Source organism: Lissotriton helveticus, chromosome 10 (assembly GCF_964261635.1).
Source record: "Lissotriton helveticus chromosome 10, aLisHel1.1, whole genome shotgun sequence".
In the NCBI taxonomy this organism is placed as follows: domain Eukaryota; kingdom Metazoa; phylum Chordata; class Amphibia; order Caudata; family Salamandridae; genus Lissotriton; species Lissotriton helveticus.
In genome coordinates, this window is record NC_136071.1 from 1014051709 (window position 1) to 1015205141 (window position 1153433).

The 1153433-nt window shown below is 44.8% G+C and overlaps 2 protein-coding genes across 6 annotated transcripts; both read left to right on the top strand.

Annotated features, from left to right (window-relative positions):
• The first annotated feature begins 241 nt into the window (after positions 1-241).
• On the top strand, positions 242-552458 carry ASNS (asparagine synthetase (glutamine-hydrolyzing)). 2 transcript variants are annotated; one of them, XM_078663713.1, is made up of 12 exons: positions 242-293; positions 241663-241921; positions 265466-265703; positions 280369-280554; positions 310183-310284; positions 332190-332317; positions 395248-395374; positions 395851-395957; positions 435006-435106; positions 465596-465677; positions 488464-488619; positions 552117-552458. In XM_078663713.1, exons 2-12 carry the CDS (start codon positions 241673-241675, stop codon positions 552324-552326), a joined length of 1686 nt encoding a protein of 561 aa, XP_078519839.1. In that variant the 5' UTR covers positions 242-293; positions 241663-241672; the 3' UTR covers positions 552327-552458. The 2 variants fall into 2 exon arrangements, with proteins under 2 accessions (XP_078519839.1, XP_078519840.1); XM_078663714.1 differs by lacking the exon at positions 242-293 and adding an exon at positions 211401-211531.
• Positions 552459-893893: 341435 nt separating this feature from the next.
• TAC1 (tachykinin precursor 1) lies at positions 893894-1121455 on the top strand. 4 transcript variants are annotated; one of them, XM_078663716.1, is made up of 7 exons: positions 893894-894081; positions 894785-895040; positions 985600-985699; positions 1043102-1043125; positions 1061381-1061434; positions 1072947-1073000; positions 1119936-1121455. In XM_078663716.1, the coding sequence occupies exons 2-7, from the start codon at positions 894930-894932 to the stop codon at positions 1119983-1119985; spliced, it is 393 nt and encodes a 130-aa protein (XP_078519842.1). In that variant the 5' UTR covers positions 893894-894081; positions 894785-894929; the 3' UTR covers positions 1119986-1121455. The 4 variants fall into 4 exon arrangements, with proteins under 4 accessions (XP_078519842.1, XP_078519841.1, XP_078519843.1 ...); XM_078663715.1 differs by lacking the exon at positions 893894-894081 and adding an exon at positions 894467-894528; XM_078663717.1 differs by lacking the exons at positions 893894-894081; positions 1072947-1073000 and adding an exon at positions 894473-894528.
• Positions 1121456-1153433: the final 31978 nt, after the last annotated feature.

Genomic DNA, 1153433 nt, shown 5'->3' on the forward strand with positions numbered 1-1153433 from the left:
AGTTGTTCTTCCTAATGGATTTTGGACAAAGAAAGAGGAAGTGGTTACCTCTAAGACTGTTTATATACTGTTGGTGTACTCTATGGTTACCCTGGGTTATGGGTAATGTAGTTTTTTGTTTCTTTACTGTTCTGTGATTGGCTGCTGTATTTCAGTAAAGAAATTGAGTATAAGCATAATCCTCGCCTCCTAGTCCTTAATAGAATTGAAAATTCTTGTCACGAATGTTTGCAAATTTTTAATTATTTTCGACGAGGACTTCGGATCGATTCATTTGATCCTCCTATTTTACTGCAAGTACTTTACTTCTTTTACAGGGGTTCTACATTAAGGTCTCTGAGTTGCTGTGCCCCTACGCAGTTCTCTACACTTAGACTGCCTTTTCTTCCTGTTGTTGGGAGCTGACCCTTCAATTATTTTTCCCGCCACCACCTTGAGGAACTTTGGGATGTGGTTGTTAGGATTCAGTTTCTTGCCTTGTTTTCGGGTGAAGAGTCACTCACCGGGGTGAACTACCAGCTCTTTCTATTCGTCACAGTATACGTTTCTTCTTTTCTTTTCTCCTTTATTTTAACATGCTGTTTCACTGTTGAGATATGCTTAGTGATAGCATTTTGCCATGTGACCTTCCACTGTTGCACAAAGTTTTGTTCTTGGATTTATCACCTACTTGACGATAATTTACTTTACAGTACTATGTTTATAAGTTCCTTATGGGAATTTTTCCTGTTTGAGGTATGCATTATGTTAGCCCTTGGCCACCTGTTGTGGTATCCTGCTGCTCAGCCAGAATGCCTGATGGAATGTTATCGTTTGGAATGTGTGCGTGTGTGTATCAGTTGGATGAAGGGCTGAGCAGCAGTGAGCGTCATTTCATCAATAGTACACCTGTGTGCAAATTCTGGTGGACTCGTCACCGTTATTTTTGTGTACAAAATTTTGTATGGGAATTTTCTCTGTTTGATTTATTGCATTATGATAGCCTTTTAACTATGTTACTTGCCACTTTTGCATATTACTTTGCGTACATTTGTCACCTACTTGCTTTGTGTTTTTATATATTCCATTACTGTACTTTGCTTGCAAGCTTAAAATAAGGGGATCTTTTTCTCTGTTTGAGGTTTGTGTTTAGATAGCCTTTGGCAATGTGACTTTGCATCTGTACAATGTATTGGGTGTATATTTAGTCACCTATACATTCCCTGCATAATTAGTATCTTTACAGTTAGTTTCTTACAAGTTTCCATTTTAGGAATTTCCTCTAGTTGAGGTATGCGATGCTATAGCCTTGTAGCTATGTGACTTTGATGCATATATTTGGCGTTGATCTGTCACCTATACGTTTTGTGCATTTTCAGTATTTTGGTTTGCTTAGTCTCAGTATGTGGGACTCTTTGCATTGATTTTACCATTAATTTGTCACGGTCTATTCTACCTTTGTGCAAAGGTTTTGTGCTTGACTAGTCTGGCATGTGAGGTTTATTCACCTATTTCATTCTTTTATGTACTCCTAGCGGATGTATTTTTACCCTTCTTTCTGAGTACGTGTGTGAGAGAATCCTTTCTGGTTTCTCTTGTTGGGAGTACCTTTTGTATTTTGTGGTTGTTGCGTTTTTACTTTTCATTGATTTGCGTTCGTTGTTTATATATGTTATGTTATGTTATGTTATTATCATTTATATATTGCGCACAGATGCTCCAGCTAAGGAGCGTCCTGGCGCAAGGAAAAGGCAAACACAACACAACGCAAAAGAAGTACAACTCCGGGTGAAGAAATTAAAACAGGTAAGTTTTCACGGCCCTACGAAATGCCAATAGATCCTCTAGCAAGCAAATTTCCAAAGGGAGGGAGTTCCAGAGAGCCGCAGCTCTCACACGAAAAGAACGGCCGCCCATCCGGCTAAGCCTGAAACGCGGGATAACCGTAAGAGATTGCCCAAGAGATCTAAGAGAGCGAGTCGGGACATAGGCGGATAAAAGATTATTGAGGATCTCAGGTGCCGATCCTTTTAAGATTTTAAAGGCAAGGCTAAGGGCCTTAAAGTGGATTCGACTTTTAATCGGTAACCAGTGTAGGGACCGCAGGGTATTGGAAGTGGGGCAGGACTTCGGCAAACCCACCACTGCTCTCACAGCAGCATTCTGTACTCGCTGCAGGCGGACGATCTCAGATTGGTTAACTCCCAGCAGGAGCGAGCTGGCATAGTCCAGCCGGGAGATAATCGTCGCTTGAATAATCAGCTGTCTCGTCGGGGCATCAAAAAATTTGAGCACCGGCCTTAGCCCACGCAAGACACCAAAACAGCATGCCGCCACTCTCTTGGTATGGGTAGTGAAGCAAAGGGTGTGATCTAGCCACACTCCCAGGTTCCTAAGTTCCATCACTGGAGTAGGAGCCGGCCCTAACTCCGGAGGCCACCAGACGCCTCCCCAGCGGTCCGCTCCCTTCCCAATGATCATCACCTCAGTTTTTTTCGCGTTCAGCTGGAGACAGTTGTTATTCATCCAGCTGGCCACCTCTCTCAGCCCATCTCGAAACCTGGGGGCATCCTGTTCGGCATCCCCGCTGATCGTGACCGCTAGCTGCGTGTCGTCGGCATACGAGACCATGGTTAGGCCCCATTGCCTGGCGACATCAGCCAGCGGCCGCACGTACAAGTTGAAAAGCGTGGGACTCAGCGAGGAGCCCTGAGGGACCCCCAGGTCCAGCTGATGGAATTTGGACTGAAAAGGAGGGGTGGCAACGCAGAAGGAGCGATCGCTAAGGAAGGAACGGAACCACTGCAGAGCAGAGCCACAGATGCCAATGTCCTCCAGGCGGTGCAACCGTGTCAAAGGCAGCGCTAAGGTCTAATAAAATAAGCGCTGCCGTTTGACCTGCATCCAACACACTCCGCAGATGTTCTACCATTGCCAGAAGGACCGTCTCCGTGCTGTGACCAGCACGGAACCCATTCTGCGTAGGATCGAGGACATTGGCCTGGGCCATATGTTCAGTCAGAGCCAGGTTGACGTGGGCCTCCATGACTTTGGCCGGCCAGGGGAGCAATGAAATCGGGCGGTAGTTTTCCGGTTTTAAAGGATCCAATGATGGTTTTTTCAGGATCGGGGAGACCACCGCCTGCTTCCACTTGACAGGAACCGTACCTGAAGTCAAGGAAAGGTTAATCAGCGAGCACACCGCCATGCGCCCCTGAAAAGAGGAATCTCTAAAGAGGGCAGGTCTGAGCGGGTCCGCAGGAGAGCCGGACTTGACTCGTTGTGCCAACTTGACAAACCCATCCCAGGACAAAATAGGGAGAGAGTGAAATGCCGGGCAGCTGCAAGGGCCATTCAGAGGGATGAGTGGCAGCGTCGTGCTGGGAAACGACTGGTAAATGGTCTTAACTTTCTCCAAGAAGAAAGCGGCCAGAGTCTCGCAATGGGAGGTAGAACCATCCACTTGCGGAGCCGCTCTCTTAGCCATCAGATTTTTGAGAGCTTTGAAGATGGTCTTCGATGGGTTGTGGCTGTTACGGAATTCCGTCGCATAGAACGCCGCACGGGCTCTACAGATAGCTCGATGGTAGAGCTTGACTGAAGCCAACTACATGGCTTTTTTGCACACATCATACGTCTTCCGCCACTCCCTTTCTGCCCTTCTACATGTACTCTTCAGGGCACGGAGGGCACTGTCGTACCAAGGACTCGACTGCCTGGAGCTAGCTCAGTGATGATAAACAGATCTGGCTCCTCGTCGGTGATAAGGTCCATGATAGACAGATGATGTTTGACCAGAGATCTGGTATTAAGATTTAAGATACGCAGACCATGAACACGACACTTGCTCAGCTGAGGCACACTTCTGCCTTCCAATAGAGCTGCTGTGTTGTCATAGTCCCGAATACCCGTTGGCTGGTCGAGAGACCATCCCTTGCAGGCACATTGATAGGGGCCACACAGGGGATGGGTCGGTGCAAAAACGCATCGTGGAATGGACTGCCCAATCGCCCGAAGCAATGCACTGGTGTAGACAATCATCCTACCTCCCAGAAGGTGCTAAATGGGAGGGGCCCGCAGCGCCCAACGCGCGTACTTAGCGCGGACGGGCGCAGACGGGCAGGACTCTGGCAAGACTCTGGCAAGACTCTGGCAAGACTCTGGCAAGACTCTGGCAAGACTCTGGCAAGACTCTGGCAAGACTCTGGCAAGACTCTGGCAGGACTCTACTCTGGCAAGACTCTGGCAAGACTCTGGCAGGACTCTGGCAGGACTCTGGCAGGACTCTGGCAAGACTCTGGCAAGACTCTGGCAAGACTCTGGCAAGACTCTGGCAAGACTCTGGCAGGACTCTGGCAGGACTCTGGCAGGACTCTGGCAGGACTCTGGCAAGACTCTGGCAAGACTCTGGCAAGACTCTGGCAGGACTCTGGCAGGACTCTGGCAAGACTCTGGCAAGACTCTGGCAAGACTCTGGCAAGACTCTGGCAGGACTCTGGCAGGACTCTGGCAAGACTCTGGCAAGACTCTGGCAATACTCTGGCAATACTCTGGCAAGACTCTGGCAGGACTCTGGCAAGACTCTGGCAAGACTCTGGCAAGACTCTGGCAAGACTCTGGCAAGACTCTGGCAGGACTCTGGCAGGACTCTGGCAAGACTCTGGCAAGACTCTGGCAAGACTCTGGCAGGACTCTGGCAGGACTCTGGCAAGACTCTGGCAGAGACTCTGGCAAGACTCTGGCAGAGACTCTGGCAGAGACTCTGGCAGAGACTCTGGCAGAGACTCTGGCAGAGACTCTGGCAGAGACTCTGGCAGAGACTCTGGCAAGACTCCGGCAAGCGACGGCGTCCGACTGCGCGTTCCCGCTGCGCGGGAGAGAGCGACTTTAAATAGGCAGAGAAATGGAGGGAGGAGCACAGGGACGCTCCAAGATGGCGCCCGCCAAAAGACCAGCGTCCCAAGCCAAAATGGCGCCGATCGTCTATCCCCAGATCACCCACAGAACCCGGGTCCACCAAAGCGGTGGTGCAGTTACAACATTTATATGCAGGTATGAGGGGGGGGGAGAGCCCAACCAGTTGCCAATTAAAACAGAGCAAAACGAAATAAAACGACCAGTAATTCAAAAGCAAAGTAAAATTAAAACTGAGCGCGTACAAACCGCGGCGCGGTAATGCGGCACCTTTCCAGGCTGCCCACTGCCTAAAATCGCCTTAAATATAAATATTAATAAATATAAAATATTCCATGCTAGTCTGGCCAACTGGTGTGTTCTGGTGTGACTCTGAACGTCTTGTCCTGAGTTCTTTATATACTTGCATTGTTATTGCTGCGCGTTGGTGAGAAACTTGTTTTATTCTCACATTTTCTTCCTCATTTATGTGTTTTCTGAACACTATTTTGTTCACTACAGCCCTTTTAGCGTGCAAAATGTTATCTTTTATTAAAATCGTTGTTGGTATCTGGCATCCTCTATTTATTATTACTAATTTCCAGTTTGCTCCTAAAAGGGGAAGTTGTGTGTGTTATTATTTCTTTGTAATGTCTTCTCCTTCCATATTGTGATGTTTCATTTAATTTCATTTTAGGGATTTATTGCATGTCTTTCCATGAAATGCTCTATGTTCTTGCTTTGCAAGTTTCCATTACGTTGTTTGCAGCATGTGCACATTCATGTCACTTATGCTATTGACATGCTTACTTCTTGTATTCATTGTGTTGCTGTTATATAAGGGGAAGATGTGTGGCACTTGGTTTTCAGTGCTATGCATCTTTTCTGCTTCTCTGCCTTGCTGCTCAGCCAGAGTGGATGTGCTGTGGAATGCTGGTGTGAATGGTGAGGTAATGGAATGTTGGGGATGCCTGGTTGTGGAGTGTCAGTTGGGAGTATGGGCAGAGCATCAAGGGAGCTGCTCCTGGTGGGGCTCATTCTATCTACCTATCTAAATCTGGAACTTCATCAATACACCTTCATCATCTATATACATCTCGGCTACTGGACTTATTTATCCTTATTATAATAATTTAATCAGTGACAATTCTTAAATAGTTTGCATGGTTCCAGTCACACTTGTCTGAATCCTGCATTTTATTGCCTTCCTGCCACAGTTCCTATGTTTAAAATTGAATAACTAGTAACGATAAACAGTAAAGATTCCAGAAAGTTCCTATGCTTGCTACCTGATGGGTTGGAGGTCTACTGAAACAGATAACACATGATTTTAAATACTTAAAACCGATAGGCAATAGGGCTGAACAAAACAAACATACAAAATGCATAATTATTTGAATTATCATAGATTCCATTAAAGCAGCTAGAAAACAATATAGTATTTACATATGTCTAAAAGAGAGGCTGCCAACAGCCATGGGGGATACAGGGAAAAAAAATTGAAAGGCCACTCCACCCTGAGCACTTTGTTTGACTGCCCTTCGATCGGTCCATTTATCTATGCTACCCCCGCTGGTCGACCCAGATCTGCTCGGGATAAGGTTTTAAAAGTTTTTAGGTTCAGCGCCTTAGTTCAGGGGAAATATTCTCTGATAGAACCGCTTTTGTTGAAATGCAGCTCATGTGAGCATTTTTTCGTGAAAAGGCAAAGTTGCAATGGCCTGCTGTTCAATGTAGTCTCGTGTTTTTGAGTTACTGTAGCCTCAGATGGATATGTAAATGTCAAGAACAGAAATCTGCTAAAGTTTACAATGCTGCATGTGGTGGGGTTTAGGGTGGGCAAATGAGGCAAAGGAAGTGAACAGTTTTCATTTGTTCCCCAGGCTTTGAAAATGATTTCTACGTGATATTATATTCCTTTATAAAGGTCTATAAATCTTTCCCGAGTGGTCATCACCCAGAAAGTTCCCCTTAACGTCCTAGCAGCCCCTGATTTCTGGAGGCTGTCGGAGGCAGGGAGCTTGCCACTCCAGTTCCTTGCATGCAGGCTCCATTTCAGTGTGAACTTTGGCTGAGCTCTATCCCAACAGTGAGAGGCGGCCTTTCCCAAGCGGACATCATGAAGAAAGTTCCCACCTCAACTTCCCGGCAGCCCCTGCTCTCTGGAGGCTGTTGCAGGCGGGGAGCATGCCACTCCCAGTTCCTTGTGCAGACAGGCACCGTCTCGGCGGAAGCTCTGGCTGAGCTCTATCCCAACAGTGAGAGGCGGTCATGGGCTGGCAAATGAGCGAGAACGCACAGAAGCTGCGAGGTAAGCCATTAACCCCTTTGTCGTGTCTTGGCCTAGGCCTGGAGGCAATCACAATTAAGACCCAGGAGGCACAGGTACAGTGGTGCCAGCTCCAAACTGAGCCACGCCCAGAACCCATGGCTATTTATTATATACAAGACGTTGTGCTCGGCGTATCCCAAACCGACTCATTCAAGCACGCTTACAGGGGGGTGGTCTATCGGGGCCACACCCCAACACAGGGAGAGACATGGACTGTTCTACTGCCCCCACAACATTACATTCCTCCTTTACCAGGAGGGACATGTTAAGGAAATGCAAACGCCACTAAACATAAAGAATAAAGCAGTACACAAACTAACAGTCCAATAAACACAACTTCTAGGGCGAAGTATGAATGGAACAGTCATACTTGGTTATCTTCCTCAGCCAGTCACCCAAGCTGCGGCCCGTCCAGCGGTCGCTGTCTAGCCACTGGATACATACAGGCACATGCATCAATGTTGGCTTTTGCAATTCCTTAATTGCAATTTTTAAGGAATCGCAATTAAGGAATTGCAAAAGCCTATGCATGTAGAAATCGCTTAAAAAATAGCGATATCTAAACATTCCTTAATTGCGATTCGCAAATTGCGAGTCGTAAGTAAGGAATACCTCCCCATTCATTCCTATGGGCCTAAAGGCCCATAGGAATGATTGGGAAGACATTCTCAATTTGCGATTCTCAGTTAGAGAATCGCAAATTGAGAATGCAATTTCAAGGGTGCCAGGGTGTCAAAAGGACACCCTATTGCACCCCCCTGAAATTGATCTGTGCGCAACATGAAACTTTGAAAAATGCGCAAAAGTGCTTTTTTTTTTTTTTTATTAAAACATTTTATTTTCAATAAGGCATATAAAAACATGTACATTCACATCATTGATTTATAGTTCTTCATTATTCCTTAAAGCAATTCAGGAGCCGGCGAAGTCTCATCATTTGCAAACGTTTGCGCTAACCATACAAGTACAGACGAAAACGAAATAAACAGTATAGCTCAACAGTCATGCGTATCCGACAAAACTTTTCGTGCCGGTCCAGTGCGCAATTCGGCCATTTAGCCTACAACCCTGAATGCTTGGCAAAGTCGGCAAATAGAACTAAAATCTCAACTGTGAAAACCTAACAAGTGTCATCATCTCACGAGAACGTTGTAGCCATGCACAGACAAGTCCCCACCCATTGCACATAGTCCGTATATGTGTTCATTGGTGTCTTCCAGGTCCCGCCCCATCCCACCACAACTCACAGTAGCACATATCAGTCCCTCCCACCTATTCATCTTCATCATCCGACTCCATATCTTCGTCCTCTGGCAAGGGTGCATATGGCTCCCCCCTGTATTTGTTCCAAGGCAACCACACTTTATTCCATTTACGGGGACAAGCCCGCAACACATACACCGCCCTCTCCTTCACCAGCAGTATGTCCATATTTCGAATCCAGCCATGTACCGTTGGCACGTCTGGGGCTCCCCACTTCTGTGCAATGTCTCTTTTCGCTACTGTCACAGCTAACGTGACCCACAACTTTCCATACCTGCTCAGGTCTGTAGGGTCCCAAACGTTCAATAGGCACTTACGGGGTTCAGGGAGAAGTGACACCCCAAGGACTTGGGATATCGTGCGCATGATTTGTCTCCAGACTTCCCGGATCAATGGGCAGTCCCAGAGTGTATGGAGTAATGTACCCTCCTCCCCACAGCCTCTTAGACAGAAGGGGTGTGGCGCCCTCTGTATCCTGTGTAGAAGTGTTCTGGTGTAATAGGTGCGGTGTAAGATCTTGAGTTGGACTAATCTGAACCTAGCCGATATGCCCACTTCCCTTGGTGACGCCAGCGCCTCATTCCACTCAGTGTCATCCATGTCTCCTACATCCTCAACCCACCTCTCTCTAAGTTTCTGCGTGGGGATTGCCAGATTGTTAACCAGTTTCTTGTACGTAAGAGAGGTCGCCCTCTGTTCCATAAATTCCGTCAATAACCTGTCTTCCAAAGGTGATGATTCTGGAAGTGTGGTGTCAGGCGGAATGGCTTGAAGGAGGGCGTGACGAATCTGCACATACCTGAACGTTTCAGTGGGGCCCATATCATACTGTTGCTGCAGCTGTGAGAAAGCAACTACCGAGTCCCGCTCCCAGAGGTCCCCCACCACCGAGATCCCTATTTGATCCCAGCGTGCAAAACCTTTGCTGGATCTCAAGTTTCCCAGAGACTTCGCGTCCCACAGCGGTGTCATTTTAGTGATCCTCCCCTTCCATCCCATACGAGATTGTGCCGCATGCCACAGGGTAGCCGTATGCAACGTTGGGCCAAGCAACGCACGAACCTGTGAGTGGTTGTATAATACTGACAGCATGCTATCCGTTCCTAACTGCGACCAGTCCGCTCTATAAGCGGGGTCATCCCGCGGGACATGGATCCAGCAATTAATCACCTTAAGTTGGGATGCCCAATAATACAATTGAAGGTTGGGAAGGGCGATCCCTCCATCGTACCAGCCCTGAACCAATTTTGCATGCGCTATACGGGCTGGGCCGTTGTTCCACAGCAGGGCAGATACCTGCGCGGCCACCTGGCGGAAGTAGCGCGGAGCCACCACGTGGGGGGCGTTTTCCAACACGTAGAGAAACCTAGGAAGTGCCATCATTTTAAATAACGCTGCCCGCCCTAGGAGGGTCAGCGGAAGGGTAGCCCAATATTTAACGTCCGCACGTAAACGTGTCAGAGGCGGCACCAGGTTCGCCGTGTAGAAGTCCGCCGCATTTGCGGTGATGACAATACCAAGGTATTTAAAGGAGCCGTCCGCTAATTGCAGGGGGCAGTCAGGCCTCAATAAGGGTGGCTGGCCCCGAATGACGAATATTACGGATTTGGACCAATTCAGGGTGTAGCCGGACGCCTTCCCGTGCTCATCGCACAGAGCCAGTAGGGCAGGAATACCTTCATTGGGATCAGTCATGTAGATCAGCATGTCATCTGCATACAAGGATACTCTATCCTCCCAGCCGTCCTCCCAGGCGATGCCCCGGAACAGTGGCGTTGCCCTGAGCAGAATAGCCAAAGGCTCCAGTACCAGCGCAAAGAGCAAGGGTGACAGCGGGCACCCCTGCCGGGTCCCACGCCCCAGGGGGAAGGTTTGCGAAATGTGGCCGTTCGCCACCACTTGTGCCATGGGTGACCTATAGAGTAGCCGTATCCATGCTACAAATTTTGGGCCGAAGCCCATACGAGCAAGGACTGCAAAGAGATACTCCCACTCCACCAGATCAAACGCCATCTTGGCATCCAGGGACAATATGACTGCCTGGTCCGAGAGGAGATGCGCTCGCGCCAGGACTCCATGGACTCTCCGCAAATTCAATGCCGTACTTCTGTGCGGCATGAAACCCGATTGATCGGGGTGTATCAGGGTCTGTAGATGCTTAATCAGGCGACAGGCCAAGAGTTTCGCAAGGATCTTTGCTTCCACGTTGAGCAGGGAGATAGGTCGGTACGAGGAGCACGCCGTCAGCGGCTTGTCAGGCTTAGGAATGGCTACTATCGTGGCTATGCGTTGGTCCAGAGGGAGTTCCGCCTTGGCCAAACTGTCCACATACATATCGAGCAGGGGTTTGCTCAACAGGGGAGCCGACGCTTTGTACCATTCCACGGGTATTCCGTTGGGACCCAGCGCCTTCCCCGATCGTAACGACAGTATTGCCAGTTGGATTTCATCTGCGGTCAGGTCAGTGTCCAGTTCCCGTTGCGCTTCCTGTGAAAGCTCGGGGACTGCTATGTTACTAAGTGATGCTAACGCCTCCCCTTCCGTGACCTCCCGTGTCGGTGTGTATATGTTGTGATAATGTCTTTCCAGAGTGCGAACTATCTGCTCAGGGTGTGTCTGCAGCCGGCCGTCCTGTGCGTGCAGCCTCTGAATGCCTTTATTACATCCACTCTTTTTATCCAGCCACGCCAGCATCTTCCCGGCTTTATCGCCCAGGTCATATATCCTGTGCGCTGTGGTTGCCAAGTGTCCCTTGGTCACTGTTGTAAGATGAGATAGGTACTTTTGTTGACTGAGGTGCAACGCATGAGCATTGGCAGGGGTGGGATCGGCCATGTGTGTTGCAGTCGCGGCCTGTAGCGCCAATTCCAACTGCGTGAGTTTGTGTCGGGAGTCTCGTTTATGCCCTGAAACGGCCGCTATCGCTGCGCCGCGTAAAACAGTTTTGTACGCCTCCCAAAGCACCGAGGGTGAAGCGACTGTGCCTGTATTCTCTGTAAAGTAGTGTGAGGAGGCCAACTTAAGCTGTTTCCGAACACCCGGGATCTGCAAATAATTGGGGTAGATTGGATAGATCCTGGCGCGTTTCCTCTCTCTAGTCGTGATGTGTAGGGACAAGGGGGAGTGATCAGATACACCTCTAGGCAGTATCTCTAATTTGTCCACCGTGCCCAGCCCCAACCCTAAAAAGAAAAGGTAATCAATGCGTGAAAGGCTGTTGTGTGCAGCTGAGTAGTGCGTGTACTGAGTTGCTGTGGGATTTAATTGACGCCAAACATCAGCGAGGCCCAGTGCCGTCAGAAAGCTAGGGAGCGTGGCCGTCCCTCTCAAGCGTTCCCGTACTGGAAAGGTATCCAACAGCGGGTCAGATATGGCGTTAAAGTCCCCCCCAATGATCATGTCACCTTCTGGGAGGTCGAGTAGGAATTGACCCAGCGCCGGCAGGGCCGTAGAGTGTAGCGCTGGTGGGATGTACACCGACACTATGTTAAGGGGCCTCCCTTCCCACTGGCCAAAGATCGCCGCAAAACGACCCTGATCATCCCTCATGCGGCTTTCCACCATAAAGGGGGAGTTCTTCTTAAGGAGTATCCCGGTGCCCCTGGATCCCGTGGTGAACTCTGCATGTACCTCCATGGCATATCCCCGCCTATTGAGTGCTTTGCATGTAGACCCAGCAAGGTGCGTTTCCTGCAACATCACCAAGTCAGGTCCGTGGCGTTTGATGGTCTGGAGAACCAATCCTCGCTTAATCTTGTCCCCTAGACCCCTTACATTCCATGAGAGCAGTTTTAAGGGAGACACCACAGTCAGTGGCAGGCCAGAGTCTGCGGGCGTTTCGCTAGCTTGTTGGGCCATAGGAGGCTATGGTCAGTGTAATGGACATGTGGAGTCGAAGCGGGACATCTACATATGGACGCGCGTTAGGGAGTCTCGAGTGCACAGCTTGTGTTCGGACCATGTGCCACAGTGAATAGACGATGACTAACAATAAGAACCAGAACAGAACAATCCAACCCCCCCACCCCCTCCCTGCTACCCTGCACCACGGACTCGAACCCGCCCGCATCCCCAACTCGGCAGAGTGCATAGTCCCATCCCCGTTCACCTTACTTGCTCGTGGGGTAGGTGAGCCCCCTACAGGCACCAGCCGATGCCCGCCCTACTCAGCTCCATCAGCATCAAGTTCCCAAGGCTCAGAATGCATTGTCCAGCTGGCTGCCGAGACAAATCAGTCCTTTACAGGTTGTCCAGAGTCAAAGGGGTCCCTTTCGAGATCCGAGTCCAGTGCTGTCGCGCCCTCTTCGTTCGCGGGGCTCCTCGACGGTCGATCTGCCGGTTCTCCGCTGCGTCGGCGCCTCTGGTCCCCCTGCGGGCGGTGTGGCCGGCCCACCTGCCTCCATCCATCAAGCCAGTCTCTAGCTACCTCCGGTATGTCGAAAAACCATGTCTTCCCTTCGGCCACGACGCGCAGTTTGGCAGGGAAAAGCATGGAATATTGCAGGCCTTTGTCTCGTAGTGCTTTCTTCACATCCGTGAATGACTTCCTGCGCCTAGCCACCTCCGCTGTGTAATCCGGAAAGAAAGCCAAAGTGGAGTTCTGAATTTTGATAGGCGGGGAGACCCTCGCCGCCTGGAGGATGGCGTCCCGGTCCCTATAATTGAATAATCTGGCCAGCACAGGTCGCGGAGTGGCCCCCGGTTTCGGAGTTCCACCAGGAACTCGGTGCGCTCTTTCAACAGAAAAGAAGTGGGACAGACCTTTAGGTTTTAGCTGGGATTTGATCAGGTCCTCAACATACAGGTCCATAGCAGCTTTGCCTTCCGATTCCGGCAGGCCCAGGATGCGAACGTTGTTCCTCCGGGAACGCCCTTCCTGATCATCGAGCTTTTCTTGCAACTGTTTCGTGACTCTCTCCATGCGTTCCATGGCCACCTGCAGGTCCGAGGTGTCCTCGACGAGCGATTTCGTAGTTACCTCCACCTGCGTCACTCTCTCCGCCATTTTTTTGAAGTCCGCCCGGAGCAGAGTGACCTCTGATGAAATGGAACCCACCGTCGTTTTGACCTCGGTGAGGGTCCTCATAACGTCGTCCAGGGTTACCTTGGGAGGGGCCCCCGCGTCCGGGGTTGCTCCAGTCGAGTGGCGGCCACCAGTCTGTGCCTGTCCATGCTGGCCGTAAGCGAATTTGTCCAGCTTCGCTTGTGTGGACGTACTTCTTGTGCCCTTACCGGCCATGCTGGCTGGGCAAGGATGTGAGCGGTCGAAGTGTGCCGGCAGGGCAGTTTGCAGCCCACGCGTTGTTCCCTGGCCTCGGGCGGCCGGCAAGTCACTGTGGGTGCCTTCAGGTCTAAGATGGCGCTTTGCACGCCTCACAGGGCCTAGACGCTGCGCAGTCGGCCGCCGCGAAGAGCAGCACACCGGCCTACTGTAGGTCCAATGCGGCCTTTTGCTTGGTTGAATCAGCCCCCTACAGTCCCTTCATTGTTGGCAATTTGTGGTGGTATGTAGCGTTGTTGGTTGGTTCGCGCAGGGGGGGGGCCCTCAGCAGAGTGTGCCGGACTCACTGTGTCAGCGCCACTGCAGGACCTCCCGTAGGGTCTGGGTGTCCCACGACGGTTCCTCTCCTGTAGGGGACGGGGGTCAGACGCGCCCCCCCTTGAAAGCGGGGCGAGGCTCCAAGTAAGGGTCGCGCAAGATGAGGGTAGCGCCCTCAAAGCAGCCCGCCTCACCTCGCCGCAGTATCAGTTCCTCCGGCCCCCGGGCCGTCTCACTCTCCGCCGGCAGGATGATTTCCAGTCTTGCCGGCTGCCCCCGCTCCTCCAGATGGCGTCCCAGTCCAGAGAATCTCCTCGGCTTCACAGGGTACACGCTCGCTGAGAGCGGTGCAGGCGGACACCCCACAGGACAGAACGCAGTCTCGGCCGGCCGACTCCTCCGCGCCCGGCCGGGGTGTGCACACTTCCGGCCGGGTCCACCAGGCACTGTGGGTCGGTGTTTCAAGGCTGGTACAGGCCTCAGATCGCCGCCTCCAACGGCAGCTGAACCCGGTGTCCAGTCTCCACCAGGGTCGGAACGGAGCTTGCCGCTTGGGTTCCTGAGCCGATGTCGCTCCTTCGAGCGGGCTGAAAAAACGGATCAATGACGGATAGTCGCTGCGGGCTGGATTGCCTGGAGGAGCTCCCGCTTCAAGCTGCCTCCATGTTCGGCAGTTGGCCACGCCCCTCCGCAAAAGTGCATTTTTCAAAGTTTTTGCAAATTACCATGAAGTTCAACTTCATGGTAATTTGCTCCCCCTATTAGCGAAATCGCTAATTGTTTTACTTTGATGCATTGCATTTAAGGAATCTCAATTTGGGATTCCTTAAATGCAATCGCAATTTAAGGAATCTCAATTTAGAGATTCCTTAAATTGAGATTTTTGCATTTGGGATGATGCATCCCAAATGCAAAAATACCGGTCACAAAGGGGCAGATTCTGAGAATCTGCCCATTTGCGACCGGTGTTTAGCTTGATGCATGTGGCTGTAAGTCCTTGTACTTCTGGGAGGGCTTCTGACAGGGTCGTAGGTTGTATCAGTTCTGGCTGTTCCGGGGCTGAGGCGCTGCTGACTGTTCAAGTGGGTTGCCGCAAGGGGATGGATTTCGGTCACTTGCAGGATCTCGGTCTTGGGTCGATGCGGCTCCAGGACTGGGGGTCGGGTCCACTGTGGCTGGTTGATCAGGTCCGGGTACTTTGCTGTCGGGACTTGGGAACCCCTCAGAGTAGGTTTCTTGGTGTCCGCCAGCTGCTGGGAAGTTGCTCTCGTCATCAGATGGGACTTTTTTTAAGAATGACACATTGCAGGTTACTTTCTCGTGTCATCTTTGGGCAGTCACCATAGTGCCCTTTTACCACCGTGACAGTCCAGAGGTGGAGCTCGAAGGGCAGACGGAACTTTCCTCTGAAGTGGTGATCTTTCACCAGCACTCGGGCACCCACAGCAATAGGGCTATCTCTGGCGTGTCTTTTCAGGAAGGCTGGTTTGTTGCTTTTATCTCGCCGGTAGTCTGATTGGTTTGGGGGGTTTGGCGTCTCAGCCCATGACAGATGATGTGGGATGCCATCTATTACAGTCCGGCCAAAACACAATCAACTTGGGGCTATGCCCGTAGTGCAATGAAGGGTGAGCCGGTATTCTCTGAGGAACTGGTACACTGCCTGTTCGATATTGAGCCCATCTGCTAGGGCAATTTGAATCGTTTTGTTCAATGCCCTCATCAGACTTTCTACTTCCCCATTGGCTTGGGGCCATCTCGGTGTGATTTTGCGGTGCTTTATCTTGTGGGTGGTGAGGTATTCGGCTATTTCCGCGCTGGTGAACGGTGGGCCATTGTCTGTGCGGAGTTCACCGAAGAGCTCGTGGGTCGCTATCAGCGTCTCCAGTTTAGGGATCACTTTGGCCACGGATGTAGATGTGACAAACTCGACTTCTGGATACCTTAAGTAGTCGTCTACCACTACCAGCATATACTTCCCTCCTGGCAGACTGCCAAAGTCAGCACTCACTCTCTCCCAGGGGGCACTCGCAGCTGCTTCAGTGATAACTGGTGCCGGTTTGCTTGGTAGGCTCGTTACCAGGTGTTAGACCTGGCATCATTGACGTGAGTCTCCCTTCCATTTATACTGATTGCCTCCTCTGTATTGATTTGTTTTTGCTGGTTTTATGTTTTGGGCACTGTGCCACTGCTATTCAGTGCCACAGTGCAAGTGCTCCCTATGTTAAATTGATGTATTAATTAGTGATTCCATGATTGGGTTATTTGATTTACTTGTCAGACCCTAGTACAGTGCACCATGTGTGCCCAGGGCTCGTAAATAAATGCTGCTGGTGGGCTTCGAGCACTGGTTTTGCCACCCACAGAAGCAGCTTGTAAAGTGTGTCTCAGGCCTGCTATTGCAAGGCCTGTGTGCAGTCTGTGACCCCCATGTCGTCTTGGCAAGTGCACCCACTTGCCAGTCCCTAAACCTTCACTTTGCTTCATATCAGACACCCCTTTGGTAGGCCCAATGGCTGGGTGTATTGTAAGTATAAGGTAGGACATGCCCTGGTGTGTGTAGCATGTCCTAATAGTAAATTATAGCCATTTTCGTTTTACGCTATTGCAAGGCTACCTGTTCTCCATTGGCCAGAATGGGCAGTTAATTATTACATTGTATAATCCTAACTGACTCAGGGAACATAGTAGAAATTCGAATTTGGTATGCCTGAACTCAGAATGATAAAATACATCTTTTAGTAAAGTTGGTTTTAACATTCTGTGTTTGAAAATACCACTTTTAGAAAGTAGGTATTTTCTGGTCTAAACTATTCAAAGCCTGCCTCTTCTAGGTTGTGAATTCCTTGTCTGGAGTTTGAGTTACAGGGCTGGGGGATTCCAAGAGACAGAATCAGTCAGCCCAGTAGTGAATGGGGAGATCTGTATCTAGATGGGAGGGAGGAGTTGCACCTGGGACCTAAATAGGGCTAGGCCTTCCCTCCACAATGCTGGCTCCACCTCCTGGGGTGCGGCTGATGTCTCTGCCCTGCACTGGGAAAGAAGAGAAGGAATCATGCCAACAAAGTGCTCCAGGGCTGTGCTTTCCCTCCGCAATGCTGGCTCCACCTCCTGTGGGGTGTCTGATGTTTCTGCCCTGCACTGTGAAAGGAAAGAAGGAGTCCTGTAAACAGAGTGCTCAGGAACTGGTTTGGACTAGGCAGAGGCCTCTCCGCAGTGCTTAATTTGTAAAATATTAAGTGCCGGGACTCTCCTCGGGTGGCCACTGCAGCTTGCACCACACATTGCCCCTGCCAGCTGCCAATGACAGAAACACCACAACTACTAACCATCACGCTCTTACAAGGGCAACAGTTCATACTATTCCGGACCCCTGAAGCTATAAGAATGACGTGAGAGGCAGGTATTAGTAATTGTAAATGTAAACTGAACAAATAAACAGCTGTGGTTGTGCTCATGCCTAAATAAGCCAGGCAGCGCCACCAATCGGCAGACTGTCATGAGGCCCGGTGCAAGCAATTAGGTGCTGGTGCCCAGGACCGGAAACCACCGACCAATTAAGCACTGAACAGCTGACATCCTGAAGGCAGCGCATCATTACCTCTGAAGCCTTTGCTGAGGATGTCAGACATACATGAGTTTTCCAGCAAACCTCCACCCTCACCTTTTGGAGATAACATGATTGACTTGATTACTAATAGGCCGATAATTAGTGCATCCAGTAAAAATCCTACTTTGGAGTGTTTGAAATCCATCTAATACAATAATTATCACTTCTGGGTAATGCAGCCTGATTTTAATGTTAATTGCCCCAAAACCTGCATGCCCTGGTAAATACCAGCCTTTTCCCCTTGTTAAATTCTAGCAGGGCTGATTTGCAGAATTTTATTGATGGGTTCAATTTTTGCACTGGTAATTACCAGGTGCGACAATTTCAGTATCACAATTTAATGGGTCACTTATAACTAGGCTGTAATAGTCTTGTCCTTCAAAACCCTCAGGAATGCAAAGGTTTGTGTGTGCACATATGGTATACTTCTGTGCACTCTCTTATCGTTAAATATAAGGTAGGGCGGGGAAGGACCTCCAATGTGCTCTGTTACAACCTAAGACTACTCAGCTTATTTCCTCTGTTTGAAACATAAATGTTTCATTTTTTAAATGTAGTGCTTTCATTACTTTGTTTTTGAAGCGTCGTTTGGTTCATACGTGTTAGCGCGCAGCCATCTTGAAGAGAGAGCAAAGATGGCAGGCTACTATTATATTTGATTGTTTTCCTAAGGTTGGTTGGTCTGTATAAGTGTTCAAGTCTGCCATCTTGCATGGCTGTACAAAGATGGCAGCCTATACCTTCCAATAACATTCCTGTGACAGAAATGTCTCTCCATTCCTCTGGAGTGCCCCGCAAACTTCCATCCACAACACCAGCCTGTTCCTCCCAATTCAAGAGGAATCATTTATTTCATTAAATATGCCTTTTCAAGCACAGTTCTCTCCTCTCCCTATTTTGAAAATAAATTACATTCCAAGCAGCCTCTCACATAAAAGTGACAGTGACAATGCTAACTACCACACAGCTGACTCACAGTAAAAAAAATTACAACAGTAAAATGCTGCTAGCAGAAATAATTGAGAGACTCGCACTTCTACACTGCCTTAAATTTCAAGCTAGAACACCCGTAATATAGATTAGCGGGTTAGTGCCTAGTAGCAAAGATTTGAATACATGAGATTATTTCGTTCTACGTCTTAATTTTCAAGTCAATTAAATGAGCACCACCTAGTTTGCTTTTAAAGTACTATTAAGTCCCACAACAAAGTCACTAAGTACCATACTAAAAAAATTGTTTCTTCCTGACATGTTGCAGAAAGAGTTACCGTCCCTGACACGCATTTTACCAGCATGGCTTCTGCCTGACTGCAGCAGGGACCGGGCTGCCCCATATTATTATTAAACTGAATGGAGACACCAGAATCGCAGATTACACACTACTGAGACTGCCTTTTAGATTGAATTTACCTGAGGCCTGCTGCAATTTACCTGAGGCCTGCTGCGCAACACGCTGCTTCCGTCTTCTGTCTTTGGCGGCCGATTAGTGCTGAGGCTGCGCAGAATGCTGGGGCGGGCCACAGGCAAAAGCATTGATTATTGGTCCGTCTCGGGACCCACACTTGATGATTTGCCAAGGAGGGACGAGCCAGATTCATAACATACTTTCCAGGCGTCATTGGTAGCACTACTGTGATTGATTGTAGTGACCGGTAAGCTGAGGCAGGGACTCAGGCGCTGCTTTCTGGAAGTGTGTGTGTCTGATAATAGGTTGGGCGTCCAATTTGAAATATTTTAAGCACAGTCACGTGCACTATCAGCTCTTCGCCGCCACCGGGGAGACCCACGTGAATTCAGTGAGCACTGAGCAGGCAGCAACTAATATCATTCATAGACCCGGCCCTGACTAATAAGTGCCGGTGCTGAGCACCGGAAAGCACCGGCATAAATTAAGCCCTGTCTCTCTGCCTTCAGAGAACAAAGAGAAAAGCAGTATAAATATTGGGACTAGGACCCAAGATTTTTAGATCACTTCAAGTAACAAGAAACCTTTTGCCAAGGAGAAGAACCAAGGAAGCTGCAGGAGTTTGGACCGCCCCTCTGCCAGTTTGCTATTTGCTGGGTTGGCCTGCAGTAGTTTCTTTAATGCCAAGAGGAAGGAGAAGGAACTTTTTAAGGACTTTCATCATCTACAGAATATTCTCCAAGAGCTTGAATTTGTGCTTGCCTCCTGCTGAAGTCTCAGGGACAAAAGACTTCACCTCCAGCTCCCCCCTGAATTTCCATGCTGGGAATTCTAACTGCAGAAGCCTGCGTGTCGCTGGGAGCTGGAAGCGCGACGCAATGGGAAGAAGCGTGTTGCCGCCGCAGCTGAAATCGTCGCACCACCGGAGAAGCGTGCCGCCGCCGCATCTCCCAGAAGGCGTGTCTTCGTCAAAAGCTGCCTGCTGTCGCATCACCGGAGAAGCGTGACGCCATCCAGAAAGTTGCAATTGCATCACCGGAGAAGCGTGTCGCAGGGCCTGTTGCGGCTCCAAAGTACAAAGGTGTCGCAAGGTGCCTACACATCATCATCATCGCAGCGTCATTGCATCGTCGCATTAAAGGCACCATCTTCTCACATTGCACCAGGATCATCGCCTCAAGGCACCATCTTGCCCATCGCAACCGGACCGCAAGCAGAGAACCTACGCATCAACCCTGCACCTGTAAGGATCACAATGCATCACCTACTCTGTGCAAACATTGAGGCCCGACGCATCATTACCCCCGGATCACGGAACCGACGCATCTCCCCTTTTGCAAGCCTTTTGTTCACTTAGCATTACGCATCCAGGTACTTTGTTGAGAACTTTGTCGCATTTATCATCAACTTGAACTAAGTAACTTTTACCATCTTTAAGTGAACTTTAAGTACAGTATTGTGGATTTATGTCGTTTGTGGTCTTGTGTTAAGTCTATATAAAGAATACTTATTTTTATGAAACCTGTGTGGTGTCCATCTGTAGTGTTTTCACTGTATTACTGTGTATATTCACAAATGCTTAACACACTGCCTCTGAGATAAGCCTGTCTGCTTGTACCAAGCTACCAAGGGGGTAAGCAAGGGTTATTTAGGAGTGTAATCCCCTTATCCTGACTTAGAAGCAAGGGTCCCTATTTGGACAAAGGTGAATACCATTGCCAACTAGAGACCCCCAGATCTAACACCAGTGCTCCACCACGGACTCAATTTGTTGGTCCAGGCCCGGAAACCAGACTTTACTGCGGAATCTGTTCTTCGATTTGACAATTTCCTGGTGAGGGCCATGTGCAAGAAAAGCTGCTTGTCTTGATAGGCTCTCCGGCAGGACAAGGCGTGGGCCTCTCAGTAGGCAGCCATCGGCTGACACAGACAATTTGTGATGGACTTGGTGCAGGGACTTCAAAGTTGCTTGGGATGATGCGGTCCGTAGTGATGAAGGACTCTGTAGGAGTCTCCAGTCGCTTGAAGATACAGCCTGGATAGCGATTTGGAGGCAGTCATTGTCCTGTGTGGCAGTTATGACCTCTTGCAGGGATTTTTGGAGAGGCCGGGACCTTTCGACCACTAGCCGCACGTAATCTTCCGTGGCTGCTGCTTTGGCGGCTTCTGGAGGGGTGACTGTCCGAGCGTGCCGCGACAAGAAGTCAGCTGGGTTCCAGGTCTGTATTCCACGGTGAGCTGGAATTCTTGCAGCTGCAGGATCCATTTCTCGATTTGCGGGGAGGGCGAGATGAGGAGCCCTGGAACAGAGGTACCAACGGTTTGTGATACTTGATGACTATGAACGGGTGACCATACAAATATATGTGAAAGTGGCGGCACCCCCATAGGATTGCGATGGCTTCTTTCTCGATTTGAGAATACCGCTGTTCGGTAGGTGTGAGGATCCGGCTTGCATAGGCGACAGTCGCCACAGTCTTGTTGTTGCTCTCGGACAGCACCTAGGCCTGTAGGGTCGGCGTCGACCACAAGCTGGGAGTCGTGCCGCGGATCAAAGTAGACTGGCGTGGTATCAGCAGATAGGGCAGCTTTCGTCTGCTGAAATGCTTTTTCTTGCTCCGGACCCCATATCCAGAGGGTGGTGGTCTTGATGAGATCTCGCAGCGGGCCAGTCAGATCCGAGAGGTTTCTGATGAAGCGTCCGCAGTATGTGACCATACCCAAAAAGTGCCTCCTGGATGTCTTTCACTTTGTCTGGGTCTGGTCCATTGCCTTTGGCCGAGAATCGATACCCGAAAAAACTGATGTCTTGCCTCAGGAATTTGCACTTCTCTCTGTGCAGGGTCAATCCGCAGTCTCGAAGGCGAGTGAACACAGCACTGAGGCATAGGAGATGTTCTTCCAGGGAGGGAGCGTGCACTAAGATATCATTGCTCACGTTGAGCACTCCCTCCAGCCCTTGCAGGATGGTCTTGATGGTGTTCTGGAAAACTTCGGCTGTGCTTGAGGTTACGAAGTTGAGGCGCGTGTAGCGCCAGAGACTGACGTGGGTGGAGAAAGTGGTGATCGGGCGAGAGTCCGGGTGCAGAGGGATCTGATGGTACCCGGAGCGGAGGTCCATCTCTGAGAACTAATTACGTCATCGAGTGTAGGTGTCAGGTGGCGCTCCCGTTTGATGGCGAGGTTCGGGATCCACATGTCCACACAGATGCGGACTGCGTCAGGCTGCTTCGGCTTTTTTGCGACCACAATGGCGGACACCCACGGAGTGGGGCCGTGCACTTGTTCAATGGTTCCAGCCGCTTCCAAGAGACGGAGTTCAGCCTCGACTTTCGGTCGGAGGTGGAAGGCAATCCTGTGTCTGAGGGCTGTGGGCGCTACGGATTTGTCTATTTGCAGCTGGACTGCCGGGCCTTTGAGGCATCCAATCCTTTCGAAGAGAGGTGTGAAATCGGTCTGCAGGCGTTCCAGATCGTGGCCAGCACGATGAAGGCGAAGTGGATGAGGCAAAGATCTTGCACGGTACGGCAGCTGAGTAAGAATCTAGACCCTTCTTGTGAGACGTAGACTTTGGATCGTTGGTCAATCTGGTCTTGAGAGAGATTGGCCTGGAAGACGCCGCATATCCTGTGTGGGGTGCAGGTGCCGAAAGCGTACACTTGGACGTTGGTGTTGCAAAGGGCTGGTAGGCCGGGCAGGAGCCGGTAGACGCTGGCAGCCTTGAGGTTAATGGTTTCACTTGTGTCGATGAGCGCTGCTACAGGGCGGTCCTGTACATTGATGGTGCACATGGGAGCCGCCTGCGGGGAGTCTGAGAGGGAGTGTAACATTTGTACCACATGTACGGTTGCAACTTCGTCTTCGTCCATGTCGCCGCTTGAGGAGTTGTCCAGAAGAGGTTCAAGTGCTCGCACGTGGCGAGGTGGGCCTTGCGACTGTCATTGTGGCTTTGAACGGCAGACCTTAGAAAAATGGTTGAGCTTCCCACACGCACTGCAGGATCTTCCTTGGGCCGGGCAGGCGCCATCGTGGGGGAGCGGGCCGGCACACCATCCACAGAGGCGGGTCATTGGGTTCTGTCTGGAGCTTTGTGCCGAGGATTTTCTAAGGCTCTGTCAGGGATCGCGGGCTTCGGAGTGGACGGCGCAGACTGGTTCCTCTTTAATGGCAGCTGTAGCTTTGAGTTCTATGAGGGCTGCCCTGGCTTTGGATAGTTCCTTGGAGCATCCTAGGGTCAGGATGTCCTTTATGGGCATCTTGTGTTCTTGTAGAACGCGCTCCCGCAGCTTTGAGGAGGTGCAGCCTTGAATGAATTGCGCCCGGATTTCGTCGTCCACGTCGGGGAGGGTGCATGTTCTGGCTAGCTCCTTGAGGCGGGCATAGAACACATCGACAGACTCATCTGGCAGTTGTTGCCTGACAGGAGGAAGCGCTCGTAGTCTGGATTAGCGTAGGGCTCAAAATGAGCAGTGATGGTGTCACGCATCGTGGCATAGTTCCTCGGGGGCCCAGCCTCACAGACAGATTTGGCTATTTTTGAATTTCCGCACCTCCCAGGTGGAGGAGCATGGGCCTCTGCCGTGGAGCGAGAAAGTCAGCAGCGTCCAAGAACGTCTCTAGGCTCTCTACTCACGCCTTCCATCATACAGCTTGAGAGGGTGGTGGCCCTGTGATGGCGAAGGGCTCCAGCAGCGGGATCGACGTCATGCTGCCTTGCGGGAGGGCAGCGGCGAGAGGAGCGGCGTGTGCCTGGACAGCAGGGGTAGGAGGGCGTAGGCACCCTGGAGGCAGGGTACAGTGGCGAGTCTGTCGTGATGCAGGCAAACTTTGACCTGCGTCAGCAAGGGTAGCGGAGGACAGGCGGCTGGGGCCTGAACAGTGTAGAGGGGAGGCAGAGCGAGCCCAGCAGGCGGTCAAGCTTGTGGCCCTGAGATCAGAGCATGGGTGGCTTCCACTGGCAGCTACGGGTGCAAGAGCATGTGGCTAGAGGCCTCTAGGAACGGAAGACCGCGTGAGCAGAGGTGATTTGCAGCAGACAGGCACCTGTAGGAGCGCGAATGCTTAGCACCCAGCGTGTGACGTTGGGGCTGGTTGCGGACAGCACGATGGCCGACGAACTGCAGGGCCAAACGCGAGTGCCGCAGCTTACCGGGAGCCTGTGGTGAGATCCTTGGTCACCCTCGGGTGCTGCTGGGTGCCGCAAGCACTCACAGGCCGAATCCGGGGACTCCACATGTGCGGGCGCACACCCGCGCCTATGTGGAACTTGCAGGCTGAATCCGGGGACTTCGCGTGTGTGTGTGCACTCACCCGCGTCTCTGCGGGGGTCCGGGCCGGTAATATGGCAGGGCTTCAGGGCTGTTAGGACGTCGTCGACGCACAGAGTACCAGGCCGGACAGGTTCTGCAGCCGGGGGGAGCCAGGCTGCAGGCTCGAGAGGCATGACAGGAGCGCTCTCGCAGAGATGACGGTGGCAGGCACTGTGGGTGAGAGGCAGGACAGCAGAGAGCTGCACCACCTCGTTGCCAGTGTCGTGTCTTGGCCAATGACTGGAGGCATTCAGAATTAAGACCCAGGAGGCACAGTTACAGTGGTGGCCAGCTCCATACGGAGCCACACCCAGAGCCCTGGGCTATTTATTGTACATAAGACATCGTGCTCGGCCTATGCCGAGCCGATTTATTCAAGCAGGGGGCGGTGGTCTATCGGGACCACCCCCAACACAGGGGGAGACGTGGACTGTTCCACTGCCTCCACAACATTACACCCTTCTGCTTCCTGAATGCGTCTGATGGGCTAGTTTCGAGCTTTGTGCTGCATGTTGTGTTTCTTTTGCTGCATTGCTCCACTGTAAACGCGCCGCTATTTTTGTGTCTATGCCATATTCTGCCGGCCCTACATGTCCCTATTGCAAGCTTGGCCAACAAGGAGTAAGCAAGTTCTCTTCCCTTGTAGTACTTCTCTTATCTGCGTACCCGCAATGAGCACGCCCCCTGCTCCCCTTTTGCGATGTGACTTCTCACTGTTTAACCCTCTGCTATGTGCCACCACTATTAGCGACCCGCTAGCTTGCCACTTGCCTCCCTCCATTTTCTTACTGTTATATTCACTCTGTGCATTGTGTTGCTGTCCAGGTCGCGCGCTGAGCTCGCGCTGCCTGACTCGGTGACATCCCCAGTGTTCGGTCCAACGGCTGTTAGTTGCCCGTTTGGTCCCGATTGTGCTGGTTGGGTTTTTCCTACGTCTTTACTTAAAATAAAGACCATAATTAACTCGACGTTGCTGTACCGTGTGTCATCATTTCCACAACACTTACACTCCAGTTGATTTATTTCCAAATGGTTGCCGGCACAACTGCAGACATGTCTCTCAATCTGTGCACGCAATAATTTATCTGAACCAAAGATGCAATGTAACCTCTGTGCGAGCAACATCCACGCATTTGGAATAAAGTTGCTGCATTCGTTTACTGTGTCCCTGGCCTTAATCCGCAGCCAGTAGCGACGGGCCCTTTGCAGCGCATGTCTCTGCTGCCTTTTTAAGATTACCCAGGCATTAACTGGGGAGTTGAAACTATAGGCCATATGTACGAGCCTTTTTTCTGGCCACAAACGGGAGAACCTCCTGATGGCCGCCGCAAAAAAGGGTAATAGCATGTACAAATGCTATTTTGCAAGTCACTGACTCACAAAATAGCATTTGCGACTCTGGCTAATCGGAAGGGGCGTCCCTTCCTAATAGCAAGTCAACACGCTATGTACTAGTGTTTAGCAACCGCATTTGCGGCTGCAAAACACTTGCAGTTTAATACTTACTTCAAGTAGGAGGTAAGCAACTCGCAGAGGGAAAGGGGTAGTACATTGGAAATATTTGTTAAGTAAGAGTAGGCAGTGGTCCCAGAGGCCACTGCCTGCCCTTAAAAAATGAAACAGAAAAGTTTGATTTTTCTTTTTTAAGTGCATCCCGTTTTCCTTTAAGGAAAACGGACTGCATTCAAAAAAACTGCTTTATTAAAAAAGCAGTCTCAGACATGGTAGTCTGCTGAGCCCAGCATGCCACCATCCCTTGGATCGCCTGTCATTCCCAATGGGCTCGCAAATTGCGAGAGGTTCATTAATATTCATGGGCCTCGCAAACAGTGTTAAAAACACACTGTTGTACATGCAGAATAGCACCTCACAAATTGTGAGTCGCAAATAGCTCGGAATTTGCGATGCACTATTCAGCAGGTCGTACATCTGGCCCTAAGACCTTTCTCATTTAAAAGAGCAATTGTTTTTCGAACACCCCCCCATCCGATTCTCACCGACCTGAACATAGTTTCACCTGTGCAGGAGGTATTAATCTCCTATATAGCCTTGGATAAGCCGAATTGATTATGTTGCGTCAGATTTTGTGCAGCTGCAATAGGGTCTTTTACCACAACGTACAAGATATTGTAGAGGGAAGGAATAGATCCTATGGTCATAATTATTATTCCTTCCTACAGACTCCTACATTCTTCGTCCCCGTGCTCTAGACTAAATTAAATTCTGTATGAAGCAGAAATCAATCAAGGGTATATGCTACCCCCACCCTCTACCCCTTAGATGACTGGAGCCTGCTAGATGCCAGTCCGTGCTTACCTCAGAAAAACAAGGTGCGACTGTCGGAGGCATCTGGTAAGTGCTGACTTAAATGGCTTCGGGGGCACTGCTACCCCCACTGACCTCCCCTGCGCTGCGAGACCTGCCAAGCTGCCCATCCTGCCAAGTTTACGCCTCACCAAGTCACATGTACCCCTGCCCTAGTTGGGCTGCTTTCCTATGTGCTGCTGGCTCCTTTGTTCTTGTGCCCCCTGATGGCGCTTGCGGGCACCGCCATCCTGGATGCATGCGCCTATATGTTGGGATCAGTGTCATCCACCAGATCTTCTTTGTGGGGCACCCTGGCTGCTCTTTATAAGCAAAGCCATATTGGCTCCCGGTGCTTCTGGAAAGCCTGCACTGCAGACCCTGCTGTTCCTGTTCCCTGATGATTGCCCATGCACTTCCCGTCTTCTTCGAGTATATGTGTGCTCCTCCGCTTCTTCTTTGTTATTCGCCCGCTAATGTCGATGCTTCTGCGGCCAAATGTGGAGCTGACCTTGACGCCAGTACCTCTGCTCATTGGGAATCATCTCTGGGGTGATCTTTGTTCAGCTTTTTCCTCTAGCATCTCAGGCAGTGCCAACATCAATTTCTTCTGGTGACAACCCTGTGAACTGCTTGTCCCGGTCGCCTTTATGGCCATGCTCGTTGCCACGCCTCTCCTCCTTGATTGGGTCTTTTGAATAGCAACTTCCCTGGCCATTCACTGACCCTTTTCCTTTTTTGCGTGTTCTCGTGCACTTCTGCTGCCGCCCATGGGTGGGGTTAGCAGCCTTCCCTCTAGGGTCGGCTGTACCTCCCAGTCGACGGTACAAGTATGGAGAGCCCAAGAACCGACCCATGCTCCAACCATCTTCCAATCACGTTCCACGCTCCACACTCTCTCAACGCTCTGAACTTACAAATGCCATTGACCGCTTCGTACACAATCCACACACCTTCCCCTTAACAAATAAATGACAAGGGAGAGATACATAATAAATTAAATCAACAAACATAAACCCCCTCATGGTACGCCCACAACAAAAAACACACACAACACCAAAAACACAGGGATTAGACACAAAATCTTCTGTGTATTTCTTTAACATGAGAACTCCTTCTGGGTGACACAACCGAATCCTCACTAGACTTGGCCACACTTTTGCTACCCATAAACTCTTGACCAACTGATTTCTCACGCCTACCTCCACACGAGACAAGTTCCACCATTGTCTATTCGCTATCTGTACAGAATTTCCACAAATCCTTTTTACCTGGATGGGTTCTCTTAACTTGGACAGAGCTTTCTTCAGAACAAGAAGGTCTTTAACCCGAACCCAATTACTGAACTGTACCTCCACAACCTTTTTGCATTTAGTCTTACTTACCATTTCACTCACCCTGAACCTGCTAGCCTCATCACTAGTAGCTTTGGCTTTCCCAGCCAATACTTTCCCATCCACCTACTTGTTGATAATGCCCGAGGTCCAATCCGTGCAAAGACATGAGCTGACACACCTTCATCTGATCAGCTCAAAAGGTACCTGACCTATGACTGAAGGCAAAGTTAATTTAGTAATAGAAGTAACAAAACATTACCAGGAACCAAGCTTCTTAGGATTAGCGCTGTATCCCACGAAAAATGGCAATTAGTCTCTCAGGCTCTCAAGTGGTAACAGCGTCACCTTCTTTCACCAGTCTACATGCCAGGAACTGCTACCAGGTTATCCTCGTCGCCAATGTGAGATTGCCGAATAATACATCACACTGTTCTTCGTTGTATGAATATCTTTATTGGTAGTATCCAAATAGTCACAAGTAACAAGTACGGAGAGTCCAAGAACTGACCAGTGCTCCAACCGTCTTCTAATCGCATTCCATCCTCCCCACTGTCTCAACACTTTAGAACTTACAAAGTCATTCCTAGCACCCTACACACACCTCAGAGGTGTACTGATAAGGAGCAAAAATACTAGTTTTAGGTGATTCTAATTTTTGTACTGGTGGGACATTAAAATAACCTTCATTTCGGTATCAAACCAACCCGGTGGCAACACTATTCTTGGGGCAGTGGTGTAACTATACTCAAACTTGGGGGGGGGATGATGGGCCAAGGTGTGAACAATGAGGGGCGGGCCATCTTCTGAGCTTAATTTAACAAACATTTGAAATGCAGAAGGTGGTGTGTACTGATAAGGAGCAAAAATATCAGTTTTAGGTGATTCTAATTTTTGTACTGGTGGGACATTAAAATAACTATAATTTCTGTATCAACTGACCAGGTGGCAACACTATTCTTGGGGCAGTGGTGAAACTATACTCGAACGTGGAGGAGGATGGGCTAAGACGTGAACAGTGATGGGCGGGGCCATCTTCTGAGCTTAATTTAACAAATATTTGCAACGCAGTAGATCTCACATTTTTTAGAGTTAGAGCTATTGGTATTGTAAATGACAGTGGGCCAGATGTACGGCCAAGAAAATTGTGCATCACAAATTGCAACTCTTTTGTGAGTCGCAATTTGCGATGCGCAATTTCCGATGTACAACAGTGTATTTCACACTGTTTGGGATTCCTAATGGGGTCGCAAATTGCGAGGCTCATTATTATTAATGAGCCTCTCACAAATTGGGAGCCTATTACAAATAACAGCCCTCCCAGGGATGGGGGCCTGCTGGGCTCAGAAGACCACCATGTCTGGGACTGCTTTTTAATAAAGCAGCTTTTTTATTTTAATGCAGCCAGTTTTCCTTAAAGGAAAATGGGCTGCATTTAAAAAAAAAAAAGACTTTTCAGTTTCATTTTTTTAAGCGCAGGCAGTGGTCTCTGGGACCACTGCCTGCTCTTAAAGAATATTTTCCAACATACTCACAAAGGGTAAGGGGTCCCCCTTTGCGAGTGGTTTACCACCTACTTGGAGTAGGTGGTAAACTGCGAATGTTTTGTGGCCGTAAATACGGTTGCAAAACACTAGTACATAGCATGTTGACTTGCTATTAGGAAGGAACGCCCCTTCCTAATAGCGAGAGTCGCAAATGCTATTTTGCGAGTCAGGGAATCGCAAAATAGCATTTGTACATGCTATTACCCTTTTTTGCGGCCGCAAACTGGGGGTCGCACATCTGACCCAGTGTCTTTTACCTATGTGTTTTGGTTTGGAGTGTAGTGAATGTATGAACAGAGACACAGCTGCAGCACTGTCTAGAGGACTTAGAATGAGGAATTACTGACAGGACCAAGGATGCAGCTGCAGCACTGCCTAGAGGACTTAGACTGAGGAGTTACATTTGAGCCCACACACCCTTGAGGGTGTCATGCTTCATCATCGGGCTTCCTCTTTGTCGGGCCGGTGCTGCAATGCCTGACGGGCATTCTCAAGGGGGCTCTTTTTCCAAAGCTGTGATGTGAAGTGTAAGTTAAGGGCCCTTTGTGGAGATTGAGGAAACATAGGTGTTGATGTAGTGATTAATGACTTAAAAAAAGACTTGGAAAGTCTCAAATCAAATTTTAATCAATGAGTATGACTAACTTATTAGGTGGAGACAATGAACCCTGGTGACTTATAAGGTTAACATGTTTCATACTGTCAATTAGTCAAGATGCAGGACCATAAATATATTACTAATGTACACAGTGTCTGGGTCCAAGGATGCAACAAGTAGTGTCCAAACAATAAGTTCCCTATAAGTGTACCTGCAGAATGTAAAATCATTGACCTGGGGAGGAAGATATGAAAAGAAATCATAAAATAGCGCCACACAGAGCTGTCTTGTATAGTACTTGTAGAGGCATGCAATATTAGCATGGGTGAATGCGTGATTTGTAAAGTCAAGAATCCAGTTTTCACGTCAGCCATTGGAGAACTTCACCAATGACCTACCCCTACTTGTGCCTCAGGAGTTTGGACTTGGAGGTGGTTGTTCGATTTATAAACCCTCCATCCGGCCCTAACTGGTGAAAGGTGGTCTGTATGAAGTGTTTGATTGCTGATTAATGGTCAGCAGTGATGGGCTGGGGATCGTGGACGCCATCTTGTAGTGGTTTAGGAACCCATGTATCACATGAATTGTTGCTAGCAATTAATGTGGCAGGTTTGAAAATATTGGGGCTCTCCCATTGAATGTGGTTGTGTATGCGCCTATGTGGGTCTTGTTTCCTTACCATGAAGTGTCGAGTAGAGGCAATGTAAAAACCACAATTTTCCAGGAGAACAGTCACCCACTAACAATCCTGGGAGAGTGCCTAAGATATCATAGGAAATGAGGCCATGAAGGAGGCTAGTGAAACCTAAGAAATCATTTTTCGCAAATTAAGGGCAAAGGATTTTAAGGTGGTCATACGAGCTTGTGTGAATTATGTTAAGAGCCAATCAAATGCAGTACAGAATTGACAGGGACAGGGACAAACAGAGCTAACTCTCACGGAAGTAGTGTAGTCAAGTATTAATCATGCAGTGTCTTTACAGAGTGCGATAACCCACTAGGTTCTGGCCAATAGACAGAGGTAGAACACGTGCGTCATGGTTAGTCCCATGGCAGAGGTGGAACGTGTTGCCAGCAAGGCGAACACACATAATGTGTGAAATAGCATATTGCCAGATAGAGATTATTGAATGATTAGTGAAGGCTACCAGTTGATCTCTCCCCATGGTATATCTTCAATCAATCCCTGAATATGTGTGGACAGACGGAAAATCCAGTGCTGTTCCCTTTTAAAGAGTGCACCTTTTCTCAAAATGGAAGAGGCTTCATGCACAGTCCACTGTAAATCATCGGCTGTGTGGCCAAGGTCAATAAAGTGTGTGCACATTTTAGTGCTAGTTCTTTTCCACTTGATATTGCTGCGGTGCTCAGTAATGTGGGTCTTGACTGGTCTGGTTGTCATCCCTATGCATCTTTTATCACAGGGGCATGTGATTGTGCAAATCCAGTTTTTTGTATTGCAGTTGGTGTGTGCATTTTGTGTCCAGGTAAACGTGTTTGTCAGTTTTATTTCTTTGGTCACTGTAGTCAGGCTACAGACAGCGCAGGAACCACAGAAGGAATGGCCCTAGACAGGGGGCAGGGCGGCAGGGTCCCTTGCTCTGAACTGTCTGATACCCTTGGTCTCGTGTGCACCAGCATGTCTTTTATGTTAGAAGTGCATTTGAAAGCGAACCTAGGTTGTGACATGGGTAAACTCCCAGACTGGAGGATGTTCCAATGCTTCTTTATAATATTGCGTATTCTGCTGTGTATGTGGTAACACAAGTGAGCAGTCTTCTGAAGGTTGTGCGTGTTCTTCCAATAGTGCATCTCTATTGTTATTTCTAGCCCATTTTTTGGCCATTCTCACATAGTGTTGTAGGAGTCTCAATTGATGAGATTTTCCGAGAGTGTGAGGGCTTGTTTCTTATAGTCAGAAACAGAGCTACAATTAAGGCGCACCTGTAGAAATTGTCAGTTCGGGTGGTTGTCTCATAGTGCCATGGGTGGTAGCTACTGTATAATAGGCTGTTGCTATCTGTGTTTTTTTTTAATGTAGTTGTGGTCAAGTTGTCATCTTCCCCCAGGTGAATTAGTAGATCTAGGAAGGGAATTCTTTCATCAGACATGTTACTGATGAACCAGAGAAAAGTGTTGAGGAAGTTCATCTAATCGCAATCCAATCTCTAAAAACGATGCATGTCTCCAAAAAATGAGGATGTCGTCAATGCATCTTCGCCACAAAGTAATATTTGTGCTGTAGCGGTTAGTGGTGTGTTAGATGTTTTCCTCCTCAAAAGCTGCCATATACAGCCGGGCCACACTAAGGGCAAAGGTGCTTCCTGTTGAGAGATATTATATACATATGTCTGCACTTATGCTTTGAATGTCGAGGTGAACCACATTATGTGATTTGAGCATTGTGCCCAGCATACACAGTTAGATGTTGTCTTACCTGCCATATTAGCCGCGAAACCAGCACACTGTGTACATTTGCATACATTCATGTATTTAAATTTGAAAGTATTTTTTCAGTATTTACTATGGTCCTTAGAGGGAAACACACTATATATACACTTACTGCTAGAGGGCGCTAATCAGATTGAAACGCGTCTCTCGTGTCTCCGGGTTGAGGGTGACCTGATCCATTAAAGAAGCCATATTCTTACAGCCTAGTGTCCGTGCCTACTTCGTTGGTTGGTTCTGAGGAAGCAGGATTGGTTGTTCATATATATATATATATATATATATTACCTACTGGCGGTCGCCAGTAGGTATATATAGTTAGGATTTTTTCTCTATGGGATTTTTGAAAATTCTATGTCTAATAACTTTGGCGTTTGTGGACGGAATTGGCTGAAATTTTCAGGAAAATGGAACCTTTTGTTTCTGAGCAGCCCCTGAAAATTTGGGAGGGGTTCGTCAAGGGGGGGCCGAGAAAAAAGGGGGGTCCCAAAACGTGTTTTTAACATTGAGTTTTCCATAGGGCGGTTGGCCTCACTTTTAGCCCGAACGGCTGAATGGATTTGCACGAAACTTGGCAAAATTGTAGGGACTGTTAGCCCGATGTGCCTTTGCTAGGTCTCAATATATGTGCTCCAGTGGATTTTGAGAAATTAACGTTCAAAAAAAGATATATATCTGTAACAGCGGACCAGGCAGCGCTCCGGTTCGCGGACTTTACGCGTTACGGAGCTTTGTGAAGCGAAGCTGATTGGTTCTCCGGCGTCTGTAAACATTCCAAACAGTCCGTAGCGGCCGCCATCTTGTCTCTCGGTAGGATCGAGAGACAAGAGGAGGCCAAAGCGAAGGGGCAAATGACCATAAGGGGGCATAGTAGATCCTCCCTGACCCTCTAGGTTTGATGTGGAGGTTTTAAAAGGGCCCCGCGGGGCAAAAAAAAAAATAATAATAATAATCGAACGGCTGAATGGATTTGCACGAAACTTGGCAAAATTGTAGGGACTGGTAGCCCGATGTGCCTTTGCTAGGTCTCAATATATGTGCTCCAGTGGATTTTGAGAAATTAACGTTCAAAAAAAGATATATATCTGTAACAGCGCTCCGCTTCGCGTACTTTTCGCGTTATGGAGCTTTGCGAAGCGTCTGTAAACATTCCAAACAGTCCGTAGCGGCCGCCATCTTGTCTCTCGGTAGGATCGAGAGACAAGAGGAGGCCAAAGCGAAGGGGCAAATGACCATAAGGGGGCATAGTAGATCCTCCCTGACCTCTTAGGTTTGATGTACCATTTTGCCAAGTTTGGTGTAATTCCGTTCAGCCATTCAGGCTGTAGACGTATCTAAATGTCCTATGGAAAATTGCATGGGGAAAACACATTTGAAAGTGTTGAAATTTAGAACCAATTAAAATGTTACTTTGGTTTTGTATTTGTGTGTGATGAAAGTTAATTGGTTATGTATATATCTAAAATGAGAGGAAACCACAGCCATTTTGTGATACTACTGTCTGAGGTACATTTGTGAGGAATTTTTGGTGGTCAATTGCTGGTGTTTGATTTACACAGTACTAACACTTCTCCTACTTTTAAAAAGGTGAGTTGTTAATTTGTAAGGGGAACTATGTTGTACACTTGAAGATAATTTGAAAAATGTTTTCTGTTATTTATTTACAGTCCTTCTGTTATACTAAATACTTGATAAAGTTAGTTTTATATTATGTATTACTAAAAACGATAAATGAAAGTGATTATTTTTTTCTGCAATTTACAGCAAGCAATTTCAAAATAAAATGGCTCACAATGAAGAGACCGTGGCAATTTCTTTTGAATTATCCACTACATGTATTGAAATTGAGAGCACCAATAATGAAATATTGTCACAAGGAGGAGATGACTTGAATGATTTTTTTGATCAATCTGTTGATGGCGAATTTATCGAATGTTTGGAGACCATAGAGTTAGAAGAATCATCATTGCAGACTTTTCATGAGGAGATTCCAGATGAGATGATTGAAGAGGAAATTCCTGATGAGGACATGTTACTAGTTCTTTCAAATTTTGAAAATTCAGAAGAATAAATTTATATTTAGAAATCAAAAATTGTTTGAGACATTATTCATTTTTATTTTTAATTTATGAGGTTGTAGCGAAGTGATTGTAGTATAAAATGAGACTTATAGTATAGAGTGCAACATTTTTATGTTACATGGTAAGTTTACTCATATTTACTTCCCTTCTCCCACTATATTATCTCCAATGTGTATTTGACATCTCTTCTTCATCTCCGGCCTCCTTTCTCTCACTGTCTGTCTCTGATGCATCTTATCGCTGCCATTTTGTGTAATTACAGAAGAGAGTAAAAAAAAATAGTTCGGAACGTGAAAAGGGGGCAAAGTAGAGTACCCCTCACCTCCTAGGCCTTCTCAGGCGGTCCCAAAAGGATCAGTTTCTGCTTTCCTGAGAGATTATGGTATGAGTTCCATATACCACAATAACTTGCATTACAACATGCAAGATATCTATCTCCTATTACCAACTTTTGGAGATATTCGCGCTAAGCGCGAATATCTCCAAAAACTAACACCTGCCCTGAGCAGTTCTTAGCCATGTTATCCAATGGGAGGTGGATAACATGGCTAAGAGCATTAGCTCGGTAATGCATGAATATCGCTGACTTTTTAGCGATATTCATGCATTGCGGCCGTTTTTTATCGCATTTGCGATAAACCTTGATAATAGCAAGGTTTATCTTCGATAATTTCTGACGATGCTTAGCGGTAAAAAATTCGTTGCTAAGCATCGTTAGCGATAAATATCGCTTAACTTTGGTAATATGCACCAACGTCTGTTAACGTTCGATTCGAAGGAAATGAGGAAGTGTTGAAAAACATTGTCTGCGCCATCTTGCCTTTTTTGAAATGCCACACTTTTGTCGTGCACGGCAGCCATTTTAGATGCCTTGACCAGACCCACTCTCTGCATGCTGTCGATCCTTAGCATGGCTCCCCACCTTCGCAAGCATCTTCCCCAGGCACTGGTCACCCCCGCTCTCTGTGTTATGCATGGGCAATAAACCTCCCCCCATCTGCGCTGCTCTTCCTTGAGAATCACACTCTGTGCCCGCCCGACACCTCCCTTTCGCCCTATTCACTACCGCACCCTCTGACACTCCTCTTCCTCTGTGTCCGATTGTCCAGGCTATCAGCTAGCCCTGGAGATGTAGTTTATGGCCCCAGCTGTAAAGAATCACCCCTCTTCAAAGGAGTTATAGTAGATCAAGGCCCACACCCGATGAGATCCGTCACACCACACGTGTTCCTACTATCTGAAAACCATCCTGTATTGTGATTGGGGAGGGGACCGAGCCTGAAGCGGAAGATTCCAGGGATGACTCTTTGTACATCAAAGTTTTTACAATTATGTGTCATATTAAAAATATATAGCACTCCAACAAAGTAGTAGGATTATAAAACTTTAATAACTTATAAATATATACAACAAAACAAAAACAGTAAAAACATTTAAACAACGAAGAGACCGTGGCAATTTCTTTTGAATTATCCAATACATTTATTGAAATTGACAGCACCAATAATGAAATATTCTCACAAGGAGGAGATGACTTGAATGATTTTTTTGATCAATCTCTTGATGGCGAATTTATCGAATGTTTGGAGACCATAGAGTTACAAGAATCATCATTGCAGACCTTTCATGAGGAAATTCCTGATGAGGACATGTTACTAGTTCTTTCAAATTATGAAAATTCAGAAGATGTTGCCTGGGTGCCGCACTGATTTGGGTATCCGGCGTGGGGCGTCCCGGGGGGTGGATTGTCAGTAGCGGTCTGTTGTGCGAATAGTTCCAAGGCAGCAGAAAGCGCTGAAATCTGGATGTCACGAAGGTGATGTCTAGTAAGTTGCCGCCCAGCAAATAACGGCGTGGGGCGCCGCGGGGGTGAGTGAGTCCAGTAGGCACCACAGCTATACTTATCGGCATTGCAGAATTACTGCTGGGGACAATGCCTGTGCTGTAGCAGGGTCACAGCAGAAACAAAAAGGATTCTGTTGAAGATGTTGTTGGTTTTCAATTTGAAAACAGTTCTGGTGTCAACTGCTATGCTAATGTAGTGGTTAATGTTTTGTTTTCTCTAGAAAATGTAAAAGAGGGGGAGGCAGTCCATAGTTCCGGTAAAAGGGCAAAGGAAAGGATCGGTGGTTTGAACTATCAGTCAAAAAGGGGAGGGGGTGCAACAATTTTTCCTACCGGGTCACACTGTGCTTTCACCGGAACTGAGGTCTGCAGGATTCTAGTCATTCAAACTGAGGCTGGTGGCAGCATGGGAGCGCCGACGTCCCGCGGATACAGTTTCGTCACTCCACGGGCGATCATGGCAGTCATTCCCCATCGGGGGTGTCTGCGGGGGTCGGAGACTCCCGCGGCTCCTCTAGAATCTTCAAGGTCGTGGAGGACTACGGTGGTGGAGTCAACCAGTGACCGGGCCATTTCTTTATGCTGGGCCCGCTCTTGCCAGGTCGACCGCCATTTTGAGAGTTCGGTAGCTACTGGCGATCGCGGGGTCAAATGAGCGGACGGGCTCCACCCTGCCGGGCGAGACGTTGCAGCATCGCCACAGTGGAAGAACCCTTTTCCGGGCGCCTGGAGCGCTGAGGGTGCAGCTGGGAAGCCTCCACCTGGGGAGGCGGGAGAGGCCTGTTCGCATCGTCTCTCCCTCCCAGTGCACCCCACGGCGTCTCGCTTGACATTTGTTATGGCCGGACCAGGCGATGAGGATGAGGGGGGGGGTCGGAGGCATGTGCAAGACATCCCCCCCCAGTGTTGTCGCAGCCATTATAAAAGAAAGAAGAAATGTCCCGTCCGTCTTTGGGCCGCACCTCCGGTGGATGGCGGCCGGACGCCCTTTGCTCTGGCCCCATGAATGGGTTCCTTGGCTCATCGGCTGCAGCCGGATCCCGTCGGCCCCAGCCCCCGGCCGTTGGTGGCCGGACCGGGAGAGAGTGTGGAGGGACAACCTGCAACTCTCAAGGGCCACCGCGGCCGGACTGGGAGAGAGAGGGGAGGGTCGAGGACAGGGACATTCCCCCCCCTGAAACTCTCCAGTGTTGTCAATCCCCCTGGCCGGGTCCCGCTGGCCTCGGCCTCTCCTCCGGCTACACCCTACGTTATGATCTCCTGGCCGAGGCGTGGCAGCAGGACCCGCCTTATATGTGTTGCTTCCGGCTGGGCGTAGCCGAAAACCTGTTGCCCTTTGGAAGTTTCTAGAATGGGGCGGATGTCTGCTGACTTCTATCTTTCCCAGTTTGCCGTTATTTGGCCGTGGCAGGCGGTGGGACAGACACGTTTTGGGGCAGTGAGGGGCGATGTTTTCAGGTTTCTTATTACGGGCTTACTTCTAACGTTTCTTGTTTCTAGGACAATAAAAGGTTTTATCATTACGTATTGTTATCGTTTCTTTGTTTGTTATTTAATAAAAAGTTCATCAGTGGCCTACTGATTTTCGTTTTCCTATTCTTTTCTTTCCAGGTTGTTTCATGCTAAAGTTTCTGTTAACAGGATACAGTGATCACTTCGTTATTATTGCATATGTCCTTTTCACTAGGGGTGCTCTCTGGTCGGGCCAGATGACCTATCTCTAGTAAATGGTCCGGGTGAAACAGGTGCATCAATCAGTGGGGAGTAGATAGGCATGACAGATTACAACGGGGGAGAAAGGTCCGCATTACGTACCCTTTCACTACTTGCAAAGATTTTCCTACGTTTATTTGCAAACAGGGAATACCTCCAAAAAGAACTAATTCCCAAACAGTCAATGTTCGGACAATCAATCAATCAATGAGGAATGAAATAGGTACGACGTGTTAAAGGCTTGCGTTACCTACCCTTCACTATCTGCAAAGGGAGAGAGAATATTCCTATTCTTCCTCGTTTGCAGGCAGAGAAGATCCTTAAGAGAACCAACTTCGAACAATTCAATGCTCGATTCAAACAATCAACAAGGGGTACTGTGAACACAAATGAACGCCGCTTATGTACATACACATTGCTATTTTCAACAGGTTGTTCCTAATGTTTCTATTTTAGCGAGGTCAAAAAGAGATCCCATTAGTGGCCTACTGATTTTGCTCGATTCCTTTTGTTTTTTTACACGATTTTTCGCTATCTGCAAAGACTAAACAGAGTATTGCGACTCTGTGCTTGTTTGTAAATAGAGAATGAACCAAAGAGAACAATCAATCAAATGGAGAGAGAAGCAGGCACGACGGATTACAACGGGGGCAAAGGCCTGCGTTAACTACCCTTCACTATCTGCAAAGAGAGAGTACTAATAGAAATGAGGGGTGGGGGGCAGCATTCAAAGCAGATCAGTGTGCATAAACACGAAAATGTTTTTACTTACCACGTACTTGACATTCGACAGTGTATGATATTTGCTATTAAAAAACCATTGAAATTCACTGAAAAAACCATAGGTTATAGACCATATATAGTTAGGAATTAGCATTTACAAAACCTTGAAAATTCACTGAAAAAACCATAGGTTATAGACCATATATAGTTAGGAATTAGCATTTACAAAACCTTGAAAATTCACTGAAAAAACCATAGGTTATAGACCATATATAGTTAGGAATTAGCATTTACAAAACCTTGAAAATTCACTGAAAAAACCATAGGTTATAGACCATATATAGTTAGGAATTAGCATTTAAAAAACCTTATTTTACTCACACAAAACCATTGAAATTCCATATATAGTTAGTTGCACTAACTATATATCGCGCACCCGCAATCCACTGCTGATCATGTCACATATTACATCATTCATGACATGGTCAGTGACATCACTGATGACATCACTGATGACATCTCAAATGACATCACTGATGACATCAATGATGACATCTCATTTGACATCATTCTTGTGCTAATACGATAAACCTCTTCAGACTCTAATATAACCTTAGATACACTCAGTGTATACAGACACTCACACACTGTCACTCATCCATGGAGTTACTCACACACCTAGTCAGTCATGCAAATAAACAATCTCACCTCCATTTCTTCAACTATACAGTTATACACACCTTACTTATTCAAACATATACTAACACATATTTACTCTCTTATACAATCCCTGATACAAGTTCACAATGATCCATACAACCACTCACACATTCAGTGGCTCTCATGCACAGTTATTTATATATGCCAACTCTCACATGTACTGTGTTTTACATATGTACTTACTATGACATGTAGCATTGAGATATCCATTCACTCATCAATACACTCATGCACACAGTCAACTGCCCATGTAGCTGTTTCCACATGCACTCTTGAACTCATACACCTAGTGAATCAACTGCTCACACATCTATGCACAGAGTCACACACCTCCCCGCCACCCCTACACAAACTCAATCTCCCATACAAATATTTGGGCAACCAATCAATAACACATATAGCCTCTCGTATAGCTAATGATCAACACATGCAGCAGTTTACATCACAACAGACATTATGATGCACAAATTAAGACCGTTTAGTCACTAACCCATGCATTCAGTGAGACACATTTAATCACTCACTCATACAGTCAGTCACGCACCTACTAAATCCTTCATCCAGACACTTATACATCCACTCATTCTTCAATATGTAAGACATATTTTAACTTTACAGAAACATACAGTCACTGGATGTGGTCATCAGTGATGTCATCAGTGATGTCATTTGAGATGTCATCAGTGATGTCATCAGTGATGTCACTGACCATGTCATGAATGATGTAATATGTGACATGATCAGCAGTGGATTGCGGGTGCGCGATATATAGTTAGTGCAACTAACTATATATGGAATTTCAATGGTTTTGTGTGAGTAAAATAAGGCTTTTTAAATGCTAATTCCTAACTATATATGGTCTATAACCTATGGTTTTTTCAGTGAATATATATATATATATATATATATATATATATATATATATATATATATATATATATATATATATATATATATATATATATCTATCTTCAGCAACCTCTCTCCAGGATGGTCCCCTACCTGGTGACCCAACGAGATGGGCCCTCCTCCACAACCCGTCACCAAGGTCAGAAATCTTGGGGTCCTGTTCGACGATAAACTCCTCTTCAATCACCACGCAAATGCGGTTGTCTCCACCTCTTTCTTTACCCTAAGGAAAATTAGGAAGCTACATCCATACCTCCCAGCGTCTGCCGGCAAAACTCTGATCACCACCCTAATCTTCTCCAGAACTGACTATTGCACCGCCCTTCTCCTCAAAGCCCAAGAAAAGGTCCTAAACAAACTCCAGTTGGTGCAGAACGCCGCGGCAAGAATCCTACTCGGTATCCCCAAGTTCAAATCCATCACTCCATTCATTCGCCTCTAGGCCCATAGGAATGAATGGGGAGGTATTCCTTAATTGCGATTCGCAATTTGCGAGTCGCAATTAAGGAATGTTTAGAAATCTCTATTTTTTAAGCGATTTCTAAATGCACAGGCTTTTGTGATTCCTTAATTGCGATTCCTTAAAAATCGCAATTAAGCAATCGCAAAAGCCAACATTGATGCATGTGCCTGTTAGTTTCCCTATTAAATTAATTTTGTTTGTAAAACACAGTGCCCCTCTCTGGGTCACCCCTCTTGCTTTTGGACCTTTTAGGCCACATTGAACCATTGTTCTTTAAATATACCTCCAGGTGTGGGCCCTATTCCTCAAGGATGAGCCAGGCAGGAATGGGGCTTACGCTGTAGTAGGCCTGATGTTTGATGTTTGAGCGGGGTGCCTGGGGTGGTCATCACCACTGTCAAGTCTGCTGCAGTCGTTCCTACTGTGTTTCTGCTGTCTCCACTATTCACGCTGACTCCGCAAAGGCTGTTGTGTGGAGGGGCTGCTGAGATCCTTGGTCCCTTTTTTGCTCCCTCCTCTACTTTCCCTCCTTCTCCCTACCATTTTCCCAACCTCATTGACTGCGCCCCTCCTTTTCTCTTGTCTCTCTCTTTCTGTCACCCCTTGTGTTGATCCGTTGGACTGGGAGTGCTGGGACTGGAGATGGGATGTGTGTCCTCTCGATAATTCTCTTTCTAATGTGATCTCTTCTCCAGGTCGCTTTTCTGTTTTATGTAGCCAGAGGGAGCACCTGTTGTAGAAAGTTCTTTGTTGCAAATCTAAAATAAAGTGTACCCAAAAAGACTTGCCTATCTATTCTACTAGAACAGTGGTCACTGTTGCCATCATGAAAAGCACAGCTTCTACAAATAGTGGGATCTCTACTCTATTTTGCCATCACGACCACTTGAGCTATTAACTGGTCTACGGAAGCAAGCCACTTATATTGTGCCCCCTAGTTGTTAATAGGGACCGGCCATCTGACCACCTTAACACAGCAAATAAGTTCTGAGCATTCCTGAGTGTGGTAATCCTGATGTTTGGGTGGTTTGCTTTGGGGATAGCCTTTTAAAGGTTATAGGTTAGACTATTTTTTTTGTGGGCCGACGTTTATTCAAGCGATTTCTTTGGTACCACAGGTAGATTGATCATAGTAGAGCCTGATTACCAGTAACCCTGCCTTTATCGTATCGCTCAAGTCTTAATTTTTACTGAAAAGGCCAGAGTGCCTCTAAAATGTATTGATCCGAGTTGAATCATCCATCACAGTGTTGAACTGTTTTGTATTTATACAATGTTTGAGGTAGGTTATGTGGGCCAGAAAGTGCTTGGATCATCAGGGCTTCTGCCCAGACCATCATTTTAAGTGCACTCTTTCAATTATCTGTTAACAAAGTCCTTTTCTTTTCAGAAAGTAAAATTCTGACTGAACATTCCGGTTATTATGTGTTGTCTGTTGTTTTGCATTCATTTTGAGGAAGCCTTAAATGCTAATCCTCTCTTTCCTGAGAGAGAAAAATGTGACCCTTCTGATTTGAGTGTATACTATTGCCAATCCGGTACACAAGTAGGGGAGTAGATGGTGAGCAGATGTTTGCGTCCGAACCAGAGCTGCTGACTTTGAAACTGGGGAACCAGGTTCGAGTTTGACGTTGGCTCAACTTCAAGTGATTCTGGGAAATCATTAATCTCCCCATGCCTACCAAAAATGAATGTGTCCTTGTGTAATGTAAGTTGTGCTCATGTACAGAGCGTCAGTACTTTCGGGTTGAGTTTGAGCTATATAAAGACTGCAAAAAAACAACAAAAAAGTAGTAAGCATCCTTAGCCCACAGTTTAAGGCCCTCTAACCTCTGATTCTCACAGGACCCCAAGAAAAGGCCATACAGATTAGTTGTCAAAGTAAATGATGCAGGGATCATTTACGGGAACTGCTCCTATGGGTTCATTTAAGGGGGATCTGAGGTGTGTGTGTGTGTGTGTGTTCTGACAAAGAAAACTGGTCTTTGTGTAGGTAAAAGCATTTATCCCTTGTGGGGTTGACCTAGGCTGGCACAGTACCTTCACCTGAGAGAAAAGACTAGAATAGCAGGGGCTCCAGTGCTGGCAGGTCAAACACTTGGCCTTGTGTAGACTCCAGCAGATTATTTCTACAGGCTTTCCAAGTCAGCAAATCATCCTCATGAGAGCCACCAACTCACAGAGCATGGAAAAGAGTTTTCATTCCTGAACCACGTTGATTCCTTGAGTAGGGAGTAAGTAGGTGGTGTGCATCAAGTTTCTACAAAAATCTAACAAACCCTTAGGTGATAAAAGAGCACAAAGTAGCATCTTATTTCTCTACAGATGAAGAGGAACTAAAAGCGTTCTTGAACTTTGACTCATAGCTATTGCCAAAAGCCTTGCATTTTCCATTCAGGTATTTCAGACAAATCCTGATTACTAGGTGCAGACGAGAGTGAGCTTTCACCTCAGAGTAGCCGAAAAATCTTGTTAGGCATATACAGGGAGGGAGGATGTGCCCCTTTTTTGTTGTGGAGGAGAGTAGAAATATAATTTAATTGCCTGTTGGCAATGTTTGAGTGCCTGTGTCTTCATGAGAAGGAAGTCATGATGACAAGAGGTTTCTGGATTTCTTGACCAGGATCAGGACATTATTCATGTTTCATTGTTCTAGTAGTCATGTCCCCATAATCTATTGTACACATTCATACCAGGATGTGTGGCATTTCATGTGCATATTTGGACTAACCAACACATGTAGAAAGGCATTATGAGCCAGGGCCATCCACCCCAACGCTTTACGGCTGTTTTTCTTCCACTTCTGCTAAACTTCCACTGTCAATTTGTATATTAGCCCCCCCAACCTTCCCCCTGTATGGTACTACAACAACAGTCACATTCTTCAATGGGCCATGGTGCCTGCTCTACTGCAGACTAATTATCCAGGCAGACTTATTATTGCTAGAATGTATTCTATTTTTTAAAGCATTTACTATATACGTTGTTGATTTCCTAAATCCATTGATCAACCAATTGGAGTCGTATTTTTAGGATACAAATGAATTTTAATGTCAACAACAATATTTGGAGATATGAAATGAGAATGTAATACCCTTCACATTGGAGCCTATGGCTCTGTTCCTCACTAGGAAGCACTGAAGCTATAGTGTTGATTTTGATAGAACAGAAGGAATTAGGTGCAGCAAATTCTTTCTCCTACAACTCTTGCACGTGATACTACTCTACAACTACCTTTGATAGGATATAAATCTTATCTGTTTGTAGCAGGGAAATATAAGGGTTGCATGTAGACATTTATACATAACTACTAAGAGAGGCAGATAATTCTATGGCAGTACCCGGAGGAGAGGATTATGCTTCTATTTCCCCCCCAAGTTTTATATAGCGCAAACTTGACCCAAAGGTATCAGGTATCAGAGTGCTTTACATGAGCACCAGTTGCCTTACATAAGGACACACATTCATTTTTGTTAGGCAAGGGGAGATTAATTCATTGCCCAGAATCACAGAATGTTGAGCGTTGTTGCCGAGACTCGAACACGGTACCCCAGATTTGAGGTCACCGCTCTTGCCGTTAGGCTACATCCTCTCTCCTTCTTCTTTCTTCCCTTAATATACCAGCAGCCTTTCCGGAGAAACGATTACATAAACATAAACTAAATTTCCCATGAGACATTGGGAAAAGAAATAGAAAACAGTCCATCCAATCGGAGTGCTGCTGCCTGTATAAAGGTCCCCGCAAACTCTGTATCTTCGCTGCTCCAGCAGCATTCAGATAAGTGCATTGTCTTAAGCTTATATTGCTTAACAGTTGTCTAATTGTGGTCGGCGGAATATCTTTCCGACCGCTTTGCTTGAATTGTGTACATTGCTTCATATTTGTTTTTTTTCTGTGTTTATAATGACTGCTGGAACGTTCTTGTTCCTATGCAGTTGCAAGTCATCTGCTGGCTTGCAGGCGCGGTGCGGTCTTCCAACTGCCAGGGGGCCCACCCACTCATTGTCTTGTGCGCAGCACAGCTTGACCCCCTGGCAGCCAGAGCGTGTCAGTTTCACTATTGGATTGTATTAAAGCGAATCTGGCTGCAGAGATCAACACGGGGGGAAGGTTTTTTCCATTACTAATGTAAGAGTTGGCTTTTTCTGGCAGTTTTTTCCCTGATACTATTTGGGTATATATTTTAGCGAGCCACCGCCTGGAGAATGAACATCCATGAGGGTAAGGCTAGCCTCCTATGAGGCATTTATTTGGACAGTCCCAGGTGCTGATTCCCCCATTAAAGGAAGGAGTGCACGTCTCAGTGGGTTATTACCCCGATAACTCCAGAATTTGGGTCTTTACTCAGGGTACTAGACCCACCATATTACTCTAATACTCCGTGTACCCATTATGGACTCCCACTTGACAACCATTTCTGAGAAGTGATGGATGCTCCCATCTTTAAAGCTGTATCGCAGGTGGTAACGCCCCTAGAGAAGAACAACATGGCTCTTCAGGTGCAATGCCAAAAAACCCTCTATCAGAAGGAAGACACTACTGGGTCTTCGCCCCCTTACCTCCCGAGCAGCCAGCTGCCCCAACTCCTATCCCTGACAAGCACAAGTGTGTGGATAACCCAGGGGTCGATTTGGAAGCTTTCGCTGGCCTCAGAAAGGTGTTTGAAATCTCAGCCCTTACAGGACTCAGACTCCTGCTACTTCAGGCAATACCTCTGCTAACCCCCTCTAACCAATTCTGGGGACGGCGATGACTCCTCTGATGGGGCTGGGGACAATTCTAGGCCTTGGCACCCAAACACTATTCCCCATGGTTGGTGCTGTTTCCCCCGGGCATGATGCATCCCTGGAAGCAGACTTACTGGATCCCAACGACCTGCTACATCCGCTTTCGACGGAGTGATGCCCTGCACCCAAGGTAGCCGCCTACATGGCGGGCAAGTTGCGGAAACCCCTTGATAAGGAAGTGAGAAGTTGTCTCAAGGCAGAGTGCACTAGGCCATCTTTAGAGGGAAAAGTGGCCCTCACGCCAGAAATTGACACTAAGATGGCCACTTTTCTCACTAAATTTGTCCGAGACCCCAAGAAGGACATTGACAGATCATGGTGCTCATACCAGAATAAACTCCTGGATGTGGCAGGGCCACTGACAAACATTATGGACATGACGAAGGATGCAGAGGCCTCTGGATCCTTCATATCCCCGGATGCTTTGTCTGACTGGGCTCAGCAAGCCATTATTTTTCTTGGAAATGCGAACTGCACACTTTGTAAGGAACGGTGCAGGTCGCTGTTGATTAAGATCGATCCCAAGTTGGTGGAGCTCTCCATGTCAGAGGTGGGTACCGTAGCCCATGGCAACCTTTTTGGGATCCCTTAATTTGAGAGTTGGGCACATTTGTTAACACCTATAATTCATTAGATAAAACCCAGATCTCTATTAAGAAGATATTCACCCCCATGTTTTTGCTGCAGCCGGTCGAGGTAGGGGGCGTTAGACAGGCCGCACCTTCCATCAAGCCTCCAGAGGTGGTGACTCTCATTGAGGCCAATGGCAGGACTCCAGCAAATTCGGGAACCTCTACCCAATCAGACCCTATTCTCTCTGAGACAGAGGCGGTCCAGAGGCAATGACGTCTTGTGGTGCTCTGAATTGGGGGTCGTCTGGAATCTTTTACAGCCAACTTGCAAAATCTCTCCTCCGAGACGTGGGTCCTTGGGACGGTAGAAGGCTTCAACATGGAGTTTTACGGGGTTCCAACTCAGTTGTACCACCCCAGATCTCTGGTCTTCTCACAGGAGCAAGAGGCCCTGGTGGATCAGGAGATAACCAACCTTTTGGAGAAAAGATAGATAGTCCAGATGACTGTTCATTCCAACTCATTTCTCAGCAATCGTTTCCTTGTGGAAAAATGCGACGGCAGTCAATGTCCGGTTATCAATCTGAAGGAGTTCAATGGTTGGCTCCTATACATTCACTTTAAGATGAAGGGTATCCATCTTCTGAGGGATCTCCTCCAAGCATCGGATTGGATGGTCCTCCTTGACCTGAAGGATGCCTACTGGCGGTCCCTAACTTCCCACCTCACAGGCACTTCTGACAGTTCTGGTGAGGCTCTAGAGTGTTTGAATTTGCATTGCTTCCTTTCGGTCTATCATCGGCTCCTTGGTGCTTCACCAAGCTGATGAGGCCAGTTGTCAAACACTTGCAGGTGCGTGAAGTGAGTCTGATGGTCTAACTCAACGATATTTTGATCATGAATCAATACCCTTGGCACCTCTCCTTACATTTACAGACGGCCGTCGGCCTCCTGGAGTCTTTGGGCTTCATGATCAACACAGAGAAGTCCGCTCTTGTCCCAGCAAAATCCCTGCAATTTCCAGGATTCCTGATAGACTCGGTCAAGTGACCCTCAGACTCCCGGCTCGGAAGCTGACCAAGATCACACACAAACTCAGGAGGACAATATCCAAATCACAGATTTCCCTTCTGCCGTTAGCACGGGTTGTGGTTCTCTTCTTGTCCTCCTTATAGACTATCTTTCTGGGTCGCCTCCACTACCGGACGCTGCAACTCCTGAAAATCTTGCACTTTCAGAAGGGTCTTTCATACTCTCAGTAAGTCCCGCTCTCAGAGGAGGCGAATGAGGAGATTTGATGGTGAGGCTCCCATATGGAACTGTGGAATGGTCGAGCGATCTTTGGCTTTGAATCGGATGCCAGCGGTTCCGTGTGGGGCGTGCATTGTGGGGAATTCTCGATCGGAGGAAAATGGTCCCCTGTAAAAAAATCTCAGCGCATCCACTGTCTAGAGTTGATGGCGGACTCATTGGCCCGTTAGATGTTGGAGGAAGAAGAAAGTACAGTGTTCAGTCCTTTTGAAAATGGACAATGGGTTGGCTGTCCTCTATGCCAGTCATCAGGAGGGACACGGTCAAGGACCTTGTCGGACCACGCACGAAAGCTATGGGAATACCGCTTGGTCAATCAGATCTCTCTGTCAGTGAAGCATCTTCTGGGCCACTCCAATGAGGTGGTGGATCAACACTCTCGCCATTGGAGATATGTCAACCTTTGGAAGTTGTATCCACACCTCTTCCAGCAACTCCAGGACCGATGAGGTCTGACTTCCATGGATCTCTTTGCGTCCTCTCTGGACTTCCAGCTTGACAGGTACTGCAGTTGGAGGACAGACCCCCATTCAGTGGCCACAGAGGCCTTCCTTCAAGACTGGAGCAACGAGTTGACTTATGCCTTACCACCATTTGCAATGATAATGCGACTGGCTCCTTAGGTGCGCAGGCAGCAAACGGACCAAGTAGTGATTACCCCAATCTGGAGGTTGCAAGTCTGGTTCCCAGTTTTGATGGAACTTTCTTGGGATTTACCAAGCTCCCTACCTCTATTTCCAGATCTTCTTTGGGATCCCTAGAACAATCCTCACCCTCTGTTGCTAGCGGATCCCTTCATCTCATGGCCTGGAGGGTTAACGGGAATGATGGAAAGTCCTGGGGATTTCACGAGAGGGTGCCTCTTTGTGTGCCAAGGCCTGGGCGGCAGTACAAACAAAGTGGATCCCATGGGGCAGAAGTTGTCCAGATTTTAAACTTCCTGGCGAGCTTAGCTTCTCAAGGGTTTGCTTACAGATCGATTAATACCTTCAGATCGGCAATATCTGCGGGCCATTTATCCGTGGGCGGCCACCCAGTTGGGAAACACCCTCTGGTTTGGAAATTGCTGAGGGCATCAGGTTGTCATTAACCTCTGACCCCAAATAACTTAAGGTCCTTTCTTTGTTTCAATCTTGGCCTTCTAACAAATACCGGTCTAGGAAACAGCTGTCGGTGAAACTGGTGATGTTGTTATGTTTAATTTCTTGTCGCCGAGTCTCAGATGTTCAGGCCTTGGACATTGCAGGTAGGGCTTTCCCCCAGAAGGGGTGACTTTTTATATTGCTTGTTGAAACAATGTTTTATTCTAAATTGGTAACTTACCCAGCTTTTTCGCTGGCACAAAAACTGTGTGGTTCGCACCATAAAAAGGTATGAACTTATCACGGAAGAGATACAGCCCCATGGAGAATGGCAATTACTGATTGACCTCACAAAACCTCATGAAGTGTTTTCTTCCCCTACAATTGCCAGATGAGTCATGCAAGAGGCAGGCATTGATATGTCCAGTTTTAGGGACCATTCAGTGAGAGGTGTTATGGCCTCCAAAGCTTTCTCCCTAGGAGCAAGACTGGAAGATATCCTCAGTGCTGCTGACCACTCTAACTCTCCTTTGAAAACTTTTTATATTAAACCAGTGTGCTCTCTGGCAAACATAGTGGTAGATCAGCTTTAAACTAGGCTAATCCTCGCCTTTGGTTCCTGCCACAGAATAAAAAATGTCCTAGCTATCATAAAGTAAGGTTTCTATTCTATTAGGGACACGAAGATGAGGATTAGCCCACCCTGGACTTCCTATATCCAGAAGTCCCACCCTAACAGAGGTTCAAAACACCGGGTTCAGAAGCATACCGTGGATGGTTGTTATATCTTATGGCTTATTGAATTATCGTGACTGGTTTATTTAAAAGGATACATTATGTTTCTCTGCTGTACCGTGTAGATTGATTATGCATCATTTGTTTCTGACATGCCAGACCATTCGCAAATTTCTGTGTTACTCCATAGGAATAGAATACAATAAACAAGAATAGAGCCAATGGATAAAAGCTGTGTCGCAGGAAGAAAGAGGAAGATAGAGAGTCTGTGGGGACCATTATACAGGCAGCAGCACTCTGATTGGATGAACTGTTTTCTATTTCGTTTCCCAATTTCTCAAAGGAAATGTAGTTTATGTTTATGAAATAGTTTCTCTGGAAAGTCTGCTGATAAATAAAGTGAAGAAAAAAAGAAGCCTGGTCTTTACCTCTGTATCCTTAATAGAATTGAAACTTTCCTTTACGAAAGCTAGGACATTTTTCATTATCTGCTTAGAAACATATGTGGCCAGAGAGACAAATACACGCAAACACCCTCACACACGTTCAATATGTGACATCAAAAACATTAGCCCCTTCGATGCTGATGACGGAACGGTTCCGTCATCAGCATCGGTTGGGCTGTGCTGATGACGGAACCGTTCCGTCATCAGTACAGCCCTGGGGGGGAGCGCTGGCGCGCTCCCCCTGGGGCATCGATCCTGGTCGTTTTAGGAGGGGTGGCAGCAGAAGACTTTCCGCTGCCACCCCCTGGCCCCCCCACGCTTCCTGGTGACGTCAGCGCGCACAGCGCGCGCCGACGTCATCAGGAAGCGCTGGACGCGCTCGAAGCCATTTGTTTCCAGCGCGTCTAGCAGCTAGATGAGTGTTTGGTGGGGCGTTTTTCGGTGCCTTGAGGCATCGGGGGGGAGGAAACTGTGTTTCCTCTCCCCTGATGTCCCAATGCAGGGCATTCCTGGTGCACGATCGCGCACAGCGGCGCGATCGTGCACCAGGAATGCCCCACTAGACACCAGGGATTGCGTGTGTGTGTTTGTGTATGTGCTGGAAGCGACCCCTTGGGCAAGGGTCGCTTTCATTTTGGGGCCAAATTATTTTTCAGACTTTTCTGCCCCCCCCCTGGGGCAGATCGGCCGTTTTTTTGGCCGATCTGCACCCAGGGGGGGCAGAAAAGCCCGCTAGACACCAGGGACTTGTTTATAATTGTAAAGGAAGCGACCCGTTGGGGAAGGGTCGCTTCCTAGTGGCCCTTATTTTTTTTTAGACTTTTCTGCCCCCCCTGGGTCCAGATGCGGCCCAAAAACGGCCGATCCGCCCCCAGGGGGGGCAGAAAAGCCCACTAGACACCAGGGATTGAATTATATTTATAAAGGAAGCGACCCCTTGGGCAAGGGTCGCTTCCTTAGGGGAATACATTATTTTTCAGACTTTTCTGCCCCCCCCCTGGGGCAGATCGGCCGTTTTTTTGGCCGATCTGCACCCAGGGTGGGCAGAAAAGCCAACTAGACACCAGGGATTTGTTTATAATTATAAAGGAAGCGACCCCTTGGGGAAGGGTCGCTTCCTAGTGGCCCATAATTTTTTTTAGACTTGTCGATCAGCCGTTTTTTGGGCCACATCTGGACCCAGGGGGGGCAGAAAAGCCCACTAGACACCAGGGATTTTATTATATTTATAAAGGAAGCGACCCCTTGGGCAAGGGTCGCTTCCAGGGGGCATTATAAATATTTAAGACTGTTCTGCCCCCCCTGGGGGCAGATCGGCTGTTTTTTTTACCGTTTCTGGACCCAGGGGCGATAGAAATGCCCACTAGACTCCAGGTTTTTTTATTTTTTTTTATAGGGAGCGACCCCTTGGCCAAGGGTTGCTTCCTTGGGCCCATTTGTTTTCAAAAGTATGTTCTGCCGTCTCTTTATTTGGCCTCTCTGCCCTCCTTAGGGTTGCTTCCAGGGGGCCCACGTTTATAATGATTTATAATCTTCCCCCCTTGGGGACAGACACCCCATTTGTGACATACCCTGTGACATAGCCTGTTGTAATGTGTGTTGTTTTTGTTTCTTCTAATGTGTATTGTTTTTTTTCCTCTGCTGTTTCTGTAGTTGAATGTGTTTGGTAAGAGACCTCTTTTTTGTTCAATTGTAATGTAATTGCTTATTTTGCAAAGTGTGTAGTAATACGAGTATGTTTGGTTTCTGTTTTTTGTGATTGTAAAACATGTTTTGCATTTGTTTTTGATGTGTCCTTCTGTAGATGTAAGTTTTTTTTTCTTCTTTCTAGTGTGATATCGTTGCCTATTTGCTGTGTCTTTGCAGAGTAGGTGCTGGTGAGTGTAGTTGTGTCTTGTAAGTGAATTGTATATTTTTTCTAAATATAGATTTTTGTGAAAAAGGCTTACATTTTTTATCTTACTTTTCACAGTGTTGGGGTTGTTGAGTTGTTTGTGCAGACTCCTTTATTTGTAAGGATAATGGCTAGCTGCCGGATTACTGCTCAGCAAGTTGTTGAAATGCTTTTTGATTCTTCCTCTGACCATGGTCCAGAGACTGACTCTGATTCTGAGCCAGAGGTGGGAGGTGAAGATTCAGGTAGTGAGTTTTCTCTACACATGGCTTCATCTGATGATGAAGACACTCTGAGTGCTGATGAAGCTACCTTTGGTGTGGATGACGTGCCTGTGGTTGCGGAGGACATTGCTGTGCCTGGGGTTGCGGAGGACATTGCTGTGCCAATAGTGCGGCAAGAGACATCTGGGCTGCAGCCTGGGGCTGCTAGACTTCCAGTTGGTGTAGTGAGACAAGAGGCAGCTGGGCGGCAGCCTGCGGCTGCAAGACTTGACGTTGAAAGTTCTGACCTCTGGGTTGCACCAGGCATGGTGCAGCCGCCATTGCCTGAATTTACTGGTGTTCCAGGGTGTAGGGTGAACACTGAAAACTTTTTGCCTATTGATTTTTCAAGTTGTTTATGGATGATGTGTTTTTGGCAGAGATTGTAGAGCAGGCTAATTTGTATGCTGAAATTTTTTTGAGGGTGAACAGTGCCAGCCTTAAGCCCCACGCTAGAGCTACCCGGTGGACTCCCACAAATTTGGAGGAGATGAAAAAGTTTTTGGGTTTAACTTTTTTGATGGGCTTGCTTAGGAAACCATCAATGGCTTTATATTGGTCTACTAGTCCCTTGATGGCAACAGCTATACTTCCGGCAGTCATGAGTCGTGATAGGTATTTGCTTCTGCTTCGGATGATGCATTTTGTTGACAATAGTCTTGCTTTGCCACAAGATCACCCTGATTGTGACCGTCTTTTCAAGATTCGGCCTGTCATTGATCATTTTGTTGATCGATTTCCTGAGATCTTTTATCCTGGGAAAGAAATTGCAGTGGATGAGTCTTTGCTGTTGTTCAAGGGCCGCTTGGTATTTCGGCAATACATTCCTAGTAAGAGGGCACGCTATGGAATCAAACTGCATATGCTGTGTGACAGTGAGACTGGATATGGCTCTAATTTCAGGGTGTACACTGGTAAGGAATCCAGGATTAACCCCCCTGGTTGTCCGTCGACTTTTGGAGTGACTGAGAAAATTGTGTGGGAACTTGGTCGTGGATTTTTTAACAAAGGCCATCATTTGTATGTCGATAACTTCTACACTGGTGTGCGGTTGTTCAGGGAATTGGCCAAAGTGGACACTGTTGCTTGTGGCACAATCCGCTCAAACCGTAAAAGTTTCCCAAAAGAACTTGTTTGTCGAAAGCTTGCTCGGGGACAGTGCAGTGCATTGCGTTGTGAGGAGCTTCTAGCTGTGAAGTTTTCAGACAGGAGAGATGTCTACATGTTGACTACAATACATGATGAAAGCACTGAACCGGTGACTGGGTACAAGAAGTTGGCTATCCATCTTTTCCACTTGGCAACCTTTAATGCTTTTGTTGTGTTCCAGAAATCTTGTCCCCAGTCAAAGATGACTTTTGTAAAGTTTCAGGAGTCTGTAATAAGCAGCCTTGTTTTAGTGGAACAGGCAAGTGTTCCTAGAGTTGGAGTGGTGGAGGATGTTGCCAGATTGAAAGATCGCCACTTTCCTGATCAAATTCCTCCTACAACCTCAAAAGACTTTCCCAGTCGGAGATGTAGAGTCTGTTGGCGAAGAGGTTTGCGGAAGGAGGTTCGTATGTACTGCCCCGACTGCCCTTCAAACCCCGGGCTGTGTGTACATGCTTGTTTTAGATTGTACCACACGCAAAATAATTTTTGGGAGCATCCATGAGTGGTAAAGTAAACTGGTTGGTCTTTATTCTTGAAAACTTATTGTTCAGTTTCAAAGTTGGCATTTGTGTAGTCTTTTTAGATTTAGTTGTTGAGTTAGAAGATTTGTATCAATTTGCAATTTGTTTTTGTTTCTCTTTTATTTAAAAAAAAATCTAAAGTATGATGTTGGTTTGCGTGTAGTGTCCATTGTCTGACGGTGTGCATGGTTTGGCGCTTGGCTGCTGGTGTCTGTGGACTGGTGCTTGTCTGGCGGTGTCTGTGGACTGGTGCTTGGCTGGCAGTGTGCGTGGTCTGGTCTTTGGTTGGCGGTGTGTGTGCTCTTGAGCTTGCCTGGTGTTGTGTTTGGATTTGTCCTTGGCTGGTGGTGTGCGTGGAGTGGCGCTTGGCTGGTGGTGTGTGTGGAGTGGCGCTTGGCTGGTGGTGTGCGTGGAGTGATACTTGGCTGTCTGTGCACGGAGTGGTGCTTGGCTGGCGGTGTGTGTGGAGTGGTGCTTGGCTGGATGGTGTGCGTGGAGTGGTACTTGGCTGTCTGCACGGAGTGGTGCTTGGCTGGCGGTGTGTGTGGAGTGGCGCTTGGCTGGATGGTGTGCGTGGAGTGGTACTTGGCTGTCTGTGCACGGAGTGGTGCTTGGCTGGTGTTGTGTTTGTGGAGTGGCGCTTGGCTGGTGGTGTGTGTGGAGTGGCGCTTGGCTAGGGATTGGTGTCAGTACAACGCGGATTTTTACATCGCATTCCGTTACAACGGAGCTATTACAACGCAGGATCCATTACATCGGATGCCATTACAACGCATGGCATTACATAGCAGATGGTATTACAACGCATGGCATTACATCGTAAGTATAGGTAAGTATACCTTTTTTTAAAATGTTATTAAGTTAATTTAATTAATTTAATTTAATTTAATTAATTTAAATAAAATACATTTTAAAAAAGCCATTAATTTAATGTAATAAAATAATATCTATTTAATAAATGTAATTTTAATAAAAAATGGGAATAATTTAATTTAATTAAAATAATAAAATTAACTTAATGTACATATTTTTATAATTGATATTAAATTAAATTAATTGAAATGATGTATTTAATTTAATTAATTTAATTTAAAAATGTAATTAATGAAATAAAATTAATTTAATTTATTAAATATATTTTAATTAATTTAAAAATGGTAAATATAATTTAATTAACCCAAAACACAAACCCCTGTACCCCAAAACCCAAACCCTGCCCTAAAACCTAAAAACACCCCTGTACCCCAAAACCCAAACCCTGCCCTAAAACCTAAAAACACCCCTGTACCCCAAAACCCAAACCCCCAAACCCTGCCCTAAAACCTAAAAACACCCCTGTACCCCAAAACCCAAACCCTGTCCTAAAACCTAAAAACACCCCTGTACCCCAAAACCCAAACCTTGCCCTAAAACCTAAAAACACCCCTGTACCCCAAAACCCAAACCTTGCCCTAAAACCTAAAAACACCCCTGTACCCCAAAACCCAAACCCTGCCCTAAAACCTAAAAACACCCCTGTACCCCAAAACCCAAACCCTGCCCTAAAACCTAAAAACACCCCTGTACCCCAAAACCCAAACCCTGCCCTAAAACCTAAAAACACCCCTGTACCCCAAAACCCAAACCCTGCCCTAAAACCTAAAAACACCCCTGTACCCCAAAACCCAAACCCTGTCCTAAAACCTAAAAACACCCCTGTACCCCAAACCCAAACCCTGCCCTAAAACCTAAAAACACCCCTGTACCCAAACACCCCAAAACATATACCTCAGTACCCCAAAACATATACTCCTATACTCATACTTATTTAAAAAATTACTTACATTAATAAATTTAATTTATAATATTTAAAAACATAAATAAATATTTGTATTTATTTTCATTTATAATTAATAATAATTAAATCAATTATATAATATTAAATAAAATAAAAAAAATTATATACTTACCAATACTTACGATGTAATGGTATGCGTTGTAATACCATCTGCTATGTAATGCCATGCGTTGTAATGGCATCCGATGTAATGGATGCTGCGTTGTAATAGCTGCGTTGTAACAGCATTACGACGTAAAAGTTGCGTTGTAAGTGATACACACCCTTGGCTAGTGGTGTGCGTGGAGTGGTACTTGGCTGTCTGTGCACGGAGTGGTGTTTGGCTTGCAGTGTGCGTGGAGTGATGCTTGGCTTGCAGTGTGCGTGGAGTGATGCTTGGCTGGTGGTGTGTGTGGAGTGGTACTTTGCTGTCGGTGTGCGCTGAGTGGTGTTTGGCTGGCGGTGAGCATGGTCTGGTGCTTGGATGGTGGTGTGCGTGGAGTGGTGCTTGGCTTGCGGTGTGTGTGGAGTGGCGCTTGGCTGGATGGTGTGCGTGGAGTAGAACCTGGCTGGTGGTGTGTGTGTGTGGAGTGGTGCTTGGCTGGCGGTGTGTGTGGAGTGGCGCTTGGCTTGCGGTGTGCGTGGAGTGGTGCTTGGCTGGTGGTGTGTGTGGAGTGGTACTTGGCTGTCGGTGCGTGCTGAGTGGTGTTTGGCTGGCGGTGTGCATGGTGTGGTGCTTGGATGGTGGTGTGGGTGGACTGGCGCTCGGCTGGCGGTGTGTGAGTAGTTACTTTCTGTTGGTCACTACATACACTGCTAGTTGAGTGACACTCCACGCAGTCCATCATTTTGTGTAGTTGCAGTGTCAGAAATGTGGGCGTGTGAAAGTGATGGGCCCTTGAATTGCGCTGTCTGCTAGTGTGAGTGTTGAAAAGTGATGGGTCCGCGGCTGGCAATGTGAATGTTTTGAATGTGTCAACTACGAAAGGTGTATGAATGGCCTGTAAAGAGGTTGGTGCCTTGACGTGGCTTTACAGCTCACGAGCTGTGAGTCAGTGGTTCAGTTTATCATACTTTCAATTATACGCAGTGTATTTCATTTTTGTGAAATTACTTGCGAATACAATTGTATGTACTGAATCATCACTCACCCTCGTGCCAAATCCAACCAGTATGTGTGTGTGCTTGCGGATTAGATGGCTGTGCAGTAATATTTGTCTTTTTTCTCTTTCTGAAGTAGGGTGTACCTTGTCCCTTATTGTGTTTGTTGTAATGTGTTGCTTTTCCTTCCGGATGGTGTCAATGGTCTGGTTTGTATCAGGTATGTAAGGTGCGTGAATGGCCTGTAAAACGGTTGGTGCCTTGTCGTGGCTTTACAGCTCACGAGTTGCGAGTCACTGGTTCGCTTTTTATGCATATATTTATTGACAGAGCATTTCATTTTTTTTAAATATCTTGTTAATAAAATTTTATGTACTGAACCATCACTCGCCCTCGTGCCAAATCCAACCTGTATGTGTGTGTCTTTGAGGAATAGATCGCCGTGCTTGAATGTTTGACCTTTGAGTAACTCTGTTAAGGTGTACATTATAGCTATAAATAACTTACTAAATTTAGATAGTATTGTTTAACCATGGGAGTATATGGTCATGTCTTTCTTGTGAATTCTATTGTTGTTTTTTATCCACAATCTACTGCAAACTTGAAATTGTCTGTCACAATTTCCATGCAATATTGTCCCAAGAATCGCACACTCTCAAATTGAAAACTTAATTCATTCAAAACAATTTGGTTTTGCAAGGGGGTTCCCATGAGTTTTTGGCCCGGGGCATGGTGGGCATCTTTGGAAACTACCAAACCCAAACAGTTATGAAAACTAGACACCCGGGGGAGTCCAGGGAGGTATAGCATGCGTGGGTCCCCCAATGTTTTCCTACTCAGAAATCCCTGCAAACCTTAAATTTAGGTTAAAAAAACCACTTTTCCATACATTTTTGGGTGGGATCTCCCTGACGGCACAAATGTCCTACCACCCAGCGTTCCCCTTGATCTCCTGAGTAAAATGATACCTCACTTGTGTGGGTGGGCCAAAGGCCTGTGACTAAGGTGGGGTGCTTAATTTGTCAAACCTAAATACCATATGTTTTAAAAATTCATTTTTAGCCTGTTCTGCTTTGGGGCACCCACACAAGTGAGGTATCATTTTACTCGGGAGAACAAGGGGAACGCTGGGTGGTAGGACTTTTTTGTCGGCACAGAGATCCCACGCAAAAAAGTTTGGAAAAGTGATTTTTTTAACCTAATTTTAAGGTTTGCAAGGAATTCTGGGTAAGAAAACATTGGGGGACCCACGCATGCCATACCTCCCTGGACTCCCCCGGGTGTCTAGTTTTCAGAACTGCTTGGGTTTGGTAGTTTCCAAAGATGGCCGCCGAGCCCCGGGCCAAAAACTCAGGTGCCCCCCCCCAAAAAAATCAAGGTAGTTTTGCTATAGGGTATTTAAAATGTTCCTCCGTACGATTTGGACCTTTTCCTGTTGCAGCCACTATGCCTACCCACGCAAGTGAGGTTCAATTTTTATCGGGAGACCTTGGGGAACGCTGGGTGGGAGGAAATTTGTGTGAGCCCAGTGATGCCACGCTTTCCCACACAAAAATGTGTGAAAAATCTGATGCTTTTGAGCTATAATCGAGATTTGCAAGGGATTCTGGGTAAAGGAACGTTGGAGGATCCACGCAAGCCATACCTCCTTGGAAGCCCCCGGGTGTCTACTTTTCAGAAATGTGTGGGTTTGGTAGGTTTCCCTAGATGGCCGTCTAGCACGGGGCCAAAAACCCAGGTAAACCCTCTTGCAAAAGCTGGTGGTTTTGACATTGTCACCATTGTCAAAACCACCAGCTTTTGCAAGAGGGGTTACCTGGGTTTTTGGCCCCGTGCTAGACGGCCATGTAGGGAAACCTACCAAACCCACACATTTCTGAAAAGTAGACACCCGGGGGCTTCCAAGGAGGTATGGCTTGCGTGGATCCTCCAACGTTCCTTTACCCAGAATCCCTTGCAAACCTCACTTTTAGCTAAAAAAATCAGTTTTTTCACACTTTTTTGTGTGGAAAAGCATGGCATCACTGGGCTCACACAAATTACCTCCTACCCAGCGTTCTCCCAGGTCTCTCGATAAAAATGGTACCTCACTTGCGTGGGTAGGCATAGTGGCTGCAACAGGAAAAAGCCCAATTCGTACGGTGGAGTCTTAAAAATTACCTATAGCAAATCTATCTTATTTTTTGAGGGGGTCATCTGAGCTTTTGGCCCGGGGCTTGGTGGGCATCTTTGGAAACTACCAAACCCAAACAGTTCTGAAAACTAGACACCCGGGGGAGTCCAGGGAGGTATGGCATGGGTGGGTCCCCCAAAGTTTTCATACCCAGAAATCCCTGCAAACCTTAAATTTAGGTTAAAAAAAAAACTTTTCCATACATCTTTGGGTGGGATCTCCCTGCCGGCACAAATGTCCTACCACCCAGCGTTCCCCTTGATCTCCCAAGTGAAATGATACCTCACTTGTGTGGGTGGGCCAAAGGCCTGTGACTAAGGTGGGGTGCTTAATTTGTCAAACCTAAATACTACATTTATTAAAAGTTCATTTTTAGCCTGTTCTGCTTTGGGGCACCCAGACAAGTGAGGTATCATTTTACTCGGGAGAACAAGGGGAACGCTGGGTGGTAAGACATTTTTGCCGGCACAGAGATCCCACGCAAAAAAAGTTTGGAAAAGGGATTTTTTTACCTAATTTTAAGGTTTGCAAGGAATTCTGGGTAGGAAAACATTGGGGGACCCATGCATGCCATACCTCCCTGGACTCCCCCGGGTGTCTAGTTTTCAGAACTGTTTGGGTTTGGTAGTTTCCAAAGATGGCCGCCGAGCCCCGGGCAAAAAACTCAGGTGCCCCCCCCCCCAAAAATCAAGGTAGTTTTGCTATAGGGTATTTTAAATTCTCCTCCGTACGATTTGGACCTTTTCCTGTTGCAGCCACTATGCCTACCCACGCAAGTGAGGTACCATTTTTTCCGGGAGACCTGGGGAAACGCTAGGTGGGTGGAAATTTGTTGATCCACGCAGATTCCAGAACTTTCCACCTCAGAAATGTGAGGAAAATGCGTTTTTTTTGTCAATTTCTTAGCTTTGCAAGGGATTCTGGGTAACAGAACCTGGTGGTAGGCAGTCAAGTCACCCCATCCTGAATTCCCCTGGGTGTCTACTTTTCAAAAATGTATAGGTTTGCTAGGTTTCCCTAGGTGCCGGCAGAGCTAGGGTTCAAAAACAAAAGGTAGTCTCTTTGCCCAAAAACGGCACGATTTCACTGGGAAATTGAGGTGCGACCACGTTGCGTTTTGCGCTGTTTCCTGTAGCAGACACTAGGCAGACCCAGGCAAGTGAGGTACCATTTTTTTGGGAGACCCGGGGGAACGCTGGGTGGGTGGAAATTTGTTGATCCACGCAGATTCCAGAACTTTCCACCACAGAAATGTGAGGAAAATGCATTTTTTTTGTCAATTTATTAGCTTTGCAAGGGATTCTGGGTAACAGAACCTGGTGGTAGGCAGTCGTGTCACCCCATCCTGAATTCCCCTGGGTGTCTAGTTTTCAAAGATGTATAGGTTTGCTAGGTTTCCCTAGGTGCCGGCAGAGCTAGGGTTAAAATACAAAAGGTAGTCTCTTTGCCCAAAAAGGGCACGATTTCACTGGGAAATTGAGGTGCGACCACGTTGCGTTTTGCGCTGTTCCCTGTCGCAGGCACTAAGCAGACCCAGGCAAGTGAGGTACTATTTTTTTTGGGAGACCCAGGGGAACGCTGGGTGGGTGGAAATTTGTTGATCCACGCAGATTCCAGAACTTTCCACCACAGAAATGTGAGAAAAATGCGTTTTTGTTTGTCAATTTCTTAGCTTTGCAAGGGATTCTGGGTAACAGAACCTGGTGGAAGGCAGTCGAGTCACCCCATCCTGAATTCCCCTGGGTGTCTACTTTTCAAAAATGTATAGGTTTGCTAGGTTTCCCTAGGTGCCCGCAGAGCTAGGGTTAAAAAACAAAAGGTAGTCTCTTTGCCCAAAAAGGGCACGATTTCGCTGCGAAATTGAGGTGCGACCACGTTGCGTTTTGCGTTGTTTCCTGTCGCAGGCACTAGGCAGACCGAGGCAAGTGAGGTACCATTTTTTTCGGGAGACCCGGGGGAATGCTGGGTGGGTGGAAATTTGTTGATACTGTTTCTAAACTCTATAATTTGTACCCAATTCAGAAATACATAGGTGTCTTTCATACAGATTTTTCCATGTATACATTTTCCAAGAAAAAGTGCTCTATACCCAGTAAATAAAAAAATACCATTGCAAGTTGCTGCTCAGTTTTTGGATCTGGGTTCGTCGGGTTCTTGGTCGGGTTCTTGGTGAAACTACAAGTCCTATATATCCCCACAACCAGGAAGGTCTAACGGATGTAACGGTATATTGCTTTCCAAGAGCTGTCAAAATTACAAAAAGTTATAGGTGAAAACGTTGAGACAAAAGGTTGTTTTTTTCAACAAATTTTCAATTATTCCAAAATGTAACTGTTAGTTTCTATAAAGAAACCTTCATGGATTTAGACAAATGACCCTTTCTGAATTCAGAATTTTGTTTACTTATCGAAAATGTATAGCTTTCCAGGATCCATTATTGCTTTCAAACTCATTTCTACCATTAACTGGAAGGAGGTGGAAAGCTCTAAAAATAGCAAAAATAGGCTATGTCCCAGAAAAATGCCAAAACTGTGTGAAGAATGTTGGTTCTCTGACAAAAGACTGTCATTCCCTAAAAGCTGAGAAAATGGAGATTTCAGCCCCACAAACCCTTTTTTGATAACATTTTCAGGGAAAACCCCAGAGGCTTTCATTTGCAGCCCGTTTTTCCCATTTTTCTGAAAAAAACAAATATTTCACTATATTTTGGTTAATTTCTGGGACCCCTCCAAGGGAATCCACAAACCCTGGGCACCTTTAGAATCCACATGATGTTGGAAGAAAAGGATGCAAATTTGGCGTGGATACCTTATGTGGTCAAAAAGTTACAGGGGCCTAAGCGCGCACTACCCCAAATCGCCAAAAAAAGGCTTAGCACAGGAGGGGAAAAGGCCTAGCAGCGAAGGGGTTAAACTTGTAAAATCACTCTTTAGGCCTGTAGCCCACAATGCACTCGACTGTACGCAAGAAGCCTAAAGAAAGGTTTCACAAGAGTGATCTTTGGAAAAGCTGACATTACTGTTATGTGTCCTATTGCTGAGTTTAGATAGGTGATTGCCAGAGAATGGTTTCACTACAGCAGCTTTTACTTGCTCCTTCGTTTGAGGATGTTGCTATGAATACCATTGATTTATTTCTTTGTGGCATTTAAATAATGTAATGTTTGCTGTTGGTTTTGTTAGTATGTAGATTACTGGCAATGAAGGAAAATATTGGATGCCTGCGTGACGATAATGCCCTTTCATTACTGTGCTTAGCAAAGTGTTTTAAAGTAATCAAGCCCGGACAAAGCTTGCAAGACAATGCTGCTTTAATCGTTGAAGAGGAGCATACATAAGCACTAGACTTTAAGGTAAATAAAGAAGGAATTTCAACATGTTTCTTGTTGTATTGAGGCAAAGATTAGTTACAGATGAACTACATGCAATACCCTGTTAATGTTGGCATCTGAAAGTAAGCAACCGGTCTCTGCAATGAACCTTTTGAAAAGTTGTTCATAGAACTAAATGAAAAAGTGTCACTTTAAGGTCGCTTATTGAGGTCAATGGCAAGTTTAGTCATTTTGGAAATATCTAACTTTATCGTCCTTAATACCAATCTTCTGCCAACGGAAAAGAGTACTGCATTTAATCCACTTAGGTTCTGATTATGAGTAGGGAGGGAGCAGTTGTGTATTTACTAGTTTCTGTAAATGTCTCCTGTTTTGAGATTTTCTCTTGGAAATGAGGCGTGTTGTATATGTGTACATAGTTATTCATGGTTTATGCATCTTTACATTAGTGGGATGGAATGATACTGCGCTGGGGTTCCAGCATGACTCGGGAATGTTCCAGGAGTGGCACTTCTATGCTGACTGGAGAGGGAGAACCAACTGCAGTCTTTCATGTTCCAATAAAGTTCCTGTTGTTAAACCATTATTGGTTTTCAAGATTGGATCTTAACCCCTTCTCCCCCCCTGATTTTCTCCTTAATTATGGAACCACTGGCACACTGGGTAAGCGGTGACATCTTGCTTAGAGTGCAGAAATGGACGGAGAGCCATGAAGACAGGATATCATTATATGCTGACGATATCCTGTTATATCGAGCATCCCTTAATAAATCAGTGCATAGAATCTTAAATATTTTTACGAATTATGACAAATACTCCTGCTATTCCATCAACTGGGCCAAGTCGGTACTTTTTGTCCTTCGGGGTCCAATTCCTCAACTTCCCCCGGGTTGCGAGGTGGAGAGAGCCTGTGACGAATTCTGCTACCTTGGGGTTTTAATAACCCCAAACCCCCAGTTCTTCCATGACAAAAACCTACCTGTTTCCTTGGACAGGCTACGCATTGATGTAAAACATTGGAGATCCCTGTCCCTTTCTTCGTTGGGTCTGGCTGCCCTACTTAAGATGTTGGCACACCCACGTTTCTTATACATCCTTCAAAACTGCCCCTGCAGGGTTCCCGATTCTTACTTCAGGAGTGTGGAGAGTGAAATCAGGTTGTCACTGTGGAATGATGGAGCGCCTCGTATAGCGCTAAATAAACTAACCAAGGGGTGGTACGATGGAGGGATTTCAACAAGAAGGGGAACCGTGAGCGGACAGGGTACAGGTTCAGGAGACTAGTAGCACAAGAGGGGTACAAAGTTCCCCGATGAGAATGTGAAAAGACAAGTGTGTGTGCAGCGTAGAGGAAGGAGAAAAGGGAAAGAGCATTTCCCTTTTTGGAACTAAAACCCTCACACACCTAGCAAGCTAGATGTCATGCTTCATCATATGGGTTCTGCTCCTCGTCAGACTGGCGCTGCAATGTCTGACGGGCACCGGTAGAGGGGCTCTTTATCGGAGATCTTTTGTTCCAGCCATATGGTGCATGCGGGTGAGAGGGCGAGTGAAAGTGTAGTCGTGAAGTGGTGGTGAATAAAAAAGGTGGGTCAGTCCACAGGGAACTTTATTAGCGTGGCTGACTCCCTTGGTTAAAATAGGTGGGAGGGGAGATATGTGCTGGGAAAGTTCACAGCAGAACATCTACAACCCTCTGGTCAGGTCAACATGTTTCTTGCCGACATGGCAATTCTTCAGGACCTAAGTGCTCAGTACTACACAGTGAAAATAAATGTGAATTACAACCTTATTCCTGGAGGTCAATAAGTAGACAGGCCAGCAGGTCCTGTTATTGTAATGCGACCTAAGGAAAATATATACAATATGGAAAAATAAATCAATACTGTGTTTCATTGCTTCCTCGGTCATATGTATTCTACGTTAAAGAGACACACTGGTGGAATTAAAACCAATAACTCTAAACAAAGTATGTTAAAGGTGACGCGGGGCCCACAGACGTGGGTATCGCTATGTTAAAAAAGGGGCGAAAACGCCAGAATAAATGAAGACAGGGAGTGGGAGACAGACGGGCGCTTACCCTAAGTAAATCCCTAAGGTGCCTCGCAGTCAGCTCCTGTGGGAACTGCACCATGTGTCAGATACCTAAAGGGAAGAAAATACAAGCAGCAGATGCGCTGCCTTAGAGCAGACTCACAAGTAGACATTGAGGTGAGTAGATCGCTATAAGCATGTAGATAATTATTCTGGGAGATGACCATCTCAAGATTAGCCCCTCAACAAACCTGTCTGGTGAGCGTCATTGCCTGGTAATCAAACACGAGCCCATGAGGCAGTACACCACCCGTGGCAGCAGCGGGGACACTGAGTTTGCCCGACTAGTGGCAACACCTCTACCCGTAAATAACAGTAGAGGGATGCGGTAAGTCATGGCCGAGCCCATGTACAGACAGGAACCCTGCGGGCTTGATGACTACGCCCACCGAGAGACCGGGCTTTGAACTCAGGACATGCGTCCTCAGCAGCACTGGAAAGTCGGGGCTATCTCAAAAGTAAGGGCACTCCCAGTCCGGTTCGTCACCTGCAAGGTACCGGGCTCAAACATCTCTGAGCCTCGCAAGGCACTTACCTGATACATGCGCGGTCTTTGCCGTCACAACCTACCCCCACAAGTCTGGTCAGGACGATGGAGCGACTGGTAGCGACCACGGGGGCTGCCGTGGTATTAGTAGCAACCGCAGTTCCGCCGGGACGTGTTCGTGGTGGGCGGGGCTGCGGCAGGTCGGGACCGCGCATGCGCCAGGCATCTGCTGTGGGGAGAAACTCAACCAAGTTCAGCCCCAGCATTCCTGCTGCAAGCAGCGGCGGCCATATTGGGTGTATTCAAAGTCAAGGGAGATGTGAATAACCAAGTGAGTGTATCTGGAAAGAGTACACAAATGTGTAAGTGCACAAGAAAACAACCCGGGTATTCAATCATGGCCAACCGGATCCAAATAACAAAGAGCTATGGTAACAGCAACCCGATCTTGTGTCTGGGTCATGAGTGAGAGGGTCGTAAATCAAGACCCCTTGCATTAAAAAACAGGGAAGGAAAAGAAAAGAAAAGAAACTGCATCTATACTGGTACAGCCGTCTCAAGTGAGGTAGCCTAAAGATGACATCTCACTGCGGAGTGACGCCCCCACACACTAACCCCCCTGTGTCAAGTCATGTGCTCAAAGGTGAGGGTGGTTAAAGGGGCAGGTCAGGGGCAGAGAGTATTGCGGTAAGATCATGTTAAATTGACACGGTCTGTCAATGAGCATATGGACAGAGGCCAATTCTGTGTATGCGCTGAGATGATGTCAGTACGTATGGGATGAGGAGTTGATGCAAGCGCTGAGTCTAGCATAGGTTCATAGATCGCTGTGAGCCCAAATTAATCCTAATGATAAAAACCTGGGTACCAGGTTTAGGGGATTTGTTGTCTGAAGAAACCCCCCACAACCAGGGATGAAGTGCCTATAGTCAATGGTCATAGAGGGCGCATTGATTGTCAGGCAACCTCCGGGTCATAGCTAGCGTACCAGTGACACCCAGAGCACGGAATCATTAAGACCCATTGTGTCAAGTTTTAACCGGTGGACCCATCTTTGTTCAATCCGAAAAAGGGCTTGCTGTGTAATGGTAGGATGTGACTCTAGAACCAACCAGCGCACACTGTCTGCATGATGGCCCTGTCGTGTATAGTGTTCGTACAATCTGGTATGTGTCTTTAAGCATCTGATATTGCTTTTATGCTCCATAATTCTTAGTTTTACTTGTCTCATAGTCATCCTGATATAATGCTTATTGCAGGGACAGGTCAACAAATAAATGCATCTTGTGCCTTTGCAATTTGTATGCCTCTGGAGACGCCAAGTGAACGTGTCTGTGAGACTTATCTCTTTGCACTGATGAGTTTGTGGGCATACAGCGCAACCGCCACATGGGAAGTGACCCATCACAGGGGGGAGGCCCCATAGAATGCTCTGGCTGCTGATGTTTTGTTTCTTGGGCCGTGTATGAATCAGAGCATCTTTCAAATTGGATGTCCGTTTGAATGCAAAACGGGGGCGGGGAATATCCAAACCACCTGCGTTAATGATGTTCCAATGTTTGTTAATAGTGCTTTTAATGTAAGCCGAGTTTTTGGTAAAGCTGGTGACACAAGTTATTAGTTCTTCTTGCTCTTTGGAGCGAGTTTCCAGTAATGCTTCTCTGGGGGTTATTTAAAGCTCGTTTGCAGGAGTTGTGGATGAGCCTGGTTGGGTACCCTCTGTCCTGTAACTTGTGTTGTAGAAGACTTGCTTCTTGCTTAAAATTAGCTTTGTTGGTGCAGTTTCTACGAACCCTGAGGAACTGTCCGAATGGGAGATTATCCCTCAGGGCTCTCGGGTGATAGCTCTCGTATAGCAGAAGGCTATTCCTGTCAGTGTCTTTGCGATAGAGTGTCGTGCTTAGCCCAGTCGGGATCAGACTTATGCTCAAGTCCAGGAAGGGGATAGCCGTCTCTGAGATCGTGCCAGAGAATTTAAGGAATGGATTCTGCAGATTAATCCAAGCGCAAAAGGCTTCACAGGTAACGCGGTCTCCTTTCCATAGTACGAGGATATCGTCTATGTATCTGCGCCAGAGTGTTATATTGTCACTGAAGGGGTTGTGTGCGGCCCTGATGACACTTTCTTCAAAAGTGGCCATGTAAATGCAGGCCAAGCTGGGGGCAAAGGTAGAACCCATTGAAGTCCCCCGGATCTGATGGTATAATTGTGTCCCATACTGGAAGAAATTCTCAGTCAAGACTAAGTTTGCACAGGCTATTATAAAGGAGATTGGCGTGGGTGAAGTCCACTCGTCCTGTCGGAGAGTCGATTCAACGGCTTCTAGGGTGGCCTGTTGTGGGATGTTCGTATACAGTGCTTGAACGTCTAATGTAAGAAGGAGGTCGACACCCTCCCTCCCCTCGATGTTATCCAAAAGGCGGAGCACATCCCTGGTATCTTGTAGAAAAGAGGATATTTTCCTAACCACTGGTTGAAGGAAAGAATCGCAGAATTTTGAGAGTGGCTCAAATAGTGAGCCAATCCCTGAGACAATTGGCCTCCCGGGACCGGTGTCTGTCCCTTGTGAATCTTGGGGAGGGTGTAAAAATATGGTATCACCGGGTTAGTAGTCAGCAAGAATGCCGCTTCATTCTTGGTGATCCATTCGTTGGTCTCACCCTCCATAATCAGGCTGGTGATGGCAGTGGTTAGCCTTTTAGTGGGGTCTGCAGCCAAAGGTCTGTAATGGGTGGTGTTTGCTAGCTGGCGTTTGCACTCCGTGTCGTAGTCACAGCTACTCTGAAGCACTGTGGCTCCCCCTTTGTCCGTCTGCTTGATAACAATGGTTGTGTCGTTGGACAGGTATTGTACCGCCTGTCTCTCAGCTTTACTCATGTTGTTAAAACTACTGGTGTTTGGTCTAGTATCCAAACTTCTGAGGACTGCCCTCTCAAAAGCCAATACCTCAGGTGGGACCATATTATCGGTTGGTGTAAAGGCCGATGGTTTATGTAAGCCGGTATCAGTTCTCTCATTTTCAGGTTTATCATGAAAGAATGACCGCAACCGAACCTTCCTAAACAATTGTTTGATTACACATATCTCAGTGAAGCTGTCAGGTTTCGGTGTAGGGACAAAGCCCAAACCCTTTTCCAGAATCTTGGTTTCCATAGGGGTTAATGTCCTCTCAGAGAGATTGACAATCAAACTCTCCATCCTCTGGTCGTGCTCCTGGTCTCCACCGAGGATGGTGTTGTTGGCTGGTCTTGTCATTGTACTACCTTTTGGGTACCTTGCTTGCGCCCTCTTCCTCTGCCCCAGCCTCTGTCGTGAAAAGGGGGGTTCATTGGGTAGAACTGTGGCGGACCCTGAGGGTAAAAAGGGTATTGTAAGAGGGGTGAAGAATAAGTGGAGGAATGAACAGGCCAGGAAGAGAGTATGTCAACCAGTTAAGACATCAGCCGCCTCAGTTCAGGAGGAGAAACTTGGTTGCCAAGACCCATCATTCACAAGTTGTGAGGTGTCATCATCTGGGTCTGGCCTCCTCTCGCTAGGGCACTCAGTCTTGGAAAATGACTAAGTTACCCTCAGCTGTTTTCAAGGCTAGAGGATGGCTGATGACTCCACAGAGTACAACACAGAACCCATACAAATCTATTCTTACTAAGTTAAGAGGGTTTCTAAAGGAAAAGTGCAGCGCTAAATAAAATAAAAAGGGTGTGTTTAAAAATGACTAAAGGAGCTCCATTCCAATTTTATTACTAGAGTGCCATTGTCATAATTAAAAAGCAGAGTGTTAACAATTGAAGAAGTCAAGTGTTAAGCGATGAATTGGGTCGACATGTTTCTGCCCTCACGAGGATCTAACTGTATCGGGCATTCCTCAGGACCTAATAAGCTAGTAATATATAAAGCTGCTGCTAAACGTGAAAGTGAAAAACAAAACAGTGATGAATGTCAAAATGAACAGTTCATATACTCCACCGATAAAGTCCAACTCGGCAGCAGTGGAACAGATAATCGGTTACCCACAACAGTTGGGTATCGACCTCGCCTCTACCTGGTGACTACTCAGGGAAGGGGGCCCTGCTCTCTCCATCGGTACCCCGAGGCGGTCTTTGAGTAATGACTGGAAAGTCGGGGCTATCTCAAAAGTAAAGGCACTCCCAGTCCGGTTCGTCACCTGCAAGGTACTGGGCTCAAACATCTCTGAGCCTCGCAAGGCACTTACCCGATACGTGCGCGGTCTTTGCCATCACAACCTACCCCCACAAGTCTGGTCAGGACGATAGAGCGACTGGTAGCGACCACGGGGGCTGCCCGTGGTATTAGTAGCAACCGCAGTTCCGCCGGGACGTGTTCGTGGTGGGCGGGGCTGCGGCAGGTCGGGACCGCGCTTGCGTCAGGCATCTGCTGCGGGGAGAAACCCAACCAAGTTCAGCCCCAGCATCCTGCGGCAAGTAGCGGCGGCCATATTGGGTGTATTCAAAGTCAAGGGAGATATCAATAACCAAGTGAGTGTATCTGGAAAGAGTACACAAATGTGTAAGTGCACAAGAAAACAACCCCGGGTATTCAATCATGGCCAACCAGATCCAAATAACAAAGAGCTATGGTAACAGCAACCCGATCTTGTGTCTGGGTCATGAGTGAGAGGATCGTAAATCAAGACCCCTTGCATTAAAAAACAGGGAAAGAAAAGAAAAGAAAAGAAACCGCATGCATACTGGTACAGCCTATACAAAAGGACACCAAGGGTTGAGGTAAAACAAATTGCCTGTGAAATGTGTCAAAAAAGCAGAGTAAAGTGTGTCTCTCAAACTACCACAAATGAGTTTAAAGGAAAAAGGGAAGGGCAAGGCATCCCTTAAGGATAAGATCCCTCACTCACCTGAAGGTGACATGCTTCATCATTGGGGTCCTCCTTACCAATGTTGAAAACCTAGTCAACATTGGGAGCTGCTACTTCTGAAGAATTTAAGGCAGGAGCTCAGAGATGTTTTCAACAATGGAGGCTAGGATGGTAATCCCAATTGTGAGCTGTGGGGTGTAGTGAGGTGTGCAGCGCTGTGAGAAAAAAGGTAAGTGATGGTTATTAAAAACTGCCTAGGTCCAATCACAGATCAATGCTTTATTAGTGTGTTGTGCCTGACAGGATTAAAAAAAAGAAAACAGCACAGTGGTATGGATTTAAAACTACTGTCACTTAGTGGTCAACATGTTTCAGCCTCCAGATCACTATCCGTGTATCAATGGCTTTCTTCAGGACCAGATTATATACGTGATAATGCTGCTGCAATGTTCAATGTGAAGAAAATTTCATATAAAAAAGGAAATTTATACAGAACCGGTATTCCTGCTTGTCTTTTCAGTCAGGTCATACCCAGGTATCTGCAAACAAAAAACCACATGATAGAGAGACGAAGAGACACACTAGAGAAATGCTGTGCTTCATGATCACTTAGACAACACTTGTCAATAAATCACAAGTGTCATACTGTTTACCAACTATTTTCAGTATCAAGGACTTACCCTCATCAGTAGGATATTCCTGCCTCACCTCTACCTGGCGGACTGCTCTGGAGGGAGGCCCCGCTCTGCGGGGAAAATGGTGTATGTAAGTGTCTAGAAACAGTACACTTATCTGTATTAATACATTAATACACTTAGTATAATACATTAATACACTAAAATACAAATGAGTGCTTAATATAAAGCACCCATGATACAGCACACCCATTTAATAGGAGCCTGAGACACCCACCCAAACTGGTGACAGGGGCACCGCCTCACTGGTTCCAAATGTTATGAAAATAAATTAAAAATATCTCTTAAGCAGTTAAAAAGTATTTTCAAAAGTATTTTCAGCAAAGGTCTTGAAGGAGAACTTTTTTAAGTTCGAGGATCAATTGTACCTCCAAATCTCTGGAACATGTATGGGCAGTGTTTGTGCCCCGAGCCTGGCCAATCTGTATGTCCATAAAGTTGAACAGGAGACCATACTCGCCCAGAGTAATCCATTCGTTGGCAATCTATGTATCTGGAAAAGATACATAGATGATATCTTTGCAATTTGGAGAGGTGATGAAGATTCACTAAAATCATTCCACATTTGGCTCAACCAGCAGGACGACTTTCTTCGGTTTACCATGGAATGGTCAAGAGAGAACCTATCTTTCTTGGATGTACTAATCTCACCTACAAACGGAGGACTTACTACAGAACTATATAAAAAACCGACTTCATGTAACTCTCTGTTACCTTTTTACAGTTACCATCCACGAGCTCTTCGGGAAAACCTGCCCTTTGGCCAGTTTTTACGTATTAGGAGGAACTGTATGGAACTGGAGAAATATGAACAACACGCCAAAAATCTGACTCGAGATCTCAAAGAGAAGAACTATCCCACACAGTTAATCCGCATGTCCAAAAAAAGAGCGGCTAATAATAACAGAGAAGCTCTATTAGAAAAAAGACCCACTAAGATCATCAATCAGAGAATCACGTTTGTCAATACCTTCTCTGGCTTTTCCAACTCAGTTAAAAAGAGTATTAACAAACACTGGGGAGTCTTGAATTTAGCAAACAACATCTTAGAGAGACCTCTATTTGCCTACAAACGGAGTGCTAACTTAAGGGATAAGTTAGTCCACACACGACCACATGGCCAACAAAACTCTGGGCTCCAGACAACACTGTGGAATATGCCGCAAGTGATAGGCCATTTCCCGTGCGGCACATGCACGGTGTGTCCACAAACCGAAAAAACTGTGGAGATTGATATAGGTACACCTCGGCCTTGGAAAATCAACAAACACACTAACTGTAATAGCGAACGGCTCATATACTTGATATGGTGTCCATGTCCACTTCGTTATGTGGGCATGACCACCAGAAAAATAAAGACACGCATTCAAGAACATAAAAGCACTATCAGATGTGGCAAACGCTCTACTAAACTCACTAATCATTTTTTAGACAAAGGACACTCTGATACAGATTTGCGTTGGGTGGTATTAGATAAACCATGGATCCCACCTCAACTGAGTGACCCCACTAAATTTCTGTTCAGAAAGGAACAACAATGGGTATATAAACTCGGGACAGACACCCAGGGCCTCAATGACGACATTCCTTGGTTGTCTATTTAATATGATACCCACGGGGATGCCCTGGTCCTGGTCTCCAATTATGTGATACAATCACACCCCCGGGTGACCTATGTAATAAGATACTTATGGTTTATCCCAATGATGCCCTTTGTCTCAATTTACAGACCTTTCGGGCTAATGAGGAGAATAGGATGATCAAGAAGTTGCCCCATATTGATATCACAAGACGTTCTGTTGATTAAGCTATTCATGAATTGTGATCACATGACCATGCTTTGTAGTGACTCATAAATACCCCCCCTTTTTATCACTGATTAGGTTACTCCCCCAAAAAATTTTGGTGACCAAACAAACATGCCCTGAGTGACTAATAGGCTATTCACTCTTGTTGAGGGAATGTATATAGATGGAATTATTGATCGTAATTTTGATTGAAATCATCTTACTATATGATAGCGCACACCTCACTCCTAGATTTTGATTAGATGGCGTTGAGAGGTTTGTACCACATCACGATGCATTATGATCATATACATCGAATTATTATGAAGAAGACACGGCGCTCCATGACGCATGCGCGGTGTCTTGCGAAAAAACGGCACTGAATTGACGGCGCATGCGCATTGAATCAGAAAGCTACCTTCCTGATCCGCGCATGCGCGAGTAAATAGCGGACGACTCCGCGCGTGCTCTAAACTATGCTGACCAATACAGGCAAACCATGGCCGGCTAAGACGTGTGAGGACCTCGCTCCTCCGGCTGCAAACAATTTAGAATTACAATATTTAAGAGAGCGCTTTAGCCTACCAGTCGGTACCTCCCGGGGCTTGCTCTCGAAGGTGACGAGGTACCGACGGATAGGTAAGGCTACTACAAGACTGGGTCGTTATTTATACTCTGTGTGTAAGCAGAAGCACTATTATTAGTGCCTAGATATTATTGGATTAAATTATAGGTCTAGCCTAGTGAATAACCTTTGCTGAAAATACTTTTGAAAATACTTTTTAACTGCTTAAGAGATATTTTTAATTTATTTTCATAACATTTGGAACCAGTGAGGCGGTGCCCCTGTCACCAGTTTGGGTGGGTGTCTCAGGCTCCTATTAAATGGGTGTGCTGTATCATGGGTGCTTTATATTAAGCACTCATTTGTATTTTAGTGTATTAATGTATTATACTAAGTGTATTAATGTATTAATACAGATAAGTGTACTGTTTCTAGACACTTACATACACCATTTTCCCCGCAGAGCGGGGCCTCCCTCCAGAGCAGTCCGCCAGGTAGAGGTGAGGCAGGAATATCCTACTGATGAGGGTAAGTCCTTGATACTGAAAATAGTTGGTAAACAGTATGACACTTGTGATTTATTGACAAGTGTTGTCTAAGTGATCATGAAGCACAGTATTTCTCTAGTGTGTCTCTTCGTCTCTCTATCATGTGGTTTTTTGTTTGCAGATACCTGGGTATGACCTGACTGAAAAGACAAGCAGGAATACCGGTTCTGTATAAATTTCCTTTTTTATATGAAATTTTCTTCACATTGAACATTGCAGCAGCATTATCACGTATATAATCTGGTCCTGAAGAAAGCCATTGATACACGGATAGTGATCTGGAGGCTGAAACATGTTGACCACTAAGTGACAGTAGTTTTAAATCCATACCACTGTGCTGTTTTCTTTTTTTTAATCCTGTCAGGCACAACACACTAATAAAGCATTGATCTGTGATTGGACCTAGGCAGTTTTAATAACCATCACTTACCTTTTTTCTCACAGCGCTGCACACCTCACTACACCCCACAGCTCACAATTGGGATTACCATCCTAGCCTCCATTGTTGAAAACATCTCTGAGCTCCTTCCTTAAATTCTTCAGAAGTAGCAGCTCCCAATGTTGACTAGGTTTTCAACATTGGTAAGGAGGACCCCAATGATGAAGCATGTCACCTTCGGGTGAGTGAGGGATCTTATCCTTAAGGGATGCCTTGCCCTTCCCTTTTTCCTTTAAACTCATTTGTGGTAGTTTGAGAGACACACTTTACTCTGCTTTTTTGACACATTTCACAGACTATAGGTACACACTGTGTTGATGTATTCGTATTAGGGATAATACCTATGGTCTATAAACGTCCCTTCTCGACCCCCAATCTACGGTAGTGTAACAGTAAAACAAATTGCACCTGCTTTCACCTGTGGCTTGTAATTCAAATTGATGGTGCTTGTGATTCCAAGGAACACAACCCCGTTTGTTCCGTCAAGGGCAAAGCCCAAAATTATAGTGTATAATAAGAAATCAGCACCCATCCAAAAAGTATTGTCTTTTAAGTCTCAAATGTCCACAGTACATATAAAATTGAACAATCTTGTAAGAAAAAGGGATCCAAATTCTTGCAGAGTTTCTTGTTCAAGTTCTTTATTATAGTATTTCAGCACAAGAAAAATCCAAGAACACAAATGGATTTACTTCTTAGCCAGCCAACGCGTTTCGTCTCTTACAAGGAGACTTCTTCAGGGCTTCAATGAAAAGTAGTAATCATATATCAATACATCATGGTAAGTTTCTGCAAAAACAGCATATTAAGGTAATTTTCTCTTTGTTTTGGCGAGAAGTGTTCAAGATGACAGAACCCATACAAAATCAGGATTCCCTGCCTGTTAAATAGCTGTATTGTTCACACTGTTTTTGCTGTGCTTACTCTTAGTGGACTTAGAAAGGTATGGTAACCAGCAGTATATCCATATCAGCGGTGATTTTGTATGGGTTCTGTCATCTTGAACACTTCTTGCCAAAACAAAGAGAAAATTACCTTAATATGCTGTTTTTGCAGAAACTTACCATGATGTATTGATGTATGATTACTACTTTTCATTGAAGCCCTGAAGAAGTCTCCTTGTAAGAGACGAAACGCGTTGGCTGGCTGGCTGGCTAAGAAGTAAATCCATTTGTGTTCTCGGATTTTTCTTGTGCTGAAATACTATAATAAAGAACTTGAACAAGAAACTCTGCAAGAATTTGGATCCCTTTTTCTTACAAGATTGTGCAATTTTATATGTACTGTGGACATTTGAGACTTAAAAGACAATACTTTTTGGATGGGTGCTGATTTCTTATTATACAATACTGGTACAGCCGTCTCAAGGTAGATTGGTGCCAAGTCTCGTGGAAATGCACAAAAGACCTGCTTTTCCTTATCGTAAAAACGGCCAAGAGACTGGCAGATGCTTTACTAGTAAAAATCCCAGCCATGGAGACGGCTATCAGAGGGACGCTAACTAAAACTCCCTTTACAACGAAATTGGCTGAGATCAACCAAGAGATCGCAGATAACCAAGAGTTCCTCCTGAAACAGAAAATGACCAAACTACAGAAAGATGTAGCCAGATTCGACAAAGAGAAGGTGTATCCCTATCTCAAAGATGGGTACACAAACAACAGGAATGGCGCCTCTTCTGATGAGAGCTAGGACACCGGGAGCCGGAGGGGATCCTCTGGCAGTGATTCGAGTGGGAATAACCCTCCCAAGAATAATCGCAATCAGCGACGCGGCAACTGGAACCAAGGGTTCAATAATGGATCTATGTTCCATGGGCCACCGCAAATGATGCCACCCTGGCAATACCCTTTTTACCCGCAGGGTCCGCCACAGTTCTACCCAATGAACCCCCCTTTTCACGACAGAGGCTGGGGCAGAGGAAGAGGGTGCAAGCGAGGAACCCAAAAGGTAGTACAATGGCAAGACCAGCCAACAACACCATCCTCGGTGGAGACCAGGAGCACGACCAGAGGAAGGAGAGTTTGATTGTCAATCTCTCTGAGAGGACATTAACCCCTATGGAAACCAAGATTCTGGAAAAGGGTTTGGGCTTTTTTCCCTACACCGAAACCTGACAGCTTCACTGAGATGTGTGAAATCAAACAATTGTTTAGGAAGGTTCGGTTGCGGTCATTCTTGCATGATGAACCTGAAAATGAGAGAACTGATACCGGCTTACGTAAACCATCGACCTTTACACCAACCGATAATATGGTCCCACCTGAGGTATTGGCTTTTGAGAGGGCAGTCCTCAGAAGTTTGGATACTAGACCAAACACCAGTAGTTTCAACAACATGAGTGAAGCTGAGAGACAGGCGGTACAATCCCTGTCCAACGACACAACCATTGTTATCAAGCAGGCGGACAAAGGGGGAGCCACAGTGCTTCAGAGTAGCTGTGACTACGACACGGAGTGCAAACGCCAGCTAGCAAACACCACCCATTACAGACCTTTGGCTGCAGACCCCACTAAAAGGCTAACCACTGCCATCACCAGCCTGATTATGGAGGGTGAGACCAACGAATGGATCACCAAGAATGAAGCGGCATTCTTGCTGACTACTGACCCGGTGATACCATATTTTTACACCCTCCCCAAGATTCACAAGGGACAGACACCGGTCCCGGGGAGGCCAATTGTCTCAGTGATTGGCTCACTACTTGAGCCACTCTCAAAATTCTGCGATTCTTTCCTTCAACCGGTGGTTAGGAAAATACCCTCTTTTCTACAAGATACCAGGGATGTGCTCCGCCTTTTGGATAACATCGAGGGGAGGGAGGGTGTCGACCTCCTTCTTACATTAGACGTTGAAGCACTGTATACGAACATCCCACAACAGGCCACCCTAGAAGCCGTTGAATCTACTCTCCGACAGGAAGAGTGGACTTCACCCACGCCAATCTCCTTTATAATAGCCTGTGCAAACTTAGCCTTGACTGAGAATTTCTTCCAGTATGGGACACAATTATACCATCAGATCCGGGGGACTTCGATGGGTTCTACCTTTGCCCCCAGCTTGGCCTGCATTTTACATGGCCACTTTTGAAGAAAGTGTCCTCAGGGCCGCACACAACCCCTTCAGTGACAATATAACACTCTGGCGCAGATACATAGACGATATCCTCGTACTATGGAAAGGAGACCGCGTTACCTGTGAGGCCTTTTGCGCTGAGATTAATCTGCAGAATCCATCCTTAAATTCTCTGGCACAATCTCAGAGACGGCTATCCCCTTCCTGGACTTGATCCCGACTGGGCTAAGCACGACACTCTACCGCAAGGACACTGACAGGAATAGCCTTCTGCTATACGAGAGCTATCACCCGAGAGCCCTGAGGGATAATCTCCCATTTGGACAGTTCTTCAGGGTTCGTAGAAACTGAACCAACAAAGCTGATTTTAAGCAAGAAGCAAGTCTTCTACAACACAAGTTACAGGACAGAGGGTACCCAACCAGGCTCATCCACAACTCCTGCAAACGAGCTTTAAATAACCCCAGAGAAGCATTACTGGAAACTCGCTCCAAAGAGCAAGAAGAATTAATAACTTGTGTCACCAGCTTTACCAAAAACTCGGCTTACATTAAAAGCACTATTAACAAACATTGGAACATCATTAACGCAGGTGGTTTGGATATTCCCCGCCCCCGTTTTGCATTCAAACGGACATCCAATTTGAAAGATGCTCTGATTCATACACGGCCCAAGAAACAAAACATCAGCAGCCAGAGCATTCTATGGGGCCTCCCCCCTGTGATGGGTCACTTCCCATCTGGCGGTTGCGCTGTATGCCCACAAACTCATCAGTGCAAAGAGATAAGTCTCACAGACACGTTCACCTGGCGTCTCCAGAGGCATACAAATTGCAACAGCACAAGATGCATTTATTTGTTGACCTGTCCCTGCAATAAGCATTATATTGGGATGACTATGAGACAAGTAAAACTAAGAATTATGGAGCATAAAAGCAATATCAGATGCTTAAAGACACATAACAGATTGTACGAACACTATACACGACAGGGCCATCATGCAGACAGTGTGCCCTGGTTGGTTCTAGAGTCACATCCTACCATTTCACAGCAAGCCCGTTTTCGGATTGAACAAAAATGAGTCCACCGGTTAAAACTTGACACGATGGGTCTTAATGATTCCGTGCTATGGGTGTCACTGGTACGCTAGCTCTGACCCGGAGGTTGCCTGACAATCAACTCGCCCTCTATGACCATTGACTATAGGCACTTCATCCCTGGTTGTGGGGGGTTTCTTCAGACAACAAATCCTCTAAACCTGGTACCCAGGTTTTTATCATTAGGATTAATTTGGGCTCACAGGGATATATGAACCTATGCTAGACTCAGCGCTTGCATCAACTCCTCATTCCATACGTACTGACATCATCTCAGCGCATACACAGAATTGGCCTCTGTCCATATGCTCATTGACAGACCGTGTCAATTTAACATGATCTTACTACAATACTCTCTGCCCCTGCCCTGCCCCTTTAACCACCCTCACCTTTGAGCACATGACTTGACACAGGGAGGTTAGTGTGTGGGGGCGTCACTCCGCAGTGAGACGTCATCTTTAGGCTACCTCACTTGAGACGGCTGTACCAGTATGCATGCGGTTTCTTTTCTTTTCTTTTCCTTCCCTGTTTTTTAATGCAAGGGGTCTTGGTTTATGACCCTCTCACTCATGACCCAGACACAAGATCGGGTTGCTGTTACCATAGCTCTTTGTTGTTTGGATCCGGTTGGCCATGATTGAATACCCGGGGTTGTTTTCTTGTGCACTTACACATTTGTGTACTCTTTCCAGATACACTCACTTGGTTATTCATATCTCCCTTGACTTTGAATACACCCAATATGGCCGCCACTACTTGTCGCAGGATGCTGGGGCTGAACTTGGTTGGGTTTCTCCCCTCAGCAGATGCCTGACGCATGCGCGGTCCCGACCTGCCGCAGCCCCGCCCACCACGAACATGTCCCGGCGGAACTGCGGTTGCTACTAATACCACGGGCAGTCCCCGTGGTCGCTACCAGTCGCTCCATCGTCCTGACCAGATTTGTGGGGGTAGGTTGTGACGGCAAAGACCGCGCACATATCGGGTAAGTGCCTTGCGAGGCTCAGAGATGTTTGAGCCTGGTACCTTGCAGGTGACGAACCGGACTGGGAGTGCCTTTACTTTTGAGATAGCCCCGACTTTCCAGTGCTGCTGAGGACGCATGTCCTGAGTTCAAAGCCCGGTCTCTCGGTGGGCGTAGTCACCAAGCCCGCAGGGTTCCTGTCTGTACATGAGCTCGGCCATGACTTACCGCTTCCCTCTACTGTTATTTACGGGTAGAGGTGTTGGCACTGGTCGGGCTAACTCAGTGTCCCCGCTGCTGCCACGGGTGGTGTACTGCCTCATGGGCTCATGTTTGATTACCAGGCAATGCCGCTCACCAGACAGGTTTGTTGAGGGGCTAATCTTGAGATGGTCATCTCCCAGAATAATTATCTACATGCTTATAGCGATCTACTCACCTCAATGTCTACTTGTGAGTCAGTTCTAAGGCAGCGCATCTGCTGTTTGTATTTTCTTCCCTTTAGGTATCTGACACATGGTGCAGGTCCCACAGGAGCTGACTGCGAGGCACCTTAGGGATTTACTTAGGGTAACCGCCCGTCTGTCTCCCACTCCCTGTCTTCATTTCTTCTGGCGTTTTCGCCCCTTTTTTAACACAGCGATACCCACGTCTGTGGGCCCCGCGTCACCTTTAACATACTTTGTTTAGAGTTATTAGTTTTAATTCCACCAGTGTCTCTCTTTAACGTAGAATACATATGACCGAGGAAGCAATGAAACACAGTATTGATTTATTTTTCCATATTGTATATATTTTCCTTAGGTCGCATTACAATAGCAGGACCTGCTGGCCTGCCTACTTATTGACCTCCAGGAATAAGGTTGTAATTCACATTTATTTTCACTGTGTAGTACTGAGCACTTAGGTCCTGAAGAATTGCCATGTCGGCAAGAAACATGTTGACCTGACCAGAGGGTTGTAGATGTTCTGCTGTGAACTTTCCCAGCACATATCTCCCCTCCCACCTATTTTAACCAAGGGAGTCAGCCACGCTAATAAAGTTTCCTGTGGACTGACCCACCTTTTTTATTCACCACCACTTCACGACTACACTTTCACTCGCCCTCTCACCCACATGAACCATATGGCTGGAACAAAAGATCTCCGATAAAGAGCCCCTCTACGGGTGCCCGTCAGACATTGCAGCGCCAGTCTGACGAGGAGCAGAACCCATATGATGAAGCATGACATCTAGCTTGCTAGGTGTGTGAGGGTTTTAGTTCCAAAAAGGGAAATGCCCTTTCCCTTTTCTCCTTCCTCTATGCTGCACACACACTTGTCTTTTCCCATTCTCATAGGGGAACTTTGTACCCCTCTTGTGCTACGATGGAGGGATTGCCCTCCCCGATATAAAACTTGCAGCTGGTGGTTGACAATCACTGGATATATTGCTCTCCGATAGACCCTACATACATGCTAGATAGATATCAGATGGGTAGGAAGGGTTGCCTGGGATTTTTACATACGAAAGCCAAGCAAGGGCGAAACCTGAGCCCGACGGCTCACACGGTGCAGATTTGGCGATTGGCGACTAGACGTCTTGGCTGGACAGACATGCTGACCCAAACCACACCATCGTGGTCTAATCAAAGGCTAGGACTCTTGTGTCATCAACCAGGATTTGATAAATGGGACACAATTGGAATATCCACTATAGGCCATCTAGTAAAAAAGGGCAAAATCCTCACGTTTGAGGAGCTACAGGAGAAGTATGAACTAGTCCAAGGGGAGGTTTTTCGCTATCTGCAGGTCTGTCATGCACTTACAACAGCACTCCCGGACTTAAGAAACATCCCAGAATCATCGCCTTTAGAAGACAGATTGCTTTAAACAAATCTATATCTTTAACGTACCGCAAACTATGTAATAACCTGCCGGCCCTGTTCCATACTCTCCAAAACAGGTGGCAGGAGGACATAGGGTACATCGAAGATGATGATTGGCAAACAGCGCTTATGTCTCCAATAGACGTGGCTATCACTTTGCGCCTCTGTCTGATCCAGTTGAAAATCCTACACAGGCCATAACTTACTGGGGTGACTCTAGCGAAGATGGGTGCCAGCCAGGATACACTATGTCTACGCGGCTGTCACCAAGAGGCACCTTTTTACCATACCATATAGGATTGTCCACTAGTAAGACCCATGTGGGAACAAGCGACCAAACATATGCAGGATGCACTAGGGAAAAGGATAACCCTTACACAGACGCTGGGGCTCCTTAACATCTGGGAGGCCACTGACCTAATGGAAGGGAAACAGCAACTGGCCACGCTGGGGTATACCTTGGTGAAGTGGGCAATAGCAATGAAGTGGGGAGTCGCAGAGGAGCCATTGATGGGAACCTGGGCACCCGACTTAGATAAGTGTATGATTGCAGAAAAAGAGGTGTTCAAATCTAGAGGGTGTCCCAAGAAGTGGGATAAAAAATGGAGCAGATGGAATGCATACCGTGGAGAATTGTGTGTCTTCCATTTCCTTAGTCGGGGAATGTCCAGACACAAGGCGTATTCTCTTGAAACGAATGACTGAGTACCTATATCATGTCCTGTATTTGTGTACCTGATGTAACAAGGCTGCGATATATCACTACCAATGTATGTGATTTGCTGTTTAAAACCAGTAAAAATATAAAATAAAAGATTCGATCTTAACATTGGGGACAATTTCCAGCCAAGGGACTTTACAAGAAGACTGTATGAGGAGAAGGTGGTGTAAGGACCCACGTAAGGACATAAAGAAAATGGTGGAACAGCTGGTCTATGTGATTTATTAAGGAAGGTGTCTGTCCTTGCGCATCAGGTATTTTGGATAACAAAGAGTACAGGCATGTGTGACATATGTTTGTGGCTATACTATTTCGTGAACCGTTGCCTGCTTGAGCCTAGTGCAACGGCCTACGCAGCGAGCAAGCTATCTGGTAAACTGGAGTCTGGAATGAAGCTGGGGAGGTTTGCGTGACCACTGATGTAGTGTGCAGCACTGTGCCCAATTTTCTTTAAAAGTTGCTGTACAGCAATGTACAACACATACATGTTGCAAGCTCAATTTCCTGCCGAAGATCATGCGACGTAACAACGACTATTTTGATTCCTTTAGAAGAGTGGTGAGCCTAACAAAGTTAAGTGAAATGTGGGACCTCAGCTTCCGGTTACTACAGGAGAATATCGTAACAAAGGAGGAAGGAGTAAACATATTTGGAACGGATTTAACAGTGACTTTTGACTTGGTGCCTGCTGAAATTTAGTGAGTAAAAGATTTTTTGTAAGAAATGGAGCGCAGTGATGGGCACACCTAGTGACTGTATGCCTGCTTTTCATTAAAGTACAATTAGAAAGTGGAAGGCCTGTCATAATACCATAGATTGAAGTCGTGAACATGGTGACAGGCACACCTAAAGAGTATCTGTCTAACTCCCTGAACATCTGCATAACTGTTTAGAGGTTAATCCATTTTGTGGTGCACTTATCTATTCCACAGTTTGTTGTATTGGACCACTATGGAGGTGCCAATAATTCAGCCCCCTTTGTTTCTTTCTCAACCTGGTGCTCTGCTGATAGTGAGTGGATATTTTTGAAAATTACAAGAAGCATTAAATGGGAGAGAGTATCGGGCATTGAGGAATAAAGCATTGTTACTGAACGCTTTGGGCAAAGAGGGTCAACATGTTTTCAAAATTGTACTTGTAGGTGTGGGGAGTGATGGTCACCCAATAGCTAACTCATATTTAGAAGCCAAGGCTAGGTTGGGAAAATGGCTTGTCAAGGAAACAAGTATAGTCATGTCTAGAATCAATTTATCAATCAAATGTCAATTTGAGGTGATGAGTTGATTTGTGATCAGTTGATAGTCCAATTTATGAGTAAACAGATGCAGAAGAGGATATTGGTAGCTAAAAAGCTATCATTAAAGGATGCCATAAAGAGTGGTGGAACAATCAGACCTAAGTATCAAGGAAATAGAGAACAAAGATGGGGGTACCAGTGTGTACTACATTGAGCAGGAAGAGTCTGTGGTTCTCAGCACTGCCGGTAAAGGGTACACTAAGAACAACACGAAAGGGGTGACTAATAAAAAATATACTGGCAATGACGCGAATACACGTAATGTCTCAAATGCTTCAAATAACTGGAAAGAGTGTGTACAGGTGTGGGAGCAGTTTTCATAATGCTGAATTCAAAAATTGTTATGCCATAGGTAAAAAGTGCAATGTGGTCGGAAGGGACATTTTGCGCATATGTGTAAAGCAAATAACAAATTCAAAGTTGCAGCTATACAAGAGTGTAGGAGGGATGATGAATAAGTAGATAGAATACTATGCTTATCTGATGGTCAGAATGGTCTGGGGAGGCGTTGTAGACCAAAGACTACGTTTAAGATCAATAGAGAAACGGCGCATCTTATGGTAGATTCTGGATCCCTATATACCATCATTCCAAAGGAGATGTTTATGAAACATTGATCAAAGGTTTGTTTACTCACAAAGGATATCCATCCTGGTGGTTATTTGGGTAATAAGATGAATATAGGAAGTTATATGCCAACCAATATCCCTTTTGAAGGGCGATGTTCGAGAGGGAAAGTAGATGTTTGGGGTAGTTGACCCCCAATATTGAGGGGCAACCACAGTTTGACCTTCACATTATTACCAATCCGAGGGCAGTTAATCAGGTCATGATGGTGGATGAGGTCACAGAGTAAGGAGCCTATTAAGATGTTGGTCGGACTAGTGTCTGACGGACACCATAGCAGGATGAAATCCAACCGACTATTAGTCGACGGTTCGACCCGCCAAATTAGGATGCGACCACCATGAAACGGCAGGCAGAGAGGGACATTGTAATCCTGCCTGCAACGCCGCTGCTGGCTCCGCTGCCATTTGGGGATTACTTTTCCAACAGCCGCCCGATAGGCTCAGTGAGCCCGTCGGAAGCTGAGCAGAATTCCCATGCGGATTACCCTCCGACCACCTGTATCATAATACAGCGGTTGGATAGAAACCTCTGATGTTATGCCGGAAGCCTCTGACGAGCTGTCTGATGGCTTTCCACATGACATCATAATGAGGCCACAAATTGTTAGTGGAGCGAATAAGGTGTTTTCGGATGATATTGGGCTACTTAAGAAATATGTACACAAAATAATGCTTAAACCAGGTGTGCAGAAGTATTTGGCTGTAAATTCAGTGTGCGATTAGTCCATGCCACCCCCATTCTCAGCCTGCTTCCGCTCCAAAAACCCCTTTCTGTGTCTGTCCCCCTATTTTCACTGTGCTTCATAGAGGGCCCTGTGCAAAGGTTACATTGTAATCTTTCAGTGGCGTATTGTTGTATTTTGGGATTTAAATGGTGCTAAACAATTGAACGCTTTGCCAAAACAGTGCTAACACATAAAAATTACACAATAATTTATAATACAATCACAAAACCTGCTTTATTATACTACATAATTTTCCCATTCTTGCTCCATAATTTAGCCAACCCTTATGCATGATTCCATTGCCCTGCTATGCCGGTACACCTCATTTCATGTGTATTCTTATTTCGGGAGTTGTTTACTTCATTCACTGCCCAAGGCTTATAAAATTAAAACTTGCAACACTATGTTCCTGTCACGTGAGTTCTTGTTACGAAATTACACTAGAACCTGCTGCATTGCTGTAGGTTTCACAGAGAGGGCTAAAAATGTGTTGCTCTGGAACCTGCAGTGCTGCCATGTGTGTGCTTGAGAGCACTCTATCACAAGCATCCTAAAACCTGCATTATTGCTGCATGTTTCAGAAAGAGCGTGTGATAATGAGCGCTCTAGAACCTACAGTAATGCTACCTATATGCTTTAGAGAGCTGGTGTTCATTCCACATTCGCTCCTCTCCTGCCTGTGCTTCATCACCAGAGATCCGGTTTAGCTGTATGCCAAATGCTTCTGTTTGTTTTCTATCGTCGGTACATTTTCTTCTTGTGTTGTGTAGAGGAATGTTGGTGTAGTCGACCGCCTTCTGTCCTTGGAGTTCTCACCACGCCCCCAGTTGTAACAAGGAACAGCTTCTACGGGTTATCTTCATAGGAGAGAAACCTGGCTGCAACTTTTGTAATCCTTTACATATATGGCAGCAATAAAGTGTGGCTCATATTATTCATTTGCAGCTAGTAAACACAAATATCACATGTTTTTGTGCAATATCAGGTCTGATGTCCTGTGTCTTTCTTCATTTAACCCATACAACTCCCCTCCTCCAGCGCCCCACCCCCGCCGTCTAGATTTACATATCCATGACAAGCAGCAATGTTTCTGTCCTCACCCGCCTTGTGTGTTCACTGTGTTGTTACTGAAACGTCTATATTTGTCTGCCATTTAAATGGCCCACCTAAGGGAAAGTATCAATTAGCTCAGATCCCTTACATAAAATCCCTGTATTTGTATTCTGGTAATAGCTGCCACATTGACTTTGAGAGTGTGAATTCCATGTCCAGAGGTCTAAATTGCTTTCTTGAAGGGCAACCAATACCAGGCAAGGCTGTCTGTTCCCTATGAAATTTTACCCTAATTGACATTCACTGTTATAAGCAGGGCATGAAGTAGCATTGCAATGCATGCTGACTGTGTGCTTGTACATTTCACTGCTATTCTAAACCACATAATTTCACTCAAGGCCACACACTTCAACGCCACACAAGTCAACTCTACACATTTCAATTCCACACCACATAATTCAACAACATACCATTTCAACTCAACAACACAATTACACAACACACCGCGTACATCCAAAGTACACACAGAATTCCACATCATGCCACAAAATTCACAGCACACCACATAATTAAACTTCACTACATACCACTTCACAACACAAAATAGCAATTCACATAATTACACTATCACACTCCACATAATTTCAGTACACTCAATACCACATAATTACTGTCCGCATATTTCCACTGCACACCATGCCACATAATGCCACTACACAAATCCACTCCACACCACACAATTCCAAAACTAACTATTCCAACACAACAGACATAATTCCGCTCCACACACATCTACTCCACTCCAAACCAAAACACATGGGTAAAATACCTTGTCATTTACAACGCCAATAGCTTTGACTCTCACAAAAGCTAGACCTATTGCATTGCAAATGCTTGTCTTTGTTTAGCTTCCACCACAATTTTAGATGTCATCATCAGCTAGTCATTGCTGGTTTATTTAAGGTATGTGGTGCGGGCACATTCTTTCTTTCTTTGTATCCAGAGGATTAGCCTGTGTGAGCAGTTTGATTTCACAATACATTTGTGTGAGAACTTGGCCTGGTATATTGAGCAGTTTGATTTCACAATACATTTGTGTGAGAACTTGGCCTGGTATATGCTGTCCACTAATTAATATGGGCACCTTGCACCAGTCCAAACGACCCTTATTGATGATGAAGTCAAAGAAAGCTATCCTAGTGGTAGCTGTGGAGAGCAGCCTTCAGGCTAAGTCTCGAAGGAATGTAAAGCAGCTTGTTTTACCAGATTAGAACCTCCTGAATAAACAAATGAAAGGAAAACCACACAAGAGAGATATAAAATATATTTATTTATTACTACACACTCTCTACTAACCTCTATACAGGATTAGAGCACAAGCCACACAAGTATTAATCAATAGAATAACAGTAAATAGCACAATACACAGCGGGCTCCAGGGGGAGACCGAACCGTATACTAAGAAAGTGGTATAACAACCACGACTTGACTAGACAAAGTCCCTAGGGCACGTAGAATCGCTGGGACCCCAAGGAACCACCCAAAGTAGTGAGACAGGGGACCCACGGAGGACGGGTGCAGTGTAAGTACACAGACACGAGCTCCGTGCAACTCTACGGGAAAGTTGTGGTTGGAAAACTACAGTTTAAGGACACTTCGGAGAGGACTTGAAGCAAGCCCTTTGGAACATAGAAGGTTCTAAGGCCAGCACCCTTGTGAGTACTGAAGTACCAGTGTTACCTATCCCAGGGGAGCCGGGTGCATAGGTGTCAAGTGGTGTCGGAAACCTTCGCCGTTTTCAATGGTATGACTCAAGGAAGTGCTGCTGCCGGGGAGATAAAAAGTGTCCGGTGGAATCCAAGCCTGGATCTGAGGTGAGAAGAACCTGAAAGCATAGGGGACAGAGTCTGGGTCATTTCAGAGTGACCAGGGGCTCAGTAGACAAATGCCCATCGATGTCCGATGCTTCAGGTGAGATGACGGGATGCTTGACTCTGCAGCCACGGGGACCAGGAGGCGTCGACAATGACCAAAGTCCAAAGATGAGCTGTCCCACGAAGGATGTCGAGTGCTGAGGGGTCAGTGTCCGGATTGAATACCAACAAGCCTTGGCAGATGCATCCCACACGGGCAGAGGAAATCAGTCACGGGGAGAACCACCAAGGTCCTGGAGACTCTCCAAGCTATGGAGAGTCAGAGCACGTCTGGAGCAATCAGGGAAGCCCAAGAAAAATCAAAGTTACCTTCACAGGGGCCCAGAGGCCAACGAACCAGGGATCGCAATGGGACCTCGAGTTGAATCTCGAAATACCAGCCCACCGAACACTTGTGGAGTGTAGGCTGTAAATCTTCTGTACAATTACTGCTCGGGGTTGGTACTACACGTAGGCCAAAGCACAGCCTCCGGGATCGCCAAAAAGCATATGCTGCTGCAAAAGTACATGGTGCACAGGGGTTCGGGTTGCACGGTCCCTCGAGGTAAACTGATTTCAGAATTGCTGAGAGGGCAGATCAACCTCAGTGACGCTCAGGAACCCACCTCCTGTGTTGCAGAAATCTTTGGAGTCCTCAGGAGCTTGGGAGATGCAAACTGGTCAGATGCGTTAAAGGTGCCTGCCTTGCAGGGGAGTAACTCCTTTACTCCATGGGAGATTCTTCAGTCTTCTAGCGTAGTGTAGATTGTCGAAGTACTTGGTTTCTGCTTGCAGAGTTTAGTCCAGGTAAAATCTACAGTCCTGTAGTCAGTGTTCCTACTTTATACCCAAGGAAGGGGGTGGACAAACTTGGGGACCCTCCTAGGGGAGGGACAGCACAGAGGGGTGGTTACACCCATGTCATTTGTCCGGTTTCATGCCAGAGCAGGAGCAAATTGCTCCTGCAACCAGTTTGAGCTGGACTATGCACAGGGACACCGAACGTACCCCCAGTACAGACTTTCAGGCACTCTCAGAGTGCACCCACCCAGCCCCAATACACTAAAGCCTGTCCGGGAGGTGGTCACACCTCCCTGTGATAGGAAACCTATTGTCCAACCTTCCCCTGCTCGAGTGCAGCTCAGCAGCAGGAGGGCAGACTTGTGTCTGTGGCTGGCAGCATCCATTTTGTGCCGCCCAGGTCGAGAAAGCTGGTGCCGGGTAGACCGATGCAACATGCTAGTGGTTCTACAAGGGAGGAATCATACCTCCCACACCAGTTAGTGGTGTGGAGGTATGATTTCAAGGTGTTTGACACGACATGTTTCTAAGCAGCAGTTTTAAAGTAAGCATTTACCGCGAGGTTATAATGCACTTAAGTATATATAGTTTGGCTGCATCACGGACAACCCCGGTCGCTACATGGCCTTTGTCTTGTTGACTGGGGGGCACTGTCACCTTCATTACGGGGGGTTTGGACCCTAATAGGGGGTTGGTGCTGGGGACTTTGACTTGCTGTTGTTGTATTGCTAGGTTCTATCCCACGCCCACCGGATGGTTCCCTGTTAGTACGCCTTTGATATCTTTTGAATGCGTTTGTTGGGGTCAGTTTGGATGGGATTCACTATGTTAGTGCCTGTTCTGGGGAGGGAGGGTAGTGATAAGGGTGGGTTTGGAATTGTTGGGGTTGTGGGGAGATTTTATTGGGGAATGGTACTCACTGGCGTGTCTTGGAGGGAGCGGCGATTTCCTGTGCTTTTACAATCCGATTATGTGTCCATTACCTGATGTAAATTGTATGACTTTGAATTTGCGGGGTTTACACTCTATGCAACGGCGATACAAGGTCCACTCCTATCTAGTACGCAGGGGTGCGCAGATTGTATTCCTACAGGAGACACATCTGGCTAAGGCTGAAGGGTTAGCATTGCAGCGCAGGTGGCGAGGGCAGCTTCATTATACTACCTATTCGGCTTTTGCGAGAGGGGTCTTGATTTGGGTCAGAGCGGGGGTTCCTTTTCAGATGACTGACCAGTTAGTAGACCCTGAGGGCCGCTATGTGGTGATTGTGGGACGCCTGTATGGACGAGAGGTGACCCTTTGCTGTATGTACGCCCCTAATGTGGAACAGGCGACTATCTTTGCTCAAATGTCTGAAACACTGTCTGTCTATTTCACGAACCCGGTACAGCTGGGGGAGATTTTAACTCCATAGCGGACGTGACCATGGATAGATCCCATCCCCCGTTGCCTGATGCCTCAATTCATAAACTATCAAAGGTCAGATCTCAGTGACAGGATAGCTGGGGACTTATAGATGTATGGCGGGCACAACACCCTGGAGAACACGATTACTCATACTTTTCGGCCTTACATGATCTGCATGTGAGACTTGATGCGGTCTTATGTAGCGCAGGCCTGGCTACTATGGTAGCTCGTAGTGAATATCTATCGCGTACCATCTCAGACCATAACCCGCTGTTGGTGAGTTTCTGCTGGGCCCTGGAGCGCCCGGCCGTACTGTCCTGGCGATTGCGTCCGGAGATGTTAGACGACCCGGTCTTCCGCGCTGAGCTGGAGACGGGAATGGAGAGATACTTTAGCGATAATGAGGGTACAGCTACGACGACTGCACTAGAGTGGGATGCCTTTAAAGTGGTGATCCGGGGCTTGTGTATTACTAAATGGGTGGGAGTGCGGAAGATGTTATTGCAAGAAATCGTCTCCGCAGAGAAAACACTTAGGGAAGCCGAGCGTACCCATGTGAAAAATTAGCACGGTTTGGTGAACATTATCTGCGCCATCTTGCCTCTTCCCCCGATGCCACACTTTTCGTGCGCACCCGCCATTTTTAATGCCCTGATCAGAACAAGCCCTTTTTCATGCCACTGGCCCCCGACATGGCCCTTCGCCACCACCAAGCCTGCACGCTGACCAACCCCCTGCTTGCACCTGCCTTGAATCATAAACCCCTCTTCAGCGCTGCTCTGCCTCAGACCCCCATCCTGTTCCCAGCGCAACACCTCCCTTCTTCCCTTTCCTGGTCCCCGGCCCTTTGATGCAAACCCTTTTTCCCCGTGTGCCCGTTTGTCTTCTTTGTTCCCAGGCCGACACCCAGCTCTGCCGATACTATCCCTTGCCCCTCCCCGTGCAATAGAAAGCTTCCCTCATCAAAGGACCCCCGAGTTGATCAAAGCCCCCACCCCATGAGATCCGATCGAACCCCGCATTCCATGAATTGGCGGAATATCCAGCTGCGCGATAGTCATCACCTGCTGTGACCAGGGGGGGGGGACTTCTACTGTAAAAATGTGTGGGAACGGGCCCAAAGGGGGATTCCGGGAATGTCTTTTCCGTACATCAAAGCATTGTCATGAGTATGTAAACTGTAATAAAACCGCTAAAGACTGAATATAAGGGCCAGGCCCCAGAAATAAGTTAGAGCACCTCAGAACGATACCTGCTGTCTGTTTTGCTGTGTTCTCCTCCGGAGAGAATAAAACCTTGTTTCCTGCTTTCCAGTCTCCAGCGCCTGCCTCTTCATTGATTAATAATTCGTGGGTCACAGAGGCAATACCGCCGGGCAAATCTCGATTGTCCCCGACCAAATACAGGTTTTTACAATTGGCGTCCCAAGCGTGGGGCCCATCAGCGACTCGTGGATCCAGTGGGAGAGGTCCCGACGACAGAGTGAACGACTGCAACGATCGGGAGAGCTCTTGCCCAATAGACCCTCGTCTGGCAGCCGATCATCCGAACTTCACTAGTTCCGAACAGACCTCTCTCGAGCGATCTACGGTCCTGACTGGGGACCATTAGGAGTGCCGTGAGAAATACGAGAAAAAGAGGACGAACAGGCGCTGGATTCGGAAGACAAGAAACTGTCCATACGGTCCGGGTAAGGTCGTGTAAACACGACGGATTGCGAAATAATTGCTTGATTGTTTAAAGAAAAAAAAAAATACTAGTATTACTCTTTGTTAACTTATTTTGGAGATTCACTGTCTGCACGCGGAGAAACAGTAGGCTCTTTCCCTCTTGCAAACAGTGAAGGATAGGTAACGCAGCCGTCGTGCCTATTTTTCTCCCCCACTGACTCTATTATTTCTTAAACGGTTTTTGGGAGATTCCCTCTCCCTCACTGATTAACTGGGTTCTTTGACCCCGAACTACTGGTCGCAGATTGTCTTCTGGAGATTCTCTGTCTGCAAACCGGAAATAACAGATTCCTCTTTGTGGATAGTGAAAGGGTAGAGGACGCAGACTTTTGCGCCCTACTTACTCTCCCCATTGATTCTACTCTATCTTATTTATTATCGATTGTTCCTCGTTACTGGTTACTCTTTTTTATTTTTTGTTCATGAGGTATTCACTGCCCGCAAACAACGTAGAATAGAAATATTCTGTCTAGTCTTTGCGCACAGTGATAAGATAGGCAGTGCTGACTTTTTGTCCCTCGCTACGAGCCGTCATGTCTGTCTTCTCCCCACTGATTGATAATTGGTTCAGCCCGGACCGTGTATTAGAGGTGGACCATACAGCTCCACTGGAAGGCACCCCTAATAAGGACATGTTCATAAACTATGGATTAGTCACCATAGCCTATAATAAATTGTGGCACAGGTATACCAAAGAATGTCAAGACAAACAGTGGCCACTGGTAGGGTCCTTTGACCTTGGTAAAATAGAAACGTTGGAAATCGCCCTTCGCAATAATAAGACAACGCCTATTATGCTCGACAGTCTCGGTATGTGGCGCAGAGAGGCTATGCAACGACAGAGAAAAGACGAGGACAGATCAGGTAGAGAAACATACCGACAGGACAACCCCGAGGCACCACGACCCAAAAGTTATCCCCCGACACTACGCAAAAGACGGCCAGACTTAGGGCAAGACCAATGCGCTTTTTGTAGATACGTCGGACACTGGAAAGCCCAATGCCCGACTCTACTGAGCGTGAGTAGGGGCAGAGGGCCGACAGGAACGACAGGCCGGCAGAATGAGAAAAAGCGCGAGGCAAAGAAGAATCAGACTCGCATGGACAGACCAGATAGAACCACCACGTTTGATTATGCCCGATGGCACAGATTTCGCCAGAACGATTTCAGCGACATGTTCGAATTTTCCTAGGACCGGACAATGTAAAGACGGGAACCCAGCCTAGTTCTAAATTAACAGACAGAAAGAGAAAAATTATGGCCAATCACTGTTTTATGTATGTCTTTGAATCTTGTGTATCATGCTTTTTACTGTCCCCGCACCCCCCGTTTGAGTTTGTGTGTACGTAATATATGAATCTGCGTCATCCCCCTGCACGTGCTTCCATGTTACATAAACTATGTTAATAGAAATTTTAGCATGAAACAACCTGGAAAGAAAAAAAAAAAAAAAAAAAATGGGAAACGACATCAGTAAGCCGCTGATAAACATGAACTTTTATTTTAACATAACAAGCAAAAGAAAAACACAAAAACGCTAGAAAAACAAGAACGGTAAACTGTAGAACATGAAAGCCAACTGAACACCACCCCCCCACATTCTGGAACCTTCCAAAGCAGGGCAGGGTTACGGCTACGCCCAACCGGCGGCAACCCATATAAGACGGGCCCTGCTGCCAGCACTTGGTCAGGAAATCTCAACGTATGGGGGAGCCGGAGGAGAGGCAGGGGCCAGCGGAGTCCAGCCGCAGCGGCCCTAGGTAGTTGCCGGTAGTCCCGCCACATGTCCACCCGGTCCGGCCACCAATGGCCAGGGACCGGGGCCAACTGAGTCTGGCTGCAGCCGATGACCTAAGGAATCCCGGTCCAGAGAAGAACGAGGCACCTCTTTCTTTTCCCCTCCGTAACAGCCGCAGCAGCTCTGGGCGGCGGGATGTCCTGCACGTACCTCCACAACAATTTGTCCAAGTTGGGCTGGGAGGGAGAGGCGACGCGGACGAGCCTCTCCCACCTCCACGGATAGGAGGTCTCCTAGCCCCCGGCCCAACACCGAGCACCCCCAGCCAGGTGATGGTGCGCCAATACTTGCGCAGCACCGAACGTGCAATGGTACCCATATTTTCGGAGCACCGAATATGCAATGACTGCACCGATACTTGCGCAGCACCGAATGTGCGCCACAGGTGGCCATACTTCCACTCTTACAGACTCGATGAGAGGGGACTGCTGCAGGGCCTCAAAATGGCGTCTGGGTCCGCTGGAAGGCGGGCCTCGGCCACTAGAGTAACTTTGAACGGCAACGTAACTCGGTCGCTCGCCCACCGGAGCACGAGCCCCCACCTCCGACAACATCTCCACAGCCTTGAAGATTCTGCAAAGGTCCCCGGAGGAACCCTCGGCCACTGCAGGCCTCCGGTAAGGGACAACTGCCTTGATCGCCAACGGAACAAACATGACATTGCCACTCCTTCTGTTAGCATGAATTCTAGAACTGCCGAAAAGGACTCTGGTCCAACTGCCGATTGTAGGAAACATTTTCCTTGATGCTACTTCCGGACTAACCCGGCCCCGCCCAAAATGGCGCCGGTATCGATAGGAACTTACGAACACCTCGTGGTGTCCCTTTGTACTATACAAACTTAATGTTCTGAGACGTATATGACCCTTTTTGTACACTTGACAAGAAGAAAGGAGAGCTCACTCGGGGAACATGTAAACGGATCCCGTTAAAATGAGGATTATAAATGTACGATGTATTATGTTTTTATATAAATATAGCCGATGTATAACCTCGCTTATGATGCACGCACACGGTATGCATATAGGAAAATCTGATTGCAACTAGTCTGAACTATGCTTCTAAATTATGAAATAAACGCCCCCGAGCCCCCGGCCAACTGATAGACGTTCTAAGCTTGCTACAAATGAATTGCTAAAACTTTCTAACGTTCTTATTGCTGCAAAACGACACCCCACTGTACGCACTTTAGCCATTACCGTGTCCGGCCAAATACGACTGCACCCTCATAAGTCCACGTGCTATGATTTTGCAAAAATAAAGGTCTTTGAAATGATGAACGGGTATTGCATGCTTTATTTGAAAATATGGGATGGGCGGGAGAGTTCTTTTCTGTGCACCCTACTATGCTCCCTCTTTAAGGTTATTAAGAAGATGGCTGCCCAGCCCTGGAGGACGGATCGGGTCTACGACATGACACTCTGCCTTCAAGGTACGCGACTGACTCATGAACTCTCGCATGGAGGAAGACCTCGACTTCCAAGGATGGGTAAAAAGAACGGTATAAATGAGGGAATGTAAAAGAAAGGGTAAAATAAAACGATGTAAATGTTATAAAGTACAACGACTCAAAGGTATTAGGGAACAGAGCTGACCCTAGAACTGAAGAACCCTAGAACGTCACAGCGTTGAAGGAGATTTTTAAGGACCCCGATAGTGAGATACATCTGCTAACTAGACACCTCGCACTAGGCACCTCTGGTTCCCTTTTTACGTTTCCCCGCACACGACCTATAAGGACACACTGCCCCCCCCGACTCCAGAAACCATATCCCCGGGGACTCTACCCCGATGAGGAAAGACGAGTATGAGGTCAGTAAAGGACTCTCGAATCCATGTATTTTATATGCGCGAATGTTGTCCCCCTCCCTTCCCCTCTTTTTCCTCCCTCTACAGGTTACATCAGGGGCCGCAACCGAGGTATGACGAGGATCTGAAGCCTTGCCCCGTCTAATACGCGAAGCGGACCAACGCTGCAAGATGGCACATAAGCACGCCTGCAAACTACTCATTGTAGCACCCCCCCGTAAAACTAGTATGATCTGATGAAAAATGATCACCCTTAAACCAGGCTGCACGAATGAACCCATGTCACGTATGATCCGAAACTATGAGAGAATGTGTGTGTGTGACTGAAGCGTTGACTCAACTGGTCGAAGGACCAAGAGTGCAAGAAAGTGCGACACAACGGTACCTCCCCTTTTTTCTCTTTTCCTCAAAGCATGCCCCCTCTACCCTGTCTAATGCTCGTCCGCCTCAAACTGCATGCTTTCAAGATTCTAACGCAGACCCATAACTGTCCTTTGCTGTGTAATGCACTAAATAGCCTTTCTTGAATACACTGCCACCCTCCTGTCGCACGTGTACTATTTAGCCTGCCGTTGCACGCACTCTCTCTCTCTCTCTCTCTCTCTCTCTCTCTCTCTCTCTCTCTCTCTCTCTCCTTCACACTCCCACTCTTCCAAGCGATTAGCTCCGAAATTGGCAGACTACCACCCCTAGCACACCACCCAATTGGCTTCAAATACCGCCAGTATTTGCTCAAAACGTGTCTTTAATACAATCGCCCTAACGCTGTGCCACTACCTCTCCTTTCCGAAAACTATTTTGAATTGGCCATAAGGGAAAGGACGGGTAAGACGACTGAGGTTCCCTAATCTGACCCGTAATAAGGGAACTACGTCAGCGGCTCCCCTGATGGAATAGGGTGCCCCAGATAGCGCGACCTTCCCCGTTCCGAATTGTCACGATACCCAAACCATAAAAGTAACCGAAACCCCCCATCTTCCCAGGACGCGCCCAGTATTGCGTTCAGTTGCCCCCCGATAAGAGTTTTTGACTATCCCCCACCACCGTTTTCTATGTCCCTAGTTGTTTTCCCATAAGATCCCTGTCTTTTCAAATTTTGTAATTAGGCCGTGAGAGGCCGCATAGGAACCAGAATGATGTTTTACAAAGTCAAAGATTAGACCGAAGCAAAGATAACCATTACAATGAACATTGTCGAAAAGCGAAAATGTTTAGGTAAAAGGCAGGAGGCAGTGATAATAGGAAAAATGTTTTGCCTATGTTCGTCCCACGTCGAGATGCCTGTTAGTACTGTGCTGATAGCTCACGACACCCTTTTTAAATATAGACCCCTAGAGAACGGTATAGCATTGTCAGGCCTGTATTCAGATGAACTGTCGTGATTATATTAAACAATCGTGAAGAAAAGTCATAGTAAAACCGGCAGGCTCACCATCGATCATTTATATGTCAGTTGTGAACACTAACATAACGGACGTCTCTATTCTCATTTACTTGGGGCTGGGAGAGAAATAGACTTATGTGGTTACTTTCCTCTACCAATTCTCTAAAAGACTGTCTTTTTCGAACTCCTGCAAGGGTACGGCTGCCGGAGGAAAGAAGGACCGGATGTGGGAGCACGTGGCCTGACTACGGACTATGGAACGTCTGCGACATGGGCCAAGGCGAGACCGCGACAGAACAGAGCTACAGGACGAGGCACTATCTACAACAAAAGGAGAGGAAAGGGCTAACTTGATGCCCCCGCTCCATGTTCGAATGTGTGCCGAAAGGTCCCCGCTCTCTAGACGCGGTCATGAGCCCGCTCACCTGAATATCTCGTTTCCCTAGTTTGTTCCCGATCTGGCCTTGCTCCATCCCCCCCCCTTTTTTTTCTCCGACCTACCCTATGGACTATTTGAGCACTCTTCTTCCTCCTGAACTTATTGACTATTGATCCCAAAGGACGCAGGGCGAAAAAGACCTTTCTGATCAGAAACGCGAGGAAAAGGTCGTGCTCTGCAACACGGAACTTAGAATAGAGCTGGACTCGTAGCTCCACCGCCGGTACTCCACAGTGCCAACAGAAGACGAAAAAAAATTGCCGACAACTTACTAAACTTCGAACATTCCTTCACTATCATTTCTGCTACGTCTCGTTTCTCTCCCAGCCCGCATTGTATTAATTATGTAACAATCCATCAGTTCACCTTATGAAATGTACGCACTTCGAATTATTTTTGTATTGCATTACTATGACTTTCCTGCTACACCGGTTTATCAAAGTTTATCAATAGGTCCGCCTCCTAAAACTAGAGATCTTAAATGTAATGTTTACTACTCCTTCACCTAGGGTTCCTACTGCTTTTTCTTATGCCCAGCAGAGTAGAACTGAGTAGAAAATGAATCAGCAAGATGTCTTGAATATGTTAAAGGGAGGACTGTGGAAAATTAGCACGGTTTGGTGAACATTATCTGCGCCATCTTGCCTCTTCCCCTGATGCCACACTTTTCGTGCGCACCCGCCATTTTTAATGCCCTGATCAGAACAAGCCCTTTTTCATGCCACTGGCCCCCGACATGGCCCTTCGCCCTCACCAAGCCTGCACGCTGACCAACCCCCTGCTTGCACCTGCCTTGAATCATAAACCCCTCTTCAGCGCTGCTCTGCCTCAGACCCCCATCCTGTTCCCAGCGCAACACCTCCCTTCTTCCCTTTCCTGGTCCCCGGCCCTTTGATGCAAACCCTTTTTCCCCGTGTGCCCGTTTGTCTTCTTCGTTCCCAGGCCGACACCCAGCTCTGCCGATACTATCCCTTGCCCCTCCCCGTGCAATAGAAAGCTTCCCTCATCAAAGGACCCCCGAGTTGATCAAAGCCCCCACCCCATGAGATCCGATCGAACCCCGCATTCCATGAATTGGCGGAATATCCAGCTGCGCGATAGTCATCACCTGCTGTGACCAGGGGGGGGGACTTCTACTGTAAAAATGTGTGGGAACGGGCCCAAAGGGGGATTCCGGGAATGTCTTTTCCGTACATCAAAGCATTGTCATGAGTATGTAAACTGTAATAAAACCGCTAAAGACTGAATATAAGGGCCAGGCCCCAGAAATAAGTTAGAGCACCTCAGAACGATACCTGCTGTCTGTTTTGCTGTGTTCTCCTCCGGAGAGAATAAAACCTTGTTTCCTGCTTTCCAGTCTCCAGCGCCTGCCTCTTCATTGATTAATAATTCGTGGGTCACAGAGGCAATACCGCCGGGCAAATCTCGATTGTCCCCGACCAAATACAGGTTTTTACACCCACTCAACTAACTCAATGGCGCGGGACCTGGTTTTGAGGTCCATAGGGGCCGTAGCAGTAGTCGTAGAGCGCTTGAGGTGCTTTGACCGTGGAGCTTACTTGGCATGTGCGCATGCCGAAGGGGATAAGGTGGGTACTTTACTGGCGTGGTTGGCCGACCCCCTCCCTATAAGCACAAATGGAATACACTCAGCATCAGATCAATACCCGATTTTGTAACTATAATGCAGATTTGTATGCTAGCCAGCTGCAAGCCGGTGAAGCTGACATGCATGCTTTTTTGGAAGATCTTGAACTACCCATCGTAGATGCGGAGCAGGCTGACTCCCTTGGCTAAGACATTACGTTGTCTGAAATTAGATGCGCTATCAAACACATGGCGCAAAACAAAACTCCGGGAATCGATGGCCTGCCCATCGAGTTTTACTCGACCTATATAGATATCCTTTCCCCTAGGTTATTATTGTTTTTTAAAGAGGCCAGGGAGTTGGGGGTTCTGCCGACCTCGGCTAGGGAAGCTGTCATCATCCCTCTCCTTAAGCCAGGGAAAGCCCCTACTGACCCCTCTGCGTATCGCCCCCTGCCCATGCTCACCACCGATTATAAGATTTTGAGTTGTGTTCTGGCAGCTCGGCTCCTCCCTCACATGATACGTTTGGTTCATCCTGATCAGGCTGGCTTCATTCCTACTCGCAATACCGCGGGCAGCGTGCGCCGATTGCTACGTATTTTGGGTGGGGACTACGATGGAGATAAACTGGCGGCAATCCTCTCCGTGGATATTGCGAAAGCGTTTGATAGTCTAAAATGGCCCTACTTGTTTTTTGTTATGAGAGCCTTTGGACTTGGGGAGGGCTATGTCCGCTGGACCAAAATATTGTACTCGTCAGCGAGCGCCAGAATGAAGGTTGGATCGGTCATGTCCTCCTCATATCCAGTGGGGCGTGGCACGCAACAAGGATGCCCGCTATCCCCGTTATTGTTTGCCCTCACCATAGAGCCATTGGCTATCAATGCTAGGCTGGGGAGGGCGTTCCAGGGCCTGCGACTCCGTAGACATCCACACTTTATCTTGTTATACACGGATGATCTCTTGCTGTTTTTAAAGGACACGGGAAATGATTTAGAGGGGGCACGGACATTGCTTCATAGATTCGGGGAAATTTCCGGACTCAAGGTCAACTGGGCGAAGACTTGTGTTTTCCTGGTTGACACGGCATGCAACCCGCCTGCACCCGTGCATGACATTAAGTGGGAACCCCACTGCCTTCCTTATTTAGGGACGCATATTTATCATACTCAGGAAGACTTGCTGGATGGAAACATTGGCAGGGCGATGCAAGGTCTGAAGAATAGCATGCAGTTTTGTGGAACCTTGCCATTGTCTGTGGCAGTTCGTGTGCCCTTACTGAAAATGGTTGCACTTCCCCGGCTACTTTATTATTTCCGAACATTATCGGTGTGGATACCTGCTGCTTATTTTAGGCAGCTCCGAACTATGGTGGGTGGCTTCATCTGGGGGAACGGGAGACGGAGAGTGGCGCTGGATACATTGAAACGCCCGAGAGCGGAGGGGGTGCTTGCAGTCCCTGACTTCGAGTTGTATTATCTGGCTGCACAATTCCAAGGGCTTACCCAAGCAGTGGCACTGGAATTCAGAGGACCCGAGCGAGAATTTGAACTGGATGTACATCGGCATGTGCTGTCATTTGTTATACTCCAGCAAATGTTACATATGGACTCACTGTCCACTGAGGAACGTACTCTAAGGCTTTGCTGGAGACGTTACCACAATAGAGTCAAGATGCAGCGCCCTTATGCCCCGGAGATACACTTGGGTATGTGTACCGCCCTTCCGCACAGCGGAGATTGGTCGGCCCTCGCGGAGTGGGAGGCTCATGGACTGCAAGTAGTAGGGGACCTGTACGAAGATGGCGCTTTACTGCCCTATAGAGGACTACAGGAGAGATTCGGGCTCCCGTGGGGACACTACTTAAGCCATAAGAAAGGAGGAGTAGAGGGCATCTTACTCAATGCCCGCTCTCTTGTTAAGAATAAATTAATGTTTAAAGAGCTGGTGCTGGAGAAATCACCTACCATAGTATTTATCACGGAAACATGGGCTAAAGATTCTTCTGACCCCGACCTAATTGAAGCGGTCCCAGAAGGATATTGTTTGGTCAGACTCGATAGACAGGGTCGAGTGGGAGGGGGGTTAGCAATCCTCTATAAGGACTATTTGCAATGTCATCTTGCACCTATATCCGATTTTTCGGACAGCTTTCAAGCACTCCACTTTACATTAAAGGAAGTGCAATGCCCCTTTTTTAATGGGATCTTAGTATATCGACCACCCGGCTCGAGAACCCATTTCACCCACAATCTTCTCCAAGCTTTGGAACCGTATTTCGGCCAACAAAATCTGTCTATTCTGGGTGATTTTAACTACCACCTAGAACGACATGATTTATCCGATACATCACACCTTATTGAGGCTTTGGAGGCATGTGGACTCACGCAACGAGTTAGCGGAGCCACTCATCGGGCAGGCCATACTTTGGATGGCATCTTCGCGAATGATTCTCGGTTAACCATCAAGGATCCGATACATCTATCTTGGTCTGATCATCTAGCGGTTCCTTTTACTCTGGAACATCATAGGTCGGATTCCTGCAAAAGAGGGAATCATGCCATGGAAACCGCTAGAAACTTCAGGAATCTTAGCTGTGACTCTTTTGCGCCCTGGGCTACAAGTCTCGCTGTTACTGGCTTGGACAGCGTACAGAATGCAGTTGGCCACTTCGAACTGGTCACTACTGAGGCTTTGAATGAATTGGCCCCAGTACAGTCTCGCCGCCGAGCCAGAAAGAGACCATCCGCCCCCTGGTTCTCCGATTCCCTCAGACTTCTGAGGCAAGAAGTGAGGCGAAAGGAAAGACTTTGGCATGCCAGCTGGGATTTTAAGAATAAGGAGGATCACAAAATCCTTGTTAGGAAATATAAAGCCGAGATCACACAGGCCAAACAAGATTACTTTGTTACCCTGACCACCTCGCTTTCCTCGCCAAAGGAGCTTTTTAAAACGGTTGACTCCTTAGTCAACCTACAAGCCCCTGACCCAGTCATCCCCTCGCAGGACTTATGTGACAGGATCGCCTCCTTCTTCCACACCAAGATACAGGATATCCATCTGGCTCTCGAGGAACAAAGACTCTCTGTTAGTGCACCTATCACCCGGGTTGAGATGAACATGAATACTACTGGCATCTCCCCACTGTGCACCCTGGATTCCTTTCCTCCTTTGACCTTACAAGATCTGGAGATCCTGCTTAACAAGATCAAGTCGGGATCTCCTCTGGATTCCTGTCCATTGAAAATTATTAAGCTATGTAGGGAGACCCTCCTACCGCCATTGCTAGACATAATGAATCTAGCTATTACAGATGGTATCTTCCCTACAGAGTGGAAGAAGGCAGTAGTCAAACCCCTGTTAAAAAAGGCATCCCTGGATCCGGAGACCCTAAAAAACTTTCGTCCCATCTCGTTGCTTCCTGCCCCTGCGAAGATGCTTGAGGCACATCTTAACAAGCATCTCGCTACTTTCGTGGAAAGCTCGGGATGTCTGGATTCCTCCCAGCATGGATTCAGGAGGGAACATAGCACCGAATCAGCCCTCACCATCGTGCTTGATAAGATCCGCACGACAGTAGATGAGGGCCAGACCACCCTCCTGATCCTGTTAGATCTAACAGCAGCCTTCGATACCCTCTCCCCCTCAGTGCTTACATCACGCCTGAGGGAGGTGGGGGTGAGAAGTGCAGCCCTGGATCTGTTGACCTCCTTCCTTATTGGGAGAGAACAAAGAGTCAAGCTGGGAGAGTTCCTATCTCCATCCCGACCAGTGCTATGTGGGGTCCCTCAAGGGTCGGCGCTTAGTCCGACCCTTTTCAACATCTATGTGACCCCACTGGCCAGGCTAATAAGATCTTTCGGGATGGAGGTAGTTTCTTATGCAGACGACACTCAAATACTCGTCTCTCTTCCCCATTCTGATGTGCCCACCGCCTCCAAGTTTAGATCTTGTATGGAGGCGGTTGGTCACTGGATGATTCAGAACTCTCTTAAATTGAATGGGGAGAAGACTGAGGTATTGGTGTTTGGGGGGAAAGAAAACATCTGGTCAGCCAATTGGTGGCCTGACTCATTAGGAATATGTCCCTCCCCCACAGCATCTGCTAAGAATCTTGGGGTGATGCTAGATCCAGCCCTTGATTTGGGCGGTCAGGTGAACAGAACTGTCTCGACCTGCTGGGGTTTGATCCATACCCTGCGAAGGATCAGGAAATATCTTTCCTTGCAGGCAAGAAAACAAATAGCTGTTGCATTAATTGGCTCTCGTTTGGACTACTGTAATGCGCTGTATGCTGGGCTAAACCGGAGCCACCTACAGCGCTTACAGGTGGTCCAAAACGCCATAGCCAGATTTGTTCTGGATATCCCCAAACGCTCCTCAGCCACTGCAGCCAGGAAATCACTGCACTGGCTACCGGTCGAACTCCGAATCCGGTTTAAAGTCCTCTGCATGACCTACAGAGCCATCACTAAAAATAGCGACACTGGTATTGGATCTATCATCTCCCATTATATCCCTGGCAGGAGCTTGCGTTCCTCTGGGAAATTGCTTCTTAAAACCCCCCGTGTACGAAGAGCTAAATGGGGTGGCAGGGCTTTCTCCACGCTAGCCCCCAAATGGTGGAACGATCTCCCCCTTGACCTGCGATCTCTTCCATCCTTACAGAAATTCCGCATGGCCCTAAAAACTCGCCTTTTTCAACAAGCCTATATGTAAGGACGTCTGTTTTAAATTCTGATTGTATTATTAGGCGCCTTGATACCTGCGGGTTATTGTTTTTTGCGCATTATAAATTCTTTTCATTTCATTTCATTTCATACAGCCCTGATAGCTGCCATCCAAAAGTACTGGGGTAGGGGCCTCTCGGAGCCACCGGTGAGCTCAGCGTGTCAATATGTAGTAATGGCAGCGGGCACCTATAAGGCCGTCACCTGCCTATATAGACGTATGCTCGAGGAGGGGTTGCCGCCTCTACAGAAGCTACGTGACCAATGGACGACAGATATTGATAAAGACATACCGGACCTGGCCTGGTCGCAGATAGTTTAGAGGGCATGGAAGAGCACTAGAAATGCCAGATTCCAATTGGTTCATTTCTTCATATTGCACAGGGCCTACCTCACCCCGGCGAAGATCAACCAATATTTTCATGTAGACACAGCACAATGCCCCCGCTGTCTGCTAGTGGACGCGGGCCTTTTGCATATGCTATGGGATTGTCCACAATTAGATACATACTGGGAGGATGTAGTGGTATTACTATGTAATATTACGGAGAGGCAGATTACTCCGGACAAGGGTACCTGCCTACTGCATTGGTTCCCCCACACTAGCAAGACCAAAATAACAAGTAAATTCCTGGACTTGGGATTGGTGCTTGCCAAAAGGGAAATCACAACTCACTGGAAGGCTGTGGGAGGGCCCAGTTTTGCCAGATGGAAGGCTGCGTTGATTACATGGGCAGGGAGTGAGAGTATAATTCGCCTGCAGCAGGCCCAGAGGTCTCACAATAATAAGGCACTAGAAACAGCCCGGGCGTGGGAAGCCCTGGTCACAGAATTGAAGGCTATAGATGTGGACTCTGGTTCAGAACTGAGCGAACATACAGGAGATGGAATCTCGTAGGTGATTGTACCAATACAAGGATATTGGAACGTGTGAGTGTGCTCCTCCCCCTGCTATAGTCATGTACTTCTACACTGTTGTTTGTATGGTACCTTGTATACTTTTGTTTCGCTCCCATTTATTACTGAACTAAATTACGCTGTTGTAAATGACACGCCGGTGAGGGTGGGTGGGTTGAGGGAGGGATGTGGGAGGGTGGAGTAGTTTGATTTATTACTATATGACTCTGCAACACATGCATACCTCTATTGCAGTTGGATATTCTGGCGCTAATATGAGAATTTTGGGATTACTTGGCAGTTACTTGAAGATTGTACATTACTTATCCTGGTCTATTGCCCTAATTGTATTATCGCATGTCGTATGCTTTTACCACTGCCTAGGCGAGATCGAAGAGCCTGTATTGATATACTTGACCATTATGTAAGATGTTTGTGGTGGAAAAACAATAAACAGATTTTAAAAAGTAGCAGACCTGTGGTGTCAGTTTGAATGGTCTCTCAGGGGTGGCATAATACATGCTGCAGCCCCTGGGAGGCCTCTGGGGTACCTATTCCCTGGGTGCATGGTGTATCATTTACAAGGGACTGATAAGGGTACCCCAGTATCCAATATGGAGTGTACCTAAAGTACATGCAATCAATTTAGAGGAGAAAGCAGCTAGGCTGGGGTCCTGGATAGTAGGATCCTAGCCAGTCTAAGTCGAAAACAGTGAAACATCAGCAAAACCTGGGTGGGGGTAACTATAAGAAGCAGATCCTACTCTCCTACAATTTGTTTTTGGTTTGTTTGGGAAATTACCTACCATTTTATGACCCAGACAATTCTTTGTCCTAGAGCTGCACATCTGTGGAAACTAAAGTAAAGAAATAAATTAATTTAATTCAAAGATATAAGGCGATGAAGCTGCGTTTGTTTGTTTAACTTGACTGAAGATGTTCAGTGGGTTTCTGTAATGCTTTTTGAGTCTTGAAAGCCAATTAGAAATTGTTATGGAACCTTTTGATTTATTTGTTCAATTACATTGAGAGGCATTGTGACTGTAAAAACAAAGAAAAGCACTTATGACTGAATTGCTGAAGAAAACGAGCATTGCAATGCAATAGGTCTCGCATTTACGAGAGTTTGATCTATTGGCATTGTAAATGACAATGCCTTTTATGTATGTGTTATTTTTTAAGACAGATAAATAAAAGGCATTGTTCATTTACAAAGCCCATATCTTAAACTCTCGCAAATGCCAGACCTATTGCATTGCAAATGCGTTTGTGCTATAAAAAAACGTTAGGAGAGAGCATGTCCTGCCTGCAACGGCAGGCAGAATAAAGCTATTTGAGAAAATAGTGCTGGGAGGCTGTAATTAAAGCCTACAGAGTAACAACACACGTAACCGGGGGTGTCGCCATGGGAGGTTACAAAATGAGACAAGACAGTACTAAAGAGGGACTACTAAGCGTATTGACCAATGAACAGCCACAGTTTACAGTGGACAATGACACAAGCCAATGAACAATATGAGCTGTGAGTGGGCGGAGCTACAAGTCCCTACCTGAATACAGCATTCCTCACAGAGCAGCGCGTGCGCTGCCCAGGCTCGACCTAAAAAAAAGATTACAGATGAATACTTCTAACCGGAGATTCCTCACCTTTAGAATATCCCCATGTGCCAGACTGAGTGTAGAGGATTCAAACAGCATTGCGTCCTCGAGCTGGTAGGTTGCATTATGCAGTTTCATGCCAACTTTGTATCACCCCAGAAGTACAAACGTTGTAGCATATAATCACCATGCTGCACCCTGACGTCATGTCCTTCATATATGGATCGGGAGCACTCTCCAAACTTTTTGCTCTGCAGTTCGCAAGTTTTTCGTAAAGTGATTTTTTCTGGTGTGCAAAGGAACTATGTCCCCGTGTGAGAAATTGGGTTACTGCTTGACTGGGGTGTCAGCCCTGGCCAAGAAGCAACCACAATCCTTGGCAGGGTAAGGCTCAAGCAAACCCAAAATGAACCTGTACACCACCCCTTGGTAGCTTGGCACAGAGAAGTCAGGTTTAACATAGAGGTAATGTGTAAAGTATTTGTGCAACACTTCAAACAGTAATAATGTAAAAACACCACACAAAAAGTATCCCTCACAATGTTTGAAAAATCTAGCAAGATGTACTAAATAAAACAAGACCAAAACAACACAAATCCTTTATCAGTAGAACAGGAGTAATGAATTTTTAAAGAATAATGTGAAAAATCGCGCCTAAAATCATAAAGGGGCAACCTTGTTTATCAGGTTGCACTGTACTGGGTCAAATTCAAACGTACAGGCTGAGCACATGTTGAATACAGTCTCAGGTTAGTCCAGCTGAAGGTTTACCCTCTCAAGTTCATGCCAAGAGTCCTGTTTGCATGCAGAGAGCAGGGAGAGCGTTGCAAAATGCTGCCGGTAAAGCGTTAAGAGCCGGCTGGTGTTGCGGGCCTTGCTGGAGTTTTATCCTCTCGACAGTTTGAAAAATAGGGCTGACGGAGCTTCGTGCTGATTTGCGATGCGAGCAGCAAGGTCTTGGTGTGAACGAGTCCATTCACGGTTGCATAGACCACAAAGGCTTGATTTCAGCACCTGTAAGCCACACCAAGGATCCGGGACCTGAGAGGCACCACTAGGGGGCCAAGAACTCACTTCAGCTGGGTCAAGGGACTAGTTCAGGATGTTGATGAGCCTTTTATGTCCCTGCGGCTCCTGTCCCAGACCAGAGGGTAGCAGGCAGCAGGTCAGCACAGCAGGGCAGCAGTTCCTTTAGAGCAGCAGTCCAGTAGAGTGGCGGTCCTTGTAGCAGGTCAGAAGTCCTTCTTTCTGGCAGAGCATCCACAGGTCCAGAAGTGTACTGAAGAGTTGGTGTCTGAAGTCCAGTATTTATACACATTTGTGACTCTGAAGTAAGGAGAAGCTTCTAGAGGCATGGCCTTAAAGTGTACAGATGCCCTGTCTTCCTGGCCCTGGCTCCAGACTAACTACAAGGGTTATGCAGCCTTTTGTTTGGAGACAGTACACAGCCTATTCAAGTGTAAGTGAGATGGGCCCAGCTCCTTCGACCCATATTGCCAGTGTTGGCCCATCCAATCACAACTAAGCTCCCCATTGCATGCGGCTGTCTAGGAGGACAACTGTCAGCTACACCCAGACATGGTACCGGAGACAGGCTACAGGCACCAAAAGGCAAGAAAATGCCAACTTTCGAAAAGTGGCATTTTCAGAATTGCAAATTAAAATCCGACTGCACCATAAGTTAAGATTTTAAATTGTGATTCCAGGACATTGGTATTGTGGATTATCATTTGACTCCTTGTCCAAAGGCGTAATCAAGAAAGAAACTGACTTCAGTGCACAGACATGACACTTATATGCGGCTCCATTCATCATTCCCAGACTAGAACAAGGATGTTGCAGAAGGCCACCTACCAGCATAAAGGAACAAATCTCCTTAAGTCTTCTTGATCTAGTCTTGCACCTGAGGATATTCTAAAGGTGAGGAATCTGTGGTTGGATCGAATATCCTCCAGAAAAAGCGTTACTGTGTTTGTTTTACTGGTTGAACTCGATTACAAAATATTAAGAAAAGTAAACATTTGAAAGATGTATAGGAGCAATATTATTTGAAAAAATATAACTGCAAATTTGCAAGAGAACATTTATTTACAGACATAGTTTTATTGAACTAACGAGACAAAGGCTATTTTGTATGTACCTAAATGTAGAGTTTTCTGTTCAGGAGGATTTCTGGCAAAAACAAAGACCTTGAACATTTTTTTTATTGTATCTATTCTTCCTGCTGAGAAAACGTATGTTGCCAAGTTGATTTGGTTATCACGTTGTCTACAGGAGAGAAAAGCAGAGTTTTTAAGCTTTATGTAAGTACTCTAAGGTTAACAATTTTCTCTGTAATGAGTGTAAAGATTTCTTTTGGCAAATTAACTGAGCATTCATTCAGGCCCTTATTGAGGTGGGAACAAATGTATACTGAAAAGTATACTAAGTAAGAGACTGAAAAGAATAAATAATTACCTATAACATTTACATCTATTACCTTCTCAGTTTCAATGAGAGTTGCATTAAAAGCATAGATAACGATGAGAGTCTAACATATTAAAGTCCAGGGGAGAAAGGAACACGACTTTCAACATTATGAACATAACCTTTTAATGTCTTCTTGGTAAATGGTTTAATTGTATTTGATGCTGTAAATTGCGCGTGTATTCCTTTTAATCCAGAGCATAACATATAAAATACCCAGTCATGCAGGAGAAGGTCAAGAATGGTTTATCTATTAAATTGTGTGTATGTTCTTTTCCTTAACAATAACAAGAATTGACAAAGTAAATACGTCTGGCTTTAAAGTACCAACATCTTTAAACAAGGGCATTCACAAATTCTGTTTGCATACATTGCGTGCACAAATACTGTTTATCACATTAAAACCTGCCCTATTAGATTTGACAATGCTGGGGCAAATGTAATAAAAAATGCATTGCTTTCTTTATGAAATGCAAAAAGGAGAGAGAATAAAGAATTGCATGTGGTTGAGTGTACTTTTCAGATAGAAGCACTTCCATTTTGTAAATGGAAGCACTTACTGGAAGGCGGAATGATGTAGTAAATGGTCGATAGCATGACGTGAGAGACTCGTACTGTTCCCGGTAAAGCCAATGCCCGTTAAACATATACTTTAGGGATTCATAACAATACAGCTTGCAGACATCTGTACTATCAGCTCTGGTCTAAAAACAGGACCTTTGCTTAATAGACTGCATTAGCAGAGTAAAGCTGTACCCTCAAATATGAGCGTTAGTAGTTGTTTCTGTAGTAACTTGCAAAACATTTAGTAGACAAGCACCAGTACTTTTTTTGTGTGCATCTATAAGAAAGTCTCTGTGTATGCACATCTTGACTTTGTGAACAAAAGAAAGATGTAAAATATAACAAATTAACACACAATGGTAATTAGTGTGCATTTATGACTGTCCATGGCAACACGACATTATTTCTTTCACAAGGAAAAAAAGACTCAAATTAGCATTTACAATGTTGTTGAGTCAGCAAAGAAAATGTATCAAAGAATATACATTGGCTTTCAATTACTAGCTACACAGGACAAAGTTACCACCCACTAAATGTCATTACGTTAATATACAGCTTATTCAAACAATTCAATGCTATGGAAAACACATCAAAGCGTATGTCTAAAACTGGGTGGCCCATAGTTCACTTTGTCTTCACTGTACTTATTCTTATCCGACATTTATTTGTAGAACGGATGACATGAGTCTTTTTAGACCATTAAGGCTACTTGTAGCTAGATCTAAAAATCATAGATGTTATAGTGGTGCTGCTACCTAGTGGACTTTGGCCCAAGACACTGCGAAAACGACAAAAGTTCCTTGAAGAGTTGAACACTTAAGTTAACAGTTAACTTTTAACTTTAACATGGATCTTAGGAAATCTAGGTGTTAATTATCTTTGTGTTTAATCAGAAATGTGTCTGCCCCTCCACTGGCAATAAGTAAAACACTCTGCCTGCCACACTCCCTGGGTCCCACAGTCTACTGGCTATGTGCAAGGCACTTGTGTGTCAGCAAAGTTAGGGGCAAGTCCACAGAAGTGCCAGGGAAACACTCCAAGGTTGTCTTGCAGTTCCATTGCACCTACTGTTCCTCAGGGGGCATAAGAGGCCAGTTCAACTGCCCCTGGAGAGACCCATCCTTCTTCTGGGTGCCAGCTGAAGTTTCAGAGTCTTAAAACCCATCCCTGCAGAGGTTAAGGAATCTTACTCCTTCCAGCTAGCCATTATTCAGCGTCGCAGCCCATATCTAGTGTTTTCTCTAGTACTTCTCTCTTGTGAAGGGGTTTTTAAGTCGGGGTGAAATGTTCTGGAATGTTCTAGGATTAGGTAGAGGTGCCACATCATTGCTGCACACCCAACTCCAACCCTCTTGCGCAGCATTCTGGGATATATTATCATGGTGGCCTTAAGTGGTCAATTAAAAGATCTTCTCTTAGTGTTTCACCCCCATCCTGAGTGTCACAGCTGCCTGATCCACCAAATAGTTAAAAGGGAGCCACTCGTGTGTTTGACTCCAGAGTTCTGGCCTCCCCCTGTTTCCGTGGGCTGGGGCTTGTCCTGGCAAGTTACAGTTTAAAAAGTTAAAAACACATAACCATTTCTTACCCACCTCATCCTTTTTTAGGAACTAGCTCTGTTGTGCGAGGAGACCTTTGACCCTCTGCTGGCCAGCAAAGGATTAACTTGCCGACTAGGGGGGGTGAAGGCTTGGAATCTGATTGTGGCTGAGCCAGTGAAATTTGATAATTCTCAAAGTTTATAAGGAGTACAGTTAGGACAAAAGTGACAGTGAACCTGCACTCAATTAACCTGCTTACCACAGAATTGATACCTGACCAGTATCTCTAGGTTTGAACATGGCAAACTGTGTGGTGGCACAGATTTCGCCCATAAGGTATAATGCAGTGAGTAAATGTAAATGTACAGGAATTTATATAGCGCAAATCACCGAGCAGTTTCTAAGCGCTTGCTTAGGGAACCCATCCTGGTATTCCCCTGTGAGATAACCCCGGCAGGGTATCCGCAAGGTGAAAGCCAGGCATCCCGCCGTGAGGGGCCGTTGTGGAGATTAAGCAAGCTATTGCCCAGAGTCGCAGAGCGTGAATCGAGTAGGCACCGGAGCGAGAATTGTCGAGTCCATGGACATTTTAGGACTCAAGACCCCGCCGAGCCGGGAATTGAACCCTGGTCCCGGGCTGACCTCTGCTTCCAGGTCTGCCTCCTCTAACCAGTGAGCCACACGTCTCCACATACCCTTTCAGTAAGTACCCTTTCAGTAAGCACTGCAGACCTACACTACGAATGCCCACTCACACTATAAGGTCAACACCAAATGTGCACCAATCCCTGAAGGGTCCTCTCTGCAACAGGCTACCTGTGGGCATATTCTGGGCTTAGCTAGACAGTAGTCTCACACACTCAGCCTGAACGTGTGCACATGCACATGTTCACATTTTTGCTTGTAAACAACCCAGAGCTACTTACACATCTGCGCAACACTACCCTTATCTTAAATTGAGAACCTTGACTGTTAACACTCTGACCATTTCCATAGGGTTTATTGTGAGTGGGACTCAGGAAGTGAGACTCGTTCACAGTAAAAGTCTGAAACCGGGTAGTCAAACAAGTGAAAAGTCTGGGGATATAATGCACAGAACCCATTTCTTACAGTGTCTATTAGAAACAATAAGAGTTAATGTAAAAAAAAAATATGAAGGCTACAAGAATGGACCAAATATTACAGGAAGCAAGTGTCAGGAGAAGAAAGACTCAAAAGAATTTGAAATGAATGACTGAAACACCCCAGGGTTAGTAACTGAACCAGAGAGAAATATAAAAAGAGGACCCACATGCAAAGTAATGGATAACAAAACAGAAACAATATTTTTGTGCTTTGGTACAGTAATAGATTCCAGAACATTTTCAGTAGTGGTAGCTTTTAAAGAATCTTTAGCAGCACTGTTTAGGAATTGTAGGCCCTGTTGAAAATTATGGGCCCAATTTCGATGTCAGGCAGAAAGTCATCCGACAGGTAGACGGGGGCTTTCCGCCCATCATCAATGGTTTCCCTCCGACAGCGTATCACAATACTGGCAGTCAGAGGGAAACACGCGAGGGTTTTTTCGCTCCGCTTCCGACAGGCTCACAGATGCCGTCTGGGCGCAGGCAGAATGGTAATCCCATAATGACGGCAGAGCCAGACTCTGTTTCACCGTGGAGATTACGATGTTGCTTTCCACCTGCCCTTTTATGGCGGTCTGCTCGTCATGATAAGGCAGGCGGAAAATGACTTTGGGGGCCCAAAGCAGGGTCCCCTTCCCCCTGGCCCTCTGCTATGGGATCTGGGGGCACCTCTTGTGCCCCCCTAAACATCTCTGCACCACGTGTCAGGCACCATATGGTACCTGCCACACAGTGCAGGGATGTTTGCAAACATCCATTTTTCAATTGCAGCTTGTGCTGCAGCCCTTTTCCGCCCACCGCACAAGCTGCAATTTAAAAATGGATGAACCTATGGTCGAGTGGTTCCATTATGCAACGGTTTTGGTCGGATGCTCATCTGACCGACATCGTAATTAGGCCCGAAGTGACTTATTTTTGTACAAAATGAATGGTGTATGATGGCATCCGTACTTATCAGTGAAAGATCATGTATTCTTATCAGGGAGCAGTGGTGTAGCAAGGGGCAGGGGGGCGGTCCGCAACGGGTGGCAAACATTTTGGGGGCGGCGGCCTGCCCCCGCTCTAACCTGTGGCCGTGCGGTCACCAGGCGGCAAATGCAGTGATCTCCACAGGCGGCACAACAGCTAGCTACACCACTGTCAGAGACAAATGTAAATATATTGGTTGTCTATTCACTCTATATACCAGGTGTGACCTCTACTCTTCTTCTGGCAAAATCTAAGAGGGCTCAACAGGGTCCATTAAGATCTCGCCTATGGGACGAGGTAAGGATTTCGAACCAGTTAAAAAAATCTGTATACGAGGCTCTGATAAAACAACCACAAGGAAGCGTGGGATTCAGTTCAAATTGCCAGTAAAAAACAACAGCATTTCTGTTCATTTGCCAGTGACAACTCATCCTGTGGCACTTTAAATATCATGTCAAAATTTTACTAAACCCTTATGTCCCAAATTAATCGCAACCCAACTTGGCAGAGGCAACACAATTTCAATTGAAATTGCAAGAGAAATATTTGGGGAGAACGACAGCACAAATGGAAATATACACGCTCCTCCATTAACTGCTCTTTTTGTCCTAATTTAAAAGAATCCCTGGCCTCCCTAATCTGCTGCAACAGAAATGTAACTAAGGAACACTGGGGATTCTTAATCCCATCATTTAGACACTTAAATATCATATGTATCTGGCCAATGGTTTCCTCACATTTTTAAAAGTGATTCTTTCTAAATTTCCATCGGTTTGACGCAAAATGCCTGAATGAACTGCCAGTTCCTCAGTGATAGACTAGTCACCCTAGTCCTTATCATTTTCGGTTTTATTATCCAACTGTTTTTACTCTTTTGTAACTAATTTCATGTGCCATATTTTGTGATGGTTTTATTACATATACAATAAAGTATTTTTCTTTTCTCCAGTTTTTTCTATATGTTCTTGATTCTATAAATTGATTTCAAGTCTACAAGCAACTGAATACAAGACCGAGACTCTGATGACAGTTTATCTGCAATGCATATGTACTTTTTTTGAAAAGGCACACCCCTCTTGTAAAGTAGCATTAATTACTGAAATCACTACCTTGAAGAATGCAGAAATACTTTTTTTATTTTTGATGATCAAAGACTTCTAAAAATACAAGATGAAATAAATAAAACTATGGATACTCATTAAAGAATTTTTGAGGTGTGTGTTTGCACCTAAAGGACCCAGATATTGAAGTGTGGTGAGGGGCCGGGGTTGGAAGTTTCTTTTCATTAACTTAACATCAGCGACCGCCTGCACAGATCAGAGGTAGAGGGGTGGGAGGCAGGAGGGGAGAGGACACAGGGGAAGTGGGTTAAAGAAAAAGAAAAAACGTACCTTCTCGCCGCTTCCTCGCCGCGTCCCTCCTCCGTAGTTCCTCACTCGGCCTGACCAGAAAACACACCCAGGCCCCCGGTCAGCCAATTACAACGCTGCCTTAGCAGCATTGTGTTTGGTCTGAGCGATGTGGTTCGGGGCTCAGATGCTGCATGTTCTCCATGCAGCACTGGCGTAAGGAAAAGTGAGGGGGCCTCCCTGCACGGTACTTCGGGTGTCCCCTCTGGGCTCAATCAGCAGCTCTCCCGGCCAGAGTTTAGTGCCGAGGGGGCCCCTTGGAGCTAGGGCCCCCCCGCACCGCGTGGGCTGCGGGGGCCTGTGTTACGCCCCTGCCATGCAGGCTGCAACGCATAACTGTTTAGCCGGTCCAAGAGGGCCAGCCAAACAGTCATTGCGTACTTAGTAGGGTGCTACCGCTCCTCCCTTACCCTGCTCTGTGGGCAGAGCAACCCCACAAAACTGGTGGAAGTAGGACAAAAAGCAGTGATGTAATGCTCCCCTGCATTATCAGAGGAGCCTCCACTGCATAACATTAGCCTTGATTACCGACTGTCAATGACGTGGCTGAAACAGACCCATCACTTTTCTTTGTATTTTCGTGATCATTATTCCCCTTATATAGCTTAAAGAGTCTCTGCAGTATGTAGAAAGTTTGAGTTCCGATGGGTCCACATTTCTTGTGTGAGTACATGTATGAGTTTGTTAACTCATTGAAGGACACAAAATTGCTTCCATATTTTAAGCTAATGTGTAACTTATGGGAATGGTACGACAGATGACTGGTATATCATGGACTGACTTTTACCATGAGAAATTCCTACACAGTTCGGTTAATGCAATAAGCAAAACAGAAATCCACCACCTACCATGACATAGACAGAGTTACTGCAGTTTTAAAGGGTTATAAATCTGAACATGATACCGGAGGTTAAAACCTTTCTAAAACGTTCGCTGTTCATTTTTTGGTCCAGTCTAGAGTAAGCGCACATGCGCTGCTCTGAGTGACCGGATGTATCTACAATATGGGCTTCAACCAAGCTCATTGCTTGCTATTGGTTCTTTATTGTGCCATTCTGAAATGCTTGCTTTGTATTGGGCCATTGTTTTCCATTGTCCTGCCTATGGGTGCATGGTTGACGTCCAGGCGATATCACTCATTTCTTATTTTGTTTGGACATCCATCGTTCACGGATTACTACTAGCCCAGCACCAGAGTGTCCCTTCTCGTGTCTTGGAATTTTCGTCAGCCAAAACCCTGCCTCCTCCGGCTGGCGGCTTCGCGTTCCCAGGAGTTTGGCTCACACTTGGGCCAGCCTGCGCCTGCCAGCACAACAGCTGCCTTGTTTTCTCTGTGCATTCTAGGATTTGGAGTCCTGTTCATCCTGGTGGAAAATCGGGACTACAAGTTCCAGAATGCTAAGAAAAGTAGCCACAGAGGTGCCAAACTATAGTACTGTAGGCGGGTGACCGACTGCTGCATGCCAATGAAGGAGAGACTCAGTGGTGCCTCTCCTCATACAGCCTCAGCCTCTATCAGAGGTGTCACTCCATCTATGATGTAATAAGTCAGCGCACCAGTGCTGCCGCCGGCGGAGCCCGTAGGTATAATAAAGATAGACGGGACAGCGCTAGGCAGTCCGTGCTGAACGATAATACGGAGTGTGGTGTGTAATTACTAACATGCAGCGCAACCACTACAGCTTGGTCCCACGCCTTTGGGACATCACAATGGCGATGAGGAGCTCCATGCTGCACACGTCATCAAGGAGCAGCAGCCCTCCCTGCAGGGCACAGACCCCACAGACGGCCCACCAGGGCTCAGGGCCCACACCAACCTCACACAGCGAGGAGGCCCTGATGCAGGAACAGCACCAGGTCACGGTGCAGAGAGGTAGGACACGCACAATGCGCGCACAGAATAGCCACGCATGGTCTGGGACTACCGACCACCCCCTCCCCATCATGCAAACAACACTTACAATCCCCGTAGTAATTTAGCCAGGCGAGAGAATTCTTTGGAAGGCAGGGGGTCTCACGACCCCCCGGCCGTATTTATTAAAATATGAAAACAAATATATATTGAGTAAAATAAACATTATTTACATAATTATTAAATGCAAAATTCTGACATTAGATTTACAGCAAGGTAGACTGGTATGAAGGGCTAACCTTAACAAATGTCTAATACAGCGTGTTCCTAACCGAATCTAACATGCTATGTATCAATTTTTGCATTCTAATAATTTCTGGGCCTACGGCAAGGTCATTAACCGGTGTCAGGTCCTTTTCCCAGCTACGCCCTCACGTCTGAGTGCGCATGCGCAACAAGGGCCCGGTTACCGGGAGAGTTCATCCCCCTCCTGGTTACCCTCGTATGCTCCGTGAACTCCATTTAACCAAAAAGGAGGGCCCTTTCACTCGCGCCATTTGCAGACGTCATAGTGTATGTGCGGGGTGGCTACCAGCCAGAGGAAAGCGTGACTCTCTCCCCCGCACCCTTCTAAGCAAGCGGATATCCTGCCCCTGAAGTTCTAGGAGAGACCAGTGTCCCCTCCCCCTGGGCAACCCCATTCGATAATGGTGCTGCCCCCTAAGGACCTTAAATTGCTGCTCACCGATTATGACCTTACCGCCACAGGCCCGCATAGTTGACCGACTATCTGGCCCCCCCCAAAATGCCTACACTGAAAGGTCATACCTACCTCGCAAAACCTTCTAACCATGCCAGTATGTTCCTTACTAATAGGTCATTACCTGCCTCAGTCAAGCGGAACCCATCCCGTAAGTAGAACTGATCTCCCCAGATGCACCCATGTGGGATACTCTGCAGTTGAGGTGTTCGAAACAGCTTCTCGATCTCGTTGTTGACCCTCTTTACCGAGTGATTCAACGCCCTAACTGATTCCCCTCCCCTCCACTGAAGTCTAGGTGTCAAATGTGACCACACTATGGTGCAACCCGGTAGCATCTTCGCCAGCCAACCCGCTGCTGAGATAATCTCTTCCAACAAGACCCTTCTGCCCAGCGTCACCAAATCGTTCCCCCTCAGGTGCAGGATAACCACTGAGGGCGGTGGAGTGTGTCTTTCAAGTAAGTCGGAAATGAAGCCCCTAAGCTGGCTAAGGCAGAGCCTCCCTCTGCCATGAAAGGAAACATTGAAACCCCCGCTCTCCGCCCTCCGTCTACACCCTCCTGAAAGGAGAAATGGTTTAGCACGCTTCACATAAGAATGACCAACAACCCATACTACATGTGTCCTCTTGTCTTCCTGCCGTTGCCGAGTTGTTGGTGGTTGCATTTGATGACCCTGTAGTAGTTTCCACCCTGCGTCACAGGCCCGAGAAACTTAAAGATAAACATACAACAAGGCAGGTGTCAGGGGGGTGCAGTTGACCCTCACAACATGTGCAGCCGCACATAACGCTTATAGGCATTGGAAAACCATCTCCCAATCCTCTTCACACTGTTAGCATGCAACCCTCTCGCAGTGGCCTCGGTGGCCGCCCCTATCCGGAAAGAATGTGTCCCAAATTCCTTGGGGTTCAAACCCGCTTTGGCGATTGCCATTGCCAACACTCTTTGGAACTGAAACCTGGTCAAAGGGGTACCATCCGCATGTATTAACAATGCTCCCATTGCCACTCCCGCCCGTTGTCTGATGAACGCCTCCACATGCGACACTGGGCAGCACGGGTTGTTCGGCGCCCGGTGTAGCACCAAACTATCCCCCCGGGCCTCCTGATCAGTTTTGGATTTCCGAATGGTAACCCACATTGAGTCACCCCGTATCGTAGTGTCTACCAACTGAAGGCCACCTAACCTGTCGAGTTTGTTGTTAGCCACTAGTTCACTTACCCGCAATGCCCCGTAAAATGCCAGGGAAAAGGCAGCTTTAAATAGGAGTACCTCCCCCGAAGAGCTGCACGTGTCAGGCAGGGCAACAAATACCACTGCCAACCGTTCTAAACCTATTGGCCTTCTGCCATCCGCGGTGTTTGCCACCCCTTCAACGCCTTTCGTACCAAGAAGCTATTCGTAGGATCCCTGGCCCCCTTTGCCTGTGCAAAGAAAGAAACAGCTGCCTTGTTTCTGCTAGCTGTCGCAGCTGAGCGCCCCTCCTTGTGCAATGTGTCCATGTACCCAGTAAAGTTTGCCTCCTGATCCCATTTGGCCTCCCAATCCTGTCCCAGAAAATTACAGTAAGACCTGAACGCCCCTTCGTAAGCTGTCCTGGTCCTGGGAGCTAGGCTGGCTGCCACGAGGTTCTGTAGTTGGGGGCACCAATCTGCCAAAGTGTTGTTGGGAAGTGTGCTGGTGAAGCCTCTGCAGCTGGTAGGTGTTCCCTGAATACCTGCATCTTAAAGCGAGAAAGGGCGTCAGCTGCATTATTCAAGACCCCCGGAACATGTTTGGCCCTGAATTGCACGTTCAACTTCATGCATCCTAGCACAATCTCCTTCATAAGGCGGAGTATCAACTTACACCGTGCTGCCTGTTGATTGATGCATTCCACTACAGTCATGTTATCCTACCAGAAAATCACGGATCGATTAGACAATTGATCAGGCCAAACCTTTAAAGCAACCCATATTGGGAAGAGTTCCAGAAACCCAATGTTTGCTGTCAAACCGCTTTCTTCCCACCATTCGGGCCACTTTTGTGCCACCCACTTGTTGCCAAGTATGGCACCAAACCCTACACTGTCAGCAGCGTCGGTCCAAAGTCCTAAGTCCGCAGAGGTCGTGGGGGGGGGGGGCACCCCACACTACTCTGCCATTCTCCAGGAATGCAATCCATATCCGCATGTCCTGGCGAACCTCGACTGACAGTCTCGTGCGATGATGTTTGTCTCGCAGGCCCTTCATGGCCTGCGCAATTGAGCGGGAAAGTGGGCGCACCATAGGTATGACCCTTAATGCAAAATTCAGCTGGCCCACAGTCTGCTGCAACTGCAACTGCTGTAATGTGACTTTCTCCTTAACTAAACATTGTTGTAGGACTGCCCTGAACTTCCCAATTTTTTCCTTGGGTAACCTGAAACAACCCTCAACGGAGTCCAATTCGATGCCTAAGAACTCCAGGCATGTAGATGGCCCCACAGTTTTTCCTGGTGCCAACGGGACCCCAAAAGCACGCATGAGCACGCAAAACTCACGCAATGCCCACGCACACTCCTGTGAGCCCGCCACCCCCAGCAAAAGGAAATCGTCAAGGTAATGCATCACATGCTGGTGCCCTGTAGATTGTCTCAAAACCCATTCCAGGAAAGAACTGAATGTCTCAAAGTAAGCACATGATACGGAGCAACCCATGGGCATACACATGTCCATATAATATTTGCCTTCAAAGGAAAAACCCAGCAGGTGTTGGTCAGACTGATGTACTGGCAGTAGTCTAAACGCGGACTCAATGTCTGATTTTGCCATCAATGCCCCGGGGCCCAAAACTCTCAACATCTCTACTGCCTGATCAAAAGACGCATATTTTACGCTGCGAATGCCCTCGTCAATCGCATGATTCAATGAAAAGCCCCTAGGTGCAGAGAGTTTGTGAATGAGTCTGAATTCGCCCTTTTCTTTCTTCTGGACCACCCCCAGGGGTGAGCAGACGAAATCCGGTACTGGGATGTCAATGAAAGGACCCGCTACCCTACCTAGGCGTAGTTCTTTCTCAATTTTTGCCGCTACCACCCCAGGATTGTGTTTCACTGACAGCTGGTTCCCACACTGCGGTGTCCCGGTATATCCCCCAGCTGGAATCCGAAAACCATGTGTGCAACCTTCTTGCAGCATCCTTGCGGAGGTATGGTCTGGGTATCTGTTCAGCCAAGGAATCATAGCCAACACGTCAATGGGGAAGTGAGCGACCTGGGGGTGTCTCCCACTATTCTGGTTTCTTTCTCCCCCTGTTACCTGAGTACTACCCTTTGAACGGCATGCCATTTCTGGGTGGGAAGGGTGGCCGCATATGTAACACGCGTGTCTGAATTTGCACGTTCCCGCTGCCCTGGTGCATGTTCGCCTGTTGAAATACCAGCACACGCCCTTCCCGCCTGCATTGCCTCTGGCCTTATTGGCCGCATCCCCCCCTTGTGCTGACCGAAAGGGCTGCTGTGGCTTGGGCGAATATCCTTTGTTCCAGCTAGTGCCAGCGCCTGCCGACTAACCCCCTGAAAACTGAGAATGCCAGGAAATTGAATCAACTTTGTCCCAGGCGAAAGATTTGTCAAATTCCCTAGCTTTCCTGAAAGCTATGTCATATTCTTTCCATGCAACCCCCCATGTTTGTCACTGAACATCGTAATCCTACTCTGATAACAAGTCATCTCCACCTGCAAGGAAGGTGAACGTTCAGCGGTAACCGCCACAAATACAGACAAGGCCCTGGTTCAGTTGATGAGCGTCTCCTCCACCCTGAATTTATACAACTGAGACCGCCATTCGCTAGGCAACATCATATCTTTCTGTGACTTGGCATACTCCCACTCCCTGTTGTCAATCAGCAATGAAAATATATTTACATATTTGTCTGCCCAAATCAATTCTTTACACTCTGCGAGACATGTTGCGCCAGGTTCTCCCCCCTGGAGGGTATTGAGCCTTCGCCTAATACCGGCAAGGCAACCTCCTTACCACTTTCAGTGATGCGTTGGTTCTACGGTCTTGACTTTCCACGCATCGCTCGCTGCACCTGTTTGGGAGGAAATTGGTGTGCTTGGCATGCTACCCTCACCCCTAGCCACCATGATTTGTGTGACCATTCTCTGTGCCTCGGCCGTGGGATCAGCCGCGGAGGGTAACAGTCCCCCAATCCCCAACCATGGGAGCACTGCTGCTTTCTGTGCTGCCAATTCTGGGGGTACCCGGCCCACCCCAGGGGATGGACTGGCCGGAATTACTGGTGGGATCACTGTCGGCACAAGATTTATTGGTGGCGTGGCTGGAGCCGGTGCCACCGGTACACTTATCAGGATTGCCGGGGCTGGCGTGGGCGTCGCAGGTGATGCAGGTGCTCCGCCAGGGACTGGCCCCGGGGACCCCCCTCCCAACCGTGACTTGGGGGGGTGACTAGCACCCTTCTTGGCTCTTCCACGCTTAGGTGGAGCCTCCCATTCCCTCCTGGGTCTAGGTGGCACTATTACCCGCTTGGGCCTCCCTGCTAGCCCTGCGTGTGCCTCAATCCTCTCACCCTATTTTGCCACGGTCTTTCCCAATTTATCCACTTTCCCTAATCTCTTGTCCATCGCTGACATCCTGCGCATCATGGTCTGAAACATTAGCTCCATGCGTGAACTTCTTGCACCCCGCTTACCAGACATTTCCTACTATTCCGCAGCACCTACACTACACAACACGTTAATTACGGGCACGATGTGCCTTGTACCTGTCACAAGGTCGAAGGCTCACAGGCTGGCCGTATGCACCACGCAACTGTGACCGCAACACACCAGCTAGCCTGGGTGCTTGGGCGAGCGCACTCTAGCCCTGCAGCCCTCCAGAAGCAGTGAAATGCAGGCCTGCCCGTGACCTCGGTTCTCAACGTCCACCGTGTGTTGCCCCGGCAGTCCGTTACGCTGTGTCCTTGAATGCACACCTACGATGAGAGGAAAGTTGCAACGAAATCCTGGCTGAAAAGACCGTGACCCCTAACATGTAATTTGCAATGTATAAACACCTGTGGCCGCCTTAACTACTCAGCATGAAGCACAACAAAATCAGCGTTGAAATGCTTTAAATTTAAAACAGACCCCTTGACCCTGGTGAAATAAAGGCTCTAAATTCACACCCAAAATATACCAATTATGTCAACACCTTGTTGCTATTGGAATGTTCCTTTTTGGTTTGTCACTATTCCGGGTCTCCCATCCAGTTACTAACCAGGGCCGACCCTGCTTTGCCCGTGTCCGTCTCCCAAATGCAGCCCAGCTACCACGATGAGCGTGCATGTTTTTTAATGCCGGGCTGCTGCCTGCGCTGGCTTCGCCTGCCCACGAAAGAGGTTGCAAAAGGAACTGTGTGCCTTGTGTTCCTGCCCCCCTTCGGTCACACCGCTTTCACCGCTGCTGCCCCCAAGCCTCAGCCCACACAGCAATTATATCCTGCACGAAAGGAGAGACCGGGTCCCGAACCTCGCTACGCGGGTAAATGACCACACAGCAGCTGACTAATATGAGGAGTGTAGCTGCCTTGCCCGACCCCAGTACGCCACCTTACTTCGTATTAAAATTTAACATGGGCGCCGTATCCAGGCTCCGATCACGGGACAATGCTCCCAGCTCCCCGATCCGCGCTCCAGCGATGCTTCTCCCCCAGGTGCTACGGCCGAATCACGCAGCTCGCCACCTCGCGCACCTTTGATCACGGGGCCGATGCTCGAAAAAAGCTCCCCGCTCGGCGCTCCAAAGGTGATTCCGGAACAAGCAGGACCTGTAAAACAAATTAAAGAAAAATTATCGGCCCCACAGCGGGGCGAGGAGCGAGCCTGGAGAGCGTGGGTACAAGAGGGCGCTTCCTACGCCCCCAAGGCCTCTTAAACCCCCCTGGTCCCGCCCCAGCGTCAACGGTGGGACCCACCAATCAGGAGGGGTGGGGGGGCCGGGCCCAGCCATGCGTGCGTGGGGGCCGAGCGGCCCCCCCTTTCCTCTTGCTTGGCAGAGCCGGACCGGCCACGTGCCAGAACCCGCACTTGGGGGCTCCGAGACCACTACACCTCACAAGCTCCAGTTTGACGGCCTGAGGCATCGGCGCTGTTCCTTGAGGCACTTCACCCCAGCCGAGGCGCAGCCCAGTCGCTTGCCTGAAGTATGGGGGACAAAGATGGAGGCGCCCAGCCCCCGGCAAGAGCCTCGATCCAGCACCCACCTATAGGTTTCCTGCCACCATTCAGTGAGTTGGCAGACCCCGCCATACCCTCGCCGAGGTGGCAAACATGACTTGGCTGCCTAGAAGACTACTTCATTGCCACCAGAGAGACGGATGGGGCCATCAAGCGTACTCCCTGCTTCTCCATTATGCAGGGGAGGAAATATACCTGCTTTTCAAACTTCTCCCTAACACGGCCCCCCTGATGATTATGCCGCAGGCCACAGATCCAGTGTGACTGAAATGTCTTCAAACACAGGTGCTGGAATTTCCCAGTGGGATAATGCAGCGCCTCCACTGCCGCATGTAGATCGTGGATCCCATTAAATGAAAGGACAGTGGCCTCCTCTTTATAATGGCAGTGGCCCAATCACCATCACTTCCGGGTTCTGCTGATCGAGTCTGCTCGCTACCCCATAGCCGTTCAGCCTCTACTTAAAGTAATTATTATAGTATATACAAGCGCATACACTATCTACTCACCACTAAACAGAGGAGGCTTGTAATACAATCACAGTCATGTACAATATTGGTTGCAAATTGTAGTAGTGTGGTTATGGAAATAGAGTTGGCTGACAGAGGAACTCCACTTACACAACTGAACAATGAGAGCCTATTATTTCTACTCAGTTCAGTTAAAAAAACTTTATATCGGTCATTACGACCTTAAAAAGTACAGCAGTAAAAATAACTTATACAGCAATAAAATTATTTCTCAGTATCAAAATGGGGAAACACCAGTAGTCTTAATTTCCCTATAGAATACCAAAACTGTATTAGGGCAGGTAAATTATGCTATACAAATCTGGAGATGCATAATAGTGAATAAATAATTAAAACAACCATCATAAAAGGTAAAGTAAAAGCACAATATAGCAAATTGATCAAGGTTAAAAAGGTAAACAATTATAAAAAAAAAATCAGTAAATCATTGCCACATGCCCTAAAGCTCATTTAGTAATTTTTAGTAGGGCCCTTCGAGTACACCACATAGAGAACAGAAATTTAGAAACTGAAAACACAATCGGGGTACTGAGATCTGAATTTAAGATCCGAAATGCTTCCAGATGGTTCCTGGATCCATTGTTTCTACAGATCTGTGTTAGCCATCGCTTTCGCGCCTTACGATAACCGGGGCAAGCAAAAAAAACATGTAGGACTGTTTCAGCAGGGAAACCACAAGCAGGGCACCGTGCCTCGCTGTCCTTGCTCCATTTCACTGTATAGGAGCGGAGTGGTAGGACTCCAAACCTAAATTGTAAAAATATCTTCCTTGCCTCCACCGGTGAGATCATGTCCAGTATTGGCTCAAAGCGGGCCACGTCCTTGACTTCCAAGAAGGCCATGGAAAGTTTGCCTGTCCTGGGACACGAATGAAGTTGTGCGCTTCTATATTCTAAATACCGGGATTTAATACGTTTTCTTGTGATTTGGGGGCAAGCGTCTGGGTCCGTCCAACAATTGGCCAAGCCCAGATTAGTTAGTACGGACTTTATGTGGGCAAACCAAGTTAGTTTAGCTGTGCCCCTAGATGACATAACCTCCGCTAGCTCCTCCCTATATGGCTCTAGTTCTGGAGTGGACCACAAGCGCCGCCAATATAGAATTGGTCTGAGGCTCGATGTATCAGTTATCGCCATTAGTCCTGAGTCCAATCGTATTGGGATCAGCGGAGTACTCATTGGGAGTCTATACAGCTGCCTCCGAAATTGATTTTTTACTTTAAGAAGGGCATCTAGTTTAGAATGACCCCATAATTCAGCAATTTCTACTGTATGGTGGATATAAATCATGTTTTATATCTAACAAAAAATCTCGCTTCCAAGAAAAACAAATGGAAACGTCTGCTGAGCTCCAATATTTCTCTTTATAATTGCATTAAGGGGCATGCAGTACCTTAGGTGGGTAACGAGTGCCCTTTACAGCTTCACAGGAACACCTATTAACAGCCTGTGGTAATGCACCTTTTCCTTGTTTTGACAATAAAATCTAACAGACATTATTATTTGCAACGCCAATTGCTCAAACTTTCACTAATGCAGACTAATTGCATTGCAAATGCTTGTTTTAGGATGTTAGTAGGTGTGGACATTTTTTCCCCGGAGAATAGTGCAACAGCATGCTGATGAAATGTTTACAGTTAAATATAATGGATGTTTATGTGTTGCCATTTCTGTAAATTGAATGCAGGTGGTGGTATCCATCTTTTCAAGCCCCCTCAAAGTGACCCGCTGTGCCGCGAAGGAAATATATATATATGATTTAATCGCTACTCCATTTCTTTTATGAGATGTTATCAAATGGTGTGCATGCTGCTCTCCTCTAGTGCTTAAACAAAACATTTTAACATTTCACCATGCAGCCTTGACACAGAGGACAGTGGAGAAATAAGTTGAGCTCCGTACCTTCATTTTGGACAAGTCATCACCCCATATTGCAGGTAACCCTTTTCCTTTCAACAAAGAAAATGGGCAGGTTGATGACAAGTGTGAACATTTTTGCCAGCATCCCAGTCTAAGATTTTGGTTGAACTGTGCTTCTTGGCTGAAGAAGGTGTGATAGCATTTTTTAGAGTGCAACTACAATTGATTTACAGTGCCTAGGGATAAAGATGCAAGATTCGTGTGCCAGTTATGGGTTGCTGAAGTTGCATACTGGCTAGCAAACTAGAGCTTAGTGGCATCTGTATGTGGACATGGTCACCATCTTAGTCATCATCTCTGTTTTGGACAATTTAGATTCTGAATCAACAGTTTCCTTTTTTAGGTGCATTTCCCATCCGGGAGCAGGGCTTGAAAGATGGTCTCCTGGCTTCCTACCAACCACATAAGTCTTTCACACTGCAATCTGTTGATGGGTTTTGTGAATGTAGTGTGGGTATGTATTTGAGGGTAAAAGAAATGAAAAGCTGAGCATGTGTTCTTTCTTACCATGCCAACCCAGTACCTGTGGTGCCAGTCAATGTGGACTGGGATAGGCATGGGACTGCAGTTGTGGTTGTTATAAATATTCCTAAAGATTTAATGTTCTTCTAGATTTTTATAGCAAGAACATGGAGGCAATAGGGTTGGCAGCTAGGAATGCAACTCAAAAAAAGGTGACATGCACTTCCACAGTGCCACTTTCAACATAAAGAATCATGAGTTCCTATTTATCACCACCATCATTAATAGTAACACGCCTCGTCAGGGGTAGTAAGCGCTATATAAATGCAATTACAATACAATACAATACCAGTCTTTCGGGAGAGATATTTTAATATGTTGATGGTGAATTGCGCAGTGCTTGGCATAGCAGAAAATTGCATCCTATGTGAAATGATTCTTTGTAAAAACGTATTGAGATATTTAGCATTCATGGACCAATGTGGACATCAGCAAAGGAATAATGGCTACACACTATACACAGAATATACTCAGTAATATTTCCCAAATCCCCCAGAGGGCACAATGCATTCCACTCAGATTAAAGCAATAGACATTAGTTATAGAATTTCATCTTAGTTATATGTATCCAACTGCATCTGTTTACGTGGTATATTTAGTTTTTTTGGGGAACTGATGCATGTTTAGGTAAAAAATGTAATCCCCAGACCCTATTGTGGTTGGAGCAGAACACAAAGACCAACTGCCACCTACACCTAGTCATGTGACCCAGGAAACAGGCTGCAGGCACCAAATGGTTAGGATAAAAAGAATTGCAAACGTTCTAAAAGTGGCAATTTCAACATTGTAAATTAAAATCCAACTTTACCATTAAGGAGAGTTTTAAATTACAATCCTTTAGACACCAAACTCAACTTTGCTACTTGCTCCCAATTAAAAGTAAGCACTCATTAAATATAATAAGATAACCTAATCTTATCCTATAGGAGAGGTAGGCCTTGCAGTGGTGAAAAACAAATGTAAGAGTTTTTAAGTTTTACAGGACATGTAAAACTTAACAATACTTGCCCAACTTTTTAAATACACTGCAACCTGACCTCTGGGCTGCTTAGGGCCTTGTCAGGGGGTGACTTACATGTATTAAATTCAAAGGTTCAGGCCTGGTAAAAGGTTTTTTTGGCCAGTTCGAGACATGTTGAAAAGGCTACTTAGATGGGTGGCACAATTAGTGCTGCAGGACCACTAGTATTGTTTAATCTACAGGCCCCTAGTACATGCAGTACCTCTGTACTCGAGACTTACATGTAAATTTAAGGTGCCAATTCGATGTAAGCCAATGTTACCATGTTTAAAAGAGAGAGCGCAATCTTTTTAGCAGTGGTTAGCGGTGGTAAAGTGCAAAGAGTTCTAAAGCCAGCAAAAACTGGAGGATAAAATGCAAAAAGTTGGGGGAAAACCATGTCATGAATGTCAGGCCAAAGAGTACTAATACAAACAACATTACACACCATTTATAATGCCACAAATAGTGCCTCCATCACTACCAAAAGAACCAACAATAACACCAATATTACCCTCACAAATTCCACCAACACCAGTTTGTCCACTAGTGCCACTACTGATACTACTAAACCACCAGTACTAACACCAGAACTACCAGCACAATGCCAATACTACAAAACCACCACCAGTGCCACTAATACTACCACCAATACTACTAAGACACTATTACTACCACCACCACTACCCTCACCAATATGACCAACGCAATACTAATACCATTGTCACTAATACTATCACAGAGACCATAACCAAGACAACACCAATAATTATGAACACCATCAAAATAAGAAACCAATTACACCACCACCAACCACCACAACCAATACATATATATATATATATGCTTATGTCATATATATATATATATATATATATATATATATATATATATATATATATATATTGCAGCTGATCACCCATGACCCACCAGTCCCAATGCCACTACAAATACCACCATAAATATCCCCAACACTACTACCACCAATACCAACCATCCACTACCAGTACCACCAATCCTATATCAGTACATGTACTACCAATGTGACACCACTACCAGCACCATCAATGCCACCACCACAATACCAGCACCATCAACCTAATCCCACAACTCAACCATCCATACAACCACCAGTATCACTGCCACAGTGAATACTACACACCACCAGTACCCCTATGGCAGTACTACTGCAAACATACACCACCTCCGATACAACCTAGAATACCAATGTCATCAACAATACCACACTACCAATACCACAATACAAAATCAATACTACACTTTGCCCACCACCACTACCAAGGTTTGGCAGAGATTATAGGTCTCACTTTAATGTGCTATTTTGTGTAAACATCATGTATGCATGCCTGTATTCGCATGATTGTCACATTAAATCTAGACCAGTTGGGTTTCTCAATGTTCGTTTGTTTTATGTAGTGCTTCAAACTTCACATCTTCTTTTTCTACGGGCGGTAAGTAACACAGGGTTGTGGCATTCAGTTTAATGCTACCCAATTTACAGACCTCAGAAGTATGCAATGTTGGGTGGGGTGGTCTGTGCAAAAATTAAAACTCTTTACCTGCAGTCAAAACCTGATGTCAAGAGTGAGCGTTTAGCTTCAAAAAGGGCTACTCCCAGACAAAAGGAAAACTAAACATAAATATAAAAAGGTTCATTAGGCATCAACAATGAAACTTTAAAGTTTACGACACTATAGGAGAATGACCTCTGAAATGCAGACGTTGAATGTGATAATGTGCACAGTATGAATACACAGTACAGCAAAGTCCAATTTGGGAAACCTAAGCCTCAGGGAGATGACAGAGGATCCCTAGTGTGAAATTCTGAATGAGTAGGCAAATATCAGAAAAATCCAACAGTTTAACAGATTCATGTTACTGTGAAAAGTCCAAATCTACCTTAAAAATATATGCAGTTAATGTTAAGAAGGCATTCGACAAAAAATGGTTGTGCTCCATGATGCAAATAGTAATATAGCAAATGGCGCTAACACAGTAAAACAAGAGAATTGTAACATTTTACTAAAATGGAAAAGAAACTGAAACAATGAGGATTGCAAGAAATAAAAAGACACAAAAGAGGCAAATGTATACAATCTATTCCTTGGTTCATTAGAAAATATAGTATTTATAATGGAGAAGGTTCAATCTAGGACAATAGCACCACCATGTGTTACAAATAATTAAATACAGCCAGCTATTCCTATTCAAATAATGTTTTAGTTCTTCGTTTTTAGTTGGTGAAATAGTTCTAGAAAGTATTTGAACTTTTCGCTTATCATGAATTTAGGCATTTATTATTGTATGATAAAGAACATATAGTAAGATTCAAAACAAAAGAAACGTGGGAAAGAAAATTAAAAACGTCAAGTTGTGTTTCCTAGTTTCTTGTTCATTGACAATGTATTGTGTGATTTGTCCTTGATTAACTATGAATGGCCAAGATTTGATTGAGTTTTTGACCCTTTTACTAAGGGATATAAGTTACAGATGGGTGTGTTATTCAGTTTAATGGTACCCAATTTACAACCCCCTGACGAACGCAAAGCAAGTTGTGCTGAGCCAGAATTTGAATGCATGACTTGCAGACAAGTGCTCACGTCAACAGTAAGGGCCTGATTACGAGTCTGGTCGTCAACGGACTGCTAGAACCTTGGAGGCATGGCTTTGGCAGTCTGCCGACCGGCCAATTACAATTAGGGCGGTCGAACCATCATTGCGCCGCAGCCCTTGGCGGGAACGCCGTGCTCTCCACCAAGCATATTACGAGTTTCCTCTGTGCCACTTTTTCATGGCTGTTCCTCCTCCGTGAATACCATGGCGGAGAGGAAATAAAGTGTGCCCTACAGGCAGGGCCGGTCCTAGGATTCGTGGGGCCCCGGGCAGGATAGGAACATGCGAGGCCCCTCTAATTTCCATAAAATGTAGTATCACAGCAAGTGACATCATAAGAAGTGTCCACTGACTAATCATTTTCTGGCACTGTTGAAGTAGCTTTGCAAGAAGTTACCTCTCTAATGTGTACATCACTGAGATGGTTACAAATAAAAATATTAGCCCTAATGAAATAAGTGCAAATATTTTTTAAGCTCTATTATGTGGAAATGCAACACGTCAAACGGGGTTTAAAAGCTAGGCCTCTATTTCTTCAAAACCGATGTTTCCAGATTAATGAATGAATAAAATTTTAAGACAGACTGTCCCATAGCTATACAAAGGATCTTCGGGTGACTCCCTGATACTCCAGTCGCACCAATGAAGGTCAAGGTTAAGGCATTTGGTTTTAGCAGGCATGGACATCAAACTAAATGGATCTCTGCTGGTTCGGGTGAGCGACCTGAAAATGCTCCAGTAAACAGAAAGCACAAATAAGAGGATGAAATGGCACAGATGACATACACAGGTTGGGTGGCAGGAGCACCAGAAGCTAGACCTTTCCCACACACTGAATGCCTAATCCCGGCAACTACTGTCAAACTTCATTTTTAAGAGATGAAAAGAAAGAACTAACTTAAAGATATAAAGATGAGATGGCTAAATAGGGACAAGAATGTGTATCCAGGTAAAAAAAAAATGCCAAAAGCTACAATGGGAGCCAGTCACTCAACAGACAAGTAGTAAATAAAGCAACAAAAAAGAGGGATTTATTTTAGCAGACTCAATGCAGGTTTCCCTTACAAGGAAATTAAATCTAGCAATGTGGAATAGGTTGGGGAAGCGGTGTTTGATTTTCAAAATAAATCTCCCAGAATCCCTCAGAATCCCTGAGCTTTGCATTTTTAAAGATTTGAAGTCACATTTTAAGTCACATATCCTTAATAAATGAGAAGACACCTGCCAAATTGCGATGGGTCCAGACACATGTCGCTTGACTCAAATTTAGCCTAAGAAGTAACAACCAAATTGCACTTAGCCGCAGGTAAATGCACTGGATCTTGGTTAAAGAGACAATTGAAAGCAAGACCCTTAAAAGACCATGTCCATTATCCATAAATTACTCCAATCATGCCCCAGGCTACCTAATCAAAAACTTTTGGTCCTTCCAATCGCCAATACTATATTTGCCTTCCTACAACTACTGGCCACCCACTCACCTAGGCTCAGTGACTGGCTAATGGCTCCATGTGTGATGATGTACTCTATGGAAATGAGCCACTCGCTCCTCACTCAGCTCCCCTCTGCAGCCCCCTTTTACTGTAAACTGCCACTTATTCTCACCTCCAAAGCAAGGCTCATTTAAAGTGTACTGCTGAAAAGCAGAAATTTCCCCAGGCCTCACATCGCTACATCTTGTGTTGCCCAGTCCTTCCCATTGTCATTCCGCACTTGACAGTGATCAGGCTATCTTTGGGAGCATGACCAGACTGACCCTGTGCAGCAGCCTGGTAAATATATTTTAATACTCTTTGGGACAGGATACCTAGTGTTCTAGTGGCTCTAGTTTCTTGGACAGTTATTGACAAATGCTAAACTTTAAAACCTGTTGGAGCAGATACCTAATAGGCCTGCAAACTATCTTTACAAGATATTTGGGTTTCTTCTCCTGCCCCTTTCCTCAGGTTTGTTTTGTTAAATTACACCAAATTGTGCAGATAAAGCAAATTTCTTTAGTTATTGTTTTATGGAAAGAGATGAATGACAATACCACACCAAGAGGGTAACCTGGTGCTAAGGAATTTCGAAGGAAAAGGTACATGCTATACTAATGTATTGAAAGGCCAGTTTTACATTTTTTTCCCAGAATATTTAAGATGACCGTAGCTCAGGACTGAGACATTTCGAGTCCTGTGCAGATAGAAAGGAGAAGGATCTACCTCCACTATGTTTCCTCCTAATTTTAGGATGGCACAGGTGCATGGCTGTTACAGAGCGTAGGATTCTGGAAAATACAGAAGGACTAATATAGTACTGAAGAATGAGCAGGCCCTTTTATGCAGTGCACAATGCCAAATTGATAGATCATTTGATTTCGGTAATCAGCAGAAAGAGTATCTAGAGCAGCCTCAGATTAGAATCCTATCAGTGTTCTTAATGATCTGAAGGGTACCAAATGCATAAGGTGGGAAGTTCAAGACAGGGAACACTTGCATAATCTGGTTGTGAGAAGATAATTGACTGTACAACAGTCTTGCCTAATGACAGGTGAAAATGCAGATATTGGTATTGCATATGGATATAGTAGAAGTAGATAACACACCATTTGTCCAGACACAGAGAGAAGACATTGGAAAATAAATCCAAGATGTTATTGTAGACACAATCTTGGTGGTTGATTGACCCAGCTCCAGAAGCCACTAAAGAGCAGTGTGTATGGTACCAGGCCCCTTAAAGATGGGGATGTCTGATGTTTTGCTGTTTAGTTTTAATGAATTTGTCTTTATCCAAAAAGCAACTGATTGCATGCAAGTCCAAAACATTTTTTTGGTTAGAGACCAGGCCTCTCAGAAAGGATAGAGCTGAAGCCACGTCAGGGGAATACCTTGAATTCCAGGTTGTTTCAGTTGATTCAAAAGCACCAGATGGGAAACTGATAAATTCAACAATATAATTTAGTAATATCAAGGCTGCTTTGCCTTCCTGATCAAGAATCAGGCACAAACTGTTCGACACAGCAAGAAAAGCTTAAAACTTATGGAGAGGTCAGAATCCAACTAGCAAGCGATTAAGAAGTAATTTAGTTTATATGAAACAGATTTGTCAATTGACTTATTTTTCAAGGATTTTTCAGAAAAAGGCAGCAAAGAGATGTTAGAAGATGCTGAGAAGCTTTGAGCCTGCTGAAGGATTTTTGAGCAGAGGAACAAACGCTGCTTTTTAGTTTTTTGTTTTTTTCTACATTGGTTGAGACAGATGATAACGTAAGGGTGATATTGCAAATGGAGGTCAGGGCAGGGTCTATGATGTTTAGATATCCATTCATTAAATGGGCAGGAAAGGGTCCCAAATGGGAGCTACATTTAATAGAAAGATCAAGGGTAGTAAGAGTACGCAGAGAGCAGGCTGTAATTCGGCAGACATGTCGAGGATGGTTCGAGATCACAAACTTTTGTGAAGGATGACACACATCACAAATCTAAGCCACACTTTCTACTTGGAAAATAAAGAGACAGGTAATTGAAAACTTTGGCAGAAGGCTAAATGTACTTAGCAGCACATGCTAGTTCAAAGACACTTTTACCTCTCCTCCAGCCTCCTACTTTTTTTGCTGATTCTGCCCACTTACATTCACCTCTCTTCTCTGTGCTTTACTTTTTATCTCACCTCTTGTTCAGCCCCTCTTACATCCACCTCGTTCTGCATGCTCTCCTTTTAAAGTATTATCTTTCCCCAATGCCCAATCCTTTTACCTGTACTCTCTTGTTCTGCCACTCTTACATCCATCTTGACCCTCACACCTCCATGCTCGACTCTTTATCTCTCATCTTTCCACATTGCCTCTCATATTCACTTGCAGATTCCTCCCCTCTTAAATCCACATCTCTCGTCCATGCCCTACTCTTCACATCTCAACTCTCCACCCAGTCTTTATCTTCTTTGCTGGTTATGCCATCCTAAATCCAGCCATGCCTTTAACTTCTTCCCTTTCTTTTTATCTTTTCTTTCTGCTCCTGCTTCATTACATGCACCTCTCCCCTTCCTTCTTCCCTCTCTCCTTGCTGATTCTGCCCTTCTTACATCGAACTCTACCTCCCTGATCTACACTTCATCTCTAATCTCTCACCAAGCCTTTAACTTTCTCTGTCTGGTTCTGCACATCGAACATCTACCTTCCCCTCCTCTCTGACTCTTCATCTCACCTCTGTCTTTTGTTGGTTTTTCTCTCTTCCATCCACTTCTCTCTCTTGCCACTCTGCCTATGTACTCTTGCTGGTTATGTCTCTCTTACAGCTATGACTTTTATCAATACACTACCTTCACTGCTCATCTCTCCCCCAGCCTTATAACTTTTGTCACTGGTTCTGCCCCATTTACATCTTCTCACGATTTTCATCCTCTTGAACACTAATCTTTTCTCACAGATTTTGCCCCTTACACCACCTATTTCCATTCATGCTCCACTCTTATTCTCATCTCTTCCTCAAACCTTATTTTGTGGATTCTGCACCTTTTACATCAATCTCTCTGCTATCCCCAGCTTTGTTGCTTCTCTTTCTCGTTATGTCCTTCTTATATCCACCTTTCTCCTCCATGCTGTATGCCTCATCTCCCCCCCTGCCTCTTACCTTTTTCACTGATTCTGGCCTTCTACACCCACCTCTCATCATTCCCTCTCTCTTCTCTGTATAAGGTTTCTTGATTGTGGTGCCTCTTTTACATCTACATACCCCATCCATGTACTGCCATTCTCCTCTCATTTCTTCCTTCAGCCTCCTAAGATTTATTTGCTGGTCTGTCCCCTTTACAGCCACCTCTCCTCTTTGATCCCCTTACCGCTTACCTTGTCTCACTGTTTGTCTCATAAATCCATGTCTCCCTTCCATGCTCTACACTTCACTTTATCTTACCTACTGTCCCTTACCTTTCTCCCAAATTCTGCCTATATTTCACCCACCTCCTACCTACCTGCTGAGCCCTTCACCTCTCATCTCTCTGGAGTCTCTAGCCTTATCTCACTGGTTCTACCTTTCTGAAATTTACCTCTCCCCTGCCTCTCTACCCCAGCCTCTTACCGGCTCTTGGTTGTCTTGCTCTCTTACATCCAACACTTACCATTCCCTCTCTATGACACTTAAGTTTTCCTGATGGTTCTGCTTCTCTTATATCTAACTCTCCTATCCAAGCACTGCCTTTCATCTTTCTCTTCGGCCTCAACTTTGTTCACAGGTTCTGCCTCCCTCATGTCCACCTCTCCCCTCCATGCTCAACTCTTTAGGGGAGATTTAAAAAAATGTCATGTGATGCAGCGCAGCCCCCTCCCCCCCACTCCCCGGTGAGGCTGTGCTGCAGTGCGCGACAGTGAGGGAGCAGGAGAGCACCATATCTTCAGACACATGGCTCTCTCCTCCCCTTTCCCTTGCACCGTTACTCGTTTCAGCTCTGTGCGCCATGCACACACCTTAGCGCTGAAGCGCTATGGTGCTTTGCGCTGCTTTGCACTGCTTTGCACTACTTAGATGGTGCTTTCCAGTGCAAAACAAGTTTTCGCTGGAAAAAAAATAGCAGCAAAAAAAATTGCGCCGGTTAGCGTCACTTTTGTGACACAAAACCAGGGCAAAAGGTTTGAAAATCTCCCCCTTCATGTTTTATCTCTCTCTCACCTCTACCCTCCATTCGCTGTTTCTGACTCTCAAGGTCCATCTCTCCCCTATATGCCCTGCAATTCACCACTCTTCTCTCCGGCCTGTTACCTTGCTTCACGTCTTGTGCCTGGGCACAATACAGGCCCCTGCAGCACAGATGGGCCCACAACACTTCTGAGGGTCCCATCCCACCTGGGGGCTCCCATGAAGCCTAGGGCAAATGAATATCTGTGAGATGTGGGAGACTCTGGGGCCCACTATTACATTCTGCAGAGAGGGACCCCATAATTTTGTTGTTACACAACTGCTCTCGTGTTACTTTTCAGGCATACAGCAATGAATGGTGAGTGGCTTGAGGGGTTATATTACTTGGATGTATCTTGGAGGGTTCATTGCACTCCCCTTGGGTGATAAGGATGGATGTGGGATCACCCCCCCATTCCTCCCCCTCACTGAATGTTAGCATCTCCACTAAACTTTTAAAGACCCAATTGCTCATTCTTTCTTCGGTTCATGTAAATTACATGAAAATAAAAAACACCAAGCGCTTATAACTGGAGTTATTATTTATGTTTTACTCCTTTAATGTTTGTTTTGGATGAACGTGCTTGTTTGCGAAAAAAAACAGAATTGCAAAAAAAGAAAAGAATAATAAGCCCTTTATTCATTTTCTGTCTTCTCCCTTCCATGGAAGGAGCAGCGCCTTTTGTGATGTGAGCCCTGCAGGATGCTCTGCGTTTCATTCATGCAGGGGCAGGGCTCACTTCACACCTCTTGCCAGTTCAAGTAGCTGCCTAACTGATGTTATGCAGATGCATCGATTAGGCTAATCACGGCCACAAACCCGCCTTCCTACTCTGCAGCACCTGAAAGCGATGGGGTGTCATATTGCCTTTTTCAGTCAATGGCAGCCGGGCGAGGTGAGGAGGTGAGGGGGGCCCCCTCCGTGGGCCTCGCACTTTACACCACGGCCGCAAACCCCAAGGGAGGGGGCTCCCCACCTGTCACTTTTACAATGGCACCATTTCAAAAGGTTGATGGGCTTGTGGGGGGGCCCCATCGCAGTTAGACAGCCGCGAGGCCCTGGGCGGCTGCCCACACTGCCCATGCCTAGCGCCGGCCCTGCCTACAGGGCCCGTTATGCCTCAGGGCCATGGGATGCAGACAGGGGGCACAACATGTGCCTCCCAGTGTATATGCACCCCAGATACTGCACGGCATGGACTTTAGAGTCTATGCCCTGCAGGAACTGTTTTTAGCATTCCCATTGCAGTGCCCATTTTCAGAGGCACTGCTGTGGGAACGTCCAAAAAAAGCTTGCCAGACACGAGTAACACTCGAATATGGCAGGCGGTGCGGCGGCGGGGCCGACCCGGTGCCGCACCACCAGATTCCTAATCAGGCCCTAAGTGCTTCGCTTAAAAAGCCTTACTCCCAGACAAACAGGAGAATAAACATATAAAGGTTCACTAGATACCAAAAATTAAATTTAGGATTTTAATAACACAATAGGTGATAGACATCTGAAATGCGGAACTTGTGTGTGATAATGGGCTTAGTATGAATACGCAGTACAGCATAATCCAGGTTGGGAAACCTGAAAGGGGGTAGTGCAAGGAGATAACAGAGGATCTCTAGTGTGAAATTCTGAATGAGTAGACTAAGTTCAGAATAACCAAACCAACTGAACAAATTTCTGTTAATATGCAAAAGTCGAAATCAACCTTACAAAAAATATGCTGTTAATGTTAAATCATTCAACAAAACAAATTGTGCTCCATGATGCTAACAATAATAGAGCAAATAGTGGTAAAATAGTAAAACAAGAAAATTGTAACCTTTACTAAAATGGTATTGACATTGAAACAATGATTATTGCAAGTTATAAAAGGACACAGAAAATACATATTTTATGAGATCCAGGACGTCACCAAGTGTTGCAAAGAAGTGAATACGACCAGCTAATACCTTTTCTATTTAAATATTGTTTAGTTCTTCATTTTTATTCGGTTAAGTAGTCCTAGAAAGTGTTTAAACTTTTTGTGAATCATGAATTTAGGCATTTTTTAAAGTATCATGAATTGCAGTAAAAGTACGATTCAAAAGAAAGGAAACAAATAAAAAAGCAAAGTCGCCTTCTCTGTTTTCATGTTTGTTGAAAATGCATTGTGTGATGTGTCCTTGTTTAACTACGAATGTCCAGGATTTGATTAGGTTTTCGACCATGAATCTGAACTGGGCAGACAAGAAAACAGTCTTAGGATTTTTGCACTCTGCAGATCACTTGATGAAGTAGAAGGGGAGCAACACATTAATACATGGTGTCGCTTATGGATATGGGGGCCGATAAGCACCCACTTGAGGTACACGTCTATCAAGTAAAAAATATAGTAGTACTTGCTACAACTAAAATGACAAAACCCAGATCAGATGAAAAGTGCGAGAAACATCTGACTTGAAACAGGACTGAACGGGGACCCAAAAGCTGCCCTGGCAATTTTTAGCATACCAGCTCCTAGGCTGCATGAGAGACTGCTTGGTACACCAGCCTACATGTTGTTGGTAGTTTTAGGGATTTCTAACCCGAAGAAGGTTTTAATGGAGAAACTTTTTTACTATATACTACAATGCCATACATTTTCAAGCCGTTGTTAATTGTAACATTGTACACGCTCATTACAGGCTCAACAGATAATGACAATTGTCCAGAACAGAAGAAGCACCAATGGTGCTAGGGTCAATTTCAGGTATGCAAATAGAAATGGATAGGTCCCCTCACCCACTAGTACTCATGGCATGCTTCAAAATCGGTGCCCATACCACCTAGTCGGTTCGAGCACTAAACGGGGGTTCAGTTAAGTATAAGCTAGATATACTAGGGATCCAGATGATATTGTTAAAAATATGCCAGATTATACACGTAAATTTTCCTTTTATTGGGCGAGTACCTTGTATATGATTAAAAACGTATAAATGCAGATGTAGGGTGAATTATAATGGATCACCTATCTGCCTTTTTCTTGCTTATTATGCCAACATGTTCGGCCTTATGCTGTGCACTACTGGTCCGTGGCCTTCTTCAGGGCTATGCTGGTTCGTATCCCATTTAATACACGTTCCTCCCATGCATCATGCTAAGGAATGCAAAAAATAGAACCTACTTGGTCCTACATTCTACCTGTAACAAATACTTCATAAAAAAAGAAAATTACAATCGTAAATCACCATTCAACCTTTAGTGGACACAGCAAAAACACACATCTAGATAAGTGTGCCATGTGTATAGTAGTAGGTATGATAATCTCACACAGAACAACAATGTTCATGCAGGTGGATTCATGACCTCTCATTGGTCACACTTACCCAAATTTCAGGATAGCAGGATGTCCTGGGCATGATGAGGGGGTTCCTCCCTGGAATCCCACGCTTGTGGTCATAGAATACCAAGGACAAAATATCTGGATTTCAGAGTGAAAATACATATGACTTACACAGTAGAGCTGTTATCTAGTAGTAGTAGCCACCGTAGTCAAGTATCAGGCTGCTGTGTGTGTTTCTCAACAATGAGACTAGTGGGTAGCGCTATTCATGTGGTTCATAATTGCCCCACAGAAATAAAAACATACCTGATTCAATGGTACCCCGATCGCCTTCATGCCATGGCAGGCATTTTCCTGCACCTGACTCCCATATTCATTGGTGTTCATTAAGTAGTGTATACTCTAGCATTTTAAGGCTGTAACATTCCTCTATACCCTTTCTTTTATGTAGCAAGTACCAGATATTCCCATTTCGTTTGTTCTAAAGAAAACCCTTCCATAGCTGTCGAAATGAGAGAGTAACCGTGTTATAATAAAAAAGTGAGAGGCATATTACGAAGGAAGTGGTGGATAGAGGCGTTAGTCGTCTTGGCTTAACTCCTCTCCCCCTGCGATGGCGCTACGTTACACAACTTATCGCCAGCACAGTCACCCTTGCGCCAGAGTGCAAGGGTGTCTGCAAGCAGGGAGGTTTGTTCATGTGTAGGAAGGAGTTCCTTCCTGCACATAAACAAACCTAAAATGCCATTTTGTAACTTTCATGTGTGCTGCTTCATGCTGCACACATGGAACAAGCAAAAACAAGGAGAAATAAAGCATTTCTCCTCATTTCACCACCTTAAGACCTGATCTTAAGTTTGGCACTGCCACATATTATCGCCAAACTTAATAACAGGTGGCAGCATCAACTTAAATGGGTGTTGCTGTGGAACGCCCACCGCAACACCCACTGCATGTCCCCTTTCATGCTAAGTTTAGCGTGAAAGTGGCCCTACTATCAAGGCAGCGGTAAGCCACTTAACACTAGCTTGACAATAGGGCGATGACCCTATTGCCACCACAGCATCACAAAATGAGAAGTTGTGGTGGCGATAGGGGCTTGACAATATGCCCCTGAGTGTACTATGTTAAGATCAAACTTTATGTAGTATTCTTGGCAAAGCTCACTATCTGACACATTCCCCTAGGTTTTTTGATCAGATTTTGGTGCATTCAATGCAGGGCATCACAGTACAGGCAGATGGTGTGACCGATAGGTGCATGGTGGTTTCTTCCTCTTGACGAGGTCACTACCACTTGATTTTTCAAACTCACACCAATGCTTGATCAAAAATTTAGGGAATGAGTCAGATAGTGTGCTTATCATGCAATGTGTAAAGTGTTTCTGCAGTATTAACCTCTTCCATGCTCATGACGAGCTGAGCTCGTCATGAGCCATGGCGCTCCGGTGCTCATGACGAGCTCAGCTCGCCATGAGCCGTGGAACGCTCACACGCGGGGATAATTCCCCTGCTGTGCTGAGCGTTCCACGGCAGGTAATGCACCTGTGACGAGCTGAGCTCGTCATGAGCATGCGGGCGCTGTGCCTCATGACGAGCTGAGCTCGTCATGAGCATGCGGGTGCCTTGTGCGCCCCCTCCCCCCCAGCACAGCGGGAAATTAACCCCCGCAGCGAAGGGGTTAGAACAATAACACATTCAAAATGCAACACAATAGAAATCAAATTATAAAAATAAGAGTCAATATTTATGACAAAAATGACACAAAAATAATAAAAATCCAATAAGAAGAACCAGCGATATACATTTTAAAACATTTCCGGTGGAGATAGCACCAAGAAGTACAAAGTGCAATATTAGTCAATGGTTGCAGTAGAACAGGATCTAGGCGTAATTTGACACTGCCCGCGATGGTGCATTGGTCAGGTACAACAACCTGGTTCATTCTGGACAAAAGATTTTAACTTCTGACTTTAGTCCTTAAAGTCTCAATCCACTACAGAAGAACAATTCTAAAGCACCCCAGGACCTCAGTGGAAACACTCAGAGCTTCACTGGTTATCAGACAGGGGCCAAACAGCAGGGTTCCGGTCCAGATGCCACTGTTCAGTTGAGCAGTTGCAGTTAAGGCCTCTTCTAGCTTGTTTTATCCCTGTAGTTTTATACAGGAGGTCAGCCATATGACCCTTGAAGTCCACATATTTGTCCCAGGTGCAAGAGGGACAGCAGGTCCAGTCTTCTAGGCTTTTCTCAGGTCTCAGAAAGCAGGTCCAATCCTCTCCTGATCTTTCACATGTCCAGGAGTGTACTAAAGTGGGTGTCTGGAGATGCCTCATTGCCTCATGTGTACCTGGTATGAGCTAGTGGGTGGTTATGACCACTGAGGATGCTCTAACCAATGGAGTAGAGATTCCTGAGGCTAACTATGCCCACTGTGGGTAATTTCAAGATGGCCTAATGCTTCAGTCACAGTCAACTTGGGCTCTGAGGATTGGGTGTGTGACTGTGTTTGTCTGGGGAGTGTACTATGGTAATCCAGGTGTCAACCCACATCTAACTCTTAACTCTAGTTTAAGGCAGGTCCTGTACCCACATCAACCTCAGAATCAGAGGTCTGGTAGAACAAAAGCTGAGTGTTAAGGAGCCAGACCATGGATACACACAAATAGTTTTGCATCCTGGTTCTCTTCTTCGAATATGCACCACATGTTATATTTAAACCCAGCAGACCTATAAAACAGACTTTGACACTATGATGTAAAAAAAAGGACCACTGTGATTGGGGCCTGTCAGACTTGGGTGACAAAAAACAGAAGGGCCCTGTCCAAGTGTCAGCGATATTTGCCTGGGGTAGAGAAGGCCTCTTTGCAGTAAATGTCACATGAAAACCCCCTGCAGACCTTTGATAGAGCACGCAGGTCACCCGACTTACACTTTTACCATATACGCATTGGGCCCATAAAATCAATTTATCATATTTATTAATCAGGTAACCTACACACTACTAACAGTAACCCTGTTCCTTCCTATTTATTTCTGATGTACCCGACTTACCAATCCACTGCTACGGGTACCTATGATCACTTATGGATCAGGGAGCTAGCTGTAAAAGAAAGGCAGTCACAAAATCTATAATACCAATTTTATTCTTGCACTCATATAATAACCACAGGCTCAGGAAGTTTTAAAACCTTTATCTAGAATTCGTCAGTTTCAGAAAGCATAAGGTTCACAGCAAGTAAACTATCAATGACTAAAATTATAAAGAGCACGTATCCAAATAGAAAGTATATAAGACCAACCATTTATAAGTCTAAAGGAAGGTAAGAACAGGGAACATGCTAGTAAGCAGTTTCAGAATTTAGACTTGATATGGAGTAACTAAAGGACGGGGAAAATAAGGAACATACTAGAATGTCACAGTTGAATTACCCCTAGAAAATGGGTACGGAAAAGAACTTTAGTTTGTACTACGGAATTCTGAGATACCATATAACTATGGGGAAGCTAAAAATAGACCATACTAATAAGATGGTGTAGTCACTTTGAATTGACTAAAGGATGGGTGAAGAAAAAGGAACATCTATATGTTATGAACAGAATGTAGAACAGTACTTATAGGAGGGGAAAGAAATGGAACATACTAGTACGACAACTACAATGTAGGACTTTATCATTTGTCAGCAAAGGGAGATAAGAAAAAAAAGAATAAAAGGCAAGTACGATTTTATTCAAAGCAAAATAGAGAATGCAAAAAAATGAATGGGTTCCCTCAGATTTATATTTACCTAGAACGGTGTGGAGACCAACCCTGGCCACGGGTCAGTTAAGGACAGGAGAAACCCAAGGAAAGACAGTCGCCAGTAGGCCACCAGGTGCAGAATGGACACCCCAGGACAGGACAGGAAGACCAGATTAGGATCAAGACAGGACCACCAAGGTAAGACCAGCACCCGCAGTTTGGAAGCAACCCCTGCGCTCCACCCTCACTGCAGCTATCGGTCAGAAACCCGATTGGGTTATCGAATTTCCCAATAAAAGTGCTCCGCCAGCACTTAAGGTTTCCCAAAACCCCCCTGGGTCTCTGGAAATTTAGGACAGAGTGCTCCGCAGCACCTCTGTTTCAGGATCAGCTATTGAGTGCGTTGGGTCAGTGACAGGTCAGCTATTCGGACAAGTCGGACAATTTCTCTAGCTAAACCTAGGCTAGTTATACTGTTTTCGGGTCAGTGTACCACCCCCCAAATGTTGCAAGTGTAAGAATCCCCAATTTCAATTGGTCCACAAGTAGGACAGGTCAACACACCAACCAGGATTTGACTTTCACAAGCCCCAATTTACATCTTTTGGGACCGCCTATTGAATTTGGGGTTCCCATGATATGTGCTCTTTTCCTAACAAAGGATTATACAAATTTATATACAATTGTTTCAAATGTAGTACAGTTCAGCTTCGTCCTGCTGGGTCACAGGTCGGTTCTCATGAGCATCTTGACTGTGGCTGCCAGCTGGCTGAGTTCCACTGGTACAAGGTTTTCTTCCCTCTGCTAGGATGACATGCGCAGTAGGGACTTCAAAGATGGAGTTTTCAAATCCCTCCCAGGCCCAAAAGATTCGCCACATGAAAAGTAAAGGAAAACAATTTAGAACACAGAAATAAATGATTACACTGTATACCAGGAATCCCTATATGAGTCACTTTACTTTATACTAACTATAGCATTAAGATTAGTGCAAAACGAACAGCAGTGCAAAAAGCTGCAGAGCAAGCTTCGACATGTGAGAACACAAAGCAGCCATCTTAAGTCGAGTGCGCAAGTGCGAAAAGTTCCCACCAGAACTGCGAGTACGTCACGTCACGTGAGTGTGACCTACGCATGCGCAGAAGAAATTCCCGCAAAGCAGCGGCCATTTTAGGTTGCAAGCGTATTAGGATTATTAAACACATATGCAAGCGTCACTAGGACACTCCGAATGTCAGAATAAATGGGATATTAGTGAGACAAACAGATTGATTTAGTTCATTAAGGTTATTTGAGGTTCTTGAATACAAGCAAGTCGCTTTACGTGCGAATCCTTGCTCCATCACCTTCCAAGCAAGATGTAACATCCAAGCAGGATTTGACACTATCATGTCAAAAAGGATTCTCATAACCCCAACCTGCACATTCTGTCAAGTTCAGATGGCTCATCTCTACCCGTTGACGTCTGCCTATTGCTTGCTCCTGGGAGCAAATTCGCACTCCATTCACACCCATTGAAATGCTAATTAGTGGCTGCAGAAGTGGTTGGAGAGCAAAATACAGATTAAGGAACTTCAGGAAGTCTTTTTAAAAGTTCCCTTTCCAAAATGCTGATTACAAATCTGACTTCACCAGTGAATTGGGCTTGTAATACCTATTTCAAAAAGTCCAAAAATGAAATTTGTAGCTCTTTACTAGCTGGAGATAACATTTATTAAAGGTAATATTGTATCCCAGTGCTTTCCTATGGAATAGCCAACTCAAATACAGTGAAAATAACTTTTAGGGCCTTTTCACTGTAAGGACATGTTTAACATTAAACTTTTACATGTCCTACTTTTAAATATCTTGTACCCTGCATTATGGGTAATAAGGTGTTCTTAGGGGTGACAATATTTAAAAGGATGAGTTTGACTTGTCGAACAGGGGTTAATTTGACTGGTCAAATTTGCAGTTTTGAAACTGCACAGCCAGGCCTCAAAGCTACTGGATAAATAATTTACAGTGCCTCTGCCGTGGATGGCACAATGGGTGCTGCAGTCAATCCGGTAGCATTTAATTTACAGGCCCTGTGTATACTAGGGACTTCTGGAAGGGCAAATTTCCAACAAATACTAATGTTCAAGACATGTTGTAATCGACCATTGAAGTTAATAGGATAGTACTTGCATTAAATAGCATTAATTGCAGTACAAAAGTTTGCTTTGTCCACCATCAATATAGTCAATAAAGCACTGAATTGAATGACGTGTCCCAGAGTTTCTTTTCTACTTTTACTATGCTGCTACTACAGTTTCAGGACCAACAAATAGATGTACACACACTCCCAAGCCCATGCCCTATAATTCAGACAGGAAGATCTTAATGTAATGAAAGTCTTCTCCAGGTAGGAACCATATATCCCCCTGGAACCCTTAGGGCACTTTTGGTGGGGCATCATCTGAAGGGCTGCTGCACTTCCTGCAGCCCCCAACAACACTTTATAATAAAATTAAAAAACTCAATTTTGACAGGTTGTTGGAGGTACCACTGCCATTCCTAGGGTAACACAAAGGACAATTTGAAAATATTTTAGCCCTCTCTGGAGCTATGGAACACTCCTTTGCCATCCGACATGAATGTTAAACAAGAAGCTCTCCCACCTTTAGGAATGCTGTTTTCTTTTGTGTTTACCAAAAGAACTTCTACTAGCGTATTTATTTTAACACACAGCCTCATGCAACTCCTTGATCTCGGGTACCCCAGTGCTCTATGCAGACACTTCAAGTTCGCTCACTTGGGCACTGCAGAGGGAGCCTCTCTATCCCCATGGGTGAAGCCTAAGTACTCCTTGGCTACTTGGCTCCCTCATGCCCAGCCTCCTTCCTTAGCCAAGATGGGAGCAAGCAGTTTTTTTTCTCCTGTCTCTATCTGGTGAGTGGGCTGCTACTGGGCTCCACCTTTCCCACTTGCCTCAGTCATAGGCACCTGGGAAACGGAGGTGGTGCAAAGAAAATGCTGTAGCATGGTAGCGCTCAGCTTTGACACCTCCTTGTCCACTCCATTCGGGGTAGATGAAGCCCCCTGGGACACCTCAACTTGCTTCGGGCTCCAGGGGATGGGATTCCTAGGGCAATGCTAGCAGTCGCGATCGGCCCCACACATGCCCCCTCCATAGAGAGATGAAATCATGGTGATTGAACCAGCTCCTGGCAGTTAACCTCTTTTCACTGGAATTGGGTACCCCAAGAAGACTGAACTTTAAATGGTGATATCTTCAGCGACATTGGACCAATCTGAATATCCTTGCACTTGATAAGATTCTGGTGGCTATCCGAGAGCCTCCTGGAGCATTTTCTTTAAATTTCCAGGGGGTGCTTAATTGTACTGCTTCCTGCACCAGACTGCTCCCTTTTCTGAGGTCTTGGTTCTCTCTCCCGCGTGAGGGGCATCTTCCACAACCATAAGCTGAAGGCTACTTGAAGGGCACCTGTGGGCCAGCGGAGTCAAGGGCCAGTCCGCAGATGTCTCAGGGGAACCATACAGTGTCTCCTAGCAGGTCATATCCCCTAACTGTTCCTCAGGGGTCATAAGGGGCCCAGCACCATGGCCCTGGAGAGACCAATAGAAGTCATAGGAGCCAGCTACAGCTAAGGTCCTTCAGTCCATTCTTGCAGTGGCATCAGGTGGCTTCTCCTTCCATCTCAGAATTCTGTTGCCACTGTTGCTCCCAAGCCAAGTGTCTTTTCAGGAGCCTCTCCCTTGTGCAGGGGTTTTTAAATGGGGTGGAAGGTTTAGAAGCCAGGCACCCCTGGCCAATTCTAGGGTGCCACATCATCACTTCTTCACTGTCTAAACCTTCCTGCACTGCATTCTGGGACATTTTAAGATATCAACTTCAAGTGATCTATGAAAAGACCTTCTCTGGAATCCTCAGCTCTGTCCACAATAGATACAGCTGTCTCACCCCTTCCTTCCAAATCTTCAGAGGGGAGCCATTCCTGTGTTTGGCTCCAGAGGTCTGTCCTTCCTCTTTTGTTTCTGTGAAATTGGGCTGTCCCAGCCTAGGTGCAGGGTGAAGAGTTATTTAGCAGATGCAGATTTCCTCCCTACCTCTTCCTTTTCCAGTAACTGGCTCAAGAACTGTTAATGGCTCTGTTGTTTGGAGAGGCCTTTGATCCTCCTGCTGGCCAGGAGAGTAATTAACTTGACCCCGTAGGAGGGACAAAGGTCTGGAACCTGATTATCAGCTGAGCCAGAGAAATATGAAAATTATCGAATTGCTATAAGCAGAAAAGGTATGGTATAGATATGACTAAATAAACTGTGGATCTACACTCAGGATGCATGTTTACTCTACGATTGATACCTCACTAGACCCTATAGGCCCAAGTAGGATGAAACTGTACTTTGGTGCAGAATTCACCTATAGTGTGTAATTCATTTAAGCACTACTGACCTATACTACTCACATGATAAGGCCTACCCCAGGTCAGCACCAATCCTTGAAGGGTCCACTGCGCAACAGGCTATCTATGTGCAGATACCGGGCTGGGCAAGACAGTAGTCTCACAAGCTCAGCCCACACATGTGCCCACATATGTTTTCTCATGTGTTCATGTGTAACGCACTGCAGCCTTATCTGAAAAGTAGGCCCCTGGCGGCTAGCACTCTCAGTCCATTTACCATGGAACTGAACATGAATTTACTGTAAGTGAGACTCAGTTGGTGAGACTCACTCACAGTAACTTCCAAAAACGGGGTAGTCAACAGAGAAAAATCCACAGGGATCTAAATGGGCGGAACCTATTTGCTACACTCAGGGACTACTGAAACTGAAAATAATGTGGTTGGTAACTCAATGATTCTGTGCATAAAGTTTCTCCATCAAGGGTTTGAAAGTTTTTGTTTCACCTACATCAAATTATTACATTCAATCAGCATCTGGATTAACTTCTATTCTAGAACAGTTTCATGGTCAGAGTATTACTTCCAGTAGTATCAGGATTAATCTACAATCCACAACAGTTTCCTGATAGAACAAACTCAAGTGATGTGCTAGGAGGCAGTGCATTTTTGGATGTATTCTCACACACATTTGTGCAGGTGGCCGGACAGTGCACAGGACCACCCAATAGCAGCAGCTGAAATTTGTAAGACCACTGACTTCCACACCCTCTGCTTGTCCGTGATGGCAGGTGACCAGTGTGTGCCAGACTGATAGCATCTCTCATGATTATTGCAACAACCCCTAGGCCTAAAGAAGTTAGGGCTAGATGTTCTAACATTGGGAATAGAGATTTCCAAATTGCAATTTTGTCCGGTTCGCAATTAGGAAATCACTATTACTAATGTATGATACTTTTATTTTTAAATGTGTGATTCTTAGTAGGTCGCAAAACAGCCTAGCTCATGAATACTAATACAATTTGTGACCTACTAGGAATCGACGTTATCACAGGGATGTTGGCCTGCTTGGGCCAGCAGATCACCATGTCTGCTATTGCTTTTAAAATAAAGCAATTTTTTTAATGCAGGCTATTTCCCTTAAAGGAAACTGGATTGAGTTTGAAAAGAAAGCTTTTTTTTTTTTGTTCGTTTAAGAAAACACAGTGATCCCATGGACCAGGGGGGCGTGGCCGGTAACTGAACATGGCGAACGCGTGTTGAGGGAGCTCCGGACCGAGTCTGCATAATCCTGTAATTACCTGCACTTCTGCACTGAGTGAAGCCTGCGGCTGTAGTCCCCCGTGGCTGGGGGGACCGTGGTCACTTGTCACTGCCCGGAGAGACATTGGCTCCCGGATTATGTGGGCACCACCGTGTAGGCTGATTACCGTCCGGCAGAGAGGAGAACCCGCATGGGCCTGTATCCTGTGGGAAGCTGTCCCCGAATGTGGAGCGCCCCACTGGAGGACACCCGATTGCGCGGCGGAGCGCTGTGCTCTTGTAGTGGAGCCTGGTGAGGGCGGCGGACGCCGCGGTGCAAGACGCGCTGCCTGGCGGGGAGTTCTGTGGACTCTGTGGCCGGGGAGCACTCCTACGTGAGCCCGGGGCTGAGAGGCCTGCTGCGGTGGGGGCGGGGCGACGCGGCCGAAACCGGAGACGGTCTGCTGTGGCCTCAGCACTCCCCAGACATCGGTGGGCATGGGCGGGTAACATTGCCGATTGCTGCACGGATGCTTCTGGGGTCCGGATCTGCCTTGAAGTGGGGCTTACCCGGGGTGCCCGCAGCTACATCATCACTGCTCAGGAGACTGCGGAGGCACGCCCGAGGGTCGAACAGGGGACCCCCCGCCCTCGTGTGGACTCTTGCCACGCATTATCCACCCGGGACACTCCCCCCTCATACAAACAACGGAAGAGACGGAAAAACACTGCAAACACCGAAAAACAAAGGGGAAACCACTACGACCTACAGTTCCCCCCCTTCCGCCCTGAGTGGCGTAGTCAATGACTGGACCCTGCCGAGCCCTCCATGATGTTGACAACGGCGCTGCTCTTAAAACTGCAGTTGGGGCCCCACTGGCGGATTTGCAGAGCCCGAGAGAGTGACACCCATTTGCTTGCCCTGTAGGACTGACCTGGTGCGACCGAGTACCGCACTGTTCGGGTGCTATGAGGCGCAACAAGCCAAAATAGCAGGGACAGGCTGGAGCTGGTTCCACGCAGGATACGCAGGACAGTGTGGATGGTACACCGGAGTCCAGCTGTGTCCCCCCCACGATGATACCTGCGCAGGAGGATAAGCTGGACCTTATCCTGAAAGAAGTGCGCGACTCCAGGAAGGCTATCGAATCACAGATAGGGTCCCTGACCATGGTCCTGAACCTGCTGAGGGCGGATCACGGGAAGGTAGCGGATACGTTGAAGGAACACACAGCGACACTAGCGGAGGTGCTCCCACAACAAAAGCAGACTGCAGCTGATGTGAAGCTCCTACAAACGCAGGTGGCCACCTTAATGGATCGAGTAGAGGACGCGGAAGGGAGGGCAAGACGGAATAACATGCGGGTGATCGGCCTGCCGGAGAAAAGTGAAGGGACCGATGCAACTGGCTACATGGAGCAGTGGTTTAGGGATCACGTCATGATGGAGGGTCTCTCCTCGCAATACTGCATCCAACGGGCACACCGAATACCTACTGGGAGACCGAAACCGGGTGCCCCACCACAACCTCTTATCGTGAAATTACTGAATTTCAGAGATAGGGATGCATTATTGCAAAAAGCTCGGGAGATGACGCCGATTACCTTTGAGAACACGAGGGTATCCCTGTATCCGAACTACACGATGATGGTGCAACGCCAACGATCCTCCTTTGTGGCAGTGAAGCATCGGTTACGGGACCTGAATGTCCAGTACGCCCTGCTATTCCCGGCGCGCCTCAAAATATTGCATGAGCAGAAAACCTACTTCTTCGAGAGCCCCGGGGATGTGGAGGACTGGCTTGAGGTGATGGAGCTGAGCAACGCTGCGGACACCGCCACACGCATGGAACTCAAGCAGGGATCCCAATTGAATGCATCGACGAGTCGTAGAGGTGGTCGATCCCGGCAAACCATCACGAGCAGACGAGTCACTTCACAACAACTACAACAAACTAAACAACAGGCGATCATAGCTACAGCAACCTTCACGAACGCCCCGCGTACTGAAGCTAGGTCCTCTACAGAGGGCGAGACGTCACATGGATCGGACTCTGAGGACAGTGTGGCCCTGTTCCCCTCAGCCACACCGCAACTGATCATGGACTTATTTGGTTGACGTGCCCACGCAAGTATACAATGTGTTTTTGCTCCTAAGCTGTAACTAGATTACACTGCTATTAATTTACATTTGCTCTTTTGCTGCAGAAAAGTAATGAATGGGCTCGGGTACCGTTGTAGCTCTAGAGTACTAGATCAAAGTGCTACACAAATGCATGCGAAGTGCAGCGCCGCCCCCCGTATGGCGAAGGCCCTTGGTTTGCTATTTTTGTTCTGTTCACTTCAATGTTATGTTGTGGTCTGGTGTGGTACCGGAACCAGACCGTGTATTGGAAATGTTGGGGGGTGGGTTGGTCACTTTCGTAATGTAACTGCAGGTTTATTCGATCTATCGCGAATCATGTTAGCACCCTTGTGGATTTACAGATTGCAACAATGCATGTGTTGGATAACTATACAGTAATTACTTGGAATGTGAGAGGCATGGGTACCACCCACAAAAGACATAGGATACACGCACATCTACTACGCTGCAAAGCGCAGATAGCTTATTTACAGGAATCGCATATGGTGGACAGTGAAGTGGTAAAACTTAGAAAGAAATGGAGAGGACAAGTTTTCTCCACCTCTTACTCAGGATACGCTAGGGGTTCCACGATCTGGGTGAGACATGGGGTACCATTTGTAGCGCATGACCAGAAAATCGACTAATGGGGCAGATATGTATTTGTGAGGGGGATACTGGACGGACAATTGGTGGTGTTGGGATCCATTTATGCCCCTAATTTCGATCATGACAAATACTGGGACATGATTAGTGGAGCGCTAGCAGGGTGGGATACATGCCCCTGGATAATTGGGGGGGATTGTAATACGGTGATGGATGTGGCCTTAGATAGATCACATCCACCATTACGTGGTGCGGAGGTGTTCAAACAAACTGAGGCGCTGGTACGATGGGTGACGGGGTGGAGACTGTGTGATGTCTGGAGGATGCGACACCCCGAACACCGGAAATACTCATTCTATTCGGCAGTACGTGCCTTGCATACTAGAATAGATAGGATTCTCTGCTCTGAGGGTATAGCAATGCAGGTACTCCACTCTACATACTTACCCAAGACCTTCTCCGTTCACAACCCACAGGAGATCAGTATCACATTGGGCAGGGTACCCTCCCCGGTCCCCACATGGCGCTTATGGCCACAGTTATTGGAAGAATAAGTGTTTCGTACAGATCTGTTGCACACACTAGACTGCTACTTTACAGAGAATGGAAAACCGGTGACCAATAGATTGATTGAGTGGGACGCGTTCAAGGCGGTAATACGAGGCAAGGCGATTAGCGCGACGGTCGGTGCACGACAAGAACTCCATAGGTCCCTGGTGGACACTGAAACGAAAATGGGCAGATTAGAGCACATGGCGGCGACTGACGACACTCACACAGGTGCATTCCAGGAAGTGAGGATTAAACATGCTGAGCTGTTGGAATCCCTTAGAGTCATAGATTACCAGAAATATACCCGAAGAACACATGTAGAAGTGGATAAAGCAGGCACTTTACTAGCTAGATTGCCCTGGGATACCCCTCCCACACTAGTGATTAATGAAATCAGGAAGGAAGATGACACGAGAGCCTGCACACAGGGAGAAATTAATGAGGCATTTAAGACATACTATGCTTCCTTATATAGCGCACCCGACGGAGTACCCAACGAGCAGGCGGATGCTTTCCTGTCCACCCTGACATTTCCAACGTTGATGCCTTCGGCCCAAAAAGACCTAGCAGGGCCCATAACCTCACAAGAAATCAGAACTGCTATGAAGGAACTCCCTCGTAATAAGACTCCTGGTATGGATGGCCTCCCCATCGAATTTTACGCTACATATGCGGAATCGCTAGTGCCCAAATTAACGGACTTGTATAAGGCGATCTGGTAGGAGGGTTCCCTAGCTCTCAATACCGCACAGGCACTGGTTATATTATTGCCTAAGCCCGGCAGAGACCATACGGAAATGGCCAATTACCGCTCGCTGTCGCTGCTACCTACTGAGTACAAAATACTAAGCAAAGTGCTGGCCAATAGATTACAGCCATTCCTGACGCACTTGGTCCACGTGGATCAGACAGGGTTCCTGCCGGCACGTAGCACTTATCTAAGCATTAGGAAACTGCACCATCTGATGTCGGTAGCGCCGAAGGAGTTCCCCCACGCGGGCTGTCTCTCTTTAGACCGTAGGCAGGCGTGCGACTCGATCCACTGGGAATATATGTTTTGAGCGCTACCTCGCTTCGGGATACCAGAGGGGTTCATGACCTGGCTGCGACTGCTATACAAAGCTCCGACAGCGCGAACAAGGACGGGTAGGCACATTTCGGGCGAATACATGATACACAGAGGGACACGTCAGGGCTGTCCGTTATCGCCCCTGATTTTTATTCTGGCACTTGAACCCCTGGCTATAGCAATGAGACAGCCCTTCCCAGAAATACCGATAGGACGCACCACCCACCTCTTTTCGGCATATGCAGATGATATTATTATCTATCTGCGCGATCTCCGCCAGCCCTTAACCCCAATTTGTGATTTGTATAGGCGATTCGAGACCCTATCCGGCCTCGCCTTAAACATTACAAAATCGCCCGCCTTTTTCTTTACGGATCGTGCTGAGATCACGGAAGTGGAGTTCGGGGATACCTCACTACAGGTAACACCCACTACGTTTAAATATTTGGGTATTCAAGTTTATAGAACACATGCTGATATGTTGGAAGGTAACCTTGATAGAACAGTACGGTCTCTACGTTCCAGCGTTGTCTTCTGGACCTCACTGCCCTTATCCATCATGGGGAGAGTTGCAATAGCGAAAATGGTAGTCTTACTGCGTCTGCTCTATTATTTCTCAAATTTGCCCCTAATGGTGCCGCTATCCACTTTTAAAACACTGAACACGCTGCTTGTAGATCCTATTTGGGGTATGGGACATAGACGCATTAGTCTGAAAAGGTTTCAAGTGGGCACTAGACTAGGAGGGCTGGGAGTCCCAGACTTCCGGCCGTATTACTACGCCTGCCAGTTGCAGTGGTTATCATACTGGACGGCGGGACGGAACCTCCATGAAATAGGGTACACTGCTACGGACATTGACAATGGTGCCCTACATACTCTATTACTGCCGGGTCATAGAACACCGAGAGACCTGCCTCCGCTGTTAGACGCTGCAGTTGCATGTTAGAAAGCAGCGTTAAGGTATGCCAATGCAACCTCCACGTATGCGGGCAATATACCATTGCTGGGCATCCCACTCACCGCTGGTACCCTCACTAAATGCAGGATAACACCCTGGGCGGAGGCCAGCACAACCACTGTGGTGGACCTTTTTAGCCACGAGCTCCTACTGGATCATGACACCTTTGTAAACGAGACGGTGCTCCACAACACTTATTTTTAACACACGCTGCACTGATACAATACATTAAAAAACACTGGGCACCACTGAGTTGGTAAAGATGGTACACTATATGGGGGGAGGGAGACATTTGGTACGCTGGATATATCATGGGATCAGCACGCACACTAGGATGCCCCTAGATACCCTGAGAGCAATCTGGGTGGGGGAGATAGGAAGGGAATTGACGGACAAGGAATGGGCAGTGATACTGGAACACCCCAGGAAGGTATCCCGGAACTCGAGATTTAAGTTCATTCAAACTATGGTACTACACCAAGCCTATCTGACTCCAGGAAGACTGGACAAAATGTTCCCCCAGACGCAGCACTCCTGCCCTAGATGCAACGCAGAAGGGGTGGGCCTACTACACATGTTATGGGCATGCCCCAAACTGCTAGGTTGTTGGGGTATGATTAGGGAGGTTACAGGAGTGGCAGCTCACCACGTGATACAGGCTACAGTGGAGGAATGCTTGCTAGGGCTACACAAACACAGGTCCAAACACAAGGTGCAATATCGATTCATAGACCTGGCAATGCTACTAGCTCTCAGGAATATCACTATGCGATGGAAGTCTGGTAAACCTCCGGGGGTGCATAGCTGGCAATCAGAAATATTAAAGTGGGGTAGTGCAGAGGGCGCAGCGCTGCGCAGGGAGGAGGCACGAGGACTACGTAAGACGCCAATAGCAATGGAGTGGGAGGCTATGTTGGAGGAGTTAAAATCTGCGGAGGTTGACATGTCAGTTTAAAGGATGCAATGTATGCGTAGCCAGTACTTCTGATTGCCTAGGCCTTGTTATCTACTGGACTGTAAAGATGCGTTATGCCTTAACAAAATGACCGGGACATTGATAGGGTGCACATGTTTTGGTACTGTTGCTGCATCAGAAATGTGACCAAAAGTTCCTAGGGAAGGGGGGGGGTGTTGTGAGGGGTGTTTTAAGATTATATGTTCTGAGCAAAGGATATGTATTCTGATTTTTTTTCACTATACAAATGGAAAATGTAAATGATGATTGTAAATGTAACACACCATAAAACATAAGCAAACACTTTGCATGACTGTATATGGAAGATGAAAATTAATAAAAATATGTTTCAAAAACACAATCCCGTGGACCACTGCCTCCTCTTAAACAAACTTTTTTACATTCACATTGTACCAAGGGATCCTTTCCAATTTGCAAATGAGTTGCCCCTTCATGTTTGTAGTCGATAAATTATTGATATTTTGAGACAAATTCAGTTGCAAAACCTTAATACATACCATTCCGATTCGGGATTTGGAAGGGATGCAACTTTCAAATACCTGTTAAATGTCCTGTCTGCAATAGCCAAGAAGAGACTCCCATTCACATTTTCTTCTTTTGTCCAGGATATGATGTACCCTGGAGGTACTGGCTTTTACCAATGTGCAGGAACCTGGGGTACAGACAGTCACAGGAGGCCTTTAGAGTCTTGAGAACCGACACTCACCCCAATTGTTTTTGCTGTGTCCTGTTTACTTAACTCCATGTGGCACAGGCGCCGCAAGTTTAACCCCCCCCTGCACATGATAATTATTCCTTTTACCATTTCCTACTGCCTTGATCTTACCAACAAATGAAATCAATGTTTAATTCGCTTTTGAAAAATGTAATATTTTTTTAACTGTTACGAAATGTGTCCAACTCACTGTAAATGGCTATATCCAGTAATGTCCATTGATGTTTTTATTGCCTAAATCTAGTGATGTATGTATTTTATGTTTTTGCTTTTATGATCTATAAGACCGAAATAAAGCTTAGAAATGGTAATGGAAATACCTAATCAGTATTTGGTTGCTAACCAAAATTGTAGTTTGGTAACATGTTACTGAATTGCAGTTGGGGTTTCATAAATGCCAAAATGCCTTTTTGCAGTTGCAATGGGCTGATTCTGTAAATTGGTCCATATGCACATGTAAAATGCTTAATTTATCTGGTCCTTGGAGGTATATAAAACGCATCAACACAAGTAAACAGGGTAACCATGTTTTAGGTTTCCCCATTTTCTGCCATACATAATAATTAGAAGTTGTTTTTTTATAGAAGGCCACAGTCAAATGTAAATTAATTATACTTTATATTTTACACTGAAGCATTATTAATTGATGTGATATATGTGATTTTATAATCTGTCCGACGAATCAATTCAAAGAGCACAACATTGTTGTCTTCGAAACATAGAAATTTTCCTTTTTCTTCTTCCTTGTCACCAGTCAACAAATATCATAAATGTAAAGAGGTATTCATTTGCATACATTGCTTCAAACAGCTTACCTCTGCGCCTGAATTAAATTAAAAAAGTTTGCAACTTAAGAATTGACAGAGTCGCGGTAATTCCTCGTATCAACACGTGTCCTTAAGAACAAACTCCTTGGCCCAAAGAAGCCTCTGCACCTGGTGTTTCTTTAGTGCTTAGGTATGCTCGTCAAAATTTAAATACATAATTACTAGCTGTGACTTTGTGTTTGTACGTGTATGTGGGGGAATTTATAGAGTGTAAACCTAGCTATAAAGCAACAGAGTGCTGTGCAGAGTAGGAGTTGGAAAAACTCTTCTGGCTAGCCCACACTTTCTTGAACACAAGCTGTATCATCAACAGAGCTAGCACAGCCTCAACCCCATACACTGGCTTTCTCGTGATATGTCTCAACTAACCCAGATCAGGCAAGCTCCATCATTCAAGCACATAAGCAAAGAATTGAAGACCCATTTATTTATGGAACACATCATCGCTGTGTATCTCTCCAGATGATTGGCTCCCCAACTCTGCCTCCCTTCATCCCTGGGATGAAGGGAGGCAGAGTTGGGGAGCCAATCATCTGGAGCACGCGAGGTTTAATTGAGTTAAGCCAATTGGTTGAGGTGCTGCACAATCGTTGCACTTAGTCACGGTGCGTGGACAATAACTTGGAAAGATTCGGCCAGGGGAATCCTTGTACCGAAGAATGTACGCACTATTTAATTGGAACTGGTCTCGTTCCTTCATAAGTTTATACCAATTTCTTCATCCAAATAAATCCAAATTCAAAATTATATGATTTCAAGGTTTTATTCCATTGACATATATTCTTCTCAATATTGCATTATTAGCATTGATTCAAATACCTTTAAAGTAACCGATAATCATTTCATCTGTGACAAAACCCAATGCATTTTGAGTACTATCTAATGGACTCTTCTTCAGGGGTCTAGAAAAGTAAAACAGAAATCAATGCTAATAATGCAATATTGAGAAGAATATATATCAAAGGGGCAATGCCTTGGTGCTTCTATGGACACACCACACCGAAAAACAAAGTTGTCCCTGTCAGTAAAACGGAGCAGAATATGTGAAGAATAACCAGCAAATAATGTTACCCCAGGCTATGGAAGAGATAAACATCTGCCCGTGCTGTAGGAACAGCGAGTAAACCACAAGCTGCTCAACTTGGTGTAGAAAAATAGATTGCTTAAGCCACAGGCTATTCCTGTTCACTCATCATAGTAGGGACTAAGAAGCCGTTTTTACACCCGTCTGTTGGGAGGAAAGGAACAACAGAGCCTGGACTTGCTTGACAGATGTACATGTAAAAGTGACGGCTTAACATGTCGCAGACCCCCAAACACATATCAAATAAAGGAGCATTCTGAACGGCGTGCTGTTGATTGTTGTGGGTGCACCTTAAGGTTTCTTTGTTCTTTAAAACTTCATTAAAGTCATTGGGCAGTTGAGACTGTCCACGAGTGAGACTGTGAAACCAAGAGTACACCCATCACTGTTAGGTGTTCTGAAGAAACTGTAGGAAACAGAAGGCCTTATGCTTGCCCTAAACAGTCTACAGGTGAGAGGAAGAAGTGGGGTATCAGGGTTGGTTACTAAACAAAAACGGCGAGCCTTTGTCGCAGTGCATGAGATTGCAATCAATGCTGATGTGTTTTCAAGAACATGCACACCAGCCCAAAAATGTCTCCAAATCTATTGAATTTTGACATGTCCGAAAAATACAAATCTGACTTTCAGTGATAAAGTTGGCTCCATCCACAGGCGGATCTTCTTTGAATCAACACCAGCTCCTGTACCAACCCCCAGCCTCCAGCATGTCCATCCTTGGACGCAAAAGCGACTTGAGGTCTAACACCATTAGTACTGAGGGTGGCCCTTCTAAACTCCTCTTAGCACCCGCTATTAAACAACAATGAAGATTGCACAAAGTGTCATCAATGAGACACCAAGCGTTCACGCAAAATGGGCTTCAAAGAAGCCACTCTGCACAGTGTGATCAATGGAGTACCTAGTGTGCAACAATATAATCATCAGGTGAATCATTGATTGACAAGGTGTCTAGCATGCAAACATAGTGCTTCCATGCTATCTAGTGTGCACACAGTATGAATGAGTAGGGAACTAGTGTGTATACAGTATTATGATTGAGATACGCAACATGCACACCATATGAAAAGTTGTGCGTCCCCTGTATATACGGTATGAACAATTAGGTATCCAACATGCACCTAACATTGCTGAAGAGATGTGTTGTATAGATACAGCACAATTTATAAAAGGTGAACACACAATAAATCAGTCAGGTATTTAGTATGCACACAACATAATTGAAGAATTGTCAAGTATGTACTCAGTGTGATTGGTGCACTCATCTCACACACACACATACATGCACGGTCAGGTGACTGGCACCCTCTTCCTTACTGGACGTTCAGAGGCCCCAGCATGGCAGGAAAGGACTAAATATTGTTGAAGTAGTTTTGCATGGTCCTGTTGCCTGCTGTGAGTAAAATAATTGAATCTTCAATGTGGGGCCAACGGAGGCTATCTGCCCACCAGGCCGCCACCCCTTCTACCACGGTGATCTGGTGACCGTCGGTCGGGCCGTCACGGCCGTCACACCACCCCCACCACCACCACACTCCAAATTGAAAACAGTCAGCGTTGGTTTTTATGGCAAGGCAATGATCATGGCATATTGGCATCGCTAGTAGCAGCTACTTACTAGTACAGTACAGAGTACTATTAAGTAAGTTTAGTGCTTAACTTACCGTTACCTGTGGTGAGCCGCGGCCGGCAGGGACTGACTCGGGACACACTCACACTGGTTTCACGGCGCACGCACGTCGCACGGCCCTTCTTTAATAACTGATTAGGCCTGCCTGGTGCTGCATAATACTAGCAAAAAACACAGTTGATGGACAGAATATAGAACAATGTCATACATTCACCCCAGTACAAGGATCTGGGCCTAAATCCATCGTTTTTTTGCACTCCACACCACCCTGGGTTAGACACTGGCTATATGCAAATCAGCTCTGACCCTGTGCCTCATGGGTACAGTCCAGTCCGAACTACCAAGCCATGTCTTTCCCAGACCGGAATCAAGCATCCAAGGACCGGTTTCTGGCTATCAGCCTTCATCAGCCTGGATAGCTTGACTCCAGTGGTGTGGAGAGCCTGAGACTCACGTCTGAGCATCCCCAGCACACTCGGGGTGAAAATTGCAAAAAACACAGTTGATGGACAGAATGTAGAACAATGTCATACATGCACCCCAGTACAAGGATCTGGGCCTAAATCCATCGTTTTTTTGCACTCAACACCACCCTGGGTTAGACACTGGCTATATGCAAATCAGCTCTGACCCTGTGCCTCATGGGTACAGTCCAGTCCGAACTACCAAGCCATGTCTTTCCCAGACCGGAATCAAGCATTCAAGGACTGGTTTCTGGCTATCAGCCTTCATCAGCCTGGATAGCTTGACTCCAGTGGTGTGGAGAGCCTGGGACTCACGCCTGAGCATCCCCAGCACACTCGGGGTGAAAATTGCAAAAAACACAGTTGATGGACAGAACGTAGACCAATGTCATACATTCACCCCAGTACAAGGATCTGGGCCTAAATCCCGGTGTGGATGTCAGCGTGAAGCGTCATCGTCAGGGATACCAAGGCAATGATGTGAAGTGAGGCGGTGCGGAGTGTAGTGCCCACAGGTCGCGTGCAAGCAGCGGCTCGGTGGCGGCATCAGGAGGCATCATCGGTGAGACCAGGGTTTTGGTGCGGCGGTGCCCTCTGTGGTGCCTTCAGAACACGGAGTCGGCAGTGGCGTTGTAGATGGCGTTGGGTTGCTTTTTCCCTCTGTTGCAGCACAAAACACACAGTCCCCAGTGCTGAGGGCAGAAGAACTTGAAGTCTTTGCTGTTCCTGAGACTTCTTGAACAGGTGGCAAGCCCTACCTCAAGCCCTTGGAGAAACTCACAAAAAGGAAATTGCAGAAAGTTCAAGTCCAATTATTTCACTGACCGAGACAGAAGCAACCACTGTAGGCCAACACAGCAAAGCACTCATGTAAATTAAAACATATTTATATGCACACACAAGCATAAATAAAGGACACCGAGCTCCATATCTTCTAGATGTCTGGGCTCATTTTTAGGTCTCGCTGTCAAGCGAAAGACCTATTGCTCCCAGCTTGCCGGGAATGTGAGACGGGGGATGTGCACGCGCAAGCCCTCGGTGATTTCACCTCGTGGGCGCGCACGCCCAGCCCGGCGCCGTGCACATCCCCTGTCCCACATTCAGGGCAAGTCAGCCTTTTGCAATTGCACGCACACAGAGAGAGACACACACACTCACACACACACACACACACACACTCACGCATGCGCACACACACATACACACAGGCACACACACGCAGCCAGCCTCCCCTTGAACACTCACACAGACACGCACACATACACACACACGCACGCACACACACACACGCACACCCCTCCCTCTACAACTAAGCCCCACTCACCTCATCGGCGGCCTCAATCGCCACTCCTGACTTCTGCAGCCACAGTGCGACAGCCGTGACGCTCCCGAACTTCCAGTTTCGGGATGTGCACGCTCGCAGCTTGTCTCTTTTGCTGCCATGCTTCGCCTCTCTGAAACGAGGAAGTGATGTCAGGTCTTGTATTCAACAGCAGCAGCCCCAACTTTCTATCCGCCCAAGGCGCTATCCGGCTCTGTTCAAGGCTTGTCTCGCCCAGAAAATGTCTTGGCTGGTGTAGCTGTACTTATTAACTTGTCCTGTACGTGCCGATGAAACCTCTCTAGGGGAGCTCAGAAGCGAGTAGAAGTTGTTCGCAAGTTCTTGTCTGTTGCTGGTTGCCTAACCTGTTTTCCCCCTCAGGCTTGCTGGCTGGTTAAGCTGTCTATGCCGTAACACCGACTGGCTTAATATCTCCCCACTATGATGTGGAGTGGGTTTCTATGTGACTTTTCTGACAATTGAACGATTGTGGTTGTTTTGCTTTCGTCAGGTACAGCTCCTTCCTTTCACCTGTCCTGCCAAGCCACGACGTCAGAGCTGTGCTTTGACCTTTCGGTATTGAGCGTTTGGATTGGTTGCGGAAGGCTGGTCCAAGTGTGGAAGCCAATGGCTTGTTTTTTAAGGCATGGAAGATATTTGACTTTTTTGCCCAGGATCACAGGATGTTGAGTCGCCCTGGTTCCCCAGTTCCACACTCTGGCAGTTAGGACACATCTTCACGTGCAATCCAGCATTGCATGACAATAAGTGAGTAGAGCTAGTATTAATTTAACCCCCTTATTTTAGGATCAGCTGATCTTATAGCAGCGAGCAGTGGCGGCATGACATAAACCTGATTTGATCCTAGAGATTGCTAGCGTGTTGTATTCTGAAATAGCTTGTTTTAAATAGCATAGTGTGACTACCCGCGCAATTACAAATTTGCTGTAAATATGACACTGTTATGAAATACTGCCGATCAACAACAGTTAGATGCAGGAACGAGATTCGTGCTGGCAGGTCCGGTTATCGAGGTTTGCGCCCATTGTATGCCTTTGTCTGTATGCAGGGCCCTGAAAACGGCAGTAGAGGCTTAGATGTTGCATATATTGTGAGTACAAGAGTGCATGTATGGTGCACATGGTTCGAGAACAGAGTGGCTGATTATTATCGTACTGCAGCAGAATTGACATAACCTTAATTGCCCTTCAAGCCTTTAATAGAATTAATTGGAAAAAGCTTGTGAGGTCGCGAACACAAACAGCAAGCGACTCTTGGCTTGTTACAGACTCCCTACTACGGGCAGTGCTGGCAATGGCCCAGAACAATAAGTGTTCAATTTGCACCCAAAAAGATGAGCTGCTAACATGACTAGAGGGAGATAAAGTATTGATTACTTCCTGGTATCCAAACACTTCTCTTCTCCGTTAAACTCTTTATTCTCCACCAGATACTATAAATCTGTAGACCTGACTTTATACAACTCATCTGACAGCAGAGGGGTTAATGCTGAATAAAGTTTATCTGCTGGGTTGACATGTTCACATTTAGGAGAAAATGTCCAGATGGTCCCAACTGATATAACTTTGTTCCTCCTGCTTGCAAAGTGCCATTAATTCTAAAATATGTTACCAACTGTCAACATTAGGCCTTCAGTTTAGCTCTGCAAACCTGTTTTTTGTGAAGTAGGAAGAAAACTTTGTTTGAAATTGTTTGTGGTTTTTATATTCGTATGGGGAGAAGGTGGCAATGAGAAAGATCGTTACCAGCTTACAGTAAGTTAAGTTACTTGAGGGCAACGTTTTCAAAACAATAAACAAATGACTGTACTGCACTGTGCTTTTCTGTTCTGTGAAGGTCATAGAATCATAAGAGGATTAAGAGGACATTATAGGAAGTGCAATACTTGTATACCTAGTCTCACTAATGCATGGTTGGGAGCTACAAGATCCCCCGAGGAAGTCTGTGAATACTTTCACAACCCATCGTCACGAAGCTCTATGCAGGTACATTACCTCTACAGAGCATTTTCTGTCAGTGTCTCTGAAGGGTCCCACAGGAAAGGCTGTTACTGAACTTACATATAGTTATCCTGCTTAAGGCTGTGGCGAATAACTTATTGTTGCCTGTAACAATTGACCCACACCTTGTGGTTTGGTCAAATGAGCCCTGTATATTCTTGCTTTTCAGAGCCATTTTCAGTTGTCTTTCTTATCCTACAATGTGTTATTCTAACTCCAGGAGAGCTATATGACAAGTTGGAAGCAGTTCCAGTGACGCTTACGTTTTAAATGGAATGAATGAAGTGGGGCTGGATAGGGATTGTGCTTCTGATGTTTTATAAATCTGGCTAGTCTGAATTTTAGTCACTTAACTTATACTGGGGACCCCCTTTAAAAAACGGCAAAGGAGAGTAGTAGATTAAAATACCTGTAGACATTGGAAGTCCAAGTTATAGAGGAGTAATGCCTTCCTTTGCTGAGGAATGAACAGAGCTTAAACCGTAGTATTGTGATGTTACTTCCTCTAAAGAGCACTGTTCATGATAGATACAGTGTCTGCTGCTTATGTTGTCTATAAAGTACGCCACTTTTGCTGCTAACTTCATGTCCTGATTTTTAAGTAGAAAAAGTTGGCTAAAGTAGGTAAGAACAAAGTGGGCTGATTAGTTACTGCAAAGTTTTTACCCTCAAGCACCGGCAATGTGCACTGGCATGCACCACACACACAACCACACCCACAGACACACACAATCAATCAATCAATCAAACCATTTGTATAGCGCGCTACTCACCCGGGAGGGTCTCAAGGCGCTTGGGGGAGGGGCTATGCTACTGCTCGAACAGCCAGGTCTTGAGTTGTTTTCTGAAGGTGAGATGGTCCTTGGTCAGCCGAAGGTGGATGGGGAGGGAGTTCCACGTCTTGGCAGCCATGTAAGAGAAGGATCTTCCTCCGGCGGTTGCTCTTCGGATGTGTGGTACGGCTGCGAGGGCGAGGCTGGTGGACCGTAGCTGGCGGGTGGGCGTGAGAAGGCCAGGCGGTCGTTGAGGTACTTGGGGCCCAGGTCGTGGAGAGATTTGTGTGCGTGGGTGAGGAGCCGGAACATGATCCTCTTGTCGACGGGGAGCCAGTGCAGGTTCCTCAGGTGGCTGGAGATGTGGCTGTGTCGGGGGACATCCAGGATGAGTTGGGCGGAGGCGTTCTGGATGCGCTGGAGTCTTTTCTGTAGCTTGGCTGTGGTTCCGGCGTAGAGGGCGTTTCCGTAGTCCAGCCGGCTGGTGAAGAGTGCCTGGGTGACAGTCTTCCTGGTCTCGGTCGGGATCCAGCGGAAGATCTTGCGAAGCATACGCAGGGTGTTGAAGCACGATGAGGAGATGGCGTTGACGTGTCTGGTCATCGAGAGGGAGGAGTCCAGGATGAAGCCCAGGTTGCGTGCGTGGTCGGTTGGCTTGGGTGCGGTGCCCAGGGCTGGGGGCCACCAGGAGTCATCCCAGGCGGAGGGCGAGGATCCCAGGATGAGGACTTCCGTCTTGTCCGTGTTCAGTTTCAGGCGGCTGTTCTTCATCCACTCGGCGACGTCTTGCATCCCTTCGTGTAGGCAGGTTCTGGCGGTGTCGGGGTCTCTAGTGAGGGAGAGGATCAGCTGGGTGTCATCGGCGTAAGAGATGATGTTGAGGTTGTGCTGGCGTGCGATGGCTGCAAGAGGTCTCATGTAGACGTTGAAGAGGGTGGGGCTGAGTGAAGATCCTTGCGGGACGCCGCAGATGACTTCGGTGGCATCGGAGCGAAACGGGGGGAGGCGGACTCTTTGTGTTCTTCCAGCGAGGAACGAGATGGTCCACTCCAGTGCCTTCTCTTGGATACCGATGTTGTTGAGGCACTGGACTAGGGTGCGGTGGCAGACAGTGTCGAACGCAGCGTAGAGGTCCAGGAGGATGAGGGCCACTGTTTCTCCTTTGTCGAGCAGGGTCCGGATGTCGTCGGTGGCTGCGATGAGGGCGGTCTCGGTGCTGTGGTTGGCTCTGAATCCGGACTGCGAGGGATCGAGGGATCCGTTCGTCTCGAGGAAGGTGGTCAGCTGTCTGTTGACGATCTTCTCGATGACTTTAGCAGGAAAAGGGAGGAGCGAGATGGGGCGGAAGTTCTTGAGGTCGGTGGGGTCCGCTGTAGGTTTCTTCAGGAGGGCGCTGAGCTCGGCGTGCCTTCAGCTCTACGGGAAGGTGGCGGTGTTGAATGAGGTGTTGATGATGTTCCGGAGTTGGGGTGCGATGGTGGAGTCGGCCTTGTTGAAGACGTGGTGTGGCAGGGGTCGGTCGGTGATCCGGAGTGGATGGTGTTCATCGTGCGGGCTGTGTCTTCGGTGATCACCGTGGTCCAGGGGCAGAGGGTGGCGGTGGGGGGCGTTGGTTCGACGGTTGGGTGCGTGGGTGGTGCGCCGAAGCTGTTGTGGATGTCGGCGATCTTGCGGTGGAAGAAGGAGGCGAGGGAGTCGCAGTGGTCTTGTGAAGGAGTGATGTCGTTGCTGCCGGTGCTGGGGTTGGAGAACTCCTTGACGATGGTGAAGAGCTCTTTGCCGTCGTGGGCGTTGTTGTCCAGTCGTTCCTTCAGGGATTTCTTCTTGGTGGTGCGGATGAGTTGGTGGTGCTTGCAGGTCGCGTGTTTGAAGGCGGTCATGTTGTCGGTGGTCCGGTCGAGGCGCCAGACTTTCTCGAGGGTGCGGCAGGCCTTCTTGGAGTCCTTGAGTTCGTCGGTGAACCAGGATGCCTTCTTGCTTCTGGGTCTGCTGGGCGGGTTCTTTAGTGGCGCGAGGTCGTCGGCGCAGGCGGTCAGCCACTGTGTGAAGTTGCGGGCTGCTTCGTTGGGGTCCGTTGTGTAGGCGGGTGGGCTCTGGTTGAGGGAGGTGGTGAGCTGGTCCGCGGTGATCTTGCTCCAGTTCCTGTGAGGTACCTGTTGCGGGTGGTGGTGGGTCGTGGATCTTTTGAAGCTGAAGTGGACGCAGCTGTGGTCGGTCCAGTGGAGTCCGGTGGTGTGGCTGAAGGTGATGTCCTTGCTGGAAGAGAAGACGGGATCAAGCGTGTGGCCGGCGTAGTGGGTTGGGGTGTTGACCAGTTGCTTGAGTCCGAGGTTGGCGAGGTTTTCCAGCAGGGCCGTGGTGTTGCACGCACACACACACATACACACACACAACAACCACACACACACAACCACACACAACCACCCACACACGCAATCACTACACAACCACAAACACAACCATTCACACAACCACACACCCACAAACAACCACCCACACACAACTACCCACACACACCCACCCACACACAACCACCCACACACAACCACCCACACATAACCACACACACACAACCACACACACAACCACACAGTCAGTGCACACTTTCACCAGGCACCGACACCATTCGTCGTCAGTGCACGCTTTCACAGGGCACAAACACCACCAGCGGTCAGTTCAAGCTTTCACCGGGCACAAACACCACCAGCCATCAGTGCGCGCTTTCACCGGGCACAAACACCACCAGCCATCAGTGCACACTTCCACCAGGCACAAACCACTAGACATCACTGCACGCTTTCACCAGGCGCACACACACCACCAGCCGTCAGTGCATGCTTTCTCCAGACACTCACACACACCAGCAGCCATCAGTGCATGCTTTCACCAGGCACACACACCACCAGCCATCAGTGCACGCTTCCACCAGGCACACACACCACCAGCCGGTAGTACACACTTCCACCAGGCACACATGCCATGAGTGCATAATTTCTACAGGCACACACACCACAAGCCATCAGTGCACACATCAATTGTTAACGCATCCACAATTAACTATTGTAGCAATCGCAGTATGGCGCACTTTACTTTTAAACATATTCATCTAAGGCGCAGCATGCCACCATTGCTACAAAAATAAATTCACATGTTTTTGGCCTACAATTTATAGACTTTTGTTGCAATTGGTGTTGAAATATTTAGCAATGCCAATAGCTCAAACTTAATTAATGCGAGACCTATTGCATTGCAAATGCTTGTTTATGAAGCAATCACAAAGGAATTGGGCATCCATTCTCATCCCCATCCATAATGATAGTGACCCTGTCTCTGCTCAGTGCGGTACTATAGATTCTTCACCAGCCTCCGATCTTAAACGCATGGCATCTAGAACAGAATTCCTGCTGAAAGCCCCAAAAGAAGAGCTACTTATTTTGCATATATTTTACCTTCTTTTATTAAACAATATCAGTCACATAGACCCCCAGCTTAAAGGTCAACCTCATTGACATTGTACTTTTCAAATAAATGTTTGTGCTATTGAATAAACAGGGGGATGGATGTGGCATATCGGCTAGGGCGGTCGACCTCGAAGCTGGGGAACCGGGTGCGAGTACCGGCAACCACGCTCAGCATCCTGTGATTCTGGGCAAATCACTTACAGCCTGATTCATCAAGCCGAATTGCGCTCGCAAAGGGCCAGATACTGAGAATCTGGCCCTTTGCGAGCGCAATTTTTGCATTTGGGATTCATCATCTCAAATGCAAAAATCGGTAATTGCTAATTCGCTAAATTGCGAGGAATTACATTTAAGGAATCTCTATTTGAGATTCCTTAAATGCAATTCAGCAACCATTTTTAAATTGCTAATTCGCAATTTCGGGCCGCTATTTACCGCGAGGTCAAACCTCGTGGTAAATAGCGAAAACTTAGAAAAATGCTTTTAAAAGCATTTTTCTAAGTTGCATGTTGCACACACACATGTCCTTTGGACATGTGTGTGCGCAACACCACTGTAAATTACATTTCAGGGGTGCTACAGGGTGTCCTTTGGACACCCCTAGCACCCTTGAAATCGCATCCTTATTTGCGAATAGCAAATTGCTCATCGCAAATAAGGAATACTCCCCATTCATTCCTATGGGCCTTTAGGCCCATAGGAATGAATGGGGAGTATTCCTTATTTGCGATGAGCAATTTGCTAATCGCAAATAAGGAATGTGTAGGAATCGCAATTTATTTAGCGATTCCTACATGAATACCGTTTTGCGAGTCTGTAATAGCGATTCCTTATGAATCGCTATTCAAGACTCGCAAAACACGCCGATGATGAATCAGGCTGTTTATCTCCCCGTGCCTAAGAAAATGAGTGTGTCCGTCTGTAACACAAATGGTGCTCATGTAAAGCCCTCTGATACCTGCGGGTCGAGTTTGCTATATAAAAACTCAACAACAACAAAAAATATATATGTTTTAAATATAAAGCCTTGGTTTGACTTTTAAGCTATTTACCTGTACTGTTAATAGGATTGTTGTTGCCTGTACACTAACATCTCATAGATTATTTAGCTAGGCTAAACTGCTGACCTTCAGTCGACCTTTGGTTTGCCTCTGCGCGGTTCTCGGATTAGATTGTTTGTGGAGGGATCTGCGGAGCACGCGGGTGGAGGGTACGGTATTGGTTTTGGAGGGGGGGGGGCACTGACATGTAAAGTCTTTTTTGGAGGATGGGGGGATTCCATTGAGATCTGCGCATTTTGCTTGTTTGAAGGATGGCGATGTGTCCGAGGCGACAACCTTCAAATGAGGGTGATTTACACCATTCGAATAGTTAAATCCGACTGCGAGGCTGCAAAGCGTCTCTATTACTGAACCAGTTCACTCGCGGGAAGAACAGAATGTACCGTACTCCGCCTACCTATTGGTCAATTTTATCGGTCACGAATTATTTACAGAGGGTTGACTTTGGACTGCACATTTTGTTTAGTTAAAGATGCAGTGTTTGCAAGGTGCACTCCAATGAGATCGGAAAGAGAGCGTGCTATGCGCTTAGCACGAAAACTTGATTCAGTAGTGCGTAAATTACTTGTGCTGGGGTGGGGCCAATGTACACATCACCTACCTAAGCTTCTGGTTATCCCAAAATCTTCACCTACAAGTTCTCCAACGGCATTGGAAGAGATAGTTGCCTCTACAATATCACCCTATTTGGTTTCCCAGACCTATTGAGAGGCGTATAACAATTTTGCAAATTAGATGCTGAAAGGGAACAGCAGGACAGTAAGATCACAATGTGAGGAATGTGTGAGTCTCTCGCCTGGGCAGAAACACAGACCCTCGATGTGTAAGGAGGGTCTCAGAGTCCCTCATAAGGTACAAGCTAACGGGCTAGACTGATTAAAGCTATTCTGAAAGTGAGTCTAGCATCCTGATTTACTCATGCAAGCTAACTGAACTAGAAATGTGTTCTGTTAGTCATGGAATGCTGGAGGGTAACCTGGTGTAATGCTTGATCTCTATGGTACAGAACGCACATTGACATGTGGATCACACAGGAGTTCAGTGCTGACCTATGACATGTTCTCGAAGGTACCAGAAGATATTAGAATGCTGGAATCTATGCGTGTGGATGTGAACCATTGTTTGATGGATGGTGAATGTTGATTTGGATGAAACCCCTCAGGTAACTTTTGTATTGATTGGTTTATATGCATAAAGTAATCGCTGCTGCTGATCAGGGCCGGACTGAGAAACCAAACCGGCCCTGGCAAAGTGCTCAGCGGCCTCCCCCTCGCCCCCACGGGGGGTTGGGGGTACTGCCGAGCTCTTTGCCAGGGCCGGGTTTCGGCCGATTTTGTTACAGAGCCGATTTTGCAGCCCAAAACCGGCCCTAACCCATGCGGCGCACTGGGGGATTGCCCGCCGCCCGATACGACCAGTCCGGGCCTGCTGCTGATAAACTCATTTAAACTATGGGACTCATTACGATGTTGGTGGACCCATCACTAATGAGCCGTCGGTGTCGGACCCACCGACATCTGCCCCTGCGGTCTACCGGCCTCATTACGATGTGGCAGGCGGAGGCATCGGGCGAAGGGACCTTCCACAGCACTTCCGACTGGCTCATGGAGCCCGCCAGCGCATCAGAGGGACAGTAATCCCTACAATAAGGGAGGTACCTGCTCAGGCACTGCTGTAGGGGTTACCATGTCCCTTTCTGCCTGCCCTTTCATGGCTGTTCACCCGCCATGAAAAGATAAGTGGAAAGTGACTTTGGGGGCTCCTAGCAGGGCCCCATTCTCACCTGGCCTTCTGCTATGAGGCTTGGGGGGCACAAACCATCCCTACACCGTGTTTCAGGCACCGCATGGTATGAAGGTGGTCGCATTGTAATCAGGGCAGCAGGACTGCTGACTTCTAGTCGGGCGGTCCTGCTTCCGCTATGGTGCCGGTCGGACGATAGTTGACTGGCATCGCAATCAAGCCCTATATTATTACTAACACTTGTGACTAAATCTAAGAATCTTGCTATCTAATTGTTTAGTGTTCCCTGATTTACCAACTACAGTAGAGGTTAAATGTTTGCCTTTAAAGGGCTTGTTAGTCTGTTACTGTTGACTGTTGAACTATGTTTCTTTAAAAACCTTAACCTACACTTATTTACAAGCAGCGTGCACCAACTCAGAGGCTGCAGTGATACGGTGAAGGCAGCCGTGGGACAGAATGAAATAATATTACCTACTGAATGTGTCTCTTTATTGCCTGCAAAAGCGTCAAATAAATTATGAAAGAAATCCATGGACTTTTGTCAAAAATAATTTGTAAATCATGCCTTCCGTAGAATAATGTTGTCCCAGTATGATCAAGGGTCTATCAGTGTCTTTAGAGAATAAGATAGTTCTACTCCAAAACGAATGTTGTGTCAGTGTGAGTTCCATACTGTGGCGTCTTCCTAATTATGTGAGTGGTGAGTTCCAAACTTTAAGGTGTAAAAACCCGTACCCATAGGTGTGCCACTGGGGGCCAGGACTTGAGACAACCTGAAACAGCTGCTAAGAACCTACACTAGTGAGATTGTTCTTAATGCCCAATAAAGTAAACTGTGATTTTATTTGCCTGTGGTGTGTGGCTGCTGGTAGGTAAAACTACTGGAGCCTCAGGTTCATGGCATGAAGGGTGCATGTTATCATGCCCCTACTAACTGTTGATTCCTCCTAGCAGCCATTGCGACCCTCGTTGGAGCCTTCAGAACCGCATCATAATGTGCCGGTTGGATTTCTTTCCGACCGCCTAATTTTGATGGAGGCTGTGGGAAAGGAATCCGACCGGTCATTCTGGCTTGGTTCCAACAGGCTCAGAGAGCCCATCCGCCAGTCGCCATGCGTCAAGTAATCCCAAGGGCGGGCCTTTCCGCCCTTGAGATACCGAAGACGGTTTCCAACATGGTTTCCATGCCAGACTGTCCAACATGGAAACCAGGCCGGAAAGCTTCTTTGGGGCCCCCAAGCAGGGCTCCCTGGGGTGCATGGCCTCTGGTTTGTGTTGATATCACCAAATGGGTGTCGGTACTATTACCTAAGCTCTGTCGGGTGGAAGTGACTCCGCCTAAAGTGCATAGCCCGAGTGTCCAGTTCTGAGGTGAAAAGACAGGGACCTGATAGCCAAGTTTCTATAAGCCTACATCACCTTAAATGGCACGCCAAAACACTGGATTTGTGCTGGCTCCCGTGTACCTGCAGCTGTTTTTCTGTGCAGCAGCCTTGACACTATCTTCTGGCCTGAGTACATTTTGATGGAGGGGCCTCGGCTAATGCACCTTAAGGAGACCACATTGCTGTGATCTGGTGCTCCAGCCAATGCAAACGTATGAATCCACTTACCATAATTGGAACATCTATTGAGGGTTCAAGTATAGTGTCTGAAGCCTTGAAAAGTCCTCCTGGTCATAAGGCCATCCAACATCACCACTGAAAAGAATAGATTATTATTATTATTATTAAAGCAGCTTATAGAGCACACGGCTTCCTCCGACGGAGGTGTCCCGGCGCAGCAGAGGGAACAGCTTGATCATGTATATAGATGGATATTAAGGCAGGTCAAATAACCATGTTTTCACTGCATTCCTGAACAGACGTTTAGACTTGGCCTTCCGAAGATGTTCTGGCATAGAGTTCCAGAGCAAGGCTGTTCTGACCGTAAAAGCCCGACCACTAATCCTAGCCTTCCGGAAGCGCGGAGTCACCAGAAGCTCCTGATGGTTAGATCGCAAGAGCCTCGTTTGATGGTATTTCCGAAGTTTTTGCTTGAGGTATTGTGGAGCAAATCCTTTGATTGTTCTGTATGCCACAGTCAGCGCCTTAAACTCTATTCGCCTTTACAACCGGTAGCCAGTGTAGGCTCCTGAGATGTGGTGATATATGGTGATGTAGTGGCACATTACTAAGTAATCTTGCAGTCGCATTTTGTATGGTCTGCAGTTTCCTAATTAAGTAGTCTGACAAACGCAAGTACAAGCTATTTGCATAGTCTAGCTGTGAGATGACTAATGCGTGGACCACTGATTTCCTGCGTTCCATCGGCAGAAAATGTAAGAATTTTCTCAAAGCCTTTAACTTCCAGAAACATGTGGAGGAAACCTGGCTTATTTGAGATTTGCTAGCTAGGTCGGAGTCAAACCTAAATCCCAGATTCCTAGCCGATGCGACAGGAGAAGGTGGAGGATTTAGCTCTGAGGGCCACCAAAGATCAGGCTTGGGAGGAGAAGATTGATTTTAAAAAAAGGACCTCAGTTTTATCTGCATTCAGCTTCATGCAGCTATCTGTCATCCAAGTCGCCACCGCCAGCAAACATCTCTTAAAATTTGTGGAGGCCACCTCTGAGTATTCCCTAAAAGAGAACACCAGCTGGGTGTCATCAGCATATGAGATGACCTTCACCCCTAGTTGTTCAATGATTGGGGCTAGCGGAGCTAAATAGACATAAAAAAAGAGTCGGGCTCAACGCTGAGCCCTGTGGGACTCCACAAACCAAGGGGTTGGGTGAGGAGACGTGTGGTCGTAAGAATACTTTTTGGGATCGTCCCTCCAAAAAGGATCCAAACCAGCTCAGGACTGTCCCCCCCATTCCCAGGTGAGCCAGTCTTTCTAAGAGGATCTGGTGTGCCACTGTGTCGAATGCTGCGGACAAGTCCAGCAACACCAACATTGCACAGCTACCCTGATCCACCGTTTCTCTTATGGACTCTGCCACTTCCAGCAAGACCGTCTCAGTGCTGTATCCTGCCCTCAAACCCGACTGAGAGTCATGCAGAAGATTGTGAGACTCCAAGAATTCGGCCAATTGTTTTTGAACTTCGTTCTTGAGTATCTTGGCCGGTGCCGAGAAGAGTGAGATGGGTCTAAAGTTCTTTAGAACAGCCGGGTCTGCATCTTCTTTCTTCAGGATTGGTTGTACAAAAGCTGTTTTCCACCTTATAGGATACATTCCTTTTTCCAAAGAGGAGTTCCAGATACAATTAAGGGAGGGGGTTGGGGGGGGATTCAACCAAGTAGCAAGAAGTTTATAAAAGCTAGGTGGACAGGGATCAGCCGGTGAGCCAGACTTAAGTTTATGAAGTTCCAACATTGAAGCTTCAAGGCTAAAAGGTCGAAATTCCGACCATCTCTCCTCTTCCTGACTTATAGAGAGTGGTTTGACTGGGAACTTTGCAAGGCCTGTCTGAGGAAAAGATGAATAAATCTCGTGAATTTTATCCTGAAAAAAATAGCAAGATCTTCACATAGGCTAGCTGAAGACGCAAATGTGCTCTTTAACACTGTGGCTTCAGAAATCCCTGCACAATCTTAAAAACTTCTCTTGCAGAGTTGTCTGAAGTTTTTATTTGATCTGCAAAAAAGGCCTTCAAAGTGTTACGTTTTAGAGAGTGGTATCTTTTTAATGCCTTACTATATCTGTCCTTGGCCTCTAGTAATATTATTTCTGCCATAAACGCTCAAGTTGCTTACATAAGCTTTTTTCCTGGCGTAGTTCTGACGAAAACCATGGAGCTGATGGTTTCTTTCTAGTCAATTTCAAAGTATTGATGGGGGCTACTTTATCGAGGGCTGAAATAATCCAGTCATCAAAGACATATACGTCTTGATTGGGATCTCCTGACAGAACCTGTAGTGTAGTTCCTATTTTCCCAATAGGCTCTGCGCATTGGAATAATATCTTCAATAGTATAGACGTAGGACTGTGGTTAACTAGGTCTTCTACTGACGATATTAGACTTAAAGTTATGTGTGCCAGCTAGCTCAGAGTTCACTAGAAACTTTCTCGAATAGGCAAGGACGAGTTTAACCTCCCTGGATAGACAAGAAGGGATTTAGTTTCTGACAACCATAGAACATGACAACTTTGCTCCCCCTAATCAAGATTATATCTCTAGAGTCGTGTGAAAACAAAAGACAACTTATTTTACTCAGTCAGTACGTGCATTCCTAGTTTCACCAGATATGTAGAGAAAAGGAAGAGACGGGCGTGTTCAATAAAAAGGTGTTATTTATTGATCAGTCTCTTTTCTCGTACAAGAGAAATGAATCGCTATTATTGCAATACTTATAGTTAAGTACAGTGCATACAGTAAAAGCAGAATTATAAAATAACACTGTAAAAGCATTGATATGGTTGCTTAGCCATATGATACTTTAAAATGGATAAAATAGATACATACATATATACATTGACTAATCGTACTCAACTGGTGCTTCTAACTACGCCTACCCCAGTGTACCTAACCTAAGCCTAATACGTGGGCGGGAGTAGATAAGTAGCAGTTTAAGTTAAGTTTGCTTTGCCAAGGGTCTGACTCAAGAATTCTCTGTAAGGGGTTATTCAGTTCAGTACCTGGGATTTAGAAGGCTGGAGGGCTGGTATCTCTATCTCAGGACTTGATATCCCAGCTGCCTGCGAGGGCGGCTGGAAACGCCGGAGCTGGATTTCTCGGCAAGAGAAAAGGCAGCGTCTCTCTCAGCGCATCAAAAGGGAGGGGCAGCGTCCGTGGGCTTTCTGCATCAGCTGGGCTCCTCGGCAAGTCGCGCTGCTCCAATCTCGTCACCACCGTGTGTTTGCTTAGGGCAATGTCGGTATTATTTATACCTGAAAGGTGCCGAGATTGACGTAAGGATGGACATAAATACGTCAATAAGGATGTCATAAGAACTGGTCGTTCTTACATTCTTTACTGGAGTTCTTGGCTAAATCAAAACAATAGCTGCGGGGGATTTCCCAGGTTGCTGGAGGTTTGATTTGTTTTGAGAACTCGGTATGCTTTCTAGGGGGGCTGGAGGGATAGTGCTTGCCTAATGTGATAGCATGCGCTATGACCTAATCAGAAAACGGGTTTCTGTGCCGTTGTGTGGCCACTAGTGATTTATTAACCGGACAAGGGTCAGAAACAGGAATATCGATACAGTTCCCATAGTAAATACATTACACCCACTCCACAGAATCTATGTCCATATTTACTAACCTAAGCATAGTAAACATAACTTAATAGTGTAAGTGTACACGAAACCACCCCAAAATACATTAATTTGTACCTAAAAAATGGTTTTGCGCAATACATGAAAATGAGTATAGCTACTGTATGCATTTAAGCAGTGTAATCATTCAAAGAGGATGCACATTATTATATCAGCATGAATGATTTGCGAAAATAACACATGAAATGGCTCTTAATACAGAAGAAAAATTGCGAGACCACATCATCACATATAATTCTACTTGTAAACAACCTAGAGGTCGAGGTAACGTTTTCTAGAGTCACCTAAAAATAGAAGTTTTCTGTTCTCTAAGAATAGTTTTACTTTAAGCAGAAGATAAGTGCCCAAAAAAATGTAAATATTTTGGTTTTGGAAAAAAAAGTTCTACTTTTCTTGCAAAAAACTGGAAAAAATTCTTAGTGGCTTTGTTATTAAAGTTTGAAGGCCAAATTCAGAGTTCAGGGAACGCTGTGTGCACGTTGCTTAAAGTCATTCCTTTTGTTCTGGTGAAAACATCATATCATTAAGATGTTAAAAAAAACAGTCAACAGCTTCTGGTGAGAGTTCGACTAGGTTGGAAAATGACGCTACCATGCAGTCATGAGCATGATTGCTTTCAGTGATGGTTTAATCAGCATAGCTGACAGAAGGTCGTACCTGATCGATGCTGTTTTCATCTTGTACTTCACTACCCTTCAATCGTAGTGGTGAAGTCTCCACGAATGCCGTCATCAGGATAGGTAGCCGCTGGGGACAGCACAATGCATGAGCCTTAACTGGACTCAACAAAGTCTCTGCATCCAATGGCACTTCTGATTGTAGTGTGAGACAGGTGTCCAACACGCATTCTTCGCCGCACAGCATGCACCTTAATACAGGCATAACACAATTCTGCCACAAGGGTCTGAATGAAAGAAACCAGGTCATATTTAAATCTCGTAGCCGTGCTAATCCAAGGACTTTAGTTATGCGGTCCCGGTAGCGGATAGCTAGGATCGTTTCTTCCATTGTTGCTGGAGTCATGTCTGTGACACGGTTTGCCATAGCGAAGCAAAAGTAGCAAAAATAGGACGCCTGCTACTAGTCCCAACAGGAGAGGAAGTCCGCCAAAGATGGAATGGACGAAGTTAGGAAAAATACCCAGGATGGCTTTGAATGGGGTCAAAGCTCCTGAAAAAACTGTCTTAAATACACTTGTGATACCACTTGTATCAGAAATATTTAAGATTTCGTTTAGCATTTCTGCGAAGTGTAGGGGGCTATTTGTTGATAACAGTGAATGAATCTCTGCCGTTGTCCTTGCAACTTGGAGATCATACGTTTCTTTTGATGACGTCAACTTGGTTGGCGTCTGTAGGAGCACAGTCTTCATTCTGCTTAAAGTATCAATTCGAATAGAAGAGATTTTCAAACTGGGCCATAACCTTGCCTCCCTGTCTGGAGCATCATTCGGGAACAATACTCTTCCACAGCACATGACCCTGGTAGTCACGCTTACGAGATAAGGTTTTCCTGGCAGCAGGCTGCAACATCTGTGATCTACAATTAGAATGTAACTCCCGTTCGAAAGTCTTCTAAAGAATGGTTCTATTTGTGTTGCAGGTGTGCCTAACTGGTGACATGAAAGGTTATTTGAAGTCCCTTCACAGGCCCCATGCAAACCTATACCCTGACACAGAAGTATACCACTTAGTGATTTTGCACAATTATTGCCACTAAGAAATACATTCTGTCCTTTATTACTGACACATGTGTGTGTATAGGGTAAGTCCCAAGTTGACTTAATGTATCCTTTACCCAACCTTTCATACTGGCCTGCCTGTATATATTTTTGGCAGTATTGAAACTGGAAAGTCGTTATCGGAATATTTAGTATCCCATGTATTATCCATTCAATGACAGGTCGTTCTGACATTGTCAATGGTAATCTCTCAAGTTTTTCAATGCTCAGAATTGCATAGTCAGCACCCTTCTGTGCCAAACTGATTTGTTTATCAGTAAGGTTAAAGATATTAAATAGTGACGTTGTGTTGATTAAACGCCAAGGCACATAGCCTGAACGCAGATTTTGTAACGTCCAGCCAAGCTGTACAATAGAACGTAATTGAGACTGACCGTGTTGTAACATCAGTAAGTCTTGCTCTATTATATCGATTGCTGAAGACACAATACTGTCCAGTGAATATATTCTGGAAGACAGAGTCATTAACCCATTGTCCACAACAGAAAGTGATTTTTCCAAATTAACACGGTCAATTTCCCGTATTTTTTCTGCTGTCTCAATTTGAGTTTTTTCCAAAATTCGTTATAAGCTGCATATATAGAGGCCGCTATGAAACATTTTTGACGCTGTTTGCGTGGTCCCATAATGAAATCACGCAAGTCAGCAACTTCTTTAAGTAAAGTTAGGTGTTGCTTAATTTCTGCCAGTGTGGATTTATGTAGCCATTGAAGGCAGAGTTTTCCCACACTGTAAGTAGTTACAATCCCTGGATGTTGTCTCTGGGAGTATCTAGGGTCTGGCCTGGTCAATGTGAACCCCTGTATTTTGTTCAGGAATCTGTCTTGACAGTTATTTGTGTCTGTGGGCCAGATCAACCATTGTTTCCAATCAGGATGTGTTCTGTTTTGGTTTAAAATATGGGTTACGTCTATCTCAACATCCGTAGTGCTATTACTGTTAGGTGTTGGTTTTGGAATAGACGGTTTATTTAAGTCTTTGATTTTGGCTAGGCCAAGACAGGTAGTCTGTTGAAGCGTGTCATTCAAAAATATAATTTGTTCTGGGATCATGCAGGCTCTAAATAATGATTCTACACCTTGCACTTGCCAATCTTTTGTCCCCCAGATCGTTTCCGTATCAATGTTATTGTTCCAGAACTCAAAACCAAATGTATTCATTTTTTCAAAAAATGAGTCCGAATATATCAATTTTGTGTTTGTAAGCATGGTTTTCACTCCTGTCTTATTTAACAATTTGAAATAGAATGTTTCTGCATTACTTGTGTTAAACCCTGAAAAGTATGAATATTTATCATAAAATGTTTTTGAACTGCCTTTTGGTGGAGTTGCACAATGTTCCCATTGGTTATAATTTAAAACATTTCTAGGTTGAGAAGATTTATGCAGATAATGGTTACCATAGTGGTTGTAGCAAAACATCTCATCATAATTAGATGAACCTTGCAAATAATCATGTTCTGTAAATTTAGCTGACATCACTAGATCAGACATCATATCATTAATACTTTCAAAGTCCCAATCATCAGCAAATGTGCTTGGTTTTACAAAGTCACTCAATGAAATCTTAAATTGGTGTGGATACTTCAGGATCTCAACCGGGACATATATTTCGTATTCAGTATTGTCCCATGCTACCCCGCCGGGTATAGGATTGGCTGTGAAGTTTACTGAAGAAAGTTCTCTTTTCTCGATGTGTGAAGACGTGTGTGGTTTAAGGACTAAGTTGATATTCTGGCTTGCTGTGTCCATTTTAGCATATTTTCCCTCAATGAAATGTCCCAAGCATAGTACCATGATGAGCCAAAGTATGAGGACAAATGCACCTAGTGCCACCCAAATTTCAATCCATGGAGAAATCAGATAGGTTTCTTTGAGTTGATGAAAAAGTTCCTTTGCTTTGTCTTTAAAAGTTTTTGTTGTTGGCTGTACTTCTGGTTCACTTGGATCCTCAGAAAAATCATCGAAGTTGATGAAGTAGCCGGATGCTGTTCTGTCAATTGTTCCAATTGCTTCTGTGTTTTCGTGTTTGCTTTAGGAATTTGTTTTGTTTCAACTGAATAGTCTGTGGTTACATCACTGTAGAATGGAATTTCTTAATGTAAAGCTTGGATTTGGGTTTTAAGAGGTTCAAGTTCCATTGCTTTGTTGCATAGTCCTTGTTGATTCACTGTAGATTTTTCAAATGTGATTAGTCTTTCAGTTTTAACCTCTGTGGATGTAGCAAACTTTGGTGTTCTGCTACTTCTTGGGAGTCCACTTGGCCTACTACTTGTTATCGGCCACATGATTGTGGTTTAACCAGGTCGATGGATACAACTCGGTTCTCCTTTTTACCAGCAAGGGGCGGTAGTATTACTGATCTTGTCCCGTTGACAGACAAGACAGGAACTGCTTTTCTGTAAGAAGGCCCAAATTCCTTCTTTACCGCGATCTTCTCTCTGACTAGATCCCCGATCTTTGGAATCCAGACAGGCCTTGCTGGGACAGGTGGTTTCTCTTCAGTGGTTGTTGGCTGTTGTTTCAATTTTATGTTGCTCAGGTCTTTTCTTGTTTCATTTAAGTCCTGCCAAATAGCCAAACGATCTTTGATATCAAAGCATTTTTCTTTAACCACTGAAGTCTGACTATCAAGGTCCTGGACCTTGATAGTCCTGGACTTGCTTCAGAACGGTCGCTCCCTCACGCTCCTCCTCATCTGCAGCTGAAACGCTCCGTGATAACGCATCCCTGGTATCGTTTCTTGTGATTAGTACAGCACTGTTTGTTTACCGAGCTCCATAGCATTATAGCGCTTTTTCACGCATAGCGCCGCTGTTAGTATTTGGCTGAAACGCTCCGAGATAACGCATCCCTGGTATCGTTTCTTGTGATTACTACAGCACTGTTTGTTTACCGAGCTCCATAGCATTATAGCGCTTCTTCACGCATAGCGCCGCTGTTAGTCTTTGGCATAATTAGCGCGACCTCGCTCAGGCTGTTGTGCTAATTTTTCTTGTGTCTGTGCATTTGTTTTGATTGTACTGCTCACTCAACGCATTTGTAATTGCTGCCCCTGTCTGCCTTTCCCTTTGACCCTCCATTTTGTTGTTGGTATCCCCTGGCCCGCCCCTCATCCACACTACCGCCTCCCTGCTGCCCCTCCCACCCACGTTTACCGGGCCTCCACTCCCCCGGCCAAACTGTGACCACCTGGACTTGCTTCAGAACGGTCGCTCCCTCACGCTCCTCCTCATCTGCAGCTGAAACGCTCCGTGATAACGCATCCCTGGTATCGTTTCTTGTGATTAGTACAGCACTGTTTGTTTACCGAGCTCCATAGCATTATAGCGCTTTTTCACGCATAGCGCCGCTGTTAGTATTTGGCTGAAACGCTCCGTGATAACGCATCCCTGGTATCGTTTCTTGTGATTACTACAGCACTGTTTGTTTACCGAGCTCCATAGCATTATAGCGCTTCTTCACGCATAGCACCGCTGTTAGTCTTTGGCATAATTAGCGCGACCTCGCTCAGGCTGTTGTGCTAATTTTTCTTGTGTCTGTGCATTTGTTTTGATTGTACTGCTCACTCGACGCATTTGTAATTGCTGCCCCTGTCTGCCTTTCCCTTTGACCCTCCATTTTGTTGTTGGTATCCCCTGGCCCGCCCCTCATCCACACTACCGCCTCCCTGCTGCCCCTCCCACGCTCCGCCCCCTCCACTCTTCATTTATGGCAGATGGTCCCACGCGCAGCGTCCACGCACTACGGCCACGCCGAAGGTGCGCCAAAGGTAAGCCCGTCTACGCCTGTCCGCGCCGAGACCGCGCCTTGCGCCAGACCCCCTGGTTCCCGCAATGCCCAGCACACTCGCATCACTTACGATGCCACCACCCTCCTAGCTCTTAACCCCGGCCGCTCTCCCAACTGCGCCCAAGCCGCTCCTGGACACACCCATGGACCCTTCTCTTGCAACTCCTGCAAGTTCGACGGCACCAAAACCAACTCCTCATCCAACAACACCAAACAGAGACCTGACACCATCCACCTAAAATGCATCCTGCTCAACACCCGCTCGGTCCACAGACACGCCATCGACCTCTGGAATCTACTAGACACCATCTCTCCGGACGTCGCCTTCCTAACAGAAACATGGATGAATGCCTCATCAGCTCCAGACATCACCATTGCCATCCCGGAAGGATACAAGATCATCCGTAAGGACCGCATCAAGCAAACAGGAGGAGGCATCGCTATCGTCCATAAGAACTCCATCCGCATCTCAACCAGCTCAGACGTCAACCTTGCCAGCGCCGAACACCTCCACTTCCAGATCCACACCGACCCCAAGACCACACTCAGAGGCACCCTCCTCTACCGGCCCCCAGGACCTCGTACACAATTCAGTGACGACATCATTGACTTTATCACCCCACACGCCCTCCCCTCCGAGGACTACATTCTATTGGGAGACCTCAATTTTCACCTGGAAAAGAGCAATGACAGCAGCGCCACCACCCTTTTGGACAATCTCGCCGACCTCGGACTCAAACAACTTGTCACTACCCCCACCCACATTGCAGGTCACACACTCGACCCTATCTTCACCTCCAGCAAACATGTCTCATTCAGTCACACCACAGCTCTTCATTGGACGGACCACAGCTGCGTTCACTTTATCTACAATAAGACCACAATCCACAACCATCCTCAACCCACCCTGCGAAGAAATTGGAACAAAATCACCATCGACCAGATCTCCTCATCGCTTCTTCTAAACCCCCCCGCCCACTCCTCTAACCCCGACCAAGCAGCCATTAACCTCACCCAATGGCTATCCAACAGCGCCGACACCCTAGCACCGTTGAAAAAACGTCAAATCAAACTAGGCAGCAAAAACGCCTCCTGGTTCAACGATGATCTTAAGAAATCGAAGAAACTCTGTCGCTCCCTCGAGAAGACCTGGAAAAAAGACCCAAACACCAGCACCAGGGACGCCTTCAAAAACGCCACCCGCATACACCACCAACTAATCCGGTCTGCCAAGAAAGCCGCTTTCAAAGACCGACTAGACAACAACGCCCACAACAGCAAGGAATTATTCAACATCGTCAAAGAATTTACCAACCCATCAGCCAACTCCAACGACATCACCCCCTCCCAAGCCCTCTGCGACTCCCTAGCTTCCTTCTTCCACAACAAAATCGCAGACATCCACAACAGCTTCGACAACCGACCCGGAGACCAACCCACCCAACCTTCTGCAGGACCTTCACCCCCCTTGAACACCCTTAACGACTGGAACCCAATCTCCACTGAGGACACCATCCGCCTGATGAACTCCATCCACTCAGGATCCCCAACTGACCCATGCCCTCACCACATCTTCAACAAAGCCGACTCCATCATAGCACCACACCTCCGAGATGTCATCAACTGCTCCCTCAACTCCGCCACCTTCCCGGAAAGCTGGAAACATGCAGAACTCAGCGCCCTTCTGAAAAAACCCACAGCTGACCCCACCGAACTCAAAAACTACCGCCCCATCTCGCTTCTTCCATTCCCGGCCAAAGTCATCGAGAAAGCTGTCAACAACCAGCTCGCCGCCTTCCTCGAAACCAACAAATCCCTCGACTCCTCACAGTCCGGATTCCGAGCCAAACACAGCACTGAGACCGCACTCATCGCTGCAACTGACGACATTCGAACTCTACTCGACAACGGAGACACAGCCGCCCTCATCCTCCTCGACCTCTCCGCTGCCTTCGACACAGTCTGTCATAGCACCCTTCTACAACGCCTCAGAAACGTCGGAATCCAACGAAAAGCACTGGAATGGATCACCTCGTTCCTCACCGGAAGAACCCAGAGAGTCCGCCTCCCACCATTCAAGTCAGAGGCCACTGGAGTCATCTGTGGCGTGCCACAAGGATCTTCTCTCAGCCCCACTCTCTTCAACGTATACATAAGCCCCCTTGCGTCCATCGCTCGCCAACACAACCTCAACATCATCTCCTACGCTGACGACACTCAACTGATCCTCTCACTCACCAAAGACCCTAACACCGCCAAAACCAACTTACATGAAGGAATGAAAGAAGTAGCCGAGTGGATGAAGCACAGCCGTCTGAAACTGAACTCAGACAAAACAGAAGTCCTCATCTTAGGCACCTCCCCCTCCGCCTGGGATGACTCTTGGTGGCCAGAGGCCCTTGGAAAAGCACCCACCCCGACAGACCACGCACGGAACCTGGGCGTCATCCTGGACTCCTCACTCTCGATGAACAGACAAGTCAACGCCGTTTCATCATCTTGCTTCAACATTCTTCGCATGCTCAAAAAAACATTTCGCTGGATCCCCACCGAAACTCGTAAAACGGTCACCCACGCACTGGTCACGAGCCGCCTGGACTACGGAAACACCCTATACGCCGGTACCACCGCAAAACTCCAGAAAAAACTCCAACGCATCCAGAACGCTTCAGCCAGACTCATACTAGACATCCCGCGTAAAGAACACATCTCTGGTCACCTGAAAAACCTCCACTGGCTCCCCGTAAATAAGAGGATTACTTTCCGCCTCCTAACCCACGCACACAAAGCACTTTACGAACTCAGACCCGAATGCCTCAACACACGACTGTCCTTCTACACCCCCTCCCGTCAGCTACGATCCTCCAACCAAGCCCTTGCCACTGTACCTCGCATCAACAAAACCACCATGGGTGGTAGATCCTTCTCCTACCTGGCAGCTAAAACTTGGAACTCTCTTCCCACTCACCTTCGCCTTACTCAGAACCACCTAGCATTCAGAAAGCAACTTAAAACTTGGATATTCGACAAGTAATTCTCCACCCTTCCTCAAGCGCCTTGAGACCCTATGGGTATGTAGCGCGCTATATAAATCACTTGACTTGACTTGACTTGGACTAACATTCTAGTCCCAAACAATAGTTCGTACGGACTGAGACCTCTCAGAGAATTTCTTGGCAGATTATTAAGACTACGTTGGACACTTATTAAATGTTTGACCCACCCAGCTCCCGAACCTAATACCTTTGCTGTTACAGATTGCTCTATGCCTTGGTTTTTTCTTTACACCATCCCGTTTCCCTCAGGAAGGAAGTGAGAAGAGTCCCGCAATGCAATGCTCATTTTGGCCAGGCACCCCCCATAAGCTCGAGAGCTAAAGGAAAGATATTGGTCAGAACGTAGCATGCTTCTAGCGTATATGCCATTATAGACTCGCAAATCTTTTATAACAGTTCAGATGTCAGCCGAGAGTTGGGGTCTACATTGTAAGTGAAAATAGTCTTTACATGTTAATGTGACGCATTATTCATATTGGGTTTTATTTTTTATTGTTTTGATCCAATCTGGAGCGAAACGCCATGGTAATATACCGTCTCGGTCGCCACTGCGATCTCTGTTACAGTCTGGGCAGTTTTTTACAAAAATGTGATGATGCAGGCTCATGCCTGGCCACCAGTACATTGATTGTAATTCTTCCAGAGAATCTTTAAGCTTAAGGTGTATAAGACCCTCACCCATATGTGCGTCTGCTATTAACAAGCTTCTCCTGTCCAAGTTTGGAATTACTCTATCCCCCACTCCAGGGATTCGAGCAAAAGGAACGGAGTTTGCATCGATTATGTATGTATAATTGAGTGGATAGTTGATCGGTAGCGCTGAGCAGTCACCTTTTGATGACGTTTTTACCACCGGCACTGTTTCACCGTCAATGTATTTTACTGAACGCTTTTTCCTAGCTACGGAAGCCGATTTAGTTGCTACCGCTGTGGCTGTCTCAGCCAATGAATTCCCTGCAACGTGAACGCCATCACGCTGATGACTCAGTGAGTGTATCACGTGAGTTTTTGGTAGTTCTTTCTGTAAAAGAACTACTTGTTCCCAAAGCGCTTTCTGCTTTATTGTGGCATCTGTGTCATCTTTGTAACCCTTTTGAATCCATTTCTGTAAATCGCTATTGTATGATTTGACGCAGTAATACGAATCGCACACTATAAGTGTCGGGAATTCGCGATCGGCATTATCTAGCGCCATTTTTAACGCTTTTATTTCAGTTTGTTGTTTTGAATTATTTTCCACTGAGTGTGTTTTCGTAAGTAGAGGTCTCATTTTACCTCTGCGCCACACGTCTTTTACAATCTCGCATTTGGCGTTGTATGCTTGCTCTCCCCAAACTGAGGGTTGAGCATGTCCGTCTGTATAGATTACACAGGCGTATTGTCGTAAGGGCAGAATGTCGATTGGCAGAGGGTATTTTCTCTCATATTCTAGATGTTTTAATTTTTTCATTTCTGGATCAAAATAGTATTTCACTTTGTCTGTAGCAATAGAATTTACCCATTGTATCCATTCTGGATTTAATGCCATAGTAGGTAAATTACATGGGCTTGTTAATGCCTCAAAAGCTGATTCTGCTGTTCTGACTGTAATACGTTTACCGTCAGCTTGGTATTTTTCTCTTGCTATAGCCGTTTGAACCGCATGAACAATGTTTTCCTTAATGCTGAACGTTTTTTCAGCTTCTGTGTACAAGTGTGATTTGTATGCAATTGGTACTGTTTCTCCCTCATTAGAGGTCAGGTATGTGAATCCGCATCTTCCTGGGATGACTCGAATCACAAGGTTGCTTGTGTTGTCGTGTGTTTGTAGTTTTGTTTTAACTAACATGTCTGTTTGTAAAGATCTCAAAATTTCTGTGTGTTTTTGAGTCCAGTTGATTCTTTTAAAATCTGGTTTTATTAGATCATAGAGGGGTTTGACCCTCTCTGCATAATTTATAATGTATGTTCTTCCGAAATTTAGAAAACCTAGAATTGATTGTAAGTTTTTTAGTGTTCTGGGTGCTTGGATTACAGCACATTTCTCTAGGAAATTGTCAGCCAGGCTTTTGCCTTCACTTGATAGTTCATATCCTAAAAACAGGACAGTTAGATGGGCAATTCTTGACTTTTTAAAGTTGAATTTGTAACCCTCTGCTGCTGAGGAAAATGATATTTTGCCTGACCAAAAATGTCCACTACATACACCCTATGTTACATTCATGTGCATGTCACCCATGCATATTTCTCGTAGTGGCCTGAATCACTAGGCCTCTGCAAACATGTCCTGCAAGTCAAGTCATCAAAGTCTCCCAAACTTTAAGCTAAAATGAAGGCCCATGTATTTTGCATTTTGCATTGTGCACTTTTAAATAAATATCGTACTGAGCCCTTTTTTTGTGGTTGGAGCCTGAAACCACTTTCTGAAATATTGTTTGCATGACTCCTGGCACATTGAAAACTGCAGTCACGTCAGCAAGAAGCCTGCCAAGACAGTGTTATGAATAACAGTTATCTGTTTTCAGTACAGAGTGGCATCCCTGCCCGGTGAGGAAAAGCAAACAGAACCCGTCCGCGACAGATAAGGCCTAACTCTCTGTCTCAGCCCCCATGCAATGAACGGAGGAATATATGCTTTTTCTTTATTTCTAGTGATGAACAACCTTTTGCTTCAGACAATACATCCCCTATCATATCAGATTGTACAAGATGTGCTTTTCGCCCTGACACAAGAGATGTCTCTGCTAGGCCGAAAGTCAGCTCTCCTCCCAGTTACACGTCAATTGCACGCCATGCTCAAGTTGCACAATTAGGGCAGAGTTCCAGCTGGTCATGCAAACTCCTCCCCTAAGGACCCACCCACCTATGACACCTACCTATCATCTACATATGACTCATCAAGTGTACACCCTCATGCACCCTCATTCACGCCCACATGCTCTTATCTCTTTCTTTCTTGCTCTGCCTGGAGCGCTCCTCCCTATGTACAAGGAGTAAAATGTATATATTCTGTTCATTGTTATTAAATGTTAGATTACTCTTCCTGAACCTCAGTGGTGATGGAACATATTCTCCCTTTGACTCGAGTTATTGGAATAAAGCCCATTTTAACTTGGACACCACGGATCCTGTCTCTCATTTGATGCATGATACTTTGTTAATGCCTAGAAATTCTGCCAGGGTAATATTTTATTTACCACACTGCGAACCCAAGTATTATGGTGTTCACTCTTTTCAAGTGAGTATCCAAGTCATCATCTGTTAGATAGATGTCATCGACATAAGATAATGCCTCATCATCATATATTTGTAGTAACTCTGTTACTCTCGCTGAGAATAATCCTGGGCTGTTCTTGAACCCCTGTGGTAAACGACAGAAATTTTTTGCGAGCCGTTTATTGAGAACGCGGTCAAACATCTGCTTTCTGGTGCTATATTTTGACAAAAGAATCCATTAGAGATGTCTAATGTTGTTTTGTATTTTTTGAGCACTATGTTATTCATTAGTGCTGCACTGTGTGAGTTTTGCACTGCAAACGTTTTGCAACATGAGTTCAAGTGTCTGTAGTCCAAAACAAGACGATATGAATCATCTGGTTTCGAGACAGGAAATAAAGGATTGTCCATTTGTGAGGTGCAAGTTTCAATCACCCCCTGGTATTCAAGTTGATCTAGGATCTCTTTTACCTGTTTTTTAGCTTCTTGCTTAATTGGGTACTGCCTTTGTGCAGTAGGTTGTGATTTTAACTGGATTTTGTGAGGAGGAGAGTCCTCATCCCATCCCACATGGTTTTTATATAATGCAGGAGCTTGGGCTACTGCCCACTTTCTTGCAAGTGTATATTTTTTATGTATTGGAATATGATTTGAGAAGGCTGTTGTGCTAATTTTTCTTGTGTCTGTGCATTTGTTTTGATTGTACTGCTCACTCAACGCATTTGTAATTGCTGCCCCTGTCTGCCTTTCCCTTTGACCCTCCATTTTGTTGTTGGTATCCCCTGGCCCGCCCCTCATCCACACTACCGCCTCCCTGCTGCCCCTCCCACCCACGTTTACCGGGCCTCCACTCCCCCGGCCAAACTGTGACCACCTGGACTTGCTTCAGAACGGTCGCTCCCTCACGCTCCTCCTCATCTGCAGCTGAAACGCTCCGTGATAACGCATCCCTGGTATCGTTTCTTGTGATTAGTACAGCACTGTTTGTTTACCGAGCTCCATAGCATTATAGCGCTTTTTCACGCATAGCGCCGCTGTTAGTATTTGGCTGAAACGCTCCGTGATAACGCATCCCTGGTATCGTTTCTTGTGATTACTACAGCACTGTTTGTTTACCGAGCTCCATAGCATTATAGCGCTTCTTCACGCATAGCACCGCTGTTAGTCTTTGGCATAATTAGCGCGACCTCGCTCAGGCTGTTGTGCTAATTTTTCTTGTGTCTGTGCATTTGTTTTGATTGTACTGCTCACTCGACGCATTTGTAATTGCTGCCCCGGTCTGCCTTTCCCTTTGACCCTCCATTTTGTTGTTGGTATCCCCTGGCCCGCCCCTCATCCACACTACCGCCTCCCTGCTGCCCCTCCCACGCTCCGCCCCCTCCACTCTTCATTTATGGCAGATGGTCCCACGCGCAGCGTCCACGCACTACGGCCACGCCGAAGGTGCGCCAAAGGTAAGCCCGTCTACGCCTGTCCGCGCCGAGACCGCGCCTTGCGCCAGACCCCCTGGTTCCCGCAATGCCCAGCACACTCGCATCACTTACGATGCCACCACCCTCCTAGCTCTTAACCCCGGCCGCTCTCCCAACTGCGCCCAAGCCGCTCCTGGACACACCCATGGACCCTTCTCTTGCAACTCCTGCAAGTTCGACGGCACCAAAACCAACTCCTCATCCAACAACACCAAACAGAGACCTGACACCATCCACCTAAAATGCATCCTGCTCAACACCCGCTCGGTCCACAGACACGCCATCGACCTCTGGAATCTACTAGACACCATCTCTCCGGACGTCGCCTTCCTAACAGAAACATGGATGAATGCCTCATCAGCTCCAGACATCACCATTGCCATCCCGGAAGGATACAAGATCATCCGTAAGGACCGCATCAAGCAAACAGGAGGAGGCATCGCTATCGTCCATAAGAACTCCATCCGCATCTCAACCAGCTCAGACGTCAACCTTGCCAGCGCCGAACACCTCCACTTCCAGATCCACACCGACCCCAAGACCACACTCAGAGGCACCCTCCTCTACCGGCCCCCAGGACCTCGTACACAATTCAGTGACGACATCATTGACTTTATCACCCCACACGCCCTCCCCTCCGAGGACTACATTCTATTGGGAGACCTCAATTTTCACCTGGAAAAGAGCAATGACAGCAGCGCCACCACCCTTTTGGACAATCTCGCCGACCTCGGACTCAAACAACTTGTCACTACCCCCACCCACATTGCAGGTCACACACTCGACCCTATCTTCACCTCCAGCAAACATGTCTCATTCAGTCACACCACAGCTCTTCATTGGACGGACCACAGCTGCGTTCACTTTATCTACAATAAGACCACAATCCACAACCATCCTCAACCCACCCTGCGAAGAAATTGGAACAAAATCACCATCGACCAGATCTCCTCATCGCTTCTTCTAAACCCCCCCCGCCCACTCCTCTAACCCCGACCAAGCAGCCATTAACCTCACCCAATGGCTATCCAACAGCGCCGACACCCTAGCACCGTTGAAAAAACGTCAAATCAAACTAGGCAGCAAAAACGCCTCCTGGTTCAACGATGATCTTAAGAAATCGAAGAAACTCTGTCGCTCCCTCGAGAAGACCTGGAAAAAAGACCCAAACACCAGCACCAGGGACGCCTTCAAAAACGCCACCCGCATACACCACCAACTAATCCGGTCTGCCAAGAAAGCCGCTTTCAAAGACCGACTAGACAACAACGCCCACAACAGCAAGGAATTATTCAACATCGTCAAAGAATTTACCAACCCATCAGCCAACTCCAACGACATCACCCCCTCCCAAGCCCTCTGCGACTCCCTAGCTTCCTTCTTCCACAACAAAATCGCAGACATCCACAACAGCTTCGACAACCGACCCGGAGACCAACCCACCCAACCTTCTGCAGGACCTTCACCCCCCTTGAACACCCTTAACGACTGGAACCCAATCTCCACTGAGGACACCATCCGCCTGATGAACTCCATCCACTCAGGATCCCCAACTGACCCATGCCCTCACCACATCTTCAACAAAGCCGACTCCATCATAGCACCACACCTCCGAGATGTCATCAACTGCTCCCTCAACTCCGCCACCTTCCCGGAAAGCTGGAAACATGCAGAACTCAGCGCCCTTCTGAAAAAACCCACAGCTGACCCCACCGAACTCAAAAACTACCGCCCCATCTTGCTTCTTCCATTCCCGGCCAAAGTCATCGAGAAAGCTGTCAACAACCAGCTCGCCGCCTTCCTCGAAACCAACAAATCCCTCGACTCCTCACAGTCCGGATTCCGAGCCAAACACAGCACTGAGACCGCACTCATCGCTGCAACTGACGACATTCGAACTCTACTCGACAACGGAGACACAGCCGCCCTCATCCTCCTCGACCTCTCCGCTGCCTTCGACACAGTCTGTCATAGCACCCTTCTACAACGCCTCAGAAACGTCGGAATCCAACGAAAAGCACTGGAATGGATCACCTCGTTCCTCACCGGAAGAACCCAGAGAGTCCGCCTCCCACCATTCAAGTCAGAGGCCACTGGAGTCATCTGTGGCGTGCCACAAGGATCTTCTCTCAGCCCCACTCTCTTCAACGTATACATAAGCCCCCTTGCGTCCATCGCTCGCCAACACAACCTCAACATCATCTCCTACGCTGACGACACTCAACTGATCCTCTCACTCACCAAAGACCCTAACACCGCCAAAACCAACTTACATGAAGGAATGAAAGAAGTAGCCGAGTGGATGAAGCACAGCCGTCTGAAACTGAACTCAGACAAAACAGAAGTCCTCATCTTAGGCACCTCCCCCTCCGCCTGGGATGACTCTTGGTGGCCAGAGGCCCTTGGAAAAGCACCCACCCCGACAGACCACGCACGGAACCTGGGCGTCATCCTGGACTCCTCACTCTCGATGAACAGACAAGTCAACGCCGTTTCATCATCTTGCTTCAACATTCTTCGCATGCTCAAAAAAACATTTCGCTGGATCCCCACCGAAACTCGTAAAACGGTCACCCACGCACTGGTCACGAGCCGCCTGGACTACGGAAACACCCTATACGCCGGTACCACCGCAAAACTCCAGAAAAAACTCCAACGCATCCAGAACGCTTCAGCCAGACTCATACTAGACATCCCGCGTAAAGAACACATCTCTGGTCACCTGAAAAACCTCCACTGGCTCCCCGTAAATAAGAGGATTACTTTCCGCCTCCTAACCCACGCACACAAAGCACTTTACGAACTCAGACCCGAATGCCTCAACACACGACTGTCCTTCTACACCCCCTCCCGTCAGCTACGATCCTCCAACCAAGCCCTTGCCACTGTACCTCGCATCAACAAAACCACCATGGGTGGTAGATCCTTCTCCTACCTGGCAGCTAAAACTTGGAACTCTCTTCCCACTCACCTTCGCCTTACTCAGAACCACCTAGCATTCAGAAAGCAACTTAAAACTTGGATATTCGACAAGTAATTCTCCACCCTTCCTCAAGCGCCTTGAGACCCTATGGGTATGTAGCGCGCTATATAAATCACTTGACTTGACTTGACTTGGACTAACATTCTAGTCCCAAACAATAGTTCGTACGGACTGAGACCTCTCAGAGAATTTCTTGGCAGATTATTAAGACTACGTTGGACACTTATTAAATGTTTGACCCACCCAGCTCCCGAACCTAATACCTTTGCTGTTACAGATTGCTCTATGCCTTGGTTTTTTCTTTACACCATCCCGTTTCCCTCAGGAAGGAAGTGAGAAGAGTCCCGCAATGCAATGCTCATTTTGGCCAGGCACCCCCCATAAGCTCGAGAGCTAAAGGAAAGATATTGGTCAGAACGTAGCATGCTTCTAGCGTATATGCCATTATAGACTCGCAAATCTTTTATAACAGTTCAGATGTCAGCCGAGAGTTGGGGTCTACATTGTAAGTGAAAATAGTCTTTACATGTTAATGTGACGCATTATTCATATTGGGTTTTATTTTTTATTGTTTTGATCCAATCTGGAGCGAAACGCCATGGTAATATACCGTCTCGGTCGCCACTGCGATCTCTGTTGCAGTCTGGGCAGTTTTTTACAAAAATGTGATGATGCAGGCTCATGCCTGGCCACCAGTACATTGATTGTAATTCTTCCAGAGAATCTTTAAGCTTAAGGTGTATAAGACCCTCACCCATATGTGCGTCTGCTATTAACAAGCTTCTCCTGTCCAAGTTTGGAATTACTCTATCCCCCACTCCAGGGATTCGAGCAAAAGGAACGGAGTTTGCATCGATTATGTATGTATAATTGAGTGGATAGTTGATCGGTAGCGCTGAGCAGTCGCCTTTTGATGACGTTTTTACCACCGGCACTGTTTCACCGTCAATGTATTTTACTGAACGCTTTTTCCTAGCTACGGAAGCCGATTTAGTTGCTACCGCTGTGGCTGTCTCAGCCAATGAATTCCCTGCAACGTGAACGCCATCACGCTGATGACTCAGTGAGTGTATCACGTGAGTTTTTGGTAGTTCTTTCTGTAAAAGAACTACTTGTTCCCAAAGCGCTTTCTGCTTTATTGTGGCATCTGTGTCATCTTTGTAACCCTTTTGAATCCATTTCTGTAAATCGCTATTGTATGATTTGACGCAGTAATACGAATCGCACACTATAAGTGTCGGGAATTCGCGATCGGCATTATCTAGCGCCATTTTTAACGCTTTTATTTCAGTTTGTTGTTTTGAATTATTTTCCACTGAGTGTGTTTTCGTAAGTAGAGGTCTCATTTTACCTCTGCGCCACACGTCTTTTACAATCTCGCATTTGGCGTTGTATGCTTGCTCTCCCCAAACTGAGGGTTGAGCATGTCCGTCTGTATAGATTACACAGGCGTATTGTCGTAAGGGCAGAATGTCGATTGGCAGAGGGTATTTTCTCTCATATTCTAGATGTTTTAATTTTTTCATTTCTGGATCAAAATAGTATTTCACTTTGTCTGTAGCAATAGAATTTACCCATTGTATCCATTCTGGATTTAATGCCATAGTAGGTAAATTACATGGGCTTGTTAATGCCTCAAAAGCTGATTCTGCTGTTCTGACTGTAATACGTTTACCGTCAGCTTGGTATTTTTCTCTTGCTATAGCCGTTTGAACCGCATGAACAATGTTTTCCTTAATGCTGAACGTTTTTTCAGCTTCTGTGTACAAGTGTGATTTGTATGCAATTGGTACTGTTTCTCCCTCATTAGAGGTCAGGTATGTGAATCCGCATCTTCCTGGGATGACTCGAATCACAAGGTTGCTTGTGTTGTCGTGTGTTTGTAGTTTTGTTTTAACTAACATGTCTGTTTGTAAAGATCTCAAAATTTCTGTGTGTTTTTGAGTCCAGTTGATTCTTTTAAAATCTGGTTTTATTAGATCATAGAGGGGTTTGACCCTCTCTGCATAATTTATAATGTATGTTCTTCCGAAATTTAGAAAACCTAGAATTGATTGTAAGTTTTTTAGTGTTCTGGGTGCTTGGATTACAGCACATTTCTCTAGGAAATTGTCAGCCAGGCTTTTGCCTTCACTTGATAGTTCATATCCTAAAAACAGGACAGTTAGATGGGCAATTCTTGACTTTTTAAAGTTGAATTTGTAACCCTCTGCTGCTGAGGAAAATGATATTTTGCCTGACCAAAAATGTCCACTACATACACCCTATGTTACATTCATGTGCATGTCACCCATGCATATTTCTCGTAGTGGCCTGAATCACTAGGCCTCTGCAAACATGTCCTGCAAGTCAAGTCATCAAAGTCTCCCAAACTTTAAGCTAAAATGAAGGCCCATGTATTTTGCATTTTGCATTGTGCACTTTTAAATAAATATCGTACTGAGCCCTTTTTTTGTGGTTGGAGCCTGAAACCACTTTCTGAAATATTGTTTGCATGACTCCTGGCACATTGAAAACTGCAGTCACGTCAGCAAGAAGCCTGCCAAGACAGTGTTATGAATAACAGTTATCTGTTTTCAGTACAGAGTGGCATCCCTGCCCGGTGAGGAAAAGCAAACAGAACCCGTCCGCGACAGATAAGGCCTAACTCTCTGTCTCAGCCCCCATGCAATGAACGGAGGAATATATGCTTTTTCTTTATTTCTAGTGATGAACAACCTTTTGCTTCAGACAATACATCCCCTATCATATCAGATTGTACAAGATGTGCTTTTCGCCCTGACACAAGAGATGTCTCTGCTAGGCCGAAAGTCAGCTCTCCTCCCAGTTACACGTCAATTGCACGCCATGCTCAAGTTGCACAATTAGGGCAGAGTTCCAGCTGGTCATGCAAACTCCTCCCCTAAGGACCCACCCACCTATGACACCTACCTATCATCTACATATGACTCATCAAGTGTACACCCTCATGCACCCTCATTCACGCCCACATGCTCTTATCTCTTTCTTTCTTGCTCTGCCTGGAGCGCTCCTCCCTATGTACAAGGAGTAAAATGTATATATTCTGTTCATTGTTATTAAATGTTAGATTACTCTTCCTGAACCTCAGTGGTGATGGAACATATTCTCCCTTTGACTCGAGTTATTGGAATAAAGCCCATTTTAACTTGGACACCACGGATCCTGTCTCTCATTTGATGCATGATACTTTGTTAATGCCTAGAAATTCTGCCAGGGTAATATTTTATTTACCACACTGCGAACCCAAGTATTATGGTGTTCACTCTTTTCAAGTGAGTATCCAAGTCATCATCTGTTAGATAGATGTCATCGACATAAGATAATGCCTCATCATCATATATTTGTAGTAACTCTGTTACTCTCGCTGAGAATAATCCTGGGCTGTTCTTGAACCCCTGTGGTAAACGACAGAAATTTTTTGCGAGCCGTTTATTGAGAACGCGGTCAAACATCTGCTTTCTGGTGCTATATTTTGACAAAAGAATCCATTAGAGATGTCTAATGTTGTTTTGTATTTTTTGAGCACTATGTTATTCATTAGTGCTGCACTGTGTGAGTTTTGCACTGCAAACGTTTTGCAACATGAGTTCAAGTGTCTGTAGTCCAAAACAAGACGATATGAATCATCTGGTTTCGAGACAGGAAATAAAGGATTGTTCATTTGTGAGGTGCAAGTTTCAATCACCCCCTGGTATTCAAGTTGATCTAGGATCTCTTTTACCTGTTTTTTAGCTTCTTGCTTAATTGGGTACTGCCTTTGTGCAGTAGGTTGTGATTTTAACTGGATTTTGTGAGGAGGAGAGTCCTCATCCCATCCCACATGGTTTTTATATAATGCAGGAGCTTGGGCTACTGCCCACTTTCTTGCAAGTGTATATTTTTTATGTATTGGAATATGATTTGAGAAGGCAGGCATAATTATTTCTTCGCGCCATGAGGGCACTCCCTGACAAACTCTGGTGGCCAGTCTTTTTCAGCTAGAAGGATGTCATAGCCCTTGGAGAGATTATCCCAAAATAGACCCCTTATTTTCCTAGTCTTATCCCCCTCTATACGCAATGTTATTTCATATATTTTATGAGGTTTGCTAACTCTGGTATCTGCAGTTTCCACCTGAATGTATTCATTCGTGTCCACTGTCTCCAGATGATTCATCAGGATCTTGCGAGCTATGCTCACTTCTGCTGCGCTGTCTAGCATTGTCTGAGCCCATTCTCCGTTTTTCAGCTGTGTCCTCAGTATTCTTGGCATGGTTGATTACTTTAATACTGGCTACCTTCTTCTTTGGAAATGGATTTTTTTTTTTGATGAGCAGGTTCCTTGTCTTTGGACTTGACGTGCTCTTCCCTGTGTTCTGATCGTCCTCTTCTTTCCGATTTCTGCGATTAAGTCTGAAAAGATCGAGAGGGATGTGTATCAATATCTTGATATCTATCAGGTTTCTTTATATTATCCCTATTTCTAAGGTTGTATTTTTTCCCAGAGGGCTCCCTTTGGGGAGACTTGTGTCCTTGGTCCGGAGATCTTTCTCTCCGCCGAGGAGACCTTCCTCTGGTTTGGAATCTTTTTTCCTTTGGAGTGGATTGTTTATTTCCATCCCAGCTCTTTTTTTGAGTGTTAGATTATTTTTAATAAATACCTTTTCAGGATTTTCTATTAGTTGGGGTTTCACCGGTATTCCACCCAAACTATCTCTTCCTAGTTCTTCATAGGATTTTTCTATGATTCTGGCAATTTCAAATGGTTGGTCTGCTATATCTGTCTCTTTCAACCTCTGGCAGATCGCCACATTTGCTGCTTCTCCCTTTATATTGGCTAGTAATATTGCCGAGACCTGCTTGAAGGGATATATGATGTTAGCACGCATACTTTTAGCACGCAGACCATTACCACGCAATTTTTACAACGCAGGACTCTTTACCACGAATACCTTTACAACGCAATACACTACAACGCATGTACTATTACAACGCATACCATTACAACGTAAGTATAGGTAAGTATATAATATGTTAAAATAATGTAATTATTAGTAAAATATAAATACCCCTGTACCCCAAAACCCAAACCCAACCCTGAAACCTAAAAATACCCCTGTACCCCAAAACCCAAACCCAGCCCTGAAACCTAAAAATACCCCTGTATCCCAAAACCCAAACCCAGCCCTGAAACCTAAAAATACCCCTGTACCCCAAAACCCAAACCCAACCCTGAAACCTAAAAATACCCCTGTACCCCAAAACCCAAACCCAACCCTGAAACCTAAAAATACCCCTGTACCCCAAAACCCAAACCCAGCCCTGAAACCTAAAAATACCCCTGTACCCCAAAACCTAAACCCAGCCCTGAAACCTAAAAATACCCTTGTACCCCAAAACCCAAACCCAACCCTGAAACCTAAAAATACCCCTGTACCCCAAAACCCAAACCCAACCCTGAAACCTAAAAATACCCCTGTACCCCAAGACCCAAACCCAGCCCTGAAACCTAAAAATACCCCTGTACCCCAAAACCCAAACCCAACCCTGAAACCTAAAAATACCCCTGTACCCCAAAACCCAAACCCAGCCCTGAAACCTAAAAATATCCCTGTACCCCAAAACCCAAACCCAACCCTGAAACCTAAAAATAACCCTGTACCCCAAAACCCAAACCCAGCCCTGAAACCTAAAAATACCCCTGTACCCCAAAACCCAAACCCAACCCTGAAACCTAAAAATACCCCTGTACCCCAAAACCCAAACCCAACCCTGAAACCTAAAAATACCCCTGTACCCCAAAACCCAAACCCAACCCTGAAACCTAAAAATACCCCTGTACCCCAAAACCCAAACCCAATACCCCTAATAAATGTTTAAAAAAAAAGATAAACTTACCTATACTTACGTTGTAATGGTATGCGTTGTAATAGTAGCTGCGTTGTAGTGTAATGCGTTGTAAATACATGCGTTGTAAATACCCTTGCGTTGTAATGGTTTCGTTGTAACAGTACTTCGTGGTAAAAGATGCGTGGTAACGGTTGTATACCGCTTGAAGTCTTTCAGTAATTTCATACCCAGAGTTAGCGCCGGTTCTGGACCGTATTCATCTTGAATTTGTTTTAGCACATCTGGTATTACTGACATGGATGGAACACCATGTGTTTTTGTGTAAACGGAAGCAAAGACTGTACCCCAAGTGTCACAGTCCTCCACATGTGGTGTGATTCCCATTGGGAGACAGATAGTCAGAATTCTGTGTTTCTCAACAGGGGTGGTATCTGGAAATACCGCCTCTATTTGAGTGATTTTTTGTGCTAACCAGAATGGAATTTGTTCCCGTTTTGCGGGTACTTTACCTAGACAGGACTGTATGTTCTGTGGTGTAATTTTATTTGTGTTTCCCTGATGAGAGGTCAGCTGTGGAATTTTAATAGCTGGTTGGACTGTTGAAGTCCGCATTACATATTGGACTAATTGTCTATGTATTTTAATTAGTTGTTTTAGCTGTGCTAAAAGGTCTGGTGCAGACATTTCTTCAATGTCTGGATGTGGTGTGTATCCGGCTAGGACCGGCTACGTTGCTCCTGGTCTACCTAGTGGACCGAGCCTGGTGATGTGATTATTATGTTTTAGGGCGCCATTAAACCAGAGCAGGTGCTCTTGGTATTTGAGTGATATCTCCACTTCCTCGAAAGGAGTGTACTCATTCGGAGGTTCCTCTATTTTGTAGTAGTGGAACTCCTTTGTTACAGCGTTTGCTGCTGGAAAGTTTATCCATGAGTAGAATACCTCTGTCTGCCGATATTCGTGTGCCTCAATTACGAATATTACTGTACCACCTCTCGGTGTCAGTCCATTTTCTATAAGTTTTAAAGTTATAGTTTTTCTTATGTCGACCGGGATTAGTATTGCCTCCGGGTCTTGCTGTAGGAGACTATTGTCATCCGCTAGGAGTTGAGCTGCTACTCTAGCTGTCTCCCTTCCTTCTTCACTGTCTGACATTTTACTGACAGGAAGGTTATTTTGTTTATTTGCAGATCAGGTTTCTACGGAAACAAAGATTAGATGCACAATATTTTGGAACAGTGTATCCTTCAACATTGAATAAACCAAGAACCATACATAGGAGTCTCCTCCTACGAAGTTTGGCGGATTTAACCTTTCACCCACTCCAGACGTCTTTGGAGTATTATGGGAAAAAAGGGTCTGTGTGAAAAAGCACGACTGAGTTACTTTAATGTCTTACGTTAGATTTATCGCCTATCCAAACAGTTGGGCGCCATGTAGTGTAGTTCCTATTTTCCCAATAGGCTCTGCGCATTGGAATAATATCTTCAATAGTATAGACGTAGGACTGTGGTTAACTAGGTCTTCTACTGACGATATTAGACTTAAAGTTATGTGTGCCAGCTAGCTCAGAGTTCACTAGAAACTTTCTCGAATAGGCAAGGAGGAGTTTAACCTCCCTGGATAGACAAGAAGGGATTTAGTTTCTGACAACCATAGAACATGACAACTTTGCTCCCCCTAATCAAGAGTATATCTCTAGAGTCGTGTGAAAACAAAAGACAACTTATTTTACTCAGTCAGTACGTGCATTCTTAGTTTCACCAGATTTGTAGAGAAAAGGAAGAGACGGGCGTGTTCAATAAAAAGGTGTTATTTATTGATCAGTTTCTTTTCTCGTACAAGAGAAATGAATCGCTATTATTGCAATACTTATAGTTAAGTACAGTGCATACAGTAAAAGCAGAATTATAAAATAATACTGTAAAAGCATTGATATGGTTTCTTAGCCATATGATACTTTAAAATGGATAAAATAGATACATACATATATACATTGACTAATCGTACTCAACTGGTGCTTCTAACTATGCCTACCCCAGTGTACCTGACCTAAGCCTAATACGTGGGCGGGAGTAGATAAGTAGCAGTTTAAGTTAAGTTTGCTTTGCCAAGGGTCTGACTCAAGAATTCTCTGTAAGGGGTTATTCAGTTCAGTACCTGGGATTTAGAAGGCTGGAGGGCTGGTATCTCTATCTCAGGACTTGATATCCCAGCTGCCTGCGAGGGCGGCTGGAAACGCCGGAGCTGGATTTCTCGGCAAGAGAAAAGGCAGCGTCTCTCTCAGCGCGTCAAAAGGGAGGGGCAGCGTCCGTGGGCTTTCTGCATCAGCTGGGCTCCTCGGCAAGTCGCGCTGCTCCAATCTCGTCACCACCGTGTGTTTGCTTAGGGCAATGTCGGTATTATTTATACCTGAAAGGTGCCGAGATTGACGTAAGGATGGACATAAATACGTCAATAAGGATGTCATAAGAACTGGTCGTTCTTACATTCTTTACTGGAGTTCTTGGCTAAATCAAAACAATAGCTGCGGGGGATTTCCCAGGTTGCTGGAGGTTTGATTTGTTTTGAGAACTCGGTATGCTTTCTAGGGGGGCTGGAGGGATAGTGCTTGCCTAATGTGATAGCATGCGCTATGACCTAATCAGAAAACGGGTTTCTGTGCCGTTGTATGGCCACTAGTGATTTATTAAACGGACAAGGGTCAGAAACAGGAATATCGATACAGTTCCCATAGTAAATACATTACAAACCGGGGTCATTTCCTATAATACTGGGCCCATGCGCTCGGATGTAACCTTTCTCCAGTTTCTTCTCTTTTCCGACTCACGCCTAGACTGATTGGAGCTAACCAGGTTCGTAAGAGTAAAGGGAACTAAATAATGATCCGTCCAGGTCATTGATAACGGATCCAGCACATTTATGGTCTGATCATTGGAAAAAATGAGATCCAACGTATGGCCTGCTGCATGAGTAGGGGTGGTCACCCTTTGAATAAGGTTAAATCCTTTGAGAGTCTCAGCCAGTTGAAGGGCCAGGGGGCAATTATCCTTATCCATATGGACGTTAAAATCCCCAAGAACTAAAATGTTAGAGTAGTTTTGGGACAGGTCTGCAATTTTATCAAACAGCTCTGGCCAGTGTGAGGGTAGAGAATCAGGAGGTCTATAGACCAGCAGGCACACATAAGAGGAAGTGGAAGAGAATCTAATGCAGAGGGACATTGCCTCTATGGACCCTGTCAGCTCAATTTGATGTTGATTAGATGTCGGAACAGGATAAAGTTACAAAGTACATTTATTGCTTCTGATCGGGAGAGAGACCACCAGTATATGAACATTCTGCAAACCCTTTTTCAGATCAGAAAACAACATGCCTCTAGGTCTTCTGTTTGGTACAGGTAGCACATACCTTTCCTGATTACAGTCAATACTGAAGTTTGAACACACCTTCAAAACTCCACATGATGCAACAATATCTTCAGATAAGGAGCCTATTTGGCTAGCCCTGGATAGAGCATTTATCATTGTAGGCTAAGAAGTGTAAAAAAGAAAAACCGGAATACATCAGGCCTAGGCCGTTTTAATCTATCTACCCACGATTTGTAACATCGTCCCTGTATCCATCAGGATCACCCCAAAGCTGCACCAGTTTAGGAAAAAGTTGAAGATTGACCTCTATAAAAGTGCACTATATCACAATGCAGCAACAGTCCACAAACCACCTATCTCTTCTATCATCCAGTGTTATGCATGGCTTTGGCCTCATAGAGAACTCCATTGCATTTTGGATATGGAGTGTTCTACTGGGCCAGACATTTGGCTAGCTCTATGCTACAGAAATGCCTCATAGACACATACATTCTCTTTTACTGAGCAGTGCAAAATATAAAAAAAATCCATTTAGGCTCTCTTCAGTTCACAAGCTCTGCTTCCTTCAGTACTTTTCCTGAAAAATTGTGTACTCACTGAACGCCTCTGATACGCAAGTCCAGCCACATTTCCACCATCCATTGTGACCTCATCTCCAAGTTGTCATATCTAGGTTTGGTTGACCACACTTCCACACCGCCCACCACTGCCCGACAGAGAAAACTGACGATATTCTCTAGGAAAGGGATCAGGTGACACAATGATTGGCCACAATCACTGGTAAAATTCTCCATGACCCCTGTGGTGGTATAGATATTTTGGGAGCAGACTAGACTTATTCTTCTTCAGCAAGGCTGATAATATTTTTGACATTGTTTAAAGCAATTTATTTTCTGTCTGTGGGAACTCATGCATGAGAACATTCCACTTTCTTTGAAAGTAAATAGTTATGTCACATGTAATGTATACGTGGTTACAGGACGATGCAATGTTGCAATGGCAAAAAGAAACCAGATTATGCAGTAGAGCTCTACATAATTACATAGTCACTCGGGTCGCCATGGCAACATATACCTGGAATACCCAGGACTGCAATTCATGTATTTCATGGTCATTTTGAGTGGCAGGGTACTTACTACTGAACCACTCACGTCAATATAGCTTATCGATTCAGCAACGGCCACAACTTACATAAAGCGACTAGGTACGCCATCTGAAGGCCCAGTAGATGTGACCAAATTAGCAAAAGCAGTTGCAATTATTGCAAAGCTCCCTCGGCAAAAAGTCTGCAGGAAACCGGAAGCATCTTTTGTGCATTGTTATCCACGGCTCTACCTCGCTAGATTGATGGCGTGCTCAACCCATGCGCCATTTAAAGGCAGTAGTCCCAGCAGGGCCGGCTCTAGGCTCTTGGGGGCCCTGGGCAAGGAGCGTAGGTAGGGGGCCCGGAAGAGGGGGTCCAGACGGGGCGGAGCGCGCAGGCCAGTAAAGAGGGGAGGGGGTCAGGGTGTTTAGAAGTGGAACAGAGCCGGAGGTCACCAAATCCCTGCCAGGGGCCACCACGCAAATATCAATCAATCAATCAATCAATCACGGCATTTGTAGAGCGCGCTACTCACCCGAGAGGGTCTCAAGGCGCTGGGGGAGAGGGGTAAGTTACTGCTCGAACAGCCAGGTCTTGAGCTGCTTCCTGAAGGAGAGATGGTCTTGGGTTTGCCGTAGGTGGGTGGGGAGGGAGTTCCAGGTCTTGGCCGCCAGGTAGGAGAAGGATCTTCCTCCGGCGGTGGCTCTGCGGATGCGTGGTACGGTGGCGAGGGCGTGGCTGGTCGATCGCAGCTGGCGGTTGGGCGTGTAGAAGGTCAGACGGTCGTTGAGGTACTTGGGCCCCAGGTCGTGGAGAGCCTTGTGTGCGTGGGTGAGGAGTCTGAACTTGGTTCTCTTGCTGACGCGGAGCCAGTGCAGGTCTCTCAGGTGTCCGGTGATGTGGCTGTGTCGAGGGATGTCCAGGATGAGTTGTGCGGAGGCGTTCTGGATGCGCTGGAGTCTTTTTTGAAGTTTGGCTGTGGTTCCGGCGTAGAGGGTGTTCCCGTAGTCCAATCGGCTGGTGATGAGTGCCTGGGTGACGGTCTTCCTGGTTTCGGTGGGGATCCATCCTCAGAGGATTAATATATTAAGGATATATATTGGCGTGGTGGCCCCTGGGGTTTGGTGGCCCTGTGCAGGTGCACAGCTTGCACATGCCTAGAGCCGGCCCTGGTCCCAGCTCAGAAGTACTGCTGCACTAATCGCCCCCTTACATCTATTTGAGCATTAAAGAGCCCTCTCACTCTTCATGTGACAGTAGTTAGATATCAGATATATTGTACCTCTGGGGATTGGTCCATTGATTACTTATTTAGGCACCTTTACAAAAAAAAAGACCCCTCTGTATTATCATCACCTATCAATGGGTTAGAGTTCTTTCGCCCTAAATCCCTTCTCAGGATCAGTGAATAGGACCAAACTGGGCATTCTGGTATTGTACCAGCGCCCTGCAGGCTGTGCAGAGCTGCGTTCAGAGTAAGATGGGCTGCCAAGACCCAGGTCAGACCCCCTCCATCCCTCCCCTTACCCCCCCCCCCCCCCCACCCCATTCTAGCCATGGCGCCCTGCAGTGTGAGGCGGGTTTGAAAAAAAAGCCAGGACTGATTCTGGTTTCCAGACCAACTCGGTCAATGAACCTGCAAGTATTGCTTGTTGTGGGCAATAGTGACTCATATCCGTTTTTGTGCAAGCAAGCATGCGGATTTTTTGTGTGCCAAATTTACAGCTTTTTAACTTTTTGTTTTTTAGTATTAGGTAATCGACCAGCAAAACAGTGTTCTAATTCATTGTGGCAGTAATAACTCTCGAAATAAGTTAAAGTATCTATAATTTGCATAATGTATCTGTAATTTGTATTTACCCATTTCATAAATTCGTGAAAATGAATAATGAATCACCCCAAACTTCATTCCACATGCCTGTTATCAATCACCATGCTCAGACATCCGGCTTGGCCACCGCACTGAAGCAATATGTATATCTAGCCTTGTGCTATTATTACACCAGGCTGGGCCAATATCACACGGGGGTCAAGGGCCACACATATATGCAACCTACACAATCTGCACTGAGGATTTTGCGACATGGAAAGGATGGTCCCAGTTGCTGTTTCTTTTAAAATAACTGGACCATGTGAATATTTGTGAGGGTCGCACAACAATCCCGTAATTGAATGACTAGGAATTAGGGTGACAACCCTCAAATGGGAGTCACTTGAAAGCAAGTGAGTAAGATCGCGAGGGTGGCCTGGACTCCAGGAACATTGATGGTGGTAACCTGGGAAAACAACAGAGACACATGGAAAGCCAATGGCAATTAAGTATGCGTTTTAAAACCGCAATTTGAGCCTCTCTCTTAAGTCTTACTGTGATCCTTTCAGAATATAGGTCTTTGATGAGAAACAGAAATATTGTGGAAACCTCCTTTCACCTACAAATCATTGATTTAATGTGTGTGAGGCTCATGAGTTCAATGGAAGAAAGCAGGAGTACAACGCCCAGAATGCATTGCGCTATCACACAAATGTTCCGGACAGGAAACAGTATCTGTAATACGCTAGAGAAGGGCGTTCAGTCACGCTGAACACAGTGTTTGCACAATATCACATGGTACTGGGGAGCATACATAGCTCTCATTCTATCAAATTTCACTGAAGAGTCCCTGACCTGTAACTTTTGGCTCAGAACTTGTTTGTCCATAGGGCTTGGCATCACCGTTTTGCTGTTTTGTAGTTCTGTAAATGACTTTTCATTTCACTGGCAGTCCTGGCCTTTGGTCACACAGACATGTCGTCAACAGCTGTTTAATTCACTGTGCCGTTTGACCAACCTCCTTACCGTGTCCATTTAAATGCCATGCACTGCATGAATATTTTGGGGGCTCGCGGCAGCAAACTTGCCATTCAGTGCCAAATATATAGCAGAGTCCCAGCAAACAAGGACCACTTGAAAACTGAATAAACACTAAGAAGGTCCAAGGGGAAATGTTTTAACGACCCTAACTGCTAAACCCCCAAACTATTCATAGCACCAACAAAAATTAGCAGTGAGTCAAAATGAACTATGTATCCAACAAAATGAAAAAATGGGACAGGCTAACAGTGTAAACAAGTTCCCATCAGTCCTCTATCGAGACCGCCCTTCATCATCTGGGATCTCTCATTCCTTTCAAAGTAGAAAACCACATAAAACTGGCAGATTTAATAACCAGGTCATGGGTGTCTCAAGGAAGGGTACCACAGGTGTGAGCTAGGTGTGCCTAGTGAGGAACTGAATAGCAGTGCTAGAAAGTGAAAGGTGATTAAGTGAATGTAGAGAAAAGGCTCTAAAATTAGGTAGTGATAGGGGGAAACAAATTTTAATATACACCCACACACTCCCAAATATTTGCCAGTTTCATGTGGTTTTCTACTTTGAAAGGAATGAGAGATCCCAGATGATGAAGGGCGGTCTCGATAGAGGACTGATGGGAACTCGTTTACACTGTTAGCCTGTCCCATTTTTTCATTTTGTTGGATACATAGTTCATTTTGACTCACTGCTAATTTTTGTTGCCACTTGAAAACTGTTCTTCTGAAGGGGTGTTGGGATGCACCAAGTGTTGCACTGGTATTTCTTGTTGAGACTTGACTGGTTGTGAGCTGTCAGAGTTCATGTTGATGCTGCACGCAGACACTCCTAGTCTCACCCATAGTGTTTAGTGCAAATTCTTATAGCTCCTTGCATACTAGCCTTCTATGGTGGTCTGGGAACGCTGGACCAATATTATGAAACAAACACCCTGTTCTGGGCCAAGACTGACTTGTGATAATGTTCAATGTGCTTGATTAATACTCCTAGGATGCGGTAAAAGGGTTCAGATCCCTAATATGCCTGGCACTGTAGTGGCTTCCCGACTGTCTTATGCAGCGCCCTCCGGAGCATTATTGTTCCTATGATGTGGTACAAGATGGTGTGTTGGCATACATAGGGCTGTGTTTGGTTCTGAGTCCTTATGGTGCTGTGCAGTCTGGTGATTTGTGTCTCTGTTGTACTGCGGTGGTCTGGGTGATATCCAAAGTAGGAAGTGTTTGTGGCTCAGCATCTCTAGCATGCAGTGCTAGGTGTACATCAGGTTGAAGGGCATCGGGGTTGTATTCTGAAGAGGCAGTAATAATGATTTGTGTCTAAGTGTCACCTCAGCACAGTTCAGTGTGATCGGTTACTGTCGAGGATGCAGTGCTTTATTTTGAGTTTATACCGCGCTAGAATCAAACTCCCGAAGGAGTATCTCCACGCCATATGCCTTGTGGAGTGGTCTACAGACAAGAGGACAGTTTATTTAGGGACTGCTAACACTGGAATAAAAAGGTTTTCAGCTTTTTTCTAAATGCTAAGTGATCACTGCACTGCCTGAGCACCAAGGGAAGTTTGTTCCAGAGTGCTGGACCAACAGAGGACAAGGCTTTTCCGCCTTGTCTGGACTTCATTACAATGGGTGCCTGAAGTAAGAGTTGGTTGGAGGATCTAAGATTACGGGAGGGGTTATAGGAAATGAATTTTTCGGCCAAGTAGGAAGGTCCTAAATCGTGCAGTCCTTTATGGACAATACAACAGATCTTAAACTTAACCCTTTGGCGGTTGGAAAGCCAGTGTAATTTTGCCAATAAGGGTTTTGAAGGAGATCTCGGGGGGCATTTAGAACCAATTTTGCAGCAGTATTCTTCACCACTTGAAGCCTGCCAAGTATCCCCTCACTGGCTGATGCAAGCAACCCGTTGCAATAATCCAACCGGCTTAGCACCAGGGCCTGCACCAGTGTTTTCCTAGTAGAGTCAGGAAGAAGAGGGAATACTTTGCGAAGAAGCCCTATAACATGAAAACAGGTTCCCACTATGCTGTTCACATGCTCCTTAAAAGACAGATTCTGGTCCAGTCGAACCCCAAGATTCTTTACCACCTGCTTCAGCGGGGGAACCAGGCCTAGATCGTAAGGCCACCAGTCTGGGGTCCATAGTATTTTGGCGTCACCAAACAGCATGACCTCTGTCTTCCCCACATTGCACTGTAGGAAGTTCGAGGTCATCCACAGTGTGACCGCCTTCATACCTTCGGAGAATGATCTTATTGTCTCAGAGGTCAGAGATTTGAAAGGAAAGAGAAGCTGAGTGTCATCAGCGTATGACACCGGGATGAAATTAAAAGCTCTCATAATCCTGGCCAGGGGCGCCACATATATGTTAAAAAAAGTGGGGCTCAAACATGAGCCCTGTGGCACCCCCTTGGTAATCTCTACCTCAGCTGAACGGAACGAGCCCATGTTGACATTTTGGGTTTGATCGGACAAAAAACTCCGGATCCAGGCCAAGGCCATACTCGTAAGCCCAATATCGGCAAGACGTTCGAGCAAGATATTGTGGGATATGGTATCAAACGCTGCCGATAAGTCCAATAGTACCAGGATTACCGAGTGTCCTTTATCCTGGTACAGACGGAGATCGTCTGTTACGGATAGCAGAGCCGATTCAGTACTGTAATGTGGCCTGAAACCGAACTGAGAATAGTCTAAACTACCCGTACATTCGATGAAGCTCGATAGATGTTTATTAACGTGCTTCTCCGTAAGCTTACTTAAGTACGGGAGTAGAGAAATGGGCCTGAGGTTGGACAGATCTGACCATGGGATGGATGAGTTCTTCCGAATGGGCCTCACTAGTGCCTTCTCCCACTCCAATGGCACTTGGCCCTCGGTGAGCGAGAGGTTGACAAGGCACTGGATCGTAGGATCGAGCACCTTGCCGACCACCGGCATGACTGGCAGGAATAGTATCTGATGGACAGCCACTCTTAATCTGACCCACAAGGTCCTCCACCTCAGGTCATGAGATAGCAGGGAACCCAGTGAGCGTTACAGAATTGTCAGAGTTTATATACTGAGGTAACGTCCTGGGAGTACTGACGGGAGAAAAATTAGAGACAGCAATTTTCTCATAAATTCTGTCTATTTTATTGGAAAAATAATGAGAGATATCATCACATAATTTTTGTGATGAAAGATCGGGACTTTCACAAGCCACTGGTTTTGTGAAAGTTTGCAGAATCTGATACAACACCTTGGGGGCATTGCCTGCTGCCTCCAATTATAGGGAAATATGCTTTTTGCAAGCAACTCTGATAGACTTATGATAGGAAGTAAGGGCCGTCCAGTAACTAATTCTGTCGGCCTCCAAGTGAGATGATCTCCATACTTTTTCCAGCTTCCTACATGCCCGTTTCAGGGACCTCAAGTGCTCTGAAAACCAAATTTCCTGCCTTTGTGCTGAGTGTGGTTTATAGAGTTTCAAGGGGGCAATTGAATTCTCCGCCTTCTGGATGGCATCATTATATTGGGAAAGGGCAAAATCAATATTCTCAGTAGATGTAATGTTTGGCTCTACAAACGCCTCCTTGAAGGTCTCCTGGGACATTTTGTGCCATTGTCTCCGCCTCAGAGGGAGGGTCACTGGTAAATTAGAGGGTTTGTCCGAATAGGACATTACAAATTCTAAAACAGAATGATCTGTCCAATGAACCTGCCTAGGGGGGTAGCATACGACCTTTGATGAATTTGTAAGGATAAGGTCTAGAGTATGTCCTGCCCGATGGGTGGGACCTACATTTTGTTGTGTAAGACCTAAGATACTAGATCTGCCAATAATGTCTGGGCTTCCACACTATCCTGTCTTTCGCTATGAATATTAAAATCACCCAGAAGTAGAAAATTCCTTCCTGGGAGTACATGAGGGGCCAGTATTTCCATTAATGACACAGGGAAGTTAGCACACGGGCTGGGGGGCGGTATACCAATGCTCCTTTCCAAATGGTCCTGGAGGAGACGGTAATTATAAAAACCATCAGTTCCATTTCCGAGGTGCAGCATTGTTCCAGAATAGAGACATTAATGCCACTTTTATAGACTATGCCTATGCCACCACCTGTCTTAATCGGGCAATCCAATCTAACCATTTTGTACCCCTCCGGGATCCCCATTGTAATAGCGGGGACCGCGTGGGGTTTGAGCCAGGTCTCAGTTAAAAACACATAGATCAGGTAGTTGCGTGGAAATAAGGTCCCATACCTCCACAGAGTGCTTGGGTAAAGATCTCACATTGCAGAGCAAATTACTCCATCCCAGTTGGACAATGGAGCCCGCCCCAGAGATCTTTCTATCTGAATAATGATCGTCATCATAATTATATCGCGCCTGAAATCGGCAGTTCCGGCATGAAAATGGGCCTTCCGGGGGGGACCCCACCTCTCCAGCACAGCCCAACTGCGGAGCACAATGTAGGTCGAATAATCTTTGGGCTGAGTAACTGACTCGATTGGACGTACAGCCGCCTCTGTCAATCGATATAGGGGTCATGGCTCCTGGCCCCGTCCAGTCGCGGACGGGCGCAGACGGGCTTCTCTCTGGCTTGTCTCAGGCGCGTCCTCAGGCGCAACCCTGCGCGCGACTGCTGCGCGCTCCTGACGACGAGGGGGCTAAATAGCCCTTCCGTTTAGCAGCTGGAACGCTAACCGCTCCAGTGGCCGGAAGCACCTGGCTCTCCCTGTCCCGCCCTCCGCTCAATGGTACTAACTACCGAGTCGGCTTCCTATGTAAGTATCAGCGCCCCTTACGTTTCCCACAAGCACATAAATTGTGGTCAGTTAATTATGAAGGATGCCGAACTTTGTGTTGGGTTAGTTCTCAAGGATGCAGTGCTTTTTGGTCCGATAGTTATCAATAATGCATTGCTTAGTGATTGGTTAGCTATGAAGGATGCAATGCTTTGTGGTCGGATAATTATCAAGGATGCAGTGCTTTGTGGTGCACTAGTTATCAATGATGCAGTGCTTTGTGGTCGGTTAGTTATGAATGATGCAGTGCTTTGTGGTCGGATAATTATGAAGGATGCAGTGCTTGTGGTCCGCTCGTAATCAAAGGATTCTGTACTTTGTGGTCGGATAGTTATCAATGATGCAGTGCTTTGTGCTCGGTAGTTACCAAAGGATGCAGTGCTTTGTGGTCGGATAGTTACAAAAGGATGCAGTACTTTGTGGTGCACTAGTTATCAATGATGCAGTGCTTTGTGGTGCACTAGTTATCAATGATGCAGTGCTTTGTGGTCGGTTAGTTATCAATGATGCAGTCCTTTGTGGTCGGATAGTTACCAAAGGATGCAGTGCTTTGTGGTCTGCAAGTTATCAACGGATGCAGTGCTTTGTGGTCGGATAGTTCTGAAGGATGCAGTGCTTTGTGGTCGATTAGTTATGAAGGATGTGGTGCTTTGTGGTCGGATAATTATCAAGGATGCAGTGCTTTGTGGTGCACTAGTTATCAATGATGCAGTGCTTTGTGGTCGGTTAGTTATGAATGATGCAGTGCTTTGTGGTCGGATAATTATGAAGGATGCAGTGCTTGTGGTCCGCTCGTAATCACAGGATCTGTACTTTGTGGTCGGATAGTTACCAAAGGATGCAGTGCTTTTTGTCGGATAGTTACCAAAGGATGCAGTACTTTGTGGTGCACTAGTTTTCAATGATGCAGTGCTTTGTGGTCGGTGAGTTATCAATGATGCAGTCCTTTGTGGTTGGATAGTTACCAAAGGATGCAGTGCTTTGTGGTCGGCAAGTTATCAACGGATGCAGTGCTTTGTGGTCGGTTAATTATCAATGATGCAGTGCTTTGTGGTCGGATAGTTACCAAAGGATGCAGTGCTTTGTGATTGGCAAGTTATCAACAGATGCAGTGCTTTGTGGTCGGATAGTTACCAAAGGATGCAGTGCTTTGAGGTGCACTAGTTATCAACGATGCAGTGCTTTGTGGTCGGTTAGTTATCAATGATGCAGTGCTTTGTGCCCGGTAGTTACCAAAGGATGCAGTGCTTTGTGGTCGGATATTTACCAAAGGATGCAGTGCTTTGTGGTGCACTAGTTATCAATGATGGAGTGCTTTGTGGTCGGTTAGTTATCAATGATGCTGCACTTTGTGTTCAGTTAGTTCTCAAGGATGCAGTGCTTTGTGGTCGGTTAGTTCTCAAGGATGCAGTGCTTTGTGGTCGGTTAGTTCTCAAGGATGCAGTGCTCTGTGGTCGGTTAGTTCTCAAAGATGCAGTGCTTTGTGGTTGGATAGTTATCAAGGATGCAGTGCTTTTTGCTCAGCTAATTATCAAGGATGCAGTGCTTTGTGGTTAGCTAGTTATCAAAGGATGCAGTGCTTTGTGGTTGGCTAGTTAATCAAAACATCAATCAATCAATCAATCAGGGTTTGTAAAGTGCAGCTAGAGTCTCAAGGCGCTGGGGGGTGGGGGACGGGGGGGTTTGGCTGCTGCCTGCTGGATTGTCCGAGCGCTAGGGTTTAGTCGAAGAGCCAGGTCTTGAGATCCTTCCTGAATTGGATTATCAATGGGGATTCTCTAAGGTGGCGAGGCAGGGTGTTCCAGGTCTTGGGGTGAGGTAGGAGAGGAATCTTCCTCCGGTTCTAGTCTTGTGGATCCGAGGGACGGTGGCCAGGGCTGGCTGGGCGGAGCGGAGTTGTCTGGTGGGTATGTGGAGTGGATTGAGAGGCAATGGTTCAGGTATGCTGGTCCTGCATCATGGAGAGCTTTTAGGCATGTGTGAGGAGCTTGAAAGGGATTCTTTTGTTGACTGGAAGACAGAGGAGTGGTGGGCAGAGGGCTGCCTTTGCACTTGTTCAAAGTGTGCATGACTTTTTGGCCGGTCTTCTTGCTACGGCCAGCCAGACGTGCACACTTTAAACATCTCAACCCAGCTGTCTTAAGTCAGCTAGGTTGAGAGCAAGTGCAGTCGTTCAGGGCCCTCGGGAGCACCGAGAGAGGACGCTCCTACAAATCAGCCAAAGACACACAATTGATGGATGGAATGCAGAACAAATTAAAACATTCACCCCCTGTCAAGAGATCAGGGCACTGCTCACATGCTGGTTAACAGCACGCAAGCAGGCCATGATTGGTTGGGGGAGTTTTCTGGGCCTGCACTGCAATCCCAGTAGAAGAGGTCGGCGTGAGGAGGACGTTGTCCGTCAGGATCAGGCACTTGTTTTTTCTTATTTCTTCTTTTATTTTCTTTGCCCGCATTGTGTAGGCTGGCTTCTGAAATGGGACAAAATCGTATTGCGTGTTGGTTTACATTTCTTTTATATTATCTTCACTTATTGGAAATGAAGGGACGCCTATTGCGCGTACTTAATTGTAGAGACCCACGTTTAGTAAGTAAACTCAAAGTTTTTAACCCCTTATTCTTTTCCAGTTTGTGCTGTTATGAAGCAAACATTTCCAAGTGGGCTCGGCCTTCTAGAGTTGAAGAAAAGATGCCTTCTCAGACCCTTGTGTTTAATGGCCTACCTTACCTGCCAGATTGCTAAAGTGCAATATTGCTTGACAGCTGCAGCACTCTAGGTTCACTTCCCAATTACATGAAATAACCGAGCACTGTTCCTCAAGGGCAAGATTATTTGCCTTTTGTGAGAATATTACAAAAGCTATTTACTGAGAGAGTGGGGTCGGCCAGCTTTTCTTGTGTGAATACTATCAAATCCAGTCAAATGTGCTCTGCTCTTTAGGATCAATCTTTCCTTGCTCAACACAACTCCCAATGCTCCTGTGATTGAGACACGGCTGGCATTCGCCATGCCCGTCCCGATTGAAAGCACCAGGATCAGAAATATGTGCTAACCAATATCTTCTTTTATTTTCTTTGCCCTCCCTGTGTACAACGCGCTTTATGTTGGAGATGCATTATATTGGCAATCTATCGTGACCTGAGCTCTGATTAGAAGATCTTTTAAAAATTAACGTTTTATTTATGCATACACTAATGCTGGATTTATTATATACCAGATGATCAATTTTCTTTGACTACTATTCGCATTTTGTGTTTGGCGTGACTTGCTGTTACTTTTCTAAAAATTCAAGCCGCCATAAAATTGTAGTAAATGCCAGCTCGCTTTACTTCCACCTCAGTGGCGAGTGAGTGTTTCAAAAAGCGCACTGGGGAAACGTGGACAATTTATTTAACTTTCTGTTTGAGAAAGGTAAACATATTTAGCGTGAAACACTAGTGCAAAACAGAACTTCCGCGTTTTGGCTAGCATGCTTGGTATTTCTTCACGTGAACATGTGACAATATCAAATAAAATATTCCATGTGAAAATGTGCAGCTAAGCCTTGCAGCCAATCACAAAACTGCTTACATTTCCACACCATGAACTTGTAGTAGCTGTAAAAGCAGTCGCTGGTTGCATCATGCTCTTTCGCCGGTGTTCTCCGGAGCGAGTCAGCCTTCTGAACATTTCTTTCTCAGACGCAGCAGAACTGGAGCCGTTCGCCCAGGTAAATGTATTTTTATTATCGTAACATTTAACTGGTAATATTATGACACGGTTATTTCAAGGATGTATGAGGCTTCTTCCCCATTCATAAAAGACTTCTCCACTTCCTTGTGTTTTTGCTAAATCTGTATTAGCCCAAATGTTTCCTAATATTATTGTTTTACGAACAATTTATTCTAAAACCAATATGGCAACAGCTGTTCGTTTTTCAGTAGTACAGACTGTGTTGCATTTGTAAAAGCAGTTTTCAGTGAGTAGTATTTTAAAGCATGTCATTTAATTATCACGACATAACATAAAAAATAACTGAATTGTAAAGCACACGTACATCCCTTGGAGCATCATGGGGCTGAATAATAGATATCTGGAAGGGGTGTAGTCATATTTGCTCATGAAGGATATTGGGGGAGATAGGGCAGCACAGACAACTGACACCTGGGTTGTGTGAAAAAGACTGCTTTATTGAAACAGGTGCATATTACAACATAACCTGGGCGTTTGCATTACAAAACTGTATCCTCACTATACATCTTTACTCACCTATGATAAACTACCCCCACCCCTAAATTAACCCTCCCATCAAGTGTGGCTCAATGGTTAGCATAGCTGCCAAGGTTTCAGATTGCCATGTGTGACATTTTCAAAATTTGAGTGAAATTATGAGTGACATTTATTTTATTTTATTTTGTTCATTTGTATAGCGCAACAGCTACCCAGCAAAGGGTTTCCCGGCGCTAAAGATCCAGTGGTTTGATTAAATCAGGTCTTTTAGATGTTGAACAGCCAGGTTTTTAAGGCTTTCCTGAATTTCATGTAACTTGTTTCATTCCGTAGTGTCTGTGGTAGAGTGTTCCAGAGTGAGGGTCCAAGAAACGAAAAGGATTTGCCGCCCATGCGTGACAACCTAATTTTAGGAATCACAAAATGGTTAGCCGTGGCTGATCGAAGGGTTCGAGATGGACGATAGGGACGTACAAGATTTTGTAGATACTTTGGGGCATGCTTAGTGGAGATCTTATGCATAGATCATAGGGATTTAAACTTTATCCGATTCTCAATTTTCAGCCAGTGCAGCTCCCGGATGTACTTGGAGGTTGATGTGGAGATGGGAATTTTCCACAGTAATCTCGCTGCTGCATATTGCACTGTCTGCAATCTGCGGACTGTAGCCTTATTGGCCCCTAAATATAACACGTTACCATAATCAAGCCTAGAGGTTATTAAGGCATTGATAACTGTTTTCTGAGTATGTTTGGGCAGCATCCAGCAGATTTTTTTTAACCACTTTAATATTGCAAAGCATGTGGCTGAAGTCTTCACAGCTTGCTGGTTAAGATTGAGCGACTCATCAATGATGACACCTAGATTACGAGCAAATTTGACTGGAACCGGGGGAGTACCCATTTCAGCTGGCCAATGTTGGGGTCCCCAATGCTCTTTGTTCTTACCCAAAACAAGTAACTCGGTCTTCTCACCGTTAAGTTTAAGACATTTTTTTCTCATCCACTCTACAATCTTAATTAGTCCAAGTTTTAATGACGAGGGATTGTCGGGCTCCGAGGATGACAAAGAGAAGAGAAGCTGACATTTCAACGACTATGAGTGACACTTTCTCGCGAGCAAAAATCATGCAATTAAGACAATGGAAACTTCTGAATATCAGAAATTACAGCCAATTGAGCAACAAGAAACTCCAAGAACTTCTTGAAACTGTTGCAGAGCACCAGAAATGTTAGGAGACCCTATTGCTTCTGCCTGTAACCGGACTGTACTGTAAACGAATGCATAACCATGAAATGACACAAGTTAAGTTTTTCAGCAGCAGTACTTTATTAAAGTTCTGTGTACATATGCTGACATGCACAGTTAAATACAAAAATACTTAACGGATGCAACAGATTGCATTTGCATAAAATAAATAATATTCTTTTAAAGTCCATATGTAGTAGGCCCCAACAGGATGTGTGAGCAGAGGAGCCACTGTGAAGTCAACATTTTCGGGCAGGCTGGGCACAATCAGAAAAAAAGACACTAATCATGGGAAGAACGCTGCAGAGTGTAAATGTCCACGCTGAGTATCCAACTTGATGATGATAATAATACCCACTATTCAGTGGACAGCCCTAGATGAGAATCAGAGCAGTTGTAATGTGATAACACGTGCTGCAGAGGTAAACAAACTAAACCAGGACTCAGGCAGCAGGCTCTCAGTGGACTCCTGAAGGATGATCAGACAGAGCAGCCCTGCTGATCGATGCTTTTTATTATGTTAATTTTTTTTTGTTTCACATCATGCTTCAGGTTAGTAGGTCACGGTGCTACGGCCGGGCAAGTAGATGTGAATATGGTGACGCAGTGCTTTGTAGAAGGACTAAGGGGAATGGGCTGTAATAATGCATTAGGTTACTGAGAGTTCTTACCTCTCTGCGCAGGTGCTGTGTGACAGTGTCTCACCTTCTGGCTGGCCTACAGGTACCCAATTTCTTTGAGAACTACTCACTGTTCCCACATTCACAACAGACTAGGCTTTCTGCCTTTTTTTATCAAAGAATGTCAAGGGAGGCAAGCGCCAACAAAGAAGTAACAGCTCTCTGAGCTCTTGCGGAGTGTAATGACTGCTGACAACTGGCCAATGTGATGTCAGCACAGTGACAGACATCCTTTATAGCCAGTCCGAGTTTCAGGCAACGTCAACTGCAATGTTTTTTTATGGCAGTTTACTCACGAGCGATGGAAATAAAATTATACAAGAACTAAGGCTGAGAAGGAACATGTTTACTTTTTGTACCAAATGATCTGTGACTGACAGCCAGCCTTGCGGCGAATTGCTACATTATGGATTCCAGAATCCTACCTAACAACCACTGATATAAACACATGGGGTTTCCTTTACCTGTTGTACAATTATAAGTTGCAAGCACCAAAGCAGTAGCACGACGTGCTGACATTTACATAATTAAAAATAAGTGCCACCGGTGTCGCGTGCGTAGCGCTGCAGCGTGGTGGGGCTCAGCTGTCCACTTACTGTTATCATATGATATCTGTTGACCTGCTGCTGCCCAGCCACGATGTGCAGCACAGACTGCCTGCTGCCACTCTACTGCCATATCGCCATTATGTAAGAAATGCTCCCATCACCCGAAGATGCCCTAACGCCCCCACCCAAAGACGATGCCTCAATGAACTCACAGAGACTGCCTCAAAGAACCCCCAAGAGTGCGTCAATGAACCCCCAAGAGAGTGCCTCAATGAACCAGAGACTCACCAGTATGTCTGTGTGCTGTCTTCATCCTGGCAGAGCAGCTGTGCTCCTGCTGTCCACTCGAGTGTCGGACACTGTCACTCACTCCTCGTCGCCGCAGCTGCCTCGCCCTGCCTGAGTGTCGGTCAACCCCCCCCCCCCCCCCGCAGCCGGCCGCCGCAGCCGCGCCGCTCATCCTCCTGGTGGGGCTCTGCTCAGCTGGCCAGGCGCAGGCAGCCGCAATCGATCATGCGGCCGGACCCCCATGAGGCTGTGAGTGAGCAAGGCAGCCTGCACTTGATTCCCCCACCCGTGCCACTTACTTCTTCCTGTTCCTGGCCCGGCCGGAAGTGCCCCCTGGTGACACGGTGATGATTCATTGGCTCTGGAGCTGCAGTTATCGGGACTGACAGGCAGACAGCCCGGCCCCCTGCTGTGTCATGAGCCTTGCTGGCGCCGCGCTGCCCGCAGCCGCACCAATTGCCGCATTCTGTTTCCAGGGCAACAGGCCCCTGGCAGACAGAGTCAGTGCTGCTGCAGTCAATACATTTGTAGCGCCGGCTCTCTCAGAGAGCTGCAGCAGTCTGGTTAACTGTTATGGGACACAGAAGCAGGCGCACCTCGCAGCAGAGAGAGCCACGGGCACAGTGACAGGCGCCGTTGGTGGCTCGCCTGGCAGCAGGTGCAAAATGCGTGACATTTTATTTCAGTGCGGTGATGCGGATCACCGCACTGAAATGCGTGAGCATCACAAGTGTTGCGTGACACTTGACAGGACTGGGTTAGAGCAGTACAAAAGGGGGTGGTGATGGACAGAGCATCCGAACCAATCAAACACTCACACCCAGTCAAAAGATCTGGGTTGAATCCATCACCGTTCTTTAGCCCACTCTGCCACCCCAGTTCAGACATGGCTATATGCAAATCAGTCTGGCCCTGTGCCTCATGGGAACAGTCCAGCCCGAACTGCCAAGCCATGCCTTCCCTGGACCGGAAACAGGCTTCCGAGGACCGGTTTCTGGCATTCCAGCCGTCTTCAGTCCGGCTTGCTTGAATCCAGTGGCAAAGTGAGCAAGGGACTCACGTCTGAGCATACCCTGCCACACTTATGGCGGCCAAAAGCGGTACAAAAGGGGGTGGTGATGGATGGAGCATCCGAACGAATCAAAAACTCACACCCAGTCAAAAGATCTGGGTTGAATCCATCACCGTTCTTTAGCCCACTCTGCCACTCCAGTTCAGACATGGCTATATGCAAATCAGTCTGGCCCTGTGCCTCATGGGAACAGTCCAGCCCAAACTGCCAAGCCATGCCTTCCCTGGACCGGAAACAAGCTTCCGAGGACCGGTTTCTGGCATTACAGCCGTCTTCAGCTCGGCTTGCTTGAATCCAGAGGCAAAGTGAGCAAGGGACTCACGTCTGAGCATACCCTGCCACACTTATGGCGGCCAAAAGCGGTACAAAAGGGGGTGGTGATGGACGGAGGATCCGAACCAATCAAACACTAAACCCAGTCAAAAGATCTGGGTTGAATCCATCACCGTTCTTTAGCCCACTCTGCCACCCCAGTTCAGACATGGCTATATGCAAATCAGTCTGGCCCTGTGCCTCATGGGAACAGTCCAGCCCGAACTGCCAAGCCATGCCTTCCCTGGACCGGAAACAAGCTTCCGGCAGAACTCCAAAAAGGCAATACTACATCTAGCCTCCCTCCAGGCTGGACGCTATTCCCCGGCACAACAATGGCCTTGCTAATACAGGCTGAAACCAGAAGCTCCTGCTGCGGCAGAGAAAATGAGTTCATCCCAGTACATATCCACCAAAGGTGTCTACCGTTAGACGATTGTAAGAAAGCCCCCCCACATTCACAGGTCCTCCCTGACTCCCACAGACAACCTCACATGGTGGTGAGTAAGGGTAACCCTGACACAGACAAATCTAACCGCCTACAAAATGGCCGCTCTCCCCACTCTGCAGGCGAAGTTCATGTGTCCCAACAGCGTCTATAGGGCCAGCATATTGTTCTTCTTACCTCCTCTGCCACCGATTAAATCTCGAAACCCAGAAAGGCCAACACTGTCGTGGGTCCCACTGTCTTCTCTGGGGCTAGTGGAACCCCCAAGTCCGACAACAAAATCCGAACATTTTCCAGCGATCTATGGCACTCTCCCGATCTTGCTCACTCCACAAAGAGGTAATCTTCCAGGTAATGTGTTATGCGGTCTACCTCTGCGTGTTAGGTGAATAGCCACTGCTGAAATGTGCTCAAACACTCAAACAGAGCACACAAAATGGAACTACCCTACGTCCACAAACCATTGGCCCTTGAACTGAATACCCAACAATTGAAAATCAGCAGGGTGTATCAGCAACAAAGGGAAGGCTCACTTGTCTTGCTCTTCGCCTTTAGGGCCCCCTGTCTGACCTCTCCCACTAATGCTAAGACCACGTGCAACGACCAGTATGTCACTGTTACCTGCTCAGTTGGAATAAGGTCATTCACTAACGACCTTCCGGCCAGGACAAGTGGTGAATCAACCGATACTACCTGGTTCTTTCTTAGGCACCACCCCAATGGAGGACACAATCAACTGGTCCATGGGCCATGCATCAAACTGACCAGCCATCCTCCCTTCATATTTCTTTGAGTAATTTCTCCCTGACCACCTATGAATGTTCCAATGCCGATTTTAGTTTGGGAGCCCAACGGCGTACTCCCGGGCCGTCATACCCAAACCTGACACCCTCCTTGAACCCTTGATGAAATACTCTAGCATCGTCAGTCCTGTCATAAAGCGAAAGCCAAAAGGTACGTTTGTCCAGATGTACTGGTTCTCCTGAGCTGTGCCTGTCTGGTTACCAGTGTTACCTTGTTGTTGTCCATAACCCCCAGTGGGATTGGTGTTGCCCGCACTAAAGCAGTCGACCAGAGGGTGTCTGCCCGAACACTTTGAGCATTCGTGCCGGAATTTGCCGAGGCCTTTTGTACACATGCCTTTGTTATAATCCCAGCATGGCCCAATCTGTTTCCCTTGGTTCATGCTTTAACTCCCACCCCAGAAGCCGATGACCTTGAAAAATTAACTCAGGCAATAAAAGATAATCACTCTGTTTCAGAAGCCAAAAGCCTATTGGACAAAATTGAGAAAGAAATACTTACCTTTAAAGATAATACGATAAGCTTCAAGACAGCGAAGTTTGAGAGAGACTCAAAGTCCTTTAATATAGCTCAAGTATACCCTTTCCTATAAGACAAATTTTACACAACATTGAATCTCGTAGAGCCCTGTTGAACTTCCAAGGACGTTCCAGGAATCACTTCCTCACATTTTTGGAAACGTCATATTCAGATACTTCTGGGGATTCGGACCCAAGAGAGGGGACCTCAAGAAAGCAGGTTGCTTTTTTAAACAAAGGCGAACCGAAGGAAAGAGGCAGGTTCAAACCCCAGCCCTGGGAGATGAGGACGAGACAGCAGTTTTACAAGTCGGGAAGCCAACTACTATCATTAATCTATCCCAACAAAAGAGGAAGCCTAAGTGTTGGAATTGGGCCTCAAATTCGTCCCAACAGATCTACTGACTTTACAAAACTCAAACTGGAAGCGTTAGAGTTTTGCTGCAAAATTTGTCTAAAGGCATTTTTTTCTGGGAAGGAATATACTAACACCAAAGAGGTATCTGGTCTTTCGAATACAGCAACATTTTCTCCGCCAATACAGACTGTACCAAAGAAATTATGGCTTATGAACAGGTGGTTCTGTCTGGAATCAGTCAGTTGGAGACGAAGAAAGCCTTTATGAAGTATAACATCACTAGAAAACAAAAGATGGCCATCAATAACCTGAAACAAGATACAACAGTAGTGATAAAACAAGCTGACAAGGGCGGGGCCGTAGTCATTTGGCCCAGGTAAATGTATATATCTGAAGGAAGGAACCAGGTATACAATCAGGAATAGTACTAGAAGGTTAAAGAAGATCCAACCAGGTCCACACAAAAATTAATTTCAGGATTACTGAAGGCGGGACTGGACAGTGGGTTTTTGGGACCCAAAGAATTTGAATATCTATCTAAAAATGTTCCCAGGATCCCGGTAATTAGCTTTTTGCCCAAAATACGTAAGTGACTAGGTGACCCCCCAGGAAGACAATAGTTTTGGGAAGTGATACCCTTTTGGAGCCAATTTCGAAATATGTGGATTTATTTTCATAAGCCTTTTCTACTTGCGAGATACCACCAATTTTATCAACAGGGTTGAAGGCCATGAGTTTGACGAACTTTCACAATAGATGGTCTCTTTGGATGTAACCTTGTTGTATACACAGATATCCCAGGACAAAGCGCATTAAGTGATTGAGGCGTACTGAGATGAAAGACCACGTCCCCATCCGGTACCAACAACATTCATTCTACAACCTGCGAAGGTGACTTTAAAGAAGAACTACTTTAAGTTTGAAGATTCATTCTTCATCCAGGTGAAGGATACCGCCATGGGTTTTCTCTTCACTCCAGAGATGGCGGTCCTCTTTATGGCCAAATATGAAGAGAGATTTATCTTCAACCATAACCCATTCACAGAACAAATAGCGCAATGGCTGCGCTACATAGATGATATTTGGTGTCTATGGAGTGGGTCAAAGGAAGAGTTAGAAAGCTTTTATGGTTGGCTTAACACGCGCCATGAGGATATAAAATTCAGCTTGAATACCAGCAAGACTAGCCTGATGTTCCTTGATGTGGAGGAGTTCCCCAATGAGAAAAGATTGACAACCACACTACATAGGAAGTCTACTGATAAAAATGGATCACTGACTAAATATCGACGGACACAATATAGACTACCCAAAAGATCGACGCCAAAATATCGACGGACAAAATATCGAATTCCTATCTACAAACAGGTAAGTACCAAAATATCGAGTCCAAAATATCGTTTATATATATATATATATACACATTGTAAAAATATCGAATTTGTTAAAAATAATGTAAAATATAATTATTATTAAAAATAAATAGCTAAAATATACTTAAAAATACTTAAATTACCTTAAAATTATTAAATAATTAATTTAACTTATAAAAAAGAAAAAATACAATCATATCTGTTAAAACATATATATATATAAACATACTATTAATAAAAAATACACAATATTATTACCGTAGGATAGCGCAGGGGTAAAAATTACTATTCCCACTCCTGGAAGTGCAACAGTAGGGAAAGCGTTGGATAGCGTAGGGGCAAAACTTACTATTCCAACTCCAGAGAGTGCAACAGTAGGAAAAACGTTGGATAGCGTTGGGGTAAAAATTACTATTCCCACTCCAGAGAGTGCAACAGTTGGGAAAGCGTTGGATAGCGTAGGGGTAAAAATTACTATTCCCACTCCAGAGAGTGCAACAGTAGGGAAAGCGTTGGATAGCGTAGGGGTCAAAATTACTATTCCCACTCCTGGAAGTGCAACAGTAGGGAAAGCGTTGGATAGCGTAGGGGCAAAACTTACTATTCCAACTCCAGAGAGTGCAACAGTAGGGAAAGCGTTGGATTGTGTAGGGGAAAAATGACTATTCCAACTCCAGAGAGTGCAACAGTAGGGAAGGCGTTGGATAGCGTAGGGGTAAAAATTACTATTCCCACTCCAGTGAGTGCAACAGTAGGGAAAGCGTTGGATAGCGTAGGGGTAAAAATTACTATTCCCACTCCAGTGAGTGCAACAGTAGGGAAAGCGTTGGATAGCGTATAGGTAAAAATTACTATTCTCACTCCGGAGAGTGCAACAGTAGGGAAAGCGTTGGATAGCATAGGGGTAAATTTTAATATCCCCACTCTAGTGAAAATAAATAAATATAAATCACATAATTATAAATTAATCAATTAATAAATTTTAATTACCAATTAAGAATTAATTAATTACCAATTAAAAATTATTTAACAATTTATTTTAAATAAATACCAATGAATTACTTAACATGTTTAATTAATTATATTAAATTACTTCCCACCCTATTCCCCTATAAACCCACAACCCGCTACTAAAAATAAAACAATATTATTCACATAATTATCAATTAATCAATTAATAAAAATTAATTATCAATTAACAATTAATTACCAATTAAAAATTAATTGACAATTTATTCAAAATAAATACCAATTAGTTATTTAACATGCTTAATTAATTATAATTAAATTACTTCCCACCCTATTCCCCTATAAACCCACAACCCGCTACAGAAAATAAAATAATATTATTCACATAATTGTCAATTAAACAATTAATACACATTAATGATCAATTAACAATTAATTAATTATCAATAAAAAATTAATTAACAATTAATTCAAAATAAATACCAATTAATTAATTAACTAATTTAAATAATTATAATTAAATTACTTCCCACCCTATTCCCCTATAAACCCACAACCAGCTACAGAATTAAATTACGCTAAAATTAAATAACATAAAATTAATTACTTACAATAAATTACAAATAAATATACACTTTTCACAAATAAACTAACACATAAAACACTTAAAAAATTCGATATTATTAAAAAGTCGATATTTTTAATCACCTATATTATGTACTTCGATATTTTGACTGTCTATATTTTTAAATTCGATATTACAGTACTTACCTTGAAAACGATATTTTGGATGTCTATATTCTGTCCAGTCGATATTTTGTCCATTCTATATTTTGGACTCGATATTTAGGTTACTCGATATTTTGGAATCGATATTTAGACCATTTACCGATAAAAATACCATTCTACATGTTATGTTATGTTATGTTATTTTTGTGCTTCTATAGCGCACGGCCACTCCAGTTGGAGCATCCCGGCGCTTTTTCGAAGGTACCCTCACCCCAGGAGCTTGAATGAAAATGTACTGTATGATCAACTGTTGCAGATAAAGCACAACTGTTCAAGAAAATCTGACTATGAACGGAATGCAGAAATTTTTAAAGAACAGATGATCCTTCGAGGATATCCCAGAAACGACTCAAGCATGCAATAAAGAGAGCGTGGTATACACCCCGGGAACAACTTCTGCAAAAGAAAGTTAAACCACCATTGTAACGATTGGTTTGTGTCACAACGTTTAGTCAAAATACTAATAAATTCAGAAAAATTGTGTTAAAAAATTGGCACCTATTGGAACATCTGGATTGTCCATTTCCGAAACCACTTTTTGCCATGAAGAAAAACAATAGTATTGACCAGCAGATCGTAAGAACCAATATCTTTCCATCTCAAACTAAACACAATTTGAGGACACAATGGCAATTAAAACCAGTTGAGAGCCATCATAAATGCGGCACTTGTGCTGCATGTGATTCTACAATAGAGGGGATTGAGTTCTCACATAAGGACATCAAATGGGGTCATTCAGAATTCACTAATTGTAAATCCCAAAATGTTGTTTATGCGGTACTTTGCCCCTGTGTAAAATTATACATTGGCAAGACAAACCAAAAGATCAACCAATGCATTACGCAACATCGTTCCAGGATCACGAAGAAGGTTGTCACTGCGCCAATGGTGCAACACTTCATGGATAACTCACATAGTGAAAGAGACTTCAAGTAGACTGTTTTGTCAGGTCTAGATACAACCAAATGCCTGACAGACATCGATACTGCTTTGCTACAAAAAGAAGCTTACCTCATTTTAAAGTTCAATAGCGCAGTGACTGGATTGAATGGGATGACAGAACTTTCAAGAGCATAGCCCTGAACCACATGTCCCACAATGCACCGTTTCAGTCCTGACAACAATGGGGCCTGAGTGACAAGGTGATTGGTTAAAATAAATTTCCCATGATCACTAAGGTAAAAATACAGGAGGTGTTCTCACTGGGAATGCCCTCCATGACAGTGAAGTTGCGGTCCACATCGGTTACAGATTACAGATGTGTTGAGATTCAAAGAAAGTAAGTGCGCCTAGTGTTTCTTTCCAGCATGCTTATAATAATGCTGGCAAGTTTGCGGCTCATGTAATGTGTCCCCCATTCGTTTGTTAGGAGACAGTACTGCGGCGATAGACGCCCTTATCTGAGTGATTCGAGACGGCTTGGAAGGTACACTTTTGACCTTTCCCATTTATTTGCACACATTTTTATGTATTTAAACAAACTGAAATAGACACGACCATGAATTGGTTGTTCCGATTAAATGTTTTGTAGAAACCATCACCAGCAATAAACACAAGGCTCCCTGCAGCAATTATCTTTGATGGCCATTTTTTTGTTACTCCGAAAATACGTGTTTGGCCCAAAAAGCAAGATAGTGATAAGATTGCTCTAGTTGTTTCTACGTTTTGATGCAAACGTTAAATGTTTTTTGTATATAAATGTTTTTCTATATAATTGTCATAAGTATTTTTCATGTTTTGTATGTTAATTTAAAAAATGCGTGTCTCTATAGAAGAAAATTGAAAAAAAAGGAATGGCCTAAAAAAAATTCAATTCAAACAGATAAGGCAGCGGTCTGTTTGTTGCTCTAAAGTAATAGGAGCTTAAGGCATAAAGGAGCCAGGTGCTCCCCATTTTTGTGTCATCAATTTGTTATAATCCCGGCATGGCCCAATCTGTGTCCCTTGGCTCATGCTGTTACCTCCCACCACAGGTGGGGCGCCCCTGAAAGGGCTTATACACTATCGGCAAACCACTAGCTGTGACTATGGTTCTGCTTAATTTTGCCGGGCCCATGGTATGCTGCCATAAGTCTGTGTCCAGCTCCCCCCACTGGGCCTCTGGGTCAACTGCTAACCGAGCCCGGAATTCTTCATCGTACTGGGCCCAAGCATATCCCCTGAAGTTAAGGTGCGCCTTCCTAATAACATCTATGTATTTGAATATTGCTACTGACCTCTCTGGAAACTTTTCACAGTAAACACTAGCGTATATGAGAAAAGCCTCAATCCAGTTTTCAATCATCACTGGAACCTTCAAGCGCTTAGATAGTTCTAACTCCCTTCCTTGGAGCCCTCTTTGGACCTCAGCTCCCCATGCAGTAGTTTCAAAATCTCAACATATTCCCCTTTCCCGATCCTCTCTTTTGTCGACTGCATGAGGTGTGCCCCCAATGGCTTTGATGTCCCCATGTATGGTAGCTTTTTGAATTTCATTTCTGTACTGTCTTCTTTGTCTCCTGTGTCCTGCTGGTCACCCGGTTGCCCTACCCCTGCCTTCCCACTTTGTTACTCTGTATTCTTTTGTATTGGCTCTTCTTTGTCCATGCGCATCGGGTGTTCCTCTGTCCCAACAACAGTGTCCGGCACGTAGTGTCCTTTTCTTAAATGGGCCTCCCCGCTAGAGTGGGGCTCAACGTCCCCCCCCCCCCACTGACACCATTTTTAAGTGAGCCTTCTCATTTGTCAAAGGCTCCCTGGTCTCAACCCTCACTGAGACCGTCCAAATGCGGGCCTCCTCGCTGAACTGGTGCTCTCCCTTCTTGGACCCTTTGCGACCATCTGTAACTGCATGCACCTCCTGCTTTTTCTTCTTACCTGGCTCCAAATTTGGTGCCCGCTCAGGGGCCCGTAATATTGCCGCCATCTGTTGACCATGTCTGTATTGACCAGTCCCCTGCTGTTGGCTGGGGCCTTGTATTCTAAAAACACACTAGGTGCACAAACAGACGCCCCCCCATTGCGCCCTCCTCCCATCATTGAGATTCAGTTTCCTCCCACAGCTCCCCGTCATCTAGACTGTCCTCATCATAATCCAGCACTACCTGTGTGAAATCTACCCCGGGCTGTCCCATCGACTCCTCGAGGGGGTGTGAGGTAAGGTGACAATGTCTTTTGTTACACTGATCTGGGGGGGGGCGTACCTTGCCCCCCCACCTTCTTACCACTGCAGGACGCATAGTCCAGTGATCTGAGTTGGTGGAGTATGCCTTGAATCTTTCCATCTGTCGCACCGCTGGGCCCGCGCCATACCCACGTGTGGCAGTAATCTGCATGCCAGGTAGCTGCACAGGGCTTCGCTGACTCTTCTCCTTGAGGCCGCTGAGTGGCACGTGGCTCACCCGAGTCCGGCCTCCCGTTTTGCGGTTCGCCCAGCAAAAAAGAAACATGGTCCGGTGTGTTGGAAACCCCCTTACTAAGGGATCGCCCAATCTCTCACTCGTTCAGCCGCCCCGGCGGGTGGGGGGGAGGCAGCACCCGGTGAACCAGTCCGACCGGTGTTCTTGCTAGGCCCCCCTTCCAGGGCATCATCCAGTGGACCCTTCCGGCACTCCCTTGTGCCTGAAATTGCCATAGAGCCAGCCCGAAGGCTTTACCGCTCACAGACTGACCGAGGTCTCTGATCAGTGCCTGCCCTCCAAGGTCCTCCCTGCTCCTCCCCTTCGCTCCACTCCAGGCTGTCCAGGCCCCCGCTGGCTTATTTAAGACCCCCATGAAGGCCCCCTTGCCCTTTGATCCACCAAGCACTCCCCAGGTTTCCCCTGTAAATACCTTGCACAGCGTATCCCTGGCTCTCAACGGAGCTCTGTCTAACCAAGAGTCACTGCTCCATTCAATTTCCTGCCCCTCCCCAGAACCTGCTGAACCCCCCTAACTCTCCATTAACAGCAGCCATTTACGGGCCCTACTCTTCCCTAAAGTCTACTTCAGTCCAAGGTGACTCTTGTTGCCTCATGGCCCTCAGTTGACCTCTCCTTCCCCCCTCCTTGCTGCCTACCCTGTTAAACTCCTTGCATTCTCCACCCTCCCTCTACCTCTGCGACGAACCCACCCCGTTTTACAAACCACGCGGCCTCTCTATCTTCCTGTGAGGCATTGCACTGTTCTACCTGCTCAGCCAGCCCCCTGCAGCATCCTGCGAGGTCTCACTCACGTTTGGCAGGGCCTCATGCTGCCTTGCAGATTCTGCGTCCTGCGAGACCTCCCCTGCCTGTAGGATGCCTCGCCCACATCTAGTTTCCCCCTGCTGTGGCCCAACGCCCGGCCTAGATCAGCCTTCGGCTTGCCGTCTGAGCCGGCCGCCTTAACTCTCCTGCTGAGGGCCGCTTTCCGCGTGTGTGAGCGGCCCCTCCCACGCACCTGGGTCTCTGCATTGGCCGGCAGCCTGCTGCCTAACGCCAGCGGCCTTTCTTGGTGGCTGCCCGGTCGCAGCCTGCGACACGTCCTTTAGGAGGTCCAGTTGCCCGGCCTCAGCCAGGAGGTACACTGTCTGGGCCACCTTCTCGTCACCTGACGATGACATAAGGTAGGTGTCTATGAGAAACTACCTGCCTTCTACTCTTACAACCCCCTTGAAGGACAGAAACTGGTTGCCAGCCACCGTGCTAGCATGCTAAAATGTTGGCTGGAAACCAAAATGGAGCCCCTAAATATGTTGGGCTATATCATAGCCCAAGGGTAGCCCAAACCCACTGTGCATTCCCCTGGACTGCACCACTTCCCCAAAGATCACTGGGGGCAGACCTCCCTCCGGTCGTCTGCCCCCCAAAACCCCATTGATATCATCACGGTACATAGATGTGGAGTTAAGAATAGTCAATCTATACTTACATTCATGACTCAATATTTAGGCTGCAAAGTTTTGGTAACACAGTATTTTATGCTGTATATTCTAACATACAGTTTTCTGGTAATCAAATCTTTCCCCTAATCCATGCCTTAGTTTTGACAATAGCTTAATGTTCTGCAGTCGCCAACTGGGACCTATGTGCATTTTTAGTAGTACTATTCACTTTTCTATCAGGGGGATCTTCTCTCAGGTTACTGAGATTTCATGTATCAGTATTGTTTGTGCTTTGCGATGTTTGAGTAGAGGGAGATCCAGATTGTTATACTTGAGATCTGTATATGAAAGACAACAACCTAGGCAATTACAAATGGCTTGTCATATAAATGAAAAAGAGAAGAAAAGACCAAATTATATTTCACATTCTATTATTTATTAATATATTCATTTAAAACATACATTTTAGATGTATGAAGGTATGTTTCTTAGCAACAACATATCATTACAATTTAACAATAGATTAATCTCACAGAATTAGACACAAAAATAATTAAAAATAAAAATTAAAAGTGGCACAATTCACGACGCGCTTTTCGGCGACTAGCGCCTTCTTCAGGAGTAGCCACGTATTTCCTACAAAGAAAAATAATAATATAATAGATTCTATATAACCATTCAAAAACAATCAGTTAAAAATCAGACAGATTTATCTTCTAATATCAGTTTAACAATTTATCAGCATTTAAAATAATACATTTTAACCTCTCATTATATGACAAGCCTATACAAGTTTGGTGGTAACCACTCATGGTAATCATAATTTTATTTCATTGCTCATTTTCATTAAAACCACTATTAAGGAAGAAGGGAGTGGTAAATAGATTATTATAGTATGGACGATAGCCATTCAATCAGAAAAATCCTAGCTGGTTATACATTTATCTCAAACAATGTGACTTTTTAAATTGACCCTAGTAGAAAGAGTCCATACTTACAAAACCTTTAAATGTTATCAGCTCAACGGGATACGGAGCCAGTTATCTTTAATTCACCAGCAATTGACTAGAGGGGATAGAATGAATACGCTAAGAAAAACCGTTTTCGGAGTGTCCGTACTCAGCCTAAACCAGTTCTTTCCTCTCTGGTCTAACTTCCAGGCAGGAAGTGGAGACAGCATTGTCCAAGGCAGACAGGGCCTATTCAGGTGCAAGGTAAATCTCCTCCTACCACTCTAAATGTAGACCAGGCCTATTCAGGTGCTAATGACAACTTCTCTTCTCTTCTCCCTGACTCATTACAGAAAAGCCAGGACACACATCAACCCCCCCCAGTGGCTGTCTGAGAGAATGCACAGCCCTAGCCCCTGTCACTTCAAAGTCAGCCAATCCACAACTCAGCAGAGGCACACAGATGGCTAAGCAAGAAAAGACCCACTTTCTGAAAGTGGTATTTTCAAACACACAATATAAAAATCAGCTTTACTAAAAGGTCCATTTGTATATTCTGAGTTCAGGCATACTAAACTCCATCCTTCTATCTTCTCCCACTGGGAAGTTATATTTATAAGATGTTATAAGTAAACTCCCATTCTATCCTATGGGACAGATAGCCTTTCTGTAGTGAAAAACGAAATACACAGTAATTCACTACCAGGACATGTCACACGCACTAGTACATGTCCTACCTTTCAAATACACTGCACCTTACTCACAGGGGTACCTTGGGCCTACCTTAGGGGTGTTTTACATGTAAGAAAAGGGAAGGTTAGGACCTGGCAAGTTGGTGCACTTGCCTAGTGGACATGGCAGTCACATTTCGCACAGACACTACAGTGGCAGGTCCGAGAACCCTTTGAAGGGGTGCTTGTGTGGGTGGCACAACCAATTCTGCAGGCCGACTAGCAGCATTTAATTTACAGACCCTGGGCACACACAGTGCACTGTACTGTGGACTTAAAGGTAAATTAGATATGCCAATCATGGAAATACCAATCCATAAACACAATTTACATGGAGAGCATATGCACTCTAGCACTGAATAGCAGTGGTAACGTGCCCAGAGTCCTAAAACCAACAAAACAGGGTTAAAAACAGGAGGCCAAAAAGCAAAAAGTCTGGGGGCAAACAAGATGAAAAAGCCAATTATAACACAACCTCCTCTCAACCTAAAGCCAGGGTAGACTAATCTATCCCTTTATGGACTTCCCTGCTTGAGGCGATAGTACATAGACCTGGCCCACAACAGCGAGGGCATGTTCTAGTTCTACGCCTTGCTGAACCCAGTTGGATCCCTCTGTCCATACCCTCAGGGCCCACTAAGCTATCCCATGGGTAACCCTTCCCCTCACCTGTGGGCGTCATCTGTGCCGCACGTAACCTTAGCTTGCTCACAGGTGTGTCCCAGCAGGCAGACAGTACCACTGCAGCCAACACAGTCGTGTGGCCCAGTCCACCCGGGGTGTTACTCGGGTCCCCTCCCCAGGTGCACCTTTGTCGACCAGGACAGCAAGCCACAGTGGCTGCTGACAGCTGTCAGTGATGAGAGCCAGGCCTCATGACTCTCATGGTTCTCTAACCACTGTGGCGTCAGAGAGTGGGGGGTGATAGCCCCAGGTGCCTGCCACCGTTTGTTCACCCTCCCCTTTGCCATGTCAGGTATGGCCTCCTGACACTGGCCCATCCGCTCAGGGTCTGAACCCTGTATCTGAACAAGGGACAAGTTGGCTCTCCCACAACCTGTCCTCTCTCCTGGAGCTCTGCACCCTCCCACCTGAAATGGTACCCCCAGAATCCAGAATTGCCAGGGTACCTGTGACAGGTATCCTGTTCAATTTGCCCACCAGTTCAGGGGTGCTATCCTGTAACTGGTGCATCATTCTAGGGTCTGTACCCTGAGGCTGAACAATGCACTGGGATGGGCTCTCCCACACCCTGACCTCCTCCATGGGGCTCCGCACCTTCCCACCGGGAGTGGTACCCCACATTCCCGAATTTTCAGCCACCTGTGGCAGATGTCCTGCACAATTCACCCACCAGTTCATGGGTGCTATCCTGCAACTGGTATACCAGCCCAGAGTCTGTACTCTTAGCCTGGGCAGGGGTCAGGGGAAGGGCTGCCTTCTCCCTGTCCCCCCTTCTAGGGCTCTGCACCCTCCCACCTGAAGCGGTGCCCCCAGAAGGCAAACCAGTAGGGGTACTGTTAGCAGGTCAGGGGGGACACCTTGAATCTGGCCTTCCAACCCAGGGTCTGTACCCTCAGGCTGGACCTGTGTGTGGCAACCCAGGAATTCGGGGGAGTACACCAACACCCCCCACCCCCCAAGGGAAAGACACTCCCCAGGAGTTGTGCAAGAGTCAGACTGGTGCAGGTCTCACCTATTCAATGAATTCTTTCCTATCATCAAACAAGAAGAAATTTAAAATTAGAAAGCCCCCTTTTCAGACCACCCCAGATCTTCTCTCTGCCAGCCCCAGGTTTTATCCGCCCACAGCCCTGCCACCACAGACAACCCTCTCCACCACGTCCCACCACACCTGTCAGACCACACTATACCACCGTAGCCACTCTGCCAGACAATGTAAGGACAACCCCCCCTTCTACCCACTCCAGACCATGAGTTCTCAACAATTCCAGTACGGCATTAGAGCGATACAATGACAAAAGTATATCCACTACCTCCTCACCACACACAAGGTAAGAGTATAAACCCAAATCCCCCTCCATGTATCCCTCTCCACCTCCTATTCTACACATCAATGAGATTCAGGAAAAACACACTCCTCAGTACACCATGCCCCAAACCCCATCCTCCTGTTACCATGTCGAGATTGAGTCTAGACTGGGGGAAATTACGCAGGTACTACAACAACTAAAATCCGACCTACAAAAGCTAACAAGCATCACTACTGAGCTAACCTACAATAGGGGGCCCCAGAAATATCTGGGAGTAATAGGTTGATCCTCCCTGATAAATGTATACACCATTCTGACAGGCCATTAAACTCTTACAACTGCAGACACCCCAGCGCAGTAGATGGCGATCCACTCCCTTATGTACAAGGTGGGTATGGAGTTCCTCTGTGATAGTATGTTAGGATGGTTGGAGCATGAAAAGGTAGTAGGGTCACTGGAGGACCACTATTGTTTGAGGGAAGGAGAGGGAATTCTCCTTGTTGGAACTAGTGCTCTCACACATCCAGCAAGCTAGTGTCATGCTTCATCATTTGAGCCTGCCCCTCGTTAGGTCGGAGCTGCAATACCTGACGGGCACCCGGAACAGGGGCTCCTTATCGGCGATGTTTTGTTCCTGCTGGTGGATGCAGTGGGGGTGAGGGGCCTAGTGTGTGTACATGTAAGGAAAATGTGAGTTAAAATAGGTCAGTTAGTCCTAACCAATCTTTATTCTGAAGGTAAACTGCCTAATTAAAAGGTGGATAGGGGCCAAAAACTAGTCGTAATGTGTCTAGTGGGATATGCCCAGCTCTCAAATGATCGACATGTTTTGTGTTTCAAATGTCAAACTGATCGGGACACTTCCTCAGGATCAAAGTTACACTATCTACCCTACAATGTAAGTGGAATCTACATACCCTGTACTGTCATGGTAGACCTGGAAGTGGGACAAAAAAATAGGTAAGGGGAACATGTTAAAATCACACATTAATAAGCATATTGTCTCTAAGTCAACCCTTACTAACCAACGATGTTTGTGCTCGTGAAAGGACCTTAACTTAAATGCTGTGTCACACATTGAATCATAGTGAGAAACAAGTGTAAATCAAGGTGGAGTATGCTCAATATTCAAAACATACTCTGTTCGTGTCACCCATTCGAAATAACAAAATAGTAATAATTGTAATCAGGACATAGTAGGACTCACCTTTACTGCCCGCTAAAATTGTTTGCTACAGTAGCCGGCGGTTAGAGGACACCATTTGGGTCCTAATGGGGAGAAACGGAAGTATCGGTCGAGCTCTGTTAACAAGCCACCATAATGAGCCAGGTAGAGTATATGGTGGTAGCCGAAGTGTAATCACTATGGCGGTAAATGCACAAAGGTAAGTGTTGGAACTGGCCCTTCTTGCAGGGTCAGCCCCAAACTTTTTGCTTCTTCCTCTCTTATTTTTGCCTGACCCATGGCTGTTGGCAATAGGACTCTGAGCACTTTACCACTGCTGATAAGTGCTAAAGTGCATATGCTCTCTGTGTAAATTGTTATTATGATTGGATATACATGATTGGCATATTTGTATCACCAAGAAGTCCCTAGTAAAGTGCACTGGGTATGCCAGGGTTGGTGATGACAAATGCTACTAGTGGGCCTGCAGCACTGATTGTGCCACCCACATGAGTAGCCCTAAAATGGTGTCTCAGGCCTGCCACCGCAGTGCCTGTGTGCAGTCTGTGAACTGCCATGTCTAACCCTTCCGTTTCTGTGCACATTGGTCCCCCCTATGGAAGGCCCAAGGTACCCCCTTGGGCAGGGTGCAGTGTATGTGAAGGTAGAGCATGCACTTGTGCAGGTGACATGCTCTGGTAGTGAATTACAGCCATTTTCGTTTTTCACTGCTGCAAGGCTATCTTGCTCCATAGGCTATCGTGGGGTATGCTGGCTACAGTGGCTACCAGCATATCTTCCAATAAGAGCAAGATAGGACATAAAAGTCTGGTATGCCTGAACTCAGAATTTAATAACACATCTTTTAGGAAAGGTGGTTTTTAACTCCTGTGTTTGAGAAAAGCACTTTTAGAAAGTTGCTTTTCTCTTGCCTGACCTTTCTGTGTGCCTTGGCCTGTTTGTGAATTGACTGTCTGGTTTGAGAGTGACAGGGGATGGGGATTCCCCAGGAGGCTGGCTGAGTCAGCCCTAGGCTGAATGACCGTATCTTCATCTTGAGTGGTGGGAGGAGTTAGCACCTGGGCCTGAATAGGACTGTGCCCACCCCCCACAGTGTTGGCTCCACCCCCTGTGGTGCGTCTGATGTCTCTGCCCTGCACTGTGAAAGGAGAGAAGGAATCATGTCAACAAAGTTCTCCAGGGCTGTGCTTTCCCTCCACAATACTGGCTCCACCTCCTGCTGGGTGGCTGACGACCCTGCCCCTCTCTCTGAAAGGAAAGGAGAGGCCATGTAAACAAAGCGCTCAAGGAACACCCAGAACTGGTTCAGACTGGGCTCAGAGCCCTCCTGCACAAAGGCTTTCAGGGGTATAAGTACAGGACCCCTGACTACAGAAAATTAGATCATCCTGGAATCAAGCAGGAACCTCTGCCAAGGCGAAAGCTGAAACTGAAGAAGGAAGACTGTCCTGCTGTTGCTCTGCCGGACTGACCTGCTGTTGCTTTGCTGCCAAGGAGAGGGGAAGAACTTTGCTTTGTGCTGTGTCCTCTTGCTTGAAGGATTCTCCAAGGGCCTAAGAAGAGCTGGCTCCCTGTTATGAAGTCCCAGGAACAAAACGACTTCACCCCCAGCTTCCTGGAACTCTATTGAGAGAGTTCTGTCCTTCCTGGAGTGCGTGGCCCAGTTGTGGTGCCTCTGGAAGTTGTACCTGTGTTGGGAAAATACTTTACAAATTGCTTTTGGATAAGCCTGACTGCTTGAGCCAAGCTACCAGGGGAGTGAGCAGAGGTTATCTAAAGAGTGGTTCCTCCTTACCCTGACTAGAAGCAAGGCTCCCTATTTGGACAGTTGTACCTACCTCTGCCAACTAGAGACCCCCAGTTCTAACAGTAAAGCCGCCAATAAGTGGCCTCACCCCACCGAGGATCCAACCTAGGGTTCTGGGCCAAGGGCGGTGCCAACCACCCGCTCCGAGTGCACTGCCGTGGCGCCTCCAGTGAAGCCAGAGCACGCCCTGTCAGTACACCAGAGCAGAGTGTATGGCAGCGCTCCCCAACCCAGTACACCATGAGCGGTATCCCCCGTAGGTAAACCCAACACACAGAAAGAGTCCAGAGCTTCAGTCTCTCACCTCTAGAGAATGTAGAATCGAGGACACTCACCAGCATGTGTAACGCTGTAGGGCGTTTGACCTACCCTGCCGCCGACACCGGGATGGTGAAGGTAGGTCGGCGGCGGGTCTTGATGTAGTGCTGTGAACCATTCTAATTTGACCTCTGAGCACACATATATCAAAAATCTGTACGTCACTAATAGCAGTATTCTGGCAAGAGTCAAACAAATTCAAAGTTCTGTAATTCGCTCTTACCATCTCCCCATAGGGGATCGATTTAACCTGGAATCTTGGGTGGCAGCTGGTAGCATACAAAATCGAATTACAGCTGGTTTCTTTCCTATACATTCTTGAACAAAGTCTATCATCTTTGATGTACAATTCCACATCAAGAAAAGTAATTTTCTTAGTGTCATACTGTGTTGTAAACCGTAGGTTAACCTCATTATCGTTAAGATATACAAAAAAGCTTGTTAGGTCATCTAGGGAACCAGTCCAGATCATGAGGCAATCATCTATAAAGCTGTATAGCTAAAATACTGTATATATTCAATCCATCTTTGACCGCGACGGCCCCAGATCCACTCCGCCTCAAACCACCCCATAAAGTGGTTGGCAAAAGACGGAGCAAATCTGAAGCCCATCGCGGTCCCAAGGCACTGTCTGTACCATTATCCATTAAAAACAAAAACATTATTTTTCAATACAATTTGCGTCATATCTAGTATCATCCTCGTATGTTCTAGTAATTCAGCAGGTCTCTTATTGAGGAAGGTTTCAACTGCATTTGTCCCCATAGTGTGATCAATATTGGAATATAATGAAACCACATCCAATGTGACCAAGTACATTCCTTCCTGCCATACAACATCCGACATTAAATTCAATTCATGTTTTGTATCCTGATTGTGAGAGGGCAAACTTTCCACAAAAGGTCTCATAAAAATATCAATGTACTCCGAGATTTTCTCCGTTGGTCCACCGATACCTGAAATTATAGGTCTTCCTGGCGGGTGTTCTCGATCTTTATGTACCTTAGGTAAGGTGTACAAACAGGGTGCTCTAGGGTTTGATATAGTCATGTAGTTGTATTCATCATGATCCAGTAACATCATATCATACCACAACTTAAGTTTCTCGTTAACAGCTTCTTTCAATGCTTGTAATGGATTATGTATCAGGGATTCATAATATCTCGAATCGTTTAGCTGAGACATTATTTCCGCATTGTAATCTATAGTATCCATTACAACAACATTACCACCCTTGTCTGCCACCCGGATGGTAATGTCGTCATTGGTCTTTAGAATTCTAAGTGCTGTTCTCTCCCCTGGTGTCAAATTATCCAGTTTACCATAATAGCCACACCCAGACCTCTTATCTATAAGTCTGTCAATATCCAGTTCTACCGATTTATAAAAAGCATCGATGGTGTTACCTGTACCAAACTGCGGTGTCCATTTGGATTTTAGTTTAAGACCACTACTAACACTTAAGTACCTATTAATCTCTAGGTCTTCCAGTAATTTCGCTAGTGTAATAGGGTCATCTTCGCTCTCAGTAAGTGATAGAAGTAGTTTAGTCGCGTGAGCCCCCTCAATAGTCAAGTCACTCATTTGTTTAGATGTTTCAAGGTTTTTATCTTTCGCAGGTACATGAACAAAATATTTCTTAATCTTGAGAATTCTTACGAATTTATATAAATCAATTTTAGTCATGTACCAATCTGGTACAGTAGTGGGACAAAAGCCTAATCCCTTCTTCAACAAAGTGACCATATCATTTGTAAGTACAACTTTGGACAAGTTAATAATCTCAATTTCATTCTCAGGATAAGTCTGTATCCCCATCATTCTTTCCACAACCTTGTTCTCATCCCTCTTCTGGTTCCCTGCTGACCCCTTGCCCCTAGATCCTCTCCTAGTCTTGTAGTTCCGCCACCTCTGCCTCTGGCTGTCAAGTCTCGATTTCCCATCCTGAGACGTTTCACTTCCTCTAAAAAAGCATTTCCTTGTATCCCAACTCCGACTACTGGTGTCCTATTAGTCTCCTCATTCTCACTGCTAACCAAAGATGAAGCTTCAGTATCAATAGAGCTTACACTTGGTGTGGTCACCGTTCTATGTTTAGAACCTTGAGGTTGTTTTACCAAATAATCAAAGCGTTTAGCAAACGTGAAAATGCGACCCGCTTTATAATCATACTCATCTCTTTGGAGTAAAGACCTCTAGACGCACCTTCCATACTAGAGTTAAGTACATTTGCCTAGATATTATTGGGGAGAGCGCCCACAGTCTGCAGGTATCCACAACAAGTTTATAGTGCTGTGAACCAATGTTGTGACAAGGTCACGTGTGTGGCGAAATGGAAATAGAAAAGGGGGGTATCACTAGGCATATTGGAAGTGACAGCGCGGTGGCGGCCATCTTGTAGAGGAGTGTGTTACTAAGGATCGTAGATAGTTATTAAGAACCGTAAGTGTCTAGTGTCTCCACAGGAACTAATCTGTAGTGGCGATTATGTGGCTGGTAAATAATAACCAGCACTGTTTCCTAGGTCGTAGGCAGTAAGTCTGTAACGTTGCTAACCCGGTTAACGTGGTGAGAATCAAAGCGCTTTATCAGCCCCCACGGCGGGTAGTGGTGCGGTGGATGGAGGATGAAATACAATGGGGTTGTGTATTCCAATGTGGGGTGTGTATGTATAAGCAATCCCTAACTGTGACAACCACTGCAAACATCTCGTGTCGAGGCAGCCCCGCTAGTCAGTGGTGGCGTAGGGGACGAGGGAGAGTATTGAGACGATCTAAGAAAGCCCTCAATAATTGTGGTAGCTATTGTGTCAAATCAGGCTATGAGTCATATTGCACGAAGGGTCACTCATTGTGTAAATTCATTCGCAGAGCAGGTATATGTAACTCAGTTTAACGAGCCCCAAAGAATGTCATCGTTGAGGCCGGTGATGTGTATTCACAAAGCAGGTATATGCAACTCAGTTTAACGAGCCCCAAGGAATGCCATCGGTGAGGCCGGTGATGTGTGTGGACAGTCTGTGGACCCATCTCTGTTCAGCTCTGAACAGTGCAGCTTTAGTGATGGCTGGGAAGGCTTCTAGTATCGTCCAACATAGATTGTCAGGAGAGTGTGGTGTTTCTTTGTAGTGAGTTTACAGTTTTGTTGTGACTCTCTGACAACGGATGTTACTTCTGTGCTCGGTGATCCTAGTCTTAATGGGTCGCAAAGTCATACCTATATACTTCATGCCACAAGGGCACGTCATCATGTAAATGCACTGCTTGGTATTACAATTAGTGTGCCTCTTTTGGGTCCATTTGAAGTTAGGTTGCAGGGATAGTTCTTTGGATGTGGTGGTTAGCGGGCATACGACGCATGAACCACAAGGATAGTGTCCAGTCACTGTCGGTGTTGTGCTTCTTTGGTCTGGTGTGTACCAATGCGTCCTTTAGGTTGCGTGTTCTTTTATACGCGAACCTGGGTTTGGGAAGTTGTAAATCCCCTGTGTTTAAAATCTGCCAGTGTTTTAGGATTATCTTTTTAATTCCTGCAGAATCTGGGGTGAAAGACGTAACACACGTAAGGTTATCAGTGGATGGTTTAGGATGTGCCTCAAGTAACTTCTCCTTTGGGTTGTTCCTAGCTCTTTTCCATGAGTCTCAGACTTGTTTCTCAGGGTAGCCTCTAGCCTTAAGGTTATACGCCAAGGTGTTGGCCTCTGTTCTGTAGTCAGCAATTGATGTACAATGGCGCCTAATTCGTAAAAACTGGTCGACTGGTAGGTTATCCCTCAGTGCTTTAGGATGATCCACTCCCTTACACAGAACCTAGATCTATCAATCTGACAATTACATCAAAGGTATTCTCCGCACGTACAAGAATGCACACCATGACCTGCCACTTAGCGTCAATTCCATCTCAACAATTGTCTCAAACTCACACAGAGAAACACCAAACTCCACCTGAAATGCATACTCCTAAATTGCAGATCGGCCTGGAAACATGCAGCTGTCATAGAAGGCCTTATCATTACCCATGACCTTGACCTACTCCTTCTAACTGAAACATGGCTAAAGAATGACTCTGCACCAATCCTTGACATTCTAATCCCTCCAAGCTATGACATTATAAGAGCAGATAGACTAAAAAGGTCTGGGGGTGGAAATCTGGGCATTCTATCTAGCGCAAAAGACCTGCTTGCCTTGTTTCTTTCCAGCAGAACACAAGCTGTAACGCTGGGACCATTTAAATCGCCGGAACTTGCTCTACCCTGTGGAGTTCCCCAAGGCTCATCTCTAAGTCCGACACTTTTTAATATCTATGTGTCGGACTTAGCAAGAGTTATTAAAACCTACCAGATGAGCGTTACCTCCTATGCTGATGATACCCAGCTGGTGCTTGCTATTAACAACGATGGAGAACAGGTAGCGGCACGCTTCCAAGAAGGTATGTCAGCAATCAAAGACTGGATGAATGCCAATTGCCTTAGGCTGAACTCCGAGAAGACGGAGGTAGTCATTTTTGGGAAGATCTCCCCACTATGGTCATCAGTGTGGTGGCCTCCATCCTTAGGAGCCTTACCAACGCCATCCGCAAGGGTCAGAAACCTGGGAATTGTCTTTGATGAGAAGCTTAATTTTGCGGCACAAGCTAATCAAACAGTGGCAAATGGTCATCATAAACTTAGACTTATAAGAAAGATGATCCCGTTTCTCTCAGAAAGCGCCGAAAAAACTGTGGTGAGCACACTTGTGCTTTCCTCTTTAGATTATTGTAATGGCCTATTCGCCAATGCGCAAGCCCGGGTAATCTCCAAACTACAAATGAGTCAGAACGCGGCAGCAAGATTACTCTCCAGGACCCCTAAATTTAAACCGATCAGTCAAACAATCAGAAGTTACCATTGGCTAACAATTAAAAAACGGATTAAATTTAAATCACTCTGCCTGACTTTCAAAGCCTCCACAACCAAGGGCCGAAGTTTCTCCAAGAGCAGCTCTCGACCTACCGTCCATCCAGACAACTTAGATTGACGACGCTGCATCAATTAGCGGTACCTCGCACTAGGACGGTCACCTGGGGAGATAGGCGCTTTACGGTGACAGCAGCCAGACTCTGGAACTCTCTTCCATTAACAATCAGATCGAGTCAATCCCTTCTCCAGTTCAGGAAATTGTTGAAGACGTGGTTGTTAAACCAGTAATGAGTCTGCTTCCTCCTCTAGTGATATGCTGCCACCTCTCAGAGACCCTAAGTGAAATCTTAGCGCCAAGACGCCCACGTGCAAACGTATGCGCTTTACAAATTGTAATAATAAATAAATAAATAAATAAATGCCTGCATGCACCATATCAACCTTACAGTGATTCAGTCACAAACTATCGACCTTACCATGTGCGAATACCTAGGCATAAGCATTGCGAGCAACAACTGTCCCCTATGTAAATTACATTGATCTACCACCCTCCAGGTAACAATCCCGCATTCACCAAATAAATCAAGGAAATCATCTCTTCCAACGAAGGGCAACACTGCCCCCAAATCTTCCTCTGTGACTTCAACCTTCATTGGAACAACCATAACGATCCCACAGTCAATAGCCTAAAAACCTTCCTAACTGACCTCAAACATGTCTAATTCTGCGATAGCGCAACGCACATTCTGGACTCAACACTGGATCTTGTCATTGCTAGATCAAATTCCATCATACTTAAATCGATCATCCCTTGTGACTGGATGGACCACCACAGCATCTCCTTCCTTATCATTGATCCAACGAAGACACATAAACTCCAACTTAAGGAATCCAAACAGTGGAAAAGAAACACGTGTGACAATAACCTCAGCGGCCTGATATCCGTCAGCAACAATTTACTACTGCCACCAGCGGACATGACAGATGTCCACAGCCTCAAAACTCACTATAACTCAATGACATGACAGATGCCCACAGCCTCAAAACTCACTATAACTCAATGGCTAGCATTCGTGACACAGTAGCGCCCTTTCAACTAAAAAGGCCGTCCTCTAAAGACTCCAAATCTTGGTACAATGGGAGCCTAAATGATCAACAACACAACCTAAGACTAGCGGAACGGGCCTGGAGATCCTCACTGTCCCTAGAGCACCTTAAGCAACTAACATCAAGGGGGAGCAACTACAACAAATACATCAGAATCTCAAAAGCAAATTTCTTCAAAGATAAACTAAACAATGCTAGAAATCGGCCAAGAAAACTGTTCGTAATTATCAAACATCAATCCTCTCAACAACCCAACGACTCATCAATAGGCCCCAACCCGCAACCTAATTGCAACATATTTGCCTCCCACTTCTTGGACAAATCTAAAATGATAGAAAACGAGCTCCATATAGCAAATGAACAACCCATATTGTCACCCCCAACACCCTCGTGCCGCAGATTGTAAAAACCCCTATCCAACATGGACTTACCCTAAAGAATTAAGCATCTTGGAACACTTTCAAAAGCTTTGATGAAAATGACATCCTCAAGTTAGTAACAACACTTAAACCATCAAATCACTTCTGCGATCCTCTTCCAGCCAACATCTTCAGCATGATAAAAACTGCTCTTATACCCATCTGGACAAAGTAATTGCATCTCTATTACAAGGAACCCTTCCAAACTGCCTAAAAGCAGGCCAGGTAACCCCATTCTAAAAAAATCTACAGATGACCACACAATCCCAGATAACTACCGTCCAATATCCACTATTCTTTCCCTAGCAAAACTACTGGAGAAATGCGTCCATTCCCAACTATTCAACCATATAGCTCTATTCCACCTCATCGATGGAATGGTGGCATGAGTTTAAGGTGTTTTCTGAAACCTGTTTGATCTGCTGAACTCAGCTATCCTTCATCAGCAGTAGGCTTCATGTGTGTCTCTTTTATATAATTGCTCAATTCTGCCTCATGGAAATATTGATGCAAATAGCATCCAGCTGTTTTCAGTTTCGGGTGACCGCAATGGGTGAATGCCTTGGCATAGGTAATTTAGTATAATCTATGTGATGGATGAAAGGCTATCATTTTGACTTTCAAGCAGCCAATACCTATAAATATAATTTCATACTGACTAAACAATTAATCAAATTTGCATCTTTGAATACTCATTGGTAAATGAATAAGCTTCAAGTGCGCAACTGTCGTGATGTGTGAGAGTGGCAGAGAATGGGCAGTTAGGATTATATCAATGACAGATTTGTCATTTTCATGATAAATTGATGCATGGCATGCCCCTTTGAGGTTCTATGGGGGAGGTCTTCCCAAATGCAGGAATCCCCACTTTTTTGTGGTGCATTTTTGTTTTTGTTTAGGCTTGCTGAACTGAATGTTTGGCATTAGTTTGAAGGTTGCTGTCCTGTCAACAAGAATAGTGATGATTTCGCCCTATGTTGTGATTTGGTTGGAGTTTCCGATATGTAGTCTTGTTTATCAAGCCAAAGTTATAACTGTATCAGTTACGTGCTGTTATAGTTGACCGGATTTGGTGTTGCTTGAAGGAAGTAGCATTAGGTTGAACTGTAAATTGATTAACATTTCCACACTTTGAGCATCTCTTCCCATTTGTTGGACATGAGTATTTCTGCCTTTTTATAGGACATTTGGAAGTGCAGCGATATGAATTGTCTGTTTGAGACTTTATACTCTGCTGCCCTTTTCGTTGTTTGATAAAAGTGGCATTGGGTTTAATTGACTTACATATTCTTGCAAAACGATTAATCTTTCTGCATATTGAACATTTCCTCTATTTTGCTGCGCATTTGATGGTGGGCGATGAGCATTTCCGTGGTATCCACAGATTAAGTGGCTGTTTAAAGGCTTATTGATGTTAGTTGACTGTGGGTTCTTTACGTTTAAGCTTATGAGTCACTTTGGCCACGGTTGTATCCAAGTTGCTTGAACTTAACCCATTTCGCATTATATTATGGGTGGAAAGTACTTCCAAAAGGCACTAAAAAAATAAAAAATACATTGCTATTCAGAACGGATGAGATGCATAATAAGGAACAAACTTTTACAGTTATAAACAGAATACCGTATGGGAGGTATTAGTGCAATTTCAGTGTCTTTAGGGGCTTGCTCTACAGACATTTAGAGGGTAGTGCTTGGACAAGCAATGTTAGTGCTGGATGACACAGTATGGCAAGATTGGCTAATGAGAAGTCAATTACATTTGCTTCTCTAATCATGAGGCTAGGGAAATCAGATTGCTCACCATTACGCAGTTACATAAGAAATAATTTGCTGGCAACCCATAATGAATGTGATCTTTTGCATCTTGTTGATAATTCATCCAATTGCTTTATTCCTATCCAAAAAAGAAATTGTTTATTGAATTGATTACTATAAGCATATTGGAAATGTAATGTTTATTTCAGTTCACTGAGTTTGTTCCTTTATCCACTAGATATTTCAAGATGTGTGGAATTTGGGCTCTCTTTGGCAGTGATGAATGCCTATCTGTCCAGTGCCTTAGTGCTATGAAGATTTCACACAGAGGTCCTGATGCTTTTCGGTTTGAAAATGTCAATGGATACACCAACTGCTGCTTTGGATTTCACCGTCTGGCTATTGTTGATCAGTTGTATGGCATGCAGCCAATCCGAGTGAAGAAATTTCCTTACTTGTGGCTCGTGTACAATGGGGAAATCTACAACTTTAAACAGGTGAAACATTTTAACACAATATGTTTTTTTTTCAATATTATTTTTTTTGAGCGTGTTATTTCATGTAGACCTTATGTCTAATGGGAAATCAAGCAAAGATGGTGGTGGCAGCATGAGGATGGAGGTCAGATGATCCCTAACTACTCTACCCTTCTCGCATGTACATGTCTGAATACATTTGTAAATGGTCCTCTGATTACCGGCTAATTCTACTACTATTGAAATAGTGAAACCTGAGTTTCTGCAAGTGGTAAAAACCTCTAAGGACAGAAGGATCCAAAGTCAAATAAGCATTAATGGTGCAAGAGGTACAAAATGGATGCCACAGCATTTTCTTAACATGTCAACGGGAGCTCAGACATGGGCTGTAGCACACACAGTTTGCAAATGTAAACCTCAGTCTTGGATCTGTTAGACTGCTTGCAGAAATTGAATTTTCAATAAGAAATTCAAAGGACACATCAAGCTTTCCTTAGAGTGACTGCTAAAGAAAACCCAAAATCCTATTTAAAAAAAAAATGTATTTCAGTAATTTTCTGCTTAGGGAAAACATAACCTACAATACGCCTGCTAGTAAAGACCAGTATTTGCTGGACCTGATAGTATTTAGGTTATCGTAAAATAATACCCTTTTCCACAAAGCCATTTTTCTGAAAGATCTGGTGTCCGGACAGTTCTTCAGGGCCTTCCAAATTAAGGGCAGAAAAACAAACTTTCTGACAATGATTTATTTTAATGCTGGAACCACAGAATCGAGAAACTAGTGCAAGCTCACTGATTTGCTAAATAACTCCTATTTGGCAAGGAGCCAGTTTTGGGATGGAAAAGTACCTCGCCTTGTGACCGACGTGCGCCGCTCCCATAAGTCCCCAAGCTGCAACGATATTTGGATCCCTGGAGCTGGTTTTGTTTAATGATGGGTGAACACAGATCATGCGTATGAGCCACAAAATAGACCTGTCTCAGGGATTGCAGGCTTGTTGGACCGGATGGGGTGGCGAAAGCGCTCACCTTGTGGCTGTGAAATGGCACTGCCTTTACCAGAAGCTAAGTGGCACGAGTACAGTGGTGGCAGCATACCATGTCATGGTCAGTAGGAGTGATCAGGCCATTTTACGTGTCATTGGAGTGATGCCTACAGGTTAGTATGTAGGGCTTTGCAGCGTGCATGTGGTTGCATGTATGTGCTGGGTGTGTGTGTGCCTGAGAGTGGATCAATCCATTTTGGGAGACCCTGAGATGACTGCAGGAGCTTGGGCAGGTAGAGGTTCCCCCTAGGAATATGGATTGCTATATTTTTGAGACCTCGGTGAGACACACAATGGAGAAATGAAGAGCCAGGCCCCTCAGTACACTCAAAACGGCACTCATGATTCTGAGAGTGGTCACTGAAAAGGGTCCTGGGCAAATCTTAGGAAGGTGATGGGGCTGATCAGAGAATCATAAGAGTAGAGCTGGGGGCTTTTGAAAAACCTTTGTTGCACATATCACTGTGGTTGACATCCAGGTATAAAACATGTAGTTACTCCCTGGCCACAGATATAGAGTTGCTTCTGTTATGACAAACTACTTTCTGGAGGAAGGGAAGGACTTGGGAGTGGGCATTTCAAACGGAAGCATAAAAACACAGATAAATACATGATAGAATTCATAGTCAATAAGAACAGTAAATAATTCATATTTTATCTAAGGATAAAATGAAAAAACCGTACTACATCAAGATCTTTTCACATTATAAAAACTCTAGTTTCCTAAACAACCCCATATGATGTGCAAAGAGTTGGCGAGTAGCAGGCCCAAGGGTTATGACAGCCCCCCTTTTCCTTTTTCTCATGCAGACCCATAAGAACGTAACTACCGGGAAGCATACCAGGCAGTCAGGTAACAATTAAAAAAAATATAGTGCAACCAGGCATTGGTTAAAATTCCCTTGCTTTAAAATTGGCTTAAGATAGTTGTTCCTTTCTTTCTCAATGAGCCTGCAGAATAAAACTAGATGCAGTTCAGTTTGTTTTGAGAGATTATCACATGGGCACAAACTTAAATCTGCATGATTATAGGTTTTATACGGTTAGCCTAACATCAGTGGGATCTTATTCATATGAAACCTCATTAGTATGAATCTGTGTTGTGGGCTATTAACATTTGCTGGATAGAAATAACCTCTCTCAATTAATGGTGGATTCAGACGATAGGTAACAACTGTGTGTTTCTCTTTATGGTATTCGTTTCACTTATAATCCGCCATCAACAAAAACATATTAGGGACCTTTTGCTTTGAGACCTTTCTACAAGCCGGTGGGTCCTTAAATAATTCAGAGAGGCCAATTTCCTTCAGGTCTGTTTCTACATAGCCAAGCCACCTAGACATTCTGCTATTATCCATGCTTAAGCAGTTCCTTATTATTGTTTGTGTCAATGACACTGTGTTCCCCCACCAGATTGAGTGCCACAGAAGAATTGGAAATAATTGTGTTGCGTCTGCAATATAAGGCAGGCCCAGTTCCAAATGTAAAATGTAATTTGAGGAAGAGAGAGGGAGACTTACAAAAAATATTTTCAGTAGTTTGAAGTGCATGAGTTGCTACCAAACCTCAGACTCCAGCCCCATACGTTACTGCCGCCTTGACTTTAGCCTGATAGATGTTTTTTTATCAGTTTTAGTGTTCTTGCGCCCAATTTTTGGGCGAAGGATCTTACGGCCGAGAGACTTTTCTCCATTACCGACTTTCTTCCTTACGCCAACTTTGACCACGATAAATCTTTATCAAAGCGAACCCCCAAATAGGGAAAAGTGCCAGCCACCTCTATTCTCTCAGTATCCATGTGTAAGTAGGGGGTTTTATCTCTTTTTCTTGCCCCAGCTATAATTGCAAAGGACTTAGTGTGATTTACCTTCAGGTCTATTGAGTCCATGAAGGATACATATGCGGTTATCAGGCGTTGGAGACCAAGCCCTGTCCTAGTGATCAGCACCGCATTGTCCGCATAAGCCAAAATGGGTAGCAGTTGAGAGTCAAATACGGGGACATCTCGTGTGGCCATAGTGAGTGCATTTTCGACTCCGTTTGTGTAAACGGAGAAGAGAAAAGTACGCAACCCTGCTTTACTCCTCTGGCGATTTCGAATGGGCGTGCACACTCTATGTTTTTGGTGTAGCGGACCAATGGCGTGGCGTTTGAATACAACTCTCTTATGAATTCAATTCAATTCAATTCAATAATCTTTATTTCGTTGCAATTGCATCATAAAAGATATACAATTAAAATTCATTAAAATACAATTTCATAATATTCAAAAACACAGGTGGGATATGGGGTGTCTACTCAGAGTTACATTACATTGTCAGTTCAGTTCATCCCGGTATACATCATCATATTTGGGTCATGGTATTATGGCCAATAAAATCATCACACGTTTTAAATAAATATAGAATTAAAAGTAATCAACATATTTACAAGCTAAAAAGACAATTACATTTGTAACCACCATGGCATAAAAATTAAAAATTACAATAAAATGGTAAAAAAATATTACATGGCTGGTATACCCAACCATGAAGTTGGGTACTCGGTCATCCTTTGATTATGACATATATAACATTCATGATAGTATTAATTTTAAGGGGGCTTCATAAAGTTGTATGGTTAAAAATGAAGACCCATTTTTAATCTAATGAAATTAGCAGCAAGAAAAAATCTGCTGATGCCAAACACAACTACTTGACTGGTATCTGTTTTTAAAATTCTACCAGCCTCCTTATAGGAATTCAACCCAATTATGCGACATAGCGGCACTATCCACTTTTTCCTTGACTTCGCATAACTGGGGCAGAAAAATAATATGTGTAGGACATCTTCCCTTGCATTGTTAGAGCATAGAGTGCAGAGATCACTGTTTGTTTTCACCCAACTTTTCTCAAGAACTTTAGTTCTCAATGTTCCATACCTGTATTTAATGTACAAGGTTTTGGCTAGTGACGGCTGTACCTCATCCAAAAAAGTCTCAAAGTGTGCCACATCTTTAACCACTAAAACATTTTCAGTTAAGGGGCCATGGATTTTTATGTATACAGACTCATAGCTTGTATAGGACCAGAAAGACATTTTAACAATTTTTCTTGAACCCACATTCATCAATTCTGGCTCGCTCCAAAAATGGGCTAGTCCTAATTTAACTAGCCAAGATCTTACATGCTTCAACCAGTAGATTTTGCTGCCACTATCTAGATCCATCACTTCTTTCAACCCGTTTTTATATTCGTTCAGTTCAGGGGTTGTCCATAATCTGACCCACAGCAATAATGGTCTCAACATTGCATGTTGGTCAGTACGTTTAATATTCAGATCCAAAAATAGTGGTATCAGCGGGGTGTTAATGGGCACTTTAAATAATCCCCTAAAAAACTTGTTCTCGAGGGTTTTAAAGTTTTTCTTACATACTGGTCCCCATAATTCTGCTCCGTACAGTACAGCTGATTGAACCTTATACCTAAAGATCTCTAAAGCTGGGGTAACTGCCTTATTCAGACATTTATTATGTCTTTTTAAAATTGGGAGGCAGTTTTGTTTAAACACTATTTTCGCTTTTTCTAACTGCGGTCTCCATGCTAGTAGAGAATCAATTAATACACCTAAATATGTAAAATTCTGCTCATGATCTAATTTGTGACCATTTAGCATTAGTTTTTTTAAAAACTTTTGTGCGGGCTCCGTGCCATATATTTTGTTTTTTTTATATTTATTTCTAACCCTTTAAGATTACAATATGACTGGAACCTTTCTAATAAATTCTGGAGACCCCGCGGTGTTTGTGAGATAAGGATGGTATCGTCCGCAAAAAGGAGGGACGGAACCCGTTCACCGCCCAATATAGGTGAATCATTGTCACACTTCTCCATATGGGACGGGATGTCATTAACAAAAAGGGAGAAGAGTGTAGGGGCCAGCACGCATCCCTGGCGTACTCCCCTTTTTATAGGGATGGATTGTGAAATTTCCCCGTTTGGGCCCCACCTAACCTTAGCGTAATTCTCCTTGTGCAGACCCTTCACTAAATTTAACAAATCGCCTGGGAGTCCCTGGCATTTCAAGGATTCCCATAGTAGATCTCGAGGGATAAGGTCAAATGCTGCTCGTAAATCAACAAATGCCACATACAAGTGGCCTGTGCGAATGATGACATATTTCCAGTACAAGCAGCATAGCCTTAGTACCTGATCTATGGTTCCTGTTTTTTCTCTGAAGCCCGCTTGATATTTTGTTAAAACTAATTCTTCTTCCAACCATGTATTAATACGATTTAATATGTGCCTGGCATATATTTTTTGGGTTATATCTAAAAGACTTATGGGCCGATAGTTAGCTGGATCGCTTCTATCCCCCTTTTTAAAAATTTTGATAATTTCTGCGCCATTCCATGTCTCCGGGATGGGTTCGCCAGCCGCAACTATGTTACACAGATGATTTAAATAAGGTGCCATACAGCCAGGTCGTGCTTAAAGAGGTCACCTGGGATTTTGTCGAGTCCAGGGGCTTTCCCCTGTTTGACCGAATTAATAGCTACCTCTGTCTCCTGTAGGTTAAAAACTACCTGTGGGTGTACATCATCTACAACTGGTAGAGCTCCTTCTTCCTGCACTGCACCCCAGACCCTTGTGCTGGGTAACGGTTCGTAAAGTGGTTTATCCATGTAGCCTCATCTAGGAAGACCTCTCTCGAGCCTTTCTCCCTTTTATTTGCCTTAGCTACTATTTCCCAGAATAACTTCTGGTCCTTTGTCTTAGCCGCTGACAACATACTGGACCAGAGTTCTTCGTCCCAGGAAGATTATGCTTTTGCCAGTACTTTGTTATATTCTTTCCTTTTTTCTTTTACTTCTAGTGCACCTTTTGTTTTAAGTGCATCAATTAGTATAGATTTTGCAACACGGCACTCTTTACTAAACCAAGGTTCCCCAGAAGGCACTACATTCACTACACCAGTCCCTTTTTTAGGTTTTTTTGTCATGAGTTCTAATAGTTTGTTAAAAAAGGCTTTGTGCAGTCTAGTAAATTCACCCGATTCGCATTCAACAGGGTTATATGAGTCAAATGTATTCGCAAGTGAACAATAAATTTTGGCCAACAACTCTTCTTTTCCCAGGATGAATGCCCATTTCACAGACCGTCTATTATTACTAAGAATAATGTTGTCTATCGTGGGTGGTTGTATTTGGTTTTGACCTCCCTCGCTTACTTCCGACCCCTTTAATAAAGTCTGTAAGAAGCTAGTTTCAAGGGGACAGTGATCGCTATCAAATCTTTCCTTAACATTCAAGTCTTTTGTATATGGCCATAGATCAAATGAAACAATAACATAATCTATTTTACTTTCACATATACCCCTCGTAAAGGTGGGAGCTTTCGGGGTATCCGATGGCAGGCGCCCATTACATGCGCTCAGGCCTTGACTTGAGAGTAATCTTGTGATCTGAAGAGCTAGGGTGGTCCCAGCAGCCGCCCCATTACTAACTAAGGAGGGTATTCCATTAGCAGCATCTTCATCTTCATACAATTTATACATGCCTATAATAGGTTCATAATTACAGTTCATGTCCCCACATAAAATTACACTTGCTTCTGGGCCCAAAGTGTCCATAAGGATTTCTAATTTGTCAATGCATGGTGACTCCTTATAGGATGGACATGGTCTATTGTAGGCATTAATAAGATATATCACCCTTTTGTCATCGGTGGTAATTTCCAGGCCAAGTAGATCCAAAGACTCAATATTTAGATTTTTTATGCTGATTTTAATAGATACACTGACCCATATTAATAAACCACCTGAGGCCCGTCCTCTGGTTGATGGAACCGCATTTATCTGATATGTTTTATATCCAACTCTGTGTATTTGGTTTGTAGCCCAAGTTTCCTGCAAAACGCAGATATCAAAGGTATTCATGTAATTATTACATTCAGGGTCACTTCTTTTAGTACTCACTCCTGCTACATTCCATGAGACCAATCTAACTATACTCAACCCTTCATTTGTGCCTCTACTACTCAAAAGTGGAGTTTCTATCTTTAAAGCCGTGACCTCTTCTACTATACCTCCACTTGGGGACTGGTCTGTAGTAACAGTTATCCCCTTTAGGTCAGGTGCCCGATTTGTACTAGGACATACTGCTCCATTAGTGTCCCCAATTCCTACCTCTTTTAGATCGGGCACTCTAAAATATTCGGGTACCTGTACTACAGTCCCCTGACATGGTAGCAGTAGAACAGGAGGGGCAGGGGTATCTTGCAGTCAATCAACTGCATCTAAGCAATTGAAGCGATTGTTGGTGGAAATATAATCTAGATGTAGAGGCGGCTTTAGCCAGCCATCGCCACGTAGCCCCCTACCATTTCGCTGCACCATTGTCCAACCATCTGCCCTGGATGAAAAGTGGCCTGGTGGGTAGAAATAGGTCAGCTGAAAAGGACGAATAGTGGTGCCCAAATTGGGGTACCTCCAGTTGCAAATGTGTTTCACTACTCTAGGATTGTCAAAGTTTATTACTATGCAATCCCCATTTATATTTTTTGCCAACTGCCCCACCCAGGGTACTCGCCTGATATTAAGAATTCTACCCATCATATACTAGGGTAGTGGTCTATTAACATCCAGCCATTGGACCACCCTGTTCCATAGGGATCCAGCAGATTCTACCTCATGTTTGTCCAATTCCGGCACTCCAGCCAGAATAACCACAAATGGGCAAACCTCTGGGGGGAGATTAATGGTCTTTGTAATGCTTTCTGGACTATAATTTTTACCATTGCTATCCTGTGGTACACTATTTTTGTTTGGCTTACTTGTTTTGGGATCCAATACATCCTTCTCTTTTGCTGCCTTATGAATCCTCTCAGTAGTTTTTAGTACTGGTGGGTTCTTCGGTACCACTGATGCCTCTGCAGTTTTAACGACATTGGCCTTCGGTAGCGTATGGGATACACTAGGTTTGACATTCTTTAGGGAGGATTCTACAATTCCCTTAATATCCCTCTCAATCCGTTTTTAGATAGGTCTCTACCTTACTCAACCTCTCCTCGAGTGGACGTAATAAGAGTTTCAATGTGCCAAAAATAATGTTTGTCTCAGTGTTCACAATTCCTTCCGTAACCCCTGTAGTTAAGTGGCCCCCTGTCGGTTGTATCGGGACCCCATTGTCTAATGTGTCATGCTCCACATTTATACTATCACTGACAGCAGGTATTTCCATGATACCAGGGCTTATCGCTGTATTTTTAGAACCCTTTTTTTTTCCCTTCCTTCCACCATGTGTAATTGATGGGCCCGATTTCACCTTGGGAATAGTCCCTGTATTAGCTCCTTTCTGTTGTCTTGTGTTATGCACCTTGACAACGTTGGGTGAAAATAAGAGTGATTCTGAAACAGTAGAGGAGCTCCCATCTGTAACATTTGGTGTATCACTATTAGTTTCCTGCAATGAGATAATTTCTAAGATTGGTGAAACATTAACTCCCCCATTAGATACAACTCTACCCGAGGAAACAGGAGTTTGTGCGTTGGTTATTTGGCCTAGTGAAGATCGTCTTGCAAAGGCCAGTTCCTGGGAAACCCGTCTCTCCATAATGACAATACTTTCGTCAACAACAGAGTTCATCTTTTTAATAAATTGGTCCATTGCTCCTGTGAATGCGGCAGTGTCAGTTTTCCCTTTAACCTCCTTGGTGGCATTGTTCATGGGACAGTCTGTAAGTGAGTTTTTTTTTTTTTTAAATATAACAAGTAATTAAATCCACAGTACTCACGAAACGAAGATTTTTGAGATGTTAGTGGGGTGGCCCGTCCGGGCCTCTGCCGGTCTTGAACGGGCTTAAACGGGCCCGCCCTTGGCCCTTGGCCCGGGCTTCGCGAAGCGGGTGCGGCAAGATGTGGCGAAGGGGCTCCCGTCCAGGAGGCAGGGGGCAGCAGCGTCCCAGGTGCAGTTCCCCACCGGTAAATTCAGGCGTCCAGGTGTCCAGGATTCAAAGTTCTTATGAAGTTTATTATAGCTGGGTCGAACCCCATCTCCTCTATTATTTTCCATAACTTTACATGGACCACACAGTCGAATGCTGCCGACAGGTGCATGAAAGGCATTTAGATCTTTCCTTTCTTCATTCTGGTATATTTTTCTGTAATCAGTGCTAAATTCAAGCACTGGTCCACAGTTCCGCTTCCCTGCTGGAACCCATACTGGGCATGGATTAAGATGTTGTTTTCCTTGGCCCACCCCTCTAACTTGGAGAGGAGGAGCCGGCCCATGAGCTTCGCTGTAGTGTCCAGCAGGGAAATTGGTCTATAATTTTTGGGATTAGCCCTGTCCCCTTTTTTGTAGATTGGAACAAATGACACCCGCAGACAATGAAGGGGGGGGACCTGCCAGGGCTATACTGTTCAGGACATTCTCTAATATGGGTGCCCATAGGTCCGGTGTTTCTTGGAAAAAATCAATTGGTACACCAACCGGTCCTGGGGCTTTACCTGAACTACATGAAATCAGACTTTTCTTCACTTCACCAACTGAGAAGGAGAGTGGCGCATGAGGGTTTGATTCCATGTTCAAAAGTGGTGTTCGGGGGTGAGTACTTTCGGCAAAGATGTTTTCAAAATGGGCGACCCACGCTTCTTCGTTTACATTTTTGTGTAATGTGGGATCTCTGAGATTTCTAAAGTGTGGTGCATTCACTATCTTCCAAAAATCACGGCTATTACCAGTTCTGTCTGCCTGAGCAAGGTCCGCCCAAATCTACTCAATAGCCTTTTTCTCTATTTCTTCGAGCTAGCTTATATACAGCCCGTAATGCCTTTATTTGTTCTGGGATTCTGGGTCTAATTTTCAGGGTGTGCATCAAAGCCTTCCTTGCCTTAGTGCACGCAGAGTCAAACCAGCCACAGCCAGTCACTGTATTTAACGCTTTTGTGAGTGTGAGGGCCAGTTTTACCTTCTCTAAAACGCCACAGAAGGCGGTCACCATTTCCCGTGCTTCTGGCATCTGGTTCTAAACATATTGAAATATTACTCTGTGTACTCAATATGATTTCTGAAGTCATCTTAGGTTTATCAATATGGGCACAATTTAATTGTATTCCATTTCTCCTTGCCACAATTGGAGTACCGATATTCTCGATGCAGGGGGAGTCCCCTGTAGATACCTTTATCTGGAGGGATAGAAAGGCATGGTCACAAAAAATTGTGAATTGATTTCCCAGCCTAGTGGCCCTTATACTGATAGGGGTGGTACATAATATATAGTCAATAGTTGACTCTAGCCCATTTCTCTGGAAGTTTCCCTCCGAGTTACCTGTTGGAGGTTCTAGATCACAGGTCATTACCATGTTTTGGGAGTTTAATATCCTGTTTAAGAAGTTGCCGTATTCATTGTGGGTGAAATGATATATGAGATTTCCCCCCAAATCCTCTAATCCACATACAGGGGCTACATTATGTTTGCAGGGATGTATGTTAAAATCTCCCAGCCAAATGATGTTGGGTGCCTCATTCTTAGTATTGCCTATGGAGTTTTCCAAAATCTTATCAACCTCACCAAAAATAGAGTACATATTTAAGCCAAACTCATTATTACAGGTATTAATTAAAAGCCACATGCCTTCCTGTTGTACCTCAAGTGTGAGGATATGGAAATTTGAATTTGGGGATTCAAACTTTATTACCTTTCCTGGAAAGTTATTTGGAATCAGAGTCAAAATACCCCCCTTGGCCCCCCCTGAAGCAGAGGGTTTAGCTAGGGTTTGAAATGAACGGTAGCCATTTGTGAATATTGGATCCATAGACCATGTCTCCTGGAAACATGCAATGTTGTGTTCCTGCTAAACTTTCAGCCAATTATTGTCACTGAATTTTGGGGCGATACCGGCCACGTTCGACAAGGCTATCTTGAGCACCATTTTAATTCCCCCCCTCCTCCTTGTGGTTTAGTTGACTGTAGGGCTCTCTGTAGTAGCAGGGGCCAAAATAACATGATTCTCGCAGTTAGCTAGAGAATTTAAGGCTGGTGGATGTAGTCAGTCGCATGCTTCTAGGTCAGACAGAGGGGCAAATCTATTCTCCAGGCTTATGCCTGGTGTCCCAAAAAAACCCCCTGAGTTCTTCCACCCCTGACCCTCTTTCTGGTATAGATTACTTCCTAGGACTAGCGGGAGAAAGGGTCTGTAAAAGTAACCCAGCGGTAACACAATAATCTGGGAACTCTTGGGGGAAACTTTACCTAAATAATCTAGGAGGTGTCCAGCGACAAATACATTTTTTAAATTTAGAACTACTCAATCTCCCAACATTTCTTTCCTTGCTGGGCCTACCCAAGCTACCCTTCCAGCCATAATCAAATGACTTGGGAGGCTCCTGCCGCTGCCCCCTATCTTGTTCAGTTTTGCGTCATCCAATGTAGGGCTTTAGACATCAGTTGGACTGTGGATTCTGGTTGGCCCTCCCTCAGTGGTGGTACGTTCCCTTGCACCAGTACCAAAGGTGCGGCTGCCGGGGGTAGGTGTAGAATCTGTGTTCCAGTCACCATTGGACCAATATTCAGCCTTTCGAACCATTTGATGCTCTGATTGTCCACCCGGCCCAAGCTTGATTCCACCCTGACAAGTGGAAGCTATGTTGGGGTGGTGAGTTTGGTGGTTTGTTGTATCCTCCACTTCATTGGAGTGTTGCATGTATTCCTGTCTACGAGCAGTTATGCCAGGGGTTATACTCATATGGGTATCAGAGTTAGGGTTTAGAGGATTGGCCAAGTCAGTAGATGCGGGCCCATTGTTTGGACAGTTCGTGGTCAAATCTATTCTGTGTGACTGTATTTGAATTAGAGTTTCAATCTCTTGGCCAGTTGGCCAGTTCTTGATCCATTCCTAGCGGACAATGTATCTAATACATGGGCTTTTTGTGTGGCTTGGGCTTCTAAGCCTCTTAACGTCTCTTAATTCGGTTTAATTTTAATGAAATTCGATGCAACATAGTGGCAACCAAAGTTTCTAGTCTCTGCCACTTGTCCTCGTTTATCAAGGGGCTCACGGTTGGTGTGGGATTTTCCGAGGTGCTTTCTCCACCTTGCACGACTGCCGCTTCAACACCGCTCCCCCTTGCTTTGGGTGGTCTAGGGGCTTTTGCTGGTTTCTGACTCTGTGGGCCACCTCCACTTTTTCTCTTGCCTGGGTGTTCGGTGTTAGCTCCCATAGACTTTTTCGTGCCCTCAACCCTAGTGGATATTCCTTTCGTCTGGCTTGTCAGTGCTGGCTGGCCAGGTAGCGTTCCCGTAAATGTTTCCGTTACTACTTCCTGAACTAGTAAGGGAGGTTACTTAGGGGCGGTAAGAGACGTCTCACCCCCCCCAAGGAAAATCTTAGGCGGCGTTCCGTCAGTTCAATTTTGTGTGCTAAGACTGACGTCGCCCTAGTTAAAAAGCAATCAAGAGTTTCTGCAATTCCATCTCCCAAACGGTCATTCAGACCCTTACGCTTGCTCATCCTGAGGTGGGGCTATGAGATTGAACACAGTAACAGGATAAAATAATAATTGTGCACAGTACCTTGATTAAGGACACCGATTTCAGAGGGGGGACCCTGCCCAACCTCCTCTGGGCTCTGACGGGCCTGCCCTTGGCCCGTCTCCGCGCGAATCCCCGTGCGCATCTCGCACCGCGGGTCTGCAAAGGCACTTTATGAGCGACCTGGACGCAAGGTGAGCTGGGAGCTGTAGTCTCCTCCTGCCTGTTTCCTCCTGTCCTCTCCTTCACAAATTCCATCTGCTTCGCGGGTACATGCGCCACGGGTCTACGAATGCGCTTTTTGCGTGACCTGGATGCAAGGGGAGCTGGGAGCTGTAGTCCCCTTCTGCCCCATTCCTCCTCTCCTTCACGAATTCCAGCTGCTTTGCGGCTACACGCGCCGCGGGTCTGCGAAGGCGCTTTATGCGCGACCTGGACACAAGGGGAGCTGAGAGCTGTAGTCTCCTCCTGTTCGTTTCCTCCTCTCCTCTCCTTCACAAATTCCAGCTGGTTTGCTCTAGTGCCTGTCTGCTTGCCAAGACTACTATGCCTTGTGATGAAGAAGAGAGCGCTTGAAGGGAGTACTGACAAGTGGAAGAACCTTACAGAGCGAATCCGCATTGCAAGATGTGAGGAAGCAGCTTCTGCACTGATCTGGTTGTTGCCCGCATACAGACTTAAGTTGGCAACCTCAGATGCCAGAGGCGGGCTGTTGTTAAGTTAACTGGTGTTGCACCGATGTGCGACCTTACATGTCAAAGGGAGCCACTGTGAAGGGTGCATTCCTACCAGGCCAATCAGGCAGTAGCCCATGTACGGAGTAAAGTTGGCATTCCTGTTTGCCAGAGGAGGCTGCCATTAAGAGTACATTACTGCCATGCCAATCAGGTTTTTAGCGAGTATAGTCAGTACCCTGTATGCCAGAAAGGAGCACCATGAAGAGTGCATTACTGCCATGCCTGTCGGGGCATAGCCCGTCTACGGGGTAAAGTCGGCAAACCGTATGCCAGAGGCGACTTTTGTGAAGAGTGCATTACTGTTCTGTCTATCGTGCCATAGCCTGTGTGAGGAGTAAGCTGGTGACCCTCGATGCTGGAAGAGCAGCTGTTGTGAAGAGCAAGGGTCGTCACCTTGTTTTGCTGATGCTAAGAGGGAAGGCCACTGTGGTGACCTGCAAGTGCCCAATGCCCCGACTGAAGCATCGGAACCTGAGCAAGCGTCCCCCAACATGTGAGAGAGATTGAAGGAACTTACTGTGTCATCAGAGGGAATGCAGCGGATGACCAGCTGCTGCCACTGCAAAGCCCAGAGCGCTACTCACCGTTGGCAGCTTCTGCAGACCTCAGTGATGTCCAAGTGTGGAACGCTGCCAGAGACTTCGGTAGAGCAACCCAAGTGGGAGCAGATCATAGGGCAAAAGGGCCCAGAGGAACTAGTTCTGCCTTGCAACGCCATTGATGCTGAAACTCTTTTGAAGACTCTGAGTGGGACGCCTATGTCTCAGACTTCTAGTGGGACCTAACTTGAATGCCGCCTATCGTGAATGGAGATTAACCACCACAGAAACAGAGATGAAATTGGGATTCTGTGGCCTGCCTATCTAATACTAGAGTATTGACTTTAGGACTTTAGGAGAACTGGGTGTATTATTTGTGTATGCTGTATTTTACTTTGTGTTTGTTTATTAATACTCTTTTTCTCATAAGAGCAAGTGTTTGACTGGACAATCATTTATTGCTGCTATTGAACATATTTTAAGTTGGACCCTGTGTTCATCCCCTTCATCTACCTCTATTCTGAGAAGCCTTGGACTGCTTGAGTCACACTACTACTGAAAGTCATGTGCTCAAGGGGTACTTTGCACAGATGCTCAGGACCCCTAGTAGATCGGGCTCTGGGACAGCAAGAGTAAAAGGCCTCAAACCCCATGGTTGGACATAGTAGCTCCTGTTGTCCAAAGGCCCTCTGAAAGGGGTTCTAAAAGCTAGCAAGCTTGAATAGTCAAGGCACGAGCCGAGCAGGCACTCCTCCTTATTATTACAGGGTGATGTAATATAGTACACAGATACTGTTTAGCCAACAATGTTAAAATTCACAAGACGAAACACGTGCTGGCTAGAATGCATTGGTAAAGTGTGACCATAGAGACAAATTACGCACAGAGCACTGTGGAAATACAATTGTATGTATATTTGGTCACACAAGTGTATATAGAACTTTAATGGCATACTCCACCTTAGAAACAGGACTGTTAACTGTATTATTATTTGATTTTTAAATGATTCTCTGTACAGCTTACAATAGATATAATCATTTATCAAAAGAAAAATAGGTTTGGAAGTCAATGGCATCTCTGATTCTGCTCAAAAACTTGGAGTTGCAAATAAGATTAGCTGATATTATCTTAATTTATGAGAAGATAGTGGGCAGTAGCATTGCATGTCTTGCAGTTTTAAAAGTTGAATTGATATTGGTTATCTTTTTTGAATGAATATTTATTACGGTGATAGATTTTCATATCCAACCATTATATTGAATGAGCCTTATTTTTCGGCAGATAACTGGCAATGTGATTACATCATTGCTTGAGTGTCTGAAATATTGTATTCATTCTCTAACAATGTTACTGTTGATTCCCATTTTTTGTGAATGTGTGGTAAAGATGATGATTGTAATAATTTATTTGATGCAAGTATTTAAGATTACAGGCTTATGGAGTTAAAAATGGGGGTCCCTAGCTGGCAGTGGTGTACACCCTGTCCAAGTAGGGACCTTTACTTCTAGTCAAGATGAGCAAAGTACACACCTACGTTTGCTTGTGCTCACCCTCCGGTAGCTTGACGCAGAGCAGTCAGGTTAAACTACAGACACAATGTGTAAAGCATTTGTATGTAACCCACAGGAACTCAGTGAACACACCACAAATGGACACCACACCAGCTTAGAAAAAAGAAAGTATTTTTATCTAAACCAAACAAGACCAGAATGACATAAATCCAACATACCAATATCAAAATAGCACTTGTAAAAGGTTCCTTGCAAAAATATAGCTCTCAGAAGACAATAGCTCCAACTGGGGCATCCTGACAGGTACAAATTCCAAAGTACGGCGCCGACCGCAAGGTGCATGGTCCGACCATGGAATCGCATGGACTCCGAGAGGAACAGTACCTTTTGTAATAATCCAAACAACTGCGGCAGGGAGGTGATGCGGTGGTGCCTGTGCTAGGCAGTGTGGGCTCCTTACTGCCACAGGGGAGGTGAGGCGTTGGGTGAGGAGTCAGTATCCTTACTGCTACGCCGGGGAGGTGAGGCGTTGATTCCTTACTGTTGCAAGGGAGGTGAGGCTTCGGTTCCTTACTGTGCAGGGTGGGTGACGCAGCATAGGCACATTGGTTCCTTACGTCCATTATCGACTCCGCGATGGTGTGCTTTAGGCGCTGGCGTCGGGCGGTGTTTCATGCACTCCATGATGGTGCCCTTGGCTCAGGTGCAGGCAGTGGCCTCAATGACGGTGTCAATGCAGGGAAAGAGTCAGCAGGCATCAGGGCTGCAGTGTTGTTGTGGTCAGTGCTGTGCTCACCCACCTCCAGTTGTCAAGAACTAGGCTGACACTACAAGCAGGTCAGAACTCCCAGAAGTGGATTTCAGGGATGCTGCAAGTGAAGTCTTTGTGTCCCTGAGATTTCAGAACAGGTCACAAGCTCTACTTGAAACTCATGGAGATTTTCTCAAGCAGGATTCACAGCAAAGTTCAGTCTTTGTCGTCTTTCGGGTTGAAACAACAAGCCCACCCAGCTAAGCAACACACAGCAAAGGGGCATTACTCCTCCTCACAGCTCTTTAGCACTTCTCCTTGGCAGAGGGTCCTCTTTATTCAGAAGTAATCAAAAGATCTGGGGTTATTGGTCTTATAGTTATACCCCATTTTCTCTTTTTAGTGTTTGTTTCAAGAGTCTCTGAGCTCAGTAAAAACCAGTTCTCTCCTCCCTGGTCCAATTTCACTATGGGAGGTGGTGACAGCATTGTGAAGATAAGCCACAGCCTATTCAGGTGCTGGTGAAAACTCCTCCCACCACTCTAAATGCAGAAAGGTCTATTCAGCTGGACTATGAGTCACCCAGGAAAAGCAGGACACACTGCAACCCCCCTTGTGACTGTCTAGAGTAAATGCATATCCCCAGCCTCTATCACTCCAAACTCAGACAGTAAATTCACAAACGGGCAGAGGCACACAGAATGGCAAAGCAAGAAAATGCCCACTTTCTACAACTGGTGTTTTCAAACACACAATTAAAAAACACCTTCACTAAAAGGTATGTTATTAAATTCTGAGTTCAGTGAGCCTAAACTCAATTTTTCTATCTTGTCCGGATGGAAATTCACACTTGTAAGATATTAGAAGGCAGCTACAATGTTAACCTATGGGACAGAGAGCCTTTCAATAGTGAAAAACGAAATGCTCAGTACTTCACTAGCAGGACATGTATCACCCAGCAGTACATGACCTACCTTTCACATACGGTGCACCCTGCCCACTGAGCTACCTTGGGCCTACCTTAGGGGTGACTTACATGTAATAAAAGGGAAGGCTAGGACCTGGCAAGTGGGGGCACTGGCAAGGATGGCAGGTCAGTTAAAAACTGCACACGTAGACACTGCAGTGGCAGGTCTGAGACACCTTTGAACGGTTACTTCTGTGGGTGGCACAATCAGTGCTGCAGGCCCACTAGTAGCATTTGATTTGCAGGACCTGGGCGCAGACAGTGCACTGTACCAGAGACTTACCAGTAAATCAAATATGCCAATCATGGAGAACCAATCAGAATGACAGTGTACACAGGGAGAACTTGCACTTTGGCTCTGTATAGCAGTGGCAAAGTGCCCAGAGCACCCAAACTAGTAAAAACAAAGTCCAGCACACGGGCGGCAAGGACAAAAAGTCTGGGGAAATCACACCAAGGATGCCAGGCCTTACACATATCCCTTCCAGCTGAAAAGTGGGGAAAACTACCCACCTTCCTGGGAAATCTCATCACTAAGGCGGAAGGATCTGGACAGACCATCAGCATTGGCATGTCCTGTACCAGGGCGGTTTCCACCGTTAAGTCCTTCCTTTATAGGGAAATGGACCACCAACTCAACAGCTTTGGGTTCTCTCCCTCCATCTGCATTAACCATCTGAGGGGACTGTGGTCTGTTTGAACCCGGAAGCGAGTCTCAGACAAGTAGGGTCTTAGCTTCTTCAGTGCACAGGCCACAGAAAAAGCTTCTCGCTCAGTTGCACTCCTTCTCTGTTTCCTGGGAAGTAACCTCCTACAAATAAAGGCTACAGGTAGGTCCAGCCCCTCATTGTTCAGCCGTGAGAGTACTGTTCCCACACCATGCTCTGTAGCTATAGTCTGTACCATAAATTTGTGGGAGATGTTGGGTGCGTTAAGCATGGGCACCGTGCACATTTTAGCTTTCAAAGTATCAAAAGCAGTCAGGCAGGCATCAGTCCAGATCAATTTTCTTGGCTGCTTCCTGGAAGTCAGCTCAGTCAAGGTAGCAACAATGGTGCCATCGCCCTTGATAAACCTTGATAGACCTAAAAAGGCTCTCAACTCTGTCTGGGATTTAGGGGGCTCCTAAGCCATAATGGTGCCAATCGTAGGTTGTAGGGGTGCCTCCTGGCCTGTTCCTACCTGGTGCACTAAGTACAACACAGACCCCAGCCCAATCTAGCACTTATTGGCCTTGATCGTGAGGCCTGTCTTCTGCAGAGCCTTTAGCACTTTCCAAAGCTATTGCAAGTGATCTTACCAGCTGGAGCTGAACACTTCAATATCATCCAGGTAGGAGGCACCTGGCTGACAAACCTCTGAAAGGTGGCAGGGGCGCACTTCAACCGCAAGGGCATTATCCAGAACTGGTAGTGCCCCTCTGGTGTTGAGAACGTACACCCATTAGTCAAGGCAATCTGCCAGTACCCAGATGTTAGATCAAAAGTGCTGAGGAACTTGGCAGCTCCTAACCGATCGATGTGCTCATCAGTTCTGAGGATGGGGTGCACGATAGTCCTGGTGATGGCATTGAGTCCACATTAATACACACAAAACCAAAGTTCAGATGTGGCACCGGGATCAGCAGCCTTTGCTATCAAGACCACTAGGCTGGCCCAAGGACTGCTGGTGGGCTTGATCACCCAAAGTGCCATCTTGGAAACCTCTTCCTTGATACTGGCTTTGATCTTGTCACTCAACCCGTAAATCTTATGCTTTACAGGTGGACTATCTCCATTATCCACATTGCGGGAATGCCAATGGGTGATTCCTGGGGGTCAAGAAGAACAGTGAGGCAAACTGTCCCAACAACTGGTGACAGTTAATGTGCTGCTCTGGGGTCAGTGTTGGGAAGAAGGCCACACCTTTTACAGGCCCATCGTACTCCTAGACAAACAGGAGGTCAGAAGGAGGCTCACTTTCCTCTTCTACTCCCTCATCTGTCGCCAATAGCATCTTCACTTCAGACCTCTAAAAGTGAAGTTTGAGGCAGTTCACCTGCTGGACCCTCAAAGGGTTCCTGGAAGTCTGCAAGTTCACCAGATTGGTGACGTCGCTCTTGCACTCCTCCATCTCAATAGGCCCTATCCATTTGTCCTAAAGAGTGCAAGGCTCTACTGGGGCCATGACACACTTTCTGGCTAGGCTGAAACTCTTATCAGAGTGGCTGTCTGGTCTGACCAATGTTTCATGTCCTCCTGGTGTGCTTCCAGGTTCTCCTGAGCGAGTTTCCTGAAGCGCACAGTCTGGTTTCGGAAGACCAGCATGTAGATAAATACATCCTGGGGAGATTTATGAGAGCGTTCTCATAGCCCTCTTTCTCCAGACTACGAGGTCCACTTACATGTTGCCCATATGGCAGTTCAACGAAGCTCGCCATAGTGACTTCTGCTGTAGCTTCCTGTAAGCAAAGAGTAGGTAAGGTTACACTTCATGGAGTCTGACGGACTCCCAATAATGCCTTTCAAGGTTTGGTTGAATCTCTCAACCAAACAGTTACTTTGGGGGTGGTAGGGAGGAATGAACTTATAGGTTTCACCACACTCCTTCCACAGAGATTTCATATACGGGGATATGAAGTTAGTTCCTCAGTTGGACACCACTTCTTTGGGGAAACCCACATGGGAAAAGATCCTCCTCAACGCTCTGCTCACCACGTGAGCTGTCGTCCGCAGAGGGATGGCCTCCGGGTACCTGGTGGCATGGTCCACCAAGACCAGGATATACCTGCTGCCCATGGCTTTCTTGGGATCCAGGGACCCAAAAGTATAAATTCTCACCTGCTCAAAAGGGGTGTTGACAATAGAGAAAGGTTGGAGAGGGGCCTAGCATCTCCTCCCACTCTTACCACTTGCCTGCCAAGTTTGGCAAGACCTACAATGCGCATCAGAGTGCCTACGCATTTAGGACCAGAATAAGTGGGTCACAATCCTTTCAAAGGTTTTTTACTGCCCCAAATGTCCTGCCAGAGGCAGGCCAGCCAGCTCCAATAGGAAGGTTCTGAAGTATTGGGGTACCACCAGCACACGGGATGACCCAGGCTCAGCAACCTTAGGCTCGCTATTCAGGAGATCATTCTCCCAGTAAATCCAATGTGATCCAGACTGATCACCAGCCACCTGGTTTGCAGCTGCTGCCAATGGGTCAGTTCAGGCAAGTCACCCAGTTCAGCCACTTGTTCCCCTGTAGGTTCCAGGGCATCCCCTCAAGATCTGCCCCCTCCCAGACTGTGGAAACCTCTGGGCGGGTTTCCCACACCTCCTGCCCCTTCTCTTTCTGGCAGGCACTTGAGCCACTCTTTCAGGCTCCAGGTCCCCTTGATCACCCAATATTGGTTGCCATTGACCTTGTGGCCACACACGCCCACTCAGGCAGACCCACCATCCTTAAGTGTGTCCGTCGTTCCACCTCCTTCCAAGGGGAATTCTCCAGGTTGTTCTCTTACAGGCCGTCAACAGGCATGGTTGGACTCACAGCTATCTTCATGGGAACTGAGACCCTCCCTCATTCAAATGGAACCTGCTCCACCTTAAACAGGCGCTCTCAGTTGTCTACAGCAACTACTTGGTGAAATACATTGGGGATCACCTACTCTTCAGACACCAGTTGTCATCTGACATATGTCACCCTGGCTCCAGTGTCTCGCGGAACCTCTACCCTCTGCCCATTGATGGTCACCCACTGCCTGCATTTCTTAATGTTTTCAGGCAGAGAGGTTCCCTGGACCATCTCACTGTTCCCTAGTGAGACAAGAGTAATCTCAGCTGGATCCCACCCTGCACTTGGAACCAACTCCTCCCCTAGCTCTACACTGGCCAACCCACGTGACAGCACACCAGTGGGTGTCGGTGCCCCCTTGGGACACTTGGAGCCCCGCTCATGTTATCCTCCTGACCACATGCATAACACTTACGGGAACCCCCCTCTGCGGGGATGGGAATCCTTACCCTGTGAACTAGATTGGGGCACTTTTGAGAACTCCTTCTGTCTACCCTTGACCCCCCCCCCCCCACTCTTCTGCTGGGGACCCATCCCACCTTGGCTGAGTCTCTCCCATACCCCTTGTGGACCCTGGTGCTGACCCTTCACACAACCATCCAATGCTCTGCAGAATATAGCAACATATTCAACTCATGTCTGTGACTCAGGTTTCTTGAAGGCCCTGAACTTATGTCTGTGCAATTCTGGGGTCAACCCATACCTCCTGATCGGGGCTTCCTTCATAGGGAGATACCTCATCTTGTCCTCCTCAGACAAAGCTATCAAAGTTTCCCTCTCCTCTGTGGTGAAGCGACTCCACAACCCAACTGCTCAATCTTTCTCAGGGTCCCTGTGGGACACCAGTGCTACCTCAAATGCTTTAAACCATTGGCAAATGCCATCTCCTCTAAGGAAATCTCTAATCATTTCCTTGGGTATATATACCCTCCCTTCAGTGTGCACTGAAGACATGCCACCAACATTCGAACTAGACCAAACTCGTAGCTACTTCAACCCTCTTTCGTGCTTCAACAGCATTTCCTTTTCCTCCGTTGCTAGTTTATGCCTCTCCAGGTCCATCCTGAGCTTCTCAAGCTCCAACTCATGCACTCTGCTACTTTCTCTGTCTTCCAGTTTCTCTGGAGACAATCCTTTTGAAGAGACAATGCTGCCTGCCCTGCAGGCACCATCCCGCCAGGCAGGTTCTGGCAATCAGCCAATCCCGCTGCATGTTTAAATCCTCAGCCTCCCCCACAGGCTCTACAGAATGCTCAGTTGCATTTCTAGCTTCCAACTAGGCCCCCAGCGCCCTTTGAAGCTTATCATTCCTGGGGTCCTGTCATTGGGACTTTAAACTTTTTGCAGATTGACTTCAACTGTGGCACAGTGCAGGAATCTATCATATCCTCTTCAAAACCAATGTTCAAAGATACAACTGAAGCTGGCTTAGACACATTGAATTTCGGAAGTTCAACACACAATATCAATGCCCAAAAATGCAAAAACAGCCAAAGAAGAAAAAAACACAGTATGTGGTTGTGTAGTGGTATGCACTCAATAGTAGTGCACACCAATCACTGTAGGTCGAGTACAAACAAATGCAAGTCCTATCCTCACTGCTGGCCTCCAATGCTAGTAATGTGGGTGTCTAGTTGGCAGTAGTATACACCCTGTCCTAGTAGGGACCCTTCCTTCTAGTCAGTATGAGTAAAATACAAACTTAATTTTGCATTTGATCACCCCCTGGTAGCTTTATTAGCAGAAGAGCTGGTATTATAAGTGAATAAATTGTTATCAAATTAATTTCACTGGTGATGCATTTAATTATACAAAGCATTATTTATTTTGATTATTTAGCATGCATAGTAATCGTCACTCGGGTTCAGGTACCTGAAGTATGCTTAAACATACACTTATGACACACAGTTATTCATATGTAATACAAAAATAACAGACAAGAAAAAATGGGATGAATTATATTGTGCTGTACAGATTCTGATTGTTTGATTTGTGTAGCAACTAGAAACTTTCTTCAGTCTTCCGGTTGTTTGTGATTACTATGGCCATGCTTCCTAATATATTGTGTGGTCCATAAGAGAGGTAGTCTATAGCAAGAACACCTGTGGAGGACCAATTAGCTCTCTGTATCCTGGTGCAATGTTATCTTTTGTAAGATTCACAAATTAAGAAATGCAGACTCAGATGGTGGTGTTGACGCATCTCAGCCCTTTAAGTCTCAGAGCCTCTTCAGGACAGAGGAAGAAAGAACAACCAGAATGGTGCCTCCCTGCCCAATCGGAGGCTGAACTAGAGTCGGAGTTTACTTTGCCTGGTTGCCTGATAGGTCCCAGGGCCGACATCCTGGTTTGTGGGCTGCATTAGCGATTCAGCAACGCTGCGGACGGGGCCTTGAGGAAGTTGAGGCCTTAGAAAAGGTCTTATATTTGTTGTCCTAAGTGTCTTCGGAATGGGAACTGGCTCAGCGTGCTGTCGGTCGTACATTGTGTGACCCGTCAGCCAGGCCCTGAAGTACCTATGCAATTTTAATAGAACGTACGTACCTTCAAAATTTCAGGTATGTTATTTTAATTAGTTTGATTGAAGTAAAACGGTACTACCACACCCATAATGCTTAAGGTTATGACATGAAACTCCAGAACTGTATACAGTGCCCATGATGACCTTGAGGGTGATGGTCACCCTAATGAGGAGTAGTTTTCATGACTGATGTACTGGAATCTGAATGACACTTAATATTAGCTTCAAAAAAGGTCTAGAGGAAACAGTACAGCAATCTGTGTCGGCCAGATCCACCAAGCTATAAAGCATGCAACTGGAACTAAGAGAATGCACCTTGCTTTAGTGTAAATCCTTAAAAAAAAAGCATTTGATCCCATTCTGATCTTTTTATATGTTATATTTGCTAAATGTCTTGCTGTTTTAAAATAATACCTTTGCCTATTCTGACAATTTTCTCTGCAGCTGCAGAAGGAATTTGGATTTGAGTATCAAACGATGGTAGATGGTGAGGTGATCCTTCATCTTTACAATAAAGGGGGGATTGATCAAACAGCCTCCATGCTCGATGGTGTATTTGCATTCATTCTTTTGGACACAGCAAACAGAAAGGTCTTTTTGGGACGAGACACCTATGGAGTTAGACCACTTTTCAAAACACTCACAGATGATGGATTCTTGGCTGTATGCTCTGAAGCTAAAGGTAATAATACCCACACAGTAACCACATTGTCTAAATTATGATAATCTTGTTATAATGCAAAATCATATTCCCATTAATACTATGCTACTCTCTAATGAAATGTTTTAAATGAGTCTTGTTTAAAAACAATTTGCTGCAAAAAACGTTCCCTACATATGTACAATGGACAGTCTTGCTTCCTTGTGGATTGTGTACATGTTTTCATGCATATGTCTTTGTGTTCTTTTGATCACATAAATTGTTTGCCTCACTTGGATTTCTCAAGGGGTTCCAGTATCAAATGAAAGGAAAAATGTGAGCATCGCCCCCACATGCCCAATGAAGATTAAGGGGACTTTGATACAACCTAATAGTATTTTTTCGGTTAATACAATTTCATAACGTAATATAACTATCCTTTATATGCAGGCAGCTGGCAAGAAAGGAATTCATACAAATAGACAAGAGCAGTTAAAAGGCAAACCTAATATTTACTAATCTCATGATAGAATTGTGAGATGTATTACAACGTTTAATGCTAAACTTGGAAATATTGTGTGAAAGGACCTACTTCACAAAGTACTCTTACACCTAGTCATAGATATCTGAAACATAAACTAAATGAAACTAAAGTTTCGTGGATACCTAAATTAGGTCCAGAATTGCATAAAAGTGGCTCATCTGTTTTTGTAGATATATCATGGGCAAGACTATTCAGATTTATCTGGAAATTGAAAATACAATGTTTGAGATTTCTTTAATTGCAACCCAAAGCCGTATCTATATCATAGCTTGTATTAGCATGAACCAATGTTGGAATTAAACGAATCCTCTTAAGAATGTTGCCATAAACCTTTTTGTGGTAGTGAAACTAGATGTAAGGTATTACAATGCTGTACATTTTGCAAATTAATTTTTCTACAGAAATAGAGAATTTCAAATATTTGAGCACTGTTATTGTAAAAATAGGCATTAGACTACCCACTTTTCAAATTATGTGAATCCTTTCAAAGTTGTTCATAGGAGCCCACAATTCAGTGTCTTAGTGCATAATGTGTAAAAGTGAGGCATGCCAAATACGTAGTTGGCATGTACTTACACTTACAAGTTTCAAAACTGAGATATTAGTGTGTAGATTTATGAGGCCTTTCTCTGTGATATAGACCAACTTTACATACGTTGACTTAGAGAAAAGGGTAGAGAAATCAACTGTGCAACATGTCTGTAAATGTTCGCTCTTGATTGCCTGAGGAAAGTGCTAATCCTCCCCAGCTTCAGTTTCTTCCCTAGGGCGCAGGGGCATCGTCCCCGTCACATGCATTGACATTAATTTAAAACATCAATTACATTTTTTTACATTAATTTGTAAGGATGCCCCAGTACGGGCAGTGTTGTGTTGAACATGTGTTATGTTTAACTTGTGGTCAGGGCCGCAGGCCGTAGCCAATTCTGCTTACTGACATGCAGCAGGCAGGCATTACCACTATTATCTTAAGTAATATGGATCAAAAATCCAATTAATTGCTGAATATGGATTTTGGTGAAAATTATCCAAAGAATATGTCTAAAAAATGTGTTCATCTCTGTCTGAAGCCTGAGACTGGTTCAGCCTACAAGTGCCACCAATTAGGTTTTCCTAGCTCACAGCAAAGTTCAAAGAATGTTTGAGAGCAATTGGTTTCCTGGTTTATCTCTGGAAGAAATATTAGAAAATTAATTACTGGAACATCTATCCTTAGTTATCTAAGAATATAAGGGAAGGGGAAAGCGCAGAGGACTTAAAAATAGAGGCATTAACACAGTTATAGTACATGTGGGCTTACTTTTGATGATGGCCTCCCCGTATCTAGATTGCCTCCTGTCATCCCTTGGTTTTTAGATAGTGTTGAAGACAAGGTTCTCATTTTATTAGGCCAGCACCAAGAACACTGGAGGTTCTTCTATCTTTGAATTCCTCAGAATAGTTACTTATGGGATTGTTTGGCAATGAAAAACAGAAGTGTTGCAAACATTGGATGAACTTAATTTGCAAAACTTTCTTGGGGCATGCTTACTCCCAGTCACATGTCAAAAGATAATGATACTACACGATGTTCTTTGACTCCAGAGACTTCAGCACACACCTGATCTTACAGAAGAGGTTGAACCTACTGTCTGTATCTTCTTTTGGAGGTGTCTGTGGTTTTCCTGATGGTGGCTCACAACATTGTACCACATCAGAATGTTGAGCTCTAAAAAAAAGTAACAAATCCTACATGAAGAGATCCTGAATGGGCAAAAACTGCAAAGTAATCCTGGAAACAAGAGGACTTCAGCAGGCTATGATTAGCAAGTTTGTATCACTCAGAGTTTATGACACCAGAATCCAAGGCTTCATCAGGACCCTGAAAGAGACATAATTGACCTTGTAGAGCCTTTTCTACCCTACTGTATTCTGCCTTAGCCCTCTCCATAATTAGGTCTATTAAATCATAATGCAGACAGTCCTCAAACTTGACCTACTGGAGAGAAAGGGTATTATATTTTTTCACTGTAAATAATGATTATATTAAAGTCTATGGGACGTTTGGGGATGTATACTTTTCATATGAGTTTTGTAAATTAAGGCACATAAGTATACAATGAAGGGTTGTTTATTAGTTGAATTTATATTTTGTTTGCATTAACAATGTTGTATCACAAAACGTGTCAGTTGTTATATTATATGTACATGATTTTTTAATTGAATGTCCAAGGGACAGATGTAGGAAGCCTAATACCGGTCAGTAACGACCGAAATTACCGGATTTCGGCCGTTACTGACCGGTATTAGGCTTTTCAGATGTAGGGGCCTAATTTAAGGATTCGGTAATTTACAGAATTGGTAATTTAAGGAATCAGTAAATTACCGAATTCTTAAATACCGATTCGGTAAATTACCGAATCCTTAATGTAGGGAGCACTCAAATGAGTGCTTTTCCCATTTTAGGATTCGTTATTTACCACCAACTACAAGTTGGTGGTAAATATCGAAAACCCCAAAAGAAGCAATTTTTTTGCAAATTATTACAGTGCCATGTGGCAGACATACATGCCCTTAGGGCATGTATGTCTGCCACATGTGCAGCCATACACAACTCAGGGTTGCAACAGGGTGTCAAAGTGACACCCTGCCACCCTTCAATGTGTTCCCCCTTTTACCGAATCGGTATTTACCGATTCGATAATTCCTATTCATTCCTATGGGCCTCCAGGCACATAGGAATGAATGGGAATTACCGAATCGTTAAATACCGATTTGGTATTTACCGAATCTTACCGATTCGGTAATACTTACCAAATGGATACCTACATCCCATTTACCGATTCTAAAATACCAAATCGGTAAAATTCGGTATTTTAGAATCGGTAAATCAGGATTACCTACATCTGGCCCTAAGAGACAGAAAGAAGAAAGAGGAAAGAAGTAATAATACATAAAAACGAAGGCTGAGCTATTAATGCACACAGAAACACACACGCCCACACACATTCATTGCATCTCATATGCTTCCCTATTGTTGAGTAAGACAATATATTTGCTCAAGGTTTTGGGTAATGGCGAAGGAGATGATTTATCATGGCACTAGACTATTGTTTCTTTTGCAAATCATATAATTTATGTTCTCTATTAAACAATGGAGAGGACACTGGGGCAAAGGACTTCCTGAAGAATATCAATACATTCCTAGGATCCTCTGGCCTCAACTCCCTCATAATCTCCATATTTATGATTATGAAAAATGTAATTAGCGCCGCATGTCAGAAGAGGGCAAAGAACCCGATCCATATCCCACATCACTATTTGACAGCTGTGCACAGTGAAAGGGTCCTCACAAAAGTTGGTTGGTTACATTTTAGTTGCTTATTGTCAAGACAGTATGTGTACAAATAACTAAATCTAGTCATAATTTCACAAAATGTGTTACATTATGCTGCATCATTTTCCTTTTCTTGCTGCTTTATTTAGTCAACCTGCTGCGTAGTTTGGTTCTCCCCTGTCGCCTAATTCCAGTGTCCCTGGAAATAGGTAACAATGTCTTTCCCAGCTCAACTAAGTCCAACGAGTCATTACTTTACCTGTTTTTAAATCACTGGCGAAGCAGACTTATATTATTTGTTTGTACCTCCAGCCTAGGCTTTCGTTGAAAAACACATCCTCTGCAAAAGTACAGGGTCTGGCCAGATCCACCCAAAATGGGAAAGGGACATAAGAAGAAGGACAATCCCTCAAACCAACAGGTGTACCCCCTCATGTAGTGTTCAACAGAAACCTCTGAAAGTGTCATATAGGATTGGATACTTTTAAAAATGCTCCAGACAAACTGGGAATTAGAAATGAAAATCCCAAACTGGAATTAACTGGATCAGATCCATTTTTAGGCACCACCCTTGCTCTCACGATCTTTGTATCATGATGAAGGCGGGCCTGAACTCTCTACTCCAAACCTGAATACAGGTACTGTGAGAAAATGCTCCCTTATTTTTTTTGCTGAAGTTTATTGCTGGTTTTTAAACTTTGCACAGTGGGGCACTGCTGTCCAGTGCATGTACTCTGACCGCCAAAACATTTAGAAATTGGCTTATCCCTGATTGGCATATTAAATTTACCCGAAAGGCCTGATTGGCGAGTTAAACTTCCCTATAATGCCATATTATATGGAACAGAAAGTTAGATGTGATTTGTGGACTATAACACTTATAGCGCCATCCAATAATATGACAAGGAAAACATGGCTTCCGGTCAACCATTGTAACCAAACAGACAAAATAACCCTTTTTGACAGGTATAAACCTTCCTTTTAAATATTCGTAAGCGACCACAATCTAGGCCTTGGAGCCCCACTAGGTAGGGTGTATGATATTTAAAAGTGGGACATGTAAAAAATGTATGTTAACATGTCCCTACAGTGGCATATCTGAATATGTTATTTTGACTGTGGCGACCTAGCGAACCAATGTAGAAAACTAAAGTTCAGATTACTGCTAACTCTGGTAAGGGACCATGTAGAAAAATAATTAAACCACTATTTTTAATAGTTATTAGAAGCCAATTTAATGGTAAAGATGGATTCCTAATAACTATTAAGGAAAATTAGCTTTTAGAAAGTTACTTGTTACTTGTCTGAACTTTCAGGAGGCTAATTTGCATTGGCTCTCCCCAGACAGTGTTCATCCTTGGATGATGTGTGAATTCCTCCCTTGTACAAAGAATAGGCTAACCTGAATGAACATAGATGTCTTCTCTAAGCACAACAGAATATATAGTGTGGGGGCTGTGCTCCTCCTGTTGACATCCCAGTGTCAAAACCTGCATCTCAAGTCTGCCTGAAGCCCAAGCAAAAGTTTGGCACCCTTCAAAGGGAGCAAATAAGATGCTAAGATAATTTTTGTACAATGCACGTCGGGTTATTGAAGGACCCTGCATTTATCTTATTAGACTTCTGTCTCTCGGTTTGTGTGGGTGCAGAGCTAGCTTCTATCTGGTTTGTTGTTTTAGATGTGGAAGGACACTACCATAGTATATTTCCCACACACAGTATCAGCCCTCAGAGTCTAACCCCCACATGCATCAATCTAGGATTTTGCATTTCTTAAATAGCGAAAATTAAGGAATCGCTATTTAGGAAATGCAAAATCCTATGCATCAAGAAATCCTAAAAGTTTTTAGGATTTCTTAATTTTCGGAAATTGCGATTCCTTAATTGCGAATCGCAATTAAGGAATGGCATTACATTGATTCCTATGGGCCTAGAGGCCCATAGGAATCAATGCCGTTTTGCATTTTTTTTTTGCACTCGCAATTTTTTGATGCATTGCAAGGGTGCAGAGGGGGGTCACCTGCACCCCTGAAATGTATTTTCAAGTGCATGTTTCACACACACATGTCCTAAGGACATGTGTGTCTGTAACATGCAAGTTTAAAAAATGCATTTTTTTGCTTTTTTAAAAAATTTCGCAAATTAACACGAGGGTCAACCTCGTGTTAATTTGCACTTCCAATTTCAAAATTCGCTATTTTTTACAAATTGATGCATTGCATTTAAGGAATTGCACAAATGCGATTCCTTAATTGCATTTGCATTTTTAAGAAATGCAAAAAATAGCGAATTGTTTCATGCATCCCAAAAACGTATTTAGGAAGTGCAAACGGCCGAATTTACCGATTCGCACCGTTTGCACTTCCTAAATAGGTTGATGCATGTGGGGGTACGTTTAGTGTGGTTGAGGACTTCTGCCATCTTGAAAAAAACACTAACACGTGGCATTTTGAACCTGTTTGCAGTAAAGCAAACATGGACTGCTACAAAATAGATAGGTCAGGGCCTTGGAACCTTTACTCTATTGGTCACAGAAGAACAAGGAGTATCTTAGGTTGTCCCTCACCCATAGGACGGTGAACTCTGCTAAGCTAGACCCTCACCCAGCATTTCTGAGAACATGTTGGATTTGCAAAAGGACAACAGACAGAGGAAACCTGCTACATGTGTGACCTATGAGATGGGCCTGAAGTGGTTAGGCTTATTTCATTTCAAATCCAAAGACAGATAGATCTCTTAGGATCATTGAGCCGATACGCTGGGTGGCTTCAGCAACATAAAGAAGTGGAAAATACATTCCTGTGAAGTATCCCTGCGGACCATTTTCAACTGAACCTGGGCTGGACTTTGTTGTTGCCCTCTGCCTAACACCCTGGGAATCTCTCAGTGGTCCCCCTGAGGTTCTGAAGGAATTGGAAGTATATTTCTGTGGTTTTTTTTTACACCCAAAAAAGTATGAAACATTTTTGCTTCAGAGCAGTTAAACAGTTTCAGACTTAATAACACATTTGACCTGTGCAGCGACAGTTTTTCTTCAGAAAAACAGCTAAGTCCTTTTCAGATAGTGAGTTAGGCTTAGAAACATTTTAGAACTTCCCTTATTTCCAGGCCCTAGTGACGTCAATCTACTTGGTGTATCCAAACCTACTCCATTGCGGTTTGCCTCCTATTGCATTTAGGTCCTGGTCTACTGCGACCACTACCATTAAACGTTATGCTTTTTTTTGCCCTAACTTCACTTACATTTTAAAAATGTTGTGTCTCCAGTTCCCCTTACTGTATTTTTTGTAATCTTGGTTTCATTATGCTTATCTTACTTGTTTCTACTAATTTGGAGTGGGATTTTTATTGCGTTATGTTTTTGACTTTTCTGCTGTTTCAGTATTTCTAAATGCCTTGCATATTTTCCTTAAGGTCTGCCTATCTACTCTGTACCAAAGATACCAGGGATTGAGCTGAGGTTTAAGTTACTGAAACCTTCGTCTGGACCTAACAAAATAGTGACTTTATTACTGTGGTGGACACCAATCCACCCCAACTAATAAACCATTTTTTCACAGGAGTCAAATGCTGTTCCTTCTGGATCTGGTCTCCAACTGGCGGTCAGAAGCCGAGTGTTCCAGGTCCATGGCACATACATCTTACATGTTCTTTAATGTTGTCAAACCTTTTAGTTCCCTCTTACAGTCAGGGTAATCCATTAGAAATGTATGCTGGTTCGACTCACCCCTCCTCCTTTGTCCTAGGCATTTTCTGACAAATCCAGATTCTTGTTTCAGAGACTCTCCAGCATCAGGAGGACAGCTTGGCAAGCTTCTAAAGCCTGTATGTACTCTTTCTGGGGTCATTCAGACAACCTACTGAGAAAGTTAGGGTTCTAGAATATGTTTCCGGTTCGCTTGCACAGCGCTTGTGCTGTGTTTGTGAAATGTTTTGTATTAAATATATACTTAAAATGGGCCTACATCCCGCCCCCTTGTTTTCATCTCTTTTCATCGGATCCTCTGCTTGCCACTTACATTTCCCCTGTTTTTATTGGCTGTAGCACACTGTTTCCCTGCATCATGTTGTTCCTTTCCTGTGCTTTTCTTATCAGGTGCCCGGTGACAAACTATTGTTCCCATCCACTTCTCTAGAACTACGGTTTAAAGGGTTTTATCTGCGCAGTGGGCATTTACAGTGTTTATTTACAGCGTCTGCCTGCATTTGATGCTCTGAACACAGACCCACTTTCAGACAAACTGCATGTGCCTTGCCAGTTTGAATTGAATGCCGGATCTTTTTATTATTATTACTTTTGTCATTTGAATAGACTAACAATTGGAGCACAATCCTTTCCACATTGCTTTTGTCGTTTTTCAGTATTTTGTGAAATTTCTCCATCTACGGCTTAAAAATAACATTTGTGCCGTTTTAACTCACTCCTTGCGGCTACTGTTTGTTGGGTTTGTTTTGAAGACAAGTCTGTGTAAATATTCTGTGCATGTTTGCACACATTTAACCCTATTGGCGCGGCTGGAATTACCCCGCCGTGCGGGCGAATTCCACGCATGCGCTAATCGGACGGCCGGGCACACGCCTAGACAAGGGTCATTCAGCGATTCTGGTGCTGTTGGACCTCTCCGCGGCGTTCAACACTATCTCCCACAGTGTTTTCCTCAGAAGACTGGAGGAAGTTGGATTAAGAGACTCAGCACTGGCATGGATGAAGAGCTTTCTAACGGACCATTTCCAAACTGTCAAACTAGGCTCATATCAGTCTTAGCCACTGGGTATGACCAAGGGAGTACCTCAGGGCTCATGTTTGAGCCCTACTCTTTTTAACATCTACGTTGCTCCCTTGGCCAACCTCATGTGGTCGTTTGGGTTCATCCCCATCTCCTATGCAGATGATCTTTCCTTTTGATAAATTCACATCCCAGGTACAACTGGCTTTATCCAACGGAATGAGGGCCATCTTGCACTGGATGCGGAGCAACATCCTCCAGTGCAACGTAGATAAAACAGAGGTCATGCTTATGGGAGAAGCCCCCTCCTATGGACACTGGACTGGTGGCCAACAGACCTGGGACCTCCCGCTCCGCCCAAACTCTTGGTTAAAAATCTGTAGATCTGCCTTGATCGCGTTCTCAATATGAAATAACATGTCAACCTAACCGCTGGCTCGTGCTTTCATGTTATTGGCATGTTATGCCGAGTTTTCCCTCTCCTCCCGGATTCCGCGAGAAAAACAATAGTTCAGGCGATGGTTCTAAGCCGCCTGGACTATTGCAATGGCCTGCTGCTATCAGCTAATGAGGCCCTCCTCAATAGACTGCAGGTGGTGCAGAATACGGCGGCTAGGCTGGTTCTTAACGCTCCACCTCGAACCCCCTCTCTTCCCCTTCTTAGGGAACTGCACTGGCTCCCTATCCGCCAATGTATTCAGTTCAAAACATGCTGTATCACCCATAAGGCATTGGTCAATCTGGGTCCCTCATATCTCGCTGAGAAGTTTGTGCCTTACACTCCCCGCAGATCCCTACGCTCAGGTGCCAAACACCTTCTGGTGGTACCACGAATCAGAAAGGTCAGACAAGGTGGAAAAGCTCTCTCCTACTGTGGCCCTCTTCTGTGGAATGAACTTCCGTTGCACCTAAAACAATGCGACGAACATCTGCAGTTCAGAAAAATGCTCATGACATTCCTATTTTGCCGTGACTGATCTGTCTCCCTCTCTCTCCCTGAATATATAGTCATCCCCTCACAGTTCCGCAAAAGCGCAGAGATACCCCTCAGGGGGTCGATTCTAGCGCTATACAAATACAAATATAAAATTGTCAATGTTTTTAAGAGCTATGTTATTCTTTAGGTTTTGTGTGCAATGACTACTTTTTAGTAATGTCACCGTAAATTATTTAAAACATTTAAAATTATATTTGGTAATCTTTTTCCCATGACGAATGCACACATTTACAGCTGCTTTGACAGATTATTATTAAGTTTCTTAGACGGCTTATTTTAGAAGAAATTCAGTCTTTGCTTTCACCACACTTCTTTCAAGTAATGTTCCTTGGCTTTCTTCTGAAGCGGAGTTTTTCAAACAATTGTCCTCATGGATCCACGCATTAACAGTGTGATTTTCTTTCAGCTACAATATCGTTGGACTATTCTTTTCATATTACCACGCATTGTGCATATTTCTGAGGGCTGTATTCTGTAAGTCTTAGACCGCACCGAGTTCTTAAAATAATACAAGCATACTTGGGAAAACACCTTTTAAGAAATATATTTGGGGGAAAAAAATGACAAGAAATCTATTGATTCACATTCCTTTTCCTTATTTTATCTAACTTTGCCACAAATTTATTACATGGAACCGCACGTGCACCGTGCGAATTTAACTGAATAAAATTAGTATTTTTGCCACAGATTTAAACACGTGATCAGCTTGTCTCTTTTCACCACGCGACGGACAACTTTGGCTCTTTGTGTTTAACAGACAGTCACAAGTGCAGTTATCTTGAAGGCAGCATGTACATTATTTGAATGGTGCAACAGGTGCATTGACAGCAGGCCCAAAAGTTATCAGAACTCCTCTAAACACCTCATATTGCTATATTTTAGAACTAAACAGGCACTCATAAGTGCAGTTTTCTACCAAGTACTAGGGCCATGTTTTCAATAGTGCAGCAGGGGCTGTGGCACTGGGACCTACAGCTCCTGGCACTTCACTAAACACTGATTATTGCTATAATTTACAATTAAACAGGCAGTTACAAATGCAGTTATTTTTCAGGCGCTAGGGCAGTGGTCTTCAAACTTTTTTATTCCGCCCCCCCCAAGTGTATGAAAAAAAAAATCACTGGTGCCCCCCTCAAAATGTATCACAATTATTCTATTAAACTGGCAATGTTTAAATATGTCTAGACTTATTTAAACATTTATTTATTTAAAAGGTTTTATATAGCGCTGGCTAGACCCGGAGGCATCAGAGCGCTTTACATGGGTATCAGACAATAAATTGCAGGTTACAGCTTTACAAAGGGTACCCAGTTATTAGAGCATGGCAATTTTAGTTACAAGTAAGGTTGAAACAACAAAAAGGAACATATAGGTAGGGTAAAAAGCTGGCAAGGGGAGATATTCAGGGGAGTGGGGGGGTAAGAGCAGGGGAAGTATACAGAGAGTGGAGGAGGGAAAGAGGAGGGGAGAGTTAGAGACAGGGCATGGCAAGAGGAGGGGGAGGGTGACCGGGACACAAACCGGTAGACGAGTCAAAGCTGCGCCCAAAGTCCAGAACCTGTGATCCCAGGGGGAGTGCTATAATTTCCCCATCACTGTTGCGAGAGGCTCCCTAAGCAAAGTGGACTCTCTCAGAGGGGTCTCTTAGACTCCAAGGCCTACTCTACTGGATCCTTCCCCAAAAAGGGGAGAGGAAGTGCTTTGGCAAGAGGTGCCATACCATACCTCATTTGTGAGTGGCTCCTTTAGCGCTGTGGACTCTCTGCGGGTATGCTGAGACTCCAGCATAGCTAAGTTCTGACACTGATTTAGAAATGCAAACAAATACATGAGTACCAAATATACTATTCTGGTGAGGCAAGCCTTACTAATGTGTAAAAGTATCTACAGTGTGATCATTCGAAATGGTAGTGGGGGTTTGTGAGAAAATTTGGAGTCCCTTCCATTGTGACACCTTCTCCCAGCCAGGATTTAAATGACAAAGGATGTTAATGATGGCCCATTGCAGACATGCTTACTCCTGCTCATTTATTTTAGGCTGAAAACAAAGCATAATGTTTCTTCTGGCCAGAGCCTGTCGCCCCCATTGGGATCGCTTGAGGCCCCCCTAGGGGAGCCTGCCCCCCCCAGTATGAAGACCTCTGCACTAGGGTCATGATTTGAAAGGTGCAGCAGATGCAGTGGCACCAAGCCAAAAAGTTGTCAGAACTCCGCTAAACACCTAATTTTGATATATTTTACTACTAAACAGGCAGTCACAATTGCAGTCAGCTTGAATTTAAAAGGGGCATATTTTAATTGGTGCAAGGGGTACAGTGACACTGGGGCCTACAGCTGTAGGGACCCCACTTAACACAGAATATTGCAAAATGTTACTGCTAAACAGGCAGTCACAAGTGAGGTTATCTAGCAGGCACTACGGTTATAATTTTAATGGTGCAACAGGTGCAGTAACACCAGGACCAAAAGCTCTAGCCACCCAACTAAACACCTAATATTGCTATATTAAGCTACTAAACAGGCAGTCACAAGTGCAGTTACTTTGCAGGCACTAGGAACATGATTTCAATGGTGCAGCAGGTGCAGTGACACTGGAGTCAAAAGTTATAACTCCTCTAAACACCAAATAGTGCTATTATATCAATTAATTCTGTTATTTTCCTCTTTCATTTCATTTGTCAAAATGTACAAGCACAATATATTACTTTTTTTGTCCATAAATAAGTCATAGCACTTTAATAGACTTTCTGTAACTTACATTGTACAACTACTCAGCAAGGTACAACTTACATCAGCGTATAATTAATCACAATGGCAAAATCCAATGCATTTACCAATACTTGTTATTTTTTGAGTTTTATATAGCACAAACTCGACCCGAAGGTATCAAAGCACTAATTGTGTTATAAAGGGGCTTATTACTTTTGTTACGCACAGGGAGATTAAGTGATTTGTCCAGAATCACAGGATGTTGAGTGTCCCTGCCGAGACTCGAACCCGGTTCCCCTGCTTCGAGGCCGACCGTTCTAGCCCGTCAGGCACATCCTCTCCCCATTACCTGTTAGGCCAATCCTTGCCACTCACTGATCACTTTAGGCAGTCTCTTCTATGACATCCTATAACTTCTTTATCTAGAGGCTTATAAAACCTGGTCTATAAATATGTACCCACCATTGACTTTCTTCTAGCTAGCCGATCGGAAGATACACTCTGAGCTTTCTGAACACTGCATAGCAAAATAGTTGATAGAAATGTAAATGCGAACAGTTCATGTAAGAAAGTGGTTAAAATGCCTAGATCCTCACCTTGGTAACCTCTATCCCCAAGGAATATAGATCGGAGGCATGAATGCAGAATACACAAAACAATGTGGAAAGGAGTACTTATTTGGGTGTTAAGGAGCAGACTAATCAGGCCAAGGTGTGAGATCTTTTGAAAGGACCATTGATTACTCTCATGTACTCGGTATCATGCTTTTCTAGTGGTGAATTTTCCAGTTTTTATTTAGGGAAAAAGTGTGTCCAAAGCTGGTTGACTTGGCTGTTGTGTTTCAGTAAACAGAGAAAAAAAAACATTCTTCTTACTTACTGAAAAAGATGCAATTTGTTGTTGGGATTTGCTTGTTAAAGAAAGGGATTGGCTAATTGCAGCAAATACTGCGTCAAATACTGCATTATAAGTTAAGCTTCGTAGCACAATATGGTTGTTGATTATATCAAAGACTGTAGAGAGGCCCGATAGAACCACAGCTCTCGCTCCTCCACCATCAACCAGATCATGCAAATCATTCGTTTTAGATGTAATCACTGGTGCTGTGCTGAGCCCTGTTCTAAACCTACTCTTCATGCTTCTAGAAGGCCATTTCTTTCACAAGAGCCCTTGGGTTGGGTGTCACCACCTTTTCAGCAGTTTGCCCAATGTGGAAGCAGAGCGATAATTTCTGCATAATTGGTAATGGAGAGGGAATTAAATCTGGTCATCCTGGCTGGAATTTAGTTTCAGTGACTGGGAAACGCAGTCCCATTTCTTACTCATTTTTAGCCTAAATTGGCTCATTAAGCTTATGACACACTATTTGAAAATGAGTAAAATAAAATACGATCATAGCAAAGAAACACAGGGCAAATAAAGAAAAACGTTAAATTGCAATCATACCTTTAGTCTGTATTCAATGTTCAATTGTTTGTGTTTAATCTGGAAATACTTTCGAGCATCTCGAAAAAATACAGGATCGGTATTTGTAAATACAGATGAAGACAGCAGACTATCTACCACATATGTTGACTTTTCCACAGTGGTAAGTGTAATTTAGAGGCAGGAAATGGGAATATCATAGAATGGTGCAGTGCAATATGGTGAACAACCAGAATCTCACACATTTTACCTCTAATGGCTATCACTACCCATATTTTTGCAGTAGGTTAGTGGAAGAGATTTCGGCAGGTGGTAAAATATTTTCAATTTGAAGACAATTGGGTGAGCAAAACTTTTCGAATAGGCTAAAATTGCTAACTGTTGAAATTTAAGTTGTATTCAACTTCCTCAGCCATGTCTGAAAAGCTTGAGCGATATAAGAACACTTGTGGGGGATGGAGAGGGCTAAAAGTCATCCATTTGCCTGTATCTTTACTTAAAAGTTAGGTCTTGTGTTGATTGCTTAAAAAAAGTGTGTGATGGAAATGTTTTGGGATGCGAGAAGAGAAACTACAGTCGTAAATGTGCTTGCCGGGTAGTGCATGGGTATTGTGGATCTTAGGTGACTAGCCTGTGGTGAATTGATTTGGTGTGATGAACAATTGCTTAATATGTGTGAATTTTTATGGGAAGTCGGGCTATGTTCACTATGTGAAAAGAAGCCTTTTTACCATTTGATGTCCTGCAATATGCCACTTACCTCATACAGGCAAAGGTTTTGACAATTGAATGCTGTGATATATTTGTTCACTCTTTTATTCAATCCTGATTGTTTATGTTTCCTATAGATTCATTGTACTTAAATTGTGTATATCGCTGCTGACCAGTATTTTGCCTATATTTATATTAAACATTTTACGAATTAATGATAATTTTCCAAAATGTAACGTTTTTTTACTGCTTATCTGCTTAATTTCTGTTCTGTACAGGCCTTATCAATTTGAAGCACTCAATGACTCCTGCTCCAAAGGTAGAACCTTTTCTTCCAGGACACTATCAAGTATTTGACTTGAAACAAAATGGAAAAGTTGTGGCAACAGAACTGGTTAAATTCCACTCATGTAATAATGAACCTTTGCATGCAGCGTATGATACAGTGAAAAATCTACAGTCAGGTAAATAAAGCATTATCTTGTCTTACAAATTTACTGGGACAATCATGATTGATGAACTGTTTCTATCTTGTACACATCACAGTATCTTGACAGCTCAGTCGTACAAATATCTGAAGCTGCTTTTACTGTGGCGTACCAGAGCTAACCTATACTGAGCTTTGCTTAATTCAGTGGAATCCTCAATCAGTATTTTACAGCCTCATGTATTAGTGCATATTCGTTGTATTCTTTTCAGGTTTTTGGACATATTTTCTTGAATATGATCTGACATAGGTACTTGATTTGCGACATTGTAAAATAAAAAAAAAGCTTACAGTTTAATATAACAATTCCTGAGAATACACAATCTAGGTCATGTATATACATGTAGGTATGCAGATGGTACTTCTATAACCAAATTTAGGCAAAAGGCTGTGGAGCACTGTACAGAGTCAAAGAGAAGCAAAAAAAAAGTCAACAAGAGGTAGCAGGGCTGTGGAAAGAGATGAACCATTAACTCTTTCCAAAATTGGAGCAGCATTGGAGCAGTTCTGATCGATACAGGATCTTTTTTCAGATCCCCAGAACACAGATGGAAAAGGTGTGCTGCTTTGTTTTTCTCATTTGACATCCAGGCAGCATATGAGGGTGGGAGTTAGGACTGTGATGAAGACAACCTTAGAGGCACAGCAATTTCAGAAGGCAGAGGTCAAGAGGGCATTATCTATGATGTATAAGGTAGTGGTCTCCATGCTGCTTTTTGAAATGAAATCAGACTGGTATTGAGTAGGCGAAATTCCTAAAGAACATCACCTTCAGTGTATCATGCTGTCACCAGAGTGCAAAGGGAGACAGCACCCTGGAAACTGGTAGTCTCTGGACACTGGACATTGCTTCCTGTGAAGAGAAAAACAGGATGTCAAAGGGAAAATCACCCACAGATAGGGCAGTTTAGGAAATGCGCCTTTTCTATGAAGTCATTTTTTAACTTTTTTTTAAACACTATTTCTGCTGGCTTCAGAACTCTGTACACTAATCCAGAAACAAAACCTGTACTTCCCCTTTACGCATGATTAAATAGGTGTATTTGTGAGTGACTCATAAAACTTGCTCTAAAGTCTCTAGTATACAGTGTGCAAATAGCCACCAGGACCTGGAGCTTAAATACTACACGCGTCCTGCAGCACATATTGTGCACTCCACTGTAGTGGCAGTGGAAACATGGATTACGTACTACACTGTTTAGTCTGACATCTGCAGTCTAAAACCTGCAGACCAACCTATGTAAATAACCCTTTAATGACCTCTCTTTTAAATTTGAGTAAGTAAGCCATATGTAGTCCTTGTAGTACACAAGGCAGGGTGCATGATATTTAAAAGTGAGACAGGTAGAAAATTATTCTTACCATGTCCCTACACTGACCTTGCCCTAAAAACTCTTTTCACAATGGCAGGCATAGCTATCCTATGTAGAAAATCAGAAAAAATGTAAATACTAATACTGTATCTCGAGAGTGGGATCAGATAAAAAACAATAATCATTAAACAATTAATTCTTATTAGTTAATAAAAATCCAACTCAGTGGTTCAGTTGGATGTTTGATAAATAATAACGTAAAGTAACTTTTAAAAGTTACCTTTTCCATGCTTGAAGTTCCTAGTGGGTAATCTGCATTACATCCCCAGAAACTCCCAGCCTGTGCTCTGCCTTGAGAGATGTGAGCAATTCTTCTCAGGAGCACTCAGTAGTCTGACCTAAATGGGCAGCTATGACTACTCTAAGCTCAATAGAATATGCAAGGAGGGCATTCTGTTGACACCTCAGAGTCAAATCCCACCTGACTAGTATGTAGAGACAAATGTAATACTGGTTCAGTTGAAAAAGATTGTACAGGATGCCAAACAGTTCTTGTGTATCCCCTGTGTGGTTGCTGAGGATCATGCTTTTGTCCTTTCAGACCTCTGTCTCTGCATTTGTTGTGGCTAAAGTGGCTGCTTTAAACTAAATGTTAGCATTAGATGTAGGAAGGCACTTGTGATTACTGTAGTGTACTTCCCTTTGCACCCTCAACACTCAGAGCCCATGTTTAGTGTGGTCAAATACTTTCACCTTATTGAAAATACCCCAACACATGCCACTTTGCTCCTGTTTACAGTAAGGCAAACAGCAACTATGAACAAGTGGGTAGGGTTGCTCCCAAGAACTTACCCCATTGGTAAGAGAGTGCACAGTAGACTCCACCACCTACTAGCTGGTGCATAGCATAAATGTGGCACCCAAATGCACCTGGACGAACACTTTCTTGATCTGCAGAAGAACAGATGACCTGCAGTCTAGGACCCAAGAGGAGCCCTAGAGGACTGGACCTGCCTGTTCTTGTACTGAGGACAATGAAGTGGACTCCAAGGGTCAGTTGGCTGACCTCCTGGGTGGTTCCAGGGACACGACAAGCTTCAAGAGACCTTTTCCCCCAATGTACCTAACAACCAGTGGACTAGGATTTGCTGTTTCCTCTGCCTGATAATGTTAGTATCTTATTTCGGCTACAAAAGTAACCATAAAAGTACAACACATATAGCAAATAAATACTCAAAACATTCCATTTTCAAAATACATCAGAAAATATAAATTCATTTGAATAATAAATGTATAAAATGACCGAAACACTTTAAAAATAGATCAGTATAAGATTTTATATGGCAAGCTATTCAGATGGGTCTAATTCAGAACGTGTCATGAACCACAATCTCATCTCTCAGTCAAAAAAATAAAACGACCTAAAATGAACATCTATCAGAATAATCAGACACCATTAAGATGCTCATAATTAAAATAACATTGAGTTCCTTTTTTCAAAGTCCCATTTTAAAAAGGAGCAGCTGCTGGCACAAAGAGAGGAATAATTCAGCTGTTGTAAATACACCAAACCACCACCACATCTTTTGATTCCGCTCATCCTTAGTATCGGGATTGAAAACCTTTTAATTAAAGCAGTATAGAAGTTAAAAAAGAAGGTAAAACGAAGCATGCACTGGGGAGATAACTCATCACATTTGCAAATTAAGAATTTATAATGATTGCATCGGCCAAGGAGGATGCCGATGTGCCATCTCATAAAAAAACAGTCTGAATATGGTTAAAAGCAGTGTGTTTCAGGAGCTATCCACCCATTCTAGGTAGGGCTCCAATGCTGGCGAGGTTTGGAACCTCGCCTAGTCTCTTGCAGTGATTTTTACTTACTCTGTTTATTTCCTTAATCGAAGTCTCACAGACTTAAAGGTCTTCTTGACCTAAGTTAGGTCCGCATTAGACATAGCAGAGGGGCTAGAAAAGAAGTCTGGCCTCACCTGGTTTTACAATTATGTTCTAATATAAGGAAACAAGGGGACTTTCAGGCCTCTTTCACTTGATAAACAGTCAAGAATAACCACCCTATTAAAACAAGCATGATGGTTTGGCCAAATGGCACAGCACAGAGCAAGGGGGAACAGCTTGATAATAACCTCCACATACTCAAGCTCTTGGTGTACAATAAAGGTTTTACTAGTAGGAGGCACACCCAGCAAACACCTCAGCACCCTGTTCTGTTCTCCCTGGAGGGAGTTGGTATTCATGTATCCTAACCTGGCACCATACGTAAGTATGGAGAGACATTTGCTCCTGTACACCTCCAATAAGGGTGATACTGGTTTCCTTCCAATGCGTGTGGCTAAATTATAAATGTACCCAGCCACACTTACAAATCTATAGGAGGCTTTAGTTTACATGGTCCCCAGTTCCTACTGGCATTGAAAACTACACCTGAATACAGCAAGTCTCACCTGCACCTTAAATACCAACAAAAGGAGCAATTTTCTTTTTTTCCTCTCAGCCCTATCCATGTGCACACACATTTCAGTGCAGCAGCACGTTACTCGCCTCACTCAACCTCAGACTAGTACAACTCAGCTTCCGCTTCCGTTCCAACCAATGTTAGAAATGGCTGTGGCATGGTTGCCTGGATCCTACCAAAAGTAGCCCAAATGTGGCCCATTGTTCTACCCCGAAGCAGGGGCTGGGCACTTGATACAGCCAGACCTCCCAAATTGAACAGCCTACGTCCACATCAGAACCAGTGTGCAAAGGCTCTGGGCAATTATGTTAAAATGTCAAAACAACATTATTAAATCAGTCCAATATTTTCTATTGCTTATTCATCTGCAAATAGGTAAATCTCTCCCTAAAACAAGCATCTGTGCCTTTCATATCAGGAACAAAAAAACACACTGAGCAAGGAGTTGGCTACCGTTTATAATGCACCTTTCAACAAGCACTGAAAATGCAATCGGTCGTGCATTTGTTGGTGTTAGAGCTATTTGCATTATAAATGGCAATACCTTGTACCTATGTGTTATGGAGGACTAAAGCAGAGTGGCATTGAATGGAGAGGACTCAAGCAGAGTAGTGTGGAGCAAAGCAGAGTGGTGAGTGGAGTAATACGGAGTGAAGTAAAGCAGAGTGGCGTTGAGTGGAGTGGTGTGGTATGGTATGGAGAAAAGTGGAGTGGAGTGAAGCTGAGTGGAGTAAACCAGAGTGGCGTGGAGTGGAGTAAAACAAAATGAGTAAAGCACAACAGAGCGGAGTAAAGCAGAGCGACGTTGATTGAAGTGGAGTAAAGCAGAGTGGCGTGGAGTAGTCAATCAGAGCGGCGTGGAGTGGACAAGCAGAGTGGCGTTGAGTGAAGCAGAATGGCATTGAGTGGAGTAAAGCAGAGCGGAGTAAAGCAGAGTGGAGTGGAGTTGTGTGGAGTAAAGCAGAGTGATCTTGAGTGGAGTAAAGCAGAGTGGAGTGGAGTAAAGCAGATTGCCGTTGAGTGGAGTAAAGAAGAATGGCGTTGAGTAGAGTGGAGTGGAGTAAAACAGAATGTAATTGAGCAGAGTAAGTGGAGTAAAGCATAGTGGTGTTGAATGGAGTGGAATAAAGCTGAGTGGCATGGAGTAAAGCAGAGCGGTGTTGAGTGGAGTAAAGCAGAGTGTCGTTGAGTGGAGTAAAGCAGAGTGGAGTTGTGTGGAGTAAAGCAGACTTGAGTGTAGTGAAGCAGAGTGGTGTTAAATGGAGTAAAGCAGAGTGGCATTGAGTGGAGTACCACACCACAACACTACCCTAAACCCTAAAACACTACCCCCAGCACAACCCCCCCCAGACCTCCAGTCTGGTCCCCACACTCACACACTACCCTGCACGACCCCCCAGCACTACCCTAAACCATAAAACACTACCCTAATCCACACAAACACCATAACACTACCCTAAACCCTGAAACACTACCCCCAGCAAGACCCTCCCCCAACCCCCAGTCCGGTCCCTACACTCAATCACTGCCCTGCATAACCCCCCAGCACTACACTAAACCCTAAAACACTACCCTACACTACACAAACACCACAACACTACCCTAAACGCTAAAACACAATCCCCAGCACGACCCTCCCCGACCCCAGTCTGTTCCCTACACTCAAACACTACCCTGCATGATCCCCCAGCACTACCCTAAACACTAAAACACTACCCTATACTACACAAACACCAAAATAGTATAATACATAAGGCCTAAAAATAGTATAAGAAATGAGGCACCATTAATCTACCATTCAGCATGCAGCTTGAATAGAAGGTTAATAGTAGTCTGGATAAAGTCCAGTAGTATTCAAGTTGTTTGTATTCACTAAATATTCTGCATTGTAAATGAAGACTATGCGATTACAAATAAGTATGTGCTTAGTATTCTGTTAGTATTCTAGAAGTACCACTCAAATATCAGTAGTCTTCATGCACTAGCCTTCCCAAAAAGAATACTACTGAATACTAAAATTGGCATAAATTAGTCTTCGAATGCTATAAAAAGACAGGTTAACCACTAGATGTAGGATTCCACTTCGGTAAGGGTGAGTCCATCAATATCTCTGATGCATATATACATACAAATAAGGCATATTACTAGCTTTTGTTGCAATCTAAATGCTAGAAGTCTATGGCACTAGCTTGTTGAATTTTAATGATATTATGTTATGAGCTCACTTTATCTTATGCCTTATACACATTAACTGCTCTGCACAATGTGATGTTATTTATTAGCTCAAGTTTTACATTAAAAAACATTTATGCTTGTACACTCCTTCGTATTTTCCTCTTAGCACTTTTATGGACTTGAATGTCTAATAAAGTATTTTGAAAATCAACGGCTGTCCTAGGCTGTTTATATATAAAATAAATAAAATCGGGGCCAGGACACTGCCCTGGCACACCTCCTTCCCCAACTTAAAACTATCTGTATGCTCGCATGAGGGACAAAACCTAGCAGACGCTGAAAGGTCATAATGTAAGGCACTTGGAAAATCAACTAGGTCGGCATCCACCCCCAGGTTGTTCAGAACTTCCCACAGTTTAGATCTTACCCCACACTCTTGAGGATGCAAACAGGTCCATGAAGGCCAGACAGATGTAGCCTTGCCTAATGATGGGATACTCACTAATCAGCAAGTATAAATTCAGACATTGCTCCACCGTGCCCAGCCCCTCCCGGAAACGGTACTGCACCGCCGACAGCATGCCCGACTCCCTGACCCAGGACAAGGGATGCTCCAACACAACCCTCCCGTCAATCTTTACGAAGGAATCCCATAGAGAAATCAGCCGATAGCAACCTGGGGATTGAGGATCACCCATTTTGAAGAAGGGAGCAATGGTGGCAGTACACCATAAGTCAGGAACACCTGTGTTAGACAAAAACACATCGAAGCAATTGCACAGCAAAGGTGCCTAAAACTCTGGAAGAGATTTGTACAAATTCCATGGGAACCCCATCTGGTCCAGGGGTCTTACTAGATGGGGACTTAATAAGGACCTCCCAAACTTCTTCCAGGGTAAATTCTATTGATCATGGGAAAATCACCTCAGTCTCGGTGCTCTCAATATGCCAGCCAGAGCGATACAATTCACTAAAATGGTTAACCCAAGTTTTAGGGCTAAAAGAAATTATAACAGGTTTATTAATTGCCCTCTTAGAACTAATGTTGTTCCCCACCGTCCAAAAAGCTTTGTGATTTTTCTGCCTAGAGGCCAGCACTAGCTTTCCCCAGGAGGTCCACTGAATCTCCTTATGCCTATGACATATACACTGCTCGGCATTGTTGGACCTTAAGGCGTCTCCTTCAGGGCCTTACGTAAATCTCTGAAGGCCTTTCTACAGGATGGATCAAACCATTTTACATCAAAATTAACAGGACAAATTCGTTGGCTACAACCCACAGGTTTCCAGGGGTATTAAGACCGTTGAGCAGCATATTAAGGTGATTGGCACAAAGCTCTGACATAAGGGCTGTTAGATCAGCATTCCTCCAACCAGGCTCAGCCCTTAAGTCTTCACTGCTAGAGATTCCATGGTTGCCCCTTTGATGCTTCTTACCTCTTTGTTGATACATTGGCCAAGCCATTAGGAATTATGGTCACTAAATCATCTTTCCATCATTCCACCCTGACAAAACCCAGCCTAACAAATTTCTGAGTGTATTTATTTGTGTGTTGTGTACCGAATATATGTTTTAGTTGTACATCTTCAACAAAGTAAACAAATAAAAAGCATTGTATGTGAGACTTTGTGTATATAAATATGTATATGTAAGAGTCAGTGATTGTGAGAGTAACTATATGAATGAGTGTATAATTGTAATGGGGATTTTTTAACATATTAACTATGAGTTACCATGTGTTTGAATAAATGAGGTGTTGTGTGTATAATTGTGTAAGTGAGTAAACATAAGTGTGATTCATTTTTTGCATGCGTGAGTAGGATGACTGCATAACCCAATAAGATGACTGCTTGATGTGTCAATGTCTATATATGTGTATAAGTGCATTTCATAGTGTTCCATTAATTAGTGACTGCATGTATAAGTGATTCTGTTGTTGAATGGGTAGTTGTGTGTGTAAACTTAGGAATCAGTGAGTGGGTATGTAGTAACTGGTATTGGTGTGTCAATGGTTTCAAATATGGTACTCTGTCTTTTACAGTGAGTGATAAAAGGTTATACTAGTGTATGACGAGGTGTATCAGATTGTCACTTGGATAATGTCGTCAGTGATGTCAGGTGTTATTATGGACGACAAATTCAACTTTGGAGACCAAATTAACGCAGTCTCATCTAAAACAGCATTTGTTATTAAAACAATAAAAAAATTCTGCCTTTTTTGCCGTTAGGTAGTCAACAGACCGTGGTTACTGCTTTGGTCTTATCAAAGCTTGACTATTGTAATGGCCTGTATTTAAACATCCAGGAACGCTTTATGAACAAGCTCCAGATGCTGCAAAATGCAGCAGCTAGGCTTCTCACTGGTACGCCAAGGTTCGCCTCAATTTCTGGAGGTATAAAAAAACTTCATTGGCTTACTGTGAGAAACAGAGTTTGTTTCAAGGCATTGTGTACGGTCTATAAGGCTCTACGTGGTACTGGACCGGAATTCCTAAGAAAACAATTTACATGGTATTCACCTGCAAGGAATCTTCGCTCTTCTGGGGCCAAGTTGTCTACCGTGCCAGCCATCAAAAAGGTCACTTGGGGAGGTAAAAGTTTTGTACTTGGGGCAGCAGAGGCTTGGAACGACCTTCCCGTTTATCTCAGACAGTCTACTGATTTAACATATTTCAGGAAAAGCCTGAAAACATGGCTGTTTGACAAATAGCTTGGTGTAAACTCTCACACACCCTCTTTTTTTCCTTACGCCTTCGGTTGGGATCTGTGTATTGGAAAGGTAACAAGTGCCAGGACACCTCCGGGTAATCGCGCGCTATATAAGTTATCATAACATAACATAACATAAGTGATGTCACTGACCATGTCATGAATGATGTAATATGTGACATCATCAGCAGTGCATTGCGGGCGCGCGAGTTATAGTTAGCAGAACTAACTATAACAGAGGAATTTCAGTGGTTTTGCATGACTGAAATGTCCAGCTAACTATAACACCCCTGAAACCTATGGTTTTTCATTGAATTTCTAGTTTTTTTTAATGATAATTCCTAACTATAACCTGCTTGAAACCTATGGTTTTTTCAGTGAATTTCAAAGGTTTTTTAAATGACAATCCCTAATTATAATGTTGACCAATTCCCCATATTTTCAACAAGAAACCAAATCTGCAATGCTACCTAAAAAAATAAATAGTTTAACTTACCACTAACAAATTAACATCAACATTTAACTAGTGTAAGGACGTCAACTATGTACTGCATGTATTGCATCCAACTGGTACCCATATTTAAATAGAAATAAGTGATAGAGGTACTAATTATACACTTCCAACACCCAACAAAATTTTAATACCCAGTGTCACCACCACTGCAACCACCCCTCCTCATCCCTCTCCCTCTACTACCTCAGAGGCAGTGCAAAACAGGACAAGGGACCTTCCCAAGATAATATATCCCCTCAACAGCACACTAGCTCAATGTTCAGAGATGTGGTAACCAACTATGTACAAGGGAAGGAGCTTGCACATCAACAATAATTTACACAATGCCAAGACTACCGGTGAAATGCTATACACAACTCACTATAGAAACTAAAAACTTTTCCATGTGTAGCTATACCATTGATACGTGTGTACTGCATAGTGGACGCAACCATATTATCTCAGACTCTGGGGAATATCACGGTCATGTTGCAGAAGTGGAGTGGGCTAATCCAACGTATGCAACTCCAGCGTAAGAGTATAAATAATTAGCCTACGCCTTGGGCGTGGTTCACTTCTGCAAAGAGAAAAGACTCTATTTGGAAGTAACAGGGACCCCCTGATTAAGGATTACATTCCTGGGTCAGGGTAAAACAATTTATGTAGAATAACAAGCCCAGGCAAAGTATATGGAGAAAAGACTCTGCCACAGCGAAGGTCCTCACCCTGTCATGTGGCTGCCACCATGACCACGTGCCTCCTCGATACAGGCCGATTGCAAACTCAGCGCAGCAGCACCGCAGACTTATGTCTGTATCGACTACTGCCTTCGATCTATACTGCGGACAGCAGGGTTCACAACTTGAATTCAGCTTTGGATCGACACTACGCACAGCATTGAAGTTATCCTTCATTTATGTAAGGCAGAGACAATTCTACTCTATGTCCTCAGACTTTGTTAAAATAAGTGATAAAAATTCTTTGTCGGTATCTGTGGTGACTCTTGTCTTCGATCTACAGTGCTGTCAGTAGAGTTCACAACTTGATACCAGTCGCGCTTAAGCACTACAGACAACATTGAATTCAGTCTCAATTTATTTAAAGCAAAGACCAGTGTACTATGTCCTCAGATTTTGTTAAAGTATGAACAGTAGGAAATTCAGCCTTAATTTATTTATTGCAGGGACAATTCTACTATATGTCTTCAGATTTTGTTTAAATAAGTGACAAAAAGCATTCCTCCATGTCTGTGTCAACTACTGCCTTCGATCTACCCTGCGGACAGCAGGGTTCACAACTTGAATTCAGCTTTGCATCTACACTACAGACAGTAAGGAATTCAGCCTTGATTTATTTATTGCAGAGACAATTATACTGTATTTATTCAGATTTTGTTAAAATAAGTGAAAAAAATTATTTATAACATTGTTGCTTCAGGTGCCACTAACTCAGTGCACCACTTATCATTGTTGGTTGCGCACACGCTAAAATACCAATACTGTGCAGCTCTACTCAACCCCATGTGGCCTTGGCCTCTTGCTAACCGCTGCCTCCTGCCTACACTGCTGTCATCAGAGCTCACATTTAAATAGACTCTTGATTCATTATTTGCTGAGTACAATACCAAACTAAGTATAACACTTATCAGACCTATACAATATCCCTTTAGTATGCTTCCTTCAAAAACTTCTTTTATATCAGTTATTGATTTAGTTGAATAATAAAATTCACGCTGCAAGTGCAAAGGAACACTTAATGGCAATGTACACTGCAGACAGCACAGGTCCCAATTTGAACCTTACTTTTTCTTCATGGAAACCTGAATTTCTCATAAATTATTATTATTTATTATTATTATTATTAAACCATTTTATAGCGCGCTCTGCTACTGAGGAGTATCCTGGCGTTGCGTTGTAATGGCTATCTGATGTATGATGATACAACGCATACAATTACAACGCATGCCATTACAACGCATATACTGTTACAACGCAATATTTTACAATGAAAATCATTACTATGCCAAATATATATGAGCTTTTAGCACGGGTCACCGTTCTCTGCAACTATACTTTAATCTAGTCTTTTTTTTAAAAATCCACTATAAATATACTTTGCAAATGCATTCTTTGTATCGTTGTTATATCTAAGCACGTGATCCCTGGGCATACACTGACAATATGACTTCGGACATGTTACGTTTTTAAGTTTGCAATAAACTATTTACATCTATAAACCTCCCTCTTCTCTCCTTGCAATAAATGTCACTCTTGCAGAACATATAATAACTATTAACAAGTTTTAAGCATTTGAGCGACTCTACCTTGCTTCTGCTTTGTCCTTCCTCGCAACTCAAAATGGCTGCCTTCATGTTGAACGTCACTACGTAAACATTCAGTAAATCAAAAAAAGAAAACAGACCAATTTTTTTTTTAATCATTAACTTTATCTTTGATTTCATTAAAAACGATATTTGTTTTAAATGATATGAATGTAATAGTTATTTGTATGAAATATATTTTTTAAATAAATATTTATTTTGATTTACATTCATTATTAAAGTATTTTTAATCAAAAAACAGTTTCGCTTTTTCAAAAACGATAGGGGTGTGCATATTTAACATATGTGCTTGATATTGTAGGAGTACCATTTGTATTTTAAGGTCAATAAGTACTGGAGAGTGTAGGAGTAAGAATTACTAATCTAACCTCAGGGGGGGGTGCATCTGTAGGGTAAGTGTAGGTTAGTGTAGGGGTAACAATTACTATTTTAACTACAGAGGGGTGCATCTGTAGGGTAAGTGCAGGTTAGTGTAGGGGTAACAATTACTATTCTAACTCCAGGGCGGTGCATCTGTAGTGTAAGTGCTGGATAGTGTATGAGTAAAAACTGAAGCTTCCTGAGCCTAATGTTGATTGGCTTGTTTTTTATATGTGACGTTATGATACCCTCACCATGTACAAAGCCATTTTGTAACACACTTTATTTTACAATGCATGTAAAAAAATAAGTTGTGGTAGGGTGTTTTTAACTTATACTGTCTACTCCGCTTACGAGTTTGTTGACTGTGAAGGTATTTAGAAATATTTTTGTAATTTCTATTCTATCATAATTGTGCAGACTTTTCTCCTTTAGCGTGGAGTACTATGTCCTTTCATTAAATGTATAATTCTTCAAACCATCCTTGAAAGAAAAATGCACAAGTTTTCGAAATATTTTTATTGAGTCTTTTTAAATCATCAAATGGGTGATTTGCAAACATTTTTTTTCGTTCATTGGTATTATGCGTTGGACCATATTTTTAAAATTAAATCATAAGCACTCATTCCTTATGTTTACATTATATAAGTGTTGCCCCGTCATCGTTATTTAAATGATTGTTTTTTTTTAACTTTCAGATAAAGTAGAATAGAAGTGCTACGACAAACACTCCCTCACTACTTCATCTTTCTTTTTTTATGTACATTTCATTTCATTATTACATTTGACAATCATATTTAAAATATAAAAGCATTATTAATTAACCTTTCAAGGCACAATTATATTATTTTTTTCATAAAAAGTGCTTGCGAAGATAATCCTCCTGTTCTTTACGAGTGAGAATTGGTAAAAGCACTACTCAATATAAATACTTTTAACCCATTTTCACTCTAGCAGATAAAGAGTATTCTCCTTTATTCCAAAGTATTTCCTTTTTGCGTCTATAGTGTATTTATAGTACATTTTCAATCATTATTATATACTTGCATTCTTAAAAAAAATATATATATTTTTTTCAAATCCTCTGTTGAAAGTCATCCAACTCCACTTGAGGGATCATAAAGTTGAATGTAAATGAAATTATACATTAACAATATGTTCCCTCTGAGGAAATGAAAGATAAACTCAAGATGATACCATCGCTCGGAATCATTACCTTGCATGAATTAATTCCTTAATTCACCTATATTTCTTGTAATGGTTCTTTCGTCAACTCGTTATTATATTCCATTTAAACTTAAACATACTACATTCTATAATCATTTAAATATTTTTGCTTTCTTTATAAAAATATCAAACATATACCCTTTCACATAATATACCTCTCTTCGATATTCTTTCCTTACTCCATCGTAATTCATCCAACTCCTCTGCAGAGGACATAATGTTTTATGTATTTTTAAATACACATTAACAATATGTTCCCTCTGAGGAAATGAAAGATATTCTCAAGATGCTTCCGCAGCCCCGTATCATTACCTTCCTCGTAGTTTCTTCACCCGTATTGATTCTCTGAAACAAAACTAATCATCCCATGTGTGTGGTTTATATACTTTTTGGTTAGTTAACACTCTATGGGATCAATTTATTGCTCCTTCCTCTTTTAACTCACGTTTTTCAGTTGACCGGTGCTCTCATTTCCACTGTTTTAGTACGTCACGTGTTTATGTAAACGTGCCTCTTTCCATACTTTTTAACTTTCTAATAATTTCCAAAATGCTCTATTTAAACTAATTTTTCTTATAAAAGCATTTCTATAGGCTACTCTCTTTTTTTATACAAGTATTTACATTCATTCCCCGTTGTTTTCTTCGACTTAATATTCTATTAACTGCCTTTTTTTCTAACTTTTGTTTTAATACTCTTCACCACCCTAAACCCCTATTTTCACTGCATCCCGTGCCAGAGATACTCTCTATTAATCTTCGAGTATTCTAATTCATGCCCAGTATTAATTTATTTAATACCATTAATCCGTGTTTTCATATATTTCTGTTACTAATATTTATAATCTTTATTTATAGTTCCTGCCTACATTTTAATACACTACCCCACCCAAAACCCCTATATTCCCTGCATCCCGTGATAGAGATACTCTCATTTAATTATCGAGTATTTTAATTTATACCCGAGTATTGTTCTAACTCATGCCACTAATGCGTTAATAAACTAAATTGTATATTAAAAAATAATAACTATGTATTATTTTTTAAAGCGAGTACTTATTTTCATTAAAAAAATATATTGCGTTGTAATGGCACGCGTTCTAATTGAATAAGCGTTGTAATAACATGCGTTGTAATGGAATATACGATGTAAAAGTTTCGTTGTAATAGCATTACGATGCATGGTCCGGACAGGCCGCATTGGGGGTAATGTTTTCTGACTACTGAATTTTCCCTTAATAAATAAAATCCAAACCAGATTGCTTTTCCACATGCATGTTAGCAGCTCCCCATGTGGAAAAGCAATGCCGGCTCCCGAAGGACGTGGGGAGCCGGCGGGACCGTGGGGGCATTGGGGCTCCCCTCACGGTCCCAAACATTTTTTATAAGCCCCAGGGCATGGGGTCCATGAGGATATTAGAAATTACTGATAGGGGCTATTTTTCCAAAACGCGTCAGGCTCTGCTGACATTGGTTGCACCTGTATCCTCCCATACCTGGAGAGAGCTGACTGGGAGTGCGCGCTGCATTTGGGTGCTCTGTGGAAAGTTATGTAAAACGGCAGACCCGGCCGGGGGCGCACCGCCGCATTATCAAAGTGGTTCCACTGCTGGTGTGACTATCAATGGATTGGAGCAGCCTGGCTCAATATTTGAACAGGGAGGAAGTGTGCAGGTACACCTGTGACTTATGGATTGACATTTTATTGAAATTGACTGCCATCAGCCCACTTGGGATGTATTGTGAAAAGACTGCCGGTCCCAAAATTCATTGTGATTTACTTTTTCAGAATTGAATAAATAAGGGACAAACACCGGTAATCTTCATGTTGGCAGTCTTTCAGTAGCAGAAAAGCCTCAGAGGAAGGGCGTATGCCCGAAACGCGTTAGGCTCTGCTGACGTTGGTTGCACCTGTATCCTCCCATACCTGGAGAGAGCTGACTGGGAGTGTGCGCCACATTTGGGTGTTCTGTGGAAAGTTATGAAAAACGGCCGACCCGGCCGGGGGCGCATCGCCACGTTATCAAAGTGGTTCCACTGCTGGTGTGACTATCTGTGGATTGGAGCAGCCTGGCTCAATATTTGAACGGGGAGGAAGTGTGCAGGTACACCCGTAATTTATGGATTAACTTTTTATTGAAATTGACTGCCATCAGCCCACTTGGGATGTATTGTGAAAAGACTGCCGGTCCCAGAATTCATTGTGATTTACTTTTTCAGAATTGAATGTGATGACATAATAAATAAGGGACAAACACCGGTAATCTTCATGTTGGCAGTCTTTCAGTAGTAGAAAAGCCTCAGAGGAAGGGCGTATGCCCGAAACGCGTCAGGGTCTGCTGACGTTGGTTGCACCTGTATCCTCCCATACCTGGAGAGAGCTGACTGGGAATGCGCGCTGCATTTGGGTGCTCTGTGGAAAGTTATGTAAAACAGCTGACACGGCCGGGGGCGCACCGCCGCGTTATCATAGCGGTTCCACTGCTGGTGTGACTATCGGTGGATTGGAGCAGCCTGGCTCAATATTTGAACGGGGAGGAAGTGTGCAGGTACACCCGTGATTTATGGATTGACATATTATTAAAATTGACTGCCATCAGCCCACTTGGGATGTATTGTGAAAAGACTGCCGGTCCCAGAATTCATTGTGATTTACTTTTCCAGAATTTAATGTGATGACGTAATAAATAAGGGACAAACACCGGTAATCTTCATGTTGGCAGTCTTTCAGTAGCAGAAAAGCCTCAGAGGAAGGGCGTATGCCCGAAACGCGTCAGGCTCTGCTGACGTTGGTTGCACCTGTATCCTCCCATACCTGGAGAGAGCTGACTGGGAATGCGCGCTGCATTTGGATGCTCTGTGGAAAGTTATATATATATATATATATATATAATCACTGAAAAAACCATAGGTTTCAGGAGTTATATAGTTAGGAATTAGTTTTTAAAAACCTTTGAAATTCACTCAAAAAACTATAAGTTTTAGTGGTGTTATAGTTAGCTGGACATTTTACTCATACAAAACCAATGAAATTGCTCCTATATAGTTAGTTGTACTAACTATATTTCGCGCACCCGCAATCCACTGCTGATGATGTCACATATTAGATCATTCATGACATGGTCAGTGACATCACTGATGACATCTCAAATGACATCACAATGTCCAGCTAACTATAACACCACTAAAACTTATAGTTTTTGAGTGAATTTCAAAGGTTTTTTAAAAACGAATTCCTAACTATATAACTCCTGAAACCTATGGTTTTTTCAGTGAATTTCAAAGTTTTTTTTAAATGCTAATTCCTAACTATATAAGGCCCGAAACCTATGGTTTTTTCAGTGAATTTCAAAGGTTTTTTAAATGCTGATTCCTAACTATATAAGGCCTGAAACCTATGTTTTTTTCTGTGAATTTCAAAGGTTTTTTAAATGCTAATTCCTAACTATATAAGGCCTGAAACCTATGGTTTTTTCAGTGTTTTTATAAAAAAAAATTGATTGGTTAACTGGCTTATTAAGTGTATCTTAGTGAATACATATATTAGCGAGTAATGTTTAAATATTTAATATATGCATGAGTGATGTAATATGTGACGTCATCAGCAGTGCATTGCAGACGTGCAAGTTATAGTGAGTCCAACTAACTATAACGTGGGAATTTCAATGGTTTTATGCGAGTAAAATTTCCAGCTAACTATAACTGGTGTGAAACCTATGGTTTTTTCAGTGAATTTCAAAGGTTTTTTAAATGCTAATTCCTAACTATAACTGGTGTGTAACCTATGGTTTTTTCAGTGAATATATATATATATATATATATACAATTTCTATGGCAAAATGAAACCCCTCATTTTGTTCCTTTTCGAATTAAATGTATTAAGTGTTACCACTTTATTCCAATCAAGATGACTTCAGGTGTGCCATACTTTTGTCATAAGTAAGACTGTTAGCGTTCTAGTTGTTCTTTAGAACACTCTGGGACATTCTGTCATTGGGCTATAGTTGGGCTACATCTGGCTGATATTTGGGCTACATTTGGGCTCTTTTGTCTCTGGTGGCCATCTTGGGAGACTGCATATCAGAATTTTTTTAATGAAATATAAGAGGATTTGAGAAGTCACTCAAAGTGTGCCCTAATTTTTTTTTCTTCAGCACTAATCATAATTTCTATGGCAAAATGAACTCCCTCATTTTGTTCCTTTGCAAATTAAATGTTTTAAGTGTTAACACTTTATTCCAATCAAGATGACTTCAGGTGTGCCATACTTTTGTCATAAGTAAGACTGTTAGCGCTCTAGTTGTTCTTTAGAACACTCTGGGACATTCTGTCATTGGGCTATAGTTGGGCTACATCTGGCTGATATTTGGGCTACATTTGTTTTTTTTTGTCTCTGGTGGCCATCTGGGCTACATTGGGCTACATTGGGCTACATTTGGGCTCTAACATATATATAGCCCAATATATATTTTTTCAAAGTTAATTTTCGTAAAAACCACTGGAGCACATATCTTGAGACATAGCAAAGGCACATCGGGCTACCAGTCCCTACAATTTTGCCAAGTTTGGTGGAAAACCATTCAGCCGTTCGGGCTAAAAGTGAGTCCAACCGCCCTATGGAAATTAACATGGGGAAAACACGTTTTGGGACCCCCTTTTATCTCGGCCCCCGCTTGACGAATCCCCCCCAAACTTTCAGGAAAGGAGCAGAGCGCCGCGAGGCAAAGTTAAGGAAAATTTCTATATATATATATATAGATATATATATATATATATATATCTATATATATATATATATATAGATCTATATATATATATATATCTATATATATATATTGCGGGTTGCGGCGTGATCAAGGGCATACCTTGCCAGAAACGCGTAGCTGCTCTGTGCTTCAATTAAAATCTGCCGAAGCTGAATCATTGTGGTCCGTCTCCCTTTGTTTGCTGGTGTGTGCTCGGGGCCAGGCTGGGTCGGAGACGCCGAGAGAGATTCAAGGAGAGTCACGTGATCTATATATATATATATACATATATATATATATCTATATATGTGTGTAATTGTATAACAGTATGTCAATATAAAATCGTTTTTGATTGCATGAAAAACCTTATGTACTTTATTTTGAATTTCTCTGCCTAAAATGAAGACAAAAGTAAATATTTGTGTTTATATCCATAACAATAATCACACAAAAGGGGGTCGGGGATATTTAAAGACCAACAGTGCTACAGCCCCAAAACATACAGAAAAACCAACTTAATGGTAGCACAGGGTAGAGACCTCATCAGAGGGATGCCTAGTGTGTGTGAACTGACAGCAAAATCCTTCACTGGGTACTCTCAGTGTTATAGAGGTTTCCCATCAGAATTCCAACCTGTACCGCCCTACATCATTTGGGAGTCTGGCAAAGGGCACACGGAGAGTGACCCAATGTACGATTTGGCAAAATCATACCTATCCGTCTTCTATGTCCCAATGTGTCTTGGTGTATATTGGGTATCAGGTGGTATCTGACTAGCAGTGCTAAATAGTGAATGTTAGAAGCGGCTGTCTCTAGTTGGCAGAGGTATACACTTCTGACAAATAGGGACACACCTTTTCTAGTCAGGGCAAGGGGATCACACACTTAGATAACCCCTGCTCACCCCCTTGGTAGCTTGGCAAAGCAGACAGGCTTATCTCAGAGGCAGTGCGTTAAGCATTTATGACAACATACAGTAATAAAGTGAATACACTACAAATGGACACGACACAGTAGTATTATAAAAATAAGGATTTTTATATAAGGCTTAGCACAAGACCAAATAACGACAAAAATATACCACAATCTTAATAAATACTCTTGGAAGGAAAAATAATAGTTCAAGCACGGTTTCTTCTTAGCACAAAGTCTTTAGTAACAAAAGCAACTCTTCTTCTCTAAAACACAGGTCTTGGCAACAATGTAACCCACCCGGGAGTCACACGACGTCGAGGCAAAGTTAATCCAAAGGTTCGGCGTCGACCTCGAGGAGCGCTACGTCGAGCCTGGAGTCGCACAGACCCCACTAAAAAAGTACCTTGGAAAAGTGAAGCACTCGATGATCAGCGGCGTCGAGATGTCCGGCGTCGCGTCTTCGGCGTCGATCGGGCCTCGGAGTCGGGGCGATCTGCAGCGGCGTCGACCGAAGTCAGGCAGGAGCAGCGCTCACGAGGTGAAGCAGGATACGGCGTCGTCGTCGATGTCGATGTTGCAAGAGTGAGCAGCGCTCACGGCGTCGAGAGGGCTCGGCGTCGACGCGATCAGCAGCGGCGTCGACACAGGGTCACTTGGAGCTGGAGCCGAACTCGCTACTCACTGGCGTCGCTACTGGCGTCGATCGGGCCCGGCGGCCGGCGTCGAAGGTGCGGGACACTGGAGCCGTTACTCACGATGTCGAGCTGGATTCGGCGGCGTCCGTCGGCGTCGAGATTGCTGGATTCTTCAGAGGTGCTGGATTTCAGGTTCCAGCAACAAGCACTTTTAGCAAATAGATGAAGTCCTTTGGCCCTGAGACTTCAACAGGAGGCTGGCACTCTTCCAACCCTTGGAGATTTTCTTAGCAAAGTTTGAGAGTACACACACAGTTCCTCTCTCCTGGTTCCTTGGCAAAAATAAAGAAGCAACTGCAGGATTCCCCCAACAAACAGCACTCTGGCAGAAGGGGTAAGCAGTCCTTGGATCAGCAGGCTTCTTGTCCTTGGTTCAGGTTTCCTTGTCAGAAGTGATCTAAATTCTTGGTTCAGGGGTCCTTCTCTTATACCCCTTTTTGGCTTTGATCCCTTTGTCCATGCAGGGGATTTCCCCCCATCTCGGGTTTGTTGTGGGTGTTGCCAGGTCGAGGCACCTGGCCTATTCACTGTGCAGGGCACAGTATTCAGCCGCCCAGCAGGAGCGGAGCCAGCATTGTCACTGGCAGGGGCAGGGCCATCAGTTGTCCGGCAGGAGGTGGGCCAGGAAAGTCCCAGGCAGGCACAGAGACATCAGTCGCCTGGCAGGGGGGCGGAGCCAGCATTGTATCAGGCAGGGCAGGCTATCAGGAGCTACACTTCCCCTACTCTCAATGCAAATGCCCCACTCATCCCACACTGACTCATTCAGACCTCTGGAGCCACCCAGCTCCTGTCACACGCACACCAGAACCAGCAGAGACCGGTAGACAGTTAGACAAGAAAATAGCTACTTTCTAAAAGTGCTATTTTCAAACACAGAGTCCAAAAACCATCCACACAAACGGATGCGTTATTAAACCCTGAGTTCAGGGATACCAAACTCGACATTGCACCATGCTCCCCGAGCCCGCTAGGATTATAGCATTAATAATCCTGGCAGCCCATTCTAACTGATGGAGAGCAGGTTACCTTACAATAGTGAAAACGAATATGGCTTTAATTCACTATTAGGACATGCCAACCTTGTCAGGCTTGTCCTACCTTATGCTTACAATGCACCCTGCCCGTGGGCCTACCATAGGGGTGACTAACATGAAGTTAAGGGAAGGTTTAGGGACTGGCAAGTAGGTGTACTTGCGCAGTCTGCGTGACAGTACCAGACTGCACGTGGTCTAGCAATGGCAGACCTTCAGACATACTTTTACTAGGCCGCTCTTGTGGGTGGCACAACACGTGCTGCAAGCCCACTAGCCGCATTTGTATTTACAAGCCCTGGCACTCTGGTGCACTCTACTAGGGACTGACAGTAAACCAAATAAGCCAAACATGGAATTCAATCAATACAGCAATTTCACATAGGGAGCACTTGCACTGTGGCACTGATCAGCAGTGGCACAGTGCCCAAAGCATATACCAGCAAAACATCGTAAACAGAGGAGGCAAACAGAAAAAATGGAGGAGAGACTCATGCCAATGATGTCAGGTCTAACACGTGTCCCCTCCAGCTGAAATGTGGGGAGAACTACCCTTACCCTAGGGAGTCCTCATCACTAAGGCGGAAAAATCTGGACAGACCATCAGCATTGGCGTGATCTGTGCCAGGGCGGTGTTCCACCGTGAAGTCCATCCCCTGTAGGGAAATGGACCACCTCAACAGCTTTGGATTCTCACCCCTCATCTGCATCAACCATCTGAGGGGCCTGTGGTCTGTCTGAACCCGGAAGTGAGTCCCAAACAGGTAGGGTCTTAGCTTCTTCAGTGCCCAGACCACAGCAAATGCTTCTCTCTCTATCGCACTCCACCTCTGTTCCCTGGGAAGTAACCTTCTACTGATGAAGGCTACAGGTAAGTCTCGGCCCTCTTCATTCACCTGAGCTAGAACAGCCCCCACGCCATGCTCTGAAGCGTCCGTCTGGACAACAAATTCTTTAGAAAAGTCGGGTGCCTGGAGTATGGGTGCTGTGCACATTGCAGTTTTCAGGGTGTCAAAGGCCGTCTGACAGGCGTCAGTCCAGATCACAAGTCGTGGCTGCTTCCTGGAAGTCAGCGAAGTCAAGGGGTGCACAATGTTACCATAATCCTTGACGAACCTCCTGTAATAACCCGTGAGACCCAAGAAGGCTCTCACCTGAGTCTGGGTTTTGGGCGGTGCCCATGCCAGGATGGTATCAATCTTGGGTTGCAGGGGGGCCACCTTGCCGCTCCCTACTTGGTGCCCCAAATACACCACTGAACCCTGCCCAATCTGGCACTTACTGGCTTTGATTGTGAGGCCTGCTCTGCGCAGGGCCAACAACACTTCCTGGAGGTGGCGCAAGTGTTCCTCCCAGCTGGCGCTGAACACTGCGATGTCGTCCAGGTAGGCGGCACTGAAATCCTCCAGTCCAGCCAAGACCTGGTTGTCCAACCTCTGGAAGGTGGCAGGGGCATTCTTCATCCCAAAGGGCATAACCCGGAACTGGTAGTGCCCATCTGGTGTGGAGAATGCTGACCTCTCTTTTACCCCATCAGTCAAGGCGATCTGCCAGTATCCAGACGTTAGATCAAACGTACTAAGGTACCGGGCAGCCCCTAACCGATCTATGAGCTCATCAGCTCTGGGGATGGGGTGCGCGTCAGTCTTGGTGACTGAATTGAGTCCTCGGTAATCCACACAGAACCGAAGTTCCGGTGAAGCACCAGGCGCTGCAGCCTTTGGGACCAAGACCACTGGGCTGGCCCAAGGACTGCTAGAGGACTCAACCACCCCTAAGGCAAACATTTTGGAGACCTCCTCCTTGATGTATGCTCTGACCTTGTCAGTCACTCTGTAAGCCTTGTGCTTCACAGGAGTGCTGTCCCCGGTGTCCACATCATGGACACACCACTGAGTGACACCAGGAATCAAGGAAAACAGATCAGGGAATTGTCCCAACAATTGGCGACAATCCTGCTGCTGTTCAGGGGTCAGTGTGTCAGAGAGGACAACACCATCCACTGACCCATCTTGCTCTTTTGCATACAGGAGGTCAGGAAGAGGCTCACTCTCCTCCTCCATTCCAGCATCTGTAGCTAGGAGCATGCCCACTTCGGACCTTTCTAAGTGGGGCTTCAAACGGTTGACATGCAGGACCCGCAAGGGGTTCCTGGGAGATTTTAAGTCCACCATGTAGGTGACATCGCTCTTTTTCTCCACAACCTCAAATGGTCCAGTCCACCTGTCCTTGAGCGCACAAGGTTCCACAGGGGACATGACCCAAACTTTCGGTCCAGGCTGAAGCTCTACCAGAGTGGCCTTCTGGTCGTACCACCGCTTCATTTCTTCCTGGCTGGCCTCCAGATTTGCCTGAGCAAGATCTCTGAAGCGCCGAGTCTGGTTCCTAAAGGCCAGCATGTAACTGTATACATCCTGGGGAGGTTTCCTGGGAGATTGCTCCCAGCCTTCTCTGACCAGACTCAAAGGTCCTCTTACCGGGTGTCCATACAAAAGCTCAAAGGGGCTGAACCCTAGAGACTTCTGTGGCACCTCACGGTAAGCAAACAGCAGGCATGGCAAGAGGACGTCCCATTTACGCCTCATTGGTTCTTCAAGACCCATAATCATGCCTTTAAGGGTACGGTTGAATCTCTCAACCAACCCATTACCTTGAGGGTGGTAAGGAGTGGTGAACTTGTAGGTTACCCCACACTCCTTCCACAGAGACTTCATATAGTTGGAAATGAAGTTGGTGCCCCGGTCTGACACCACCTCTCTGGGGAACCCCATTCGGGAGAAAACACCCATCAGTGCCCATCCCACACGGGGGCCGTCACTGTTCTGAGAGGGATGGCTTCCGGGTACCGTGTGGCATGGTCCACCAAGACCAGGATGAACCTGTTGCCCAGGGCTGTCTTGGGGTCCAGGGGCCCAACAATGTCAATCCCCACCCGGTCAAAGGGGGTACTCACCACGGGAAAAGGTTGGAGGGGAGCCTTCTGCTTCCGCCCGCTTTTCCCACTTGCCTGGCAAGTTTGACAGGTCTTGCAATGGATATCTGTATCCCTTCTCATCTGAGGCCAATAAAAATGGGTGACAAGCCTGTCATAGGTCTTGTCCTGCCCCAGATGTCCAGCTAACGGAACGTCATGAGCCAAACCCAGTAGGAAGGCTCTGAAGCGCTGGGGTACCACCAGCACACGGGCTGACCCAGGCTCAGCAGCCTTAGGCTCGCTATACAGGAGATCGTTCTCCCAGTAGACCAAATGTGACCCTGACTGATCACCTGTTGTCTGGGCTGAGGCCTGCTGCCTCATACCCACAAGAGAAGGGCACACTTTCTGTTCTGCACAGAATTCCTCCCTGGAGGGACCACCATCCTGCTGCCAGTGGGTCAGCTCGGGCAGGTCTCCCAGTTCAGCAACTTGTTCACCTGTGGGTTCCAGGGCATGCCCCTCAGGGTCTGCCTCCTCCTGGACCACGGGAACTACGGGGGACGGTTTCCCGCGCCCCCTGCCTCTTCTCTTCACAGCTGGGTCCTGGGCTATACTTTCAGGCTCCAGAACCCCATCAACACCCTTACTTGCTGTCATGTATCGAGTGGTTGCACACACCCACTCTAGCACACCCAACATTTTCAAATGTGTCTCCCTCTCCACCTTAGCCCAAGGGGAGTCTTCCAAATCATTGCCCAGGAGACAATCAACAGGCATGGCGGGCCTTACAGCAACTTGAAGAGTACCTGAAACTCCCCCCCATTCAAAGGAAACTTGAGCTACCTCACACTCTCTCTGGGAGTTGTCAGCAGCTATCACAGGGTAGAATGCGTGGGGAACAACCTGCTCTCTGGACACCAAGTGACACTTGACAGCTGTCACACTCGCTCCGGTGTCTCTGAGAGCTTCCACTCTATGGCCATTAATGGTCACCCACTGCCTATATTTCTTAGTGTTACTAGGCAGAGGGGGTGGAGGGACCAATTCCATGTCTCCTAGAGAGACCAGGGACATCTCTGCGGGACCCTCCCCACCATGGGCAACCATCTCCTCCCCTCCCAGGGCTACACTCGCCAACTGACGGGGGGGTGCACTGGGTGGTGCACTAGAGTTCTTCAAGGGACACTGAGGATCATAAAAACTATGTCCCACCTGCTTACAAGCGAAGCAGGTCATTGGGCCCCTACGAACAGGTTTACCTGTCGGGGCCTCTGATTTCTTATCTGGGGGAGGCTGGGAACCCTTCCCTTGGTTCCCTTGGGGATTACTTTGGGGCCCTTTCTGGAACTCCCTCTGTTTACCCTTGTCCCCCCCACTCTTCTGCTGGGGACCCTGCCCACCTTTGGCTGAGTCTCCCACTGGACCCTTGTGGACCCTGGTACTGACCCAGCGGTCCGCCTCCTCAGCAAGTTTTCTAGGGTTAGATATCTTGCTATCAATAAGGTGCTGGCGCAGCTCTGGAAAACAATTATTAGACAAGTGCTCCCAAGCAAACAAATCATAAAGAGCATCATAACTTTCCACTTTGCTGCCCTTTACCCAACCATCCATGGCTCTGCAAAAAAATGACACATATTCAACCCACGTAGTACCAGGCAACTTCTTACATTCTCTAAAGGCCTGTCTGTACTTTTCTGGGGTTAGGCCATACCTTAACATTAAAGCATCCTTCATATGAGTATAAGACATCCTATCCTCAACAGGCATGTCTAACAGGGTATCTCTTCCCTCATTCACAAAGCGACCCCACAACCCCGCTCCCCAATCCTTCTCAGGGACCCGGTGGGCCAACAATGCTAACTCATATGCTTTAAACCATTGACCAATATCTTCATTCTTCTGAAAATCTTTGATCACATCTTTAGGAAAATAAAACCTACTTTCTGCAGGCACAGATGGGATGCTGCCACCAGAGGGATTCAATTCCTACTCTTTAGCTTTGAGCTCCAACTCCCTCAACCTGGTATCACGCTCTAAAGCTAACTTCTCTCTTTCAAACTCCAACCTTTTGATCTCCAGATCAGCTTCTCTCCTGCCTCTTGCATTCTCTATCTCCAACTGCCCATTTATCTTAAGTTTTGCCATTTCCATGTTGTATGCCCGCTCCTTCGCCCTTTCTTCTCTTTCTTCAGGAGAAAGACCTTTGGAGGAAACACTGCTGCCAGGAGGGGAGGGGGGCCCATTCACTGGCACCTCCTCTTCCCCTTCCCCTGTCGGTACCACCACCGGATCAGAGGAATCTCTGGCCTCTACCCAGGCCTGCAATGCTTTGAGATATTCTGGTTTGTTTTTGCAGCCTGTGGTAGGAACTTTAAATTGCTTGCAAAAGGATTTCAGATCCTTTAACTGATAGTCGTTGATCTTACTCCTATCAAATTCCTCCACAACAACAACAGGGGCAGTGACTCCGGCATCACTCATGGTCAAAACTGGCAGTTTTCAAAAATCAAGCTCCAGGAAAGCGGAGAACAAAAATAGAATATCCAACCAAGTAGATTGTGGGTGCGCTATGGTCTGCTTTCACTATGTAGCGCACACTAATCACTGCACATGGGTCATAAATGCAAAGTTCAAATCCTCACCGCTGACCCACCAATGTTAGAAGCGGCTGTCTCTAGTTGGCAGAGGTATACACTTCTGACAAATATGGACACACCTTTTCTAGTCAGGGCAAGGGGATCACACACTTAGATAACCCCTGCTCACCCCCTTGGTAGCTTGGCAAAGCAGACAGGCTTATCTCAGAGGCAGTGCGTTAAGCATTTATGACCACATACAGTAATAAAGTGAATACACTACAAATGGACACGACACAGTAGTATTATAAAAATAAGGATTTTTATATAAGGCTTAGCACAAGACCAAATAACGACAAAAATATACCACAATCTTAATAAATACTCTTGGAAGGAAAAATAATAGTTCAAGCACAGTTTCTTCTTAGCACAAAGTCTTTAGTAACATAAGCAACTCTTCTTCTCTAAAACACAGGTCTTGGCAACAATGTAACCCACCCGGGAGTCACACGACGTCGAGGCAAAGTTAATCCAAAGGTTCGGCGTCGACCGCGAGGAGCGCTACGTCGAGCCCGGAGTCGCACAGACCCCCACAACACAGTACCTTGGAAAAGTGAAGCACTCGATGATCAGCGGCGTCGAGATGTCCGGCGTCGCGTCTTCGGCGTCGATCGGGCCTCGGAGTCGGGGTGATCTGCAGCGGCGTCGACCGAAGTCAGGCAGGAGCAGCGCTCACGAGGTGAAGCAGGATACGGCGTCGTCGTCGATGTCGATGTTGCAAGAGTGAGCAGCGCTCACGGCGTCGAGAGGGCTCGGCGTCGACGCGATCAGCAGCGGCGTCGACACAGGGTCACTTGGAGCTGGAGCCGAACTCACTACTCACTGGCGTCGCTACTGGCGTCGATCGGGCCCGGCGGCCGGCGTCGAAGGTGCGGTACACTGGAGCCGTTACTCACGATGTCGAGCTGGATTCGGCGGCGTCCGTCGGCGTCGAGATTGCTGGATTCTTCAGAGGTGCTGGATTTCAGGTTCCAGCAACAAGCACTTTTAGCAAATAGATGAAGTCCTTTGGCCCTGTGACTTCAACAGGAGGCTGGCACTCTTCCAACCCTTGGAGATTTTCTTAGCAAAGTTTGAGAGTACACACACAGTTCCTCTCTCCTGGTTCCTTGGCAAAAATAAAGAAGCAACTGCAGGATTCCCCCAACAAACAGCACTCTGGCAGAAGGGGTAAGCAGTCCTTGGATCAGCAGGCTTCTTGTCCTTGGTTCAGGTTTCCTTGTCAGAAGTGATCTAAATTCTTGGTTCAGGGGTCCTTCTCTTATACCCCTTTTTGGCTTTGATCCCTTTGTCCATGAAGGGGATTTCCCCCCATCTCGGGTTTGTTGTGGGTGTTGCCAGGTCGAGGCACCTGGCCTATTCACTGTGCAGGGCAGAGTCTTCAGCCGCCCAGCAGGAGCGGAGCCAGCATTGTCACTGGCAGGGGCAGGGCCATCAGTTGTCGTCCGGCAGGAGGTGGGCCAGGAAAGTCCCAGGCAGGCAGAGACATCAGTCGCCTGGCAGGGGGGCGGAGCCAGCATTGTATCAGGCAGGGCAGGCTATCAGGAGCTACTCTTCCCCTACTCTCAATGCAAATGCCCCACTCATCCCACACTGACTCATTCAGACCTCTGGAGCCACCCAGCTCCTGTCACACGCACACCAGAACCAGCAGAGACCGGTAGACAGTTAGACAAGAAAATAGCTACTTTCTAAAAGTGCTATTTTCAAACACAGAGTCCAAAAACCATCCACACAAACGGATGCGTTATTAAACCCTGAGTTCAGGGATACCAAACTCGACATTGCACCATGCTCCCCGAGCCCGCTAGGATTATAGCATTAATAATCCTGGCAGCCCATTCTAACTGATGGAGAGCAGGTTACCTTACAATAGTGAAAACGAATATGGCTGTAATTCACTATTAGGACATGCCAACCTTGTCAGGCTTGTCCTACCTTATGCTTACAATGCACCCTGCCCGTGGGCCTACCATAGGGGTGACTAACATGAAGTTAAGGGAAGGTTTAGGGACTGGCAAGTAGGTGTACTTGCGCAGTCTGCGTGACAGTACCATACTGCACGTGGTCTAGCAATGGCAGACCTTCAGACATACTTTTACTAGGCCGCTCTTGTGGGTGGCACAACACGTGCTGCAAGCCCACTAGCCGCTTTTGTATTTACAAGCCCTGGCACTCCTGGTGCACTCTACTAGGGACTGACAGTAAACCAAATAAGCCAAACATGGAATTCAATCAATACAGCAATTTCACATAGGGAGCACTTGCACTGTGGCACTGATCAGCAGTGGCACAGTGCCCAAAGCATATACCAGCAAAACATCGTAAACAGAGGAGGCAAACAGAAAAAATGGAGTCACTTAGAGCGGGGCTCCGTCATACCTGCGCTGATGCCGGGTGAGGTGGGGCAACATTCTCCAGATCATTAGGTGAGTGTATCTTACAAAAAAGTTGACTTCGCTCTCATGTTACTTATAGTTAGAGAACATGATGTACTGTCTCACAACCCTGTGATTGTCATGATCAAATGAGCAGCTAAAGTATGATACAATTTATGACCCTTTGCTGCATGTGAGAAATGAGCTAATTAGTTCTTTTTCTTTTTCTTTATATATTGGTGTGTGTTTTACTGTGATATCCGGGGATCTCGCCACTAGGAGATTTAAAAGTGATAAGTATTACTTCACTTCCCATTTATGTTTGTTCACTTAATGAAGCAGTAGCAGAGAAGGTCCTGATGAAGCAGTAGGTGACCTATGGGCCCAAGGTAAAACTGCAGAAACATGTCGACCATGACCATTACGCCTGTCAAGGTAGCTATTTGTTGGCACTACCTTTTGCACTGGTTTTAGTGTTGGGAATGGAAGGTCTCAATTAAACTCTTTTTCCTTCCTATACCCAATTTTACCCACACTTTCTATTCTTTAGTTACACTTTATTATTCACTATTTAGCACTGCTAGTCAGATACCACCTGATACCCAATATACACCAAGACACATTGGGACATAGAAGACGGATAGGTATGATTTTGCCAAATCGTACATTGGGTCACTCTCCGTGTGCCCTTTGCCAGACTCCCAAATGATGTAGGGCGGTACAGGTTGGAATTCTGATGGGAAACCTCTATAACACTGAGGGTACCCAGTGAAGGATTTCGCTGTCAGTTCACACACACTAGGCATCCCTCTGATGAGGTCTCGACCCTGTGCTACCATTAAGTTGGTTTTTCTGTTTATATCCATGACAATTTGGCACTTTCTACATAACAATAATGCCCTGGCTCATATAAATAAATATTAATGTATGTTGAGTGGTCTAAGCAATAGATGGAAAATTCCTTTACTTGTAACAAGTGAGTGATAACTTATTTTGGTATATTTTCTCTTCATTTATCCTGCTAGGGCTTCTCTTCTTTCTATACTGACTTCCATATTTGATCAGCTCCTTCACAGTTCCAAAATTACAAAACTCTGCAGACAGAATAAGACGTTATGCTGAGCACTGCGTGGGCTTATTCAAGGCACTTACATGATCATGTTGGTGTTATTTTTTGGAATACTGGTTTAGGTTACGACCGGGACACTGTGAAGAGCAACATCCGGCTGCTATTTGAAAATGCTGTTAGAAAACGCTTAATGGCTCACCGAAGGATTGGCTGCCTTTTGTCAGGTGAACACCCTCCCTACAAATGCAATTCTATTTGTGATGCAATTGTTCATATTTCACATCATATATGTACACTACTAGTATGTAAATGTAAATGTATACTTGTAAAGCGCACTGTTACTCCATCTCGGAGTGTCCTGGCGCTGTATACCGCTGGGGAACCCGTCCTGGCTTTCCCTGTGAGATGGTCCCTCCTGGGCACCCCCAAGGTGAAGCCAGGCATCCCCGGCGCTGATGGGGCCGTTGTGGAGATTAAGCAAGCTATTGCCCAGAGTTGCAGAGTGGGACCCATGGTTAGCTTAGGCACCTAGGCGAGAATTATCGAGTCCGCGGACATTGACCCAAGACCCTGCCGTGACGGGAATTGAACCCTGGTCCCGGGCCGACCTCTGCTTCAGGGTCTGCCGCTTCTAACCATTCAGCCACACTTCTCCATATGCATGTTGTTTATTCCTATACAGCAGCAAATGCCAAAAGTGAAACTGTCCAGTATTTTATATAGTCATCCACAATTTGGTAAACTTTTTTTGCAGGTAATTGGTGTTTGTGTAATGGTAAACTAGGGAGATTGCTGCCAATTGATATAGCCAATGACATTTGTCTTCTTGCTAAATTACAAAAGCAGCTGTGGCCACACTTTCCTGATAGTCCCGTCTACGTACTTTGGTGCAATCCCAGCAGTACCAAGTTACAACAGACACTCCTGCTATAAAAGCAGAATAATGTATACAATTTTCAAACTTGAATGCACCCATTGACTATTAGAAAGTAGAAAAGTGTTCTTGGAGACACTAAACCCCAAAGATGATCACGTGAATCTCCAGTAAGTTCCAAAACTTCCTTACCTTTTATTTCATCCTGATTGTAACCAGCGAATGCATGCGCTGTGCAGGTAGGTGCTCGAGCTACAAAAGAGATGTTCCCTGGTTCTATTATCCTTGGTCCCCACCTCGCATTTGAGTTCCCTCCTTTTCCTGTGCCTCTCCCACACAGTCCCTCCCCCACACCCCCATTGCGGTCTGCATGACACCCCCAACCCTACGGCTGGAGACCCTGTACAGCTGTCCAAGATCGTGGCACCTTTTTATCTAGATATCCTTGCTTGTCTCTAATCACATCCCCTTGGAACCTCAGATTTGCTCATGGTCTCGAAAGGTGGGACACCATAACATAATATTTATATTCCTAAATTCTCCTAAACTACTAGTAGTACTTGTTTAATTGTCGTATTTTAATTTGTTTTCCACATAGTCCTGAACATTCACAAGTGCAAATATTAGTTATTTGTTAACATTCTTAAGGTTATTATCAGATTCCTTATGACATTATGTGTGACCCTACTGACAAATCATCTTATATCACTATTTGTCTAACTAAATGGGTTAAATGTTTCAAAATAATACATCAAAACAAAAGTCACACGATTTCACCACGCATCATACATTTACATATATCTAATCTTAAAGCCATCATCAATAACAAGCATTGGTAAATGCATTCGGTTTTGCCTATGTGATTAATAATAAGCTGTTTTTTGTTTTAAGTGGTAGCTTGCTGAGAAGTTGTACAATGTAAGTTACAGAAAGTCTGTTAAAATGTTATGTCATGTTTATGTAAAAAAATACAATATATTGTGCTGTTAGTAGTGGTATAGTTTGGGTAAGTAATAGCAAAATTTTGAAAAGTGAAAGATGGAAATAATAGAATGAATTGATACAATAGTAATATTATGTGTTTAGAGGAGTTCTGGCAACTTTTGGGACCGGTGCCGCTGCAACATTCAAATCATATCCCTAGTCCCTGCAAGATAACTGCATTTGTGACTGCCTGTTTAGTAGTAAAATATAGCAATATTGGTGTTTAGAGTAGCTCTGACAACTTTTGGGCCTGTGCCACTGCATCTGCTACACTATTCAAATCATGATCCTGTTGTCTGCAAGGTAACTGCACTTGTGTTCAGATGTAAAATATAGCATCACTCTTGTATAGTAACTTTATTTTTAATGTACAATGTTTATTACAATATTTAGAATTTGATCTAATGACCAAATAGATTACATTGAGAAATCAATCCGATAATGCCTACAAAGTGGCAAGGTGACCTGTTCTCAGGACACCCCCGCGCCGCACGGCCACCAGCTGTGGTGTGTGCAACTCGCCCCGCTGCTGCCCGCAGCCTCGCTGAGCCTGCCTCGCCGATCCCGCCGTATTTACGTGTACTGTTGATTATATTTTGTTTCCTTTTTGTTTTTCCTGCATCTTGTTAATCTTGTTTTTGTTTCCCAGTTACTGTTCTTGCTTTTTTGTTATTGCCTGTGCTGTTGTACTGTCTCTCTGCCCCCCTGTGCCTGCCCGCCCCACTCCCCGCTTCCCGCCGCCGTGCTATCGGCCACGCCCCCTTTTCCTTCTGTGCCCTCCCCGCTCCCGCCTCCCAGCGGCTCCTCCCTCCCTCCCACTTCACCATAAATGGCGACCGCGCGGACGCGCAGCGGGCGCGCCGATTGTGCGCCAAAGGTTAGCCCGTCTGCGCCTGGATGGCGCCCAGTGCCAGGACCCCTGGCCCCCACCGACGCAAGACGACCCGACTGACCTACGACGCCGCCGCCCTCAACGCACTCAATGCCGGCCGGATCCCCGCCTGCTGCTGGGCCCGCCCCGAAGCGCTTCCACGGACCCTTCACCTGCACAACCTGCAAGTTCACCTGCCTCCGAACATGCACCGCGCCCGCAAAGCCAAACCCCAGCAGCGACCTCAAGTGCATCCTGCTCAACACCCGCTCCGTCCACAGACACGCCGTCGAACTCTGGAACCTACTCGACACAACATCACCAGATGTCGCGTTCCTCACTGAAACATGGATGAACGCCTCCTCCGCCCCCCGACATCGCCATCGCCATCCCGGATGGATACAAGATCATCAGGAGGGACCGCATCAACCAGACTGGGGGAGGCATCGCCATCGTCCACAAGAACACCATCCGCATCACGGCCGACGCCGACAACACCTACACCGCCGCCGAACACCTCCACTTCCAGATTCACACCGACCCAAAGACGACCCTCAGAGGCACCCTCATCTATAGACCCCCGGGACCACGCACACAATTCAGGGAAGACATCACGGACTTCATCAGCCCACACGCCCTCTCCTCCGCCGACTACATCCTCCTAGGGGACCTCAACTTCCACCTGGACCGCAACACCGTCACCCTGCTGGACAACCTCGCCAACCTCGGACTCAATCAACTGGTCAACACCCCCACCCACTACGCCAGCCACACGCTAGATCCCGTCTTCTCATACAGCAAACACATCGCCTTCAGCCACTCCACCGGACTTCACTGGACAGACCACAGCTGCGTCCACTTCAGCTTCAGAAAAACCACCACCCACCACCAACCGCAGCAGGTTCCTCACAGAAGCTGGAGCAAGATCACCGCCGACCAACTCACCACCTTCCTCTGCCAGAACCCACCTGCCAGGACACCGGACCCAAACGAAGCAGCCCGCAACTTCACGCAGTGGCTGACCGCCTGCGCCAACGACCTTGCACCACTGAAGAACCCTCCCAGCAAACCCAGAAGCAAGAAGGCCCCCTGGTTCACCGACTAACTCAAGGACTCCAAGAAGACCTGCCGCACCCTCGAGAAAGCGTTGATCCTCGACCAGACCACTGACAACATGACCGCCCTCAAACACGCCACCCGCAAGCACCACTAGCTCATCCGCGCCACCAAGAAGAAATCACTGAAGGATCGACTGGACAACAACGCCCGCGACAGCAAGGAACTCTTCAGCATCGTCAAGGAGTTCTCCAACCCCAGCACCGGCAACAACGACATCACCCCATCACAAGATCTCTGCGACTCCCTCGCTTCGTTCTTCCACCGCAAGATTGCCGACATCCACAACAGCTTCGGCGCACCATCCTCGCACCCAACCGTCAAACCAACGCACCCCGCCGCCACCCTCCGCACCTGGACCGCAGTGACCACCGAAGACACAGCCCGCACGATGAACACCATCCACTCCGGATCTCCGACTGACCCCTGCCCCCACCACGTCTTCAACAAGGCCGACTCCACCATCGCACCCCAACTCCGAGACGTCATCAACACCTCCTTTGACACCGCCACCTTCCCGGATAGCTGGAAGCACGCTGAGCTCAGCGCCCTACTGAAGAAACCAACAGCGGACCCCACCGACCTCAAAAACTTCCGCCCCATCTCGCTCCTCCCTTTTCATGCCAAAGTCATCGAGAAGATCGCCAACAGACAGCTTGCCGCCTTCCTCGAGACGAATGGATCCCTCGACCCCTCGCAGTCCGGTTTCAGAGCCAACCACAGCACCGAGACCGCCCTCATCGCAGCCACCGACGACATCCGAGCCCTTCTCGACAACGGGGAAACAGCGGCACTCATCCTCCTGGACCTCTCCGCGGCGTTCGACACTGTCTGCCACCGCACCCTAGTCCAACGCCTCAGCAACACCGGCATCCAAGAGAAGGCACTGAAGTGGATCATCTCGTTCCTCGCTCGTTTCGTTCCGAGGCCACCGATGTCATCTGCGGCGTCCCGCAAGGATCATCACTCAGCCCCACCCTCTTCAACGTCTACATGAGACCTCTTGCAGCCATCGCACGCCAACACAACCTCAACATCATCTCCTACGCCGATGACACCCAGCTGATCCTCTCCCTCACCAGAGACCCCGACACCGCCAGAACCAGCCTCCACGAAGGGATGAAAGACGTCGCCGAGTGGATGAAGAACAGCCGCTTGAAACTGAACTCAGACAAGACGGAAGTCCTCATCCTTGGACCATCACCCTCCGCCTGGGACGACTCATGGTGGCCCCCAGCCCTGGGCACCGCCCCCAAGCCGACAGACCACGCACGCAACCTGGGCTTCATCCTGGACTCCTCCCTCTCGATGACCAGACAAGTCAACGCCGTCTCCTCCTCATGCTTTCACACCCTCCGCATGCTCCGCAAGATCTTCCGATGGATCCCGATTGAAACCAGGAAGACGGTCACCCAGGCCCTCGTCACCAGCCGGCTGGACTACGGAAACACCCTCTACTCCGGAACAACAGCCAAGCTACAGAAAAGACTACAATGCATCCAGAACGCCTCCGCCCGACTCATCCTGGACATCCCTCGACGCAGCCACATCTCCGGCCACCTGAGGAACCTGCACTGGCTCCCCGTCAACAAGAGGATCACGTTCAGGCTCCTCACCCACGCAACTGAAAAAAGGGGAGAGATTTCCCTATAAAACCCAGAAAGGACCGGGAAATGAATCAATCAAAAAAAGGAGACTTCCTTTCTGGGTGTTATAACTTTACAATTGACTAAAACGTTCATTTAGGCTTCAACACAACCACAATTACCCCAGATAGTCTAGTTCAACCAACACTAACAAATGTATGTATCAAAATATAATTTTTATTTTGATATTATCAAGGCAAAGAAAATACAATCATAAAATTTGCTAAACACATTAAAATCCTAATGTCATAATCATAGTTACATAGAATCGTAAAAATCCTTTTATATACAACAACACATTTTGGACAATACATTCAGTTCTTAAAAAAACATAATTTTCAAGTGTACAAAAAAAAGGCCAATTAATAATGCATATTCAATAAAAGTTTGTCAACGCGTTTCGGTGATGTATTCTTTAGAACACCTTCTTCAGGACTTTCTAAAGGATCTTCTTAATCTAAAAATAGATACATAACAATTTGTTAGATATTAAACTATCGGGGAGTTGTGCCACATCACTATAGACGGTGTCCTAAATTATCTTACATTTAAAAGTGGTCCTTTTATACATTGCCACATCAGGGTACTGGAATATTGTAGTTGGTAATAATTTTATCCCTCGCGTTGCATCAGGGAATCTGTACATAGGAAATACAAGTTTTGTTTAAAACTTAAGTACATGCTTATAGCACCTGACCGCAGTATTGCGAGAAATTAATGCGGGTAATAACTAGTTCACCTACTTATCATTGCATCAGCAAGTCGGCTAGTACAAACAGCTTATCCAGTTCACGTTTTAGATCCTTGTATCTCTTTAAATTGATACTCGAGTGACTCAGGACTCGGCACTTCGTGGATCGATTTGCTTGGCGTATGCACCTCTTTTTATATTTGGGATGCTCTCACCAACAGCCTAGATAAATAACATATATGGTATTTACTGTCTAGAATATTTATATAGATTATTCACTATATAGACGATTATAACTGGAGTAAACTCCTAACACCCACACTTGTTTCATTGATAGTGTGGATGCATATATGCTAAAAAGTCTCTGCGTATTGTACTAGAAAGACTCTACATTTTGTTGTTAGAAATTTTAGACATGACTCATGTCCAGAATCATCTGTGCTCCAAGTAAACAGAAAAGTATGTATAATTATCACACTGAACTGTTGTTCTGGCACTATTTAGGTGGTACAATAGCATTTTATTTCGGGTATTGCTATTCTTTTAGTTCTAGATGGATGGCTGTAAACTTCCGCCCCTCTTCTCCACCTCATCTTCGCCAAGCCCCTCGGTCTTAACAGCTATAGAAGCGGTAACCTATTGTAGCCTGGATTTCCTTACCACTGGCGCTATACCGGCGGCTAGGGGCTCGCGCCCCTGCCCACCGCATCCTCGTGATGTAGCCCCTCAGTCTACCGAGCTCAATCAGAGCCTCGACCTACTTAGCATAGTGACGGTCCCTCTTACCTCCTCTCTAGCGTCCAGTCGTCTTAACCCTTCCGTGTGGTGTACGAGCATGCAACTAAACAGAGAGTTTATATACATGCACTCGCCCGGCGTTTCAAATGTAATTGAAAGCACCTGAGGCTCAGTTGTTACGGTTTTGGCGGCCATGATGGTAGTTTATTGCCGAGCCATAGAGACGTACACATTCGACGATGGACAAAACAATCGGAGACACTACTGACCTCTTCGTAATGTTTTTTAAAACGCACACTGCGATTTTTATAAAGGAATCACGCTGATGTGCAAACGCTATCGCTGGTGCACATTATTATAAACATTTTCGCGATGTCTGAAGAGTATTCAGTGTTTTATGTTATTATATTGATCATAATGTTGTCGGCCATTTTAGTAGTTTTTGATAGAAATTGTGTCTCTCGACACCAATAACCCATTGTATCATGGTGGTCCGTGCATATATATGGCATATTATCATATGTAGATTTTACAATTATCCATACGTTCTATATTATTGGTATTGCGCTCAACAATTAACAATACATGGGCTTTAAACTACTGACAATTACAAATGTCTTATAGTATTATTGACACACAATGTTAACAAATATCCACTGTTAGGATCTGCACGTGTTCACTCTGCACTGGGGGGTAGTGCTTATTCAGCTGATCATATAAAATCCCACCTCTCCTCACCCACGCACACAAGTCTCTCCACAACCTGGGCCCCAAGTACCTCAACGACCGCCTGACCTTCCACACGCCCACCCGCCAGCTATGGTCCGCTAGCCTCGCCCTCGCCGCCGTACCACGCATCCGAAGAGCCACCGCCGGAGGCAGATCCTTCTCCTACCTGGCGGCCAAGACATGGAACTCCCTCCCCATCCACCTCCGGCTGACCCAGGACCACCTCGCCTTCAGGAGACAACTCAAGACCTGGCTGTTCGAGCAGTAGCGGCCCCCTCCCCCCAAGCGCCTTGAGACCCTTCCGGGTGAGTAGCGCGCTATGCAAATGTTATGATTGATTGATTGAAAGTGCAAAGAAAAAAACTGAAGCATGAATAGGGAATTCCACAAATGTTCTAAGGCTAAAGCATGTGCTTTGCACAACTGAGTAATAAAAAGCAAGCATTCTAGCAAATTGTTATAAGCTGTCTGCCTTTTCCGTGGGAAGAGATCTTATCTTGCCAGTGAATGGGGCTTAAATAGTGTGAACCGCCGCTTTTGTAGAAGTACTGTAAATGTGTCCAGCCAGGGGAAGTTAACAAAAAAAAGTTCCATACAAAAGGGAATAGGCTCATGTGTAGGTGCTGTAAAACTCAAGGTAGGGGAAACATATGTGGCATTCTAGTTGGTGGATTTTGTGCTGGCTAATGTTCTGTGTAGTATGGTAGCTTTGCCCTCCTGCAAAAGAACCACATATTTGGACATTGCAGATCCTCTCACAGAGTTTGATTACTCTCCTCTCTTACACACCTGATTTGAATATTAGGCACAAAGGGTTCCAAATTCGAATACAAAATTCACCACCTTATCTTGTAAAAATGTTGAAACCACTTTTATACGACTTTCCTTTCCCTGACAATTTGCAAGAAGCCTGTCTTGACTGTAGCTTCTGCAAGTCTAAGCATATTTAGACATCTATGAGTAAATTGCATATAATACTGATTTAATGATTATAATGACATTAGATGAAACAACTCACCTCTCCATTGCAATACCAACGCTTTAGCCTTCACCGTCTCCTCTGTCAGCAAGTTCCACTAACACCCTTTAATAACAAAGACCTTCACTCCATCTAGTGTACCCACTGAGTTGCATTCAGTTCCTGCTTGAAATTTGTTACTGCAGGGAACCAGTTCTTGAGGTTCACCCTTTATCTGATGGTCACATGACTTAGGTTGAGGACAATTTGAGTAAAATTATGAAAGTGTTGAATAGGACATAAAAAGGTACATAAAAAATCTTTGAAACTGATCAATGAACTGTAGGTTGTGAGTATTATTTGCGCTACATTTTTGATCCTCAATTACTGATATTCTTTTCGAGCCACTTTTAAAATTTGACTTCTTTCAACTGACTTTTAATTTTATTCATGGTCTTAGATAACTTGCTGATAGCTTTTGAGACTCTGTTAATGTGACAGACTGTTATTTGCTTTCCGCTTTGCCATGCTTCAAAAAACCCAAAAAACAAAATACCATTTTTTTTTCAACAATGTTTATTTAGGTCACAAGGTTACACAGCTGCAATATGCCTACAACCCGGGGGCCGGCAGCGTCAAAAAAATTATTATATTGCAATATGAGACACAGCCAATACGCCGACATCCCGGGGGTGCGGCAGCGTAGATTACACAAAACCTAAAGCGACATACAAATTATGATTGTGGAACAACAAAAATAAATTGAATGGATATATAGAGAAATTTCAATTTGCTGTTGTCCGATTGGCAGTTCCCCTCAACCCCTTAACTACACATATCTGCCGATATACATTGCATCTTTGCGTATCTACCCGGACATTATTAACAGTGAACAGGGCACAGAGATCAGATGTCTCAATGAGCAGCAAATATGCCCAATCAGGCCGTTCCTCTGCGGCCAACACTCCATAGCGCACCCATCAGCCATCTACATCAACAGCCACATCTGCACCTCCCGTCGCCAACCACAATGCATACGGTTCCCAGATGTCTACTGACCTAGAGCGACAGGGCTGTAGTTCCCAGTATCGAGTTAGCTGATCTTTGCAGTATGTAACAGTCTTTAGCCAGCCAGCAATAGTAGGTGGCCTCTCCTTCTTCCAATGCACTGCCACGTGCCGCTTAGCCAAGAGTAGCAGCATAGCCACCAACTTGCGAGAGCCCACCGGCAGGGCCGGCGCTAGGCATGGGCAGCATGGGCGGCTGCCCAGGGCCCCGAGCTCAGCCCATCAAGAGGGGGCCTCGCAAAAGTGTTTCCCCACCAGCCTCGCACCTGTGGTGAGCACTGCGTGGCCCAGGGAAGGGCTGCCTCTCCTCTGGGCTTCGCAAGCATGTGTAAGAATAGGAGAAGAGGCCCCCCTCCCCTGTGCCTCGCAGCACTGGTTAATGGCTGTTAACCCCCAGGGAGGGGAGCTCTTTTCCCCAGGGCTGTGCAGCCCACATGTAGTGCGAGGCCCATCTGCATTTGCAGCTTTGACCTGTAATTGGGGACAGGGTCGGGTTGCGAAGGCAAGCAGTGCTGAAAGGTGTGACATGTGGGCCGGTTGTTAAAGGGCCTCAGCTTCATTCCTGCCTCCCAGGCCATCACACTTCTGGCTATGGTGTGCGGGGCGAAGGTGTTAAGTGTGGCAATCTGCCTTAATTGTGGCCAGGTGTTGCTCTAAGTGTTGTGTAATTATCCCCTCAGCCCCCCATTGGTGCCGCAAAGAAGCGTCTTGCCCCAGACCGCTCCCCTGCCAGGCAATGGTGGGTGGGGGAAGGTGGGAGTATGCAGGGGCGTCACACATTTTAAGCACAGGTAGGTATGCCCTCATCTAGCAATGGAAATGTACTTGATGGTTCAGTTTTCACACATGGCAAACAGATGTGTATGCATTGTACGTGTAACAACCTCTTCCTTGTACATTGATAACGTTTTGTTAGACAAAGCACTATTCCCAGTGTAGCATCAACCTTGAGAGTTACCTCCAAACACCAGAACAAGAACATCATATCTCACCTCCTAGTGTTCTATTGCCATCCGGAGCGGAACTCTGCAAAATACCATTAAATCTTAGTCGCTGAAACTCATACATACTATTAGTGCATCCGGGGTGCGAATATCTCAGTCACATGGTAACAATGTCACGTTGTGAGACCTATATACAAACTACAGAAAGATACAATTTTCCATACAGTTTCTGAAGCTTTTGATACAAACAGCTGCTTGAATTTGTGTTAGAAGGTATATTTTACAGCAACATCATAATTATCCCCCTGTGTAATTAAACACTGCATTTGCTTTAACTTTGACCCGTTCAAGACTTCAAATTGTTCAAATGATGACCCTGAGTCTTGCACCTGAGAAAGAAAACGCTGGAGCCTGCAAAATGACCTTTCCTCCATAGCATACCTTGAAGGAGGTTTAAACAATCTAAGGGGTTAAATTAACACATATTATCCGAGTACGAAGCCTCTAGCTCAGTGTATGTCTTTTCAAGAGTACTTGGTTCATGATGACAATTACAACATATTTTCCTCAGCATCTTACATGGAATCCAATTCAGAATAAGGAAAAATATATTATAAAACATTAACAAAACTGATTTTGAGGGTGCTATATAAAAAAAAAAACTGTTTGATGAGGGTTACAAAGAAAGCAAACTTTTTTATTGGAAACCCTTAACAATCACAGTTTCTTTACTGAAAAAAGTTAGTTAAGGGATAAGATAATTTCCTGTCGAAAAAAACACAGATCTCTGAAATGATATATTAGCACAGCCTCCCCCTTCACAGGGAGAAAATGCTGTAAGAGGATAGGAATTACAACGAACTGGAGCCGTGGACTTCACACGTTGATGTCATGACTCAATTTCTTGCATAGTTGGCAATGCAGCGCGCGTAAGGTACATTGTTTTATTTATTTAAGTACTTACCCAACTCCTGTCCGTCATATGTCAGACTCCACTACCCCCCACCCTGCCTCTCCCCCGCCCCACCCATGGTCTTGTGGGCTTATGTGTCCAATGCACCCAAATTATGGCTGTATTTTACTGCTCAGTCAGTGACCAGAGGGTAGTGGGGAGTCATAATTTGCCTTGCTTGCAAGATGGCTGGCCTGCTCTCCTACACCTTGCAGCCATGATCCTGTTCTGCTATGTCCAAATGTCGTTCTCTCCCTTGGGCCTTATGTTTTTTACTATATGCGTTGTGTTTTACACTTAACATAATTCTGGCAAATAAAGAGCCTACACACAAAAAAGATTTCCTACGTCTCTTAGCATGTGCGTGTGGGATACTGGTGAGAGAGAGGATTAATGTTAAAACAAATTACGAGGTATTAATGTCATCCTAAGGTAGCACAATAATGGCACATAAAGATAAGGGAGCCTTTTGAAATGTGCAATTATATCCATGGTGAGTGAGGTTTTCTCTTGTGTCATTTTATATTTTGAATGATACCGCCCCTCATTACCTCACAGGATTGCCCCCCTTCATGAGGCAGAACTGGAAATTGTATCATGCACTCATCTGGAAACAATCAGTTAACGAGGAGTAAATACTATACATCTTTGTGAGACCTGCACCTAGCTTTTCCATCCAATGTGACACATTTAATCCATTTAATACAGTTTTAAAATATATGGACTTATTTAATTTGTATATTTATTTTTTTGTCAATGTTACTGCTATCCATGTTAGGTCTCTTCAGAGATGCCAAATAAGATCAATAGTCCTGCGGTATAACTTTCTGTTATGCCACTTCTTGTGATGTTACTAAGGGCGGCTCCTCCACTAGGGTGGAGGAGCGTCACCCCACTGCTTTCTCGCAGAGCGAGAAGCAGAAATATAAAATCCAAAAACGACCATTTTATGTTTCTGCTACTCACACTGCGAGAAAGCAGAAGTGTTTGGTTGGGGGCAGGCGTGTTTGCTTTATGGCAGGGGAGGAGTGCCTTGCCCCCTGCTAAGGGCCCTGACTGTTTGGTCGGCCCTCCGGGACCGACCTAACCAGTCATGCACACTCTGGCCTTTGTCCATGTAGGCACCAATGCACCCTACATGGAGAAAACGGCCTCCCCATAGGCGCCTGGCTGGTCGGCGTCCCAACCAATCACAATGCTGCCTTTGGGGAGGAAGGCTGCCTGCTTCCTTTTCCTGCAAGAGGCAGGAAAGAAAGAGAGCAGGTCAGGAGCAGAGATGACGCGAGACCTGGGAAGGTAAGTTTATTTTATTTTTTAAATAACCCCTGTGAGACCTCCCACCCGTGAATCGTGCTAGCCGCGACTGGATTTTACATGCAAATTAGAGGGGCCTCACATCTTCCCTTTCGCCCGGGGCCCCAGAAGTTCTAGGACCGGCCCTGTCCACCGGTATCTCCTGAACATAGCCCAACAGCTCCACTAGTGGGGTGGGTGGAATCAATATGTCCACGATTTCCCCCATGGGAAACAGCCTTAATAACGACGTTTTAAAAACGACTGACCTGAACAACTAAACCTAAACAACGACGACATCCCCACGACTTACCTAAACTACGACTTTTTAAAACAACGAAAAAAAAATCTTAATCGGTCAATAGATGGCAGTATTGTATTTACAAACACAGCTAGACATTCATACTTAACATGGCTGGGGCTGCACCAAAACCCAATCGCTCCCTTAAATTACATTTTCATCTTTGTTTTGTTTCGGAGCGTTGAATGAGTCTGGCAGTTGCTCAGCAGGGAGGCTGAATGTTAACTAATATGACTTTATATTCGGTAAAGAATACAGCATGCCTTGGTACATTAGAAGTGCTTGCAAAGAAAGGGATCAGATTAATAACGTTTGTATCCTAAGACTAAAATAACAGGAGGAAATCAGGGGGGCATTTTACTTTTGCATTGCTTTTAAATAACGCAGTACTTTGACACCTGGTTCAATGATTGATGTCACAGCTACGGAAATTAAGCAATCTCGATGTTGTCATTGCAATGCGGCCGTTGCTAATGATGAATTAAAAATATGAAAAACAAACTTACAGATCTGAAAAGCTAGGCTGGCACTGCACATCGTGAAGCACGCAAAAAATGATTTCAAGGCTGCTTGAAGAATTTATGTTAGTCACTTGTTAAGTGCTTACGAAGATAAGCACAGCCTTAACACTCTCTACTTGATTGTGCTCGCTGATGGGCACAGCTTGAGCGAGCGTATTTTCAATAAAAAAATGGTGTAAACGGATATGAAAAAAATGAAAAATGGTCGTGCTTCAGGAACTCGTAGTTAGAAATGTAGTGGTTAAGGAATGTTCGTGGTTTAGCCTTCGTGCTTAAGGAAGTCGTTGTTAAGGCAGTAGTGGTTAAATCATATAACCTTCGCCTATGTGTCTGATTACTTCGAGCCAGAAATTGGCTGGAGGAATGTTGCATCCGCACATCTGCAGCGCCAGCAATTTGAGTCCGCCCTGAGATTCATACGTTTGAGCTGCACTGATGTGCGATACACCCTATGTAGATAGTTAAAATAGATCAAGCGGAGCCGGTAATTTGTAGATAAGTGTTCTAGCTGCACACAGCAGAAAGACCATTGGTGAACAGTTATAGGCGTTTCCATATCGGCCTCCCAACCACCCTTAGAAGTGTGGGACGCTATAGGAGAAGTTTTTTGAGTTATACTATATATGCGCGTTATAAGTTTTTTAGAGGAGGAGTTAGGCAAAACATTCTCCAAAGCAGGGAGGGGGTGGTGGCTCCCGGGGATATTCCGGGTATCGGGCTTTACACGCTGACCTAATTTGATAGTAAAGCAATGCGTCCGACAGTGAGGGTGTTTCTCCCCGGCACATATGTTGTAGTGTCAGGAACGAGGTCTCAGGAAACAGGTCACTCCCATTCACCAACCCACGTGTCTTAGCTTTCAGAGCGGTGGCCTTGTCAGTCAGAGGCGTCAGCAATGGATTGCCATCCAGCGGCATGGAAGGGGCATAGAATTCTGTTACACCCGCTCTCCTCGCTATACCCCTCCAGGCCCATCTGGTCACCGCCACAGTTTCAATCTCACCCTGTGGACGTTTGTAACACCCGTAAACCACCACATGCAATGGAGTCGGCGCAGACCTATCAATCTCTATTGCGACATGTGGCTGAAACAGTGTCGGGTGGTGCCAGAAGTGAAGAAACTGCGCTTGCGCACTGTAGGCATATAATTCAAAATCCGGGGCCCCCACCCCACCTTGTTCAAATGGGAGCATCAGTAGGTTCCAGGACACCCGAGGTTGTCGACCCGCCCATACCAACTCAAGAACTGCCGCTCGCAATCATCGAAAAAAGGGCATCGTGAGTTGCATTGGTATATTGACGAAGAGATATAAGAGTTTGGGAAGAAGAATCATTTTAATAAGTGCTATGCGTCCCAACAGCGGCAGGGGGAGGCACTTCCAACACTGTACCTTGGACTCAATCCAGTCCATCACCCTTCCATAATTGTCCAGCCACAATTCGTGTATGGATCTGCTGATAATGATGCCGAGATATCGAGTCCCGGATGTAACCCACTGTATCGCATAGTCTGTGTCACAGGGCACCGTCTCGTCTGTGAGTGCAAGAATAGTGGACTTAGCCCAATTTATTTGGATGCCCGTGAGACCCCCATATCTAATGATTTCAAGCATGAGTGGATTGAAGTTGTCTACAGGATCTACCATGTAAACAGACATATCTTCTGCATACATAGAGATCAGAAGGCCCCTAGAGGTAAAACCAATACTTCTGTGTGTGTGATGCTGATGTAGTCTCGCCACCAGAGGCTCGGTGGCAATAGCAAACAATAATGGTGACAGCGGGCACCCCTGTCTCGTACCACGTGTTATGGAAAAAGAGTCCGACACCTGCCCGTTAATTCTCACTCTGGCTCGTGGTTGATTATGTAAAACTCAGATCTGTTGTATAAAAGGGAGACTCAGGCCCATCCGAGTCAATAAAACAAACAAGAAGTTCCGTTCCAAAGAACCAAATGCCTTAGTGGCATCCAAGAGGGTTGCCACTGCCTGCACTTGTGGCGCTAGGTAGTGTAAAACCCCGAATAGCGTCCGCAGATTGTGCGATGTAGCTCTGCCCGGTATAAAACCGGCCTGTCTAGTAGCGCTATCTGTGGTAGCATGGGCTGCAGTCTATTTGCCAACAATTTGGCGTACATTTTCGCATCTAGGTTTATAAGCGAAAGAGGCCTATAGGAGTCCGGGGAAGTGGGGTCCTTATCTGGTTTCAGTAATGCAATAATCATGGCCTCTTTTAAAGTAGGAGGTAGCACACCCGTGTCAATTGCTTCCACGTATACCTGCCATAACCTGGTCGCCAAAAGATCAGCATATTCCTTATAAAATGCGGCTGTCAGGCCATATGCCCCCGGGGCCTTTCCCGCCGGCATACTACTGATCACTTGTTGTATGTCATCGACCGTTATTGGCAGATTCATATACTCACGAGCACCATCATTGAACCATGCTAGCGCAATCGTGTCTAAGTACTCCACTATCTCATCCTCCGATGGGCTTACAGAAGTCGAGTATAGTTGTTTGTAATATGCAGCCATCGTGGACAATATATGTCGCGGTGTGCGACCTGTTTCCCCCTCCACTGTTTGCAATACAGTAATGTAGTCCGTGCCTTTCGGTGTACGTAGCAGCCCCGCTAGTGTCTTTCCAGCCCTGTCACCCTCACCATATCTCCTAGCCTGTGCATATTTATGTAAATACGCCGTTTCCCTCTCCGCTTCGCCCTGGAATTCTGTCAATTTAGTTCTGATCAGTGCCACTGTAGCTGCAGCAGGGCGAGTCTGAAACTCTCTCTCTAGTGCACCAATTTCAACCTCCAGCCTTCCTAGCGTGGCTCGTATATCTCTCAATACTCCCGTCTTTAAGGCTATACAGTTACCCCTAATAACGACCTCGAAAGCCTCCCATAGTCTGCCAGGGGAGTTCACTGTGCCCTCATTTAATGTGAAATAATCTACGATCCTGTCTCTGAGGCTCTCTTTGAAGACCTGATCCAGCAACGCTCCTGACGGAAATCTCCATGTGAATGGCTGTATATATTGTTCTGGGATGCATATTTGTATCAAAGCAGGTGCATGATCCGAAAAAGTGCGTGGAAGGTGCTCAGCGCCAATAACTTGTGTATGAGTGTCCTTTGATAGTAGCCAGTAATCCAGACGTGACCAGGAGTGTGTCTATGGTGTGTGATACATGTGCCTACTCTGTCCTTGGGATGCAATGCCCTCCATGTATCTACTAAGTGCAGATCTTGCAGAATGTCCCTCCACGTCTGAGTGGCCCTAGGATGGTGTTCACGGGAGGTTCCCACCCTGTCGAGCACTGAAGACAATACGACATTGAAATCTCCACCCCAAAGAAGCGATACCGGCATAAACGTCTGTATCTTTTGACACAGACCATAAAAAAATTCTGGGCTATCGGAGTTTGGGCAATACACGTTTACAATAACTGTGGGAGTACCATAGAGTGTACCATGCAATAGGATGAACCGGCCCTCCCGATCCAATATGGTAGTATGCGTTTTCCATGGGATCCCTTTACGGATAAGGACAGCAACACCTCTGGAGTAGGAGGAATAGCCAGCCGCAACAACCCCATCGTGCATTCCTTAGGGTATCTGTCGCACCTTCTCGCAGATGAGTTTCCTGTAGGAGGCAAACATCTATCTCCTTCCGTGCCAGATAGGACTGTATTAACCTCACCTTCCTTCGGTCATTAAGACCCCTCGGATTCCAGGAGAGGCATTTTTGCGGTGCCATTCTTACAGCGTTTCTTTCCATATCATTCACATTAGGCCTACTCGGCTATAATGAGGTATATCATGCATGACCACAGCCCAGTCCATAGGATTTCCGGATGCAAATACGGCATTATAATGTGTGACAGTTTGAACTTGAAAAAACAGAACCATCTTCCCCCCCTCCCACACAAACCCCCCAATTAGGTTGTGCACATACCCTCCCCACCACAACACCCCAATACCATTCTGGCCAGGGTTGTGAACAATCGGGAGTCTTCCCTGCAGGGAACATGAGTCAGTCAGCTATACTCCCCTGCACTTATGGCAGGGTGGCCGAACAATAGGCATGCGGCCCAGGGCCCACATACGGCCCATGCAAGCAGTTCTGCGCGCCCGGCAAACCCAACACCCAGTCAAGGGATCATGTAAATATACAAAAAGAACTGAGTTGGACACCACGGGCGCCCCAGGACCACATCTACCACCCCTCTTACACCACAGGTAACTAACATTTACACTTATCTGTTTGCACGATGCGCCGAGCAGCAGTGTGTCACTCAATGTCACTAAGAGATTTCTCCAGCTGAGAGTCCGGCAACCCATCACGTTGTTTGTGTTCCTTTGCCATTTGTTTCGCTTATGCGAGGGCAGCCTTGGTGTCAGTAAAGTAAAAAGGTTTACCATGACCCTGTATTCTAAGCTTAGCAGGGTATATCAGCGCGTAGCGGGTTCCAATCTGTTGAAAGGTTTTTTTGGCAGGTAGGAACTCTCTGCAGGCATTTTGGATTTGTATAGTAAAATCCGATTATAGGGCTATGTTGTTACCTTTATACTGTATATCACCCTTTTCTCTGGCGAGTCTCAATATAACATCCCGATCTCTGTAGTTCAGCACTCTCGCCAGTATCGGACGCGCCGGGGCGCCCGGCTTAGGCCGTGGACCCAGCGACCTGTGGGCGCATTCTATCAGGAACATAGGCGATAGTTCATGCCCGAAGAGTTCCTTCATCATTTCCTCTATGTATTTTTCCATATTTTGCATGTCCGTTGTCTCCGCAATCCCCGTAATGCGTATGTTGTTCCTGCGTGATCTCTCTTCCAAATCCTCATTCTTTTGTTTGATAAGTTGGAGCACACCATCCATGCCACGCAGTTTTTTGTCCAAATCTGTCTGTCCTTCTTCCGTTTCAGTGACCCTCGTCTCGAGCACACTGACTCTACGCTCTTGTTTGTCCATGCGCTGAGTGATGCGGTCCATCCTCTCCACAAGAGTGTCCATTTTGGTGTCTAGACTCTGCAGGCTGGTTTTTAAGTCTTTAAACATGGAGCGGATATGGTCTTCAGGTGGCGGCGACTCCGTGGAGCCAGTTGGCTACTCCTGTTGGCCACCATCTGTATCGCCACTTTTGTCGCGTTTCTGGTTTGCCCATGTTTGCACCAGGGGGCCGCACACCAAACGCAATTCAGGTTTTGCGATAAGCGGCTCGATTCACCTCACCTTGCCCCAAGCAGGCCGTCGCGACGTGGGCGTTCCCAAATATCCTCGCCCGGTTCCTTCGCATCAATGCCACCCCTGCGCCCGGGTCTGTGCGGTTGTCCCCAGGTTCATGGACTTGTGTAGACCAATCACGGTGCGACAGATTATGGGCTTTGGTATAATCTCAATGGGCCACCCCGCTCCAGCACCACTGGGCAACCAGCAGGGCCATCAAAACATCAAAGCCAGCACAGACCCCACCCAGGTTTCACCTGGAATGCAGTAGTTCTTATGTAGGCATTCCACTTAAGCACTTTGTTCCCCAGGGCCACAGCAGCGATAGACAGGAATGCGGCCGGTCCAGTCCCCACATGGACTCCAGATCTCGTGTCCTGGCAAGGTAATCTGAGGGACCTATGCCAGCCGCGATCCAAGTACGGCAAGGCCTGCACGGGCAAGGCGCAATTCGCCCCGTCAGGCACACCAACACAGAGTGGCCAGAGCACCTGAGGGCCCGCCGGCGTTCCCACAGCCCGGGCCACCGATCTATGCACAGCAGGTGATTTAACAGGCTTCTTCGTGATCAAGCCTCTTGCGACCGCCACAACTCGCAGCCAATCCCTCCAAATGCAGCACCTCAGGCCACAACCAGCGGACTATAAAATGGCGGCTCATCACACCGCGCACAGTCTATTTTTGAATGGCGCCAGGGGGAACAGCAGCCGCACATCCCCTTACCGTCTGGCCAGTCACAAAGGCAAAGCCTCTCGGCAGCTCAAAGGAGTCCCACTCATACACGGCCACCCGGCAGCATGATCGAGCTGCTGCTATATTCGGACCGGCTCTGGAGCCCGCACACGCCATCAGCCGCCACTGGCTCCGAGTCGTGGAACCCGCCTCCGATCTTTGCAGCGTCATGGGGGCCGCCTCTTCAACGCGGAGATTACTGCCACGTCTTGGGCCCAGCCCCTGCTCCGGATCTCTCCTCTGTCCCCTGCGGCTACTCCCCAAGTTCCAGTCCGCGATGAATCCTGCCCGCCTCCGGGCGGCACCAAACTTCAGGTCCCGGCTCCACCGCTGCACTCCAGGCCTCAGTCGGCGACGGAGGGCCGCGCAACCAGGCTAGCAGCGGTCAGTTGGGTGTCCGATCTGCCCCCAAAGGCACATCAGGGTGACTTCTGCTGTGTTTTCGCCGCGTTAGGGTCGGTCCAGCATGCCAATGAACGGATGTTTAAGCGGAATTTTAGGTCGGCCGGCGGAGCTGCTCTAACAGGCAGCCATCCTGCAGCTTGGCCAAGCCACGCCCCTCAAAAACAAAATACCATTGGTGTGGACATCTGATGTGCAAGAATGCGTCTTTGGTTTAGAAAATGCGCATATTCTGATCTCCCCCTACTAATACCTCATAGATTAAGCTTTCCTGCCAGTCATCCCCATTCGATCTCAGTTCAGTAAAAATCGTTATGTGGTGCTACTGTAGCAACCATAGAAGGGCTGCTGTTTCTCTAGACATTTGAAGAAATCTAGTCTACTTTGGCCTGTAAGATTTGCAAGGCTGACCCTTGACTAGATGTGTCCCACGAGTCACAGATATTATTTTACATTAAAGAGCCCATCCTTTGCTCAGCCATGGTGCAGGCATATAGCTGGTTAGTGGTGTCAGGGGAACAGTCGGAACAACGCGGACAGAGCCACGCGTGTTCTGAAGACGCAAGCGTACCCACGCTTGCACTAACCATGCTTCTGCAGCTGCTGGGCAGATCTCGGAAGAAGGAAGAGCTTGGACCTTGGCCGAGGACACAGTGAGGTAAGTGGCGGTTTGGCTTGGTTTGGGGGGTAGGTTCTATGGTTTTGTTGGGTAGTTACAAGGCTGTAGGGGTCGAGGATTGTTTTCAAGGGACGGAGGCAGGTTCGTTTTCAGCGCTGGGGAGGGGGTCGTTTTCGGCGCTGGGGACCGCGGAGGAGTGGTTTTCAGGGCTGGGGGTCGGGGTAGTATTTAGCACTGGGGAGTGGGTCAGGGTGGGAGCGGGTGGTGTAGGTTTAGCTAAGGGTCAGGGTTTCAGACTTTAGGCCGGGGGAGGGGAATGGGTAGTCAGGACAGTTTTTAGGTCTATGAGGATGGCAGGGTAGTTTTTAGCGCTCTGGGTTTCTGGTAGTTGACAGGGCTGGGGAGAATCGGGGTAGTTTACAGGGATGGGAGAAGATCTGGGTTGTTTTTAAAAATAGGGGTTCTGGTTTTAGGCTTAATGGCAGTGGAAGGGGTTGGAGTAGTTTTAGGGACAGCGTGGGGGTGGGAGGGTGTCAAGTAGTGTAAGCTAAGGGTTATGGACAGCATGCGGGTGGGAGGGGGTCAGGGTATTTGGACCTTGGGGCTGGGGGAGGGGGCATGTAGGGAGTTTCTAGTTCAGGGCCGGGGAGGGGGGCCACAACTTTAGCCACACATTCCCCTTTACCATTCATGCCTTTAGCACGAAGTTGCGTGCAAGCGTGGTGTCATGATTAGTGCCGTAGGACAGCACTAGCAGCTAGGCCTCACTGTGCACAAAGTTCACACATCCCAGATGTCTTTTTAGTTGGAAGAGCTTGCTGCTTTTAGATCACGTGCTGGAGCAAGTGTCAACAAATCGCTTGCTGCCCATGTATCCTTTTGTGTTGAGGAGATCAGCCATTATGCGTCACAGGGCAGGCAGTCAGTAGGGCGCTACCAGCCGGACCACTACCGAGATAGCACAGGCACGTAATTCCTAACAGCTCAATCATTCAATACTGAGTGGTGACTTGCAAAGGCTCTCATGGTTAAACACTTGTGGTAAGGAGCTCATAGACTCTTTTGTGCTGAGGTTTCACTTTCACCATAAAGGCAAGTCCCAGCCACACCCACGTACCCGCTGAAAGCTACGGCTAAATCACAACTACGGTGCCACAGATAACAAGCATACACTTCCTAAGATGTGACTTGCCATTTGCTGGTCTGACCTTGTGTGGTTTATGTTGTCTTGTGATCCTCCAGGCAGAAATAGCAGGTGGGTTTGAAAATGGATTGCGGTGCTCTTTCTTGAACCTGACCGGATGAATTACATCACCTCATGTTGTTTTTTCATTTATATATATTTTTGAAATTCCTTTAAACTTTTTTAATGCTTTGTGTTGCTCTTTAGAAATATTGATCTGAAAAAGTTAATTTAAAGAGAACAATCCAGAACATTAGTTTCTTCTCTCACCTCTTCGACAGGCGGCTTGGATTCAAGTTTAGTGTCTGCACTTCTCATGAAACTTTCGAAAGAATCTGGCATTCATTACCCACTGCAAACCTTTTCAATTGGAATGGAAGATAGCCCAGACATATTAGCTGCTCGGAAGGTAAGTGATTAATTCCTTGGTGCTCTGACTATTGTAGGCTCTTGTTTCTGAGAATTTACTGTTTTTAATGCAATCAACGGTCTCTATAATTATATTTCTCTTTATGTGGCAGCAGAAAGCTTGTGAGTGCACTTTTTGTAATCTTTGACCGGAATCGTGAATAGCAGAGTCACTGTGCGAATAAGAGGTGAAATGTGAGGGAGAACAGCGGGGTCTCAAGATTATTTTTTAAACCTTATGCAACACAATATTTAGTTTGTCATGTTTTGCTTCTAATGCATTGGACAGTTTGCAACCTTATTTTTTCAGTGAACTGACCCCCACCTTAGTTGGCTTTACCGTTGATACTTAACCTCACTGGAGTGCACTTCCGCAAGCATTGAAAATTCTGTATATGTATATTTCTGTATGTGAAAATGTTTTCTGGTCACTAAAACAGATGGAGAAGACACAGAAAAGCACAATATGGGATAGTAAAATAGTGATTAGAGTAATTAATAATTTATTGTTCGATTAGTAAAAATCATTACAATGGCAATCGTCAGTGAATTGATTCACACATTCGGTTAAAAAGAGAGATGTATAACAATAAATACTTAAAATGAAGACACCCACTAACATATCATTGATTTCTAAATCCATACTACTTATGTTAAGCAGGATTTGCTGGTGTCTTGAATTAGTGCAAACCGTAGTCCCTTGGTTGGTTCTGAATTGGGAACAATAGTAAACAGGTGAGCTTCAGTTTGATTACCAATGAAGGAGGACAAATGATTGTTTACGAGAATACTACTAATTGTTCCCATGGGTTTGGCAACTCTTTTTATAAATAGGACAAAACAATAGGAAAGATAATGCAAGCCTCTGGGTGAACAGCTGGGAATGACTGACAAAAGCTGCTAACTGTGGGGTCAATGGGCTTTACCGGTTATCATCTAATTGGAATGCTGGTTTTGAAGGGGCCAGTGCTGGATTACAGGTGTCGACGAGCTGGTTCTCCGACTGGCTGAACCTTTTTGCTGCTCTTATAACAAACTTGGCGGACCGAATATTAAGCACCGAATTGTCCAGGTTCAAGGACTCGATAATGGCTTGTCAACAAGAGCGGACACAGAGTTTGTGCCATTCTCCACGTAAGTGAGCCCTACATTTCTTGAGCAGTGCTGGGCAGAGGCATACTACTTGTTAAAGTGATTCCTTGCTGGACCCACAAACCCTGCACATTGTATTGTCATTTAGGTGACGCCAACTGGGTAGATGGTAAAGAAAAGGCCACTCCCCAAACTTGATGGACATAAATCTTTTTTTTCCAGAAGGCTGCATAGTTTCAAGACAGATATGGTGCCTTTGGACCTGGCTTAAACCCGGTTATAATCGACCAGGCGTGTATACGTTTTGCCACTTGTGCTCTGTCCGAATTGAATGACCAGAGATGCATGCTCTTCTTAATGTACATTTTGAGGACCTGCTGAGATGGATTAGTGTCCCAAAATTCTTTTGCTTCTAAAAGCTGTAGGGAATCTTGTAGATGTAGGCGATGTTTTTGCCCCAGTTGCTGGTTATTTCCCGCCACAGCATTGCCTCCAAGGTGCCTGCTCTAGTCGTTCGCAGTTTGTTACACAGTTTGAGAAATGCACCGCCCCTACGGCCTGCTGGTCTAGGAGGCTGAGCTCAAGCCTACACTGGGCAGGAGATGAGGTTGTTGGGTAATTCAGTGCTTGCTTATAAATTCTTGCTGTTAGTTTGTTCAACAGACTGGAGTCTTTTCCCAGCATAATCTCCTGTTGTTGGACTTGGCCCGCAGGGCAGGTTCGCCCCTAAACTTTTTGCGTTATTTTTGACCATGTGTCAGTGATTTTTGGGTCTCTGTGCACTTTTCCCTGGGTCCCAGAGTGAAAGTGCGTGCGTGTAGTATGGCTGGCCTGCCCTCCCATAGGAATGCATGGGGAATGTGTGTGTCCCTGGTAGTTCCTGATGCGTGGGGAGTGCAGGCTCGAGTTTAGTATGTGTAAACTCGTGAGAGTGAATGCTGCGAGATGGTATATGCGGCATGTATGTGTCTAGAAGGGAAGTGCTACTTCTGGACATTGATGTGCGTGTGCTGTGAGGGTGCTGGAGAGTGATTGGCTGGAGCTGGCTGGCATGCCAGGCTCCAGGAAGTCTGGATGGGTCTGCCCGGTGGTGAGTGGGAGATTAGCATGAGTGATGTGTGGGAGGAGTGTACCTGTGTCCTGGATGGGCTGGGTTTTCCCCACACAATGCTGCCTCCGCCCCCCTGTGGTGTGTCTAACGACCCTAGCCTCCCCAGTGAAAGAAATGGGTGGTTGGGCCATCAAGAGTGCTCCAGAGCCAGCTGCAACTGGTTTTCCCCCACCCTGCACCCTTAGACAAAGGGATTTTACAGTATAAGAAGGGGCTGTGTCCCCTTAGAAAATGTTCTGCTTTTGGATCCTGCCAGAGGGGGCTGTTGCTGCTGCTGGGGCCAGGAGGACCGCCACTTGGAGTGTCTCCCTGCCTGGAGACCCAGTGTGCTGGCTCTGGCCCAGCCTTGCCCCCCCTGCCTGCCTCCAGCCCTTGCTGGAGCCTTGTCCTGTCCTCCAGTGCTGGGGAGCACTGAGGACTCCTTGCCTGCAGCTCTGAGAGCGCTGCTCTCTGCCCTTCAGCGCTGGGGAGCGCTGAAATCCCCTGCCTAGCGCTTGAAAGCGCTTGATTTGGGCCATAGCGCTGTGAGCGCTGTGTTTTGTCCTGTAGGCGCTTGGGAGCGCCTACCCTTCGTTTCTAGCGCTGCTAGCGCTGGGTGTGCAGAGCCGGTGCCCACCCGGCATCTGATTGCCCCGTGTGGCGATTTGGCGGCGCGGGTGCCACCCCGCTCATTGCCGCTTTGTTTTGCCCGTGATTTATCGGATTCACGAGGGAGCCCACTCCTCGGATCCTGGGAGCCCGCCTGCCTGCCTAAGAAGCGAGCCGCCGCCCTGCCCTCGGCGACCCGGAAGTGGTGAGGAGGCCCGGCCAATCACAGCGCGGCCCAGGAAAGGCCGACCGGAAGTCCCGCCTCCGAAGCCGAGCCGGGAAGAGAGAAGCTGCCGGCCGGGTCCCCGAGGCTCCCCGAGTGGAGAGGAGAGCCCCGGGAGAAGGAGTAGAGCCGCCGCGAGAGACCCGGTGAGTGAGGCAGAAGGGAGGGGCGCCGAGATCACATTGTCGGTGTCTGCCCCCCCCCCCCCCCTCGGTAGCGCGCCCTCGCGCCCATTGCTAGGGTGAAGCCACGAGGGCTTCAAGGTGGCATATCTTTGTTTTCCGAGCGGCCCCGGTTGGCAGAGGGCCGCTCCGACGTCGCCCCGTAGGTGCGAGAGGCACCACAGTGATTTTGCGAGCCCAGAGAGGGCTCCGGGGGCATTCTTTGCTTGACAAGCCTGAGAGAGGCGTCAGCCTGCATTTGCTACGAGCCCAGAGAGGCTCTGAGGGGCCATTTCGTTCGTGAGCCTGCGAGGCTCTTGCAGGGCAATTGTCCTTGCTCCGGGTCCCCCGTGAGGGACCCCACTGCCCAGTAGGCGGCAGTCTTGCTTTGTGAGCCCAGAGAGGCTCATTGCCCATTCTTGTGAAGAGCCACAGAGAGGCTCAGGGCACCAGTTCTTGTCCAGGAGCCCAGTGAGGCCCCTCAGTGCCACAGTGGTGGTTCTTGAGCCAGAGAGGCTCTAACGTTGTTCTAAACTTTCCCTGCACCAGTTGCCCAGCACTTTGTGGGCAACTGCGACGTTTAGGCCCTGACATTGGGACACAGGGACAGTCACAGGTGGTGACTTATGAGTTTGGCGCAATTGTTATTGATTTTACACCTCTGAATGTATTGTGATGCATCATGTGTTTTCCCTTCATACACCTCTGAATGAATGTTATGCATTGCATCATGTGTACTGTTCTTACACCCCTACAGGTATTGTGACATGTAGGTGGTTGTTTTCTCCCTAGTACAGGTGGTGCTAGTGAGGTCCTGTTATCAGTGATTACTGGTTGTGTGCTCTATTTTTCTATTGTGTGCTACACTGATTTTACTTTCTACAAGTTCTAAAAGTGCTGATACCCTTGACAGTGGTCCAAGTGGCCCTGTCCTGTACAATATCCCTTGTAAATTCTGCCCGTGCCTGTTGGCACATTGTAAAGTGTGTGTTTTATCTAATGTGTTTTGGTGTAATACAAAGGCTATTTTTATATAACCTTGTGTGGAGTTTCCTTTGTGGTGGGCCTTTGGGTGTTGTTGCTGGGGTGCGTGCGCAAATACTTATCTTACATCGCCTCAAAGTTTAGCCTTGCTGCTCGCGCCACGTTACCTAGAGGGTGAGCAGGGGTTATCTTGGCGTGTAACTCCCTTGCCCTGACTTGGGGGTGGTGGTCTCTGACTGACTTTGGCAAAAGCCCTGGCCAGCCGGGGATCCCATTTCCAACATTGGCGGCAAGCGGTGGGATAAGGATTTGTGTTTGCCTTGTACCTTAGTAGCGGCTGGCTGCACCACAAAACTCTGCATTTTAGATAACCACATTTTGGGGATTATTGTTTTGGTGAAATTCCATTGTTTCTTCTCCTGAAGAGTGTCATTTGATAATTGTGTTCAGTACATTTGTCCCCCGCCCTGCTTCCAGAGTTTGGTACCTGTGTCGCTTTTGGTCAGGTTGAGAAGTCAGGGGTGGTAGAAACTGCCTTACCGATCCGAGGGGAGGGTGTGTGTGGATAAATGGTGTGTTTTCCTGGACGCATGAGTGAGTTCTCTTTGATAAGGAGAGTGTTGAAATTTTGGAATTGTGTACTCTTACTTCAGATTGCTAGGTCCCTTGTGTTGCACGTGTCTTTGAGCATCCTGTCAAGATGGAATCTCCTTTTAACCTCTGTGGCCTGTTTAAGTACAGTGTGCATGAGTTGGTACGGTTTTGTAAGGAGAGAGACATCCCAGTGAGTGAGTCAGACACCCAGTCCAAGCTTAGGGATAACATGATCCTGTGGCAGAAGAGTGACTGGGAGCGTGAGCACAGTGAGAGAGAGAGGGCCCGGGCCGCACACCATGAGGGTGGTGGGTCTGAGGGGAGCCCTGAAGAGTCTGATGTGGAGAGTGAGTTTGACAGTGGATGGGCGCCAGCAGAGAGCGAGTACCCCCTAGTTAGGGAGTCCCTTGCTGGGTCCAGTGTCAGATGTAGCACCCCATCCCTTTCCCTGTCCCCAGATGAGTGGTTGGATAGGAGAGAAGAGAGGGAGCACCAGCTGGCCATGGAGAAGCTCAGGTTAGAGTATGCCAGAGAGATGGCGCAGCTGGGTGTGAATGAGAGGATTGCAGAGGCTGAGAGGGCCTTGGCCAGGGAGAAGATAGCCCTAGAGGGTAGGTTATCCCCTGACCGCAGTCCTAGTTTTCTGGATTCCCCAGGGAGGGTTGGATCCAGTGGTGGCAGGAATAGAGAGTTTGGTGCGGGAAGTGCCATGCCCCGTTTCCAAAGAGTGGTACCTTGTTCCCGAGAGGACAGGTACAGATTGAAGTTCAGGGGCAGTAGGAGACTGCCTCACCAGGATTGGGCGGACTATGTGGATGATTGTCATGATGCCCTGCTTGATTGGCTAGAGGTTCATGGGGAACCTGATTTTGAGGGTCTGCTCAACCTGATTATCAGAGAACAGCTGTTCAATTGTTTTGTGCCAGAGTTGCGCAAACACCTGTCAAGAGGTGACTATGTTAGTCCTTGGAAGCTTGCAGAGGAAGCAGACCGCTGGGAAGGTGCCGGAGGTTCTGACACGTCATGGGTGAGTGAACCCGAGAGTAGTGGGTCAGGTATCTTCCAGACCAGTGTGGTGGAAGAGGCTCAGAGTAGCCCAGCTAGGTCCCAGTGTAGCGAGAGGGGTGTAGGGGCTCACGTCTTGTCTCAGTGGAGTAAGAGTGAGTGGGGGACTGAGAGTTCCCAGGTGCCCGAAACCCAGTCTCAGAACCTGGATGGTTTCTCGAGGGAACACCAGGTTGGGGACCTAGGCTGTCCTGTTAGACCCCTTGAGGGGGATCTCCTAGTGTCTAGAGAACCTGGAGTATCTGTAAATAGTGTTCCAGTGGTTCTAGTATCCGGCAGTGTCGCTCCAGTTGGGAGGGCACAGAAGTCCGAAGTGAGGAGTGATTGGGGGATGAGTTTCCCAGTGGATGCACCAGTGGACCAGAGACTAGCCAGTTGGGCTAGATCTTCTTGGAGGGACCCGGGTGGTGCCACTTCTGGTCTGGGAGATCGTCACGCACTGTCAGGTGGACAGAGGGCGGGAGATCTGCGCCAGACAGACAGTCACACAACAGATGTGTCATTTGTTAGCCTCAGGGGGATTGTGTGTGAGTCCCCAGAAGTCCTGGAGTGCCAGGCAATTGTTCCACCGAAGGTTTTAGACCAGAGGTTGGAAGGCCAGGTTCAGGGTCAGCCTGACCTGAAGGGTAGGACGACTGTAACCAGTGTCCTGACCGGTTCTTCTTCCAGAGGAACCTCTCCAGGTGGGAGAGGGCAGACCTCTGGAAGGGGGTGCAGAGGGTGGGAGAGCCCACCTCTGACCCCGGTGCAACCTGAGGGGTTAAACCCTGGGTTGGAATGGCGTTCTGGGTGTACCCCTCGCAGGAGGAGGAACCCTAAAAGAAAAGGTAAGGGGAGGAGAGCCTTCCCTGAGACTCCTGGTCCGCCTGAGGTTGTAGACCCTAGGCTGGAGAACCAGTGGCAGTCTGGCCCTGTCTTGCAGACAGGAAGAGTGGAGAGTGGCTGTTATGTGCCTGGGGTTACTACCCCCCACTTTGTGAGTAGGCAGGAACCAGTGGCACCGGGGTGGCCTAGGGCCTGGTCCTGGCCGCGGACAGCTGAGGAGTACCAGTGGGGTAGCCCATCTGGTCCTTACAGTAGCTTTAGAAGGAACCCTAGGGGTTCACCGTGGCATAGAACAGGAGGGTGTCCCGGCAGTGGCGGGCCTGCGTCCGTGTTCTATCGCCCCAAGCAGGGCAGTCCATCACGGTGGTGATTGTTCTCCCCTGCGTTTTGGCTGGAAGGGGGTTGTGTTGGACTTGGCCCGCAGGGCAGGTTCGCCCCTAAACTTTTTGCGTTATTTGTGACCATGTGTCAGTGATTTTTGGGTCTCTGCGCACTTTTCCCTGGGTCCCAGAGTGAAAGTGCGTGCGTGTAGTATGGCTGGCCTGCCCTCCCATAGGAATGCATGGGGAATGTGTGTGTCCCTGGTAGTTCCTGATGCGTGGGGAGTGCAGGCTCGAGTTTAGTATGTGTAAACTCGTGAGAGTGAATGCTGCGAGATGGTATATGCGGCATGTATGTGTCTAGAAGGGAAGTGCTACTTCTGGACATTGATGTGCGTGTGCTGTGAGGGTGCTGGAGAGTGATTGGCTGGAGCTGGCTGGCATGCCAGGCTCCAGGAAGTCTGGATGGGTCTGCCCGGTAGTGAGTGGGAGATTAGCATGAGTGATGTGTGGGAGGAGTGTACCTGTGTCCTGGATGGGCTGGGTTTTCCCCACACAATGCTGGCTCCGCCCCCCTGTGGTGTGTCTAACGACCCTAGCCTCCCCAGTGAAAGAAATGGGTGGTTGGGCCATCAAGAGTGCTCCAGAGCCAGCTGCAACTGGTTTTCCCCCACCCTGCACCCTTAGACAAAGGGATTTTACAGTATAAGAAGGGGCTGTGTCCCCTTAGAAAATGTTCTGCTTTTGGATCCTGCCAGAGGGGGCTGTTGCTGCTGCTGGGGCCAGGAGAACCGCCACTTGGAGTGTCTCCCTGCCTGGAGACCCAGTGTGCTGGCTCTGGCCCAGCCTTGCCCCCCCTGCCTGCCTCCAGCCCTTGCTGGAGCCTTGTCCTGTCCTCCAGTGCTGGGGAGCACTGAGGACTCCTTGCCTGCAGCTCTGAGAGCGCTGCTCTCTGCCCTTCAGCGCTGGGGAGCGCTGAAATCCCCTGCCTAGCGCTTGAAAGCGCTTGATTTGGGCCATAGCGCTGTGAGCGCTGTGTTTTGTCCTGTAGGCGCTTGGGAGCGCCTACCCTTCGTTTCTAGCGCTGCTAGCGCTGGGTGTGCAGAGCCGGTGCCCACCCGGCATCTGATTGCCCCGTGTGGCGATTTGGCGGCGCGGGTGCCACCCCGCTCATTGCCGCTTTGTTTTGCCCGTGATTTATCGGATTCACGAGGGAGCCCACTCCTCGGATCCTGGGAGCCCGCCTGCCTGCCTAAGAAGCGAGCCGCCGCGCTGCCCGCGGCGACCCGGAAGTGGTGAGGAGGCCCGGCCAATCACAGCGCGGCCCAGGAAAGGCCGACCGGAAGTCCCGCCTCCGAAGCCGAGCCGGGAAGAGAGAAGCTGCCGGCCGGGTCCCCGAGGCTCCCCGAGTGGAGAGGAGAGCCCCGGGAGAAGGAGCAGAGCCGCCGCGAGAGACCCGGTGAGTGAGGCAGAAGGGAGGGGCGCCGGGACACATTGTCGGTGTCCGCCCCCCTCCCCCCCCTCGGTAGCGCGCTCTCGCGCCCATTGCTAGGGTGAAGCCACGAGGGCTTCAAGGTGGCATATCTTTGTTTTCCGAGCGGCCCCGGTTGGCAGAGGGCCGCTCCGACGTCGCCCCGTAGGTGCGAGAAGCACCACAGTGATTTTGCGAGCCCAGAGAGGGCTCCGGGGGCATTCTTTGCTTGACGAGCCTGAGAGAGGCTTCAGCCTGCATTTGCTACGAGCCCAGAGAGGCTCTGAGGGGCCATTTCGTTCGTGAGCCTGCGAGGCTTTTGCAGGGCAATTGTCCTTGCTCCGGGTCCCCCGTGAGGGACCCCACTGCCCAGTAGGCGGCAGTCTTGCTTTGTGAGCCCAGAGAGGCTCATTGTCCATTCTTGTGAAGAGCCACAGAGAGGCTCAGGGCACCAGTTCTTGTCCAGGAGCCCAGTGAGGCCCCTCAGTGCCACAGTGGTGGTTCTTGAGCCAGAGAGGCTCTAACGTTGTTCTTTTTTATGGCTCCTTTCCCCCCTCGTTCATGAGCACTTTATGGCCTTCTGACATTCCAGGCCCGAAAGAGATGGGGAGACCTGCCAAGAATCTTGGCATCTGGTTCGGAGAGGATTTAAGATTCGAACATCATATTAAAAAACTCACTGGCACCTGTTTCGCGACCTTAAAAATGCTCCGCAAATTCTTTCCCCTGCTCCCTAGAGAGGCAAAGGAGTCTGTTGCGCGAGCGCTCATATTGTCCAGGTTGGACTATACAAATGCATTGTTCAGTGGAATCCCCTCCTACCTGGTAAAACGCCTGCAAATCATCCAGAACGCGGCTGTCCGTCTTTTATTCAATATTCCTAGATGGAAGAGCGTTCGCGCGGAGATGCGCACACTCCACTGGCTCCCGGTTGCACAGCGCATCCGGTTCAAGTCATTGGTTTTGGCGTTTCGTGCTATCCATAATCAAGGCCCCCAGTACTTGAGAAAAAGATTTATTAGCTATGTCCCCACACGTACCCTGAGATCCTCCACTCTGTTTCAACTATCCCTTCCCCGTTTTAAACGTGCCAGACTTGGTGGTCAGTCGATCGCGGTGGTTGTGGCTCGCGCCTGGAATGCTCTTCCTTTTCACCTGCGCTCCACACCCACTGTAGCCGCATTCAAAAAACATCTGAAAACACATCTGTTTAATAGTGCTACTTAAGAGCCCTTTTTTATGTTCTGTTGTTTGCCTTTCTCTCTCCCGCGCCAGGATACTCCCCAGTAGCAGAGCGCGCTATAAAATGGTTTATAATAATAATAATAATAATAATAATAAACTTTCCCTGCACCAGTTGCCCAGCACTTTGTGGGCAACTGCGACGTTTAGGCCCTGACATTGGGACACAGGGACAGTCACAGGTGGTGACTTATGAGTTTGGCGCAATTGTTATTGATTTTACACCTCTGAATGTATTGTGATGCATCATGTGTTTTCCCTTCATACACCTCTGAATGAATGTTATGCATTGCATCATGTGTACTGTTCTTACACCCCTACAGGTATTGTGACATGTAGGTGGTTGTTTTCTCCCTAGTACAGGTGGTGCTAGTGAGGTCCTGTTACCAGTGATTACTGGTTGTGTGCTCTATTTTTCTATTGTGTGCTACACTGATTTTACTTTCTACAAGTTCTAAAAGTGCTGATACCCTTGACAGTGGTCCAAGTGGCCCTGTCCTGTACAATATCCCTTGTAAATTCTGCCCGTGCCTGTTGGCACATTGTAAAGTGTGTGTTTTATCTAATGTGTTTTGGTGTAATACAAAGGCTATTTTTATATAACCTTGTGTGGAGTTTCCTTTGTGGTGGGCCTTTGGGTGTTGTTGCTGGGGTGCGTGCGCAAATACTTAACTTACATCGCCTCCAAGTTTAGCCTTGCTGCTCGCGCCACGTTACCTAGAGGGTGAGCAGGGGTTATCTTGGCGTGTAACTCCCTTGCCCTGACTTGGGGGTGGTGGTCTCTGACTGACTTTGGCAAAAGCCCTGGCCAGCCGGGGATCCCATTTCCATCACCTGTCCATGGGATAAAGAGGTGGACATGTTTGCCTTCATAGCTGTTATTAGTGGAGACAAGCTTGGGCCGGATAGCCTCTTTGCTAGCTTCGTAAAAGATACCTTCAGCATCAATGCTTTAGTGCCAACCTCTTGCTGTTGTTTTAAAAAAGCACACCTCATATCTATGTGGACTTGTAGGTATTTATAGGAGGATCTTACCATTGTTGAGCCATCCTCCTCCTTGATAATTTCTTCTCCCGTGGGATACTACCTTTGTTTTCGACAGGTTTAACTCCAGTTTGTTTGTGAATGTTTAGATGTTAAGCTGGTCAAGCAGCCACTGTACGCCTTCACTTGTATGGCTAAACAGTACTAGGTCATCTGCTAACAGCAGGTTGCTCACCCAAATTCCACAAAAATTTGGGGGTGGGGGGTTTTGCACTTAATGCCATTGAAGAATTGTGATTAATCCGAAATGAAGAGGTGAAAAGTAAGGGGGCCAGCACACACCCTTGTTTTACTCTACACAATGTTTGTATGTGAGCTCGCTGTCCCAGTTTTATACTGATCCATGTGCTTGTATGGAGCTGGATGATGGACTCCAGTAGAGGTCGGGGAATCCCCCATTTCTGTAGCTTAGATTACAATAATCCCTTATGCATGTGGGCTTCACACTGAAACGTGCGTTGCCGCTTAATCCTTCTCGTGTCCTTCGGCGCTGTTTCCATCCACCATCGAGACAAGACACGAGAACCGTCCACTCCAGGAGTTTTGGGCAGTTTTTCCATCATGACTGATTTGCAGAAAAGTGGTTGTTGTGTGGAATGAATGTGCTTTGCACTATGAGTGAATGTAAGTATGACTGATGGTTATGAATGATGTGTGAGACTCTGTATATATTTATTGATGATTCTCTATGTATCTATTTATGCATTCAGAAGATTGACAACTATGTTTGATATAATAAAAGAACAGTTATTTGGTTAAAGTAATTCTATTGTTGAATTTATTGAACATATGTATTTGTCAGCCTTGGCTGTTGATAGTTAATATTGGGACCCCTTGTCTTGGGGCCACTCACAATTTTTATATATAGGCAGGTGCCCTCTGCTACTGTAGATGAATGTGGTCGAACGCTGCCTTAAAATCAACAAAGCAGTAGTGAATTTAAGATGTTGATGCTGCTGCTTCGTCCGTCAAACTGATATTGCAAGTAGATTGATTAGAGTTCCTGATTTTGCCACAAATCCTGTCTGATTGAAGCGGAGTCGTTTTTTCTGTGTAACCCACAGTGACAGGTCTTCCAACAGCAGACTGGCATAGTACTTGGCTTCAATGTCCTGGAGAGCTATAAACCTATAGCTTTCTGGGTAAGATCTTGAACTACCTTTATAGATTGGATGTATGATAGCCCCATGCAAGGACTGTGGTATCAATGAAGCGGTCTGGCAATAATCGAACATGAATGCTAAATGCTTGGCCCAGAACTCTGTATCCTTCTTATGCAGGGCATGAGGTGGTCCATTTGGCCCAGGTGCCCCATCTGAGCTGCCTTTGATTGTAATGTGTGCCGTTCGAATTATCCGTGCTTCTGGAGCTTTGTTGGCCTGTTGTTGTGAATCCCATTGCTGGTAGGGGGTTTTGTTGTCTGTTTTTGATGGTGTCCGAATGGTCCTGTCTGGGGATTGCTCAGTTACTACGGCAGGCATTGTACCCATTAGGGACTACAATTGACTTGTATTAATCAAGGGGGGCATTTCTATCAAGTTAGATGGTACATCGTCTTCCTTATCAGTAGCTTCAAAGTCAGTCATTTGGAAAGATGCCCACTCTTCTTCTGGGATGTTTGCTCTACTTTGTCCCCTTTGACCATGCATTCTTTTGTTCACGAAGGACGAGACAGCGTTTGTATTCAAGTTTTTGCTTGCATGAACCAGAACTGATCAGAATGTGTTTGTTTCTCTAAGGACACTGCTTGCCTGAGTGCTTTTTGGGCTTGCTTATAGTTGTTAAATAGCAGTTCAGCCCGTGGGCACCACCAAACTCATCTTAATGCAGCATATGTTTTTCAATATCTTGATCTAAACTGCAATGCCACTATGATTCCCTCTATTAAATTGTTAAGCAGTGTTGCCAAATTTTTTAGATAATTGGCATGTGAAAGTCACCCATGATGTCATTGCTGAAATGTCATCAATGCTCCTCGCGCCTAGAAGGGCTCTACGTACTGTCATAATAATCAGTATGGAGAAATGTGTCCATTTGAACCTTTTTAGGTTCTCCCTGTAGATTCCACAGGTTTTCAAGCTCGTCATGGCATATTGTGCTAAGCAGGAATACAGAGTAATTACATGTAGGCGATGGTCGCTATCCCCCCGTGCGACAATGTTATAATTCTCTATTAAAAGGAGCATTTCCCTGTTACAGATGGTATAGTCAAGGAAAGAGTTAGTATGTCCATTTGTTCTTGTCCAGTTCAGTGGTTTGTCCTGGGAGAAGCAACCGTTCAGGATTATGTAGTCCATACTGGTAAGTTGTAGTGCCATATATCCACCAATCTTGCTGTGATTGTTGCCACTGGGCTTTGTTTGCTCTGTGATGTATTGGTGTCTGCCTGGGCATGTTTCATCGTAATCTTCTGGAAGGCCTTGGAAAAGATTTGTATTATAATCCGCTGACATCAAACAAGCTGTACTACCATGGTTGCTTAATAACCCGCACATGATGCAAGTTAGGTGGTCAAACTTGGACCTTTTCTCCCAGGCACATGGGCTGATATACAAGTTTATCAGCAGCAGTTGTTTATTAAATTTCTATTTTCTAATCCTTACACCAGTGATCCAGTCCTCTTAAAAAAAAAAGACGGTCAATTGTTGCTTTTACCCTGCCTGAGCCATAGATCGATAGCCAGCCCCTTGGTCTACTGAATTTATGAGTTCTTGTGGTGGGAATCCTGTATTCTAAATAGCCCTCTAATGGAAGGCTGCCTCGGTCCATACTTCCTGAAGAAGTATGACCTTGTGATTCTTTAAGAAAATTATCACGTCATGGGCCTGTACTTTTGGGGTAAGGCCATTGATGTCCGGATGTTTTGGCGTTGACTACTGTTTGAACGCCATTTCAGTAGTGACTTCCTCTAGATAGTGCTACTGGCGGCCAAGCCCAGTCATCTTTCGGATGATTTGGCACCTCTATTGTTTGGGCTTTGCTTTCTGTTGTGGCTCGGCCTGAGGCGTTTTTTTATATTTAAAATGGAGGATTACTGATGTTATTAGAGGTAACAAAAGGCTTTGCTAATTCCGTTGGATACCCTTGGTCTTTCTGGGCAATTATTTTGATACCCCATCACTTAAATTGCTCGGATCTTGATAAAACCAGCTTCTTGATTGCTACTGATGCCAATGTAATTAGTGTAGGTTCAGTGATTTGTTGGCCTTTAGGGGATATACATTCTATTTCTGCTATATAATTGGATTCCAGTTTAATTTAACAACTTAAGGATGATCCCTCTGTTTAAGATGTCATGCGGGCTATGAGAGGGATACTCTGGAATAAAAAGCAATTTAGATGTTTGATTTGTAGTAACCAGATCCTGTCCTAGGTCCATGTTGTTGCTCCTGTCCTCTGTGTTGACTGGTTCATTCCTGTTTAGGACTGTTGTTACTACTTGCTTGTGTTCGTCGAGATTACCGTAATGCTGTTGAGTTGCCTTATTGGGGACTTCTTTGTGTACTTACGCAGGACCCAGGTCTTTTGCAATTGTTATCCAAATGCTCTCCTTTCCTCCTGACCTTGGATCATCGCTGTGCTGCTATGTAGCTACTTTTCTTTGCTTCACTGTAATTTGATTTACTTTGTCTATGTTGGATGTTGAAACTCCTAATCCGCTAACTGAGGGCATGGGGGATAATGTTAACACAGGTTCCTTATTTGGCTCTACTATGGTTGGAGTTTGTTGTTTCTCCCTTGGACCTTTCCCTATGTGCACAGGGGTTTGCCTAGGTTTGTTGGGGTGGCCTAATACCTGTGACATTATACCTGTGTGTCCAACTTCTTCCTTTGGAGTTGGCATTATAGTTGGTTGCAGTATAGAAAATAACTACTTTCACTGCCTGTCAAGCCAGTTTGTATTTTGCTGTTATGGGATAAAAAGGAGTCACTGTTTGTTTTCCTCTTACTCAAGTGTCGCTTTTGCAGCGGTTTGTTCATAGTTCAGTTATCTGGTCTGGCATCCTCATTGCCCAGTGATGTCATTATCTTTGGCGAGGTTGATGGTTCAAACCTCAGCTCTGTTTGATCCAAATTATTGATCTTGGATTGTGGGAAATGTCTTCACTTAGGACTTACTGATTGATGATCAGGTGACTGGGCAACCACCATGGCTTCTTTAGGGGTATGTTAGCCCTCAACCAGTAACTTTATTTACTGTACTAATTTCTTACTTTATGTTATGTGCTTTTATGATTTTCTGTATCAGTGTGATGTAAATGATGAGTCAGTCTCTGTGATCCTACATGTAATTTCCTGATTTCTGTCAGGGCCATGGTGAGGAACGAAGGAAGAGAAGACAAACTGTTTATTACCGGGGAGCATCAGCATACTGAGTGTGCCAAATTTACTTTTGATTGCTCTATTGTTATCAAGGCTTTCCAGTTTGCTGTCTGTCCCTGCTGTGTACACTGCAAGTACGTTTAAAAGATCGACCTGAAGATCTAGTTTGTCTGAGTGAAAATTTAATGCGGTAACTGTGGATTGTAAGGTTTGCAAGAGTGGGGCCAGATTGAATTCGGCTTATCCACCACCATTTTGGGGCTTCATGTATACTTGTGATCCTGTTGGAATCTTCTTGAAAGAAAGATAGATCCAGTAGGGAGTGGGTGTTTGGCTCTCCCAGCATCCCACTGGGATAATCGTGTTTGTCCAGGTCTGGGGGGGTCGTTGGTGTGAGACGTTTTATATTTCCGGGTGAGAGCCTTGTCTATTGTGCTGCTGGGGGACGGCGGTTATTATTGTTACCGGGAGGTTGCGTATTGTTAGTGTAAGAATTATTGGTTTCCTAGAGCGATGAAAGCCTCAGGTTAATGGGTGAGCCATCACTAGAGATGGTGATTGGAGACGAGTTTTATATATTAAGACCATATCAGAATGTTAACTGACGATTAATTTCATCGTCTGCCTGAATGACTGCACTCGACTTAAGATTTGCTGGAAAAGGAGGCTCATACATGTTGGGTGGGCCACCTGAGTGTGCATCAACACCCTGAGTGTGAGGATGGGCATGAATCATGGCTTGAACAGTTATTTGCACAGGTTCACCTGCCTGAGAGTCTTGGCAGGGTTGTATAGACAAAATCATCTTTTTGATGGAGCCATTGGTTGCTGTGGATTTTATGCAACAGTTCTTGAAGTAGGCTCTTTCAAGCTCCACTGCACTTTCTACTAGCGAGTCGTCCAGTTTAGGTAGCTGATCTTGTGATGTTGGGGTTTATTCCATTGTTGTGTAACTGTAAGGGTGTAAATCTTGTTCTGAGGGCAAGTATAAGGTAGCTGGAGATCGGGGGTGAAATTCTTTAGCTCAAGTTTTGATGTTATTTGTTCCATATCCATGGGCTTTTTGATATTTCCCTTATCATGCTTCCTGCGATTTCTCACTGTTTCTTTCCTTAGTCTTCTTGACGTCATCATACTATGGTTATGGGTCGCTGTAGTTACGCTGCCTCTTCTTCCTCTTATCGATATTCTCCGCAGTGGGTGAGTGGGGGGTGCACTGCAAATGCACTCCCTTTTCTTTGCCCGTTTTACAACTCTTTACCACCCTTGGGCAGGAGTTCATCTGCCTAACCACTTGTTTATGGCTTTTCCTTCGAACCATCATATGTATAAATATATGGAGGCGTTGTCTATCTTGGATATAGTCCTACAATGCCCGGTGTGCATTGGGTGGCGGGCGAAAGTAGGGGGTTAAGGTAGGTGGGGAACCGGGACACCAGCAATGCCCAGGCCGGTCTTCTTGCTTCCCACCAGTCTATATCCCTGCCTTTATGGAGACGACACACTGTCAAGGGCATTCAGTCTGCTTAACTTTGCCTCCTCGTGGCCTTGCTTCCCTCCAACTGCCCTCCGAGTGCCCGCACCTGCACCCTTCTCTACCGCCCAGCAGCCTGTGCCCTTGGGTATCACCTCTATTGCCTTTGACCAGTTCCCATTGGGTGCTGGCTCACCTCTTAGTTTCACATAGATCCTTCTGGGGTTGGTCACAGGCGGTGCGAGGGTCAAAGCCTGCTGCCTTGGTGCCCAGGCTGATGCAGAAGAGAAGGAGGCAGAAAGGGGTAGGCAGGGCAGCGGATACCAACCGCACTGTCCTAATGCCAGCTGCCTCCGCAGAAAGACGCTAACTTAGAAAATGTGGTTGGGAATAGGATTTACAAATGCTGCTCTCCTCATGTTTATTGGGTTACTTCCAGATTTGCTGGGACACTAAACAAGTCTTACTTGGTGTGAGAACATGGATTATTAGGGTGGATGGTAGTCCACTACATGAGAGGATGTGGCTTAATGGGAGAGGAAGCGGCTTAACAGCCAGACCTGCCAACTTCAGAGCTAGGGGTCCAGGTTTGAGTCTCGGTGTCGGTTCAACATCCTGTGATTCTGGGCCAATTCCTTAATCTCCCTGTTCCTATGGACAGCGCCTTGATACCCTCACGGGTAATAAGCCACACTCTTGAAATGATTTGACAATCATTCCAATACAAGTAGTAATGGTACTATCCTTGTTAGGTCTAGTAATGTTTTGTAATAATTTAAACCCGAGCTCAAGCTTTGGTAGCTATGTCATGGAGAAGAGAGACCTAACTTAAGAAAATGCGTTAAGCTTTTAGAAGTAGCAAAACGCTTAAAAAGTAGAAAACAAAACACAATAAATATTCGAGTTCAGTTCCTAAAAATAGAGATAGAGAATGACTATATTTAAGTAAACAAGTTGACACCAAAAAGACAAAAATCCGGTAAGGGTAACTGGAAATATGATTTTTTAAAGTTTTAAATAAAAATAGCATCAATAAGTGTAAAGCGCCAACCACAGTTATCTAGATGAGCTTGATCGGTACCTAGGCCAACTGCAATACCAGATTTGCCTCAGTTTGAAGTTTTACCTTCTGACTTAGGGCCTCATGTTGAATTTGGTGGTTGAGCAGTCCTCCACCAGGGCAGGGCAATGGAGTAAACTACTTCCTTGCCCTAGCCTGGTCCTGACAACCACATTTTTAAATGTCCATGGGCCAGTGGACATTTCAAGCAATGCCCGTCAAGGCGGTTCTGGCCAGTGTATTGTAATTTTTCTGAATTACCCTGTCTCAAAAGAAGGAGCTTAACAAAAAATTACTGTTTTATTTTTATTTTAAAAACAACCCCAAAGTGGGATTTTGTTTTTTGAAAATAAAAAAACCCAACTGTGTATGTCCACCTTTCTAAATTAGGTGGGCTACATACAGGACCACCTCCGATGACTCTAACACCATCATACTGTCAGAGGAGTGTAACCACTGCGGGGATGAAGTAGTCTCTGCCATCCTTAAACCAAAGGTCCACCTGTCAGTGGATCATTATGGTGGCGGAAAAGGTACTATGTAGCTAATTTGATGGTGTACCCTTTCTGCCAACATATAAATCGTCCCCTTAGTCTCTGAAATGGCAGTCGAAAATCCCCAGCGAGTTTTCAGCAGCAGGCTGTGAGAGAAATAGGTTTCAGCAGTTCGGTGAAACCACTGACTTTTGTCAGGTAAGCTCAGAGCAGGAAATATTCAAAACATGTGCACATGGAAGATCCCTCACCAGCAGGATACTTTTGGTGCCTTCGCCAAGGAAAGATTGCTACCTTCCAGCTTAGTCACTTTTTCTTATTTCAGATTTCTCATGCGGAGTAAGACTGTGACTTGTAGCACCTTTTCAATGACTTCTCGCTGAAACGGATTTGGTGCTGCGGAAAAGCCCACAGCTTGAGTAACCTGAATATTTGGTCCCACAGGAGCAAGTTCGTCCCGGTCTCCTAACACAAAGTTCTTCAAACAAAAAATCTTAAAAACAATTCTAAGTCCCAGATTTTAGGGCTAGGACCATAGGGACACCACTTAGGGGTCTGGATCAGCAGGATCCAAGGCAGGTTCAATTGGAACAGGTTAGGTGGTCTCTTCAGTAGAGTGGATATTTTATAGCTTTTGTGTCCCTGTAGCTCAACAGGAGGTCAGCTAACTGACCATTTAAGTCAACATCTTGGTCCTGGGTACAAGTGGGAGTACATACAGCTCATAGGCTGACAGGTTACAACAGCAGGTTTAGGCGTCTATCTTCCACAGGTCCAGCAGTATTGTGAACAGAGCATTGGGTATACCATATGTTCGAGGCATGTGGGCTGCTAAATTCATATCTTAGCATTAGATCGCCGCCTAGTGTTGGGTCCGGATGATCGCACATTGTTGTCCTGGAAGAGTCTTCGAAGTATCCTGAGATAGGTGGCTCCTCCCCTGGACTACAGTGCGCATGGGCATCGGCTCCATCCTCAGATTGTTTTTTTCCGCCATTGGGTTCGGATGCGGTCTCGACTTCTCTCTGTCGGAACCGAGTAAAACTTACTTTTTAAGACCAAAAGGTCTTATATTTTATAGCGTCGGTATTGTTTGCGCACGGTCTCGAGTTCTTCCAACTCTTGGAGTCGGATTCAGCTGAGTTTTTCACTCTTCGGACGTCGAGGCCTTCTCATCGCGACACGACCGCTACTTTCAAGCATGGAGCGGAGTCCGTTTAAGTACTGTCCGCTCTGTGGGTCTAAGTACCCACATATAGACCTGCACCCGGTCTGTAACAAATGCCTTTCACCGGTCCATGACGACGGCAAGTGCAAGGCTTGCGCTCAGTTCCGGTCAAAGAAAACTCTTAAGCTCCGGCGCGCGGTGCGCCTGGAGGCCAGACAAGCGGCCCCGGATCCAGAAAACATCTTCGGCGACCAAGAAGAAGATGAACAGGGTCATCATCTCCAGATATCCCCACCCGAAACGGAGGTCGAGGCGGATCCGGCGGACGACGACGGAGTCGCGGGTCAAGGCCTTGAATACGTCGACGAGGTAGGGGACGTCGAAGAAATTTATGGGGCCGCGGAAGATAGCTCAGGGGACGAGCTATGCCCCGAAGGTTTCGAAGATCACGATCGGGTCACGGGATCGCCAGTCGGCCTTACCCAAGACCCCGTGCCGCAAGCCACGGCCCCGCCATCAGGCCCGGCCACGGACATACTTGCTGAGCAGGCCACATCGAAACCGAAACCGAAACCTACAGTGTCGACTACACCTAAAATGTCCGACCCGAAAACGAAACCGAAACTTATGGACTCGAGCGTCCCTAAAATGGCGGCCAGCACACAGAAAACTACTGCACCCGCCGCCGCATCGGCTCCGTCGACCTCCGGTCCGCAGAAGTCGAAGAAGCCGGTCGATTCCAAAGGGTCTAAATCGGCGCAAGAGGAGGGATCCTCTACAAAAGGTGGTCGGCACGGATCGACCGGGGCGACACCGTCTAAGCACGCCAAGGCCAGCGGCACGGCTCCGGTTACGCCTGGGACTCCGTTGGTTGGTCGCGTAGTGGACGCGGAACCGACGAAGGCGCACGGATCGACAGCTGGCACATCTGCGCATCGATCCAAGGACTCTGGGTCGGCGACAACTGCATCGGCGTCCAAACCTAAGAAAGGCCACCATGACGTCGGATCCGAGGGGAAGGTCAAGACACCCTCGTCAGCGCCAAAAGACACTGTGAGTGAAGCGTCCCCCATCGCCGCCTCGCTACAGAGAATCAGGGACAAGGCCGCTGCTATGTCGGCTCCGTTGCCGTCGCCTCAAACGCCGACGGACGCTCCGGCAAAGCCTAAGAGTAAGCTTCTCTTCCTTCTGCCGCCGAAAGAGGCTCCGAAGGCTTTTTCCACGAAATCGACGCCAAAGAAGTCGGATTCTTCTACGGCAGGTGCACCTTCAGGTCGAGAACTCGAATCAGAGGACGATTCGGAGCACTTCATCGACGCCAACACAGGCAAATTAACCCTATACAAGAGGAGGATCACTTCGGAGCCTCTGGACTCCTATGTCATCCCACTAAAGAAGAAAAGGGTGCCTCTGGACGCTTCTAACCTGATAGAGCCTATCCAGCCTCCTCCTAGAAGAAGCCCTACTCCCTCACCAGACCAATCTGAGGGTGAGGGATATGATGAACAGGACCAATACACCTTCCCCATCAATGAACCAGATGCACATCCAGATGCATATGATGACATTGGTGACCAAGGCACCCAGAGTGTGGGGCAAGATCCACAACCATTCAGTGCACGTGCATCCCCAACAGAGGATTCTGCAGGTTTTCATGCACTAATTGAGAGGGCAGCTGCTAATCATGATGTGGACATGCATGCTGACCCGGTTGAAGAAGACTTTCTCTTTGACACGTTTTCAGTCTCTGAGAGGACTGTAAAGACACTGCCTATGCTCAAGGGAGTCCTCAAACATGCTGCGGACATCTTTAAGGAACCCACTAGGGCGAGAGTGGTCAATCCACGTATTGAAAAAAAGTACAGACCAGCACCTGCAGACCCTGCATACATTCGGGGACAGTTGCCGCTAGACTCCCTGGTGGTCGCCAATGCCCGCAAACGGGCCAACTCCCAAACAACGGGTGAAGCTCCTCCCCCGGATAAGGAGTCCAAAGTGCTAGAGGCAGGGGGCAAAAGAGTAGCTGCACAGGCTGCCAACTTTTGGCGTATTTCTAATACACAAGCACTCTTAGCACGTTACGATAGGGCGCATTATGACACCCTAGAACAGATTGTACAACACCTGCCTCCAAAGTTTCAAGAGGGCACAAAACTGCTTATAGAGGAAGGAAAATTGATCTCCAACGCAGCCATCAAGTGTGCACTTGACGCCGCAGACACAGCAGCTAGGGCGATCAACACTAGCGTCATGCTAAGACGACAGGCTTGGCTCCGCATATCTGGGTTTAAACCTGATATTCAGACAACCATCCTTAATCAGCCAGTCAATCCTGATCGACTGTTTGGTCCAGATGTTGACACCACCCTCGAAAAGATAAAAAAGGACACAGAAACTGCTAAGTCCATGGGGGCCCTACAGTCACAACAGTTTTGTGGCAACAATTTTCGTCGCTCAGGTGCACGTGGAGTCACCAGAGGACAAATGGGTCAACAATCTCAATTCTCAAAAGGTGGAGCACAATCCTCGTTCACAAAACAGAACAAGGGAGGTTACAGAAATAACAGCAACAGAGGTCGCGGCAGAGGAAACAACAGCTCCCGCTCCTCTACCCCAAGCAAACAGTGACTCTCTGTCACTGCCCCCCGACCACTTAACACCTGTCGGGGGGAGACTGCAGCAGTTCCTGCCCGTCTGGAGAAACATCACCACAGACAGGTGGGTGCGTCAACTAGTCCAGTATGGTTATTGCCTAGAGTTGAAATCCACTCCACCCAACATCCCGCCAAGGCAAAGGCCTATGTCCGCAGAGCACTTGCACTTATTGCAGCAGGAGGTAGTGGTGATGCTGCAAAAAGGCGCAATCGAGCTTGTGCCAGTGGAGGAGGAAGGCACAGGGGTGTATTCCCTGTACTTCCTTATCCCAAAGAAGGACGGATCTCTCAGACCCATTCTGGATCTACGTCCCCTAAACCTGTATATACTGTCAGAACATTTCCATATGCTCACACTGCAACAGATTCTTCCCTTATTAAACCAGGGGGACTTCTTAGCAACCTTAGACCTCAAGGATGCTTATTTCCACATACCACTACACCCGTCCCACAGAAAATACCTCAGGTTCACTATCCAAGGCAAACATTATCAGTTCAAAGTCCTACCCTTCGGAGTCACCACAGCCCCAAGGGTGTTTACAAAGTGTCTGGCGACAGTAGCGGCGCACCTCAGGAGGCAGGGCATCCATGTCTACCCCTACCTGGACGACTGGCTCGTTCAAGCCAAGTCAGAACAACAGTGTGCCGCGGACATGTCGACTACCATTCACCTCCTTCACGATCTAGGTTTCTCGTTGAACTACCCAAAGTCGCACCTTCAACCGGCGCATGTCCGGCAGTTTCTAGGCGCGACGATCAATACCCTGACAGCCGTGGCTCAACCAAACCAAGTCAGGATAGACAGCATGCAGTCTCTGATCCAGAAGTTCAGATCACAACACTCACTTCCAGCGAGAGTGTTCATGCAGTTGATAGGCATGATGGCCTCCTGCATCTTCATAGTCCCTCACGCACGGCTACATATGCGCCCGCTCCAGGAGTGCTTAGCAAATCAGTGGACACAGGCTCAGGGACAATTAACAGACCTAGTGTTGGTTACCAGTCGGGCATACGACTCTCTGCATTGGTGGACTCCACACAACCTTTGCAAGGGCCGACTGTTCCAGGAGCCAGTGCCACAAATTACCCTGACAACGGACGCATCTCTCCAGGGATGGGGAGCTCATCTGCTCAATTACACTGTGCAGGGACTATGGACGACGCAGCAACAGAAGATGCACATCAACTATCTGGAACTGATGGCAATCTTCATGGCACTCAAGTCCTTCATTGTACATCTGTGCAACAAGGTAGTGTTGGTCCGGACGGACAACATGACCGCGATGTACTACATTCAAAAGCAGGGGGGCACCCACTCGCCACAGCTGTCTCATCTGGCTCAGGGCATGTGGAAGTGGGCCATTCAGAGGAACATCTTCCTCATGGCAGAACACCTCCCGGGCAAGGACAATCTAATGGCGGATCTGCTCAGCAGACACAGCCATCAAATGCACGAGTGGGAGTTACACCCATCTGTACTCCACCCGTACTTCCAGCAGTGGGGTCATCCGGAGATAGACCTGTTTGCAACAAAAGAAAACGCAAAATGCCAACACTTTGCCGCCAGGTTCCCTCACCCACAGTCGCAGGGGAATGCAATATGGATGAACTGGTCAGGCAAATTTGCGTACGCTTTTCCGCCAGCCCCACTGATACCGCTGGTGGCAAGAAAGCTAAGGCAGCACGCGATGACTCTCATCCTAGTTGCTCCAACGTGGGCGCGCCAAGCATGGTACACCACGTTCCTCGAACTCTCAGTGGTACCGCATCAAAGACTGCGCCTCACGCCCAGACTTTTGACGCAGAACCATGGAGAAATTCAGCATCCAGATCCGCAACAGCTCAACCTGGCGATCTGGCTCCTGAAGTCCTAGAGTTCGGATACCTTAACTTGCCTCCAGAATGCATGAACATCATCAAGGAGGCAAGGAAGCCAACTACCAGAGCATGCTATGCTGCAAAATGGAAGCGTTTTGTCATTTACTGTACGGCTAATGACATCACCCCGCTAGATGCATCTATCCCTAACATCATTTGTTATCTGCTACATCTGTACAAGTGCAATCTAGCGTACACTTCCATTCGGATACATCTATCCGCCATCGCAGCATATCTTCAGAATAGGCAGCACCTCTCTGTCTTCAGAGTGCCGGCCATCAAAGCTTTCCTTGAAGGTCTAAAACGAGTCATTCCCCCAAGAACACCGCCAGCTCCGGTGTGGAACCTCAATGTGGTCCTCACCAGACTGATGGGACCACCATTTGAACCACTGCACTCGTGTGAACTCCAGTTCCTAACGTGGAAAGTGGCTTTCCTAATTGCTATTACGTCACTGAGGCGTGTTAGTGAGCTGCAAGCGCTCACAATCCAAGAGCCGTTCATTCAGATTCATCCAAATAGGGTAGTACTACGTACTAACCCCAAATTCCTTCCGAAGGTGGTGTCACAGTTTCATCTCAACCAAACTATTGACTTACCGGCATTCTTCCAAAACCCACAAACGGTGGCGGAAAGAATGCTCCATACGTTAGACGTACGGAGGGCGTTGATGTACTACATTGACAGAACACAACACTTTAGGAAAACAAAACAACTTTTTGTTGCCTTCTCACCACAACACAAAGGCAACCCTATTTCCAAAGCAGGAATAGCCAGGTGGATTGTTAAGTGCATCCAAATATGTTATCAAAAGGCCAAGCGCACTTTAACAATACCCCCAAGGGCGCACTCCACACGCAAATTGGGGGCATCCATGGCTTTCCTAGGAAACATTCCTTTAGAGGATATTTGCAGAGCAGCCACGTGGATTACACCACATACCTTTACAAAACACTACTGTGTTGATGTACATTCCAAGCAGCAAGCTGCTGTAGGACAGGCTGTTCTCAAGACACTTTTTCAAGTTTCTGCAGCTGGCACGGGCAACCGCCGCTGATGGAGGGACTGCTATGTATTCTATGCTAAGATATGAATTTAGCAGCCCACATGCCTCGAACTGAATATGCTACTTACCAGTATGCATCTGTTCTTGGCATGTAGGGCTGCTAACATTCATATCGCCCACCCTCCTCCCCGGTGCCTGTCGCAGCTGCAGATATACTATTGTATTCAATCATTAGCATGGACATCCTTTACACTTTTCACTCCATCTTCTGCCACAATGGCGAAAAACAATCTGGGGATGGAGCCGATGCCCATGCGCACTGTAGTCCAGGGGAGGAGCCACCTATCTCAGGATACTTCGAAGACTCTTCCAGGACAACAATGTGCGATCATCCGGACCCAACACTAGGCGGCGATCTAATGCTAAGATATGAATGTTAGCAGCCCTACATGCCAAGAACAGATGCATACTGGTAAGTAGCATATTCATTATACACAGTGGCAGATGGTGGTTGGGGGAAATTCCAGGCCACTTTTTAACCAGTTCGATAAATGTTCGCAGTGGTCATCCCTACCCACTTTTGCAGTATTTCCTGTGTGTTGTACTGTAAACTATCCCACTAAGCCCTTCTCTAACTGAAACTAACATGGCAAAACCTTTTCTGCTCTGTGCAGGTTTCCATGTGCCTATCCAGAAGTGAGGCTATTTTGGGTGCCTGTGTGGTTTCTTCAAACCAGGTCAGGGAGTAGCTTTTCTCCCACTAGGAATGGTGACTGGCTGGCTAGAGGAACAATACAAGGGGCAGGCCCAGGTGTGAACTACATGTACCAGTGACAGGCTAGGCAACCTTTGAAAGTTAATTAACTTCCTGTGCATAGTCTAGATGGGCACCCTGCTAGGGGAAGATAAGCCCCTCTTCCTTTGTCGCAGCTCTGAGAGACACTTCAGAACTGATCAAGGAGCCATTCAGCTCCTGGGTGACAGTGGATACTGGCAAAAAGGCATATTTAGGTCAGGCAGAAAAATGACAACTTTATAAAAATACAATTTTCAAAACAAGATAGAAGTCAGACTTGACCATTATATTCAATTTAAATTTACTATTAAAATGTAACCTTGAAACTTTTTTCTAGCTACTTCCCACTCCCAAACTGAATGTAAGTATTATAAGGTGTTATTGTGTAACCCAAAGCTCTCCTAAGAAAGGGCCAGCCTTCTCACAATAAGAATTACTTTTGTGGTTTTTCACTGTCAGGACATGTGAAACACAAAATATACATATCCAACTTTTTAAACATCATGCATCCTGCCCTATGGGCATTTAGAGCCTACATTAAGGGTGACTCAGAAAGTCCGCCTCCCCCTGTTCCGGTCCGAGGCCTCCGAGATCATCTGCGGCGTCCCACAAGGATCTTTCCTCAGCCCGGCGCTGTTCAACGTCTACATGGCACCACTAGCACGCATCGCTCGACAGCACGACCTCAACATAATCTCCTACGCCGACGACACACAGCTGATCCTCTCCCTCACCAAGGACGCTCTCACCGCCAAATCCAACCTCCACCAGGGAATGAAGGCAGTCGCCGACTGGATGAAGGAAAGCCGACTTAAGCTGAACTCATACAAGACGGAGATCCTCATCCTCAGATCCAACACCTCAGCATGGGATGACTCATGGTGGTCCGCATCTCTGGGGACCCTCCAGGCCCCCACCTATCACGCACGCAACCTGGGAGTCATCCTCGACTCAAAACTCACCATGACCAAACAAGTCAACGCAGTCTCCTCCACCTGTGTCAACACCCTATGCATGCTCCGCAAGATCTACAAATGGATCCTGACAAACACAAGGAAAACAGTCACTCAGGCCCTAGTCAGCAGTAGACTCGACTACGGTAACGCCCTCTATGCCGGAGCCTCGTCCAAGCTCATAAACAGACTGCAGAGAATCCAGAACGCCTCTGCACGCCTGATCCTCGACGTCCCGCGCCACAACCACATCACCCTCCACCTGAGGAACCTGCACTGGCTCCCCGTCGACAGGAGAATCTCCTTCAAACTCCTGATCCACGCACACAAGGCACTCCACAAGACCGGACCAGCCAATCTCAACAGTCGACTCTCCTTCTACGTACCCAACAGGAAGCTCCACTCCGCTCTGCTGACCACGCCCTCGCCACGGTCCCGCACATCCGCAGAACCACTTCCGGAGGTAGGTCCTTATCCCACTGCGCCGCCAAGACCTGGAACACCGTCCCCCTATACCTACGACAAACCGAAGACCTGCTGACTTTCAGGAGTCAACTCAAGAGCTGGCTCTTCGACCAGTAGCAGCAGCAAGTTCCACTTGCTGTTCCCTCTTACATCATGTGGTCTCATTTAGAGTAGCCCTGGGCAGAATTTCCATTACGCCGGAGACATTTTGGCAATTCCGCATTACTCTTTGATGCAGAATTACTGATAATTACAGGATTACTCTTCCCAACGTAAGTAAGAGTGATTTTGGGGCGAAAATCCTACTGTGAGGGCAGCTTTACTATTAGTATTCTTCTGCATTTAGCGATGTTCCTTTGAATCTAAAATAGAAAATAGCTCTAAATTATGGTAATAAGGTGGGGAGGAAATCCTTCCCCAAGAGCACATTAGCGAGAGGTTGCTCCTATTTTGCTATACGTGTTCTGTTTTATTAAGCGCTATTTCTTAGCACAAATGCATCCTTGTGTCCATTTTGGATAGTTTTGCATAATTTAAGAATCCTTAGGTAATTCCCCTACACTGAATTACACCAGTTACGCCCACCCCTAATTGAGTTGGGTAAAAACTTCAAATTCTTTGATTTCGGGAGAATGTGTTATCCTAGGTGGAAAACCATATAGTGCTTTTTCCTCCACCACACTACTGTACCTGCAGTGGAGAAAATTCACCAGTAGATACTCCACCTGGATTATGCGCTTCCTTCAGGAATTCAGAAGGATTTTGATTTAACCTGTTTGCCGCGGCCACGATTTCACGTCAGTGCGGCACTTCCGCAAAACGGTCGGGGCCGCGTTGGACGTGCGCAGCACTACGAAGGTAGTGCTCGCCATGTCCAACGGCCCACGGCGGCACTTAAGGGGTTAAAATTCATGTCTGAATCAGGCCCATTATGTGTAATATTCTAAATACCTGCGACTGTACCACACAATTTGCTTACAAAACGTATATCGAGAAATGCCCATCAACAAGGCAAGCTAAAGAAGAAAAGCCGCAAAGACACAGCACAAGACACCGCAGATTTAAAAAGTAAGTGCCCTGAAATTGCCAAGGATTGCTCCAGTGGCGTAACGAAACTTGAGGGGGCCCCCCTGCAAACTTCATGGAGGGGGCCCCCCCATTCTCCGTGCCAGTCTAGAGCTCTCAGGCCAGCGACCCGCCATCCTGCAGGGGATGCGGGGCGATTGTTACGCCACTGTCACCAATACAGCCGTTATAAGTAACACTGGATGGTGGAGTCAAAGGTTGGGCTTAGTCTGCCCGCAGGCTATCATAGGTGGTGGTCCATTCATTACAGGGTCCCTGCCATCAGTAGGCCGGGGAAGTTTGCCCAATTTTAGGTGGGTTTCCTGATGCACACTCCTGACATGATATACAACATCGGGCCCACTGATTGTTCAGTTTTGACAAAAGTGCATCCACTGCTCCTTCTCGTTTCCGTTTTAAAACATTAGACAATGCGACAATGCAGTATTTCAAAAGCAGATGTAACTACAAAGAGCACATTTTGATAATACATTTTTATTAGTAGACGATAGCAATCTTAAGAGGCATTGCATAGCTTCATACACACTCTGACCCCAATTCCATCACAGTCTCGCTCTCTCTCTCTCTCTCAGTCAGTCAGTCTCTCTCTCTCAGTCAGTCTCTCTCTCTCAGTCAGTCAGTCTCTCTCTTTCAGTCAGTCAGTCTCTCTCTCTCAGTCAGTCAGTCTATCTCTCTCTGTCATTCAGTCTCTCTCTGTCAGTCTGTCCGTCAGTCGGTCTCTCTCTGTCTCTGTCAGTCTCTCTATCTCTCTCTTTCAGTCTCTCAGTCAGTCAGTCTCTCTCTGTCAGTCAGTCAGTCTCTCTCTCTGTCAGTCAGTCTATCTCTCTCTGTCATTCAGTCTCTCCTAGTCAGTCAGTCTCTGTCAGTCAGTCAGTCTGTCAGTCAGTCCGTCTCTCTCTCTCTGTCAGTCTGTCAGTCAGTCAGTCTCTCTCTCTCTCTCTCTCTGTCAGTCTCTCTCAGTCAGTCCCGCTCTCTGTCAGTCTCTCTCTCAGTCTCTCTCCCTGTCAGTCTCTCTCTCTCTCTCTCTCTCTGTCAGTCTCTCTCTCTCTCTCTTTCTGTCAGTCTCTCTCAGTGAGTCCGTCTCTCTCTCAGTCAGTCTCTCTGTCTGTCAGTCTCTCTCTTAGTCTCTCTCTCTCAGTCAGTCAGTCTTCCAGACAGTCTCTCTCTCTCCCTCTGTCAGTCTCTCTCAGTTAGGCATTCTCTCTCTCGCAGTTAGCCAGTCTCTCTCAGTCAGTCTCTCTCTCCCTTAGTCAGTGACTCTCTCTGTCAGTCTCTCTCTGTGTCAGTCAGTCTCTCTGTCAGTCAGTCTCTCTCAGTCAGTCTCTCTCTGTCAGTCAGTCTCTCTCTCTGTCAGTCAGTCTCTCTTTCTCTGTCAGTCTATGTCTCTCTCTCTGTCAATCTCTGTCAGTCAATCTCTCTCTCAGTCAGTCTCTCTCTCTCTGTCAGTCTCTCTCTCTGTCAGTCTCTCTCTCTGTCAGTCTCTCTCTCAGCCAGTAAGTCTCCCAGTCTCTCTCTCTCTCTTAGTCTCTCTCTCTGTCAGTCAGTCTCTCTCTCTCCCAGTCAGTCAGTCTCTCTCAGTCAGTCATTCTCTCTCTACCTCAGTCAGTCTCTCTCTCTCTCTCCCTGTCAGTCCCCCTCTCAGTCAGCCTCTCTCTCTCTGTCAGTCTCTCTCAGTCAGTCAGTCTCTCTCAGTCAGTCAGTCTCTCTCGCAGTCAATCAGTCTATCTCTCTCAGTCAGTCAGTCTCTGCCTCTCTCTCTGTCTCTCTCTCTGTCAGTCAGTATTTCTCTACCTCAGTCAGTCTCACTCTCAATCAGTCTCTCTCTCTCTCTGTTAGTCAGTCAGTCACTCTCTTAGTCAGCCAGCCTCGCGCTCTCTCTCTCTCTGTCAGTTTCTCAGCCAGTCAGTCTCTCAGTCAGTCAGTATTCAGTCTCTGAGTCAGTCAGCCAGTCTCTACTCTCTCTCCACTCTCTCTCTCTCTCCATTCTCTCTCTCAACTCTGTCCACTCCATCTCCACTGTCTATCCACTCTCTCTCCACTGTCTCTCTCTCCACTTTCTCTCTCTCTACTCTCTCTCCACTCTCTCTCCACTGTCTCCCTCCACTCTCTCTACTCTCTTTCCACTCTCTCTCCACTCTCTCCACTCTCTCCACCCTCTCTCCCTTCAGACTTTCTCTCTACTTTCTCTCCACTCTCTCTTTCTCTCCACTCTCTCTCTCCACTCTCTCACTCTCTCTCTCCACTCTCTCACTCTCTCTCTCCACTCACTCACTCCACTCGCTCACTCGCTCACTCTCTCACTCTCTGTCTCACTCTCTCTCCACCCTTTCTCCACCTTCTATCTACTCTCTCTCCACTCTCTCTCTCTCTGCACTGCCTCCTCCACTGTCTCCCTCCACTGTCTCCCTCCACTCTCCCTCCACTCTCTCTCCACTCTCTCTCCTCTCCCTCTCCTCTCTCTCTCCTCTCTCTTTCTCCACTCTCTCTCTCTCCACTCTCTCTCCCTTCTCTCTCTCCACTGTCTCCCTCCACTCTCTCTTCACTCTCTCTCTCCTCTCTCTCTCTCCTCTCTCTCTCTCGCTCCACTCTCTCTCTCTCCTCTATCTCTCCCCTCACTCTCTCTCTCTCTCTCTCTCCACTCTCTCTCTTCTCTCTCTCTCTATCTCTCAACTCGTTTCCGTTTTAAAACATTAGACAATGCGACAATGCAGTATTTCAAAAGCAGATGTAACTACAAAGAGCACATTTTGATAATACATTTTTATTAGTAGACGATAGCAATCTTAAGAGGCATTGCATAGCTTCATACACACTCTGACCCTAATTCCATCACAGTCTCTCTCTCTCTCTCTCGCTCAGTCAGTCAGTCTCTCTCTTTCAGTCTCTCTCTCTCTCTCAGTCAGTCAGTCTCTCTCTTTCAGTCAGTCAGTCTCTCTCAGTCAATCAGTCTATCTCTCTCTGTCATTCAGTCTCTCTCTGTCAGTCTGTCCGTCAGTCGGTCTCTCTCTGTCTCTGTCAGTCTCTCTATCTCTCTCTTTCTGTCAGTCTCTCAGTCAGTCAGTCTCTCTCTGTCAGTCAGTCAGTCTCTCTCTCTCAGTCAGTCAGTCTATCTCTCTCTGTCATTCAGTCTCTCCTAGTCAGTCAGTCTCTGTCAGTCAGTCAGTCTGTCAGTCAGTCCGTCTCTCTCTCTCTGTCAGTCTGTCAGTCAGTCGGTCTCTCTCTCTCTCTCTCTCTGTCAGTCTCTCTCAGTCAGTCCCGCTCTCTGTCAGTCTCTCTGTCAGTCTCTCTCTCTCAGTCTCTCTCCCTGTCAGTCTCTCTCAGTCTCTCTCTCTCTCTCTGTCAGTCTCTCTCTCTTTCTGTCAGTCTCTCTCAGTGAGTCCGTCTCTCTCTCAGTCAGTCTCTCTGTCTGTCAGTCTCTCTCTTAGTCTCTCTCGCTCAGTCAGTCAGTCTTCCAGACAGTCTCTCTCTCCCTCTGTCAGTCTCTCTCAGTTAGGCATTCTCTCTCTCGCAGTTAGCCAGTCTCTCTCAGTCAGTCTCTCTCTCCCTTAGTCAGTGACTCTCTCTGTCAGTCTCTCTCTGTGTCAGTCAGTCTCTCTGTCAGTCAGTCTCTCTCAGTCAGTCTCTCTCTGTCAATCTCTGTCAGTCAATCTCTCTCTCAGTCAGTCTCTCTCTCTGTCAATCTCTCTCTCTGTCAGTCTCTCTCTCTGTCAGTCTCTCTCTCAGCCAGTAAGTCTCCCAGTCTCTCTCTCTCTCTTAGTCTCTCTCTCTGTCAGTCAGTCTCTCTCTCTCCCAGTCAGTCAGTCTCTCTCAGTCAGTCATTCTCTCTCTACCTCAGTCAGTCTCTCTCTCTCTCTCCCTGTCAGTCCCCCTCTCAGTCAGCCTCTCTCTCTCTCTGTCAGTCTCTCTCAGTCAGTCAGTCTCTCTCAGTCAGTCAGTCTCTCTCGCAGTCAATCAGTCTATCTCTCTCAGTCAGTCAGTCTCTGCCTCTCTCTCTGTCTCTCTCTCTGTCAGTCAGTATTTCTCTACCTCAGTCAGACTCACTCTCAATCAGTCTCTCTCTCTCTCTGTTAGTCAGTCAGTCACTCTCTTAGTCAGCCAGCCTCGCTCTCTCTCTCTCTCTGTCAGTTTCTCAGCCGGTCAGTCTCTCAGTCAGTCAGTATTCAGTCTCTGAGTCAGTCAGCCAGTCTCTACTCTCTCTCCACTCTCTCTCTCTCTCCATTCTCTCTCTCAACTCTGTCCACTCCATCTCCACTGTCTATCCACTCTCTCTCCACTGTCTCTCTCTCCACTTTCTCTCTCTCTACTCTCTCTCCACTCTCTCTCCACTGTCTCCCTCCACTCTCTCTACTCTCTTTCCACTCTCTCTCCACTCTCTCCACTCTCTCCACCCTCTCTCCCTTCAGACTTTCTCTCTACTTTCTCTCCACTCTCTCTTTCTCTCCACTCTCTCTCTCCACTCTCTCACTCTCTCTCTCCACTCTCTCACTCTCTCTCTCCACTCACTCACTCCACTCGCTCACTCTCTCACTCTCTCACTCTCTGTCTCACTCTCTCTCCACCCTTTCTCCACCTTCTATCTACTCTCTCTCCACTCTCTCTCTCTGCACTGCCTCCTCCACTGTCTCCCTCCACTGTCTCCCTCCACTCTCCCTCCACTCTCTCTCCACTCTCTCTCCTCTCCCTCTCCTCTCTCTCTCCTCTCTCTTTCTCCACTCTCTCTCTCTCCACTCTCTCTCCCTTCTCTCTCTCCACTGTCTCCCTCCACTCTCTCTTCACTCTCTCTCTCCTCTCTCTCTCTCCTCTCTCTCTCTCCACTCTCTCTCTTCTCTCTCTCTCTCTATCTCTCAACTCGTTTCCGTTTTAAAACATTAGACAATGCGACAATGCAGTATTTCAAAAGCAGATGTAACTACAAAGAGCACATTTTGATAATACATTTTTATTAGTAGACGATAGCAATCTTAAGAGGCATTGCATAGCTTCATACACACTCTGACCCTAATTCCATCACAGTCTCTCTCTCTCTCTCTCGCTCAGTCAGTCAGTCTCTCTCTTTCAGTCTCTCTCTCTCTCTCTCTCTCAGTCAGTCAGTCTCTCTCTTTCAGTCAGTCAGTCTCTCTCTCTCAGTCAATCAGTCTATCTCTTTCTGTCATTCAGTCTCTCTCTGTCAGTCTGTCCGTCAGTCGGTCTCTCTCTGTCTCTGTCAGTCTCTCTATCTCTCTCTTTCTGTCAGTCTCTCAGTCAGTCAGTCTCTCTCTGTCAGTCAGTCAGTCTCTCTCTCTCAGTCAGTCAGTCTATCTCTCTCTGTCATTCAGTCTCTCCTAGTCAGTCAGTCTCTGTCAGTCAGTCAGTCTGTCAGTCAGTCCGTCTCTCTCTCTCTGTCAGTCTGTCAGTCAGTCGGTCTCTCTCTCTCTCTCTCTCTCTCTCTGTCAGACTCTCTCAGTCAGTCCCGCTCTCTGTCAGTCTCTCTGTCAGTCTCTCTCTCTCAGTCTCTCTCCCTGTCAGTCTCTCTCAGTCTCTCTCTCTCTCTCTCTGTCAGTCTCTCTCTCTCTTTCTGTCAGTCTCTCTCAGTGAGTCCGTCTCTCTCTCAGTCAGTCTCTCTGTCTGTCAGTCTCTCTCTTAGTCTCTCTCGCTCAGTCAGTCAGTCTTCCAGACAGTCTCTCTCTCCCTCTGTCAGTCTCTCTCAGTTAGGCATTCTCTCTCTCGCAGTTAGCCAGTCTCTCTCAGTCAGTCTCTCTCTCCCTTAGTCAGTGACTCTCTCTGTCAGTCTCTCTCTCTGTCAGTCAGTCTCTCTGTCAGTCAGTCTCTCTCAGTCAGTCTCTCTCTGTCAGTCTCTCTCTCTGTCAGTCTCTCTCTCAGCCAGTAAGTCTCCCAGTCTCTCTCTCTCTCTTAGTCTCTCTCTCTGTCAGTCAGTCTCGTTCTCTCCCAGTCAGTCTCTCTCTCTCCCAGTCAGTCAGTCTCTCTCAGTCAGTCATTCTCTCTCTACCTCAGTCAGTCTCTCTCTCTCTCCCTGTCAGTCCCCCTCTCAGTCAGTCTCTCTCTCTCTCTGTCAGTCTCTCTCTCTCTGTCAGTCTCTCTCAGTCAGTCAGTCTCTCTCAGTCAGTCAGTCTCTCTCGCAGTCAATCAGTCTATCTCTCTCAGTCAGTCAGTCTCTGCCTCTCTCTCTGTCTCTCTCTCTGTCAGTCAGTATTTCTCTACCTCAGTCAGTCTCACTCTCAATCAGTCTCTCTCTCTCTCTGTTAGTCAGTCAGTCACTCTCTTAGTCAGCCAGCCTCGCTCGCTCTCTCTCTCTGTCAGTTTCTCAGCCAGTCAGTCTCTCAGTCAGTCAGTATTCAGTCTCTGAGTCAGTCAGCCAGTCTCTACTCTCTCTCCACTCTCTTTCTCTCTCCATTCTCTCTCTCAACTCTGTCCACTCCATCTCCACTGTCTATCCACTCTCTCTCCACTTTCTCTCTCTCTACTCTCTCTCCACTCTCTCTCCACTGTCTCCCTCCACTGTCTCCCTCCACTCTCTCTACTCTCTTTCCACTCTCTCTCGACTCTCTCCACTCTCTCCACCCTCTCTCCCTTCAGACTTTCTCTCTACTTTCTCTCCACTCTCTCTTTCTCTCCACTCTCTCTCTCCACTCTCTCACTCTCTCTCTCCACTCTCTCACTCTCTCTCTCCACTCACTCACTCCACTCGCTCACTCTCTCTCTCTCTCACTCTCTGTCTCACTCTCTCTCCACCCTTTCTCCACCTTCTATCTACTCTCCCTCCACTCTCTCTCTCTGCACTGCCTCCTCCACTGTCTCCCTCCACTGTCTCCCTCCACTCTCCCTCCACTCTCTCTCCACTCTCTCTCCTCTCCCTCTCCTCTCTCTCTCCTCTCTCTTTCTCCACTCTCTCTCTCTCCCTTCTCTCTCCCTTCTCTCTCTCCACTGTCTCCCTCCACTCTTTCTTCACTCTCTCTCTCCTCTCTCTCTCTCTCTCTCTCGCTCCACTCTCTCTCTCCTCTATCTCTCCCTCACTCTCTCTCTCTCTCTCTCTCCACTCTCTCTCTTCTCTCTCTATCTCTCAACTCGTTTCCATTTTAAAACATTAGACAATGCGACAATGCAGTATTTCAAAAGCAGATGTAACTACAAAGAGCACATTTTGATAATACATTTTTATTAGTAGACGATAGCAATCTTAAGAGGCATTGCATAGCTTCATACACACTCTGACCCCAATTCCATCACAGTCTCGCTCTCTCTCTCTCTCTCAGTCAGTCAGTCTCTCTCTCTCAGTCAGTCTCTCTCTCTCAGTCAGTCAGTCTCTCTCTTTCAGTCAGTCAGTCTCTCTCTCTCAGTCAGTCAGTCTATCTCTCTCTGTCATTCAGTCTCTCTCTGTCAGTCTGTCCGTCAGTCGGTCTCTCTCTGTCTCTGTCAGTCTCTCTATCTCTCTCTTTCAGTCTCTCAGTCAGTCAGTCTCTCTCTGTCAGTCAGTCAGTCTCTCTCTCTGTCAGTCAGTCTATCTCTCTCTGTCATTCAGTCTCTCCTAGTCAGTCAGTCTCTGTCAGTCAGTCAGTCTGTCAGTCAGTCCGTCTCTCTCTCTCTGTCAGTCTGTCAGTCAGTCAGTCTCTCTCTCTCTCTCTCTGTCAGTCTCTCTCAGTCAGTCCCGCTCTCTGTCAGTCTCTCTCTCAGTCTCTCTCCCTGTCAGTCTCTCTCACAGTCTCTCTCTCTCTCTCTCTCTCTGTCAGTCTCTCTCTCTCTCTTTCTGTCAGTCTCTCTCAGTGAGTCCGTCTCTCTCTCAGTCAGTCTCTCTGTCTGTCAGTCTCTCTCTTAGTCTCTCTCTCTCAGTCAGTCAGTCTTCCAGACAGTCTCTCTCTCTCCCTCTGTCAGTCTCTCTCAGTTAGGCATTCTCTCTCTCGCAGTTAGCCAGTCTCTCTCAGTCAGTCTCTCTCTCCCTTAGTCAGTGACTCTCTCTGTCAGTCTCTCTCTGTGTCAGTCAGTCTCTCTGTCAGTCAGTCTCTCTCAGTCAGTCTCTCTCTGTCAGTCAGTCTCTCTCTCTGTCAGTCAGTCTCTCTTTCTCTGTCAGTCTATGTCTCTCTCTCTGTCAATCTCTGTCAGTCAATCTCTCTCTCAGTCAGTCTCTCTCTCTCTGTCAGTCTCTCTCTCTGTCAGTCTCTCTCTCTGTCAGTCTCTCTCTCAGCCAGTAAGTCTCCCAGTCTCTCTCTCTCTCTTAGTCTCTCTCTCTGTCAGTCAGTCTCTCTCTCTCCCAGTCAGTCAGTCTCTCTCAGTCAGTCATTCTCTCTCTACCTCAGTCAGTCTCTCTCTCTCTCTCCCTGTCAGTCCCCCTCTCAGTCAGCCTCTCTCTCTCTCTGTCAGTCTCTCTCAGTCAGTCAGTCTCTCTCAGTCAGTCAGTCTCTCTCGCAGTCAATCAGTCTATCTCTCTCAGTCAGTCAGTCTCTGCCTCTCTCTCTGTCTCTCTCTCTGTCAGTCAGTATTTCTCTACCTCAGTCAGTCTCACTCTCAATCAGTCTCTCTCTCTCTCTGTTAGTCAGTCAGTCACTCTCTTAGTCAGCCAGCCTCGCGCTCTCTCTCTCTCTGTCAGTTTCTCAGCCAGTCAGTCTCTCAGTCAGTCAGTATTCAGTCTCTGAGTCAGTCAGCCAGTCTCTACTCTCTCTCCACTCTCTCTCTCTCTCCATTCTCTCTCTCAACTCTGTCCACTCCATCTCCACTGTCTATCCACTCTCTCTCCACTGTCTCTCTCTCCACTTTCTCTCTCTCTACTCTCTCTCCACTCTCTCTCCACTGTCTCCCTCCACTCTCTCTACTCTCTTTCCACTCTCTCTCCACTCTCTCCACCCTCTCTCCCTTCAGACTTTCTCTCTACTTTCTCTCCACTCTCTCTTTCTCTCCACTCTCTCTCTCCACTCTCTCACTCTCTCTCTCCACTCTCTCACTCTCTCTCTCCACTCACTCACTCCACTCGCTCACTCTCTCACTCTCTCACTCTCTCACTCTCTGTCTCACTCTCTCTCCACCCTTTCTCCACCTTCTATCTACTCTCTCTCCACTCTCTCTCTCTGCACTGCCTCCTCCACTGTCTCCCTCCACTGTCTCCCTCCACTCTCCCTCCACTCTCTCTCCACTCTCTCTCCTCTCCCTCTCCTCTCTCTCTCCTCTCTCTTTCTCCACTCTCTCTCTCTCCACTCTCTCTCCCTTCTCTCTCTCCACTGTCTCCCTCCACTCTCTCTTCACTCTCTCTCTCCTCTCTCTCTCTCCTCTCTCTCTTTCTCTCCACTCTCTCTCTCCACTCTCTCACTCTCTCTCTCCACTCTCTCACTCTCTCTCTCCACTCACTCACTCCACTCGCTCACTCTCTCTCTCTCTCACTCTCTGTCTCACTCTCTCTCCACCCTCCCTCCACCTTCTATCTACTCTCTCTCCACCCTCTTTCTACTCCCTCTCCACTCTCTCTCCACTCTCTCTTCACTCTCTCTCTGCACTGCCTCCTCCACTGTCTCCCTCCACTCTCCCTCCACTCTCTCTCCACTCTCTCTCCTCTCTCTCTCCTCTCTCTTTCTCCACTCTCTCTCTCTGCACTCTCTCTCCCTTCTCCCTCTCCACTCTCTCTTCACTCTCTCTCTCCTCTCTCTCTCTCTCTCCTCTCTCTCTCTCTCGCTCCACTCTCTCTCTCTCCTCTATCTCTCCCCTCACTCTCTCTCTCTCTCTCTCTCCACTCTCTCTTCTCTCTCTCTCTCTCTCTCTCTCTCTCTCTCTCTCTCTCCCCACTGTCTCTCTCTCCACTTTCTCTCTCTCTCTCCACTCTCTCTCCACTGTCTAGCTCCACTCTCTCTCTCTACTCTCTCTCAACTCTCTCTCTCTACTCTCTCTCCACTCTCTCTCTCCACTCTCTCTCTCCACTCTCTCTCCCTCCACTCTCTCTCTCCACTCTCTCTTCTATTTTCTCTCCACTCTCTCTCTCCACTCTCTCTCTACTCTCTATCCACTGTCTTTCTCTCCACTCTCTCTACTCTCTCTCCACTGTCTCTCTCTCTCTCTACTCTCTCTCTCCACTCTCTCTCCACTCTCTCTCCACTGCCTCACTCCCCTCTCTCTCCACTCTCTCTCTCCACCCTCACTCTCTCTCCACTCTCTCTACTCTCGCTCTCTGCTCTCTCTCTCCACTCTCTCTCTCCACTCTCTCTCTCTCTCCTCTCTCTCCCCACTCTCTCCCACTCTCTCTCACAAAGTAGTGTGTGTTCCATGGGCATCCGCACAATTGTTTCCGGGGGGCACATTTTTAACTTCATCTCCATCCCCCTTGCACCCTTCTCGCCCTCCCCCTTGCACCCTTCTCCACATCCGCCTTGCACCCTTCTCCTCTCTGCCTTGCATCCTACTCCCCTCTGACTTGCACCCTTCTCCTCTCTGCCTTGCACCCTTCTCCTCTCTGCCTTGCACCCTTCTCCTCTCTGCCTTGCACCCTTCTCCCCTCCGCCGTTCACCCTTCTCCTCTCCGCCTTGCATTCTACTCCCCTCTGCCTTGCACCCTTCTCCTCTCTGCCTTGCACCCTTCTCCTCTCTGCCTTGCACCCATCTCCTCTCTGCCTTGCACCCTTCTACCCTCTGCCTTGCACCCTTCTCCCCTCTGCCTTGCACCCTTCTCCCCTCTGCCTTGCATCCTACTCCCCTCTGCCTTGCACCCTTCTCCTCTCTGCCTTGCACCCTTCTCCTCTCTGCCTTGCACCCTTCTCCTCTCTGCCTTGCACCCTTCTCCCCTCCCCGTTGCACCGTTCTCCTCTCCACCTTGCACCCTTCTCCTCTCTGCCTTGCACCCTTCTCCTCTCTGCCTTGCACCCTTCTCCCCTCCCCGTTGCACACTTCTCATCTCCACCTTGCACCCTTCTCCCCTCCGCCTTGCACCCTTCTCCCCTCCGCCTTGTACCCTTCTCCCCCTCCCCGTTGCACCCTTCTCCTCTCTGTCTTGCACCCTTTTCCTTTCCGCCTTGCACCCTTCTCCTCTCTGCCTTGCACCCTTCTCCCCTCTGCCTTGCACCCTTCTCCCCTCCGCCTTGCACCCTTCTCCTCTCTGCCTTGTATCCTACTCCCCTTTGCCTTGCACCCTTCTCCTCTCTGCCTTGCACCCTTCTCCTCTCTGCCTTGCACCCTTCTCCCCTCCGCCTTGCACCCTTCTCCTCTCTGCCTTGCACCCTTCTCCCCTCCACCTTGCACCCTTCTCCTCTCTGCCTTGCATCCTACTCCCCTCTGCCTTGCACCCTTCTCCTCTCTGCCTTGCACCCTTCTCCTCTCTGCCTTGCACCCTTCCCCTCTCTGCCTTGCAACCTTCTACCCTCTGCCTTGCAACCTTCTCCCCTCTGCCTTGCACCCTTCTCTCTGCCTTGCACCCTTCTCCTCTCCGCCTTGCACCCTTCTCCTCTCTGCCTTGCACCCTTCTCCTCTCTGCCTTGCACCCTTCTCCTCTCTGCCTTGCAACCTTCTCCCCTCTGCCTTGCACCCTTCTCCCCTCTGCCTTACACCCTTCCCCCCTCCGCCTGGACTCCAAAACGTAAGCTGATCACTTTCTTTCAACAAAATAATTTTGACCTAATAGACAAGCTTTTTATTTTTAGTAAATGCATGGCAGGTGCTCTACTATCAGTTTGCAGTTTTCATCCAGTATCCATATGTACTCTGGCTATACAAGGAAAGTGCCACCATCCCAAGCCAAGGATACACACTAAATACTAAGAACTGCCAACAATATATCGCCCAAAAAAGGGTGGGCAGAGAGCACATCACCCTCACATGCATTCATGTTTTAATGAGGATGCTTTTCTCTCACAATAAAATTAATGTTTGTACAAATGCCATTTTGACACCTCTATGTGCTGTACATAACGATTGTCACTGTAACTCAGCTTACCGAACTCAGAGGGTAGGTTGACTTGGTACACCGAGAGAATAACAAATGACTTGGAGGACTTAAACAGATGTCAGGGTGAGTGTGAAACTGACTACGATAAAGCAAGCAATTAAAATTGTATTTTGTTTAAAAGAACCATGACTTGTTGGAAAACACAATTTCTATTATGTATAAAAGTTCCTAAAAATGTCACAGTGATTACAAACTATATTACACAGGCACGTATGTTGGAGAAATGACCTACAGGCTGTCTGAACAGAGATAATCTTCCCTTACTTGCAGGCCCGTTATCCCATTCCACCGAGACCTCTGTTTCACCTTTCAACAATAAAAAGAAACGTACTCACTGTCTCCTTCCTTGTCCCAAACTTAGTGGCTGAGGAAGTGCTTCTGCATCTGGAGCGTTCTTTCTAATATTTATAATTCACCATGGAACATGTGCACAAGCACATAGCAGAACACTGCGTCTTCGCCACATGCCAGCATGCCAGCTCTCCACATTTACCGAGGCCCACTCAAGAGGAGTGTGCAAATCGCTTTCACTTTCGCATGTTAGACATGCGTAGTCGAGCCGGCTGAAATCATCCAGAAAAGGTAAGCATGCTTTTAAAATGCTGATGTGGAAACACCGAGCCAGCTTCAGCATTGTAATTGTGTCTTTAGATAACTTGTAGGGGGAGGCAGGGAAGCAGTTTTTTTAAGGGTGCCACAATCACATTATGAGGTCCCCAGTCCATGTAGGCCCCCAAACCCTGACAACCCCCCCTCCCCCACCCCTCACCCCTCACCCCTCACAGCCCTGGCCTCCTCCCTTCTCAAAGGAATAGTGCCCTGAGGAGAATGCATATTTTAGGGCCCCCACCCCCTCCTCTTTCCGGGCCTGGCTCGTGGCTTTGACTGAAGAGAAACAATGGAAGTTGATACTTTGTTTCTCTTCAGTCAAAGGTCAGCAGCGCGAGGAGCGAGGAGCAGGCTGCAGGCTTCAGACAGCAGCAGCTGCTTTTGAGAGAGAGAGAGACACAGCTCTCTACCCGAGAGCTCAGCTGAGGGGCCCCCTTCATCTACTGGAGACTGGGGGGCCCCCCGCACCGCGGTGGTGTTTGTTACGCCCCTGCTCTCTCCCCCCTCCCCCCCTACCTGGTACACTTTCAGAGGCCCGGGGCCGGGCCTGGACACCAATTATTAAGAGGCCGGCCCCCGGCCTGCACCTTAAGTAATTGAGAAGATGACGTGGAGTGCCTTGCTAGCTCTGCTCAGACTGAGGGGCCCCTGGAGCGCAGGGGGCCTGTGTTACGCCCCTGGATTGCTCGCCAGAAACACTTACTACGCTATTGACGAACTTACAGTACAGCGTAGAAAAACAGCCACAAAGTTCGCTGACAAACTTTGGCTTCCTACCCAAAATGGACCAAAACATGCTAATGATTTAAGAAATTATAACAATCCAGTCCCGGAAAGTGAATGAAGGAATTCTACAAATACACATGAATGTTAGAGTTATGGTAAATAGACAAAGACAGTGTACTCTACTTCATAGCATGTAACATGACTGTCCCCTATATCCTTTCACATGTGACTGCATCAATGATGCTACAATATCACTTAAAACGGTCTTCAGTTAATTGAAGTGAAGTATAGGAAGTCATTCACAACAAATCCTAAGATCTCACAGGACCCTCAGTCCTCACCCAAGTATGAATACCAGTGGTACTTGTATATGCAGCAAGCATACAGTAAAGCTGGAATTATAATTAACTGGTATTTCACCAACTATGAAAAATACAAAACACAACTTCTTCAACTTGGTGCTGTCTGAAGATGGAACATTACTCAAAAAGTACCTGTCAATTCTTATCTCAGTTTCACAGTCTCCTAAATTCCACAGTCAATATCTAAGACCCTCGAAATCACCATGGAACTAGGTGACAGGAGGCCATCACTGTGGATTATCTAATTTCTGCACCCCTCTAACCCTCAAGACAAATATTTGGCTTGTCTAGCATCCTGCGCTGGACCGTACAAGCAGCTGTGCCGTAGGACGCTCTGCAGATTTTGAAAAAGTCTCATGCTCAGCCCTGTGTTATTATCCCACGGCAATACATTCATTTCCTTAATAAAGTGGAAAATCTGCATTTGCAGATCACGAACCTAGCCAGCAAGCACATTTCTGACTGTTTGGATTTCACATATAATTTCCAGGTTACCGGTGGTAGCCTTCACCTTTTGTAGCATTTCAGTAATTCTGAAAGTTTAAAAAAAAGGTTTCCATGCCAAACTATACCCTTATATATTTTTGTATGTAAAACAAGGAAGAAAGTTCAAATGTAATTGCTAACTTTTTTCAATTTACAGGGAAACCCTTTTTCATTGTGGAGAAATCCTTTCCCATTCATCCTCACCAGTTTGAGGGTGTTCCTTTCTCTTTATCTCTGTGAAAATGGACTTCCATTGTGTATATTTTACAGTGTATGAAGAGATCGTAACATGGTTTGTTAATAACCACAAATATATAAGTTTCTGAGTGTACACACGCCTACCGTGCATTCATCCCTGGAACATGCACTCTGCACCTAGACGAGGAGAGACACTCACACAGAATCCTTGGTGTGAGTAGATCATGTTAAGAGTACAAATCTTACTATGCAAAAGTCATTTTGCACTTATAAACACTGTTATCTGACTTTGTAAATCATCCAAAACTATTTCAAACTAAGCCAAAATCTTGGCTAACAATAGTATTTCTGTGCTCCCAATGGTAGCAAGCCAACCAGTTTTCAGGTAAATAAGAAAGGCCCGCGTGTGGAATATTTATTCTTGTTGTTTAAAGTTGGTTCAGGGCTGTGAAGATATTAGAGCTTCTTTCCAGAGATAAAGATAACAGTATCTGCATTGCCCACACTGATACCAGGACTGCCATGTAACTCTGAACCACTGGAAGAAATTTGGAAAACAATGCTATCTCGAATTCAACTAAAGAAAACTTCAAACGTCTTGTAAACGCTCTTTGACCTACCAGACTGGAGCAAAACGTGTGTCAGGTACATCCAGAAACCGAACTCACCCAGATAGAGTCAGGATTCTTATTGGAATCTTAGTTATGTATCATGAACAACACAATTAGAAGTCATTTAGTCATTTTATCTCGGAGACTCTCAAAATAACATGCATGGGGAAGGTTCAAACAGTAAGTCTTACCAAGAAGAGTATTACTGTGACAAGTAAACCTCTGTTTCTGGAAGGAGAGGTGCAAATTTGCTTGATGTGGCTCAGGAAAATCTAGGAAAATATCCTTATTTAAATTGGGTAAAGGTAAGTAATTAGTGGAGAAAAGCTTGTATATACAAAAATTCTTATTGTGACCTTGTTGAAGACCCATATTAAGCATGGCTACTGGGCGCCTACAATAAGGTATTGAAGACCTCCATCTCAAATGAAACATTGTTTCCCTTCATCTAGATGTAAGGGTATGCTGCAATGGATAATAGTGAAATGTTAATTGCTTAACCACTTGGGCGCTGATGACTAGCTCAGCTCGTCATCAGTTGCGCCGCTCGCACGCTGATGACGAGCTGAGCTCATCATGTAACGCGCCTTTTTTAAAAAAGCCGCGCAGCGCGAAAAAAGCCGCCGCACGCATTCGGTTAAAACGTCATCATTTGAAACACTATAGAAATAAAATAATTGTCAATTTAGATCCTACAAGGACTTTTAAGTCTTTGGAGACTCACACAGCATTTTAGATCAGATTGCTACTGTGTCCCCTATGAGGCCTTTTTACTTTCGTCTTTCTGCAGTGTTATACGGTTCCTACAAATTAGGTAGGAGTGCTTATTAGGTCAACTTGAGCTTCAAGGTATAGGGACTTGGACTCCACCTATAATCAGAAAATTGTGACACAATCCTAGCTCACTCACAGTGCTCCATCCAAACCCCTAACCTTACTAGGGTACCAGATGGTATCAGCAAACTCGAACATAATCACTCTTTTCCCCAAGCAAACTGTGGAAACAGATCTACCCTGTAATTGTTACTCTGCATGCTTAGGGTAAAAAAAAGAAAGATATAAAAAACATTTATTGAAACAATTGTATTCTTGTATAGAAAGCATGAGGTGGGATTATTAGGCAGAAGAAAGAAAGCATTGTGACCAGCCTTACAAGAATGGTGAAAAAGATAAACAATTAAACCATGATAAAGTTACTATGTTGTTGCACTCCTATCTGCTCCTACTTATGCTAAAAAGAGCATAGTTGGAGTGCCCTCTGCCAGGTGGGATAGCCTAATACCCCATTCCTGAGTAAGATGTGCCAGGAAGCCGGTCTGATGTAGAACATGCTGGCCTCCTTTGCTGGTTAGAGGTCTGAGTCAGCAGGGCTACATCTCAGTCACTTTGTACCGTGCTCCAAGATAATCCCTGCAGAAGTGCTCCTCTGTCAAATGTAGCACAGAGACTGTTTACATAATAAAAGTACCTTTCACATTGCGCTATGTCAAAGGTGCAGAGCTGATGCAATGGTTTGTCTGGAGTCTTAGAGCTGTCTACAAGCGGACAACCAAATGCAAGGGCATTACGTTCTATGTGCTTAGCCGTGGACAGAGTGTATGAACAATAGGTTAGCAATGCTTACTAGGAAAGAAGCTGCATGTACAGTAACTTCTCAGTACATTATGGTGTCAGTGTAATAAATGTAAAAATTCATCATTAGACTCAGCGTGTTGTGTATCGATTTAAATTCTGTATGAATTTCCCGATTCATGCCCTTATATAGGTACAAATCACATTGCCTTTATTTAGGCATAGAAATCCAGCCCTTATTTAGGCATTGCTCATGCTAACCAAATACAGGCATGGCTACTTACATCCGTTCCTCTACGTCACAACGAGTTCTTGGAAAACCAGACTCTTAAGCCTTTAAGACTTCCCCTTGCTTGGATATTGATTTCTCCAAGAAATCATTTATTACGCATGAACATCTATTCCTTAGGGGTTCATTCATGATGTTCTTATGCCCGACTTTTACGTCAGTACTGGCATTCCTAAACACCTTCAAGGTATAAATATACCTTCACTTGCTATGGCAAGGCACAGTGCGGTTCAGCTACCTACTTGCACGACACGGCTCGCCACAGCAAGTTCTGAAGGAAGTCAAGTCCCCAACTGACACACTGACCAGACGCTGTCATCCTCCTCACCGAAATTCCAGCTCCAGTGTTTCTGACTCCTCTGGTTAGAGATCGAGTCCCGGGAAAGAGATATCAACCTCTCGCTTTCGAAGGTATGGAGCTGATTAGAACCTAGAGAAACTTTTGGCAACTCTTGGCATAACTAAACCAGACTAAAACAGCACCTACTTCTTCCCTCATACTAGACTTAGGTTAGGTACACTGGTGTAGGATTATTTTAGAAGGACCAGTTGAGTATTTTAGCCTTTGTTATTTATGTATGTATTTTAATGAATATATGTCATAGCTACAAGACATGCTATTACAGTATTATTTTATCTTACTGCTAAAGCTGACATTTTATACTTCACATTCTGTTTTACGATTGTAGCAGTTCATATCTCTTGCATGAGAAATAAGACTGCTCAATAAATCCTTTTTATTGAAACGCCTGTCTCCCTATTTCTGTGCAAAACTCTGTAGAAACAAAGCATGCACGATTGAGTGAGTGAAACGGTTATCAATTGTTTCCCGGACTCTAAGATTATTCCGACTCCAAGGGAAACAATACTGTCATGTTTATGCGGTTGTCGGAAACAAATCCCTTCTTGTTCATTCGAGAAAGTTTCTAGTGACCTCTGATTTAGCTGGCACACACAAGTAATTAAGTTTAATGTACTCAATAGAGACATACTGACCTCAGTCCTATGTCAAAACTATAGTAAAAGTGTTGGAACTGGGGGTTGCCCAAGTCTCAAAGGGGGTAGCATGGCATCAAGCGGGCAGGCCAAACTTCGAGGACATGTGAAGCATTCACGCAGTACACACAGACGACCTACCAATCACACCACAAAAGAGTCACGACACCACCTTTGGTTGGAGAAAGATTAAATTTAGTTATGTCTCCATCCTGCAAGGTAAAAAGAAATAGAATAGTGGTAGTCACAACAAGGCGCCAACTGGCACCAGAGCCAAGTACTTCATAGGGGGATTATTTACATGGGACAAAAAGGGATTGAGTCCATAGTCCATAGCTGTAAGGAAAAAGGATGGTTAATAAAACACTAGACCTGGGGCCAATCTGGCGGGGCCAACTCAGGATCTCATCCTTAGGGGGTTGGCTGAAATTGTAAGTTGCAACATTAGCGTAAGTACACCTCATGCGTGACAATGCCAACCCAACCCCTGTAAGGGAAAAGCATCATATAATACCAGACAGGAACATGACTCCTCAGCCCCCTCCGCAACCTGCAACACAAACATTAAGCAGTGCATTGGCATCAATAACATTTGAACCAGGCCGGCATCACATTTTCCGTGAGTAGGAATAAACGGTTCATTGCATGAGGACATATCATTTCTTTCCTTGTAAAGCATCTCATTAGATGTAACACTTTCCCAATTGAAACACCCCTCAGTAGCCGTAGCATCAAGTTGGCATTTCTCTTCCCTGGGTCAGGAGTAAAACATTTCAGCATTACATTTCCTTAGAGCAGGGTCAAGGAAGCAAGTCAACAATGCAACACTTCCCAATAAAGGATTAGCCCTCCATTACCTTCTAATAGGTGGTTTAGTATAACAGAGACTAGCGTAGAACATTTTATCATCTACTGGTGGCCAATTAACCTACATTTCACTATGGGGGAAGTAACCATCTCATTAGGCACAGGGAATAAGGTACCCGGTGACATGTGCTACTCCCTAGGCCTATCACCCTTGGTCGATTAATGTACAACTGTTCCTGGGGGGTCACGAGGACATCTTGTATTTCCCCCTTTCGCCTTCCTGGTAAGCAGGGGTCTCTATAGGCAGTTCAAAAAGGCCTAATGGGAGTCCTGGGTTTGACTAGTCCCCCAGCAGTCACTAGCGGCTTTTACCCGGCCTCTAGGCACTTAAGCCCTTACAAGTTGACAGGGAGGGGGGCGGACACCGACCCTGTGTCCCGTTGCCCTCTCTACCCTCCCCACGGTGTGCTTGAGGCCTCACTCACCAGCTACTCCAGGTTTCTGGCTCCATCCACGCTGCTGGCCTTCTCCCAGGGCTCCCGAGATAAGGGGGGGGGCAGGCACCGACAATGTGTCTCGAGGCCCCCCCTCTGTGCCCTTACAACCAGCCACGGGACTTGCGGCAACACTAGGGACTCTTCTCACTGGCTGGAAGCCCCGCAGGAATTCAGACTTCCTCCGGCCGGCTCCTGTGCGTGATGGCAGGGCTCCTCCACCACACGGAGCCCTGCAGGTAACTCGCTACTCTCGTGGTGCCCTGCCCGGTGGGGCGTTCTTCCGTGGAGGGGGGCCGACACCGACAGAGTGCCTCGAAGCCCCCTCCTCTCCCCCTCTCACACAGAGTCCTACAGGCGGGGCAGACTACTGGGCGGCTCTCCGTCCTCACCCGGGCACAGACCGGCGGGGTGGCCTCCCGCTCCGGTCGCTCTTGCTCCGGCGCTTCACCCGGGTCCCCCTCCTACCTCACGGGGACCCGGGGCTTCGATTCCGCTTCTCCCGGCCTTCCTGGCCGTCAGCCAATCCCTGCGCGGCCTTTACAGGTCACGGCCGCGCAGGCCAATCAGTGCGCGGCGGGGGCGGCCGATGACGCGGCCGGGCCCCCGTCATGTGACGGGAGAACCTGACGGCCTCAGGGCCTAGCGCAGCCCTTCCTGCACTTCGGCGGCCCTCTCCTGGTACCGGGGGCCGCCGCGACGATTTCCACAGCGGTGGGGGCCCCTCCACAGTCGCGCCGGGCTGCGGCGGTGATTTCCAGCGGCGATAAGGGGTAGGCTCCCTTGTAATTAATTCATAATACGGCAGACAGCGCGCTGACACGAGGGTAGGCTCCTCAGCGCTGTTTCTCCTCACAGTGCCCTCAGGCCACACGGCGCGATTCTCCTCAGCAGATGGCGCTATTTACAGCGCCCTGCTCCTCCCTCTGCACGCAGCTCAGGGCCAACAGTACTTCGGGGGCCACACCAATCACAGGGCACAATCCCTTGGGGGCACAATCCTCCCCAGGCAGCAACAGTCTTTAGACATCCAGCGCTTAGGGGGCGATACTACAGTTTATGCCAGTCAGCTGTCCACAGCCCTTCACCATAGGCACCTCACAGCCCAGCGCTTCCAAAGGGCCTCACACCACCTCAGCCAGCACAAATTCCTTTGGGGGCACAATCTTCCCCAGGGTGCTTCAGAGGGGCAGACAGTCCCACAGCAATTCCTCAGGGGCACACTCCTCACCTCCTGGGCGCTTCTTCACACAGCGCTGGCGTGGTACCCGGTCAAATAGCGTCAGTGACCTGGATAGGGGCCCTCCCTTGTCAGGGGCCCTTGGGGACAGCAGAGAGGGGGGGTTTATAGGGGTGCAGGGCCCAGCTCACAGGCCCCTGTGGCGGTAGCACCTCACAGCAGGTCCCCTCTCTTCTTTGTCCCAGCGCTGACTGACTCTCTGGTGACACTTCTCCCTATTTATACCCTCCTCCCAGGCAGTGCCAGGACCTTCTAGAATGTTGGCACATCTAGCCTAAACTGGTTCTAGGGGAGGGGGTGAGCACCCTGGGTGCCAGGCTTTCCCTCCAAAAGCTAGGGGTAGTTGGGTAATATTAACTAGACCGCCAACCTAACGCAGTCAGGTGGCACTACCCAGGGCCATGGCATCCATTTTAAAATCACAGTACATTTTAGTCAGGTACATTTCCAAAATGGGGGATATTTTCTGTACACCATTTAACAACATTAAATTTTCAACAAGGGGTCTCACACCACTCATGGCCTATACAGGTTTAATCCCATGGGGGAGACAATTTAGATAAGGGGGTCAAAAGCGAAACATTTTGGGGGGAAAAGGCCAAGTCCAACACGACTCCCCCCCAGCCAAAAGCCAGGGTAGACTGATCAATGCCTTGATGGGCTTCCCTGCTTGGGGCGGAAAAAGGTGGACGCAGGCCTGCAACTACAGGAGCACCTGCAGTCTCTCCTCCACTCTGGAACCCAATGGTTCTCTCTCGCAACCCTCCCTTCACCAACAAAACCACCCCACTGGTGTTCCCTGGTGGGATGTTTCTCCTTCCTAGAGTGGGAGGCTCTAGCCTCAGGCTTGTAATTCTCCTGGACCACTCTCTTCTCTCCAAATTGCCACTGGTCCACCCATCTGGGGTCTACACCCTCAGACTGACCAGCCCTTAGGGGCGAGGCTCTCCTCCCCCTACTTCTCCTCCAAGGGTTCCTCCATCTCCTACGCCTGGGGACACCCTCACACAACTCTCTCCCCAACCTGGAGTCGAAACCCACAGGCTGAACTGGTGACAGGGGCGAGTCCTCCCTCTCCCTGCACCCCCTCCCAGAGTCCCGCACCCTCCTAACTGGAGTAGTACCCCTGGGAGTCACTTCCGGGGGGACTCTGGTTACAGAGGTCCCTCCCACCAGGGCAGGCAACCCCTGTCCCTGGCCACTCAACCCAGGATCTGCGCCCTGTGGCTGAGCCGGTGACAGAGAAGAGACCTTCCTCCCTCTGCACCCCCTCCCAGAGTTCCGCACCCTCCCACTGGGAGTAGTACCCCTGGGAGTCAAATTGGTAGGGACCTGAATTACAGGTACCCCACCCTCCAGGTCAGGCAACCCCTTAACCTGGAACCCCAGTCCAGGATCTAAACCCTGTGACTGGTCAGACCCCCGAACCACTGGAGCTCCAATTATTGATGCTCCGGGTCCTCCTGACATGAGGGGATCCCTTCCTCTGGATGACACATCGGGACAGCCTAGACTCCCAACCTGGGGTTCTCTTAAAGAACACTCCAGGCCCGGTGACCACAGCTGGGGCATCTCGGGACACCTCCCCGTCTCACTCCCTTCAGGATCACTCCCCTCAGCCTTCCCAGACGCTCTGGCACTTACCCAGAGGTCTGCCTCCCGTGCAAGTTCTCTGGGGTCTGAGAACCCGCACTGCAATAGATGGTGACGCAGTCCTGGGAAACAACTCCTCAGCATGTGCTCCCGGATAACGGCATGGCACAGCCCTTCCCAATCCTCCACTGCTCTCCTCACCACCCAATCCTCCAGTACAGTCCAACACTCCTCCTCGAACTCTCCCCAGGACTGATGGAACAGCTTTCCCCTGCCCCTAAACACTAACCCGTCCTCCTCTTCCGGGGAATCAGGCACAGTCTCTTGGGTTTCGGGAGTGGGACTCCTTGCACTGGACCTACACTCGCTGCCACCACTGGATCCCACCCTTTTCGGTGAACCCAGACTCCTGAAACCACTCTCAGGGGACAACCTACCCACCTGAGCTGATCTCTCTCTGGCGAAGGCCCTCTCCGCCTCCGCCATCCTCTCCAGCGCTAGGACTTTTTCAGTCTCTAGTCGCTGCTCTTCTACCCTCAGCTGCGCTAAGCCCTCGGCATGCCTGAGCTTTGCCAGCGCCAGCTGATGCTCCCTTACTTCTCTCCTATCTACCCACTCTTCTGGGGACAGGGAAAGGGATGGGGCAGTGCCCCCGGGACTGGACCCAGTGCGAGACTCCCTATCTTCGGTGTCCTCCACAGCTACTGGCGTCTCTGCCCTGCTAAACTCTTCCTCCTCCTCATCGGAGCAATTACCTCCCAGGGTTCTGGATGGGGAGCCCTCTCTCTGGTCTCTAACCCACTGACCCTTCAAAACTTCGGGGGGTAGTCAGACAAGTCCCCATCAATCTCTAAGGGCTCTCCCCTCTTGAGGGCCTCATAGAGAAACAAATTCCTCCTAATGTTCCCTACTGGGGGTATCCCTCTCTCCAGGAGGAAGTCTATCACCTCCTGTTCGGTGTACTCCATCAGTTCCACTTCCTGGTAAATCAACCCCATCGTGGCGAGATACACCCGGGACACACCCACAGTGGAACAAGGGGACAGTTCAGAACACTCTTCAGGAGGAAGCAATTTAGCAAACAACAATAATCCCCACAACAAGGCTCGGATTACATCCAAAGCTCTATTTGCAGTGTAACCCGTGGCCGCTGTGGTACTGCGCAAACACAAGTCCTATCCCACCGCTCTGCCACCAAATGTTGGAACTGGGGGTTGCCCAAGTCTCAAAGGGGGTAGCATGGCATCAAGCGGGCAGGCCAAACTTCGAGGACATGTGAAGCATTCACGCAGTACACACAGACGACCTACCAATCACACCACAAAAGAGTCACGACACCACCTTTGGTTGGAGAAAGATTAAATTTAGTTATGTCTCCATCCTGCAAGGTAAAAAGAAATAGAATAGTGGTAGTCACAACAAGGCGCCAACCTGCACCAGAGCCAAGTACTTCATAGGGGGATTATTTACATGGGACAAAAAGGGATTGAGTCCATAGTCCATAGCTGTAAGGAAAAAGGATGGTTAATAAAACACTAGACCTGGGGCCAATCTGGCGGGGCCAACTCAGGATCTCATCCTTAGGGGGTTGGCTGAAATTGTAAGTTGCAACATTAGCGTAAGTACACCTCATGCGTGACAATGCCAACCCAACCCCTGTAAGGGAAAAGCATCATATAATACCAGACAGGAACATGACTCCTCAGCCCCCTCCGCAACCTGCAACACAAACATTAAGCAGTGCATTGGCATCAATAACATTTGAACCAGGCCGGCATCACATTTTCCGTGAGTAGGAATAAACGGTTCATTGCATGAGGACATATCATTTCTTTCCTTGTAAAGCATCTCATTAGATGCAACACTTTCCCAATTGAAACACCCCTCAGTAGCCGTAGCATCAAGTTGGCATTTCTCTTCCCTGGGTCAGGAGTAAAACATTTCAGCATTACATTTCCTTAGAGCAGGGTCAAGGAAGCAAGTCAACAATGCAACACTTCCCAATAAAGGATTAGCCCTCCATTACCTTCTAATAGGTGGTTTAGTATAACAGAGACTAGCGTAGAACATTTTATCATCTACTGATGGCCAATTAACCTACATTTCACTATGGGGGAAGTAACCATCTCATTAGGCACAGGGAATAAGGCACCCGGTGACATGTGCTACTCCCTAGGCCTATCACCCTTGGTCGATGAATGTACAACTGTTCCTGGGGGGTCACGAGGACATCTTGTATTTCCCCCTTTCGCCTTCCTGGTAAGCAGGGGTCTCTATAGGCAGTTCAAAAAGGCCTAATGGGAGTCCTGGGTTTGACTAGTCCCCCAGCAGTCACTAGCGGCTTTTACCCGGCCTCTAGGCACTTAGGCCCTTACAAGTTGACAGGGAGGGGGGCGGACACCGACCCTGTGTCCCGTTGCCCTCTCTACCCTCCCCACGGTGTGCTTGAGGCCTCACTCACCAGCTACTCCAGGTTTCTGGCTCCATCCACGCTGCTGGCCTTCTCCCAGGGCTCCCGAGATAAGGGGGGGGGCAGGCACCGACAATGTGTCTCGAGGCCCCCCCTCTGTGCCCTTACAACCAGCCACGGGACTTGCGGCAACACTAGGGACTCTTCTCACTGGCTGGAAGCCCCGCAGGAATTCAGACTTCCTCCGGCCAGCTCCTGTGCGTGATGGCAGGGCTCCTCCACCACACGGAGCCCTGCAGGTAACTCGCTACTCTCGTGGTGCCCTGCCCGGTGGGGCGTTCTTCCGTGGAGGGGGGCCGACACCGACAGAGTGCCTCAATGCTCCCTCCTCTCCCCCTCTCACACAGAGTCCTACAGGCGGGGCAGACTACTGGGCGGCTCTCCGTCCTCACCCGGGCACAGACCGGCGGGGTGGCCTCCCGCTCCGGTCGCTCTTGCTCCGGCGCTTCACCCGGGTCCCCCTCCTACCTCACGGGGACCCGGGGCTTCGATTCCGCTTCTCCCGGCCTTCCTGGCCGTCAGCCAATCCCTGCGCGGCCTTTACAGGTCACGGCCGCGCAGGCCAATCAGTGCGCGGCGGGGGCGGCCGATGACGCGGCCGGGCCCCCGTCATGTGACGGGAGAACCTGACGGCCTCAGGGCCTAGCGCAGCCCTTCCTGCACTTCGGCGGCCCTCTCCTGGTACCGGGGGCCGCCGCGACGATTTCCACAGCGGTGGGGGCCCCTCCACAGTCGCGCCGGGCTGCGGCGGTGATTTCCAGCGGCGATAAGGGGTAGGCTCCCTTGTAATTAATTCATAATACGGCAGACAGCGCGCTGACACGAGGGTAGGCTCCTCATCGCTGTTTCTCCTCACAGTGCCCTCAGGCCACACGGCGCGATTCTCCTCAGCAGATGGCGCTATTTACAGCGCCCTGCTCCTCCCTCTGCACGCAGCTCAGGGCCAACAGTACTTCGGGGGCCACACCAATCACAGGGCACAATCCCTTGGGGGCACAATCCTCCCCAGGCAGCAACAGTCTTTAGACATCCAGCGCTTAGGGGGCGATACTACAGTTTATGCCAGTCAGCTGTCCACAGCCCTTCACCATAGGCACCTCACAGCCCAGCGCTTCCAAAGGGCCTCACACCACCTCAGCCAGCACAAATTCCTTTGGGGGCACAATCTTCCCCAGGGTGCTTCAGAGGGGCAGACAGTCCCACAGCAATTCCTCAGGGCACACTCCTCACCTCCTGGGCGCTTCTTCACACAGCGCTGGCGTGGTACCCGGTCAAATAGCGTCAGTGACCTGGATAGGGGCCCTCCCTTGTCAGGGGCCCTTGGGGACAGCAGAGAGGGGGGGTTTATAGGGGTGCAGGGCCCAGCTCACAGGCCCCTGTGGCGGTAGCACCTCACAGCAGGTCCCCTCTCTTCTTTGTCCCAGCGCTGACTGACTCTCTGGTGACACTTCTCCCTATTTATACCCTCCTCCCAGGCAGTGCCAGGACCTTCTAGAATGTTGGCACATCTAGCCTAAACTGGTTCTAGGGGAGGGGGTGAGCACCCTGGGTGCCAGGCTTTCCCTCCAAAAGCTAGGGGTAGTTGGGTAATATTAACTAGACCGCCAACCTAACGCAGTCAGGTGGCACTACCCAGGGCCATGGCATCCATTTTAAAATCACAGTACATTTTAGTCAGGTACATTTCCAAAATGGGGGATATTTTCTGTACACCATTTAACAACATTACATTTTCAACAAGGGGTCTCACACCACTCATGGCCTATACAGGTTTAATCCCATGGGGGAGACAATTTAGATAAGGGGGTCAAAAGCGAAAAATTTTGGGGGGAAAAGGCCAAGTCCAACAAAAAGCTGCAGAGTTGCACACTGTGCATAGATCGCCACCTAGTGTTGGGCCCGGATGTTTGCAGTTTATTGTTGTCTGAAAAGTTCTTTGGAGTCACGAGATAGGTGACTCCTCCTTTGGACCTCATTGCGCATTGGCATCGGGTCCATCCTCAGATTGTTTTTTCCCGCCTTTGGGCTCAGATGTGTTTCCTGCGCTCCAGTTTGGAACCAAATTTCCTTCGGCGCGCAATCCTCACCCAGTTCGACGGTATTGTTTCGATCGCGCTCCACATCGACGCGCTTCTTCACCACTTCGAAGTCTTCAATTCCGGTCGTCGACGAAGGCCTTCGGGCCTACCTAGACCTTACTCTCTGGCTCATGGAAAGGACTCCATTCAAGAAGTGTCCTCGATGTGGGTCGAAGTTTCCCCACACCGATCTACAAGAGGTGTGCAACCTTTGCATCTCACCGGAGCACGAGGCCAAAGACTGTTCCGCTTGTGCCTCTTTCCGCTCCAAGAAGACGATTCGGGACCGACAAGCTCGAAGAACAATGACTCGCTCTTCAGCTTCGATCCCCGACGACATCTTTGAAGAGGGCGTCGCCGTGCCAGAACACCAGCATGCCGAAGAAAGGACCAGCTCCAATGATGCCGAAGACTCAGACGTCGAGGACATCACTCTAGTCAACCCCAACCCTTCCTTGACACCCTCCAAAAAGGCTTTGTCACACCCTCACCTTCGACCCCGGGTGCACACCGAGAGACTGCTTCCCACGCCCCGCCTTTGAGCCCGGCAAAGAAGCCTACTAAGCCTTCAGGCGGCTTGGGCTCGAGTCAGCCTATTACCGGTGCCGATCCCATACCGACACCGAAAAAGAAGCCCTCTTCCACAACGACGCCGACCACTGCTCCGACACCTAAGCACACGGCGCCCAGTGATAAGATAGGCAGTGCTGACTTTTTGTCCCTCGTTGCGAGCCGTCATGTCTGTCTTCTCCCCACTGATTGATAATTGGTTCAGCCCGGACCGTTTATTAGAGGTGGATCATCTAGCTCCGCTGGAAGGTACCCCTAATAAGGACATGTTCATAAACTATGGATTAGTCACCATAGCCTATAATAAATTGTGGCACAGGTATACCAAAGAAAGTCAAGACAAACAGTGGCCACTGGTAGGATCCTTCGACCTTGATAAAATAGAAACGTTAGAAATAGCCCTTCGTAATAATAAGACAACGCCTATTATGCTCGACAGTCTCGGTATGTGGCGAAAAGAGGCAATGCAACGACAGAAAAAAGACGAGGACAGAGCAGGTAGAGGAACATATCAACAGGACAACCCCTGGACACCACGACCCGAAGGTTATCCCCCGACACTACGCACAGGACGGCCAGACTTAGGGCCAGACCAATGTGCTTTTTGTAGATATGTCGGACACTGGAAAGCCCAATGCCCGACTCTACTGAGCGTGAGTAGGGGCAGAGGGCCGACAGGAGTAACAGGCCGACAGAAAGGGAACAGGCGCGAGACAAAGAAGAATCAGACTCACATGGACAGACCAGATAGAACCACCACGTTCGATTATGCCCGATGGCACAGATTTCGCCAGAACAATTTCAGCGACATGTTCGAGTTTTCCTAGGTCGGACAATGTAAAGACGGGAACCCAGCCTAGCCCTAAATTAACAGATGGAAAAAGATAATTATGGCCAATAACTGTTTTTATGCTTGTCTTTGGATCTTGTATGTCATACTTTTACTGTCTCCCCGTCTGAGTTTGTGTGTACGTAATGTATGAATCTGCGTCATCCCTCTACACGTGCTTTCGTGTTACATAAACTCTGTTAACAGAAATTTAGCTTGAAACAACCTGGAAAGAAAGGAATGGGAAACGAAATCAGTAAGCCACTGATGAACACGAACTTTTATTTTTAACATAACAAGCAAGAAACAATAACGCTAGAAACAAGAACGGTAAACTGTAGAAAATGAAAGTCAACAGAACATTCGCCCCCCCCCCATTCTGGAACCTTCCAAAGTAGGGCAGGGTTACGGCTACGCCCAACCGGCGGCAACCCATATAAGGCGGGCCCTGCTGCCAACACTTGGTCAGGAAATCTTAACGTATGGGGGAGCCGGAGGAGAGGCAGGGGCCAGCGGAGTCCGGCAACAGCGGCCCTGGGTAGCTGCAGGTAGTCCCGCCACCTGCCTCCCCGGCCCAGCCGCAACGGCCCTGGATAGTTGCAGGCAGTCCTGCCACATGTCCTCCCGGTCCGGCCACCAATGGCCAGAGACCGGGGCCAACTGAGTCCGGCTGCAGCCGATAACCTAAGGAAGCCCGGTCCAGAGAGGAACGAGACACCTCTTTCTTTTCCCCTCCGTGACTGCCGCAGCAGCTCTGGGCGGCGGGATGTCCTGCACGTACCTCCACAACAATTTATCCAAATTGGGCTGGGAGGGAGAGGCGACGCGGACGAGCCTCTCCCACCTCCATGGATAGGAGGTCTCCCAGCCCCCGGCCCAGCGCCGAACTCCCCCAGCCAGACGGTGGTGCCCCAGGACTTGCGCAGCACCGAACGTGCAATGGTGCCCATATTTTCGGAGCACTGAATATGCAATGGCTGCACCGATACTTGTGCAGCACCGAATGTGCGCCGCAGGTGGCCATACTCCCACAGCACTGAGCACGAGACTTGGGGAGCACCGGATGTGGAGAGACCTTCGTGCAGGCCGATGAAAAAGAGCAGCATGGAGTGCACCGGGAGAAGGAGACGGCGCGAACGAGTCTCCCTCGCCCCCCCAGGTGGGGGCATCACAGCCGCACCCCAGCCGAACGTCCCGCTTCCACAACACAGAGTTCCATCCCCTATTTGTCCTCAGAAAGGTCTCTTCCACTCTTGCAGACTCGACGAGAGGGGACCGCTGCAGGGCCTCAAAATGGCGTCTGGGTCCGCTGGAAGGCGGGCCTCGGCCGCTAGAGTAACTTTGACCAGCAATGTAACTCGGGCGCTTGCCCACCGGGGCACGAGCCCCCCACCTCCGACAACATCTCCGCAGCCTTGAAGAGTCTACAAAGGTCCCCGGCGGAGCCCTCGGCTCCTGCAGGCTTCCGGTAAGGGACAACTGCCTTGATCGCCAGCGAAATAAACATGACATTGCCACCCCTTCGGTTAGCATGAATTCTTGAACTGCCGAAAAGGACTCTGGTCCAACTGCCGGTTGTAGGAAACATTTTCCCTGATGCTACTTCCGGACTAACCCGGCCCCGCCCAAAATGGCGCCGGTATCAATAGGAACGAACGAACACCTCGTGGTGTTTCTTTTTGCTAAATAAAAAAACTTGATGTTCTGAGACATGTATATGATCCTTTGTACACTTGACGAGAAAGAAGGAGAGCTCACTCGACGAACATGTAAAAGGATCCCGTAAAAAAAAAAAAATGTTGATTACAAATGTACGATGTATTATATTTTTATATAGCTGATGTATAACCTCGCTTATGACGCACACACACGGTATGCATATAGGAAATCTGATTTCAACTAGTCTGACTATGCTTCTAAATCAGGAAATAAATGCCCCCGATTCCCCCAGTCAATTGATAGACGTTTTAATTTCCTACAAATGAGTGAATAAACCTTTCTAATGTTTTTATTGCTGCAAAACAACCCCCCACTGTACGCACTTTAGCCATTTCCGTGTCCGGCCAAACACGACCGCACCCTCATAATCTACGTACTGAGATGATTTTGCAAAAATAAAGGTTTTCGAAACTATGAACGGGTATTACATGCTTTATTTGAAATATGGGATCGGCGGGAGAGTTCTTTTCTGTGCACCCTACTCTGCTCTCTCTTTAAGGTTATTAGAAGATGGTTGCCCAGCCCCGGAGGAAGGATCGGATCTACGACTCGATACTCTGCCTTCAAGGTACGCGACTGACTCATGAACTCTCGCGTGGAGAAAGACCTCGACTTCTGAGGATGGGTAAAACGAAACGGTATAAATGATGGAATGTAAAAGTAGGGTAAAATAAAACGATGTAAATGTTACAAGGTACGACGCTCAAAGGTATTAGGGAACAGAGCGGACCAAAGAACTGAAGAACCTCAGAACGTCACAGCGTTGAAAGAGATTTAAGGACCCCGATAGTTAAATACACCTGCCAACTAGAAACTTCGCGCTAAGTACTTCTGATTCTCTAACGTTTTCCTACTCACAGCCCATAAGGACACACTGCCCCCACCCCCCGCCTGGCTCCAGAAACCACAACCTCAGGGATTCTATCCCGAGGAGATAAGACGGGTATGAGGTAAGTAAAGGACCCTTGAATCCATGTATTTGATATGCACGAATGTTGTCCCCCTCCCTTCCCCTCTTTTCCCCCCCTCTGCAGGTTACATCAGAGATCACAGCCGAGGTGTGGCGAAGATCTGAAGCCTTGCCATGTCTGATACACGAAGCAGACTAGCGCCGCAAGGTGGCACCTAAGCACACCCACGAACTACTAATGTAACAGACAAACCAACAAATAGTATGACTCGATGAAAAATGATCACCCTTAATCCATGATGCGTGAATGGACACATGTCGCGTGTGAATGAAACTATGAGAGAACGTTTGTGTGTGACTGAAGCGCTGACTCAACTGGTCAAAGGACCAAGAATGCAAGGAGGGCGACACGATGGTGCCCCCTTTTCCTTTTTCTCAACGCATGTCCCCCGTACCCGACCTAATGCTCGCCCGTCCTGAACTGCATGCTTACAAAATACTAACACAGACCTGCGATGTCTTGTATCGAGTAATGCGCTGAATAATCTATCTTAAATACATGGCCGCTCCCTATGTTGCACGTGTACTATCTAGCCTATTGTTACACATCTCTCTCTCTCTCTCTCTCTCTCTCTCTCTCTCCTCCACACTCTCACTCTTCCGAACGACTAGCACCTAAATTGGCAAACCGCCGCCCCTAGCACACCACCCAATTGGCTTCAAATACCGCCAGTATTTGCTCAAAACTTGTCTTTAATGCAATCACCCTAACGCTGTGTCACCACCTCTCCTTTCCGAAAAAATATTTCGATGAAACCGAGATTTGGCCATAAAGGAAAGGACAGGTAAGACGACTGAGGTTCCCTAATCTGACCCGTAATAAGGGAACTACATGTCAGCGGCCCCTATGATGAAATAAAATGTCTCAGATGACGCGACCTTCCCCGTTCCGAATTGTCACAATCCCCAAACCATAAAGGTAATCGAAACCTTCCCATCTTCCCAGGACGCACCCAGTATTGTGTTCAGTTGCCCCAGATAAGAGTTTTTAACTATCCTCCACCCCCGATTGTAAAAGATGAGCCGACTTGCAACTAACGCAGGCCAGCTGTGGTTCCTAGAAGTGATTTTTGATAGGCAAATTTCAGAGTTTGGAATTCGAGAAATGCCACTGAACGCTCACCAACTGAACTGTGGCCTTCTGCCGATAGTACCCTTATAACCCAAAAAGTAAGGTGATGTCCCCCCCCCCATCGCAGTTTTCCATGTCCCTAGCTATTTTCCCATGAGACCCCTGTCTGTTCTAATTTAGTAATCAGGCCGTGAGAGACTGCATAGGAACCAGAATGATGGTTTACAAAGTTAAAGATTAGACCGAAACGAAGAAAATCATTGCAATGAATCTTGTGGAAAGCGAAAATGTTTAGTTAAAAGGCAGGATGCATTGATAAAATGAAAAATGTTTAGCCTATGTTCGTCCCTCAGCGAGATACCTATTAGTACCATGTTGATAGCTCACAACACCCTTTTTAAATATAAACCCCTAGAGAACGGTATAGCTTTGTCAGGCTTGTATTACGAAGGTGGGTCTCCATCAGATGAACTGTCGAAACTGTAATAAATAGTTGTAAAGGAAAGTCATAGTAAATCCAATAGGCCCATCACCGGCCATTTATATGTTACTTGTGAACCTTAAACTAACGGACGTCTTCATTTCGTGCCTGGAGCTGGAAGAGAAATAGACTTATGTGTTTACCTTCCTCTACCAATTCTCTAAAGACTGTCTTTTCGAACTCATTTAAGGGTACGACTGTCGGAGGAAAGAAGAACCGGATGTGGGAGCACGTGGCCTGACTACAGATCTTGGAACACCTGCGACGTTGGCCGAGGCGAGACCGCGACAGAAAGGAGCTGCAGGACGAGGCACTATTTCCGACAAAGTGAGAGGAAAGGGCTAACCTGATGCCCCTGCCTAATGTTCAAATGTGTGCCGAAAGGTCCCCGCTCCCTAAACTCGGTCATGAGCCCGCCAACCTGAAATTTTCCGTTCCCCTAGTCTGTCCTCGGTCTGGCCTTCGCTCCATCCCCCTTTTTCTCCGACCGACCCTATGGACTATTTGTACACTCTTCTTCCATCTGAACTTTCTTGACTATCGACTCCGAAAGACACAGGGCGAAAAAGACCTTTTTGACCAGAAGCGCGAGGAAAAGGTCATGCCCTGCAACACGGGACCTAGAATAGAGCTGGACCCTTAGCTCCACCGCCGGTGCTCCACAGAGCCAACAAAGGACGACAAACAGTACTGAGAACTCATTAACTTCGAACATTGACACCCTCAATCATCGTTTCTGCTACGTCTTGTTTCTTTCCCAGCCACCATTGTATTGATTATGCTCTAGCCAAATATATGTGGAGCCCGTATATAATAACCTGTATGCAATGTACTCACTGCTCGCTACAGAATCATTTTTGTATTGCATTTCTATGACTTTCCTGCAAACAAGTTTATCAAAGTTTATCAATAGGCCCGCCTCCTAAAACTAGAGATCTTAAATGTTTACGACTCCTTCATCTGGGTTCCTACTGCTTTCCTTATGCCCACCATAATAGACCCGAATAGAAAATGAACCAGCAAGATGTCTTGAATATGTTAAAGGGAGGACTGTGGAAAATTAGTACGGTTTGGTAAACATTATCTGCGCCATCTTGCCTTTCCCCCTGATGCCACACTTTTTGTCGTGCGCGCCCCGCCATTTTAGGTGCCTTGAACAGAACAGCCCTTTTTGCATGCCACTGGCCCCCGACATAGCCCTCCGCCCTCACCAAGCCTGCACGCTGACCAACCCCCCCTGCTCGTACCCGCCTTGAGTCATAAACCCCTCTTCAGCGCAGCCCTGCCTCAGAACCCCATCCTGTTCCCAGCACAACACCTCCCTTCATTCCTTTCATGATCCCCGGCCCTTTGATGCAAACCCCCTTTTCCCCGTGTGCCCGTTTGTCTTCCTCGTTCCCAGGCCGACACCCAGCTCTGCCGATACTATTCCTTGCCCCTCCCCGTACAGCAGAAAGCTTCCCTCATCAAAAGACCCCCGAGTTGATCAAAGCCCCCACCCCATGAGATCCGATCGAACCCCACATTCCATGAATCGACGGAATATCCAGCTGTGCGATAATCATCACCTGTTGTGACCGGGGTGGGGACTTCTACTGTAAATGTGTGTGGGAACGGGCCCGAAGGGGAGATCCCGGGAATGTCTTTCCGTACATCAAAGCATTGCCATGAATATGTAAACTGTAATAAAAGCCATGAAACCTGTATATAAGGGGCCAGGCCTCAGAGGGGAGGTTAGAGCACCTCATGACGATACCTGCTGTCTGTTTTGTTGTGTTCTCCTCCGGAGAGAATAAACCTTGTTTCCTGCTTTCCAGTCTCCAGCGCCTGCCTCTTCATTGATTAATAATTCGTGGGTTACAGAGGCAATACCGCCGGGCAAATATCGATTGTCCCCGACCCTAGGTTTTACATTGTCTGTTCCAGTATTATCTTAATTAGATACAGATTACATGGACATCCTTCCTTTTCTTGCAAAGCTCCATCATTTCCCTAATGGCGAAAAACAATCTGTGGATGGAGCCGATGCCTATGCGCAATGTGGTCCAAAGGAGGAGTCACCTATCTCGTGACTTCAAAGAACTTTTCAGGACAACAATAAACTGCAAACATCCGGGCCCAACACTAGGTGGCGATCTATGCACAGTGTGTAACTCTGCAGCTCTACATGCCAAGAACAGATGCATACTGGTAAGTAGTATTTTCCTTTTGTATTGTGATAATTTGTATTTCTACACTTTACCTTATTATTCCCTGAAACAATGGCATCATGCATGAATGTATTCAAGCCTTCTTACAAGACTGAAGGGAGGGGCCCATGACTGAAACATTATAGCTCACACACTGAAAAGGTGAGATGGTGGTTGATTGATGGTATCCCCTGGTAGATCAGTTTCTTAGCTGCAGATTGAGATCCTGCTGATTCTTCCTTCTGCTATGTGCAACGCATGCCTGTCTCTTAATCATCATGACCCAATAGTGACACATTTCAATATTCTGATATAACATAACTATTGCTATCTAGCAGTTGGATTCCTTTAGCAGACAACTCTTCCTGTGGTGAGCTATGTTATTGTGGAGGAGATATATATATATATTAGAAGATGAATGAGATCCAATATTTGGAATAATTTACATATCTATATTGCAAACCCTCTCACAATACTATTTAATGTTTTGGTCATTAAACAGATTTGTAATAGTTTTTACATTTATAGAATGTACATTTAATGTGTTCTTCCCAAGTGCTTGCTGACATTTTGCTCTCTGAACAGGTTGCTTCTCATATAGGCAGTGAACATCATGAAGTAGTTTTTGATTTTGACGAAGGAGTTCAAGCAATAGAAGATGTCATATTTAGCCTGGAAACCTATGACATCACTACGGTGCGTGCCTCCGTTGGTAAGAGGCTTTTCATGTTCATACTCAGTGACAAGAACAGTGATGAAAGAGACTATTCTATCTTGCAAACCGTCGTCACATAATGTTGTGCTTTTATTAAACAATAAACCATTGTAGAAATAGTTTTAGGTTTATTTTACAAGTGCCCAGCTCATTAAAACCTTTGCACTAAGTGCATTCATAAAAACTTTTCAAAGGAGTAACTTTAAAAAAAAAAAGGAAAATATAATTGAGCAAGATATCTGTGTACAAATGCAAAGAAGAGCAGTTGAGCATGTAGTCACTTAAAGTGTCTAATGCACTAAGTTTATCCTTATGAAGTTGAAGCTGCATCTGCCTGAATTGTGTCTAGGTTATATACTGAAAAGACAATGCTATGCAGATTTTGTACAGATCAGACTGGGTCTGTACAGGGTCGCAGCCAGAGAGTTTATTGTAGTGTGGTACCCTAATTATGACTTTGTAATGTTTTTTAGGCATGTACCTCGTCTCCAAATACATCCGGAAGAACACTGACAGTGTGGTTATTTTCTCCGGAGAAGGAGCAGATGAACTCACACAAGGTTACATTTATTTTCATAAGGTAAATAAATACATTACCCTATAACCACTGGTGAACTGTTATCCAGTTCTTCGAAACTGTGTTTAAAATATGGATGTCAGTAGCTTAGCAAAACTCTGTAAACAAAAGACAGTTGAGTCTTGAAATTGTTATATGATGGGAGTTTCCAAGCTGTCTCGTTAAGTTATTGGTGTCATGAAAATATGGAGCATGATGACAATGTATTGCATTTTTTGTATATATAAAATTAGGCCTGGGCTGTGAACTATGCACTCCGTGGAGCTCACGGAGTGCAAAAACTCTGCTGCGCATAGCGCAGCAGAGTTTTTTTCCCCACTCACACCCGCCAACAGTAAGTTGGCGAGTGTGAGCTGCCACTTGGGTAGAATTTATACACGACCGGCAGGAAGATCAGTGCAAACTGTAGTTTGTGCCGCACTCCACTTCTTGCAGAACTCTGCTGAGCTTTTTTGTCACTTTGCGGAGTTCGGCGAAGTTCCTGAATTCCGCGCTGACCTATAATAAAATCAGCATTTAATATCGAAACAACAATTGAACATTTTGAGTTTAAGACTTCAGTATGTTCAATATGTTGTACAGCCCATACATTGCAGGCAATAAATGACTTAAGTGGCTGCATATTATTGATAAAATCGTAGGATGGCTATAACCGTCATAAGGACTAGGCTAGAGGCCACTTTAGCTTTTTCTCCAGAAGTATGTAATGAATAAATACAAAACAATACAAATTATACATAGAGAATGCCTTTCAATTACCCCCTTCAGCCATTGCTTCTTTAAGTTGTCTTTGACATTTTAGATCTACTCTCAGGGCAGCATACATAGAGAGGTGCAATGGGTTACCCTCCCTTCATCATTTACCTTGGTGTAATGGGATACCTTCTTTCATTCTTTGCCTTGTTGGAAGTGTCATTCATATTTTTGACCAGTCAACAGGTGAGACATTCAGTGGGTAGAGCTTCAGTCATCTCTTGTGATGGTATTTTGCCTCCTAGCATCTAAATCTGTGTCAGTAAGTCAAAGCACTGAGAAACTGTTGCTCGGGTTTGAATTTCCTAAAAAAATGTTGCCTTAGTGTACTTTTGATGTCTTTTCTGTTACCTGTTTTTGATTGTTAACTTAGAAACATTACGTTCGAGGCATGTGGGCTGCTGAATTCATATCTTAGCATAGATCGCCGCCTAGTGTTGGGTCCGGATGTTTGCACCTTGTTGTCTTGGAAGAGTCTTCGAAGTATCACAAGATAGGTGTTTCCTCCCCTGGACTACAGTGCGCATGGCATCTTCTCCATCCTCAGATTGTTTTTTTCTGCCATTGGGTTCGGATGCACTTCGACAACTCCAACTTCGGGACCGAAGTTTTCCAACTTTCCACCGCTAAAACTTTATACTTTCGACGGTTTTGTTTCCGCTCGGTATCCCTCGACTCAACAAAACTTCCTTTTCTCTCCGGTTGCCGATGCAGGCCGTTGGGCCTTTTCGACGCCACGTGGACCTTCTGCTGATGGGAAGGATCCTGTTTAAAAAATGCCCAGAGTGTGGAGCCAAATTTCCACACAGTGACAAGCATAGGGTATGCAACAGGTGCCTATCTGCAGAGCACAACGAAGAAAACTGTCTAGCTTGTGCTTTGTTCCGGTCCAAAAAGACTATCCGGAACCGAAGAGCTGCTTGACTAGAAATGCAGCGGCAGCACCAGAACCAGAAAACATTTTCAACAAAGAACATGAACTCCCAGAGGCAGAGGGCTCGGAAGATCTCGAAATAGTCACCGTAGGGGACCAGTCAGACTCCGATGACCAGATCACACCGGGGCAAACCGTGAGTACCAAAGCCCCTACCGCGCCTCCACCTCCACACAAGGCTCCGGTCAAAGCATCGCACAAAAGCCTTAGCCGCGACCAAAACACCGCTTCAGAAGCCCCGCCTTCCGGCTCGGCTCCAAAGACCACACCCAAGCCTTCCGGTACCCCGGGACCGAGCAAAGCCACTCCACCCCAAAAGGTCATCGACCACAGTAAAGTCGTCGATCCGAAAAAGGCCGTCGAGCCAAAAAAGGCCTACGAGCCGAATAAAGCCGTTGACCCGAAAAAGGTCGTCGAACCGAAGAAGGCCGTCAAACCGAAGAAGGTCGCCAAACCGAAAAAGGCTGTCGAACCGAAAAAGGTCACCGAGCCGAAGAAGGCCATCGAGCCGAAGAATGTCGCAGAGCCGAAAAAAGCTGTCGAGCAAAAGAAAGCTGTCGAGCCGAAAAAGGTGGTCGAGCCGAAACAGGTCGGCGAACCGAAAAAAGGTGTCGAGCCGAAGAAGCCCGTCGACCCTAAGAAGGCTTCACATGATAAAAACGTCCAGCGTAAAGAGACACTGAACCCGAAAAAAAGCTGTATAGCCGAAAAAAGCAAAATCTTCGGCGCCACGGACAGAGGAGGAAGAACTCTTTCACCCAGATCCACAACAAAGACTGTATATAGACCCTGAAACAGGACATATAGTCTACAATAAAAACAAAAGAAGACTGGACACTGAAGCCCCTTCTCCTGTTCCTCCTAAGAAAAAGGACTTTGGCACCTCCCCTTCAAGACCTTACACACCTCCTCCTTTTACTCCCAACATGCCTTATGTTCCATATTCTCCTTCACTCGTAGATTATGATCAGGAAGAAGACATGGGGGAAGATCCTCAGGATGATTTTATACCACTGACAATCCAGGGCACCCAGATGACACATGGAGTGACCATAATGACCCCGATGACACAGATTACACACAGCCCATACCCGATCCCACTACATACCCCACAAAGCTGTCTCCTCCCTTGTTTTTTCTTTTCCCTCTTTCTTCTTTACTCTTGCTCTCTCTTTCTCATCTATAACACTGCTTCTGTCTGTGACCCTTGTCTTCAGCCTGTACATGTCCCTGCTATTTTGAACTCTGCGTTTTCCTGTTGTCTTTCCTAAAGAGGAAGATGACATGTGTTTTACTTTCTTACCTACACCAAGTGCAAAAACAAAATGAACACCAAATGAAAATGCTTTTTTTGCATATATTAATCAGTGCAGTATAACTGGGTTTATTGGAGAACAGGTAGCTGCTCGAGCACAGCAGGTCATGTCACTGCTAGTGCTGCCTGTAATTAGTAGGTCAGGAGATGGGGACGGCATCAGCATCCACTGCTCAGCTTGCTGTGACCCTGCCTGCTAAAGAACAGGCATTGTCCCCAGCCGTAATGCTGCCAATTCCAGTGAGTATGGCTGTGCCACCTAGTGGACCTGCGCACGCTCAGCAATTAGCATGCTGGGGGGCAGCGCACAGATTCTGCAGGTGACTTCATGGCGCACAAAAGTACGTTGAGCACGTTGAGGAAGCAGCAATGCAGGGTTGCATGGTATGCTACTCTGGCTACGCAGCAAGTGGAAAGTCTACACTTACTTTCGTTCATTCTTCCTCAAGAGGCCGCACTCCCAAGTTCCAAATGCACTCTTGCAGCTTCCTTGCCTCAACTTCGCCATGAGACAGCCCCCAGCTAAAATTATCCAATGGAAGACTTAGGCTCAGGCAGTGGCAGGGTGCAGCAGGTTCGGGGCATAGAATGCAAGCCGTAGTTTGTCGATGACTTCTTGGATTTGTGATAGGCTTGATGACATCATGGTGATACACAATCATGCCTTCCTGGATAGACGTACCTATGAACATTTACCAGCCAGTCACCAGTCACCATGCAAGGTATGTTATACTTTTTATTTGGAAATTGAACAATTGATATTGAGATCACCACCTACAGGGTCAGAAATTTTAGCCCCGGCCCTGTGAAAGAAGTGCCGGTGCTGAGCACCTGAAAGCACCTGCTCAAATTAAGCACTGGTTGCAACTACCACTAGACTCCCTAGTTGTGTCTAACGCTAGGAAAAGAGCAAACTCACAATCAACGGGTGATGCTCCCCCTCCTGACAAGGAGTCAAAAATTCTAGAAGCATCAGGGAAAAGAGTGGCCTCTCAGGCAGCAAATACCTGGAGGATTGCCAATACACAAGCTCTCATAGCACGCTATGACAGAGCACACTATGACGAACTGGAGGGATTACTCAACACCTACCAGAACCCTATAAGGCAAAAGCTAATGACCTAATACAGGAAGGGAAATTCATTACTAATGCATCCATAAAAGGTGCCCTTGATGTAGCTGATACAGCCGCTAGGTCTGTCAACACTAGTGTATTGCTACGCAGGCATGCCTGGCTTCGCATTTCAGGTTTTAAATATGAAGTGCAGTCTACCATACTCAATCAACCTATTAACCAGGATTTCTTATTTGGACCTGCGGTGGATCCCATCTTAGAAAAGATGAAAAAAGACACTGGCACCACTAAGTCCATGGATGCACTTCAATTTCAACAGTCTAGAAGCTCTTTTCGCCGCTCCTCCTTTCGAGGCTCAGGCAGAGGCAACACATCACAAACATCTTCATCATATAAAAGTACTACACAAGGCACCTTTAATAAAGGCTCCAATAGAGGAGGTTATAGAGGAAACAATAACAAGGGCAGAGGACGTGGTAATAATAACACCCGAGCCTCCACCACCACCAAACAGTGACTTTCTCACACTCCCTCCAGACCACTTAACACCAGTCGGAGGAAGATTAACACAATTTTTACCAGTCTGGAATACCATTACTACAGACAGGTGGGTGAGACAAATTATCCAGTATGGTTACTGCCTGGATCTCAAATCTACTCCACCCAACATGTCACCCAAACCCTGTCCAATGTCCAGAGAACACATCACGCTGTTACAACAGGAGGTGAAAACCATGCTATAAAAAGGTGCCATAGAGCCAGTCCCATAACAACATCAAGGGACAGGGGTATACTCTCTATACTTCCTCATTCCCAAAGAAGACGGCTCCCTCAGACCAATATTGGACCTCAGACCTTTGAACCAATACATCCACTCAGATCATTTCCATAGGATCACTCTACAACAGGTACTCCCACTTCTCCAGCAAGGTGACTTCCTAGCAACATTAGACCTCAAGGATGCATACTTTCACATACCCATACATCCAGCTCACAGGAAATACCTCAGGTTCACAATTGAAGGTCAGCACTATCAATTCAAAGTCCTCCCCTTCGAGGTAACCACAGCACCAAGGGTGTTTAAAAAATGCCTAGCAGTAGTGGCAGCACACCTCAGAAGGCAACACATCCATGTGTTCCCCTACCTCGACGATTGGCTCATAAAAGCCAATTCGTACGTACAGTGTGCCAGCCATACCTCACAGACGATCCAGCTACTGCACAATCTAGGATTTTCAATAAATTGCCCAAAATCACATCAGGAACGTTCCCACATACAACAATATCTGGGAGCAACAATAGACACATCCGTAGCAAAGGCATATCCAAATCCAGCCAGGATAGCCAACATACAATCTTTCATTAAAAAATTTCAGCCACTACACTCCCTGCCAGCTCGAGTGTTCATGCAGCTTATAGGCATGATGGCCTCCTCCATATTCATCGTCCCTCATACTCTGCTTCAAAGGCGCCCCTTACAGGAATTCCTAGCACGCCAGTGGAACCAATCTCAAGGACAACTAAAAGACCTAGTGTTGGTAGACAGTCGCACTTACAGCTCTCTGCAGTGGTGGAACCCACAAAACCTTTCCAAGGGGCGACTGTTCCAAGAGCCGGTTCCACAGGTAGTATTAACAGCGGACGCATCACTGACAGGTTGGGGAACCCATCTCCTTCAATATACAGTCCAAGGTCTCTGGGCAGTCAAACAAAAGACTCTACATATAAACCACTTAGAGTTACTGGCAATATTCCTGGCAATGAGAGCTTTTCAGAAATACTTGTGCAACAAGACTGTGTTGATCCGGACGGACAACATGACAGCCATGTACTACATCCAGAAACAGGGGGGCACCCACTCTCCGCAACTATCTCACCTAGCACAGAGCATATGGAAGTGGGCGATTCCTCAAAACATTTATCTCCTGGCAGAACACCTTCAAGGGACAGACAACCAGATAGCAGACCTACTAAGCCGACACAGTCAGCAAATACACGAATGGGAGATTCATCCTCAAGTTCTCCAACCATTCTTCCAAAAGTGGGGACATCCAGACATAGATCTGTTTGCCACAAACGAAAACTCAAAATGCCCGTATTTCGCCGCCAGGTTCCCACATCCGTTGTCACAAGGCAATGCGATATGGATGAACTGGTCAGGCAGATTTGCGTACACTTTTCTACCAACCCCAATGATTCCATTAGTGGCACGCAAGCTAAGGCAACAGTCACTCACAATGATCCTGGTTGCTCCCACATGGGCAAGACAGCCATGGTACACATCGCTCCTAGAACTCTCAGTAGTTCCTCACCAAAGACTGTGCCTCTCACCACTACTGCTAACGCAGAACCATGGAGAAATCAGGCACCCAGATCCCAATCAGATGAACCTAGCGATCTGGCTCCTGAAATCATAGAATTCGGATATCTTAACTTGCCTCCAGATTGTATGAACATTATCAAAGAAGCAAGGCGTCCCACTACCAGAGCATGTTACCAAGCTAAATGGAAAAGATTTGTTATTTACTATAATAATAATCAAATCAATCCATTGGATGCCTCCATCCAAAATTTAATCTGTTACTTGCTACACCTGTAGAGATGTAACCTAGCATACTCATCCATAAGGCTACACCTCGCTGCTATAGGAGCATATCTTCAAAACAGACAACACGTGTCCCCATTCAGAATCCCACCTATCAAAGCTTTTATGGAAGGACTTAAACATAGTACTTACCAGACTCATGGGACCTCCCTTTGAACCACTTCATTCATGTGAACTACAATTCTTAACATGGAAGGTGGCATTTTTAATTGCTATTACCTCCCTCAGGCGAGTGAGTGAGCTACGGGCACTAACCATTCATGCAAATTCACCACAATAAAGTAGTGATGCGTACAAACCCGAAATTTATGCCAAAAGTTATATCCACTTTCCACATCAATCAGTCCATAGAATTGCCAGTTTTCTTTCAAAACCCGCAATCTGTAGCTGAAAGAGCCCTACACACACTAAACGTTAGAAGAGCTCTCTTATATTACGTTGACAGAACAAAATCATTCAGGAAGACAAAGCAACTATTTGTCGCTTTTTCACCACAACATAAGGGCAATCCCATTTCCAAAGCAGGAATAGCCAGATGGATAGTTAAATGCAGTCAAATATGCTATCAAAAAGCAAAGCGCTCTTTAGCAGTTCCCCCTGAAGCACACTCAATGCGTAAAATGGGAGCATCCATGGCTTTCCTAGGAAATATTCCCTTAGAAGACATATGTAGGGCAGCTACATGGTCTACCATACACACTTTCACAAAACACTACTGTGTTGATGTGCAAGCCAAACAACAAGCTGCTGTAGGGCAGGCTGTCCTTAAAACTCTATTTCAAACCACTGCAGCTGATACAGGCGACCACCGCTAGAGGAGAAACTGCTATACAGTCTATGCTAAGATATGAATTCAGCAGCCCACATGCCTCGAACGGAAAATACTACTTACCAGTATGCATCTGTTCTTGGCATGTAGGGCTGCTGACATTCATATCGCCCACCCTCCTCCCCGGTGCCTGTCACAACTGGATGGTTATCTTCTTTACATACATTTACATGGTCATCTCTTACTTTACTATACTCCATCTTTGCCACAATGGCGAAAAGCAATCTGAGGATGGAGAAGATGCCCATGCGCACTGTAATCCGGGGGAGGAGTCAACTATCTCGTGATACTTCGAAAACTCTTCCAAGACAACAAGGTGCAAATATCCGAACCCAAATCTATGCTAAGATATGAATGTCAGCAGCCCTACATGCCAAGAACAGATGCATGCTGGTAAGTAGCATTTTCCACATGCCCTGTAATTGACAGTTTTCGCAGTCCCTGTATTTTTACCCTAGGGAAGTGATCTCCACACTCCACTAGTCACAATCTAGTGAGACATCAGAAGATGACCCGTATTGGGATATGTTTTAGAAATTTGGGGGAGTACGGGCACTGTGCAGGGCATTGGGGATGCTAGTTTGTAGTGGAATTATAGGTGACATACCAGAGGTCCATATCGGTCCACGGCTGTCATGTTTCTCGTCACCATCGTTCCCTCATTCTAATCATTAACTCACTTAATGTTTTCCTTCGGCTTCATGGTGTCTGTCATTAACCCTCCTACATCTGCGTGGTCAGGGAATAATTCCTTCAGGGCGGTCCATATCTAATGTTTGTACAAATTAAATGCAACCCCGTCATACTGGGCCTCTATTGGCTTTATTGCTGGACTGTGGGCATGGGCTAACACTGTGTTTGCATGTATATGTTCCACAATTAGGTTGCTTAACAGACTCTTGATGTCGCCTGTGGCTAGGTTGATTCCTGCGGTGTTCTTCTCGAAGCATGTAGTACATTTCCCTGCCCCAACAACTGTAACTTTGTTCTTAGTCCATCTTTCTCTATCTGGGCGCATGTCACTTATATGACCCCGGCCACACCTTTCTGCAGCTACGGGCACATTCTTGACCTGGATGGTTATCCTCAATATAGTGTTCCCACCTTGCGAGGCATTGCTGCATGCAGGGGAAGTTCCAGTTGGGATTTCATCTATGTCTGATGCAATCCTCCGCTAATGCCATGTCCTCAGGCTCAAACGATCCTTAGGTACGTGGTTCTCTCTTACAAGTTTACATACTATGAGCTCAGTGCTTGCAATTTCTGACAAGACTGCATTCATAGTTTTGTAACACAGGAAGAATGTGTAGTAGGTTAGAGCAAAACCTGCATGAACTCAGTTTTAAAGCAATACAATTTTCAGTGACAATCAATCCAATAACATCACATAAAATAATATATATATTTCAACAATGGACAACAGAAAGAGATTACTTTGTCAACAATGTGTACGTTTCATTAGATTATTCTTTTGCAAGAGAAGACTAGTGTGGAAAACGTTCCTAAGTGAGCTGGATAGTCTGCCAATATCCGCTCATAGACAAAGGTGTTCGTCACAGATACCAAACATAAAAACTTGGGAAACATCGCCCTCATCACCTGTGTCAGGCCCAAAGGTCCAAGCGACCAATACCTCTGACTCCTTTCAGATACCAACAGTGTTAAGGCACCTGTCTAGCACTGAGAAATCCTTTTAACTAAAAATCTGAGATTGAGGTGCCAACTCTTCCCATTCAGGATAGCTGTATCACCATAAAGGGCTATGGGCCACATGCATCAACCTATTTAGGAAGTGCAAACGGTGCGAATCGGTAAATTCGGCCGTTTGCGATTCCTAAATAAGTTTTTGGGATGCATCATACATTTTTGTGAAATTCGCTATTTTTAGTGATTTCCAAAAATGTGATTGCTTTTAAGGAATCGCAAATTTGCGATTCCTTAAAAGCAATGCATGATTGTTTTTCAAATTGCGAATTAGCAATTGGGGGTGCAAATTACCACGAGGTTGAACCTCGTGGTAATTTGCGAAAAGTTATGAAAATGCACAAAAATGCATTTTGTAAACTTTCATGTTACAGACACACATGTCCTTAGGACATGTGTGTGTGAAACATGCACTTTAAAATACATTTCAGGGGTGCAGGGGGGGTCCTTTGGACCCCCCTCTGCACCCTTGCAATGCATCAAACAAATGGGATTCGCAAAATAAAAAAGTGCAAAACTGCATTGATTCCTATGGGCCTCTAGGCCAATAGGAATCAATGTAATGCCATTCCTTAATTGCGATTCGCAATTAAGGAATCGCTAATACCGAAAATTAAGAAATCCTAAAAACTTTTAGGATTTCTTGATGCATAGGATTTTACAATTCCTAAATTGCGATTCCTTAAGTTTCGCAATTTAGGAAATGCAAAATCCTACATTGATGCATGTGGCCCTTAATAAATAAATATTCACCTTTCTTAGTATTGAAAAAAGGTGACTTCCTCTCGATCGCCTCCGAGGCCACCTTACAATTCATACAGTTGGGATATACAAAATAGGTAATAGACCAGACCCTGTCAGTGGTGGGGTGCTCAGGTTATATTTTTACGCTTCTCCCTAGTTTGCCTTTTGCCAAATGCTTTAAAACAGACTTCAGGTTTGGATGTAGTCTCTTACCCTCTGTGACGGCTTCTTAAGGACGGACTTCCACCCCGCGGATTCAGCAAAACTGTCAGTCAATTGTGGTGTCTGCCCGCCTTTGTCACTGCGCAATGTGAATCCGTCCGGGGTCACTTTACCTTGGATTCAATCTGGTACAAGGTACCAATCCTCCTATCTGTCTTGCCAAAATATTGCTTGGGTTTGAATTTAGAAAACAAGACAAGAGGCATTTGGCAAAACAGTTACAATTTGTTTAATTAAGCAGTGCGGCCAGGAGAACAGTTACAGGCACAAGGGCTGTGTACTTTCTCAGTTTACACGGGGTTTACGTGCTTCTTATATACAATAGTAGCTTACCCGTCGCGCGTTACTGCGATCTCCGAAGAAAGGAAATTCAAGGAAACTCATTATGATAAATTTCAATTTACATTGTGTAATTTTTATGGAAGCTTATTCATTTTAATATGGAAAACATTTCAAAGTGTCATTTTAATTCTATTTATTTATTTGAGTGCTTGTGGATACACGATTTTTTGTTTTTCCGTCTTGTGCGTACATCAGTATTCAAAAGACCATGAGGGCCCTGGGGGGGGCGATATTTAAAAAAATGTTATGCCAGAAACCTTCGCGGGAGTGTACTCAACAACTTCCCAAAGTTTCCTTGCTATCGTATGAATGCTGTTTTAATTCTATTTATTTATTCGAGTGCTTGTGGATACACAATTTTTTGTTTTTCCTTCTTGTGCGTACATCAGTATTCAAAAGATTATGAGGGCCCTGGTGGCCCGATATTTAAAAACAAATTATGCCAGAAACCTTCGCAGGAGTGTACTCAACAACTTCCCAAAGTTTCATGGCGATCGGATGAATGGTGTTTTAATTCTATTTATTTATTCGAGTGCTTGTGGATACACGATTTGTTGTTTCTCCGTCTTGTGCGTACAATTTGAAAGATTATGAGTGCCCTGGGGAGCCGATAGTTAAAAAAAATGTATGCCAGCAACCTTCGCGGGAGTGTACTCAACAACTTCCCAAAGTTTCATGGCGATCGGATGAATGGTGTTTTAATTCTATTTATTTATTTGAGTGCTTGTGAATACACGATTTGTTGTTTTTCCGTCTGGTGCGTACAATTCGAAAGATTATGAGGGCCCTGGGGGCCGATATTTAAAAGAAATTTATGCCAGAAACCTTTGCGGGAGTGTACTCAACAACTTCCCAAAGTTTCATGGCGATCGGATGAATGGTGTAGTAATGCATAAAGGACAAACAGACAGACAGACAGACATACTTTCGTTTTTATATATATAGATTACAATAAGCAATAAAAGATTCCGGTATACCATTATTGGTGAGGAATATTGGTTGCTGCCTTAGAGTAATAAATTAATGGTTAAATACGGTTACTGCAGGTGGGCTTCTATCTTGAGTGGACACAGTGTGGCCAGTGGTGAATGTGTCCAGATGTTCGGCATGGAGAGTGTGTTATCACAACGTGTGCTAGGTTCTGATTGGCTGTGTGTGCCTAACTCACGTGACCTCTGACTTTATGGTGTTTTCAGAAGCCCTTAAATCTCCTTCAAGTTACGTGTGCTTTATTGTGGGCAATCTCCCCTGACCATTGTAATGTCGCTTTACCTATCTGTGGGATTGATTAAGAGTTTTCTGCCCGCTTGTTTGTCAGCTATGCACCCTCCCACCTGTGACCCTTCAATCAGTAATACTGGGTCTATGTTGCAGGGCCTGCCTACTTGCGTGTTGAGGTAGATGTGGAGCTTGGGGCAGGTGATTCTATTACTAAGGACAATAGTTAATTTTTATACATAAACACATCAACATCTATATTAAAAAACAGAGGAGCTCATCTCCTGTAGAGAGATGCAAGTTTTTGTTTGTAGTGCAGCCAGTGAGGTTGAAGTCAGCAGTGGAGGTCCGGCTGATGGAAGGTAAAGTCAGCAGTGAAAAGCAGTGAAAATCTTAACAAAATGCCGCCTCAAGTTCCATGTTGAACGCACTTTAGCCTAAGGCAAAACCACCATCCTAATGTCTCCCAAATATTTTTTGCCAGAAGAGACCCAAGAGGAGAAGATTCAGGAAACAACAGAAGACCACCTCAGAATACTTCAAAATATGTACATACCAGTATGTTAGGAAAAAAGAGCTTCTAGTTTAAGGTGCCCTCCATGTTCATATGCTGTTACTGACTGACTTTCTTCTGCATGTACTACATCTTAACAGGAATATAGCTTCCAGCTTCCAGCAAACATTTGTCAGGGCAGCACTTCTTTATTTCCATGGAAAGCAAGGTCATTAGAAAGTTACAACAGGTGAACGATCATCATTCCCTCCTGTCCCCAGTCACAACTTTACATTCACACCTTCCTTGTCTGGAGCAGATCCTTAGAATTGTGAGTCAAGGCTACTGCTGTTTGCATCTGTGCACAATTTGTTCAGTGACTATAAGTACAAACGGGCGTCTGTATAGCTGCTGCAAAATTGCAAAGTAGTCAAATGTAAGCACATACACATCTATAAGGGATGTTAAGAATTTTCACAAACATCATTAGAACGGATTAAGGTCATCACTTTAGTGGAGTAGCAGAGAGGAGTGTGGGCATAAAAGAGGGGGTGCTCCGGGCACGGGCTAGGAAACTGACCAGCAGGGCTGAATCAGTGTGGCTTGTGATCTTCCAGAGGCAGGCCATCATCAGAAATCAGCTTGGTGTGTACTGGAGGTTGATGGCCCCTCCAGACTATTTCTCAGTAGACATTGAAAGGCCAGTTTGCTATATTGAGAACCTTTTACCATCAAACGGAATCAAGAGACTGCCTCAGATTGGCCTCTGTTAGTTCTCCACTTGCGCAGGAAAATTTGTGCCAACCACTCATGCAGACCAAACCATGTCCTTTACCAGGTGACTTTAAAGCTTCCCTTTTACTATTGGCTGTTTACTACCACTCACTCCCACCTCCTGGAGAATATTCTATCCAGGGGGGCTTTATCACTACTTTTTACACTCCATTTAGAAGACACAGATGGCATGGTTTTCTAACCCCTCCCCCACACACTCTTTAGGACTATGTCTGTCCACCCCCTAAGGGGTATTCACAATTGCTTATTAGACCTCTATCCACAAACCACAAATCCATCCAGCAGACACCCACAACTATCCTTTTAGACCCACTTCATGGAGCTTCTTCCCCAGATGCAAGTTTCCTAATGCCACACAGTAGACTTTGATGTGCAGTGATCCCCATGATGAGTTAGTGTCCCTTCAACAATGTATGTCAGAAATCCTGCACAAGAGTCAGAGGGGGGTATACACCACTAAAAGTTCTAGAAGGAAACAGATTAAGTAAAGTTTAGAAGGGAGTTCTGTAATGGCAGTAGTCAGGAAAAGTTCACAGCAACATTTGATGGAGACTTTTCATTAGGAGTCCCTGGTATTCGATCTTAGTTGGCAGTTAGAGGAAAAGATAAATGGATTTCAACTGCATGAGTCTTAGTTTGATGGCATGCATAGGTCATCTGGTAGCTAAGCCACCTGAGTGCCACACACTTGCTTGTGGTTTGTCTGAGTGATTACCATCATGGGAGTGGAGTAATTGCATGGAAGCAATGATGTCTGTGCTGCTTTTGGGATGTAGTGGCTGGGCCAGTAGTGGTGGTGATGAGATGAACGCATGGAAAGTAGATGTATTTGTGTAGTTGTTATACAGTACTTTGACGACTTCTTGGCATCCCAGACTCTGTTTGAAGAGAACTGAGTCACAGGTATAGAGCGTGGCTTACCCCTCAACCCCATTTAACTTAAAGTTTTGTCTTTCTGATAAGTTTTATGGCATGTCACATAGAAAGAATTGATTCAAGCATGTTCCTGGAGAGTCACCTCTGGAGTTTGTTATGGAGTGTGGCTTTCCGAACCTCACCAATCACCCCACACATTACAACGAGTAGCAACACCAACCCTGCTTTCCCTTATATTAACAGTATCGCGTAGTATGTGATGTTTTTGGTGCAATATGCCCCCTTATCTCCAGAGACTAGCAGTTCTCAGAAGTCTCAATACCATGCCAAACCATGCACCAATTCATCAATACGCACTGGAGAGTCATGGCATGTCTGTCGAAATTGATTAAACAATTCGCTCATGGATCCGGGGCTTAGAGATTCTTGAAAAATCTAACCTCCAAGAGCCAGATGTACAACCATAGCATTCTGCGACTCACAAATTTCGAGTCATAATCTGCGAGTCGCAGAATGCTATGTACAACAGTGTCTAAGGCACTGTTTGCGATTCCCAACAGGGTCGCAAATTGCATACCTCGTGAATATTAATGAGACTGTCGCAATTTTTGACCCTGTTGGGAATGGCTAGCACTCCCAGGGATGGTGGCCTGCTGGGATCAGCAGACCACCATGTCTGGAACTGCTATGTCAATAAAGCAGTTTTTTTAAATGCAGCCCGTTTTCCTTAAAGGAAAATGGGATGCATTTAAAAAATACAAATTAAACTTTTCAGCCTCATTTTTTAAGGGCAGGCAGTGGTCCCTAGGACCACTGCCTGCTCTTAAAAAACATTTGTGTATGCATTCCCAAATGGGAAGGGGTCCCTTCCCGTTTGCGAGTGCCTTACCACCCTTCTGAGAAGGGTGGTAAACTGCGAGTGTTTTACAACCGCAATTACGATCACAAAACATTCATACATGGGTTCTAGACTCGCTATTAGGAAGGGAAGGCCTTGGCGCGCCCTTTCCTATTAGCGAGTTGCTAACCCTATTTTGCGAATTGCTAACTGATCAGCGACTTGCAAAATAGGGTTGGTATATTGGCCACAAGTTTTCTGCAGTCGCAAACGGCCTAGAAGCACTTTGTGACTGCAAAAAACGGTTGTACGTCTGGCCCCAAATCCTTTATTGGACATAACTTGCTTAATCATCTGGCATTCTGGATTAGGAATCACACATACCCCAAATCAATGTCCAGCCATCCGTCTTCTGCTTATTCTTTTGCCCTTATTGCTTTAAAAAACAGCACATCAGGCAATCTTGGTTGCCTCCTACCATCAACAAGCTAATGTCACTGCTGTCTTGTGTAAGCATCTTATAATGAAATGTGTGGTACCAACTGCTCTGTAGATGGCTGCGTTGCACAGCTTACCTCGTGCCACCTTCACTGTGTTCTGCTGACTGCTGCTAGTCCATGTTTTGGCGACATGTAATATTTGCCTGGTAATAGACATGGGAGATGTGGTATTTTCAGTTTCTTCTCGGTTATACAATGAAGGGGGAATTAGTGCCCCGGATATGAAAAGGCGTCTGTTTGCTGGCGACGAGCCCTTCAACAAGCTGTCTTAAAAAAAGTTACTTTTAGAGCAATTAATATATGTGTGTTAAGCAGAGACCCGTTGTTAAGACCAAAGCAATAGGGTACTCTTCACAGGTTAAACAAATACAGCTAGATTCATGAAAGGAAATTGCGCTCTCAATAGCTGCGAATTCGCAATTCCGCTCGCAATTTGAAGGGAAGGAATTCAAGAAACCCAAACAACCAAAATAGCAAATTCGCTATTTAAAAATAGCGAATTCGCTATTAAATTCGCAGAATCCTGGAGGATGAGCATTTGCGAATCGGAAATTGCGAGGAACCATGGATTCTGCGAATTTAATAGCGAATTGGCAAAAAAGCCATTCATGAAAAATCGCTAAAAGCGAAAAACTTGAAAATCGCTATTTGCGACGCGCAATTAAGAAGAACTCAAATCAGGTGGTAACCAGTACTGATTTTTTTTTTTTTTTAAACAGTTAGGTCACTCCCAACAGGCGCAGGGCTGATCAAACACATTTAAGGACATGCAGCTGGAGCCTGGTGATTCCCACAATGCCTGGACTTTACATGCTGGTGAGGCGGCGTAGGCTGCATCGAGCTGCACGCAACAGACGGAGGATACAGGAGCAGATATTCCGCCAGCGGGTCACCCTTCTGGACCAAACCAGGGAGCAAATCTATGCCAAGTACCGCCTGAGTGGGGCCATGATAATCAAGCTCATCCGGGACCTAGACCCCCTGATGCAGCACCCTACAAGGAGGACCAATGCCTTGCCCACACATGTGCAGGCATTGTGCTGCCTGCACCTCCTAGCCTCCGGGAGCTTCCAGGGGATGGTCGCAGTTGCAGGGGGGGTTTCCCAGCCCACCATGTCCTGCTGCCTAAGGAGTTTCCTGGAGGCAATGCTGACCCGGCTACACCACTATATATCATTCCCCACCAGCCAACAGGACCTCAATGATACAAAGCTGCAATTTTACAATGTAGCTCAATTCCCACACGTCATTGGATGTATTGACTGTACGCACGTCCATATTTGCCCACCTGCTGAGACGGAGTACATGTACCGCAACCGGAAATGCTACCACTCCCTCAACATCCAGATGGTGTGCAATGCCAAAACAATAATCACGGACATAGTGGCGCAGTACCCAGGGAGCACACAGGATTCCTTCATCTTCAGGCACAGCGGCATCCACACACGACTGGCCAGGGGAGACTTTGGGGAAGGACACCTACTGGGTAAGTACACATGCCCCCAATGTGTACGTTGTGATCATGTAGCTGCGCAGAACAGGCACTCACTCTCTGCTCCTTACATACAGGTGACAGCGGCTATGCTCTCCGTGAGTACCTCCTCACCCCATACCTCAACCCTGCAACTCCACAACAACGGCGATTTAATGCATCACACATTTGCACAAGGAACTGTATTGAGAGGACATTTGGCCTGTTGAAAAGCAGGTTACGCATACTGCACAAGACAGGTGGGGCCATGAAATACAATCCTGAGGTCTGCTGCCGCATCGTGGCCGTGTGTGCCATCCTCCACAATATTGCTACCAAGCGCAGGATCCCTGTTGACATCTCTGGCAATGAGTCAGAAGGGGACAATCGGCCACCTGCACATGTGTGTCACGCACGCGGGGAGTATCCAGCAGAAGGACACAGGCGCCGCAACCAAATCTGCATGAACTATTTCTAGGGCACCTACTCCCCACACCCATTACTCAACTCATGCATGACAACATTAATAATGACATGAGGCACTTTACGTTATTCAGAATTTTAGTTACTGTTACTGCACAATAAACATGGCATTCTGAAAAGTGTGAAAAGATTGACATATTGCGTCATATGTCCAGGTTAGTCTGTATGGCATTCTTGTTGCGTCGGCATATGGCCTCATTGTAATGCACAACAGTTCAGTGGCGTCTCCGGGTAGTTGCCCCTGACCTCCTCTCAACGTCCTCCTCCAGATTCTGCCGTGCGGCAGCAGAGGGCCTGCTGCTGCGGAGGGGTGCTACGACCGGTGGTATGGACTGGCTGCTGTGGCTTAATGTTGCCTCACTGTTGTCGTCTGCCCCCCCGCCTCGCCATGGCCAGTGGCCTGCATGCCCTGCATGGCTGTTGCTATGTTCTCTAGGGCTGTTGCGACGTCCTGGCAGCACTGCACCATTTGGCCCTGCATGGCCAGGGAGCGTCGCGAGAGCTGGGAGGTGGCGTTCCCAATAATATGATTTGACCGCGTGTACGCCGACAGGCGGGTCAATAGTTGACGGTGTCTGCGGCGATTGACATTCCGCTGCCTGGACATTGCCTGAATGTTGGCCTCCACAGCTGCTGTCATATGTGCCACATTACGTGCCGTCTTGTCCAGTTGGAGGTGGATGGCGGCTAGGTGTCAGGCCTGGGTCTGGTGCACACTCAGCATCCTGCGCTCAATAGAGAGCCCACCTGCTCGCACAATTCTGCCCCTGCCAGCGCGGGATGTGTTGGTGCGTGGCTCCCTGACCAGACCGCTCGTCTGGCTCCTCACAGCCGCAGGGCGGCGGGTTTGTTGGCGACCTGCTGCTGGTGTTGCAGGCCCCACTGGTGGCTGTGTGCTGCGTGGTGCTACAGCAGCGCCTGTTGCCACGGGGGTGGCACGGGCCACAGGGGCAGGTGGTGGGATGACTGGTGTTGTGGCAGCTTGCCCTGATGGTCCGTACTGTGGGGTATGATGTGTACCCCCCTCCGTGTCCTCCGTGTTCTCCTCAATCACCAGGGCCTCGCTGTCTGTGCTGGGGACATCAGCGCCACCTGTGATGTGAAGTGGACGTTGATTAGTGACATGTTACGTACAGTTAGGCTTGCTACATGCATGCAGTCTACCATTCCCTGTCTCGCTGCGGGATTGAATCTCACTGCACATGTCAGGCTCTATGGTACAGGATGGTAATTGTGGGCAGACTACGTGTCCCACAATGCAATTGCTCTATGGAGCTGTACTTTGGCTGCATGATTGGGGTTTGTTATGGGATGCACTGTAGTCATGGACGATGTTAGGGGACAGGGGGTTGCAGTCGCATGGCACTTACCTGGTGTGTCTTGGGTGGGTCGGGAGGAGTCAAGCTGGGTCACACCCACGCAGGCCTGTGGGTTGATGGTCTCCTCCACTTGGTCCTCCAGTGGGGTGTTCGGTGGGACAGTGGGCTCCCCTCCACCTGTCGCTAATTGCTCCACCAGCCTCTCAGCAATCTTTTCTTTTGCCCGCCCTCTTAAGTCATACCAGCGCTTTTTCAGCTCGTCCACCGAGCACTGGGTCACCCCCACGGCGTTCACTTTGGCGCGGATGCGCAGCCATATGCGCCTTTTGTCCGCCTCTGGTACCTTTCGGGAGTTACTGCCAAATAGGCGGTTGTGATCCTTGGAAACTCCTTCAATTAGGTGTTCGAGCTCCTGCTCAGAAAACTTTATTTTGCGCTTTCTCCCACTGGTGGAAGCTCCTGCTGCATCCTGTGCCATGCTTGCCACTGTGGTGTCTCCTGCTGTAGTCCTGTGGGAATGCTGGAGGGGAGCTCTGCAACTGCTGCCTGTACTTCAGCCTCTCACTGCTGAATGAGGGTGGGAGCTGCCTACTTCCTGGTTGTGATGTCATCACTGTGCTCAGGATGCGACTTCCCGTTTTTGCGATCTCGCAGTTAGCGAGATCACTATTTGCGATATCGGTAATTGCGAATTCGCAATTTCAACAGGGGTATCGGCGGAATCTGCGATTTTTTAACGATTTCTGGCTTCTCGCAATCTGCGATTGCGGCCGCTTGCGAATCGCATTTTTAACTCGCAAAACTTCATGAATGCCGTTCTGCGAATTCTAAATTGCGATTCGCATTTTCTCGCAATTTAAAATTCGCAGAATAGAACATTGATGAATCTGGCTGTAAAATTCGCAGAATTGGACATTGATGAATCTGGCTGTAACAGCCAGATTCATCAATGTCCAATTCTGCGAATTTAAATTGCGAGAAAATGCGAATCGCAATTTAGAATTCGCGTGACCCAGCTTGACTCCTCCCGACCCACCCAAGACACACCAGGTAAGTGCCATGCGACTGCAACCCCCTGTCCCCTAACATCGTCCATGACTACAATGCATCCCATAACAAACCCCAATCATGCAGCCAAAGTACAGCTCCATAGCGCAATTGCATTGTGGGACATGTAGTCTGCCCACAATTACCATCCTGTACCATAGCCTGACATGTCCAGTGAGATTCAATCCCGCAGCGAGACAGGGAATGGTAGACTGCATGCATGTAGCAAGCCTAACTGTGTACGGAACATGTCACTAATCAACGTCCACTTCACATCACAGGTGGCGCTGATGTCCCCAGAACAGACAGCGAGGCCCTGGTGATTGAGGAGAACACGGATGGGGATACACATCATACCCCACAGTCCGGACCATCAGGGCGGGCTGCCACAACAGCGGTCATCCCACCACCCGCCCCTGTGGCCCGTGCCACCCCCGTGACAACAGGCGCTGCTGTAGCACCACGCAGCACACAGCCACCAGTGGGGCCTGCAACACCAGCAGCAGGTCGTCAACAAACCCGCTGTGAGGAGCCAGACGAGCGGTCTGGTCAGGGAGCCGCGCACCAACACATCCCGCGCTGGCAGGGGCAGAATTGTGCGAGCAGGTGGGCTCTCTATTGAGCGCAGGATGCTGAGTGTGCACCAGACCCAGGCCCGACACCTAGCCGCCATCCACCTCCAACTGGACAAGACGGCACGTAATGTGGCACATATGACAGCAGCTGTGGAGGCCAACATTCAGGCAATGTCCAGGCAGCGGAATGTCAATCGCCGCAGACACCGCCAACTATTGACCCGCCTGTCGGCGTACACGCGGTCAAATCACATTATTGGGAACGCCACCTCCCAGCTCTCGCGAGGCTCCCTGGCCATGCAGGGCCAAATGGTGCAGTGCTGCCAGGACGTCGCAACAGCCCTGGAGAACATAGCAACAGCCATGCAGGGCATGCAGGCCACTGGCCATGGCCAGGCGGGGGGGGGCAGACGACAACAGTGAGGCAACATTAAGCCACAGCAGCCAGTCCATACCACCGGTCGTAGCACCCCGCCGCAGCAGCAGGCCCACTGCTGCCGCACGGCAGAATCTGGAGGAGGACGTTGAGAGGAGGTCATGGGCAACTACCCGTAGACGCCATTGAACTGTTGTGCATTACAATGAGGCCACATGCTGACGCAACAAGCATGCCATACAGACTAACCTGGATATATGACGCAATATGTCAATCTTTACACACTTTTCAGAATGCCATGTTTATTGTGCAGTAACAGTAACTAAAATTCTGAATAACGTAAAGTGCCCCATGTCATTATTAATGTTGTCATGCATGAGTTGAGTAATGGGTGTGGGGAGTGGGTGCCCTAGAATTAGTTTATGCAGATTTGGTTGCGGCGCCTGTGTCCTGCTGGATTCTCCCCGCGTGGGTGACGCACATGTGCAGGTGGCCGATTGTCCCCTTCTGACTCACTGCCAGAGATGTCAACAGGGATCCTGCGCTTGGTAGCAATGTTGTGAAGGATGGCACACACGGCCACGATGCGGCAGCAGACCTCAGGATCGTATTTCATGGCCCCACCTGTCTTGTGCAGTAGGCGGAACCTGCTTTTCAACAGCCCAAATGTCCTCTCAATACAGTGCCTTGTGCGAATGTGTGATGCATTAAATCGCCGTTGTTGTGGAGTTGCAGGGTTGAGGTATGGGGTGAGGAGGTACTCACGGAGAGCATAGCCGCTGTCACCTGTATGTAAGGAGCAGAGAGTGAGTGCCTGTCCTGCGCAGCTACATGATCACAACGTACACATTTGGGGCATGTGTACTTACCCAGTAGGTGTCCTTCCCCAAAGTCTCCCCTGGCCAGTCGTGTGTGGATGCCGCTGTGCCTGAAGATGAAGGAATCCTGTGTGCTCCCTGGGTACTGTGCCACTATGTCCATGATTATTGTTTTGGCATTGCACACCATCTGGATGTTGAGGGAGTGGTAGCATTTCCGGTTGCGGTACATGTACTCCGTCTCAGCAGGTGGGCAAATATGGACGTGCGTACAGTCAATACATCCAATGACGTGTGGGAATTGAGCTACATTGTAAAATTGCAGCTTTGTATCATTGAGGTCCTGTTGGCTGGTGGGGAATGATATATAGTGGTGTAGCCGGGTCAGCATTGCCTCCAGGAAACTCCTTAGGCAGCGGGACATGGTGGGCTGGGAAACCCCCCCCTGCAACTGCGACCATCCCCTGGAAGCTCCCGGAGGCCAGGAGGTGCAGGCAGCACAATACCTGCACATGTGTGGGCGCGGCATTGGTCCTCCTTGTAGGGTGCTGCATCAGGGGGTCTAGGTCCCGGATGAGCTTGATTATCATGGCCCCACTCAGGCGGTACTTGGCATAGATTTGCTCCCTGATTTGGCCCAGAAGGGTGACCCGCTGGCAGAATATCCGCTCCGGTATCCTCCGTCTGTTGCGTGCAGCTCGCTGCAGCCTACGCCGCCTCACCAGCATGTAAAGTCCAGGCATTGTGGGAATCACCAGGCTCCAGCTGCATGTCCTTAAATGTGTTTGATCAGCCCTGCACCTGTTGGGAGTGACCTAACTGTTTTTTGAAGAAAAAAAATGTTCAGTACTGGTTACCACCTGATTTGAGTTCTTCTTAAATTGCGCGTCGCAAATAGCGATTTTCACGTTTTTCGCTTTTAGCGATTTTTCATGAATGGCTTTTTTACGAATTCGCTATTAAATTCGCAGAATCCATGGTTCCTCGCAATTTCCGATTCGCAAATGCCCATCCTCCAGGATTCTGCGAATTTAATAGCGAATTCGCTATTTTTAAATTGCGAATTCGCTATTTTGGTTGTTTGGGTTTCTTGAATTCCTTCCCTTCTAATTGCGAGCGGAATTGCGAATTCGCAGCTATTGCGAGCGCAATTTCCTTTCATGAATCTAGCTGATAGTCCCTTGAACGCTAATATATGTAATGTCACCTAGACCACTGCCTGATTAAGATTTATCTATGACCTATCAGACGATCACACTGGTATTACTTCTAGCCCACCCAACAAAAATAAAATCATAAACTAAGTTATTCAATTGGAAAATTACAAACCATGTTTTATTTAATTATTGTTAGTTACACAGTGTAAAAAGCATTTTTATAAAATAGTTAAAATCTCATACACATATCTCAGACAATTCATAAAAAACAATTAATAAAATAATCACATTATTACACAGAACGTAAATCACAATAAGAACCAACATGGATCAAAGAGAAAAATACATTTTTAGACAATATACTCTGTCATTCAGTACAACATATCCTATGGGAAGATTATTCAACACCCGTCCTGCGTGCACTCCTTATCTTGCAAATACAGGACCGAGTTGACCCTGGGATTATGTAAATCAGTATGCGTCGACGCGTTTCGATGGTTTGAGTTATTATTCCATCTTTATCGAGACCGTAGATTACATTTTCTCTGCTGTCGTTTCCGATTTCTTTGTCCTTTTACAAGAGGAGAGTGTGGTCGAACTTTCACACTATTATGCTGACAGATATCCCAGTCCTCTGGGTCTGCTTCTATTTAAAACCGCAGTCTATCGCTCAGTTTGGTCAGGTTGTGTGTATGTCTCCCACACAGTCGCATATGCTCGTTATGTGAGTGGACATCTCAATTTTGGCTTGTACAAAGTTCTGCCGTTTACATGCACCTTATTGCTGCATTCCTTATATGCGCAAGGCTCCCGACTCAATCGTTTATTCTCCGCGGGTCGAGAGGATTCAAAATAATACACCACCTCTCCCTTGTTTTGCTGCTAACATGTAGCAGTTCGCCTGGAGATACGTCCTCCTCGTTATAATCAGTTCGACAATCAGTATGCCCATTGCCAGTGGACAATTATCCCTGTAGTAAAGTTTTTGTTCAAGTCCAGTCGAGATATGACCTTACCTGGCTAAGGTACTACTGCACCCCTCATTCGCATTACAGCAAACCGCATACTGTTGTTTCTGTGTACCACACTTTGTACAATTTCCCTTCTTAAATGCTTTCCTCATTTACCAGTGAGGGTACAGTGCTCCTGCACTCTGCATTGCAATAGACAGCAACCTTTCTGTAGTGATCTGCTGGACACGGTGTAGTGCTCCAGCAGATACTCTAGGTAACCAGCCACTCCCCAAGGACTGGCCTTTACTCCAACCCCACACCTATCCTTCACAGGCGTCACCCGTCAGGTGACCCTGCTAATAAAAAGGGCCAGGTGAACGTGCCCGGGGCGAGTTCCAGTACCATACACTACTGTCTGTGTGTCATTTGTATTGCTGAACGAGGGTCTAGGGCCCTACGCATTACACTTTCCTGCATCCAACATGCGTCCGTAAATGCAGTTTTAAATAAGCCATTCTGTGTCCCTAAAGCTCTCCCATCTCCGAGAAACCTAGGCATGGAAGATGTCTGTGTGCCTGAGCATGAGAGTCGCTCTCAGTTTATACCTATTCTAACCTCGGGTACATATTGTGCTGCTGTTTCTATTGTATGGCCATTAGCTTTCTGTGTTTCTTAGGGCGAAAATATACTATTGCCATAATTATGTCACAGAGAAAGTTCATTTGAATTAAAGGTGATTCTCATTCAATCATTATTTTTCTAAGATTATAAGTGAAGTCACGAAATTACATTTAATCAAGGTTTGACTCCAGATGACTCCTAGAGCTGCATGTGGTGTTTCAGGTAGTTATTTTTTATTGTTTTCATTATTTTAAAAGTGGGTGTTTTTCTGTTTAGTCGTATTTATTTTTTCAGATGTAGAAAAGTGATATCTACATTGAAATGTTACATAATACCGATTCTACAACTATCTGTATCATATGTGGACCAAACTAGGATTTATACATTAATTGTGAAAATTTAGAACAGCAAATAACAAAGTTAATTTTATTATACACCTCTTAAAAAATGGGCTTATCAATGAATTACTGTACGTTATGGTTCAGTTAGAGTGAATTAGTACGAATGTATGATGGAATTCCGCATGCTTTTTTTCCATCATTTGAACGAATGCGTCTTTATCACGCATTTGTTCCACACGCAAGCAATTTTAACGACTTGCCTTAGGGGGCGCTGGTTATTGGAATAGTTTAATTTACTATTCCAACTCCAGTGTGCGCAACAGTAGGGAAGGTTGGTTTTTAATTTGAACACCACTCCACCATGTGCCCCCCTCTACAGCAAGTCGTTGTAACTACCTGCATACAGACCGATTGCGTGCTAATGATGCATTCGTTCTGTTGCCGGCGCTGTTAAGGAATGTTTCCCAATTAGTACATTTAGCCTCTGTGTGTAACAGGGATACACCCGTTACAAAGAGACCACAAGGCTAGTGTTTGACAGCAGCATTTTATTTGACAAATACTAAAATGTATAACGAGCAGATACAAACAATTCTATATCAATTATTAGTAAAATACTGGTATAACTAATTGCATGGTCAAATAATTAAATTGCTTAGTTGATGTAAATAATTTAAGAAATGCACCGGTCATACATTTGTAGGATGTGACAATCTGCGCAGCTCACTTTCTATGCTCAATCTTAAATATGAATAAGAAGGCCCCACTTACAATGGACAAGGATTTACTAGGAAATGCTTGCCAGCTGGGTCACAATCTATGTATTCACCATAGTGTGACGGGCCCCTGTTTAAAAAAAAACTGTACATTCTGCCAGCACAGACTCTGGGTGGAAAAAGGATCACTTAGGTGTACATTGTAGTTCGTGCACTGAACATCCTTAAATGAATATTCCTTCAAAGTTTCATCAATGCCCATTGTTAGACCTGGTTTGATGTGGTCTCCCCTAACCTTTTTGACTGCAGATTTCATGTTTGGACCTTATTTTGTTGGCTTAGCACTTTGAACTGCCACTCAGTACCAAAGCGCTGTGCTTGTCATATACATACTGGTGATTGGTGTATACATGATTGGCTGATTCGAGTTAGCAGTAAGTTCCTTGTCTAGGGGTAAGACATAAACCAAGGGCATGTGCCTCAAAGGCTTCTCTGTGGGGCTGCAGCACTGATTGTGCCATCCAAGGAGGTAGTTCATCAATCATGCCACAGGTTTGCCATGGTGGGGCCTGTGTGCATAGGTTACTGTTATTCTGCTTGGCATTTAAAAAGCTATGTGGCAGGGTTCTGCATGTTTCTTGCTATATGGGTATTCTCCCGTAGGGGCAGGGTGCATTGTCAGTAAGAGGTAAGGTATGTGCGCATCTGTGTTCCATGCAAGGCTTGTGAATGACACCGGATGGTGTGTTCGGTATGACAAGGCCTGCTTCTCACAATGAATTAGCATGGGGGAATGTAGGCATAGGCTATTGAGCAGTATTTCCTACGTGCAGAATAGTAGCATTATAATGTTTAATATCGATGAGTTGGTAATGGCGAATCCTCTCCAGTAGTGCGAGTTGATTTGAACTTCCGTGCATGCAAATGTCATTTTGGCAAATTGGCCGTTTCATTGGTTGTGGCTCTAAGTGTCTTTTGGCCTGTCTCCTAATTCCCATCTGGGTGCTGGGGGTGAGGGGCAGCTACATCTGTGCATTCCTGATAGAAGGCCATTACCTAGGGGCTCAAGGGAAACTGCAGACCTCTGAGGGGCCTTTCAGGGACGGTTATGGGGGGTTGAAATTGGCGCATGCATTCCAAGGGGAAGGGTTTTGGCCCCATTAAAGTCAGTGATCCAGGGTAGGATGGCAGATAGGACAAATGTTAGAGAGGGCCCTGGCATTTCATAGGTTGCCTTTTGAACTGGTCTTGTCTTCAAAGGCCATTATGGATTTCACTGCTGGGGCTTGGGCCTCCAAAGTTAGAGACTTTTTTTGATTTGGAACCATAATATGCTGGTTCGACACTGGGACATCGACAAGAGGAAACATTAAGGCAGGAGGGACTGCAACTGGTCTATCCTCAGACTTATAGTGGCCTGAAAAAGTCTGTGCTCCAGGAAGGGGATTATCACTTGGAGGATCCTGCCTGGACGTTGCTGGCCTGCAACTAAGTGCCAACTGTCAGGGCCCCGGTCCTTAACAACTCTCCATGGGCCGGTTGGCTGGCCTGTCCACGATATCCCAGGGACACAAAGGATCTCCCTATTTCCACGAGATCGTAAGGACTTCGCAGGGTGTGGGGGAAACGTGTGGAAGCGATCTTTGGTTGGGACAAGATCGTCCTGTTGTACACCGTCATTACACTGTGCATAGGAGTGTGTTCGTAAAGATCAGCAGCTAACCTGATGTGCCGTGATGTGAGTAGTGTGAGGAATGCGGGGGAAGCTTGCAGGGTTCTAGGGACCCATGCTTGCAACCAGAGAACCCATGCTGGCTTGCACTCCGGAGTGTGAGGTGCCCAAGGGGTGTTGGGGGACCTAAGCTGGGAGCTGAGGTAGTCTTCGACCTCCAGATCAGGAGGATGACAGTGCCTTACATCGCTGCCTCTGTCCGAGGTTGCTTGCTTCCTCTCCCTGTACCCACGCCACAAGGTACTTTGTGGTGAAGAATATCACAACAGGACCCGAGGGGTTTTGTTGTGCTTTTTGGGCACCTATGGCTGGCTGCCGGGAGCTATGGCAGCTCACGCCTCCGCTTGAGGGTAAACATTTCTCCAGACTTGGAAGTGCACCAGCTTCCTGGATCAAACCTTTTGTTTTAGGCGGGTTGGAAAGGGGGATAACGGTCCCACACTCATGCTGGTTCTACTGGGTGCCTGGAGGTCTAATCTGGATTGACGAAACAAAGTAACCGTTTCTTCCCGTTTTAGGTGGTTCCGTCAATCTATTCACTGTGGCGCCAGCATTAGCAACCTGTATCATTGACAGGTGTAGTTGCGTGACTGCGGGGCGAGGTGTATTGAAAGGCCTGTGATTGCTTTACCTTGGCAACTGTTGCGGGTATGCGATATTGGGGAATTACGTGCTGGATGAATACCTCTTAATACGGCATTTATGTTCATGCCATTCTTCTGCTAATGGGAAAGTTTGAAAATAATTGCATACAACTGTAATTTGTATATATATTGTGTATATTGTTTTGGTGTCAACGTGTGTGTGATACAAAGACCAGTGTTTTATACATATGGTGTGAAATCTTTTTGTGGCATACATAGTGTGTTGCGAGGATAGTGTTGTGCCAATACTTTACCCTTGTGCACTGAGGATAAGCCAGACTGCTCGGTGCCGAGTTATCCAAGGGTGAACAAAGGTGATCATACACATGTATCGTACTCATCCTATCTAGGATGGTGAATTCTACTGGCTTTGATGCATCCCAGCCAGGCGTAAACCGCTGGGTCTAACATTTGGTGATCAGCTGTGTAGATATGACGTGTGTTGGCATAAGCCCTAGCATCACAGTGGTTTGCTATGACTCTTGTGTACTATATCATTTTCTTACCTTGGGTTTTGGTTTTCTTTGTGGTTTACCCTTCTAGTTTGGAAAGCCAGAGGAGGTACCTGCAGTACCCCTCCGCGCACTGCTCTGTGATATTACATAGAGTAAAGATCTGATCAACACACCCTCTGCCCTTGCAGAACCCATCCTGTTTAACCTGGCAGTAATGAGTCTGCTGTTCACTGGTTTCCCCTCAATTAGGAATTTTCTGCCCCCCTTAGAGGAAGTGGTTGAGGGGCTACGTTTGCAGGAGCTTAGTGTCCTGGCAGTGTCACCCAAGCTGGACAGATCAAAGGATAGAGACCAGATGAATCGTAATCCACTGGTCTTCCAGTTTGGGTGTTGGCAAAAGGTTATCAACCTTGTCCAAAAAAGCACCTGCTACGGAAACAGCAGCAAGAACCACTGAATCTTCTGGGCGCGTGAGCCTTCCAGAGTCTGCATTGGACATGGATGATTGAGAGTAGTCAAAGCTGCAGGGAAGGTAGTGACAGGATGATGGAAGTTCTGAGTGCCAAATGCAAGAGTAGAATTGGATTCTGGAATGTACAGACTATGTACTACACAGAACAGCTGGCTCAAGTAACATCTGAGATGAGGCACTACAACCTACACTTCCTGGGGTCAGAGAAAATATGTGAACTGGATCGGTCAGTATAAAAACCACCTCAGGAGAGACAGTACTGTACTTGGTAAGGATCAATAATCAACATCATAGCAAAACAGCCATCATCAAATTTAGCAAAAAGGCACTAAAATGATTAGCAAGTCAAAAAAAACTCTCTTCCTATGGTAACTATGCCAAAATTATAAGTATGCAGTGGTGACAGCTACTGTATTATATAGGGTGGTTGTGTGACTTCACAGTGTAATACACAACCAACCCTTCTAGGACATGTTAGGATTCGTTTGTTAAACTTTAGCTCAACCCTGTGTACCTGTGGCTCTGAGCAGGTAGACTTACTCAAAGGAACACTTGTAAAGCATTTAAACAGCACCAAAACAATTGAAGAAGAAACTCGACGCTCAAGAAACCGAACACCAATTTATAACTAGCATTTGCAATGCAATAGGTCTCGCATTTGCGAGAGTTAGAGCTATGGGTATTGTAGATGACAATGTGTTATTTATGTGTTTTGGTTTGAGGTGGAGTGGATGTATGTGGTGTGGTGTGGAGTGGAATTAAGTGGGTTTAATTTGAATTGAGTGAGGTGGAATTGTGTGGTGTTTTGTGTATTTGTGTAGTGGAATTATGTGACATGGTGAATACATAGGACCGAGAGCTGCACAGAATAAATAGAAAGGAAGGTAGAGAGGGATAGGTAGTTTGTGTACGAACTGGTGAACGAAACAGAAGACAAAAAGGAGGGACTGATAGGCATGACTAACAACTAGCAAGGAAGGATTTTAAAGGACACTGATATAAGCAAATAAAAAGACATGCAAGCAATGAGCAGATTTGAACTCAATAAACCATAAACATGCAATAGAAGCTTTGTGTGAAAGTGACTCCGCCCCCCCCTTACTATCCCATTCCGGACAAACAGTGTGATCCAGCGCAATTATAGCTAGCTACCTAATTTTGCACTCCCAAGCCGGCAAACAGACACAAGAATGTACGAGTAATGATTAAGCTCTGACGTCAATGGCACACTGTGGTAATGCCGCAAATGTTCCCAGTATCGGCTGGCTTAGACAGTACCGTGGAATCACGGAGTGTGACAGCTATATTAGGGATCCGTTCTGCAAAATAGAGAGGGAAAGGCACAAAGTGAAAGCAAATTCCCATTCTGTAAGCACAGATCAGGTTTGTATTTGTCTCCACGTGTGTGTGTTGAAGAGTGTTTAGTGATGCATGCTTAAATTGGTCCAATATAATTACGTACATAGGACCTTTATAATTCTACTAAAGTTGACTAAGATTCATGTGAGCCGCACGTGTGACTGCTCACGTTGACATGGCCCTAGGTTATGATTTATACATATGACGTAGCTGTGCCAGCTGATATAGCATTACTGCTTTTAATATACAAGTGCAGCAGCTACTTATAGGGGTCCACCTAAATTAGGGCTGAAGCAGTGTTCCTAGCTAGAAAAAATAAACAGAAATAATAAATGTATGGTCTGGGAGTTATCCCAGCCAAACACAGGATAGTTATACTTTGGCTCAGAGCAAAGGTACCACCAATGAATATTTAGGTGAGGGATATGATGGAATGGGCCATGGCGGAATAGGATCAAATAAAAATGGAGCGAAACGATGTAAAACTGACAGGATTATGCTGATTAGGTGTCAACGCTACAAAAGATTTTGTATCTTCTGAATACAAGATCCTAGGGAAGCTAACAGGACTGGCTAAAGTGAGTGTGCTTGAAGCAGGAAGTTGGCAGTGACCTATAGCCTTTTGCAGTGGGGTAAATGAGAATATGGGAAAACAAAACTCATTTCGAGGTCGATAGCAAAAGATACTGGTGCGAAATGAAAAGTACTAATTTGTTGCTGTTAATTCAGTACTGGTATGTTTATTATCAACAAACACTGTCGTGTTTCGCAACTTTAATGTTGATTTTTTTTGTGGCCATAACAGTTACTTTTACATTGAAACCATCAAACGAACTGATAATAAACAAACCAGATACAGAAGAAAAAAAGCATTTGCAATGCAATAGGTCTTGCATTACTGAAAGTTTGAGCTATTGTCGTTGCCAATAATAATGCAACGCCAATAGTTCAAACTTACAGTAATGCAAGAGCTACTGCATAGCAAATGCATGGAATCCCACCAAATTTAGTGGGGCCATAGAGGGATGGGATTTCTCCAAAGGCACAAGACTAAAAGATTTACCACACTGAACACCCTACAAACACAAAATGTTTTTTCCATCTATGCACAAGTCTAGTGAGTCTAAGCATTTATCCCTTACTCCTTTTTGTCATGACACACTTAGACATAGCAGCAAAAACACAATAAGAGCATTACTCTGGTTTTCATGCAAGATTTTCTAGAACGTCTTAAACAAGATACACTAGAGACCCACACACTTCCATCTCTGCAGAGTAAGTGTGGCGTGGTTTGTCCACAAATGTGTTAGTGCCTCGTCAGCGGTATTAATTATTGTAGAATTGTTAGTACTGTTCTGATGAGTGGAGTCTTTTGGTATCTACACTCTACATGACATTTTTTTTTTTTTAAATACGGGACTGAATAAGTGAAAAACGGAGCGATCCATTACGGAACACAACAGGTGTAACAGAGACTAATAAAGTACAAGACTTTCAATGGCCGTTATTCAGCAATAAACTAATGGCCTAGAAAGGTGGAGAATCGTGAACTTTGGTCATAAACTGGTGAACAATTCATCCATTACGCATTATGCTGACAATACAAACAAGAAGGTCAAATGCAATCATGTATATTTCAGGGTGGGACACTGTGCTGGGTTTGTTGTGAAACAAAGTCAGTGCAACAATGCATCCATTATCGTGTCTAAATTAGGCTCAACCTAAAATGTAAATGACTCAATAAGAGACCAATGGATGAAAAAGGCTGACTAAAAGCCTCTGCGATTTCATTATTCAGAGAACTCTGGTTAAATATAAAGGTCAGATCTAAGAATATACATAAGCTTAAGGCAGGGAGGGCTTCGACGGGACTCTTAAACCAATATACTTTAAAAGAACAGACATCAAACGGGACCACGAACCCTCACTATATATCAGTTTGCCTGGCTGAATGAAGCAACCTAAAAATGAAGGTGCATTCGTGGATAAATTGTGCAAATGAGGCAGTACATTTTGGCACCGTATGAACCACCGCTGGTACCTGTTATACCTGGCAGAAGAATTAGTGTTTTAAGGTGGTGGCGACCGCTGGTGGCATAGCTGGTTGAGCTCAGTCTTATGTGGCACGTGAAACTGAAAGAAGCTTCGTTAGACTGGAGACACACTGGGGGCAACGGCATATTGCCTCGGAAGTGAAAAGTTTCAAAAATTGCCGTGTGGTAACCGCATAAACCACAGACCAACATCCTACGGTGACGAGGTAGTAAGCGTCTTGTAAATGTTATAGTACAAATTAATATAATACATTAGTGTCTTAACCATCCCGCATTAGGCCCCTATCGGCTCCTCCGCAGCAACACCACACGTAAGATGGCCTCTGCTCTACAGTCACACTGCACCCCACACAAGCGTGTTCTTACAAGTTTACATTTAGATAGTCCTACCAATGCATTCAATTTGCCGTCTGGGGCTGCACACGTTTATATTTTGATTACCTTACCTACCCTGGAACTATTTACAAATCACAAACGTGACACCTCTCACTGTCATAGCATGAATGTCTCACTGCAGCAACGTTCGTCTAGGAGCAAGTTGAGCCAATCAGAATGCCTGTTTACATTGACTGATACCATAAGGGACGCACTATAGGAGGCTGGAGGGCAAGGCAGCCGTGCAAGTTTAACATTTAATGTCCTGCCTAGGGTTAGAGCAACCCCTGCACTTCTTCAGGAATCCCTCCTTCACGCATAATTTGCTGCTTAGGTCAACTCTGCTCGTGCTGGCGACCTTTATTCAAGCCCTGCCCCTCACGGAGTGCTCAGTTTTGCATGAGCAGATAATGGGAGAAGTGTCCCTAGCTGCAGCCGTATTCCATCTATAAAAGCTTTCAAGAATGGGGTGATTGTTTTGGATGAACTTATGTGCGTAGCAGCTCCTGAATGGGTGCGATGGTAATAAAAACAAGGAGGGGGAGAAGGGAAGGGGGAGTGAGAGCGGAGAGCATGGTGGAGGAAACAATGAAACACCTTTAACAGCGCGGCGCTCGTAAAAGGGCGCCGTGCTGATTGTGTATGCATGTGTTTGTGTTCGATGCTCGATCTATTAAGAAGTAGTCCCCAAAATAATATATAAATACACAGTGTAGGGAAACTGTAGTTGGTCGGTGCTGCTTCCTACAAAAATGGAAGTGAGATATCGGATCAACAGCAAACTGTAAGTGAGATAAGAAGAGCAATGCCAGAATCAACCAATAGCATGCAACAGGACAAATTACCCTACATATTGCGTTTACTATAGGTCTTGCGACAGCGCATGCGCTGTTTATGCGAGACCTACAAATATATTACATTTTTATGAATGTGTGGACACCAACACAAAAACATTCCTCTGGATCGAAAGATATGGCAAAGATGGCACACTCTAGTCTGACGTGTGAAGTATGAGCTCCTCACTGATCTCCTCTTCTTCTAGAGTCTTCACTGCGGATGCAAAGAAACAGTTTCCTCCTCAAGGATAGCAGTATTCAGTAAAGGTCCAATGGTTCCTTGCCTTTGACTTCTATGGAGTTGGCCTCATTCAATGAATATAGGATACTCAAGGTGCTAAAGGATGCTGGAGATGCTGTGCAGTCAACAGGGGTCTTCCTGAGGCTACTCTTTGATCTACTTTCTTGGTGAGTTGATTCTGACCTGATACTCTTTGCTAGCCCAAAGAGCATCAGGTGCAGTCCAACTTCAGTGCAGCCTCTTCTTTGTCAGTCTCAGGGTCAGCAGGGCAGTTCTTCTTCTTTTTTTTTCTCTCAAAGATATGTTTATTGATTTTTAAATACAGAGAAGAAAAATGCGACAATCCCGCACATCGTCCCACGCAGGGGGTAGCATTGAAACCCGCCCACCCGTGTCTCGTTAGGCAGTTCTTCTTTTGTCCTCTTATCCAGTCAAGCAAGATCTGAGTTTGGGTGCTAGGGGTGCCATTTTCACGTGCAAAAAGTGCCCTCTGGGGAGGTCATGGTAAGAAAATAATGGGCTACCAGGTTCCCTCCTGGCTGATGACAACTTATGGCAAAGTGCGCCATCTAGCTGTCCCAGAAGACTTTATTCTGCCTACTCCCATGATGGCAACCCCCCCCCCCCCCCCTCCCCCTCGGCATTGGGGGCTTAGTAGCCCATCCTGGAGGTGTGGCTACCTAACAGCTGAAAGCCCATGGAAAACCGCTTTGACAACTGGTTTTCCCCTCTCTATCCCCACAGCCAGCTTGGCTTCCTACACAAAAGAGCAGCCCCTCACAAGTGTGATCACCGTTATCCCTTCAAAGGCAGCTTCCCCTTTGAAGCTCTCCTTTTGGGCCGACACCCGATACAGCTTCCTGTCAGGAGGAGGTAACCCCTCCTCTAACGGCAGGCTCCTATTGTTACCTGTCCTTGGACTTCTTTACACATCTCCCCAGGCAGACAGAAGGCAGTCTCAGCATATGGCCACTGGAAAACATGGGCAACAGACTGGCAACTTCCTAAAAGTTGCATGTGTCAGACAAGTTTCATTAATTTCAACTTCGGCATTCAAGTTAGGCTTAACATAGCAAGTTGTTTAATACCTTAAAGTACCAACTTTGGTAGTCCCATTCAGAAGTTATCAGAGCATCGCAGTCATCATGTAACCCTGTGCTCTCTAATGGGGCTACCAAGCACGTGTTCTACTCTTCTAATATGCTGCTACCATGCCTCAGGACTCAATAGGCCTGTTGTAGGGGTGGTTTACGCATATTAGAAAGGTAGCTTGGACTTTGCTTTTGATTAGAATGCAAAAGTCAGGCTAGCAATTTTAAACTGCTCTTCCAGTCTGCAGTGGCAGACTGGGGGTCATGTTTTACCTTGTTACACTCAGGGTGGCATAATAAGTGCTGCAGTCCCCGAAGGGATCTGGGTACCCCGGTACCATATACTAGAGACTTAGAAATAAGTTAGCTTGTGCCAATCGGGTATGAGCCAATCAAACATACATATTTAAGGGCCAGGGCTTTGGCGCTGAGGTCTGCTTAGCAGACCTCAGTGCACTCTCAAAATTGAAAAACTAGCAGCATCTGTCAAAACTTTGCAGGTGACCATACACAAAGCGGCATATATATATATATATATATATATATATATATATATATATATATATATATATATATATATATATATATATATGCAAAACACACAATTCCGGTATTCGGCCAGTACCTGCTCGCGAGTGGGTCGTCGTTGGGGTCCCGGCGGCCCAATTATATCTGAAACAGTTCTCCCATGCAAAGGAAACGTGCGACGACACTCAAGGAGTTGCTGTGCTTCAAAAAGTATTTTATTCGGCAGCAAAACAAACAACGCGTTTCACCTCACGGCTTGTTCACGTTTGTTATGGATTCAGAATCGTAGTCCTTTTACATACAGAAAAAATATTGGCATAAACAAAGGACTACCTCAAACTCACCCCCAAGTGTAAATACATGGCAGACATTTTGGAATGGTAAAGTGATTAGATCTAAACCAACATGATGTTATTTACTGCCTAGATGCAAGTAGAAACATACAATTCGTATTTACTCCTAATCATATTTAGCCGACTTTCTGAGGTAAAATCAAGAAATTAATACACAATGTAAATTGAAAGTGATGGGATTGCTAAATATCGCTCATTATAGTGCCCAAGTGGGCATACTCTATTAATGCAAATTTATCGAGCCTCAAAGCAATCAAACTATTTACAAATATTGGCCAAATGGGCATGAATTCCATATCTATTAAACTCGAAATATAGCATACAAGTCCCGATCACTTAATTGAAATATAGTACCATCAGAGAATGGCTAAGATAAGAGGACACTTATGTACAAAAATACTGATTCAGTATCCTCTGGATCAACGTTTGTTTCATACATCACATGGACAGATCATCCTTTGTTTTCAAGCAGAATCCTATCCAGGATTGCACCATATCCAATAGTCCCCAAGTGCAAAACATCTGTGAATTTTAAAACAAGGTATTTTAAAATCAAGGCGTACATCTCCTGCGACAGCTATGGACATAATAGTGTTTAACATTCATAGAACTAACACAGATAATTCATTAATTTTCACTTATCATGATTACTTGCTCAGAAATTTATTGTCATATTTCTTTTATTACTTCTCAAGGTGAACAGACAGTTCTTCGTGATTATTCAACCCCTGTGGATATGTACATTCGAAAACAATAATGAATCTAGATTCCAACTTCCGTAGGCATGTGGTTCTGTCTCCTCCACGTGTACCTAGATCACCTTTGTCCAACACCACCATTTTAAGAAGGCTTTCATTTTGATAATGATGTTCGAAAAAGTGCCTAGCAACTGGGTACTGTGTGTTATGGTTTTTTATGGCTCTCATATGTTGAAGCACTCTTTCCTTTGCTTTTAAAGTAGTGCTGCCCACATACCATTTGTTGCAGGGACATATTAACAAGTAAACACAGTACATGGTGTTGCAAGTCAGAGCTTTATGTATCGTAAAAATTCTTCCCGTGCTAGGTACAGTGACCTCTTTACAATTACCACTGTTGCGACATGCCTTGCACGATCTGCAACATCTGAACCCCGGTATGTCTTTCGATTTGGTAACTCCTGTCACTGCATTAGGACTTAGTTCATCCCTAAGTGATCTACTTTTTCTGAAAGTTACTTGGGGGTAGTTTTTAATGTATGGTTTCAGATGCTGATCTGTAAGCAACACATGCCAGTGTCTGTTAAGAATCCTTTTTAGTTCACTTGACTGGCCTGAAAAAGTAGTTATGAATCTGATATTGGATTCAACTTCTTTATCCACATTGGTATCTAGGAGATCCCTCCTAATTCTCGTATGTGCTCTTGCAACTGCCCCTTTTATTGTTTTATTGTTGTACCCTCTTTCCCTGAAACGTGCAATCATTTTTACTTTTTCTGTTTCAAAAGTCTCGGTGGTACTGCAATTGCGTTTGGCGCGCAGTAGTTCCCCATAGGGGATACTGTCTACCAGTTGCCTGGGATGTGCGCTCCTCGCATTCAGGAGACTGTTACCTGCTGTAGTTTTTCTATACAGGCTTGTGGTCATTCTAGTCCCTTGTATTTCAATCAAAACATCCAAAAACTCTATACTCGATGTATGTATTCCTGCTGTAAACTGTAGATTCATAGAGTTTTTATTGAGTTGGCACACAAATTGTCTGGCAGATTCTTCAGAACCATTCCAAATCATAAAAATATCGTCGATATACCTCAGCCACAGGACAACCTGGTTGTTAAAGGCAAACACTTGATTGGACACCTGCTCCTCCCACCACCCCATGAAGATGTTGGCATAGCTGGGGGCGAAGCAGGTGCCCATCGCCGTGCCCTGTGACTGTCGGTAAATCAACTCATCAAAAATAAAATGATTGTGTGTGAGACAAAATTCAATCAGATCTAGTAGCATATTGGAATGTTCAAGAAATGCAATGGATCTTGCTTTTAGAAAATGTCCCACAGCCTGTAATCCAAGATTGTGTTTGATACATGTGTAAAGACTGCTCACGTCCAGGGTAACTAGAATATAAGTATCTTCCCAGACAATGCCTTCTATACTCTTAAGAAAGTGTGTTGTGTCTTTCAAGTATGTGGGTAGAGCAGCTACAAACGGTCTTAGAAAATGATCAATGTACTGAGAAGTACTCTCCAATAGTGAGCCCATAGATGATACTATGGGCCTCCCTGGTGGATCAGTGGCATTTTTGTGCACTTTGGGAAGAAGGTATAGAATGGGAATCTTAGGGTGATCACATTTCAAAAACAAGTACTCATCCCATGTAAGCAAACCTTTATCACGATAATCCTGCAATTTAGTCTCAAACAGAACCTTTGTAACTCTGAAATCTGCAAAGGTACTAAGTTCATAGCAGTTTATATATTATTTTTAAATAAAAAAACAGATGCAGTGACATTACGGTTAGAGAATAAAACAAAATAAACACTGACATTTGATAGTTATGCTGAGGTCTGGAATCCATAGCTCGCACAGCAGCCATGCAAAGCATAGGTGGCACAGTAAACACAATCTTTGGCCTCACCCATGATGCAACAAATGCAATAACTAACAGTAATATTTAGATGAGAATAATTATCTCATTCTTTTGAACAATATTAAAGTGACTGTTATGAATAACTAGTGAAGGGATTCACACTACACCAGACGAAGGCACTTCCTTGAGTTCATTTCTGCTGTTCATGCAAAGGTTGCCGCATTTTCATTCAGCTGTTTTTTTTCTTTAGAGAGCACAGAATCCTATTGTTCAAATATGAGCTGTCACTTTTTGACAACACTTTATTCTCACCTCTCCTTTGAAGGATCCGCAAGAAACGTGGCCTGCCGAACACAAGTCGGAATAGCTTTTTTCGTGGAAGGTTTTGTGTAGATTCGAATGTGACAACATTATTAAGAAAATGAAAAAAATGACTTTTCAATTGAAAGTCTGATGTGCCCATAACTACACATTGGCTATTTTGTAGTAGTGCTCCCAAGTCTATTTTCTGGCTTTCTTTGACGACCCTGCAGAGCCTCTGCTCTGCCTCCGACCCCCACTGCACACCAAATGTGGGCAAGGAGGTGTACCGTGAGCCCAAGAGGGGCGAGAGCAAAGCTCCAGAGCTTAATAATACTGTGGTGCCTCTGAAATACTGGTAGCATGGCAGGCACATCTTAGCAAACACCTACGGGTCATAGCAACCCTCGAGCGTGCCTCTTCATGTCTCTTTTCTTCTGCATGAGTTGTCTGCAGGCTCCAGGGCATGAGTGGGTGGATGCGAGTAGGTGGTGTCCCGTGCTGTGCCCCCTTCTTCAAAGTGGCCTGCAGGAGAAGGCTGAGCCCTTTATGTGAGCTGAGCAGTGGTGTGCACTTCACCACGATGCTATCCCCTACCTGTACAATATGTGGCATCCAGGTACACCCTTTGACAGTTTAAAACTCCCTAGCTATTTGGATTTTTGCTTTGAGGACTCCAAAGAAGAGGAGAGTCAGTACTCAGAATGTTAAAGAACCTGATGGTAAACATGACAGCAAGAAGCCTTTTTCACCGCCGAATACCAGGTAAGTATCCCCTTCCACACTCTCAGAAACAGAAATATTAATTTGTAAAATATTTTGTTATTTTAACTTGTGTCATTTTACATCAGATATACTGCGTATAGAGCTTTGTTCGTCATTTGTACTATTGTAATGTTGCACATTTTGCACTTATCTGACAGGCTCCATCTCCTGAAGATGCTGCAGAAGAGAGTGAAAAACTGCTGAAAGAACTCTACATGTTTGATGTACTTCGTGCAGATAGAACTACAGCAGCTCATGGGTAATTATATTTTTGAAAACTGTAAGCTGCACATTTCTGATTTCTTAGTACCTAGTAGTCAGACAGGATATCATACAATTCACTGGTACACCGATTGCCCGCTTCTGTAGACTTTTAGGCATATCCAACACTGCATGGTGTGAAAAACTTAGTTCTGTAGTAGGGGATCTCTGTGTATAGTCATAATCTAGTGAATAGTCCCGCCCATGTGCGTGGACCCCGGAGCAATCAAAAATAATCTCTTAAAGTGTCGAAAAATGCAGACCTGCACAGACACTTAAGAGAGAATTAAAGACAGATAATGCAGCCTATAACACAGGCTACACTGTCCAGTACTTCAACTAGAAATTCCACCCAAAAAATCCACAAAACAGCAAAGCCTGTACAGATTTCCCTTGCTCCAGCAGCAAAAACCCTCTGGAATGATAGAGAGGAGGATCTGGACAGACAAGCCCCATAGGCTGCCATTATGTGGCTCAGAACAGGATACTGTGCCTTTAAGAGAACTTTCCAGAACTTCACAGTATCCCAGAATGCACTGCAGGTCCCTTTTACTTTCAGTTCTTTTTTCCGGCTCCTGCTAGCAGGACCCTGGAGCATTGAGCTCTCTCTTTTTAAGGGTTTATTGGTGATTGTTCACTATTAATTTCGTTTTGAGTGCTTCTAAGTACTTTAGTGCTGTTCTTCTTGGCTTTTGCTCCTTTTTGATGTCAAATATGCCTGCATTATTTGACAAATGCCCGGAGTGTTCCAGGAAGAAGGCACAATCGGATCCCCATGAGGTGTGTATCCTCTGCCTTCCCTCTTCCCATGTCCCAGAGGAGTGTGAGATTTGTCAGGGCTTCTCTGGCAGGACCCTGAAGGACAGACAGAAGATCAGGCTTCAGGGACTCGAGGAAAGAAGGCTGAAGGCACAAGGTGGGTCTGGAGGGGCTTCTTCTGCCCGTGCTGAGGCCTCTGGGGAGCCCCCCAGAGGCCTCAGCATGGGCAGGAAGACCAGCAAGCGTGCCCACTCTCCGTCTGGGTCGATTGCACCGACCACGACGTCAAGAGGGATGACCACGGTCTGTTCCCCATCTCCCCGGGGCTCTGGGGCGAAGCGCCGTCGACGCTCGACGTCAAAGTCTCCTGTGACGATTTCATCGTCATCCTCGTCGGACTCGACGTCGAGTGATCAACGTCGAAGGACCCGGCGTCGGCGCTCGCCGTCGAAGCGACACCGCCGTTCGCCGTCGGCGAAGAGGAGAAGATCGTCGTCGAGGGGAACCTCGTCGTCGAGGAGTGGACCGCCGTCGAGGCGGAAGAGGTCGCCGTCGAGGCGGACGAGGTCGTCATCGAGGCGCAAGAGGTCGTCGTCAAGGCGGTTGAGATCGCCGTCGAGGCACGAGAGATCGACGTCGACGCGTACGAAGTCGCCGTCGAGGCATGGAAGACGGTCGACGCCGAGGAAGAGACGCTCGACGTCGAGGGGCCGACGCTCGCGGTCTGGTCACCGTTCTTCGACGTCGAAGAAGCGGGAGAAGAGGACTGATGCCATGAGAGGCTCGCCAACGTCCCAGGCTGGTGGTGGATCACCGGGCTCGGTGTATTCCGAGGTGTATACGCCGTCGCAAGTTATGCCTCCACCGCCGTTGCCGAGGGGTCCCCCTCCGAGGGCTCCTACCCCTCCTCCTTTGCCTCCGCTTCCGCAACCCATACCTCAACCTCAGGTGCCACTGAAGCCGCCTCCGGTTCCTCCGAGGTCGTTTTCATTACCCAGGTTTCCGACCCCTCCCAAGGGGACTCCTAAGCCGCAGGCCCCGGCCAAACCTAAGATGCCCTCTCCGGTGGAACCGGCGGATCGCCCGAGGCCTAGGAAGTCAAGATCACGCTCCGGACGGAGAGGTAGATCTAGGAGTCGGCGCAGATGCTTCACTAGATCTAGACGCCGCCATAGGAGGCGAGGATCCAGGTCCCGCACCGACTCCTCCAGGACACAATCCTATTCGCCGACCTTGTCGGATTCCCCGGGGACAAGGGTGTCTCCGGTGGACGACATCAGCACGTTCCAGGAGGTTCTCCTGAGGGGGGCGACAAAGTTAGGCATCACGGTGACGGCTCCTACACCTACGAAGTCCGTGATATTTGAGACACTACACAAGAAGCATTTGTCTCGCTCCCTGCTGCCATTAGTGCCAGGTTTCGTAGAACCTGCGGAGGAGCTGTTCCTTACGCCAGCGGTGGTGAAGGCCGCTCCCTCCCGACTTCTGAAGAAGTACAGGGCCCCGGATTCGGACCCGGCTTTCCTGCGGATGGATCCAGTTCCTGACTCTGTTATAGTGACGGCGGCCAGGAAGTTACACTCTACCTCCCCGTCCTCCACCGTGCCACCTGATAAGGAAAGCCGATGGATCGACTCGGCTGGGAGGAAGGCTTGTGGGACTGCTTCCACTACCATGAAAGCCTCCAGCGATTCGGCTTTGCTGGGGCGGTACGACCGTGCCCTGTGGGATTCCCTGCAACAGTTCACGGAACTTCTACCACGAGACAAGAGGGAGGACTTCCTAGAGATCCTTAAGGAAGGGATGCTGGTTTCAAACCAGGTCATCAGCGCGGCTGCGGATATCTCTCTTTTGGGAGCCCATGGTTACTGTCATGGGATCAACCAGCGCCGTCATGCTTGGCTCAGGCTCACGTCACTCAAGCCGGAGGCCCAGCAGCGGGTGGCCAATCTACCGTTTTCAGGAGATAAACTGTTCGGAAAACATGCCGATGATGAGATGGCCCGCATGAAGGCGGAGGCAGAGACCCTGACGGCGGTGGGCTTGGAGAAGCCCCAGGAAAAGAAGTCCTACCGTCCGTTCCAGAGACGGTTCGGTGCACAGGGCAGAGGGCGAGGACAGTCTTCGGGACAGCAGCAGCAACAACAGCAGCAGTTCCGGAGACCCTTCCAGAAGCGCCAGAAGGGTAGAGGTGGACAGCAGTCCTCTACAGCTAACAAAGGCCCGGCCGGGTCTCGACCCTGAGCGGTTACTTCCCCTTCATCCGTTACCCGCTCCGGTGGGGGGAAGCGTTCAATTTTTTCTGGCAGAGTGGAGAAAAATTACTCAGGACAAGTGGGTGCTGAATATTGTTTGTAATGTATACAGTCTTCGGTTCACCAGCCCTCCTCCATCGATTCCTCCGGTCAGCTCGCAGTATCAACTGCGCGAGCTCCAAGCGGAGGCCGATATCCTGTTAAGGAAAAGGGCGATAGAAGACGTGCCTCTGTCTCAAAGAGGAAGAGGTCTGTACTCCCGGTTCTTTCTAGTCCGCAAGAAGGACAAGAACAAGTTCAGGCCCATTCTGGACTTGTGACAGGCAAACAAATGGATTCGCAGAGAAAAGTTTCGCATGCTGTCGTTGCATCAGATTTATCCTCAGTTGCAACAGGGAGACTGGCTATGTGCAATAGACCTACAGGATGCGTACTTCCATGTGCCCATTGCACTCAAACACAGGAAGTTCCTGCGATTTCAAGTCGGCACCAATCACTATCAGTACACGGTACTTCCATTCGGGCTGAAATCTGCGCCCAGAACTTTCTCGAAGTGCATGGCAGTGGTAGCAGCACACCTGAGGAAGAACAAGGTGTTTGTCTACCCGTACCTGGACGATTGGTTGATCAAGGTCTCCTCCTTCTCGGAAGCTCAAGCGCACTTTCAGAAGACGTGCGTTCTATTGAACAAGCTGGGGTTGCACATCAACATGTCCAAGTCTGTCCCGACTCCGGTCCAGTGCTTTCAGTACTTGGGAGCCACCATCGATACGATGTCAGCAAGCGTGTCTCCTTCGGAGGAGCGACGATTATCACTCCTTCGGAAGGCTCAGGCTCTTATGACCAATCCATCTACAACAGTGAGGAAGGTGTCTTCTCTACTGGGATCGATGGCCTCTTGTATCTTCCTGACGCCACACGCGCGGCTGCACATGAGACACCTGCAGGAGTGCTTGGAGGATCAGTGGGACCAGAGGAGAGGATCTTGGGACGACAAGATACGACTGTCTCGGAATGCTCTTCAGTCTCTGAAGTGGTGGTGTTCAGCGGAGAATCTCCTCAGAGGAGTTCCCTTCCACAAGGACATTCCCACTCAGACTATCGTGACGGATGCTTCTCTCCAGGGCTGGGGAGCGCACTCCGGAGATTTACAGATTCAAGGGACGTGGTCCCCGACGGAGTCCACGTACCACATCAATTTCCTGGAACTCAGAGCTGTTCACTTGGCTCTGAAAGCCTTTCTCCCGTCCTTCCAGACCAACTCTCTGCTTGTACAGACGGACAATACGACCACGATGTATTACCTCAACAAGCAGGGGGGTTCGAGATCACGCACCCTGTCGCAGGAGGGGCAGGCGATCTGGCACTGGCTTCTGGCCCGAGGACTGGCGATAACGGCCACCCATCTGCCAGGTGTGCAGAATGTTCAGGCAGACGCACTGAGCAGACTGATTCAGGAAAACCATGAATGGGTCATAAACGACGAAGTACTAGGAGAAGTCTTCGCAAGGTGGGGAACTCCAGACGTAGATCTGTTCGCCACCTCAGAAAACAGCAAATGCCGAGACTTCGCCTCCAGGTACTACCAGCCGGGGACACTGGGGAATGCGTATTGGTCAACTGGTCGAACAGCTTTCTGTACGCTTTTCCACCCATTCCCCTGATTCCGACAGTTCTCATCAAGCTGTCCCAGTCCGGGGCGCGGATGATACTGATTGCCCCGGAATGGGCCAGGCAGTGATGGTTCACGGACCTGCTTCACCGGTCTCTCCTTCCTCACATGAAGTTGCCGTGCAGGCCGGACCTTCTCACGAAGTTCGGGGGGCAGATGTTGCACCCCAACCTCTCGTCTTTGAGTTTGGCGGCATGACTCCTGAGATAGTGCAATATGGCCATCTTAATCTCCCAGAAGATTGCATGGACATACTGAAGGAGGCTAAGCGACCTTCCACTAGGTCTTCTTATGCTTACAAGTGGAAGAGGTTTTGTATCTGGTGCAAGTCCAAGAACTATGACCCGATGACATGTAAGGAAGATGTCATCCTTCCATACCTTCTACATCTGGCGCAGTCTGGCCTTAATGTCCATTCAATTAAGGTTCTTCTGGCTGCATTGACTGCCTACAGGAAATACCCTTCACAGACTTCCTTTTTCCAGATCCCTGTGATCAAAGACTTTTTGGAAGGCTTGAAGAAAGTGTTTCCTCCTGTCAGGCTTCCTTCGCCTTCATGGGAACTGAATGTGGTGCTGTCCAGGTTGATGAAGGAGCCTTTCGAACCTATTCATAAGGCTTCGTTGCAGCACCTGTCCTGGAAGGCGGCGTTCCTCGTGGCCATTACATCGGCCCGCAGGGTGAGTGAAATTCAGGCGTTGTGTTGCCAAGAACCTTATACTGTATTTCATGCTGCTAAGGTTGTTATGCGTACTCACCCTAAGTTTCTTCCCAAGGTTATTTCTGATTTTCATGTCAACCAGACTATAACTTTGCCTACGTTTTTTCAGAATCCTTCATCTCCAGCGGAAAGGTCTTTACATTCCCTGGATGTTCGGAGGGTGTTGAAATTTTATCTGGATAAAACCAAAGATATTCGTAGGTCGGACCAATTGTTAAGCGATTATGGATCAGTCAGGACAGGTCTTGCTACCTCTAAGCAGTCCATCTCGAGGTGGATTGTGTCCTGCATACAATTGTGTTACCAAAAAGCTAATAAGACCTTAGGGGGTAAACCTAAGGCTCATTCCACCAGGGGCAAAGCTGCCACGACTGCTTTGCTCTGTAATGTTCCAATTGCAGAAATCTGCAAGGCGGCCACTTGGAAGTCGGTTCATACCTTTGCTAAGCATTACTGCCTGGACACTGATGCCAGAGCAGATGCTCAGGTTGGGCAGGCTTCGCTGCGAAATCTGTTCGCACAATAGTGGTGTTATGTCTCGTTTCTCCACTGCCGCTTTGGTGTGGGGATGGGCTTGCCATTCTATTCACTAGATTATGACTATACACAGAGATCCCCTACTACAGAAGGAGTAGTTTCTGTCCTGTAACTCCAGTTCTGTAGTAGGGGTATCTCTGTTATAGTCATAAGCGCCTGCCCTCCTCCCCGGTGGAGAGAGATATTCATGTAAGGAATGCTACAGTTCTGGCATGTTACGCCTTCAAAAAGAACTGAAAGTAAAAGGGACCTGCTGTGCATTCTGGGATACTGTGAAGTTCTGGAAAGTTCTCTTAAAGGCACAGTATCTTGTTCTGAGCCACGTAATGGCAGCCTATGGGGCTTGTCTGTCCAGATCCTCCTCTCTATCATTCCAGAGGGTTTTTGCTGCTGAAGCAAGGGAAATCTGTACAGGCTTTGCTGTTTTGTGGATTTTTTTGGTGGAATTTCTAGTTGAAGTACTGGACAGTGTAGCCTGTGTTATAAGCTGCATTTAATTCTCTCTTAAGTGTCTGTGCAGGTCTGCATTTTTCGACACTTTAAGAGATTATTTTTGATTGCTCCGGGGTCCACGCACATGGGCGGGACTATTCACTAGATTATGACTATAACAGAGATACCCCTACTACAGAACTGGAGTTACCGGACAGAAACTACTCCTAATCACACATGTAAAGGAATATCCAGTGCCAGGGAGCATGGAGTCCCTAAACACAGACCTGTCACCAGAAATATCCAGCCACCCGTGAGAAGAGTGTATGCCAGGGCCTGCGCATTAAATAGAGCATTCATGTAGACTTGTAATCTCATTTCAGAGGCAAACAAAAGCTTGCACCCAAAAAGTAATTAACCGCTTCCAATATAACAGTGGCTGTACATGCAGTGAGTAGAACCATTTTAAACATGGCATATAGCAGTTAAAAAAAAAATCATATCTTTTTTACATGTTGTTTTCTCTCTGCGTATCGAGTTCAAACCCTTCGTCAGATGATTACTCAATTTACTAGTGATTATCTAAAGAAAAACATATTCAAAGTATTTTTTTACCATTGATTGCACTTTCTTTTTCCAAGAACAGTCATCATGATGAGAAAATATAATTGGTATGACATAAATAAAATCTCAGTTAGCATAGTATATGTAAAGAATTGGGTTAATAGTTGTGCAGGATACAAGTCCAACGCGCAAGTGATATTTCCACAATTGTCTCCCTCCTGGGAACCAAGCAGCCCATTGTACCCCTTGACACTCTCTGGTAGCGAAATAGGGTAGTCTAAGTCTGACTCAGGGTAGGTGGTGTGGGTTAGTAGTCTCCATCCGCTGGCTATCAATATCAATACTCAATATATGATTGTCCAGTCAGTGCTTTTTCTTTTAAAAAGGAAAAGTAAATTTGTTAAAAATTGGGTCTCTAGTAGGCAGAGGTAGGCACCCTGACCAAACAGAGACCACAGTCCTAGTCCGGGTAAGTCACAACATAACCAAAACTATCCTGTGCTCACCCTCTGGTAGCTTGGCGCCATTCAGGCAGGCTTAACGTAGAAGGTATTGTGTAAAATATTTATGCAATATCTCATACATTAACACAGCGAAAGCACCACAAATAGACCCCACACAAGTTTAGAAAAACAGATTATGTTTTAAAAAAAAAAAGTAAGATCAAAATGACAAAATGACAAAAATCGATCGAGTAGAAGTCAAGATATGATGCAAAATATAGTGCTTAGAAGCAAATAGTGCTCAAAGAGTTAATTAGTCGTACTAGACCAGGGAAATGTCAAGAGTTTAGGTCATCCGCAATAAAGTGCAGGCCTGACTTAGGCAGGGCTCTCTGAGCAAGAGTACCATAAAACTTGTCACAGCACAAGACGTGTCGATGATTGGCACAGTTGGGGCGTTGCGCTGAAGTTCTCGATGCAACTGCAGCGATGTGTCAGTTCTGTTGACCAAAGTCCTGGTTCAGAGTGTTCAGGTTCTGAAGGTGATGCACTGGGTTTTTCCACATTGGAAGGGCGATGCGTCAATCTTCTCTATGCTGCGGCAGCAAAGCGTTGGTTCTGAAGCAGGAGTTGCGGATGCTATGCGGTGGTTCAAAGTGCGATATGCCAGGCAGGTTCTTGCAACAGCGGCGATGCATCAATTCTGCTCTTGCATCAGTTCCACTGGAGCAAACCCCCCAGGTCCACTTCCAAGGGTCCAGGATTGAGCTGGCACCACTTGGCAGGACAGACTCACAAGCAGAAGGCCCCAAGGGTTGGAACGGGAGGGTTCTATCTCTTTTGTGTCCCTGAGACTTATGCAACAGGAGGCAAGCCAGCAAGCCCTTTGAGTCTCTGGGTTCAAGTGATGAAGGCTCAGTAACCAGGGCAAGGGAACAGCAGGCAGCAGGGTAGCTCACCTGCGCATGAGCACTGCAAGACAGAGTTAAGCAAAGCAGTAGTCCAGCAGAGTGCTTCAGACCTACTTGTAGCATTTAGTTTACCAGCCATGTGCACCTTACTAAAGATTTATAAGTAAATTAGATATGCCATTTGGGTATAAGCCAATATAACCATGTTTAGGGGAGAGAGCACAAGCACTTAAGCACAGGCTAGCAGTCCTAAAGCCAGCAGAAACGAGGTCAGAGAAAGAGGAGGAAGATGGTAAAATGTTTGGGGTGACCCTTTAGAGAGGGCCATTTTCCATCAACATTTATTACACACACACACGCTAATAAATACTATGCATTCATTTACAAATAAATACACCAGGCACATGGCATTTCCTTTGATGATATTCTTTTTTTTTTTTTTTTTTTTTTTTTTAAACCTTTATTTATAGACCAGGTGCACACAGCTATTCAGCCGAACATCCCAGAGGCACGGCGGCAGGATTAGAGACCAGAGCCATTTCAGCACACAAAATGTTGCACAGGACGAGTGAGGTTAATTTTAAAGTTTACAACAGGATAATTATCGTTAGAAGAAATAAATTTCAATATAATAACAAAAGGAGCAGAAAACAAGAAAGAAGGGTGGGATCGGTCATAGAGTCTAAATCGTATATCTATCGGCATCTGTAAGGGGGGGGCCATCCAGTATACGCGTGCAATCAAACACTAAGCACACCCGGCCTTCGCCCGTACACGGAGAGGCGTAATGAAAAACAATCAAGGGCAGAACCCACGGTCAAACTCCGAGAATAAGAAATCAGGTCATGCGTCATACCGATCCCAAAACCAAGAAAGAAGGAAAAGAAATAGAGAATCCAGTTGAACTAATGAAGAAAAAAGGGCCATAGAAACAATAAACAGAAAAACAATAATATCCCATCCCCCCTCCCCCCCCACCCTGCACCCCTGCCAATGGCTACGGCCTACCCACCTAGCAGCATGCCTGTCGCCCAGCATCCAAAAACCCGAAATATAGCGAGAAAAGGGAAATATAAAAAGATGGAAAAAGGAAAAGATAAGAAAAGAAAAAAAGATGGAGGAGAAAATCACAGTCGCCCTCGGTCCCTCCACCCCCCCTGCGGCGCACGGTCCCAGTACGAAGTAGAGCAATCACGTAAGCAAGTTATTAAAATAGAGCACAGGGAAGGCGTCCGACATTGCCCCACCACCCGCAAGCAACAAAATGGCGGGTCCCCCGAACTTCACGTACCCACAAAGCAGAGATCCACAGTGGTCTCACCCTTGACCCCTACGAATGTTCACAATGAGTTCAGCCAATTGCACTAGAACGTATCGAGGAAAAATCAAAATTCCTGTCGGCCTGCGGACCTGCCTAAGGAGTCTGATCAAGCACCGCAATCCGTCATGATCCGCCACCGCCATGAGAAGTGCCGTTTTCCAGCCAAAGTACGACTATGTCGATATCAGACTCAGGGCAAAGTCAAAACAGTCGAGTGATGTTTGCAGCATCCGCCGGGTCGCATTAGCCGTAGGCTCAGGAGAAGTGAAGACCACAAGCACATCAGTGGACGGATGCGCCGATAATGGCGGGCGTCTCTCTGAAACAATAGGTCCATTAGTACACAGTGTTCCAGGCGACAGTTGCAAGGTTACAACAGGAAGGGAGCCTCGTTTGGTAAGTACCGGGAATAGCGTAGACATAACAGCCAGCTCAGAGGCACCAGGCAGGTCAGGGTCCCCGTACGATCGGGCAGTGTCAGTGACATCCGCGATCATCCTCTGGCGAGTAGAGGCCATGAAGGATCGCAGCTCCTTAATGGCGGCCATCACGGTCCTCAAAGACGGTTCTTCATTACCCCGCACCGCCTCCACGCAGTCAGCTCCAGACATTCGAGTGCACTTCGGAGCGCCCGATTCCTCCGGGGACCGAAGTGCGGGTCGGGCAGGAGGGAATTGGAGGCTCACGTACGAACAATGACGGGGCTCCTCGAGCGAGGGCACCAGCCCGGCGAGGGGGCCAGCCGCCGGGAAGGAGACCCCCGACCTCCCAGCCACCTTCAGGATATGTACACCCCCACAGTGTGCACAGGACCGCAGGCACCTCACCAACATAGGGATGCGAAACACTCCAGGTCAAACATCCGGACCACTTCTGGGGCACCCAACCACAGCCGCTGTCCAGAAACCCGGCTGGGTCAGTAATCAAGGTCCCGGCTTACAGGCAACTCTGGGCCAAAATCTTTCACACGGCACCATTCCGCAGATCCGGGTGGGAAAGCTCGCGGGACCACACCGCCAGTATCAGCAGGGATTACCCTGTACGGGGGTGAGGCGCGAAAGCAGGATATATATCAGGATCTTCATCCGACAGGCGGAGGTCAACGGAGCCGAGAGCCTATGCGGCCATCTTCGTTCGTCGCCAGGCTCCTCCTTTGACGATATTCTTGAATCATATTTAACCCCCTAGTTGGCCATGATTAGTACCCCACCTACCCATCCCAGATATAATGATATAATATAAAAGGATACATGGATTCGTATCAAGAAGGCGGCTTGGTAAGACTCCCTTCGGCCAGCTGATGCACAACATACAATCATCCTTAAAATTATACCTGAAACATGAGTGGTGGGCATATGAATCCTACAGTAGGGAGCAGAAAAGCTTTTGTCCCCCCCTGCAGAACTCAGGAAACAGGCCAAGCTGAGTCTTTAATGTTTTAATTCCGCTGGAGAACCATTAAGCAATTTACACCTGAAATATGAGAGTGGGGCCTGGCAATGACTGCAGTCCCACCCTGCACCCCAACGAAGGACGAGGGACTAGACCAATTTGAACATTCGTTTTCCGTCCCATCGAAAAATCGTTAAGCCCTGCATTACTTTGCCAGATTCTGACCGTGAGGCTCCTGTCCTGCCCCTTCTGGCTTGCTGTACAGCTCCTGTGGGCCACTCTGGCCCTTTGGTTGTAGCTTTGCATGGAGAACTGATGCCACTGCTTCTGGCTGGAAACAAACCAGCGTGGAGTGGAGGCTGATGGGCGGGCCTGACTCCAAATTGAAGTCTGCTGGGCGGCTAGACTTCCAATCTGTGATCAGCAAGTACTGGTGAGACTCGTTGCCTGGCCTGGCTCCTGGTCTGATATTGGCAAGCACTAGAGTGAAATTGAGGCCTTGCCTTCTGCCTTGTGGGCAAGCCGGTGGGCGGGCTAGTGACCGGTGGATGAATATCCAGTAAACACTGCAAACACTAGGCCAGCATCGAATCCTTGCCTGTCTCCTTCATGGCTAGAGCCATTTTATTAATTTCTCAAGCCTACCTGGGCTCCCCTCCTTCTTTGTAATAAATATAAAAACTTAACTATATGAAGTCCTGACAAGTGGAGGAATACCTGTCTAAAGTACACAATAAAAAATCTACTTATCTGAAAAGCTAAGACAAATAACAGGTTTTTCTAACCTACCTAAAACATCTAATCATATTAAGTCATCAAGTGAAAATACAGCGAAGGCTAGGCATAAACTGTTTGTGGTGAAATCTTACCAATTTACCTAAAAGGGGAGGGAAAAACTACAAGTTCATCTGAAAAGTTAAGAGACACTCAGCCTACCTTCCTGAAAAGACAGTTAGAAGCCAACATTACTATGGGCAGAATTAAAACACAGAGAAGCCAGTCCCGCCCGCCTTCCCCTGTGCCATGTGCACTAGACTGCCAAGAACAAGTGCATCTGTCAAGTCAATCAACACAACACTCTGAAAAATTAGATCTAATTAAGCAAGCAATAGAGACTTTGTTTACTTCAGTGGAATCACAAATCAAGGAAAACCGGATGGAGGATCAATGAAAAATAATAACTAGAGACACAAAACCGAACGCGGTGTTTCAGATATGGTACCACGGCTGACAGACCAAGTAAAAACCTCCTATGACTTGCAGAATAAAATGCGGCAATTGGAATGCTGAGTGGAAGATGCTGAAGGAAGAGCCCAAAGAAACAATTTTCGCTTAGTTGAAATGCCTAAGGGCTCAGAGGATTTGCAATACATGATTGACTTTTTAGAGGAATGGGTGAAGAGCTTTACTCCAACATCAATACTCTCCCCTCGTTTTTCTATGGAAAGGACACATTGTGAGCCGAGCCGCAGGCCCCAGTCAGGGGTACTTCCATGTCGAATAGTCGCAAAGCTGTTATATTATAAAGACCAGGATGCAATCCTACAGGCTGCAAAACATGCTACTCCTCTCCCAATACGAGAATAGCAGAGTTTCTGTTTTTCCGGACTATACACAGCTGACCCAACCGCAATGCTCTCCTTTCCTCTCTCTGAAGCGACACCTCCGAGACCTGAACATCCAATATTCTTAGATGTTCCTGGCAAAATAACTGATAATATATAAAGAGCGAACTTATTTCTTTATAGATCCAGAATCAGCCTGGACTGGGTTTAAACTCACTTTGAGGTAAGCTGTCACCCCACAGCAGAGAGTAACCAAACACCGCAATCAGGGGGGCGGGGGGAGACGTGGCAGGCTTGAAAGGATGTCCAGACTTCGAAAGACTTCGAAATCAGTCTTCCTATGCGTACTCTGGAATTAGGGTTTGTGTATAGTAACCTTGAACCACGAGGTGTCCCTAGACTCCCAAGCTTAGGAGTATCAATTCCCAGCTCTGGGAATGCTTGCAAATGCACAGTCTTGTCTGGGGGCAGGCGTGTCAGAATTTCAAGATCTCTAGAAACGTAGGTTGACCCCTGGGCAGTAGCCCACCCCAGGAGTAAATTATTATTATTTTTTTTTAATGCAAAAAGAGTACAAATTGGTTGGCAAAAGAGAAAAAAAAATCATACAAAAGAAGAAGAGAAAAAAACAAGAAAGACATATAACAAGCATATCCAGCAATTACAAAGGGCGAAGAAAATCACGAACAGATAATAGCAAAACAAAGCCAATAGAAAACAGACGGGCAAAATAAATGAGATTAAAATGACATCAATATGGCCGCAAACCACCCCTATTATCACTTAAATCCAGTCAGTAATAGGGGACCAAATCTTAACACCTGTTGCTCTCCTTCTCCTCCCCTTGGTCTTATAAATTGCTAATTCTAAATTTTACACGGCTAATAATCTCGAACGCCAACATGAAAATGTCGGCGGATCAGGACTAATCCAATCGTAAGACAAGCCCTAACAACAGCCATACAGATAAACAAGAATGATGCCACAGCTGCAGATCTTGTCTGTGCATGAATATCTTCTTCTGGTACAAAATGTAATCGGTGTGGTCTACATGCTGCAGATGCTGTGCATATGTTTTTCAAATGTCCTAAGTTAGGGGAACTTTTTTGTTCAATTGAGCGATTTTTAGGCATATTATTAGGATCCCCCGTTTGCATTTCAGGGGAAATGGTATTGATTGGGATTAGTACAGCTATTCATGCACCCCAGGAGTAAATTAGATAAAAGCTGTGGAGCCCCACACCATTTTGGCATGTTTAAATGGACAATCTTCAAAGATGCAAAACGTGGACCCCATTGGGCTTGCACTCGCATTGCTCCCGGTGGTGAGCTTTAGCTACCAGGAGTGTTTTCAAATGGCCTCCACATGGTGCACTTTGCATGTGGCTGGTTTTACTGGCTACCTCTGCCAGTCTCTTCCTTTGGCTGCCCTCCCAGCCCCTATGGCATCCTGGCCGTCCTGGAGGGCATCCAGTGTGGCAGTGCAGTCCAGGTCTTCCCCCAACTGGTTATCAGGGGGCATAAAGGGGTCAGCACCACTGGCCCTGGAGGGACCCATCTAGGTTCAGCTGCTGGCAAAGTCCTTAGCCCATCAGAGGCATCAGGTTGCTTCTCCTTCTACCTGTTTATGATTCTGGTGTTGTCACCCTACAGGAACAGGGTCTCGCTCTCAGTCTCTTTCTTGTGGAGGGGTTTATAAGTGTGGAAGAAAGGTTCAAGATGCCAGGCACCACCGGCCAATCCTAGGATGCCACATCCTCCCTCCACCCCTGTCCCAACGCTCCTGCATGGCATTCTGGGACATTGAATATGGCAAAAGCCTCTTCCACTGGTCAGAGCTCTTGGGCCAACCCAGAGGTTTGCCTATGATGCTGGGCAAACCCTCCCTTGTCACTCCAAACCGGTTCTGTGGTAGCTTCCCCTCCCACTGGTTTTGGAACCAAGTTGGCTAGATGGACACAGGAAGGAGGCAGGCCTGGTGTCAGGTTTATATGCTTATAAAAGTGAAGACACCTTTGAAGTGTAACTAACCCTTAGGCATAGCCCCCATTCCATCCTGTCAAGTGAGGGCACCAGCCTACACTCAAGCTCTTTGTTCCACTGTGTGGAAGCAATCCTCATCTTACCACTGAGGAGCCATCCAGCTGCCAGGTGACTGTTGAATACTTACAAGCTTTAGGCAGAATTTTTTTTAACTTTTTTTTATAGTGGCCTTTGCTCAATAGGTAGACAAAATTCAATGTCACCATTGAATTTGATTTTGGAAAAATATAAAAAAAAAGCGTCCTTGAATTATTTCTCTAGCTGCTACCAATCCGAATTTAGCATTTCCTTAATGTAACAATGTATCTTCGGGGTGACACATCAATTTTTAAAAGGGATGTTTAGGCTTGTCAAAAGGGGTTGTTTTGACAGGTTGAATTTGCAGTGTATAACTGTCACAAGCATGGTACCTGTGTGTAGCTACCAGGCTGCTCACAATGGTAGTTTCTCACGCACAGACCACACAAGTGTCCACGTGCATGCCCATGTATTCATGTGTAACCAGCCCCTTATCCTAACTGCATCACAGCGGCCTTATCTTAAAAGGCAGACAGTGTTGGTAAACATGTGCAGCCCAACTACCAGGAAGTTACAGTGAGTGAGACTTAGATAGAAAGACTCACCCACAGTAAAAGTCCCAAAAACAGGTGATCAAAAACATACAAATCCTAGTAGCAGACTAAATAGGCCGACCTCATTTGCAACAGTATATAATCATAATATAGTACATTCATACTGCCAGCGAATGCGCTAACATCTAAATACATTAATTTGAAGAAGAGCTTGTAGAATTCACTTTTAAATAAATCAATGGTGGTGATACATAGGTGATATGCTGGCAATATGGAAAGTAACCTGGGAAAAATGTACAGAATTTTCTGACCTTTAACAAGAAACAAATCTTTTATTCAAACTAACAATAGCAAATGGAACATTGAAGTGAACTTCCCTGACACCATGATACGTCCACAAGATAATCAGCTACACTTTAACACATACACAAAAGCTACAGATCAGAACACACTACTCTCAGTTATGTACTTCCATCCCCGCTGCATCAATACGAAATGTTATTTATGACCAACTTATAGGAGTTTGAAGAATTGTTTCAGATGAATAATCGTTTAAACAACAAGACAAAATGTTTAAAAAATTCAAACATCTTAGATAAAGTCCAACTATCTTGCAAAAATGCCAGGAAAGAATCAGTAAAGTAGCTCATGACCAAGCCTTGCAACTAGAAGAAAAAGTTAATAAAGATTGAATTAAAGGTATCATTTTTTGGACAAACAATGAAGATTAACATTTTTGAAAATACCTGGAGAATTCTAGTAAACAATCTGAAGACGTATGAAATCACAGGGAACACGCACCTATTTGTGTATACAAAAAATCTACTTAATTGATAATATGAGTTGATATAAGACTAAAGCCTCTATAAAATTTCACAACAAAACTTGGAACATATCCATACTTACATTGTATAAATTGCAATGATCTAATGAAGGGACCCTACATATCCCACCCAATCACTGGTGTTAAACCTGATAGCCTTAGGGCAGTCTTCCCCTAACTTTCTGCCTGCCTGCCTCCATTTTCTGACCTCATTTTTGCTTCTTTAGGACTCTGTGCTCTTGACTGCTGCTGACCAGTGCTAAAGTGATTGTGCTCTCCCCTAACCATGGTAATATTGGTTTAACCCCAAATGACATATTTCATGTACTTATAAGTCCCTAGGAAGGTGCACTACGTGTACCCAGGGCCTGTAAATTAAATGCTACTACTTGGCTTGCAGCACTCGTTGTGCCACCCACTTAAGTAGCCCTATGACTATGGCTCAGGCCTGTCATTGCAGATCCTGTATATGCTGTTTTACTCTGCCACATCAACCTGACAAGGTAAACCCTCTTTCCAGGCCTATACCTTCCCTTTGTATACCTATATGTTATACCTAAGGTAGGCCCTGCAAGACCCACAGGGTAGGGTGCAATGTATTTAAAAGGGAGGACATGTACTTTTTAAGTTTTACATGTCTTGGTAGTGAACAATTCCAATGTCGCTTTTCACTACTGCAAGGCCTATCTCTCCCATAGAATTACATTAAGATTACCTTATCACATCTTTTAAGTGTAATTCCCATTTTTGAAGAGAGAGACTTTTCCAGTTTCTTGTCTCTGGACTCACAATTTAAAATCTCAACTTATGGTGAAGTTGGATTTTAAGTAACAGAGAAATGTGGGGTTGTGTCCTTTGCGGGGCCGGGTAGGACACGTAACAATATTTGTAAATAAGGGAACCCCCGATCACGATTAAATTCTGCCACTTTTTTATTCAGAGCAGGTTTTATACCCTAAAGAATTAATCCTTGGGTATTGATACATTTTTATGTCTTATTTAAGTTACATCACTTTATACGCAAATCAAATCAAATCAAATAATCTTTATTCGGTTTTTAGTTTAAAACCATAAAAGCAACAAGAAAGAAAAATACATACATACAAAGAGGACTCATCAAATCATTTACAGGATTAAAAGAAATCAACTATTAAAATGAACAAGCAACAATTTAACTAATCAGGTAATCAAAATACGTGAATAGTCAAGGACAAAAACAAAAAGTACAGAATTAATAGCACAAGGTACCCGGAATCCCCTTTCACCAAAAATTATTGTTCAATGACATTAGTCTTGGTAACGAATTGTACCGGGGGCTGGGATAAAAATCATGCAGATCCCAAATGCAAATGGGGCCATCTCCTTCTTTAGGCTGGGAGGAACGGAGGTAGGGGACAATTTTCCTATCCTTAAATTTGATTAAAATCAAGTCCACCGAAATGTCTTTGGGCAGCGTACCTAGCCACCCCACCCTCCTGACACTCAGGATTCCGCCATCTAGTGCAGGTGACAACGGTCTGTTGTGTTTTAGCCAAAAAATCGCTTTGTTAAGCAAATCCTGGTGTGTTTCAAGTTTGCCGTGACTCAATGCGGGGACCCCAGAGAGAACAGTCACGAATGGGGCGGCTTCGGGAGGTAGATTGATGCAATGCCTTCTATCAGGTGTGGTCCTAGGTGCTCTGTGAGGTACGAGTACGGGGTTAAGAGTAACATTCCGGCCTCTTGAAATGAAGGGGGGTTCAAGAGTTTGATTTTTGCATGCAGTGGGCTTGGACTTTTCATAGTTGATAGAGGGAGTAGGGCAAATAGGTGTATCAATTTTATCGGTTGATGAATAGTTCTTTTTTTATTGTTTTTTCAATAAGGGTCAACCTGTCCCCTAGATCGTTGATTTTTGTGATCAAAGGTGATAAAGCCGAGATTAACAGTTGCTCAATCTGAGCCAGTAAGTTCTTAGCCGGTGTTAGTATAGTTGAGTTAGAGGGGCAGAATGGGGGGCTAATGCACATTTTGTCCACCTCAACATCAACATTAGGTAGATTATCATCGTTGGCATTATTTTTGACCTCAGCATGCTCCCTTTTGCTGGTTGATCCCCGGGACAGGGTGTTGGTTTGAGCATGAGTTTTATTGGGGGACAAAGGTACATCCAATGGAGTGCAATTAAGTTGGTCAGCGTCTCTACCCAATTTAGGAGGGGTCAAGGCTTCCGGAACATACTTTGTGCCACACAGGGCATTCAGCTCCTCCCACATGGACATGACTAGTGGAAAACACTGCTACATAGGAGACAATGGACAATTGGAATGGCGGAATTATAGGAAGGTTAAAATTATAGGTACCTCCTCCTCCAATGGAACCAAGTGGGGTGGCCCGTCCCATCCTCCTCTGGCTTCGGAGGGCCACAGAGGAGGGCTAAGCCCTTTGCCCGGGCTTAGCCCCGGGCGCCAACCCGCGCGCGTACCCGCGACGCGGGGGCTCGCGCTGTTTTTCTGAGCACCTCCGGGGGCGGGACAGGATGTGCGCGCCTTCCTCTGCGCTAGTGGTGCTGGGGGATGTAGTCCCTGGTCTCCTGCTGCAAGGAAGCCCGGTATGGGCGGCGGTAAGGCAGCGCTGATGCTGCGGCGGACCTGGACTCGGGAGAGGGAACCCAGGTCAGTTTCTCCCCAAAGCTGAAGTGTCCCCCGCTCCCCCGGGGCTCGCGCTGTTTTTCTGAGCACCTCCGGGGGCGGGACAGGATGTGCGTGCCTTCCTCTGCGCTAGTGGTGCTGGGGGATGTAGTCCCTGGTCTCCTGCTGCAAGGAAGCCCGGTATGGGCGGCGGTAAGGCAGCGCTGATGCTGCGGCGGACCTGGACTCGGGAGAGAGCACCCAGGTCAGTTTCTCCCCAAAGCTGAAGTGTCCCCCGCTCCCCCGGGGCTCGCGCTGTTTTTCTGAGCACCTCCGGGGGCGGGACAGGATGTGCACGCCTTCCTCTGCGCTAGTGGTGCTGGGGGATGTAGTCCCTGGTCTCCTGCTGCAAGGAAGCCCGGTATGGGCGGCGGTAAGGCAGCGCTGATGCTGCGGCGGACCTGGACTCGGGAGAGAGCACCCAGGTCAGTTTCTCCCCAAAGCTGAAGTGTCCCCCGCTCCCCCGGGGCTCGCGCTGTTTTTCTGAGCACCTCCGGGGGCGGGACAGGATGTGCGCGCCTTCCTCTGTGCTAGTGGTGCTGGGGGATGTAGTCCCTGGTCTCCTGCTGCAAGGAAGCCCGGTATGGGCGGCGGTAAGGCAGCGCTGATCCTGCGGCGGACCTGGACTCGGGAGAGAGCACCCAGGTCAGTTTCTCCCCAAAGCTGAAGTGTCACTTTATACGCATTTAAATTTGTCCGAGGTTTACATGTTGCAATACAAAAAAAATTATTCACTGCATACAAATATATATACACTCTTTTACACACAAAACAATTGCACATTTAACAATTCACAATACACTTTCTACAAACCTATTCTAAGTGTACTCTAGTAACTAGTTTAACACCAGACCTACACTGGTTTATTTTTATCTAATAGAGGACTGGTCCCACAAGGGCGAGCTTTTTTTTGAAAGTGTAACTTTATTGACTGTGTACACCAGTAAGGTGTACACCGTTCTATTTGTTGCCCTTTGTGAGTGAGATGTTCGTGAACAAGCCGACGCGTTTCCAAGCCCGTTTTCTTATTTGTCGGGCTTTTCTTCAGGGCTATTTACCGGGTACCTTATTAGAATTTGTGTACAAGAATTTTCTGGTTGTTTGGAGCTCTTGAATGACGCTTGTACTGTTGTGTATGGGTTTCCAACTGTTGCCGCTTAGTGTTTTTGTCTTCTATGGCACAGTTGTTAAAGTCGCGGCGGGATTTGTAATTTCCTCCTAATCCCGCCGCGACTTTATCAACTGTGCCATAGAAGACAAAAACACTAAGCGGCAACCGTTACGATTAAAGAAAACCCATACACAACAGTACAAGCGTCATTCAAGAGCTCCAAACAACCAGAAAATTCTTGTACACAAATTCTAATAAGGTACTGTTCCAGCTGAGGCGGGGTAGAAGGAAGGGCACGGAAACCAGACCTGGGTATATAGGGTTTTATTTTTATAAATGTTTTTTTCTTCCTTAAAGTTAGTATCTCCCGGGCTAAAATGGCAGGGTCCGTGATTTCTCTTGCTCTGGATGGTCTTCCGGTCTCCTGGTCTTTGCTGGGACGTCTTCTTGATACCAACCCTCCAGCTCGGGACATGTGAAAACAAAATGATGTGGATCAGGGATTATACTTTCTGCAGGAAAGGGTTTCTCCACCACCAAGGGATCTGGGGTGTGGGGATCACCTAGTGCATGAGTGAATGCCTTAGTGAATGCACACAGTACATTACAGTGGTGAGGACACGTGGTTTGTGGGGAGTGGGGAGCAGCGCACTCGGTTCCTCTAGTACAAAAGGGGAGCACGTGAACAGTGACCGTCTCACTCGGCTTTCCCCTCAGACTCTCCCCGCCTCCCCATCCAGCCTGACATACGTTCCTGTACCTGGCTGAGCCACACTCCTCCACGGTGAGTGTGGCTGGGCGGGTCGCGGTGTCGGTGGCCTCCAGGCACAGCAACCTCCTGGACTGGCGTCTCGCTTCTTCCGCTTCTCGTCTCCGTCGTCCGTCCTGCTTCTTCTTTTGCTCCGATGAACACACTCTCTACTCAACAGTACCCGACCTCCTTGGTGATGTCACACGCCATCAGCTTCTCTTCCTCGTTTTTCTCCAATTCTTGGAGAGCCGCGTCATCCGGGGGTGTGTCTTCCTCCTCGAAGCTGTTCTGTTTAAAGGGACAGTCTTCTACTTCCTCATGACGTCCGGCCCACAGCTCGGCAGCGTTCGTTGTCCATTCGTTCTGGTAGGGGTGCAAAGAGGGGAGGGTCGGGTCAGCGATCCACCAATCCATTTCGAGACCATTTCCCTCGGTAAGTTCAGACCCCCTTCTACAGGTACCCAGTAAATAGCCCTGAAGAAAAGCCAGACAAATAACAAAACGGGCTTGGAAACGCGTCGGCTTGTTCACGAACATCTCACTCACAAAGGGCAACAAATAGAACGGTGTACACCTTACTGGTGTACACAGTCAATAAAGTTACGGTTTCAAAAAAAAAGCTCGCCCTTGTGAGACCAGTCCTCTGTTAGATAAAAATAAACCAGTGTAGGTCTGGTGTTAAACTAGTTACTAGGGTACAACTTAGAATAGGTTTGTAGAAAGTGTATTGTGAATTGTTAAATGTGCAATTGTTTTGTGTGTAAAAAGTGTATATATATTTGTATGCAGTGACTCATTTTTTTGTATTGCAGCATGTAAACCTCGTACAACTTTAAATGCGTATAAAGTGATGTAACTTAAATAAGACATAAAAATTTATCAATAACCAAGGATTAATTCTTTAGGGTACAAAACCTGCTCTGAATAAAAAAGTAGCAGAATTTATTAGTGACCGGGTTCCCTTATTTACAAATATTTTTAGAAACAGGACATTTAATTACTTTAATCAGTCAATCAATCAAAGCATTTGTATAGCGCGCTACTCACCCGGAGGGTCTCAAGGCGCTTGGGGGAGGGGGGTCCGCTACTGTTCGAACAGCCAGGTCTTGAGTTGCTTCCTGAAGGAGAGGTGGTCTTGGGTCAGGCGGAGGTGGATGGGTAGGGAGTTCCACGTCTTGGCAGCCAGGTAGGAGAAGGATCTTCCTCCCGTTGTGGCTCTTCGGATGCGGGGAACGGCGGCGAGGGCGTGGTTGGTCGATCGTAGCTGGCGGGTGGGAGTGTAGAAGGTCAGACGGTCGTTGAAGTATCTGGGGCCTTGGATGTGGAGAGCTTTGTGTGCGTGGGTGAGGAGTCGGAACGTGATTCTCTTGCTGACGGGGAGCCAGTGCAGGTCTCTCAGGTGTCCGGCGATGTGGCTGTGTCGGGGGATGTCTAGGATGAGTCGTGCTGAGGCGTTCTGGATGCGTTGGAGTCTTTTCTGAAGTTTGGCTGTGGTTCCGGCGTAGAGGGAGTTGCCGTAGTCCAGTTGGCTGGTGACGAGGGCCTGGGTGACCGTCTTCCTGGTTTCGGTGGGGATCCACCGGAAGATCTTGCGCAGCATGCGTAGGATGTTGAAGCATGACGAGGAGACGGCGTTGACTTGTCTGGTCATTGAGAGGGAGGAGTCCAGGATGTTGCCCAGGTTGTATGCGTGGTCCGTTGGTTTGGGTGCGTTGCCCAGGGCAGGGGGCCACCAGGAGTCGTCCCAGGCGGAGGGTGATGATCCTAGGATGAGGACTTCCGTCTTATCTGAGTTCAGTTTCAGGCGGCTGTTCCTCATCCACTCGGCTACGTCCTTCATCCCTTCATGTAGGTTGGTTCTGGCGGTTGTGGGGTCGTTGGTGAGGGAGAGGATCAGCTGGGTGTCGTCGGCATAGGAGATGATGTTGAGGTTGTGTTGGCGTGCGATGGCTACGAGGGGGCTCATGTAGACGTTGAAGAGGGTGGGGCTGAGTGATGATCCTTGTGGTACGCCGCAGATGACTTTGGTGGCCTCGAAACTGAACGGGGGGAGGCGGACTCTCTGGGTTCTTCCGGCGAGGAAGGGCATGATCCACTCCAGTGCCTTTTCTTGGATTCCGACGTTGTTCAGGCGTTGCACTAGGGTGCGGTGGCAGACCGTGTCGAACGCTGCGGAGAGGTCCAGGAGGATGAGGGCCGCGTTTCCCCGTTGTCGAGCAGGGCTCGGATGTCGTCGGTGGCTGCGATGAGGGCGGTCTCTGTGCTGTGGTTGGCCCGGAAGCCGGACTGCGAGTGGTCGAGGGATCCATTCGTCTCGAGGGAGGCGGCCAGTTGTCTGTTGACGGTCTTCTCGATGACTTTGGCAGGAAAAGGAAGGAGCGAGATGGGTCGGTAGTTTTTGAGGTCGGTGGGGTCCGCTGACGTTTTCTTCAGTAGGGCGCTGAGTTCGGCGTGCTTCCAGCTCTCTGGGAAGGTGGCGGCGTCGAAGGAGGTGTTGATGATGTCCCGGAGGTGGGGTGCGATGACGGCGTCGGCCTTGTTGAAGACGTGGTGAGGGCAGGGGTCGGTTGGTGATCCGGAGTGGATGGAGTTCATCGTGCGAATGGTGTCTTTGGTGTTGATCGGGGTCCAGGCTCGGAGGGTGGAGGTGGGGGGCGTTGGTACGGTCGTAGGGTGCGTCGGCTGTGTGCTGAAACTTTTGTGTATGTCTGCGATCTTGCTGTGGAAGAACGAGGCGAGCGAGTTGCAGAGGTCTTGCGAGGGAGTGATGTCGTTGTTTCCGGCGCTGGGGTTCGAGAGCTCTTTGACGATGATGAAGAGTTCCTTGCTGTTGTGGGCGTTGTTGTCCAGTCGTTCCTTGAATGCGGTTTTCTTGGTGGTGTGGATCAGGTGATGGTGTTTTCGGGTGGCGTGCTTGAGGGTGGTCATGTTGTCTGCAGTCGGGTCTCTGCGCCATGCTTTCTCGAGGGCCCGGCAGTTCTTCTTGGTTGTCTTGAGTTCGTCGGTGAACCAGGATGCTTTCTTGTTGCCGGATCTGACGGGGGGGGTCTTCAATGGGGCGAGGTCGTCTGCGCAGTTGGTGATCCATCTTGTGAGGTTGCTGGCGGCTTGGTTGGGGTTCGTTGAGCTGGCGGGAGGGTTCTGGCTCAGGGATGTGGTGAGTTGGTCGGTGGTGATCTTGTTCCAGCTTCTGCGGGGAAACTGATGCGGGTGGTGGTGAGTGGTGGTCCTACTGAAGCTGAAGTGGACGCAGCTGTGGTCTGTCCAGTGGAGTCCGGTGGTGTGGCTGAAGGAGATGTCCTTGCTGGAGGAGAAGACGGGGTCAAGCGTGTGGCCGGCGTAGTGTGTGGGGGTGGTCACCAGTTGCTTGAGTCCGAGGTTGGCGAGGTTGTCCAGTAGGGTGGTGGTGTTGCGGTCGTTGTTGATCTCCAGGTGGAAGTTGAGGTCCCCAAGGAGGATGTAGTCAGCCGAGGGGAGGGCATGAGGGCTGATGAAGTCGGCGATGTCTTCGCTGAATTGTGTGCGTGGTCCTGGGGGTCTGTAGATGAGGGTGCCTCTGAGGGTGGTCTTGGGGTCGGTGTGTATCTGGAAGTGCAGGTGTTCGGCGGCTATGAAGGTGTCGTCGGAGTTGGTCGTGATGCGGATGGTGTTCTTGTGGACGAGGGCGATGCCTCCTCCGGTCTGGTTGACGCGGTACCTTCGGGTAATCTTGTATCCGTCCGGGATGGCGATGGCGATGTCGGGCACTGAGGAGGCGTTCATCCATGTTTCCGTGAGGAAAGCGACGTCTAGTGATGTGGAGTCGAGCAGGTTCCATAGTTCCACGGCGTGTCTGTGGACGGAGCGGGTGTTGAGCAGGATGCACTTCAGGTGGTTGCTGCTGGTGCCGGCTTGGCGGGTGCGGTGCAGGTCCGAAGGTAGGAGAACTTGCAGGATTGGCAGGCGAAGGGTCCGTGGGTGCGTCCTGGGGTGGCACGGTGGCAGCCGGGGATTCGGCCGGTGTTGAGTGCGTTGAGGGTGGCGGTGTCGTAAGTCCGGTGGGTGGGTTGGCAGCTGCGGGGCCAGGGGGTCTGGCGCTGGGCGCGGTCCAGGTGCGGAGGGGCGCAGACGGGCTTGCCTTTGGCGCGCCTTTGGCGCACAATCGGCGCACCCGCTGCACGTGAACGCTGCGCGTACGCGCGGACTCTGCCATAAATGGCGAGTGGGGGGGGGGCGGAGCGAGGGAGGAGCATCTGGGAGGTGGGAGCGGGGTGGCGAATGGGAGAGGGACCAGGTGGAGAGGGGGCGGGGCCGCGGGGGAGCAGCGGCAGGGAGAGGGGAACAGCGGCTGAAGCGCTAGGGGGTCAGCAAAACAAACAAAGGCAGGGGGATAACAGCAGACATTCAGGGGCACAGCACGATAACAGAGGCAAAAAACAGCAGAAATACAATTACGAACGCAGAGATACAAACGCACAAGAGCAGAATCAGGGGCACAGCGGAAGCAAGGTGGCAACGAGCAGGCGGTGACAGCAGGGGGACCAGGTGACCTCGGGAGGAGCCACGCGGCGGGTTGAGCGACCGGCACTTTAGCCATTTGGTGCCTGCTGCCTGTCTCTGTTCAGTCTGGGCAGGGTGACTGTTGGACTTTGTGTATTCCCTCTAGACATCCACACATAAAGGCAGCTTAGGTGAGTCTTGATGGGCCATCCTGGGTGATGGGAGGGAGGAGCTGGGCACTGCCTCACTCTTACACCTGAATAGGTCGTGTCCTGTTCACACACAATGGGCTGCATATCCACTGGAGTGAATCTAGAGTCAGGGCAGGAAAGGAGGACTTCCTTCGATATTCTGTACCAAAACTGGAAGTGAAAAGAGCTACCATACTACTATTAAACACTAACTGCGAGGCAAGTAAACACCACGCTGGAGAGCAGCGGTAGACAAACTACCAACTTCATGAAATAGAAAAACCTAAGCAGGATATGGAAGCCCTGCACTTGGAAAGTTAGTACACTTGACTAATGCTCCTGAACAAAATGTGTAAACTATGTAGGACAATTTAAAAATAAAATAAAGGAACAATTAAATTAATCTAAAATCATTTCGGCCAAATAAACCATTAATGCAGCACATAAAACTATCTTCAGTCTCAAATTCTACGAAAACATCAGCATTTTGAATGTGGCTGTGAATGCAGCTTTGAATAAAGACAACACATAAATCAGTATTATTCCAGAATACGTTTTTTTTATGATTGAACCTGTTTATGTTTTAAGAACTGCAAAGAAGATATTAAAGGCACAAGTATGTAACACAATGTATTATGATACTTAAACATTCCTCTGGCTGACTTTTTATTGATGTATATAACACACAGTTATTTTTATTATAAAATGATAACCAGCATTTGTTTTTATAATGGTTATTTTTGTTTATAATGATGATTTCTCTTGGAAAGTAGAATGTGAAGATAATGGTAAAAAAATAAGCATTTTTAATATTTTTTCTTTAGAAAATCACAACAAATTGAGTCATTTCCTAACGAAGGTAACGCACAGAACCAAATGTGAAAAGTATATGAAAAAACATAAAAAATAAAGTTGAATTAAACCAAATAAAGAGTTAAATAAAGAATGCTCATAGTGAAGGGGTGCTTCTCCATTGTTTTTTCAAACTTGCACCACCTCCAAGACAAAAGGCTCTTGGTTGCTTCATTGTGAATTTTCATTAGACGTTAGGGCCACAAGGAAAGACTGCAATGAACCGATAAGAGTGTGGATTATTCCAAGTGAATATTAAGGATGAGTTCTAGCCTTCCAACCTCAGACCCCAACAGAAGTAAAGAATACAGAGCTTGAAAATTAGACAAAGTAAAGGGACACCTGAAGAAGATGGAGTTTCTTATTAGATGTTATACTCTGTTAAGGTTAACATAGATTCAATAACCTATTCCCATCACTGGTCACATTCAGCCGTTAACACAGGAATACCAATTCATGGTCTGCTGCTTTTTAATGGCAAGTTTCTGTCTTTCCACATTCCTGACATATGTAGATAGGTAGCACCCATAATTTCTAAGGACCCAATATAAAAATAGAATTTTAGTCACAAACACTCTTGATTCGGAGTTTGTGGCCTACAAATTTTTTTTTAATGCACTAATCCCATTTTATTAATCAGTAACTTTCTCTGATTTTTAAAATGGGAGCGCGACCCCATACCTATTTGGTCTTTGGAAGGGGCATTTTGTAGGTATCCCTTCCAAGTATTGCATCCATGTTTTGTGATCCAAATCCAGTTGCAAAACATTGAAAAATTACACACACCCCAGTTGAGCAATGCATTCGCAAAATAGAAGGGGTCCTCTTCCCTTCCCCTTTGTGAATGTCAAGAAAACATTTATTGGCGAGTTGGCAGTGCCAACTCTCAAACCAACTGTTGAAAAGAAGAAAGGTTTTCTTTTTAAACTCAGCCCTGTTTCCTTTAAGAAAATGTGTTGCATTTAAAATAAAAAAGTTTACTTTATTGAATTGTTATCACAGACCTAAAGGTCTGTGACAATAAAAGGCGACCAGCCTTGTGATAACCACAAATCGGTCGATTTGTGACCTACCTCATTACTATTTATGAAGAGTGTTGGATTGCGCCCACTCCAAAATGGAATTTATCATTATGAACTTTAAGTACGTAGGGCATTTCGGTAAATTCTTTAGTCGTCACAAAAACGCTGGTCACAAATTGCAACAGATTTTTGCAATCAATTATTGGTATATTGGGCCCTATGCTCCTAATTAAATTCACAACATGTGTGGACATATCACAAAATTAGTACCATGAAGTTTTGATTACATTAGCCTTGCAGGGGGCTGCCTTGGGCATTCTTTGTTATAGTAATGCCTGGTTTGCACTTATTACTGTGATGAATGTTATGCCAAAGTTTCTTCTGTGTTAGTTATTAAGTTTAAGAAAAGTCATGTTAATGTTGTAAAAGTCGATGTCAATATGAATAACGATACATTGATATATAAAAACAAAATTGCATCTTTTTGGACAAATTCACCCGTTGTGAACTCTACGTCAATCCACATGAACTCTGAAATACATAGTGAGGCAGGCTCTTGAGACTCGAGGCCGAGGTCACTGATTGACAGGTCACAGGTGGGGTGGCACGTAGCTGGCAGACAAACGCGCAAACAGGAAATCCAAGCTCAGTCTCACAGATAGGCGCAGCGACACCATAAACGTCCAGGAAGATTGTCCCCAATAAAGCATAAATGTCCGAAGGGGTACTCGTGTTCCCAAAACACCATAAAGTCAGATGCCTCGTTAAGTTAGGATCACATTCAGGACACAGCACACAGAAGCACACACAATACATTCAGTGATCATTCTGAACATGTGTACACTTTACCCACTGGTTGTATTGTGTCCACATTAGGCCGAGGCCCACCTGGATTCCTCATCCGATACATTAATATATGACTCCGCAGACAGACAGAGGTTCACATTCCTTACCAAAAAACGTATTGCCGGACCTATTTTATTGCATTCAGTGAACTGTATACTAACCTGTGTGAGACCGATTGTAAACTGGGACAGTCCTCAGAACCTATGCATATATATATATATATATATATATATATATATATATATATATATATATATATATATATATATATATATATATATATATATATATATATATATATATATATATATATATATATAACCTGTGTGAGACCGATTGTAAACTGGGACAGTCCTCAGAACCTATGCATGTGGCTGATCTCCCGGCGCACTTTGAACAAACTGTTCCTGATCTGCCAAAAGCCTCTTGTCTCTTGTTTTTTTAAGGTATTTCATATTCAAGCAACAGTCATTTGGGCTTTCATGATGGGTTAGGGTGTTTGCCCTACTTGGAATTTATTTCATGCTCGCTCATTAGAGTTTCTTTATAGAAAGGCTTACTATTGCATACGTCATCACTGTCTAGGGACCCAATGTCTTCTTGATGATTCATGGTGATGTTGTACTGGGCCCTGTCACTTGAAGAGATGAGCACTCCATGAAGGCTTGCAAGATGGCATTTGAGTTTAGGATGTGTTTTTTCGTAAATGTACATTTGTAAGTTGCTTCAAAATAACAATGCCTGACCCATAATTCACTTATTCCCTTAAATCGTGGCTCTTCAGTGGCATGGATTTTCTTGTCATTTTATTTTCTTCTTCCATTGTTCCTTTGGCGTGATAAAGGACATTTTCCTAAGTGATATTGGTACTTCAAAAGAACCCTAGCTACTTCTGGCTTGATAAAATCTCTCTTCTAGGGGCTAAAAGGACTTCTGTCAAGTCTTCTATTTCTACTATATAACCACGTTGATTATAAAGAGCCTCAATTAATCTTGCCAATCCATTCTAATGATTATGTATCATACGAAAAATTTTGGATTCAGGAATTGGATCAGCATCCTGAAGGATTTTTAAAGCTCTAGTGTGTGCACCTTTTTCTGTTTTTTGTCAATACTTTCCAGAGGTCATCTACCTATAATCTGTGCCATTATCAGAACAAAGGAGTACCCTTTCTTTAAAAGGTTAAGAATCAACCTCTAATTACAACTGTAGGCACACGAAATATTTAAGGAAAATTAGAGGTGTTGTCTGATGCATTGTTTGTAATGCATCAGAACAAAGGACATTTCAATTTTTCACCTGCTTCTCAAGGGGCTGTGGGATGAGGCCTCAATCATGCTCTACCGTCATTGTTTGACACTCAGTGCCAGGCTTAATATCACCCCCTTCCAGGGTGTTAATGATTTTCAGGTCTGCTGTAGATTATGCCCCATAAAAGGGTAAATAAATAAATGAATAAAGTTGGAACATACATTCTCTCCCATGCCTAACCATCTTTACTTTCTGCCCTCCTCAATCTTTACCAACATGGGTACACATTGCCAATTTAGTAAGATTTGGTCTGAAGATCATGAATCAGAGTTTAATGGATTCTCCAGCACATTATTATTTGGTCTGTGTGTTCCTCTTATGTGTCTACAGATTTGAACGCTGGCAGCGTCCAGTTTTGTGTGGCAAAGCAATTACCCCCAGCCCTGAAGAAGTTGCCGACCAGTGTAGACAGGCAACGAAACATGTTGGCTTCATAGAATACAAAACGAAGCACAATGGCAGAGTTTTGGTTTTAAGGGGAGTAGATAGCCAGCAAGGAATAAAGTAGTTTAAGTAGCTAGGGATATCTAACTCCATTTTTAAATAGAGGAACACACTGAGTAGCGGTGGTGATACCTCGGGGGTAGACGCACCTTTGAGTTAATTAGGATTTATTTATATAATTTTCCTACTTTGAAATTTTTGTTCTTTTTTGGTGGGAAGGAACCAATGATGAGAAGTGGAACACCTGTCAGCTGTCCAAGGTGGTTGCTCCCGTGAGGTTCCTTCCTTCCTGCCACCCACACATTTTTTCCTAATTTGTTTCTCTCTTTCTTCTTGCATGGACCTGCTTGAGTGTTGACTGAGAGAAGGGAACAGAGACACATACAAGGTGACACACACAGAATGTACGAGGATATTTTAAAGGTAGGCACACTATGCTGTAACACTTAGAGTGGGTGTTAGGTTAAGAATAGCCACACTTGTGAGTCAGCAAATGATGTTAAGGAATAGATTGCCTATCCAGATAAGGATCAGGTTAGTGTGAATAAGATGATATGAGTGTAGGGCACCTGAGTCCTAAGTTCCCTCTAAGCTCCAATTGTGAGAAAACTGCGTGTTCCTCTACCAGGCGTTGTTCATAACAATCAAGTTCTTATAGCATCTCACTATTTTTATTCTGCTATTTGAGAATAAAAAGCAATACCACAATGCATGCATCATGATGCATATCTGTAAAAAAATGTCCAACAAATAAGTGATATGCCAGACTGAAATTATTTGTATGTATTTTTCTTATTTAGCCTGGAATTGAGAGTTCCATTTTTGGATCATCGCTTCACAGCTTATTACCTGTCCTTACCAGCAGAACTCAGGATACCAAAGGTAGGCATCAGTAATATGTACCTATCAGAATAATACTTCTTGTATTCAACTAAGGATTTGTGGCCCTTATTGCTATTTGTGTGTGCTTGTGAGTGAGGTAGGATGAGTAACAAAGTGCCTGATGTTATATTAGAATGGCACAAGTTCTTCTTTTTCACATATATATATATATATATATATATATATATATATATATATATATATATATAAGAAGACATCCTTTCTGATACATAATGCGATATGTGCAGCAAACATACTTACTGGTTGTGAAGTATAGTGATATATACCTCAATATCGCCTCGCATGTAGACACATTTTATTAAGAATTATTAAGAGAATAAAACACTTATAAGACCTGGCATAATATATGCACATAGTCAACAGGAAAATGAAACACAAAATATAAAGATGATAGATTGTGTCAAGTATGATTTGTTATAACCTGTTAGCGATTGTTTTATAGCCAAAATAGAATGTGATTCTGATCCTCAAATTCATGTGGGATTGAGACAGACCGAGAAGTGGTCACACATGAAAATCTAAACGCACTTTAAAGCTAATCGTAATGATACCTGCTTCAGGAATGATACACCAAATCTATCTTGCTAAGGTAGCGGTAGAAAACAAGGCAAAAGGCTTCCTAAAATAAATTAGAAGTTGGCCAACTCTCTCTTTTGAACTCTTAAATCCTATCCTCAGATGATGTGAAACAATTTACCACCAGTGAGGGGTCCCTGCAAAACTCAGATAGGTAATAATTTTGTTGTACTCGAACTGGTAAAAGGTCCACCTTTTAGTGTGAACATTCTACCTGGTAATGCTATGTCGTTTGAACATCAGAAACACATTGTTTAGGTTGCTAGCAATAACAACATAGCAATTTAGCAGATAATTGTCTCCAAGTCACTTCCTTGTTAGTCCGATTTATAAAAATTTGCAGAACTGTACATACATGCCATACTTTTGAATATCTCTGTTCAGGTGGAGCAACAAATGGATTCGTTTTACAATGATGCATAGCAAGGGAAATCCTCCCTATGGCGATTTGTTTAGGGATGTATGTACTGCTGAGAATGCTGATTTATAAGAAATAATTGTTCTATGAGCCTCCCCTTCTTCTAGCTGAGATGGAAAATTAAGAAAATTGATCACATCTGTCCCCACTTCATCAGAATCCAGTTAAGTAAACCAACTGATCTATCATCTCCCGGGTAAGAAGTACCTATGGTTGGTCTCAGTCAGCCAGGCCCTGCGGCCTGGGACTTGCCCACCGAAAGGATCTGGACTTGCCATCATATCCTAAAATTCTCCATGCAAACATGTGAAGGAGGCCTAACTCTCTCATGGGATCCATCTAGGTTGAGTGGTTTGCTGAAATTGCTGGCTTTGGTAGATGAATTATGGAAGCCCAATACCATTTTAATTTAAGTTGAAACCACATTTGCACCATATCTGCTTATTGTCTCCCGCTTGGGCCACCTCCCTCGGGATCAAGAGGAAAATTAAAATGCATATCCCTCAAAGCTGTTTCAGTCCTTTAGATGATGTCAGTTGTCTGAACAGAGGTATTAGGCCTCAATATGTTGACCCATGAGGAGAACAGGTCTATTTTGTTTGGACCCTACATCTTCGATATTTTATGAAATATGATAGTATTGCGATTTTAAGCACTTCTGTCTCTTAGGCATTGGGAGTTTGAATCTGCCGCCAATTTGGCCATTACTGGCAAATATTCACTGTTACAGAGAGATTTTTGTCCAGTAAGTAATGACAGAAATATTTGCCTATTTCCCCCAGCATTTAGGAATCGTGACTCCCCAATAAGGAGGCCCTTCAAGATATTGTCATTCTTCAGGAGCAGCAGCACAGTCTTTGATTGAGGATAAGCTGCATGATGATAAATGAGCTTGCTAGCATTATTAAACAATTTATAAGCAGTGAAGCTTCTGCATTGGACCTCCTTCCTCCAGTGCACCGGTTGCTGCTCCTTGCTCCCCCATCCTAGCATGATGTCACCTGGCTCTATCACCAGATTGGGTGAGGAGCTGAAATATCCCTGCTGTTCCATAAGTCACAATCCTTTTTAGTAATTGAGAGGAAAAGCCTCCTGCTCCTTAACTGTTTTTTGATAGATTTTTATCTTTGCCTTAGGTAACTAGAGACTACCTGAGTCAGAGTCTATTCTAAAGAACAATAACTCTATCTTTTCGTTCAAAATCAAATCTGATTTTGATCATGCAAAAGAGAAATCATCCACCAAAGCTCTTTGTGGAAGCGATCAGGATCCTAAGATACAGGGATCAAGTTGTCCAGATGAATTATGATCAGGATTCTCCTGGATCTGAGGAATTCCATTGCGGCTTGCAACCTTAGTTACAGCAACATGGGGTTGAGTAGAGACTGAAAGAAAAGAGAGTGAACCTGTAGATCCGGTCTCAACAGATGAAGTGAGGCGACACATTGAGGATCAGTTTGTGACTATGAGATATGCATCTTTGATCATCCAGTCACCTTCCTTTAGGGAGACCCTCTAAAGATGTATGGTGTTCATCTTAAAATGTCACTGTAAGATTCAATCATTGAATTTTGTCAGAGTTGTCATTAAATGAAAACAGTTACCTTTCTTTGTTATGAGAGCAATATTGCTGAGGAACTCTCCAAAGTTTATGGAGGACGATTGGCTTGTTCCATTGTTTTGTAATTCTCTATCTCCTTATCAATCACCTTTTGTCCTACTAATAAAATACATATCTGCCAGGGGAGAGTAGGTAGAACTGGGATTTTGAAAAATGTGATGTGTAAGCCCTGCAGTGTTTGAAAGGATTAGGTATCCTTAAGCTGGATGCACTAGTTGTTCTTTTTTTAAGATATATTTTATTATTTTTCATGCAGCACAAAATTTTAAACAAAATTTTAAACAAAACGTCCATATTCCAAAACCATAAGTTACTAGACGCAAACATAAATGCAAACATAAGCGTAGTCATGATAATACTTCATCTCAGACATATACATAGTAGAGAGAGAGAAGGCAAGACATTCTATTTACATTTACATTTACAACTGTTTCCTACATGTCCCCAGAATACTATCCCATCCCCGCTCTCCACTTACTAATCGGTTCCCAAATTCGAATTCCCAGCTGCTTTTTTTTCCTGCCTTTCCTTGCATAGATGGGTATTTCTAAGTTATATGCTGCTAATAGATTAGACAACCATATCTGCAACCCTGGGGGATTCTTATCCAACCAAGCCCTGGCAATGCATAGCCTATACACTGCCATGGCAACAAAAATAAATTCCCACTGTGGGATGCCATCCTCGGGAACAACTCCTAACAATATATGTACAGGTCTAAGACTTATCTTAATATTTAGGGAAGCCTCGAAGAAGGTCTCTATATCCTTTAAGAGTTTATGAAGCTGTGGACATAGTGCAAACATATGTATTATATCTGCTTCTCCTGAATTACACCATGGGCAGGTAATACCTGTAGTCCCACCCCATTTCGCTATCCTAGCCGGGGTATAGTAAAGTGAGTAGAGGGTTTTATAGTGTTGCGACTGCAGCGACGCAGAGCATAAAAGTGTCCGTCCTAGCTCCAATAAATCCTGAAACCACCCTAAATCACCCTCTAGTTTCTCTGCCCATTTCTCACTGTGCTTATCAATATCATCCTGCTTTGTATCAAAGAGACTGGCATAGAAGCTTCGAATCGAGCAATCCCCCCCTATCCTTATTTTCTCAATGATCTCAACTGTGTTAAACCCCACCTGCCCCCGTGCTTATTCCCTAAATAACTCCTTATCTGCAGGTACTTAAAAAAGTCCTGCCTATCCAGTCCGTACCTATCCCTTAAGTCTGAGAATAATAGAAATCCCTCCGAGTTCCTAACATCTCCAATCTGAGCAATTCCCTTCGCCGCCCACCTTTCCATTGTCACATCTCCAAATATCTCTACCAGAAAAGATCTATTTTTAACCAACTTTGTATACCGATTAAATCTCCCTATGCCCAATTTTTTCATAAAAGCACTCCATACCTTAATACCTGCCTCAACTGTCTTAAACCTAGTTCTTTTATAATATCCATACTCTATACATTTAAAAAAACAATTTTCCACTTCCTCCCCCAGAACAGCAGCATAAATTCTAGAAGAGCAATCTGTTATTCTTTGATCTAACCCCCCTCCTCCTATAAGTCCTTGCATATACTGGATTGCTGCAGCCCAATAGTATAATCTGAAATCTGGTGCCCCCCATCCACCTCTTTCTCTCGGTAGTGTCATAAATCTATATGCCCTACGGGTCTTGCCCTGTGCCCAAATAAATCTGTTAAGGATACCTTCCAGTATGTTGAACCATTTTGCTTCAAAAAAGAGAGGGATTGCCCTAAAATGATACAAAAATTTTGGAAGTATAAGCATCTTGATTATATTCGTGCACCCCATTAGAGAGAGATGGAGGTTGTTTAGCCGTTCCAAATCCAGTTTTACACTGGCCATCAATGGAGCCATATTGTTCTGCACAACAACTTCAACATCCGCCGATATTGCCACTCCCAAGTACACTGCTGAGGCTACAACTCTTGGATCCATCCACCCTTGAGCATGTTGATTACAAATTATCTGGGTCTTAGATTTATTTAGGGTGTAACCCGAGACCTGGCCAAAATTCTGAGCCTCTATCTCCACTTCCCTGATGGCACCCTCCGGGCTAGATGTTAAAATGGCTACATCATCTGCATAAGCCAGTGTTTTTGCTTTGCAGCCATTCAAACACACTCTGGGGATCCCTTGGTTAGCTTCCAATTTGCGCAAAAAGGGATCTAAATATAGCGCAAATAGGAGAGGGGATGATGGACAGCCCTGCCTGGTTCCTCTTTCTATTTTAACCGCAGCTGAGTGCCCTCTAATGACCCTAATTCTAGCCTATGGATTTTTATATAAGGTTTTCATTGCTTTATTAAACCCTTCACCTATTCCACTCCACCATAGGGTACCCCATAAATATTCCCACGAGACCCTATCAAATGCCTTCTCAGCGTCGAGAAATAGTGCCGCCATAGGGTCTCCCAGGATACCTGCTGCGTCAAACATTGTGATTAATTGCCTAGTGTGTTGTGTGGTCCCTTTACCCGGTATAAATCCATGTTGTGAACAGATTACTAAGCTCTCAATTATCCCTGCAAGTCTCTTGGCCAATATTTTCGAGTAAACTTTAACATCAGCGTTCATGAGGGTGATTGGTCTATAAGTGCCGGGGTGATTTGATGGTTTCCCTTTTTTAAGAATCACTACTATATCTGCTCCTCCCCATGAATCAGGAATTACCTCCCCGAGTTGTGCTTGCCTCATCATATTAAACATATCTGCCCCTATTGCCCCCTGAAATGTTTTATAGAATTCCACCGGCAGTTGATCAGGACCGGCGGCTTTACCTGATGGTAAGGTACTTAAAGCCCATAAAAATTCCTCCACCTTAAAGGGCGCTTCTAGTTCCCCCTTGCATTCCGCAGTAATGAGCGGCGGTGTGACACCCCTTAAGTACCCCTCAATCTCTGAGAGCCCTCCCAACCTATCCGCTCGGTATAGGGATGCGTAAAACTGCCTAAAGACTTCCCTCACTCCCTCTACCCCTACCACCGTATGCCCTTGAGTATCTGTAATCTCCGAGATATCTGTTGCTGCAAGCTTCTGTCTGGTTCGAACCGCCAACAGATGTGCTACCTTTTCACTAAGCTCATATACCCCTTCCTTTCTAGTTAAGTAATTCTCCACTGCCTTCTTGGAGATATGCTCAGTGGCTGCTGCTTTAAGGGAGACAATTCTAAGTAGATGTATTTCTAGCGACATCCGCTGACGGATGGCCATCACCAACTCCTCTTCAGCTTCCCTCAGTTTTTTATTTATTTCCTCTATCCTAGCCTTCTCTTTTTTTTGCGCTGAAAGTACATAGCTCATAGTTTCCCCGCGGACACTGGCCTTAAACGAATCCCAGACCACCCCTGGAGAAGCTGTTCCTCTGTTAATATCCAGAAAACTCCTGATCCAACCTTCCATATACACCCTATATCCCTCATCCTTGAGGAGAGCTCTCTCAAAGGTCCATTGCCTTTCCTTCCTCTGATCTTGGCCTATTACAATGGTTAAAACTAGAGGGCTATGATCAGATACCACGCGGGGAAGTTTTTCCATCTTTGCTCCCTTCAGCAGGGACCCTGATACCAAAAAATAGTCTAGTCTGACCAAAACTCTGTGGGGGGCAGAGTAGAATGTGCTACCATCTCTATTTGGATAAATCTTAACCCAAGGATCAATCAGAGAGTTGTGGATAACCAGATCAGATAATGCTCTATACACTCTCCTTTTCCTACCTGGGTAGTATCCGCCCCCCTGTGTAAATGTACTTTTAGGATCGTGTAGGTTAAAGTCCCCACACATAACTATTGGCTCTACCCAGTGTGCCAACTCCATATCCAAATGCTGAAAGATCTCGGGATCATCCTCCGTTGATCCGTAGGCTGTAACAAGCGTGAATTTCTCCCCCTTAAAAGTTAATTCTAAAATCACCCAGCGACCACCCTCATCCTCCTTTTTCTTAATCACAACAACATCGCCAAACCTCCCCAATATAGCCACTCCCCTATTCCTAAAGTCTTGCTTAGAGTTTGCAAGAAGAACAAATCCCAACTGTCCCAGAAGATAGCTTTTTGATACCTCAATGTGCGTTTCTTGCAAGCATACTAAATCCAATCGAAGAGTTTTCAACAAGGCCGCCACCCTGAGTCTTTTATTTACATCGTTTAAGCCACAAATATTAATGGTAGCAATCCTGCAACACATTAAGATTTTATAATCATTTCCCCATGGGCTGAGATCCCTTCCATTCCTGTTAATAACCACCCCTTCATGTTATTTCTCAATTTAAGACCATCACTTGTTTGAATATATTGTATTTTCATGACAAATAGCGTTTGCTGTTTTGCTTGTAACCTACTCTGTCCTCTCTTGTGCTGAACCAACCAGTGCAACCCAATTCGTGTCATCAGTTTCCCCCCCTTGACCCCCTAACCTCCCATGTCCCTCCCTACCCGCCCTTCCAGATCCTACCCCCTCCCCCCTCTACGGGCAAATAGGTGAAATAGACCTATATGTGGTTGCTACAGTGTGTGGAAGTCGCTAACCTCTCTCTCTGACCCCCCACCCCAAGAAACCTTGTGATCCCAGTGCTCCCCCTCAAACAAACTTGACCTCTTGTTTGAATCCTTAGAGACGTCTGCCAGCCAAGCGCCTCCTTTTTAACCTCCTTTCTGCGACTTTATTTGCTCCAAAAACTTTTGAGCTTTGATTTCTGACCAGAACATTTCTACATTCCCTCTTGTGACCACCTTTAGTCTTGCTGGAAATAGGAGGTAAGCCTCAGAACCCAATGCTTGAAACGGCTTAATAAGCTGCCTCAGCCTCCACCTCCTCTCCACAGTGACGTGGCAGAAGTCCGGCCTGGCAAAAAAGGAGGTACCCTCAAATGTTCGTCTGCTCTCTGGCCTTGCCTTTTCCATAATCTCTTCTCTAAGGACCGTGGTTCCCAAACTGTGCGCCGCGGCACCCCGGTGCGCCGTCATGAGTAGCCAGGGGCGCCGCGCTCACGTTAGGAAAAGCAAGGTTATTGCAGCTGATTTCTTTAGCGAGCTCCGTGGAGCCTGTCCTTTTACACTAAAACTAATGCAGGTGATAATGGGTGTAAAACGGAGGTTGGGCAGAAGATCGGCATGGCGTTTGATTATCATTAATTATTAATCAAATGCATTGTCATGCCGATCTTCTGGCCAACCTCCGTTTTACACCCATTATCACCTGCATTATTTTTAGTGTAAAAAAACAGGCTCCACGGAGCTTGTTAAAGCTGCCAGATAGAAAGCCTTTGCTAATTGGCGTCGTTTGTCTGATTACTTTAACGAGTCCTCTATCTGCACACTTCTGACAGGTTACCAGGATAAAAGGACCCTCGTCACCCAGGGGCTGAGGCTGAATAAACCCATTTACATGTAAATCGCCACTCTTTCCCTGGTGCAGCAGAGTCTGACTTCCTGCGAATGTAGAAATAGTGAACATGTTGAGTTACGCTGACAACAAACCACAGGGAAGACTGCCCCAGCCAGCTGGGTTGAAATGCACTTTAACTGAAACCTGCAGGAGAATGCAGAAAACCGCTCTGGCATTTGGTTCCGTGGCATCATAACATCATTTTCTCAGGCACCAGATCAACGGAAACTCCCACCAGGCCACTTTTGCAGGTATTTTAAAAACCCAATGGCTCAATAGTTTGTCACAGAAATATGCCTTGGAGCTCAGCACTGCGCTGCTGTTTGGAATGACTTGGATGTGTTGTGTTTTTGCACTTATTGATTCTCGCATTAACCCCCACAAATGTGCCTTTCCAGGCATACCTTTGTGAATGAGGAGGTCTGCCAGCATTGGGAACACAGACAGGTAAAGCAACAAAGTGATGGAAGGAATGCTTAACTTAATGCCAGCCGTTGGCGATCGTTCAGGAACACATTCCAAACCATGGTTTTCCCCCCACTGTGCAACTCTGGACAGAGACCTGCCAAATGCAAAACAGGTTTGGTCCTATTCCAATGGGAACATTCAAGTTCAATCTGCCAGCCCAGGTACCTGCATACGGGAACACAAAGACCCCAGACCAGTTTCCACCTACTTTGACCTCACCGAACTGTTGTTGTTTTTATATCTCTGTCTTTTTATCTTTTATGGCTGTGATTACTGCCAGATAAAGATTTATGTACTACTATACTATACAACTTAGATCTCACCAGTGTGGCATACCGTGAGTCCTGTAGCACAGTCAGCATGGGACCGACGTGTGACATAGCCCTTGCTTTTTACAGCACCTACTGATAATATGATAGAAGCAATACTTAAATAGCGGAGGGGTAAAAATTGCTATTCCCACTCCAGTGAGTGCAACAGTAGGGAAAATGTTGGATAGCGGAGGGGTAAAAATGACTAATCCCACTCCAGTGAGCGCAAAAGTAGGGAAAGCGTTGGATAGCGGAGGGATAAAATATACTATTCCCACTCCAGTGAGTGCAACAGTAGGGAAAGCGTTGGATAGCGGAGGGGTAAAAATTGCTATTCCCACCCCAGTGAGTGCAACAACAGGGAAAGTGTTGGATAGCGGAGGGGTAAAAATGACTATTCCCACTCCAGTTATTGCAACAGTAGGGGAAGCATCGTTTTTCACTTAACACGTTTTTATTAAAAAACGGTTATATTTTTGTTTTGTTACAAATATGATTATAATACCTTCATTCTTCGTTGCATCCCAATTAATTATGGAAGACAACAGGAAGTACTCCCGAGGTCGGGCTTACATCCCCTCCCACCGGTAAGAAAATGGTGGGGAGCCACGGCCAACTGCCGATTAGGTTAAGGGAGCCGCAGGTCAAAAAAGTTTGGGAACCACTGTCTAAGGAGATAATTCCCAACATATATTAGAATTGCTCTGGGAAGAGGTGGTTTACCTGTCTGACCAGCTCCTCCCCGCCCTTTCCTGATTACAAAGGGAAACCTGTGAGCTCGCTGTATCTCCTTTTCCCACTGCCAGTCTGATTCCGGAAAAGCCCCACAAAGCAATTTTACAACAAATTTCAAAGTATTCTGCCCCTCTGCCCCTTCTTCCACCCCCAAAAGACGAATGTTATTCCGCCGCTGGCGGTTTTCAAACTCCTCCATCTTCCAGAGCATATCTTCGGACACCTTTTCCTGATTAGCTTTAAACTCCTGCCAAGCTCCCATATCGTCCTCCAGTCTTCCTGTTCTCTCTTCGACTTCAGTAACCCTGTTTGCCATACGCTCATACATTTTATTAACTTTCTTCAAAGTATTATGTAGTTTCTTCGTGGCATGTATGGCCCTTCGGCTTTCGGCCCTGGCCTCCCCTTGAATCTGTTTCAGCGTGTTAGTTATTGCATCCAGAGGGGCCTGAAGCTGAGATGGAACAGTCTCCTCATAGGTCTGTGATGTGGCCGAGTAGTCCCAAACAAGTTTTTTACCCCCTCTAGTAGGAGACCCTAAGCCCGAGTTCTGTTTTTTTCCTTTAGTCCATCTTTTCTTCTGTGTGCTTTCTTTCCCTGATAGACTAGAATCCGATAGTGAGCCAACATCCTCCCCCTCTGTCCCAGTCTCGCTTGTGGCTGTGGCTGAGCGATCCGTATCCTCATCTACAGAGTAGAAGCAATCCCCCTCTGCTGAGCCTCCTTCTGCGCCATCCACCACTTCCCTGCAATTAGGTAACAGAGACTCTTTGCTAACCAGGCTAGCTTTGCTGCCCCATGAGCCCCCCGCCTTCAGCTCAGCTTCTACCTGCATGAGGGCGTCCAGCATATCCGTGTTCCCTGATATACTGGCCCCTACAGCCTCCTTCACGCCATTATCGAGAAGTGCCAGTGCTCCTCCACTGCAAATGCCAAAAGTCTTACCCGAGTTCCTGGCAGTCTCGGGGGTTACAGGAAGCGCCATAGTCGTGTTTAACCTCAGTGGAGTACCTGCGAGCTCTCTGCCACCGCTACCGCCGCTGCCGTCGCCGCCGCCTCCTCCGCCTCCTCCGCCTCCATGCAATTCTGGAGCCGAGTCTGTACGCGAGCGTTGCCTAGCAACGTCCAGAGCTGCGTTCGCGTCCACGGCAGATTCCTCTACAGCGTCCTCGAGGGCGCCCTCCGTGCTGGAAAGACTCTGCCCGCTTTTTGGTGTAAATGCCTCTGTCAAAGTGGGCTGCCGGAGGACGACATCCTTGGCTCGTAGCTGCGCCCCCACCTTCTGTTTATCCGTGTCCGATGCCGCTGCTGATGCTTTGCCTGCAGGCTGCTCGCTCCTTGCCGGCGCTTTGCCTCGGACTTCTGTTTTTTTTCCTTTCATCTGTCCTTAAACTCTAACACCAAACAATGCCAACATGTCATACCAATAGACAGATGGCTAGGACCCATTTCATGTATCATGTGTAAACAAACTTTACAATCCTATGTAAAATTTACTCCAAAAATTACATATAAAACTGTCAAGGGAGGACTAATTAACGCACGCTCCATGTGCAAAAATGCCCTACACATATATGATCTGATGATAGAAAATAATTTGGACTGTCTCATGGTCACCGAAACATGGCTAAAAAACTGGTCCAACCCTGACATTGTATGCGCACTCCCACCTGGATACACGATACAGAGAATGGATAGACCTATACAAAGAGGGGGAGGGGTTGCTATCATTCATAGAGAAACCCTCACATGTAATATTCAGGAATTACCGGAAATAAAAGATGCGGAATGTTTAGCTTTTAATTTAAAAGCCCACGACTCTTTCACTTTCTCAGGGGCACTAATTTATCGCCCACCAGGACAAACCAGCCACTTTTTAGAAAGTCTAGGAGAAGCATTTACTAATATGACACTCAAGGCTGCTAACTTCACCCTAATGGGAATTTTAAATCTTCATCTTGACTGCATTAACGACACAAACGCACTACAATTTAAAGACATCATGCATGTGCTGGGACTCACAATTCTTACGAACGAGCCCACACATTCAGCGGGCCATGTATTGGATTGCATTTGCACGAATTTGAAGTCAATAAACGTCTCTACGCCTCTACTCCAAACGTGGACTGATCATAAATTCATTGCCTTTCACCTCAAAACGGAAGAAATGAAAACTTCAAAACCAGCTAAAGTTAGAGATGAGAAGCCAACTCCCTGCTGGACCAAAATCATAGAGCACCCTGACCTACACAATTGGGTTAGAGAGAATAAACCAGAGACGGTAGGAAACGCTACTATTGACAATCTTAGTTATGATAAATGGATGAGAACCATAGGTGAGAAACTGACTTCCGGAAGAAATAACAAAAAATCCACGTCCAAACGGGAAAACATCAGCTCCCTGGTTCACAGATGAACTGAAAGACACACGACGCACAGTGCGTAGACTCGAACGTAAATGGCGTAAACAATATGACGAGGTAGATCAGGCCAACTTTAAAACTGCAAGACAGAATTACCACGCACTTATAAAAAAAACTAAAACAACCAATTTTACCAAACGAATAGAAACTTCACAGAATGACCAAAAAGAAATTTTTCGTATAGTCACAAGCTTCCGAAATCCAAAAATATTATCTCATGAGATACCACCATCACAAAGTTTCTGCAATGACATTGCAGATTACTTTGAACAAAAGATTGTAAACATTACCAAAAATTTCCCTGTTATTACGGAAAACAAAGAACACAATTCGCAAGGAAGTAACCCTGGGATAACAGTTGGATGGAATACTTTTGACCTGATTGATAAAGCAGACACTTCGAAAATCCTGTCAAAAATTAAATCTGGATCGCCACTTGACCCGTGCCCTCCCTCACTAATCCAGGCTATTAAAGAGGACGTAAGCCCCATGATCAATGACATCATCAATGCCTCACTTCAATCTGGAGAAGTCCCCAATGCATGGAAAACGGCCATTGTAAAGCCACTACAAAAAAAGGCTTTACATGATCCATCTGTCCTAACAAACCTGCGACCGATCTCCCAACTCCCTGCACTGTGTAAATGCACTGAAACCCTGGTCAACAGACAGTTAACAACGTTCCTGGAAACAAATAACATCCTACATCCCAACCAGGCTGGTTTCAGAGCTAACCACTCTACTGAGTCAGCTCTGCTATCCACAACAGAAACTATAAGAACTGCACTAGACCAGGGGGGCAAGGCTGTCCTTGTCCTCCTTGACTTATCGGCAGCTTTCGACACGGTGTCCCACACCATCCTATTACATCGCCTAGCTGAGGCGGGTATAGGGGGCACCGTGTTGAACTGGTTCACAAATTTTCTATTAAACAGAAAACAAATCGTCAGGTTGGGACAATTCTATTCAAAGGAGAAGGAGATTGGCTCAGGGGTACCTCAGGGCTCTAGTCTGAGCCCTACCTTATTTAATTTGTACATGGCTCCCCTGATCAATCTAATTGCGTCCTTCAACGTGAATACGGTCGCATACGCCGATGACACCCAACTGGTCCTGACTCTGGACGAAGATACAGCTAAAGCAGAACGAGACCTAAAAGAGTGTCTGACGGCGACCTTTAAATGGATGCACGAAAATCATCTGAAATGTAACTCTGCAAAGACAGAGATCCTTCCATTTGGGAAAAATAATTTATTTTCCCCACTCACCTGTTGGTCACCCGATGCGGAAGCTCCTCCCGATACCATCAATGCCACTAGAAACCTGGGTATAAAATTTGACAATCTGCTCTCTTTCAAGCAACAATCCAAAGAAATAGCAGCTGTCTGCTTTAACATCATGAAAGGACTACGCAAATTTTTTGACTATCTACCATTGCCCGCCCGCCGAACAGTAGCAGTTGCTTTAATAACATCTAAAATTGATTACTGTAATAGTCTGTATGCAGGGGTAACAAAATCTACCCTACACAAACTACAGACTATTCAAAATGCGGCAGCGAGACTGGTCCTAAGGTTGCCTAGAAGATCATCAGCATCAGCCGCCCTGAACAAGCTGCATTGGCTTCCTATTCAGAAGCGGATTTTATTTAAAATCATTGTGATCACATTTAGGTGTTTTCACAAACGGGGCCCAAAATACCTAAATAGCAGATTTCATAGGTATCATCCCTCGAGAGAACTCAGATCAGCCACAGCCAATCTGATGACTGTCCCCAAGTTTAAACTTGCCACCAAGGGGGGTAAATCACTGGCAGTTCTTGGGGCCAAGGCCTGGAACACACTCCCCACAGACCTCCGTCTAATATCATCAGCACAGACTTTCAAAAAATCCTTAAAAACCTGGATCTACGGACTCTCAGAATCAAAATGCAAAACTCTGGTCTAATTATACTCAAGTAACCCTAATGCAGTCGAAACACCGTACGACTTGTCAGCAATGAAGACAAAGCGCCAGGATGCTCCCTGGAGTGACAGAGCGCTATATAAAAACCACCAAACATCAAACATCATCGCAGGAACCGGAGCGGCGATCTTTCGTGTTGCACCCGCCTTCAGGGTCGCTGGTGTAGCCTCCTTCCTCGCAACTTCTTGAAGTTGTTTGCTGGCATTACCGGAATTACTGGCATTACTATCCGGCGAAGGCTTCCCCTTCTCTCTATCCTTCTCCGAGCGCTGAGGTCGCGGAGGCATCCTATGGCCCTTCGCCCCCTGAACAGCTCCAAGAATTCCGAGGATTCCAAGCCCCCTCTCCGCTTTTGAATAGAATACCCTGAAATTAAGTCTTTTGAAGATGGCTTTCTTCAGGGTCTCATAACAGCGAAGGCTCTCCGTGACCAGGCGCTCAAACATCAGAGGGGAGCACGCAACCTCAGGTAAGAGCCATCAGGGGGGATACAGAGGAGAGAGGTCTAGCAGCGACTGCTCACCACAACCTGTCGGCAGCCATCTTGCCCCCCTCATGGCACGTCCATTGGATGCACTAGTTGTGATGTGAAAAGTATTTATAAAGCGCAGCGTACACTATACAGTTTCTTGGCGCTGGTAAAGAAAGGACGGAGGGCACCACCTGGGCAAGGCGCGGGGGTGCATGGCAATAGCAGAAAAAGAAAAAAAAAGGACCAGAGATGAAGAAAACATTTTAATTGTACGCAATGCGAAACAGATGAGTCTTAAGGAGGGATCTGAAATGGATATAGGGAGGAGCAAGCCGTATGTCCATTGGGAGGGCATTCCAAAAGTTGTGAATGGATGCCTTTATTCTTTCTGCTTGTCTTGCAAAGTGGCCTTTCCCCTGGCGAAAAAGCCACATCCTCCTCTCGCCTGAAACAGAAAATAGTGACCGAGACACCTGCGCCCAATTTCAGTGCCTCCCTTAGTGGTATCTGTTGGCTTTGCTAGGCACCTTAGTATGGTCAGCAGCCTGGAGTGGGTTCCCTACCGAAGTCAGCTCTTCCAACCAATTTTTGATTGACCATCTTAAAAGAATCATGTGCTTTGTCCTGGGCCTTTTAAGAAATAACAATCTTCTGCTGATTTCTTGACAAAAGTGTGTTCGCAGACAAATCCTCCATGAGCAGGCTTGCCTCAGAGGTGACCAGTACCCTAAGCTTCGAATCCACTCATCAGAGAGCAAAGTGACTGCTGTTTGTGGCTGAAGCATAGTTAGAGTTTTCTAGAAGGCTTATTGCCCACTATGTGTATCTGTCCAAAATATCCTGGACAATAGTGAGCCCCTCTTCCTTGGCCCTAAAGGCCATGTAAGGTATCTTGGAGATAGGACTGCCGGGTCCAACTATTTATCCTGGCAGGCCTTCTGGGAATAGTTTTGAGAAGAACATCGTCATGAAGAATGAGCCTTTTTAGGATCGCCCTCAGGAGTAGTAACAACATTACCCTCTAGGGATTGCCAAGACATTTCCACCCAAAGTGGTTATAGATCTCCCTATCAAACACCTTAAAATGGTAGACCACTACTTTGGGGGAAGAAACCCATTCACATGACATAGGGTGGACAATTTCCTTTGGGTTGAACATGTCCCCTCAGCTTTAAGATAATATCTAGGTATCCTCAAAACCGTGCTTTGCTGTCTGCTTCAGAGCTCTCTCTGTTTTTATCGCACGGAGATGGCAGGCACCAGGGGTTTTGATCCTCAAAGCCCTCAGAGTAGTCACTCTTCTATATTCTGGGTGGAAGGACAGCAATACTCCTGCTCTTAACAGTTCAGGTAATGTGTTACAGTCTGAGTTGGTGCTTTCTATGTCTTAAATTGGCTACCGTCTTGTACTGAATTCCCAGTTTTAAGACGTTCATCAACAAAAGTCTTGACTGCATGGATGGACTTGCGCTTTACCTTAGTTTGTGGGGTCCTTACACACATTCCGAGTTCCTTTGTCGGTCTAGTGTACTTTAATGTCCTCTTTCCTTTGGATGAGCAGTGGTAGTGGAATGATGACTGCAGGAACATTCTGCTTCGCATGGCTTAGAGAGCAAAGCGCACTGCCTCACGCACAGTGTTCCCAATAACCTTGGTTAAAGTTTGTTCAAGAACATATGATATAACCTGCTATTCTATTATTTGTGTTCTAGCAGATAATCACTACAAACTGGGAGCCCATGTATCCATGCATAAACTCACATTAGGACAAGGAAAGAGCAATCATTAATTACTGACTCGTTATGCACAATTACTCAAATTAGGCTCTTCACATGGTAAGCCTTTCCCCAAAGTCATATAGCTCTGAAAGCTAATAGATATGTGTGAGCTGAATCTCTGGACAAAGACTTTTATTATCAGAATGAGAAGTGTGAGGCAAGGTTTCCTATGGGATAGTATTAGTAGAATTATTGCAACACCAGTGGTCTGGATGGTAATGCCACAATTTACTTAGAGACTTACTTCAGTCAGTCCTAATAGTGTGGAAGGAAGCAGTAACAGGACACTTATCAGGTGGTCTCTGTTTGTATGGTCATGTTCTTCAAATGGCAGTTTGATGATGAGTAAAGAAAAGGCTCAGGAAATTGTATGACCCTCCCACCTGCCTTTTTAGACACCTGTCTCACTAGAGATGAAGTGTGAGTACCAAGCCGCTGCAATTAAACTGAGCTCCCCTATCCACCCATCAGTGCAGAGAGGGAGGCTGGCAAATTTACTTCTGACCCGGCTGCCAAAACCGGTGGTCTCCACTGCCTCACCTCAAGCGCTTTGTATTTCAAAGAACTAAGAAGAAACACCACATTCACTCAAAGCACAGGTTGCACACACTCTAAACTAGCACACGTTCCCAGTATCAAACACTAGAATATATGTATCCTACAACATAACAACAAAGACAGGGGAGGACATTTGACCCTCATCTTAAGCTGCTGGTCATCATAGAAAGAGTGAGTTATGGTGGCAGAGGCAATATATAAAACTGCATAGACTATGATTGGTGCTTTTTTTACTTGTGACTTTTAGTTTGACACTAACACCGTATAAGTGTGTTCTACTGAATATTTTGTTGTTCAGCTTGCTGAGCTTTAGTAACATTTAAATAATAATCTTCGCCTCAGGTCATGACAGAATCCCAGGCCAAATCTTAACAGATGAAAAAATCCAGGCAGCTAATGCTAAACAGTACTGGCCAAGCAACTGTTAGATATGCCCAGGCCTGCTATGCCCCCATGACTCCAAATGTAAATGTAAATGGCCTCTAACTGGAGCCAAAGGTGAGATCATTAAAGTTGAACCATCCTCACCACTGCCACCCACCCTATCAGTTCTTTTGCACTGGCGAAAGCGCTCACCAATTAGGTCAAATCAATAGATAGATGTGCACCTCAGTTCTTCGGACCACTCTTAAGCATAGTTCTGAATAAAAACTGTCTATGACCTCTGAAACCGCTCAAGAAGAAACCCACCCGTTTCAAAATAAAACTCACCACATTGGATGGGTTTTCATTCCATCATGTCCAGATAGATGTACGATGCTTTCATAATGTCCATTACTAAGCAGATATATAGGTTTTCAAAACTAGCCTGTAGGAACACATCAAAAACCTCTATCTTGGCGGCCCATGGCATTAAGGTCAAGCTCCAAATATCTCTATCTCAAACAGAGTACAAGATACAGAATAACCCACCACTTCACAGACACACTCACCGCCCTGGGGAAAGCCCACTCCTAGACAACAGCAAGTATGCCCACCCTCTCCAAATTCAGGGAAAATAACACATGTGGATCATTTTCTTAGGTTTAGCTCTACAGTTTGAAACATCATCCCTACCCTGCTCAAGCCCTTATTCATCACAGGTAAAAGAAGATTCCTTTCTACTCGGGGAACCACTTAAGTTCACATATTTTCCCACCAAACATGCAACTCTTTTCCACTTACTCCAGTAATTCAAAAGGATGTATCAGACGTACAGTAATTTCTTCTACCTATATGAGTACATATATTATGTGTGTGAGAGAAATTGGGTTATTGGGTGACTGGAGGTTTGAGCCCTGGTCAAGGAACAGCCACGAAAAGCCCCTAAATTAACCTGTACTTAACCCTGGGTACCTTGGCACAAAAAGCAGTCAGGCTTAATGTAGAGACAATGTGCAAAGTATTTATACACCACACAAACATTAATAAACATTAAAACATTAAAAACACAACAAAGAAAACTCCCTCACCAATTTAGAAAAATAAAGTACATTTTAATTAATGTTTTGACACCACAACAACAAACATCCAGTCTGTAGAACCAGAGTTATGAATTTGTACATTTTAGTAATAAGTAGCACCTAAAAAATCAAACCGCCTACCACGGACATCTACTCAGATGAGACTGGGTAAAAGTTGAAAAATAGGGCAACCGCGATGGAGCACGGTTCGTATACAAGAAGTAGATTGGTCAGTGTCAGTGCTTACCTTCAGACTTAGGAGAAAGTTTGGGAAACATTTTCTGAGAAGGTAAAGTTCAGTAGGGCAAGGCTGGCAGGTGGTGGTGAGGAGCGAGTGTCATCGTCAGGGAGCCTTGGGTTGAAGCCATGGTGAAGATGTCTTCATGTAGACTTAGTCTTTCTTTTGGAAGTCGAAAATCTCCAGCGGAACGAGGCAGAGGCTGTATCTAAAGATAGTTCCAGGGGTTTGAATACCACCTTTGGTGACTGGCGATGCACCTCGAGCAGATATGCAACAAGGTTAGTTCCAGTTTGCCCCTGGATCTCAGTGCAGTTTTTGGACAAAAAGTTTGTAATTCCTCAGTTATGGGTTTTGGCCATCTGGGCACCTCTAGCACCAGAAACAAGGGTCCAGGATTGGTGGGGCACCACTTGGGGGTGCAGGAGTCACTCGAGCTGAGTTCAGGTGTTGGTGTAAGATGGTTGGAGCCTTTTGTGGCTCTGTGAATCGGAATAGAAGGTCAGCAAATTAGCCCTTTTAGTTACTCTGCTAGTCCTGGGTTCAGGTGAAGATGCAGGGCTCAACAGCGAGGGCTCGCCTCTGAGGGCTCAAGGCAGTGTCAGGGCAGCACAGCAGTCGTTCCAGAACAGCGAAGCTCTCTTTCAGAGTGCCCAGCAGGTCACTGCTGCAGGCGGTCCTCTGAGAGTCCTTCTGCAGGGCCAGGAATGAACTGAAAAGTGGGTCGGAGGGTCCTATGTTTATACCTGGTACCTTTCCTCTGGGAGGTGGAAAAAGCTTCTAGAAAGTTTCTTTGTAGTGCATCTGCCATGGCTCCAAAATGGCTTGTGTGACAATGTGGAGGTGATACGTCTTTTGTATGAAGGCATGGTGCAGCCTATTCAGTTAAAAGTGTGGCTGAGCTCATCTCTGCCCCATACTACCAGTAAATGGCCCATTCAGGCAACCCTAATCCCTCTATTGTGTTACTGATTAGGAGGAATTCACAAAGACTGTCAGTTACACCCAGTCATGTGTCCCAGGACAGGCTGCATGCACAAAAGGGCTGAGTTCAGGAAAATGTCATTTTCATTTTCAAAATTGTAATTAAAAATCTAACTTTACCATTAAAAATGATTTTTCATTACAATTTTATAGATACCAAACATGATCTGGCCACCTGGTCCCAATCAAAGAATTGAACTTATTAAGTGTAATAAGGCAACCCTGTGTTATCCCCCGGGACAGGCAGGCCTCACTACCAGGACATATAAATCTTAGTACATGTCCAACCTTTTAATTACAGTGCACCGTGCCCTATGGGCTACCTAGGACCTACCTTAGGTGTGTCGTATATGCAATAAAAGGGGAGTTTAAGGTTTGGCAAGGGTTTATATTGCCAAGTCGATTTGGCATTTTAAAACTGCATTTTAAGGTGCTACTTTAGTGGGTGGCACAATAAGTGCTGCAGGCTCAGTACTAGCGTTTCATTTACAGGTCCTGTGTATGTATTATACCACTCTACGAGGGGCTTATAGGTAAATTAAATATGCCATTCAGGTGTAAGCTAATCAACCCATGTTTAGGGGACTGAGCACAAGCCCTTTAGCGCTGGTTAGCAGGCACACAGTCCTATGGCCAACAAAAACAAATTTCAGCAACAAAAATGGATGTAAGCAGGCAACATCTTCAGGGGTGACCTTGCAGAGGACCTGGTTCAACAGTGTGTATGTATGTACGCATGTGTGTGTGTGTCTGTGTTTGTCTGTGTGTGTCTGTGTGGATGTGGGTGTGTGTTAGACCTGTCAGCCATAGGGTGGTCTTCCCCCCAATCTTTTGCCCTCCTCTTCATTTTTTCTAAACTCGATTTTTCTGGCCTTAGGACTCTGAGCACCTTACCACTGATAAACAGTGCTAAATTGCATATGCTCTCTCCTCTAAACCTCTTGATATTGGCGTATACCCAATTGGCATGTTTAATTTACTTATAAGTCTATAGTACAGTGCACTACATATGCCATGGACATGTAGATTAAATGCTACTTGTGGGCCTGCAACACTAGTTGTGCCACCCACCTAAATAGCCCTTTGAACATGTCGCTTGCCTACCATTGCAGAACCTGTGTGCGCATTTTAAACTGCCATTTTGACCTTGGAAAAAAAGCCTTTTGCCAGACCCAAGACTTCCTTTTTGATACATATAAGTCCCCCATAAGTTAGGCCTTGAACTGCCCAGAGGGCAGGGTGCAATGTATTTAAGAGGTTGGATATGTACTTTTGAGTTTTCATTGTTCTGGTGGTGAAAAACTATAAAATTCATTTTTTACTACTGCAAGGCCTATCTCTCCCATAGGATAATATTGGAGTTGCCTTATTACATTTTAGAAATGTCATTTCCAAATGGGAAGAGCTAATCCGTTTAAGTTTGATTTTTCTGAAATCACAGTTTAAAATCCTAACTTATGGTGAAGTCGGCTTTTAAATTGTAAATCTGAAAATGCCACTTTTGTAACGTTGGCCTGTTCATGCATTAGCTAGAGAGGCAGCTCGTCCATGTGAGAAGAGGAGTGTCGCCCCACTGCTTTCTCGCAGTGCGAGAACCAGAAACATAAAATTGTATTATGAATACCATTTTATATTTCTGCTTCTCGCACTGACTGGCTTGCCCACTGTTGTGGGTGCTGGCTGTTTGGTAAGCTCCAGTCCGACCAAGCCAGTCATTCGCACTCTCCCATTTTCTCAATGTAGGCTGCATGCAGCCTTCATGGAGAAAATGCATTCCCCATAGATGCCTGTGCGATCCGTGTCCCAGTCAAACGCAGTACTTCCATTGCAGCATTGTGATTGGCTTATGGGAGGAGAGGGAGGCTGACTGCTTCCTGGGACTCAGAGCAGAGAGAGAAGGAAATGCGACACAGTACCGGAGGCAAGAGTACGTTTTACTTAGGTATTTTATTAAATTAACACCCCCCTTTCCCGTATGACCCCTGCCGCCCCCACCCACGGGTCATGCCAACCGTGAATACTTAGTGTTTGGTGCCTGGAGCCTGTCTCTGGTCACATGAATAGGTGTATTTGGCAGTTGGACTTTGTGTATTCCTCCCTGACAGCCAAACACAATTGGTGCTTTGGTGTGACTGAGTGGACCATCACTGGCAGGACTTCAGACACCACTACTTCAGTACACTTCTGTACCGGTGGATACTCTGCCAATAAGAAGGACTGCTGTGCCGCTGAAAGGACTGCAACTCTTCTGCCCTGAAGGAATTGCTGCCCTGTTGTGCTGGGTTGCTGCCCTCTTGCCTGGATGAAAACAATGGGATATGCAACTCTTGAACCCAGAGTGACTCTAAGGGCTAGTTGGCTGGCCTAATCTGAAGCTACAGGGACATAACAGGCTTCCAACAACTTTGCACTTGCACCTGGACTCTGCCTTCTGTGTGTGTACCCTACCACCCTAGTCCTGGACCCTTGAAAGTGGCATCTAAGGTACTTGCCTGTGGAACCGATGCATCTCCAAGAAAAACCAACACACCTCCTCTGCTGAGCGAAGCATCCCCGAGTAGAATCGGTGCATCAAAGCTGCTGCAAGGATAAGGTCCATCGCAAATGCCTCCATCGCATCCAAGGTTCTCAAAAACAAAGATTTGTCCCGATGGTGCAGTGTCTCCACAGCCCAGGCTCAAAGATGACATCTGACTCTGCATCAAAGCTCTTCGGAATGGTTGCATCACCCGCTGCGTGGCACATCCCCGACACAGGACTTCTCATTGCAAGTGGCATTGATGGGATCCTCAAAGACAATGCAACAGAGGCGCACATTAGAGCCTCGCCGCAGCTTGGAGCCTACACTCCATCGAGGTCATCCTGAACCTGTGACTTTTTCCCAGTCCAGCCTGACCAGATATCTCCAACTGTCGCTTTTTGCTTTTTGGAACTATTTCCACCAAATCCATTAAAATTCAATATCGCTGGTTTTACTAATATGAATTTTGTCATTTGGTCTTGTTTTATTTATTAAAAATCTCTCTACTTTTTCTAAGACTGTTGCAGGCTTCTTGTGTGGTGTGTTTTCACTGTTTAAAGTGTTGCACAAATACCTTATACATTGCCTCTTAGTTAAGCCTGACTGTTTATGCCTTGCTACCATGGGGTGAGCACAGGTACATTTGAGGTTTGCTTGTGACTTATCCTGACAAGGATTGTGATTGCTGCTTGACCAGGACTTACACCCCAGTCAACCACCACGCAATTCTTACAGTGTGTGTATGTGTGGCTCACTACAAACCACATTTTTGGCCAGAGATGTAGTCTGTTATATATAATAAATGGAAGTCTTTAAGATTAATTTCCTTTCTTTGTGCTCTCTATTAGAATGGAATAGAAAAGTATCTTCTGAGGGAATCTTTCCAGGACTCCAATCTAATCCCAAATGAGATACTATGGAGGCCCAAAGAAGCATTTAGTGATGGCCTAGCATCTGTCAAAAGGTCTTGGTACAGCATGATCCAGGAGCACATCGAGCATCAGGTATCGCACTATGTGTATTTTTCAGATATTTGTGTAGTGTGAGTGTGAAATTGATGGTATCAAAAGTTTAGATATTTTCTAGTTGATATTTGTGCATAAAATGACTGATAATGTTGTCAATAATTATGTTCTGTGTACTGATGAATCATTGATCAACAGGTAATCTTTATTACCCTGATTAAGAGTCCTCATCATACCAGACCTAACCAATGTGGAGTCCCACCTCCCCGAAAGCCCATACACACTCTTTAATACACTTTATTTTATATTGACCAAAAGAATCTTCTATCTCTATTATCAAAATACCAGATCAATAGTTCCTCCCGCCAACCCTCCTCCTGTCATGGAGGTGCAATGACTAAAGGGAGGGGGGTAAATGAACTGGTAAAAGGAGGACTCCTAATCAGGGTACTGAAGATTGCCAGTGACTAAATGATTAATTCCTCCCTCATGGAGTCCTCCTCATCCCAGTTCTAACCAAGAAGAATTTCACAAAAAAAAATTGCACCGCCATTGAAATGTGTATTACTTCATAGGTGAATGCAGTACAGCAGACCCAAAATGATCATGCATAGAATCAGACAAATTAAGGTGATAATGTTTAGTGAAAGTCTGAAATGAAGACCATGTAGCTTCTCTGCAGATCTCCATTAATGGAACACCCACTGCCTCTGCCCAAGAAGTTGAGATTGACCTGGTTGAACAATCTTGAATAGCACTTGGCAGAGAAACCATTCATTAGAATATTCCTGTATTATAGCCTGCCAAATCCATCTGTTATATGTAGCGTTTATAATCCCCCCTACCCTTAGTTACAGATCCTTGAGCCATGAACAGGAAACTAAAATCTCGAAAAGGCTTTGTAAGATCTAAATAAATCAACAACATTCTTTTGATATCCAAAGATAATGAAACATTAGATGCTAAATCGTTCTGTAATACTAGTAACACTACCTCTTTGGACAAATAAAAAGATATAGAAACTTTAGGTACAAGTTTGAGGTCCAATCTCAAAAACACTTAGGGCCAGATGTCGGAAGGCAAATACCAGTCGGTAACGGCTGATTTCGGCCGTTACCGACCGGTATTTGGAGTTTGGGATGTAGGGGCATGTTAAAATACAGATTCGGTAATTTTACCGAATCGGTAAAATACCGAATCGGTATAATTACCGAATCTGTATTTTGAAATGTAGGTAGCACTGTAATCAGTGCTACAGGGGTTTAAGAATTCTTAATTTACCACCAACTAGAAGTTGGTGGTAAATTATGAAAACCCTTTAAAAAGCATTTCTATTGCTTTTTAAACAGTGCCATGTTGCAGACATACATGCCCTAAGGGCATGTATGTCTGCAACATGTGCACCCATGCACAATTGAGTGACACCCTGCCACCCTTCAATGTTTCTCCCAATTACCGAATCGGTATTTACCGATTCGGTAATTGCCATTCATTCCTATGGGCCTCACTTTTTGCTGTGTTTTACAGATTTTTCGACTTTAGTATGGCTGTGGCCCTGCTAATCAGGCCCACAGCCTAGCTGTACTCTCTTTAAATTGATACCATGTACTGTAGGTACATACTAGATTGGTTACTGGGTCACCCTTGTGAGCCTCTGTATATGGTACCTTCGGTACCCAGGGCATAGGTGCACCCTAGGCCTACCAGGAGCTGCAGCATGTATTATGCCAGCCCTCGTTAACCTTCCAAACTGACACCACAGGGCTGTACTTACAGCCTGGGTAAGGTGTTGTAATCACCCCTTACTTTGATATAATATATCTATATCTGCCTTATATATAGACACATAGTAACCTATAAGTCACTCCTATGGCAGGCCTTGACAATCCTGGAGGCAGAGTGCTTGGTTTTGTGTGAGAAGATGCCCTAGCATGAGCTGAGCCCCTCTGCAGCTTTCGGAACCATCTCCTTATAGCTGTTCTATGATATAGCCATACCATATACTCTTTAGTGCATTATAATCCTTGCGGTTAATGCTAACGTTGGTTTGGCTTTATCAAAATATGTCGTGTAAGGTGTCAAACACTTTGGAATACTACCCCCCATTACACCCTTCTACAGGGAGAAGACATGTAGTTACTGTTAAACCTGGGTAAAGTTAAACAGAGCCCCAGCATCACAAAATGGATGCTGCTACCACAGACACAAGTATTCCCTCCTGCTGCTGGATGAAACTCCGGCAGGGGAGGCCTGGTTAATAGGTTTCCCTCCCCAGACAGGCGTTAGTGTATTGGGGCAGGGTGGGTTACATTCAGTGAATGCTTTTCAGGCACTACCTAGGGCACACAAGGTGTTCATGCATTTCCCAGTTCAAACCGGTTGCTGGGGCACTCAGCCCCAGCTCTGGCGCAAAACTGGACAAAGGGGAAGGGGTGTAACCACCCCTTCCCCAGGTCCACCCATAGGAGGGACCTTAGAGTTAGTCCAACCCCTAAACTTGCTATAAGTATAGAACCCCAGTCCCTAGGACTTTAGATTACCCTGGACGAAACTCTGACACATAATTTCTGGACCTTCGACATTCCATTTCAACTAGAAGATGGAAGAATCTTCCTTGTGGTCAAGGATTGACCACCCTGTCCAAAGAGGCACCAACAGCATCTTTGGCGGTCTGCATTTTCGAGGCTCCTGCATGATCCCAAAGAATCTGCGACACAGGACATAGACTTCCAGACATCTCTGACGCTGACCTGCGCTCCCAGCAAAGCTGAGACCCGTGGCGGCCACGAGAGACGTGGGACCGGAACTCCTGGACATCCTGCATTTTTGCTCTGCACCTACTTCCAGAGGAATCCCGAAGTTCTGCATTCGGGTATTTGAAGCCCCTGCCCTGAGCACCTTTTGCACCGAAGCTCAGAGGCCCACACTCCACGAGTGTCCCGTGGGCCCGCTTTGTGCATTTCAGCTCAACGCGTCTTCACGGTTCCTAGTCCGTTGGCTAGTGAGCCCCCACGAAGACCAATCTTCACTTTCTTCAGCTTTCCTGATTGCTCCATGCTTGCTCCAACTCCTCTCCAAAGGAGGAGTTCCTCAGACCTTGCTGGTCTGCACTGAAGCCCATCTCAACATCCTGCGTGGGTTGCGTTTGCCAAGGCTTGTTGGGTCCAATCCGTATACCGACACAGCCGTCAACTAGATCCTTCGTGGGACAGCTCGAATCCAGCTCCTGGTTGTCGTCGACGCCTCCTGGACCCCGTGGCTGAAGAGACAAGCTTCACCTCTATCACCCGAAAGCATACGACAGCGGCTGGCATCTTCTTCCCGCCATCCTGGTCACTGGCTAGTGACCCAGACTCTGTCTCCTCTGCTTTTAGGTTCTTCACATCTCCAATCCACCCTTGGATCCACCCGGACACTTTTCCTCTGGTCTCCTGCAGCACTTCTTCGCAGTTCTCCATTGGAATCGACGACGAAACCCAACACCAAAAGACACCTATGAACCCGGCTTCCCTGGGTGAGGTGACACGAGTACTCCAGTGCTCCCGTGGGTCTTGACTCTCGAAGTGTCCTAGTCTAAAAGGGTTCCATCGTAGTTCACCTAGAAGTGCCCTTAAATTGTAACTTTGTAACTTGTTCATTCTTCATAGAAAGTCAATAGTGATCCGTGGCTGTGTTTAGACACTGCATGCGTCTCCCGTGGGCCTCCTACATCCTAACCTTTGGTGGTTCCAGGCAGCCCCAGTGATTCCACAGGCCCTAGGCCTGCTTTCTAACTCTCAGGTGGTTCTTATACCACTATTTTAGTATATGGTTTGTGAGGCCCCTAGGGCATAACGTATACTGTGCAACTTATCGTGTACTAATTAAGTTCCTTGTATTGTACTTTTACCACTGACCTCGTAAAGAGTGCAGAGGGGTTGTGTTTAGAATAAATACAAATATATTTGATATATACCTTGTGTGATGTGCTTTCATTTGATCATTCAAGAGATTATAATTGGTAAAATAACTCGCTTAACTCGTCTCCAAGTCTTAGCCTGAAGGCTGCTCTCCACAGCTACCACTAGGATAGCTTTCTATAAGGTTGACTTTATAACCTACCATCAATAAGGGTCGTTTGACTGGTGCAAGGTGCCCACTAGAAAAGTGGACATCATATACCAGGCCAAGTTCTCACAAGCATTGCCATTCTTTCTTGCCTCTACACACATTGCCCCAGGTACTGCATACACATATGGGCCTTTTATATATGTAAAAGATTTGTTTCAATTTCCTCCATCACTTCACTGTGCAGAAATTTCCTTGTTGATCTGTGCATCAGAGACCCAGAGGAGCCCCTCACCGACTCCAGTGACTAACATTTTGGTGGGCAGCCACCAGCGCTTAAAGTATTTCAGTTTCGACGCCCGCCACGAAGTCTCCCCACCCCTTTCAAAGACGAAGATAAAATATCAAACGATTCACACGCTGTTTTACAGCTTCTTTGTTTTCCCTAAAGGGCTGTTCTAATATTACTAAATAGTTGTTATAAGTAACCTTCTTGTCCCAGTCCTACCAGCCATTCAAAAAAACATGATTTGCCACCTCCTGGACTTTCTCCCAATATTATTGGCTTTCCTGAAAATATTTATTTGCTTTGGATTGTACGTGTGCCTATCTATGTAACAACTAACTGACTTTGTCCGAAACTTACCAGCCTTTTCTGTTAGAAACCCGCTCAGATTAAGGTTCATCGGGAGTTCTGCATTACTGTTCGACGCTTTGGGCTTTTACTTGTCTGCAGAAAATCAAAACACCTACATAGGTTTGGTACTCTGTTTACCATCCCGGTGAATGTGCTATTGACTTTTAGCACATGTTTAATTAATTTTCCATAAACCATAACGTACAGCCTCTATGTATATTTGTTTTAAAGGGTGCTGTAATTACCTTTGCTAATATGCACTACACAAATATTTTAACATATTTCCCTAATATGCATTTAACAAATAACCTACTGTACCCCAACCCTACCAGCCATTCCAAAAACACTCTTTCACACCAAACAGCTCCGGTTGTGTAGTTGCTTCATAAATAAAACTTTTTCAGGCAACACAGACATTTACTACTGTCACAGAAGGGCAAACATGGGGCTGCCCCTCCCCACGAGACAACCTTTCTACTGCCACATGTCAGCATTAGGTCATAATTAATAATACAGCTTTGCTAAAATAATAGTTTTAAACATCAATACCTGAAGTTATCTGGCAAGTGCTCATTTGTATTTCATGCAATACAATAACCGCTTCGATTAATATATTATTTCACGTGATTTTTTTTTTATAGTTCATTTATACCATTGATAGGACCTCAAACACTTTCTGGCTGGGCCCATAAGCTGGCACTCTCTTCTACTTGGTTAGTAAACTGAAGGCCATATTCACAATACAACAGAGGTGTGGCGTTAAGCAAACATTGCTAACGCCACGCTTCTCCATTCTCAAAACACAGGGATGTGCCGTATTCACAAGAGTGCGGTGCACCCCTCCGTTTTCCCTAGCACTGGCGCTAAGATCAGCTGGCTAGCACCAACACAGGCACCCTTGCACCAGAGTGCAAGGGTGTCTGCGTTGGCGGAAATTATTGTATATGTGCAGGAAGGTTCCCCTTCCTACAAATAAACAATCTTTAAATGCCGTTTTGAAACTTCTATGTGTTGGAATTGGCCCTTTTTGGAGGGTCGTTCTTGAACTTTTTGCCTTCCTCCTAATACCAGTATTTGTAAAGCGCACAGCTACCTCAGAAGTGGTGTCCCAGAGCTGGGGGCCCTCAGGAAGATTAAACAAGCTATTGCCCAGAGTCACATTGTGCTGGGCTAACCTGCTGCCGGCACCGGGAATCGAACCTTAAACCCTGTAGTCCGGAGTCAGGCACCCTGGTCGCTGCGCCACAACTCTTCCACTCTTCCTAGTCTTTTCTGACATGGAGTTGATGGTTTTAGGACTGTGGGCACTTTAGCACTGCTGTCCAGTGTAAAGTGTGTGTGCTCTCTGTGGTAAATATGGTATGATTGGTCAACACCTGTTTGGCGTATTTAATTTACCTATCAGTCCCCAGTAAAGTGGTATCTAATATTCCACATGCCAGTAAATTAAATGCTACTGGTGGGCGCTATATCTTTATTGCTGAAGCCCCAGAGAGTGGGACTCCAACCTTGCAACGACAGGAGGAGTGCATGTGGCCTGCAGCGCTGGGCTGCGAAGTATGCTGAAGGGGATCCCAGTGTGGGGACTCCCCATGGTCCTTGGAAGCAGAGCCGGAGCCTACCCAGCATTCTGAGTGCTACACAAGTGGAGCGCGAGCCTACCTCACATTTTCGGTTCCTGGAGAAAAAGTGCGGTCGGCCAGGAAGCCAGGCATCTTGCCTGGTTGTGGGCATGGCCAGAAAAGAAGAGCCGGCCGGAAGACAGACAGAGTTATGCCTGGAGGAGGGCGGGAGCCTACCCCACCTCCATGACCGCCCGATGGGGCAGCTGTATTTAGAAATCCCGGATTGAGGCTTCCAAGGCACAGTGATGCCAAGACTTAATGTTTCCACAGCTGCACCGCCTGTTGGAGGGCAGCTGCAACAAGGGGGCATTTTGTTGTAAGAGTCCCGGAGTGGGGCTCAAGAGGCACTGTGGTGCCAAGGCTCCTTTCTCCAGCTGCACCACGAGAGCGCGGCCAGCTGTAATGAAGGGGGATTTCTTTTGATCTCGAGGAAGGGGTGAGATGCCCCCCCGCCCCCAGTGCATTGCGCACAATTGTCTTTGCTGTCAAGGCAGCCAGAGGGCCAGTTGGAAGGCCCCATTTAGAGCCCTAACTTTCGGGACAGAGGGCATTTAGGCCTCAAAGGAGGTCATTTGGCCTGGTCCCTCTTTTTGGTATTGGTAGGGCGCAAGGCCCTACAAGGATGCATAATGTGTTTATGCCTAATGAGATTGCATAATTTGCTTATGCCTATGCTAATGCATAAAGTGTTATGCCTAATGTGATGCAGACATAATGCGTTTATGTTGCTTGTGATAATGTGAGTTCATTATTTTACCAGTAGTTACTGGTTGCGTTATTACTTGTGCTTTCTAATGGTTCTGACCGTGGCCCGGTCATGTATATAATCCCCTGTAAATTACTACCTGGTGCCAGTTGGCACAGTGTACATGTGTGATTATGATTCTAATGTGTTTATGGTAATATAAAGTCTATTTTTCATATAACTTTGTGTGGAGTTTCTTTTGTGGTGTGCCTAGTGTGTAGCTGCTGTTGTGTGTGTTGTGCAAACGCTTTACACATTGCCTCTGGGGTAAGCCTGACTGCTCGTGCCAAGCTACCAAGGGGGTGAGCAGGAGTTATCTTCAGTCTGTAACTCCCTTGCACTGACTAGAGTGGTGGTTTCTGCCTGGCTTAGGCGCTTGTCCTAGCCAACCAGAAATCCCTTTTCTAACACTATGTGTGCTGCTTAATGCGTAGAAGTTGCAAAATGGCATTTTGAAAAAATGATTGTTTATGTTCAGGAAGGGTGACTTTTCTGCACATAAACATTCATAGGCAATTTGCTGTTTCTAGGGTATACTCAGACGTGAGTCCCTTGCTCACTTTGCCACTGGATTCAAGCAAGCCAGGCTGAAGAAGGCTGGAATGCGAGAAACAGGTCCTCGGAAGCTTGTTTCCGGTCCAGGGAAGGCTTGGCTTGGCAGTTCGGGCTGGACTGTTCCCATGAGGCACAGGGTCAGACTGCTTTGCATATAGCCATGCCTGAACTGGGGTGGCAGAGTGGGCTAAAGAACAGTGATGGATCAAACCCAGATCTTTTGACTGGGTGTGAGTGTTTGATTGGTTCAGATGCTCCGTCCATCACCACCCCCTTTTGTACCGCTTTGGCCGCCATAAGTGTGGCAGGGTATGCTCAGACGTGAGTCCCTTGCTCACTTTGCCACTGGATTCAAGCAAGCCGGGCTGAAGAAGGCTGGAATGCCAGAAACCGGTCCTTGGAAGCTTGTTTCCGGTCCAGGGAAGGCATGGCTTGGCAGTTCGGGCTGGACTGTTTCCATGAGGCACAGGGTCAGACTGATTTGCATATAGCCATGTCTGTACTGGGTGGCAGAGTGGGCTAAAGAACAGTGATGGATCAAACCCAGATCTTTTGACTGGGTGTGAGTGTTTGATTGGTTCAGATGCTCCATCCATCACCACCCCCTTTTGCACCAGGCTGCACACATGAATACAGCAAAAACGAGAAGAAATAAAGCATTTCTCCTCGTTGTCCACTGTTTAAGACCAGGTGTTCCCTGGTCTTAATTTTGGCACTGCCTCTTATGCACTGCCTCCTATTTATGCTGCCCTTGTACACTCAAAACCACTTAATTACTAGCCACATAATTTCACAGCACACCATGCCACATAATTCATAACTAACAAAGTAATCTAACCCACATAATTGCAGTCCACACCACATACATCCACTCCACTCCATAACACATGGGTAAGAGAAATTGTCATTTACAAAGCAAGTAGCTCTAACTCTTGCAATTGAGCGACCTATTGGCATTGCCAATGCCTGTTTCTTAAATTTTCTTGCTGTGTCGGTCGAGCAGGATCTAATTGCTAGTTCTCTTCTTTTAAGTATTGCCTCACTGCAGTCTGTGGCAGTGTCTGCAATTTACTCTTTAATCCCATTCACCTCCCTTGCTGTATGGGTGTGATTCACCAAGGTAAACTTACACTTTTGTGTAAGTTTAGGTTTGTTTTGGAATACACCTCTGCAGTATTAAACTTACTATTAAATCGGAGTTTGTGAATTTGTGAATTCCAAAACAAACGTAAACTTACATACAATTGTAAGTTTGCCTTTATGAATTAAGCTCTATATTTTTTATATCCCCACAACTTGGTATCAGAAATTGTCTTGAAAGGGTTGCATTGATGAGTTCAAGTGCTTTATGATTCTGAAAGGTGCAACAATCTAATTGACTAGCTTTAAATGAAAACGTGCTTTATCAGATTCGGAAAGAACGATTGTTGCTGGATTGTTGCTGGAACAGAAGCACATTGTATTTGAGCTTTGCCAAGTCATACATTTAGTAATCTACTGAAGTGGGATTTGACATACTCAAGATTGCTTTGGTGAATAGGTCCCAATATTTCAGGAAAACAGATATCCAGACGTGAACGTGTATTGTATCACAACTAATATCCACACGAAGAATAAACACTGCTCTAAAATGGGAAAGAAGAACTATGATTCACATAAACCGTCTCAAGGGTTGAAGATTTAGAAAAAAGTGTTATTCATCAAAAGTCCACCAGATGGCGGAATTGCTTTATTTGTATTTTCTGTCGCCATTATTAACGTACATATGAAGATATGCCCTTTGACGCATCACACTAGAGAGAAAATTAACTTGGATCCGGTATTCCAAGTTTTCCATCTTATTCCCAGCATGTAATATCCGCTGTCTTAAGTGGAGAATCCATCTGGTATCATACGTTTCGGCAGGGAAATCTCCCTGTGGATATAACGAGGAGCTCATAACAGGGCCCTAAGTTGATAAACTAGACTTTGCACCTGGAGTGACCACCTATCGAGAATTTTCCTGGAAATCTGCGTTTTTTGAGACCGAGATCTGTTGTCCATTATCACTTTATTAATGAGCGTGTTTTTTCGGTGTGGAGCAGAGCACAGCATGGGCACTTAAATGCTTGCATCTAGATAGACGAACTATATGGAACTTGTGGTGAAAGCGTGTTATTGGAGATGGGCGAGGAAACACTTGTCATCATTGGGATAACTAAAGGAGTTCTCTTTGTTCATTGGTTGTTGGGGCCTTGGAGACCGTGCCAAGGCTTGGTTTTAACTTGGTAAATGCTTGTGAGTTTATTCGCTGTGGTGTCCTACAGAAAGTTGTTTATTAGCTGTGCTGTCCTACAGAAAGCACAAGCCTGCTGAACTACCTTCTGCGCTTTCCTACCTTTTGTCAGTGGAAGGCTCGTCTTCTGCCACCCAAAATAGTAACTTGGCGCTCACCCATCCATGCATTCAATTACTCACTCATCCTTCCACGCACTCCTTGTTTTTATTTCTATTTTATTAATTTGTAAAGCACAGCATTCTTTCTCGCACAGGTATTTTAAGGATGGCGAGTTGGCGGTGCTCGCAGGGCAAGATCAGTACACAAGATGGATTGTTAATTCTTACCCGATGGCCAGGTGAATCAGTCAGAGTGACGGATGCAAGGAGAAAGGGCCAGTTAGAAAGGACTTTCCCTTTTAATAGCTTCCTTTGGGACCGATGAATGTTCAAGAGCTTTTTTGAACTCAAGCATCGATTTGTGGCTGGAGTGTAAACTTGAATTTATGTCACAAGTGGATGGATTAAATAATACAACGCCTTGACCGGAAGGGGTCGTTGATCTGTTTGGCGAATGTGCAAACAGTTTACTGCAGTTAAGGAACTTCCCTACACAAGCCCCTCGGTGATGTGCCCTCCTGCCAAGCACCTTGACCTACACAGCAGGAGCCCTTTCTGCAAAACTGTGATGGCTGCAGGGCCTGATTTTTCAAAAGGTAAAATAATCAAAGCCCCTGACACGTGACGCTGAGAGTTTTCTACCAAAGTATCAGAACACATTGTTCTATTTTTAGGTCGAGCTAGACAGCGCATGCGCTGAGTTCGACTGACAGTGATCCGTCTGTGGGCTTGAAGTTTTTTTTAACCTCCTTTCTTGCTATTTGGAGGCCCCATTATCATTTGGTCATTCTTGTTTTTTATTGGTTTAAGGCATGCATTTCGTTTTGCCTCTTTTACTAATGCCCCTCCCCTAGAGCACCGGCCAAGTACAGACTTCTTCCTCAAGGTACTTTCAAAAGTATTGCATTGCCGAACTTTTTTTCTTTTCCATTTGGTTATTTTTAAATGCATTCACTTTTTTTGTTTGGAGTGTGACAGAATCCCCTCTGTGAGTTTAGCCGTTGTGACAACAGGCCTCCTTTATAATTTAATACATATACTTTTACTCAGGGCTTTAAGTGGGATGAAAAGACTGGGGGGGTGTCACTCAAATGGGCGTGGCCAATGTAATTAAGAGCGTGACTTAAAACACATAAACCAACAATCTGTGCTTAGCAAAGTGTGCCGCCCGACTTGTATTTTGCTGTTTCTGTCATTGCATCCAGATATGAGATACAACAAGTAACATCATACCCACAACAAGGCAAGACTATTGGCTTTGTCAATAAATAGGCAGCAAATATGGCTTGTATATAAAATTGAAAAAGCTTCCACTAAAGCCATGCTGACACCACGATGATGTTTATGCTCCTTAGTTTCTAAAAGAGAAGGGAAATCCAGTGAGAAAATGACTCTATTTAAAGGATCTCCCTTCCCCACAACGCTCAGCTGGCAAGATGTCGTGCTGTAACTTCTCCACTAGTGAGAAGTGAGCAGTGTGAGAAGGCGCACATGGATGTGGCTGCTGTCACTGCAGTCCGGAAAAAAACGGGCCGCCTGTGTCACGGCACAAAACAGAACCCAATTGAGACCCGTTTCGAGACCCCCTAAAAAAACTGCTGGTGCTCAGACCCGGTGAGACCCGGCCCACTTAAAGCCCTGCTTATAATAATAGTAAACACCTTCCCTGTGTCCTCCCTCGGTGTGTGTCTGCATGGTGCGCCGCTGGGAGATGCGGGCTGCACTGGGAACGCTGCCCCCGCCCAATATCCATCGGTACTCATGCTTTTTAATGTGGGATCCAACCCTGCTTTCGTTTCTTAGAGAGGAGGAAGAAAATAATTAAGATTTATCCGAGAGGAAAATGTATGCAGCATCTGCCGAGTTTAAACATAGGGATCATATTTATCTTCTAACATTGACTCCATTTTCGGTGACTTGGTTAGTATTTAAAAATTAAAATGTTCCTCCCTTAGCATATATATAACATACAACATTTTATTAATACCAGAACTGTTAGCTGCTCCTACAATATATTTTAAACACCGTCCCTGTGTCCTCCTTTGGTGTGTGTCTGCACGGTGCACCACTGGAAGTTGTAGGCTGCACTGGGGACGCTGCCTCGCCCAATATCCAGCATACCTGCTGCTTTTTAATTTGGGATCCAAACCAGCTTCTTTACCTTTCTGGCCTTAAAAGTCCCCTCAACTTTAGAAAAGTTACTTTAGTGCTGTATTTGTTTTCTTTCATTTTTCTGTGCCCTTTGGTGACACACAAATGCATTATGTTGCAATTCAATACCTGCACTTTCTTTGTTTTGAGTGACAACAGGTCACAAACAACATTTACAAATTCCATAAAAAGTTACCTTGTTAATTAAAAAAAACGTTTTTTTTTTACCAGAATTTATCAACATTAAAATACGTACTTCTTCACTTTACTATATTTACAGTCAGTTTGTGTTTTTCAAAGAAATATACGCTTCATTATGCAGTTCTTTTCGCAATAATTCTGCTTTCTTTTACCTTTTACCAATTAATTCTATAAATGCATTACCATTTACAATGCTAATACCTCTAACTGAAAGAATTGCGAGACCTATTGCATTTCTAATGCTTGTTTCTACCCGGGACCAGCATGGTTTGTTTGATGTCACCGGCAAGAAGCACCGCTTTGAAAGCCCTACAGACATTTCTGATGCAGCGGCTATAGTGGTACTCTGCAAGTGGCCTGCAATAACATATTTCTGACATCAGAGTGGGCTGCTGAATTTGTATTTGGGAATTTGTAGAGTGCATTACACCTGAGGGTGTTAAAGCGCTACCTGAGTGTAAGAGCTACTACAGGAGAGATAACAAGATGTAACCATCACTGCAGGGTGAAAAGCCAAGTTTTCAAGTGCTTACGAACGGCAGCTTGTGAGGAAAGACTTGCAGTGTGGGTGGGAAGGGTGTTCCGTAACTTGGCAGCAGCAACACGAAAAGAGCGCCCCCCCTCACTTTTCGAAATCTCGGTACCTCCACCTTTCTAAAAGAGGCAGACCTCAACCGTCATTTGTGGATAAACTAGCGGAAGTCCGTTCTCAAGTTCATTGGCCCCTGGCGATGGAGGGCGATGTCAACTAGACAGAAGGTTTTGAAAGTCACACGCTTCTTGACCAGCAACTATGCAGAGCGAATGCCCTCTCTGACTGACAGACATTTAGGAATGTCCAAGACAAGACTTGCTGGTCTGGAGTCTATTTAGGGAGCCTTTATTAATACAGGGCATTGCAGTAGTCAATGCGTGATGTAATAAGCAAAATGACCACTTCACCTCTGAGCTCAGCTTTGGATTTTGATAATGTAGAAGCAGGCACTCACAGTCCTCCTCACCTGAGTATCAAAGGAAAGAGAGATGTCAAAAGCCAACCCTACATTTATTGCCTCAGTGACTGGCAAAGGTACCGGGCTGCAGATCTCGCGACACCAGAATTCTGACTATACCAACTTTTGTTCTCCAAAAAATAAGATCGCAGTCTTGTCAGCATTCAGTTTCAGACAATTCTCTTTCATACAGTTGTTTACGTCAATCATACAGTGTTTCAACCTTTCAACCACCACCGTGAGGTCGTCGGATATTGATACAGTCATTTGCATATCATCCACGTTAGATAGTACTTGGAAACCAAAGGACCTTATCAACCTGGCCGAGGGGGCAACATATAGATTAAACAGAGTTGGGCTAAGAGAGGAGCCCTGTGGCACCCCACAAGGTATCTCGAATGAGCTAGCCCTAAAGTGACCACAACTCACAGTGTGAGATCTGTTGGTAGGAAATGACTCCACCAGGGCCAGGGCGGTGTCCCTCAACCCAACATGGTGCAGTCTTTGATCCAGGCGGATGGGGGACACCATATCAAGCACCACTGAAAGGTCCAGCAGCACCAAGATGGCAGATCCTCCCAGATCAACCTGATAACGAATGGCATCAGTGACAGCCACCAGAGCAGATTCCATGCTGTGGCCAACCCGAAACCCATTCTGAGAAAGATCTAAAAGATCCTGGGAGGCCATGAACGCTGCCAATTCCTGATTCAGATATTTTTCCAATATCTTAGCTGGCACAGTAAGAAGTGATATAGGGTGTAGATTACTCAAATTCTCTGGATCACCGTTAGGCTACTTTTTAAGAGGGACAACTATAGACTCCTTCCAGCATAGGGGAAAGATACCTGTTAGAAGGATTTGATTGTAGACTTTTTCAAGAAAGAAGGAATTCTGATCCAGTACTAACTGCAAGATACGGGGAGGATACGGATCGTCCGGAGAGCCGGATTTCGAGTGTAGAAGAAGCTGCTTAAATTTCATTGGTGAAACAGGAGGGGAAGACAGATAGTGTAAATGTAAATGTATGTAAATGTACCGATATTTATAGAGCGCACAGCTACTTCCCGAAGGTAGTGTCCCGGCGCTGTACGTATACCGCTTAGGAACCCTTCCTGGTTTTCCCTGTGAGTGTCCACTCCAGGGGCACCCCCAGGGTGAAACCAGGCATCCCAGCGCTTTTGGGGCCGTTGTGGAGATTAAGCAAGCTATTGCCCAGAGTCACAGAGTGGGGACCCATGATTAGAATAGGCACCGAGGCGAGAATTATCGGGTCCGAGGAAATTGAGCCCAAGACCCGCCGAGGCGGGTATTGAACCCTGGTCCCGGGCCAGACCTCTGCATCAGGGTCTGCCGCTCTAACCATTTGAGCCACACTTCTCCATAGTGTAGGAGTGGGGGTGCAGCAAGTAGCCTCCTCATCTTTATCTGAGGGGGGAAACCTCATTAAGTTTGAAACAGGGAGCAATCTTCATAATTTTGTCCCTAAAATAAGTTGCCACGCTATTGCGGAATGCAAAAACAACAGTTGATGGACAGAATACAGAACAATGTCATACATTCACCCAGTACAGAGATCTTGGCCTAAATCCATCGTTTTTTTGCTCACCATGCCCTTCCAGTTTGAACCCAGCCATATGCAAATCAGTCTTGACCCTGTGCCCCATGGGAACAGTCCAACCCGAACTGCCAAGCCAGGTAATAGGTAGGGAAAATATATGAAACCTAATACTTACCTATATTTAAGGCTCTAAGCCAGCTCACTGACAAAATTGCCTTACAATAACATGGCTTCCTGCAATTTTTGTAAAGACAGTCATTATCTGTTGGAAATGGCCCTTTTTGCAGGGTTATCCCTAAACTTTTTGTCTTCTTCCTCCTTTATTTTTCATGACCTATGGTTGTTGGCAATAGGACTCTGGGCACTTTACCACTGCTGACCAGTACTAAGGTTCATATGCTCTCTGTATAAATTGTTATTGTGATTGGTTATCCATGATTGGCATATTTGTGTTACCAGGAAGTCCCTAGTAAAGTGCACTGGGCTGGTGATTCAAATGCTACTAGTGGGTCTGCAGCACTGATTGTGCCACCCACAGGAGTAGCCCTAAAATGGTGTCTCAGGCCTGCCACCGCAGTGCCTGTGTGCAGTCTGTGAACGGCCATGTCAACCTGGCCAGTGTCCCCACTGTCCAGGCCTAACCCTTCCCTTTCTGTACACAGTGGACACCCCTATGGAAGGCCCAAGTTACCCCCCTGGGCAGGGTGCAGTGTATGTGAGAGGTAGAGCATGTAATAATAATAATATGTCCACTTATAAAGCGCCGTGGTTACACTAATGCCAGTGTGTCCTCGCGCTGCGGTAAGTCAGCCAATAATCAAGCCCAGATCGAACCTGACTCAACCTTAAGGAAAAAGAAATGTTTTAAATTTTTTCCTAAAGCATCTCTCTTCGCTCTGCATCCGGAGTTTCAACGGGAGGGCATTCCACTGTTTGGCTGCCAGCAGTCTAAAGGACCGGCCGCCCATCCTGGCCCTTTTTATAGCTGATACACATACCAAACCCATCCCACTCGATCTCAACTGCCGCGCAGGAAGGTGTGGGGACACGAGTTCTGCCAGGTACGCGGGGGCCCTGCCCTGCAGGATTCGGTGGCAGACACAAAGTGCTTTGAAGGCGACTCTCTCTTTAATAGGTAGCCAGTGAAGCGCTGCCCGTGCTACCCTGGCCGATGATCTTTTCGGGCGTCTCAGAATGAGGCGGGCGGCTGCATTCTGCACTCCCTGCAGGCGCTGCACACATCTCGCAGGAGCCCCTAGATACAAGATGTTACCGTAATCTAGACGGGATGTCACCAGCGCATGCACCAGTGTCTTTCTGGCTGCCACGGGTAGGAGATCCAAGGTTTTACGCAGGACCTTCATAATTCCGAAGCACGTGCCTGCCACACGCCTTGTTTGGTAGTCAAACGACAGGTCAGGGTCTAACCAGACTCCCAGGTTTTTTGCCTGGGCACATGGTATAGGTGTCACCCCCAAGTCCTGAGGCCACCAAGCCGATGACCACACAGTTGGGGCCCGCCCCACCACCAGAACCTCCGTCTTGCCGCCATTCAGCCTCAGGCAGTTTTCAGCCATCCAAGTAGCTAGTTCTTGCATACATGCTCTGAAGCTGAGGGCGGCTGACTCCGGGGCCTGGGTTAGGGAGACCACCAGCTGTGTGTCGTCCGCATAGGATACGACCCTGACCCCAAACCTCTCCGCAATCTCTGCCACAGGTGCTACATAGATATTAAACAGGGTAGGGCTCAGGGTCGATCCCTGCGGCACTCCTTGGTTCAGCTTGATGACCCGGGAGTAGTGCTCACCATGTCCCACCCGGAAGCACCGCCCTGACAGAAAAGATTTTAGCCAGCCCAAGGCCCTGCCCGACACCCCACCCTTCTGCAGACATTGCACCAGGGTGTGGTGGGCTACAGTGTCAAAGGCGGTACTCAGATGTAGCAAAATTAAGGCTGCCGTTTGACCTGCATCCACCAATTGCCGGATGGACTCGGTGGCATAGAGCAAAGCTGATTCTGTCGAGTATCTGGCTCGAAAGCCAGACTGTGTCCGGTGCAGAAGATCATGTTCTTCAATGTGGGCTGTTAGTTGTATATTGACCACTTTTTCGGCCACCTTAGCAAAGTATGGTAAGAGAGAGATAGGGCGTAAGTTGTCTAAACGCTCTAACCCCAGGTGTGGTTTCTTTGGAAGCGGGTGTGGGTGACATGCTCTGGTAGTGAACTACAGCCATTTTCGTTTTTCATTATTGTAAGGCTATCTTGCTCATAGGCTATCATGGGGAATGCAGTGTACAGTGGTTACCTGCATATCTTCCCATAGGCGCAAGATAGGACATAAAAGTCTGGTATCCCTGAACTCAGAATTTAATAACACATCTTTGAGGAAAGGTGGTTTTTAAATCCTCTGTTTGAGAACAGCACTTTTTAGAAAGTGGCTGTTCTCTTGTCTGACCTTTCTGTGTGCCTTTGGCTGTTTGTGAATCGAGTGTCTGGTTTGTGAGTGACAGGGCTGGGGGATTCCAGGAGACAGAATGAGTCCCCCCCAGTGGTGAATAGAGAGATCTGCATCTAGATGGGAGGGAGGAGTTGCACCTGGGACCTGAATAGGACTGTGCCTGCCCCCCACAGTGCTGGCTTCACCCCTTGTGGTGTGTCTGATGTCTCTGCCCTGCACTGTGAAAGGAGAGAAGGAATCATGTCAACAAAGTGCTCCAGGGCTGTGCTTTCCCTCCACAATGCTGGCTCCACCTCCTGTGGAGCGTCTGATGTTTCTGCTCTTTACTGTGAAAGGAAAGAAGGAGTCATGTAAACAGAGTGCTCCAGAACTGGTTTGGACCGGGCTTAGAGCCCTCCTGCACAAAGGGAACACAGAAATATTGGGGTATAAGTGCAGGACCCCAGACCACTGAACTTTAGATCATCCTGGAATCAAGAAGGAACCTCTGCCAAGGAGAAAGCTGAAACTGAAGAAGGAAGACTGTCCTGCTGTTGCTCTGCTGGACTGACCTGATGTTGCTTTGCTGCCAAAGAGAGGGGAAGGACTTTGCTTTGTGCTGTGTTCCCTTGCTTGAAGGAATCTCCAAGGGCCTGAGAAAAGCTGGCTCCCTGTTAAGAAGTACCAGGAACAAAAGGACTTCACCGCCAGCTTCCTTGAACTCTGCTGAGAGAGTTCTGTCCTTCCTGGAGTGCTTGGCCCATGTGTGGTGCCTCTGGAAGTTGTACCTGTGTTGGGAAGCTGGAAACCAAGATTTTAAAGACTTTCTGCAAGGTTTATCGCATCGCTCGCTTGCGAAGCGCATCCCCGTCAATGCGAGGAAATTCCCGCCGCTACGAAGGCCGAGATCATCGCAGCGCCTGTTGCCGCTGCCAGAGTCATCGCATCCTTCATTTGCGGGACGCATCAGTCCGGTGCGGGGGGATTACCATCGCTGCGAGTGTCATCGCAGAGACTTCCTTCACTGGGTGAGATCGTCGCACCGCTTGCTTGCGGACCACATCACGTCGCTGCGAGCATCGTCGCAGAGCCATCGCATCTAGGAGCTGCGAGAGAAGAAGATCGACGCTGAGTCGCGCATCGTCGCTGCACTGAAGATCATCGCTGCCCCGAAGATTGTCGCATCGTACCTTTTGCGAGCCACTTCCACCGAAACCTGTGCACCGTTATCCACGCAATGTATCGCATCCATCCCCATACAGACCAGAGTCACCGCAACAAGCCCGCTGCGTCCAGCGGGGTTGTCACATCACCTCCCCAGGGTCTCAGGAGTGACGCATCGCTTGCTTTTCAACGCTATAGCTTTCACTTGGAACTTTTGTCGCATCTAAAGGTACTGTTGGCTAAAACGTGACGCAACTGTAGATTATTTTAACGCAACCGTAAGAACACTTTTGAAACCATATTCTTGAACTGTGTATGTTGGATTTTTGTTGTTAGGGTCTTATGTAGTTTAGATTAAATACCTTTATTTTTCTAAACTGTTGTGGAGTCAGTCTGTGGTGTTTTCACTGTGTTACTGTGAGTAGTGGTACAAGTACTTTACACATTGCCTTTGATAAGCCTGACTGCTCGTACCAAGCTACCAATGGGGTGAGCAGGGGTTATCTAGGTAGGGAAAAATATGAAACCTAATACTTACCTATATTTAAGGCTCTAAGCCAGCTCACTGACAAAATTGCCTTAAAATAACATGGCTTCCTGCATTTTTTGTGAAGACAGTCATTATCCAATAAGATAATAACTTGCCATCGTTGTGTACCACGGTCCTACCTCAAAACTATCTCATAACTACTGCGCTAACAGATATTGCTAAGTTTAAAATGCTGATAACTCTAAAAATGCTTAACCTTTTGATTTGCAGCCACAAAAAGAATTATCTGCACATCCTCATTTTCAATCCTGCAAAGTTCATCAAAATCCGACTGGCCATTTTTGCTCTACATGAAATGCAAAGGTCTATGTAAAATGCATTGGAGTGCAAGTGTATTTTGGGGCACCCCTTTTTCTTTGCACATTCTTCACCAAACACAGCCAATCTTTTAATCCTTTACCAATGTAGGCGGTGCAATAGGTCTGCAAAGCTGTACGACGATTTGTCAAACAAATACAGGGGCTTTGGGTCAGCCACCTTCATTTGGTGATTTTAATTGCCATTCACATTTTGCTTCCACCCACCACACCACACAGCATCCCAATGCGAGTCAGCCCATTTGAACCATTTTCTCTTTTGCACTGTGAATGATCGTTTTTTTTCTCCTAATCACATGTACACAACTAACAGTTAACATCTGTTTTTTAGGTCGAGCATTCAAGACCTCTTGTATATACTTTAGTATATACTTATATGTGTATGTACTTTGTGGGCTCTGGAGATCAGCCCTAGGACGTGTCTGCTTCCGCTAAGGGACTTTTTTCTCCTCAACTGCCTCTATTTAACTGTCTTGATAGATAACGACCAGTAGAGGTCAATAAAATACCAGAATTGCTTTCTGCATGTTCAAATGCCTGTATTTAACTGTCTTGATAGAAAACAACCAGTAGAGGTCTGTAAAATAACAGAATTGCTTTGTGCTTAGGGACTTTCTTTTTTTAGTTTTTCTGGCAACTGTCTCCATTTAACGTTCTTGATAGAAAACGACCAGCAGAGGTCAGTAAAATACCAGAATCACTTTAGCATTCTGTAGATTCCAGTCCATAGAAATTGTCTTCCACGAGCACCTGTTGACAATAATATTTTTTTCAAATCTTGTATTTTCAGCGATATGACCACCGAAGGACCTGATTTTATATTAAAAACAGAGTTATGGGCTATACCATTTCCAGCTCAAAGGCAACATTACTCTCCACGTGTTCACATACCTAGCATGTCACGCAGTTTGATGCTTACTTTCCCTCCATGTTGAAGAACAGTAGGTTTTTCAGCACCCAGGCTAATGTGCTGCATAGCTAAATATATATAAGGTCCCAAAGGCGAGACCGATTGCATTGCAAATGCTTGTTGGTCTAGCATTTACATTTGTTGGGCAATGTATGCAACATAGTGCAGATTATCATACACTTAGCAAGAAATTGTTTTTAGATCTGTTGCGCTTGTATTTGAATTTTATGTGAGTGTGCTATCATGTTCTTTCTGTTATTCATCTTATTTGGAGCAGCATAAAGTCATTCCACAATGTTCCATTGATGAAATAAAAAGCTTACTGCCATGCCTGGATAATATGTGTGCAATAGAATGCCCTGCAGCTCTTTAATCAGGGGTATTTAAAGTAATGAGCTCAGGTAGTAGTAAATCCCAAAGGTTTCCTCGCTGTTCGTCCTGGGGCGCAGAATAATTCATGAATTCTAATTCTACAGCTTGACGCATTACAGGAGATGAAAAGAGACGAGTACAGGCTGTACTTCCTTCCTTGTTCCAAGGCTTGCTTTGAAATCTCTGAACCTCTTTGGGTTCTCCTTAAATGCTCTGCAGACATTGTTCTTATGCTGTCACCTTGAGTATTATCACACCACAGCTCGCCTTTTTTCTGTCCCAATTCAGACGCTGAAATGCTTTAGTTTCAGCAAATTTCGTTTCTTATGTATTTTAGAGAGATAGAAACAGAGATGGCGAAAGACAGCAAGATTGTGTGTGAAAATATAGGCAATGGGGCCTATTTATTTTGGAGTATATAAGTTAGCACTCCTGTATTTTGTACGTAATTTTATATCCAAGGAATATTACTATACCTTTAGAATAAACTGAAAGGAGTGCACCCTTTTTCCACTTGTACTAATAGAGAGCTGACTGTTTCATGCCGATTCCGGCACTTAAGAGTACGAAAACAGTACAGTTGTTGTACTACTTCCTGTACTTATAAAAGCTTTTATGAATCTGCCCCAGTGTTTCATATGTACAGAAACAATGGTTTGCTGTTGTTGTTGTAGTACTTTATTCGATAAAACATTTATCATAAAAGTATAAGCCTATTTCAAGTACAAACAACCCTTAAAAATTCATACAAAAAGGAATGTAAATCACAAATGCAATAAAAGACATATCTACAATTAAAAGTGAACGGGCCAGGAGGGCCATTAAAAATGGAATAGCAGCAGAGTCGGACACGAATAGCCTAACTTATCTTTTGTTACTCTCGCTCAAATTCATCTTTATCTGTTTTGATCGTGTCCGCCAGGCTCTTCCCAAGAATTTTGCAACCCCACACACAATAGACAATGATGTTACCTCTGTTGTAAGGATGCGTAGGGCATTAAGGTGCTGTCTGAAGCCCAACTCCCTGCAAATTGGCCTTAGCCACCATCTTCTTGCCCCCCTATAGGCTCTGCAGGCGAATAGAAAGTGGGCTAAAGACTCTTTGGGGCATGGGCAGCATGGACATTTAGCATAATCAGACAGGGAAGATTTACACTTCTCAGTGAATGAGTTTAGTGGTAGGCTTCCATACCTAAATTTTAGGAAGAGAGTTCTATCACTGGGTGATTGGATAAAATCCAAAAGTGGTTCAAGCTTTCTGTCAGATTTGTTGTTCAAAAATTGGTCGGTAACAATGGTTTGCACATTACAGGTTTTCATGTGTCCTTCACTTGAAGGCTATATCAAGTTGTGTGCATTAACTGCTACTGTACTTTCTTTTAACCTGTACTTATTTATTTGTTAGCACTTTGTTCCCTATTTAGTGCCTAATAGCATTACAACTTCTAAATGCTGTATATCTAGATGAAATCATGGAAATTCACATGCATTGCATGGGGACTTAGGTTTTCAACACACAAATTAAATAGCAGTCACAACAATTTCCGCCATGTCAGGACCAAGTGAATGTTGCACATACATCTCCAGTGCTTAATTTGTGAAGGTATTGGTCATTTATATTCATTGTTTGGAACTGGGACTTACTTTTCGGCCTCAGAGCCAGAAAAAGCAGCAAAGAGATAAAGAGAAAGCCATGAAAATGGTGACAAAATGAAAAAACAGACAAAGAGTCTTCAAGAGTGAGGTGAAGAGTCAGGAAGTGTGACGTGTTAGACCACAGAACGCAGCATTATGATGTATCTCACTACATGGGTGGAGCACGTAATTCCTTTGCCAGAGGATGAGATGATACTGGACCCACTGTAACTCCTCTTGGTAGCTGAACATGGGAAGGAACGAGATGAATCTCATCTATAGTCCAGCTAAAATCCCCCAAAACATACCCTTCACTGCGGACATCCTCCTGTGTCCCTATCCTACTGAGGCTTTCAGTACAGGGCCCCAGTGATCTCTCTACTCTGGAAAACTGCTCCTATTTCATCCAAGCTCTCCTCAAACTGACTGCCGTTCACCGGGTCACATTCCTACACAATCTTCTCCAACGTGCAGCCAGATCATTGTACAAATCATCACAGACCCTTCACGATCTCCTATCCAAAGTCAGATCTGGTTCTCCTGGGGACTGCTGTCCCCCTCATATCTTAAAATATGTTTTTACTGCCCTCCCTGGCCCATCCCTTGCTTTATTGAACAACTCTCGATCTCATGGCTGTGTACCAAAGGCCTTCAAAGAGGCCACTGTGATCTCCTTTTTAAAGAAACCTGGGGTTGACCCCCAGACACTGTCAAACTACCGCCCGATCTCATTGCTCACGTTCATAGCCAAGGTACTCGAGGCTCATGTGGCTAAATGTCTGTCAACTTTATGGAACAAACCAGTTTCCTTGATCCACACCAAGCGGGTTTCCGCCCCGCACACTTCGCGGAAACAGTAATCACAGCTGTACTGGATTCCCTATGGGAGAAGGCTGACAAAGGCATTCCTTAGGCCCTGATGCTATTGGACCTATCGGCCGCCTTTGACACAGTCGACCATGGGATCTTGGTGGACCGTGTCAAGGATGCTGGCATACAGGGTGCAGCCCTCAGCTGGATTTGTTCTTTCTTAGAAAATCACTCCCAGGCAGTCCATCTGGGCCAGTTCATGGCTTCCAAGGTGAAAACTATGTTTTGGGTGCCACAGGGTTCTCCGCTCTCCCCACACTTGTTCAACCTTTACCTCCTTCCATTGATTAAGTCTTTAAAGGAAAGGAAGGTGGTCACCTTTAACTACGCTGATTAACTACATTGCTTTTCACGATTGATAACTCGACCCAATCAGTTTCCGACTTTCAGTCAACCATGCGGCATATTTGCCATTGGATGGACTGTAATCATTTGAAATTGAACCCAGGAAAGACCGAACTGGTTTTGACAGGTGGCAGCCAGAATTTCTGAGGCCACACTATTGGCCAAATGAATTAGGTTCCTCTCCAATCCCCTCTCCCTCGGCCAAGAGCCTTGGTGTCACTATATCCAATGATCTATCCTTGAAGCCACATGTAGGCTCAGTGATTTCCTCCTGCTTTTTCCAGCTGCGCAGGATTAGAAAGATAAGTAGGCTACTCACCCAAGCAGCGCTAATACAAGTTGTGATAGCCATGGTCATTTCCCACCTAGATTATTCCAACGCAATATACCTTGGCCTTCCTCTCGGTCTCACAGAGCGGCTGCAGATGGTTCAGAACCAGGCAGCTAGAATGATTCACCATCAACCTAGGTGGCATCAGGCCTCCCCTTTCCTAAGGAAGTTGCATGGCTCCCCATCCCTCACTCTTCTCGCTCGTGGCCCCGTTCCGCCCCGGCTTGTGCCGTTTGTTGCGGAGGGTCAGTCCGAGCGTCACTTCCTGCAGGCAAATACACTTCCGCCCTGCACCTACTCATTGCAGGTGAGCGGTCTAGTGCTCCCTCACCACTAGTACATAATGGCGGCATGGCGGAAGCGCAGCGGGAGCGCCGACTTCGCGCCAAAGTCGCACACAAGTCAAGCACGTCTGCGCCCGTCCGCGGCCGACCGGGCCCAGGGCCCCGTCGTAATGCCCTTTTGTTATCTTATACTTCTGCTGATCTTAGGAAATATAACTCCCCACGATCCATTTCTGCTCGCACTGCGAAGGCAGCTCATGATTGTGGCATATTGATCCCTTCTGTCACCCATGTTTTAGATGCCCTTCCCCTCCACGACCCCTTCCCAGCCCCTCCCCCCCTCCTTCTCAGAAATCCTCTTCACTATCAGTACACTACCTTAATACTCGCTCCCTAGTACGCCACCAGTTGGAGATCTTCCAACTATTACATCAGAGCGTTATCGATATTCTCCTTCTTACCGAAACGTGGATTACTGAGGACTCCGCCCCTGATATCCTCGCTGCAATCCCCGCTGGATATTACATCATGCAGGCCAACCGCCCCGCTGGGAAGACAGGAGGTGGAGTGGCGGCTATTATCCGTTCTGATCTTAAATTCACAGAGTTGTCTGCGACTCTTATCCCTAAAACGGACTGCCTTTCTCTTAAATTCACCTCAGCTAGATTAGCTTTTGTGTGTATTCTCGTTTACAGGCCTCCCGAATACATGCCTCTCTTTCCTAAACTATTTGGTGATTTTATCTCACAACTCGCCATCAATCATGCTCACATCATGATTATTGGAGATTTTAACTATTGGCCATCGGATGCCCGTGAAAGCCTGCTCTCTACGGAATTTACTGAGCTCCTAACCAGCATGAACTTCTTCCAGCACGTTCATACCCCTACTCATCACAAGGGTCACATCTTGGACCAAATTTGGACATCTAACCTTGACCTTTCCCTTCCCTCCGTCCTTCCGTGTTCTTGGTCCGACCATTATTCTATCTCCTTTCATCTTCATCTTCATACTGTTTGTTTCCCCCCCCCCCCGATCAAGAATTTTGTTGCTCGCAACTGGAAAAGTGCAAATCTGGCTGACTTCCACGCCACACTGGCCTCTTCTGCCCCTACTTTTTCGACCTTGATAGCCGATCAGGCAATACATCTCGAAGAATGGCTACTCTGTGCTTGTGATAAAGTTGCCCCCCTTAAAACAATTAAAGCTAAGCGCCCCCACGACGCCCAGCGATGGTTTTCTGACCAACTTAAAGCGGATAAACTTGCTCTCCGCCAAGCTGAGCGCCGTTGGAGACGCAATTACGATCCCCAGCTTAGAATCCTTTTAGAAGATTCCCTTAACTCTTACAAAAACTCGATTTTGGCAGCTAAAACTGCTTATTTTTCTCATAACCTGATGGCTTCTAAGAATAAAACTAAAGACATCTTTGCCATTGTCAATGAGCTCTCCCTCCCTGACAGGGTCACACCCCAACCCCAACCTACCCAACTTTTATGTGACTCCCTTAATGTTTATTTTTCTGAAAAAATTGCTATTATTAAAAAGAACATTCCTTCTCCTTCATCCCCTTTACCCCTACCTCTTCCCCCTATGAACACCAGCAAGTTGACAGAGTTTCCGCCGATCTCATTACAAGAATTCTCCTCCTTGCTCCAGAAAGTCAGCTCAGGTTCTCCCAATGACATATGCCCACCCCTGATCCTGAGAGAGGCCTTTCTGGCCTGCCCAGGACCCCCATTAGCCCTGCTCAATAACTCCTTAGCCACCGGAGTAGTACCCCGCTCCTTTAAACAGGCAGCGGTTCTGCCTATCTTTAAAAAGACCAATGCAGATCCTTCCATCTTGAGTAACTACAGACCCATTTCCCTTCTTCCCTATCTAGGAAAGATCTTGGAGACGTATGTCACCCGTTGCCTTAGTACATTCATCGAGAGTTCTTCCTTCCTGGATGCCCAACAAGCTGGTTTTAGACCCCTCCACTCCACCGAGGCGGTCATAGTGGCCGTCATGGATTCCCTCAGGAAGGGTGCCGATAAAAACATCTCTCAGGCCCTTGTCCTGTTGGACCTGTCGGCTGCCTTTGACACGGTCGATCATGTGATTCTGATCGACCGTGTCAATAACGCTGGCATCCAGGGGGTAGCCCTCGATTGGCTCAGATCTTTCCTAGATAACCGCTCTCAGGCAGTGCATCTATCTACTTTTTCAGCACCTCTTTTATCTTTAACCTGCGGAGTCCCTCAGGGCTCTGCGCTGTCACCTTTATTATTTAATTTATATCTGCAACCCCTATTAGCTTCACTTCAAAATACCCCGGTCACTATTTTTAATTATGCAGATGATCTTCAGTTAATTTTTCCCATCGACTCCCTTCCTTCCTCCTGTCTCAATTTTCAGTCTACTATGTTGGCTATTGCGGAATGGATGTACCATAGCCAATTGAAACTGAACCCTGCAAAAACAGAGCTAGTATTGGTGGGTGGCTCCGCCAATTTGTGGAATCCTTCCTATTGGCCTCCATCGCTTGGGACGGCACCCACTCCTGTGAGCACAGTGAGGAGTCTGGGGGTGATCATCTCTGAAGATCTGTCAATGAGACCACAAATTAATTCTGTCACCTCATCCTGTTTTTTTCATCTTAGGCGGATCCGCAAGATCAGTAGGTTTCTCTCCAGAGAGGCCCTGATCCTTGTTATCATTGCCCTTATCACCTCCAGACTCGACTACGCTAACATCTTGTATGCGGGGATTCCGGCCTACCACCTCCACCGGCTACAATTGGTGCAGAATCAGGCTGCTCGCCTGATTTTTCGTCAGCCCAAATCCCAGCACGTTACTCCCATTCTCCGTAACCTTCACTGGCTCCCTGTCTCTAAACGTTGCATTTTTAAACTTGGATGCACCGTCTTCAAGGCCCTCACCGATTCAGCCCCGGCCTTCATCTCATCTTGCTTGACACGATACATCCCCCGCAGAGCTCTCCGTTCTACCTCCCTCAATTACCTTGAGGTCCCTAAATACAGACGGAAAAAGCATGGAGGACTGAGTTTCTCTTACTTGGCCTCCTCTACTTGGAATACTCTCCCACTAACTCTTCGTCTCTGCCCCATTTATGCTTGTTTCTGTACACTGCTAAAAACTCACCTATTTCAGTCAGCTTTTGAGTAACCCTGCCCCCTGGTCAGCGTTTTTTTGTCAAAGAGCGCCATGAAACCGTTGGTGAACGTGCGCGGTATAAATATTTTTAACGTAACGTAACGCTGTGCTTTTAAAGTTAGTTGTCTGCTGTTTAAATCTCTTCACGGCCAGGGGACCTGGATTCATAGATAGCCTTATCTCACGCTACTCCCCATCACACAACCTGCGCTCAGCCCATCTTCAACTTCTGGTAATCCCCTCCTTTAACCTGAAGCGACAAGGGGGAAGTAGGTTTGCTACTTTGGCTCCTAGATAATGGAACTTCATCCCCTTGGAAATCAGGTCTAATACCAATCTATTGAAATTCAAGAAATCCCTTAAAACTTGGTTGTATACCGAGGCCTACGAATAAACTGTGACTGACTGTTAGATGTGGGGGTCTCTAGTGGGCAGAGGTAGGTACCAATGTCCAAATAGGGACCCTTGCTTCCAGTCAGGGTAAGGGGGATACCTTGTATGGATTCCGGTGCGCAGGTTTCGTAGGAAGCGTCTCGCAAAAGGTACCATCTAATGATCTTCGGGATTGCGGCAATCTCAGGTGCGGCGGCGATGCACGGCGCAGCGTCAATCTTCTCCTCTCGTGGCCCCCCAATGCGATGGCTCTGCGACGACTCTAGCAGCGACGTGATGCGGCCCGCAAGAAGGCGGTGCGATGATCTCACCCAGTGACGACAGGCTCTGCGACGATACTCGCAGCGATGGTAATTTTCCTGCACCGGAGCGATGCGTTCCGCAAGCAAAGGATGCGCCATTTCTTGCAGCGGCAACAGGCGCTGCGACGATCTCGATCTTTGCGGCGGTGGGAATTTCCTCGCACTGACGGGGATGCGGTCCGCAAGCGAGCGATGCGTGTAACTTTGCAGAAAGTCTTTAGTACCTTCTTTTCCAGCTTCCCAAACACAGGTACAACTTCCAGAGGCACCACAACTGGCCCAAGCACTCTAGGAAGGACAGAACTCTCTCAGTAGAGTTCAGGGAAGCTGGGGGTGAAGTCCTTTTGTTCCTGGGACTTCTTAACCGGGAGCTAGATAAACTTAGGCCCTTGGAGATCTCTTCAAGCAAGGGGGCACAGCACAAAGCAAAGTCCTTCTCCTCTCCTTGGCAGCCCACAAACACACAGCAGGACAGTATTACCTCTTCAGTCTTCCAGCTTTCTCCTTGGCAGAGGTTCCTTCTTGATTCCAGGATGATCTAATTTTCTGTAGTATTGGGTCCTGTACTTATATCCCTAAAAGTCTTTGTTCCCTTTGTGCAGGAGGGCTCTGAGCCCAGTCTGAACCAGTTCTGGGTGTTCCTTGAGCACTTTGTTTTCCGGGCCTCTCCTTTCCTTTCAGAGAGAGGGGCAGGGTCGTCAGCCACCCAGCAGGAGGTGGAGCCAGCATTGTGGAAGGCAGGCACAGCCCTATTCAGGCCCAGGTGCTACCCCCTCCCACCACTCTAGATGCAGATGGAGCTATTCAGCCCAGGGATGGCCCACTCAGCCTCTGGGAGCCACCCAGCCACTGCCACTCACAAACCAGACAGTCAATTCACAAACAGGCCAAGGCACACAGAAAGGTCATACAAGAGAACAGCACTTTCTAAAAGTGCTGTTCTCAAACACAGGATTTAAAAACCACCTTTCCTAAAATATGTGTTATTAAATTCTGAGTTCAGGGATACCATACTTTTATGTCCTATCTTGCTCCTATGGGAAGATATCCTCCCACCCCGTCCATGCTCTACGGGACTTGCTCTCTATTTTTTAATTAATGTCCTAGCTACAGATGTAATTTTTTAACTTGTTTTTTTCCATGCTATGTTTTATTCTCTAATAACTGATGTAACGTTGTAACTGTTGATCTGCGGAATTTGATATTAATTTAAAATTATGATTGCCTCTGCCCTATCCCCCCTCTTCTCTACTGCTACTTTTTTCTATTGTTTACACCTTGCTCCACCTCATTTCCGACGTTTTTCTTGTTCAATGCAATCTGAATCTATGCATGTTACATATGTAATCTCTTATGTCAAGCGCTCTGTTTCCTCTGGGTCTAGCCAACTATCTACCTAAATATGCCCTTGTCCAAAGCACTCCTACTCCACTTATTGGGGATGGATCCAGCATTTTTGCCCTGGAATCTCAGAGACCCCTCTGAGAGAGTCCACAGTGATAAGGGTATCACACATAGTGGAGGACCGGGATTGATCACTTTCAACTGGGAACCATATCCTACCCTACTGGATGTCTGACACTGTTTTCACACCGGATTTTCTACCCCCTCTTCCCTCCTTCAGTCGTCTGAGTGTGCCCGTGTCCAAAGCACTCCTCTCCCCTTGTTGGGGAGGGATCCCGCATCTATGCCCTGGAGTCTCAGCGAGCCTGCTGAGAGAGTCCACCACATCAAGGGAATCACACGTAACGGAGGACTGGAAATGATCCCTTTACAGCAGGGTGCCGTCTCCCTGTGCCTGACCTCAATATGGCATCTGGATTTCATTCGGTCCATGGTCCCCCCCCCAAATATGGCAATCTCTGAGTACTCCTGATCTCCTTCCTGACAGAGGAGTCCGAGCACTATGTCCGACGCCCGGTGGAGCTGCACTGTTCAGCTATTGAGGAGATTGGCCTTGGTTCATCCCCTGACCGTCACCTACCTGTCGCCCTCCCCCAAAGGAAAAGACGTGAGCCGTGATGGTGGTAGGAAACACGTCTTTATTCTTTCGTGTCCACCTCCTAACTAACTGTTCTTCCCTCACTTCCTTTCCTCCCCACGCCCCTTCCTCTCCTGCCTGTCCTGTCGCAGACAGGGGTCAGGCAGTCACGTCATGACATCTCCCCTTTTGTACAAAGTCTTACTGTGCCTTAGATCACTTCAATGAGACGCTCCGGCCGTCTGGTTTGCCGTCTGGGTCGATCAGCTTGTTCTGGTGTCCTGATTCGGTGATGTATGGGATAATCCCGTCTTGTCGGACTGGAATGACTGTGGTCACTGCTTCTGCTTCGACTTTCTGAGTCAGTGGAGGACTCCCAGTATTGACTTTCATGCCGTCCCTGGGGTTTGCACTTCTTAAAGTGTGAAATATGTGATCGCCTTCTGCTGTAATCATAGTTCCTTTCCGGTGACTGACTTTTAAGGGATGTGTGAGGTAGCGGCTGTCTGCTTTTGTCCTTCGATCGCGCCGGACCATCACCCGGTCTCCGTCTTGGATATCCGCGGGTCTCCCGTGCCTACGTTGGTCAGCGTATGTCTTCATCTTCAGTTTCTTTCCATAGTCTATGTTAACCAGTGTTTCACGATCAATGTTTGGAGCTTGAGGTTGGAGCGTGTTGTCCAGAGTGGGTAGTCGGGTACGAGGGACTCTTCCCAACATTAGAGTGGCTGGACATTGATTGGTAGTATTGTGAGGCGTGGTGCGATATGCCCTCAGCACATCATTCAGTGCTTGTTGGATGTCTCAGTGAGCCAGTTCCGCTTGCTGCACTGCTTTCTTCAGAGTTCCCATGAAACGTTCCACCATGCCATTGGCTTGGGGCCATAGTGGTGTGATCTTTTGATGTTTAAAGTCAAGGTTTTTTGCGAAGTCCGCAAATTCGTGGCCATTAAATGGGGGTCCGTTGTCTGACTTGACTCGCAGCGGGATGCCCCATGCTGCGAAGGTTTCTTCAAGTACTGGAATCACTGCGGTTGCCTTGGTGGATGATATCAGGTGTGCAAATGGAAAACGGGAGTATTCGTCCTTAATGACAATGATGTATTGGCTTGATTTCAGGGGTCCGAAGAAATCAATGGCGACTTGTTGCCACACTCCTTCAGGTAGTTCCGACATCTGTAGGGGAGCCGTGGTTCGTCACGGCTTACTAGCTGGCACGAGATACAGTCTTTGAGTGTGGTTTCTACCATTTGATCTAGTGTCGGAAACCAGACGCGCTCTCGTAGAGCCTTTTTTGTGGCACTTATCCCTCGGTGGCCTTCATGAGCGAGGTTAATCACTCCTCGTCTCAGTCTTTGAGGAATGACAATCCTCCCCCCTCTCAGGATTAGGCCTTCTTCGCTGATGGATAGTTCCTCATGAATGTGTTTGAACGCCGTGATCTCCTGAGACTTCTGATTTGGGTCTTCTTTCACATGTCGCCATGAGTTGTTGCGGATGCGTTCCGTGACGTCCTGGATGATTGGATCTTGGATGGATGCTTCTTGAATTGCTTCAAGAGGAACTGTGGGAGGGCACGCTGTGTCAATGACAAAATGTGTATATTCTTCAGCCACGGAGCGCACATCCTTGGTGGTAGCCTTAGGGTGTCGGGACATGTAGTCTGCTGGATTTTCCGACTTCCCGGGTTTGTGGACAATGGTGTAAATGTAGTCCTGGAGACGTAGGCCCCAGCGCTCAATGCGCGGAGGCATCTTGGTCTTAGGATTGCCAAAGATAGTGACAAGCGCTTGGTGGTCAGTGATAATAGTAAAGTGTTTGCCATAAACAAAAAGATGGAAGTGTTCGCAGGCCCAGACCACCGCCAGGCTCTCCTTCTCAGGTTGAGAGTATCGTTTCTCAGTATCGGTGAGGCTGCGACTGGCATACTTGATGATGTGGCGCTGGTCCGAGTCTTCTTGATATTGTGCTAGGATGGCGCCAAGGCCCACCGGGCTAGCGTCGACAGTAATTTCAGTTCGTTTCTTAGCATCAAAATAGGCCAGGTTGATGGCAGAGCTGACAGCGTGCTTGATTTTGTGGAAAGAGCGGTCGCATGCATCTGTCCACGCAAAGGGCTGACCTTGGCGAGTGAGCTCTCTTAGAGGGTGACTGATGGTAGCGAAGTCCTGAATGTAACGAGCACAATAGCTCGCCATGCCGAGGAAGGAACGGAGATCACTTACATCTTGCGGCGTTGGTGTGTCTGCAAGGGCGGACACTTTATCAGGGTCAGGTGTCATGCCATCCTTTGAGAAAATGTGGCCATAGAATTTCAAGTTCGATTTGTGAAACTCGCATTTGGCTGCGTTCAGAGTCAAATTTGCATTCAGCAGAGCATGGCACACTCTGTCTAGGGCTGTATCATGTTCAGTTTGATCCTGTCCGAACACCAGTAGGTCATCGCTATAGTTGAATGCATTTGGAATTCCTTGGATTACGCGCCTGATAGCCTCTTGAAAAATTTCGGCTGCTGATGATATGCCGAAATTCATGCGCTTATAACGGAAGAGTCCTTGAATAGGTTGTGAATGTGGTAATGCAGCGTGACTTATCATGAAGTTCATGCTGGTGATAACCCTTATTGAGGTCAAGTTTTAAGAATACCGTGTCTCCGTTGAGACGAGCAATCATGTCACTGATTTGTGGCCCAGGGTGGCGTTCTCTTTCAATTGCTACGTTGGGTGCACGCATGTCTACGCACAGGCGCACTTTGTTGTCCTGTCCTTTTTTTGGTACGACCACCACAGGCGACACTCACGGAGTTGGGCCTGACGTGCGCTCAATGATATCGGTTTTGAGCAGCTCCTGAAGTTCGCCGTCCACGGCCTGTTGCAGATGAAACGGTACTTTCCTGTGGTGTTGTGCCACTGGCATCACGCGCTCATCAATATGCAGTTTGACCTTGAAGTGGTTTAACTTTCCTAGTCCTTTGAAAAGATTTGGGAATTTTGCGACGATGTCCGGGGCATCTTCAGTCATGTATAGAAGTTCCACAAGCTTCAGTCTTTTGGCCGTCGGCAGGCTGAGCAGGCAGTCAGCCACATCCGGGCCCTCAACAACATGGATATAAGCTGGGATCCGTCGGTCTTTGTATGACAAAGCTGTGCTGAAACAGCCTAGGCATGGTAGTGGCTTCCTGGACATCCACGTGAATATTCGAACAGCTGCTGGTTCCAGTTTGGGACGTGGTTTCATGCTCTGGTATTCTAGTGCACAGATGTAGTTCAATGAGGCTCCTGAGTCCAAAACGAATTTTGCAGGGTGTTCCCCTATCCGGATGTCCAGTTTTGGATATTTCTTCAGACGGTCTGGATCTGAGACCATACAGATGTATTCGTCACTGTCTTGTGACACCGGTGTGCGTGACGGTGATTCGCTGGATGTTGACTTTCGTGATCGATATGAACTTATGGACTGGACACTTGACCGGGAGGAGCTGGAGGAGTGTCCTTCTCGTCCCTTTACTGCACGAGCGTGATGCTGTGTGGAAGATCGAGGTTTTGATGATCTTCGTCCTGCGCGTTGGGTTTGACAGACAGTCTCGAAATGATTTTCCCTGCCACAGCGGTGGCACCGTTGTCCGATGGCTGGGCATTGTCCTGAGTGGGGATATTCCTGGCCACATCTGTAACATGCGGGCGCCGTTCTGCTGGAATTAGTGTGTCGCGATTCACGCGATTCATATGTGCAGCCGGCCTCCGGGAGGATGTGGAGTGTGTTGACTTGCTTGATCTGTGGCGATCTGTCTGATGTTTCTTTTCCTTGTGTACTTGCATTCTGAAGGGTTGCTCTTTCCTATCAGACTTGTTGACCTCCATTTTCTTTGCGTGGTCTTCCTCCTGGTCGTTTATGCGTGTCATTTCCTCAATTTCTTCGAGGGTGTAATGTTTCTTCAGCATCCACCGACGTAGTGACTCAGAGTGGCACTCTTTAATTATGCGGAGCCGTAATGCATCCTCGGTGTTGAAGTCGTCAAACGCGCAGTGGCGGGCTAGCCGTCTGATGCGCACGATGAAGTCGCACATGCGCTCATCTTTCTCCTGAGTGGCTAGGTTGAATGTGTAGCTCGTAGTCTAAGTTATACTTGTGCAGAAATCTTCGGTCAAGGGCTCCTTTGACATCATCGTATGGGGCAGTGGCCGCATTGGGCAGCTCTTTAATGATCTGCGCGATATCTTTTCCCACCAGATTCCGTAGAGCTATTAGCTTCTGTTTGGGGTCTTGTACTTGGGACCCAGTCATGTAGTCTTCAAAATCTTCGGACCAACTCTTCCATTTAGGTCCCATGCTGCTACCGGACGTCAGTTCCAGGGGTTCTGGTGGTCTCAAGTATGGCACTCCCATGACCGCTGGGTGTGTTGGCGCTACCAGTGGTGGGTTGCCTGGGGCTGCCTGTGCTGCCGGTGCTCCTCCTGACCCACTGGTTGAGCTGGTGACTGACATCTCTGTTTATTTGGCTTTTGCAGTGTCTTTGGGTGAAGTCTGTATCTTTTATTGAAAGGTGCCTGACTTCAAAATGGCCGACACAAAATTTCAATGGGGGTCTATGGGCGATGCCTGACCTTAAAATGGCCGCCGTTCGGGACACGTGGCTTCAGGTAAAGTTTGTACTTGCAGCCTCTAATGCTTTCTGATGGGCGTCTGAAGATATTTAGTATATCTGCCGAGTCATGCAGGTCGATTATTTGTTTATCAGGACTCACCCTCTCATTACTGATCGTTGCAGTCGATCGTTAGGTGCTCCTCGATTTTCGCGCCGTTTTTGCGCCGATTTTCACTTTTGGCCGCACTTCTGGCTGCTTTTGGCGTCGCACGCCGGGCGTCTTTCTCATTCAGGCAGGCAGCTTGTGGAGTCTGCCGGATAACGCCTTTGGGCAGCAGTCAGAAAACGGCGTGTGAGCACTTCGTTTCTCTCGCTCCACACGCGCCGCTCTGACACGGGCTGCAGGCTCGCCGTTCTCGGCCGCTCACAGGCGGCAGGGGTTGGAGCGATGTGGGACTTGAATCTTATCCCACCCTCGTCGCCAGTGTCGCGCTCCCCCAAAGGAAAACACGGGAGCCGTGATGGTGGTAGGAAACACGTCTTTATTCTTTCGTGTCCACCTCCTAACTAACTGTTCTTCCCTCACTTCCTTTCCTCCCCACGCCCCTTCCTCTCCTGCCTGTCCTGTCGCAGACAGGGGTCAGGCAGTCACGTCATGACACTACCCAGCCGGACTTTGTGCACAGTTTTTCTCCCCATCTCCTTGTCTCGCTCACCCCCCCTTATCGTATTTCTGTAACTCTGCTTTTTCCTAGTCTACTATCTAGCTATCTGTTCCCATTTAGCACTCTTTCTTTCTGTCTTACTTCCTTTGCTCCTATCCCCTCTCACCTGAATCTTTCCCCTTGCCCACTACACCGCCTAGCCCCCCGCCCTTTTGTGCCCTTTGACTAAGCACTCCTTCTCCCCTTGTTGGGGAAAGATCCAATATTTATATTCTGGAGTCTCAGCGAACCCGCTGAGAGAGAGTCCATAGCGCCTAGGGGGCCACTCACAGTTGAGATATGGTATGGCACCCCTTGCCAAAGCACTCCCGCTCCCCTTTTTGGTGAAGGATCCAGTATGTAGGCCTTGGAGTCTCAGAGACCACTCTGAGAGAGTCCACTGCATATAGGGAGCCTCTCGCAACAGAGATGGGGAAATTATACCACTTCCCCTGGGATCACAGCTTACTGGATTTGGGACGCAGCTCTGACTCGTCTACCGGTTTGTGTCCCCGTCACCCCCCTCCTTTTCCCATGCTGTGTCTCTCACTCTCCCCTCCTCTTCCCTCCTCCTTTCTCTGTCTTCTTCTTCTTCTTATTATTATTATTACATTTTGTAAAGCACTTGGTTACACTAGCAAGTGTGTCCCCGCGCTGGTGGCTTAGCATCCGCTTCAACTTGTGTCCAGGCATGAGTGGGGGGGTTGCATTCGTTCGTGCCTTATTCTTTGGGGAACAGGACCGTTTTGAGTTCTTTCCGGAAGATGAGCTCTGATGTTTCCAGACGCAGCCTCTTTGATAATTTGTTCCACTGCCTGGCGGTCAGAACTCTAAAAGATCGTCCACCCATTCTCACTCTTTTAAACTTTGGGACCTGAACCTGCCCAGTCCCACAAGATCTTAGCTGGCGGGTGGGCTTGTACCGATTAAGCAGGCTGTGTAAATACCTGGGACCTTTTCCATGGAGGATGCGGTGCCCTACGCAAAGGTCTGCCCTTCTTCCCCTGCTCTTACCCCCTCCTCCCCTGAATCTCTCCCCTGCTTTTCCCTCACGTATATGTCCTTATTGTTTGTCTCATCCTTACTTGTCACTATGTTGCCAGGCTCTTATAACTATGTAACATTTGTAACAATGTAACCTGCAATTATGGTCTGAATACTCATGTAAAGCGCTCTGATACCTCCGGGTCTAGCCAGCGCTATATAAAACCTTTAAAATAAAAAATAAAATATGCAGGTAACCACTGTAGCCAGCATTCCCCATGATAGCCTAAAGGCAAGATAGCCTTACAATAGTGAAAAACGAAAATGGCTGTAATTCACTAACAGAGCATGTCACCTGCACTAGTACATGCTCTACCTTTCACATACAGTGCACCCTGCCCAAGGGGGTACCTTGGGCCTTCCATAGGGGTGACCAATGTGTACAGAAAGGGAAGGATTAGGCCTGTTCAGTGGGGACACTGGCCAGGTTGACATGGCAGTTCACAGACTGCACACAGGCACTGCGGTGGCACGCCTAAGACACCATTTTAGAGCTACTCATGTGGCTGGCACAATCAGTGCTGCAGGCCCACTAGTAGCATTTGTATCACCAGCCTTGGTGTGCAGTCTAAATATCGAGTTTTTATTTTCGAATGGACATAATATCGACTCCAGAATATCGAGATGGCATTAATGTCGAGGTAAGTAATATCGATGTATTTATTATCGATTGTCATGTATGGTAAAAAATATCGAGTAAGTAATATCGATAGTAAAAAATATCGTTTTTTCTAGTAGTTTAAAAATATCGAAAGTCAAAATATAGGTTTTAAGAATATCGAAAGTTGTGTTATCGACAGTCATGATATCGACTGTCATAATATCGACTAATAATATCGATATAAATAATCTCGAATATTTAAATGTACACTGTTTTATTTTTTTATTACATTTATTGTTAAAATATATGTTATTTTTTTATTTATTCATATTGAAATTAAATTTATAAAAAATTAATAATTATAAAAAATAATTCAAATAGTATAATAATTTCTAGGAGCGGGTAGTGGGTTTTTAGGGGAATAGGGTGGGAAGTAATTTAATTATAATTAATTAAATATGTAAATTTATTAATTGGTAGTAATATTTAATTAATTGTTAATTAAATAAAAACATTTATTTATATAAAATGTAATTGGTAATTAATTTAATTTAATTAATTGCTAATTATGCTAATTTAAATAATTTATGTCATGTAGCGGGTTGTGGGTTTATAGGGGAATAGGGTGGGAAGTAATTTAATTATAATTAATATATGTACATTTATTATTTGGTAGTAATATTTAATTAACTGTTAATTAAATAATATTTTTTTATTATATAAAATTTAATTTGTAATTAATTTAATTTAATTGATTAATTGGTAATTATGTTAATTTAAATAATTTATGTCATGTAGCGGGTTGTGGGTTTATAGGGGAATAGGGCGGGAAGTAATTTAATTATAATTAATTAAATATGTAAATTTATTAATTGGTAGTAATATTTAATTAATTGTTAATTAAAAATATTTGTTGATTATTTAAAATTTAGTTGGTAAATAATTTAATTTAATTGATTAATTGCTAATTGTTACATGTAAAAATCAAGGAATTTCCCAAAAAAATGCTTAATGTAACGTGTATAGTTATGTTATGTTTTAAAGAATAGTTTTTGCAATCATTGATAGATAGTCTAGTCCTTTGCTAGTTGGATAGAGGGTAACTTGACTTTGGAGTGTGTTATACATTTTTTTCCTTTCTTTGGTGAGTTTAGGTCCGATCAAAGTTACTGATTGCTCCCTTCGGAGCTCCTGGTAACTCTGTTCTTTTTGTAAGGATTGTATTAATTTGTGAAGGGTAGGCGTTCCTCGGCCTGTAGTTGCTTGGAAGGCATTGTGCCATCCTTCAACTGCATTGTTTGTTTTTGCTTCCTTATTTAGTGTGCTAAGGTAGACATTCCACCAAGCTATTTGGTATTTGGGTTGTCTTCTATGGCCTGATCTGTGTAGCCTTCCTACCCATGTGTCTTCGAAGTAGTCAAGCATAGGGCTTAGTCTTTCTTCGTTTCTTTTATAGTAGGGGCTGTCTATTAACAAGTTATAGTGCTCAGTTACATCAGTCAGTCGAACATAGGCTAGGGCGATGAGTTTTTTTATTTGATAAGCAAAAGTGCTATCAGTGGCGTATTGGATACTCAAGGTAGATTGTTGTAGATGTCGCCAGATACATTGGTTAAAATGGTAATAGCAACCTTGTATTGCTGTGTGTGGGTATGTTTTAAGGATGCTGTTTATCATTGCTTTTTCAAAGTCAATGATCATTTTTTGTGGAAAATAGTTGTTAGTATGTTGCTTGACTTCAGTTAGTATTTCTTGATAGGTAGCTTGCTGTTTGTTTGGTAGAAGGGCATAAAGGAATGGAATATTAGCATTTTGGAAATGACCATGGATAGTGTATAATTGATAAAAAGGTTTGGGGCATACAGAAAAAGTACCGTCCATCATCCAAGTTTGGCATTGGGTAAGTTTAGTCATGTTGTTTGCTGTGGCAAACAGTATAATTCTTTTATCTTTAGATTTGTTGTCATAGAGTATAAAATCATCTTTATTGTGAGTTACAGAGAGTTCAGGGGGAATTTGCACTTCTTCAAAAGTTTTTGGTGTGGGAGGAGTAGTGCATGTTGCTCTTTTTTGTCTAGCTATAGTTCTTTTAAGGGATTCGATAGATGGTAATTGGCTAGAAGCATGTTGGGGAAGTACACTTAAATGGTGTTTCAGAATAGCAGTTATTGGTTGATCAGTACTAGTACTAGCTTCTTTAAGGGAATCTAGCATTTGTCTAATCTCTATTTCTGTTACATTGGGTGGGTGATTATGTTCCTTAGTATAAGTAACAGTAGTTTCCTGAGTTATAGCTCTACCATAACATTTGTTGGCATAATATTTCGTACACTTCCAAAAAACTTTCAAATCTTTTTGTTTCTCTTGAGTGTAGACATATTCCATGTAACAAAGAAGCATTTTCCCTTTTTGTGAATAAATGAATTTAGCTCCTTCAGTCATGCTTGTATTGTAGTGCTAGGAGGTAATTAAAAGAGAATGTCATTACATTTTTTGAAAAAATAATGTTGTATTCTAATAATACAGTTTAACACATTTCTGATTTACCTGTAAATCTTTTTATGATTTCAAGTAGTTCTTTTCAGGTGTTGATGTTCTTCAAACTGTTATTTTCTGTGTATATATTTTTGTACCTGTGGAAGTTGAGAAAATGTGTACAAATATTTTATAACTATTTATGATATTTTGGTAGAGGTTTTTAGCTAGTTTCTATTTAGTTACCTATCTATTAAATGTCGAAGTTACATTTAAATTATATACTTACTCATTTATATTTAACTTTTGATGTCCAGGTGTTGTCTAGGTCTTCTGTATTTTCTTTTTGTCTGTAGGATAAATAGTAAAAAAAACCCATATATTTTAGGTATTTGGCTTTTAAACATAGGTGTGAGGTTTGAGAGTTACATTTTCGATGGAAAATAATGTAGTAGTACTTACTTTAGATAGGTGTAGCTGTCTTTATGTTGAAGTTAATACGTTTTCTTTCAGAAATCCTGCAGAGTTTCGTCTTCCTTTAGTTAGGAGATTTAGGCTGCATTTTTAGTTTGCTGTAATCTTGTTTATATAGTATTAGTCTAATAGTTTCTGAAGTAGGATTGGTTGTTTAAATTGATAGTCTGTTTTAATTCGTGGATTTGAATTTTGTAACCTGTTATGCTAATTGCTTTCCTTATATGGGTGACGCCAATTAACGTTTATTTAATGTGTAAGGCCTTATTTAGTATAGGTAATGTTATCTTTATATTTTTAAAGTGGAGGAATATATATAATTTGCAGTAAGAAATGTTTAGTTGTTCGAAACATTGTTTATGTATTATAAAATGTATGTTTGTATTTATTTTGTGTTATAAATGCTAGGAAAATATATAGTATGTTTTATAGCTTTTTAGAAACAATTAGTGAATAATTATGATTTGTATGACTAAATTTTTAGATAATACAGTGATTCATTCAAGGATGTAGTAATTTCGATATTTTAAAAAAACGATAAATTTGCTATCTATATTTTTGTATTCGATATTTTGACAGTTTTTCATTTAAAGATGTGATAATCGATGTTTTAGAAATCGATAATGTTGTTAGTCGATATTGTTGTAGTCGTTGTTTATTTTAGTCGATAATGTGGTTTCGATATTTTTGTGTTTTGTTGTTTAAGTATAGGCAATCGATAATTTTGTAGTCGATAATTTGTCATCGATATTTTGTCCAGTCGATATTCGGTCTGTCGAGGTTATGTCAGTGATCCACCAGCCTTGGCACACTCAGTGCACTTTACTAGGGACATCGTGGTAATACAAATATGCCAATCATGGATAACCAATTACAATAACAATTTACACAGAGAGCATATGCACTTTAGCACTGATCGGCAGTGGTAAAGTGCCCAGAGTCCTATTGCCAACAACCAAGGGGCAGGAAAAATAAAGGAGGAAGAAGCAAAAAGTTAGGGATAACCCTGCAAAAAGGGCCATTTCCAACACCGACTCAGCAACAGCCTCTCCTAGAACAGCGCCATAAAGCCAACTGGTGTACGAGTGCTTTAGAAAACTTTTTTAACATTAACATTAAGAGAGACAATTATCAGTCCACACACTGCCACTACTAGATAGGAATACATACTCCTACTAGCAAGATATGCACATCTTTTCAATGGTCTTGTTTGGAGCACTACCACTCACCAACAGCACCAGGCCTCAAGGGCTCATAAATACTGCTTGGTAGGTCACAAAGAACAGTGCCAGTTCATTTTATACATACACCAATAAAAGCCCTACTTCTGTTATTCCCAGCTTCTCTTCACTTTGCGCAACTACCCTTTAGTCATTCTTTCTGCTGCTCCACAGATCCACACGCATGTGCTGACTGACAATCTCTCTGCTTAGCCAATGCAAGCCACCAGCATGAGGGTTTGTCTAACACTCGGGACCCATACCTGAGAATTGAACCAAATTACACATTTTTCAGAAAACTTCTCAAAACCGAACCTTTCAAACTTGTCTACAACAGAGTCCATGCAATAAGGGGTTCACGACTGAAAACCGCTGGATAAAATTCTACCTTCACGATCAGACTCCAGCGATCCCCTCCATTGATCTAAATTGTTCCCCCTTCAAGACTACTGCACTCCAAGTAATGAAAAGTGAATTCCAAAACTCTATAAAACTTGCAAATACATATATAATTCATTTTCAACATTTCTTTATTTTTTTGTATTTTTTTAGCAGTGAGTTGGGTATTCTGGAGAGTCTTGGGAGGCCCCTTTCTGGAAAGCATAGTCTGCCTATCCTATCTCTAAAATCGGTCTTGAGCTTGGGAGCACAACAGCCTCATACAAAAGGCCTAGCTGGTTCCCAGTCGGAGGCCCAATCTACGCATCTGCAGATTAATACATCACATTGAAGATCGGGGAAGCCGTGGGACTGATGCTGTCTGCTAATGTGCTGCTAGTGCCGACAGCAGCAGAAACAGCATGGTGGCTCTGGCTAGGGGTAGGTGGATGCCTTGCACCTCCATATTCCAGACAAGAAGCAGCGGACCTCTTCTGCTCTGAGGAAAGGACAAAGCAATACCAAAGGGGGATGATGGACGGAGCGCTTGAGCTAATCAAACACTCACCCCCAGTCAACTGATCTGGGTTTAACTATCATCCTTCTTTAGCTCACTCCACCACCCCAGTTCAGACATGGCCATATGCAAATCAGTCTGACTCTGTGCCTCATGCGAACAGTCCAGCCCGAACTGCCAAGCCATGTCTTCCCTGGACCGGAAGCAAGCATCCTGGAACCGGTTTCGGGGTCATAATCCATCATCTAGGCTATCTTGAATCCAGTGGCAGAGTGAGCAAGGGTCTGGGCATACCCTGCCAACTTAGGGCGAACAAACCGATACCAAAAGGGGGATGATGGACGGAGAGCTTGAGCAAATCAAACACTCACCCCAGTCAACTGATCTGGGTTTAATCCATCATCCTTCTTTAGCTCACTCTACCACCCCAGTTCAGACATGGCCATATGCAAATCAGTTTGACCCTGTGCCTCATGGGAACAGTCCAGCCAGAACTGCCAAGTCATGTCTTCCCTGGACCAGAAACAAGCATCCTGGGACCGGTTTCGGGTTCATAACCCTCATCAGCCAGGCTATCTTGAATCAAGTGGCAGAGTGAGCAAGGGACCCACATCTGGGCATACCCTGCCAACTTAGGGAGAAAAAAGCGAAACCTAAGGGGGATGATGGATGGAGCGCTTGAGCAAACCAAACACTCACCCCCAGTCAACTGATCTGGGCTTAATCCATCATGATTCTTTAGCTCACCCCACCACCCCAGTTCAGACATGTTCATATACATATCAGTCTGAACCTGTGCCTCATGGGAACAGTCCAGCCCGAACTGCCAAGTCATGTCTTCCCTGGACCAGAAACAAGCATCCTGGGACCGGTTTCGGGTTCATAACCCTCATCAGCCAGGCTATCTTGAATCAAGTGGCAGAGTGAGCAAGGGACCCATGTCTGTGCATATCCTGCAAACTTAAGGCGAACACAGCGATACCAAAGGGGGATGATGGACGGAGCACTTGAGCAAATCAAGCACTCACCCCCAGTCAAATGATCTAGGTTTAGTCCATCATTATTCTTTCGCTCACTCCACCACCCCAGTTCAGACATGGCTATATGCAAATCAGTCTGACCCTGCGCCTCATGGGAACAGTCCAGCCCTAACTGCCAAGCCATGTCTTCCCTGGACCGGAAACAAGCATCCTGGGACCGGTTTCTGGTTCATAAACCTCATCAGCCAGGCTTTTTTGAATGCAGTGGCAGAGTGAGCAAGGGAAATGACAGGCACCCAGTCTGGCTCCATCCAAGGTGCTGTCTGGCATGAGTGGAGTGGGAGAAGGGAAATCATGACAGAGGTGTTTCCCCAAGCAGTACCAACATTTGTTTGATGGTGGTAGGTTCTTTACTTTCTTGGGGATCAGTGTGATTGCTGTGCTTCTGTGGATAGTGAAACTTTGTGTAGCTCTTTACTGAAACAGGCGCCGCATAACCTTCTCACCACAGCCCTGCAATTGAGTGCATTTCGGGGCACTACTAAAAACTGAAATCCTCAGTTGTCAAGCATTGATTGATTGAGGATCTGGAATAGGCAGCTATTTAAGAAAACTGTCTAGGAGACCCTTCCTTTCATCCAGCTAGACTCTAAGCACCCTTGCAAGGTTTCCGAGCAGCTTTTATTTTATTTTTTGCAGATTTATATAGCGCAAACTTGACCCGAAGGTTTTGGATCGCTTTACATGAGCAACAGTTATGATACACCATGGCACATTCATTATTTGATAGGCGCGAGGAGATTAAGTGATTTGCCCAGAATCACAGGATGCTGAACCGAGGCTTGAACCCGGTTCCCCAGCTCTAAGTTCGGCAGCTCTAGCTGCAAGGCTACATTCTATCTCCCCTTTGCTTACATGTCACACTGGAGGAAAAACTGTAGCACTTAACAAGACTCATTACATAATTAAAAAATATTGTTATTTATTTTATAGGGCTTTATGAAGCTTGGCCTTCGTGAGTCGCTTTATATTGGGCCTCGTCTGATACACCTCTGAGCAAGGCTCAATCTGATAACTTTCTTGTCTGGGTTCATCTTAGTTCTGAGAGTATTCATACCTATTTTGATCCTTTTCTGCATTGTTCCCTATTAACGTGTCACATTTCTGCTTTATTTTAGATCTGATCTCTTAAATTTTAAAAATGTATTACTGTTATGTACTCCCTGAGATCACAAATAGATTACTATTGGTCAATTGCATTTGCTTTATTTTTGTACGCAAGTTCAACAGGGCCCAGATTTACAAAATTCTCACGCAGTGAAGCACAGCAGCCAAAAATGCTAAGAAGGAGAGAGAAGGTGCCCCCCATATTTACATAGATATGTCTCTCCCCTCTGCCTAGTGCTGGCACAAAAATTTGCTGCCGAGCTCCATGCACACACCTTTGTGCCATAGTGCATGGGTGTATGCGTGAGTCCAGCTTAGTTTTTGTACTTCCAGTACAAAATACTATGCTTAGATTAGGTTTAAAACTTTTCCCACCTTTATACGAGTGCAGTCAAAAAAATAAGAAGAAATACAAATATTTATTTTTGATAGCTCCTTCCTTGTCTATTTTTTAATTAGTAGGTAGGGTTTTACATCAAAACTAGGGGTGGGAACGCTCATGCACCACCCATGGAACACCCCCTTGATGCTAAGTAATGCAAAGCAGCACTATGCGCTGCCAGCCGCGGCCGGCCGTGGGAGTTACCTGCAGGGCGGTGACGTGGGGAGGGGGAGGGGCAGGATGGGGGTAGTAATGTATGGATTTTGGAGCTTCCCAGGCAAGTAAACATTTAAATAAATAAAACTAATTTCGTTGAGTGCACTGCATCCCCAAATACGATGCAGTGCGCGCAACAACATTCGTTTTAGTTATTTAAATGTTTACTTACCTGTACAACTCCGTAATCCATACATTACTACCCCCCACCCTGCCCCTCCCCTCCCCACGTCACCGCCCTGCAGGTACTTCCACTGCCGGCCGTGGCTGTGGGCTGCTTTGTGTTACTTACAAATGAACTCCGAGCGCAAAACAAGTTTTGCACCCAAAAGTAAATTCGGTAAAAAAGATTTTGCGTCAATTTGCATCACTTTTGTGATGCAAACACAGCGCAAAATCTTAGTAGATATACCTCAAGGTTTCAAATGATTAGTAAGTCTGAGTGCAAAACAGTGTAGAAGTGCTATTTCTATCGAAAAAAATGCGCACAAAATATGTTTGTAGAAACCAGCCCATTTCCTAATTACTCCCAAAATCGGGTTCAAAACCTCAGATGGCACCCACCTGATGCTAATATATTTTTCGCCAGAGAATGTTTCCACATGCTTTTAGTGCCTTATTGTGAGTGTTTATGCAGCAAGACAATAGAGTAATACACAGAAGATTACCTTTAAAAAGAAATCTTTGATTTATAGAAACCGGAATTTTTTTTTAAATGTATAGTTCGAAAATGCAGAGAAGAAGTAAATCCCGGGAACCTCAAACACTAAAACCTAAAATGAGGTAAAACTCCTTCTATACCCGTATTTTCAAAACACTAGATGAGCATTCATCCATTTACTACACTACATGATAAATACTCTATTATTTCATTTATAATTATCGGACTGAGAAGAAGCCACAGGAAACGTCCTCCCCCATTTTCGACATCTACGGGTTCGAACTTTACATTCCAGTACCCTGTTACACCGTAAATTAAGATTATATCGCAAATTAACCATTAGCGTAGAAATACATGTTATGTGATTGGATTGAAATGTAAATATACAGAGCTTTTGTATTTATTTTTCTTTTCTCCTCATGCATTTCTGAAAATGTATCTCTTTAGAGCACCTTTTGTTTGAATGTTCTTTTATCTGTTAATTAGTCATATTCATCCTATAATTTATTGAAAAACATTTGTATGAAAATGTGAATTTGAAGTGAAAAGGGCTCATATATAAGTCTCCAACAACAGCAAAAGTAATACAAACAGTTGTAAGCGTCTTACATATTTATATATATATGTTTGTCTGTCCACTAGATTATTTGCGATGTTTACCCAACAATTTTGAAAAACTTGACTGTCTGTGTGGATAAATACTGTATTTTATGGTACAGTAAATCAGACGCTATTAGTATTATATTCTGCGTTATAAATTTGGATTTAGGTAATGGAAGGCGAAACAGAGCCTAAACATGCCATGTTTTAAATATTCTTCCATTTACCCTTTCGAAATAATTTTATAACATGACCTTGGATTAGATTTCTCTTATTTGGCTCTGATGAACAGAGTCCTAAACTTATGATTCCAAGAAAGCTACGCATCCAAAAGTACAGAAGAAGCTTGGCATTCTTTATGGTGCACTAAAATATATATGTACTGATAGCATGAATATTAGCTATCATCTTAATTTTCCCTTAATCTAGAATCGGAACAGTTGGATGTGGACACCACTCTTGAAGACGAAGGAGCAACTGGCTGTAAACACTGCTAGAGGCTTTCCTCTGTCAACATTATATTCGCATAATACATAGCTCTCCTTTTCCCCTTCCACTCCTCAGGATAAGTAGACTACCCGGGGAATGAGGGGAGAATAGGCTGGGGTGAGGGAAAATGGCAAGCCTCTCCCCTATATTGAGGCTGTCCAATGAAACAGCCATGCAAGACAGTGGCTACCATACCGATGTTCTGGTTCAACATACCAAAGTCCTCTCACATCAGGCTCTAGTGACTGGATAGATACTTGACAACCTACATGCATTTCCTGGCTGTTAAATATAAGTCCTTGAAATAGTCATTTGTGACGAAACGTGCCAGCATATAAGTCCTTGAAATACTCCTTTTTGACAAAACATGCCAGCATATAAGTCCTTGAAGTAGTCCTTTATGACGAAACGTGCCATCATATAAGTCCTTGAAATAGTCCTTTGTGATGAAACATGCCAGCATATAAGTCCTTGAAAAAGTCCTTTGTCACGAAACGTGCCAGCATATAAGTCCTTGAAATAGTCCTTTGTCACGAAACGTGCCAGCATATAAATCCTTGAAATAGTCCTTTGTGACGGAACGTGCCAGCATATAAGTCCTTGAAATAGTCCTTTGTGACGAAACGTTCCAGCATATAAGTCCTTGAAGTAGTCCTTTATGACGAAACGTGCCAGCATATAAATCCTTGAAATAGTCCTTTGTTACGAAACGTGCCAGCTGTAGTAGGTGTTGTTAGCTTAGCTCGAACACTCATTGGAAATTGAACAAAAGTACTGATGCACATATGTGATCTTGTTGGCCACAATAGGATTACAAAATTGTATTACTGTATCCAGTGTGATGATCACTGAAAACCTGTTATAAACAAATAAACACAACTATATTGTAGTACTGTTTATCTGTTAATCAATGTAAATTAAAAATGTATGCATACAGAATGTTTGATGTACTCCTGACAAACCTTGCGTATGGTATGAGTGATGGTCTTGCCATTACTCTTCTGATGCAGCAGCCTGACTACATTGTTGTAAATTAGGTCACTTCTATTTGAGATGTGCAGTTAGTAGTCTCCACTACAGTCAAAATAAAGTTGAAGCCTTCCACCAATTAACTCCTCCTCCTTCCTTGCAGCTTCTATGTCACCCTCTGCCTTGCAAAAACGAAGAAAGGCAATTTGGAAGAGAAGAAGAAGAATTAGGCTTTCAGACTTCTGTCTCCTTTCACAGCTCTGCTGCCCATTTCTGTCAATTAAGGCTGTGGCTGGACAGAAGGCAGTAACTGTTAAACATGGGTATCAAAATATGTAAAAGAAGGCAGAGGCTGCTGAGAACCAAGGGAGTTTTAAACCTTCTGTGTCACCCAGTAAGCTTTTATTCTTTCTAAAACAAATTAGAACAACCCACTCTGGTGGGGCGTAATGTTCTAAAAGCCTTATACATCACTGCCACTAACTATTCTAGCCACTACAAGAGCCATCCAGTGAATGATGTCACAATATTTCAAAACCACAGCACACATCATCAAACGAAGAAACATACTAAGATTTCTTCTTGATGCTTGCTAGTGATGCTGGACTTTGTAAAGATAGCAGTTTATTTTCTCTTCACTGGATTGCACCTTCAAAGTCCAGCTCTCTAGTTATTAGCCCTCATCTTTTGCTCAGGTCCGTCGGTCATGCTGCAGTTGACCTTCAATTGTCACTCTGTACTGTTGCATCAAGGTATAATGCTGTTTGAACATTGAGCTTCATGATCATGTCAGGTATGATTAAAAAATATTTTCATGGAAAATAGTGTGGGGTTTATTCTTTGTTCACATGCGAGGCTTCCAAAGCTTACCTTCCCATCAAGTTTCAATGTAGTTCAATACTTCTTGTTTTACATATGTGCTTTCCTCTTCAAGACAAAACTTCTGACCATATTGTGATGTATTCCTATAGGTTCTGTATCGATCCCCCTATTCCTGACCCTGGTTTGGTTAATAATTAACTAGCAGCCATCCCACGGTGCAAAAACCGTTATCTGATTAAGCCACACCACGGCACAGAAACGTGTTATCTGATTAGGTCATAACGCATGCCATCTAATTAGGTAAGCACTATTCCTCCAGCCCCTGATAAGGCATACGGAGTTCTCAAAACAAATCAAACCTATGACAACCTGGGAAAATCCCGACAGCCATTGTTTTGATTTTACCGAGAACTTCAGTAAAAGAATGTGCTAACGACCAGTTCGTATGACATCCTTATTGACGTATATATGTCCATCCTTACGTCAATCTCGGCACCTTACAGGTTTAAATATTACCGACATTGCCTTAAGCAAACACACGCGGTGGTGACGAGATCGGAGCAGCGAGACTTGCCGAAGAGCCCAGCACAGAGCGAAGCCCACTGGCGCTGCCCCGCCTTCCTGACGCGCTGAGAAGGAGACGCTGCCTTTCTCCTGCCGAGAAATCCAGCTCCGGCACTTCCAAGCAGCCCTTGCAGGCAGCTGGAATATCAAGACCAAAGACAAGAGATACCAGCCCTCAACCATTCTAGATCTCAGGTACAGAACTGAATAACCCCTTGCAGAGAATTCTTGAGTCAGTCACTTGGCAAAACAAACTTAACTTAAACTGCTACTTATCTACTCCCGCCCATGTATTAGGCTTAGGTCAGGTACACCGGGGTAGGCGTGGTTAGAAGCACCAGTTGAGGACGATTAGTCAAATGTATATATGTATGTATCTATTTTATCCATTTTAAATATCTTATGGCTTAGAAACCATATCAATGCTTTTACAGTATTATTTTATAATTCTGCTTTTACTGTATGCACTTTACTTAACCATAAGTATTGCAATAATATCGATTCATTTCTCTTGTACGAGAAAAGAGACTGATCAATAAATAACATCTTTTATTGAACACGCCCGTCTCTTCCTTTTCTCTACAATCTGGTGAAACTAAGAATGCACTGAACTGACTGAGTAAAATAAGTTGTCTTTTGTTTTCACACGACTCTAGAGATACACTCTTGATTAGGGGAGAGCCAAGTTGTCATGTTCTATGGTTGTCAGAAACTAAATCCCTTCTTGTCTATCCAGGGAGGTTGAACTCCTCCTTGCCTATTCGAGAAAGTTTCTAGTGAACTCTGAGCTAGCTGGCAAACCCAAAACTTTAAGTCTAATATCGTCAGTAGAAGACCTAGTTAACCTCGACCCTAGGTCTATACTATTGAAGGTATTATTCCAATGCGCAGAGCCTATTGGGATAATATGAACTACACTACATGGCGCCCAACGTTTGGATAGGCGATAAAACTAACGCAAGACATTAGAGTAACTCAGTCGTGCTTTTTCACACAGAACCCCTTTTTTTCCCATAATACTCTAAAGACGTCTGGAGTGGGTGAAAGGTCATATCCGCCAAACCTCGCAGGAGGAGACTCCTATGTATGGTTCTTGGTTTAGTCAACGTTGAAGGATACACTGTTCCAAAATATTGTGCATCTAATCTTTGTTTCCATAAGAAACCTGATCTGCAAACAAACGGAATAACCTTCCTGTCGGTAAAATGGTAGACAGTGAAGAAGAAAGAGAGACAGCTAGACTAACAGCTGAACTCATAGCAGCTGATACTACTCTGCAGGAAAATGACCCGGATATAATACTCATCCCGGTCAACATAAGAAAATCTATAACTTTAAAACTTATAGAAAATGGACTGACACCGAGAGGTGGCACAGTCATATTCGTAATTGAGGCACACGAATATCGGCAGACAGAGGTATTCTATTCATGGTTAAACTTTCCAGCAGCAAACGCTGTAACAAAGGACTTCCACTATTACAAAACAGAGGAACCTCCTAATGAGTACACTCCTTTCGAGGAGGTGGAAGTACCACTCAAATTCCAAGAGCACCTGCTCTTGTTTAATGGCGCCCTAAAACATAATAATCACATCACCAGGCTCGGTCCACTAGGTAGACCAGGAGCAACGTGGCCGGTCCTAGCCGGATACACACCACATCCAGACATTGAAGAAATGCCTGCACCAGAAATTTTAATACAGCTAAAACAACTAATCAAAATACATAGACAATTAGTCCAATATGTAATGCGGACTTCAACAGTCCAACCAGCAATTAAAATTCCACAGCTGACCCCTCATCAGGGGAACACAAATAAAATTACACCACAGAACATACAGTCCTGCCTAGGTAAAGTACCAGCTAAACGGGAACAAATTCCATTCTGGTTAGCACAAAAATCACTCAAATAGAGGCGGTATTTCCAGACACCACTCCTCTTGAGAAACACAGGATTCTGACTATCTGTCTTCCAATGGGAATCGCACCACACGTGGAGGACTGTGACACTTGGGGTACAGTCTTTGCTTCCATTTACACAAAAACACATGGTGTACCATCCATGTCAGTAATACCAGATGTGCTAAAACAAATTTAAGATGAATACGGTCCAGAACCCGCTTTAACTCTTGGTATGAAATTACTGAAAGACTTCAAGCAGGTCTCGGCAATATTACTAGCCAACATAAAGGGAGAAGCAGCGAAGGTGGCGATCCGCCAGAGGTTAAAAGAGACAAATATAGCAGACCAACCAGCTGAAATTGCCAGAATTATAGAAAAATCCTATGAGGAACTAGGTAGAGATAGTTTGGGTGGAATACCGGTAAAACCCCAACTAATTGAAAGTCCAGAAAAAGTATTTATTAAAAATAATTTAAACACTCAAAAAAAGAGCTGGGATGGAAACAAACAATCCAATCCTAAAGAAAAAAGATTCCAGTCCAGAGGAAGGTCTCCTCGGCGGAGAGAAAGATCTCTGAACCAAGGACGCAGGTCTCCCCAAAGTGAGCCCTCTGGGAAAAAATACAACCTTAGAAATAGGGATAGTATAAAGAAACCTGATAGATATCAAGATAATGATACACGTCCCTCTCAATCTTTACAGACTTCCTCGCAGAAATCGGAAAGAAGAGGACGATCAGAACACAGGGAAGAGCACGTCAAGTCCAAAGACAAGGAACCTGCTCATCCAAATAAAAAGTTAAAATTTCCAAAAAAGAAGGTAGCCAGTATTAAAGTAATCAAAGATGCCGAGAATACTGAGGACACAGCTGAAAAACGGAGAATGGGCTCAGACAATGCTAGACAGCGCAGCAGAAGTGAGCATAGCTCGCAAAGTCCTTATGAATCATCTGGAGACAGTGGACACGAATGAATATATTTAAGTGGAAACTGCAGACACCAGAGTTAGCAAACCTCACAAAATATATGAAATAACATTACGTATAGAGGGGGATAAGACTAGAAAAATAAGGGGTTTATTTTGGGATAATCTCTCCAAGGGCTATGACATCCTTCTAGCTGAGAAAGACTGGCCACCCGAGTTTGTCAGGGAGTGCCCTCATGGCGAAGAAATAATTATGCCTGCCTTCTCAAATCATATTCCAATTCATAAAAAATATACACTTGCTAGAAAGTGGGCAGTGGCTCAAGCTCCTGCTTTATATAAAAATCATGTAGAATGGGATGAGGACTCTCCTCCTCACAAAATCCAGTTAAAATCACAACCTACTGCACAGAGGCAGTATCCAATTAAGCAAGAAGCTAAAAAACAGGTAAAAGAGATCCTAGATCAACTTGAATACCAGGGGGTGATTGAAACTTGCACCTCACAAATGAACAATCCTTTGTTTCCTGTCTCCAAACCAGACAATTCATATCGTCTTGTTTTGGACTACAGACACCTTAACTCATGTTGCAAAACTTTTGCAGTGCAAAACTCGCATAGTGCTGCTCTAATGAATACATAGTGCGCAAAAAATACAAAACAACATTAGACATCTCTAATGGATTCTTTTGTCAGAATATAGCACCAGAGAGCAGATATTTGACCGCGTTCTCAATAAATGGCGCTCAAAAAAACTTCTGTTGGTTACCCCAGGGGTTCAAGAACAGCCCAGGATTATTCTCAGCGAGAGTAACAGAGTTACTACAAACCTATGATGACGAGGCATTATCTTATGTCGACGACATTTACCTAACAGATGATGACTTGGATACTCACTTGAAGAGAGTGAACACCATAATACTTGGGTTCGCAGCAGAGGGTTACAAATTCAACTTTAAAAAGTCTAGAATTGCCCATCTAACAGTCCTGTTTTTAGGATATGAATTATCAAGTGAAGGCAAAAGCCTGGCTGACAATTTCCTAGAGAAATGTGCTGTACTCCAAGCACCTAGAACACTAAAAAACCTACAATCAATTCTAGGCTTCCTAAACTTCGGAAGAACATACATTGCAAATTACGCAGAAAGGGTCAAACCCCTTTATGATCTAATAAAACCAGATTTTAAAAGAATCAATTGGACTCAAAAACATACAGAAATTCTGAGATCCTTACAAACAGACATGTTAATTAATACAAAATTAGAAACACGTGATAACACACGCAATCTTGTGATTCGAGTCATCCCAGGAAGATGCGGATTCACATACCTGACCTCTAATGAGGGAGAAAAGGTACCAATTGCATACAAATCACACTTGTACACAGAAGCTGAAAAGAAGTTCAGTATTAAAGAAAACATTGTTCATGCAGTTCAAACGGCTATAGCAAGAGAAAAAGACAAAGCTGACGGTAGACGTATCACAGTCAGAACAGCAGAATCAGCCTTTGAGGCATTAACAACCCCATGTAATTTACCAACAACAGCGTTGAATCCAGAATGGATACAATGGGTGAATTCTATTACAACGGACAAAGTAAAATACTACTTTGATCCAGAATTAAAGGAATTAAAATATCTAGAATATGAAATGACATACCCTCTGCCAATCGACATTCTGCCCTTACGACAGTACGCCTGTGTAATCTATACAGACGGCCATGCTCAACCACCAGGGTGGGGAGAACAAGCGTACAACCCCACATGTGAAATTACAAAAGAAGTGTGGCACGGAGGGAAACTGAGACCTCTGCTAATAAAAACACACTCAGTAGAAACTAATTCAGAAGAACAAACTGAAATAATAGCATTGAAAATGGCGCTAGATAATGCAGATCGCGAATTCCCGACACTTATAGTGTCCGATTCATATTACTGCGTCAAATCATATAACAACGATTTGCAGAAATGGATTCAAAACGGTTACAAAGATGACACAGGTGCAACAATAAAGCAAAAAGTGCTTTGGAAACAAATAGTTCTTTTGCAGAAAGAACTACCACTGAGTCATCAGCGTGATGGCGTTCACGTTGCAGGGAATTCATTGGCTGAGAAAGCCACAACGGTAGCAACTGAATCGGCTTCCGTAGTTAGAAAAAAGCGTGCAGTAAAATACATTGACGGTGAAACAGTGCTGGCGGTGAAAACGTCATCAAAAGGCGACTGCTCAGCGCTACCGATCAACTATCCACTCAATTATACATACATAATCGATGCAAACTCCGTCCCTTTTGCTCGAATCCCTGGAGTGGGGGATAGAGTCCCTCCGGGTAAGTAGTGCGCTCTATAAATGTCCTTGATTGATTGATTGATAGAGTAATTCCAAACACGGACAGGAGAGGCTTGTTAATAGCAGACGCACATATGGGTGAGGGTCTCAGACACCTAAAACTAAAAGATTCCCTGGAAGAATTACAATCAGTGTACTGGTGGCCAGGCATGAGCCTGCATCATCACATCTTTATAAAGAACTGCCCAGACTGCAATAGAGATCGCAGTGGCGAGAGAAACGGTATATTACCATGGCGTTTCACTCCAGAATGGATCAATAAAAAATAATGCGTCCAATTAACATATAAAGACTAGTTTCCACTTGTAATGTAGACCCCAGCACTCGGCTGACGTCTGGACTGTTATAAAAAGATTTGCGAGTCTATAATGGCATATACGCTAGAAGCATGCTACGTTTGGCTAATGTTTTTTCCTCTTGCCCTAAAGCGTGTGGAAAAACATGGCCAAATGAGCATAGCATAGCGGGACTCTTCTCACTTCCTACCTGAGGGATACGGGATGGTGTAAAGAAAAAACCAAAGGCATAGAGCAATCTATAACAGCGAAGGTATTAGGTTCGGGAGCTGGGTGGGTCAAACATCTAATAAGTGTCCAACGTAGTCTAAACAACCTGCCAAGAAATTCTCTGAGGGGATTCAGTCCGTACGAATTATTGTTTGGGACTAGAATGATGATCTTAGATCTTGACAGTCAGACTTCAGTGGTTAAAGAAAAAAAGCTTTGACATCAAAGATCGTTTGGCTATTTTGCAGGACTTAAACGAAACAAGGAAAGACCTGAGCAACATAAAGTTGAAACAACAGCCAACAACCACTGAAGAAAAACCACCTGTCCCAGCAAGACCTGTCTGGATTCCAAAAGTCGGGGATCTAGTCAGAGAAAAGATCGCGGTAAAGAAGGAATTTGGGCCTTCTTACAGAAAAGCATTTCCTGTCTTGTCTATCAACGGGACAAGATCAGTAGTACTACCGCCTCTTGCTGGTAAAAAGGAGAACAGAGTTGTATCCATCGACCTGGTAAAACCACAATCATGTGGCCGATAACAAACAGTAGGCCAAGTGGACTCCCGATAAGTAGTAGAACACCAAGGTTTGCTACAAATACAGAGGTTCAAACTAAGAGACTAATCACATTCGAAATGCCTACAGAACATCAAGAAAGACTATGCAACAAAGCAATTGAACTTAAACCTCTAAAAACCCAAATAAAAACATTTAGTCGAGACACACCAACCTACAATGAAGTAACATATGACTATGCTGATGAAACAAAGTAAACTTCTAGAACAAAAAATAATCCAGAAGCAATTGGAACAATAGACAGAACAGCATCCGGCTACTTCATCAACTTCAATGATTCATCTGAAGATCTGAGTGAATCAAAGAAACAGACATCAACAAAAACTTTTAAAGATAAAGCTAAGGAACTTTTTCAACATCTGAAAGAAACCTATCTAATTTCTCCATGGATTGAATTTTGGGTGGCCTTAGGTGCATTTATCCTCATACTTTGGCTCATCATGGTACTATGTTTGGGACATTTCATTGAGGGAAAATATGCTAAAATGGACACAGCAAGCCAGAAAATCAACTTGGTCCTCAAACCACACACATCTTCACACGTCGAGAAAAGAGATCTTTCTTCAGTCAACTTCACAGCCAATCCTATACCCGGTGGGGTAGCATGGGACAATACTGATTATGAAATCTATGGTCCGGTTGAAATCCTGAAGTATCCACATCAAATTAAGATCTCATTGAGTGACTTTGTAAAACCAAGCTCATTTGCTGATGATTGGGACTTTGAAAGTATTAATGATATGATGTCTGACCTAGTGATGTCTGCTAAATTTACAAAACATGATTATTTGCAAGGTTCGTCTAATTATGATAAGATGTTCTGCTATAATCACTTTGGTAACCATTATCTGCATAAATCTGCACAACCTAGAAATGTTTTAAATTATAATCAATGGGAACACTGTGCAACCCCTCCAAAAGGTAGCTCAAGAACTTTTTATGACAAATATTCATATTTTTCAGGGTTCAACACAAGTAATGCAGAAACATTTTATTTCAAATTGTCAAACAGGACAGGTACGAAGACCATGCTTACAAACACTAAATTGATATATTCAGACTCATTTTTTGAACAAATGAATACATTTGGTTTTGATTACTGGGACAAAAATTTTGAAGTAAAAAGTGTTTGGGGTGCAAAAGAATGGCAAGTACAAGGTATGGAATCATTGTTTAGAGCCTGCATGATCCCAGAACAAATTATATTTTTGAATGACACTATTCAACAAACTACCTGTCTTGGGCTAGCCAAAATCTAATTTTTAAACAAACCGTCTATTTCAAAGCCAACAATGAACAGTAATAGCTCTATAGATGAGGAGATAGACGTAAACCATGTATTAAGCCAAAACAGAACACATCCTGATTGGAAACAATGGTTGATCTGGCCCACAGATACTAATAACTGTCAAGACAGATTCCTGAACAAAATACAGGGGTTCACATTGACCAGGCCAGACCCTAGATATTCCCAAAGACAACACCCAGGGATAATTACCACGTACAGTGTGGGCAAGCTCTGCCTTCAATGGCTACAAACATCCACACTGGCAGAAATTAAGCAACACCTGACTTTACTTACTGATGGTGCTGACTTGCGTGATTTCATTATGGGACCGCGCAAACAGCGTCAAAAACGCTTCATAGCAGCCTCTATATATGCAGCTTATAACGAAGCCTGGAAAATAACTCAAATTGAGACAGCAGAGAGAATACGGGAAATTGACCGTATTAATTTGGAAAAATCACTTTCTGTAGTGGACAATGGGTTAATGACTCTGTCCTCCAGAATTTTTTCATTGGACAGCATTGTGTCTTCAGCAATCGACATAATATCGCAAGACTTACTGTTGTTACAACACGGTCAGTCCCAATTGCGTTCTATTATACAGCTTGGCTGGGCGTTACAAAGTCTGCGTTCAGGCTATGTGCCTTGGCGTTTAATCAACACAACGTCACTATTCAATATCTTTAACCTTACTGATAAACAAATCAGTATGGCACAGAAGGGTGCTGATTATACAATCCTGAGCATTGAGAAACTCGAGAGATTACCATTGACAATGTCAGAACGACCTGTCATTGAATGGATAATACATGGGATAATTAATATTCCAATATCTACTTTCAGGTTTCAATACTGCCAAAAATATATACAGGCTGGCATGTATGAAAAATTGGGAAAAGGGTACATTAAGTCAACATGGAATTTGCCCTATTCACATGCATGTGTCAGTAATAAAGGCCAGAAAGTGTTTCTTAGTGGCAATAATTGTGCGATGTCACTAAGCGGTACACTTCTGTGTAATGGTATTAGTTTACATGGAGCCTGTGAAGGGTCTTCAAATAACCTTTCATGTCACCAGCTAGGCACACCTGCAACGCAAATAGAACCATTCTTTAGGAGACTATCGAACGGGAGTTACATTCTAATAGTAGACCGCAGATGTTGTAGTTTGCTGCCCGGAATACCTTATCTCATAACTACGACTGCGAAGGTCATGTGCTGTGAACGGGTATTGTTCCCCAGCACCACGCCAGACAGGGAGGCAAGGTTATGGCCCAAATTGAAAATTACTTCTATTCGAATTGATACTTTAAGCAGAATGAAGACAGTGCTCCTTCAGACGCCGACCAGGCTCACGTCATCAAAAGAGACGTATGATCTCCAAGTTGCAAGGACAACGGCAGAGATTCATTCATTGTTATCAACTAATTCCCCCATACATTTCGCAGAAATCCTGAAAGAAATCTTAAATATTTCTGATACCAGTGGAGTCTCAAATGTATTTAAGACAGTGTTTTCGGGGGCTTTAACACCATTCAAAGCCATTCTGGGTATTTTTCCAGACTTCGTCCATTCCATCTTTGGCGGACTTCCTCTCCTTTTGGGACTAGTGGCAGGAACCCTATTTTTGATCCTGTTATTTCGTTATGGCAAACCGTGTCACAGACAAAACACCTGCGACAAGGGAAGAAACAATCCTAGCCATTGGATACCGGGACCGGATATCTAAAATACTGGGACTATCCCGGCTTAGAGACCTAAACATGACTTGGTTTTTTTCATTTCGACCAATGTGGCAACGATGTGTTTTACCTGTATTAAGGTGCATGCTGTGCGGAGAAGAATGCGTGTTGGACACCTGTCTGACACTACAATCGGATATGCCAATGGACGCAGAAACCTTGTTGGGTCCGGTAACGGCTCATGCATTGTGCTGTCCCCAGCGGCTATCAATCCTGATGACGGCATTCGTGGAGACTTCACCACTACGATTGAGGGGTAGTGAAGTTCAAGATGAAAGCAGCATCGATCAGGTACGACCTTCTGTCAGCAATGCTAATCAAAACATCAATGAAGGCAATCATGCTCATGAATGCATGGCGACATCCTTTTCCGAGTTAGTGGAACTTTCACAGGAAGCTGTTGACAGCTTTTTCGACAGTCTAAATGATATGATGTTCTCACCAGAGCAGAAATAATGACTTTTGAGCAAGCTAGCACACGGCGTTCCCAACACCCTGAATTTGGCCTTCAACTTTGATAATAAAGTATCATGAACAAATTTTCTCCAGTTTATGGACAGCGGAACACAATTTTTTCAGCGGCCCCAAAATATTTTTGCAATTTTTCGGGACACTTATCTTCTGCTTAAGGTTGAAACTATTCTTAGAGAACTAAATTTCTATTTTTAGGAACTTTAGAGACATTAGCTGCCCTTTGGCATGTTCATAAATATTTTATCCTGTGATGAAATGGTCTCGCGCGTTTTCTTCTGTATTAAGAGCCATTTCATGTGTAATTCTCATATTTGATTAATAATAATGTATGGATATGCGTGATTAATTTAGCATTATTCTACTGCTTGAGTACATATGATAAATTTTTTCTCGTATATTACATAATTTCAAAATGCATATGAATGTATTTTGGGGTGGTACGGTATACACATACACTACTGTATATTTACTATGCCTAGATTTGTAAATATGGACATAGTCTGCGTGGAGTGGGTGTGATGTATTCCTATAGGTTCTGTATCGATCCCCCTATTCCTGACCCTGGTTTGGTTAATAATTAACTAGCAGCCATCCCACGGTGCAAAAACCGTTATCTGATTAAGCCACACCACGGCACAGAAACGTGTTATCTGATTAGGTCATAACGCATGCCATCTAATTAGGCAAGCACTATTCCTCCAGCCCCTGATAAGGCATACGGAGTTCTCAAAACAAATCAAACCTATGACAACCTGGGAAAATCCCGACAGCCATTGTTTTGATTTTACCGAGAACTTCAGTAAAAGAATGTGCTAACGACCAGTTCGTATGACATCCTTATTGACGTATATATGTCCATCCTTACGTCAATCTCGGCACCTTACAGGTATAAATATTACCGACATTGCCTTAAGCAAACACACGCGGTGGTGACGAGATCGGAGCAGCGAGACTTGCCGAAGAGCCCAGCACAGAGCGAAGCCCACTGGCGCTGCCCCGCCTTCCTGACGCGCTGAGAAGGAGATGCTGCCTTTCTCCTGCCGAGAAATCCAGCTCCGGCGCTTCCAAGCAGCCCTTGCAGGCAGCTGGAATATCAAGACCAAAGACGAGAGATACCAGCCCTCAACCATTCTAGATCTCGGGTACAGAACTGAATAACCCCTTGCAGAGAATTCTTGAGTCAGTCACTTGGCAAAACAAACTTAACTTAAACTGCTACTTATCTACTCCCGCCCATGTATTAGGCTTAGGTCAGGTACACCGGGGTAGGCGTGGTTAGAAGCACCAGTTGAGGACGATTAGTCAAATGTATATATGTATGTATCTATTTTATCCATTTTAAATATCTTATGGCTTAGAAACCATATCAATGCTTTTACAGTATTATTTTATAATTCTGCTTTTACTGTATGCACTTTACTTAACCATAAGTATTGCAATAATATCGATTCATTTCTCTTGTACGAGAAAAGAGACTGATCAATAAATAACATCTTTTATTGAACACGCCCGTCTCTTCCTTTTCTCTACAATCTGGTGAAACTAAGAATGCACTGAACTGACTGAGTAAAATAAGTTGTCTTTTGTTTTCACACGACTCTAGAGATACACTCTTGATTAGGGGAGAGCAAAGTTGTCATGTTCTATGGTTGTCAGAAACTAAATCCCTTCTTGTCTATCCAGGGAGGTTGAACTCCTCCTTCCCTATTCGAGAAAGTTTCTAGTGAACTCTGAGCTAGCTGGCAAACCCAAAACTTTAAGTCTAATATCGTCAGTAGAAGACCTAGTTAACCTCGGCCCTAGGTCTATACTATTGAAGGTATTATTCCAATGCGCAGAGCCTATTGGGATAATAGGAACTACACTACAATATAAAGAGAGGAAAATATTTGAGACTGTTTTAAGTTCTTAGTAACTACTCCTTTGAAAGCTGTCATGTAAGCATGAATTAGTGTACACTGTGGAAAAATGATTCTTTACTATGAATGCCTAATTCTTTCAATCCTTGTTAAAATATATTTAAATATGAATAGCTGGCAATTTACCACAAGTCAAGTGTGACACTTTTAGAGATCCATGGCTGTTTAGTATGACATTCTGAGACGTGAACTCTTTTGGTTTTAACATTTTAAGTATAAGTTCAAACATCCTCATAGGCAAACCATTTTCAGCTAGGAAGCTAGAATTGACTTAAGCTAGGATGTAGGACCACTTGGAAGTTTTGTTGAAAATCTACATTTTGTGTTAACTAATACAGATGAATCCCCATTTCTCTCCCCATCAAGTTGGGCTATTAATATCATCTATGCGAAATAGCCATCTCTTTAGTGCTTGAATACAGCAGTCTGAAGTTGAACGTTGGGAAGCTAATTATGCATTGTCAGGTGGGGAAATTAACTAATTAAATGTGCAACATTTTAGTAACTTTCGATCTGTTTCAGTTTGGAACGATTTTAGTTTCTGTTGAAATCTATGGCAAAGTGAATAATGTAATCAGTAATCATGCCAAAATCGCTGCAGAAGCAAAAGGTCATAATACCAGTGGCACAGCTTATTGTTGTGCCATTATAAGTCTATTCTTACTGAATTAAAGGGATATTTTACTTTATGTAGTAGTAATGTAAGGTCAGTGTTAAGAGTGTAGTTGGGTTGTGCATCTTTCTTTTATGTTGTATACTCAAAACATGAAGCCGTCACGTGATATCCCTATCTGCATATGCATTAATAAGAATGTTTCTGGTTTATTTCATGCTCGAGCACGCTGAGTTTAATCAAGAGTCATGCTCACTCTAGTAAATCATCGTCTTATATAACAAATGTGGTAGCAATTGGAGGTCTGTGTAGTGCCAGGCCAAAGATTCTTCAAACGATTAATATGTTTCTTTCACAAGTGAATTCAGCCAGTAGACTAGCCCACACAATAATATAAGTATTTCGATATGAATGGGTGAAAATATGATGGATGGATGTGGAAACGAGTAGGTAGGTGACTTGACAGAAGGCCATATTCTAGTATTTATTGTAATTTATATTAAACAAAATCCATATTTTGGATTAAAAGTGCCTCTGTCTATTCGTTGATATTCATCATCTTGCTTGTAAATAATTTTGAGGTGAGATAAAATCATTTAAAGTGATATGCAGCATATTTATATTGGTTTTACTGGTTCTTGTCTGGCATTTTCTATTATTTTTTCTGAATAAATTTACCAGGAATCCAGACTGCACACTGCATTATAACGTTTTTTAATCGATTCTACAGTAAAGTGCTTTATCAATATTCCTGCTAACGATGTGTCTTGGCACCAACCTTATTTTCCTTATTTGTTAACGATATTCCTTGTTTTCTACAAGGTTATAATAATGATGCACCGAAGCTGGGAGGTGAGTCAATACCAGCCCTATTATTTGCGGATGATACCATTCTTATATCGCAAACACCAAATGGCCTACAATCTTTGCTTAGTACTTTCCAAACCTACTGCAGCAAAAAAGGCTTAGAGATAAATACCAACAAGACAACGTACATGGCAATAAATCCTCATAAGTCTTTCAGAGAAAATTTGGTTTTAAACGGACAAAAACTGGAATATGTTCAAAATTTTAACTACCTGGGAGTTTCATTAGATTACAAAACAACATGGGAAACCCAAATTGATAAAGGCAAGCTGTTATTAACACAAAATACACTACTGATTTTGAAAAGACACCGAAACAGTCTCAATAAAGCTGTATTTCCTGCACTTGAGATATTCCGGTCTAAAGCTCAATCGGCAGCACTATATGGTGCTGAATTGTGGGGCCCTTCGAGCAAAAAGGCATTTGAGGTTAATGAGAATATATTTTTAAGAGCTTTGCTAAAAATTCCAGTACGTTCACCGTTAACTCCGTTAATGAAGCGTACGGATCACCATGTAATTATTAGACCACTGATGCTGTGGGTCAGGCTCCGGACAACACCTGAGCTGCTGGATTACAGGGCGGCTCCTACAGAGGTTAAGGATTTGGATGAAAATAATTGTATTACATGGTTTAAACATGTGAGTACTTGGTTTAAGAAGATTGGCTTAGCACACTTTTGGAGTAGTCCATCGACATTAACCTTAAACTCAAGACAGATACTAAAAGCATCCTTCTAGGCCTTTATAGATCACAATAGATTAAACGATAGAGCAAATGGATCTTTGACCAGTGAGTTTCTTATGTTTAAAGATAATGCTTGCTTTGAATCTTTTTTGGATGAAGTGAATCCACCGTTGGCTAAAACGTTATACTTGAAGTACAGATATGGTGTACTGATGATAAAATCAAACATAACAAGGTGGGTAAACCATAGCAATGATATATGCATGTTGTGTTCAGGAAAAGTTAAGGAAGATATCACACATGTTCTATTCTTTTGTCCGGCCTATTCGACCCCAAGAAAAAGATGGATTAAACCTCTTTGTATAAATATGGGTGTGAGATCGCATAGAGAAGCAGAAAGGATTCTAAAAACTGACACTCGCCAGGTTATTGTTTTTGGGATTAGCAGGTTTCTGCTGGCTGTAAATTTCCTCAGAATAAAGGCTGGTGAGAAGCTTTAGGAATGTTTAGGGAATTGTTAATGAAATGTATGATTTACTCGGGAGCAAATATAATCAACTGAGACAGCAAAGGATAAATGTCTGTATATCGAAATAATTTATGTGCTGTGGAATAAGTTGTATATTAGCTTACCGGAAATGTGCTTGTAAATAGAATGATTTTATTTTTATATATGCCTTTTTAAAACTATTTATATGGTTTTTAGCATAATGATTGATGCCCCAAAGCCATTCTTATTAACTGTTGATTCATATCTATCTACGGTAGTTGTAATGCTGTGAAAAACTTCTATTTTTTTCATGTGAACTGTATTTTAACGCATCTTTTATGATACTGCTGTATCGAAATAAAGATTATGACGATGATATTCCTGCTAATGTGTCATTTTCTCTTACCTAGGTTGATGATTTAATGTTGGAGAAATCTGAAGAGACCTTTCCTTACAACCCACCTAGAACTAAAGAAGCCTACTTCTATCGCCAGATTTTTGAGAAATACTATCCTGGGAATTCCGATTGGCTGAGCCATTACTGGATGCCAAAGTGGACTAATGCTACTGACCCATCTGCTCGTACACTAAAACATTACAAGTCAGATGCTACTAAATAGTGCTTCTGAAACACCACCCCTCCCCTCTAAAAAAAAAATCACAAAACATTTTTATTGAATTGTAAAATATTTTAATAAACACTTTCCATCAGTTTTATCTGATAATGTCAGAATATTAAACATCTAAGTTCTTTGATCTATTCATTGTTTATTAATTAAACAAGAATTTCCTTTGATAATGGTAACTTATTTTGATAAAAATGCGTTTTTGTCATTATTTTTATACATTCAACCTTAAGTGCCTTAAAATCGGAAATACAAGTTAATCAGACAGCTGCGTATTGATTTAGTGATAGTGAACACAGGCGATGACAACAGATGACCTTCTTGGAAAATATTGGAAAATTGTTAAGTAGATCGTCAGCAATTTCTAATACTTTTGTATGAACCTGTTAGTTCTTTATTTAGTCATTTTCTTCTATGCATTGTGAAAACATCGATGTGGGCAGAATAACTTCAAGTTCTTTATTACGTCTTCGGAGTACAACGCCTCCAGTGTTGCCAGGGCAAAAATACCTTACATCTTACACAATTCTGACATTCTAAGCAGGCTTTTTCTCAGTATTCTAAGGAGGATACCACTTGGTAAAAATAGCAAAGGGAGGAAACAGGTGGTTGATGCTATACAATAATACATATTACATATCTTCCTTCTATAACAAAAGAAAACATAAACAATTACAGAAGTGGACTGATGCTTGTGGGTGCACTCTTAACCAAACACTGGGAAGAAGAAAGCTGTTAATAAATATATGCGGTATGTCCATGACCTGCGAGGAAAGAAAAGAGGAAAACTAACATAAAGACATGTGGCATACCTAGTAAAGAAACAACAGACCAAGGGTTGAACCAATTCCCATAGTAATGTGTGTGCCATCTAGGAGGATGGACTGACCTTTTATGTCTTTGACTGTAATTCACAGTCTCTTTTTTTCCATTCCGGAATACTGTCTGGTAGGAAGCCTGTTTCCTGGATATGATGTTAGCCTGTCCATGCCCCACATCCATTTTCAAAAATCACTGCACTTTGTATAACGTCTTTGATTTTCTTTGACTTCAGAAATGTAGCAAACTTGTTCTGACTAAAATTAGATTTTCTGTCTAAAATCCACTGACCTACTTTCCACTCACGTTTTTTCACCCCCCATTTCCTGTCATACCACTCTTTGTATTTGGCCTGATGCCTCTCCACCTTCTCCTTCAGAACTTACTTATTAAAGGAAAGCTCTTTGCTTCCAAATAACCAATTGGGAGATATTTCTGTCCCTGGTTTCCTGCCTCTCATCATCCCAAATGGAAATAACCCAGTGACACCATTGGGAGTGGTATGGTAGGGCCACCACATATTCCTAACAGTTTGCTCTACAGTTTTGGAAGAGGCCATGGCTAACTGGATAATTTCTTTGATCATCCTGTTGGCCATATCCATCCTTCCATTGGCTTTTGTACTATGCAAATACATGAATCATTTCATCTAAAACAAACTGAGCACCATTGTCTGTGATTATGGTGCTAGAGATTCTTTCTGATGAATATACCTCTGTAAGGAAATTGATGCGAGTTCTGGTATTGATAGAATTTACAAACTCGTTGGTTATCCAATGAGAATATTAATCAATGTGTAAGAATATGTATTTGTATTCTAGCCCTTGCACATGAATTGGTCCTGCTATTTTTAAACCCAACTTGTCCTACGTGATTGATTCCCACTAATGGGAGTCAAAGGTGTCATGCTTCTGTTCTTGAATTTGTCACTTAGACTGCAGGAGTGACAATCCTTAACTTTTTCTTCCACCAATTGATCTTTGTAAGGGAACCATTAATGTGCTCTCTCCTTGGCTTTTGTGAGATTCCTCCCTAAATGGCCCGCGTGTGCTATGTTGGCAATGCGATCCCTTAAACATTCCAATGGTATGATTTTGCTTGGTCTTAAAATGTTATTCCCTTCTACGGACAATTCCTCCCTTACATTGCAAAAAGGTTGTAACTCCTCGGGTAAATCTTTGCACTTTTTGGGCCAAATTTCAACTATCCTGTGTCTTACTGCTACTAGGACCTGACACTTAACCATGTGATCACTCCATTCTGACTTTAAAATGGCTGGAATAGAAATCTAAAAAATTGTTCTCTCAAGATTTTGGTATTTCTCCTTAGTATCCATAGGTAGTCTCGATAGGCAATCAGCTGCACATTTTCTCGACCCAGGAACACACATTATGATTGAAAAGTTCTGGGTTTAATTTCTCAATTTTGATTTTATGATAAAATAGGTACCAGAGGTTTGTGGTCTGTTCTCAACTCAAACGGCAGACCCCAGAGATACAAATTTTAAATGATTGATTGACCAGTAACATGTCCTTTGCCTCTTTCTACACAGTGGAGTTATTTGCCTCTGAGCTGACCAATTTTCTGGATGCAAATGCCACTATCCTTTCTTTGCCTACATACCTCTGTGAAAGAGTGACCCCTAGTCCTTTGTTACTGGCGTCAGTTGTTGATATGGTTTCAAGATTGACGCCAAATTTACCAATGTATCGAGCATTCATAATGGCACATTTTACATTAGTGAAAGTAGTTGTATGCCCTTCCTCCCATACAAAAGGTACGCCTTTTTTTTAACAAGTACCTAATGGGATGGACCTAAACTGTTATTTTTTATATACCTAGACATCTACTCGGCCAATCCCCAAAAATATTTGACCTCATTTTTATTAGTCAGAATGGGTGTCTTGCAAACCTATTCGACCAAATCAACCTTGGGTTTAATGCCTTTATTAGAGATGGTGTGAACCAAGTAATCCACAGAGGTGGCTCCTATTTTGCACTTGCTTTCTTTTATGATGAACCCAATTTTTTTATTGTATCTAAGACTTGTACCGGCACCTAGACTTTGTTGCCCGTCCATGTCCTGAACGCACAAAGCACTTTATCACAGCCCCCTGGAGGTGGTGTGACGCCATAAAAGCTGGAACGTGGTCTCGCAGCGTGGGAGACCAACTGTACCGGCACCTGGACTTTGTTGCCCGTCCCTAGCCTGAACACACGTAGCACTTTATCCCAGCCTCCTGGAGGTGGTGTGGCTCAATAAAAGCCGGAACGCAATCCCGCAGCGCGGGAGACCGATTGTACCCGCACCTGGACTTTGTTGCCCGTCCCAAGCCTAAAGGCACGTAGCACTTTATCCCCAGCCCCCTGGAGGTGGTGTGATGCCATAAAAGCCGGAACTTGGTCCCGCAGCGCCGGACGCGTGTGGGGCGGGACCGTGCTCGGCCAGGGCGAATACCGGGCCAAGATTGGCCCCTCTTAGCCTGTCATAGGCCGTAAGAGGCCGGGCTGGGCCATATTATTGGCATCTTGACTATGAAACTTCAATAGCAGAGGGTGAGCACATATTAACACTGTTACATTGTTCAGGACGCTTTCCAGTTTGCTGCTCCCCCAACAATATAGTGGGACATTTTATTACCCACAGACGTATGGTCATATATATCTCCATGACATTTTTGATACGTTGTTAACTTATAGGTCGTCAGTGTGAGTTTGGGTTAATGTGGTGCGTTGTGAACCGCACATGAGACACCTTGGCCTTGAGACCCTCCCGGGTGAGTAGTGCGCTATACAAATGGCATGACTGACTGACTGACTGGCTTGGTAATCTGTGATTGGTTGCATCTTTACATTTCATTTGAGGATATTTGACCACTTGTCTTAAACGAGAGTAGGGCCCTGGAATTGATTCTAATTTATGTAGCCTTAGATTAGGCTAAGATTGTCCTTCCATATAACATCAAATATAAATTCAGGAAATTAGGAGTAATGGGTAAAAGAAAAGCTCCCAGTACGTCAAAGGTGGTTGGAGGGACGCATAATTCTTTAATGAAGTACCTATCGGGAGCCTTGGGGGCCATCGAAAAGCAGATACATACTGTAGAGGAAACATAAAATCAAGGTATTAGGGCAGATGACCAAGTTATAGGGCCTATACCATCTGAGTGGTTAGTTGTGAGCCCTTCGCGCACAAATGATCTTATTATCACAACTGACCCCTGCCCAATAGATCACGCTAATGGATGTGTGCAGGATGTTTCTGACCATATTAGAATATCTGATCAGGAACATGAAAGTCAGCCTCCCTTTAAACGGCCTAGAAACCAAGAAATCCCTGAGAAATCATCTGTTTTACAAGCTAAAGATACTGATACAATTAGTCTAAAATCCTCATGGAAGGTGTCACCAATAAAATGGAAGAACATAATTAGTAAACCTAAATTAGAGAAGGGGGGAAAGGTAAACTAGCTGCAGTAAATAGTAGAAACCATCGTAAAGGGGAGCACAATAAACTTTCGCTTAAAATAGATGGTCTTCAAAAATTATTTACCAATGCCCTAGAGAACCTGCTGATAACGGTCACAGCAATTGAAAATATCTTGAAGAAAGGCACCACCAATTTTGCGGAGAATGACACAACCAGTTCACGGATCCGGCCAACTGGTTCGAGTAATGAGTCATTGCCGCCTCAAGAATAGAGTGCCAAATATTGATACACGTCCCAAACAAGAAATAACAAAGTGTCAAAGTAACATACAAGTAACGTCGGGCTATTGTGCTATGATGTTACTTACTAGTAAAGGGAATAGCCGAAATGACAACTACATTGGGGAAACTTCTCATCCAACCTCTGGAGTAAATTCGAACATAGGTCACTTCCATCCAAGTAATCAGGACGAGGTGGCTACCAGGTTGGATTTGCCCCCCCCCCACGGCAGCTACAGCCATATATTACTGTCCTGGCTAATGTCCCTCGGATCTCACCACAGACACAAAAAACGCGGGAAGCGCTAAGGAACAATGCCCTTTTTGGCTGGGTAAAAAAACCTGGTTAACAGTTGAACTTTTTGGAGAATTTAAAATGGTCAGAAGAGGAGGCTGGGTAGGGAGAATGGATAACATGCTGCCAGGTGATTGTATCATTTTGACTTTCAGGACACCCTGATTGATTCAGGAGATCCTTTTTATAATGGGGAATAATTGTGTTACAACTAGGGATATAAACGCTTTACCATTGGGTTATTCTTATCGCCCCCTCCCCCCCAATTACCCACAGCCACATCGGAAAGAGAGAGGTTCTCACTGTGACCTACATAACTCACCTGGCATAATCACGTACAATAAGTTTGGAATATTGTCTTCATTGGAGGAAATTGATTGACTTAATGCTTCGGAAAATTGGGTTGATTTAAATACAGCTAAGCTAAACCCCACTATTGTTCTGAAACCGACCCAGTGTGAGTTGCAGGAAGTTTTCACCAAACCTACAAGTGTTACAAGTGATGCAAGTAACCCACATCCCTGTGAATATACTGGACCACAAGCTATTTATAACACCGTTGTTGGCCCGGCTAGCGAGAGTTAATTCAACAAACAATCAAGTAAAGGTAATCAACGATAAAAATACAAATATTCAAGATCTAACTCTTAATCCCACTCCTTTGGTTGACCATTATATGGGTCCAGCCATGGTGAATAACAGCAGGGGGGTTTAGAAATCAAGGAAAGGATAATAGAGGTGTATGTACAATGGTATTTTGGAATGTGGCCGGCTTGAACGCTAAACTCGCCAACCCTGCCTGGATCGATTTTGGTGATGAGTACAATCTACTTTGCTTCCAGGATCCCTAGGTAGACCGTGCGCTGCACATTAACGCCTATAAAACTTACCATATCCCGGCGTTAGCATCCAGCCATGGGAGGAAGAAGGGAGGCTTATGTGTTTATGCCTCGCATAGGTTGGCTGTTAAAAAACTAGATTTTACTGTCTCACCCCACTACTTTCAGTTGTTAAAACTGCACATTGACAGCTCACACTGTACTGTTCTACTGAACGTCTATAATAACTGTCCAGTGGATGATGCAACTGACATTTTAAAACAACTAAACGAGAAATTGCATAATGTGCAGATGGAGATTAATAAGGACATCTGTTTAATTTGGGGTGGGGATTTTAATACCTCAATATGTCCCCATCAGGAAAAGGGTAATTTGGTATAAGGACAGAGGATGGGACTCGTGCTACTCATTTTATGCATTCTTTATGCAGGGATCATCTAAATATCATAAAGTACTCACAGGATATGGGTTTCACTAACAAACTTTGTTCACCTCCAGTACCATTTAGTTACACATTTAATGGAAGAGGGTTGTGCTCTACAATTGACTTCATCCTGGTGTCTAATAGATACACTAGTAGACTAAGTAGTTTTGTTACACATGACGTAGCTTTTAGTGATCATTTTCCGATTAGTGTCACTTTGAAATACCAACAAACGAACTACTTAGTCAAATTAATTCTAAACACTGTGTTCAGGATATTGTTATATATAAATGTAACGAATATACAATCAAATGGTCTGGAATAGACCCTACCCTGTTTACAAAGACTATCCTAACGCAATGTAAATCTGAATTTGCAGTATGTTTAGATGAATCCGCTACTGACACCAATATTTTTAATTCCTTTTTGGTTATTACATCAGCGATCAAATGATCTTATTATCACAACTGACCCCTGCCCAATAGATCACGCTAATGGATGTGTGCAGGATGTTTCTGACCATATTAGAATATCTGATCAGGAACATGAAAGTCAGCCTCCCTTTAAACGGCCTAGAAACCAAGAAATCCCTGAGAAATCATCTGTTTTACAAGCTAAAGATACTGATACAATTAGTCTAAAATCCTCATGGAAGGTGTCACCAATAAAATGGAAGAACATAATTAGTAAACCTAAATTAGAGAAGGGGGGAAAGGTAAACTAGCTGCAGTAAATAGTAGAAACCATCGTAAAGGGGAGCACAATAAACTTTCGCTTAAAATAGATGGTCTTCAAAAATTATTTACCAATGCCCTAGAGAACCTGCTGATAACGGTCACAGCAATTGAAAATATCTTGAAGAAAGGCACCACCAATTTTGCGGAGAATGACACAACCAGTTCACGGATCCGGCCAACTGGTTCGAGTAATGAGTCATTGCCGCCTCAAGAATAGAGTGCCAAATATTGATACACGTCCCAAACAAGAAATAACAAAGTGTCAAAGTAACATACAAGTAACGTCGGGCCATTGTGCTATGATGTTACTTACTGGTAAAGGGAATAGCCGAAATGACAACTACATTGGGGAAACTTCTCATCCAACCTCTGGAGTAAATTCGAACATAGGTCACTTCCATCCAAGTAATCAGGACGAGGTGGCTACCAGGTTGGATTTGCCCCCCCCCCCCCCACGGCAGCTACAGCCATATATTACTGTCCTGGCTAATGTCCCTCGGATCTCACCACAGACACAAAAAACGTGGGAAGCGCTAAGGAACAATGCCCTTTTTGGCTGGGTAAAAAAACCTGGTTAACAGTTGAACTTTTTGGAGAATTTAAAATGGTCAGAAGAGGAGGCTGGGTAGGGAGAATGGATAACATGCTGCCAGGTGATTGTATCATTTTGACTTTCAGGACACCCTGATTGATTCAGGAGATCCTTTTTATAATGGGGAATAATTGTGTTACAACTAGGGATATAAACGCTTTACCATTGGGTTATTCTTATCGCCCCCTCCCCCCCAATTACCCACAGCCACATCGGAAAGAGAGAGGTTCTCACTCTGACCTACATAACTCACCTGGCATAATCACGTACAATAAGTTTGGAATATTGTCTTCATTGGAGGAAATTGATTGACTTAATGCTTCGGAAAATTGGGTTGATTTAAATACAGCTAAGCTAAACCCCACTATTGTTCTGAAACCGACCCAGTGTGAGTTGCAGGAAGTTTTCACCAAACCTACAAGTGTTACAAGTGATGCAAGTAACCCACATCCCCGTGAATATACTGGACCACAAGCTATTTATAACACCGTTGTTGGCCCGGCTAGCGAGAGTTAATTCAACAAACAATCAAGTAAAGGTAATCAACGATAAAAATACAAATATTCAAGATCTAACTCTTAATCCCACTCCTTTGGTTGACCATTATATGGGTCCAGCCATGGTGAATAACAGCAGGGGGGTTTAGAAATCAAGGAAAGGATAATAGAGGTGTATGTACAATGGTATTTTGGAATGTGGCCGGCTTGAACGCTAAACTCTCCAACCCTGCCTGGATCGATTTTGGTGATGAGTACAATCTACTTTGCTTCCAGGATCCCTAGGTAGACCGTGCGCTGCACATTAACACCTATAAAACTTACCATATCCCGGCGTTAGCATCCAGCCATGGGAGGAAGAAGGGAGGCTTATGTGTTTATGCCTCGCATAGGTTGACTGTTAAAAAACTAGATTTTACTGTCTCACCCCACTACTTTCAGTTGTTAAAACTGCACATTGACAGCTCACACTGTACTGTTCTACTGAACGTCTATAATAACTGTCCAGTGGATGATGCAACTGACATTTTAAAACAACTAAACGAGAAATTGCATAATGTGCAGATGGAGATTAATAAGGACATCTGTTTAATTTGGGGTGGGGATTTTAATACCTCAATATGTCCCCATCAGGAAAAGGGTAATTTGGTATAAGGACAGAGGATGGGACTCGTGCTACTCATTTTATGCATTCTTTATGCAGGGATCATCTAAATATCATAAAGTACTCACAGGATATGGGTTTCACTAACAAACTTTGTTCACCTCCAGTACCATTTAGTTACACATTTAATGGAAGAGGGTTGTGCTCTACAATTGACTTCATCCTGGTGTCTAATAGATACACTAGTAGACTAAGTAGTTTTATTACACATGACGTAGCTTTTAGTGATCATTTTCCGATTAGTGTCACTTTGAAATACCAACAAACGAACTACTTAGTCAAATTAATTCTAAACACTGTGTTCAGGATATTGTTATATATAAATGTAACGAATATACAATCAAATGGTCTGGAATAGACCCTACCCTGTTTACAAAGACTATCCTAACGCAATGTAAATCTGAATTTGCAGTATGTTTAGATGAATCCCCTACTGACACCAATATTTTTAATTCCTTTTTGGTTATTACATCAGCGATCAAGAAAAATGTATCTGTCAAATGCAAAAAACTATTACATGGTCCTAAAACGGGTTGGTTTGACACTAAGGGCTTGATTCTGATGCGGTTAGGAAAGCATTCCCACCTAGGGCCTGATTCTGATGCGGTTAGGCAGGCCTCCTAACGGCATTTGCTCCTTCCAAATCAGATCGGGAACATGTCTTACCGACCAAGGGCCCAATTATAATGCGGTTAGGAACATATGCTCCCATTGAAGTCAATAGAAGTCCAACCAAGTCGTATAGTGGGAAAGAATCCAGATGCATCGTTCTCCGTCGGTCGGACTCTCCCTATCCAAGTGGGTCGGAAACCATTTCCAAGCCGATTCGATCGGGAAGCTTTCCAACCCGCATCAGAATCAGCCCCTAATTGTTCTAAAGCCCATGCAGTCCTGAAAAAGGCCTTACAAAAATCAGAAAGAGACCAGGCCGAAATAAAGCTGGCCAGAAAGGTTTACAAAATCTCTCTTAAGTCCCGCAAGGAGGCTATTATATTAGAAGCTTGACGGAACCTTCAATCTGCATCAGAATTAAAAGATGGTACGGCCTTCTGGAAGGCTGTGAATGCCCCTTTTTTGGCACACAAAAACCTTCCTTCTATTGAGATCGCTATTGGTGCAGAGCAATGGGTGAAACGTTTTTCTAAGCTATATGATGAGGATTCTGGTGACATCTTACACTATGATCTGGGAATACGGACTCTTAACATCCTTCCGATAGACATTGACTTTACGGTGGAGGAAGTGATAGAGGCAATCAACGCAAGTAAAAGAAGGAAAGCTCCTGGGCCAGATAGTGTTACTATCTATACTAATATAATAAAGAGAGAGCCCAAACCTTTGAGGCGGGTAATCTCAGGAACCACAGCACCAATCACAACACCCAATACAGCGTTGGAAAGGGCAGTTGCAGCAGAAGGACATAGGCTATGCAGACGCCCACCATATACATTTAAAAGGTAAAAGAACCGTGCCAGCAAAGTAGTCCCTTGTGGGCGTGTCTGCGTTGTGCTGTGGGCGTGTGCTGGGGGCGTGACAAACGCTGGGGGCGTGTGGTACATTCCTCCCTTCATGCCATGTCTCATATCGTGTGCTGGGGGCATGGGCGTGTGTGGGGAGCGGGATTACGGAAAAAAAGCAAGTGTTGTGCCCAATATTTCATTGTTTTTTCTTCCCAGGTTCTGTACATTCCAGCTCCGGGTTTCCACCCTGCTCCCTTTCAATACCCCTGCACCCCATAATCATAACCCACCCTTACTCCTTAAAATACCCCAACACCCTAAACACTAACCCATCTTAACCCTCTAAATATACCCTCTACCCCAAAACCCAAACCTATCCCTAAACCCTAAAAATACCCCTGTACCCCAAAACCCAAACCTAGCTCTGGACCCTATAAATACCGCTGTACCCCAAAACCCAAACCTACCCCTGAACCCTAAAATACCCCAAAACCCAAACCTAGCCCTGAACCCTTAAAATACCCCTGTACCCCAAAACCCAAACCTACCCCTGAACCATAAAAATACCCCTGTACCCCAAAACCCAAACCTAGCCCTGAACCATAAAAATACCCTGTACCCCAAAACCCAAACCTACCCCTGTACCCCAAAACCCAAACCTAACCCTGAACCCTAAAAATACTCCTGTACCCCAAAACCCAAATCTATCCCTGAACCCTAAAAATACCCCAATACCCATACCTAGCCCTGAACCCTAAAAATACCCCTGTACCCCATAACCCAAAACTATATCTGAACCCTTAAAATACCCAAACACCCCAAAACATATACCTCAGTACTCCAAAACATATACCCCTATACCCATACTTACCTTATACAAAAAAACATGCTTTTTAATTCATGCATTTACAACGAATTTCGTTGTAAATGTATTCCTGGTAAAAGCATATAAAATGTAATGCCATGCGTTATAATGGCATTGCGGAGTCATGGTACTTTCGTAATGAAAGTATGCGGAGTGATGGTATGCGGAAAGAAAGTTGTGGAATAATGGGTGTTTACCCTCCCCCGGTAAGTACATTGGTGGCACGGCGGCCCACATCTCCAGCAACATACTCCTATTTTTTCACCACCGATTTGAAAAATGCACAGGTCTCTCTCATTGATGGCCAGCACCGACATACAGTTTTAGACACACTTCCCGCCACAAGTTCTAGTATTGCGAACTTTAGAGCTGGGGAGCTACGTTCGAATCTCGGCATCAGCTCAACGTCCTGTGATTCCAGGCAAATCGCTTTGTCTCCCTGTGCCTACCACAAATGAATGTGTTCTTCTGTAATGTAAATTGTGCTCATGCCATGTTGTCGCGTTTGCGCTTTATAATATTGCAAGGAAAAATAAAGTAGGGAAACTCGAGTTCACACACTACTGAACACGCACTCTTAAGTGCATCAGCAGTGCACTGTGAATCGGAGCGTTTCACAGGCCTGTCACAGATAAGAAATGCTATCAAAACGAAATCCTACAAAACAATATACTACTGGCCGGCAGCAATTCATACCCGGATAACGTCGGGACGGGCTGCTAGTAATTTATATAAAAACAAATCCTTTTCTTTGGGGTTCGCTGTTAACGTCTGACTTGAATGCATGTTGTACGCAGGGATTCATCCCCACTCAGAGTCCATACTTGTTCCTAAATTTAAAAAAAGGGATCATAATGACCCAGCGTGTTACAGGCCAATCTCACTTCTGGATGCATTCGCAAAAGTGGTCAGCTGTATTATTTTAAATAGACTACAGATCTGGGCAAATGAGACGGGCCTCATTTCGGAACTGCAATACAGTTTTTCGAAAAGGCCTAGGTACAATTAAACAAGGCCTAAACGTAAACGTATTTTGGGTGAAATTTGTACAAGCTAAAATGGAGAACCGGTTTATGGCTTTTGTCGACTTGAGCTCGTCATTTGATTGCCACACCAAGCTCTGGTGTATTCTAGAGGGATGTGTGTGTACCCGCAACTCATTAACTTCCTAAGGTTACTGTATAATGATGCACAATCCAGCGTTCGATTTGGTAAGGCTGGGGAATATACTCAGAATTTCACCCGTTAGAAAGGGAGTAAGGCAGGGATGTGTGCTAGCTCCCTTTCTTTTTTCTTTATACATAAACAGACTGGGTGCAGCACTAAGTAAGGATTGTCAGGACACCCCTCACATTGGGTGTCACCCAAATGCAGCGTTATTATATGCAGATGACGCCGTTCTATTATCCCGCACACAATTGGGGCTGCAAAAGGTTGTCACTAGTTTTGTTACATTTATGTCAAACTTGGAACTCCAAGTCAACATTACCAAAACATACATGATGAAAAGTGGCAAAAATAGTCTACAGTGTCAAGCCATTTTTGTTAACAATAAAAAGTTGGAGTTTACAAACTATTTCTTATACTTGGGAATAGTGTTTGAAAAAAGGGGCTCATGCACTATAGCCGTAACAGCAAGGAAATTACTTTTTGCTAAATCAATGGCAACTTTAGTGAATTTTGCTTGGAAGCTGGGTAAACGACCAATTGTTGAAATGATAAAGATCTATACCTCTAAATATATTTCAACAGCCATTTATGGAGCCAATATCTGGGGTTTCACGTATGTACAACCACTAAAACTTGTGGAGAACTTATTTATAAGATACCTTTTCACGGGTCCAAATAGCATGGCCACATATGTCTGCCATGCAGAACTTGGCATACCATACGTATAAGCAATAATTAAAACACAGTCGGTAATTTTATTGTACAATATTTGGCCCAAACCCACCACCAGCCTTAATCGTGAGGTGATTTTAGACTGTTTTAAACTGGAAGAGGAGTCACGTATACCATGGCTTAAGTATGTCAAAAACTTTGTGACTAACCTGGGATGTCCAGAATACTTTTCTAACCCGCCTAGTATTGCAGCTGTTCCTAGGAAAGTATTCAAGACTATCTGTATGGAGTTCCTGAGAAACAACAGACAATCCCAAGAAGTAGTCAAACTGTCTGTTAGAGAGAACCAACTTTTATTATCACAACCGTACCTTGCAAGTGTGAAGGGGAGCTACAACAGGATGTTGTGAACTCGTTTCCGTATTGTTCATTTTTTTAGAATGACTGCGTTCTTTAACATGAACGACTGGTCGCAGCCTTTAGATTCTTGACCCTGTGATGATATTTCCTCTCAGTCTACCATACATGTGTTGTTCTTCTGCAAATGTTATGTTTTTCTGCGCAGAAGATGGATCATGCAATACTGAAGAGGTTGGGTTTGAGACAATGTCGGACTGTCTTTTTTTAAACTACAATTGTTGGACGAAGAGATTTGTATGGAACCTTTACCAAAATACTTAAAGGGTGTGATTCGAATTCGAAAAACCATGTAATCCCCCTAGTTTTAACCTGCTATATGAATTTTAACACCTTAGGAGCTTCATAAATAAACCTCCCCAGTGCTGCGCTGTCCATTATCCAGTGCTGAACTGGACGTCCAGCGGTCGCACGCAGCACTGGGGAGGTAGTGCCCGTGACGACCGTTGGCCGACGGCAGCACTTAAAGGGTTAAGCACTATTGTTTATGCATGTCCTATCAAGAGATTACAACTCTGACTTGAACATTCCATGAATATATCTAATATTTGATATTTCTAATCTTGTATTTTAGTGGACATGAAATTATTTGATGTTTATTTATTATGTTTTTGTGATTTAAGTGTTTAACCCCTTCGGGGCTGATGACGAGCTGGGCTCGTCATGGCGTAGCCTCCTCGCACGCTCATGACGAGCCCAGCTCGTCATGAGCCCCACCCTCGGGGGAAGCGCCAGCGCTCCCCCCGAGTCTGCCCGATTGTTTTCTTTTCTGCGGGGATGGCAGGGGAAGACCTTCCCCTGCCTCCCCCCGCCCTCCCCGCCCGCGTCATCAATGACGTCAGCGCGCGAGGCGCGCTGACGTCACCGGAGGCTCCTTTTGTTTACCGACGCGCAGGGAAGCCATTTGCTTCCTGCGCGTCGGATTGGAAAGAGGTTTGTTTTGCGGCTGGGGCGGGGGAGATTGCATTTTAACTTCTAACGAGGGAAAGGAAAGGCTTTTCCTTTCCCTCGAGGGCACTTTAGAGGTTTCTTGCTGCACGATCGTGCGATCGTGCAGCAGGAATGTTAGGGATTTATTTATTTTTTTGTTTCATGATCAATTTCGTAGTTCGGGGAGCGGCCCCTTGGGGAAGGGTCGCTCCCCTTGTTGGGGGAACATTATCTATGAAGTCTTCTCTTGGCTGCAATGTTGTGGAAAGGCCGTTTTTTCTACAAAAATGCTGATGGGGGTCATTTATAAAGTAAAATGATAGTGCTCATTGTAATGAAGGATGCAAGTGCCTCTGTCCTTCATTACTTATACTGATGTGTGGCTAAAAAACACACCTGTGCTGCCTAGGCAAAGCTCACTAGTGTTTTTGGCCTGATGAATGTTTTTTTTTGTGTGCTGCTTTTCAAACACATGCTTTGTCTCCAGTGACCATGTGTGTGTTACTATGCCATGTGCGAAGGGGTCCCTTGAGTGAGCTGTCCATCATAGTGGGAAGCTCACAAATGTTTTTGGGCTGTTGATTGTTACCTGAATTTGTGCTGCAACTCTAGCGCCATCTTTGTCTCCATTGACCATGTGTGCGTTACTATGCAACTGCACAAATGTGCGCAGGGGTCCCTTGAGTGAGCTGTCCATCATAGTGGGAAGCTCACAAATGTTTTTGTGTTGATGATTGTTTTCCAGAGTTTGTGCCGCAACTCGAGCGCCATCTTTGTCTCCAGTGTCCATGTGTGCGTTACTATGCAATTGCACAGATGTGCGCAGGGGTCCCTTGTGTGAGCTGTCCATCATAGTGCTTGGGGTATGCACGAAACATGTCGACGATAGGAGTTGATAGGTACATCTGGACACATTACGTTTAGGGCAGCCTATCTTTCCACCCCGTTTATTACCACCTAGATGCAAGAATAAAGTTTATTGTAAACCTACTGGGCAGGTATTTTTAACACACATCACATAGTCCACTCCTCAAATACACATGCACCACACATAGTCTAATAAAGTGCTCCTACGTAACTTTCGCAAGTCGCAGCACGCCCCAGCCCGTAGAGGACTGGGATGGCCCCAATGATGAAGCATGTCACCGTGGGGCAACCCTGGTGAGTGAGGGGACACCTAAAAGAGGAGCATTTCTCCCCTTTTTTGTACACAATACCATATTTTCACAATCGACCCCAGTGTGTGTTGGTTGTTATCTGAATAAACTAGCAAGGCTCTTAGGTATCTGGAAACAGAGACCATTTGTTCATCATAGTGGGAAGTTCACAAATGTTTTTGGGCTGATGATTGCTTTCCTGAGTTTGTGCTGCAACTCGAGCCCCATCTTTGTCTCCAGTGTCCATGTGTGCGTTACTATGCAATTGCACAGATGTGTGCAGGGGTCCCTTGTGTGAGCTGTGAATCATAGTGGGAAGGTCACAAATGTTTTTGGGCTGATGAATGTTTTTCTGAATTTGTGCTGCAACTCGAGCGCTTGCTTTGTCTCCAGTGTCCGTGTGTGTTACTATGCCATCGCACCAATGTGTGCACAGGTCCCTTGAGTGAGCTGTCCATCATAGTGGGTAAATTTAGGAAAGATGGTGCACTCCGCTAGTTGGTGGGCGTTGCCAATAGGGGATCTTCTGTGTGAGTTCACATGCCTCTTATGTGTATAAATGGTCAGAGACTGTTGAGAGCAGCAGATGGGGAGAAAGAAGCTCCTGGTCATAGGAACTGTTTTAGGATTGCGCTTGTGAAAATCAAGGATGCAAGTGCCTCTGTCCAGCATCGCAGTTAACCACAGTAATTCTGTTGTCCCCCTCCCCATGAGAATCCCTGATGACGTCAGCGCGCACAGCACGCGCCAACATCTTCAGGGATTCCCAGGCGGTCGGGAAGCCATTTGCTTCCTGCGCCTGGAGGTGTTAGGTTGGTTTTGAGATATTTGGGGGGGTTTGCAAAGAGGCATCAGGGGAGAGGTAAGTGATTTTCCTCTCTTCTGATGTCTCTTTGCAGGGCATTTCTGGCTCACGGTCGCGCACAGCATTGCGATTGTGCGTGGAAATGCCCCCACTAGCACCAGGGATTTTATTTTAGATTGTAGGAAGTGACCCATTGGGCAAGGGTTGCTTTCAGGTGGGTCGGATTTTAAATTTAGATTTTCTGGCCTCCCCCCCCGGTGGGCAAATCAACCCGTACTTTTGTCCGTTTTGCCCTTTTTGATGGCCCATCTGTGTGGATGTGATTTTGGGGGTAAATTTGTGTATTGTTTATTCATTTGTTATGTTGTTTGTGAAATGTAGTTTTAAATTATTTTTTTTCTTCTTTGTTTTTGATCCAGGCTTTTGCTGTTTGTATTGGTGTAGGTTGTGGTTCGGTTAATGCTGGTTTTGCAGCTTGTGTAGTTGCATGTGCTTGGTAAGTAAATGTTTTTTGTACTATTTTTCCTAGATAAATGTGTTGTTATGAAAAGTGAAGTTATTGCTGTTTGTGTGGCTTTGTGTTTCTTGATTGTTAACTTTTTTTTTGTATTGCTGCTTGATGTGTACTTTGTCTAATCTATACTTTTTTTTTCTTTCCAGTGGGATTTCCTTTCTTTTTGCTGTGTTTCAGCAGAGTAGGTGCTGGTGAGTCTTCTTATATTTGGTTAGATTTGAATTGTTTTTGAGTGTATTGATTTTTGTGTGAAGACTCTACCTTGTTTACTTCTTCCTTTGCACAGTGTAGGTTGTTGTTAACTTGTGTGTGTAGTCTTCTTGATTTGTAAGGATAATGGCTGCTCGCAGGATTACTGCTAAGCAGGTTGTTAGTTTGCTTTTTGAGTCTTCCTCTGACCATGGTCCAGACACTGACTCCGATTCGGAGCATGAGGTAGGTGCAGAAGATTCAGGCAGTGAGTTTTCTCTTCGCATGGTATCATCGGATGATGATTCCTCTTCTAGTGCTGATGAAGTGCCTGTGGTAGAGAGGGACATTGATGTGCCGGTAGAGAGGGAAGAGCCATGTGAGCGGCAGCCTAGGTCCTCAAGGTTTCCCTTTTTTTCTCGTCGGGAACAGGCAAGTGTGGTAAAGGCTGCGCCCAAAAGGTTTCACATTGCTGTGGTGCGCCAAAGGTTATCTGGTGCTGCTAGTCTTCCTGTTGTTGAGCAGCATGAGGCATCTGGTGCTGCTAGTCTTTCTGTTGTTGTTGAGCAGCAAGTGGCATCTGGGGATGCGAGTTCTTCTGTTGATGTTGAGATGCAAGAGGCAGCTGGGGATGTGAGTTCTTCTGTTGGTGAAGAGATGCAAAATGTATCTGGGGATGCTAGTATTCCTGTTGGTGTAGTGAGGCAAGAGGCATCTGGGGATGCTAGTGTTCCCGTTGATGTAGTGCAGCAAGAGGCATCTGGCCTGCAGGCTAGGGTGGCTTCTTCTCCTCATGTTAGTGATGACGTCTGGGTTGCCCCTGGCATGGTGCAGCCGGAATTGCCAGACTTCACTGGTGTTCCAGGGTGTAGAGTGAATACTGACAATTTTTTGCCAATTCAATATTTTCAGTTGTTTTTTGACGATGAGTTTTTGCAGGAGATTGTGGAGCAAACTAATTTGTATGCAGAGCAGTATTTGAGGGACCACAGTGCCAGCCTTAAGCCCCATTCCAGAGCTACCCATTGGTCTCCCACATATGTTGAAGAGATGAAGAAGTTTTTGGGATTAACTTTTTGGATGGGCTTGCTAAGGAAGCCATCAATGTCTTCTTATTGGTCCACTAGTCCCTTGATGGCAACATCTATATTTCCAGCAGTTATGACTCGTGATCGATATATGCTTCTTCTTCGCATGATGCATTTTGTTGATAATGATTTAGCGTTGCCACGCGATCACCCTGATTGTGACCGTCTTTTTAAGATTCGGCCTGTCCTTGATCACTTTGTTGATCGTTTTCCTGAGATGTTTGCACCTGGAAGAGAAATAGCTGTGGACGAGTCTTTGGTAATTGTTGAAGGGCCGCTTGGTTTTTAGGCAATACATTCCTAGTAAGAGTGCACGCTATGGCATCAAACTGTATATGCTGTGTGACAGTGAGACTGGATATGTTTATAATTTCAGGGTGTACACCGGTAAGGATTCCAGCATTAACACTTCTGCTTGTCCGTCCACTTTTGGAGTGACTGAGAAAATTGTGTGGGAACTAGGTAGACGATTATTTAACAAAGGCCACCATTTATATGTAGATAACTTCTACACTAGTGTGCGTTTGTTCAAGGAGTTGGCTAAAGTGGGCACTGTTGCATGTGGCACGATGCGCAGTAACCGGAAAGGTTTCCCAATAGAACTTGTTTGCAAAAGGCTTGTGCGGGGACAGTCTACTGCATTGCGATGTGGGAAGCTTCTAGCTGTGAAGTTTTCAGACAGGAGAGATGTTTACATGCTGACTACTATCCATGACGAAAGCACTGAAGCTCTGCCAGTTCGGGGTGAGACTGCTGAAGTGCGTAAACCTGTGTGCATTTTAGACTATAATAGGCACATGGGTGGTGTTGACAGAGTAGATCAGAGGTTGGAACCTTATGCTGCTCTTCGAAAGGCTTACGTTTGGTACAAGAAGTTGGCTATCCATCTTTTCCACTTGGCATCCTTTAATGCTTTTGTTGTTTTCCAGAAATCTTGTCCTGAGTCAAAGATGCCTTTTGTTAAGTTTCAGGAGACTATAATAGGCAGCCTTGTACTAGTGGAACAGGCAAGTGTGCCAAGATTTGGAGTGGTGGAGGAAGTGGCTAGACTGAAAGATCGCCACTTTCCAGAATACATTCCTCCCACAACTGCAAAAGACAATCCCACTAAAAGATGTAGAGTCTGTTGGCGAAGAGAAGTGCGGAGGGAGTCTCGTATGCAATGTCCTGACTGTCCTTCAAATCCTGGATTGTGTGTGCCAGCTTGTTTTAAATCGTACCACACACAAAAGAAGTTTTGGGAGTTTCATTGAGCTTGTAAGTGTACTGTCTGGACTGTTTTCTGTAATATTTTTTAGTTTGCTTTTAGGTTTGCATTAGTGCAAAGCATTTAGGTTTTGAATTTGTGTTAGCAGATTTGTAGGTTTCTACATTTGATTTGTGGTATTTCTTTAAAAAATTCTAATTTCGATGGTGGTGTGTGCAGGATTGTGCTTGGATTGTTGGTGTGCGTGGACTGGCGCTTGGCTGGTGGTGTGCGTGGTCTGGTGCTTGGCTGGCATAGTGCATGGATTGGAGTTGTGCTGGGGGGGTGAGTGGATTTTTGCTTGGCTGGCGGAGTGCATGGTTAGGTGCTTGGCTGGTGGTGTGAGTGGATGGCGCTTGGCTGGTGGTGTGCGTGGTCTGGTGCTTGGCTGGCATAGTGCATGGATTGGAGTTGTGCTGGGGGGTGAGTGGATTTTTTCTTGGCTGGCGGAGTGCATGGTTAGGTGCTTGGCTGGTGGTGTGAGTGGATGGCGCTTGGCTGGTGGTGTGCGTGGTCTGGTGCTTGGCTGGCATAGTGCATGGATTGGAGTTGTGCTGGGGGGGTGCGTGGATTTTTGCTTGGCTGGCGGAGTGTATGGTTAGGTGCTTGGCTGGCGGTGTGAGTGGAGTGGTGCTTGGCTGACGGTGTGTGTGGAGTGGTGCTTGGCTGGCGGCGTGTGTGGAGTGGTGCTTGGATGGTGTTGTGTTTGTGGAGTGGCGCTTGGCTGGTGGTGTGCGTGGAGTGATGCTTGGCTGGTGGTGTGTGTGGAGTGGTAGTTGGCTGTCGGTGTGCGCTGAGTGGTGTTTGGCTGGCAGTGTGCATGGTCTGGTGCTTGGATGGTGGTGTGGGTGGACTGGCGCTCGGCAGGCGGTGTGTGAGTAGTTACTTTCTGTTGGTCAATACACACACTGCTAGTTGAGTGACACTCCACACAGTCCATCATTTTGTGTAGTTGCAGTGTCAGAAATGTGGGCGTGTGAAAGTGATGGGCCCTTAAATGGCGCTGTTTGCTGGTGTGAGTGTTGAAATGTGATGGGTCCGCGGCTGGCGGTGTGAATGTTTTGTATGTGTCACGCATACGAAAGGTGTATGAATGGCCTGTAAAGAGGTTGGTGCCTTGACGTGGCTTTACAGCTCACGAGCTGCGAGTCAGTGGTTCAGTTTATCATACTTTCAATTATACGCAGTGTATTTCATTTTTGATGAAATTACTTGCGTATCCAATTGTATGTACTGAATCATCACTCACCCTCGTGCCAAATCCAACCAGTATGTGTGTGTGCTTGCGGATTAGATGGGTGTGCAGTAATAATTGTTTTTTTTCTCTTTCTGCAGTAGGGTGTACCTTGCCCCTTATTGTGTGTTGCTTTTCCATTCGGATGGTGTCAATGGTCTGTTTTGTATCAGGTATGAAAGGTGCGTGAATGGCCTGTAAAACGGTTGGTGCCTTGTCGTGGCTTTACAGCTCACGAGTTGCGAGTCACTGGTTCAGTTTTTATGCATTTATTTATTGACAGAGCATTTCATTTTTTTGAAATATCTTGTTAATAAAATTTTATGTACTGAACCATCACTCGCCCTCGTGCCAAATCCAACCTGTATGTGTGTGTCTTTGAGGAATACATAGCTGTGCTTGATTGTTTGACTTTTGAGTAACTCTGTTAAGGTGTGGTATCCTTTTACTCGGGAGAACAAGGGGAACGCAGGGTAGTAGGATTTTTTTGCCAGCACCGCGATCCCACGCCAAAATGTTTGGAAAAGTGCTATTTTTACCTATTTTTAAGGTTTGCAAAGAGTTCTGGGTAGGTAAACTTTGGGGGACCCACACATGCCATACCTCCTTGGAAGCCCCCGGGTGTCTAGTTTTCAGAACTGTTTGGATTTGGTAGGTTTCCATAGATGGCTGTCTCGCACGGGGCCAGAAACCCAGGTAACCCCTCTTGCAAAAGCTGGTGAATTTAACAATGGTGAAAATGTTAAGTCCACCAGCTTTTGCAAGAGGGGTTACCTGGGTTTTTGGCCCCATGCGAGACAGCCATCTAGGGAAACCTACCAATCCCACACATTTCTGAAAAGTAGACACCCGGGGGCTTCCAAGGAGGTATGGCTTGCGTGGATCCTCCAACATTCCTTTACCCAGAATCCCTTGCAAACCTCATTTTTTGCTTGGAAAAAATCAGTTTTTTCACACGTTTAGTGTGGGAAAGCGTGGCATCACTGGGCTCACACAAATTAACTCCCACCCAGCGTTCCCCAAGGTCTCCCGATAAAAATGGTACCTCACTTGCGTGGGTAGGCATAGCGGCTGCTGTAGGAAAAGGCCCAATTCATAATGTGGAGACCAAAAAATTACCTTTAGCCAAATAATCTTATTTTTTGAGGGGGTCACCTGAGCTTTTGGCCCGGGGCTTGGCAGGCATCTTTGGAAACTACCAAACCCAAACAGTTCTGAGAACTAGACACCCGGGGGAGTCCAGGGAGGTATGGCATGCGTGGGTCCCCCAATGTTTTCCTACCCAGAAACCCCTGCAAACCTGAAATTTTGGTCCAAAAACCCACTTTTCCATACTTTTTTGGGTGGGATCTCGCTGCCGGAACAAATGTCCTACTACCCAGCGTTTCCCATGTTCTCCCGAGTAAAATGATACCTCACATGTGTGGGTGGGCCAAAGGCATGTGACTCAGGCTGGGGTGCTTAATTTGTAAAACTTAAATATGACTAAAAACTACTTTTTTCAAAATTCATTTTTGGCGTGTTCTGCTTTGAGGCACCCACACAAGTGAGGTATCCTTTTACTCGGGAGAACAAGGGGAACGCAGGGTGGTAGGACATTTTTGCCGGCCCGGCGATCCCACGCCAAAATGTTTGGAAAAGTGCTATTTTTACCTATTTTTAAGGTTTGCAAAGAGTTCTGGGTAGGAAAACATTGGGGGACCCACACATGCCATACCTCCCTGGACTCTCCCGGGTGTCTAGTTTTCAGAACTGTTTGGGTTTGCTACTTTGCAAAGAATACCACCGAGCCCCGGGCCACAAACTCAGATGCCCCCCCCAAAATCAAGGTAGTTTTGCAATGAGGTAATGTGAATTCACCACCGTACGATTTGAACCGTTTCCTGTTGCAGCCACTATGTCTATCTACGCAAGTGAGGTGCCATTTTTTTTCGGGAGACCTGGGGGCACGCTGGGTGGGTGGAAATTTGTTGATCCACGCAGATTCCAGAACTTTCCACCACAGAAATGTGAGGAAAATGTGTTTTTTTGGTCAAAATTTTATGTTTTCAAGGGATTCTGGGTAACAAAACCTGGGGGTAGGCGGACGAGTCACCCCATCCTGAATTGCCCTGGGTGTCTAGTTTTCAAAAATGTATAGGTTTGCTAGGTTTCCCTAGGTGCGGGCAGAGCTATGGCGCAAAAACAAAAGGTAGTCTTTTTGTCCGAATCGTGCTAAATTTCACTGGGAAATTGAGGTGCGACCATGCTGCGTTGTTCGCTGTTTCATGTCGCAGCCACTATGCCTAACCACGCAAGTGAGGTACCATTTTTTTCGGGAGACCTGGGGGCACGCTGGGTGAGTGGAAATTTGTTGATCCACGCAGATTCCAGAACTTTCCACCACAGAAATGTGAGGAAAATGTGTTTTTTTGGTCAAAATGTTATGTTTTCAAGGGATTCTGGGTAACAAAACCTGGGGGTAGGCGGACGAGTCACCCCATCCTGAATTGCCCTGGGTGTCTAGTTTTCAAAAATGTATAGGTTTGCTAGGTTTCCCTAGGTGCTGGCAGAGCTACGGCGCAAAAACAAAAGGTAGTCTTTTTGTCCGAATCGTGCTAAATTTCACTGGGAAATTGAGGTGCGACCATGCTGCGTTTTGCGCTGTTTCATGTCGCAGCCACTATGCCTAACCACGCAAGTGAGGTACCATTTTTTTCGGGAGACCTGGGGGCACGCTGGGTGAGTGGAAATTTGTTGATCCACGCAGATTCCAGAACTTTCCACCACAGAAATGTGAGGAAAATGTGTTTTTTTGGTCAAATTTATATGTTTGCAAGGGATTCTGGGTAACAAAACCTGGGGGTAGGCGGACGAGTCACCCCATCCTGAATTGCCCTGGGTGTCTAGTTTTAAAAAATGTATAGGTTTGCTAGGTTTCCCTAGGTGCTGGCAGAGCTACGGCGCAAAAACAAAAGGTAGTCTTTTTGTCCGAATCGTGCTAAATTTCACTGGGAAATTGAGGTGCGACCATGCTGCGTTTTGCGCTGTTTCATGTCGCAGCCACTATGCCTACCCACGCAAGTGAGGTACCATTTTTTTCAGGAGACCTGGGGGCACGCTGGGTGAGTGGAAATTTGTTGATCCACGCAGATTCCAGAACTTTCCACCACAGAAATGTGAGGAAAATGTGTTTTTTTGGTCAAATTGATATGTTTGCAAGGGATTCTGGGTAACAAAACCTGGGGTTAGGCAGACGAGTCACCCCATCCTGAATTGCCCTGGGTGTCTAGTTTTCAAAAATGTATAGGTTTGCTAGGTTTCCCTAGGTGCTGGCAGAGCTACGGCGCAAAAACAAAAGGTAGTCTTTTTGTCCAAATCGTGCTAAATTTCAATGGGAAATTGAGGTGCGACCATGCTGCGTTTTGCGCTGTTTCATGTCGCAGCCACTATGCCTACCCACGCAAGTGAGGTACCATTTTTTTCAGGAGACCTGGGGGCACGCTGGGTGAGTGGAAATTTGTTGATCCACGCAGATTCCAGAACTTTCCACCACAGAAATGTGAGGAAAATGTGTTTTTTTGGTCAAATTTTTATGTTTGCAAGGGATTCTGGGTGACAAAACCTGGGGGTAGGCAGACGAGTCACCCCATCCTGAATTTCCCTGGGTATCTAGTTTTCGAAAATGTATAGGTTTGCTAGGTTACCCTAGGTTCTGGCAGAGCTACGGCGCAAAAACAAAAGGTAGTCTTTTTGTCCGAATCGTGCTAAATTTCACTGGGAAATTGAGGTGCGGCCATGCTGCGTTTTGCGCTGTTTCATGTGGCAGCCACTATGCCTACCCACGCAAGTGAGGTACCATTTTTTTCGGGAGACCTGGGGGCACGCTGGGTGAGTGGAAATTTGTTGATCCACGCAGATTCCAGAACTTTTCTACCACAGAAATGTGAGGAAAATGTGTTTTTTTGGTCAAATTTTTTGATTTCCAAGGGATTCTGGGTAACAAAACCTGGGGGTAGGCAGACGGGTCACCCCATCCTGAATTTCCCTGGGTGTCTAGTTTTCAAAAATGTATAGGTTTCCTAGGTTTCCCTAGGTGCTGGCAGAGCTACGGCTCAAAAACAAAAGGTAGTCTCTTTTTCCAAAGAACGTAAAATTTCACTGGGAAATTGAGGTGCGACCACGTTGCATTTTGTGCCGTTTCCTGTCGTAGGCACAAGGCAGGCCGACCCACACAAGTGAGGTACTGTTTTTATCGGGAGACCTGGGGGAACGCTGGGTGGGTGGAAATTTGTTGATCCACGCAGATTCCATAACTTTCCACCACAGAAATGTGAGGAAAATGTGTTTTTTTGGTCAAATTTATATGTTTGCAAGGGATTCTGGGTAACAAAACCTGGGGTTAGGCAGACGAGTCACCCCATCCTGAATTGCCCTGGGTGTCTAGTTTTCAAAAATGTATAGGTTTGCTAGGTTTCCCTAGGTGCTGGCAGAGCTACGGCGCAAAAACAAAAGGTAGTCTTTTTGTCCAAATCGTGCTAAATTTCAATGGGAAATTGAGGTGCGACCATGCTGCGTTTTGCGCTGTTTCATGTCGCAGCCACTATGCCTACCCACGCAAGTGAGGTACCATTTATTTCAGGAGACCTGGGGGCACGCTGGGTGAGTGGAAATTTGTTGATCCACGCAGATTCCAGAACTTTCCACCACAGAAATGTGAGGAAAATGTGTTTTTTTGGTCAAATTTATATGTTTGCAAGGGATTCTGGGTAACAAAACCTGGGGGTAGGCGGACGAGTCACCCCATCCTGAATTGCCCTGGGTGTCTAGTTTTCAAAAATGTATAGATTTGCTAGGTTTCCCTAGGTGCTGGCAGAGCTACGGCACAAAAACAAAAGGTAGTCTTTTTGTCCGAATCGTGCTAAATTTCACTGGGAAATTGAGGTGCGACCATGCTGCGTTTTGCGCTGTTTCATGTCGCAGCCACTATGCCTACCCACGCAAGTGAGGTACCATTTTTTTCAGGAGACCTGGGGGCACGCTGGGTGAGTGGAAATTTGTTGATCCACGCAGATTCCAGAACTTTCCACCACAGAAATGTGAGGAAAATGTGTTTTTTTGGTCAAATTTATATGTTTGCAAGGGATTCTGGGTAACAAAACCTGGGGTTAGGCAGACGAGTCACCCCATCCTGAATTGCCCTGGGTGTCTAGTTTTCAAAAATGTATAGGTTTTCTAGGTTTCCCTAGGTGCTGGCAGAGCTACGGCGCAAAAACAAAAGGTAGTCTTTTTGTCCAAATCGTGCTAAATTTCAATGGGAAATTGAGGTGCGACCATGCTGCGTTTTGCGCTGTTTCATGTCGCAGCCACTATGCCTACCCACGCAAGTGAGGTACCATTTTTTTCAGGAGACCTGGGGGCACGATGGGTGAGTGGAAATTTGTTGATCCACGCAGATTCCAGAACTTTCCACCACAGAAATGTGAGGAAAATGTGTTTTTTTGGTCAAATTTTTATGTTTGCAAGGGATTCTGGGTGACAAAACCTGGGGGTAGGCAGACGAGTCACCCCATCCTGAATTTCCCTGGGTATCTAGTTTTCGAAAATGTATAGGTTTGCTAGGTTACCCTAGGTTCTGGCAGAGCTACGGCGCAAAAACAAAAGGTAGTCTTTTTGTCCGAATCGTGCTAAATTTCACTGGGAAATTGAGGTGCGACCATGCTGCGTTTTGCGCTGTTTCATGTGGCAGCCACTATGCCTACCCACGCAAGTGAGGTACCATTTTTTTCGGGAGACCTGGGGGCACGCTGGGTGAGTGGAAATTTGTTGATCCACGCAGATTCCAGAACTTTTCTACCACAGAAATGTGAGGAAAATGTGTTTTTTTGGTCAAATTTTTTGATTTCCAAGGGATTCTGGGTAATAAAACCTGGGGGTAGGCAGACGAGTCACCCCATCCTGAATTTCCCTGGTTGTCTAGTTTTCAAAAATGTATAGGTTTCCTAGGTTTCCCTAGGTGCTGGCAGAGCTACGGCTCAAAAACAAAAGGTAGTCTCTTTTTCCAAAGAACGTAAAATTTCACTGGGAAATTGAGGTGCGACCACGTTGCATTTTGTGCCGTTTCCTGTCGTAGGCACAAGGCCGACCCACACAAGTGAGGTACTGTTTTTATCGGGAGACCTGGGGGAACGCTGGGTGGGTGGAAATTTGTTGATCCACGCAGATTCCAGAACTTTCCACCACAGAAATGTGAGGAAAATGTGTTTTTTTGGTCAAATTTATATGTTTGCAAGGGATTCTGGGTAACAAAACCTGGGGTTAGGCAGACGAGTCACCCCATCCTGAATTGCCCTGGGTGTCTAGTTTTCAAAAATGTATAGGTTTGCTAGGTTTCCCTAGGTGCTGGCAGAGCTACGGCGCAAAAACAAAAGGTAGTCTTTTTGTCCAAATCGTGCTAAATTTCAATGGGAAATTGAGGTGCGACCATGCTGCGTTTTGCGCTGTTTCATGTCGCAGCCACTATGCCTACCCACGCAAGTGAGGTACCATTTATTTCAGGAGACCTGGGGGCACGCTGGGTGAGTGGAAATTTGTTGATCCACGCAGATTCCAGAACTTTCCACCACAGAAATGTGAGGAAAATGTGTTTTTTTGGTCAAATTTGTATGTTTGCAAGGGATTCTGGGTGACAAAACCTGGGGGTAGGCAGACGAGTCACCCCATCCTGAATTTCCCTGGGTGTCTAGTTTTCGAAAATGTATAGGTTTGCTAGGTTACCCTAGGTTCTGGCAGAGCTACGGCGCAAAAACAAAAGGTAGTCTTTTTGTCCGAATCGTGCTAAATTTCACTGGGAAATTGAGGTGCGACCATGCTGCGTTTTGCGCTGTTTCATGTCGCAGCCACTATGCCTACCCACGCAAGTGAGGTACCATTGTTTTCGGGAGACCTGGGGGCACGCTGGGTGGGTGGAAATTTGTTGATCCACGCAGATTCCAGAACTTTCTACCACAGAAATGTGAGGAAAATGTGTTTTTTTGGTCAAATTTTTTGATTTCCAAGGGATTCTGGCTAACAAAACCTGGGGGTAGGCAGACGAGTCACCCCATCCTGAATTTCCCTGGGTGTCTAGTTTTCAAAAATGTATAGGTTTCCTAGGTTTCCCTAGGTGCTGGCAGAGCTACGGCTCAAAAACAAAAGGTAGTCTCTTTTTCCAAAGAACGTAAAATTTCACTGGGAAATTGAGGTGCGACCACGTTGCATTTTGTGCCGTTTCCTGTCGTAGGCACAAGGCCGACCCACACAAGTGAGGTACTGTTTTTATCGGGAGACCTGGGGGAACGCTGGGTGGGTGGAAATTTGTTGATCCACGCAGATTCCAGAACTTTCCGCCACAGAAATGTGAGGAAAATGTGTTTATTTTGTGAAAATCTTAGCTTTGCAAGGGATTCTGGGTAACAAAACCTGGTGGTAGGCAGTCGAGTCACCCCATCCTGAATTCCCCCAGGTGTCTACTTTTCAAAAATGTATAGGTTTGCTAGGTTTCCCTAGGTTCCGGCAGAGCTAGGGTGCAAAAACTACAGGTAGGCACTTTGCCAAAAAAGGGTCAATTTGTAACTGCTAAATTTAGGTGTGACCACGTTGCATTTTGCGCCGTTTCCTGTCGCAGGCACAAGGCCGACCCACACAAGTGAGGTACCGTTTTTATTGGGACACTTGGGGTAATTCAGATTTGTAAATCAACTGTTATTACCAATTGAGCTTTCATGCATTTCTCCCTTTGAATGAAAGACATTGTGTAAAAAAAAAATCTTTATGAAAAATGACCAATAATTCTCATGCTAGTATGAGTATTCCCAACTTTGAAAATGTGCAATTATATACTGTTTCTGAAGTCTATAATTTGTACCCAATTCAGAAATACAGATTATTCCATGTATACATTTTCCAAGACAAAGTGCACTATACCCAGTAAATGAAAAAATACCATTGCAAGTTGCTGCTCAGTTTTTGGATCTGGGTTCGTCGGGTTCTTGGTGAAACTACAAGTCCTATATATCCCCACAACCAGGTAGGTCTAACGGATGTAACGGTATATTGCTTTCCAAGAGCTGTCAAAATTAGAAAAAGTTATAGGTGAAAACGTTGAGACAAAAGGCTGTTTTTTTCAACAAAATTTCAAATATTCCAATATCTAACTGTTAGTTTCTATAACGAAACCTTCATGGATTTAGACAAATGACCCCTTTCTGAATTCAGAATTTTGTCTACTTTTCGAAAATGTAAAGCTTTCCAGGATCCATTATTGCTTTCAAACTCATTTCTACCATTAACTGGAAGGAGTTGGAAAGCTCTAAAAATAGCAAAAATAGGCTATGTCCCAGAAAAATGCCAAAACTGAGTGAAAAATTTCGGTTCTCTGACAAAAGTCTGTCATTCCCTGAAAGCTGAGAAAATGGAGATTTCAGCCCCACAAACCCTTTTGTGATACAATTTTCAGGGAAAAACCCAGAGGCTTTCATTTGCAGCCCGTTTTTCCCATTTTTCTGAAAAAAACAAAAAAATCACTATATTTTGGTTAATTTCTGGGCCCCCTCCAAGGGAATCCACAAACCCTGGGCGCCTTTAGAATCCACATGATGTTGGAAGAAAAGGACGCAAATTTGGCGTGGATACCTTATGTGGTCAAAAAGTTACAAGGGCCTAAGCGCGCACTACTCCAAAACGCCAAAAAAAGCCTCAGCACAGGAGGGGAAAAGGCCTAGCAGCGAAGGGGTTAAATCGAATAAAGCTTGTTTTGTTTTTTGACTTCCCTTACTCTGATATTGTGTTCCTCCTCACTAGAATCATATATTAGGATGACCTCTTGAAAATACATGGGTCTATTATGATGGCGGCAACGGCAAATGGGACCACCTGCAATATGTGCGGCGGTCCCGCGCTTCCGATTAGGATGCGGGTGCATCTTGCATTTTTCACATTGCGGCTGGCAGTGCTGTAAGCAGCACCTGCCGCAATGTGAAAAATGCTTGTTGTGCATTTGCATGCACAATGCGGCAGGCACCACGTGGTGCCTGCCACCTTGTGCATGCAAATTCAGTGGGGTACCATAGGTACCCCCCATGTCCCCCACACCTCCCCAACATCCTGGGGGCCCACAACGGGCCCCCAACTGCGAACACCGCATACCTTTCCGTGCGCCGTTGGCTGCTCTTCGCCTGCAGTGTAATATGGATGGCGGTGTCTAGCAGACACCACCACCATATTCAGCCTCTTTTCCGCATGGTCGACTTGTCGACGGGCGGAAAAGCGGCGGACGGTGTTCCCGTCCGCCGCGGAAACCCTGTCATCATAATATGGTGGGGGTAAATGGCATGCAGGCGGTGTGTTATAGCGGGCGGATCGCCACCGCTGTTTGGGTGGTGGCAATCCGCCTGCTATACTAATAGACCCCATAGTTTTCTTGAAAAATGGTGTGGTAAATGCAGTTAACACTCTTGAGTCCTGATGGAGAGCAACCTGGTGGTAAGCTTAGGATAAATCTAGAACACTGAAATACCTGGCTTTCTGTATGGTACTCACCATGTCATGTATCGTGAGTAAGGGATGTCTGCCTACCCATATATTAACATTTACATTTCTTAGCTCCACACACAGGTTAATATTTTTCCCTCCCTCTTTGGTTGTTAAGACAATTGGGGCCGACCATTCCAAGGTTTCTATGTCTTCATTGTCCTCATGCTTAGCTAACTTCTGCAGCTCTAGTTTGAATGGTTCTCTCATCATTAAGGGTACTCATCTTGTCTTATGCACCACTGAAATAGCCTTTTCTTTTAATGTTATTTTATGTATGTAATTGTTCAACAGACCCAAGTTGTCTGTAAACACCTCTGGTAATTCCTCAAATAGGTTTTTCCCCACAAGAAGTTTGCAACAAGGAGTACTTGCTCTTCATTGTTGGGGTCTAGAGTTATTCCCAAATCCTTCTGATGTGTCCATCCTAAGAAGTTTGACCCTTTTTGTGTCACATATATTTTTCCCCACTGTGTGTCTGTCTTTAAATTAAACATGCATCCTCACCATTCCCTCTAATTGAATAGGCTCCTTGTTGTACCCCCCTAGATGAATATCTGGGGCCTCAAATTTTACACATCAGCAGAAAAGATTTTTTGAAAGGTATTCTTGTCAATTAATGTAAATGGTGAACAAGAGTCAACATAGGCTTGAATATCTTCTCCATCTAATTGAATGTCACACATGGGATAATGCATTTTTTCATCTTTAACTATTGGGTTGACCTAGAATATGAATATTGTTTTTTCCATTCTGTTTTGCTTTCTGTATCAATGACAAAATGAACATGTTCACCTAGGGATTTACATACCTTAGCAAAATAGCCTCATGTATTGCATTTTTGACATGTGACCCCACGTGCAGGACACACTGAGTTAAGGGCGAAATGATTGTGAATACCACACCTAAAACTACTTAGATTCTCATTATTAGGGCCAGACCTTACACAGGTTTTGTCGTTATTCTTACACACCATTTCATCATCAGTAAGAGGTTTTACCTCCTCATACTCTTTGTGTGAAGCATTTGATAATTTAATTTCCTTAATACATACAGCTGTATGTTCTATCCCATTTACTATGCTAATGGCTTCGGATATATCTGGATTTTGTAAGAAATGTATTTTGCATTTGTTGGTCATTGGTTAAACAGATCATTTGATCCCTGATCAACAATCTGTCAGTACCCCAAAATCACACGACTGCAACATATGGGTATTTAGACAAAATATTGTGTTGGAAATGTTGACCTACACAAATATCGAGTTGTAAATATCGTGACACAGAAATATCTACAGAAAGAATATCGTAGTCAAGAATAGTAACTTTAAGGTATGAAATATTGTTTTTTAAGTCAATATTGTTTGCAAAAAAATAGTTGCTGAAAATATCTATTTTTTAATTAGTGTTATGTATTTTAGTATATATTTTAAATGCATGTAATATATTTTTGGGGAAAAGTCTTGTGTATGTTTTTTAATATATGTGTTACATTTTTTGTAGTTTTCAATTTTATTTTAATTACATTTTGTGGTTTTTAGTCCCAAAGCGGGTTGTGGGTTTATTGGGAAATAGGGTGTGAAGTAAATTAATTATAATAAAACAATGAATATTTGTATTTATTATTATTTATTTTATTGAAATTTTAAAGTGTCAATTGTGTTGACATTTTTTTGTTGTATATTTTGTGTGGGTTATGGAGTTTATAGGGGTATAAGGTAGGAAGTGATGTTTGTTTAATTAAATATTAATTGGTTGTTAATTGATATTAATTAATTGGTAATTTATTATGGATCTTGTGTAATTACTTTTAGGTGCGGATTGTGGGGTTTATAGGGGAAAATGGTGGGAAGTAATTTATGTTTAATTAATTAATAATTAGTTGATCATTGTGGGTTGTGAATTGTGTGTTGTTACAGGGTAGACAGTAAAGGATTACATTTAATAATTAATGTTTTTGATTATAAATATTTTCTAAAAATATATTTATTTGTTTGAAAAGTATTTTTTTATTTGATTTAATGTAATGTTTATAGGTATTTGTGATATGTATTTAACATCATATTATGTTTTTTTTATTTGTGATATTAAATATATTTGTATTTTCATTTCATAACATATGTATATATCTTTTTTATTTATTTTGTTTTTAAATATATTGTTGTTGATACTTTGTTTGTTTTTAATTTTGAACTGACTGGAGTTGGAATAGTAATTTTTACCCCTCCACTATCCAACACTTTCCCTACTGTTGCTGTGACTGGAGTGGGAATAGTAAATGTTACCCCTCCGCTATCCAATACTTTACCTACTCTTGCACTGACTGGAGTGGAAATTGTAAATGTTATCCCTCCGCTATCCAACACTTTCCCTACTGTTGCACTCACTGGAGTGGGAATAGTCATTTTTACCCCTCCGCTATCCAACACTTTCCCTTCTGTTGCACTGACTGGAGAGGAAATAGTGAATTTTCCCCCTCCGCTATCCAAACCTTTACCTACTGTTGCACTGACTGGAGAGGGAATAGTACATTTTATCCCTCCGCTATCCAACACTTTCCCTACTGTTGCACTCACTGGAGTGGGAACAGTAATTTTTACCCCTCCGCTATCCAACACTTTCCCTACTGTTGCACTGACTGGAGTGGGAATAGTAATTTTTACCCCTCTGCTATCCAACAATTTCCCTACTGTTGCACTGACTGGAGTTGGAAATTTAAGTTAAAAGATATTTAAATAGTTTAATGTTTAAATTTATAATAGAATTGTTTTAAATAGATGTTATGTCATTTCTGTATGTTTATAAATAATTATTTGTTAATTTTTTTATAATTTTAATGTTATAAAATAATTTAAAATTATTAGTTTATTAATTATTTTTAAGTAAATACATATATATGTATATATATATCAAACAAGCGGACAAAGGGGGGAACGTGGTGATCTGGCCACTGTCCATGTATTTAGATGAAGGCTTGAGACAGCTATCAGATCAAACTAAGTATTGAGTGGTGTCTCGATCTTGTTATGAAAAAGCTAACACAATTGTGGGAGAGAAATTGGTGGAATGGCAGGACCAGGGAATTTTGGTACAGAATGAATATTTATTCCTACGATGTAAGGACCCCATAATTTCCATTCTCTATCTTTTACCCATGATCCGTAAGAATGCCACTAGACCACCGGGAAGACCTATTGTATCCTCCCGTGGGAGTTCCCTAGAGAATGTTTCCAAGTATGTTGACCATTTTTTACAGCCATTCGTACAAGGGTTACCTGCGTACATAAAAGACACCAGGGACTTCCTAATCAAAATCAAAGCTATTGAATGGAAGAAAAGTTACACACTAATGACCATGGATGTATGCAGCCTCTACACGAGCATTCCACAGAATGAGGGTATAGACGCTTGCAGACATTTTTTGAAAGGAAGGTCTTTGTTGTTCCTATTACATTCAGAAATGATCATAGAAATGATATCCATCTGCCTGAAAAACAACTATTTCCTGTTTAATAAAGTTATTTACAGACAGACCCAGGGGACGGCGATGGGGACCTGCTTCACCCCCAGTTTTGCAGGTCTTTACCTCGGCTGGTGGGAGGAGCAGGTCGTCCTTGTGACCCCCCAATATCGAGATCACGTCGTCCTCTGGGTCAGGTACATTGATGACATCTTCTGTATCTGGGATGGTGACCAAAGTCAGGCAGTAGAATTTGTACAGAGGCTCAATGATAATGCTCTAAACTTACAATTTACGTGTGAAATGAGCACTAATGAAATTCAATTTCTAGACCTAAGTTTGAGAATAGCAGGAAACACAATTGAGAGCAAACTGCGTAGGAAATCAACAGCGGGGAACAGCTTGTTACTAGCCCAGAGCTGCCACCCCAGGAATCTGATTAACAATATCCCGTATGGCGAACTTCTGAGGGCCAAACGGAACTGTAATACAGAGAGGGATTTTGAAGAAGAAAAGAATGTAATGCTACAGAGATTTGGCGAAAGGGGTTACAGTACAGTAACCATTAATGCAGCTGTTGAGAAGGTATCCAAAGTTCAAAGAGAAGACCTTTTTAATAATAAACCCCCTGAAGAATCGAACAGTCAGATTAGGTTCATAACTACGTACAATACACAATCGTGGGAAGTACGGAGGAGCCTGATTACATTTTGGGAAATTTTGAAGTTAGATGAAGATCTTAAAGAAAGTATTGGTAACTTCCCTTCACTAACCTTCAGGAAAAATAGATCTCTCAAGGACACCCTAATGACTAGTACGATCAAAGATACTAAAAAAGCCAACCTGATACAAGGCTTCTATACCTCCACGAAATGCAAGGCGTGCAGATTTAGTACTAACTGTAAATCAGTAAAACTCTGTTCAGAAAAACCTGCCTTCAAAATTATGAGACACTTTAATTGTGAAACATAGTATGCAGTATATGCATTAAAGTGTCCATGCAATCTATTTTATATAGGCAGCACTATTAAAAAAGTCAAATTACGCATCCTTGAACACCTAAGAGCTATTGCTAATAACGATAAACAGTACCCAGTTGCCCGCCATTTCAGCATGACACACAAACAAAACCAAAATCTGTTAAAATTTTGTGTGTTAGACTCGGTCCCTCTAAAGGAAAGGGGAGGGAATCGGTTATTGGAGTTACGCAAACTGGAATCCAGAATGGGAATTAAGTATAATACCATGAACCCTTTTGGGCTAAATCAGGACGAGGAAATGGCAAAACACCTGAGATAAGGAATGAACTAACCTGAACCGTACCTCTCTGCTGTTGCTCTTTGTTTTTAATGTTTTTTTCAAGTTCCTTTTTTTCACGTTTTGTGTTACACATAGTGGTTTCTATTTTTAATAATTATAAATATTATGGTTTTGTTACAGAAGAAAAGATTGGTTAAAAATCAATGCAGTTGACTTGATGGAATTGGAGCTCATCCACTATTTGGTGGGAAGACAATGCAGTTAGGATCTACATCTCCTTTTTCTGAAGATAATGAATTACAAGTTGGGGCATGATTGATTTGATAGAAATAATAGAAAGGTGTACATTTCTTTTGAAATTATGCAACCCCACTTGGGGACAATAAATTCACAATGCCCTTTTGTACTCACATATAAAGCACACATTGCTTTTTATTTCCATTATTGTTATATAAATCGCTGCTAAATGCTCATTATTCCTAAGTTAACTTTCTGTCAAAACTTTACTTTTTTAAATGTTTCTCGGAATGTTTCTTCTATGTTAATGACAAACAGTACCACTGTACCTTTAAAAATTTTAATTTCGCTTGCAAAACGTTACCCGTGATCAAGGAGTGAAGTAACTTCGAAACGCGATGGGCACCCGTTGAAAATAAAGCGTCTTTCTGAAATACGAGGCCACGGCACCAGTGAGTTTCTTTTTCTCGTGTACTGGGTTTCGAGTGGATATATATATATATACACACATAAATTATTATATATGTATGTTTAAGCTTTTTAAATTAACTTTATTTGGTATATTTGTTAAAATGTATATTAAATCTAATTAATTTCAAAAAAAGTAATTTTATATATATATATAAAACAATATTTTGTACAACTACATTTATGTCATCAATATTTTTTTCTGATATTCTTGTACTTACCATTATACATATAGGATGTTGATATTTTTGACATCAATATTTACAACTCAATATTGTGCTATGGGGATATTTTAGGTGTCGATATTCTGTCAGTGAACCATTCCAACATGGGAAGATGTTCTGTGAGGACAAATTCACCTTAGCGAATCAGATCTCGAACCCTTTTGAGGTGTCGGCATCTGATTAATGGTGTGCGACCACAAGTGTGGTCACAAACCATTGCTACATTCTTTTACCAATCAAAAATAGGAGTGGTTGCCCCTTTCATCCCTCCTTCTAGTTGCCCTTTTACAAGTCAACAAGAATTTTCAGACTTGAGAAAGGGCTTTTGTAAATAGGAAAGTTGTATTTGATTTTGCAAGCTTTCTGACCCCACAGTATCTAGGAACTTCAGGCAATTAGTGCCTCAGGATGGTGTGGTACCAAAATATTGAAGTCCAAATTTACTACATTTTGTCACAATGCAACACGGCAAGGGAAGTTGCTGTGCTGCATTGCATCAAAGAGAGAGAGCCGAAACATGCCATATCTACTAAGATATGGTGCAGTTTTGTTCTCTCTTAGTGCTGGCACACTTGTGGCTGCCTAGAGCCAATGTAGGGACACTTTTGCCACGATGCAAGGGTGCATGTGTTGTGGGCAGAAAAATTGTTTTTGTTCAAAAAGGAATACTTTACTGCTCGAAAACTATTCTTACAGGATTATTCCTGTTTGTATGTGTGCTACAGAATGTGTAGCACTCGTACAAAGAGGAAGTAGCTAGGAGTATTAACAGTGACGCAAATTCCGCCACGGTTTGATCAAGTGGGCTTGGCCAGGGTCGGCCAACGGACGTGCGCAGCACTACGGAGGTAGTCGCAATGGCCGTTGGCAGACAGAAGCAGCAAAGGGGTAAAGATATTTCTCCTTGTTATGCCAGCTTCAGGTAGGGCCACCACTCTGGTGCAAACCCATGTTTACTGACTTTACTAAAGATGGGTATGCATCAGAATACATGGGTGGATGTGTGGGAATAACTATCCTTCACTCATGTAATACCTCCCCGACACAAGGTAACGCAAGGCAGTGCTTTGCACTGTAATGTGTTTTTCTTTAGTATTTTTTGTAACAAAGCCACGCAAATCAGCTTTCCGCAGGTTAATAAATACTAAAATAGGCTTTGCATTGGACTGCACCAAGAACGTAGCAGAACCATACGCAAAATCTTAGTAACTCTGGGCCCGATTTTTAAAGAATATTGACGCGCATTACATCGCCAAGGTAAGTTGATCTGAATTTAGAATCTTGGATCTATACTTATCTAATTACTATTACCTTGATGAAATAGTGCAAGTCGTTATTTTGGAGTCTGCGTATGTGCAGGTCGATTTTTCTGTAGACGATATTTCGGCATCTAACTCTAAGGAGTCAAACTGCCCCTCACCAGCTGCATCACTTCTTCCTTCAATCTTGCATGTTTCCCTGAATCTCGAGTGCCCCATGCAGAGTAAAATAGTCTCCCTCTGAAGTAAAGCACATGTTATTAATTTCTCAAATTAGAGTGTACACACTACTCTGCGTGACGTTTTTCAGAAGGCAGGATTTTTGTCATGACTACCATTGACCTAGAGCTTAAAGGTGTGTCAATGTGTGTTCATCTATTTTTGAGCTTGTCAATCTTGAGTTTTGGCAAGAAACTTCTTTTTTTTCGTTCGTGCTTCAATTCAAAAGGTCCCAAGTATATTTTCTCTACGGAAAAAAGTAGAGCTCGTGGCTTTGAAATGTAATTGAATGCTAAACTGTACTCTATTCATTCCCAGCATGACTCAGCTTTTCTAAGAAAGGAGAAATCCTGCATATCACACTTGAAACAATATCTAACGAGCTTGCAATCTTTAGAAACTTGCTCAGATTGATAGGAGAGTGCATGAGTCAACTTTCCAGTAAGTGAAAGATGAAATGGTTCAATAATGAAATTGAAAGACAGAAAGACTGTGTAAAATAACTTGAGAATACTAGATGTCAATTCCCGGACCATATGACTATTCTTAAGCAAAATGTAATATTTGGAATGTCAGAACAGTGGACGGAAACAGCCAGTTGTCTTTCTCGAGGACTTTGATACCTAAATAGCTAAGTATGGAAATCTGCCTTCAGTTACAAATGCAGTCGGCAAACAGGATGTAATTTGGTAAGGGGTTACTAAAATTTCAAACAGCATAAACTTTACAACCACAAATAGCAATTGTAGGCCAATAGCAGCTTCGTGCCCATGCAACAGACCAGTAAATGTCATGTATACAGTCACCTAGGTTTATTTACTACGTGTAGGTGTCTAATAAAACTAAAACAAAAGGTACAGAGAGAAAAGGTAAAGAGGAATCAAAATGAAGTGGATGAATTTGAGATATGAAGGAGTCACGGGCAGGGCACCTCACCTGCGCAGCTTTAGAATATAAAACTTCCTGCAAGGGATATACCTCAGTGTATCCATGTATTGATACGCACTTTAAATATCCCACCATTCCGGTTTCTTGGCCTAAGACAACTAACTGCTGGGCTCTCGACCACCCTTTGTGCTTAGGGGATAGATGTAGTCATTACCTGTTCTGAACATTCGCCCTGATTCATGTAGTAGGATGGCGTATGCCAATGACACATGCTAGGCATATTTTGGAAGGCTTTCTACGAAACATCTTTTTGGGCAGTGGTATGTGACAAGTACTCCTACTAAATGCCTCACTACCAGCTATTCACCACCCAACTCCCAGAGGGTGTCATTGTCTCGGAACAGTCACTGGTCACTGCCTCTGTGCTGCTCCTACCTTGAAAGAATTTCTTCTCAGGTGTCGGTTTCCATTATAGTCCCTGACGCTTCAGTTCTTGGAATTAATTGAAGCACTCATTGACCAGTCTGGTCTTCCAATGTATCCTGGGTTCATCTTCCCGCCAGATTCGATACTCATATCCGTATGCGGCGTGTTCCCATCACTGGCATCCAAATAGTAGAGTGGCAAAATGACTGGATGCCAGTGATGGGGACACGTCACATATGGATACGAGTATCGAATCAGGAGGGAAGACAAACCCAGTGCTTTGATTAGTTCCAAGAAACATAATTAGTGAGCCCTGAAGAAGTCTCATGTAAGAGATGAAATGCATTGACGAGTGTGTGGCTGCTTTTGAAGAATTGGTTCTACTATGAGAAGATGTGAATAAAAGGAATATTTTCAGAAAAATAAAATGGAGTCTGTGCGTTACATTAGAATCAAGGCTTAAGGCGAAATTTGGTGACATAGCCAAAGATACTGGTTAAATATATAACTTGGGGCGTGCTGATCATCTGTTGTGATATAGGTGAGAAATCCTTGCTTCAGTAGCTGGAGACACCTCCCTACTCACGTACATCTGGATTAATTTAATGGTCTTGTTACCTTTCTTTAGAACCTGGTCAGCCTTCACCAAGACCTACTCATGGGGAATGACCTCAGTGATTGAATGAATGAATGAATGTTTTTATAAAGCGCAATGTTCACTTCAAGGAGCATCTTGGCACTAGAGGAAAAAACACTTAAAAATCTGCGGTAAGGAAAGCTTAACTAAGAGAAAAGAAATATGTTTTAAATGAGAGATAACACAGCATGGTTTGGGGTAGCGCATATCCAGATTCTTAGAAGTTTTTTTAACATAGGGTTTGTTTGTGTATGTCTCATTTGGGAGACCAGGAAGTTCCAGGACAGCCATTGCCTTACCCCATCTTGATTTCAAACGAAAAGTGGGGGCTGCTAACACGTTTTCTTGGGATGTGACATTTAGTATCACATGATTTTCCCAGAGTTCACTAAAATATGCAAATCTTTAACTGAATTTACAATTGGGTATCGATCTTTCTTACTATAAAACAATGTTCATAAAAGTTTTAATTTTAAGTGGAGTATTTAGTGATGGCCTCGCTCTCCACTCCTTTTTATAACCTCATCTCTGTTATGATCCCCTTTATTTTTCTCTTTGCTGTTTCTGCACACTTATTACAACAAACCTACCTTTAAAAAAACAAAGGGATGGCCTTGTGTGGACTGTCCATTTGGACCCTTATATCATTAAGCTGTGAGATCAAGGTAAATAGTTGGCTTCACCCTGACATCCTACACTTTCCCTTGACCTTTCTCTCACTGTGACCTACAAACCTTACTTTTTAACATATATTGTAGAAGGGCCACCCCAGGAGAAATGTCCGAGCTATATTCTCGGACACTCCTGTCTACTGGACTATCTGTTGCCAGATGCAACCATGTTGCATCTCATGACCTAAGCCCCTTTATCCTCAAAGAGGTGATGGCAGCTATAAACAAGCTAAAGCCTGGAAAGGCCCCAGGGCTGGGTGAGATCCCAGCCGGCCTCGTCAAATCAGTCCCCATCTTTTGGAGCTGTTACATCACCCTCATTAGCAATGCAATTCTACAGGGAGCCTCCATCCAAGCATCATCACTGGGAGACACACTTGTGCCTATCTTTAAGAAAGGTGAAGGCCATGATCCTGCCAATTATCACTACATCAGCTTGCTTGACAACATTCAAAAAGTTATTCTCGAGTGTATTGCTCTCAAGGATTGAGAGTTGGGCTGGTGACAAGAATATCCTATCTAATTGCCAGGCCTGTTTCAGTAAGAAATTGGGCCAAACAGCCCAAGCATTTAGAATCTATCTCCTATTGACTAAGTTTGTGGAACTGAAAAAGCCACCACTATATATGGTATTTATAAATCTACGTTTTGCTGTGGACAGCCTTTCCTGACAGTTAATGAGGACTACTCTACGTCACTGTGGTATTTCACAATGAATTTTACCCTTACTAATTAGTTTGCATGAAGGAAATTTTGCAAAGATTCGTTTGGGCACCACTGGTGAAACCACTAGACCATTTCAGGTGCTAAGGGGGAGGACTGACAGGTCTGCTCCCTAGCTCCGATATTGTTTTCACTTTACATCAATGGAGTGGACGACTATGTAAAATCACGCATATACAATGCTCCTACTCTGGGTAGAACGAAGGTGGAAATGCTTTTGTTACCTGACAACAGTATTAAAAACATCCTGTGGTCTCCCGAACATATTACATTGTTTAAGGAAATGTTGTTCCTCTAACGGTCTTTTAATTCATTCTGTAAAAACCAAGTTATTTTTCACCCATATAAGGGCATTAAGAACAACTTTAACTTAAATTCTTCTCCTTGCTACCAGTTCTCCTATTTTCTGAACCCGGGCATAAACTTTTCACACAATGTCAGGTGGTAGCATGTGATTTATTCAAGAAATCTGATGACCCTGCGAACTGGGAGCAGTCTATTTTGCTCTCAACAAAGTTGACCACTTGGCCTAGAGATGTGCAAATCACAAGGTCAAAGCGCAGACCTGTATGATGCAGAATTGTGCGGATTTTCCAGTGTCCCCAACCTATCGGTCTGAGCAACCAGTCCTTAAACAACTTCTGAAATCTCCTTCAAGCTCATTGGCAACACCTATGCTTCTTGACTTCTTTTAGAAATTAGGTCTCTAGCTGGCAGAGGGACCACAATCCTAGTCAGGGTAAGCTAGATGCACACTAAAAGATAACCTGTACTCACCCTCTAATAGTTTGGCACAGAGCAGTGAGACTTATCTAAAGAGGCAATTCGTAAGTATTTGTGCAACACACGCACACATACACACACAGTAACACAATCACAACACCAAAAAAAGACCACACAGGTTTAGAAATATAGACAATATTTTTATGAGGAAATCAAGAAAGAAATCACAAGAATCCAATAAGATGAACTGGAGTTATGAATTTTGAAAGAATAAACCAAAAATAGTGCTTAGAAGTCAATAGTGCCTAAAGGTTATTTGAGGTCACGCTAGAGAGGGGTAGATACATAAGTTTAGGCCTACCATGATGTAGGGCAGACTGGTTACAGGACTCCGACAGGTCCCGCTGACAAAGTACCTTTCATGGAGGCAAGCGTTGTTTTCGAAGACGCGATCCAAAGAGTCAAGGAGGTGTGTTGTAATAGTCTATCCCATGGAAAGAGGTGAAGCGTTGGCGCCGAACCACACATTTGATGAAGGCTTCGGCATCGAAGTCCTTCATGAAGCAGGCGCTGCATCATTGTCAAGCTGGGCTGTCCGTCACCATTGACCCGTGCAGTCCGTCGAGGCGATGTCAATCGGCATTTGTGTCGAAGGGCAATGCGTCAGTTTCAATCTGCGCGGAGTCATCACTGCATCCGTCTTGATGGTTATGGAAAGCAGAAACCATTTTTCGAAGACCCAGGAATGGATTGGCACCAATAGGAAGGACTCACAAATGGCAGAGCCTCAGTGCTGCTGAAGAGTTGAAGGAAGTCTTTGATGATCCTGAGACTTCAGAACAGGGGTTAAGCCAGCAAGGCCTTGGTGTCACTCTGGGTTTAAGTGAGATGGTTTCAGGCCTCGTCCACAGCAGGGCAGAGATCAGGAGGCAGCAGGGCAGCTCAGAAAAGCAGAAAGCAGTTCCTTCAGAGCCGTAGTCAGGCTAAGTGACAATCCTTTTGGCACAGCAGTCTTTACTCCTGGCAGAGTTTTCACAGGTCTGGTGGTGTACTGTCTGGGTAGGGTGAGAGCTCCAGTACTTATACCCAAATGTGCTTTTAAAGTGGGGGTGATTTGAAGGCAGGCCCTTGAAGTGTAGAGGTCCCTTTTCTTCCCAGCTCTGTCTGCCAGGATATCTGTGGGGGGTGCTCAGCCCTTTGTGTGGGACACAGGACACTGCCTATTCAGGTGTGTCAGTTCCCCCTCCTTCTTCCTGCCCAGAAAGAGCTATCAGAATTTAGATGAATGCAGACAAGTTCTCTATCACACCCACCCTTCCTGTGTTTCTAGCTGTCTAGAGGGAATGCACAAAGTGTAGCTGTCACCCATCCCAGACATGTATTGGAGACAGGCTGCAAGGCACACAGAGCAGTAAGAGCAGAGAAGTGTCCACTTTCTAAAAGTGCCATTTATAAAATAGTAATGTTAAATGCAACCTTATCAATAAAGAGGATTTATTATTACCATTCCAAAGATATGACACATGATGCAGCTACTCCATTTTCATCAGGAACTACAGCTTAAGAGAGTTTTAAGGAATTCCCAATGCTAGCATATGAGAGGAGTAGGCCTCACAGTAGTGAAAAATGAATGTAGCTGTTTCTCTCTGTCAGGATATGTAAAACATAAAAGTACATGTCCTACCTTTTAGTTACACAGCACCCTGCCCTTAGTGATACCTAGGGCCTGCCTTAGGGGTAACTTATGGGTAGGGTAGTTTAAGGATTGGCAATCAGTTTTAAATGCCAAGTCTAAGAGGCAGTAAACTGCACACACAGGCCTTGAAATAGCAGTCCTACAAATGGTTTGAAAGTCTACTTGTATGGATGGCGCAACCAGTGCTGCAGGCCCACTATACCACTTTACAAGGCACTTATAGTAAACTAAATATGGCAGTTATGTAAACACAATGTCACCATGTTTAGGGAAAAAGCACTTGCACTTTAAACACTGGTTAGAAGTGGTAAAGTGCCAAGAGTCCTAAAACCAACAAAAAGATACACCAAAATATGGAGGTGAGCAGAAAAAAAGTTTGGGAGAATACCACCCTAAGGATGACAGGTCTAACAACTTCAGTCTAATAATCATTGTGCCAACTGCCAAATTGAGTCCACTTTTATACTGCGTCAGACTGCAGCACACTCCAGAGCTGAATATGTGTAAGGAGGCCCTGCACAATGTTCTGTCTCTGTTTCGACAGTGTATCTTTGGGTTGGTTCAGGCACATTCAAATGGAGTTTTCCTCACTGGGTCTGCTCGAACTGTGAAGTTCCCTTTAATCCATCATTGCGGAGGTCTCAAACATAGCACAGCTATAAGAACCATTTCTGGGAATCATTCGTCTCCCAGCCCACATGCTGATCTTTAACTAGGAGCTGTATTTCATGGAACACAGCTGCCATCTATGAATAATGCCTAGATGTATTTTCCTAAGCAACTGGTAGATTCCTTTCCTTTAAATTAAGATAGAGGATTCTCCCTTTGAACTATTTGAAGCAATAATGTGGCCTAGCTACTACTCACCACTGGCCAGCTTGCGCCACAGCCATCAAGGATGAGATGCACGTGTTCTTCTTTTGTCCCTCCCTTGGCTCTATTTGGTTACATTGGCTCAAATCCCTATTGGGATTTGCAGGTGTGCGAATGGCCTTCGCTCTACTGAAATCTGATACCTCTTAGATGGTAGTGTATGTGTTAACAAGATTTCTGCAAAATGCCTAGACACGACAGTGCTTATTAGCTTCTTAAAGAACCAGGCAGAGGCCATGAATGATCCTGTGCAATCCAACACTTTCAGTGCCTCTGTTTGAAATGTTTTACCCCTTTTTTTATAAGCTATTATGCTAATTGTATAAATCCAAATGTCCACACAATATATATTTTAGGCTTAACTTTCAAGTTCTCATTGCTTGCTTACTCTTGTACGTGGCATTGTATTTTTATTTATTTATCTTGCTTTATATGTTTCATCCTGAAATAAACAATTTTTCACCTTGGTCAATAAACCTTTCTCACCGCAACCCCCCATTGACTTTCTTCCCTTCTGAACCCCACCTCTTTTCCTTTGCATATAATCAACACCTGTGCCTGTACAGTTCGCCATGGCTTTATATTTGTGCTATATAAATCGACAATACATTTATAAACACATACCCTCGTTGCTCAGTACATTGGTGTGTTCACTTTTACTGGCCATAGCTCTGATGATGGTAGGTGGTAGAGAAGCGCCAATATAATTTTAGCTGAGCATTGGCATGCTTGATAGAAAAGAAACTGACATTGAGATCCTCCCTTTAATCTGATGATGGGGGTAACCATGATTAAGAAATAGGCACTGTTCAAAATAATTGGACAGTTCTATAGCTGTAGACATGGATAGATATGAAACATGATGAAAGCATTCAGTAGATTGTCTTCCACATCCAATCTCCCCATCTGTGGTTGACACATTTCAATGATTCAAAAGAGACCAGCTTTTTCGTTGTCTGCCATCACAATTATAGGTTGTCAATCACCTTCTAAGTAGAGACTGCTGGTAACAAAAGCATCATAAATAGCCAGAACCAAATGTAGTTCCTGGCATAACTTGCTTACAAAATCATTAACTTGAGAACAGGATATACCGATCCTGATGTAGGTAGCATTTATAGCAATGTCGGAATCATCAGCTTCCACAGTATTATGAAAATCAGCATTTGTTGGCAGTACACAGGAGCAGTGAGGCCATTCTTAACATCTCAAATGCTGCGGGAGACCACCTATGTGGCAAGGATGTATGACGTTACAACGCTGCTTTTACATCGCATGCCTTTACAACGCGTTTTTTACATCGCATTCCATTACAACGCATAGCGCTTTTGGATGTTGGATAGTGAATAGTTTAATTTACTATTCTAACTCCAGTCCCTGTGGACACTAAGGAAGGTTATTGGATAGTAAATTAAACTATTCCCTATCCTAGAGCGCCCCCCAGCGCAATGCGTTGTAATAGTTTGCATTGTAATGACCGCGTTGTAATGGTAGTGCATTGTAAAAGTTTTGTTGTAAGTGATGTTTCCCATGTGGCAATTATTATTGCATTGCTAATAAGGCCAGTGGTTAAATTGAAGGTGAAATCCCCTGCACAAATCTTCCTCAAATGTTAGCAAATTCTATGAATCTTTGAACCGTGTCCGCCATCAATGGGACATGCTAACCCAGAATATCTTTGATATTAGATAAATTCATCTCAATAATTTGGGTAATAGTTGTAATCTAAAAAGGAAACACAGTACAGGCGAAGTTCATGCCTCGTGAATTTTGCATGACGGCAATGCTTCCTAGAGCTAGAATTTTCTTCCTTGTTGACAATGATCTAGAACAGTGATATATATTACCATATAGACACCCAAATTAACTTGCAAAAATATTCTTGAAAATAGCCTGAAAAACTATGGGAGTAACAGACAACCCAAAGAGAATTATCAAATGCTTACAGATCTGGCCTGGTGGAAGACTGACCTTCATGTTCAGTGACCTTCAAAAGGCAAACCGAGATCTCTTTGATTTCAGCGGAGACTCCATCATGATGGCTCTGCTGAAAGCACCGACACTTTGCTTAGGAGGTGCTGTGTTTGATGTGCCCACTCTCTTTTGTTTTTTGTTTTTCAAAAACAAGCTTGAGACTTTGCTTCTGTAAATAAGAAAAAGGTCCATGACACACTGGGAGTTTTCTCCTAGCGCCAGGGGGTCATTTCTGGGATATCCTTTTCTGGAGCCCTAGCCTTTCCATTGCATTCCCAAACAGGAAAAAGTACACTAGACTAACTTCCTAAATAGGATGAAATGTCTGAGGTATTTCAAATGAGCAAATGGACAATGATTAAACATTTCTGCTGGCAGAAACGGGGTATTTTCCTTGACTCTGAATATAGCAGCCATCCACAGGTTTAAATGAAGAGACATCAGTCATGCTTGCCATATGTTACCACTAAAGCCAACATCTAAATCTTTCTTTTTAGAGAAACCTATAACCTGGAAATATAATTACGGAGCACTCCCTTGGTATCCACAAAGGACCAAGCCCACTGAGTAAGACTAGAACAGACAGAGAGGCCCACAAACATGAGGCCCTAGCATTGTCTCTGTGCACGATGCCCAAAATTATTACGACTCAAAAATGCATTTGCCATATACCCGAAGCAATAAGCCAGAACAGGTCACAATATGGCCTATGCACAAGAATAAGTGTAGGGCACCAGACGTACACATGGTACTTGACATTGTGCAGAGTTTTACAAATTTCAGGGCAAAAAAACAAAATTCACCAGTTTAATTGTACACAGGCCCTCTGCTCTATCTCTGAAAAAAGAACTAGGATACCCCAAATCCTAGCTCCTTTTGTTGCACACAAGTCCAGATACCCACCTGGCTTAGCTCTGCACAGAAACGTATTGAAGAAGTAGGCCTCTCTGAGGCAGAAAATTAACCAACCTGTTTAGAACAGAGGTACTTTATTTAGGCAGGATAGGAGTCATGAGGAAGTGTGTCATGACACAGAATAAAAGAAACCTCTTTCACACAATTAGAACAGAAGACCTTGCTTAAGATACCAAAATGTAGAAAGCAGAATATAGGCCTGCAGAACAGCATACATAAGAGAAGGCCCTGCAAGCAAACAACACTAAATCACCCATAACGCAAGTCGATATGAAGATCAACACCACAATCTGCTAATGATCTAGCCCAGTGCTTCCAAACCTTTTAAAACCATGACCTACATTTTAGAACAAAATCATTTCGTGACCCAACTAGCTTTAATGGACATGAGGTGGGCTATTTTTTAATGTAGCTTAAGCATTGAATGGGAGTGCACTGCCTTTTACAGACAGTATATATTCCATTGCAATGGCTACTAAATTTGCACAGACATACGGTTATACTGATAAAACTATACTGCACACAAATGATAATGTCTGAAAATCGGACTTCAGTTAATATTTATAATTTGTGCTTCACATAGTAGTGTTTTGATTTATTTTGATTCAATCAAAATCTTTGTTTCCATCACATTTCAGAATTACAAACAAAATGTGCTTCATTTTTGCATTCCTAGCTGCTGAATGTCTGTAGTTAATCTCCAGTTAAATACATTTTGTTGTACTTTACAGAAAAGTATATCTTACAACCTTTCCTGTCATACTTTTTGTACCACCGCAAGATTGTTAAGATTGTCACATAATTCACTTTACTTTTCCTACTCTGACTACAAAGTGAAAGGTGTTGATAAACCCCACTCTCCATGTTAAAAAATAAGCAGCAATTTAACAGAAGACATAGCCCGACATCTTAACTCTCTCTTTGAAGCACAGCAAATATGACAAGATAAATACGGAATTTAAAGGCTTCTTAATTTACTGCTTCGATTTTAACCAAACCTCAAGTCATGACCCGTCCACAGTTAGGGAAACACTGATCTAGCTGATGACTGAGATTAATTTACAGGGAACCCACCCTGTTTCTGTATCAAGTATACAATATTAAAAGCCTGAGTGAAACATGTGCCAGCTATTTCAATGGATTAAAACACATGAACACTGACCCTCAGCCAACTTAATGTTTAGAAAATTATCTTACAGCAATATATTAGTGAGCAGTCCTAAGTCTCTGAAACTATTGCTTGCAATTTTCTACTCCTGTCTTGGGAGGCAATCCCCTGCTGAGACAGAAGCACCCTGTATGTTGAAAATACCTGCCTCACCATTAACCCCTTTAATGCTGCGCACGTTCACTGGACGTCGCGTGCACTACCTCGGTAGTACTGCGCACGTCCGCTGAACATTCCGGCCCCGCCCGCGCAATAGAACGTTCCACACCAGCGCGGAACGTTCAGCGCAGCTGAGGGGTTAAATCAGACCATATGCCAAAGGGCAGACCTATCTTTCACTTTTGCAAGGTTGTACCTTATCAAGCCTATGAAATTATTGGTTACCAATCAGTTGTTGTCATAAATAATTTAATTGCAAATGTTGCAGTGATGCTATCAATGATGTCATAGAAGATATCATGAGTAATGTAACATGTGGGGTAATTAGCAGTGCATGGAGAGGGAGCGAGTTATAGTTACCTGAGGGCATGAGTTCTAGTGATATGAGATAACTATGCCTGGTGAATTTCAGTGGTTTTGCATGTTTAAAACGACATGTTTTAACTGTCATTTTCACCTAACTATGATGTACTTTTTTTCATTGTAAAGTAATATTTATTACCATACATAAAGCCAACCCCCTCTGCATCTCCTTTATTATTCACTTCGGTGTCCAGGTGTCCACCCAGGACACCCTTGTTTTAAAAAATATTTGGGAGGGGGGGGTGCTATGTTATATGAAATTGTAAAGCACAGCTTTCGCTCCCAGGAGCATCATGGCACTATGCGGGCCCTATAGAGACAAAACAGACCATAACTTGAAACCCAGATGAGTGAGAGGCATAGAGCATTGGGAGCATTACAAATCCAGGTTTTCAGGGATTTCCTTAAGTCAGTCTCTGTTTGAATGAAATGAAGATGACTAGGAAGTAGGGTCCAGGCTTTGGTCCCTAGAACTGCAACTGATTTGCCACCCTTGATACACCTAAAGCTAGGGGGCTTAAGGAGGTTCGCTGACGAGGATCTGAGGAGGTGCTGTGTCTCATAGTGAGTGAACCAGGCCCTTAGATATTCAGGTCCTAACGATCTGAAAGCTCTTTAGGTAATTACCAGGATCTTGAAAATGACTCTTTTGTGGATGGGTAGCTAGTGTTTATTTTTAAGCAGCCTAGGTTGAGGAGCCTCATGGCCATTTCAAGACTAACTGTGCAGCTGCATGTTGGACTATCTGTAGTTTCTTTAGGATGGACTTATTGATCCCTGCATATAAGCTGTTGCAGTAATTCAATCTAGATGTAATTAGGGCACCTGCTGCTGCCATTCTGGCCATGTGAGGGAGTAGATCAAAGAACTTTTTAAGGGACATTATTAGGTGAATACAGGTACCTGCCACCGCTAAAGATTGCTGACGAAAAGATAGTACTGAATTGAATTTCACTCCCAAATTCTTTACCACATTCACTGTATTGGGAGGAGGAGGGATATCTTTGGGCCACCATGGGCCGAGGGAGAAAGTATTGGATATTCCTTTTAAATAGGTACAGCTCCATACCTGAATCTTTATTGCCCCGGGGAACCCATCCACTGTGTCCTTTCTTTTTAGTTAATGGGATGGGGCATATTGTCCCAAGCATCTCTGGGCTATAAAAACCTATCGCCTGGGTCTTTAACATTTTAATAAGGGGAGTGCGGCTTATGGGCCCCCCTCCCTGACCTCCCTTGGGCCCTGGGATCTCAATACACCTTTCATAAATAAAGGGAAAGGGGAATGTGCCCCCCCTCCCTGAGCCTCCGTCAGCTCTATCAACCCCATCTTCCAGTGCCGGTCTTATCAATTAGAGGGAGGGGTTGAGCGGTCCTCCTGCCTGTGCCTCCTTGGGTCTTAGGGACCCCTGTTGCCTATTCTATAAATAAAGTGGAGGGGACACATGGCCCCCTCCCTGTGCTTTAATGGCCCTGGTGACCCAATCCCCTGAGGACAGAAGTGGGTACCTACCCGGGCTTCAGTCGACCTGCTGTATCCTGTGGGTGCTGGTATTTCCCCGACCTGGAGGGAGCAGGTGTTTTTGCTCGAACACTTCCGGTGGGAGCACAGTACCAGCAGCAGCCGTAAGGCAGCCGGGGCGGAAAAGCGGCAGACGGTCTTTCCATCCGCCAAGGTCCCCCCCGCCATACCAATATGGTGGGGGGGGAAACGTGAGTGGATGGCGGGCGGATTGCCCCCGCCAGGCTGGCGGTGGCCACCGCCAGACTTGCGGGGGAAATCCGCCCGCCATCATAATGGGCCCCTATGTGTGAGTAGGTACAGAGAAATGGGAACCTCAGGGCATATTAAGGCACAGGTTGCATGGTGACTCTCTTCCTTTGTTAAACTTTTGGCCCCAGGTGGATGCGGTCCCTGTGGCCTAAGAAGACTCATGTAGGGGGGGCACATGGCCCCCCCACCCTTCGTAGAATATTCGATCCTGGGGGAAGTGTCCGAGGGGCTTCATAGAGGAAGGATTGCGTGCCCCCTCTCCCTATTTATTATTTATGGAGTTTTATATAGCGCTGGCTAGACCTGAAGGTATTAGAGCGATTTACAGGAGGTTCCACAAAGTTACAAAATTACATCAGGTCACAGGTTACATCAGCTACTAGTAAAACATTTCAAGAGTATAGAAAATGAGATAAATGGAGAGTATAAGGGTACGGGGGTAGGGTGAAGGAGTAGGAGAGGGAAACAACGGCGAGGTAGGTGATGGCCTAGAAAATCCATGGCCCATCTCCTCTTTAGCTATCAGGTAGCGCTACCGGGCTTCAGCCAAATAGCAAGGTCTCGGCTGAGAAACATTTAAGGAGCATAGGAAGGCAAGATAAATGAGCGTAGAGGGGTAGGGTGAGGGTAAAGGGGTAGGGGGGAGATACGACAGAGAGACGAAGGAAAGTCTGCCCAAAGTCCGGCTGGGTAGGTAACGGTTGAGGGGGAAGTCCACAACCCATCTCATCTTTAGCTAACAGGTAGCTCCACCGGGCATTGGTCAGATAGCTAGGTCTCCACTGTCTGAGGAAAATCACATTGATTATGTCATGGTGGGAGAGCTGGGTGGGGAGGATGGTAGGGGAGCACCCCTAGACTTGCTGGTGTAAGCTCGATGAGCCAGTCCATGGAGTCCGGTGTGGTTGGAGGGGCTTCTCTATTTGCTGCGGACCGGTGGAGTGAGAAGAGGGTGGGTGGTGTAAGGGCTTCGAGAGTGAGGAATAGTAGGTAGGAGCCTAGTTGTTTGGTCCGTTTTTGGAGGCCATGACGAGGGCACCCTCGCAAGGCTCAAGCAGTGCAGCAGGGGGGGCACCACTCCTCCACCGCTATTCCAATGCTGCCCATCACACGCGGACTTTTGTCTGCCTCATGGTTGGAGTCTCCTAACAGACAGTGGAGAGGGGGGCCGGCTCCCAACCCCCGTCTCTGTCCCAAGGAGCCGCCATCTTTTTGTGGGGAGTTATCTCCCGAATGTGCCTAGAGCAGTAAGGGATGAAGCACAAAGAATAGTCCCATAGGTCTGCAGGCTTGCTCCAATTCTGTGTTAACCTGCATGTGCTTCAGTCTCCCACAGTGAATCCCAATGGTGGAGCAACCCCAAGGACTGCAAGGAGAGATCACCAGAGGTAGCACGGAAGAGGATTCCCAGAAAATGCAGCATGTAAAATCCCTGCTTTCAAAGGGGGGCAATTATTATGCATTTGAGCAGCGTGTGTTCAGCGCTAACGTTCATTTGCCTCCCGGCGGGTGCGGTCCCTAAAGCGAGTCCAGCCGCGTAGTAAGTCGCGGCTCAGAATCGCAGCCCCTCCCCCTCAGGTGCACTCGAACCTCACTGTGGGCGCAGGCCGGTAAAGTCCGTAGCTAGGAGTTTGGTTCCCCCCGGAGTGCAGCCAGCAATACTACTCGCCAGGGAGGGGGCATGCGGTGACGAGAGCCCCATCAGTTGCTGTGTTGTATATCGACAACACCGCGGGTCATCTCTCTCATCTTCCAGGCGCAGTCTCGTAGCTTCTCAGGCGCCACCTTGAGTCACTCGCTTGCGGGGAAGTCGCGGTTTATTTTTCGGCCATGCAGGGTCGTAATGAGACGACCCTGCATGGCCGTCTCATTATGGCCTTGCAGGGTCGTAATGAGACGGCGGTTCTGGAAGCTGGTTTTTGCAGAGCGCATTTGCAGAGCGCATGGTTACACCAACGGTGTGTCCCCTTGCTGAGACATATCTAATGAGTCTGCTACTGCCCCCAGTAAGGCCAGTTAAACTGTACTATATTAAGTTTTTTTTAACAGCCATGTCTTCAGCTGTCTGCGGAAGATACTTTTGCTAGGTTCAGTTCTGATGGTGATTGGCACGGTATTCCAGATTGTTGCTGCTAAGTACCTGAAGGAGCGCGCACCTATACGTGCTCTGCGTATTCTTGGAACTGTCACCAGTACCATCCCCATTGATCTTAGGTGTATTTGGTTAATAGTGGATGAAGGTATCTAGGAACTTTATTGGAGAGGATGCAGTGATAGTGGCACATCGCCTTAAACACAGCTCTCTTCTCCACTGGCAGCCAGTGTAAGGCTGTCAGGGACATCTTTGTGTTTGCTCTTCTTGGAAGGCTGAGAACCGAACGTGCCACAGAGTTTTGTACCCTCTGAAATTTGTGTAGGCCTTTTTTGGAGGCGCCGAGGTATAATACGCTTCCATAGTCCAGTTCGGAGGTAATTACTGCATGTACTATGGTTTTCCGGGCATTAGATGGTAACAGATTTGTAATTTTCCTCAGGATTTTCATCGCCCCATAGCACTTCCCAGCTACCCTCCGGATCTGATTGCCAAATGACAGTTTGGAATTGAACCAGATTCCGAGAATTTTCACTTCTGTTTTCGGGGAAGGGCCTTGGCCTAGTGATTCTGGCCACCATGCGGATGACCATATGGTTGGTGTCTTGCCTACCACCAATACCTCCGTCTTATTGCCATTTAGGTTGACGCAATGGTTTGACATCCAGTCAGCCACCTCCTCTAGACATTTAGAGAAGCGGATCACTGCCTGGTTTTTGTCTTGGGATAGCATTACAATTAGCTGTGTGTCATCCGCATATGACACTATTGACACCTCATGTTTCTCAGCACATTCTGCTAGTGGTCCCACATACAGGTTGAACAGGGTGGGACTCAGAATTGATCCTTGTGGGACCCCCTGGGGCACAGGGAAGCTATCGGACAGATGCGTCTGTTGCGCAACTCGGAAGCTCCGTTTGGATAAACATTATGTCAGCCACTTCAGAGCATTCCTCCTGATGCCACAAGCCTCTAGTCTTTGTAGGAGTAATTGGTACGAGACGGTGTCAAATGCCGCGCTAAGGTCCAATAGGATCAACGCAGCCGTTTGCCCTTCGTCAGCATATTTTCTCAGTGTCTCTGTGGCCATCAGTAGTGCTGATTCAGTGCGCCATTCTAAAACCTGATTGAGATGGGTGTAGTAGGTCGTTAGTGTTGATGTGGTCAACCAACTGTTTGTTTGTGATTTTTCTGCGATCTTAGCCACAAATGATAGTAATGAGATGGGGGCGAAGGTTTTTTAATAATGTATATTCTAGTAATGGTCTGTTTCCATTTGGTTGGGACTACTCCCGTCTGGAAGGAGCAGAGGATGAGTTCTGCGATGTACGGCAGAATCCTGTTCGCCCCCTCCATTACTCTTTCTGGTCATGCAGGATCCACAGGGGAACCAGATTTTATTCCTTCCGTTTTGGCTTTGAGTTCCTCAATTTCCTGTATTATAAATTCATCCAGCGTTGCTCTTACAAAGTTCCCACGGCTTATACCGGATAAGTCGGTGCCCTACCGTACTTCTATTAGCAATGTCTCGTATATTTTAGTTACTTTATTAGCAAAACATTCTGCCACCTTATTACAGCTCTCATTGGAGGCTGTTGTGTCCTTATTCTCTTCTTTATTTTTGAGAGATTTCAGAATTGTAAACATTTCTTTATGAGAGTTGCTGTTTTTTTCTATTTTATCCATGTAGAATTCACATCTGATTTTCTTGAATAATGAATGATATTCTTTTAATTCCTTTTTATACATCCTATAAATTTAATGTCCTGTCCTTCCCTGGGCCCTCGCCCATCCAGGGGAGATGGGGGGTTTATTTCAAGCATGGGCGGTCATGCATTTTGGGAGAAAAAAAATTATTGCAGATTCATGGATCATCCACAAATTCACAGGAAATATAAAAGCAATGGAAAAAAATGTTTTTGGCCCCAAATGATGTCCTTTTTGGACCTCACCACTAGGTACAGAGGCTCCCACATCCTTGTTGATGTGGTGGAAGCCAATTATATCTTTCAATGAGATCTTGTCCCATGTATCCTCTGCGGCATGATATCTACAAAAGTTTGTGGGTATTAATTGCTGAAAAAGTACTGAAAGCATTCACACCAAATCACAAAAACCACTCTCACTGTACCAAATCTAGTTCTCTGCCAAATCTGGTGTCAATCCGTTTAGCGGTTTGGACTGTAGCTGTGCCTAAAGCTCCTATGGAAAAATGAATAGGGGAAATGTGTTTTGGGAACCCCCTTTTTTTTCTCAGCCCCCGCTTGACGGAACACCCAAAACTTTCCAGGAAGTAGATGAGGTGACATTTAAAAAAAAAAGAAATTGTGATGTTTTGTCAAACATCTCCAAAGATATTGCAGGATCGCTGCAAAAAAAGCTGCTTAGCGGGCCAGGATAACCCTACACTCCCCATTTATATATATTTTTTACTTCAGTAGAGGGCACTAAGTCCCGAGGTCCTGTAATGGCTGCCTGCAAAATGTTTGGCATGCTGCTGGCAGCAAATCAGAGCGCTCACTCCCACGGGAGTCTGAGTCCTGCAGGTGTGAGATGGCTTAAGGTCCAACCAGAGCTTTCTGTTTTTAAATTGGCGCTCCCACGAGACTGTAGCTAGCCTCTCGTGGACACAACCATCCAGATGTACAATATTTTTAACATTTCATTTCTCAGGAACTATTGAACGGTTTTAGACCAAATTACAAAAGCACAATCTGTGTTAAAAAATGTTACTTTCTACCATATTTGGTTTAATTCTGTTCAGCAGTTTTTACGGAAGTGCTGCCTAAAGAAGTCTGTGGAAACTGCATCGGTAAATTTGCTTTTGGGATCCCCCTTTTTTTTTGCTTTCTGCTTGATGAATCGCCCTGAAACTTGAAAGGAACTGAAGTGAATTTTGTTTTTTTTACTTATGTAAATTATCTATCTATCTATCTATCTATCTATCTATCTATCTATCTATCTATCTATCTATCTATCTATCTATCTATCTATCTATCTATCTATCTATCTATCTATCTATCTATCTATCCATCTATCTATCTTCACAGAAAAACAAAGGTTAAATTAACATTATAGTTAAGTGTGATAAAAAGACTAGTGTTTGCTTAAAAGAAACTTAGAAATTCAATGAAAGAAACAAAGGTCAAAGTAAGGTTATAGCTAGGTGAATATAGCAGTGACAACATTAATGTTTTGTACTAAAGACAAAACACAGAAATTAGCTATTCATAGTTAACTCAGCTAACTATAACTTGGGCTCCACCATGCACTGCTTGTGACCTCGCATATTATATGAGTCATGAGATCTCAAATGCACCGTGATAACCCCATGCTATACATGGCCTATCATCTCACACAATGTAGGTTTGGCCGCAGGGCATGGACTACAGCCAGGCCCTGAAACCAACTCCCCTCAGGCAGCCGCATGGACTCAGCCACATTGGTTGTGTGTAGCATGGGGTTAGCCGCAGTGCCTGTCTTGCAGTCAGACCCTGCTTCAAACTCCCCGCAGGTAGCCAAATCCATGCTTTGCAGAACTTTTTGCCATGCGCTGCAGAGGTTGACCACAGGCTTGGACTTCCCCCAGGCCTTGTTGCCAAACCCCCAGCAGGCTGCCAACCTGATGTCGCACACAGACTTTGGTATGTGCAGCATCGGATTGGCCTTTGGGCCTGGAACCTCATTCCCTGGGGCCAAAATATATGTATTAAGCGGAGGGGGCATGCAGCCCCACTCCCCAAGCCTCAAATAGCCCTGGGACCACATCCCCCAGGGCCAATTCCAATAAATAGGGGAGGGAACTGAGAAACCCCCTACAATAGCTTTAAAAGGCCCATGGGACCCCATCCTCGTGGCCAAATACAATTAGCCAGAGAAGGGGGCATCTAGCCCCCTTCCTCAACCTTCTAAGTCACCCATTCACAAGGCAAAATCCAGGGGAGAGGGACATACAGCCCCCCCCCCTAGCCTTAAAAGGCCATGGGGACCCGATTCCTTGTAAACAAATGCTATAGAAAGGGGAGGGGGTCCAAGTGACCCATTTCCCAGAGCCTTCTTGGCCCATGGAGATCCCATACGCTGGGGGCAAAATGTAAGGGGAGGGAGTTTGCAGCCCCCACTTCACTAGCCTTAATAGGTCCCACGGACTCCATCCCCTGGCACCAAAAGCAAAAAAAGGGGGAGGGGGTCACATAGCCTCCTTCCTGTGCCTTCCTAGCCCCATGTATCCTATACCTGGGGTCGAAATCTAAGGAGAGGGGGCGTGAAGCTCCCATGCCTTATTTGCCTCCAAGGATCCCATACTCTACGGCCAGGAGCTTTTTTAAAGGGGAGGGGACCATGCGCCCCCCTCCCCAAACCTATTGTCGCCTGGGTAATGCCATCCCACAGAGCTGTGCCTTATTTATAAAGGGAGGTGGGCCATGCAGCACCTTCCCCGAGTCTCATTATCCTTGGGGACCCCAGGGCAACATGTATGTCTAAAGGAAGGGCTGCACAGCCCCCTCCCCCGCCCTATCCTGGCCTTGGGGATCCCATTATCTTGGGCCTGCCTTTATAATAGGTGGCTGCCCTGGAGCCCACCTAGGACACCTATCATGCACACATTAGGGTCGTGGGGGAAGCCCACGAGTTCCTGTGGCCCCAGCCAGCTAACCCACATAGTGCAGCCAGCTTTGCTCCCACCCAGAGGGAGAAGGTATTTATGCTGAGCCCCTTGGACGGGAGCAATATGTGTTCTGTTTCCCTGCCCGCATCAGTGCAGGCAGGGAAACCGATCTCAAGTCTGCGTCTAGCTGGTGGGAACATTTTTAAAGCTAGGAGCAGACTTTGTGTTTGCTCCCGTTTGGCATGAAATTTGAAAATGCTACCACCAGACGGGAGCAAACAAATGTTTTCCTGCCCATGTGGACAGGGAAACTACTGTGGTTGTCTCCCTGGGACACAGCAAGTGATCCGGCCCCGGAGGATGGGGTACCCAGGGCTGAAAATGGCACTGGAAAAAGGGACATTGCTGCCCCTAAAAATACTTTGGGCCCCTGGGGATGGGATCTTAGAGGCCAAACATGCCTTGAGATGAAGGACTGTGTGCCCCCACCCCTTATTAAATAGATTGGGCCCCGGGACTTAGGTCCCTTTGGCTTAAAACAGCTTAGGTAGGAGGGCTGCCCTCCCTCCCCTCAAATATACCCTACTGACAAACAAAATGTGCATATTTTATTTTTGCGTATTAGCCCGGGGGTGGGGAGGGGGTGGGGCTAGGGTGCAAGTTATTCTGCGGGAATCTATGAAGTCATCAATTAAGTCATATAAAATCTCATCAGTGAGGCCATGCATGATGTCATAGAACATGTCATGAGTGATGTAAAATGTGTAGTCTTAAGCTGTGCATTGCAGGGGCACCAGTTATAGTTAGCTCTGCAAACTATACCTGGTGAATTTCTGTTGTTTTATTAGTTTGAAACATTAATGTTGCCACTGACATATTCACCTAACTATTACATTAGTTTAACCTTGTTTTTTTTCAGTGAATTTCTAAGTTTTTTTTTTTAAACTCATTTTTTTATCACATCGAACTGTTTTTTTTTCAGTGTTTTGTAGGCCTTTTTTTAAGATGAATTCATATATGTTTTCAGAGTACAAATGGCAGAATAACTAAATGATCTATTCTGTGAGCACACATCATTTCCAAAGGGAATAGCTTTGCATTATACCATATGTTATACTGTTTGATGAAATCTTTGTAATGAGTATTATTTGAGTGTAATATGGTGTGATGAGGCAATGTTTTTTAAGGTTGTCTATGATCTCACTCATTGTCAGTGTCGCATATAGACATGCTCTCACCAGAGTCAATACAAATTGAACAGAAGTTGATAGTAAATGGGAAAAAGAAGGTAGTTGCTTCATTCAATAATGTATGCTGTTAGAATTACCCATTGAAATCTATTTTTTGGGTCTGTAATTATTTTCACGAGAGTTTAACAAGTGGTGCGGGAGACACCCTAAGTAACGAATTAGGTATAGATTATTGTTCAATCTGCTTTTATTGTGTTAGCCCACCTTTAATAAATTCTTTCTCTTTATTCAGCATTGAAGAAATGGAAGGTTAGTACTCCACAATAAAGTGAGTACAATTATTTTATTATTTGCCTGAAACGATACAGGCACCATACAAAAGGAGTAATGTAGTGGGAGCAGCACAGTGGGATGCTTGCAGTACCAGTCTCAACCACAACTCGCACCTCTCCCTGACACTCTATTTCACCACACCAACCAAAGAAAGCTCAAGTAGTGGAAGCATTCCTGCTGAGAATAAAAAAACGCAGTAGTGGAGTTGTAGTGTGCCCCACTTCTATTCTCTATTTTATATTCAACTCCTTAAGTTGACATCTCTTTCTTGTGGTGCCCTTTTCCACACTTTCTCTTAGCGCGTAAACGTGCTGTAGAACATGATGTCATTGTTTTTCTTTCATTTGTGCTTGTTAGGAGACACTTCATTATAGCTAGATGAAACCGACTGTGCTGTTTTGTGTCTCTCCACACTTATATAACAAATCGATCATTCTAATAAATGTTTGAAAATGCATTGTGGTACTATTCTTGTGTTTACCTTGGGTGTCGAGGATTTATCTAACAAAAGGGTTAGATCTGTTTCCACAGATTCCTTGAGAATCAGTGTCATGTTTGAAGTTGTCAATAACATCTGTTACCTTGGTTGGTTTAGAGGTCAGATGTAGCGCTGTGAGCTAGCCATTACCTCTACGTCCCTCGTCCTCGACCCAGTCATCACTCATGAGGTATTCCACACGACAGGAAACAAAACAGGAAACGCTTTTAGGCTCCACCCCCCCTCCTGCCAGGTGCTATATCACTACCAACCACCAGAAGCACATCCTGTTTTGTTTCCTGTCGGTGGTTTACTTGATGGGAGACGCTGGGGTGGGTGCTGGGCACTTACCTCCATCTTTTGTCCTGTGGTTCCTCCTCTGCTGGGCTCTGGGAGGCTCCCATGGACCTTCGTGGGATTCTCTGGAGTGAGGCTGCTGGGCTTCCCTGTCTCCTGCCCTTGGATGGGTTGACCTGGGCTGCTGGGCTTCCCTGGTCTTCCTGCTTCTCCTTTGTTCCTGGTCTCCTGCTTCTGTCTTCCAGGTAGGGGTGGGGGGCGCTGGTCTGCCTGTGCGCGCCCCTCTTCGGGGTGTTCTTCCCCCCCCCCTGACCCCTCCCTCCGGGCCTCTCTTTGGTTGTGGGGGCTCGAGGGTGTCTCCTTCCGTGTGGGGGTTTGCTTTCAGGCGCTGCCTTCCTGCGCGCTCTTTCCGACCCCCCCCCCCGTTCTGGTGTCTGTGACCGGTGGGGGCGTGGTGCATTTGCGGTGTCCCTGGAGCCCCCGGTACGCTTTCCGGTGTTTCCCGGGGGGGTTCGCTGTGGCTGATGCTTCCTGGAGGCCGGGCGTCCTCGTTGTTGGTCTGCCCGGCCTCCTCTCGCGCTGTTTGCTTCGCCCATGCGGAGTAGCGCTCTCGCTGCCTGACCTTGGCATGGCCGGTCGCCCGGGTGGGCTCCGGGCGCTCCGGTGCTTCTGCTGGATTTGTTGCTCCCCCGTGCCGGATCCTGGGCGTTTTTTCGGCGCCCCTGCTTCCTTCATCATTTCGGACATTCCGTCTTGGGTGGCAGGTCAGTTTTAGTCATTTTGGCGCACGGATGCGTGTTTGGTTATTTTATCCCACCCTCTTCCCCGGCCTGGCCTGCTGGTTGGTGGGGAGGTGGGGCCTTGCCTCCCTGTGGGTGTTTTGGGCCCCTCCCGGTTCTCCCTGTGGGGGGTTAATTGGGGTGTGCCTTATTTCTTTATATGTGCTCTGGGGGGGGTGGTGTTTTGTGTACTCTTGTGGTGTTTCCTTTGTTTCCTGTTTGTGCTTTGGTTGTTCAGTCATTGGAAAGCACCATCGCAAGAGGAAGCATACCTCTCCTGTGTCTCCTTCTTCCTCGGATTCCGGTGGGGGCTCTTCTCCTCCTACTGTGAAGCGTGCCAAGTGGGATGATGATGATAGGATAAAGCGCCTTATCCTTGAGACGCTTTCTGATATTAGGGCGTCCAAGAAGGGTGCGGCTGGTCCTTCTGGTTCTGCTGCCCTTTACTCTGATATTTCATCCTCATCTGGGACTGATGAGTCTTCTTCAGCTGCTGTTGAGCTTCAGGGCAAATACATATCCAGGGATCTCTTGCCTGACGTCCTTTCCCATGTGCGTGTTAACATGGGGTTTCCTGATGTTTCTGCGCCCTGTGTTTCTCAGGATTCTCTCTTGCCGCAGTTTCGGAAGCCTGTTGCCTCTTCCTTGCCGGTGCATCCCTTTGTCTCTGATGTCCTGCTGAATGAGTGGAAGGACCCTGATCATATTTCCATGCCCAGGTTCATGTCCAAGCTTTATCCCTTGCAGGATATGGCTGCGCAATTGCCTGATTCCGTTCCTGTGGACTCTGTTGTGGCCAGTCTTGTGGGACGTCCTTCTATGGCGGATGATAACATTCTGAAGGATGGTGTGGACAAGAAGGTGGACTCTGCGCTGAAGAAGTCTTATGCTGCCTCTCACCTGGCGATTCGTTCTGGCGTTTATGGGGCGTATGTTGCCCAGTCTCTGCTGACTGATTTCAAGTCCCTGTTCTCTGCTATGCAGGAGGGTTCCAGCTGTCCGGTTTTGCTGGAGTCTATGGAGCGCCAGGCGGAGTTCCTGTCGGACATTGCCTTTGATTCTGTGAGGGCTTCTGCTATGTCCTGTGGTTCCTCTGTGGCTGCCCGTCGTAACCTGTTGCTGCGTGATTGGAAGACGGATGCGGCCCAGCGTTCCATGGCTTTGCGGTTGCCTTTTACTGGTGCCCGTCTCTTTGGTGACTCGTTGGAGGAGAAGCTCCACAAGGTCTTCAAGGAACGCAAACATACTTTGTCCTTTCGGGATCCTCAGCCCCGTAAGGGTTCCTCCTTCTCTGGTGCCAGGTCTTTCCGGCAGCCTTCCAGGTTTCAGCAGTCTTCTTTCCGGAGTCAGCGGGGCGCTGGCAGGTCTTTTCCCCGGAAGTTTCAGAAGAAGTCCCAGCATGGTGCCGGGACTGGTCCTCAGCGTTCCTGACGATGCCGGCATGGGGGCCGTTCTCACTGGTGGTCCGCCTCTGGTTGGTGGGAGGCTTCGCCAGTTCCTTCCTGCTTGGCGCCGGCCGACCACGGACAGATGGGTGCTGGATGTCTTGTCCGAGGGCTACCGGATCGAGTTCTTGTCTCCTCCTCCCCCCTCCGGAGTGGTGGTGACCCCTTCTCCTCGGGATGCCTCCCGCCGTCTGGCCTTGTCGGACGGGGTTCAGTCTTTGGTCAGCAAGCTTGCGGTTGTTCCTGTCCCTCTGGCGGAGAGGGGGTTTGGTGTCTACTCCATCATATTTGTGGTGCCGAAGATCACGGGGGGCTTTCGGGTGGTCATCAACCTCCGGGGTTTGAACTTGTTCGTCAGGAAGATCCCGTTCAAGATGGAGACTCTCCAGAAGGTTATCCCTCTGATCCAGTCCGGTTGGGTGTTCTCCACTCTGGACCTCCAGGATGCGTACCTGCACGTCCCGGTAGCTGTGAGGGATCAGTGTTTCCTGCGCTTCTGCCTGGAGGGCCGTCATTGGCAGTTCTGCGTCCTTCCCTTTGGTCTTCGGTCCGCCCCCCGGGTGTTCACCAAGGTGGTGGCTCCCTTGGTGGCCCATCTCCATCTCCTGGGGGTGTCGGTGTTCCCGTACCTAGACGACTGGATGGTGCAGGCTCCGTCCCTGGAGGTCATGTCTCGCCACCTTCTCTTGACCATGTCTACGCTCAGGGACCACGGGTTCTTAATCAACTTGCCGAAGTGCCACCTGGAGCCTGCCACTCGGAGGACCTTCATCGGTGCTGTGTTCGATTCCGTGTTGGGGAAGGTGTTCCTGCCGGAGGCCCGGATTCTCCGCCTCCAGTCTTTGCTGAGGAAGTTGTGGTCTCTGCCCTCGGCTCCCCTTCTTCAGTGGCTGGAGGTTCAGGGCCACATGGCTGCTTCTGTCTTCACCGTGCCCTGGGCCAGGGTTCATCTGCGCCCTCTGCTGTGGCATGTGCAGCGGTGGGTCCCGTTTCCTGTCCTGGATTATGCGGTTCCGGTGCCTGTGACTCTGGATGTTGTGTCTGCACTTCAGTGGTGGCTGGATCCATGCCACCTTTCTGTGGGGATGTTGTTCCGTCTGCCTCCTCCTCTGGTTGTGACAACAGATGCCAGCGCTTCCGGCTGGGGGGCGACTCTGGATCATTGGGCTGTGCAGGCTCGTTGGCTGCCGTCGGAGTCTCGCAGGTCTTCCAACTGGAGGGAGTTGTCTGCTGTGGAGAGGGCGCTCCGCCTTTTCCATCTTCATCTGAGGGGTTGCCATGTCCTGGTGAGATCGGACAACACGGTGTCTGTGGCCTACATCAATCACCAGGGCGGGACCCGCAGTTCTTCCCTGAACCTGGTGGCCTGCTCCATTTCGGACTGGGCGGAGCAAAATCTTCTGGCCCTGTCTGCTCAGCATATTCGGGGTGTGGACAACGTGGTGGCGGACTCTTTGAGCCGGAGGTTTCCTTCGTCTCTGTCCCTGTGCTTGGCCCCCCGGACTTTTCGCTTGCTTTGCCTGCGGTTCGGGACTCCTTGTCTGGACTTGTTCGCCTCCCGGTCCAATGCCCTGGTTCCCCTGTTTTGCTCGAGGTCTCCGGAGGTGGGCACCTGGGGAGTGGATGCCTTGTCTCTCCGGTGTCCTCCTTGGCTTCTCTATGCCTTTCCTCCCTTTCCTCTGATTCCTGCCTTCTTGCTGAAGGTTCAACGGGAGGGGGCTCAGGTTGTGGCTGTTCTTCCTCACTGGCCGAGGCGGTCCTGATTTCCTCTGCTGCTGGGCCTAGCGGTGGACCCCCCTTGGCTTCTGCCCCGCTACCCCTCTCCTCTGAGGTCCCCGTCCCTTCTTCTGGTTCCCCTCTCCTTGGCGGTCTGGAGGTTGAACGGATGTCTCTTGGGGTCCGTGGTCTGCCCGACCACATCATTTCTGTGATGCAGGCCTCTCGTAGGCCGTCTACTTTGTCTTCCTACTCGAAGCACTGGTCTTCTTTCTCGAGGTGGTGTTCCTCTTCTGGTTTGTCTCCTACCTCTTGCCCTGTGTCTTCTATCCTTCAGTTTTTTTTGGATGGTTTTCAGAAGCGTTTTGCTGTGTCTACCTTGCGTGGTCAGTGGGCTGCTATCCGGGCCTTCCGGGACCCGGGTTCTTTTCTTGCTTCTGATGGCCTTTTGGTGTCTCGACTGTTTCGTAGTTTTTCTCTTTCTTCACCTTCTGTTCGTTCTCTGGTTCCGCCTTGGGATCTCTCTTTGGTGTTGGGTGTTTTACAGTCTTCCCCCTTTGAGCCTTTGGAGACTGTGGATCTTAAGTTTCTGTCCTACAAGGTGGCCTTTCTGGTGGCCATCACTTCTGCGAGGCGGTTGGGTGAACTTACAGCCTTGCGTTGTTCCCCCCCGTTTTTGCGTTTTCTGGATGACGCTGTTGTGCTCTCTTTGGATCCTGGTTTTGTCCCCAAGGTCCGCTCCCGTTTCCATTCCTCTCAGGAGTTGGTTCTTCCTTCTTTGTGCCCTTCTCCTTCTTCTCCTTCTGAGCTGTTGCTTCATTCTCTGGACCTGAAGCGTGCCTTGTCTATTTATGTGGCTCGTTCTGGGGATTTTCACTCTTCTGACTCCCTCTTTGTCACTTTTGGTTTGGCTGGTAAGGGTAGGGCTGCTTCTAGGCTCACTTTGGGTCGTTGGATTAAGGCTGTCATCGCTCTTGCCTATCATGGTGCTGCTTTGCCTTGTCCGGCGGGGGTTCAGGCGCGTTCCACTCGGGGCGTGTCTGCCTCCTGGGCTGCTTTCCATGGTGTGTCTCTTGATGAGATTTGTCGTGCTGGGACCTGGGCCTCTGAGTCCACGTTTGTGAGGCACTACAGGTTGAATTGTGCCTTGTCTGACCGGACCAATTTTCGTCGTGGGGTGTTGCAAGCTGTGGGGGTTCCCCCTCCGCTCTGATTTCTGTTTTTGTATTACACTTTTCACTTGCTGCACTCTTTTGTGTGTGTGTTCTGTCTTTGGATTGTCAAAGGCCTGTTTGGGCGTTGCTTTGGTATGCCTCATGAGTGATGACTGGGTCGAGGACGAGGGACGAGGGACGTAGAGGTAATGCTATGATTACGTATGGTAATCCCCATTACTCTTAGTCCTACTCGTCCTCGACCCAGTCATACTTCCCGCCCTCCCTCCCTGTCCAGGCCTTTGTTGCTTGGTGTGTCAGGATGTGCTTCTGGTGGTTGGTAGTAATATAGCACCTGGCAGGAGGGGGGGTGGAGCCTAAAAGCGTTTCCTGTTTTGTTTCCTGTCGTGTGGAATACCTCATGAGTGATGACTGGGTCGAGGACGAGTAGGACTAAGAGTAATGCGGATTACCATACGTAATCATAGCAGTACCCACCATCGCTCAATGATGGTATATGTGGACTAAGTCTCTATACTATGAAGTTCATGTTGCTCTAATATACATTCCTGCTATATTTGTAGGAACCATGCAACATCACAAATGTTCCCCTTTTAAAAACGAGAAGAATGACCTGCTAAAAGGAAAACAGGAGGTCAGGTGGTAGGAGAAAATAAGAGACCCACAAAAGAAGACACACACAATAGAACCAAACCACATCGAAGACAATACATCATCTTTTCGTTTGGCAAGGAGCATTCTCCCCTTGGAATTTCGTCTTACAAAGGAGAAACATGTGGGTTCTCTCACTGAGCATGCTGAGAACCATTGCATCTATGTTTGCACCCATCGTCATATACTATGTAAAGACCTTTTAGAAGCAATGAGGTCACATCCTCTTTTTCTCAGAGGTGCTAAATATCCTCACAGGAGATCGAGTCAAGGGGCAACGCTTGTGACACTTGTAAGTTGCCTGACGACTGGCAGTTTTTTGATAGCTAACACGTATGTCTCACCGTGAGTCCACAGATAATTACAGATGTTTGCATTTCCAGGGGGGGGGGGGGTGAGTGCGTAGAAAGGACCTGTCATAGTTTGTGAAACAGGAGAACCAATAGATTGTTTCAAGTCCAAGTGTTCCTATTAAAAAACGGTGGCTACACCCCTAAAGCAGGCGAGTTTCTTCTAGGGTATTGGAAGCTACAAATTCCTCCAAATTCGTACTGTGACCGGTCTCACGATTTCACCTTTCTCAGACATCTTAAGAGTCACACGAGTAGACACAGCATAGTCTGACGATATATGGGTGACAAAGCGAAACGTACAATTAATAAAGCGCAGCGATTTACTTTGAAGACGTTCTACAAATTCATATTCTGTTTCAGCGATACATTTGTCTCGTTTTTCATTGTGGCTAGGCACTCAGTCTGTCATTGTGGCTTAGCTGGCCATTTTGTATTGATATTTCATTTGGTCGTTTGTCATTTTACATGAAACTGTGCCTTTCTCTTTCAGTGATTCTTTTCTTATCTTTGTGCTACCAGAAATAAGATCCCACGCGATGCTTCACGTGTCCTGCAGGTGGCACTGCGTGACAGTTTCTGAGTTCATCCGCCTGTCGCTTGCTACTGGCGTGTGTATATTTCTTTATGTGTAGTCAAAATTGTCGGTGATGTTTTTCTCGCTTTTTATTTGCGTGCCGCTCTTGCTCAGCAGAGCCATTAGTTAGATTAATACTCAGCTTCCGGGATCTTGAAGAAGGAAAGGTGATACATTCTGAAGCAGGGGCTCTCACAAGGATCGCTGCATAAAATCACGATGAAGAATCTTGATAAATCAATGTCTCTAGACAGGGATTAGACAGGACACCCCATGGGAATGCACATTGGAATTCAATTTAAAGAGTGGAGCTCAAGGAATTCAGTATTATCTTTTCAGGAATATATTTCCAATTGTCATTTGGAACCCCAGAGGATGTTTTTTTATGAGGTTAGAGTAAATGTCCCCTCATTGTCGCCGTCTGATTCTTTACTAGCAATATTTTCTTCAAACGTTCACAATAGTGGCTTGTGCACAAAAAAAACTCAATGTCTTAACACAACAGTACAGGGACATGCAATATTAAGCATGATTTTCCTATAGAATTGTGTTTAGGCCTGTAAAATATACTACATTCAAAGAAAGAATAAGAGTAAATGTACATTTCTAATAGAATGTTGCAATCTGCAGTCTGTAACAGGGTTCAGCGTTTGCTACTGATATCAGTATGTCATCTGAATTTCCTCAGAGTTAAATTAGCTTTTCTACCTTTTAAAGTTCATCACTGGTTTACCTTTGAATTAGGTAGCAGTAGCACCGGTTATCTGCAGCGCTTCAAAAAAGGCAAAACTGTGTCTTTATACGCTAGATAAATAAGAACATCGAATTATTCCATGAGATCATTGAATATGAACATAATGATGTGCTGTGCACGGCGCCCACCTTGTCCACAAGACCTTCTCTGACAATGTATACGTTTGATGAATAATCGTTGAATAGTACTGTTTTGTTCATCTTTTCCAAGTTTATTCCTTACTATGTGCCCCTCTTATGTCTTTCCCATTTTCTCGGTTTAGCGCTTCGTCGCAAGTGATTTATAAATATAATAACCATGAAAGGAGGATCGTATGATATAGTTTCCATAGATTTTGGGATAAACTGTCGTCTTAATCCACACTCCATTGGTTTTTAAACTGGTCACTTTAGAAGAGTTTGCTTGTTGGATAAATATGCAAGTATCAAGAAATGTGTGAAGTGTCGTACAGACACCTCTTGAGACTGGATCCCCGTTAATCTTTCTTATACTTGTGAGAGGATGATAATGTAGTATGTATATATATATACACATATATAAATATATTTTTTTTCACTGAAAAAATCATAGGTTTCAGGTCATATATAGTTAGGAATTAGCATTTAAAAAAACATTGAAATTGCTCCTATATAGTTAGTTGTACTAACTATATTTTGCGCACCCGCAATCCACTGCTGATGATGTCACATATTACATCATTCATGACATGGTCAGTGACATCACTGATGACATCACTGATGACATCTCAAATGACATCACTGATGACATCACTGATGACATCTCAATTGACATCACTGATCACATCACTGATGATATCATTCATGTGATAATACGATGCACTTCTACACACTCTAATATAATGTTTGATATACCCAGTGTTAAACACAGACTACCATTCTTGAAACCATTGATACACCAATACCAGTTACTACATACGCACACACTGATTGCTAGGTCTATACACACATCCAATCATTTACCCATAGAATCACTCATACATACAGTCACTCATCAATACAACACTATCATCTGCACTCAAACACCTATACAGACACTCACACTCTGCCACTCATCCATGGAGTTACTCACACATCTAGTCAGTCATGCAAAGAATCAATCACACTTTCATTTCCTTAACTATACAGTTATACACACAACACCTTACTTATTCAAACATATACTAACACATACTTACTTTGTTACACAATTACTGATACAAGTACACAATGATCCATACAGCCCCTTGCACAATCAGTGGCTCTTATGTATAGTCATTTATATATGCCAGCTACCCACACACACACTCAGTCTCCCATACAAATACTTGGGCAAACAATCAATAACACATATAGCCACTCATATAGCTACCGATCAACACATGCAGTTGCTTACACAACAACAGACATACTGATGCACACATTCAGACAGTTTAGTCACTAACCCATGCATTCAGTAAGACATTTAATCACTCACTCATACATTCAGTCATGTACCTACTAAATCTTTCATCCAGACACTTATACATCCACTCATTCTTCAATATGTAAAACATATTTAAACTTTACAGAAACACACAGTCACTGGATGATGTCATCAGTGATTCATCAGTGATGTAATTTGAGATGTCATCAGTGATGTCATCAGTGATGTCACTGACCATGTCATGAATGATGTACTATGTGACATCATCAGGAGTGGATTGCGGGTGCGCGAAATATAGTAGTACAACTAACTATATAGGAGCAATTTCAATGGTTTTTTAAATGCTAATTCCTAACTATATATGACCTGAAACCTATGGTTTTTTTCAGTGAATTTGCAAGGTTTTTTAAATGCTAATTCCTAATTATATAAGGACTGAAACCTATGGTTTTTTCAGTGAATTTCAAAGGTTTTTTAAATGCTAATTCCTAACTATATAAGGCCTGAAACCTATGGTTTTTTCAGTGAATTTGCAAGGTTTTTTAAATGCAAAATACCTAACTATATAAGGCCTGAAACCTATGTTTTTTTCACAGAATTTCAAAGGTTTTTTAAATGCTAATTCCTAACTATATAAGGCCTGAAACCTATGTTTTTTTCTGTGTATTTGCAAGGTTTTTTAAATGCTAATTCCTAACTAAATAAGGCCTGAAACCTATGTTTTTTTCAGTGAATTTGCAAGTTTTTTAAAATGCTAATTCTATTAGCGGATAACGTTTAAATATGTTAATATCCTTGTGGGACCACCTGAGCAGCCCTAGGGATCCGATTTTTGGACCGGAGCAAGATGCTCTCTGATTGTGCCGTATTTCTTGCCTTCTGCCCCCCTGTTTGTGCCGTATTTCTTGCTTCTGCCCCCCTGATTGTGCCATATTTCTTGGCTTCTGCCCCTGATTGTGCCGTATTTCTTGCCTTCTGCACCCTGATTGTGCCATATTTCTTGCCTTCTGCACCCTGATTGTGCCGTATTTCTTGCCTTCTGCTCCCTGATTGTGCCGTATTTCTTGCCTTCTGCACCCTGATTGTGCCATATTTCTTGCCTTCTGCACCCTGATTGTGCCGTATTTCTTGCCTTCTGCTCCCTGATTGTGCCGTATTTCTTGCCTTCTGCCCACTAATTGTGCCGTTTTTCGTGCCCCTGCCCCCCTGATTGTATTATCTTGGCCAGTGTTTGTTCGCTGCTAGTATTGCCTTTGCCTGTGTTTTTTTGCTGCTGTTATTGTCTTTGCCAGTGTTTCTTTGCTGTTGTTATTGTCTTTACCAGTGTTTGTTTGCTGCCGTTATTTTCTTTGCCAGTGCTTGTTCGTTGCTGGTATTATCTTTGCCAGAGCTATGTCAGCTGTGAGAGCTGTGAGAGCTGTATGGGCTGTGAGAGCTGTGAGATCTGTGTGGGATGTGAGCTGTGTGGCCTGTGAGGGCTGTGTGAGCTGTGAGAGCTGTGTGGGCTGTGAGAGCTGTGGGCTGTGGGAGTGTGGGCTGTGTGGTCTGTGAGAGCTGTGAGAGCTGTGTGGGCTGTGAGAGTGTGGGCTGTGAGGGCTGTGAGGCTTGTGAGAGCTGTGTGGGCTGTGAGAGATGCGTGGGCTGTGAGAGCTGTGTGGGCTGTGAGAGCTGTATGGGCTGTGAGAGCTGTGAGAGCTGTGTGGGATGTGAGCTGTGTGGGCTGTGAGGGCTGTGAGGGCTGTGTGGGCTGTGAGAGCTGTGTGGGCTGTGCGAGCTGTGTGGGCTGTGAAGGCTGTGTGAGCTGTGAGGGCTGTGTGGGCTGTGAGAGCTGTGTGGGCTGTGAGAGCTGTGTGGGCTGTGAGAGCTGTGTGGGCTGTGGGAGCTGTGTGGGCTGTGAGAGTGTGGGCTGTGTGGGCTGTGAGAGCTGTGAGAGCTGTGTGGGCTGTGAGAGCTGTGTGGGCTGAGAGAGCTGTGTGGGCTGTGTGAGCTGTGAGAGCTGTGTGGGCTGTGTGGGCTGTGAGAGCTGTGTGGGCTGTGAAGGCTGTGAGGGCTGTGTGGGCTGTGAGGGCAGTGAGGGCTGTGAGGGCTGTGTTGGCTGTGAGAGCTGTGTGGGCTGTGAGAGCTGTGTGGGCTGTGAGAGCTGTGTGGGCTGTGAGTTCTGCTTCTTTTGTGTCCCGGTCTACCTAGCACAAGATGAATGCCAATACTTCCTGGTTAGAAGTGTTGACAGCCAATGAGCATGCTGTTTTCCTGTGAAATGCATGCTGATTGGCTGCCACTGTCTGTCAACACTCCAAACCAGGAAGTGTTGGCAGCCATCTTGTGCCTCGGTAGAACCAAGGCACAAGAAAGCAGTGAAACAAAGGTGCAAAACACGCAAAGGGGGCAGGGTAGAAGCACCTTGACCCACTAGGCCTGCTCAGGGGGCCCCACAAGGCCCCTCCAGGCCAAATAAAAATCAAACAAATTTCGAAAAATCACGAGGGTACGCGCACCGTACAGAGTACAGTAAGCTTACGGTAAGCTTACTGTAAGCTTACTGTACTCTGCACCCTCACGATTTTCCGAAAAAAAAATATTTTTTTGGGGCCTGGGGGGGCCTTGTGGGACCCCCTGAGCCGGCCTAGGGGGTCAGGGTGCTTCTACCCTGCCCCCTTTTTGAGTTCTACAAGTTTGTTTTTCTGCTTTCCTGTGCCTCAGTCTACCAAGGCACAAGATGGCTGCCAACAATTTCTGTTTTGGAATGTTCACAGACAGTAGCAGCCAATCAGCATGCAGCTCGTACTCTGGAAGGTACATAGTACAGTAAGCTTACAGTGCACTCACGTGTGCCACATATAGATATATAATTTGAACAAGTTCGATTTTCTCAACAACTACTGGAGGGATTTTCACCAAATATACAAAAGGCACTTCTGCATACCAGGCTCTACCATTTTGCCAAGTTTGGTGTAATTCCATTCAGCCGTTCGGGCTGTAGCCGTGTCTAAAGGTCCTATGGAAAATTGCATTGGACTCAATTTCACATTCAATTTTCTCAAAAACTACTGGAGGGATTTACACCAAACATACAAAAGGCAGTGCTGCATACCAGTCCCTACCATTTTGCCAAATCTGGTGTAATTCCGTTCAGCCGTTCGAGCTGTAGCCTTGACAGAATATCCCTATGGAAATTAACATGGGGAAAACACGTTTTGGATCCCCCTTTTTTCTCGGCCCCCGCTTGACGAATCCTCCCGAAATTTCAGGGAAGGAGCGGAGCGCAGCGAGGCAAATTTAAGGAAAATTACAGGCATATCCCTCAATCGGCGCCAAAGTTATTCCCAATAGAATGTTCGGAATGTCCTATGGTAACTAGGTCCTAACTATATATACCTACTGGTGACCGCCAGTAGGTAATATATATATACATATATATATATATATATATATATATATATATATATATATATATATATATATATATATATATATATATATATATATATATATATATATATATAATGTTAATATAACATTAAAATATAAAGACTGCCCTACTGAGTATTCCAGCATTGAGCTTTTCTTATATAACCTTTTGTTAGCCTTCCGATTTCAAGACCGCCAGAGTCATTTAGAACCATCCCTTTGTTACGTGTCCTCCACCTCCTTAAAGGTGAAATCTTGTGAATGATGCCCCAGTAAGTCTCCAAACCCAGACACACATCATCAAACAAAGGAACAATCTGGAATACCTAGTGGGAGAAATGAGCAGAAGTGCACTTTAGAAATGCTTTAACCCCTTCTACGCTCATGACAAGGTCAGCTCGTCATGGGCGTAACCTGCGCTACGCGAATGACGAGCTGACCTTGTCACGTAACGCGGGATTTTCAAAATCGCAGCGCGCAGCGGGAAAACCGCTAGCGCGCATGCGGTTAAATGCTGTAGAAATGTTTACATTTAGGAAATTACTCGTAGGAAAAGTGTAAGCGCATAATGCTTAGAAACCTAGTAAATGAACAGTGAAAATACATGAGTTAATCACATGTAGGATTGAGAAAGTAGGCTTAGAATGTTTGTAAATTAATGCGTGTTTCAAAAATGTTTGCACCAGGCAACGATTTCTTAATTGCTTAGCATTAGTGATATCCTTTAGAAATGTGCTGACTACAACATCATGTTCATCCAGCTCCTCACCCAATGTTAGACCATATGTTAGAATTCAAAGAGCTTATTACAACTGCTTATTTTAAACGATGACTTAAAGACTTTTATGAATGCCGTTTCTGAATAACATTGATAGTTGCTTTCAAATTGCTGACCAGCCATTGTTCATACATCGAGCTCATAGTGCATCCTTTAGCTTAGGTAAGGGGGTTCCCATGATAACCTCCCCTCATGTAACAATTGCGGTAACAATTGTATCGATCATGGCAACGAGAGTACAGACTGTGGGAATTGGAAGAAGGAACATCTTATGACTGATGACACAACCTCGTGAACGATTCTCATTGGGTATCGGCAGAGGACACCTTTAGAATTGTTATGAAGGTATGAATCTTTATTAATGAGTGTTCCTAGCTAGTTTAGGCATAGACACCTATTCACTTTCCTCATCCTCATTCTCTGAGACTTACCCATTATTTCATTCCTTTGACTTTTCCAGTATCTGCTGCTGGATCTTTCTTTGCCCTGAGACTCTTTTGTATGTAGAGTTGATTTATTTGGCTATTTCCCTGCGGTGATAACTGTTGGATTATTAGTGATCAATGCTATTTCAAAGATCCCACTTTTATTTACAGTTGGCACGGCAGCTGTAGGAAACTCAGCTGAGTTTCCAGAACTACTCTTTATGAGAAGTTCATCTCTTATTCGCTCTTCTCCAGATTAACTCTTCATGGGTCCTGTTTTAGAATAGGTTCCTTGGTTAGCTTACTGGGTTTCTTTATGGAACACTGTATTTTGAAATGCTGACTTCTAACCAAATCTATTTTATATTTCTGTAAACTAACTAAACTGAATAAAGATAATTAGAGATTCTAATTTCATGGTAAATAAAGGTTTTTGATACCTCCACCAACCTCTCATCATTGACTAATCACCAAATCTAAATGTCATTGATATTTTAGTTATTTTGAAGGAGCTCTAATTAGCCTACAGTGGAAAAGGTCAGTTGACCTCTCTGGAGCAGTAAGGATTGTCCACAGTGAGATTTGTAAGTGGGTATATTTTAAGATTGAGCTATCTTGATGAATCCTTGGGCTCTAGCAATATCAATGGTGAATTTCCTTTCTGAATCAATTTCTCAATCTCTGTTGACTCTGATACGCTGTTAACCCACGTACCTATCCATTTATGTCATATATTTTATTAGAGATTTGTCTTGCACTGCAGTGAAGCTTTGTCGACATTGCATGGTGCAGCATGTACTGATGGCTTTCCAAATGCTGGTCCGGGGTAGTTCAAAACTAATTGGATGCAACAAATGACAACCACACTCCAATCTGGCTTTCTTCAATCACTCTCCTTACTCCACACTCAAGTAACATATTATCCTTATCCTTTCATACCCTGACTATTCTTTAACTAATCATCGGGATAAAAAAACACATCCAGAAGTCACATTGAATGGCCCATGAGTATTCACCATTTGATAAAGATAGCCATGAATCTAGGACAATACTCTGGTAATCTTGATGGCATTAGCTACCCAACCTGCAGACTACATGATTTAGCCAAAGGTCAAATCAGATTGCCATATATTGATTTACTGCCAATCACCAACAAAAGCCACCTGATCAATGCGTTCAGAATTATAAGTAGAAGTTTTTAAAATCCTCAGATAATTCTTTGAGAAGTTTAACGTGAAGGAATGCTTGAAATGATCCCAGCAAGAGACAATTGTAAAAGCACATATGTCCTTTTTGTTTCTTTACTCGCTGTGCCACTACAAACTTGGGGTCACCTTATGCAAATTACTCATGGTCCAGACCCAAAGGAGACAGCTCTACTGGAACTGTTATGTCACCCCCACCTCCATGGTAACTCAAGCATCCTCAGACAGGTTTCTGCTTTGTTGGGCCATATCAGTAATATATCAGGAGCCTTATTGCCCAGTGAATTATATGACCCTTCTCTACAAGCAGACGGCCTTTAGCTCCCCTACACTGCTAAGCCAAATCAGATCTCAGGCACCAAAAAACTGTTGGCAGACTGTTAGAAATGGGATGGCTAGGGCATACGCCTAAGCCAGACAGAAACCACCACTTTAGTCAGGGTAAGGGAGTAAGTGTAGTTCCTATTTCCCTAATAGGCTCTGCGCAATGGAATAATATGCACTATAGTTTTGGCATAGGACTGAGGTCAGTTTGCCCCTATCGAGTATATTAAACTTAATTACTTTGTGTGCCAGCTTACTCAGAGGCCACTAGAAACGCCTTATAAACAAGAAGGGAGTATTTTTCTGGCAACCGCATAAACATGACAACTTTGTTTCCCTTTAGAATCGGAACACTCTCAGAAACGTGGAAACAATAGATAACAGTTTCACTCAGCTAATCGTGTATGCTTAGTTACTGCAGAGTTACACAGAGAGAGTAGACAGGCGTTTCAATAAAAAGGATTTATTGAATAGTCTTATTTCTCGTGTAAGAGATATGTGCTATTACAATCATAAGACAGTATGCGAGATATATTATGTAAAGCATAATCAGTAGAAAGAAATAATATTGCAATAGCATTGTCTTTTAGCTATGATACATATTCATATACATATACATAAATAACACAGGCTAAAATGTGAGTGCTCATACGATGGATTCTCTAACTAGGTGTACCTCAGTGTACCTAACCTAAGTGTAGTACAAGGTAAGAAGTAGATGCTGTATTCTATAGTATGGTAAGCTATAGTTGGTATGCTAAGTTTGTATGCCAAGAGTCCCGCTAGGTTCTAGTCAGCTCCATACCTTGAGAATGAGAGAGGTTGGAATCTCTTTCTGGGTCTCGAACTCTAACACCCCGCGAAGGGAGTCAGAAAACTGGAAGCTTGATTCTCGGCGAGGGGAGATGACAGCGTCTTGATAGCGCGTCAGGCCGGGACACAAATTCCTCTAAATCGTGGTCTCTTCCGAACTTAACATGGCGAGCCGTATCGAGCGGTGCAGCTGAGCCAAGCTGTAGTTTGCCATGGTAAAGGAAGGTACATTTATACCTGGAAAGGGCTTAGTAATGTTTGCATTGAAGTAAAGTCGGGCAGAGGAAGACGTCAGGAATGAACCCTTAGGGTATAGCGGTTCATGCATAATAAATGAGTTCTTGGAGAAATCAATAGTCCTGGTCTAGGGAAACTCCTAATGGCTTAAGAGTCTGGTTTCTAAGAACTCGTTGAGATGTTGGGATGGACGGATGTAGGTGACCAAGCCTGTATTTGGATAGCATGGCTAATCCCTAAATAAGGACTGGGATCTTATGCCTATATAAGGGCAATGGAAATTGTGCCTATATGAGGACATGATTCAGGAAAACCTATATACGGAGATCTAAATCAAAAAACAACACTAACCCCTGCTTACTCGCTTGGTAGCTTGGCACAAGCAGTCAGGCTTATCCCAGAGGCCATGGGTAAAGCATTTGCGCAACACACTCACACAGCAGCAACACCCTAGGCACACCACAAAAGAAACTTCACACAAGCTTATATAAAAAATAGCCTTTGTATTACTCATAAACATATTAGATCAGATTCACAAATATGCACTGTGCCAACTTGCACTAGGCAATATTCACAGGGGAATATAAACACACGACAGAGCCAATCAGGCCACTGTTAGAACCTTTAGAAAGCACAAGTAGCAATTGCAAAACTCAACCAGTAACTACTGGTACAATACTGTACTTAGCATTATATCACCTTAGCAACATAAACACATGGCATAAAACACATTCTACATAAACATCAGAAGCATGAACAGATTATGCATAAGCACTACAGCATAATATTCGGCATCACATTATAGGCACAACCACCTTATGCCATCTCGTTTGGGCATAAACGCATTATGCACAATCATTATGAGCAAGGACACATTATGCATTGGGCATCACATTAGGGTCTTGCGCCCTACCACCATAAAACAGACCCCAGGCCAACTGGCCTTTCACTGGGGCCCAAAGACCCTTTGTCCAGAATGTCAGGGCATAACTGCGGCCTTCCATTGGCTCCTTGGCAGCCAATGCAGCAAGCACAAAGCGCGCAATGCGCTGGGGCATGGGATGCACCTCACCCCTTTCTTAGCAAGAAAAAGAACTGCCCCCGAGGTGGCAGCTGCTCGCGCTCCTGCAGTACAGCTGAGTACAAAAATGAGAACTGGCACTAACTGCCACTGAAGCCCCACTCCAGGACTTATAAAGAAAAAGGGGGCCCCTTGTTGCAGCGGCCCGCTCTCCTGCGGGGTCGCTGAGGCCAACAGGCACTGCCACCAATCGTGCTCGTGGAGCACCAACAAATGCCCCTGGTACTGCTCCACCCACCGGTGCTTCTCCAGGTGCCTTTGTGGCACCCGCCAAAACTGAAGCTCTGCCTCAATCACCGGGTCTCCTCTGTTGGCGGCGTCAGGCCCACCACAGGCCTCTAGACAGTACACGGTGGAGGCGAGACGGAGAACGAGGTCTCTGTCGGTGTTGTCCCTGCCGCCTCTTTGCCTCAGCCACGGGGCTTCCTCTGGCCACGGAAGTCCAGCCTTCGAACAGGCACAAGCTCGCCTGACTTCCTGCCGTCGGGCAGCTTCTCTTCTCTGTTGCGGTCATGGAGCTGGGGTAGGCTCCCGCCCTCCTTCAGGAAAAAGCCACCCCAGACCAGGCAAACTCTACCTGACTTCCGACCCGGGTCGCGGCGGTTCTCTCTCCTCACTCAAGTGCGGGGTAGACTCCTGCCTTAAAATATGCACAAGTGCAGGGTGGGCTCCCGCTCTTCTTTTCAGGATACCACAGTGCATGGTGGGCTCCCGCTTCCACCAGCAGCAGCAGCAATGCAGGGGAATCCCCACATCAGGATTCCCTCTACATTCGTCACAGCACAGCACTGCAAATTAAAACAAAACACTCCCCTCGTCCTGGAGCTTACAAATAAAGGTGCAGTGCTCACAGGCGCTAGGGCCAAACAGGACAAGGGGAAAAGGCTGTGCCCAGGCAGGCCAGCTCACAGGGCCCTCCAGCAGGGAGGCAGTCCCTCATGGTGGTTCCTCCTGGGGCCGAGCAGCAGCAAGTCCCCCCCAAGTCACAAGGAAGCACACTGACATGGGGTCACAGCCCCAATGTTTATAGTACATTTACTTTGTCTGCCCTGGCACAGGTCTTGGGGGAATGCAGCCTCAACTGGTACTGGGGGATGTGGAGCATTTTGTGTACAGGGCTCCCACCCTCCTTTGTCAGGTTGGGGCTCTGTCATCAGACACACCACAGAGGGGCAGAGCAAGCATTCACCTAGGCAGGCACAGACCTATTCAGGGTCATTGGCCTACTCCAAACCCAGACATGCAATTCACATCAGGCAGGCAGACACATAGCATACAGATATGCCAACTTCTAAAAGTGGCACTTCTAAAATAGTGATAATAAATCTGCGCACACCATTGCGCAGCATTTATTATTACTATTCCAAACATACCAAACTTGACCACGCTGCCCCTCTCATATCAGGAATTACCACTGAAACACTTATAAGGGAATCCCCAATGCATTCCTATAGGAGGTAGCCTTACAGCAGTGAGAAACCAAGATGGCTGTTTGTCACTACCAGGACATGTCAGGCACTTAAAGTACATGTCCTACCTTTTACCTACAATGCACCCTGCCCGCTGGGTTAGCTAGGGCCTACCTTAGGGGGTGACTAACATGCAGTAAAATAGGGATCACAGACGTGGCACACATGTTAGGTGCCACGTCACAGCAGCAGTAACACTACGCGCACAGGTCGTGCAATGGCAGACAGGTTTGAAAGGCATCTTTGGTGGGTGGTGTTATCAGCGCTGCAAGCCCACCAATAGCATTTAATTTACCGGCCCTGGGATTCCACTTTACAAGGGCCTGACAGTTAAATTAAATATGCCAAACAGGTGTAGACCAATCTTACCATGTTCACCACAGAGAGCACACACACTTTACTCTGGACAGCGGTGCTAAAGTGCCCAGAGTCCTAGAACCACCAACACCATGTCAGAAAAGAGGCTAGGAGGAAGGCAAAAAGTTCAGGGCAAAAAGGGCCAAGTCCAACACAACCCCCTTCCAGCCAAAACGTAGGGCAGACCAATCAGTACCTTGATGGACTTCCCAGCTTTGGGAGATAGAACATGGACGCGGGCCCACAACTACAGGGGCACACTCCAGTTCTACACCATTCTGAACCCATGTGGTTCCCTCTGTCAAAGCTCCTAGGACCAACTAAGCTACCCCTAAGCACTGGTACTCCCTAGTTGTCCGCGCCCAGGACCAGGCCCTGGGCCATCCAGATATCTCAGGTCTTGCCATCTCACATAGTAACAATTCTCCACTCTTCATCTCATCAGTGCAGTTTTAAACTGCCACTGATCCTCAAACCTAGGGTCCACACCCTCAGGTTGACCAGAAGTCATGGGCAAGGCTCTCCTCCCCCTACTTCTACTTCTGGGGTCCCGCATTCTACTCCCAGGAGAAGCACCCCCAGAAGCAAAAACTGTCAGGACGCTGGAACCAGACTTCCTACACAATTCTTCCACCAGTTCAGGACCTCTCTCCAGCAACTGGTTTTCCAACCTAAGGTCTAAACCCTCAGGTTGCACCGGGGTAAGAGATGAGGAATTCCTTCTTCTGCACCCCCCGCCAGAGTTCTGCACCCTCCCACCTGGAGTGGTAACCCTAGAAGACAACTCGGTCAGGACACTGGTTACAGATGTCCTTCCCTCCAGGTTTGTCGGAACCTGAACCAAGCCTCCTAACCCAGGGACAAAACCCTGTGGCTGAGCACTTGACAGGCACACCAGGACTTCCAGGGGCACACACAGCCTCCCCTGAGGGTAACACATACCCCATGAGTTGGGTGATAGTCTGCCTGGTGCAGATCTCCCGACCCTTGTCCATCTGACAGTGCACGAAGATCCCCCAGGACAGAAGTGGTGTCACCAAGGTCACTCCTAGGAGACTCAGCTCTTCTGGCTGGCCCCTTACCCACTGGTTCTCCCACTGGGGAACACATCCCCCTCCCACCCCTCAATCTGAACTTCTGCACCTTCCACTTAGGAGTAGTACTGCCAAACACCAGAACCACTGGAGCTCTGTTTACAGACATTCCAGGTTCTGCTGACACTAAGAAATCCCATTCAAATGGTCCACTAGTACAGCCTAGGGCCCCAACCTGGTGTTCCCTTAGGGAACCCGTTTAGGCCCTGAGACTTAGTTTCGGGCACCTTGGGACACAGCCCACGCTCACTCCTTCTCCACTGAGACAGGATGTGAGCCCCTACACCCCTCCCACTATACTGGGACCTGGCTGAGCTACTCTGAACCTCTCCCACCGCACAGGTTTGGAAGATACCTGAGCCACTCCTTTTAGGATCACTCCCAAATACCTCTTCAGACTCTCTGGCACTCAACTAGAGGTCTGCTTCCTGTGTGAGCTCCCTGGGATCAGAGAACTCACACTCCAACAGGTGTTGGGGTAACCCCGGAAAACAGTTACTAATCATGTGTCAGATTGGACAGCCCTTCAAAATATTTTGCCGAGCTACCCATCACCCAACCTTTCAGTGCATCAAAACTGATGGAGCAAGGTTTCACACGTAAAGAAACTTGTTTGGATTCAATCCTCTCGAAATAACATGTAATTTATTAACCAACATGTTTCAAGATTACTAAAACTACATTACACAACATTTCTAGTATCTAGGGGAAGCTTTCATATGTGCTTTTACTAACAGTAATCTAGTGTTCTAATATGGCCGCTGAAAACGTGGGAACCTTTCTGCGCATGCGTCTGCTACACCTACATAGTGTGACGTATCTCCGCTTTTGGTGGGAACACTTGCAGCTGCGCATTAGTCTGGTTATTTTATGAAAGTAAATGTTATATTATTACCTATTATTCTAACTCACTTGATCCCTAGATTTAGGACTTAGCGCATAAGTGACAAGGATTTGGTAAGTCATGGTGTATAGGTATGAGTCCTAAGGTGAAACAAAATTCTGATAGGCAGGAAGTTAAGTTGGATTAGCGGTTAAAAGTGTGAATGTTCATGGGCCCAGGTGAGTATGATTAACTTGACTAGTAATCCCGTGCCATCAGTATTTCTTTGGTAGCAGATTTATGGTTAGGGTTTAGTTAAGATATGTAGTTTGTTGCGTATTGATTTTATTATTGATTTTAACCAAAACCTGTTTATACTGTTATTTGTTGTCTGGCAATCCCCGGGGATATTGAATAGCGGGTGGTAAATGGAAGCCACACTGCAGTGAGGTTACTGGCCTGATGAAGTAAGATAGTTAGGTAAAACTTGAAGCGCTAGTTAGGGATTCTTTTTTTCATATAGAAGTGAGAGTGATTAAAACCAAAGGAGTTCGCTGGGGAAACTTTGGTCTTATATCACCTAGAAAGGGTAAGTCTGAAGAAGTAGCAGGTTCTTTTTGCTTGCCTTAAGAGTAAGCGGAAGAGGTTTTACTCGTAGTGTGTGAAGGGTAAACAGAAAAGGTTTACTCGTTGTGAAAGAAAATTGTCCTTTCTTTTAAAATTTAGTCAATCAGGCACAGTAGCAAATGTTTTATGTTGTTAATTGATGAAATGTGCATTTAAATTGAAAAGAAATTGAGTTGTTGTATTACCTTTCAAAAGAGGGGTCAGTCACAGGTGCTGCACTGACGTCATTTGAGCTGCGCTGGGATTGGTTGAAACAGTGGGTGTGTGGTCATGAGAAAATTAGAAAAGAGGGGTGAGTGCAGAGAGCGAAACTCATGTCACAGAAAAGCCGCGCAAGCATTGGTTAACAGTTTTTGTGAGTTAATTGCTGATTGGTCACTGAAAATAAAAAACACACTGGCATTAGAAAAGCATTTAAGTGAAGTAAACAATTAATTAAATTGCAATAATTAAACATTTTCAGCAGTAAATATATGGGCATCTAGATCCAGCATTTATAGGAAATCACCCAGATAGAAAATACTTAGGTTTTGCCCAAGAACAGAGTATTAGAGGAAGACCATATATCATGTATGGAGGAAAGAGAAAAAAATATTTTTTTGCAGAAAATTAAGAATTATTTCAAAAAATATAAACCAGTTGAAACAAGAGAAGGAATTATTATTCCACCACCTAAAATGCCTGCATCGTATATGATGAAAATTGGATAGAGTATACAAAAGATGGTATATTGGCATTTCCAGAATATGGTACATTTAATGGTAGAATTTTGCACAATTTACAAACTCGCATGAATGAATTAGAAGCTTTAGAAGAGTGGGAGACTGTGGCTTTTGAACAAGACAGACCTTGGTGTGACATAACTATTAGTAAATTTTACTCTAGATTTCCCAAAGAGACAAGAGATAAGCAAATGAAACAATGGAGACAGACTATGTTAGTGGAAGGTATATATCCTGTATTTACCACAGAAGAACTGACCTGAAGTAAATGTACAGAGAAAACAAAACATTTAATGACTAGTAGTGGTGATTCAGAAGATGATTATTTTGAGTATTTATTAATGGAAATTCCACCATCTTATCAGGAAGAAACAAAAAGAGTTACCCCAAGCGCTCCGTTCTTAAAACCACATTTGGTTCTGCAGATTGTACATGTATAGTTACTATAGGTCCCGTTGTTCCCTTATATGGAGATAAACAGCTTAGTACTAAAACTCCCGTTCTGACTATGCCCATAGTACAGCCCAGGAAAAAAATATATAATAATTGATGACCAGGCAAGTGAATATGAGTCACTAATTTCCTTGCTGGATTTACCTATAAGAGAACCAGTGGGTGACTCGATCAGAAAATTGCTCCTGGATGCTCAAGAGAAGTACAGATTGAAACCTCCACAGGAACGAGAAGTGCTACTGTAGTAACCCCTGAAGAAATAGAAAGATGGACACGAGATATAGAAAAGCCAAAATCACAGTAAAAGGTATTAGACATTTTTAATTTAAGGGTAGAATTAGAAGAAATGATAGCTGTAAATGTAGGATTAGAAAGATTTAATTATTTTAGTGAATAAGAGTTTTTGTTCATATGCAGAAGCATTATTCGAAATACAAAAATATTCAATAAAATGTTAATGAATTTGGCCTTAGAAATGGGAATTGACATAGGCAAATCAAAGGCAATACAGAAACCTTACAGAGCTGAATTTTCTGACAAATATTTGGAAAACATGAATGTGTCAGGATGAAAATTGCAGATAAAAGAATTATTGTCATTGTTACAGAAGTGGGGAGACTTATGTGAGAAGTTGGCCTGGCATAAGCTGTCCACTACTCTAGTGGGCACGTTGCACCAGCCCAAACACCCTTGTTGATGGTAGGTTTAAAGACAACCTATATTGAAAGCTATCCTAGTGGTAGCTGTGGAGAGCAGCCTTCAGGCTAAGTCTTGGAGGAATGTAAAGCAGCTTGTTTTACCATTCTATAATGTCATGAATGACCAAATGAAAGGAGAACCACACCAGGTATATATATATAAAATATATGTATTTATTCTAAACACATCCCTCTTGTCTTTTTATGAGGCTAGAGGCGAAAGTACATTCAGTATACTTATTTAACACACAGTAAATTAGCACAATATATGTGGAGCCCTAGGGGCGTACGAAACCACATATTAAGAAAGTGGTAGAAGAACCATGACTGACATAGATACGAAGCCTAGAGCCTTTAGAACCGCTGGGGCCACCAGGAACCACCCAAGGTAGTGACAGAGGGGACCCACGGGGGACGTGTGCAGTGTCTAAACACAGCCGCAAATAATGATTAACTATTATGGGGAAAGTCGCGGTTGGAAAATTACAGATTAAGGAAACTTAGAAGAGGACTTGGAGCAAACCCCTTTAGAACTATGAGGTTCTAGAGTCAACACCCACAGGAGCACCGGAGTCCTCGAGTTACCTCACCCAGTGAAGCCGGGTGCATAGGTGTCTTTTCGTGTCAGGTTTCGTCATCGATTTCAATGGCGAGCTGCTGAAAAGTGCTGCAGGCGACCAAGTGGAAAGTGTCTGGGTGGATCCAAGGGTGGATCAGAGATCTGAAGAACCTGAAAGCAGAGGGGACAGAGTCTGGGTCACTTGCCAGTGGCCAGGGAGGCGATGAGAAGATGCCAACCGATGTCGGGTGATTTTAGGTGAAGAAGGTAAAGTTTGACTCTTCAACCACGAGGACCAGGAGGCGTCGAGGACAACCAGGAGCTGTATTCTAGCTGTGCCTGAAAGGATGTCGAGTGCTGCGGTGTTGGTTTCTGGATTGGACCCAACAAGCCGTGGCAATAGCAACCAACGCAGAAAGCAAAGATTGGCTTTGGTGCAGACCAGCAAGGTCTGAGGGACTCACCCTTTGGAGGGAAGTCAGGGCACATCTGGAGCAACAAGAAAGGCCCAAGAAACAGAAGAGTTACCTTTGTGGGAACTCACCAGTCAACGGACCAGGGATCGCGAAGGGGCCTCGAGCAGAAATGCTAGAAGCGGGCTCACAGAACACTCGTGGAGTGTAGGCACACAATCTTCGGTGCAGATGGTGCCTGGGGCTTGGATTACAAGTAGTCCAATGCACAACTTCGGGAAAGCTCAGGAAGTTGATGCACTTGCAAATGTGCACGGTGTCCAGGAGTTCCGGTCCCATGTCACTTGTGAGGGCAGCGGGTCTCAGCTTTGCTGGGATCTCTGTCGGCCTCTGAGAAGTCTGGAAGTCCATGTCCTGAGTCACAAATCCATCAGGATCCAGCGGGAGCCTTGGAAATACAGGCTAGATTCTTCTTTGGTGCCTGTTTGAACAGGGAAGTCACTCCTTGACACCAAGGGAGATTCTTCTGTCTTCTAGACAATGTAGAATATTGAAGTTCCAGGATATATATATGCAGAGTTTCGTCCAGGTGTAATCTGAAGTCCTAAGGACTGAGTTCTCATACTTATACTAAGATAGGGGGTTGGACATACTCTGGGTACCCACCTATGGGAGGATCCAGGGACGGGGTGGTTACACCCCTTTCCTTTTGTCGAGCTTCGTGCCAGAGCACGGGCTGAGTGCCCCTGAAACCGGCTTGAACTCGGATAAGCACAGGGACACCAAGTGTGCCCCCAGCACTGTCTGAAAAGCCTTCTCTGAATGCACCCACCCAGCCCCAATAAACTAAAGCTAGTCTGGGAGGTGGTTATACCTCCCTGTGACAGGAAACCTATTGTCCAGGCCTCCCCGTGCTGGAGTTTCATCCAGCAGCAGGAGGTCAGACTCGTGTCTGTGGCTGCAGCATCCATTTGTGATGCCGGGGCTCTTTTAAACTATTACCGGTCAGGTAATTGTGTACATGTCTTCTCTTTTTAGAAGGGTGGGATTGTACCCCCTCCGCCAGGACTGGCAGGGGTAGGATTCCAAAGTGTTTGACACCAAACACAACATGTTTCCATGCAGCCATTCCAAAGTTAGCATTTACAGTGAGGTTATAATGCAGTTAAGAGTATATGGTCTGACTGCAGCAAAGAACAGCTACAGAGAATAGATTCAGAAAGCTCCAGAGGGGTCCTGCTCATGCATGGGCACCCTCTCATACCAAACCAAGCACTCTGCCTTCACGATTGATAAGGCCTGCCATAGGAGTGACTTATAGGTTTATATGTGTCAGTGATTAAAGGTAGATATAGGTAACCCATATCTTAGTAAGGGGTGCATGCACCACCGTACACAGGCTGGAGTAGCAAACCTGTGGTCCCATTTTGGAAGGCTTCCCAGGTGTGGTATAATACATGCTTCAACCCCTGGTAGGACTCTGGGGTACCTATGCCCTTAGTACCTAAGGTACCATATACTAAGGACTCGCAAGGGTAACCCAGTAACCAATCTGGAGTGTACCTAATGTACATGCAATCAATTTAGAGAGGAAGCAGTTAGGCTGGGGTCCTGGTTAGCAGGGCCCCAGCCAGGCTAAACTCGAAAAACAGTGAAACACCAGCAAAAAGTGGGGGTAATCATAGTAAGCAGATCCTACTCTCCTACAACTTAGAGAGATGGAAAGCTAGATGGACAAGCACTCTGCCTTCAGGATTGATAAGGCCTGCCATAGGAGTGACTTACAGGTTTATATGTGTCAGTGATTAAAGGTAGATATAGGTAACATATATCTTAGTAAGGGGTGCATGCACCACCTTATCCAGGCTGCAGTAGCAACCATGTGGTGCCATTTGGAAGGCTTCCCAGGGGTGGTACAATACATGCTTCAACCCATGGTAGGCTTCTGGGGTAGCTATGCCCTTAGTACCTAAGGTACCATATACTAGGGGCTCACAAGGGAAACCCAGTAACCAATCTGGAGTGTACCTAATGTACATGCAATCAATTTAGAGAGGAAGCAGCTAGGCTGGGGTTCTGGTTAGCAGGGCCCCAGCCAGACTAAAGTCGAAAAACAGTGAAACACCAGCCAAAAGTGGGGGTAACCATAGTAAGCAGATCCTACTCTCCTACAACTTAGACAGATGGAAAGCTAGATGGACAAAGAAAAAAGAGGAAGCAGAGGCAAATAGAACTGCATCTGAGTATCTAATGAAAGAAACTGAAAAAGTTGAAAGGTTGGGTCCAATGAGAGAAGTGCCAGGAGGAGGTTATGTACATGTCCCATGGTCCCGGCAAGACATTTTATAATTTACAAACAATTTCCCAAAACTTAGAGAAAAGTACAGGCAAGTCGAAAGGTTTGTGAAAATATCAAAGGTACTGTTAAAAGATTTAGATGGTTTATTTGACATAGTTGTTCCTGCTGACTTATGGACCGAGTGTAACATTTCAGTAGATTGGCCAAATGATGAATACCCTAGAGATCTAAAGGCAGGAGCTCCATCAGAAGATGTAATGGAAAATTATAATCAAGTAATAACCTACCGAAAGGGAAAGATGCCCCCAAAAGAAACAGATTGGACAGAAATAGACAGAACAACCCAAGACAAGGATGAATCAGTACATGCCTATAATGAGCACCTTTTACAGATGTTCAAGCAGTATAGTGGGTTGGAAAATATTGACAATAAGGACATGACACATTTTATATATCGGTTTTTGTCTGGACTAAAACCAGAAATATCACAAATGATTAAAGAGCATAAATTATGTTGGCAGGCGAAGCCTATCAATGAAATTCTCAAGTATGCAAAATACTGTGGAGATGAAATCGATAATAGGCTAAATAAATTAGAAGAAAAAGTAATGTGGGCTCAAGTAGAATTGGCAGAACAACAGGAACTCCAGTTAAGTCAGCTGACAAATATTCAAGGAAAAGGGGAAGGTCAAGGTGCAGGTAGTGGGGGCAAACCAAGAGGGAGAATGACCAAGAAAATTGGCAAAGAAAAAGTGTTCCTGTCATGGGTGCGGAAAATTGGGGCATTGGAAAAATGAGTTTAAATTAATACAGAATAATAATGTCCAAAATCACAATTTAAATCTGCAGACGCAGAATAAAGTGTCAATGAGGCAACCACAACAGGTAATACAAAATCAGTTACCACCTGCTCCTATGCTAGATTTTGTGAGTCAATACGGTAACACTACAGTTTCTTTTTCAGGACACATTCTTTGAAGAGACATACTGACGGTGCCTGAGAGGGGGGGAAGAGTAATGCATTCTTGGCGCTTCCTTACCAGTAGATCAGTCAGGTCCTTACATAGATGGCAAGTTGAGGGAAATGATATCACCTTCTTGTTGGACACTGGTGCCACCCGTTCTACTGTGAGAACAGCAGACATCCCACACCTACCCCTCTTGGGAGAAGAAATCCAAGTAGTGGGCATTTCTAATAAACAGATTAGGACACCTATTACAGGATCAATGGAGGTGTGTATTGGTAATTTTAAGGAGATGCATTTTAATAATGAAATAATTTGATTAATTTGTGAAGCATTCAAAATTGAGAGAAAGCTGTGGCGTGCATACCTCCCAGAGGCTTCTGGAGTGGTAGAACAACTAAATGGCTCCATCAAATCAAGATTGGGAAAGATGTGTGAATCTACCCGATTGTCCTGATGGGACTCAGAAGCATACCAGACAAGAAAACAGGCTTGAGTCCCCATGAGATACTCATGGGAAGGGCACTGAGGCAAGCATGTGTGCCAGGACACAAGATGTTAAATATATCTGATGATTTGGTATTGGACTACTGCAAAGAATTGGCTGACCAAGTGCGTTTTATCTCTCACCAGGTTGGGGAAGACGCTATGGCCAGACATTCGACTCCAGCACATGCTTTAAATCCAGGAGATTGGATAGTGATAAAAGATCACACTCGAGAATCTAGCCTAGCACCAAGATTGGGAAAACCACATCAAGTAATACTGGTTACCACCACAGCTGTGAAGTGCAAAGGAATTCCAAATTGGATTCATGCCAGAAATACTAAAAGAGTAACTGAACATTACGAAGTAGAGGCTGAAGGTTGTGCAGCTGAAGGGTCTCAAGTGATAGATCCTGTGGTAGCTGATGAAGAACAACCGAGCACAAGTCAGGATGAATGGATTCCAATAGTTGACATACTTAAAGTGACAATAAGAACAATAAGCCAAACATATTTAGATAGCCAGAGTGATAGTGAGGATGAGACAGGAACAGAAGAACACACTCAGATCACCGAAACAAAAGGAATTAAAAAATCTGAGGAGGACCATATAAGGAAAGAACAATGTACTCAGACAGAAGAAAACAGCAACAGCACTCCTGAGTCTGAGGATGGACAGATAGGTACCAGAGAAAACGCTCAGGCAGAAGACAATCAAGTAATTACAAGACCAGTGCAGGACCAGACAGGTATAGAAAAACGTGTTGAGGAAGAAAGAGAACAAAGCCAAAGTCAAAGTCAAATCCAACAAACTGCTGATCAGGGCCAGATTAGCAGAGAAGAACCCATCCAGGCAGAAACAGAAAAAGTCATAAGCCCTGGACAAGGTCAGATAGAGAGGAATTCTGAAGACGACAAAAATCAAATTGTGCCACAACTCAATGAAACCAAATGAACATCTGAAGAATCTGAAAGCACAGTGCCAGCTAAGAGACTCAGAAAAGGTGATGCTTGGCCTAGATTTGTCAAAAGATTGAAATATCGCCTTAAGACTATAAGTGAAGAACCAGACCAAGTGGATGAAATTGCAAATCTGTCTGGACCATCCACAGAGAAACCCAGACGGAGAAGTCAACTCTTGAAAAGACTGAATAATAAATTCAAAGGTCCTGATTGGACCTATGTCATTCTCGAGGACTTTGAGAATCTGGAAATCAGTGATGAAAGTGATGAAGAATTATTTGCTGAACAAATTGATGAAGAAGTGAAACCAACCAGGGATAAGCCTGACTACTCATGCTAAGCTACCAAGGGGGTGAGCAGGGGTCATCTTCAGTGTGTCGAGGATCAGACATGCTGACGTATTCTGGATGCATTGCAATCGCCTCAGGAGCTTGGCTGACGTTCCTGCGTAGAGGGTGTTTCCGTAGTTCAGCCTGCTGGTGACGAGGGCCTGGGTGACTGTTCTTCTTGTCTCGGTAGGGATCCACTTGAAGATCCTGCGGAGCATTCGGAGGGTGTTGAAGCAGGATGAGGAGACGTCATTGACCTGCTTGGTCATGGAGAGGGTGAAGTCGAGGATGACCCCTAGGTTGCGTGTGTGGTCGGTAGGTGTCGGGGCTGTTCCTAGGGATGAAGGCCACCAAGAGTCATCCCAGGCTGAGGGGGTGGAGCCGAGGATGAGTACCTCCGTCTTGTCCGAGTTCAGCTTCAGTCGGCTGTTCCTCCTCCATTCGGCGAAGGCCTTCATTCTCTCGTGGAGGTTGGTCTTGGCGGTGTGAGGGTCTTTGGTGAGGGATATGATCAGCGGGGTGTCGTAGGCTTAGGAGATGATGTTGAGGTTGTGATGTCGGGCGACGTGGGTGAGGGGTGCCATGTAGATGTTGAACAGCGTTGGGTTGAGGCAAGAGCCCTGGGGTACGCCGCAGATGATTTCGGTGGCTGTGGAAAGGAAGGGGGGAGGCGAATACTCTGAGTTCTGCCGGAGAGTAAGGATGTTGTCCAGTCCAGGGCCTTCACTTGGATCCCGGCGTCGTGTAGGCGTGTGCGTAGTGTGTGGTGGCAGACCATGTTGAAGGCAGCTGACAGGTCCAGGAGGATGAGGGCTGCTGTTTCTCCATTGTCAAGCAGGGTTCTGATGTCATCCGTGGCGGCGATTAGGGCAGTCTCTGTGCTGTGGTTGCTGCGGAACCCAGACTGGGATGGGTCCAGGATGTGGTTCTCCTCGAGGAAGCGTGTCAGTTGTTTGTTGACGATTTTCTCAGTGACCTTCGCCGGGAACGGGAGCAGGGAGATGGGTCGGAAGTTGTTGAGGTACTTGGGGTCCGCCTTGGGTTTCTTGAGTGAGGCGTTGATCTCGGCATGCTTCCAGCTTTCTGGGAAGGTTGCAGTCTCAAAGGAGGTGTTGATTACTTTCCGAAGATGGGGTGCGATGGCTCTGCTGGCTTTGTTGAAGATGTGGTGGGGGCATGGGTCCAGTGGTGATCCGGAGTGGATGGTGTTTATGGTCTCGCTGCTTTCCTCGTCATTGACGCTGGTCCAGGAGAGCAGGCGGTTGATGCAGGTGGTGGTCATGGGGGCAGTGGTTGTCGGGGCGATCGTGGCGTTGAAGCTGTCATGATATCAGCGATCTTGTGGTGGAAGAAGGTGGCCAGTGAATCGCACAGGTCTTGCGAAGGCGGGATATCATTGGTGTTGGAGCTTGGGTTGGACAGTTCCTTCACGATGTTGAAGAGCTCTTTGCTGTTGTATGCGTTGTTATCCAGGCGGTTTTGGAGGAGGCCCTCTTGGCGGTTCTGATGAGTTGATGGTGTCTGCGGGTGGAGTTCTTGTGGGCTGCGTAAATGTCCAGTGTTCGTTTGCGGAGTCAGTTCTTCTCCAGTTTTCGGCAGGTTCATTTGGAGGCCTGGAGTTTTTCGGTGAACTAGGTGGCTTTCTTGCTGGTGTGGTTGTTGGAGGGTGTCTTGAGGGGGACAAGGGTGTTGGCGCAGTCGTCGATCCACTGTCTAAGGTTGCGGGCGGCAGTGTTGGGTTCAGCGGGGTCTGCAGGTGGGCTCAGGGCAAGGGTGTTGGTTAGCTGGTCTTCTGTGACCTTGCTCCAGCAGCGTCAGGGCATTTGTTGGGTGCGGTGGTGTGTGGTGGGCTTCCTGAAGGTGAAGTGAATGCAGTGATGGTCAGTCCAGTGGGGTTCGGTGGTGTGGTCGAAGGAGACGTGGGGTCTTGCTGTGAAGATTGGGTCCAGCGTGTGGCCGGCGGCGTGGGTTGGTGTTGTCACGAGCTGTCCAAGTCCGAAGTTGGCGAGGTTGTCGATCAGGGTAGAGGAGTTGGTATCGTTGTTGTTCTCTAGGTGGAAGTTCAGGTCCCCGAGGAGGATGTAGTCTGTGGAGGTGAGGGCGTGTATGCTGATGAAGTCGGCGATCCGGGGGGGTTTGTAGATGAGGGTTCCTCTGAGGGTAGTGTTGGGGTCGGTGTGGATCTGGAAATGCATGTGTTCGGCGGTGCTGTGGGTGTCGTCAGTGTTGGTCGAGACTCTGAGGGTGTTTCTGTGGACTATGGCAATTCCTCCTTCAAAGCCGTTGGTATGGTCCTTGTGGGTGATCTTTTAGTTTTCCGGGATGGGTATGGCGATGTCGGGGGCTGAGCAACATAAACACATTATGTCTGCATCAACACATGGCATAAAACATATTCTGCATAAACATCATCTTCTAGATTGTACATGGTGAGGGCCGGATGCGGAACGAGGTCTCTGTCGGTGTCATTCCTGCTGCCTTTGTGTCTCAGCCGTGGGGCTTCCTCCGGCCATGGAAGTCCCGCCTTTGAACAGGCACAAGCTTGAGTGACTTCCTGCCGTCGGGCAGCTCTCTTCTCCGTCGCGATCACGGAGGTGGGGTAGGCTCCCGCCCTCCTTCAGGGAAAAGCTCTGCCCCAGACCAGACGACCTCTGCCTGACTTCTTGCCCGGGTCGCGACTGTTCTCTCTCTTCACTCAAGTGTGGGGTAGGCTCCCGCCATAAAAGATGCGTGAACGTGGGGTGGGTTCCCTCTCTTCTTCTCAGGACACCAAAGTACGGGGTGGGCTCCCGCTTCCACCGTCAGTGGCAATGCAGGGGAATCGTGAACAAAAAGGGTAGCTGAACCGTTCCTGGTAGAGAGAAAGCTGTGTATCAGGCGTGACCATGGGTGTGGATGTGGCACCCTTGGGCATCCATTATGTTGGAATTATTTGCCTCACACACCGGGATGAGTGTCATGCTTCATCATCGGCGTTGCTCCTTGTCGGGGAGGCGGTGCAATCCTCGACGGGCTCACCTCAAAGAGGGGCTCTTTGACGGAGATCTTTTCTTCCAACAGCCTTATGGTGAAGTGCGGGTATGTGGGCAATGGAGTAAGAAAACTAGAAGGTGATTAAAATGTAGTAGGGGGTACCCAAAAAGTACTACTTTATTCTGGGGGTCTCCCTCTACGGTTAAAAAACGTGAGAACAACTTCCTGAGTACCACTGAGTAAATTGTGGTGGGACTCGGTGTTGTTGGATATTTACGTGGTCAACATGTTTCTCGCACTAGAAATGTTTCCGCGATTCTTCAGGACCTATAAAAATGTATACTATGCAGTCATTCAACAACATGCAGGTGTCATGTGTGTAAATGCAAGCACTGTCAGTAAAGTAGTAGTACTTTTTGGGTACCCCCTACTACATTTTAATCACCTTCTAGTTTTCTTACTTCATTGCCCACATAAGCGGGAGCCTTGGAAATACAGGCTAGATTCTTCTTTGGTGCCTGTTTGAACAGGGAAGTCACTCCTTGACACCAAGGGAGATTCTTCTGTCTTCTAGACAATGTAGAATATTGAAGTTCCAGGATATATATATGCAGAGTTTCGTCCAGGTGTAATCTGAAGTCCTAAGGACTGAGTTCTCATACTTATACTAAGATAGGGGGTTGGACATACTCTGGGTACCCACCTATGGGAGGATCCAGGGAGGGGGTGGTTACACCCCTTTCCTTTTGTCCAGCTTCGTGCCAGAGCACGGGCTGAGTGCCCCTGAAACCGGCTTGAACTCGGATATGCACAGGGACACCAAGTGTGCCCCCAGCACTGTCTGAAAAGCCTTCTCTGAATGCACCCACCCAGCCCCAATAAACTAAAGCTAGTCTGGGAGATGGTTATACCTCCCTGTGACAGGAAACCTATTGCCCAGGCCTCCCCGTGCTGGAGTTTCATCCAGCAGCAGGAGGTCAGACTCGTGTCTGTGGCTGCAGCATCCATTTGTGATGCCGGGGCTCTTTTAAACTATTACCGGTCAGGTAATTGTGTACATGTCTTCTCTTTTTAGAAGGGTGGGATTGTACCCCCTCCGCCAGGACTGGCAGGGGTAGGATTCCAAAGTGTTTGACACCAAACACAACATGTTTCCATGCAGCCATTCCAAAGTTAGCATTTACAGTGAGGTTATAATGCAGTTAAGAGTATATGGTCTGACTGCAGCAAAGAACAGCTACAGAGAATAGATTCAGAAAGCTCCAGAGGGGTCCTGCTCATGCATGGGCACCCTCTCACACCAAACCAAGCACTCTGCCTTCACGATTGATAAGGCCTGCCATAGGAGTGACTTATAGGTTTATATGTGTCAGTGATTAAAGGTAGATATAGGTAACCCATATCTTAGTAAGGGGTGCATGCACCACCGTACACAGGCTGGAGTAGCAAACCTGTGGTCCCATTTTGGAAGGCTTCCCAGGGGTGGTATAATACATGCTTCAACCCCTGGTAGGACTCTGGGGTACCTATGCCCTTAGTACCTAAGGTACCATATACTAAGGACTCGCAAGGGTAACCCAGTAACCAATCTGGAGTGTACCTAATGTACATGCAATCAATTTAGAGAGGAAGCAGTTAGGCTGGGGTCCTGGTTAGCAGGGCCCCAGCCAGGCTAAACTCGAAAAACAGTGAAACACCAGCAAAAAGTGGGGGTAATCATAGTAAGCAGATCCTACTCTCCTACAACTTAGAGAGATGGAAAGCTAGATGGACAAGCACTCTGCCTTCAGGATTGATAAGGCCTGCCATAGGAGTGACTTACAGGTTTATATGTGTCAGTGATTAAAGGTAGATATAGGTAACATATATCTTAGTAAGGGGTGCATGCACCACCTTATCCAGGCTGCAGTAGCAACCATGTGGTGCCATTTGGAAGGCTTCCCAGGGGTGGTACAATAAATGCTTCAACCCATGGTAGGCTTCTGGGGTAGCTATGCCCTTAGTACCTAAGGTACCATATACTAGGGGCTCACAAGGGAAACCCAGTAACCAATCTGGAGTGTACCTAATGTACATGCAATCAATTTAGAGAGGAAGCAGCTAGGCTGGGGTTCTGGTTAGCAGGGCCCCAGCCAGACTAAAGTCGAAAAACAGTGAAACACCAGCCAAAAGTGGGGGTAACCATAGTAAGCAGATCCTACTCTCCTACAACTTAGACAGATGGAAAGCTAGATGGACAAAGAAAAAAGAGGAAGCAGAGGCAAATAGAACTGCATCTGAGTATCTAATGAAAGAAACTGAAAAAGTTGAAAGGTTGGGTCCAATGAGAGAAGTGCCAGGAGGAGGTTATGTACATGTCCCATGGTCCCGGCAAGACATTTTATAATTTACAAACAATTTCCCAAAACTTAGAGAAAAGTACAGGCAAGTCGAAAGGTTTGTGAAAATATCAAAGGTACTGTTAAAAGATTTAGATGGTTTATTTGACATAGTTGTTCCTGCTGACTTATGGACCGAGTGTAACATTTCAGTAGATTGGCCAAATGATGAATACCCTAGAGATCTAAAGGCAGGAGCTCCATCAGAAGATGTAATGGAAAATTATAATCAAGTAATAACCTACCGAAAGGGAAAGATGCCCCCAAAAGAAACAGATTGGACAGAAATAGACAGAACAACCCAAGACAAGGATGAATCAGTACATGCCTATAATGAGCACCTTTTACAGATGTTCAAGCAGTATAGTGGGTTGGAAAATATTGACAATAAGGACATGACACATTTTATATATCGGTTTTTGTCTGGACTAAAACCAGAAATATCACAAATGATTAAAGAGCATAAATTATGTTGGCAGGCGAAGCCTATCAATGAAATTCTCAAGTATGCAAAATACTGTGGAGATGAAATCGATAATAGGCTAAATAAATTAGAAGAAAAAGTAATGTGGGCTCAAGTAGAATTGGCAGAACAACAGGAACTCCAGTTAAGTCAGCTGACAAATATTCAAGGAAAAGGGGAAGGTCAAGGTGCAGGTAGTGGGGGCAAACCAAGAGGGAGAATGACCAAGAAAATTGGCAAAGAAAAAGTGTTCCTGTCATGGGTGCGGAAAATTGGGGCATTGGAAAAATGAGTTTAAATTAATACAGAATAATAATGTCCAAAATCACAATTTAAATCTGCAGACGCAGAATAAAGTGTCAATGAGGCAACCACAACAGGTAATACAAAATCAGTTACCACCTGCTCCTATGCTAGATTTTGTGAGTCAATACGGTAACACTACAGTTTCTTTTTCAGGACACATTCTTTGAAGAGACATACTGACGGTGCCTGAGAGGGGGGGAAGAGTAATGCATTCTTGGCGCTTCCTTACCAGTAGATCAGTCAGGTCCTTACATAGATGGCAAGTTGAGGGAAATGATATCACCTTCTTGTTGGACACTGGTGCCACCCGTTCTACTGTGAGAACAGCAGACATCCCACACCTACCCCTCTTGGGAGAAGAAATCCAAGTAGTGGGCATTTCTAATAAACAGATTAGGACACCTATTACAGGATCAATGGAGGTGTGTATTGGTAATTTTAAGGAGATGCATTTTAATAATGAAATAATTTGATTAATTTGTGAAGCATTCAAAATTGAGAGAAAGCTGTGGCGTGCATACCTCCCAGAGGCTTCTGGAGTGGTAGAACAACTAAATGGCTCCATCAAATCAAGATTGGGAAAGATGTGTGAATCTACCCGATTGTCCTGATGGGACTCAGAAGCATACCAGACAAGAAAACAGGCTTGAGTCCCCATGAGATACTCATGGGAAGGGCACTGAGGCAAGCATGTGTGCCAGGACACAAGATGTTAAATATATCTGATGATTTGGTATTGGACTACTGCAAAGAATTGGCTGACCAAGTGCGTTTTATCTCTCACCAGGTTGGGGAAGACGCTATGGCCAGACATTCGACTCCAGCACATTCTTTAAATCCAGGAGATTGGATAGTGATAAAAGATCACACTCGAGAATCTAGCCTAGCACCAAGATTGGGAAAACCACATCAAGTAATACTGGTTACCACCACAGCTGTGAAGTGCAAAGGAATTCCAAATTGGATTCATGCCAGAAATACTAAAAGAGTAACTGAACATTACGAAGTAGAGGCTGAAGGTTGTGCAGCTGAAGGGTCTCAAGTGATAGATCCTGTGGTAGCTGATGAAGAACAACCGAGCACAAGTCAGGATGAATGGATTCCAATAGTTGACATACTTAAAGTGACAATAAGAACAATAAGCCAAACATATTTAGATAGCCAGAGTGATAGTGAGGATGAGACAGGAACAGAAGAACACACTCAGATCACCGAAACAAAAGGAATTAAAAAATCTGAGGAGGACCATATAAGGAAAGAACAATGTACTCAGACAGAAGAAAACAGCAACAGCACTCCTGAGTCTGAGGATGGACAGATAGGTACCAGAGAAAACGCTCAGGCAGAAGACAATCAAGTAATTACAAGACCAGTGCAGGACCAGACAGGTATAGAAAAACGTGTTGAGGAAGAAAGAGAACAAAGCCAAAGTCAAAGTCAAATCCAACAAACTGCTGATCAGGGCCAGATTAGCAGAGAAGAACCCATCCAGGCAGAAACAGAAAAAGTCATAAGCCCTGGACAAGGTCAGATAGAGAGGAATTCTGAAGACGACAAAAATCAAATTGTGCCACAACTCAATGAAACCAAATGAACATCTGAAGAATCTGAAAGCACAGTGCCAGCTAAGAGACTCAGAAAAGGTGATGCTTGGCCTAGATTTGTCAAAAGATTGAAATATCGCCTTAAGACTATAAGTGAAGAACCAGACCAAGTGGATGAAATTGCAAATCTGTCTGGACCATCCACAGAGAAACCCAGACGGAGAAGTCAACTCTTGAAAAGACTGAATAATAAATTCAAAGGTCCTGATTGGACCTATGTCATTCTCGAGGACTTTGAGAATCTGGAAATCAGTGATGAAAGTGATGAAGAATTATTTGCTGAACAAATTGATGAAGAAGTGAAACCAACCAGGGATAAGCCTGACTACTCATGCTAAGCTACCAAGGGGGTGAGCAGGGGTCATCTTCAGTGTGTCGAGGATCAGACATGCTGACGTATTCTGGATGCATTGCAATCGCCTCAGGAGCTTGGCTGACGTTCCTGCGTAGAGGGTGTTTCCGTAGTTCAGCCTGCTGGTGACGAGGGCCTGGGTGACTGTTCTTCTTGTCTCAGTAGGGATCCACTTGAAGATCCTGCGGAGCATTCGGAGGGTGTTGAAGCAGGATGAGGAGACGTCATTGACCTGCTTGGTCATGGAGAGGGTGAAGTCGAGGATGACCCCTAGGTTGCGTGTGTGGTCGGTAGGTGTCGGGGCTGTTCCTAGGGATGAAGGCCACCAAGAGTCATCCCAGGCTGAGGGGGTGGAGCCGAGGATGAGTACCTCTGTCTTGTCCGAGTTCAGCTTCAGTCGGCTGTTCCTCCTCCATTCGGCGAAGGCCTTCATTCTCTCGTGGAGGTTGGTCTTGGCGGTGTGAGGGTCTTTGGTGAGGGATATGATCAGCGGGGTGTCGTAGGCTTAGGAGATGATGTTGAGGTTGTGATGTCGGGCGACGTGGGTGAGGGGTGCCATGTAGATGTTGAACAGCGTTGGGTTGAGGCAAGAGCCCTGGGGTACGCCGCAGATGATTTCGGTGGCTGTGGAAAGGAAGGGGGGAGGCGAATACTCTGAGTTCTGCCGGAGAGTAAGGATGTTGTCCAGTCCAGGGCCTTCACTTGGATCCCGGCGTCGTGTAGGCGTGTGCGTAGTGTGTGGTGGCAGACCATGTTGAAGGCAGCTGACAGGTCCAGGAGGATGAGGGCTGCTGTTTCTCCATTGTCAAGCAGGGTTCTGATGTCATCCGTGGCGGCGATTAGGGCAGTCTCTGTGCTGTGGTTGCTGCGGAACCCAGACTGGGATGGGTCCAGGATGTGGTTCTCCTCGAGGAAGCGTGTCAGTTGTTTGTTGACGATTTTCTCAGTGACCTTCGCCGGGAACGGGAGCAGGGAGATGGGTCGGAAGTTGTTGAGGTACTTGGGGTCCGCCTTGGGTTTCTTGAGTGAGGCGTTGATCTCGGCATGCTTCCAGCTTTCTGGGAAGGTTGCAGTCTCAAAGGAGGTGTTGATTACTTTCCGAAGATGGGGTGCGATGGCTCTGCTGGCTTTGTTGAAGATGTGGTGGGGGCATGGGTCCAGTGGTGATCCGGAGTGGATGGTGTTTATGGTCTCGCTGCTTTCCTCGTCATTGACGCTGGTCCAGGAGAGCAGGCGGTTGGTGCAGGTGGTGGTCATGGGGGCAGTGGTTGTCGGGGCGATCGTGGCGTTGAAGCTGTCATGATATCAGCGATCTTGTGGTGGAAGAAGGTGGCCAGTGAATCGCACAGGTCTTGCGAAGGCGGGATATCATTGGTGTTGGAGCTTGGGTTGGACAGTTCCTTCACGATGTTGAAGAGCTCTTTGCTGTTGTATGCGTTGTTATCCAGGCGGTTTTGGAGGAGGCCCTCTTGGCGGTTCTGATGAGTTGATGGTGTCTGCGGGTGGAGTTCTTGTGGGCTGCGTAAATGTCCAGTGTTCGTTTGCGGAGTCAGTTCTTCTCCAGTTTTCGGCAGGTTCATTTGGAGGCCTGGAGTTTTTCGGTGAACTAGGTGGCTTTCTTGCTGGTGTGGTTGTTGGAGGGTGTCTTGAGGGGGACAAGGGTGTTGGCGCAGTCGTCGATCCACTGTCTAAGGTTGCGGGCGGCAGTGTTGGGTTCAGCGGGGTCTGCAGGTGGGCTCAGGGCAAGGGTGTTGGTTAGCTGGTCTTCTGTGACCTTGCTCCAGCAGCGTCAGGGCATTTGTTGGGTGCGGTGGTGTGTGGTGGGCTTCCTGAAGGTGAAGTGAATGCAGTGATGGTCAGTCCAGTGGGGTTCGGTGGTGTGGTCGAAGGAGACGTGGGGTCTTGCTGTGAAGATTGGGTCCAGCGTGTGGCCGGCGGCGTGGGTTGGTGTTGTCACGAGCTGTCCAAGTCCGAAGTTGGCGAGGTTGTCGATCAGGGTAGAGGAGTTGGTATCGTTGTTGTTCTCTAGGTGGAAGTTCAGGTCCCCGAGGAGGATGTAGTCTGTGGAGGTGAGGGCGTGTATGCTGATGAAGTCGGCGATCCGGGGGGGTTTGTAGATGAGGGTTCCTCTGAGGGTAGTGTTGGGGTCGGTGTGGATCTGGAAATGCATGTGTTCGGCGGTGCTGTGGGTGTCGTCAGTGTTGGTTGAGACTCTGAGGGTGTTTCTGTGGACTATGGCAATTCCTCCTTCAAAGCCGTTGGTATGGTCCTTGTGGGTGATCTTTTAGTTTTCCGGGATGGGTATGGCGATGTCGGGGGCTGAGCAACATAAACACATTATGTCTGCATCAACACATGGCATAAAACATATTCTGCATAAACATCATCTTCTAGATTGTACATGGTGAGGGCCGGATGCGGAACGAGGTCTCTGTCGGTGTCATTCCTGCTGCCTTTGTGTCTCAGCCGTGGGGCTTCCTCCGGCCATGGAAGTCCCGCCTTTGAACAGGCACAAGCTTGAGTGACTTCCTGCCGTCGGGCAGCTCTCTTCTCCGTCGCGATCACGGAGGTGGGGTAGGCTCCCGCCCTCCTTCAGGGAAAAGCTCTGCCCCAGACCAGACGACCTCTGCCTGACTTCTTGCCCGGGTCGCGACTGTTCTCTCTCTTCACTCAAGTGTGGGGTAGGCTCCCGCCATAAAAGATGCGTGAACGTGGGGTGGGTTCCCTCTCTTCTTCTCAGGACACCAAAGTACGGGGTGGGCTCCCGCTTCCACCGTCAGTGGCAATGCAGGGGAATCGTGAACAAAAAGGGTAGCTGAACCGTTCCTGGTAGAGAGAAAGCTGTGTATCAGGCGTGACCATGGGTGTGGATGTGGCACCCTTGGGCATCCATTATGTTGGAATTATTTGCCTCACACACCGGGATGAGTGTCATGCTTCATCATCGGCGTTGCTCCTTGTCGGGGAGGCGGTGCAATCCTCGACGGGCTCACCTCAAAGAGGGGCTCTTTGACGGAGATCTTTTCTTCCAACAGCCTTATGGTGAAGTGCGGGTATGTGGGCAATGGAGTAAGAAAACTAGAAGGTGATTAAAATGTAGTAGGGGGTACCCAAAAAGTACTACTTTATTCTGGGGGTCTCCCTCTACGGTTAAAAAACGTGAGAACAACTTCCTGAGTACCACTGAGTAAATTGTGGTGGGACTCGGTGTTGTTGGATATTTACGTGGTCAACATGTTTCTCGCACTAGAAATGTTTCCGCGATTCTTCAGGACCTATAAAAATGTATACTATGCAGTCATTCAACAACATGCAGGTGTCATGTGTGTAAATGCAAGCACTGTCAGTAAAGTAGTAGTACTTTTTGGGTACCCCCTACTACATTTTAATCACCTTCTAGTTTTCTTACTTCATTGCCCACATAAGCGGGAGCCTTGGAAATACAGGCTAGATTCTTCTTTGGTGCCTGTTTGAACAGGGAAGTCACTCCTTGACACCAAGGGAGATTCTTCTGTCTTCTAGACAATGTAGAATATTGAAGTTCCAGGATATATATATGCAGAGTTTCGTCCAGGTGTAATCTGAAGTCCTAAGGACTGAGTTCTCATACTTATACTAAGATAGGGGGTTGGACATACTCTGGGTACCCACCTATGGGAGGATCCAGGGAGGGGGTGGTTACACCCCTTTCCTTTTGTCCAGCTTCGTGCCAGAGCACGGGCTGAGTGCCCCTGAAACCGGCTTGAACTCGGATATGCACAGGGACACCAAGTGTGCCCCCAGCACTGTCTGAAAAGCCTTCTCTGAATGCACCCACCCAGCCCCAATAAACTAAAGCTAGTCTGGGAGGTGGTTATACCTCCCTGTGACAGGAAACCTATTGTCCAGGCCTCCCCGTGCTGGAGTTTCATCCAGCAGCAGGAGGTCAGACTCGTGTCTGTGGCTGCAGCATCCATTTGTGATGCCGGGGCTCTTTTAAACTATTACCGGTCAGGTAATTGTGTACATGTCTTCTCTTTTTAGAAGGGTGGGATTGTACCCCCTCCGCCAGGACTGGCAGGGGTAGGATTCCAAAGTGTTTGACACCAAACACAACATGTTTCCATGCAGCCATTCCAAAGTTAGCATTTACAGTGAGGTTATAATGCAGTTAAGAGTATATGGTCTGACTGCAGCAAAGAACAGCTACAGAGAATAGATTCAGAAAGCTCCAGAGGGGTCCTGCTCATGCATGGGCACCCTCTCACACCAAACCAAGCACTCTGCCTTCACGATTGATAAGGCCTGCCATAGGAGTGACTTATAGGTTTATATGTGTCAGTGATTAAAGGTAGATATAGGTAACCCATATCTTAGTAAGGGGTGCATGCACCACCGTACACAGGCTGGAGTAGCAAACCTGTGGTCCCATTTTGGAAGGCTTCCCAGGGGTGGTATAATACATGCTTCAACCCCTGGTAGGACTCTGGGGTACCTATGCCCTTAGTACCTAAGGTACCATATACTAAGGACTCGCAAGGGTAACCCAGTAACCAATCTGGAGTGTACCTAATGTACATGCAATCAATTTAGAGAGGAAGCAGTTAGGCTGGGGTCCTGGTTAGCAGGGCCCCAGCCAGGCTAAACTCGAAAAACAGTGAAACACCAGCAAAAAGTGGGGGTAATCATAGTAAGCAGATCCTACTCTCCTACAACTTAGAGAGATGGAAAGCTAGATGGACAAGCACTCTGCCTTCAGGATTGATAAGGCCTGCCATAGGAGTGACTTACAGGTTTATATGTGTCAGTGATTAAAGGTAGATATAGGTAACATATATCTTAGTAAGGGGTGCATGCACCACCTTATCCAGGCTGCAGTAGCAACCATGTGGTGCCATTTGGAAGGCTTCCCAGGGGTGGTACAATACATGCTTCAACCCATGGTAGGCTTCTGGGGTAGCTATGCCCTTAGTACCTAAGGTACCATATACTAGGGGCTCACAAGGGAAACCCAGTAACCAATCTGGAGTGTACCTAATGTACATGCAATCAATTTAGAGAGGAAGCAGCTAGGCTGGGGTTCTGGTTAGCAGGGCCCCAGCCAGACTAAAGTCGAAAAACAGTGAAACACCAGCCAAAAGTGGGGGTAACCATAGTAAGCAGATCCTACTCTCCTACAACTTAGACAGATGGAAAGCTAGATGGACAAAGAAAAAAGAGGAAGCAGAGGCAAATAGAACTGCATCTGAGTATCTAATGAAAGAAACTGAAAAAGTTGAAAGGTTGGGTCCAATGAGAGAAGTGCCAGGAGGAGGTTATGTACATGTCCCATGGTCCCGGCAAGACATTTTATAATTTACAAACAATTTCCCAAAACTTAGAGAAAAGTACAGGCAAGTCGAAAGGTTTGTGAAAATATCAAAGGTACTGTTAAAAGATTTAGATGGTTTATTTGACATAGTTGTTCCTGCTGACTTATGGACCGAGTGTAACATTTCAGTAGATTGGCCAAATGATGAATACCCTAGAGATCTAAAGGCAGGAGCTCCATCAGAAGATGTAATGGAAAATTAAAATCAAGTAATAACCTACCGAAAGGGAAAGATGCCCCCAAAAGAAACAGATTGGACAGAAATAGACAGAACAACCCAAGACAAGGATGAATCAGTACATGCCTATAATGAGCACCTTTTACAGATGTTCAAGCAGTATAGTGGGTTGGAAAATATTGACAATAAGGACATGACACATTTTATATATCGGTTTTTGTCTGGACTAAAACCAGAAATATCACAAATGATTAAAGAGCATAAATTATGTTGGCAGGCGAAGCCTATCAATGAAATTCTCAAGTATGCAAAATACTGTGGAGATGAAATCGATAATAGGCTAAATAAATTAGAAGAAAAAGTAATGTGGGCTCAAGTAGAATTGGCAGAACAACAGGAACTCCAGTTAAGTCAGCTGACAAATATTCAAGGAAAAGGGGAAGGTCAAGGTGCAGGTAGTGGGGGCAAACCAAGAGGGAGAATGACCAAGAAAATTGGCAAAGAAAAAGTGTTCCTGTCATGGGTGCGGAAAATTGGGGCATTGGAAAAATGAGTTTAAATTAATACAGAATAATAATGTCCAAAATCACAATTTAAATCTGCAGACGCAGAATAAAGTGTCAATGAGGCAACCACAACAGGTAATACAAAATCAGTTACCACCTGCTCCTATGCTAGATTTTGTGAGTCAATACGGTAACACTACAGTTTCTTTTTCAGGACACATTCTTTGAAGAGACATACTGACGGTGCCTGAGAGGGGGGAAGAGTAATGCATTCTTGGCGCTTCCTTACCAGTAGATCAGTCAGGTCCTTACATAGATGGCAAGTTGAGGGAAATGATATCACCTTCTTGTTGGACACTGGTGCCACCCGTTCTACTGTGAGAACAGCAGACATCCCACACCTACCCCTCTTGGGAGAAGAAATCCAAGTAGTGGGCATTTCTAATAAACAGATTAGGACACCTATTACAGGATCAATGGAGGTGTGTATTGGTAATTTTAAGGAGATGCATTTTAATAATGAAATAATTTGATTAATTTGTGAAGCATTCAAAATTGAGAGAAAGCTGTGGCGTGCATACCTCCCAGAGGCTTCTGGAGTGGTAGAACAACTAAATGGCTCCATCAAATCAAGATTGGGAAAGATGTGTGAATCTACCCGATTGTCCTGATGGGACTCAGAAGCATACCAGACAAGAAAACAGGCTTGAGTCCCCATGAGATACTCATGGGAAGGGCACTGAGGCAAGCATGTGTGCCAGGACACAAGATGTTAAATATATCTGATGATTTGGTATTGGACTACTGCAAAGAATTGGCTGACCAAGTGCGTTTTATCTCTCACCAGGTTGGGGAAGACGCTATGGCCAGACATTCGACTCCAGCACATGCTTTAAATCCAGGAGATTGGATAGTGATAAAAGATCACACTCGAGAATCTAGCCTAGCACCAAGATTGGGAAAACCACATCAAGTAATACTGGTTACCACCACAGCTGTGAAGTGCAAAGGAATTCCAAACTGGATTCATGCCAGAAATACTAAAAGAGTAACTGAACATTACGAAGTAGAGGCTGAAGGTTGTGCAGCTGAAGGGTCTCAAGTGATAGATCCTGTGGTAGCTGATGAAGAACAACCGAGCACAAGTCAGGATGAATGGATTCCAATAGTTGACATACTTAAAGTGACAATAAGAACAATAAGCCAAACATATTTAGATAGCCAGAGTGATAGTGAGGATGAGACAGGAACAGAAGAACACACTCAGATCACCGAAACAAAAGGAATTAAAAAATCTGAGGAGGACCATATAAGGAAAGAACAATGTACTCAGACAGAAGAAAACAGCAACAGCACTCCTGAGTCTGAGGATGGACAGATAGGTACCAGAGAAAACGCTCAGGCAGAAGACAATCAAGTAATTACAAGACCAGTGCAGGACCAGACAGGTATAGAAAAACGTGTTGAGGAAGAAAGAGAACAAAGCCAAAGTCAAAGTCAAATCCAACAAACTGCTGATCAGGGCCAGATTAGCAGAGAAGAACCCATCCAGGCAGAAACAGAAAAAGTCATAAGCCCTGGACAAGGTCAGATAGAGAGGAATTCTGAAGACGACAAAAATCAAATTGTGCCACAACTCAATGAAACCAAATGAACATCTGAAGAATCTGAAAGCACAGTGCCAGCTAAGAGACTCAGAAAAGGTGATGCTTGGCCTAGATTTGTCAAAAGATTGAAATATCGCCTTAAGACTATAAGTGAAGAACCAGACCAAGTGGATGAAATTGCAAATCTGTCTGGACCATCCACAGAGAAACCCAGACGGAGAAGTCAACTCTTGAAAAGACTGAATAATAAATTCAAAGGTCCTGATTGGACCTATGTCATTCTCGAGGACTTTGAGAATCTGGAAATCAGTGATGAAAGTGATGAAGAATTATTTGCTGAACAAATTGATGAAGAAGTGAAACCAACCAGGGATAAGCCTGACTACTCATGCTAAGCTACCAAGGGGGTGAGCAGGGGTCATCTTCAGTGTGTCGAGGATCAGACATGCTGACGTATTCTGGATGCATTGCAATCGCCTCAGGAGCTTGGCTGACGTTCCTGCGTAGAGGGTGTTTCCGTAGTTCAGCCTGCTGGTGACGAGGGCCTGGGTGACTGTTCTTCTTGTCTCGGTAGGGATCCACTTGAAGATCCTGCGGAGCATTCGGAGGGTGTTGAAGCAGGATGAGGAGACGTCATTGACCTGCTTGGTCATGGAGAGGGTGAAGTCGAGGATGACCCCTAGGTTGCGTGTGTGGTCGGTAGGTGTCGGGGCTGTTCCTAGGGATGAAGGCCACCAAGAGTCATCCCAGGCTGAGGGGGTGGAGCCGAGGATGAGTACCTCCGTCTTGTCCGAGTTCAGCTTCAGTCGGCTGTTCCTCCTCCATTCGGCGAAGGCCTTCATTCTCTCGTGGAGGTTGGTCTTGGCGGTGTGAGGGTCTTTGGTGAGGGATATGATCAGCGGGGTGTCGTAGGCTTAGGAGATGATGTTGAGGTTGTGATGTCGGGCGACGTGGGTGAGGGGTGCCATGTAGATGTTGAACAGCGTTGGGTTGAGGCAAGAGCCCTGGGGTACGCCGCAGATGATTTCGGTGGCTGTGGAAAGGAAGGGGGGAGGCGAATACTCTGAGTTCTGCCGGAGAGTAAGGATGTTGTCCAGTCCAGGGCCTTCACTTGGATCCCGGCGTCGTGTAGGCGTGTGCGTAGTGTGTGGTGGCAGACCATGTTGAAGGCAGCTGACAGGTCCAGGAGGATGAGGGCTGCTGTTTCTCCATTGTCAAGCAGGGTTCTGATGTCATCCGTGGCGGCGATTAGGGCAGTCTCTGTGCTGTGGTTGCTGCGGAACCCAGACTGGGATGGGTCCAGGATGTGGTTCTCCTCGAGGAAGCGTGTCAGTTGTTTGTTGACGATTTTCTCAGTGACCTTCGCCGGGAACGGGAGCAGGGAGATGGGTCGGAAGTTGTTGAGGTACTTGGGGTCCGCCTTGGGTTTCTTGAGTGAGGCGTTGATCTCGGCATGCTTCCAGCTTTCTGGGAAGGTTGCAGTCTCAAAGGAGGTGTTGATTACTTTCCGAAGATGGGGTGCGATGGCTCTGCTGGCTTTGTTGAAGATGTGGTGGGGGCATGGGTCCAGTGGTGATCCGGAGTGGATGGTGTTCATGGTCTCGCTGCTTTCCTCGTCATTGACGCTGGTCCAGGAGAGCAGGCGGTTGGTGCAGGTGGTGGTCATGGGGGCAGTGGTTGTCGGGGCGATCGTGGCATTGAAGCTGTCATGATATCAGCGATCTTGTGGTGGAAGAAGGTGGCCAGTGAATCGCACAGGTCTTGCGAAGGCGGGATATCATTGGTGTTGGAGCTTGGGTTGGACAGTTCCTTCACGATGTTGAAGAGCTCTTTGCTGTTGTATGCGTTGTTATCCAGGCGGTTTTGGAGGAGGCCCTCTTGGCGGTTCTGATGAGTTGATGGTGTCTGCGGGTGGAGTTCTTGTGGGCTGCGTAAATGTCCAGTGTTCGTTTGCGGAGTCAGTTCTTCTCCAGTTTTCGGCAGGTTCATTTGGAGGCCTGGAGTTTTTCGGTGAACTAGGTGGCTTTCTTGCTGGTGTGGTTGTTGGAGGGTGTCTTGAGGGGGACAAGGGTGTTGGCGCAGTCGTCGATCCACTGTCTAAGGTTGCGGGCGGCAGTGTTGGGTTCAGCGGGGTCTGCAGGTGGGCTCAGGGCAAGGGTGTTGGTTAGCTGGTCTTCTGTGACCTTGCTCCAGCAGCGTCAGGGCATTTGTTGGGTGCGGTGGTGTGTGGTGGGCTTCCTGAAGGTGAAGTGAATGCAGTGATGGTCAGTCCAGTGGGGTTCGGTGGTGTGGTCGAAGGAGACGTGGGGTCTTGCTGTGAAGATTGGGTCCAGCGTGTGGCCGGCGGCGTGGGTTGGTGTTGTCACGAGCTGTCCAAGTCCGAAGTTGGCGAGGTTGTCGATCAGGGTAGAGGAGTTGGTATCGTTGTTGTTCTCTAGGTGGAAGTTCAGGTCCCCGAGGAGGATGTAGTCTGTGGAGGTGAGGGCGTGTATGCTGATGAAGTCGGCGATCCGGGGGGGTTTGTAGATGAGGGTTCCTCTGAGGGTAGTGTTGGGGTCGGTGTGGATCTGGAAATGCATGTGTTCGGCGGTGCTGTGGGTGTCGTCAGTGTTGGTCGAGACTCTGAGGGTGTTTCTGTGGACTATGGCAATTCCTCCTTCAAAGCCGTTGGTATGGTCCTTGTGGGTGATCTTTTAGTTTTCCGGGATGGGTATGGCGATGTCGGGGGCTGAGCAACATAAACACATTATGTCTGCATCAACACATGGCATAAAACATATTCTGCATAAACATCATCTTCTAGATTGTACATGGTGAGGGCCGGATGCGGAACGAGGTCTCTGTCGGTGTCATTCCTGCTGCCTTTGTGTCTCAGCCGTGGGGCTTCCTCCGGCCATGGAAGTCCCGCCTTTGAACAGGCACAAGCTTGCGTGACTTCCTGCCGTCGGGCAGCTCTCTTCTCCGTCGCGATCACGGAGGTGGGGTAGGCTCCCGCCCTCCTTCAGGGAAAAGCTCTGCCCCAGACCAGACGACCTCTGCCTGACTTCTTGCCCGGGTCGCGACTGTTCTCTCTCTTCACTCAAGTGTGGGGTAGGCTCCCGCCATAAAAGATGCGTGAACGTGGGGTGGGTTCCCTCTCTTCTTCTCAGGACACCAAAGTACGGGGTGGGCTCCCGCTTCCACCGTCAGTGGCAATGCAGGGGAATCGTGAACAAAAAGGGTAGCTGAACCGTTCCTGGTAGAGAGAAAGCTGTGTATCAGGCGTGACCATGGGTGTGGATGTGGCACCCTTGGGCATCCATTATGTTGGAATTATTTGCCTCACACACCGGGATGAGTGTCATGCTTCATCATCGGCGTTGCTCCTTGTCGGGGAGGCGGTGCAATCCTCGACGGGCTCACCTCAAAGAGGGGCTCTTTGACGGAGATCTTTTCTTCCAACAGCCTTATGGTGAAGTGCGGGTATGTGGGCAATGGAGTAAGAAAACTAGAAGTTGATTAAAATGTAGTAGGGGGTACCCAAAAAGTACTACTTTATTCTGGGGGTCTCCCTCTACGGTTAAAAAACGTGAGAACAACTTCCTGAGTACCACTGAGTAAATTGTGGTGGGACTCGGTGTTGTTGGATATTTACGTGGTCAACATGTTTCTCGCACTAGAAATTTTTCCGCGATTCTTCAGGACCTATAAAAATGTATACTATGCAGTCATTCAACAACATGCAGGTGTCATGTGTGTAAATGCAAGCACTGTCAGTAAAGTAGTAGTACTTTTTGGGTACCCCCTACTACATTTTAATCACCTTCTAGTTTTCTTACTTCATTGCCCACATACCCGCACTTCACCATAAGGCTGTTGGAAGAAAAGATCTCCGTCAAAGAGCCCCTCTTTGAGGTGAGCCCATCGGGGATTGCACCGCCTCCCCGACGAGGAGCAACGCCGATGATGAAGCATGACACTCATCCGGGTGTGTGAGGCAAATAATTCCAACATAATGGATGCCCAAGGGTGCCACATCCACACCCATGGTCACGCCTGATACACAGCTTTCTCTCTACCAGGAACGGTTCAGCTACCCTTTTTGTTCACAATGACTTGGTGGGGGCACAGGCTGATACTGGACCTTCCACTTGTTTGAGTGGTAAAGAGTGCCCTGCGGATCTATTGATCACTCTCTCCCCTTTTTTTGATAACTAATGCAGGGGAATCCCCATGTCAGGATTCCCTCTAAATTTGTCGCAGCCCAGTGCTGCAAATTAAAACAAAACGCTCCCCTCGTCCTGTCGCAGGGATTCTGCTCCTACACAGAACTGTGCAAAGAGACTTGGAACCTCAGTGAATTAGGGTGTGCCAAAACTCACCTTAGTACCCAAAATCCCCTACCAGACTAGCAATCAGTGTCTCATTGGGTCTTACAAACTCCCAATGTTTAGACAACCCAGAACATGGACTTAGAACACCTCAGGTAACGTGGAACACATGAAGACTCTTTCGTTATACAATCATATCAATCCAGAACGAGGAGTAAATGAGGACGCGTGCACATTTGAAATTTTTATTTTCTAATGCAGTGTTCTCAAGCGCAGTATCTTAGCATATTATAAGAAACAAAGTAATCAGCATAGTTACTAGTCCATAGAATACAAAGGGAGAAAGCATGTTAAAATGCTAGAGGGAAGAAGCCTAAAAGACACCTACATCTCACCCTCCCTTGATAGTATATTATATTATATCTAAGAAGGTCTCTTTGGGTCTTAGCTGGGCGGCCCCATACCTCTGATCCTAGTGGAAAGGGATCACATCATCTTCCACCAGCTCTCTGCATGCGAAGCATCATCAAGTGTGTGTTAATTCTCTGTGTAGTGCAATATTAAACGCGCCTAAAGCCAGAATTTGGCCGCAGCTTCATGTATGTTATGTCTAGAACGTGCGAAGATCAAACCTCACAACAACCACTGTGTTGAACTAACCTTGAAGGCCTCGGCACTCACTGTACAGACATAGCCTACCAAGCAAAGCTGATACTAAGAGCAAAACATATTATTCTTGTGTGAAGCAAAATATTCTACTGGGCTAAAAGCTCTAATAACAATATGTGGCATGTGCAGAAGCAGCAGAAAGGTAAAATGGCGTTTAAACTCCTAGTAAGCTCATGCTAACTTAACACAGTGCGAAGGCAAAGCATGTCAATATGACACCCTCTCTTTAATCCTAGCACGGATAACACAAAAAAATAAGATACGGGACAAACTTTTGAAAGCAGAGTTCAAGAACGACAGTCAGTTCAAATTTGCGCATGTGAAAAAAGTAAAAAAACTTTCACCCAAAAAAATCTCATAAGCAAGAAAGTTTAGTCATTGGCTTAGGCAAAGTCAATAGGCCTGAGGCAGAGAAAATTGTCATATGCCAGAAAAAATAAAATTATTAAAAAACAATGTTCAATGTCCAATTAATGGTGATGAAATACTTCATCCTAACATTGAATATGCAAAATACGCAGCAACAGCTTCCAATAGGAAGTACTGTTCTCATCCGAAAATAGTTCAGCCATCCAATTTAATAGTGGGAAATAACATACATGCTATTCAATTACCAGAGCCTCTAGCACCATGAGAGGGCAACTCGGTGGGTTCTCAATGAAGCCGTGTGCCAAGAAATCTTGCGCCGCTGCGAACACATTCCAATGACCCAGTATTCCATGCATCGCTGCACAGGCCATAATCCCTCCGTCAGAACAAAGCAATTCATGAGCAACTAAGGGGCTCATGAGCTGGTTATAATCCACATCAGGAGACACCGTATTGCTAAGACACAAATCCAGGGCCCAGTCGAAATCGCAACTCAGGCAATGAAAGACAGGCTGGACACATATAAAATAGGAACATCGAAACGATAATCCATAAGCTGCACTTAAGGTGGGGAGTGGCAGCGCTCCATAGTATTCAAGCATTCTGTTGCGAAATAGTGCCAGTCGTGACAGCTCATCTTGAAACACAGGATGTGCATCCATTTTGAATGAAACAAAACAGCAAATGAACGCCGGCAGCCAGCGCCAGTAAAATGGGAAATCCACCAAACAGGCTTGAAAAGATCGAATGAAAGACAGCAGGAAAGACCCCGAATATACTTTGTAACAAAGTCACAAAGTCGCTGCTAACCACTTAAAAAAAGTGTGCCAGCCTAGTTGTGGAGGATGCATTAAAGATTGTGTGAATTAATTCACCGAAATGTAATGGCAAGTCAGTATTTAATAAAGCATGCACCTCTGTGCTGGTGTTAGCCACGTGAAGGACAAATGTTTCAAGAGCAGATGTGAGGGCAACTTCTTTTTGGGACAATAGAGCTCTTATGCGACTCATCTTATTGAACTCTGCTTTCAAGGTCGGAATCCTCGGCCAGATGGAAACATCCAGTTTCCCATGCGTGGGTGGATACATCACATTTTTACAGCAAACCACACGCTCACTGACGGTAACGACATAAGCAATGCGTTTTATCAACCCACAGTAATCCTCATTGTTTAATAATAAATAACTCCCATTTGCCAGTAGTGTGAATGTGGGAACGATAGCGGGCACGGGGGTACCTTTCAAAACACAGGCTAAATTAGGCTCGTCTTGATTACAGGAGCCATGTAATTGGATATGTCTACACATTAATGAGTGATCCGGTGTTTCAGTGCATTCCTCATCATTCAGATAAACTTCCTTGCCTCCCTAAGGCATCTATATATAAATGGAAGCGACCAGGCTTCATGGAGATAGGAACTACCAAGAGGCTCGTATCTTCCAATGGTAAAATAATTCATACCATTTTTAAACTCGAACAGAGGAAACTGTAGAGTTATTAATCCGTGCGTAGGCGGTTGGTAAGTGTCTCACACTCTTTGAAGAAGTCTGTTCTTTTTGTACAGTTGCGTCTCATACGTAAATTGAAGTATGATTCTAACCACCCACGTAATCTACGTGACAACTTGCCCTTTGGGCAATACTTACGTATGAGACGCAACTGTACAAAAAGAACAGACTTCTTCAAAGAGTGTGAGACACTTACCAACCGCCTACGCGAAAGAGGCTACCCATTGGGATTACTCAAACGTGCCAAAAAAAGAGCCTGGTACTATCCAAGAGAAGAGTTGCTTGCCCCAAAAGAGAAGAAAGTTGTCTCCCCCAATCTGGTCTGTGTTACTACATTTCATTCCAAGAGCAACATCATGAAAAAAACAATAAAGAAATACTGGAATCTGGTTGCATCGGAGATCAATACCAATGAAGACCCGTTATTTGCCTTCAAAAGAGGCCGGAACATAAAGGACAACGTGGTAAAAGCATTTCTGGCACCCCCAAAACCGGTCACCCTGAGGGATCAACTGGGCCTGCCTGCAGTGAAAGGACACTTCAAATGCAGCACATGCAAAGCATGTCCGCTATGCATAGATGGACCATCTTTCTCACACCGCAATAAAACATACACATTGCCCTCCTTGACAAATTGCAATACCTCGAACGTCATTTACATCGTTCTGTGTCCATGTGAAAAGCCTTATGTGGGCCAAACAACACAGAAGGTTAAGACTCGCATAATGCAGCATATGAGTAGAATCCGCTGTAAAGTCCAAAGGGCCCCTATGGTCGATCACTTTGTTAGCCAGAATCATGATCCAGACAGCATACGCTGGCGTATACTTGAAAAAATCAATGTGAACCCACGTGGTGGCTCCATTACCTCTGCCCTCAACAGAAAGGAGTGTAAATGGATCCATATTCTGAACTCTGTAGGCCAGGGATTAAACGAACATGAGGAGATTTCTAAACAAATGGGACTGTTATGAGTATGAGTCTATTCATCAACCCTGAACTATTTGGTGCATTATGCTCTATCATGATATGCTTAAAAACCTGCATGAGGTTCTATATTTTGTGATTCTCCTTTCCAGCCTCAGTTTATTGCAACATTGTCCGTACTGTGTTCGCTTATAATGTGCTTATAATGTGTTTTTAATCACACACTGAAGTATTGAATTATTGCTGAATGTTTGTTTAATCACACGCTGAATTATGGAATTATTGAGATCTGTTCCCTAAACCACACGATCATTTCCTGCTCGCAAACAACCTTTTGACACAGTTCCTAACGCGACAGTCTACAGCATTCGCGTTGCCTAGTTACCCAGGGGCCTGCCATCCTCATCCAATGATGGCCTAGCACATCGCCGGCTCCATGACGCGCCACGCTGACGTCACCTGGATAAACAACAAAAATGCCAATTCCGGGAATAATTTGACAATATTTTCAAAAAACGCTGCTTTGATTAAAGCAAAAACAACCTGTTTGTACTTAACACCATCAAGGTTTATTCATAATTATGACATGGTTATTATTCATATTAGCACACTTATTTATCGTGCTTTGGAAAATATAACATACAAAATGCACAACAATTTTTATATACAATATATACAAGAAAATACAATCTCAAACATACTTATCATTCATTCATGCACACTCCTTAACAAAACAGTGGAAACAATAAAGTGAAAATAAAGAAACACAGTACGTCACAACACCGGTTAATGAATGAGTCCTAAATATTTCTTTTCATATTTTGACAATTTGTCGCAGTTTGTAATAATCACAAATACTCTCGTGAAACCAAATATGTACAAAACAAAATTAGGGGTAACCAGATGTTGGACATGTTACGACCACCTTGTCCAACATCTGGTTACCCCTAATTTTGTTTTGTACATATTTGGTTTCACGAGAGTATTTGTGATTATTACAAACTGCGACAAATTGTCAAAATATGAAAAGAAATATTTAGGACTCATTCATTAACCGGTGTTGTGACGTACTGTGTTTCTTTATTTTCACTTTATTGTTTCCACTGTTTTGTTAAGGAGTGTGCATGAATGAATGATAAGTATGTTTGAGATTGTATTTCCTTGTATATATTGTATATAAAAATTGTTGTGCATTTTGTATGTTATATTTTCCAAAGCACGATAAATAAGTGTGCTAATATGAATAATAACCATGTCATAATTATGAATAAACCTTGATGGTGTTAAGTACAAACAGGTTGTTTTTGCTTTAATCAAAGCAGCGTTTTTTGAAAATATTGTCAAATTATTCCCGGAATTGGCATTTTTGTTGTTTATCCAGTTGAGTTGGACTCAGCCTTTCTGAGTAAGGAGTCAAGGCCCTTGTTGATTCTTATACGCTGACGTCACGGCATTGCTATGCGACCGACGTGCTTAACGTCCTCGCGCCCAGTATCTCCATTGATCGAGCAACCGCGAACAATGACAGCCGGTACCCTGCTCTTATGAAAAGCGTTTCTCCACTTTGGGTAAGCCATCTGAATAGCACGAGGGTTGTTCGCAACGGAACACAAGCATGTTGTGTACCCGGTTTTGGCACTGGTCAGCTCATGTTTCCTCATGCGCGTCTGGTGTTCTCTTTTTTATAACTTGTAACCTAACCATGAGTGCTGGTAAATTAATAACCCTGCACGCTTTGTGGCTTTATAATTTGGAACCCTGAGCGTTGGTTATTATTTTTAATGTTATTTTAATGCTGTTTCTCCTGGCAAATTATTTTATTTGATATAAACAATAATTTCAGTGTCAGGACATCACTTGATTCCTGGTGTGATCACCTCCTGCATGCAAGCTTTGCATGTTCCCACACAGCACTCGTTTAAACGCTTGACTTGTCAGTTTTTGAAATTGGACTGATTTTAGTTACCTTTTTCCCAGATCGACTTATTGGCCTCCCTCACAGTGTGTGACATTTGCCTCCTGTGAATCCAGAAACCCCACCCCCTGTGAGTATAATGCACTCACCAGACTGTTTCAGTACAAATAAATGTTCCTTACCTCTCTGACACAAAACCGCCCCTTTTTAATTTCTTCCAGACCCCCCTCCCCCCTGTCTTGATAAAGATCCGCGTGACCACCAATCGGGGCACACTAGGATCGAAACGTCGACGCACAATACTGGTCAAGAAACCTCCGGGAACGGGCACAGTCACCATCTGTCTCCTTGGAGCATTAACTCAGAACTCTGACCGCCAAAAAATCTTTTCCCCCCGCCCATTCTTCCTTGTATAAACTGTGTATATAATTGTAAATAAGTGTCACTGAATTTGTTGCACTATTCACTTTGCTCACCAATAGTCACTTTTCACTTATGATTGAAACTGAAATGGAATGAAGTAATTCCGGTGTTTAAATGTGACTTTGTTTCTTATATAAAAGTTTTTGAATTATATCTGTTGTCAGAGAGGTCTTCTCATTCTTATTGGTTATATGTTGTTATGAGCTAACCTAGCCTTCACTCAAAAGCAATTTATTCCTTCACCCGACAGAACCTTTTTTGTCTTTAACCATACATACCCAGGTTCTGAGGGACACAGGGTTACCCCTTTTTTTTTTGGTAAACACATGTGCAATGTGACACACAGACATGCCCTTAGGGTATGTATGTGTACCACATGTCACAAAAGCCTGTACTTGGGGTGCTAGAGGGTGTCAAAGTGACACCCCCTGCACCCTTGCAGGATTCGGTATTTACCGATTCTGTAAATACAGAATCGGTATTTCCCATTGATTCCTATGGGCTTTAAAGCCCATAGGAATCAATGGGAAATACAGATTCTGTATTTACAGAATCGGTAAATACCGAATTTTACAGATTCAGTAATTCAGATTTAAAAATTACCTACATCTGCCCCCTTCCCATTTACAGACTCTTAAATACCGAATCGGTAAAATTCGGTATTTAAGAGTCTGTAAATGTGAATTACCTACATCTAGCCCAAAGAGTACAATAATTTAGTATCGGTTAGTCTAACTTTGGACATGGACTTTTCAGTCACTTTAAAATAAAATGCCTTGGGATTGGACTGATTAAAATCAGTAAAATAAGTGTACTTTTTCAAACAGGAAACAGAACTGCCTTGTTTAGGAGCTGGACAATGTTCCCATTGTGTATAATTGACATAGCTCCTCCTAGTATTAGTTTTATGAAGGTAGTGATTGCCAAAATGTTGGTAACAAAATAAATCACCGTAATTAGCAGATTCTAAGTACAAATCTTCAGCATAAAAGTCAGCATAATATTTCAAATCAGAAAACAATGCTTCCACGGCCTGAACATCCCAATCATCAGAACATATGTTTTGTTTAACCACATCCCCCATGTTAACTCTAAGCACATTAGGGACATTTATAACCTCAGTGGGGCCATGGATTTGAAATTTAACAGCATCCCATACAATCCCATCCAGGACAGGCCAAGCTGTGATGTTAACAAAAGCCAAGCCTATCTTCAATCCCGGAAGCTTGTCTCCTTTCTGGTGAAGAATTGGCTTGGTAGTTTGGTCTGCCCTGTTCCCATGATGCACTGGGCCAGGGGCAGACTAACTTGCATATAGCCAGGTTCTGAGCTGGGATGGGGCCGTGAGCTAAATAACGGTGATGGATCAAGCCCTGATCTTTGGACTGGGTTAGAGTGGTCTGCTTAATTCAGACACTCTGTTCATCACCACCCCCTTTTCTGAATCGTTTTTGGCCACTATAGGTGTGGCAGGGTATACTCAGACATGAGTCCCTTGCTCACTGCTCCATCAGGATTCAAGCAAGCCGGGCCGACGAGGCTGAAATGCCAGAAACTGGTCCCCGGAAGCTTGTCTCCTTTCTGGTGAAGAATTGGCTTGGTAGTTTGGTCTGTCCTGTTCCCATGATGCACTGGGCCAGGGACAGACTAATTTGCATATAGCCAGGTTCTGAGCTGGGATGGGGCAGTGAGCTAAATAACGGTGATGGATCAAGCCCTGATCTTTGGACTGGGTAAGAGTGGTCTGCTTAATTCAGACACTCTGTTCATCACCACCCCCTTTTCTGAATCGTTTTTGGCCACTATAGGTGTGGCAGGGTATACTCAGACATGAGTCCCTTGCTCACTGCTCCATCAGGATTCAAGCAAGCCGGGCCGACGAGGCTGAAATGCCAGAAACCGGTCCCCGGAAGCTTGTCTCCTTTCTGGTGAAGAATTGGCTTGGTAGTTTGGTCAGCCCTGTTCCCATGATGCACTGGGCCAGGGCAGAATAATTTGCATATAGCCAGGTTCTGAGCTGGGATGGGGCAGTGAGTTAAATAACGGTGATGGAGCAAGCCCTGATCTTTGGACTGGGTAAGAGTGGTCTGCTTAATTCAGACACTCTGTTCATCACCACCCCCTTTTCCGAATCGTTTTTGGCCACTATAGGTGTGGCAGGGTATACTCAGACATGAGTCCCTTGCTCACTGCTCCATCAGGATTCAAGCAAGCCGGGCCGACAAGGCTGAAATGGCAGAAACCGGTCCCCGGAAGCTTGTCTCCTTTCTGGTGAAGAATTGGCTTGGTAGTTTGGTCTGCCCTGTTCCCATGATGCACTGGGCCAGGGACAGACTAATTTGCATATAGCCAGGTTCTGAGCTGGGATGGGGCAGTGAGCTAAATAACGGTGATGGATCAAGCCCTGATCTTTGGACCGGGTAAGAGTGGTCTGCTTAATTCAGACACTCTGTTCATCACCACCCCCTTTTCTGAATCGTTTTTGGCCACTATAGGTGTGGCAGGGTATACTCAGACATGAGTCCCTTGCTCACTGCTCCATCAGGATTCAAGCAAGCCGGGCCGACGAGGCTGAAATGCCAGAAACCGGTCCCCGGAAGCTTGTCTCCTTTCTGGTGAAGAATTGGCTTGGTAGTTTGGTCTGCCCTGTTCCCATGATGCACTGGGCCAGGGACAGACTAATTTGCACATAGCCAGGTTCTGAGCTGGGATGGGGCAGTGAGCTAAATAACGGTGATGGATCAAGCCCTGATCTTTGGACTGGGTAAGAGTGGTCTGCTTAATTCAGACACTCTGTTCATCACAACCCCCTTTTCTGAATCGTTTTTGGCCACTATAGGTGTGGAAGGGTATACTCAGACATGAGTCCCTTGCTCACTGCTCCATCAGGATTCAAGCAAGCCGGGCCGACGAGGCTGAAATGCCAGAAACCGGTCCCCGGAAGCTTGTCTCCTTTCTGGTGAAGAATTGGCTTGGTAGTTTGGTCTGCCCTGTTCCCATGATGCACTGGGCCAGGGACAGACTAATTTGCATATAGCCAGGTTCTGAGCTGGGATGGGGCAGTGAGCTAAATAACGGTGATGGATCAAGCCCTGATCTTTGGACTGGGTAAAAGTGGTCTGCTTAATTCAGACACTCTGTTCATCACCACCCCCTTTTCTGAATCGTTTTTGGCCACTATACGTGTGGCAGGGTATACTCAGACATGAGTCCCTTGCTCACTGCTCCATCAGGATTCAAGCAAGCCGGGCCGACGAGGCTGAAATGCCAGAAACCGGTCCCCAGAAGCTTGTCTCCTTTCTGGTGAAGAATTGGCTTGGTAGTTTGGTCTGCCCTGTTCCCATGATGCACTGGGCCAGGGACAGACTAATTTGCATATAGCCAGGTTCTGAGCTGGGATGGGGCAGTGAGCTAAATAACGGTGATGGATCAAGCCCTGATATTTGGACTGGGTAAGAGTGGTCTGCTTAATTCAGACACTCTGTGCATCACCACCCCCTTTTCAGAATCGTTTTTGGCCACTATAGGTGTGGCAGGGTATACTCAGACATGAGTCCCTTGCTCACTGCTCCATCAGGATTCAAGCAAGCCGGGCCAACGAGGCTGAAATGCCAGAAACCGGTCCCCGGAAGCTTGTCTCCTTTCTGGTGAAGAATTGGCTTGGTAGTTTGGTCTGCCCTGTTCCCATGATGCACTGGGCCAGGGACAGACTAATTTGCATATAGCCAGGTTCTGAGCTGGGATGGGGCAGTGAGCTAAATAACGGTGATGGATCAAGCCCTGATCTTTGGACTGGGTAAGAGTGGTCTGCTTAATTCAGACACTCTGTTCATCACCACCCCCTTTTCTGAATCGTTTTTGGCCACTATAGGTGTGGCAGGGTATACTCAGACAGGAGTCCCTTGCTCACTGCTCCATCAGGATTCAAGCAAGCCGGGCCGACGAGGCTGAAATGCCAGAAACCGGTCCCCGGAAGCTTGTCTCCTTTCTGGTGAAGAATTGGCTTGGTAGATTGGTCTGCCCTGTTCCCATGATGCACTGGGCCAGGGACAGACTAATTTGCATATAGCCAGGTTCTGAGCTGGGATGGGGCAGTGAGCTAAATAACGGTGATGGATCAAGCCCTGATCTTTGGACGGGGTAAGAGTGGTCTGCTTAATTCAGACACTCTGTTCATCACCACCCCCTTTTCTGAATCGTTTTTGGCCACTATAGGTGTGGCAGGGTATACTCTGACATGAGTCCCTTGCTCACTGCTCCATCAGGATTCAAGCAAGCCGGGCCGACGAGGCTGAAATGCCAGAAACCGGTCCCCGGAAGCTTGTCTCCTTTCTGGTGAAGAATTGGCTTGGTAGTTTGGTCTGCCCTGTTCCCATGATGCACTGGGCCAGGGACAGACTAATTTGCATATAGCCAGGTTCTGAGCTGGGATGGGGCAGTGAGCTAAATAACGGTGATGGATCAAGCCCTGATCTTTGGACTGGGTAAGAGTGGTCTGCTTAATTCAGACACTCTGTTCATCACCACCCCCTTTTCTGAATCGTTTTTGGCCACTATAGGTGTGGAAGGGTATACTCAGACATGAGTCCCTTGCTCACTGCTCCATCAGGATTCAAGCAAGCCGGGCCGACGAGGCTGAAATGCCAGAAACCGGTCCCCGGAAGCTTGTCTCCTTTCTGGTGAAGAATTGGCTTGGTAGTTTGGTCTGCCCTGTTCCCATGATGCACTGGGCCAGGGACAGACTAATTTGCATATAGCCAGGTTCTGAGCTGGGATGGGGCAGTGAGCTAAATAACGGTGATGGATCAAGCCCTGATCTTTGGACTGGGTAAGAGTGGTCTGCTTAATTCAGACACTCTGTGCATCACCACCCCCTTTTCAGAATCGTTTTTGGCCACTATAGGTGTGGCAGGGTATACTCAGACATGAGTCCCTTGCTCACTGCTCCATCAGGATTCAAGCAAGCCGGGCCAACGAGGCTGAAATGCCAGAAACCGGTCCCCGGAAGCTTGTCTCCTTTCTGGTGAAGAATTGGCTTGGTAGTTTGGTCTGCCCTGTTCCCATGATGCACTGGGCCAGGGACAGACTAATTTGCATATAGCCAGGTTCTGAGCTGGGATGGGGCAGTGAGCTAAATAACGGTGATGGATCAAGCCCTGATCTTTGGACTGGGTAAGAGTGGTCTGCTTAATTCAGACACTCTGTTCATCACCACCCCCTTTTCTGAATCGTTTTTGGCCACTATAGGTGTGGCAGGGTATACTCAGACATGAGTCCCTTGCTCACTGCTCCATCAGGATTCAAGCAAGCCGGGCCGACGAGGCTGAAATGCCAGAAACCGGTCCCCGGAAGCTTGTCTCCTTTCTGGTGAAGAATTGGCTTGGTAGTTTGGTCTGCCCTGTTCCCATGATGCACTGGGCCAGGGACAGACTAATTTGCATATAGCCAGGTTCTGAGCTGTGATGGGGCAGTGAGCTAAATAACGGTGATGGATCAAGCCCTGATCTTTGGACTGGGTAAGAGTGGTCTGCTTAATTCAGACACTCTGTTCATCACCACCCCCTTTTCTGAATCGTTTTTGGGCACTATAGGTGTGGCAGGGTATACTCTGACATGAGTCCCTTGCTCACTGCTCCATCAGGATTCAAGCAAGCCGGGCCGACGAGGCTGAAATGCCAGAAACCGGTCCCCGGAAGCTTGTCTCCTTTCTGGTGAAGAATTGGCTTGGTAGTTTGGTCTTCCCTGTTCCCATGATGCACTGGGCCAGGGACAGACTAATTTGCATATAGCCAGGTTCTGAGCTGGGATGGGGCAGTGAGCTAAATAACAGTGATGGATCAAGCCCTGATCTTTGGACTGGGTAAGAGTGGTCTGCTTAATTCAGATACTCTGTGCATCACCACCCCCTTTTCAGAATCGTTTTTGGCCACTATAGGTGTGGCAGGGTATACTCAGACATGAGTCCCTTGCTCACTGCTCCATCAGGATTCAAGCAAGCCGGGCCGACGAGGCTGAAATGCCAGAAACCGGTCCCCGGAAGCTTGTCTCCTTTCTGGTGAAGAATTGGCTTGGTAGTTTGGTCTGCCCTGTTCCCATGATGCACTGGGCCAGGGACAGACTAATTTGCATATAGCCAGGTTCTGAGCTAGGATGGGGCAGTGAGCTAAATAACGGTGATGGATCAAGCCCTGATCTTTGGACTGGGTAAGAGTGGTCTGCTTAATTCAGACACTCTGTTCATCACAACCCCCTTTTCTGAATCGTTTTTGGCCACTATAGGTGTGGAAGGGTATACTCAGACATGAGTCCCTTGCTCACTGCTCCATCAGGATTCAAGCAAGCCGGGCCGACGAGGCTGAAATGCCAGAAACCGATCCCCGGAAGCTTGTCTCCTTTCTGGTGAAGAATTGGCTTGGTAGTTTGGTCTGCCCTGTTCCCATGATGCACTGGGCTAGGGACAGACTAATTTGCATATAGCCAGGTTCTGAGCTGGGATGGGGCAGTGAGCTAAATAACGGTGATGGATCAAGCCCTGATCTTTGGACTGGGTAAAAGTGGTCTGCTTAATTCAGACACTCTGTTCATCACCACCCCCTTTTCTGAATCGTTTTTGGCCACTATACGTGTGGCAGGGTATACTCAGACATGAGTCCCTTGCTCACTGCTCCATCAGGATTCAAGCAAGCCGGGCCGACGAGGCTGAAATGCCAGAAACCGGTCCCCGGAAGCTTGTCTCCTTTCTGGTGAAGAATTGGCTTGGTAGTTTGGTCTGCCCTGTTCCCATGATGCACTGGGCCAGGGACAGACTAATTTGCATATAGCCAGGTTCTGAGCTGGGATGGGGCAGTGAGCTAAATAACGGTGATGGATCAAGCCCTGATCTTTGGACTGGGTAAGAGTGGTCTGCTTAATTCAGACACTCTGTGCATCACCACCCCCTTTTCAGAATCGTTTTTGGCCACTATAGGTGTGGCAGGGTATACTCAGACATGAGTCCCTTGCTCACTGCTCCATCAGGATTCAAGCAAGCCGGGCCAACGAGGCTGAAATGCCAGAAACCGGTCCCCGGAAGCTTGTCTCCTTTCTGGTGAAGAATTGGCTTGGTAGTTTGGTCTGCCCTATTCCCATGATGCACTGGGCCAGGGACAGACTAATTTGCATATAGCCAGGTTCTGAGCTGGGATGGGGCAGTGAGCTAAATAACGGTGATGGATCAAGCCCTGATCTTTGGACTGGGTAAGAGTGGTCTGCTTAATTCAGACACTCTGTTCATCACCACCCCCTTTTCAGAATCGTTTTTGGCCACTATAGGTGTGGCAGGGTATACTCAGACATGAGTCCCTTGCTCACTGCTCCATCAGGATTCAAGCAAGCCGGGCCAACGAGGCTGAAATGCCAGAAACCGGTCCCCGGAAGCTTGTCTCCTTTCTGGTGAAGAATTGGCTTGGTAGTTTGGTCTGCCCTGTTCCCATGATGCACTGGGCCAGGGACAGACTAATTTGCATATAGCCAGGTTCTGAGCTGGGATGGGGCAGTGAGCTAAATAACGGTGATGGATCAAGCCCTGAACTTTGGACTGGGTAAGAGTGGTCTGCTTAATTCAGACACTCTGTTCATCACCACCCCCTTTTCTGAATCGTTTTTGGCCACTATAGGTGTGGCAGGGTATACTCTGACATGAGTCCCTTGCTCACTGCTCCATCAGGATTCAAGCAAGCCGGGCCGACGAGGCTGAAATGCCAGAAACCGGTCCCCGGAAGCTTGTCTCCTTTCTGGTGAAGAATTGGCTTGGTAGTTTGGTCTGCCCTGTTCCCATGATGCACTGGGCCAGGGACAGACTAATTTGCATATAGCCAGGTTCTGAGCTGGGATGGGGCAGTGAGCTAAATAACGGTGATGGATCAAGCCCTGATCTTTGGACTGGGTAAGAGTGGTCTGCTTAATTCAGACACTCTGTTCATCACCACCCCCTTTTCTGAATCGTTTTTGGGCACTATAGGTGTGGAAGGGTATACTCAGACATGAGTCCCTTGCTCACTGCTCCATCAGGATTCAAGCAAGCCGGGCCGACGAGGCTGAAATGCCAGAAACCGGTCCCCGGAAGCTTGTCTCCTTTCTGGTGAAGAATTGGCTTGGTAGTTTGGTCTGCCCTGTTCCCATGATGCACTGGGCCAGGGACAGACTAATTTGCATATAGCCAGGTTCTGAGCTGGGATGGGGCAGTGAGCTAAATAACGGTGATGGATCAAGCCCTGATCTTTGGACTGGGTAAAAGTGGTCTGCTTAATTCAGACACTCTGTTCATCACCACCCCCTTTTCTGAATCGTTTTTGGCCACTATACGTGTGGCAGGGTATACTCAGACATGAGTCCCTTGCTCACTGCTCCATCAGGATTCAAGCAAGCCGGGCCGACGAGGCTGAAATGCCAGAAACCGGTCCCCGGAAGCTTGTCTCCTTTCTGGTGAAGAATTGGCTTGGTAGTTTGGTCTGCCCTGTTCCCATGATGCACTGGGCCAGGGACAGACTAATTTGCATATAGCCAGGTTCTGAGCTGGGATGGGGCAGTGAGCTAAATAACGGTGATGGATCAAGCCCTGATCTTTGGACTGGGTAAGAGTGGTCTGCTTAATTCAGACACTCTGTGCATCACCACCCCCTTTTCAGAATCGTTTTTGGCCACTATAGGTGTGGCAGGGTATACTCAGACATGAGTCCCTTGCTCACTGCTCCATCAGGATTCAAGCAAGCCGGGCCGACGAGGCTGAAATGCCAGAAACCGGTCCCCGGAAGCTTGTCTCCTTTCTGGTGAAGAATTGGCTTGGTAGTTTGGTCTGCCCTGTTCCCATGATGCACTGGGCCAGGGACAGACTAATTTGCATATAGCCAGGTTCTGAGCTGGGATGGGGCAGTGAGCTAAATAACAGTGATGGATCAAGCCCTGATCTTTGGACTGGGTAAGAGTGGTCTGCTTAATTCAGACACTCTGTTCATCACCACCCCCTTTTCTGAATCGTTTTTGGCCACTATAGGTGTGGCAGGGTATACTCAGACATGAGTCCCTTGCTCACTGCTCCATCAGGATTCAAGCAAGCCGGGCCGACGAGGCTGAAATGCCAGAAACCGGTCCCCGGAAGCTTGTCTCCTTTCTGGTGAAGAATTGGCTTGGTAGTTTGGTCTGCCCTGTTCCCATGATGCACTGGGCCAGGGACAGACTAATTTGCATATAGCCAGGTTCTGAGCTGGGATGGGGCAGTGAGCTAAATAACGGTGATGGATCAAGCCCTGATCTTTGGACTGGGTAAGAGTGGTCTGCTTAATTCAGACACTCTGTGCATCACCACCCCTTTTCAGAATCGTTTTTGGCCACTATAGGAGTGGCAGGGTATACTCAGACATGAGTCCCTTGCTCACTGCTCCATCAGGATTCAAGCAAGCCGGGCCAACGAGGCTGAAATGCCAGAAACCAGTCCCCGGAAGCTTGTCTCCTTTCTGGTGAAGAATTGGCTTGGTAGTTTGGTCTGCCCTGTTCCCATGATGCACTGGGCCAGGGACAGACTAATTTGCATATAGCCAGGTTCTGAGCTGGGATGGGGCAGTGAGCTAAATAACGGTGATGGATCAAGCCCTGATCTTTGGACTGGGTAAGAGTGGTCTGCTTAATTCAGACACTCTGTTCATCACCACCCCCTTTTCTTAATCGTTTTTGGCCACTATAGGTGTGGCAGGGTATACTCAGACATGAGTCCCTTGCTCACTGCTCCATCAGGATTCAAGCAAGCCGGGCCGACGAGGCTGAAATGCCAGAAACCGGTCCCCGGAAGCTTGTCTCCTTTCTGGTGAAGAATTGGCTCGGTAGATTGGTCTGCCCTGTTCCCATGATGCACTGGGCCAGGGACAGACTAATTTGCATATAGCCAGGTTCTGAGCTGGGATGGGGCAGTGAGCTAAATAACGGTGATGGATCAAGCCCTGATCTTTGGACTGGGTAAGAGTGGTCTGCTTAATTCAGACACTCTGTTCATCACCACCCCCTTTTCTGAATCGTTTTTGGCCACTATAGGTGTGGCAGGGTATACTCTGACATGAGTCCCTTGCTCACTGCTCCATCAGGATTCAAGCAAGCCGGGCCGACGAGGCTGAAATGCCAGAAACCGGTCCCCGGAAGCTTGTCTCCTTTCTGGTGAAGAATTGGCTTGGTAGTTTGGTCTGCCCTGTTCCCATGATGCACTGGGCCAGGGACAGACTAATTTGCATATAGCCAGGTTCTGAGCTGGGATGGGGCAGTGAGCTAAATAACGGTGATGGATCAAGCCCTGATCTTTGGACTGGGTAAGAGTGGTCTGCTTAATTCAGACACTCTGTTCATCACCACCCCCTTTTCTGAATCGTTTTTGGCCACTATAGGTGTGGAAGGGTATACTCAGACATGAGTCCCTTGCTCACTGCTCCATCAGGATTCAAGCAAGCCGGGCCGACGAGGCTGAAATGCCAGAAACTGGTCCCCGGAAGCTTGTCTCCTTTCTGGTGAAGAATTGGCTTGGTAGATTGGTCTGCCCTGTTCCCATGATGCACTGGGCCAGGGACAGACTAATTTGCATATAGCCAGGTTCTGAGCTGGGATGGGGCAGTGAGCTAAATAACGGTGATGGATCAAGCCCTGATCTTTGGACTGGGTAAGAGTGGTCTGCTTAATTCAGACACTCTGTTCATCACCACCCCCTTTTCTGAATCGTTTTTGGCCACTATAGGTGTGGCAGGGTATACTCTGACATGAGTCCCTTGCTCACTGCTCCATCAGGATTCAAGCAAGCCGGGCCGACGAGGCTGAAATGCCAGAAACCGGTCCCCGGAAGCTTGTCTCCTTTCTGGTGAAGAATTGGCTTGGTAGTTTGGTCTGCCCTGTTCCCATGATGCACTGGGCCAGGGACAGACTAATTTGCATATAGCCAGGTTCTGAGCTGGGATGGGGCAGTGAGCTAAATAACGGTGATGGATCAAGCCCTGATCTTTGGACTGGGTAAGAGTGGTCTGCTTAATTCAGACACTCTGTTCATCACCACCCCCTTTTCTGAATCGTTTTTGGCCACTATAGGTGTGGAAGGGTATACTCAGACATGAGTCCCTTGCTCACTGCTCCATCAGGATTCAAGCAAGCCGGGCCGACGAGGCTGAAATGCCAGAAACCGGTCACCGGAAGCTTGTCTCCTTTCTGGCGAAGAATTGGCTTGGTAGTTTGGTCTGCCCTGTTCCCATGATGCACTGGGCCAGGGACAGACTAATTTGCATATAGCCAGGTTCTGAGCTGGGATGGGGCAGTGAGCTAAATAACGGTGATGGATCAAGCCCTGATCTTTGGACTGGGTAAAAGTGGTCTGCTTAATTCAGACACTCTGTTCATCACCACCCCCTTTTCTGAATCGTTTTTGGCCACTATACGTGTGGCAGGGTGTACTCAGACATGAGTCCCTTGCTCACTGCTCCATCAGGATTCAAGCAAGCCGGGCCGACGAGGCTGAAATGCCAGAAACCGGTCCCCGGAAGCTTGTCTCCTTTCTGGTGAAGAATTGGCTTGGTAGTTTGGTCTGCCCTGTTCCCATGATGCACTGGGCCAGGGACAGACTAATTTGCATATAGCCAGGTTCTGAGCTGGGATGGGGCAGTGAGCTAAATAACAGTGATGGATCAAGCCCTGATCTTTGGACTGGGTAAGAGTGGTCTGCTTAATTCAGACACTCTGTGCATCACCACCCCCTTTTCAGAATCGTTTTTGGCCACTATAGGTGTGGCAGGGTATACTCAGACATGAGTCCCTTGCTCACTGCTCCATCAGGATTCAAGCAAGCCGGGCCGACGAGGCTGAAATGCCAGAAACCGGTCCCCGGAAGCTTGTCTCCTTTCTGGTGAAGAATTGGCTTGGTAGTTTGGTCTGCCCTGTTCCCATGATGCACTGGGCCAGGGACAGACTAATTTGCATATAGCCAGGTTCTGAGCTGGGATGGGGCAGTGAGCTAAATAACGGTGATGGATCAAGCCCTGATCTTTGGACTGGGTAAGAGTGGTCTGCTTAATTCAGACACTCTGTTCATCACAACCCCCTTTTCTGAATCGTTTTTGGCCACTATAGGTGTGGAAGGGTATACTCAGACATGAGTCCCTTGCTCACTGCTCCATCAGGATTCAAGCAAGCCGGGCCGACGAGGCTGAAATGCCAGAAACCGGTCCCCGGAAGCTTGTCTCCTTTCTGGTGAAGAATTGGCTTGGTAGTTTGGTCTGCCCTGTTCCCATGATGCACTGGGCCAGGGACAGACTAATTTGCATATAGCCAGGTTCTGAGCTGGGATGGGGCAGTGAGCTAAATAACGGTGATGGATCAAGCCCTGATCTTTGGACTGGGTAAAAGTGGTCTGCTTAATTCAGACACTCTGTTCATCACCACCCCCTTTTCTGAATCGTTTTTGGCCACTATACGTGTGGCAGGGTATACTCAGACATGAGTCCCTTGCTCACTGCTCCATCAGGATTCAAGCAAGCCGGGCCGACGAGGCTGAAATGCCAGAAACCGGTCCCCGGAAGCTTGTCTCCTTTCTGGTGAAGAATTGGCTTGGTAGTTTGGTCTGCCCTGTTCCCATGATGCACTGGGCCAGGGACAGACTAATTTGCATATAGCCAGGTTCTGAGCTGGGATGGGGCAGTGAGCTAAATAACGGTGATGGATCAAGCCCTGATCTTTGGACTGGGTAAAAGTGGTCTGCTTAATTCAGACACTCTGTTCATCACCACCCCCTTTTCTGAATCGTTTTTGGCCACTATACGTGTGGCAGGGTATACTCAGACATGAGTCCCTTGCTCACTGCTCCATCAGGATTCAAGCAAGCCGGGCCGACGAGGCTGAAATGCCAGAAACCGGTCCCCGGAAGCTTGTCTCCTTTCTGGTGAAGAATTGGCTTGGTAGTTTGGTCTGCCCTGTTCCCATGATGCACTGGGCCAGGGACAGACTAATTTGCATATAGCCAGGTTCTGAGCTGGGATGGGGCAGTGAGCTAAATAACAGTGATGGATCAAGCCCTGATCTTTGGACTGGGTAAGAGTGGTCTGCTTAATTCAGACACTCTGTGCATCACCACCCCCTTTTCAGAATCGTTTTTGGCCACTATAGGTGTGGCAGGGTATACTCAGACATGAGTCCCTTGCTCACTGCTCCATCAGGATTCAAGCAAGCCGGGCCGACGAGGCTGAAATGCCAGAAACCGGTCCCCGGAAGCTTGTCTCCTTTCTGGTGAAGAATTGGCTTGGTAGTTTGGTCTGCCCTGTTCCCATGATGCACTGGGCCAGGGACAGACTAATTTGCATATAGCCAGGTTCTGAGCTGGGATGGGGCAGTGAGCTAAATAACGGTGATGGATCAAGCCCTGATCTTTGGACTGGGTAAGAGTGGTCTGCTTAATTCACACACTCTGTTCATCACCACCCCCTTTTCTGAATCGTTTTTGGCCACTATAGGTGTGGCAGGGTATACTCAGACATGAGTCCCTTGCTCACTGCTCCATCAGGATTCAAGCAAGCCGGGCCGACGAGGCTGAAATGCCAGAAACCGGTCCCCGGAAGCTTGTCTCCTTTCTGGTGAAGAATTGGCTTGGTAGTTTGGTCTGCCCTGTTCCCATGATGCACTGGGCCAGGGACAGACTAATTTGCATATAGCCAGGTTCTGACCTGGGATGGGGCAGTGAGCTAAATAACGGTGATGGATCAAGCCCTGATCTTTGGACTGGGTAAAAGTGGTCTGCTTAATTCAGACACTCTGTTCATCACCACCCCCTTTTCTGAATCGTTTTTGGCCACTATACGTGTGGCAGGGTATACTCAGACATGAGTCCCTTGCTCACTGCTCCATCAGGATTCAAGCAAGCCGGGCCGACGAGGCTGAAATGCCAGAAACCGGTCCCCGGAAGCTTGTCTCCTTTCTGGTGAAGAATTGGCTTGGTAGTTTGGTCTGCCCTGTTCCCATGATGCACTGGGCCAGGGACAGACTAATTTGCATATAGCCAGGTTCTGAGCTGGGATGGGGCAGTGAGCTAAATAACAGTGATGGATCAAGCCCTGATCTTTGGACTGGGTAAGAGTGGTCTGCTTAATTCAGACACTCTGTGCATCACCACCCCCTTTTCAGAATCGTTTTTGGCCACTATAGGTGTGGCAGGGTATACTCAGACATGAGTCCCTTGCTCACTGCTCCATCAGGATTCAAGCAAGCCGGGCCGACGAGGCTGAAATGCCAGAAACCGGTCCCCGGAAGCTTGTCTCCTTTCTGGTGAAGAATTGGCTTGGTAGTTTGGTCTGCCCTGTTCCCATGATGCACTGGGCCAGGGACAGACTAATTTGCATATAGCCAGGTTCTGAGCTGGGATGGGGCAGTGAGCTAAATAACGGTGATGGATCAAGCCCTGATCTTTGGACTGGGTAAGAGTGGTCTGCTTAATTCACACACTCTGTTCATCACCACCCCCTTTTCTGAATCGTTTTTGGCCACTATAGGTGTGGCAGGGTATACTCAGACATGAGTCCCTTGCTCACTGCTCCATCAGGATTCAAGCAAGCCGGGCCGACGAGGCTGAAATGCCAGAAACCGGTCCCCGGAAGCTTGTCTCCTTTCTGGTGAAGAATTGGCTTGGTAGTTTGGTCTGCCCTGTTCCCATGATGCACTGGGCCAGGGACAGACTAATTTGCATATAGCCAGGTTCTGAGCTGGGATGGGGCAGTGAGCTAAATAACGGTGATGGATCAAGCCCTGATCTTTGGACTGGGTAAGAGTGGTCTGCTTAATTCAGATACTCTGTTCATCACCACCCCCTTTTCTGAATCGTTTTTGGCCACTATAGGTGTGGCAGGGTATACTCTGACATGAGTCCCTTGCTCACTGCTCCATCAGGATTCAAGCAAGCCGGGCCGACGAGGCTGAAATGCCAGAAACCGGTCCCCGTAAGCTTGTCTCCTTTCTGGTGAAGAATTGGCTTGGTAGTTTGGTCTGCCCTGTTCCCATGATGCACTGGGCCAGGGACAGACTAATTTGCATATAGCCAGGTTCTGAGCTGGGATGGGGCAGTGAGCTAAATAACGGTGATGGATCAAGCCCTGATCTTTGGACTGGGTAAGAGTGGTCTGCTTAATTCAGACACTCTGTTCATCACCACCCCCTTTTCTGAATCGTTTTTGGCCACTATAGGTGTGGCAGGGTATACTCAGACATGAGTCCCTTGCTCACTGCTCCATCAGGATTCAAGCAAGCCGGGCGGACGGGGCTGAAATGCCAGAAACCGGTCCTCGGAAGCTTGTCTCCTTTCTGGTGAAGAATTGGCTTGGTAGTTTGTTCTGCCCTGTTCCCATGATGCACTGGGCCAGGGACAGACTAATTTGCATATAGCCAGGTTCTGAGCTGGGATGGGGCAGTGAGCTACATAACGGTGATGGATCAAGCCCTGATCTTTGGACTGGGTAAGAGTGTTCTGCTTAATTCAGACACTCTGTTCATCACCACCCCCTTTTCTGAATCGTTATCTTCAATCTGTGTGCAGTGTGCGAAGAGGAATGGGGTGCCAATGTTCCATTGAGATGTCGAATGCATGTTCTCTCTTCGACATTGTGTCAATTGAAAATACGGAAAAAATAAAAAATAAAACCAATTGACATAAAAAGGTAAATTGAAAAAAGCACCAGCCAAATGTATGTCCAAGGGGGAATCAAAAATGTTTTTTAAATAATCTTGCATAAACAGTAATCCGTGAAGGCTTTCTTGATGTGTGTGAAACAGTGTCAAATGAAAATCTGGATTCTGTGGCCAAACGAGTTTGTAAATCAGGCATTGATAAGTCAGTTGGGTAAGTGTAGTCGGTTTCATCAAGTTGAGTACCAGGCAATGTACTCAATAAAGGTCTAGAAATTGCAGGCATCTCGAGCGCAACCTCAGGTTCAGGATTCGAAGCCCTTGCCAACACAGAATTTCTCACAATCGAAGGACATGAAACCACCAGTGTCATACTAAGAAGAATCGGCCACTCTGTGTATCTTGATATTGTCAATGGAGATATACCTGTTTTCCTTACGACCTGGAAGTGGTGGTAAAATGACTGTTCTTGTACCCTTCACACCAAGCACTGGAACTGGAGCTCGATAAGAGGGACCAAATTCTTTCTTGTTTTCGATCTTCTCCCGAACCAATTCTCCAACTTGGGGTAGCCAGCCAACTACCGGGATCTGCAACGCATCATCCGAGGTGGAGGGCAAGTGTTCTTTTTGCAAGACTGTCTCTTGTCTCTTGTGGAGTCTGTAAAACATTGCAATGTTCATCTACATCAAAGGAGGCAGACACAGCCGCCGAGTCTAGACCGTCAAGGTCCAATACATACATCTTGATACCAAAGAGCATTTTGTATGGGGTCCACCAACCCAGAGGTCTTCTAGGGAGATTATTAAGTGCACGCTGCACGCCATTGAGGTGGGCCAGCCAGTTCCTGACAGTGCCTATAACTCGAGCTGTCAAAGATTGCTTTAAGTCACGGTTCATTCGTTCCACAACACTATTACCCTCAGGTCTGTATGGAGACGAAAACTTAACTTGGACCCTCAATGAAGCCATGGCATCCTTATACGCCTTAGAGGCGATAGCAGGAACCTGATCCGAATGGAAGGTACCACAGGCAAAAATCCCTACAAAGACACACAAATCTCTTATGACAGTCCGTGAATCAGCGCTGCGGTGAGGCCATACCCACACAATGCGTGTGCTTGAATAAACTGCTACTAAGATAAACTTATACGCAGTATCAGAAGAAAAAGGACCGCAGTGATCTAAATAAACACAACCAAGTGATTTATTAGAAATGAACAATTGTGTCTGGGGCGGACGCGCAGCAGTTGAAGGCTTAATCTGCTGGCAAATGTCACATTGAAGGACATAATCACGTGTCTGTTTTTACAGTCCCCGCCACCAGAAACATTGTTGTAATTGTGCCACAGTGGCTGAAACGCCCGCATGTGCAGACCAAACTCCTTCATGGGCATCCGCGTTGGGAATCAATCTCTCTCCAACGTCAGGTATTTTCACATAAGGAACCTTATCGGGACTTAAGTGGTATGAATACTTCGAAGGGAATCCCTTAGGATATTTATCTCCCCTCTCAGTCGCAGCAACAGCTGCCAAGATATCATCATCAATCTTACTTTTGGAACGTGTAACTGCTGTAACCAAATATGTCGATACTGCTGATTTTGCTGCCTCATCGGCAAGCGAATTGCAAACAGCGTGAACTCTCACGCGCTGATGACCAAGAGTATGAATTACAAAGACGAGTGGCAACTGCTCCTTAAGCTCGGCCACTCGGACCCAGATCATTTTATGTTTTATTGTGCTACCCTTGGAATCACGAAAATCATTCTGAATCCAAAAGAACAGGTTTTCATTGTAAGACTGGACACAGTAGTAAGAATCACTCACAATAAGAGTTGTCACACTAGGATCAGCGTACTCCAATGCAAGCATCAGAGCACGAAGCTCTGCCAATTGTGCGTTGCAGTCCCCTAGAGTCTGCGTATGCACAACTCTGGACTTGAACTCATCATTCACCATGGCACCTACCACAATGACGCAAGCAGAAACGTATGCGTGTTTAGACCCATGAGCAACTTGCGCCGAACCATGAGTGTATATGATGCAATGGAAATCCTCCTAAGGCCGCATAGCCAAAGGAGCAGGATGAACGAATTCATATTGCAAAAACTCCTGTGACTGTAAGGAGGCATCAAATATAAACGTGACATCCGGAGATGTCAATGATGCTGCCCATTGTATCCACCGAGGGTGCAAGGCTTTAGAATTTGGTGAACTGGCTTTCGTCACTACCTCTAATGCAGGAAACGGGGTAACAACCAACATGCCTTTTCCCTGTGACAGAGTACGTTCTTTAAGAATCGCCAATTGCACTGCTGTGAAAATCGCATTTCAGCCGACGTGTACAAGTGTGACTTGTAAGCAATAGGTACTGTGTCTCCTTCGTTAAAAGTAAGGTAAGTGAAACCCACCGCCCTAGGGATGATTCTTATCACCAGGTTGGTGTGGTTATCATGAGTCGGTAAGAATTTAGATTCTAGCAGATCAGCCTGCAAAGATTGCAGAAAACCTGAATGTTCCCGCAGCCGGCACGATTTGTTAAAAGTAGGTTGTATGAAAGCATGCAATGGCTAGATACACTGGGCATATTCAGGAATGTATGTTCGCCCAAAATTAAAAAATCCCAGCAAAGACTGTAATTTTTTCAGAGTTGTCGGAGCGCGCAGTTGTGCGCATTTCTCCAAGAAGTGAGGAGCCAATCCTCGTCCTTCATTGTTGAGCTTGTAGCCCAGGAACAACACTGTGTACTCTGCAATGTGAGACTTTGCAAACTTGTATTTGTAGCCGAAGTCTGCAAAGCTACAAATTATGCGGTCAACGCAACACAGATGCGCCCAAAGTTCGTCATCTGTGAGATAAATGTCATCCACATACGAACACGCATCTGGGTCCACTCTCTCTAAGAGAGAGACTATGCGGGCAGCAAACACTCCTGGACTATTTTTATAGCCCATTGGTCAAGGTTTGAACTGTTTTTGTTCGCCGCCGCACGTAAAACTGGTCCATTGGGAACTTAGACCATCCAAATGGTGGGCATAAAAACCGTTGGATATGTCAAGCGCGGTTGTAAACCGCTTACACACAAGACTATCCACTAAGGCAGAGCCGTGAGTATTCTTTACTGCACAGGTTCGGCAATGCGAGTTTAAATGCCGGTAATCCATTATCAAACGATATGATCCGTCAGGCTTGGTCACAGTAAAAAGAGGGATATTCATTGGTGACACACATGTTTCAATCACTCCTTGATATTCCAATTGTTCAAGGATTTCCACAACGGATGCCTTAGCTTCACGTCAAATGGGATAATAAGGTTGAGGCTGTGGCATAGACCGCAAAGGAATCTCTTGGTGCGGGGAAAATTTATCCCAACCACGATGTGTATGGTACAGAGCCGGCGCAAGGGCTTTAGCCCACTCTTCTGCAAAATTCAGCGCATGCTCCTTCGAGACAGTGTGCGCGAAACTAGGGAGGATTACCTCCTCCCCTCTCGGAGCTGCGAGCACAAAAGGTGGGGGCCAGTCAGCCTCCGCTAACAAAATGTCATAGGTAGTCGTAAGATTTCCCAAAACACCCCTTTTATTGAACATTGTATGTCACCTTCCATAAAAAGGACTATTTCATAAAGTCTATCAGGGGGAGCTACTCTAGTGTCAGCTGTCTCCACAACAACATAACGGTCAGTCGCTGTCACCTTCAGTAGAGGACGCAAGGCCTCTCGCACTATGGTAATCTCCGCCGTGCTGTCCAGCAAGGTCAGAGCCCATGTCTGATTCCGAAGCTGCGTTCTCACTATCTGTGGCATATCTCGCTGTTAAAGCGGCCACTTTCTTTTTCTGAAACTGGGGTCTTTTCGGTGTAGAATCGTCCTGCTTGCTTGTTGTTGTTTACCCTGTATTTGTATTTTTGGCTGATTTTGTTTCTTGGTCTTGAGCTGTTCGTCAGTTTCAAACTTCTGCCCTTGGGGTTGCTTTTCCTCTTTAGTGGAAAATGGCTTGACTCCCACGCTATTGCGGCCCACGGTCTTATAAGCCGCCACAATAATCCTCGGTAACTGTCGGGGTTTGTCGGCATCAGGAACCACTTGCAAAGCATTGGACACCTGAAAGTTCACCGCATCTCCCTTGACATTCATAAATATGAGATCGGAAACTACATCAAAGGAGCCGCATAGGCGCATACCCGATTCAACCGCCGCCTCAGGTCCATGCTCATCCTGAACACGTTTAATGACCGTCGGAAGGACAGTCATAGACGGAGTGCCGTAGCACCTCGCATACACTGCCGCAAAGGTTTTTCCCCACGACTCACAGTCACCAATTTCTGGGGTCAGGTCTTTTGGCATGCTAATTGTCAGAATCCTGTGTTTTTCACCAGGAGTCGTGTTAGGAAATACTGCTTCCAGCTGGTCAAACTTTTCGGCAAGCCAGAAAGGAAAATCATCCTTATCCTGGGGGTGCTTGCCCATCGCAGCGTTGACCATTACAGAACTAAGCTTCATTCTGCCTTGTCCGGCAGGAAGCGCCACACCACCTGGGGCCTCGCCCGGGAGATTATGGGTTATGTATTGCACTAACGACCTAATCACGCTAATTGCGACTACATGTAGTCGTCTTAACTCAACAACGGTACATGCCCCGTGCTAAAGATGAGGTGTAAATCCAGCCAAAACAGGCCAAGTCGACCCTGGAATGGACAAAGGACCGAACCTCAGAGCTGTCAAAGAGTGGGGTAGGGCGCCATTAAACCAAACTCGGTGCTGCCAAGCATCAATCGGAACTTCCTGTGCCCTATATGGAGCATATTCCTGCAGCACAGCAGTGGGAGTGTATGTATCGAACACAGTAGTTTTTGCGTTCACAGCCGGGAAGGTCACCCACGAGTAAAACATTTCGTACGGGTAAGCCACCTCTGCACTCACCACCATTATTACGCCCATACCATCCACGGGGACATTATAAGTCTGCAAATGATTGCGCCCTGCAATGCGACTATGTTGCGGAATGTCCCCCGCGCCCATAGTGACACAGAAAGAAAGAGGTACAAAGTAAACTTAGTAGCACAACTGGGTAGTAATTCAAGGAAACCGTTTTGAAAGAATCAAGCTTGAAAATACCTTTTTAAATATAGGTAGGTTTGTCCGACATTACCGTTAACCGGAAACAATAGTGAAAGGCTTAAGGACTGAATATTGCACTACTCAAGTGTCATGTAATAGGACCACCAACATTGGGCGCCATGTCGCAGGGATTCTGCTCCTACACAGAACTGTGCATAGAGACTTGGAACCTCAGTGAATTAGGGTGTGCCAAAACTCACCTTAGTACCCAAAATCCCCTATTAGACTAGCAATCAGTGTCTCATTGGTTCTTACAAACTCCCAATGTTTAGACAACCCAGAACATGGACTTAAAACACCTCAGGTAGCGTGGAACACATGAACACTCTTTCCTTATACAATCATATCAATCCAGAACGAGGAGTAAATGAAGACGCGTGCACATTTGAAATGTTTATTTTCTAATGCAGTGTTCTCAAGCGCAGTATCTTAGCTAATACAAGCAAACATATTATAAGAAACAAAGTAATCAGCATAATTACTAGTCCATAGAATACAAAGGGAGAAAGCATGTTAAAATGCTAGAGGGAAGAAGGCTAAAAGACACCTACATCTCACCCTCCCTTGCTAGTATATTATATTATATCTAAGAAGGTCTCTTTGGGTCTTAGCTGGGCGGCCCCATACCTCTGATCCTAGTGGAAAGGGATAACATCATCTTCCACCAGCTCTCTGCATGCAAAGCATCATCAAGTGTGTGTTAATTCTCTGTGTAGTGCAATATTAAACGCGCCTAAAGCCAGAATTTGGCCGCAGCTGCATGTATGTTATGTCTAGAACGTGCGAAGATCAAACTTCACAACAACCACTGTGTTGAACTAACCTTGAAGGCCTCGGCACTCACTGTACAGGCATAGCTTACCAAGCAAAGCTGATACTAATAGCAAAACATATTATTCTCGTGTGAAGCAAAATATTCTACTGGGCTAAAAGCTCTAATAACAATATGTGTCGTGTGCAGAAGCAGCAGAAAGGTAAAATGGCGTTTAAACTCCTAAAAAGCTCATGCTAACTTAAAACAGTGCGAAGGCAAAGCATATCAATATGACAGTCCTGGAGCATAGAAATAAAGGTGCAGAGCTCATGAGGCGCTGGGACCCCACAGGTAAAGGGGAAAAGCTTGGGCCCGGGCATGCCAGCTCACAGGGACCTCTTGAAGGGAGGCAGTCCCTCGTGGCGGATCCTCCTGGAGCCCAGCAGCAGCCAGTCCCCCCAAGTCACAAGGAGGCACACTGACATGGAGTCACAGCCCCACTATTTACAGTACATTTTCTTTGTCTGCTCTGGCACAGGGCTAGGGGGAATCCAGCCTCAACTTGTTCTGAGGGGTTTGGAGCACTTTGTTTACAGGGCTCCCACCCTCCTTTGTCAGGTTGGAGCTCTGTCATCAGACACACCACAGGGGGGCGGAGCCAACATTCACCTAGGCAGGCACAGACCTATTCAAGGTCAGAGGACTACTCCTCCCACTACTCCAAATGCAGATCCCCTTTCAGTCTAGTGCTGACTCTGCCTGCCCTTCCGGGAGCCACACACACCTCACTAGCCCCTGCATGCAATACACATCAGGCAGGCAGACACATAGCACACAGAAATGGCAACTTCTAAAAGTGGCACTTCTAAAATAGTGATAATAAATCTGTATGTATGTATTATTACTATTTCAAACATACTAAACTTGACCACGCTGCTCCTCTCACATCAGGAATTACCACTAAAACACTTATCAGGGAATCCCCAATGCATTCCTATGGGAGGGCAGCCTTACAGCAGTGAGAAACCAAGATGGCTGTATGTCACTACCAGGACATGTCACACACTTAATGTACATGTCCGAACTCTTAACTTCAATGCACCCTGCCCATAGGGCTAGCTAGGGTCTAACTCAGGGGTGACTGACATGCAGTAAAAGGGCGTCACAGATGTGGCACACACTTTAGGTGCCACGTCACAGCAGCAGTAACACTGCGCGCAGAGGCCCTGCAATGGCAGGGGCCTGAGACAGGTTTGAAAGGCTACTTTGGTGGGTGGCGCAATCAGCACTGCAAGCCCACCAGTAGCATTTAATTTACCGGCCCTAGGTATCTGAGATACCACTTTACAAGGGACTGATAGGTAAATTAAATATGCCAAACAGGTGTAGACTAATCTTACCATGATCATCACAGAGAGCACACGCACTTTACACTGGACAGCAGTGCTAAAGTGCCCAGAGTCCTCGAGTCACCAACACCATGTTAGAAAAAAGGCTAGGAGGAAGGCAAAAAGTTCAGGGATGACCCTGCAAAAAGAGCCAAGTCCAACACAATACATTACAGCATATTTTCTCAAAATATTAGGATACTAATGTCTGTGCCACACAACTGTCCCTCTCTTTCATCTTACAATCACTGTAAATACCCTCCATGCAATATAATAAGACAGACCCTTACTTGCTGATCATGTGTCCTTAGTAGTCCACTTCTTCATGAAAAACCAGGCAGTTTCCCATTTCTTTGAAAACACCTAAATCCCATATTGTAACTACAGTTTTTATTTTTTGTTCTGGTAAAGGCAAGGAGTAATCTGCAGACAAATAGTTGAGGCAGGGCTAACACAAGGGCACCTGCATCTTGGTTTAGGACACTTGGTATCTATTTATATCCCTTATAGAATAATGCTTTTATAGAATCTGAAGTGCAGTTCAAACGATGCAAAGAAGCCCACTTATCAATAAAATAATGTTAACTCGTTAATAGTAGACACAGACAACTATCTTCTAAGATTTACTCATTTAGGGATTTCAAGACAATTCACATTCTTAAACATCTATCTCTCTATCTCTCTATGTATCTATCTATATATCCATCCATCCATCTACCCACCTGTATATCTATCCCTGTGTATCTGACCATCTCCCTAACTGCCTGTCTTCCTGTCTATCTATGTGTCTAGAGCAAAACATGTAGTAAAAATGAAGTAATTGTTTACAAAGTAAACAAAATGCTAATAGATCACACAGTTTAATAGTAAAAATAATACTGGAATCCACTGAAAAGAATTGCATTACTCTTGTGGTACCTTTTCAGTCTGAATTTACAGAACTTATAAAAATATTGAACTTTTGGAGCCCTACAATTTCATCACCACCAACATCCACAGACTACAGCATATATTATAAGTTTAGTGAAATTACGAGTTAGATAGTCGAGGATAGAGTTTTACTTAATGTCTGAAAATCCTCTGAGATTTACTGCTAACTGCATGTCAGCCTACATTAACAGGGGTCTGGGGAAAAAACAGTACAGAGAACTGTGGGTTCACGTAGGTCATTTACAGGAACAGACCAAAACAAAAGTCACCTCGATAGCGTTTAAATCATCCAAAATGCAATATTACAAAACTGTGCTCTTTGGCCTCTCTCTTACAGGCGTTCAAATATCCAAAATGCAATATTACAAAACTGTGCTCTTTGGCATCTCTCTTACAAGCTGGATGTCTTGGATGGTTTAGCAGACGTTGCTGCCTCCCACAAGCATGCATTTTCAGGTAGAGGCTGCAAGTCTTCCTTGAATTCTGAATATCACTTTATATCTATTGCAATATCTAATGGTCAGGTCCTTCCAGAAAGTCTGCATAATTTATGGGAAACCGAATGACTCAATTGATTAACCAACTAAGTCACGTTTGTCATCAATTAACTATGTATGTGAATGAATAAATGTTTTTTTACCAACCCTGCTTCCTACAAAAAATTTTCAACCGCATTCTGATTTCTTTGTGTCTGTCTTTTTGTAGCGTGTGCTCTGTTTTCATTGCATAGGGCTCCATCCCTGTGATGGATCAAGGATTCGCACGAAAAGCGTCTTGCTTGTATTCAAGAACCTCGAATAACGTTAACGAATTAACCAATATGTTTGTCTTACTAATCTGCCCCTCTTTCTTCATTATTGGGTATCCGAGTGAAGCTTGCTTATGTGTTTTCTAATCCTAATACGCTTGCAAATAAAATGGCTGCTGCTATGCAGGAATTTCTACTGCGCATGCGTCTGTCATACCCACGTGACATGACGTACTCGCAGCTTTGGAGGGAATCTGTTGCTTCTGTGCATTAAGAGCTAATATGGCTGCTCTGTGTTCTCACATGCGAGAGGCTTGCACTGCTGCTTTTGCTAAGATGTTCGTTCTGCCTAATCCTAATGCTAAAGTTTATTATAAAGTAATGGGTATAGTGTAGAAATTCATGGTATACAGTGTATTCATTATTCTGTGTTCTAAAACTGTTTCTTTTCCATTTCATGCTGCACTTCGAAAATTGGCCTGTCACATAACGCTGTACTCCATATTTGTTGAAACTGCGACTGCGCGAGAATCGCAAGTCTCCAGCACAGTGACCTTTTGACTATAGCCAAGGAGCTGACTGACTGAAAAGAAGCTCCTGGGAAACTGCCCCAATGAACTCTAGAGAAATACAATGTATTCGTAAATAGAACATCCATTGTTAGGAGAAATGAAGACGTTGTGTGAACCTGAATTGGATGAGCATGAACAAAAATTTGAATAAGGTGACGGCAAAAGTCTAAACTTTAGGTGGTGTCCTCTTCCTTTGTCCAATCGAAATTGGGGATCCTTACACTTGCAACATTTGGGGGTGGTACACTGACCTGGAAAATAGTATAACTAGCCTAGGTTTAGCTAGAGAAATTGTCCGACTTGTCCGAATAGCTGACCTGTCACTGACCCAACGAACTCAATAGGTGATTTAGAGCAGAGGGCTGCAGAGCACTCTGTCAGACAGACTCGCTGACCCAATCGGGGTTCTGGGAAGGTGAAGTGCTGGCGAAGCACTTTGCTGGTACATGCTGTAACCCAGTCGGGGTTTTGGCTGATTCCTTGCAGAGAGGGAGTAGCACAGGCGTTGCAACTGAACTGCGGTTTCTGGTCTTAACCTTTGGTGGTCCTGTCCTGATCCAAATTTGGTCTACCCTGTCCTGATTTCCATACTGCACCTACTGGCCTACTGGCAACTGCATTCTTTGGGGTTCTTCTGTCCTTTTAACTGACCCGTGGCCAGGGTTGGTCTTCACACCATTCTAGGTAAATATAAATCTGTGTGGGTAATCGTCATTATAATTTGCGTCCTTTTCTTTACCCTCCCTAAGTCGGTAAAAGCTTTGATTGCATATGTTCCTTTTCTTACCCATCCTTGGTAACTGAAAATTCGTGTTTTCCTGTTTTTAGCATGTTCCATTTTTCCTTACCCTCCCTTTGGTTAAATGCTAAACGTCTAATGATTGCATAAATTGTGTCCTAATTCTCTACCCTCCCTTGAAAGTGATTAAGCTTGATTATTCGATTTACTAGTGTGTTCCTTTTTCTTACCTTCCCTATAGTCATATGCTCAAATCGTGTTCGTAATTGCTTATTATGTTCCCTTTTTTTTGTACCTACCCTTGATAATTGCTTAAACTGTGTTTTTAGTATGTTCTTTTCTTTACCCTCCTTTAGTTAAGTGGTTAAAGTTTGTTCTCAAAATAACATGTTCCTTGTTTTCCTTTCCTTTATTTCAAACTTTCTAAATAGTTGGCATAATATATCTTTTGCATAGTTATACTATGTTTCTAATATTGGTTATTGACAGTCTAATTACTTTCAATCTATGGCTTATGACTTTTGATGATAATTAGATAAAGATTTTAAACTTTACTCGAGTCTGTGGTTATTATATGAGTGCAAATGTTATTGTTATTTTGACTGCCTTCTTTACAACTAACTCCCTGATCCATAGTGGTCATAGGTACCAGTGACAAGGATTGGTAAGTCAATGGTATAGGAATTAGTGGAACAAAATAGACTGGTAGTAGAGTGTAGGTTACCCGATTGAGTAACTGTGAAAATTTAATTATGGGCCCAGGTGAGTAATGGTAAAATTGTAGTCGGGTGACCTGCGCGCTCTATCAGTATAATTTCTTTGGTAGCAGTAGTATGGTTAGTGATTAGTTAAGATAGGTAGTTAAGTTAGTTAATTATAGTTATATTTGTTGATCGATCAAATGTAATGAAATTTGAAATACTTTGAAATGTTATTGATGTGATTGCTGCTATACTTATTTTATGTATTAACCAAAATCGTTCGTACCTTTTATATGTTTGTCTGGAATCCCCGGGGGCAGAATAGCGGTGGTATATAAAAGCCACATCGCGGTGAGGTCGCTTACCCACAGGAAGTTAGTGCATGTTTGGGCAGAACCGGAAGCACTATTTAGGGTTTTCTGTATGAATGTGTGAATAAATGATAGCAAAGAGGTCGCTAGCAAAACTTTTGTTGTGATATCACCTAGTAAGGGTCACACGGAAGGAGTAGCAGGTTCGTCTGAGCTTGATTGATAGCAAAGGGGTTCGCTGGTGAAACTTTGGTCTTAGTATATATGCCGGAGTGGATAAAGTCTGAAGGAGTAGCAGGTTCTCCAATGCTTGTATGAAGGGTAGGCGGAAGGGATCTACTTGTAGTGTATGAAAAGCAAGCGGAAGGGATTTACTTGCAGTGAGATATTTCTTTCCTATCTAGTCATTCGGGTACAGTGGCGAATGTTTCAGGTTGTTAATTAAAAGAGAAACGCACTTTAAATTTAAAAGAAATTTAGTTTTTCATTACCTTGTGAAGGAGGGAGTCAGTTGCGGAGCTGCGCTGACGTCTCTCGGAGCTGAGCTGGTATTGGACGAGACAGCGGGCGTCTAGCGGAGATAGCATTGTAAAGGAGGGGTGAGAGCAGGTGCGTGGAAACTCATCTCACGGGAAAAGCCACGCAACTATTGGTTGAGGATATTTGAAACCGCATACTTGATTGGTTGAAGAAAATAATAGACGCACTAGTATTGGAAGTAATTTGTAAACAAAGTTGAGTGATGACTCAATTGATTAACCAACTAAGTCACGTTTGTCATCAATTAACTATGTATGTGAATGAAGAAATGTTTTTTTACCCACCCTGCTTCCTACAAAAATTTTTCAACCGCTGGCTTTACACAGCATTCTGATTTCTTTGTGTCTGTCTTTTTGTAGCATGTGCTCTGTTTTCAGTGCATAGGGCTCCATCCCTGTGATGGATCAAGGATTCGCACGAAAAGCGTCTTGCTTGTATTCAAGAACCTCGAATAACGTTAACGAATTAACCAATATGTTTGTCTTACTAATCTGCCCCTCTTTCTTCATTATTGGGTATCCGAGTGAAGCTTGCTTATGTGTTTTCTAATCCTAATACGCTTGCAAATAAAATGGCTGCTGCTATGCGGGAATTTCTACTGCGCATGCGTCTGTCATACCCACGTGACATGACGTACTCGCAGCTTTGGAGGGAATCTGTTGCTTCTGCACACTAAGAGCTAATATGGCTGCTCTGTGTTCTCACATGCGAGAGGCTTGCACTGCTGCTTTTGCTAAGCTGTTCGTTCTGCCTAATCCTAATGCTATAGTTTATTATAAAGTAATGGGTATAGTGTAGAAATTCATGGTATACAGTGTATTCATTTATTCTGTGTTCTAAAACTGTTTCTTTTCCATTTCATGCTGAACTTCAAAAATTGGCCTGTCACATAACGCTGTACTCCATATTTGTTGAAACTGCGACTGCGCGAGAATCGCAAGTCTCCAGAACAGTGACCTTTGGACTATAGCCAAGGAGCTGACTGACTGAGAAGATGCTCCTGGGAAACTGCCCCAATGAACTCTAGAGAAATGCAATGTATTTGTAAATAGAATATCTATTGTTAGGAGAAATGAAGACGTTGTGTGAACCTGAATTGGAAGGGCATGAACAAAAATTTGAATAAGGAGACGGCAAAAGTCTAAAATTTAGGTGGTGTGATGACCTGTCCTCTTCCTTTGTCCAATCGAAATTGGGGATCCTTACACTTGCAACATTTGGGGGTGGCACACTGACCTGGAAAATAGAATAACTAGCCTAGGTTTAGCTAGAGAAAGTGTCCGACTTGTCCGAATAGCTGACCTGTCACTGACCCAACGCACTCAATAGCTGATTTAGAGCAGAGGACTGCGGAGCACTCTGTCAGACAGACGAGCTGACCCAATCGGGGTTCGGGGAAGGTGAAGTGCTGGCGAAGCACTTTGCTGGTACATGCTGTAACCCAGTCGGGGTTTTGGCTTATTCCTTGCAGAAAGGGAGTAGCGCAGGCGTTGCAACTGAACTGCGGGTGCTGGTCTTAACCTTTGGTGGTCCTGTCCTGATCCAAATCCGGTCTACCCTGTCCTGATTTCCATACTGCACCTGCTGGCCTACTGGCAACTGCATTCTTTGGGCTTCTTCTGTCCTTTTAACTGACCCGTGGCCAGGGTTGGTCTTACCCAACTGTCTGCTTGCTCCTATGGCTAGGTTGATTCATGGAGATTCTCATTTGGGAAGAGATGCTATGATACGTGTGTTCAGACGAACATGGTTTAATGCGAAATTCAGGAACATAGCAGAGGCACTCTGCCAGAGGTGTTTAATTTGCCAACAAATGAACCCAGGGAAGAAAACAGTAGTATTACCAGGAAAGATTGGAAAGGCAGAAGGTCCTTTTATTCGATTACAGATTGACTTCATTCAGTTACCCCCTTGTCGAGGACTAAAATACGTACTTGTCATTGTCTGCCTATTTCCAAAATGGGTGGAAGCTTACCCCACACGTAGGAATAATAGCATCACTGTGGCTAAGCTTTTACTTAGAGAGCTTATCCCACGATTCAGTTTTCCAGTAACAATTGAATCAGAAAAAGGAAAACATTTTAACTAAGCATGGGCGGATTTTGCGGATCCACGATTCGCGGATTCAGCGGATTCACGGATCGTGGATCCGCAAAATCCGCGGATTCAGCGGATTTGCGGATTTGGGGGCGGGGCTTCCTCGAGCGTGTGGGCGGGGCCAAACGGACGGGGCTTCCACGCGAGCGCACATGCCTCTTGTGTGTCTAAAAGGTCAGAGACCGATCAGAGCAGCAGATTAAGAGACAGAAGCCCCTGGTCACAGGAACAGCACGGGGGTTGCGCTCGTAAAAGTCAAAGATGCCCAGCCTCCCAACGCTCACGTTTTTTTTTGGGCTGCTGAATGAGTCACTGCATTTGCGCTTCAACTAGTTCCAGCGACCAAGTGTGTGTCACTATGCAATCGCGCCGAAGTGCGCAGGGGTCCCTTGAGTGAAATGTCCATCATAGTGGGTAAATGGCGGGAAGACGGTGCACACCTTGAGTGTGTGGGCGGGGCCAAACGGACGGGGCGTCCATGCGAGCATGCCTCTTGTGTGTATAAAAGGTCAGAGACCGATCAGAGCAGCAGATTAATTATTTAATTGTGCCAGGACCGTCGTGCCCGAATGAACCCTGCCCTTCATATTTATTCAAGAAGACACCACTGTTGAAGTAATTTACGATGGCGCCGGCAAGCTGCCAGCGCCATCCTGCAAAAGTTACTTAATTAGCTTCAACAGGAAGCTCCAACTGCTAAAATAAAGCAGGCGCTCGAGCCCCTGCTGTATCTTATCTGTTAGAGCTTCCTGTTGAAGCTAATTAAGTAACTATTGCAGGATGGGCGCTGGCAGCTTGCCGGCGCCATCGTTAATTAGGCGCGCTTGAACTTTTGACCGCAAAATCCGCTCCGATCGCGGATTGCGGATTTTCGGCAAATCCGCGAGAGTTCGCGGATCGCGGATTTGCCGAAAATCCGCAAAATCCGCGATCGGAGCGGATTTTGCGCTCATGCTTAATTTTAACAGTGACATAATGGGTCTAATTTGTGAAGCATTCCAAATTAAGCAAAAACTGCACTGTGCATATCGCCCAGAGGCTTCTGGAGTGGTAGAACAATTGAATGGCACTATCAAGTCAAGACTGGGAAAGATGTATGAATCGACTCGATTGGAGTGGCCGGATGCTTTGCCACTCATCCTGATGGGACTCAGAAGTATTCCAGACCGGAACACGGACTTGAGTCCCCATGAAATACTGATGGGAAGAGCTATGCGGCAAGCATGGGTGCCAGGACACAAACTGCTAAGCATATCTGATGATTTGGTACTGGAATACTGTAAAGAACTGGCTGACCAAGTGCATTCTATCTCTCGCCAGGTTGGGGAAGACGCTGTCGCCAGACCAGCAACTCCAGCACATGACCTGAACCCAGGTGATTGGGTAGTGTTAAAGAAACACACTTGAAAATCTTGTCTTGCACCAAGGTGGGGAAAACCACGCCAAGTCAGTTTAGTCACCAACACATCTGTGAAGTGTGCTTGAGTTCCACACTGGATCCATGCCAGTCATACAAAGAAGGTGACTGAACCTGATGAAACTGAGGCCGAAGGTTGTGCAGCTGAGGGGTCTCAAGAGATCGATCCTGAAGTAGCTGAAGAGGAACAGCCGAGCACCAGTCAAGATGATTGGGTTCCAGTAATCGACATACCTGCAGAATATGTGCGGACAAGAAGTCAAACCTATCTAGATAGACTGAGTGATAGTGAGGATGAGGCAGGTGTAGAAAAAGATACTCAGATCATAGAAATCCAAGTCAAAAGTGTTTCTGAGGAGGACCAGATAGGGAAAGATCAAATAATCGACACTCCACCAAGAACTCCTGAGCCTGAAAAGGGACAGCTAGAAATTAGGGCGGAAGCTCAAGCAGAAGAAGAACAAGAGTTCGAAGAGCTTGAGCAGGACCAGGCAGGAATAGACAATTGTGTTCAGGACGAAGAAGGTGAAACAAGTAAAAGCCAAAATCAGCAAATACCTGAACAGGGCCAGATTAGTGACCAGGTAGAAGAAACAGAAAAAAGACCTGGACCTAGTCAGATAGAGAGGGAAACAGAAGACAGCATTGAAATTGGTGTGCCACAACTGAACGAAAACAAAAGAACAGTTGAAGAGGGCCAAAGCACAGTGCCAGCTAAAAGACTCAGAAAAGGAGACAAGTGGCCTAGATTTGTCAAAAGACTGAGACTGCAGTTAAAAACAATTGATGAAGAACCAGAACAAGTAAATGAAATCTCAAGTCAAGTTGATCAACCTGTGATACAACCCAGAAGGAGAAGCCCCCGACTAAAGAGACTGAATAATAAATACAAGGGCCCTGAATGGACCTACATCGTTCTGGAAGATTTTCAAAATCTAGACATAAGTGACGAAAATGATGAAGAATTGATTACTGATCACACTGACGAAGAAGTGAGACCAACCTGAAATTCGCACAGGGTAAATCTGTGTAGAAGTTACAAAGAGGGGTTAAATCTCCTTTAGACAGAAATGGCTGATCATACTGTTAATGGAAGACCGAAAAGAAATTGTTTAACAACATGTTGCAAAGTATGTTTATGTGGTGTAGCAATGGTACTTATACTTTGGATAGGACTAACAATAGCTATTCCTTACATGATGAGTAAAGACACAAACATGTACCCTACTAATCAATTGCCAGAAGACACTGAAGAGCTACAAACTAGAGATACACCACAAAGAGTAGATACACAAGAGAGAGCACTTAGCCTTAGACAAAGGTAGACTTAGAAGCACCAGATGAGGAAGGACTGCATTATAATAGAATCAAAAATAGAACTCATTTAAATGTATTTGCAAACTTGTTAGTATACTATGTGGAAGCAATGGAAATAGAAGTCTGCTACGTCTGTATGAAGCTGCCTACTTCAGTGGCTGAGGGTGTGACGTACCACCATTTGCCACTAACCTATGGAATTTCATGTAGTGCTTTAGCTAGTTTATTTTACAAAAGAGGACCTTTACAGTATTATTATTCCAACTTAGATGTGATATTTTCTGAACTTCCTGTACATAGAAACCTAAACCCTGTACATACCACTAGAGACGTGACACGTTACATGAATGAATATTTTCTAACTGTAGGTAAAATAAATATAGAAGACGCACACAAGAATAACTTAACATGCCTATTACAAGAAAAGGAGAAAATATTTTTGAATATGATAGAGAAAAGAAGAGAGTTTCCAAAAGAAAGCAAATGACAAGAATCAGAAAATTCCTAAATGGGCTGAAAGCATAGGGAGCACCTCAAATGGTGGGGCTAATGCTGCTATGTTGCTGGATTTTGAAAAGAAGGGGAAACTTTGTCTTCACAGAGAAAGAACCAGTTATTATAACAATATGTTCATTGGTTGCAGTGAATGTGAACACAATTACAAAGTAATTGGGGTTGGGGTTTTAAAGATGGGTCAGAACCTCTGTTTCCCGGAATTTATTATATATGTGGGAACAAGGCATATTTCAAACTACCAGATCACTGGTATGGGAGCTGTTATTTTGGTATTGCCTTCCCAAAGATATACCATGTGGGTAAAATCACTGGAAGCAAAGAAAGAATTAATGAATTAGTACGTAGTAAAAGAGCTAGGGCCAGATGTAGGACAGCAAATACCGGTCGGTAACGGCCGATTTCGGTCGTTACCGACCGGTATTTAGGATTTGGCATGTAGGGGCCATCATTTTACAGAATCGGTAAATTTACCGAATCGGTAAATTTACAGATTCTGTAAAATACCGAATAAGTAATTTTACCGATTCGGTCATTCCACATGTAGGTGACACTCCTGAGAGTGCCTCAGGCCCTTAAGAGTCGGTATTTTACCACCCAATCCTATTGGGTGGTAAAATACAGAATTCAGGTGTGCATGCACATCTGTGCATGCACACCTGTGCCATGTGACACACAGACATGCCCTTAGGGCATGTCTGTGTGCCACATGTCACACATACCTGTATTTGGGGTGCTAGAGGGTGTCAAAGTGACACCCTCTGCACCCTTGCAGGATTCGGTATTTACCGAATCGGTAATTACCGAATCGGTATTGCCCATTGATTTCTATGGGCTTCAAGGCCCATAGGAATCAATGGGCAATCGGTAAATACCGAATGTTACCGATTCAGTAATTCAAATTTGAGCATTACCTACATCTCCCTCCTTCATATTTACCGATTCATAAATACCGAATCGGTAAAATTCGGTATTTATGAGTCGGGAAATTGAAGTTACCTACAACTGGCCCTTAGTGTTGGTGAAATAGTAGGTGATATTTTTAGTGCATTGATACCTACAGTGGGAGTGGCTCTGAATACACACAGAATCTGCAAATTGTCAACACTAGAGGATCGGTTATCAACTGACACTGCTGGAGGGTTCTTAATGGTCAATACCGAATTGGTTGCGATCAGATCTATGGTTTTACAAAATCGACTTGCTCTTGATACATTATTGGCAAAAGAGGGCGTTGAAAGCGCAACATTGTTGCCCTTACATACCAGACAAAAGTGTTGAAATTAAGAGGTATGTGAGAAATATTACTAATTTGGAAAAGGAACTTAAACCACTGGAGGTTGATAGTGCATGGAAGAGACTTACTGATGGTCTCTCTGCAGTAGGTAGTTGGTTTTCTAATCTATTTAAAAGTCATGTGAGTAAAATACTGATGCCAATAGCGGGAATAGGTTTATTAGTATTAGGAATAATACTTTCTTGCAAGTGTCGGAAACATAAAAAGAAATATTCCATGAATAAGCGAGGAGTGAAAAGAAATATTGAAGAGCTCGAATTGGAAGAATTGAATAGCCAGATCTATAAGAAGATGAAAAATTCTCATAATAATAATGAAAATAAGCAGAATAGAAAGTTTGAAGAGATTAAAATGGGTGAAATGTGAGAAGCTGGCATCTGTTTCCATTAATTGTGATGATATAAAATATCATCAAAGAGGGGATTGATGGAGCAAGGATTCGCACGAAAAGCGTCTTGCTTGTATTCAAGAACCTCGAATACCGGTAACGAATTAATCAATATGTTTGTCTTACTAATCTTCCCCTCTTTCTTCATTATTGGGTATCCGAGTGAAGCTTGCTTATGTGTTTTCTAATCCTAATACACTTGCAAATAAAATGGCTGCTGCTACGCGGGAATTTCTACTGCGCATGCGTCTGTCATACCCACGTGACAATGACGTACTGGCAGCTTTGGAGGGAATCTGTTGCTTCTGCGCACTAAGAGCTAATATGGCTGCTCTGTGTTCTCACATGCGAGAGGCTTGCATTGCTGCTTTTGCTAAGCTGTTCGTTCTGCCTAATCCTAATGCTATAGTTTATCATAAAGTAATGGGTATAGTGTAGAAATTCATGGTATACAGTGTATTCATTTATTCTGTGTTCTAAAACTGTTTCTTTTCCATTTCATGCTGAACTTCAAAAATTGGCCTGTCACATAACGCTGTACTCCATATTTGTTGAAACTGCGACTGCGCGAGAATCGCAAGTCTCCAGAACAGTGACCTTTGGACTATAGCCAAGGAGCTGACTGACTGAGAAGATGCTCCTGGGAAACTGCCCCAATGAACTCTAGGGAAATACAATGTATTTGTAAATAGAATATCCATTGTTAGGAGAAATGAAGACGTTGTGTGAACCTGAATTGGATGGGCATGAACAAAAATTTGAATAAGGAGATGGCAAAAGGCTAACATTTAGGTGGTGTGATGATCTGTCCTCTTCCTTTGTCCAATCGAAATTGGGGATCCTTACACTGGCAACATTTGGGGAGGCACATTGACCTGGAAAATAGTATAACTAGCCTAGGTTTAGCTAGAGAAAGTGTCCGACTTGTCCGAATAGCTGACCTGTCACTGACCCAACGCACTCAATAGGTGATTTAGAGCAGAGGGCTGCGGAGCACTCTGTCAGACAGACGAGCTGACCCAATCGGGGTTCGGGGAAGGTGAAGTGCTGGCGAAGCACTTTGCTGGTACATGCTGTAACCCAGTCGGGGTTTTGGCTTATTCCTTGCAGATAGGGAGTAGCGCAGGCGTTGCAACTGAACTGCAGGTGCTGGTCTTAACCTTTGGTGGTCCTGTCCTGATCCAAATCTGGTCTACCCTGTCCTGAGTTCCATACTGCACCTGCTGGCCTACTGGCAACTGCATTCTTTGGGGTTCTTCTGTCCTTTTAACTGACCCGTGGCCACGGTTGGTCTTCACACCATTCTAGGTAAATATAAATCTGTGTGGGTAATCGTCATTATAATTTGCGTCCTTTTCTTTACCCTCCCTAAGTCGGTAAAATGTTTGATTGCATATGTTCCTTTTCTTACCCATCCTTGGTACCTGAAAATTCGTGTTTTCCTGTTTTTAGCATGTTCCATTTTTCCTTACCCTCCCTTTAGTTAAATGCTAAACGTCTAATGATTGCATAAATTGAGTCCTAATTCTCTACCCTCCCTTTAAAAGTGAATAAGCTTGATTATTCGATTTACTAGTGTGTTCCTTTTTCTTACCTTCCCTATAGTCATATGCTCAAATCGTGTTCGTAATTGCTTATTATGTTCCCTTTTTTTTTTACCTACCCTTGATAATGGCTTAAACTGTGTTTTTAGTATGTTCCTTTTCTTTACCCTCCTTTAGTTAAGTGGTTAAAGTTAGTTCTCAAAATAGCATGTTCCTTGTTTTCCTTTCCTTTATTTCGAACTTGCTAAATGGTTGGCATAATATATATTTTGCATAGTTATACTCTGTTTCTAATATTGGTTATTGACAGTCTAATTACTTTCAATCTATGGCTTATGACTTTTGATGATTAGATAAAGATTTTAAACTTTCCTCAAGTCTGTGGTTATTATATGAATGCAAATATTATTGTTATTTTGACTGCCTTCTTTACAACTAACTCCCTGATCCATTGTGGTCATAGGTACCAGTGACAAGGATTGGTAAGTCAATGGTATAGGAATTAGTGGAACAAAATTGACTGGTAGTAGAGTGTAGTTACCCGATTGAGTAACTGTGAAAATTGAATTATGGGCCCAGGTGAGTATTGGTAAAATTGTAGTCGGGTGACCGGCGCGCTCTATCAGTATAATTTCTTTGGTAGCAGTAGTATGGTTAGTGATTAGTTAAGACAGGTAGTTAAGTTAGTTAATTATAGTTATATTTGTTGATCGATCAAATGTAATGAAATTTGAAATACTTTGAAATGTTATTGATGTCATTGCTGCTATACTTATGTTATGTATTAACCAAAATCATTCGTACCTTTTATATGTTTGTCTGGAATCCCCGCCTGACCGCTGGGTGGCTTTTCAGCATCACTGTGTGTTCCATCTCAACATTCCTGCCCTGAGCAGACATCCCCTCTCCCATTGTTTGCCTGCCTGTTGTGTGGCTTTTCAGCATCACTGTGTGTTCTATCTCAACATTCCTGCCCTGAGCAGACATCCCTTTCCCATTGGCCGTCTGCCCGCTGAGTGGCTTTTCAGCATCACAGTGTGTTCCATCTCAACATTCCTGCCCGGAGCATACACTTCCTCTCCCATTCTCTTCACACAATTCTACGTTTTTCTGGCCGGCAGTACTTACTGCAGCGGCCAGCGGCACCAACATGGAAGAATTGCATTAGAAACGTGTACAACTGAATAGCTCCACTCTTGGTAACAATGATGAGAGCATGTTTAAAAACATGAGCAGCACATTTATTTATATTAAGTTAATAATGGACCTCTATTAAATATGAAATGGTATTTAATTGCATGCAGCGGCCATTTGGCAAGTGTATGTTTGACTGAGTTAGCCATGATGAAAGAGGGGACAGAGCTTTTATTCATGACAGTCAGTATGTAAGCAATATACATATACACATGGGTTGAGGCAAAAAGACCCGCACCTGTAACAGTCCGTGACTTTGTAATGTGACGATGGTGCCCAAGAAACCAAGGAATACAACCCTGTCTATTCCTTTAATGGAAAACCCTAAAAGGCAAAACATGAAATGTGGAATCAGCACCCATCAAAAAGTCTCTTCCATAGTCTTTTGGTATCCTTTAGTAAATTTGACAAAAGTCACTCCAAATGAACAGGTCCGGACTTGCGAGTAGTTACTTGACAATTCTTTATTGTGATATTCAAACAGTAGAAAAATGATCCAGTATCATAGCAGTTTTTTCTTTTTTTAGCCAACGCGTTTCGTCTCAAGAATGAGACTTCTTCAGGGCTTTAGAAAACTGTCTTTTATGGACCTAATACAGACAGGAAATTTCCATAATTCGAACACAATTTAGAAGATCTGTCAATTCAGATATGTATCCTGAAGAGAGAGAGAGACGGCATGGTAGCCCGAGATCCTCGATCAACAAGCGCGGTGCAGCAGCCAGTTGTTGTTGTTGATCGAGGATCTCTGGCTACCATGCCATCTCTCTGTCTCTTCAGGATACATATCTGAATTGACAGATCTTCTAAATTGTGTTCGAATTATGGAAATTTCCTGTCTGTATTAGGTCCATAAAAGACAGTTTTCTAAAGCCCTGAAGAAGTCTCATTCTTGAGACGAAACGCGTTGGCTAAAAAAAGAAAAAACTGCTATGATACTGGATAATTTTTCTACTGTTTGAATATCACAATAAAGAATTGTCAAGTAACTACTCGCAAGTCCGGACCTGTTCATTTGGAGTGAATTTTGTCAAATTTACTAAAGGATACCAAAAGACTATGGAAGAGACTTTTTGATGGGTGCTGATTCCACATTTCATGTTCAGTATGTAAGCAAGCTTAAAGAGAGATGCAGGGGCAGATTTACAAGCCCCATGTGCCACATTTATGCCACTGTTGCGCTACTTCTCGGACATAGCGGCGGCATAAACCATGCGCCATGTTGCACCTTATTTACAACGTGACGCATGTAGGGAAATGCATCGCGTTGTAAAGCCCTGCGCCACATGAAACCTGCATTAGCTTTCATGTGGGCGTTCCAGCGCAGGGTGGGCGTTCCGTCGCAGGAAAGCCTGGTAAAAGTGACGCAGTGAAATCTACAAGATTTCACTGAGTCACTTTTACATCCCTGCTACGTCAAAACCCTGCACCTGCTTGAAGCAGGCGTAAGAAGTGACTCAGCATGTAAAGCATAGGGCGCCCCTGAGCATTGCTGGAGCCGCGTCGCGATTGTGACATGACTCCAGCAATGCGTCGCCCTGACGCCACAGGATGCAACAACACGCATCGTCCTATCCTTGCGCTACGGTGCGCCGCATTGTAAATGTGATGCATTTATGGTGGCACAGGGAGGGAATTGTGTGTTGCATCTTTTCTGGCGCATACCTGCTGATTTGCAGAGATGCGCCTGAACTCATAAATCTTCCCCGTGGAGTTTCTGAAAAAAGCTGCAGATGAAAGGCAGTTAATAACAAAGTCTATTTGATAGACTGATTCAAAGGGAGAAAGGCATTTTTAAACTTCTTTAACCAAGGGCTAGACATTGAAATACAACATATTTGAAGCTCTTTCATTTAATGGCCTGTCCTGTCAACTCAAATGAGATAAACAATGCATCAAAAAGAGATATATAATACAAATGATTAATTTCAGAATAAAACAAACAATTGGGGAGGAAACATTGCAAGTCATGCACAGTTTCAAGGTTTAGATACCATTGTTTGGTCTTGCTCCAAGTGTCTAAAATGTACTTTTCCTGGAGAGTATGTATGGGAAATGGTTGTCCTGTGTATTCAATGAGGCCCTAAACTTTTTTCTTGGTGACTCAGTTGCACACTGGATGTCTGTAGGAAATTGTTTTATGATTGAGTGGGGTAAAAACCCTACCCAAGCAACAACCAGAATCCTTGTCAAGGTGAAGCAAAAAAGTTCTAAAAGACCCTGTGCTTAACCCTCTGGTAGCTTGGCACAAAAGCAGTCAGGCTTAACTTAGAGGCAATGTGTTAGGTGTTAATGCAGTGAAAACACAGCATAAGAAAACCCCACACCAATTTATACAAATCAATAAAGTTTCAATAAATGAAATGAGACTGAGATGACAAAAAAATCCAATCAGTAGAACCGTAGATGTGCAATTTCTAAACTTTAGGTAGATCCAGCGCCTAAAAGCACAAAGCACCCCTCGTTGTCATCTGGTCATGCTAGACAGGGGGAAAGTTACAAGTTCAGGCCGATCGCAATTTGGCATGGGCCAGATGCACAGACCTGGCTAGGCAGCTGAAAAAGTTACCTTCTCTGAGTCTCACATAAAGAGTTCAGTTTGCGGTGGAGAAGGCTGTGAGGGGCAAGTAGAGCTACGCAAAGCGTTGTCACTGTAGTGCAAAAAGCAGACCTGGTGTTGCAGACTGTCTTCACTGTAGAGTGAAGGTTGGTTGAAGTATCGCAGACGGTCACTGCTGGGCCTTTGAGTTAGCGGTCACCAAAACCTGTCATTGCTATAGCGTGAAGTGCAGATCTTGCGTACAAGTCAGTTTGACTGGCGCTTCGCGTTGGCAATCGTTGCAGGTGGCAGAGTTTTGGCGCAAGCGTGCCCGTTCACCATCGTGAAGAGCCCAAAACTTCAGAATTTCACATTTCTTCACCGAGGAGTAGACTCTGATGTCAACCAAGTGTTTAGGACCTAGTGAGTCACTTCATGGGGATCAGAGACTCACTCTAGCTGAGGCCAGGTCCAGGGTTCAAAGTATCTGGTGCTTGTTATGTCCCTGTAGCTCACACAGGAGGCCAGCCAACTAGCCTTGGAGTCACTCTGGTAGTCACTCTGGTAGTTCTGGATTAAAGAAGATGATCCTCCCTCCTTCGAGCAGTGAGGAAGGCCACAGGCAGCAGTGTAGTCCTCTGAAGTACAAGGCAGTCTTTCTGAAGTCTTCCACAGAAATGTACTGAATATGTGTTTTAGGGGATCTAATATTTATACCTAGTGACAGTCTTTGAAGTGGGGGTGACATTCTGGCTAGCTCCATATATGGCTCTGGTTCTTCTCTTCCCTGCCAAGACTTCAAGAAGTCTGGGGTGGCAAAAAACTGGTACTAGGTTTATTTGTGTGTGCTGGAGACAGCACTTTAACATGTAAATGGGGCTGGAAACAGCTCTGTCCCATCATCCTGGCAGGATGGCCTATTCCGACCAACATCTAGCAATACTGATAATAATAAAGTATCTTGTAAAGCGCGCGGCTACCCCCAACGGGAGTGTCCCGGCGCTGCGCGGAGAGGAGGAATGGGAGAGTCAGCATATTGGGGACCGTCCGAGGCTAGGGTACACTGAATAACCACGTTTTCAGCAGCTTACGGAAGCTAAGCTCCGAAGGGGCCTTTCTGATTTGTAGGGTTAGGGAATTCCAGAGGATGGCTGCTTTGACAGAGAAAGAGCGTCCACCTATTCTGGCTTTGGCAAAACAAGGTGTAACAAGAAGTTCTTGGTGGTTTGATCTGAGATTTCTTGATGGGATTTTTTTTATTTGTTTCCTTAGGTAATGGGGGCCGTTGCCATTAATTGCTCTGTAGGTGATGGTGAGTGCCTTGAATTCTGTTCGCTTCCTTACTGGCAGCCAATGAAGGGTGAGGTGAGATATGATGCCCGAGGGGGATGTTTCTTATAAGCCTCGCAGCTGCGTTCTGTATTGTTTGCAGCTTTCTGTACAGATAGTCTGGATGGCCCAAGTATAGACTATTAGCGTAGTCTAGTTGGGATGTCACTAACGTGTGAATAATAGTTTGTCTGCACTCTGCAGGTTGTAGGTGAAGGAATTTACGCAGAGCCTTTAGTTTCCAGAAACAAGTGGAGGAAACATGTCCTATTTGGGTTTTGCACGACAAAGTATTGTCGATTTTGAAACCCAAAAGGCTGGCCGAGGTTACAGGGCAAGGGGGTGGATTAAGCACTGAAGGCCACCAAAGGTCAAATCTGGGGGGTGAAGGTTGGTTAAAGAAAAGAACTTCGGTTTTATCGTCAATCAGCCGTAGGCAGTTGGTAGTCATTAAGGTAGATATGTCTGTCAGACAATGCTTAAATTTGATGACCACTTCCTCTGAGTGGTCTTTAAAAGCAAATATCAGCTGAGTGCCGTCAGCATATGAAATGACACTAACATTATGTTGTTCGATAAGAGGGGCTAGCGGAGCAAGATAAATTTAAAAAAGGGTGGGGCTGAGGGCCGACCCCTGGGGGACTCCGCAGATCAGAGGGCGGGGTGATGAGACAACGGTTGTAGCCTGATTCTTTGGACTCGTCCTTTAAGGAAGGACTGAAACCATGCTAAAACTGTCCATGAAATCCCTAGTTGTCTGAGTCTGTTAAGGAGAATCTTGTGAGCCACCGTGTCAAATGCTGCTGACAGGTCAAGCAGCACCAGCATTGCACAGCAGCCCTTGTCCAAGGTTTCACAAATAGTTTCCATAACTTCCAGGAGTGCAGTCTCGGTGCTGTAACCAGCTCTAAATCTGGACTGCGTATCATGCAGAAGCTTGTTGGTTTCCATGAAATTGGTTTCCATGAAATTGGATAGCTGTTTTTGTACCTTCTTTTCAAGAACCTTGGCCGTGGCAGGCAAGAGGGAGATAGGTCTAAAGTTTTTTAAAGCTGGATCTGCATTTTCTTTTTTAAGAATGGGTTGGATAAGGGCTGTTTTCCACACAGTCGGGTAAATGCCTGTTTTAAATTAAGCATTCAAGAGCACGTTTAATGAGGGGTTGATCAGGTGGGCCAGTGTTTTAAAAAATTTAGCCGGGAGAGGATCCATGGGAGAACTGGATTTAATTGGTTGGAGTAAGTTAAGCAAGGTTTCAGGGCTGAGTGGGCCGAAATCTGACCAAGTTTCTAAATGTGAGGATTGAGGGGATGTCGGGATCTCATTCAAAGTAAATGAGGTATAGATATCCTCGATTTTTTCTTGGAAAAAGCTTCATAGGTTTTCGCAGAGGGTCTCTGATGGAGTGATTTTACTCTTCATAGTCTCCAGTTTCATGAAGCTTTGGACAATTTTAAACAATTTTAAACAATTTTAAACAATTTAAAAACTTCTAACTTCTTGTTATTAGATGCTTTGATTTGAGTAGGTATATATTCCTTGATGGCGATATGCTTTGATTTGTGGAATTGGTTGACAGCTTTCCTGGAAATATTTTTGGTTTCAGCACAGTAGGTTTTTCGCCAGATTCGTTCGAGTCGTTTACATTTGCTTTTTTCGGTTTGAAGATTCTGTGAGAACCATGGTGCAGAGGGTTTTTGCTTGGCTGATTTGGTAGTTTTCATAGGGGCAACAGTGTCCAGAGTCATGGTGACCCAATGATTAAAGGTTGCAGCATCGTTGTTTGGTTCACCCGTGAATAACAGTGGCGTTTTAAGAAGTACTGGGCCCATAGATTCAGGAGTGACATTCCGCCAGTTTTGTCGGACTTCGTGCTTGTTATCCCTATTGTCCAGTCTTGTGGTAAACGTGAGATTGAATGGAACCAGATGATGATCGGACTATACCAGGGGGATGCGTTTTTCTACTGAGTGGGTGGAGATGTTTTTGAAGACAAGATCAAGTATATGACCGGCTATATGTGTAGGGGCCGTGACTAGTTGGTTAAGATTAAGACCTTTGAGGTAGTCGATTAGTTGGGAGGCTAGGGGGCATTGACCTTTGTCTATATGGATGTTAATATCCCCTAGGACCAGATAGTTTGTATATTTCAAGGAGTGGTCAGCAATCAATTCGCATATATTCCATAACTCAGTTGGTTTGGAATCAGGTGGTCTATAGATCAGAGTTCCTGAAATGCTTAATGTGAGTGAAATGGTAACCTTAAAAGACATAGCTTCCAGTGACTCTTTGGTCTCTATCCTTTTGTGTGATATTTCCCAATCTTTTTGAATGATTATGGCTAGTCTCCCTCCTAGCCTGTTGCCTTCTCTGTTTTCAGTAACAATTTTATAGTCATCAGGGATGGCCAGGTGGATAGTTGGTGCAGTGCTATTGATCCAGCGGGATATAGGAAATATGTCATAAGCTACGCTACCCAACTCCACAATATACACTATCAATCACTAATCAATCATAAGGCCCATAAATCTAACATGACATATATTGACCAACTGAATCATGTGACCTAATTAACCTATTCACAAATTATATACATTTATAAACAACAGCGGTAAATGAATTCATCACACTTTACAAACCCTACAAATTAATTAAGCCACTGTGGCGATAAGATCTTGCTAATGGTAACCTAAACTCATGAAATAACAAGACCAGCTTGTTTTCCAAAGTAAGATTTTTATTAGTTACTCATTTGGAAAATGTATTAGAAATTTTATTAAAGCATTTTTATTTGAATCATTGCAAATGGTTATGACAATTTTAATGTGAATCAAAATATTATTGCAAAATGGAAATTATCAGCTTGGCATTTTCAAAACCTAAGTCCCTAACTAAGCTAATTATAATAAAGCATTAAGGAATAAAGTCTTTGAGGGCTCTTACGTGCTCCAAGGAAAGTTCCTCAGCATGACGCCCTCATCAAAAGGTCCGCAAGGAGAAGCAGAACTCTTCCACGGGGCAAGAGTTTTTATACCTTTCTACGCTAAGCTAATCTATGAAAAAGCATATTTCTCTGCTGAAACCGGAGTCCCATTGGTCAAAAAGTGACAGGCGACGTGTCACCACATTTTTAGAATCACAGTTCCGTCACGTTCTTAGAGACCATTGTCTCTAGTTTTCGAACAACGCAGCTTCCTCCAGTTTGCAACATTTGATACAAGAAAGTTTTGGCTTCCTCGGATACGCAGTTGTTTCAGGCCTTCTTGCCGGTTCCTGGCCTTGGCCTTGCTCGACTAAAGGATTGTCAGTTCAGCACGACAAATTTGTTTCAGGCCAGAGGAAGTCGTTGCCAACATGGACTCTCTCTGGCTCCAAGCAGATTTTAGTAAACGCGAATATTCACTAGGCCCAAAGCCTTTTTCATAAACTATCATATAAACAAACACAAAAGAATAATTAATGCGAGTAATACAGTTCGTTCTGTTGCCACCCTCCATTGCTAATGATTAACCCATTAGTCTAAATTACCTAGCTGAAATGCACAAATAAAGCAGCATTTTATATCTACCATTCTTCATTTAATCCAGCAGGGTTCTTTATGCACCTATAAAGAATAGAGTGACACCACATAGACAGGAAAGCAAAATAAGCACATGCCATTTATTCTAAACAGCTGCAATTAATTTTTGACATGACAATAGACACGATTAATTTATTATTTTTCACATACAAAGAAATGCAACATAATGCACATTTATGAGCACACATGTTACTATCCCATATGAATTCTCGTGTATGTAACTTAAAACTAGGTTGAACTAATACACATACAGCACAATTGTTAGCTTTGTTATTTCTTATTATGGAAATGTGACTTTGCGAGTTGAAATGAAAAACATTTCTGAATCTCGCTCCATCAACTCCCTCATCTGGTGATTCCCAAATCACCACACCACACCCAAAATTTAGTAAATTTTATTTTAAACGAAAATGGTTCAATTTCACAGTATTAGTATTTTCTAAAGACTTGTTTCAGCAAAATCCTTGCAACTGTCATATTGAGCTCTACGTAACTCCTCACGCTCCACTTCCCTCTCCTGCTCCTTTTTGATTTTGTAAATTCTCTTCTTTTCCCTCATGTGCTTCTTTCTCTTGTGTAACATGCAACTGATCTTTGTCAAAACTATCACAAAAATTATCACAAACAAAGGTGTTAGAATCTTGCCAAAAACTGAACCACCAATTTCTTGAAACCAGGTTTTGATAGCTTGGAATCTTTTTGAAAGACGTTCTGAAAAATCATCCTCTTCTAAAGGGACTATTTCTGAGTGCATCTCTGTGATGTTTCTAATGTACATTTAAATATTCTTACTCTCGTCAGGGATGTAAGTACAGCAATGCTGCACATGTAAAATGCCACAGACTCCTCCCTCTTTTGCTAGGAGTATGTCCAGGGCAAGGCGATTTTGCATCACAATCGATCTAACCGCAATGACCTCCACATCCACTAACTGGAAACCACCCGCTGTGTCAGTGGACAATCTGTCAACAATTGTGGACAATTTTCTGATTCTTCCTGCATTCAGGGTTATACCTACTAAAGGTATCACTGCCTCAAAGATGTCTCCCAAAATTTCTGAGAAACTTTCTCTTTTAAACCTGTTTAAATGATTACTGATTTCAAAAGAACCCTCTGCATTTCTGTCAACATGAAAAAATTTCGGAAAAACAAGACCAACAAAACATGTCCCGTACCAATGGTCCGGGAGATTATAATAAGCTTTATCTCCGCAGACAAAATAGATCCCAGGAAAAATTGGATCTCTGCCACCTTTGAATCCCCAACCCCCCATGATTTGGTAAGTGTCTTCACAATTGCTAGCTCCTACAAAGTAATTATCAAAAAGGTTATTATCTCTCCTAATGCAAAGCTTGCCACTAATTGGTTTGTCTATGTGAATTGCAACATTGTCAAAAGATTTGCCATTAAGCTTTTCATCCTCCTTCTGCCAAAACGTCTATTTGGTCTGTTTAACCATCTCTTTTCTTTTGTAAATCGCCCTTCTCTCCTCAACAAGATTCAGGAAAGTCTTTTCCTCAGCTCTCAATTTGCAGGTTAAGTTATTTCTGTATGCGTACTCATAAGTAAGCTCATTAGTGACTAAAAAGAATTCCCTCATCTGTTTGGCTTTCTTGTGTTTATTTAAAACATCCTCAATTTTCAGATTAGCAAAGATTTCGTCATAGTTTGAATAATAGTACTCTAAGCGACCAGTTTGGTAAAATAAGCTAGCTATCAAACTGCAGGTTATGCCATAAGTAAGAGGAAGCATATTGTATGTCACTCCCTCAGAAACAGAAGCAGGCAACTTTACACAAATATAGCAATCTTTGACACTCATGACCTTAACATATTCTTCTAAAAGCCTCGAAAATGTATTGCTTGAAAAATCACCAACAGACCTATCCTGATGAACATCTGGTCTGTGATCAATAACCTTGTTAGCTTTGTGTGTTGCACTATGTTTGTCTTGACTAACTGAAGCTTTGCTTGTCATATTGACTTTGTACCTCTCCTTATCGATCCCGAAAGGAAAGATGACAGCTAAAACTAACCAGAGCAGAATCAATATGAGCACACACACCAGAGTCATCTTGCAGCATTTCTTGAAAATGGAACATTTTGAAGTACCACGCGTCATAACAAAAGGCATTTTTTTTTTTTTTTTTTTAAGAAGCCTTATTTGCAAAAAGAGAAAACAAAAATTTTCAAAAATTTCAAAATACCTAAAACTTTTAAACACCCCCCTTTTAAAAAATTTTTTTTAAAACCCTCTAACAATTTTTAAAAACCCTCTAACAAACTTTCTTCGACCTTGCGTCACAAGTTATTCTCCAACTCAATACAATTTCTTCGACCTTGTGTCACCTAACACAATTTCTTCAGCCTTATGCCAAGAACAGAAACCTAAGCTTAATCCTAAATTCTAACAGGTTAGTACTTCAGTCATTGTCACTATTGTCAGTAATTTCTTCCTGACTGCTACTGTTTATCTCAATTACAGGTGGGATTATAATATAAGCCCACTCAGGAGACTTGTATTTTTTATTCGGTCTCAAAACTCTCTTTGTCTTTCTAGAAATTACTTCTATTTTCTTTCCCTTTTCTGCTTTCCTTTCAGGATCCTCCTGACTCGTTATTTCATTCACCTGCTCTTTCGATCTCTTCACTAACCTGACTCTTAACCCTCCGTTTTCAGTTGGCCAGGTTTCTCCTTTTCTCAAGATTTTTCTTTCGGCTCAGTCACATTTGATTCTGTTTTCCACGATCTTTTCTTCACTCTTTCCCTCTGACATTCTTCATCACTCTCTCCAGAGTCACTGTCAGAAATTTCGATTCTTGACTCAGGATCTTCTCTAATCGGCAGTCGCACTCCATTAGGAACAGCACTCTTTCTTCCATCACTGGTACTCGGCAATTCGTCTTCCTCCACTTCTTCAATCACCTTTAACTTCCCAGTTCCGGGCTTTTCGTTCCTGCTTTCAGAGCTTGTTTTCTGCTTTTCGATACTCTCCTGGTCTTGCTTCTTAACTTGATCAGATTCTTCTGTTGTTTCTATTTCTTTTCCTTTATCCTGATCACGTTCTTTTACTTCTCCTGTGTCCTTTTCTGCTGATTCTTTATCTAGCAGATTCTCTTCATCTTCTGAATCTATTTCAATAATTTGCAAGTTTTTTCCAATCAAATCTCCATTCACAGATGGTTTTTCCAGATGTCGACCCCTCTGTCGATCTTCAGAATCTGGATTTCTTTCAGCTTCTTCCTCAGAATCTGAATCATCTGTTGTCTCACTTTCTTCGTCAGAGTTTTCAGGTGTAGGTATCGGAATAGTGTGACTGGGATGGATCCACCTTTTTATTCCTACACTTCACTGCATTTGTTGTCACGAGAATCACCTGCCTTGGTTTCTGCCACCTCGGGACCAAGCAGTTTCTTCTTCGATGAATGTTTGTTCTGACCCAGTCTCCAGGTCTCAGATCATGTGTCTGCACTTTGTCTTTCGATTGTACTTCAGTTCCCACCTGATTAGACACAGGAGTCACTACGTCAGACAGCTTTTTGCAATATTCCCAAATCGCACTGTCATTAATGCTTAACAGTTTTCCGACTGGTACAAAAGCTTGTCTCATGACTCTGCCCATTAAAATTTCATGAGGACTCAGACCTGTCTTTTTATCTGGTGTACTTCTTAGAGTAATCAGAACAAGTGGAAGAGCATCTGCCCACTTTATGTCAGTATCAAGACACATTTTCCCAATTCTATTTTTTATTGTTCCATTAATCTGCTCAACTACTCTAGATGCCTCTGGTCTGTATGCACAATGTATCTTCTGCTCAATGTGTAATGCTTCACATATCAATTTCAAAAGTTTGTTATCAAAATGTCCCCCTCCATCACTCTCAATAGTGACAGGGAAACCGTACCTAGGGATAATTTCACGTAGAAGCAACTTTGCCACCTTAATTGAATCACTGTGACGTGTTGGAAATGCTTCTACCCACCTTGAAAACAAACACACAACCACCAAAACATATTTCAAACAGTTGTGTCTCGGCATCTCAATGAAATCCATTTGTAGTCTGGTGAAAGGACCACCCTCCCGACCTATGATTCCCGTTCCCACAGCTGATTTCCTGTTTGGGTTCATTTGTTGATAAGTCAAACACCTTTGACAAAGGGACTCTGCAATTGTTCTAAACTTGGTATTAAACCATGTCTCTTTGAAAAGCCTAATCATAGAATCTCTTCCAATATGACCAGGTCCATGATACATTCTGGCCATGTCAGCAATCATGCAATTTGGTAAAACTACCCTGCCACCTTTGTAAGTCCAAACTCCGTCCTCATCTCGCGGTCTACATTCTGCCTTCAACCATGTGTTTTTCTCCTCATCATCAGCTTCATTTTGCAAATCTCTAATTTCCTGCCATGTCTCAACAACAGATGTTAGCATCAGTGAATTTGAACCAAATTCTTTGTTTTTCTCCCGATTAAGTGCATAATTATTCCTTGCACAATACTTTGCGATTTCATCCGCATAAGCATTGCCTCTGGTGATAAAATCTTCACCCTTTCTGTGAGCTGCACATTTTACTACAGCTATCTCTTTTGGCAACTGTATGCCATCAATTAGTCTTTTGATAAATTCTGCATTTCTGATTGGTGAACCTGCTGATGTCATGTAGCCTCTCTGAGACCAGAGCTGTCCATAATCATGCACAATTCCGTACCCATACTGGCTATCCGTAATTATGGTAATTCTCAAATCTTTTGCCAATTCACATGCACAAATTAAAGCAATCAACTCAGCCACCTGTGCTGAACGAATTCCTTCAAGACATGATGCTTCTTCAACATCTGCCACTGTGCAGACTGAGTATGCTGCTCTCAAAACACCTCCTTCTGATCTTAGACAGGAGCCATCTACAAAGTAAACAAAATCTGACTCAGGCAATGGTACATCTTTAATGTCCTGCCTTGGCTTGGTACAGTATTCCATGACATCCAAGCACTCATGCTCCACGTCATTTTCATCAATATTTTCAGTGTCAGGTAACAGTGTGGAAGGATTTAAATTCACACACCTTGCTATTGACACATTGTCTGATCCCAGAATAATCTTCTCGTATTTTGTCAACCTGTTGCTTGTAATGTGTTGCGTTTTACTTCTTGTAAGAAGAATTTCAGCTGAATGGGGAACATCGACTTTTACAGGAAATCCCATTATGATTCCTTCACTCTGCTCAAGGCTAACACTTGTTGCTGCAACTGCTTTTAAGCAACCTGGTAGGGCTTTTGCAACTGGATCAAGAACTGCTGAGAAGTAAGCAATAGGCTTTCTCATGTTTCCATGTCTCTGAATTAACACAGACAAGGCACATCCTTCTCTTTCACTGCAATACAGCTCAAAACCTTTTTCGTAATCTGGCATGCCCAGAGCTGGAGCTTCACACAGACTTCTTTTTAGTTTTTCAAAAGCTTCCAATTCAGATTCAGTAAGGACTATTGGATCTTTTACATCTGATTTTGTCAATCTTTGCAGTGGTTTTGCAATTACTGAAAATCCACTAATCCATTGACGACAGTAACCAACCATTCCCAGAAACATTCTGACCTGTCTTTGTGTTTTTGGAGGAAGCATTCCCTGAATCATTTTAATTCTCTCGATTGTTACCTGTCTCATTCCTTTTGCAATTCTATGACCAAGGTATTTTACTTCTTGTTTACAAAACTGCAACTTTGCAGGAGACACTTTATGACCCTCATCTGCCAGATGATTCAAGAGAGTTATTGTATCTGTTACACAGTTTTCCCTTGTTTTTGCCGCAATCAACAGATCGTCAATGGACTGAACTAATGTCGATCTGCCAGGTAGATTCAAATCTTCCAAAGATCTCTTTAACAGTTCATTAAAGATAGAAGGACTCTCTGTATACCCTTGAGGAATTCTGCACCATGCGAGGGTCCTACTCTGGAACCGAAAAGCAAAGATTTCCTGGCTCTCTGGATGCAATGGAACAGTAAAGAACGCATTGCAAAGATCAATGACAGTATACCATTCTGCATCATGCGGAATCTGGTAAAGAATGACTGCTGGGTTTGGAACCACTGGGCAACAAGGAACAACAATTTGGTTAATCTTTCTCAAATCCTGAACAATTCTATATGTTCTGTTTGGCTTTTTGATCCCCATAATCGGTGAGTTACAAGGGCTGCTCATAATTTCTTTTAAAACACCTTGCTTAATGAATTTCTCAATCACAGTAATAACACCCTCAATTGTTTCAGCTTTCATTTTATACTGAGGAATGTTTGGAAATTCTATTCCCTGCTTCACTGTAATTTTGACTGGATCGACATGTTTCATCAGACCCATTTCGTTTCCAGTCAAATCCCAAATTTCAGTTTTAATTGTCTTTTTCAGTTCCTCTGGTAAATTTTCTTTATCAAAGGAAGGAAACAATCTCGTTTCTTCTGCCTCAACCATTAACATAGTCATTCTGTACAACCCATCTTCCTCCATGGTTTGTAATTCAATTCCATCAGGTGAGCAATATATTCTGCAATTCATTTTGCACAATATATCTCTCCCCAACAAATTCACAGGACTGCTGTTGCAAACTACAAATCTGTGTTTGTCTTTAAAACCACCAATCTCCACATTCACAGGCTCTGTAAGGTCTGTTTTCATTTGCTGATTACTTACTCCGACTACTTGGATGGTGTCCCCAGAGAGAGGTAGGTTTTCAATTTCCACTGATCTAACAGTAGAACGGGTAGCACCAGTGTCCACAAGAAAAGTGATTTTTACATCATTCACCTTCCCATTTACAAATGGACCAGACTGGTCAACCTCAAGAGTGGCTCCAATCACACACTCTTCCCCCTCTCTCAGGCACCGTCAGAAGCAGTCATCAGAATCACTTCCTTGGTTTCCTGCTAACAAACATTGTCCTGTTGCATTTTGCAAATTTTTCCTTTGAGCTCTTATTACCTGATCACCTCCGCTGAATCCAATATCTGGATTGTATTTCTGACCTCCCCCACAATTAGGAAATGGAGGCAGTGGAATCTGATTCTGCTGTTGTGTTAATTGCTGCTGTAGCTGTCGCTGAAGACTCAGGTCATTTAGCTGACGCTGTAGCCATAGCTGTTGCTGCAGATCATCATCATTCTGCATCTGTGGGTTTAATGATCTATTTTTAAAATTTCTGGGTGGATTTTTACACTCGTTCTTCCAATGACCAATCTCGCCGCAATTAAAACAAGGTAACTTTTGCTTTAATTCCTCAATTTCTGCATTAAACTTTGGCTTGTTGAAATTATTGAAATTATTTTTAAACTTTCCCTGACCCTGATTCTGGTTCCGTACGAAATTTCCATTTTTATTGTCAAGGCTTGCAATATGTTGCTCAGCCACCTTCACCTGTGCCCACATTGCCTTTTCTTTTAAATTTTTTTGTTTAGCTTCCAACTCATCACTGCAGTATTTTGCCTTTCTCAGAATATCATCCACTGAGTTTGATTGTTATCCGACAATATTATTCCTGATCATTTCTCCAATTTCTGGTCTAAGACCATAAACGAATCTGTAAATAAAATGGCTCATGTCCTTTTCATCTAGCTTTTCATAGCCACTGCATTGTTTAAAAACCAGCAGTAACCTTTCATAAAATGAATGAACTGATTCTTTTGGTTCCTGATTTGTTCTGTCTATTTTAACCCAATCAGCTTATTTCGGGGCAATTTTCTTTTTCAACCAGTAAATCACTTTGTCATAGAGATCCATGACCTCTGGTGCTGGAGCACCTGTCTCTTTAATTCGATCTGGTTCAGCTTTTGGCCAACTCACAGCAATTTTACATTCTGTCCAAAGATCTGATGGGACAACAATGTCGAAAAATCCATCCAGATCAATCCACAGAACTTTTGAAACTTTAATGAATCTGTCTACCTGTCGGTACCATTCCACAGGTTTCTCTCTCAGACGAGGAAAATCATTAGTGAAAAGCAAAATGTCTTGTCTTGTCCATGGGACATGTACGTACCCTCCACCTGCAATTTCCCTCATTGGAAACTGTTTAGACAGTTGATCCAACTTATCCAACCTTTCATCTTCCCTCTTTTTGGTCCATTTCACTCTCCATTTACTCACGTCACCTAATTTCTTAATGTATACAATTAATTCTTTTATGTGAGTAATTCTCCCTCCTGTATTAAAGTCCCCAATGTCTTTCTCCGTAAAGTCTAGTCTGTAGTGCTTTCCCAGGTTTTTCTGTTTGCTCAAATCGATTTCTAATTCTGCTGCCAGTTCTTCCAATTGATCATATTTATTTTTTGTTTTCCATTGAATGCTTTTGCTGATGAACAGGAGTTCATCATCTCGATAAAACTTTAAACTGTCAGGACCAATTGTGCCAATTATTAATTCTTCCAAGTCTGCTTTTAATTTTGCAACATCAAGTTTAGGATTTGACTCTCTTTTCTCAGGAGTCTCAGCATCTGACTCTGCACCCATTGGTGTCTGGTTAAAAGAACCTTGATTAAAAGTCAAGTCAGGCATTCTTGATTTTTCACGATTAATTTCAGATAAATCTGAATAAAATTTTTCAGCTACTTTTTGAATTTCTGCATTTAATGGAATTGTTAAACCTGGCTGTTTAATTTCGTTTTGATCGAAAACAGGCTGAACAGGACCAATCGTTACTGGAACTGTCACTGCTTCCATGCTTTTAGTTATCTGCCGAATTAATTCTTCTTTTGATCGCAAGTATTCTGAAGTATTTGCAACTTCCTCATTTCTGTCAGTTCTCATTAAATTTCTAGGGGCTTCCCTTTCCATTGGAAAACTTCTATTTTCAATAAAAGCACTAGAATTAGTCCTTGTTTCAAACTGTTCTGGAGTTCCAAAAGATTCAGAATTATTTGGGTACAATTTTGGAGTGTCATTTAAAAGAGGTGCGCTTGGAGTGGTTTCGGTAGAAACCATCGGAGTAGACCATGAACGAGGCTGTCTTAATGGGGCATTCTTATTATTTGTAGTGTAAATTTCTTCTAAGACTGCGTCTTCAGATTCGCTTTCTACAACAGTGTTATTTTTCTTTTCAGTTATCTTTTCACCTGGAGACCCTAAAACCATTTCTCTAATTAAATAGAGACCATCGCACATATCTCCCTGTCTCCACATACGCATTCTATCTTCATGCGTTTCCCGTCTGTAACTCGGTGTTTTTGGAGGTCTTTTTATCCCACTTGCTTCTTTCTGAAGCTGAAACATCTCATCCTCCCATTCAACTAGAGCTTCAAATTGTGTTGGTCTAGGCTTCGGTACAAGAGCTGACATCTTTTCTCTTAAATTTCTTAATATTTGTATGTTAAAAGAACCATCATCCGGCCAAACCAATACGCCGTCATCCTTTGTGTAATGTTTCCAAACATCAACCCACAGAACAGTATGGTAACCATATTCACCTTCCATATACGCTGCAGGTGTCTTGTACTTATGAAGTAATTTACCACCTCGCGTCTGTATTTTCTTGTCAGGTGAAATAACATTTTTACATTTCTGAAGCATCAAAGTCTTTTTCTCAACATGCTTATAATAATAAGGCATTTTTAAATCAAATCCGCTTAATCAGAAATGATCGTACATGTTTCCTGGTTGTTCCGCAACACCAACCAATCCGTGCGCGAAACACAGCAACAAGCCAATCAGGTTCGAGTTACGTCACCACCTTGCTCGACCAGTAGAAACAGAGCTTCTCACAAAAGCCAATCAGCATTCAGCTCGACAAAGTCACATGAGCCAATCAGAGTACAGCTTGTGACGTATAGCACCCAATCACTGCGCGGACCGTGTGACGTACACAGCCGCTGCGGTTTCTCACGTCTCACTCTCAGCGCTCACCCCTCCTTCACAAAAACTTTTGACAGCGCCATTTTAAAGACACTTTTTCAATGAAATTCGATAAACAACAACAAAAAGAACAAATCATTTGTCTGTTTCTCTAAATAAAGTGATAGTTTTTACAGACATACAAGAAATTCTTTGCGTGGAATAGACGACGCTATTCTCACAGAATATACATTCGTCGACAAAGTAAACTTTTACTCTACCCTTCAAACAGGTAATAGCGAACGCGCTTCCCTCTGAATGCACATAAAGTAGCAATTCAAAGTTTGACTCGAACGAAATTACAGAACCATTTACGCACTTTCAAGCGGAAAATTTCCCTAACCATAAACACATGAAATCTTGGCAGGACTCTAACCCACCATAGATAACATGAATCGTCAGTAAAATAAACGACGTTACTTTACCCTTCACTCAAGCTCGAATATATTCTATTACTTTTCTCACAGTGAGTTTTAGAACGGGCTCATTGTCCCTATGCTCAAAGCTTTGATTTTCATAGACAATCCTCACTATGCATATACTCCATCTAACACACCTATATCCCTAACACGTGCTGCACGACGACAACACTTGTGATATACGACGATACCACAACTCTGAAACAGATCAAATGCACTGTGTGACTTCACTCTTGCCACACTACTCTGTACCGGTACAACTAGGATTTTTCACACTGCAGGAAAAATACCTTTCGACTACACATAACGCAATTGAACGAACTCAACATATGTTAATAATCGATCCTATGCAACTACCATGTAGCATGTCGGTTACCATAGCAACCATCCTGTCTGCTACCAGGAAATTGATCCAGCGGGCTATAGGAAATATGTCATAAGCTACGCTACCCAACTCCACAATATACACTATAAATCACTAATCAATCATAAGGCCCATAAATCTAACATGACATATATTGACCAACTGAATCATGTGACCTAATTAACCTATTCACAAATTATATACATTTTTATACAACCGCGGTAAATGAATTCATCACACTTTACAAACCCTACAAATTAATTAAGCCACTGTGGCGATAAGATCTTGCTAATGGTAACCTAAACTCATGAAATAACAAGACCAGCTTGTTTTCCAAAGTAAGATTTTTATTAGTTACTCATTTGGAAAATGTATTAGAAATTTTATTAAAGCATTTTTATTTGAATCATTGCAAATGGTTATGACAATTTTAATGTGAATCAAAATATTATTGCAAAATGGAAATTATCAGCTTGGCATTTTCAAAACCTAAGTCCCTAACTAAGCTAATTATAATAAAGAATTAAGGAATAAAGTCTTTGAGGGCTCTTACGTGCTCCAAGGAAAGTTCATCAGCACGACGCCCTCATCAAAAGGTCCAGCAAGGAGAAGCATAACTCTTCCACGGGGCAAGAGTTTTTATACCTTTCGACGCTAAGCTAATCTATGAAAAAGCATATTTCTCTGCTGAAACCGGAGTCCCCTTGGTCAAAAAGGGACAGGCGACGTGTCACCACATTTTTAGAATCACAGTTCCGTCACGTTCTTAGAGACCATTGTCTCTAGTTTTCGAACAACGCAGCTTCCTCCAGTTTGCAACATTTGATACAAGAAAGTTTTGGCTTCCTCGGATATGAGTTGTTTCAGGCCTTCTTGCCGGTTCCTGGCCTTGGCCTTGCTCGACTAAAGGATTGTCAGTTCAGCACGACAAATTTATTTCAGGCCAGAGGAAGTCGTTGCCAACATGGACTCTCTCTGGCTCCAAGCAGATTTTAGTAAACGCGAATATTCACTAGGCCCAAAGCCTTTTTCATAAACTATCATATAAACAAACACAAAAGAATAATTAATGCGAGTAATACAGTTCGTTCTGTTGCCACCCTCCTTTGCTAATGATTAACCCATTAGTCTAAATTACCTAGCTGAAATGCACAAATAAAGCAGCATTTTATATCTACCGTTCTTCATTTAATCCAGCAGGGTTCTTTATGCACCTATAAAGAATAGAGTGACACCACATAGACAGGAAAGCAAAATAAGCACATGCCATTTATTCTAAACAGCTGCAATTAATTTTTGACATGACAATAGACACGATTAATTTATTATTTTTCACATACAAAGAAATGCAACATAATACACATTTATGAGCACACATGTTAATATCCCATATGTATTCTCGTGTATGTAACTTAAAACTAGATTGAATTAATACACATACAGCACAATTGTTAGCTTTGTTATTTCTTATTATGGAAATGTGACTTTGCGAGAAGAAATGAAAAACATTTCTGAATCTCGCTCCATCACTATCTCTTAACCAGGTTTCAGTTAGGAAGACCATATCCCAAGTTTTGGTTTCTAGGAGTAGCCAGATATCGTCAGCATGCCTGGGGAGTGACCTGCAGTTTATCAAGCAGGCTTTAATAGGTATAGCAGTCGCGTTTCTGCTTGTTTTTAAGTCTGCGGTAGTGGATATTTCTGATGGTCTACATGTATTGCTTGGGATAGCATTAAAAGTAAAAGAGCACTCGTTACAGTGAGGGATTTGGCCACCACAATTATGAACCATTATAGAGGGATCTATGCGAATGGGATTATAGCAGCCTTTGAATTGGTATGCCAGAATTTGTTCCCTCATTAATCCTAGTCTAGAAGCTGGCTGCCGACGGGCAGCATGGCTGGCGCGGATGCGGGCCGGATGCGGACGGGCGCAGACGGGCTTTCCTTTGGCGCGCCTTTGATGCACCCGCTGCGCGTGTCCGCTGAGTGTCCACTGGCCCATGTGTTAATGAGGAGTATTCCGGAAGTGATTCCGCCCCTTCCCCGCCCCTATGGTAGCAGCTGACTGAGGGAGGATTTGGCCCCGCCCCCCACTAAAACGGCTCCTGCTGCAGTGGACCGGGCTGGGGGCAAAGTCACAATAAAGAAAGTGCAGGATACGCAAGCTGTGCAACTTAGCAGGTAAGGGGGTAGGGGAGGACTTAGAAAGTTAAAAAACAGCCTTTTTTTAAAATAGAGTAAAGAGCACAATGTAGGCAGCATTCAGCGTGGGCGGCAACATAGAAACTGACCGCCTCTGCTCGATCCGCTGCACATCCACTGTCCCTGGAGCTAATGAGGAAGATTCCGGAAGTGATTCCGCCCCTTCCCTGCCCCTATGGTAGCCGCTGACTGAGGGAGAATTTGGGGGCAAAGTCCCAACGAAGAAAGTGCAGGATACGCAAGCTGTGCAACTGAGCAGGGGGGACTTAAAAAGTTAAAAAGCAGCCTTTTTTTAAAATAGAGTAGGGGGCACAATGTAGGCAGCGTTCAGCGCGGGCGGCAACACAGAAACTAACCGCCTCTCCTCGCTCCCTTGGTCTCGCTTCTTGGTCTCATTTTCTGGGATGAATACACATAGGCCAACTGCCAAGCTAATCACAGTCAGGGCACAGGCACCAGGCACTTAATGGCCAGGGCGAGAAAATGCAACTTTCTAAAAGAGGTATTTTCAGAATTGTGACTTAAATTTCAACTTTAGTATTAAACAGAATTTTACGTGACAGTTTATTGAGCTCAAATTTAATATCCCTATTTGCTTACAATCATAAATTAGAACTTATTAAACGTAACAAAGTAACCCAAGGTTATCAAATGAAAGATTTAGACTTTACAGTACTGAAAAATGAATTTAGAAGTTTTTCACTACTCTGACATATAAAACTTAAAAACACGGGTTTTACTTTTTAAATGCAATGCACCCTGCCCAATGGGCTGTTTAGGGCCTACTTAGGAGTGACCTATGCCTCAAAAAGGAATGCTCAAGTCTGATAAAAGGTTTGTTTTGCCAGGTCGAATTGGCAGTTTAATCTGCACTATAGTCTGTAATGATCGTCCTGGGACATTTTGTAAAGTGTTTCTTAAGTGCTGCTTCAATAGCTTTTAACGTACAAGCTCGGGGTACATGTAATACCACATCGCGGGGATGTATAGGTAAATTAAATATGCCAGTCAGATGTGACCAAATTGTACCATGTTTTGGGGAGCGAGCACAAGCACTATAGCATTAGTTAGCAGTGGCAAAGTGTACAGAGTCCCAATGTCAACAAAAACAGCATTTAGAAAACAGGAGAGATTAAGGCAAAAGGTTTGGAGGAAAAAACAAATCAAGTATGACAGTTCTAACAATATCCTTGTTAAAGTGTTTTTATAGCTTATACTAATGTACAGCAAACAATATAAATAGTAATGATTTGTCCGTTGGACCCAGTAACCAAATGCTGAAATAATATAATTACAGTTAAAACAAGTTTAATACAACCTATAGAGGTGGGTTTATTACTATGATTTAATCATGCCATATTCAGGTATTTGGTGAAAACCACCATTTTGGGTCAAATGGATGCTGCTGTTGTCTCCATCTTCACTCCTGCATTCATCCACTCCCTTCAGGTTTCCCTGCTGATCTTCTCTTTCCACAGAACTGCAGAACAAGGACAAGTTGATGTCAGTCACATTCTTTAATTTGGGTTATATAAACCATAAAAATACATGGTAGAATTCATCTAGAAAACACAATAAAAACATATATAAAAATAATTAATAAAAAGCTTTGATATTTTTAAGACACCTTGACATTCTAATTAATCTTCCTGAAGATTCTTAAAGAGGATCCAGATCTGAACCAGGTCAAATTAAAAAAAGGATCAGGTAAAAAACAATGTGGCATTTAAGGTTTAAAATCACATCCTAACTCTAACCTTGATTGCCCCACGTAAAAATGAAGCAAAAGAACAAATTCATGGCCTTTAACGGAGGTAAAAAAGAATTCTGTTGCAAGGAGGCATCAATTTCACAAAATAAAATAAAGTGCATTGTGTCTTGAAGGGAGAATTGAACACATCAATAAGGGCCCACATTGTTTACCTAGTTCCAGTCCGCTGGAACAGCTGAAAGATAATAAACAAGACTAAGCGTGAACCTCATTTAAAGTAACCAATGATTTTCATTTGTAAGCGAACTTAAATATGCTTCAATGTACTGAGTCATTTTTATCATAACTTGGGCCCTATCAGAAGGCTTCAACAACTCTGTTTGTTATCGCCATACAACATCATTCATACAAATTCTATTTGGTCCACTTCATATCTTCCTTGGTTATAGAGTTGGGTTGTTAAAGGTTCAGGGCGACCTAAGGCATAGAAGGAAGACTTAATATAATACAAACCTTTAATCTTTAAAGCATCTTCAAGCTTCAAGCAATCCTTAAGTATGTCCTTGTTCAACACAAACTATGCATTAGGCCAGACCAAAAGCCATCTAAGAGAAGGACGCAAAGCAATAAAATCAGAAATATAGCCAAGGCCAAGTTCCTCATGAGCTACAAGAGCCAGAGTACTCCGTGGTGTAGACAGCAAATGTCTGAGATAATTGTCTTCGATAGATTGCAAATTCATAGAGTCCAATATCCCCCATATGTCACAACCATAGATCACAGGTGAGGCACAATTGGTCTGGTATATCTTTAATATTACTTTCAATGACCTACTGCCTAGTCTCATAGCAAAATCTGAAATGGCAGAAATTAACTTTAATAAGAGATTTTTAGGGTTTCCAAAAGCAGTGCCCAAGACTATCATTCATCAAATTGAGACCCCAAATAATAGAACCTCTAGACCGTAGGCAATTCCTGGCGTTGTATAAAAAAAGTCTAATTTGCTAAAATTATTAGAAAGATCCAAGGAGTCTAAAAAAGAAATGAACGATTCAATAAGGCTGTTAAGACAAAGGGTGGTATTGGCAATAAAAACGGCATCATCTGGATAGGGATGAGATTGATCTTTGCCCACTAAGTGGAAGATTTTTAGCTCCCTTATAAGGTACGTCCCCCAACTTATTGATATATAATGCAAATAAAAAAAGGAGCTAAGATACATCATTCTCCTACCTCCCCATTGCTAACCCCCATGGTTCATTGGTCCTCAGGACCATATCTTATTGTACACGAGGTATCCCTATGAAGATCTCTTAAAAAAAGAACATCAAGGGCCACCCCCATAGAAATTATTATGGATAACAGTTTATTTCAAAACACTGGTCAAGTGTGCTTCAGCTAGATCAAAAACCATTTTGTAACTCAGAGATAATGCATTTACTCTCCGTTAAGTCTGAAAGCCTTGATAAAACCACTCATCCCACTACTTTTACAATAGAATCCAGTAATGAGATTGGTTTATAGCAGCCAGGATAATTCTTCTCCCCTTTTTAAAAAACTGAGATAATGGATGACTGAGACCTGGGAGAGGATGCAGCCTTATGGGTAGAAGGGTCGACCTCGAAGCTGGTGAAACGGGTTTGAGTTTCAGCAGGGACGCTCAACTTCCTGTAATTCTGGGCAAACCACTTAATCTGCCTGTGCCTAACAAAATTGAATGTGTCCATCTGTAACTAAACTGGTGCTCATGTAAAGTGCTCTGATACCTGATATCTTCGGGTCGAGTTTGCTCTATATACAACTCCCAAAAATTTTTTTTAAAAGAGGGGCGGAATACCTTTCTTTGCAGCTGCAAGCTAGGTGAAAATGTGGGCCCATATTTCCAGAACCCGATGGGACCTAGCCTTGGACTTTGCTACAGGACAACCAAGTTAGGGCAGCCTCCACTTTTGCAAATTCAAAGGAAATAACCGGACGGTCCTCCAAATAGCCTAACTTGTTACATGCAACTGTATCAGAAACTAAATTATAAACTCCCTCAAACTGCTTCTCCCGACTATCACTCGAAATACAGGAACAAATCATATTCCTCACAGAACAAATTGGACTTTAGCTAGTGTGCTGCTCTAGCTATCTTTTCTCACGCATCCTTCCACTGGAATTTAGGGGCATATTATCAAGCTATAGCGATAATTATCGCTAAGCTTGGTTAGCGGCCAAAATTATATCGCCGAGCTTCGCCTATTTTTATCGCTTAGGAGCCTTGATATTATCAAGGTTTATCTCCTAAGCAATCAAAATTGGCCAAAATGCATGAATATCGCTGAAAAGTCAGCGATATTCATGCATTACCGAGCAAAATGCTCTTAGCCATGTTATCCACCTACCATTGGATAACATGGCTAAGAACTGCTCTGGGCAGGCGTTAGCTTTTGGAGATAATCGCGCTTAGCGCGATTATTTCCAAAAGTTGGTAATAGGGGATAGCGATGTTAGCGACTGTTTCCAGTCGCTAACATCTTGGCACGCCCACTTTGCATGTCATTAGCGATAATTATCGCTGACATGCAAAGTGGGCCCCTAAATGCCCGCTATCGCCTATTAGCTGTCGCTAACTGGTGTTAGCGACAGCTAGGTAATAGGGCGATAAAATTATCGCTGCTTAAGTGGGAAACATTCCCGCTAAAGCGGTGATAATGCCCTTGGTAATATGCCCCTTATTTCTTACGTTGTTGCAAGTTAGCATCTTTGCCAACAGTCTCTAACTGCATCTCTTCCACTTGGGACCTTTTTCTAAAGCTATGCTTGCTTTAGAATACTCCTTTTGAAACCATCAACACAAGAGGGCAAAACTGTTCGGACTCCAGATAGTGAGACGGTTACATATAGACCTATATATTATATTAAAAGCAGACAAAATCTCAGCACTTGAAGAAACCTCTGAGAGACACACATTTACTTACTTTTTACAAGAAGAAAAAAGGTGACTTAGGAAATCGTTTGAGGTAATGTTTGCCCACCTCATCTGTCACCCTTAATCAATGGGGGATAATATGTCCTCACAGTGATGACCTTGTGTTAAACTCCTGGGTCCATCCACCTCCCAAGAGTAACACCAAACATAACAGACTGTGGTCACTAAACCCACTCCACACAATTTTAAAATCCTGTTGAGAGGGAGAAGCTGCCTTTACCTACAAATGAGAAATTGGAGCTCTGTACAGATGACACCACAAAAGGTACAGTCTGTGGAGTGCTCTTAAGAAAGCTTTTTGGTCTAAAAAGAAAAGACTGAGGTTCCTTTTTGTTTTCTGCAATGCTTACCAAAACTACCATGTATTTCTGTCCTCTTGCAGTTACATGTGGTCAAAGCCTAAAAGATATACGGTGGTCGCCCCAGATACAGCAAAGACCATATATAGGAAACCCTACATTCAGGTAATGAGCCTTTATGGATTAGACTAGCCAACAAGCATAGCAGGGCAATGTCATAGTAAAGCTGGGTATATTTGAATTTTACAATTTACCCTCTAGGTGGAATAACCATCGACATAATTCCGCCAATGAAGAGAAGTCCTTGGGTGGCAGAGTAAAGATAGAAAAAAATCTGTAGCCCTAAGAGACTACATATGCTGTGTATCTCCTATAAATGTTGAGGTAGGTTACATATCCAAAAGGTGTTTACCAATAAATTTATACCGTGAATTTAAAGATTAATGTCATCCCCACAAAGAAATGTTACAAGGCTGAAATAAATCCCAAATTGGATAGGCGCCCTACCATTTGGTGTGTGCGTGCCCAGGCTAATTGACAACAGCTACAACTAATGTTTTTAATGCTTCAGCAACTGTTATTCATTCTGTTCTGTTCATATGAAATTAATGCACACACAAGAATCTCTGTATCTGTGTATAAAGAAAGTTGGAATAGAAGGATGACCATTGCAGCCATGTACCCGTTGCTTATAAAATATATGTCTAAGAATGTTTAGAGTGCTTCTAGACAGTAAATTGCTATTCAATAATCTCATAATGCTAAAGAATGGATTTGCATGCAAAGTACTTGCGATATCTAGTTTAAGCATAACAGTCAGTCATTATAGGCCCCTATTGATTATTTGTTTCTGTAACTTTACCTTTTTAGATATTTTTAATCAAACAAACCCTGTCCTGAAGAAGGTGTCACCATCAACAAAAGACACCGAAACGCCGCGTCGACTTTTGTTTTTTTTTAATTGTGTATTTCATTCTGTAATGTTTTTTCTGATGCAAATTGATTGTGTATGGTTTTAATAAATTGTTGTTTTAACACTGGTAATGATTACAGTCTTGTAACTGTTGTGTGTTTAATTAGATAGGGTCCCCGCACTGACTGTTGGCCGCTATGAGTAAGAGACAATGATGGTATGTTGATATATTGCTAGCTGTTGTGAGCGTAGATAGCCCTTAAACCCTTTGGTCAGGTTATCTTACGCTCCAGGGTATATCCCCACCAATTGGGGACTTTTTTTGTTTCTGGAAGCTGAGTTAAACACATAATCAATTATTGTGGGTGCCCCTCTGCCAGTAAATGTGTGGCACCTACAGGGTATGTGTTTTGGGGAGTCATCACACATAGTAAAAACTAAGTTAAGCATATTCAAAATACTATTAAGAAAATCCCCCTGTATAGAATGATTTAAGTGTGGAGTGTTGCGCGGGGAGTACCCCTATCTTGCAAGTCCCACCTTAACCCCATGGGACAATTAATAGCTTCACACAAATATAGATGATATTTGCTGCTCTGAGGCCGTCTAAAAAGACTCGCAATGTGTGTAAGTGAGCGTTCCTGAATGCTGAAATAATATGATTACAGTTGAAACAAGCTTAAGACAACAAATAGAAGTATGTTTATTAACATAATTTAACTATGCAGCATTTTGGTATGTGATGAAAACTTCGATTTTGAGTAAAATGGATGCTGCTGTTGTCTTAATTTTCAATGCTGCATTCACCCTTTCACATCAGGTTCCCCTGCGGATCCTCTATTCCCACAAATCTGCAGAATGAAGACAAGTTGATGTTGATGTAATTTTCCTATTGTGCTTAGAATGAACCTCCTGGTGTTTCTAACTGTAACAATGTTCCAAGGGCCTTCTGCTGGGTTTTCGTAGCTTAGTTCAAATGTATTCATTTGTGAATTGCTTTTGTTAAATGTTGCATATTTTGTTTTGAACATCTCCAGGTGACAGTGACATGTAAAAGTAGGATGTTTTCTTAGAAATGGGAAAATGTTAACATAAAATGTTATTTATGTGGATTATTCGGATTTGCTACACAATTATTACATGAGATCATGCCAAGCTGAAGCTGTGGTTTTGGAAAATGTTCTATTCAATAATTGTGTCTAAGAACACCTTGATTTTGAAGGTTAGCCAGAATTTAGGATTTTGATGCTGCCTTATACATATTTCCTATTTTTTGACTACTCTGCATAACTCTGCCTTAGAGCCTTCATGACATTATCTTTCTGTATAGCTTGGTTTTGAGATTTCAGTTATTGAATGGTCCCAATTACTTATTATTTTACTACTCGGCTAAATTGATGTTGGGAAGTGTGCAATTTAGGTAAGATTAACCTGGAGCAGAACAACCTGATGTACATTTTGGGGTGATATGAATTTTGGATTGTCCTAAATATTGGGTTTGGAGTTCAGCTTACACATCCTGGGCCTCATTTATGAGGCTGTACGTCACTTTTACGCCGCCGGTGCGTCTCTTTTTGTGACGCACCAGTGTAGTGAAAAATGCGCCTTGTTGTGCCATATTTACAAAGTGACGCATCTAGGTAGATGCGTCACTTTGTAAACCCCTGCGCCACATTATACCTGCACCAGGTATAATGTATTCAAGGGGGGCATTTTGACGCAAGGAAGGGTCGTAGAAGTGACGCAGTGAAATCTATGAGATTTCACTGCGTCACTTTTAGGACGCCGTTGCGTCAAAATCTTGCGCCTGCCTCACAGCAGGTGTGAGACTGATGCAGGCCCTTTCACATGGGGCTTGCCCCATGTGAAAGGACGCATTGCTGGAGTTGCGTCACTTTTGTGACACACTCCAGCAATGTGTCACTTTTGCGCCTACAGATACGTCAAAAATACTGACATATCTGTAACTCTTTGCGACATGATGCGTCATACATTAAATATGACGCATCGGGAATGCCCCAAGGAGTGCGCACTGAGAAGTGACGCATCGCTGCTTTCACGAAGCGATGCGTCATTTCTCATAAATGAGGCCCCCTCTCCCACTGTAGCCCACCCACTGGGTTCCTTATGGGAATTCTGAACAGAGGCATAATCGGGGAAATCTGCAGAATGTCTGTAATTTTGTGTTGAGAGGTGTAGAGACTTAGCCGATAAAAGGTCTGATAGGAAGAAGTTTATGATTTTTTGGCAATTAGTAAAGAAAGCTCATTAAAGATTGTAAAAACTTTTTGTGTTGGATTATAAAGTGTTTTGATACAAGTTTGATAATAACATTTCTTTTATTTCGCAGTGACTCAAAATAAATATAGATTATATAGTTAGCATAGGAGGAGTGCAACAGGCATTCCAGTTCTTTGAGCCTCTTTTGACTGTGTACGAATCCTGTGTGAACCAAAGATTGGCTCACCAAAAAGTGAGCAATTGTAGAGTAATTCAGTGAAAAAAACATATTGGCACACATATCCATATTCAGGATCAGAGACGCACAATATCTCATTCAGGCAGGCGAAAGGTGGTTCCAAGACTGACTCTAGTATGTAGACTCAGTACGGGTGAAACTACAAAGTGTGTTAAAAAATAGGCCTGGGTGTCATTTTAATTACGCTGGTTTAATCGGAGTAAGTTCAGTAATTCAATGTAACCTTTTGATGCCGAATTACAGATATTAACAAAACTACGCCTATTCACGTAGTTAAGAGTAATTTGGGGAAATCAATCCTAATGCAAGAGTATAGATAGTGAGCGTGAGCGGCCACTTGCGCTTGCTATTTGTGTTCTGCTGTAAGTAACGCTGTTTCTTAATGCAAAATGCATCCTATTGGGCAAAAGGTTCATTTTTCAATGAGAATATGGGGGCATATTATCAAGACAGGCGGTAAAATTATGGTCGGATTATGGTCGGATCATTTTATAATAAATGTTGGCATCCCTTATGTGACCATGATTGGCCAGAGAGTGCAGAAGGGCGCGATCCGACAATCAAGATCTTTTCATCTTGTTACGGCGGAAATGCTGTCAGATGCCCTTCGTCTTTATCCCTGTGAGCTTACAGACGACCTGGAATCTAACTTAGATTTGGTTCATAAGTGGCTGAAAGCCAGATTTGATGAGTTAGCACCAGTCAAGTCAGCCAAATCTGCTCTTAGCCATGTGTCCGCCCCTTGGTTTACTCCATCATTACGGGAAAATGCGCCAAGAATGTAAAAAGGCCGAAAGAGTGTGGCTGCGCAAATATGAGCTTGAGGATAAATTAAAATATCGTGATGCTATTAAGCTTTATCACAAACACATTTCTGAAGGCAAAAAAGAATATCTTGAGCGCAGAATAGATGAAGCGGATAATATGAGTAGGGAACTCTTTAGAATAGTAAAGGAGTTTGCTTCCCCGGCTGCTTGTTCACCTCCTCACTCTCACACAAAAGTGTGGATTAGTCAACTTGCAGATTTTTTCGCACACAAAATTAAGGCTATTCAGGAGTCTTTTCCCATTGTGGATTCCAATGTGCCGACATATAAACTGAGCTCCTTACCTTCATTAGTGGAAGAGATAGGGCCCATACTATCGGTCTTTCCGCCGATGTCCTGTGCCACATCTCATGACCTGTTGTCCCGGCTTCAGTCGGGCTCACCTCTGGATCCTTGTCCAGCGAAATGTCTGGGTAGAGTGGCTCCGGCAGTTAACATCTTGCTGAACCCTCTGCTTAATCTCTCCCTGAGTACGGGAGCGGTTCCGCGGGCATGGAAACACGCGCTGATTCTGCCGTTACTCAAAAAGCCTACTTTAGATCCCCTGGTGCAGGCTAATTATAGGCCAATCTCCCTGCTTCCTGCTCTGGCGAACGTGGTTGAGAAACATGTGCAGCTCTCGATTACCAACTTCATCGAGAGCAACAACATCCTCCTTGATTCTCAATCTGATTTCCGTGCTAATTATAGCACGGAGACAGCCCTCCTAGAGGTCACCGAAGCTATCAGGGAAACTCTTGATCTTGGGGGAAAGGCCATTTTAGTCATGCTTGATCTGTCGGCGGCCTTCGACACCGTCCCACATGACGGTCTCCTTTTAAGACTCTGGGAGATCGAGTTGCGTGGGACGGTGTTGGACTGGTTTAAATCCTTCCTATCGGGTCATCGACAGGTGATCTGGGCACCTCCGTTCTCCGCTGAAATGCCGCCGCTAGAGGTGGGGGTTCCTCAAGGGTCTATTCTGAGCCCCACCCTTTTTAATATCTACATGGCCCCTCTGGCGGAGGTAGCGGAGGCTTTTGGTGCCCAGATCATATCCTATGCTGATGACACCCAGCTCCTGTTCACTTGCAGGAAGGGAGAGGCTTTTTGATGGCGACAGGATCAAAGACTGCCTGAGTGCGGTCTTTGCTTGGTTTCAACGGAACAGCCTGAAATGCAACTCAGATAAGTCTGAGCTGCTTTTCTTCGGCTGTGCTCCTGATCCTTGCTGGAAATCTTGGTGGCCTCAGGACATGTTTCCCCCTGAGAAGGCGTCGACACAAGCTAAGAACCTTGGTGTGCTGTGCGACGACTGCCTTTCTTTCAGACCCCAAATCATTGGGTTGTCCGGTAAATGCTTTGGCATTCTGAAGATGCTTAGAAAATGTCTTCTGCTGCTTTCTTTGCAGTACAAAAAAATTATTGTTGAGGCGTTAATTGGGTCCCGACTCGACTACGCCAATGCCCTATACTTAGGATTGCTTAAATATTTGTTGGCCAGGCTGCAAATAGTGCAGAATTCAGTGGCAAGAGCCATTTTTGGCCTTCCACGGAGAGCAAGAGCCTCGGATCTGCTCAATAGGCTGCATTGGCTGCCCATTTCCAAAAGAATCGTATTTAAGATTCTTACTTTGGCGTTTAAGCCCCTTCATTCAGTTGGCCCGAACTACATCAGGAAGCGCATGGCTTTCTATGCGCCGCGGAGGATGCTGCGGTCGGCTGGTTTGGCTAAGGCCGATGTGCCGCCTATTAGACGTGCCCGGATGGGAGGACGGTCCTTCCGGTACTTGGCGGCATGCCGCTGGAATGAGCTCCCTGTTACCCTTCGCAAAGCCAACAGTCTCCTTTTTTTTAGAAGGGAGCTGAAGACTTGGCTTTTTTCTGTATGATTCTTTGGACTGCTGTGAGCTGCCGTGTTGTGTTTTTCAGTTTCAGGTCTCTTTGCCAAAGCGCCGGGACACCCTTTGGGGTAGCCGCACGCTATAGAAGAGATAGTACATAACACAACATAAAATTATCGCTGTTTTAGCAGCAGAAAACTGCAGCTAAAATGGCGATAATGGGCTTGATAATATGCTCTATGGAATTCCATTTGAAGCCCATGTTAGATGTCACCCATTAGACCAGCTAGCTCTACAGTGCAACTACCACCCACCTGTATTCTACAGTGGTGTAGGTAGTTTCTGGCAACCACGGAACATGACAACCGTGATTCCTCAGGGATCCTGGAAAACAGTACAGTACTTTTCGCTCAGACACTCGTGCTTGCTTTCTCTCACAAAATACACAGGATGGCAATTAGGACGTTTCAATAAGTATTTATTTGTCCAGAGACAGCCTTGTATAAACCATATGTGCTGCGATAATCAGGAGATAGAAGCATACCAAAGAGATTGCTAGTACCAATATAGTAAATAGTAGATACATTTCTACCATAGTGCTAATAAGATGAACATAGGCCGTACAGATAAAAACAGTAGCACTTGACTATCCCTAAAGTAATTTGGCTAAATGTACCTAGCCTACATCTGTATAAGTAGCATGTATATGCTTTTTTACTTATGTAGCCAAGAAACCCCTAGGGAAGAACCATCCCCTTCTCTTGATGGTTGAGAATGAAAGACCCCGTCTCTGCTTCAAGGATGAAAGTACGCAAGGGATGTCAGACAGATGTGTGTCAAAGATTCAGCATGCAGGACCCGGTCTCAGTTTGGAAGGAATTCTCTTTTAATTTGTAGGGGGGATTGAGGGTTCTATATACTAGAGTGGACACTTCAGGGTTTCTTCTAAAATCAATATGTTTTGAAAACAATCATAAATGTTTTTTCAAACAAATGCAATCATGAACAGCGGGCTGTTGGCCAAGGATGAAAAAAGTGGTGACCCATGTACAGAATAAGCATGCCGTGCCTGGGGACAAGGTTATGTACCTCAGGTAAACTATTGTTACAATAGTATGCTAAGAGCCTGTTTACAAAGAGACAGGGTGAACTACACAGTAAAATGTCACCTCTCAGAACCGTTATTGTCGTGTGTATTGGACAATGTGTGTAAAAAGGGATATACATGACAGGACTAGCCTAACGAACTTGACACGCACTCCTAATCAAAAGGTCAACATGGTCAGCTAGATAATGATAAAGCTTAAGACAAGTAAAAGCATAACATTATTTATAACTAAAATACGAAAGAGCACTTTAAAAGTATGTAAAAAATGGCCATACAAAAGGTCCTCTAAACTTATATGATTTTATCAAACATATCTTTATTGGCATTTTGTAAAACAGACATCATTTGCTTCATAACAATCGGAGTATCAGCGTCATAATATACAGTACATACTGTTAGGAGAAAAAGCAAGGCAGAGGACACAGGCTTGGACGTCTCTATGCCGAGCCGCTGAAGAAAAAACCTATAGTGACCCATAGAGTTTTATAAAGTTCATAGGCATAGTATGTCCTGTTCTCCAAAATAGGTTCTCACAGTCCATTGTGTCATGATAAGCTTACTCTTGATTCTTGCAACCGGGAAGGCACTCCCAGGAAAAGGTAATGTTCCAAACGGTTAAACCAAAAAAAAAAAACCTTACCCCCCCCCATAAAAAGGTATATGGTGGCTACACTGCATAGAGAGGCTGAGTGAACGACTGGGCAAAAGTGTAGTGTGTTAGAATTGGAAGAGATGCATGTCTCTGATTGAAGGATACACCGCCAATGGCAGACCCCTCATGAGGAAGGGGACTAATGGGCCCATTTACATTCAGAGCTTTTATAATCATCGCGGAATATGTCCGCCATTCTTTCCAGACAGTGAAGTTTCCAAAGTCGCGTGTGCCATACTGAGAGGTAAGGAGCTGTCCTCCTCTTCCAGCCTGCCGCGATTGTCATTTTTGCAGCACTTATTCAAGTCCACATGACGGCTTTGTCTGCTCTGGTCTGGTGTTCTAGGGAGGGATCTCGAAGACCCAGAAGAACTCCTTCCATGGTGGTCGGTATGGGATATCCCAACATGGATTTGATTTGTGCTAAAATTTCTTCCCAGAATGGATGTATGGTGGGGCAATCCCACAAGATAAGTTGGAAATCCCCCAGTAATTCACAACTCCTCCAGCATTGATCCAGATTGAATTATATGACCAGGTCGAGATCGCTAAAATACTCTCGGAAATTAGACCGAATAACCATTATCATGACCCTTTACCGGCAAAGTGTGTAAGAGAAATCAGTCACATCCTGGTCCCAATCTGGACCAAAATAATAAACGCGTCTCTTGCACAAGGGATCCTCCCAGACTGCCTAAAAACAGGACAAGTAGTGCCAATAATCAAAAAACCGACCGCAGACACAACAGATCCGAATAACTATCGTCCAGTAACCAACATCCCTTTATTGGCCAAACTTATTGAGAAATGCGTGCAGAGCCAATTGAATCAACACATCACCAAGTTCTCCTTACTAGACGAATGCCAATCAGGCTTTAGAGCAGGGCATAGCACGGAAACAGCGATCCTGCACACTGTCGATGATGCGCTACAAGCCCTAGACCAAAAGCAAGCCGGCCTACTGATTCTTTTAGACCTATCAGCTGCATTTGACACGGTAAATCACGAAGCATTATTGTCCAGACTACAGGACAGGATGGGATTGTCCGGAATTGTGCTGAAATGGTTTAATTCTTTCCTAAGCAACAGAACACAGTGATTCCTGGTTAACCAAGCAATCTCACCCTCATGTCCTAATACAATTGGGGTCCCGCAAGGCTCAACGCTATCCCCAGATCTATTCAACCTATATGTCGAACCTCTTACAGACATTCTACGGAATTCACAGATTTCCTACCACATGTATGCAGACGACACGCAAATATACTTGAAGATTGCCAATCTTGAGGACATTGACCTAATGAATGAGACACTAAAGATGGCTCTGGAATGGTTAACGTATAACCATCTGAAACTAAATGCCCATAAAACAGAATTCTTGCTAATTTCACCACCAAGGAGCAACTCTGAAACAAAGGAATGGACCAAACGGCTGACGGCACTAAACTGCACCCCAACGCTAGTCAACTCAGCTAAATCACTAGGAATTACGTTAGATGAAAATCTCGACATGAAAGCCCATATTAATTCAATGGCGAAAAGTGCCCGCTTCCACCTAAGTTACTTAAGAAAATTAAAACCATTCATCTCGGAAGCAGATTTAAAATTGGCTATGCAATCACTAGTTATATCAAGGATCGAATATGGTTGCTCCACATTAGCCGGCCTACCAAAAACATCTACAGCACCTCTAAAAGTCTGTCTCAACGCAGCGGCAAGACTCATCACGGGGTCTAGGAAATTTGATCATATTTCTCCTCACCTGAAAGCACTAAATTGGCTACCTTACGAGGCTAGAATTCAAATGAGGATAGCATGCATTACCCACAAAGCGGTGCATTATAACACACCAAGATATCTAGCCAAGAAAATCAAGCTATCGGGAGGAAACAGACCAACCAGAAGTGCCAAGGAGTTATTGCTGCGGCCAGCCATCTTCCGAAAGAAAAAGTCGTATGATCGAACATTCTCTGGAGCTGCCCCTAGAGTCTGGAACTCTCTCCCCCCAAGCATCAGGAAGATTCAAAATATTGTTCAATTCAAACGGGAATTGAAAAGCCATATGTTGAGGATATACCTTGATTAGGGAAGCCAACGGAACTCTTGGTCGAATATTCTTAGTCCGATGAAGGGCGGCCATCTTCATGAACGATATCATCGATGAGTGAATGTCTCCACCCACATACCTGAACTGAACTTTGTCCTCACTGCCATCTTCTACTAGATGAACCGATAACTATGTGATAGCAGAAACTATATAACCTCTACCCCTTCTTATTTATCTGTATAGATAGGGATATAAGCTATGTCTTATCCACCTTTTACTGTTAATTGCACATGCGTTTGGAATATATATATTTATGCACCCCCCCTTAGCCATAAGTTCTTCTACCTCTTATAGGTTTTGTTCTATAATTCTATAATTGTTATTGTACTGCCAATGTGTAACCATTCTTGATGTTAAGCGCTCTGATACCCACGGGTCTTGTTCGCGCTATAGAAAACACTATAATAAATAAATAAATAAATAAATCAGGTGTGTTTGGAAAGATTCATTTGAGTTTGATGGGGAGTAGATACCAGTCCATTGAAGTTTTTAAGTGTGCTTTTCTAAGTTCTAGGGAGTGATTGAATTTTGATATCTCGGACCAAAGTGCCGTCCATTCCCTGACGTGGCTATCATGCTGCGACATCCCCTCCCACATGGACAAGTACCTCGGTTGAGCTGAATGTGTGTTGGAGAGCAGATAGTTATAGAGGAAAGAGATCACCCCTTTCATGGAGCCCACAGTTTTAAGGTACTTCTCAAACCCCGTTTTCTCCCTCGTGGCTCTGTCATGTATGTGAGGGGTGAGTGCCCAATGTCTAAGTTGAATTTAGAGGAAATGTTCCTCTGGTGGTAAGTGGAAATCCCTTCTACAACTATCAAAGGTGAGGATGTCGTGGTTGTGGAACAGGTGATCAAGCATGAGGCAGCCTCCCTCTCTCCAGGCGTTGAATGGGCCTTCATTTAGGGCCGGCGGGAAGGCCGGATTAAAGTGGATTGGAGTGTATGGGTAGGGGAAAGTGCTTCATCCCTCGTCCCCTGACACAGAGTTCCAGAGTTTTAAGTGCGGTTCATGTGGGGGTACTAATATACACATTCACAGGGCGGTCCTTCTTGGTTTTCCAAATGAGGTCCCATACGGTCCTCCCCACCACTCCTCTATCCATATGGAGCCAGTGCTTGCCTGACTCTCTTTTAAACCATTCCTTCACTATCCGCAATTGGGTAGCTTTGTAATATAACCCAATGTCTGGCAGCCCCACCCCCCCTTTTGCTCTAGGATGCCACAGTATGGAAAAAATAAGCGGGCCCGCCCTCCCTGCCAAATGAACCGTGTGAGCAACGATTTGAAATGTAGCATCTAATTCGACGGGTAGGGCCTGAGAAAGGTATTATAACTTGGGCAACAGTGTCCTCTTTATAGCGTGAATGTGGCCTACCCAAGAAATGAATAGGTGCTTCCATTGCTTAAGATTATTTTCAAGTTGACGGAGGGCGGCTGGAAAGTTGGCCTTATAAAACCCTTTCACTTGTGTGGTTAGCTGAATCCCCAAGTGTTGGAGGGAGCGGCTGGTGCACTGCAAGGGGGATTGGGATTGGAGGGTACGGCAGGGTGAGATTGAGGACATAAGATTTGTCAAGATTGGCCTTAAAGCCGGCTACCACTTCAAATTTGGCTAATTCTATTTGCAAGGCCAGAAGTGACCGAGACGGGTTCGCGAGTGTCAGGAGCACATCGTCCATCAAAAGCAATATTTTGTGGTCGTCTCCCCTGGGGAATCCCCTGAATCGGCAGATTGTTTCAAATGGACATTGTGAATGGTTCAATGCTTAACGCAAAGAGCAGGGGTGACAGAGGGCACCCCTGTCGAGTGCCTCTTGTGAGAGATAAGGGGGCCGATAAAACTCCATTGACCTGTACCAGAGAGCGGGGCTGCGAGTAGTTGGCCTACATCATGCGAATGAATTTGTCTGCGAAGCCAAAGGATTTAAGGACATGGAAGAGAAATGCCCAATCCACCCGATCAAAGGCCTTCCTTGGCATCATTCCCCACCAAGACCGCAGGTATCTCCTGTTCGGTGGCTTTCTCAATTAGATGTATCGTGCATCTAATGCTATCGTTCGTCTGCCACCCCTGTATAAAGCCAGATTGATCGGGATGGATTAAGGCATTACATCCTGTATCCAATTTGCAAGAATAGTAGAGTAAAGCTTCGTGTCCAGGTAAGAGGCACAGATCTATACATTTTTTCAAGGCTTAGGTATTGTAGTGTAGTTCCTATTATCCCAATAGGCTCTGCGCATTGGAATAATACCTTCAATAGTATGGGCCTAGACCAGACGTTAACTAGGTCTACTACTGTCGATATTAGACTTAAAGTTTTGGGTTTGCCAGCTAGCTCAGAGTTCACTAGAAACTTTCTCGAATAGGCAAGGAGGAGTTGAACCTCCCTGGATAGACAAGAAGGGATTTAGTTTCTGACAACCATAGAACATGACAACTTTGCTCTCCCCTAATCAAGAGTGTATCTCGAGAGTCGTGTGAACAAAAGGCAATTTATTTTACTCAGTCAGTACGTGCATTCTTAGTCTCATCAGATTGTAGAGAAAAGGAAGAGACGGGCGTGTTCAATAAAAGATGTTATTTATTGATCAGTCTCTTTTCTCATACAAGAGAAATGGATCGATATTATTGCAATACTTATAGTTAAGTAAAGTGCATACATTAAAAGCAGAAGTATAAAATAATACTGTAAAAACATTGATATGGTTTCTAAGCCATATGAAGGTTTAAAATGAATAAAATATATTACATACACATATACATTTGACTAATCGTACTCAACTGGTGTTTCTAGCTACGCCTACCCCGTGTACCTGACCTAAGTCTAATACGTGGGCGGGAATAGAAAGTTACAGTTTAAGTTAAGTTTGTTTTTGCCAAGTGACTGACTAAAGAATTCTCTGCGAGGGGTTATTCAGTTCTGGACCTGGAAGTTAGGATGAATGAGGGATGGTATCTCTCGTCTCTGGTCTCGATATTCCAGGCTGCCTGCGAGGGCTACCCGGAAGCGCCGGAGCTGGATTTCTCGGCAGGAGAAATAGGCAGCTGCTCGTTCTCAGCGCGTCAGGAAGGCGGGGCTGCGCCAGCGGGGTCTGCTCTGCTCTGGGCTTCGGCAAGTCTGGCTACTCCGTCCTCGTCACCATCGCGTGTGTTTGCATAGGGCAATATCGGTAATATTTATACCTTTAAGGTGCCGAGATTGACGTAAGGATGGACATAGATACGTCAATAAAGATGTCATACGACCAGGTCGTTAGCACGTTCTTTTGCTGAAGTTCTCGGTGAAATCAAAACAATGGCCGCAGGGTTTTTCCCAGGTCTGTCATAGGTTTGATTTGTTTTGAGAACTCCGTATGCCTTATCAGGGGCTGGAGGAATATCGCTTGTCTAATTAGATGGCAAGCGTTATGACCTAATCAGATAACACGTTCCTGTGCCGTAGTGTGGCTTTATCAGATAACGGTTCCTGCATCATGGGGGTTTTCTGCCTCATGGGATGACTGCTAGTTAACTTGTTAGTTTGTTAACCAGAATAGGGTCAGGAATAGGGGGATCGATACAGAACCTATAAGAATACATCACACCCACTCCACGCTAACTATGGACATATTTACTAATCTATGCATAGTAAAACATACTGTAGAGTATTGTGTATACCTTACCACCCCAAAATACATAAATGCATTTTGAAATTATCAAATATACGGAAAAATGCAGTCATATGTATAGTATGCACTCAAGCTGTAGAATAATGCTAAAGTAATCACGCATTTGTATACATTATTGCTATTTTGTATATGAAAATTTACACATGAAATGGCTCTTAATACAGAAAAAAGGTTCGAGACCATTCCATCACAGAATAAAAATAACTATGAACATACCAGCGGGCAGCTAATGTCTATAAGCTATCTAAATTTTGAAATTTTAGTTCTCTAAGAATAGTTCTTACTTTAATCAGAAGATAGTGTCCCGAAAAATATGCAAAAATATTTTGGGGCTGCTGAAAAAATTGCTGTCCGTGAACTGGAGGGAAAATTGTTCATGGTATTTTGCTTTTCTAGTTGAAGGTCAAATTCAGGGAACGCCGTGTACGAGCTTGCTCAAAAGTCTCTATTTCTGCTCTGGTGAAAACATCATATCATTTAGACTCTCGAAAAAGTTGTCAACAGCTTCCTGGGAGAGTTCCACTAACTCGGAAATAGGTGTAACCATGCATTCGTGCGCATGATTGTCTCCATTGATATTCTGATTTGGATTGCTGACAGAAGGTCGTACCTGATCGATGCTGCTTTCATCTTGAACTTCACTACCCCTTAATCGCAGTGGTGAAGTTTCCACGAATGCCGTCATCAGGATTGGTAGCCGTTGAGGGCAGCACAAAGCATGAGCCTTTGTTGGACTCAATGTTTCTGCATCCATTGGCGCATCTGATTGTAGCGTCAGACAGGTGTCTAACACGCATTCTTCTCCGCATAGCAGGCACCTTAATACAGGTAAAACACATCGTTGCCACATTGGTCGAAATGATAGAAACCAAGTCATGTTCAGGTCTCTAAGCCGGGATAGTCCCAGGATTTTTTATATCCGGTCCCGGTATCCAATGGCTAGGATTGTTTCTTCCCTTGTCGCAGGTGTTTTGTCTGTGACATGGTTTGCCATAACGAAATATAAGGACTAGGAATAGGATTCCTGCAATCAGTCCGAAAATGAGGGGAAGTCCGCCAAAAATCGAATGGACGAAATCTGGAAAAATACCCAGTATGGCTTTGAATGGTGTTAATGCCATCGAAAATACTGTCTTAAATACTTTTGAGACTCCACTGGTATCAGAAATATTTAAGATTTCATTCAGGATTTCTGCGAAATGTATGGGGGAATTAGTTGATAACAATGAATGTATCTCTGCAGTCGTTGTAAAAGAGCTATTTGTTCCCAAAGCAGTTTCTGCTTTATTGTTGCATCTGTGTCATCTCTGTAATCGTTTTGAATCCATGTCTGCAAATCGTTGTTATATGATTTGACGCAGTAATATGAATCGGACACTATAAGTGTCGGGAATTCGCGATCCGCATTATCTAGCGCCATTTTCAATGCTATAATTTCAGTCTGTTGTTCTGAATTAGTTTCTACTGAGTGTGTTTTTGTTAATAGAGGTTTTAGTTTACCTCCGCGCAACACTTCTTTTGTAATCCCACAGGTCGGGTTGTATGCTTGTTCTCCCCAAATGGAGGGTTGAGCATGTCCGTCTGTATAGATTACACAAGCGTAGTGTCGTAAGGGCAGAATGTCGATTGGCAGAGGGAATGTTCTTTCATATTCTAGATTTTGTAATTCCTCTAGTTCTGGATCAAAGTAGTAGTATACTTTGTCCGTTGTAATGGAATTCACCCATTGTATCCATTCCGATTCAATGTTGTTGTTGGTAAATTACACGGTGTTGTTAGTGCCTCAAAGGCTGGTTCCGCTGTTCTGACTGTGATATGTCTACCGTCAGCTTGATCTTTTTCTCTAGCTATTGCGGTTTGAACTGCATGAACAATTTTTTCTTTAATGCTGAATTTCTGTTCAGCTTCTGTGTACAAGTGTGATTTGAATGCAATTGGTACCTTTTCTCCCTCATTAGAGGTCAGGTATGTGAATCCGCATCTTCCTGGGATGACTCGAATCACAAGATTGCGTGTGTTATCACGTGTTTCTAATTTTGTTTTAATTAGCATGTCTGTTTGTAAGGATCTCAAAATCTCTGTGTGTATTTGAGTCCAATTGGTTCTTTTAAAATCTGGTTTTATTAGATCATAAAGGGGTTTGACCCTTTCTGCGTAATTTGCAATGTATGTTCTTCCGAAATTTAGGAAGCCTAGAATTGACTGTAGGTTTTTTAGTGTTCTAGGTGCTTGGAGTACGGCACATTTTTCTAGAAAATTGTCAGCCAGGCTTTTGCCTTCACTTGATAATTCATATCCTAAGAACAGGACTGTCAGATGGGCAATTCTGGATTTTTTAAAGTTGAATTTGTAACCCTCTGCTGTGAACCCAAGTATTATGGTGTTCACTCTCTTCAAGTGAGTCTCCAAGTCATCATCTGTTAAGTATATGTCGTTGACATACGATAATGCTTCGTCGTCATATGTTTGTAGTAATTCTGTTACTCTCGCTGAGAATACTCCCGGGCTGTTCTTGTACCCCTGGGCTAACCGACAGAATTGTTTTTGAGTGCCATTTATTGAGAATGCAGACAAATATCTGCTCTCTGGTGCTATGTTCTGACAAAAGAATCCATTAGAGATGTCTAAGGTTGTTTTGTATTTTTTGCGCACTATGTTATTCATTAGTGCAGCACTATGCGAGTTTTGCACTGCAAAAGTTTTGCAACATGAGTTAAGGTGTCGGTAATCCAAAACCAGACGATATGAATTGTCTGGTTTGGAGACCGGAAACAAAGGGTTGTTCATTTGTGAGGTGCAAGTTTCTATCACCCCCTGGTATTTGCTGTGTTTACTTACCCCTGTTTTTAAAAACTCGCTGTCTTCAGCTTATGCCCCGCTCCCCTCACTGCATGTAAAAAGGGCACCTCTGTGCCTCCAAAGCACCACTATTTTGGTGGGTCCGGGTCCGGGTCTCCATTTCCGCCGCCATCTTTGTTTGGGGCTTGGGATTCGGCGGCGGCCGCCATCTTTGAGCGGACTCGCGCGCCAAGGGCTTGCAGGTGAGCCTATTTAAAGTCGCTCCCCTACGCGCAGCGGTACGCGCAGGTGGATGCCCTCGCTTAGCCTGAGTCGTGCCGGAGTCCTGCCCGTCTGTGCCCGTCAGCGTCCCGGTGGCGCCGGGGCGGCGGTGGACTGCGGCCCGGCCGGTTGAGGAGGGAGGATGCTTACTTACACCTCGGCGATGTTGCGTGCCATGCGGACATTCTCATGCTCTTGCCGCTCGGTCTTCCCTGGGCGTTTTAATGGTAAACGGCGCTGCCCGGCCTGTGGCTGGTCGCCCATGTGGACACCGGTCAACGTGCATAGACCTCCAGAGGCTCAGGTTAAACATCTTTGCTTGTTGCTGAACACGAGGTCGCTGGGCTGTCACGCTCTGCATTTATCTGATCTTCTTGTGAGGGAAAACCCTTTGTGTCTTCTCCTTACCGAAACTTGGTTAGGAGAAGCGTCGAACCCGGACATTTTCTCTGCTATTCCTCCGGCCTATAACACCTACCGGCAGGACAGAGAGAAGGGCAGGGGCGGCGGAGTGGCGGTGGAGGTGAGGAAGAATGTCTTCTGCTCGGTTCTCCCTCCGAACCCCATTGGGAGCTCGGAATCCATTGCCTTCACGCTTAGACTGTCCCCGACCCAAGCACTTAAGGTGCTGTTGGTGTATAGGGCGCCAGGCCCTATGGGTTCCTTCCTGGAGGATCTGCAGATTGCCACCTCTGAGTTGGCGCTGACCACTCAGCATTGTATAGTGGCGGGCGACTTCAACTTCCATCTTGATGTGACAGGCGACCCGGATACGATTAAACTGTTGGATATAACATCCCCTCTGGGTCTCGTCCCATATGTGTCTGGTCCCACGCACGAGAGAGGGCACACCCTTGATCAAGTGTTCTCATCAGTTCCGATTGCTGATGTAGAAACCTTGCCTGTGCTCTGGACGGACCACAGGCTGATCAAGTTCTCTGTGTCGGAGAATGGGCGGCCGGACAATATTGCTCCCGTGCTATCCAGACCAGCCTCGAGAGCGCTGCATAGAGTGACAGCTGATATGCTAGAGCAGGCGCTCGTGGAACACCCTTGTCAGCTCTCGGGTGTTCTGGATAAAGACACGGAGGCCTTGCAGTCGTGGCTGATTGAAAGGCTGGACGATCTTGCTCCGCAAGTTGTCCCTCGGTCCACGGTAGCACGGCAATCTGCGCCGTGGTTTACAGAGGCGCTGAGGGTGGCTCGCAGCCAGTGCAAGGTGGCTGAGCGGGCCTGGCGCCTTCAGTATAATGGGGAGGCCAAACTTGCTTACAGGGCGGCTATTAAGGCCTATCACCGGGACATCTTTGGGGCCAAGAAAGAATACCTGGCTAGGAGGATTGAGGCGGCGGCGAACTCCTGTAAGGAGATCTTCACTGTGGTGAAGGAGTTCACGTCCCCCAGCTCCCAGACACCCCCGTTAGTATCATCGGAGGCGTGGGCTTGTGATCTTGCCAGCTTTTTCACCAATAAGATCAAGGCGATTCAAGCCTCTTTCTCGGAGAGCGCCGTGGATAGTGACTGCGGCCCCGGTGCGGGACGTGAGCTACCGCCCACGCCTGTCGCTGTCTTGACAGACTTCCCTGCTGTCACGAGCGAGGCGTCGCGGGTGCTGCTTGCCAGCCTTAAATCGGGTTCGCCACTTGACCCCTGCCCCGCCAAATTTTTGTCTAAGATGGCGGCGGTGGTGAATCCTCTGGTTAATCCTATCCTCAACGCCTCCTTGAGGGAGGGGAGGGTGCCTTGTACCTGGAAGAGGGCGATGGTCATCCCCCTCTTGAAAAAGCCAGGTCTCGATGCTGAGGTCTTGGCCAATTACAGGCCAATCTCACTCTTGCCGGCGTTGGCTAAGATCACCGAGAAACATGTTCATGGCGTCTTGTCGAGCTTTTTAGAAACTAACCATCTGCTCCATCCTTCCCAATCCGGATTCCGTCCTAACTTTAGCACGGAAACGGCGCTGTTGGAGGTCTCGGAGATCATCAGGGAGACTTTGGATGTTGGTGGCAAGGCCATGCTAGTCATGTTGGACCTGTCGGCGGCCTTCGACACCGTCCCTCATGCGGCGCTCCTCGCCAGGCTTCATGACATCGGCATTAGGGGGACGGTGTTCAAATGGTTTACATCTTTTTTGGAAGGCCGCCGCCAGACGATCTGGGTCTCGCAGCGCTCCGCCGAGATGCCGCCTCTGGGGGTTGGGGTTCCACAGGGCTCTGTGTTGAGCCCATCATTGTTTAACATCTTTATGTCCCCTTTGGCGGCGGCGGTGGAGGCGTACGGGGCCCAGATCGTGTCCTACGCCGATGATACGCAACTCCTCTTCACATGTGGCAAAGATCAGCCATTTGATGGAGAGGGTATTCGGGCCTGTTTGGCCATGGTATTCGATTGGTTCCAGCACAACAACTTGAAGGCCAATTCCAGCAAATCGGAGGTTCTCTTTTTTGGATGTGCCACTGACCCTGAGTGGCGGCAATGGTGGCCGGCTGAAAAGAGCCCTCCGGCACAGTCATCTCTGGTTGCCAAAAATCTCGGGGTTAAACTTGACAATAAGTTGTCATTGAGAGCCCACGTACTTGGTCTGGTGGGCACCTGCTTCGGTGTTCTGAAGATGCTCCGCAAGTTTCTTCCACTGCTTTCTGCGGAGCATAGGCGGATTACCGTGCAGGCGCTCATTGGGTCCAGGCTGGATTATGCCAATGCCCTTTTCCTTGGCCTCCCAGACTACCTGGTCCAGCGTTTACAGGTGGCGCAAAATTCTGCTGCCCGTGCGATTTTTGGCCTGCATAGGCGATCGCGAGCGTTGGGGCTGCTTCAGAAGCTCCATTGGCTGCCTATCCGTAAGCGGATTATGTTTAAATCCCTTACGTTGATGCACAAGGCACTGTTTGGCTCTGGGGCCGGGTATTTACGGCGCAGGCTGATCTTTTACCGCCCTGCTCGCCTACTGCGTTCTGCGGCTCTCTTTACTGCCGTGGTTCCTCGCGTGCGGAAGGCCCGCACTGGGGGCCGCTCCTTTGGCTTTAAGGCACCTCAGTTGTGGAACTCCCTTCCACTGGCGCTACGCAGTACTCCTAATCTGCTTCAATTTAGGAAGAGCTTGAAGACATGGCTTTTTAATGTTTAGTTGCTCTTTGGGTGGGTCTTTCTTTTCTGTATTGTTTCTTGTTATGTTATTACACACTGAGTTGTTTGTGGAAAGCGCCGGGACACTCTGTCGGAGTAGCCGTGCGCTATATAAATACATTTTAACATAACATAACATAACATCTAGAATTTCTTTTACCTGTTTTTTAGCTTCTTGCTTAATTGGGTACTGCCTTTGTGCAGTAGGTTGTGATTTTAACTGGATTTTGTGAGGAGGAGAGTCCTCATCCCATCCTACGTGATTTTTATATAAAGCAGGAGCTAGAGCTACTGCCCACTTTCTAGCAAGTGTGTATTTTTTATGAATTGGGATGTGATTTGAGAAGGCAGGCATAATTATTTCTTCGCCGTGAGGGCAGTCCCTGACAAACTCTGGTGGCCAGTCTTTTTCAGCTAGAAGGATGTCATAGCCCTTGGAGAGATTATCCCAAAATAGTCCCCTTATTTTTCTAGTCTTATCCCCCTCTATACGTAATGTTATTTCATATATTTTGAGAGGTTTGCTAACTCTGGTGTCTGCAGTTTCCACTTGAAGATATTCATTCGTGTCCACTGTCTCCAGATGATTCATAAGGACTTTGCGAGCTATGCTCACTTCTGCTGCGCTGTCTAGCATTGTCTGAGCCCATTCTCCGTTTTTCAGTTGTGTCCTCAGTATTCTCGGCATTGTTAACTACCTTGATACTGGCTACCTTCTTTTTTGGAAATTGTAATTTCTTTTTTAGCTGAGCAGGTTCCTTGTCTTTGGACTTGGCGTGCTCTTCTCTTTGTTCTGATCGTCCTCTTCTTTCCGATTTCTGCGAGGAAGTCTGAAAAGATTGAGAGGGACGTGTATCAATGTCTTGATATCTATCAGGCTTTTTTATATTATCCCTATTTCTAAGGTTATATCTTTTCCCAGAGGGGTCACTCTGGGGTGACCTGGGTCTTTGGTTCGGAGATTTTTCTCTTCGCCTAGGAGACCTTCCTCTGGACTGGAATTTCTTTTCTTTAGGATTGGATTGTTTGTTTCCATCCCAGCTCTTTTTTTGTGATGTTGAATTATTATTAAAAAATATTTTTTCAGGACTTTCAATCAGTTGTGGTTTTACTGGTATTCCACCTAAACTATCTCTACCTAGTTCCTCATAGGATTTTTCTATGATTCTGGCAATTTCAGGTGGTTGGTCTGCTATATCTGTCTCTTTTAACCTCTGGCGGATCGCCACGTTTGCTGCTTCTCCCTTTATGTTGGCTAATAATATAGCCGAGACCTGCTTGAAGTCTTTTAGTAATTTCATACCAAGAGTTAAAGCGGGTTCTGGACCATATTCATCTTGAATTTGTTTTAGCACATCTGGTATTACCGAAATGGATGGAACACCGTGCGTTTTTGTGTAGATGGAAGCAAAGACTGTACCCCAAGTGTCACAGTCCTCAATGTGTGGTGCGATTCCCATTGGAAGACAGATAGTCAGAATCCTGTGTTTTTCTAACGGGGTGGTGTCTGGAAACACCGCCTCTATTTGGGTGATTTTCTGTGCTAGCCAGAATGGTATTTGTTCCCGTTTAGCCGGTACTTTACCTAGGCAGGACTGTATGTTCTGTGGTGTAATTTTATTTGTGTTCCCCTGGTGAGGGGTCAGCTGTGGAATTTTAATTGCTGGCTGAATTGTTGAAGTCCGCATCACATATTGGACTAATTGTCTATGTATTTTTATTAATTGTTTTAGCTGTGTTAACAGCTCTGCTGCAGACATCCCATTGATGTCTGGATGTGGTGTGTATCCGGCTAGGACCGGCCACGTTGCTCCTGGTCTACCTAATGGACCGAGCCTGGTGATGTGATTATTGTGTTTTAGGGCGCCATTAAATAAGAGCAAATGCTCTTGAAATTTAAGTGGTACTTCCACCTCCTCGAAAGGAGTATACTCATTAGGAGGTTCCTCTATTTTGTAATAGTGGAAGTACTTTGTTACAGCATTTGCTGCTGGAAAATGTATCCATGAATAGTATACCTCTGTCTGCCGATATTCGTGTGCCTCAATTACGAATATGACTGTGCCACCTCTAGGTGTCAGTCCATTTTCTATAAGTTTTACGGTTATAGATTTCCTTTTGATGACCGGGATGAGTATTATATCCTGGTCAGCTTCTTGTAGTGCAGTATCAGCTTCTGCTATTTCAGCTGCTAATCTAACTGCCTCTCTTTCTCCTTCACTGTCTGACATTGTACTGTCCAGAAGGTTATTTTGTTTGTTTGCAGATCAGGTTTCTTATGGAAACAAAGATTAGATGCACAATATTTTGGAACGGTTTATCCTTCAACGTTGACTAAACCAAGAACCATACATAGGAGTTCCCTCCTGCGAGGTCTGGCGGATACAACCTTTCACCCACTCCAGACGTCTTTGGAGTATTATGGGAAAAAGGGGTTTGAGTGAGAAAGCACGACTGAGTTACTCTAAATGTCTTACGTTAGTTTTATCGCCCTTCCAAACGAGTTGGGCGCCATGTAGTGTAGTTCCTATTATCCCAATAGGCTCTGCGCATTGGAATAATACCTTCAATAGTATGGGCCTAGGCCAGACGTTAACTAGGTCTACTACTGTCGATATTAGACTGAAAGTTTTGGGTTTGCCAGCTAGCTCAGAGTTCACTAGAAACTTTCTCGAATAGGCAAGGAGGAGTTGAACCTCCCTGGATAGACAAGAAGGGATTTAGTTTCTGACAACCATAGAACATGACAACTTTGCTCTCCCCTAATCAAGAGTGTATCTCGAGAGTCGTGTGAACAAAAGGCAATTTATTTTACTCAGTCAGTACGTTCATTCTTAGTCTCATCAGATTGTAGAGAAAAGGAAGAGATGGGCGTGTTCAATAAAAGATGTTATTTATTGATCAGTCTCTTTTCTCATACAAGAGAAATGGATCGATATTATTGCAATACTTATAGTTAAGTAAAGTGCATACATTAAAAGCAGAAGTATAAAATAATACTGTAAAAACATTGATATGGTTTCTAAGCCATATGAAGGTTTAAAATGAATAAAATATATTACATACACATATACATTTGACTAATCGTACTCAACTGGTGTTTCTAGCTACGCCTACCCCGTGTACCTGACCTAAGTCTAATACGTGGGCGGGAATAGAAAGTTACAGTTACAGTTTAAGTTAAGTTTGTTTTTGCCAAGTGACTGACTAAAGAATTCTCTGCGAGGGGTTATTCAGTTCTGTACCTGGAAGTTAGGATGAATGAGGGATGGTATCTCTCGTCTCTGGTCTCGATATTCCAGGCTGCCTGCGAGGGCTACCCGGAAGCGCCGGAGCTGGATTTCTCGGCAGGAGAAATAGGCAGCTGCTCGTTCTCAGCGCGTCAGGAAGGCGGGGCTGCGCCAGCGGGGTCTGCTCTGCTCTGGGCTTCGGCAAGTCTGGCTACTCCATCCTCATCACCACCGCGTGTGTTTGCATAGGGCAATATCGGTAATATTTATACCTTTAAGGTGCCGAGATTGACGTAAGGATGGACATAGATACGTCAATAAAGATGTCATACGACCAGGTCGTTAGCACATTCTTTTGCTGAAGTTCTCGGTGAAATCAAAACAATGGCCGCATGGTTTTTCCCAGGTCTGTCATAGGTTTGATTTGTTTTGAGAACTCCGTATGCCTTATCAGGGGCTGGAGGAATATCGCTTGTCTAATTAGATGGCAAGCGTTATGACCTAATCAGATAACACGTTCCTGTGCCGTAGTGTGGCTTTATCAGATAACGGTTCCTGCATCATGGGGGTTTTCTGCCTCATGGGATGACTGCTAGTTAACTTGTTAGTTTGTTAACCAGAATAGGGTCAGGAATAGGGGGATCGATACAGAACCTATAGGAATACATCACAGTATAACCGTAACCACTGCTTCAGCCATTGAGGGGGTCACTTCTCCAGTCTCCCCCATCTGGTTGAAGAGGTGTGTGAGGTGATGAACAAGGTTGGGAGCAAACGTTTTAAAGAAGTGGGCTGTGAGACCGTCGGCCCTGGAGCCTTATGCAGTTTAAGGGCTGCAATAGTCATGCCCACCGCGCCCACCTCTTCCGTGGCTATGGGGCCCGTAGGTTTATCAATTGTGGCTTGTGAGATACGGGGGAACCGCATAGCCTGGAGGTAGCTATCTTGCAAGGCCGTCTCTTTTGGATCCGCAGTGTAAAGTGCCCATAAAAGGATCAAAAAAGGTCAGCTTTTCCTCTATCTGTGTGGACTAAACCGTTATTCCTATCTTGTAGGCCTCCAGTGTATTCCCTCTCACGCTTCTCCCGTAATTGCCACGCTAGGTGTCTGTCTATTTTGTTCCCCTGCGTGAAAGAAATATAGGGTAGTTTCAAAAGGGTGTATTCTGCCCTGTTGTTGTAGATTCAGGGCTTAATTTGTGCAGGTGCTTTCCAGTGCTTAGCACCGGAACTTATTTCTCAGGGCCGGGTCTACACCGCAACATGTGTGACAAAAAAGAAAATGGAAAGAAAGGCAATGCCCTTGCTGTTGGCGCTCCGAGGTGGCCTGTGAGCAGCACTGACACCTCAAGCAAGACCTCGCTGCAGAAGTATCCAAGCAGGGGTGTTCCCAGCACGTTAAGCCTTCCCATTGCACCCAGGGGCAGAGACTCAGCAAAAACCCAGCACACCACAGGCACAGCTGCACCCCTATTAGTATGGTGCTCAGCGCCGCGCACACGTCCTCCAGAGCTCACCAACAATCTGCCTGGTGAGTCCTAATAGGCGCGTGAGCGTTACCTTGCGGGCTACACGGTGTCCTTTTCCTGGGGCTCGCACAAGCAGTTCCGGAGCGAGCAACGCAATACACACAGCGATGAACGTCCACCCACCCAGTCAAACCACTACCATTTAAAAGGAGTAATCAAGTAATAACTCCAAAATAACCCCCACTGGTTTATCCATCCAACACAAGCCACCCCTATCTGGGAAAGTGGACGAGCTGCCTCCATATTTATTTATTTATTTATGAGTTTATATAGCGCTAGAATCACTCCGCCAGGAGTATCTCTGCGCTTTATGCCCAGTAAAATCGCAACTACACAATGGAAGATGATTAGATTTCGTTTTTGAACAGAATGGTTTTTAACTGTTTACGGAAGGTTAGGTGATCTTTACATAGCCTTAGGGCCAACGGGAGCTTATTCCACAACTTGGGGCCCATAGTTGACAGGGCTCTGCCTCCGTGTCTAACTTTTTTAATCTGTGGAACCACAAGGAGAAAATTATTGCTAGATCTGAGAGATCGTGAGGGAACATATGGTCTAAATTTCCTTTCCAGGTAGGTGGGTCCTAGTCCATTCAAGCATTTGTGGATTAAGCAACATATCTTAAATTTTGCCCTTTGTCTGACAGTAAGCCAGTGTAGTTGTTCAAAGAGGGGTTTAGATGCCGTTCTTGGGGGGGCATTCAGGACAAGGCGAGCCGCCGTGTTCTGAACAACTTGTAATTTGTCTAATAGCCCCTCGTTGACAGAAAATAACAACCCGTTACAATAATCAATCCGGCTCAGGACGAGTGCCTGAACCAGGGTCTTTCTTGCTGAGTTGGGCAAGAGTGGGCAGATTTTTCGCAGTAAACCAATAATATGGAAGCATATCCCTGAAATATAGCTGACATGCTGTTTTAAGGACAGGTCGTGGTCAAGTCGAATTCCAAGATTCTTCACGACCTGTTTAGGTTCAGGGACTGCTCCCAACTCGGTTGGCCACCAATCAGGAGTCCAAAGTATCTTAGCTTCCCCAAATAGCATGATCTCCGTCTTGCTGACGTTACACTGGAGATAGTTACTGGACATCCAATTAGCTACTTCCTTCATGCCAGATACAAAGGAGTTCCTAACCTCAGCGGAAAGAGTTTTAAAAGGAAACAGGAGCTGTGTGTCATCAGCGTAAGATACGGGAACAAACCCGTATCTACGCAGCACTCCTGCCAGGGGTGCCACATAGATGTTAAAGAGCGTTGGGCTCAAGCATGAGCCCTGTGGCACCCCTTTAGAAATCTCTATTTCCGCCGAGCGAAATGCACCCATGGTGACTGTCTGGGTGCGATCTGTTAGGAAACTCCTTATCCAGTCAAGGGCTTTGTTCTTCAGGCCAGCGTTCGACAACCGTTGAGTCAAGATGGAATGTGACACGGTGTCGAACGCTGCCGAGAGATCTAATAGAACAAGAATAACAGAGAGCCCCTTGTCCTGGTAGGTGTGGAGGTCATCGGTAACATATAGCAGGGTGGATTCAGTACTATATCTGGGGCGAAATCCTGATTGGGACTCATCAAGGGCTTGCACTTTTTCGATGTAAACAGACAAGTGTTTGTTGACATGTTTTTCTATAACTTTCCCCAAGAAGGGTAGCAGAGAAATAGGTCTTAAATTACTCAAGTCAGACCAAGGTATGGTGTTATTTTTCCTAGTAGGTCTGACGAGTGCTCGCTTCCAGTCCTTGGGGACCGTACCCGAGGTGAGTGATAGGTTTACCAATTCTGTAACCAGTGGGCTTAAATGTTCTTCCAGAATAGGCATTAGTTTAGCAGGAATAGAATCCCCGACTGGACTTTAGCCCTGCACATGTTGACTCTAGAAAGAACTGAGGAAGCGGGAGCGGCTAAGAGAAAGCAGACCCGATCCTGACAGGATAACAATGGCAGACTGAGAGGGATTGGCAGCAGGTCTTTCTCTAACTGGTCTAAACATGGAAGAGTTTGTCAAGTGAATAACCCCCGCACAGGGCCCACTCCGGAAACAGCCATGTTACCAAAATCACAGCCAACACGAGTTGTAGTTTGTTGTGGTCGTTGTTGGCCGCAGTTTATTACCATTATATACCAACTCATTTTCTGTCCCCTGGGCATCACTTCTATGGCCAGGGTCATAAATCATTATTATTGTGGCATATCATAAATTACGCATTATACATCATCCGTATGTCACCAATCAATTGGTGTCACGATAAATTGGACGTCATACATGATTAGCGTCGCCTGTCATAAATCATTGGTCATAAATCATTTTGTTGGTCATAAATCATTCCGTTGGTCATAAATCATTCTGTTGGTCATAAATCATTCTGTTGGTCATAAATCATTCTGTCGGTCATAAATCATTTTGTCGGTCATAAATCATTTGTCTATCATCACTTATTTGCATATCAGAAGGTCATACATCATGTGTCAAATCATTTGTGTGCCATAAATAATTTGTGTCCTTGTTGGTTTCCACGCCCTTTGCGTGTGGGGGGATAGCCTCTCCCCAGAGTTAGGCCCCAACTCGCTACCTTGCTAGTCTTTTTGTGCCCTGCCGTCCGGCTGGTTCTGGGCTGCGAGCGCCGTCTCTGTCTGCTACCCCCTTTTGTCAGGCCTACTCACCCTGCCGTTCGGCATCCGAGTGTGAGTGGCCCTCCTTCTACACACCGCCCTGTCGGTGTGCCTCCATAACCATCTGCTGTACCTCTCTTATCCGCCAGCACTGCGACACAGCTGGTACGTAGGTGTGGGTGGGTGGGACTCGAAAAATCTTCTGCGCCGCTCCCCAGCTCCACGATGCAGTGATGGGCTGTAGTCTGGGGGAGCGGCGTCTTATACTCCGCCACCATTTTTCCGCCAAGACCGGGCGGCTCTGCCCTTTGGGGGCGGCTCAACATCACCTGGCCGCCCTATTGGCCAGTTCGCAAGGCGCCATCGTGGCGCAAGTTGCTGCCGCGCTGAAGTGCACCTTCTGGTTCAGGGCCCTTCACAGTGGCTGGAACCGGATCCTTCCCGGGCTCTGGCGTCCGTTAAGGCGCCGGCCCTCGATGCCCCCTTCAGGGGCGGCCTCTGCAATAACCCCCGCACAGGGCCCACTCCGGAAACAGCCATGTTACCAAAATCACAGCCAACACGAGTTGTAGTTTGTTGTGGTCGTTGTTGGCCGCAGTTTATTACCAATATATACCAACTCATTTTCTGTCCCCTGGGCATCACTTCTATGGCCAGGGTCATAAATCATTATTATTATGGCATATCATAAATTACGCATCATACATCATCCGTATGTCACCAATCAATTGGTGTCACGATAAATTGGACATCATACATGATTAGCGTCGCCTGTCATAAATCATTGGTCATAAATCATTCTGTTGGTCATAAATCATTCCGTTAGTCATAAAACATTCTGTTGGTCATAAATCATTCTGTTGGTCATAAATCATTCTGTTGGTCATAAATCATTCTGTCGGTCATAAATCATTTTGTCGGTCATAAATCATTTGTCTATCATCACTTATTTGCATATCAGAAGGTCATACATCATGTGTCAAATCATTTGTGTGCCATAAATCATTTGTGTCCTTGTTGGTTTCCACGCCCTTTGCGTGTGGGGGGGTAGCCTCTCCCCAGAGTTAGGCCCCAACTCGCTTCCTTGCTAGTCTTTTTGTGCCCTGCCGTCCGGCTGGGTCTGGGCTGCGAGCGCCGTCTCTGTCTGCTACCCCCTTTTGTCAGGCCTACTCACCCTGCCGTTCGGCATCCCAGTGTGAGTGGCCCTCCTTCTACACACCGCCCTGTTGGTGTGCCTCCATAACCATCTGCTGTACCTCTCTTATCCGCCGCGCCGCCAGGGAGGCTTACGTCTTCCTGCATCTCCCCCCTTCCTGTGACGCTAGTATTTCCATCTCCGTTCGTATTTCCTCCTTTGTTGCTCTTTTCATGCAGCCTGCTGTCACTGGCGTGCTCTGCTCCCTCCTTGCCGTTGTATATTGGTCCACTTGCTCACCATGCGGCTTCATCAGTATCGTCTCAGCACGGCAAGGGGCCATACATGCAAATAAAAAGTGGGAGACAGTCAGCTGCAGCTTATGGATGCCTTATACCGCACCCGATGGCAACTAACCTTACTTATAACAGTTGCACATTTTGAAATACACGTTTACAATGTGAGGGCATGTTGGATACAATGACTTAACCACCAGCTCAAAATTTGTAGCTGGTGCACAATAAGAACCACCATAGCGGTGAATCTGAGGCATCCCTGCTCAACCTCTCGCGTGAGTATGAACCGCTGCTGAACCCAACTGAAAGGGGTCATGTCGAGAGAAGCGCCTGCATTTTGAGGCACACCCTCATACGCATTACATGTCATATTTCCTTTGATTTAAGAACTTACCAGAATGTATATACTCCAGAGAGTAACTAACTCATGCTTGCCTGAATACTGGAGCTCAAACATGCAGGCACGACTGAGTGTATTTGTTCCCGGGCTGGAGCCAGGGTTTTGAAGTGAGAATGGCAGCGCTCAAACACATTTTGTTGCTGTAAAATTGCATCGCCTTGTACTCACCACCGTCAATAGATATGTAGCCCTCAAAACCTCACGGGAGCAGCTGGCTTCCCGCGCAGGAGAGTGAACTGCAACCCCCACCGCCGAAAGGTGAGGTCTCAGGTGTCCCCATCAGGTTCTCACGCTCGTGCAGCACTCACATTTTTGAAATTGCTTACCTTAGTTTACTGTACGGGTAGCACATCTAGTATGCGAATGCGGATCTAGGGAGGACAAGCCATTAGTTATGCTGTACTCCCACACAGAAAAGGACATGTACTACAGTGGTCCTTTCCAAGCTAAGAAGTGTATATACATGGCAAACAACTAAAGCAACACAGTAAAGAGTAAAGGAATTTACCCCAACCTATCTACTATCTACCTACTGCACCAGTAAGATATGTACTTTACAAAAGAACTGGGTTTTGCCTGTAATGATGACAATAAATATGGATTATTGGTCACCTAAGTATTTGGATATGACTATCTCATTATGCACATGCTTTAGTGGTTAGTTAATAAAGGGTGCAGTTATATTGTGAAATAGTTGCACCCGTAACGAACCTAAATCTTACGATTTCTTTTAAAATAGGTGATAGCTGCAAGAAGAAAAGCAAATTATCCAGTTCACCTTCATAAACCCCATGACATCATTAGTGGTTGATCGAGGTCTCTGCCCACATCCTCTCCTTGGAATCAATTGGCCTCATCACCATCTACATGGGTTACATCATAAGCTGGGCTCATAACATGCATAGGAAAACATTTCCCATTTTATGCATTGTGGATTCTTATGATAAAGAAACATAATGGATATGGCATGCCCTTTAAAACTGAGGGAGTTATGGAGAAATATCCGTGTATCGGCTGTTAGGATATTAAGACTGATCAGTTTTCCTGTGTGCAGGGCAGTGTGGGATTAGTGAATGCACATTGTCGAAGAATAACTTTGTCGAAGTTCTCTGCAGCAGTTTAATTTAGCGCACCCTGTATGTTGCCGAAATATTTGCAGTTGTTTCTCACGAAGAAGGTTTTATCTCCGTACATCATCTGGTAAACAATTACCACAAACTACGTACCGAAAATTATGTATATTCCGTGCGGTGTATCATCATTTTGCCACCAGTGATGTGGGCCATTGGACCCAAGGATGCTAACTTCCATATTGAGTTTATATACATGTTTTCACATTCTGAGAACTTGTGGAAAGTATTTTTTTTTTTTTTACAATTAAAAAGTAATATATTGAAGTCTGGATGTTGTCCCTAAGGGTCACTGGTTTATAATAATTAATCACTTGTGATTTCCTCCTTTATATGAATTTACAGTCCCCAACCCCATGATTGTAGGGTTATGCAACTTATATTGAGTGCATTTCCGGTGCAGTACCTGCCCAATTTTGAAGCACTTAGAAAGCAGGCTGAGCAGTAGTGTAATGTGTTCGAATAAAAGTTGGTCTTATAATCATCGAATCTTACCTACGTCATTCTGTTGAGTCCTTATTGGGTGAAGGCAGTATCATTTCACTGCTGTATTATTTACTGATGGACTATGTCTGCCCATACCTCTTTTCACAATAGACTGTATGAGTATGAGGCCATGTGGCAAGATGTTTGCTATATACCCCGTTTGGTGCATTCATCTCTACATTTTCTAGAGTTTGTACCTGAATCAGAATTCCTAATATTGCACAAAGTTTGCACTATTTTCTCCACACGAATAACCAGAAAGAATGTATGCGGATGGGTGGGGGGCACATTGGTCAGTTTCGCTGCTTGTAATATGTTATGTTATGTTATAGGTAGTTTTGTAGCGCGCTCTGCTACTGGGGAGTATCCTGGCGCGTTGCGGACGTGACCAAACATAACACAGAGAGACAGCCTAGGCCTGACAAACAAACAGATGGGTCTTGAGATCCTTTTTAAACTTGGATAGACACTGGGCGGTACGCAAATGAAGAGGGAGAGCATTCCAAGCCTTCGCAGTTACCACAGAAATAGATTGACCGCCCAGCCTAGCCCGCTTATAGCGGGGAAGAGTCAGTTTGGCCATCGAGGCTGACCAGAGACAGCGAGAAGGAGTGTAGAAGGAAAAGCGCTTCCTCAGGTAGCCGGGGCCTAGGTCATGGACAGCTCTAAATGACAGCACGAGAGATTTGAACATAATTCTCTGAGCTACAGGGAGCCAGTGGAGTGCGCGCATATGTGACCGAGCGCTCTGCCATTTCGGAATGCTAAACAAAAGGCGGACCGCGGCGTTCTAGACAACCTGCAGTCGTTTGACCAGATACGCCGGGATACCACAAAACAATGCATTAGCATAGTCCAATCTGGACAAGATGAGGGCACGCACAACCGTTTCCCTAGCTTCTCTGGGCAGCAGAGGGAAGAATTTTCTTAAGGCCCTTAGCGTAGCAAAACAGGTCCCTGACAGCTTCTTGATATGGTCCTCAAATCTGAGGTCTTCTCCGAACCAAATTCCGAGGTTCTTAGCCGGGCCTCCCATCACCTTGGGACTAGAAAAATCCGGGGGCCACAAATCATTCTTAAAGTTGGAGGGGAAGGACCCATAGAAGAGAACCTCTGACTTGTCCTCGTTGCATTTAAGCTGGGCCATCGCCAGCCAATGAAACACCGAGGAAAGACAGAGGTGAACAGCCGTTGTATCCAGCTGGTCCTCCGGCCAGGTAAAGATAGCAATAGCAATAGCAATAGCAATAGCAATAAAGATAGAAATAACCCTACCATCCCTAGATGCAGAACGCGGAGTGGGAGGGTAAACACCCACCAGTTAATTGTATCTACCTGATGCGGGTTACCATCCCCTTCACCGGGCCACCCACAATGAGGTTCTTGGCGCGCTCCTACGGTCTGCTATTATGGGTCGCACACAGTGTAAAGTTTGTCCGGAAGCGGGCTTGTAAACTACGCCTTCAGTGGGGGGGGGGGGGGCATTACGATTTCATGCACCCTGGGGTCCTGGGCGGTGCACGGGGGCAAGCAGGGATCGGCATACATAACTTTTCTTCTTTCCATTTCATTACCTCCCGCGCGCTCCTTCCCGTTGAGAGCACGAAATCGGTACTCTGGAAATGTGACTCCACAAACTCTCTGATCCAACTTCTCCATTTACCGGCATTTGTCTTACGCTCTGTGCATGTTTCGCTCGGAATCGCCCTACCTCATCACCACACACTTCGGATCCTGGGAGAAGGGCATCTAATTATTCAGAGAGAGCTGTCTCCACTTACTGTCTCATCGACTGTTACACTTTACTAAAGTGTTCTCCATAATAGAACAGGTTAGTGTGAAGCCCAAACAGGAAGTGAACCCTTCAAAAACAAGCCTATGGTGTCAAAGCCACGTTTTATTTCCGTTTATGAGGCATTTTTCAGACCGCTGCAACCCGGGATCGAAATATATTTTTCCCTTCATATCCCATTTAATGTGCCTGGTCCATTACTGTTTGCGAATCAGTGCCTCTCAGCTCGTTAACTACCCATGTACATCGACCAAACTGGCGTTCAAGAATATCTGTCAATGGTGGGATTTGAAAACCCTCGCATGAGAGGGGAATCAGGCATCACATGCACACGACCTTGCCCCTGAACTATCGCTTCTGAGGAACTGGGCCCTTTAACTCTTCAGTCCAGCCCTCTCCCAACTGAGCTATTTTAGCCGCGCCGATGGGTGTTAGCCGACACCTCCCTCGATCTGCATTAACACGGTTACATATAGCCATGTATATAAATAAAAAGGGGGGCGCTATTAATAACCGGCGTTATCACTGATGCACATGGCCTGTACAAGCAGTGGAGGGACAGTAAATATTACCTCGCTTAAAGTGCCGCCCTCACACATCACAGAATACCAAACACATGAAACGGGCTGGGGGGGTGTTGTGTTGTGTACCTTTAAGAATTGTTCTCGTGTTCATTCACGAGCTTTGCATGCACTTGTTATAGAATGTTATTATTCGATGGTGTATTCTATTTCCTTTGGTTGTTCTCATTGAATGCACTGCGGTTTCTGAAGCAGCTGTTCAAGGGGAAGGACTGAGGAAAGGAAGCTCCGTTGGTATCCTGTTACCTCAATAAATGAATCAAATCCATCATTCTTCTGGATCGTTACTGAACAAGGGGGGGGGCTTTAGGCTCAAACTCATTCTGGCACGATGGAAGGCGTTCCCAAAACAAGCCGCAAGCGGGCATTACCGTCTCTGACCCCCCTTTTACCCTGTCCCAATGACCCAGGCCAGTGCTCACCTCAAACTCGCCTCCTTGTCGCCGCTCGCCTTTTCTTGGGTGTTCTCCGTGTACAGCTGCCTCCTTTACAGATCGCGGGAGTTCGGCGATGCCCTCGTCGCTGGCTCCTCCTGCTCGGCCATGCTGGGTACGACGCTGCCACCGCTGTTCTTAGCCATTCGGATTCCCTCTGCCCCTTGGGTGGTGAGGGAAGTCAAACCCTTTGTCTCAGGCCTTAACCGACGTCGCTCTGCTGCCTTCGCCGTTCCGTGGGCCTCGAGGAGTGTTCCCTCCTTGATCGGGCACCATTTCTCCCACAAGCTGCAGCAGTACACTTAAATCTCCTGCCTCGCCCGGTGGGGGCCCCATCCTACGTCGGCATGCTCTTCTGTGGCGCTCGCCTGACTCCGAGTGCTTCGCCATGCTTGGTGCCCTCGTGGAGCTTGGGAAGAGGTCTTACCCCTCCGTACGGCGCAATGGGTCATCTCACTCACAGGGCTTGCTACTCGACTTGAAAAATCTTCTGCGCCGCTCCCCAGCTCCATGATGTAGTGATGGGCTGTAGTCTGGGGGAGCGGCGTCTTATTCTCCGCCACCATTTTTCCGCCAAGACCGGGGCGGGCGGCTCTGCCCTTTGGGGGCGGGTCAACATCACCTGGCCTCCCTATTGGCCAGTTGCCAAGCAGTGGCGTAACGAAACTTGAGGGGGCCCCCCTGCAAACTTCATGGAGGGGGCCCCCCCCATTCTCCGTGCCAGTCTAGAGCTCTCAGGCCAGCGACCCGCCATACTGCAGGGGATGCGGGGCGATTGTTACGCCACTGTCACCAATACAGCCGTTATAAGTAACACTGGATGGTGGAGTTAAAGGTTGGGCTTAGTCTTCCAGCAGGCTATCATAGGTGGGGTCCATTCATTACAGGGTCCCTGCCATCAGTAGGCCAGGGAAGTTTGCCCAATTTTAGGTGGGTTTCCTGATGCAGACTCCTGTCATGATGTACAACATTGGGCCCACTCATCGTTCAGTTTTGACAAAAGTGCATCCACTGCTCCTTCTCGTTTCCGTTTTAAAACATTAGACAAAGATACAATGCAGTATTTCAAAAGCAGATGTAACTACAAAGAGAACATTTTGATAATACATTTTTATTAGTATACAATAGCTATCTTAAGAGGCATTGCATAGCTTCATACACACTGTGACCCCAATTCCATCACAGTCTCTCTCTCTCTCTCAGTCAGTCAGTCTCTCTCTTTCAGTCAGTCAGTCTCTCTCTGTCAGTCTGTCTGTCAGTCGGTCTCTCTCTCTCTCTCTCTCTCTCTCTGTCAGTCTCTCTATCTCTCTCTTTCTGTCAGTCTGTCAGTCAGTCAGTCTCTCTCTGTCAGTCAGTCAGTCTCTCTCTCTCTCAGTCAGTCAGTCTATCTCTCTCTGTCATTCAGTCTCTCTCAGTCAGTCAGTCTCTGTCAGTCAGTCTGTCAGTCATTCGGTCTCTCTCTCTCTGTCAGTCGGTCTCTCTCTCTGTCAGTCTCTCTCAGTCAGTCCCGCTCTCTGTCAGTCTCTCTCTCAGTCTCTCTCTCTCAGTCTCTCTCCCTGTCAGTCCCTCTGTCTGTCAGTCTCTCTCGCAGTCTCTCTCTCTCTGTCAGTCTCTCTATCTCTCTCTTTCTGTCAGTCTCTCTCAGTGAGTCAGTCTCTCTCTGTCAGTCTCTCTGTCAGTCTCTCTCTTAGTCTCTCTCTCAGTGAGTCAGTCTTCCAGACTGTCTCTTTCTCCCTCTGTCAGTCTCTCTCAGTTAGGCATTCTCTCTCTCGCAGTCAGCCAGTCTCTCTGTCAGTCTCTCTCTCCCTTAGTCAGTGACTCTCTCCGTCAGTCTCTCTCTGCGTCAGTCAGTCTCTCTGTCAGTCAGTCTCTCTCTCTTAGTCAGTCTCTCTCTGTCAGTCTCTCTCTCTCTCCCAATCTCTCTCTCTCTCTCTCTTAGTCTCTCTCTCTGTCAGTCAGTCTTGCTCTCTCCAAGTCAGTCTCTCTCTCTCTCCCAGTCAGTCAGTCTCTCTGTCAGTCATTCTCTCTCTACCTCAGTCAGTCTCTCTCTCTCTCTCTCCCTGTCAGTCCCCCTCTCTGTCAGTCTCTCTCTGTCAGTCTCTCTCTCTCTCCCAATCTCTCTCTCTCTCTCTTAGTCTCTCTCTCTGTCAGTCAGTCTTGCTCTCTCCAAGTCAGTCTCTCTCTCTCTCCCAGTCAGTCAGTCTCTCTGTCAGTCATTCTCTCTCTACCTCAGTCAGTCTCTCTCTCTCTCCCTGTCAGTCCCCCTCTCAGTCAGTCTCTCTCTGTCAGTCAGTCTCTCTGTCAGTCAGTCAGTCTCAGTCAGTCAGTCTCTCTCACAGTCAATCAGTCTATCTCTCTGTCAGTCAGTCTCTGCCTCTCTCTGTCTCTCTCTCTGTCAGTCAGTATCTCTCTACTTCAGTCAGTCAGTATCTCTCTACCTCAGTCAGTTTCTCTCTCTGCCAGTCTCACTCTCAGTCAGTCTCTCTCTATCTCTGTTAGTCAGTCAGTCACTCTCTTAGTCAGCCAGTCTCGCTCTCTCTCTGTCAGTTTCTCAGCCAGTCAGTCTCTCAGTCAGTCAGTATTCAGTCTCTGAGTCAGTCAGTCAGTCTCTACTCTCTCTCCACGCTCTCTCTCTTTCTCTCTCCATTCTCTCTCTCAACTCTGTCCACTCCATCTCCACTCTCTCTCTACTTTCTCTCCACTCTCTTTCTCTCCACTCTCTCTCTCTCCACTCTCTCTCTCCACTCTCTCACTCTCTCTCTCCACTCTCTCACTCCACTCTCTTACTCTCTCACTCTCTCACTCTCTCTCTGTCTCACTCACTCTCTCTCCACCCTCTATCTACTCTCTCTCCACCCTCTATCTACTCTCTCTCCACCCTCTATCTACTCTCTCTCCACCCTCTATCTACTCTCTCTCCACCCTCTTTCTACTCTCTCTCCACCCTCTTTCTACTCTCTCCCCACTCCCTCTCCACTCTCTCTCCACTCGCTCTCCACTCTCTCTCTGCACTGTCTCCTCCACTGTCTCCCTCCACTCTCCTTCCACTCTCTCTCCACTCTCTATCCTCTCTCTCCACTCTCTCTCTCCCCTCTCTCTCCACTCTCTCTCCTCTCTCTCTCTCCACTGTCTCCTCCACTGTCTCCCTCCACTCTCCTTCCACTCTCTCTCCACTCTCTATCCTCTCTCTCTCCACTCTCTCTCTCCCCTCTCTCTCCACTCTCTCTCCACTCTCTCTCCACTCTCTCTCCTCTCTCTCTCTTCTCTCGCTCTCCTCTCTCTCTCCTCTCTCTCTCTCCACTCTCTCTCTTCTCTCTCTCTCTCTATCCACTCTCTCTCTCCTCTCTCTCTCTTCTCTCTCTCTCTCCACTGTCTCCTCCACTGTCTCCCTCCACTCTCTCTCCACTCTCTCTCTCTCCTCTCTCTCTCCACTCTCTCTCCCTCGCTCCACTCTCTCTCTCCCTCTCTCTCTCCACTCTCTCTCTCCACTCTCACTCTCCTCTCTCTCTCTCCACTGTCTCTCTCTCCACTTCCTCTCTCTCTCTCCACTCTCTCTCCACTGTCTAGCTCCACTCTCTCTCCACTCTCTCTCTCTACTCTCTCTCCACTCTCTCTCTACTCTCTCTCTACTCTCTCTCTACTCTCTCTCTCTCTCTCCACTCTCTCTCCACTCTCTCTCTCCTCCACTCTCTCTCCACTCTCTCTCTACTCTCTCTCCACTGTCTTTCCCTCCACTCTCTCTCCACTCTCTCTCCACTGTCTCCCTCCACTCTCTCGCTCACTCTCTCCACTGTCTCCATGCTCTCTCCACTCTCTCTCTCTCCACTGTCTAGCTCCACTCTCTCTCCACTCTCTCTTTCTACTCTCTCTCCACTCTCTCTTTCTACTCTCTCTCCACTCTCTCTTTCTACTCTCTCTCCACTCTCTCTCCACTCTCTCTCCACTCTCTCTCCACTCTCTCTCCACTCTCTCTCCACGCGCTCTCTCCACTCTCTCTCTCCACCCTCTCTCCCTCCACTCTCTCTCTCCACTCTCTCTACTCTCTCTCCACTGTTTTTCTCTCCACTCCCTCTACTCTCTCTCCGCTGTCATCTCTCGCTACTCTCTCTCTCCACTCTCTCTCCACTGCCTCACTCCACTGCCTCACTCCACTGCCTCACTCCACTGCCTCACTCCACTGCCTCACTCCACTCCCTCACTCCACTGCCTCACTCCACTCTCTCTCCACTCTCTCTCCACTCTCTCTCCACTCTCTGTACACTCTCTCTACACTCTCTCTCTCCACTCTCTATCTCTCTACACTCTCTCTCCACCCTCACTCTCTCTCTACTCTCTCTCTCTTCTCCACTCTCTCTCTCTCCACTCTCTCTCCTTCCTCTCCCTCTCCACTCTCTCCCACTCTCTCTCACAAAGTAGTGTGCGTTCCATGGGCATCCGCAGAAATGTTTCCGGGGGGGGGGGACATTTTTAACTTCATCTCCATCCCCCTTGCACCCTTCTCCCCTCTGGCTTCCAGCACCCTTCTCGCCCTCCCCCTTGCACCCTTCTCCACCTCCGCCTTGCACCCTTTTCTACCTTGCACCATTCTCCCCTCTGCCTTGCACCATTCTCCCCTCTGCCTTGCACCCTTCTCCCCTCTGCCTTGCACCCTTCTCCCCTCTGCCTTGCACCCTTCTCCCCTCTGCCTTGCACCCTTCTCCCCTCTGCCTTGCACCCTTCTCCCCTGACTTGCACCCTTCTCCTCTCTGCCTTGCACCCTTCTCCTCTCTGCCTTGCACCCTTCTCCTCTCTGCCTTGCACCCTTCTCCTCTCTGCCTTGCACCCTTCTCCTCTCTGCCTTGCACCCTTCTCATCTCTGCCTTGCACCCTTTTCCTCTCTGCCTTGCACCCTTCTCCTCTCTGCCTTACAACCTTCTACCCTCTGCCTTGCAACCTTCTCCCTCTCTGCCTTGCAGCCTTCTCTACCGTGCACCCTTCTCCTCTCTGCCTTGCACCCTTCTCCTCTCTGCCTTGCATCCTTCTCCCCTCCCCGTTGCACCGTTCTTCTCTCCACCTTGCACCCTTCTCCCCTCCGCCTTGCACCCTTCTCCCCTCCGCCTTGCACCCTTCTGCCCTCCCCGTTGCACCATTCTCCCCTCTGCCTTGCACCATTCTCCCCTCTGCCTTGCACCCTTCTCCTCTCCACCTTGCACCCTTCTCCTCTCCACCTTGCACCCTTCTCCTCTCCGCCTTGCACCCTTCTCCCCTCTGCCTTGCACCCTTCTCCCCTCCGCCTTGCACCCTTCTCCCCTCCGCCTTGCACCCTTCTCCTCTCTGCCTTGCACCCTTCTCCTCTCTGCCTTGCACCCTTCTCCTCTCTGCCTTGCACCCTTCTCCTCTCTGCCTTGCACCCTTCTCCTCTCTGCCTTGAAACCTTCTACCCTCTGCCTTGCAACCTTCTCCCTCTCTGCCTTGCACCCTTCTCTGCCGTGCACCCTTTCCTCTCTGCCGTGCGCCCTTCTCCTCTCTGCCTTGCGCCCTTCTCCTCTCTGCCTTGCGCCCTTCTCCTCTCTGCCTTGCGCCTTTCTCCCATCTGCCTTGCACCCTTCTCCCCTCTGCCTTGCACCCTTCTCCCCTCTGCCTTGCACCCTTCTCCCCTCCGCCTTGCACCCTTCTCCCCTCCGCCTTGCACCCTTCTCTACCGTGCACCCTTCTCCTCTCTGCCGTGCACCCTTCTCCTGTCTGCCTTGCGCCCTTCTCCTCTCTGCCTTGCACCCTTCTCCCCTCTGCCTTGCACCCTTCTCCCCTCTGCCTTGCACCCTTCTCCCCTGACTTGCACCCTTCTCCTCTCTGCCTTGCACCCTTCTCCTCTCTGCCTTGCACCCTTCTCCTCTCTGCCTTGCACCCTTCTCCTCTCTGCCTTGCACCCTTCTCCTCTCTGCCTTGCACCCTTCTCCTCTCTGCCTTGCACCCTTCTCCTCTCTGCCTTACAACCTTCTACCCTCTGCCTTGCAACCTTCTCCCTCTCTGCCTTGCAGCCTTCTCTACCGTGCACCCTTCTCCTCTCTGCCTTGCACCCTTCTCCTCTCTGCCTTGCATCCTTCTCCCCTCCCCGTTGCACCGTTCTTCTCTCCACCTTGCACCCTTCTCCCCTCCGCCTTGCACCCTTCTGCCCTCCCCGTTGCACCATTCTCCCCTCTGCCTTGCACCCTTCTCCTCTCCACCTTGCACCCTTCTCCTCTCCACCTTGCACCCTTCTCCTCTCCACCTTGCACCCTTCTCCTCTCCGCCTTGCACCCTTCTCCCCTCTGCCTTGCACCCTTCTCCCCTCCGCCTTGCACCCTTCTCCTCTCTGCCTTGCACCCTTCTCCTCTCTGCCTTGCACCCTTCTCCTCTCAGCCTTGCACCCTTCTCCTCTCTGCCTTGCACCCTTCTCCTCTCTGCCTTGAAACCTTCTACCCTCTGCCTTGCAACCTTCTCCCTCTCTGCCTTGCACCCTTCTCTGCCGTGCACCCTTCTCCTCTCTGCCGTGCACCCTTCTCCTCTCTACCTTGCGCCCTTCTCCTCTCTGCCTTGCGCCCTTCTCCTCTCTGCCTTGCGCCCTTCTCCTCTCTGCCTTGCGCCCTTCTCCCCTCTGCCTTGCACCCTTCTCCCCTCTGCCTTGCACCCTTCTCCCCTCTGCCTTGCACCCTTCTCCCCTCTGCCTTGCACCCTTCTCCCCTCCGCCTTGCACCCTTCTCCCCTCCGCCTTGCACCCTTCTCTGCCGTGCACCCTTCTCCTCTCTGCCGTGCACCCTTCTCCTGTCTGCCTTCCGCCCTTCTCCTCTCTGCCTTGCACCCTTCTCCCCTCTACCTTGCACCCTTCTCCCCTCCGCCTTGCACCCATCTCCTCTCCGCCTTGCACCCTTCTCCTCTCTACCTTGCACCCTTCTCCTCTCTACCTTGCACCCTTCTCCTCTCTACCTTGCACCCTTCTCTCTACCTTGCACCCTTCTCTCCTCTGCCTTGCACCCTTCTCTCCTCTGCCTTGCACCCTTCTCCCTTCTGCCTTGCACCCTTCTCCCCCTCCGCCTGGACTCCAAAACGTAAGCTGATCACTTTCTTCAAACAAAATAATTTTGCCCTAATAGGCAAGCTTTTTATTTTTAGTAAATGCATGGCAGGTGCTCTACTATCAGTTTGCAGTTTTCATCCAGTATCCATATGTACTCTGGCTATACAAGGAAAGTGCCACCATCCCAAGCCAAGGGCACACACTAAATACTAAGAACTACCACCAATATATCGCCCAAACAAGGGTGGGCAGAGAGCACATCACCCTCACATGCATTCATGTTTTAATGAGGATGCTTTTCTCTCACAATAAAATTAAAGTTTGTACAAATGACATTTTGACACCTCTATGTGCTGTACATAACGATTGTCACCGTAACTCAGCTTACCGAACTCAGAGGGTAGGTTGACTTGGTACACCGAGAGAATAACAAATGACTTGGAGGACTTAAACAGATGTCAGGGTGAGTGTGAAACTGACTACGATAAAGCAAGCAATTAAAATTGTATTTTGTTTAAAATAACCATGACTTGTCGGAAAACTCAATTTCTATTATGTATAAAAGTTCTTAAAAATGTCACAGTGATTACAAAACTATATTACACAGGCACGTATGTTGGAGAAAGGACCTATAGGCTGTTTGAACAGAGATAATCTTCCCTTACTTGCAGGCCCGTTGTCCCATTCCGCCAGACCTCTGTTTCACCTTTCAACAATAAAAAGAAATTTACTCACTGTCTCGTTCCTTGTCCCAAACTTGGTGGCTGAGGAAGTGCTTCTGCATCTGGAGTTCTTTCTAATAATTATAATTCACCATGGGCCAACCTGTGCCCAAGCACACAGCAGAACACTGCGTCAGCTCTCCACATTTACAGAGGCCCACTCAAGAGGGGTGTGCAAATCGCTTTCACTTTCGCATGTTTGACATGCGTAGTCGAGCCGGCTGAAATCATCCAGAAAAGGTAAGCATGCATTTAAAATGCTGATGTGCAAACACAGAGCCAGCTTCAACATTGTAATTGTGTCTTTAGATAACTTGTAGGGGGAGGCAGGGAAGCAGTTTTTTTTAAGGGTGCCTCAATCACATTAAGAGGTCCCCAGCCCATGTAGGCCCCCAAACCCTGACAACCCCCCCTCCTCCACCCCTCACCCCTCACTGCCCTGGCCTCCTCCCTTCTCAAAGGAATAGAGCCCTGAGGAGAATGCACCATCTTAGGGCCCCCACCTCCTCCTCTTTCCGGGCCTGGCTCGTGGCTTTGACTGAAGAGAAACAATGGAAGTTGATACTTTGTTTCTCTTCAGTCAAAGGTCAGCAGCGCGAGGAGCCAGGAGCAGGCTGCAGGCTTCAGACAGCAGCAGCTGCTTTAGAGCGAGAGAGAGACACAGCTCTCTACCGGAGAGCTCAGCTGAGGGGCCCCCTTCATCTACTGGAGAATGGGGGGCCCCCCCGCACCGCGGGGGCTGCGGGGGTGTTTGTTACGCCCCTGTTGCCAAGGCTCCATCCTGGCGCAAGTTGCTGCCGCGCTGAAGTGCACCTTCTGGTTCAGGGCCCTTCACGGCGGCTGGAACCGGATCCTTCCCGGGCTCTGGCGTCCGTTATGGCGCCGGCCCTCGAGGCCCCCTTCGGGGGCGGCCTCTGCAAGTAAAAGAACACTGCGGTGGACAGAAAAGAACTCCAAGTGCCTAATTTGTGCCAGTGCTTTGCATCGGAACTTATTATCAGGGCAGGTCCACACCATAACATGCGTAACAAAACAATTATAACGAGTACACCTGTTCACAAGTTCGGCACTCTCACTCGTCTCCACGATGAAGAGCTGAGCCTGAGCGGAATGTCGATTACAAAACAATGCCTTCATTCAGTGATGCCGGTGGGCGGGACACTGATTGGAGTGATTTTGAACCAGTGTGGCTGCAGCAGCCATGGCAGCAGCGTGTTTACGTATGTGCGTAACATTTTGAAAATTCCTTGCTGCCAGGCCACCTTATCATCATTAAGAGGCACACACGAATGACGCACGGGCGCAGTATAGTTTGAAGGGATGTATGACGTTACAACGCAGGCTATTACAACGCCTGCCTTTACAACGCAGTTTTTACATCACAAACCTTTACAACGCATAGCGCTTAGAGGTGCTGGATAGTGGTAAGTATAATTTTCTATTCCAACTCCAGTCCCCGTGGACACTAGGGAAGGTGTTGGATAGAAAATTAAACTTATTCCCTATCCTAGAGCGCCCCCCAGCGCAATGCGTTGTAATGGTTTGCGTTGTAATGACCGCGTTGTAATGGTAGTGCGTTGTAATAGTTTCGTTGTAAAGGTTTGAAGCAGCAGCACCTCGTGTGCAGCAGCAGCAGGCCTCAGGTATGCATTTCTTCCATAACCAAATACAGATTTATGACTTTTTAGAATTAATAAAATGTTCAAGAAATAGTTCAGTGAAACTGCAAGGGCCACAGGACTTCAGGCGCACTCCCGGACAATTCATTTTTTTTTGTGCTGGTCATAGACACATCACTTGGCACCCCTTAAGTGAATATGGCAGCCGCATCTGACTGGTTAAGGCTGGAATCGTGGTTGGGCAGAGTTCAACTAGACTCTGCGCCAAGAACCACATTAAGAGGCACACACGCACTGGCGGCACTGGCTGTCCAGCACTATTATTTGAAGCAGCAGACCTCAGTTAGGCATTCTGCCAATTTTACTGACAAAAGATTGATGGTGTAAATTAATTAGGAGGTATTTTTGGACGTCATGAAACCTTGGTAGCAAAATAAAAGAGCGCTGAAGGCCAGGCAAATATTTGAAAAGGAAGGAGCAAGATGAATACTGGATGGGGTTTCACTTTTACCATGGATTTGTTTATAGTTACAAGGGGATACACACCCAGGCTGTTTGTTAAATCGTGCTTGTGGAAAATACTAGTTTTATTAATGGAATGGTCGTTTGAGGTATTGGTGGGGATGCAGCGAGGAAAGCTATTTTTCAAATGGAGAAAAAAAACTTTAAATGTGCAATTGCACGATTTTTGGTTCTGACATATGCAAAAATATACACTATGTGCTATCTGCAATTAAATCTCTTGGACTTCACAATAAATTCCAGTTCTGCATAGAGGTATTATTTTTGTGGTGAATTAGCAAAAATAGGAATAATGTAGAAAACGTGTAACCTTTCCAGAAGACGTAAACACAAAGGTCAGAGAGTTGGTCCTCACAGAAACTTTAACCCATAAAGTAGTCACATGCGGGACTGAGTGCAGGAATGAAAGAGCACACCAAGAGTTCATGTCATCACCATGATCTCTGTGAGGAAGGTCACCGCTATACTCCCTCACAAGAAGATATTGTACAAATAATACAGAAGACTGATATATACTTAATGTTAAAACTTTCATAAGATGCATGATTAAGAGGAACTTGACTGAGTTTTGCAATACTTGCACGTCTTGTGACACATTTCTCACATCCTTCCCTGATGACACTCCGCCATGGGCGGGGTTCGTACTTGCTTTGCCCAGTATCCAGGTACTGTATGTTTAAGTGATTCAATTCTGGGGTCAGCCACCCACAGGCGGGCTGGGTTCCCTCATGCTTTTGTAGTTGTTGTTTTGGAGTTTCTGAAAAAACATGGGCTTTCTAGATCCATTTGGTACTGTTGCTGGGCAGACTATCTCCACTTTGTCTCCCTCTCTGAATAGAGAGCAACCTGATCTCTTCATTAACCTGGAACAGGCACAGTAAAGTGAGAAGTGCTGGTCAGCATCCAGTTGAATTAATATAGATATCTCCCACTAACATAATCTGCAAATCCGGAAGGTGCTGTCTTACAGCTGTTTTGTTAGTGCCCTTCTACAAACAAGATGGCGGCAAACTGAACAGTCCTATTAAGCCTTGTTACCAGGGTAAATGGGGCCTGTTTGGCAACATGTAATAGTCCCTGGGGCTCTGAAAATCCTTTCGCTTGAGCTGCATTCACATTATCCAAGTGAATACATTGTAAATGCTGGGGTTAGCCTGAATGGAAGTGCTTTCAGTTTCAGCAGACCAGGAAACCGAAGTGCAACTATATCAACTGAACCCCCCTTTAGCCCTATTCACACAGACTAGTCAGTCTCTGCATGAAGATAACCTCATCGTCTGCTTTCCTGATCACTGTCCTGAGTCCTCACTTCAAGATTCATGTCCCTTTTCAATGCCTCAGTCATTTTAGCTAATTTATTCCCAAAGTTTGCTTTAAATGCACTTTTGATTTCATCCTTTTCAGATTTTTCACGAGCCGGGGGAACCTCCTATCAAAACCTTCCTTTAGGCAGGCTTCCTTTCTGAAATTCAGATCGGGTATTACCTATGGCTTTCAGCAGTGCCAGTTGAGGATGTGGGTGGAGCAAATAGAGTAAGTGGGCAGAGCTGGGAAAAGTGGGTGTGGCCTCGGACAAGCATTTGAGCACCAGGACTTCATATTTTACAAATTAAGCACTGTGTAGATTGCTTTCAGCTTGCCACACAAAGCTGCAAGGGGGTGCAAGGTTACCCTGGAGGGACTGTTCTTGTGTGCTTGCTCCACCTGTTCTAGCTCCCTCCCAAAGCCCTCCCCTCCCGTGCCCGCTGTTTATTCAGGGTGGAGTTAAGTTCGATATATTTACCCTGTAGGATTGCCTTAAAGGCATCCCAATTGTTACCTGAGGAGGTATCTTCAGGCCTGTTAGCTTTAAAATACTCTGTGATAGCTTCCCACAGTTCATTACAAAGTACCTTGTCTGGTGTGAGAGAGACTGGGAAGTACCATTTGGTGGTCGTAGTGGGGGCCGGTCCCCACTGTAAGCTAATCGCTAGTGGGCAGTGGTCTGAGATGGAAAGGGGGAAGGTCTTAGCCTCACTAAGCGTGCCAAGTAGTCTTTGATTGATAAACATATAGTCCAATGGGAAATAGGTGTGGTGTACGGGAGAGTAAAATGTGTAGTCTCTAGTCTGTGGGTACAGGGTTCGCCAGGCGTCTCATAGGCCTAAGTCGTGTGGTCTCCGCTTTATATCTACAGGGAAAGAGCCAGTGTCTGAATTGTGCGGGTGAGTGCTGTTTAAGTCTGGTTGCCAAGTAAGATTAAAGTCCCGCATCAAAATCATTGGTCCTCCTGCAAAGTGGTCTATTTTGTCTAGCAGGATGTGGAGAAAACGTGTTTGGCCCATGTTAGGTGCATACGTAGCAAAAAAGGTGCATAGCGCGCCCCGTAGAGTACCCTTAACCAAGACCATCCTACCCTCCTTGTTTCATTGGATGTCCAAAGGCTGGAATTTGGTCGAGGCGTGAAATAGGAGTGCCACAACCCGGTGTTTAGTAAGCGATGATGACCTATATGTAAGGGGATATTGTTTGTGTTTAAGCCTCAATTTGTTGGTTTTCCGGAGGTGAGACTCTTGGAGTGCCACTATGTCGAAGAGGTGATCTGTGAGGTACTTCCATACTTTTTGCCTCTTCTGTGGGGAGTTAAGGCCCTTGACGTTCCACGAGGCTCTTGTAATTACCATCTTATCAAGTGGGACTCTCTCCTCCTTCCTCTAGACCCGCCACCCCGCGCCCTCTCCGCAAAAGAATTGGGAACAAGATCTCCCTGTGCCTCTCGTAGTAGACATGCATCTGCCCTAGTTCCCTTGCACCTAGTATGTAGGTAGTGCCACCACCAAATCCCCATCCCTCCCCTACCATCAATGTGAAAGACAAAAGAAAAATATCCAACCCCCAGTAATACCAACTGGAACTTATGTCAAGTGGAAGATAATACCCCGACCGTAGGTGAATCCACCCACTCAGTAGGGTTGGTGGATGGCGCGACCAGTATTCTGATCCGTGCCCTTCTAGGGTGGCTGTCTAGTAGTTGAGGTTGCCTATAGAATCAGTCTCAGTACTTGGGTGGTGACCGAGTGTCCCTATCCTGAGACTCATTTCTCGCCACTGATTTATCACTGATGAATATATTTTTTACTTATGTTTTCATTTGTTTTTAGAATCTTGTATGAAATTTTAACTTTTATGATTGCGTAATAATAATGATTTATTAACTGTGTAATTGTTAAATAAAAACACTCAAGTCTTACAGTCAGTCTCAGCCAATTGTTCATTTAATTCACCATTAATGTGTTTGAGAAATTAGTTGCCTAGGTTGTTGCCTTTCAATTGTATTAATTTCCCTGACCTAGGAACTATAAGATCCATATAATCAGGGGGTCCTTGTTAGATACACGTCAACCTATCCTGGAACCTTCCAGGAATCTTAGGCCGGTATTGTCCCCATGTTGCAACAACAGACCTCCCCAGGCGGGGTGGCAAAGTTCACAGCCTGTGTAGGTGCATGAGAGCGGGAGACCCAACACAGTTTTCACTTGTGGTTCCCTCTTGGGGACGTGGACCATCCCGCAGAGGAGGAGCCACCCCGACCGGGTCCCCATGAAGTGCCAGCTGTGGATTCAGGATCAGAGGCAGGAAGACCCAATAGATCCAGGCCCTCCTTGAGATTGGTGATGTGGCGCTTTTTGTTATTGAATTCGAAGCTCAGACCAAAAGGATAAGTCCAACGAGACCTAGCTTTCTCGTTTTGGAGCTTGGATGTGATGGGCCGGAACTGCTGCTGCCTCATTAATGTCATGGGTGCAACATCTTGATAGATGCTACACGTGTGCCCCTGGAAGTAGATTGAGTTCTTTTTTCTGGCGGCTGCGAGGACGGCCTCGGTCACCTTATAGTAGTGACATTTTGCGTGGACATCTCTTGTGCTTTTCCATTCTCCAGTTGCTGGGCCTCCGACCCGATGCACCAACTCAAGCTTAATTTTAAGGACCTGTGGGCTAACAATCTCTGCAAAGAGGCCCTCCATTAAAATTTCTAAATCAGCCCTTCTGCTCCCTTCTCCAGGTCACGGACCTGTAAGTTGTCTCTTTGTGCCCTATTTTCAAGGTCCTCTGCTTTCTGTTGGGTTTGGTGCAGCTGATCCTGTGGGGTGTGAACCGTGTCCTGCATGCTGGAGGTGTGTTTGTCAACCTCCTGGGTCTGTTCCTTTAGCTCCACCACTCTGGCCCCCACAGAGTCCACATCATGCCAGGCCATTCGGTCATTGAGGTCACTTTTCAATTGGTCGATAGAATCCTTAATGTCTTGGCTTAGCTCCACCTTGAAATCACGCAGGGAGGCCATGAGGTCTTCTTTAGTAAAGGCCATGTTGTCAGCGTTCTCTTCGCGTTCTGCTGAAAGGGATTTATCCGCTGGGGTGAAGAAACGGGAGACCCCAGTTGTGGCTTTGGTCACTGTTTTCTTAGGCGGCATAGAGGCGAGCTCAAAGACAACCACGCCATCGCCGCCTCAGTACTCTCCTGCTTCCGCGACGCGGACCTCTGTAGGTTATCTCTGAGTGAAATCAGTGACTCACAGCACTCGTACTCCCTCTGCTTCTTTGTTCATCACCCAATACCTCGGTCTTTCTCCTCACCGTTTACGTGGGATCCAGGGTAGGCCTAACTCCTCCAAATACGGTCCTCAGCATCTCGACTTCGGGCTGTGGGACACTTCTCCGTGTGTCACCTGCTTCCACCTCCGCAGGATGCGGCCATCAAGAGCGTTGTCCCCACTGAACAGCCCACCACTAACCCAGGCCTCTCCACAATGTTGTTGTTCTCCTCTCTGTTGAGGCCCTCAGCACGGGTACAGTTGCTTCAGAGGCTTTCCCTGGTGGGTAATCCCACCTCCATGAGAGTGGGCAGCTGTCACATCCACAACAGCTATTGTGGGTCCCACAGTCTCCAGCGGAAAGTGTAGGGCTCTTACCAAGGCTCCGGTGCGGTGTTTGGACCAAGAGAATGGACCTAGGCTGCTCTCAGTACTTGCTGTATGGGGGCCTAAACTGCTGCTGGTCCACCATCTTGAAGTCAGGCAACAGCCCCCATGCTCTCCAGGGCACGCTCGGTGCTCACTGTCCCCCTGAGTCATGCACGCTCAATCCTGCCTCTCTCTGCTTGCGTGGTGTGCCCGCTGATGGTGCTGGCCAGAACTACTCATGCACTGGAGCTTCACTTGCATCCCTCATACCTCCGGTGGTCGACCGCAGCGGGCGATCCTGCAGTGTACCTCGGGTGACAGGCAACTGCGCCTCCGCCTCCTCCAACTACGCGGTGCTGCCTGATGAGAGCTCGAGGCCACAGTGGAACCGCTGCATGGGAGGGCGCCGATCCCTCTGGATGCTTTATTAGGTCACAAGATGGCGGCCGCTGGTGCCAATGAGTTCAAGGGTGCTCCGGCGCCACTTCAGAACAGTCTTGTTTCTGGGGCCAGAGCTTCGTTCTGGTGCTCTTCGGATGCTCAAGATGTTGAGCCTTCACTCGTCACTTATTGCATCAGCTCCGTAGCTGTGAGGTGGTTAATATCGCCCTGAGACACTGGCACAGACCGGAAACCGAAACGGATTATGTCCGTTTGGCCATCTTGCCCAGCCACGCCCCATGAGTGGTTATTTTTAAACTGAGCACCTTGAAAGCCACTATGCTCAGTCAGAGCAGAGAAGGAAAAATAAAACAAAGTAAGTGTTCGGCCTTCAATTTGAATTTTTTTTAAAAATGCTGAATAGTTCCCAGCACAGGAAACGCCAGATTGTTTATGAATCCTGTGCCGAAGACTCAACATTGCTGAACATTGCATCTGCAGGTGGCAATCTTTCCAGCACTTTCAATATGATGTCGAGTGAGTGAAGGTGGTCATCTCTAGTTCCCACAGCAGCCACCGGAAGATTTAGATGACTGCTTGACTGGAACCAATTCCTGTACGTCAGGAGCAGAGCTGATTTCCCTTTCAACAGGAGCTGAAGCATCCCTCGGAGGCTCTAAGAATGCCTTCATCAACATGGGAATACGCTGTGGAAAACTGTACACGTGGGCCTGCAAAGGCTCCAGGAGCACATCTATGTCTGGTGGCGCCCCCAATGGATGTGTCAGACACAAGTCCAACACGCACTAAGATCCACAGAAAAGGCAGCGGAACACAGGCAGGACTCAGTCCTGCCAGACTGGTCTGAAAGACAGTGACCAATGCTCACTCAGCTCTCGAAGTCGAGACGTACCTAGGTAGAACACAATAGGCTCATGATAACGTCATTCCAGCAGTGTTCTCTTCATGTCCTGAGGGATTGAGATGTCTAATGCTGGTTACAATACATACTGTCGAAGTTAGGTGTGTCTTCATTCAATATCCAGTAAGTAAATGCAGCAGATTGTTCTAAATCTGAGAGCATAGTATTTGCAATCTCAATGTCCCAATCATCAGAGAGTGTACTCGTGGTAATGAAATCATTCATTGAAATTTTAAATAAGTGTAGAATTTTCAAATGTTATTGAGGACCAAATAAATCATATGAAACTCTATCCCAAACTATACCATTTGGTAATGGAATTGCTGTAATGTTCACTAGGGACAAGTCTCTTTGGTCATGGTGTGATGACGTATGTGGTTTCAGAACCAAGTTCACCTGTTGTACAGCAGAACATTGTGGGAGGTAATGTTCATTCAGTCGTAGGAAAAAGACGGTTACTATGCCAATCCAAATTAACAGGAACAGGATCCCTAATGCAAACCAAAGATGTAACCAAGGTCACACAAAGTAAGTCTTTTTCAGCCAGAGATAAAATTGTCAAAATTGTTCCTTTTTTTAGAAATGGGTGGCATTTGCTCAGGTTCTCTTAGGTCTGAAGAAAAAGTCATTGAAGTTGATGAAGTAGCAGATGCAGTTCAATCTATCTTTGGTAGCTCAGCAGAGTTTGTAGAATTGTCAGTTGCTTCTTGCAGAAGGCACATTGATGTAGACTTCATTATTGGGTCAAATTTCAATTAGCTTTTTAGATGCATTTTGGTGTAGTTTAGTTTTAAATGTAGTGATTCGTACTCCGTTATTTGCTACTCCGGCATCTTGTGCAGAGGAGTCTTAAAACGTTATTAGTCTTTCCATCTGAACTTACTGTATAGTTGCGAGAGAGATCTGGGCTACCCAGGATGCCACGTGGCCTACTGTTGAGAATCGGCTACATAGTGTGGTTTAATCAGATCAATGGAGACTAATCTTTTTTCTTTTCGGCCAGCAAGAGGCGGAAAAAGTACTGTTCTTGTTCCTTCAACCGCCAGTACAGTTACATGTGATCTGTAGGATGGCTGAAACTTCTTCTTATCCACAATCCTTTCTCTGACCAGGTCCCCAGGCATGTCTTGCTGGAACCAGCTTCATTTACCCAGCGGTGATGAGTTTTGCTTGGATGTTGCTTTGTAATGCCTGGAATTCATTGAGTTCCTGTAAAACAGCCAAACGTTAATTCAATTCAAATGGTTTTACATCCTTCACTCTGCTGGCACAATTGAGTTCAGGTACCCATATTTTTGTCCCAAACAGGATCTCATAGGGGGTACGTCCCCCCAAGGATTTTCTTGGCACATTGTTTAGTGCACTCTGGACCCCATATAGGTGATTGACCCTACAACCGCCCACGCCTAATACCCTTGCTGGTAAGGATTGCTTTAGGTCCCCATTTCTTCCCTCCATCACTGAATTTCCCCGGGGATGTTAGGGGGAGGAGTACCGCAAGGCCATGTCCATCCTTTCCATGGCTTCCTTGTAATCCCAAGAGCTAAACGCAGAGTCACGGTCAGATTCCAATGTCCCAATTGCGTATGTCCCAATAAAGTCTTGCAAATCCTGTATAACAGTTCAAGCGTCAGCCGAGCACTGAGGCCAAACCCTTAGAAATGTAGAGCATGAATCTACTGCCACCAAGATGTACTTGTAAGCCCTGTCTGAATTTAAGGGGCCGCAGTGATCCAAATAGACACATGAGAGAGGTCTGTCTGAAATGAGTAATGGTATTTGTGGTGGCTGTGCGACAGTGAAACATTTTTTTCTGTTGACAGATGTCACACTTTAAGACTTAGGCCGTTGTTTACTTAGACAAACTTGGCCACCAGAATCGCCGCTTCAGCAACGAAACTGTAGCAGTGACTCCTGCATGTGCAGAGCCTAGACCCTCGTGTGCAGCTTGAAATAAACCTAGTCTGCGATCTATGTTTGGTATAACTCTATCCCCCACTCCTGGAATTCGAGCATACGGTGTGCTTTGCACATCTAAATTATAGGAATATTTGTGTGGAAAGCCTTTTGGGACGGCAGAGCTGTTCTTTGAGGCATTGACAGCTATCTGTATGTCTCCGTCTATCGTTGTGCTAGAACGAGTGATTGCTGCAACAGCATCAGTTCGCACTGTCGCCTTAGCAGCTTTATCGGCCAGTGAATTCCCTTCAACGTGTACGCCAACACGCTGATGACTCAATGACTCAAAGTGTGAATAACTTGAGCCAGTGGCAGGCATGCTTTCAACTCCCATAGCAATTTATGTTTAATTGTGCAACAATTGGAATCTTTAAACCCATTCTGGCCTCAGTAATGAAGATTTTCATTAGAGGACTGCACACAGTAAAACAAATCACACACTGTCAGTGTGGGGAATTCCTAATCCGTATTCTGTAGTGCTAGTATCAGGGTTTCAGCTCTGCCAACCGCGCTTTACAATCTCCTAGAGATTGCTGGGATAGAGTTGACCCTCCCGCATACGTTCTCTCACTATAGCACATGCTACACAATAATGTTGTTTACTTCCTATGGCAGGCTGAGCAGACCCATCAGTATAATTGATGTATTCATATTTTTCCAGAAGCAAGATTTCATTCAGGAGAGGGTATTCTTGTTCATATTGCAGGAATGCTTGTGTTACCAATGTAGAATCATATTTGTAATCTACATCTGTTGCAGCAAGAGAATAAGCCCATTGGATCCATCTCAGATGCAGTGCCTTTGCATTTGGGATGATCGTTTTGGTAACAGCTTCTAAAGTTGGTACTAAATTTACGACAATAATGCTTTTCCCCTGTGCTAGTGTTCTTTCTCACACTCACTACAGCAGTCTGTACTGCGGTCAATAATTTTTCTGTAGCACAAATCGCACTTCAGCAATTGTGTCTAAATGTGATTTGTATGCAATTGGGACTGTCTCACCTTCATTGAAAGTGATATATGTATATCCTGATAAACTCTGGACTACCCGGATCACCAAGTTAGTAGAATTCACGCGTGTATGCAAATGTTTGGATGCTATCATGTCAGCCTGAACTGAACAGAGAGTATCTGTGTGTTGCTGTGTACACTGGTGTGGTGTGAAATCAGGTCTGACTAAATCATAGAAAGGTTTTACACTTTCTGCATAATCTAGAATGTTTGTTCTGCCAAAATTTAGAAATCCTAAAATGGATTGCAAACCTTTGAGAGTCTTAGGAGGTTAGACCAGCGCGCACTTTTCTAAAAGTTGGCTGTCAGGCTCTTGCCTTCACTTGACAGCTCATATCCCAAAAATAGGACATTGATATAGTCAATTTTAGATTTCTTTAAATTAAATTTGTTGCCCAAATTGGCGAATCCCACAATTATGTTGTTGACTCTGCTCAAATGTTGAAGTAATTTATCATCCGTCAGACAGATGTCATCCACATAGGACACTGCCTCCTTTTGCCATGTTTGTAATAATTCAGACACTCTTGCCGAAAATAGCCCCAGGCTGTTCTTATACCTGTGAGGCAAATGACAAAAATTTTGCTGAGTGCCTATGGCAGAGAATGCTTTCAAATATCTGCTTTCTGGAGCTATATTTTGGCAGGAGAATCCTTTTGAGATATCTAATGTTGTTTTAAATTTCTTCTGCACAATATTATTCATTAAAGTGGCACTGTGTGCGTTTTGAACTGCAAATGTTTGTGTGCATGTCAGTGATTTGAAACTAGACAGTAGGAATTATCAGGTTTCATTACTTAAAACCAAAGGATTATTCATCGGGGAGGTGTAAGTCTCAATTACTCCTTGGTATTCGAGTTGTTCTAGCATTTCTTTGACCTTTTTTGATAGTTTTTAAAGGGTACTGTCTCTGTGGATTTGGAGTAGATTTGAATGGGATTTCATGGTGAGTAGACTCCACGTCCCACCCTACATGGTTGTGGTATAATGCCGGAGATAGCACTAACGCCCACTCCTACGCTCCTGAATATTTCAAAGATTCTGGAATGAGGTCAGAGAAAGCAGGCAAAATTACACTTTCCCCTTTTGGGCATTCCATCACAAACTCAGGCAGGCAATCTTTTTCTGCTACTAATATGTCAGATCCATATGTTAAGTTCTCCCAAAAGAGACCTTTAACATTTCTTGAGATGTTCCCCTCTATTTGGAGTGTAATTTCATACAGTCAATGCAGAACACTAACTCTGGCATCAGGTGTTTCCACCGTGATGTGTTCATTCAATACTGTTGTCACCAGAAAATCCTTCAGGTTCTGAAGAGCTATTATTACTACTGCTGTGCAGTCCAGCATTGTCATAGCCCATGCCCCGTTAAGAAGCTGAGTCCTCAGTAACCTGGGCATGTCTATGTTTAAGCCAGCTACTTTCTGCTTTTTGAATAAGGCTTTGTTTTAGGTTGTTCTTCCTGTTTGATAATATAATCTGAATTTCGATGTGTTTCCCTTTTTGTCTTTGGTTGATCTTCTTGCTTTTGTTCTGATCACCCATCCCTCTAAGAGCTTTCTGATGAACCCTGAAAGAAACGAAAGGAACGTGTTTCAGTATCCTGATACCTGGCAGGTTTCCTAATGTTATCATGATTAATTTCTGAATTGTTATTTTTAGAATTTTTGTTTTACCATTTCTTTTAAGAAGAAGCGGGCGCTTGCTTCGAGTTGTCCCTGTCGGGACTACCAGCCATTTGCGGCTTCCCAGCATTAGTTCCCAAATTATCTCCCATTAGCAAGCAAATGGTTAGCATTGTATGTTTTTCTTGTGGACTCGTATTGGGAAATACTGCTTACAGCTGTGCAATTGTTTGCGCTATCCAGAATGGAATTTGCTCCTGTTTGGAAGGAATTGTCCCTATTACTGGTTTGAGTGTCTGTGGGTTAATGATAGGTGTGGTCTGATGTGGACCGACTGGAGCATTTATCGCAGGTTGGACTGTTAATGTTCGCTTGACAAACTGGACGATGTGTCTGTATAGCCTGACTCTGTCTTTATATATTTTACTGACCTCATCCACTGGTAGTGTATCTATCCCAGGATGTGGAGTATATGTCACTAAAACCAGCCAGGATGCTCCTTCTATGCTGAGCGGACCGAGTCTCACAACAGATGTTGTGCGTGTGAGGGTGCCTTTAAACCAGTTTCTGTGTTGCTGGTAAGTTAACGGGACTTCAATGTCTTTGTATGGAATGTATTCATCCTGCATCCTGTATTCATCCTGCAGTTCAACAACAATGTATTTGTGAAACTATTTAGTCACTGGATCTGCAGTTGGGAACTGAACCCAAGAATGAAATACCTCTGATCCGAACATCTTGTGTGCTTCAATCACCAAGATAACACAGCCACTTGTTCCAACAGCTTTATAGTTACTGCATATCTGCAATTCTCTGTGATGTTAATAGCTCTTGCAAATTCTTGTTCCCCTGTTCCCTAAACCACTGCTCGTGGACTCGATCATTCTCTTCTCGAATGGGGAATAATATAAATGTTCTAGAAACTAAGAGTTTTGAACAATGTGGGGAACCATTTACCCGTAAAAGCATGTTAACCTTCAGCTAACACACAGAGTATATCTGCTCAGCTGAGGCGGGTTCCCCTTCACACCTCAGACGTCTCTGCAAAAGGTGTGAGTAGGGCTTTCTTAGAAAGCATGACTGAACTACTCACATTTTTACTGTTAATATAAGAACCAATTCAACGTTGGCTGCGCCATGTCGTGTAGTTCCTAGGAATCCCTAGGACCTACACATTTTGGATGACCTAAACTGAGGGCTTGGTGTCCCAACCCCTTCCGGACACCCCCACAGGATATATCACCTGTTAGACCAGCTAGCTCTACAGTGCCACTACCACCCCTCTCTATTCTACATTGGTGTAGGTAGTTTCTGGCAACCACCGAACATGACAACCCTGATTCCTCAGGGATCGTGGAAAACAGTACTGTACATTTTGCTCAGACACTTGTGCTTGCTTTCTCTCAGAAAATACAGAGGATGTCGGTTAGGATGTTTCAATAAGTATTTATTGGTCCAGCGACAGCCTTGTGTAAAACATATGTGCTGTGACAATCAGGAGACAGAAGCATACGAAAGAGATTGCTCGTACAAATATATTGAATAGTAGATACACTTCTACTATAGTCCTAATAAGATGAACATAAGCAGTTTAAATAAAAACAATAGAACTTGCATATTCCAAAAATGTGCACCCTAGGTAATTTGCCTAAATGTATCTAGCCTAGATCTGAATATGTAGCATATATATGCATATGCAAGTATGTAGCCAAGAAACACCTAAGGGTGAACCGTCCCCCTCACCTGATGGTTGAGAATGAAGGACCCCGTCTCTGCTTCGAGGATGACAGCCTGCAAGGTATGTCAGACCGCTGCATGTCGAAGATTCAGCATGCAGGACCCCGTCTCAGCTTGGAAGAAATTCTCCTCTAATTTTTAGGAGGGAATGAGTGGACACTCCAGGGTTTCCTCTAGAATCAATATTTTTTTAAAAACATTCATAAATGCTTTGAAAACAATCATCAGTCGGTCCCCTGTCGGTCTTCAACACCTTCTTGACAAAACCAATGCATTTTCAAAAACTAACTCATTAACAATTAACTTAAACAAAACAAAAGTTATGACAATAAACTACCATAAAAAACGGAAACCCGCATGGTTCCTGGACAGACAGAGGCTAGACCAGGTAGCCTCTTACAAATATCTAGGCGTCATAATAGACGGTAATGGCTCCTTCAAACAACAACTAGAGGCCATACGTCGAAAGGGCACGACATTCCACCTATCGATAAAGCCTTTGCAGAAAGCACTCCCCGACCGGTCACTGGGCCCTCTTCTACAGGTACTAAGAGCTCGCTTACAGCCCATGCTTACCTACGGCAGCGAGTCCATGCGAGGCAAAGATGCAATAACACTAGACAAAACCATCAGTCGAGCATACAGGGCAATATTTCATCTCCCCAACAACTCATCACCCGCACAAATCCGCCTCGAATTCGGCCTGCAGAAACAAGCGGTGGAGAGAAGAGGTGCATATTTAAAAAGCTGGCGGAAAATCAGAGATGCCGACCACAGATCCCTAAACGCCCACCTCTGGACTGAACTGACCATCAGAGATAAATCACCTGCAAGGACCTATTTAATGGAATCACTGAAGATCTTAGGACTAGCAGACCTATGGGAGTCGGCAATTGACCCTGGCACCTTCAAAAAAGTTGTGTTGAAAGTCACCAAGATGGTCTCATCAATTGAGGATAAAGCTACCCTAGCCAAGAGAGCGCACGGATGGGTCGTGTTGAAAGATTATAGCGCTCTAAAACCACAAGAGTACTTAACAACGGGCCTCACACTGAAGACAAAATACAAGTTCCTCAACATGCGCATGGGCAAAATTCCTATAGCTCCGCACCTGGCACCATGGACAAAGAAAAACCCTGCAAATCAATGCCGCCTCTGTCTTTCTGGGAAAGAGGACCTTATACACATTATCTGCATCTGCACAAATCTCCGGGACATAAGGCGCTCTTTGTTTCGGGCTCTATGGAACCAGAAGGGCATAACGAGTTGCAGGCAGGCCGTGATGCTCTGTTTTAATCCCGAAGAAACTCAGCTAAATTGCAGAACAACAAAATATTTTGACATAGTGGCCACAAGACTAAATGAAAAATCCAGAGGGTGCACTCAAGCATTAGCCAAACAATAACAAAGTAAACACCCCTGGCTACCTTTGTTCTCGAAATTTGGAAGCATCAAGGCCACGTAAACCCCACTGGTTCTTATGCAACCCAAGCTGAGACTTTTACGCTCTTAAATACTTGAGCCACAGCTCCTTATTGTTTTAAAGAAGTTACTGGCTTTTAATATTTGTATGTTTTAAAATTGTGAGTTTTTTATTAACTGTACAATAAACAAATCTGAAATATGAATCGGTTAGGATGTTTCAATAAGTATTTATTGGTCCAGCGACAGCCTTGTGTAAAACATATGTGCTGTGACAATCAGGAGACAGAAGCATACGAAAGAGATTGCTCGTACAAATATATTGAATAGTAGATACACTTCTACTATAGTCCTAATAAGATGAACATAAGCAGTTTAAATAAAAACAATAGAACTTGCATATTCCAAAAATGCGCACCCTAGGTAATTTGCCTAAATGTACCTAGCCTAGATCTGAATATGTAGCATAAATATATGCATATGCAAGTATGTAGCCAAGAAACACCTAAGGGTGAGAATGAAGGACCCCGTCTCTGCTTCGAGGATGACAGCCTGCAAGGTATGTCAGACCGCTGCGTGTCGAAGATTCAGCATGCAGGACCCCGTCTCAGCTTGGAAGAAATTCTCCTCTAATTTTTAGGAGGGAATGAGTGGACACTCCAGGGTTTCTTCTAGAATCAATATTTTTTTTAAACATTCATAAATGCTTTGAAAACAATCATAAATGTTTTTCCAAACAAATGCGATCATGCGCAGCGGCTGTTGGGCAAGGATGGAAAAAGTGGTGACCCTTACACAGAATAAGTATGCTGTGCCTGGGGACAATGTTGTGTACGTCAGGTATAGCATTGTTATGATAATATACTGAGAGCCTGTTTACGAAGAGACAGGGCTAACTGCTCAGTAAAAGCTCACCCCTCAGAACTGTTATTGTCGTGTGGCTGAGCCAAGGCCCACAATTCACAGCTAGGCACATTGCAAAAAAGTGTCTGTTTTCAGTAGAAAAATGTCATGTGTCCACATAGCGTTTTGGGCCATTTCCTATTGCGGACACTAGATCTACCCATACAAGTGAGGTACCATTTTAATTGGGAGACTTAGGGGAACACAGAATAGTAGAATAAGTGTTTATTACAATTTGTCTTTCTATGCATGTCTGGCTTCCAAATGTATGATTGTGTAAAACAGAAGTCATTTTGAACAGAACTCTCTAATTCACATGCTAATATGGGTACCCACAAATATTTTTCCCACTGGGCCTACCCACACAAGTCAGGTACCATTTTTATACGCAGGCTTGGGCAAATGCTGGGTGGATGGACGTTTGAGGTTCCCAACACATTTTGAGATTTGCAATTGATTCTGGGTACAGAACCTGGTGATAGTGAAACATGTCACCCCGTCTTGGATTTCCTAGGGTGTCTAGTTTTAAAAATGTACAGGTTTGTTAGGTTTTCCTGGATGCCGGCTGAGCTAAAGCCCAAAATCCACAGCTAGGCACATTGCAAAAAAGGGCAGTTTTCAGTGGAAAAATGTGATGTGTTCAAGTCATGTTTTGGGTTGTTTCCTGTTACGGACACTAGGTCTACCCATACAAGTGAGGTACCATTTTTATTAGGAGACTTAGGGGAACACAGAATAGTAGAACAAGTGTTATTACCATTTGTCTTTCTATGCATTTCTTTCCAAATGTATGACAGTGTGTAAAACTGAAGTCATTTTGAACAAAACTCTATATTTTCACATGCTAATATTGGTACCCACAAATTCAGAGATGCACAAATAACCACTGCTTCTAAACTCCATATCTTTTTCCCATTTCAGAAATACAAGGGTTCCACAGATACCTATTTTTCACTCTTTATATTTTACCAAATGAATTGCTGTATCCGCAGTACACAATGAAAAACCATTTCAAGGTGCAACTCAGTTATTTGCTCCGGGTACCTTAGGTTCTAGGTGAATCTACAAGCCTCATATATGCCAGCAACCAGAAGGGTCCAGCGGACTTAACAGTATATTGCCTAAAAAAAATTATCTTAGTTTGAAGAAGATACAGGTGAATATGTGGGCACAAATGCCTGTTTATTTCAACCAAATGTAAATATTTTATTATTTCAACTGTTACTTTCTATAGGAAAACCTTGAAGGATCTGCAAAAGACAAGCAATCAGGATTTGGTAGAGTGCACTAGTCACCCCTGAATGTCTCAAGGCAGTGAAAGAGGGGGGGTGAGCAGCTCCAATGGGATCATCCGAAGAGCCAGGACATGAGGTCCTTTCTGAATTGGTGCAGTGTCGGGGTTCGTCGGAGGTGAAGGATGAGTCTGTTTCAGGTCATGGCAGCGAGGTAGGAGAAGGATCTTCCACCTGCCTTGGTCCTGTAAAAGCAAGGGATGGTGGCTAAGGCAAGGTCGGCTGAGCAGAGGCTTCTTTTGGGGGCATAGCAGGAGTTTCAGTCATTGAGGTATTGGGATCCGGTGTTGTGGAGGGCTTTGTAGGCTTGTGTGAGCAGTTCAAAGGTTATTCTTTTTTCAACAGGGATCCAGTGGAGGTGGCAGAGATTTTGGGTCATGTGGTCATGTCGTGGGAAGTCAAGGATGAGTATGGCTGCGGTGTTCTGGACATTCTGGAGTTTGCAGAGGAGTTTTTTGTTGACTCCAGAATAGAGAGCGTTCCCTTAGTCCAGTCTGCTGGTGATGAGTGCATGGGTGACGGTTTTCCTGGAGTGAGGGGGGATCCACTGGGACGTCTTGCGGAGTATGCAGGGGGTGTTGAAGCATGTGGAGGATGCGGTGTTGATCTGGTGATTCATGGAGAGGGAAGACTTGAGTATGATGATGAGGTTGCATGCGTGGTTTGTTGGGGTGGGTGGGTTTCTGAGGGCGGCGGGTCACCAGGTGTTGTCCTATGTGGAGGTGGTGGAGCTGAGGATGAGAACTTCCGTTTTCTCTGCATTGAGCTTCCGTCAGCTGTTGCTCATCCAGGTCATTACGGCTTTCATCCATTCTTGCAAATTGCACCTGGTGATCTCGAGTTCCTTGGTGAGGGAGAGGAGCTGGCTGTCATCTGCGTAGGAGACAATGTTGAGTCTGTGGTTTCTGACAATGGTGATGAGGGGGGTCATGTAGACATTGAAGAGTGTGGGGCTCAGGGAGGATCCTTGGGGTACTCCTCATCAGATCTCTGACAGTTCTCAGAGGAAGGGCAGGAGTCAAGTGACCCCTTGCTGAATTCAGAATGTTGTCTACTTCTCAGAAAGGTATAGCTTTTTGGGATCAAGTTTTGGTTTCACACCCATTTCTACCAATAATTGGAAGGAGGTTGAAAGCATAAAAAATAGGAAAAGTAGGCTTTGTTTCATAAAATGCCAAAACTGTGTAGAAAAGATTGGTTTTCTGGCAAAAGTCTGTCTGTCCCTGAAAGCTGGCAAGAGGGTGATTTAATCACCAAAAACCCTTCATTGATACCATTTGCAGGGGAAAAAAACAGCTGCTTTCTTCTTCAGCACTTTTTTCTCATGTTCTCCAAAGTAAACCCACATATAGCTGCATTTTGCCTAATTTTTTGGTCCCCTCCAGGGGGACCCGCAAACCCTGGGTACCTTTAGTATCCTCAAGATGCTGGAAGAAAAGGGCAGGAATTTTGCTTGGATTTCTCACATGGACAAAATGTTATGGGGGCTTAAGCGCAAAGTACCCCAAATAGCCAAAAAAAGGCATGGCACCGGGAGGGGGGGGGGGGGGGGGAAGGTCTGGCAGCGAAACTGTTAAAGTTAAAATCATTAAATTTTTTGATACAAGTGAAAGTCATATTTAGTGCCGGGTCAAAGGGCATAAGCTTTGCAATAGACAGTATTCTGACCATGTGTCAAAGTAAGGAAAAGTCCAACATTTTTATATGCATGCCTCACATTGAATAAAGAGTATAGAGGGATAAAGTGTTTTAGATGTAGGGACTTGCTGTCACACAATCTATTATAGGTGCCTCAAGCTACGGGGGACCAGAGTATAGTTAGTAGGATATTTTACCTTTGTGACCTTTTATCTAGTATACAACCACTGTAGGTTATGAGCCTCTTAAGAGTTTTAACCACAGTTCAAGGCATTTAATGAATGGAATCATTTGGCAAATATAAAGGACTGGAGCATACACATTGATGAAAATTCAGTTAGTAATTGGTTGCAGGTGAAATTACACATACAGAAGAAGGCATGGGGTAAAGTTATTGTAGACATTGTAAATAATGTGCAAGTGCTTCCTGTGAATACTAAAGAAACAGACAAACATAAAGAAAAAACGACAAAGACAAAACTACAATTGAGAAGATGGAAAAGAGACAGGTAGATCGTTTTCTACAGCTTCGTATGAGAGGGGGGAATTTTTAGATAATTTTTTGAATTTGAGACCACCTTCGTATAAACTAGTCCTTAGCAACTGGTGAGAGGAACTTGAGTTAAAAGTACTGCTTCAGAAGCACTAGGATCAGGGTCTACTATGCCTCCTAGTATGCTTGCTAATCTGCTGCCCAGTACTTCAGTACCAGTATAGAGTGAGCGAAAACAAAAAAACATTGACTTTATAGGGTTAAAGCTGAATTTAGAGACATTGTTAATGGTATTAAGAATGTTGAAATATTAACATCATTTAATGAACACAAATTGAGATACCAGAGTAAGGAGGCAGCAAGGCATGCATGTGATGCATATGAGAAGCTTGAGGAACTGGCAAATGAATTTGGTATTGATTTAGAAAAAAAGAGATTGCAGGATGTAGAAAAGTGCCTCTTTTTGCATGGTTAGTCCCCACTTTCTGCCTGAGGTGATTTTGAACTGTAAGTGCACTTGGTCCCTGCTAACCAGATTCCCAGTGGTATATATTTTTCCAAACACTGTACCATGATTGGTACCACTTCAGCAACCCTGTAAGAAGTCCTGAGTTAATGGTATCCCTGGTACCTTGGGCATGGGTACTGAAGCAAATCCTCTGGGGCTGCAGCACTGGGTTTCCAACCCCGGGGACCCCACACCAAGGCTAAGCGCTCTTGGTGCAGAGAATACGAAGTGTCAACATGGCACACAACCCTGTGTGCCATGCCACCCATACACTGCATAAGATATAGGTAAGTCACCTCTACTGCAGGCCTGCCTTTAGCCATAAGGCAGGGTGCACTATATCCTATGTGAGGGCATAGAAACAAGATCACATATACCCCTACAATGTCCAGTTTATTCTGAGATATTGTAAGTGCACAGGGAAGCCACAATGAGTACATGGGCTGAATACTTGGCAAAACGAGTTTCCTAGCTCCATGAGGGCTTCACTGATTTCTAAGATGTTTGGTATCAAACATCTTGTCTTAATAACCCCTCACTGGTGCCAGTGTTGGATGTATTAATAACTTCAAACAGGAGGCCTTTTTAAAGGGTCCCTTGCAAACCCTCCAAGCATGTGTGTGGTCTCTGACTTCTTTTTGCAAGTCTGCCACCATCAGACATGTTTCTGACCTCATGGGGTGAGAGCCAGAGTTCTCAGAGGACAGAGACAAAGCCTGCCTTGGGTGGAGTTGCTTCACACCTCCTCCAGGACAGAATGGCCTTCCTGGGCGGGAAGCTTTAAGCCTGGTGCTGCCTTTGAAATTCAACCCAAGAAATTGCAAAGCCAAGCTCCCTTTCCTGTTCCACTTTTGATGGGAGGAAAGGCACTCATATTAATTAGATTAGGAGGAGGCCTACACCACCCCTAGGGCTGTGCAGGGGATGTGAACTCCTCTCTTGAAATTCCAACATCTTGGGATGGTGGAGAAACAAGCTATCAGGGCTAGGGTGGTTGCCCTTTCCACAATAAGTGGTCCCTAAAAGGTGTGGACACCCTAAAGGTATGTAGCCCATTTGCTACTACCTGTCTCCCCTTGTAATGCCCCTAAGTACAGTATTTAGGTGACACCCTGAGACCTGGACATCAGATTCAATGGACAAGAGATTAACAGGACAAGGAAAACCCGCCACATAGGAACTGAAGCCCTGCTGTAGAAGAAAAAGGCCCCAAATCCTGCATGCTGACTCAAGGATTCAACAATTGCTGCCTGCTGTGTGGTCCTGAACCCAAAAGGATTCCAAGAATACTGGAGCAACTATAGCCTTTCAGAAATCACAGAGAAGCTCCCTTGGAGTGAAGGTATCACTCCCTTGCACACCACAGGCACCATCTCTTGAAGTCTGGTTGGTCGACTTGCTTCTCCCCGACAACCTTGGGTGCTTTAGGTGTTGTGGTGGGCATTCCACATCAACACCCATTGTATTTGACGCTGCCCCTATGTACAAGGGTGGTGTACCTAGGAGGCAGTGCCAAAATTAAGACCAGGAAAACCCTGGTCTTAAGTTGGCGAAATGAGGAGAGATGCATTATTTATCCTCGGTTTTGCTTTTTCCATGTGTGCTGCCTTGTGCAGCACACATGGAAAAAGCAAAATGCCATGGTTTGTTTATGTACAGGACGGTGTCCCTTCCTGTATAGGAATAAACCTTTAAAAAAAATGCAATTTTGTCACTTTCATATGTGCTGCATGAAGCAGCACACGTGAAAGTGACAGAATGGCATTTTGGGATTTTTTTTTGCAGGATGGGACACGTTTCTACACATAAACAATCCTCCCCTGCACGCGGACACCTCCTGCGTTGGCACTAAGTTGCTAAACTTAGTGCCATCGCAGGGGGAAACACAAGACTGCACCACATTCTTGCAAATATGGTGCAGCCTTGTGTTTCTGAAGTGCGGAGTGTATCGCGAAGCCAAGGTGGCGAACAACATGCTCCGTCACTTCCTTGTACATATCCCCCTATATATGTAATTTTTAAGCAAATAAGTCACTGCTTATATCCGAGGTACTGCTACCTTTGGGGTCAGTTACATATAATAGAAAAGAAGTTTAAGGCTTGACAACCCATTTCTAAAGTGAATTTGGCATGAATATATGTCTTTACCTCAAATGTGCTACAACGCATTCCATTATAGTGCGGTCATTACAATGACCGCGTTGTCACAATACGAACCGTTAAATTGGAACGACTTGCTATAGGGGGCGCACTAGACTTAGGAATAGTATAATTTACTATACCTACTCCAGTTTGTGCAACAGGAGGGAATGTGTTGGATTGTAAATTCAACACCTTGTGCCCCCTACAGCAAGTCGTTGTAATAACTTGTGATGTAATGGTTCGCATTGTAACAACTTGGTTGTGTAACAACCACGTTGGAATGCATTGTAGCGCATTCGATGTTAACGTTGTCTCCCATTTGGGATACTTTTAAGCGATAGTTCAGCATGTCGGTGATTTCTAAGTGTTACTGCCGTAGTAGGTGTCTAAATGAGTGTCTCAGTCTCCATTTGGGTGTTTGTTTGCATATGAAATTTCCTCCCACATCTCTTTAATCTTTTCAAATTTTGTAATGTATAATATGTTATAATGAGGAACAGTAACTGAATTGTCTGCAACAAACTGAATATCCATGTTCGCATTCCACATTTTCAAAATGATTGGATTATAGTCATTAATATACTTTGAAGCTTCTGTTCTCCAAAGGTTGTACATATTTGCTGGTGATTTTTGAGTTATTGTATGTCTTACTGCTGAGAAAAAGCTGTTTACTCTTCCTTGTGAAATAACAAGATGTGGGAATCTGAAATTACATCTTGTATAAAATTTACCTTTGCATCTGTAATTTCGACAGCAGTATTTTCCACATCTATGACTTTGAAACTGTGAAACTTTTTGTATTAAGGTGTTTTCACCACCATCTTTTGGAATGGCACATGTCATACTGTTTGATCAAAGACAACACAGCCTCATCACTATCTGTCCCAACTTTTGGTGTATCTGTAATCCATCTATAAGAGGAGCACCTTGGGCTTGGTATTCTTTTGCCAAAAGAAATCAGTTACTTCTCCAAGCGGAGGATTTCTAGTGTTGCAAATGAAAGACATCATAGTGTTTTAAACCTATGGTTAAAATAATTGCAAACATTGGTGGGATACAAGGAATAGTTTGCCATTTTTGTTCCATTCAATATTCTTTATGTTTGAATGTGCCAATACTCGTTGGTGCCTCTTTGGCACACCAACAAATTGATTGAGCTATATTCCAAAATTTCATCCCTTCATGAACTTTATCAATGTATTCCCATGCAGAGAGATTTTGTAGATTAAGTCCTGTCGTAAATATATGGTAAGCAGCATATAAAAGTCCAGGCAAGTCATTTTCAAGCAAAAGATCAAATATGTAGGGAATGCACTGCCCAAATCTTGGCTCTTCTGAGTATAATCTTGTTGACTGGTATTCAGATGCTGGTTTCTGTACAGGGTGGTCATCAAAGCGTCCACCTTTCCTGTGGGGAACAGCTGTGGAAAACATTGAAAATCTAAACTTTTCACCCATATACTCTTGGGAGCCCCATTAGCTTGCTTCATTTGAAATAGCTCAATAGCATCGTCAATGACTTCTTTGGAATGCAGAGGATGGATCCTGTTGTGTTAATAAAACTCTTCTGATCTGGATTGATCGACCTTTTCAAACTGTCCACTTGATGGTAATGTTTCATTCTGAACATATGTTGTATCTTCAAAAAAATCAACGTTCTTATAATACACATTATTTTGTACCAGGTATAATGTTGCATTTTTATCTTTATTAATATCTACTAACTCTTGACAGATTTTTTTTATTCTTAGTAGGCATACCATTTACTAGAATAATAAGTGGATCATGATCTTCTCTGTGTACACCAACAGTTTTAATATTCTGTTTAAAATCCAAAGGTAAGTACACAACTCTTCCTTGAAGGCCTTTTTAGCTCTTGCTAGTCAGCGCAAGCGCTGCTCTTGCGAGAAATTTTGTAGGGGCTTTAAAAGTGCTATCCAGGCCAGCTACCAGCTTGCTATTACGAGCACAAGCACGCGTGTGACAAGCACAGTACTTTTTCCCGTCGGGAGAGGGGGGGGGCGTGCGCACAAAGCTCGCATCACCACTCAGGTTTTTTTTTCATTTCAAGGCCGCGCAGCGTTACTTTTACGGCAGCGTGGCCAATGCTTGTTATTCACATCATTTGACTAGTCTCGCGAGCTACATAATCTCTAGTGCTTTTTAATTAAGAACTTTAAACCTCTAAGCGCGTGCTTCTTTCTCTAAACGCTTCCTTGAGTAGTGCTAATACCCTGTCTTTTTCTGTGTCACCCTGTAATCATTCTTTCGAGAATGTGTTACTAACAGATCACGAGCCCGCGGTATTGTATGCTTCTGTCTTTTTAAGCACTGGTTTCATGGATGAGGACAAAACAATGTGCCGTTAAACATCAGCACCCTATAAGAGCAGACCCTACCCCCCTGAGGGTAGAACCGCGGCGCCTATTCGCGGGACGCTGCGCAATCTGCACTCTTTCAACGTTCTGCCAATGCCCCCTTCTGGCCATGCCCTCCCCCCCCAGTAACAACTGGTGAATACCCAGGAGTGCTGCAAGGAACTTACACCAGATGCATTAAAGCACCGCACATCCATTCCCCTATTGTGCTAACTGCGTGTTCAGTTTGCAACCTGTGGGGGAGCAAGGGCACCTCCAATAGTACATCTCACCATAAACATACAGTGAAAGGAAATGCCGTTTTACAAAGTAAGCAACCTTTTCAGACACTGTGGATTTATGAAACGTCACGTAGTTTATGTTGTGTAGGTATATGGCTCCCTCCCTCCAGCATGTGAATGGTTTACTCGCAGCCTAACCCGCCCTCTGAAATTACCCATTCTTAAAAGTTTGTTTGGATTGAGTCGGGGCCCCACAGTCTGGTAAAGTAATTGGTTAAGCAGCATTAACTGGAGGGATAACAAAGGGGAGCATTGTTGCGCTAGTGATTTTCTTGCACAGTTTCAGTGTGAATTATTTTTCAAGTTGGAGCACATGGTGTACAGCTCCCAAGGAAAATGTGTCATGATAGTGAGCGCTTTTCCAGTCACCGGCCTCAAAGTAGACTTGAGGCAGAAAAAAAAGGTTTCCCATCTCCTAGGACCTGTGGGGTTTTAATTGAATCTGGCAGCTTCTGCTGGGCCGCTGAGCCTCTCAACGGAGGTTAAAGTGCGGTGTAACGTGATGCCTTGTGTGAGTTCAGGCACTAATATTGATTTTCGTAGTGAGGCCTCCATACGCTTTAGGGTCGGGTCTGTATATTGGGTTCCACCCAGGGCAGCGTGCATTGCTTTTAAGAACCGTGCAGATTCATTAAACTCAGCTCACCAATAATAACAACAGTGTCTGGGCACCTCATGTCATTGATAAGCCTCTAAATTGATTTTAGTCACAAATCATCATCAATTTCTTTATTCGATTCTAAAAATAAAATGATAAAAGACAGCAATCAACAATGCATAACCAATAGGTCTCGCTTTTGGGACCTTCTAAGTATTTAGTTATGCAGCACAATATTCTTGGTGTAACAACAACTGTTGCATGGCTAAACACTTAAAAGGTCCCAAAGGCGGGACCTATTGGCTATGCCAATGCTTGTTGTAAGTCAGTCTGTGGCAGCTTCCCTGTCTTATGATCCATACAAACTATAGCCTGAAATGGGTGCACACATAGTATTAGACTCATAAACATTTAAGTCAGCTAGTTCTTGAGGAATAGATACCAACTGCAAGTTCTTATTTACTGCTCTATCTGGCATTTTATTTTCTTCTAAATTACTGTAACAGTAGTTACATATAACTTGACGAGTGGACAGGTCAAACCGCTCTTATACAAACAAACAGCAAACTGTTGCCTCTGGTCATTGTTCTGTTTTTAACTTTTTGAATACAAATAAACATTTCGAGCCTGATTTACAGAACTAACTTAAGACAAAATCCTAAACTTACTACCATTTTGGTATTCACAGAAGGCACTTACTCCTTACTCCGGAAGAGGAGGAGCGGAGCTGTAGAGCAGAGCGGAGTTGAGCGAGCGAGCGAGCGAAGAGGTCGCAGTGGACTTGGCGTTCTGCGTTCAGTGTTGCGTTGCATTGCCAGCAGCCGGAATATCGCCCCCCCTCCCCCGTTACGTACCCGGAGCTCGGAGGCTCAGCTGAGCCTGAGCCCCTGCTGCGAAGACAGCCGCCGCAGGGTCGCCGAAAAATCTGCTACGGACTTGGCGGGTTTGGTGTTCGGCTCGAGGCCAACCGAGGCCAACAGAGCCCAGCTACTCTCCAGTCTGCCAGCCATAAGTGCCCACCTTCCCTCAGGTCAGAGTGCCCGGGGGGGGGGGGGTCAAGCACCACGCTCTGCCCTGCGCCACCCGCCCTAAGAAGAAACCCTTTACCTCACCCCCCCGCCCCTGAGCCACAACGCTGCCCAGGCCAGTAATTTGATTCTTGGCCCCGCAGGACTAGTCTCCCTAGACAGAGACAAAAAGAGGCAGTGGCAGAAAGAAGCTAAGAAGTTAAGAAGCCCACCATTTGCCCGCCAATCACACATCAATCAATGTCAGCCAGCGGACAAACGCCTCACAAACAGGGGCACAAAAACTTCTTACAGCAGCAATTACTGTATTAGCCTGCTGCGGTCTGTGAAGGCCTTCCGTCATAAGACAGCTTCAACATCTGTAACAGCCTATCTCAGCATCAATAATAAAAGCACACAAAAGAAATAAATAAGGGATAAAACCTGTACCTCAGGGGAGCTCAGGAGGAGGAATCACGTACTTGCTGCCAAGCCACAGAGCCACAGAGCCGCCAAGGTTGCCGAGCCCCGGGCTATCACCAGGCTATTGAATGCTTCCACTCCCGCATAAGATCCCCGCATCACCCGACTCACCCGTCTTTTCACCTGACCGCAGGTTTACCTCTACCCGCTAGCCCACACCCGCCTCCCGCCAGTCCCCGACGGCTGCTGGTCGCCGTGCCTGCCCCATTGCCTCTGCTTCGCCTCGCCTCAGCTCGGAGGTTTTGGCGGTATCGGCGATTGTGGGCCGGGCACACAGGAAGCGAGCAGACAAGCAGGGGGGGGCGGTGTAGGTCCGTAGCGGGGCCCTGAAGAAGCACGAGCGTGGGTGAGCGGAACAGCCTCACCTGTCTGTAGATCTTGAGGCACGGTGTGCGGTGAGGAGAGGAGGAGAGAAGAGGAGGAGGTGAGGAGGAGGTGAGGAGCCGGTGTGATCTGTGGATATGAGATCAGGCCGTCAACGTGGGGCTCTGCCTAAACAGAAAAAACGACAAAAGCCAGAAGAGCTTAAGGACGATGCAACCCAAATCAAGCGGGGTCAAGAAAATGATAATGAAGGAGGTCCCGGTGCTTGTGCTCCGTTAAGGGATACAACTGGGCATACAACTGAGCCAGTTGAGGCAGCGACATCGGTCTTTAGAAAGGAGCATTTAAATGACCAGGCTCAATTGGTGATTGCCCCCGCTACTCCAGGTCAAGACTGTAAGAATTTGTCACACGTCACTCATGTTATTCAGCCATCTATTAAGAGCTTTTTCTTTAAGTATCAACAAAAGCAGTCTCAAAAACAAAAAAGAAAAAACAATAATAATATCAATTGTGGTTTTGTTGATATCTGTGATACGCACCCCTTACCTTCCGTACCTTCCGTGCCATTGGGTAAAAAAGGTGCTCACCCATGTGTATTATTAGAGTCCTCATTAGAAATAGATGAGCAAAAGGAGGATGTAGTTTGCCACAATAAGATCATTTCTGATAAGGGTAAAAAGGGGAATAGTGTTGAAAGTGTTGAAAGTGTTGAAATAGCAGGGATATTATTTGAGTTCAAACTCTCCTTTCCTTCTCCTGGTCATATTGGGGTAAAAGCTCAAATTCACAAAGCTCAAATTCACTCGCATAAATCTGTAGTATGCTGCACGGAGTCTACTGGAGTCGTCAGTAGTCAGGACTCTTTCTGCAATCAGACAGCTGGAAGGCAAAAAGAGCAAGGTTCAGTCATTGATATTTCCTCAGGTTTAGAACAGAACACAAGTGAGGAGGTTTTTGTATTAGATAGGGCACTATCAACCGCCGACCTAGTATCTAGCCCAAATGGTCATTCCAACAAAAATGGTGATGTAAGACCCCTTAACCTGGACCAGTCAAGTATAACTTTGGAGAATAGTTTTTTCTTGAATAAATCATTATTGGTTCCAGGTGTGGTTAATGGTGAAAAAGATCCTATTGTTAATGATCAAAGAAAATCCATTAATACAGACTCAAACCATCGGTTGAACTCATTGGATCTTTCTTCGCTAACCAAATTTGACGGCAATTTTCAGGTAAGATCAGGGAAAATAGGAAAAAAAACTGGTCCTGAGGGTGGATTATGGGACAGTCTACTTCATACTATGGACTCAATTACTAATACCCTTAACTTCCACTTAGACAAATTAGACATGCAGGTGGACATTTTAAATACACTGGCAACACATGTAGTTGGAATAGATGAAAAGCTACACCATCTCTCTGATCTGATTACTAAAGTACAAAAGGACAAAGAAGGTCAACTAATAACCTGCACCTCTGCTCAACTGATTAACAAAATCTCAGATCTACCGTCAATTGTTAGTTCTATGGTACAGGAGGTAAAATTGTTGTCTGTTAGAAAGGTTCAATGTATCGAAGAGGGTATCACTTGTCTTGGTAAACAAACTATTATTAATGACCCTACTGATGGTGGGGGGTCTACTATAGATAAATTACACTTTTCACACGAAGGCAGAAACAGCGCAATTAAAGTTGATACAAACAAGCCGCATTTGTTGCCTGATGAATTGACAAGTAAGAGCCCGGAGGGCATTAAATCACCAAAGGTTATCATCAAAAATTCCAAAGCCAAAAAGATCCCAGAAATTGGCCACGTTTCTGGTGCAAAAGCTAACCCTGGGATCTTATCAAAAAGGGCTAGAAAAAGGTTGAGGAAAAATCATAACAAAATCTTTCATGTAATTGAACCCCCCAGAGAGGAAGCAACCATAAACCCTAAAAATATCAAAGAATCCGAAAGAGAGGAAACAACTACAAACCCTAAAAATATCAAAGAATCCGGAAAAAAGTCCTATTTCCAATATTTAGACTTGTAGAAGTAGCTGAAGCTAATTTAAAGGATAAACAAAATGGCCATTCCACTAATAACCTAGTGCAGGGTGAGGCCTATGCTCATGTGGCCTGAGGTTTCCCAATTCAGAGACTCCAAGCCTGATCAACAATTTGTTGAATCGGTGGAAAAACATGGAGAGCAAACCACCCCAATTGGGAAATTGTAAACTCTATAAATCCACATGGCTCGGGAAATAAAACTCATGCTGCTCCCTCATGCACTCTAGCCAAAAAATCAATTGAGCTGTCTGCCTCACGTCAGCAGGCAGTGCCCGTATTGGACCCTGTCGTTGTGAGGAAGGCCTCGGTTGTTTCTAGAGTTAAGGATGAAAAAGAAAGTACAGACAGTCGGGTTGAAAAGTGGAAAGTCGTTTTTTGCCCTCAGTACACCACGAGAGGTTCTTATGATATTATAAATCGCAGAAATATTCCGAAGTTATTTACTGCAATTCCAGATCTGAAGGACGTAACATCGAAAGATCTGGAATCTGTGGAGTTTAAGACCGATTGCAACAATGAAACATCTGTTACTACTTGGCGAAGTGAGGATATAGTCTGCAAAATAATTTCCAATGTTTATACATTTGACAAATGGGGCATCAAAGTCAGGAATATTTGTAGAACTCATTACCCAACTCTGTTGATTCCTGTTAAATCTTCTTGTAGTATGACCCAAATAAAGAGCAGACAAAAACTAGCGCAGGGTTCACCTTTTAGAGTACTGAAAAATGCTTCAGGTCCATCAACCGAGCTGAACTTGCTTCGTGGTATTAAGATCAGGAGCTGTCAGTCAGGCTCACGAGTATGTGAAGAACTAAGGACTACCCCCAACCCAATTCAGGATTGGAGTTGGCTTCCTTCAATTCTATTAAAGGCTAATTCTGCAAAGAATGATTGATGTCGACCTTTCCCTGTAAAAACATTAAAACCTTTGAAATTCTGTTCTTGGAACACTAATGGTTTTAAAACACTTCTTGAGGACTTGAGTGTAATAAATGTTATGATTTCCTTTGATATTTTAATACTACAGGAGACTTGGCTCATGTGTAGTGAACCTATTATCGGCTAATACTTGAATGTGGCAACTCGTGAGGCCTCTATAGGTCGTCCTAGTGGAGGCCTCTCTATATATGTTTCCCTAAACCTTGATGTAAAACACTTTCAGATAGATCTTCAAGTAAAATGGATATTGTGTGTTAAATTAATTGCCAAACAATCAATTATTTTTCTAAATGTTTATTTGAGTTCAAAGAAAAAGATCAGGTCTACACAACTCGTACAGTTATGGGAAACGGTGAAAGTGTTACACTATGACCATTTGGACTCGATGATCATCATTACCGGGGATTTTAACATGCACCTTTTTTCATATAAAAAAGGGATCGCACCGTCAAATACTTTATTAGAATGGGCCAAATGTGAGTTCATAAAATATAACTTAAATATCCTCAAAGACGCTGATAATACACCAACATTTAGCAAAAGTGTTAGTCCTTCCATAATTGATTACAGCATAATTTCGGAAAAACTTGTGAAGGTAGTCCAAAGCTATCAGGTAGTACCAAGGATCGAGAGCGACCATAATCCTCAAGTTATTACTCTTGCTTTTGCCTTTGATTATCTGCCAAAGTCGAGAGTAATCAAAACAGCGCCTTCCGCCTTCAATCTAAAAAGACTTATATGGAATGATAAAATTAAAAAGGATATCTTAGAAGTGCTGGCCTGTCTAATTGTAGATCTACAAGATGCGATTTCAGAGGGTAATTCCATGGTAGAACTTTGGCCTTGTTTATGTACTGCGCGTTTGACTAATTTCCCTAACCTAAAAGCTTCAGGTGGTAAGACGTTAATTCCCAGGAATCCAGGATGGTTTTCCCATCGCTTACAATACCTTAAAAGTAATCTTAACAAAACAATAAGATCAATATATAGGAAAGCGAACGGATCTTCATACGTTGTGGTAGCTCAACAAATTAGAAAATTAAAAAATGTTTATAGGAATGAAATCTGGAAGGCTAAACAAGCACATTATGAAACTATTTGGTCCAAATTACATCATGCCTGCAAATCGAAAAATCCGAGGCTTTTCTGGAGTATTATTAACAATTTAGAAAACGGAAATAATAGAAGCAATAGCGCAAAAATTGACGAATCAACTTGGGTGAACTTTTTCAATAATTTTAAAAGTGTTAATTTAGGCCCTCAGTGTATTGGTGGTAAAAATACTTTTACTAGCAATAACTGTCCAGAGATAATAGAAATATCGGGGCAAGATTTAATACGCACCCCGGATATTGAGTCATGGACGGTAGATAAAGTAAAAAAAGTGATAAATATGATTCGATCAAAAGGTGCGCCAGGTCCCAACGGAATGCCAAAAGCCATCTTTAAAGCTACTTTAAAGGATTGGCCAGAGGTCCTTACGCTCCTGTTTAATGATGTACTCAGAACCGGTAAAAGTCCTATCTCTTGGCAGGGAAGCATCATACACCCAATTTATAAAAGTGGCCCCCAAGATAACCCAGCAAACTATAGACTAATAGCCCTAACAGATGTTGATGCCAAAATATTTGCAAGCTGCCTTCTAGAGGAACTGGAATCATGGGCTTCAAGAAAAGATCTGTTACCAAATTTACAAACTGGTTTTAGAAAGGGCGAATCCACTTATACAAACTTGGTTTTATTAACTCTATTAACTCTATTACCCTAGACACCTTAGGGTATTAGTTGCGCACTAAAAATCCCATAAATAAATAAATAAATAAATAAATAGGCGAAAGAGCTAAATTCAGGAAACAAAAATTGTATCTATGTTTTATTGATTTAAAAACCGCCTTTGACTCTGTGCCCCAAGACTTATTATGGACAAAGTTAGCTGATTGGGGGATATCTGATACACTTTTAAAAATGATCAAATTATTATACTCCAATACTTGGGTCCAGATCAAAGTAGGCGATGGTAGACATACAACTCGTCGCCTTGAAACCAATATCGGCTTGAAACAAGGTTGCCTTTTTAATCTTTTTATGTCTGACCTTCCAGCCCATTTTAAAGACAGTAATGCTCATTCACCCTCTGTGATGGGTAAAGAGATCAAATGCTTACAATATGCTGATGACACTATTTTACTAAGCCAGACAGTTATAGGTCTTAAAAGATTAATAGACTCTTTTAATCTATATGTTAAAGGAAATGGTCTAAAAATAAACACAAAAAAACCAAAAATAATGACCATGGGAAAAGGTAACTTAGGAGTAAAAGAATGGAATATCAATGGTCTGATTATTGAGTGTGTGAAATCTTACAAATACTTAGGGGATTACATTTGATCATAATTTCTCTTTTAGGAAACATTTTTTTTTTAGAACAAATTTTATTGGGTTTCAGCAGTTGACAGAATATAAACGAGACACCGCTTCCGTAACATCAGGAAGGCAGTGAAAGTAGAAGAGCAATAAGGGTCAAAATATTCAATCAACGTTTACCCAAGCCCCCCTCCCCGTATTCCAACCCAGCACAAGGAAACATTTTAATACCCTTGAAGCTAAAGGATCATCTCTCACATTCGCCTTTAGAAAACTGAGAGATAAATTACTATGCCCGAACTATGATCATTTGTTAAAAGCCATGAAAGCGAAGTTAATTCCCTCTTTGGACTACGGTTCTATTATTTTTCGGGGCAAAGATGCGAAATTACTAGACGATATTGAAATAAGGGCATTTAAATCGGTCTTTATAATCCCAAAACACATTAGCCGTGCGAATGTTAGATTCTAATTTGGATTGAAGAAACAGTGTCTAGTCAGACGATCTACATTTTTAAATTCCTTACTGTTTTTATCCAGATCCGTGGAAGGTTCGTTGGCTGAGCTGTGTTGGCTTGAGATCCAAAGAGGGGCCCATTTGAAAAGCTGGCAAACCTATTTAGATGAATATTTACACACCTTTGAATGCCCGAAATTAGTGGATGAAACAAGGAGCAAAATGGTTTACAAAAAAACAATTAATCAATCAGCAGCCCTTTTGTCTTGTATAATGGACAAAGATGAACTAAGGGAAAAAAAACATATTTGGTCAATTGCTAACTCTTTTATTAAACTGTATCCCCAAACTTATCTGCTATTTCATTTAAAACCTCTAATTAACCCTTTAAATGCTGATGATGGAACCGCTCCGTCATCAGCTGCGGTGGCGCTGTGCTGATGACGGAGCAGTTCCGTCATGGCCCGGCCGCCGCGCCTGCGCGGCGTGGATTCCGCGCCTGCGCTGGGCGTTCTATTGAGTGGGCGGGGCCATGAAGGAACCGCTCCGTCATGAGCACAGCCCAACCGCGGCTGATGACGGAGCGGTTCCATCACCAGCATGCGGCCGCCCCCTTAGCGCTGCGGCGGAATAGCCGCCGCAGCGATGTGGTTAAGAATAGATTTATGTTGTTAAGGTTTGGGAGATACCCAACCAAAGATGGAATCCCAAAATGGGAAAAAGTGCCCATCCAATGTCTGTAGATTATGTGGCAAGAATGAAGAAACCTTACAGCACATAGTAACTTTGTGCCCAAAACTACTTGCAGAACAAAAGATGATTTTAAAGCCGATTTTTAAGGAAATGGGAGTAAGAACCTGCAGAACTGCAATTATTGTATGTTTAAGAGGTATTACAGCTACTTTAATTCATCAGTTTGTTAAGTATATCCTTATAGCTGAAACAAAACTATGTCAGGAAGACATCCCTGTTATGAAAGTTAACTAAAATGTTGATGACATAATATTTTTAAATGTTTTTAGGGACCGCTGGGCTATTTGAAAGCATGTTTAAGCATAATTTTTACAATTGTACCACCTCACTTTAACGTTCCCACCCTATAGTGGATTATACCTTCTTTATGGATAATATCTACTGCTAGCACTTGCCACCTTAATTTAATCCTCGGTGTTACCTGATTAATAGTAACAGTATTTGCTTTAGTAAGTACAAGTCGAGGTTCAACCTGCCCCGCTCTCACATGGTACTTTAATAACTTAATGTCCCGAATGCTGTTAGTACAAAGTACACCAAATTTGGTTGGTGGGCAGTGTATTATGCTAATTTTTAATCTAAAATGGGTTTATCAGAAATCTTTGCTGCTTATGTTGATCAAGATTGCACATTGCACTTTCTTCCTTTTGCTTTTAAATTGCTTATTAGAAAACTAATTTACTTCAATATGAGCCAATTACGTATGTGTTTCTGTGGAGCACATCTCGGATTTAATAATGTGCTGGTTTTGTATTTTTTTATCGGTCTTTTTTAATTAGACTGTAAATTGAATTTGTTTCCTGCTGTTTGTAATGATTTTAATTAATCAACAAATAAATAAACTTACACTTACTCCTTTTGGTATTCACAGAAGGCACTTACTCATTTTGGTATTCACAGAAGGCACTTACTCATCAATGAATAAGTGCCTTCTGTCAATACCAAAATGAGTAAGTTACTCAAAATTAGTAAGTTACTCATAATGAGTAGGTTACTCATAATGAGTAGGTTACTCAATTTCATATTCACCGAAGGCACTTACTCATCAATGAGTAAGTGCCTTCTGTGAATACCAAAATGAGTTAGTTACTCAAAATGAGTAAGTTACTCACTTTGGTAATCACAGAAGGCACTTACTCATTTATTAGTAATTGCCTTCTGTGAATACCAAAATGAGTTAGTTACTCAAAATGAGTAAGTTACTCACTTTGGTAATCACAGAAGGCACTTACTCATCAATGAGTAAGTGTCTTCTGTGAATACCAAAATGAGTAAGTGCCTTCTGTGAATACCAAAATGAGTAAGTTTCTTCTGGGAATACCAAAATGGTAGTAAGTTTGGGATTTTGTCTTAAGTCTGTTCTGTGAGTGGGGCCCTTCTAGTTTGTTTTTTGTAGTGATTGCATAGACAACAAATACATACTTTGTTTTTTCAGACAAAACCGTTTTGAAGTTTGTAAGTTCCACTACGTCTACAGTTGTCAAAACCTAATTTTCCCAACACTGATCTTTAGGACCAAAAAAATGAAATTAAACATCATCACAAACTTTTTCGACGTCTGCTACTGCACCATGCAAAAGGGTTATATTTAGTTCTCCTAAACATAGTGTAGGAGATTTACCATAATAAGATCTCCTAAGCAACTTCCGCATTTCAAAGTGGTGAACAGCTAACATTCAGAATTGATGAAACGTGCTTTGACACACTTTCTTTGATAAACACACCAGTGAATGTCCTTGTATATTACTATACTGTCTAATTTTCATGGATCTAATCCTTTCAAGACTATCATTTTCTGTTTCAAACTTTTGCTTGGAAACTTGTGTGGAAACTTTTCAAGATATCCATAGATTCCAGCTGAGCCCTACAAATACTGTTACAATTCCACTTGTACACAAGGGCCTGTTTAGGCCTTCCTGTAGCACTTCAGCTATCACTTATTCAACATTTCTTGGAACCATCTCTTCTTTTGGAATGGGCACTGTACCCTTCACCTCATAACATCAACCACGTGTTTCAACTGTATGCACTAATGTGTTCTCTTGTAAGTAGCTTTCTTCATTAGAGAAAGGCTCAGTGCTACAAGTATGCTTCCATTCACGTCTAAAGTGTGGCTCAATGGTTAGAGCGGCTGACCCTGATGCAGAGGTCTGGCCCGGGACCAGGGTTCAATTCCTGCCTTGGCTGGTCTCGGCGGATCTTGGGCTCATAATTCCTCGGACCTGATTTCTCGCCTCGGTGCCTACTCTAAGCATGGGTCCCACGCTGCAACTCTGGGCAATAGCTTGCTTAGTCTCCACAACGCCCCCTACAGCGCTAGGGATGCCTGGTTGCACTCTGGGGATGCCCAGGAGTGGACATTTCACGGGGAAAAACCAGGAAGGGTTCCCTAGCGGTATGAGTACAGCGCCAGGACACTCAGGAGTATCAGTGCGCTTTACAAGTAAGGCTACATTTACATTTACATTTAAATATATTTTACAAAAGCTAGTTTTATTCTCAAGTCTTTTTTCTGGCTTCTTCTCTTCATGCTTAACACTGTTTTATCCAGTGCTTGATTTTGTTTACTGTTAATATAAACAGTTTTCGCTTCAAGGTAAATGTTTATCTACTACAGTTTATATGTGTTGTTCTTGATTTAAAGCTGCTGATCTTCTCTTATACTGCTTTATATGTCTTACTAAATTTTGTATTACCCTATTTCTAAACATTCCTCTTCTTATCTCTTTGTCTGATTTCTGCTTTGTTACATGGCTTGCTTTTTCATAATGGTTTCCACTTTGAATATAAGTTGCTCCTTATTATTTGTGAACTGTTTCTTAAGTTTTCTTTTTCTTGACTTGATTTTGCATATTTTTCATTTTTTTAGTACAGTTCTAAGAAACTGCCTAGTTCTCTTACCAGCAGATGTGTTTTCCTGGAGAACTTTCTGTCCTTTGTGTCATTTTTTGTTCTGACTCTTTCCCAAGGAGGATTGATTGTTTTGTGTTCTTCTCCTTTCCTCCTTTTTTGTCATCTTAAATCTTCTCTTTGAATCCAAGTAGATATCTAATAACAGTGTAGAGTACACATTTTAGTTTGTATCCTTTTAACATCTACAATCATACATATGTGATCATGTTAGTATTTCATTCTATTCTAGAGATAAAATCTTGAGAGCTTTATTCACTGTAAAAGTTCACAGTATCCTCTCCTGTAGTCTAGCTACAGCCTACAGAAATGCTGAGTTATATATACTTTTTAGAAAATCTAAGACTTACAAAGAGTTTTAAATGTTAAATGACTCTACTCCTAAGTCTGAACACAGATGCTATATAGTAGCCAGCCATAGATATCTGTTGAAAGAGTAAGTAGTCTGTATGATGGAGTTCTTACTGTCAGTTCCTCTGTACATATCTGTATAAATGTGTCAACCTGTACTTGGATGCCTCTTGCCATATATAAAGAAGTAATTGGGTCTGTAAACAAATATGGAGAGAGCTGCATAGATTGCTTACTCAGTTCATTACAGAGGATCGGAGTATGTAAGGCTGTGTGCAAATGCCTCCATTAGGCCTAGTTACATGAGAGGACTGTGTGCCTAGGAGTGAATGTTGTAGTGCCTCTGTGAAAGTCTGTCTTGCACTGTAAGTGCTTGTATCATCTTACATATAGGTATGCGATTCAGACAGCAGGTCTAAGACTGAATGTAATTGAGAGCATTTGAGACTGTAAGTGTACAAGAAAGACACTGAAGGTTTAAAGTTTAGATCTTACGTTTAAGATCATATCTAATTGCCTATGACCTACTTAAAATCTACCTTAAGGGTGACTTATCTATATAGTACAATAGGGATTTTTAAACTTCAAAACATGTTGCAAATGTCAACTCTGCCTAGCAGCAACACTGTACACAGAGGTTCTCCAGTAGCAGGCCCGAGTAATATTCAAACGACAAGTGGTCTGCATGGCTGACTTATTAGTGTCAATTGCACAGCACATGTCTAAATAAGTATGTTAGTCCCTGTTTGGGTGTGACTTTTCATATTTAAGGCGGTATGTTGGTATGTGAGTGCCTCAGTTACTTAGTCTATGGATCTCTAAATCCATATGGAAGGAGTTGCATGAATTGGTTACTGCATGTGTTAGAGAGCGTTGTGTATGTATGTCTGTGTGCAACTGCATGCATTACTCCTCATCATATAAGCTATGAGACTGGATGTATAAGTAGAGATATTGCTCTATAAGTGCAGACACAAGACACTGAAACTTGAACTATACGTCTTATGTTCTAAGCAGATACCTAAGTCTCTGTAACATACTTACAGTGTACCTTAGAGGTGACTCATATGTAGTAGGAGAGGGTTTTATAGGCTTGAGAACATGTGTAAATGTCAAGTCTCCGTAGCAGTTAAGCTGCACACACACACACACACACACAATACTTAGTAGTAGGCCTGACACATGAAGAAAGGGTGAATGGTGCATGGCTGACTTCTTAGTGTCAATGCCTCAGCAAATATCTGAATGCATTTCTTAGTCCCTATTTGGGTGCAATTACATATTTAAACAAATAAATTGGTATGAGACTGCCTCTGTTAGTATTGTATTGTATTTGGTATTTGTTAGGCGCGTACATCATCTGTAGGTCTGATAGCGCCAGCAGATAGTCAGTTTATGGGCTGTAAATGTGTATGGAAATAGCTGTATGCATTATTTACTGACCATGTTGCAGAGTATTAGGTTATAAAACTTTCAATGCAACTCCCTCCATTAGGCCTACTCACATCAGAACTGTGTGTGTCTGGGAGACAATGTTTAAGTAGCTCTGTGAATGTCTGTCTGGGTGTACCAGAGACCGTCGACTTTTCTATATAGGTACGTGAGTTGCAGTATAAGTGTGAGACTAGATGTATAAGTAGACTTATACCTCTATAAGTGCACATGTGAGACAATGAAACTTGAAACAATACATCTAATTCTCAAAGCAGATACTTCAGTGCAGCTGCCTACTTACAGTGTATCATAGAGGTGACTTATGTGTCTAGGAGAAGGCTTTATAGACTTGAGAACATATGTAAGTATTGGTGAAATGTGCTATTTCGCGTTCTGCGAATTCGCGCGAAAACGAATTCGCGGTCCGTGAAATCCACGAATTTGTGCGAACTTGCGAATTTTTTTACTTTGGCTTGTTCGCGGGTTTTTTTTTCAGCACGGCTATCGCGAACTTACCCATGCGGTCGTTTTTGGGCGCGACCATCTTGTTCGCGGGAGGAAAACAACTCGGCAAACTCAGAATCAAGGTAAGTCAACGCAGCGCGCGCAAGATTGTAATTTTGAAGCGCGAACAAGCAAAAAAATTAGCGAATTGCGTATTGTTTGGCAATTTTGCGCAATTTGCGGAACGCAAAATTGTCAAAAATACACAAATTTCACGAGCGGAACGAATTTTCAGCCCATGCTTAAACATATGTTAAATGTCAAGTCTCCCTAGCAGTTACACTGCACACACACACTGTTCAGTAGCAGGCCTGACACATGATGAAATGGCAAATTGTCTTCATAGCAGACTTCTTAATGTCAATTCCCCAGCACATATCTAAATCAATGTCTCAGTCACTATTTGGCTGCAATTCTATATTTAAACAAATAAAGTGGTATGAGACAGCCTCTCTTAGTCAGTCTATGGGTCTGTAAATGTGTATGGAAGGAGCTGGCTGCACTAGTTACTGGATATGTTGCGGAGTGTTAGGGTATGAAACTTTCTCTGCAACCGCCTCCATTAAGGCCAGTTACATATGAGCTGTGAATGACTGGGAGAGAATGTTAAATTATCAGGAGACTTGGGGGAACACTGCGTGGTAGAAACTTTGTGCTTGCCTGGTGATCCCACAACTTTTCACACTGAAATATGAGAGAAATGTTATTTTTTAACTAAAATTGAGGTTTGCAGGAGATTCTAGGTAAGAAAATGTTTGGTGATCTACGTAAGCCACACCTCACTGGCGTCTAGTTTTCAGAAACTTTGCATTTTGGTTTCCCTAGATGGCCGCTGAGCCAGGCACCAAAAACGCAGGTGCCCTCCTTGCAAAAACAGGCTGTTTCTTGATGGATAACTTTAATGCCTCTATAATATTCTTTGGAACCTTCCCTGTCACTGGCACGTGGTCCATCAACACAAGTGAGGCAACATTTTTCTTGGGAGACTCGGGGAAACACTGGGTGGTAGGAAATGTGTGGTTGCCTGCAGATTCCAGGACTTTACCTCACAGAAATGCCATTAAAACGTGTTTTTGGCAATGTTTGAGCATTGCAGGAGATTCTAGGCAGAAAACCCTGGTGAGAGGCACGTAAGTCATGTACCCCTGTACTCCCCTGGTTATCTAATTTTAAAAAATTTGCAGGTGTGCCTAGGTGGTAGCTGAGCTAGGGCGCAAAATCCACAGCTATCTATAATGACAAACACAAAAACAAGAAGTTCTTACAAAGGGCCATCTTACTGCCTCAGATATAATATAGTACTAATTTGTTAATCCACCACTTACACTGGTTGGTTTTAGCACCTACAGAAATGCCGCCTTCAAAGCACAAATTCAAAGTATCTAAATATTGAAACCAAGCCATTTGAAGATAAGCCATAAAGCCCCTTCAAGACACCAACCGCTTTACAGGTGATTCACACACCATTCATGTGCCACTTACAAGCCTTTCACACCGCCAGCCATGGGCCCAATCCAACAGATCAGTGCACACACATCAACATACGCCACAGGACGGAAATAATTTGACTACATTTTACCACCTTTCGAGTAACTGCCTCCTTCTCAATGAACATTACTGAATGCATGCCTAATGAACCTTTACTTATAGCTTCCATGACAGCCACATGACGCTCTGGAAGACATGTCTTTCATGCACCTTTAGAGCACTCAGTGACCTAAATACAACTCCTTTCAGTTGGTGGATTTAAGTTATGGGTGTCCAAGTATGCCACACAGCCTATTCTGCAGCGAACTGAGCAAGCATATCTACTTTTGAAACGAAGGAAATCATGTTGGAGAATTTTCCAAAGTTTCCTAAACAGAACATCATAAACAATGAAGAACGATAGGTTTTAAATCACAAGGTCGTCAGTGAGAACATAACATGTGTCCTATCCACCGTTATGTGTAGTACTGTGACCGTAACACACTTATCATACAACAAACTGCTAAGTTCTGACAGAGGATGAACATGGTAAGCAAGTCAATCATTTACCCATACGTGCCATAAGAAATCACTATTGGGCGAGTGCGGCATCAATGGGTTGAATCCATAGGTGAAGATGAAGTCATGGCATGTGTATCTGTACTACCTTTACTATGTGCCGTCTACTGCAATACCAAAGATGTGAAAACAACTATCATACATAATATTGTATCCTGTATCCTTTTTCAATAACATATGGTTATGATATAAGTTACTAATTAAGTTTGCACACTTTCAAAGCAAGTAGAAGTGCTGACATGGGACATGGGACATTTCTTTGACTTATTACACCTACTCTGGTTCTCGTGGGCAATCAGGGTGGTTCTTGTGTTGTATACATAAGTTTCCTAAAAAGCACTTCACAATCTGGGAAAGCCTTTGAAAATTTTCCACACAGGTTATTCCATGACAATGTGGCTTATGTTCCGTCCACCATTATGTGTAGTCTGGCGATTATAATGCACTTGTCAATCGCCGAACAGAACACAAACCATGTTCTGACGGAAGATAAAGGTGTCAAGCAGGCCATAAGAAACTCCATCATTTCCTCAAGTAGAGGCACATAAACTCAACAGCTGCTTGCCTGGTGAAGCGGTGGTCTATGGAAGGTAGGTATCCATGCACAGCCATTCAAAGGTTTACATGACGGCAGCTCCACCTCAGTCAATTTCCCAATAGTTCTTTACTGTATGGTACAATGTAAAACAATTGGGAAAGCACAAGGCTGGGCGAGATGGGCACTGAGGACAGTTAATACAACTCTCCTGCCTCTTTCCATGCTTGGAGCAGACTTCACAACAACTACATGGTCGAGCCATTATACGTTGTGTAGGAATGTGCTTAGCAAAGTCTTGCTCCTTCAGACTTGTCACGTCCTCCAGAGAAAATGAACTGGAGGCTGCTGCTTCTGTAGCAGTAAGACTTTCAATGACTGACAACAGAAAGTCAAGTAAATACATGAGTCTTCCTGGGGTTGTCTTATAATAAACAACACATGCATTGTATGTTGCCATCTCGATCAGGTCAGTAAACAGTTTCTTGTACCAAGTGCAAGTTTTACAACTCCGTTGTATGGCTGAAGAACCTGGCTGTTCTCATCCACTCCTCCCATGTACTTGTTGTAATCAAGTACAGGTGGGCTCAGTGATTTCATGAGTGATGTTACTGACCAGGTCATGAGTGATATAATATGTGAGATCATAAGCCAAGCATTATGGGGGCATAAGTTACAGTTAGCTCGGGTAACTATAACTGATAGATTTTAATGGCTTAATATGAGTGAAATGTGAACCTAAATATAACGCCCCTAAAACCTTTGTTTTTTTCACTGAATTTCCAAAGGTTTTTTAAATTATATTTCCTAACTATAAGGTCCCTGTAACCTTTGTTTTGTAGAGAATTGCTATGTTTTTCTTAATGTTATTTCCTAACTAAAAAGGCCCTATAACCTTTTGAATTTCTAAGGTTTTTTATTTCCTCACTGTAACCTTTGAAAGTGAGTGTGGGAGTGAGTGCATAAGTGTCTCAGTTGGTCTGTGAGTGGGTGTGAGAGTGTCTGAGTGGAACTGTCAGTGGGTGTGTGAGTGGGTCTCTGAGTGGCTGCATAATATTCTCACTGGATGTGTGAGTGGGTATGTGAGCATCTGAGTGGGTGTATGAGTGTCTAAGTGGGCCTGTGAATGGGTGTCAGAGTATCTCAATGGGTTTGCAAGTGCCTCCATCAGTATGTGAGTCAGTCTGTGAGTGAGTGTCTGCGTGGGTCTATGAAAGTGCCTGAGAGCATCTGAGTAGGTCTGTGTGTGAATGTGTGAGTGGGTCTGTGAGTGAGTGTGTCAGTTGGTCTGTGTAACTGGGTGTATCAGGGTCTGTTAGTAGGTGTGTGAGTGCCTGAGTGTTTGAGTGGGTGTCTAAGGGCATAATTATGTGTTTGGTGGTACATAAGACCGCAAAACTCCTGGTGGCGGTAGGATGGTGGTCGGGAACCACTACATTAGTGGTCTGACCGTTATATTTCGAGTACAACAGTTGGACCATGAGAGATGGGGCCCTACAGGGCTCCCTCGTGTCTCAGGCCCATGGGATGCATGCAGGGAGGCACTTGCTGAGCCCATCTGGGTGCATGCACCCCCTTTACTGCATGGCATGGACTTTACAGTCCATGGCATGCAGGAACTGGCTTTGATGTTCCCATTGCGATGCTTTTTTGAAAAGCACTGCCCTGGGGACGCTAAAGGACCGCCCGTCAGATTATGAGAAACTCGTAATGTGGCAGATGGTCGGCAGTTGAGTTCGACAGTGTGGAAATGGGGTGGTGGCGTGCTCCTCCGATCCCGCACTGCCAAACTCGTAATCAAGCCCTTAGTGTCGGTGTGGGTGTGTTAGTAGCTGTATGAGTGACTGGGCCACAAGGAACTGAACCTGGCCCTTATCCAACAAGAGTGGACAGTTTTGCACAATAAATCTACCCAAGTGGAGTATTTTCTACTTGTTAATTACTAAGTGCTACCTCCTTAGCTAAATGTCCAGTACGTATTCTACACTGCGTAATGTAGGAAATGCTACCAGTGATCTTATAAGCATTTTAGCAATGTAATTGTTCCTGGTGCCTCTTTGTCCGGAAGTCAGTCATAACATATAAAAATATGGAGAAGACAAGGAGAATACAACGAGGTACATCTCCACCAAACAAGAGTCTACTTCTTAACTTTATGAAGTAAGTTCTTCTTTGTTTGGTGGAGATGCTCATATATTTCTTGTCTTCAACAGCACCTCACCAAAATTGGGGGAAATGTGCTTCGGGGTGCTTGTTAAGTTGTCCATCATCATTGCAAAAGGCAAGGAAGACCTTTCAAAGTGATTTTCACATTTGAATACTCACATCAATTTAAAGGGAGAACCATGGACTCTGTCTCATCAGGTAAGGACAAGAAAGGGCCTGCTCATCACAGTCACTACATATTGTGGTTCAGTTGATCAACAATGCAGTTACCTCCACTAAACATTTCAGATCATCTTTCAAAGTGGAATTGCCAAGAAAACACAGTTACTTTGCCTTCACCCTTTCCAAGAGTTAGAAGCATTTGTTCTTTACAGAAGTGGAGCTTAAACTGTGTTTATATTTGTCAGTGCATCCTGCTGAGGTTTAATTTCTGTGGAATGAGCATCTGGGCCAGGAATTCTGACCCTGGGGACCACACACTCCATGTATTCCTGGGGGGCAAGGTCCCACCCAGATCACCCAGTGTACTATGGGAGACACAGGGTGCACACAGGGGGCCCTCAAGGCCCCCATATCTCCTGCCAGCTCCCTGCCTCTTGCTTGAGCAGGCATTGATGCTGCACACAGGGAGCTGCTGGAAATGCAGCCCTCTGCATGCAGGAGCAATAGTTTCATCAATTTCCCTGCCTGCATGTCTGCTGTCAGGGAAAGAGATGAAACCTATGTTTCCAGCAAGCAGGAGATGTCAAGTCGGGTTGAGCAAAAGCAAACAGCTATGTCCCAGGGGTGGATACCCTGGGACATACCAGGAGCAGGTCTTTGGAGTGGAGGTTCCCAAGGCCATAATTGACTCCAAGAGGGGGGCTCTACTTTCCTACTCACAGCCAGCCCTGGGGAGGTGGCAGTCCATGGGGGCCATGTAGAGCCCAGGAGGTTGGTCAGACAGCCCCTCCTCTTTTAAAAGAAAATCATTGCCCCCCAGGGAGATGGAGGTCCCCGGAGCTGGGAGTCCTCATGCACCCCCTCTACATTCTTTAATTGAGCCTGGGGAGGTGGTGGTCCCTGGGGCTTCTAAAAAGCCCTAGGAAGGGGGTCTGTGCTGCCCCACTCCTTTTTGATAAAGGCCCTGGGCAAGTGGTCAACCCCACTGGCCCCTCCTAATTGTCTATGAAGTTCCAGGGAGGGGGATGAAGTCCACATGGTCTTTGAAGGCCTGAGAAGGGGGGAGCACATGCCCTACCTCCTAGTTAATAAAAAATGCCCAGGGGAGGTGGCGGTCCCGGGGCTCAAACTGACCTTGGGATGGAGGGCTACATATGCCTCCTCCCCATTTTTCAGTAAAACATATGCCCCTGGGACTTGCTCTACACAGGGGCTGAAAGACAAACAATTGCAGGATACCATTCTTCTTTTTTTAAATTTTTTTGCGGCCAATTCGTAAATATTCATGATTTTGCAGCAAAATTTTATTCAATGCCTTTGGGATCGCAGGTCCAAGGCTGTGAGTTAGGGCCACAGGTTTCCTGCTCTCGCTTCCAAAAACCAAAGCAGTGTTTGCTACGGCAGGGCGGGAGGCGTGCTCCCATCGTGTCATAGCAAACAGCAATGTCCCGGGGGTGGGCACCCTGGGACATTGCAGGAGCTAGCCCTGGGGGGTGGCAATCCCCAGGACCATCAAGGGCTCCAGGATGGGTTTGCACGGCCCCCCTCCCTTCATTTACACTGCCATGGGGAGGTGGTGGTTCCCGGGGCCGGGGGTATGTAAAAGACCCCTGAATTTACATAATCAATGCCCTGGGGAGGTGGTGGTCCCCGGAGCTGCATGGCGGGCTGGAGTCTGCCCATGCATTATTTGTAAATATAGCCCTGGTGAAGTAGCGGTCCACCGGGGCATGGGGATGTGTGGCCCCCCACATTCAGTAAATTAGCCCTATGGAGGTGGTAGTCCCCAGAGCTGCATGGGGTCGCTGTCCCGGGGTTAGCAGGGGATGAGTACCCCCACATTTCAGTGAATCAGCTCAGATGGTGGTGGCCCCCACGGCTGGGAAGGCCTGCGTGGGGTCCCCATGATTATTTTTTATTGCCCCCAAAAAACCTGGTCCTCCTGGGGCCTAATCTAAACATAGTATGGGAACCAACACTTCATTTCTTTTATCTCAGCCAGATTCGTGGATCAACCGCAAATCTGGTCAAATAAAAAATAATGTTTTGTGGGCCTAGGGAGTCCATGTGGGACCCCCTGAACAGGCCTAGGGGATCAGGGTGTTTCTACCCTGCCCCCTTTTCTTTTTTTTTCATTTTATATTCAACCAAGTCACAAGTTGGCTGCCAACACTTCCTGGTTTGAAGTTTTGGCAGCCAATCAGATCTCAGGCATGAGATTAGAGGGGTATGTGGATCCAACGGGGCCACAGTTGTATATCTGAAGTTTTTTAATTACTCAGCAACTACAGAACAGATTTACACAGTTTAACAAAAACAAAGCACTGCCTTTTTGCGAATTTTGGTATCATTCCATTCAGCAGTTCAGGCTGTAGCTGTGTCTAGAGGTTCCTATGAAAAGTAACATGGCGAAAAAGCATTTTCGGACACTCCCTTTTATCAACTGGGATGGTGCAGTGAGCTAAAAAAACGGTGATGGATCAAGCCCTGATCTTTTGACTGGGTAGGAGTGTTCTGCTTTATTCAGATACTCTGTCCATCACCACCCCCTTTTGAATCGTTTTGGCCACCACAAGTGTGGAAGGGTATGCTCAGACATGAGTCCCTTGCTCACTCCACCATCAGGATTCAAGCAAGCCGGGCCGAAGACGGCTGTAATGCCAGAAACCAGTCCCCGGAAGCTTGTTTCCTTCCCAGTAAAGAATTGGCTTGGTAGTTTGGTCTGCTCTGTTCCCATGATGCACTGGGCCAGGGTCAGACTAATTTGCATGTAGCCAGGTTCTGAACTGGGATGGTGCAGTGAGCTAAAAAACGGTGATGGATCAAGCCCTGATCTTTTGACTGGGTAGGAGTGTTCTGCTTTATTCAGATACTCTGTCCATCACCACCCCCTTTTGAATCGGGTGCCCGAATCTGGCTGACAAAATTAAAAAAAATTAAAGTGAAGATTGCACAAGGGGAGCTATATGTCAGCAGCTTCCCTTGTGCAAAAGCAATACCTGCTCCCGCGGAAGGCGGGGAGCCGGCTGGACTGTGGGTGCATTGGGGCTCCCCCCACGGTCCCCAATTGTGAGGCCAGGCCCCGGGGGATGGGGCCCCCCTCCCCTCTAATATATATATATTTTTAAACATGGAAAGGCCGGCCCTGGAGGATGGGGTCCTCGGGCCATAATTGGCTTCGGGAGAAGAGCCACGCGGCCCCCTTCCTGATTTTTTAAAAAGTTTTTCTACAAAAAGGGGTCATGCCCTGGGGGTTGGGGTCCCCACGGCCCCAAATAAATAAAAGAAGGGGGCCACAGAGCCTCCCTTGTAAAAAAAATATTTTTTATAAAGCCGGCATCTCACTGGAGGCCATGCCCCTTTTCTCCACCACTCTGCAAATGCGCCCCCTGGCACGTTGTTAGTTGCTGAATTAATTCCCCTTAAATACTGAGAGTCCCTGGGGGCCAACTAGCCCACCATGTACCTCCAGTAAGCGCCACACAGCTGGATTGCAAAGAGGTGGTCAAAGGCCACGCCCCTTTTTACACCCTCTGCATTCGCACTTCTTGGCATACTGCTGGTGGGGTGATGAGGTCCTCTTGTGTCCTGAGGTCTCAGGAAACAAGTGGACTTCATCCCCCGAGCAGCAGTGTGGATGTTAAATACCCCTGCGCCTCTCTTGCCTCTTTCTGCATTTCTGTTGTTTCCTTTTGCACATTTCTTTCTTTTTCTACAGTTCTCTTGACCTCATTCTGCAAATCTCTTGTACTTTCTGCACCTCTCTTCCCTCTTCCTGCACGTCTGTTTCTTCTTTCTGTACCTCATTTGCTTCTTTCTGCACCCCTCGTACATCTTTCGGCACCCTTCTTGCCTCTTTCTGTACCTCTATTCCTTCTTTCTGCATTTTTTTTTGTTTCTTTGTGCACCTGTCTTGCTTCTTTCTGCACCCTCTTGCCTCTCTCTCCACCCTTCTTCCCTCTTTCTGCACTTCCGTTGCTTATTTCTGCACTTCTCTTGCTTCTTTCAGCACCTCATTTGCCTCTTTCTGCAACTCTCTTGCCTCTTTCTACACCTCTCTTCCCTCTTTCTGCACCACTCTTGCCTCTTTCTGTACCACTGTTCCTACTTTCTTTACCTGTCTTGTCTCTTTCTGCCTCAAAAAAGAGAGAGTTCCCCAGATAAACCAGAAAGGACTGGGTAATGTAAACAATAAACAAAAGAATTCCTTTCTGTGTTCCTCAATTAGTTTCCACAATGATTAAGTGACCATCTTGTAACTACCACGACACAACTGAAGAATTGTTAAAATGCAAGTAGGTTCCGTTTGTTTATTTTATAAAAAAATTTTTTTTCCTTTTCATCAGAATTTTAAAACTTAATACATTTAGATGTATAAACAGCAACACAGTTTGAAGTATGGTTCACACAGAACACAATACTTATGTCTAGTATTCCTATCTAATAACATACTACGTTTGTCTTTTTGGCATACAACAATATTCACATACACAAATAATACAATACAATAAATGTATACAGTAAAATTAATACAATACTAATAAAGGTCCTTTTGTTGACGCGTTTCGGTGTCTTTTTGGTTGTTTCAACACCTTCTTCAGGACAGATCAGTTAAAAACATATCATCTTCAATCTAAAAATAAATATATACAATTAGAATCATAGGTGCCTCTGTGGAATGTAGGTTCATACAACTGTTAGTCGATGCATTTTATTCACTCAACTTCTAGTTATATGTGTCTAATAAGATGGTCTTCAAAGAAATAATTTTTTCCTTACATGAGCTGCCAAATCTGTGGCTTCCACAAATGGAGTGGTATACCTTTACCGTTACTTTTTAGGTTCTCTATTTGTAGGAGTTTCTTTTCAATTAAACCCACGTTTCCTGTGATGTTAGAAACAGGAAGCTCTAAATCAGTTTCTTAGTTATTCATATTACTGACACTCACATTTTGTCCTAATGATTATACACTTACTTTATGTGCAGAGGATATTATATCTTTCACTCTGATTATGGATCCAAACATCTTCTCATTATAGTCCAAATTAGTGCCAATTTGTAAATCGAAGGGTGTTGTTAGATTTAGACAACCTCAATCGATGTAGTGCCACCTCGTGTAATAGTAGGCGGCACGTAAGGCGCCTATAAAGATGAAGCAATATTTGTAAAGTACCTTCACATCGACCCACTATTCTAGTCTTTAGTTGTTTTATTACTAAACAAATTGCTTTTAGAAATTCTTCTATATTTCTAGTATTAAAAAGCTACTTTTATAGTTGCGAGATCTTTTTATAATGCTCGCTCAAAGCCTTAAGTTCACTTCTAGTATTTAGATACACAGCCTATTGGCTTGTCTATTATTCAACCCGGCGCATAAACTCCTATTGTTATCAAGTAAAACTTACGGGGTTTGTTCCTGATCTTCCTAAACCTCAAATCAATGCCAAACATTTAACTTCAATGGCACAGAAGTGTCAAAAGAGGTGCTCCCTCTCTCACTATATTTACACAATAAACTCAAAGCCGCCTCCAGCTATAAGGCTCTAATCTTGTGAATACAGTGTGCTAAGACATCCCAGGACAGGCAACCATCCCTCTTGGGTCTAATATTCATTCAATAACACATGCCCCAGTTACCTCCGATCTTGTTCATGCGGGTCTCACGTCCTATTTGCAGTCTTCTCCGGTTTAAACTGACGGCGTTTTGCGGGCGTTTATATACCCCTGTTCCTCTACGTTAAGTGTCTAAATTAGCGTCTATTAACTGACAATTGGATGATTATTTAATTCGGACGCCATGTTTGTAGTTTATTCATGTTGTTACTATGAGTGCCGTATTAGTGGTATTACAGTCCCGAATTTATATACAGTGTGATTTCGTTTTTGCAAGAGAGTTTACAAACACTATATTATACTTATTCCATGCATTATGGTTTATAAATAAAGGTTACGTGGCCCTCAAGTGATTTATCCTTAGCCTATCGAACAATTATTGTTGTTTACAGTGGGCGCCATATTTGTAGTTTTTCTTAGTAAATTTTCTTAGTTAGTTCAGTGGTGACGACGGCATGGCTACACCCAAGCCTAATTAGTAATTTTTCTTATGTGTCACAAAACCCATCGGTTACAGACGTTTAGCATCCTGATAACCATATTACTTCTCTTAATAATATCTTATCAAGATACAGGTTAATGTTTTTCCCCTTTTTTTAGCATTGTGAAAAAATTGTTTTTTCGTTCTTATTTGGTTATTGCACACGGTACGATATCATCATCATCTTATCTCGTGTTGGCATTTAATTTGAACATTTTAGGGCTATATCAGTAATGAAGCTTCTCTCTGCTTTGCTCTCGCACTTTAGCTACAATAGCCGCCATATTTGTAGTTTTTAGGTTCATTCACAGCGAGCACCCAAAATTGTAATGAAGTGGCATCTAATACATTGCATTACAGCCTCACCTGTATTGGGTCATGGGAGTAATATCATCCCTCTCATGGTACCATTATACTTGGGGTACCCTACATTGTATTCAATAATGCTTCGAATTACCATGAACATTACGGGTTGTATCGGCAATGGAGCATCAAGATATTATATTAATGTGTACTTGCTAGCCCAAATCTCGTCCACCATAATTACGCTTTATACCTATAACCAGGCTGCACAAATAGCAAGCTAATACCCACAAGTGCACTAGGATGGTAACCCAAGATTTTAAGAGTCACGGATTTTATAACTCTAACTCTAAGGTTTAGGCTGTATAGTGGGTACATACATCCAGAGTGATACCTCCTATAGAGTCCTCCATTACCTTCTACATCCTGTATATCATCCCTAAAGATTTCAAAAAAGCACATGTATGCATACAGTACTTCTCCATAGTTCAGTATATTTCTTATACAATTATATTTACCTATACAGACACTGTATACATTTCTTTTTATATTGCATTATCATCCCTTCTTTAACCATTACAAATGGGGGCAATCAAATAGGTTGAGTGCTAAACATATGTATACTTATTATGAAAATCTATACAGATTGCTATCGGTTCACAATGTTACCTCTATCTAATCATTCTATACAGATTGCTATCGGTTCCCAATGTTTCCTCTATCTAATCATTCTTTCCCACTCTTCCCTATTATTTAGTCCATGGTAGTAAGATTTAAATTTAGACATGAAGAATTGTTCTCTATGTTTTCGTTTTTTTTCCATGTCACCACCACGAGCCAAGAGAGAAGCTTCATTACTGATATAGCCCTAAAATGCTCAAATTAAATGCCAACACGAGATAAGATGATGATGAAATCGTACCGTGTGCATTAACCAAATAAGAATGAAAAAACAATTTTTTCACAATGCTAAAAAAAGGGGATAAAAAACTTAACCTGTATCTTGATCAGATATTATTATGAGAAGCCATATGGTTATCAGGACGCTAAACGTATGTGACCGATGGGTTTTGTGACGCATAAGAAAAATTACTAATTAGGCTTGGGTATAGCCATCCCGTCGTCACCACTGAACTAACTAAGATAATTTACTAAGAAAAACTACAAATATGGCGCCTACTGTGAACAATAATTGTTCGATAGGCTAAGGATAAATCACTTGAGGGCCACGTAACCTTTATTTATAAACCATAATGCATGGAATAAGCATAATATAGTGTTTGTAAACTCTCTTGTAAAAACGAAATCACGCTGTATATAAATTCGGGACTGTAATACCACGAATATGGCACTCATAGTAACAACATGAATAAAGTACAAACATGGCACCAAATTAAATAATCATCCAATTGTCAGCTAATATATGCTAATTTAGACACTGAACGTAGAGGAACAGGGGTATATAAACGCCCGCAAAACGCAGTCAGTTTTTACCGGAGAAGACTGCAGATAGGACATGAGACCCGCACGAACAAGATCGGAGGTAACTGGGGCATATGTTATTGAATGAATATTAGACCCAAGAGGGGTGGTTGCCTGTCCTGGGGTGTCTTAGCACACTGTATTCACAAGATTAGAGCCTTATAGCTAGAGGGGGCTTTGTGTAAATATAGTGAGAGAGGGAGCACCTCTTTTGACACTTCTGTGCCATTGAAGTTAAATGTTGGCATTGATTTGAGGTCTAGGAAGATCAGGAACAAACCCCATACGTTTTACTTGATAACAATAGGAGTTTATGGGCCGGGTTGAATAATAGACAAGCCAATAGGCTGTGTATCTGAATACTAGACGTGAACTTAAGGCTTTGAGCGAGCAGTATAAAAAGATCTTGCAATTATAAAAGTAGCTTTTTAATACTAGAAATATAGAAGAATATCTAAAAGCCATTTGTTTAGTAATAAAACGACTAAAGACTAGAGTAGTGGGTCGATGTGAAGGTACTTTGCAAATATTGCTTCATCTTTATAGGTGCCTTACGTGCCGCTTTCTATTACACGAGGTGGCAATACATCCATTGAGGTTGTCTAAATCTAACAACACCCTTCGATTTACAAATTGGAACCAATTTGGACCATAATGAGCAGAGGTTTGGATCTATAATCAGAGGGAAAGATATAATATCCTCTGCACATAAAGTAAGTGTATACTCATTAGGACAAAATGTGATGAGTATCAGTAATATGAATAACCAAGAAACTGATTTAGAGCTTCCTGTTACTAACATCACAGGAAACGTGGGTTTAATTGGAAAGAAACTCGGTGAAAGTCTGCCACTCCATTTGTGGAAGACACAGAATTGGCAACTCATGTAAGGAAAAAATTCTTTCTTTGAAGACCATCTTATTAGACACATATAACTAGAAGTTGAGTGAATAAAATGCATAGACTAACAGTTGTATGAACCTACATTCCACACAGGCACCTATGATTCTAATTGTATATATTTCTTTTTAGATTGAAGATGATATGTTTTTAACTGATCTGTCCTGAAGAAGGTGTTTAAACAACAACCAAAAAGACACCGAAACGCGTTGACAAAAGTACTTTTATTAGTATTGTATTAATTTTACTGTATAAATGTATTGCATTTTATTATTTGTGTATGTGAATATTGTTGTATGCCAAAAAGACAAGCGTAGTATGTTATTAGATAGGAATACTAGACATAAGTAGTGTGTTCTGTGTGAACCATACTTCAAACTGTGTTGCTGTTTATACATCTAAATGTATTACGTTTTTAAATTTTGATGAAAAGGAAAAAAACATTTTTAATAAAATAAACAAACAAAACCTTCTTTCATTTTAACAATTCTTCAGTTGTGTCGTGGTAGTTACTAGATGGTCACTTAATTATTGTGGGAACTAATTGAGGAACACAGAAAGGAATTATTTTGTTTACTTGTCTCTTTCTGCACCATTCGTGCCTCTTTCAGCACCTCTGTTGCTTCTTTCTGCAGGTCTCTTCCTCTTTCTGCACCCCTCCTGTCTCTTTCTGAACCCCTCTTGCCTCTTTGTGCACTCCTCCTACCCCTTTCTGCACCCCTCTTGCCTCTTTTTCCACCTCTGTTGGTTCTTTTTGGACTGCTCTTGCTTCTTTCTGCACCTCACTTGCCTCTTTGTGCACTTATCTTGCTTCTTTTTGAACCTCTGTTTCTTCTTTCAACATTTCTCTTTCCTCTTTCTGCACTTCTCTTCCTTCTTTCTGCACCCCTCTTGCCTCTTTTTGCACCTCTGTTGGTTCTTTCTGCACTGCTCTTACGTCTTTCTTCACCTCACTTGCCTCTTTCTGCACCCCTGTTCCCTGTTTCCGCACCTTTCCTGCCTGTTTATTCACTTCTCTTGCCTCTTTCTGCACCTCTGCATTAGAGGTGGTTTTAATTCCCCTGCCCTATTATGTACTAGGGCCTTACATGGGAGGTCATGCTGATCACAGGGGTACCCCAACACATAGTGTACCCTAGTGTATGTAGGTGTTTTCATTGTATTCTAAGTGTCTTTCAGCATAGTACTGGCTTCGGGCCTGGTTAATCAGTCAGTAGCAGTCAGTAAAAAGTTAAAGGCACAAGATGACTTTGCAACAAGGACTTTTTCTGCACCTCTGTTGGTTCTTTCCTCATATCTCTTGCTTCTTCCTGCACTTTTCTTCATCTTTATAGACTTCTGCTGCCTCTTTCTGCAATTCTCTTGCTTGTTTCTGTGCCTGTCTTTCTTCACATGACCTACCTCTGTAGGCATAGTTAGAAATTATCATTAAAACAACCTTAGAAATATACTGAAAAAAACATAGGTTTCAGGGAGGATATAGTTAGAAATCGTGATATTAAAAAACCTTTGAATTTCACAGAAAAAAACGTAGGTTTCAGGGACGTTATCGTTAGAAATTAGCATTTAAAAAACGTTTGAAATTCACTGAAAAAACCATAGGTTGCAGGGACATTATAGTTAGAAATTAGCATTTTAAAAAACCTTAGAAATTCACTGCAAAAACCATACATTTCAGGGACTTTATAGTTAGTTGGACATTTCACTTGCATGAAACCCGAGAAATTTGGCTGTTATAGTTTGTTGAGCTAACTATATATCACCCCCCGCAATGCACTGATGACATGGTCAGTGACATCACTGATGACACCTCAAATGACATCACTGATGGCATCACTGATGACTTCATCCACCTGATAATCTGATGCACCTCCTTACACCCTAATATAACCTTTGATACACCCACTCTAAAATACAGACTACCATTTTCGAAGCCATAGACACACCAATACCAGTTACTACATACCCACTCACTGATTCCTAGGTCTACACACACTTCCACTCATTCACCAATACAGTTATTCATACATGCAGTCACTTATCAATACAGCACTATGATTTGCACTCATACACATTTACCGACACTTACACATTGCCATTCATCCATAGAGTTACTCACACACCTAGTCAATCTTGCATAGAATCATTCACACTCCCATTTACTCACCTATACAGTTATACATACACCACCTCATTTATTCATACAGATACTAACACATAGTTACTCTCTTTTACAATCACTGATCCAAGCACACACTCATCCATACAGCCACCCTCACAATCACTCACTCAAATATAGTCATTTATATACTTCAACACTCACATATACTGCCTTTCACATATGTAGTTATTCACACATGTACCACTGAGACATCCAGTCACTCACCATCACACCTATACACACACTCACCCACCCTACAGCCCCTCACAAACACAGTCTTGAACACATAGACCCAGTGAATCACCCACTCACACATCCATGCAGTGAGTCACACACACCCCACCCACTCACACAGGCACTCAGGCACCCATACAGATACTCAGACACACAATCAATAACCCATATAGACACTCATGTTGCTACTCACCAACCCATGCAACCACGTACTCACCAATAGACAGACTGATACAGATATCCACACAGTTCAGTCACTAAACCATGCATTCAGTAAGACATGCTTAATCACTCACTTATACAGTCAGTCACACACCTACTAAATCATCCATTCAGACAGTCATACAACCACTCATTCTTCAAATCACCATGCCTATATATATAAAACATATTTAAACTTTACAGAAACAGACAGTCACTGGTTGGTGTCACCAGTGATGTCATTTGAGATGTCATCAGTGATCTCGCTGACCATGTCATAAATGATGTATTATGTGAGGTCATCAGCAGTGCATTGCGTCGGTGCGAGTTATAGTTAGCTCAACTAATAATAATAATAATAATAATCCACATTTGTAAAGCGCACAATCACCCGTAAGGGTCTCTAGGCGCTGGGGGCCGTCGGGAAGATTAAGCAAGCTATTGCCCAGAGTCACATGGTGCTGGGCTAACTTGCCGCCGGAGCCGGGGATCGAACCGTGATCCCCAGATTCCGGAGTCAGTCGCACTAGCCGCGCCGCCACACCTCTTCCTCCTCCTCTTCCAACTAACTATAACGGACGAATTTCTCTGGTTTTGTACGAGTAGAATGTCCAACTAACTATAAAGTAACTGAAACCTATGGTTTTTTCAGTGGAAAAAAAAAATATATACACACACACACACACACACACACACACACACATATGTATAATATGTTTATCAATCTATATTTATGTATGTAAATATATATATTTATTTTTGTAGAGAAATTTCTCTCTCTTTATATCTGTATCTAAATCTATATCTTTGAGAGTTCAACAAATGAATTATTATTAATTGGTTGGTTGGCTGGCTGGTGGGAGAAGCACGTGGCCTGGGCGGGGGCCAATGAAAAGTGGGTTCACAGTGTGGTTTTATGGACACGCTATATTGATGACTTATTCATCATCTGACATGTACCACAAAAAGTGGCAGAAGATTACATTGAAGCATTAAATATCAATCATTATAATCTTCACTTCACAGGCACCATAAGCAAAAAGGAAGTCATGTAACTTGATTTGAGAGTATACATTGAGGGAGGTGCCCTTCATATTGCACTCTACTGCAAACCTACTGCTGGAAATTTGATTCTGCATGCGGGAAGTTATCATCCAAGAAGTGTAGTGAATAACATCCCGTTTGGGGAATTTTTAAGGATGAAGCAAAACTGCTCAACCCAAGCAGAATACACAGTGGCCAAGAAACAAGCTAGATTGAGATTTGACAAACGAGGGTATCATAAAGCAGTGTTGGACAGAGCAGAAGCGAGGAGTGATAATCTAGAACGCAGTTCATTTTTAGTAGATACATCTGACACAGCAGAACCTAAGAAAGAAGGAGTGCATGAACACACCCAAGTGAGATTCATTGCGGATTTCACAGATAAATCTCCAGAAATATCAAAGACCTTGAAAAAGAATTTGGAGATTACTCAAAGCAGAGAACATTGTTGGAACTTCTATTTCAGACAATCCACTAGTAACCTATAGGAGAGGAACCTCATTGAAAGACCATCTAGTTAGGAGCCACTATAGAGTCAAACTGAAAAGAAAAGATGCAATCAGGGGATTCTTTCCTTGCACTAAATGTAAGGCGTGTAAGAGAAGTAAAAAGGTGAAGGATTACACAGTACCAGATGTAAAAGCCAGAACACAAATTGGAAAATTTCTGAATTGCAACTCAGAATCACCGTATACTGTGTAGAATGTCCCTGTGGAAAACGATACGTAGGGAGCACCATTCATCCCACCAAAAAAAGAATCTTAGAGCACCTCCGGGTGATTAGAAATAAAGATCAAACATATCCTGTCGCCAGTCACTTTGAATCCCATCATGATAGTGACAGTGATCTGTTAAAATTCTTCTGCCTAGACCAGGTAGAGAGAGGAGAAAGAGGTGGGGACAGGGTGAAACGCCTACGTACCCTGGAGTCTAGATATATAATAAAGTTACAAAGTAAGGCTCCAGGGGGATTGAATAATGAGGAAGAAATGCGGGTTCATATAGGTTAGTGTTTTCAGGATCTGTAGTTAAGTAATGGTACATTTGGAAAAAAGATCCACCAAACTTTTGATGAATTTTGATGTTGTGCAACCCTACTGTGAATAATCTGTTGAATGTTTTGCATACTTTTTTGAAAAAATTGTCTTTTGGGCATTATTTGAAGGCATAAATTGGCATAAGCATTGTATATAATAATATCGAGGAAGGGCAACAAATGGATGGATAATGCCCATTCGGGGCAGAATCAGTATATAAATGAAGTGTCTAATGGTGGGATGTGATGAAGCCCATTCAGGACATAATTAAGTTGATCATGATGAATAACGACAACCTTGTTGATTTGTTTATACTTTCATTATTCTCTGCTATCAATTGCAGTGTATAAGTAATGCCTCAATTGAGAAGCGTAAAGAACATTATTCTGTGTAAGATGAATTACAAATATCAATTTGCATCTTTGTAAATACGTTGTTTTGAATTATGAAAAAATTTGAAGAAAGTGGTAATCCAAGATTTCTGCCCTTTTTGAGTGAATTCATGACCAATGCGAGGGCCTCTTTCTATGTCACTGTTTTTTACAATTTGATTTGAGAAATGTAACTTTATTTAAACACATGTAATGCATTGTGAAACTGAGAAACCTGCTCTCTCTTCCAAATACCAAAGTAGATTGCTTTTCCACAAGGGGAGCTGCATCCCCATGTGGAAAAGCAATGCCGGCTCCTGCAGGACGCGGGGAGCTGGCGGGACAGTGGGGTGATTGTGGACCCCCCACACGGTCCCCAACAGAGAGGGCCAGCCCTGGGGGATGGGCTCCCCGGGGCCAGAAGAGGCCCAGGAGGGGGGCCACGCGGCGCCCTCCCCAATTATAGTAAAACATTATTTTATTTAAAAAAAAGAAAGGCCAGTCCCGGGGATGGGGTGGACGGGGATGGGGTGACACGCAGCCCCCTCCTAAAATGAATTCAAAACAAATGTCATTTGAGATGTCATCAGTGATGTCATGAATGAGATCACTGACCATGTCATGAGTGATGTAATATGTGACATCATCAGCAGTGCATTGCGGGCGCACGAGTTATAGTTAGCTGAACTAACTATAACGGGGGAAATTCACTGGTTTTGTACGAGTGAAATGTCCATCTAACTATAACGCCCCTGAAAACTATGTTTTTTTCAGTGAATTTCTAAGTTTTTTTATGCTAATTCCTAACTATAACGTTAACGGGCGGTCGCCAGTAGGTAGTTATAGTTCCAACCTAATTTCCATATGAAAAGCATTTTTTTGATTTGCTAATAACTTTGGCGTCGTTTGATGAATCTTTGTGAAATTCTCCCCCAAAAAAGTTTATCCAGGTCAGCTCCTACCCTGAAAGTTTGGGGGTGATTCATCAAGCGGGGGCCGAGAAAAAAGGGGGTTCCAAAACACATTTTCCCCTTGTCAATTCCTGTAGGAAAGTTCGCGACGATCTACAGCCCGAAGTGTTGAACGGGATTACCCCAAATTTGGCAGAAAGGTAGAGCTTGGTTCAGTAAGTGACCTTTTTTTTTAAATGCTGTAAATCCGTTCAGTAGTTTTTGAGAAATTCAAAAAATAAGAGTCAAAAAATCAATTTTCCATAGGAAACTTTGTGCAAGGGTACAGCCGAACCTACTGAACGAAATTACCCCAAATGTGGCACAAAGGTAGTGCTTGGATCAGAAAGTGACCTTTTTTTAAATGGTGTAAATTAAATTAGAAAAATAAAAGTTTCGATACCTGGGCGGAGCCTAAGGCCTGTGCACGAGCGTCACTGTGATTGGGTGTCAGCACTCCAAACCAGGAAGTGTTGGCAGCCATCCTGTGGCTCGGTAGAAGCGAGTCACCAGAAAACAGAGACACAAAGGTATGAAAAAAGAGAAGGGGGCAGGGTATAAACACCCAGACCCCCTAGGCCTGCTCAGGGGGTCCCAGAAGGACCCCTGAGGCCAACAAAAAGATGTTTTAATTTAATTTTGGCACGTTTGCACAGTGGTACAGGGAGGGGGCGGGGCCTGACATAGCAAGTGTGCAAATGCATGCCCTGGCACATTGTAAATTGGGGGATTAAGTCTAGTTCAATCCTGAGGGTACCTGGGGGTGAACTACCCCACCAGGTTCCTCCAGTATGCGCCAGGGAGCTGCATTGCAGAGAGGTGTTGAGAGGCCACTCCCCTTGCTACACATCTCTGCAACGCAGCTCTGTGGTGCTTACTGGAGGTAGCTGGTGGGCTAGTTGACCCCCAGGGTCCCTCAGGACTCAAGGGGATGTAATCCCCCAATTTACAACGCTCCAGGGGGCGCATTTGCACAGTGGTGCAGGGAGGGGTGTGGCCTGATGTGACAAGTGTTCAATCCCACCCTGTGGCGTGTTTTAAGTTAGGGGATTAAGTCCCCTTGAATCCTGAGGGTCCCTGGGCCAATTAGAACACCAGGTACCTCCAGTAAGAGCCAGGGAGCTGCTTTACAGAGAGGTGTTCCAAGGCCATGCCCCCTTTTTACACCACTCTGCGACGCAGCTCTGTGGCGCTTACTGGAGGTACCTGGTGGGCTAGTTTGCCCCCAGGGACCATCAGGACTCAAGGGCAATTAATCCCCTAATTTAAAAGGCACCAGGGGGCACGTTTGCACAGTGGTGAATGGAGAGGGTGGGGCCTGACATAGCAAGTGTGCAAACACACCCCTTGAAGTAGCCCACCAGGTACTTCCAGTATGTGCCAGGGAGCTGCGTTGCAGATAGGTGTTGAGAGGCCACGCCCCTTTTTACTCTGCAATGCAGCTCCGTGGTGCTTACTGAAGGTAGCTGGTGGTCTAGTTGGCCCCTAGGGACCCTCAGGACTCGAGGGGATTTAATCCCCCAATTTACAATGCTCCAGGGGGCGTGTTTGCACAGTGGTGCAGGAAGGGGGCGTGGCCTGATGTGACACATGTGCAAATGTGCCCTGTGGCTCATTTTAAGTTGAGGAATTAAGTCTCCTTGAATCCTGATGGTCCCTGAGGCCCAACTAACCCACCAGGTATGCCCAGTAAGCGCCACAGAGTTGCGTTGCAGAGCGGTGTAAAAAGGGGCTTGGCCTGGACCACCTCTCTGCAACGCAGCTCTGTGGCGCTTACTGGAGGTACCTGGTAGGCTAGTTGGCCCCCAAGGACCCTCAAGATTCAAAGGGAATTAATCCCCCAAATTAAAGCCCACCAGGGTCCACGTTTGCACAGCGGTGAAGTGAGGGGTGGGGCCTGATATGACATGTGTGTACTTATGCAATCACTCCGCCAAAACCCAAACACATATAAATTCACCATGCACTCTCCTTGCAGCACTCTAATCATCCAGTCACTACCCATGCACTCATGCAATGACTCATGCACTAACTCATGCACTGCTACAGTACCTTGAGCAGTACCCATGCAGTCCAGCCCTCGCCCTATCACTACCCATGCACTCCTCCAATCACCCAGCAAGCACCATTTACTTATCCAATCACTCCGCCAAAATCCAGGCACTTATAAATTCACCATGCACTGTCCTTGCAGTACTCTAATCATCCAATCAATACCCATGTACTTATGTAATGACTCAGGCACTATCACATGCATTGCTACGATCCTCTGAGCACTACCCATGCAGACCTCTAACCACCTACACAGTAGTGATTTACTTCTCCAATTATCCAGGTTGTACTCATGCACTCCAGAAATCCCTCTGTCACTACCCATGCACTCCTCAAATCAGCCATCAAGCATCATGTACTTATCCAGAGAAGTGGAGAAGTGTGGCTCATGGGTTAGAGGCAGCAGACCCGGAAGCTGAGATCGGTCCAGGACCAGGGTTCAATTCCCTGCCTCGGCGGGTCTTGGGCTAAAAATTCCACAGACTCGATAATTCTCGCCCCGGTGCTTCCTCGACTCACGGGGTCACACTCTGAGACTCTGGGCAATAGCTTGCTTAATCTCCACAACGGCCCCTCGCGGCGGGATGCCTGACTTTCACCTTGTGGATACCCTGCTATCTCACAGGGGAATACCAGGAAGGGTTCCCTAAGCAAGCGCTGGGAAACCCACTGCGGGTAGCTGTGCGCTATATAAGCTCAACTACATTTACATTTACATCCATCACTCCACCAAAACCCAAGCAGTTATAAAATCACCATGCACCGTCCTTGCTGCACTCTAATCATTCAGTCACTACCCATGTAATCATGCAATGACCTAGGCACTAACTCAAGGCAAATACAGAGGAGGTCATGCTAATCACAGGGGTACCCCAACGCATAGTGTTCCCTAGTGTATGTATGTGTTTTCACTGTATTTTAAGTGTGTTTTAGCATAGCACTGGCTCAGATCCTGGTTAGTCAGAGTCAGTTACCACCAGTTCCCCGTCAGTGAAAAGTTGGGAGCACAGGAAGACTTTTGCACATCTCTTGCTTCTTCAACACTTTTGTTCATCTTTCTAGACTTCTATTGACTCTTTCAGCATTTATCTTGCTTCTTTCTGCACTTTTCTTTCTCTTTCTTCACATGTTCTACCTTTGTAGGCATAGTTAGAAGTTAGCATTTAAAAAACCATTGAAATTCACTGTACAAAACATAGGTTTCAGGCACGTTATAGTTTGAAATTAGCATTTAAAAAACCTTTGAAATTCACTGAAAAAACCATAGGTTTCAGGGATGTTATAGTTACAAATTAGCATTTAAAAAACCTTTGAAATTCACTGAAAAATCCATACGTTTCAGGGATGTTAATGTTAATTGGACATTTTGCTCGTACAAAACCATAGAGATTCCGCCGTTATAGTTAGTTGAGCTAACTATAACTCGCACCCCCGCAATGCACTGCTGATGACGTCACATATTACATCATTCATGACATGGTCAGTGACATCACTGATGACATCTCAAATGGTGGATGTGTAACTGAGTGTATGCATAGCCATGAGAGCTTCCAGATCATGTCCTGTTAGTGCACCAGGTTCATTATCCATCCCTCCTGATGCTCCTATAGGTCTTGCAATTTGTGGATGGAGTAAGTACATTTTCTGTAATTTTAGTTTCCTGATGTACCTAAATCGGTCGATCCGGTGCTTGCATAGTCGAATCCTGAGATGGGGCAAAAGGTAGGGCCCAGCTGTAGTACTTTGATTTGTTCAGGTGTGAGTGTTTTATCCGATAGATTTATTACAGTCATTTCTTTTACCGCAAAAAAAATAATAATATATATATATCTATATATATATATATGTATATATATATATATATATATATATATATACATATATATATATATATATATATATATATATATATATATCAGCAAACAAAAGAGGCGGCACATCAGGAAATATTTTAAGCCTTTTTAATCAAGACTTCACCCCACCAACGCGTTTCAGCCAACACTGGCCTTGCTCACGGCCAGTGTTGGCTGAAACGCGTTGGTGGGGTGAAGTCTTGATTAAAAAGGCTTAAAATATTTCCTGATGTGCCGCCTCTCTTGTTTGCTGAAATTTTCCTGGGTCTGGATCCGACCCCTGGGTGGAGCACACACTGCTGAGCGCTCTCGTAAGGCTTGAGGATCACTTTGTGAAAAAAAAAAAAAAAATATATATATATATATATATATATATATATATATATATATATATATATATATATATATATATATATATATATATATATAAAGTCAAAAGGTTGCCTGTAATAGAGGAGCCTACAAACAGGTAAGTATCTGCCACATCTTTTATTGGAAGCAAATATGGAGAAGACGCTCAGCAGCAGCAAAAGTAATCCAGCCTTTCATGTAAGTCACTTCTTCAAAGGCAGCGGACCTCTGAGGCACAACAATTATACCGGCACTACTCTGACGACTTTCCTCCAGCCTCAATGGGCGTGGCCACCCAGTGGACTGATGGTATCTGTAGTGCCAGCTCCTACTCCAGTGAGTTGCGTGCCCCTGATTCTTTTAGTCAAATTAAAACCACAGTGGGGTGTGCGGCAGGGCTTCAATCTCAGCTGTTGTCCTTGCCCTTCCAATTACCAGCATGTTGTTTCCAAATACGGCGGCGCCGGTTGGCGCCTCCGCTGGTGGGCTGAAACAGCCCCAGGTCTTCGCTCCGCAGCTCAGGCATGGCATGATGCATTTCGGCTTTTGTAAGCCTTCCTCAGATGCCGCAGCTAGACGACATTACTCCAACCCCCTTCCTTATATTTCTGTGGTACTCACAATGGCGTGACTTCAGCTGGCTCCATTTGATTGGTTTCAGCTGCAGTCTGATGTTGGGGACTGCAGCTCCCAGAATGCAATGTTCTGATTAATATGGACTGTGGAGCCGAAATGTAGTCTTCAATAGATGCTGCTGGGGGTTTAATGTAATGGAGAAACCCCATAAATTAAAGTCCAGGACTCTCTCGAGTCCCCAGCGTTCTGCCCCAACATCCAGGGTCAAATCGAGCCGTGAAGCGGTGAAGCAGTGATCACGCTTCTCAGTGAATCACAGGCTGTCACTGACAGCAGCCACTCGCCTGGCCTGGTCCTGAGGCGGTCCTGCAGAATCCGATACCTCTGAGAAAACTTGCCACATCGCCAGTATACCACAGGACACTTGAGAACGGGTCTCTCAACGCGCACCAGTAAGCGTGTAAAATATCTAATTTCGACCCTTCCTTAAGAGAAACCAGAGGACACAGCGGGGAGCTTGACAGGAGTTCCTTTTATTAACAGCTTTGTATGGCATGATGCATTTCTGCTTTTGTAAGCTTTCCTCAGATGCCACAGCTAGACAACTTTACTCCAACCGCTTTCCTTATATTTCTGTGGTACTCACAATGGCGTGAGTTCAGCTGGCTCCATTTGGTTGGTTTCAGCTGCATTCTGATGTGGACTGCAGCTCCCAGAATGCAATGTTCTGATTAATATGGATTGTGGAGCCGAAATACTTTTATGCACCTGTAATTGGTGCTACCTTCATATTGTAGGTTACATGGGCGAATTAAAATGTACACTGCATATTCGGTCTTACACGTCAGAAGTTTGGTTATTTTTACACTTCTGGCACTAAATAGTGTGGTGCACATTGTCCGGTTTACCCCTTGTTGGCACGCCTTACAGGTTTTACATCTGTAAAAACCCTTATGTGTCTGTAACCAATTTGTATTGTCTATGACTTCTGGGCTGGTCTTTACCAACTCTTCCCGAATTGAGAGACCCCTTCTAGATGTAATAGAGGGTCGAATCGGTAGACTCTTGCCAATGATGGGGTCACTTAATACCATAGGCCAATTGCGTGTAATAATTGATTGGAGCTGTCTATGTTGTTGGCTATATTGTACAATGTGTCTGAATTCTTTTTCAGTTCCCATATGTCTGTTAGCTGGCTGTATGGCGAGTGTTTCAGTAGTCGGTGCTTAGATGATAGCAATTGATATCTCTCATAGCGCACAGATTTTAAAATACGGCTATCTATCACCTTTTTAGAGTATCCTCTCTTTAAAAACCTCGCCCTACTGGTTGCCTGTGCTTCCCTTAGGTCTTTGTCATTGCTGTTGATCCGACTCAGCTGAAGCATCTCCCCATAGGGGATGCTGTTTAACAAATGCCTGGCATGGGAACTACTTGCATGTATATATATATCCAAATTTAACCCCTCCTTAAGAGAAACTAGAGGACTAGAGGAATTCCTTTTATTAACAGCTTTGTATGGCAGAAAGCATTTCTGCTTTTGTAACCTTCCTCAGATGCTGCAGCTAGACGACGTTACTGCAACCCCCTTCCTTATATTTCTGTGGTACTCACAATGCCGTGAGTTCAGCTGGCTCCATTTGGTTGGTTTCAGCTGCAGTCTGATGTTGTGGACTGCAGCTCCCAGAATGCAATGTTCTGATTAATATGTATTGTGGAGCCAAAATGTAGTCTTCAATAGACGCTGCAATACCAGACGAGGGTGGGGGTTTAATGTGATGGAGAAACCCCATAAATTAAAATCCAGGACTCCCTCGAGTCCCCAACGTTCTGCCCCAACATCCAGGGTCAAACTGGGCCATGAAGCGGTGATGCAGTGATCCCGCTTCTCAGTGAATCACAGGCTGCACTGACAGCGGCCACCTGCCTAGCCTGGTCCTGCGGCGGTCCTGCAGAATCCAATACCTCAGAGAAAACTTGCCACATCGCCAGTATACCACAGGACACTTGAGAACAGGTCTCTCAACGCGTACCGGTAAGCGCGTAAAATATCTAAATTTGACCCTTCCTTAAGAGAAACCAGAGGACACAGCGGGGAGCTTGACAGAAGTACCTTTTATTAACAGCTTTTTATGGCATGATGCATTTCTGCTTTTGTAAGCCTTCCTCAGATGCCGCAGCTAGAGGACGTTACTCCAACCGCTTCCCTTATATTTCTGTGGTACTCACAATGGCGTGAGTACAGCTGGCTCCATTTCATTGGTTTCAGCCGCAGTCTGATGTTGTGGCCTGCTGCTTCCAGACTGCAATGTTCTGATTAATATGGATTGTGAAGCCGAAATGTAGCCTTCAATAGATGCTGCAATACCATGTGAGGGTGGGGGTTTAATGTGATTGAGACACCCCGTAAATTGAAGTCCAGGACTCCCTAGAGTTCCCAACTTTCTGCCCCAACATTCAGGGTCAAACCGGGCCATGAAGTGGTGATGCAATGATCCCTCTTCCCAGTGAATCATGGGCTGTCACTGACAGCGGCCACTTGCCTGGCGTGGTCTTGAGGCGGTCCTGCAGAATCCGATACCTCAGAGAAAACATGCCACATCACCAGTATACCATAGGACACTTGAGAACGGATCCTCTCCATGTGTACCGGCAAGCGCGTAAAATATCCAAATTCGACCCCTCCGTAAGAGAAACCTTGATGCATTTTTTGCTTTTGTAAGCCTTCCTCAGATGCCGCACTAAGACGATGCTACTCCAACTCATTCCTTATAATTCTGCGGTACTCACAATGGCGTATGATATATATATATATATATATATATATATACATATATATATATATATATATATATATATATATATTCACTGAAAAAACCATAGGGTATAGACCATATATAGTTAGGAATTAGCATTTACAAAACCTTGAAAATTCACTGAAAAAACCATAGGTTATAGACCATATATAGTTAGGAATTTGCATTTACAAAACCTTATTTTACTCACACAAAACCATTGAAATTTGCATATATAGTTAGTTGTACTAACTATATATCGTGCACCCGCAATCCACTGCTGATCATGTCACATATTACATCATTCATGACAAGGTCAGTGACATCACTGATGACATCACTGATGACATCTCAAATGACATCACTGATGACATCACTGATGACTACATCCAGTGACTGTATAATTCTGTAAAGTTAAAATATGTCTTACAAATTGAATAATGAGTGGATTTATAAGTGTCTGGATGAAGGATTTAGTAGGTGCATGACTGACTGTATGAGTGACTGATTAAATGTGTCTCACTGAGTGCATGGGTTAGTGACTAAACTGTCTTAATTTGTGCATCATTGTGTCTGTTGTTCTGTAATCTTCTGCATGTGTTGATCATTAGCTATATGAGTACCTATATGGGTTATTGATTGGTTGCCCAAGTATTTGTATGGGAGACTGAGTGTGTGTGTGGGTGGCTGGGAGGTGTATGACTCTGTGCATAAATGTGTGAACAGTTGATTCACTAGATGTATGGGTTCAAAAGTGCATGTGGAAACAGCTGTATGGGCGGTTGACTGTGTGCATGAGTGTATTGGTGAGTGAATGGATATCTCAGTGCTACATGTCAAAGTAAGTACATATGTAAAACACAGTACATGTGAGAGTTGACATATATAAATAACTGTGCATAAGAGTAAGTGAATGTGTGAGTGGCTGTATGGATCATTGTGAACTTGTATCAGGGATTGTACAAGAGAGTACATATGTGTTAGTATATGTTTGAATAAGTAAGGTGTGTATAACTGTATAGTTGAGGAAATGGAGGTGTGATTGATTCTTTGCCTGACTGACTAGGTGTGTGTGTAACTCCATGGATGAGTGACAGTCTGTGAGTGTCTGTTTACACTGAGTGTATCTAAGGTTATATTAGAGTCTGAAGAGGTTCATCGTATTATCACATGAATGATGTCATCAGTGATGTGCTCAGTAATGTCAAATGAGATGTCATCAGTGATGTCATCAGTGATGTCATCTGAGATGTCATCAGTGATGTCATCAGTGATGTCATTTGAGATGTCATCAGTGATGTCATCAGTGATGTCACTGACCATGTCATGAATGATGTAATATGTGACATGATCAGCAGTGGATTGCGGGTGCGCGATATATAGTTAGTACAACTAACTATATATGCGAATTTCAATGGTTTTGTGTGAGTAAAATAAGGTTTTGTAAATGCTAATTCCTAACTATATATGGTCTATAACCTATGGTTTTTTCAGTGAATTTCATAGGTTTTTTAATAGCAAATATCTATATGTATGAAAGTAATAATTTTTATTAGAAATTTTAAAATGTGTAAATATTTTTTTTTATTATTTTCCCCGGTACGCGCCCCGGGGCGTCCCGGGGCACGTACCAGTGAACGTACGGGTGAGCGTCCCATGAGCGCTTTACCCGCGAACGAAAACAACATCATGACGTTTCGCGTAGTCGCGTGATGCGCCGCGTAAACGTGACGCATCGCGTAACCGCGTGATGCGTTTCTTCAGCGTGCTCCGTAAACGTACCCGGAAGCGCTCCGTGGCGCGACCCGGAGCGCGCAACGTAAGCGCTCCTGTGCGCGTAGCGTAAGCGCGTCGGGACATGTGACATGAAAATAACACTTTTCATTGGTTATCAACTTTTTTTTTCAACAAATGATGAAAGCCCCCTCCTTTTTTCCTCATTCTTACTTTTTTCTTTGAGAAAGCAAGAGCTATTTGTGAGACATGGCTTCAGTAGTAGCTGCAGCTAGTGCACCCAACCACCACCACCACCACCCAGAAAGGAAGGTCCACCACCCCAGATCCTTCCAGGAGTTGAATAAGAGGAGGAAGAAGATGATGAGGACCAACAAACCATAACATACTTGCCTGAAGAACCAAGACAAAGCCATGTCAAAGTTCATTATATATGGCAGTATTTTTCCATCCCTGCTGGGCAAAAAAAAGTGAATGCCCCGAAGGTGACATGCTTAATTTGCAACAAGGTCATGTCCAGGGGCAACCCAAATACAAAATATTCATTTGGGAACTACACAATGATCCGCCACATGCAGAGGTGGCACCCTAACAATCTGGCACAAGCTGAGGTACGGGATCTGGCTCAGAAAAAAAGAGACCATCAGGCCAGCACCTCCTCAGGTGAATCTTCATTTGCAGCACCAGAAGGGCGCGAAACAGTACCAAATATACAAAAAAAATTTGGTGTAATAAAAATGGTCTGCATTTTTTGCGGAAAGACCCTCTGCTACGGGGAACTAAGCATTCACCTTATTAATGCTTCCATCGACAACCACAACTGCAGCAAGAGAAGAAAGCAGTAGTTTTTTTTGTTGTTTTTTTTTGCTCCTCTCGAGCCACTGTTAATTACCAGTTTTTTGTTTTTTGTTTTTTGTTGAGCCCTTTATAATGGCTGTTTTTCGTTGTTTCCCCCCCAAAAAACCAAAAAAAACATAAAATTGTTCACAAAAAAAAAAAAAGTTCAGAAAAATTTAAAAAAAATATAAAACAACAAAAACATTTAAAAAAAGTTCTTTTCAGAACTACCTCCCATTTAAAAAAAATTACTAACATTTTTAGCACTCTTGACTTCATTTTTCTCATTGGTGCGCTTCCCGGTACGCGCACCGGTACGCGAACCGGAAGCAAACCAAAAAAAAAGAAAAAAAAAAAGAAGAGTTAGTATAAGGGAAGGAAACAGAGAGTAATGTTAAAAGAAAGACAGCTAGAGGGAGTAACAGAGAGATACTGTTTAATAGATCTATTTACCGAAGAAAAGATGGAAGAGGGTATAATTGTGAAAAACAAAATAGATAAGGAAGTGAAAGAAAAAAAGGAGAGTAGAAGAATAATAAACAAGAGTTTCTTAGAGAATGTGAGTGAATGTTCAAAATAAGAAGAAAAATAGTAAGGGATGTGGAATGAGAGGTGGGGATAGACCCGGACTAAAAGAACAATCCTGAGGGAAAGTGTTAAGAAAACAGTGAGCAAAAGTAAATAGGAATAAAACAAGATGTATGATAGTGACTAAGTTTAAAACATGTGGAATAACAGAGAGAAAAAACAGAAAGCAGAAAAGAAGAAGTGACAGAAAAGGAATGATTGAAACAGCAAAGAAATGTAAATAACATAGGGGCATATTATCAACACAGGCGATAAAATTTTCGCTGCTTTTATCGGCAGAAAACTGCAGCTAAAGCCGCTTTTGCGGCAGTTTTCTGCCAATAAAAGCAGCGATAATTTTATTGCCTGTGTTGATAATATGCCCCTTAGTGTGCTTGAACTACAGGGAGAAAGCATAATGAACAAGTAGTGAAAGAGTGATCAGTCAGAGACAGTGAGAGTAATAGAACAGGAGTGAGGAACTATGAGAACAGAGGGACTGAGAAAAGGAGTGGAAGGAGTAGAGTAAGTAAGTAATAGAGAAAGGAATGAGGGAAATAGCAAAGGCAGGAAAACTGAGGGTTAAAGAAATGAAGCAGTGGAACTAATAGAAGTTAAATGTGATAGAAATGTAACGAAAAGAGTACAAAACATTTACCTTATAATTGTCGTTAACTTAGTCACTTGTTATTTTTATACTTTCAATCTGTGAAAGAAAGAACAAAAATTTGAAAAATATACATGTATTTAAAAATTAGAAAAGACAAGGGAAAAGATTGACAATCATCCAATTTTACAAAGAAATAAAGTTAGAGATAAACATGCAGAAAAAAAGAGAAAGAAACGGTGATAGACAGTCAGACACAAAAAGAAATTGAAATAGAGTAAATTACTAAGAGAAAAAAAAGAAGATACTTTCAGTGACAGAAAAGAAGGATAGAAGAGAAAACTAAATTGAAGTTGTGTAAGCTACTAAAAGAAAGTGAGTAAGGTAAACTATATAAGGAAAGGGTGAATAAGGAAAAGAGAGTGAGGGAGAGAGGAGACAGAGGAAGTGAAGGAAAGAGTGTCAGATACAGACTGAGTGAGGCATCTACACAATGTGATTCATAATGTTAGGAAACACAGGTAATGTAATTGAAAAACGTTAAATTTTTTTTGCTCATTCCACAATCACATCACCTGTGTTTCCTTTGCTTAGGTATCTCATTGTGCAGATGTAGTCTAGCATATGAAAGACTACGCAGAAGGTGAGCACTGTATGCAACAACTTTGACACTTACAGAAGCCTCTGCTTCTCCATGCCCCCTACACAGTCCTAAATATATACATTTTAAACTGACGGTATCTTGTTGCAGATGAAGTGAGGCCTATCTTGAAACATGGTGCATCTTTTGCACTGCTGCTGTGTCACAAAAGTGACGCAACGGCGGCGCAAAAGAGGCGCACGGCCATCATAAAACTGCCCCTAACATTTTAAATGATTGTTTCAGGATGCCGATAAGGTGTGGCCTATCCAGAGATTTGTTTGAGGTGAGGCCTACTCAGAGTTACAGATTAAATTTAGGCTTGTTGAAGAGTACAGAGGAGATAATACATGTGCAGGCCTACCAACGAAGTGAGTCATGTCCACTGCACTCTTGAACAAAGGCCAGACCTCCTCTGTCTCCCTGGACAGGCCTAAACCTCATCTGCACAATGTGATTCGTAATGTTAGGAAACACAGGTGATATAATTGAAAAAAGTGCAAATATTTTTGCTCATTTAACAATCACATCACCTGTATTTCCTCAGCTTAGGTATCTCATTGTACAGATGTAGTCTAGCATATCCAAGAGTACGCAGAAGGTGAGGACTGTATGCAACAGAGCAATGTACATTACTCACCTCCCTTGACACTTACAGAAGCCTCAGTTTCTCCATGCCTCCTACACAGTTCTAAATGTATATCATAAATACAAAAAGTACAGAATTAATTATACATGTTAAATGGTTTATTTTTGCTGTTCTCAGAATATATCAAATTTCACTAAAAACAGTGACTTGAAGGTATTCATCATATAACAGCGGGGGAAAAAAAACACAATCAAAATGATTGTGTTTAAAAAACCCATATAACATAACCAATCAGAAATCAGAACTCCTCAAAAGTAACTTACTTTCCATGACGTCGAAGGATGTCCTATGAACAGCTTATACTCTGTTGTGCTGTTATTATTTTCAGCCCGCCACTTTCTGAAAGAAAAGCTCCATCGTTTTGACAAATATGTTACATACAATAAATGACTTCTCACTCTCTACCGCACTTCTCCTCAAGGCCAAATTGTGTAAGAGCCATTTATAACTCTTGGAATTCTTCTAAGCAAATCCCGTCATTTTCTTTTTCCGCAACTTTCAGAAAGAAAACGTTCAAGATCACTTTCACAATCCTGTACGAGTAATATCTCACCCTTCTTGCTCACTAATGTTCCACATTTCCTATGACACTGATACTGCTTACTATGAAGCAGACTTACACTACCTCTATGACTACTACAATTATTTAATTCTCTACATCACTTTTAATCACAAAGCAATTTAAAACAGTACATAAAATTATATCAACTCCTAGAATCATTATAGGCCAGTTACCTACCCTAAATTCTTTCTTCTGAAAACAGAGGGTAAGAATATTTTTAAATAAAAAGGCAACATTGTTTCATAGTTAAATGTGATTTATTTCCGGAACATCAGCTTTTTTTACATTTTGAATAAGATGTGTAATAAGTGGATGTTGTCAAAGGACCATCATGTCATATAATAGCTGCAGTTAGAAATGTTCTTCCTAAAATCAACGACTGTGTAGCCACAACATTTGTAATTAAAGTTGAAAACTTACTTTCATCAGGTTTATATAGTTGGAATTTTAAAATGACATTATAACCAAAAGTTTGTTCAAAATATGTCGACAGCATTGCAGACTTACATTACCTCTACTCCATGTTTTGATTGGCTGCTTGAATTAGCTTATTAAAAGAAACAGTTTTTCTGAACTCATTCAAAATGCAGTTATTTTTCCATGACGTCAAGTGTTATGGTAAGAACACCGTTTGCTTTGGGGAATACTCTGTTGTCCTTTAACTAATCCGTGCCCACCACTTTCTGTAAGAAAACCTTCTTTTTTTTCAGGAACTACTTAAAACTGAAAAATAACTTTTTACTCTGTACTACACTTATCCTCAAGGCCAAATAGTGTAGGAGCCATTAGAACCTCTTGAAATTCCTCAGAGCAAATCCCAAAATTCTTTCCCTAAAATTTTGGTTGTAAAAACACCAGGTAAGAATTTTTAAGGTCAAAAGGCAATTTTTTTTTTAAAGTTAAAACAGAATCATTGCAGAATGACCAGCCGTTTCTAGACATCAAATAAGCTGTGTAATGTCCTGATGTTGTTGAAGGACCGTCATGATATATAATTGCTGCAGTTACAAAAGTCCTTCCTGATATTGACAACTGCGAAGCCAAACATTTTTTAATTAAAGTTGTCAATTTTGTTCCATCAGGCCTACATCGTTGGAACATTAAAATGACATACTGGCCATATGTTCGTATAAATAATGTGGACAACATTTCAGACTTACATTGGCTACACTCCATGTTGTGATCGGCTGCTTTTACTAGCTTATTAAAGGACACTGATTTACTGTCTGGCAAAGTTAAATATATAAATCTTTCTGAGTCTACACTAGTAGTACTTGATACCCTACAGTTCTCGCAGTCATGCTGCCATTGATAAGGAAGGCCAAACAGGTGATCTACATCTACACCTTCATCTTGCAATACATCAAGCATATACATTGAAAACTCCTGACAATCTTGCTGAATATTTTGAGAGAATTGCGTTTGACCTGAACATTTGTCTAACAGATTTTGAATTTCAGACACACTTTCTATTTTTGTTCTATCAGTGCTACATTTCTCCAACACAGAATTCAACAAACTGCAAAATCTTTGATCCGAATTGAGCACAATCTCTTCTTTTAAAGTTTCTAGAGAAAAGACAACATTAACCACAACATTAGCATAGCAGTTGACACCAGAACTATTTTCAAATTGGAAACCAACAACATCTTCAACAGAATCCATTTTTTTTCTGCTTATAATTTTGGGTTCATCGACTTTTCGTCTTTTTGCTACAACCTCCCTACTATTGGTCACATTTCTTCGTTTCCGGCCTACCACACGTTTCTCAAACAAAGGATATTGAGGCAAATGTGGCGCATACTCTCTTCTTAACCTATTGTATTCCTTAACACAATCTAGATCCGCACAAATGTTTGTGACATCACACTCAATCAAGTACAATCCCGATAAAGTTCTGACTCGTGACAATGCCACATATGCCATACCTTCCTTGAACACAGAACTGCCAATATTCACCAATGCACTGTCTACACTTAAACCTTGCGATTTATGGATTTTCACCGCATATGCCAAGCAAACAGGAAACTGCTTACGGCGAACATATAAGTCTTTTACAAGCAAAAATCTAGCAGAGCAACGACCAATTAGCTGTACTTCCTCAATGCCATCAAATTTAATTTTTAAAAATTCAATTCCATCTCTATTTCTGTATTTCTCAAAATCAACAACATTACCCATTGATCCATTTACCAGACCTCTTTCAACATGTAAATTCCTTCTTAAAATTATATGGCAATTTAAGCACACATTCAGAGTCTTTTCAAAACCAGCAGTTTTAGATATAGTCTTCTCTAATGAATCCAATTTTGATTTCAAATTCTCAGACAAAATAATTGTTGCTCCCATATGCTCTATTCTGTCAATAGCTTCCAGTTTCACAATCTCTTGGTTTTCTAAATTCAACATTTTGTTGTTGAAGATGGCACATTCTGCAAGAGTTGGCATCAAACATATTCCAGATTTCTTCTCAGTAATTTTCCGAAAAATATTCTCAGGCACAACGTCTTCTTCTGGATACAAATTTGATAGTAATCGTGCATGTAAAGCTTCTTTCCCATGCTCGGTCACATTTCCGATTCTAACATCTTGTAGAATATTCTTATAATCTTCATCCTTCGCTTGACGCATATTTTCACGCAGTTCAGCATAATTGAAGTTTAACCATATATTAACGTTACCAATGCTCCCTAGGCATTTCCTGGTATCTTCATGCGTGAGCATTTTGAACACAGGTTGTCCTTTCACTGGTGTCAGCTGCAGAAGATCACCGAAAACAATGATGTGTTTGCCACCAAATAACACATCATACTCGGTTTTGAGAACTTCTTGCATTCTCAAATGCACGAAGGCAAGCATGACATTTGAAACCATGCTTACTTCGTCAATGATAAGAAGTTTTATTTTCCTCAAGACTCTTGAAACTTCACAACAAGCATCTCCAGATAACTTGTGGTATTGTAATTTGTTATCATGCTCCACTGGCAGCATCAGTAGACGATGCAAAGTAATACCTTTAATGTTATGTGCTGCCAGTCCAGTTGGAGCGGTGACAACACAAGACAGCGATGACTCAGTCCTTTTCTGCAAATAACATGAAATTGCTTTAATGAGGAAACTTTTTCCAGTTCCCGCTTCTCCACTCACGTACAGTCGGACAGGCTTCAACGACGTACATGAGCACTCTTTCTTCTCATGACTTAATCCATGATCTATTTGGTTGGTAACTTCGTCATATATTTTCCTCTGCTCAACGTTGAGTTGTCTTTCCAAGTCTTCTAAGTTAACCGCATCCTCCTGAGCATGTGCCATGGCTCTTTCCACTTCAATCATGCAGTGGCAGCTTCATTTTCGATAACTGGTCCTCCTAGTGGATCCTGACTCAATGAAACAGAACTCTGACTGTCCTGAGAACTGTCTCTAGCAATCTCGGCTGCAATCGTTGCTTCCTGCTCGATTTCCGCATTCAACATTTCTAGATATTTGGGAAAAACAGGACATGCAATGGTCTCCTTAGCGGCATTGAAAGAATCTTCGTAACAGACGAAAACTCCAAGCAGTTCCTCTTCTGCACGCCAAGGCTTGAAAAGTTGCAAAAGTGCTAAATAGAAAAACTCTTTTCTTTCGGGAGATTCGCCACTCAATTTTTGATGGTTTACCAAGTGGCATTTTCTTTGCTTGACCAGACATCCCTCACTTCCAATTACAGCATACACTCCTTTATCAATATCTTCTTTGATGTTCCTCTTGAATATGTAATTTTGTAGAACCTCATACAGACAAACATTCTCGAGGGGACTGCTTCTATTTGGATAATATGTATCCAACATGTTGGTCTTCAAAATATCTGTACTGTTTGGCTCCTTTTCCGCCAAATACTCAATTTCCCATACAGGTTTCAGAACTCGATTACACGTTGCAGCAAGACCAAGACTCGCCCAAATGATACTCCTGGATTTGGCATAGAGACTTGCTGAAGACAACCAGTCAGAACATTCGTAAGCTCCGATTTCTCGATGCGACAACATCTTCAGACTGAAACTGTACAACTTCTTACTGAGGCTCTTTTCATGGGAAATGTCCTCCCACATATCCTTCAATTCTGTCTTTTCTTTTTTGGTGATGTAAGATGTCACATACCGAGCCACAGCCATACAGTTATCAGCCACAAACTGTATATCCATGTTAGCATTCCACATGGACAAAATCACTGGGTTGTAGTCGTTGATGTACTTGGACTCTTCGTTCCTTTTCAACTTGTAGGTATTTTTGGGTGATTTCTTCATCACATTATGTCGCAGCGAAGACATCAAACTGTTCACTCTTCCTTTAGAAATCACCGGTCGTGGAAAGGCGAAATGACATTTTGCGTAGAACTTGTCCTTGTTTCTGAATTTACGACGACAGTACTTTCCACAACGATGGCTTTGGAAGCGTAAAACTTGTTCTCTTAGGCTTTTGTCTTCCTTTGCCTTTGGAACAGCACATGTAGAATACTGTTCTATGAAACTCATCACTAAGTCATCCGGATCGGTTCCAAATTTCGGTGCATCTTTGATCCACAGCAGCATATGTATATGAGGAGCACCTCTTGCTTGGTACTCCTTTCTCCAGAAGAAATCCAACACCTCTCCAAGAGGTGGATTTTTCTTGTTCATGATGAAAGACATCATAGCTTCAAATCTATGATTGAAGTACCTGCATACATTCACTGGATCCAAAGAGCACAGTTCTCCGGGTGTCTTGAATTCGATATTTTCAATGTTTCCATTTGCCTCTCGTAGAAATTCAAGTAAGTCTTCCCAGCCATACTCGGCACAGCTGAGAGTGAGGAACCATGTGGGAGTTCCTAAGTTCCTCAGCATACATTTTAAATCACCATGACGACGGTACCAGTACTTATTAGTACCACGCTGACACGCCATGAGATTAATCAGGTGAGAATCCAAAATACTGTCTTGCACATTGACTTTATCCATAAAGTCCCTTGCCGAGATATTTTGCATCTGTACACCACTTTTCAAGATGTGGTTCACTGCATATGACAGTCCAGACAGATCGCTTTCAAACAGTAGATGAAACAAATAGGGAATGCATTGACGAAACCTAGGATCTTCTGCATACAATCGTAAAGTCCGGTATTCAGAAGCAGGAATTTGATCAGGTCGCTCATCATATCTTCCTCCTTGACCTGTTGGAAATAGCTGTGGGAAACACCGAGCTTCCAAACTTTCCTCCCAAACACTAATGGGACTTCCTTTGGCTTGTTTCACTTGAAACAACTCAATAGCATTCCCCATGACTTCCTTGGAATGCAAAGGATGAACACTATAATGTTCATATATTTCTTCATTTTTAGAGGCTTCTACTTTCTCAATTTGACCAGCACACAAATTGCTATCCTCTTCTTCACTTACTTCCTCTTCTGCAACATATACATTCTTGTAGTACTTATTGTTTTTCTTCAAATACAATGTTGCCTTTTTGACTTTCCTAACATCCACTAAATCTTGCCAGATTTTCTTACTCTTTGTCGGAACCCCATTAACTAAGATAACCAGAGGTTCCTCTTCCACTTTCTCTACTCCAATTGTATTAATGTTTTTCTTCAAATCTAGAGGCAAATAAACAACTCTTCCCTTTAATCCTCTCTGTAAATCTGATGGAGGCAATTTCCCTGTCTTTGGCTCCATTCGTACAATAGCCTGAAAGGGATGGACACTTTGAATCAAAATAGATTCATAAGTATTTAAATCCTTCAATTCAGAAGGAATCTCAACCAATTCCAGATTATTATGAACCGCTCTAGCAGGCATCTGGTTTTGATTTAATTTGTTACAACAATAAGTACACACACGTTGATCCGATCCCAAATCAAAACACTTTTCTACCATCAAGTATGTTGCGAAATCCTTCCATTCACTATTATTTTCCCTTTCACTTTTTGCATATAAATCCACTAACTTAGTCTGATTCTTATAATAAGTGCGTCGACAACACACACAAGTGAAATTAGGCCTCTCACTTGATTTCACCTGAAACGTGGCAATTTCCTTCTGAAAATGATCTGTACTGGAAACCTGTACACTCTCTTCCACATTACCTTCTTCTTCTGGGTCAATTTCAACATTCTTCTCTTTACTTGCAAAGTAACAAAACTCAATTTCTTCACAAATATTCTTCACATCTACTTCAGAACCATGCAAAAGAGCAGTGCATAATTGTTTAAGCATAATTGCTGGACTCTTAGCATAATACAACATTCTAACTAATTTCCTCACTTTATTATGATGCACTGCTAGCATTCTGAAAAGATGAAAAACACTCTGGCATACTCTCCTGGAAAGACAAGCCAGTGAATGACCATGCAAACCTGTCACTTCTCTCACTGTGCAAGGATCTAATTCTTGCAACAACTTCATTTTCTGTTTTAAAGTTTTCTTATTAAATGTCCGTACAAAATCACAAAGCAAATTGATGGAATCCTGTCGCACACTGCAAATACTACTACACTTCCAGGTGTACACTGGTCCCTTAGGACGTCTTCCTAAAACCTCATTACCTAACACCTCTTCTGCCTCTGTTGACACAAGTTTTTCTTTTTCATCCGGACAACCATCTTTCACCTCATATGCTCGACCACTGGTGTCAACTGCATGCACCAAATCATTATCCTGGAAATAACTCTCCTCATTAAAAAATGCCTCACAACTTGAACTATGCATCCATTCTCCTGAAAAAACTTCGCAAAAATTACTACGATTAACTGTTCTCTTCTATCTACTATTTGTTTTGAAATCATAAATTACCTTGTTTAGTTTCCTAATTCTATTGATTATCAAAATAAATAACTTTCGCTTAATTTCGAATGCCTGATCAATAATTTTCTCAATGTTTCTCTTTCTCTTATAAAAAGCCACTTTCTGTTGACCTTTCTTAATATTTTTTAACAAATTGCCAATTATCCTGTTGCGGAACATTCGTCTACAAATGTCCCTAAACTGATTTTTCCTTCTACTACCATGCACAAAGTTATCTTCTGCTCCAGCAGTAACATTTTTGATTGGCCTTTCCTTTCCGTTTAAATTGGCTCTCTTTTTCTGGACTAAAACATGTTCTGTACTGATATTTTTTTTTCTGCAAATATTTCTTATGAATGATTTTGTTGTCTTACCCGGAGGTTTCTTGGTGACTTGACGACTTTTTATTGTAGAGGACTGCTGCAAGCATGTAGTAAGCTGCTGTCTTTGACGTTTTGTAGCCTTTCGGCTTCTTTGCTTCGATGGCATACTGTATTTTTGAAATGATCTGCAGTTGAATCTGTGGTAAAATATAATAAAAAATGTTATTAACCACTATTACCAAACAGTAAATCAATAACAGTCGTCAAAAAATTAACACACTACTTGTCAATTTTACATACAATAATTTTTTGTGCATTGGCAAATTTAGTACTCACAAATAGTAACAAAGAAATAGAATGCTTCTACATTTGACCTTTGCTCTTTTATATGTGAATCTGAACTAATTTTTATCAGCATATTTCCCTATTTTATTAAAGACACTTCACACAAGCTGTTTTTGAAGATGTGTTTAATTTTAAATGAAACGGTTAACATGGTTACTTTTCATTTCCAGTAACTTTTAAAAATAACTGTTTATAGTTCCATAGGCTCGAGCAGGTCAGCTTCCCACCCTATGTCATACAATTCTGACAAATCGGCATCCTCATCATGTTCTTCATCATCCTCAGGATTTAAATCATCCAAGGGATCTACTTCCACTGATGTTTCAATCACAATTTCAATGATAATATCGAGATCAACAGATTGCTCATTATCACTCATGCTTGATGTTGTCGTTATCTTTAAAGAAAGAGAACAACAATGAGATGTTGCAGAGTAAGAGACAAATCTCAGAGACTATAATTGTAAAATTGTTTAACAAGAGTAACATTTTGCAGATAATATTTAACCATGTCCAGCGATGCTGAGGAGGTGAGGCCTATGTCCAATTTTTCAGTGAACAGGACTCATCTCTTCTTAACCTTGGATAAGCCTCACCAACAGTGTCCCCTGCTAATACTTAACTTTAAAGGAGCAGATTTATGTTAACTGGCGCATCCCCAGGGATGCACCAGTTAACGTGCGCCACTGCTCTGCCACCCATGATGTGCCGCATTTACAATGCAGAGCACCATTGAGCAAAAACAGCACAGATGCGTCACGCATCTGTTCCACAAAAACGGCGCATTGCAGGAATCACGTTGTAAGCGCGACATATCTACTGCAATGCACAGGGGCAAGCCACACATTGCATGGTGCATCACTCCTTATGCCTGTTTCAAACTGGCGTAAGGATTTGATTCAGTAATGCCATAACTGTGACTCAGTGAAATCTTCTTAATTTTACTGTGTTAGTTTTACAGGGCTTTCATGCAAATGACTGCCCACCCTACAACAAAACGCTCACATGAAATCTGACGCAGGTTTCATGTGGCACAGGACTTTACAGCATGACACATCTGCCTAGATGCATCAAGTTGTAAATATGTCGCAACATAGCAAATCTTTTGCACCGCCGCTGTGTCACAAAAGTGACGCACAGCGGCGCAAAAGAGGCACACGGCTATCATAAATCTGTCCCTAACATTTTAAATGATTGATTCAGGATGACGATAAGGTGTGGCCTATCCAGAGGTTTGTTTGAGGTGAGGCCTACTCAGGGTTGCAGATGAAATTTAGGCTTGTTGAAGAGTACAGAGGAGATAATACATGTGCAGGCCTACCAATGAAGTGAATCATGTCCACTGCACTCTTGAACAAAGGTCAGACCTCTTCTGTGTCCGTGGACAGGCCTAAACCTCATCTGCACAATGTGATTCGTAATGTTAGGAAACACAGGTGATGTAATTGAAAAATGTGGAATTTCTTTTCCTCATTTCAAAATCACATCACCTGTGTTTCCTTTGCTTAGGTATCTCATTGTGCAGATGGAGTCTAGCATATCAAAGAGTACGCAGAAGTTGAGCACTGTATGCAACAATTTTGACATTTACAGAAGATTCAGCTTCTCCATGCCCCCTACACAGTCCTAAATGTTTACAGTTTAAACTGACGGTATCTTGTTGGAGATGAAGTGAGGCCTATCTTGCAACATGGTGCATCTTTTGCATCACTGCTGCATCACAAAAGTGACGCAACAGCAGCGCAAAAGAGGCGCACGGCCATCATAAATCTGCCCCTAACATTTTAAATGATTGATTCAGGATGACGCTAAGGTGTGGACTATCCAGAGGTTTGTTTGAGGTGAGGCCTACTGAGGGTTGCAGATGAAATTTAGGCTTGTTGAAGAGTACAGAGGAGATAATACATGTGCAGGCCTACCAATGAAGTGAGTCATGTCCACTTCACTCTTGAACAAAGGCCAGACCTCTTCTGTGTCCCTGGACAGGCCTAAACCTCAACTGCACAATGTGATTCATAATGTTAGGAAACACAGGTGATGTAATTGAAAAATGTGGAATTTCTTTTCCTCATTTCACAATCACATCACCTGTGTTTCCTTTGCTTAGGTATCTCATTGTGCAGATGGAAACTAACATATCAAAGACTACGCAGAAGTTGAGCACTGTGTGCAACAATTCTGACATTTACAGAAGATTCAGCTTCTCCATGCCCCCTACACAGTCCTAAATGTTTACAGTTTAAACTGATGATATCTTGTTGAAGATGACGTGAGGCCTGTCTTGCAACATGGTGCATCTTTTGCATCACTGCTGCATCACAAAAGTGACGCAACAGCGGCACAAAAGAGGCGCACGGCCATCATAAATCTGCCCCTAACATTTTAAATGATTGATTCAGGATGACGATAAGGTGTGGCCTATCCAGAGGTTTGTTTGAGGTGAGGCCCACTCAGGGTTGCAGATGAAATTTAGGCTTGTTGAAGAGTACAGAGGAGATAATACATGTGCAGGCCTACCAATGAAGTGAGTCATGTCCACTGCACTCTTGAACAAAGGCCAGACCTCCTCTATCTCCCTGGACAGGCCTAAACCTCATCTGCACAATGTGATTCGTAATGTTAGGAAACACAGGTGATGTAATTGAAAAACGTGCAAATATTTATGCTCAATTCACAATCACTAAGCTGTGTTTCCTCAGCTTAGTTATCTCATTGAGCAGATTTAGTCTAGCATATCCAAGCGTACGCAGAGGATGAGGACTGTATGCAACAGAGCAATGTACATTACTCACCTCCTTTGACACTTACAGAAGCCTCAGTTTAATATTTCTCAGTTCAATATTTATTTAAAGAAGCAGACACCAATATGACCTTCTCATAAATGTGAAAAGCGTTTTAAAAAAAACCAAAACGATTTTCTGGTCATAATTTGAAAACACAACACAGGTCCTATGTAGAAGCACACCCTATCAGTACTTAAATTAGCCAAGCACACATGGGGGCGTATTTACAAGGACCTTGCACCACGGGGAAATAACTTAAATTAAAATGGGGAAAATAACATCAAAGGGACTCAAAGGCCTTTTAAATATGCCCCAAGCAACCTATGAAACTCTAGCAGTACATATCAAGAAACTTAAATGACTTCAATAAACGTTTTTAAACACATCAAGTAAAGCAGTTATTCAACTACATTCAAGGGGAAGTGACTTAAAATGCCCTAACACACATGAAAGCGTATTTTGAAGGCCCTTGCACCATTTTTCCATCACTTTTAACATGGCTATGTAACTCAAAGAAACAAAATCTAAATTTGCCAAGCACACATGGGGGCGTATTTACAAGGACCTTGCACCATGGGGAAATGACTTAAATTAAAATGGGGAAAATAACATCAAAGGGACTCAAAGGCCTTGTAAATATGCTCCAAGCAGCCTATGAAACTTTAGCAGTACATATCAAGAAACTTAAATGACTTCAATAAACGTTTTTAAACACATCAAGTAAAGCAGTTATTCAACTACATTCAAGGGGAAGTGACTTAAAATGCCCTAACACACATGAAAGCGTATTTTGAAGGCCCTTGCACCATTTTTCCATCCCTTTTAACATGGCTATGTAACTCAAAGAAACAAAATCTAAATTTGCCAAGCACACATGGGGGCGTATTTACAAGGACCTTGCACCACGGGGAAATGACTTAAATTAAAATGGGGAAAATAACATCAAAGGGACTCAAAGGCCTTGTAAATATGCCCCAAGCAGCCTATGAAACTCTAGCAGTACATATCAAGAAACTTAAATGACTTCAATAAACGTTTTTAAACACATCAAGTAAAGCAGTTATTCAACTACATTCAAGGGGAAGTGACTTAAAATGCCCTAACACACATGAAAGCGTATTTTGAAGGCCCTTGCACCATTTTTCCATCACTTTTACCATGGCTATGTAACTCAAAGAAACAAAATCTAAATTTGCCAAGCACACATGGGGGCGTATTTACAAGGACCTTGCACCACGGGGAAATGACTTAAATTAAAATGGGGAAAATAACATCAAAGGGACTCAAAGGCCTTGTAAATATGCCCCAAGCAGCCTATGAAACTCTAACAGTACATATCAAGAAACTTAAATGACTTCAATAAATGTTTTTAAACACATCAAGTAAAGCAGTTATTCAACTACATTCATGGGGAAGTGACTTAAAATGCCCTAACACACATGAAAGCGTATTTTGAAGGCCCTTGCACCATTTTTGCATCACTTTTAACATGGTTATGTAACTCAAAGAAACAAAATCTAAATTTGCCAAGCACACATGGGGGCGTATTTACAAGGACCTTGCACCACGGGGAAATGTCTTAAATTAAAATGGGAAAAATAACGTCAAAGGGACTCAAAGGCCTTGTAAATATGCCCCAAAGCAACCTATGAAACAAAGCAACATTTTAAATACACAACTTTCTTCATAATTTTCTCCCTAAAGCATACTATTCTCTATCTAAATTAAATGAAGCTTTTCTCACCTTAGCAAATACTTTTTGAGTTTAAAAACAGTCTCAGACACACACAAATTTGTCTTCAGCAGAGCAAAAGGTATGCACTCCAGAGGCTGCAACCAACAATGGCACAGAAATGCTGTAATTCATCACACATATCTCTCATGTCACCCAATCAAAACTCTTCCCTCACTTTTGTCAAATCAACACCCTTGCCCCTTCTGCCCTTTCTGCCTTTTTTCCATAGCAACCACCTCCTGAAAGACCTCTCATGTTTGCAAGTTCACACAACAATGTTTCATTTGAACTCTGAACTCTCAGTACACCTGCGTATCCAGTGCAATCTTTCATAAAATGATTTTTTCTTGACCATTCAAATTACATCTTTCAAAGAACTCATCCATGCACCCTAACTTTCTGTTTTCAGCAATCAAAATCCACCAATCACTGCTACTGATTAATTACCACAGAAACTCCACAGTTTTTTTCATTACATACTCCTACTGTTCCAACTGCCAGTTCATTCCCACACTTCATCTGACTGCAGCAGAACCTCCTCTCACCATGTTTTCTGTCTGGATTATTGGACATAGTTACATCCACTGGGCTCAAAGGTATGCTGATAACAGAAATTTACACAACCTCAATTTACAAAATGTGGAAATCAACTGGATTGGCCACAGAGGATTAAGATGTCACCAATTGATACCATTGGTGAAAACCTTTTTGCATTTGCCAAAACCTGACCTGTTAATTGTGCACTGTGGAGGAAATGACTTGGGCACTTTGACTGGGGTAGGTCTGGAAATGCTTTTAAAAGACACCTTTGACCAATTGATGGCACTTTTTCCTCAAACTGCCTTGGTATATTCAAATATATGCCAAAGACAGAAATGGAGGTGGTCCAACCAATTTTGTCCACAAATTGAGAAATCGAAGAAGCATGTAAATAAGTCTGTTTCAGCTTACATGAGAGACCATGGAATGGGCTCCATCTACAACAATAACTTGCGTTACTACATGCAAGATATCTACAGAGCAGTTGGAGTTCACTTCTCAGATGAAGGGAACAGAATTTTCATCCTGAATTTAAGACTGTGCATTGGTACCTACTTGTAGGTACCTAAATCAGCCACAGGACCCAAAAGCTCTTTTCAGAGCTACCCTACATCTGATCACTCACAATTATTATTTTACTCTAACTTTTTTCACTAATTTTCACCAAAGTATGCTCCCCGGAGCGCTACCCGGTACGCGCACCGGACGCTAACCGCGCGAAAATTTGAAAAAAATGGTTTTTTTTCGCACATATGGGCCTCCTCAGCCACCCTCAGAAAACCTAGGGGGTCAGGATACGTCTACCGTGCCCCCTTCTACCCATTCTCAACATTATTTGCCCTCCATCTTGTATCTCAATTCTACCGAAACACAAAATGGAGGACTCCCGTAACGCTGCCGGTTCGCGTACCGGGGCGCGCACCGGGAAGCGCTCGCTCAAAAAAGGTGGGAAAGTAATATACAGAAAAACCACTGGAGACACTTTCACCAAATATAGATTCAATCAATCAATCAATCAAGACATTTGTAGAGCGCACTACTCACCCGTAGGGTCTCAAGGCGCTGGGTGGGGGGGGGGTGCCGTTACTGCTCGAACAGCCAGGTCTTGAGCTTCTTCCTGAAGGAGAGGTGGTCTTGGGTCAGGCGTAGGTCGGTCGGGAGTGAGTTCCAGGTCTTGGCGGCCAGGTAGGAGAAGGATCTTCCTCCTGTTGTCGTTCTTCGGATGCGGGGGACGGCGGCGAGGGCGTGGCTGGTTGATCTGAGGAGGCGCTTAGGAGTGTAGAAGTTGATCCGGTTGTTGAGGTAGCTCGGGCCTTGGTCGTGTAGGGCTTTGTGTGCGTGGGTGAGGAGACGGAAGGTGATTCTCTTGTTGACCGGGAGCCAATGCAGATCTCTCAGGTGTCCGGAGATGTGGCTGCGTCGGGGGATGTCGAGGATGAGCCTGGCCGAGGCGTTCTGAATCCGCTGAAGTCTCTTCTGGAGCTTGGCAGTGGTTCCGGCGTAGAGGGCGTTGCCGTAGTCCAGTCGGCTGGTGACGAGGGCCTGGGTGACCGTCTTCCTTGTGTCGGTGGGGATCCACCGGAAGATCTTGCGTAGCATGCGCAGGATGTTGAAGCAAGACGAGGAGACGGCGTTTACTTGTCTGGTCATGGAGAGGGAGGAGTCCATGATGAAGCCCAGGTTACGTGCGTGGTCCGTTGGTTTGGGTGCGGTGCCCAGGGCGGAGGGCCACCAGGAGTCGTCCCAGGCGGAGGGCGAGGCGCCCAGGATGAGGACCTCCGTCTTGTCCGAGTTCAGTTTCAGGCGGCTGGTCGTCATCCATTCGGCTACCTCTCTCATCCCTTCGTGCAGGTTGGCTCTGGCGGTGGCGGGGTTGTTGGTCAGGGAGAGGATCAGCTGGGTGTCGTCGGCGTAGGAGATTATGTTGAGGTTGTGATGGCGTACGATGGCCGCAAGGGGGCTCATGTAGACGTTGAAGAGGGTGGGGCTCAGTGAGGATCCTTGAGGGACGCCGCAGATGACTTCGGTGGCCTCTGACTTGTACGGTGGTAGGCGGACTCTCTGTGTTCTTCCGTCGAGGAAGGAGATGATCCATTCTAGTGCCTTGTCCTGGATTCCGATGTTGCCAAGGCGCTGTGCTAGGGTGCGGTGGCAGACCGTGTCCAACGCCGCGGAGAGGTCTAGGAGGATGAGGGCCGCTGTTTCTCCGTTGTCCATCAGAGTTCGTATGTCATCGGTGGCAGCGATGAGGGCGGTCTCGGTGCTGTGGTTCGCCCGGAAGCCCGACTGTGAGGGGTCGAGGGATCCGTTCGTCTCGAGGAAGGTTGCCAGCTGTTTGTTGACGGTCTTCTCGATGACTTTGGCCGGGAACGGGAGGAGCGAGATGGGGTGGTAGTTCTTGAGGTCGGTGGGGTCTGCTGTGGGTTTCTTGAGAAGAGCGCTGAGTTCGGCGTGCTTCCAGCTCTCAGGGAAGGTGGCGGTGTCGAAGGAAGTGTTGATGATGTCCCGCAGGTGGGGTGCGATGACAGCGTCGGCCTTGTTGAAGACGTGGTGAGGGCAGGGGTCAGTTGGAGATCCGGAGTGGATGGAGTTCATTGTGCGGATGGTGTCTTCTGTGTTGATTGGAGTCCAGGTGCGGAGGGTGGTGGTGGGTGGCGTTGTTGCGGTTGTGGCTTGCGTTGGTTGGTTGCTGAAGCTGTTGTGTATGTCCGCGATCTTGTTGTGGAAGTAGGAGGCGAGGGAGTTGCAGAGGTCTTGCGACGGGGTGATGTCATTGCTTCCGGCGCTGGGGTTGGAGAGCTCTTTTACGATGGTGAAGAGTTCCTTGCAGTTGTGTGCGTTGTTGTCCAGACGATCCTTGTATGTATTTTTCTTGGTGGCGCGGATCAGTTGGTGGTGTTTCCGGGTGGCGAGCTTGAGGGTGGTCATGTTGTCCGTGGTAGGCTCCCTTCTCCAGGCTTTCTCGAGGGCTCGGCAGTTCTTCTTGGAGCTCTTTAGTTCGTCGGTGAACCATGGTGTTTTTCTGCTGCAGGGCCCGCTGGGTGGGGTTCTCAGTGGGGCGAGTTCGTCCGCGCAGTTGCTGATCCACTTCGTGAGGTTGTCGGCGGCCAGGCTGGGGCTCGCTGAGCTGGCGGGAGGGTGCTGGCTCAGGGAAGCGGCGAGCTGGTCGGCTGTGATCTTGCTCCAGCTTCTGCGGGCAACCTGTTGTTGGTGGTGGTGGCTCGCCGATCTGTTGAAGGTGAAGTGGACGCAGCTGTGGTCCGTCCAGTGGAGTCCTGTTGCGTGGCTGAAGGTGACGTCGTTGCTGGATGAGAAGACGGCGTCGAGCGTGTGTCCGGCGAGGTGGGTGGGGGTGGACACCAGTTGCTTGAGTCCGAGGTTGGCGAGGTTGTCGATCAGGCTGGTGGTTAGCTCATACTACATACCAATCCCTACCATTTTCACAAATTTGGTTGGAGTTCCATTTAGCCATTTAGCCTGTAGACCTCTCTAAATACCCTGAGGTAAATTACTTCACAAAACACATCTGAATTGTTGGAATTGACAACCAATTAAAATGTTACTTTCATTTTCTACTTTTTTTACCTGACATTTGATTGGTTATGTACCTGAATATATATACAGAAAGAGAGAGAAACACAGCCATTTTGACTACTACTTCCTGAAGTACATTGCAAGAGCATTTTCACTGACAACTTAAACTTGTTTTTAAAAGGTAAGATGTTATTTTGTAAATTTGAAAGGAGAACTATGTCATGCACTTTAAATTAATTTGGGAAAACATTTTTAGATAGTTATATACTGTCCCTCTGTAAGAGTTAGACATTGAGAAAGGCTTGTTTATTATAATTATGGATTGATTTAGGTTTCTGTGGTATAATTATGAATTTACTTAGGCTTCTTCACAGGCACTTTTTAATAGTACTACTTCACGCCTGAAACCATACAGTGCCCATAGATTACTTCTCTGTTATAAACTCACAAGTACCTATCTGAACTTAAACCCAACAGTGCCCTATCTCTACTGATATATTTATTTTTTGTGCAAATTACAGCAAGCAAATGAAAGTAGAGCAGAATATTTCCTTCAAAATTGTTCTGGAGAACAACACAGAAAAAGATATTGAGGACAATTATGACTCAGATTTCATGGATGAATCACGGGACCATGAATTAGTTCAATGTGTGGATGCAGTAGATTCGCTGATTGAAAATGAGGACATTTCCGACAATCTGTTGTTAAATGTTCTGTTAAATTTGGAAAAATAATCACAAAAATAAATTTATATTTAATAAAAAAAGCAAAAAAACAAACAACAAAATGAACAATCAATAAACATACAATATTTAAAAAGTCTATCATTCTTTTTTCCTTATAGTACGCTCCCCAGACCGCTTCCCGGTGCGCGTACCGGGCGCTCCCCACGCAAAAAAAACTATTTTTTTTTTCCCACGGGGCCCTTTTAAAGCCTCCACATCAAACCTAGGGGGTCAGGGAGGATCTGCTATGCCCCCTTATGGTCATTTACCCCTTCGCTTTGGCCTCCTCTTGTCTCTCGATCCTACCGAGAGACAAGATGGCGGCCGCTACGGACTGTTTGGAATGTTTACAGACGCCGGAGAGCCAATCAACTTCGCTTCGCGAAGTTCCGTTACGCGTCAGATACGCGAACCGGGGCGCTGCCCGGAGCGCGCTTACAGATATATATATTTTTTTTAACGTTAATTTCTCAAAATCCACTGGAGCACATATATTGAGACCTAGCAAAGGCTCATCGGGCTACCAGTCCCTACAATTTTGCCAAGTTTCGTGGAAATCCATTCAGCCGTTCGAGCTAAAAGTGAGTCCAACCGCCCTATGGAAAATTGCATGGGAAAAACACGTTTTGGGACCCCCCTTTTTTCTCGGCCCCCCCTTGACGAAACCCCTCCAAATTTTCAGGAATTTTCAGAAACAAAATGTTCAATTTTTCTGAAAATTTCAGCCAATTCCGTCCTCAAACGCCAAAGTTATTCGACATAGAATTTTCAAAAATCCCATAGAGAAAAAATCCTAATTATATATACCTACTGGCGACCGCCAGTAGGTAATATATATATATATATATATATATATACATATATCACTTGTATGTATATGTGTAAAAAAAGATTCATATGTAGAGAGAGAGATCTCTCTCTCATATATATTCATATAGTTCATTTCTTTTATATATATATATATATGAGGTTTCCCTGGGTGCTGATCGCAGCACCCAGGTAAAACCACATATGAATAAATATAATTACCCCCCTGACATTTCAGTTTAAAAAAAAACTTTTAATACTTATTTTATAGACTCCTGAGAGCCATGATCCAGGAGTAGGCATCTGTTTGTGATATGCATTGCTTGAAAAGAGAGACTCTCCCCGTTCCAACGATGCCTCCCGCAAACATGGGGGGGGGCATCTAAAACCCCCAAAAACCCGATCGGATGCGGGAGCAAACCTTACCTGCCTCTTCCAAGCTACTCCGTTTGGTGTTTTTGACGACAGTGCACTTTGCGGCACACTGACATCACAGATGAGTGGGTGGGGGGCAGGAAGAGGTGCCGAAGAGGTTCCCCATCTCCTCTGGGTTTTGTTTTTGAAAAGCAAATTCCCTCATGTCCTCCCCAATGCCAGCCAATTTGCTGTTTGGCACACCAGGGATGGTGTGCGTGTGTTGGCTGTTTGCGGACACACGCACCAAAAGGGTTAAGACCCTATGTATTCTGTATTATACTTCGAGAGAGAATATGTAAACAGAAAAGCAATTTAATGGGTAATGTTTGCAGGGAAAGCTGCCCTTGATGTGGGCTACCAGGCACAGATATCGTGCACTTTTGCAGGCTGTCCACATCTTATACCATTTCTGGACAACACATTTCAGACTCTGTATCTTCACATAATTCAATTTATGATAAATGTATAAGTGTGAGTACCAATCTATCATTGTATTGTATTTATTTTCTTCCTCTGCTGCTTCCTTTCCGGCCTTTTTCTCCTTGTTTTTTTGCTGGCTCCTTTTCTTGGGTTTTCTTTCTACTATTGCACAAAATATTTCATTTTATGTTTAAATTTCTATCTCCTTGAACTCTTGCCAAATAAAAAGACTTACATAAACAAAAAGGCACTTAGTGATAATGTCCTCAATTACTGCAGTTTTCCTGTCCTATGGGCCGTGACGAGTAAAAATAGGAATATGAGAAGTGCTTAATTTGCAAAAGAATAAGTGCTGGTGCACAAATGTTGCTCAGAAGCCCATGGCCAATAATACTGAATGTCAGTGTGCCAACATATCAATGCTGTGTAGTCTTGATACCATCCCATGCCTATTTAATCTACCACCAGACACTGTCTGCCCCTTTCTTTCCCTCTTGCAGGTTCTTTTTCATCCTTGTTTTCTTTCTTTATTAATCTTTCCGTCTTTCTTTTACTCTTTCTTTCATCTTTATGTCTATTTTAGTTCGAGACTCAATAGTGCATGTGCTGTCTGAAGACCTGTTGTATACACTTTGTAGACTTACTTCCGGCCCATTGATTTTTATTTGTTTCTTGGATCGTCGTTCCAAAATGCTTGCTTGCTATTGGTGAATCCTTCATCTTTGCCCCTCCTTTTTGCTTTTGTTTCCTCCCATAGAGCAGGGGCCAACTGCTGTATCTTTATCTTTGGTTGTTTATCTGTTCATTTTTTGGACTATTTTTTCCAAGTTTTCCGCTCGTGTTTCTGTTTGCGTGTGTTCAGCTTTCGCACCCGTGGCTGCTTCATCTTTCAGCATGGCGGCCGCATGCCTTTCTTTTGTTCCACAAGGCGCCTGCTTGTTCTTTAGATGCAAGTGTACAGCAGGGAGTTTTCACAAACACTACTGACTTGGCTCGAACTCTATGAATCGTTAAGCTCAACAAACCACAAGGCCATGACTAGCATTGCCTCTTTGATGGGTCTCTCAAAAGCGTCCCTGGCTTCCATGGGTGGAGCTTGCGGAGTTTAACTCCGTGGAATTTTGCGGGTTTACCAAAACACTCTGCAAGATTCCACGGAGTTCTTTGAGTGAGAGATGTATTTTTTTGTACCATATTACACATTCTTTCAATGATGTGTAGACATGTATTAACCCTTAGCCTGCTCCCGTAGACTTATATGGTTGTGATGGCTCCATTTATGAGACCCCGGGAGGTGTGAGGGGGTAGAGGGTCTTAGATTCTATTCACGGCACTGCTCTTTCACTTCTCTCAATGCCCTCCATGAAGCTGTGACCCACCTGTCTAGTTTGTGTGACTTTATAGTCTAGCCGTGGCTCTCTCTCTCCATCACTCACCCACATACACATTTCACTTTCATTTCTCTATGTTCTGTTGACTTTTTTATTGACACTTATATTAGCAATAAGGTGCAATATGTCAAATAATTATAACATTACATAGCAAAGTATGACCTCCTAATGCTATGCCCCACCAAAATAAGGAAACACAACATTTGCAATGAAACCACCCGTATGACACCCGAACGGACAAAACACATTGTGTCATATATAAATAACCTAAGCAAAGCTCGAGGCTTACAGAGGCGGGGTTAACTCTTTTTCAAATCACCTGAAATAATCTGAAAAACTGCTTAGCCAACCATCCAGATTTGTCAGCAGAGTGTAGCTGGCGAAAGTGTTGCAAATTAAAGGGTGGGGTAGGCCTGGTGAGAGCTAGTGCAGCTCTCATCAGACCAGTGTCACTCATCAAGCAAAAAAAATATACAAAGCAGAATCTTCACCTTACAGGTGAACTACCAGTGTTTCCCAGAGAGAGTTTTCTACATGTAGTAGTGTTTGCATTGAATCTGTCTGCAACTCTGCACAGTTTCATACCTGTGTGTGATGCTGCACCCACATGGACCTGCCACTGTAGGGAGATTGCTTGAATCCACTGGATCACCTCACTATGTTATCAGCACTCACGTTCTGCAGCATGTCCTTCCTTACTGAGGTCCTCCTGATCTCGATGCCAGCATTGCTGTTGCCTGTGGGGGTCTGAGGGGCTGGGTGCCCTAGGCCCCTTAACCTGTTTTCTGTGGCACCTCACCCTTGGTGGTGCTGTGAGGGCTTTTCTTGGCACACTTCTTCCCCACAACCAAGGAACCAAAGTCCAGGGTTTTGGACTCGAAGGCCCCATCCACATTGCTAAACATGCAACCATACTTTACCCTAGGCACTGCTGTGGTAAGCGAGTAGGCCAGGTAGATGGGTAGATCCTCCTCTTGGTCCTCTTCTCGGGTCTGATGGTTCCCCGATGCCATGCTTGGCGGGTGAAGGTGTAGCTGTCAGGGGACTAGAGAACCGGTAAGAAGGGGAGAGGGGAGAAGGGGTAGGAGAGATGGGGCTGAATGACAGGAGAACTGTGAGGGAAGGGTTGGGTCTGTGATACAGAAAGGGTAGCAGAGCTTCTTAGTTACTTCCCATCGAGCGAGAATGCCAAAAGTTGCGCAGAGAGCTTGAAGAGCTTGGAGAAGTTCATTGCTCTGGGTACTCCTGGACATTGTTTCTACCAGCGCTGCTCAACTGACAAACTCACACGTCTAAAGCTTAATACCAACACGCACTTCTGCTGCTGAGCATAATATCATCAGGTACCCAGTCAGAAACAACTGCAAACTGTGAGGTCCCAGAAGAAATTCAAGACAGATTTAAGACTACAATTCCCATGAGACTCCTCCCCATTTCTCATGTGTCTGTTTATGGGATTTGTAGTCTAATTATTTGACGGTGTGTTGTTGTTGCAATGCGGTGGTTAGCAGAGTTTTTGCTGAACTCTGCTCTCCAAGCAGAGCATGGAGTCACAAAATTCTGCAAACTCCACTAGAAGAGCAGGGTTTTCCACCCCCCTCTAGTTTGTATCAGAAAGTAGGGGAGTTATGCACGCTGATCCCACAAGCCTGCATTTAAAAACACTTGTCAATATCTAAAATGCAACTCACAGTTTATTTATCCAAATATTTTGTATGCATAATTATAAAGTGGCATAAAACCGTTAACCAAATCACTGCAATTGTAGTGCTGAGCCCCTCAATGACATAACAAGCATTGCATCTTTAACAGGTCCCTCGAAACCGCACCTGGCTTCCATATTTGCACCAGAAAGTATGATGAGAGGAAACTCCATGTTATAACAAAGTTTCTTCAGTCCTTCTCCCTTTGGTTTTCCACCTTTTTCTTTTCCCCCTTTTCCTTTTCTTCCCCTTTTTCTGCAACTCCACCCTAACACGAAATCATAAATTCAAAAATAGTGGCAGAAGGGGCACGAAAATGGCCACTTAAAAAGAAGAAGGTCATGAGCCTTGGTAGGTAATGGCTGGACAGGCTGTCATCGGCCAGGTCAACAAAGAGGAAGCAAACAGCCCCCTGCAGGAGAAAGATAAGCAACCCCACAACCTACCAATTATTGGGGCCTCTTCCTTCTCTGCCCACTGCAGTCCTGGCATGTACCTACTCTGCCCCTTGCCTGCACAGTCTCCTTACAACTCTGCACTCCTTACATGCCTGCTACTCCTCGTCTCCACAGCCTTCCTTTCATCTCATCCTACCCACACCCCTTTGCTTGCAGCACACTCCACCCTCAAAATCTGCTCTTCGTTTGCAGTTAGGTTCACTGAATTAAGCAAGGTTGTGCCTGTTTTCACAAGTACATAGCAGCACCCCCTGGTGGAGTCTGGGAAAGGCTGTCCACTATTTGTGATGCACCCAGTCCCAGAAACACTAGTCCTGGTGTCCTCTGTTGATCCACATGTGTTTAGTGTTTTTTGAGCTACCACTACCAATACCAGGCATTAATGCCACTCGAAATTTGTGTGGCATAGCGCCACCAATGCTCTAGGTTGGCCTCCTTTTTAATGGATGAATTCTTCAGTATACCCAAAGACCCCTACAGCCCTATTAACTGGAGACATCCTTGGTGTTAGGGAAAAAAATCCTCCTCAGCTGAGTAAGTAAAACCTATTTATTGGCTATCGGTAGTTCAAGCTTGAACCTTTTAAAAGATCTCCTCAGACGGTTACTCTCTATTGTTACAACATGATCTCACACTTTCGGATGGGGATGTTACCTTCGCCGTTGGGGCACATGAAGCATTTAGGACAGAGGTATTCTAGTCATGGGTTACATTCCCAGCAGCAAACAACCACTCACGTTTGTTTCACACTTACACTGCAACTGACGCTACAAAAAGTTTACAGCTTACAAAACTTTAGAAGTACCATTAACACACCAATAACATCAAAATTGGTTTGAAGGTGCCCTACCACACTCAAAAGAAGAAGTCAGACTCGTAATGAAGGAGCAACATGGCCAATCTTAGCCGGGTACATGCCACATCCAAACATAGCTAAAATGACAGAACCACATTTATGCAGACTATATAATAGTCTAGTTAGAATGTATAGAAACCTGACAGTTTGTCATGCAAACAATGGCAGTAACTCCTGCAAGGGCTGCTCAAGCTGCACAACCACAATTGGCTACACCGGTAACAAGCCCACAAACCACCAATACAGTCATGGATAAAGTTCCTGCTAGACTGGAGGGTATTCCATTCAGGATTGCACAAAAATCAAGTCAGCTTGAAGCAGCATTTCTTCTTCTTTCTTTCTTTATTATTTTTGCAAAGTGCTCGATTACCTGAAAGGGGTCTTGGCACTAGCTAGCTGTGGTCCCCATATGAGACCGCAGGAAAAACATAAAATTCTTACAATATGCTTGCCAATGGGAATGGCTGCATCTGTGAAGGGTTGTGCCACTTGGGGCACAGTCTTCGCTGCAGTTTATACAAAGACTCATGGTACACCCTCATTCGCTGTTTTGCCAGAAGTTCTTAAACAGATTTAGAATGCGTACGGGGTAGCAATAATGCTCTCTTAGGGGAGAACTTGTTATTCAGCTACAATATTCTCTTGGCCGAAAAGGATTGGCCACCTGAATTTGCGGTGGATTGCCCCTGGTCTTTCCGACCTCATTCCAGAATCAGTAAAGCATTTATCCGCCAAGGAGTGGGTGTTAACGCTTGCTCCTGTATTATACCGCAACCAAATGTGGTGGGAGAAGGTTCCCCTTATCATGTAATACCAGTGAGGTCAACTCCACAGCCTCAAAGACAATACCCTATTAAAAGGCTAAGAACAGGTTAGAGAGATTCTCATACAACTTTAATACCAAGGTGCAATAGACGGGTGCACCTCTCCTATGAATAATCCCTTGGTTCCAATTATAAAACCAGATGATTCATATTGTCTAGTATTGAACTACAGAAATCTAAACACAGTTACATGTACATTCCCAATACAAAATGCGCATAGCGCAGCACTAGTGAATAATATAGTGTGTGAAAAAAAACACTAGATATTGCGAATTGAATTTACTGCCAAAAAATAGCAGCTGAAAGCAGGTACTCGACCGCATTTAGAGCACTGGGTTCTCAAAAACAGTTTTTTGCTCCAGGAGTATGAGAACAGCCCTGGGTTATTTTCAGCCTTGGTTATAGAACTTGTACAAGAATTTAACGTCCAGGCATTGTTCTGTTCTGTTAGCAGTTTGTAAAACGCCTGGTTTCTCCAACCCGGAGTGTCCCAGCGCTAGATTTCAATCAACATATCTGGCAGTGGACTTCCCTTAGTTATTAGTAGGTGTGACCCTTCCTGAATAGCCAAGTTTTCAAGTGCTTCTGAAAAAGAGCCTCCGAAGGCTCTAATCTGAGATGGGGCAGCAAGGTATTCCATTGTTAAGCTACTAAGAATCTAATCTAAAGGAGCTGCCTCCAAAATACGCTCTACAAAATTTTGGGATGTTGGATAGGCCTATTCCAGTTGATCTCAGACAGCGATTATGATGATAGGGCTGAATCAGAGTAAGGAGATAGCCAGGGCCTTTTCCTATGGAGAATCCTATGGACAAAGCACATGGCTTTGAAAGAAATCCTTTCCTCAATGGGAAGCCAATGGAGTTTGGTTAAGGCTGACCCTGTTGGGGCACGTCTAGGTATATTCAGCAACAGGCAAGCTGCCGCCTTTTGTATTCTCTGGAGCATTAGAAGGCACCTCTTAGAGGCCTGCAGATAGAGAATGCTAAAGGAGGATTACTTCCAAGATGGATCCAGTGGGCCAACTCTCTCACCACAACAGATGTAGGCTACAGATTTGACTCTACATTGCAAACACAAGTATACCTACAATACGAAAATGGATACCCTCTGCTTAAAGCCACATCACTTGATGCATATTATTACATCATCTACACTGACGGTTCTGCACAGTCTGCCATAGGGACGAAACAGCTATACTCAGCAGCGTGTGCTGCTTTTATAGGCAGTAGCAGAATAGTGTATTCCAAGATCTACACACAATCACAAGGTTAATGCATAGCACAGCTGGTAGAACTGAAGGCTCTAATTCTGGCACCTAAGAACTCGAATCCTGGATTCCTCACACTCACAATGTGTGATTTGTATAATTGTGTCCATTCTTACAATGAGTATCTACACTACCGGAGCCAGAATGGATTCAGAGATTCCAAAGGATACACCATAAAGCACTTTGGGGACAAGAGGTTAAGCTGAAAGAACGCTTGTCACAGACTCATGGGATGCACACCTTGAGTCATCAATGTGTAGTGATATGTGTTGCAGGCAATTCCATGGCAAATGAAGCATATGCAGTTGGCACATTCCATTCGGACCAGGGGCCCTCTAAGTCTTACAAAGACACCATGGGAAAATTGGGTGTGACAGTGCAGTAATTCCCCCCCTATCATACTGAGGGAAGTTTGATAGTGGAAAGGAGGAACCAAGACTTATAGCAGTCTTTAACAGCTATGGTATTAGGCTCAGGTCTCAGTTGGGTTAATCACCTGTATGGGGTCCAGAGAGCCCTCCGCTTTCTGCCTAGAAAATCCCTGGGTGCCCAGACTCCCTATGAGATCCTGTTTGGTGTTAAGATGTGGGTACCTGACCTCGACAGTCCCAACACAGTGGTGGAAGAAACACCCTTTGACATCAACAATTGTTTGGTTGTTTTACAAGAACTGAATGGCTTTCGAGATGCACAGAGCAATGTCAAAGTAAAACAGACTGCCACTGCAGAAGTGAAGGAATCACCAGCAACTCATGGTTGGCTCATCAAGATAGTGGACAAGAAACAACTTGGTACCTGTCCTGGCTGTTGAAGGTACCAGAAGAATTCTTTTACCACCCCTTGCTGGTTGCAAAAAAAGTGATTTGTGTCTATTGATCTCATCAAACCGCATCATGTGGTCAGTTCCACACAGTAGGCCACGTGGGACCCTGAGTAGTTACCCATTCCCTCTCACTACTGTACATGTATTCCCATTGAAAGTTTTGCTCAGCGATTAAGCTTTTACTCCCTGGCTGGGGATAACAAATAATGAAGTGTATCTTCTACCAGCTAGTTCAACAAAAAACATACAAACATCTTGTACATAAACACAGATTTCTATTCTGAAAGCCAACACGGATCGTGTCTATGTCAATGTACCAAAATTTGAGTTAACCCAAAGTTCCTCATAGCCTCCAGAGCTGCCAAAAAACAATTGAATAACCTCAGGCTACTTTATCGACTTTGATGACTTTTTGGGGGGTTTGTCAGACCCACCTCTGCTTCGACCCCTACAACACTGATTGCATGTATTCTACTTTTGGCTGAAGAAGTAGCACTTTTTCCTTCATTACTTTTCCTCACTCTTTGGATTGGTTTTGTGACAGTTTTTTCCTGTATCTGAATGGACACTATCTCCCAGAACGCTCTGCTGTATAGTTGGTGAACTTGATTTTAACACCCCATTCTTCATCACACAAAGTGCGAACAGACCTTTACCTGGTAAACATTTCTGCTGTTCTGGTTTCTGGTGGAATTGTTTGGGATAGGCTATCATATTATATATTTGGACCTTCGGAACGTTTGCAAATACTATATGTATTCCACATTTCTTTGAATGACATCATCACCCCAGTAATGTCTCCAATAATTGGAACATTGATACAGTGCATGAAAAGGTAGAAGATCTAGAGTATTCCACTGTTTTTAACTCTGATGAAATGTATGTTGTTAGTATCTCAAATTATGATGAAATGTTCTGTTTTCAACATTATGTTCACCCCTTCTTGCATAAAGTACTTCAAGTGCTGTATTTATTTATAGACAATAGGAACACTGCCCTGCACCACCACGGAGTATCTCACAAACGTTTGCACAGAGGTATACATATTTCTCTTGTCACAATACAGCTGGCCTAGTGTCTTATTATTATAGGGTCTCACCATCACTAGCAAAGGTAAATATGCTTACTGATAAAAGGCTGATATATTCAGAATCTTTTCTTTCCCAATTATCCACACAAGGGTTTGACTTTTGGAGAGTGTAGGAAGCTGGTGTTGTATGCCACTCACCTGAACTCCAGTTGGTTCCACTTGGGCAAGGATTGTCCCCAAGTCCCAATGAAAAGTCACCAGGTGGCAATGGATTACACACTGCCCACTTGCGACCTCTGAAGGGGAAGGAAGGATGGGATGAGAAAAAAGAAAAAAGAAAATAACAGGTCGCCACCAGTCTGGTCTGCTGTACTGGTGTTGTGGAAATTTGGTTGTGGGTTCCTAGAGACTGAGGTTCAGGCTTTGAACTATACTACACGGGGTGTTGGTTATCGATGTTGCATAAGGTTTTCTCACAGTATGCTAATCATCACAAAAGTGTCAGGAAATCACCACAAACGTGTCGGGACATACTAGGTTACTAAAAATGTACAAGGTGTATCTGATCTGAAAATGACAAAGCACTGGTTATTAGGTACCTCTGCTTTCTGTGCTATTTACAACCAGTAAATAGAATATGTGTAAATAATCTCAGTACAATCTCTATACAGCACTGTGCCAGAAATCAAAACGGTCTGTTCTAAAATAGTTCTTTTCATAAATAACACAATACATCTTTAAAACAGTGGACCAATGCAGTATAAAAGTTCTGCCACCAAAAGCACATAAATAAGGTTTGGAGTTGTCTCAATATCCACAATTTCCATGAGTTAATTAAGCCCTCTAAACAGTTCTGCCTGGGTTAATAAGAAATACATTGTTCCTATTTTATTGTTGTTCAGTCATAAAATATTAGAGAAATGGTTCACCTTTACCATACAATTTATGCTGTGCGTCTCTTTCAGGTTGCTGGTAACTGAAGCACTCATGCGGAAGTCCAGGAAGCTGTCGTCCATCACAGATTGGAAGAAGCCGCTGTGAAGAAGCCATGGAGAAGGGAAAAGACGGATCCAACAGGAACAGTAGAAGTCAGGCAAGTCGTCCAAACCTCACAAGGCTAAGCAGGGAGTCATTGCGTTTGCTCGCTTTAAATACTGATTAATGCATATACGTGTCAGTGACTTCAATGGTGGCACGTTGTCCTCGTGGAGCGCTGCAAGTTGGAGGAGCGCTTCCTGGGGTGCATGCACAGAGGGGGCAATTTGCACGAGCTCACGTGCCAATGGTTTCACGTGTTCTAGAATTCTATTGTACAAAAGCAGACATGTGTGCCCCAATAACAACCTACCACTGCCACCAGGGGTTTCCATAATAATCTATACATAACAATATTAATATATGTGTCAGTTTAGCACATATTGACACATCTACAATATCAGCATATATTCATGAATGTGCAATATTTGTGTGGCAGTAGAGGCATGCGTTAGAATAGGGATTTCTGGTTGGCTAGGCAAGTGCCTAAGCCAGGCAGAAACCACCACTCTAGTCAGGGCAAGGGAGTTACACGCTGAAGATAACCTCTGCTCACCCCCTTGGTAGCTTGGCACGAGCTTTCAGTCTTATCCCAGAGGCAAAGTATAAAGCGTTTGCGCAACACACTCACACAGCAGCGACACACTAAGCACACCACAAAAGAAATTCCACACAAGGTCATATAAAAATAGCCTTTGTATTACTCATAAAACACATTAGAGCATAATCACATATATACACTGTACCACTTGGCGCTAGGTATTACTTTGTAGGGATTATATAGACTACACGGACAATCGGCCCACTTTCATAACATCACCACTCATAGTTAATGAAAACAACCAGTAACTACTGGTAAAGGTACACTTAGCATAAACATATTATGAATAAAAAACATATCACACCGCCTTTGGGATAAAACTCCACCCTAGGCAGTAGCTCAGTATAGTATGGCCTAAACAACAACAACAATGCACGTCGCAATCTCATTAGTGTGCACACATTGTCATCACATCCCTGGCAATGAAATAAAACATCACCTATCGTTGGGGTGACCCATAAGTACTGGGGGTTCGGCATCATAGCACCCCGTATTAGTTATACACATAATGAGCAACAGTGCACCACAGTAACTCTTAGCAAGGTGCACACATTATGGTAAAATCACCTCTGGTAAAAGAACACTCTATGGATTCACATCATGACACTGTACATGTGGTGCAAAAACCTTGCAATATATCACCATGTAAATAATAACATCGGGCACAAATGTGAGGCCATTAGCGTGAGGCCCATTCCATAAGAATTACCAGCATACACATTATGCCTCAACTACCAGCAACAGTGTGCCCCGTAAGTACCCACTCCTGGAGGGCACACCTAATAGTCAGCATGGAACATCCAGAAGTCCTGACTCACAAGGAACATTCCTGGCTGTGCCAGCACTACACTATAGGTGGTGGCTGTGATCCTTTTGGCCTTCTTTGGCATGAGGCTTCCAAATTTAGCTCCCAACTTTGCGGACGGCCCACCTCTCCCACAGTAGTGGCTAAAGAGAAGCCATGCACCCAAGCAACAAGCCTGTGTGGTGCGGAGAACCCCTCTCTGCAACACTGGCAAGAGGCTCAGCTTCAACCGGAGGTGGGTGACACGTTGGACCGGAGGACTGAGGAAATACCCCCGAGGTGCGGGAGGGGCAGCCACCCTTTCCTGATGATGCTCACCTCCTTTCCATGGGGTGCTGAACCACTGCTAGTCCCTGGGCTTCCTCTTCCCCGAGAGCCGGCTGCCCGGAGCCTGCAAGGCTATGTCTCCTCTGTCATCACAGGGCCCCGCCCCCGAATAGGCTTCTGACTCTGCCTGACTTCCTGTTTTTGCTCTCGACCCTGCCTGTAGTCATGATGTGGATCACAGTCGGAGCCCCGTCTCTCAGACTGCAGACATAATCTAAAAGCGCCCATCACGCGCTTTGGATGCCATCCTTCAGCGGCCCCCGAGCTGAGGGGAGGCCGCTAGGCGGGAGTTGCACCTTGCAACAAGCCCCGCCCACATCCAGGCTGTCTCTCTGGCTTTGCCTGACTTCCTGTTCCAACGCTTGAAACAAGCTGAGCTGGAGCCCTCTTCTTGGGCTTGAGAAAATGTGGCGCTGAGGGAAAGCCACACTCCCACCGGGGCAAAGTGGGATCCTGGAGTGCTCCCCATACTCCACTGCAGAGGTGCCAAATGTTTTGGGCGAGAGGATTGTCTGTGCTCCCAAAGCACACTGATGAGAATGATGGAGCAAAAGCGCTCTGCCTGCACCCAATTTCAGAGGGCACAATAAAGGTGTGCTCAGCCTGTCTCTCTCCTGAAGACAGCCTTCCTCACCTCTAGCCCACCAGGGCAGAGCTGGGTACAGGCAGGCCGGCACGTGGGCCTCCCAGCAGAGGTCAGCAGCTGGGTCCCATGGCGGTTCCCCCTGGCAGAGTGCTCCTCCCAAGTCAAGTAAGCACAAAAAGCACAATCTAGACATGGGGTCACAGCCCCAATATTTATATTACACAGGTCGTTGGTCTGCCCTGACAGAGGGCTTGGAGAACCAGTCCCAACTATTTCTGGGTGGGTACTGAAGCACTTTCTATACAGTGCTCACACCCTCCTTTTGTCAGGTTAAGCTCTGGCCCCAGACACAACCACAGGAGGGCGGAGCCAGCATTGAACTGGGCAGGCACAGACCTATTCAGGGTCAGGGGCTACTCCTCCCACTATTCCAAATGCGGATCTGTTCATTCAGCCTAACACTGACTCACCCAGCCCTTCTGGAGCCACACACCTCACAATCCCCTGTCACTCCAGAGCTAGACACGCAATAAACATCAGGCAGGCACAAAGACAGATAGCACACAGAAATGCCAACTTCTAAAAGTGGCATTTCTGAAATAATAATAATAAATCTGTGAACACCATTACGCAGCCTTTATTATTACTATTCCAAACATACCAAACTTGACCATGCTGCTCCTCTCATATAAGGAATTACCACTGAAACACTTATCAGGGAATGCCCAATGCATTCCTATGAGAAGGCAGCCTCACAGCAGTGAGAAACCAAAATCGCTGTTTGTCACTACCAGGACATGTCACACAATTAAGGTAAATGTCCTACCTTTTACCTACAATACACCCTACCCAAAAGGCTAGCTAGGGCCTACCTTGGGGGTGACTGACATGCTGTAAAAGGGGGGTCACAGACGTGGCACCCACTTAATGTGCCACGTCCCAGCAGCAGTAAACTGCGCGTACAGGCCCTGCATTGTCAGAGGCCTGAGACAGATTTGAAAGGCTGCTTTGGTGGGGGGCGCAATCAGCGCTGCAAGCCCACCAGCAGCATTTAATTCACTGGCCCTGGGTATCTGAGATGTCACATTACTGGGGACTGACAGGTAAATTAAATGAGCCAAACAGGTGTATCCTAATCTTAGCATGTTTTACGACAGAGAGCAAATGCACTTTACACCGGACAGCAGTGATAAAGAGTCCTAAAATCACCAACACCATGTCAGAAAAAATACCATGAGGAAGGCAAAAAGTTCAGGGATGACCCTGCAAAAAGGGCCAAGTCCAACATCATGCATATATGATAGTGGGTGTATAAATGTAATCACAGATTGTACAGTTGTATCACGTTAATGTTGATGTCAAACCAGCATGACAACGCCTTATCTGCTGATAAGCAGTGGTGCCCATGACAGTTGGCTCTCTGTACAGTGTACTAACAATGAAGTACACTATGTAGAGAGTCCAGGGAATCCCCAATTGGTATACACAGGTAAAGGTAGATAATACTATTGCTCTTTTTGGGGTAGCATGGCAAGCAGTTAAGCTTATAGAGGTAGTGATTGTTGCACTCCCAGGGGTAATAAATGAGACACACACACAAGAATAAATCCAAGACCAATTTATAAAATTGAAGTCAAATTGTATTGATTTTTTAAGACCAAGAACACAGTTCTAAGGTAAGAATTTTTGAAGTTATGATTTTTTTAAGTTCGGAAAATATATATCACTTTTGTGCGCAATTACGCATCAAAGGATAAAATGGGAAAAGGGTAGAAAAATGCATATAAATTCAGGCAATGCTTTGATGAAGTTCACCTTCTCACTTTATGTCGATGTTGGGACCATGTCCAAAGTTTCAGCAGTAAAAGGTCAGGAGCATCCCGGATTGGCCAGTAGCAGAGTGATGAGGGTCTTGGAAGCTGGTGCTCAAAGATGAAGGGGGCCACCTGAAAACATACTGCACAGGAAGACTTACAGGTAAGTCCAGTGGGCCTCCTTAGAGGGAGAAGGTCACCAGGGCAGGGGGACCGTGGGAGCACAGCAGATTAGTAGATGCTGGAGCCACTTAGGGAGTGGGTCTTAGATGTGTCAATGTCCCTCGATGAGTGATCACTTCTGGTGCTTTGGGAGTCTGGTGTGGACTTCTTCTTGGTGTTTCCCCTTCGGGGTCCAGCACTGGTGTGTTATGGCTACTGTAGGTCCTTGTATCTCAAGACTTTGTGAGGAGACAGATCTAACCCTCCGGAGCTGTTGTACCTTTTCTTGCTTCGGTGCTGAGTCGAGGTCATCAGGGAGCAGCAAGTCAACAAACCATACTTCACAGGATTGGTGCCTGCGGTGTTCAGGGGAGTGATACCTTTACTCCAAGGAGTAGTAGGCAGGGTTTGGTGCCATTTTCTTCTGCAGCATGGCTTCAGTTCTTGTGCAGTGGGTCTTCTTTGTCCTGGTCTTCTTATATCTTTCGCATCTGATGTTCAGGTCTCAGAGTGTCACCTAAATACTGAATTTTGGGGTGTTACAGAGGGAGACAGGTAATAGTAAATGGGTTATCTGCCTTTAGGGTGACTTCAGCCTCTAGTGAAAACTTCCTGTGGGAAGAGGGAGGCACTACCTTAGCCCTGATAGTTTATTTTTCCACCACCGCAAGATGGTGAAATTTCAGGAAAGGGGTTCCCCTCATCTGCCAACCATAGGGTGGTTTAGGCTAAGTGGGGACCCTCCTGTTCTTCTAACTAATGTTCCCACCTTTTCTTTCTCCAAGAATTGAGTAGGAAAGAAGGCTTGACCTCACCCCCTATCTAGAGGTTCTTGGGCTGGATTGTAAAGGCGGCATCGCCTTTGAAGCTTACCGCCCAGGAAGGACATCTGTCCTGGAGGAGGTGGGAAGCACTCCCATCCAGAACAGGCTTTGTCTCTGTCCTCGGAGAGCCCTGGCTTTCACCACATGTGGTCAGAAACATGTCAGGGGGTGGCAGACTGGCAAAAAAGTAAGGAACCACACCAGTGCTTTGTAGGTTTTCTGGGATCCCTCTAAAAGGGGCTCCTATGTGAATGTATTAATAAATCCATCACTGACATCATTGAGGATTTATTTAGACAAGAAGTTTGGTACCAAACATCTTAGAAATCAGTGACGCCATCATGGAGCTAGGAAACTAGTGTTAACAAGTACCCAGCCCATGCATTCCTTAAGGCTTCCCTGTGCACTTACAACATCTCAGAATAGAATGGCCATTGTAGAGATATTTCTGCTCATGCTAATATCTCTCACCTAGGATACAGTGCATCCTGCCTCAGGGCTAAAGGCCTGCAGTAGGGCTGACATACCTATATCTTCTACAGTGTATGGGTGGTATTGCACACAGGGTTGTGTGCCATGTCGACTGGTCGGAGTTCTCTGTACTAAGATACCTAACCTGCAATGGCAGAGTAAATGGTCTTGTTGAGGGGTCCCTGAGGTGGCACAATCAGTGCTGCAGCACCAGAGGCCTCTCCTTAGTAAGCATCCCCCTGATACCAGGGGTACCTTTTACTAGGGACTTACAGGGGTAAAGAAGTTGTGCGAATCATGGTACAATTTTTGAGAAAGAGATCTGGCACTGGGAACCTGGTTAAACAGGGACCCAGTGCACTTACAATTTGAAATCACATCATGGATAGGGCTCCCTGGTTTTATGTTTTTTTTTTGTTGACATTTCCGTCGGTCTTTATCCATATTTATTTTTGGCTGAAATTAGTATATTTCCTCATTTATTTAACAGGTAAATATGCATATTTCAGTATCAACTTTATGCATATCTACTGCTGTCAATGCCTCTTTAATCAAAATTATTTTCTTTTTTAGCCCCCTTGCCTATCAATCCACACAGCTATTGGCCTGGCAGTCATGGCAGACAGTATTTAGAATTGCTCAAAAAGCAACCCAATTTCCGTTTTTATCTACATTTAAAAGTAAATAAAGGCAGGAAAATAAATGTTTTCTGTTTGTATTTATCTATAAAAATCAGTAAAAACAGAAAACAGGGAGCCTTAACCATGTATCATGCAAGGATGTGGGGCTAAGTGTGTCAAAAGAGGCACTTTCCTACAGCGAGACACTGTTGATTTAAAATCTATCTGGGGAACTGATGTTTGGCAGGTTCAGGGTACTGAGGCATTATTTGGAACATGCAGAGAAGTGGAGAAGTGTGGCTCAATGGTTAGAGTGGCAAACCCTGATGCAGAGGTCTAGCCCGGGACCAGGGTTCAAATTCCTCGCCTTGGCGGGTCTTGGGCTCAAAATTCCACGGACCTGATAATTCTCGCCTCGGTGCCTATTCCAATCATGAGTCCCACTCTGTAACTCTGGGCAATACCTTGCTTAATCTCCACAACGGCCCCCACAACGCTAAGGATGCCTGGCCTCCACCTTGGGGGTGCCCAGGAGTGGACACCTCACAGGGAAAGCCAGGATGGGTTCCTCAGCGGTATTTGTACAAGCGCCTTGAGACCCTTGCGGGTGAGTAGTGCGCTATACAAGTATCAATTTACATTTACATTTAACATGCTAGATACCATATCAAATTACTTTCCCGAACAAAACTGTGCAGCAGACGTCATGTCGTGTCTTGGTTAAGATAAAAGGTTTTAATACACCTAACATTCGATAAGTAAGTCGATAAGTAAACCTCCCCCCCCTTCCTCAAGCGCCTTGAGACCCTATGGGTATGTAGTGCGCTATATAAATTCTGACTTGACTTGACTAACATTGCCACATTTGCATGTTTTGTGATCTGGCAATGGGTCACAAATTCCATGGAGGAAATATTAGACACCCTGTTTCACAACTGTTCATACAATTCTTCAGAGACCAATTGAGGAGGATGGTTAGTGTGCCCATTAAATACTAACAGATGTCATGCATGTTTCCTGGGTGACTCCGAAGGATTTAGGATCAGCAGGCATGACCCACTTTACGCACAGACAAAACTCTTGGATGGTAAGAACTTACAGTGTTGAGAAGTTGTACCTTGATTGGTTACAAATCTTAACAATGTCCCAGGTCCAAGTGAAACAACACTTGTCCCTTCTTTCTGATGACCATAAGACTTTTTATTAGGTCCTCAGAAAAGCATATAAAAAATGCTTCTTGTAAGAATTAGACAACAAAGTATGGAAATTTTCCCAGCAGAAGGCTGCTGAGATACTACACAAGATTGACAGGGCAAACTTAGAAAGTACAGAATGACATGTCATCTTTACAACATGGGCCTTCACAGCTTAGATCAGTTATGTTACTGAACTGGCCTCTTCAGGCACTTTGTGCTGAATATATCTCTTTACATTGAATGCACGCCAATGCATTCCATTACAACGCGGTTGTTACTACGACTGCGGTGTTACAACGAGAACCATTACATCGCAAGTTGTTACAACGACTTGCTGTAGGGGGCGCGCTGGACTTAGGAATAGTATAATTTACTATTCATACTCCAGTTTGTGCAACAGCAGGGAAGGTGTTGGATTTACAATGCAACACCTTATGCCCCCTACAGCAAGACGTTGCTATGTAATGGAATGCGTTGTAGCTCATTCGTTGTAAACGATGTTTCCCCTTTGTGCCAGTTGCGTACCATGGCAATGCCTTAATACCACTCGCTAGTTTTTACCTTAAAATCTAACAAAACAGCAAACTATTGTGCCAAGAAAGGATGTGACATACACTATGTTACACATAGAGAAGTTGGAGAAGTTACCATATACTGTTGCAGAAATACATTCCACAGATTCAATAATTCACAGGTTTATTTCCCTGTCAATTGCTACACTTCACTTCCAATACTGTTTACAACACCTTCAAGTAGGCAGATACGAAGCGCTAGGAGAAGGATATGTGCCCGAGCCATGGATCTTATCTTTTAGATATAGTTGTAGGAATAGCAAGACTGAAGTCTTTCTTAGCAGGGCTGACTGTGAGAATACTTTAGGGCATCCTTGTTATGTAGGGTGGTTTAACTACATGGTGCATGTAATGCATCCATGGCAAATTTATCCTACTATCTGAAGGGTTCTCCAGCTGCTGTGATACATCTGGCTATCAGATTGCTCTCAAATGGGAGTTATTTGATGTGGAACGAAAAGAGCTGCTGTGACATGAAAACAGACATTGCCTATCTGGTGACGGTTTCTGCAGTCGTGACCTGTAGCACACAAGTACTGTTTCCACCTGCCCGCACAGTTTGGGAGGTGAGACTTTGGCCTTCGATAAAGCTTTCAAATGTGCACTTTGATGCTTTGAGCAGACTGAAAGCCTTATTCTTCCAGAAGGAGATAACATAAACATCTGCAAAGAGGATGTTTGATTTTCAAGTTGCAAGGTCTTGTTCTGAGATACAGTCACTACTTTGCATTAATTCTCACTATATTTTGGGGAATTTGTGCACCGCATTTTTAACATATCTAGTACCGCTGGAGTGGTGCACTTTTTTAAAGAAACTTTGCTCTGGGTTGGTTAGTACCTTCCAGATAGTCTTCAGAGTGATTACATTGTTCATACACTCCATGCTCTGTAGCATTTTTGGATGCCTTCCGCTGGTCCTGGTCCTGACTGTGAGGACTTTGTTTTTACTTTTTTGGCTCCACAATGAATATCCTTTCAATAGGCCAAATGGAACTGGCACCTCCACTTGTGCTCATGTGTTGCGAACGCATGATACAGTGTTTTGGAGCATCCTTGCTTCAGGAACTAAATGATCATTGGTTCTTGTCCTTTTGGCCCATTTTCTGGTGTCTTCTGTGCACTTTCGAGTGTTCCCTGAACATATACCTAGGAACACAGCGGGTTGGATCACTGGACATGGACCTACTGGTTTGTACTGTTGTCCCTTGCACTTGACGTTGCTTCTGAACACATTCTACGATCCCTCCTGAGATGCTTCTGCTCCTAGTGATCTGGATCTTGGTTCAGCTTTTTGAGAATCCTGCACTGTCTGCTACTCCTTCAGCATCCACTGAGGGGGATGGATGGCAGCATGCTTGTTCGATGGATATGATCTGATTGATGCCTCTGGCAACAGCTATGTTTCATCTGCTTCTTGAAACACACTTACAATCTGGCAGTTTTGAGTTCTACTCATTATTGCACTGCATGTATTTTCCTCAAGAATCATATTTCTTCAATAAATATTGAAACACCTTGTTGAGTACTTCTTGAGAATTTCTTTGGGTATTCATGAGAGCCCAAACAAAAGGGTTCTAGATTTGTTACCATGATTTCTTTGGAAGATCAGGGTTGTCATGTTCTGAGGTTGCACACACCTTAGTTACCCTGTATGGTTAGGAGTCCTGATGGTGCACTGTTAACTAGCAGGGATATAGGCCCACATATCCTAAGGGTGTGCATGGAATCAGTCTGGCACAATCCTGACGTTTATGTTGTCCAACAAATGCACAGTTTTACTGGAGAGTTAAAAGCAGTATGACAATACAGTGAATTGCCCCATAAAAGCAAGCACAACCTGACCAGCTCCTTGTGATGTATGTTACTAGAAGATCGCTGACTTCATAGGCCTCCTGTGCTTAGTATAAGGTTCCGATTTTAAGAGTCTGCGCTGGAGAGGGGCAGAAAGCAGACCTGGTGTTGTCCATCCAGAAAGTACACAGGACTGATGCTTTTGGTGAGTAATCTTAGTGGTATTTGGAGAATGAGTCCTGCAAATAAGGCATTCGCCTAAATTATTTTGATAAATGCAGGGCAAGTTAACAATGTTACCCCGGAGATGTACAACTATATTTAGCTTCCTGGCGGTAAACAGGGTTACCACTGATTTACTCTTCATAGGATTTTGGTCCTCTATAACCAGCCTTTTGGTGGTGGTATTCACAGCATTTGCCATTGGGGTGCAGTAGCAAACAACGTGGATCGACCCTAGAAGGACCCCGTCATTTCTAATCTGCTATGTATTGTATATTGACAAACTCAAAATTCACCTACGTAAGACCCTCTCTGCATGTGGTGGTCCCCATCAACCACAAGAACTTCAGGGCCTTCTCTGGGGGTAGAACGTGTTATATAAGTGGAACTGCAATGAAGAACAATGCAGGGTCATTGACTATGCCAGGTCTGGAAAAACAATTATTTAGCAGGCTTCTCAGGTGCAGTGGCATAATGAAACTTGATGGGGCCCTCCTGCAAAGTTCAAAGAGGGGACTCCCCATGCACCCGACCCAGTCAGGAGCATTAAGGCAAGGTGCCCCACTTCCTGTGCACATAGCCGGAGGGGGCCCACTGCAGCCCTGGGTCCCACCACACCTCAGGGGCTGCTGAGGCTGTTGTTAAGCCACTGCTCGAGCATCCAGGAGTTAGTAGCCGTGAATATTCCATGCACTTCTGAGAAAATTACGGCGCCTCCTCTACAGGTCAACATTTTGTTAAATTCCCTCTCGCGCCTCTCACCTGAGAGCCCTCTATGCCCTCTCATTCAAACTCTTCTTCCCAGCACAGTGGTGGTGCATGATTTATAGTATCAAGGCCCTCTGTGCTTAGAGGCCTCAAATCACTTCTGCATGTCAATATAGCAGGGTTCATTTGAATAATTTCTGGGTTTTTGTCATTACCCATGTCATGTGTTCTGTGCAAGGCCTGTTATCATTTTCCCTATGTTAGCCTAACTGTGCACGACACAGGCCGCATTAGCGTTTCACACGTTACTTCTGCCACATTATATTTTCACACAGAAGCTGAAGTTGGTTTCTCGTTCTGTTCTTTCCTGGGATTTAGTCTGAACAGCAGACAAGGTCAAACAAAAATGTCCATTATTATTTTGTTCTGTTCAGGTACTCACACCTGGATACAACACAGAAATTGAGCTGTGGTTTATGAACATGTAAACTTTGTCATATATATATTCACAGCAATATAACACAGACGGAGAGAGAGAGAGAGAGATTTTCTGAGAGAAAATCATGACTGTATCCTAGTTGTAGAACTTCCATCTGTATATGCTAAGGTACAGGGTCCACTACTAATCCCAAAGATATTTGTTGTATAATCGTTTTTCTTCCCGAGAAGGGGAGGTGGGCTAGGCTAATCTGTTTTTTCATATGACAGGGCTTTTCATAATATACAGTTTATTGACTATGTTGATGGTATTTTTGCTGATCATGTCTACTGCATTCTAGAGAACAATAGTTCAAATAAACATTTAAACTTCCTTTGTGTCTCTGTCATATCTTATTGTGGACAAGTACTAGGGTGTGAGCGAAAAGAATTATCCTGCTACGGTGATCCATGAGAAGGTCGAGAGAGTTTTGTTGTGGGGTGTCAAATCACTTGTCTCTATGGATATGGGTAAGAGGGCATGTGAGACACTATAGCTAGTCGGACTCTGGCTCATGGTACAGAGGTGGTTTGGTGACTCAGTTCCTATCTACTAGTGTTCTATGGTCCCAAGCATAGTTCTGTTCCTGAGCAGAATCCCTGCAATATGGTGCCGCCAACGCTTGGTCTGGTACTTATTTGTGGAAACTCTGAGTAGCGCTTGTGTTTGTTCACAATACCCTTGCACCGTTCTACTGGAATGTTAGTGGTGCTTGGGATTTCTCTTTTGCAGTTTTTAGAAATTACCTAGTTCTGTTGGTTTTTCAAGCTAGAAAGTTAGAAAAGAACATACCCTCTTGTGTGCTGCCTTTTTAATCCATTGCTTATTGACTATGGGTGTTGCAATGCACAGCTAATTGCTGCCTAGCAGTCACTCAGCACTTACTTCAGCCTGGTGCCCCTAATACGGGGGCTGCTGTAATATTTGTGATTGAGGCGGACACAGTGTACTGCTTTAAGTTTTTTATTCCTGGTCACCATCCCAGCTACAAACGCTGATGATAATTTGATTCATATTTACACTGCTGCTGCAGCACCAAACATTTATAATCCTAATGAACATCTTGAAATTCCTCTTGCGGTCTGGGAACACCAAACTTGGTTTAATGACACACTTCGCTATGTCCCTGGCATTGGTTGTATGGGCCCCTTAAGTATTTACGGGCCACTTGGCCTGCTTTTGCAGGCTTAACACCCTACCTGAATTTGGCTGGTCTAAATTTGGTGGAGACATGTGTGTTATATAACCAGGTTGCTCTTTTGTATAGACGCTTAATACAATTTGTTTCTCATGCCTGTCTGACTGGCCCTGCTAGAGCTAGAGATTCTGCATGAGCTCAACATGCGGTAGGAGTTGTTATTAGTCCTTTCATTGTAGTCAGTCAGTTATGGGCAAATGCCCACTTAATCGTAAACACATTCCCTTTTGGACTGCCCAGAAAATTTACCAACATGATGCTGTGTTTCCCCTTACAGGACCACAAGAAAAACTGAATTTTAACCATAGGTTTGCCTAATGATCTGGTTCCCCCTTTAGCTGACTGCAACACCTGGGGACTGTTTTTGCCACTGTGTATACTCTCTGTTATGGCACTTCCTTGATGGGTGTTCTACCAAACGTCCTCAAATACTGAATGAACATGGGGCAGGTCCTGCCCTCGATTAGGGGATGAAACGTGTTGGAAGTTTTCCTTTTGAATCCGTAATTATTCTTTCTAATGTTAAAGAGAAGCAGCTTATTTGGCAATATGCCAGCGACTTGCCACAGTAGCTGTGGAAGACTTTGAGAGCATTTTGCCTATTAGCATTTCACAGGTGTAAACGTTCTTAGGATGTCATATTGTGGGGACAGGACCTTCTGTTTCAACCCTTATAAAACCAGCATCTGACAAATATGTTTGTCCTGTGCGTGATTTTCCAAAGAAAACATGGGATAAATCTAAACAAGCAGAACAAAAAGGTAGAACTTGTCGTGGTACGCCGCCCCTGAAATACTCTGAACAGCGCTAAGATTTTTGTGACCACTCTAAGATTTAAACTAATGATTGATTTCAAGTTCCTGATCTTTGTTTTCATCTTTCATTTCAGGACTCAGCTGATCAACAATATGAAAGAGGAGTGCGATCTGATTGTAGACAAGGAGAGTATGTGCAACCTAAACGGGACACACAACGCTCTTTTGAAGTAAAGATCAAGAAGGAGGATCAACCACCTTATAAGCCCCCTTTTAAAACGAAGAAAGTTGCAGCCTTAACAGCTAAATATACCCCAGATAGTGAGAACCCTACGGTGACTCTCCTCAACAGTGTGGCAGAAGCAACCATAGTGTACAAGAGACTGTGTACACACACGTTGCACCCCTTGACAGACTCTGTCACTTGGCTATTCAGATTGAAGGTGACGTTAAGTGCACCATTAAGGCTATCTTTTGGGACAATTTTACTACCTCATGTGATATTCTTTTGGTGGAGGTTAATTAGCCTCCTCTTTTTATTCTTGCTTGTAACCAGGATTAGGGTGTTACCCTCCCTTCATTTTCACATCTAGTTCCCAACACCGTTAAGCAAGCATAAGCTTCTGACTGGGCCCTTGCTATGGCCCCTGGTTTATAGCGCAACCAGGCTGGATGGGATAAAGATTCTCCTTTCCATGTAATTCCTATATGTTCCACTCCACAACCTCAACCTCAGTATCCAAGTAAATGTGATGCCAAAGTGGCCGTTAAAGAATGTTCTTACACAATTGGTATACCAGGGAGTGACTGATCCCTGTGTATCACAGATGAATAATCCTCTTTATTTGTTTCAAAACCTGATCAGTCTTATTGTATTGTATTAGATTATTGACATTTGAATAGTCATACTTGCACTTTTGCTGTTCAAAATACCCACATTGCAGCTTTGATTAATAATATTGTTTGCAAAATATTGAAAACCAAGCTTGATATTTCCAATGGTTTTTTCAGACACAATTTGGCTCTAGAGAGTCGTGATTGGTCTGTGTTTTCAGAAGGGATACACATGTTTGCCTATGGAGTATAAAAATATCGAAGGCGTTTTTGCAATTCAAATTGTGTCGATTCTCCATGAGATTGACCCTAACGCTTTGACCTGTGTGCGATGACATCTACTTAGCAGATGATTAATTCAATCCTCATTTAGCTAGATTGAATCGCATTGTTTCATGGTTTGCTGAACTTGGTTACAAGTTCACTTTTTTCAAAATCTCACATTGCTTTCCTCAGAGTCTTTTTCCTTGGTAATGAATTAACCAATGAGGGTATAAGCTTGGAGCCTACTTTATAGAAAAATGTGCGCAGATGCAACACACAAATATTCTCAAAAAGCAGCAATTTTTGCTTGGCTTTTTAAATTTTGGGAGGCCCTGATTATGCACAACAAATTAAATCGCTCTATGCTTTGATTCATGTGGATTTTCTGATGTCCTGCTGGATACCTGAACACACTGTGATTTTCAGATCTTTACACTCTGATTGGCTTGGAACATGACATTTGCATACACATCTTATTACAACAAATTTACAGGCAGATGCATCAAAGAAAATACTGGGAGCAAACGGGCAGATTCTCAGAATCTGGCCGTTTGCTCCCGGTATTTTTGCATTTGGGATGCATCATCCCAAATGCAGAAATCGCAATTTAAGGAATTTCTAAATAGCGATTCCTTAAATTGCTCTTGCATTTAAGGAATCCCAAAATGAGATTCCTTCAATGCAATGCATGAAACCCCAAAAAATAGCGAATTCGCTAATAGGGGGAGCAAATTAGCATGAAGTTGAACTTCGTGGTAATTTGCTAAAACTTTGAAAAATGCACTTTTGTGCATTTATCAAAGTTACATGTTGCGCACACACATGGGCATGTATGTGTGTAACATTTGTGCACAGGTCCATTTCAGGGGTGCAACAGGGTGTCCTTTGGACACCCTGGCACCCTTGAAATAGCGGAACATTAGCGATTCGGTAATAGCTAATCGCTAATAAGGAATGGCTTTCCCATTCATTCCTATGGGCCTTAATAGCGATTAGCTATTACCCAATCGCTAATAAGGAATGTTTAGGAATCGCTAATAACATTGCGATTCCTACATGCATCCCGTTTTGCGAGTCTTTAATAGCGATTCCTTAAAATTCGCTATTAAGGACTCGCAAAACATAACTTTGATGCATCTGCCAGTTAGTCATCAAATTGTACCGGGTTCTATTGGTTTTAACTGTAAAAAACAAATATTCCCTTGGCTTTGTGCAGAAGCCCAATGACATGAACAAGCTCAACTCACAACTGAGTCATACCTTTACATTAATGCAGAAATAATATCCATACAAAATTTTAAAATCATATATCTGATGACTCTCCAGAGATTATCACAAATTCTTATTTATTAAAAAAGCCTTTTTATAAAGTTGTATTAAAAAATGTATTTCACATCCTATACATATCGGAATTCATACAAACAATTAGTTAAACAGAAACCCCAAAAAAATACACATAGTACTATAAAATTATAAAACATAACAATGGAATTACCAGACATAACACAACATAAGAAGAGAGTGACAATATTTAGACGGTAAACTTTGTCTTTAGGAGTATATATCCAAAAGAATGATTTAATAACTGGGCCTGGATACTCTATTCGATGTTGTATCTACCGATCCAATTATTCCCATGGATTATGTAAATGATGCGTTGACACGTTTCGATGGGTTAATTTAATATTCCATCTTTTTCAAGACAACAGCTTTGACAACTCTCTCTGTACGTCTTGTAGTCTATTCCCCGTTATTTTAAAAACCTTATTACTATAGTTGTTAGATTTGTAATCAGACTCTGATTTGCCGCACTAGTGCGTTACCGCCCGCTGTAGCATCTGGATTACTATCTCGTGCTATGACCTCTATTTCTGTGGTAAGAGAAACTCAGGTAGCTGCCATCCGAACGGAGAATTTTAGGGGCGCGATATTCTGCAGATTCAAGTGCAATACGAAAGAGGAGGCACAGAATTGATGGCCCCTCAATCCTTTTAACGATAAATTACTGGAGCGCTGATGTGATGAGTTTCTCCTACTATAGAAATAGAGGTCATAGCACGAGATAGCAATCCAGACGCTAAAGCGGGCAGTAACACACTAGTCCGGCAAAATACTATTTTAAATTGGTTCCAACTCAGTCGAAAAGGTATACGATTACTCAGCTCATGCTGATATATGCTGCTTTATTTGTCGAACAGCTGGCCCTTAAGGGTTATGATTATTGGAAAGACAATATTGACCTGAAATTAATTTGGGGTACAAATCCTGGCAGGTCCAGGGCACAGAACCTTTATTTCTAGCCTGACTGATTCCCACACTAATTATCTTCCTAAACTAAATGGTCCAACAAACTACTTGTCATGGATTGGCTGAAATCAAAGAACTGAATTCCCTGACAATTCCTTCAATTGCCCGTTTTGATAATTGGCTAATCTTACACAAATTATACAGAAGCCCAGTTAAATAGTATGATACAAAATGATATATTTAATTTATCATTTTCGAATCCTGGTGCGTGGGTTCTTATGGCCAGTAGACACGACTGGTTGCCATGCTTGTTTTCTTAACTCCACTTCCGGTTTCAAATCAAGTAGAACAGATCCACAGTACTCACAGTAAACCCATTCTAAAATTATTACCACCTATTCAGTGTGAAAGTTATGCCAGCAAAGGCTAGAACATTCTACACTGTCTGCAGTGAAACAACATCTTTCTCTTCTGTCCAAGGGCATGAATCCATCTGTTTTTTTTGTTAAGTCCCAAGTCCCCTCGTTCTGAAAGATTCCTATATGCAGCTTGCCATGAAACATGGAAATTATCACAAAATGAAGCTGCCATGCATTTGAGATAAATTGATAGGATAATTTAGATAAAGTAATTGCAGTAGTAGACAATAGTATCAATACATTATTATCATGTATTTATAATTTGAACAGCATTGTGTCATCTGTTATTGATAGTGTACAGAATGATAAGTCGATAAAAAATGATGTAGGCAATGCACTGCTTATTAGAGTGAAGTTATATTCGTTTTTACAATTTATAGTTTTTAGAGGTGCTCCAACTGGTGGCGTAACCGTCCGTTTGCGCCAACAATATAACTCTCAATGATGTGTGCACACGGCCTGTGTGCACATCCCAGTGTTTGGGCACTCCCTCTGGTTCAACAAGTGTGAGTTGACTCCGTAGTGTTTCAAAGTTTCTTTATTTTTACATAGTTACATTCAGCCTTTTATGAACGTGGATTAGTTTCATCAACTTCAACAGGCTTAATCATGATTTAGATCAAAAAGCATGGTCGCTCCGATGCATTTCGGGCCAACTGCCCTTTCTCCGGCGCACGCTAATATTTACATGGCGGACTTCGAGCAAGTTCACATTTACGGTAACCCCGAATGGACCAACAACCTGTTGATGTACGTCAGGTACATTGACGACCTGTTTTTCCTTTGGAAAGGACCCAAAAACCTGCTGGAAAAAGAATTGAACATCTTGAACACAAAGGATCACCGAATTCAAATCACTTGGAATTTGAATGAATCTCAAATCAACTTCCTTGATGTATCCATCACTAGGTCAAACACTGACCTTGAAACGGACCTCTATAGGAAACCCACCGACCGCAATAACACGTTGCATTTTGCAAGTTTCCATCAACATTCACTCAAACGCCATCTCCCTTTCAGTCAGATGTTGCGCGTTAAACGCATAGTATCCAACCCAGAAGTATGTACACAAAGACTAAATGAAATGAACTTGAGATTTACTGAGAGAGGATACCCACCTGAAATAACAAATGAAGCCATGAATAAAGTATCTTTAATTGAACGTGAAAAGGCTTTAAGCAAGACAATAAAAAATGAGGAAAACAGAATGGTTGTTGTCTCTAAGTATTCCACAATGAGTGGGAGATACAAAAAAATCATACTCGGACATTGGAGAATCCTAGCATCCGAACCAGACTTTAAAGATATGTTCAAGAATCCTCCAATATTTGCTTATACGAGAGCGAACAACTTCAAAGAGATTTTGTTCAGAGAAACACCAATCCACATTACATACAAAGGTACGAGACCATGCTTCAATTGTAATAATTGCAACAACATCATCACAGGCAACAAGTTAAACCATCCAATGAGAGGCAATGAAATTAAAGTGAAAGTCAATGCAACCTGCGATTCATCTAACCTCATATACCTACTCAAGTGTCCTTGTGGAAAAATCTATGTAGGAAAAACAGAGAGAAAAATAAAAGTCCGATTAAATGAACACAAATCCAATATCAGGACAAAACAGACAAAATCCAGTGTGGCCACACACTTCATGGAACATAATCATACTGTGGCACAGTTAAAGTTTATGGTCCTTGAGATCATTGAGAAGAAAGAAGGAAGGGACAATAACAAGTTCCTTCTACAAAGAGAAACCGCCTGGATCTACCGTTTGCAATCTTGCAAACCATTTGGTCTTAATGACCGTATTGAACTGAGTTGCTTTTTATAAGTATCCTTTCTGGTACATAAGGACACATATCTCTTGTGCGCTTTCACCACAACTGTTGTTGTTTATGTTTCTATTTCATCTAAATGTGGTTTATGTTCCCCATTTATCCATTTATATTTATGTGTACGACATTACTACCATTTTGGTTACTGTTTCTGTAGTCACTCATTTCACACCACTTTTCGTGCTTCCTGTCATTTCATTTCAGTTTTCCTTTTACCCGTTCTCACCATGCACACTCCATTATGGCTGACTAATTCCACCTTAACTTAGTCCTTCGTTGATTCCGTTTCCCACACGCTGCATGAGCGTCCATCATTTATGTCTACTTCAGTGCTATCTCGCGACACTCTAACACATTAGCTTCGCACGAGCGTCCCTCATCTATGTTTATTCTAGCATTTATCCCGCGATATTCAAACTCACCAGCTTTACCTAACCTTCAACACACACGGAGACCGCGTTAGTCCTACCTTAGAACTTCGCATCGGTAAGCGTAAGCTACTGTTATTTGGTTTAATCGCGATCTATTATCACTGGAACTCACCGCCAATGGGTGTTAACGTTCGCTCATTCTTGCTTCTTTCAGCTTTAAATGACAGCTGTGAAAACACGTGAGTGTTTTCTCTTACCTCTTTTGATTATCTCTCTCTTTACACCCTTTGCCTCATGATATGTCATTACCCGTCTTTTTCACCTGGGATGCGTCCTTCATCATTTACCCCTTGTTAGTCTGTGGTATCAATCCCGTTTTTTTACTTGGGGTGCGCCCTCATTACATCTTTGTACCATCATTTCTGTTTTTTAGTTCTCTCGGTATCATTCTCGTATATCACAATTGCACCATCAGCTTCTATATGTTTATTTAGTATGCACTATGATCACTGGGAAGTTGTTATTTGACCCTTGTTTTGCATTTAATCGTCTAATTTTTAAGCATTTTCGATGCAAATGTAAGTCGTTCTTGTTTTTCAGAGCTCCTTGAGAAAGGACAGTTGGCCCGAAATGCATCGGAGCGACCATGCTTTTTGATCTAAATCATGATTAAGCCTGTTGAAGTTGATGAAACTAATCCACGTTCATGAAAGGCTGAATGTAACTATGTAAAAATAAAGAAACTTTGAAACACTACGGAGTCAACTCACACTTGTTGAACCAGAGGGAGTGCCCAAACACTGGGATGTGCACACAGGCCGTGTGCACACATCATTGACAGAATGATAAGTCGACATTGTATTATAGTTAGTCAGCTCAGATCCATTATGCAGTTTAGTTGGACTCTTCAAACACTCAAAAATAGATATGTTCCTTGGCATTACCTGAACTGTACTGCTTTGCTTTTGCCTTACAATTTTACACACAAACAGTGATCAATGGCTGTCATATATGCAACAAATACTATGCTACATTTTGGGAAATTAGAAAAATCCCATTCACTGTAGCCGAATCGCCTTCAGTGGTGTGGTTAATACACAAGGTTATCTCATTGCCTATATCAACATTTCAGTTTACAGCTTGCATGAAACATTTCCCGATAGGTAGATATGAACCCAATGGGAGCAGCTAAACTAATGAGTTATGGACCCTACTGTTTACCTATCACTGTGAACATGCTGAAGAAAAGTTTTTCCCATGGGAGAGGAGTGTGACTCCACTGCCGGTCATTCACTTGTTTCTCAACATGTTAAAATCCACAGTGCTTGTAATGCTTCAGTGCCTAATTTGACTTGTTATTTAAAAGGTACTCCAGTTCCCACAATTCTTACCTTCCCTTCATTACTGTATTTTCAAATGGAAGCTATATCATGCTTATTAATCAAGACTGTTGCGGCATGCAGATGGAAATCCTTTATATTATGTCCGTTCCCAGTTAGTCACTTATTGCAACAGTGTCCTGTTTCCCCCTCCACCTAGGATAGTAGATAGCTTATTATGGCCTTGCATTCCAACTTGGAAAGCAGATTTCAACAAGCTTAACAGACTCCTTATTGTTCCAATAAGAAGTGGCTCAAGCAATTTTCCCGCGAGTCCTTCGAATTACAGGTGACTAGAACTACTGGTGAAATATAGTCCTTGTTGAATGCAAATCTTCCACTGCATTTTGGTGAATTGATACATCAAATATTGAATGCCTCTGATACAGCGGGTGTAGCCCATTTTTTTAAAACTTGTAGGCTCTGGCCTCGTTACTTCTTTCCAAAATATCTTTGTAGTAATTCCGTCTTTTATACAATCGATTTTTTCCAACGTGTTCGGTGGGATCCCGGTTACTACTTTTTCTCATTTGCGGCATTGTCATCCTGTTGCTGCTATTCCATAATGGAAGTTCCTTTAGTGGCGGCTTGGACTAAGCACCGCTCCAGCACTATCATGGGAGTATGCTTCAGCTCTTTGGCATGATTCCGTTGCAGCCGTTGGATGTGGATTGGTGTTTATTAAGCCTGGGCTGAGTTTGCGGAGTTGCGCTACGCGGAACTCCACGAAGTGGCAAAAAGACTCCGCCGAGCTACATGGAGCTCCGCAAGCGGCGGAGTGCCATAGAAAAATGCCATTTGTGGTGATTATACAGTGCAGATGCTTGTCCACACTGTGCAATCATCGCAAACGGCACCTTGCACAACGCAAGCGGTCCCTTCTTTCCCTTTTCTGCCGCTCAAGTTGATTTTTACTCGAGCAGCAGCTTTCTCAACGCGAATAAGCAGTTTCTCATCGCGAGCGGTCGCGAGCATATGCGACCACTCGCAATAAGAAGCCTGAACACCCCACATTGAGAAATCTCTATTTTCCACGCTTGCTCTTGCCAACTTGATGTTGACGATCGCTAACTAGGAAAAATCTTGCTGGGAGGCTGATTTTCCTCGCTTGCAGTCGCCAACTTGACATTGACATTAACGATCGCGAGCGAGGAAAAAAACTCCACTCCGCTACGTGAAGCAGAGATTTTCGGAACTCCGTGAGCTGTGGGAACAGCAAAGGAAAAACCTGCCAGATACGAGTTGAGCTGAACTCATATTCTGATGGGTGGACCATGCACAGCTTTGGCAGTGCTGTGCTGCCGGAAAGCTGGCACACCACCACCAAAGTCGTAATCAGGCCCTAAGATTGGCAGGTAATGTGGGATGGAAGATGAGGGGTTAATATTAGACAGGTCAGCTATGTGAGGTGCAACAAAAAGTAAAACATAAGAGAGCTACTGAGATGGCCGTGCTGGAAAAAGAGGGAGAGTTGTACCTCCCTTCTGCCTGCCAGCCTGCCCTCCCTGCCTTCCACTGAGCTAACACTCTCATGGTGAAGCCTGGAGCCGATGTGGTCGCAGTGATGAAACCGCAAGTGCATCGGAGGGATGATGTGAGATGAGAAAGGGGAAAGAAACAGCGAGATGAAATCACGAGGAATCTTGGGAAGGCACTAAGAGAGCGTGTGAATAGGAAAGGAGACACGTGCCTTTAGAGACAAAGCGGCATGAAAAACATACTAGGTGCACTTGTCTGTGGCGTAACAAAGGCCTGGTGGGGGAGGGAGATGAGGGGGGGCGAGCTTCAGGGTGCCCCCTCAGCACAGTACCCTGGCCTGAGATCTCCTGAGTGAGAACGGAGGGTGTCCTTTGCGTCTATTTTGCAGTGGGGGTGGGCTCAAGTTTAGTTACGCCAGTGGCACTTGCATGAAAGTGTTAAACCCCAAAAACAAATATGTACTTGGGTACGGAATCATATTTTCCTTCGTGCAGCCCCATGAGGAACACCGCCCCCTCTTGTAAAAAACTACGAACTACTGAAGCGGGAGTGAGCAGGAAACCAAGACAATACAATAGGGAAATATGCTTTTGGTTAAATGAGTCCAAAGTGTGCACGCACTTGCAGTGCAGTGACTGCTACCGGATGAGCTGCCGTGCCGTGGCACCTGTAAGGATATCCGATGTGGCCTTCTGACTCCAGGCAGATTACTTCCCCCACCAGACCAGCAACGCTCTTGGGAACCTAGCGAGGCGTGATAAAGGGTAGCCCAACAAGCATTTCAGAAATGGACCCTGCTCAGCTTATTAAATTGTTTTTTTTTAAACAAAAGCTTTAAGCAAGCAATACAAGTGCGCAAATATTTGATCAAGGATACGTTTGATTAAAGGCCTCGTCCCTTCCCTGTTCTTTACAAGGAACTACTAAAACAAAGGCTTTATTTATGCTTTATTTCCAAACCCCAATCATGAACTGATAAGGCGAGGCGGATAAATATGGGACACAATCGAGTCTCCATTGCGTGCGTCCACTGCGCGTAATAAAACCTCGCTCTCTGTCGTCAAAGTTAGGAAAAATCTCACTGCAATGAGCGAGCTTCCTCGGCACAAACACGGACCATTTTTTTTCTCCAATAGCCGCAGTTCATTGATGATCAAATCAGTGCGGACGTCGAGTGAACCGCCCAAAACATTCGCAAATTCTGACGGTGAGTCACGTCTTCTGACATCATTTTTAATGTTTCAATAGAATGAAAACCACAACCCCCAACCGTAACTGTGTTCATCTTTGTCGAAAATCATGCTCCAAACTTTTATCCTTTATCCTGCGTCACCTGAGCCCAACCTGTCACGGGTCGCCCCCGAGTAAGTCCCCATGGGGAGATGGCGGAGGAGGAGGGGGTGGATGAGAGGGTGACAGGGAGGTATCCGGCAGACTGGCATTGAATATTGATCAGGGTCCCATGGGGAAGCACGTCACGCGGCCGCCTGTGTCACCCGACAGGCAGAGCGCGTGTCATAATTACATTTGGGAGCACCGCGGCCCTGCCCACCTCTAGGTATATAAGGTGCGCGCTCTCTCTGCGCGGAGTCACGCATGCTGAGGGTGCCAGAGGCAGGGAGTGGCGCAGCCTTTCAAGCAGACACGCAGGACTGTAAGTGCGCGTTAGGCAGCGAAGGGGGTCCTAAAACTGCTCCAGGGTGACTTTGTGTGCGCTTGAGTGCGCTTTATACCCAGCCCACAGATAGACGTTGAGAAGTGCCCCGTGTTCGCGTGTGTTTTTGCGAGTTTAGTCTCCATGACCTGCTTTGCATTGTATTTTCCACTAACTGGAACAGCTGGATTCCCGCCCCACCCTCCACACTCCCGACTGTTAGAAGTCTAAGCACTCCTCTCCCCTTGTGTTTCAGTGAGAACTTCTGAGGCTCCGGCTGCAGCAAGGACATTGCAGCAGCTTTAGTCCGTCTGTTCTCTGCCGCGGCTGCACCTGCCAGGAACAGAGCTCTCCGACCTGCCCGGTGAAAGGCGCCTCCTTGCCGGGGACAAGGCTGCACCATGAGGGTCCTCGTCGCCTTCGCTGTACTCCTGCTGCTCTCCGCACAAGTGCTCGCGGGCGAAATGGGACTCAGCGAAGAAAGTGACTGGCCTTACAACGACCAACTGCAGGTGAGGGGGCGAGGTGCAGCGCGGGACGGTAGGGGCATCCATGGAGAGGGAGCGGCGCGGGCTGTCCCGTGGCAACTTCCTGAGAGGATACAGCGTAGGTGTGGCAGCAATCTGAAGCCAGGGGGTCAGGGCAGGACTAGCTGGTGGCAGCATCCTTAGGCGAGGGACCCACCGCAGGGCCGTTATGTGGCAGCACCCCGAGGTGAGGGAGACGCGCTGCATAGATGTCCAGTGGCAGCATACTGGTGTGAGGGGTGCTCAGGTGAGGGAGACACAGTGCATAGATGCCCCGCGGCAACGAGGGGTGCTCAGGTGAGGGAGACACGGTGCATAGATGTCCATTGGCAGCATTCTGGTGTGAGGGGTGCTCAGGCGAGGGAGACATGATGCATAGATGCCCCGCGGCAGCATACTGGTGTGAGGGGTGCTCAGGTGAGGGAGACACAGTGCATAGATGTCCAGCTGCAGCATACTGGTGTGAGGGGTGCTCAGGTGAGGGAGACACAGTGCATAGATGCCCCGCGGCAGCGAGGGGTGCTCAGGTGAGGGAGACACAGTGCATAGATGTCCATTGGCAGCATTCTGGTGTGAGGGGTGCTCAGGCGAGGGAGACATGATGCATAGATGCCCCGCGGCAGCATACTGGTGTGAGGGGTGCTCAGGTGAGGGAGACACAGTGCATAGATGTCCAGCTGCAGCATACTGGTGTGAGGGGTGCTCAGGTGAGGGAGACACAGTGCATAGATGCCCCGCGGCAGCGAGGGGTGCTCAGGTGAGGGAGACACAGTGCATAGATGTCCATTGGCAGCATTCTGGTGTGAGGGGTGCTCAGGCGAGGGAGACATGATGCATAGATGCCCCGCGGCAGCATACTGGTGTGAGAGGTGCTCAGGTGAGGGAGACACAGTGCATAGATGTCCAGCTGCAGCATACTGGTGTGAGGGGTGCTCAGGCGAGGGAGACACAGTGCATAGATGTCCAGTGGAAGCATACTGGTGTGAGAAGTGCTCAGGTGAGGGAGACACAGTGCATAGATGTCCATTGGCAGCATTCTGGTGTGAGGGGTGCTCAGGCGAGGGAGACATGATGCATAGATGCCCCGCGGCAGCATACTGGTGTGAGGGGTGCTCAGGTGAGGGAGACACAGTGCATAGATGTCCAGCTGCAGCATACTGGTGTGAGGGGTGCTCAGGCGAGGGAGACACTTTGCATAAATGTCCAGTGGCAGCATACTGGTGTGAGGGGTGCTCAGGTGAGGGAGACACATTGCATAGATGTCCAGTGGCAGCATACTGGTGTGAGGGGTGCTCAGGTGAGGGAGACACGGTGCATACATGTCCAGTGGCAGCATACTGGTGTGAGAGGTGCTCAGGTGAGGGAGACACGGTGTATAGATGTCCAGTGGCAGCATACTGGTGTGAGGGGTGCTCAGGTGAGGGAGACACGGTGCATAGATGTCCAGTGGCAGCATACTGGTGTGATGCGCTCGTGAGGGAGACATATTGCATAGATTTCCAGTGGCAGCATACTGGTGTGAGGGGTGCTCAGGTGAGGGAGACACAGTGCATAGATGTTCAGTGGCAGCATACTGGTGTGAGGAGTGCGCAGGTGTGAGAGACACAGTGCATAGATGCCCCGCGGCAGCATACTGGTGTGAGGGGTGCTCAGGTGAGGGAGACACAGTGCATAGATGTCCAGCGGCAGCATACTGGTGTGAGTGGTGTTCAGGCGAGGGAGACACTTTGCATAAATGTCCATTGGCAGCATACTGGTGTGAGGGGTGCTCAGGTGAGGGAGACACGGTCCATAGATGTCCAGTGGCAGCATACTGGTGTGAGTGGTGCACACGTGAGGGAGATTATTGCATAGATGTCCAGTGGCAGCATACTGGTGTGAGGGGTGCTCAGGTGAGGGAGACACAGTGCATAGATGTTCAGTGGCAGCATTCTGTTGTGAGGGGTGCTTAGGTGAGAGAGACACAGTGCATAGATGCCCCGCTGCAGCATACTGGTGTGAGGGGTGCTCAGGTGAGGGAGACACGGTGCATAGATGTCCAGTGGCAGCATACTGGTGTGAGGGGTGCTCAGGTGAGGGAGACACGTTGCATAGATGTCCAGTGGCAGCATATTGGTGTGAGAGGTGCTCAGGTGAGGGAGACACGGTGCATAGATGGCCAGTGGCAGCATACTGGTGTGAGGGGTGCTCAGGTGAGGGAGACACAGTGCATAGATGTCAAGCGGCAGCATACTGGTGTGAGGGGTGCTCAGGTGAGGGAGACACGGTGCATAGATGTCCAGTGGCAGCATACTGGTGTGAGAGGTGCTCAGGTGAGGGAGACACGGTGCATAGATGTCCAGTGGCAGCATACTGGTGTGAGAGGTGCTCAGGTGAGGGAGACACAGTGCATAGATGTCCAGTGGCAGCATACTGGTGTGAGGGGTGCTCAGGTGAGGGAGACACGGTGCATAGATGTCCAGTGGCAGCATACTGGTGTGAGGGGTGTTCAGGTGAAGGAGACACGGTGCATAGATGTCCAGTGGCAGCATACTGGTGTGAGAGGTGCTCAGGTGAGGGAGACACGCTGCATAGATGTCCAGTGGCAGCATACTGGTGTGAGGGGTGCACACGTGAGGAAGACACAGTGCATTGATGTCCAATGCAGGGCTGTTTACTAGCAGTATGCTGAGATGACTCGGGGCTGTTTACTAGCAGTAAACTGAGATGAGAAGACCCAGAGCAGGGCTGTTTACTAGCAGTATGCTGATGTGGGAAGACCCGGTGCAAGGCTGTTTACTAGCAGTACGCTGAGATGACTCAGGGCAGTTTACTAGCAGTATGCTAAGCTGGGAAGACCCAGAGCAGGGCTGTTTACTAGCAGTACGTTGAGATGAGAAGACCCAGGGCTGTTTACTAGCAGTATGCTGAGGCGAGAAACCCTAGAGCAGGGCTGTTTAGTAGCAGTATGCTGATGTGTGGAGCCCTAGTGTAGGGCTATTAACTAGCAGTATGCTAAGGTGGGAAGACCCAGTGAAGTGCTGTTTACTAGCAGTATGCTAAGGTGGGAAGACCCAGTGAAGTACTGTTTACTAGCAGTATGCTAAGGTGGGAAGACCCAGTGAAGTACTGTTTACTAGCAGTGTGCTGAGGTGAGAAGTCCCAGTGCAGGGCTGTTTATTAGCGGTATGCTGAGGTGAGAAGTCCCAGTGCAGGGCTGTTTAGTAGGGCTGTTTAGTAGCAGTGTGCTGAGGTGAGAAGACCCAGTGCAGGGCTGTTTACTAGCAGTATGCTGAAGTGAGAAGTCCCAGTGCAGGGATGTTTACTAGCAGTATACTGAGGTGGGAAGACCCAGTGCAGAGCTGTTTAGTAGCGGTATGCTGGGGTGAGAAGTCCCAGTGCTGGGCTGTTTAGTGGTACGTGCAGAAGCGAAGAGCCTCACTGAAGTGCTGTGTAGTGGTAACTACTAAATGCAGTGCCGTTTAGTGTCGGATCCTGTGTGAAAGGAACACTGTCGAGGGTCACTGGAGTGAGGTTCAGTGGCAGCACGCGGAGCTGATCGCACATTTCAATGCAACTGGAAACCCAGGCAGCGCTGTCCAGCAGCAGCGTCCTGGACGGCATTGCTTTGTGGCACGGCGCGGAGGTGTGGACACCCGCAGTAGAGCTGCTCAGTGTCAGCATCCTGGGGTGAGGGACACCCGCAGCAGAGCTGCTCAGCGTCAGCATCCTGGGGAGAGGGACACCCGCAGCAGGGCTGCTCAGCGTCAGCATCCTGGGGAGAGGGACACCCGCAGCAGAGCTGCTCAGTGTCAGCATCCTGGGGTGAGGGACACCCGCAGCAGGGCTGCTCAGCGTCAGCATCCTAGGGTGAGGGACACCCGCAGCAGGGCTGCTCAGCGTCAGCATCCTGGGGTGAGGGACACCTGCTGCAGGGCTGGTCAGCATCCTGGGGTGAGGGGGACCCGCAGCAGAGCGGCTCAGTGGCAGCATCCTGGGGTGAGGGGGACCCGCAGCAGGTCTGCTCACTGTCAACATCCTGGTGTGAGTGCCACCCGCAGCAGGGCTGCTCAGCGTCAGCATCCTGGGGTGAGGGGCACCTGCTGCAGGGCTGGCCAGCATCCTGGGGTGAGGGGGACCCGCAGCAGAGCTGCTCAGTGGCAGCATCCTGGGGTGAGGGGGGCCCTTCAGCGTCAGCATCCTAGTGTGAGGGACACCCGCAGCTGGGCTGCTCAGTGTCAGCATCTTAGGGTGAGGGGGACCCCCAGCAGAGCTGCTCTGTGTCAGCAGCATCCTAGTGTGAGGGACACCCGCAGCAGAGCTGCTCAGTGTCAGCAGCATCCCAGGGTGAGGGACGCCCGCAGCTGGGCTGCTCAGGGTCAGCATCCTTAGGTGAGGGGGACCCGCAGCAGGGCTGATCAGTGTCAGCAGCATCCTAGTGTGAGGGACTCCCGCAGCTGGGCTGCTTAGTGTCAGCATCTTAGGGTGAGGGACACCCGCAGCAGAGCTGCTCAGTGTCAGCAGCATCCCAGGGTGAGGGACACCCGAGGCTGGGCTGTTCAGTGTCAGCAGCATCCTAGGGTGAGGGACACCCGCAGCTGGACGGCTCAGTGTCAGCATCCTTAGGTGAGGGGGGCCCGCAGCAGGGCTGATCAGTGTCAGCAGCATCCTAGTGTGAGGGACACCCGCAGCTGGACTGCTCAGTGTCAGCATCTTAGGGTGAGGGACACCCGCAGCAGAGCTGCTCAGTGTCAGCAACATCCCAGGGTGAGGGACACCCGAGGCCGGGCTGTTCAGTGTCAGCATCCTAGGGTGAGGGAGAACCACAGACGGGCTGTTTCAGTAGTAGCATGCTGAAGTGAGCAGACCTCGTGCGGTGCTGCTTAGTGGCAGCAGACAGGTTAGGAGACCCACAGCAGTACTGAGTGTTTAGTGGCAACTTCAGGGCTGGCAATTGGCAGCAAAGCATGCTTCGGTGAGAAGACCCATAGCAGGGCTTGTTAGCGGCAGCACTCTGAGGCGAATGGCATGCTGAGGTGTGAGGTACAGTTGGGATGAAATTCGTAGGGCTGATGAGTCCAGGACCGGAAGTGAGAGCGCGCTATCCAGCATCAGCACCGAGGGATGGGGACGCCTGCAGGTGCGTTCAGTGGCAATTTCCTGTCCCACATGCTGCTCTGAGAACCTGTTATTACACATTTACTGTCAATTAAGAGGTACTGGAACACACTCGAGGCTGTAGTTCTGTGATCTGCTAATGTCACCATTGCTCAACAAAATGTTTTGACGGACCATCTGCTAAGTGACATGAAGGTGCAATAATAGTACAATGCGATGCACTCTGTGTGCGCTTTGCTGTTTAACAATATATTTTTACAATTTCTGAAACTGATATCGAATCGAATACCTTCACCAGAAATTGTTGTTTCTAACATATCAAAATCTGGGCGCGGTCAGTGGGGAATCCTTCTCTTTTGAAAGCGCAGACATCGTGTGTATTTTCCTGTCAATTTCACCAGGAAGCGCCTTGAAGCAAATGTACCTTCTTCAGACCTCCACTGCGCAAATAAGAACTTCATATGCAATCGTTTTTGTAGACAGGTGGGTTAGGGTGTGCGTCGTTGCAAATCTGCAAGTTTGAAAGGGGGAAACAGGCACGAGGTAACGCCACGAAGGGAGGTATACATTGAAAAGCTAAGAAATAAACTATTTGAACCCATCAGAGGCCAGGATATGGCTTGAATTGTCCATTATTGATATGCATGGCCACAAACGACAAACCGGCAGAACAAAAACACAGTTAAACAGATGAAGGTGATAGTGAAACTGAAGGAGATTGGGTTTGCGTCTTTAAGCGCTATAAGGAGAGGATATACTGCAACTGGCGCACCACTCCAGGATATAATACATGCTCAAACACTGGGTAGACATTGGTGAATTATTTGTGTATTTTAGTTTTCGTAGTTTTTTGGTTCGATCGCAGAATGTAAATGCCTTGAAATTGGGAACTTGAGTCAAGTAACAATAAACATCCATTATTACCCAGTAGCGCCAAGAGGCCGGACCCTCCCCACAGGTGTAAAGTGTGCTATAAAATAGGCCGGTCATTTTGTATTTTTATTTTGAGTTGATTTTAAGAGTGGCGGATCAGCTGAAGGTTGCTGTCCGTTTGCCGGCCGTATCCCTCCCAGTGTAACGCGAATAATGGGCGAAGCCCCGAACAAGTGTGGGTTAAACAGACCTGTTGGCGTTGTTCTTCCGTACGAGCGCGCGCTCCCTCCGAGGTGCACTTATTGCTTTAATGTTTAGGGGGCTCGCGGCAGCCACTGTTGCCGGAAGCCCGCGGGGCGCTGCGGAGTGATCTGGGTAATTAGTAATTACCTCTCGGCGGCCGGCGGTGAGCGCTTCTTTCAGAGCCGCAGCCTTAATGCTCCGCAGTCCTCACCGGTGCGCGCAGTAATCCCGGGGGCGCAGCAGCTGCTCTGGAACTGGAACAAAGCGCCGAGCCTGCCTTGCTATCTCAGGAGGTTTTCAGTGCCAGCAGGATCCCCTCTAAAGGCGGGCTGCCTTGACGTGACTCCTGATCTCCTGATCCAGGGGTCTGACTAACTCCAGCAAGCCTTGGCATCCTTTTTCTGCTGCTCGTTTCTTCTTTCAGACAGTAAGATGCTAACAAGCGCCCAGAAGCTTAGAATGCCTCTTGCTGAACCTTTAACACCCACGACTGCCACACAATATATACTCCTAATTTAAAGAAGCTGCAAAAATGCAGCAAGGAGTAAAAAGAGACGATTCAATCTTGCTGCCAGGTACGTGTAATAACAGCGCTTTGCACGCGCAGCTGGACACGGTGAGCTACAATACTCTGAAAGATTGAAAGAATGCGATGCATTCGCCTTGACTGGAGCAATATCCCCACGATTTGTGATCTACTCTGCTGATTACCTTGCTCGATTTTCTACTCTATTATATATGAAGTGAAGCCACCCAAGGTCTGCGAACCCTTTTAAGCAAATGGAATTCTGGAGTGATTGCTCTGTCCCTTTCAAGGGTAGATGATTTGTTTAGTATAATACGCCCCATTCAATAACCTGTGCTAATCTCTCCCAGGCAAGGCACAATCCAGGCGCCGCTTTGTATAACAAAGACGCATCCAGTACTAAAGAAATGCATCAACAATATGCTTTCTAGATACTTGGTTAAGTCCAAGTTTGAAATAGGTCACTGCAGCCTGCTTTCAGAGCAGGGTGTAGTTTCAATGCACGAGAAGGCTACGGGTCTCCTCTGGCGAACCACAGCAGACCGCTGCAAGTAAACACACGTACAAATAGAGATATTGGTGTCTACTGTCTTTGTCTGGGGCTGACTGAAAAGTTTCAGAGATAGGGCCACACAAAAGCAACCCCAAGAGAGGTCTTCCTCTTTAGTGTAAGTCTTCATGGCAGTTACAGTGTGCTTGTAAAATAGGCACAATGTCTAGTTGTAACCAAAACCCGGGTACCACAGAGGAGCATCAGGTAAACAGGGTGCAGAACGGCTCCTTCAATGAGTGGTGGAGGTGACAAGGGTTAAAAGGAGAAAACTCATGACCGTGCATCACATACAAAGACTTCTTTTACTTTGCAAATATGTGTAACTTCATCAGACCTTGAAACTTCTAAGCATTTTACACTGCCTGAGTGGAGGGGGCTGGGCCTTGGAGGGGCTGGGCTTTGTGCAAAGCACTGCCTAAGAGGAACTTTTACCCCATTGTCCCTGAAAAAAGACAACAGCTTCTTTGTCAGCGACCGATGTCCTTGGGCGTTTTCACATCCACAAGGGACCTTGGTTGTGCAAAGGCTCCAAACTCGAGCTGGAAACCCACTTCATGCTGAAGTTTCGAACCCTTCTTTTGCCCCACTGTGTGTTATCAGCTCCTCACAAGGTGATCGTGTGATGGAAGTTGATATCGTGTGACACAGGGTGGCACCGTGTGTGTTAGGTCTGCTTCAGACACAGGAAGCGGAAGTGATTCACCTGGAATGGCCAAAGTCCGAGTAGACCCCAGTTATTCAAGTTCTACGTGTAGTACCAACCAGCACACATCCTCTGCTCTTACAAGCAGTGCTGGAAACCCTTGGAGCAGAGTTCTGACAGCAAGTGTTGTGACCCTTGCTCCTGACTGTAACAGGCTGCTTCTGACAGCCCAGCTAGAGTAGGTCATGTAGGATTTGACCTTAAAACTACCCTGGCAAAAGGGTGTCACTGAAGGAAATTATTAGGTAGCAACTATACATCATCCACTACCAGATTATTAGCATGATGGCCATTTCAGTGAACGTGGTACGTCACGTATAGTATATTTTAATGTACACAACACACATCTGTAACTCCTTAATGGGCGAATGTTATAACAGCATTATATCCGCTCAGCTTGTAACTCGGGCAGAAGGGATTTAACAAACGGTATAGCCCCCAGGGGCAGGCCTTGGTGGTCACATCTGAAGCCTTTCAATTGGCTGGCCCACCCCGCGTTCCACAGATGGTGCTTACATGAATTATAAATATTGAACCACACGCACTGCATATCTTTGTCTCCACATTAGCGGATTGGTAGCAATGCGGCTTTGATGAGCATTTGCAATTAACCAGACAGATGGATTGGCCAAGCCGGCTAATCACTTCCAGCAGAACAAAAACAGTGGTTTACTCCTGTGGCACTCTTGACTTCCTCCTGATTTCAAGGAGTTCGCCAGGTGTCAACGAGTAAGCCATATTTTAAGGAGTAAGCCATATTTAAAGGAGTACGCCAGAATACCAAGATCTTTGTGGATCGGGCCCAGTGTCTTTATTCCACCCTCTGGGTGTATTTTTGCAGGAAGAGAGCTGTGTGAAGGTTTGAAAGACCCATGCTGCAAGGGCTGATCCGTCCATCTGCCATACCAGCTCAGGCACACTTACATACATGTGCACTTGGAGGGAGGGGCGGCATGGGTAATTAGCTACCTGTGATGGGTAATATTTTCTATAGTTTCTTTTTTTGCTTGATTTGCTTCATTTTTGTTGAAAGGGACACCATCACCCTTAATTTACTGGTAATCCTTAAAAAAAAAAATGTAGACTAGTTATTAGGTCCTCCAATGTAGCGCTTTCAGAGCTCCACAACGCATGGCTGCGTATGGTGCAGACCTATAGCTTTTAAAGCTGCACAGAAGTGTTACCGAAAAACCTTGTGTCCTTAAACGTTTTCGACCTTACAATCGTGTCGGACTAGTGTTTGGGAAACAAATTAAAATTACCCAAAATATAACCGTCACATTTTCGAACTGTACTCACCTGTCAGCAGATCTCTTCAACACACCCCAAAACCTCAGACTGCAACGTGGAAAGTGTGGAAAAACCTTATAAAATATTACGAGAGCAGTGAATAGGTACATCATTGCTTGCTGTGTCACAGTGCCTGTAGGGGGCGCTGCTTTCTCGGGTATGGTCATGTGAGAAGAAACAATCCACAATCCACAGTGCAGTCCCTCTCCAAGAATGACCCGTGTGCCACATCTCCTGCCATATTCGTTATGTAGCTTAGATGACGCCTGTGAGTTATCACAGCAATTAGCACTCAGACCATACCGGCGTAAGGAGCCGTCCATACATTTACACAATGACGTAGCGTGACCGCATCCTCTCAGGGGCATTTCTTGAATCTGGGGCCTAAGACACAAAATGGTGCTTTCTCAGAAAGAAAGGATTCGAGTAACATTCAGCCAAGAGGAAGCTGGGAACGGAACACACACCCAGACACAGAAGTAACATAGGAGCAGCCGCACAGAATCCGCAAAGGTGCCTTTTCAACAGTTTCCTGAACGCGTGACGCCTGGCCTGTGATTGGTAGGGATGAGAAGGGTGTTCCAGAAACCGGTTGTGGCACCAGTAAAGACACTCATTCCGCTATGATATTAAACATATGGCCTTCAAATTATATGTAAATCTTTGTATGAGGTGAATTAATTCTCCTTTGTTTTCAGTCCTATTCCCACGTACAGATCACTGTAGTGGAATGTATCAGTTCGTTGTACTATTTTACTATTTGAAATTGGAGACCCTGGCCAGCAGATTCTATGTAGTTCTCTGCAGCACATGCATTAACCCATTGACGTTTCTCACTCATATTTTAACTGACAAGAGCCTGTCACCAGCCTCCATCACGTATTTTTTTCAGAAGTGCACGGCCGCCTTCTGGCTGCCTGCCTTTTAGGTCACATATTCCGATGGCAAAGAGAGCGCCCTTGTCCAAATTGTGCGAAGGTTAATGCTGTTATGGAATTCCACGTTTCGCAATGATAAGCGGCCAGTGTCCCCGCACACAGATTTCTCAGGTAGAACAGGAGACCACATTTTACTGCCTGGAGCTGAGACCGGTAAAATTGCTTTAGAAAAAGGGCATCGATGCAGGCCAAGTCAATTTCTCAGCATGTCCGTCTGTCCCCAAGGCTTAAGTGAGATGAAAAAAGTGTGGGGGGAGTGTCTCAAAAGGGCGTGGCCTATGTAACTAAGGGTGTGGCTTAAAAACACGTAAGCTAAAAATCCGTGCCTAGCATAGTGTGCCACCCGACTTGTATTTTGATATTTCTGTCATTGCATCCAGATATGATACAACAAGTAACATCATACCCACAACAAGTCAGGACTATTGGCTTTGTCAATGGTTGTTAGTTGCATAAGCTAAATAGGCAGCAACTATGGCTTGTGTAAAATATTGAAAAAGCTTCCACTTAAAGCCCCGGTGACACCAGGACGATGTTGCTGCTCCTGAGTTTCAAAAACAGAAGGGAAATCCAGAGAGAAAATGACTCTCTTTAAAGGATTTCCCTTCTCCTACAAAGCTCACTGCCAAGCCATGCCTTCCCTGGACCGGAATCAAGCTTCCCAGGACCGGTTTCTGGCATTCCAGCTGTCTTCAGCCAGGTGTTTCCGGTCCAGGGAAAGCATGGCTTGGCAGTGCGGGCTGGACTGTTTCCATGAGGCACAGGGTCAGACGGACTTGCATATGGCCATGTCTGAACTGGGGTGGCAGAGTGGGCTAAAGAAGGGTGATGGATTAAACCCAGATCTGTTGACTGGGTGTGAGTGTTTGATTGGTTCAGATGCTCCGTCCATCACCACCCCCTTTTGTACCGCTTTGTTCGCCATAAGTTGGCAGGGTATGCTCAGACGTGAGTCCCTTGCTCACTTTGCCACTGGATTCAAGCAAGCCTGGCTGAAGACGGCTGAAATGCCAGAAACCGGTCCTAGGAAGCTTGTTTCCGGTCCAGGGAAGACATGGCTGGGCAGTTCGGGCTGGACTGTTCCCATGAGGCACAGGGTCAGACTGATTTGTATATGGCCATTTCTGAACTGGGGTGTCAGAGTGGGCTAACGAAGGGTGATGGATTAAACCCAGATCTGTTGACTGGGTGTGAGTGTTTGATTGGTTCAGATGCTCCGTCCATCACCACCCCTTTTGTACCGCTTTGTTCGTCAGAAGTTGGCAGGGTATGCTCAGACGTGAGTCCCTTGCTCACTTTGCCACTGGATTCAAGCAAGCCTGGCTGAAGACGGCTGAAATGCCAGAAACCGGTCCTAGGAAGCTTGTTTCCGGTCCAGGGAAGGCATGGCTTGGCAGTTCGGGCTGTACTGTTCCCATGAGGCACAGGGTCAGACTGATTTGCATATGGCCATGTCTGAACTGGGGTGGCAGAGTGGGCTAAAGAAGGGTGATGGATTAAACCCAGATCTGTTGACTGGGTGTGAGTGTTTGATTGGTTCAGATGCTCTGTCTATCACCACCCCCTTTTGTACCGCTTTGTTTGCCATAAGTTGGCAGGGTATGCTCAGACGTGAGTCCCTTGCTCACTTTGCCACTGGATTCAAGCAAACCTGGCTGAAGACGGCTGAAATGCCAGAAACCGGTCCTAGGAAGCTTGTTTCCGGTCCAGGGAAGGTATGGCTTGGTAGTTCGGGCTGGACTGTTCCCATGAGGCATAGGGTCAGACTGATTTGCACATGGCCATGTCTGAACTGGGGTGGCAGAGTGGGCTAAAGAAGGGTGATGGATTGAACCCAGATCTGTTGACTGGGTGTGAGTGTTTGATTGGTTCAGATGCTCCGTCCATCACCACCCCCTTTAGTACCGCTCTCTTTTGAGAGCATAGACAGAGAAGGCTTGTCTCCTGGTTGTCTCTTGATTGTGGTTTTCTGTTTCCAATTTTGGGATGATCTGTTTTTCTGGTTTGGCATTGTCCACCTGAAGCACTTAATTGATCTGCCAGTGTGGAGGGGGTGCTCATTCTGGTGACTTTCTTTTAAATTTACCTTAGCATGACAATGGTGCAAGTTGGTGGGTACAACAGAGATGAAGGGATTTTCTCAAACTACTTTAGGTCTTTGATGAGACAATCTATTGCATGCAGGCTGCCCTTCGAGAGAGTCAGTGTGGTGCCAGTGAGGTTTAAAAGCAGAGCATTACGTCTGTCTAGATGTTAAGAGGACTAAGGCTCGGACTGTTGTTCTTAATTGAGTTTTGTAGTGGTAGGGTTCTTCAGGAGGGAGAGTTAGTACCATACTGCTATGGCTTCCTTGACACCGTATTCTTTGAAGGAGAGGTCAATGTCAAGGGTGAAACTAAGTGATTTTCTGTTCAGCTTCAGATGAGGAAGACTCCCCCCTGCAAGTTAGTTTCAGAAAGCCATGGTTACATTTGTGATTGTTTGTTACTATCGGTGAAGAAGAAGAATGCTGTTCAAGTCTGTTTTTAAAAGGCTTGGGACATCCAATTCTAAATGAGAATGAGGCAAGTTTTGATTAGGTATTTGATGGGTATTTTGAGTTGTTGAGATTTTCAGTTTGGGATGTATGTTGTCAGCGTATAAATGGATCTTGATGCTGCCATCGGTCGGCAGAGTTCCTAGTTCTTCTGTGTAGAGGTTGTAGATGATGAGCAATGGGATGGAACCTCTTGGACTCAAAAAGAGATGCATCATTTCTGGGGTATTAAGTTTCACATCTGGAACATTTGTGGTGACTGGTGAGGTAGGGCATGTTCCTCAGCACAACAATCTAATGTTTGAAGTATATGGCTACGTGTATGTTGGTCAAGTGTGTTGAAGGCTGCATAGAGATCTTATTGGATCAAGAGGTAGGATTATTCTGCTTGATCAAGAGGGCGTCATTGAGTAGGTTAAGTGTAACAGTCTTTGTGCTGCAGTAACATTTTAGATCAGATTAGTAGTCCAGTAAGAGGACCACAAATCCAGCATTACTTATCTGATCCCATAATTGAACAGCGATTGTGATTTTTCAATGATTCTGCAGATGACAGAAGGTAGGTCAGTGATGGGGCAGTAGCGGTCCATCCCATGTGGGACCAGGGCTGTCATTTTCAGCAGGGAAGAATTTGTCCTATTTAAGAGTTTCCTGCATAAGAAACACTATGGATTTAACTTGACCTAAGAGATAGTTTGTATTGTCTCATTCCCTGGAACTGCATACCCAGGCTTTGTGTTCAACCTAAACATCATCATCTATTAGTGACTGGAGTTTCTGCAGAGCTTTTCCTCGCACTTACAGCGATATGGATTAGTAAGGGCTGTTTCCCTCTGAGACGTCTGCTTGTTCTATTGTTTCATTCACCTGTTAACAGCCAGAAACAAATGTAAAATCATTACCCGAGCAGGCTTTACATACAATAGAGTCTGTGTCTGCCAACTGTTATTGACCAAGTGGGAAGCATGGTCATGCCACTGTATGTGTATTTTTTACAAGGTGCCATATGATTCTCTTTCTCCCCCTTATGCTACTTTAAGTATTGTTTAGCTTCAAACTTGCTGGAAGTTGTTCAGAGACATCACTCGGACTAGTCCTAACCCCGCAAGGCAGCCCATGTTACAACACACACTAAAAAACAGATTGAAGAAAGTATTGGGTGGATAGATTTCAGTACTACTTGATTAGGCATATTTAGTAGCTCACCCTGGTCAGGCTCGGACCAGAACCTTGTACCTAAGACCAAGCTACCTATTCGAGGCTCAGACATGGGAAAATAAACCCACACCGACGTGGGAGGAACACAGGGGTGAGGATTGAGAGACTTAATCCAGTCTTAAATTCCAGTCCACATCTGCCTTCTTTCTCCCAGATTTTAAACGTCCAGGGGGGGAAGAGAAGAAACATAGTTTCTGCTCTTCTTTACACCTGGTACTTCTCAGCAACAAAACGTTATTGGAGTCTTGCCTGACAATTGTTAGGACGCGTGAGGTATTATTAAAATATCTTGTGATATTGCTGTCACAGTTCTTGGACATTACTGTAAAGGCCTAAAATGCACAGAGGATGGGGGCATGGATGGCCGGAGCCCAAGATGGTCTCAATCGTTGTGGGGTCCATCTGAAGCTTGGCTTTTCTACTAGACCAAGCAAAGCCGAGGTACCACGAGCCACCCTGAGCCTCAGGCATACAGTTGGCAGCTATGTGGTGTCCAAAAGGTTTCTTGGACTTTGTGATATGAATTCCATTGGGCTGTAAAGATGAGGTGCATTCACAATTTCTAGACCTCACAACAGCGAGTGTGCAACACATACTGGGTGGACAGAGCTGGCAGCAGAGAGCTCTGCTGCCCTGTATGCAGATGTTTGGCAATGTTGATCTGGATAGATTCAGCCACTATGCGGTGACTGGACGAGTGAGCTGAAGGGTGATAGTTGCTGCAATGGCTGAAAAGCGAACTGGAGCCATATGCAAACATGAAGCTGCACCAGAGAGGTTTGCAAGGGTGGAGAGGCAGGGAAGTTCAGATTGTGACCCTATATCACATATTGCACTCCCACTGCCATTGAGGGTACACTGCATGCCAAAACCCCTTCTGTGGCTCTTCTTGCCCTCATTTCATAACCCATGCCGAAGACACATACACGTGAAGACTGGAGCTGTGTTTAGGATCCTGACCCCTTTCTCCTTTAACAATGTGCTGTAGATGGATGTACTCAGCCTTTTATCGATATCTGAGTTGTCCCTAATCATTATTTTACTGCATGAAAAATAATGGCTGACAAGAATGAAATATTGAATTCATTTACCCCATTGATTAAGAAATGGTAGTAATACGTAGCTGAGGACTTCCCTGAAGAGTCAGAGATGACAAAAATACGGATGATATTGCTGGGATTGGTCGATGCCCGTATGGCCGCCCTGCTTCACTCAGGCGCAGCCCCTTTGGTCCGACCCTTGGCTACGCATTTTCCAAATCAGCACTGCTTGAATTCGACAACCCTGTCCTGATGACGATCCCGACTCACGGGGATTGAAACGCCGTCGACATCACAGCGCAATTCCATGGCGCATTTTACGTTTTGTGCTCCTGTAAAATTGTTTATTTCATAATTTAAGTGATTGTAACTTGATCCTGCAGAGCCATCATTGTATTATTTTTTGTCACCTTGTGCCGTTCACGCTGTCCACCTTTAGCACTTGCCTCTTCACCTTCACTCATTGTATATATCACCACTCACCAAGTGCCTTCGGGTTGTCACATGATTATCTCTGTACAGTGCTGCCTAACTGTATGTCCATGTGTAACACCCTCCCTTGAATTGGTGAATAACAAGCTTTTAAACCATTCGAGCCTCCTTGTCTCTAGTTCATGTAATGCTGGTTGCATACATTATTTAACTGCCTCATATTGATACCTGTTGGGAATTGTTATTGTTTACACTCCACACCCATCCCGACGTGGTCTATGGGTTCACTCCTGTTCTTCATACACACACGATCTCAATCATAGCACAAGTAAAGTTGATGCAGTTGTGAGAATATGGTGGAAGGAAAGGTGGAGGCTCTGGCCAAATGGATGAAGGAAACGGATCACTGAAATAATATAGAATGACAAAATATAGACTTACCAAAATATAGTCATCAAAATATAGAATGCCAAAATATCGAATTCCTATCTACAAACAGGTAAGTACAAAAATATCGAATCCAAAATATAGTCTGTAAAAAATATAGTCAGTCAAAATATCGATTTTTTTTAAATGTCTTAAAAGTAATTTAAAATTAATGAAATAATAAATATAATTAACTAAAACATACTTAAAAATACTCAAATAACCTTAAAATTAAGATATAATTAATTTAAGTTATTAATAAAAAATGTACAATATTTTACCGTAGGATAGCAGGAGGGTAACATTTAATATTACCACTCCAGAGAGTGCAACAGTAGGGAAAGCGTTGGATATTGGAAGGGTAAAAACTACTATTTCCACTCCAGAGATTACAACAGTAGGGAAAGCATTGGATAGCGTAGGGGTAAAAATTACTATTCCCACTCCAGAGAGTGCAACAGTAGGGAAAGCGTTGGATAGCGTAGGGGTAAAAAATACTATTCCCACTCCAGAGAGTGCAACAGTAGGGAAAGCGTTGGATAGCGGGAGTGTGAAAATTACTATTCCCACTCCAGATAGTGCAACTGTAGGGAAAGCTTTGGATAGCGTAGGGGTAAAAATTACTATTCCCACTCCAGAGAGTGCAACAGTAGGGAAAGCTTTGGATAGCGTAGGGGTAAAAATTACTATTCCCACTCCAGTGGGTGCAATAGTAGGGAAAGCATTGGATAGCGTAGGGGTAAAAATACTATTCCCACTCCAGAGAGTGCAACAGTAGGGAAAGCGTTGGATAGCGGGAGGGTGAAAATTACTATTCCCACTCCAGTGAGTTTAACAGTAGGGAAAGTAATGATTTAATACATTATTAAAAATTAATTAAATATCAATACCAATAAAACATTAATTGAAATTAATAACCAATTTAATATTATGTAATAATTAATTGGAAATACAACTACATATTAGTTATTAAAAATTAATAACCTATTCATAATTATTTAACAACTAATTAATTTTCAATAACAAGAACTAATTAGTAATAAAATTAATACCAAGTAAAAATTAACAGTAAATTAATTATCAATACACAAAAAGTATTTTTAATATGTAATTAATTACAATTACATTACTTCCCACCCTATAATCCCCTATAAACCCACATCCCACTACAGAAAATACATTAATACAATTATCATAATTATCAAATATTTTATTAATACAAAATAATTACCAATTAATAAAAAATAATTGCCAATTAATAGTAAATAATTACCAATAAAAAATTAATTAACAATAAATTTAAAATCAATACCAATAAATAAAAAAAATATTTACTTAATTACAATTAAATTACTTCCCACCCTATTCCCCTATAAACCCACAACCCGCTACAGAAAATAAATGTAGAAAATTAACATAATTAACAATTAATCAATTAATACAAATTAATTGGCAATTAATAAAAATTAATTACCAATTAAAAAATAACAATAAATTCAAAATGAATACCAATAAATAAATAAAAATATTTAATAATTACAATTAAATTACTTCCCACCCTATTCCCCTATAAACCCACAACCCGCTACAGAACTAGAAAGCAAAATGTAATTAAAAATTAATAATAATTGCTCAAAAATAATTTTTAATTTAATATAATTAAATTACTTCCCACCCTATTCCCCTATAAACCCACAACCCGCCAAAGAATTAAATTAAGCAAAAATTAAATAACATAAAATTCATTACTTAATATACATTAAACATACATTACAAAAATTAATATACACTTGTCACACATATACCAACATACAAAACACTTTTAAAAAAATTATATTATTAAAACATCGATATATTTAATGCCTATATTGTATACTTCGATATTTTGACTTCTATATTTTGAAAATCGATATTACTTACCTTAAATTCGATATTTTTAACCACTATATTGTGTCCATTCGATATTTTGTCCATTCTATATTTTTACTTCGATATTATGTCCATTCTATATTTTGGAATCGATATTATGACTGTTTACCGAAGGAAACAATGTGGTTCAGCAAATGTAGATGGGAAGCTGCAAACATTAGGGGCTTGGTGTCCAAAGAACCTAAATAAGCTCTGTAAAAGAAAGTGGACATGAAGAGTTTTGAGGTCGAAAGCAAAGTCAGATTGTACTCGAGACTGGAAGTGTTGGACAACCTGCTAAGAAGTCTACAACTGTGAATCTTGGGATGCCTTATAATTCCTAAGGAGTCACTAACTAATGAGATGGCAAATGCACTGAAAGAGCTTGTGGACTTGGAAAATGGTTTGTAGCAATCAATCAATCAATTCATTTGTAAAGCACGCTACCTACCCGTGAGGGTCTCAAGGCGCTGGGAGGGGGAAGGTGGGGCTGCTACTGATCGAAAAGCCAGGTCTTGAGAAGTCTTCTGAAGGCCAGCAGGTCCTGGGTCTGTCGTAGGCTTGTAGGGAGTGTGTTCCAGGTCTTGGCGGCGAGGTAGGAGAAGGATCTGCCACCGGCGGCGGTTTTCTGGATGCGAGGGACTGTGGCGAGGGCGAGGTTGGTCGAGCGGAGGCTGCGGGTGGGGGAGTAGAAGCTGAGTCGGTCATTGAGGTATGCTGGCCCGGCGTTGTGTAGAGCTTTGTGTGCATGGATGAGGAGTTTGAAGGTGATTCTGTTGTTGACGGGGAGCCAGTGCAGGCCTCTCAGGTGTGGTGTGATGTGGCTGTGTCAGGGGATAACGAGGATGAGTTGTTCCGAGGTGTTCTGGATGCGTTGCAGCCGTCTCAGGAGCTTGGTTGTTGTTCCTGCGTAGAGGGCGTTCCCGTAATCCAGTCTGCTGGTGAGGAGGGCCTGGGTGACTGTGTTTCTCGTGTCGGAGGGGATCCATTTGAAGATCCTGCAGAGCATTCGGAGGGTGTTGAAGGAGGAAGCAGTGATGGCGTTGACCTGCTTGGTCATGGAGAGGAAGGAGTCGAGAATGACCCCCAGGTTGCGTGCGTGGTCGGTGGGTCCTGGGGCTGTTCCTAGTGATGTTGGCCACCAGGAGTCGTCCCAGGCTGAGGGGGTTGGACCGAGGATGAAGACCTCCGTTTTGTCAGAATTCAGCTTCAGCCTGCTGTCCTTCATCCATTCGGCGACGGCCTTCATTCCTCTGTGGAGGTTGGTTTTGGCGGTGTGGGGGTCTTCGGTGAGGGATATGATCAGCTGGGTGTCGTCGGCGTAGGAGATGATGATGTTGAGGAGACAGACAGACTGCTCTTGAGTGCTATAAAAGTGGCCTTTAAATGGGTAGAAATGTGATGGCTGTTACGCGCCCTGATGATTGACGTGAAAACGTGCCGCAGGTGGTTATACAGTAAGAAGGTTGGGATGCTGAAGAATAGTCCTCTCTTCTTGTTCCTTGTCCCAAGTCCAGACACTCTCGTTAGAAAGAGTGCCATGTTAGAAGTTAGGACAACGTTACAGGAACTTTACAGCCTAATTAGAAACTTACTGCACTTGCACTTTACATTGAGGGGTACAAGCAGGGGTCCTTGGAGCCAGAAGCAAGGTCTCAGATGGCAGACAATATCAGAGACCAAAATGCCAGAACTCCTAGATGCGGGTTTTGGTAGTAGTTGAATGTCTCCTGCACTATTCTTGCCTAGCCTACAAAGAGCGTTCTGTGCCGATGCAACACACCAGTAGGGCTTCCACAGGTACAATGGGCACTCTTTTTGCTAACTAACTTAAAGACTGTTTGGCCCATTGGCTGGAAGACATATGCGTCTGTGGGAGCCAGCATTAAGGTAGATTAAAAAAGACAGGTTTGTTTGTAGTCAAAGTCAAGAGTTTTCTAAGAATCAGGTGCAATCTGGCAATATGTGCTCCGGGATGTTACCCCGCTGGGACCGATTTAATGTTTTGTGGCCTGCACTGCTGTCTTATTTCTCTCCATCTGAGGAAATTGTAGATTTAAGACAGGGGATTTTTAGAGAAAATGTTAATCTAATATTCCATAGTCCTATTGTTCCCTTTAAGGAGAACGGAGTTCACGTTATGATGTTGTGGCTGAATTAAATCTTCAACAACAACTCTCAACCTGAGCAACTCTAGAGAATATACAAAGTCCAATCAAAATAGCTTTCCAAAGATTATGTTGTTTTCTGTATCTTCTTCATTTTCTCCAAAATAGATCCAGTCACTGGGTACACTGGGTACAAATCTTCAAATTATCTTCATGTACAAAATAGCCAACTGATCTTTGCCAACACGTGTTTCGTCTGGCTTTACAGCCAATTGACTTCGTCAGGGCAATCTCAATATCTTTTAGATAAGATCTCTTAAAAGATGATTGTTAGAAACGGGACCCCCGGCCGGCCAAGGCTCATGCCAAAGTCAGTCAGGGATCACCATTTCTAAGTCAGGGCAAGGGAATTACACACCAAGATAACCCCTGCTCACCCTCTAGGTAACGTGACGCGAGCAGCAAGGCTAATCTCGGAGGCGATGTGTAAAGCGTTTGCGCGCGCACCCCAGCGACAACAACCAAAGGCCCACCACAAAGGAAACTCCACACAAGGTTATATCAAAAATAGCCTTTGTATTATAATAATAAAAACACATTAGATAACACACACACTTTACAATGTGCCAACAGGCACAGGCAAGATTTACAAGGGATTATGTACAGGACAGGGCCACCTGGACCACTGTCAGGGGTATGCACTTTTTAGAAATAACACTTGTAGGTATAACATGGCGGACGTTCTCAAGAAGAGTTTGACACAGGGAACCTGGGGGTCTAAGCTTACACAGGAGTACACAATTAACACAATTCAGCAAGATTCCTATCTCAGAACTTGCACTCCACTGTCCAGTGTAACACACCACTCATTCACACACACCCTCCCCTCGGACCGGTAAGGCAGTTTCTACCACCCCTGATTTTCTCAACCTGACCACTAGCGACACAGGTACCAAACTCTGGGAGCAGGGCGGGGAACAAGGTACTGGACAAAATACAAATGACACCTTTCAGGAGAAGCAAAACTGAACTTCCCTAAAAACAATAATCCCCAAAATGTGGTTATCTAAAATTGCAGAGTTTTGAAGTGTGGCCTGTCGCCACTGTGGTACAGCGCAAACGCAAGTCCAATCCCACCGCTAGCCACCAATGTTAGAAACGGGACCCTGGCCGGCCAAGACTCGCGTCGAGGTCAGTCAGGGATCACCATTTCTAAGGTCAGGGCAAGGGAGTCACACACCAAGATAACCCCCGCTCACCCTCTAGGTAACGTGGCGCGAGCAGCAAGGCTAATCTCAGAGGCGATGTGTAAAGCGTTTGCGCGCGCACCCCAGCGACAACAACCAAAGGCCCACCACAAAGGAAACTCCACACAAGGTTATATCAAAAATAGCCTTTGTATTATAATAATAAAAACACATTAGATAACACACACACTTTACAATGTGCCAACAGGCACAGGCAAGATTTACAAGGGATTATGTACAGGACAGGGCCACCTGGACCACTGTCAGGGGTATGCACTTTTTAGAAATAACACTTGTAGGTATAACACTTTAGCACATAAACATAATGAATGTAGCACACAAAATAGTTATATGTAGCATACAACCAGTAACTACTGGTAAAGGGAAAATACCTCCTACGCCACCCTAAACACTGTAGGGAAATCACGCAGGGAACTAGGACCTTATCATCAGGACCTATGGAAGGAAAACCTATCACCTAAGCAAGTCACATTTAGCCAAGGGAAGGAAACCTAAAATAATCACCTAGGCAAGTAACATTTAGCAAAGGCAATAAAACATCAACATTCCTCTAAGCAGGTCACTTTTAGCGAAGGGGAATAAAAGCACAAGGCATTACCTAAGCAGGTCACTTTTAGCAAAGGTAATGACACAAACAATCCTCTAAGCAGGTCACTTTTAGCAAAGGGGAATAAAAACATAAAGAATCACCTAAGCAGGTCACTTTTAGCAAAGGTAATAACATAGACAATGGCACATGAAACATTAAAACACATTCAGAGGTGCAGGTAGAACATTTGCGCAGGAATCAAATTCACAAGTAAATCACAAATTGCGCAGGGTGCATGAAGCACAACACTAGAACTGTCCCTCAGGCCAACTGGCCTCGAAAGGGGCTGAAATGCCCTGAGTCTCAATGTCAGGGGGTCTGCGCAGGCCGCACAGAACACAAAGCCTAAACGTAGCAACTGTCCACTAAGTGCTGGACAGTTGTAAATAGGGCTGGGCAACGTTGGAGCCACATGGGCTCGAAGAACAGATGAGCCCCTGAGCCTCTCGGGCTCTAAATAAACAAATTGCCCCCAGGAGCCTTGGGGCTCCTAAATCAATATTGTGGCCACGTTGGAGTCCCTCACGGGGGACTCGGGAATCATGCAATGCCCCCCTGAGCCTTCTCTGGGCTCAACACACAATTGCGGGCTTGGGGAGCCTCGTGGTGCGCAGGAAAGAAATGGCACCTCAGAGCCTCTCGGGCTCGATGGACAGATTGCCCCCAGGAGCCTCTCGCCACAAAGGAGGAATGCCCCACTCGTTGGAGCCTCTCTGGCTCGACCACAACGAGGGCCTCGCTCGGCCCGCACACGGAAGGGGAGGGGCGGGCACCGACAATGCGCCCCGACGCCCTCCTCCCTTCCCTCACTCTCCCCAGCCCCACTCACCGGCTCTGCTTCCTGAACGGCTCGGCGGGGGCCGTGGGTGGGGCTCCTCTTCCTCGAGGGAGCTTTGGACCCGGCCGTCCGCTTCCTGCCTGGCCAAGGCCCAAGTCTAACAATGATATTCTCAATATCAAATTCCCGTTGATGTACTGCTTGTTTTCATATCGGTCCCTTTGTATCTTGTATCTAAGACGCCGAGATACGAACTTTTTTGGCATACTTTGTATACGTTTTTGTTACAACCCGTGGCAGTAGTTGTATCTCTACCTTAGAGCATATGCTAGATTGGCTTACAAGCAATAGATTTTGATGTACACTAATTTTGCGCAGCATTCCCTACTGCCATAAAATTGTACATAGTGTGAATTAAATCTTCATTTAGGACCTCTGCTGGGGGAAGCGAAAGCATTTAGGGAATATACTTCTTGAAATGAAATAGGGTTAAAGTTTGTGTTGCGACTTACTTGGATACTAATATTGGGCTCACTGTCACCCCCTCCCGACCAGACTTTTGTTTGGTTATGATGCAGACAGAGGGCAATGATAAGATTGAACCTAGTGTAATCCCCTGGTTTATAGATCACATTTCATTTATTGATTCTGTGCTGGTATCTGCGGTGGATCATCACTCATTGATGTTGGAGGCTTTAAACTCGTCAGTCGAACACACTGACACATTACATGTATTCTGCAAGGGTATTAGTTATGTCAGAGGTGTGCTAAGCAATCAATATTAAAGCAAATAAGGGATCAAAACAAAATAAAAGTCACGTTCAGAAATTCAAGAGCACCAAGAGTAAAAGATGCCAGTGACAAAATAATGTAATGTGTTACCAAACAATGGGTTAGGGAGGTAGCTAGTTACTTCAGATGAAAGTGGTGAATGTTCTGTGTTCATGAGGTTTGAAGATTCGAATTTTCTTGCTTTCTGGACAATCCTAGGTTTGGAGGCTTGCTGCTACTCCTGCTCCCGTGGCTTGATATAAGAATTCTACAGAGGAACGGGGGAGGAACTTAAGATGCTCTCTGCTGATGTCTGCTTCCATTGCCCTTTGTCCTGCCTGGTTTAAACCCTGACAGTCAAAGGCACTAGTCTCCCTCCATCAAGGCCATTACCACCTGGCACTGAGGGAGACAGGGATGGAGCTATCCCCGCCTCCACCCATCCATGTCAGGATCTGGAGGTGGCTTTCTCTAGCTTGGGAGTGGAAGCATGTTACAGCTATGGCAGTGGGCCCCGCCAGGGTGTGACTGGTGGTAGCCTCCCATCTCCCCCCAACAGAGCTGAGAAACTGCCAAGGGATTCCCCCATCGCCCTAACACGCATGCACAGTAGGGGATTCTTTAGAGATTCCCTCAGCCCCGGGCTGTGACAATCCACTCCCTCCACCACCCTTGAACAGGTGACGCAATGGCAATCGCCATGCATTTCACAAAAAGGATTCCGTGTGTGTATTATACAGCTGTCCTCAAGGGAATCCCTGGACTCTCCCCTCTGCCAGGGGCTGCACATAACCCTGGGAAGGTAATCCTTTGAATTGCCTCTGTTCCTAGGCCATGCTCTGTTCGCTGGAGATTCCCCAAGCCAAGTCCCGCGAGGCACAATTCCCGACAAACAGGGTAACAGAGACATCAGCGTCGCTTCCAAGCTGTTGTCTGCCTCTGCCCTGCCATCTCTGCACCAAAAGCCACGCACTCCTTTTATAATGGGCTGCTACTGACGGCGGCCAAGGAGGCTGGTTGGCGGGGTGGTGGAATGAATTGGTCAAAGATGGTGCCTCCTTCCGGGTCTACATGGGGCCCTAGGGAACTTCTGATTATCCTAGTATCTTGGGTTGTGATTTGCTGACCTGTTCAGTTCTAACTTTCGCATCAGTATTTTGGTGGCTGACTTGTGCCTGAGTATAATTTGCAGACTTCATCTATCTTTTGTAATTACATCCCTGTTCGGACTTTTTACTAATGAATAGTGGTTTTAATAACATGTCTAGAGGATGAGAAAATGTCCGGTAACCCGATTTCTCTTTAGTCTCTCCTTTCGCATCGTTACCACATATTTGGGAGAGGTGGTTTGTGATTGGAGATATTATAAAGAAAGCACGAGAGAAGTGAGGTAAAGAGAGAGCGAACGAGAAAGAAAGAAAAATGGAAACAGAGACAGTGGAAGCGAGTGATAGCAAAGAACAAAGAGGAGAGAAAAGGCAATGAGATGGAGGAGACTACTATATTTCTTGAAAATAAGGAGTAAGCCGATTCAGGTTGTTCTGAAATTCAATATGTCTTAGAATGATCCCTCAGGGAATCCACCGTGTGCTGCCTGACACATTTATTTATGTGATAACTCAGATAATGACATTTAGTTCATGTCACCAACAAAAAAAGGTTTAGCACATCTATGCTTATCTAAAAAAAGAATCAAATTGTGTCTCTTAGAATACCATGTATTTCTAATGCAGGGGACTGATTTTTTTATTGTAAAAAAAACTGTGTAATGAGTGGGTTTCGGTTGGAAATAAAAGTAATGTTATTTAAAGTATTTTTGAAGAGCCAGGTCCTGATCATAGACCTTATTTAAAGTTTGGCAGTCAGGGTACTTCATCATGAACCGCGGTAGATGTCCAGTCCACCATCTTATAAGTGTGTTCCAGCATACTGAATCTGTAATAGGGCGGGCAGGATAGTCTCCATGTATGGACTGAGTTTCCCATCCGCCAGACTCAAAATATGACCCTGAGTAATGAGTCTGTCTTCGCTCAGTTCTGCTACTGCTATTCAGTTACCTCCCATCAAAAAGTGTGTAACTGCCCTGTAAACTTCAATGCTTCTAAATTTCATTTTTTGATCTTCAAAAAAAAGAATACAAGGTCAAAATCTCCACTCGTTTATTCTTGTGTTAGAATGACTGAAAACAATCCCCTACATTTAATATGTGGTAATATGTTTAATATGTGTGGTATATCTAACAGCCTAAAGTGTATTTATTCGGGCAGAGAAAAGGCAAAATATCTTTAGGTAAATGAGGCAACGGCTCTCACATCGCAACTGTTATACATTAAAATAAACATTGGCAGTGCCAATAGGTCTCGCTTTAAAGGAAGGTTGTATGGTAATACGAAGCATTGCAAGTAGATGGCATGGGAATGGATATGTATTTCTGTGGAAGCAAAGAACTGTAGAATAATATTGATGTAGGTTAAAATGTCAGATGACATTTGCAACATCAAACCAGACCTAAACACCCATGTAGGCTAATGGTAGCTCCCACCCCCCCATCTGTGCTGCTGGCAGAGAAAAACACCACCCATTATCTAGTTGTCTAAGACACTTTAATAGCATTACAATGTCATGTGTATGTCCCAGAATTTTCAAGCTCAAGCTCAAGCATCTAGATAAATAGATCAACTGATCACAGGTGTGTGGAGGGCAAACACTGTTTTGTGTGGAAGCACACAGCTTCTGCCCAATCAAAGCCCGTACTTCCTCCTCCCAAAATGTGTGGGAAGCCATAGATCCTCTCTAATGGTGCTCACATATTTGTCTGATGACAGCTGCACTTTCAAGTCAGAGCATAAAGAAATCTAAATGACTCTAAAATACTGGGTCCCTTTAAAGTGTGCTGGTTGGCGTGGCAGCCACCCATGACAGCAGAGACTCTGGATTCTGTCCTACTGGAAGGGTGGTAACCACATTTAGAGATCCCCACCACACTGGTAAGAATTAGATTTCTATGCCTTTGGTGCATGGGCAGATATGGTGGAAAACTCTGAAAGTGGAGCTGAATGCAAATCGTCCACCACGTTTGTTCTGAACCAAATTCCCAAAGCACCTTTTTTCAGTAGAACCAAAAAACAATGGCCCTGACACATGAGTAGTTTTAGTCTCCTTCGGATGATCATTGTTGGTTCCCCCTGCCCCCATCTACCTCAGGCAGAAAAAATAAGTGACTGTTGCCTCTCCTTCACTAGGGTGGGGTGGCCACCACTGTGGATGGACCACGAGTCAAGTATTTTTAATGGCAGAGGCAACTAAGACTCCATTGTTGGAAACCTTGCAGTTCCCCCCACATTGAGGGAGAGAACCAAGAGTTAGGCAAGGCAGATGGTCCCTCACCTGTACACTTCAAATAAGGTCCTTAATATGAGATTGTGAGGCAAAACTTTCTTTAAAAAAGCAACTATTTTCAGGACACTGTTGTGTAGAACCGTTGTGTATGTGGCTATAATTGTGAAAGTTAAGCTCTGAGTCACAGGAGCCATGGCTGAAGGCTGCCAATATCATCTGTATGAGAGTAAGTATAACCCATTTGCTTGAGAATAAGGTTGAAAGAGTGACTTCGACTTCACTGAGATATTTTCTTCCAAAGCAACATTTTGCACGACGCTTCTGTGTAAGTGGCTACTTGTGACTACCCAGTAAGAGAAATTGTTTTGAGCCCAATATCAGAAACCTTTTTGTACAGCAATAGAACAGTAAGAGCATGGAGCGAGAGAGGGAGGGGGAACACCATCGTGAGTGTGGCTGATGCTACCCATAAACATAAAAATATCCTCAATTTGCTGACATGTTAAGAAAGGGGGGTGGGGTAGTGTGACCAAACTGTTTCACCCAATCGAAAAGTACCACAACAATCACAAATGCTTAATACTGCCAAGCAACAATATTGAAAATTAAGCATTTGCAAAACACTTTTGTATAAAACCAACCTTCTTTTAGGAAACTGTGGCAGTTGAGAACCCCAACTAGGAAATTCCTATTTGTACATATGTTGCCCGTATAGCAGAACCAGACTAGTTTTAGAATGTGTTGCCAAAGTTTGAAAGGCTCTTATTGAGACCAGTAAAACCAACTTGACTATGAACGTGTGGACTACTGGTCAGAGCACTAACTACATGAATGTAAAAGCTCACGGAGATCACCTTCATCTCTGCCACACACGGGGACTCTCAGGCTAGTGGTCAGTGGCACTGCTGCAAGGTCACTCTTAAGTTGTTGTTTTTCATGCAACTATATCCATGCAAGCCCTTATTGTAAAACCCCAAGGAAGTTGACTTATGGATGATATTGGAGGTAGTAGTGTCAAATGGCTAAGTCCTCTTAGTTACAAGCAAGAATTTCTTTTAAGGAAAATGGTCTGCATTAAAAAAAAATGCTTCATTTAGATAGCAGTCAGAGATTGGGTGGTCTGCTGCCCCCGGCAGGCCACTATCCCTGTGAGTGCTGGCAATTCACAATGGGGTCACAAATTGTGACCTGCCTCATGAATATTGATGAGGCAGGTAATTTGCAACGCCATTGGGATTTGCTAACAGTGGCTCTGTTGTACATTCCATTTTGTGAGTCATAAATTGCGAGTCCCAAAATATCGCAATTTGCGTCTCGCAGAAAGGAATAGTCTTACATCTTGCCCAAACTTCTGTCCAGCCTCACAGTCAGTGTAACAGATGATTAACCTCTTTTTGTTCTTAATTTTGTCAGCTCAATCGACTCCTGCTCTTACAGCTGTCAAACAAGTGTCCCTATTGGGATGAAACGTTGACTCAGGATAACTGAATTTTCCTGCGGAATTTGGAAGAAACTATATCAGAAGTGAGATGTACATGTAAAAATAGTGCATAACTGCACATATGTCACTTGGGTAGGAATATAGACCCAGCACAGTGCTGGTTCAACAGGTTGTGTTTGTGCAGACAGCAGCACTGTGAGAAAGTGAATTATTAGTTGAGGTAGATTGTAGTCCATCATAAATAATGTCTCAATTCTTGTTAGGTCCAGTAAAGGATTCACTAATTTGAACCTGAGCTCAACTCCTGGTAGCTGTGGCACAGAGCAGACAGATTTAACTTAAGAAAATGTGTAATGCATTTAAAAGTAGCAGAACAGTTAAAATTTCAAAAACCCTACACAATAAAGACCCTACTCCAATTTATAAAAATAGAGAATAATTTAACCAAAAACAAATGCCACCAAAGCAACACAAATTAAGTAAGGAAAACTGGAGATAGGAATTTTTTAAAGTTTTAAATAAAAATAGCACCAAAAAGCATTAGGCGCCAACCATGGTCATCTGATTGCACTTCATTGGTCCCTATTCGTGATTTAAGGCAGACCATGGTGGAATGCAGGCCAGATACAGAAAGTAGGTTTGGCCCATTCAGAAGTTTTACCTTCAGACTTAGGGGCATGTTTATGAGAGGCTTGCACCATGCTTGCACCACACAACGTGGTACATGAGTGACACAAACCTCTATGTCAGATTTCTAAAGCCATAAAAAGCCATCTTGCATGGCTTTGAATGGCTTCATAAATCTGAAGTAATGCAATGCAGCGAAAAACAGCGTATTGCAATATTCTGTGCAAGGAAGGCATTCCATGGGCGTTCCATCGGTGTTCCTAACACAACTCCCATGGGTTTTGACGCATTCCCTGATTTACCAAACCTTATAAACCTGGGAATGCCTCAAAAGATACGCCTCCCAGGAGAGGCATAATGAGAATAAATATTGTTATTTCTTGTTGTTTCTTCCTCTTTCTATGTGTGCTGTATTCTGCAGCACACATAGAAAGAGGAAAAAGCATCTCAGGATTCTTTTAGTGCCGGAAGGTGCCCCCTCCTGCTCAAAAAACAATCATGCCTACGACACAAGCACCCTTGCACCATGATGCAAGGGTGCCTTCATCGACGCTAGGCTGACAAAATGGTGCCAGCGCAAGGCAAAAGGACAGGAATGTGGTGTATTGGAAAAATAAGGCACATTCCTGCCCTATCCCTGAGAGGCAGGGCAGAGCAGCAAGGTGATTTGCTGTGCTGCCCTGTACCACAATTTTTATAAATATGCCCCTTAGTCTTTGAAATGGAAGTCACAAATTCTAAGCTGAGCTATACAATATATGTTTTTACCTTTGCCCTGTTAAGTTTTCTACATTCAAACATAGTCATTTATTTGGAGCTCAGATTTTTCCAGCGAGGCAAGTCTAGAAGGTGTAGCCAAACAAGGCTTCAGGAGGTCTCGCACCTTCTACACAATGCCCCCCTGAAACTGATTTGCTGCTGTGGGGAAGCTCCAGGAGGAATCAACCTGAATCTTTGGCTCAAGAGCAAAGCACCTTTATTGGATTAATTTCATAGATTTATCCCAGTCCTTTGGAAGGCCATGGAGCCAAAACATTTTTAAGTCCCTGGATTTTCAGGATGTTAGAAGGAGTACACTTCGTCACAACCAAGGATCTGAGGACCTCAGGAAAAGCACATGAGTGTCAAGACCCACTCCAGAAGAAGCCACAAGCAGGGTACAAGGAAAGTCCTGTTGGAACTGGTCAGATGGTCTCTTAAGGGAAAAAGGGCTTCTTGCAGCTTTCTGTATCCTTAGAGCTTAACGGGACATCAGTCAACTGACCCTTAGAGTCCACTGCTGCATCCTGTTACAAGTGGAAGCAGGTCCATCTCTTCAGGTCCACTCACAGGTCTCAACAGCAGGTCCAGTACTGTTCTGGAGATGGTGCCCCTGGGTGCCGTGTTAATGCCTAGCACTAGCCTGTGAATGGGGGTGACTCCTGGCTTCTCCCTAAATAATAGGGAACATGTTTTCTGCAGTGGTGTATCTGTGCCCTATTGTAGACAGCCCCACAGTGCCCCTCTGTGCCAAATCCGTTCTCCCCTTGTGCAGAGCCTGTGTGCGCTACCCAGAAGCATCCAAGGAAATAACCAACCCCTCTTCTCTGTGGTTATTTCGAACACGTTCTGTGGGCTGCTCTTCCCCCACAGGGATTGGTGCTTTTCTGACTTGGGAAACAGAGAAGAGCCCAGCCTGGGTGTCAGCTAGCATTTACCCATGATAGGGTAGGCCTCGTTGAAGTTAATCAAATTGCTAGGCACAACCCAGATGGTCATTCTTCCAGAGGAAGAGAAAAGCTTCCTCACACCTAAGGACTTTGTCATGCACTGGGAGCAGTTTTCACACCTCATTAAGGTCAGTATTCTGCTGCTAGGTGACAGGTGGAGCTCATGCCCTTTTTAAAAGTACCTTTCATCTAGTATTCATCCCAAATTCGATTGTACTAATAATTTGGATTTATAATAACTATTACAAGAGTCTTTGAATTATATGTCTAGTCTGTGATTCGGGTTGACTCTTGACTTCTCCCTAACTAATAGGGAAAAAGTTCCCAGGGGTAACCGTACCCACCTTTGCAGTGGTTTGTGAGTTCCCGACTGCAGAATATCCCACAGTGCCCCTCTCTACCCACATCCAAGATGGTGAAACCCTTCTCTCCTTGTGTAGAGGCTGTGTGCCCTACCCACTTATCCACCTTATCTTGAGTGTGACTGATACTACTCATAAATATAACAATATCCTCAATGTTCTGACATGTTAAGAAAATGGGGTGGAGTATTGTGGCGAAGGAAATGAGTAACCCCTCATCTTTGGTAACTTCAAACTAGCTTTGTGAGCAGCTTCACTGGAAACGGTGCCTTCCTGAAATTGGGGAACAAAGAAGGGCCCTGCCAGGCAATACCTCAACGCCCATATTGGGCATCAGGGATTTCCCCAAGAGGCTGGAAGGGTGAGGGGCTGCTCCTGTTACTGAGGGCCAGTTTTGTGGCAGTGCAAAATTTTTAAAAGCACTGCAGAATTCCTTGGATATCGAACAGTTTTCAGGCAACAATAAAAGCGCCTTGATAACACTGGTGATTAATGTACATGATGGAAAGAGATCACAGTTTTCTCTAGTGGCAGTTTGAATCATCTAACGTAACACAGAGGGTTAATATACCTGCAGCAAAGAGCGTGTGTTCTGCAGATGACAGAACAATATTGTATGTGCATAGCTCAGTGGGTTACTGCTTATGTCAACGAGATCCTTTTGTTACTTTGCAGTTCATAAGTTGCAATTGTTATCAAGGTTAGAAAGTTATGTTTTTTTAGTCTTTCATTATCCCAATTTTGCTAAAAAGGGGTTGTTTGGATAGAAATAAGTTATTATTAGTAAAGTCAACCATAACCACTGTTTTACCTTCTGAATCATGAGTTTGTGCTTCCCCAGACCAAGGACTTAAAAAAAATGCCTACAAGCATGGATCATATGTGAATATTACACCTTCTAGTCCCCTTTGCTTTGGGCAACATTTTCCACACAGTGATTTACCCACATATGATTCATTGTCTCTGTTCTTGCAACATTTTTCCCAACATTTTCTTGGAGGGAGAAGCCCCCTTGAAGTGTTCAGGCTTGCTCGCTCACTATGCACCATATGGGGCTGGTCTGACAAAATTTTCCAGGGCTGCTTTGGGTTCCAAGTACTGTCCTGTTGCTCAGGTGTCAGCTAGTATTTGCCTGTAAACAGGTAAGCTCTTTAAAGTTAATAAAGTTGCTGGGCACAGTCCAGATGGCCATCCTGCAAGAGGAAGAAAAACACCTCTCCACACCCAAGGACTTTGTTGTGCTCTGGGAGCAGTTCTCAGACTTCATTAAGGGCAGTATTCAGCTGCTGGGGGACAGCTGGAGCTTGAGAAGTTGTGCCTTAAGAGGCTTTAGAGAGGAAAAATGTAACTTCATAAAAGTTCCTTTTCCCTAATTATTTATCTCAAATTCGATTGTAATATAAAATTGTATTTATAGTAACTATCAAAAGAGCCTTTGAAATATATTTCTAGATGCTTCTGAACCGAAATTAGCATTATTAAATGTATGAATGTAATCCAGTGCTTTCCTTGCAACAGTGAAAATAGCTGTATGTCGTTTGTCATTGTAAAGATATTTTTAAAATTGAATTTTTACATGTCCTACTTTTAAATACCATGCAACCTGTCATTTTGCGCTGAGATACTCCTCCGGGGGTGATTCAAGCCCATTATAAATCTCCTAAATAAATAGGGCTTATGAAGTCTGCTTACTAATATTTAAAAGGAAGGGTTTGACCTGTCAAAAGGGGTTATTTTGACAGGTCAAATTGCCGATTTAAAACTGCCACAGTCAGGCTACAATTGTAGGCCAGCCGTCATGTTTGCACTGACACTGTAGTGGGTGGAACAATGGGTTCTGCAGTACACCAGTGACATTTAACTTGCAGGTCCAAAAACCAGCAATACAATCTAGAAATAAAATGAGCGTGACTATGCAAAAAGGGTCTTTTTTCCTGGATGAAAGTCTGCTGCAGAAAAGTATGTTCTGGTGCTTAAAACTGTACCATTACCAACAACATGTAAACACTGGCATAAATTAAGTACTGTTTGATGTTTACTTGCTGTGAATTCTGTGGGTTAAATTTCTGAACTGAGACCCCAGTACACCTGCCCACCTGCCATCATTCCTAACAGCCTTTGTGCAGTTGTTCTCACTATTTTCTTTTGTTTAGATATGGGTCTCTGCTTGCTATCCCCATTGTATGCTGCATGTGTTGGCACGTCTCTTCATATTGCATATGGATCAGTACCTTTGACACTCATTGTTATTGGTTTACATTTGGCTTCCGTGATTCAATAAATACCGTAAGGTACTTTTTGTATTAGAGAGTATATACTCACAAGAGCTATACTGACATTTGTAGCAATAAAGAAAACTTTAGAAAAAAACGTGTTCTGCTGATGTCAGTTCTATTTCTGAAATACAAACACATTGAAACAGGTATCTTTACAAAAAATGACAATATAGTTAAAAGTGTTATGAAGCAGCAGTCTTATTTGAAATTTATTGGCATCAATTCTGTTGTAGTGAATATAGCAAATTCATGATATAATAGCCAACACCTTTATCATGGTACTGAAGTAAATATATCTTAGTTTCCTTTCAAGTCTCTAAAGGGAAGTGTCCAACATGGTTAATCTTTCATTTAAGAAAAGGATGATTGACAGCTTCATGAATAATATTAGATCATTCAAAGTCTTCTTTAATCTTCATCCGTTATAAGTGTTTCAGCTCTTTTTATGTGCTTTTAAACATTTAAGCCTATGACAGGGCTATCATTGACAAGTAAAGAGATCGATACTTTAAGTGCGCGTTTTTTCCACATGGTAATCCAGGCAAACACCCCACAACGTAATCCTAATTAAGAACAATCTTAGTTCCTAAATGTAAAAAGAAAAGCAAGGCCGCTGTTGTGTATCTGCTGAGGGATGGGTTGTGAGCAGGTGTTCCTCTTTTCCCAAAAAGTATTATTGTTAGAGGGTAATTCCTTGTTCAAATAACACTCATTAATCCAGGTTGATTTGAGTGAAAGTAGTTCTTTTTGTTCACCACATTATTGCATTCATTTCACTCGTTTTTGGTTTTTCGTAAAGCAAATCTTTAGGGAAAGTGAACAGCCGACACGTGTTTCGCCCTATATGGCTGGTTGAGCCAGGGCTTTCTCAAGGCTAGTTTATAGATTCCAACAGTATGGTATCAGTGATGAGTCTGTACATTTTTAAATTAGTAATGGAACATTGTGGTTAAAATACAATTTTTGGTGGTCATGAGAGGGAAAGTCTCTTGTCGGGTCCTAGGATAATTCCTCGCGGTCCAGAGCCTTGAGCAAAAGTTTCTCCTACAACACTAGGGAATCATATCCAGTATCAGGATCTCTGGGCCGTTCACTCTTTTCTCAATCTGTTGTGTATCTGCCCCTGTTTTTGTCTTTATATTGTATTATTAATGGAATACCGTTTTGAGTAATTTATGGATGAACAAATAAATCAACTTTTTGATTGTTTTGCATTATATTTAGTTGATTGATGAAAAATTGTAAATATATTTAAAAAAAGTGATTTTTGTAATTATTCCAGTTATGGTTAATTTGTGGGCTTGGAAGAATTGTGGTTATGACATAAATATATTGATTGATTGCATGCTATTGCAGCTATATTTCTGAGTTCTGAGTTTTACTGCCATACCTGAATATGCCCCCGATCGCTCCTTTTCAATACCCTGAGTATTGAGTTCTAAATGGGTGTACTTAGTATTCAGTTTTCGTTCCAACAGTAGGTCAAGCTTTGGGACATAAGTGGTAAAAGGTGACAATTGACACAAATGGGTGCCCTTTAGCCCCAATGTGACCTGAAACCAGACACCAGCTCCTGCAGTTAAAAAAGGCACTTTTGCCAAAGTTGAAAAACACAGGATCAGATTTTGTTTAGGGGCCGTGCAGATTGGTCTCCTGAGTGCATCTGGTGACCCATGTTTGCTGTAATAGATCAGTCTATATTTTCAAACTTTCATTCACCTTTTACAAATACCTCCTCAGTTCCCTCCATATGCCCCCCATATGTAATGTAGCACTTTCTGTGAAAGTAGAATAGTCTGGGGTTGGAAACTCCAAATAATGCATACAGGGGGCATGGGAGTTTTCGCAGGTGAAGCTGGTGGACCCTTAATAACTGGGAGAAAGATTAGTCACCCCCCATGTTCTAAATTAACAGTTTTGCCAACATACTTTACTTAAAACTCATATATAATTAGTGAAAAATGGGGTTTGGATCTAAAATTGTTTCTAGGGGATGCACACATTTTCTTCCTGTATGGTAGTGCAAGACAAACACAATTAAAATAGCGTAAATTTGACACAAAATGAAAATGCTTTTTAATGTTTTTAACCTTTACATTAACAATAGCAGTGTACATTAGAACAAAACATACAACCCAGGTTTAACCAAAAACACATGTATATAACAAAGCTTTTGGAGTTTTAATTTATTTTTATTGTTCCTTTTTGCTTTTTATCACTAGTATGACAACTAAAAAAACCAAAACAATATATAATCTTTCTACTAATAAATGAAAAGTAATCTATTACACACTGACCCCAAACATGAAAATAAATACGTAAACGGACACATACTATATGTGCAACTTCCTCTAAGCCATCTCTCCTTGTCCTGATAGTGGCTAAGGATCTGCTGTCAGTTGGAAATCTTCTTTGCACCGTCATCCAGCTCGCTGCAAGAACAGCACATAGTTCTATCTTTGTCTTAATGTGTGGGTGCATACAAAGCATTTTAGTGGTCCACAACTGCCTGATTCCTAGAATTGGGCCATTTGTGACTGCAAAAATGCTTTGTGTAATGTACAAACACTAAAATGTGATTCAATAACTTGTTACTGAGCCACAGTTTGAGTTTACAAACAAAAACAGACTCACTATTTGGAAGGGGCATGTTCAGAGCATCACTTCCAAATAGGGAATATGAATGGCACGTACTAATGTTTTGCAATTGAAATGCAGTCATAAAGCATTTTCACTTTACCACCAATTAAAAGTTGATGGTAACCCATTTTTCAATAGGAAGGGGTGCCCTTGGGATTTGTTTAAATCAAATTAAGAGTGATTATGAGTGCTTTAAAATGATAGTCACGTGAAATACATCCAAAGCACAAAACATGCTCCAATAAGCATAAAATTCTATTAGTGTACACATATAAACACAAATGTATATATATATATAAATTCACTGAAAAAACCATAGGTTTCAGGCCTTATATAGTTAGGAATTAGCATTTAAAAACACCTTTGAAATTCACTCAAAAAACTATACATTTTAGTGGTGTTATAGTTAGCTGGACATTTTACTCATACAAAACCATGGAAATTGCTCCTATATAGTTAGTTGTACTAACTATATTTCGCGCACCCGCAATCCACTGCTGATGATGTCACATATTAGATCATTCATGACATGGTCAGTGACATCACTGATGACATCTCAAATGGCATCACTGATGACATCACTGATGACATCATCCAGTGAATGTGGTTTGCTTCGTTATTTAAATATGCATTATATATATAGCAATTTGCATTGAAGAATAAGTGGATACATATAAATAAATATTTGGATGGAGGATTTAGTAGCAGTGTAATTGACTGTTTACTTGACCAATTTATAATGTCTCATTAAATATAGTGGATAGTGACTAAACTGTGTGAATATCTGTATCACTTTGTCAGTTGTTGTGTAAACTGATTCTACAGTTGGTTACTAGCTATGTGAAAGTCTATATTAGTTATTGATTAGTTAACTGAGAATTTGTATGGGAGTGTGAAAGTGTGTGTGGTTCGGTGGGGGGTGTGTGACTGTCCAAAGATGTGTGAATAGTTGATTTAGTAGATATATGAAGTTAAAACTACATGTTCTAACAGTTGTTTGGGTGAGTGAATCTCTTTATGGGTGTGGTGATGAGCAAATATATTTCTTAATGGTACATGTCCAACAAACTAGAAAAATAAAAGGCAGTGTATGTGTCAGTTGTTGTATATAAATAAATATACATAAGACACAATGATTGTGTGAGTGACTGTATGGATAACTGTATACTTGTAATAATGATTTTATAATTCACTAAGTATGACTTACTATCTAAATGAATAGAAGAAGTGGTGTTTGTATAAGTGTTTTGCTAAGTAAATATGTAAGTATGATCCATTGTTTGCATAAGTGAGTAGGATGACTTCATATGTGAATAGGATGCGTGCTGTTGTTTAATGTCGATATAGATGTATAAGTATTTTTGATAGTGTTCTATTGTTCATCGACAGCATGTATGAGTGAATCCATAGGTAAGTGATTAGATGTGTGTATACATCTATGAATCACTGAGTGGATTTTTAGATACTTGTATTGCTGTGACAATGGATTTAAATATGATACTCTGTATTTTACAAAGAGTGATGAAAAATTGTAATAGTGTATGAAAAGGTGCATGTGATTGTCACGTGGATGATGTCATCAGTGATGTCATCAGTGATGTCATTTGAGATGTCATCAGTGATGTCACTGACCACGTCATGAATGATCTAATATGTGACATCATCAGCAGTGGATTGCGGGTGTGCGAAATATAATTAGTACAACTAACTATATAGGAGCAATTTCAATGGTTTTGTATGAGTAAAATGTCCAGCTAACTATAACACCACTAAAACGTATAGTTTTTTTAGTGAATTTCAAAGGTTTTTTAAAAGCTAATTCCTAACTATATAACTCCTGAAACCTATGGTTTTTTCAGTGAATTTGAAAGTTTTTTTTAAATGCTAATTCCTAACTATATAAGGCCTGAAACCTATGGTTTTTTCAGTGAATTTCAAAGGTTTTTTAAATGCTAATTCCTAACTATATAAGGCCTGAAACCTATGGTTTTTTCAGTGAATTCGCAAGGTTTTTTAAATGCTAATTCCTAACTATATAAGGCCTGAAACCTATGGTTTTTTCAGTGAATTGCAAAGGTTTTTTAAATGCTAATTCCTAACTATAAAAGGCCTGAAACCTATGGTTTTTTCTGTGAATTTCAAAGGTTTTTTAAATGCTAATTCTATTAGCGGATAACGTTTAAATATAATAATATCCTAGTGGGACCACCTGAGCAGCCCTAAGGGGTCAGGGTGTTTCTACCCTGCCCCCTTTTTGTGTTCTACACGTTTGTTTTTCTGCTTTCTTGTGCCTAATTCCTAACTATATGAAATGAAATGATGAAATGATTACGCTCTTGTATAGCGCACGACTACCCGTAGGCATCTCGGCGCTTGCTTAGGGAACCCGTCCTGGTATTCCCCTGTGAGATACCCCGGCAGGGTGTCCACAAGGTGAAAGCCAGGCATCCCGCCGCGAGGGGCCGTAGTGGAGATTAAGCAAGCTATTGCCCAGAGTCGCAGAGTGTGACCCTGTGAGTTGAGTAGGCACCGGAACGAGAATTATCGAGTCCGTGGAATTTTTTGAGCCCGAGACCCGCCGAGGCGGGGAATCGAACCCTGGTCCACAGCTGATCTCAGCTTCCAGGTCTGCCGCCTCTAACCACTGAGCCACGCTTCTCCACTCATATAAGGCCTGAAACCTATGTTTTTTTCAGTGAATTTAGGTGTGCCATACTTTTGTCATAAGTAAGACTGTTAGCGCTCTAGTTGTTCTTTAGAACACTCTGGGACATTCTGTCATTGGGCAATAGTTGGGCTACATCTGGCTGATATTTGGGCTACATTTGTTTTTTTTTTGTCTCTGGTGGCCATCTTTGGGCTACATCGAGCTACATTGGGCTACATTGGGCTACATTTGGGCTCTAACATATATATAGCCCAATGTAGCCCAATATATATTTTTTCAAAGTTAATTTTCGTAAAAACCACTGGAGCATGTATCTTGAGACATAGCAAAGGCACATCGGGCTACCAGTCCCTACAATTTTGCCAAGTTTGGTGGAAAACCATTCAGCCGTTCGGGCTAAAAGTGAGTCCAACCACCCTATGGAAATTTACATGTGGAAAACACGTTTTGGGACCCCCCTTTTATCTCGGCCCCCGCTTGACGGATCCCCCCCAAACTTTCAGGGAAGGACCGGAGCGCCGCGAAGCAAAGTTAAGGAAAATCTCAGGAAGATTCCTCAACCGGCGCCAAAGTTATTCCCAATAGAATGTTGCGATTTCCCTATGGAAATCAATCCTAACTATATATAGGTAACATATATATATATATATATATATATATATATATATATATATATATATATATATATATATATATATATATATATAGTGTTTCAAAGGATAAAGTGTGAAATGCTGCAGTGCATGCCAGTAGTTCTGGGTTTAGATATGCAGGTCCAGTATCCTCACCCAGGCAGGAGGGCAGCAGGTCCACAGCATGGCAGCAGTCCTTCAGAGTAGCAGTCCAACAGAGTGGCAGTCCTTTCAGCAGCACAGCAGACATTCTTACTGGCAGTGTCCACAGGTCGAGAATTGTACTGAAGAGTTAGGTCTAAGGGTCCTAAATTTATACCTGGGACCCATTTGGGAGTGGAGGAAGCTTCTAGAGGTTTCCACCCCACTGATGTTTTGGGCATCCCCTTCCTCCCTGTCCTGGCCATAGCTTGTCTGGTGTCAAGAAAGCCTGGTGACAAACCTTTTGTGTGAGCGCTCAGGTGAGCCTTAGTGATGTGCAAGTGTGGTAGTTGACAGCTCCCCCCTCTTGTTAACTCAGAGTGGGCCATCCTGCCAACACCTGTCTTCCATTTGTCTCACTGTCTAGGAACAATACACAATGAGCAATGGCCAGCTAAAACTAGTCATGTGAGCCAGGATCAGGCTACAGGCACCAAACGATGATGGATTCAACCCAGATCCAATAGTGACTGAGGGTGAGTTTCTGAACAGTTTCAGCACTCCGTCCATCCTCTTCTTGTGTTTGCTTTTTTCCCCCTAAGTTGGCAGGGTCTGCCCAGACGTAGGTCCCTGCTCACTTTCCTACAGGATTCTAGCTAGCCTAGCTGATGAGGGGTGTTACACTGAAACTGGTCCCCGGATGCTTGTTTCTGGTCCAGGGAACAACTGACTTGGTAGTTCGGGCTGGAATGTTCCCATTAGGAACAGGGCCAAGACTGATTTGCATATGGCTGTGACTGAACTGGGGTGGTAAAGTGAGGTAAAGAATGAAGATGGATTCAACCCAGATCTACTAATGACAGGGGGTGAGTATCTGAAAAGTTTAAGTGCTCTTTCCATCATCTCCTTATGTTTGCAACTTACTAAAAGTGTCATTTACAGAAGTGTGATACAAAATCTGACTTTACCATTAAAGAGGGCCTTTAATTACAATTCTTTAGGTACCAAATTGGACCTGTCCACCTGTTCCTAACTGAAAGTAGGATGTAGTCTTATGGCTAAAGCATTCAACCTCAAAGCTGGGGAACCGGGTTCGAACCTTGGCAACGACGTTCAACATTCTGTGATTCTGGGAAAATCACTTAATCTCCCAGTGCCTTACAAAAATTAATGGTTCCTTGAGTAACGAAACTGGTGCTCATGTAAAGCGCTCCGATACCCGATATCTTCGGGTCTAGTGTGTGCTATATAAAACTCTACAAAAAATAATGTCTATTATTAAATGTAATGCGGTAACCCAATGTTATCCTATGGGACAGGCTGGCCATGCAGTAGGGAAAAATAAATGTACGTTTTTTTCACTACAGGAAAGGTAAACTTAAAAATACATGTCCAACTTTTTAAATATACTGCAGCCTGCCCTCTGGTCTGTTCATGGCCTACCACAGGGGTGACTTTTTTGTATTAAAAGAGAAGATTTAGGTCTGGCAAAAGGTTTATTTTGCCAGGTTAACATGGCAGTTTAAAACTGCATACACAAGTTGCAATGGCAGGTCTGAGGCATGATTAAAGGGTTACTTAAGTGGGTGCACTTATCAAGTGACTTACAGGTAAATTAAATATGCTAATTGGGTGAAAGTCAATTTCACCATGTTTAAAGGAGGGAGAACAAGCACTTTAGCACTAGTTAGCAGTGGTAAAGTGCACAGTCCTAAAAGCTAAAAAAAACAAAAACAGGTTCAGAAAACAGGAGAGTGAAGGCAAAAAGATTGGGGATGACCTTGAAAAAGGGCCACGTTTAACAGTGAAGCAATGAGAAGCAAAGTGTAACGTATTATTGTTATGATGATGATGATTATCATTTCTGTTTTATAATATTCAAATCTTTCAAACTATTACTTTATGTGTGTAAAAGAGCTCTCAGTCTGTAAAACATGTTAAAAACTGTTCGGTTAACCAAAGTAATATAATATTAGAAAGACGACAGAAGTAAATATGTTTACACTTTTTTCTAGGAAGTCATTTTCGAAAATGAAATCTAAAAATCAATCTTCCTGAAGCAGGATGTGTTCCATGAAACTTTGTGAGCGAGAAATTCAATGACAAATACGTGACAAAGCCCCAAACACAAAAGCATGCATACAATTTAGTTTCTGCCTCAGAGTACAGAAGCCCGAAGCAGTTGCAATGACCTGGAGCATCTGTCTTCTGGCAGATTGCTACTATACTTTACAGTCATTACATGATATTGAGGGCAATTGTAGCAAATACCTGAGGATAATTGACTGCCCACGGTTTTGTGCCCAGGTTGATTGGCAGTGGGAACAAAGAAGAGAAGGCAGATTATCCTGTAGACTGAATGCGGCTTTATACAATGAAACTATCAGCAAATGTACTTTTTAAAGATATTTTCTGAGACCTGCTCAAGGGCCAGACGTATGAGGGACAATGGGAAATGTTAATCTGATCCAAAGGAGAAGGATTTTGGCAGGAGTGTTTTTTATACTTATTATTCAAATGATGAGTCAACAGGAATGGAAAATATTCTTTTTGATACATGCAGTTAGGTTTGACTAAATAGTCCAAATGGAAGCTAATTTGTTCAGCCCTAATAACGTTGTCCCTCCCTTAATCAATTTGTACCGAACAAGGTGGAACAGCATTTACAATGCAGGATAGGAACATGAACATTTGGTTAACATTTTCAAATGGATCAAAGGTTATTGGAATGGGGGGTGAGGGTCTAACAAGCAGTTACATTTGTCCAGGTGTTCCTGAGATTTAAGCAAAATTGTGACTGTCTAGCATACAAAAACCTGTGCAATATATTTCCTAACATGTTTGTAATCTTTAAATAAAATGTAGGGCCTCATTTATGAAAATTGACGCATTGCTGCGTGAAAACAGCGATGCGTCACTTTTCATTGCTCCCTCATTGCGACATGCTGGATGCGTCATATTTACAGTATGACCCATCATGTCGCAAGGACTTACAGATACGTCAGTATTTCTGACGTATCTGTAGGTGCAAAAATGACGCATTGCTGGAGTGTGTCACAAAAGTGACGCAATACCAGCAATGTGTCCTTTCACATGGGGCAAGCCCTATGTGAAAGGACCTGCATCAGTCTTACGCCTGCTGTGAGGCAGGCATAAGATATTGACACAATGGCGTCCTAGAAGTGACGCAGTAAAATCTCATCGATTTCACTGTGTCACTTCTATGAGGCTTACTTGCATGGGAATGCCCACCCTGCAAACATTATACCTGACGCAGGTATAATGTAGCGCAGGGGTTTATAAAGTGACACTTCTTCTTAGATGCATCACTTTGTAAATAGAACACAACAGGGGGCATGTTTTACGCTGCGGTTGCGTCCCAAAAAGTGACGCAACAGCAGCGCAAAACTTACGCATGGCCTCATAAATAAGGCCCTTATAATTCCTGGTGAACCACAAAAATGCGCAGTAAATGGGCAGTGGATGCGCATCTGTCCCTACATGAAAATGTTTGAGAACAATGTCAAAACTATTTTAAAATCACGGCAGGATGCCTACACTGTAGTATGCACATGTGAATAGGCTGGGCTCACCCCCTTATGCAGATATCCCCGAGCCTGATAAACAGACTGGAAACATGTAAATCAAATAGGGCCTTGATCCCATTTTTCTCTGTCTTGTGAAGTCATGGAAAAAACTGTAACTTTACTGAGCCTTGGTCAGTGGTTGGGGAGGAGTAGGAGAACATGACGAACACTCCAGAGGTGCAGGGTTTGGATTCCCCCCGACCTTGCCTAAATGCAAGAGAGAGGTACATTCAGCATTCACCTCTCATTCTCCCCACGCTGGACAAAAACAGGAGGACAATTGTTTGCCTACTGGTTTTGATGGAAAAATATAATACACGAAGCAGCTTACAGTTGCCTCGTTGCCGTTCCCTCTCTGTATCCATGTTTGCTGGGGCAATAATTTATCACACCTTGCCTTTTATTTAGAGGAAATGCATGGTTCCTTTCCCTCCACATTGTCCTACAGGGAAGGGAGAATTCATTACAATACCCCATACCTTGACCAAAAGTGAGGGTTAAATATGTAACCCCCTCCAAATTCCTTGCTTAAGGCGATAAAAAAAATGAAAACCACGTCTGCCCCTGTGCCGTTTTTGTTCATCTGAACAGGGCACTGGGCAGATGGCAGCTGCCTTGCCCCAGTGCTCTATGGCTCTGAGTTTGTGTTTGGTGTAAATCTGTTCAGTGTCTTTTGAAAAGTTGAAAAAAGATAATTGACAAATATATTTATTTGGGTAGTGAAACAGCTCCTAATCCCACATTTTAAAGATAAGTTAATAAGACGGCCTGTCACAATTTCTTTGCCTATTTAAATAGCTCATTAACCTGAGGAGACTGAAAGGCCTTCTCAAGCAATAACCACTATCCTTGTCAGGGAGACCCACAAAAGTCACTAAATTAACCTATGGTAATTTCTCTGGTAGCTTGGCACGAAAGCAATCAGCCTTTACTTAGATGCATTGGCGTTAAGTGTTTATACAGCACACAAACACTAAAAATGTTTAAATACAACTCAAGAAAAATACCATTGGAGTCTTCGCACCGTACTTTGAGAAGGAAACATTTTCAGTGAGACTAACCTGGTCTCTGTATCTGGCCCTTGCCCCATCATGGTCGGCTTTAACGTGTGATTTTCCCCAGTCTAGCACGACCAGACGACTACGGATGACGCTTCATGCTTTTAGGCACTATACTTACCAAAAATTTGAAACTGCATATCTACATTTCTCCTGATTGGATTGTTGTTATTCTAGTAATGTTTTATTTAATACATTCTACTCTATTTTCTTCTCAATTGGTGTGATATTAGTGATGTTCTTAGGTAAGAATTTCAGTTTCTTGGTATGTATATTTGACATTCCTTTTCCAAATCGTGTTTGACTGTTGTATGAAACAAATCTATAGTATTCTTTGCTGGTAGATGTGGAGTATAGGAAGATTTGACATGTCAATAACTTTGTGGGAGAGATTAAAAAGTTCGAGATCTGGGATGATCAATTCCAAGAATACACACCCCACATCATATATTGGGTTGGTACATTACAACATTCTCTGTATTTGGCAAGGTGACCAATATAAATTGAAGAAATATTTAGAGGTTATCAACAATAATAAGTGGAAGATTAAGACCAAATTGAAGTTCTCAACTACCAGGATTAATTAGTTAGATTTCACCATCTCCATTGAGAACAATCAAATACACACTACACTATTCTGAAAGGAAACAGCAACACACTCTATATTGCAGCCAGACAATTGTCATCCTCCTTTCACCATTAGGAATATCCCTAAAGGAGAATTACTCAGCGCTCATAGAAACTGCTCACAGGAGAGTGAATTCAAGCTGAAAAGTGAAGAACTAACTCAGAGACTAACACAATGCGACAACAACAAAAATCACCTAGATCAAAGAGTCAAGGTTTATCTCGTCAAGTTCCAAAAGCACTTTAGTGCTTGAAAAGACACCAATGAATAACACAACTAAAACAAATAATTTGTGATTCATAACATAATTCCACAATGGTCACTTCTATATCAGGAGAATATTGAAAAGACTTTGGCATCTCCTGACCAATAATCCTTCCTTGAGAAATTCATTAGCAGAACAACCTCAATTGGATTTACGATGAGTTACAACCCTTAAACAAATTCTTTGCCACTCCAAATTTAGAGACAGACAAAGGATTAATACTGCCTTACAGGCCCAACAACTGGGATTTTATACATGTCATGATTGCTCAATAGGCAAATTTGGCAAAAAACAAAACAAAATTAGTTTCTCCAGAAACAAGGATTCAAATAAGAATCAACCAGTGGATGAATTGTAATGGTACCTTTGTGGTCTATATCGATTGTCCATGCTCCAAAATCTACATTGAGAGCACAATCCGCCATCTTAAACCAACAACCCAGGAGTATTACCACAACACATATAAAACAGATACCACATTCACCCTAACAGAACATTTTCTCAAATTCCATTAAACATTACAGCAAGTTTATATTTTTTGAAATTGAGCATATCCCTAAATCTGCAAGGGGTGGCAACAGTGAATTATGAATGAGACAAAAAGATAGTAGATGCGGATGCAGATTTACATTATTGATTGAAAATACTGAGCACCCATATATTTGATATTTGTTTAAAATGAGCACTTGAGATGGATCACAATGGTCTTAATAAGGATGCATTATTACATTACATTACCACTTACTATAATTGTACACCTGTGTGTTCAAGATATTACTAGGGCCAACAATATTTGTATTATTTGACTCATTTATTAAGGGGCTAAATATGATGTTATATTTCTATTATGAACTTATCTCAAACATAGCTAATTTTGTCTAAATATGTGTACACGTTGTTATAAAAATGTAGCCCACCTCTTGGACCCTAATCATAATCTTGGCCTTAACATTGGATTTGTTTTCTTTCTCTAATATATATCACTTAGCTTGCTTACAGTTGGTCTAATGAAACATCCTATTACTGGGTAAAATGGGACTCCTTCCTTATACAGACTAATAGGCTGGTTTTCTAAGAGAATTTCACTTAACTTTATCGGTGTAATGTGAGGTCTCTTACATTAACCTGACTAGGGTCTAGGACATTGCTAATAAACTAATTACACCCTTTTTTTATGAGATCAGAATGGAGTATGCAGTTCCTAGGGAAACTAAAAGTGACTGGGGAGGAAGTGCAATTTACTGACTACCAGGAAGAAAGATGGGGAATTCCTCCTTTCAGATTTAGGGCACTCACACAGCCAGCCAGTTGAGTGTCATGCTTCATCATTGGGCATGCTCCTCGCCAGGTCGGCGCTGCAATACCTGACGGGCACCCTCGGGGGTTCTTTTGCGGAGATCTTTTAATCCTTGCCGTTAAGGTGAGTGTGTGTAAAGGGCCCTAAAGTGTAGAAATGTAGTGTACTAGTGTTTAAAAAAAGTGAATTAAAACAAGGAAATGGAGGAGCATGGCAACTAATTTAATAATCCTGTCTCCCACCCTGGTTAAAAAGGGGAGTGTTGGCGACTGTCTATTGTAATGTTATAGGCAGCTGCTCAAAGTATCATGCGGTCAACATGTTTCTTGCCTAGTTTGTCCCCTAGGGGACCAGGCGGCAATTCTTCAGGACCTAAAAATAAGAGTTGTGATCTACACTACGTGGCTGATAATGAGGTGTTGTAACCTAAATATTACCAGTCCAGTGGGACCAGTGGCGTGCGGTGTCCGTGGGTGCAGTAGTCAATCTATATAAAGTATAAGACTGGCCCCATCGTGATTGCGGCATCAAGTGGACACGTTCATCCAACAAGTGTCAGCAACTCTCTCCCACTCGGTGGAAGACCTAACCTTAAATGCTGGTTCCAGGAAGGACTGAGGGTGCCCGTCAGGTATCGCAGCGCTGACCTGACGAGGAGCATGCCCAATGATAAAGCTGATTTGCATATAGCCAGTGTCTAACCCAGGGTGGTGTGGAGTGCAAAAAAAAGATGGATTTAGGCCCAGATCCTTGTACTGGGGTGAATGTATGACATTGTTCTACATTCTGTCCATCATTTGTGTTTTTTGCAATTTTCACCCCAAGTGTGCTGGGTATGCTCAGACGTGAGTCCCAGGCTCTCCACACCACTGGAGTCAAGCTATCCAGGCTGATGAAGGCTGATAGCCAGAAACCAGTCCTTGGATGCTTGATTCCGGTCTGGGAAAGACATGGCTTGGTAGTTCGGACTGGACTGTTCCCATGAGGCACAGGGTCAAGGCTGATTTGCATATAGCCAGTGTCTAACCCAGGGTGGCGTGGAGTGCAAAAAAACGATGGATTTAGGCCCAGATACTTGTAATGGGGTGAATGTATGACATTGTTCTACATTCTGTCTATCAACTGTGTTTTTTGCAATTTTCACCCCGAGTGTGCTGGGTATGCTCAGACGTGAGTCCCAGGCTCTCCACACCACTGGAGTCAAGCTATCCAGGCTGATGAAGGCTGATAGCCAGAAACCGGTCCTTGGATACTTGATTCCGGTCTGAGAAAGACATGGCTTGGTAGTTCAGACTGGACTGTTCCCATGAGGCACAGGGTCAGAGCTGATTTGCATATAGCCAGTGTCTAACCCAGGGTGGTGTGGAGTGCAAAAAAACGATGGATTTAGGCCCAGATCCTTGTACTGGGTGAATGTATGACATTGTTCTACATTCTGTCCATCAACTGTGTTTTTTGCAATTTTCACCCCGGGTGTGCTGGGTATGCTCAGACGTGAGTCCCAGGCACTCCACACCACTGGAGTCAAGCTATCCAGGCTGATGAAGGCTGATAGCCAGAAACCGGTCCTTGGATGCTTGATTCCGGTCTGGGAAAGACATGGCTTGGTAGTTCGGACTGGACTGTTCCCATGAGGCACAGGGTCAGAGCTGATTTGCATATAGCCAGTGTCTAACCCAGGGTGGTGTGGAGTGCAAAAAACGATGGATTTAGGCCCAGATCCTTGTACTGGGGTGAATGTATGACATTGTTCTACATTCTGTCCATCAACTGTGTTTTTTGCAATGATAAAGCATGACACTCAGCTGGCTGGGTGTGTGAAGGCCCTAAACATGAAAGGAGGAATTCCCCATCCTTCTTCCTGGTAGTCAGTAATTTGCACTTCCTCCCCAGTCACTTTTAGTTTCCCTAGTAACTGCATACTTCTTTCTGATCTTGTTACTTGGGCACGTATGCTGGACCTCATAAAAGCCCCTCCAATTGTCTCCCCCTTTTGATAGCCCCCTTTTTTTTGATCCCATTCTGTTTTTAGCTTCCACTTCAAGATGGCAGCAGCTTCTTTATCATACCTACATGTACGAATTGGGTGGCCGTATTTCATTAAGGTGGACCAACAATTCACGCTTTTTTGTGACTCACACTAAACTTAAACAAACAGACAGTTCCTGTAAGTCAATAATGGTTACCATACACCGACACATTAGACCCCTAGTGTTCTTCTTTCTTTTTTGGAGAGATTGACTTTGCTGTTGGTCAAGTTAGAACTAGTTTAAGATGGCGCGGACCACGTATTTTATGGAATCTCTCTTCTTCCAGTTTTTCTCCCGTATATAATTCCACTGCGTTCAAACAATTCTTTGCCTACAATGTCCTGGACCGCATGAGACAAGATTTATTTTGCCAGACTGCCCTGAATGGAGATGATATTACACACATCTTAAGACTGCACAAGGTACGATGTTGTGACTGGTCTTTATCTGCACATACTGGACTTGTTAGTTGATCTATAGATACCAAAGACACTTAATTTTCCTTGCCTTGTTTTCCTAAGAATTGTACATGACCGTATACCCTGCCATTGACAGGTCTGCCAGGCATTTATCGCTACTTACTCAACACATCTCCCACAAATCCTCCTAGACTACGAGAGAATTACTTAGCACCTTTTGGTTTTTATTCTTAGCAGTCTTACCCTTGCAATTGCTATACGGACTATACTATTGGCCCTGAGTAACTTAATGGCAAGGTAATGAACTTGACCTTATACTTTTTGTGATTGCTTCATGAAGCTATTTGTTGGGGAAACTTCCTTAACTTACCTTTCTTTTCACTTACCAGCTCTATGGTTAGTAACACCTGGAATAGTTAAAATGTGAATCTTCCCTCACAGACTCTTGACCCTTACTAATATATTCATCAATTTTACTTTAAAACTCATGCTCATATAGTGCACAGCTGGACTATCTTTTTTATGAATTGGTAAAAGAATATATCACACTTAGTTATTGCTATTTATTTTGAGATATTTTAGGAAGACTTAATACATGGATTCTCATGTATCTTCATGCCCATGAAATTTTTCAACCTTGTAACAAAAAATATCTATGTTGAACACTATTTCCATGACTTTATACATGTCAAATTAACATCTAATTACTCAGTGTGTGATGCTATATCTCCTGGGACCTAAAAACTGTTTTCAATATATAGTGAGGGGAATGTGTACTGCCCTCAAGGGTTTACACACGAACACACACTAAGAACTACCTGATTATGCCATTATTTTTGGTATTAGGTCCTAAAGACTCCCTATCACAGTTACCCCAATTTCCATCCCATAATCACTCCTCCAGTCTATCTTCAGTCTTACATGTACTTCTTAACTCTGTTCTCGTAGTCTTTTCTCCCTTTACATCAAGTTCTATCCTCACTTTTGACATTCTCTCTAGCTTTCCATCACCTATCCCATATAAGAAGTCATATTGTGACGCCTTAAATCAAACCTACTAATGATTAAATTGAAATCATTTTTTGGCAGATTATAGCATTTACTTCTTTTCGATGAGCACTTTAATTTTTCGAGTTTATCATGAGATTCGTTTGATATGCTGCACTAACCTAAGAGTTTTCTTGCACTTGACAATTGTACATGACTGTTTCTGACTTCATACTTCTAATAAAGGTTCCTAGTAGCCTTTTTATTAGTTCGTTCTGTTGGTTAGTTCAGTGCCTTTGTACCATTCTGCTTTTATGGCCATAAGGTGTGTGGCAAGGAGGAGAATTACTTCAGAGGCATATTTGTACATCCTTAATGAAGAACGACTCTCTTATTCACTCCACACTTTAAACAAGAGTGGGAGGCACTGCACCATTGTTATGTGCTGGAATTGTTTTGGTGGTTTTCATAATCTATGAAACATTTAAAAAGGAACTAAGGGAACCGTTGTTCCGTCCACATTTTCTTTACTAATCAGTTCCGCATGGCTCTAAACTGAAAACCTATAAAGCCGGAAAACACTGCTCTTATCTACTTACTTATAAATGTCCTAACGTTAATTTCTTTTCCACCAGGTTTGCGTCTATTTGTACTTTGATGTTAGAGATATTACTCACTAATAATTTGTGTCTAATGCGTACATATGATTTTTAATTTACTTTCATTTGCTTTTCAATTTGAATTGCATCATCAACTTGAACGTACTTAAAGCCCTCAATCAAGCTTTGACGTCGGATTCATGCTACATCAAACTGAAAATAGCAAGTAATAAAAAAAATCCGCCAAAAATGACCTCACTAAGATAATACATCCATAAAGTTCACAACAGCCTTACCATAAGCCTTACTATGTTAAAGTGCAACCTTACAAATCAGTGATGTCATTTAATATGTTATTTGTGATGCACATTAGTCTCTTGAGTTCTCTTTAACCGTATTTTTTTATTTTCCCCATCCCATTTACACTGCACCATCTCTTTACATATCAAAAGGGTCAATAATTGTGTTATCTGATGATCTGAGGCCGCTTTGTTTCATTCTATTATTTAATTTCCTCTCATATCTGACGTTACTTGATTTTGACAAACTATACACTTCTACTGGTATTTGTATGCTCTTCTTTTTTTCTATTTTAATTGCACTACCTTTAGTATTTTTGGGTTGATGTCTTTGCTTTTACTATAGGCTACAATCTGCCCCCTTCCAGTGCCTGTTTCCAGTGTGTCATGTAGCAGTGCCCAGTGGTACCCAGTACAAACAACTGACAGACAGGAAGCTCCCAGCAAGTTCTCTGATGGAGGCGCTGGGACATTTCACAGATGGGCTCACTTTTCTGAACCCCAGCATGTTTATTTTGGTGATGCCGATGCCCACCTGGGCATCCTTACTTCCAGCGCCTATAATTTATACTGTTATACACACTAGATACTTTGGGTAAAGGGTAACTATACACATTAAAACAGTAATATAACATTTATATATACAATTACAATAGTTTATTTTTTCCCAAAGACGTATACTTTTGCTGATACCTTTCTGTGTCATTGCAGTTAAAAAACACTTCTAACAATACATTCTCTATTGAGTGCTCTACGCACTCTAAAATTGACCTCTCTCTCTCCATGTACGACAATGATAAGATAATGACCCTGAAAGCCTGCTCCCCTATCTTCCCACTATATTGTCAATTTGTTCCTGAAATCTCCTCTTATATCTGTTCTCAGCATTATTCCAGATTTCCATTCTTCACATTTGGATTTTTGCAACCGTCTATTGTCCTATGTCAGTTCCCCTCTCTCTTTCTACTCTTCACTGCCTATAAATGCTCCTACTGGTACTGAAACTCAAAGAGGTGATTTCTGTCCTTTTATCTTGTTGACAGATCCCAGCAAGCACGAATACAATATTCCTTCTCTGTCATTTCCTCTTCCCTTGACACTTTCCACAAGGCTATTTCTATTCCTGTCATAAAATTGAAATACATATCTACCGCTAGGTGAAATGGAACCTTGCTCAGCTACCACCTCGACTTTCTTACCACAAGCCTGTTGTATGATAATACAGTCTTCTAACAGGTCCAGAGGTTTGTCGCACAGTTCTTAGTGCATGATTTAACTAGGATTGTGATAATTTGCATGCATGAGCTTTTTAGGCTTAGGAATTAGTTCATGGTTTGAATCGAGGTAAATACAACCTTATTATACTCACACCAGTTCCTTCTGCTGTTTGCTGTGAGTCTCTCCTGGTGTCTTGAATGCTGCATAGGTTAGTCTTTAACAGGGCCAAGTCCTGTCTACTCTTCTGAGACAATGTGACCCTAGAGTCCTCCCTCACCGTGACCTAGTCCAGAAAAGCCTCGTTTTACCCTCTATTTTCATGCAGGTGAGAGGAGAGGAACGTCTCACTGTGTTATTTGATTTGATGCCAGATTCAGACATACTTACCTGGTAAAGTGCACTTGATTTTAGGTGCCTTTTTAGAATAACTTTTCAGCGTACCACCTTAGCCTTTTTCCTAGCAGCCTGCAGTCTAATTTTATATTTTCTAACCTGGACACCGGATCTGTTCAAAAGTTCTGAGCATATGGATGAACTAGTTAGGTTTAAAACAATTATTGTGGGAAACAAGTTTAGGAATACCTCATTATGTGCCTATCCTGTGCGTCTGCTGTTTTGCTGCAGGGTTCCTGATCCTAATACTGCTTTGAAGGCCATCTGTTGACAGGGGATCGCTTTGTGCCCCTCCTTAAGATCACATGAAAATAAGGCCCTTCTGCACCTGTTCACCAACTTTTGATCTCTTTGCACCATTTAACCACTCCTCCTGGGGCATCCTGCATGGGTGTCTTGGTTAACAGCAGAGAAGTTATAGGTATCTTCACTGTTTGGGATTGTTAGGACATAGAATGAGCTAGGGCAAGATGTTCTACTCCTTTGATCTCTAATGCTTCCTTAAAGTTCTCTGTTTCCACCTCTGTTATGTGATTAACCCTAGTACATTTCTTCTTTAGGTTTCCCAATTCTCAACCAGCAATGGTAGGTTGTGCCTACCACTGATTCTGGGTGGTAAAGTATAAACCCTTTACTTAACTGCCTGCGGCAATCCACGAGTCCACCGTTCTCCACATCTGAGTCTACTCTATGGACACACTGCTGTGGCATTTAATATATTCTTGGATCTCACCTACAATGATCCTTTTTGGAGGCAAAGGAGTGCCTGTTATTTGCGTGAACTCAGCATTAGGCTTTAGGTCATATTCTCCTTGGTTTGTGACTTGCCACATTTGTTATTCCCTATTGTTTGATTCTTTGTTTATGGGTCTGGCTTTCTATAAACAGTGCAGAACTGCAGAATATCACTTAATCAGTCTTGTATAAATTCATTATTGTATTATGGTTATAGGCCAACTGGTTAATCTTCAACATTCCTGGACATACTTAATATATAATGGTTAAGTGCCTCCAGTGCATAGCCATGGGTGATTCCCCTTTCTTTCCACAGTGGTTCCTCTGAAGCTCTTACACTGGCTGCCTTTAAGTAGTTCACTTTGTACATTGATTTAAATATAATTGTTCTCTCGTTCAGCCAAGCACCCACTCACTGTGTTACATGCTGTCCATCCACTAATGTATGTCAGTGGCCATTAGGAATAAACAGCACACGATTAACACAATTACAATACAATACTGCAAGACTCACTAAGAGGTAAATGTCATTTATCTGTGTCTAATAGTTTTCTTTGATTTGTCTCAGCTTTCACCATTAAAAAAGCACAAACATGATTGAAACTGCAACACCTTAAAGTTAACTCACATAAAACCAAGTTTCTGCTTATATCCTCAGTGGACTTGGACCCATCTGTTTGGATCCCTGTTGCATTGCTAACCAAAGCTACCTCACTTGGCAAAAAAAATCTAATGCCAAATCAGAATTCTGAACAGATTCAAAATGTTTTTCCCAGAAGCTCACTTCATGTTGATGCTCCAATTTCTAGCGCTCTCCAGATTAGACTATAATAACTATTTAGTCCCATTACAAGTTGGCTATAATTTGATGCTGGGATATCAGGGGAGAGGAGGAGAGGGGTGTGTTAGTGAAGAACTACACAAACTTGGAGATACCCAGTATACTCCTGGGTATTTTCTGCCGATTTCAGAGAGAAAAAGCTGATATTTCTGACATGCTTTGAGTTGGCTTCTGTCTGCTCAGGGGAAGCATTATCAGCTGCCTTCTTGATGTTGCGGGGGACAGGCAGGGACCAGGCTGTGCTGCTGACTGCAGCTCCACCTCCTGCCCAAACACATAATGAGGGCCTTTGTTTACTGGCTCACCACATTTATGGGGTTCTGTAAGTTGCATCCGCCACATCACAGGTGTTTTGCTTTGTATTACAGTACCTTGGTTCTAATGTCCCCCTAAATGCTCCTCATTGATGCTGATGCATCTACAAATTGGTATATATGATACACAGTGCCCTAAAACGTACCAAACCAATGGTCTAGGACCCGTTTGATAAACGTAACTACTCTCTTTATCTACCACAGGTTTCAAGGAGTAATTCACCCTTGTTCATTGGCTCATGCTTTGCACCCAGATTCTGGCATTCCCTTCCCCTAAGCTCTGCCTAGCTGCCTCCAATTTATACTTCAAAGACCTCTAACCACTTTTGTTCTGTCATCACATTTGTATCTGGTGTTCCCTAAGCTCCCAAATGTAGAAAACTTGCTACTTTTTCTAGCTCTCTTCCTCCCCCCCTCTATTTATATACCTCCCTTCCGATACATTGTCTCTATTATACTTTTTCAAGTCTTTCTTTTTCTTCCTGGCAATCCTCATTCCAATGCGACATGCCAAGCCTATGGTAACTACTTTACTCCAGACCTTACATACACTGTCTGCAGTCCTGCATATTTCACATACAAATCCTTGATTTCAGGATCATCAGTCTAATTATTTAAATGGAAGCAAAAAGGACAACACCCAGAATGCATTATCCTATCACTTAAAAAACTAGTACTGGGAAAAGTGTCCTTAATAACCTCATTGTAAGAAATCCTTAGTAACTTGATTTCACACCCTGCTAAGAGGTGTGTTTATATTATTCTCTCTGGGTTGACAGTGTCCCTACTATGGTTGGGAGCACGTCTGATGTTTATGGGTACCCCTCACACACCAACAGGCCCCTTGGTGTCATGCTTCATCATCGGGGTCATCGTATCCCTCTACGGGATATGGCGTGCTGCGACCTGCGTTTGCGCGGGAGCACTCTTTTGGCTATGTGTGGTGTATAGTGAGGGGTGTTTTATTATAATATAGTGAGTGAGTGTAGTGGTGGGGTTGGGGTAGTGAGTGGAGATTAAAAAGGACCTGACTCGTGGGTTTACAAAAACTTTAATTGTTCCCCGAGTTGGTATTGTTAAAAAGGATACAAGAGGAAGTGTGGCGTAGTATTATGTGCGCCGCCTCTTTGTGTGTGTCATATATTTTCCATAATGAAGATAGCACTATAACTTGGGCAACAACATGACTAAGGGCAAATATTTTTCAGTCTTGGCATCCAAACATATCACCAACTAACAATCAGATAAATTACCATATATCTATACATTTCTGATCCTTTTGTTTTGAGGATATTTTGAAGGTAACAGCTATTTACATGGCTGCCCGGTAAATAGTGAATCTTTTCTGCAATTTACTCGTTCGCTGACTGAATAGTAGAAATGATGTACTCTTTAGCCGGTGACCTTGAAAATAGTAGAGAAACTTCACTATTTCCAGATTGCTGGGTAAATAATAAAGCTTCTGCACTGTTCGGTTGGCAGTTTTCAGAAAATGTTCCCCCACCCTGAGCCTGCCAACATCCTGTCCTAAGGGGACCCATTCGACTTTGCAAATTAATTATCATCCCAACTCAGGGGTCCTTAGCTCATCAATGGTTTGCAACAGCAATTGCAGTCACAAACTATTAAAGCATTCCTTTCTGGATTAGGAATAAGAGGTAGGCAATCCCTTTTATGAACCCTCCTGTTTGAAATTTAGAAAAAATTGCAAAAGTCCTTTTACTTGTCTAAATACATTTCCAAGTCATAGAAGGCGTTTTGTACATAATGATAAGTACATTTGTGGTTACAAACCTGGATATTGTATGACACAAGACCCTTAGTGCTAAAACTGGCTTAGATACAGATAGTAATTTACAAGTCTAAAGGTCTCAAATGTTTGAATGTTTCTTAGGTATTTTGACAGACTTGGCACGGAATGCCACTCCATCACACCATGGGCCAATACATAGTGACTTTGGAGACACTTTATGAAGGTGCCTCATATTCCACATATGCTCCAACATCTTTACATTTACCTGCTGATGTGGCTAATGGTACAGATGATTAGAACCTTTGCAAAACCGGTTAAAGCTGTTTACTCTTCTAAAGCTATATACTTGCTCTTATTCACAAAGCAATGAGAAGGTACAAGGGCACAATATAGGATTACCAAAATGTTGGAACATCTCCTTTGAAGGACAGGAAAGTCAGACGTGATGGCCAGCTAGAAAACATTATAAAACATTTTTGTTTTTCAAAAAAACCTTCTAAAGTAGGAGTTTGTTTTTTTAAAACAAAAATAAAATGGCCCCACACCCTGCGAGGTTTCTCCCAGGTTGTCAGAGTCATTATTTGTTTCCTGCTCCTTACAGACAGGTTTTACTCTAAATAGGGTAGATGGTATAAAGTCCTTCTTTTAATGGCCCGTACTTTGTCGGACCATCAGAGGTCAGTAGTCTGTTGAGAAGCCATAAGCAAAGAAATGGGACTATAATTAATTGAGCTGACTGTCATTTGAACATGACTGAAGTTTCCTATTCAATCTGGAAAAGACATATACGCATCAAAGACACAGATGAAAAGAAACTCACAGAGATTTGTAATCATTGCCTTTATTACAAATAGTGTAAGAAATAAGCCACTGATAGGAGGAGCTTCGCGCGCACCCAAGATGGTCGCGTGAGCACAGGGCTCCCGGACCCTCGCCACCTCCATCGACTATCCTGTACTTTATCCTGGTTCGGACGACGGGTGTTTATTGGCACAGTTCTACTGCTCATTTATCTGTTTTAGCGAACTTTTTTGGACTTCGGGGTCCAGAGATACAGACTGTCGCAGTTTTCTGGCCTGCTCCATAGAGACGCCCCGAGCTATCTTGTCTGGCCTGCCGTCCAGTAAGTGAACAACAACGGACTGCCAGACTTGCTTGGGCTGGCGACCGCTTTTGGTTTCGATTGCTGCCCGGAGATCGACCTGACTTTGTCAGCTGCGTGGGCGGCCGGACGCTCCTACGCTTTTGGTCTATCCGCTCCTGCTGCCGATCTGTCGTGGCTTTCAGTTCTGAGACTGGCACCACCTTCGCCCTTTTGGTCCTGCATTTGCCACCGCAGTCACCATTTTTACCCGTCAACAGGCGGCCCGTACGGGTCCAGGATCCAAGATGGCCACCAAGCCAGAGAGTGGGACGCGCGGGCCTAAACCGGCCGTTCGAGGGAGTGCCCTGCAGACGAACATTATGGACCGGTACACCCTTACTAAAGGATCGCCGGGAGCAGCATCTAAACCCTCGACGACAATGCCGGAGGACTCATCGATTGAGGAAGAGCCCTCGCTGCGGGATCTCATGGGAGCCATCACCGGTATGAAGGCCTCATTGGGGCAACAATATGAGGCCTTGACTCTCAAATTGGATACTGTGTCGATTGATGTCAATCTGATCAGGGCGGATTTGGCGAAGACAAACGAAAAGGTCAAATCCCTGGATCTTAAGACCACTAGCCTGGTCGCCGACGTCTCTGACTTACAGGCTGAAGTCGGGAATCTGAGGAAAGCTAATGACTATTTCTCTGGGCGCCTAGAGGACTATGAAAGCCGTGCCAGGCGCAATAACATCCGCCTGATTGGGGTCCCGGAATCATCGACTGCTGCCTCGACGGACTTATTGGTGGAAGACCTGGTGCTGAATCACTTGGCGCCCAAGGGTCTCAGCAAGTTTTTCGCTGTCGAGCGTGCACATAGGATCCCAGGCGGCACACCTAAATCGGGTGCTAACCCTCGACCCATCATTGCGAGGATCTTTCATTTCCGGGACAGAGACGCTATCCTGCAGGCTTCGAGGCAGTCCCATTGCCTTTGAGAACTCTACTGTCAGCTTCTATCCGGACTTTACACAACAGGTCCAGAAACAGAGGCTGGGGTTTCAAGGGGTCAAGAAGAGACTCCGGGAAAGGTCTATGAAGTATGCCATGCTCTTCCCGGCCCGTTTGCGGGTGGTACATAGGGATCGTACTTTTTTCTTCGACCATCCTGGGGTCGTGAGTGACTGGCTTGATACGCTGCCTACGGATCAAGAACCTTTTGAGGACTCTGGCAGGTCGGATCGGGCAGACGGTGGCCCGACGGAGCAGGAGTAGATGTCGACTTCGGCCCCGTGCCCTTCCCGTTGGCTTTGAACTGTGCTATGCTGTGTCATTAATGTTTGCAAGTAATAGTCTTTTTGGGGGTGGGTGGGGGGTGAATGGGTCCTTTCTCCTCCTGGGTTTTCTTTTCGTAGATTAGTTGGGTGGTTGGGCGACAGGCACACTGCAAGTTTATGGGGCTCTTTGGTCTTAAGCAGGGGTGCGGGGTGGGGGGTATAGTTGTTTTGACATTGTTGGGGGGACTGGGTTGTTGTTTTGAATTTTATTGTTACTTGCAAGGCGAGGGAAAGGCACACTCCTGTTTTTTGCAGTTGCTCTGGGTGTGGGGCGAGGGAGGGGCTGAATTCGGGGATGGGGGGTAGGGGACTTCGGATATTGTGTTGGAACGTGAACGGGTTGGGGGATGGGATCAAGAGGAGGGTGGTGCTGCAATTGCTGAAACGTTTGACTCCAGATGTTGTCTTACTGCAGGAGACTCATTTGCTCGGCAACAAGTGCTACGCTCTGAATAGGTTATCGCCTTGTGGCGCACTCGGGTTTCACTTCGGGCTCCAGGGGGGCGGGCATTCTGGTTCGGACCTCCCTCCCCTTGGCCATTGATGATGTCATACTGGATGATATGGGACGATACGCCGCCATTGTGGGGCGCTGGGAGGGGAAGGTTCTTATTCTGATTTCTGTGTACGTGCCCCCGGGCCTCCAAGCCACCACATTTGCCGATCTGAGTGGACTTATCCTGGGTCTCCCCGAGGGTCTGCTTTTGGTTGGGGGTGACTTTAATGCGATGGTCTCGGGGATGTGTGATCGTCACCCTCCCAGGGAACTGCCGAAGGCCCAGACTTGGTTGAATGACTTCCTGGAGACGCTGGGGCTCACTGATTGCTGGCGATTGCTTCACCCGGGGCAGTTGCAATATACCTATCATTCTGGTGCTCATGGTAGTCTCTCGAGGTTAGATCACATATTACTGCCCTCGGCCCATGCATCCCTCATACGGGAGGTTAAACATTTGGCACGGGGTATCTCGGACCATTCTCCGCTTTGGCTGGTGGTTGATGCACGGCAAGGTTCGGCAGGCCGAGTGGCTCCGATTAACCCCTGGTATTTGAAGGACCCCAGGGTCAGGGCTGAGCTGGTTAAAACACACGATTGTTATTTTGCGGAAAATGTGGGCTCTGTTTCCTCCCCTAGTTTGCTTTGGGAAGCTTACAAGACGGTCATTCGTGGCCAGGCCCTCTCGTTGATTGGTAGCGTGAAGTTGGCCAGTCGTGCTGAGATGGTTCACCTTGAGGGGGAGGTCACGGCCCTGGAGGAGTGCTTGGAATCTGGGGTCACCGCTGAGGGGTTATATCTATTGGAGTTGAAACAACATGAATACAGGGCTCTGGTCACTGACGCTGCTAAGGAAATGGGAAGGGAACAGCAGGGCCGCCTGTATGATGTGGGTGATAAGGCTGGGAAACTACTTGCTTGGCTGGATAAGAGGGAGAATGCAAGTCGTGTCGTCCCTGTGATTGTTGCGGAGAATGGTGAGTGTTGTACAGACCCTGCTGATATTGTTGCATGTTTTGCCGAATATTTCCGCGAGGTGTATTCCCAGGTGTCTGATCGATCAGAGCAGGACTCCCACCTGCTATTGCGTGATATTGCCCTTCCCCGATTGCCTGACATTGATAGAGATGCTCTGGATGCTCCGCCTACTGTGGACGAGATTGCCGCTGCTGTCCGTTCGCTCCGATCCGGCAAGGCTTCGGGCCCTAATGGGCTTCCCATTGAGCTATATAAACTGCGCCCAGACTCGCTAGCTCCTCATCTGCGCTCTATGTTTCTTGAGTCTTTGGAGGTGGGTTCTCTCCCACCAGACCAGAGACTGGCCTCTATTGTCGTAATCCACAAGGATGGTAAACCTCGGGATCGCTGTGCCTCTTTTAGACCCATTTCGTTGATTAATGCGGAGCCTAAAATCTTGGCCAGGCTGCTGGCCACACGTCTGGCGACTGTCATTGGGGACCTGGTTCACCCTGATCAATCCGGCTTTATACCGCATCGCAACACGGCGCTTAACCTCCGACGGTTGCATGGCGTCCTGGCACGGGCCGAGACGTTACGTGAGCCCGCCATCTTGGCGTCCTTGGACACTACGATGGCGTTTGATACAATAGAATGGCCGTATTTGTGGGCGGTTCTTGCCAAGTTTGGTTTCGGTCCGGAGTTCGTTCGGTGGGTCAAATTGCTTTACGCCGGTCCCATGGCTCAGGTGGTGGTCAATGGTCGGGTCTCAGCACCCTTTGCACTGGGCAGGGGGACGCGACAGGGCTGTCCCCTGTCCCCCTTGTTGTTTGCTCTCGCCTTGGAACCGCTGGCGGCCTGGTTGCGGTGGGAGCCGTCCCTGAGGGGCATTAGATGGAATTCGGGGTTTGAGGACCGTGTGTCTCTCTACGCTGATGATATTTTGCTGTATCTTACATCTCCCCGTAAATCCCTCATTGTGCTATTCGATGTCTTAACGTTCTTTCGCAAAAACTCGGGTCTTGTCATCAACTGGTCGAAGTCCTGTGTATACGTCCTGTCGGGTGCCGCCCCCCTTCTGCCAAGTGGTTGTCCTATCCCGATTGTGAAAGATGGATTTAAATACCTAGGCGTTTTTATCACTCTGAAACCTGAACTGCGGTTTGACCGTAACTTGCTGCCCCCTCTTCAGCGCCTTCGGGCGGATGTTGTCGCTTGGGGGAGACTTCCTCTCTCTCCCCTAGGTAGAGCGGCATTGTTTAAGATGATGTCACTGCCCCGCTTCCTCTATGCATTGCAAAACACACTTGACGTTGTCCCGGCTACATATTTCCGTGAGGTTGAGAGTTTACAGAGACAATTGGTGTGGGGGGGTAGGCCCCGGATCGCCATTGCTAAACTGTCGCTCCCTTGGTACGACGGTGGAATTGCTTTGCCTGACATCCGTCGCTATTATTGGGTGTCTCAATTGGGGCAATAAATCATTGCATGTATGGCCCTTTGCCGAATCCGGCCTTCGAGATGGACAAATGGTTGTTACCGGGGGGTGACTACAATAGAGCCCTCTACTCGAAACTCATCCCTCGAAACGTGACGGGCCCCACTAGGACGGCTGTCCAGGTGTGGAGACATGCTTCCATGGCGCTTGGGTGGACTGATAAATTGACTCGTGCCACCCCACTGTATGCGTCTGATAGACTTGGCTCACTCTGGCAGTCGAAGGGGTTTGATAGATGGGACTTGATCGGTATCAGCAGGATTGATGATGTTTGGACTAAGGGGCGAATGAAGACGTTTGAGGAATTGAAAACTGAGTACACTCTGAGCGATCGCGAATTTTTTCGCTATGCGCAGGTCCGCCACGCGGTGCTCTCGGTCTTCCCTTCGGGTGTGGAGATTCCGGAGTCGTCCCCGCTTGAGGACAGGGTACTGGACGGACATGTTCCTGATAGTACGATTTCGCTTATTTATAAAAAATTGATCAACTCCAGGTCTGATCTCCTGTTTCGCCTTAGAGAGGTCTGGATTGGCGATGGGCTGGAGCTGGACGATGAGGACTGGCAAGCGGCGATCTCCTCTCCTAAAGAGGTGGCTATCCAGGCGCGCCTTAGATTTGTGCAACTTAAAATCCTGCATAGAGTGTATGTAACTGGTCCCCGTATGGTACACATGGGCTTTTCTGTGGACGGTTTGTGTCGGCGTGGATGCGGTCTCCTGGGCACCTTTTTACATATCATCTGGGAGTGCCCTGAGATAGTGCGATTCTGGACCCGTGTGCACGAGGTGATGAGTGAGGTTACCGGGGTGCGATCGCTGCCGGAGGCTAGGAGATGCTTGCTGAATGTATGGGAACCGAACGATTACTCTGTATCGCAGCTTCGGTGGGTGACCTTGGGCAATATGATCGCCAAAAGAGACATTGCGCAACTGTGGGGCACTCAGGGACCGCCCGGGATTCGGAAATGGGAACAAAACATGGACTGGTGCATGTTTAGGGAAAAAACTGTATATATTTCTCGGGGTACCCCCCGAAAATGGGGGAAGATATGGACTCAGTGGAACACTTACCGTGGTGATATATGTACCCCTCCTCTTCCTGACCCAGATGTCGCACCTACGTCCCCGTAGCCCCGGGGTTCCTCCACATACTACTGTATATTGGTTACATTTTGTTCCTTCTGCCTCCCCCCCCTATGTGACTCTTTCTCGATGAAACATACGCTCATTGGTTGTCCTTCCCGCTCGCACACCATGTAATGCAACGTTGCTTATATTGCTGTCTCTCTTTTTCTTATTCCTTGCAAGTTGTTTGTGTTTGTATTATAAAATCAATAAAAAGTTTAAAAAAAAAGAAAGAAATAAGCCACTGAATAAACAGAGACATTTTGATACCTCCATTTTTGTGATCAATAATCGATTATTTTGCCAGTTCCACTTTAATACTCATTTTCTAGACAGGAGATGTGGATCCACTAATAAGGTTTCAGAACTGATCTGGAGTGTTTCTCTTTCAAATATAAATATATGGCTATTGCTCAGATGCAGCCTTCCTTTGTGCCAGATGATGGCTCTCACAGCAGCAGCAATAGTGCTGGCTCAAAGCAGAAGGATCCAAAACAAGGATACAATGAAGCATGAGATCTCAGCACCTGGCTGTCATCATTCGTTCAGATTAGTCACCAGGCACAGAAAGAAGGGTAGCCCTGCTTAGAAACTTTGACATCTTTAACAAGAGAAACCTATTACCTACCACTTACTTCTACGATGTACCCGATGTCATCACTAACAAAGAACTAATCAGAGGTCCTTTGCTAAAAAGCAAAACCAAAGGGAATGATGGTCGGAGTGTTGAACATTGCAAGCACTCACCCCCAGTCAACTGATCTGGGTTTAATCCATCATCATTCTTTAGCTCACTCAGCCACCCCAGTTCAGACATGGCCATATGCAAATCAGTCTGACCCTGTGCCTCATGGGAACAGTCCAGCCCGAACTGCCAAGCTATGTCTTCCCTGGACACGAAACAAGCATCCTGGGACCGGTTTCTGGCTAATCAGCTGTCATTAGCCAGGCTGGATTGAAACCAGTGGCAAAGTGAGCAAGGGACCCATGTCTGGGCATACCCTGCCAACTTAGCGCGAACAAAGCAAAACCAAAGTGGATGATGGATGGAGTGTTGAACATTGCAAGCACTCACCCCCAGTCAACTGATCTGTGTTCAATCCATCATCATTCTTAAGCTCACTTCGCCACCCCAGTTAAGACATGGCCATATGCAAATCAGTCTGACCCTGTGCCTCATGGGAACAGTCCAGCCCGAACTGCCAAGCCATGTCTTCCCTGGACCGGAAACAAGCATCTGGGGCCGGTTTCTGGCTAATCAGCCATCATCAGCCAGGCTAGCTTAAATCCAGTGGCAAAGTGAGCAATGGAACCACATCTGGGCATACCCTGCCAATTTAGGACGAACAAAGCAAAACCAAAGGGGATGATGGACGGAGTGTTGAACATTGCAAGCTCTCACCCCCAGTCAACTGATCTGGGTTTAATCCATCATCATTCTTTAGCTCACTCCGCCACCCCAATTCAAACATTGCCATACAGGATGCTTTTGAGTAGCCTTTTCTCCATTCTCCCTCACTTGAGTTCAGAGTCTTCATCTTCTATCCACAAGGATGCAGTCCATACACTCCCACTGTGTAGGAAAGCTGTATCTACTCTCCATCATGTCATGTAAAATGCATCCCAGTGGTCCATGTACTAAGACTTTAATCACTGAAGGAGTTTTACTACTTTGCTATTAGGGGCAGATTTACTAAGGACGTGTGTTGCCCTTGCATCAAGGCAACACAAGCTCTGAAATGGAATTTATTAAGCCACACAAGCCACCAGGTGGCTTTGCATGGCTTAGTATTTCAAGAGCAACGCAAGGTAGTGCAAACCAGTGCGGTGCGTTAACCTGTGTTGAGAAGGCGTTCCATGGGTGGAGCATGGGTGTTTTCATGCATCTACCCATGGACTTTGTGGCAATCCCAGATTTACCTGGGTGAGTAAACCTGGGACTGTGTCAAAATGGTACACATTCCCAAGTGAGGTCTATTGAAGAGAAATATCTGTATTGCTCCTAAGCATTTCCTCTTTCTATGCATCGTGAAATCTGTAGCACACATAGAAAGAGGAATATGCCCATTCCTGTACAAAAACAAGTCAACTCATAATGTAAGCACCCCTGCACCATGGGACAAGTGGACCTGTGTTGCCACCAGGCAGCACACAGTAAACCAGTGCAGGAAGTGAGCAGAAATATGTCAAATCTTAGTATATATGACACATTTCTACTCTCTCCATGCCATGCAACACAGCACAGCAAGTTGTCTTGCTGCCTTGCATGACTTCTTATTAAATCTACTCCTTGCTACATACCTACCTGACTTACACACACACATGGAAAATCTTTTTAGCCCATCTGAGAAGATCTCTATGGAGCCTCCATCCTCCCCTCTTCTATTCATCAGAGTCTTCTTATGATGTTGAGCTTCCCTATGCTGATCGCCATATCTCTTTGACCCCCTTTTTAGCCATTCTTCTTGACTTCAGCCATCTGAGTTTCTCAACCCCTTTCTGCCATCCTTCACTGACCACACTCATTTTCACCCATCTACCTTTAATCTCCTCTGCCAAGTTGTAGTGTTTATGCCTTCATATCTATCCTCAGACATCTATGCCAGCATCAGAACACAGCTTTTACACTCAGGGTCAGAGCATAAGAATTTCAACTATTTATTCACTTTGAATGTTCAGATTTCTCAGCAAATACTTACCTTTTCTATATATGGGCTGAAGAGGTGGGGCGGGGTTATTTGGGTTGGTAGTATAAGAAGGATGAATAAGAACCATTCACAATAGGATTATCCTAATACATGTGGTCTAAACTCTCATAGGTGTCCTACTTCTTGCCTGTTTCCTTCACTCCCAGGTCCTTCTGTTCCTTTAGGCACTGGTCCTCCTCCAAGTCATGTTCCAAGTACTCATTTTCTGGCTTGCTTTGGTTCTCCTGATCCTCATCCTGGCCATGGTCTAAATAGTTCTTGTCACCGTGGTAATTATTTGTTTAATCTGGGGATCCTGGTTTTAGACCTTCCTGACCCTAGTATTCCTTATGCTGCTTCTGGCTACCCCCCTTGTATTAGCCCCTCTGAGTTCTCCTGATCCTCATCTGGACCATGCTGATAGGCTGGGTGCTTATCCACCTAGCCTTGGTATCCTGGTTCTCCTACAGATGGCACTCATAGTATTTCTGGTTTGGATCATTCTGATTCTCCTTGCTGTGGTCCTTGTGGTCTACCAGATACTCCCTCCACTGTTTCTGATCCGCTTTATTAGGTCCTCTTGGACTGGACGTGTTCATTTTGGTCCTAGTCTGGCCCCATAGGTCCTTGTGAGTCTGGTTGTCCTGGTTCCCCTTATCCTCCCCAGCCTGGCTCTAACACCTCAATTCCTAGTCCTCCTACTCCAATTGGAATTTCAGGTCCTTGTTCCTTTGTTCTACCTCTCTGGTCCTTCTCGTCATGTTCCTGGCCCTGCTTATCATGATGCTCACTAGGCTTGATCTTTTTGTTTCTGGGCCTCCCTGGTTGGGTGTAAAATGCCTACTCCTCCTAGTTCTGGTCCTTCTGACCATTGTGGTCCTTTCAGGGCCCCTTCTCCTGGCTTTTTCTTTTCTTTCCTGATCCCCTTTACCCTTGATTATTTACCTTGGTCCTTCTGAGCCATGGTTAACATGGGATTTGAGTTGGGGTCGGATACAGAGACCAGGTTCAACCCAGTTGGAAATTTTTACTTGGGAGCTTGAGTCAAAATCTTCAGTGGGGCAATGCAGCAAGTAGCAAAGGAGGGCTACACAAGGACAGATCGGATGTGGTCCTGGTGAAGCTGTTGGCTTTTGATGGAACAGCTCAGGGTGGGAGGAATTTGAGTTTCCCGCTAAAGGACGGTCACAAGCTGGTCAGATACTATTGTCACCTTCACCTAGTCAATGTTTTTTTGTTTGCATTTCGTCCGTTTTTTTGAGCTTGGATTCCTCTGGCTGGGAAGGTGGCAGGCTGAAGCTGAGCAAAGCTCCATGAGGATGGATACCTTCTCCACGAGGTTCATCTGAATTGAATTTGCTGCTGTGGTAAATTTTTGAGCGGAAGAAGACTGAATCTTCAGCCCATTGGCAATGTACCTTGGTCCGATTGGTTTGGCAGGTTTGCCTGGATCTTAGTATGTATTTGGAGCCAAAAAGATTCAAAGCCCAAAGTCTCTCTGATGTTAGGAGAAGTACACTTTGACAGCACTTGGGGGTTGTTGGATCTGGGGGTCTCTAGTTGTCAGAGGTAGGTACCAATGTCCAAATAGGGACCCGTGCTTCTAATCAGGGTAAGGGGTATACACTCTTTAGATAACCCCTGCTCACCCCCTTGGTAGCTTGGCACAAGCACACAGTCTTATCAAAGGCAATGTGTAGAGTATTTGTACCAACACTCACAGTAACACAGTGAAAACACCACAAATGGACTCCACACTAGTTTAGAAAAATAAAGTATCTTTATCTAAACTACACAAGACCAAAACAACAAATATCCAACATACACAGTTCAAGAATATGATTTTAAAAGAGTTCTAGGGTTTGCGTCAAAATAATCCACAGTTGCCTCACGTTTAGCCCGAAGTACCTGTAGATGCGACAAAAGTTCCAAATGGAAGCTGCAGTTTTGAAAAACAAACAATGCGTCACTCCTGAGACCCTGGGGAGGCGATGCGACAGCCCCGCTGGATGCAGCGGGTGTGTTGCGGCAAATCCGATCTGTATGGGGAGGGATGCTATACCTTGTATAGATTCCGGTGCGCAGGTTCGGTAGGAAGCGTCACGCATGATGCATGATGCAATGATCTTCGGGACGGCGATGATCTCAGGTGCAGCGGCGATGCGCGGCGCAGCGTAGATCTTCTCCTCTCGCGGCCCCTCGATGCGATGGCTCTGCGACGATGTTCGCAGCGACGTGATGCGGTCCACAAGCAAGCGGTGCGGGGATCTCCCCCCGCGACAACAGGCTCTACGACGATACTTGCAGCGACAGGAATCTTCCCGCACAGGGACGATGCTTTCCGCAAGCGAACGATGCATCAGTCCTTGCAGCGGCAACAGGCGCTGCAACGATCTCAATCTTCACGGCGACGGGAATTTCCTCGCACTGTCGATGATGCGCTCCGCAAACGAGAGATGCGTGAAAGTTGCAGATCTTCTTCTTTTCTCCTTGTCCAGATCCCCCAACAGCAGGCACAACTTACAGAGGCTCCACAATTGGATCAAGCACTCTAGGAAGGGCAGAACTCATAGAGCAGAGTTCAGGGGGAAGCTGGGGGTGAAGTCCTTTTGTTCCTGGGACTTCTTAACAGGAGGCCAGCTCTCCTCAGGCCCTTAGAGATCTCTTCAACCAAGGGGACACAGCAACAGCAACGTCCTTCCCCTCTCCTTGGCAGCAAAGCAACTGCAGGTCAGTCCACAAACACACAGCAGGACAGTCCTTCCTCTTCAGTCTTCCAGCTTTCTCCTTGGCAGAGGTTCCTACTTGATTCCAGGATGATCTAATTTTCTGCAGTCTCGGTAGCGCTTTTTATACCAGTCTTTCCTTTGTTCTCTGGAGGCAGAGAGGCCTTGGCTTAGTCAGAACCAGTTCTGGTCAGTCCTGCAGCACATTGTTTTCCTGACTTCTTATTTCTTTTCAGAGAGAGGGGCAGGGTCGTCAGCCGCCCAGCAGGAGGTGGAACCAGCATTGTGGAAGGCAGGCACAACCCTATTCAGGCCCAGGTGCTATCCCCTCCCACCACTCAAGATGTAGATGCAGCTATTCAGCTTAGGGCTGACTCATCCAGCCTCCTGGGGGCTCCCCAGCCTCTGTCACTCACAAACCAGACAGTCAATTCACAAACAGGCCAAGGCACACAGAAAGGTCAGACAAAAAAACAGCCACTTTCTAAAAGTGCTGTTCTCAAACACAGGATTTAAAAACCATCCTTCCTAAAAGATAGGTTATTCAATTCTGAGTTCAGAGATACTAGAGTTTAATTTTCTATCTGGCTCCTATGGGAAGCTATGCAGGTAAACCTTTAGCACAGCATTCCCCATTATAGCCTATGGGCAAGATGGCCCTCTCAATAGTGAAAAACGAAATTTGCAGTATTTCACAATCATGGCATGTCACCTACATCAGAACATGCCCTACCTTTCACATACACTGCACCCTGCCCAGGGGGGCACCTTGGACTTTCCATAGGGGTGTCCAATGTGTACAGAGAGGGAAGGGTTAGGCCTGGTCAGTGGGGACACTGGTCAGGTAAGCATGGCAGTTTGCAACTGCACACAGGCACTGCAGTGGCAGGCCTCAGACACCATTTTAGTGCTACTTATGTGGGTGGCACAACCAGTGCCGCAGGCCCACTAGTAGCATTTGTATCACCAGCCTTGGCACACTCAGTGCACTTTACTAGGGCCTTACTGGTAAAACAAATATGCAAATCATGGAGGTCCAATCACAATAACAATTTACTCATGGGGCACTTGCACTTTGACACTGATCAGCAGTGGCAAAGTGCCCAAAGCATCTAAACCAGCAAAAACGAAATCCAGCACAGCGTCAAAAATACAGGAGGTAGAGTCAAAAAGTCAGGGGAAACCACGCCAAAGATGCCACATCTAACAGGGGTCAAGACTCACTCCAGCAGGGAATCAAGAAGGACCTGTGCAGGTGCCATCTGCCTAACAGGAGATTTCCCTATCAAAGTGAATTCATTTTCTGGGCACTGCCAAAATGGTCAGGAACAGAAACACTTCCCCACACCTAGGCCTTTCTCTATGCTCTTAGAGCAGTTTCCACATCTCTTTTAAGGCGAGAGCCCTCGCAGGGTTGCAACTGAAGACCAATGCAAATCACCCCCAGAAGATTTAGGCAGGGAAAAGGTAACTTTCTAAAAATAACTTTCCTTAATATTTATTAAACATCCAACTTCAGCAGCGAATTGGGCTTTTAATAAATATTACGAAGAGCTCACAAATAAGAATATGAGGTGTTTACTAGCAGAAGATAGCATTATTAAGTTTGAATATTGCATCCCATTATTTCTCAATAGAACATCCAACTTACTACAGGGAAAGTAGCTTTTAGGTGCTTATTACTGTAAGGACATTTCGTATATCCTACTTTGACATACCATGCACCCTGCCTTATGGGCTATAAAACCTCCTTTGGGGTGACATATTCATTTAAAAAAAGGAAGGTTTAGACCTATCAAAAGTGCTTTTAGTCAGGCTACAACTGTTGACCTGGAGTCATAATTGCACTGCCACTGTAGTGGATGAAGCATAGGTGCTGCATCCACTTGTAGTATTTAATGCACAGGCCCTGTGTTCACCATGTAACATATACTAGGGACTTAAAGGTAAGTTAAATATGCCAATTAGTATCATGTTACTTCAACCATGTTAACAAGGCGGAGCAGTGACACTTTACTACTGGTTAGCAGGGGTAAAGTGTGCACAGTTCCTCAACCAGCAAAAAGAGATAGGGCAAAAATCTGGGGTATACCACACAAACTATGGTCATTTCCCCACAGAAAAGATGTTCTAGTTCCACAATGTGACTAACAGCACTGAAATCGGCAAGTGAAGGACACCACTGATGCCATCATTGATGGCATCAATGATGTCCCTTAAGACTGCTCTGTAACACAATACAATTGCACACTCTAATTATACCTGACTATTTGAACATGCAAAGGAATATTCTGTGAATATTATATTAGTTTTGATGCATATGATGCCACTTCTTGGGCATGTGATATCACTTCAGGGGAATATTGCTACACATGGAACATGGTAAGTGTTAGAAACATGTAAGCAGTTAGAGGACGGTTGCAGCACTCTCTTGACTTGCTGTACATCTCTGGGATAGAATGGATTTTCATAAATGAAAACATGACAGCTCTATAAGGATATCTGTCAGTGGAATTGAAGTGTTACATTTAGATAGAAACTGAGGGCCTTATTTATGAAGGCCTTGCGCCGCCGGTGCGTCACTTTTAACATGGGAAAAAGTGACGCACCGGTGGCGCAAGGCTATCATAAATAAGGCCCTGAGTGAGAATGTCTGTCGTCTTTCAATAAAACTGCAGCCAACTGTTTTCAAGGAATGTCTTTGAAGACATCTGTTAGATTTAAGTGGAATTGCTATTTTTTGTTTGCCATGTATGCCAGAACATCTGTAGGCTGTCACTGGAATTGAAGCATTTTTCTCCATTTTCTCTGTCTATTAACTATCATGTCCAGGCAAGATCTGTAAGGACATCATTTGGGAGTCAATAGAATTTCAGTCTATCAAATCCATGTAATCGTTATGAGGATACCCGATGTCTGTCAATGCAACTACAACCTTTCTACTCAATGCAATATAAGTAAAGAAATATTTTACTTATGAGCTAAACACCAGCTTCGGCTGCACGTGGAATATTTGTTCAGACTTATTTTAGAAGTCATTGAGACATCAGACTTTGTTCTCTGCAAAATGTGTTTGAGGCCATCCTTTGGCTGTTAATTAAACTGTTGTTTTTCACCCTCATTTAATATCAAATGTGATGACGTCACACTGTCAATGATGATTACTTTGGTGGTCTAATAGGTAACAACAGCACTGCTGTCAATTTCATCAGTAGTGCCATATGTGAGACCATAGGCAATGGCTTTGTTGTCACAAAGCTAATCGTAACTGGGCAATTTCAGGTGTCCTTATGTTATATATTATGACCATAACATTTCTTTAGCTTAATATCTTGCAGAGAAAAATCTACATGATATGCAAAAGGTAATAGTGTGTTATGGTCCTGTATTACAAGCAAGTCTGTATTATCTATATTAAAACCTGTCTCTAATATTCCTATTACAGTCTATTTATGACAGCACTCCTCATGTGCAATATATGAGATAAAATACCCCCTTCCATACTTTACAAGGATATTGCGAGTTACTGAGGTGTTCTATGACCATATTGAGAAAAAAGTCTGAACTTCTTTGTGATGTTGACCAAAATTATAGGCTGAGTGTTTGGAAGGTTAATTCTTTCTTTTTTTCAAGGTTACTGGTCTCAAATGACAATAATAAAAGTGGATCGAATATTCTGCATATTCAAAGCAATTATTATGCATAGTGCACAATGACTAATTGACTGTTTAGCAAGAAGTCTGACTTACAAAATAATTTCCTGGCTTCCTACTGATTGAAATCTGTATCCAGATGAATTATATAATTCCCATGAAGAATGAAAATCATTTACAGCTCCTCCCCATGATTTGTGGAGTTTTTGATTATTACTGGTTTCGTTCAGTATTTAAAAACATCAGCTGATGTTGTCAAAGTAAGCTTGATTAGTAACACGTGGAAGATAAGCAGCGCTGCAAAGTTGACTTATAACCTTAACTCTTGCAGATAATTGTTCCTAAATGTTACAGAACCATCATAGGATGTTATTATATCATTTGGTAAATGGTAAACATATACCATAATATGAAAGACATTTGAATATTGTTTCGGGAGGGTGACTACCCACCGCAAGGAATATCACAACACTTGTCAGGGTGAGGATTCAAAGTCACAAAGTAATCTGAGCTCTACCCCCTGGTAGCTATGGTACAGAACAGACTGGCTTAACTTACAGTGCAATGTGTAAAGTATTTATGCATTACCAAAATAGTAATAAAGTCAAAGTGCAAGTGCAAAATGAGAAATATCCCAAACTGAATTAGAAAAACAGAGTAACATTTAATTAACAGAATGTCAACAATCCCATAGGGGGGACAGGAGATGTGATTTAAAAAAAAGTTGGAAGTAGTAGTAGTGCCAAGAAGCACAACGTGCAAATGATAGTCAAGAGTAAACCTGGGTGAAGCAGGTGGAACGTCACTACGCGGAGGTTCCCGGAGTTGGGGACCAACTCCGTGGAAACTCCACTCCGCCGCCTGCCCCCCCCCCCCCAGAAAGAATTACATTAAATATACTATAAAGTTAGAAAAAAGAGAGATTTATCTTGACTGCGGTGTCCCCGGTATGCCATCCACCTCTTCCTTGGTTTCACGATGATCTACGCATGCACGCGCTGCAGCGTATGCGCATTACTCGTAAGGCATGTGCAGATAATCGTGAATCCGAGGAAGAGGAGGACGGCAGCCGGGTTCGCCACAGTCAAGGTAAGTCTTTATTTTTTTCACCTTTAAAATATATTTCACATAATTTTGCCTCACGGGGTGGAGGCCCGGGCTAGGCAACTCCGCTCTGCCGCGGAGCGTGCCGATTTGTGCCTACTCCGCGTTCTCCGCGGAACGGGGAGCAGGCACAACTCCACACACTCCGCGGGCGGAGTGGAGCTCTCTGCCCATGGTTAGTCAAGAGTGGGGATGCACGGAGACCTAGATCCAATTTGAAGCTGGCCGTGATGGAGTTTGAGGCATATACACCAACTAGGTTTGTCCTGGTCAAAGAATTTACTTTCTGACTAAGGAGAAGATTTCCATATTGGCTTTGTAGATACTCTGTTGCAATGGCAACGGACTAGGTAAAGCGCCAAGACAATGATCAGCCCACCAAATGTATATGCTGGTGAACCTTCGGTTTATTCATGGTGGAGACTACTCTGCCTCTGCCATGAATAAACCCCTCCAATGGCCTTACAGAGTAAGGACCATCAGAGGTTGATCTCTAGTTCCGCCCACCTAACTTACATGGGCAGAATTAGATGTCAGTTTTCACTGCCCATCCGTTCCAGGAAAACCCTAGGGCAAGGGGCACTGAAAACTTCTAAATTCTTCAAGCAAATGAAGTCGCATGGCCACAAGAGCATTTTCTACTTTGATGGGCAGCAGCTCTGTCTGGGCGCCAGAGTAATTCACTCTGTCTCACTGATGGCGAATTTTGCCGCCAACCAAAAATGCCCTTAGTCTTTTAAGTCCCAATCCACCACAGGAGTAGACTTCTAAAGACCTTCAGGACCTCATGGGAGGCACTTAGAGACTCACAGGGTGTCAGTCAGAGGCAAATATCTAGGTGTAGGTCCAGTTGCCAAAAGCTGGACAGCTGCAGGAAAGGCCTCTTATAGCTTGCGGTATCCCTGTAGCCTGAAGAGATCAGCATAATGACCCTTGGAGTACTTTTCCTGGGTACAAGAGGGAGCAGGTGCAGTCATTCGAGGCTTCTTTCAAGTCACAGACAGTATGCTCAGACTAATAACGTGGTCTGAAGTGGGTTCCTGGAGACACATTTATACCTGGAACAAGTTAGTGGGCTATTATGACTCCAAGGCATGCCCTAACCAATGGGTTAATAGTGCCTTGGTCCAACCCTACCCACTCCGGACATTTTCAAGTTTAAGAAAGTCTTTGGCCATACTAAACTTGGGCTCTGAGGGCTGAGTGTGTGTATGTGGAGTATACCATTGTAACCTTACTGTCCTCTCACATCTAACACAAAAATCTAATTTAAAGAAGCCACTGTACGCCTAATACAGCCAGAGACAGAATTCATGCACCATGAAAGCAGGGTTTTACAGCAAACAGACAATGGATACACATGTCTTGGCATCATGTTTTAATATGTCCAAGTGTGCTCCAAGTGTTATATGTAAATCCCAGAGACAGAAGTCTTGTAGAACAAAAGCCGGGCTTTCCAGCAACCAGAGAATGGATATTCAAGTTTTTTTCTTTGCCATTGTGTTTCCTTCCTTTCAAGAATACCTCACGTGTTATATATAAACCCAGTAGTATTTGACACTGTAAAGTCAAAAATGATGCCCACAGCTGCCACCCTAAATATTCTACAAGATTCAGAGGAGTCCTCTTTGCCCATTCAAGCCTACCTGTGAACCACAGAGGCATTTTTTCGTAGCTCCTGGGAGGAATTTCACAGCTCATTCATATCTGTTCAAATGGTGGGCACTGACTTGGAGTAGTTGGAAAGCAAATGCAAATTAGCCCCCAGAAACATCAGGAAGAGGAAAGGCAACTTTCTAAAATGTCCCTTTCCTTAGTATTTATGAGAAATCCAACCTAAACTAGTTGCTTAATTATTTTACTAGCTAATCCTATTCTTGAGATACAGCATTAGGATTTGCATCTGTAATCTAGGTTTCTACATAGGACAGCTAGGCTTGCCACAGTGAAAAATAGCTATTGAGTGCTAGTCACAGCAAAGGCATGCTAACATTACATTTCTACATGGCCTACTGTTAAATATCAGGCACCATGACTTGCGAGCTACAAGATCTACAGATAGGTGACTTATTTATAATTCAAAGAGTTTATTTGGACATGTTCAATTATCGTTTTTACACAGCTAGATCCAGGCTACAGTGCTAGGCCTGAAGCCATGTTTGCACCTCCACAATAGTAGAATTCGCAATAGGTGTTGCATTCTACTTGTGGCATTTAACTTCCAGGCTCTGGGTAAATCTTCTACCGTATACTAGGTAAGCTGCATATATATACTAGTTAGGAAAATGCTTATTTGACCATTTTTAAAGGGGGTGTACAGTCACTTTACTACTGACTGCTGGGCGGAAGTTCTAAAATCAAGAAAAATATAGAGTCGACCAATAGGCAAAAACATGATGTAAACATTCCGGAAGGGTGTATTTCCTACAATACAGCAATAAAAAAACAAATTGCCAAAGTGTGCCTACAGTGCCCATCTCACCAAGAAAAATGTGACTCATCCAATAATCTGAAAACATTATACTCATGTTGTACACTCTACTTTCTCTACTTACTTAACGGAATGTTATGATGAAACATGAGAACCATCATGATTATTAAACTGCTTGCCAAGTTGGAAAGTGAAATGTTGCTTGTATTGTTGGACGTTGGGCTGTTACTTAAAATAAACCCGTTACAATATTATCAAACCTAACCTTTTGTAGTGACTTTGAGGAAATAATATTGACATGTAGTTATCTGACACTGATCCAGAGACACAGCACAGCTATCACCTCTCTCATTCTTTCAGATTGTGACACAGAGAGATAGTAACTCCTTTGGTACACTGTAACAGCTGTGGAGGTGTTTCAGGCATGGTGATTATGGATTCTACTTATCTGCTGTGTGTTCTTGGGGGGAAGGGCTTCATGGTGAAATCGTACATGTGGCTCGTGGTGCTGGCGAATTCAAAGCATTGGTAGCATGGCAAGAGATGAACTGAGGAGTGGACTTTAATGTATCTAGAGTTCAGGAAGAAGTTCAACATACAGCAACTGGTTTATTTTTAGCACTGAGGGTGGGATGTAGGCCTGATGACAGATTTACAATTAACTGTTTTTATTATAGCCAAATATTGTTTCAGGTGCATTACATGTAGTGTTATAATTCCCCATCTGCTTTTACTATGAGTGTGACTCTTCTCCATTGTGATTTGCATATGGAACATGAAATGGTTCTACATTGAGGCTAGTGAAGAGATACTTAAAGTTTGTGGGTCTTATCATGAAGACATGCATTCATGCATGCCATTCAAGGCACCTATTTTTATGCAAGTGCATTTTCAAAGGATAGGGTGTGACTGTGAATAGTGGCTGTTTCATCCTACATTTAAGCAGCATAGAAACAAAGATCAAACACTCAAAATCGAATGTCGATATAAACCTTTTCATACCTGCGGTGCCTGTGTTTTTGGGATCTTCACGCTGACCAGTGCAAGCGCTGACACTGCCCTTCGTTAGCGGGACCGCCATTGACGCCAGAGACCCAGGAACTACATCTCCCGGCATTCCGTGCCGTGCGCATGCCGCGCACCGCACCGTCAAGCGCCAGGAGGCGCTCAAAAGGGGGCCAGGGCTCCCGTGGGGCGGGAGCCACTGCTAAACTTGCTGTGAACCTGTTGAGAACCTTTTCATACCCTCAGTGCCTGTGTTTTCGTGATCTTTGCGCTGACCAGTGCGAGCGCTGACACTGCCCTTCCTTAGCGGGGCCGCCATTGACACCAGAGCCCCAGGAACTACATCTCCCGGCATTCCGTGCGGAGCGCACGCTGTGCCCCGCACCATCAAGTGCCAGGAGGTGCTCAAAAAGGGGACCAGGGCTCCCGCAGCGCTGGGCGCGCGTGGGCGTGCTCGGGCTGTAGCCGGGCCCGTCTGCGCCCGTCAGAGCCAGGAGGGGCAGGGCTGGGCCACCTCTCTTTCGACAAACTCTCAGTGCCCCAGGCTTTTGGTCAGCTCTTTGTTTTTTGTTTTTTGTTTTTTGTTCACACATACTTTCATCTGCTTTTGTATAAAATTGTAACACAGTAGTGCTTTTTCCCTTTCCCTTAAGTGAGCATGAATAAGGCCAACCGCAATGGGGTAGGAGGCTCAGGGGTTGTAGGCACCCTGGACGCATTTCTCACACGGGCGGAGTCGGCCCTCATCCACGAGATTGAGCTCACCGAAAGGAGACTCTCATTAGATCGTCGTAGAGCCTCCACCGGAGTCCACTCATCCAGTCTCCCACTTATTCGTGACCCAGCAGCTATATGCATGCCACCGGTGACCGCTCAGTTACAATCATCTCAACCAAATGATTCTCTTATGGTAGCTAGTAACTTATCCCCTGATCCCTCTCCTCCAGCTAGGATCCTTACACGACAACAAAGAACTGTGCAGAAAAAGGTCGGGGAGGCCCAAAATAAAAAACGGAAGGCAGGTGGCTTGCCGCAAACCTCGCATCAGGCTAGCAAAGTGGCTAAAACAAAAGGGAATTATTGCCCAGGGAACGAGGGAGGTCCAAAAGTCGTCCTAGCACCAGGCACTAGCCCTGGTGGCATCAGGGATAGGGATAGTGATGTGACTAACACTAGACAGGTGTCCAGCGAGTTTGAAGATTCCATCTTAAATTGCAGCTATGCTAGATCCCTTATTAATGAAACTGTCTGAAATAGATATGAGATTGTCCAAAATCGAGCAACACGTTTCTCCCTCAGCATCCACTCTGAGCGAGGGAAAAAATGGTGCTTCCATTGAATCCAGATTGGCATCAGCGCACAGTATAAGTAAATCCACCAATGAGTCAGGTAGTAGCGCTAACATCATAGTGCCAGTCTCTAATGCAAAGCCAAGTAGTTCACACACTATTCAAGCTAACGCTGCCAACAACAGGAAACCCTTGGGGCGTCGCGACCTAGGGACGTTGCAGGGTGCAAACGAGGATCCCAGCAAATGTCTCAACTTGCCGCCAGAAGCCACACCTTATAACATCATACTTTCTAACGTGCCAGTTCTTTCTCCAGGTGGTGTTGAACACTGGGCGTCGTTAAAGAGCAAAGCCCTCGACCTGTTGAATACTAGAACTGGGTTTGGTAATTGCCTATTCCATGATTTTAAAATGATATGTGTATTTTGTATCAACTTATGTGATTTTTAAAATCGAAATAAAGTTTATGAACTCAACTGAACTGCATCTTGGTTCATTATCGTATTTTTTTAAAAGTACATAAAACGAATTGAGTAGCTGGGTGTCATATTGGAACCCATAGTGGGTCTGCTTAGCTGTAGATAATACTGGTTTTGAAATTTGAATTATATTATAGAATGAGCCATGCCTGCTAATAATTTCATGTTCCTTATTTTAGCCAGATTATCAATGACAAATCTTTTTTTACCTTTATTATATGTATTGGGATTACATTTACGTTGGATTTGCTTTACATCCAAAGGATTTATTTTTCCATATTGATCCATCGTAGTATTCTTTTAATTTATCCTCCAGTATTGGTATGCTCATTTTGATTTTCTGCAAAAAGCAATTTGAATCTGAACAAGGGAGGAGAGAACACACTGCCAGCAAGTCAGTGCTAATTCTCTCAATAAATTAAGGTAGACACAACGTTTTTAAACACTCATAAGAAAGGTGTTTGGCACCAGACTAAACACAGCATGTGCTTCTATTTCGTGTTCATGCATTCTTGCACGTCTTCAGCAGAAAGCAACGTATCTTTGGGGTTGCTTGAAATACTGCTTGCAGTATCTGAGGTAAAGTACCAATCAAAAGCAAGAAGGTGCATCCCTTGGCTCATCAACCAATGACTTTCAGAAGAGCCTAACAATCAAGGGGGGGTGCACACTGCCATCAAATCAGCATCAGCTTTCCCATTGCAACATAGTAGCTGCAGTTCGTTGGGTTTTTGAGTTACACAGAAGTGGAAACATGTTTCCTACCAGTGTGGAAGAAGACAGTGCTTGGATTTCAGGCCATGTCTTTCTGGAGTTTTGCCCATCTGCAGGCTTGAAATGCAGCTGGTAGTAATGCATCCTCTTCAGTAAATGTTATTGATGTTGCTTTTTATCTGTTTACCTATTCAGTGTCAGTCAGTCAAAATACTTTATTTCGGTCAAAGGCTATAAAAGAAACATATTAATAAAACTTTGTTAATAATACAAAAATAATTATTTCTTACATAGCAATGCACTTTGTTTTGGCACGTGACTCATGTGCGGTCTGTGACAGTTCTAATGGCACAATTATTATGTGTTTACATTAAAATCATATATGGAATGGAGTGTGAAAATAGATTAAAAAATGTTCACAGTAAAAATCTGTACGGTGGTGTATAGAATGTTGGGAATAATAGCAATAAAAACCTCCAACAAATAGATAGCTAGTGCGATATCGCAGCAATAAAGTGATATAGTGCCTTCCAACAGATTCCATGTGCCATCTTCGCTGTTGAAATACTTGTCAGTGTGCCCAGAAGCGAATCATTAGTCAATGTTACTTGTAGGGTAGAGCTAGAGGCTAAGGGGGTCATGCTCTTCGTTCTAATTGGCCATATGGACTCAAGATGTTTTGCAATAGCGAAGAATATGCACGGTTTTGTGCAAAATCTGCGAATTCTCAGGGCCATATTGTACTGATGAATGCCCGGGAATCAGCACACTGTACAATTCAATGCTTTGTTGTCTGATGTACGTGGGGTAAAAAACACTAAAGATGTTCTGCAGTTTGATCTGCCTCCCTGCATGTGTGGCAGTGGGCACAACCCTCTTGGATACCTCCATTTATTGGTGAAGTTTGCTACTGGTAATGCCCCTAGCCTGGATCTTATATAAAGGAATCTAGTTAACCTAGTTAGTCTGTTAGTCAAAACATATCTTTATTTAGACCTCAGTCATTTAAACAGAAGTTCTTAAAAACACAAGTAGCAGATAACATCCGGTGAGTGACACTCAATATAAAATACAATTAGAACAGTTCATCCAATCACATACAAATCAACATATCCAAACACAACATAGCGGATTAAAAATGTTCCTCACAATTCTTTGAAAGTATGTCAATTCGGCTGTAAAAATGTATCCACAGACACGAAAAATCACCCCATAGCGCACGTCACACCAAGCAATCTAATTTTGGCCACTAATTAAATCGCTTGCCCCCTATCCTTATTATCGTATTTTATAAAAAGTGGTTTTGATAAAGACTTCAGTTGAGCTAAAACCCACAGACAATCCACAATAGTGTGAATTAAATCACCTTTGATGTTGAAGCCACATTTACAAATGTTCTTAATTTAGCAAAATTCTGTGCCCTTCAGACATCAGAACTTAGTTTACCCCGCATCTAAATCTCAAGAGACTTCGATGCATTTTGATGGTAGAAAGTTTCACCAGAAATGGAAAGATATTGCCTCCGCCCATGAATTTATCAAGTGAGAGACAGCTTGTTTCTTCTTGAAATATATGAGATCTTCCTCCATGGAGACCTGTTTTATTATTCCTCTCAACTCCACCGTATTCACCCGATCTGGTCAATACCATCTGCTATTTTTATTTTTAATTCCCTACAGCAATTTAGGATCCTCCCTCTAACTCCACAGGCCCAGATTAACTCACTTTGCAATATCTCCCTTTTACGTAGTACAGTAATTTTAGAAAGTTCCTCACAATCTATTTGTACCCAAAACTTTATTATCTCTGATGTGCTATGTGAGTCTACCCTATCAGGTCTGTTTCTGTTCCAACTGCCTCCACCATTTAATAGGATAGGAGGGAGAGTTTTCTTTTTAGCCACCTTCCTTCTTCAAGGTCCCAGCTTTTTTGCCTCCTATGCCAACCATCTAGGCATTATACTGAAACTGTGGCCTTATCATGGCCTGAAAGGCCACCAGCATTAGCACTAGCTCACCAGTAATAGTTAACCTATTACATTCTGGAAATTATGCCATATTTATATATACTGTTTTACATATGTGTATGGGGTCGTTGGTGAATTGGCACCAAACTGGCACCAAATGTCCAGCTCAATAATGCTAAACGTGCAGAGAGTCACAGTGGATTTATGAGTACTAATTGTGTATGATACCCCCTGAATCTTCCAATGTTATTGACATTTTGCATCTTTTTGGGTCTAAGTCACAAAAACATGTGAGATTACTTGAAAGAGGACTACAGGAGTACTACTTTACATACCCCATAATGCTTTTGTGAATAGGCCCTAATGTGCCTACTCTGGTAAACTGGAGTATAATATAATGACAAAATCAAAAAAGCACTTGTAATCTGCTTAACTCAATGTATAGCAATCGAACATCTCTGTGCTGTCTCTAAATCAATTACGCGGTGAGAATTGTATGCCAAATATATCGAAGGCATTGCTATCCTTTATCCTACAATAAAGGCTAGTTAATAAGAACATAGAAAAAACGATACATTTACTCGGACAAGTGGAATCATGCTAGTTAACACAAAGCATGTTCTCAAATGGTGTTATATCAAAGCAGCTGAACACAGCCACTACAGGTAAGTGTGGTATATAGTAGCTCCTCACAATTCTAGTCTTTTGATGTGAAGGGTACAGTAAAGTGGCTAACATGGATTTTGTATTGAAATAGGCACGTTTGATACTTTGGTTAGACAGCTGTAAAGAGTGCAAACGTTTGGTGTAGTTGCACAGAATTCAAATCGCAGATGTCATTATGTAGCAGATGCTTTCATAAACTACATTTATAAAAATTAACATAATTGTAGCAACACGTCTTGGTGTAACAGGATCTAGTGTTGAATATAACAGAAATTTGTAAATTATGTTTGTAAATAAACTGCCAGGTTTAAGACTCTGTTAAATCAACTGTAAATGTGCACATAAAGTTCTGCTTAGAATTATAATCTGAAATACAAGTTGTGTAGGTCCTATATTCACCAGTTACATTTGACATGATTGTTTGAAGAGGGCTATGAGGCATTTTCCCATACTGCAGCTGCCATTGTAGGGTGTGACTCCACTATTACCCCGGCAAAATAATTAGACATTTTGAAAGTGAGGTTCCTGGACAGTCTTTTAAAACGAACACGTGCAATAGCCAAATCTTGAATTAACCAGTGAACATAGATGTTCAAGGATGCTTGGGAATAGTAAGGTCGGCGAATATTGTATAGACAATTACAGATTGATTTGGCGAGCTATGGTGATCCAAAAATAAGCTTAGACAGGTAACTTTCACCACCTGCTCTGTTGCAACCTCCCTACCCACCAACTAGGAAAATGCCCCCTGTTTATGATATTCTCAGTTGCAGCAGCTCCTCCACATCCCTTAATGTCTTGAAGAAAGGCATCCAGTAAGGTCACCTGCTTCAGTTCTTACATTTCTACTTGAGAGCCAAAGCTGAATATTGTGAACATAAGACTGAAGGCAGATGCCTTTAATCTTTATCAAATGCACTGACAATATCCAGATATATATTGGAAAAAGAATGGTAGCAATGATGATCCCTGAAAAAGGGAATGATACAGCCAGCAATCTGTGATCTCTACTCAACACGTTCCTTTGCCAACCAAACAGCCTGAAGCTTGAATTTCTACCCTAACTACAGTAAAAAAGTTTGAACAACTGCCGATTTTGTTCTGCAGTGTCACAAGGAACAGACAAGTCCTGCAAAACCAACACTGTTTCATGGACTTATTCTGCAACTTTGAGAACATTGTCCTAGACCTTCAAATTGCCACTTTCAGAATCATTTATGGACAATTGTGCTCACTGCTTTTCCAAGGACGTTTGTGTGCATCCTAAAATTAGTCCTTCAACTCTAAATATGTTGTTCTAAGATGGGGGAATCTTATAACTTTTCAACAGAGATGGATACAAACTTCCTTTCAACAAACATTTAACTTTTTGGAGAATGGTTCTCATTATACATTCTGCCTATTCAACCTATGCCCAGTCAGGTACAGGCAAAATAAAGGAAGATGTAATTTAACATTTTAAGAAGTTGTCAATAGCCCCACTGGCATGCAATTCCAGAGATCATAGCTTCCCAACTGAGGGAGTGGGGGATTGTTAAGGTAAACTGTTGTCCAGTCAGTAGCATCAGTTTTGCTGGCAAAAAATGTTTATAAGCGATGAAGTTGACAGACATTCATTAGCATTTTCTATAGAATTTTGAGAACAAAGTTAATGGACAATACATTTGAGAAGCAGTTAGTATTGCCTCACTTTCTGTTTGGTTTTTGACCAATAAATTGACCGAATACAGCTTTTGTAACTGAAAGTATGTGAATATCAAGTATAGGCGGAGACCTGAGGCCATTGCAAGGCAAATGTATCATACTAAGAGAAAGATATATTAACAGTGAAATAGTCTAATCTTCAAAAGTAAAAATAGTAGGTGGTCCAAAAGCATACAAATAAATTGTAGAAATAATTGAAGGAGCTATATTTTAGTAGACTGCAGTTGCCTCCCCAACTATTTCTTCATTTTGCATAACACATGTCCTTCAGTATTGAATTGTGATGCACATGTTGATATTCTCTTGTCAAGTTTAACTCATAGAAGAAATGAAATTGCTGTGCAATAGTTTTCCAACTAAGACCTTCCTGTCTGCAATGGAAAGCAAACTATATAAATGCAGAAGCAGTCAAATATGAGGGTGAGACAATTAGTAATTATATTCTAAAGGTGAAGTAATTAATGAAGAAGCAAGTGATGGATAGACTGCGCATTCAGCAATCCTTCCCTGCATCCAACATAATACTCAATTAACTTTAAGTTGTAGCTTGTATAAAAAAAATATAGAATACTATCTTCTAGTGGTCTTCTGCTCACAAGACCAAATAAAACTGACCTCCCAAAGAGAAGGCAATAATGAATTGAGTGTGAACTAACATTATGGACAACAATTACAAAGTCATCTCTTGCCTAAATCACCAAATTGCAAGGCTTGAAATTTCCACAAAACCACAGCTTGGATCCTAAGCAACTTGTCATGTTTGTTGGAGCACAACAAATTTCAGACCCTGAAGCCTAAAGAGATAAGCTAGATAATAGTACAAACCCTGCAAGCCACAATAAAAATCATGGCAACCCCCCAACATTTCATAATTCAGACACATGCTTCAAACACGAATAAAGCACCATCCCATAACGGCAGATCAGGTAATACCATTTAGAGATTTCAGACACTATGGTTCAAAACAACACCAATCTAGCATTTGTCACTGAATCCGAGATAAATTATGCATTTTAGGCAATTATGGAGGACATTCTTGCTCCAGTATATACCATCATTAGAAAATATCGAACTTATATGTCAAGAGGAGGCCAGCTAAATCCTATCACATACCTAACAAGTACTATCTTCTCTCCTGTTGCCTCCCTGGATTCCAAGAATCATTCTGATCCCAGAAACCTCCCTTTCTATGACAATAAAGACTTACACAGATTTGCTGTTCCTTCCACTTTCCTTTCCCCCTTCCCAATCACTTTGAATAGTAGATCTGGAGTAAGAGAGGATACATTGTGTGCTGTTGGCTACGGATATCAAGGTTATGAGAAATCCACCCTGAGTCCGTTATTCTTAGGTGGCAGCCAGCATATCAAAGACAGAGATAAAAACAGATTTTCAAGATAGGCTCACTACCTCAGAGGGCACCACTTCACCACTTCATGGAACACTCCAAGAAAATATATGAATAATATTTTAAACTTTCATTGTAAGCCAGGTCCCTTGGTTTTCTCCTAGACGAGAACCTTCATTTCAAGAAGCAATTTCAAGGCATTGCTATTTCAGTAAGTTTTAAACTCCAGACACTATGGGCCTCATTACGATGTCAGATGGAACCCCTCTTACCGGCAGTCGGAATATCCTTGATCGTGTCGAACGCTTCTGACCGACTTGTCGGTTTGCAATCCACCAGACCAATTACGATGTTCGCTGTCGGATTGTAAACTGCACGGTCTTTCCAAATAAGTTCTGACCAGCTCTGGGAGTATTTGTGTTGGTCAGAACCACATCGTACAGCTCTATGGACAGCATTTCCAACCGAGCGATTAGAATGCTGATTTCCAAAAACCTTTCCAAGTCATCCTGTCTGACATGAAAAGGGTGTCAGAAACTCACTTTGGGGGCCCCTGGCAGGCCCCCCTTTATCCTGCAGCCACTGGTTTAGGCCCAAAGAGGTATCTACGGGACCTGCCTGTAAAACCCTGCACTGTGTGGCTGGTACAATGGGGTGCCCACGACAGGGTCCATAGGAGAGTTTGCTGTCAGGCAGACAATGGGCTCCCATAGACGTCAGTGGGACTCTGACTGAACAGTGTTCAGTCGCATTGTAATCAGTCGGATGGAACCGCTGAATGCTAGTCGGTCGATCCGAGACGGTGTCGGGCAGAAACATTCCACCCAACATCGTAAGGCCCTAAATACCAGAAGCAAATACTTTCTGCAAAAACCCTAACATTATCAGCAGAAGTTCTGGTGATTTTTCATTATGGTTACCGCTTGGACCTCCTTACTGCCTTTCCCAAAATCAAACTAGCTCCACTGAGAGCTCTCAACATGCTGCTGCGAGATGTCTGACCAACACAAAAAAAATGTGAACATATCACTCCTTCTCTTGCTTTCCTCAAATGATACCACACACACTATGTGAACTGATTGCTTCACCTGTAAAGGATTACCCCTCAAGACTCAAATTCCTCGTTGAAAACGTATCCATGTTTTGAGGTTCACGAAAACTACAAAGCAAAAACAAAAGCTCTCTCTACATCCCACATTCTAGAAGGCAATACTTTCATCGGTTGGAATGCTCATCAAGTACAAATACACACACTCCTTTTTCTGCACTCAAATACCTACCTAATTGAGAAACATCTTCACCAGACCAAATAGTCCTCTACTTTTTCTCTATATAGCAGTCTTTGTTATTTTGTTCTATTAATAATGTCTTGATCTTCCTGATCATTGGTCTGCTTAGCTAGATTATGACGGATCCACTCTGATGACATGGAATTCATTGGTTTCTATCCACCACTTATGTTTTCCACCCCTGTGGATGCTCGGGTACCTTCTGTCAGACACCTTCTGGCTTGTATTATTCATAGTTTTACAGAGACTGTTCTCACTGTGTCTGCACTTGCTTGTGTCATAATTTTGATAGTGATCTACCATTGACTAGAAATTATCAGACGGACATCCATGGTTTTCTATATTTCTCTCATTATTCCATGTATGCTATCATTACTCCTTTAATTTTCTTCAGTTCAATAATTTGTGGGCTTCTGAGCAAAACGATGGACCTCGGTACATATAGGTTTATACAAGTTCAGCACTGCCTTTGTCAGTTTTTTAGGCATAAAATACGTATGTCAAAAACTTGGAAGGTTTCCCAACGATTTTAATTCCTTGCCTTTAAAACATGCCGTGGTGCTTCTACCATATTCTGGCAGTAGCCAGCACCTATAGTGTTTAAACCTTCTGAAGAGGTTGTGACTGGCAGCAAGACGCACTGAGAAATTGCTGAGTAACAAGTTATTTTGGGGTGGAAGATGAGCTGAAATTATCATCAACATAGCACACCTCTTTGGAAGAAGTCTCAAGAGCATTTAGATAATTTCAAGCCATAATAGTGTGTAAAATGCATTGCCTTGGTCATATAAGCCCCTCTTTCTTTCATCTGATGGATGCTAAGTGTTGTCAGCTTGTGTCACACAGGCGCGCAACACCCATTGGGCTCACCGGGCTTCAGCCCCCCCCGTCGTCTTCTTCAGCCCGGGCTAATTGACACGCACTGAGATGACTGCGCATCGGAGCTGAGAATGTCATTGTTATTGATGCATTCTGAGAGGCCCGGCAGCCCGAGCCAGCCAGCCTCTGAACAGTATCAAGTAAACCCCCAGCCCCCCCCTCTTGTTTTCCTTTACTAGCGCCGAGGTGATATCCTTGCCTGAAGGCAGGGATTTCACCTAAGCACTTGATGTGTTCAGCATGGGGTGGGAGTGGGAAGATGCACACAGCAGGGGGAAAGGGCTGGCCAGTGCAGGTGACGCTTTTCCTTTGTAAAGGAATTTCTGCTGGTGTCATATCCCAGGGTTTGCTGTCTGTGCACTTGTATGCAAGTGCACAGACCGCAAACCCTGGGCTATGACGCCAGAAGGAATTAATTTACAAATGAAAAGCTTCACTTGCACTGGACATCCCATTCCCCCTGCTGTCCATGCACTTGTAGGGAATTCACATCCACAGCGCACCTCACCAGATAAATGGTGAACAGGGCCATGTATCTTTCTCTAAAGAGGAGAGTCCCCTCCGAATATGAATATGTAGTGTAAGTTTGTAGTGTTCATTTTTTGGGGTGCTAGTGGGTAATTTTAGGGTTCAGGGTGGGTTACGAATTGGGGTGCCAGGGGGTAATTGTAGGATTCTGAGTGGGTATGGGTTTTAGGGTGCCAGGGATAATTTTAGGGTAGTAATGGGTTTTGGTGTGCCAGGGGGCAATTTTAGGGTTCAGGACTGGTATGGGGGCCAGGGGGTAATTTAGGCGTTCAGGGTGGATGTGGGTTTTGGGGTGCCAGGGGTAATTTTAGGCTTCAGGGTGGGTATGGGTTTTGGGGAACCAGGGGTAATATTAGGGTGCAGCGTGGGTATGGGTTTTGGGGTGCCAGGGGTAATTTTAGGGTTCAGGGTGGGTATGGATTTTGTTGGGCAAGGGTGTAATTTTAGGGTTCCAGGGGTAATTTTGGGGGTCAGAGTGGTAATGGGTTTTGGGGTGCCAGGTGTAATTTTAGTGTTCAGGGAGGGCATGGGTTTTGGGGTTCCTGGGGTAATTTTAGGGTTCAGGGTGGGTATGGGAATTGGGGTGCCAGGGGGTAATTTTATGGTTTAGGGTGGTAATGGGTTTTAGGGGGCCATGGGGTTGTTAGGGTTCAGGGCAGGTATGAGTTTTAGGGTATGAGGGGGTGGACATTTTAGAGTTTAGGGTGGGTGTGGTTTTCGGGTGTCAGGGGGCAATTTTAGGGTTCACGGTGGGTATGGGTTTTGGGGTGCCAGGGTGTAATTTTAAGGTTTAGGGTGGTTAAGGGTTTTGGGGTGCTATGGAGTTAATTTTAGGGTTCAGGGTGGGTATGGGTTTTCGGGTGTCAGGGGGGCAATTTTAGGATTCAGGGTGGGTATGGGTTTTGGGGTGCCATGGGGTTCATTTTAGGGTTCAGTGCGGGTATGGGTTTTGGGTTTGTGAGGGGGGGACATTTTAGGTTTCAGGGTGGGTGTGGGTTTTCGAGTGTCAGGGGAGCAGGGGGGCAGTTTTAGGGTTCAGGGTGGGTATGGGTTTTGGCAGTGGCGTCACTAGGTGGGTGCGGGGGGTGCGGACCGCACCGGGTGACACCAACACATGGGCTGACACCAATCTGCACTGCAGCCTCACATCTGCTCTCACCTTTACTGTCGCTCCCTGTGCAAGCTTGTTCCTCATGCTGTTCACACTCGCCAGCGTCTCGCAGGAGATCTGCAATTCTTGACTACAATTTTCTTTGCTCACAAGGCAACTCTATAGCAGCCTAGCTCACCTGAGGGTGCATGGTTTCCTATTTTTCAGTATCTTGCACAGTCTTCAGTTTTTCAGTGAACCAGTTCCAAATTTCAGCTTGCTTTTCACTACAGTGCAACCTGTTGATCGCACTCTTGTTTATACAAATCCAGGGAAGACAGATGGAGTAAGAGAGAGAGGGAGACAGAGGGAGCTAGAGGGAGTAATACAGAGAGAGGGCGCTAGAGAGAGCAAGACAGAGAGAGAGGGAGATAAAGGAGTAAGACAGAAAGAGAGAGGGAGCTAGAGGGAGTAAGACAGAGAGCGAGAGAGCTAGAGTGAGAAAGACCGGAAGAGAGGGAGCTAGAGGGACTAAGACAGAGAGAGAGGGAGACAGAGGGAGCTAGAGGGAGCAAGACAGAGAGGGAGAGGGAGCTAGACAGAGAGAGAGGGCGCTAGAGGGAGTAAGACAGAGAGAGGGAGCTAGACAGAGAGAGGGGGCTAGAGGGAGTAAGACAGAGAGAGAGGGAGCTAGAGGGAGCTAGACAGAGAGAGGGAGCTAGAGGGAGTAAGACAGTGAGAGAGGGAGACAGAGGGAGTAAGACAGAGAGCGGGAGCTAGAGGGAGCTAGACAGAGAGAGGGAGCTAGAGGGAGTAAGACAGAGAGAGGGGAGCTAGAGGGAGTAATACAGAGAGAGAGGGAGCTAGAGGGAGCTAGACAGAGAGAGTGAGCTAGAGGGAGTAAGACAGAGAGAGAGGGAGCTAGAGGGAGCTAGACAGAGAGAGGGAGCTAGAGGGAGTAAGACAGTGAGAGAGGGAGACAGAGGGAGCTAGAAGGAGTAAGACAGAGAGAGAGAGGGAGCTAGACAGAGAGAGAGGGAGCTAGAGGGAGTAAGACAGAGAGAGAGGGAGCTAGAGGGAGTAAGACAGAGAGAGAGGGAGCTAGAGGGAGCTAGACAGAGAGAGGGAGCTAGAGGGAGTAAGACAGAGAGAGAGAGGGAGCTAGAGGGAGTAAGACACAGAGAGAGAGAGAGCTAGAGGGAGCTAGACAGAGAGAGGGAGCTAGAGGGAGTAAGACAGAGAGAGAGGAAGCTAGGGAGAGCAAGGGAGAGGGAGACAGAGGGAGACAGAGGGAGCTAGAGGGAGTAAGACAGAGAGAGATGGAGCTAGACAGAGAGAGGGAGCTAGAGGGAGTAAGAGAGAGAGAGGGAGCTAGAGGGAGCAAGACAGAGAGAGAGAGAGATCTAGAGGGAGTAAGACAGAGTGAGAGAGAGATCTAGAGGGAGTAAGACAGAGTGAGAGAGAGCTAGAGGGCGCTAGACAGGGAGAGGGAGCTAGAGGGAGTAAGAGAGAGAGAGAGGGAGCTAGAGGGAGTAAGAGAGAGGGGGCTAGAGGGAGTAAGAGAGAGAGAGAGGGAGCTAGAGGGAGTAAGACAGAGAGAGAGGGAACCAGAGGGAGCTAGAGGGAGTAAGACAGAGAGAGGGAGCTAGACAGAGAGAAGGAGCTAGAGGGAGTAAGACAGTACCTAGCGCCGTACATTTCTGACAGAGGTGGTCCATGCGGTAAGTCGTGAGGGGGTGACACCATGAGTTACCCGCACCGGGTGACACCAACCCCAGTGACGCCACAGGGTTTTGGGGTGCCAGGGGGAGAATTTAATGTTCAGCATGGGTATGGGTTTTAGGGTGCCAGGGGTAATTTTAAGGTTCAATGTGGGTATGGGTTTGGGGGGCAAGGGTGTAATTTTAGGGATCAGCGCGGGTATGAGTTTCCTGGGCTTCAAGGGGGTGATTTTAGGGTCCAGAGTGGTAATGGGTTTTGGGGTGCCAGGGGGTAATTTTAGGGTTCAGGGTGGGTATGGGTTTTGGGGTGCCTGGGGGTAATTTTGGGGTTCAGGGTGGTAATGGATTTGGGGGGGCAAGGGTGTAATTTTAGGGATCAGTGCGGGTATGGGTTTTGGGGAGCCAGAGGTAATTTTAGGGTTCAGGGTGGGTATGGGTTTTGGGGGGTAAGGGTGTAATTTTAGGGATCGGCGTGGGTTTGGGGTTCTAGGTGGATGATTTCAGGGTTCAGGGTGGTAATGGGTTTTGGGTTGCGAGGGGGTAATTTTAGGGTTGCATGTTTTCTCCACTTGACCTGAGCATTAATCGATCCCGTTTATCTGACATTTTAGCCCCGCCCCATTGATTAACATTAGCCACGCCCCTTCATTTGCCATGTTAGCCCCCCCCGAAATTAAGACCTAGTTGCGCCCCTGGTGTCACAGATAACTCTTTAGAGAGAGCTAACCTGGTGTATGTCTGTGCATTAATCTTTGCAGTTCGCAGGTGTAGAGGACAGTGGCATATAGTTATTGTCTTTTATCACAGTGATAGGGGAGAGGAATAATTATAGGAATTGTCTTTGATATAATGGCACTGTAACTGATACACAGCAGCATCGAAATATCGCACAGGCCTATTTTACCAAACAGCTTCCTTATAACTGCAGGAGAGTGCTCCATAATTTAAAAGCAGGGTTATTTGGAAAGACTTATTTCTTAAGCAGTTTATCCTAACAGCTCACACCGAGGGTGTATTTGAAATTGCTACTTGAAAGATATAATCGTGCCTTACAATATTAAATATAATAACAGATGTGCGTTTTCCAAAGGCTAAGGAGCTCTTTCAGAGAAATATTGAACTGATGTGAAAATAGGACCGCTCAGGTCTCTATGAATGAGTTGTCGACCAGCTATTCATGATTCTAACACATTATTTTTTTGTCTGTTTAGGATGAACTACAGGGGCCCTTGTTTGAAAACTTTCTCCAGCGAATTGCAAGAAAACCTAGACCAGATCAGTTTTATGGTTTAATGGGAAAACGCAACTCTGGTAAGTAGGGGGCTATTTTGTTATTTATTCCGTCTTGGGCCTTGACTACTAGTGCCAGAGCACATATCGGAATTTTGAGTTTGGAGGCAAAAAATACGCCTCCCCGGTTTTCCTGACATAAGTATGGCAGGCCACACCTGCTGATTTATTGGGGGGGAAAAGGCAACCAAAATAATGGGACATGAGGTTTTTGGTGTGGTGTGCACCAAAATCCATGTAATGCCTAATTTCGTGGGTCAAAGATGCAATTATCGATATTGATGGAATTGTAAGCTCCAATAATTACAATGGTGGGCTATACTTATATGTTGCTTCTTTTTAAGTTGAAACCGAAGTAGTATATTTGTGGTCTTGCTTCAGGAATCTTTAACTGTCTGTCACAGACAGCCATTTAAGCAATATACCTGATCCGCTTTCAGCTCACAATTGTATGGCTTCTTTGTCTACTCCAATTTACTGGTCACAAATTGATAGACTTCCTCCCTATTGCTCCCTTTGTCCCTCCCCTGGAGCATTTAGGTTTCACTCTGACTTTTTGATTGGTTGATTGTATTTTCCACTGCTGATGTCAGAGAACTATTTTTTTTTACATTGAAGGTTTCAATTTAATTTGTGTTTTGGCACTCAGTAGGAGCGCATGGCGTTGTCTGATCTCACTTTCCAATCGGCTCATACCTCCCGTCACATCCCCAAACCCATGCTCTCTCTTCCTACTTTCCACAAGCCCTTTCCCCACTTGTTTGACATTCCCTGACCCATTTCTTTCCTGCGGCTCTCTCCTCTCTCCCTGCTTCACTGTTTTTTTAAAATCTTTTTAAAAATAGTTTTTGTGAGGACAGTGGCGGCAGGAATTGGCTCGCGGGTGTTGAGGCGGTCGCGGGAGGGGGGAATCGCGTGGGGTTAGTGGCGTGGGGAGTGATTGTGTGCAATATATAAAACAAATAATAATTAACTTACCTTGCTGCCTGCTCTCCTGCGTCTGTCTCCAGGAACAGGAAACACAACCAGGTTCATCAGACTAATCAAAATGCTGCAATGCAGCATTGTAATTGGTCTGACATGGCACTCAGCTAGGGACTGGAGGGGTGGGCATGTTCTCCAAGCAGGCTGTCATGCAGCCTGCATGGAGAACAGGCAAAGTGCACATGACTGTTTTGGGCGGCCCGAGAGGGCAGGCCAAACAGTCTTTTCACACTAAGGAGTGTGCAAACCACTCTGCCCCTTTCCTGCTCCGAGAGCAGACCAGCCCTGGCCAGCCGCCCGCTTATTTACATTTTTACCACGGTTTCAGAATTTAATGAGCTCTGCAAAAGATCAGAGTATCCCATTTTATTTATTTATTTATTTATTTAACTTTTAAGGCGCACAGCTACCCACACTGGGTTTCCCGGCGAAAGATCCTAGTATCCCATGGTAAATGCAACAACCCAGTTTTTTTTTGGAAGTTTTTTTTTTTTAGCAAGGCCCAGAGCAAACAATTGCTTCTTTTTACACCGAAACATATTTATAGCTTTTAAATAAATATATACTAATTAACTTGCCTTCCTTTACAATAAATATTATGGTTCATATCATGCATAGGTAACCTTTCTACCATATTGCAGTTTAACATTAGGTTCACAGAACAAGTGGAGAATACTCTGACATAAAAGTAATAGGACCTTTTCCCTTAAACCCTCAATCTGTTTTGTATTGCATTATGTTACGAATTTTATGTATGAGCTTTCATATGTTATGCAGCAAAACGCTTAACAATGCTCTCAACAAAAATCCCAACTGACAGCAAGTGTGATTGGGGCTTTCTTCTTTGTTCATAATGGAGGGCCAGCACACAACCTAAACTAAGTAGCAGTAACTTGGAGGAATCTAGTGCCTCATTTATGGGCAGCACCTCAGACCTTACTTCTGCGCTGCCCTACGGCAAAAGAAAAGGACAAGAATGTGCAGAATCTACCAGATTCCTGTCCTTTTCTACTGCGCTGGCGCACCATGGGCTGCCGTGCGCCAACGCAGGCACCTTTGCACCATGGTGCAAGTGTGCCCGCGTTGCAGGTATGATTATTTTTGTGAAGGAAGGGAAACCTTCCTGCACAAAGACAATCGTAAGAGACTTTTTCCTCTTTCTATGTGTGCTGCAGAATGCAGCACACATAGAAAAAAGAAATATGAGGAGAATAAAGATATTTCTCCTAGTTGCTCTTCCCTTACGCCTTCTCAGGGGAGGCGTATGTTTTTGGCGCTGCCTCAGACTTACGATTTCTCGTAAACCTGAGGCAGTGTCAAAAAGCCATGGATGTTGCTGGAAAAGCCTCCATCAACACCCATTGGACGCCCCTTTAATGCAGAAAACTGCATTAAAGGGAACAATAGTTACCAGGCAGCATTAAGCCCAAATAAGTGGCTTAGTGTTGCCTCCTAAATATGGAGCAGGCTCCTGTGCCACCGGAGCATCACTAAACGTGACATTCCGGCAACACACCATTGAATCAATGGGGTTAACCCAATTAGTCACAGGACCTGGGTAGCAGTTTGTATGTAGAAAATGGTCCTGGATATAACTCACGACACAATAGATGTACAACTTGCAGTTACTATAAGCAAGTTCACTTTTAGGCAAAGTCAATTTGTACCTAAGGAGATGTATAGCTTACAACCAGCAATATTAATTGCATTAAACCCAACACATATACTTCAAAAAAACATAAATGCTTTATGTCACAAATTTATTTACATGATATAAAAATAAACGATCCAGAACAACTGTAATTTACAGTAAACAAGGAATAGATTCAGAAAAGGGGGTGCTCAAGTGAATTGAAAAGAAAACAATTGAAAAGACAGATTTAAGATAAGTCAGTACAACTAAAAAACTAATTCCCCCCCCCTACCTAGGCCTACACCCAATTCCCCATTCCCGTTATCCTTGTATTATTTTTAATTGATGTATTTAATAATATGTGGGTAGGCCTTCTGTGCTTCAAACTGGAAAATTCGTTTTTTAGTTGTACTGACTTATCTTAAATCTGTCTTTTCATTTGTTTTCTTTTCAATTCACTTGAGCACCCCTTTTTCTGAATCTATTCCTTTTTTACTGTAAAATACAGTTGTTCTGGATCGTTTATTTTTATATCATGTAAATAAATTTGTGACATAAAGCATTTATGTTTTTTTGAAGTATATGTGTTGGGTTTAATGCAATTAATATTGCTGGTTGTAAGCTATACATCTCCTTAGGTACAAATTGACTTTGCCTAAAAGTGAACTTGCTTATAGTAACTGCAAGTTGTACATCTATTGTGTCGTGAGTTATATCCAGGACCATTTTCTACATACATTCCGGCAACACAAGCGGCCTCACTAATGAGGCACCTTGAATTTATTCGACCTGTCATTCTTTTTCTGGTATTTTAATTTCATATGTGCAGGTACAAAAGGTTCCTGGTTGGTACTTGGTGTGTTTTTCAAAAGGAATCACTTACAGATTTCACAGTCGGTAATAATCTGGCCGTAAGTAGGTTGAGTGGGAATATTAAGTGGACTTCCTAAATCTAGTAGTAATGGGCCATGTGGAAACTAGAGTCTCTTCTTATTTGGAATTGTCTCAAATTCTTATTTTTTATTCGTTCTTTTACATTTTAGTGAAGTGCATATTCTGCTTTTTGGCTACATCAAAGCGCTTTGCAGGTTTTGAAAGAAATTGCATCCGTTCTGGTATAAGTTTTAGCATATGTTTCATGCTAAAAATCACTTTAGTGTTTGGGTAAATTATTACTAGTTTACTTCTCTGAATGTTGCCATAAAATAATATTGAATTATTTAAGGGCATATGACCTGATTAAATAAATTAGCTGTGTAATATTAAACCTTATTTTTAGGATTTCTCGACTACTCATGCTTATAGTTCCACAAGGGTCTTGATCATTTAATATTGCTGGTTCATATTCCAATTACTACACAACATCCTGCACTCATTTCTCTGACTTTAGACTACCATCTGTTAACCATTGTAAAACAATTACTTTCCGTTTGATACCCATTAAAAAATACAATTTTTTATGTTAGTACAAGTAGATAAACATGGGTAGAAGAAAACTCAAATAAGAAAATCTGATTGGTGTTCTATTATCCACTTTAAAAGAAAGACACTGATCTATCTTGAATCTTGTTCCAGCAATCACTTAGTACCAGTTGCATTTATGACCATAAGATACACTTTCCAAGTGAGTCGTAGACAACCATGGCTATGCCCTCAGCTGTGAAGATGACCCACAAATAGTCTGTTATGCAATATCTTACTATGCAGATAATGAGATGGTCCTTTAATAAATAATTATGCAACCCAAAAAGCTACAAACTGCTATTTAGATCACATTTACTGACACATGGTACGATTTGAAATAGTCATATTGACTATAGTTGATTAATCTACAATGAGGTAATCATGAAAAAGAAACATACTGTTTATTGGTATACATGTTTGTAAGTGTAAAATGGGCGAAGATGTGCACCTTAACTTCCCTCATATCCATTACATGTGCCCAGATTTTTAAAAGGGCATTTTACCTCTCTAGAATTGGTTGTGTACATGTTGGGTTGGGACCAATCCACAGATTTATCATTATATTAAAATCAGCTGCTGAAAGGATGTTCTTTATAAATTATTCCGTCACACATCCAGCCATACCATACATTTCAGTAGAAAACTGACCTCATTTGTTGTAAAAATGGACATGATGCTGTGATACTAAATATAACAAAATTTTGCTTTGTATGTTAATAATTGACCAGTATTGAAAAAAAGAGGATATTTCTATTGGTGTGGAGAACCATTATTGTTCTGACCCCATTCACTGAGGGAGTTGGAAACATGAAATGTACACCCAGAAGTATTAACATGTTTAACATTTCTTTTGAAAGTTGAGGTATTTATCATTGGATAATATTAGATTAGCTTTTTTCCCTAAGAACTATAGCTGACAGGTAGGTACCAGCTAAAAGGAAATGTGTGCCTCTCCCAAACAGCACACAATGTTGTGTAACAATGCCTTTGCCTTTGTCCTTTTTTAAACTTTTCTCCTACCCAATAATTATGTGGTACTGCAACAAAAAGAACATTTGAATCCCTCTCACAATGGTACACATTAAACTAGTATAAGATTGTAGAACCAAAGATGCATAGCAACCTTTATATCACTCTCATGCCCAATGACGACCTACCTTTATCATATGTCCTTTCCAGTGATATTGTGGCACTGATTGATTGACCCTTCAGGAATCACACCACACCATGAGTTTCACTCAGTCTCTATATCTGTCTGTATTTAAAGGACAGTGATTCATGATCAATATATAGAAAATTCTTCAGTCTTGGAATGTGATTAGTGAAAAAAAGGTCTATTGTGCCTTACTTACCTGTTTTTACTTCATGTATCATAGTTGCACCAATAGTCAGGGGAACAATATTGCATTAATTGCGGTGCTCCTTGATAAGTGTGTTCCTATCTAAGCTAGGCATTTCATTAGTCATAATATACGTTTTACATTAAAAAATCACTTTAGTATTTGAGCAACTCGTTACGGCTTTATTTGTCTAAATGTAGTCATAATATAATATTGAATTGATTGGAGGCATATGACCTGAGTAAAGAAATTGGTTGTCTGATCTTTAGTAGTGGTGAGTAGGCAGTTGCAGTGTCTGCAGCCACTGTGCTCGGCGCTGAGGCAGCTTTTAACGCGCTTTTTTACTTCTGGAAACTGCAAATTGCACATGCTTGATGGGATAGCGATTAAGGCTTCCCAGTTTTAAGTTTTAACTTTTGCCACGATAGCTTGCTGGCTTACCTGCTGACACCGACTTCTGGGCTGATCTCTCCCCTCCTTCCCGCCTCGGTCCGACACGGTGATTAGCACCGATTGTGCGGAGGGCGGGGAAGGTCGAGACGGCTACTTCCGGTGAGCGGGGAGACCGGTCAGCGGTCTAGTGCTCCTGAGGCACTCGCTGTGGGGCATATAAGGCACAGAAGGAGCCGGCTTGCGTGGTGGTGAGTAGGCAGTGGCAGTGTCTGCAGCCACTGTGCTCGGCGCTGAGGCAGCTTTTAACGCGCTTTTTTACTTCTGGAAACTGCAAATTGCACATGCTTGATGGGATAGCGATTAAGGCTTCCCAGTTTTAAGTTTTAACTTTTGCCACGATAGCTTGCTGGCTTACCTGCTGACACCGACTTCTGGGCTGATCTCTCCCCTCCTTCCCGCCTCGGTCCGACACGGTGATTAGCACCGATTGTGCGGAGGGCGGGGAAGGTCGAGACGGCTACTTCCGGTGAGCGGGGAGACCGGTCAGCGGTCTAGTGCTCCTGAGGCACTCGCTGTGGGGCATATAAGGCACAGAAGGAGCCGGCTTGCGTGGTGGTGAGTAGGCAGTGGCAGTGTCTGCAGCCACTGTGCTCGGCGCTGAGGCAGCTTTTAACGCGCTTTTTTACTTCTGGAAACTGCAAATTGCACATGCTTGATGGGATAGCGATTAAGGCTTCCCAGTTTTAAGTTTTTACTTTTGCCACGATAGCTTGCTGGCTTACCTGCTGACACCGACTTCTGGGCTGATCTCTCCCCTCCTTCCCGCCTCGGTCCGACACGGTGATTAGCACCGATTGTGCGGAGGGCGGGGAAGGTCGAGACGGCTACTTCCGGTGAGCGGGGAGACCGGTCAGCGGTCTAGTGCTCCTGAGGCACTCGCTGTGGGGCATATAAGGCGGATGCACTCTCGGCAGCGCAGCGGACGAGCGCAGCGGGCGCGACGTAGGCGCGCCGAAGTCGCGCTCAAGTCAAGCCCGTCTGCGCCCGTCCGTGGCCGACCTCGGCCCAGGGCCATGCCCCCTGCTCTTCCTACAGGACACATACAGTGGAGTAGAGCGGACCTGCTATCCTACCGCAAGATGTGTGCCAGTAACCTGTGTCTACATGGCATGAGTGTTGAAGATAACATGGGGTGTAGCCACTGCCAGTTCAAGTTCGACCTGTCAATACACACTATCAGAGAACACCGCAAATTGGTCTGTGGCTTGTTGAATGTTCGGTCGCTGCGCAAGCATCGCCTGGATATCTTTGATCTCCTTAGAGAACAACAATGGGACCTACTCTTTCTCACTGAGACATGGCTGGACTGCGACTCTGCCCCAGAGGTCCTGGAAGCCATTCCGGAGGGTTATATCCTAGTACGGCTAGATAGACCCAAAGGCAGAGGTGGAGGAATAGCCATTGTTGTGAGGGAGGGCTTATGTTGTCTTCTGGAGCAGATTGAGATTACGGATAGTGAGGCGGGCGCGTTTTCCATCCAAGTCAACGGGAGATACACTGTTAAGGGCCTCCTGATATATAGGCCACCGGGCCCCTCAACCAGATTTACAGAAAGTCTGATTGAAAGTGCCACAGAGGCAGCCTTACGCACAGATAAGTTCCTGGTGCTGGGTGACCTCAATATACACCTGGATGATCCCACTGATAGGGGAGCAGGGGACCTTCGCAAGGAGCTGAGAGCCCTTCAGCTCGAGCTGGTCGGTGAATCCCCTACCCATCAACGGGGCCACTTGCTGGACCCTATCTTTGCCAACTGGGGGCAAGTGGAAGCTCTAGCCCCCGTACCCATCCCATGGTCGGATCACTTCCTGACGCCCTTTTCGATCTCCATTCCGGGAGCTAAAGCTTTAGAAAAGGTGGCACTTCATCGTCCTGGACGGAGATGGGCCAATTTTTCACTTGCCAGGTTCAATGAAGCTCTTATGGTGGGGGATGAACTAAGGGGAACGGATGTGGAAACTGTTAACGATAGTTTGGACCAACGCATCTTAGTCGCCCTAGACCACGTAGCCCCGCTTGCCCAGATTAAAACAGGGGGACGCGCACTGAAAAATGCACCTTGGTTTAGTGAAGAAGTCCGTATGGCCAAATCCAAGTGTAAACGGGCAGAAAGGCGCTGGAGAATTGATTTCGCCACACAAGCTATATTGGACTATGTTTCTAGTAGGCGATATTACCATGGACTAATCAAAAAGGCCAAAAAAATCTACTATGGTACCAGGATTGGGGAAGCCGAAAATTCCTCGAAAGAATTGTTTTTAATATACAAATCCCTCTCAGTGGGAAAGCCTGCAGCAGTCCCAGAGGAGCTCTGCACAGTTGACCATTGCAACCGAGTAGCGGAATTTTTTTCCAACAAAGTCGCTACTATATACTCAACCTTCCCCAGTAGGGTTGACATGGACCCCGAGGTGGTAGAGGTATCTAAGGCATGTGATGAACGACGGGTGCTAGCGACATTCGTAACCCCACCCACTGAAAAACTCGTTCAGATCTGTGGGTCAATTAAATCAGGCTCCCCTCGTGATCCCACCACTCCTGTACGCCTGATGGGCAGTTTGCATGTCTTGGAGCCTCATATCCGCCGTCTTCTGGATCTCTCATTCGAGACTCACACTGTCCCGGATGCTTGGAAACGAGCGGTGGTTCTCCCCCTTCAAAAAAAGCCCAATGTTAGCTATGATAGGCTAGACAAAAAACTGTAAACCTCCAGCTGATGGGTTTTGTAGAAGAAGCTTCTCTACTCCATGACTCTCAATTTGGCTTCCGTCCCCGCCATTCGACGGAGTCAGCATTGCTCATGGCAGTAGAAGCTCTGCGACAGGGAGTGGATGAGGGCCAAACCATGGCCCTGATCCTCTTGGACCTAAGCGCAGCATTCGACACTGTAGCTCACTCCACCCTGCTACAGTGTCTGAATGATGGAGGGGTGGCAGGAGCTGCGCTTGGATGGATCCGGTCCTTCTTGACAGGCAGGTGTTTCCAAGTTCGCCAGGGAGAGTGCTACTCTAGGGAGATTGGGTTGGGCCAGGGCGTGCCGCAGGGCTCGTCCCTGAGCCCTACCCTGTTCAATCTTTATGTCTCCCCGCTGGCGACCATTGTTGAAGGCCACGGACTACGTCTTGTGTCCTATGCTGACGACACCCAGCTGGTGGTATCCCTCTCACGCGCACCTGGTCTAATGGCGGACAAGTTCAGAGTCTGCATGCAAGAACTGGCAGCCTGGATGTCCGCCAACTGCCTAAAACTTAATGGCAGCAAGACCGAGGTGCTCGTGGTGGGGGGGGGTCCACCTGTCTGGTCGTCGGCATGGTGGCCACCCTGCCTGGGAGAGGTACCTGCTCCATGTCATGAAGCTAAGAACCTGGGTGTATGGCTAGATGAGGATCTTGCTTTTGACTCCCAGGTTAGTCGAGTGGTGGGGACATGCTTCGGCATTCTAAAAACCATGAGGAAGATCTTGGATTTCCTACCCATTGCTGCTCGCCGGACGCTGGTGCATGCGTTAGTCACATCTCGCATGGACTATAGCAATTTGCTGTATCTGGGGGCAACGGAAAAGGTTTTAAACCGCCTCCAGGTGTTGCAGAATGCTACCGCTCGCCTTGTTTTGAGGCTTCCTAGAAGATCTCCCTCCAGGGCAGCGCTCCAGGAGTTGCACTGGCTTCCGGTCAGGAGTAGGGTGGAATTCAGGGCTTTGGCCACATGCCACCGCATTCTGAGAGGAAAAGCCCCTGCCCCATTACAAAGTCTGGTCACCTGGTATGAGCCCACCAGGAGCTTGCACTCGTCTTGCACAGGTCTTCTGAAAATCCCCAAAATAAAGAAAACACGCATGGGGGGTAGATCATTCAGATACCTGGCCGCTAAGCGGTGGAATGATCTGCCGATGGAACTACGCATGGAGTTTTCGGAAACCCTGTTTAGGCGAAAACTTAAGACTCATCTCTTCAGACGCTAACTACTGTTGGGCTGCTATACGGTCACCCTACCCACCACAGCGCGGGGACACGCCTTGGGCGTAAACCAGGCGCTTTACAAAACTCCCTAATAATAATAATAATATCTTTAATCTTAGGATTTTGTCGCAATCTACTTGCTCTCTAGCTTATGTTTTCTCAAGGGTCTTAATAATTTCATATTGCTGGTTGATATTCCAATGACTACACAAAATGTGCATGTAATGTTTCTGAATTAGGACTATCATCTGTTAACCATTATACCACAATTAATTTATTTGTATTCCTTTTAAAAGAATAAATTTTTTAGCCAGGACAGGAAGATGAATGTAAATCAGTAAATCAGGTGTTCTCTTATCCCCTTTTAAGAAATGGCACAATCTATCTCGAATCTCGCCCCAGTATTCTCTTATTACAAGTTGTACACAAGACCTTATGGCAACATTATTTGGCATGGAGTTTGCAAACCCAATAATTACAGGCCTGTAGGCACATTTAATTATAGGTGGCAGAATTCTACCTGGAGTTATCACGTTGGTTGGAATCCCCCCACTCTTAATCAGGGACTTAGTCTTCTTTCGCATCCCTAAACATTGAGCAAGTCTGTTAGTTTGGGCTCTTTAAATGAATGGATTTGTATGCTAAGCAATCTGTCTTGACGTTGACAATGGTTTCTTTAGGTAGCCTGTGTATGTTTCTTAGAATGCATGAGCTATAGTCAATTGCCATAATAATCTTGCTCAGTCATCCTGTTCTTCATAAAAAGACTTTTTGTTACACATTCACGTTTCTCCAAGGCCAGAGTTCCACATGGCAAAAGTTCTTTTGTTTGAAGATTGCAGCAGTGAAATGTGGGTTTCATTTAAAAAGAGAACCTTAAAAGAAAATTAACCAAAAACCCCACGTATGTCTTTATTGTCCAACTCTTCAAGGGAAGCAGACTTGAATCCCTGTCAATTTTGCCAGAGGGCTTTGGCATGGTAGATTTAGAGCTGTCACATTAAAGATGTATTGGTAGCAAAATATTATGAGTGATGACAGAAAAATAACACTTTCACCAGACCCAGCCCATTTATTAAACTTTCCAACTTTTTCTGATCAGTAGTCCTTTTTTGACTTGATAACATAATATTAACTGGAGATAATATGCGACACAGACAGGTACAGGTGACATGTAAGGGAGAACGACTTTCAATGCTTTACCCCTTCTTCCACCCCCACTAGGCTCAGCTATTCCTAAATTAAGGTACTCTTAATACCACCTTTCTTATCCTGGTTGAGCACAAGCTCCACCCTGTAGGAAGTGATAGAGGATGCAATGCAACAAATACAAAATAGCTCATGTGGTAAGGAATGCAATTTTCAGCTGTTGAAATATTATATTTTAACGTACTTCAAGTTCAAAAGCACAACAATAAACCAAAACCAAACAAAACAAGGTTTAAAATAAGAAATCACATTTAGTGTTGAGGTCCTAGAATAAAGGTCAATTTTCAGGGTGCATCATTAGAGTTTGGTGGACAATATACTCCACCACAAACATTGTGGAATATTCTGTCCACCAAACTGACGCTTCTCCGGCTCAATTTAGAGTTGGGCCGACTGTCATGTTTCTGTTGGTTGAGTCTCCACAGGTTCGGCCAGCAGAAACCTTAAACGGACTACCCAATGGACTTGAGCCAGGCCTTGTAAGTTCATAGGTTATACTTTGCTCTTCTTTTTGGGGCAATTAGTAAAACCCTGGCGGGCCCAAGAGAAAAAAGAGAAAAATGTGCCCTGCACTCTTGGAGAAAACTTTCAGGGTCATTAGTTCTTTGCTTTACAGAAACAAACTCATACTTGTGAGTTAGTTTTTGTAAAATAAAAAGGATTCCTGAGAAAGAACATGAAACATGATATCAGCTTTTGAGAAGGTATAGAGTTCTCTGCCAGGCAAAGAGAGATCTCTAAATACTGTGGGCTGTAGTCCACCAGGGTAGGAAAAAAGTATGACCTCTGCTCCCATGATTGGTGGTGGGTTGCTAGACAAACTTAAAATCAGGCCCTTGTCTCTCTGGTTTTGCTTGTATGGACAATGATATTAAATGGGGTCAGTCCAATACAGGCACACTGTGTGTGGCAGAGAATGTGTCTAGGAAGAAATGTTCCCTTGGCATTTTAGTCTCCAGTGCAGGCCAACGATATCACATGTGAGTCCTACCTGAAGGTGGAATGCATGCCATCTTTGAAAGGTGTTGATTAGACAAGGTCAACCTCGTAAGACCAAACAATGGTCCCAGGATCTAAGAAATATCAATGTAAATGATCTTACTAACAAGAGTTATAATCTTCTTTCGCCGCCCCCCAACATGACAAATCTAAATTAACTAACTGATCACTACACCCACTCCAGGATTGATATTTTATAAACATTTGCTGCTATGTATCTCAAAAGGAATCCTAGCAAACAATCAAAACCTTAGTTCAATGGATCCCTTAATGAGGAACAATGTAAACTTAGGCTGGCAGTAAGATCGTGGATAAACTCACCCTCCCTAGCTAGCCTCAAACAGCTAAGGAAGGCATGAAATGCCTATACCGAACATATACATAGCACCTAAACTGATCATTTTAGGTCGCAGTTTGGTGTGGTCAAAAACAGACCAAGAAAACTGTTCGAAATCATCAAACACCAAGTGAACCACCCCTCTGATCAACTTGTGGCACTCAAGAACTCATTCCCAAATAGTGAGGAGTTCTCATCCCACTTCATTGAAAAAACAAGCAAGATCAAGTTAGATCTACAAATCTCATTGCCTTGACATACAGAATAAGGCCCAGCCATCTTCTTCTTCACAGCCACACTGGGTGAGCTCTCCTCTTGTTGGATAGGTTGACCATATTCCCAAAAATGATGTGTCGTGGAACACCGAAAGACTACTTGACGATGTCGTGCTACTCAACATCATAATTCCATTAAAACCTTCAACCCCCTTCAACGATCCTATGCCTACCAACTTCTTTAAAGAGCTTACTTCTTCCATTTTTCTTCTTTGGTAAAAAATCGTTTATGAATCTCTCACACAAGACTTGATTCCAGACTGCCTCAAGATGGGTCAAGTCACCCCATCGCAAAGAAGAGTATTGCTGACTTTTCTGGTCCTAACAACATCCGTCCAATTTCTAGTATAATGACTTTATCCAAATTACTTGAGAAATGTGTAAATACACAACTCTGTAATCAAGTTCAATTTCAGCTTTTTGACCAATACCAATCTGGCTCCAGAACTGGACACAGTACCGAAACCACTTTAACACACATTGTTGATGATACCTTAAGTCTACTTGACCAGAACAAACTTGGCCTACTCATACTGCTTGAACTTTTATCGCTGTTTGACATGGTCAAGCATGACAAATTAATTGACCTTCTTTAAAAAAGTATGGAGTTATCAGGTACAGTCTTAAATTGTTTGCCTCGTTCCTTCATAATAGAAAGCAAAAAATGTAAGACAACCACGATCTTTCCAACAGTAAGCTGGTCTCAACTGGAGTTGAACAAGGATCTGCACTTTCACTCACTCATTTCAACCTATATCTTGGACCTCTCACAGTAATTCTGAAATGATCTAACATGCACTATCACATGTAGACTGATGATACTCAGTTTAAATGAAAATGTCTTCACTGGATGATATCACTACCCTCAATTGTGCTCTTTTGAAAAACCTCCAGTGGTTATCCCACAACCACCTTATGCTAAATACTCTCAAGACTGAATTGCCCTTGCTTGCCCGTCAGAATCATAATGCCCCCATTCAGAAATGGCTCAAACAGCTTACAGCCCTAACTACACCCCTCATGCAGTTAGCTCTACTAGATCACTTAGTCTAATTCTGGACAAATGCCTGACTATGCATGAACACATCAGTGCAACAACAAGAGGAGTCAATCACCAACTATGCACATTAAAGAAAATCAAACCGTTCCTCCCGCCTGCAACTAGCTGTCCAATCCCTAGTTATCTGCTGTTTAGGCTGAGGAATTATATCCAAAGCTAAACTGGCCCCATTAAGGGCCGCTTTTAATTCTACTACCAGAGTCATCACAGGCTCAAGAAAACATGACCGCATCTTGCTAGATCGAATCCAATTCAACTGGCGTTCCCTCGATGCAAAGATCAGGTACAAGATAGCCTGCTTGACGCAAAAAGCACCGCTTCAGGATACGCCCACTCACCTGCCAAATAAACTTGAGCTAACAGGTGGGAATTGCGCCCTAAGACGTTCAAGCATGCTAATGCTGAAACCACCACAGTACAAACAGAAAAGAACCTACAACCTCGCCTTCTCTAGTCTTGCTCCAAAAATATGAAAAGCTCTTCCGCCGGAAATCAGAACACACCCCTCGACCTTTACAATAAAAAAAGAAGTCAAAGGATTGCTCCTGAACAGCTACACGACACAATAGTCCTATAACCATACATTACATGCATATTTTTGTCTGCAATACGCATCTGCTCTATACACGTACTTATCTACTATGGTTTGCTGTACCAGGTTAACCAGCCCACATCGTTGTACAGCGCTCTGATACCCTGTGGGGTCATGTTTGCGCTTTATAAAATGTTTAAAATAAAAATAAATAATTGGCATTTCAATATATTCAGAAAAGGCTAGTTTTGTGCTATACTGCCCAATGGAGGCAGGTTACAATGTTTGCGATCCATGCTGGAAATATTTTAAGTAGGTTCTTATGTGGGTTCAGAAAGCCAAACAGATGCTGTTGAGTCAGTGGTTGCAATTAATTTGGTCCTTCAAGCTAAAGTTAAGGCTCATGGTTCTGAATTGATGGTGTCTAATATTTGTCTGGGGACAGTTTATTTAAAAAATATGTCTACGTGTCACCTCTTTGTATGACACCCTGCATCCAGTAAGAAGACTCTGTTGCACATAGATGAAGCCCTTTTATAACAGAGTTGTCTTTGTGGTGTTTGCTGACAGTTAGTAGCCTCACCCGATTTCTAGTTAGAACTTGAGCTCATAGAACTGTTTATTTTGAACTATTGGTTTCTATTTTTAGCTTCAAGATGGAAGTATTTTTAGAGCTGCTGCGTAGGCATGTTAAAAGGGCAGGATTTCCCTGACCACTTAACTCTCTTCACTGAAGGCAAAATAGATTTTACCTTCTAAAGATGGCGTTATGAATTACCTGTTCATTTGTACTTAAATATCCAATTTGGTAAAACTAATATTGCCTAGTACACTAAGATTACTGAGGGTTCAGTTTGTGCATTATCCTAATGAGGCCACGGTGGTGCTTAAAGTGTTGTGTTGGAGCAGTGTTTTAAATGGGAACATACTTTAGGTACACCAGTAGACTGCCAATATACCTCTTTCTAGCCCGAGAAGGACACGTTTAGAAGTCCCTGCCTTCAATGAACTCATTAGAGACATGAGACTGCATTTAGTCTACTGGAAGGATGATCATTAACTTAACATATCCTGCTTAACCAATATAATTTAGGGATAAGTTTCAAAAACTAAACATTTAACCTAATTTTCATCATGTTCCTTTGCGGTGGTAATATTGACTGTGTTGATTAGGAACTTGGTGACATTATTGTTGCCTTCTGGGAGACGCCATTCCCACTCAAACAATAAAGACATTGGGGCAGATTTATGAAGGCCTTGCGCCGCCGGTGCGTCATTTTTTCCCATGTTAAAAATGACGCACCGGCGGCGCAAGGCCTTCATAAATCTGCCCATTGTGTTTCTTAGTTGGAGTCAGAACTTAATTTCAGTCCTTTTGTGAAAGACATCGATCTACAGACATGAGCATACTCCAGAATATCATTTTCATTGTGGTGTCTGCTGTTTTTGCCATTTATCTGTCTAAGACAAGATTTGATGGATGTACATTTTCAGTCCAGAGGATCTGGCTGTTGCCCTCAATAGTGTCTTGTATGGGCATTTCTCCTACAAGATATGTTTCACAAAACCAGGACCAAGGTTGATCTTTGATTTATTACATGCCACTGCTAAGTGTTTCTTTCAATCTTACATTAAGTTAAACTAAGGAGCAGATATATATGAGCAGTCTGTCAGTCCTCTGCCGGGTAACTGAGTAAATTACTCTGTTGTCCTGACAGAGGTGTCGAACCCCAAATTTTGAAATACCTATCCGCCAGGCGCTAATTTCGAGCATTAACAGGAACTGCTGGTAAGGCGGCTCCTGCGAATGCGCTGTAACTTTGCTGGATGGCTCTGTCAAACATGACAAAGCTATACAACAAAGTAAAAAATATATTTTCAAAAGGAAAATATCAAAGTGGGATTTTTGGAAATAAAACAAAAACACTGCCCTCCTACTCATGGGTGTTTTCTCCCATGGTGAGGTGGCATTGAGCACTTCTCAGTGCCCCTTGGCCTGAAGGTTTTTCCTGGTAGTGACAGGCATTTAAAACAGCTTTATGTCCGGCCTTCTAAATTAGGTGGGTGGACTTATAGCCAAATCTCCGACAGCCCAAAGTTTGACCACGGCACAGATGAAGTAGTAAAACTGTGGTCCACTTTAATCAAAATCTGGAAGGCGGATCATAGTCATGGTGGAAAGGGAAATCCGTCTACATTGCAATAGAGTTCCCTCTCTGTCAAGAATAAAATGGGGCCCTAAGTTTCTTCCCTGAACACTAAAATAACTAAAACACTTACACTATTTTTCTGTTCCCTATCAGAAACACTTTATAATATCAACCATAGAACAATGACATGGGAAACACACTACACAGCATAAAGTACAGCACACAGGGACACTAAGGAACATTTACCTTGAAAACATCTAAAATGATTTAATTTCATCACCACCTTCCTATTAAACTACATCATACACATTAAAAGTCTTCATTGGATACTTATGCTGCCACCAAACGCCCTTGTAGGCTACATTCCTAGCAAATTATTTTAGAATGAATTGAAGCGTGTTATTGTGCTGCTTCCCAAGAGCACTGAAACCAAACATGCCCTTAACTCTGCCTCAATAGTCAGTTAGGCAAAATGATCATGTGATAACTAATGGATAGCCAAAATGATAATAAATCTTATCATTTAATAAGAAGCACATACAATCAAAGGTATGCACGAATGCACAATGCCTATTTGTGCCATACCACTGTGCCACCGGGTTCTTCCAGTGTCTGTTATGCCTGTGTTAATATTTTATTCCCCAAGCTTGCGGCGGTGCATTGACCCAGCGCTGCAAGCTTGACGAATACAAAACTGCATCCCCACAAGCTTTTGTGATAAAATCAGGGCACACACTGCAGAGGTACAGAAAAAGAGAAGGACATGCCTGTGTTTGCATGCTTTAACATAATAAAAGCAGACCTGTTGGCTTTACCAATGCTCATAGTCAATGTGTTTGAAATCTCTGAATTTTATTATTTCCATCTACGTTTAGCATGAGGAGATGTTAAGGTCAGGATTTTCAAGGAATGAAGATCTGATCTGGCATTCAATTTGAAAGCTGTTAAGTTGTGAAAGTAACGATAAAATCAGATGAAGTGTAGAATCTGTTCTACCAGTCTGAAAGGTGCAATATGGTAGTAGGTAGTTGTCCATAGGAAGGATTTAAAAAAGGTGTAAGCATATTTTGTCTTTTTCCCTGAGGAAGTTGAAATCCCCTGGGAAAAGATATTCCCAAGATTCAGTGAGCGGATTAGAGTAAAAATTCAGAAAACCATCAATAAAACGTATTTTTGCTGCAAGGTGTTTTGTATAAAAGGTTCTACCAGTGCTGTTCAGGTGTCATAATTATAATCTCCACTGTGAGGTATTTGAATAAGGAGTTTATTGCATTAATCAGTTTGCATTTAAGCAAACACTTTTTGAACCCCCCTTCTGTTTTATTCATTTCTGTTAGTGTGGATGGTGATGCATTCCTGTGGCAATATATTGGTATGTAGTAGAATAGTGTCACCATCCAAGGCTTGAAAGTCTCAGGGAAACACAAAAATGGAAATTGATTAGAATCAGAAGACCTTTTTGAAAAAAGCGCCTCTTTGTGAGTGGTCGCCCCAACTATTTGGACTGATTCTGCTTGTTTCTGGCCCATGCACTGTGGCACTGCTGTCAAGTCCTCAGTGTATGTGCTCTGACCTCAAAACATGAACTAACACCTAATGTGAATATTTAACTTCCCACTGAAGCATAATATTGGGTGCAGGAAATACACCATTGTCATTGAAAAGTGAAAAGTCACATGTGGGCTGCAGCATTTGTTGTTCTATCCAGTAGGCTGACAAAGCAAACATGGTTTCAGTCCTATCTGTGTAGCTGACTCCTGCACCTTTCAAATCTTCAGGTAAAACCTGTCAAAATAAAAACTTCTGACAGGAAATAATCCTGCTCTTACATATTAAATAAACCACCCCTCAGTAGGCCTTGTAGCCCACAGGGTTGGGCGCCTAGTATTTGAAAGTGGTACATTAAAAAAATGTAATGTTGGCATGTACCTACAGCAATTATTCCCAAACGTTACTCTTAATGTAAATGGATGTAGCTCTCCAATGAGAAAAACTAGAGCTCAAAATAATATCATAACCCTGCTGTCTCTGATTTGGGAAAAACTACTGGAATTATTAAAACACTCGTTTTTATATTTATGAAATATCAAATTCAGATGTGAAGTCAGATTTTAATAAATATTTAGGAAGTGACTTTTAAAAAGTTACCTTTTACCTGTCTAATCCTGCAGGAGCCTAATTAATCTACTACCATATTAATGTGCCAGTGCTTCACATTATGGAATGCCCTACCGCTCCAGATACGCAGCTTAAACGATCTTCTGATGTTCAGAAAGGACATTAAGACCCATCTTTTCCGCTAGACTGCTTTGTTATGTTAGAGCCGCTATTCCATTCTTGCGGCGACCGTTTGTCTTGCTTCTCTAAAAGCGCCGGGACGCCCCTTAGCTGGGGCAGCTGCACGCTATATAAGAATATATAATATAACATAACATAACATAACATAACATAACATAACATTAATAAGGTACAACATTTCACTCAGAGCAGGAACAATGGCTTAGACCTTTTCACAGGAAGACCTGGGTTTTAGGTATGTGACAGATACCAACTCACGAATGAGAGCTGGGAGGGAGTCTAGGAACTTCATTAACTTAAAAGAGACCAGGATGACCCCTGCACTTTCATGGTCAAGGGTAAAGGGAACCTGGGGAAATGAAGCCTTTTGTTCCATTGGAACTCATTGCCGGTTTGGTACCAGTGCACTGAGAGGTCGAGCTGGTCCTGGAACCAGTTTGGTGTAAATGAGGAGGAGGGAACTCCTCACTTCCTTAAGCACACTATTAGCTGGCAAACAAGATCTCTTCATGGGCAGAAAGATTCTACCATGTTGGATTTCACTTCAGAATGGTGCACTTTTGGATAGTTTAGGGTAAGGCAAATGGGGCATTCTGCAAAATTGGGAATCATGACCTCCACACATTTTTCTCGCTGGTTAGGGAGTGCCAAGCAGTCATCTCCACCCACCGGCTAGTGAAACCTACAAAGTTGGCACCTCACCCACAGCTCACCAGAAAACTCTCTGGACCACTGGAAGAACAGTTGAGTGCTAGAGCTACTGTTTAGGATCGGTGTGGAGACCCATTCCCACTTATACCCTGATCTAAGAAGTGGACTCCAAGGGTCAATTTGCTGATAGTCTGTGCCACTACAGGCAGTCAACAAACTTCAAGAGGTCTTTTTTCTGAAGTTCCCAGCTGACCAGTAGCAAATGGAAATGGCACGACCCTACTGGTGGATTTGGCTGAAATGAGTCCTGCCCCCTGAAAACTGGACTTGAGGTCCTTGCCGCTACGCCAGAAATGCTCAAAAGCTGGGACATAGAATAGTTTTGAAATTCAAAGACCCCTGGAGCTTCAGCAGGACCACACAGCAAAAGTGGGCAATTTTGAGAGGACATCTTCAGAAACATCCCCAGTCTTGCACTGCTGGAGGATTTGAGCTCCATAAAAAAAGACCAAGGTCCCAATGTAATTCTTTGTGGAGACGGAACTCCATCACCATGGCAATGGAGTTTCCTCCTCGACAAGAGTAGGGTGCCCCTGCCCACTTTAAATGCAGGCAGCTCATAGTTTGATGATGGCGGAGACTAATTCATCTCCGCCCGGGTCAAACTCCTCCAATGATCTGACGGAGTAAAAGCCACTGGACATTTGGCTGCATGTCCATCTAATTTAGATGGGCGGACATACAGATGTTTTCAATACCCGTCAGCCTGAGGAAAAACCTGGTGGTAATGGACACTGAGAAGAACTCCTATGGTGAGTGGGCATTGTTTTGTTTATTTTCAAAAAGAAAATCCCTCTTTGACAGGGCCATACAACAAAATTACAAGACATTGACCGGAACCACCATGATGGTAGTACCTGTCAATGATTGAAATATCCATGGTATGACAGACATTTCATAATTGGGCCAGCAGGGACTCTGTCAGTTTGACAGAGTAATTTTCTCTGTTGCCCTGATGGAGCTTACTCATCCACCAAATTATAAATCAGGCCATAGGTCTGAAAGTAAAAATCTTGACTGGGTGTGGGTTTAAATTATCTACCCATCAAGAGGACTTCAGCCCCTGTGAAATTTGAATTTCTCCTACTTTTGGCTTTTCCAACCAAATCCAGCAACTTTAGCTGAACGTCAGCTAGTGACTATCAGGCTTCGAGAGAACTTCTGCAGATACAGCTGGCAACTTTACTGGTGGATTTTGACTTCCATTTCAGAGAAGATAATATCTTTGACCAGGACAAACCTGTTTGGTGTATTTGACCCATGCTCAGTCACAGTCGGTGTGAAATCATGCCTAGATGCCAGGCAACTGCAAACAGTGACTACCTATTTACTGGTGTTATTTTTTTTAGTGCATTTACCAACTCATCCTTCTGGTTCCTCTTATTTGATGTTTCTGATTTTGATGTTATTTTTTCTCATTACAGGTTTCTCTACATTTCTAAGTTTGTTGTCAGAATTGTATTGTACTTTTACTTTTAAACTTGTTTGCTACTGCTAAATACTTTACACATTTTCCTAAATCATTACAAAATGTTACCTCTGGTTCCCCTTATTGGACTTTTGTTATTTTTGTGTTATTTTACTCATTATATTTGTTCTCTACATTTTTTAATTGCTGGTCAGATTTTTGTTGCGTTTTGCTTTCACTTTCTAACTATTTTGTTACTGCTAAATATTTTAAACACATTCCTAAGTTAAGCCTGTCTGCTCTGTACCACAGCTACCAGTGGCTTGAGCCCAGGTTTAAATTATTAAAACTGTGCTTCACCTTTACAAGTTTGGGGATTTATTCCTTGTGGGTTATTCCTACCCACTTCAATTAACAATCCACTTTCTTCCAGCCTACAGTCTAAGAGGGCAGGTTTGATGTGATCTCCAGATAGATCATTAATTGAGACAATGTGATTTATCCGAGTTTGCTAGGATGTCTGGTTTTGGAGACAGTGGTAATAGTACTTTAAGATATGTTGTGGGATCTATGACAACATAATACTTAGCAGACTTTTTATCATCTCCTGCTGGTGATACGGCATCAGTTTGATGTCTACCAGTTTCTTGGGGCAAGAAGAAGAGTTTTGTGCTCTGTGCAGTAGTAAGTGCTGTAATGAAATATGAAGTAAGTAATTTAATTTCTCATGTGAATGATGTCTAAGGATGGAGAGTCAGTTTGTGTGAAGTTGTTTTGGTATGAATAGCTTGGACTGGAAGGTTGGTTGAAAAAGGAGGTTGTTCGAGCAGTGGTTCTGCCTACTGTGGGCTGTGGGCTTGGTTCTCACTAATAATTTGGTCCGTCTCAGTAAAGAAGTAGATTTCTTCCAGGTTAGGATCCAGACTAACTATATTGAAGCTGGTTTTAAGCTGCCTGATTTCGTTCCTTGAGGCGTGTGTGGATAATGGTGATGAGATAGGGGAGTGGGGAGAAGGGTGAATTATTGGTGGTGTAATCAGTAGAGATCGTAAGCATGATATCAGTGTTAACATCCTGTAACCAGGGGACGTCGCCCCCACACACCCCTGCTACTGCCTCCATCAGCTGTGCCCTTTGCTGTGCCCTTTGCTGCCTCGCTGCTTCCTTCATTTTTTTTGTTCGTTTTTGCCCCCATCAGCTGTGCCCTTGCTGTGCCCTTTGCTGCCTCGCTGCTGCCCTCGTTGTTTTCTTCGTTTTTGCCCCCATCAGCTGTGCCCTTTGCTGTGCTCTTTGCTGCCTTGCTGCTGCCTTCGTTTTTTCTTTTCGTTTTTTCTCCCTCTCCTAACCTTTTTTTCACAGGGCGACCCAGCCGCCGCTGAGCCGCCCCCTGCCCTCCTTTCCCGCCGCTGCCTGCCTGCGGCCCCGCCCCCCTCCTGCCCATTCGCCGCCCCGCTCCCGCCACCCAGCTGCTCCTCCCTCCCGGCTCCTTCTTATGTCACCCCCACGTACGCGCAGCGGGCGCGCCGATTGTGCACCGAAGGCGCGCCAAAGGCAAGCCCGTCTGCGCCCGTCCGTGCCTGGCCCGCGCCCAGCGCCAGGACCCTTGGCCCCCGCCGATGCAAGATGACCCGACTGACCTACGATACCGCCGCCCTCAACGCATTCAATGCCGGCCGGAACCCCACCTGCTGCAGAGCCACCCCGAAACGCATCCACGGACCCTTCACCTGCAGAAGCTGAAAGTTCACCTGCCTCCGAACCTGCACCGCACCCGCGAAGCCAAACACCAGCAGCAACCACCTGAAGTGCATCCTGCTCAACACCTGCTCCGTCCACAGACACGCCGTGGAACTCTGGAACCTCCTCGACACAACGTCACCCGACATCGCCTTCCTCACGGAAACCTGGATGAACGTCTCCTCAGCCCCCGACATCGCCATCGCCATCCCGAACGGGTACAAGATCAGGAGGGACCGCATCAACCAGACCGGAGGAAGCATCGCCATCGTCCACAAGAACACCATCCGCATCACGACCGACTCCAACGACACCTTCGCCACCGCGGAACACCTCCACTTCCAGATACACACCGACCCTAAGACGACCCTCAGAGGCACCCTCGTCTACAGACCCCCGGGACCACGCACACAATTCAGCGAAGACATCGCCGACTTCATCAGCCCGCACGCCCTCCCCTCCGCCGACTACATCCTCCTAGGGGACCTCAACTTCCACCTGGAGAACAACAAGGACCGCAACACCACCGCCCTGCTGGAAAACCTCGCCAACCTCGGACTCAAGCAACTGGTCAACACCCCCACCCACTACGCCGGCCACACGCTTGATCCCGTCTTCTCTTCCAGCAAGTACATCACCTTCAGCCACGCCACCGGACTCCACTGGACCGACCACAGCTGCGTCCACTTCAGCTTCAAAAGATCCACGACCCACCACCACCCGCAACAGGTACCTCACAGGAATTGGAGCAAGATCACCGCAGACCAGCTCACCACCTCCCTCAGCCAGAGCCCACCCGCCAACACAACGGACCCCAACGAAGCAGCCCGCAACTTCACACAGTGGCTGACCGCCTGCGCCGACGACCTCGCGCCACTAAAGATTCCTCCCAGCAGACCCAGAAGCAAGATGGCCTCTTGGTTCACCGACGAACTCAAGGACTTGAAAAAGAACTGCCGCACCCTCGAGAAAGTCTGGCTCCTCGACCAGACCACAGACAACATGACCGCCCTCAAACAAGCCACCCGAAAGCACCACCAGCTTATCCGCACCACCAAGAAGAAATCACTAAAGGATCGACTGGACAACAATGCCCACGACAGCAAGGAACTCTTCAGCATCAGGGAGTTCTCCAACCCCAGCACCGGCAACAGCGACATCCCTCCTTCACAAGATCTCTGCGACTCTCTCGCCTCGTTCTTCCACCGCAAGATCGCCGTCATCCACAACAGCTTCGGCGCACCACCCACGCACCCAACCGTCGAATCAACGCCCCCCACCGCCACCCTCCGCACCTGGACCGCGGTGACCACCGAAGACACAGCCCGCACGATGAACACCATCCACTCCGGATCTCCGACCGACCCCTGCCCCCACCACGTCTTCAACAAGGCCGACTCCATCATCGCACCCCAACTCCGGGACGTCATAAACTCCTCCTTCAACACCGCCACCTTCCCGGAGAGTTGGAAGCATGCCGAGCTCAGCGCCCTACTGAAGAAACCAACAGCGGACCCCCCCGACCTCAAGAACTTCCGCCCCATCTCGCTCCTCCCTTTTCCTGCTAAAGTCATCGAGAAGATGGTCAACAGACAGCTGGCCGCCTTCCTCGAGACGAACGGATCCCTCGACCCCTCCCAGTCTGGTTTCAGAGCCAACCACAGCACCGAGACCGCCCTGATCGCAGCCACCGACGACATCCGAGCCCTGCTCGACAACGGGGAAACAGCCGCACTCATCCTCCTGGACCTCTCTGCAGCGTTCGACACTGTCTGCCACCGCACCCTAGTTCAACGCCTCAGCAACATCGGCATCCAAGAGAAGGCACTGGAGTGGATCATCTCGTTCCTCGCCGGAAGAACACAGAGAGTTCTCCTCCCCCCGTTTCGATCCGAGGCCAACGAAGTCATCTGCGGCGTACCACAAGGATCATCACTCAGCGTCTACATGAGACCTCTTGCAGCCATCGCACACCAACACAACCTCAACATCATCTCCTACGCCGACGACACCCAGCTGATCCTCTCCCTCACCAGGGACCCCGACACCGCCAGAACCAGCCTACAAGAAGGGATGAAAGACATCGCCGAGTGGATGAAGACCAGCCGCCTGAAACTGAACTCAGACAAGACGGAAGTCCTCATCCTGGGACCATCGCCCTCCGCCTGGGACGACTCCTGGTGGCCCCCCGCCCTGGGCACCGCTCCCAAGCCAACAGACCACGCACGCAACCTGGGCTTCACCCTGGACTCCTCCCTCTCGATGACCAGACAAGTCAACGCCGTCTCCTCATCTTGCTTTCACACCCTACGCATGCTCCGCAAGGTCTTTCGATGGATCCCGACTGAAACCAGGAAGACGGTCACCCAGGCACTCGGCACCAGCCGACTGGACTACGGAAACACCCTCTACGCCGGAACCACAGCCAAGCTACAGAGAAGACTCCAACGGATCCAGAACGCCTCCGCCCGACTCATCCTGGACATCCCCCGACGCTGCCACATCTCCGGCCACCTGAGGGACCTGCACTGGCTCCCCGTCAACAAGAGGATCACGTTCAGGCTCCTCACCCACGCGCACACGTCTCTCCACGACCTGGGCCCCAAGTACCTCAATGACCGCCTGACCTTCTACACTCCCACCCCCCAGCTACGATCGACCAGCCACGCCCTCGCCGCCGTCCCACGCATAGGAAGAGCCACCGCCGGAGGAAGATCCTTCTCCTACCTGGCGGCCAAAACATGGAACTCCCTCCCCATCCACCTTCGACTGACCCAGGACCATCTCGCCTTCAGGCGACAACTCAAGACCTGGCTGTTCGAGCAGTAGCGGACCCCTTCCCCCAAGCGCCTTGAGACCCTCCCGGGTGAGTAGTGCGCCATACAAGTGTTACGATTGATTGATTGATTGATTGAGTAATGATAGAAGCTTTCAGGGCTCTCAGGGTGTCAAACACAGTGGTGAAGATTTGAAGGTTGATATTGAAGGAGTCGATAATACCCTTCCCGTTTTCATACAGGGTGATGCGCAGCTCACATTCGTGATTATGCAAACCTACCAATATATTTTTTGCAAAAATGTATAGGATACTGTGTCTTGAGTGAGGGCCTTTCTTAGAGTTTTGTCAACAGGGTACTCAACCACAAATGTAGAGATGTAGCCTGTCCACCAAACTAAGGCTCTCCATGATGGCGGACAATAATGTTTTTGTAAGAAGAAAGCTCTGACCATGTATCCTATTTAGAGAGTGTTTTGTTTCCTATTCATGACTGTCAAGAAAAGCCTTGCAGTCCTGAACCCAAAAAAATAACAAAAAGGACACATTCATTTTTTTGTTAGACACGAGGAGAATAATTGATTTGCCCAGAATCACAGGATGTTGAGCATTGATGCTGACACTCGAACCTGGTTCCCCAGCTTCGAGGTCGACCGCTCTAGCGGTAAGGCTACATCCTCTCCTCTGGTTTTGTTTAACAAAGACACACTCTTGCTTTTGGGAGTTTGTTTTTTTAAACCCCCCCAAAAATTGCTGAGTTAAACATGGGCTGCTTAGCAAACCTATAATGCCTTCAGAGGAGCTGCCGTGGCAGAGAGCTTTAAATTTGGTGGGTAACGATCTGCCAAGGCATTGGAGTTTGTAACCTTTGCCCGCCAAACTTTAAATAAGGCCCTACGTCTGTTTAATGGAGTCTATTTTGAGATTTTAGTAATTGTCTGTTATGAAAGTTTCTGAGCTTGCTGTTGGGGGGTGGTGTTGTGCTATACAAGTGTAGGTATAACAAAGTCCCCCTTTCTGCGTTTTCACCCTGGATTTTTCACAGACTTTTAGCCCCTATTTTAACTTGTATTTTGTACTGAGTGGAATGTAACACAGCTATTCAGTGCAATACAGGGACTCTGACCCTACAAATGCACTTTCCAAACTGGTCTCACTCAATTGGTCAATTTCCTGTAAGATCTTGGTGAATGGCACAAAGATTGCATCAGTGGTGCGGAAGTTAACTTTCATGTCATATATGGGCTGCATTGTGTATTTATACCTCCTATTACCTACTGGCGGTCGCCAGTAGGTAGTTATAGTTAGGATTGTTTTCCATAGGGAAATCGCACCATTCTATTGGGAATAACTTTGGCGCAGGTTGAGGAATCTGCCTGAAATTGTCCTCAACTTTGCCTCGCGGCGCTCTGCTCCTTCCCTGAAAGTTTGGGGGGCATTCGTCAAGCGGGGGCCGAGATTAAAGGGGGTCCCAAAACGTTTTTTCCCCATGTTAATTTCCATAGGGCGGTAAAACTCACTTCAGCTCGAACGGCTTAATGGATTTTCACCAAACTTGGCAAAATTGTAGGGACTGGTAGCCCGATGTGCCTTTGCTATGTCTCAAGATATGTGCTCCAGAGGATTTTGAGTAATTTGAGTTTAAAAAAATATATATATCTATAGCCGTGCCCCGGTACGCGTACCGGGGAGCGCACTGGGCGCGCTACGCGACTTGCGCACGGAAAGCTGATTGGCTCTCGGGTGTCTGTAAACATTCGAAACAGTCAGCAGTGGCCGCCATCTTGTGTCTCGGTAGGATCGAGATACAAGAGGTGGCAAAAAACAAAGGGGGAAATGACCAAAAGGGGGCAGGGTACACCCCCCCCGACCCCCTAGGTTTGATGTGGGGGCCATAAAAGGGCGTTTCGATTTACGCGGGGGGAGCGTCCGGTACGCGCACCGGGGAGCGTACCGGGGAGCGTACCATGGAGAAAAAAGAATGACAGAGTTTCCAAAAAATTTAGCATTTTTTTATAAATTGGAGGTAGTTCTAAAAAGAACTGTTTTTTTATTGTTTTTGTTGTTTTATATTTTTTTTATTGTTTTTTTGAACATTTTTTACTTTTTTTGACTTTTCTGAACAGTTTTATATTTTTTTGTATTTTTTAAGGGGAGAAACAAAAAACAGGGAATTCTAAAGGGCTCAACAGGAGCAAAAAAAAAGGCGGAAAAAATTAATGTTTTCTTGGGCACTTGTGGTTATCCCAAGCACGGTTAATAAGTGTGATGCTTTGCTCTCCATAGCATATCGTTTGTCCACAAAAAATACAAACCATTTTAAAATTGGAAAATTTTGGTTGTATGGTGGAGCATATCTCCCTAACTTCCGGTCCCGATGGGCTGGGAACATTAGTTTGGGAGGTGCTGGCAGAAGATTGGACAGGGTTTCTGGCCAGTTCCCTGAGCTCTGCCCTTGCATAGTTATTTGGATGCCTGCGTCGCATATGCCTGATCATCGTGTGGTTGCCAAAGGAGTATTTTTTGCTGGGATTCCCCCTTGACAGCTCCTGATGACATATTAAGCAGGTTGCCTTAGGCGCATTTACTTTTTTCTTGACCTTGGGGATTGAAAAAAAACTGCCAGATGATGTGCTCTTTAGGTTTATATATAATATTGTCCTCTCGGACAAATCTCCTCTCCTCCTCCTCCTCATCTTCCTCCTCTTCTTCATCTCCACCACTGTGAAGTTGTGATGGTCCTTGTGGTGGTGGTGGTGGTGGTGGTGGTCCAGAAGCTCCAGCAGCTGCAGCTAATGTAGCCATTTTCTACTGAAATAACTGCAGGTCTACCTCTCTCAAAGCACAAAAGTAGAATGAGGAAAAAAGGTGGGGTCTTTCATCATTTAGAAAAGAAAACTGTTCTGAACCAATGAAAAGTGTTATTTTTAGGTCACATGACCTGGCCTTACATCATTAGGAAACTGAAAGTGAAATGAAAAAATAAAAAGTTTTATTTTCAGGTCACATGACCCGACACGCTTACGCTACGTGCCCCAGGGCGCGCTCCGGGGCGCGCCTGTAGTCGCGCCCCGGGGCGCGTAGCGTAAGCACGTCAGGACGTTGCGCGATCGTATGCGCTCGCGTGCTTCCGGGTGCGCTTACGCAGTGCGTCATATGACACATCACGTGTTTACGCAAAACATCACGATGTTGTTTTCGTTCGCGAGAATAGCGCTAACGGGACGCTCACCGGTCCACGCCCCGGGGCGCGCCGCAACATTGCGCTTACCCGTACGTTCACCGGTACGCGCCCCGTGAGCGCTCCAGGGCAAAAAAAAAAAAAAAATAAATTACATAATTAAACAATATAAAATTCATTATAATTTTTTTTAACTTTTTATACCTATAGAGATTTGCTATTAAAAAACCTATGAAATTCACTGAAAAAACCATAGGTTTCCCACCAGTTATAGTTAGGAATTAGCATTTAAAAAACCTATGAAATTCACTGAAAAAACCATAGGGTTCACACCAGTTATAGTTAGGAATTAGCATTTAAAAAACCTATTAAATTCACTGAAAAAACCATAGGTTTCACACCAGTTATAGTTAGCTGGAAGTTTTACTCGCATAAAACCATTGAAATTCCCACGTTATAGTTAGTTGGACTCACTATAACTTGCGCGTGCAATGCACTGCTGATGACGTCAAATATTACATCACTCATGACATGGTCAGTGACATCACTCATGACATCACTGATGACACCATCCTTGTGACAAAGTGACAGACCTTTTTCACTGTATTGGAAACTTTGAAACACATATTCAAAAATAGAAACTAAAATTTAAAAAAAAATGGAGATACCCATACTAGTTACAACAACCAATTCAGTAATTCCACCATCTATATACACATCCACTCATTCACCAACAGTTCTATGTAGTCACTCATACATATACTCACTCATCATATATAGTGATACACCTATATATATCCTGTTACACAACGACAGTCATCCAAAAGATACTCTCACACATATCCACACATGCAAATAAACTATTAAACATCCATTTATTTGCATATACAGCTATACACACACTACCACTTTACTTCTAAGGAAACTCACACATACTTACTCTCTTAAACAATCACTTATAGAAACACATACTTATTTAAACAGGAACTCTTACAATCCCTCACTCTCACATATACTCACTGATATACATCAATATTCACCAATACTAGATTAAAACATATGTAGTTACTGATAAAGACACAAGTGAGACAGTCATTCACTCACTAACATACACATATACACACTCATCCACCCATACAGTCCTGCACATATGCTGTCTTCGAAACACATACAAACAGAGAGTCAGTCATTCATGCATCTATGTGCTAAGTAACACCTCCACCAAACATATAGACACTCATATTGATATTAAAAAAAACCATCTAATAACCCATATACCTACACATGTAGCTACTCACCAACCCATGCAGTCACTTATACACAAAGTAAAACATTAATACATATATTTAAATATTTAAACAGTACTCACTAATATTTATTTTTCAGAAAGACACACATTCACTGGATGGTGTCATCAGTGATGTCATGAGTGATGTCACTGACCATGTCATGAGTGATGTAATATTTGACGTCATCAGCAGTGCATTGCACGTGCAAGTTATAGTGAGTCCAACTAACTATAACGTGGGAATTTCAATGGTTTTATGCGAGTAAAACTTCCAGCTAACTATAACTGGTGTGAAACCTATGGTTTTTTCAGTGAATTTAATAGGTTTTTTAAATGCTAATTCCTAACTATAATTGGTGTGAAACCTATGTTTTTTTCAGTGAATATATATATATATATATAGATATGTTCCACCAATGATGCGGCACTCTTGAAGGGATTTGTTTTCAAAAAAGCATTTATTTAACGAAGCTCAACCAACGCGTTTCAGCCTCCATGGCCTTGCTCACGGTCAGTGAGTCCTCTCTCTCTTGCAATCATTTATACACCCATGTGGCATTAATGAAGCATTATTGGTATTGTAGTGCAATTCAAAAAATAATTCACAATATTTGCACAAAATTAACATTTTTGATATTTACAAGAGAACCATTATATGGCATAGTACTGATGTAGTATCAGGCAAAACAAATAGTCATGAGCCATATTTACATGCTATTTTCAAACAAGCATATAGTACGCAATTAATCATTTGTGGCAACAGTAAAGTGGAACAAAAGTGCAACAAAAGAGGTAGTATGCGAGACAGGGAAGGAAAGTAAGGAAAGGGAGGGAGAAGGGAAAGAGAAAGAAATGAAAAGAAGGGAGAGGGAAAGAGATGGGTAAAAGACTGAAAGACAGGTAATTGAAAAGGGCATTGCCATGCAAAACCAAATTACTCAATAACATTACATAAGCGATGGAGTTCATTCTCATGTACGATTCCTGTTATTCGATTCATCAATTTGCGATTAGTATCTTTAGTTATATGCATGTGATTTACACAATTATACAAACCAGTACAACAATAGGGCCCAAAACTAAGGGAGAAAAAAGGGAGGAGAAAGAGGGGGAGGGGCAGGGAGAGAAAGAAGAAGAACGAAAGGAAAAGAGAGAGAGGAAACTGGGAGAAAGAGGGAAGTGCGGGTAGGGGGTTTAACTTTTTAACAGAACTAGTACCCCAAATGCGTGTCAACAGTTCGAATTTCAGAGAGTCCTCAGAATGAATTTACTGGGTATGATTTTTAACTCTAGATGTACTTACAGTTCTTCATCATAGTTCATCCCTCTCGGAGCCTTGGTTTTTAGCCTAATGATGTACCAGGACTCCAATTGGCTCAGTTTCCTGATCCTGTTGCCACCTCGTTCGTCTGGCATGATGATATTGATTCCATAGTAGCACATGGCCCGCCAATCTCCATTCTTGCATAAGATCATATGTTTAGCTGTTGCATATGCAGTGTCTTTATTTTGAACAGCCCGAGTGTGCTCCATAATCCGTTTTTTCAAAGGGCAGATGGTAGTGCCAATGTACTTTTGGCTACAGGTGCACTCAATTATATAAATGACATGCTGTGTAGTGCAAGTGATTCTTTGTTTCACAGTTATTGTGTTCCTTTTCGGTTCTGTTATCACCTTAATGTTTTTTCCGATCTTACAGGCCTTACACGAATTACATTTAGTGCAGCCATTCCGTTGTTCAACTAGCCAGTTTGTTTCCTCTTTTCGTTTGAAATGACTGCTTACTAACATATCCTTTGTTTTTCTACATGTCATGGTAGGTTTAGGGCCACTCAATTTCCCTATATCATCATCCTTTGCAATCAGATGCCAGTGTTTACTGATTTTATTCATTATTATGCCACTTTCTTTACTGTAGGTTGTCACGAATCTAGGTACTGCTTGTCCATCCATGTGATTTTGTTTAGCCTTAGGTATCAAAGTGTCTGCTCTTGTTACAAGATCAATTCTTTTCTTGTTTCTCTTGAGAGTATTTTCTCTGTAGCCTCTCTGTTTTAGCTTTGTCACGGTTTCTTGAATCTTTTCTTCTGCATCCTCTGGTTGCAAACAAGTACAATTACATGTACACTTTAAACTTAAGTACACTGGCAGTCCACCACTCCTCCCTCAGCAGGCACTGCTGACACTTGGTTTGCAACAGGTTGTTGAAAAATAGAATGATAATAAATTAACTTTATTACCATGTTATTTCTAATCCCTGGGGCTTTTCTGGGGGCATTTTAGAAGTAGGGCAATGTTCCTCCTCCGAGGAAGAGCTTCAAATAGAAATTATTTTTAAAGCAGAGTGAGTTGGTAGTGAGAACTAAGGGAAACTACAGTGGTTGATGAGAAAAATGATAGACCGGGATTAGTAAATAGATATACAAAATAGGAGAAAAAGAGAGAGGAGAGTTAGGATTGTGGAGAAAATACCTATGGCTTCTTAATCACCATTACTTACTAACCTTATTAATCCTTATTATCTAAGAATCTTTATCACTCCTATTAAACAGAGAACTAATGTTCACTTTTTTGGGTAAAACTCAGGGTATCACCAGTAAGGATAACACCTTCTATTCTGAGAGTACAGAGCTATTCCATTAAAAAAAATGGTGGCCCTCCTAAATATTCTAAGATCTTTTCTAAACCGTTTAATACTTGATCATTCCCTGATATATGTACTTTTGCAAAAGTAAGAAATGCAGTAAATAGGGAGATGCCCATTGGTTATCCTAAAGGTTTAAAATGCCACCATTCAAGGCTAGTGGTTTCCCTACAGATAGTGAGCTTTATGGCACCTTCAGAGAAAGCTCTGTTGCTCTCTGAAGACCCTTATTGTTTGCCAGGAGTGGCTGTGGAAGGGATTATTAATCCCAAAACAAGAATCATTAGTCCTTTATCTAGTCATATCACTGGAAGAACAGATCTGTTCTGTTATCACAGTTATGGGTCTGTCTTGACAGCAGGAAGCCAAGTACTTCAAAATTTGGAGCTCCACGGAGCCTTGATATATTGGCTCCAGGTATTATGTATTAAACAAAGTGGGAATTAAAACTTATCCCCAACATTTCTGATGCTATGTAGGAGTTTTTCATGTGGTGGTAAAATCTAACCAAACATTATGACTGCAAATGTTTAAAAAGAATCTATGACATAATATCGACAGACAGAATATCTACATACAAAAATATCGACACAAAAATATCGAAATCAAAAATATCGAAGTTATATCTACATAGTGGCAAGTACAAAAATATCGAAAAAATAATATCGTTGTACAAAAATATCGAAATTAAAAATATAGTTTTTTTAATTGTATTAATAATAATTTAAAATTAATTTAAAAATACATATAATTTTACAAATATTAAATAAAAACATTAAAACATATTTTAAAAATTATAACTAATACCTATACATTTAAAATAAATTTAAAATTCTACATATCCATTTATAAATATACTTACTCCACATATTACAACAGTAGAAAAAGCGTTGGATAGCGTAAGGGTTTAAATTACTATTCCCACTCCAGAGAATGCAACAGTAGGGAAAGCGTTGGATAGCGTAGGGGTTTAAATTACTATTCCCACTCCAGAAGGTGCAACAGTAGGGAAAGCGTTGGATAGCGTAGGGGTAAAAATTACTATTCCCACTCCAAAGAGTGCAACAGTAGGGAAAGCGTTGGATAGCGTAGGGGTAAAAATGTATATTCTTACTCCAGAGGGTGCAACAGTAGGGAAAGCGTTGGATAGCGTAGGGGTAAAAATCACTATTCCCACTCCAGAGAGTGCAACAGTAGGGAAAGCGTTGGATAGCGTAGGGGTTTAAATTAATATTCCCACTCCAGACGGTGCAACAGTAGGGAAAGCGTTGGATAGCATAGGGGTAAAAATTACTATTCCCACTCCAGAGGGTGCAACAGTAGGGAAAGCGTTGGATAGCGTAGGGGTTTAAATTACTATTCCCACTCCAGAGAGTGCAACAGTAGGGAAGGCGGTGGATAGCGTAGGGGTTTAAATGACTATTCCCACTCCAGAGGGTGCAACAGTAGGGAAAGCGTTGGATAGCGTAGGGGTAAAAATTACTATTCCCACTCCAGAGGGTGCAACAGTAGGGAAAGCGTTGGATAGTGTAGGGGTAAAAATTACTATTCCCACTCAAGAGAGTGCAACAGTAGGGAAAACGTTGGATAGCGTAGGGGTTTAAATTACTATTCCCACTCCAGAGGGTGCAACAGTAGGGAAAGCGTTGGATAGCGTAGGGGTAAAAATTACTATTCCCACTCCAGAGGGTGCAACAGTAGGGAAAGCGTTGGATAGCGTAGGGGTAAAAATTACTATTCCCACTCCAGAGGGTGCAACAGTAGGGAAAGCGTTGGATAGCGTAGGGGTAAAAATTACTATTCCCACTCCAGAGGGTGCAAAAGTAGGGAAAGCGTTGGATTGCGTAGGGTTTAAATTACTTCCCACACCTACTCCCCCTGTAACACACAACACACTAAACATAAATAAACACAATTAATAAAAGTTTCAATTAATCAATTAATAACAATAAATATTATTAAATTGATGTCAGTATAAATGAACTAATTAACAATTATTAATTACCAATTAATTAACAATAAATACCAATAAATAAATACAATCTCTTTAATTAATTACATGTAATTATATAACACCCTACTTCCCTATAAACACACAACCCACTACACATAAATAAATCAACTCATTTAATCACTTAATAATTATTAATTACCAATTAATTATTAATTAACAATATCAAAACATTATAAATTAAAAATATTAACACATTAACTCTAATTAATTTAATTTACTACTTAATATTATTTTATTACATATTAATTATTAATTAACAATAACACTAAATTAAATATATTAGCACAATAAATGTAATTAATGTAATTAACTAATTAATATTAATTAATTACCAATTAATTATTAATTAACAATAACAATAAATTATATATCTTAGCACATTAAATCTAATTAATTTAATTTAATTAACTAATTAATATTAATTAATTACCAATTAATTATTAATTAACAATAACACTAAATTAAATATATTAGCACATTAAATCTAATTAATGTAATTAACTAATTATTCTTAATTAATCACCAATTAATTATTAATTACAAATATTTAAAAATATATAATAATTAATTAATTATTATTAAATGACTTCCCACCCTATTCCCCTATAAACCCACAACCCGCTCTAATACTAAAACGCAAAATGGCACATCGATATACTATACCATCGATATTAAAACATCGATATTATTGTATATTGATATTTTAATTTCGATATTTTGTCTGACTACCGTTTAAAGAGCAGTAGTGTGTTTAGGAGTAGTAGAATCAGGCCTCGGGCATTTAGTGATGTATTGCTTCACACTCGTAGATAATAGGGGCTACCACTCTCCCACACGGAGGCTCAAACAAAACAAAGCTTTTTTCAGAATAAGGCTTGGGGTTTTATTTATGCAATGCTCTCTAGCAAAAAGGCTTTCCCACATGTCAAATGAACAACATCTATATCTATCTATCTATCTATCTATCTATCTATCTATCTATCTATCTATCTATCTATCTATCTATCTATCTATCTATCTATCTATCTATCTATCTATCTATCTATCTATCTATCTATCTATCTGTCTGTCTGTCTGTCTGTCTGTCTGTCTGTCTGTCTATCTATCTATATCTATATATATACTACATATATCTATATATATCCAACAATTTTACATTCAATGGTAAACACTATCTGCAGATACAAGGTACTTCCATGGGTACTCAGATGGCTCCATCCTATGCAAATATCTTCATGGGCAAACTAGAGAACAGTATACTTGCTACTTCTAGCATCAAACCACTGGTATGGCTAAGATACATTGATGACATTTTTATAATATGGAATGCAGGAAGTAGAACATTGGAACAATTTACAGCTAATATCAACAATATCCATCCTACCATCAAATTTACCAGCAGCAATACCAAACAGAAGCATCATCTCCCTTTTCTGGATGTGCTAGTCACCATTCAGGAACACAAAATTACAACTGATCTGTACCACAAGCCTACAGATGCTCATTTGTATCTAAACTGGACTTCATGTTACCCTCATCACACTAAACTGAGCATCATCTACAGCCAAGCACTCAGAATAAGACTCATCTGCAGCAATGAGGAAACCTGTAAAGACCATCTACAGGAGCTTGCTACATTATTTAGAAGGCGAGGCTATCCTCTGCATATCATACAGCAACAAATTGACAAGTCTTTGCAGTTACCCAGAGAAGCACTTATTTGGAATACCAACGCCAGAAACAAAAGTGACAGAACTCCATTTGTAGTTGACTATCATCCATCAGCTCCCAACTACAGAAATATAATGCAAAAAACATTTCCCTTACTGTCCACTTGTGAAAAATTGCAAAAGGTTTTTCCAAAACCGCCAGTCATTGCTTGCCGCAGAGCTCCAAATTTATGATCTCTTATTGTGAGAGCTGAACTCAAGCAAGCTGTAACAAATGCAGGGGTTCATTGCTGTGACTCTAAAAGGTGCATCACGTGTGAATACCTTTTACAGACATCATCAGTTACTAGTTATGTTACCAGAAGAACCTATGCAATAAGACAGCATCTAACATGTCGCTCAACATGCATTATTTATGTGATCCAGTGCCAACGGCAAAGCTGTAAAAAACCATATGTAGGTCAAACAGTGAATGACCTCCGCACACGATTCAGGAACCACAAATCAGCAATAATTAATAAGAAAATTGACCAGCCTGTAGCCAATCATTTTAACCTTGTGGATCATTCACTATCAGATTTGAAGATTTTTCCTGTGGAACATGTCTCAAAGGAAGAACTACTGGACTCCAGGGAAAACTTCTGGATGTGCCGTTTAAAATCATTGCATCCAGATGGACTGAACATTACTGACAATACAACCTGATTACTGCATATCTCAAGAACTCTCAGGACTGCATTGATTCCACATTCCAAATGGAATCTTCACTCATGATGCTTTTTGAAAATTCAGCTGATCTGTGCAGCCACTGAGCTTACCATCTTGAAACTACCTGAGGAAGCTGAAACGTTGTAGTGGAAATATATTTTTGTTCTTTGGTGAGTCTATCTGTTTGAGTCACTTCTTTCTTGGATATATCTATATAGATCGGTGAGCAAGGGCGGATGCCTGAAACGCGTCAGATTTTGGTAACTCGACCTCAATAAATACCTGTGCCCAAAAGAAACGCTGGATTTGCGTGGTTTCTCTGTCGTTTCGTCGGCGTGGTGGGAGACTGCAGCTGTTATATCTATATATATATATATATATAAATATATATATATATGTATATATATTCACTGAAAAAAACATAGGTTTCAGGGGTGTTATAGTTAGCTGGACATTTCCCTCATACAAAACCATTGAAATTCCTCCGATATAGTTAGTTGTACTAACTATAACTCTCGCGCCCGCTATCCACTGGTGATTAAGTCACATATTATATCATTCATGACATGGTCAGTGACATCACTGATGACATCAATGATGACATCTCAAATGACATCACGGATGACATTACTGATGACGCCCCATGGCATGTTTTAAGTTGAGAGATTAAGTCCCCTTGAATCCTGAGGGTCCCTAGGGTCAAACTAGCCCACTAGGTATCTCCAGTAAGTGCCACATATCTGCTTTGTAGACAGGTGTAAAAAGGGGCATGGCCTCTGAACACATCTCTGCAACGCAGCTCCCTGGCGCATACTGGAGGTACCTGGTGGGCTAGTTGGCACCAAGGGACCCTCAGGATTGAAGAGGAATTAATTCCCCAACTTAAAACACGTCACAGGGCGTGTCTGCACACATATCACCTCAGGCCCCGCTCCTTACCTTCACCACTGTGCAAACACGCCCCTTGGCTCTTTTTAAGTTGGGGGATTAAGTCCCTTTGATTCCTGAGGGTCCAACTAGCCCACCAGGTACCTCCAGTAAGCGCTACAAGGCGGCGTTGCAGAGAGAGGTAAAAAGGGGCATGGCCTGGAGCACCTCTCTGCAACGCAGAACTGTGGCGCTTACTGGAGGTACCCGAGGGACCCCCAGTATTGAAGGGGAATTAATTCTCCAATTTAAAACACGCCTTAGGGACGATCGCGTCTTTTACATTTTTTTTATTTTTATTTGAAGGGGGGGCGGTGTGACCCCCCTTCCTTTTACTTTTTTGGGGCCCTGGGGACCCCATCCTCCAGGGCCTCACCCCAAAATTAAAATAAAAAAAAAAATTTACAGGAAGGGGCGGGATGCCCCCCTTCCAGTGGCCAATTCTGGGCCCCCGGGGACCCCATCCCCCGGGGCATGCCCACATTTTAAAATATTTTTATGGAGGGGGGCTAAGCAGCACCCCTCCTCAGGCCACTTAAGGCCTGGCCCCCTGTTGGGGACCGTGGGGGGTCCCCAATCCCCCCACGGTCCCAGTCGGCTCCCCACCTCCTGCGGGAGCCGGCATTGCTTTTCCACATGGGGAGCAGCTAATATGCTGCTCTCCATGTGGAAAAGCAATCTGCTTTGTTTTATTGATGCGAGAGCTGGTTTGCAATGGCAGGGTGGGAGCCGCAAGGCTCCCGCCCTGCCATTGCAAACAGCAGTGTCCCGGGGTGGGCACCCCAGTACACTACAGGAGCCGGCCCTGGGAGGTGGTGGGCCATCGAGGGCTCCAGGAGGGGGGCCGTGCGGCTGGGGGAGCCTGAGCCCCACCCCACACTTTTTTTCAGCATGCCCCCGGGATTTGGCCACCTCAGGGGCTAATTAGCCTTGAAGCGCGCGCTTCGTTTTTTTTTTTAATCGGCAGGATCCGCGCATCCTGCACCGATTTTACCGATTTTTCAAAAAAATTACATTTTTTTTATGGCCTCGGGGGTCCTTGTGGGTTCCCCTGAACAGGCCTAGGGGCTCAGGGTGTTTCTACCCTGCCCCCTTTTTCGCATTTTGCACTTATTTTTACAGGTTTCGTGTGCCTCGGTTCTACCAATTCTCATCAAAACAAAAATACCAGTACTGCAGTATTAGTTCTTGAATGATCCCACCAATATAGTGACTCAAAACACTATATAGACCAGACTACTTTTTCTGTCTGAAATAAATCTTTTTATAACAACATTTTTATAATACCAAAACACTTTTTACATTTTTTAGGCACTTGAACACAAAAGACACAGATTACAATATTGATTCAGTACATTACAAATACAAATTAACTCACTATACGGCTCTCACCATTCCCACTCATACCATTCAACAATCACACTCATACTCCTATTTACACAATATACATAGAATCATCATTAAAGTGTAAATAAATCAAAGTTCGTAACAGAATTCAAAGGAAAGCGACCTTGGTGTGAGTTTCACTTGACTCTTTGTTTATAATTTCTTCAAAAAAACCTAAGGTCGCGTAGAAGGGTCTACGCGTTTCAAACACCCATACTCAGGGGTGTTCTCATCAGGACCACATATCTGCAAAAACGAAAGGAAGTCTGTTTTAAAATCACTAATGTAAGCACCACCTTGTAAGCGCATGGCAAGCCTCAACTTGGGTCTTACCTTTGCCAATTAATGGCATGGGGTGAGAGAAAAGAGGTTTGTGGAATCTGAAATAATCAAAAGTGGATATTCAGTATATAATAAGGGACTCGGTTGTTAGCACCATTGTTTTGAGTCAACCACTTGGTTATGCTTCACAATCATACTCACATTTGCAACTTGTGTGTATTGTTGTCTTGTCAGATTTAATATTTCGTTTTAGCTGAATCTGTGAAGGAAATTCAGAGGAGCGCACATTAATTATGATCTGCGCGTTCCTGGGGCAGAATGCGCGTTGTGAACTGCTCGGTTCTACCTGCTGGGGACTTACTTGTACGGCAGACTCTGACTCAATGGCGTCCAGCCGTCTGTTTATTGTTCGTGCACTGTGGGGAGAGAAGCGGGCGGTTTGTTTCAATAACTTCACCTGACTTATCAGCCTCTGTATAAACATGCTTTCGGTGGATGGGCTCTTACCGTAAATTGTGCACTCTCCCTCCGCCGATTCAATCCGTGGTTGTCCTGTGTCAGTCAGAAATGGATGATCACGTGACTTGCATCGGTTCCCGTGTGGTGTGCATTAAAAGTACACGTGATTCCCCGCGGATTTCTGGGAGATGTAGTGTTATCTTACAGGCTGTTGTGTGCATCAATGGGTATTGTAAGGCGCTCAAACACAGGGGTTGGTCCTGTGTTGGCCCAAAGTTTGATTTGTTGGTTTTCTGCGGCAACAGCAATTTTATATGTTGCAATTATTGGCGCTAGACTGGTGATTATGATGTGATCTTCAAAGATTGAGTGCATAGTGTAGAACGACGCTCATTAGAAGGACAGTTTCATGGGGAATTACAACTTGTAGATTTCCGAAAATTCGTTCAAACCGTCAATTGCTGTGTTAAATTTTATAATAAGCATAGCTTCTCTCCTTGACAGTTTCTCCTCTATGTCACCACCTCTGGGGTCCATCTCAATTTTTGATAGTACAGTCCATTTTATATCAGACTCACAATGATTATGTGATTTCCAATGATTGACTAGGGGTGCTGTCTCCACGTTTTTTTTGATTCTGGACTTATGTTGTGTAATTCTACACCTGATCTCTTGACTAGTCTTACCGATGTAAAGCATGTCACACGGACAGCGTATTCCATAAATGACATAACGCGATTTACAATTTGTAAATGTATCATGTTTCCAATAGGTCTGCCTATGTTTGAACAGCGATCCTTCTTCTGTTGTTGAGCAGCAGGTGCAGGTGCCTCATTTATGGTGACCTTGCACTGGGGGTAGGCTAAACATGGCTCGTAAGCATGGTTGTTTCTTTGTTGGTAAAGTGGCACGCACCAAATGATTGGCAATATTCTGATCCTTTTTGAATGCAAACAAAGGTTTGTCTTTCAATGATTCATCAAGGTTTTGAATTAAATGCCAATTTTGGTTTATTACTTTTTTGAGGTTGATTGAGTTGGGGCAGAAGGTTGATACACACACCATCCTTTCCATTGGCTTTCTTTCTTTTTTAGTTAATAGATCTTCTCTCGGTGTCCACCACGCCCTCTTCATGGAACGCCTCAGCAGTTTTTTCGGGTATCCTCTGGCCACAAGATTTTTTGTGAGATGATTCGCATGAAGTTCATATTCATCTCTGAAGTGACAGTTTCTCTTGATCCGCAAATACTGTCCAAAGGGGAGATTTTCTTTTAGATTTCTTGGGTGGTGGCTATCAAAATGTAGGGCTTTATTTCGATCGGTCGTTTTTTTATAAAGTGTTGTTACTAATTTATTCTCTACAGAATACACCTCTACATCTAAGAACGCCAGTTTTGTCTGTGAGTACTTTATGCTGAATTTGATTTCCTGGGTCCTATTGTTCAGCCACTCGTGAAACTTAATAAGTTCTTCTTCACTGCCTGTCCAGACAGCAAATACGTCGTCTATGAAACGACTCCAGTGTGAAATATACTCAAGAAAAGGGTTGTCTTCGTAGATGAATTTGTCTTCGAATTTGGACATGAAGAGAATAGCCAATTCAGGAGCGAAGGGGCAACCCATCGCCACTCCCCCTGTTTGAAAAAAGAAATCACCATTAAAGTTGAAATAATTTTTCTTTAAGGCGAATGATGCCAATTCCAGGATAAATTCAGTGGGTATTCTCACTGGTTTGTCTCTGGTCTCTAGAAAGGAACCTATGACTTCCAAGCCTTCCATTTGAGGTATCTGTGTGTATAACGATGTTACGTCTAGTGTCACCAAATAGTCCGAACCTTCATTGAAATTAATGGAATCTAGTTTGTTAATAAAATCCGAAGTGTCACGCAGATATGATTTGACTTGGGGTACAAACGGTTTTAAAAAATGGTCCACAAATTTAGAGATGGGTTCCAATAAGGAGTCACATGCCGAGACTATCGGTCTTCCTGGGGGCGCTGTTTGGTCCTTGTGAATTTTAGGTAAAATATAAAATTGGGGGATCCTTGGAAATTTGCATTGTAAGAATTCGAACTCCTTTTTTCCTAGGAGGCCATCAGCGTGTCCTTTTTCCAGGATTACTCGGAGTTGATTGTTTAATTCCATCGTAGGATCTTTTGAGACTTTTTTGTAGCAAGTTTGATCGTTTAGCTGTCGCATGACTTCAGAGATATATTTTTCTTTTTCCCAAATTACTATTGATCCTCCCTTATCTGCCTGCTTAATTACCACAGACGTGTCGTTCTTAAGACACTCTAGAGCAATTTTCTCCAATTTCGTGATGTTACATTTAATCCATTGTTTTTTCTTTTCCATGTTGTTGATTGCGGAAAGTATAGTTTTTTCAAAAGTCATTACTTCTTTCGGGACTTTATTGTATGGGGGGCAAAATGTTGATTTTTTCCTTAGACCCGTTGTTTCCTGGTTTTGGTCCATCGGTGTGTTTGCAAAGAAAGTTTTTAATTTTATCTTCCGGCAAAATTCAATAGCTTCTGTCTTTAGTTTGACAAAGTTGGTGTGTTTGGTTGGAACAAAAGTCAAACCTTTTTCCAGAATGCTTATTTCACTATTTGTTAGAATCTTATTCGAAAGGTTGTGAATGGGTGATGTATCACCTCCAATTGAGGGATTCTGGAGTTGTGTCATTACCAGTTTTTGTAATTCTGTCGACGTGTCGACATTTCCCATGGTTGTTGGTTGTACCTGGGTCGTCCTCTGGTTTGTGGTTCGCCTCTCCCTAAAAAAGGTTGTTGTTGTGGTTGCTGTTGAAAATTGCCTCTTTGGTTTGTGTTTCTGCGTTTATCGTTGCTATTGCTATCCCCACTACTTGATGATGAAGTGTCTGAAAAAGTAATGAAATTTCTTGATGATCTGCCTTGGAATTCACCTAAATTGCGTCTAGACTCTGGTCTTGAATAATAGTCCTGTTGGAGGAACGGATATACTTTTTCCAATGAGAAGTTACGTTTGTCCTTCTCAAATTGGTTGCTTTTTTGATTTATTGTTAGATCTTTAAATTCAAGTATTTCCTTTTCCACTTTTTCCAGGAGTGTTTTTGCGTCCGTAATAAATTGATTTGCTTTGATTTCAGATTCAAGGGTCTCAATTTCCTTCAGTTGATCAGCTGAAAGTCTCTGTGCCGTCTCGATTGTTAAGACCATTAGGTCTCTGCTACACTTGGTCTCGATGTAACTGTATCCTTTCTTGTAGAGTGGATCCTCCGTAAAAATCACTGGGACGTTTTTAACTTGTAATCCTCCCGGGAATGTACCAGCTCGTAAGTGTTGTAAAAGAAAATGCCCATGAAGGTCCGTTCTAATTTGTTTTTTCCTTAATCTCAGAAGTTTATCTGTTTCATTTTGATTTTTTGCCGTAATACTCAAGGAAGCTGATGCGAAAACAGGGGGTGCCTCCAATAGTTTTTTGATATGCTCCTCACTATACGCGAATGTTTGATCCTCTGACATTATATGTATCTGTAAGGCACAAGATGGCTGCTAACACTTCCTGATTGGGAGTGTTGACAGCCAATTAGCATGCAGCTCATGCATGGCAGGGTCTGCGGATCCTCCCATGCTATAGATATGTATGTACTTTTTAAATGCCATTTTCTCAGGAACTACTGAACGGATTTACACCAAATAAGCAAAAGGCACGAGTAGGAACCGAGGACTACAACTTTGCCAAATTTGGTGTACTTCCGTTCGGGCTGTAGCCCGATGAGCGGTACCTATGGAAAATTGCATGGGGAAATCACGTTTGGGGACACCCCTTTTTTCTCGGCCCCCACTTCACGAATCACTCCGAGCCTTTCAGGAGAGGACCGGAACGCCCCACCAGTTTTGAAAAGATTCGTCAACCGGCGCCAAAGTTATTCCAAATAGAATGATGCGGATTTCCTATGGAAAATAGGTCCTAACTATATCTACATGCTGGCGCCCGCCAGTAGGTAATATGTGTGTGTGTGTGTGTATATATATATATATCTATACTACTATTATAAAGAGAGAACAGAAACCTTTTGGCAAGGTAAACTCAGGAACCGCAGCACCAATCCACACACCCAATACATTGTTGTAATCCTCAGGGTGTGTAGATGGACATAGGCTGCATAAAAAAAAAAAAACGTAAATTAAAAAATTAAACTTTAAAAACAAAGTAGTCCCCTAAAAGTAGCGCCAGCCGCGACGTAGCGCTGGCCGCGATCTAGCGATGTCCGCAACGTGCGTGATGACGACAGGCGGGGAGGAGCGGTGACGAGCAGCGAGGAGTGGCAGTGAAGTCCGGAGCGTGGGGAAGAGCGGCGGCTCAGGTAAGGCAAAGGCAAAGGCGAGGCGGGAGGAGGGAGGCGGGAGGCAGGAGGGAGGCGGGAGGCGGTCTGGGCAATGTCGGGGCAGGCAGGGGCCAGGGCGGGAGTGCACCCAAGCCTGAAATGTTGCCCCCAGCCCCCTTCTGCCCCGGGCAACGCTGCCGCAATCCGGAAATGCTGCCCCCAGTCCCCTTCTGCCCCAGGCAACGCTGATGCGGGCTGCTAGTATATATATATACATGTTGATACATGTGACCAAGCTCCGCCTGCGGAGCGAAACGGGTCGAGGACAGCACTTGCTCTGTAATTGCTGAAAATAAACCACCACTGCTGACACGATTTATGGTGTGATGGCGCTTTATTTCAAAGCTTGAATCCATTTGAAAAAGAGGAGAAGAGGTCTGCGCCTGTCTTAAACCGCGCTGATAGCGGTCAGGATTGTTACGATATATATATATATATATATATATATATATATATATATATATTACCTACTGGCGGTCGCCAGTAGGTATATATAGTTAGGATTTTTTCTCTATGGGTTTTTTGAAAATTCTATGTCTAATAACTTTGGCGTTTGTGGACGGAATTGGCTGAAATTTTCAGGAAAATGGCACATTTTGTTTCTGAGCAGCCCTTGAAAATTTGGGGGGGGTTCGTCCAGTGGGGGCCGAGAAAAAAGGGGGGTCCCAAAACGTGTTTTTAACATTGAGTTTTCCATAGGGCGGTTGGCCTCACTTTTAGCCCGAACGGCTGAATGGATTTGCACGAAACTTGGCAAAATTGTAGGGACTGGTAGCCCGATGTGCCTTTTGTAGGTCTCAATATATGTGCTCCAGTGGATTTTGAGAAATTAACGTTTTAAAAAAGATATATATCTGTAACAGCGGACCGGTTAGCGCTCTGGTTCGCGGACTTTTCGCGCAACGGAGCTTTGTGAAGCGAAGCTGATTGGTTCTCCGGCGTCTGTCAACATTCCAAACAGTCCGTAGCGGCCGCCATCTTGTCTCTCGGTAGGATCGAGAGACAAGAGGAGGTCAAAACAAAGGGGGAAATAACTATAAGGGGGCATAGTAGATCCTCGCTGACCCCCTAGGTTTGATGTGGAGGTTTTAAAAGGGCCCCGCGGGGCAAAAAAAAATAATAAAAATAATAATTGAACGGCTGAATGGATTTGCACGAAACTTGGCAAAATATTAGGGACTGGTAGCCCGATGTGCCTTTGCTAGGTCTCAATATATGTGCTCCAGTGGATTTTGAGAAATTAACGTTCAAAAAAAGATATATATCTGTAACAGCGCTCCGCTTCGCGTAACGGAGGTTTGCGAAGCTGATTGGTCATTCTGTCACTGGGCTATAGTTGGGCTACATCTGGCTGATATTTGGGCTACATTTGTTTTTTTGTGTGTCTGGCGGCCATCTTTGGGCTACATTGGGCTACATTGGGCTTCATTGGGCTACATTCGGCTAATTAGCAAATAGCTCATCGCAAACTAGGAATGGTAAAGAATCGCTATTTATTCCTTAAAGTTCGCTATTTAGGAAATGCAAATAACTTTGATGATACATATGGCGGTTCATCTCTAACAAGATAAGAAGCATAGGGATAGATTTATGATGACTGGCGCATCACCAGGGATGTGTTAGTCATTCTGTGCCGCTGTTCCGTCACCTATGGTGTGCTGCATTTACAATGCGGCGCATCACGGGGCAAAAACAGCACAGATGCGTGATGTATCTGTGCCGTAAAGGTGGCGCATTGCTGGAGTTGTATCGCAAGTGTGATGAAGGTCCAGCAAGGGTCGGGGGTGCCCCTGTCGCAGGGTTTCTGTTCTCACACAGAACTGTGGACAGAGGATTGGAACCTCGGCGAATTAGGGTGTCCCAAAACTCACGTTAGTAATCAAAAACTATTTAGCAAGCTAGGTACAGTGTCACATTGGATATAACAAACTCTCAATGTTTAGACAATCCAGAATATGAACTTATAGTACCTCAGGATACGTGGAACTCATGAACAGTCGGTCGTTATATATTTCTTAGAAACCAGAACATGGAGTTAAGAAGAACACATGTGTATTTGAAATGTTTATTTACTAATGCCGTCTTCTCAGGCGTAGTACCTTAGATAATAAAAGTACACATATTATCAGTAGCAAAATTACCAGCATAGTTACTAGTACATAAAAAGTGAATGGTGATAGTATGTTAACATGCTGTAAATGAATAAGAGTTAGCAACACTTATAAGCAGCCGCGGGCCGTGGAGGGAGTTACGGTGAGGCAGGGAGGCGGGGAGGGGGAGAAGCAGGGTGGAGAATACAAGTACACATATTATCAGTAGCAAAATTACCAGCATAGTTACTAGTACATAAAAAGCGAATGGTGACAGTATGTTAACATGCTGTAAATGAATAAGAGTTAGCAACACTTATAAGCAGCCGCGGGCCGTGGAGGGAGTTACGGTGGGGCAGGGAGGCGGGGAGGGGGAGGGGCAAGGTAGAGAGGGCTCCACCCTGCTTCTCCCCCTCCCCGCCTCCCTGCCTCACCGTAACTCCCTCCACGGCCCGCGGCTGCTTATATCTCACCCTCCCTAATACACATATTATATTATTTGCTAAGAAGGTCTCTTTGTGTTGGTTTAGGGCGTGCCCATACTTTAGTGTCTTAGATTTGAAGGAATCACATCAGCATACACCAGCTCTCTCTTCATGTGAACCGCATCAACTGTTGTGTATGTGTGTTCGGCAAAGCAATATAAAACCCGCCTCATGCCCAGAATTGGCAGAAGTTGCACTTATGTTATGAGTATGAAGTCGTGGAGATCAGACCTCATAACAATTCTGTATCGTGTTGTTCTTGAAACTTTAGCACTCGCTGTACAGATATAGTTTAACAAGTAAAGCAGATAGTAGACCAATAACATATTATTCTCATGTAAACCACGATGAACTACTAGGTGGAAAGCTAAAGCAACAACTAAATGTCGTGTGCAGAAGTTGCAAAAAAGGAAAAATGGCGTTTAAACCGGTAATGAGCCCATGCTAACTTAACACGGTGTAAAGATATCCAGGACCTAGATGACACCTCCTCATGATCCGGAAACGAACTGAATAAGATAATAGAAGTGCCATCTCATGAGAGCAGATTGCAAGTTTATATGTGGACGGTCCGCAAGGTAAAGCATTAAAAACTAGGAAAATTCAATGCTAAAGAAAAATAAAACAGCCAAGTACTTTATCGAGTCTTAAGCCAATAGGCAAGGTAAATAATAAAAACTTGACAATTAAGTCAATGAATTGTCAATGAAATTCTAGTACTCAGCATATGAAACATGAAAAAGGTCTATGACATAACTGTGTATGCAAAATAAGCTGCAACAGCCTCCAACAGGAAGTCACCGTCTTCATCCGAAAACAGTTCAGCCATCCAATTTAAAAGCGGAAAAGAACATACGTGCTCTCCCAGCACCGGATCCTCTATCACCATCAGAGGACAGCTCGGTGGGTTTTCAAGAAAGCTGTGTTCCAAGAAAGACTGTGCTGCCGCCAGTAAATTCCAGGGACCAAGTAGTCCATGCATCAATGCCACAGCCATAATCCTTTCGCCAGGACAAATCAACTCGTGAGTAATGATAGGAGTCATCAGCTGATTAAAGTCGACGTCAGGAGAAACCGGTCCGCAGAGACACAAATCAATGGCCCAATCGAAATCACAGGTCAGGCAGTGAAATACAGGCTGGACACAGGTGAAGTAGGAGAACCGAAAAGATAATCCATATGCCGTGCTTAATATCGCCAACGGCATTGTGCCATAATATTCTAGCATGCGATTGCGGAACAGTGTCAGCAGCTGCAGGGTCGGAGGTTGCATAGGAGGGACATCCATATTTAAAAATGTAAAAAAGCACAAGAGCGTCCGCTGGTAATGCAAGTAAAAATGCAATCCACGAACCAGAGTGGAGAAAATGGAATGAAAGGGAGCAGGGATGACTCCAAAGATTTTCTCAAATGAAGTCACGAGACCACTGGTAACAACTTTAAAAAAGTGTGCCAGGGATTTTGTGGAGGATGCGTTAAAGATAGTCGGAAACATGTTGCTGAAATTGAAAGGCAAACCTGTGTACGGGTGTTCGCTATGTGAAGTACGAAAGTTTCACGGGCCGAACTCAAGGCCACCTCTCTCTGAGACAAAAGAGCTCTTATTCTTGTCATGCCGTTGAAACGTGTCCCAAGGTTGGTATTTGTGGCCAGATTGAAAACTCCCTATGTTCATGTGTGGGAGGAAATAGAACATTTCTGCAGCAAATAACCCGTTCACTTACTGTTACGATAAAAGGAATACTTTTAATTAACTCAGAACAATCTTCATTATTGAGCATCAAATAACTACCATTTTCCAACAACTTGAACGTGGGGATGATAGCAGGAACTGGCGTGCCTTGCAACACGCAAGCCATATTTGGTCGGTGTTTGTTGCATGAATCGTGTAACTGTATGTGCCTACACATTAGTGAATGATCTGGCGTCTCAGTGCATTCCTCTCCATTCAGATAAACTTCTTGATCATCTTTGAAACATCTGTATGTGTATGGAAGCGACCAGACCTCATGAACAAAAGCACTACCTAAAGGTTCATAAAGACCTATTGGTATATATTTCATACAATTTGAAAACTTATATAAAGCAAAAGGCAGCGTTATTAAACCGTGGATAAGGCATGTTGCCAAAAAACCCGCAATCCTCTGCTGATGATGTCACTGAGCATGTCATGAATGATGTAATATGTGACATCATCAGTAGTGGATTATGGGTAATAGTATCTCTAGTTTACTCCCCTATAGCTGTCTTTCTTTTAACATAAGTGTGTGTTTCCTTCCCTTATACTTACTGTTTTTGGTTCGCTTCCAGTTCGCGTACCAGCGAGCGAACTAGGAAGCGAACTAAGAGAAATAGAGGTTGGCACAGTTCCAAATATTGTACCAATTTTTTAATAACGGGGAGGTAGTTCTGAAAAGAACTTTTTTTTTTATTTTTCTGAACATTTTTTTAATGTTTTTGAATTTTTCGGAACAGTTTTATATTTTTTTGGGTTTTTCTTGGAGGGGGCAATGAAAACGATTCATTGTAAAGGGCTCAACAGGAGCAACAAAACAAAAAAAAGAAGTATTTATTATTTTGGGCGTTTCGGACAAACTTGCATATGATAGTCAATAGCTCTGTTGATCAGAGTGATGCTTCTTTCTCCGTAGGAAATGAATCCATCGCAAAATACGCAGGTGTGTTTTACTTCACCAAATCTCATTTGTATATTTGGCACCATCTCCCTGCCCTCTGGTCCCGTTACTTCCGGTACAACAGATCTTCTGGCCATAATAGGGAGATTATCTAGGTCGTTCCGAAACTGTGCAGCACTGTAGTTGTTAGGATGCCACCTAGTCATATGGCGATGCATTGTGTAGTTTCCGAAACTGTATTTTTTGTCGGTCCCTCTGGACAGTCTATCTTGACATATAAGGCAAGTAACGTATCTTGCATTTACTTTTTTCTGACCTTTGGGAATTTTAAAAAATTGCCAAATGAAGTTTTCTTTCCGGTGAGACGTCTTGGGCTGCTCAGGCAAAAACTGCCTCTCTTCGTGCTCGTCCTCCTGTTCCTCTTCTTCTTCTTCTTGTTGAATTACAACTTGAGCAGGTGGTCCACTCTTCCTTGGATGTGGTGGAGGTGGTGGGGAAGCACCAGCTGAAGCTACTAAAGAAGCCATTGCTCAGTGATCACAAAGGGTCTTTCTCTCACAATGATGAAAGTCAGAGTGAGGAAAGAAGGAGGGATTTTCATCATTTGGGAAAAACAAGAGTTCTCAACCAATCAAAAGTGTTCATTTTAGATTATATGACCTAGTCTTACATCATTAGGAAACCAAAAGTGAAATGAACCAATGAAAAGTGTTATTACCAAGTCACATGACTTGCTGTGTTTACGTTAAGCGCTTTGCAGGGCCTCCCGGTTTGCTTCCAGAAACCTGCGCTTTGGCACTCGCTTCGCGTACCAGTTCGCTAACGTAGCACGTCATATGACGTATCACGCGACAACGTGGAACGTCATGCGGACGGGAGGCGTCACGATGTTGTTTTCTAACGCGGCACTTGCGGTAAAGAAACGTTTACCGGCTCGCGGTCTATTTCGCGGCATCAAGGTCAGCTAACGGGAAGCTTCCCGATTCGCGAAGCGGGAACGAAGAAAAAAAAATATTTTAAAAAAAAATTATTCATAAACATATAAAATATATTTTTGGATTTAAAGAAGAATACATTTTACAGCTACAGATATTAGCTGTTAAAAAAACAATGAAATTCACAGAAAAAACCATAGGTTATAGACCATATATAGTTAGGAATTAGCATTTACAAAACCTTGAAAATTCACTGAAAAAACCATAGGTTATAGACCATATATAGTTAGGAATTAGCATTTAGAAAACCTTATTTTACTCACACAAAACCATTGAAATTCCATATATAGTTAGTTGCACTAACTATATATCGCGCACCCGCAATCCACTGCTGATGATGTCACATATTACATCATTCATGACATGGTCAGTGACATCACTGATGACATCACTGATGACAACATCCAGTGATTATGTGTTTCTGTAAAGTTTAAATATGTTTTACATATTGAAGAATGAGTGGATGTATAAGTGTCTGAATGAAGGTTTTAGTAGGTGCGTGATTGACTGTATGAGTGAGTGATTAAATGCGTCTTACTGAATGCACGGGTTAGTGACTAAACTGTCTTAATTTGTGCATCATTATGTCTGTTGTGATGTAAACTGCTGCATGTGTTGATCATTAGCTATACGAGAGGCTATATGTGTTATTAATTGGTTGCCCAAGTATTTCTATGGGAGATTGAGTTTGTGTGGGGGTGGCTGGAAGGTGTGTGACTCTGTGCATAGATGTGTGAGCAGTTTATTCACTAGGTGTATGAGTTCAAGAGTGCATGTGGAAACAGCTACATGGGCAGTTGACTGTGTGCATGAGTGTATTGATGAGTGAATGGATATCTCAATGCTACATGTCATAGTAAGTACATATGTCAAACACAGTACATGTGAGAGTTGGCATATATAAATAACTGTGCATGAGAGCCACTGAGTGAGTGGTTGTATCGATCATTGTGAACTTGTATCAGGGATTGTATAAGAGAGTAAATATGTGTTAGTATATGTTTCAATAAGTAAGGTGTGTATAACTGTATAGTTGAAGAAATGGAGGTGAGATTGTTTCTTTGCATGACTGACTGGGTGTGTGAGTAACTCCATGGATGAGTGGCAGTGTGTGAGTGTCTGTATACACTGAGTGTATCTAAGGTTATATTAGAGTCTGAAGAAGTTTATCGTATTAGCACAAGAATGATGCCAAATGAGACGTCATCAGTGATGTCATCAGTGATGTCATTTGAGATGTCATCAGTGATGTCATCAGTGATGTCACTGACCATGTCATGAATGATGTAATATGTGACATCATCAGCAGTGGATTGCGGGTGCGCGATATATAGTTAGTGCAACTAACTATATATGGAATTTCAATGGTTTTGTGTGAGTAAAATAAGGTTTTCTAAATGCTAATTCCTAACTATATATGGTCTATAACCTATGGTTTTTTCAGTGAATTTTCAAGGTTTTGTAAATGCTAATTCCTAACTATATATGGTCTATAACCTATGGTTTTTTCTGTGAATATATATATATATATATATATATATATATATATATATATATATATATATATATATATATATATATGCTTGCCAAATGCAACTGTTAAATGCATGGATACTAATATGAAATGAAGCATAAGCAGATAATAATAATAAAAGGAAACACCAGCAGATAATACAGGACATCCTGCAAGAAATCGGAAAGATATATTCACTAAATACATAAAATGATTAACTTGGATATGCACACAGACTCTCACACATCACAAAGTCAATACTCAAAGAAAACATCTCAGATGATCATAGCCACTGGAAACTGAAGGTGCACACAGACATTCACACATCACAATGACTGTCACAGCCATGCATCACGATGGAAACAATAAAAAATAAAACACATCACCTGATGTACACTTTATCCAGGCCCACTCCAGACTGGGGGATTCACAGTCGGGTTCAGGAGATTCAGCAACCAGATTCCTGCACTGAAGATGCATCCATCATTCAGGCTCAAATCCTAGTTTCCAAGTCAACAAACATCAGCTTTAAAATCTCAAAACACACTAGAAGGTTCCAAGAGGCCTTCCCTCTGCACCAAGGAAACCTATTGGAATTGGCCACTTTCCATGCAAGGCAAAGGAGGTCTCATGTTTCTTCTGCATTCTCATGTGTTCCAGCCTTTATCTTACTGAAGCTTACAAAAGTCTCTGGCAGTACATTCAACAAGAATTTCCAAAAACAAAGCAACCTTGAACATGAATAACCTAAACTATTTGAGTAATCTGGGAGCCTGCCTTTGCGTGCAAAAAGCATGACAAAGCCAATAGTAAGAACTTCATAATAATTCCCAATGTACAATACAATGCACATTTGTGCACCACTGTCTATAGCACTGCTCACTTCATCTCCCAATGTACAACATAATGCACATTTGAGCACAACTGCTCAAAACACTGCTCTTCGAGACCAAAAAGTACATTCCAGACCTCTTTCTCTCTCATGCTTTCAAATGCACATACTGCACATTCTATTCTTAGCAAGGCTGTTCTACTCTGTGACAGCTCCCACTCTGCTAAAACTACAAAGAGATATGAAAGAAATCTTCAAGGCAAGAAAGGTACATGCAGGGAAAAAATGATGTAAACACCAAAAGTGAATTAAAATCATGGTAGGCAAAGGTCATCACATGGTTTCAACCCACAGGAGTGCACTGCAAGTGAATAACCTTTGATTGCCAAGGACTTTGATGCCCCCATAGTAGACATTTATTCTGCAATCTGACATATCTTAGTGGAATTGGTATGGTAGCATCCGTTGGTATACCATGTGTTTGCAGGTATGTGGGCAGTTGTGAGGGAAAACAAAAGGAATTACAAGAAGTGGCGAGAGGATGATGCTGGAATAGTGTAGCCCTGAATGGAGGTTTGGAGACTTGGATTATAGTTTCCTCTTGCTTAAAATCTTATTTTTTTGGACTAAATGTACTCCTATTGAATGGCTACCGTTATATCTTGTTGCCCCTATTTTCACCAGTAATCTTTCTGTTGTGTTTTGCTTAGAAATGTTTATTAGTTTTATGACTATCTTTACCACAACCTATAGTTTCACATCTCTTACCACTTTGGTTTTGCACTTTTTTATTCATGCACATTTACTGTTGCACCTTTAAGTCTTAAGCTCATTACTGCATCAACAAATGGTTACCTTGGAAAGCCATTGTGACTAGTTTGATGTGGTATTTGTAATAGCCCAGGTTTACCATATCAAAACTCAATATTCTCTCCCCCTAATATCCTGAAAGTGTCTTTCTCACACATGGAGGTTCTGTGACATATCTCCACTATGTGCAGGCTTATCTATGTGTGTAAATATCAATACTCATGAACTGCTTGATGTTTGCCGGGCTTTGCATATCTATCTGGATCGCATACATCCTTTTCGGAAGTCCGACTCCCTGTTTGTGTCTTTTAGGGTTTCCTCTCCTGCAGGGAAGTTTTCTTCTTCTCCCATTAGTCGCTGGCTGAAGCAGGGCATTATGTTGGCTTATTCCCTCCGGCGGGTGTGCAGGGGCATTCTACCCAGGGGATGGGGGCGTACTGGGATTAGGTTCAGGGTGTTTCTCTGTCTGAGATCTGCAGGGCTGCTACTTGGGCATCCTGTAATATATTTGTGAGGCATTATTGGATCCAAAATTTGCTGGGGCATGATGCTAATATTGGGTTGGGTGTACTACAGGCTGTGTGCTCCTGACGTATTGTTTTCTGTGCCAATAAATCAGTGGGTGTTGCTGTCCGACTTGTGTCCTGGTGGTTTGTTGTTGATGAATGCGGGTTTTTGCTTGGCTTTTCTCACTTTTTTATGAATGGGACGAGGACAGGATGGACCTCGTGGTAATGCCCTATTACTTACCAGTAATCTTCATTACTCATCGCCCAGCTGTCCATTACCATCCTCCCAACCTCTCTATCCTGCTGGCCTTCATCTGTGGCTTAGTAGTCCAGAGGTATGGTACGTATTTGACCGCCTGGTGGGAGGAGGTGGGGTAGAGCCAGCATTCCTTCTTTCTTTTTTTCTGTTGGTGAGATAAGATTATCTCACTTGTTTATGAATGGGATGAGGACAACGGGATCAGGATTAATGAAGATTACCGGTAAGTAATATGGCATTTCTCTTTGCCGGGGCAATGTTGCATTGAGTTAACTCGAGCCATAAGGTGCACAAGATTAGCTTCTGCCTGCGCATCTTCAGGTCATCACATATGCCTAATGTTGCCATATACAATTTTAGATTTATCTAATTCTGAAGATAGATTTGAGCCCACTGTGCCCCAGGGGGGTTGTATGTCACTATTTCGAGGTCAACAATATGAACCTACTAAATTATTAGTTTCATCTATATGCCTAACACTGTATTATAAAGGATGGTATTTATGGGCGAGCATAATTTACTATTTTTAATAACACATCTAATATTATTCATTTCTGCATGTATTTATATATGTTAGATTTTATAGAACAGAAATAACACCCCCACAAGTAACAGAGTGATTTATATTGGAGCAGAGGGAAGTATAAAAGGGAAATCTTATAACTGTGCAGGATATAAAATAAGATCAACTTGCATGCTAATACATTTAGTGGAGCAAGGTTGGAGAATTAAATGAGAACTAGTGATTAAAGAGGGGGAGGAGAAGAATGCGTATGGGAAGCACCTGGTGATCTATATTGTAGAACATGTACAATTAGAAAACGTTGAGGAGGACTCTTGCGTTAATGCACAAAATAGATTTGCCTTTCTACCAACCAATACCAATATGTGAAGTGGGGCCAGACTAATTTGGTGATGATGTTGGAAGAGAAGGTCCTTGAGATCCTTTCTGCAGTGTCTGTAGAAGGTCCTTATCACTGGAAGGATGGAGTTCCATATCCTCAGCACATTACCATTGAAGCACTGTTTAGGGTTCTTAAGTTTTTGAAAGAAGCAGTTTCCAGAAATAGAGTGATGCCAAACTTAGAGAGCGTTGGAACTACCTAAGATGACTAGATTGTGGTTTCAACAGCTTATAGCTCTTGTCTGAGGGGTTTTGTAGACAATCCTGGCTAGTTTGAAAATGCTTTAGACTTCAATAGGAAGCTGTTTTACAGTGATGGAGAACGGCAATATATGGTCAGGTTTTGAAGTGCCGGTTGCCACAGTTAGGGCAGCTTTTAGCAGGACCAAGTGCAGTTTAGGAATAGCAGATAGCAGGAAATGCCATAATCAAGTCTAGAGTGTACAATGGATAGTACAACTGACTTAGGGACTGCTATTGTGAGCAGTTTTCCAGAAAGTTTTGTCAGTGAGATACGATTAACAGTATTGAATGTAACCAAGAGGTAAAGAAGAACATCATCTTTTATCAGCAGATTCTCCTTCTCTGTGCTACATTCTACTTAAAGCCTGATGGTAGTTTGCCAAATGGAATATTTGTATTCTATGGAGACCTCTAGTCGCTTCTCTGCATTGCATTCCAAGACTTTTGAAATAAAGAGGAGATTTGACACTTGGTGAAGGTTGTTCAGGTCTTTAAGGTCTGTATTTATTTTCTACGGTGGGCAAGTGGCAGGACCAGTTTTCAGGCATTGAGGAAATTCCCATTGTACTAGAGACATGCTTATCATTGGTTACTTAGGGTGCAAGAGGTGAACTATGTATTTTATAATTGTTTCTGTTATTTGGTAAGAGAAGTATGAGGATGATATGAGATTCCTGCTAGTGTTTACTGATTGTATGTTATCAAGTCCAACAAATGGCATTCTGAATTGGGTTTGCGGGTCAAGGACCACTTCACCATGTCTAATAATAAATTTCAGATACATAATTTGATTTTTATTAACTTGGAATTGTTGGAATTTTCCAGTTACTATTGAGATCCCCAATATCAGGAGAAGAGAGAGGGCAAGAGATATCCCTCACATTGTCAAAAGCCCTCTTTAGTCAATTTTTTGTCTGCTTGTTTTCAGATTTGATGAGACCTGTCTTGGCCATGAAGATGTGTTTTTTTTATTCCTTGGGTTTCTTTCTTAGTGCTTCTAGATTATATTTTGATAGGCCTTTGCACCAAATCCATTCTGTGGTTGAAGGCTCTCACGAGTTTCTAATGATTCTTTTGTGAACTAGGGAGTCCATTTTTTGGGCCTTTTTATTTTTCTTGGTACAAGCGCAGCAGGTACTTCTGTCATGAATGGTTTGTTTCTGGTCATTATTGAGTTTGCTTCAGTTGTAGTTTGGGGTGTTGTGAGCATTAACAGGCGTCAGGACCCTCAACCTCATTGTATATTGTGACAATATACTGGTAATAAATATTCTAGATACAATAGTTTTGTGGTGAGATATATTGCATGTGATTTATTGGCCTCCCAAGCCATGAAGTCGTGCCTCTATTCACAACTCAATACATGCTGAAAAAAAGATACCACTTCCATTTTACAATGTAGACAAAAGAGTCTTGATAACAGAGCCTGGATTGGTTGGTGTAGGCACAATGTAAATGCTAGAATCTTATGAGCTGCTAGGTGAGATGTATGGCTATCTTCCAGGAATGGACAGAGTTTTCCTTCCAATCTGTATCCTCAAGCATCATATTATCACATCTATTTGTTTTGCCAGCTTATCCAATGCATCCTGCTGCACATGTATTCTACATCTTTGATACTGCACTGTCTGGCATTTTTTGTGTTTGATTGAGCTACTTGCACATTTATTTCTGTGAATTGTTCAACTGCTGACTGAATTAATGTATATAAAATATATAAAAATATTAATTGTAACTGTGCCCAGTGCAGATGTTTCTGAACTTAACTTCACGATATTTTCTAAAAAACACATATCAATAATGTTTTATTTTCTGCTAAAGAGGAAATTAGATTGGAAAATAAAGTTTAAAATGCATAATTACTTATTATTTTCTTTTGTTTTTCATTTAGGACTTGATCAAATCTCTCGGAAACGTAAGTTCAGTTATCAGACCTTTGTCTATGCTCTTATCAATGCACACTATTGACACACATAATTCTAAAAGTATTGTACAGAAAAATCCAACTTTTAACTGCCATTTACCAGAATTATATGATTAATATATTTTTTCTATTTCCCAGCACTCTCATATTGCAGAGATGCCACATGAAGACAATAATTCTCTATTAATACCTGTATAAAATGTCAGGCTTGTAATTATGACTGGGTAGTCCCTAAACATCACTGGAGAAGAGATGTAGACTCAGTGCATTTGTCTTCTCTCTGATCCACCACCCTATGCCTGATGGGTTAGTTGTGGCCATTATTAATACATGTGTGATATCTTAAGTTCTTTTCCTACTGAGCCACATGTGTGGGCAGAAGATTTTAGACAACAAGCCTTCTAAATAAAAGCCTCAGCACTGATGCTTTGGTGGGTCAAACTTTGCATATTGTATGCCATTCATTCAATATTAATTTTCTTTTGTAAAGCACGCAGATGACAGATGTACAGATCAGAGTGCCTGATGTGTCAAGAATTAGTAGATGGGGTTGGGGGTTAGGCAGACAAGGTGGAGACAAGAATAGCCAACCAATTTCAGCAGACAAGGGTTAATATTTGAAGTGGTTATCAAATTCAACTTCAGTCATTTAGAATTGAACAATTCTAGTGTTCGTTGAGGTTCTTGTAAACCCACTAAAACCTGTGTGACTAAAATCAATAATAAACCTGTATGATAACTGATGTGCATTGGATGAAGGATAACAGACAAACATATCTTGCATTAGTTCCACTGAGGATTCCTTTGATTTTTTGGATACTTAGATGGCGTTGTTACAGAAAGCATTGCATTCACTGTTTTGTTAGATCAAGATAGGTGATACATGAACAATCCAATAGCCAGTGTGTGCAGCATTACACATACTTGTCCTGATATGTATAAAGAACTGTCTTATCTATCTGAAGATTTTAAATTTGTGGTTAGTTTAAGCAAATAAGAACACACAAAATGCATTTGAAAGCCATGATTTTATTAACCTTTGCAAAAGGTATTACTGATGACTCATGAAAAGGTGGAGACTGGAATGCTTAGTCTGGGAAAAATCAAGTGTTTTGTAAGAAACAGACTTAAAAACTGCAAGGCATTAGAGGTAGAGATATAATTCATGTTTTGCCAATTATGTTTTTAAGTATGGCTTACTTTTAATTTTCTTACAGTGGGTAAATGTAGAATAATCTAGCACTCGGAACTTCTTACAGTAGGTAGATGTCGAATATTCTAGTACTTGAAACTTGAAAATTGTTTACATGTGTAGCTTATGACTGTGTTACTGTGATCCTTAAAGGGAGTACATATTTGGGAACGTTTTTCTTTGTTTTGCCCTCATAAAGACTCATGCCACACTAAATACTTGGGCCTAGATGTATCAAGATTCCATTTTGCGAATCTTAAATAGCGATTTTTAGCGAATCGCTATTTAAGATTCGCAAAACGGAATGTATGTAAAAAATCGCTTTTTTTAGCGATTCCTTATTAATCTTTATTTGCCAATTCGCATTTTGCGAATTCGCAAATAAGGAATAATTTCCCATGCATTCCTATGGGCCAGGAGGCCCTTAGGAATGATTGTGAAGTAATTCTCAAATTGCGAATTCGCAATTTGCTAATCGCAATTTGAGAATTATTTCAAGGGTGCAGGGGTGTCTCATGGACACCCTGCTGCACCCCTGAAACTTACATGTGTGTGCATATGGCACACATACATGCCCTATGGGCATGTATGTGTGTCACATGCCACCTTCAAAATTGTCATATTTTGGTTTTTGAAAGGATATCGCAAATTAACACAAACCTCAAATTGGTGTTAATTTGCGATTCCTTAACCTGAATTCGCAATGTTAAAAAATTTCATACATGGCATTTAAGGAATCGCAAAATTGCGATTCCTTAAATGCTTAAGCAAAATAAGGAATCGCAATTTTTTGCGATTCCTTATTTTGCTAATTTCTAATACATCCCAAAAGATGCAAAATGTCCGTTTGCGATTCGTTAAGGCCAAAATTCTGCGAATTTCGGCCCTAACGAATCGCAAAAGGCTTGATACATCTAGGCCCAGGTTCCAAGAAATTCCTTAGTGATTCATTTTAACCCTCAAACGGTATTTGGACACTTCCCGGATCATTTTATTAACTTATTTAATATTACCTAAGTGATCTGTGATCAGAACCCAATGGGCTTAGTTCCTTGTATGGCCGGATTATTGGTCAGACTGTATAGCAGGATCCCTTTACAATCCGGAGTTTGCACAGAGATTAGAATTACAATGTATGTAATAATTATTTCACCCTTACAAGATTTTCCTTAATATAGCTTGCCAGGAAAAAGCTGCCAAAATATATCAGTGGGAAATGGCTGGAAAAGAGACAAAATGTGGCGCAATACATATTGCATCGCCATGTAATGCCTCATTCCTGGAGTAAAACAGTTAATAAGAGGTCACAAAATTGCAAAGAAAGGTCAAGGCACTAAAAACCTGCACCAGTCAATCTAGTATAATGGCAGTTTGAGTGAATCCAAGACGTGGTCCAATGAGCCAGGGACGCAACCTTTCTACATACCAAATGCTGGGAAAAAAATTACCCAATACAAAATGCACAAATGGCTCTGCACTCAAATATATAGGTAGATTATAGATCAATGGAAATTAGGGTCCAACATTTATCCAAAAAAATGGGCATAATATAGAACAATGAATATTAATATCAACAATGAATCACATTGCCAGTCGTATTTCTGGAAAAATATTCTCCTTTTATTCTTTATTCTTTTATTCAAATGTTCTTCCATAAAACTCCAGCTCACAATTGACAGCCGACACGCCGTGTTTCGTCCCACATGGGACTTCTTCAAGGCTGAAAATACACACAGAACAATATTTATTTACAAGCTGTACATATTAGAAACTATATGTTCCACTATTTTATAATGCATGCAAAACCAGACATTTCCCACAGTAATTGACATAAGGTAATAGTACACATTTTATTTATAGGTTGTTACTATCACTTGCTGTACCAATTTAAATCACGGGAGACAACTTAACAATGTATGATAGAGTATTTTTCACGCTAGAAAACTATATTGCTAATCAAATGTAAATTAATGACGTTACAAGGAGAAAACCCAATAATATAAAAAACATTGAAATAGCGCAATGTATTAACCTTATGCAAATGTTGCATTATACACCTATTTTAATCAAAGGAGAGAAGACCTCATTGACCATGACATAAAATAAATTAGAACAAAGGAATAATTTGAGCGGTGTCATATCCCCAATTTATATATTGTACCTTAACGTATTAGATATATGATCCACAGGCTCTTCATTTCATACTTAATGTGGTTAAAGGAATAGTGTAAAGGGTAAAAATGCAGAGAGGTTTAGAACAAAAAACAACTTTCAGTGTGATTCTGTAAAACGTACAATCGTTTTTATAAGATTAAATCATTTAATTAACATAGTAAAGTGTGTTTTGAAGCGTGTATACTAATAACCTCACATATCAATCAAGCACAGAAAACATTATCTGTCACAAACTGTGATATTATTAAACAACGGAAAACTCATATTTTTTCTGAGGCCAAATTAGATGGAAGATCTGTCCTCAAATACTGTTGTCAGGAATAATTTAAAAAGCAGCTCTTTAGAGAGGAGAGTAACCGATTTGAGTAGAGCCATAACTTCATTTTAAATGACAGGCAAAGTGTCACAATCTGGAATTTGATCAGCAATATAGTTTTAAAAAGTAAAATAACAGATAGCGGTATCATTTGACAATATTATAGTTTTTTTGGGGGGGAATAAGCCTATTACTGTCAGACCTGTAAGGAACTCTTCTTGCAAAGGTACTTTGAGGAGAAAATACAATAACATACATGGGTGTCAATTGCTTTAATTATCTGTACTCCAGGATTGACAACTCCATGATGCTTAACATTTCCAATCTACAATGTTTATGAAAATGGAGAACTTAGAAGCTCTGTCTATATATATTTTAAGATTTTGACAATATTACCAAAATGACAGTTCTCTTTTTTACCTTATAAGCTAACATCAAATTACGTTGAATTTTTATTCTTTGTTTCTTCATCACATTTCAAGATAGAACCCGTTCCCAGAGAAACTCAGATATCCAGTCCCCTCCACTCTTGGATTCTCTTTCTGAGAGGATATATTCACTTCAAAGATACAAAAGGAGAAATTCCTGTCACTGAATATAATGTGATACAATAACCCCAATATACTCTTTTAGAGCCTTGAGGTTTGGTTTCCCAATGAACCATTGTTAGACACACATATATCATTTTATTAAATGTTATTAATTATTTCCACCAACCCTTTGGCTGAAGGGAAATAGAAGGATTGCTAGCACATTGTGCTTAATACACACAGGTTTGAATCTCACTGTCATCGCCAATCTTGAAAAAACAAACTTGAAATCGAATAAATATATGGAAGGCCTTTATTAGGAAAAAAGGTACACAGTATCCTAGGTCTGATCGGCTCAGTACAAAGCTGACAAGTGACAGGGCATGTTCACATCCATTTGCCATCTCAATTGGTGCGTGTTACAGGCCTTGCAAGTTATCTAATAGTTATCTTACTCCACTTCTCACGTTTGCCATTTTTTTTTGTCCTCATCTCCACCATGGTTGTAATCTGCCGAGCTTCTGAACAGGGAAGAAAGACATATAGTGGTACTGACATGCTGGCTCAGTCTAAAACTGGTAAGGGTGCAGACGGTTCGTGGAATTGCCAAGACCCTGAAGCTATGTCATTCACCCTGCCAATCTTACCCCCAATTGATTGTTAGACAGATACTAACCATAAGACAGTTACCATTATTGCTTATATCAACCTATACGCCAAACAAGGAAGGCGAGATTGTTTAGCAGAGAAAGTATATCATGGCTTCGTAATCATCGGATGTGGGGAAAAAAAAACCCGCACAACTGGTGAGACCAATCGGGCAGGTGCCAAAAAGCTATTTTTTCTGGTTTCACCGCCCTGGCGAGATCTAATTTTGATATTTGTAGCATTGAGGTGCACCAGTCATGTAAAGAAGGAGGAGATGCCTCTTTCCACCGCTTGCAGATTTCTCTGCGGGCCACCAAGATGGAATAAAACAAGAGGTTTTTAGCAGGACTTCGCTTCTGGTCTACAACACCGAAGATTACTAGCCGAAGATCAATAACCACTGTAAAACCGGTGGAAGATGTAAGTTTGTTGCTAATTAGATCCCAAAAAGACCTCAGGTGAGGGCAGTCATAAAACATGTGTGCATCAGAGGCGGCCACTAGACCACATTGAGCACATGCCACCAAGCCCCCTGTTGAAAATTTAGACAACCTCTGAGGGGAATAGTAAGCCCTATGAAGGGTGAAAAGGTGGTTCCTACGGAGAATGGCTGGTTTAACTAGGTCCCACAAGACTTTACAAGACATTAGCCATAGATCGTTCAAGTTCAGGGATGGCATCAAGGAACCCCACAGTAGTTCCGGGAGATGGAATATCCCATCGATCTCTTCCAAGATTAAATTATACCATAGGGAAACTTCCTTAGGTACTGTTGGCTTATCGAGCAAGAAGGATTCCAGTTGACAGCCTCCTCCTAAGGGCGTGTTATGACGACGAGGGGCTCTAGCTGACTGCGCTTGGGCCCAACTTGAGATTTGCAGATACTTCAATCTAGAGAAGTTTGGGCCCACTTTGCTCGCTAGATGTTCCCAGGAAAGCGTGGTCCCTTCCACAAACAAGTCACCTCATGTTGAGATTCCGGCGTCTTTTAGTGGAATTACCAGTATATCGTTTGTCCAGCCAGGAGCAGCAGGAAGATCCCATATTGGAGATATGTTTGAGTAATATCCTAGTTTGGTTGCAGCTCTGATATTGTACCAAGTTCTTGCTAGGCCCTGCAGCACCTTTAATTTGATCTTCTTGAAACATTTAGGGTCACCAAACTTAAAAAGAAAACCCGACTGCCCAACTCCTTCGCCTTGTAATAATGCCGTAAACATCAACCCTATGCCTTGGTCTGATGGGATTTTTAACAACATTTGTGCGTGTGTCATCTGAAAGGCCCACTCATATATCTGAAGATCAGGACCGGCCAAGCCACCTTTCTCCCTACGCCGCCTTATTTTCTTCCAAGCTATTCTTACACTTTTATTTTTCCAAATAAATGAAGAAATGTCACTTTGCATCTTCGCCACGAGTGATGTGTCAAAAATAATGGTATAGTATTGAAAATAAAAGTCAACTTAGGTAAAATAGACATTTTCACTAAGTTTGCATGACCCAGAACTGTCAAGGGGAGATGCTTCCAAGACGCCAATAGCTTCCGGCAATCTTTGGCAACTATTGCAAAGTTGGTAGATGCAATCAGATTGATATCTTTAACGATTCTTAGACCGAGATATCTCAAGTTACTACTTAGTTGCACATTGAAACCTGTTACATCGCTGTTCCATGCCATAATTTCGGTTTTAGAAGCATTTACCTCATACCCTGAGATTTTCCCGAATTCCAGATTTATAGCTGCCGGGAACGCGGTACTAATCTCTGACGTCATGATCATAATATCGTCTGCATACAGGGACACCTTTTTTCCCAATCTCTGTACTTAAAAGGCTTGATGTTATTAACCTCACAAATTTTTTGAGCAAAAGGCTCAATGTAAAGATCAAAAAGCAGAGGGGATAAAGGGCACCCCTGCCGTGTGCCCCATGTGATGGTAAATAGCTCGGACAGACCTCCGTTAACCAAGACCGATGCAGCTGGATTGTGGTATAGGAGTTCCACCGCTCTGCGAAAAGCCCGACCCACGCCGAATTTTTCCAAGGCCCCCCGACAGGTGTAACCAATTGACCCTGTCGAAGGCCTTGGTAGCGTCCAACGTGAGGATTGCTAATGGCATAGAGGAGCTTGTCGCCATGTCGATTGCTCCTATGAGGTCATACGTCAGCTCAAAGAGCTGGCGACCCTTCACGAAGCCCTTCTGGTTGGAATGTAGGACTGCGGGAGCAACCCGGCCCAGCCTCTTAGCCAAGAGGGATGCAAAGATTTTGTAATCCGCGTTGAGAATTGAAATGGGGCGGTATGAACCGCAGTCAGTGGCGTCCTTACCTGGTTTCAGGATAAGTGTGATGGATGCATTATTCCAGGAGATACGAGGTAGAACTCCTTCCCGAAAAATGTTATTAAATATTACAGCAAGGAAGGGAGCAATATCACCTGCGAGGTGTTTATATACCTCGGCCGGCAAGCCATCAGGCCCCGCCGCCTTACCCCCCTTGCTGTTTTGTATTGCATTCACCACCTCTTTTTCCGTAATCGTCTTTTCTAGAGATGAACTTTCTTCTGGGGATAGTGATGGTAATGAAATACAATCCAGCCACTCCTTTATATTATCAGGGGAAATATTCATGTCCTCCTGGTAGATATTCTGGAAAAAATCTTTGAAGGCAGATCTTATCTCTAAGTCCGAAGATACGGTCCCAGCCCTAGTTGTTATGGAATCTATATTATTCCGACTCCGATCGGTTCTGGACTTCCAGGCTAGTAATTTACCTACCCCTTCTCCAAATTCAAAATGGGCTAATTTACTAGCTTCCCATTTCTGGAGGATGCGCTGATTAAGGACCGAAGCCAGTTGACCGTTGAGTTCCAGCAACTTCTCCTGCTTCCCGAAGCAGTTGGATTAGAAACATTACTGCAGGCCTCTAGTTCGGTTTGGATCAGTGACAGGTTGGTTTCTATAGATACAACTTCTTGGGTGTATTGCCTCCTGCGGAATACAGTTTTGTTCTTGATAATCCCTCGCAGGGAACACTTGAAGGCGTCCCATACAGTACTAGAACTCGCAGAGCCGATGTTTATTCGAAAGAATTATTGTGCTTCAGCGAGATCATCTGGGGATGAAAGAAGGGACCGATCAAAAGACCATGTCCTGACCGGAGATCTAGTCAAACCAACAAGCTCTAAAGAAACTGCGGAGTGGTCCGACAGGTGCGATGGTAGGTAAGTGATATTTTTTACCGAGTCGAGCAAAGCTCTACCTATTAAAAAAAAGTCAATCCTGGATTGATGATGATATTTAAAATTTCGAAAGGAGAAACCGGTTTTCTGGCCTGCTCTTATTCTCCAGATATCTACAATTCCGTATTGACTCATAGACTTGAGTAGAAAAGCTCTGGATTTAGACAATGTTTGTTGTCGACTAGACGGGGTCTTATCTAGCAGGGGGTCAAGTACGATGTTAAAATCTCCTGCTATTATGACTGGTTCTGGGAAGTGCAAAAGTTCGGAAAATAATGATTCTAAGGCTGACGGGTCGTCCCGATTAGGCCCGTAATATCCTGCTATGGTAAAATGTGAGCCATCTATAACCACTGTGGCGATTACCCACCTGACTGTGGAGTCTACCTTCTGCGTTATAAGTTTTGTAGTGATAGATTGTTTAAAAAGAATAGTGACCCCTCTAGTGGTAATAGTTTGCGAAGTAGAAACAGACAGATCTATCCATCTGTTTTTTTTACCAAATCAAGCAGCTCAGCCTCAACCAGGTGTGTCTCCTGGAGTATAATGACCTGCGCATCCGAATCCCGTAAATATTGTAAAATCCTATTTGATCTGGGTTTGGTGCGCAGGCCATTAATATTCCAGGAGAGAATCCTAAGCGTGCTCATGGCTGGTAAGGCTAATTCGGCTAGACATACAGTCTTTAACCACTAACTGAAATACGATACCTGTCCATGCTTTAAAAATAGAAATAAGATTGTCAACAACCAAATCGGAAATGAGGAACATTTTATGCTTTTTTCCCAAACCCTCCACACCCAAGTGAACCCCACCCACCCACCCTTGAGGAACCCTTGTTCTATCTAACCGGAACATGTCTGGTTTTTGGTACCCCTAACCCTTTTCTGAGCCCCTGCAAAGCGTTTTAACTTATAATGTTGAGGGCTGAGTAATACTGCCATTGAGGCTTATCTACTTTAGTTCCCCTAGGGTTTAAATAAATCCCGCAAGGTAGCTACGGTTGTGTTTTCCACCTCATTTTTTAAAATTATTTTATTTATTCTTTTTTTTTCCCTTTTTTCCTCTCTTTTTTATTTTTACCTTTCCTTATTTTACTTCTCCCTCTTGACTTTTCCCCTTTCTTTTTTTTTCCTCTCTCCTTATTTCTTTTTTTTCTTTTTCCTTTTGTCAGTATTCTCATACACTCATATTCACCCTCCCCTTTTTTTGTTGTGAGAAATACCTTCCCTCTTACTAGTCTATTATGATGTCCTCTACTAGAGATTTATCTTTTCCTTTTATAAATACATATTTATATATATATATATTTTTTTTTTATTATGCATGTCAACCTATAAGAGAAAGGGAAGGGGGCTAGAAGGAGAAAGGTGACACAGCAGCTGGGAAGGTCAAAGAAAAGACAGAAGAAAATAATCTAGCTCTCATAATTCTCATCCTGGGCCGCCTTTAGCCCCCTTTGCACCTCCAAAGGTCATCAGTAGGTCATCTGCAGCCTGAACTGAGAGAATGTTAAACATTTTATTATTCATCATAATCTTCAGAGCTGCACGGAATCTCAACTGTACTGTCGCACCTAGATTTCTAAAGGCCTCCATCCTCCTGCCCAACTCCCATTGCCTATCTAGGGTGGCCCTTGATAGGTCAGATCTTATTTGGAAGGTAAAGCCATCTCCTGATGAGGATTTTTGTTTAAGAGCTAGATTAAGGACCTGGTCTTTTAGTGAATAAGTGTGAAAGTTTACTAATATCTTTCGTGGTTTAGTCCTCTGTGAGCTCAGTCTAAAGGGGTCCCTGTGTATTCGCTGAATGTCAACAGCTAGCTCCTCTTCCGTGTGATCTAGATTAAGAGATTTCTTAGGAGTTGGATGATGTGTGCCTTGATATTTGAACCTTCACTGCCTTCTGGCACGTTCAAGATATGAATATTACAACACCTCGAGTTGTTTTCTAGAATCTCCATTCTTTCTGCCAGAGCAGTGTCCTCTCTTTTTAATTTAACAATTTCCTCTTTAGCATTATCCAACTCAAGAGAGATCCCAGCAACTGTTTCTTCCAGCACACCAGTTCTTGAAAATAGACCATCTATCTTGCTGTCTAAAGACTCACAATAAGATCTGATCTCTTTCTGGATTTTTGTCGACTCTTCAAATCCCCGTTTTATGTCAGCTGAAAAGTTAGAGAACATAGGCAATAGTGAAGAGACTGAGAGATCTGGGGGGATGTTAGTGATGGAAACAGGGGGGCTAGATGATATAGCACAGGTGGAAGAGGGATACGGAAGTGTTTGCAGCGGGATATTCAGATTTAAATCTAGATTGGAGTCCCCCTCTAGACTCTGACTCTTACTCTTGCCTTTGAACCTCTACCTCAACGAAACTACTTGATGCGGCAGGAATTACTGGTGTCAAAAGAGATTCCGCTGAAGAGCCACCAGCACTGATACTACTTCCGACATTTAATTCTGCCAATGATTTAGTGGATGGAGTAATGCTCGAGGTGGAATTAGCATTTGTCAAAAAAAGACTAGTAGGAGTGCTTCCCACCCCAGGTTGAGCTCCAATACAGGACATCTCTATATTATAGGGTGCAAAATCAGCCAAAGCCAAACAACCGGATTGAACCGTAACCGTGGATAGGTCTGGGGAAGCACTCGCTGAGGGGGGGTAACTCTGAGCCAGGTCTAACACTTGAGGGATAGCCTTAAAATAAGAGCGGAGAGATGGCGTTATTTTAGAGCTAGAGTCAAGGACTGTTTTAGCTGACTTAGGTTTTTTTGCTCGTTTAGCTTTCACTTCAGTAGAAAGGTATGAGGAAATTTTAGAGGGGGTTTTAGTGTTACTTGTTAATTTAAACGACTCGTAATCTGCTTCAGCGATTCCCGGGGTCGTACCCCCAGACTCAAACCTAACTTGCGTCTGTGCTCCAAAAACGGGGGACCCACTCCTGTCCCCCTTCCTGTTATTCGATTTCCCCCCTCTGGTTTGGTATTTATTGCCTCTTTTACCTCTGTGCCCCTTGCTCGATATCTCTAGCTGTGTGTTAGAGGGGGTTACAGATGAATTAAGGCAGGAGCTTCTTAGAGTGGATACTCGTGGCGGAGGTAAAACACTGGGATTCCCCCGTTCTGCTTTGGAACCCAAACCTAACCCCAAACCAAATGGTCCCTGGGACAGTTTGCTAACAGCTGACCCCCCCCCCCTCCTGGCTTCCCCTTCACCTCCTTTATTGAAGTTGCTCGTCGGGAAGAGCCGGCTACTGTGGCTGCTGAAGGCGCTGGGGCAGCTGCTGCTGTTTTGTCTGCTATGTCAATCCCCTCGAGCTTAGCCGCTTCCTCCACACGCTCACAGGGGCGGAGGTCTCTACGGAGAGACCGCAAGTGTCTCCCGCGGCGGAGCTCCAGGGCGGCCTGATGCTACGGCCAGAATCCCGACGGCGGTGACTGCTGCAGTGATGGGATTCGGAGGGTCGCCGAAGCAGGCAGGAGCGCGCCCCTCTCCCGACACATAGATAGAGAAGAAAGACCGCCGCGGAAACAGTCCTGTCCGCGAGAACAATCTTCGTTATTCCGAAGGTTTTGAAAGTTCGGCGATTCTTCAGTAAAAGACTAAAAAATAGCAACGGAGGTTACTCAGGATTCCTGCACCGGGGAAAAGCCCTCATTGCTCATAAAAAGAAAGAATGTCCGCCGCCCTACTAGGGCTCAGAGCGGAGTACCGCGGCAGCTATCCTCCTGCCGCCATGTTCCTCCCGGTATCCTGCGTTTGCCATTTTTGTGACATTTAAAAGAATGCTACAATCTTCTCTTAATATTACTTGCTTTACTTGTTCCTAAGTAATTAGTATTTAAAACACTGGGGGTGTTTTTATTTCACATTGCCTAGCAGGCCTTGAGAGCAAGATGATGGTGGCAGTTTTCTCAGGCTGCAACTGACCCTTTGTAGTTTTTAAAAGAAGATTTTAAGGGTAAAGTCCTTCATTGGATTCACTTTTTTTATTACAGTTATGGTAACATTTTTTCATTTTACCTTAGGTCTAGGTTATCGTGTAATGGCTGAAAGCAGTTTCTTCCTAATCTAGCAAACTCCTCTTTTGTTCAAGAATATGATATTTATTTAGCACCTCCTTATGGCTCAGGTGGTGAAGTAACAATAGGTTTCCTTCTAAACCTTCATGCATGCTGAGATGAGACAAGCTGTTCAAGTACATGCAGAGAAAAATACTTTTTTATAGTATTCCTAAAGTGAAAGGCATGATATTTCCCTATTATTCACAGTTTGTATTCTTCCAGCTTTTTGAGAATTATTTCCTTTTTTATTCACTTACTCAATTTGTTGGGTGTAGAGGGTTTAACTTCTCCTGTAAGACTTTTACTAAGCAAATCTAAAATGTCTCTGTCTCTCGAGTCAGGCACCTATTTTAATATGTTATCCTATATAATTCATAATATTCCTCTGGGGCACGGGTCCCTCTTTCTATTGAAGTCTGCAACCTTCAGAAGTGAGTCTGTATATCGCTCTCTGTATCTTTCCCTCCTCTCTCTCTTTCTTTCGCTCTCACTCTCTTGATTATAAGCTTTCTTTCTTTCTTTAGCTATGTGATTAGCACTTGTTCCTCACTGTGTGTTGGCATGTAAACAAATGTACATAGCTGGTTCCGCTTATCACCAGACCACTCCTCATTTCCACTGGATCCTTTGTTCTCAGTATTAACCAGTTTGCAAGGAATATCTTCTGCATTAGTTTACTCTGTTATTAGAACATTTGGACAATACCTCCATTAATTTGTCAATTACAATTCAAGTTATAGCTTATTTAACAGTAACCTTGTGTGTTGCACCTACCACTCAAGTATAGTCATTCACTTTCATATGTAGATGCCATTTTTCTGCCCCTCCTCACTGTACACCATCACGCCTGCCAAAGTCCAGGACTTCTCTTAGGGAGAGCAAAAGCAGACTACAACCAGACTTTATACGCCACTTATAGTTCTGTCCTTAAAGCAAGCCTAGCTATACTTTCTCATCTTCCAGATTCAGTTTTGTGGCTCCTGGAAATTTGGATTTGAGCAGTTTATTTTCTCAAAGCTTCACAATCATTACCTCCTCTTTCGAAATGGCAACTCACAGTGACCTACTTTGCCTGCATTCTTCCTCCTCAGCTTCTCCTTCCTCAGGACCCTCTTTCAGTCTTGAGTGTGTTAAACTTTTATGCTACTCATATTTGTTTGCTGTTGTGAATATGCACAGCTTATTAAGGACGTTTTGACTGCATCCTGGTGCCTTCATCTGTGATATACCAGTTTCCACCTTTACTTTATTTTTACTAATGATACAGGAGAATGCAACTACTATTCATACCCAAAGGGGAGTTCATAACAATGAACTTCTTTAACAAATATACCTGGAGCTTCAGACCCTTGAATAATACTGACAGTTTTTTGTCATTATTGACAGTCTAATTGGGAAAGAATAAGATAGAGGACCTCGTTTTGTTACATCATCACATCACATTCTGGTTGTTAGGACTTTAGAGGGACTGAGGCCTTAAGCTAGTTTCTGTAGGAACTGTTGTCCATTCTTCAAGGTGAAGACTAGTAGACAAATATTTCCATCTGATCTAAGCATGCAGCCAATGCAATAGTTCAACTGGGCATCCTCAATGGCAGTTTATGAAGTAAGGACCAATCCCTTTCGTTCTTGTTTTAATAGAGATAGTATAGTGTCACCAGTTATTGTTATTAGGCCAATTTTTGGGGGATCTGCTGTATGTTTTGCTCTATCACCTGCACCCATAATTCTTGCACCTAACCCCTGCAAAAACTCATTAATGTACGGCCTTGCAGGTTTCTTTCTCTGCTCTTATGATCTAGAATGGCAAGCCACCAAATGTTGAGGTCTAAATGAGTTTTGTGTTCTTCAGAAATCTTATACGTTGTATGCATTTTGCACACTTCTTTGACGCCCTGCTTAGTTTAGTGTGGCTAAAGTTGTCATACCACATCGTTAAAAATGTAGGCAAGTGCAAAATGGGTGTAAGTGCACCTGATCACTGCCGCGCCTTCCACTGCCCGCTGGCATACCTAGGGCTTAACGTATGGTTTCAAGCATAATTCTGGCTACTTATTTTATTATCCAGAGCTTCTACCACTACTACATTGCACCTAGGGCCTAGTATCTGGTTTTAGACTGAGAGCGGGTACATACCTGACTGTAGCAAGTTTCAAGACTCAGACAAGTTCTTTCACATTGCCAACTCTAGCTGTGATTTTAGGTATTTTGGGCATTGTTCAGATGATTTTCAATGTCTGTAAATCCACTTACTTTTATTCTACAATTTTGGCATAATTTCCACATTTGTATGTTTGTTTTCAAGATTTACAGTTATGTAAATCAAACCTATGATTCAAAGACTCGGGATGGAGATTTTTGCTTTGCTCGCCTAAATTCAATGTATTTCATAACTTGTTTGCGGATTCAGGCTTTTAGTCTATTTTATTATTTTTCCACAATTGCATCCATTCAGTGAAACTTTTTAAAGAATATTTCTACCATTGCTGTAGATACACTTCCCGCACCAACACATTCAGGAGGTCCATGTGGCTGAACAAAATGGAGATCACTAATATATTCAAGCATACAATAGAATTAAAAAATATACTGTTGCTTAGCTTATCGGATCGTTTTATCTTCATGTTTTTTTTCACGGCCATAACACATTTGTTCAAGTGATAAAGTGGTTGTGCCCTCTTTCGAAAACCTTTGAGAAAATATATCTATATACGATAGGAGTGCCTGAAAATATTTGTATTTACAATTATGTTCGGGGTGGTATGCACTTGTTCGAACGGCAGTACTAAATATTTTCTTGAAGTGGAATGAGCACAAACCTTCTTCAATCTACCTGATCAACCACACAAGAAGAATGCAATACAATTATAACTTTTGTAGATGAACAGGAATGCTGCACATGATGCCTGGCTCTGAATGGCAACAAAGAATACCCATTGATTGAAACCCCTCAGGGTCAGCCGCAGAGGAGACATGGCGGTCACTGTGACCATCTGCCAACAGGGCATTTCAGTTAAATGAACTTATCTAAGTCTCTTGAAAGGATATCAAATTAGGGCACAGTCTCTTCTGTGTATTGTTAGTTGCACTCAGCTCCTCCAGCTGAGACCTCTGTTTACTACAGACCTTCTCAGCAGCCCAATGTAAGGCATTGGGGCTTGTGAGACTTTGTACACCACTGCATGCAACAAGTGGCACACTGGCAGTCGCCCTGCTCCTTATTTACAACTTAATGCTGTCTTCTTTCCAGAGGGGTTTCATTAGAGGGGTATCAACATTAGTCTGATATGTGCAGATTCATGCACTGAGGTCTCTGCATCCATTTAGGATTCTAGGATGTGCTCATCTTCAGCTTACTAAACCCATGTTGAGCAGAGCTGCAAGATCAGAGTTGGAATCTCATGTTGGATAAATTCCCTCTTCAAACATATTAATTGTTTTTGTGTTTATTTTCGGATTTCTTTAGCTAGAACCTAACTACATCGGAACATGGAACAGTATAAAAAGTAGTAAAACACAATAAACAGGATAAATTGCTTTAAATGAATTCAGAGAGATTCAATCAGTAAAACTAGAATTATATGATCAAACATACACACATCAAATAGAATCAGTAGGTATTCAGAGCCAATGTAATTTTTTGTATGACAGGCATATTGTCATGCAAAAGTTACGAACAGGTATTCTAGTAGTGTGTTGTTACAATAAGCGAACAAGCACAGGTAATCAAGAAGGAGTAGGGATGTTGTTAGATGAGAACATAGAAATGATATCATGACAACTGTTGTGTCTATAATATAAAGATGTGACACATCAGTGACAGTTTATCTATATTTTATTAAAGTTTGTGTTGGATTTAGTCAAATAGAATGCAGGAGGGTGGGGCTTGCAAGTTCAGGTGTTGCATCTTTAGAAGGGCTGTGAGAAGGTGTATAGTTTCTTAAATGCAGAGGTCTCAATACATAACATTTATGTGCTTCGAATTGGTGTTCTCCTCTCGGGATAGTCAAATGTTGATGTTTATGGGATTTGCACAAACAATAAAATATTAATTAAAATAAGATAATTTATTTGAATTTTCAGCCTGGGTTTGAGGAGTACCTTTGTGGAGAAAATTGTGTGTAAACTGAAAATTCATATGCCTCAATCTGTAGGACCAACATAAGAGAGAGTCGGAAAACACAACGTGCCAGATAGACAGATAGAAAGGTTTTAGTAAATTGTTGTGCACAACAAAGAGTTATCTTGTCTTCATGTCAACAGAAAACTCCCCAAAAAGCTGTAAACCATTCAGAACTCGGCAGCCAGAATCACTCTCAACCTCCCGTGCCACAATCAGATCACACCACAACTGAAGGAGCTCCACTGCGTCCCCATCACAAACTAGCACAATTCAAACACCTCTCCCACAATTTCAAGACACTACTTAACATTGGCACAGCATATCTCAAGAATCACATATGCTTTCATAAACCTTCCAGCCACCTGCACTCATACACACTCCTACTTGTACGTATCCCACGTATACATATACCAGATCCAGAGGTCAACCCTTCTCCTACATCGCTCCTAAAAGAGAAAGAACTGCCAATGACCGTAAAAGCCTACTCCTCATTTCTTGAATTCTGCAAGAATCTAAAGACCTGGCTTTTTGAGTAGTCCCAAGGTGTCACCAGACTCACAGCTGCTCAGCAGCAGGATGCCCTCCTGAGTGATAGTGATCTCTACTAAACTGCAAACATAACATGCAGGTCTTTAATTGCTTTCGTGAGTTACGCATTTAGTATTCAAAACAATACAGTGCATACAACATATATAGACTAAATTAGGCTCGTACTTGGGTATTCTGAGATTGCGCAAACCATGGGGCCCATTATGATCGCGGACGGACTTGAGTCCGTACGCAACCATAGCGGAGGAGGCAACCTCCGCATGGCCTGCGGAGTTCCTTCCTGTCCAATTAGGATGTGACAGCCACCCTGGCGGTCACATCCTCTATTTTTACCATTGCGGCGGGTGCGGCTTCAAGCTGCACCCGCCGCTATGGTAAAAATGCATACATTGCATTTGTATGCAGAAAGCGGCAGGCACCGTGCGGTGCCTGCCGATTTCTGCACACAAATGCAGGGGGGTACCATAGGTACCCCCAAGTGCACCCCCCACCCCCCTTCATCCAGGGGGCCCGCAACGGACCCCCGCAGTGAAGTTCCACATGCTTTTCCACGGCAGAAAACCCATCGTGGAAAATCATTTTTTAAAGCCCATCCTAATATGGCTGGCGGTGTCTGAGAGACACGCCACCATATTAGAGCTTTTCCGCCGCGGTTGTAAGCCAACCGCGGCGGAAAAGCTGCGGACGGAAACCAGGACCCACCAGCCATCCTAATGTGGCGGTGGGCCTTTGGTGGGTCCGCTGCGGTTTTTCCGCATCCTCCAGGCCGGCGGTGGCTTCCGCCGGCCCGGAGGATGCGGAAAAACCGCAATCGTAATAGGCCCCCTAGTTTAGAAGTAGCAGGGCACCATATAGATAGTAAGCACTAATTCAAGGCATAAGGAACAGGATGCGCTAGTGTAGTTGTCTAACATCCTGTAGGTTCTTTGGTCCCTATTTAGAGTCTGCTGGATCACAAATGTGGTAGATGTCATATTGAAAGTTCATTATAGCCTACAACACTGGCAATATGGCAGACAGGATATCCATCACGTTTTGACAGACTATCTAATGAGCAACCCTTTGATTAAGTCTCTTGATTGTTAACACTGGTGAATGGGTTGCAGATGTTCCTTGATGAGGTGAGGTTTTACTTCTTTTCTGAAGTTCAACAGCAAGGGGGTGCACCTAATGTGTGGTGAAATGGAGTTCAAGATCCTGAACTCATAGCTTGGAAGGTTTGTTTCCTTGTTTCTTTTGTTTAACTTCTCATTGGTTAATCATAACACAGTAACTAGAGAGAAAGGGCTTTGTATTTAGAATAAATAATACATCTTTTATGTTCTTTCATTTGTTTTTATATCTCACAATTCATTATGTGCATCTTTCAGTATACTAAAATACCACCCAAAATATATTTTGCAGGGCATAAAACAAATTCCTTTGTTGGACTTATGGGAAAAAGAGCTTTAATTTCTGGTATGTATCCTAACCGATGTAGGTAAATATGGTGTATGTTTATTGTGTTACTTCTTTTATTTCCATAGGAAATTGTCTAGGAAATGTGGTACAGTGCAATAACCCATACACACAGCATATGAATGGTGCACACTCTGTCCCTAGCAAATTTTGAAATTTGCTAACAAGGGATGCCTGAGTTGTGTGCGGTGATATGTAATTTATGCAAGAGATTTCAAATACCATATTTGTTTGAATACTTGAAGGTGCAATTTGTTGCAAGGCTGGTCAGGTTCTCAGGTACAACAAACGAGAAATAGATTTGAAAAACATGCATGTCAGTGCTGTGTAGGGAAACATATATGCAGGATAGATTTTGAACATAAACCTAGTGGGAAATGGAACAGTAGGACAGTGCAGTTTGAATAACCATTTCAGTGTTGTGTGAAGGAGCACAAAACTTAAAAAATATTTTCTTTTGCAAATCATCTTGCCACCAGCAATTGGATATGGATGGGCTTACTTGGGTTTACTTGTGCTTTACACATTTTCACAAACAAATATTGTGTAGTTGCAATCTGTTGAAATCACAGAGTTTTGGTTGGTATTACCAGAATTGTACACAGTACTATATGACAAGAAACCATAAGGTACAAGATGGGTACAAGCACCAGCGCTATATTATATATTAGTGAAACACAGCCTTTGGTGGAACGTCTATTAAAATGTACTCTGATTACAACTGCATCCAAAATTTAATGCAGACAGCCAATCCCAACTGTCACAAGAGGAGAGGAGTTGGCTTAACGGCTAGGGCGGTCAACCTCTAATCGAATCTCGGGAACTGGCTTCGAATCTTGGCAATGAAGCTGAACATCCTGTGATTCTGGGCAAATCACTTAATCTCCCTGTGCCTAACAAAAATGAATGTGTCCTCATGTAACGCGACTGGTGCTATGTAAAGCGCTTTGATACCCGATACCTTCGGGTCAAGTTTGCACTGTATAAAACTCTGTAATAAAAAATCCCAATCTCTCACTGTTCGAAATGCAAAGGATGAGTCTTTTGTTGTGACATACTATATACGTTATTAGAACATTGGAATGATGGTAGCCCCATTGAAAACAATAGAGTGCTCCGGGCATATAATGGCTGGTATAAGCCCGAAGCTCCAACATTCCAATGTTTCTTTGTTCACAGCTCTGGCTGTGAACAAAGGCTTAAGGGAGCTTGAGGAGATTTCAATCCCCTCACGCTCCTGAAGGTTTTGTTTTATTTGTTAGAACATTCTGCCCTCTAGTGGCAGAATGTTCTAATAGCCTTATGGCCCTTCGTAGCTGGGCTATACCGGCTATTAAAGTCCCTCTCCCTTGTCAAAGGCCCTCGCCTTTGTCTCAGGCCTTCAACACTGGAGAGGGCCTTTAATAACCTGTATAGCCCACTACGGTGGGCTATAAGGTTATAATGTGGAACAAATTTAGATGTCTGAAGAACTTAGACAAGGGATCTCCAGTAGCCCCTTAACCCCTTGGCTGCTGCCGTCGGCCAACAGTCGTCACGTGCACTACCTTGGTAGTGCTGCGAACGGCCGTTGGCGACGGTGCCCCACCCGTTTTTCGAACGTTCAGCACTGGAACTGAACGTTCGACGCAGGCAAGGTGTTAAGGATCATTGTATTGTGCAAATTAAAATTTCTCATTGACTTTACTACAAATAACTTGGCTCTCCAAATTCACTTTACAGTGCCATCAAAGACAATACATATGGTCATGATGACCAAGATGTAGAACCCCATTCAAGACAGATCTGCAAGCCTCCTCTGATACTTCTCAAAGTACTGAGTTCACCCTCACTGACCAAGCGTAGATATTAGTGGTTAGTCAAATGTCAATTTTACTGCTAACTCGAGCAGCAAAAGATGTTCAGGTGCAAGTATTTTAGCAACACAGAATGGAAAAATTGTAATTGTGACAGGGCCCAAAATAATACGGCCCTCCCCTGGATGAAACCCTAAAAAAAAGCAAGGGTTTCGGAACAAGATGTAAATAGTATTGTGTGTTGAAAGCACTTTGCTGCATCTACGTCAAATGAAGAATACAATGCAACATCCTTTGTATTTTACAGATAGACTTCTAAGATCAGTGATACCAGCAAAATCTGCACCTTCATTATGTCCTTACTAACAAACTTTAGACTAGTCAACCACAAATCATTTATAGAGATTGGAAAAAGAAATGCAGTAGAAAGATGCTCAATATATTGGAGCCCATTCCGTGGAACACCTTTGTTTTACCTCTTAAGTATAAAAAATGATTTAAACAATGTTAATTTTAAACAGTCGTTTAGTTACTAGACACATTATGACAAGAAACAACAGACCAACCATACCCTTCATGACAAGTATGAGCCACAAAGCTTGCTCTTCTACACTACACCACCCTACAGCTGCAATCCATGCCGCCCACATGAGTCCTCAAGAGAACAGACCCACATGCAGAAAGACAACTAAAATCGGAAAGTACCTGAGATATTACCATGGTGCTACTGTGTCAATAGGGGACACAAGCCTCCAGTATTTTGTATCTTCACACATTGTGGCTGCAAGGTGTTCTCTAACTTTGTGCACAATCCAATTGAAGGGATATTCTTTTCGGTCTCTCACTGTCCTCATCAATGGCCATATATACTAGAACACGAGAGCCAGGGGAAGAAGTGAGGCAAGGAGAATGGGATAAAAGAGAAAACATAGACACGGAACACCCCACTGTGCTTTGTCAATTCTGGTGTCAGGGTGGTCTGCAGCAGGGCCGGTCCTAGGACTTGTGGGGTCCTGGGTGAAAGGGAAGATGTGAGGTCCCTCTAATTTGCATGTGACATCACAAGAAGTGACATCACTGAAAGTGACATTGCAGGACTATTGATCTTTGTCATTGCTGAAGAGACATACTGTTAACATCAGTAACATGAATTAAAAGATAAATATCCAAATGAAATCCATCTATCTATTTTGAAACTGTATTAAGTGGATGACATAATCACATTGGTTGGGAAAGCTAGACGCAGGTCTCACAAAGATGGCTAGCCTAACTCCTAGTTAACTGTGTGTTACCAAATTAGTGCATAGTAATACTTGGAGCACATTGCCGAAAATAAACTTGAATGGCATCCCTGGTAAAAATTATGCAACAGGGTATAGCAAGATAAAGTTGAATTCAGATGCAAATACCTTTTTTATTCTTTTAAGAGCTTCATAAATCAGACTAGAACAAAAAAGGACAGCAGAGTTCTGTAGAAAAAAAGCTTTCGGATTTAGGATTCAGAATGTTTATATTCTCCTCACAGGGGATGTAAGTCATGTGAGGAATACATACATTTCTTATAAAAAACAGACAAAAGGAAACATTACAATCTGACAGTGGGGAGCTAAGTAAATTGGTAGGTACATAAAAAGACAATTCCAGTGAAACATACATAGAGTAATTTCAAAGTTCCAGGTTAGTCTCATTGGGTGGCTCCCTGGTATTGATTAACTACGTAAAGTTTAGTATCTGTGTGTTTAAAGTAAAGGTATGCTGCATATTTAAGGGGTTTTCATACCAAGGTTTTTCATTTGGTGTCAGACCAGTTGAAAGTGGTAGTGGCAAAATGGCACTATTCTGATGAAAATCCATCAATCGCCCCAAAAAGATGGTCCTATTCTTCTATATGTTCATAACTTTATGTGGTCGTCCAACTAGAGAAAAATATGGGGTAGAGCAGTAATGTGAAAAAAAGAATTTGCCATCTTCGTATTATGTCCTGTACACATCTGGATGTTATTTGTAGAATCTGCCCCGTTTCGCCTACATCCTAATACAAACATGTACATATAGCAGGTTATCAGAAAGCTCATTCATAACTAACAGGGAAATAATACAAGGCAGCAAAATTAGGTTTATACTTACCTTCTGCCTCAACGATTAGGTGGTGACGATCCTCTGAGCTGATCAGGATATTACTCAAGACATTGGAGATCAGAAGTAAAGTTAACTTGTGGAGACACATAAAAAACGTTTTTCACAAGGCTCCCTGGTTAGAGAAGGGCAGTTATATCAAATGGGGGGGACCAGGAGTCGTTAGGTTCAGCTTATAAGCTCCTTACTATATATAGTGGTCCAGCAATTCTATGAAAAGATCTCCGTCAAAGTGCCCCCTTGTGGGTGCCAGTTGGGCATTGCATTGCTGGCCCGACAAGAAGCTTGCCCGATGAGGAAGCATCACCCGCATGCCGGTGTGTGAGGGCACTTGCTTCTTTTGCAGCATATTACCCCTCTGATAAACGGTATTTCTACACCCTTATACCACCGTCTTTAATAGGGACTGCATACTCTTGTTGGATCAGAGAAGAGCAGTACCAAGATTAAAAACATTGAGAAATACAAATCTGTGCCATGATGCTCTCCTAGACGAAATGTTGGAAGCAGGGTAGGTTTTATTTCTTCAATGGTGTCCTTTTTTACCCTGATATGTCCTTCACTACTAATAATGAAGATGAACATTTCTAAGAGGAAATTCCTAAAGGTCATGAGGATGTTTTGTCATGTTAGCTAGAATGAACAAGGGTCCCTTGGACTCCAGGTCAAATATTGGGCTTTCATGGAGGAGTGATGCCAGCAAGGGAACACTAGGCAGCACAATTTGCTATCAAGCACTTTGTCACTCACCTTTCCATGGGACCAGTGAGGCTGGGGTCTAAACCACAATCCGAATAAGACCCTTTCGACTTCTGCAGCTTGGGAGAGGCTTGTGTGAAGTCCTGCTAAAAATGTTGGCTTCCTTCGGCCGAAGAAGTAGGTGGAAGTTGGATGTTTTAAAGTTTGGGTTGTTTCTGCTGAGGTTGTCATCCTTAATTTCTCTTCAGCTTCCTTCCTCCTTCATCAGGTGTACCTTTTTTTAGCGTTAGGCCATATCTCTGCCTCTAAATAAACAAATAAATAAAATAGTGCATGGCTAGAGCTTATGTCACCAATTACCATTCTAGCGAGTTTGGCATCTTTTTACTCATTGAAAGCCTTTGCTGACAGGCACATGTCGCCATGTGGATTACTGGGCCTTCTGTGTGATTATCACCCTTTTTGGGGTACAGGCACACATCATTCCACTATCACTGTGGCTAAGCGGGGAATTCGTTATTATAATTATTATTATTTAGCGCCGAGACGCCTTCGGGCAATTGTTCACGCTCTATAAATCTCACAAATAAATAAATAATAATAATAAAAAAATTACAGTTTGTGAGTCTCCCTCTCACATACGCACACCCATCTCATCCCCTGTTGCTGCTTTCCATAACGTAAGCTGTACCTCGTTGCCCATCACGCATCACATAAAAAACATTACACATATGCTCAAAACAACACAACACCCTTCCAATCACACACTTCCAATTACATGTTGTAGCTTGCTATCTATGTTGGTAAGTGCTTCAGCGCCTCAAATATGGGTAGTAAGCACTAAACAAATGCTACAATACCATACAATATCTTTCTTGAAAAGCTAAAATCCCATTAAAATGAATTAGAAATGCTTCCAAATTGCTGCTGTGGGTTACACAGCATTGCATATTAATCTATAAGGCTGCTTGGTGGGGTAAGATGATTTCTGTTGTGATCAATGTGCAACCTCGAGCAGGCTAGCTGACATAAGGTTGGCATGGAAGTTCAGACCTCTCGTCTTTCATGTAGAATTTCATAAGTATACCTATTTAATTGCTCACTTAACAGGCTGTTTGGATTGGGGTGCAGCAAATTGTTTTAGATTGAGTGAGTGAGATTGTTTTGGAGTGGAGGGTCAGATTGTTGTGGGCAGATGTTTGAGGTATTGGAGTGTGGTGGATTTGAATGGAGTGGGATGGATTGGGGAGGGAGTGGGGTGATTGGAATGGGGTGAGGAGGTGAGGAGGATTGGATTGGGTTGTTTGGATTGGGCTGGTTTGGGATGGATTAAATTGGTGTGGGGTGGATTGGAGTGTGGTGGATTGTAGTGTGGCGGATTGGAGTGTGGCAGATTGGAGTGTGGCAGATTGGAGTGTGGTGGATTGTAGTGTGGCGGATTGGAGTGTGGCAGATTGGAGTGTGGCGGATTGGAGTGTGGTGGATTGTAGTGTGGCGGATTGGAGAGTGGCAGATTGGAGTGTGGCAGATTGGGTGTGTGATGGGTTGGTGTGTGTCAGATTGGGGTGTGGAGAAGATTGTTTTGGAGTGGCAGAGATTTTTTGGAGTAGCGGAGATTGTTTTGGAATGGCTGAGATTGTTTTGGGGCAGATTGGATTGGCGTGGGGCAGATTGTTTTGAGGCAGATTGGATTGGTGTTGGGCAGTTTGTTTTGGGGCAGGTTGGATTGGTGTGGGGCAGATTGGATTGGTACGGGGCAGATTGTTTTGGGGCAGATTGGATTGGTGTGGGGCAGATTGGATTGTGTGGGGCAGATTGTTTTGGGGCAGATTGGATTGGTGTAGGGCAGATTGTTTTGGGGCTGATTTAATTGGTGTGGGGCTCATTGTTTTGGATTGGTGTGGGGCAGATTGTTTTGGATTGGTGTGGGGCAGATTGTTTTGGATTGGTGTGGGGCAGATTGTTTTAGATTGGTATGGGGCAGATTGTTTTGGGGCAGATTGGATTGGTGTGGGGAAGATTGTTTTGGATTGGTGTGGTACAGATTGTTTTGGATTGTTGTGGGGCAGATTGTGTTGGGGCAGATTGTTTAGGATTGGTGTGGGGCAGATTGTTTTGGATTGGTATGGGGCGGATTATTTTGGATTGGTGTGGGGCAGATTGTTTTAGGGCAGATTGTTTTGGATTGGTGTGGGGCAGATTGTTTTGGATTGATGTGAGGCAGATTGATCTAGAATGGCAAGCCACCAAATGTTGAGGTCTAATTGAGTTTTGTGTTCTTCAGAAATCTTATACGTTGTATGCATTTTGCACACTTCTTTGACGCCCTGCTTAGTTTAGTGTGGCTAAAGTTGTCATACCACATCGTTAAAAATGTAGGCAAGTGCAAAATGGGTGTAAGTGCACCTGATCACTGCCGCGCCTTCCACTGCCCGCTGGCATACCTAGGGCTTAACGTATGGTTTCAAGCATAATTCTGGCTACTTATTTTATTATCCAGAGCTTCTACCACTACTACATTGCACCTAGGGCCTAGTATCTGGTTTTAGACTGAGAGCGGTTACATACCTGACTGTAGCAAGTTTCAAGACTCAGACAAGTTCTTTCACATTGCCAACTCTAGCTGTGATTTGAGGTATTTTGGGCATTGTTCAGATGATTTTCAATGTCTGTAAATCCACTTACTTTTATTCTACAATTTTGGCATAATTTCCACATTTGTATGTTTGTTTTCAAGATTTACAGTTATGTAAATCAAACCTCTGATTCAAAGACTCGGGATGGAGATTTTTGCTTTGCTCGCCTAAATTCAATGTATTTCATAACTTGTTTGCGGATTCAGGCTTTTAGTCTATTTTATTATTTTTCCACAATTGCATCCATTCAGTGAAACTTTTTAAAGAATATTTCTACCATTGCTGTAGATACACTTCCCGCACCAACACATTCAGGAGGTCCATGTGGCTGAACAAAATGGAGATCACTAATATATTCAAGCATACAATAGAATTAAAAAATATACTGTTGCTTAGCTTATCGGATCGTTTTATCTTCATGTTTTTTTTCACGGCCATAACACATTTGTTCAAGTGATAAAGTGGTTGTGCCCTCTTTCGAAAACCTTTGAGAAAATATATCTATATACGATAGGAGTGCCTGAAAATATTTGTATTTACAATTCTGTTCGGGGTGTTATGCACTTGTTCGAATGGCAGTACTAAATATTTTGTTGAAGTGGAATGAGCACAAACCTTCTTCAATCTGCCTGATCAACCACACAAGAAGAATGCAATACAATTATAATTTTTGCAGATGAACAGGAATGCTGCACATGATGCCTGGCTCTGAATGGCAACAAAGAATACCCATCGATTGAAACCCCTCAGGGTCAGCCGCAGAGGAGCCATGGCGGTCACTGTGACCATCTGCCAACAGGGCATTTCAGTTAAATGAACTTATCTAAGTCTCTTGAAAGGATATCAAATTAGGGCACAGTCTCTTCTGTGTATTGTTAGTTGCACTCAGCTCCTCCAGCTGAGAGCTCTGTTTACTACAGACCTCCTCAGCAGCCCAATGTAAGGCATTGAGGCTTGTGAGACTTTGTTCACCACTGCATGCAACAAGTGGCACACTAGCAGTCGCCCTGCTCCTTATTTACAACTTAATGTTGTCTTCTTTCCAGAGGGGTTTCATTAGAGGGGTATCAACATTAGTCTGATATGTGCAGATTCATGCACTGAGGTCTCTGCATCCATTTAGGATTCTAGGATGTGCTCATCTTCAGCTTACTAAACCCATGTTGAGCAGAGCTGCAAGATCAGAGTTGGAATCTCATGTTGGACAAATTCCCTCTTCAAACATATTAATTGTTTTTGTGTTTATTTTCGGATTTCTTTAGCTAGAACCTAACTACATCGGAACATGGAACAGTATAAAAAGTAGTAAAACACAATAAACAGGATAAATTGCTTTAAATGAATTCAGAGAGATTCAATCAGTAAAACTAGAATTATGTGATCAATCATACACACATCAAATAGAATCAGTAGGTATTCAGAGCCAATGTAATTTTTTGTATGACAGGCATATTGTCATGCAAAAGTTACGAACAGGTATTCTAGTAGTGTGTTGTTACAATAAGCGAACAAGCACAGGTAATCAAGAAGGAGTAGGGATGTTGTTAGATGAGAACATAGAAATGATATCATGACAACTGTTGTGTCTATAATATAAAGATGTGACACATCAGTGACAGTTTATCTATTTTTTTAAAGTTTGTGTTGGATTTAGTCAAATAGAATGCAGGAGGGTGGGGCTTGCAAGTTCAGGTGTTGCATCTTTAGAAGGGCTGTGAGAAGGTGTATAGTTTCTTAAATGCAGAGGTCTCAATACATAACATTTCTGTGCTTCGAATTGGTGTTCTCCTCTCGGGATAGTCAAATGTTGATGTTTATGGGATTTGCACAAACAATAAAATATTAATTAAAATAAGATAATTTATTGGAATTTTCAGCCTGGGTTTGAGGGGTACCTTTGTGTAGAAAATTGTGTGTAAACTGAAAATTCATATGCCTCAATCTGTAGGACCAACATAAAAGAGAGTCGGAAAACACAACGTGCCAGATAGACAGATAGAAAGGTTTTAGTTAAATTGTTGTGCACAACAAAGAGTTATCTTGTCTTCATGTCAACAGAAAACTCCCCAGAAAGCAGTAAACCATTCAGAACTCGGCAGCCAGAATCACTCTCAACCTCCCGTGCCACAATCAGATCTCACCACAACTGAAGGAGCTCCACTGGGTCCCCATCACAAACTAGCACAATTCAAACACATCTCCCACAATTTCAAGACACTACTAACATTGGCACAGCACATCTCAAGAATCACATATGCTTTCATAAACCTTCCAGCCACCTGCACTCATACACACTCCTACTTGTACGTATGCCACGTATACATATACCAGATCCAGAGGTCCACCCTTCTCCTACATCGCTCCTAAAAGAGAAAGAACTGCCAATGAACGTAAAAGCCTACTCCTCATTTCTTGAATTCTGCAAGAATCTAAAGACCTGGCTTTTTGAGTAGTCCCAAGGTGTCACCAGACTCACAGCTGCTCAGCAGCAGGATGCCCTCCTGAGTGATAGTGATCTCTACTAAACTGCAAACATAACATGCAGGCCTTTAATTGCTTTCGTGAGTTACGCATTTAGTATTCAAAACAATACAGTGCATACAACATATATTGACTAAATTAGGCTCATACTTGGGTATTCTGAGATTGCGCAAACCTAAGGGCCCATTATGATCGCGGACCGACTTGAGTCCGTACGCGACCATAGAGGAGGAGGCAACCTCGGCATGGCCTGCGGAGTTCCCTCCTGTCCAATTAGGATGTGACAGCCACCCTGGCGGTCACATCCACTTTTTTTACCATTGCGGCGGGTGCGGCTTCAAGCTGCACCCGCCGCTATGGTAAAAATGCATACATTGCTTTTGTATGCAGAAAGCGGCAGGCACCGTGCGGTGCCTGCCGATTTCTGCACACAAATGCAGACCATAGGTACCCCCCAAGTGCACCCCTCACCCCCCCTTCACCCAGGGGGCCCGCAACGGGCCCCCGCAGTGAAGTTCCACATGCTTTTCCACGGCAGAAAACCTGCCGTGGAAAAGCATTTTTTAAAGCCCATCCTGATATGGCTGGCGGTGTCTGAGAGACACGCCACCATATTAGAGCTTTTCCGCCGCGGTTGTAAGCCAACCGCGGCGGAAAAGCTGCGGACGGAAACCAGGACCCACCAGCCATCCTAATGTGGCGGTGGGTCTTTGGTGGGTCCGCTGCGGTTTTTCCGCATCCTCCGGGCCGGCGGTGGCTTCCGCCGGCCGGAGGATGCGGAAAAACCGCAATCATAATAGGCCCCCTAGTTTGGAAGTAGTAAGCACTAATTCAAGGCATACGGAACAGGATGCGCTAGTGTAGTTGTCTAACATCATGTAGGTTCTTTGGTCCCTATTTAGAGTCTGCTGGATCACAAATGTGGTAGATGTCATATTGAAAGTGCATTATAGCCTACAACACTGGCAATATGGCAGACAGGATATCCATCACGTTTTGACAGACTATCTAATGAGCAACCCTTTGATTAAGTTTCTTGATTGTTAACACTGGTGAATGGGTTGCAGATGTTCCTTGATGAGGTGAGGTTTTACTTCTTTTCTGAAGTTCAACAGCAACTTTGTGAAGTAGTGTGGCTCACTGGGTGAAGTAGTGTGGCTCACTGGGTGAAGTAGTGTGGCTCACTGGTTAGAGGCGGCAGACCCGAGAGCAGAGGACAGCCCGGGACCAGGGTTCGATTCCCGGCGCGGCAGGTTTCTGGACCAGGGTCAGCGGACTCGATAATTCTCTCGCCTCGGTGCCCACTCTGATCAGCGATCACACTCGGCAACTCTGGGCATTAGCTTGCCTCATCTTCACTAACGGCCCCACCAGACCGCCGGGGATGCCTGGTCTCACCCTGGAGATACCCATTAAGGGACCATCTCTCAGGGAAGCCAGGAAGGGTTTCGCAGCGGTCGAAGCGCCTTGGGACCCTACGGGTAAGTAGTGCGCTATATAAATGCCTATACATACAAGGGGGTGCACCTAATGTGTGGTGAAATGGAGTTCAAGATCCTGAACTCATAGCTTGGAAGGTTTGTTTCCCTGTTTCTTTTGTTTAACTACTGATTGGTTAATCATAACACAGTAACTAGAGAGAAAGGGCTTTGTATTTAGAATAAATAATACATCTTTTATGTTCTTTCATTTGTTTTTATATCTCACAAATCATTATGTGCATCTTTCAGTATACTAAAATACCACCCAAAATATATTTTGCAGGGCATAAAACAAATTCCTTTGTTGGACTTATGGGAAAAAGAGCTTTAATTTCTGGTATGTATCCTAACCGATGTAGGTAAATATGGTGTATGTTTATTGTGTTACTTCTTTTATTTCCATAGGAAATTGTCTAGGAAATGTGGCACAGTGCAATAACCCATACACACAGCATATGAATGGTGCACACTCTGTCCCTAGCAAATTTTGAAATTTGCTAACGAGGGATGCCCGAGTTGTGTGCGGTGATATGTAATTTATGCAAGAGATTTCGAATACCATATTTGTTTGAATACTTGAAGGTGCAATTTGTTGCAAGGCTGGTCAGGTTCTCAGGTACAACAAACGAGAAATAGATTTGAAAAACATGCATGTCAGTGCTGTGTAGGAAAACATATATGCAGGATAGATTTTGAACATAAACCTAGTGGGAAATGGAACAGTAGGACAGTGCAATTTGAATAACCATTTCAGTGTTGTGTGAAGGAGCACAAAACTTAAAAAATATTTTCTTTTGCAAATCATCTTGTAGCCTACATGCATAACCCAACAATAATAATTTGATTCTGTACCACCGGCAATTGGATATGGATGGGCTTACTTGGGTTTACTGGTGCTTTACACATTTTCACAAACAAATATTGTTATAGTTGCGATCTGTTGAAATCACAGAGTTTTGGTTGGTATTACCAGAATTGTACACAGTACTATATGACAAGAAACCATAAGGTACAAGATGGGTACAAGCATCAGCGCTATATTATATATTAGTGAAACACAGCCTTTGGTGGAACGTCTATTAAAATGTACTGTGATTACAACTGCATCTAAAACCCAACTGTCACAATAGGAGAGGAGTTGGCTTAACGGCTTGGGCGGTCAACCTCTAATCGAATCTGGGGAACTGGCTTCGAATCTTGGCAATGAAGCTGAACATCCTGTGATTCTGGGCAAATCACTTAATCTCCCTGTGCCTAACAAAAATGAATGTGTCCTCATGTAACGCGACTGGTGCTATGTAAAGCGCTTTGATACCCGATACCTTCGGGTCAAGTTTGCACTGTATAAAACTCTGTAAAAAAATATCCCAATCTCTCACTGTTCGAAATGCAAAGGATGAGTCTTTTGTTGTGACATACTATATACGTTATTAGAACATTGGAATGATGGTAGCTCCATTGAAAACAATAGAGTGCTCCGGGCATATAATGGCTGGTATAAGCCGGAAGCTCCAACATTGCAATGTTTCTTTGTTCACAACTCTGGCTGTGAACAAAGGCTTAAGGGAGCCTGAGGAGATTTCAATCCCCTCACGCTCCTGAAGGTTTTGTTTTATTTGTTAGAACATTCTACCCTCTAGTGGCAGAATGTTCTTATAGCCTTATGGCCCTTCGTAGCTGGGCTATACCGGCTATTAAAGTCCCTCTCCCTTGTTAGAGGCCCTTGCCTTTGTCTCAGGCCTTTAACACTGGAGAGGGTAACCGGTATAGCCCACTACGGTGGGCTATAAGGTTATAATATGGAACAAATTTAGATGTCTGAAGAACTTAGACAATGGATCTCTGCGAACGGCCGTTGGCGACGGTGCCCCACCCGTTTTTCGAACGTTCAGCACTGGAACTGAACGTTCGACGCAGGCAAGGTGTTAAGGATCATTGTATTGTGCAAATTAAAATTTCTCATTGACTTTACTACAAATAACTTGGCTCACCAAATTCACTTTACAGTGCCATCAAAGACAATACATATGGTCATGACGACCAAGATGTAGAACCCCATTCAAGACAGAGCTGCAAGCCTCCTCTGATACTTCTCAAAGTACTGAGTTCACCCTCACTGACCAAGCGTATATATGTGTGGTTAGTCAAATGTCAATTTTACTGCTAACTCGAGCAGCAAAAGATGTTCAGGTGCAAGTATTTTAGCAACACAGAATGGAAAAATTGTAATTGTGACAGGGCCCAAAATAATACGGCCCTCCCCTGGATGAAACCCTAAAAAAAAGCAAAGGTTTCGGAACAAGATGTAAATAGTATTGTGTGTTGAAAGCACTTTGCTGCATCTACGTCAAATGAAGAATACAATGCAACATCCTTTGTATTTTACAGATAGACTTCTAAGATCAGTGATACCAGCAAAATCTGCACCTTCACTATGTCCTCACTCACAAACTTTAGACTAGTCAACCACAAAACATTTATAGAGATTGGAAAAAGAAATGCAGTAGAAAGATGCTCAATATATTGGAGCCCATTTAGTGGAACACCTTTGTTTTACCTCTTAAGTATAAAAAATGATTTAAACAATGTTAATTTTAAACAGTCGTTTAGTTACTAGACACATTATGACAAGAAACAACAGGCCAACCATACCCTTCATGACAAGTATGAGCCACAAAGCTTGCTCTTCTACACTACACCACCCTACAGCTGCAATCCATGCCGCCCACATGAGTCCTCAAGAGAACAGACCCACATGCAGAAAGACAACTAAAATCGGAAAGTACCTGAGATATTACCATGGTGCTACTGTGTCAATAGGGGACACAAGCCTTCAGTATTTTGTATCTTCACACATTGTGGCTGCAAGGTGTTCTCTAACTTTGTGCACAATCCAATTGAAGGGATATTCTTTTCGGTCTCTCACTGTCCTCATCAATGGCCATATATACTAGAACACGAGAGCCAGGGGAAGAAGTGAGGAAAGGAGAATGGGATAAAGGAGAAAACATAGACACGGTACACCCCACTGTGCTTTGTCAATTCTGGTGTCAGGGTGGTCTGCAGCAGGGCCGGTCCTAGGACTTGTGGGGTCCTGGGTGAAAGGGAAGATGTGAGGTCCCTCTAATTTGCATGTGACGTCACAAGAAGTGACATTACTGAAAGTGACATTGCAGGACTATTGATCGTTGTCATTGCTGAAGAGACATACTGTTAACATCAGTAACATGAATTAAAAGATAAATATCCAAATGAAATCCATCTATCTATTTTGAAACTGTATTAAGTGGATGACATAGTCACATTGGATGGGAAAGCTAGACGCAGGTCTCACAAAGATGGCTAGCCTAACTCCTAGTTAACTGTGTGTTACCAAATTAGTGCATAGTAATACTTGGAGCACATTGCCGAAAATAAATTGAATGGCATCCCTGGTAAAAATTATGCAACAGGGTATAGCAAGATAAAGTTGAATTCAGATGCAAATACCTTTTTTATTCTTTTAAGAGCTTCATTAATCAGACTAGAACAAAAAAGGACAGCAGAGTTCTGTAGAAAAAAAACTTTCGGATTTAGGATTCAGAATGTTTATATTCTCCTCACAGGGGATGTAAGTCATGTGAGGAATACATACATTTCTTATAAAAAACAGACAAAAGGAAACATTACAATCTGACAGTGGGGAGCTAAGTAAATTGGTTGGTACATAAAAAGACGATTCCAGTGAAACATATATAGAGTAATTTCAAAGTTCCAGGTTAGTCTCATTGGGGGCTCCCTGGTATTGATTAACAACGTAAAGTTTAGTATCTGCGTGTTTAAAGTAAAGGTATGCTGCATATTTAAGGGGTTTTCATACCAAGGTTTTTCATTTGGTGTCAGACCAGTTGAACGTGGTAGTGGCAAAATGGCACTATTCTGATAAAAATCCATCAATCGCCCCAAAAAGATGGTCCTATTCTTCTATATGTTCATAACTTTATGTGGTCGTCCAACTAGAGAAAAATATGGGGTAGGGCAGTAATGTGAAAAAAAGAATTTGCCATCTTCGTATTATGTCCAGTACACATCTGGAAGTTATTTGTAGAATCTGCCCCGTTTCGCCTACATCCTAATACAAACATGTACATATAGCAGGTTATCAGAAAGCTCATTCATAACTAACAGGGAAATAATACAAGGCAGCAAAATTAGGTTTATACTTACCTTCTGCCTCAACGATTAGATGGTGACGATCCTCTGAGCTGATCAGGATATTACTCAAGACATTGGAGATCAGAAGTAAAGTTAACTTGTGGAGACACATAAAAAACGTTTTTCACAAGGCTCTCTGGTTAGAGAAGAGCAGTTATATCAAATGGGGGGGACCAGGAGTCGTTAGGTTCAGCTTATAAGCTCCTTACTATATATAGTGGTCCAGCAATTCTATGAAAAGATCTCCGGCAAAGTACCCCCTTGTGGGTTCCAGTTGGGCATTGCAGTGCTGGCCCGACAAGAAGCTTGCCCGATGAGGAAGCATCACCCGCATGCAGGTGTGTGAGGGCACTTGCTTCTTTTGCAGCATATTACCCCTCTGATAAACGGTATTTCTAGACCCTTATTCCACCGTCTTTAATAGGGACTGCATACTCTTGTTGGATCAGAGAAGAGCAGTACCAAGATTAAAAACATTGAGAAATACAAATCTGTGCCATGATGCTCTCCTAGACGAAATGTTGGAAGCAGGGTACGTTTTATTTCTTCAATGGTGTCCTTTTTTGCCCTGATATGTCCTTCACTACTAATAATGAAGGTGAACATTTCTGAGAGGAAATTCCTAAAGGTCATGAGGATGTTTTGTCATGTTAGCTAGAATGAACAAGTGTCCCTTGGACTCCAGGTAAAATATTGGGCTTTCATGGAGGAGTGATGCCAGCAAGGCAACACTAGGCAGCACAATTTGCTATCAGGCGCTTTGTCACTCACCTTTCCATGGGACCAGTGAGGCTGGGGTCTAAACCACAATCCGAATAAGACCCATTCGACTTCTGCAGCTTGGCAGAGGCTTGTGTGAAGTCCTGCTAAAAATGTTGGCTTCCTTCGGCCCGAAGAAGTAGGTGGAAGTTGGATGTTTTAAAGTTTGTGTTGTTTCTGCTGAGGTTGTCATCCTTAATTTCTCTTCAGCTTCCTTCCTCCTTCATCAGGTGTACTTTTTTTAGCGTTAGGCCATATCTCTGCCTCTAAATAAACAAATAAATAAAATAGTGCATGGCTACAGCTTATGTCACCAATTACCATTCTAGCGAGTTTGGCATCTTTTTACTCATTGAAAGCCTTTGCTGACAGGCACATGTCGCCATGTGGATTACTGGGCCTTGTGTGTGATTATCACCCTTTTTGGGGTACAGGCACACATCATTCCACTATCACTGTGGCTAAGCGGGGAATTCGTTATTATAATTATTATTATTTAGCGCCGAGACGCCTTCGGGCAATTGTTCTCGCTGTATAAACATCACAAATAAATAAATAATAATAAAAAAAAAATTGCAGTTTGTGAGTCTTCCTCTCACATACCCACACCCATCTCATCCCCTGTTGCTGCTTTCCATAACGTAAGCTGTATCTCGTTGACCATCACGCATCACATAAAAAACATTACACATATGCTCAAAACAACACAACACCCTTCCAATCACACACTTCCAATTACATGTTGTAGCTTGCTATCTATGTTGGTAAGTGCTTCAGCGCCTCAAATATGGGTAGTAAGCACTAAACAAATGTTACAATACCATACAATATCTTTCTTGAAAAGCTAAAATCCCATTAAAATGAATTAGAAATGCTTTCAAATTGCTGCTGTGGGTTACACAGCATTGCATATTAATCTATAAGGCTGCTTGGTGGGGTAGGATGATTTCTGTTGTGATCAATGTGCAACCTCGAGCAGGCTAGCTGACATAAGGTTGGCATGGAAGTTCAGACCTCTCGTCTTTCATGTAGAATTTCATAAGTTTACCTATTTAATGGCTCACTTAACAGGCTGTTTGGATTAGGGTGCAGCAAATTGTTTTAGATTGAGTGAGTGAGATTGTTTTGGAGTGGAGGGTCAGATTGTTGTGGGCAGATGTTTGAGGTATTGGAGTGTGGTGGATTTGAATGGAGTGGGATGGATTGGGGAGGGAGTGGGGTGATTGGAATGGGGTGAGGAGGTGAGGTGGATTGGGTCGTTTGGATTGGGCTGGTTTGGATGGATTAAATTGGTGTGGGGTGGATTGGATTGGAGTGGATTGTGGTGGATTAGAGTGGGGTGAATTGGGATGGAGTGTGGCGGATTGGAGTGTGGCGGATTGGAGTGTGGCGGATTGGAGTGTGGTGGATTGCAGTGTGGCGGATTGGAGTGTGGCGGATTGGAGTGTGGCAGATTGGGTGTGTGATGGGTTGGTGTGTGTCAGATTGGGGTGTGGAGAAGATTGTTTTGGAGTGGCAGAGATTTTTTGGAGTAGCGGAGATTGTTTTGGAATGGCAGAGATTGTTTTGGGGCAGATTGGATTGGCGTGGGGCAGATTGTTTTGGGGCAGATTGGATTGGTGTTGGGCAGTTTGTTTTGGGGCAGGTTGGATTGGTGTGGGGCAGATTGGATTGGTGTGGGGCAGATTGTTTTGGGGCAGATTGGATTGGTGTGGGGCAGATTGGATTGTGTGGGGCAGATTGTTTTGGGGAAGATTGGATTGGTGTGAGGCAGATTGTTTTGGGGCAGATTGGATTGGTGTGGGGAAGATTGTTTTGGATTGGTGTGGTGCAGATTGTTTTGGATTGGTGTGGGGCAGATTGTGTTGGGGCAGATTGTTTAGGATTGGTGTGGGGCAGATTGTTTTGGATTGGTATGGGGCGGATTATTTTGGATTGGTGTGGGGCAGATTGTTTTAGGGCAGATTGTTTTGGATTGGTGTGGGGCAGATTGTTTTGGATTGATGTGAGGCAGATTGTTGTGGGGCAGATTGGATTGGTGTGGGGCAGATTGTTTTGGATTGGTGTGGGGCAGATTGTTTAGGATTGGTGTGGGGCAGATTGTTTTAGGGCAGATTGGATTGGTGTGGGGAAGATTATTTTGGATTGGTGTGGGGCAGATTGTTTCCAAGCAGATTGTTTTGGATTGGTGTGGGGCAGATTGTTTTGGATTGGTATGGGGCAGATTGTTTTGGATTGGTGTGGGGCAGATTAGATTGGTGTGGAGCAGATTGGATTGGTGTGGGGCAGATTGGATTGGTGTGGGGCAGATAGGATCGGTGTGGAGCAGATTGTTTTGGGGCAGATTGTTTTGGATTGGTGTCAGGCAGATTGTTTTGGGGCTGATTGTTTTGGATTGGTGTGGGGCAGATTAGAGTGGAGCAAATTGGGATGTGGGGTAGGATGATTAGAGTGTGACGCAGTGGGGTGGCTTGGATTGGTTTAGGGTGGATTGGATTAACCCCTTCCATGCTCATGATGAGCTCAGCTCGTCATGGCATGCACCTCTCAGGTGCTCATGACGAGCTGAGCTCGTCATGACCACACCCGTTTTCGTTGCTGTTCAGCACAGCAGGGGAAACTAGCAAGCAGCGATGTGGTTAAGTGGGATGGCTTGGATTAAGTGGGGCGGCTTGGATTAAGTGGGGCAGATTGTATTGGTCTAGGGTGGATTGGATTAAGTTGGTCGGATTGGTTTAAGTGGGGCGGATTGGTGTGGGGTAAGGAGGGGTGGATTGGCGTGGATTAGAGTGGGACCGATTGGAGGTGTACTGATTGGATTGGCGTGGGGCAGATTGTTTTGGGGCAGATTGGATTGGTGTTGGGCAGTTTGTTTTGGGGCAGGTTGGATTGGTGTGGGGCAGATTGGATTGGTGTGGGGCAGATTGTTTTGGGGCAGATTGGATTGGTGTGGGGCAGATTGGATCGTGTGGGGCAAATTGTTTTGCGGCAGATTGGATTGGTGTGAGGCAGATTGTTTTGGGGCTGATTTATTTGGTGTGGGGCTCATTGTTTTGGATTGGAGTGGGGCAGATTCTTTTGGATTGGTGTGGGACAGATTGTTTTGGATTGGTATGGGGCATATTGTTTTAGATTGGTATGGGGCAGATTGTTTTGGGGCAGATTGGATTGGTGTGGGGAAGATTGTTTTGGATTGGTGTGGTGCAGATTGTTTTGGATTGGTGTGGGGCAGATTGTGTTGGGGCAGATTCTTTAGGATTGGTGTGGGGCAGATTGTTTTGGATTGGTATGGGGCGGATTATTTTGGTTTGGTGTGGGGCAGATTGTTTTAGGGCAGATTGTTTTGGATTGGTGTGGGGCAGATTGTTTTGGATTGATGTGAGGCAGATTGTTGTGGGGCAGATTGGATTGGTGTGGGGCAGATTGTTTTGGAGCAGATTGGATTGGTGTGGGGCAGATTGTTTTGGATTGGTGTGGGGCAGATTGTGTTGGGGCAGATTGTTTAGGATTGGTGTGGGGCAGATTGTTTTGGGGCAGATTGGATTGGTGTGGGGCAGATTATTTTGGATTGGTGTGGGGCAGATTGTTTCCAGGCAGATTGTTTTGGATTGGTGTGGGGCAGATTGTTTTGGATTGGTATGGGGCAGATTGTTTTGGATTGGTGTGGGGCAGATTAGATTGGTGTGGGGCAGATTGGATTGGTGTGGGGCAGATTGGATTGGTGTGGGCCAGATAGGATCGGTGTGGAGCAGATTGTTTTGGGGCTGATTGTTTTGGATTGGTGTGGGGCAGATTAGAGTGGAGCAAATTGGGATGTGGGGTAGGATGATTAGAGTGTGACGCAGTGGGGTGGCTTGGATTGGTCTAGGGTGGATTGGATTTACCCCTTCCATGCTCATGATGAGCTCAGCTCGTCATGGCATGCACCTCTCAGGTGCTCATGACGAGCTGAGCTCGTCATGACCACACCCGTTTTCGTTGCTGTTCAGCACAGCAGGGGAAACTAGCAAGCAGCGATGTGGTTAAGTGGGATGGCTTGGATTAAGTGGGGCGGCTTGGATTAAGTGGGGCAGATTGTATTGGTCTAGGGTGGATTGGATTAAGTTGGTCGGATTGGTTTAAGTGGGGCGGATTGGTGTGGGGTAAGGAGGGGTGGATTGGCGTGGATTAGAGTGGGACCGATTGGAGGTGTACTGAGCGATTATGTGTTAAAGCATTGTCCAGCTACAGTACTTTCCTTCTGCCTTCCACCACACCCCACCATCCCTGCCCTGTTAAACAAGACCCAGGTGTAGCACAATCATCGGCTGTCAAAACAGTATCTATGAAATCCCCCACAGGTAATTAAATGGACAAGAAATTCACAGCCGCTCAGACATAAGTGAGGGACTCAAAGTGTACTACAAAGCAGTCAATCTGCTTCATTCGCGATAAGAGGGGCCACGGAGCTACCTGCTGGGGAAATTGAGTGGTAATCAATTTTTACTCACTTAGCTGCATTTACTAGACAGCCCTCTAAGTGTATCACTGGTGGCTTAGGCTGGGAAGCAAGCATGCTAGTCTCTCTGGGAAATAACATGTAATAATCTAACAGTAGAGGGCTGTGAGGCCAAGGACAGGCCCCCCTGTCCTGGGCCCCCCAGCACTACATAATGGCTACAAAGCCCTGTGACAGGGGCCCCACATCTGGACTTTGCAGCCTGATGGAGAGCTGTGAGGCACACCAGCCCTGGATTTTGCAGCACTAGATAATGGCTCAAGTCCCAGGGATAGGGACCCCACACCTAACTTTTCAGCCTGATTCAGTGCTCCGAGGCCCATAGGAAAAGGACCACCTCCTATGTGACTCAAAGAAATAGGGAGACACTTTACCAAACACTGCCCGACTGTGCCAGTCTGAGCTGGATGCTCCCTCCTTCCCTCATCAACCTCTCCTTATCTGTTAATGTCCGGCTCCTCGTGGAAACAAAAGAGCCTTCTGTCGCCTGGAAACGGAATACACAAAGGGCAGATCAGTTCTTCGCCACAGGTTTTGAACAGTGGTGCTGCCCCACACTCCTCTCTGAGACCCAACATAATTGCTAACTTTGTTGATCTCACGTCCTCTACACCTTGTTTACCCTCCCCTCACCATTCACGCCTAGGAATGCTACCATGCCCTGACCAGTGAGTTCAAGAAACCTCGCTCATAAACACATTAGCAATGTGATCGAGTTAGGAGAGGGGGCCTGGGGGAGTAGGTGAGCTGACGGTGAATGTGTGAAAGTGGGGCCCCCTGTTATTGAGCTGAGCGCGGGGCCCTGGGCAGCTGCCAACACTACCCATGCCTAGCGCCGGTCCTGGTCTGCAGGTTGTAGTGGATCTCTACAAGACTAGGAGGTGCCTTAGTTAACTTGTTATTGCAACACTAAACATAACTACAACCGTGAAAATAATATACTTTAATCGTCTCCATGAATAGAAACCTCGGTGCTTTTATAGGTAAGTGGGAATTCATGAAAGCTAAACATAAAGAATCCTATATTTCATCCCTAATGCATACACACACATCTCTCTACTTTCACTTTAAGTACCTCAAGCTCAGGCACTAAACACTCTTTCGTGAAAGTTAACTGTGGTTTTACTTCTCTGCTGTTGACTTGGAACATTCTGTCATTAGTTCAGTTCATTTCATTAAATTTTATTCGATTTTATGTTAAAATAATAAAAGTGTGTATCACATACAACAGTAAATCAAAAAAACGTAACAACTCCATATATAGGAGTAACAAGTCAAAATAAAACCTCAGATGAAATTAATAAAAATTAATCAAAAGATTAGTTGAAAAAGAAGTTAAAAAATAAATTAGGCTACGTGCACCCACATTATCCCAACAGCAACTAGTGCCCAACATTACAGGCTTAAAAGGTGGTCGAAAAGACTACAGAGAGAAAACAAAGAAACATACTTCTGGTGTCATTAGCAGCTGTAAGTAGAGGTACGCCGGTCTAATTTGCCTAAAATGTGCCGTAATCAAAAGTGGTATGATATAATTGTGACAAGATAAGCAAACATTAGACACACTAGTACAATGTGCATGGAGTCAAAGATCGAGGTATTATTGCAAGTACAAATACACAAATTAGGCAGTTTATACCAGGCCCCCTTCAGCAACAGAAGCTACTGGAAAATAGCCAGCCTTAAGAATGTTAAAAGACGCAGGCATCTGTTGGACGTATTCAGGAGGAGATAGGGCCCTATTCCACTGACAGATTTAACCAAGGTTCACGGTCTGCTTTATCAAAGCAGAATTCTCCCGTTCAATGGCCACCCTTTGGAAGAAGGTCTGTTTGACCCTTGCAAGGTCCTTTTTTTAATGTCCCCTGGGTTTTAATATAGGTCTGGACTCCTTAGTTCCTTGAACAATTGTTTTTAAACATTGTAACCATGGGATATGAGCTACATTATCTAAGAGCAACCAATACTGAAGTATGATCCTTTTAAAATACAAATCCTCTGTGTACCAGACTTAACACCACAATAAGAGGGGGTGAACTGGTATACGATCTGCAATATATGGCATGCCCAAGTCTATGTGTGCAATTACGGTGGAGATTCCTTGACCAATGGCCATCATATTTCTCAGGAATGTATTCTCTATTACCTGGATACAGTCCGTATTAGCATACCCCAAACCTTTGCTGCCAAAGGTAGCCATCGGGACACATTTGGCCTTTTGGATGTAAAGTAAAAGTTTCTGAAACTTTTGCACAATATGCCTAAGAAAATCCTGCAGCCCGGAAATGGTTTTTTGAAAGGACCTTCTATTTTCAGTTAGAAGAGTTTTCCAACTAAGTCCTGAGTTAAAGAGCAAGCCCAGATAGGGAACATTTTCCACCCTGGACAAGGCCTGACGCTCAGCTGACGGTTTACGACATGGGGTGTTCTTAGGGTCTATTACCATAGAATCTGATTTTATAAAATTAGTGGATAAATCCATGCTACACATAAAATCAACAAAAGCATCTGCTAAGCATTGCAGGCTCCTCAAATCTCAGGCTCAAATCAAAATCAACAAATCAAATCAAAGCATATCTTTTAGACGTCAGTTGAAGACTTGACTTTTTAATGAAGTGCTTTAATCTCTCACTCATATATTCTCCCGCTTGTCTGCCCTGTTAGCTCCGGGACACTCTAGCAGCCTAGCGTTTTATAACTACTTTTTTATTCGATTTGCGATGCGGGCAATTAAAGCCCCATTGTCGGCGTATACGAAAACTGGTATAGTCTATGCCCGGCTTTGGGGAAGTCTGATCCAATATCATTAATGCCTCCCCTAGGCGATAGATATACATGATGAATAGAAGAGGGGGCAAGAATACTTCTTGCAAAATGCATACACACACATCTCCCTACGTTCACAATAAGTACTTCTTCAAGCTCTGTCATTAAACACTCATTTGCGAAAGTTAACTTTAGTTTTACTTCGCCGCTGTTGAACTGTAAAATAAGGAACATTAACATGCTGTGATTACCTACACTTATACAGCATATATATTAATACCGGAAACCCAATACTTTATACAGAAAGGACTTGTATAAAAGCTGCACGGTAGCGGGGTAACTGTAAAATCACATACATTTTTACCATTCATACATTTGCACCTGTGCGATGCAATTACAAGTAAAAACCCCAGGGAATGGGAAATTGCTGTGTTGTACCAAATTTTTCCCCATCAAAAAAGAAATGGGGAATTAGGCTTGGCTGTTTCTGCGGCCCATGCATCATGCAACGTTTACAACCAGAATTACCAGTGCAGAATGCTCCCAGCACTTGAGCAGCTTGAATCAAATCAATATCCACACTCTTAAATGACCAACAGCTTCCCTGATAGCCAATTGGTGCTGATTGTCTAGTGCTTCCATGCACTCAAACCTAACTAGACAGTACGGGGAACTACCAGCCCCACTTTCTGGCAATTTTTTTTAACTGTACTGAATGGACCATTAGGTTACCCACTGTTATATATTTGATATTTGTATATTGCACATCTGTTGCTAGTATGGCCTTGAGCACTCTCATCTTCTTTGATTAATTGCATGCCAGTGGTTGTTTGGCTGGGAAATGCATGGATTAATTGTTCCCAATATGGGAAGAATAAGGTGTTGTGTGCGGCTTCAAGTGAAGTTATCTGCCTTTGAGGCTGAGTGCATAACACTATGACTAATTGCGTAGAGGTGTTACAGCAATGCATATTAAAGTAAATGCTGCACATTCATACATACCACGGTAAGCCATTTGGAAGGCTAGTTCTAGTATGGCTAACTAAGGGGCTCATTTAGAGTTTGAAGGAAGCTGAAAATTCTCCAAATCTGGAGAAAACTCTCTTACAGAGTAAAATCCACCAGAGGAATGTCCTCCACCATAAGAATACGGTAATGGGGGAAATTCAACTGGTAAATTATACGATTTTCAATTCCCTCCAAACTCCTTATGAGGCCCAAAGTATTTAAGTGCTTAAAGATAGATAATGTTTGGGGATACTAGGATTTTCCTTGAGATTCTAGAAGCAAGCAATAAACGTTCGGAGGAAGGAAACTAGCCTGTTTGAATACTTCTCCAGAATGAGCAGTGGGATTGTATTATTGGGTTGTAGACAAGAATATAATCCTACAATTTAGTATATCAAAACTGTGTTGACTTCCCAGTGCAAAATGCAGGATTAAGAGGTCTCAATCTAAAGATGGCTTATTCAGCAAATCATGTGTCAAAACTTGCATTTGCACAACATCTGTTGCGGAAACACGGTCCATTTAGGTTATAGAACTCAGTAAGCAATGTTTATGGCTTTGAGGACAGGCCTGAGCGTAGTCCACGGAGTTTCATTATGCGGAACTCCGCAAAGTGACAAAAAAACCTCTGTTGAGTTCTGCAAGATTTTGCGCTGGTCTTCCTGCCGCTCAGGTAGAAATTCTCTCCAAGCGGCAGCTCATGCTCGCCAACTTACCATTTGCCAGCAGGGGAAAACTCAGCTGTACTACGTGGAGTCGAGTTTTCTGCACTCCGTGAGCTCAGCAAGTCCTATATCAATGCTATTTTCTTCTTGGCATTTAGGTTTAGATGATTACTTGTCATGCAATCAAGGCTTGTTAGAGGGGAGAATCCCAGTGCAAGGCATTCTGGTGTTTGAATCACAGAGAAATTCTAACTGCATAATTCACCTTAACATATGTGTTCTTTGAGTATGTGTAACATGTATGGCCAAATAACTAGATCATGTTTGGACAAAGAACAAAGCAAATGATGCACAGTAGAATGGTAATAGAAGAGCCCTTTGGATCTCTAAATGAAGAGGTGGGAAGGATAGATAAGTTGGAAAGAAAGATAATTTGGGCTCACTTTGAGAGAAAAGAGAAAATGATGTTCAATTCTTCACCCTGAATTCCCAACATGAAGAGCTAGAAAGGAGTAGCATGGTGTATCACATCAAAAGGTGCAGATATATTTAACAGGATAAGTGTATCTGTACCATTTCCTTCTACGTATGTTTTGAGGTCAACAATGGTGGCAATGTGTTATAACTGTCCGGTAACAAAAACAAAAGTCAATTTAGGATTTGGCGGGAAGGGTGTTGAACTCAATGAACTTCATAAGCTGCACTTTCAATGTGCTTTGCCTTGAATGGTTCAAGTTAAAATGGGTACAATTTCAAGACCTTTGGCTGAAAGTAACAAGATCATGGAATTTATTTGCAAGACTAGACCTGGTAGAATTAAATAGGTGTAATCTGAGATGAGTATTTACAAAGGAAGCTTTAGAATAAAATGAGGGAGGACAGTAACTGACAACAAATGTCAGCAAGGTAAGTCTAAAAATCCCAGGCCATTTCCTCAGAAAATGTGACCAGGAAGACAGAGAGCTTCATTGATGGAATACAATTTTCAGATTAAGCCTCTATGCATCTGAATTCCATTACAATCATGGAAGCTGGAGGTATAGTAATTTTTTGAACTTTCCACATTGTTACCCTGTCTGTCCTAAGGTAGCACAGCCAACACGGGCTATATAGGTTGTCTCCTTGATAAGATCCATTGCTCTATGTTCACTGATCCAGTTTTCACCTTTCTTGATAGCAGGCTATTTGGTGGTCATTTGAAACATCTAAATGTTCTAGAAGAGGGATGATTTTTGAGAAAGGCGATGGAGCTGAAGACATATGAGATCCACTGATCTAATTTTATAATGGTGCAGTTAGGCAGGATAGATCTTCCAGAAGCGAAGTGCTAGACTGAGGTGCTTGTCCACGACGTAATGTTTTTAGTTGGGTTACTCTGTACACATAGTTTTTTTTTTGTGAAAACTTTTTATTGATTTTAAAACAAGAAAACAAAAGAACAATATAAAACAAGGCAGCACATTAAAACGTGTCATCACGTGGCCCATGGGGGGGGTACATAAAGGAATCAAGCAGTAGTGGAATCAATAATTGGGGGGGGGGAGAGGGGGGGGGAAGGAGACCAAAATATATACAAAACAACTATAGTCCTGCGGAGGAAACGTCAGGTTGGGAGGAAGACAAATCAGCGTCAAATTCCGACATGGGGGGAGTACATATATCTCCGCGGTATGCGTTCCATTGGGTCCACACTTTCCCCCACTTGCCTGGTTTGCCACGGGAAACATACACAGTTTTTTCTCGAAACATGCACCAATCCATGTTTTGTGTCCACCCCAGAAGTGTCGGAGGCTTCTGAGCGCCCCACAATTGGGCAATATCACGCTTGGCCACCATGTTGCCCAAGGTCGCCCAGTGGAGCTGGGCTTGATTGTAGTCATTCGGCTCCCAGACATTCAACAAGCATCTTCGCGCTTCAGGCATTAATCGCACTCCCGTGACCTCACTCATTACTTCATGCACGCGGTTCCAATAACGTATCACAGCAGGGCATTCCCAGATAATATGAAGGAACGTAGCCACCATACCGCATCCGCGCCTGCACAATCCATCCATCGAAAATCCCATTCGAACCAGACGCGGGCCAGTCACATACACCCTATGCAAAATTTTTAGTTGGACGAACCGAAGACGTGCCGGGATAGCCACTTCCTTCGGGGAAGAAATCGCGGACTGCCAGTCCTCATCATCGAGTTCTAGACCATCTCTGGTCCACAACCCTCGAAGACTATCTAGTAAATCAGTCCTGGTATTGATCAACTTTTTGTAAATTAGCGAAATCGTGCTATCAGGAACGTGACCATCCAGAATCCGATCCTCGAGCGGGGATGCCTCCGGCACGTCCGAGCCTAGTGGGAAAACAGACAGGACCGCATGCCGGACTTGCGCATATCTGAAGAATTCCTTATCATTCAGCCCATACTCAACTTTCAACTCCTCAAACGTCTTGACCCTGCCCTTGATCCATACGTCATCTACCCTACTGATCCCGATCATGTCCCACCGATCAAATCCCTTCGATTGCCAAAGGGAGCCTAGTTTATCCGAAGCATATAGTGGGGTAGCCCGGGTCGGCCTGTCGGCCCATCCCGTGGCCGCCGTAGCTCTACGCCACACCTGCACTGCTGTTTTGGTGGGGCCTGTAAGAGACCCGCCAGCTGATTTCGCATATAGAGCCCTATTGTAGTCCCCACCGGGTAGCAACCATCTGTCCATCGCAAAAGCCGGGTTTAGTGGGGGGGTGTAGGTGCCATGGTTGATGGCCCCCAATTGAGAGGCCCAGTAATAGCGACGGATGTCCGGGAGGGCGACGCCGCCATCGTACCAGGGGAGTGTAAGCTTCGAGAGGGCGATGCGAGGACGGCCCCCCCATAACAGTTGCCTCTGTAGACTCTCAATTTCACGAAAATATTCCGCTGGCACTACATCAAGCGTGTTTTGAAGCGCATAAAGGAATCGGGGGAGCGACATCATCTTAAACAACGCAGCTCGTCCCAAGGGAGAAAGGGGGAGTCTGCTCCAAGTCCCGACATCCGCCCGAAGGCGTCTGAGAGGGGGCAGCAGATTGTGCTCATACCGAAGTGTGGGGTCCAAGGTGACAAAGATTCCCAGATATTTGAAACCATCTAGTACCACCGGAATAGGACAATCACGGGGCAGGAGAGGAGTATCACCGGAGAGAACATAAACGCAAGATTTAGACCAATTTATAACTAAGCCGGAATTCTTACGGAAAGAAGTCAAAACGTCGAAAAGGACGATTAACGACTTTCGGGGCGATGTGAGGTACAAAAGGATATCATCTGCATACAGAGATACACGGTCTTCAAATTCCGGAGACCATCGAATGCCCTTCATGGATGGTTCCCATCGCAGCCAAGCCGCCAGTGGCTCTAAAGCAAGGGCAAACAAGAGTGGGGACAGAGGACATCCCTGGCGTGTACCTCTACCGAGAGCAAATGGGGCCATTCACCACTACCTGGGCTAAGGGAGCAGCATAAAGCAATCAAACCCAACGGATAAAGGTGGGCCCAAACCCGAATTTGGAAAGATAGGGCCATTCAATCGTGTCAAACGCCATGGTGGCGTCCAAAGTTGCCAAGATGGCCGACTCTTTCAATGTCCCCGCTCGCGCGAGAACTCCATGCAAGCGCCGAAGATTAAGTGCCGTATTGCGATGTGGTATAAATCCGGACTGGTCTGGATGAACCAGATCGCCTATAACAGTCACCAGATGATTAGCAAGAACTTTGGCCAGGATCTTGGGTTCAGCATTTATTAGGGAAATAGGCCTGTATGATTCGCAGCGGTCACGTGGCTTACCCTCCTTATGAATAACCACTATGGAAGCCAATCTCTGGTCAGGAGGAAGAAACCCTTCCGCCAGTGATTCCAAAAACATAGATCGCATATATGGTGCCAGCACATCCGGACGGAGTTTGTAGAGTTCTATAGGGAGTCCATTAGGGCCCGAGGCCTTCCCGGAGCGGATCGAACGGATAGCGGTCGCAACTTCATCCGCCGTGGGCGGAGCTTCCAGCAGGTCCCTCTCCGAATCAGACAAGCATGGTAGCGAGATATCGCGTAAAAGCATGTGGGAGTCCTGCTCCGGTCTATCAGACACAGGGGAGTACACCACCCGAAAATAATCGGCGAACCTCTCAACAATCCCAGCAGGGTCCGTGATACTATCACCATTCGCGTCAACTATAACAGGAACCACTCGACTCGCGCAATCTCTCCTATCCAACCAAGCAAGCAACTTCCCAGCCTTATCTCCCACATCATACAGACGTCCCTGCTGTTCACGACTCATCTCCTTCGCTGCATCAGTCACCAGAGCTCTGTACTCATGCTGTTTTAGGTCCAACAGATGAAGCCTCTCAGGGGAGACCCCAGCATCAAACTCTCCCTCAAGAACGGTGATTTCAGTCGCAAGACGAACAACCTCCTCTCGTCTACATCTCTTAACATTGCCAATCGACGAGAGGGCCTGCCCCCGAATTACAGTTTTGTACGCCTCCCACAAGGAGACAGAAGAGGATACTGACCCCACATTTTCGGCAAAATATTGATCAATTGTTTTAAGTAGTTCCGCTCTAATCTTAGGATCACGGAGGTACCATGGGTTGATCGGGGCCACTCGACCCTCCGATCCCCCATGCGCGTTCACAACCAACCACAGTGGGGAATGATCCGAAATACCCCTGGCAAGATGTTTCACCTCCCCTATACGGGAAGTCTGGGAGGAGGGCATTAAAACATAATCCAATCTCGAAAGGCTGCCGTGGGCCCCAGAGTGAAAGGTATACTGTTGTTGCCCAGGATGATGTAAGCGCCAACAATCGGTCAGCCCCAGCGCCCCCATGAAGTCCCCAAGCCAGGATTGGAACTTAGCGAGAACTCGGGGAGGGTAACGATCGCACATCCCCGATACTACTGAATTAAAGTCTCCCCCGACTACAAGCAAACCCTCGGGGATTCCCAGAATCACTCTTCCCAGATCTGCATAGGTCGTAGTTTGAAGACCTGGGGGTATGTAAACAGAAAATAATGTAACCACCCTACCCTCCCAGCGCCCCACAATGGCGGCGTATCGCCCTCTATCATCAAGTATAATGTCGTCAACAGCGAGTGGGAGGGAGGTCCGGATTAGAATGCCCACCCCTCTGGAGCCAGAAGTGAAACCTGAGTGTGCAATGAGACGATAGCCACGCCTATTCATGGCGTGGCACGTATTACCCAGCAAGTGCGTTTCCTGCAGCAAAACCACATCAGGGGACAAGCGTCTCAGTAACTGCAAGACCACTCCCCGCTTAATTCTGTCTCCCAGACCATTTACGTTCCAACACAGTATCCGTAGTCCCCTACCCCCCATCCCAGAGTCCACCCCAAGTCCCTCCCCACACCAGCCGTGACACCACAACACAGAAGACCATCAGCATTATGCCTTGAAATAAACAAAGAAACACATCCCTGAACTTCTCAACCCCCCAGAACAACATCATACCCCCCACCCCGCACCCCTGCGTTAGACTCAAAAGCCACCCCAACTCGCAGCGTGCCTGTCGCCCTAACATACAACTAATCTACGAAAAGAACCCCAGAGGAGGAAGTCTCACCCGCCCCTCACCCACACCCCAGTAAGACAATGGAGTAGCAGTCATTATCAGTATAGCATCGAACCACTGCCGAAAGTCAAAACGTTGGTCCGGGAGCCGATGTCGCTCCCTATTCCTGCTCCGTCGGGCCGCCCTCCGCTCCACCGGAAGGTTCCGATTGTTCAAATCGCCCTCGTCCCGTAGGCAGCGAGTCCAACCAGTCATTAGCCGCTTCAGGATGGTCAAAGAAAAATGTTCTGTCGTTGTGGACGATACGCAATCGAGCCGGGAAAAGCATGGCATATTTCATGTCCCTTTCTCTCAGTCTCTTCTTCACTCCTTGAAATCCCAGCCGCTGCTTCTGGACTTGTTGGGTGAAGTCCGGGTAAAAGCTGACCGCAGCGTTCTCATATTCAGTGGGGCCTGATGTGCGGGAAGCCTGCAGTATCACATCTCTGTCACGAAAGTTGAAAATCCGCGCAATGATGGGGCGCGGAGAGGCACCCAGCTTGGGCGGGCCACCCGGGACACGGTGGGCCCGTTCTACTGCAAAAAACTTGCTCAGGCCCTTGGGCGCTAAATGATTTAGGACAAGGTCCTCCACCAGTAGGTCCACTGCTGACGATTCCGTCTTCTCCGGGACACCGACCAGTCGGACGTTGTTCCGTCGTGCTCGGCCCTCAAAATCGTCCAAGCGACGGGAGAGATAGTCACAGGCGGATCTCAGATTATCGACCTCCGTCTGTAGGTCAGAGACGTCTGTGACAAGACTAGTAGTCTTCAGGTCGAGAGACTTGACCTTTTCGTTGGTTTTTGCAAGATCCGCCCTGATCAGAGTGACATCTATGGCAACAGTGTCCAGCTTGTGGGTTAGGGCCTCATACTGTTGTCCCATCGCGGCCTTCATCCCAGCAATGGCGCACATGACGTCTTTCAACGACGGGTCATCACCCAGCAGGGATTCGTCCTCAATGCCGGCCGGGGGTTTATCCATTCCGCTCGGAGAGCTCTTAGTGAGGGTATATCGGTCCATGACGTTGGATTGGACAGAACCTCCTCGAGCTGCCGGTCTGGTCTTGCGCCTCTCCGCTTCAGGCTTGGTGGCCATCTTAGGTCGCGTGCCCCGGAGGGTATTCTGAGACCTCGTGAAAATGGCTACACTCGATGTGTCCGCAGAAGCTCAGAGAATAAAGTGAGGACCAGTCACTAGGCAAAGAGCAATGAAAGTCCGGATCTCCGAGCGATGATGCGAATAGTTGAGTGAAGCAAGCAGCCAGGGCTACCAAGGCAAGGTCAATGACGTAGGATCGTCAGAATCGAAACTGAAAGTAGAAGACCGGGCAAGGGAGGTTAGCACAGGCCGTTGTTATTCAATTACTACCCGGCTGGCAGAGTAGGCAAGCCCGGGGCAGTGCCATGGAGCAGGCCGCAAATATTCAAAAGTCCATATCTTCGGTTCCCGGAGACCAAATCGAAATTCGCAAATGGATAAGTGATCAGCAGGTTCTCGAACACAAAAGCCCATCGTCCAAATCAGGATTAGTTGCAGGATAGTCGATGGAGGTGGCGAAGGTCCGGGAGCTCTGAGCTCACGCGACCATCTTGGGTGCGCGCTAAGCTCCTCCTTGTCTGTACACATAGTTGTCTCAGGGCCATTGTCAAAAAGCTGATACACGGCTGAAGAAATGTGTTATTCATAACAAAAATAGTGATTTTATGAAAATATATAAAATATTTTGAACATTTGTGATTTAATGACAAATGTGCACCTGAGAAAGTGTAATAGTACATGGGTAGAATTGTTGCTTAGGGCTCGATTCTATTGCAAAGAATGACAGTGCATATTGAATGTAGAAGTATTGCACACTTCAAAATGGCGCTGTGTTTAAGAATTAGCGCAAGGGTCCTTTCTCTGTTACCGTGAAGGAGGAATGCTACGAAAACATGTTGTTTCTGAAATGTTATTGACATAGAAGAAGGCATTTTGTCGAAACGCGACCGTGTCTGTTGCTTGTTGTTGGTCAATTGGTAAATAAAGCCTTTTGTTGGATACCCCCGTGAGTGCGGAAATTTCCTTTTTGAACACGAAGGATTTGGAGCGAGAATAAGTAGCAGTGTCCACCACCGCTTTCCGCACCCGTCTAAGAGAGCACCGTGTATGGTGGAAACCGGTGCGTGCACATATACTTAGGCTGACATTTCACTCGTTCAAAACCAGAAAAAAATGCAGCAGTTACAGTTCACTGAGCTTAATATAACTTGTGCCCCCGCATTGCACTGTTTATGACCTCATATGTTATATCACTTATGACATGGTCAGTGACATCACTGATGACATCTCAAATAACATTACTGATGACATCATCCAGTGACTATGACTATTTTTAAACAGTTTATTAAAGGTAAATATTTCTACCAAGGTGTATTGGTGAATCAGTGAGTGTATGAGTGCGTGTGTGCATGATTTAATTGTTGCATGACTGACAGTATAGGGAAGTGATTCAGTGTCTCAGTGAATATCAGGGTGAGTGGCTGGTTGTGTGAATGTCTGTATCAATATATTAGTTGGTGTGTAAGTTGCAGAATGGGTGTGTGAGAGGGTAAGTGAGTTGCTATATTTATGAGTGATTGGTTATCTGAGTATCTGTAAAAGTGTCTGAGTGTCTTTGTGGGTGGGTGAGGGTGTGTGTGACTGCCTTCATGGATGAGTGATTGGGTGAGTCAGTGGCCATAAAGGTTAGTGAGTGTGTCTGTTAGGGCTGTTTGGGTGAGGGAGTATGTGTATGGTTGTGTTGGTGACTGAATGCATAGGTCAGTGGTATGTGGGTGAGTAACTGCATATGTGAAAGACAGTATAGGAGTGTGCTGGAGTATAAGAGAGACTGTATGTGTGAGTGAGTGAATGTAAGAGTGGCTGTATGGGTGAGTGTATGCTTGTGTCAGTGACTGTACAGGTGAGTGAGTATGTGTTGGTATCTCTATCAATAAGTGAGTGGGTATGTGTATAACTGTATAGGTAAGTGAATTTGTGATTGACTCTATGTGTGAGTGAGTAGGTGTGTGAGTAGCTCTATGGGTGACTGACAGTGTATGAGTGGCTGTATGGGTGTATGAGTAGTTATATCAGTGGCTGTATTAGTGAGTGTGTTGGATTATTAGTGGCTGTATGGATGACTGAATTGATCTGTGTGTAGCCAATGAATTGGTGAGTGGGTATGTATGCACTGGTGTGGGTGTGTCAGTGGTTCCTAGACTGCTTGTGAGAACGTTGGAGTGGGTGTATGAAAGGTTTGTCCCAATGAGGTCGCACACTGCTCGTCCCATCAGCGTGTGACCCCGGAGCATGATGGTCGATGTAGTCAGTATCAGCGGATGCGCTTCTACCCGAGTGTTGAATCTTGAGGGTGTTCACTAGTGTGCTTGCCATCCCTGGACACGTGTTTCGCGTTCATTAACGCTCATCAGCAGGGATTAGGCGTGTGCACGGGGTTGCTGCGTGGGCTGCCGAAAATATTCATAGGTGCAGATACCTCTTAAGGCGCGCAGATGCGTTGTCTCGAGGTCGTCACCTCCAGCGGCTCAAGGCAGCCTGTATAAATAGTATGTCCGAATGAGGTCGCACACTGCTCGTCCCATCAGCGTGTGACCCCGGAGCATGATGGTCGATGTAGTCAGTATCAGCGGATGCGCTTCTACCCGAGTGTTGAATCTTGAGGGTGTTCACTAGTGTGCTTGCCATCCCTGGACACGTGTTTCGCGTTCATTAACGCTCATCAGCAGGGATTAGGCGTGTGCACGGGGTTGCTGCGTGGGCTGCCGAAAATATTCATAGGTCCAGATACCTCTTAAGGCGCGCAGATGCGTTGTCTCGAGGTCGTCACCTCCAGCGGCTCAAGGCAGCCTGTATAAATAGTATGTCCGAATGAGGTCGCACACTGCCCGTCCCATCAGCGTGTGACCCCGGAGCATGATGGTCGATGTAGTCAGTATCAGCGGATGCGCTTCTACCCGAGTGTTGAATCTTGAGGGTGTTCACTAGTGTGCTTGCCATCCCTGGACACGTGTTTCGCGTTCATTAACGCTCATCAGCAGGGATTAGGCGTGTGCACGGGGTTGCTGCGTGGGCTGCCGAAAATATTCATAGGTCCAGATAAATCTTGGACGACGCACCTGCGTGCCGGTTCTGGCATCGAGGCCTTTGACTGTTGTGTGGCGGCCTTCTCTTCCACCCCTAACGATCTTTCTCTACTGATGAGGGAAGTTATCCCGAAACCCGAGACATGTCTCGGGCGATATCCTAAAACCCGGGAATGTATCGGGTCTAGAGATTCATCAGTCCAACAAGTACTGACTTGCACCCACCTGGGTGATCCACTAAAGAACTACAAGTACCAGAGTCCCGAGGGGCGATCCGGAGGAGGGGCTAGCGGTGTGCGCTCCATTGATGACTAAACGGTGTATGAAAGGTTATTTTGGATGTGAGTGGGTGTGTCAAAGATTCTGTGGATGATGTCATCAGTTATGTAATTTGAGATTTCATCAGTGATGTCACTGACCATGTCATGAGTGATATAATATGTGAGATCATAAGTAGTGCATGGCAGGGGCACGAGTGATAGTTAGCCCAGCTAAATATAAGTGCTGAATATCTCTGGTTTTGTATGAGTGAAATGTCACCCTAACTATAACATCCCTGTAACCTTTGGGTTTTCCGGTGAATTTCTAAGCTTTTTATTATTCTGTTTCCTAACTATAATATCCCTGTAACTATTGTTTTTTTCAGTGAATATATATATTGGCAACGTGGTAGATTCTCAAGGGATTGGGAACCCCAGGACCGCCTCGAGATCGGGCCAAGCAAGTGGCTTCTGCCAGAAGCAGTCCGTGACTTCACAGGTGAATGCAGTCACAGTACTGGCATTCCAGGGCCCGGCTGTCTCTCGCGATTGGGGCTGGACGAAGGGGACTCAAGGAGATCCAGGACACCCCCTGACTCAGGATAACCACTAAACAGCAAAGCACCCCTTTGTGCGGAATAAAAAGCGCTTATTTAAGAACATTGGTCCCCACAGCAAGTACTCACCCGGCCAGTGGTGTTAAAATAAAGTTTTGGGTCGGGGATAATCGATATTTGCCCGGCGGTATTGCCTCTGTGACCCTCGAATTATTTAATAAATGAAGAGGCAGGCGCTGGAGACTGGAAAGCAGGAAACAAGGTTTTTATTCTCTCCGGAGGAGAACACAGCAAAACGGACAGCAGGTATCGTTCTGAGGTGCTCTAACTTGTGTTTGAGGCCTGGCCCCTTATATACAGTGTTCGCGGTTTTTATTACAGTTTACATACTCATGATAAAGCTTTGATGTACGGAAAGACATTCCCGGAACCTCCCCCTCCGGACCCGTTCCCACACACATTTACAGTAGAAGTCCCCACCCTAGTCACAACAGGTGATGAGTATCGCGCAGCTGGATATTCCGTCAATTCATGGAATGCGGGGTTCGATCGGATCTCATGGGGGCTTTGATCAACCCGGGGATCCTTTGACGAGGGAAGCTTTCTATTGTACGGGGAGGGGCAAGGAATGATATCGGCAGAGCTGGGTGTCGGCCTGGGAACGGGGAAGACAAACGGGCACACGGGGAAAAAGAGGGTTTGCATCAAAGGGCCGGGGATCATGAAAGGGAAGAAGGGAGGTGTTGCGCTGGGGACAGGATGAGGGCCTGAGGCAGAGCAGCGCCGAAGAGGGGTTTATGATTCAAGGCAGGTGCAAGCAGGGGGTTGGTCAGCGTGCAGGCTTAGTGAGGGCGAAGGGCTATGTCAGGGGCCAGCGGCATGCAAAAGGGTCTGTTCTGTTCAGGGTATCTTAAAATGGCGGGTGCGCACGACAAAAGTGTGGCATCAGGGGAAGAGGCAAGATGGCGCAGATAATGTTCACCAAACCGTACTAATTTTCAACAGTCCTCCCTTTAACATATTCGAGGCATCTTGCCGGTTCATTTTCTACTCGGTTCTGTTGTGGTGGGCATGAGAAAGAAAGCAGTAGGAACCCTAGATGAAAGAGTTGTAAACAATACATTTTAAAATTTCTAGTTTTTAGGAGGCGGACCTATTGATAAACTTTGATAAACTTGTTTAGCAGGAAAGTCATAGAAATGCAATACAAAAACGATTCCGTAGCGAGAGCAGTGAGTACATTTCATAACTGATAGGTTATTACATATATCATATTCGGGTTGGAGCATAATCAATACAATGGCGGCTGGGAGAGAAATGAGGCGCAGCAGAAACGGTGATTTGAGGATGTCAAAAAGTTTGCAGTTTAACGAGTTCTCAGTATTCTTTGTTGTCTTTCGTTGGCGCTGTGGAGCACCGGCGGTGGTGCTACGGGTCCAGCTCTAGTCTAGGTCTCGCGTTGCAGGGCACGACCTTTCCCTCGCACTCCTGGTCGGAAAAGTCCTTTTCGCCCTGTGTCCTTTGAGGTGATTGTCAAAAAGTTCAGATGGAAGAAGGGTGCATGTGAGCAGTCCTTTCGGGTAGGTCGGAGGAAAAAGGGGGGATGGAGCAGGGCCAGATCGGGTACAGACTAGGGGGACGGAGAATTTCAGATAGGCAGGCTCATGACCGAATTCAGAGAGCGGGGACTTGTCGGCAAACACTGGACATCGGGCAGGGGCATCAGGTCGGCCCTTCCTTCTCATTTTGTCGAAAACAGTGCCTCGTCCTGCAGCTCTTTTTCTGTCGTGGTCTCGCCTTGGCCAATGTCGCAGGTGTTCCATAGTCTGCAGTCAGGCCTCGTGCTCCCACATCCGGTCCTTCTCTCTCCCGACAGCCGTACCCTTAAACGAGTTTGAAAAGACAGTCTTTAGAGAATTTGCAGAGGAAGGTAATCACAAAAGTCTATTTCTCTCCCAGCTCCAGGCAGAAATGAAAACGTCCGCTATAATAGGGTTCACAACTAACATATAAATGACCGATGATGGGCCTGTTGGATTTACTATGACTTTCCTTCACAATTATTTATTACAGTTACGACAGTTTATCTGATGGAGACCCACCTTCGTAAGACGAGCCTGAAAAAGATATGCCGTTCTCTAGGATTTTATATTTACCAAGGGTACTGTGTGCTATCGACATGGTACTAAACAGGTATTTTGCTGAGGGACGAACATAGGCTAAACATTTCTTTTTATCAATGCGTCCTGCTTTTCAACTAAACATTTTTCACTTTCGACAGGGTTCATTTCAACGATTTCTTCACTTTGGTCTAGTCTTTTAACCTTGTAAAACATCATTCTGGTTCCTACGTAGCCTCCTACGGCCTGATTACTTAATTAGAAAAAAGACAGGGGTTTTATGGGAAACAACTAGGGACATAGAAAACTTGTGGTAAGGGCGTAAATCGACCCATCTCTCACAACCGGGAATGAGGGACAGTTTCATAACTCCCGTCCGGAGCAGCTGATAGGGGGACAGGGGCGTTCATGGAACATGAGGATGTTTTGATCATTTTTTTGTTTTGTTTGGGTATTGCGACAATTCGGGGCGGGGAAGGTCGCGTATTCTGAGGCCCTTTATTATAACACAGGAGCCGCTGACTTGTAGTTCCCTTATTGCGGGTCAGATTAGGGAACCTCAGTCGTCTTACCTGTCCTTTCCCTTATGGCCAATTCTCGGTTTTTATCAAAATAATTTTCGGAAAGGAGAGGTGGTGACACAGCATTAGGGTGGTTTTATTAAAGACAAGTTTTGAGCAAATACCGGCGGTATTTGAAGCCAATTGGGTGGTGTGCTAGGGGTGGCAGTCTGCCAATTTCGGGGCTAATTGCTCGGAAGAGTGAGAGTGTGAAAGAGAGAGAGAGAGAGAGAGAGAGAGAGAGAGAGAGAGAGAGAGAGAGAGAGAGAGAGAGAGAGAGAGAGAGAGTGCAACAGCAGGCTAAATAGTACACGTGCGACAGAGAGTGGCAGTGTATTTACGAAAGGCTATTTAGTGCATTACACAGCAAAGGACATTCACGGGTCTGCGTTAGTATCTTGAAATCATGCAGTCCGAGCATTAGACAGGGCAGAGGGGACATGCTTCGAGAAAAAGGAAAAAGAAGGGAGAGGTACCATTTTGTCGCACTTCCTTGCATTCTCGGTCCTTCGACCAGTTGAGTCAATGCCTCAGTCACACACACACATTCTCTCATAGTTTCGCATCGTACGCGACATGGGTTCATTCGTCCGGTCTGGTTTAAGGGTGATCACTTTTTATCAGGTCATGCTAATTTTACGGGTTTGTTCGATACGTGAGCAGTTTGTAGGCGTGTTTAGGCACCACCTTGCAGCGCTAGTCTGCTTCGTGTATTAGACATGGCAAGGCTTCAGATCTTCGCCACACCTCGGCTGTAATCTCTGGTGTAACCTGCAGAGGGAGGAAAAAAGGGGGAGGGGAGGGGAACAGCATTCGCGCATATTCAAATACATGGATTCAAGAGTCCTTTATTTACCTCTTACTCGTCTTTCCTCCTCGGGGCAGAGTCCCCGGGGATATGGTTTCTGGTGTCGGGGGGCAGTGTGTCCATATAGGTCGTGTGCGGGGAAACGTAAAAAGGAAACCAGAGGTGCCTAGTGCGAGGTATCTAGTCAAAAAGATGTATCTCACTATCGGGATCCTTAAATCTCCTTCAACGCTGTGACGTTCTAAGGTTCTTCGGTTCTTGGGTCAGCTCTGTTCCCTAATACCTTTGAACGTCGTACTTTATAATATTTACATCATTTCATTTCACCCTTCTTTTACATTCCCTCATTTACACCGTTCGTTTTACCCATCCTTGGAAGTCGAGGTCTTCCTCCATGCGAGAGTTCATGAGTCAGTCGCGTACTTTGAAGGCAGAGTGTCGTGTTGTCGATCCGATCCGACCTCCAGGGCTGGGCAACCATCTTCTTTCAACCTTAAAGAGAGAGCAGAGTAGGGTGCACAGAAAATAACTCTCCCACCGATCCCACATTTCAAAAATAAAGCATGCAATACCCGTCCATAGTTTTGAAAACCTTTATTTTGCAAAATCATTTCAGTACGTGGATTATGAGGGTGCGGTCGTATTTGGCCGGACGTGGCAATGGCTAAAGTGCGTACAGTGGGGGGGTGTCGTTTTCGCAGCAATAAAAACTTTGGAAAGTTTTATTCATTCATTTGTAAGAAACCAAAACGTCTATTAATTGGCTGGGGGTTCGGGGGTATTTATTTCATAATTTAGAAGCATAGTCAGAATAGTTGCAATCAGATTTCCTATATGCATACCGTATGTGTGCGTCGTAAATGGGGTTATACATCAGCTATAAAAATATAATACACCGTACATTTGTAATCAACATTTTTAACGGGATCCTTTCACAATGTTCGTCGAGTGAGCTCTCCTTGTCTTTTCTAGCCGAGTGTACAAAGGATCATATAAGTCTCAGAACATCAAGTTTGTATTAGTGCGAAGGAACACCACGAGGTGTTCGCAAGTTCCTGTTGATACCAGCGCCATTTTGGGCGGGGCCGGCTCAGTCCGGAAGTAGCATCAGGGGGAAATGTTTCCCATAACTGGCAGTTGGACCAGAGTCCTTTTCGGCAGTTCAAGAATTCATGCTAACAGAAGGAGTGGCAATGTCATGCCTGTTTCGTTAGTGATCAAGGCAGCCGTCCCTTACCGGAAGCCTGCAGAGGCCGAGGGCTCCTCCGGGGACTCTTGTAGAATCTTCAAGGCTGCGGAGATGCTGTCGGAGGTGGGGGCTCGTGCCCCAGTGGGCAAGTGTCCGAGTTACATTGCTGATCAAAGTTACTCTAGCGGCCGAGGTCCGCCTTCCAGCGGACCCAGACGCCATTTTGGGGCCCTCCAGGGGCCACTCTCGTCGAGTTTGCAAGAGTGGAAGAGATCCTTCGGAGTGAAAGGAAGAGGGCTCTGTTTTGTGAAAGCGGGACGTTCGGCTGGGGTGCAGCTGTGATGCCCCCACCTGGGGGGGCGAGGGAGACTCGTTCGCGCCGTCTCCTTCTCCCGGTGCACTCCAGGCTGCTCTTTTTCATCGGCCCGCATGAAGGTCTCTCCACGCCCGGTGTTCCCCAAGTCTTGTGCTCAGTGCTGTGGGAGCATGGCCATCTGTGGCGCACACTCGGTGCCGCACAAGTATCGGTGCAGTCATTGCATATTCGGTGCTCCGAAAATATGGGCACCATTGCACGTTCGGTGCTGCGCAAGTATTGGGGCACCATCGCCTGGCTGGAGGAGTTCGGTGTTGAGCTGGGGCTGGGAAGCCTCCTATCTGTGGAGGTGGGAGAGGCTCGTCCGCGTCGCCTCTCCCTCCCAGCCCAACTTGGACAAATTGTTGTGGAGGTACGTGCAGGACATCCCGCCGTCCAGAGCTGCTGCGGCTGTCACGGAAGGGAAAAGAAAGAGGGTGTCTCGTCCTTCTCTGGGCCGGGCCTCCTTAGGTTATCGGCTGCAGCCGGACTCAGTTGGCCCCGGTCCCTGGCCATTTGGCGGCCGGGCCGGGGGACATGTGGCGGGACTGCCTGCAACTATCCAGGGCCGCTGCGGCCGGACTCCTCTCCTCCGGCTCCCCAATACGTTAAGATTTCCTGACCAAGAGTTGGCAGCAGGGCCCGCCTTATATGGGTTGCCGCCGGTTGGGCGTAGCCGTAACCCTACCCTACTTTGGAAGGTTCCAGAAGGTGGGGGGGGGGGCGAATGTTCTATTGACTTTCATGTTCTACAGTTTACCGTTTCTTGTTTTTCTAGCGTTATTGTGTTTTTCCTTGCTTGTTATGTTAAAATAAAAGTTCGTTTTTATCAGTGGCTTACTGATTTCGTTTCCCATTCCTTTCTTTCCAGGTTGTTTCATGCTAGAGTTTCTATTAACATAGTTTATGTAACATGGGAGCACGTGCAGGGGGATGACGCAGATTTACGTACACACAAACTCAGACGGGGAGGGTAGTAGAAAAGTATGACACACAAGATCCAAAGACAAACATAAAACAGTGATTATTTGGCCAAAATTATCTTTTTCCGTCTGTCAATTTAGAGCTAGGCTGGGTTCCCGTTTTTATATTGTCCGACCTAGGAAAACTCGAACATGTCGCTGAAATCGTTCTGGCGGAACCTGTGCCATCGGGCATAATCAAACGTGGTGGTTCTATCTGGTCTGTCCGTGCGGGTCGGATTTTTCTTTGTCTCGCGCTTTTTCTCATTCTGCTGGCCTGTCATTCCTGTCGGCCCTTTGCCCTTGCTCACGCTCAGGAGAGTCGGGCATTGGGCTTTCCAGTGTCCGACATATCTACAAAAAGCACATTGGTCTTGCCCTAAGTCTGGCCGTCTTTTGCGTAGTGTCGGGGGATAACTTTTGAGTAGTGGTGCCCCGGGGTTATCCTGTCGGTATATTTCTCTACCTGGTTTGTCCTCGTCTTTTCTCTGTCGTTGCATAGCCTCTCTGCGCCACATACCGAGACTGTCGAGCATAATAGGCGTTGTCTTATTATTGCGAAGGGCTATTTCCAACGTTTCTATTTTGTCAAGGTCAAAGGATCCTGCCAGTGGCCACTGTTTGTCTTGACTTTCTTTGGTATACCTGTGCCACAATTTATTATAGGCTATGGTAACTAATCCATAGTTTATGAACATGTCCTTATTAGGGGTGCCTTCTAGTGGAGCTATATGGTCCACCTCTAATACACGGTCCGGGCTGAACCAATTATCAATCAGTGGGGAGAAGACAGACATGACGGCTCGTAACGAGGGACTAAAAAGTCAGCACTGCCTATCTTATCACTAGGTGCAAAGACTAGACAGAATATTCCTATTCTACGTTGTTTGCAGGCAGTGAATACCTCATGAACAAAAATAAAAAAGAGTAACTAATAAAGAGGAACAATCAAACAATCAATAAATAAATAAGATAGAGTAAGGTCAATGGGGAGAGTAAGTAGGGCGCAAAAGTCTGCGTCCTCTACCCTTTCACTATCCGCAAAGAGGAATCTGTTGTTTCCGGTTTGCAGACAGAGAATCTCCAGAAGACAATCTGCGAACAGTAGTTAGGGGTCAAAGAACCCAGTTAATCAGTGAGGGAGAGTGAGTCTCCCAAAAACCGTTAAGAAATAATAGAGTCAGTGGAGGAGAAAAAAATAGGCGCGACGGTTGCGTTACCTATCCTTCACTGTTTGCAGAAGGGAAAGAGCCTACTGTTTCTCCGCGTGCAGACAGTGGATCTCCAAATAAGTTAACAAAGAGTAATACTAGTATATATTGTAAAACAATCAAGCAATCATTTCGCAACTTGTCGTGTTTACACGACCTTACACGGACCGTATGGGCGGTTTCTTGTCTCCCGAATCCAGCGCCCGTTCGTCCTCTTTTTCTCGTATTTCTCACGGCACTCCTAATGGTCCCCAGTCAGGACCGTAGATCACTCGAGAGAGGTCTGTTCGGAACAAGTGAAGTTCGGATGATCGGCTGCCAGACGAGGGTCTATTGGGCACGAGCTCTCCCGATCGTTGCAGTCGTTCACTCTGTCGTCGGGACCTCTCCCACTGGATCCACGAGTCGCTGATGGGCCCCACGCTTGGGACGCCAATTGTTAAAATAAAGTTTTGGGTCGGGGATAATCGATATTTGCCCGGCGGTATTGCCTCTGTGACCCTCGAATTATTTAATAAATGAAGAGGCAGGCGCTGGAGACTGGAAAGCAGGAAACAAGGTTTTTATTCTCTCCGGAGGAGAACACAGCAAAACGGACAGCAGGTATCGTTCTGAGGTGCTCTAACTTGTGTTTGAGGCCTGGCCCCTTATATACAGTGTTCGCGGTTTTTATTACAGTTTACATACTCATGATAAAGCTTTGATGTACGGAAAGACATTCCCGGAACCTCCCCCTCCGGACCCGTTCCCACACACATTTACAGTAGAAGTCCCCACCCTAGTCACAACAGGTGATGAGTATCGCGCAGCTGGATATTCCGTCAATTCATGGAATGCGGGGTTCGATCGGATCTCATGGGGTGGGGGCTTTGATCAACCCGGGGATCCTTTGACGAGGGAAGCTTTCTATTGTACGGGGAGGGGCAAGGAATGGTATCGGCAGAGCTGGGTGTCGGCCTGGGAACGGGGAAGACAAACGGGCACACGGGGAAAAAGGGGGTTTGCATCAAAGGGCCGGGGATCATGAAAGGGAAGAAGGGAGGTGTTGCGCTGGGGACAGGATGAGGGCCTGAGGCAGAGCAGCGCCGAAGAGGGGTTTATGATTCAAGGCAGGTGCAAGCAGGGGGTTGGTCAGCGTGCAGGCTTAGTGAGGGCGAAGGGCTATGTCAGGGGCCAGCGGCATGCAAAAGGGTCTGTTCTGTTCAGGGTATCTTAAAATGGCGGGTGCGCACGACAAAAGTGTGGCATCAGGGGAAGAGGCAAGATGGCGCAGATAATGTTCACCAAACCGTACTAATTTTCAACAGTGGCATGCTGGGAGCTGTAGTGTAGGACTTGAAACTACAGCAGAGACTTAAATTACGAAAGTGTGGACAGCTGAACTCCCACCAATGGGAGAGCCGCAAGACCTTCAAAAGTGGTGTGGGTGTTACCCTTGTGTCATCAGCGGCATCTGAGGAAGGCAAATGTGCCGAAATGCATCATGCCGGAGGTGTTCAAATAAAGGATCTCCTGCTCCCCGCTGTGTCCTCTGGTTGCTTTGCTAATGGAGCGATCGTTGGTGTGATGTTTCACGCGCTTGCCAGATGCGCGTTTGGAGGACCCGTCCTGAAGTGTCCTGGGGGTTTGTTTGGCAACATGGTAGATTCTCAAAGGATTGGGAACCCCAGGACCGCCTCGGGATCGGGCCAAGCAAGTGGCTTCTGCCAGAAGCAGTCTGTGACTTCACGGGTGAATGCAGTCACTGTACTGGCATTCCAGGGCCCATCTGACTCCCGCGATTGGGGCCGGACGAAGGGGACTCAAGGAGATCCAGAACACCCCATGATAACCACTAAACAGCAAAGCACCCCTTTGTGTGGAATAAAAAGCGCTTATTTAAGAACATTGGTCCCCACAGCAAGTACTCACCCGGCCAGTGGCATGCTGGGAGCTGTAGTGTAGGACTCGAAACTGCAGCAGAGACTTTAATTACCAAAGTGTGGACAGCTGAACTCCCACCAATGGGAGAGCCGCAAGATCTTCAATTGTGGTGTGGGTGTTACCCTTGTGTCATCAGCCGCATCTGAGGAAGGCAAATGTGCCGAAATGCATTATGCCGGAGGTGTTCAAATAAAGGATTTCCTGCTCCCCGCTGTGTCCTCTAGTTGCTTCGCTAATGGAGCGATTGTTGGTGTGATGTTTCACGCGCTTGCCAGGTGCGCGTTTGGAGGACCCATCCTGAAGTGTCCTGGGGGTTTGTTTGGCAACGTGGTAGATTCTCAAGGGATTGGGAACCCCAGGACCGCCTCGAGATCGGGCCAAGCAAGTGGCTTCTGCCAGAAGCAGTCCGTGACTTCACGGGTGAATGCAGTCACTGTACTGGCATTCCAGGGCCCGGCTGACTCTGGTGATTGGGGCCGGACGAAGGGGACTCAAGGAGATCCAGCACACCCCCTGACCCAGGATAACCTCTAAACAGCAAAGCACCCCTTTGTGCGGAATAAAAAACGCTTATTTAAGAACATTGGTCCCCACAGCAAGTACTCATCCGGCCAGTGGCATGCTGGGAGCTGTAGTGTAGGACTCGAACCTACAGCAGAGACTTTAATTACCAAAGTGTGGACAGCTGAACTCCCACCAATGGGAGAGCCGCAAGACCTTCAAAAGTGGTGTGGGTGTTACCCTTGTGTCATCAGCGGCATCTGAGGAAGGCAAATGTGCCAAAATGCATCATGACGGAGGTGTTCAAATAAAGGATCTCCTGCTCCCCGCTGTGTCCTCTGGTTGCTTTACTAATGGAGCGATCGTTGGTGTGATGTTTCACGCGCTTGCCAGATGCGCGTTTGGAGGACCCGTCCTGAAGTGTCCTGGGGGTTTGTTTTGCAACATGGTAGATTCTCAAGGGATTGGGAACCCCAGGACCGCCTCGGGATCGGGCCAAGCAAGTGGCTTCTGCCAGAAGCAGTCCGTGACTTCACGGGTGAATGCAGTCACTGTACTGGCATTCCAGGGCCCATCTGACTCCTGCGATTGGGGCCGGACGAAGGGGACTCAAGGAGATCCAGAACACCCCATGATAACCACTAAACAGCAAAGCACCCCTTTGTGTGGAATAAAAAGCGCTTATTCAAGAACATTGGTCCCCACAGCAAGTACTCACCCGGCCAGTGGCATGCTGGGAGCTGTAGTGTAGGATTCGAAACTGCAGCAGAGACTTTAATTACCAAAGTGTGGACAGCTGAACTCCCACCAATGGGAGAGCCGCAAGATCTTCAATTGTGGTGTGGGTGTTACCCTTGTGTCATCAGCGGCATCTGAGGAAGGCAAATGTGCCGAAATGCATTTTGCCGGAGGTGTTCAAATAAAGGATTTCCTGCTCCCCTCTGTGTTCTCTGGTTGCTTTGCTAATGGAGCGATCGTTGGTGTGATGTTTCACGCCTTTGCCAGATGCACGTTTGGAGGACCCGTCCTGAAGTGTCCTGGGGGTTTGTTTGGCAACGTGGTAGATTCTCAAGGGATTGGGAACCCCAGGACCACCTCGAGATCGGGCCAAGCAAGTGGCTTCTGCCAGAAGCAGTCCGTGACTTCACGGGTGAATGCAGTCACTGTACTGGCATTCCAGGGCCCGGCTGACTCTCGCGATTGGAGCCGGACGAAGGGGACTCAAGGAGATCCAGGACACCCCCTGACCCAGGATAAGCACTAAACAGCAAAGCACCCCTTTGTGGCGAATAAAAAGCACTTATTTAAGAACATTGGTCCCCTCAGCAAGTACTCACCCGGCCAGTGGCATGCTGGGAGCTGTAGTGTAGGACTCGAAACTACAGCAGAGACTTTAATTACCAAAGTGTGGGCAGCTGAACTCCCACCAATGGGAGAGCCGCAAGATCTTCAAAAGTGGTGTGGGTGTTACCCTTGTGTCATCAGCGGCATCTGAGAAAGGCAAATGTGCCGAAATGCATTATGCCGGAGGTGTTCAAATAAAGGATTTCTTGCTCCCCGCTGTGTCCTCTGGTTGCTTTGCTAATGGAGCGATCGTTGGTATGATTGATATATATATATTGATATATATATATATATATATATATATATATATATATATGTATGTATATATATATATATATATATTTATATATGTATATATATATATATATATATAGATATATATTCAAAGAACAATACTCCAAACCACTTCCAGCTTGCATGCCGTCGAAGAAGGAGACAGACCACTTTGATGAGGCAAGATCTTTTCTTTATTTAGCCAAGTTCCAGCAGTGACGTGTTTCGGGCTAGGCAGCCCTTGATCACACATCGGTCATGGTGGAAATGTACTATTTTTAAATGTTTCAAGGTGCACTCCCACCAACAACACGTGGTTAGGTCACATGACCATAGATAAAGAGAAAATACTTAAAATTCCAATATATATATAGAACTCGTAGCAGCACATTGTCATCTCATTGAAATCACTGTTTAAATACAACATTTTATAACTACAATGTTCTAAAAAAAGAAGAGAAAAGCCCGTATAATATGGCTTGTAAAAAAGATTCGGTAATGAGAGAAATATTGTAAAACATATACATCTGTATAAATACTATTTCATATTGTTTCTTACACATATCAATCTTCAGACCTTATTTTCTCAATCCTACTGGGATTTATTACTTTCTAAATACAGAAAAGTCATATGTCACATATGTAATCCTTCCCACATGAGATTAGTTGTGCCTACATATTATATACGGAATTCTTGTGCAAAATACAAAATAGTACCAGATCCACTGTTCAAAATTGTGCATAAATGTGCAAATAAGCTAAGAAAGTGCAAAACCGAACGATTGACTCTATCTATCAATATTGTTAACAATAATAAACCAACATTTGGATAAAATTATTAAAAGAATATAAATAGCAAATTAAGAGATTATATCATCATATCGGTAAAATAAGTGCAAAAGGAGGTAATACAAAATATAGTATTTACACAAAAGCGTTTTCAGAGCTATTTACATATATTGCCATGGGAAATTGATTTTTATATCTATTTTAAAAAAAATATATATATATTCACCAGCGAAGCTCCACTTCGCGGTTCCCTGCCTTCGGCGTCGGTGCCAGCCAGCGACCGCAGCAGCCACTCGAAATATGTAGGAGTCCTCGTGTTTGCCTCAAATAGCAAAGAAACAAGATGCAGCACACCAGAAGACAGCACAATAGTTTATTATAAACTATTGTGCTATCTTCTGGTGTGCCACAATTTGTTTCTTTTCTATGTGAGGCAAAACACGAGGACTTCTACATATATAGGTAGATATAGTTAGGACCATGTTTCATTGGAAACATGGTGACATGGCTTTGTGAGTGAGTGTGTGAGCGGCTGAATGTGTGAACATATGGGGGTGTAAGTAGCTATGTGGGTGAATAAATAGGTGTGTGAGTAGCAGTGTGAATGTGTGTATGTGTTTGTGAGTGATTGGGAGTGTGCGTGAATGGCTGTACGGGTGAGTGAATAGCGCTATGGGTGGGTGTGTGTCTGTGTGCAAGGGTGAGTGGGTGGGTGAGTGACTGTAAGGGTGACTGAGTGGCTTTGTAATTGGCTGTCTGGGTGAGGGAGTGGATGTGTAGTTGCCTGCATGGGTGAGTGAGTGGCTGTTTGAATAGGTATTTGGTTAACTGAGTGGGTGTGTGAGTGGCTCTATCAGTGAGTGAGTGTATGATTAATTGAGTGGGCGCTTGAGTAGCTGAATGGGTTATTGTATGGCTGTTTTTGTTATATGGATGAGTACGTGGTTGTATGCATAGCTATGTTAGTGAGTGAGTAGTTGTGTGAGTGGCTAAGTGGGTGAGTAAATGGATACATGAGTGATTGCATGGATGAGTGAGTGGGTGTGTGGACAGGTTGTATGGATATGTGACAAGGTATGTGAATGGTTCTGTGTATGTGTGAGTGAGAGTATGGGAGACTTATGGGGCTGTGAGGGGTGTGTGAGTGGTTCTTTGGAATATGTCATCAGCAATGTCATCAGTGAAGTTATTTGTGATGTAATCAGTCCCTGACAATGTCACAAGTTTGTACAAGTGATATCCGCACCTAACTATTATGTCCCTGTAAAATTTGTTTATGTCAGTGAATTTCTAAGGTTTTTTAATGTTAATTCCCAACTATAATGTCCCAGTAACCTTTGGATTTTTTAGTGAATTTGAAAGGTTTTTTGAATTTTATTTCCTAACGGTAATCTGTAACATTTGAGAGTAGGTGTATGAATGTCTTTACAGGTTTGTGAGTGGTTGTGTGAGTGGGTGTGTGGTTGTGAGTGGCTTTATGGGTCTGTGAGTTGGTATGTGAGTGACTATATGGGTCTGTGAGTGGGTGCCTGAGTGTCTGAGTGGGCCTGTTTGTCGGTGTGAGTGTCTGAGTGGGTGAAGAAGTCTATGAGTAGATGTCTGAGTGAGTGAATGAGTGAGTGTCTTAGTGGGTCTGTGAATGGGAGAGTGAGTGTCTGAGTGGGTTTGTGAGTACCTCCATGAGTGTGTGAGTCAGTCTGTGAGTAGGTGTGTGAGCCTCTGAGTGGGTCTGGGAGTGGGAGTTTGAGTCTCTGAGTGGGTGTATGAGTCTCTGAGAGGATCTGTTTGTCAATTCATGAATCTAAGAGTAATTCTGTGAGTGGGTGTGACAGAGTATGAGTAGTTTTGTATGTTTGTGCATTAGTATCTGGTGGGTCTGTGAGTGGGTGTACATGTCTGAGTGGGTCTGTGAGTGGGTGCATGCGTGTCTGAATGGGTCTTAAGTGGCTGTAAGAGTGTCTGAATGGGTCTGTGAGTGGCTGCATGAGTGCCTTAGTGGGTTTGTGAGTGTGTGTGGGAGTGTCTGAGTGGATCTGTGAATGGGTACACAAGTGTCTCAGTGGGCCTATGAGTGCATGGTAGAGTGTCTGAGTAGGTCTGTAAGTGGGTATGGGAGTGGGTCTGTGTGTGAGTGTCCAACTGGGTCTGTGAGTGAGTGTATTAGTATCTGAGCGGGTCTGTCGGTGGGTGTGTGAGTACTTGAGTGTGTAATTGCATGTCTACATGTCTGTGTGTGTCAGTAGCTGGGTGAGTTACTGTGCCACAATAGAACCACACCTGCCCCTTTATCCAAAAAGAGTCCACAGTTTTGAACAACATTTCTACTCAAGTGGAGCACTTTCTTCTGGTTAATTAGAAACAGCTACCTCATTGGGTAAATGTCCAGTGCATTTTTCTAGACTTCATCTATGTAATGGCCCACAAGGAAATGTCTATAGTTACCTTGTGTGCATTTCTGCAATGTGATTGTTTCTTGTGTATCTTAATTCATAAATCTATGATAGCATGAATCCTCCTATAGAGAGAACAATGAGGCTACAAAGAGGTAAATCTCCACCAAACAGGGGTACTTCCTCTAAGCTATATCCAGTAAGTGGGTATTTGTTTGTTAGAAATGTCCTCATAATCCTTGACTTGTAGAAAGCGTCACCAAACTTGGCAGGAAACAAGATTGGGTGCCTTTTGGTAGGCTATCCCTCATCCCGGCAAAAGGCAGAAAGACCTTTGCATGCTACTAAAGTGGACAGGGAAGCCTAACCAATTATAACAAGGGGAGGGAGCAGCGGTGCCCCCCTCCCTGGGCCAATTTTTGTTCCCAGGGACCACATCCCCCAGGGCCTGGCCTTGAAATGCTGGGTACCTGTCGCCCACCCAGAGTACCCAGTCAGCACCGTTAGGGACCGCGGGGGGAGCCTGAATGCCACTGCAGTCCCTGCTGGCTCCCTGACTCCAGCATTGCTCTCATACACAAGGAGCTGCTAAACATGCAGCTTGATGTGTGTGAGAGCAATTGTTTCATCTGTTTTCCTGCCATTTGACAGAAAAACTCCACTCCCAGCAAACAGGAGCACTTTGACCACTCACACTTGCTGGGAGTGAAGTTAGTGTTTTCTCTGACTTAGCGGGAGGAGGTGTCACAGCTCCTGCCATGTCCAAGCAAACAGCTATGCTCCGGGGTGGGCACCCTGGGACATAGCTGGAGCTAGCCCTGGGGAGTGGTGGTCCCCAGAATCATTATGGGCTCCAGGTGAGGGGCCATGTGACCCCTCCTTCTGTGTTTACCGGCTGGCCCCAGGGTAGGTAGTGCTCCCCGGGGCCGTATAGGGCCCAAGAGATGGGGTACACAGCCCTCCTCCCAGGTATCATTTATTTAAGAGGCCCCAAATAGATCCATGGGGTCCAGGGGGTCTGCAATTCCCCCCAAACTGTTTTTCTATTGCCCTGAGAAGCTGAAAGGGTGCGTCAAATATTCTGTTTCATCAGTGATGTAATTTAAGATTTTTTCAGTGATGTCACAGACCATGTGATGAGTTATATAATCTGTGAGGTCATAAGTAGTGCATGGTGGGAGCACAAGTAATAGTTAGCTCAGCTAACTATAACTACTGAATTTCTCTGGTTTTGCTCAAGTGTAATATCAGCCTAACTATTTTGGAAAAGGGGGGTGGTGATGGACAGAGTTTCTGAATGATGTAGAATACTCTTACCAAGTCAAGAGATCATGGTTTTAATCCATCGCCGTTTTTTAGCTCAATGCACCATCCCAGCTCAGAACCTGGCTATATGCAAATTAGTCTGTTCCTGTCCCAGTGCATGATGGGAACAGGGCAAACCAAACTACCAAGCCAATTCTTATACTGGGAAGGAAACAAGCTTCCGGGGACCGGTTTCAGCCTAACTATAACATCCCTGTAACATTCAGTTTTTCCAGGGAATTTCTAAGGTTTTTATTATTCTGTTTCCTAACTATAATGTCCCTGTAACTATTGTTTTTTCCAGTGAATATATATATATATATATATACTAGCAGCTCGTCCCGACGTTGTCCTGGTATGAATTGCTGCCGGGCAGTAGTATATTGTTTTGTAGGATTTCGTTTTGATAGCATTTCTTATCTGTGACAGGCCTGTGAAACGCTCCGATTCACAGTGCACTGCTGATGCACTTAAGAGTGCGCGTTCAGTAGTGTGTGAACTCGAGTTTCCCTACTTTATTTTTCCTTGCAATATTATATAGCGCGAACTCGAAAACATGGCATGAGCACAATTTAAATTACAGAAGAACACATTCATTTGAGGTAGGCACGGGGAGACAAAGCGATTTGCCTGGAATCACAGGATGTTGACCTGATGCCGAGATTCGAACGTAGCTCCCCAGCTCTAAAGTTCGCAATTCTAGAACTTGTGGTGGGAGGTGTGTCTAAAAGTGTATGTCGGTGCTGGCCATCAATGAGAGAGACCTGTGCATTTTTCAAATGGGCGGTGAAAAAATATGAGTATGTTGCTGGAGATGTGGGCAGCCGTGCCACCACTGTACTTACCGGGGAGGGTAAACACCCATTATTCCGCAACTTTCTTTACGCATACCATCACTCCGCATACTTTCATTACGAAAGTACCATGACTCCGCAATGCCATTATAACGCATGGCATTACATTTTATATGCTTTTACCACGCATACATTTACAACGAAATTCGTTGTAAATGCATGAATGGTAAAAGCATGTTTTTTTTAATGTTTGGATAATGTAAGTATGGGTATAGGGGTATATGTTTTGGGGTACTGAGGTATATGTTTTGGGGTGTTTGGGTATTTTAAGGGGTCAGATATAGTTTTGGGTTATGGGGTACAGGGGTAGTTTTTGCGTTTAGGGATAGTTATGGGTTTTGGGGTACATGGGTATTTTTAGGGTTCAGGGCTAGGTTTGTGTTTTGGGGTATACGGGTATTTTTAGGGTTCAGGGGTAGGTTTGGGTTTTGGGGTACAGGGGTATTTTAAGGGTTCAGGGCTAGGTTTCGGTTTTGGGGTACAGGGGTATTTTTAGGGTTCAGGGCTAGGTTTGGGTTTTGGGGTACAGGGGTATTTTAGGGTTCAGGGGTAGGTTTGGGTTTTGGGGTACAGGGTTATTTTTAGGGTTCAGGGCTAGGTTTGGGTTTTGGGGTACAGGGGTATTTTTAGGGTTCAGGGATAGGTTTGGGTTTTGGGGTACAGGGGTATTTTAAGGGTTCAGTGCGAGGTTTGGGGGTACAGGGGTATTTTTAGGGTTTAGGGATAGGTTTGGGTTTTGGGGTATAGGGTATATTTATAGGGTTAAGATAGGTTAGTGTTTAAAGGTGTTGGGGTATTTTAAGGAGTAAGGGTGGGTTATGATTATGGGGTGCAGGGGTATTTAAAGGTAGCAGGGTGGGATTAGCACACGATATGAGACATGGCATGAAAGGCGGAATGTACCACACGCCCCCAGCGTTTGTCACGCCCGCAGCACACGCCCACAGCACAACGCAGACGCACCCACAAGGGACTACTTTGCTGGCACGGTTCTTTTACCTTTTAAATGTATATGGTGGGCGTCTGCATAGCCTATGTCCTTCTGCTGCAACTGCCCTTTCCAACGCTGTATTGGGTGTTGTGATTGGTGCTGTGGTTACTGAGATTACCCGCCTCAAAGGTTTGGGCTCTCTCTTTATTATATTAGTATGGATATATATATATCAAAACAAAACCCTTACAGGCATAGAGTGACGCATAAATTATGCAAAAACGAAGGAGAGAACTCTGGGTAGGTCTCAGTTTAGGTGGAAAGCAGCTCCTGTTAGAGCACTCTCAACACCAGCGAAACTCTAGATCTGCTCACCTCAAATGTCTGTTTTTCTATCAAAGTTTTTAAGCATAGGATTAGCACAGTGCTATCCACGCCGATATATATATATATATATATATATATATATATATATATATATATATATATATATTCCTAAGAAATCACAAAGCATTAACATCCACAGCGGTGAAACACCAGGGCACAGACTCCAAAAGCTGATATGCAAGTAGTTAGAAGTTTATTCGAGCATTAAGGTCCAAATGACGAGTTTCGGCTGCCAGACATGCAGCCTTGATCACATAGCGCGCTGTGAAGTCATAGGTGAAATATATACAGGTGAGTGTAGTAGTCTTGTTACTATGTCAACTACCATGATAAGGCATTTTACTTCAGTTAACATACGTGTTGCTTTCCTGCTTAAAGGAAAGCAACATTAGTGTGACACTGATAAGCATGGAAAAGCATAGTGGACAGGCTATTATCTCATGTAATCATATATCCTTAGGTAGCGTAATTCACAAAATGAGGATCCCTTTTAAAAATGAGAGACAATGGCATACAGATTTACCCACATTACAGAGAGATAACAAATGCATACAACTGTAAATGAAGGCTCAGCAACCTTCTAAATTAGTAAACATTGGCAAAAATATAGCATGGCAGGCTGACAGCATATCCGCGAAAATACAAGCCAAAGTGGCCACGGGATGATGGCGACAGCCTAGGAAACACAGTGTCAGGTGCGTGATGTTGTGCATTGTTTAAAAGACTGGGACGGTCGTGATCAAGGGTAAGAGTATTCCATGTAGGAGTACTCTGGGCTGCGTTGTATCCTATCCATAATGCCTTAGTGTGTAATAAAGTGTGTGTGGTGCCTTACTGCATATTATCTATCTCGCCCTGGATTTGCCCATCCAGGGCGAGATAGATAATTGAGTGAGGTCATTAGATACAGCAGTAGTAGTATTAAAGCTATAGACATGTATTCCTTAGCTGTACTCAGAATGCTTTTTGTTACATACATTATGGTCAAATATGCAGTTTCAAGCGGTAATAGCGTTCAGAGCTTGTTTCATGTCAACAGACAATAGCTGCGTATTTGGACTGTATCAGCCCCATTTCGGGCATAATGATTATCATATTTATAATAATCTTTGATGTATGTATTTACACTTGTATTTGGCCATAGGTATTACTTGGGTATTGAAACCTAAGTCGTATGTATGATATCTATTTAGGTATTTACATCGTGATAAGATGGCGGCCACTTTTAAGATATGTACCATAGTCCTTCTTTGCACTCGATGAAATGCATGACGTCTTTTAAGGCAGACGGGCGCCTCGGCTCTCTGCACAATTTGACAAAGCTCTATGGCGAAACGCGTCGTTGCTGTTAAGTTCCCGTAATAAATCGTTTGTGGAACTACCCCCTGTGTGTGCTACATTCTTTATGGATTAAGGATCCTTGGATGTTTGGAGTTTAGATTATTTCAACGGGCACACCCCCGTTTTGTGTGCACCCGCTCACGTGTGCATCTGGCTGGTGTTTGGAAGCGGCGGTATATATATATATATATATATATATATATATATATATATATATATATATATATATATATATATAGATGCACAGATGCAAAACGAAAGGCATATATTCTGCTCCACTAAGTGATTAGTGGGAATGGATTAGCAATGTATTCTACCTGATGATATTGGAATACAACAATGCTAGAAGGTCAAGAGACGGACAGACAGTATATTGTTAATATTACAGAAAATAGTGTAGATCCTCACTTGTGTTAAGGCCCGTCGGTGTCTGGTGTTAAATTGAAGAAGGTATTTACTTTCCATTTGGCATAACAGTTTTTCTCAGTTGCCTCCCATTCTAAGTGTGGGTATGCAGTCAATAACCGAGTATTGGAGGTGTTTCAGGTTGTTGTGATGTGCCTCCTTGAAGTGCCTAGCTACAGGGTAGGTGGGGTCACTGTCGACAATGGCTCTGAGGTGTTGTAAGATGCGCATATGTACTGGCAACTTGGTACTTCCGATGTATCGAAGACCACATTTACATTCAAGAATGTAAATGGCAAATTCTTATCTGCATGTCAGGTGGTGTGTGATGACTAATGGTGCTATCCTGAAGGCAGAATCAAGGTGTGTAATGTTTTTACAAGCTCTTCAGCTATTGCATTTAAAGAATCCTTTCCTGTCAGTAAACCAGTTGGCTGTTTTAATGATTTCGGGGCTGTTTTTTACTAGCGCATCGTGCATGGAGTAAGTTTGTTTGTATGTGATAGCTGGATAAGGAGCAACTAGGGGCCCCGATGTTGGATCAGATCTGATGATTCCCCAGTGTCTATTGATGACGCTCTGATGGCTCTTTCTTCAGTGTTGTGTGTAATGAAGAGTCTGGTGCTGACTGGTTGTGTTTGTTCCGTTGCTGGGTTACTAGTGCTGTTGGGCTCTAGAGTGCATGTTCCTGTGAGGAGTTCCTCACGTGGTTTAGCGTTGACTCTCCCAATGGCTTTGCGGATATTGGTTTTGGAGTAACCACGTGTTCTAAATCTGTTGCATGCCTTCCTTTGACACTCAGTCAAGTCTTTAGTGGAACTACAGATCCTACGTATTTGGAGCATTTCCCCATAGGGGATGCTAGCTATTAGGTGTATTGGGTGAAAACTTGAGGCCTGTAGAACCGAGTCACCTGCAGAGGGTTTTCTATGTAGTTTAGAGTGCATTGTGCCATTGGAGCTGTAAAGTGTGACGTCAAGGAACTCAATGGATGTGTTACTGATGTTGGCATTAAATTCCAATTTCAAGTTGTTGGTGTTGATATCTGTAATGAATGATCTAGCACTATCAGTGTTGCCTTTCCAGACTAAAAACACATAATCTATGTACCTGTAGCTGTATGCTTGACCCGAAGGACCTGCTCCTCCCACCAGCTGACATGGAGACATGCGTAGCTGGGTGAGACACAGGCCCCCATAGCTACTCCCCTGAGTTGCTGGTACACAGATTTGTTGAACATAAAGAAATTATGTGTTAAACACCAATCGATGAGACAAAGAAGCATTTCATTTTGTTTGTGGCATTGTATTCGTCTCTTCTCTAGAAAATGCTTGCAGACACTTAGCCCGTCGCTGTGGCGAATGCTAGTATATAGAGACGTGATGTGATATTAGTAGATAATCATTGTGCCATGGAATGTCTTTGATTTTTAACAAAAAGTCACTGATATCTTTTAAATACAAAGGCTGACTTGAGACTAGGTCCTGGAGGAAAATGTCCACATATTTTCATATATTTTCACACATGCTTTTTCTTGCAGAGATGATGGGGTTGCCTGGAATGTGGACAGTGTTCTTGTGTACCTTGGGGAGGAAATACATTATAGGCAATACCGGTGACTCTGTGCTGAGAAAAGTGGTTTCATCTTTGCTCAGTAGTCCTTGAGCTCTGTAGACATTCAAAAGTTTCCTGAGGTCTTTGTTGCTGGAGCCCACCTCTTTGAGGCTAGAGATTTTGTAGCAGCTAGTGTCTGATACGTGTCTATTGGCCTCTTCAAGATACAGTTGTCTAGGCCAAAGCACAATGTTTCCCCCTTTTATCAGACTAGTTGATGATTATTTAGGAGGGGGGCCCTGTGTGCCCCCTTCCTTTTTTTAAAATGCCCTGGGACCTTGCCACTCTGGGGCTCTTTTCAAAACAAACGTGGGAGCCTGGAGTTGTTTTTTGGGGGGAATTTTCACCGGAGTCATGGACCTGTCAGCATTTTCAGTGAACATTTAAAAAAGAATTGCTTTTTAGCACTGGCAGTACCCTAGAGGACACCATGTTCCGAGGTAGGGGGAAAGGGTATACTGACTCTGACCTCATTTCTTTTCTCTAAACATTTTTCTGGAACTCAGCTGAAGCGGAGTCTCAAGATTGCTGCCAATCATATTTTGGCACAGAAACTTTCAGATCCTCTGAGGATTTGTGTATCTAGATATACAAATTTTGTTTCCAATTATATTAAAAAAAATACTGAATGGATTTACACCAATTTATAAAAAAGTTGCTTTCTGGACTAAGTGCTACCTTTCTTCCAAATTTGGTGTAATTCCGCTCAGTGGTTTAGGATGTAGTCACGTCTAGAATCCCTATGAGAATTTGCTTGGGAAAACGTGTTTTGGGACCCCCTCTTTTTCTCTTCCCCACTTGACAAATCACCCCAAAACTTTCAAGACACCAGCTGAACTAACTGACATCCTAATTTTACAAATTTGGTGAAGATTCATCAAATGGTGTTAAAGTTATTGGCAAAACAAAAAACACTTTTCATCTACACCAGTAGGTAATATACACACACACACATATGTATATAAATATATAAACACATATACATATATATTTGAATGTGCCAGAATGTGCCATTAGAAAATGTCATTCCGGTTTCAACTGCATGCCCTTTATGCAGTGCTTTACATATTTATGTGCATTGAGCATTTTATTTTAAATGACAAAATACAAATAGTAAAAATATTTTTAAAGATTTAAGGAAGCAGACAATATTGACACATGCCCTGAATTTAGTTTCCTATGCAACACGGATTTATATAATGGACGTTTGTGTGTTTTCTGTTTGTTGTTGTTTTTATCTTTTAATAAGGACCTGATGTTATTTGACCATTAGGAAAATCATTTATATTGTTACTAATCCGATGCACATGTAGCAATTAGTCAAGCTTTCTTTGCTCAGACATTGTCTAGAAACAAAGCGTGGATTTAGAATTCTGCATTCAGTAATTATTGCCTAAAAATTACTTTTTTTCATATAAGCCTTGTACTGACTGAAACGAGAGCGTCTGATTGTCTTTAAAGCTGCTTGCTAATAACTGTCCTTCGGTCACTGCATGTGTACTCTTATAATATTGCTTGGATCCATCCCTGTGCTGCTATTCACAGCAATGTTCTTTTTTCTTTCAGGATCTTATGAAAGGAACACGATGCACAACTATGAAAGGAGACGCAAATAAATCATTTCAACATAAAAATGATTAAACTTCATTTGTTTAACTTACAGATGGAGTGTACATTGAAATGCCCACTGTAACGACGAACTATTTATTTAATACTAAGAATTATTGTTGTTTTGCGTTGTACATTAAATAAAATGATTATTTTTCATATTGTGGCAGCGGTACATATTGTGTAAAGTGTCTCGTGGTTTACAATTTATCATGGCTCCCCCATGAACTGCAAGTCGTTGGGGTCTCAGTGTAGCACATTCAATGTCTCGACTTACAAAAATGGCCGATAGACTCACTAAATTGAAAAAGACAATACCTTGTGATTTCAAAGCAATTGCATCACCTTCGTGACCAATGCAAAGCAAACAGATGTACAGTTTAGTGCCTCAATTTGTTTTCCTGGTTCAAGTGTATTGTAATTTTGTTATTGAACATATATTTATATCATTGCAGCATGTCCTCTGTCTTGTGACCATATATTTTTTTGAAAAAAGAAAGTTTAAATGTGGATCGAAGGTCTTCGTTTCATAGTCTGCAATTTTATGATAGTGACATTTTAAATAAAAAAAATACTTTTGGGATTTTGCAACATACTCTCCTTTCGTGCAGAAATGAAATTATTTGACTCGGTAGTATGCCTAGATTTTAAATTTGATTTGATGTACTAGTCGAAAAGACATTGCACGTGCAGCAACACAGACGTGTCAGTGGAAGAGCTGGAGCATAGTGTGGGCAGTCGAATGATCAACAAAAAAACCTAAACTACACTTGATTGTGGAGTATTTTAAAATATCATCTTTTTGTATCCAAGACAATAACATTACATTGTAAAGGGATTTTTCGTCCTTCACCTGCTTTACTTTTCTTAACAAGGGAGGCTTTTTTAGTTTGAGTGTTGTGATTTTATTTTTGCACCATTTTAAAACTAAAAACTTCCCTTCATATCCCTTAGTACGGGTTATTGTAGGATAAAAGCCAGGAATGGCTGAAGGCGCAACACACTGTATGGAGCCAGTAAGCAGCTCTGAAACAGCAGCATCAAAACCAAACAAATCTCCACTTCACTCACTGGTTCGAAATCTTTTCTTGAAATCCTCCACCATAGAACTATCTTAGATAATCTATCTTTTTGGGAAGTGTTTGCGTAAGATCTCAACTTGATTCGTTCAAAATGATGCATTTGTAGACATATTTGGTTTATGAAAATCAGTACGAGTAACAATACAGACAATGATAAATGATACATTCCAGCATGAAACATCAGAAGGCATCGGTTAGCAGGAAAAAGTGACAATTTGTAATCATGTTTGTAATACAAGGGAACTACTCATCAAAGAAAAACATTGTAATTGGACATATTTTTGAAGTGGAGGTGGACATTTATCACAAACCTGAAACATGGTGAAATCTTCTGGAACAAGGTCATGTGGTGACAGTTTTAAAGTTGTGTGCAATAAAAGCCCCAAACATAATAGATATACATGTTAAGTTATTTTCTTGTATCTTCAGCCTTAATGTGTTGTCAGCTGAACCACTCAATATATATATTTAAATGTCCCTCTCTCTCTCTCTCTCTCTCTCTCTCTCTCTCTTTCTCTATATATATATATATATATGGGCATGGACTCTTTTTAACTAAGCAACTTGTCTGCCATTAAGCATTTTGGCCAAGCCTGGTCTTGTTCACATACGTGCTACGTTATTGAAATTCAGTTTTTATGGTAGACACATGATACTGTGTCGTGGAAGACAGACTATAGAATATATTTAGCTTAAAATAGTAATTAATTTCAACTCATATATGTTTTGTCAAATAGAATAAATAGCAGAGATATCATAAATAACAAGAACCACATGGAGATAAAACCTGCAAAGTTACCATAAAACAACTTAGATTAATAGACATGAAATTCATGAGAACTTTAAATTAAAAGTAACATATTGTCTATTAGCAAAATAATTGATTATGTCCATAATATGTTGGTTTTTTGTATACCAAAAACAATTTTTGATCTTCAACAAACCATCTTGTCTATAGTGGGCTAACTCAACAATGCACAATCAAACTCATATCATCCTATGAATTTAATACTGTAATCATGTCTGAATTTATAGTTGCTGATTACTAAATTATCTCCAGCCTATCCATACACCTACCTGTATCTCCCAATGTGCAAAGAATGCAAACTTATAAACAAATCATCCTCTCTCTATGTATGCTACCATATGTTCTCAGAATGGCAAAGACACAGCTGCCACAATAATGGAACGCTGAAGTTGAGTTTAAATGTACATCTTTATTAATACATTTATGTCGAATATGTGTGCAAAAAGTGCCTGTTGCGTTCATAGAAAAGTACATAAATAATCTCCCACGTTAAGACCATTGGGAGATTTGGAATCCAAGTTAAAAGTATGACGAGTCTCCTTGCTTAAGCTTTGGAACACCATCCATTACAAAATCTTTGAGACAGTTGGGATTGTTACTACGGTGTTCATTAAGATGTCGAGCTACAGGATATGTTGGATCTGCATTGGAGATTGCTCTTACATGTTGTAAAGTTCTTTTAAGCACTTGCAACTTAGTGCTGCTAGCATATTACAAATTACAGTTGCATTACAGGACATACACTGCATAGTTAGTTTTGCAGGTATAAAGGTTTGTGATTTTCTGTTGTCTGTCTTGGAATTCACTTGTGTTAATCCCAAATTTGTACGCTCTACAAGAGCTGCATATATAAAATCCTTTTCTGGTTCATAGTCAACTAATTGTCTCAATTATTTCTGGGCTGCTTTTGACCAAAGAATCTCTCAGAGAAGGAGCTTTTCTAAATTGTATTGTTAGTGTTTTAGGAAGCGTGGGACTTAAGACCAAATGGCCTTGTTCTAATGACCAATGTTTTCTTGAAATTGACCTAAGCTGTTGTTTCTGCAAGCTATAGGAAACAACCAATCTCACGTTGGTGTTCTTACCTTTAGGACTAGTCCCAAATAAAATAGCATTCCTACTTCTAGAGTTAGCCTTAGTTATTTCCTGGTCAAGGGTATCTTTAGAATAACCACCGCAATAGAAATCTTCCTGTAGATTCATTTTGACATTTCTACAGAAGCTCCCTACGACTACAATTTCTTCTCGGATGTAGCATTTCACCGTAAGGGATGCTGGCATTCAAATGTTTTGGATGGAAACTACTAGCATGCAATACAGCGTTTCTGTTTTCTTTCTAATCAGCCTTGTCTCTATTTTGTTATTTTCAATAAATACTTGCACATCTAAAAATTCAACCTGTTGCCTGCTCATATGAGCTAAGTTAGTGAAAAGAGAGGGGTCCCAGTAGCAATGAAACGTCCGGCTTAGAGGTGGGTCCGTGTCGATCGGGCAAAACCTTGCTCGTTCAGAAATCTAAGAAGCATAGAGTACTGGCATTACTCATCGTGCCACAAAACATTTCAATAGCACTATTTGGAGTATGACGACTTTTGAATAATCCAATGAACATTTTTGTCTCATTTCACTGTACATAGTTTGTAACCTTGTTAAATGATTGACAATTGCTGATTTTACTGTCACCTAAGGATCTCTCACTTTTCCCTCACTAATTCCCCACAACCACCACTACACCAAACCCCCCCCCCGTTCCTGTTTTTGGGGCACCATGTAAATTATTGATTTACTATTGTGTATACTGATACTGCATATTTAATACGCATTCCCATTGTGAAGTAAACAGTGTGGACTCAAGTCATGTTTCTTTGATTATTTTTCATTTATGCTATTATATGTTTCATTGCTACTGGGACCCCTCTCTTTTCACTAACGTAATCTACCCAGGTCCCCGTAACTTTAACTGGGTCAACCCCCCATTAATAAACTCCATATGAGCTAAGGGCATGTTTACTGAGTACTATTAATACTGTTAGCAAAACGTTCAGCTGCCTCAGGCGTACCATTCCATATGACGAAAAGATCGTCTACATAATGAAGTCAACATATTATATGCCTGTCCCTAAATGCACCACGGTCTGCAATGAGTACCTGTGCCTCACACTAGCCCATGTGTAAGCACGCATTGATGGGGGAGAAGCAGGCATCCATCGCCACCCCATGTGACTGGTGAAATATTTCTGGTTTGAGATTAAATAAATAATTTTCCAGGCACCAATTAATCATGAATAACATCTTACTGTGATTGTACATAGTCAATGGTCTACCTCTTAAATTATATTTTATGGTGCTGAGACCATCATGCTGTTTAATATTAGTATATGTTAGGTGTTAGAGAGTGGAGTCATGTAGATGTTAAATAGGGTGGGGCGAGAGAAACCCTAGGGCACTACGCTTGGATTCCAATGTATAGGGTGGTAATCAGACTCCCTGGCCCAGATTTAGGTACCTGTCACACAACGCAACGTGCCATCCAAAGTTGCTGTGATACATTACATGACAAAAGGAGAGAAGGACAGCGCCATATCTACAGAGATATTGCACTATCCTGCTCTCTTCCATCTGCTGATGCAGAATTTCGCTGCAGAGCATCAGGCACAGACTTTTGCTCCATTGTGGAAAGGTGTGAGCATGAGTTTAGGATAGGTGTTTTCCTGTGAGGGTGCCCTTTCAATACAAAATACTAAATTTAAAACTTTTCCTACTTTGCATGTGTGCTGTACAGTGCAGCACACACTGAAAGTCAGAAAAGAAAGGAAAAATGAAAGCATTTCTCTTTTCAACGCCTGTGTGGTGTCACTTTTTGGTGCAAAAGTCTATCTACTATTTTTAGTAGATAGGGTTTGTGTCAAAAACGATGGGTGGTTGCATGCTATGTATCTCCCATGGAACTCTCCCTTGAAGTAGAGGAATGCAAAGCTACAGTTCCAGCTGCTTTGCGTGACTGTTTCTTACAAATCAACTCAAATACCAATCTGCATTGGTTTGTAAATCCCCAAACATATTTTGCATCAGGTCTGTGATCAAAAAAAGTAACGCGCACATGACACAAAACCTTTCTAAATGTGGCCCTCTGTGTTCTTCCCATTAGGAAGGAACTTACCCAGTGTAGGGCGGGTCATTGGATGCCAATGTCATGGAGTCTTCTGACAAGCGTGCTGTATAATACTGTCACAAAGGCTGAGGAGACTTCAAGCAGGATGAGGGTCGCAGTCTCTCCTCAGTCCAGTATGGGTCACATGTCATCTGTGGCTGCATTGCGTACTATTTCAGTGCTATGGTTACTTCTGAATCCTGATTAGGTGTAGTCCAGTAGGTGGTGTAGTTCGAGGAAGCTGCTCAGTTGTTGGCTGATGGCCTTCCCCATCACTTTGGCTGGGTAGTGGAGCAGAGAGATAGGACGGAAGTTGATTTGGGTTGGCCGATGCCCTTTTGAGGAGGCTGTTGACGGATGCATTGGTCCAGTCTTCTTGGAATTCGGCAGATGTGATGGAGGTATTGACGATGTGGGTGAGAGTGTTGCTGATAGGTGATCCTCCCAGGTTGTAGATTTGGTGGGAGCATAGATCTGTTGGTGCTCTGAGTGGACGGTCTGAATGATTGTTGCATTGTCTTCTCTAGTTAATGTTTTTTATTCTGTCAGGTGTCTGTCTTGATTGGTGGCGGGCAGGTTGGCGATGAGATCTCTCAGGTCCCGTTGGTGTTCAATGTTTCTTAAATGTGAATTTCTAAAAATTGGCTGAAAACATTTTCATCAAATGGGAAAAGCTTTTATGAGTAAAGTTTTAATGTTGTGCCAAATTTAGTTTAATTCTGTTCAGCTATTTCTTCTGCATCTGGTAGACCTGACAGCCTGAGGGTGGCCTTTCCCCACATGTATTGCCTTCCTCCTTCACTTTTGCTGATCCCGTATTTACTGGCCTTGGGACTCTGCACATTTTACCACTGCTAATCATGTGCATGTGCTCACTCCTTAAATTATGGTGACACTGGCTTATCCCTAGTTGACATATTACATTTACTTGTAACTTGTCTCTAGTAAAGTGACCCTACAGGTGCCCACGGCCTGTAAATTAAATATCATTAGTGGACCTGCAGCACTGATTTTGCCACCCACTTAAGTAGCCCTTTAAGCATTTCTCAAGCCTCGCATTGTAGTCTGTGTGTGCAGTTTTAAATGCCATTTTGACATGGCAAATTAACCCTTTTACCAGGCCTAAACCATCCTTTTTAATACCCATAACTCACCCCTAGGTAGGGTAGGTCCTTGACAGCCAGACGGAGGGATTCAGTGGATCTACAAAATAAGACATGTAACTATACAGTTTATATGCCCTGGTAGTGAAAAACTCTTACATTTGTTTTTTCACTACTGCAAGGCCTACCTCTCCCACAAGATAACAGTGGTGTTAACTTATTGCATTTATTAAGCTGTCATTTTCTGAGGGGGGACAGGTAACCAGTTCATGTTTATTGTCTTTGGAACTGTAATGAAAAATCCTAACTAATGGTGAAATCAGATTGTAAAGCACAGTTTTGAAAATGCCACTTTTAGAAAAATGGTGTTTTCCTGCCTTAACCAGTGAGTGCCTGTAGCATTTACCTGGGTCACACAACTTCGTGTAGGTGACAGTTGAGCTTTGTGTATTCCTCCTAGACAGCCACACACAATATGGAGCTTAGGTGTGCCTGGATGGGTAATCACTAAGAAGATGGGAGAGAGGAGCTGGGCACAGCCCCACTTACACCTGAATAGGCTGTGTCTTGCCTTCACTCAAAGGACTGAATGCCAACTGTAGTTCGTCTGGGCCAGGACAGGGAAGGCAGAATGCCTGGGGCCTTCAAAGGGAAATCTCTAGAAGTTCCCCCCCCCCATTTCAAATGCACAATTGGGTTTAAATACTGTATGTCAGACACCACGTTTTCAGTACACTTCTGGACTGTGGCTACTCTGTCAGGAAGAAGGACTACTGTACTTCTGAAAGGACTGCATTTTGGACTGCTGCTCTGAAGCACTGCTCACCTGCTGCCTGCTACTCTCTTGACTGGGTGAGGAGGGCTGGACCTGCATCTCATGGTCCCACAACCCGGAGTGACTTCAATGGCTGGTTGGCTGGCCTCCTGATCAGAAATTTGAGGGACACAACAGGCTTTCAACAACCTTGCACCTGCACCTAGACTACACAATCAGTCAGTCTGCTCTGCCAAGTGGTGCCACCCCAGTCCTGGACCGTTGGAAGTAGGCTAAAGGTGCTCTACTGGTCTCTGTTGATCCAGTGGAATTGATGCTTTGACTCTGTTGCATCGTGCAACCCTGAGCAGACCTGAAGTATTGCCGCTGCTGTATGGATCAGAACTGCTGCAAAGAGTTGCGATCAGTGGGGCCTCCGATCTCGAGGCAGCCAAGTTCCGTGAGGGACTTATCTCTGTGGCACACTGGATGAATGATAATTTCCTACAATTGAACGCAAAAAAAACCGAGGTGCTCATTGTGGGAAAGCAAATTCATCTGTGGGATGACAACTGGTGGCCTCAAGAGCTCGGACCCATTCCTATCCCCGTTACTGAAGTAAAGAATCTTGGGGTGTGGTTTGACTCCCATTTGAGTTTCACCACCCATACAAAAAAGACCGCTGCTTCCTGCTTTGGGATTTTGCGTCAGCTTCGGTCCACCTTCAAATTTTTTGACGCTCCCACTCGTCAGCTTATCGTGCAAGCCATGATCCTGTCCAAACTGGATTATGTTAGCTCTCTTTTTCTTGGAGTCAACCAGGCTGAGCTTTCTCGCCTTCAACGCATTCAGAACGCCGCCGCCAGGGCTCTGGTTGGCTTGCCCAAATTCTGTTCAGCCAGGAAAACCATCTATAATCTTCATTGGCTCCCGGTGGCACAGAGAATAAAGTTTAAATCTTTGATTCTAACTTTCAAAATTCTTAAACTTTCTTCCCCTCCGATCCTTCAGCATCTAATCTCTCCCTATGTGCCAGCTCGTACTCTGAGGTCTTCTGCTCTCCATCTTGCTATCGTTCCTCGCTTTAAGAGATCCAGGACAGGCGGACGTTCCTTCCAAGTTCTTGCCGCCAAGTTGTGGAACTCTTTGCCTGTGCACATCCGCGCCATCGAGGGGCTTTCTGCTTTTAGGAAGGCAGTAAAAACCTTCCTCTTTCCCCTGGTCCCCTAGTTATGTTTGCTGTGTTGTGTTCTTGGTCTTTGTCCGGTTTTTGGTTGTGTTCTCGCGCCAGGACGCCCCTTTGCTGGGGCATCTGTGCGCGTAATAAATCCGGTTAACATAACAACATAACATAACATCGCATTGAAGCCTGCTTCTGAATCCAAACCTCCACTGTGCAACACATCCTTGGCGGAGGCCCTTGCATCCCTCACCAACGGCAGCCTCGATAATGATACCAGACTCTGCATCGCAGCCATGCAGCACCTCAGAAACCAGGTACACCCCAATGGAAGCCACCTGGCTAGCTAAATTTGGGCAGACCTCTGAAATGTATCGCCAGAGGTTCAGGGACAGCCACAAGCTCACAAATCCATCTTGGGTGGACTTCCTGGTCTACTCTAGCATGGCACTGAAGGGCTGGGTGAGGGCAGCAAGGCCATTGATTATGGTGGGCTGTGCAACTTGATTCTCAGGGAGCACATACTTAATATCTGTTTTACAGTGCTGTGCTAGCACATAGTAGACAGCAAGCTGGCTGACTCCAGGTAGCTTGCAGAGGAGGTGAACCTCTGGGTGAGCACCAGAGTGTCCAAGAAAGCATGTGAGGGGACTCCCAAAAGCATGGCCAAGGGTCCCACCAGAAGAAAGAGGTGGGGGAAACTTGCATATAAGGAGTTCTCAAAAGGTCCACAAATTAATTTTCAAGGGAACAGTGATAACCAGTCCCAGTCCAAACCCAAGAAAAAGGGATTCTTTGATAAACAGGAAGGATTGTCCCCCACTGCACAGAGTGTTACAAGTATGGACACACCAAGGGAAACGCCAAATATCCTGAGAGGACTCAGCACCCCATCGGTGGGCAGACATCTTGATTTGCGACTGTAGGGCTTGGGGAGGAGGTGGTCCCAGTTAGCTTTCGGGAGCAGACAGAGATGACTTAGTGTCCCCAAGGGATAAGGAGAGGGTGCCAAAATCCCACATGCCTGCCATTACTTTTAAGTACAGGCAGTGGGTCACCATCGGTGGGCAATGGGTGGAGGCTCTGAGAGACACAGGAGCCAGATTGACTACTGTAAGATATCAGCTGGCGTCATCAGAGCAGGTCCTACCTAACACATTCCACCAATTCATAGTTGCAGACAACTGAGAGAGTCATCTACAGGTGGCTCTTGCTCCCTTTGAGTGGAGTATGGGGGGTCTCAGGTTCTCTAAAAGTAGCTGTGAGACCTGTCATGCCTGTAGATTGCCTATTTTTGGAGCATATAATCTAGATGGATGTAGAGCTCAGATCACACTTGGAGATGTTGGGATTGCATGAATGGATCGGTAAAACCATACGATCCATGGCTACCTGGAGAGGGAGTCAAGGGTGCCTAGAGCCTGGAACAATGGCCCAGGCAGCCACCAAGAAGAGTAGGAGCAGGGGGTATGGGAAACCAGCCCCTGAAGATCCTGTGGCCCAGGTTGAGCAGGCCCCAGAAAAGGATGCCAGTGAGTCTACTAAAGAGGACATTGCCACCCAGGGTGACTTGCCTGAGCTTGCTGGATGGCAAGATACGGGTGAGCCTATCAAGAAAGATTTCCACAAGGTACAGAAAGAGTGCCCCACTCTAGAGGGCTTGAGGTGGCAAGTTGGTCCCAACCTACAGGATATGCCTCTGTAGATCATCTTATCTATTGGGGGAATGACCTGCTATAAGTGAGCCAATGGTTCCTGGCCTTGGGGCAGCCTGCATGCTGGTGGGCCCCCTATTGTTACAGGACCTTCATACTGGAGTTGGCTCATGACATTCCCAGGCACGGCACGGGCAGGGCGTTATACCGGGGCGGTGACGTCAGGCGGGGGAGGGTCAGGGTGGGGGGGTTGTAAAATGCGGGATATGGACCATTACAGGTAAGTACCGGAAAAAATAAATAAAATAAATTTCGTTACCTGCGCTGCATCGCCAAATGTGATGCAGCGCGGGCAACAAAATTCATTTTTTTTTTCCGGTACTTACCTGTAATGGTCCATATCCCGCATTTCACAACCCCCCACCTTGACCTTCCCCCGCCTGACGTCACCACCCCGGTATACCGCCCTGCACGGGCCGTGCCTGGACATTCCCATGGCAAAACATATGAGGTAAGACATGACCTTTGCAAGGTTTGTTGCCTACGTCTATTGGCCCTGTGTGAAGACAGGTTCACATGCTTCTGTAGGTCCTGTCCTACCTGCCAAGTCAGTAGAAAGTCAGAGAAAAAGCTCAAAGTATCCCTGATCTCAATACCTGTCATTGGTACTCCCTTTGAGAAGGTTTACATTGACAGTGTTAGACACTTGGACTCCAACTCAGCTTTAGGCAACAGGTTCACCCTGGCAATAGAGGACCATGCCACACGCTACCCAGAAGCCTTTCCTCTGAGGCTGGCAACTCCACCTGCTGTGGCCCAGGCCCTGATGGAGATTTATTTCGTTGTAGGGTTCCCCAAAGAGGTAGTGTTTGACAGAGGCACTAACATCGTATCAGCACACATGAAGTCCATGTGGGATGAATAACTTATAAGATCTCCACACACTACCACCCCAAATGAGTTGTCTTGTGGAGAGATCCATCACAAATCCCAAAGGCATGGGAGTGCGCCTACCTGAGCCCAGGAGGCTTAAGTGGGACTTCCTCTTGCCATGCTTTCTCTTTGCCTACAGGGAGGTACCACAGAAAGAGGTTGGGTTTCACCCCTTTGGTTGCCCAGTCAGGGGACCTCTTAACCTTGTGAGAGGAAAGTGGGAGCAAGCTCCCAGGAAACCCCATCAGAATGTGGTCAGCCACATGCTGGCCCTTGGCAACCAAGAGCAATCTTGAGGCCAGCCAAGAAGGTATGAAGTTCTGGTATGTCCAGAAGGCCACTCTGATACAGTTTCAACCTCATCAAACAGTATGAGTCAGGGAGCCGGTGGACCCAGAGCTATTCAGGATCACTGGGAAGGCCCATATGACATCCATTCTGCTGCCCGAATTGCGAGGGTCTCTACTGCCCTGAACTTACTGGCACAGCGGCCGGGCTTTGCTCCGCCAACCCGCACTTCCTGACGACCGGCCGGGCTTGGCTCCGCCGGTCAACTACTACATCTCCCAGCAGCCTCCAGGGGGGAGGCGCCTACGACGAGGAACAGCGCGCCAGGCGGCGCATAAAGCGTTTGCAGGGGCCGAGTCCCTTGTCTGACATCCATTCTGCTGCCCGAATTGCGAGGGTCTCTACTGCCCTGAACTTACTGGCACAGCGGCCGGGCTTTGCTCCGCCAAACCGCACTTCCTGACGACCGGCCGGGCTTGGCTCCGCCGGTCAACTACTACATCTCCCAGCAGCCTCCAGGGGGGAGGCGCCTACGACGAGGAACAGCGCGCCAGGCGGCGCATAAAGCGTTTGCAGGGGCCGAGTCCCTTGTCTGACATCCATTCTGCTGCCCGAATTGCGAGGGTCTCTACTGCCCTGAACTTACTGGCACAGCGGCCGGGCTTTGCTCCGCCAAACCGCACTTCCTGACGACCGGCCGGGCTTGGCTCCGCCGGTCAACTACTACATCTCCCAGCAGCCTCCAGGGGGGAGGCGCCTACGACGAGGAACAGCGCGCCAGGCGGCGCATAAAGCGTTTGCAGGTCCCTCGTCCCGCGAGGACGCGCGCGTGACGCCCGGACGAAGCCCGGACAAAGGGCGGGCCGTCTGAGGCCGTCCGAGGTCGGACAAGGTTGGGTTGGGCCAGGTCCCTTATTTTGTGGTGTTCGTAAACGTTGTGTTATTACATCTGGCAAATCTGGTGATTCTCACAAGTGTGTATTGTAGACGCTGTGCACATATTTTATCATGCCGGTTAAAAAGGCAGTCACTTCTAGTAATTCTATCGAGAATTATCTTGTACAGGTTGTTGAAAGAATCAATAGTGATAGGAGATCCTCTCTTGGTATAGATCTGACTACCCAATCCTCCCTTACTGATATTGACTTAGATGATCCTTTTGGTCTTCAGATTAACACCTGCTCTAATGGCGTAATGCCTGATCCTGCTCCTGATACCAGCATTATTCAGCCTAGTGGTATTGTAGCTGGAATTGTAGACCGCAGTATTGATGAGGCTTTGGTAGAGATCACTAATAGTAGCGAACCCCTGATTTCCCCCTCAGCTCCTATTTTAGTTGCAGGGAAACGGGAGGGCTTAAGGTCAGCTAAGAACAGAGTAGCAAACCCTCCTAGGAAACACTCAGAGGAAGAGGAGCTTGATTTGACCAACGAGGCTTCTCTTACACTTTCTAACGCCCAATTCAACAGACTATTGTCTCTGATTGATAATAAAATTAAAGGTGCGGTTAAACCTCTTGTCAGTAAAATAGACAAGTTAACATCTGAGGTTAGCCGATTAGAAGGTCTATTAAAAGATACTGTGAGTGAGATGGATAAGATCCCAGAAAATGTTTCTACCAGGATTAAGGACATCCTAAGCAAACCAGACACAATTGATAGCAGCGGATTGGTCTCGACTTCCGTCCCAAATCCTCAACTGGTATCTAGGTGCGTCCCGGCTGGTGATGCTTCTAATGTTTTCATCCCAGTTCCCGACACTGAAGACCAAGCTGTGGTAAAAGGATCTTTCGAGCTTGTAGTAGAAGCCTCCCCACTAGTACTTGTTCTTGCTAACGTACCACCATTGGCCCACGATGAGAGGGAAACAACATCTTCCCTAATTAATAAATCCTTATCGTGGTTGACCAACAATATGGTTATTTCTCCCTGGGGTAAGCAACAACTTGCAGAAGAGCTTGTTAAAGCGAGAAGGGTACAGTGGATTGGGGACAGAGCGAAAAAGTTTAAGGGGGAGTGTGTTGTCCTACATTTTTCCGACCCAGGGGTTTTACCTAACATTTTGCCCAACATTTTCCCACCACAACGGAGATCCACCTCAATTGTCCCACTGACTTTGGACTTCTTTTACCCAAGAAAGGGAAGCGGGCCAAATCCTAGTACTCTAAGAACTAAATGGAACATTGTGACAAAGAGGGGGAGGAAGGATGTTGCTTCAGTGGATTGGGGATTGGGGTTGGAAAATCGATTCTCTGCACTATCGAATCTAAATGCTTGCGACTGACAACCACTTAGTAGCAATTCTTTGATTTTGTCTGATTGTGATGGAGGTATTGTTGAAGGGGTTGGTAATGTTGTTAAAGATTGTATTTGGGGGAATTCCGCTGTGGAGCTAGTAGCCCCCACCAACGAAAATAATAGTGTGCAGAACTCTGGTGGTACGGAGAGTCACGAGACTATTATAAACCCTTGTTCTCCTATGATATCTAGCTCAGGGAAGCTTTTGTCCTGGAACATAGCTGGACTATGTTCGAGGATGGATTGTGCTGACTGGTTGGGATTCATTAATAAATATGATCTATGTATCTTTCAAGAGACTTGGGCATGTGACCCTATCTTTGCCCTGGGGTATATACATTTTTATGTTCCTGCCACTAAGGGCCCTAAAGGTCGGCCAATGGGGGGCCTTACCATATGGATCAGGCAGTCTCTGAAAACCATAGTAAAATGTGTGGAGCTTGACCATAAAGATATTCAGCTTATCAGATTGACCAGTGATGTATCCATCACCATAGACATTTATAATATCTATGCTAGAGGTGGCAGTAAAGGTAAATCAGAGGTTCTTTTGAGTCTTTTTAACTTTCTTGAGACTCATTCTGCAGGTAAAAATATTCTAATTGCAGGCGATTTAAATCGCACATTCGAACCCCTTATCACTGGCGACTCTCCTCTTGGAGCAGAGGAAGATAAGCTTTGGAATATCCCCATATTAGAATCACCACCAATAACTCGCTGGACATCTGACATATTAGGCTTGAACGCAATGTGTCTTGAGCACGGGCTTCGAGCCCTGAACGGTCGAACTAAATCAGACCGTGTTCCTGCTACGACTTTTAACAATGGGCGTAATAAAAGTCGTATCGACTATGTCATTTGTAGTACGTCATTATGGTCATCTCTCAATGACATGGTAGTAATAGCCAGGCCAGAAAGCGATCACGACCCTTTATGTGTCTCACACAAATGGTGGACATCTAAAGAAATTATTCACAACCTCTCAGATGAATTTCTGCCCCCAACGATTCTACCATCTAACAATATGCGTAGGTTAAGGTGGGCAGGTGTCAAGGCAGACCAACAGACCCTTGTAAAAATAAGTGCTGCGGCTGACAAGGCCATCATGGCATTGGAGAATGTAGACGGGTGTTCCCAGGGCAATGAGGATATCATAAATGCACATACTATTCTCTTTACGGAAGTCAAAGGCTTCTTTGTGAAACCTGTGAACAAGAGGGCCTGCCCTTGCAAATCAGCAAAAGGGTATAACCCTGCCTGTAGGACGGCAAGATTAAAACTAGGAGCTGCAATTAAAGGTATAAATTTGGATGGGATCCGTTCAGCTAGGAAGTACTACAAAAATTGTATTGTAAGGGCTAAAAGAGACTGGGACGAAGAATACTGGCAGAAGCTAAAGGATGCAAGCGATCGTAAACATTCCAGACTCTTTTGGCATATTGTCAAATGGGGTCATGATAGGCCTCCAGAAACTCCCAATAACAACGTCTCCCATGATGCGTGGGTTAAATTTTTCAGTGAGCAGTACTCCTCCAGGGATCAACTTTTTAATAGTGTAAGTCTAAAGTACCTGTATGCAGATGATGACATCTTTGTGCAAAGTGAAGTACTGTCTGCCCTGAAATCTGTTCACCCTGGCAGAGCCCCGGGTATAGACGGAGTCCCTGCGGATGTCTTTCTAAATGACACCGACAGGTGGAGTAAATATATCTGCCTCTTATTGAATCATATTGCCAAGGGAGCAGAAATCCCGGTATCATGGCGTGGTGCTGTTATTATTCCAGTATATAAAAAGGGAGACCGTGCCCAACCTTGCAATTACCGCCCAATTAGCTTAATTGACACAGTTCAAAAAGTTGTTGGACGTGTAATTATTAACAATTTGTTAGATTGGGCTGAGGAGCAGAATGTTTTATCCCCCTTCCAGGCTGGGTTCCGCAGGGCAACTAGCACTGTGGACCAGGTCTTCCGTTTTCAATTGATACAATGGAGGACCGTGGTACTGGGAGGATGCAGCCTTTACGCAGCGTTTGTTGACCTGCGGGCTGCATTCGACCTGGTGCCAAGGGCAAAATTGTGGGAGGTCCTTGCAGCTCTAGGGGTCCCAAAGATTATTTTAACGATGATTATGAGACTCCACGAGGGCACTTATGCCAAAATCCAATGGGGTGGCTATGGCAACGACACTATTGATTTTCCAGTCGCCAGAGGCGTCCGTCAGGGTTGCTCAATGGCACCAACACTTTTCACTCTTTTTATTAATGGAGTCGTTGCCCGCATGCAATCGCAGGTAGTGGATGCTCCTTCCCTTGCAGGTGCAAAAGTCCCTATTTTAATGTTTGCAGACGACACCCTAATTTTATCAAAATCCCCCAGCGGTCTCCAAAAGGCTTTGGTAATTTTTGACAAATTTTGTAGCGACCATGGCCTGGAGGTCAACGCCGATAAAACAAAGCTCATGGCTTTTAATCCATGTAGAAATTTTAAATCTAAAATAACCATGAGTGGGCGTTGCCTCGAAGTAGTAAACTCTTTTACCTACCTGGGTATTCATATTTCAAATGACAACAGATGGAACCAACATATAAACATCGCAGTTTTAAGACATAAACAACTGGCTGGTACCATCATTAAGGAGCATTTTAAATCTCTGACAAAACCAATCAAACCTCCTTTGATCATATATGAGGCCAAGGCCTTGGGGTCAGCCCTGTATGGGGCTGAGCTGTGGGGTCAAGAAAATCTTCTGGACCTTCAGGTCTCAGAAAATAATTTCCTTCGTAAACTTACAGGTACCCCACAGAGTAGTCCCCTTTTGCCTCTTAGATATGATCTCGGTAGGAAAGAAATATCGGTAATGTGCAAATTACGTCCAATATTATACTGGCGTAGAATCTGGACCACCCCTGAGTTGTCACAATACGCAGCTGGGTTTGCTGATGTCATCAAAGCAGACCGATTTCACAAAATCAAATGGTTTAGATTTTTAAAAGCAGCATTAGGCGAACTAGGGTTAGCTGAACTGTGGTCCGACCCAACTGGGTCGTCCTTCCCCACTAAGGAATTTATAAAAAATCTTTTCTGGGAACAGGTAGAAAACAGGAGTCTTCTTAGTAACAACCATGGGTCTATGACGGTTATTTTTCTTGAAGCTAAGCTTTTCCCCATGTATGAAAACTATTGGGATTTAATAACGAAACCCATGGATAGGAAACTGTTTTTCCAAATGAGGGCTGGCTCTCTACCTCTGTGTAATCTAACTGCAAAATGGAGAGAGGGAAGTCCAGCTCTATGCCCAGTCTGTGGGGAAGGAAAGGAAACGTTGGGTCATTTTTTGTTCTCTTGTTATGCATATTCTGTTCCTAGACGTGTTTGGTTGGCTCCTATGTCTAGAAATCTGGGTACTAAAAGCAGCATGGTAGCTTTACGTATAATAAAAACTACCTCCTTAAATTGGATTACCATAGCGACCGCAAAGTTTTTGGGGTGGTCGTGGGTAATTAGGCAGAGATTGCTAGTAGGGTAACTACTCTCTGCTTAGTTGAACAGAGATTGCTAGATCATCTACTCTCTGTTCCCCATGCGGGGTGTCTGATCTGTTAATCTATTTTTATCATGCGAACTTTGCACTTTTTGTCAATATATATTTGTTAAATGAATTTTTAATTGTCTTTTAAAATGTATCGTGCTAAAGTCATATTCGAAACTGTAATTTAATTGTATTTTTATTATGTGTTTGTTTGTCTGCTTTTATGAGTAATACTCGAATAAAGCACTTTTGAATTGAATTGAATAATGTGAAGAAGCTGAATGGGGAGTTCACCTACCTGGTGGATCTCAAGATCCTAGAAATCCCTTAAGTGTGCTCCACATAAACTGCCTCAAACCACACTTTGAGAGGTCTGAAGTCAGCAATGACCCGGTGACAGATAATAGAGTGGAAGAGGAGAGTGAGCCTGTCCCTAATTTCCTCTCTGCTTGCGAGCACGATGGGTATTTGGAGAAAGTTTATACTGCTCTATGAAATCTGGAATTTGTGAGGTCTATGTATGTATTTTATCTTTTTATTAAGCTGTGGATGATTTGATATATTTGGAGTTTTTGTGTACATTTTCATGTGGAACGCTTTGGAGCTCCAAACCATAATAAAAAATAAATTGAATTGAAATTGAGGATGTTAGCCTCTCCCCTAACCTGACCCCAGAACAGCAGAGTGACTATTGGCATCTGCTGGATCAGTTTTCTACTCTGTTTTCCCTCACCACTGGACTCACACACCTGTGCATCCATGACATTGACACAAGAGACAGTCTGCCTATTTAAAACAAAATTTTTAGCCTGTCAGACAAAGTAAGGACCTGTTTCATGGAGAAGGCCTCCAAGATGCTTACATTAAGGGTGATTGAGCCCTGCAACAGTCACTGGTCCAACCCTGTGGTGCTGGTACCCAGGGATGCTTCACCAAGTGCCATTCTAGAACATAGGTTCTGTGTAGGCTGCAAGACACCCAGTTCTGGCATGAAGACTGACACATACCCCATCCCCCGAGTTGAAGAGCTCATCGAAAAGCTGGGTGCTGCTTAGTTCCTCAGTACCTTTGATCTTACATCGGGGTAATGACAGGTTGATCTGACTGAGGGGATAAAAGAGAGGTCTGTATTCTTCATCCCAGAGGGCCACTTCCAGTTTAGGATGATGCCATTTGGCCTAAAGAACGCCAGTGCTACCTTTCAGGGGTTAGTCAACAGGGTCCTGACTCGGAAAGAGGCATTCTGTGCCGCCTACCTGAACAACATTGCTATCTACTGTTCCAACTGGGAGGAACACATGTACCACCTTCAGGAGGGGCTTCAGGCTCGCCAGCAATCAGACCTGACTAGCAAGGCCTGGAAGTGACAGATAGGGCAGGGTTCCTTGGTGTATCTGGGCCACATGGTAGGCAAAGGCAAGATAAAGGCCTTCCAGGCCAAGATTGAAACTGTCCTGGCAACCCCCTAAAAAACAGACTTCCTGGGCCAAACAGAATATTACGGGAGGTTTGTTAAGGAATATGATGATATTATTGCCCCCTTAACTGAGCTGACTACAAAGAAGCAGCCCAGAAAGGTATTATGGACAGCGACCTGCCAGAATGCCCTTGATACCCTCAAGGAGGCCATGTGTACAGCACCTGCATCCAAGGCTCCCAAGTTCTTCAAGGAGTTTATAGTTCAGACAGATGCTTCAAAGCTTGGCTTAGGCGCTGTTTTAGCACAGTTTAATGAGGAGGGCCTAGACCAACTGGTAGCTCTCATTAGCAGGAGGCTTCTTCCCTGGGAACAGAGGTGGAGTGCAATTGAAAGGGATGCCTTTCCTCTGGTTTTGGCACTGAAGAAGCGAAGACCATACATGTTTGGGACCCACTTCCAGGTTGAGACAGACTATAAGCCCCTTGGATGGCTCATGTAAATGAGGGGTTAAAATCCCATTCTGTTGAGGTGGTCCATCTCCCTACAGGGAATAGACTTTATAGTGGAACACCGTCCTGGGTCAGACCACACCAATGCTGATGGTCTATACAGGTTCTTGCACTTAGTGATAAGAACTCCCAAGGGGTTGGGTAGTTATCCCCACTTTTTGCTGGGGGGGCAGTGCTAGACCTGTAAGCCTTAGGGTTGGCTTCTTCCAAACATTTCCTCCTCCACTTTTGCTGATCATGTTTTTACTGGCCTTAGGACTCTGTGCAATTTACCACTGCTAGCCAGTGCTAAATTGCATGTACTCACTCCTTAACATATGGTAGCATTGGCTCATTCCCAGTTGGCATACTTAATTTACTTGTAATTCCCTACCTGGGGCCATGGCCTGGCCTGTAGATTAAATGTTACTAGCGGGCCTGCAGCACTCATTGTGCCACCCACTTAAGCAGTCCTTTAAACATGTCTCAAGCCTGCTATTGCCGCCTGAGTGTGCAGTTTTAACTGCCATTTCAATCGGGCAGAATAACCCCTTTGTCAGACCTAAACCTTCCTGCATTTAATAAGCGTAATTTCCAAATGGAAACAGGTAACTTGTTCATATTTGGAGTCTTTGAAATTGTAATCACAAATCCTAACTTATGATGAATTCAGATTTTAAACTACAATTTTGAAAGTGCCACTTTTAGAAAGATGGAATTTTCTTGAGGTAACCAGTCAGTGCCTGTAGCCAGTTCCTGGCTCACATGACTGGGTGTAGCTGCCAGTGGGTATTCCTCCTGCACAGCCACACACAATAGGGAGCTTAGGTGTGCCTGGATGGAGGAAAGAGCTGGGCAAACACCCATGTACACCAAAATAAGCTGTATCTTGCCTCCACACAAAGGAATGCATACCTCCTGTAGTTACTCTGTAGCCAGGACAGAGAAGGCAGGATGCCCAGGGACTTCAAAGGGAAATCTCTAAAAGCTTCCCCACACTTCAAAGGAACAACTGGGTATGATTAATGGACCTTAGACACCATCTCTTCAGTACATTCCTGGACCTGTGGATTCTGCCACTCTGTTGGACCGCTGCTTTGAATGACTGCTGCCTTGCTGTGCTGACCTGTTGCCCTCTTGCCTGGATGAGAAAGACTGGCACTGCATCTCTTGAACCGAGAGTGACTCCGAGGGCCACTTGGCTGGCCTCCTGATCGGAAGTCTGAGGGACACAACAGGCTTCCAACAACCTTGCCCCTGCATCTGAAATCTGCCATCAGGGAGTCTACCCTACCAAGTGGTACAACCCCATTTCTGGATCCTTGTAAGTGGGCTTATGGTGCTCTACCAGCCTCTGTGGATCCAGCGGAACCAAGCATCACCTCTGCTGCATGGATCAACCCTGGGAACAACTGATGCATCACCTCTACTGCCTGGATCGCACCTCCGCAAGGACCTGCACCGCATCGCAGCCCATTGCTGCAGTGGAACCGCCGCCTCTGCACTATGTATCCTTGGCACAGTTACTCTCATCCCTCATCAATGGCAGCCTCAGTGATGACACCGGACTCTGCACTGCAGCCACATGACTCCTCAGAACCCTGACTGGGTGACGCATTCTTGATGTCGCCTTTGTAGCACAAACCCTCATCACTGGGATCCTCAATGACGATAGAGGATCTTGGACCACAGCCTCGTCATAACACGGAACTGACTAATAGCTTTGGCTGCACGACAACACTACTTCAAAGCGAATCCTCACAATGCTCTGCAATCCAGGATTTAGGGTACTTTGTTTAGCGGGCATAACTGGATCCCTGTAGCCAGCCCAAGCTCCATTGCAGTTCAGTTGGCTTGAACTTGTCCAGCCCAACCAGATATCCACACTTGCCACTTTACACCTTTTGGCACGATTTAAACACATACCTTTAAAATTGAATGTCCCTGGTCTTCCTGCTTAGATTTTTGTCATTTTGGTATGGTTTTATGTATTAAAAAGTACTCTATTTTTCTAAACTAGCATGGGATCCTTTGCTGGTGCATTTTCACTGTTACTGTCTGAAGTGTTGCACAAATACTATACACAGTGCCTCTGAAGTTAAGCCGTATTGCTCTATGCCAAACCTACCCGAGGGTTGAGCACAAGCTAATTTAGGGTTTTCTTGTGCCTCACCCTGAGAAGAATTGTGATTGCTGCTTGAGAAGTATTTCCCAGACCCACCACCAACCAGTAACCCAATTTCTTAAAGTATTGCTTCCCAAAAGTATCTATTGGAAATCAACACTTTTAGGAAAAAGGGCTGCATTTAAAAAAAAAAAAATGATTTCTTTATTCAAAAATAATCACAGACATTGCTGCCAACCACATGACTTTAGAGATTCCCAATCAGTCACAAATCATACGCAGAAAGTTCCTGAGGCATCAACGCAGCATGTCATAGGACACATATAGCACTTAGCTCAAAGGATAAAGATCTTCAAAACCAGACGCTGGAAATCAGAGTCCTTAGGCCACTGAGACGACCTTCAAAAACAGTTGACTCAAGCACAAGGTCAGGCAAAGTGAGAGGTCCTATCCCAAGGGCAAAAAAGCACGGAGGCAGCCAGAAGGGGAAGGCCTCTGCCTGCGAGAGAAGTGACAAAAGCAAAAATTGTAGCAGCATCAGCACCTGCAACAGTGCTGAAAACAGTAACATCAACACAGAGCAGGTTGCAAGGGACCAAAAGAGGAAAGGCACAGAAGGAAGCAACTCCTCTACCGATCAGAGATGCTATGGCGCAAATCATACCACCCAGGCACGCATGCAAGTTACAAAACCATGCTAGCCATATATAAAAAAGCCAATATACTCAGAAAAGCTGAATACTATGGGGCAAGAATTTTAGACGCTACAAACAAACAGAGGGAATCGTGTAGAATTTTTTAAAATAACTTAGCCAGAAGTCGGAACAGAAACCTGCACCTGAGCCGGCGGACTGCAACCAATTTCAGGCCTTTTTCCTCCTTAAAGTCAGGGACATTCTAGCCGAGAGTGACAACACTGTAATCAACCAGCGGACCCTGGAGCAGAATCCAGCTCGTGGGACTTCCAGTGAGCAACTCACCGCCTTTCCTAATCTAGACTTAGCTTCACTATCACACCTGATGAATCTCGTCAATTCAGGCTCCCCAGCAGACCCCTGTCCTCCTAGGATTTTTTCCCGACCTGGAGAGCAAGATCCTTTCTCCACTTAATAATTCGCTTTGAGACTGGTTACTTGCCCTCCAGCCAGAAGGAGGCCAGGGTTATTCCGCTGCTAAAGAAACCAGGGGCAGATGTTGCAAATCTTAAAAACTATAGGCCCATCTCCAAGCTTCCATTTCCGGCGAAAGTGGTGGTGAAACATGTCCTCAAAGTACTCTCATCTTTCATGGAGGAACATCAGCTACTTCAAGTACTGCAGGCCGGCTTCGTGGCCCACCATAGCCCTGAACTGGTGGTGTTGTTTGTGTTCGACAAGCTTAGAGTTATGGCCGATACAAAACAACTGAGTGCCCTGATTCTGTTAGATCTGTCAGCTGCATTCAATACGGTCAATCATGCACAGCTTCTGGTCCGGATTGCCGATTTGGCCATTTGTGGGCTGGCACACCAGTGTCTTGCGTCCTTCTTGTCAGGACGGTCCGAAAGGGTCCAACTGGGTGAGCAGGTGTAGAACAGTGGCACCCTCACATTTGGCATCCCCCAGGGCTCAGCACTGCCCCCACTCCTTTTTAACATGTACTGTCAAGTCTTTAGCTACACCGATGATACCCAACTTATTCTCCATATCGAGAATTCTCCTCAAGCCCACACTCTGGTGCAAAACATCCTCAGATACACAGTAAACTCGATGACATCTAACTTGCTAAAGGCCAACCCAGACAAAACTGAGGTCCCAGTTGTCACCTCTAAAACCAACCCCTGGAACAACCTCTTTTGGCCAGAGGAGCTTGGCACCTCCCCTAGGCCAGTCCCTGTTGTAAAAGGTTTGGGCATCAAGATTGATGCCAATCTCTCTATGACCAATCAAGTAGCCTTGGTGGTCGGTACCTGTACGGGTTTAATGAGACAGCTGCGTAAACCTGCCCCCCTTCTTCCACCTGCCACTCTACAGATGATCGTATCTGTCACAATCGTGTCTAGATTGGACTATGGCAATGCCTTATACATTGGCCTCCCAGAGAAACTCGTCAGCAGGCTACAGGTGGCCTTGAATGATGCAGCTAGGCTGATTTTCAGGCTCCCTAGAAGGGTTCATGCTACCCTTTGCTGCGTAAGCTGAACAAGCTCCTGATCAAACAGAGAGCAAAGTTCAAGGGCCTTTGCATCACTCACAAATCCATTCATGGCCAGGCCCCAGTCTATATGAAGGAGTGCCTGTGGAATTATGGGCTGAAACGTACTCTTTGGTTGTCTGAGGCAGGCCTCCTGGCTTACCCATGGGTGAACACCACATCTAAAGGTGGCAGAGCTTTCTCTGTCTTAATTCCCCAACTTTGGTATCCACTGCCTGAGTAATTCCACCCAATTAGTAGCACAAAGAGGGTACAAAGTTCCCCGGGAAGAGTGATGGAAAAGTGGTGTGTGAGTGCTAGTAAGAGGGGGGAATCCCCTTGTTGGAACTAAATCCCTCACACACCCAGCAAGCTAGGTGTCATGCTTCATCATATGGGTTCTGCTCCTCGTCAGACTGGCACTGCAATGTCTGACGGGCTCCCGAAACCGGGGCTCTTTATCGGAGATCTTTTGTTCCGGCCATATGGTGCATGCGTGTAAGAGGGCGGGGAAGTGTGGTCGTGACGTGAAAGTGAAGCTAAAAAAGGTGGGTCAGTCCACAACCTATTTTATTCTCGTGGTAGACTCCCTTGGTTAAAAGGGGTGAGAGGGGAGGTAAATGCCCTGGACCTATCCAAGCAAATTAACTACTACCCTCAAATCTGGTCGACATGTTTCTTGCCTGATGGCAATTCTTCAGGACCTCAATAGATAGTACCACACAGTGAAAAATAAAATTAAAATTAGTGATGGATCAAACTTGCAATGAGGTATACAACCTTCTATGGTCGGTAATACCGGAATGCAGGCCGATTGGTCCTGCTGCAGTATTGTGACCCCAGAAGATTCCCTGAGGTACCTCGCAGTCTGCTCCCGTGGGACCGGCTGAGAAGGTATGGTACCTTCGGCGGCATCCGGTCCTGGCCGAAGCACCTACCCCACGAGCAGCGTCTCTAACCATACACAAGTGTTGTAACCCCTGTCAAACATCATAAATGATGCGGGCGTATTTGGTGGTGGAATATTAACTCCTTCTCTAGTTTTAATTGGTTTATCTTTTTTAAAGAAATTCTTAACTCTGTTTACAAATGACATTTTTCTTTCACTTCCATACATTTTGTAAGGTCTGCCACTTAGCATCTGCTCTCTAGCAAACCCTAAGTATCTTCTATCAGGTCGAGTTACTGGATGCCCTGGATTTAAATACCACATATATTTTGAAAAAATGTTGAAATCGTACGATAACTCTTTGATTTGTTTACAAAATACTTCCAATGCTAGCGCGTCTTTTATTTTCTTCAACCAATCAACAATGTGGTTTCAAATAATTTTAACCAATGATTGCACGGCTTTTCTCGTGAGATGAGCTCCCACGCTCCTGTGCTCACCCCTCCTTTACAATATTATCTCAGCTACACACACGCTGTCTCAACCAATACCAGCGTGGCTCTGAGTGACGTCAGCGCAGCTCCGCAACTGACTCCCTCCTTCACAAGGCAATGCAAAAACTCAATTCTTTTATTTTAAAGTGCAATTCTTTTTTTTAATTAACAACGTAAAAACATTCGCCACTGTACTCGAGTGACTAGAAAGGAAAGATATTTTTCACTGCAAGTAAATCCCTTCCGTTTACTTTTCATATACTACGAGTAGATCCCTTCTACCTACCCTTCACACAAGCATTAGAGAACCTGCTACTCCTTCGGACTCATCCACTCCGGGATATATACTAAGGCCAAAGTTTCACCAGCGAACCCCTTTGCTATCAATCAAGCTCAGACGAACCTGCTACTCCTTCCGTGTGACCCTTTCTAGGTGATATCACACTAAAAGTTTTGCTAGCAAACTCTTTGCTATCATTTATTCACACATTCATACAGAAAACCCTAAATAGTGCTTCTGCTTTTACCTAACCATGCACTAACTTCCTGCGAGTAAGTGACCTCACTGCAGTGTGGCTTCCAGTTACCACCCGCTATTTTTCCCCCGGGGATTCCAGACAAAACAAATAACAGGTATGAACAATTTTTTTGGTTAATACAAAAAATCAATACAGCATCAACAGAATCACTAAAATGTCAAAATATTTCAAATAATATCACATTTGAACGATCAATCATAATAATGTTTTCATAACCAACTAACTAACTACCTTTATTTAACTAAACCCTAACCTTTCCTCGGCTACCAAAGAAATATACTGATAGTGCGCAGGTCACCCGGGTAGAAATTTACCATACTCACCTGGGGCCATAATCAATTACACATTTCTTAAATCAGCTAACCTACGCTCTACTTACCAGATATTTTACCTACTAGGTCTTATACCATTGACTTAACAATCCTTATCACTGGTACCTGTGACCTATTGGATCAGGGAGTTAGTTTAAATTAGGTAGCAAATAACATGCACTCATATAATAACCACAGACTCTGGAAAGTTTTAAACTCTTTATCTAAACTTCATAAATGGTCATGATCCAAAGATTGAACACGATAAGACTCTCAATAACGAAAATCAGAAATAATGTATAGCTATGCAAAAGATATATTGTACAAATCAATTAGCAATTTAAAGGGAAGGTAAGAACAGGGAACATACTATTAAAATTTAAACAAACTTACACAGCTCGTCTAAGGGTGGGAACAGAAGGAACATGCTAAATAACACAACTTTCAAGCAATTATCAAAGGGTGGGTATGAAAAGGGAACATAAAATGCAATTACGGTAACAATTTGAGCATATAACTATAGGGAAGGTAAGAAAATGGAACACACTATTAAATCAAATGACGAATTTTTCATTACAAAGGGAAGGGTAAGAAAAAGAACATATGCAATCAAAGCTTTTATCGATTTATGGAAGGTAAAGAGAAGGACACAAAAATATAATGACAAAACCCACACAGATTTATATTTACCTAGAATGGTGTGAAGACCTACTCTGGTCAGTTAAGGACAGAAACCCCAAGAGTTGAAGTTGCCAGTAGGCCAGCAGGTGCACATCAGAATCAGGACAGGATAAACCAGATTTGGATCAGGACCGGACCACCAAAGGTTAAGACCAGCACCTGCAGTTCAGTTGAAATGCCTGCGCTACTCCCTCCCTGCAGCTAACAGTCAGAACCCCGATTGGGTTATCGATTTCACCGACAAAGTGCTTCGCCAGCACCTCAGCTTCCCGGACCTCGATTGGGTCAGCGACTCTTCGGACAGAGTGCTCCGCAGCCCTCTGCTCTTAGTCACCTATTGAGTGCGTTGGGTCAGTGACAGGTCAGCTATTCGGACAAGTCGGACAATTTCTCTGGCTAAACCTAAACTAGTTATACTATTTTCCAGGTCAGTGTACCACCCCCAATGTTGCAAGAGTAAGGATCCCCTAATTTCTATTGGACAAAAGAGGAGGAGAGGTCCTCACACCACACCAATTTTGAGATTTTTACCATCTCTTATTCAAATTTACATTCCCGCCCATCAAATTCAGGTTCTCATGAGGTTTTATTCCACCCAACAATGGATGTTCTATTGACAAATTCATTGTTTAATATTGTATAAATTTGGGTTCACAAGTCCACGTTCCCAGGAGCATCTTCTAGTCAGTCCGTTCCTTGGCCATAGTCCAAAGGTCACTGTTCCAGAGACTTGAGATTTTCGCGCAGTCGCAGTTTCAACAAATATGGAGTACAGCGTTACAAGCCAGGCCAGTTTTCAAAGTGCGACATGAAATGGAAAAGAAACAGTTTTAGAACACAGAATAAATGAATACACTGTATACCATGTATTTCTACTCTATACCCATTATCTTAATTTTAACTATAGCATTAGGGTTAGGCAGAACGAACAGCTTGGCGAAAGCAGCAGTGCAAGCTTCTCGCATGTGAGAACATAGAGCAGCCATAATAACACTAGTGCACTGAAGCGGCAGATTCCCTCCAAAACAACGAATAAGTCATGTCACGTGAGTATAACAGACGCATGCGCAATAGAAACCCTCGCGAAGCAGCAGCCATCTTAGATGCAAGCGTATTATGATTAGTAAATACACAAGCAAGCTTCACCCGGACACACCAATGTTGATGTAAAATATGCAAAATTAGTAAAACCGAACATGTTGGTTATTTTATTAACGTTATTCGAGGTTCATGAATACAAGCAAGTCGCTTCATGTGCGAATCCCTGCTCCATCACCATGTTCATGGGTCTTTTGACCTTCGAAGGAGCTTGAGTGCTGCAGGTGTCAACAAGCTCTTCCTGGCACTACACCATTCACAGTTCCTATAATATATTTCAAAATGATGTATTTTACGACCCTTTAAAAACATCAGTGAATCAAGATCTATATTATTTGTGATGCAAAAAAGCTACTTGCCATTGCATATAGACATGGGGATCATGGTGTAATATTATTGTGACCTGACAATCACTGGTATGAATTACATTACATTAATTCAATTTGATTTTAGATAACTCCTCCATTCACTATCGGTCTGTCCCATATCTCACCACAAGTCACATCTCAGGGTGCATGTAGCTCAGTGATTATGAGGATTAATTCATTCTTTGGTTCGCAGCACTTCAACAATAATTGAATCATTCACTTGAGCCTACTTCATGATGTCATGGTTCAGTCTATCTATGTGTGTTTTAGTACAAATCTGCAATAGCATCAGTTCTGAGTCCTAAGCTCTCCACAGTTAAACGTGACTATACATCAATCGCAGTATTCTGACAGCAAGCTGCCACCAATTTCTCTAACATAATGCTGATATGTTGTGTGTCAGAATACACGGTGGGAAAATCTATGTTTAACATTCTATGTTTAACTTTTTTGGAAACTGTGAGCAGAAAATGAGAGCAAGGCGCCATTTGTCACTGTCATCCAGCTTTGCATGTTTAAACACTTGGGTCAAAGGTTTACTGTTTATGCTGTCATTATTGCCTCATAACACTTTTAAGCCATTGCCATCCCATGAGCTACAACTTCAGTGTGCGGTACACTCTTTGACCAGACACGCATAAGCAACTGGATGCCACTTAGGGAGTATCGTAATGTTTCACCCCTGATACCGGCCTTTATGACAGCCTACACTATTTCACTTGTAGTGCTCCCTACATTATCTATTAGAAAGTTTGTAATCCATTTTCTCATATGTATACAGTATTCTCTATCTAAAAGCCGGGACCTCTCGAATGTCCAAGACCTTATTTTGGAATTACTCGTTTCTACTTCTAGCTTACATATTAATGGATTATGATTTGATAAGACACACGGCAGTTTCTCTATACAACATTTTGTTTTTAAAGAATTGGAAATGAACACATAATCTAGTCTGGCGTCGTTGGTGTGTGGATAAGAAAAATATGTGCACCCTGGGTGTTTTGAATTTGCAGCCTGCCAGCCATCCACTAATCCATGTGTCTGACACATGTTCTTTAATGCCTTGAATACTTTAGGCTTCCGTCCCACATAGCACCATCCCTCCTCTGCAGACCAACCGCTAGGAAGGTTAATATTAAAATCCCCACAGACCATCAGTGGTAAAGGCCAATGGGTAAGTTCACTTGCAATATCATCCAGAACCACCACATCATCACTGTTAACTTCCATATAATGTGCAAAGTGTTCATTTCTGCCCGACCCCATAATAGCACTCCGTAGTTGCCCAGCATCCAAATTTATCAGATTTAGATCGGTTAAACACCAACCCACTACCTTCAGCTAGAATTGGAACCCCTCAGATCCTAGCCCCTTGTGACGTTGCGCTTATCACGCTAAACCCTAGTGGTTTTAAAACATGTGTTTGGGAACACTCTATATGTGTTCCTTGAAGACATACAATATTAAATTCCAGTGCTTGTAACCCTACTGCCACTTTTTGTCTATTTTTATATCATTCAAACCACACATATTCATAGACATAACCTTTACCACCCCTATACACTTACACATTGTATTCCAAATATAACTCCTCCTCCCACAATCCATATAGCAATTGTATCTACAAATATCCCTGTTCTTCTTTCATATATGATTATACCAGAGTTTCCAGCCTCTAGAAAATTACATACGTTTCTCATCTCCCTTTTAATCGCCTGTCTGACAGCCTTTCCCCCACCCTCTCCCACCCCTCCACCCTCCACCAATTTCTAGGCAGCCAGGCTCCAGCATGAGCCTGTGTGAGGACGTCTGAATCCATCCACATCTCTACCCTTTCTCCTACAATTGTAAGTACATCACGATATACCTTAACCCTGTGTTTCTCCCCCAAAAAGCTTCTCTTCTATAAATCATTTAAAAACTATTCTAATGATGAAGTTACTCACAGCTTTCATATCTTGGGTCCCCTAGCTTCTGTCACAATATCATCAACATTTTTTGGGCTTGTATTTCTGAATTGAAGTTGAAGTTCTGTCCCTTAAATACCACCTTGGGCCTAGCCCGATTTTGGAGAAATACCAATGCTCCCGCCTGTTGGAATGGAGTCATTAATTGCCTAAGTCGCCATCTACGCTCCATCGTTGCGTGAGCAAAATCCGGTTTCGCAAAGTATGCAAAGCCCTCAAACTGTTTCTTGGTGTTAGGTCTAGCTATATCGTAGACAGCCTGTCTCAATAAAAAGTAGTCAAAATATACCAATATGGCCAGAGGTAATGTTTTTGTTTCTGACCCATGTTTGGCTTTAGTTAGTGGAAATCGGTGAGCCCTTTGTACTTCTTTCTCCCAATCCCAAGAGGATAGTTCCGGTAGGGATTCTTTCAGCATCTTAACCACAAATTCCTCGTGTCATTACCCTCAAGGATCTCAGGTACCCGAGCAATCCCTGTCTATTCAGATGCCGGCGGTTCTCATAGTCCTCCAGTTTCCATATAATGTCTTTGATAGTTTTATCCTGAAAAGTGGACTGAACCTGGGGGGTTTCACTGATTTTTCCAAAACCCCTGTGCTTGTTTCCACCATACTCATACGTTCTGCGATGTCTGAACAAATCTTTCCCACTTTCTGTACGGATCCTTGTAAATGTTTGGTGGCTTGCCTTGCTTGTCGATTCTCTCTTAGATTAAGGCATGTGAAGGGTCGGGGGCCCCCTCTTACTTTGCTCCAGTTCTCCTCCTTGGGCAATTGAGTGCTTCCTATCTTCCTCTTGGGCCTCTGGGGACAGTATTGATGGAGCGGAGTAGTTCCAAGCCAGGGAAACCTTGATGATATTACAGGACAATTTGAGGTTGGCAGAAGAGGAATTGGTGAGAGCGGTTATAACAAACAAGGATCTAAAGAGAATACAAAGACAGGTCGCAATTGCTAAAGCAGCGATTATTAATATATTTACCGATAAGGCTGTAAAAAAGGCTACAGCACAAAAAGAAATAGTCTATGAAGTGAACAATCAAATCGGTCACCAACTTGCTGTGCGTAAAAGACAACAGACCTCTCTAAATCTGATCTGAGAGATTAACAATTCTATGCTAGATCAAGTAACTGACGCTGAAAGCATAAGAGAAGCTCTTGGCAGATTTTATCAAGATTGATAAGCAGCAGATGTGGTTTGTGGGCAGCTAGATATTGAAGGGTATCTATGCTAGGTCAAGTAACTGACCCTAAACGCATAAGAGAAGCTTTAGGCAGATTTTATCAAGATTGATATGCAGCAGATGTGGTTTGTGGGCAGCAAGATATTGAAGGGTATGTAGATAACATATTAGGTGAAAAATTTCTACACACGGATGCTGACGAGAAAACGGGACCGGGTTTTGGATGTAGATACGGCGTTTTTCATCAGAAATTTACAACATCCAGGGACACCTATCATAGTGTTCACTCGGGAATAGTGTATCACTTACCAAGTCAGGACAACTATACATATTTAAAGGAGTTTTATCTGAAACTACATTTCTGCGCTAGATCAACATCGAGCTCTTTGTACATTGGCATTCGTAATGAGAATAGGAAGCTTGTGGACTTTATAACCTGCAGACAGTTTGAATTCTGTACCAAAGAATTACGTGCGCCATCCGTAGAGTACCTCACCTTTGTGCTTTTGGCGTTCATAAACAATTTGCCCTGAGGAAGCCCAATCTGGGTGAAACACGTTGGCTGTGATTGCTTTCAAGATATTGTATGAAGACTGCAATAAAAATATTTGAAGAACATCTTGAAGGACCACTACTCTTTTTGTGAACGCATATGAACATTCTTCTTGAAAAAACTTTGTTGATGTACTGTACTTTACTTGTTGCCTCTCTGTTCTCTTTTTTCTTGTATAATTAGGGTTCTCTAGCAGTAGACCTAAGAGGTGGGCAACTATGGCAAATAAGATTTTGCTTTGACTCTTGTGTTTATATTAGGGTAGTGCAACCTTTGATCCTTACTGCTTTTCGTTGTTTGTGTGAAAAATTTGATGTTGAGGATCAGGAAAGTCTGGAGGATCCACCTCATGTGGAAGAAATCTCAAGGACTATCAAAGGTTTAGCAAATGGGAAAGCGACTGGAACGGATTGAATTCCATCACAACTTTATGTCACCTTTATAGAGCAAGTTCAAACTATCCTTTCTGACGTTATGCTACATATTAATGGTGGTCAACCTCTGAGTTCCTGGTCAAGGGCGAAAATTGTAATCTTTCCAAAGAAGAATAAACCTCCAGAGCTAATGGGGTCTTATCGCCCTATCACACTCAATAATGCAGATTCAAAGCTATACTCCAAAATATTGGCCGATAGAATTGCACCTATTATTCATAAAGTGATTTCCAAACGTCAACATGGATTTGTGCCAAGGAGGTCCACCATAAACCATATTCAAGAGTTATTACTCTATTTGATACTATGGATGTTGCAGGAGACCCTATGGCTTTGGTTTTACTTGACACCGAAAAAGCCTTAGACAGGGTCTCCTGGCAATATTTGTGGGCTGCCATGTCTAGGGTGGGAATTAAGGATGTGTATGTTCAGGCAGTTCAAAAGCTGTATGCTGAACCAACAGAGGCAGTGATGGTTAATGGTAGGGTATCAAAATTATTTACATTCTCCAGAGGCACGAGGCAGGGTTGCCCCGGTCTCCAATTTTATTTGCGATTTATATCAACCCTTTTTTCCATAGATTGGAAGACAACATAGAAATAGTACCTATATGGTCACAGAATAATCCCACCAAAACCTTAGCCTATGCGGATGATATAGCTCTGGTAACGGCTGATCCGAATACTGCCATGATAGTAATTGAAGATGAAGCCAAACGCTTTGGACAGATCTCTGGCTATGCTCTTAACGAAAGCAAGACACAGATTGTTTTGAATGATGAAGCAAAAATGTATCATATATGCATAGTTGACAAGGCTTTATATCTAGGTGTTTGTATATCATCTAAACTAAATAATGTGGTTAAGTTAAACATAGAACCAATAAATGTAAAAAGATCTTCAAAGCCTTGATAATTTGCATCTTTTCTATTATAGGCAGTGCTAATGTTATTAAGATGGTGTTTTTTCCTAAGATTTTATACTTGTTTCGAGTAATATGTCTAGAATTTATGACACAGTGCTTTAAAACAATCGAGCAAATGTTTTCTAGATTCCTTTGGGCTTATTCGCAACCACGGCGTGCTTATAAACATCTTACCTTCAGAGACGTTTTAATGCATGGGCAAAGTGGGCTCTGGCCCAGGGCCTCAGCCTTTCAGGGGGCCCCCTGACAGAGTCAGCCCTGTTCTCCAGAGTTTTGCCCTAATGACCTTGAATATTTCTTAAACAGATTATTTTAAATACTGTCTCCCTTTAATTTATTTTTGATGTACCTGATGTGTGAGAGTCTAGTACAGCCATTTTGCAGAGAAAAGTTGTTTGTTTCATGCAATATACATAAAAAAAGTTTCTTTTAGATCAAAACAAGGCCTAACATATAAGAAATGGGAGGACGTCACAGAGATTATTAGCAGTAATATTGGTGAGCTGCTGCTGTGTTTCAATATTGAAAATACACATAACTATCCCTGAATATTTGATGTAAACACATTTAGGGCCTTATTTATGAGAAGTGATGCATCGCTGTGTGAAAACAGGGATGTGTCACTTCTTAGAGCACCTTCCTTGCGACATGACGCATCATGTCGCAAGGAGTTACAGATACATCAGTATTTCTGAAGTATCTGTAGGCACAAACGTGATGCATTGCTGGGATGTGTCTGAAAATAGACGCAACTCCAGCAGTGTGTCCTTTCACATAGGGCAAGGGCCATGTGAAAGGGCCTGCTTAATTCTTACGCCTTATGAGTGGCAGGTGTAAGATATTGACGCAATAGCGTCCCAGACGTGGCGCATTGAGTTCTCATAGATTTCAATGCGCCACTTCTACAAGGCTTTTTGGCAGGGCAACACCCACCCGGCATACAATATACCTGGCACAGGTATAATGTGGTGCAGGGGTTTACAAAGTAATGCATTTGCCTACATGCGTCACTTTGTAAATAGGGCGCA

Excerpts from the sequence above, each read along its gene's own strand:
- TAC1 (XM_078663716.1), top strand. The coding sequence starts at position 894,930 with ATGAGGGTCCTCGTCGCCTTCGCTGTACTCCTGCTGCTCTCCGCACAA. Across the intron at positions 895,041-985,599 it reads CTTACAACGACCAACTGCAG|GATGAACTACAGGGGCCCTT; the intron begins GTGAGGGGGCGA and ends TTGTCTGTTTAG. Across the intron at positions 1,073,001-1,119,935 it reads AAAAAGAGCTTTAATTTCTG|GATCTTATGAAAGGAACACG; the intron begins GTATGTATCCTA and ends TTTTTCTTTCAG.
- ASNS (XM_078663713.1), top strand. The coding sequence starts at position 241,673 with ATGTGTGGAATTTGGGCTCTCTTTGGCAGTGATGAATGCCTATCTGTC. Across the intron at positions 280,555-310,182 it reads AGTGAAAAATCTACAGTCAG|GTTACGACCGGGACACTGTG; the intron begins GTAAATAAAGCA and ends ATACTGGTTTAG. Across the intron at positions 465,678-488,463 it reads CAGAACTCAGGATACCAAAG|AATGGAATAGAAAAGTATCT; the intron begins GTAGGCATCAGT and ends GCTCTCTATTAG.